The following is a 1,055,236-nucleotide window of genomic DNA, read 5'->3' as shown; positions in this document are numbered from 1 at the left end:
TCTCTCTCTTTGTCCCTCCCTCTTTCTAACTAACTCTGACTTTCAAATAAATAAATATTTAAGAAGAAAATTTTCCCCAATATAACAAGATGCTCACTGCAGAATCTAGCAGCATTTGCCATATCAATCACCTTTTTAATGTGTTTGAACATTTTTGCCAAATAGTAGAAAAAATAAGAACAAGATCATAGACTTTGCTTTGGGAAATCTAATTTTTGACTCCTAGCCCTACTGGATTTGCTATTTCAGTGCCCCTCATTGAAAAGTTGAAAGTACCTTGTGACTACTCTTTGGCATGGTAAATGGGCATAGTCGCTTACCTAGCACTTCAATGTAGTGTAGTCTTCTTGTTTGGATAGCAGACTGTGGTCTGTTGATAACAGTGTGAATCTTCACAGGGAACAAATTGGTATGAATGCAGATTACTCTTGATTACTGTCAGATTACTGTCTGCTGTCTGAGCAGAATTGAATTTTGTTTAAATTGAAAGCAAGCGAATTGCTAACAAAGCCACGGGAGGATTCTTGGACAAAAATTGAGCCAATAGAAAAAGGAGAAACCCCTGTGAGTGATAAATGCCTGAAGTGGGGGAAAAGTTCTGTCTAGTTCTAGAAGAGTACATGCTCTTTCCAAAAATGTGTACTCTGTCCCATTTATGCTGTGTCCCAAAGCAAGTTCATGCTGTAGTGCGCCAAAACTTTCAGGTTTCTTAGTTCCATTGAATCAGACAACTTTACTCAAATGTTCTAAACATCAAGAGGGAAATTGGAGAGCACTGTAATCTTTAAAAACATAGATTTCAAAGTACACTTTCTAAAAAACTGAGGCAGTAGCTAATGTTTGTATTATGTCTTTATGAGTGTAGGTTTGTGTAATTTCTCAGCACTGCCACAAATTTTAAAATAAATTTATATATTTATACACTTATATATTTATATATTTATACATTTATACACTGTATAATATATATACTGTATATATTATACAGATACTTTATACATCCACAATGTGCATACATGTACATATTGTGAATTTTTTATAGCCATAACTGAAAAGTTGTCTTTAGAAATAAACAAAATTGGTAATTCTTAGTAATTGAAGGTGATTACAAGTTTGAGAAACAAAATTACGTTTTTTGCCTCTTGTGCCAGTCTCCACATACCTGTGCCTTTCTGGAAGCACCACCTGGACATGCCTGTGGGAGCCTTGGCTTGTCCTTGTGGATAATTTTTGGTAACTAGGGTGAGCATGAAAATCTTGAACTCTAGGTGACTATACACATCCCAAGGGGACAGACAAGCCAAAGCTAGTATGATGAGAACCTAGTATTGTTTTTGTTTTTTAATTTTACTTATTGGAAAGGCATAGAGTCAGCGAGAGAGAATGAATGTTCTCTGTCTATTGGTTCACTCCCCGAATAACTGCAACAACCATTCTGGGCCAGGCCAAACCCAGGAGCCTGGATGTCAATCCCTCTCTGCCATGAAGGTCGCAGGGACCTGCTACTTAAGCCATTACCTGTCACCCCTCAGTGTGTATTATGAAGGCCTGCTCTTGATCCTGTATTACGTGTTCTCTCTGCTCCCTAATGCTGCTATTGGCTCAAGTCCCAGGAAATTTAAGAACAAGATGCCCTGGTATAAAGGATAGAGCAAGGCTTTGAGCCATGGTTCTGTCCTTGGACAGAGTTATTTTACCTTACTGAACCTTGGTTTCCCACAGCCTTGTATACCCAAAGGGCTGAGCAGAGTTTCTCAGTGATGCCTTGGGTTTGGGGGTGAGACTGTCTTGAGCATTGGAGTATTTTTAGCAACTTCTCAGGTTTCTGTTCACTAGATGCCAGTAGTATAAACTCTGACCTTGGCTTTGATAACCAAAACTCTCTGTAAACCTTGTTAAATGCCCTGTGGGGGTCAAAATTGCCTCCAATTGAGAATCACTGGGCTTCGATGATGTCCACATACTAAAACTGTTCATCTTTTTTTGTGTGTGTGAGGAGGATTCTCTTTTTCTGCTAGAGCAATTGTAAGAATCAAGTGAGAGAATTCATAAAAGTGCTTTGAAAAAAATTGCAGTTGTTCAACCTTATGTTGGTACTTTTCATTTTCTTTTCTTTTATTTATTTATTTATTTATTTATTTATTTATTTATTTATTTTTTGACAGGTAGAGTGGACAGTGAGAAAGAGAGACACAGAGAGAAAGGTCTTCCTTTTCCATTGGTTTATTCTCCAAGTGGCCGCTAGGCCGGTGCGTTGTGCCAGTCCGAAGCCAGGAGCCAGGAGCTTCTTCCTGGTCTTCCATGCGGGCACAGGGCCCAAGCACGTGGGCCATCCTCCACTGCCTTCCTGATCCACAGCAGAGAGCTGGACTGGAAGAGGAGCAACTGGGACAGAATCGGGTACCCCAACTGGGTCTAGAACCCGGGGTGCTGGCACCGCAGGCAGAGGATTAGCCTACTGAGCCGTGGCACTGGCCGGTACTTTTCATTTTCAAATGAGCTTTTAGGCCAAGGATGACTCCCATCCTCCAGAGATCCACCTCTTTGTCAAACCCTCACTTTTTGGAGGTTCTTAACTTGGAGTGCATAGACTTTATGCATTTAAGAACATCCTGAGAGGGTTTCATAGGTTTTAGCTCCCTGCCAAAGAGTCCAAAGGTTAAGAACTAACTCCAAGTTGCCTATCTGTCAGTGTTCATGGAGTGTTGATAGTGGAGTGGTTTGGACAGAAACCATGGTGAACAAGATGCACCTCTCTCAAGTCAAAGTACCCAAGTCCTGGCTGAGCGCTTAGTTCTCCAGGACAAGACTTAGTCATCTCTGCTGAACCAGGCTCGTCAGGTGCCCTTCTATGGCTATTACTTGTCTCCACCTTGGCTTCCCTGCTCCAGCTTGCTGTTGCCAGCCGTGTGTGCTTACTAACCAGGCCTGGAGCCTAGGCCAAGCACATTGGGCCTTCCAAGGCTGTCTAGGCAAACGTGGAGGCTATGAGGGGGCAGCTCTTAGGGTTTTTCCCTGAAGATGGGAGGAGGTCAGCTCCCTTCTGAACACTGAGTATGTGCCGTTGAGTGCAGGTGTGACCAAGGACCATAGTTAGAGACTTTCAGACTCCTGTATAAGAGGTAGATGGGTGCTGGCATTGCAAGCAGCAGCTTAACCTGCTGTGCCAAATGCTAAAACCCAGCACTTGTAACAGAGTTCCCCCAAATGAAAAATAATAGCCCAGTCATTCCTCCCCTTCCCCTGCTAACAAATGGAAAACAAGTCCCTGAGCCCTGTCAACCATGTGCACTGACAAGTTTCTCCCAAGAAAATGAGTGTTTATAAGCAATCCACATGTGCTTGTCTTCATCGATCCTCCTCCCCGCCCCGGCTTTTGTTTTGGCAAATGCATATTGTTAAAACAGAAGCCGCATCCGTGGGATTGTTCTCACCAAGTAGGAAACACATACTGCAGAGGGGAACATGAGGGCTGTTTAATGCTACAGGAAGGAGTGTGCTGGCTCAGCTCCCCGCGTGGAGGGTGGACGCTCACCAGGCCAAGCTGCCGCACGGTCACGGCAGTGGCTCGGCATCATGCGTTCAGAAGCACCTTCTGTAGAGGAAGAAGGGCCCGTGTTCCTCGTACTCAGAGCGATGGACCCACAGGGGTTGGAAGCCCTGCAGCGAGGCCAGGATGGAGCCTCCGGTCCACACCGCAGTGTCCCTCTCCGGCAGCACGTTCACCTGCGGGGTGTCGTTGGGACACATGCTGCTTAGCTCCTTCTGTAGGCGGTTGGGGAAGCCGCTGAGCATCGTGCTGCCTCCGCAGAGCAGGATGTTCCCCATGAGGTCCCGCTTGAGGGCAATGTCGCACTTGTTAAGGCAGGACACAGTCTGCGTGTGAAGGCCCAGCTGCATGGACTTGATCAGAGAGGGCTTGAAGAACATCTCGGCGCAGAGGAACCTTTCCTGGTAGAGGTATATCTCCTTCCCATCGGGCAGAGTATACTGGATCGCGTGCTCCGTGGGAGGGACTTTCTTCTCCTCGATGGGGTCCAGGGCCACGAAGCAGCATTTCTTCTTGATGTCCTCCACAATGCACATCTGCTCCTCGCTGAAGTATTTCCCGGCGTTGTTCAACAGGTTCATCAGGTAGGCGGTCAGGTCAGAGCCTGCGTAGTCCAGCCTTCCGGTGATGCTGGGCAGAGGGTAGCCCTCATAGATGGGGACCACGTAGGACACGCCATGGCCCACCTCCACCACCAGGCCGGAGGTCCGCCCGTAGGAGTACATGGACAGGCGGGACTGGTAGGCGATGTGCATAGCGGGGGTGTTGAAGGTCTCAAACAGCATTTCGGCGTACTTCTCTCTGTTGGTGTGTGGGCTCAGGGGCGGGTCTGAAACCAAGACCGCATGCTCCTCCGGGGCGATCTTCATCTCCTGTCGGAAGAGATGCTCCCAGATGTCCTGCACCGTATCCCAGTCCACGATGATGCCGTGGCGCAGGGGGTTAACCAGCCTGAGGCGAACCTTTGGGTTGATGAGCTCTTGCCCCACGAACGTCTCCTTGCGATTGTCCCCGGTCTTGGCTGTCTCCATGTAGGGCTTGCCCACTGTTGTCGAGATCTTGTGGGTGGGCTTTGGCAGGCCAGCAAAGCCACATTTACAGTAGCCAGTGCCAAGGTCCACGACCACTGCTTTGGTCACCCCTAACTTGGGCCGCCTCTCGGCCACTGTTGATTTTGTAGGCTCTTCTGGCTCCGAAGAGTTACGGCCGACCCACACTGCCCGCCTGGCCGGGCCATCCTTGAGGGAGGCTGTCTGGAGGAGCTGTGTCTGCATGGAGGCCCGGTCACCCACTTTCTTGCCAGGCCCATCACCTATGTTTGCTGCCTGTGGAGCCCACATGCTTTCCAGAGCCATACTACTCTCAGAACGCTCCTCAATCCCGCTGGCTACAAGGCCTGAAAGGCCTAACTCAGAGCAGAGCTTGAGAATTTTCCCAATAATGACATCACTGATTATGATGTAATCCAGTGACCTGAGTCTTTCTAAACACTGAGAATCTTTGTCCCATGTCAGGGTTGAACATTGTTTTCCAAACAGCTCCCTTTTTCTAAAGTTTATAATAACTTTGATGTATTCAGTCAGTATTTATTGAGCCTGCTATGAGTGAGACAGCTGGGAATACAGCAGGAAGGGAGAAAAAAACAAAAATCTTTGTGCTGGTACAGCTTATTTTTGTATTCTAGTCAGAAGGGGTTGGGAGAGACAGGCAATAACCAAAAGAAATAGCTATTAGAAAGTGTTGAGAGTGAAGGACAAAAACTAGGCAGGGTTCTGTGAGATGGTACTGCTTGCAGGAAGACCCGAAGAAAGCAGGGATAATCTATTCAGGTGTGTGTGCAGGGGTCCAGCAGGTGCATAAGACTGGAGGCAGACATGCGACTTGCGGGTTAGAGCAGGGGGTGTCAGATGGCAGCCAAATGCAGTTGGCAGCCCAGGATGGTCTGGGAACTTTAGTTGGAACACAGCCACGCTCATGCATTCGCCCACTGTCCACGGCCGCTGTGGCAGCACGACAGCAGGGCTGAGTCTTTGCAACAGAGATTGTGCTGAAGAAAACTAAGTATTCACCATCTGGCTCTTTACAGAGAAGAGTTTCCAACCTCAAGTTAGAGGATGGGTGGGAAAGCCCAGGGAAGCCAGCAGAGAAGGAGCAAGGAAGGAAGGGAGAAGTGGTTGTGGGAGTGGGGGTGGCTGAGTAGCTCGTGTCAGTCCTTATAGGACATTGCAAGGCATTTGGCCTTGGCCCTGGGTGAGCTTTGATAGTGCCAGAGGATTTTGAGCACAAGAGTGACACCACTTGACTTAGATTTTAGAAGGCTGATTGGCTACTGGGGTGACTGTGCCATGCTCTTCTATCTCACTTAGGACACTAAACACCCTTTAGGACCACCTTAGGAGGAATTGTTTTTAGGGCATCCTTTGTGTGCTTGCTCCTCCTTCATCTGGGTCAGAGGGTGGGCAGTTAGAACCTGCTGAGTCCGGCTGATGAGAATATTGAAGCTTGTGGATGCGTAGCTCACTCAGTGCTGTCCAGCCAGCAATGGCCAAGTTTCCTCGCTCTGGCTTCCTCCCGATGTATGCTGTGGACGCACCTTGAGACCTAACTTGCATCTCTGAGGCTGCTCGGCCACTTTCTTGTACGCCACTTTGAAGCTGGCTGCATTGGTGCTGCTGGCCTGCCACACTAAGGACACCCAGAGCCCTGCCTCATGTCAAGCAGCACCTTGGACATTACCCCTGCTCCCTGCTCTTCTATGTCACGCCAGTAATGGCCTTTCTCTCTCTCTTTTTTTTCTTTCAAAAATTGTATTTATTTGAAAGGCAGACATACAGAGAGAGGAGGAGAAGGGTTTTTCACCTGTTTGTTCACTCCCCAAATGGCTGGAACAGCGAGGGCTGGGCCAGGCTGAACCAGGAGCCAGGAACTTCTTCCGAGTCTCCCATGTGGGTGTAGGGGCCCAAGCCCTTGGGCCATCCTCTGCTGCTTTCCCAGGCACATTAGATGGGAAGTAGAGCAGCCAGGACTCAATCCTGTGCTCATACAGGATGCCAACACTGTACTGCAGCACCGGTCCCAGGGCTTTCTCTCTTAAGGAGGTTCCTGGGGATGCTCTTGGCTCCTTGTAGGGATAAGGAAAGAAAAGGATGAAGTTCCGGCTCCTGAGCTTTGAGATTACCTGGTGGGGGCAGTTAAGCATCCCCTCCAGGACAAAAATCTCAGCTTCTTGCTTCAGTGGTAGTGGATGAAATAATAGCATTGCATTTTGAAGGAAGACTAGGAAAGTACTTTGAAAATATTTATTTGAGAGAAAGATCTTCCATCCACTGATACACTCTTCAAGTGCATGCATCAGTCAGGGCTGAGCCAGGTCAAAACCAGGAGCCTAGGGATCCAGCTCTTCCATAGGCTGAAGTGTGGGAACCCCTGGGTGAGGAGTTCCCAGCAAAGAGGATTCCTTGCCAAGCGGGCATTTTGAGCATCTTTCTGAAAGCTCAGTCCTATGTGCTGTAACCCAAGTACCAAGACTGTATCCAATTTCTTTGAGGTAGAAAGGAAAGTTCTTGGGGCTGGCTCAATAAGCTATGCCTCCACCTGCAGTGCTGGCATCCCATATGGGTGCCGGTTTGAGTCCCAGCTGTTCCACGTCTAATCCAGCTCTCTGCTATACGGCCTGGGAAAGCAGTGGAAGATGGCCCAAGTGCTTGGGCCACTGCATCAATGTGGGAGACCCAGAGGAAGCTCCTGGCTCCTGGCTTTGGATTGGCCCAGCTCTGGCTGTTGTGGCCATTTGGGGAGTGAACCAGTGGATGGAAGACCTTTCTCTCTTTCACTCTGTGTCTGTAACTCTACCTCTCAAATAAATAAAACATTTGAAAAAAAAAAAAAAAAAAGGAGTTCTTTTCAGAAAGTAGAGATACTCTTGAGACTTAATTCTGGATCCAGAGACTTTATCGTGAGCTGTGGACCAACAGCTAGATGCCCTTTGGCATCTCCAGATGGAACTCATTTTCTTCCCCCACATAGCTGTTCTCCCCACTGCATTCTCTTTCTCTCTCTCTCTCTCTCTCTCTCTCTCTCTCTCTCTGTGTGTGTGTGTGTGTGTGTGTGTGTGTGTGGTGCCACCATCCACCTAGTTAGTTGTTCATGATAATCCTGGAGGTGGTAGGCAGGGATCAGGGATCAGGCTGATGAGAGAAGAAAGCACTATAGGAATCAGATTCTACTGACAATTGAGTAGTTTGCCCAGATCTTTCAAATAATAATAAAGCTAGATTTGACTCAGGTCTTCTGAGTCCAATTCCATACTCTCTTCTATACTGTTTCCATTAGGAATGGAAGAAAGTAGGCTCAGGCTGTCTACTAACACTGCCTATAAATAGCCTAAGGAATGGGGCTGCCATTGGAGCACAATGGGTTAAGCCACTGCTCTCAGTGCCCACATCTCTCATACTGGTGTGCCAGTTTGATTCCTGGTTACTCCACTTCCAGTCCAGCTGCCTGCTAATGTTCCTGGGAAAACAGAAGATGGTCCAAGTATGTGGGTCCCTGCCAGCCAGCTGTTGTGGCCATCTGTGGAGTGAGCCAGTGGGTGAAAGATGGATCTCTCCTCCTTTCAAATAATTTTTTTCAAAATTTTTTCAAAAATTTTATTTTTAAGATTATTTGAAAGGCAGGTTTACAGAGACAGAGGGAGATCCTCCATCTGCTGGTTCACTTGCCCAGTAGCTGCAATGGCTGGGGCTGGGCGAGGCCAGAGCCAGGAGCCTGGAACTCCCTCTGGGTCTCCCACATGGGTGGCAGGGGCCCAAGTATTGGACCACCTTCTGCTTTCCTAGGATATTAGCCGGGAGCTGGATCAGAAGTGGAACAGCCAGGACTCAAATGAGTGCTCCCTTAAGATGTGGGCATTGCAAGTGGCAGCTTAACCCACTGCATCACAACACTGGCCCCATAAATAAATATTTAAAAAGATAAATAGCCTAAGGGTTGTCACAGAAGCGTTCCATTGCCCTGCACAACTTCCCCTCACCTCCCAGCCAATTAGTAGCCTCTTTGGAAAAAGGGGGTCATCAGTTCAGTGTGGGAAAAAGTTACTGCTCACAGCCGGTCGGAATGGGGTCAACTGACAATGCCAGATGACAGGGTGTGATGTTCCAGAGGGGACTCAAGGGACCAGTCCCCAGGTTCTGTGATTTTGTGGCATCACCCATGGTGCTTCTAGGCCACGATGCTCATCATTGCAATCTTTATAAAGTTGTTACCCACACAGTCCAGCTCAATAGTGCCAATGGACAGCTCAGCAAACCAAATTCCCACAGGTTCTCCACTGGCATTCTTGCCTGTTCCACACGGTATTTCTTAATGGTGTCTTACAAACCCTGTCCTCTCCCTATCCATGTGACCTAATTCCTCGGCTGCTTTTGCTCTTCTTAATTCTTCCAGAGAGTTTCCTCAGCCCCAGTTGCTCCTCTTCTCCCCTCTTTCTGTGGACTCTTCCCCACCAAAGCCCTAATCTGCTGTGTGCTTTGATAGGTCTAAGGTGCAGGACCTCTTGCCCGGCACAGGGAAAGGACCCGCCCTGCCCTCCCCTCACTCCCCCCTTGGAATCATTTAATCTAAGTGCAATGTTTGAGGCGAAAGAGGTCATAGATGTCAACGGGGGGGTGGGGGGTCTTCATTGCCAGAGTAGGAGCTTGGATTGAATTGAGGACAGCTGGGAGCCAACAGATAAGATTTGATTCTACCTTCCCAATGTCTCTGGAGCCTATCTCAGCCCCAGCTCCAGCACGAGGATTTTCCCAGCAGCCCCTTCTCAGGCCTCAGTTTCTCGTCTTGCCCCTCCCCTCCATTCTCTACATCACAGCCGAGTGCAGATCTTTCTAAAATTCTTCTAAGAGGCAAATCTGACCACTTCCCTACTTAAGGGCTCCATTGGTTCCCCAGCTGTTTTTAGTTTAGTACAAGCTGCTCTAGGATTTGAGACCCACCCCAGCTGGTTGCACACTGTCTCTAACTTCATCTATTTTTCTAGACACTTTCAGAGAAGTTCCCCTTCTGAGCTTTGCCTGCAGCTGTTCTGTCTGCTTGCACTGTCCTTGCTTTCTCGTTGCTACTTACGAACACCCACATTTCCCAGAATTTGACATCAGCATCACCTCCTCTCTAGAAAGCCTCTCTTGTCCTCAGTGGACACTCGCTCCTGTACGCACGAGTAGACCTTGATCTCCCGAGTGCCTCCATTCTAACTTCTGCCCCCCTAGACTGGGCACTGCTCGTGCCAGGGTGTCCATCATCGGTCACCCGCAGGCGGCAGTGGCTGGTCCTGCCTGGAACCCCAGGAAACGAATGTTGAGTGAATGGAGGAAGGTACTCTTGGGGTCTTCAGGCTCTTTAGGGAGGCCTGGTGTGTTGGGGTTGCATGGACTTGGAGTAAGTGCAAACACTCCAAAGAGCGGCTTGCACTGGGCTAAGTCATCTGAGTTCTGATCCTCTTATTTCCTGACTCCCAGGAGTCTGTGAAGAAAGGAACTGCTAGTGCCTGATTTACTGTAAGGGCTCCGAGGAAAAGGTGTCGGCGAACAGGGGGCAAGGCCCAGAGAGGGAGAGAGGAGAAACCTCAAGACACCAGCCTGCTGGGGTTTCTAAGGCCACCCGGGGAGCAAATTCCAATTAAGGGTATGGGCGGGGCGTGGTAGGTGACGAGACCAAGCTCCGCCTCCAGCAGCCTGAATGGACCAGCCCCCAGTGACATCACAATCCCGAGGGGTTGCCAAGGCTGCACGGGGGCGGGAGGCGGACTCATTTCTCCCCTGGGAGCTCTAGCATGCGGCTGTGAGAAGGCGAGCAAGGGCGGCAGATGGCGACAAAGAGCAGCCCTAGCCCCATGCCCATGGGCACGGCTCAGGGTGACCCTGGAGAGGCGGGGGCCGTGCCCGGCCCCGACGCTGGCCTCCGGGACACAAGCTCGGCCAGTCAGCTGAAGATGAAGCCCAGGAAGGTGCGCAAGATCAAGGCGCTGATCATCGACCTGGGCTCCCAGTACTGCAAGTGCGGCTACGCGGGCGAGCCGAGGCCCACCTACTTCATCTCCTCCACGGTGGGCAAGCGCTGCCCCGAGGCGGCCAACGACGCGGGCGACACCCGCAAGGACACCTACGTGGGCCACGAGCTGCTCAACACCGAGGCGCCGCTCAAGCTGGTGAACCCGCTGAAGCACGGCGTGGTGGCCGACTGGGACTGCGTGCAGAGCATCTGGGAGTACATCTTCCACACGGCCATGAGGATCGTGCCCGAGGAGCACGCCGTGCTGGTGTCCGACCCGCCGCTCAGCCCCAGCAGCAACCGCGAGAAGTACGCCGAGCTCCTGTTCGAGACCTTCCGCATCCCGGCCATGCACGTGACGTCGCAGGCGCTGCTGTCCATCTACTCGTACGGCAAGACGTCGGGGCTGGTGGTGGAGAGCGGCCACGGCGTGTCGCACGTGGTGCCCATCTCCGAGGGCGACCTGCTGCCGGGCCTGAGCAGCCGCGCCGACTACGCGGGCAGCGCGCTCACCAGCTACCTGATGCAGCTGCTCAACGAGGCGGGCCACCACTTCACCGACGACCACCTGCACATCGTGGAGCACATCAAGAAGAAGTGCTGCTACGCCGCGCTGCTGCCCGACCAGGAGCTGGGCCTGGGTCTCGACGACCTGCGCGTGGACTACGAGCTGCCCGACGGCAAGCTCATCACCATCGGCCAGGAGCGCTTCCGCTGCTCCGAGCTGCTCTTCAAGCCCTCGCTGGTGGGCTGCGAGCAGCCAGGCCTCGCCGCGCTCACGGCCGCCTGCCTGGACCGCTGCCAGGAGGTGGGCTTCAAGGAGGAGATGGCTGCCAACGTGCTGCTGTGCGGCGGCAGCACCATGCTCGACGGCTTCCCCGAGCGCTTCCAGCGGGAGCTCAGCCTCCTGTGCCCGGGCGACAACCTCGCCGTGGCCGCAGCCCCCGAGAGGAAGACCTCGGTGTGGACCGGAGGCTCCATCCTGGCCTCGCTGCAGGCGTTCCAGCAGCTGTGGGTCAGCAAGGAGGAGTTCGAGGAGCGGGGCAGTGCTGCCATCTACAGCAAGTGCTGAGGGGCGGGCCCCGGACGCTGTAGACACATTGATTGCATTTCACATAAAACTGCTGGCGGGCAGTGCCTCCTTGTCTCGTTCCAATTTCTTCCCGCTCGGTCCGAGGAGCTGGGGGGGGGGGGGGGCTACTAGCGCCGTTTGCTTTGCAGGGGAAAGGGGGAGGGTAGGAATGGGGGACTCCCGTCCCCCCATCTCACCAGAGTGACGTCAGAGTCCAGAGCGTGGCTTCCTGTTCCATGCGCTGCTCCCGTGGGTTTCAAACCCTGATTCAGCAGACACCATGCTCACCCATCAAGCAATGGGGCAGTGGCCCAGGCTAAGGGACTGGCGTGGGATACAGAGTTCAGCGGTGATTCCAAGGAGATTCTCAGCCAGGCGTCTGCGGCCTCCGTGCCCCGGGTGTGCTCCTGACGGTGGCTGCTTCCAGCGCTGTCCCTGCCGGCTCTCCCCAGCTCCCTCACCAGCCACCGCTGAACTGCCTGCCCCTCCTAAGTGACAGCCCACAGGTGTGTGTGTATGTCTCCTGGTGTGAGAGACCATTTCTGCCCCATTTTTAAAAAAAAAAATTGTTTTTATTTGAAAGGCAGTTACAGAGAGAGAGAAGGAGAGAGACATCTTCCATCCCATTTTGATCCAAGCCAGAATTGCAGATTCTTCCAGAGTCTCAAAGCAGAGTCGCTGCACCCAGAGGATGGCGGAGGGATCAGAAGATCCTTTTGGCTTCGTGCGGCCCTCCCCCGCTAGAGATGGGGAAAGGGCAGGCCAGAGAGGGGGAGGGGAGAGCAGCTGCAGGCCAGCGCTGCAGCCCAGGTCTGTTGTCTGAGTCACGATTATTTCCAGAAATGGCAAACATGGTTCTTACTGGGCAGTGGCCCAGAGCCCTTTCCAAGCAGCTACTATGGGCCAAGCCCAGTGCTGAGAACCAGAACACAGTCCCTTCCCTGAGGACAGCCTCTGGGTGGGAGGTGCCGTGGGAGCCGTGTGAGGGCGGTGGAGAGTTTGATGGCTGCACACTCACTGGTGTTGGGGCTGAGGACAGAGCTCCTGAGGCTTGGCGGGTTTCATCTGGTGAATGACCGTCTACCTAAAAGACCTGGTTCCTGCGGCTTTCCCCACCCCCACCATCTGACGGAGCCCATGACCCTGTGCCCATCCCTCCATGGGATCAGACGTGAGCTGGGTAATCTGGCGTGGGCTGAGTCTCCCGTGTCCCTGAGCCGTCTCTTGTCTTGGCAGAGATTTGGGGCAGTCCTTGAGGCCGCCTCAGCAGAGGTGCTTTGTTGGCTATCACGCTGTAGAAATATTTCCCTGGAATGTTTTAGTTCCAGTGGGGCCGTGTTCTCCCGATTGCCAGAGTCTCCGCCACAGCCCTGACATTTTTGTGCCCACCACCTGCTACTTCAACAACACAATTTTGTTGTAATTGGCATTAGTTTGTTACAGGCAACCCAACAAGCTTTGACTACTACTGGACCATAAAGACCTGAGGAGATACAGAGAGGGAAACTGAGGCTTCCACAGGGGACAGTGATGTGTCCCGAATCACGCAGAAGTCAGCATGCTGGCCTCCAAGATGGGAATCCATGTGTGTCCACCTTCCCCACATCGTCTCTCTCCCTCTCCACAGCTTCAGCAACTCGTCTCCTCACATCTACAACCTTGGGGCCCTCACCACCGCTCATCCCCTCTGAAAGCATCCCAGAGCCTACAAAATCACTAAAGAAATCGCTTAGTCCTCCACAGGAACTTATTTAAGCCAATCACGGGCTCAGCAAGACAATTGATTTTGGTGGAGAAACACAGGCAGTGGCTTCCGCTTAAAAGGACTGCTGACCCTGGGTGTGCAGGGCTCCTCTCCTTTGTGTCCTTTGAAGTCATCCATAGAAATGCAAGTGCATTTGGGTTGTGGGGGTGGGGCCCGCAGGGACCTAGAGAGCACCACCTGATTCCTGATGAGTGGCTGTGGAAGAGAGGCAAGACTGGAAGGCTTCCGGCAGAATTGTACAGGGTGCCTCTGGCAGAGCAGGGCGACCTCCTGGGCTGCAGAGTGGGCAGGGGTTTGGGGCTTGGTGATGCCGATAGGGAGGACTATGGGAGTCAAACAAATGCGTGTGCAAATGGGCTGGGGAAGGAGTCGTGGCTAACAGGCTCTTTCTGGAAGCACAGCCCCTCCTGCACCTCAAGGGTAGAGGGGTGAGCGCATGGCCAGCCTCTCTGTGTGCATTTCTCAGAGGGAAGTTGAAGAACTCGCTCTGAAGGTGGTTCTAGCTCAGGGGAGTGGGGGAAGGCAGTGTGTAAGGAGCAGATCATGAACCCTGCCTGGGAGAAAATATTCACAGACACCTACCCGATAAAGGATTGGTATCCAAATTGTACAGAGAACTTTTTTTTTTTTTTTTGACAGGCAGAGTGGATAGAGAGAGAGACAGAGAGAAAGGTCTTCCTTTTGCCGTTGGTTCAACCTCCAATGGCCGCCACGGCTGGTGCACTGTGGCCGGCTGGTGCACCGAGCTGATCAGAAGGCAGGAGCCAGGTGCTTCTCCTGGTCTCCCGTGGGGTGCAGGACCCAAGTACTTGGGCCATCCTCCACTGCCTTCCTGGGCCACAGCAGAGAGCTGGCCTGGAAGAGGGGCAACTGGGACAGAATCTGGTGCCCCGACTGGGACTAGAACCTGGTGTGCCGGCGCCACTAGGCGGAGGATTAGCCTAGTGAGCTGCGGCACCGGCCAACAGAGAACTTTTTTTAAAAAATTTTTTTATTTATTAGAAAGGCAGAGTGAAAAGAGAGAGGAGAGGCAGAAAAAGAGAGAGAGAGAGAGAGAGGAGAGATTTTCCATCCACTGATACCCTTCTCAGATGGCTGCAACAGTTGGGGCTTTGCCAGATTGAAGCCAGAAGCCTGGAACTCCATTCGGGTCTCCTGTGTGGCTCAAGTACTTGGGCCATCTTCTGCTGCTTTCCCAGGCACATTAGCAGGGAGCTGGATGGGAAGCGGAGCAGCCAGGACTTGAACCAACACTCCAACATGGGACGCTGGCGTCCCACACAGAGGCTTAACCCACTGAACCACAGTGCGAGCCCCTGTACCTAGAACTCTTAAAACTCAACAATAAGAAAGCAACTCAATTAAAAAATGGGCAAAAGATCTGAACAGAAATTTCACCAAAGAAGATCTAAAGATGACAGATAACACATATGCAAAACTATTGAACATTATTTATTAAATATGTAAAATGATACATCTGGCTAGAAAGACAGTCTGGCAGCTTCTTACCAGGCTAAACATATTCTTACCTTATGGTTCCAAGATTCCACTCCTGCGCATTTTCCCAACTGAGCTGAAAACTTACACAGAAACCTGCACACAGACGTCTGCAGCAGCTGTAGTCACTATCACCAAAACCTGGAAGCAGCCAGATGCCCTTAAGTGGGTGAACGGCAAAGCTGCGGTGCGTCCGTATGTGGAATAGCATTCAGCAACTACAAGAAATGAGCTGTCAGGCCACAAAAAGGCATGAAGGAAGCATCAGTGCACACGAAGAAGGGAAGGGAAGGCCACATAGATCCCAGCTATGCGGTATCCTGGAAATGGCAAACCGTGTGACAGTTAAATAATCCCTGGTGGCCAGGGACTGGGGAGGAGGATGGAGGCAGCAGGGGGAACCTGTAGGGCTGTGAGCCTGTTCTGCGTGACACCGCGGGGGTGGCTCCACGATGTGATGTATTGGTCAGCACTCACAGAACTGGGCAGCACAGAGTGGACTTCAGAGCGGACTGTGGGCCTCAGTAAGGGTGGGTTGGTACTGGACCCACACGGATGCAAGGGTCAGCGATGGCAGCAACAGTATGTGGGTGGAGAGTGGTGTGGGGGTTGGGGTGCATGGGACTCTTTCTACTGTCTGCCCGTGTTTTCTGTAAATCTAAAACTGGTCTAAGAAAGTCTATTAATTGTTTTAAAATGAAGCTAAAAAGAATGATACTCTAAGGACTAGGAGAAAACATTTGTCAATCCTATATATATCCCTCAAAAAAATTTGTATCTAGGAATTGAAAAGACTGTTCTAAACTGAACAGTTAACTGCAGGCATTTGACATGGCAGTTTAATGCAGCTTAGGGCGCCTGCATCCCATTTCTGAGTGCCTGGGTTCAAGTCCTGGCTCTGCTCCTGTTTCCAGTTTCCTGCTACCTCACACCCTGGGAGGCAGCAGGTGATGGCTGTTGTGACCTTGCTGACCACGTGAGAGAGCCAGATAGAGTTCCTGACTCCCTGCTTCAGCTTAGCCCAGCCATGCCTGGGCAGCTGGGGAGTAACCAGCAGATGGGAGATCTCTGTCTCCCTCTGCCTTTCAGAGAAATAAAATAAAAATCTAAAAACCCTGAACAGTTAAAAAAATCCAATTAAAATATGGGCAGATATTTCACTATAAAGGATAAACATACAGCTGGCAGAGCAGCATATGAAAAAAAAATCTCCAATATTACTAGCTGCTGCAAGGGCAATGTAAATTAAAGCCAAAATGAGCTATTACTACACATCCATCAGAATGGGGGACAAAAGGTGGCAACCCGAAATTCGTTCAAGGTGAGGACACACTGGTCACTCAGCATTGCTGGTGGGAATGGGAAACCCAGTCGCTGCAAGAAATGCTGCTGCATGCATACAGCTACCACCCCACCAGCCGCGGCACGTGGGCTTGCATCCCAGAGAAAGGACAGCTGTCTTCACACTGCAGCCTATTCACAAACGTCCATGACCAACAGCGAGAAAGCAGACTGGTGAAGCTGTAGAATACGCACACCATGGAACACCGGTCAGCAATAAGAAGGAGCGAGCTAAGGGGTGCGGCACATTGAAAATTTACCCAGCAGGTTTCCACTTCTAAGGGGAAGACCCTGGTGGAGGGCGCAGGGGTGGGGAGAACGGGCAACAGTTTGGATGAATCTCCAGAGAATGATGCTGTTAAAAAAAAAATCCTCAAAGATCACATACTGTGTGATTCCATTTAGCATTGTGAAATAATAAAACTATGGGAATGGAGACGACATTAGCAGTTACCAGTGTTAGGGCTGGGTAGGCAGGAGGAAGCAGGTGTGGCTAGAAAAGGAAAACTGAAGGGGCATCTGGAGTGGTGAAACTGCTGTGTATCTTGACTGTGCAAATGTTAATATCATGGTTGTGGTGTTATACTACACTGCACTATATTATACTACTATACTATACTATACTATACTATACTACACTACACTACACTATACCATGTAATATAACATACTATGTATACTGTCGCTCCCCCTCTTCGTGGAGGAGCGACACTAAGCCCTGCCTAGGCTTCATATCCGAGTCACGGCACCATTATGTCGCTCCCCCTCTTCATGGAGGAACGACACTAAACCCTGCCTAGGCTTCATATCCGAGTCACGGCACCATTATGTCGCTCCCCGTCTTCGTGGGGGAACGACACAGGACCCTGCGCTGTTCTTTTGTCTGCTCGGCCCTCCCCGGGTTTGCTGCTGGTTCTTCCCGGGTTGGCTACCGTCCCTTTCACCTCCGTGGAAGGGCGGTTCCCCCTGGCCACTTTCCCCACTTCCGCGGGGGAGCGGCACACCGCCGGCCGGCTCTCTCGGGGGCTGCACAGGTGTTCCTTCAGATAGGTGTTCCCCTTAGATGTTCCTGGTGCATATTGTCTCTCTCCTCCTTTATAGTCCTCTTCCACCAATCCCAACTCTGCTACCCACATGCCGAGTACGCTGCTCTCCTCCAATCAGGAGCAGGTCCTACAGTTTATTGGTTGAACTGGAGGCAGCTGCGTAGAAGCTGTTTCTCCCTTCTCAGCGCCATATTGTGGGAGAGCAGATGCATAGAATAAGTCCTAATTCCAGTAACTTAGTCTAGTCCGGGTTGCTCCCCACATATACCATAGTTTGGCAAGATGTTACTACTGGGGGAAACTGGTATATTAATTCTTATAACTTCATGTCAATCCACAATTGCCTCACTTAATTTTAAAAAATAAATGAAGAGATTGGGAAATACAAATATACTAACAATAAATATCTATTGCTGAAACTTGCTTAGACCAGGTACATGAAACTCTCTTGGGGTGGGGAGACTGGGTGTTAGCATTTCTTTTTTTTTTTTTCTTCTTTTAAGATTTTATTTTTATTTATTTGAAAGAGAATCACAGAGAGAGGCAGAGACAGAGAGAGAGGTCTTCCATCTGCTGGTTCACTCCCCAAATGGCTGCAATGGTCAGAGCTGTGCTGATCTGAAGCCAGGAGCCAGAAGCTTCTTTAGGGTCTCCCATGTGGGTGCAGGGGCCCAAGGACTTGCGTCATCTTCTACTGCATTCCCAGGCCATAGCAAAGAGCGGGATTGAAAGAGGAGCAGCCGGGACTAGAACTGGCACCCATATGGGATGCCAGCACTTCAGGCCAGGGCTTTAACCTGCTGCGCCACAGCACCAGGCCCAACGTTAGTATTTCTTTTCAAGTTTACCCAGATGATTTCAATGTGTACCCAAGTTTGAGAAACGACTGTGTAGAGGGTGGGAGTCAGCGTAGGCGGCTGTGGAGAACTTTGGGGTTCCACAGATGGTCTATGACACCAGCTGTGTGGTCCTGGGCAGGACTTCAAACCTCACATGGCTTCAGCCTCTCCTTTGTAAATTTCAAGTTGGTGTCCTTTCTTCCCAACTCGGTTTTGAAGACCAAGGAGAAAACATTAGTGAATGTTTCGTAAGTTATAAAGTGCTATATGAATGTTCCAATCCACATGTGGTGCTTACTGTCTTCTGTGCAGGTGTGTGTGTTTCCAAACATGTGCAGCATACCCATGACATGCAAGAGTTTACATGCTTCTTTTAAAAGATTTATTTATTTATTTATTTATTTGAAAGGCAGAGTCACAGAGAACAAGGAAGAGACAAAGAAAAAGAGATCTTCCATCCTCTGGTTCACTCTCCGAACGGCTGCAATAGCTGGGGTGGGGCCAGGCCTAAGCCAGGAACCTGGGGCTCCATCTGCATCTCCCACATAGGTGGCAGGGGTCCAAGTATTTGAGCCATCTTCCACTGCTTTTCCCAGACCCTTAGCAGGGAGCTGGATCAGAAGTGGAGCAGCTGGGACTTGAACTGGCGCCCATATGAGTGGTTTTACCTGCTATGCCACAGCGCTGTCCCTGCCCCCACATCCAACTTACTTCTTATAGCATTTGATGTCATCAGCAACCCAGAACTGCAGGATTATGCTCCTAATTTTACAGGAAAGGAGGAACCCGAGGCTCATTGAGGTGCATGACACCTCTGGCGTTAGGAGCACAAATAGATTCTGCTAATCTCCACCTGCCATTAGTTCACTCCACTCAAGTGGCTATAAGTAGGCCCCTTGTTGTCTCTGGAAAACTTCTTGGTATATGTCCATTCCCATGTTCCTGGCCCCAACACTACATGACCCTGACACCCTGCAATTAATTTGGGGTTCTGTTTCCTTTGCCATGTGATACAATGTTGTCTTCTCCCATGGTGAAGCACAGAACAAGGGGTCTGGATGTGGTCCTGGGACAGGAATGGTGGGTGTTCTGAGGAATAACCCATTCGAAAGTTGCTCTGAGGCCAGTGCTTTAGTGTAGCAGATAAAGCCACCACCTGCAGTGCCGGCAACCCATATAGGCATAGGTTCGAGTCCTGGCTGCTCCACTTCCGATCCAGCTCTCTGCTATGGCCTGGGAAAGCAAGGGAAGATGGCCCAAGTCCTTGGGCCCCTGCACCCGTGTGGGAGACCTGAAAGAAGCTCCTGGCTCCTGGCTTTGGATCGGTTCAGCTCTGTCCGTTGTAGCCAGTTGCGGAGTGAACCAGTGGATGGAAGACCTCTCTCTCTGCTTCTGCTTCTCTCTGTGTAACTCTGATTTTCAAATAAATAACTAAATATTAAAAAAAGAAAGTTGCTCTGTATTCTTTGAAAGAAGGACTGCCTGTTCTCCCGAATGATTTTATCCCTTTAATTGGTAACTTTCAGAATGATTTGATTAGTGAATATTCAATTCAACAGACTCCTAGTGGCTGGCTCTGCAGCTCCAAGCAGGCTCCCGCCTTGCTGAAACATTACAGCTGAGGTTTGCGGGTACTGAGCTGCTCCAGCTGCAGCAGCTGACCGCTCTGCTGGCCCGTGCAGAAACCGGGGTCAGCTGGTGCAGTAGCCAGGGCAGGCCCTCACACAGCAAGTTCCACAATGTTGCAAAATTAAAACCAGCACCAGATGGAAATTTCCAACATGGTTGCAGTGCAGGCTGTGTCCCCACGGTGACTTTTAGATCATTAAAATGTCATTGGCTCACTAGGCTAATCCTCCGCCTGTGGCGCCGGCACACCGGGTTCTAGTCCCGGTCGGGGCGCCAGATTCTGTCCCGGTTGCCCCTCTTCCAGGCCAGCTCTCTGCTGTGGCCAGGGAGTGCAGTGGAGGATGGCCCAAGTCCTTGGGCCCTGCACCCCATGGGAGACCAGGATAAGTACCTGGCTCCTGCCATCGGATCAGCGCACTGCGCCATCTGCGGCAGCCATTGGAGGCAATGGGTGAACCAACAGCAAAGGAAGACCTTTCTTTCTGTCTGTCTCTCTCTCTCACTGTCCACTCTGCCTGTCAAAAAAAAAAAAAAAAAAAAATTACCATGGCCTGCACTTCTGTTCCCTAATACACGTGATGTTGTGACACTTCGGAGACTTCCCAAAAAGGGCGTGGAAGTGGGTGGTACTTAAGCCCTGCCCCAAACTCTACCCTCTGAATATTCAATTGGGTCCTACCCCAGGCAGTACCCGTATGCCTCCAGATACTAAAAAAGGGTGTCCCAAACCGTATTGGGGAGGGGTTGAGGGCCATTCTCCCAAGCTTGCATGAACCTGTATCTTGAGTATGTACTTTTCCTTTGCTTTAAATAAATCTTCCTTTTCTGCTCAATTTACATTTCCTTCCTCAATTCCTTCTTGTGACAGAGAAAAGAACCTGAACCAAGCCTGGCCAGGGGCCTACCCCCAACGATCCCATTAGTGAATATTAAATCTCTCTTCAGTCCTGTGTTTGATTACAATGATAGTTAAAAGTGCACTAAGTATAGAAAGAGTTGGTTTTGGCATTAGACTTTCACAAAATGAAAAGAATGCTAATGCAAAGGAGAAGGAAGCTGTCACTTTTGCACCTTTTTATGTGCTCCTGTTATAAATTACATTACTCCAGCATGTGTAAAAATGAGAGATGGGTTCAAAACATATCAAAGGACTGAAGCAACTGAATGTTAAGAAGTTAATTTATGTGACTGGAAATAACTAAATCACTTAATATGCTTTTTGGGTTATTAAGATAATTGCTTGGTTGGTCAGCTGTGTGTGTATAGAGACCAAATAATTTAAGCTCTTCCACCTCCCACATGGATTTGGAACAAGGGATCAGCCTCGATGTTGGCTGCCTGACAAAGTTTTTCCAATGGTCTTCCAAGAATTTGGAGTTTTTTCCCTATCTTTGGCGGGTGTTTTCTCATATACTCTAATCTCTGGTTGTATGTGCTGGTTCCCAGGGATATTAAATCCTGAAAGTTTTGGCTCACAGAGTTGGAGGCAGCTCCCCAAATGAATCCTCAGAGATTGGAACAGGTACAGTTAATGACAGCAAGATGTTTTGGTAGCTTGATCCCTTTTCCCCGTTGAAATCAAGAAGAAACCTTTCTGTTGGCCCAGGTCTTGGGGAAGAATGGCTGGATTCAGCCCTAAACTGAGAATGTCTAAACCTTGAATAAGTTGGACATGGCTTTTTCTCATCGTTTTTGGCTTATTTTTCTAAGCTGGTGAAATGATACTGAGGAAAATGTTACGGGAAAATCCCTGTGCAACTTTGAGTCAACTTCCTGGCACTGTCCTGATCCCTTGTGGATTGAGGTTTCTGCAGGGGTACCTGCCGATGCAGCCCCTAGACAGGATCTGCTCCTGTAGCGATGAACACCCCCTAAGCTCCTCTCTGTTCCCTCTTCCTGGCTATTTGGAACACGTGGCTCTTCTCAGCTTCTCAATTCCTTCTTCCTCTTTGTCTGAACTTCCATTTCACCCTGGATCTTTAATGGATTGGCAAGTGCTATTCTGTTTCTTAGAAAACAATTAGTGGCTTTCAGTATTAAAAATTATTTTGAAGCAGAATTACAGACAGGTTGTGTGTTTCCCTTCCCCACCTGCCGATTATCTTAATAGCCCAGTTGCTTTTCACATCTGTGTAGCTCTATTCATGTCATGGTGCCTCCTTGGTGACACTTGATCATCACCAAAGGCCTAGAAGAAAGGAGTTGGGAGAGGGATGCTAAGCAGTATTCATTTTTCACAGATAAGAAAATCAAGGCTTGGATCCAAGGTGTTGAATCTCGTTCTTGTGCCAGGCGCTGTGCCTGGTGCATGGCAGGACACGAGGGTGGCAAACACAGGCACGGCTGTGAGAGGACCCTTCTCAGGGCACCTGACCACGAGCTGCATTAGCATGCACTTGGTCCAGGCTCTGGGCCAGGCAGTGGGGCTGGACATGAAAATGCCCAGGTCCTATGATCGAGTTGCTGTGGTTGTGTAGGGGTAGGGTTGTGAGATGTAGCAAATAAAGAATGCCCAGTTAAATTGGAATTTCAGTAAACAATCATTTTTGTCAATACACACACATGCCATGAAACTTTATCTGGCAATGTTTTCCTTGACAAACACCCATGGAGGAGGATAGAGTAAAAGTCTAGAAGTGTCACAGCAGGGCGGGTTTTGTGCTGGCACCAGTTAAATCACTGCTTGGGAAGTCGGCATCCCATATTGCAGCATTGGTTTGAGCTCTGGCTGCTCCACTTCCAATCCAGCTTCCTGCTAACGTGCCTGGGAATCAGAAGATGATGCTCCAAGTACTTGAGTTTCTGCCACCGATGTGGGAGACCTGGTTGGAGTTCCTGGCTCCTTGCTGCAGCCTGGCTCTCATCTGGCTGTTGTGGTCATTTGAGCAGTGAATCAGTGGATAGAAGATCCTCTCCCTCTCTCTCTCTCTTTCTCTCTCTCTGCTTTCAAATCAATAAATAAATTGTTCAAAGAATAAAAATTAAAAGTAGCACGGTGCCAGCAGAAATTCTGTGACGATTTCCTGGAGGAAGCAACAGCTGGGTTGGATTTTGAAGCTGCAGAGGCTGTGAAACGATGGGGCCCAGGTGGCACAGTGCAGTCCCGTGAACTTGGGGGAGGGGGGCTAATTAGCTCCGTCTCAGTTTCCTCCTCTGTAAAATGAAGGTAACAAATAGTACGCACCTGGTAGGGTTGATGTGAGGGAAAAGAATGTGCACGTGTGAAGCACCGTGGAGAGGGCCTGGAACAGAGTAACTCAGAGGAGATGCTACGTTACAGCCATGGGAAAAATGTGAGCATGAATGAGCAAGGGACAGCAGAGAGGTCTGGACTTGATGGGCAGACCAGAGCCGTGGGGTAGAAGGTGGAGAAAAAGGGGTGACGTTCCTGCCGGGGCTGAGTCGGGAAAGCATGAGGCTGGGAAGAGGTGAAGAGGAGGAGAACTGCACAGCTGCATCTGTGCAAATGCAGCCCGGGGCAGGGGCGAGGCTGGGGTTCAAGCAGAGTCTCCGGAGAGAGGGTGAGGCGAAAGGCAGCAGCTCGGGGGACTTCTGGCTGCAAGTGAGGTAAGCAAGCCAAGGGCATAGGTGAAGTTGCCAGAAGACACCACCCCACCGATGCACTAGATATTCAGCTTAACATACACTCACTAGGGCAATACCCAAGACCCAGGGCACCCATGAAATTGCCCCGAGTTACAGGCCTGCACACCTGCTGAGATGGGCATGGTTTGCTCCTGACTAGCAGGTCTGGGGAGAACTGAGAGCAGGAAACAGGGATGGGAGAAAATCTCAATTTCTACTATGCACATTTTACTTACTTTTTAAAAAATATTTATTTATTTGTTCATTTGAGAGGTAGAGTTACAGATAGAGGGAAGAGAGAGAGAGAGAGAGAGAGGTCTTCCATCTACTGGTTCACTTCCCAGATGGCCACAAGGCTAGTGTTGGGCCAATCTGAAGCCAGGAGCCAGGAACCAGGAGCTTTTTCTGGGTCTCCTACATGGGTGCAGGGGCCCAAGGACTTGGGGTATTCTCCGCTGCTTTCCCAGCCCATAAGCAGAGAGCTAGAGCAGAAGAGGAGCAGCTGGGACATGAACTGGTGCCCATGTGGGATGCCAGTGCCGCAGGCAGAGGCTTAGCCTACCATGCTATAAGCGCCGGCCCCTACTTTTGTTTTTCACCCCAGTGTGAACTAGCTATTTGGATGAAAATCTAAAGACAGTTTGAAAACTAGAAAAGTGGCTATACTCTGCAGAATGTAGGTTCCATTTGGGCTCCATTCTTATTTTATTCATCCCGGAGTGAGTTTTGTGGGCAGTTATGGCTCTGGTCATTTTCAGCCCTGGAAACAAGACCCTAGGCCTCAGGGTGCTTGCATTGCTTCGCATGTGTCCCTGGTCTCAGCTTAAGCGGGAGATATTTCTCCAAAGATCACACATGCTTCTCATTGCTCTCAGTGTCTGGCTGCCTCAATCTATGCAGCCAGAGCTGCTACAGTCCCTGTGATATGGGTCTGAGACCAGCCTGTAGGCCCGCCCTGGGGCCTGGTCCCCACAAGGTACACGGGGCTGGGTCACTTTTGGCCCCAGGAGAAACAAAAGGCCAAGGGAGGAACTGCCTTTCCGGATGGTTGTTTCTGAAGGGTTCCAAACAAGAAACAGACGAGAAATCATGGAAATGAACTCCTTTTACTCACCATACTTCTGACACCAATCATGTCTGGTTTTTTCTCACACCAACCTATTCTCCAACTCTGTGGGCACCAATTCAATTGAGATCCCACCTGGACTTAGTGCGGGTCTCAAGAGTTCATGCTGCAGTCTCACAAACCTGGAGAGAGGGAGAGAGGGAAGGGGTGAAAGAGGGGGAGGGAGGGAGGGAGAGTGCTTCTATTTGCTGGTTCAATAGCTGGGCCTGGGCCAGGCTGAGGCCAGGGACTTAATGTGGATTTTCCACATGAGTGGCAGGACCTTAACTACTTGAGCCATCACTTGTTGCCTCCCAGGGTATACTTTAGCAGGAAGCCGGAATCTGGAGCAGAGTTGAGACTCAAGCCTAGGCCCCCCCCAGTATGGGATGTGGAAGTCCCAAGCAACATCTTGACCACTAGGTCAAACACCTTCCCCAAGGCCAAAAAAATTTAGCTAGGAAAACAGAAGTGCAGAGTTTGGATGTGCCCTGCCCAGGGACGCACAGCTGGCAAATAGGGAGGGGAGAGGACTGAGACCATTGTAAGATTTTCCAGTTTCTGGTCTCGCACTCTCTCCACCCCCTCAGATAGTTCAGCTATGTGCCACTCAGCACACCCAAAGCCTTTGTGTAGTGTTCTCTTTACTCCTTTAAGACTCACTTAGAGAGAGACAGATGTGTCTGCTGTTGCCAGTGGCCTGGCAGGAGCACACTCGCGGCAGGCACAGTATGAGTGTGCTCCCTCTACAAGGAGGAGATATGAGTCACCTCCAGTAACAGCCGAGACAGGGTTCTCACAACACTGCGGGATGGGGGGTGGGTGCCATGCATCAAAATTCTCTCTTCAGAGCTGGCGCTGTGGCACAGTGGGTTAAGCTGCCACCTACACTGCTGGCATCCTGTATGAGCACTGGTTTGGGTCCTGGCTTTTCCACTTCCAATGAAGTTCCCTACTAATGTGCCTGGGAAAGCAGTGGAAGATGGTCCAAGTGCTTGGGCCCTGCACCCACACAGGAAACCTGGATGGAGTGCCTGGCTCCTGCCTTCGGCTTGTCCCAGCCCCAGTGTGAGGCCACTGGGGCTAACAGATGAAAGTTCTCTCTTGCTCTCTGTATCTCTGCCTTTCAAATAAAATGAATAAATCTTTTTAAAATTTATTTTTATTTGAGAATGAAAGAGAGAGAGAGAAGAAGAAGAAGAATTAGAAGAAGAAGAAGAAGAAGAATTAGAAGAATTAGAAGAAGAAGAACTAGAAGAACTAGAAGAACTAGAAGAAGAAGAAGAACTAGAAGAAGAAGAAGAAGAAGAAGAAGAAGAAGAAGAAGGAGGAGGAGGAGGAGGAGGAGGAGGAGGAGGAGGAGGAGGAGGAGGAGGAGGAGGAGAGGTGGGGAGGGGGAGAGACAGAGAAAGAGAGATCTTTCATCTGTTAGTTCACTTCCCAAATGCAAGGGCCAGGGCTGGACCATAATGAAGCCAGGAGCTGGGAACTCAGTCTGGGTGTCCCATTAGGGTAGAGGGACACAAGTAGTTGAGCCATCACCTGCTGCTTCCCAGGGAGTTAATTAGTTGGCAGCTGGAACTAGAGGTGGAACTGGAACTTGAACCCAGGAAATCTGAGAAGTGATGCAGGCATCCTAAGTGGCATTAAACAGAAAGGATCTATATTTGGAAGGCAGACAGAGAGAGAGGGGAGACTGAGCCTGACCTTGACCCTGCAGGTCATGCCCCTGCCCCCAGTCCTTCTGCCTGCTTGGCATCCTCTGAGGAATCTTCCTCTCTTTCTAAACTTTTCTCTCAGTCCCCTTCTTTTCCCCTGTCCCGCCTTCTCTTCCACTACCCATTCATGCTCCCCCAAATTGCTCCCAGCTGCTCATCCCTACTCCCTTTCTTCCTTCCCTTCCTTTCTTTGCCACCACTTTTGAAAAAACACTGGCAAGGGGCTGGTGCTGTGGTGTAGTAGGTTAAGTATCCGCCTATGGCACTGGCATCCCATACAGGCACCGGTTCGAGTCCTGGCTGCTCCACTTCGGGATCCAGCTCCCTGCTGATGGCCTGGGAAAGCAGTGGAAGATGGTCCAAGAGTCTGGGCCTCTGCACCAACATGGAAGACCCGGAAGAAGCTCCTGGCTCCTGGCTCCTGGATTCGGATTGGCCTAGCTCCAGCTGTTATGGCCATTTAGGGAGTGAACCAGCGAATGGAAAAGACCTTTTTCTCTGTCTCTGCCTCTGTCTGTAACTTTGCCTCTCAAGTAAATAAATTATTTAAAAAAAAAAAAAAAAGCACTGGCAAGAACTGGTCTTAAGATGCTTTCTCTTAAACTGCTGTTTTTACCACCAACCTCACCCCCTGCAGCGCCATGCTTTTTTTTTTTTTTCCCCTACTCCCTCTAGACTTGCAAGAGTGGGCCTCACAGTCTCTCTGACCCAAAGGGTTCCCATTTTCTTGCTCACTCAATTACAAAACTTCCTGTGCCCACCTATTTAAGGTCCTCTGTTTTAGGTTGGGGCCAATATAAGCCTTGTTAAATTCGGAGAGCTCTCTCTTTGCCACTGCCTGAGGTCTAAAAAGATACAACAGCTGTGACATCCCGCTGTACTGTCTAAAATGCTGTAAATCACCAAGTTGTTACCATGGTCATCTGTTGTAAGTCTTTTTGTCATCCAGTTGTGATTCTCTGACAGCATCTGCAATACATTTATGAAGCTATGTGCTTTAACAAAATGTATTGTCTTCTAGTATAAAGATTTTCCTGAGATTTCTAGGGTTTGCACCATTTTTGGTAAAGTGTAATTGTGTAAAATCATTTCATTTGTTTCTCACTTATTTCCTTCAAAATTCAACAAGTGTTTTAAAGAAACTATGGCTTCAGGGGCCGGCACTGTGGCGCAGTAGGTTAATCCTCCACCTGCAGCACCGGCATCCCATATGGGCACCGGTTCAAGTCCCAGCTCCTCCTCTTCCAATCCAGCTCTCTGCTATGGCCTGGGAAAGCAGTAGAAGATGGCCCAAGTCCTTGGGCCCCTGCACCCACGTGGGAGACCTGGAAGAAGCTCCTGGCTTTGGATCAGTGCAGTTGCGGCCAACTGGGGAGTGAACCAGCAGATGGAAGACCTCTCTGTCTCTCCCTCTCACTGTCTGTAGCTCTACATCTCAAATAAATAAATAAATAAATAAAATCTTTTTTTAAATTTTTTTATTTTTTTGACAGGCAGAGTGGACAGAGAGACAGAGAGAAAGGTCTTCCTTTTGCCATTGGTTCACCCTCCAATGGCCGCCGCGGCCAGCGCGCTGCGGCCGGCGCACCGCGCTGATCCGATGGCAGGAGCCAGGAGCCAGGTGCTTTTCCTGGTCTCCCATGGGGTGCAGGGCCCAAGCACCTGGGCCATCCTCCACTGCACTCCTGGGCCACAGCAGAGAGCTGGCCTGGAAGAGGGGCAACCGGGACAGAATCCGGCACCCCAACCGGGACTAGAACCCGGTGTGCCGGCGCCGCTAGGCGGAGGATTAGCCTAGTGAGCCGTGGCGCCGGCCAAATAAATAAAATCTTTTAAAAAAAATCCTATGGCTTCAGATTCTGTATGTCCTTTTTTTCTTAATTTATTTATTTGAGAGGCAGAGTTACAGAGAGAAAATGTAGAGAGGGTGAGAGATCTTCCATCCACTGGTTTACTCCCCAAGCTGGGCAGTTGTGAAGCCGGGAGCCAGGAGCTTCTTTGGGTCTCCCATGTGGGAGCAGGGGCCCAAGTACTTGGGCAATCTTCTGCTTTCCCAGGCACATTAGTAGGGAACTGGATTGGAAGTAGAGCACCCATATAGGATGCTAGCACCACGGGCAGAGGCTGTACTTGCTACACCACAGCGCCAGCCACTATATATTCTTTTTTTTTTAAAAGATTTATTTATTTATTTGAAAGCCAGAGTTACACAGTGAGAGAAGGAGAGGGAGAGAGAGAGAGAGAAAGAGAGAGAGAGAGGTGTCTTCTATCTGCTGGTTCACCCCCCCAATTGAACACAATGGCCAGAGCCATGCCAATCTGAAGACAGGAGCTTCTTCCGGGTCTCCCATGTGAGCGAAAGGACCCAAGCACTTGGGTCATTTTCCACTGCTTTCCCAGGCCATAGCAGAGGCCTAGATGGAAAGTGGAGCAGCTGTGCCCATATGGGATGCTGGCACTGCAGGCTGAGGCTTTACCAACTATGCCACAGCTCTGGCCCCTGTATATTCTTTTAAAAGTTGTTTTTCTCTTAATTTAGAGGTTTTAGAGAATTGTTTCGGAATGTACATTGAAGGAACCTGTGGGTCTTGGTGATGAAGGTGAAGAAAGACTTATTTGAGAGGGCTGGTGCTGTGATGTAGTGGTTAAGCCGCCGCTTGCAGTGCCGGTACTGGTTCTAGTCCCGGCTGCTCCACTTCTGATCCAGCTCTCTGCTATGGCCTGGGAAAGCAGTAGAAGATGGCCCAAGTCCTTGCGCCCCTGCACCTATGTAGGAGACCCGGAAGAATCTCCTGGCTCCTGGCTTCAGATTGGCCCAGCTCTGGCTGTTGCTGCCATTTGGGGAATGAACCAGCAGATGAAAGACCTCTCTTTCTCCCTCTGCCTCTTCCTCTCTGTAACTCTGCCTTTCAAATAAATAAATAAATAATTTTTTTTTTTAAAAAGAATCATTTGATAGAGGAACTAAAGGACCAGCAGGTTCGAGGAAGTTGAATGCTGTGTGCGATTAGGACAGATATTAAAAGGAAATATAGTTAACTCTTCGATCTTAGAAGTCCAGATAACCTGATTTTCTACCTCTTTGTTCCACGATACATTTAACTGTCTTAAGTAGTAGGGTCATATGTTGATGCACACGCTAATCCTCTCAATCAAGTTTTCTCTGTGTTTTTGTAACTAACCCAGGCAGCACTGCGTCTTGGGGAGAGTTTGCAGCAGTGTTCTGCTGGCGTTATTAAATCTTGATTACTGGAGGGGCCTGCGGCACCGGCACCAGGCTGTTTGCTGTGGGGCCCAATGGGGAGGCCGTGGCCGCCGGCTGCTGCTGCCCTAGAAGTGGCTCTTCTGCCTCTCTAGGGCAAGGACTGGGCTTTCGTCCACACCGACGTCTTTGCAGAGACCAAGGTAGACCTCAGCGCCCTGGTGCAGAGGTTGCAGCTGATTGTGAGGAGGGTCACATCGGTCAGTGGGGGCGCTGCTCTGCCGGAGGGAGGAGCAGCAGAAGCTTGAAGCCGTCGAGCCGGCCGAGCAGAAGCGCTGTGAGGAACCGAGACGCAGGCCCCTGCGGTGTGGGGGACCTGCCCTTGCCGCGGGAGCTGGAGGCCCCCCAGCCAGCCACGCGCGGGAGACAGGCAGCCGGACTCAGCTGGAGGAGCGCAGCCCCCAGACGGCAGCTCTCTCTGCAAGAAAGTGAGAGGAAAGGCCACTACAAAATGCACCAAACACGGGAGTACGGGAAAAGGTTTATTGTCGGGCAGGGGAAACCCCACAGGCTGCCTCCCTGTGCACAGAGAGAACAGTAATCTGCACTGGGAAAACAGGCCTTATATAGCTTCGCAGAGGTAAGGAAGTGGGAGTGGCCAATCCTGTTAGGGTGGGGGTGGAGCTGATGCTTGTGATTGGGCTATTTGGTCACCTGACTTCTAGTGAGCCAGACTGGGTCGGGCAGACGGACACACACACGCACACGCACACGCACATGCACACACACGCAGAGCTGAGAGAGTGACAGGAAGCCTATGAAGGGACTACAGTGCCTGTGGCCTCCTGCCTGTGGGGCCCAGGCCATCCTATGGGCTCACTTCCGTGTGTACCCTAGGATAGCTGCCCGCCTCCCCCAGGCAGGCTCCCCAAGCTCGCATGCAAAGCTTAGGGCGTGTCCATGTCGCGTGTCTGTGGGGCTTCGCGTACGAGGAACCTGCGAGGAACCTGCGGCGTGTGAAGGCCCTGAACCTCTAGCTGAGCGGGCGCCCAGGGTGCCCAGGGCCCTTGCGGGTGCAGCATAGTGTCCCAGTTGTGATTAGTAAAGGGACCTGGCACAGATGGAGAGAAGGGCCCCCGAGGGCGGTGCCTACTTCTCTGGGCTCTTCCATAAACTGCTTCTTCACCTTCAACTCCGCCCTCTCCAGGTACCTAGCCTGTCCTGGGCTCTAGGGGTTAGAACTCCTGGGGGAAGCAATGTTGTCCATCCTCCTAGGGGATCCTACATGCTACATCCATGGGGAGCCCTTGCCTCTTGGCAGGGCACCCATTATCCGAGATGGGGAGGGAGTCAGCAGCCATACAAAAACAAACACATGTGTTTATTTTTTCCAACAGCAGTTGGCTGAAAAAGTAAAAATAAAAATAAAAAAAGGGTAAGCAAGGGATTTTGCCCTACCCAAGACAGTAGGCTCAACAAGCAGACCAAATTCTATCTTTTCTTTAATGCTTTATTTGAGAGGCAGAGTTACAAGGAGGAGAGACACACCGAGAGATCTTTCATCTGTTGGTTCACTCCCCAAATGGCTGCAACAACTGAGCCTGGGCCAGGCTGAAGCCAGGAGCCAGAAGCTTCCTCCACATCTCCCAAGTGGGTGCAGGGGCCCAAGCACTTGGACCATCTTCCACTGCTTTCCCAGGTACATTAGCAGGCAGGACAGATTCTTTAAACAGGGACTGACAAAGGCTCAGGCAAACTAAATTGTCAAGCAAACTAATTGTTAGGACAAAACATGGATCAAAAAGAGAGTTCTAGACAAAAAATAAAAAAAGGAGCTAATTTTTCTTTACAACACCCACCTGGTCACAATATAGTTTTCCAGGAAGCCTGGCCAGAAAATGGGATTAAATTATAATATCATTTTACAGCTAGATCTGTTCTGCTGTAGGCGTAGGTAAATGGACAGAGGTCTTTCATGTACAGGCCTTTACAGCACTAAGAAAAAGTCATGAATTCTGTAAAAATTACAAGCTGGACTCAGCTATGTTAGCTTAACTTAATCCACCACCAATAGCCCACTGAGAAGCAGAGCCAAAACACCTGCCATGAGAGTAGTTACCCTGTAGATACACAAAAGTCCTGTGCCCTCTGTGTCCTGACAAGGGAGCTGCTTTGGAAAACCCACCCTCAGCCTGGAGTGTAGAAGCCATTGCAATGCACCCTCTACAGGAGACAGCCGCAAGAAGAGCCTCATCAGGATACCAGTTCTCTTCACAATGCAGAATTAAAAGAGATTAAAAGGGAGATGGAAAGTTTTACTAATGACCTCAAAAATTTGTAGGGGCTGGAGCTGTGGTGTAGCGGGTAAATCTGCTGCCTGCAGTGCCAACATCCCATATGGGCTCTGGTTCAAGCCCTGGCTGCTCCACTTCCAATCCAGCTCTCTGCTATGGCCTGGGAAAGCAGTAAAAGATGGTCCAAGTCCTTGGGCCCCTGCACCCATATGGGAGACCCGGAAGAAGCTCCTGGCTCCTGGCTTTGGGTCAGCGCAGCTCCAGCCGTTGTGGCCAATTGGAGAGTGAACCAGCGGATGGAAGACCTCTTTTTCTCTCTCTCTCTGCCTCTCCTTCTCTGTCTGTGTAACTCTAACTTTCATAACTCTAACTTTATGGAAGAGCCCAGAGAAGTGGGCATAACTCTAACTTTAATAAGTCTTTAAAAAAAACTCTAGATTCTAAAAAAAAATTGTAGATAGGTTACATGAGGTGATCACCACTTTTGATCTTTTCTGGAAGGACACAGTTCTCAGAGACACTGTCTTAACTCCTAGGGAAAGACACAGTGTCAGTCTGCCGTGACTATAGATTTCTAGTTCAGGCCACCCTGATATTAAAAGAAGCTTCAATAATTAGGAATGGCACTGAGCATCCCGCCCCACCTCAGCTAACATCCAAACGGGCTGCCTTTGTGGTCTATTTTAACAGAGACCAGGAGGAAGAGGAGCAAGCTAGGTAGAAGGAGCAATGTAAGGATAGGTGGAAGGCCAATTTATAGTCACTTTACATGGTTCTCTGATGTCAAAGAGACCAAAAAAAGGCCAGTCCACCCTAAAATAGCACCCGTCTTCAATGCAGGAAGCCAGGGCACTGGACAGCAGCTGTCGGGACAGAAGTTAGTCTCTGAAGGAGCCCTGTCAGCTGAGTCAATTGAAATGGATCTGCCCTGAGGGTCAAAGGACTCCCAGGTTAGCACTGCAGACCCTGTTGGCCCTAAGTTGAAGAAGCCCTTTACTCCACCTGCTCCCAAGCCAGCCACCACTAAGGAGGGTATGGAGGGTAGGGTCATTCTGACATAGCTGCTGGGACTGTGTCTTTTCTTTTAGCCATGGTAACTGCCTACTCTGCTAGCCTCCTTTTCAAGCCAGCTCTTTCCCCAGTCTGGCCAGGTAATGGGAGTCAATGGGCAGTCTTAGGAGATTCAGACTTCCCTGGTGATGTGTCTTCCAGTACCCCATGTGGAGAGAGATAGCTACAGGTCAACCCACAGGTCTAGCAGACCCTGCTACCCTCCTGAGGCCTCACACCTACATGGCCAGACCTTAAAGCCCACCTGATTATATTATAGGCCTAACACCCCCACTCTCCTGTCAGGTATTTTGCCTTTAAGTGGGTTAGCAAACAGGGCATCCAAAACGCAACAGTGGATCTCTGACCCTTTGAGTAACTGGTTTGAAAAATCCTCCTGGCTACCTTGGCTTATGCTCTTTCTTACTACCCTCATAACAAGGTTTTTTGTTTTGTTTTTGTTTTTGTTTTTGATCTCTAGGGCCATGCCTCCATCAGTTACTGAAGTGATTCATTCACTCAGTGGTCCAAGACCTCACTCAAACCCATGTTGACGACATCCTCCTGATGAGGGACGTCCACTACCAGCCAATGACTCTATGACTTCAGACCCAGAATCTGGAGGGCGAGGAACTGATATTGGACTGCTTATTTAATAATTTTCATTTTAATAAGCCTGTGGGCTCTTGCCACGTATTCAGAGAAGAATTCGGAATACTGGCTCAAATAGACCAGACAATATGGTAAGTTTTTAAGGATTTTATTCAGTGGGAGAAATGTGCAGGAAAGTAAAGACTTTGTTTAGGAAGAAAGAGACGTCTAGAAGCTAAGTTGCATCCATACCAAACAGAAAGCTGGCCAGGAGTGAGCCACGTGGAGCAAGCATATGGTTATGAGCAGCCACAGGTACCTTAGTGCAAGTAACGACGTGAAGGCAGAGAGCAGGCCAATAGGCCACGTGCCCGGAAGGCACGGAACAACAAGGGGAGGGCCCACCATGTTCCAGGCCTTTTATCTACTTCCAATGGGGAGTGGTTATGTAGTCTGATTGGCAGGTGGGCATACAGGTGGGGTCAGGTGGGGCATAACATCACATAGGGGGCGTGGTCTTCCAGCTCACAAACCTAATTGATTTTATGCTATCTGCCTGCCTACATCAGAACCACTTCCCTGACTGTGCCCTGTCTCAGCAGGAGGCAGCCATTGATACCATCTTCCTTGTTCCACAACTCCACCTCCCCTAGGACGCTTTCTACATAACATCAGAAGTTTTCTCTCTGTATGTATGTATTCAGATGCTGCCTTTGTCAGTATCTGTCAGGTCACTGGGCACAAATAGCTAACCCCCAGATCTGATGGGATTTTACTGCCCCAGCAATAAACTTTATAAGCACCCTACTTGGATATTCCATACCACCAGAACACACTAACAATCAGCAGTTGCATGTCCATTATCAAGGTCAAAAGTTACTGATACAGGTTTCCAAATTCTTTGTACAGTTAAATACAACCCCCTCTCCTGGCCAGTAGCTTGAAAGGGCCCCTACTTCACATCACCCTATGATGTCCTAAAATAAAATTCTTTTCTGCGTTTACTGGTCATCTCTGTGCCTTCTTTGGGCCTTAAAGCTGACAATTACCCACAGGGAATTGTGATAAAGTAGCTGGGAGTAATGACTTCAGGACCAAGATGTGGTGGTAGGGATTATCCTCGAGTATAAACAGACTTGAAGCCAGAGGCTGCCATGCTACTACTGACAACACAAGTACATTATAAAACGTATGATTCCCAAGGGGAAGTCTCATTTGTTTGAACTTGGCTTCGCTCTAGTCCAGAACTTTTTTCTGAACTCCATATCCAAAAACTATCTGTTGGTTTGTTTCATCTGGATGCCCAACAAGCACCTTAAATGTAACACATTTATTCACTCACCGGCACATACACATAAGCATACATCCACCCATCCATCCAGACGTCCACACACATTAAACTAGGTACCGAGCTAGGAACTTGAGGTGTAGTATTGAACAAAACAGGTACTTCCTTTTCAAAGCTTACAGTTTAATAGGAAAGACAGAGAGGTAGCCAGCACTGGGTCGGTGGGAGTACAAGGTGCAATGGGAGTACACCAGGGGACAATCAGGCCTGTACCCCGGGGGCCCAGCTGTGTCAGAGGTAGCTTCCCAGAGGATCAGAGGGTAAGATCTTGCCAAGATAGAGAGGGAGGAACAAAAGCAGAAACATGGTTTTATTGCTAGCTCTGGGAAAGCCTCATCAAAGCGTTGGGTACCCTGGCCTGAGGCTGTTTCAGTTTAGAAAATAACACCATGTATAATTCAGTAGATAGGGATTTGAAAGTTGTTTGCCAGGGGGTGCTCTGTCCCTGGCCCTGTTTATCACTTTTACAGTATGTTTTGTAAAGAAGATATCATTCTCTAATGATTGTATGTGAAAATGCACTCTGGGTATGAAAGTAGGGTTGTATCCTTTGGGTTGTTGCAAAGTGAGGAGCTAGAGTTAAAAACACAGGAATCTTGAGAATGCAAATCCCTGGGATTTAGCATAAATTCCTGGGAGAACTCCACACTTTCAGAGGCTATATTATATGAGTGGTAAGGTCAAGACTGAGATGACCCAGGGGGTAAAGAACTACCCAGCCAATAACTAGGTTGTAGGTAAAATAAAGAGAAAACAGCAGTGCCATCTACTTGTGATTTGATGAAAGTGTAAAGTTGGAAAATGGTAAGAACCAGGAAGGATAGTAGGGTCTAGAAGGCCCAGGAGGGTGGCAGGATTGCTAGGCTGGATGGAGGGAGCAGGGATATTGTATGAACTCCATTCAGATGCATCTCAATGAGTCTCGGGACATAGTTCCATCTATTCTATATTTCCTACGTAGCGTGGGGGCTCTTTTTGTTGTTCCTCTTATTTACAGAGGAATCAAAATATAGTCAATAACCAGGAAAAACAGACACATCTGGTAAGGGAACCCTTCTTCCTGCTTTTCTAAAATCAATTGTGTTGCCATAAGGACCACCTTGGGATCAAAAGTCTCAAGAAAGATTAGAGTATCATGAATGGGGAATGGGAAATGGATGGGTATGGGAGCTGGGGTTGATATTCCAAGGCTCATAGACCTTTCTAGATGTGGTATACAGCTCTGGGATAAAAACCCTCATCACAGTGATTCAATAGCCATGGATTGGATGAACAGAGTTCAGGGTACCTGTAGAAGAACAGAGTCCCTCACCTCTTCCCAGTCATGGTTCCATCTTGGGTGTCTCTGGGCCAAGGCTTTCCACTGTGTTAGGGCTGACAGGGAGAACATTGCTCTGAGCCTTTGAAAGCCTCAAAGCAGGTGCTGGAGCCCAAGCTCTGCCATTGGGACAGAGTTCCCTGTGACACAGTACACAGTTCCTGCACTTCTGGGCATCTGTGCCCTTCATCAGAAGAGGGCAGGAACTGAAAAAACTCAACTGAGTATGACAGATAGAAAACCTTTTTTGAAAATTTCAAAGAAGGAAAAATAGAAAATATTTTATCCACTTTAAAGTATAAAACAAGGCTGGATCACAAAGCTCTATTCATTCAATATACAAAATCAGATTCAGCATGAATAACGTCTTCAGCTTGTCTAGAGAGGAGAGTGAGACTTGAGCTCCAGCTACTCTGTGTCTCAAGATCAGGGCAGAGTGAAAGAGGATGTAGATCTCGCCTTTCCACAAGGGCCCAGGTCTACAATCGGAGGAAATCAGATGCTAGATGTGATCTCCTTCAGAAACAGAACTTCCAGAGGGATGCCTAGGCCTACAGAACACCTCTATTCAGTCTATGCATCTGTGTGAAGAATGGTGGGGTTGGCCCAGGAGGCTTGCCTTCTGAAGATGCGCCATGTGGGTGGTATCGGAACCACTATTTGGTTTGGAGGCAGAGCTTCCAGGTCCTGATTTTGGACAAGGGCCCGACTTCCTCAAGGTGCAGGTTCCTCCTGCGAAGTAGTATGTGTCTTCCATACCCCACAGGGTTGTTGTGAGGATTACCTGAGACAATGTCTGTGAAAAGCCTTCACTATGACCGTCAGGGCCACTTCAACTTGCACAGTGCTGCATTTATAGAGTCTAGACTCTCCTAAAGATCATTCTAGTCAGTCTCTTAACATTAACATTATCGCTTTGTTTTTCAGCACAAAGAAGCACAGGCCTTTGGTTTCTCACACTGGAAAGGTTGACTGGAAGACCCTGAGGTAGCAGGGGACAATCCTTCCTAACGAACAGGTCATTAATAACCTTTTCCCTCTCTCCTGTATCCCCATTTCCCAGGATGACTAAGCAGGCTCAGGGCCCAGTGCAGCCTGGGGTGGATGCTTGGAGGGGGTGTCCCCAGGGAAAGGAATGGGGAAGCCAGCCTTGTGTTGGAGATAGAGAAGCAACGTGAGGTCTGGGAAGCTGAAGGATGCAGTGTGGTTCCCGTTCCGACAAGCCCTCTCCCCGTCCCAGCTCTGCGGATTTCAGCTGCTTCCTCCTGACTTTTGAAGCCACTGGACAAGCTCCCTGTTACAGGTAGCTGGGGGACGTCTGTCAAGAGCTATGTTTGTGATCTGTGTAACACTGTGGCCCTGGAAGTTGGCATTCTGTTGTCTGGGCAGCTGTGGATTAGGCTGCCTTGCAGTCCCACAGATCCCAAAAAGCCTCTGAGTGGGTCACCTCAGTCTCTGCCTTCAACCTCTCGCCAGACTCTCAGAAGAGCCTAGCTGGCCCCCCTCTCCGAGCCTTTTACCTCTGGTTCCTACCTTGCCGCTGTGTTCTACAGGGGCCCACTTCCAGGCCATCCACTGACTTCCGTCTCCGTGGACTCCCCAGAAGCTTAGTGAGCTTTTTTGCCTCTTTGTGGGAGTCCCCTGTGGAGGTCCATCTTTCATCACTGGATTGTTACTGTCCCTGTGCTCCGAGTGGGTCTAATTTTCTCAAAGCACCTCATCATCACACCTTTCACCCTCATCACTGCCTTGCCTTTTGTGAACATTTGGTTGGAAAAGCCCAATTTCACAAAAGGTTTCAGAAGATTGCTTTGTTTGAAACCTTCCTGTCTATGTATGATTTGATAGGGGACTTTAGAATTCTGGCTATTGAGTGACGGGCGATGGTGTGAACCCAACTGGAGAGGCGGTTGGGGCTGGCCGGGCGGGACTGGCCAGGTGAACAACAATTGAATGCTGGCACCCAGGATACTGAGTAAGCCCTCTGCTTGTCGACAGCAGGACACGAAGGCTCAGTATCTGCAGCAGCAGTTTCCCCATGTCTAATTCGGGCTGGGGGACAGCATGTCTTCACCTGAGGATGTCAGAAGAGAACCTGGAAAACATGATGGCAGACACGCGGGTGCAGAGGACCTGAATTTGCCTTCTTCCAGTCAGAAAAGGACTCACAGTGATTTCTCAGTCACTTGACGGCTGACAGTCACCAAAGTAGAAGATTGAAAGTCTCAGAAGTTTGAAGAAAGCTTCTTTCAAGGCTGCTCTGAAATTTTACTTTTTTTTTTTATGTCTGTTTTGTTTTGTGTAACTAATTCAGATAGAAAATACATTTCACATGAACTCTGAAGCACCTTTAAAAAAACAAAAAGAATTCTGGCTATTTGGCCTACTTCAGTATGTGTTATACCAAAATCATCTCTTGGATAAGTCCTTGATTAATTCCAAGAAACTGGTAGCTAAGAAAGTTGGGTGGCACCAAAGAAAAGTAAGAACCAACTAGACAGACAGTATAATAATTGCACACCTTGGCCACATCTTAAGCACACTGCAGCATGGGGTTGGACTTAGACCCAGGAGTGACTAGGACCACAAAAAAGAGTATTAAGACCTTGAAGCGTCATAGTTAATGGAGAAGTGTCAGCAATTTAAATCTTAACGCGGCAAAGGGGAAAGCATAAAGGCAAAGAGCAAAAGCCCATGCAGGTTAAAGCAGGATACTCTGTGGCTCTGGTGGCTTTGTCCAGTGGTTCCTGGGGATTGTGCACTTCCAGAAGTCACCAGCCCACCTCTGAGGTCTCGGGTGGAAGGGGTCTCTGCCCACAGTCATCAGCTTTGCTGCGTGGTGACTCCTCCGGGGGAGATCTCCTTCAAGCAGGGCTTCTGTCTTCACACTTGGGAGGCAGGGATTTACTGTTGTGTTAATTGTTAACAGTAGCTGATAAAGTCCTTGTCATGGAAGTTCAATGACATCTTTGTCTGATGCCTGATCCAGTACCTGAGAAAATAATAAACTGTATTAAAATTATTCAAGATAATACCAGAAGGATGGAGAATTAAAGAATATTTTGGTGATTTGACAGAAAAAAGTCATCCAGGCACAAAATAATTTGGTTATTTATAGAAAGAAAATCCCAATTTCACTTTTTGAATAGCATCCATATTAGAATCTGCAGAAAAACATTAGCATTTTTCTGTGAATTATTCAATTTCCATGGAATAGCACATTAAACTTGTCTTTTATCATTTACATAAGTTTTAAAAATTAAAATACACTTATATAACTATATACAGACATATAGAAATACATATTAAAATTTTAGTCCTAAAATAGAATTTATCTTAGCATATTAAAACAAAAGCACATAATATTTGAATTGGCATTTTAATAATAACCTTTTTAGATGGGCCATATTTGTAGCTTGTACCTATATTTATACTTTTCAGAAGTTATTATAATACATAGTCTTAATGATTTTTATTAATTACCACAAATAGTCTAAATAATCAATTTTTTCTCCAGATATGGGTTTTAGTTTTTTACTGAAAGAAACAAAAACTGTCTAACACAGTTTTTGTGAGCACATATATTATCTTTCATATTTCCAGGAGGCAGAATAAATACATCATCCAAACCCATTTATGTGTTCTATTAATCAACAAGCCTTTATATGGTATGGAGAATAAGGATAAATTAAAAGCATATATACAAGGGTACTTAAAAAAGTTCATGGAACATGGAATTAAAAGAAATGTATTTTGGTGTGAAGGTTTTGAAATCACATATATGAGGGGTCTTCAAAACATTTATGGAAAATGTGTATTATGAGAAAACTATGTGTGAATTTCAAAAATTTTTGCAACAAGAGAAATTATCATTTGTTTTCCACACATTTTTAAAATACCCCTTGTATGATTTATATTTTTTAGCTTAGAAATTATTCATATATCCAAATATTATTCAAAAAGTAACTCATATTTTCCAAGATTTTATAATATAAACTATTTGAAAATTACAATTTTCACTAAGCATTAAGTCTTTATGATTTGTAGTATTGTAAAAATTTTACAAGATCATAATCCTTCTATGGGGCCAGCATAGTGGCACTGTGGCATAGTGGGCAAAGCCACCACCTGCAATGCTGATGTCCCATATGGATGCCAGTTCAAGTTGTGGCTGCTCCACTGTTGATCCAGGTCCCTGCTAATGTGCCTGAGAAAGTAGTGGAAAATGGTTCAAGTGCTTGGGTTCCTGTGCCCACGTGGGAGACCTGGAAAAAGCTCCTGGCTCCTGGATTTGGCCTGGCCCAGCCCTGGCCATGCAGCCATTTGGTGTGTGAACCAGCAGATGGAAGATCTCCCCCGCCCCTGTCTCTCCCTCCCTCTCTGTGTAACTGCCTTTCAAATAAATTAACTTTTATAAAACACTTCTAAAGACATCTGTCCTATAACGTCACTTATATGCAATTTTACATTTTGTAATCTTAAAAAAAAAATCTGTCCCAACAATGATCCTTTTCTTGTCATGTAAAACTAATATGGTGGGGCCGGAGCTGTGGTGTAGTGGGTAAAGCAGCTGCCTTCAGTGCCGGCATCCCACATGGGTACCTGATTCAAGTCCCAGCTGCTCCACTTTCAATCCAGCTCTCTGCTATGGCCTGGGAAAGCAATAGAAGATGGCCCAAGTCCTTGGCCCCTGCACCCAGAAGAAGCTCCTGGCTCCTGGCTTCGGATCGGCGCAGTGGCCATTGTGGCCAACTGGGAGGTGAACCAGCGGATGGAAGACCTCTCTCTCTGCCTTTCTTTCTCTCTGTGTAACTCTGACTTTCAAATACATAAATAAATAAATCTTTAAACAAAACAGTAAAACCCTAATATGGCGACTGGCATTGTGGTGCAGGAGTTAAGTTGCTGCTTTGTGATGCCCACATCTCATATGGGAGAGCCAGTTGAAGTCCTGGCTGCTCTACTTCCCATTCAGTTCCCTGCTAATGTACCTGGGAAAGCAGTAGGAGGTGGCCCAAGTGCTTGGGCCCCTGCCATCCACATGGGAGTTCTAAGTTCTAGGTTCCTGGTTTTGGCCTGGCCCAGACCTGGCTGTTGTGGTTATTTGGTGAGCGAACCAGCAGATGGGAGATCTTTGTTTCTCCCTCTGCCTTTCAAATAAATAAATCTCAAAACAAAAATAAAAGCAAAAAAAAAAAAAAAAAAAAAAAAGCCAGGCAATTTAGAAAGTTTAAATCTTGAGAAGTTTTAACCTTAGTCTTTATATTATACAAACTAGAATATTATCTTAACATTTAAGTTTTATATAATAAAACCAGGCCAATATACATAAAGTTGTCTTTAATAAAAATGATAAACTCATTGTTATTTGTCCAACATTTATATACTTATCAGAAATATTATAGGGTACTTAAATATATTTTATAAATTTTGGATTCATGAGAGAAAATCATATTTAAAAGCTCTTATATTAAAACTAAGATTGGGGCTGGTGCTGTGCTATAGTGGATAAAGCCACTGCCTATATTGCCAGCATCCCATGTGGGAGCTGGTTCAAGACCTGGCTGCTCCACTTCTGATCCAACTCTCTGCTATGGCCTGGGAAAGCAGTGGAAGATGGCCCACGTCCTTGGGTCCCTGCACCCGCATAGGAGACCCGCATAGGAGGAGGCTCCTGGCTCCCAGCTTCAGATCAGCGCAGCTCTGGCCATTGCAGCCATTTGGGGAGTGAAACAGTGGATGGAAGACTTCTCTCTCTGCCTCTGCCTCTTTGTAACTCTGCCTTTCAAATAAATTTTTTTTTTAAATCTAAGATCTTTCTCTAAGAACTGTAGTAATGAAGATTATTATTAAAATATTTGTCTACTTTTAAAAAATTTATTATTTGTTTTGAGGGGCAGAGTTACAGAGAGAGAGAGGAAGAGACAGAGAGAAAGGTCTTCCATCCTTTGGTTGACTCCTCAAATGCCCAAAATGGCTAGAGCTGGGCCCGTCCAAAGCTAGGAGCCAAGAGCTTCTTTCTGGGTCTCCCCCACCGGGGCAGGGATCCAAGTACTTGGGCCATCTTCCACTGCTTTCCCAGGCCATCAGCAGAGAGCTGGATCAGAAGTGGAGCAGCCAGGACTAGAACCGGTGCCTATATGGGATGCTGGCGCTGCAGGGAGAGGTTTAACCTACTATGCCACAGTGCTGGCCCTTTGTCTACATTTTTTTTTTTTAAGATTTTATTTATTTGAGAGGTAGAGTTACAGACAGTGAGAGGGAGACACAGAGAGAAAGATCTTCCTTCCATTGGTTCACTCCCCAAGTGGCTGCAACGGCCAGAGCTGTGCCAATCCGAAGTCAAGAGCCAAGTGCATTTTTCTGGTCTCCCATGTGGGTGCAGAGATGCAGGCACCCGGGGGCCACAGCAGAGAGCTGGATTGGAAGAGCAGCACCTGGGACTAGAACTGGTACCCACCCATGTGTGATGCCTGTACCACAAGCGGAGGATTAACCTACTGTGCCATGGCACTGGCCCCATGTCTACATTTTTAATGCCAAAGAAACTGCCTATTAAATGTTTTTCTTAGACACTTTGGACTACTTAGTGTGCAGAATGATAAATTCCCCTCACTCTGGGCAATTAATCTTTAAAATTTCCCAAGTGAGAGGAATGGAGAAGTATAGAACAACAAAGAGAGGTGGCTTTTGACACATATGAAATTATCACTGTACTGATTGATTTCCTTTGCTTTGTAAGGAGAAGGGGGTGTTGACGTGGGAAATGCTTTTTTTTTCCATATATACAACAGAGACACAGAAGACAGTCATTACATCTAGTTCCAACAATAAGTCAAGACCTTGACAATTCATGCAATTAAAAGCCTTATTAATCCCCATAGAATGGAAATGGAGGAGAAACTGCTACACTAATCACGGTGTTCTCTCTCTTTTAGGCAGACCAGATATACAACCTCATCTTGAGGCTTTCTTTCCCCTTTTTGCCTCAGGCACTTCTCAAATGAACATCCTTGTTCATGTCAAAGTTCCTCAAGTGGCCACTCTAATTCTAATTTGTCCTCAGGGAAGTTATACCAGAAGGTAGCACAAGCTTATTAACAGACAATCCTGTGAGAAATTGCTTGACTGTTGATCAAAGGTAAACTATTACTTGCATTTTCCGCTGTCAACTCCAAGGTGAAGCTGCCTCTACCTGCTGACCTGAGACACCAACAGCCACCCGGTATGGAGAGCTCTTTCTTAAAGCCAATTGCTCATAGCCAGAGATGACTGGAGAAAGTGCTCACAGACAAACAGGAAGGAATGGGCAAACAGAGGACACGATATGGTGTTAAAAACCAGATTTCTCCAGGTGACATCAAAGTCTGATGGGAAACCAAAATTTTCAAATAATAAACCAAACACCGAAAGGCCAGAGGGATAACCAGAGTCTAAATCTACTGCAAAGGAATAACATATATGCTCATTATTGCTGAATCAAGGTAGACAGCCATAGCATCCAGAGTTATGAGCAAATCCCAAGACAATCTATAATGTGCTATCTAACCAGCTTCTGTCTACTGGGAGCAAACTTTCAGCCTAACAAACTCAGGCCTATTGGCTCAAAGCAATGAGGGAGGCCACAACAGTGGAACCAGGAGGTGTCACCAAGAAAAGGAAGGGTGACATTTAGGTGACATCAGATCTGGCTGGTAAGGCAGCCACGGAACTCACTTTCCTCAGAAATGACCTATTAAGATGTGGGTTGTTATAGGAAATTAAGAGAGCCTTGCATGTAGAAGTAAATCAGATCTTGCAACTAAGAGTGGGATATTTTCTTCTTACCAAAGTGATTTGGAAAATCGGGTTTCTGATAAACTATAATTTGAGAAAACTAGATTTCTTAGTACCAAAGCGGTAGCGGTGCTACTAGGTGTCATTAGGATTTTCTTAGAAGAAATATAACTTCCTGCTAACTTTGCAGCTGATTTAACTGCATCTGTTTGCCAGCCTGATGTGCATGGTAGACTTGCATTTTCTCAGACCAAACTGGTTTTCACTTTCTCAACATGCAATCCAGTCTCCTGCTTCATCAGCTTGTGGAACTTCCTAGAAAGAAACTTGGGTGGCATGAGACCTTTTCTGGAAGGAATAACCTTTTCCTTCTTTGCCATTTCCCTCTTCCCAGCAGGGGCTATGCAAATGTTAGTAGCCCGGGGTTGCTCCTGGAGGGGGCCTGTCTAAGGACTGAGAATGAAAGAGTCCTGTGGTGAGAGATGAAAGGAGTACTTTGAAATCCAAGATGTGGGAGAATGAGAAGGGACAGCAGCTTCTGCTGCCCTCACCCACGCCAGACGCTCTTGTTCCTGGCTCAAGCTTGCAGCCTCCTGTAGCCACTGGGGCAAACTCCTCGATTAAACTGTGCTTACTGTGTGTCTAGATCTGCGCAGGCAGAGGTGAAAGAGCATGACCATGGCAGTTGACCTTCTGCTTTTGGGAAACTTGTGAAAGATGCTGTTTCCTCTGTCACCTTTGATCCTGTGCCTGAGGCCTCTAATCCTGCCCTCTGCCTTGTACCAGACGCTGTCTGAGCCCTTCCCATCTCCTGCCTATTACTATCACCCTTCCTGCCTGGGACCCTCACATTGCGTCTCCTCCCGCAGGCGGCATTCTACCTCATCTCTGCCTCTACTTCTGCATTTTGTTTGCTTTCTTCTCATTGTACCCTGTCCTTCACAAAGGGTCCCATTCCCTCATCACTCCTTTAACCCCCATAACTGGGGGTTTCTCTCTGCCACCGGTGCCCACATTCCTAACTCCTCTCTTTTCCACACCCACGTTGGCCTCATCTCCTCTGCCTGACCCAGGGGTCTTGTCCTCCTTGCCCATGTCTTTCCTTTCCCTCCTTTTGCGCTGCCACTACCAGCTGTCTCATGTTTTCAACCAAATATGGAAGTTCTGTTCAGTCTCCACCTCACCTCCTGGAGCCCCTTATTTGCTCTCAGCAGCCCTGGGCACCAGATCCCTTTTTGCTTTAGGGGCCCATGGTCTTCAAGAACCATTTTCTCACCTCCCCATCAACCTTTTATCCTCTGCTCCAGAACACACTCAAGAGCCTAGACCCTTCCTCCCCAGCCAGACCCCACCTCTTCATGTGATACTGCTTTGTCAGGACCTCGACCTCTCATCTCTCACCAATAATATCTCCAACTCACCCCACAAATCCTGACTCGCTTGGCTGTCAACCCCTGCCATCACCAGACTTCACTTTTTTTTTTTTTTTTTTTGACAGGCAGAGTGGACAGTGAGAGAGAGAGAGACAGAGAGAAAGGTCTTCCTTTTCCATTGGTTTACCCCACAGTGGCCACTGCACTGCGGCCGGCACACCGCGCTGATCCGAAGCCAGGAACCAGGTGCTTCTCCTGGTCTCCCATGTGGGTGTAGGGCCCAAGGACCTGGGCCATCCTCCACTGCCTTCCTGGGCCACAGCAGAGAGCTGGACTAGAAGAGGAGCAACCGGGACAGAATCCGGCGCCCCAACCAGGACTAGAACCTGAGGTGCCGGCGCCGCAAGGCGGGGGATTAGCCTATTCAGCCACAGCACCGGCCCAGACTTCACTTTAACATCTCAGTTTGTCTTGATTACAGTCTAGTGGAACCCTGTCCCAGAGAGCTCACCAGGGGACAAGACCCCATCTGTTTGACCTCTTCTGTTACACAAGTCTCAGGTATTGGCTGCTCATTGTGACCTGCTCCTGGTGGCAGGTGACTCTAAAGACTTGCTTCTCCCTACCTCTTCACGCTCTGCTTTCCAGCGGGAGACTTTCCCTCTCTGCTTATCTGTTTTTCCCTCTTGGAAGTCCTCGCAAGCATATGGCACACAGGTAGAGACGCTCTCCTCAGCCTTTGTGTCTGGAAGCTTCTGGAGAGAAAAATCACAGAGACAGTGGTTTCCAAATTCTGGAGGAGAAAATACAGAAGGGATTGTTGCTAACACACACAGGGAGTACTATCAACTCCACTCTGTAACTGCCTTGGCAACACTTGCTGTAGAGCACTACCCAAGTCCTCCAACCTGTCTGGAGGTCTGGAGGTCAGCCAGAGGAGGACAGTCCTTAGGAGCATCCAAATCCCCAACCTTGGAGGCTTGACCAAAGAAATGAGTCTGGCCTTTTGAGGTTTTCCTTTTCTGCACAGCGAGTTCCTACTGGTTACTCTGCTGTTCTCTGCTAGACGTTCCCCCACCAGTCTCCCTTTCTCTTATTCCATCTCTAAGGCTCTCCTCCCTTAATCCAAATGCAGATAATACCCTACTGTTGTCTTTTTCTTTCTTTTCATGCCTTACCCCTGTTATCAAGCCCTGGCCCCAGTCCTTGCGGGAAAGTTCCAGAGGGAAGCAGCTCACCAAAAAAGCTAAGTATCTTCTTTGAGTTTTTCTTTTAGGAATATGATGATGGAGATAAACTTAAGAATACATTTAGGGATTCCTTCAAAGGTTAACTAGACCAGGGAAATAGTCAAGACCAAGGAATCCCCAGGTCTGGACACCCTAGGTCAGCAGAGAAGCCCAAAGTTCCTAAACTTCAGACCCCAAGGAGAAGCCAGAAAAAAAAAAAGTAATAAAAGGATGAGAGTAAGCACAGGGGACCCAAAGTGCAAAGGCACTAAGGAGAGTAGTAGGGACATGGGATTTAACAAAACCAGGGTCACGCTCCTAGACGAGCGATCTGGTCAGCCCGCTAGCCAACAAGACCCCTAGTTTTAGCTCCAGTTGGGGTCGGCTTCTTGTTTCAGTGGCTTTGTCCCAGGAAACAAGTCAAGGGCAAGGAGGTCTCTTGAAATAACCTGAATCAACCGTGCAGCTTTGCATGTTCAGCTGGAACCAGATCCGTCTTCGGGTGGAGTCCGGGAGGCACTGTTCCAAGTACTTGGAAGACATCAGCAAAGGAACACAAAGGTACCGGCCCTTGCCTCAGTGGCCTCTCGTCCTACTCAGAACTAAATCCCACCTTCTTCACCCCCTCAAAACTTATAACCCCCGTTCTGAGCGGCACCCTGCATCTTCAGAAGGAAACTTTTCATCATGACCCCTCAAAACTCCTGCACCATGCCCGCCCTCCCCCCTTGCCCACTGCTGCGTGAAAGGGGTGCCCTTCTGGGAAGTCTTTGCTCCTCCCAAGAAAGGACTGGCGCTTTCACTTTCCCCATCACAACTCCTGTTTTCAGTATTGTAAGCGCGGGTTATTTAGCTAGCTCCCTCCCTAGCTCCCAACCCGACGGGCGGGCACATCGCCCCGGCTAACGGGCAAAAACCGTTTGGAAAATAACGGGTGGGCGCTCGGTCAGAACCTTTAAGGGAGAGGCTCCGCCCAGCACGCTGTACGTCCGGGGCGTGGCCACATCCGGGGCGGGGCTCGTGGGGCGCTCTCCCCGCTGCAGCTGTTCTGTGGTAATGGTGGGCTGACGCCAGACTGCAGGCCGCCAAGGCTTCGCCTGCGCTTGTGGTGGGTTTGGCTGTGGCCAAGTCCCTTAGCTCAGCCCCACAGGGCGCCTTTCCCCGTCGGGAATGGCAGGATCCAGTTCCACACTGAGGGCCTATAAGCCTGTGGGCAGTGCTGTCAGGGTAGGGCGGCCCAGGAGTTGGCGCCAGAGAACTGGGGAGGTTACTCCTCTGGGCTTGTTTGTAAGAGAAGGTTCAGGAAGGCTCGTCTTGCAGCGTTTTCTCAGTGGGCCCGACCACCCTGGCAAGGGAGGCTGCAACAGCCCAGGCTGAGGCAGGTTTTTCTTTTTTTCAAGTGTTATATAAGGTATACACATCTCATGCATTTCCTTTATACAGATTGAGGGACAGAGTGAAACTGCCCATCCTACCTGCCCCGCCCCCCGCCCCGCCCTGCTCACACCCCTCCTCCTCCCTCCTATTCCCACTCCTAATTTTCACAAAGCTCTAGTTTCAGTTTACTTTTTACTCGTAAGGTTAAGCACTCAGTAGAGTTCAGCCAACGAATAGTGTGAAGAAAAATAACACTCTTCCCCGACAGTGGAAACCAGGGCTGTAAACAATCATGGATTCTCAAAACGTGAACTTCATTCCTATACATTACCTTTTAGGCACTCTGTCACAGGTCAGGGAAATGTATTTGTCTTTTTTGGGACTTATTTAACTAAGTATAATGGTTTCCAGTTGCATCCATTTTGCTGCAAAAGACAGGATTTCATTTTTTTAACCTCTGAGTAGTACTCCATAGTGTATATATACCATAATTTCCTTATCCACTCTTCAGTGGATTGACATCTGGGTTAGCTGTTGTGAATTGAGCTGCAGTAAACATGGTGGCACAGATAACTCTTTCATATGCTAATGTATTTTGGTTTGGGTAAATTCCCAGGAGTGGGATTGGCTGGATCACATGGTAGGTCTCTAATCAGATTTCTGAGGTATCTTCATACTGTTTTCCACAGTGGCTGGACCAGTTTACATTCCCACCGACAGTAGGTTAAGGTGCATTTTCCCCACATCCTAATTAGCATTTTTTGCTTGTTGCTTTCTGTATGGGAGCCATTCTAACTGGGGTGAGGTGGAACCTCATTATGGTTTTAATTTGCATTTCCCTGAGGGCTAGTGATGCTGAACATTTTTTCATGTGTCTGTTAGCCATTTGGATTTCCTCTTTTGAAAAATGTCTCCTTAAGTCCTTTACCCATTTCTTAACTGGATTGTTTGTTTTGTTGTTGTTGAGTTTCTTGAGCTCTTTATAATTCTGGATATTAATCATCATCATCAATTTCATAGTTTGCAAATATTTTCTCTCATTCTGTTGGTTGCCTCTTTGCTGAGTGTTTGTTTTGCAGCACAGAGGCATCTCAGCTTGATGTAATCCCATTTGTCAATTTTGGCTTTGATTGCCTGTGCTTCTGGGGTCTTTTTCCAAGAAGTCCTTGCCTATGCCAATGTCATGCAGAGTTTCCCCAATGTTCTCTAATAATTCGATAGTATCTGGTTGTAGATTTAGGTCCTTGATCCATTTTGAGTGGATTTCTGTGTAAGGTGTAAGGTAGGGGTCTGCATGTGGAGCTTCAGTTTTCCCAGCACCATTAGTTGAAGAGACTGTCCTTGCTCCAGGGATTGATTTTAGCTCCTTTGTCAAAGATTAAGTTGATTGTAGATGCGTAGATTGATTTCTGGAGTTTCTATTCTGTTCCATTGGTCTGTACGTCTATTTTTTTGCCGGTACCAGGCTGTTTGATTATAACTTCCCTAAAGTATATTTTGAAATCTGATATTGTGATGCCTCTGGCTTTGTTTTTGTTGTATAAGATTGCTTTAGTTATTCAGGTCTCTTGTGTTTTTATATGAATTTTAGCATCATTTTTTTTCTATATCTGAGAAGAATGTCCTTGGTATTTTGATTGGGATTGCATTGAATCTGTAAATTGCTTTTGGTAGTATGGACATTCTGATGATACTAGTCCTTCCAATCCATGAATATGGAAGATTTTTCCATTTTTTGGGTGTCTTCTTCTATTTCTATCTATAATGTTTTATAATTTTCATCATAGAGATCTTTGACATCCTTGGCTAAATTTATTCCAAGGTATTTAATTTTTTTGTAACTCTTCTGAATGAGATTGATCTTAGAAGTTCTTTCTTAGCCATGGCATTGTCTGTGTATACAAAGACTATTGATTTTTTGTGTCAATTTTACATCCTGCCACTTTACCAAACTCTTTTATGAATTCCAATAGTCTCTTAGTGGATTCTTTTGCTTTACTTATATATATAGAATCATATCATCTGCAAATATTGTTTGGACTTCATCCTCTCCAATTTGTATCCCTTTGATTTCTTTTTCTTGCCTAATGGTGCTGGCTAAAACTTCCAGGACTTTATTGACTAGCAATGGTGAGAGAGGGCATCCTTGTCTGGTTCCGGATCTTAGTGGGAATGCTGCCACAGCTGCTACCTACTTATATCCAAAATGGCACCCACCCTCTCTCAGCTGGTTTCTGGACTCCATTGTGGGTGGGATGGGGAGAGAGAAACATGCCCCCTCTTTTCACCTGGTTAGTGGGCACTGTTCTCTTCAGGGCTCTGGGCCAGACTCAAAGACGGTGTAGTCCACTCAGCTCTCTATATCACCAGTGGCACGGGCCGCTGCAGTCTGATCTCCCCCTGCTTTCCAAGGCTGGGGCTTTCTCCAGCTCTAGGCAGCTGGGGTTGTGTGTTGTGTCGGTGCTTGTTGCAGCATGTCTGCACCTTCCTTGGCATCTCTCCTCCATCCGCAGAATCTCCAGTGTGGGGAGCAACTCGGACTAGACTGTTACTGGAATTAAGACTTATTCTATGCATCTGCTCTCCCACAATATGGCGCTGGGAGAGGAGGAAACAGCTTCTACACAGCTGCCTCCAGTTCAACCAATAAACTGTAGGACCTGCTCCTGATTGGAGGAGAGCAGCATGCTCGGCTTGTGGGTAGCAGAGTTGGGATTGGGGAAGAGGACTATAAAGGAGGAGAGAGACCGCATGCACCAGGAACACCTGAGGAACATCTGAGCAGCCCCCGAGAGAGCCGGCCGGCGGTGTGCCACTCCCCCGCGGAAGTGGGGAAAGTGGCAGGGGGAACCGCCCTTCCACGGAGGTGGAAGGGACAGTAGCCAACCCGGGAAGAACCAGCAGCAAACCAGGGGAGGGCCGAGCAGACAAAAGAACAGCGCAGGGTTCTGTGTCGTTCCTCCGCGAAGAGGGAGTTTTTCCTCTGGCTCTCCCCTGAGAGTGCACTTTCTGCACTTTTTTTTTTTTTTTTTTTTTTTTTTTTTTTACTATTTTCCTCTAGCTTAGAGCAGTCTGCCCTTTCCTTATTCTGTCATCTGGGAATCAACTCCTATTGTATGCTTCTTTTATTCAGCAGTGTATTTTATCAGTCTACCCATATTAGTACCTACAAATTGGTCTCACTCTTTTGAGCTTCTGCATAGTATTCCCGTAAGTGAATTTCCCAGTTTTTTGTTTTTGTTTTTTAAAGTTATAGATACTCATTTCTTATTTTTCATTATGATAAATAAAGCCTCAGTGTATCCTAAGTAAGGCAGATTTCTGGATGCCTTATTATGGACATTTACAAGTGCTTCCTTAGAGTTTATGTCTAAAAGTGGAATCACATTTCTCATAGAACCCTCTAGCAAAAAATAAGGGGAGAGGAGAGATGAAATTACACTTAGAAGGTTCTATGGTTGCAGTTACATTGTGGGGTGGTAGCGGGTGGTTGGTATGGTGGAGATGTGAGGGGATGTAAAACCTTTCAAAGGCTTTGGAAAACCTTGTGTAGCAATGACATCCTCTTTGGGTCCCAGGGCCCTGGGAGGGAGCATGGTTGGTTATTATTTTCATGCACTGAGAATAAAGAAGTGACTTTTTTATTATTCCACTGGAGATGGAAAAGAGAAGGGTATGAGTCATTTTGATGGTCTGTTATCAGGGTGGTTAAATAACTTGCCCTAGGTCATATGGCTAATAAAGGGCTTGCTTTCTTGTCACCTCCTAGTAGTGTGAATGACAGCCAGGGGGGCTAATGAAAGCAGTTGAATTTAGAGATTGTCTGGTTTAACAACTTCAGTGATCCCATGGGAAGCAAGGCCTAGAGAGGGACAGAAACCTGTAGCAGACGCTGTACTGTGTTGATGATGAAGCGGGACCTCTTGCCTTAATGCTGGTGGAGGCAGAAAAGCAGAAAGAGGAAAGAGATTGCTTAATCCTGCCAGGGAAGAGGTGAGGGTTGTGGGGACAGGGGGCAGAGGAACAGTGTTGCCACCTCCTTGTCCTTTGCAGCCCCCTCTCTTCCTTTCTCCAGACTCCCAGACTGCTTTCTGCAGCAGCATCAAAGAAGTCCAAAAAGGAAAAACAAACAGTCCAAATTACAGGATGGAGAAACTGACCCATTTCCATGTAAATGCTACCATTCTGCCGCAGAACAAACAGAGCAGGGATAATGAGGCTTTGGTTTGGAGCTGCGAAGTGGAAGATGGGCGACACTTATAAATAGTACCCAGCCGACCCTAGAGCCAAGGCGTTTCACTTCTGGGGCTGGGGGCTGGACACAGTACCCAAATAGAGCTACTCAATACACAAAAGGCAAAAGCAACAAAAGGTAGGGCTGAGTCATTAAAACAAAAAAAGCTGGGTACTCAAAAGACTTTTTAGAACTGCAGAGTTAGTGAAGTAGGATTTGAACCTGGGCTGTTTCAAGCTTTTCTGTTGTACAGCAGGGGTCCTCAAACCAGACTGACCACAAGCAGAATGAAGGTGTCCTTCTTCTGAGTACAGTGTCTGGGGACATTGTCTTCTGAGGACTTGGGAATGGAATATTCTTCAGCCCAGTAATGCCCCAGGAGGCTCGGTCTGGAGTGCTGTTTCAATCTCCCTACATTGGGAGACCTGGGATGCCAAGTAGTTTTCATTATTTAGATTTTGATTGATTTGTTTGAGAGGCAGAGAGAGAGAGAACGCTCCTATCCATTGGTTCACTCACTAAATGCCTGCAATGACCAGTGCTGGGCTGGGGCCAGAGACAGGAGTTAAGCATACAAACCTGGTCTCACAATGGATGGCCGAAACTCAGTTACTTGAGCCATCACCATGCTTCCCAGAATCTGCATTGGTTGGAAGTTGGAGTTAGGTGGTGGAGCCAGGAATCAAATCCAGGTACTCAATGTGGGGAGCTAGCATCATAGCTGTTTAGGCTAAACGCCCACTCCCTCTGGGATGGCATTTAAAATAGCAAATTCCTGGGCCCACTTGTGATGCAGCCCATATTTGGAGTGCTGGTTAGAGTCCCAGCTATCCCGTTTCCAATGCAGCTCCTGATAATGCACTTGGGAAAGCAACAGAAGATGGCCCAAGTATTTGCACTCCTGCTACCCATGTAGGAGACCAGGATGGGGTTCCTGCCTCCTGGTTTCAGCCTGACCCAGACCTTGCTATTGTTGCCATCTGGGGAATGAACCAGTAGATGGAAGATCTGTCTCTCTCCTCCAACCCTGCCCCATTGCTCTGCTTTTCAAATAAATAAGTAAATAAATCTTTTAAAATGTGCAATAAAAAGGAAAAGCAAATTTCTACACTAGCCCCGCTCGGCTCTAGTACTGAATCGGCCCAGTTTTGGGGATGGGCCTGAGAATCTGCATATTCAGTCATCACCCAGGTGATTCTTGTGTTTGCTGCACACATCTGGCCCAGGGTGGGCTTGTCCAATCACTCTGCAGTTATAAAGAAACTGTCTTACTGAAGGCCCCCATAAATTATATTGAATCCCAATAAATTTACTATTCTTGTGGGTTTTTTGTAAGTCAAAGTAGTCAAATATAGATAATTCCACATGGATCAAACTATTTCTTTTCTTGAAGTTTCAGCTGAACTCTGGAAAATGAGTTTTCTTGTCTTTGATTGAACCCAGGATGAAGAGATTTTTCCAAGGTGTGAACAATAACTGACAAGTGGTCAAGGGCAGAGGTTTCCATACTGGTAAGTTTAGATGCCTCGGAGTTTTGTCTCTGGAGAGGTGAAGTACAGAGGTATATTTAATGAGGTAGCAAGTGTTCTGGTTTTAGAGGTTGTTACATTGTTATTTACATTTTCTGACCCAACCCTTTTCTCAGGATTCCCACCAACACTGTGGAAGGGGACTCCCCCGGACTGCAGAAAAGGATTTTTAAGGCAGCCATGTTAAACTTCTTGAATAAGACAAGGGCATTTTCTTAGACTATTTTCTGTTGCCTTAACAGACTACCTGAGAATTGGTACCTTATTAATGAAATAAGTTTATTGAGCTCACAGTTTGGGAGCTGGGAAGTCCAAGAGCATGGTGCTGGTGGCGAGGACCGTGGGTTGCCTCATAATGTGGCAGAGATTGGAAGGGCAAGCAGGTGCATTGCAGAAGAGAGGAGCAGGAGTGGCTGAGCACGCTTTTTAGCAATCTGCCCTGCTGGCCACTAATCCAGGCTCAGGAGAGAACTGTGGCAGTTCCTCTTTACAACCAGATTCCTTCCTAAAGGCCCTGCCTCCCCAGAATGCCTCACTGGGGCTCAGTTTTTGCACACATGAATTCCAAGTGTGTGTATTGGAAGGGACAACCAAACTACAGCAGGCATCAACCCATCAATCAGAACAAATCTGCCAGCAGTGAACTGACAGAGCCAGAATCACAGATATGGCAGACTGGAGAATTAGGCTTTGAACTTGAGTCTTTGGAATAAACCATCTGCTATAAAAAGAGTATGAATGGAATTGAAATTTGGTCCTAAATGAGGGTTGCCATTCGCGAGTTAGTTGTGTGATCCTGGTCAAATCAAGGAACATCCTGCAGCTGTTTGCATCTCTGAATCCCAAAGAATGATGTCTGGCCACGGAAGAGTGAGGGCACAGTCATTGGGAAAGGTGTGTGAGACCCTCAGGGCCTCAGTGCCCCCAGGAAGTGCTCAGCTGAGTGTTTAGTATCGTTGAGTTCTGGGAGGTTTCGCATGGATGCACATCATTCTCTGAGACAAGAAGTCTCTGTAGTTGTTTGAGATGTCCCCTCACCCTCCCATCTCTGTCACGTGCAGCTGCCCTGCCGGGGAGAGTTCCTGGGAGGAGGGGAAGCAGACACAGCTACTGTGGGCACCAGCAGATGCCAGCACAGGCTAAGCTTTCAGAAGGGCTGCCCGATGTGATTTTATCATTCTCTGGCTCTCAGTGTGACTCATGCAATCCCAGACTTCCTCCCCTTTCATCCAGAATAATTTTAGGCTCTCCCAGCCTTCCTTACTTGCCACTCTGAGCCTGGGGAGAAAATGCTCTCAAATATCAATGAAGAAGAAAGACCTCTGCTTTGGGGAATGTCATGTCCAAACTAATACACAGCAGTGGCTACATTTGGGTAGCACATTATAGTTTGCAAAGTACATTCCTATCCGTGGGCTTATTTAATATTTGCAAAGCCCTGGCAAGACAGAGCGATGGTGAAGGGCTGGGCTCTGGAGTCTACAGAGTACCTTTGAGTTCCCATCTTTACCCTTTTCCAGCTGAATCACTTTGAGCAAGTATTTGCCATCTCTGAACTCCATAAACTCCAGTAGAAAGAACTTGGGCGGGGTAATAAGAGCTGAATAATTGCTAGCTCTTATTTCTTTCATACTCATTTTACCAAGTGACTCTAAGCGTTTCCATAATATCTGACCTTAACCTAATACGCTGAGCCTCAGTTTCTCTCTCACCCTTTCCTCAGTCTCCTTGCTACACACCTTCCTCAAACTTCCTCCCCTATATATACAAAACCTGCAGTGGACTTGCCCTTTTCTGTTGCTTGGAGGCTGTCTCAGGCCCTTTGCACATGCTGTCTTCTCTGTCCTGAAACATCCACTCATGTACTGAATCCTGGTAAATCCGTATCAATCCTTTAGGTCACCTGCTTCCCTCTTATTCCCATGTGCATGGTTGCTTTCTGCACACCTTTGGTACAATGCTTAGCTGGTCTGAGATGGTATTTTTCCTCCAGTGTCTTCATTACCATACATCCTGAGCGTGATGGCCATATCTTTTTACTTGTGTAATGCTTGTGAGATACCAAATAAATGTTGGTTTGAATGAACAAACACGGAATTCATAAATGCAGCTAAAATCATTGTTAGGTTAGCAGTCAAGTCACTGGACACAGAGGCTGTGGAGCCAGTGCCAGAAGCCAGGCTCCTGTCCCCTGTCGCTGTGTTCTTGGGTACCCCCAGGCTCCCTCTGAGGAAGACCACGTGATATCACTGCATGATGTTTCTGACAAAAGTGAATAAGGAAAGACACAAGCGGATGCCGGGAAAGCCACAGGCCCGCTAGGGGTTTCCAGTGACACCAAGCAGCCAGTGTGCAAAGGCCTGCTTTAATGTATCAGAGGAGCACAATTACAGTGTGACTGCCTTTGATGTCCCATCTGTTTCGTCTTTCTCAATAGAAGGAACACTGGCTCCAGGCTGATTTTCAATTGCAAAAAGAGACTAAATTCCAACCCTTAAATTATCAAAAGTGCCACATACTTGACAAGCAGTTAAGCAGACAGCAGAAAGTCCCAAGTTAGTAATTAAACAGAGCTCCCGTCAAATGAACAGAGACAGGCATTCTCGTCTGGCGGGCAGAATAGAGGCCCGGGGAGCCCCGGATGTGGGCCCGGTGTCTGCGTGTCTCAGAGCCAAGTCCTGATGTGCAGCCACAGTTGCCAAAGGCGACCCCCCTGGGTGCCCTCCATGCCCATCTGTCCTGCAAAGCCTCCCAGCATAGGAGGGGGTGTTCCTGTAGAAAGATGGTGTGGGGGGAGGGCAGGCTACAAAGGAGTCATGAGGAGACTGAGGGGCTCAGCAACTACCCACGTAAGAATTTGTTTCCGGATATCATAAGGGGCCATGGAAGTGTTTTAGCAGTTTTATTTATTTGAGGGGCGAAAAAGAGAAAGAGAGAGAACTTTCCCATCCCTGCTGCTACACTTTCAGGCTAGTTCAAAGCCAAGAGCCAGGAACTGGATCCAAGTCTCCCATGTGAGTGGCAAGGACTCAACTACTTGAGCCATCACCTGCTGCCTCCCAGGGTGCATATTAGCAGGAAGCTGGGATTGGGAGCAGATCCAGGACTTAAACTCAAGCACTCTGATCCAAATGTGGGCCTCCCAAGTGGCATGTTAACAGCAATGCCAAAAACCTGCCCCAAACAGAAAAGAATTTTTAAAAAAATATAAAATGATTAGAGCTTAGGAGCCTTTATAAGTATCTTAATGTAAATATAAATTATCTTAACATATATTAATATACATGATAAAATATCTTAATATAATTATCATTCATTTACTCAAAATATTGCTTGCCTATACAGTGGACAAAGCAACAATTCTAGTTTGGAGAGCTGACATACTGGCTGGCAGGGAAGGCAGACAAACATAAGTCATCATAAGCATTTCTGGTGCCTCTAAGTGACCTGGACGTAGCTATCATGAAGGGAGGAAGGTGGCAAGCACAGGAGGGAGTGGGGAGAAGGGGGAGCAGGATTGTCATCTATGTCAGGCAGCTGGGGAGGCTTCCTAATGAGATGATATTTGAGTAGACACCTGAAAGGCAAAGCAAATTCCAGGCAGGAGGAACAGCAGCTGCGAAGGTTCTGAATTAGCAGAGTGCTTAGCACCTTTGAGGGAAGCCAGGAGCCCAGGTGGTCACATCGGGGCAAGCAGGAAGTGGTGGAAGATGGAAGTTAGAAAAAAGAAGGGTGGTGGGTTCCTACCCTACAGGCATTCAAAGGACATTGGCTTTTACTCTAAAAGTGAAGGTGCTGGAGGACTCTGAGCAGATCTGAACCGATTGACAAGGGTCGTGCAGGCTGGTTGCTGTGTCGAGAGTAGACTGCAGAGACCAGGGTCAAAGAGGGGAAGGCCTGTTAGGGGAGCAGTGCAGTAATCCAGGGGAAACCCAGTTGTAGCTTGAACCAGATGGTGGTGGAAACTGGTTGGATTCAGAGAAACTTGTCAGGTTGGCTGGTGGTTGGGGTCTAGGATCTAAAAGAAGCAAAGGATGCAAGGAAGACCTTGCAGATTCTGGCCTGAACAAGTACAATGATGCAGTTCCTGTTTAAGGAGATGGGGAAGAGATGGGCAGGACAGGTCTTGGGGATAGACACTGAGTGTGTCTTTGGATATGATAATTCTTAGATGCATATGATACCACCATAATGAGTGTTGTACAGAGGCACAGCTCGGGTGTGCAAGCACTGCAATTTTGTTTTTGTCTCCTGATGTCCCTTTAGCTCCGAGTTGGTGGAAGAACAGTTTTCCTTGCCCTGGGTGAAATCTTTGTCAGGCATGTGGTTCCTCTGGTCAGTCCTTTTTCCAGAATTTCATGGCTCTCGTTAGGAAATCGTCATCCTTATTCAGAAGTAAGTGTCAGTTTACTATTCCATACTTACGTCCTCACTAAAAGGTCATGGTTCTGCTCCCAACTCCTGCCACCTTAAACATGCCAAGCTGTGCCTGTAGCAGGTAAGTCACCCACACTGGGGAAGAAGTGATGGTCAGATTTCTTCTCTTCTTGTGCACTTTCTCCTCATTATCTATGGTTTCAATCCCTCCAGAGTTGTAGATTTCAGAGGGTGGAGGAGGAAGACTTCAGAAAGTTCATGGTTGGTGATGTCCTAAGTCATTTTTACTTTCTCTGGGGCAGATCAATATTTAACATGGAATCTGCCTTGCTTCTTTGGTGGCTCCTCTGTCTGCAGCACCACCTGTGTGGGTGACACATCCTATTCTTCCTGCTGCCGTGGGGCCACCTTCAGCTCCCTCCACATAAACCTTCTCCCTGACAGTCCTGTCTGAGGCTGGGTCATTTGTAACAGATGGGCATTTATTTTGCTCATTGGTCTCTGGGGCTGGGAAGTTGATAGAATAAGCCCCGATGAGGGCTTTTTTTGCTGTCTCATACACAGTGGAAGGCATTACATGGGCGTGAGAGAATAAGAACTGGAATGGGCAGCCTCAAGCCCTCGGAAAACCAGCATTGCTTCCTTGTGAAGCTGGAGCCCACCACCGCCCAGCATGGTTGCAGGGGTTGGGCTTCCAACACCCGCTTTGAGAGGGACACCTTCAAATCTTAGCCATTCCCATTGCCCTGACCAGATTGCTTGAGCAAGAACAAGGCTCCTGGCAGAGTCTGTCTCCAGGGCCAGATGAGAGCCCCCCTGCCCCATCCACAGGAAACACCCTGTGTCTTGGCTGGTCCCCAGGGAGCCCTCTCTTTGCTATTACTCCTATTGCCTTAGCTGCTGCTCAGCCTTAGGTTCCCCAGTGGGAGTCAGATTCTGGTTGATCAGGTATAGCCTCTCCTTGTCCCCTTCTCCAAACTGCAGGAGCACACAGCAGCTCTCCAAGCCCTTCTCAGATCCCTATATCAGAAATATGCATTTGCAGTAGTCTTGCACTATGGTATTTGATGTCTATTGTGTTGGAGTCATGCCCAACTTCTTGTTTAAACATCTTGTTATCCCCAAGTGTCTGCAACAGCCAGGGCTGGGCCAGGCCAAAGCCAGGAGACCAGAACTCCATCCAGGTCTGCCATGTGGGTAGCAGGGACCCAAGTGCTTGAGCCATCACCTGCTGTCTCCCAGGATGTGCATTAGCAGGAAACTGGATTGGAAGCAGAGGAGCCAGGACGCAAGCTATGCACTCCCATATAGGTTGCAGCTATACCCAAGTGCTAGCTTAACCACTATTCCAAGTGCTCACCCTCCATTCTGTGCATCTCTCTCTCTCTCTCTAAATTTTATTTATTTATTTTAAAGAGTTATAGAGAGAGAAGGAGAGATAGAGATCTTCCATCTACTGGTTTACTTCTCAGATGGCTGCAATGGACAGGGCTGGGCCAGGCTGAAGACAGGAGCCAGGAGCTTCCTCTAGGATTCCCATGGGCCATCTACTGCTTTTCCCTGGCCATTAGCAGGGAGCTGGATGGGAAGTGGAATAGCTGGGACTGGAACTGGTGCCCATATGGGATTCTAGCATCACAGGCAGCGGCTTTACCTGCTCTGACACAACACCGGCTCCCATTCTCTTTTTAACCATCATACCACTGTGAGGAAACTTCATTACAGATGGGGAGATTGAGGACCAGAGAAGTTCAAGATGCTTTCCCAAGGATCTAGAATTAAGACATACAGGGCATATTTAAATTTAGGTCTTTGGGCTCCAAGTCCTGAGCTTTTATTTATTTATTTATTTTATTATTTTTAAATATCTGTCTCAGTGACAGTCATGACAATCATAGATTTATGTCTTTAGTTTTTTTTTTTTTTTTTTTTTAACAGGCAGAGTGGACAGTGAGAGAGAGTCAGAGAGAAAGGTCTTCCTTTGCTGTTGGTTCACCCTCCAATGGCCGCTGTGGCCGGCGCGCTGCGGCCGGCGCACCGCGCTGATCCGATGGCAGGAGCCAGGTGCTTCTCCTGGTCTCCCATGGGGTGCAGGACCCAAGCACTTGGGCCATCCTCCACTGCACTCCTGGGCCACAGCAGAGAGCTGGCCTGGAAGAGGGGCAACCGGGATAGAATCCAAAGCCCCGACTGGGACTAGAACCCGGTATGCCAGCGCTGCAAGGCAGAGGATTAGCCTAGTGAGCCGCGGCGCCGGCCTAGGTTTTTTTTTTTTTTTTTTTAAGTTTTTATTTTATTTATTTGAAAGACAGAGTTACAGAGAGAGGGAGGGAGGGAGAGAGGGAGAGAGGTCTTCCATCTGGTGGTTTACTTCCCAAATGGCTGCAACGTCTAGAACTGAGCTAATCTGAAGCCAGGAGCCAGGAGCTTCCTTTGGGTCTCCAATGTGGGTGCAGGGGGCCCAAGGACTTGGGCCATCCTTTGCTGCTTTCCCAGGCTCATTATCAGGAAGCTGAATTGGAAGTAGAGCAGCTGGGATTTGAACGAGCACCCATATGGGTTGCTGGCTCTGCAGACCAGGGCTTTAATCTGCTATGCCACATGGCTGGTCCCCTTATTGTAGGTTTTGCTAAGGTACATTACTAAATGGATTGGAAAGATTACCTCTTACACGCCAGCTTCCATACACTAATCTAGGCTACCTAGAGAGCTATGTTGAGAATTCTGAGGTGTAATGAAGTTTGGCAGGAGAGAGTTCCTTGATTGATTGGGGATGACTGCCTGCCATTGTTGTAGCATGTGGTGGTATGTATGCCATGCTTTTAGTATTACTGATTTAATTAGTTCCACTGTGTGTGTGTGTGTGTGTGTGTGTGTGTTTCCTGGAACAGTCGTAGTTTCTCAGTGCATATGAAAAGAATGGGCAAAGGAAGAAAGAGCAGCCTAAACCCACATTGGGTTACTGGAGATGACATCATTGTCTACACGCACTCAGCACGCATTTTTTTAAGATGTGGCTGAAGAAAAGCAACAGCCTGAACTCAGAGCAGCCTTGCAAATAAATACAACTAGTCAATGTTCCTCAGCAGTTTTTTCCCTAACATTTAATTTTAAGACATTTCAAACATACAGAAGACTTGAAAGAATAGTACAATGAATACCACAAATCATTTTCCTAGATTCACTGATTGCTAAGATTTTTCTTTCTGCTTTTATAAGTCTTTGACAGTAATTTAAAAATTCAAGACACTTCAGCATTTATCTGTTAAGAAAAAGGACCTTCTTCTGCATAATCACAGTGCCATTATCACACCTGAAGAATTAATGTTGATTATACAGTATTTGATAGGTCTTCAAAAGTTCATGGAAATGAGTATTATGAAAAAACTATGCATGGATTTCCAATTTTTTTTGCACTAAAGTAAACTTACCTTCTTATTTAAACTATTTATTTATTCACAAGGCAACAACAAAGAAAGAGAAAGAGAGAGAGAGGGAGAGAGGGAGAGAGGGAGAGAGAAAGAGAGAGAGAGAGAGAGAGAGAGACATCAGCTGGGACTGTACTAGACTGAAGCCATAAGCCAAGAACTTCATCCAGATCGTCTATGTGGGTGGGAGGGACCTAACTACTTGAATGATCATCCGCTGCCTCCCAGCGTGCCTGTTAGCAGAAAGCAGGAGTTGAGAGTGGAACCAGGACTCAAGTGAATCAACCAGACACTCTGGTATGGGATGTGGGCATCTAAATGCTTGACCCAAACATCTGCTCCAATAAACTTCTCTTTCAATTTCATTTTCCACAAACTTTCTGAAGCACACTTGTATAGGTCATATTCCAGTTATCCATGATTAGTCAGCTTTTCAGCACCATAATAACCGGGAGAAGCTGTTTCTGAAGGAAGGAGGTTAATTTCCTCTCATGGTTTTGGCAGGTCATAGTCCAAGATCAGGGGGCCCTGTTGGTCTGGCATCTGATGAGGATGGTGGATAGTGGAGTATGTATAGAGGGAGGATCACATGGTGAGCCAGGAAGCAAAGAGAGGGGCCACTGGGCCTGACTCAGGTTTCACAACCCACGCTCTCGGAAAAACTACCTTCTGAGGAAAACAGTGACCTGAGGGCCTTCCCCTGGGTCTACCTGGGAAACACCATATGGGGTTAAGTCTGCGCCCTTTCCCAATAGTGCCAGTCTTTAACATGAGGGCCTTTGAGGGACACTGAAACTAAAGTCCAACCTGCAGCAATCCCTGAAATTGAGATCCAATTACATATACTGCTTTTTGATCAGACTTTGGTAAGTGATATACTTGAATACTTTTCACTCTATTGATAAAATGCCATTCAAAAATATGCACACTATTTTTTTAAAAACATGAATGCATGTGTAGAATACTTTGTTATACCAGCCTTTTACTTGGGGCCATTTAGTCTGTTTCCTATTTATTAGTGGTCATGTAAATGTTGCTGCAGTGAACATTTTGAGAACATGGCAAATTGCCCTTATTACATATTTCAGCATCTCTTTGAGGACTTTCACATTTGGAGAGGCTGCATTTTCTGTAGCCTGTCTTGCAGTTGGAGTTCTAGATGTAATTTAGTTCCATCAATCACTCGCACTTACCTAAGATTTGGAAGGCAAAAGTGAAGTGGGGCTCATACTTTTGCTGTTCCTGCAATTTTCCTGGTAAACATGACCATTTATTTGTTTGTTTGTTGTTACTATGTTAGGATAAGCTATGACAAGCCATTGGAGAGTTGAGGGTACAGGCCTGAAGTGATCTAATTTTCAAGATCACGTGGCAGTTACTACGTGGAGAATAGATTGTTGTAGGGGAATAATTGGAATTAGGAGTGAGTTAGGAAGCCCTGGCCGTCTGGGTTGAGATGATGGGGGGTTGGATTAGGATGGTAGGATAGTATCTATTGACAGAGGGGGTAAGAGGTTGTTGGATTAACAAAGTATTTTGAAGATAGAATCATCAGAATTTCCTGTCAGTTTATGTTATGAGGTATGAGAAAAATAATTCCTGACCACTTTGTAGCTGGAGTTCTGGATGCCATTCAAGTTCAACTTATCAGAGGCACTCACATGAGATTTGGAAGGCAAAACTGAGGCAAAGAACATGCCTTTGCTATTTTTGACTCCAGGGCTTTGGGTTTGAGCAACTGGGTAAATAATGGTGTCATTCATCAGTTAGGGAGTCTACATTTTCGTGGAGTTGGAGGTAGAATTCAGTACTGTTTTCCTGTTTTTTTTTTTTTTTTTTTTTTTTTTTTCCACAAACCTTTTATTTAATGAGTACAAATTTCATAAGTACAACTTTAGGAATATAGTGATTCTTCCCACCATACCTGCTCTCCCACCCCATCTCCTCCTCCCTCTCCTATTCCCAGTCCCATTCTTCCTTAAGATTCATTTTTAAAATTTGTATTAAGATTTATTTATTTATTTGAAAGGCAGAGTTAGAGAGGGGCAGAGGCAGAGAGAGAGAGAGAGAGAGAGAGAGAGAGACAGGTCTTCCATCTGCTGGTTCACTCCAAAGCCAGGAGACAGGAGATTCTTTCGGGTCTCCCAGGCTGGTGTAGGGGCCCAAGCACTTGGGCCATCCTCTACAGCTTTCCCAGGCCATTGCAGAAAGCTGGATAGGAAGTGAAGCCAGGACTCGAACTGGTGCCTGTATGGGATGCCAGCACCGTAGGTGGCAGCTCTACCCGCTACACCACAGCACTGGCCCTAAGATTCATTTTTAATTAACGTTATACACAGAAGACCAACTCTATACTAGGTAAAGATTTCAACAGTTTGCACACACATACACACATACACACACATGCACACACACAAAACCTGATAACAAGTTTTACAGTTAATTCTTATAATACAACTTACTGAGGACAGAGGTCCTGCATGGGGAGTTAGTGCACAGTGACTCCTGTTAATTTAACAATTACCACTCTATGTATGATGTCAGTGATTACCCGAGCCTCTTGACATGAGCTGCAAAGGCTCTAGAAGCCTTTTGAAACCACAATCTCCATTAGTACTTAGACAAGACCATAAACAAAGTGGAAATTCTCTCCTTCCTTCAGAGAAATGTACATCCTTCTTTGATGGCCACTTCTTTCCACTGGGGTCTGTCTCACAGAGATCTTTCATATAGGATTTTTTTTTTTCCACAGTGTCTTGGCTTTCCATTCCTGAAATGCTTTCATGAGCTTTTCAGCCAGACCAGATTACTTTAAGGGCTGATTCTGAGGTCCGAGTGCTACTTAAAGCAATTGTCATGAGTCTGCTGTGTGGACTGCTTCCTATGTTGGAATATTCTCTCCTTTTTAATTCTATCAATTATTATTCCAAGACACTTGATCTTATGATCCCTTTAACACTTAATCCTATCTATATGATCACTTTAACACTTAATGTGGTCATTTTAACTTTTTTTTTTGACAGGCAGAGTTAGACACACACACACACACACACACACACACACACACAGAGAGACAGAGAGAAAGGTCTTCCTTTTTCTGCTGGTTCAGCCCTCAAGTGGCTGCTAAGGCTGGTGCGCTGTACCCATCTGAAGCCAGGAGCCGGGTGCTTCTCCTGGTCTCCCATGCAGGTGCAGGGCCCAAGCTCTTTGGCCATCCACTGCCTTCCCGGGCCCACAGCAGAGAGCTGGACTGGAAGAGGAGCAACTGGGACAGAATACAGCACCCCAAACGGGACTAGAACCGGGGTGCTGGCGTCGCAGGCGGAGGATTAGCCAAGTGAGCCGCAGCGCTGGCCTCACTTTAACACTTAAGATGGCATTTTTACCACCCAGCTTAATGGGATTTGGGGTCTCATGACAAGTTTTTAAGCTGTACCCTTAGAAGTCCATAGGAATGTATGCAGAACTATACAACTTTACAATTGTAAACGTCCTCCTCCCTCTCTTATTCCTACTCTTATTTTTACTGAGATCTATTTTCAATTGACTTTATACACATATGATTAACCCTATGTTAAGTAAAGAGTTCAATAAATAGTATGAAGGAAAAGAAAAAAAACTGTTCCTTGACAGTCAGGACAAGGGATGTTCAAGTCATTGCTTCTCAAAGTGCCAATTTCACTTCTACAGATTTCCTTTTAGGTGCTCTATTAGTTATCACAGATCAGGGAGAACATAGGATATTTGTCCCTTTGGGACTGGCTTTTTTCACTAAGTATGATGTTTTCCATATTCATCCATTTTGTTGCAAATGACCAGATTTCATTTTTTTCACTCCTGTGTATTATTCCATAGAGTACGTATCTCATAATTTCTTTATTTCCTTGATGGCTAGTGATCTTGAACATCTTTTCATGTGTCTGTTGGCCATTTGGATTTACTCTTTTGAAAAATGTCTGTTTAAGTCCTATGCTCAATTCTTAACTGGATTGTTTGTTTTGTTGTTGTGGAGTTTCTTGAACTCTATGTATTCTGGTATTAATCCTTTATCAGTTGCATTGTTTGCAAATAATCTTTCCCATTCTGCCAGTTGCCTCTTCACTTTCCTGACTATTTCTTTTGCAGTAAAGAAAGTTTTCAATTTTATGTAATCCCATTTGTTAATTTTGGCTTTGATTGCCTGTGTCTGTGGGATCTTTTCCAAGAACTCTTTGCCTTTGCCAATATCTTTCAGGGTTTCCCCCAGTGTTCTCTAATAATTTGATGGTGTCAGGTAATAGATTTAGTTTTTTTTTTAATTAAAGTGCTCCATAAAGCACATTTACATTCCACTAATTTTCAAATTAATTTCTTAGAACTTTTTTCAAAATTTTGTTTTTATCTTATTTTCCAATCTATTTTGCTTTATCTGTCTTTATATAAGGGAAAAGACTTTCTGCAAATCTTTTAAATCAATTTTTCATATGCTTGTATATATTCTCAAGGTCATAGTATTAAAGAATACAAATAAAGTGAAACCTGATATCTTCTAGAGACTCTCTACCATACTCTTTCTTTCTCTTTTTTTTCCCCAAAGAAACCATTTATTTAATGAGTACAGATTTCATAAATACAACTTCAGGAAAATACTGATTTTTCCCATCATACCTGCTTTCCCACCTTCACTCTCACCCCACCTCCACCTCCCTCTCCCATTTCCAGTCTCATTCTCCTTTAAGAAAACAAATAAACAAACAAAAAAAACAACTGTTCCTTGAAAGTCAAGACAAGGGCTGTTCAAGTCACTGTTTCTCAAAGTGCCAATTTCACTTCTACAGATTTCCTTTTAGGTGTTCTATTAGTTATCACAGATCAGGGAGGATATATGGTGTTTTCCCCTTTGGGACTGGCTTATTTCACTAAATATGATGTTTTCCAGATTCATCCATTTTGTTTCAAATGACTGGATTTCATTGTTTTTTACCACTGTATAGTATTCTATAGAGTACATATCCCATAAATTCTTTATCCAGTCTTCAGTTGATGGGCATTTAGGTTGATTTCATGTCTTAGCTATTGTAAATTGAGCTGTAATAAACATGAGGGTGCAGATAACTCTTTTATTTGCTGGTTTCATTTCTCTTGGATAAACTTCCTGGAGTGGGATGGCTGGGTCATATGGTAGGTCTGTATTCAGATTTCTGAGGTATCTCCAAACAGTCTTCCATTGTGGTTTTACCAGTTTACATTCTCACCAACAATGGACTAGGGTACCTTTTCCCCCACATCCTCACCAGCATTTGTTGCTTGTTGACTTCTGCGTGAAAGCCATTCTAACCTGGGGGAGGTGAAAGCTCATTGTGATTTTGATTTTTATTTCCCTGATGGCTAGTGATCCTGAGCATTTTTTATGTGTTTGTTGGCCATTTGGATTTCCTCTTTTGAAAAATGTGTGTTTAAGTCCTTTGCCAACTTTTCACTGGGTTGTAAGTTTTTTTTTTTTTTTTTTTTTGACAGGCAGAGTGGACAGTGAGAGAGAGAGACAGAGAGAAAGGTCTTCCTTTGCCGTTGGTTCACCCTCCAATGGCCGCCGCGGCCGGCGCGCTGTGGCTGGCGCACCGCGCTGATCCGATGGCAGGAGCCAGGAGCCAGGTGCTTCTCCTGGTCTCCCATGGGGTGCAGGGCCCAAGCACCTGGGCCATCCTCCACTGCACTCCCTGGCCATAGCAGAGAGCTGGCCTGGAAGAGGGGCAACCGGGACAGAATCCGGCGCCCCGACCGGGACTAGAACCCTGGTGTGCCGGCGCCGCTAGGCAGAGGATTAGCCTAGTGAGCCGCGGCGCCGGCCTGGGTTGTAAGTTTTGTTGTTGTGGAGTTTCTTGATCTCTTTATACATTCTGTTTATTAATCCTTTATCAGTTTGCATTATTTTATAGGGGTAAAATTTTTTTTTATCATTTGCATTGTTTGCAAATATTTTCTCCCATTCTGTTGGTTGCCTTTTCACTTTGCTAAGTGTTTCTTTTGCAGTACAGAAGCGTCTAAATTTGATGTAATCCCATCTGTTGATTTTGGCTTTTATTGCCTGTGCCTCTTGGGTCTTTTCCAAGAACTCTTTGCCTGTGCAAATGTCTTGCAGGGTTTCCCTGATATTCTGTACTAATTTGATGGTAGCAGGTAATAGATTTAGGTCTTTAATCCATTTTGAATGGTTTTTCATGTAAGGTATAAGGGGGTCCTGCTTCATACTCTTTCTTGTGGAAATTCAGTTTTTCCAGCACCATTTGTTGAAGAGAGTGTCCTTGCTCCAGGGATTGGCTTTAGCTCCTTGGTCAAATATAAGTTGGTTTTAGATACCTGGATTGATTTCTGGTGTTTCTATTCTTTTCCATTGGTCTATCCATCTGTTTCTGTACCAGTACCAGGCTGCTTTGATTATAACTGCCTTGTAGTATATCTTAAAATCTGGTATTGTGATGCCTCCGGCTTTGTTTTTGTTGTATAGATTGCTTTAGCTATTTGCAGTCTCCTGTGCCTCCATATGAATTTCAGCATCATTTTTTCCAGATCTGAGAAGAATGTCTTTGGTATTTTGATTGGTATCACAGTGAATCTAAAGATTGCTTTTGGAAGAATGGACATTTTGATGATATTGATTCTTTCAATCCATGAACATGGAAAATTTTTCCATTTTAAAAAAATATCTTCTTCTATTTCTTTCTTTAATGTTTTCTAATTCTCACTTATTTTATGCCTTTCCAATTTCTTGATGTAGGCACCTATTGCTATAAACTTTCCTCTTAACACTGCTTTTGCTGTATCCCATAAGTTTTGATATGTTGTATTGTTGTCTTCATTGGTTTCCAGAAAGTTTTTGATTTCTCTTTTGATTTCTTCCATAACCCACTGTTCATTTAGGAGCATGTAGTTCATTCTCCATGTGTTTGCATACGGTCTAGAGATTCCTGAGTTGCTGATTTCCAGCTTCGGCATTGTGTCCTGAGAAGATGTGTGATATGACTTCGATTTTTTTTTTTTTAATTTGCTGAGAGCCACCTGAAGCTGGAAGAGACAAGGAAGGACCCTTCTCTGAGGGCCTTGCAGGCAGCATCATCCTGCCGCTATTTTGGTTTCAGGCACGTAGAAGGCAGCAATTTGTTGTTAATTGAACAATTCTCCACTTTCACAGAAAATTTACCCATAAAGCATCACCTTCAACTTCAAGATAAGTCAATGCAGCGAACTAAAGCAAAGAGATTCTCATATTTTTATTTTTAAGTCTCAGGTTTCCAACAACAGTTGTCTTTGAAAGCATTGCTAGTTTAGAGATGTTTTCTGATTCTGACCTATCCCCAAATGCGTGTGTCCTTCCAGAAAGTGATTGAGTCTTCTCAGGGGTCTGACAATGTTTCTGGAAGAGACAAAGAGTCCCCTATATTTGAAAGCACTTGAGACATCTCTGGCATTTTTTCTGATAGTCCTGAGAAATAATTTGGTAAATCAGCCTTTAAAGCTTGGTGTGAAAAAACAGGTTGTTCCTCTCATGGTCAATATTTCTTTTGAGAGCAGTTTTTCCATCATTTTTGCTATAATGAATTTAACTTCTTGATTCAAATTTCTTTTTTCATGTAATCTCTAAGTATCCTCAGACTGGAGCTGAGTGTTTAGATTTTATGTGTGACATCTTTGGTACTAGCCATGGAAAACTTGTCTGATTTGGAGTAAAGAGATACGGTTTTGAATCCCTCTTCTGTTGTCTCCTGGCTACATGACTTTGGGTTATTTAGTTAAATTCCAGAGACTGAGTTTCCTTATTGAAAAACAAGTTTGATACCCACCATGTATATTTATAATAATAGTGAGAACTATATCTCTAAGTTGGGAAATACTTGATTTGTATTTAGATACTAAAAATTATAGCCAAAAGAATGGATTCATATATCCAGTTATATCTATATAACTTTCAATCATTTTTCTCATGTGTCATCTTAAAAACAATGTGATCCTCAAAACAATCCCATAGAGGCCGGCGCTGTGGCATAGTGGGTTAATGCCCTGGCCTGCAGTGCCGATATCCCATATAGGCGCCAGTTCTAGTCTTGGCTGCTCCTCTTCCCATCCAGCTCTCTGCTATGGCTTGGGATAGCAATAGAAGATGGCCCAAGTCTTTGGGCCCCTGCACCAGCATGGGAGACCTGGAATATGCTCCTAGCTCCTGGCTTTGGATTGGTGCAGTCCGGCTGTTGCGGCCATTTGGGGAGTGAACCATCAGATGGAAGACCTCTCTGTCTCTACATCTCTCTGTAACTCTGTCTTTCAAATAAATAAAATAAATCTTTAAAGAAAAACAATCCCATGAGCTTTTGTGGAATTTAATTATCAACCTCTTTCTATATATATGGAAACTGAGGGTGGGCAAGGCTCATATGAAAAGTTTGAATAGGTGATATCAGAGTTGGAATTTAAGCCAAACCTTTTCCCTATAAAAGCGTGTCTTCTGTCCACCATACTTTATTGGGCTGATCTATAATTCTTTATAAATCTGAAAGTGCTAAGCAAAAGCAAAGGATTCTTATTTCTGTTATGTTACCGTCTCCTCCTGAGTGGACATTCGGTAGTCCTATTGTGAAAGTAGCCAGCTACACAGTCTGATTATCTAGAATTGTGCTGTTTGTGATGGGAGCCACAGGCTACGCATGATTTCTGAGTACTCAAAATGTGACTGATATTAATGAGGAAGTGAATGTTTAATGTTTTGTTTAGCAGTAATAAATTTTAGAAATGGATAGTCAATTCAGATATTGGAAAGCTTTTAAGTATCTTTGAGAAAATTTGGGTATGTGAATCCATTATTTTTTTAACTGCATTGTTTATGACCTAAATACAGAGCCAGTGTTTCTCATGAAAATTTAACATTCAGACTGAGTTTTGCTGTTAAGTGCAAAATGCACAGTGGATTTGTGTCTTGACAAAAGCAATGTAAAACAGTTCATTAAACATTTTATGTTGATACATTTTGAAACAATAATGCTTTGGATATACTGGTTTAAGTAAAATATGTTATTAAAATTAATTTTATTTGTTTCAATTGAATTTTAAATTTGGCTATTAGAAAATTTAAAATTACGTTTGTGTCTGGTATTTTCTCTTTGAGAGTGCTGCTCTTGATTTTAGCTATGTTTTCCAAACCAAGGATTTTCAGACCAGACCAGTTCAAATCATGTTTCAAATTTCACATTTTTTTTTTCATAGAAGAAATTTTCAGAACAACCTTTTCTATATGTTAGGTGCTAAGTAATTACTGCTCCTTGAAAACTCTTGGAGGCTTTGTTGTGAATGCTCACTAAGCTTTGTTCAAACCTCTTATGTAGAGATTTCCTAGTTCCCTTCTGAACCCAGCAAGCAGCCCCCGAGGGATAGCTTCTTAATTCTCCTTCCCGCTTTCAAAGTTTCCTGGGCTTGTCGGCTTGGGCCCCACTTTGACTGGAGTTGATTCTACACAGGCTTGGTTTTGGTGCTTCTTGAAGAGTCTCCATCTGGGTTTGTCCTGGCTTGGCTACTTCCTTTAGCTGTCCTACTGTGCAGGACACCATTGGACATAGCTAAGGGAAAAGCTGGATTACATAACATCATATATATTTATATGCGTTCCTGGAAGCTCATGTGAAACTTTCACACACCCAAGAACCAGCCATAGGGTGAGGTAGACCCAGCAGTTGACATATCTTGCAGTCTCAAATACCTTGTTCTTTACTCATACTCTTTGGTGCTATCTTTCTAACCTTTTTATGTATTCTTCATTTTATTCTTGTATCCACAGTTGAAAAACAAAATTAACTACTTAATAAACTAAGAGGGCCAAGGATTTGCCACTTTTTACTCTCCTTATCCGTGTCCTCATTTTCTGTTAACTATTATTTGTAAATCCCATATTTCCTTTTAAAATTAGTTTATTTTATGATTTATTTGTTTAAAAGGTAGAGTGACAGAGAGAGGGAGAGACAGGGAGATCTGCCATCCACTGGTTCACTCCACAAATGGCTGTAACAGCTGGAGCTGAGCCAAGGTGAAGCCAGGAGTTAGGAACTCCATCGAGGTCTCCCACATGGGCAGTAGGGGCCCAATTACTTGGGCCATCTTCTGATGCTTTCCCAGACTTATTAGCAGGGAACTGGTTCTGAAATGGAGCAACTGGGACTCTGACATGGGATGCTGCTGTGGTAGCAGAGGCTTAACCCATTGTGACACATTGCTGGCTCCTATACTTTTATTCAATGGTATCAATATTTTCATTTCCACTGTGTTTTAAAAAATATTGAGTAAATAAAACAGTTCTTTTCAAAATATTTACTTTTGGATTGTTAGGTTTTTAAAAAAGCACAACATTTTGTGTGAGTGCCGTAAGACAGATCACTACAGAACACAGTGGTTGGAGCAGGGTACATATGTGTGTATGAGTGGGGACTCCAAGGGAAGCAGATAGAGTTCTGCCAACTTACAGTTTGGAAAAAAAACACTAAATCACAGAAATAAGAGAGCTGGACAAATAACAAATCCTTCTTTGGGGTAAGGAAGGCAAAGCTGCTGAAGCTGTTGTTGGCTGCCAGGTGTTGTCACTGTGATGTTGTTGAGCTGATGTACAAGGGCCTGAAATTAGCAATTGAAAGTTGGAATAGGGCTGTCCCTGTGAGGTGGACAAAAGCAGGACTTGTTCACTTGAAGTCTGATTGGCCCCTTGTTGGATTCTGGACTCCCATACTGAGTAGTCCTGGAGGAAGTCCTGTGTGTTTTTCCTATGAGAACATGCCTCTAATCTGGGGCCGGAGGGGAGAGCTACAGATAAAGAGGCTTTGCTCTAAGCACAAAAGCTAGTTTTGTTCCTTCACCACTCACTGCCCTGAAGAGTATGGATGATTTCCTGGTCAAGATGTTGAAGTGTATAGGGGGTGCCAGCGCTGTGGTGTAGCAGGTAAAGCTATGGCCTTGCAGTGCCAATATGCCATATGGGTGCCGGTTCAAGTCCTAGTTGCCCCACTTCCTACCCAGCTCCCTGCTAATGTGTCTGGGAAAACAGTGGAAGATGGCCCAAGTCCTTGGGCCCCTTCACCCATGTTGGGGACCTGCAAGAAGCTCCAGGTACCTGGTTTCGGATCGGCCCAGCTCTGGCTGTTGTGGTCATTTGGAGGGTGAACTAGCGGATGGAAGACCTCTCTCTGCCTCTGTCTCTCTATAACTCTATATCACTCTGCCTTTCAAATAAATAAATAAATCTTTAAAAAATATAGCTAATGGGACACTTGCAAAACATGTAAAAACAGACTCTAAAGCTCTTGAGTGTCTTCCTTCCCTGGTCCCCACTTAGCACGTTTGGGATGGTGATGGAGGGGGGAGAACACCTGTATTTCAGGTGGATGTGATTGACATCACATTAACACGTGAAGATCCTAGTGTTGGTAAAGGAAATTTCCACTTTTCCCAGCGAGGTCTGGTTTCAGTAGATGCAGAAACTGAGATCCCTGTGCTGGTGACTGGTTTCTCAATTGACCTCTGAATGAGAGCAGGTGAAAACAATTTATCAGTCCTTGCTTCTCAGCATCCAACCTCCTTGTCCCTGCGTATTAGCCTTTAGTTCTTGAAGAATATTTTAGGAGGGGATGCCAGGTTTAGATGCTTTACCCTGTGATTGACACGTTGCTCAATGCTTTAATAATAGACACTGTTGAATTCCCTCGATCATTATGTGAAGTGGGATTTATTTTTCCTTCAAAGTCTCCAATGCAAACAAACAAACAAACAAAAAACCATGCTCAGAGAGGTAGAGTGATGGGCTGAAAGGCTCACAACTGGTAACTAGGCATTGCTCCAAAATCCATTTGCTTATTTAATATTAATAAAACACCTTGGATATAAGAATTAGTAATTCCATCTAGTATCCCTGTAGTCTGTGTACAGAGCAGAATATATGACCTTGTGACTTGTGTTGTGCACCCATCTGTCTCCCTCAGTAGGTGTGAGCACTCCTGTGCTAGGGACTGGAGCAGGTCCTTTTGGCTCTCTTGCCATCTGCTACTCTTGTCCTCTTTCTTGCTAACAACAATTTTTGCTTAGAATGTAGTCACATGAACACACACAGCTGCAAATATGTCTGGAAAATGTAGTCTTTTAAGTGGGCCATTTCCATCCTTAATAAAACTTGGGTTCTATTGTGAAGGAAGTGAGAGAGTTTAGGTATTGGGTAGGAAACTAGCAGTTTATGCATAAGGTATGTTTAGAAATGTGTATTTTTCCTTTCTTTTTTTTTAACAGAAAGAGAGGGAGAGACAGAGTTCTTCCATCCACTGGTTCACTCCCCAAATGGCTGCATCAGCCAGTGTTGGGCCAGGCTGAAGCTGGGAGCCAGGAACTTTATCTGAGTCTCCCACATGGGTACCGGAGCCCAGGGACTTGGGTCATCTTCCACTGATTTCCCCAGCATATTAGCTGGCAGCTAGATGAGAAGTGGAGCAGCTGGGACTTCAACTGGTGCCTGTATGGGATGCCAACATTGTAGGAGATGGCTTAACCCACTATATTACAGTGCTGGCCCCAGAAATGTGTATTTTAAAATCCCTTTAGGAAGGGCACATTTTCTGGCTCCCTTCTACTCCTTTTTCCTTCTAAGATGGCACAAGCTGAACATTTGTGTTCCTTCTAGATGTTGAACTTGGAAGCTGGCAGAACCTCTGTGGAGGACCCTTTCTTTGTTCTTCTCTGGGGCGATCAGGAGTGGGTTCTCCTCTGCACTTGGGGGGGATTCCTGATCATTGCCCAAGATCTAGAATAACTTCTACCTCCTGGGCAGTGGTCCCCTCCACTCAGCGCTTGCAACATAGTTCTCCAGCCTTCCCAAATTCCCCTCCCTTGTTCCAGTCACAATCCAAAGTGATTTGCACCTATTGGCAGGAAAATGTCCATTGAGAAGGGTTGGAATGGACGTACTTGTAGCTATTGCATTTTCCTGCAAGCTGAAAATGATGCAATATTTTTGCCCCTTAAGCAAATATGTGCAACTTATGGTGCTCATACTCTTACCTGGATACAGGTGCTGAAGCCAACTGAGGGGAGCTGGCTTTGCCTCCACTCTCCTCTGAAGAACTCAGGTCTTTGTTTTAAGTGCTCTGGTTGCTGGGTTTATGATATAATTGTCCCACTTGGAGAAGAGACACATGGGATCAGAGCAAGTGATTAGAATGAAGTGATTTCCTGCTAAACTTTTTAAAATAATTATTACTTTTACTATCAAGGTTTTTAAAAAATTTATTCTAGAAAGGCTTTGAGGGAACTGGTAAAATTTGGGTGATTTCCAAAGACTTCTCCAGTTGTTTTCCACAGGAAATATAAAAGCACACGTGTAATGTTAGTTCATTTGGAAATATTTGAGGAAACAGATCTAATGTGGAGAGAGGTAAGAATGTATAAATAAGTAAACAAAGAACACTTCTGTAAAAATCAGGAAGTGAGCAATTTCATTGAAATCCAGTTATACTACTTATGCCTCCCTTTATTTGAAGTTCAACAGTTTTTGGAAGGCAGAGTTGCTTTTTCGGTGTCGCTGTGGGGCTGCGCTGTGGCATTGGATTTGTTTTAGTCCTTCTTGTGACCAGCACAGAGAAAAGGATAGTCTGGGGCTCAGCATACATGAGGAGTCTTCAAACAGTTCATGGAAAATGTGTAGGTGTATTAAGAAAAAACTATGCATGGATTTCCACTTTTTGCATACAAATAGCTTATAATCTTTTAATTCAGTTTTTTCCATGAACTAAAAATAACTTCTCTCTTGCTCTCTCCCTCTGATATACACACTCACATACACACACGTACACAGAACTCCCATCTGTTCCTTCCCTAAATGCCTACCATGGTTGGGCTGGCCCAGGGCAGAAGCCAGGAGCTAGGAGCCAGGAACTTAGTTAGGGTCTCCCCATTATGAGTGGCAGGAATCCAATTACTTGAGCCATTACTACTGCCTCCCAGGGTGTGCCAGGAGCCAGATGCTTCTTCCTGGTCTCCTATGCGGGTGCAGGGCCCAAGCACTTGGGCCATCCTTCACTGCCTTCCCCGGGCCACAGCAGAGAGCTGGATTGAAAGAGGAGCAACTGGAACTAGAACCAGCACCCATATGGGATGCCGGTGCCGCAAGTGGAGGATTAACCTACTGTGCAATGGCGCCAGCCCCTGTGCTGCATTCTAATTGTGAGCTTTAAGCAGATGGTTTTGCTCTGAATGAGAGAATCAATGCTCATAAATGAGAATGTTTGTCTTTTCCGCACTCTGTGTGTCTCTATCATGTCTACCACGGCAGGATCCAAGGTCAAAGAGTTATTTTGACACAGGAAATTGTATTCAGGAAGCTTTTACCTAAGTCAGGACATGAGTGTTTTCCACAGTGGCAATATCAATAGAATTCTGAATTTGTTAATTGACAGAACGGGCTATTTCCATCGTATTAATCTTATACCACACAGGGCGAGTTTGTGACTGTCTAGTTTAAAATTATCAACAATTAGAGACATCTCATTTATTTTATATTAGCAGCTTATGGAGATACAGCTGGAATTGCCACATATTAATATTCTAAAAGTAAAATATACATGCAGAAAAACATAAAAATTAAAGTATAAGGCCTGAATTTTCACAAATGAACACTGCCCCATGTAATTAGCATTTGTATTAAGAAACAAGGGGCCAGCATTGTGGCAAACAGTTAAGCTGCCACCTATGATGCCGGCATTCCCCTTCTGATACAGCTTCTGCTCCACTTCTGCTCCAGCTCCCTGCTAATGGCCTGGGAAAAGCAGCAAATGATGGTGCAAAAGCTTGGGCCCCTGCCACCCACATGGAAGACCTAGATGAAGCTCCTGACTCCTGGCTTTGGCTTGACCCACCCTGACCATTGTGGCCATTTGGGGAGTGAAGCAGTACAGGGAGACATCTCTCTCTCTCGTTCTCGCTCCAGACATACATGTGCATCTTGTTCTGAGTCACAGCAGGAAGGAGGAAATCCTTCTTTGTTGCTGTCTATCCTTAATACCATCCAAAAGTAAGTGAGTTTCACCAAAGGCAAAGCCATTCCTTTAATTACTCTTAAGAACAACAACAACAACAAAACTATTTAAAAGCGTTATATTCCAATTAACATTACTTTAAAAATAGTTTTATATTAATTTCTTATTTAATTTTTATGACCACCCCTAAGGTAGGGATTCTTTTCTCTACTTGTATGTGAAGGGTGGATTTATGGGGCGGTCACACAGCCATGACTGAGGGAGTATGGGATACAGTGTTTGCTACAGCACCGGAATAGGTGAGCTATATGATCTTTCACAGACCCGGGTTTATGGTGGGCTCAGAAACCTTGGGAATCCATTGTTGATGTGACCCACCAAAGGGAACCATCTTCACCCTTTATTCAGTGACATTTGAAGCTTGCAGATAATTTACAATGGGACTGGAGGAGGTTGCATGGATTTATTCCTTCTCTTGGTTAACGACTCTTTGCCAGGTACTGTTACAGGCACTAGGTTTGCAGCATGCAACAAGATAGGCATTGTCTTTTTCTCACTTGATTTTCTAGAGCAGGAGACAAGAAATAAACAGGGAAGCACTTATATAGACTAGTTAGTGTAAGAGTTTCATAATGCCACGGAGAAAATAAATACAGCTAACAGGAAGAATGAGAGGGTGGGGGCCTTGAGGCCATCAGGGAAGACTTCTCTGGGAAGGTGACTTATTTTACAAAACGTTTTTATCCAGGCCGGCGCCGTGATTCACTAGGCTAATTCTCTGCCTGCGGTGCCGGCACCCCAGGTTCTAGTCCCAGTTGGGGTGCTAGATTCTGTTCCAGTTGCTCCTCTTCCAGTCCAGCTCTCTGCTGTGGCCTGGGAGGGCAGTGGAGGATGGCCCAGGTCCCTGGGCCCTGCACCCGCATGGGAGACCAGGAGGAAGCACCTGGCTCCTGGCTTGGGATCAGTGTAGCGCACCCGCCGTAGTGGCCATTTAGGGGGTGAACCAACGGAAGGAAGACTTTTCTCTCTGTCTCTCTCTCTCTCTCTCTCACTGTCTAACTCTGCCTGTCAAAAAAAAAAAAAAAGTTTTCATCCAAGTATAACTTGGGAACAAAGAAGTGCATGAGTCACAAGTGTACAGCTTAATGAATTTTTCCATAGTCAACCCACCCATAACCACCCCCTCAGGAAGAATCAGAATATGCCTAGTTCACCAGAGATACCTCTGTGCCCTGCAGAGGTGACATTTGAGACCTGAATGCTGAGTAAGGAACTGTGTAAAGAAAGGGGTTCAGAGTGTTCCACTAGTGTGGACAACGACAGAGAGGGAAGGAGGAAGAACCTGGCATGTCTGAGGAAAAGTGAGTAGGCCAAGTTGTACCAATTTAGCAGAGCAGTATTTGAGCTTCGTGCTTGTGACAGCTGGAATGAAAGCTGCACTTTGATTTTATCTGCTATTCCATATGCATCCATCAGTAAATCAGGCCCTTGGGATCCCGAAGTAACATGGAGCAGAATCTTAGCAAGAGAATCTTAGATTTTATTGCTTGCCTGTTGTTTGTTACATTTAGGGGAGGGACTTTCCCAGGGCATGCCCAACTAAGACATGGGGACTTTCACGAAGACTTTCTAGTGTTTTGTATTACAGTAACTCCTAAGATTCTATTCAATTCATGGACCTCCCATCACCATGCAACCCATTAACAAAAGAGTTCCTCTTGGGATCCTTTCCAATTGCCTTGTCTTGACACTCGATATTCTAAGATTAATCATGACCATGTATTTGAAAATCCCAAGTTATGAAATGTTTGTATACAGGCTGGGTTTCGTTCCTAAGAAGGGATACAGGGAAATAACAAAGGTATTGGGACATATTTACATAACTGGGAATAATAGGAACATTAGGAATATCATGACACAAATGTCTGCCCCTCAGAACCATTAAAAAAAATCTAAAAAGTTATTTTATGTGAGAGGCACACACACACACACACACACACACACACTCACACTCACTCTCTGAGAGAGAGCTTTCATCCACTGGTTTACTACTCAGATGCCAGGTCTCCCATGCGGGTGACAGAAATTCAATTAAGCCTTAAGTGCTGACTCCCAAACTTTGAATTAGTGGGAGCCAGAAGCCAGAGTGGGGTGTTGAACCCAGGCAACTACAACATGGGTTGCTAGTACATTATCTTGCATCTTAACCAGTAGTGCAAAGGGCAGCCCTCCCCCCCTCCCCAAACTATTACACTCAGTGGAGATAATGTTAAATTATGGCAGAGGGCGCGGTCTTAAAAATTTCCTGTCTGCCCTAGTTAAATTTCAGATTCTCTTTTTCACATTAGGCTGTCTCAAGATTGTTATTCCTCGTATGAACAATACTCAGAATTTGACAAATGAAAACTGGTAAGGTCCTCCTGCCTTTGTACCAAGCAGATGTGTCATGTTAACCTACCTTGGCCCTGGTGCCCTGGCAGAGCCTCCCCTGGGGTCCCAGCTACTCTTTAAAGCTTATTTCTCATGAGCTCATGTCTGAGCCACTGAGGACTGTAGGAGGTGGCCATCCCTGTGCAGGGCATTGCTGCTGAGGGTAGGTGTCATGGTCTGATTGTGTGGGATCCCCCAGAAAGCCAAGGTTGAAATCCCAGTCCCTCAGGTGGCCTTTGGCAGGTGATTAGTCCTGAGAATCCCTCCTGAATGGGATTGATGCCCTTATGAAAGAGGTCCCAGGGAGCTCTTCCCCGATTCTACCACAGGAGTATGCAGTGAGGAGGCACCATGTGGGAGAGAGCAGATGGGCCCCTGACAGACGTTGAATCTGCAGGCACCTTGAACTTGAATTTCCAGCCTCCAAAACAGAAGTGTTTGTTTATAAGTTTATGGGAAGAGCCTTGTTGTTATAGCAGCCCACATGGATGAAGACAGTAGGCATGACCAGGATGCTGTGCCAGACTGGAAATGGCTGTGAACCCTGTAGTCCTTCAGTGGTTGCCGTGGTGAGAGCTCTCAGGGGGTAGAGGTGCCTGGAGGAAGCCTGTCTCCTCCGCCTGTGTTGTGTTCTGTTAGGGGAGCCCCATGGTAGGGATGTGTAAGCTCCAGGGCTTTTACTTACAGCTTCTTGCCCAGCAGGACAGGGAATGCCAGTACATCCGATGGAGAGACAAACCAGGCAGTCTATCCTTGAACTCAGAGATTTGCCATCCTTAGGAAGTCTTACAGCCCAATCAGCTCTTTCTTCTCCTGGGACATGTTTCCTCCCAGGAGGCTCTGAGCCACCCTCCTTACAGATATGTGTCAAGCCTCTGATAGGCCCACTCCCCAACCTTCATTAGCACCAGGTCTTTTTCAAGGTGGCTCTGCACATTCCAGAAGGCTTGAATCTTGCTGCCTCGAGCTGAGAGCCCCCACTCCACTTACACTGTGCTCAACACCTTTTTCCTTTTTTTTTTTTTTTTTTTTAGCAGCCAAAACCATACTCCAACAACAGAAGGCAGTGCTTGCTGTCAAACCACCTTATCCTGTTAATCTCCAGGGCAGCTGGATCATTGTTGTGGCTCATTCTTGAGAGCTTGTGAGCGGGAGGCTAAGAGAGAGTGGTAGCCCCCTTGCTGGGCCCTCTGATCAGAATCTCAGCCCTGTGATGCATGTGCTTGTCCAGGGCCACTGCAGTAACCCTTCTAACACATAAGGAGTCACAGCCTTGCTTTCAAAACTGCCAGTGTTTGCTGATTGCTTGAAGGCCAAGTTCTTTATCATAACGGACAAGGCCCTTGCTGATTTCAAGCTTGCCCCCTGGCCCCATACCCCAGCATGTTGCACTCCCTAGTCATACAGATTCCTCCAAGTTCCCTCCAAACAAGGCTGCACTGTTCCTCATGCTGTTCCTCATGTCTGGAATACTATTCCTCAACCCACTTCACTGTTTAACAAGCTAGGTCCAGCCTAAAAGCTCCCTTCTGGAAGAAGCCCTCCCTTCTTTTATCCTAGGTGGTCTCCGTACTCCAGAGGCAGTGCTCTAGGCAGAAGCACAGGGCTTGGTTCAGAGCATTGAAGTCAGCTTTGACTCTGCAGCTGGCTGTTCCTGAGGCCTGGCACCTCTCTACAGGGCGTGGAGCTTTCTTCCCAGTGTGCATTTGTGAGGTGCGGCCTCTTTCCTTATTTGGCCCCCAGTGCATCATAGGAGTTGCCTGTTGGGGTGCGATCATCAGCCCCTTAATCCTCCTTTGTAATTGGATTAGGTCAGACTTCACTCAGCGCCCAGATGCTTCCAATGGTCAAATTGCAAAATGACAGAGAAACGTCATGCCACCTCCCACCCTCACAGCAACATACTTGTTTTAGAAATAGTTTAGTCAGATTACATTCAAGGAAGAAACCAGAGCAAGAGGGAAAAAAAAAAAAAAAAAAAAAAAGGACAGAAGCCACCATCTAACAATCCTCCCAAACTCGTGAGATAGTTGATGTGCTAAGGGTGTCTGAGGGTTCCCAGGTCCCTCAGGAGGTCTGCAGGGGAGCAAAAAAGTGGCAGGAAGGGAGGCTTGTAATCCATTGGACTGATGACACCATATTGGGCAGCCATTGGGGTGGGTCCATTATCAACAGGGTACTGTCATCCATGCCCAAGCTGATGCTAATTTATCAGATCTTACAGCAGTGAGAGGCAGATGCTGAGGGTGGCAGTGGGGTTCCATTGGGTGCTATCGGTGAAGGGTGGGAGGACTGAATTCTTGGGAAGTCAGAGTTAGGCTCTAAGAATGAGCCCCATTCTCTGGGCTTGTGGTCTTTGTGTCCCTTCTGGAATCAAAAGCTTTGGGTGCTTCCTTCTTATAGCCACAGCCTTCTCCCTCGCCCTGAACCCTTGGCAGCAACTGATCAGCTTCCTGACTCCATATTTTTGCCATTTCAAGAATGTCATGTAAGTGGAATCACACAGCCTGTCACTGCTTGAGGCTGGCTTTTTTCCCTCAGCATAATGTCTTTTGAGCTCCATTGGAGTGACTGTGGAATCAACAGTCTGTCCCCTTTCACTACTGAATGGTGTTCCATGGTGCAGATGCACACTGTTGAGTAATGCTTCTTTTTTTTTTTTTTTATTTGACAGAGTTACAGACATTGAAGAGAAGAGACAGAGAGAAAGGTCTTCCTTCCGTTGGTTCACTCCCCAAATGGCCACTATGGCCAGCACTGCGCCGATCCGGAGCCAGGAGCCAGGTGCTTCTTCCTGGTCTCCCATGTGTGTGCAGGAGCCCAAGCACTTGGGCCATCCTCCACTGCCCTCCCAGGCCACAGCAGAGAGCTGGACTGGAAGAGGAGCAACTGGGACTAGAACCCGGCTCCCATATGGGATGCTGGTGCTACAGGCGGAGGATTAACCAAGTGAGCCACGGTGCTGGCCCCTGTTGAGTAATTCTATAAAAGGGTTGCACAAGGGATCCTTGCCATGGGGCTCTTCTGCATCTTGACAGTGGTTTTGGTCACATGAATCTACACATAGGATAAAATTGCAACAAACTGAACACCTGCACATACACAAATGATAGTATGTGAAATGTGAAACTGGAATAAGGGGGTTGGGTTGAATTGATGTCTGCCTTCACGTTGTGATACTGTTGTTCCCAACATTGTGGGAAGCTGGATGAAGGCTTTTTTACAACTGTGTATGAACCTGCAGTTTTAAAAAATGCCTTTGGGGGAGCTGGACACTGTGGCACAGTGGGTTAAACCACTGATTGGGATGCCTGCATACCATATCAGAGTTCTGGTTTGAGTCCCAGGTACTCCTCTTCCTATCCATCTTCCTGTTAATGCATCCTTGGAGGCAGTAGGTAATGGTTCAGGTGCTTCATGTGGGAGACCAGATGGAGTTCTGGGCTCATGGCTTCCACCTGACCCAGTCCTGGCTTTTGCAGGCATTTGGGGAGTGGAACAGTGCATGGAAGATCTGACTCTTCCTTCTCTTTCTCTCTTCCTCTCTCTCTCTTTCTCTCTCTCTCTCTGCCTTTCAAATCAATGAACCATTTTTTAAAAGGCTGTGGTGGCATTCCTCTGCCTGTGGGACAAAGGCTAAATCCCTCAGTCTGAGAGTCAAGAGGCCCTTCTATATTCTGGCTCCATCTCCTCCAACCTTTGGCCTTCTTTCTTCCTAATCTTACTTGTCTGACTTGTTTAGCATTTTCCATCATGCCATGTGCTTTTTTTTAAACTAAACTTTCTTTTTAGTGGATATATAACATTCAAATAGAAAAGGGCTCCAATCATAAAGGTACATCGTGATGGATTTTCACAATGTGAACCAGATAAAAAAGTGGAACATAGCCAGGACCTCAGCGCTCCCCCCCTCCCCATCACCTCTCCTGTTACCACCATCCATAGGATACCTGCTGTCTGATTTCTATCATCATATATTAGTCTTGTCTGTTTTTAAACTTCATATAAATGAGTTCATGGATTCTTTCTGATTCGTTGTTTTGCTCAACATGTAGGCTGGCTTTATTCATGTTGCAGATGGCAGTAGTTTGTTCATGATCACCGTTGTATGGTAGTCATTCCATTGTGTGAAGAAACTACAGTTATATAATTTAAACATAATACTGTCGAATATTGGGCTGTTTATAGTTTTGGCCCATTTCAAATAATTCTTCCATGATGCTCTTTTACATGCGTTTTGGTGCACATCCAAGAATGTACTCATTCCTCTTGGACATATACCTAGAAGTGGAATGGCTAGGTCATGGGATATGCACATGTTTGGCTTTTGTGGGGCTTGCCAAATAGTTTCCTAAAGTGGTTGCATCACATCGGGAGCATGTGAAAGTTCCCGTTGTTCTACATCCTTGCCAGTTCTTGGCATCTTTGTTCTTATTAGTTTTAGCCATTCCAAAGGGGTGTGCAGTGGTGTCTCATTATCTAAGGCCAGCTGGGGGAGAGTTTTCTGCTCTTCCTCCCAACAGGACACGGCTGTGGCTGGTTACTCAGGGTAAGGCTCATCGTGAAGGCAGACTGCTTTTCTACTTCCCCAGAGGTGGGGGGCCTGGCTGCTACCCCTTCTCTAGGCAGTGGCTCTTTGCCTGGGCTTTGAAGGTGGGAGGCATGCTACCTCTACATCAGTGGCCTAAGGCTTTGGCTTCTTGTAAGGGAGAGTTCTGGAAAACGGGCAGGGTTTTGTGTTTGTGAACCAGCAGGGCTGTCTCAACCCTCCTGACTGTCCCAACCTTTCTTTTGAGCACCTGGTAGAGATGTGGAAAAGAACTTGGGAGGATGAACACCTGTTGTGTTTGGGGCTGCCAGGAGTCCCAAGTATTGTGGTCATGCCAGCCCACACTTGGGTTTGGAGAATTTGTTACAAGTTAGCTCTTCATATCCTCTTTGACAACAGCATGGTTTCCCCAAAAGAGGCTCAGGCAAATGCAAAGGGAGAGTTTGTGTGTCCTGGCTCTGCTAAGGGGCTCGCTCCTCTTTGGAATTCAGTTCTGGGTGCCTTGGAACTTCTGCTCTGTGATGGCTGCAAAGGAAATTGTCATTCTGTTCTTTCTCTGCCTTTTTCTCTTTGTTAGGGTGGGAGTGGTGTTCTCTCGTGGCTTATTAAGTCGCACTGTGGTTTCTAATGCGAATTTCTCCCCTGATTAATGGGCTCAAGCACCTTTACCTCTCACTGCCATGTCTGGCCTTTTTGTGCTCCCTAGGCCTCTTCCCCGTTATTCTCTGCCTCTTCCTTTCCAGGTGAGTTTAAGGGCCTCTTGGCCCATGTGGCTGTCTCTGATCACCTCCATTTTCCTTGGCTGCCCCCATCACACCTTGCTCGCCCCTACTCCCTCCCCAGGATTTCATGCTGTTTGGGTTAGGCAATGAGAATTGGAGAAGGATAACGACGTGTTTCTGGTGTCCATCAGCTTTTCATGATCTGGTCGGCTGGGAGAAGTGGAGCAGGCGGGTGAGGGGCAGTGTGCGTGTCCAGAGTGGATTTTCTGTGGAGGAACAGGGTGCAGAGACCATCTCTTCAAGAGCATTCAGGCTGGATCTTATTTCTCCAAAGGCAGAGGCCATACTGCTGGGGTTTGCAGTCCAGGAATTCCTGGGAGAGTCCCATCGCCAACATCCCCAGGGCCTGCTGTTGGCTTTGGTTGTGTCTTTGTTCCTTACCAGGCACGTTTCCTGCCTAATTGAGCCCAAATTGCTGAAAACAACCTTTCTCAGGGTTATTCTCATCCTGCTGGGGATCAGCTTTCCCTAAAACCACGGTTGCTGCTGCGTCTAGACCTGCACGGTTATTGTTCTAAGAGCAGCTTTGAATCCACAGCAGTGCAGCCGAGGGGCGGCTCTGCAGTAGTTGCCTCCCCCTTGGCTTCTGCTCGTCTGCCTCACAGCTGTAAGCCCTTTGTGCAGTGTCTGCCCCTGGTGCCTTCTGAGCAGACTTCAGCTGCTTTGTGGCCCGGAGACAGAAATGGCATTTTCAAAGTGAGAGGAGAGGGAAATGGGAGAAGTGGGCATAGCCAAGCAAACTGGAGGAGGAATGTCCCCCCCCCCCCCCCCCTTGATTAGGCTCTGTCTGCAGCCTGGGAGCCTGTAGTCTTTCTCTCCCTCTGACCCTATGGGCTGCATTTCCCCCTCTCATTCTGCTTTCTGAACATTTATGTCTCCCATGTGGCTGTTAGGGACTCAAGTACTTAAGCTATCACCTGCTGCCTCCGAGGGACATTAGCAGAGACCTGGATCAGAAATGGAATAACTGGGACTGTAGAGAGGCACTCAGGTATGGGATGTGGGCATTTCTAGTGGCAAGTTAATCTGCTGCATCACAGCACGTGCTCCACCTAAAGAGTTCTTTAGTTCAATCTATCTCACATTATATGCAAGGAAACTGAGGCCCAAAGAGGAGAACAATTTTTCTCCGTGTTACTTGGCAGATTGGTTGCAACCAGGTTCCTTAGCCTGCAGTTCTGCAATCTTTGCTTATGAGGTGCTGTCAGTTCTCCTCTTATTGCTGTCACCTCTTTGTAGTGTGATTGCTTCCATATGAGTTGGCCAGGTTGGTGTCACATGCATGAGAGCTTCATGATAGTCCCCCAGCCCTGCCCAGCCATGGGGCTGCACGTGTAAGGGCTCTGGCCACTGACCTAACTGGAACCCAGTTTGGTTTACTGTTTTTTCATCCTTTTGTTTCCTTTGAGGGTGAATATTCTTTTTCTGTCCCTAGGACCATTGCCCTGGGTGTCTTATTTCCTAATTTTTTCCTAATGATTCTGGCATCTTTGATGGGTCAGCCATTCTCTTTCTTTTTAAGATTTACTTATTTATCTGAAAGTCAAGAGTTACACAGAGAGAGAAGGAGAGGCAGAGAGAGAGAGAGAGAGAGAGAGAGAGGTCTTCCATCCATTGGTTCACTCCCTAATTGACCACAATGGCCAGAGCTGCGCCAATCTGAAGCCAGGAGTCAGGAGTTTCTTCTGGGTCTCCCACGTGGGTGCAGGGGCCCAAGGACTTGGGCCATCTACTACTGCTTTCCCAGGCCACAGCAGAGAGTTGGATGGGAAGTGGAGCAGCCAGGACTCAAACCGGAGCCCATATGGGATGCAGGTACTGCAGCTGGTTGCTTTACCTGCTACACCATTGTGCCTGCCCTGGGACAGGCATTCTTGTATTAACCTCTATCCTCCTCCACTTTGGCATTTGCACTGAGCACTGAGCACTCTTGTGGCTGAATCTGTTCTTCTCAGGGTTGGGGCAGCAGTGGGGACAGGAACAGAGGAGGCTGCCTGGGAAAGCCAGGAATATGTTTTAGTGTCAGGATCTGGGGGAGGAAAGGGGCTGGGTGGCATCCCCTGTGGGTGGCTGATGAGTAGCTGGATCCACACCAGAGAGAGAGGTGGCGGAGGAAGGAAGAAAGGAACAGGGACAAGCCCTGAGTTCTGCAGCTTCCCTGTCCCACAGGCCTGGCTGCACTTCCATGCTCTGGGGTTGCTGTGGATGCGGGAGGAATCTTACAGTCAGCTCTCACATAACCTGAGGTCCTTTACCTGCATTCCTGATCCTGTGACCGAAGAGCCTGCTTCAAACACTAGACACCTGAAAACGCTCATAGACGGAGCAGCTGAGGCCCTGCGAGTTCCCTTTGCTTCCTAGTCCCTGCCTTTTGGAAGCTTTAGTCCTGGTCTGTCTTCAATATCTTGATTGCTTTCTGCCATCTTCTCTTCCTCTATCCCCAGTAAGGCTGAACGCCAAACTGTTGCTGTCACACAGTCATTGCAGTCCAACCCAAAGGGCAGTTATAAATATTGGCCTGAGTTTGATGTTTCCTAGGCCATAAAAAATTTCTTAAAGAGGGAGCTTGTGTTGTGGCACAGTGAGTTAAGCCACCCCTTGCGATGCTGGTATCCCATAGTGGAGTGCTGATTCGAATCCTGGTTGCTTAGCTGCTGCTTCTTCTATTTTATTTAAAGATGTATTTTTTATTTATTTGAAAGAGTTACAGAGAGAGTTAGAGTTAGAGAGAGAGAGAGAGAGAGAATCTTCTATCCACTGGATCACTTCCCAAAGGGCCGCAACAGCTAGAGCTGAGCTGATCTGAAGCCAGGAGCCAGGAGCTTCCTCTGGGTCTCCCATGTGGGTGCAGGGTCCCAAGGACTTCAAACCGGTCCCCATATGAGATGCTGGTGCTGCATGCTGGGGCCTTAACCCACTGTGCCACAGCACTGGCCTCTGTTCTGCTTCTGATCCAGCTCTCTGCTAATATGCCTGGGAAGGCAGCAGAGATGGCTCAAGTACTTAGGACCGTTCCACCCCCATGGGAGGTCTAGGTGGAGTCCCTGTCTCTAGACTTTGGCCTGGCCCAGTCCCAGCTTTTGTGGCCATTTGGGGAGTGAACCGGTGGATAGAAGATCTCTCTCTCTCTCTCCCTCTCTCTCTGTATCTCACTTTCCCTTTCAAGTGAATAAATTAATCTTCAATAAAATTAAAAAAATTGTTATGTTTATTTCTGTAAAACAAAATGAAAGTTATTTGAATTGGTAGATAGGTAATTTGGGGAAATGCACGCATGAGGCATTGAAAAAGCAACAAGGATTTTTTTTTTTTGACAGGCAGAGTGGACAGTGAGAGAGAGAGACAGAGAGAAAGGTCTTCCTTTGCTGTTGGTTCACCCTCCAATGGCCACCGCGGCCGGTGCGCTGCAGCCGGCGCACCGCGCTGATCCGATGGCAGGAGCCAGGTGCTTCTCCTGGTCTCCCATGGGGTGCAGGGCCCAAGGACTTGGGCCATCCTCCACTGCACTCCCGGGCCACAGCAGAGAGCTGGCCTGGAAGAAGGGCAACCGGGACAGAATCTGGCGCCCCGACCGGGACTAGAACCCGGTGTGCTGGTGCCGCAAGGCGGAGGATTAGCCTATTGAGTCACGGCGCCGGCCGCAACAAGGATCTTAAAAACTAATTTATTGTTAAGATACCCTAATGGTATTAAAAACACTTGTAAAGAAAAAATTTATCTGGAAATCTATTTCCATGTAAATAGTGCTTTCATTTTGTCTGATGTCCTGTGAAAATTTCCATAGGTATATTTTTAAACAGCTGTTTCCATAATATGCAGTCACACTTTTCATTCATGAAAAGTTTCTATGTTGCTAGTATCTGCAAAATTTTAATTTCTAATTGCTGAATAATTTTGTTTCCTTTTTCCTCTGTAATTGATATTTCAATTGCTTCCAATTTTTGGAATCAACAATGTAGTGAACACTTTTTGGTTTTGCTTTTAAATTTAAAAAGTAAAGCTTCTCAATACAAATTCTCAGGAGTTGGCTAACTGGGTGACCCGGAGGGCTGACACCATGGAAGAAGCATTGGATTTAGAGTCAGATGACTTGAGATGGAACTGTGATTACTATCTATGTGATCTTGGGCAAGTTACACCACTGGGCTGTAGTGTTCTCCCTGTATCATTTTTCACCTGTATCATAGCTCTCAGGGCTTTAATGAGGGCTAGTGAGAGATCAAAAATCTTAGCACAGTGCATATTCAAATTGCTCTAGGTAAGGAGACTGTCAGGGTCAGAGTAACAGCCAGAAGAAATATGTCACCACACCCACTACCAGGGTTGCCTCCTCCCATGTCTGGTAACACAAAAGCACCAAATTATAACAGCTGCAGCCAGAACCGGCACCCGCTGCAAATATCCAACATGGCTGCTGACTAATATCATTATGACATCATTGTAGCAAAATTACATGGCTGACATTCCTCCTCCCATCATGCATCTGATACCATGACACTACCGAGGCTTCCTAAGAAGGCCAGAAAATGGGCAGACACCAAATCCCTGCCCTTTCTTGGAAATCTCTACTCAAAGCACCACCCCTATGCCTCCAGATCACATAAAGGGAGGACTCCAAATCTGGTAGGTAGCTGCTCACTCTAGAGCATGCTCTTATTCCTTCTGAGTGTGTGTTTTCGCTTCACTACTAGATCTTTTTCCTCTACTAACATCTGTTTATGTCTCATCCTTGAATTTATGCTTTGGAGACAAGAACCCATAGCCACTGGAAAGTTATTTTCATTTTTGTTCTTCTTGAGTCACATCATCACGTTCCTTTTCAGAGAGTAGAATCATTGTCAATGTAGGGAGTAGGTGCAGGCCTCAGTCAAACCCACCAGCGTTGCATTTTACGAATTTAGAAGTCAGCATCATAGGCACGATAGGTTATAACGAAGGTAGTTAGGGAAGTGTTGAAATGGGCAAAAGAAATGCTTAGTTACTAAGAAGTTAAAAAACGAAGTAGGCAAAGTACAAAGCACAGCATGTTTTGGAGTGACTGAAATAAGAGAAAGAATCAAAGAGGCTCTGCGGGAGAAGGGTGTGGCCCAGGAAGGGAGTCAGTTCCTGTCTGGGTTATCTCCCACCCTGGTTGGGTTGGGGTAGGGTGGGCCATCGCAGGGGCATGTACTGCTTTGCCTTCCTCTGGGTGGGCAGCTCGCAGATTTCTTTCTGGGCCTTGGCACATGCTCCCTGCCTAAGTTCTTTGTCTGCCCTCCACCCTTAGGGGAGCAGATAGAACAAGGGGAGGAGGGGACAATGCCACACAGTAAGCTCAGCTTACACAGAAACCCCTGCTCCCCTCCCCACCACAGGGGCATTCCATGCTGCCAGGGCCTGCAGCACCCTCCTCTGTCCACATGGGCCTGGCTCTACCAGATCCCAGGAGGCACACACTGCCTGCTTCTTTCTTTCTCCTGGCTCCTGGCTGGACAGCCCACCTCCCTTTACTGGGCTCCCTCTGCCCGTCTCTGTCTTGGGAAGGTGGGTCTTCTTCCCAGCGGGGTCCTTGGCACTAGAGGGACTGACAGGCATTCGTGTTCCAGGGAGCCTGGTTGAAGTGACCCAAGCCTAGCCTTTTTTTTCCCCCTCATGAGCATTCAGGGGTCTTGATCATGGAATGAAAGGGCAGCATCCAAACAACTCTTGGGTGAGCTCCAAGCACCACTACTGCTCTTCCGGAAACTTCTGTGGCCTTAGTAAGCCATAGCTTATACTAAGCACCCACACTGTGGGCTGAAGTAAACAACTGTCAGCATTAGGCAGTTGACTTAAGATCTTGTACAAATGCCTCCTGGGGTGGGAAGACGATTTTTGTATTCTACCAAGGCCACTGTCATCCACTCCCTTGGAGGGAGGCTGTCTGCAAATGGGGAAACTGAAGTCCAGGGAGAGAGAGAGTAATTACTAAGTGTTGATAAGTGGAAGCTGGAGCTTTGGAATTCAGACCATGGACCTCCTGGGAAAAATGTGTTCTTTGCAACCTACCTCAATGAACTGAATAAAAAGCATGAGGGAGAAGGCAGGAACCCCCCCCAAGGTGATGGAGAGGTCCTGGGGGGATGAGCCTGGGAACTCTGCAGTCAGTGGAGCTACCTTGGGAAGGGCTGATGGGGTGGAAGTGATTCAAGACTCTCAGATTTCCTCTCAGTGCAGTTGGCACCAGAGCTCCTTTTCGGTTTCCTTTGGTAGAACCTCCTCCTAGGATTCCTTGTCTTCCAGCTCTTCAGGACTAAGAGGGCTGCTCTGAGCTGTGCATGCTCAGAGGCCCTTGGAGTGTGAGCTTCTGTGAGAGGCTGCAGACAGATCTCGGGTCACCTCCGCTGGAGACTGGCAGTGTGCGTTTCTCCATTCCAGGCCCTCCCTGGCTCTGCATTGCTGTGCTCATTTACAGACATAAAGATCCCTGCTCAATCATTTTCCATGGCTCCCCAGTCCCTGGGGAAAAGCACAGTTCCTGTAAGATCATGGACAAGATCCGAGGCCTTCCTGGACCTGTGTTGGGCCCTAGCCCCTCCCCAACTCCCCCTGCTCCCCACTGCCTTCTCCTGGATTCCCACTTGAGCTCCACCACCGTAGAGAACTTTGTCAGGTGTGCTGTGCCCATGTCTGGAATGCCAGGCACAGAGCTTCTATTCCTTCTCTAAGACTCAGCTCAAACCAGCCTTCCTTTCTCAGTGGCGTGTCCTTTGAATTCCACTCTGGCCTCTCTGCCAGATGTGCTCAGTTAGAGGGTGACTTCCCCTCTGTAGATTCAGAGCTCTTGGAGGATACAGAGCAGGCCTGACTTGTTCTGGTGTCCTTGTTGAGTACGAATCAAGAAGGGCTTTCCTCGTGGCTTCTGGCACAGCCTTCTTTCCCCTGGGCTCCAATCCCTTTCCACACTGAAGCTTGAGAGTTCCTTTGAAAACATAAATGGTGCCATGGTGCTCATCTGCTTAGATCCATCAGTGGCCTCATTCTGCACGCAGAATTCAAGTCTTTATGGTGGTAGCTGTTGTGGTTTGGGTATTAGTTTGCCTGTTGAATGTCTCTCAGAGGCTCATGTGTTGAACAGTTGGCCTCCCAAGTCTACCTTAATGGTTTAAGAGGATAGGAACTTAATCCAGTTATGGTGTCTAGGAGGTGGGTCCAGTGGGAGGTTCTTAGGTCACTGGGGGCATGTCCTCAGAAGGTAATTCTCACATTCTTGCAATGGGCTTGGTTATAAAGCTGAGTTTGGTCCAGCTACTCTCTGCTTCCTGGCTCACCATGTGATCCTTCCACTAAAGTGCTCCAATGTTGCCATCTGCTGCCCTTACCTAGGTACCTAACTGATAGATCCACCTGACCGTGGACTTGAACTTCCTTAACTATGAGGTTAGCTTCCCTCAGGTATTTTGTTGTTATAATGAAAAGCTGGTGAATACAGCATCTCTTGATTCCCTCTGACCTCACTGCTACTGACACTGGAGCCCCACACTGGGTCATTCCAGTTCCTCAGGGTTCTGGGCTATCAGATGACCTGCAATGCTTTACCCTCTACTTAGAGTGCGGTTCTCTCATTTCTGATGTGAAAGAGTCAACCTGGCTCTTTCTTAGCCTTCCTGGCCTGTGAATGGCAAAACTCTGTGACCTGGGAATGAATCCTTGGAGCCACATGATTGCTTTGTACTAAGGCTTGCCAAATATGCCCATGACCTGCATTGGTTATTTCCCTTATAAAAGATGAATAGAAGAGAAACAAAGTATGAGGATGAGCAGGAGAGCAAAAAAGACACAAAGGAGAGGAGACTCCCATCAGCTGGACACGCATGCAAACTCTGCCCCCACACTTATTTTTTGGCCCTATGGGCAAATTATTTAATCTCTAACCTCAGTTTCCTTATCTGTCACACAAGATTAGTAGTAGTTTTTGCCTTATGGTGTTATCATGTCTGTTTTACAGTCTGCCACATGTTAGACACCCAGTTTTACTTATTAATGCATTATGAGATAATGTATATCAAGCATGTAATTTACTATAAGATACAGTGCATGTAAATGAACATTTACTTAAAAAAGTCTACGTCTGAATCTTTTCTTCTGCCTTTTCCTCCTCCTTCTCTTCTTCTCTCCCTTTTATCTTCCTCCTTTGTTCCTATCTTTCCAGCATTTAACACCCTTCATTGGGTGCTTACTCTGTGTGAGACCATATCCTAGAGGCTGGGAAGTATTTCTGAAGAGAAGAATGTGTGTATTGTTGCCTTTTTTCGCTTGTGTCCCCAAGTGAACTTTGAATTTGTCTGTGTGACTTTGCCTCAAATGACAGGCCCTGCAGAGCCCGGAGGTGGGGGCGGTGGGAAGGGAGAGGCTTTCAGCTTGGCTCTACCCACTGGCCAGCAGGAAGTCTCCACTTGTGATATGAAAATGCCCTTTGCCCAGCACCAGCCTGGAAGCTCAGATGTCGGCAACAGTTGATTCATTTTAAGGAACCGGGGTCTGTTTTGCCAAGTTGTGATCCCACTGGACCCCCAAGGAGTGTGTACTTGGAATAAAATCTGAACTGTGGAGTCTAAAACTTTTGAAACTGTTAAAAAAGAAAACAAAAATGATTTCCAGATTCAAGGAAAAAGCTTCATTAGGCTCTTGGAGGAAGGCGTTCATGCAAAATATAATCATCTTGAAATCATATTCCAAAGGTTTCCTTTAGAAAAATCAGAGACCTAGGTGGGTCTCTTTTCCAGAACATTAAATGAAAAGTTGTTTTGTGATGCCAAGTGCTCAGAGAAAATGAAAAGCTTTTCTTTTTTGATTAGGAAAGCTCTTTTATGGCTCATGGATAGCAAGTTTGAACCCCCAGTTACATCGCTTTAAATGTGGATTTCACAGTGATTCTCTCTCAAGTAGAGAGGCCTTAAAATGAGGCACACCCAAGACAATTAGCACAGTTCACAGAAGACCTAGTGGATCACAAAGGTAGTTATGCTGATAGAACATTTCCTTCCTGTCTTCCAGGGTGCAAGTCAGACTTTAGCTTCTCTGTAAACCCTTCCTTATTTCTCTACCTTCCAATCAGTGTCCCCCTACTGCCCCTGGCCTGCACTCTTTTCATGCCAGCCCGTGGCTTCCTGCCCCAGGTTTGTGGCCTCCTCCCCCACCCCCACTCCCCGCCCCCAACTTGCTGCCTTCAGGACTCACTCCTAGTGTTCTGGCACCCCTAGGCTCCTCTCAATGCCTGAAATCCTCAGGAAGAGTATTGGGCGAGGAGTTGTAGCTTGTCTAAGGCGATGGGAGTTGCCCTCTTGGACACAACCCTGATCAGAGGAGTTCCTTAGTCCATCTGTCTGAGTGTGGGAAGGAATGAAGATACAGAGAAGAGATGAGATATGGTCCCTACAGAGGTCCTTGGGAAGGGTGGCTAGCTGGTATAACCAGTCTGAAGGCTCTAGAAGGAAGAACTGCATGTTATAGAGCCTTTCTTGGAGTATCAGGTGTGACTCAGCCGACCCCATAGGTCATCTAATGAAGAGGGGAGAGAGACAGATCCTGCAGGAGATAGCTCCACTGGCTTGAATCTACCTGAACCGTGGGGATAATGAGGCCTGGGGCCTTTGGAAGGCCTGCTTGGGTGCAAGGGCTGTTCAGTGAGATGAGGACCATGAGGTTGAGTCTCAGGTTCAGTTCTGACTACCCAAGGAGTTGGGTCCATCACATCTAACTTCATGGCATTGTAAGAAGTTTCTGGAAAGGTAGGAACTAATATCCTGGGGACTTCGTGGGGGAGGTAATGGTGGTGGGCTTAGCTTGGGGTAAGAGTGAGAAGCTTGTACCACTGAGGCAGGACCCTTTGTGCTTTGAGGCTTTGGGTTTAGGAACCACAGTAGTCCAAGACAGGAAGCCTACAGATAGGCCTGGCTGGGAAGGAGAGGAACACAACACCTTCTGGGCTAGGGAATATGAGTCAAGGAAAGGATCCCAAAGATAGGGTTGATGGTAGGGCCCAAATTTGGTGGTTTTAAGACAGGTCCGCAACTTCTTTGACATTCCATCTATGAAAAGATGGAGTCTAATTCTCTCCCTGCATGGGGCCTGGCCTTTGGTGACTCTCTTCTAACTGATGGAATGTGGATGCTGCCTGAGGTGGAAGGGTAGGTTTGCTAATGCAATGCTGCTTCTGCCTGGCTTGTTTCTTAAGTCGCTCAGCCTTGGAACCCAGGCCACCATGTCGTTAGGAAGCTCAGGCCACAGGAGAAGCCACGTGCAGTGCAGGTGCTCTAGCCGACAGTGCCAGCTGGGATCTCAGCTGACAGCCTTCTGTTGAGTCTAGCCCCCAGTCTCCACTCAACCCAGCAGATGCCAAATGGACCAGAGATGTGCCAGCGTCCTCCCTCCTCCAGCCGAGGCTGCCCATGTATGCAGAGTCATGAATGCAGTAAGTGCTACATAGCTTCAAATCACAAAGTTTTGGGATCATTTGTTATACTGCAGATAGAAACTAGAACCAAACCCTATATTTCCCTGGCTCCTTTCATTTCTTTAACACATGGGTTTGTTTTCTTCTGTCCCCTAGCAGGAGGATGGTTTACTAAATCATGGAACATCTAAAATGCAGACCAAAATGCCGTTTTTGAAAAATTTCTAATGCCGTGAGACATTTTATATGTATTTTTAACACTGAATTAAAAATTGCTTATATTGGGGCCAGCGCTGTGGTGTAGTGGGCTAAGCTTTGTCTGTGGCTCCAGCATCTCATATGGGCACCGGTTTGTGTCTCAGCTGATCCTCCTCTGATCTAGCTCTCTGCTATGGCCTGGGAAAGCAGAGGAAGATAGTCCAAGTACTTGGACCCCTGCACCCATGTGGGAGACCTGGAAGAAGCTCCTGACCCCTGGCTTTGGATCGGTTCAGCTCCAGCCATTTTGGTCATTTGGAGAGTGAACTAGTGGATGGAAGACTTCTGTCTCTCCCTCTGTCTGTCTGTAACTCTACCTCTCAAATACATAAATAAAAATCTTTGGGGCCAGCGCAGTAGTGTAACAGGTAAAGCTGCCACCTGCAGTGTTGGCATTCCATATGGGTGGCGGTTCAAGTCCTGGCTGCTCCACTTCTGATCCAGCTCTCTGCTATGGCCTGGGAAAGCAGTAGAAGATGGCCCAAGTCCATGGGCCCCTGCACCTGTGTGAGAGACCTGGAAGAAGATGATGGCTCCTGGCTTTGGTTCAGCACAACTCCGGCCATTGCAGCCAATTGGGGAGTGAACCAGTGGATGGAAGACCTCTCTCTGCCTCTCCTCTCTCTGTGTAACTCTGACTTTCAAATAAATAAATAAATAAATCTTTAAAAATTGCATATACTATAGAATTCCAATTTTGTGATAAAACACATTCATAGGAAAGAACTAGAAGAAAACATACCTACACAATGAAGTAATAAGATTATACATGATTTTTAATAATTTTTGCCCATTCCAAATTTTATTTAATGAGCATTTCATGTTTTTACAATCAGAAAAATTTCTTATGTTTTGAAAAAGATGATGTTTTCCTTTCCTTTTTCTCACAATAAACATGATATTATTTTCTTACTCTTACTTTCTAGTTTCCAGCTATACCTGAGTACAGATTTTATATTCACTCCAGGAAACAGTCCCAAATAGCCAATAGTAATAAAAAACTGGTTTTATCAGTGCTAATATTGAATGCATGATCTTCTAGTTGGGATTTTATTTTTTTTTTTAGTTTTTATTTAATGAATGCATTTTTTCATAGATACAACTTCAGGAATATAGTGGTTCTTTCCTCCATAGTTCCCCCAAGTTCGCACCCCACCTCCTTCTCCTTCTCCTACCTCCTTCTTCATTATGGTTCATTATTCATATGACTTTATATACAGAGGACCAACTCCATGCTAAGCATAGACTTCAACAATTTGTACCCCCCCACACACACACACACAACATATTCAGTACAGTTTGGGGAGAAAATTTGTGGTTGATTCTTATATTATAATTAATTAGGGACAGAGGTCCTACATGGGGAGTAAGTGCACAGTGACTACTGTTGTTCCTTTTCTAGTTGGGTTTTTCAAAAATTAGTCCCCTTAGGGGTGGATGTTTGGTGCAGTGGTTAGGACACCACTCACTCAGGATGCCTGCATCTCATATTGGAGTGCCTCGGTTCAAATCCCAGCTCTTCTTCCAATTCCCACTTCCTGCTAATGTGCACTCAGGGAGGCAGCAGGTGGTGGTTCAAGTAGTTGGGTCCCTGCCACTCATGTGGAAGACCTGGATTGAATTCTGGGCTGCTGACTTTGGCCTGGTTCAGCCCTGACTGTTGCAGCCATTTGGGGGTAGAAGATCTTCCAGCAGATGGAAGATCTCTGATTCTGTCTCTCTACCTTACAAACAAAAGAAAAAGTTAAACCTTTCTGTGGGGAGCAACTGGGAGCAACTCGGACTAGACTAAGTTACTGGAATTAAGACTTATTCTATGCATCTGCTCTCCCACAATATGGCGCTGAGAAGGGAGAAACAGCTTCTACACAGCTGCCTCCAGTTCAACCAATAAACTGTAGGACCTGCTCCTGATTGGAGGAGAGCAGCGTACTCGGCGTGTGGGTAGCAGAGTTGGGATTGGTGGAAGAGGACTATAAAGGAGGAGAGAGACAACATGCACGAGGAACATCTAAGGGGAACATCTATCTGAAGGAACACCTGTGCAGCCCCCGAGAGAGCCGGCCGGCGGTGTGCCGCTCCCCCGCGGAAGTGGGTAAAGTGGCCAGGGGGAACCGCCCTTCCACGGAGGTGGAAGGGACAGTAGCCAACCCGGGAAGAACCAGCAGCAAACCCGGGAAGGGCCGAGCAGACGAAAGAACAGCGCAGGGTCCTGTGTCGTTCCTCCACGAAGACGGGGAGCGACACTTTCAGTCTTCCCTTCTCTCTCTTTTTATACACAGAAACTTGGTTCTGAACCATTTTTCATCTCACTGAGAGTCAAAGGCTTCTTGAAATGTCAGACTTTCTGGAAAGCTTCCTGGGTTGCCTCCCTGTTTTGCTCTGATTTCCATTCCCAAACTTATGATTTCTGGAAATGTGTTTTGAAAAGGCACACATACAATAGTGAAGCTGCCTCTAAATGATAGCTCGCTTGCGCGCGCGCTCTCTCTCTCTCTCTCTCTCCAGCCCAACTTGACTTTGTAATCCAGGAGAGAGTAAATGGAGGCCAACCATGTTAGATTTGGAAGAAACTTAGTGGATGATTTGATTTCACCCATTCCTTCAAAAACAAGGAAATCAAGGTCCAAGAGTTTAGGAGGCATTCCCAAGATCACACTGCACAAATGATAAGAAATCAGCAACAGGGCCAACTTTTCCCATCTGTTTTGAGGCAGCAGAGCCTGGTGGGAAGGGTGGGTGTGTGAGTAGCAGGCGTTCCAGGTTCACGTTTTGTTCTGCCAATTAATGACTATGAGGTTGGGCAAAGTTAACTGCTCCTGGCCTCAGTTTCCCCATCTGTAAAATGAGAAGAGTGTGTACCTTGTAGAATTGCTGTGATGTTACAAACACTTATCTTGTCTTCCTGTTCAATGATGGGAGAACAAGTTGTTACTTCTGGGTTTTATTTGAGCTCATAATGGTTTCTTCAGAGGAATGGATTTAAGTGTCATTGATGCAGACAATTGTGTTTCCAAGAAATAAATGCTATACAGGCATTTCTTATATATTTATTTCTTATATATTTATTTCTTATATATATATTTACTTATTTGAGAGGCAGAGTTACAGAGAGGCAGAAGCAGAGGCAGAGAGAGAGAGAGAGAGAGTCTTCCATCCATGTGTTCATTCCCCAGATGGCTGCAACCACTGGAGCTGAGCCGATCTGAAGCCAGGAGCCAGGAGCTTCTTTCGGGTCTCCCACGAAGGTGCAGGGGTCTAAGGACCTGCTTTCCCTGGCCACAGCAGGGAGCTGGATCAGAAGTAGAGCAGCCGGGATTTGAACTGGCACCCATATGGGATGCCCACACTGCAGGTGGCAGCTTTACCTGCTACGACCCAGCACCAGCCCCTATACAGGCATTTCATTCATTCATTCTTTTTTTAAAAAAAGATTTTATTTATTTATTTGAGAGGTAGAGTTACAGACAGTGAGAGGGAGAGACAGAGAGAAAGGTCTTCCTGGGGCCGGCACTGTGGCGGAGTGGGTTAACACCTTGGCCTGAAGCACTAGCATCCTATATGGGCGCTGGTTCGAGACCTGGCTGCTCCATCTTCGATCCAGCTTTTTGCTATGGCCTGGGAAAGCAGTGGAAGATGGCCCAAGTCTTTGGGCCCCTGCACTCCATGTGGGAGACCCGGAAGGGGCTCCTGGCTTTGGGTCGGCACAGCTTTGGCTGTTGCAGCCAACTGGGGAGTGAACCAGCGGATGGAAGACCTCTTTTTCTCTCTGTGCCTCTCCTCTCTCTGTGTAACTCTGACTTTCAAATAAATAAATAAATCTTAAAAAAAAAGAGAGAAAGGTCTTCCCTCTGTTGGTTCACTTCTCAGATGGCCGCAACGGCTGGAGCTGCACTGATTTGAAGACAGGAGCCAGGTGCTTCTTCCAGGTCTCCCACGTGGGTACAGGGGCCCAAGCATTTGGGCCATCTTCTACTGCTTTCCCAAGCCCTAGCAGAGAGCTGGACCAGAAGAGGGGGAGCTGAGACTAGCACCGGCACCCATATGGGATGCCGGTGCCACAGGCGGAGGATTAACCTACTGTGCCATGGCACTGCCCTCCCCCCCCCCTCCCCCCCGCCCCAATACAGGCATTTCTAAGGTCCATGATTTCCAACACTTGAGTTGATGAATATCTGTCCCAGGTCAACATCACGCTCTCCTTCAGTCTCAGTCTTCCTGCTCTACCCCTACTGGTAGCTCGTCACTGTCACTGTTCCTTTGCCTGGCTCAACACCCTGTTTACTGCCTGTGGTTTCCTTCACTTCTGAACTTATCTTTAAAATAATTCCTTCCCTTCTTGTGTATCTCTGACACATGTGCATTACCTCAGGAAATCTCTCTCTTTTTTTTTCCATAAATTAAAAAATCCCCCAAGTCCTGGAAGGATGTATATATTGATACTTATGGTCACAATTTACTTGTGTGCAAGAAAATGAAGTCCATATGTGTTTTACTGTTATAAGGTTATCATAAAACAGCATAGTTGAAAATGAAATAGCATTTTTTTATCCATTAGATTGGCAAGGATGAAAAAGACTTATAATATAACTTATAATATTCCTTTTTGATAAAGGTGAAGGGGAACTTACATCATTATACAATTGGGCAAAAGTGATCATTAGCACTGACTTTTTGGAGATCATTTGTCTGTATCTGTTAAACTTAAAAAACATTTGTTCTTGGGGCCGGTGCTGTGGTGTAGCGGGTAAAGCTGATGCCTGCAGTACTGGCATCCCATTGGGCACTGGTTCAAGTCCTGGCTGCTCCACTTCTGATCCAGCTCTCTGCTATGGCCTGGAAAAGCAGTAGAAGATGGCCCAAGTCCTTGAGCCCCTGCACCTGCATGAGAGACTAGGAAGAAGCTCCTGGCTCCTGGCTTTGGATCAGTGCATCTCCAGCCGTTGTGGCTATTTGGGGAGTGAACCAGTGGATGGAAGACCTCTGTTTCTCTCTCTGCCTCTCCTTTTCACTCTGTGTAACTCTGACTTTCAAATAAATAAATAAATAAATAAATCTTTAAAAAAATTTGTTCTTTGTATACATAAAGAGACATGTCAAAGACTATCCACTAAAGCACTACTTAGAATAGAAGAAATTACAAGCCACGTAGTTAAATGTTTCTTGGTAGGGAAATTAGTAAATGAATTATGGCTCCTTTATTTTTATGGGATACTCTGAAGCAGTTAAAAATAATGCAATAGATTTGTTTTTGCCAACATGGTCAGCCTTTAAGACATATTATTATATGAAAGAAAAAATTGATTAACAATAGGTATGGTATGATACTGTTACACAGTATGTAATTATAGGAATGGTATAGTTGGGCATGCTTCAAGGTAAATGATGTTTATTTTAGGAGAGGAAAGTGGGATTTTTTTCTGTGAAAAAAATTTTAATAATGTATATTTCACTTGTAAAATAAAAATCATTTAATTAAGTTATGACTAAAACACATACATTTCTCTATGTGATTTTTTTTAAAGATTTTATTTATTTATTTGAGAGGTAGAGTTACAGACAGTGAGAGGGAGATACAGAGGGACAGGTCTTCCTTCGGTTGGTTCACTCCTCAAATGGCTGCAACGGCTGGAACTGTGCTGATCTGAAGCCAGGAGCCAGGTGCTTCTTCCTGGTCTCCCATGTGGGTGCAGGGGTCCAAGGATTTGGGCTATCTTCTGTTGCTTTCCCAGGCCACAGCAGAGAGCTGGACTGGAAGAGGAGCAGCTGGGACTAGAACCGGCATCCATATGAGATGCTAGCACCGCAGGTGGAGGATTAACCTATTGCGCCATGGCACTTGCCCCCCTTTTTTTCTTTTAAGATTTTATTTTTATTTATTTGAAAGAGAGTCACAGAGAGAGGCAGGGACAGAGAGAGGTCTTTCATCTGCTGGTTCACTCCCTAAATGGTCGCAGCGTCCGGAGCTGCACTGATCTGAAGCCAGGAGCCAGGAGCTTCTTCCAGGTCTCCCACGTGGGTGCAGGGGCCCAAGGACCTGGACCATCTTCTACTGATTTCCCAAGCCATAGCAGAGAGCTGGACCAGAAGAGGGGCAGCCGAGACTAGCACTGGCACCCATATGGGATGCAGGCTCCGCAGGAGGAGGATTAACCTACTGAGCCTACTGAGCCAGGGCACTGGCCCCATCTCTATGTGATTTTAATGTCCGTGCATGTCCAGAGACCATAACTTGCAATTTATTGCTGTGTAACAAATTACCTTAACATTTAGTAGCTTAAAACAACACACATTTGCTATGTTCAACTTTCTGTGGGTCAGGAATCCAGGCATGGCCTACCTAGATCCCCTGCTTTCAACCGTATTTCTTTCTTCTCCCTCTCCCTCTCCCCCCTCTCCCCCCCTCTTCTTCTTCTTCTTCTTTTCTTCTTCTTCTTCTTCTTCTTTTTTTTTTTTTTTGACAGGCGGAGTTAGACAGTGAAAGAGAGAGAGAGAGAGACAGAGAGAAAGGTCTTCCTCCCATTGGTTCATCCTCCAAATGGCTGCTATGGCCGGCGTGCTGAAACTGATCCAAAGTCAGGAGCAAGGTGCTTCCTCCTGGTCTCCCATGTGGGTGCAGGGCCCAAGCACTTGGGCCATCCTCCGTTGCCTTCCTGGGCCACAGCAGAGAGCTGGACTGGAAGAGGAGCAACCGGGATGGAACGATCCAATCCCGTGCTTTCAAAAGGCTGCCACCAAGGAGTTGGCTGGGGCTGTGGTCTCATCTAAGTGCCCCACTGGGGAAGGAACTGGTGCTAAGCCCACTCACACAGCTATTGGTGGGGGTCAATACCTGATAGGTTGTTGGACTGAGGACCTCAGTTTCTTAATGGCTATTGGTCAGAGTTCACCCTCAGTTCCTGGCCATGTGAGTCTTCACAGCGTGGTGGCTTGCTTCATCAAATCACGCAAGCTGAGAAGGAACAGAGAGAACACCAGCAAGGTGGAAGCTGCAGTATTTTGTAACATAGTAATGGAAGTGACATCCCATCACTTTGCCACGTTCTGTTCACTAGAAGTGGCCCACACCCAAGGGGAGGGGATTACACAGTGGCAGGAATGCAGTGGGTGGGATTTTCAGGAATAGTAGCAGATGCTACTTACTGCAGAGACCCTGGCTTAGGTAGTTGAGAAAAAAAATACAAATACAAAAAATCTTTTTTTTTTTACAAGCACCACCATTCAGATTTTAATTTTGCTGGTTCAAGTACTCTCAACTTTATAATAACTTAAATACTTTATATATTAATGCATATTGAACAATATCTCTTATATTGATAAGTGGATTTTGGTGGACCAAAGAAAGAACCTAATCATCATTATGTCAGAATTTCTCTCTTTCTCCTGCTTGCTTGCTTGCTTGCTTGCTTCCTTCCTCCCTCCCTCCCTCCCTCTCTTTCTTCCTTTCTTTCTCCTTCCTTCCTCCCTCCCTCCCTCGCTTCCTCCCCTCCCCTCCCCTCCCCTCCCTCCCTCCCTCCCTCCCTTCCCTCCCTTCCCTCCCTCCCTTCTTTTTCTTTCTTTTAAAAAAGATTTACTTATTTATTTGTGACTTGTTTATGAGTGACAGAGAGAGGAGGAGGAGAGAGAGATCTTCAATCTGTTTGTTCACTTCCCAAAAGGTTACAGCAGCCTGGGCTGGGCCAGGATGAAGCCAGGAGCCTCCAACTCTATCCAGGTCTCCCACATGGGTGGCAGGGGCCCAAGTACTTGGACCACCTTCCACTGCTTTCCCCAGTGCATTCATAGGGAGCTGAATTGGAAGTGGAGCAACTGGGACTTAGATCAGCACTCTGATATGGGATGCTGGCTTCACAAAGGGAGGTTTAACCTTCTGTGCCTTAATGCTGGCCCGACGGCCAGAGTTTCTATGGGAAATGCATTTTGGATTCTGATGGGACTTTCAGAGATTGTTGGAACATCACCCACCATTAAAATGGAGCTGCAGAAGCACTCCATACAGAGATTAAACATATGACCAAATATACTTTGAAATCTCTCCCTTGCTTCAGAATTGGCTTGCAATGGGTATCTGTTTCAGTTAGCTTTGCTGCATCAATCCAGTACAAAACTCAGTGTCTTAAGCCACTGACCAATTTATTATTACTCATGAGCCAGTTGACTGGCAGTTCTGTAGTTAGCTGCCTGGTCAGTGGGGGCTGGATGGTATAGGATGACCTCACTCACCTGCCTGCAGGTGGGACAGCTCCTCTGAACTCCATGTGGTCTCTCATTCCCCGGTAAGCTCCCCTGGGTGTCTGTGCAGGGGGGGTATGAGGGCAAGACGTGAGGGACATCTCATCAGACAAGACATGACCAACCTGGAGTCAGGAGAGGAGGGGATTACCTAAGGTTTACCTGATTCACCAGGGGCTGTTACTGTACCCTACGCCACAGTGTCAGCAAGTTTTCAAGATCTTTTGTCACTTCATGTTCTCTACTATTCGGTTCATAGCCACCAAAGGGTATGAATCTTTTTAACCCGTGAAAGAGTCGCTACACTTTTGGGCCTTAGCAGGGAGTACAGCTTATTGAGAGGCAATTCAGTCCTTGTCTAACGCAAGCCTGGGACCATTGCTGCTTGACGAAATGAACCTGAGTGCTATGTCATCCATTCTTGTCTGCACTGTAGGTTGCATCCTCACAGCAATGGAGACCACCTAGCCTAATGTGCATCCTGGGCTGCATTAGCTCAGCCACCTGCAAGACACCATGAACAGTGAGTGTCACACCCCTGACACTGGTCAGGAAGGTCGTACATATTCATGGTCAGTGTGAGGAGTGACCCTGGAAACTATCTGTGCACTTCAGTAAAATCAATGCAGCTGATGTTATTGGGAATGATTTTCAATGTTTCCCACATAAAGTGCCAAGTGATAAATTCCTTCCAGAAATGAGTATCAGGAAAATTCTTGTCTCACTTGACAAGAGGTAATCAATCTGTTTACAATGCAATGAAAAATCTGTAACTCCTCCCCCACTCCCTCGGGGGTGGAGAACTTTGGTTACCAGAAATAGCAAAGTAAAATTTAATGTTTTGTTACAATAACTCTTATCTGTTAGCTCTAGCATTTTGATAAATTTCTCTCCTTCTGTCTGTACCAGACATATTTCTATTGTGATAATTTTTAAAGAAAAATTTTTATTTTAATTTTTTTGAAGAGAGAGAAAGAGCGAGCGAGAGAGATATTGATTTTCCATCTTCTGCTTTATTTCCTAAATGCCCACAACTACTGAAGCCAGCAGCCTGTATTCCGTCTGGGTTTCCCATGTGAGTGGCAGGGACCAGAGTACTTGAGCTGTCATCTGCTGCCTCCCTGGATATGCGTTAGCAGGGAGCTGGCCTGGAAGTGGAGTAGCTGGCCCTGGAGCCAGTCACTCTGGTACGGGGTGTAGGTATCCCAAGCAGCGGCACTGCTGTGCTGGATGCCTGCCCCAGTGATCTTGAGTTTTGGAAATTGTTAGGAGGTTAAAATAAAAAACACATGAACAAACAATTCAGCATATTGAATACTCTCAGTTCTGCTGCTAGCAAGTTGTGTAATCATTTAAAAATATTTTTTCACGTGTCTAAGATGTTGAGAAATTTGGGCTAATGATCTTTGAGATCTCTTTGCCCTTAACAACTCCAGAACTGATTGTCCCCAGACTCTTCCACTTGAACATCCTATGGTTTACAGTTAATCCAACTGGCAAATGTCTTCAAGAGCTCAGTAAAGGAAGAAGTAAATTCAGATCTGTTTCTGCATGGTTGAAGATTTTTTCAAACATTATGTTTTTGGCAAAAAATCCTGTATATTGGCAAGAATTTGTTCCTTGTTTCTAAATCTCAGGTATGCTGCACGTGTACGGACCAGGGAGAAAGGTCTTCCATCTGCTGGTTCAACTCCCCAAATGGCCACAATGGCCAGAGCTGAGCTGATCCAAAGCTAGGATCTAGGAGTTTCTTCTGGGTCTCCCATATGGATACGGGAGCTCAAGCACTTGGGCCATTTTCTACTGTTTTCCCAGGCCATAAGCAGAGAGCTGGATTGAAAGAAGAGCAGGCAGGACACAAACCAGCACCCATACAGGATACTGGCACCATAGGGGGAAGGCTTAGCCTACTATACCACAGCCCTGTTCCCAATCTTCTTCTTTTATTTTTAAGATTTATTTTATTTATTTGAAAGAGTTACAGAGAGGGAGGCAGGGAGGGAGGGAGGCGGGGGTGGGGGAGGGAGAGACATCTTCTATCCGATGATTGACTTCCCAAATAGCTGCAACAGCCAGAGCTGGGCCAGGCCAAAACCAGGAGTCAGGAGCCAGAAGCCAAGAACTTCATCCAGGTCTCCCACATGGGTGCAGGGGCCCCAGTACTTGGGCTATCTTCCACTGCTTTCCCAGTTAAGTACATGATTGGAAGTAGAGCAGCTGGGACATGAACTGGCACCCATATGGGATGCTGGCATTGTAATTGTTGGCTTAACTTGCTATACCACAAAGCCAAACTCTGGATTTATTTTTTTACAAAGTGATCATGTCAATTTTCCTGCCAATATAGCTGCAGTGTAGGGACAGGGCTCCCCATTCAATCAGCAACATGGTAGCCTTTTCATGAATGAGCACTCACAGCCCTGATAGCAAAACTTGCCTGGGAGTGTGCTCCCTGATGGCCCTGTGTGAGGTTCTCAGCCGGGAGGTATTTGGAATAAGGTTGGAGTTGGTCTCATTGTCACAAGGACAGGGGATGGTGACATCTACCAGCAGGCAGGAGACAGGGGTTCTAACTGTCCTGTGGTGCCTAAGACAGTCTGCAAAGTGGAGAACTATCTTGCACCTAGATGAGACAGATGAGAAAGGGACCTCTGGTTTGTAGTTATAAGGTTTAACCAAGGTGTGTGTGGGATATCATCCCCCAAAAACCAAGGCTGCTTGCTCACTTGTTTGTTGTTCCAGGACATCTTCATGGGTCCTGCCTTCTCCCTGATCTTGGGACTGGTATGGGTACTAAGTCTTAGCCCAAAGTGCTGGACACAAATCGCTAGTTGTTCTATCAAGATGGCCTCCTTACTCTTGCTTACATATGCCACGGGGCCTTTGCATCAGCTGCAGCCTCTGCTTAGAACTCTTAGCCTGGACAGCTCTACCCCACCTTCTTAATGTCCTTTCTTGGGGCTGGCACTGTGGTGCAGTGGGGTAAGGCCCTGGCCTGAAGCGCCGGCATTCCATATGAGTGCCGGTTCTAGTCCTGGCTGCTCCTTTTCTGATCCAGCTCTCTGCCGTGGCCTGGGATAGCAGTAGAAGATGGCCCAAGTCCTTAGTTCCCTGCACCCACGTGGGAGACCCGGAAGAAACTCCTGGCTCCTGGCTTTGGATTGGCGCCAGCTGTTGTGGCCATCTGGGGAGTGAACCAGTGGATGGAAGACCTCTCTTTATGTCTCTGTCTTTCTCTGTAACTCTGTCTTAAAAAAAAAAATGTCCTTTCTCAAAGACATCTCTATAAGGAAAACCCAACTTAAAATTGCAACCCTCTCTCAACACTTCTGATTCTTATTAGCCAGCCTTCCTCCCACACAGTACTTAACGTCTTGTGAGGTATTGTGTTATCTATGTATTGACTATTTTATTTTTGTCTTTTACCCACTAGAATGTAAGTGCCACAAGGCAGATGTGTGTGTGTGTGTGTGTGTGTGTGTGTAATTCATGGCTGTGGTCCAGTAGCCTGGCACCTAGTAGGTTCTCTCTCTCCCCCAACTTTTATATTTGTTGAGTGAGTAAATAAATGAAGGAATACCATCAAAAAGAACTAGAAAATATAATAGTGAACAGAGAGTCCTAATTGCTAGTCCTAACAAGCAATGGAAAGATATTTTAGAAAGGAATAAATGAGAAGTATGCAAGGCATGTGTGATGAATGCTATAGCATGTTACATTGGGACATAAAAAAATCAGAGAAAAATGCAGATACCTGGGGATTCCTCAGTGGGAGAATTTTGTATTAGAAAGAACCTATCACTTTTTTTTATTTTTTTTTATTTTTTGACAGGCAGAGTGGACAGTGAGAGAGAGAGAGAGAGAAAGGTCTTCCTTTGCCGTTGGTTCACCCTCCAATGGCCGCCGCGGCCGGTGTGCTGCGGCTGGCGCACCGCGCTGATCCGATGGCAGGAGCCAGGTACTTCTCCTGGTCTCCCATGGGGTGCAGGGCCCAAGGACTTGGGCCATCCTCCACTGCATACCCGGGCCACAGCAGAGAGCTGGCCAGGAAGAGGGGCAACCGGGACAGAATCCGGCACCCCGACTGGGACTAGAACCTGGTGTGCCAGCGCCGCTAGGTGGAGGATCAGCCCATTGAGCCGCAGCGCCAGCCAAGAAACTATCACTTTAGAAGAATTCCTAGGAGTGCAGTGGAGGATGGCCCAGGTCCTTGGGCCCTGCACCTGCATGGGAGACCAGGAGGAAGCACCTGGCTCCTGGTTTCGGATTGACGCAGCATGTCGGCTATAGCAGCCATTTGGGGGTGAACCAATGGAAGGAAGACCTTTCTCTTTGTCTCTCTCTCTCAGTGTCTAATTCTGCCTGTCAAAAAAAAATTCCTACAAAAATTCTCATGAGATTTTTTTTGAATGTGACAAAAATGCTTCTGAAATTGGGAGAATAAATGAGAGAAAAGCTAAGAACTACATGAAAAGAAGAGTGAGGTGGAAAAACACAGTCCAGCTTTCTGGAAACTCATTCCAAAACTACAACAAAACAAGAGCCACAGCCAAGTGGCAAGAGCCATAAGTCATAACAGGAGCCCGAGGGAAAGATCTGGAGAGGCTTAAGGTAGTTGTTTCATTAGGGAAGAAATGCAAATAGCGAACACTGATTGGATTGTATCTACTTAACTGGCTTGTGGGAAGGGCTTTTCAAACATTGTTTTATTTACCTCTTATAGTAGCCCTAGGAAGCATGGACTCTTATTATTCATTAAAATTTATTTATCAGATAAGGAGAGAGGGAGAGAGAGAGAGAGAGAGAGAGAGAGAGGTATTCCCATCTGATACTCAATCTCCAAATGCTTGTAACAGCCTGGTATGGCTGATCTGGGTTGAAACTGGGAGCTGGGAACTCAATCCAGGTTTCTCATGGGTGGCAAGAGACCCAACTACTTGGGGCCTCAGCACCGTCCCCCAGGATCTGCATTAGCAGGAAGCTGGAGTCAAGCGCTGGAGGTGGGTATGGAACCTTGGCACTCTGAGGTGGGATGCAGGCATCTTACCCACTAGGCTAAACACCTGCCTCTCTCGTTGTTCATTTACTGTGAACAAGGGCATGAAGCTTAGGGGCAGCATTGCCCAGCCCAGAGTCACCCAGTCAGGGCACTGCAGAATCAGAATTTACACCCAGCCCTAACGCCAGAGTTCATATCTTTGACTGCTACATCATACCAATGAAAGATGTGGAGCTTTGGGTAAATAGTAGGAAAAATACGTCGCATGTAGATTTAAATATAAAAAATAAAAAGGTAGCCAATACTTGGCATTAGGGGATTTTTACACAAAATTTTTTATAATAAAGGTTTGAAGCCACCTACATTTCATTTTCTCTTTTCAAATAGCTACAGAATTTTGCAGTCTATAAATTGGAATTTCAGGCAATTATCAAAAAAATAAGAAGAATATTTAAGTAATATGAATAATTGTATACAGTATTTCTGGCAAAAACCAGGCAGTTTGCAAAATAGAATGTTACAGTATGATGTTATTTCTATAAAAACAAGTATAGGCATCACCAAAAGAAAAAAGCTTCCCAACACGGAAGTTACATGTATGTAAAAGGCGGCTAGCGTGTGATGACACCTGAAATTGTTTTGCTCTTGTGGAATGGTTTGCTACAAGTGCCAAACAGAAAATGGTATCTGGTACCTTGCAAAGACAGACACCTGGGTCTTCCTTGGCTACAATCACTTCTGAACCTGTCACTCCCACCCATGAGGCAGAATAACAGCCTGCCTCTGTGTGCCGAGTTCCCCCAGGATCCCGTCTCTTCCTGGAGCTGTCGTGTCAAACCCTGTCAAAGACAAATTGGAAGCCTTGTTAACTCTGCCTTGACTTGGAGTGTTTGAAGGCTGAGGCTGGTTAATGATGTCTGTTTTTACACCACTCGGTTCTTACCTAGGTGATAGGCGGGAGGGAGGCGCTTCTTCAAGCTGTGCTCACTAATGATACTGTGTGGTCCGTGCACCTGCTCTTCCGGGGCCTGGGTACTGGTCAGGGGTGCCAGGGCTAGGGAGGGGATGGGGCCCTAGCACACTAACTGCACTGAGTTTCCACCCTGTGCCAATGGTACTGGAGACTGTGTTCTGACTGTGAGTGTGGGTCTGCCTGCCTAGTTAAGTTAGTGAATACAGCAAGGTCAGACAGCCCCCCAGGGCCTGGATCTTATTCATCTCTCTATACTGGTGTAATGTGGGGTTGGAGTCCAGGACTGGGAATTCCTCATATCTTGGTTGAAATTCTTCCCAGCTTGGTAACTCTGGATAAATGACTTCAGTTTTTTGAGCTTTTCTTTTGTTGTCTATAAAATGTGTCTAATGAGAGTCCCATAACATGAGCGTCAATGAGACTACGTGATGGCACGTGGCCCATGGCTTGGTGCATGGAAAGCTTTCAGCCCTTGGTAGACTGACAATGTGTGTCACACCTTAGGCAGGGCTGGCGGCTCCCAGCAGGGAAAGAGGAATCCTCCCCGGCAGTAATCAGGCATTGCCACTAGGAGGCGCGCGAGCTCTATGATTGCCTTTTTTTTTCCTTTCCATATTCAAAGTCAGCCTTTGCACAATTGTTTCTTCAACTTTATGTTTAACTTATTATTGAAGAGTGAATGAATGGTCTGCTCCTGGATTCTTTTTATAGTCAAGTCATTGTCATCATAATTAAGACAGTGTAGCTGGCTAGTAAAAAGTTAACACCTTCATTTTTGTTTTTTGCTGATCTCCGTGTGGGGACCCTGCCCTGTTGGGTACCTAGAAGTTAGCCTTTAATTTGTCCTGTGAGCTCTTAACACCCTTGGGTCACAGCATGTGTGTTGGCCTGAAGGTTTTATTATTTGTGAGAAAGGACGTGAAACCCACCTCAATCCAGTATCTTTTATGCAACCATGGAGGGCCACATGTGCTGCGTCTCTGTCTTTTCCTGTGTTAGAAGAATCCTCTGTGTCTCCTCCTTTGTTTATGATTTCTAGCATGTTCCCTGGGCCCTCCCAGTGCACTTCTGGTCAAAGATGTGGACTTGAGCCTCTATGGGGCCTCTTAGCCTTCATCGCAGGTGAGATCAGGAAGACCTGGAGGGGGATTGCCTTTAAGCTGTTCTCAGATGAGGAGGCTGAGGCTCAGAGTGGGAGAGGGCCCTGGCTTCAGTTTCTTCATGGATGAAACAAGAGGACTGTGCTGAGCACTCTCTAACACCCGCCCAGCATGGATACCTTCCCACTTTCCAATCCGGATGGCCTGGTGCCCTCACTCACCTGATTTGGATGAATTCCGTTTACGCAGAGCAGACCGAGATGTCATAAGGCTGAGTGTCATTTCTGGGTGTCGTGGGGACCTATCCCTGGGAGCCACGTTGGGGTCTTCTCAGAGTAGACTTCACACCTTGGAGCAAGCTGCCCTGACACACACCACAAGCCCTCTTCAAAGACTCCAGCTCTCCCGCTTGGCTTTGAGACCGATAATGCTCCCTTTTATAGTCCTATGTTAGCGTTTCCTTCTGTTTGCTAAGAGTGGGAAATGTGTCCTTGAGAAGGCAATGGCAGAGTATGCTTGAGGCTGTTGGTGGTCAAGCTTGGAGAACCCAGGGATCCGATGGTTGTTGGGTCTTTGGTGTTGACTGCAGCAAGAACACAGAGGAAAGAGTCCATGATGTGGAGTGGAGCCTGCCAGGGCTGTGTGACTTCAGGCAGGTGACATAACCTCTCTGAGGCTCAGCTCCTGTCCTCTAAAATGGGATGATTTTACCACCACTGCTCAAGATTGTTTCTGAGGGTTGAGAAGAATGTATTACAGTAAGGGGCTCATGAAACAGCAAATCAGTTTTCTTTTCTTTTTAAAAATTTATTTATTTATTTGAAAGGGAAGGAGGGAGGGAAGAGAGAGAGAGAGAGAGAGAGAGAGATACACTCCCTTCTGCTGGTTCACTCCCCCAAATACCTGCAATAGCTGGGGCTAGGCCAGGCCAAAGACAGGATCCTGGAACCTGGTCTGGGCCCAAGCACTGGAGCCATCAGATGCTACTTCCCAGGGTGCACCTTAGCAGGCAGGTGGAATCGGAGTTGGAGCCAGGACTCAACCTCAAGCACTTCGACTTGGAGTATGGTCATCCCAAGCAGGGGGTTAACAGCTCCACCACATGCCTGCTCCTGTTTTTCTTTCTTTCATTTTGAGGCATAAGAGCAATGAAAGATGCCATATCATTCTGAAACGGAGGCTCAGGTAGGGGTAAAAATGAAGCAAAATAATGTGAAGACATGAGGCGCCTCAGTGGACAGAAGCCGAGTCTGAGTTAAAGGTGTCTGAAAACGAAAGGAGAGTGACTGGGACCGAATGGGAGACACACATGGGGCCTGCTGGTGTTGCTGAGCCTCTGAAGAGGGAACCCTGGCATCTTGAAGCCATGGAGGACTCTGAGGGCCAGCTTGCCAAGGATCGCACTACACAGGTGACTACGATCCGTCCTGTTTTCCATCTGCAAGAAGATTTATCCTTCTGCCTCACAAGGCCACACAAACATCTGTTGAGCGCCTATCCTGAGCCAGGCCTGTGTCACTGCTGGGGACACAAGGTGGCTGAGGACAGGTCCTGGCTCATGCTCTGATAGGGAAGACCCAGGTGAGAGGGCAAGTTCACCATCCCGACAGCCAGGGCCTGTGCCACGAGGAGAGAGATGCTGGGCAGCATCCAGGCCCATCTTCCAGACAGGCTTCTGACAGATCAGAGCAAGGAAGGAGAGTCTGGGCTGGGAGTGGAGGCTGTCCAGGGGACAGGGCAGGCTGTGTCAGTGCCAATGATGGAGAGGAGACCGGCCCAGGAAAGCGAGCTGCCTCCCAGAGTTGGGAGAGGGACCTGGTAGCCATGGTTGGAGGAAGCTGTTTTCACTCCTTCCTTTTCACAGCCAAGATGAGGGCCCAGATCATTCCACAGAGAAAATTTAACCCCCATGGGAAAAGCCTGCTCCTGACTTTAGCTCTAAGAAGAATGTGAGAATATACCAGTGTCCTATTTTATCTCTTAATTTTGAGTTTTTTTCTTTTTAAACTTTCAATTAATTAATTTTATTTGAGAGGGAAAATTGAGGGAGGGAGGGAGAGAGAGATGTTCTGTCCACTGGTTCTGTTTTCAAATGCCTGCAATACCTGGAGCTGGGCCAGGCCACAGTCAAGAGCCAGAAACTCAATCCATGTGGGAGGAAGGGATCCAATTACTTGAGTCATTACCTGCTGGAATCTGACTTGAACCCTTGCACCCATATGAGATGTGCTTATTCCAGTGGCATTTTAAAAAAAGATTTACTTATTCATTTGAAAGTCACAGTTACAGAGAGAGAGGGAAATGGAGAGCGAGGTCTTCCGCTTGCTGGTTCATCTCCCCAGATGGCTGGCAATGGCTGGGGCTGGGCCAGGGCCAGGCTGAAGGTCAGGATCCAGGAGCTTCAGCTGGATCTCCCACCTGGGTGGCAGGGGCCCAAACACTTGGGCTACTTCCACTGCTTTTCTCAGGCCATTGGCAGGGAGCTGGATCAGAAGTGGAGCAGCCAGGACATTAATCGGTGCCCATATGGCATGTTGACATCACAGGCAGAGGTCTTCCCCCCAGATGGCATCTTGACTGCCATGCCAAATGCTGCTCCCTGACTTTCATCTTCACACGGAGTCTCTTCATCAGTTTGGGGAGCCGTAACAACAACAAACATTGACTGAGCAGCTTAATTGCAAGTATTCATTTCTTGAGTTCCGGTGCCTGGGGAATTTAAGGCACTTTCTGATCTACAGATGGCCTCGTGGCAGCTGCAGAAAGTGGAAAGCAGAGGGAAGAAATGCACTCTTTTGTGTGTGATTTTTTTAAAAAATATGAGCCCTAATCGCATTCATGAGTGCTCACCCTTATGACCTAATCACCTCTCAAAGGCTCCTCTTCCTAATGGCACCACATCGAGGGGCAGGATTTCAACCTAGGAATTCTAGGGGACACAACCATTCTTAGCGTAACACTGTCATCGTAGCAAGGAAGGGAATGTCTGAAGGAAGAATAAGAAAGCCAGGAAGCATGCATAGCTTGTCTGCAGCAACTATTGTGAACTAACTCAATTGGCAAGTGCTTGAAAAATATGTTAATACTCCATGTTGATGAGAGTCTATTGAAAATGACACATTTGCTTGTCTCTGCTAGCGGTGAAAATTTATACAGTGCCTTGGGAGAACAATGTTGTCATGTTATGGTAGCAACAGTCATGAAGCTGTGTGTATCCTCAGCCTGCTCTTGGCCTTTCCATCCAATTACTGACCCTCTAAAGAAATGAAACGGTACTGCCCTGACTCCCCAGTGTGAGCCACACAGGCTGTGCCCCCCAAGCTGTGGGGGTGCCATTCATGAGGACAAGGACATGACTGGCAGGCCAGGGAGTGGTACTGTGCTGTGGTCTCCAGGGCAGGGGCTTTGTCTTGCTTGCTGCAGTACTTCCTGACCTGCTGTGGCCTGATTAAGCAGCGTGCCACGTCCTGAGTCTGTCATCAGAGATGTAGGACGGTCATGAGGATCCTGCATCAGCTCTCTTAGGCCAAACTTGTGACCAGGCAAGAAAGCATGACTTTAGCACCACTTCTACCATGTAATTACCATCATGCAAAATTGCATACAAATATGAAAACGAGGCCTGGAAGGGAATGGGCAAAATGAGAATTATCATGCAAGTGTGCAGAGGTCATGGGTCATTGCTTTGCAATGTGAAAGCATTTCAAAATGAAATATGAAGTCAGATCATTTCTGACCACTCATTTAAGGTTGATTTGAGAAAAACAAGGCAGGATATTATTAGTAGTCGAATTGGCCTTAAATAACAACTTCATTTCACAACTTCTTTTCCCCTTGGAGTTAATAAATGTGCAAGCATCTGTAGTGCATGCTCCATAGCATCAGTCCCAAGGCAATCAATAAACTCAAAAGCAAAAACACTGCCAAGATAGAAACCAAGAAGAGTGCTTTTGAGAATGCATGCAAATGAGCAATAAAGAAGCGTAAAGAGAAAGCCAGCCCTGGCTGGGTTAGGGTTTACATCCACTAACAGGACAAGGACAGGAGACTCCTAGTGAACTGAGGGGGAGCAAAACAGGGTCCACATTTCCCTAAGGCAGGACCGGGTTGCCCATTGGAAATTCCAACTTTCCTAATACTGTGTGTCTCTTCCTTCTCACTGCAAGGGATGGATGAATTCCTAATTGCAGGAACCGAACCTGAAGTGCAGCTTCCTGGGTTCAATTCCCCACTCTCCAAAAGGAACTCTGTGTCCTTAGAGGACGAAGCATTTCTTTTCCAAGTCTAATTTTCCCAATCTGTGGCTGGCCAATAATGGTTCTTGCCACCAATGGCACAGAGATGCTGGGCACAGCAGAGGTTCTCCAAGTTGAGTGGGCATCAGAATCGCTGGATGGATTTGCCAATGCCCAGCACCCTCCTCCTCACATGCTGCTCCAGTGGCTCTGTGTGGGGCCTCAGAGTGTGAATTCTAACCAGTGACTAGGGGGCGCTGCGGCAGCTGTTTGAGGGACCACACTTTGCGGAGCACTGGTGCACGGTTATCCCGGGTGGGACCAGCTGGTGCTCCACACGTACACCTGGGTAAGGATTCAGCTCGCCCACGACCAGGTCAGTGACTCCTTTGTGTGAAGAGAAATTTGTTCATTTCTTGAGAGGCAGAAGCATGAAGGAAAATATGTAGCACAGTGCCTGCCTCATAGTAGGTAATGGCTCTTAATAGAATTTCTTTTGAGGTTCTGCAGATACTAAGATACTATTCAGTTAATTCTTTAAGTATCTCTAATGAGTTTCACAAAAGTACATTTATAGGGGAGGTGGATGGAACTAATGTTTAGGAAGGGAAATAGAAAGGAGAAAAAACTTTTCTGTTAGTCCAATTCTGTGCTGTGTGAGGGAAAATGCTTTCTATTCTGTTCAATCCTGCTTTACTGAATTCTGCCCTACCCTACTCAGTGCTGCTTTATCCTATCCTTTTATTATTATTATTATTATTTTTATTTTTGACAGGCAGAGTGGACAGTGAGAGAGACAGACAGAGAGAAAGGTCTTCCTTTGCCGTTGGTTCACCCTCCAATGGCCGCCGTGGCCGGCGCGCTGCGGCCGGCATACCACGCTGATCCGATGGCAGGAGCCAAGTGCTTCTCCTGGTCTCCCATGGTGTGCAGGGCCCAAGGACTTGGGCCATCCTCCACTGCACTCCCTGGCAGCAGAGAACTGGCCTGGAAGAGGGGCAACCGGGACAGAATCCGGCGCCCTGACCGGGACTAGAACCCGGTGTGCCAGTGCTGCAAGGCAGAGGATTAGCCTAGTGAGCCGCAGCGCCTGCCTATCCTATCCTTTTCTATCCTATCATCCTACCCTACCCTATCCACTAAAACGTGAAGTCTATAAAATGCCATGTTTTATACCAAGTGTTTTCTATCTTTAAGAAGGATAAGTCTGACAAAATGCCAAGAGATGCACAATTGAAATCATGCTTGTCTGGTTTTGAATCTGGATTCTGCCATCTTTCATTTCAGGGTCACCAGCCCGATCATTTTAGTTCTCTGAGCCTTTAGGTAATTTTTGGAGAATGGAGAGCATAAAAATGGGACTGTCTGCAGATATGTGATGAATACTGTGCAGGACAGATGGAGACTGCGATGGACAGACAGAGATGGTGATGGACAAATGGAGGTAGTGATCGATGGACAGAAACTGACAGATACATGGAGATGGTGATGGACAGGTGGAGACTGTAATGGACACACAGAAACTGTGACGGATGCCCGCAGTTGGTGATGGATTGACAGAGACTGTGATGGATGGACAGAGATGGTTATGGGTGCATGGAGACAGTGATGGATGGATGGATATAGTGATGGACGCCTGGAGACAATGATGGATGTACAGAGATGGTTGTGGATGCATGGAGACAGTGATGGATGGATTGAGGCTGTGGTGGATGGCTAGAGATAGTGCGGGACTGAGAAAGATGGATGGGGATTGAGAGAGGTGGCTGGAGACCGTGTTGGACACAGTGGAGACGCTGGTAGACAGATTGGAGCCTGTGTTGCACTAACAGAGTCCGGAGCCTGCTGAAACAGGGACCCCTCCTTAAAAGCTTCAGTGTTGCTGTATTCACTTTGCACAGAACTGTGGCCTCCTCTACTAGAGATCTTGGTTCCAGAGGGAGCAAGGATGGGCGGGAGTCCTTCCCTATGGGGCAGAAGTGGGTCTTTGATACTTCACTAGCGTGACAGAGAGAGCTAGGTAAACTGTGGTCTGTGGAATCATTCAGACCCATGCTCTGGACCAGGTCTCATTTTTATCATGGTGGGTCCTTGGGTAAGGAAATCATTTATCTTCTACCTTGAAACACAAGAGACTGAGAGGATAATGAAACTAAACACTTAATATTGCACAGAAATAGAGCAGAGTTTAAAAATGTCACCTTTCCTTTATCTTTCATTGTAAAAAAGTAATTTAAATTTTTTCATTTGAAAACAATATGTATTTATTAATTTATGAGAGAGAGAGAGACAGAGGTTGATTCCATGCAGTGGTTCACTCCTCAAATGACTACAGCAGCCAGTTCTGGCCAGGCCAAAGTCAGGAGTTAGGAACTCCATCTTGCTCTTCTACATGGGTGGCAGGCAGGTCTTGTACGTGGGTGGCTCTGGTATTTGCACCATCCTCCAGTGCCTTGTCAGGTGTATTAGAGGGAACTGGATTGGAAATAGAGTAGCTGGGACTCAAATCTGTGATGCCAATGTTGCAAGGGGTGGCTTAGCCCACTGCACCACAATGCCACAATGCCAGGCCCTAAACTTTAAAAAAATTTTATTTTTAACTGAAAAATAAAACAAATTAACATATATGGGAATACCAAGTTATGTTTCTATACATGTATACTCTGCACAATGTCCAATTAGGGTATGATGAAAACATTCAAAATCTTGCAAATTTTTCTAGTTTTTTTTTTTTTTTTTTTTTAAAGGGGCATCTGGGACAGAATCCAGCACCCCGACTGGGACTAGAACCCGGTGTGCCGGCACCACAAGGTGGAGGATTAGCCTACTGAGCCGCAGCGCTGGCCTCTAGTTTTTTTTTTTTTTTTTTTTTAAGAAATATATTCAACTATCACTATCTCACTATCTGTAGTCATACTACTGTGCAATAGAACACCAAAACTTCTTGTACCTACCCTCTGTTCATTTTAAAAAAAATTATTTATTTGCAAGTTAGAGTATCAGAGAGAGAAGGAGAGACAGAAAGGGAAGAGAGAGAGAGACAGACAGATAGACACACACACACACACACACACACACACACACAGAGAAAGACACACACACACACACACACACTCACTTTCTCCATCTGCTGGTTCCCTCCCCAAATGGCCAATCCTGTTTTGTAGCCATTAAAACAGGGCAATTAGGGATGGACATTTGTCCTAGCAGTTGAGATACCCAGATCCCACATTGGAGAGCCTGAGTTCAATTCTTAGCTCCAGCTCCTGACTAATGCAGACCCAGTGAGGCAGGGAGAAATGGCTCAAAAAATTAAGTTCTGCCATCCACATTCCTGACTTCAGCCCAAGCTTCAGTCCAAGCCCAGACCTGATTCAATCATGATCACTGCGGACATTTGGGGAGTGAACCAGTAAATGGGAGCTCTGTCTCTCTGTTTTCTGCCTCTCCAAAATAAAAAAAAGTAACAAAACAAAGCAGAAGGGTGGGAGGGTGGTAATGAGTTTTATCTCACAGGAATGTTGTGACAATGAAATTAAACAGCACCAATGCAAATGCTTTGTTATAGATCACACAGTGCTGTGCACATGTGAGACAAAGAGAAAATAGTTCCCTTTTCAGTGTGGGACTTTGGAGAATGTCCAAATCTGTACCCCTTGACCTTGGACATTCTGAATTTTTCTCTCAATCTGATACATTTCTTGGCAATGGGACAAACCATTCTTGCTACCTTAGTCATGCAATCTGTCACTGCTAATGTAATTTTCAAGTGGCCATTTCTGAAATGATAACAGAAATTCTCTCCATTCTTTATGGAGGCAGCTGACACCCTGTCTTAGCTACAAGATTCTTGTTTGATTAGACAGTTGTTGTAGGGGGATGAGCCCCCCACTCCCCAATCTCAAAATTTAGAGAACCAAGGTTCAATTTCAACTCTGCTAAATGATTGACTTTGGGCAAGTCTTTTTCCTTCAGTTCAAAGACAACATCAGGATTGGAAACTCAAACTACTGGCTCGTGGGCTGAATCTGGCCCACCATCTGTTCTGTAAATAAAGTTTTATTGGGACACAGCCATGATCATTCATTTACATATCGCCTGTGGGTACAGTTTTGCTACAGTGGCAGAGTTGCCATAACAATCACATGGACTGAAAATATTTACTAGCTCACCTTTGGGGAAAAAATTTGCCGACTCTTGGCGCTTGTCCAATGACCCTTCTTCCACTCTAAGAATTAAAAAAAAATATACATTTATTTATCTGAGAGGCAGAGGGACAGAGAGGTTAAAAGACAGAAAGACAGAGCTCCTAACAGCTGCATCATTCACTCAGATGCCTGTGATAGCCAGGGATGTACCAGGCGGAAGCCAGGCTCCAGGAACTCAATCTGGGTTTCCGATGTGGGGTGGCAGGGACTCAATTACTTGAACCATCACCTGCTGCCTCCAGTGTACTCATTATCAGGAAGCTGGAATGAAGAGTAGAGCCAGGACTTGAATCTAACACTCTGACATTGGATGCAGAAATCCTTACCAGAGTTTCACCACTAAGCCAAATGCCCACCCCCCCTTCTGCCTATTTTTAAATGTAGGAAATTAATTCCAGAAAGAGAAAAGAATGTCCTCAATGTCACATGAAGCATTTATAAAAGCTGAAAGGTTTAAAACTTGAGAAAAGAAAAATACTAAGCCTAGTGGATATTCTTCCATAATTCAGAGACTAGACATACCAAGTATTCTAAGATAATTTAGAGAGACATTCAAGAGGCTTTTCCTGCTGTCACTTGTTATCTGTTCAAATAGGCCATATTATCATACTTAAGTGGTTCCAAGGAAAGGAGTTCCTTGCAGAATTCTATAGTAGAGGAATCTTGCAATGTGAATCCAAGCTCATTCTAGTGGATATACAGTTAAAACATCCGTCGGCATTTTATTTTTTAAATAATCTCTTGGATGTCATGATTCTTTTTAGCTGTAGTAATTTGAAGTTGTGTTAATTTGACAACATTGACTTTACCTTTTCATACTATCTGACAAAACGAATATTCAACAAATTGGTGATGTAAACAAGATTTTAGGAATTTGGAGTTTAGATTACTCAAAATGATGAACAATTTTTAAGACACTGCCAAATCATTTAGAAATGTTTGAAAGTAAATCATGACCATGCAAATCACAGATCTTTTCTATCTGCTTATTAATGTGGATCCAAGGTCCTTCTCACTGGGAAATGTTCTAACAACATTTCTACTTGGGTATTGAAAGCTATTGTCCTCAGAATAGTCCATAATTCAGATTTCCCACTAATTATGACCATCCTTGGCCTATAGTAGGGCCCAAATATGTTTGTGTGCATGAGAAGAACTTAGAAGTTATAGATCATTTCCTAAGCAATAGGAGTATTGAGATAACTTGGGTGATAAAGATTGGATGGTAACATTGAGCCTAAGCATGAGAAGACATTATTTATTGAGTCCTCTTTCATTTTTTAAGAATTATTTTATCTATTTTGAAAAACAGAGTTACAGTGAGAGGTAGAGGCAGAGAGAGAGAGAGAGGTCTTCCATTCCACTGGTTCATTCCCCAAATGACTGCAACAGCCAGAGCTGAGCTGATCCGAAGCCAGGAGCCAGGAGCTTCTTCCAGGTCTCTCATGTGGGTGCAGGGGCCCAAGGACCTGCCATTTTCTACTGCTTTCCCAGGCCATAGCAGAAAGCTGGATCAAAAGAGGAGCAGCTGGGACTCAGACTGGTGCCCCTATGGGATGCCGGTTCTGCAGACTGGGGCTTTAACCCACTGCGCCATAGCACCAGCCCCCTGTTTCAATTCTTAAAATTAGTCAAAGGGAAAGTCTTGGGCGGGTACTGGACTGTCTTCTCCCCCTTCCTCCCCTTCATTAATCTCTCTGCTGCAAAAAGTGAGAGCAGATCCCAGGCAGCCAGTCCTCAGCAGGCAGCATACTGTAGAAGTCACGAAAAGCATTGTTCCATTTCCATTATATTTATTTTTATTTCCATTGTCTTTGTGACTGCCTCCTGTTCTGGCAAGTGACAGTGGTTTCTGTTTAGGGTGATTCCATCAAGTGTCCTTTTAAAGTCATTTTCAAGGAACAAAAAAGTGAGGTGAGGCAACTTTCACCAAAAATAGGATGTGCAGATGACCTGTAAATAGGAACAAAAAAATTACAATAGGTGTATGTCAGCATAGGAAAGAGAGTGAAGGTAGGGCTCCCAGGCTGACATTTGGGAGAAAGGGATCTTGTTCAATTGCTTTATTTTGTGGAAGATGAAGCTGATGACCAGAGAGGGTTAGAGATAGGCTAAGGCCATGTGTCAGAGTCAAGATTATGAAAGGGCTCCAACTTTCTCCTCACGCTCTTTCTGCCAAGCGACACTACCTTGTCTTCACTTTGTTGTTCCTGCCTAGGTACAAACTTGTTCTGTGAACAGGAAAATTTTTTTTTTACCAACCCACCCTGCATCAAAGTGTTTGCTTTTAGGGAGCCTGCCCTGGGGCGCAGGGGAGAAGTTGCTTGGAAGGACAGGCAATGGAACAGAGGGCCTGGCCCTTACCCTATTGCAGTTCGAATTCCCTGTGTCTTTCCTCACACAGCATCAGGAAGCCATAAAACTTCAGGTCTTTGGAAAGACATAGATTCTCCCTTAGCCTGTGGTCCACTCCTCCCCAACATCCCAGGGAGCATTTGTATTCCCACTCGCAGTGGGAAACTCACTACTTAACAGTATGGCCTATTCCATTGGTGCCAACGAACACAATCTTGAGAATCAAAGGCTCTGCTCTGGAGGCATTTATCTCATGTCCACCTGGAGTTGGGTATGACTCGAAGACTGGGAGGTGGCCCCATGAATGGCAGGAGCTGGGACCAGGTCAATGACAAAGCACTGCCCACCATGCCATGTAAGCACATTGGGTCCCCTGACCCCAGCACTGAAAGCCCCTTCTACAAAGTCAGCGGGTGTCTAAGCTAGTATAAGTTTGCAGTGCTTAGTTCAGCATCTACCATTTTTGTTTTTATTTTATTTCAAAAACTATACTTGCTGGGATGGAAGTCCCTTCTTGTCTGTCTAAGGTCTTCCCATCTTTTCCTGTCACTCAAATTTAACTCTTGGGTTCCTAAATCATAAGTTCAAGGGCAAGTCTCTCTTTTTAAATTTTTTTTATGCTGCCGAAGCTTTTACTCTTCAAAATGTCATCTTCTTTCCAAGTGAACATTTAGAGCTTCACATGGCTCTGAACTGTTTTTCAATGAGGAATAATGTAGACTCCTTAGTCTCTGCGGATACTAAATTTGCAAATGCTCTAGTTACTTATGGAAAAATTGTGTAGAATTTTCGTGTAATCGACACACATCCTTCTGGGTAATTTACACCAGCTCTAGATTACTTATAATGCTCAGCACAGCGTAAAAGCTGTTTAAACAGTTGTTATGCATTATTGCTTGAAGGGGCTAGTGATAAGGAAAATGTCTATCCATCCTTAGTCAAGACACAGTTTTTAAAAAAATATTTTTGGTTCATGGTCAGTTGAATCTGTCAGTGCAGAGCCCATGGATGTGGAGGGCCTGCTGTATGCACTGAAGGGCAGAAAGAGCACTCGCTTTCAGTGTTTAGCTGGATGAACTTTACTTAGATGCACACTTGGCAGCTTTCACCATCACCATGTCAAGATATAGACAGCTGGGGGCAGGTGTCTGGCATCGAGGTTAAGACATCACTTGGGATGCCCACATCCCAGGTCCGAGTGCCTGGGTTTGTGTCCCAGCTCTGCTTCTGCTTCTAGCTTCCTGCTAATGCACACTCAAGAACCTGAGTCTCTACCACCCGTGTGGGAGACTTAGATGAAGTTCCTGACTCCTGGCTTTGACCTGGCCCAAAAGACTCTGGCTGTTGTGGGCATTTGGGGAGTGAGCCAGTAGCTGGGATCTCTCTCTCTGTCTTTCAAATAATATGAAAATCAATAAGAAATTAAAATTTCAAGAAAAAAAGACCCAGACAATGGCAGCTTCCTAGAAGGGTTGTCCTGTTTTGCCACAGGATAGCAGGCCCTTTGCAAGTTGGCTCCTGTGAGTCTCAGTGGCAGACCTCATGAGGCTGCTGCTGTTGTTGAGGTAAGATACATGGAAGTGTAGTTGCTGGATGAAATGTGAGAAACCTTTGCAACAGGACCCTAGCCTTCAGGAACTGGTGCATGGCCCTGTGATTTCACATGCCAACTTCCTTAGAATAGAACTGATGGAGATGAGGAGGCCTCTGAACTTCACAGCTGGCTGGAGTAGAGGCTGCAGTAATGGCCTCCTGGGTCTCTGGGTCCTTGCAACAGGTCTGGAGGAGGCCTTGCAGGGCAACTGGGCAGGTGGTTGCCCTTTTCCTGCAAGTGCCTGGCTTCTGAGTGCAGCTGAAACCTTGGCCTTTCCACACAGGGCCCCACCCTTTGACGTGTCTCTCTGGCATCCTAGACATGTGGAACATGACAGATGTCACCTCTTTGCTTTGATAATAAAGTGGCAGAAGGAAGAACACCTCCCTTCTCAGAGTCAGGGTACATATTTCCTATGCATTTCTCAGATGCCACCTGGCCTGCCCAAGCTGATCATAGTCCCTGAACCACATGCCAGTTCTCATAGCATGTGATGAAATCTGTTTTTAGCAGTCACCCTTCAAGTGACACAGGTGACTGGCAAATCAGGAGATGAGAGGTCGTGGTTGGGAATCCCTGCAGTAAGACTGAGATCATGGTGATGCAATCAGTTCCATTTACTGACCATCAACTCTGAACCAGGCACTGCTCTAAATGCCCTATTTCTCTTGTCCTGTTTGATTCTCTCAAACACTTGTAAACATAGATATTACAGCCCTTTATTTTTAGGTGAGAAAAGGAGGTTCAGAGAGATCCAAGTCTTGGCCTATGGCAGACGGCCAGCAAGAGGCAGACGGCCAGCAAGAGGCAGAATTGGGTTTTGATTCCAGGTCTTTCAGCTGCTGAAACTCATGATCCTCAAATGGCACCAGGTTTTACAAAAACACTGAATTATCAGTATGCTCTGGTCTTGCCCAGATGACACGATTCATCAGTGATACCCTGGAATAGAAGATATTAAATAAGAAATGTCATTATAAATTATGAAGACTGATGGTAAAAGGAAAAGATTATGACTGGAGTTTTTGGGAGAAATTTGTGTAAATTTTTTTAAAAAAAGTTTTATTTTTTTAAAAGGGGGAGAGAGAGAGAAGCCAAGAGATAGAAATTCCATCTGGGTCTCTCATGTGGGTGGTAGGAACCCTAGTCCTTGACCTAGTCGTCTGCTGCTTCCTTAGTTCAGTGGAAGGAAGCTGGATCAGAAGAGGAATTGGGACTCAGTCCAGGCACTCAGATATAGGATGCAAATGTTCTAAAGAGTAGCTTACCCACTGCACCACAATGCCCATCTTACTGGCTTGGGTTTAATCCCCAAGGCAGCTGTCCCCTGGCCTCCTGTCCACCAGACTGTGTGGGTGCTGCAAAGGCACAGACCAGAGGGCAGAGAACAGGATACAGCTTGACTCTTAGGGAGCTCCCAGGTGAACTGGATTTAGAATAATTTCTACTCCTGACACCCGCAGTGAATACTCAGGGCAAAGACAGAAAGTCGTCAGGACCAGATTACATGAAAGCTTGAAAAACATTTTTAGTGAATGGTTCACATTTTACTTTCTTATTTTTTCCCCTCTCCTTTTATGCTCCTTTCCTTTCTCATCTGCGTCTAATGACATCATCTGGGCAATAGTACCATCTCACATTCTCACATCCAGCTTTCTTGCCTCTGGTCTCTTTCTCTTCCAGCCCAATTCCAAGGTCTGCTAGGAGAAGGGGCACGTTTTCCAAGTGTGATCATGAGTACATGTCTCCTCTTAAAACCCTTTGTGAAACTGGGAGCATTTTAGATTTTTATTATCTCTCAGGGCATGCTCCTGCACCTGACATGAAGAAGGGGCTTAGTAGTTTTTCTTTCCTTTTTTTTTTTTTTTAAACTAGAGACATTCCCTCTTATTGAAAAGTCTTTCCGTATTTTTTTTTCTTAATTAAAGAACATTCTCATTCATTGCAGAGATCGTCTTGGGTGGGATTCCTAGCAATAGAGTCTGAGATGGGAGAATTATGCCTGGGGCTGATGGAGGGAGTTCTCTCAGAAGAAAAACCTACCCAGGCGAGAGGGGAAGGGGATTGGGTGGGAGGATGCAGCGCATCAAGGAACAGCTTCTGCTGAGCTTCAGTCTCGGTCTGATCTGTTAGGGAGACTGCAGGGTGAGGAGCATGCTGGAAGCCAGGGGCCAGATTTCCCACCCTGAATTACTCAGGCACTGCTGGGGGTTGCTGGGAGGAAGGAGGGAGGCACAATCTCTCAGGCACAGCCAGGCCAGGTGGTTTCGGTCTGCTGCAGGCCATTCTCTGGAGGACGATGCAGCCAGGAGCCATTGGCAGCCAACCCAGCAGCCCGGAAGAGCACCAGCCAGGTAAAGTGTTATTGGGCCAGGGGTGCCCACAGTGTCTGTTACGAAGATCATGCTCAAATATCATATCCTCTATGGTTCACGGGTGCAGGGCTTAGAAAGGTATTGCTTTGTACTGTTACAAACATGTAAATTTGCAGGCTTGTTGAACACCTGAGTTATTTGCTAGTAGTAAACTGTTTTGGAGCCAGCCACATGTGAGGTTCAAAACTAGCTCGCATTTTCTTTTTTTGTTTTGTTTTGTTTTTGTTTTTGACAGGCAGAGTGGACAGTGAGAGAGAGAGACAGAGAGAAAGGTCTTCCTTTGCCGTTGGTTCACCCTCCAATGGCCACCGCGGCCCGGCGCGCTGCGGCCGGCGCACCGCGCTGATCCGATGGCAGGAGCCAGGAGCCAGGAGCCAGGTACTTTTCCTGGTCTCGCATGGGGTGCAGGGCCCAAGCACCTGGGCCATCCTCCACTGCACTCCCTGGCCACATCAGAGAGCTGGCCTGGAAGAGGGGCAACCGGGACAGAATCCGGCTCCCCAACCGGGACTAGAACCTGGTGTGCCGGCGCCGCTAGGCGGAGGATTAGCCTAGTGAGCCACGGCGCCGGCCTAGCTCGCGTTTTCTTACCTGTGCACCTGGGACGCTGCTTCACCTCCCTGAGCTCAGTTTCTACCTCACAGTATTGTTGCTGCTCCACGAGAGCTGTGGACCCATGGCTTCCAGCCTACAAGAGTCTCCAGAGGGAACCCCATGAGTTAACGGGAGAGCGAACTTGCAATGGACTGCGTGATTTTCTTTCTTTCTTTCCTTCCTTCTTTCTTCCTCCTTCCCTTCCTTTCCCCCTTCCCCCTTCCCCCTTCCCTCTTTCTTCTTATTTATTTGAAAGGCAGAGTTACACAAAGAGAGAAGGAGAGGCAGAGAGAGGTCTTCTATCCGCTGGTTCACTCCCTAATTGACCGCAACAGCTGGAGCTGCGCCGATCTGGAGCCAGGAGCCAGGAGCTTCTTCTGGGCCTCTTTCATGGGTGCAGGAGCCCAAGGACTTGGGCCATCTTCTACTGCTTTCCCAGGCCATAGCAGAGAGTTGGATCAGAAGTGGAGCACCTGGGACTCGAACCAGCACCCATATGGGTTGCCGGCACCGCAGGCAGTGGCTTTACCCACCATGCCACAGCACCGCCCCCCCCCCCCCCCGTGTGATTTTCTGAACTGTCAGTACCCACCCCAGTTACTATCCCCACTACGTGGATGAGGAATTGAGTCGAGGGGTCTGGTCACTTGCAGAATGTAGCTGTTAATGAATGGTAGAGTTGGAGCTTATGCTGGGGGACCCCATTAAGGGGAAGCCCAAGTGGAATTTGCTGTATTTTTATATATGGCTGTTATTTTTTCAGCTCCAAGGAACCACTGTTGGCAATTAGATGGGAACTATATTTGTTTTTTTGGCTGAGAAGACAGGTTGAAAAAAAAATTTAAAAATTAAAACTATGGAGTCATTGAAAAGACCATGGTTGCCAGGGGTTGGGGTGGGAGAGGTGTAAGCCAGCAGAGCAGGGAGGACTTTGAGAGCAGTAAAATGTCCTGTAGGAGACCAAGTTGCTGGGTAGATGTCGTTTTTCACTTGTTCACCCAAGGAATGTACCCAGTAGCTCAGTATGTCTTCTTTGTCAGGAATTTGCATCCAGACACACACTCAGAGAGGGACAAATAGAAAAGAGCAGGTGGAAGCCATAAGCCAGGGAGAAGGATTAGCCACAGGTGCAGGTAGAGCCACACAGATACCAAGGTCCTGGGATATTTTAAGGACAAAACATCACTTGTAGACCGCTTATTGAATTGTTTACCTCCCAAGGGCCTGACTGACCTTGGAGCTGGGTTTCTGCATTTCATTCATATCTGTTACGACCAACCTTCCGCCTTGGGTAACAGAGCTTAATCTTGTATTTTATGATTGCCTAACCTGAGCAACAAGCTCATGCACATGCAGACACACACCACATGTTTCTACAGCATTCTGGCTAAAACATAAACGGATAGTGCCAATCTCTAGATTTTTTTTTTTTTTTCAATGTAGAACTCTGAAAAAAAAAAGTAGATTTGTGAGTAGATGTCCTTACACGTTTGTCTAAACCCAAGTCATGCACCACACCAAGAGTGAGCCCTAGTGCAAACTATGGATTTGGGGTGGTGATGATGTGTTAGTGCAGGTTCTTTGGCTGTAATAAATGTAGCAATTTAGAAGGGACCCACGGAAGGCTATGCATATGTGGGGCAGGAGGTATACAGAAAATGATCTTCTGCTAAATGTTACTGTGAACCTAAAACTACTCTAAACCATACAGGCTACTAAGACAAATTGAGCTAATATTTATTGGGTGCTTACTGTGTGTCAGCAGTGAGGGAAGCATTTGTGTACCCAAATTCTCTCTCTCTCTCTTTTTTTTTTTTTAAAAAAAAGAGAGGCAGAGATGGAGAGGTCTTCCATCTGTTGGTTTACTCCTCAATTGGCTGCAATGGCCAGAGCTGTGCCGATCTGAAGGCAGGACCCAGGAGCTTCTTCTGGGTCTCCCATGCAGGTGCAGGGGCCCAAGGACTTGGGCCATCTTCTACTGCTTTCCCAGGCAATAACAGAGAACTAGATTGGAAGTGGAGCAGTTGGGACTAGAACCAGCACCCATATGGGATGCTGGCACTGGAGGTGGTGGCTTTACCTGCTATGCCACAGCTCTGACCCCCCAAATTCTTTTTAAAACTTATTGTTGGAGGGGCTGGCATTATGGCACAGAGGGCTGGGGCCCTGGCCTGAAGCACTGGCATCCCTATGGGTGCCGGTTCTAGTCCTTGCTGCTCCTCTTCCAATCCAGCTCTCTGCTGTGGCCTGGGAGGGCAGTAGAGGATGGCCCAAGTCCTTGGGCCCCTGCACCTGCGTGGGAGACCCAGAGGAAGCTCCTGGCTCTTGGCTTCAGATCGGCGCAGCTCTGGTCATTGCAGCCATCTGGGGAGTGAACCAGCAGATGGAAGGCTTCTCTCCCTCTCTCTCTCTCTCTCTGCCTCTCTCTGTGACTCTGTCTTTCAAATAAATAAAAATAAATAAAAAAATAAAAAACTTATTGTTGGAGAGAGGGACTAAAAGTGAGAAAGAGAGAGTGAGAGTGTCTCCACACAATGAGTTCACATCTGCTGGGTCACTCCCCAAATGCCCACAATGCCCCTTGCTGGGGCAGGAGCTGGGAGCTTGAATCTCAGTCTAGGCAGGAACCCAGTAAACTTGAGCCACTATTGCTGCCTGCCAAGGTGGCATTAGCAGGGAGCTAGAGTCAGGAGCCAGAGCTGGGCACCAAACTCGGGTACTCTGATGTGGAATGTGGGTATCTTTTATTTTTTTTTTTTGGAATTTTTGATTTTTTTCTTTATTGATTTCCTTCTTAAAAAACATTTACTTTCATTTTTAAACTTTTATTTAATGAATATAAATTTCCAAAGTACAGAATATGAATTACAATGGCTTCCCCCCCCCATAACTTCCCTCCCACCTGCAACCTTCCCCTTTCCCTCTCCTTCCCCACTTCCATTCACATCAGGATTCATTTTCAATTCTCTTTATATACAGAAGATCAGTTTAGCATATATTAAGTAAAGATTTCAACAGTTTGCACCCACATAGAAATACAAAGTGAAAAATACTGTTTGAGTACTAGTTATAGCATTAAATCACTATGTACAGCACATTAAGGACAGAGATCCTACATGAGGAGTAAGTGCACAGTGACTCCTGTTGTTAACTTAACAAATTGACACTCTTGTTTATGGCATCAGTAATCACTCTAGGCTCTTGTCATGAGTCGCCAAGGCTATGGAAGCCTTTTGAGTTCACCAACTCTGATCATATTTAGACAAGGTCATAGTCAAAGTGGAAGTTCTCTCCTCCCTTCAGAGAAATGTACCTCCTTTGATGACCCGTTCTTTCCACTGGGATCTCACTCGCGGAGATCTTTCATGTAGGGTTTTTTTTTTTTTTTTTGCCAGAGTGTTTTGGGGGTATCTTTTATTTTAACAGGCAGAGAGTTAGTGAGAGAAAGAGAGACAGAGAGAAAGGTCTTCCTTCCGTTGGTTCATCCCCCAGATGGCTACTACGGCTGGCGCTGCACTGATCCGAAGCCAGGAACCAGGTGCTTTTTCCTGGTCTCCCATGCGGGTGCAGGACCCAAGCACTTGGGCCATCCTCCACTCCCGGGCCACAGCAGAGAGCTGGACTGGAAGAGGAGCAACTGGGACAGAACCGGCATCCCACTAGGACTAGAACCCGGAGTACCGGCGCCACAGGCAAAGGATTAGCCTAGTGAGCCGCAGCACCGGGTGAATGTGGGTGTCTGAACCACTAGACAAAATGCCCACCTCTGGGTAGAAACCTTAAATGCTCATGGCCAGATGGGGATTTCACCTCTGATTAATAGATGGGGACGGTGAGCGAGTTACTCAAGTCTTACATTCAGTACAGGGAGCACCAGCATCTTCCTCCAGAACAGGGCTGCCTTCCTTGAGGCAGAGGTGCTGGCTCTGACAGCAGTCCTCTGCTGCAGTTTGACCCCACGGTGGCATCTTAGTCCATTCTCGTCGTGTGCTGCTGGCTCCCTTGGTATGTCTCTGGCCCTGCCCAGTGTGGCTACAGATGGTATTTTTATTGCTGTGGACATAACTAGACTTTGCCCTGGTCGGTGCCATCTGTCTGCCTGATGGACACTGGAAGCTCTTTACAGCATGTACCAGGCAGAGGCCACACTCCATGCTCTGCTCAAAGGCAGCATTGTGTGCACTTACCCTGGCCCCAGGGCCAGACTGTCAGACTGCCTCCCAGGAGAGAGATAGGCAAGGTTGCCCCCTGTTGCCCGCAAACATCCCTGTGCAGTGCTCCGCTGCTTGGAGCCTTGCTGCTCCCTCAGTGTGCACTGAAAGTGGAGGCCAGTCTCCTTCATTCATTCACGCATACACTCACTCATACATTCCACCCTACTCAACTGTGTGTCTGTTTTCTGTCACTGAACCTTATCCGAGGAAGCTCAGAATCTCCTTGGAAACACACAACTGGTAAAAGGTGATTAAAACATAGTTTGTGGAGAGACTAACTATTGCCTGGTTGCTGAAGCTTTCCAAGGCAAGTGGGTTGATCCAATCTGGAAGAACTTTTTGTTATTTTTTATTTTTTTTTAAATATATTTATTTGAGAGAGTCACAGAAAGAGGAACGGAGAGGCAGAGGTCTTCCATCTGCTGGTTCACTCCCCAAATGGCCGCAACAGCCTGAGCTGGCCAGTCCGATTCCAGGAGCTTCTTCCAGGTATCCCACATGGGTGCAGGGGCCCAAACACTTTGGCCACCTGGAAAGACTTTTAGGTTCAAGTCTTTCCTGGCTTGTGGATTCTTCCTGGATTGGTTCAGGCAATGTTAGCTCCTCGCTGTTTTGTGCACAGCTCCCTCTAGTCACATCCACAGTGGCAGATGTCACTTCTGTTGTACCTGTCCACCTGTTTATCACTATCTGCCATCAGACTGAACTCCTTGAGGTTGAACCCTGTTTGAGCTTTTTGGTCTTTAGAATCAGAAAAACCAAGATTTGAATCCCACAGTATCTGGCTAGTAACTCAGGGCCAACATCAGGGTGAGAGAGGCACTCACCTTGGGTCCAAATTTAAGGGGGGGTGCCAAGCTTAGGGGAGCTATCAATTGTTGGTAATCAAGATAAATAATATTTTATACATTAGACAACATAGATGCAAAAAATCCATTATGAACAAAATGTCAACATTTTAGAGAAAGAATCCAACCTAGAACTTGCATGCCTTCCTTACCTCACTTGTCTCTGCAGACTGGCTCTGTTGTCTTTCTTTTCTTTTTTAAAAAAGATTTATTTATTTTACTTGAAAGGCAGAGTTCCAGAGAGGGAGAGGCAGAGGGGGAGGAGAGAGGACTTAATGTCTCTCCATTTGGTTCACTCCCCAAATGGCTGTGATTGCTGAAGCTGGGCCTGTCTGAAGCCAGGTGCCAGGAGCTTCTTCCAGGTCTCCCACATGGATACAGGGGGCCAAGGACTTGGGCCATTTCCACTGCTTTCCCAGGCACATTAACAGGGAGCTGGATTGGAAGTGGAGCAGCCAGGACTCGAATCAGCATCCATATGGGATGTCAATGCTGTAGGCAGCAGCTTAACCCACTATGCCACAGCACTGGCACCTCTGTCAGTTTTCTTTCATCAATTTGGATGAATTTCTGCAGTAATTTTGACTTGAAAAATATTGTCCTCAAGGAGCTAGCATCCCAGTCTGGGAGGGAGGCAGATATTTTCACAAAAACCCATAACAGATACCATGAATGTCGCTCCCCCACTCGCGGAGGAATGACACTGGACCGGACGCTGTTTTCTTTCCCCGTGTCCTTCCCGGATTTGCTGCCACTCCCCCGCCTCTGCGGAGGAGCGGCACCCCCCGCACCCCCGCCGCTCCCCCGCTTTCACGGAGGAGCTCTCCGACTGACTCTCTCAGGAGAGCCCCGCATGTTGTCTCTCTCCCCCTTTTATAGTCCTCTCCCACCAATCCGCGCTCTGCTGCCCACGTGCTGAGCACACTGCTTTCTTCCAAACAGGGGTTGGGTCAGGAATCAGCTAATTAACGAAGCAGCTATGTAAGATTTGTTTACTCTCTCTCAGCGCCATATGGTGGGAGATCAGACGCATATAGTTTCAGTCCGCAGTCTCAGTACTTATTTGTCTCCCGGGCGCCCCGACATGTTGCGGGAGACGGACCCTGCTCCCCACACATGAAGGGAAGGCCAACCAACGATGGGAGCAGAGTGGAAGGCACACCCAGCACTGAGCTGGCTGCTGCTGGAGGTGGGGGATGTTGGGAAGAAGTGACGTCTGGTCTGGGTCTTGAAGGATCAGGAAGCGTCTAACAGCTGGTTGAGAGGTGAACAGAGGAAGGGAGTGGGAGAATTACCCAAGCAGCAGCACAAAAGCATGGGAGTGCTGATGCGTTTGAGGCTGTCAAACAGGTTGGATATTCATTTGGGTGAGAGAGATCTGATTGGTAAGGGATGTAAGGATTCCCATTCTTGATGTGCTGTGTTTCAAAGAACATATCAGTGAAGTGTCCCTGAGGCAGGCAGAGATCCAAGTCTGGAAGTGAGAACTGCAGGGAGATTTGGAGTCAGAGGTGGTGAGAAGTAGGAGGTGAAGGCAGGAAAGACTGTTTCTCAAGGGAATGGTGCTGGGTACCCTGCCCTTGACATAGTTTGCCAACCCCTGGTCTGTTGCTTAGCAGGTCTGCATTTACAGTGTCTCGAACAATTATAGCATTCAATCCTCATAACAACCCTGCATGATAGATTTTTATTAGCTTATTATCTCTCATTTTAGAGATGAAAAATTTACCTGTGAGGTGAAGTAACTTGTCCAAGATTACAGAGTAGGAGAGTCACTGGAAAATAGGAAAGAGTTGAAGTCATGGGAAGTTGCTAAGGGCGACAGTATAAAGAGTAGAGAATTAGTTCTATATCTCTTTGAAAAGAACACAGGCTTCTTTGAAAATCTGATAAAAACTAGGACTGCCTCCTAGCTTTTATGTTATGAAAATATTGCTATGAACCATATTGTACAAATATTTTTGTAGATGCATGCTTTCATTTATTTTATTTAAATACCTAGGAGTAGAATGACTGTGTTATTTGGGTAGGTGTTTAACTTTATAAAAAAACCTGGAAAGTAGTTCTCCAGAATCATCGTACCTTTCTATACTCCTGCCCACAATGAATAAGAATTATTTTCCAGCATTTGTTATTATCAACATTTCATTTTAAGCCATCTAGTTGGTACAAAATGGAATTTTACTTTAGTTATAATTTATACTTCTCTGACGGCTAATAATGTTGGGCTGCTTTTTCTGTTTTTACTTGCTGTTTATATATTTACTTTTATGAGATGTTTGTTCAGTTCTTTTGCCTGTTTTAATAAGGTTGTATGTTTCTTATTGTAAACTTACAATGGTTCTTTATATATCTGTTTTTTTTTTTTTTCTACGTGGATAACCAGTTGTGTCAGCAGCATTTGTTGGCAACACATTGTCTTCACACTGATTTGACTTGGGATGTTAGCAAAAAACCATTTGATACTATGAAAGGGAACATCAAAAGTTCATGGAAAGATGAAATTAAAAGATATATTTATTTTGGTATAATAACTTTTAGAAATCTGTACATCAGTTTTCGTCATATACTTTTGCATGAACTTTTTAAAGACTCCATGTACATGTGGGTTTATTTTCAAACTCTTTTATTCCATTCATCTATTTATATATTGGTAAAGATAGACAACATCATCACACTGTTTTGATTACTGTAGCTTGTAATGAGCCTTGGAATCAGATGGTATAAATATTTCAATTTTGCTTTTCCTTTTCAAGAGAGATTGGTTTGATCATTTTTGAACTTTCACTTTCCTTAAACATTTTAGACTCAACCTGTCAGCCAGGATTTTGGTTGGATTATCTTTTTATCTATAAATTGATTTGTGGGAATGAGTACCTAGCACTACTGCTGTTTTGAATTCATGAACCTGATATGTATGTAGAACTGCCTTTTAGTTCTTAATGTAGAGGTCTCACATTTTTTTCATTGGATTTATTTCTAGGTGTGTGTTTCTACAAATTATTGTGAATGGCATTGAGTTTTGAATTACTTTTTTTTAATTTTAATTTTTTTTTAACAGGCAGAGTGGACAGTGAGAGAGAGAGACAGAGAGAAAGGTCTTCCTTTTGCTGTTGGTTCACCCTCCAATGGCCGCCGCGGCCGGCGTGCTGCGGCCAGCGCACCTCACTGATTTGATGGCAGGAGCCAGGTACTTATCCTGGTCTCCCATGGGGTGCAGGGCCCAAGCACTTGGGCCATCCTCCACTGCACTCCCTGGCCACAGCAGAGAGCTGGCCTGGAAGAGGGGCAACCGGGACAGAATCCGGCGCCCCGACCGGGACTAGAACCCGGTGTGCCGGCACCGCAAGGCGGAGGATTAGCCTAGTGAGCCGTGGCGCTGGCCTTGAATTACTTTTAATTATTTGTCGCCAATACAGAGAAATATAACTGATATTTTTGTGTTGACTTGGTGTTCTGAAAACTTGCTGAATTTATTTTACTTAGCATTTAAAAAAAATAAAATCCGTAGAGCTTTTAGCCACATAGTGATTTATTCTGTGTTAGACAACAGTTTTACAATTCTATTTCTTTTTCAACGTGTATGCCTTTTATTTCTTTTTCTTGTCTTATTGCACTTGTTAGGCTCTCCAATAAAATGTTAAGTCAAACAGACATCTTTGCCTTGTTCCCAGTATTGTGAGAAAAACACTCAAAGTTTCATTGTTAAATGTTGTGTCAGCACTAAGTTTTTAAAAATAGATTCTTTTGATGTGGTTAAAGAAGTTTCATTTTTCTTCTGTTTCTCCTCCACAATGAATAAATGTTATTTTTTGTCAACTACATATTCTCATCTGTTGAGCTGACTGCAGGGTTTTTCACCTTTTTTTTTTTTTTTTTTGACAGGCAGAGTTAGACAGTGAGAGAGACAGAGAGAAAGGTCTTCCTTTTCCGTTGGTTCACCTCCCAAATGGCTGCTACGGCCAGCGTGCTGCACTGATCCGAAGACAGGAGCCGGGTGCTTCCTCCTGGTCTCCCATGCGGGTGCAGGGCCCAAGCACTTGGGCATCCTCCACTGCCTTCCCAGGCCACAGCAGAGAGCTGGCCTGGAAGAGGGGCAACCGGGACTAGAACCCAGTGCCCATATGGGATGCCGGTGCCACAGGCGGAGGATTAATCAAGTGAGCCACGGCACTGGCCCCTCAACTTCCCTCTTTTTAATATAGATATATAAATCCATCATTTTTCCTGTAAGTACTGCTTTAGTTGTAATCTATACATTTGATATGCCATGTTTTCTTTACCATTTTAGTTTAAAATATTTTATAATTTTTATATGATGTACTTTTCTAACTTCTGAAATATTTAGAACCACCCTGCTTAATTTCCAAATACTGGGAGAGGGGATTGTCTAGATATTTAATAATATTTATTATTTAAATGGCGTGGCCAGAGAATAGGCTCTATGTGATTTCAATCCTTTATAATTTATTGAAATTTATTTTATGGCCCATTATGTGGTCAATCCTGGCAAATATTTAATGTGCACTTAAGAACATATGAGTCTGTTCTATAATTGTGGAGTGTACCAATAGACAATTCAATTGATTGTTTAAATCTTCCATATACTTATTCTTTTTAAATTTACATACTCTATAACTTTGAGGAGAATGTTGAAATCTCCAATAGTGATTATAGACTTGTCTAATTCTCCTTTTATTTATTTATTTATTTTTATTTTTTATTTTTATTTTTTCTGAACACCAGGAGGGAAACCTGTTGGAGTGAGGTGGACACTATGAGAAATGGTGGCTTGATCAGCATAGCCCTGACTGTTAATGAACAACTTAATACATTATCCCTCTTAGTAGTTTTTTTGTCTGTTCTACTTAATATGACTGGTTTAGTTCTGTAATTGATGCACAGTTATTCTTAAGTGTTGAAAATTAACTGAAATGTGATCCCTGTTGAACATGGGAGTGGGAATGGGAGAGGGAAGAGATGTATAATTTGGGAGATGCTCAGGCTGACTTGCCCCAAGTGGTGGAGTTGGAAGCATACCAGGGGATTCCAATTCAATCCCATAGAGGTGGCATGTACCAATGCCATCTCACTGTTCCAGGTGATCAATTTCAGTTCACAGTTGGTCATGGTGGAGGGACTAGGAGTCAAAGGGAGCACATAGACAAGTCTAGTACCTGCTAACGCTAACCGATGGAGTAAATAAAGGGGAGAGTGATCCAACATGGGAAGTGAGATACTCAGCAGACTCATAGAATGGCAGATGTCCTAAATAGCACTCTGGCCTCAGAATCAGCCCTAAAGGCATTCGGAGCTGGCTGAAAAGCTCATGAGAGTATTTCAGGCATGGAAAGCCAAGACACTCTGGCAAAAGATCTCTGTGAGTGAGATCCCAGTGGAAAGAACAGGTCATCAAAGAAGGAGGTACCTTTCTCTGAAGGGAGGAGAGAACCTCCACTTTGACTATGACCTTGTCTAAACAAGATAAGAGTCGGAAAACTCAGAGGGCTTCCATAGCCTTGGAAACTCATGACTGGAGCATAGGGAGATTACTGATGCCATAGACAGGAGTGTCAATTGGTAAAGTCAACAACAGGAGTCACTGTGCACTTACTCCTCATGTAGGATCTCTATCCTTAATGTGCTGTACATTGAGATTTAATGCTATAACGAGTACTCAAACAATATATTTCACTTTGTGTTTCTATGGGGGTGCAAACTGTTGAAATCCTTACTTAATGCATACTAAACTGATCCTCTGTAAAAAAAAAAAAAAAAGAAATTATCAATTCCCAACTTGACTCTCACTGAGATTAAACATGACAATAGGTCTGCTCTGATTTCATCATCATTAAAAAAAAATCATCTATTATTTTTCACTTTATGTTTCTGTGTGGGAGCAAACTGTTGAAATCCATACTTAATGTATACTAAGCTGATCTTTTGTATATTAAGATAATCGAAAATGAATCTTGATGTGAATGGAAGGAGAGAGGGAGTGGGAAAGGGGAGGGTTGTGGGTGGGAAGGACGGTATGGGGGGGAAGCCATTGTAATCCATAAGTCGTACTTTGGAAATTTATATTCATTAAATAAAAGTTAAAAAAAAATAAAATAATATGCTTTGTTTACTAATTTATTCCTAGTGCATATAAAAGCGTTTGACATACAGACAATACATAATAAAACTTTTAAAAATAAAAAAAAAATAATTCTCCTTTTAGTTCTGTTAACTTTTCTTTCATTTAATTTGAAGCCATGCTGTTAGGTGCGTACAAATTTGGAATTGTGTCTTAATGAATTGACTCTTTGATTATTATTTTGTATCTGATAAAATTCCTTGTGTTTACATTTCTGTTGTTCCTATAGTCACAATAGCTTTCTTATATCTAAGAGTGGTATCCTTTTTTTTTTAATCTTTCACTTTCAACCCCTCTATGTCATTATATTTGAAGCATATTTCTCAAAAACAGTATGTTGTTTTAGCTTTCTTATCCAGTCTGATTATCTTTGTCTCTTAATCATACATTTCATCCATTTACATCTAAAGTAACCATTGATACGATTAGTTTAGATATGCACTTTTTCTAGTTATTTTGTTTTTCCTATTCTTTCTTACTTTCTTTGGATAAACTGTGTACTTTTTAAAGCATTTTTAAAAGCATTTCCTTTCATTGCTTCTGTCATCTCCCCCCACCCCACCCACCCCATATCTCATTGTTATTTTTAGTTGTGGCTCTAGAGGAGAGATTTTCTTTTTCTTTCTTAAAATTTATTTATATGTTTTTTGAATGATGAAATGACAGAGATGAAGAGATATTTCATTCCCAGGGTCACTCTCCAAATTGCTGTCATAGCTGGGGGCTGGGCCAGGCTGAAGCCAGGAGCCAGGAACTCCATCCAAGTCTCCCATGTGGGTAGCGGGAGCCCAAGCACTTGGGCCATCTTTTGCTGCTTTCACAGGTGGTATGGGAAGTGGAACAGCTGGGACTTCAACTGGTACTCTCATATAGGACGCTAGTATTTCAAACTATAGCTTAACCTATAGAGCAGAGATTTTTGATCTTGTGACAATTGCATATATGTGTTGGTTGTGGGGGCTTCCTGTGCATCCTGGGATATTTTGCATTGTCCTTGGTCTGTACTTGAGAGATGCCAGTGGTACCCCCTTGCCCTTGGTTGTGACTGTCAAAAATATCTCCAGACTTCACCAAATGTCTCCTGGGGCAGGGGAAAAACTGCCTTTATTGAAAACTACTACTGTAGAAATTAGAATATTAACTTCCCTTGTAACAGTTGGTTTTTGAATCATATTTCTTCACAAACAGTTAAGAACGTCTCAGTGTAATGCAACCTACCCCTTCTCAACCTCTATGCTTTTGTTATCAAATAATTTTAATTATGATATACATCCCATAATGCATTATTATTATTTTTGTCTTAGTTAATGGTCTCTTAAAAATATTGCACATATATGCAATATTTTTTTCTTGGCTGCCTTTGATAGTTATTCTTTCTCCTCTCCGGCTGCTGTCACTGCCCCCAGAGAGATCCACTTCTACCCTGCTTGTTATGCCCCCAGTTTTCAAATGTCCATTGCAGTGCACTTGGGAGAGGCCTGAAGGACCTGGTAGGGAATTCTTTCAGCTCGTTTGCTTGCCCTCACTTCTGGGGAAGTCATGCTGAGCACTCTGGGTAGGCCTGGGGTGCCTCAAACGGACCTTTTTTCTGTCTCCCAGTTCTTCCCTCAGCCATCAGTGCCCCCGCCTTGTACTACAGAAAGTCTCCACGAACCGCAGGGAAATCTCCTGGCATTCCTGCCCACCCCCATACACTTGGTGAAGGTCTGTGGGACAGGGTTGGTTGGTTGCTCTGGAGTTCTGACTCATATCTGTGCCCTGCACCAAGGGGTTAACAGTTCACAGAAGTTCATCTGCTTTCTCTTTTCCCTTTCTGGGGACTATCTTCTTCTCTCCTAGGAAATGTTTGCCACTTTCTGGAATCTAGTTCAATTGGGTTTCTTTATGTCATCACTTCTTGATTTTTTTTTTAAACTATGATTTTGTAGCTTACCTGACTTTGTCTTGTTGTTACCATGGGAACTGTTACTCTTCTGACTTTCCACATCGTAACTGGAACTGCATCCAATTTTTTAGCAAGCATGCAGAACTGGGACTTTTAGTATTTGGGTTGAGTTCTTGCAGCAATGCCCAGCTAAACTTTCAACTTCCCTGAGTTCTCCTTTCCCATCCTCTGCACCCCCCTCCCCACCTCATCAGTCACTCGATTGCTGAGTCTTCAATGCTCATGGAACGTGCTAGACACAGCTTTTGTGTTGGGTTCAAAGAGTTCCCTCTTCAGGAAAAATAAGTTGATTATTAAAGAAAACAGGCCAGAGGAGCGGATGCTGACGTTATGGGGTGGACCAGGTGGCCTCTAATTTGTGGGCTTTGTGTTTTGAGCAAGAATGAGAACTTCTAGCCTGTGACACACCTTGCCCTGGTTGCAGCAGCTCGTGTTCATCAGCTGGGAGATTTTTCTTGTTCTGTTTCCGACTGCCGGCATTCTGGCTCCTAGCAGGCAGATGGGTCCCAGCAGAAGGGAGGGTGGAAGACAGGAGTAATGAAACCTTTCCTGCAGGGCCAGTAATGAGCAAATGAGGTAATGTCTATGACATGGGTGACATGTCATGGGGGCTTCATAAACACAACCTCTTATTACCTGCAGTTTGAAGAAAGGGGCCCTCAGACCTGAGGTTGGGGTTCTTGTTTTCACGTGCAGACTGTACAGGGCTGTTCAGAACTTGTGTAGCAAGTCACCCAGTTTAAACCTGGCTCTACTGGACTCAAACCTGGCTGAGACCTGGTGGGGGTGTGCCGACAGTAATCCATTTTTTCCCTCCCTTGTGAAGCCTCCTGCAAAAAGTGCATTTGAAGGGAAGAAGGAGTTGGGTACTTGAGCTTCGTCCCATCACATGTGCCAGGCCTTGAGAGGGTGGGGAATACTCTGATCTGCTTCTCTTTTAGATTTCTCCTCTGCTTCAGCTCTTGTGAACTCATGTTTCTGTCCTGAGAAGAGAGGGTGCTATGTGTACAGAGTTCTTTTTTCCTTGATCTAAAGTCATTCTGTGATATTGAGTCCAAGGCCATAGAGCTTTAGGATCGAGGCCATGGAGTATGGGATAAGAGTGGGAAGAGGGGTTCTTCTGCTGGGTAGGGGCTGAAATTGTGGCATCCAGATGAAGGTCACTTAGACTTCTTTTTGCTTTATTTGGGACATGGAGGCGAGTTTTCTTCAACATGTTCATGCAGGTGAACATTTCAGAGGAGCAAACAACATACTTCAGAGAACAGACAGGTCTGGGTGTGGGAGTTAGTGGACTCCATCTCCTTTCCTTCAATGCAGATGTGCAGAGGTCTTGGAGGGAAGGAGGCCTAGGTTGGGTTTTCCCAAGGCTCCCCCGTGGCTGATGGTGTCAGCCTCTTCATTAGTTGGCAGTTTCACAGGATTCAGAGGTCCAAGGCTGCAGTATTATTATTAGCAGCATGAAGTTTGGTGGTTTGGGGAGAGTCTGGGGATAGAGCCTCTACCACAACTCTCATGGTCTTGTGGATGGCTGCTGGCAGCATGGTGGCAAGGAGGCATGGTCACACGAGTGCCACCCAGCAGACACCCAAGAGCTCACAACACAACAGGGAGAAGGAAACCAGTGGCCACTACGTGGTGGTGGTGAGAAGGGGCAAAACTTGCTTTTATGATCCCCACTGTGGTTCCCCTGAGTGGAAACTTCAGAAAGGGGAAATGTCTGTTAATTTCGTATGGTTGATAAAACAAAGCACCAGAAACTAGGAAGCTTAAAACAACAGACGTTTATTGTCTTACAGTTTTGTAGGCCCAGGGTCTGAAATCCAGATGAGGCAAGGCTGCTGTCCCTCCGAAGCTTGTGGGGACAGTCTGTGCCCAGCCTGTGGCAAGGCTGCTGTCCCTCCAAAGCTTGTGGGGACAGTCTGTGCCTGGCCTGTGGCAGCTTCTGTGGCTGTTGGCATTCTTGTGGCTGCTCCACTCCAACCTCTGCCTCCATCTGTGTGTGGCTTTCTCTTCTGTGGGTTTCAAAGCTCTCTCTTCCCCTTTTTCCCGCCATTTCACCTTACACTCTAAGGACAGATAACATGATATCTACCTGCTTGATAAAAAGTTAAATGTACAGTCTTGTTGATTATAAGCACACTGTTGTTCCGCAGAACTTGTTCTTGACCTTGTATAAGTGAGACTTTCTGCCCATTGAGCAAAACCCTCATGAAATATCATAACCTTGGAAAGTTCTTCACTTTAAAAAAATATATTTATTTTTATTTATTTGAAAGGCACAGAGACACACAGAGGACTTCCATTTGTTGGTTTGCTTTCTCCCCAAATGGCCACAGTGGCCAAAGCCAGGAGCCAGGAGCTTCCTCTGGGCCTCCCGTGTGAGTGTAGGGACCAAGGCACTAGGGCCATCATCCACTGATTCTCCAGGCACATTAGCAGGGAGCTGGATCAGAAGTGGAATAGCCAGGACTCGAACCAGCACGCATGAGGGATGCCTATGTTGCAGGCAGCAGCTTTACATACTATGCCACAATGCTGGCCCCTCTTCATTTTTTGATCCAAGAGCCATTTGCTAATTTCTGATGATCCTCCTTTATTGGCTAAGCATCATGTAACTTATACTTCTGTGTGTGTGTATATATAAATAAATATAATCTGTGTGTTCAGAACTTGCTCCCTTGTAGCGAAGGACCTTCCTCTTGTCTGTGGGCTCACTGGCATTCTTTCCTTTAGTACCTCAGCATCATCCAAAAATATTTGCATTTTTGAGCTGGGGTCAGTGGCTGCTGATAGAAGAAAAAAGAGCACCTGGGGGTGGGGGTGGGGGGTCAGACCTGGATTGATGCTGCCCAGGCCACTGGGCTCTGCTGTGGGACTCTGCATGCTATTGGTTGCTGTGGATTGAATGTGCCCCTCACAGTTCATGTGTTGGAAACATCCTTGCCACAATGATGGTGAGAAGGGAGGCCTAATAAGAGGTGAAGAGGTCATCATAGGATCAGGTTCCTGATGAAAGGGTGGTCTTGGCTCCTTTTTAAAAGATTTGTTTTATTCATTTGAAAGGCAGAATTACACAGAGAGAGAGGGAGAGACAGAGTCTTCCATCTGCTGGTTCACTTCCCAAACAGCTGCAATGGCCAGGACTGGGCCAGATTGGAGCCAAGAGCTGCCTGTGGATCTCCCACATGGGTGCAGAGGCCCAAGCACTTGGGCCATCTTCTGCTGCTTTCCCAGGTGCATTAGCAGGGAGCTGGATCAGAAGTGGGGTAGCCAGGACTTGAACTGGGCCCCCTGTGGGATGCCAGTGTTGCAGGCACAAGCTTTACCTGATAAGCCACAACACTGGCTCCGACATTGGCTCTTTTCTGCTGTCTCACACACATGCTCTCCTCTCCTCCGCCTTTGTTCATGGCATAATGTAGCAAGAAGGCTCTTACCAGATACAAGCCACTTGACCTTGGACTTCGCCTCTAGAACTGTAGGAGATTAATCTCTGTTCTGCATAAGTTGCCAAGTCCTGGGATTTTGTCATAGCAGCAGAAAAAGGGCTAAGACGCTTGGTCCACCATCTTCTTGTCTGGTGAACGGTTTCTAGGTTGAGATTGTGGTGGGGTTAAAAGCACAAGTGCACATGGGGCACCTGGCACAGGGGAGGTGCTTAGTAAATTCACTGCCTTTATCCTTTACTTCCTCTCCATTTAGCATTTAGGCATCATGAGAAATCACCTTCCTGTCCTACTCCACTCCCCCCCCCCCCCCCCAAGACGTAACTCACTTCCAGTACTTTAGCTCCGAAGACAAACACACAAATTGTTCAGCAGCGACCAATTTTGCACCATGGCAACCCGCTGTTTTTAATTATCTGCCTTTACCCCATAACAGCTGTGGAGCCCTTGGCCTGGCCAAGTGTAATTGCAGTCTTGTGACGGGCTCCAGATGTGGAGGTATTCTGCCAGGTGTTTATTGTGCGTGCATGATGTGGCATTTTAGCTCACTCAGCTTTTCTTCCCCCTCCTCCCCTTCCCCCACTCCAAATGTTCTCCCAAGCCACAACCCGGCTTGGGCCCCGCTGCAGCCCTAGGCCTGGCTCTTAGTGCCACTGTGGGGAGTTTCAATTCTTTAACCAGGCTCCCTATCTCTTGTGGGGTTCTCTAGCTCCCTGGGGCCACCTCTGTTGGTTAATTAGGAAAATTGCTGCTACTGCTTTGGGAAGGAGCCATGTAGTGCTTTGGGCCTTGCCACCTCCTGCTGTGGTCTAGGTCAAGTCTTCCTGGGTTTCACTTGGCTGGTCTGGGTCTTGCTTTGGGGCTTCACTTGCTGAGCCCAGGATTATCTTCCTATGAGGGAGGCAGCACTGCCCTTTCAGAATGGGGCTTGAACAATTACAAAACCAGGTTATTCAGAGCCCATGAGGCCAGCCCTGCGTGTAGTACTCAGAGTAGCTCCCAGCAGCAGTGGCAGGCTCAAGCCAGTGTTCTCCCCAACTCCTGGCACTGTGCCTGGACGCGAGCTGTGGCTTCCACTGAGTAGTAATGTGCCAGCTATTGCGGCAGTGCCACCTTTGGGAGGAGAAACGTGTTTTCAGATTTTTTTCCCCTTTTTCATAATCTTTGTAAATTTGAGACAAGTTCGTTGGATGCGGAAGTGTTTTTTCCTTTTTCCTTTCCAGGCTCATTTGCATTTAAAAACTTTGGGGGTAGTTTATTGAAAGAAGTGAGCAAATTTGGCTGATGATGATGGAAACTGGTATGAACCTGGATATAGAGTGGCATTTAATTCAGTTTCACTTAGCACAATCCTGTCCATTTCACTTATACATTCAACAGATTTTTTGGGGGGGCACCTACTATATGCTGGATACTTCTTCGAAATACTGGAGAAGTGAATGTGAGCAAAACAGAGTCCCTGCCCTCATGGAGCTTGTCATTTAACAGGGCATAACAACAAGGATATGTTACTGTGTTAAGTTCGTTAAGTGTTAAGGAAAAATGAAGCAGAATAAGAGGATAGAATATTATCCCCCCAAACAGTAGATTGACCAAGGTGGAAGTATATTTTTTTCCTCAGGCAAAAAACAAAGCAATTTACTGCTGTTAAAGTAGCTCCCAAATCATCAGAGATCCAACTGCTTTTATTCTCCACCACTGGTTTTATTCCACCACCCTTAGTCCATGGCTGCCATATCATGACTCTAAATGGCTGCTCCAGCTCCAGCCATCACATCTGCAGTCTGGTCATCAGGAAGGAGGAAAGGAAGAGAAGAGCATAGTTCTCCCTCAGAAGATACTTGTTGTACGTGTTACCCGCATGTCCATCTAGGGCTTAGTCACGTGGTCACTTCTAGCTGCAAGAGAGGCTGGCAAATGTTTTCTCTATTCCATGTAGCCACTTGTCTAGCTAAAACACAGGGGTCTTTTTTTTTTTTTTTTTTTAAGATTTATTTATTTGAAAGGCAGAGTTACAGAAAGAGCTTCCATCTGCTGTTTCACTCCTCAGATGGCTGCAACAGCTGGGACTGTGCCATGCTGAACCCAGGAGCTTCTTCTGGGTCTCCCACATGGGTGCAGGGGCCCAAGCACTTGAGCCATCTTCTGAAAAATCCCAGGTGCATTTGCAGGTAGTTGGATCAGAAGTGGAGTGGCTGGGTCTCAAACCGGCACCCATATGGGATGCTGGCAGCTTAACCTGTTACACCACAGTGCTGGCCCCAACCCAGGGGTCCTTTTACATAGGAAAAAAAATAGAATGGATTTTTGAGGATAGCCACAAGGGGTGAGGGGAAGGCCTCTCTGAGAAAGGGTCATTGAGTGGAGACCAGAATGACGTGATTTTTATTCAGTTAACTTAATGAATTAAATCACCTGAGTGTCTCCAGAGTGCCTGGTGTCAGAGAGTAAAGCTGAGTAATATTTGGTCCTAGAGGAGATGCTTTGAGGGTAGTATCTGGCAAGCGGGTGTCATTTGGTTGGCTGACAGATATTTTGACAATTAGGAAATTTTGCCATAAAAAGCCAAATGTCTAACTTTTTATAAAACTTGAGAAAATCTGGTAATGGAGGATATGCATTCACCCCATGCCTGCAGCTCAATAGTGAAGATCTTTTTCAAGCTGGTTGTCAGTATTCCAGTTTGCCCCAGTCACCATCACTCCCAAATGACACTCACTTGTTTCTTTTTCTTTACCTTCCTGGCCCGTGTAGGCATTTGATTTTTAGTTCATGATTTACAAAGAGAGAAATCAATAATTAAAATAATAATGAGGTGCGAGTGGTTTAGAGGTTAACACACCCACGTTCCATGCCAGTGTACCTGGATTTGACTCCTGGCTCTGACTCCGGCTTCCTGCCAGTGCAGACCCTGGGAGGCAGCAGTGATGGCTCAAGTAATTGGGTCCCTGCCATCAATATGGGAGACATGAATTGAATTCCTGGCTCCTAGCTTTGGCCCAGTAAAATCCTGGCTGTTGTGTGTATTTTGGGGGAGAGTTCAATGGATCAGATCTGTTTCTCTGTCTCTCAAACAAATAACAAATGAAATAAAATTTTATAAAGCAAAATTCAATGATTTAGTTTCTTTCTTTCATCATTAAGGACCCACAGACACTTACCTCTTCTTGAAATCTTAAGGACCTGAGAAAATAATGAGTGTTCCATTTTTCATTTAAAGATTTGTTTATTTATTTGTTAGGTAGGGTTGCAGAAGCAGAGAGAGAGGGGGTGGGGGAGACAGATCTTCCATCTGCTGGTTCACTCCCCAGTGGCTGGAGCTGGGCCAATCCAAAGCCAGGAACCAGAAGCTTCTTCTGAGTCTCCCACGAGTATGCAGGGGCCCAAGGACCTGGGCCATCTTTCACTGCTTTCCCAGGCCACAGCAGAGAGTTGGATCAGAGGTGGAGCAGCTGGGTGTTGAACCGGCACCCATATGGGATGCCAGCACTGCAGGCAGCAGCTTTACCTGTTATGCCACAGTGCCGGCCCTGGTTGTTCCATTGAATTAACTCTGAATTTCTGTTTTCTCCGACCACATTGATATGTGTGGATAAAACATCAGACTCTGAGTCAGAAGACCTGAGTTCAGGGTCTGTTCCCTGGAGCTACTTGGGTGAAGAAACTTGAAAAATTCCCTTCCCCTTAAGGCCTCAGTTTTCTTAGCAGTAAAAGAAGACTGAGGGTGATCATTCCTGTCCACTGGTCTTCCAAGTCTTGGGAAAGATCACCCAAGACAGTGTCAGTGTAGATGACTTGTAAGTTGCAAAGTGCATTGTCATGGCAGGGAACAGAAAGCCTTTGGACTCTGGGCTCTGAAAGGGCCCCAAGACCACACTCAGAAATGAAGTGCAGTCACAGCTGGTGGGGATTGGAGCTGGATCCTGGGAAGCCATTAGACAGTGAGGTGGCACCTTGCTTTCTGTCTCTCTGAAATTCCATGGGTTCTTTCCATATTCTCCCTCTTTGTTCTTTACCTTTTTGGGCCATTGGCTGTCTATTATTATGGACAAGGCCACAAAGGACTATTTGGGGTCCTGCTACTACATGACCCTTTAGTTTAGCTGGCTTTCATCAATTAATGACAGTCTGTGAGTCAATGACTTCAAATTCTCAAGACAGAATTTCTTGACTGATGTCCTGGCTTCCCCTGAGTCTGGTGACCCCACCCCTCGGTGTCAAAGCACCAGAGGCCGTGGGAGCAATATAATATATATATTTCAAATACGATGCCTTAGGCCCACCCCTTTGGCAGGGACTAAATGTAGGCCATCCTGGGGGGCAAGATATACGGCTGGACAAGGACATCAAATATGTCTTTTGCAACATAAAATATTTATGAACATTATGGCTCCAATGATTCTGTCTTGGATATTTCTGCTGAAAGTTATTTTGGCAAGTGGGGTGGAAGGTTGTTTCTGATAAGATAAGCTATCTGGGGCAACTCTGTACCCACAACATGGTCGTTTCCAGGTTGCGAATTTGCACACCAAGGCTGCTCTACAGATCACACTCATAGTTGATCTATAGCTGTGGCTAACTTATGGCTCCCAAAGGAGGAGTGGTGTGCAAGGAGGCAAGCTGAGGAAACGGAGTAACAGTTTCCATGGCTACTGGCGCGAGTGTGCATGAGACAAAAGTTTTTGAACTGCAAAGCATCAATTCGTCCAAAATATTTTCCCTCTTCTATTTTACTTGTTTACTTGTTAAGCAGAGACACAGAGCAGGGAATGTTCTGGTACAAATACATAGCCTGAGGGAGTCAGAACTTTTCCATCTGCCAGAAACATCCCAAACAGAGCCTTGAGTGTTCATAAGCTTTGGGGACACTCAGAACTGGCTTTAGTAAATGAGGAGATGAGGGCTTTGGGTCTTGTCCCTGCCAGTATCTAGCTGAGTGATGATGGGTGAGTAACTTTACCTCCCTGAGCTTGGGTGTCCCTTCAATAAAATAAAGCCATGCTGGTTGAATCTGAACCTGAACCCTTGGTTGGGGTTGGTGCTAGAAAATGATGTCAGTGACAATGAGACTTGACTGCATGTGAAAGAAACTCCAAGTGACTTTAACACTTAAGGTTTTATTCTTTTGAGTAAAAGACAATGATGATGTGATGGAGTCACCAGCGACTCAGGCTTCTTCCCACCATCCCTGGGTTGTGCCTGTATCCTCATGGTCCAGAATGGCTGCTAGAACTGCAGCCATTGTGTCCATGCTCCAGGTAGAAGGATAGAAGTTGGTACTTTACTGCAGTTCCCTCCCCTTGAGTGTGGCCTGGAGCAATGACTCATTCTAAAGAATAAGATACAGCAAAGAGTGGTGTGATGTCACTCCTAAGACAGGGCTACCAACAAAAAAAAGGTAGTCTCTCCTCCACCTTTCCCCTCTCCTCTCCTTCCCTCTCCTACCTCACTGTCTCCTTCATCCCTGGTGTTGAGGGAAGTCAGATGCTGTGTTATGAGACATCCCTACAGAGAGGCCCAAGTGGCAGGGGACTGAAGTTTGCTAATTGCCATGTGTGTGAGTTTGGAAGCAGATTCTCCAGCCCCAGTTGAACCTTGAGATGACTGCAGCCTTATGAGTGACCATGAACTAGAGGCACCCTGCTAGCTTGCATTCTCAACAAACAGCTAAAATTTGGAGGCATTTGTTATGGTGCAACAGAGAACTCACTCACCCTGTGACTGCTTTTATAGACAGTATAAAGTTTTGAAAGGTGGAGGCCCCCAAGGAGAGGCTTTTGGGAAGCTGGTCTTGGAGTCTCTTGCTCTCCCAGGCACACACAAAAGCATCAGGGGTCAAGCTGAACTTGGCTTGATTTCCTGTCACTTAGATATTTTCCTGAAATTTGCTTAGAGGACAAGAATGAAGCCCCTACAAGCCCTCCATGCAGAGAGCAGAACTGACTCAGCACTCATTCTCAGAGCCTGTGCTCCAGAACACAGGGTGCAGGGTGGGCACAGAGGTGGCAGATGGAAGGCACTGACTGGCTCTGCTTGGCCCCACTGGTCCCTGCCTTGCTCCGAAGCAGCTCCCTAGCCCCAGGGTCTCCATGACTAGTGTCAGCCCTGCTTAAATACTGGTACACATGGCACCTTTGTGTGAATCACACTGGGGCCCCCTTCCCTGGGGGTTGTGGCTGTGCCAGGGCCCTGGAGCAGGCTGGCATCTGTCGCTCCCCCACTCGTGGAGGAACGACACCGGACCCTGCGCTGTTCTCTTTGCCCAGCCCTTCCCGGGTTTGCTGCCGTTCCTTCCCGGGTTTGCTGCCGGTCCTCCCCCACCCTCCCCTGCGGAGGGGCGGCACCCCCGCCACTTCCCCCGCTTCCGCGGAGGAGCAGCACACCACTGGCCTGCTCTCTCAGGGGTCTCTCAGGGGTTGCTCAGATGTTCCTAGTGCATGTTGTCTCTCTCCTTTATAGTCCTCTTCCAACAACCCCAACTCTCCTGGCATTCTCTCCCCACATGCTGAGCACGCTGCTCTCCTCCAATCAGGAGCAGGATCAGCTCCTGCAGCTTATCCGTCGAATTGGTGAGGCAGCTGTGTAGAAGTTGTTTCTCTCAGCGCCATATGATGGGAGATCAGATGCATAGAATTAGTCTTAGTTCCAGTAATTTAGTCTAGTCTTGGTTGCTCCCCACAGGCATCCAGCTGTGTATATCTGCCTGGCTTCTGTGCAAGGCACAGGCTGTCCTGCATAGGTGATGATGCTGCCTTTGAGGACCAAGTTCATGAGTAAATGAGTATGAGAAATAAAATACCCTGGTTCTTTTCAAAGGGTTTTGCTAAACTCAGAAGAATGATCTCCTTAAGATAATATTTTCTTGATATTTTTCACCTTGTATAACTCAAGTGAAAAACAGATCATAGAACAGCATGCGTAGTACAATATGATTTCATCTTTGTATGTGTGTTTACACACATGCATAAACACACTCAGTGAGTTCTTAAAGTAGGAGCATTCAGTTCTAATCTTATCTGAATAGTGGAGCTTTATATGGTTTGTATTACCATTGTATTTTTCTGCTATTTTATTCTATTTAAACATAAGTGCATATTATTCTATTACCCAAAAAAACCCCAATAAATCCTTTTTTTTCATTTTGAAAAGAAAACCTATCTTACTCTTTCATTTGTAGAATTCTTTATAGCTTACCAAATAATTTTATGTGCATTCTTTCAAAATATCAGCTACCCTAGGAGTTAAATACAGTTATCCCCAATTTGCAAAGGTAGCAACTGAGGCTTAGGGAAGTGAATGAATTAGCTGAAGCTGGAGAGAGCCTACCACTGTACCACCTTCTCTCTCCCTCTCCTACCCCTCCTCTGGCTGTTAACTCTCTGGGATTTGTTTTATTTTTATTTTTAAAAATTTTTTAGTTTTTTTCTTAAGATTTATTTTTTTATTTGAAAGAGTTACACACAGAGAGAGAGGAGTAGAGAGAGGTCTTCCATCCACTGCTTCAGTCCCCAATTTGCTGCAATGGCCAGAGCTGCGCCCATCTGAAGCCAGGAGCCAGGAGCTTCTTCTGGATTTCCCACCCGGGTACAGGGACCCAAGGACTTGGGCCATCTTCTGCTGCTTTCCCAGGCCATAGCAGAGAGCTGGATCAGAAGTGGAGCATCTGGGACTTGAATTGGCGCCCATGTGGGATGCTGGCACTGCAGACGGCGGCTTTACCCACTACGCCACAGTACCGATCCCTTATTTTATTATTATTATTTTTATTTTTTTATTTTTTCACAGGCAGAGTGGACAGTGAGAGAGAGAGAGACAGAGAGAAAGGTCTTCCTTTGCCGTTGGTTCACCCTCCAATGGCCGCTGCGGCTGGCACACCGCGCTGATCCGAAGCCAGGAGCCAGGTGCTTCTCCTGGTCTCCCATGGGGTGCAGGGCCCAAGCACTTGGGCCATCCTCCACTGCCTTCCCGGGCCACAGCAGAGAGCTGGCCTGGAAGAGGGGCAACCGGGACAGAATCCGGCGCCCCGACCGGGACTAGAACCCGGTATGTCGGTGCCACAAGGCGGAGGATTAGCCTAGTGAGCTGCGACGCTGGCCTGTTTTATTGTTTTTAAACTCTGGAAAGGCAGAGTGACAGAAGAGAAAGTGAGAGTGAGAGAGATGTTTTTTATTTGTTGGTTCATTCCCTAATGACTACAGCCAGGGCTGGGCCAAGCTGAAGCCAGGAGCCTGGAACTCCATCTGGGTCTTCTGGGTGGGTGGCAGGGGCACAAGCATTTGAGCCACGATCTGCCTCTTGCCAGGATACATTAGCAGGAAGCTGGATCAGAAGTGGAGGGGCAGAGACTGGAACTGGCACTCTGAAATGGGATGCAGGCATTCCAAGCCACAGCTTACCCTAGTGTACCACTATGCCCACTCCTCTCTAGAATTTCAGTTGACACTATCCGCCTATATAATTCAGACTAGCCACTTCCCTCTCAGTTTTCTAATCTGTAAAATGAGGCCAGTAAGAGCATCTTCTTCATAGAATCAGCATGAGTATGTGCACGACGCATGGCGCATGGGCCCCAGCAGTCAATACCTGTCAGCGTTTGTTATTCTTGGGTGACTTTGTGGTAGGCATTTACCATCTGTGAGTCTACTTCAAATTAAAAGTGAATGAACTGGACCAGTGCCACAGCTCACTAGGCTAATCCTCCACTTGCGGCGCTGACACTCCGAGTTCTAGTCCCGGTTGGGGCGCTGGTTCTGTCCTGGTTGTTCCTCTTCCAGTCCAGCTCTCTGCTGTGGTTGGGAGTGCAGTGGAGGATGGCCCAAGTGCTTGGGTCCTGCACCTGCATGGGAGACCAGGAGGAAGCACCTGGCTCCTGGCTTCTGATCGGCACAGTGTGCCGGCCGTAGCGGCCATTTGGGGGGTGAACCAACAGAAGGAAGACCTTTCTCTCTGTCTCTCTCTCTCACTGTCTAACTCTGCCTGTCAAAAAATTAAAATGAATGAACTGGGCTTGCTGTTTATGGAAAATTCCACATTTTAATTCTCTGAGTCTCAAATTGGTTGCTGTTGTATGGAGCGATGTTGATTTCAGGAATCTAGATGGCTAGGAGCTGTTGTCACTCATTCATTCCTCTGTTCAATTAATTAGAAGATGATTTGAATGTGTGAACAGCTACACGGGGCCTGGGGGATGGGAGAGCCTTCCTGGCAGGGCCACACATGTGCTCACACTCAGTCATGGCCAGGCATCCCAGAGGGAAGGATGTGGGTGAAGTGGGGGCCGAGGGCATGGGCTGGCAACCCTCACCAGAAACCTGTCCTCAGCCAAGGTCAAGGGAAAGGTGCCCTCTCCTTGCTGAGCCTCTCCCTGCCAGATGTGGGGGAGCTGAGAAGTGTCCTGCATAGGTGCCTTTTAAGGCACACGGTATTCCCTCAGTTCCAGCTTTGCGTATCAGCTTTCGCTCATTTGTGTCAGACTCAAGAACATGGGAAAAGTGTTGAGTTTGTGCCACATCATAAATAAGAGGCCTGGACGTGGCTTTCCATCTTTAACAAGTCCGTGGGGACCCGTGTGGGAGTTCCTTGCCCCGGCTGAGCTGATGGCAGGGTGGTATTCCAGAAGTGTCCAACTGCTGAAGCTGATTCAGGAGGCATGGATGCACAATTTGGAACCTGGGGATGTCTGGGTGAGCGGGAAGTAGGATTCCATCCGGGATAGGCAGCCAATGGTGGATGTGATGTGGCCGGGGAATGGTGTTGCGGCTTTTATTAATGAACTGAAGCTGACATATCCTTTGCTGTGGTGCCATTGTGCTCCCCTGTGTTAAGGGGATTGGTTAAAAACATTGACTGCCAGTGATGAGAGTCATATTTACCTTACTTTTTGAAGATGAGAATGGAATTACCAAAGAAAAGCAAAAGCAAAACAAACAAACAAAAAAATAGGACGGAAGTTGCTGACTAGTGAAGGATGCCCCAGGCCTTCAGCTTCTCATGTATTTTCCTCACCACCTGCTTGGGGACTGATGGAGTGACCTGGTGTCTGGGCCCCTCCTGCCTCCACCCACGTATTCTTCACCCAGTCCTTCAGGGTGCATTCCTAGCCCATGACCTGTTCTCATTTCTCTTTCATGACTCCTGTTGGCCCAAACCCCCGTGCCTTAGCACATGTGGCAAGGTCCTTGTGATCTTGTGCTTATCTCCTTCCCAGCCTCTTCTTGAAGTAATCACATTCCTTCTGTGCTCAAATCGTAGACTCTCAGGGTGTGAAAGCATTTGGAGATCTTAAGGACAGAGATCATCTAGCTGAAGGGATGAGTGATAGCCGAGGCTTACCCAGTGGCCTCAGAATTTATACAGAGGGACTGCGGGACCAGGGGCAGGTGCATGAAAATCTGATTTTATTCAGTTTTATCCTATTGCATAGAAATTGGGTTGCTTGAACTGGATCTCTGAGCTGCTACTTTCAGGACCAGAACTCAAAATCATTCTCCATGGCCTGAAGCAGTGGTCTTGCCTATATGTCCATTCTACCCTTAATGGTCCTGCTCTGATTTAGATTGTAGACTCCTTGGAAGTGTTGTTCAATTACATCCCTAGGCAAACTTCTTTGCACAAGGAGCAACTTTAGGGAGGTGCCAGGTGAACTTGTTCATGCATCTCTTTCCCACTCAGTCTTTAGGGTATTACGTCAGCAGCCCAAGAACTGGATTCCTCTGTGGTGTCATCAAAACCCACAAAGTCACAACAGGAACCTCTTGTTTTTTGGAGGATTTATTGATGAGCCCTTTGAAACATCCTCCTATTCTTGGTGAATATTTTCCTACCAGGTAGACTTCTAAAAGTTTATTTTTAGATTGATTTATTTGTTTATTTGAAAGGCAGAGTTAGAGAGAGATCTTCCATCAACTAGTTCACTCCCCACATGGCTGCAACACCTGGGGCAGGGCCAGACTGAAGCCAGGACCTGGGAGTTTCATCTGGGTCTTCCATGTGGCTGTAGGGGCCTAAGCACCTGGACCATCTTCCACTACTTTCCCAGGTGCATTAGTAGGGAGCTGGATTGGAAGTAGGGCAGCTGGGTCTCAAACCAGCACCCATTTGGGATCCAGTGTCACAAGCAGTGGCTTTACCTGATATGCCACCGTGCCAGCCTCCAGGTAGAATTTTGACATAGTATCCTATTAACCTTTAGAATCCCATCTCCGCTGGTTTATTGAGCCTTCATTCTGAGGAATCCCACTCTAGGATTCAGTGAGTCGTAAAGCTTAAGAAGTTGCTTATTCCTCCCGGTCTCATACAATGTCCTTCTGTGTGCCTGGCCTGTCTGGTTTCGGGTGGAATTTGATGAGACTTATTCTGCTCACTGTGCTGGATGGGAAGACGCAAACCCTGGGTAGTCCCAGTGTGTTTCTTTTATTTATTTTTATTTATTTATTTATTTTTATTTGACAGGCAGAGTTAGAGAGAGAGAGAGAGAGAGAGAGAGAGAAAGGTCTTCCTTCTGTTGGTTCACCCCTCAAATGGCCGCTATGGCCAGCGTGCTGCACCGATCCGAAGCTAGGAGCCAGGTGCTTCTCCTGGTCTCCCATGTGGGTGCAGGGCCCAAGCACTCGACCCATCCTCCACTGCCTTCCCGGACCACAGCAGAGAGCTGGACTGGAAGAGGAGCAACCAGGACAGACTCCAACGCCCATATGGGATGCCATGGCGCCAGCCTCCCCAGTGTGTTTCAATTTGTGCCCACCTGACTGATTAGGTTAATAAATGGGTCAGAAGATTCAAAGCTTGGCTAGAATTAAATCTGAGTGCTCCTCTTGAAGCTCTGAAATGATTTTTCTGACTAAATGACAATAATAATGATGATTTTGATGATCGTGGCAACAATTAAATTAATTTTGTATTGATGAGATAATAGGCCCCATACTCAGTGGTTTACATTCATGATCTTTTTGTTTTTTTCTTTTAAATCTTTGTGACAATCCCATGAATTAAACTGCATTTATAGGTGAAATAAAGGGAAACAATAGTCTGTTGTTTCTGGTATGTCACATATAGGGCTGTTATCAGTGCCTGTTTTTAGGCATCTATTCTACCTGCTGGCTGTGAAGCCAGGAACATGTTAAATTATGAAAAAAAAGTGAAAGAAACTGACAAGCTAACTTTGTTTTAAATATTTGTCAAGCAAATTGATAGGAATTATATACTACTGTAGTATTGATGATTTTGTGACTGTTTAAAAAATTCACTTTATACAAATGAAGTTGAACATCTTTTCATTGGATTATTGTTTATAGCCCTTGCCTGTTTTCCCACTGCACTCCATATGTCAGAGTTCAAGGAGTAATATGATTTCCCAAGAACCCCTCTGTACCCTCTCTCTGGGAATGACCACTGGGGTTGGACTTGACAGCTATATTGGAATGAGATGACCTTTACCCTTGGTTATTATTGATAATTCCAGAGATCAACACCTGACCATCAGGCGGCCAGTTCATCAGCTGTACAGTAACTTGTGTGGGACTTGCCATGTAAATCTGAAGTCAGATGTGGGAACTAGAGTAAGCTGGTCTTGGGCTTTTGGCCCAGAGATGAGTCAGAATAGAAAAGAAAACTGAAGTCGGCTTCTCCATGTGCTGCTCTTCCCCCTTGTCCAGTCTGTTCTCTCCTTATGAGACCCACATGTGAAATGGGAAACAGCTAGCTCTGAAACAAAGAGAGGTTGGGGAGCTTGTGCTCCAGCCCAGATCCCTGTGATCCCACCCATAGAGGTTAGACAGGAAGCCCAAGGCCGGGGAGCTTGTGACTTGGCTTTCCAACCAGTGGGTGGCAGCAATGGGCCTGGAACCCAGGTCCTCCTCCTTAGCCAGGGGAGGGAGACTGGTGGAAGGGGGAGGAAGATTGAGTTTCACATTTGCATCAGGCGTTTTGAAGGGAACTATCTTCTTCTAAGAGATAGCTTGGGCTTCTGCATTGCCCTGATGACATAAACGAAAGTGATTATATCGATTCCAAATGCAAGCATTTTGTAGTAATCATTCCATTTCTGATTTACCAGTGGAGCAAGGGATATACATATCTGGGTTTATAAGCAAATTTATCATGTTGCTTAAGATTTCATGACAGTAACCCTCCCAGAAAACCAGGATGGAAAGGAAAAACAGGAGGCCAGGAGAAAGCGATGACTTCAGGCCAAGCCGAAAGAAGTCCCCTGCTTGGGATTTTTGGCGGGAACCTCCACCCTGAGAATGTACTTTGTCCAGTCTCAACTTATCTTTCTCCCTCTCTGATGAGGCTGCATACTGGCAGCTCTGTTTATAAAGCACTGTGGGATTAGTTATTCTTCTGTGTAACACAATCACGTCATTAAATACCGGCTTCAGGAAAGCTGGAAGGGTTGTTTTGATTGTTACCACGGCAACGAGTGGCCCATTGGTCACATGGCCAACAGTGCTGTAAGTAACAGTTCTTGAATCTTCTGTGTGACACCGCTCACCATGTCTCCTCTTTCTCCTGTTACATTAGTCTTTGTGAGTAGCAGGTTCCATTTCCAGTAGCTCAGGTCAGGGTTTAACATGCCCAGACTTAGCCAGGGAAAGGCAGGGAGTGAGAGGAGAGCTTCCTGGTACAGAGACAATGATGAGCTTGGGTGCTGCTATCATCAGGCTGGGATGTCCTGGGGGGCCAACCAGACCCCACCCCTGCCTGTCGCTGCAGCTGGACTTGCTCACCATCTCTCTTCCAGTTGACTTCTGCGTGTGCCCCAGATCCCTCAGAACTTGGGTAGGCAGTCCCAGCCCTTTGGGGTGTGTTCTCTCTCTCTCTTTCATCCCTAGAAGTCCAATGAGCTATCCATTGTGCTACAAAGCCACCTTTTCTCTCTTTTAAAGATTTGTTTATTTGAAAGGCAGCGCTACAGAGAGAGAGAGAGACAGACAGACAGACAGAGGTCTTCTATCCACTAGTTCACTCCCTAAATGACTACAATGGCTGGAGCTGGGCCTTTCTGAAGCCAGGAGCTTCTTTGCAGTCTCCCACATGGGTGCAGGAGCCCAAGCATTTGGGCCACATTCTGCTGCTTTCTCAGGCCATTAACAGGGAGCTGGATCAGAAATGGAGCAGCTGGGACTCAAACTCGTGCCCATATGGGATGCTGGTTTGCTAGGTGGAGGCTTAACCTACTATGGCCACAGTTCCGGCCCCTGGGGCTCTCTTTTTTGTCTCCCACTCCTGTACCAATCATGTTTGCTTTAGTCCCATAGGCCTTTTGCAACATCTGAGCCTTAATCCTACCAGGGACCCAGTAGCCTCTGAGGGTCAGGGAGCTGGGTGACTTCACGTTGCCACTTCTGCCCTACAGTTCCAACTGTTCCAGCCTGGCTTTCAAATGTCCCCTGACCCTCATTGCCCTGTTCCTTACTGGAATGCTGGGATGAGTGTTCAATCTGTACTCACACCATGGGCTGAGCCTTACTCCTTTGGACATCATGCTTTTTCTGTGCCTGGCCTCCCTCCTGAGTGTCACTGTCATCTGAACGTTTCCCCTCAGCCTTTGTAGGCCTGGCTAGAGCCGGCTCTGGACTCTCTCTGTTGCCCAGTTTTCTAGCCAACACCAGACTCTTTTATTTATTTATTTATTTTATTTTATTTTTTTATTTTTTGACAGAGTGGACAGTGAGAGAGAGAGAGACAGAGAGAAAGCTCTTCCTTTGCCGTTGGTTCACCCTCCAATGGTTGCCGCGGCCAGCGCGGTGCGGCTGGCGCACTGCGCTGATCCGATGCAGGAGCCAGGTACTTATCCTGGTCTCCCATGGGGTGCAGGGCCCAGGTACTTGGGCCATCCTCCACTGCACTCCCTGGCCACAGCAGAGAGCTGGCCTGGAAGAGGGGCAACCGGGACAGAATCCGGCGCCCTGACCGGGACTAGAACCCGGTGTGCCGGTGCCGCTAGGCGGAGGATTAGCCTAGTGAGCTGCTGCGCTGGCCAGACTTTTCTAAAATACAACGGGCCAGTGGGACAGAAACAGTCACCTTCTGGGAAAATAGCATCTGGGGCGACTGTGAACTTTTATTCCACTGTGGTCTTCTGGTGGCTCTTACAGAAGACTGCACAAATAACATAGACCCAGCTATAGGGGAAAGTCCACAGGGCACCAGTCCCCACCTTTTGTCTTAGGGTCCTATGAGCCTATGTCTGATTTTGGATAATTAAGTAAATTTCTCTGCATTTCTGGGGGTCTGGCATTGTGGTGCAGTGGGTAAAAGCTGCCGCCTGTGACACCCATCCCATATGGGCATCTGATCAAGTCCCACCTGCTCTGCTTTGGATCTAGCTCTCTGCTAATGGCCTGGGAAACAGCAGAAATGGCCCAAGTGCTTGGGCCCCTGCCACCCAAGTGGAAGATCTGGATGAATCACCTGACTTCAGTCTGGCTCAGCCCTGGCTGTTGCAGCTACTTAGAGAGTGAACCAGAAGATGGAAAATCTCTCTCTCTTGTCTCTCTCCCTCTCTCTATGTAGACCTTTCCAATAGATATTTTTAAAGATATTGTTAAGGGGCTGGCACTGTGGCATAATGGGTAAAGCTGCCACCTACAGTGCCGGCATCCCATGTGGGCTCTGGTTTGAGTCCCGGGTGCTCCACTTCCAATCCAGCTCTCTGCTATGGTCTGGGAAAGCAGTGGAAGATGGCCCAAGTCCTTGGGCCCCTGTATTTGCGTGGGAGACCTGGAGGATGCTCCTGGCTTCAGATTGGCACAGCTCTGACTGTGGCAGCCAATTGGGGAGTGAACCAGCAGATGGAGACCTCTCTCTGGGTTTGTACCTCAGCTTCCTGTTAATGCAGAACCTGGAAGGCAGTTAAATAACTGAATTCCTGCTACCTACAGAGGAGCCCAGGATTGCAATCCTTCCTCTTGGCTTTGACCTGGCCCAGTCCTTGCTATTGCAGACATTTTGGGGAGTGAACCAGCAGATGGAAGATTTATGTCTGTCTATCTCTCTCACACACAAAAAGCTTTGTGGAAAATGGAATTAAAAGTAAGTTTATTTTGGTGTAAAAATTTTGAAATCCATGTAACTTTTTCATAATGCATATTTTTCATGAACTTTCTGAAGACCCTCATATCTAAAGCAAGTTCACTAAAATTACCAGCACAATGAGAATGGTTGCTCTATTATATCACTTGTTTCTGCAAGTTCAGTTCTAATCAAGGTAATAAAGTGAGGAAAAATGGTATAATATTGGAAGCTCTAATTGCAGTGGATAAAATTGCCTATCTGCAGAACAATTAGGAATCAAATGAAAAATTGAGTCTTAATAAATGCATTCAGTAAGATGGTCACATAAAATGTAGACAACTAGAGAACAAAAGAAAATGTCTCATTCTCAATAGCAACAATATACACAATAAAATGCTATACTATCAAAACCTTGGAAATCTAAGGAAAATATGTGATCATGTCCCATGAAAAAAACTGTAAAACTTCTTAGAGGGAGTTTAAGAAACCTTGGTAATTGGGCTGACAAAGATGTTTTGAGGTGGGAAGACTCAGTATTATAAAGATTTCAGTTCTCTTCATTTTTGATCTCAACATTTGTTTTCATTCTAATTTACGTTGTAATAGAATTGTAGTCTGACAAAAGCAAATGCTATCATCTAAGAAAAAAAAAAAGGATAGCCAGGAGTGTTCTCAAAAAGAAGAGAAATGTCTCCCATGATACAATAAGTAAAACTGTGATGGTGACCCATAAATATGTGGATAGTTGAAAATGAAGTAGACTAGGATCTAGTCTGACTAGCAAATTAGGAACAGTAACTTAGTGTACACTCCAGGTAGCATTCAAATCCAGAGGACAGAGAATATATGCTTTAAAGTGTTTTGGGATAATTAGCTATCATTTGGAAAATAATTAAGTTCCTACCTCACTACTTATGTTATAATGCATTTCAGATGACTTAATAAATATTTCTATAAAAATTACTAAATTATATATATTCTAGGAGAAAATATAAGAGAATGTAATTATTTGAGGTAGGAAAGAACTAAGGAGCCAAATTAAATATGAAACTCCAAAGGAAAAGACTGATAAATTTTATAGTATAGTAACAGAAGTATGAACTTCTGTATACCAAAAATATCACAGAATTGGAAAGAAACTATCAAGCTGAGGGAACAGTTTCTACATATGCGATAGAAAAGTAGTTGACATTCTTCATATATGAAGAGTCTTAACAAATCAAAATGAAAAGACAAATGTCACAATGGAAATGGACACAGAACATTAATAGCCAACCCATGAAATGAGATATAGGAATAGACAATAAGCCTGTATACAAATATTGAATTAACCAGTATAAGAGCTGCCCCACCTCAGTTATTCTTGCTATGTGAAATAATACACATTTAAGCTGTTTTGAATTTGTTTTTTATTTCTGTTGTTTGTAACCCAAAGTTGTTTGCAATCCTCACTGATCTGTAATCTGGTGGAATAGTACAAGCAATTGACCTTAAAATGTGGAATTGGCTAAATAGTAAAGGAATTGTACTGGACTGAGATGACCTGATTCTTAACCTCTCACTTATGATACTTTGGTACCTTGACTGTCTACCTACAGAGGGTTAGCTTTAGGAGGATGGTAGGGGCAACTCAGGAGGTTGGCATGCATGGCCTTATTTTGCCTTCAGTAAGATTCTGTAAGACAAGGGCAAGCTTAGCTGAAGGTGGCCCATATGAGTGCAGACAGGTAGAAGAAAATACAGCTTTAACAGAAGTTGATTCTGTCCTGTGGTCCACAATATAGTCACACAATTTGGAGTCTCCTCAGTGTTGCAAAAGAGCTACTTGCTGTATCCCACAGTTAATGTAACTGAGGCAGGAAGCGGGGAGAACTAGCAGGAGGCAACTGATAAATTTGAGAAAACCAAGCCTTCTTTATTGTCCTATAAGTTATTTTTATTTAAAAAAAATTGAGTTGGATCTTTCTGTTAATGAAATTAGCATCCTGAGTGACTTAAGAAAATAGCAACATGATGCAAACAAACAAAGGACTCAACAGTAAGGAATTAGTTAAATTGCCTGGAATAATAGGATCACGGAATGCCCATGATACTTAAAGTGAAAAAAGCAGGTTCCAAGATTGTTACCAGAACACGATTGGGAATTGGAGAGGGATCGTTTGGCATAATCAATGTCATGATCATTACCATTTAAGGAACAGTTTTTCGGTACTAGTTATTGAGCTGGGGCTTTACACACACTGTTTCATTCAGTTTGCCTTGTTACAGTGTTCTCACTCCCTTTCTAGTGGAGGAAACCAAAGCTGAGATTTCCTTACGTCAATGATAGGACAGACAGTTCAACCTCATCTCAGAGCCTGTGCTTGAAACTGAGCGACTTTTGTTTTCTCCGTCTCTAGTCAGCTTTCTAATTCTGTCAGTCCTCTATCTTCATCTTTTGCCTGTGTCTGTGTGTAGCAGCCTGCTTTAGGCTTAGTTGTTTTTAGTGTGGACCATAATGGTAGTCATGAAATTGCCTTCCTCTCCTATTTTCTCTTACTCACACATGTATTCATTTTCTCTATTATTTATAGATTAATCTAAATATTTCAATTTAGTTATAATTCACATGTTCCTCTCTCCCCCAAATACCTGCTCCAAAAAGCTCCAGGGACTTCTGAATGGTTTTTAAGGAAAGTCTGTAAACTCAATGACTTGGCATTCAAGAATTTCCATCATCTGATTCCAACCTGTCTCTTCCATTGTTCCTTAGAATCAGGGGTCAGAAAGCCATATGCAGGGCCAGTTTTTATAAAGTTTTATTGGAACACAGCCATGGCCTTTTGTAAGTTATTGGTGTTTTTTATGAAGCAGAGTGAAGAGCTGTGACAGTTACTATATAGCCCTCAAATTCAAATGTGTTTACTCTCTGGTCTTCCACAGAATGAGTTTGCTGAACACTACTTTAGATGAGTCTGTTTTTCATCTCTGCCTTAAATACATTTTTGGAGGGGCCAGCACTGTGGCATAGCAGGTAAAGCCACTGCCTGCAGTGTTGGCATCCCACATGGGTGCCAGTTCGAGTCCTGGCTGTTCCACTTTCAATTCAGCTCTCTGCTGTAACTTGGGAAAGCAGTAGAAGATGGTCAAAGTTCTTGGGCCCCTGCACCTATGTGAGAGACTGGGAAGAAGCTCCTGGCTCCTGGCTTCAGATCAGCCCAACTCCAGCTATTGGGGCCAACTGGGGAGTGAACCAGTGGATGGAAGACTCCCTCCACACCCCCCCCACTCTGCTTCTCCTCTCTCTGTGTAACCCTGACTTTCAAATCAATCAATCAATCAATCAATCAATATTTAAAAATACATTTTTGTAGCAAGGAAAAATTTTTTAAAAAGTGGTATTTCCTACTTTGGAATAAACTTAACCAAGGACGTTATGGATATCTACGATGAAAATTACAAAACCTTAAAGAAAGAAATAGAAGAGGATACCATCTTCCATGCTCATGGATTGGAAGAATCAATATCATCAAAATGCCATTCTCCCAAAAGCAATTTACAGATTCAATGCAATACCAATCAAAATACCGAAGACATTCTTCTCAGACCTGGAAAAAATGATGCTGAAATTCATATGGAGACACAGGAGACCTCGAATAGCTAAAGCAATCTTGTACAACAAAAACAAAGCCGGAGGCATCACAATACCAGATTTCAGGACATACTACAGGGCAGTTGTAATCAAAACAGCATGGTACTGGTACAGAAACAGATGGATAGACCATTGGAACAGAATAGAAACACCAGAAATCAATCCAAACATCTACAGCCAACTTATATTTGATCAAGGATCCAAAACCAATCCCTGGAGTAAGGACAGTCTATTCAATAAATGGTGCTGGGAAAATTGGATTTCCACATGCAGAACCATGAAGCAAGACTCCTACCTTTCACCTTACACAAAAATTCACTCAACATGGATTAAAGACTGAAATCTACAACCCGATACCATCAAATTATTAGAGAGCATTGGAGAAACTCTGCAAGATATAGGTACTGGCAAAGATTTCCTGGAAAATACCCCAGAAGCACAGGCAGTCAAAGCCAAAATTAACATTTGGGATTGCATCAAATTGAGAAGTTTCTGTACTTCAAAAGAAACAGTCAGGAAAGTGAAGAGGCAACCAACAGAATGGGAAAAATATTTGCAAACTATGTAACAGATAAAGGGTTGATAACCAGAATCTACAAAGAAATCAAGAAACTCCACAACATCAAAACAAACAATCCACTTAAGAGATGGGCCAAGGACCTCAATAGACATTTTTCAAAAGAGGAAATCCAAATGGCCAACAGACATATGAAAAAATGTTCAAGATCACTAGCAATCAGGGAAATGCAAATCAAAACCACAATGAGGTTTCACCTCACCCCGGTTAGAATGGCTCACATTCAGAAATCTACCAACAACAGATGCTGGAGAGGATGTGGGGAAAAAGGGACACTAACCCACTGTTGGTGGGAATGCAAATTGGTTAAGCCACTATGGAAGTCAGTCTGGAGATTCCTCAGAAACCTGAATATAACCCTACCATTCGACCCAGTCATCCCACTCCTTGGAATTTACCCAAAGGAAATGAAATTGGTAAACAAACAAGCTGTCTGCACATTAATGTTTATTGCAGCTCAATTCACAATAGCTAAGACCTGGAACCAACCCAAATGCCCATCAACAGTAGACTGGATAAAGAAATTATGGGACATGTACTCTATAGAATACTATACAGCAGTCAAAAACAACGAAATCCGGTCATTTGCAACACGATGGAGGAATCTGGAAAACATTATGTTGAGTGAATTAAGCCAGTCCCAAAGGGACAAATATCATATGTTCTCCCTGATCAGCGACAACTAACTGAGCACCCAAGGGGAAACCTGTTGAAGTGAAATGGACACTATGAGAACCAGTGACTTGATCAGCTCTTGTCCTGACGGTTGATGTACAATGTAATACTTTATCCATTTTAGTATTTTCTCTTTGTTTTGTTCTAGTACCATTGGTTGAACTCTGTAATTAACACACAATTATTCTTAGGTGTTTAAATTTTAACTGAAAAGTGATCCCTGTTAAATATAAGAGTGGGAATAAGAGAGGGAGGAGATGTACAATTTGGGACATGCTCAATCGGACTTGCCCCAAATGGTGGAGTTAGAATCATGCCAGGGGTTTCCAATACAATCCCATCAAGGTGGCATGTACCAATGCCATCTCACTAGTGCAAGTGATCAATTTCAGTTCACAATTGATCATGCTGTTAGGTCTAAGAGTCAAAGGGATCACACAAACAAGACTAGTGTCTGCTAATACTAGCTGATAGAATCAAAAAGGGAGAGAATGATCCATCATGGGAAGCGGGATACACAGCAGACTCATAGAATGGTGGATATCCTAAATAGCACTCTGGCCTCAGAATCAGCCCTTAAGGCATTTGGATATGGCTGAAGAGCCCATGAGAGTATTTTAGGCATGGAAAGCCAAGACACCCTGGGGGAAAAAAAAAAAAGAATGAGACCTAAATGGAAGATCTCTGCGAGTGAGATCCCAGTAGAAAAAACGGGGCCATCAAAGAAGGAGGTACCTTTCTCTGAAGGGAGGAGAAAACTTCCACTTTGACTATGACCCTGTTGGAATAAGATCGAAGTTGGTGACCTCAAAAGGCTTCCATAGCCTTGGCAACTCATGACTAGAGCCTAGGGAGATTACTTATGCCATAAACAAGAGTGTCAAATTGTTAAGTCAACAACAGGAGTCACTGTGTACTTACTTCTCATGTGGGATCTGTCCTTAGTTTGTTGTCCAATGTGAAGTAATGCTATAACTAGTACTGAGACAGTATTTTACACTTTGTGTTTCTGTGTGGGTGCAAACTGATGAAATCTGTACTTAATATATACTGAATTGATCATCTGTATATAAAGAGAATTGAAAATGAATCTTGATGTGAATGGAATGGGAGAGGGAGCGGGAGATGGGAGAGGTGTGAGAGGGAGGGAAATTATGGGGGGGAAGCCATTGTAATCCATTAACTGTACTTTGGAAATTTATATTTACTAAATAAAAAATAAATTAAAAAAAGTGGTATTTCCTGGGTGCCACTTGAATTTTCTCATCCTCATGCCTTTTAAACAACATTTCCGCTTTCAATGAGTGAATTGTTAAATAAATTCTGTGATACAATTGTACTATGGATACTACTCAGAAATTAAAAGGGAAAAAGTACTGAATCATTCAATGTGGGTGAATTGCAAATAATTGTTGAATGAAGCCCCAACAGGTTACGATGTACCACATTTATATATCAACTTGTGATGATAAAATTATGGAGATGGAGGACAGACTAGTGGTTTCTTGGGGTTAGGGATGGGGATTGAGGAAGTTAATGTGTTTTCGAAACATGAGGGGTCTGTGTGATGAAATTGTGGTGGTGGATACATAACTTGCATGTGTGATAAACATAGAACTAACAAGTAAAAATAAAAGTGAGGAAATCTGCATAGGATCAATGGATTGCAGTAAGGTCATTATCCTAGTTGTGATTTTTAATGGCATTCTGCAAGGTGTTACCATTAGAAAAACTGGGGAAAGGGTACTTGGGATCTCTCTGTATTATTCCTTGCAATTGCATTTGAATCTATCTCACAGCAAAAAAGAATTAAAAGGGCAATAAGGAGCTGGCGCCGCGGCTCACAAGGCTAATCTTCCACCTTGTGGCGCCAGCACACCAGGTTCTAGTCCCGGTCGGGGTGCTGGATTCTGTCCCAGTTGCCCCTCTTCCAGCCAGCTCTCTGCTGTGGCCCGGGAGTGCAGTGGAGGATGGCCCAAGTCCTTGGGCCCTGCACCCCATGGGAGACCAGGATAAGTACCTGGCTCCTGCCTTCGGGTCTGCGCAGTGCGCCGGCTGCAGCATGCCAGCCGCGGCAGCCATTGGAGGGAGAACCAACAGCAAAGGAAGACCTTTCTCTCTGTCTCTCTCTCTCACTATCCACTCTGCCTGTCAAAAAAAAAAAAAAAAAAAAAGGCAATAAGGAGAAACCACAGTACTCAATTTTCCCATCATGTCAGTAAATACCAGATTGGAAATTTTATGAAAGAAGACTGGGCCTTTGTCTTTGGAAAAAAGTTGGATCACTAAATGCATAACTAATTAACCATGTATTAAATTGTGTGGGATATCTGCAAGAATAGTCTATTGAACCATGTGTAGTATACACACACACACACTGAGAGATCAGTTAAAATAAAGCTGAGTTAGTATAGAAAAAAACTTATGTTTTGCATTTTTTTCAGATAAATCCTGTTGTTAACAATGAAATGTTTTCTTAAATAGCAGGCAAGGATTTTCCCTATCTCTTCCTGGGAAAACCATTTTTCAATAGTTAAAGTCTCAAATTCTACCCTTGCATGGTAATGTTCTTGTATGAAAACTTTTTGAATTAATATGGAGAAATTAATCCCTAAACTCTCTCTGAAGTCCCCTGCACTGCCCCACACATCTTAATTCTTTTTGTACCAAAGCATGTACAAACATGTGTTTGTTTTATCTGTTTGTTTCAAATTCCTCATTTTTTTTTTTTTTTGACAGTTAGAGTTAGATAGTGAGAGAGAGACAGAGAGAAAGCTCTTCCTTTGGTTGGTTCACTCCCCAAATGGCTGCCACAGCTGGAGCTACGCCGATCCAAAGCCAGGAGCCAGGTGCTTCCTCATGGTCTCCCACATGGGCGCAGGGGCGCAAGCATTCGGGCCATCCTCTACTGCCCTCCTGGGCCACAGCAGAGAGCTGGACTGGAAGAGGAGCAACTGGGACTAGAACCTTGCGCCCCTATGGGATGCCAGCGCCAAAGGCGGAAGATTAACCAAGTGAGCCACAGCGCTGGCCCAAATTCCTCATTCTTTTGGTTCTTTCCAGGATATAGAGACACTTGTAAGTCATTTTGTCAATGTATTCACACAGCAACCCCATGAGTGAAGGCAGTCATGTGCTTAAAGTCACCATGTTTTGGAGGGAGAAGCAAGGGCATTCTGAGGTTCTGTGACTTTTTTGGTTGTCACACTGCTGGAAGACAGGGTGGGAGGACTGGTCTTTGGAATTCAAAGTCTTGCTGGTCATCTTTGCCATCTCTCTGAGAGCAATAATTAGGTAGCTTCAGCAATTATATTCCTGGTATAGATCTGGCAGCAGGAAGCAGCCAGGGAGCCTTAGGACAGTAGTCCTCAAAGTGTGGTCTCTGGAATGGCATCATCAGCAGCCCCTGGGAAGGGTTGGAAACGCAAATTCTCAGGCTCTGCCCCAGATATACTGACTCAGTTCTTCGAGGGTGGAGCAAGCAAACTGTGCTCCAACAAGTCCTCCAGGTGGTTCTGAGCACACTCAAGCTTGAGAGTTGCTGGCCCACTTCCTGCTGCTCTTCACTCAGGCTGGCTTTGACACTGCCAGGCAAGAAGGCAGGGCCTTATCTGGCACCCCCTTCAGTGATGGTCTCAGTGACGAGTGTAGCAAGGCAGGTCAGCTCACCAAAATGTTGCAACGGTATGTGCTATGACTTCAGTTAATAAAGCCTGTGTTTTTCAACAAAGGATCAAAGGCTAGAAATGACTTTTTATGTTACTTTGGATTTTCTAGAATTGTCCATCCTTTATCTTCCCATAGGAGAATGGGAGAAATGAGCCAGGGCTTCAGTAGAGGTGGAACTTGTAATATGCTTTTCTCACAGATGAAATTAATAAATAGATGAGTGAATTCATCCATTTCATCATCTGTGCAGTGTCCGGTGGTGCCCAGACACTGGACTGGTCCTAAAATAGAGGACACAGGTTGACGTATACTTTAATATACCATGATATGGGTAAATTTAAGCACAAGATCAGAAGTAATACTGAAGGGGGAGTAGTGCTTCTGTGTCTTTAGTGAGGTAGGGTAGGTGGGCAGGTTCAGGGAGAGATATCTGAGGATTTTACAAATGTGGACATTCTTGAGGTGGAGTTTAAGATCAGGGAGTTTAGCAGGTCTATGAGGAAGAGAAGAACATCCCAGGCATATGGAACCGAGTGTGCAAATTTAAGGAGGTATGGAATAGCATGCTGTGTTTTTGAGACCACGGTGGTTTGGGGTTGGTAGAGTCTGACGAGTTTAGGAACAGCTGATTACGAGGCTGGAGAAGGAATCAGGAGTTGGATCACGGCTATGAGCATGTTCCCAAGGACTTCGCTTTTTAATCCACTGGTTAATGTTTCCCAAAACATATGCACCATGGAACCTGTGTGCTGGGCCTTGTGTTAGCTGTTCTCTTAACAAATAATCTCTTTAGCCAAGTAAATATGAAAAGTTGAACAAAATTAGATGGATTTCTTTTCTGTGAGAATGCAAAACCTTTAAAATGCTCAAATGCATTCAGTTATTCAAGGTAAGGATTGAAAGGACATGGGAAGCCTTCTAATGAGCCACTTCAGCATCTTAACTTCTTCAAGAATGGGCTTTGGATAGTGACCCTGTATGTGGGGTGGGAGGGGTGGAGCAGGATGGGAGGTTGGGGAGGATTATTTAACTGTATCCATCTTAGGATAAAATTCAAGTCCTCAGTATGACTTCCACAGCACTGCTAAGTTTAACCCTGCCTCTATTTCTTTTCCTTCCTTCCTTCCAAGGTTTATTTATTTATTTTAGAGGCAGACAGACAGAGGGAGAGCCAGAGAGAGAAGTCTTCCATCTACTGGTTACTCCCTGAACAACCATAACAGCCAGAGCTGGGCTGATCTGAAGCCAGGAATGTGGAGCTTCTTCTCGGTATCCTACATGGGTGCAGGGGCCCAAACACTTGGGTCATCTTCCACTGCTTTCCTAGGCCATTAGCAGGTAGTTGGATTAGAAGTAGAGGAGCCAGGATTTGAACTAGCATCCATTTGGGATGCCACTGCTGCAGCTAGATGCTTAACCTACTACGCCATGGCTTCAGCCCTCCTGCCTCTATTTCTGACCTTGCCTCTCACTACTTTCTTTTGGACATGAACTATGTTAATAGTCTACAGCTACCCTCTGGCTATACTGGGGTAACTGGAGGGTAACTGCAATTGAGACTAAAACATCATCTGATCTTTATTAGGATAAGTTTGCTGGTCCCTGCACCATAATATTTCCACAGTGCTTCCTTGTCTGTCCATCTAGATTCAGAGCCCCTAGACAGTGCTGCTTCAGTCTTGTTATTCTGACCTGTCCAGCTTTGTGTTGCCAACCTAGCACAGGTTTGGTGTATAGAAGACATCTGTGAATGTATGAATGGGGGCCAGCGCTGTGGTGTAGCAGGTAAAGCCACCATCTGCAGTGCTGGCATCCTATATGGTGATGGTTTGAGACTTGGCTGCTCCACTTCTGATCCAGCTCTCTGCTATGGCCTTGGAAAGCAAAAGAAGATGGGCCACGTCCTTGGGCCCCTGCACCCACATGGGAGACCTGGAAGAAAGTCCTGGCTTCTGTCCTCAGATTGGCATAACTCTGGCCATGGCGGCCATTTGGAGAATGAACCAGCAGATGGAAGATATCTCTCTCTCTCTCTCTCTCTCTCTCTCTCTCTCTGCCTCTCTTTAACTCCATCTTTCAAATAAATAAATAAATAAATAAATAAATCTTTTTTTCAAAAAAATGAAGAATGAATGAAACTCTTGTAATCATCATGATGGCTGACCTTGACTGTGGGCTTTGGTTTCACAAATACTGTGTTGTTTAACCACTCAATCTGTGATGGATAATGAGTATCTCTTGTTTTATATATTAGGGAGCAGAGGCTCAGAGAAGCCTAATGATTTTGTTCAAGTAGCACAGGTGCTAGAGTTAGGATCAGAGGATGATCTTCCACTGCCATAGCTCATGTTCCTCCCATTGCCCTCACTACCAGACCCCTGGAAGCATTTGTCACTCACTTGTCCCCTGTGGAGTTCCCCTATTGGAGGCTCCTCCTATCCCAAATCCCAGCTCTTTTCTCCCCAAAATCTCTTCCTCCCCTCCCTCCTCTCTCACTTCTGCTATCTGTGTAGTTTGTGGCTCAGTCACCAAGGGGACAGAGTTCCTAGGAAGCTCATGTGTGGCACAGTGTGTGGTAATTTGTATTTGACTAGCTCTTGTTATAATTAGAAGATGTTGATGGTCCCAGGAGAAGAGAGCTGTCTACCAGGCTGTGTCCCAGCAGCATGGACATACTGCTGTACCAGTAGACAGGTCTGTGAACGTCAGGAGACTGGGGTGCAGAGCAGTGTTCAAGGCCAGCAGAGAAATGCATCTGGCCTCTCCCTTAGGACTCTCATGAGCTGCCATAAGGGTACAGTTTGCAGGGAAAAATTGTGCTGAGCACCCCCAAGAGAAAATAAAGTCATTTCTTGCCTGAGAGTGATTTACTCTTTCATTAATAACATCTTTGCTGTCTTTTACTACAATAAATTAGATCCTTACGGCAAATGCTTTCGTTTGTAACCTGGCTCAAAGGGTGGACTGTGGGTCAGTAATGGGGTGTCAGCTTTCCTAAGGATCCTGACAAACCTCTCAAACTTATCACTAGCTGAGATATGTTTGAACTTTCTTCTTGGGCTAATTGTCATATGATATGAGGCAAGACTCTAGAAGGGGTGGCTTTATAACTAGCAATTTGGCTTTTGAAGGAAGTACAATATGCAAAAGAAATTACATGAAAAAAAAATCTAACACCTTCTCTATCAAAATTACTATCCAAGGACCAGATATGAGTCTTGTAAAATGAAATCTGAGGTCATAAACATGCTTTGCACATCTGGAATCTCGCCTGGGGCAGATATCCTAAACCTTGAGATGCTATATTAAAGCAAGGAAAAGAACATTTATTGAATGCCTACTAAGTGTTATGCTTTTTCACACTTTACCTCATTGCAACACCGCTGTGAGTCAGGTTATCATCATCTTCAATCTACATGGTAAATAACTTGAGCATTGTAAAGAGCCAAACTTCAGCTTTCTGAACGAGCATCTAATTATATTTGGAGTACATTTTGTTTCCATTCCAAGCCAAGCATACCAAAGAGCTGCACCTGAGCCACAGGAAGGATTTTTTTTTTTTGAGAGGCAGAGTGGACAGTGAGAGAGAGAGACAGAGAGAAAGGTCTTCCTTTTGCCATTGGTTCATCCTCCAATTGCCGCTGCGGCTGGCGTGCCACGGCCGGTGTGCTGCGGCTGGCGCACTGTGCTGATCTGATGGCAGGAGCCAGGTACTTATCCTGGTCTCCCATGGGGTGCAGGGCCCAAGGACTTGGGCCATCCTCCACTGCACTCCCGGGCCATAGCAGAGAGCTGGCCTGGAAGAGGGGCAACCGGGACAGAATCCGGCGCCCTGACCGGGACTAGAACCCGGTGTACCAGCGCTGCAAGGTGGAGGATTAGCCTAGTGAGCCGTGGCGCTGGCCGGATTTTTTTTTTTTTTTTTGGATCCTCCACATTCAGGAGAAAAGCCATTTGTCTTGTGTGGGTGGACTGGTGGACAACTCTGAACTGAGGGTTGGAGCATGGTTTTGGGACAATGTCTGGTGGAAGGAAGTCTGAAATAAATGTTGACTGACTGGCTATTTACAACTCCTGTTGATCTGGGTTGTGTCCCTGAATTCTGTTCTGATAGCTTTTCCTGCTTCTGCTCTGGAAAACAAAGCAACAGGGCTCCCTTTAAACGTCCTGCCATTGAGCTAAGAGACACAGTCTTCTTTCGGGTGACGTACTCAATTTGTACTGTGACTAGGAGTCAGTGACGTGATTTCTTCTTTTCTCAGATAGCCTCTCGCCAGTCAGCCTACATCTGTCAGCTTGTGCCCTGGGCCACACCTTTGTCCTTGCGCTCAACAAACTGTTACGCTCTTTGCCTTGCTGCAGGCAGAGATTCAGTAACCCTGGTGGTCTTGAGGCCTGCTTGTTGCCTCCTTGTGGCTTCCCGATTCTCTGTCCCTTGTTGGCTGGGTGGGACCTGTGACTGTTTCTGACCAATGGTCCAGGGACATGGGCGAGGGGTGGATGTGATCTGCATCACTTTCATCTCAGGGCATTTAATTGTTGGTGCAAGAGTCTCTAGAACATTCTCTCCTTTCTGAAGCAGTGACTGTCCATGTTCTGGAAGACACTAGCCTCTTGCTCAGCCTGGATCCCTAGTAGCTTTGATGAGCGGAGAGCTTTCCTGGTATCCTGTGATCAACATGTACTATGAATCAGAAAGAAACAGAAGCATTTACTGTTTTAAAATACTAAAATCCTGGTCTTTTTTTTTTTTTTCTAATCTAGACTATCCATAGTAACTGCTGAATAGATACACTTGTTCTTAGTTTCCATGCTCACTGATATCATCATTGTAAATCTTAACTGATTTTTTCAGAACTTTTTTGTTTAGTTACATTGCTAAATTTAAGGGCTTTATTTTGAGCCCCCATATTTTCTTTCTTTATGCTTTGTGTTTAGGATTTATTTATTTATTTGAAAGACAGAATGAGACAGAGAGAGAGAGAGCGAGCGAGCGAGCTTCCATTTGCTGTTTCAGTTCCCAAATGGCCACCGTAGTCAGGTCTGGTTCAGGCTGAAGCCAGGAGCCAAGAACTCTGTGCTGGTCTTCCACATGTGTGACAGGGTTTCAGGTACTTGGACCATCATACACTGCTTTCCCAGGACACATTAGCAGGAAGCTGGATTGGAAGCTGAGCACAGGAACACAAGCCAGTGTTCCAAAAATGGGATGGCCACTTTGCAAACGGTGACACAATGCAGGACCTTCTTTCCTCTCCCCACCCCCCTTTTTGTTAAAAGCTGTATTTTTACAAAAAGATTTATTTTATTTATTTGGATGACAGAGTTAGAGGGGGGGGGTCTTCCATCCTCTGGTTCATCCCTCAGATAGCTGCAATGGCTAGAGATGAGCTGATCCGAAGCCAGGAGCCAGGAGCTTCCTCTGGGTCTCCCACATGGGTGCAGGGGGCCAAGGACTTGGGCCATCTTCCATTGCTTTCCAAGGCACATCAGCAGGGAGCTGCACTGGAAATGGAGCAGCTGGAACTTGAACTGGCATGCATATGGGATGTCAGCGCTGCAGGCTGGGGTTTTAACCTGCTGCACCACAGTGCTGCCCTTCGTCCCTTACCCCCCCCCCACCCTTTTTGACAGGCAGAGTGGGTAGTGAGAGAGAGAGACAGAGAGAAAGGTCTTCCTTTGCTGTTGGTTCACCCTCCAATGGCCGCCGTGGTCGGCGCACTGCGGCCGGCGCATCGTGCTGATCCGAAGCCAGGAGCCAGGTAGTTCTCCTGGTTGTCCATGCGGATACAGGGCCCAAGGACCTGGGCCATCCTCCACTGCACTCCTGGGCCATAGCAGAGAGCTGGACAGGAAGAGGAGCAACTGGGACAGAACCTGGTGTGCTGGCGCCGCAAGGTGGAGGATTAGCCTATTGAGCCGTGGTGCTGGCCTACCCCTTACCCTTTTAAAAGCAAATTCATCTGCTTTTATGAATTCTCCTACCATCTATATTCATAGCAAAACAAAGTGATGTAGGCGAAAACATATTGGATTTGTGGACCTGGTGAGTAGAGGTTTAAAGTAGTCTCAGTTCTCTCGTTAGTACAACTGGAGTGAGCATGGCTGTCATGCTCTTTTCACCAGATCACCAGTGAGAATCAGATGAAATAAATGAAGAGGAAGCTTTTGTAAAAGATAAAGCATTATTTATGGAGGAGATGCATCTGAGAGGAATTCAGAACCTCCATTCCAAGCAGAACTGTCCCAGGCTTCGCGAGTTCAGGACCCACCTCGCGTGGCTGTGGCTGTGTCCTCACCAAGATGACATTCCTGTAAATCCGCACTCATGCCCTTTGTTGTGGCTACATTTGCATCACCAGCACTTTGTCCTGAAGTCTTATCCCACCCTCACTCTGCATGGCCTGCCACTTCTTTATTTCTCGATCCCTTCTTCCTGATGATTCACCTTCAAGTGGCTTCTTTTTTTTTTTTTTTTTTTTTTGACAGGCAGAGTGGACAGTGAGAGAGAGAGACAGAGAGAAAGGTCTTCCTTTGCCGTTGGTTCTCCCTCCAATGGCCGCCATGGCCGGCGCACCACGCTGATCTGATGGCAGGAGCCAGGTGCTTCTCCTGGTCTCCCATGGGTGCAGGGCCCAAGCACTTGGGGCATCCTCCACTGCACTCCCTGGCCACAGCAGAGAGCTGGCCTGGAAGAGGGGCAACCAGGACAGAATCTGGTGCCCCGACCGGGACTAGAACCTGGTGTGCTGGCGCCGCTAGGTGGAGGATTAGCCTAGTGAGCCGCAGCACCAGCTTCAAGTGGCTTCTCGGATCTTCTGTGCATCAGCCTGGTCACCATCTCCAGGTTGTGCCCTAAAGATCCTATGCTGTAATCAAGACAGCAGGATTCAGATGTGCATCTCCTCCTTTTCAGGTTCCTATTCCTTTGACCCAACCCTCTCTTGGCAGTGAAAACAAATTTCCCTAAGCCTCACTTATCTTGTGTTACTCCACTCTTCAGATTAAACACTGGCTCCCAGCTGCCTCCTTAAAACAAGAGGCACATGCGTATACATTACAATTTTTGTAGTTATTACAACAGCAATTCATGCTTAATGTGCCAAAATACAAAAGAAAAAAAGCAAATGGAAAAATAGAACATCTACTATTGAATCACTTTGAGATAATCACTGTAAAATTTCCATATTTTTCTGTGCCTTTATATTTTATCAACATGCTATCAATTAGTGCATACTGTTTCATACCCAGCTTTCCCCCTCTTCATCATATATTCTGAATTTTTTTTTCAAAGTATAAATATATTGATTCAATGAATCAGTGGTTTCATTACAGCCATGGAACAGATTAACAATAACTGACTTGTTTAATTCCCTGTTGTGCAGCAGTACTTGCTTTCTATTATAAATGACATTACACAGTAGATTCCTGTGCATGCAGCCTGTACACATTAATATTTTCTTTAGTTTTTTTAAAGGCCCTAAATTTTAAAATTCTCTGCTAATGGCTGTGAACAACCACAAAGATACCACCTCAGTATTGATTACAGTTAAAAAAGCTACAAATAAATTTTACACGCATTTTAAAATATGGAATCTGTGAATAATGGGGATGAACTGTGTGTGCATGCTGAATCCAGTTAAGAGCACTTACAAATAAGTGAAAGTTGGGGCAGGCATTCAGCCTAGTTGTTGAGATTCCCACATCTCACATCAGAATGCCTGAGTTCCACTCCAGACTTCGGCTCCCACATCCAGCTTCTTAATAATGCACACCTTGGAAGGCAGCAGGTGATGGCTTCAATGGTTGGGTCCTTGTCGCCCATCTGAATTGAGTTCTGAGCTCTTGTCTCTGGCCCTGGACTTTGTAATCATTTGAGGAATGAAAGAGCAGATAGAAGCTTTTCCCTCTCCCTCTCCCAATCCCTCTCCCTCTCCCTCTCCCTCTCCCTCTCCCAATCCCCTCCCACCATGTGTGTGTGTGTGTATGTGTCTGTATCTGTCTGTCTTCCTCTCAGTTAAAGAAGTAAAGACAGAGATAAGGAGAAATCCAAGTATTGAGTTTGAGGCAAATCAACACACACCCACCTACTGGGAGGGGAAGAGAGGAAGAAAAAAAGGGTGGAAGGAGGATGGGGAGGCAGAGGTAAAAGAATGCTGCACCGTCATCTGTGACAAGCCACCAGGAGGTTCATGGAAAAACTGGAAAAATGTCTTAGAAGCTAAATAAAGAGAATTCCAGGAAATTATCACAGTGAAGAAATGAAAATTAGAAAATTTATATTTTCTAATTGTATGTGGGTGGGAATTCTCTAGAAACTGGGTTTCTTGGCTGAAGAGTGCCCACATTTTAAGACCTCTGAGATGTATTGCTAATTGCCTTTCAAAAAGTGTGTACCAACTTATTTTCCAAGCAGTGTACAATAGTTTTAATTTCCAAACACTTTCAATAAGTTAGTCTTTTCCAAATTTATGGGAAACATACGACTATGATTTGGATGTGGTTTGAGTGTGTCCCCAAGCATTTAACGTTGGAAACTTGGTCCACAGTGTGGTAATGTTAGAGGTAGTAGAACCATTAAGAAGAGAGGCCTAGTGGACGATGGTTGTCATTTGGGGACATAGCCACTGGAAGGGATTAGTTTTCATGGAACCATGATTAGCTCACTCAAGAGTGGGGTGTTATAAGAAAACCAGCCTGAGCCCTGAATTTCTTTCTGTCTTTCCTCTCTAGGCTCCCTCTGGGTACCACCTGCCATGTTGGTGGTATGGGGGTTCACCAGAGGCTGAACCAATAAGACTGCCTAATCTTGGACTTTCAGCCTCCCAAACTGCCAGCTAAGTAAACCTCTCTTATTTGTAAGTTATCCAGCCTCAGATATTTTGTTATAGCAACAGAAAATTCTCGAATGTACAGACTTTCTCTTGAACTTTTGAATGATTTTGATGACTAATAATGTTGGAGATTTGTTCATATATTTATTGTTTTTTTGTTTTTATTATTGTTTTTTCACTTTCTTGTTTTTGACACTGATTCCATTTAGTTTCCTCATTTTTTGTAATATAGGGCTATTCTTTTTCTCACTACATTATAAAATATTTAATAGAGTAAAGATTTAAATTTCCTCCCTACAACATACATTTTTTTGTTTTCTAGTTTGTCATTTGCTTTTTTTCTTCTTCAGTACAAAAGTTTATTTATAGAGAGTTCAATGTATCAGTGTTTCTTTTTATATTGTCTGATTTTTTTGTTATAGGAAAAACTTTCATATATATATATGATATTTTCATGGTATTTTTAAAAACATTAACTCTTGATTCCAACTGCAGTTACTTTGGTCTGTGATGTAAGGTGAATCTGTAACTTAATCTACCCTCACTTCGTTAATCCATTAATTCAACAAAATTTCCCATGGAATATAAATGGTATCTTTGTAATTTAAAAATCTTTAGATAGCTATATTCTGAGTTTTCTATTCTACTTCTTTGATCTATCTTTCTATTCTGACACTTTTACAGCAATATTTTATTTATTGTAGGTACATAATACATCTTAAAATCCAGTAAAGCAAGTTTTTCCACATTATTCTTCTTTTTCAGTATTCTTTTGACAGTTCTCATGCACTTATTTTTCTAGCTGGACTTAAGAATTATTTTCTCAGGTTCCAAGAATACCATTGTAATTTTGGCTGAAAAAAAATAGCAAGTCTGTAAATTAATGTGAAGGCTTACCGTCTTTGCAGAGTCTGACTTCCCACCCAGGAGCATGGCCTTTGTCTCCCTCTACTCAATTCTTCACTTATGCCTCACTGTACAATTTAATGAATACTTTGTTAAATTTATTGTTAGATAATTTAACTTGTCAGTTCCTTGGTTTAACTGAGATATTTTTTAATTCCTATTTTTCCAACTGATCATTGCTGATTCCATTAACTAAGATAAATTCTTTTGGACTTTCCTGGGAGAAAATCTTAGCATCTGAAAATCATTATAGTCTGATTTCTTCCTGTAAACTATGTCTACATCTTATTTATTTTTCCTGTCTTATTGCACTGATTAAACTCCTAAAGCAAGGTTAAAAAATGGGAGTGAAGGTTGACAATTCTTTCCTCTTCCTAGTGTTTCCCAAGTAAGGATATAATTGGCTGTTGCTTTCAGATGATTCTTCTGTCTCATGTGAAAGAAGCAGATTTAAATTCTTAGTTTCTTTTTTAAAATATTGAATGACTATTGGATTTTATCAAATGTCTTTTTGGCATCTTTTGCAATGATCATATGGTTTTTCTCCTCTTTGACCTGTTGATATGATGAATTATGTTAATAGATTTCCTCGTATTAAATGATCCTACATTCTTGGAATAAAGTCCACTTAGTTATCCTGCATTATTCTTCAAACACACGGCTGGATTTAATTTGATAATATTTTATTTAGGATTTTTGCTTCTATGTTTTTGAGATTGGCCTATAGAGAGTTTTTTTTTTTTTTGAGAGAGTCTGTGTTAGGGTTTGATTTCAGGGTTTTTCTGGCTTTCCAAAATAAAATGGGATGCTCTTCATCTTGAATCAATTAAGGGATATTCTAATATGGCTATGAAGGCTCACCATGTTGTGTGATGGAAAGAATGTAGGACTGGTAGGGAATTAGAATACCAGGGTTCAATTCTTGTCTTTCTCCATTAGTTTTATAAAGTTGTGCAAATTGTTTAATTCCCTAAAATTCCATATTTTTATCTTTAAAATGAAGATTATACTTAATTTATACCCCAACTACCTGAAAAAGTATAACAGCCCAATGAGTTAATGAGGATGAAAACACTTTGCAAGGAGGGAGACACCACTTATCAAGTCCTTGTTCCATACAAGATGCTGTGTGTGACATTTTATACATGAGAATCCTCACTGTAATCCACACTTGCTCCAATTGCCATGAGGACTCCTTAGCGTCCTATAGCTCAGTGGTCTCTGGACCAGCATCACAGCACCCCCTGGGGGCATGTTACAAGTGTAGAATCTCCAGCCTCACCTACTGAATCAGAGCCAGCATTTTTGCAAGTCCTGCAGGGCAATTCACATTCATGGTCAAGTTTCAGAAACACCTGTGGCCCCTACATGATAGTGCTGCAGATTCTTCAGTGTCAGAATAGAAATACAACTGTAGCATTAGGAATGATTCCAATGATAACTTTCTTGTTTTATAAATCTCATATTCTGGGTGAAATAGCTGCACCATTGAGACTGTAAATGTTAGCCATGTAGAGCAAATCTCTTGGATATGCACATTTTTACTCCAAAGGTGACTGTTTTTGGAGACCGAGCAAAACTGACCCATCCGTTGTGAGTTACTTTCCTATCAAGTCCAAAATGTGAAAGAGGTTTTAGTGCCTGCAGATGTACTCTTCTCTGGGGAGCCTCAATCATACTGCATTTCCCATCAGTCAATCTGAAGGCATTTTTCAGCTGATCCTATGAACAATCACAGATCTTTCAATGGGGCAAGGATTACTATATCATTTTCATCACAAAGATTACCCTAGTCACTCCTCAAACATGTTTTGGCTTCTACCAAGAGCAAAGAGTAGCATGCACTAAGCTTTTGTGCACATATTAATATACATACATGCCTGTATACACATGCCTAGAGAATATTTGAAACCGTGGCAGAAACAGAAACCATGGCTACCAAGAGATAAACAAGGATTCCCTCTGTGGGAGTCTGCAGGGATGTGTAATGCAATTGAGGTGACTGTTTGCAGGCTGTGGCTGGCAGTCACCATGGAGACTGGCAGTTGGATGAGGGAAATCCTCCACAGTGACGTTGCCAACAGCTGTTTCATTCCTCTGGGTCTTGCACGCAAGCAATTCTTTCACATCCTACATTGGAGAGAGATGCAGGTGTGTCTTTTGCTAAGCTAGGGAAGCAGGAGGAGAAAGTCCAATGTAAAGATTTCTAATCATGACATTCTTTCATGATGAAGAAACTATTTCTCTTACAAGGTTTTAAATGGACATTTAAAAAAGAACATGTATCCTATCAAGTATACCGTTGTTTAACTGAAAGTATAGAATGTTTTATGAATGTGAAGGATTTCACTATATATGTCTTACAAATGTGTATTAGAACTTTCTTCCCAGGTCAGATGCTTTATCTGTGGAGCTTTACCCTGCTCCCTAGATAGGTGGGGCAGAAATAATTGCTTCTGTGACTGCAGGCACCCAGTTATTTATGAGTCCGTCACAACTTCTCATTTACACTGTAAGTTTAGGTATAGCTATCTTCTGTGCTTAGTTTATCTTCAATTTTTCCCTTCCTGGGATTGGGTCCATGGCCTAACCAGGCTGTTTTGATCACTGTATCTAGAAAAGTTCCAATGCAAAGCTTATTTACAATTATAAGTTCTGTATACTTGTGTATTGTGTAGCCAATTGCCATAAACCTAGTGTTTTTTTTTTTTGTTTGTTTGTTTTTACAGACAGAGTGGACAGTGAGAGAGAGACAGAGAGAAAGGTCTTCCTTTCCATTGGTTCACCCTCCAATGGCCGCTGCGGCCAGCGCACCACGCTGATCCGAAGGCAGGAGCCAGGTGTTTATCCTGGTATCCGTGGAGTGCAGGGCCCAAGGACTTGGGCCATCTTCCACTGCACTCCCCGGCCATAGCAGAGAGCTGGCCTGGAAGAGGGGCAACCTGGACAGAATCATCTGACGCCCCGACCGGGACTAGAACCTGGTATGCTGGCGCTGCTAGGCGGAGGATTAGCCTATTGAGCTGCGGCGCCGGCATAACCTAGTGTTTAAAATACACATAGATATTATATTACAATTCATATGGTCAGCTATTTGGTTTTGGTCTAGCTGATTTCTCTGCTCAGGGTCTCATAAAGCTGCAATCAAGGTGTCAGCTGCACTGCATTCTTTTTAAAAACAATTAATTTTTATTTATTTATTTGAAAGAAAGAGAAATATATCTAATCTGCTAGTTCTTTTCCCCCAGTGCTTCGAACAACCAGGGCTGGGTAAGGTCAAAGCCAAGAGCCTGAAATTCAATCCAGGTCTCCCACATGGGTGACAGGGTCCCATGTACTTGAGCCATCATCTGCTACCTTCTAGGGTGTGCATTAATAGGAAGCTAAAAACAGAAGTAAAGCTGAGACTTGAATCCAGGCCCTCTGATATGGAATGCCAGTGTCCCAAGTCACGTCTTAGCCACTGAGCCAAATGCCTTTCCCTGCATTCTTTTTTTAAAATTATTTTTATTTTTATTTATTTATTTATTTATTTTTGACAGGCAGAGTAGACAGTGAGAGAGAGAGACAGAGAGAAATGTCTTCCTTTGCCGTTGGTTCTCCCTCCAATGGCCGCCGCAGCCGGCGCGCTGTGGCCAGCACACCACGCTGATCCAATGGCAGGAGCCAGGTACTTATCCTGGTCTCCCATGGGGTGCAGGGCCCAAGCACTTGAGCCATCCTCCACTGCACTCCCGGGCCACAGCAGAGAGCTGGACTGGAAGAGGGGCAACCGGGACAGAATCTGGTGCCCCGACCGGGACTAGAACCCTGTGTGCCGGTGCTGCAAGGTGGAGGATTAGCCTAGTGAGCCACGGCGCCGGCCTTTCACTGCATTCTTATCTGGAGGCCCACTGGGGGAAGAATTTGCTTCCAAGCTCACTGAATTGTTGTCAGAATTCATTTCCTCATGGCCTACAGGAGCCAAGGAAGCCTATGTAAATTCTTTAGACTGCCCATGGTTCCTCCACCACATGGCCCTCTCCTTAGGAATTCATAACACAGCAGCTTCCTTGTTCAAGGCCAGTGGGAGGCAAGGGCAACTCAAGAGGCAGGAACTTATATAGGGTATGGTAATCATGGGAGTGACGCCTTATAACCTTTGCCATGTTGGTGAGAAGTAACTCACCAACACTCAGAGAGAGGATTATACAAGAGTGTGGACATTAAGAGTTGGGGATTATCTTACGGTGTGGAGGCTCTGATGACATTTTGAGTGAACTGTCCATTCAACTGTACCAAAAGCATGAATATTCCATTTGGGCTATCTTAGGATAGGAAAGGAAACACTCATCCATTATGCTACTCTATTATCACCCATATTCCATGTTCTTGTCAGAGTTGAGTTTTATCTTACGCAAGATACCTGAATTGTCTTGTATGTTGAATCTAGGACTTTCATAAAAGGTTTATTTTACTATTTTGGCTATTTTTTGTATTTAGGCAAAAAGTTGCAAGATATCCAACCAGGTTTACAAAGAAAACCAGTAATGTTTCAGAAGGCTGAGTTATAAATATTTCACATGGTCCTGTGCAAAATGACCATAGCATTCATGAGAATGGGCCTGTCTGACTGTAGGGAGGATGATGGACAAAGCCCCTAGCTCTTCTGAGGCTCATAGATGCATGCAGGCCAAAGCTACTCTAGCTGTAAGCCAGTGACTGAGCTTGTCAGAGACTCTAAAGGAGGCCTGGTTCTGTGTGATGAGGAAACATCCAGCAGACCACCTTGGCCTGAGGATTCCCGACTGGCCTCGCCAGACTTTGCTCAGAGATCCGTCTGAGAAGCCACCTACCGAGCCCTCCCTCTTTTGGTCAGATCTGTCTTGTGATCTGATGCCTTGCCCAGCTTATTTGATCCCCTCACTCTTTCTTCTCTCACAGGTATTTCCCATAATATGACTCTAGCACATTTAATCCTGTCTTGAGAACAAATGGATCCAATTATTATCATATGCACAAATCTGCAAAATCACTCCATGCTGTACACTCGAGTCAGGTTCCCACCTCTCAGATGACCCCAGAAATGGCATGGGGAACATAGGAAAAAATATGGACCCCAGACTCAGGAGACTTGAGGTTGAATCTTGGTACTGTGTACTGGACAACCTTGGGTGAGTCGATCTTTCCAGCTCTCATTTATCTTATCTTTAGGGTGGTAATGATCCATTTATCATAGAGTTAAAATAAATTGTTCCTAAAGACATGATGCCTGGAATAGAGAAGGAGCTTAGAAGTCTGGTTGTGTTTTGCCAGGTGCAGTAAAAGATGCATTCCTATGAGATGCATCTTTTCCTAAATCTCATTATCAGAGGTACAGGAACGGACACAGGATGTTTTGCAGAGCATCACTATGGATGAGAACATTGCACAAAACCCCACTAAATTAACATTTCATGGGGCCGGCACTGTGGCATAGTGGGTAAAGCTGCCACCTGCTGTGCCAACATCCCACACGGGCGCCAATTCAAGTCCCAAATAGCACAGCTCTGGCACTTGCGACCAATTGGGGAGTGAACCAGCAGATGGAAGACCTCTCTCTCTCTGCCTCTCTTTCTCTCTGTAACTCTGACTTCCAAATAAATGAATAAATCTTAAAAAAAACATCATTTTGTGACCCATGTCTGTGCAAGGCTGGGCAAGGAGGGACTGGGCAGTGGCATTTAAAGTTAGGGCCAGCAGGAAGAGGCTGGACCCATGCTCAGATCAGGGAAGCAGGGCAGATCCCACAGAAATGTGGAAGGATGGGACCTGCTGGCCACTGTTCCTCTCTTCAGTTCATCAGACTTTTCAGTGGGCATTATAACAGTTTCTCAGAGGGACTGTAGAGAAGCCCTTCACTCCTCTCTCCTCCCATTCAGTTTAGCCTCTACCTTCTGGGTGGGATCTATGGCTGGATCTAGTGAAATTTCTTTCCTTCTCAGCATCTCCTCATTCCCCCTCCCCCATCCATTTTCAGTTCATCTAAGCCACTTTTACCAGGAAACAGAGACCTTCTACCTTTAGGTAATACCAGCTAGAAGTGGAGCTGCCTTTAGGGAAAGTGTGTACCTCAGGTTGCATGGCTAGTGCACATGCATGTGCTGAAGTTCAAAGCTTAGGTTTGGGACTCAAACATATATGGCTTCTAATCCTGTGCTCTTCTCCTGTGGATCCTGGGCAAGCTGATCAGCCTCTGTGAGCCTGATTCCCTTCATCTGGAAAATGGATTAATGGTTCCTTTCTCTTCTACTGTGAGACTGATGACCTCTTATAGGGGCTTGCACATGGGATGGGCTCAGTGCTTTGGTCTAAGTGTTGTTCCTCCAAAGTGTGTAAGTTGGAACCTCATACCCAGTGTTAGTGTTCAGAGGTGGGGTCTTTTGGGAAGTAATTCAGCCATTGGTATTCGTATCCTTAGAACTGAGACTAAAAAACCATATGATTATCTCAATAGATGCAGAGAAAGCATTTGATAAAATACAACACCCTTTCATGATGAAAACTCTAAGCAAACTGGGTATGGAAGGAACATTCCTCAATACAATCAAAGCAATTTATGAAAAACCCACGGCCAACATCCTATTGAATGGGGAAAAGTTGGAAGCATTTCCACTGAGATCTGGTACCAGACAGGGATGCCCACTCTCACCACTGCTATTCAATATAGTTCTGGAAGTTTTAGCCAGGGCTATTAGGCAAGAAAAAGAAATTAAAGGGATACAAATTGGGAAGGAAGAACTCAAACTATCCCTCTTTGCAGATGATATGATTCTTTATTTAGGGGATCCAAAGAACTCTACTAAGAGACTATTGGAACTCATAGAAGATTTTGGCAAAGTAGCAGGATATAAAATCAATGCACAAAAATCAACAGCCTTTGTATACACAGGCAATGCCATGGTTGAGGAAGAACTTCTAAGATCAATCCCATTCATAACAGCTACAAAAACAATCAAATACCTTTGAATAAACTTAACCAAGGATGTAAAGGATCTCTACGATGAAAATTACAAAACCTTAAAGAAAGAAATGGAAGAGGATACCAAGAAATGGAAAAATCTTCCATGCTCATGGATTGGAAGAATCAATATCATCAAAATGCCATTCTCCCAAAAGCAATTTATAGATTCAATGCAATACCAATCAAAATACCGAAGACATTCTTCTCACCTGGAAAAAAAATGATGCTGAAATTCATATGGAGACACAGGAGACCTCGAATAGCTAAAGCAATCTTGTACAACAAAAACAAAGCTGGAGGCATCACATTACCAGATTTCAGGACATACTACAGGGCAGTTGTTATCAAAACAGCATGGTACTGGTACAGAAACAGATGGATAGACCATTGGAACAGAATAGAAACACCAGAAATCAATCCAAACATCTACAGCCAACTTATATTTGATCAAGGATCCAAAACCAATCCCTGGAGTAAGGACAATCTATTCAATAAATGGTGCTGGGAAAATTGGATTTCCACATGCAGAACCATGAAGCAAGACTCCTACCTTTCACCTTACACAAAAATTCACTCAACATGGATTAAAGACTTAAATCTAGACCTGACACCATCAAATTATTAGAGAGCATTGGAGAAACTCTGCAAGATATAGGTACTGGCAAAGATTTCCTGGAAAATACCCCAGAAGCACAGGCTGTCAAAGCCAAAATTAACATTTGGGATTGCATCAAATTGAGAAGTTTCTGTACTGCAAAAGAAACAGTCAGGAAAGTGAAGAGGCAACCAACAGAATGGGAAAAAATATTTGCAAACTATGCAACAGATAAAGGGTTGATAACCAGAATCTACAAAGAAATCAAGAAACTCCACAACATCAAAACAAACAACCCACTTAAGAGATGGGCCAAGGACTTCAATAGACATTTTTCAAAAGAGGAAATCCAAATGGCCAACAGACACATGAAAAAATGTTCAAGATCACTAGCAATCAGGGAAATGCAAATCAAAACCACAATGAAGTTTCACCTCACCCCAGTTAGAATGGCTCACATTCAGAAATCTACCAACAACAGATGCTGGAGAGGATGTGGGGAAAAAGGGACACTAACCCACTGTTGGTGGGAATGCAAATTGGTTAAGCCACTATGGAAGTCAGTCTGGAGATTCCTCAGAAACCTGAATATAACCCTACCGTTCGACCCAGCCATCCCACTCCTTGGAATTTACCCAAAGGAAATGAAATTGGCAAACAAACAAGCTGTCTGCACATTAATGTTTATTGCAGCTCAATTCACAATAGCTAAGACCTGGAACCAACCCAAATGCCCATCAACAGTAGACTGGATAAAGAAATTATGGGACATGTACTCTATAGAATACTATACAACAGTCAAAAACAACGAAATCCGGTCATTTGCAACAAGATGGAGGAATCTGGAAAACATTACGCTGAGTGAATTAAGCCAGTCCCAAAGGGACAAATATCATATGTTCTCCCTGATCAGCGACAACTAACTGAGCACCAAAGGGGAAACCTGTTGAAGTGAAATGGACACTATGAGAACCAGTGACTTGATCAGCTCTTGTCCTGACTGTTGATGTACAATGTAATACTTTATCCATTTTAGTATTTTCTCTTTGTTTTGTTCTAGTACCATTGGTTGAACTCTGTAATTAACACATAATTATTCTTAGGTGTTTAAATTTTAACTGAAAATTGATCCCCGTTAAATATAAGAGTGGGAATAAGGGAGGGAGGAGATGTACAATTTGGGACATGCTCAATCGGACTTGCCCCAAATGGTGGAGTTAGAATCATGCCAGGGGTTTCCAATACAATCCCATCAAGGTGGCATGTACCAATGCCATCTCACTAGTGCAAGTGATCAATTTCAGTTCACAATTGATCATGCTGTTAGGTCTAAGAGTCAAAGGGATCATACAAACAAGACTAGTGTCTGCTAATACTAGCTGATAGAATCAAAAAGGGAGAGAATGATCCATCATGGGAAGCGGGATACACAGTAGACTCATAGAATGGCGGATATCCTAAATAGCACTCTGGCCTCAGAATCAACCCTTAAGGCATTCGGATATGGCTGAAGAGCCCATAAAAGTATTTTAGGCATGGAAAGCCAAGACACTCTGGAAAAAAAAATAAAAAAAAGAAGACCTAAATGGAAGATCTCTGCAAGTGAGATCCCAGTGGAAAGAAGGGAGGAGAGAACTTCCACTTTGACTATGACCCTGTCGGAATAAGATTGAAGTCAGAGAACTCAAAAGGCTTCCATAGCCTTGGCAACTCATGACTAGAGCCTAGGGAGATTACTGATGCCATAAACAAGAGTGTCAAATTGTTAAGTCAACAACAGGAGTCACTGTGTACTTACTTCTCATGTGGGATCTGTCCTTAGTGTGTTGTCCAATGTGAAGTAATGCTATAACTAGTACTGAAACAGTATTTTACACTTTGTGTTTCTGTGTGGGTGCAAACTGATGAAATCTTTACTTAATATATGTGGGGAGCAACTCAGACTAGACTAAGTTACTGGAATTAAGACTTATTCTATGCATCTGCTCTCCCACAATATGGTGCTGGGAGAGGAGTAAACAGCTTCTACACAGCTGCCCCCAGTTCAACCAATAAACTGCAGGACCTGCTCCTGATTGGAGGAGAGCAGCATGCTTGGCGAGTGGGTAGTAGAGTTGGGATTGGTGGAAGAGGACTATAAAGGAGGAGAGAGACAACATGCACCAGGAACATCTATCTGAAGGGACATCTGAGCAGCCCCCGAGAGAGCCGGCCGGCCGGCGGTGTGCCGCTCCCCCGCGGAAGTGGGGAAAGTGGCAGGGGGAACCGCCCTTCCACGGAGGTGGGAGGGACGGCAGCCAACCCGGGAAGAACCAGCAGTAAACCCAGGAAGGGCCGAGCAGCGCAGGGTCTAGTGTTGTTCCTCCGTGAAGAGGGGGAGTGACAAATATATACTAAATTGATCATCTGTATATAAAGATAATTGAAAATGAATCTTGATGTGAATGGAATGGGAGAGGGAGCGGGAGATGGGAGGGGTGTGATTGGGAGGGAAATTATGGGGGGGGAAGCCATTATAATCCATTAACTGTACTTTGGAAATTTATATTTACTAAATAAAAAAAAAATAAAAAATAATAAAAAAGAACTGAGACTAAAGGAGCTTCCCTTTCCTTTCTGCCATGAGGGTCACAGAATGGTGCCAACCAAGAGAAACAGGCTCTCACTGGATACCAGTGCTGCTGGCACTTTGACCTTGTTTTCCCAGGTTCCAGGACTGTATGCAACAATTTCCGTTGCTCACAGATCACCTGGTTTAATGGATTTCATTATAGCAGCCTGAATGGACTCAGGTACTCAGTGAGTTAGCTCCTTCCTTTCTTTGTGCACAATGTCATTTAAAAAGGCCTTCCCCTTCCCAATCATCCTAGTAGCAACTGTGGTTCTTGATAAAATGTATGAGGGTGGTTTGATGGTTTGCGTGTGGGTGTGTGGGTGTGTGTGCACACCAGCTGTGGCCGTACAGCTTTGGGAAATGAATACACTTGAATTCTGTGTGTAACAGTGAAGAGTAAATGGCCTTGAGTCTAGCTTCAGAGGTTGACCTAGACACATACACCACTCTCAAAAAGAAAAAAAAAAAAAAAGGAAACAAAAAGCTGTCAAAGGTGTAATGTTAGGGCCATTTTACAATGTAGACCCAGAAGCTCTTTTTAGTGTTCCCAAGGGAAAAAAATTTTTGAGGGGAGGGGCAGACAGGAACCTTCTGGCTAGAACCTTCCATCCATCTTCTTTCTGTCTTTTGCTTTGTTCAGGAAGGGAAACAAAAGGCTAGCTGTGTAGGATTTCCCCACCCCAATAAAAGGGTGACCCTAGGAAGCAAATCTGGGGTTAAGCTTCTTTATATGACTGATGCCAGAGGCAGAGAGGGGAAGTGGAGAGTTATGGGATCCAGCAAACCTTGGGTTCCCCCTGCACTTTGCCACTTATTATGTGATTTGGGGCAAGTACCTTCACCTCTCAGAGCTTCAGTTTCTGTAAAGTAGTCATAACACAATCAGCAATGACAGTGGCCTCTCATGAGGCTCAGATGGGATAATGACTGTGCTGTACATTTCAGATGTCAGCTATTTATGAGAAGACTATGTACATCATTGCCATTGAAAGGTGATCTTTAAATCACAGTGCCATGAGAACAGAATAACTGGGTCTGCCTTATAGTGAGTGACGAGACAACGACAATGATAATAAGGATAACGTTTGCATGATTCTGTGTGTTGGGACTGAAAAAAGCAACTTGGCTTGAAAGTAGGTGCTGAGAGACTTGTCTGGAAGCTGCCCTGGCATAGCATCATGCACACAGTTTTTATGCACCTATGTTGTATGTTGGCTCATTTGGGGGTTGCTGGGGGAAATGGAGGAGGTGGGGTGAGGGAGAACATTTTCACACAATTTTTTTCTGACAGGCAGATTTAGACAGTGTGAGAGAAAGACAGAGAGAAAGATCTTCCTTCCGTTGGTTCACCCCCAAAATGGCCGCTGCAGCTGGTGCTGTGCCGATCCCAAGCCAGGAGCCAGGTGCTTCCTCCTGGTCTCCCATGCGGGTGCAGGGCCCAAGAACTTGGGCCATCCTCCACTGCCTTCCTGGGCCACAGCAGAGAGCTGGACTGGAAGAGGAGCAACTGGGACAGAACCGGTGCACCAACTGGGACTAGAACCTGGAGTGCCGGCGCCACAGGTGGAGGATTAGCCTAGTGAGCTGTGGCACAGGCTCACACAATGTTTTAAAAAGGAGTTTTGGATCCCTTATCTCATCTGAGCTCCACATCTGCTCATCTCTCTCTTCTTGTTCCCATTTTATAAGGTAGTTGAATCTCAGAGAGGTTAGTTAACTTGCATAAGGCCACACAGATTGGAGCTGCGATTCTGAGCCAGGCCTAACTTGGATACCTCTGAGACAATGCATGTGCCAGGGCTTTGTCAGCAGAGCAATCCAAGTGGCAATGGACATCAGCACTTCTGTTGTATTTAAACAAAGGTGGCAACGGAAGCTTTGAGAAGTGCCATGGTTTCTTTATGGTTCCAGTGCTTAGAAACAATGGGGGAGTAGAAGCTTGGTTTCCCCATTCCCAGCCTTAGGGTTATTCTCTAGCCCTGTCCCCCTACCCACTTTTCTCTTTAAAAAATTAATAAAAAGGCAGCCAAGCAATGGCTAATGGGCTCACAGGAGGCTAGGAAATATACTTGTGAGGCAATCACAAGATTGCTTTTAGCGAAACACATGATCCTGGTAACACAAGGAATACAGAAATAAATTTCTTTGAATGCTCTTCAGCTTAATCAGCCCTGATGCCTGCTAAACTGTTCCTGATATTCTCTGATTCCTCCCCTCCCCTGCCTTGAAAGCCCCCACTAAAGCATCATGAAATAAGCTATAGGCATTTGGGGGCTTATTCAACTCTCTGAAGTGCTTGAGGATGCAATTTGTAGGCAAGATGTTAAAGAATTAAAACACACACGCATGCACACACACACACACACACCCCAATGCTGGCTGGTGCCAAGTTGCATTGTACCAATTTCTCCATGGCTCTGTGTGTTAGGTATGCATATGGTCCACACATTTTTCTAACACATGCCCCCAGGTGTCAGGGCCTGCTCTTTGGAGCGTATCAGCTAAATGTGGAGAGACGGCTGCATGGAGGAAATGAAAACGAAAAACCCCAGCTGCTCCTTAGAACACTGTAATAATGTGGAGGCTTGGCATGGTCCCTGCAGATGCAGTATCTGAAGAGGCGAGTTCTTCCAGGGCAGGACCAAGGGCACTGACTGTTGGTGGCCTAGCATGAGGTCTGCCATAGAGCAGGGGCTCAGGGAAGTAAGTGTGAATAAATGAATCAGTGAGCATGATGAGCAGTTAAATAGGTACAAGGAGAGAAAAGGCCCTCTGGATGAAGCTAATTGAAGTGACGTGATCTTCACCCCACCTTAGCCAATTCCTGCCTCAAAATCCACACATTTACAATTTTTTTATTTTTTACAGAAAGCTTTTATTTAATAAATATAAATTTCACAGGTACAACTTATGGATTATAACAGTTACATTTACAATTTTTTAAAAAAAATTTATTTGAGAGACAGAGGCAAGGAGGCAGGAAGGAGGAAAAGAGCCCGTGGCGGGGGGCAGGGAGAAGGGAGGGAGTGTGAAGCAGCGCCCATGTTCTAGTTCACTGCAGTGGCCGGGGCTGGGCCAGGACAAAGCCAGAAGCTACAAACTCCATCCAGATCTGCCACATGGGTTGTAGGGGCCTAATATTTGAGCCATCACCTGCTGCTTCCCTGGGTCTGTATCACTGGGAAGCTGGACTCTGGAGCAGAGCTGGGACACAGATTCCAAGCCTCTGTTTGGGATGAAGTATCCTAATCAATGGCTTAATTGCTGTGCCAATACCTGTCTTCTACCACCATTTTAAAGAATCTGCTATGTAGTATGGTGAGAAGGGGATAGGAATGAATTTGGTCGGCTGGAATTCATGACCAACAGGGTTGCATTTGGGCTCCCTTTGCTAATAAGGCGGTTGTTAAGTACCTAGGGCAATGTTGGGCACATTCCTTCCTCCATGCATCCCCTACTTACTAACCTACAGTGTGCCAGACCTGTAATCAAAAGGTGGTGTTCCTCAAAATTGAGTGGGTTTGGGGAATTTTATTATCATTGTTTAATTCCTTAGATAACTCCATTGAGTTAGAGATGATTATTCCTCTTCCTGGAGTGAAGAGGAATCCAAGCTTCTGAGGTGCTCCATGACCTTCCCTTGCCCTGAAACTAAACTAAATGTTTGAACTCGGGGTCAGAGGACACCAATGGTCATCTCACAGCACAGTTTGCTGGTTGTAGAGAAAAAGAATATGGAATGGGAATGCCTATTTTAAAGATTTTTATTTTATTTGAAAGTTGAGTTACAGAGAGTGAGAGGAAGAGACAGAGACAAAGGTCTTCCTTCCGTTGGTTCACTCCCCAAATGGCTGCAATGGCCGGAGCTGCGCCGATCCGAAGCCAGGAGCTAGGCACTTCTTCCTGGTCTCCCATGTGGGTGCAGGGGCCCAAGCACTTGGGCTATCTTCTACTGCTTTCCCAGGCCATACCAGAGAGTTGAACTGGAAGAGGGGCAGCCGGGACTAGAACTCGGTGCCCATATGGGGTGCCGGCACTGCAGGCGGAGGATTAACCTGTGCCACGGCGCCGGCAACAATGGGAGTGCCTTTTGACACAGTCATGGTGGCACCTCCATTCCCTAGGCCCTACTCACGTTTTCCCTTTATTAACCTGGCTGTGGGAAGCTGGCTGTGTAATCCCAGCTCAGATTTGCTGTTTGCACACCCATGTTCTTTATAGAAGGTTTATAGAACTGTCTGTTTCTCACAGGGCCTCAAGCTGCACCACTGATCACTCTGGGTCTTTTCTGATTCAGTATTATTGGCTCATATCCCTGCTGCAGTTTCTTCAACCCCAGGGACCAACATCAGCTTTGGGTTGAGTAGACCAACACCACTCATGACATGTGCAGATTCTAGCACAGATCCTGGGGGTAGGGATATGGTGGTGGTGCTGACAGCAGTGAGGATATCGTTTAAAACATATTAAATGGCTGGTCAGTGTTTCCCAAAAAGGAGAAAATAATCTAAAGCTGGCTTTCTCTGATAGCTTCAATTAAAACATTTTCTTTTCTTCTAAGGAATGCTGATAGGGCCATATACAGCTCACTTTCCTCCATGCTGTCATGGAAAAGGCAGGCTGGTGTGAGATGTTGTAAAATATTTCCATGCTGAAGTCATCTCTTCCATTCAGTGCAGTGTGTGGAGCTTTGGGGCCTGCATCCACCACTGGGCAGTGAGCTGAGGAAAAGGCAAATATCCCTTCAGAAAATCACACTGATCCCTGGGTGCCCATGCCAGGCCTGACTTGGGCTGCTTTGGTTTTGGGCCAGAGGAGAATCTGGTCTAGAATTGTCCTCAGGAGAGGCATGGTCTCCACTGGTTAATGAAAGGGAGGCCTGTTGGCCAGGCTGTGCCAGCTAGTGCAGTCTGTCTGCCCTGCACTTTCATGGGTGACACAGTAAGAAGCTGAGAGTGTCCCAGCACTTGTCAGAGTTCTGAGAGCACCTGCGATGCTCAGTGGACCAGAATTGCTTAGTTGGAGGCAGGGGAGCCTGGAGCTCCGGAGTGAGGAGTCTAGGTGAGCCTGGCAGAGTTAGAACCCTGGCTCCACCACAGAGTGCTTGGTGATGTTGGGTATGTTAATGTCTCCATGCCTCAGCTTCCTGGTTAGTCCTTAGGGGGACAATCATAGCACCCACCACACAGGGTGGTTTTGAGCATGTAATTCACTGTTATCAGGAAATGGCTTAGGACAGTGCCTGGCATGTAGTAAGCACTCAACATGCATAGTTACCATCAGTCTTTCAAGATTATCCAGTTCTACCCCTGAATTCAGTTTGATCTATGGAAACACTATGCAGGTTTGATGTGATTCCTTAAACCCACAGCAGTCGATGCAGAAAGCTTTTCTATCCTCTGTAAATGTTAGTGGGAGGTGGCTTCATTGTCCATACAATGCATTCCAGAAAGATCCTGGGCTCTGTTCATGGATATATTTGCTTTCTGTTGGCAAAACAGTGAGAGTGATGCTTCTGTGATTTCTTTTCTGCCATACCTATCAGGATGTTAGGATGTTACGCACTACTCGTGAGTGCCCCATGCCTCTATTTCTTTAACATGGAATATTTATCCTAAACCATTGCTTCTTAAATATAGGACTGGTGTTATGGTGCAGTGGTACAGTGGGTTAAGCCTCCACCTGCAATGCTGGCATCCCAAATGAGTGCTGGTTTAAGTTCCAGCTGCTCCATTTCTGATCTGGCTCCCTGCAAATGCACCTGGGAAAATGATGGAAAATGACTTGTGTTCTTGGGCCTCTGCCACCCACATGGGAGACACAGATGGATTTCCAGGCTCTAGGCTTTGTCTTTGGCCCAGCCCTGGCTGCAACTCTGGGGGATGAACTAGCAAATATAAGATCTCTCTCTTTCTTAACTCTACATTTCAAATAAGTAAATAAAATCTTTAATTTTTTTTCTCCCCATGGAGCCACTATATGCAAAATATAGGAACTGAAAAGAGTTTAGAGAACATAGTTTTAAGAATCTAGCAACCTGAAATTCCTTTTTTAAAAAGATTCATTTTATTTATTTGAAAGACAGATTTACAGAGAGAGGTAGAGACAGAGAAAGAGGTCTTCCATCTGCTGGTTCACTCCCCAGATGGCCACAATGGCCAGAGCTATGCTGATCTGGAGCCAGGAGCCAGGAGCTTCTTCCAGGTCTCCCACATGGGTGCAGAGGCCCAAGGACTTGAGCCATCTTTTACTGCTATCCCAGGCCATAGCAGAGAGCTGGATAGGAAGTGGAGCAGCCAGGACTAGAACTGGTGCCCATATGGGATGCTGGTGCTTCAGGCCAGGGCTTTAACCTGCTGTGCCACAGCACCAGTCCCCTGAAATTCCTTTCAAATACTTCATTTTAATTTAAAAAATATATTTTGAGCTTGAGCCCATTACAAATCTTTATTTGTATTAATATCAAATCAAGCCTCAGAAAGGTGCCCCTCCAGGTTTGTGCTGGCCCTCTTTGTGATAGTTATTAGTATTATTCAGCAAATTTTTCTGGCTTTTCCCCTTTCCAGGCACATAGTAGGACTGCATGTCCCGTCCTCTAGAAGGCAAGTGTGACCCTGTGGCTAGTTTTGTCAAGGGAAGTGTACCAACCTGGCCAGGGTGCAGGTTGCAGGTTGCCACCTTCCCTAGGAGGTCAAAGCATGGGCTGAGAGGAGCTGAGGGACTCTGATGAGCTAAGCTCTTCTGCTACACTGCACTGGTCGGGCTGAGTGAAGAACTAAGAAATGCCGTCGTTTGCAGCCACTGAGAGCTCAGGGCTGTTTGCCATTGCAAGACGGCCTAGCCTATCCTGACGGACTCACTCCTCATACCCTTCCTTAGCTACCTTCTAGGTCCTGAAGGGGCTCCTGTCCTCTGGTTTGAAAGCGTGGCCTGAAGCATCCTGTCTGGAACCACACACCTGGGAAGAGGAGGAGCACAGGATGAAGGAGAATGTTCAAATGCTATATTTCTCCTCTTTGATGGGAAGAGTCTTCCCTTATTGCTTTATAATTTTTAATAGACAGTGAATCATGTGAGATTCTTGAACCTTTGTTAGGGGACACTTTGCTAAGTGAAATAAGCCAGATGCAGAAAGACTACATTGTATGACCTCACTTACATGTGGATTCTAAGGAAGTAGAAACAGAGGGTAAAAAAGGGGTTACCAGAGGTCAGAGAAATGGAGAGATGTTGGTCCAAGGGTATGAACTTGCAGGTCTAAGATGAGTAAGGTCTGGAGGCCTAATGTGAAGCCTGGTGACCATGGTTAATAATAGCACACTGTCTGCTTGAAATTCACCAAGAGTCAATCTTAAGTATTGTGACAACACCCATGGATCCACGGGCACACACACACAACTAAGTAAGGGGATGGATATGTTAACTAGCTTGCCTGTAGTCATTGTTTCACAATGTGTGTGTATATATATACATATATATACACACATTATGCTTATATATACTTATATTATAATATATATACTTATATATATACACATTATACATACATATATATATATATCAGAACAGCATGTTGTACGTTTTGTCACAGTTTTGATGTGTTCATTATATTGGACTTCCATAAGCTAAAAAGAAGTCTCAATGCATACAGCCAAATCAACTTGTCATTTGCTCATTTGTGGGACATATCATTCTTGTAGCAGTTATTTGTCTACTAAGTGTCCGGGACTATGTGCTGTGTCTGAAAGTGTGAGTTGCAGGTTGAGGTTGAATTGGAAACCTCTGTTGAGGTTTCTGCTGCAATATCATGCTTTGAATGTAGTAAGCGTGTGGTAAATGGTGTGGATGGTGGGGGTGTCCCTTCACTAACATAATAACGCACACTCACACACCCTTCCCTTGCTTGCCTTTTACTTTAACTGTCCTGCTTTATAGCATACTGTTGATATACTAGTATATTTGTTTCTTTATGTAGGAATTATAGCATTTCACCTCTGAGTCTTCCAGTGAGGATAGACTTAATTTCTGAACAACAGATATTCAAGAAATTTTTGCTGAGTCAAACTGAGATGATGAATTAATGTGGCTTTGGAAGCCAACGGTAGAGTAATATGCCTGTCAGTATGCATCAAGTCCCCTTGTACTGACTCTAATTCTCAACCAAGCTCCTGCTTCTCAACAGAAGCTCTCACCTTGATCAGTGCAGTTCCCAAGGGCTGTCACAATGGGCCAATTGCATGGTAGTCTGACTTTTACTATTGCCCCTTTTCCAATAAAAAATGGAAAATGGCTGTAGGCCTTCATTTTACAAAGTGCTGTGGGATTCCTATTGCCCCAACTGGCAGGACCAAAGCAACCGTCAGGTCATTTGCATATGTCTAAAACACCCGGGAAACCAATTTGCATAAAAATCTTGCCAGCTTGGACTTTAGGAAAGAGGAAAATACATAAAAGAATGAAAATGATGGGTGTGGGAAAGATGAGAATACTAGAGGTATCAGAATCTAGGTGCTTTGCTTATCTGTTGCTGTATAACAAACCACAGTGTTGTGTGTCTCATAGTTCTGTTAAGTTCGCCTGAATCTCCCATGGTGGCTGGGGCTAGGGTCATTGTAATGTCTGACTGGGTTGACTTCTAAGATCACATCTTCACTTACATGTCTGGGCTCCCGTGTTCATGGACAGAACAGTGAGAGGCTGGCCAAGTCTGGGCTTCATCCTAGCATGGGGAGTCTGAGGAGAGGAGAAATTTTTTTTAACAGAATTATTTCTCTATATAAGTTATCTGACAGTGAAGAGAGAGAGAGAGAGGGAGAGAGAGAGAGAGGGAGAGAGAGAGAGAGAGAAAGAAAGAGAGAGAGAAAGAGAGAGAGAAAGAAAGAGAGAAGAAAGAGAGAAAGAGAATGATTCTCATCTGGTAGTTTATTCCCCAGGACTGGGCCAGACCAAAGCCAGGAGATGGGCACTCAATCCAAATCTCTCAACTGAGTGTTGGGCACTTAACTATCTGAGCCATAAACTGCTGTGCACATTAACAGGAAGATGGAATCAGAAGTGGAGCCAGGACTCTAACTCAGGCACTCTCATTATGGGATGTGGACATCTTAGGCAGAAGCTTAACCACTTTGCCAAACATCTGCCTCTGGGGAGTAGGATTTCTTACATGGGATCTAGATTCTCTTAGAACAGGATTCCTCAGCACTATTGACATTTTGCATCATTTTATGGTAGAGGGATGTCCTGTGCATTGGAGAATGTTTAGCAGCATTCCTGACTTCCATCAATTAGATGCTATAGGAGACTCTTCCCCTTCCCCCCCACCATCAAGTTATGCCATTGAAAAATATCTCCAGACATTGTTGAATGTTCCTTGAAAGCAAAATTGCCATAAGTTGAGAACTACTGCCCTACAGAGAATGTTGCAAGAGCCCCAGGTGGGAGTTGTGGAGTTTCTCCTGAACTAGCCTTGGAAGTTATGTACAGGCATGGCCTCTGCATTGATTGTGCTTGTCCAGAATGAATTCTGCCATTAGCCAGATTCAAGGGGGAAAGCACAATATAAGACCATGAATATAGGGAGAGATGGTTCATAATGGAAGTCATCTTTGGAAATCAGGAATTAACAGGATAACTCATAGGAGCAGTCTTCCAGGACTGTCTCTTCATTCTCCTTTTGAACTTCAGTTTCCTTTAATGACTCTTGGCTGGTTGACCCCATGTCTATGAATGGCACTGGATGGAAGACACCTAAATCATAGTTCCTATTCTTGAGTGTCTTGGAGGCCATCTGGGGAGGCCAACTAAAACCAGAGAGTTTTGACACGATGTGGTATATAATGAGTGTATGATGAGATACAAGGAGGCAAGGTGTGAAAGGAACATGGAGAAAGGTGTTGTTTTTGTACTGTTTTGTTCCTGGTGGTGACCGCACCTGGGCTGAGACTGGACAATGAGTGAAACAGTCCTGAAGAGATATGGACAAGGCACTTCTAAGCAAAAGCACAGTGCTTGGAAACAGAGGTGCATGGGAGTCCAGGCAGCAGCTCCAAACTGTAGACGTGTAGGTATAGGGTGGTGGTGAAGTGGAGCTGACTCCTGCAGAAAGGGGAGAGGTGGAATATGGAGACCCTGTGCAGCATGCTAAGGCACCATGACTTGATTCTGTGTCTATTGTTTTGCCAATTCCCAGCCTCTGCTATTTTGTTAAACAAACAGCAGTGAGGTTTTCCTTTAAAGGCACCTGCAACCTGCGGTTATAAGGGAGGCAACAATGAGCTCTGTAACCCAGGCTCAATATGATTCTATACCAGGATGGGTGGGTAGGCTGAGAGGGGCAGTCAGGCATGTCAGCTACCAACTAAGCACTGGGCCCTGGGCAGCGCTCTAGCAAGCTCTCTCTGACAGTCCCTGGGACAACTCTGTGGATTCACTCTCATTTGTAGATGACCTGAGAGTTGCAGACCGCAGGAGGCATGATCAGCGTCTCCTCGTCAGTGAGTTATAGAGTTAGGATTGGACCTGTCTGTCACACATTAGGGAGGAGTATTGGTAAAAAGAAAAAAATAGGGAGAGATGGAGGGAGAGGCTGTAACACTGCAATATGATGTGTTTTGTTGCTGAAGTGCTAGAGACCGTTGGCCTGTGGTTATGGCCTCAGTGTGTGTGTGTGGGTGCTCAGGGATGGGCTGGGGAGCGTCCACAATCTCAGTGATTCTGGTGCCTTCCCTGCTCTGTACATTTGCTGTACCCTTCCTTCCCAAAGGTTCAGAGGAGCCGCAGTGAGGAAGGCGCCTCTAATGTACCTGAAAGATAAAGAGGAGACTCTAAGCTGTCAGTCCTGAAGATGCCTCCAGGTAGCAGAGACCAGCTTCCTGGGAAGGCACCTGGCTGGACTTTGATCGAAATTCTTCCCTTTTGGGCCCATCCACAGGCTAAGATGAACAACTTTTGGTAAAGAAAAAATTCTCTGGGGCCAGTGTTGTAGTATGGTGAGTTACTCTGTGGCCTGTGATGCAGCATCCTGTATCAGCACTGGTTCAAATCCCAGCTGTTGCACTTCTAATCCAACTTTCTGCTAATGTGCCTGGTTCAGCAGCAGAATATGGCCTGAGTGCTTGAACCCCTGCCACCTGTGTAGGCGACCAGCATAGAATTCCTGGCTTTGGCCTGGCCCAGCTCCAGCTGTTATGGCCATTTAGGGGAGTGAATTAGCAGATGGACAGTCTGTCTCTCTCTCTCTCTCTCTCTCTCTCTGTGTATGTGTGTAACTCTGCCTTTTAAATAAATATTAAGAAAACAAGAAAAATTTCTCCCACATAGAGGAGGTCAGTTGAAAAGCCTGTCTATGTGGATCTACTTATGATGAGTCCCTGCTACTAAACCACCCTTTGCTCCCAGGATAAAGTCTTAACTTCTTAGCATGGCACAGTAAGCCAGCTTCTTTCTGAAGGCTTGTCTTCTGCTGTTGGCAGTGCCATCCCCATACGGAAATAAAGGTCCTTTTCCCCAAAATCCATGTTCTTGGCTCTTTGAATGTGAAGTCTTCCTCCATACTGCACCTCGTTTCTTCTCCCTGTCTGATACACCTACTCATCTTCTGAGTTCTTGGTTATGTATTTGGCACACAGCTATGAGTACTTTCTATGAGCAAAACCCAGTGCTATGCGGGGAGGGGGCACAGTGATGAGTAATGCAGTTGCTGACCTCAAAGCGAACACCTCAAGTGTTACTTTCACTGCAAAAATATCTTGAGTCTCTCTGGTAATTCCCCAAGCATGCTCTTAGGGTCTCCATTATAGCACTGATCACAATGAATTGCAATTATCTGTGCATGGGTGTGTGCTATCTAATTTCCTCCTCATTCTGTAAATGCAGAAACCACACCTGACTTCTTCAGTGCTGCTCAGATTCACAACACCTCACTCACATCTGGAACTCAGTCAGTACATATTTTAAAGTAAGTGAATAAAGGAAGGAGCAAGTGGAAGGATAAGTAAATGCAGGTTCTTGGCGCCCAAGACCGTGAATGGCCAGCAGGGTTTGCCTCACCGCAGTGGAGGGGAAGAGCCGTGGAGATTCCTGTATATGTGCCTCACCTCCACAGTCTCTGAGTGGAAGAACAGGTTTTTGATACTCAGCCAGAAAACCTGACAGACTCAAGTTGCTTTCTTTAAGAAGATTAATGAACAAGGACTTAAGAGAAGGGATGGGTGAACTGGTTACTAACAAGTAAGAACCAGCCATAAGCTCAACCCTATTTCAGGAACAAACCAAACCAGGATCTTTAAGGTTGAGCTTGGCTTGGTTCAATTAATCCTTCTCCTCTCCTTTGTGCCTCCTCTGCTCCCACACCCACCACAGCCTTTCTCACTCATCTCTGTTGAGTCATGGATCATGACCCGGCAGCACCACCACGCTCTCTGTCCTCTGTTAGGTCTGGCATTTTCTTCACTTCATCATCCTATGAGGATCGAGAGGCCTGGGGGTAGAGGGAGAGTCTTGGATAAATAAACCATTTTGAATCTCTCAGAGAGAAGGGAGCTCTTGAGTGGGCCTCATGATTCACAATGAAAGGAAGACATGGAGGAGGAGGAGGGATGGGTTGGATGAGGATCAGAGGGAAAGAGGAGGAGGTTGGGCCATCCTATGGGGATGGGTGGGAAAGGCAAACCACCAGCCCTGATAAGGAGCGGAAGAGCGGAGGCAGGTGGGCGAAGGGCTGCAGGCAGGACCGGATCACAGATCCATTCCCTCCTCTCTGCAGGGAAATTCCTAGTCAGCTTTCAGGATCCAGTGTGAATGCTCCTTCCTTGGGAAACCTTTGACTTTCTGTTGTTCTTTGAATCTCTGACAATCTTTTGCTTCCTTGCTCCATCATGTCACTTCGCACGTGATTCATTTCTTTCTTCATTGCTGTCATTCAGAAAGTGAGTGCTTCAGGACCTGAGACTTTGCCTTTTTCACTCTTAAGTTCATTCCCAAGCAGGGTCTGGCACATGCTGACACTGACCATCTTCTCCTGACACTAAATTATGTCCTGTAACCTGGCATGGTGTCCACCACGTGGTCTGAGTGAGGCACAGAGCATCTGAAGTCAGGACCATCTTGGAAAATCTGGGACACAAGGTGAAAACATGTTTAAGATGCCTATCAGGGGAATTTAATAGTATTTGTCTTATTCCCCCTCCCCCCAAATTCCTGGGCTCCCTCCTTTCCTAATATGAAGATGCATTTTGCTGAAATGATTCATTTTATAAGATTCCCGAAGGCTAAACAAGAAGAAGCATGCATTTGGGTTCCAACAAAGATGCATGACGTGGAAATATTGGCCTTCCGTTTCAGTTGAACTGATGACAAGTTCAAACTTTCTTTTCTAACCAGGCTCTCAGAAAATTGAGTATCCTACAGTCCAGCATGCAATGATTAAGCACCTATTGTATGCCTGATAGTTTTGCTGGAATTATTCCATTTAGAACCATCCTGGGGAACAGGGAGGTATCCACTATGTCTATTAAACAGGCAAGGAAACTGCTAGGCTCCATAAAGGGCAGAAATGAACTATGGGAAAACCATGCTGATGATTACCACCCACATCACAATTAAGGCAGTTGATAAAACTAAAAGGAGCCCTTGTGTGTTGAGAATGTGGGTGTGCAGCAGCTCCTGACACCATTGTAGACAGGTGAGTCCCTTTGCTAGGACACTGGGGGGCAGTGTGGTACAATGGATGGAATTTAAGGTTTGGCATGAGTTTTAGATTAATGGCGTGGGTTTGAAAGCTGTGTGGCCTTAAGCAAGTTAAGCAACCTCTCTGAGTCTCAATTTCCTGTTCCTAAATGAGTAATCACTGTAAGACCCATCTTAGCTGGCTGTTGTATGGAGAAGATGAAAAACGGGTGTGGTAGGTGCTTTGTCTACTGTGAAGAGCTGAGCACATATCTCATTGCATGTATTATTGTACATGCATAATTTGGGGGAGGGGCAATTAAGGACTTTTCCTGAATAATAAAATATTTCCCATGAGACTGGCATGTGGCAAAGAGAGCAAAGATGCCACCTATAATTTCTGTATCCCTTATGGGCACCAGTTTATGTCCTGGCTGCTCCACTTGCAATCCAGCTCCCTGCTAATGGCCTGGGAAATGCAGCAGAAGATGGCGCAAGTGCTTGGGCCCCTGCACCAATGTAGGAGACCCGGGTGAAGCTCCTGGCTTTGGTCTAGCCCATCCCTGGCTGTTGCAGCCATCTGAGGAGCGAACTAGAGGATGGAAGATCTCTCTTATCTGTCTCTCTCTCCCCCTCTCTCTTTCCCTCAAAACTCCAACCTTACTGCTTAACTTTCTTTTTATTATGATTTATTTTATTTATTTGAAGGGCAGAATGACAGAAAGACACAGAGAAAGAGATTTTCCATCCACTGATCCACTTCCCAAATGGCTGCAAACAGCAGGGCCTGAGCCAGGTGTCAGTCAGGAATCTGGAACACCATCCAGATATCCCACATGGGTGGCAGGGTCCCACATGCTCCTTGGCTGCTTTCCCATGTGTATTTGCAGGGAGTTGGATCAGAAGTAGAGCAGCTGAAACTCAAAATGGTGCTCAGATGTGGGATGCTGGCGTTGTAGGCAATGGCTTAACCTACTGTGCCACAATCCTGGCCTCAGTGCCTATCTTTCTTGATTCTGGAGTTCCCTTTTAGGGTTCAGTTATACCCTAGGAGAACACTATTCAAACAAACATTCTTTAGGCATAGTTAGCCCAGGATAAATTGGGGGATTTTGTATCATAACAGGAAAGCAAGTTGTTCAGGATCCAGGACAGGTGCATTTGGCTGGGGGAGAGGAAAGGAAAGGTGCCAAGACTGGATGTTCTGGGAAGCCAGGGGAGAACAAGAGCTCTGGGGACTCCAGGTTTGGGGCCTGCAATTGGCAGCAGGGAGAAAGACAGAAATCAAAAGTGATCTTGGGTTGAAGGATGAATACTGAAAAGCTGAGAATCTTGGAATCCCCAGGCAGGGAGGAACTTTTGTCTTCATTGCTTCCTCATTTTCAGTCATCCATGAGTTTTGGCAAGTATATATGCTCCCTCTACTATCTGTTACTTGCTTTTCTCATGTCAATTGAGTGCCTTTAGAAAATTCAGCTTTGTCAGAATCAAAGATATGTGTGAGAGCTCAGTACAATTGGTAAAGTTAAAAATGCACATTCATGTATTGTCTAAAATCACCCTAGGGGCCACCAGTTGTCCATGAACTCACTTTCTTAGGAACTTGTATTCCAGATCAGCCACCCAATTGCTCACAGCATCTGCTCTGCAACCCCTTCAAGCTCAGTTCCTCTCTAGAGCTGACTGGACCCCCAAATTTTCCCATAGGTTGTACCTAAATTTTCTTACTTGTAATTCTGCTCACCGGTTCTTACCCTTGGGTCACATAAAGTACATCTATTTTTGTTTATAGGGTTCTTTTAGAGATCTGAACCTAGCTCTAATTTATCCCATACCCAAGCCAGATTGGGCAACCCTAGTTGCAGCTAGTTTTCTTTTGCTATTATTGTGATCTCTTTTGTTACTGTTTTCTGAAAAGACTCACTTTTGGGGTCATCTGTTAAAATACAGCTTCTGTTGTAGAATATCACCCTCTAGGTATGATCTGGACATGAAGGGTGATTGAGATGGTCTCCTTCCTCATTCTAGATATGTTACCACTGTTAGTTCAGCTTAAGTAATGCCATCTTCATAATGTACCCACCTGTGAAAAGTGTTTTCGCAGCAGTGGTGAGACACTTCTCTGAGCAGTCACATTCTCTTCTCCCCTGACGACTGGGATGCCAGCAGAAGGCAAGGGTGCCCTCACTGACTGCCACCCAGGGCAGCATTCTTTCCATCTTTCTGGTTATGTAGGCCTCTGTATAAGCATCTATTGAGTATGCATCGCTAATATGTGTATATTTATTTACTTATAAATTATATAATGAAATAATTTAGTGCATGCAAACAGTTATGAGGTAGACCAGATAAACATTACAATACTTTCACCCTTATTGGATGTCTTGCATAGCACCTGCAGGCATTCACCCAGGGTTAGGGTTAGAACATTCAGTATCCTCCTGCTGAGCAAAGCTAATCTCTGTATGAAAGCACTGAACTCCTAGTTTTGATTGCCAGAGGGCCACAGTCTAATAATTATTTCTCAGACTTTCTGGATGACAGTGACATCCAGATACACACTCAAAAAAACTGGAGTGAGTCCTGCCCACTCCACCAAACCCACTCAATTGTACAATCCTGCTTTCTCATTACACCTGCTATTTTTCCTCTTCCTCTTGGCTGCCTCTGTCTTCTATGTTCAGCCTTTTAATCTACAACACTAGCAACGTCTTTGGAATGCACAGAGGTGTAGTGACATACTGAAGAGGGAATTATTTTTGGTTCTTAGAGAAGAAAGGGAGTCTTTGCAGTGCGATTTCTCCCAATATGAAAAGCTCAAGAGAGGAACTGGAAGTGATTCTGCCTGTGGCTTGAATTCCAAGATAAATGTGAAATCACACCACGGGGAAAAGCTGAGGCAACTCAAGGAATTTGATCAGATGGAGAGAGGCCAGATCTAAGCATCATTTCCACAGTTTTAAAGTGATTCAGGCAAAAGTCTCAGTAAACCTTTTTTATGCAGCCGTAGGGTGCTAAGGACGGCACATTGGGGTTAATATAAACAAGACCTTTCTTTCTTTCTTTCTTTCTTTCTTTTTTTTTTTTTTTTTGACAGGCAGAGTGGACAGTGAGAGAGAGACAGAGAGAAAGGCCTTCCTTTGCCGTTGGTTCACCCTCTAATGGCTGCTGCGGCAGGCGCACTGCGCTGATCCAAAGGCAGCAGCCAGGTGCTTCTCCTGGTCTCCCATGGGGTGCAGGGCCCAAGCACTTGGGCCATCCTCCACTGTACTCCCGGGCCACAGCAGAGAGCTGGCCTGGAAGAGGGGCAACCGGGACAGAATCTGGCACCCCGACTGGGACTAGAACCCAGTGTGCCGGCGCCGCAGGCAGAGGATTAGCTTATTGAGCCGCGGCGCCAGCCATAAACAAGACCTTTCAATGGTCATAGCTGTCTGGAGGTCGGCTGGGTTCCTCAGGAGCAGTTGCTTCTCCCATTCCTGGAGGGGTTGAAGGGTGAGTCAAGTAGGCTGTTAATGAAAGGCTTGAGAGGACACTGGACCTCATTCTGCCAGCTAAGGCTAGAGGGCTGCCAAGTTCCCATAAAGCCCTAAGATTCTGGGTCTGAGTGGGACAGGATGGTGAGGATTCCAGACCCATCTGATCTCCATGACTCTCTCCTGGGCCCATCTGCCCTGCCTAGAGTTCTGATCTACCTGCTTCTTCCTGTAGGCTCGAGGCCGTCTCCCTTGGTGAGGCCAGGGCATACTGAAGACAGTTGGTCTGGAGCTCTTCTGGCATGGGAGAGTGCCTTGTGTGGATCACCTGTCTTAGTTGGGGCTGACACAGCTGGATATGCACACGCTTGGAAGGAAAGCATCTCCTGTCTCACCTTTTTGCTTGCAAATAAATGAATAATCCTTGTTCAGGACACACTCATGAGGTTCTCTCCACATTCACCAGGGTGTGAGATCCAAGGACACACATGGGGGTGCTTGTCCTCTTTCCTGAAGACAGAAGAAGGAAGAAGTCATTGGGACCATCCCTCAGATGACAGGCTGCCCTAGTTCCCGTGGAAACCGAGTTAGCACCATCTGCTAATTTGTCCTCAGGATTGTCTTGGGGATACATTGATCCCTTCTGCAACTTTTCTGACTCAAGCCCTTGTGAGGTCTCACCAGGACAGTGACAAGAACCTCTCACTGCTTGGTCTCCTGCCCTCTAGATCTTCCTTGCCAGAGTAATCATCATGAAGAATGACCAAATCATGCTGCTGCCCATGACGCCTGGGTGCAGGTTAATAGCCTCTAAGACACTCAGCCCTGTGCAATTTGAGCCCTTCACCTCCCTATCCACCAGCCCTGTTTCCTTGCTTGCTTGGAGTGTCCCTGCTATGGGGGCTCCAGACTTTTGCATATGGAGTTTTGGTTTCTCAGAATGCCCTTATCCACCTTTCTGGCTTGGGAAAGTCCCAATATTCCTTTAAGACCTTCTCAAATGCCACATTTTCTATAGAATTTTCCCTCTTTCAGACACAGGGAGGTCTTTGGCAGGGCCCTGTGAGCCTGTTCTGTGCGAGATTTAGGATGCTTGGTGTTGAGTCTGTCTCTGCTCCTCACATGAATGCTCACCACCAGCAGGGACAGAGCGTGACCATGAAATATTAGTCAAAGGGACAAATAACCAAATTCCCTAACCGACACCATCCTATCAAGAGGTGTGAAATTAGACTTTCCCTAGTGTAATTTAATTTAAGAGTAAATTGTTTCCTTCAGAGCCATTAAGTACAGAGCAGAGAGAGTACTGTATTATTTACCTGGGCTACTGTCACAAAAATATCATAAACTGGGTGGCTTACACATGAGAAAGTTATTGTCTCACAGTGTGGGAGAAAGTCACTCTGAGACCCAGCCGGCAGCAGGGCTGGTTCCTGCTAGGGTCTGTAAGAGAGAATGTTTGGTGCTTCTGCTGGTTTGTTGGCATCTTCAGAGGTTCCTTAGCCTGTGGAAACATCATCTTGATGGGCCTCTGCCTTTAACTGTGTGTATACCGTGTCTAAATTGCCCCTTATTATAAGAACACTCATCATATTGGATTAGAATCCATCCAAATGACCTCATTTTAACTTGATTACCTCTAAGAACACATTATCTCTGAATAAGGTCATGCCGAGGTCCTGAGAGTTAGCACCTTAACCTAGGAGTTTCAACCTATAACAAGTACTAAGTCCTTGACTGTGACTTTTGCCTCTCTGAGTTTCTCTTTAGATGTCTGCAAAATAAAAGGCCTGGGCTAGTTAAATAAACCTGGAGGTTTTATCTTTAGATTTCCTCTTCCACTTTGGAAAGCCCAGTGGCAACTTTATTTCCATTCATTCACTTGTTGAATAAGTATTTATTGAGTGCCTACTATGTCCCAGACACTTGTAATTTGTGAACGGTAAGCAAATTCTCTCATAGGGTTCGTGTTCTCCCTGCTGGATGAGACATAATGAAGTGTCCATGACATATCTTTGGTCGGCATCTTCAATGGAGCTTTGTGTCATTTGATTGGGAATCTGCCTCATCAGCTATCTGAATATTGGTTTCACAACCTGAAGAATAGATCTGTGTCTGCCAACTTTAAATCTTAGGTATAATCTGGTTATGAAATCTGTTTGGAAGTACTGTGGCTGAGCCACTTTGCTCAGTCATTCCCCAATCCCACGTTCCTGGCTTCAGGAAGTGCAGGCATCATTATTTGTAGAGGAAGTAGCAGCACACATCTCCTAAGGGCCTACTTTGTACAGAATCAAACCGAATTCTTAATGTGCATATCACATCCAGTACCCATGGAGCAGGGTCTTGAGGAGGGGCATCTCTTGGGACAGCTAAGTCCCTCAGCATCTTTGTGAGGGCTGAGTGCATCCCTCCTCCTTGCTGTGCCTATCAGATCTGTGTCATCATTTTAAAGTCTTCACCATGTGCTTACCACATGCTCACCACTAAGCACTGTAAATGCATTGTCTCCTTTAACCTTTGCTGCAGCCTTGTGAGGAAGGAACCGCAGGTTGACTGTTTCTATCCTGAGAATCTGAATTCCTCCAAAACCTGTAACTTTTTGAGTATTGACGTGATACCACAATTGGAAGATTCCACACCTGATCTCATGTGATAGAGTACAATCAAATGCATGCATATTAAAAATATTGTATTGGAATCACCCTCGGGATACCGTGTATATGAAATACAGAAGCATTTTGTATTTAGACTAGGGCCCCATCCCTAAGATATTTCATTATGCATATGCAGATATTCCAGAATCCAAAAACATATCCCAATTTTGAAACATTAGGGTCCCAAGCATTTCTGATAAGGATTACTCAGGCTATATTACTATGAACAGATTTTTAAAAAATATTTATTTAGAGAGGCAGAAAGAGAACTCCAGTCTGCAGGCATACTCCCCAAATGTCCACAATGGCCAGGGGAGGCTGGACAGAAAATGGAAACCAGGAACACATTCCAGGTCTCCCACATGAAGTGACAGGAACCCAACTACCTAAGCTACTACTGCTTCCTCCCAGGGTCTGCGTTAGCAGGAAGTTGGGGTCAGGGGCTATAGGTGGGCATTGAAGACAGGCACTCTGATACGGGACATGGGAGTGTTAACTACTAGGCAAAACACAACATTTTTATGATGAGAAATCCAGTCAGTGAATTGTTAACCAACTTGCCTGAGGTCTAACAGTAAGGGACAGAGCAGGGTCTCAAATGCAAGTCAAAATGGGGCTTTAATTTTCTGTTTTGCTGTCATCTCTCTCTTTCTCTCTCTTATTTAAAAATAAAACCTTGAAATATTTAAGGTGTGTACACCCTGATGTTTCAATATACTTATATAAAGCACTTCAAAAAGTTCATATAAAATGCACATTAGCTTTTTCTCTTGTTTCTTTTTTAAAGAACTTTTTGAAGTACCCGTATACATAGTGAAATGATTACTCCAGTCAAGCAAATTACTGGTAATCCATTATTTTCCAGTTACCTTTTTTTAAGATTTATTTATTATTTATTTGAAAGTCAGAGTTACACAGAGGGAGAGGGAGAAGGGAGAAGGGAGACTGAGAGGGAGAGGGAGAGGGGGAGGGGAGGGTGAGGGGGAGAGGGAGGGGGAGCCGGAGGGAGAGAAAGAGGAAGAGTCTTCTTTCAGCGGTTCACTCCCCAGATGGCTACAATAGCCAGAGGTGAGCTGATCCGATCTGAAGTCAGGAGCCAGGAGCTTCTTCCAGGTCTCCTTTGTGCATGCAGGTGCCCAAGGACTTCGGCCATCTTCTACTGTTTTCCCAGGCCATAGCAGAGAGCTGGATTGGAAGTGGAGCAGCCAGTGCCCATATGGGATGTTGCTATTGTAGGCGGTGGTTTTACCTGGTATGCCATAGCGCTGACCCCTCCATAGTTATCTTTTTCATCTGTAGTAACAGCACCTAAAATTTCTCTCTTAGCAGCTTTTTAGTATACAATGCAATATTACTGGCTCTAGCTCTGGAGATGTATTTATCTGTGTAAATACAACTTTGTCCCCTGGGACCAACTTTCTACTTGCTTACCTCTGACTCTAGTAACTACAGTTCTATTCTCTGCTTCTGTGGATTTGGCTTTTGTAGATCCCACACATAAGTGAGGGCCTGAAGTATTTTTCTTTCTGTGTCTAGCTTATTTCATGTAGCATAATATACTCCAAGTTCATTCCTTCTTGTGCATATCTTTTAATATATGGATCTGATCATGTCATTCTCAGAATCTCAAGTTCCCCTGTTGCCTACAACAGGGATATCTAAATTGGAGATCTGAGAACACCTTATACTGAATATTGAACTGTGTGTGTGTGTGTGTGTGTGTGTGTTTGAGAGAGAGAGAGGGAGGGAGGGAGAGAGGGAGGGAGGGAGGGAGAGAGGGAGGGAAAATAAGTAAGTATTTTCTGGGGAAAGGATCCAAGGTGGCTAGACTCACAAAGGGAACTGACTTCAATGGCTAAAGACAAGTAGTTGAGACACTGTCAGATGTACATGTTTCTCACTGGTGTGATTTTTCTGCTACTTTCTCCTTGTGTGCTATGGAGGTCCTGGACTTAATGCTTTATCTAGGAGCTTCATTGCACTCTCAAACCTCTGCCTGGCTCATGTGATTTCCTCTGCTGGTACTGCCTGCTGTCCTCTTCTCCACTGGGAGACCCCTGCTCATCCTTCAAGGTCTAGCTGATATCACTTATGTGAAGTTTTCCCCAACTGACCAGGCAAAATGGGTTACTCTGTTTTCTGTGCTAACATTGGCTTTTCTCCCACCATGAACGTAGAACTCATCCCATTGATTAGGAGCTGTGGAAATCATGTCTGAGCCATTGGAGAGCTCAGTGTCCTCTTCATTTTTCTGTCCTGCTTGATGAGGACCTGATTTAGGCAGGGCATGTAGACCCATCCTTTGAATGGAGTTTAGAAAACGTAAGATCCATTTAATTTTCTCTGGGCTCTGTAATCTAAGAGACTTGTTTTTGAACTGTGGCCTTGGCGGTAGCAGTTTCTAACTTCTATATTTGGCTGTGTGTTTCTTGCCAGTTCTTTTTCTTTTTTTTTTAAGCTTTATTTATTTACTTGAAAGGCAGAGTTACAGAGAGGCAGAGGCAGAGAGAGAGAGAGGGCTTCCATCGGCTGGTTCACTCCCTACATGGCTGCAATGGCTGGAGCTGTGCTGATCCAAAGCCAGGAGCCAGGAGCTTCCTCTAGGTCTCCCACGTGGGTGCAGGGGCCCAAGGACTTGGGCCATCTTCTACTGCTCTCCCAGGCCACAGCAGAGAGCTGGATCGGGAGTGGAGCAGCCAGGACTCTAACCAGCGTCCATATGGGACGCCAGCACCGCAGGCAGGGGTTTTACCCACTACACCACAGCGCTAGACACTCTTGCCAGTTCTTACTTCCTGGAAATATCTGATTCTGGGGAACCAAGTTTGTGAAGTAATATGTGCTTTTATACAGAATTTTACTGGACAGAATGTCAAGAAAGCTAGAAAAACCCAGTGGCAGCTCTGATAATACTGAGGTGTTAAACATCTCTTTGTTAACTGCCTGCCATCCATCTACCATCCATCTGTCCATCCATCAATCCATCCCTCATTCATTCATTCAGCCAGCCAGCCAGTCATATGAACCAATCCATTCATCAAACCAGCCATCTATTCAGCCAGTTACATCCGTCCTTCCACCCATTCACCAATTCACCCATCTCCCAACTCATCCATCTATCCACCAACTCATCCATCCATCCATCCATTTGGGCATCCATCCATTCCAAAAAATGTCTTCCATATTATGATTCTTTCTCTTTTTCCCTCCTTTATCCTCTCCTTTCTTCTCCTTGCCTTTTTCTTTTTGATAATATGGAATCAAACTGTTTGTTTGACTCTGCATTCAGATATTTACTAGCCTGAAACTTTAATTTCTTCATTTATAAAATAGAGGATAATATATCTCCTTTATAAGGAGTTAATTAAATGAGTTAGTATACACAGAACTCTTAAAACACTGTCCAGTCAGTTTTAATGACTTAATTTTACTTGCTTACCTCTTGCTATTTCTTTTCTCTGTGTTTCTCCTTGCATATTGGTCTCTTTCTTGCTCTCTCTCTTCCTATTTATTTTCTACATTTTCATTGTATTTTATGATTTAAAAATCAATATATTTTATTTATATGAAGGGTTTTATTCCCTGAGAGCTAGAAAATGACACAAAATCCCATTTTCTACCTGGATTTTGGGTTATGTAATTCCAGTATAAAGCATACATTTTGATGCTAAATCTCCCCCTTCTCAAGTAAATACACTGTTTGCTTTAATCTATCAAGTGTCTGAATTAGGCAAAAACCTACTATGATCTGCTTGCCTAGAGATGTTTTGCTGAGCTGAGTCTCTGAGATCTGAGCTGCTTATTGTCAGTGAGTGTCAACTGACTGATGTTCCTGTCTTCCAGGTATGCTGGGTAGGGGATATCATGGTAGGGGACATCCCAAAGGAAGCTGTCCTCCACCACTTTTCAGATGAAAGTGGGCTATAGAGACCACCATAGAGACCACTTCCATCTGAATTGCTAGTAGAAGTTTCACTGACACAGAACTTACTGGAAGGCAAGGGGTCCTTTTCCTAGCCCAGGGACAGACTTCAGACTGTCACAAGGGTCCTTAGGACACTGAAGGTGCTGGGCAACCTCCCAGGTGAACTGAGGTTTATTCCTTTCCTTATTCATTTAGCAAATATTGAGTGAGTTTTAGGTTCCCTGATATGTCCTGGAAATCAGGTGAATGGACCTGACCCTGTTGTCCAGGGGTTCAGAATCCTGGTATGGGAAATAAAAATGTAAATAAGCAACTGATTGCACAGTGCCAGGACACTGTAAAAGTATGGAGCAGGGATTATACATTCCTCAATCATTGTTTCTGTCATGTTTTCCATTCAATATAATTCTGATGTTCTCTACACTTTTGTTCTGGGTTAGCCTGCACATGTTGTGTGACTCTACTTATAGATCTGCCAGGAATAAGAGTTGGCTTATTACTCTCTCATGAATTTCTCATCAAAAGAGGACACCAATTCCCACTTCTCATCAGTGGAGAATTTAAATTCTACAAGAGCACAAAGCACATCAATTTTATTCACTATGATACAGCCAGCGTTGAGTAGCAAGGTTATTAAAAAGTAGTGACTCAGCAAATATTTGTGGACTGCATTAATGAAAGGGATAGTGAAAGGAAGAAGGTCTTTGGTGTTGATTCTTAAGCTTTAACATGAGAATCAGGGGGAAATCTTGTTATGATACATATTCATGCCCCCCAAAGATGGTTTCAGCAGGTCTGGACTGGATTCTGAGTATCTGCATTTCTCACAAGCTCCCAGGTGATATCAGTGTTGCTTGGCTAAGGACCATACTTTGGACATCTCTGGCCTATGGGGTCTTCCTTCCTATAAGACATTGATGACAAGAAGTGGCCCTGCATGTCATTCCTGAAAGTTTACTGGTGATGTGGTCCTCCCTCCCTTCTTAGAAGAGACCCAGGGTTGTCATGTGGGACAGGTTCAAGTCATTGAGGTTTTGTACAGGTGTATGATGACATAGCTATGATGCAGGTGTTCAACCCAACCTGTGGAAATAAGAGTATAACATTAGCAGTGAGCTTGTTAAGTGAAATATAGGACTATTAAAATATCTCTGCTTGTGAAACCCTTTTGTCTGTCGTGAGGATCAGTGTCCCTTCTTATGCAATCAGCTTCTTCAAGGAAAAGGACCTGCTCTCATGGCAATGTGGGTTTTTCCTTATTCATCATCACTGCCTATTCATGCTGAGTAAGTTTTAATTGTCTTTGAAATTGAGCAAAGAGCCCAAAGCTGGTGATCTGGGTGTGCTAACCTCTTTAGCCACACTGCAGAAGAATGCACTGACTCCATACGAGGGGTGCCTTCCACCCCACATTGTGTGCTTCTGAATGAACACATCTGACTCAGTCTCCATGGGGTTATGTGGTTTCTTCCCTTTCCACAAATATGTGGAGGCTGGTGGCCCTGCCCAGACTTACTGAAGACCTCACACATCAAGGGCACATTTGCAGACTGTTGGCTGTTGAAAACAGCCTACCATTTATTTGATGAAATAAGCAGTGAGTGCAGTTAAATGGTAAGAGCTTTGGATTCTTCCAGGACCCTTCTCAGGTGTCCCCTGACCCATGACCTGGGGTGGAACAGTAACCACTTCTCTATGAACACACAGTGCTCTGGATTTCCCTCTATCAAAGCTTACAACAGATGTCACTGAAACCCCAGGTCATGTGCCTGTCAAATCTTGTGGATTTGGGGTTCCTTGAGTAAAGGGATCATGTTTTGTTTCCCCTTTAGCTGCAGACCCAGAACAGGGCCTCGCTGATTTTAGCAGATCATTTAGTGGCTGCTGAACTTGGTAGGGGTCATACTGACTTATGTTCCTATTCTGGGCTAGCTGGGCTATTGACTGGTTGAAGAATCCGCTATTTCTTGAAGTCTCACTTTCCTTTTCTGACAAATGAGGTTGATAATATGAACCTGAACATTGAACTTCTAGGCTTGATTTTGCATGCTTCATGAGTGATGTCACATTTAATCCTCATAACCACCCTATGAGTGTATTAATGTAGACTCTATTTTCACCAAAGACTATTGAGGAACAGCCATCCACTCCTGGGAATTTACCCAAGGGCAATGAAATCAGGATATGAAAGAGTTATCTGTACCCCCCCACCATGTTTATTGCTACTCAATTCACAATACCTAAGGTATGGAATCAACTCGGATGTCTATTAGCTGAAGACTAGATAAAGAAATTGTGGGGGGCCGGCACTGTGGCCCACTTGGTTAATCCTCTGCCTGTGGTGCTGGCATCCCATATGGGTGCTGAGTTCTGGTCCCAGTTGCTCCTCTTCTAGTCCAGCTCTCTGCTGTGGCCTGGGAGGGCAGTGGAGGATGGCCCAAGTGCTTGGGCCCCTGCACCCACATGGGAGACTAGGAAGAAGCACCTGGCTCCTGGCTTTGGATCGGCACAGTGCTGGCTGTAGCAGCCATTTGGGGAGTGAACCAATGGAAGGAAGATGTTTCTCTCTGTCTTTCTCTCACTGTCTATAGCTCTACCTGTCCGAAAAAAAAAAAAAAAGAAAGAAAGAAATTGTGGGATATGTACACCATGGAATACTACACAGTGGTAAAAAATGAAATCCTGTTGTTTGCAACAAAATGAATGAAACTGGAAAACAACATACTTAGTGAAAAAGCCAGTTCCGATAGGACAACTATCATATCTTCTCCCTGATCTGTGATAACTAACAGAGCACCTAAAAGGTGATCTATAGAAGTGAAATTGATGCTTTGATGTGATGACTTTGAATAGCCCTTGTCTTGGCTGTTGAGGGTCAGTTTTTTTTTTTAATACTATTTGTTGAACTCTCAACTGGGGCATGTTATAGTTTTCTCGGGTTTGTCCCACAGGTTCATGTATTGAAAGCTTGGTTCTCAATATGGTATTCTTAAGAGGTGGTGGGACCTTTAAGAGGTAGGGCCTAATGCAAGGTGATTGAGTCTCAGGAGGGATTAAGTCTTCAGAGGACCATGGTTAGGTCCACTGGAGTGAGTTACAAAAAAGCATCCTAGCCCCTCTCCACTTTCTGACTTCCTGTATAAGCTACATGGTCACTGCAAGTTGCCTGCCATCTTGCCATGATGTGATGCACCATTAGGCCCTCATCAGATGCCAAGTTGGTGGGGGCATCTGACTTTGGACTTCAGCCCCCAAAACTGTGAGCTAAATGAACCCCTTTTCATTAAAAAAGTGTCCGAGTGCAGGTATGTCATTGTAGCAAGAGGAAATGGACTAATGAAATCCAACTTTTCTTCCTAGGGGACACTTGGCAATGTCTGGAGACCTTTTTTGCTATCCCACTATCAGAAGGGGGCGCTACTGGCATCTCATGAGTAGAGGCCAGGGACGCTGCTAAACATCCTGTGGAGCACATTACATGTCCCCACCACAAAGAAGTATTCAGTCCCAAAGGCCACACACAGGGCCTTGGTTGAGAATCCCTGCACTACATTGTGTTGTAAACTCAGTGCTTAGTGAAATCAAGTACGTTAAGAGTCAAGCCCAGAGCAGATCCCCCATAAATGGCACCTAATTCCCAAAGTTCACAGGTTGTAGCCTGGAGTAGAATCATCCAGTCTCCAGTTTCCTCTAGCAGCTCTGGGTTTGTTCTTAATGGTTCCCGGCTGCTTGGCATTTCCACCTCAGGAGTTCCTGTTTTTGAGAGATGTGCTGACAGTTATCAAGAGTCAGGGAAAAAGCTCTGCTTGGGAGAAGTCCAATTTTCCCGAGATCTGGCACGTTCAGACATTCCACACAGAACACACACCTTCCTGGCCTCTGACCTCACAGCACACATGACAATGGAGATGGTTGGGCTTTGTGCATCAAATTTCTCCTTTCATGGGAACTGGCATTTCTTACCCTTTGCATGGAAGACCTTGTAGGGTGCTTACTGATGTCAATGAGGTTTTGACATGAGGGCCGTCGTGGTTCCGGCTCTGGAAAATGAATGAGTTGAGGAGAAACATGACAGATAACCTGCCATCTGGAGCAGCAGCAACATGTTGCATGCTGCGCAGTACGGATGAGGAGCTGTGAGATCTTGCCTTGACTATAGACTAAGCAGGTAGCCTTGGACAATGGCCTGGAATTGAATTCTTTCATTGACAACACGAGGACCTTATAGAGTGACCTTTGGACTAGCTGGCATTAGGGATATTTAGATGTACAAGAGAACTAGAAAAATGCAGGGAAGGGCAAATTGAGAAGATACTCTTACACATGCAAGGAGGTGCTGTGGTTTAGCATTTTGGTCTGTTTCCTTGTCAATTCACACTGTTTCACGCTTCAGCAATGGGGGGTGGAGTTAAGTTGGAATAGTGTTTTCAACAATAAGGACTGTTGCATTTTTGTTGAAAGCTTGCTCACTGCATTGTCTGAATCTTAATACCCAACGCAACATTTTCTAGCCAATGTTGACCCATAGTAGACAGCCTAAATCCATGTTGCAGAAGCTGTAGCAAACAAGGAGCCATTGGACCTACCCTGGGATATGAGCAGAAACAACGGGATTCTCTGAGGTCTAGGGAAAAACCTGATTTACCTGATTTCAATGAAGATGTTACCTGGCATTTATAGAGCTCCAAGTGGAAGAGTCCAATGCCCCTCTAGGGGGAGAAATGGAAGGCAGGTAAGAGAGAGAGTGTCTAAGGACTTTCCATTGCTTGTACTTTATGTGGTATAAGGTTACTTGAGGCTGGCGCCATGGCTCAATAGGCTAATCCTCTGCCTGTGGTGCCGGTACCCTGGGTTCTAGTCCTGGTTGGGGCGCGGGATTCTGTCCTGGTTGCCCCTCTTCCAGGCCAGTTCTCTGCTGTGGCCTGGGAGTGTAGTGGAGGATGGCCCAAGTGTTTAGGTCCTGCACCCCATGGGAGACCAGGAGAAACACCTGGCTCCTGCCATCGGATCAGCGCGGTACGCCGGCTGCGCCGGCCATTGGAGGGTAAACCAACGGCAAAAGGAAGACCTTTCTCTCTGTCTCTCTCTCTCCGTCTAATTCTGCCTGTCAAAACAAACAAACAAACAAAACAAAACAAACAAACAAACAAAAAAACGTTACTTGAAGGACCCTGGAGGACTGACAGCATACACTTCGCATCAACCCTGACATAGTTCAGGCCTTTGAAATTAATGAATAGTATCAATAGCTTGGCCCAGAGGGTGCTGCTAACATCACAGGGTGTGACTGTTGCATTCAAACTGCAAAGCTGGAACGTTCTTGGCTAAACTGTCAAAGGGCTGTAGAGTGAATGATGAAGTCCTGCCTGGAGTCTTCCTTTCTGAACCATTTGTCACTTACAGTGGGCATGGAAACCATAGCCAGTGAGTTGGCAGCCATCCGACCACCGAAATGAAAGGAACATCTCCCAGTGGAATTATAGAATGCAGGTTTGGGGGTGTTGATGCTGGCGTTCAGTGGGCTCAGACACACATTTTGCTCCTCAGGTGTGGAAGTCTCCATTCACATTCTAGCTGCAGAGTTGAGAGGCAAATTGCTAGTGTGAAAGGCTTTAGATGTCCAAAGGCAGGATGAAGTCCAGGACCAACTGACAGAGTTTGTATCATGTCCCAACAGATGAACTGGGACATTGGAGCCTGAGGGTTCTAACATTATAAGATTCCAAGTTGGGTGCCTCAAGTCATTGGTATTTGTAGCAGGCCTTATCAGTGACTTGGAATAAGATAGCAATAACAATGGTAGCAATTCCAGCATTCATTTTGTACTAGCACTGTATGAGGTCCTTTATTTATAATTCTTCTAACAACCTACAACTTTCTTACTATCTATCCCATTTTCATGTGAGAAAAATGAGACCCAGGGTGGTCAGCTGACTGTTGATGCTTTGTTGATGGTAAAACTAGAATTTGAACCTAGGTTTGTGCCTTCAAAAATATATATTTACTCTCATTACCTTCAGATTAATCCTATATAGTCAGTGAAAGGCTATGCTGTAGCATAGTAACCCCAATACCCAGTAGATTAAATAAACATAAGCTTACTTCAGCTTTTGTTCAACCATAGCAGGTCCTGTGGTAGGTGGTGATCCAAGAGAGGGGGGAAGCTCCACAAGGCCATTCAAGTTCCTATTTTATTTTTAAGATATTTATGATGTCTTAATAACTTATTTGTGATTTTTTTTAGGGAGAGAGATAGATCTTCCATCCACTGGCTTACTCCCCAAATGGCTACAACAGCCAGGGCTGAGTCACACTGAAGCTAGGAGCCAGGAATTCCATCCTGGTCTCCCACATGGGTGGCAGGGGTCCATGCATCCTGCTTTCCCAGGAGCAGTAAGCAGGGGGCTGGATCAGAAGAGGAGCAGGCAGGACTGGAATCCAAGCTGCATCATGTCTTAAAACATTCTCCTCATCTGCATAGTCATTGCCTTGCCAATACATTTCCAAGTTCCAGTCCCTGGGAAGGAAGAAAGACAATGTATGTAAGGAAGCAGTTCACTCTGAAGAAAGTGACCAGGATTTGTCCACATTGCTCCCCACCTGGTTACATTGGGGAAATGTAGCTGTATGGGCACACCTTGCAGGCAGGGAGTCAGCCAAGTACATTTTGGGTAGGGTGGGTGTGTGTTCTGCTAGAACTCAGAATGGACGTGTGTGTGTGTGTGTGTGTGTGTGTGTTAATACTAACTAGAAGAAAAGAATGGATCTTAGGGGACATTTAATAGTTATGGATAAACAATTCTATAGGAAATGAAAAGCATACCTTTTTCTCTTTAGAAAGACGTAAGCTCTTGAAAATATCGTCTGACTGGGCTCCCTTGGCCTAGTTATGCCTACCCACTGGGTCGGGACCAGTGCTAACGAGAGGCGAGGCTGTAGGGCAGTTGCCTGGCTGTAGTGGAAGGAGGCCCCTTCAGCACATTCCCTGTTGATCTGGTCTGAGAGCAGGTCTCTGTAAATCTTGACCTTGGCCAAACTTGGCAGGAGCAGGTCACTGATCACTCTCAGCACATGCTTGCCACTCCAGACTGAAGACTCTCTGGAGCTTTGCTGCTTCTGAAAAATGTTCTTGGTGAATTCTAAGGTTTAGGAGGGGGCTTAACCCCAGAAGATGACGCTGAAAGCTCTCCGGATGTTCTGGTTGCTTTACTCTTTACTTTTTCAGTAAAGACAAAGGAAAGGAAGAATTTCAGATGCCTGAGATTAGACATGGGCAATCTTTACACACTGGAATTGCTTCCAGGAGTCTATTCTAGGGACAACCACGGGCCTGAGGCAGGGGCACCGAGTTCCCCATTCACAGACCCTCTTTGAGCACCACTTTCTCCAACTGCAGCATAGAAACAGACCTTCAGGTCTAAGAAATCTGAGTTTGAATTATGCTGCTTTCTCTTTTCACAGGTTGGTGTTTTTACTCATTTCCAACCCTCCCCACTCAGTTCCTAAGCACTTCCCCGCACTATCTAACTAAATAGTTATCAGTTAAATCCCATTAGCCTCCCGAAGCACCCCCTTGGGCTCTCTGTCTAACTCAGAGGTTTCTAGTCTGGCCCTTGTGAGCCTTCGTATTTCTCTTTCTCTTTGCAGTGCAGTGCAGTTGTCAAAAGCTGATTCTGAATGAGTGCTTTGCCACTTACAATTGCAATCCTGTACAAGTTTCTTCCTCCTGCCAAGTCTCAGTTTATCAGTAAAGTTAGGATACAGCACGTGTCTTACAAGACTGCCATGAGGATCATCTGGGACGGTGTGTGTACATTGCTTAGCACAGTGCCTGACACATGAGCAGCACTCAGTAGCTGTTTGGCCACCAGGCATTTGAAACCCACCCTTAAATTTGAAGGATTCCCTTGGGGTGAGTCCTGGGAGGAAGCCGTGCCTATATCCACCATCAAAGCTGATACTGAGAGGAGTGAGGCTGTGAGGTTTGCTCATCATCAGATGCCCCAGCCTTGGAGTCAGGGTCACGTCACCACACTACCTGGGGATGGGCTTATTCTGTTGAATTTGGCAACAGGTGGTACTGCCTATTTTTCTAAGCAACCATAAAAGCAAGGCCAGCCTCTGTGTCCTTATGGGATCCCTGCCCTGTGGTGGGATTTTGGCTGTTGTCCAGTGTGGGGAGCAACTGGGAACAACTCGGACTAGACTAAGTTACTGGAATTAAGACTTATTCTATGCATCTGCTCTCCCACAATATGGCGCTGGGAGAGGAGGAAACAGCTTCTACACAGCTGCCTCCAGTTCAACCAATAAACAGCAGGACCTGCTCCTGATTGCAGGAGAGCAGCGTACTCGGCGTGTGGGTAGCAGAGTTGGGATTGGTGGAAGAGGACTATAAAGGAGGAGAGAGACAACATGCACGAAGAACATCTATCTGAAGGAACACCTGTGCAGCCCCCGAGAGAGCTGGCCGGTGGTGTGCCGCTCCCCCGCAGAAGTGGGGAAGGTGGCAGGGGGAACCGCCCTTCCACGGAGGTGGAAGGGACAGTAGCCAACCCGGGAAGAACCAACAGCAAACCCGGGGAGGGCTGAGCAGACAAAAGAACAGCGCAGGGTCCTGTGTCGTTCCTCCACGAAGAGGGGGAGCGACAGTCCAGTTTGGTGGTCTCTCTGAGTTCTTGTCCATTGTTCCTTATCTGGCAATTCAGTGAGCAGCCCTTCCCCCTGAGATACCATTTCTGCTTAAATCAGCCACAATCATTGTCTATTGATTATAGCCAAAACCCTGTCCACTGGAGTTTGTCATGGTTGTGACTACTGTTGTTATTGCTCTCTTTGCTATACTATGACCATTGATTTACTTATTTGCCTTGCCTTTTGGATTGTGAACCAGCCCTTGGATTGTCTCTGCACAGCATTGTGTTCATCATAGACTCAATGAGTACACAGATGTCTAAGGATGGATGGGGAATGAATGAATGGATGAATGGATGAATAAAGTATTTGCTCAGTGTTTATAATGATTTTTGTACACACAACCTGGAATTGAGGTGCCCCAAATTTGGTAACATAGTAGGACTCAGAAAATGGTCTTGTAATTTCAGCTAGATATTTTAATATTAGGAGGGTTAATGACCCACTTTTTCAGGATGAAAAGAATTTCCAGATAGCTGATGAGGCTCCCTGATTGACACGTCTTATCCTGTTTGCAGCAGGGTCTCCTCAGTAGTAACTATAGCCAGGTATGTGATGTTTTGTCATTTGTGATATGTGTAACACTCATTGCTTTATTTAATCCTCTCAAGAATGCTGCTGGATAGGTACCATTGTCCCCATTTTACAGATGAGGAAACAGACTCTCAAAGAGGATGAGTAGATTACAGAAGATGAATCAGTTGGGAAATAGCAGGTATATCTCAAATGACGTCTCCTAAGCTCCAGATCCTCTGCTCTTGCTACTTTACCTCCCCACCCAAGGAGGGTAATAAACTGTCAATATGGTTATTAATGAGAGCACTTCTTTTTAGATGAGGAAGTTGAATTATTATTGATGCACTAATTGCATTATCTTGGGTACTCGGTTGGCCACACACCAGGAAGACTTGTTTATGTCATGGCCTGGGAGCTATGCTTGATGTTTTGGAATTTTCTCTGATCACTAGACAACTAACATAAGATTGGAGGTGCCTGTTAAGCTTCACAATGTAATCAAATGAACTAAGTTTTGGTGGTAATGAGCCAAGAATCCATATGGAGTTTGCCATTTTCCCAAGAAGATGTTCTTGAGTGATATTTGCATCTCCTTCACATTGGCTCCCGGTGCTTCTGGCTTTATTTGTGACATTAACAGAACTCCTAGCAGTGTGTCCCTTGTAGGAAACATGCAGACTGTGGACTTCATCATGCCTGACAATTGTGGACTTTAATCATGTGGAGATATGTAACTTGCAAACATGATGTTTTTTAGAACTGCCTCCATTTATTTTCTGCTTTAAAAGATTTTATTTATTTATTTGAGAGGTAGAGTTACAGACAGTGAGAGGGAGAGACAAAGATAAAGGTCTTCTATCCACTGGTTTGCTCCTCAAATGGCTGCAGCAGCTGGAGCTCAGCCTATCTGAAGCCAGGAGCTAAGAGCTTCTTCTGGGTTTCCCATTCAGGTGCAAGGGCTCAAGGATTTGGGCCATCTTCTACTGCTTTCCCAGGCCATAGCAGAGAGCTGGATTGGAAGAGGAGCAGCCAAAACTAGAACTGGCGCCTGTATGGGATGGCAGCACCACAGGCCAAGGATTAACCTATTGTACCACAGCACCAGCACAACTGTCTCCATTTTATCCCAAAGCCTCAGCCTTGTGGTCAACCTGAGAGGAGATATAAATAGCCTAGGATATCTTAACAAGGCTTGGTGGGTAAAACTGCACACCTCCAAACTGCATGATTCCTTTCAATGTTGTGCCACTGTATATTGATAAGAAGCATTGACCTTGGCCTGTGGGCCATTTGTCTTGGGTGCAAAAATTAAGATAGATGGGACCATACAGAATGCATATTTTATTGAGGAAAATATAAACTTTCATTTGAAAATTTATTTTTATTTTTTTATTTGAAAGGCAGAGCTACAGAGAGAGGAGGAGAAGGAGGAGGAAGGAGAGAGGGTGGGGGACGGAGAGAGGGAGATAGATATCTTCTATCTGCTGGTTCACTCCCCAAATGGTTGCAATGGCCAGGGCTGGTCCAGGCCCATGCCAGGAGCCTGGAGCCTCTTTAGGTCTCCCACATGCATGCAGCGCCCAAGTATTTGGGCTATTTTCTGCTGCTTTCCCAGGTTCATTAGCAGGGAGCTGGGTGGGAAATTGAGTAGCCAGATCTCTAATTGGCACCGATATAGGATTCTGGTATTGCAAGTGGAGGTTTAACTTGCTATGCCATGATGCTGGCCCCAGAAAATATAAACTTTAAACGAGGTAAATGACAATTTTGTTTATTCACTTAGTCATTATTCCAATATTCATTGAATATTCTCCATAACATCTATCACTATGTGAAGGGTATCATGTTGATGCTGTTATTTATCTATGTGTTTATTATTTGCCTCTCCCATCTAGAAAGAGCATAACCCTTTTCCTTTTTACATAGTACCTGTAGTTCCCCAAATCATTCCTGGAATCTGATAGGGACTTCATAAAGATTGATTAAATGAATGAACTATGAAAGTAAATTATTGAATTGGACTGAGATTTTGATACCTAAACTCAACATTCTGGAAGAAATGTATTGAAGGAAATACTTCAAACAGATGAAGGAAATGATGGGAAGGTGATTCAGTGAGCAAAATGAGTTCTGAATCTATGATCATCTTCATCAGAGCCATACTTCCTTATCTCTGTATTGGGTATATTGGTAGTTATCTAGTAGATGTTTGAGAGGATTAAAGTCCATGCATGTATCTGTGGGAGGCATGTAGTAGGCAGATGCTCAATGAATATTTATACAAAGATTACAGTGGAGATGATGGGAAGTGAGAGGACCATCAAACCACAGACTGAGCACCATGTCTTCATGGGAATTTAGCTTCCAAACCTCAGGTCATATTATAATTTATATTTACATATTTCCTCATAGTTTATGGAGCTCTTTCTCCATACTTTGTTTCATGTAATGCTCATTCACCACAGTCTTGCCTAGTAGATCAATTATATCTCATTGCACGAATGGGAATCAGAGGTGGTGTTGAGGTTTCACTCTGGAGCTCCCCTAACTTTCCTTTTATGAGCAAACCCTCAGCTTCCAGGGCAAGCTTCTCTGGTGTGGACACATCCTCTTGCCTTGTCACAGTGCCCCGCCCCCCCCCCCCCCCCTTGTGTCACAGCCCCCCTTGCATTGTTTGTTTGAGATTCCAACCAGGAGCCCCTAGAGGGCAAGGACTGTCTTTATTGTTTTATTTTGCACAATTTTAGATACAATCTGGTTGCTCAAGCATTCATTAGTTGTAGCAGGGTTATGCAAAGATGTCGCACACCTAATTTGTTTCCAATGGATTAAGTAAATACACAAATGCGTTTCATTTCCCCTTCCTCACCCTACCTCTCCCCGCACCCCCTCCAGCAATCTGAATCCTCTCTGTGTCAGCCAGATCAGGACATCAGGAAGGGGTTGTCTGTTCTCAGGTACCCAGTCTTTTGTGTTTCTCCTCCTGGTCTTTTCATTTCTCTCCTGCATTTCAATCACAAAACAACAGATTTAAAGTTTGCCTACTACATGTAGAATCACCAAAAATACAATTCTATTAAATCATAGGTTGAAAATGCAAGTAGCTAGGATAGGAGAAGCTTCAGCTTGAAAAACATCAAAGGGATTCTAAGAGACAGAACACCTGCACGCTTAAGTTGAACCAGCATATCCTCAACCTTGGGGTGGATGAGGCACACATGCTGCTATTTCCTCTCTCACATACATGGACCAAAGCTTATTCTAGATATTTCTGGATGTTTTTATTGAGTGGCAGCTCACCCAGAAAGACAGTGGCTAAGAGCCAGAAAAATTTGGGCTCAAATCCTCAATCTCTGCATTGTCCTCAATCCTTACTATCTCTCATTGTTTCCAGCTAAATGACCTCAGAGCAGTTATGGAATTTCTACAAATTTCTGTTTTCTTGTCTCTGCCACATGGACATAGGAATGTCTTTCTCTTGGTTTCCACTGGGTGCTAAACTAGACTTAATTTTTAATCCTTCAGGGCAGACACTGTACCTAGCTACCTCACAGGGATAAACACTCCAAAAAATAGTTTCCATGGTAAGAATTTTTTTAGTCAAAAACTCTCCTTATTCTTTTTGATCTATTGATCTCCAAAATGGCATTAATGACACTTTGTTTTGGGGAAATGATACTAGAGAATGTCAATGCCCTAAGCATTGAGAATTTTGTGGCCTTACTTATAATAAAAACATTTTGGAAATAAAGAGCCTTATAATAGAGAATGAGTTCCTAAATTATTATCTGTCTCTTCTGAGGGATAGTATATATCATTATAACAAGAATAGTAAGGGCCGGCGCCGCGGCTCACTAGGCTAATCCTCCACCTAGCGGCGCCGGTACACCAGGTTCTAGTCCTGGTCGGGCGCCGGATTCTGTCCCGGTTGCCCCTTTTCCAGGCCAGCTCTCTGCTGTGGCCAGGGAGTGCAGTGGAGGATGGCCCAAATACTTGGGCCCTGCACCCCATGGGAGACCAGGATAAGCACCTGGCTCCTGGCTTCGGATCAGTGCGGTGCGCCGGCAGCAGCGCGCTGGCTGCGGCGGCCATTGGAGGGTGAACCAACGGCAAAGGAAGACCTTTCTCTCTGTCTCTCTCACTCTCTACTCTGCCTGTAAAAAAAAAAAAACCAAAAAACAAAAACCAAAACAACAACAAAAAAACAAGAATAGTAAGGACCATTCAGCAAGCTGGATAAAACTTATATCATAATGTTAGATTTAAATGCTATATCCATAATTACATTTACACTGATTATAAAAATGTAAACATAATTACGCATATGGGCAAAAACTGGGAAACAGAAAAATTATAAGGACTTTTTTGGTAACATGAAATACAGGTTACTTTTTCAAAATAAATGTCACTCTAAGATTATTTACCTAATATAAAATTCATATAATTTTTTAAAGAAAGAAAAATCCTTCTATTTTCTTCAATAAGGTGGTGACCTCAGGCTCAAGCCTTCCATTTCACTGAGGAACCACACTGATTTTACGCTGTGTGAGACTTTGTCTGAATCAGTGGAACCTTAATCGCAGAAGCTGATGTGGCAGGCGTGAGGGCTGGGGAGAACTACGGTGGAGATGCTCTGATGACTTATGTTTTCTTCACTGCTGAGGAAAGAAATAGGCAAACAGAAGTAAGGGCCAGGCAGCAGATTCCAGTTTTAGAGGAGAAGAGATATGCCTGGAAGCAGAGATGGGACTCAATCCCAGACACTCTGATGTGGGATGCAGATGTCCCAAATAGAGATTTTTTTTTAAAGTATTGTGAAAACTGACTTTTTTTTAAAAAGATTTATTTTATTTATTTGAAAGACAGAGTTACAGAGAGAGAGGTAGAGACAGAGAGGTCTTCCATCCGCTGGTTCACTCTCCAGATGGCCGCAATGGCCGGAGCTGCGCAGATCCAAAACCAGGAGCCAGGAGCTTCTTCTGCGTCTCCAACGTGGGTGCAGGGGCCCAAGGACTTGGGCCATCTTCTACTGCTTTCCCAGGCCATAGCAGAGAGCTGGATCAGAAGAGGAGCAGCCGGGACTAGAACTGGCGCCCATATGGGATGCCGGCGCTTCAGGCCAGGGCCTTAACCCACTGTGCTACAGCACCAGCCCCCCAAATAGAGATTTAACTGAATGTGCCAAACACCTGCTCCTCAGTGCTCTTTGAGGTGCTTTCAACCCTTGAGGTTCCGTAACTTGTTCTCAAACTCTGTTCTTTGTTGGTGACAGTCAATCTCAGGGATCAATCTCATGTTTTTCTTGTCAGTCACCCTGAGATACTCACTGTCACTCTTGCATCAACATTACCATTTCCGGGCCGGCGCCGTGGCTCAATAGGCTAATCCTCCACCTTGCGGCGCCGGCACACCGGGTTCTAGTCCCGGTTGGGGCGCCGGATTCTGTCCCGGTTGCCCCTCTTCCAGGCCAGCTCTCTGCTATGGCCAGGGAGTGCAGTGGAGGATGGCCCAGGTGCTTGGGCCCTGCACCCCATGGGAGACCAGGAAAAGCACCTGGCTCCTGGCTCCTGCCAGGATCAGCGCGGTGCGCCGGCTGCAGCGGCGGCCATTGGAGGGTGAACCAACGGCAAAAAAAAGGAAGACCTTTCTCTCTCTGTCTCTCTCTCTCACTGTCCACTCTGCCTGTCAAAAAAAAAAAAAAAAAAATTACCATTTCCAAAATAGGCAAGTTGATGATCTATTACCTATCTAAATTTATTGTGGGAATTAATAAAGATTAGTAAAGAAGATTGTTCAGAGATTAATTTACTATAAGGACAAATATTTTAATTTGGCTATAATTTAGGTGAATTATTTTAGGAGAAATACAGATGACAAAATATTCTGACTCAGTATAAATAATATTTATTTTACAAATCCATTTACTCATGAAATATTTATTGAAGCCATGTAAGTACTAGGAATTTTTCCTTACATGTATAACATACATATTAATGTTCTTCAAAAATTCATGGAAAAATGGAATGAAAAGTTTATTTTGGTGTAAGATAATTCTGAAATTCAGGAACAGTTTTAAAAATAATATGCATATTTCATGAACTTTTTTTTTTGAGAAAGAGAGTTCAGAGTCAGACAAGAGCGAGACAGAGAGACAAATAGAGAGCTCCCATCCTCTGGTTCACTCGCCAGTCTTCAATGACCATGGCCAGAAATGGAATCCAGTTCTACAAGGAACTGGAACCCAATTACTTGAGCTAGTACCTGCTGCCTCCCAGGGCCTGCACTTATGGGAAGCTGGAATTGGGTGCTGGAGCTGAGAACTGAAGCAGGCACTCCTATGTGGGATGCAGGCATTGTAATGGCAAGGTCAAGTGCCTACCTTCGTTTTTCATGAATTTTTTGAAGATTCCTTATATGTATGTATTTCTTTTTTTTTTTAAAGACATTTATTTATTTGAAAGACAGAGTTACAGACAGGCAGAGGCAGAGGCAGAGGCAGAGGCAGAGGCAGAGAGGTCTTCCATCCACTGGTTCATTCCCAAAATGGCCACAATGGCTGGAGCTAGGCTGATCTGAAGCCAGGAGCTAGCAGCTTCTTTTGGGTCTACCATGTGGGTGCAGGGGCCCAAGGACTTGGTCCATCTTCTACTGCTATTCTAGGCTGTAGCAGGGAGCTGGATCAGAAGTGAAGCAGCCAGGTTTCAAACAGGGCACATATGGGATGCTGGCATTGCAGGCAGTGACTTTACCCATTAAACCACAGCACCGGTCCCATGTATGGATTTCAGTAATTTTTTTGCACAAAAATAAACTTACCTTTTAATTTCATTTCCATGAACTTTTTGAAGTTCCCAAGATACTATTCGTATACTAAAATAATGTTTTCCTCAAAATCACCTCATTTATCTGAGATATTCTAAATCTAATTTTATTTCTACTTTTTAAGCAATCTTACGTCCAAAGAAAGGAAGGAAGAAAAGGGATTGAGGGAGGAAGAAGGGGAGGGCAAAAAATATGGTTATCTTCTTAGAATTGTACCTGTGAAATACATGAAGTGTATTTTCTTTATATTAATACAATTTAAAAAACCTTCCAATTTGTAATCCATTCAGTGTTTTATATTAGGCTATCTTGTATTTAATTTTTAAATGATATTTTATTTATTTGAAAGGCAGACTGTAAGAGAGAGAGATACAGACAGACACAGAGAGGTCTTCTCTCCACTGGTTCACTCCCTTAATGGCCGCACTGGCCAGGGCTGGATCAGGCCAAAGCTGGGTGCTGGGATCTCCAACTGGGTCTCCCACTAGGGTGGCAGGGACCCAAGAACTTGGGTCATCTTTCTCTGCTTTCCCAGGTGCATTAGCAGGAAGCTAGGTTGGAAGCAAAGCAGCAGGGACTCAAACCAGCATTCCAGTATGGGATGCTGGTATCACAGGCAGCAATTTAACCTGCTATACTACAATTCTAGTTTCTAGCCTATACTTTAATTAAAATTGGGGGATACTATTTACTAATTAGCAGAGGATGTTGATGATGTTTTTAAAAATTATATAAATAGTATAGTGATGTTACTACTTTCCCAAATTATTCTAGCTTGGGCAGATATCCACACAATTCAGTAAGAGGACATAAAACAATTAAACAGCAGATTTCCCCCTGTTAGTATTTTTTCATTCTGGTGGTTACAACGAGGCAGCTTTTCCTAGTGATGGGTCCTTAAGGCAGCTGAAGCCAGGGATAATTCATTCTGTCTACATAAAAGCAGGGAGATCTGGTAGGGCTCCAAGTTGGAGAAGAGCTGGTTTTCCTACCATTTGCAGCTTTGCACACATTTACAGGGAAGTAGGGCCAAGCAGTAGTGCGGGACTGAGCTGGAAGAATAGCATGAGTGTAAACAGGACTGGAGACTGAGGGCAGCTTGGGACAATGGCTTACCAGGGTGGGGGTGGCATGAGGGGCCCAGCTCAGGTGCTGGGGAAGATGAGGTGCTGTCCACAGAAAACTGGAAAACAACAGTGAAACCAACTAAAAGTCAGTCTGCTTTTATTATTGCCATGCACTGGTGATTTTCAGCAATATCCATGAGAAAGTCTCTGGCTCTGATTTATTGTGTTGCAGATCTCTCCTGATCCTGATTTCCTATTTTTTGCAGCATGTGGGACTGGAAGCATCTAGATGGGAGGGCTGGGTCTCTCTGCTGGTGGTTAATGAGTCCCACACTGTGAAAAACTGTAAGACACCTACAACCAAGGATGCAACCACTCCTACCTAGGACAGAAGACTCTTCACACTGATTCAATGGTGAAAAGCCCCACTTGAAACTCAGAATGGTGCTCACTTTAGTTGAATGCTCTCCATAGGCTCACTTGTCTGAAAGGAACCTGGATGATCTGGTTCTGAGAGTCACGACCATGGTACCGAGATGCAGGAAGCTAAAGTTGATAGCTGTTATATTATATGTGGCCTTGGAGATGGTTGTGTGCCCTTAAGGGAAAGAAGTTGCCTCTCTTGACCTCATCTTCTGCCTCAGTATGTGGAAATACTGTCATTTCTTTCCAACAGCTTCTCAAAGACAGGGTTCTCTGTATAGTTTTCAATGGCCCCTGCACATGTTTGATAGATTTGTAGTGGAACTATGGGGCTCGAGCATTTGCTGTTTTACTTCCTAGGGCTCTTAGAGAACAATCAAATAGAAGCAACAAGTTCCAGGATTACACAGGGCTGTGGGGTTAGTGTTGTTTACTATAATGTGTTCTATTCTATATAAAGAACTAGAAGACAGGAGCTTGAAGAGATGCAGGCAAGGAGGTAGATAGGAGGAAGTGCGGTCCTCAGCCTCTCCTTGTAGCCCTATCTGATTCACCCCAGTTCTCTCTCACCCTTTCTGTGTAGCTTCTACAAAACTGTCTCTCAAAACTAGTGCCAACTATAAATAACTAACATGATTGCCAGCTGTCTCCCAGTGATGATCATTAGCTAATTATAATATTATACTGAGATTACCAAGGCTTACACTCCTATTCCCATCATGCATCTGATGCATGAACCTTCTGAGATGTCTAAGAAAGGGCAAGGATGTGGGTAGAACACAAACCCTGCCCCTATGAATATTCAGTGAAATCCCATCCTAGACACTACACCCTATACCTCCAGATCATATAAAGTTGCAAGGGTGGGGAGCCTTTTTTTCTGCCAAGGGCTATTTGGATATTTACTACATCATTTTCAGGCCATACAAGTTACCAGCTTAAACACTAGCCTGCTGTAGATTAATTGAATGTTGAGTCTCAATTCTGTTTGCCTTGGACTACCCCTACCAAACAATTCTGTGGTCCTTATATGGCCCATGGGCTGGATGTTCATCATACATTTGAGTATGCCTGCATGCCCTCTTGAGTGTATGCTTTCACTTTGCATGCAAATAAACCTTGTTTCTCTGCTGATCTTTATTTTTCTTAAAGTTTATACTCAGCTTTTTTAAAGATTTTATTTATTTATTTGAGAGGTAGAGTTACAGACAGTGAGAGGGAGAGACAGAGAGAAAGGTCTTCCTTCCGTTGGTTCACTCCCCAAATGGCTGCAATGGCCAGAACTGTGCTGATCTGAGGCTAGAAACCAGGTGCTTCTTTGTACTTAGATATTTTTTAAGGTATACACACCAAGGAACATAGTCATCCTTTCCACCCTACTCTCCTGCTTGCCCACACTCCAACCCTTCTTCCTCCTCCCTCTCCCATCCCTTTCTTATATTTTACTAAGATCTATTTTCCATTTACTTTATATACATAAGATTAACCCTACACTAAGTACAGAGTTCAAAAATAGTATAAAAAAAAACTGGTCCTCAACAGTTGAGACAAGGGCTGTTCAAAGTCATCACATCTCAAAATGTCAATTTCACTTCTGTAGATTACCTTTTAGGTACTTTATTAGTTACCACAGATCAGGGAGAAAATATGGTATTTGTTTTCTGGGACTGGCTTACTTCACTAAGTATAATGTTTTCCAGTTGCATCCATTTTGTTGCAAACAACAGGATTTCTTTTTCTTTCTTAATTTTTTAACTGCTATATAGTATTCATGGTGTACATATCCCATAATTTCTTTATCTAGTCTTTAGTTGATGAACATCTGGGTTGATTCCATATATTCGCTATTGTGAATTGAGTAGCAATAAACATAGGGGTACAGATAACTCCTTCATATGCTGATTTCACTTCCTTTGGGTAAATTCCCAGGAGTGGGATGAGTGGGTTAGTTATATGGTAGGTCTATATGCAGATATTGGAGATATATCCATATTGTCTTCCACAGTGGCTGCACCAGTTTATGTTCCCACCAACAGTGGGTTTGGTATCCTTTTCCCCACATTCTTGCCATCAATTGTTGTTTGTTGATTTCTATATGAGAACCATTCTAACTTGGGTGACCTCACTATGGTTTTGATTTGTATTTCCCTGATGATTAGTGATCCTGAGTATTTTTCCATGTGTCTATTGGCCATTTGAATTTCTACTCTTGAAAAAAATGCCTGTTGAAGTCCTTTGCCCATTTCTTACTTGGATTGTTGTTGAGTTTCTTACCTGGTTTTGTTGTTGAGTTTCTTGAGCTCTTTATAGGTTCTAAATATTAATCCTTTATCAGTTGCATAGTTTGCAAATAATTTCTCCCATTCTGTTTGTTGCCTCTTCACTTTGCTGAGTATTTCTTTTGCAGTGCAGAAGCTTCTCAATTTGATGTAATCCCATTTGTCAATTTTTGCTTTGATTGCATGTACTTCTGGGGTCTTTTCCAAGAAGTCTCTGCCTTTGCCAATGTCTTGCAAGGTTTCCCCAGTGTTCCCTAATAATTTGATGGTATCAGGTCATAGATTTAGATGTCTGATCTATTTTGAGTGGATTTTTATAAGGTATGAGGTAGGGGTCTTGCTTCAAACTTCTGCATGTGGAGATCCTGTTTTCCCAGTACCATTTGTTGAAGAAACTGTCCTTGCTCCAGGGATTGATTTTAGCTCCTTTGTCAAAGATAAGTTGATTGGAGATATGTGGATTGATTTCTGGAGTTTCTATTCTGTTCCATTGGTCTACACCTTTGTTTTTGTCCCAGTATCAGGCTGTTTTGATTATAACTGCCTTATATATGTCTCGAAATCTGGTATTGTGATGCCTCTGGCTTTATTTTTGTTGTGTAAAACTGCTTTAGCTATTCATGGTGTCCCATATTTCCATAAGAATTTCATCTGCTGGTCTTTATCTGTGTCTTATTCTTGAATTCTTTCTTGTGTCAGAGACAAGAACCTGGAATGAGCTATGTTATAATATCAGGAACCAAAGATAAGAAAAAATAAGGAAATGGAAAGACTAGTTGTCTGATTTGATTGGTTTATTCTGTGGATATTTGTTAAAATATAGCAGTGTACTCTATAAAACTGTGCAAATATGATAGGGCAATCAAGAATTAAAAAATATAAAAAGGACATTTGTTAACCCCTTGAATCCTGTCTGTTCTGGGAAAGGTGAGGGGAACTTGCTCTAAATTTTTAACAATGAGTAGTGTCATGGTTAATAATCTATAAACTTCACAGCAACACATTTTAATCTTTTATTTTAATTTTATGGGACACAGCATGATTTGATTCATGTATTCAATGTGTGATGATCTAATCAGGTTAGTTAGCATTTCTGTCTCCTTGAACATTTTCTTAAAAGATTTCTGGTCAAAAAACAAATATGTTTTCTCTGATTCATGGTAATTAATATATAGAGAACAAAAAATGTGCTGTAATTGAACAAAACTGACATTTTGAGATTTGATTATTGTTTATAGCCCTTGTACATATTCCAAAAACATTGGTTTTTCTACTTACTACTTGTTGGATTCTTTATTTAATGGAGGCTTGAGCTTATGATCAGGAAGTAAATTTAAAGTGTTTCATTGCAAAAACAAAAGAAAAATGAAAGAAGAGGAAGGGTAGGAGGGAAGGGGGGAGGTTAGAGTGGGAACTATCATTATGTTTTCAAAACTTTTTTATGGGGCCTGGCGCTGTGGTGTAGCTGGTAAAGTCACCTCCTGCAGTGCCGGCATCCCATATGGGCTCAGATTTGAGTATTGACTGCCCCACTTCCGACCCAGCTGTCTGCTATGGCCTGGGAAAGTAGAAGATGGCCCAAGTCCTTGGGCTCCTGCACCTGCAGGAGGAAGCTCCTGGCTCCTGGCTCCTGGCTCCTTGCTTTGGATTGGCACTGCTCTGGCCATTGTGGCCAACAGGGGATGAACCAGAGGATAGAAGACCTCTCTCTCTCTCTCCCCTTCTCTCTCTGTGTAACTCTGCCTTTCAAATAAATATTAAAAACTTTATATATGAAATAAATGAAAGTTGTTCTCTATATAAATAAAAATGAATACTCAAAAATTTTCTGATCAACAAATCAACACTATTGCATATATTTATATTATGTGGCACAGTGTGTCACATCTCTAGTAATCATTCTATATCCAGATTGCCTTTGTCTTAGCCTCCTCCTATAAGAGCAAATATGTAGCATTTGTCTTTCTGAGTCTTACTTGGCATGATATTCTCTTATTCCATCCATTTTACTGCAAATGATAAAATATCAGTTTTAATAACATTTTAATCTTATTCTTTAGTGAACATTGGCTTCTACATGGAAGTTCATTGAGAGAGCTAGTCATACAGTTGGTGCGCTATATGAAGGGACTGTTACGTGAAGTGGTTTTGAGAATAAGTTTGCAATGGCTTGGAATCTTTCATGCTTGTTTCAGATGTACTTGTGTCTCTAACATCCACAAACCACCAATTCTTGTGTTTGAACAGAAGGATTGAAATAAATGATGAAAGTACCCTGAATTGTGAGGATGAAGAAACAAAATTTAAGCTACATAAATTCTTTTTAAAATTTGTAAACATTTTATTAATCCGGAAGGCAGAGAAAAACACACACATGTGCACAGACACACATTTCTCCCATCTGCTGGTTTACTCTTCAAATGCCCACAACAGCCAGCACTGGACCAGACTGAAGCCAGAAGTGGGAAACTCAATCCAGATATACCATGTTTTTTGCATTTCATATATACAGTTTTAAGAGCCTAATGATTATTCTTTAGTACCTTGTGGAGAAAATTAAGAGCAAATTGAGAGTTGTAGCTTTTGATGATCTTAAGTTTTGACTCCATGGTTAGGAAATGCTTAGGGGAGAAAGGTCCTCGTCCCATACTGACTAATGTTCACAAAGAATTCCAAATAGTAAGAGTGCCATGGAAGTCAGCAGAAGTAGGAACAGTCTCTTCAGGGAGATGATTTTCAGGATTGCAATTGATATATTATAAGACCCCGATCTTTATAAATGCATCTGGTAATGTGGCATCTGATTTGAGTAAAATGGGCATATGCTTTGTACCCACATGACAGACAAGTGAATGGTATTCTAACCTCATGATTTTTGTTTCAAACTAATAAAGCCAACTGTTATCTAATGGTGCCAGATAAAAGGGCCTAAAATCAACTCTAGCCACCTGTCCCTTAACACCAAGGATCTGTTCTGAGAAATGTATCATTAAGTGATTTCATTGTGCAAACATCACTGAATATGTTTACACAAATCAAGATGGCTACAATGTCACTAGGCAGTGTAGTTTTATGGGACCTCCATGCAGTCTGTCATTGACTAAAATGTTATGTGTTGCATGATTGTATTCCAAAATAAGTTTCCTGAATCTTGGCAAAAGCATCCCAATATTTACATAGCTTATTGTTAAGAATTGAATATATCTATTACTTATTTGTTTGTCTTCACTTAACGTTTTGTATTAGTTTATCCAATAGTACTTATAGGGCAATGGCATTTCTTGATATCTGCTACTACACAGAAGCTCTATGAATTCTTTAATGGTTACCATTGGCACTTAAAAACAACTTTAACATTTTTCCTGGCTAAAATGAGTATGGCTGTGCCTGTGGGGTAGAACTTTGGGGTCTTAATCCTTCATTGCCTGTGCACTGGATGGAACACTGGAATGTAGAAAACTTGAACTTTTAATGAATGTCTACTTTTACTTCTTCTGGCTAGTAGTGAGTTGGCCTTCACTCCAGAGAAAGTCCTGTTTAAGCAGATTTCAGTCCCCTGAGGCATATTCTTATGGTCTTCTTTATTTGCTTTCCTGTTCTTGTTATTAGTGTAACCTCTTTGGGTTTGTTAGGTGAATATGAGGCTTCACAGATTCCATTCCACAGTTTTCCTTGCAGCATTGAAAAGCCTTCCAAAAAATTCATGGAAAGTATGCATTACCTTTTAATTCCATTTTTCATGAACTTTTTATTTTTATTTTTATGAGAGAGAGAAAGAGCAAGAGAGCACTCCCATTCACCGATGCACTCCCTAAATGCCCTCAACCTGAATCTGGAAGCTCATAGTGCTATCCAGCTCTCCCACATAAGTGACAGAGACCCAGACCCTTGAGTGATCCCTGCTGTTTGCTGCTCCTCAGGGTGTGTATGAGCAGACCTGAGACTTGAACCCACACGCTCTGAGGTGGGATGTTGGTGTCCCAGCCAGGGGTGTTACTGCTAAACTAAATACTTGCTCCTCCATGAACTTTTTAAAAAAGATGTATTTATTTATTTGAGGGCAGAGTTACGGAGAGGGAGCGGCAGAGAGAGGCAGAGAGAGAGAGAAAGAGAGAGTGAGTGAGTTTTCCATCCACTTGTTCACTCCCCAAATGGCTGCCATGACCAGGGCTAGGACAGACTGAAGCCAGGAGCCAGGAGTTTATCTCTGTCTCCCACATGGGTGCTGGGACCCAAGCACTTGGGCCATCCCTTGCTGCCTTCCCAAGTGCATTAGCAGGGGGCTGGTTTGGAAGTGGAACAGCCGGGACATGAACTGGCACCCGGTGTGGGGCACTGGTGCTACAGGCAGCAACTTAACCTGCTACATGACAGTGCCAGTCATCATGCCTACCCTCGTCAACTTTTTGAAGTGTCCCTGTGGATATGGCTCTGTCACTAAGTTTTGGTCAATAGAGGGTAACAGAATTGATGTGTGCCATTTTTGGAGCACATTTTTATGAGGAAACTGTTGACCTTTTACACTCGTTATTTCTTTCCATTGACTAACGTGGTGCAGCCAGAGCAGCTTCCTTGAACTCAGAGCAAGCTGTGTGTTGAGGATGGCAGAGACACGCTGCACTGTCAGCCTGCTTTAGACAACACTCCTACACTTGGCCTATTATGTGAGCAAGAAAGAAACTTTGGTTTCATGCAGTCCATAGTATTTGGCATCTCTTCCGTACAGCAGCCGAATCTACACACTAGCTAATATATCGTCTCTGGCCATCTGACTGATACATCCTATGGAATTCTCCATGGTTCCGCCACATCGCTGTGTTCTGGATGATTGTCCCTTTCAATTCACCATCATTTATTGCTTATTACAAGTTTTAGTGCAAGAAATAAAATCCATAGATCCCACGAATGAAGGGTTGGCTGTTAATGATCCCTCCAGACTCTCCAGATGTCCTTTCTGGATGGAGGCAGACCATCAGAGAACTGCACACCTGGGCTGTCTTGATTTGGCTCCTGGGGAGTTTCTCCATGGATCTGAGCCTTGGCCTTGTGCCACCAGCCCCGGCTGAGGAATGTTAGCGAACCACCCTGTGGGCCCCGCTCTTGCATGCCCTGGAGGATGAGATTGAGGATGTGGTTTGCCTACCCTTTGTCAGGACCAGGGGGAGAAGTTTTGCTTCAGACCTTGTACCAGGAATAGTCGTGCTTCTCCTGAGCAACTGGCTTGTTTCTCTTTGTGGACACTCTGAATTGTGTAACTGTCTGTGTCTTTCAAAGCCACCTCAAATCCTTTGGGAACAAGACACGGTATAAAACAAAGCTATTCACAGTCAAGATCAAGCTCCCTATTTAACTCATTATCTTGCTTTTGGAAGAGTCACTTCACTTGGCTTCACAGTCTTTGCTTGTAAGTTAGAGATAATGAGTTCTTCCTGTGACTTGAGCTAAATTAATATTTATAACGTACTGTGCTCCCTCAGCAGGAGTCGTTATGGAAATAACAGTAATATTTAATTTCTATAAACCTGGGCTATTCTGTGACTCTCTCTCATATAATGTCCTTCTTGAACCTTGCTTGTTCATTCATTTATTCAGCAAATTTAAGAACATGCTGGTGATGCACAAAGCTCCCTGGAGGGATACAATTTAACAAGCCAGGATCCTTGCTCTTGGATGTAGTTCAGAGTTGAGGACATGTTCTCTACTGCATTAATGGTTCAACAAGTAAATAAATAAATAAATAGCTTAATTATAACATTTTGAAACTGTCATGAGGAAAAGGAAAAAGGAATGATGAGAGAAAATGATGACAGTTCTTCTAGAAGTGGTAGTAGAAGGCACATTCAGGTAACATTTGCGTGAGCCTAGAGAACAGAACAACTCTGCAAAGAGCTGCAGAAATGCAAGGAATCTTCAAAAAGCTCATAGAAAATGTGTATTGTGAAACAAAAAACTAGGCAAAAATGTCAATTTTTTTCCATCAAACTAATCTTTTAATTCCATTTTTCCATGAGCTTCTTGAAGTCCATGTCTAAATCTTAGGGTAGGAAAGGATTTGACAACACAGTGAATCTGAATGTGGACAATGGGATGACAGTAAGCAAGGGCAACAGGGGGAGTTTGGAAAGAAGGTCAGGGACCAGGCCTCTTAGTGCCTTGAATATTAGAGCCTGGCACCTGGCTCGTCTCTTACTTGCCATAGGGTGCTTCTTGAAGCATTTTATGGGACAGAGTGGGGCAATATTTTTGATGTTTTAAGGTGACAGGTCTGTCTGTATCTCTAGTGAGATCATCTCAACACAATTAGGGAAATGTTGAGCCCTGGAGTTTGAAGAGCCAGTCGGAGGGGTGGTCTGGGTGTTTTGAGTCTGGGTGTTGGGCAAGACTTGCTAAAGTATATGGTAACTGAGCTGAGTTCTTGAGGCATGAGTAGGTAGGAGGAGGGGATAGAGGAGGGGAAGGGTGACCCAGACAGTGAGCTGCGTGACTGCAGGCACAGAGGCGAAGGGAAGCACTGCGTGGATGCTGTGGTGAAGCAACCCGTGACACAGACATGAGGGACGTGCGGGTCGGGAGTTGGCTAAGAACTGAATCATGGAGAACCTTGAGTGCCAACCGCTTTTGTTGCCATTTCATGACTGGTAGTTGGTAGGGAGATGGGTTCCATCTTCTAATGATATTAGGAAAATATTTGGGAAAATGTTTGTTGTTAATCTCTCAAACAAAAACTTACTGTCTTTCCCCACCCCGTGCTTTCTATGAAATTAAAGTCCTTGAAGTGCAGATGGCCACAATAGACTCTTTTTTTTTTCTTAAAAAAAGATTCAGGTATTTATTTGAAAGGCAGAATTACAGAGAGGCAGAGGGAGAGAGAGAGAGAGAGAGAGAGAGAGAGAGAAAGAGAGAGTCTTCCATTTGCTAGTTCACTCCCCAGATGGTTGCAATGGCCAGAGCTACCCATCCGAAGCCAGGAGCCAGGAGCCAGAAGTTTCTTCCAGGTCTCCCACGTGGGTGCAGGGGCTCAAGGACTTGGGCCATGCTCTGATGCTTTCCCAGGCCACAGCAGAGAGCTGGGTCAGAAATGGGGCAGCCAAGACTTGAACCATATGGGATACCAGCACTGCAAGTGGTGGCTCTGCCTGCTATGCCTCAGTGCCAACCCCACAAAATTGACTCTTCTGTCACCTGAGATAAAGCAGTTGGGAGAGCATGAATTATCCTTACCCTTGACTGTACCTTGTCAGCTTCTATTGCTGCTGCTGCTTTTCCAGCTCTGCTCTTGTCCAACTCTCCACAAGGGCAGTTAGCGCTGGGTGTCTTACTTCCTGGTGGATGTAGACATGCTTAGTAAAATGCTCCACAGATTTGATTTAGTATAAATAGCACTGGAATAGGATTCAGGGTGCTTTCCTCAGATCCTTTACTTAATAGAAGAGTTGACCATATAACTGTTACCATATAACTCTTTCTTTCGTTCTTTCTTTCTCTCTTTCTCTCTTTCTCTCCTTCCTTCCTTCCTTCTTTCCTTCTTCCTTTCTTCCCTTCCTTCCTTCCTTCCTTCTTTCTCTCTCTTTCTTTCCTTCCTTCTTTCTTTCTCTCTCTTTCTCTCTTTCTCTCTCTTTCTTTCTCTTTCTTTCTTTCTCTTTTTATTTCTTTCTTTCTTTCTCTCTTTCTTTCTCTCTCTTTCTCTCTCTCTCTCTCTCTCTTTCCTTCCTTCCTTCCTTCCTTCCTTCCTTCCTTCCTTCCTTCCTTCTTTCCTTCCTTCTTTCCTTCCTTCCTTCTTTCCTTCCTTCCTTCCGTTCTTCCTTCCTTCTTTCTTTCTCTCTCTCTCTTTCCTTCCTTCCTTCTTTCTCTCTTTCTCTTTCTCTCTCTCTGTTTCTCTTTCTTTCTCTTTTTCTTTTTCTTTCTCTCTCTCTCTCTCTTTCTCTCTCTCTGTTTCTCTCTCTTTCTTTCTCTTTTTCTTTCTCTCTCTCTTTCTCTCCTTCCTTCCTTCCTTCCTTCCTTCCTTCCTTCCTTCCTTCCTTCCTTCCTTCCTTCCTCTCTCTCTCTCTCTCTCTCTCTCTCTCTCTCTCTCTCTTTCTTTCTTTCTTTCTCAGGCAAAGTTAGACAATGAGAGAGAGAGAGACAGAGAGAAAGGTCTTCCTTCCATTGGTTCACCTCCCAAATGGCTGCTATGGCCAGAGCTGTGCCGATCCAAAGCCAGGAGCCAGGGGCTTCCTCCTGGTCTCCCATGCAGGTGCAGGGCCCAAGCACTTGGGCCATCCTCCACTGCCTTCCTGGACCACAGCAGAGAGCTGGACGGAAGAGGAGCAACCAGGACAGAATCCGGCGCCCCAACTCGGACTAGAACCTGGGGTGCTGGTGCCACAGTCGGAGGATTAGCCTAGTAAGCTGCGGCGCTGGCCAAATGCTTTTATCTTAAGTGGAGCCTTGACAGAGTTAATGGGGGTGGAGTTACTGTTCTCTCCTAAGGTGAATACCTTTTCTTTGAATGAAAACATAAAATAATAATGCCCCCTTGTCGCGTCCCTCGACCAGCAAGGAAGACGCAACCCGAACTCTTCTTCAAGCAGTTTATTCAGGAACCTTGAACAAGCTTCTTCTTCCGCCTCCTTCCCTCTCCCATCCCTCTTATAGCCATCAGCACACCAATCAAAAGCAGCCAAGTGGCAAGGATTGATAGGTACAGCAATGCGGAAGCCGGAAGGGAGCTCAGCCATCTCCTTATTAGGAGTTGTTTGTTTCTCGCCAGTCCTTCCGGGAGAAAGGAGCCGGCGCCATCTTTAGGGCGCCGTGCAATGGCTCCCCACAGTTCCCCCTTTTTGTTTTAGAACCAGGCATCTAAGGATTACAGGAGAAGGTAGGGATCTGTCCCCGACTGCCAGGCATCCACCTGGAACAGCATCCTTTTCGCGGGGGTGGGATCTGGGATGCCAACCCACATGCAGACAGACTTGCCTTCCAGAGAACGTAATGGCTCGTTCTCTCTGCAGTGCTTTGCCTCGCACCCTGCACCCATGCCTAGCATTCAAGGAAGGCCAGCCATGCTTGCGGCAGTTGTCCAGCCTCAAGGGCATAAAAGGCTTGAGCTATCATGGCCAATTCCCGCCGATGAGCTGTCCTCATCCTGCACAAACACCACAGGCAAAATAACACAACAAGTAACAGCAACCCCGTCAAAGCTCCAAGTCCCACCCACTCCTTCAGGTTGGAGACGGCTGTGCGGATCCAGGATGACAATCCAGATGTGAAGGAGACATCCACACGTGTGGAGTTGATGGTGACCACGGCAAGGCACAGTTGCTTCAAGGTGTAGTCAAATTCTGCAGACCAATTCTGCAAGAGCATCTGAGACAACTGTTTAGAGTAATTTGCTGCCTGAGTCATGTTATCGTACTGAACAGAGGTCACACACAACCCTGAAAATTTCCACTCACATCCTAGCTGAGCAAGCTGCCAGAGAGTATCCACCTGCTCCTGTACCAAATCCACACGCCGATTAACAATCATCAAGCCTCCCTTTATATGTACATTTAAGGATGTCTGAGTATCCAAAGCAGCAGCCACGGAGGCCGTCAGATTATTCAGGGTATTAGCAGTTTGAACTGTCCCTGTGAGCGCTATAGCAGCTGTTGTAGCGCCCACAGCTGCAATGGAAATGGCGGTTATAACGGCTGCAGTAACGATCCCAATCAGCAATGTTATCATAATGAAGATCGAGGGGCTGCTTTGTGACATTGTTTGCCGCACCAGTCGCTCAGGTAACCATCGAGAATATAGAAACATGTCCACGTCCCCATATTAAAACAGGGTCAGGTCCATACCATTGAGCAGTTAGAGGGTCTTTCCACTTCACATAGACTTGTTGTCTTTTGGTTTCAGGATGCAAGTGACGATGAGCTGCAGATTTCCCTTGATTATCCAGTATTAGAAAATTTAAAATGAAAAGAGCATGTGATAGCCATTTTTGTGGGGAATATGCCATGGTCCCGTATTCCCCCTTTTTTATTTTTTGTAAATAATTTTTTAATGTGGCATGTGCTCGTTCCACAATACCTTGTCCCTGGGGATTATAAGGAATCCCGGTGATGAGAGATGTGGAAGTTAGTACAGAAGTGCTTAAAAGAGTTGGAAGTATATGCTGGGCCATTATTAGTTTTTATCTGTATAGGGGTTCCTAGAACAGCAAAGGCCTGAAGGCAATGAGAGATGTTTGGCAGCCTCGCCGCATTGCGGGGTGGCAAAAACAAAACCTGAACATGTATCTAAAGAGACATGTATGTATTTTAGTTTACCAAATTCAGAAAAATGGGTAACATCCATCTGCCAAAGCTTAAGGTTTGGACATTGAGGTGATGCAAATCATGACCATGGGATGCTTCTTAGACTTTGTCAGTCCCTCTTTAAAGGATCTGACTTCTGAGCCAGAGACTGGAGCAGCTAGAAAGAAACACGTTTATAGCTGAAGTTTAGCATCATTTCACATCTTGGCACCACTTTTAATCTAAACAGCCCGATTGGTTATTATCTCTGCAAGATGAGAGATATATCTTTTGACATCTCCAGGGGCCCTCTGGAGATACCAAAAGTCCAGAGAATTTAGAACTTTGATTTTCAGAAAGTCTGTTAAAGGTGCCAAGAGAACTTAGAGTATCTGGTCAAAATAGAATTCCTTAACATTTAGTCAGGGCGATTTTAACACTTTTAGACCAGATCTGATCATAATAATATTTAACATAACTTTTTAAGACAATACTTTTTATCAATCATAACTTAACAGACAGTAGTGTTAAAAAGAGACGTTACAGTTTTTGCAACAACAGATTTTAAGATTTACAATTGAGACCATTTCCAGATAATTACTAACATTAGTACACATTTTTAAAAATCCCATTGTTATAACAGAAGATCAGACTTCAACTTTAGGTTAGTGTAATTTTGGCATTAACATTTAACTTATAGAAAACTCTGTACGGCTCAATAGGCTAATCCTCCGCCTAGCGGCGCTGGCACACCGGGTTCTAGTCCCGGTCGGGGCGCCGGATTCTGTCCCGGTTGCCCCTCTTCCAGGCCAGCCCTCTGCTGTGGCCAGGGAGTGCAGTGGAGGATGGCCCAGGTGCTTGGGCCCTGCACCCCATGGGAGACCAGGAAAAGCACCTGGCTCCTGGCTCCTGCCATCGGATCAGCGCGGTGCGCCGGCCGCAGCGTGCCGGCCGCGGCGGCCATTGGAGGGAGAACCAACGGCAAAGGAAGACCTTTCTCTCTGTCTCTCTCTCTCACTGTCCACTCTGCCTGTCAAAAAATAAAAAAAAATAAAAAAAAAATAAAAAAAAAGAAAACTCTGTAAACAATGTTTTAAAATCGTAAACTTTTTACAACTTTTCATGACTTGCTCACACCTTCTGAAACTTTATACCTGTAGTTACTTTTACAGTCTTGAATTATCATGTATGGACAACCTATGAGAATACATGCTGGCAAACTTAAAAGTCTTATCAAATTTAAGATGTTAAAAGTACACATAATACATTTTCCATATTTTACTTAGCACCGATGCCTGGATAACTTAAAACACTGAGCTATTAATGAATACCACACCATTATCTGAATTAAAAGTCAAAATTACATTTCCATGCTTTTAAGTAACATAAGGATAACACCACTTGGGCAGCAACAGTCACTAGTGCATATTTACAACTTTGAAAAGATCTTCATCCTTAAGAGAAACAAGTTTAAAGCATATCAAAGACATGTAAATGTAAAACTGAGCAAGTGAACCAAAGGGCGTTTGCATTAACCCAACTTTCTGAACCAATCTGTATTGGCTTACTTGAGTTAACAACATAAAGGCTTGTATACACAGAATTTACTCTCATTTTTATAAGACTACTTTAGCTGAAAAGCAAAAACATGAATACAACATAGATTTGACCTCATTTACTACATTTTAATACACTTTGTATAATTTGAATTGACTCAAACAGCTGTTACTTTAACAAATTTAGAGTCCCATCCTTTGAGAGTTCCAGGGATCCAACTGGAAGCCCCAAAGTTGAAAGACTCGGTTTAGAATTTAAACTATCAGAGAGTCAAACCATTTTAGTCAAAAATTAGTACGTTTAACCAAGGCTGTGGACTAGATCTGATCAAAGTTAGGTACTCACTCAAACATTAAAGATATAACGTAAACAGCTTCATTGTGCAGTTTTTCCAATCAAGACTCATACTGGCAATAGAAAAATGCGAAACCTTCAAGACACATGAAAACTCTCATTAGATAAGTTAGCTACAGCAGCACAGAAAAGAATTGATTATCGGCGTATGAGCCCATTGCTTAAGTTTTTATTAACTGTAAAGAGAAAAACCCATCAAGTTGGAAAGGGTTATCGAATTAAGACTTTTCTCTAGGTCAAGATACCTGTGGAATTTTTCCTCTCTCTTTCTCCTGGCCTGTCGCATCCCCCTTTTTGTTTTAAAAGATATTCTTTCAGTGTGTGGTGTGCTCGCTCAATTATGCCCTGACCCTGAGGATTGTATGGCAATCCATGGACAAGTTGAACCTCCATTTTTTGGCAAAAGGTGGTAAAGGTTTGAGATGTATAGGCCGGGCCATTATCAGTTTTTAGCACCTGGGGTCTCCCCCAGGCGGCCCATGCATCCAGACAATGAGCAATCACCTGACATTAGGGATACAATTGGGCTAGAAGGTTTAATCGGTCCTGCGGTTTCCAATATCTTTAATGCGTTCACCACATATAAGGAATCTGACAACAAGTTAAAGGCAAAAGAGCACTGCTTAAGGACTTTAATAACTATTTTTAATTCCACAACTTGAGGTGAGCCTGGCTGAAACTGATGAAATACCGGGTCATTACCCTCTACCATATAAACCCCACAGCCTGTTTTTGACCCATCCGTAAATATATTTGGAGCACCTGGTAAGGGCTCAGCGGCTGTAATTTTTGGAAATCCTCATTTGCAGATTCAATTCCCGTACTTGCTTTATACCAGACTCTTTGTTATCACCACACTCTTCAGACTCACTGCTGCTTTCTGAGCTACTTTCTGCACTAGTACTACTTACTGAGGAGGGGCTGCGCAACTCAGAAAGATTGGGGTACAGTTTTTTCCTAGTTCTTTTCTGACTCTCCTTCAAAGTTTTCCCTTTTTCACTGGCAGCTCTCTCGGAGCGCTCTTCCTGAAGCTCCTCCAAGGCAGCTTGACCGCTCAGAATAGCTTCACTACACTGCTCATCCTCGAGGCATGCTCGCACTAACTTCCATATTGGTCTCACTCCCCTTTCGAGATTACCCTGTTCAAATGCAAAATCCAAATCCCTGCCTAGTTTGTCCCATGAAGGGATAGTACGGCTTCCCGAAACCCCATACCAGGGTGCAATGGTATCGCAGTTACGTAAAAACCTATGCAATGTACTAGGCTTAAGTTTCAAACCGTTTTCTCAAAGCAGCGCATTCAGCGCCAGAAAAATTGGATGGGACTGTGAATTACCCATCGTCAAATATTGTACTCTTTCCCTGGCCACGGGTCAGAGCTCCTTCTGCTTTTGTCGCAGAACTTCCTCTGCTTTAATTGCAGAGCTATCCTCCCGCTATTGTCGCAGGACTTCCCGCTCTTATCGCGGATCCCCACCTTATTTTCCTGGGGGACTTACCAGCGCTGCCCTGACTGCAGGAAGTTCTGAGTTCGCATTTGAGATGGTTCCCCGTACGGGCCACCAGTTGTCGCGTCCCTCGACCAGCAAGGAAGACGCAACCCGAACTCTTCTTCAAGCAGTTTATTCAGGAACCTTGAACAAGCTTCTTCTTCCGCCTCCTTCCCTCTCCCATCCCTCTTATAGCCATCAGCACACCAATCAAAAGCAGCCAAGTGGCAAGGATTGATAGGTACAGCAATGCGGAAGCCGGAAGGGAGCTCAGCCATCTCCTTATTAGGAGTTGTTTGTTTCTCGCCAGTCCTTCCGGGAGAAAGGAGCCGGCGCCATCTTTAGGGCGCCGTGCAATGGCTCCCCACACCCCCTATACTGTTCTTTTTAATTTCTTAAAAATATTTATTTATTTATTTATTTGAAAGGCAGAGTTACAGAGAGGCAGAGGCAGAGAGAGTGATGTCTTCCATCTGCTAGTTCATTCCCCAGATGGCCATAATGGCTGAAGCTGCAATGATGAGAAGCCAGGAGCCAGGAGCTTCTTCCAGGTCTTCCATGCAGGTGCAGAGGCCCAAGGACTTGGGCCATCTTCTGCTTTCTCAGGCCATAGCAGAGAGTTGGATTGAAAGTGGAGCAGCTGGCACTTGAACCAGCACCCATATGGGATGCTGGCACTGCAGGCAGTGCCTTTGCCCACTATGCCACAATGCTGGCTCTAGCACTTTCCTTTTCAACAATCACCAATGCTTGGGAAGCACTTTCTGTTTCATACACAGTCATCCATATTTTCTCATATGATTGCTACAAAAACCTTGAGGAGTAAGAACTCCATTAGTGGGATCAGAGTGGTGATCAGAAATGTTAAATAACTTGTCCAAAGCATTTTAGTGGATGGAAGCAGATAATCAGTACATAGCAAATAACAAATATATATAAAAATATATTTATATATATAAAACAAATGCATATATGTATGTATATATATATATATATATATAGTGACAAGCCCTGAAGTCTGAATAAAACAGAGGGATATAAGAGAGAAAGACTTGGAGCTGGTGCTGTGGTGTAGTGGTTAAAGCCACCACTTGCAGTGCCGGCATCCCATAGGGGTGCCAGTTCGAGGCCTGACTGTTCCACTTCCGATCCAGCTCTCTGCTATGGCCTGGGAAAGCAGTAAAAGATGGCCCAAGGCCTTGGGCCTCTGCACCCACGTGGGAGACCCAGAAGAAGCTCCTGGCTCCTGGCTTTGGATTGGTGCAACTCTGGCCCTTGTGTCCAATTGGGGAGTGGACCAGTGGATGGAAGACCTTTCTCTCTCTCTGCCTCTTTCTCTACCCCTCCTTCTCTCTGTATAACTTTGACTTTCAAATAAAAAAATAAATCTCTAAAAAATAAGAAAGACTTTGAGATGTTTTTAGATTCTGTCATCTGGGAAAATTTCTGAAGGGGTGAGGGGTATCATTTTGTTGGAGACTTCAGAAATGAGAAGGAACCAACCCTGCAAATGAGACTTATTTATTTTTAAAATAATTATTTTAGAAGCATAGTGATGGAAAGACAGGAGAGACAAGCAGAAATCTTCATCTGCTGGATCACACCCTAATGCCTGCAGCAGCCAGGGTGAGGTCAGACTGAAGCCAGGAGACAGGATATCCATCTGAATCTCTCATATGGTGGCAAGAACCAAAGTACTAGGTCCATCATTTGATGCCTCCCAGGTGCAATAGGAGGAAGCTGGATCAGAAGCATGGAGCAGCCACGACTTTAACCAGTCACTCTGATGTGGGCTGTGGGCATTCCAAGCAGCTGCTTAATCTCCTGTACTGCAGTTACTGTCCCTGCTAAAAGAATTTAGGGGAAGAGTATCCCATGCACAAGGGACAGCATGTAGCATGGCAGTTGAGGTCAGTCTTGAAGATAGGGATATAATGCTGGGAACACTATAGGGAGAAGGAAGAATAAGAGTGAAGGTTTCTTGGCCAATGAAGTATTTTCTGGGAATGCTGACTGTTGCAGTTTGGCTGGAGGTAGAGTTGGTGTAGTCTTGGTTCTCTAATTCAAGTGTGCTTCAGAATCACCAGGGAGACTTTGTATGCATCAGTTTTTTTGTTACTACAATAAAATTACCAAGATAAATTACTTGTGAATGAAGGAGGCTTATTTGATTCATGATTTTGGAGGTTCACAGTTCAAGATCAGGTAGCCCCATTGGTTGGGTGTCTGTCTGGTGAAGCCAGAGAATGGCAATGGTTGAGTGTGTGGGGGGTTAAGGATAATGTGGTGGTCTAGGAAGCAGAGTGGCTGGGCCAAATTTGACTTTCATATCCAATCCTCTTAGGAGAACTACCATTCAAAGGCATGCCTCAATGATCTGAGGACTTCCCTGAGCCCCACCTCTTAGTACCCCCTGTCAGTACCATTAGCTTAAATATCTGCATGATTTTGGGAGCCATATCCTATGAAAACTATAGCAGACAGGTTTAAATCTAGATTTCTGTGCCTCAAATGTAAAGTTCTGATCAGTTGGTTTGTTGTGTGGCCTTAATATGTGCATTTCTATTAAATTTCCAGATGATATTGATGCCACTAGTTGGGCAACATGTTTTAGAATCAATGGAAAGAGCCAATCACTTAAAAGAAAAAAAAACTTATGTATTTGAAAGGCACAATGACAAAGAGTTGGGTTGGATAGGGGTAGAGAGATTGATTGATTGATTGTTCTTCCATCCATTTTTCACTCCCCAAATGTCTGCAACAATCAGGGATGGGCCAGGCCAAAACCGGGAACCTGGAGCTCCAAGTGGGTCTCCTGCATGGGTGGCAGGGGCTCAAGCACTTGGGTCATCCACTTCTACTTTCCCAGGCACATTGGCAGGGGGCTGGATTGGAAGCAGAAAAGCTAGGACTCATAATGGAATGCCAGCATTGCTGGCAGCCACTTAACTCACTGAACCACAATACTGACTCCAGATCAATCACTTTTTAACATGTAATTAGCTTACTAATATCAATAAGAAAAATTGACACTAAATCCTCATTCTACATCAAGAGTATCTTATGCACTTGGTGTAATAGCCCAGTGAGGTAGGGATGATGACTACCCCATTTTACAATTGTTAGGATAAACACAGAGAGATTAAATAAAGTGCTGGAGATCATGAAGCTTCTTCACAAAGGAAAAAAAATTAATAAAACTGGGGGTGAACCATGGTCTTGTATTCTGGAGTTCATCACTACCACACTAAAATTCAACTACAAATCCCAGAGGAGTGAGAAGCAGCAGCTGGCTGGGTAAGTTACTCAGTGGAGTGAAGGGGTTATATGAAGGAAATATAGCAGTGTGCTTAGCCCCTGTAATTTCCCCACTCAGCATCTAATTTTATTGAATTCTCACCTTCCCAGCTCTGGGACTTAAACTCAGTTACTGTCAGTCTAGTCCTATCTGCACACTGTACTTTCCCAGTGACTGCTTCTTGTTCTGGGTGGAATGTGTGTCTCACATTGGTCAGATCAAACTAAACAGAAATTGTATTTCCATGGTTGGGAGAGCAGTTTTCTCCCTCTGTTTACTGGAGAGTGAACAAGTAAATGTGTTGCCTTGGTTGCTGTTGGCAGCTGTTTTCCAACCATGTGAAGTGCAGTCTTACTACAAAACTGACAGCCTGAAGCTACAGAGTAGGGTGGCGGAAGGAATTTGGGTTCTTTTTATTTTTATTTATTTGAGAGAGAGAGAGAGCGAGCATGCGCGCGTGCAAGCAAGCTAGTGAGCAAGCATTCCCATCCATTGCTTCACTCCCCAAAGGCCTGCAACAACTGAGACTGGGCCAGGAGTCAGGAACTCAGTCCAGGTCTCCTATTGGGGTGGCAGGAACCCAATACCTGGAACCATCACTCTTGCCTCCGAGGGTATGCATTATCAGGAAACTGGAGTCAGTAGTCAGAGGCAAGTATTGAATACAGGGACTGTGATATGAGATATGGTAGTCTTTTTTAAAAAATATTTTATTTAGGGCCAGCGCCATGGCTCACTTGGTTAATCCTCTGCCTGCAGCACCGGCATCCCATATGGGCGCCAGGTTCTAGTCCCGGTTGCTCCTCTTCTAGTTCAGCTCTTTGCTGTGGCCCGGGAGGGTAATGGAGGATGGCCCACGTGCTTGGGCCCCTGCACCCGCATGGGAGACCAGGAGGAAGCAGCTGGCTCCTGGTTTCGGATAGGCGCAGTGCCGGCCGTGGCGGCCATTTGGGGAGTGAACCAATGGAAGGAAGACCTTTCTCTCTGTCTCTCTGTCTGTCTCTCTCACTGTCTAACTCTGCCTGTCAAAAAAAAAATCAAAGTGTTACACAGTGAGAGAGGTCTTCCATCCACTGGTTCACTACCCAATTGGCTTCAATGGCCGGAGCTGTATCACTCTGAAGTCAGGAGCCAGGAGCTTCTTCCAGTCTCCCATGTGCATGTAGGGGAGCCATCTTCTACTGCTTTCCCAGGGCATAACAGAGAGCTGGATCGGAAAAGGAGAGCCGGGACTTGAACCGGCGCCCATATGTGATGCCAGCTCTGTAGGTGGTGGCTTTACCTGCTATGCCACAGTGCTGGCCCCCTGAGATGTGGAAGTCTTAACAAACGTCATAACTACCAGGCCAAATGCCTGCCCCTTATTTTAATTAATTTAAAAGAATTTAAATAATTAAAAAATTTTAACTGACACAAAAATTGTACATATTTCTTGGATATAATGTAGTGTTTCAATACATGTATGCATTGTGTGGTGTCTAATCATGGTAAACATCTATCTCCTCAGTTACCATTTCTTTATGAGGAAAACATTCAAAACACTTTCTCCTAGTTTATTTTTTATACAGTACATCCATGTAATCTATAGTCATTCCCACTGTGTGATTGAGTGCTAGAACTTCTTACTCCTATCTAACTAAATTTCAGTACCTATCAATCAACATTCCCCCCTCCCACCTTCCTCTCCATTCTTCCCAGCCTCTTGTAACCATTATACTCTTAGCTTATATGAGGTCAACTTTTTTAGATACCTCATTTGAGTGAGATCATGCAGTGGCTGTCTTTTTGTGCTTGGTTTACTTCATTTAATATGCTGGCCTCCAGTTCCATCCATGCTGTAGCCAATGATAAGATTGCATCCCTGTTAATGGTTGAATAATATTCCACTGTGTATATGTACAACATTTTCTTCATCTACTCATCAATGGATGTACCCTTAGGTTGTTTCCATTTCTTGGCTATTGTGAATGGAGCTGCAATAAACATGGGAGTGAGGTTATCTCTTCAACAGATGGATTTCATTTTCCTTGGATACATGCTCAGGAGTGGGATTACTGGATCACATAGGAGTTCCAGTTTTAGTTTCCTGAGGACCCTCCACACTGGCTGTATGAATTGACATTCCCACTACAGCTAGATCCTTGATGATGTTTCCATATTGCAGAATCAAGGAACTCAGAAGCCTTCTGACCTTTGGACTCCCTGAAGTGCAAGAAGCAGTTTCCCCATCACTTGAACTGGTCTGAGGCAGGGTGACAGGCAGCTGAAAGCTTTGTCACTGAGAGGGTGGGCTTGGCAACTTGCAGGAGAATGTTGGGAATATATAAATTCTAACCTAAAATGAGAAGCAAATGCTCTGAATTTCTATGGTGCTGGGGGGGTGGTGGTGTAAGAGTGGCCATGTATGCTGAGGTGTGTGGAAAGAAGAGGAGGAAGATGGGGAGTGGGGTAGGGAAAGAATGATGTTAAGAAGACTTCCCTGCTGTGGGTATAGTTCCTGCTGCCCTCAAATGTATCCTCACTACATTCAGACAGTGTTACAGTAACAACTGTCTCAGCACTTCTCTCTCCTCTTTGCTGCATCTGGTTCTTTTCCTGGGCTCTGTGTTCCTTCTCAAAATGAGGCTGAAATTCATATGTCTGGATTTTAGGTGATGAGGTTATAAATACTTTGACCAAAGCAGGCAGTGAGGAGAGTTGGCCAGTATGATGTATTCAAACATTGATGGATCAAAAATAAAAATTTTACAACCACTGTTTTTTAAAGATTTTATTTATTTGAAAGAATTACAGAGAGAGGTGGAAACAGAGAGAGAGAAAGAGAGAGAGAGAGAGAGAGATCTTCCATCTGCTCGTTCACTCCCCAAATGGCTGCAATAACCAGAGTTAAGCTGATCCAAAGCCAAGAGCCAGGAGCTTCCTCTGGGTCTCCCACAGGGGTGCAGGGGCCCAAGGACTTGGGCCATTTTTTGCTTTCCCAGGCACATTAGCAGGGAGCTGGATCAGAAGTGTAGCAGCAGGACACAAATCAGCACCCATCTGGGATGCTGGCACTGCAGGCTGGGGCTTAATCCACTGTGCCACAGCACTGGCTCCAACAACTGGTTTTTTAAAAATAAATTTAATATTGGTACATTATAAGGATGATTTTGTATATTCTATACTCCCCTGTTTGTGAAAAGAGAAAGCTGAAATAATGCATATATCTGGTAGTAGGTGATTCATTGTAAAAATTAAATAAATCAGAAATAGAGGATTAGTTGAGAGAACTTAAGTGATAGAAATAGAGTTTTAGTTGAAATAAATGTCTTTTATACTGTCCATAAAAATGAAATCGTAGCCAAGTCAGAGAACAGTAAACAATTGAATGAGAATTACAAAACTTTTAAGAAGGAAAAATTAGTTTCCAAACTCATGAAATTCCAAATTTCAGGTCCCTTTGTCTCTGAAACACAAAGAAAAAGAGAAAGAGAAAGAGAGAGAGAGAGAGAGAGGGAGAGATGGAGGATTGAGGAGGGAAGAAGGGAGGATGAGGGAGCACAAGAGCAGGTGCTCTAGCTCTCGCCTCCTGGTTCACTCCCTAAACGCCTGCCACCCTAAATGTGGAGATGGAGGTGGGGTTGGGCCAGGGCCTGAGCTGGGAGCCAGAAACACTATCATGGTCTCCCAGATGGGTACCAGGAACCTGGTCACTTGAGCCACTGCTGATGCCTCCTACTGGCTGCATTAGCAGAAAATTGGAGTCAGGAGCTGGAACTGGTGGTAGAATTCAGGCACTCTGCTATGGATTGTGGGCTTCTTAGTCACTAGGCTCCATGTCCACCCCTGCTTTTTCATTAATCTTTGTTTTTATTCATACTTGCTACAAAAGATTAGAAATATTAACAAATTAAGAAGAACATAATCTTGGGGCTGACACTGTGGCATAACAGATTAAGCCTCAGCTTGCAGGGCTGGCAACCCATATGGGAGCTGGATAGAGCCTTGCTGCTCTACTTCTGATCCAACTTCTTGTTAATGTGCTTGGGAAAGCAGTGTAAGATGTCCCATGTGCTTGGGCCCCCGTACCCATGTGGGAGAGACCCAGATGAAGCTCCTGGCTCCTGGGTTTGGTCTGGCCAAGCCCTCGCCATGGCAGCCATTTGGGGGAATGAACCAGCAGATGGGAGATTCTCTCTCTCTCTCTCTCTCTCTCTCTCTCTCTCTCTTTCTCTCTTTCTCTCTTTCTCTCTTTCTCTCTCTCTTTTATTTGACAAGTAGAGTTAGACAGTGAGAGAGACAGAGAGAAAGGTCTTCCCTCCGTTGGTTCACCCCCCAAATGGCTGCCATGGCCAGCGCGCTGCACTGATCCGAAACCAGGAGCCAGGTACCTCCTCCTGGTCTCCCATGTGGGTGCAGGGGCTCAAGCACTTGGGCCATCCTCCACTGCCTTCCTGGGCCACAGCAGAGAGCTGGATTGGAAGAGGAGCAGCCGGGACTAGAACCTGGCGCCCATATGGGATGCCGGCACCGCAAGGTGGAGTATTAACCTAGTGAACCACGGTGCCGGCCCCAGATCTCTCTCTTGCTCCTTCTCTCTGTATACTGTAACTTTCAAATAAATAAAATAATTTTTTTAAAAAAGAACATAATCTTATATTCCACTTGCTCAGAAGTAAAGATTACCAGTACTTGATTTATTTTCTAGTTTGTGAATGTAGAAATGATCATTAACATGTCTATAACTGGAGATGTCTGTGTATGTATAGGTACATATATATACATAAACATATACATGTATATGTGTGTATATTTATATATGTTTATTAAAATTTTTCCAACATATACGTATGTGTTGGCCTTTTTCTGCATAATGTCTTTATGCCATCATTAGCATAAGAGTGTTTGTAACACAGACAATAATTTTTTTCTCTTTTTTATAGAAAGCTTTTTAATAAATATAAATTTTTAAGTACAATTTTGGATTATAGTGGTTCTTCACCCCATACCCGCCCTCCCACCCCCAAACCATCCATCTACTACTCCCTCTCCCATCCTATTCTTCATTAAGATTCATTTTTAATTATCTTTTTTCAATTTTTAAAAAAGATTTATTTATTTATTTGAAAGTCAGATTTACACAGAGAGAGGAGAGGCAGAGAGAGAGAGAGAGAGAGAGAGCGGTCTTCCATCCGATGGTTCACTCCCCAGTTGGCCGCAACAGCCGGAAGAACTGCGCTGATCCAAAGCCAGGAGCCAGGAGCTTCTTCTTGGTCTCCTACACGGGTGCAGGGGCCCAAGGACTTGGGCCATCTTCTACTGCTTTCCCAGGCCATAGCAGAGAGCTGGATGGAAAGTGGAGCAGCCGGGTCTCGAACCAGCACCCACATGGGATGCCAGCACTTCAGGCCAGGGGGTTAACCCGCTGTGCCAGAGCGCCAGCCTCCCAATTATCTTTATATACAAAAGATCAACTCTACATTACTCCTTTACTCTATATTAAGTAAAGATTTCAACAATTTGCACCCACACAACACACTAAGTATAAAGTGCTGTTTGAAAACTCGTTTTACCATTAATTCTCATAGTACAACATATTAAGGGCAGAGGTTCTACGTGGGGAGCAAATGCAGAGTGACTCCTGTTGCTGATTTAACAATTGATACTCTTATTTATGATGTCAGTGATCACCTGAGGAGGCTCTTGTCATGAGCTGTCAAGGCTATGGAAGCCTCTTGAGTCCACAAACTCCAACATTATTTTGACAAGGCCATAATCAAAGTGGAAGTTCTCGCCTCCCTTCAGAGAAGGTGCCTCCTTCTTTGATGACCCTTTCTTTCCACTGGGATCTTACAGAGATCTTTCATATAGGTCATTTTTTTTTGCCATAGTGTCTTGGCTTTCCATACTATCATGGGCTTTTTAGCCAGATCTGAATGCCTTAAGGGCTGATGAGGAGACCAGAGTGCTGTTTAGGGCATTTGTTATTCTATGAGTCTGCTGTGTGTCCTGCTTCCCATGTTGGATTGTTCTTTCCTTTTTAATTCTATCTATTATTATTAGCAGACACTTGGTCTTATTTATGTGATCCCTTTGACACTTAATCCTATCTTTATGACCAGTTATGAACTTAAACTGATCTTTTTAACTAATAAGATGGCATTGGTACCTGCCAACTTAGTGGGATTTGGAGTCCCATGGCAAGTTTTTAGCTTTACTCTTAGGGTTAAGTCCACGGGAACTTGTGGTAAACTACATCTCTTCGCTCTCTTATTCCCACTCTTATTTTTAACAGGGATCAATTCTGAATTGGATTTAAACACCTGAGAATAATGCTATGTTAATTAAAGAGTTCAAGCAATGGTATTAAGTAGAAAAAGAAAATACTAAAATGAATAAAATAGTAAGCTGTTCCTCGACAGTCAGGACAAGGGCTGATCAAGTCATTGCTTCTCATAGTATCAGTTTCACATGTACAGGCTTCCTTTTAGGTGCTCAGTTGTCTCAGGGAGAACATGATATTTGTCCCTTTGGGACTGATTTCACTTAGCACGATGTGTTCCAGATTCTTCCATTTTGTTGCAAATGACCTGATTCCTTCCTTCCTTCCTTCCTTCCTTCCTTCCTTCCTTCCTTCCTTCCTTCCTTCCTTCCTTCCTTCCTTCCTTCCTTCCTTTTTTACTACTGTGTAGTATTCTATACAGTACATATCCCATAATTTCTTTATCCAGTCTTCTGTTGATGGGCACTTAGGTTGATTCCATGTCTTAGCTATTGTGAATTGAGCTGCAATAACTGAGGTGCAGATAGCTCTTTTGTTTTCCAATTTAATTTGCCTTGTGTAAATTCCGAGGAGTGGGATGGCTAGGCTGTATGGTAGAGCTATATTCAGATTTCTGAGGTATCTCCAAATTTTGTTTCATAGTGGCTTTACCAGTTTGCATTCTCATCAACAGTGGATTAGTGTGCCTTTTCCCACACATCCTCGCCAGCATCTGTTGTTTGTTGAAACATTCTGTGTTTGAAAGCCATTCTAACCAGGGTGAAGTGTATGTGAGCCATTTTAACTGGGGTGAGGTGAAACCTCATTGTGGTTTTTATTTGAATTTCCCTGATGGCTAGTGATGCTGAACATTTTTTCATGTGTTTCTTGGCCACTGCCCTGTAGTATGTCTTGAAATCTGGTATTGTAATGCCTCTGGCTCTGTTTTTGTTGTATAAGATTGCTTTGGCTATTCGAGGTTTCCTGTGCCTCCATATGAATTTCAGCATCATTTTTTCCAGATCTGAGAAGAATGTCTTTGGTATTTTGATTGGTATTGCATTGAATCTGTAAATTGCTTTTGGGAGAATGGCATTTTGATGATATTGATTCTTCCAATCCATGAACATTGAAGATTTTTCCATTTTTTTGTATCTTCTTCTATTACTTTCTTTCAAGTTTTGTAATTGTCATTGTAGAGATTTTTGACATTCTTGGTTAAGTTTATTCCAAGGTACTTGATTTTTTTTGTAGCTATTGTGAATGGGATTGATCTTAGAAGTTCTTTCTCAGCTATGGTATTGTCTGTGTATAAAAATGCTGTTGATTTTTGTGCATTGATTTTATATCCTGCTTCTTTACCAAACTCTTCTATGAGTGAGTTCCAATAGTCTCTTAGTGGAGTTCTTTGGATCCCCTATATAAAGAATCATGTCATCTGCAAATAGGGATAGTTGGACTTCTTCTTTCCCAATTTGTATTCCTTTGATTTTTTTTTTCTTGCCTGATGACTCTGGCTAAAACTTCCAGTACTATATTGAATAGCAGTGGTAAAGATGGACATCTCTGTCTGGTATCAGATCCCAGTGAGAATGCTTCCAACTTTTCCCCATTCAATATGACGCTGGCCCTGGGTTTGTCATATATTGCCTTGATTGTGTTGAGGAATGTTCCTTCTATACCCAATTTGCTTATAGTTTTCATCATGAAAGGGTGTTGTATTTTATCAAATGCTTTCTCTGCATTGATTGGGATAATCATCTGGCTTTTCTTCTGCAGTTTTTTCATTTGGTGTATCACATTCATTGATTTGCACATGTTGAACCATCCCTGCATACCAGGGATAAATCCCACTTGGTCTGGGTGGATGATCTTTCTGTTGTGTTGTTGGATTCTATTGGCGAGAATTTTATTGAGGATTTTTGTGTCTACACACAATAATTTTTAAGCATTCTGTCATGTTGTCTAATAAAGTGACTCCAAAATTTCTTTCTCAGAGTTATAGGAGAAAAGGAGTAATACTTGAATAACTGAAATATTTTCAAAAAATAGGCAAATATGTTTAAAGATGTAAAAATGTTTGCCAAACTGTCCTACTGTGCATTAAAATTATTAAGACGTAGAGAAATCAGCAATTGGGAATATTTACTTTTGGATGGGATTATGATGAACTTTTTGTGTGGATCATCTTCTACAGCTGGGGACAATTGTTAGAACAAACCAAGAATGATGTGTCATTTAGCCAGAAAGCTCTTACAGCTTATCCTCATTTGCATGAGACTGTCTGGTTTCAGAACTAGCAAAGCTGAGTCCTAGGAACCCCTTCTGTCTCAGGTATCAGGACAGTTGGCCTCCTCATTAAAGCTTTTGCCTCCAAAAGCTGGAAAGTGTTTTGGAGAGCTGTGAGCATAGCGGTTGGTTGGAGTTGAAGCTACCTGTTGTGTAGTGGCAAGTAGGAAGGGAAATAATTAGGAGTACAGACTAATTTAAATGTTGAGCTTTTGTATGACTCAGAGAGGAGCAGTGATGGCCTGGCCTGAAATCTCTACTTGTTTTTTAGTTTTGCCATACACCTCTGTGGTCTGTTCTACTACTGCCTTTGAGCTTCTCTGACCACTTGTGATCCAAGGAGCACAGAAATTAACCAGAGGTAGCTGAGGACTCTTTGCTGGAGAGGAAACCGGTATAAGACCTTCTAAGGAAGCGAGAGATGGGAAAGGGAGAGCTGAGGCAATAGGATCCATAGATTTGCTGATGTTCCTCCTTTTTGTTATGAATTAAAGATTTCATATTAATGCAATTAAGAACACATCATCCTACTCAAAAAGAGCCATGTGCAAAAAAGCAGGGCAATAAGAAATATTTTCCAAGTGAAAAATGGAAAGGAAAACAAAAACAATGCAAAAACCAAATTCAAGACACAAGAAACTCCCCTTCACAGGCCGCCTTAAAGGTGATTATTCACAAGCAAGGAAGTGGAACACCAGGAGATATACAGAAAGCAACTGAAAGGATTGGGGAGGCGGGTCTTGAAGGAAAGGTGAGACAGTCCCATAGTGGATGCCATCACATTTTGAACTTGGTGGGGGTGTGCATGATTTTCTTAGGTAGGAAAAATGTTTGAGTATCAGTCTTCCATGAGAAGAGAACAGACTTAGGGATGATTTGCTTTGTTAAACAATTGGTGCTTTGTGTGTTTAAAGAGGAAGCCTGTGTTAAGCAAGCAAAAAGTGACTGTGTAATTATTTCTAAGTGTCTCTGATCCCAAAGAGATGAGAAAAAGATGAGGTGAATGCTATGAATGTCCCAGTTTACCTTCCAGGCTGTGGTACAGGAAGGGGGTAAGAGTCCTGAAATGGCTGTGGCTGAATGACCGAGCCATGTTTCAAAAAGAATGTAAACCACAGACAACAGCAGACAGGGGATGGAGAGCCTTCTTCAAGACTTCTGTCGGCTCTGCTGCAAGGCAGCGGGTTCTGTTGAAGAATTACCAGCGTGGGGCCAGCTAGGGGCAGGGAGAGAGGGGTGGGGTCAGCGGATGGCTAAAAGCAGGACTCCGGTAGAAGTAGCGGGCCAGAGAGGCTGTTCTCAGGGCTTCTTCACACATTTTCTAGCGAGGAGGCCATGTAGCTAACACCAGAGCTAGTGTGGCTTGGCTAGTCAGAATTATTCGCAGCTTGTTTTGTGGTATTTCTGCTTAAGGACCTAATAAACTGTCCACAGTTCATTTTACAAGATGGGTTCCTTTCTCTCCAGTGCCCCTTTTGTTTTAAAAAGTCCTTTAGGGATAAAAGCTTCCTTTATCAACTTGTCTGGAAGGAGCCTGTACTGAATGTGACCCAACCAGCTGTGTAGTCTCTTAGCCCGGAGTCCTGCACATATGCCACCCTTCTTAGGAAAGGGGTCTCTTTCTGTTTAAGTTGTCTGTAGCTGACAGGCGCCCTTCATGTGTCTAGTGATAAGAATTAAGGAAGCTGGCCGGCGCCGCAGCTCACTAGGCTAATCCTCCACCTAGCGGCGCCGGCACACCGGGTTTCTAGTCTCGGTCGGGGTGCCGGATTCTGGGATTCTGTCCCAGTTGCCCCTCTTCCAGGCCAGCTCTCTGCTGTGGCCAGGGAAGGCAGTAGAGGATGGCCCAAGTGCTTGGGCCCTGCACCCCACAGGAGACCAGGAGAAGCACCTGGCTTCTGCTTTTGGATCAGTGCGATGCTCCGGCCGCAGTGCGCCAGCCGCGGCGGCCATTGGAGGGTGAACCAACGGCAAAGGAAGACCTTTCTCTCTGTCTCTCTCACTATCCACACTGCCTGTCAAAAAAAAAAAAAAAAAAAAATTAAGGAAGCACAAGTAAGGTGAAAAGGAAAACCCACAGATGGACTTTGTGTGAGTGTGTGTGAGCATGTGGATGTGTGTGCACTGGTGTGTGTGAGTTTGTAGATGTGTACCTTCGTGTGTGGGAATGTGTGTGAATGTGCAGTGTGTGGGAGTGTACTTGTGAATGTGTGAGAGCCTGTGGACATATATATATCCTTCTTTCTTAAAAGGAAATGAGAATTTTCTGAAAGGTTTTTAACATCAGAGATTCCTTAGTACTTTAGCTTAATTTTATGTTCATAAATATTTGATGATACAGTATAGAGAGCTTGGGGAAATTTTTTAATCTTTATATTTTTAAAATAAAGAGAATCGGATTACTGAAATACATTCATTAATGTGAATTGAACTACTTTTTATAGAGAAGGAAAAAAGTGAAGGCTGGCGCTGCAGCTCACTAGGCTAATCCTCCGCCTTGCGGCGCCGGCACACCAGGGTGCCCGGTCGGGGCACCGGATTCTGTCTTGGTTGCCCCTCTTCCAGGCCAGCTCTCTGCTGTGGCCAGGGAGTGCAGTGGAGGATGGTCCAGGTACTTGGGCCCTGCACCCCATGGGAGACCAGGAGAAGTACCTGGCTCCTGCCATCAGATCAGCACGGTGCGCCAGCCGCAGCAGCCATTGTGGGGTGAACCAACAGAAAAAAGGAAGACCTTTCTCTCTGTCTCTCTCACTGTCCACTCTGCCTGTCAAAAAAAAAAAAAAAAAAAAAAAAAAAAAAAAAGTGAGTTCCTGCTCTGAGGGCTCAGCTCTGTTCCTGCCTGCCATTGTGACTCCTCAGCCCCATGCTTGCAAGAAGGGGCATAGCTGAGGCTCCCACCTGACAGGCATGTGCAATACCACACGGAAGGTGGTAACTCAAGCCAGGTTTGTTCTTCAGAGGTGCTGTGAGTGAGATAGAGTTTTCTGATTTTCAGGAAGCACAGACATTCTTAAATGGGTTTCTACAAGTAGTAAATCATAGCCACAAATCACACAGGCCTCTGTGAGATGTCCTACACAAGAAGAATCTTTGGCTCCTTCAATTTAGAAACAAAATTAAACAGATATTGAATAGCATTTTCTGATATGTCACTATTACACCTCATCATAGACAGCTGGGAACATAACTAAATTATTTCAGTGTCTTAGGTGTCATGTTAAACTGGGCTTGAGTAGAAAGTCACGTTCCTGGGGTAGGTGTGTCAGGCCAACGCCCCAAATTCCCATCAAGTTTGGTCCTGTGGCCGTGGAAGTTCACCTTTGAGTTTGGGTTGAGTCACTTTCATGATGACTCTCCATCTAAGAACTGTGGCATTTTTGGGCCCCAGAATCAGAAGCAAGTGTGAACTAGTATTTGTGAGATTTTTGCCACCAGAAACAGCAGCTGAGGTGGTTAACAGAGAGGGGAGGCGCTTGGGCCAGAGATGGCACTGGGCGGCATGGCAGACACAACACTGAACTGTGTTCCCTAAGTGGCACAGCAGGCTAGGAACAGGGGTCAGAGGAAGGTTAATGGGGGGAGTTTTGTTGGTGAAAAATGTTTGAAGAAGTCATAAAAGTCAAAAGGCAGCCTTGCAGAGAGCACCAGCTTTGTGACTAATGTGTCCAGCTTTTAATTATTCAGGGAAAGTTGTCTGTTTGTCCATACTGACATGTTCGGGGCAGCACTGTGAGTCACCGGGTATCCGGTTGTTCCAACCAGGAAAAACAGTGTGGTTTTTAGCAGCAGAGTCCCTGGGGATTAGCAGAGTCCCTACTAAAATAGCGTAAACACCCCAGTGTTTGTTTTCTTCCATAAATGAAGTCAGGGCAGCTCCACAAAGTCATCATGGACTTGGACTCCTTTCAGTTTTTCACTTTTCCATCCCTGCAATGTGGCCTTTGTAACTCACAGTCCAAGGTGGTGGTCAGAGCTGCACCTGTTACATCCCAGACTGCTGAAAGTAGGGAAGACAGAGGACCCTCACTTCCTTTCAAGGAAACTTCCTGGAGTACTAGGTAGTAATTAAGTTTCGTTGATCAGCTTCAGTCACAAGGCTTTACCTGCCTTTAAGGGAGGCTGGGAAAGATGGCCCTTTGTGCACATTGCTACTATGAATAAATTTAGAACTTCAGGATTTTATTACTAAGGAGGAGGAGGAGAGCCATAGATTTTGGGAGGTAACTGGCATCTTTGCCAAGGGCTTGCAATTACATGATGAAAATGGACAGGGGGCAGGAGTTTTGGTACATTGGGTTAAGCCACCAGTTGGTTCAAGTCCCTGCATCCTTCTTCCATCCAGCATCTAGCTAATGCACTTGGAAAGTAGGAGATGATAGCTCAAGTACTTTGCCCCCTGACACCCATGTGGGAGACCGGGAAGGAGTTCCTGGCTCCTGGCTTCAGTCTGGCTTAGACCTGGCTATTGTGGCCATTTTTGGGTTAAACCAACAGATGGGTAATCTTTATCCCTCTGTGTCTCCCTCGATCTCTGTTGTTCTGCCTTCAAATAAATAAATACATAAATAAATAATACATCTTTTTTAAAGAGAAAATGAACAGAAAGATGTACCACATGCACAGAACATGCATCATAGGTGATAGTAGTTACCTTTCATTTAGCCATTTACTCCATTCCTTTAGCATTTAATAAGCACTAAATGGCATTCTGATATGGGGATAAAGAGATGACTCTAGACCGATTCCTGGGGATCTTAATCTTGAAGGCCAAAACCATTCCCTTTAATTAGAATGAGTTTAGGAGGGGGGAATTGGGAAAGAGACCACCTGCAGGCTTACACTCTGCCTTGAAGTAGATTCTTAGTGCCTGTTGGGCTTGTGGAAGGGTTGCAAGGTGCCTTTCTGAAATGACCAGAATTATTCGTGAGGTTATAACTTGTAGACATAAAACAATTCCCGAGTAGACTTTCAGAATAGCTGAAATCCTAGAAAATTCTCTGCTATAATGAACACATTTTATGTCACTCCCATCCTTCTCCTCATTCCCAACCCAGAACTTCCACCTATGCCATCTTAGTTTTGTCTTTCGAGGACCACCTAGACCAATTATTGAGTCTCTCTTTTGTTCTGCTTACCAAAGTTCTCCTTCTCTCTGAGGCTTCATTTTCTTTTTCCCACTAAAATTTTTTCCCACAAATTTTCCCACTAAAATTCCCAAAACTCCTTCAACTATTGTCCAAATAACATGATTTGAGGAAAGGATGAGGAGGAAAGCAATATGTTTGTGGGGGCTCACTATGTGCCTGACGTGGTGCTTGGGCTTTTGTATACATTCCCTTATTCAGCTGTCACAGCAGCACTTCCAAGAGGGTGATATTTACCCACATTTTCAAGTGAGAACCCAGGTGTGTGGGGGTGACGTGCACCAGTTACCTCTGGAAGTTCTCCTACTTGGCCATGTGCAGGCAGAGTTGGGTCCTGACCCACTGGAGGACCTCAGCTATTGTTTCCCACCATGCTTTGCTTTTCCTTCTTTATGATTATTGCATTTTTCAGATGCTTGGTATACTCAGCTATGGATAGGACTCATTCCCCACCCACCTCAGGGAGAGTCTTCAGCTAAGACCAATGCACCTGGAAATGGAGACCCTTTCCTCTAGTCTTGGAGTCAGGCTAGATAATGTGATCTGGTTATGCCAATTATCTACACATGCTAGGTGGGTGGACATGGACCCAGAGTCCTCAGAATAGTAGAGGGGACCAAAGTGGGTTTCAACTCTGGTGCAGGCATGGTGGTGGAATTTTTTTTTAAAGGACAACTCAATCAAGTAATGTTGTGAACATGAGGTGGCTTTCTGGGAATTAAAGGCCAGAGAAGTTCTTCCCTCCCATGGGAATGACAAAGCTTTGTCTCCTGCATCACCCAGCTACCTTCGTATAGCTAATGATGATGACTTTTATCTACATTGAAGGACTTATGCTCCCTGCCTGTGTCTGTAGTACTTTTCTGTTGGTCTTTGCTCTTGACAAAGTGCTATTTAACTCCTATACTTCGTAAAAATTAATAGCTATACCAGGGAAACATGTCAGAAACCATGTCATTAAAAGAAGGAAGCTGTGATGGAAATGTTGATTTTGTCTTCAAAGACCACTAATGTAAGGCAGGATCATCAACATTTCTTCCCAGTCTTAGGGAGAAGGAAAGCAGGGCCATATACCTGGATGGCCCTTTGGGGGAATTCTGCTTAGGAGCTAAAAGCTTAAACTTGTCACAGTAGGCAGAGTTTACATTTTGATAATTTAGTGGCTGGTGAAGCATCATGCAAGAGTTCTCAACATCCCTGCAACCTTGGTTCAGTGACATAGCTTCTTTATGTTCTGTTTAACTATTTGAAAATGAAGCTAATAAAAGTGCCTTCTCTCAAAGGGTTTCCATGATGACAAGGGGGTTACTATTACAAAGCACTTAGGATGGTGATTGGCATGTATGAAGTGTCATACAAATGGTTGCTTAAAAATAAACTTTTATTAGAATAGAAACTGACCCATGGGTCTGTGAGCTTGGAATTCTCTTTTTCCACCCTGTTTTTGTCACTAATAATAGCATTTTATGAGGTCTGAGTATTTTATAGCTTACTGAATAATTTTATGTGTATTATACTATTTGGCCTGCATAGAATCATGTGAGCTGGATCCGATTAGCTCCTTTTTAAGATAAAGATGCAGAAGGTCAGAGCCACAAAGTGATTTGTTTAATTTCACACATCTGGCACATGACAGAGCCCCACACACTTTCCTGTTGTCTTGAGGTTATCATCTTGATACCAATTACCGTGTGCTAAGCAGATTGCTTGCTTTTCAGAAAGTTTATTTATTTGAAGGGCAGAGTGACAGAGAAAGAGGGGGAAAGAAAGAGACTTTCCATCTACTGATTAACTCCCCAAATGCATGAGACAGCTAGGCCAGGAACTTCATTGATGTCTCCCATGTGTAGCAGGGACCCAAGTACTTCAGCCGTCATCTATTGCCTACCAGGGTGTGTATTAGCAGGAAACTGTGTCAGGATTGGAGGCAGGGCTGGATCCTAGGTACTCTGACACCTGCCTCAATGTGCTAGTTTTTTTTTTTTTTTCTTCATATGTTGACTCTAACCCTTTTAGCTATCATGCAAGTGTGGCTCATAAGGGTTAAATAACATGTCTCAGAATGTATAGCTAATGAATGGAGTTATCAGAATCTAAAACCAGGTCTGCTGGGCACCAAAGCCCTTGTTGTTTTTGTTCCAATCACTAACTCTTGTTACCATCTTCTAGTAGAAAAGAATGATTGTCAGTTCCTTGGCTACAAGGTCTTTGATGATAAGGATTGTGTCTTTTCATCTTCCTGTACTTTATATCACAGAGTCTGGCACAAAGGCTGGTGTCATACACGGTGAATGTGAATTGATATAAATGGAACTTGTCTTTGTTGGCCATCCTTCCTCATTCCAGCTATGTAGGAAGACAGTGGCCAAAGCTTTGACCTTGACTGAGCCGCGGTTTGGTGCCTGTTCTCTATTGAATGCAATTTCTAAAGTTGTCTAGTTTCTTCTCTGTCATTGAATATCAGCAGATATTATTCCCTTTGTATTCTTTTGGCTGTTCTTTGGGAAATGCTCAATGTTATGATTTCACTCATCCATAGCAGAACAAGGGCCCGGCAATGCAATGAATTGTTAATGAAAACAGGCTTTGATGAAATGGAAATCTCAGTTCTCTGCCAGTTGGGAACATTCAGAAGTGGGGCCACAGGGAGCATGATGGATGGATTTAGCTTTGTCATCAATGATAAAAATGAATTATATAAAGAGGGGGAATGGGCAATGTCTGGAGGAAAGTATGACTCTAAATTTTCAAGAAAATCACAGGGAACTCAATAAACAAATGGACATGCAAGCAAGTGACTTACATAGACCGTGCAAAGTGAGGGTGAAACTCAATAACTTTTAGATTAATTTTTAATTGTACGGATAGGGATGTGAGATTTAAACATGCAAACAACTAGTCTGAAGTCACCCAACAGGTTGGCAGCAAAATAAAACCCAAGATACAGGCTCTGCGCTCTGAATCTGAGCTTCTTCTCATATGTGATTTATTGCTTGATGGGTGGGGGGATGGGGAAGAGAACAAGATGCTGAGGATTATCTCCACATTTAAGGCTCTGAGACTTGGGGAAGGGGAGAAAGAAGAAAGCCAGGATATTGTGGCCAAGTTTCCTAATGGCCACTAGAAAGATACTGGCTTCTGTTGTCAGCTACTGATGACCCCAAGGGTGATGTTTACATGGAGTCTTTATTTATTTATTTATAATTTATTTTTTAAGATTTATTCATTGAAAGGCTGAGTTACACAAACAGAGGGAGGGAAGGAGAGAGAGGGAGAGAGAGAAAGAGAGAAAGAGAGAGAGAGAGAGAGAGAGAGAAAGAATAAGAGAAAGAGAAATAGAAAGAGAAAAAATGAAAGAGAGGCATCTTCCATCCACTGGTTCACTCCCCAAATGGCCTCAACAGCCAGGGCTGGGACAGGCCAGAGCCAGGATCCAGGATCCAGGATCCAGGAGGTTGTTCTGGGTCTCCCACATGGGTACCAGGACCCGAGCACTTGGGCCATCTTCTATTGCTTTTCCAGATGCATTAGCAGAGAACTGAACAGGAAGTGTACAGCCAGAGCTCAAACTGGTACCCATATTGGATACTGGCATTGCACCACAACGCTGGCCCCATTTTTTTTTTAAGGATTTATGTATTTATTTAAAAGTCAGAGCTAGAGAGAGAGAGAGATGGGGTGGAGAGAGATTTTTCATTTACTTGTTCACTCCCCAGATGACCGTAATGGCCACGGCTGAGCCAAGTTGAAGCCAGGAGCCAAAAGCTTCATCCAGGTCTCCTGGATGGGTGGAAGGGTCCCAAACACTTGGGCTGACTTCTGCTACTTTTCCCAGGCCATTTGCAGGGAGCTGGATCAGAAGTGGAGCATCCAGGACACAAACTGCTTCCCATATGGGATGCTGGCGTCACAAATAGCAGCTTAATCCACTGTGACACAATGCTGGCCCTCCTACAAGGAGTCTTTAGGGAACCATGTTGTCATAGGGTATTAAGGAAGCTGGGATAATAGAGATAACTAATGGAGATCACACTTTCCATTCATTTGGTGAAGGGAAAACCCAAGTACAAAGTGGGGATTGTTGGGGGAAAATACGAGGCTTTTAAAAAGGATTTCCAAGCTTTGTGCTTGTTTGCGGGTTGAGGAGAAGCCAGAGTTGTGGCAATTGATGGCAGGTGTGCAGTGCATGGCGGATGGACTACAGCCCTAAGCGAGGGTCGAGGAAAGGAATCTGGTCCGCAGGGCAGCAGCTCACTCTGGAGGTGAAGCAGGATGCTCAGGGAGGGAGATCAAAAAGCACGGGTGCTGTACTGTGTAAGTATAGAGAAGGAGGTACTGGTGCTGCAGGCCTTTTGTGTTCTCTGTGGGGTAGGAGATAATCTTTGAGTAATTGAATTGACCTTTAATAAACTTCACATTGCTCATAAAGGAGTCAGGATCAGCTGACCCTGTCACGTAAGGATGTAAAAGTGAAGGAATAATGAAAGAGTGTTAGACAAATTACCATTGTCTTCTGGAGCTGAAGCATGAAGGGAAGGGAAGTAATGCCTGGCTTTGCTAATTGTTTTATCTCATTTGGGAACAGACATGGGCAGCTGGTCTTTAGCCAGATTGCTTATGGATGTGTACATATAAGTGATGTTTGTGCGCATTTGTTAAGTCTACCAGGAAACTGCCTCCTCCCAATTGTTACCATTCCCTGGTTGATCTCAGGCCCTGATTGGTCTGGACTACTATGGTGAATTGTGGCTCCCTTCCCACCCTCTGGTGAAGTGTAGCCACCTCTGAGAGGGAGCGTGAAACTGATGATGACAGAGCCAGGAAACTTTCATTCTGCAAGGGATGGGGCAGATGAGTTTGGTTGTCCAGGTTGGAATCTGTCTTGCCTGAGATTGGGAAGGGTGTGGACCCTCAGATGCCCTTGTCTCAGCCTTCTGCTCTGCTGTCCCATGATTTCAGCCACATGTCATAAGGTGTCCAGTCTGACTTAAAGACCCCTCTGTGGATGCTCTTAATCCCTGAGTGTTGCATTAGAAATTTTCTGTTTGAAGATGGATGTACCTGGGTTCAGTCCTGGTTCTATCACCTGTTACCTAGGACCTTCCTGAGTGGTGTGGCTGTGCTTCTCAGGAGAAGGAGAATGTAATTTCTTTGTTGGTTACTTCAAATTTCAAAGCATCACTTAAGCCCATGATTGTAAGAAGAGATTGACAAGGTGAGATGCTTTTGTTAGGAAGGTGAGGAAGCTGTCTTTATTGAATACCATTTGTGTGTCTGATGTCACACTGGTGCTTCCCTTTCATGGTCTTCTTTCATTCTCATGGAAAACCCCTGAGGTTAGTGTCATTATCCCCATTTTACAGGTGATGAAACTTATCCAAGGATGGAGGGACCCCTTGTTTCTTTATGTCCAGGACAGACTTGGCTCATACCCACTGTCCATGGGTGACTGAAACCCATGTTTCCCTCTAAAAAGTAGGAATACAAATTACATGGTCACCTTCTATAAGGTGAGAGCCTGAAGCAGGTAAAGTCCTGTACTTTCTCTGCCAGGTTGGGTCCTAATTCTTTCTTCCTCTGCAGGTGTGGGTGGGAGGAATTTCCTTGGTGCAATTCTATTCTCTATTTCTGCCCTGTTATAGGCTATACTACTCTTCTCCATAAACAAACAAGAGACTCCCTGGTAATGTCTTGAGCCTTGCGTTGGGTACTTGTAACAAGGCCAATTCGTCCACGAACAAGGGTCTCTGAAGGAGGCGAGAACTCTTTGATTATGTGTATGATTATGTGTATGAATGATCCATTCATTAATTCATTCATGTATTTATTTATTTACTTGTTGACTGACCACTTGCTACTTGTAAGGCCCAGGGATGGGCACAAGAGTGGGAGGATAGGAAAAATAGAAAGCACATGGATGTCCCTCATCAAGGAGCTAACATTCCAAAATGCAGAAGCCATGAGTTTAGAAGCAAGGCTAAAAGTACAGAGCTTACGAGAGTAGTCAAAGAATGCATCATTGGGCTTTGGGGAAGCAGAGACCGCTCCCTGCTGCAGGTATCATGGGAAAGGTTCTTTATAGGAGGTGGCCTTTGGGCAAACTTAGAAGACAGAGTAGGATGTGAGCCCACACAAATCAGGGGAAAAGTTCTCAGGCTGAGGGAGCACTGTAAGTGAGGCAGGATGTCTTAAAACCAGGTGTCAGGAACAGTTCAATGTCATTAAAGTGAAGGTTATATAAAAGAGTGTATGTGGGAGAAATAAAAGTTTTGTTAGATTTTCATTATTGATGGTATGCATACTGGACCAGAAAAGGTTAAGTTAAAATATTTGTTTTGATTTTATATGAAAGGGAGTGGGAAGAGAGATATAGATATAGATATAGATTTAGATTTAGATTTAGATTTAGATTTAGATATAGACATAGGTAGATATAGATATGAGAGAGAGAGAGAGAACGAACCCCCTCTTCTATTTGCTGGTTCAATATTCAAGTATCTGCAACAGTCAGGAGCCAGGAACTCCATCCAGGTCTCCCATGTGAGAGGCATGAGCCAACACCTGTTGCCTCATGGGATTTGCATTGCCTGGAAGCTGGATTGGAAGTGGAGGAATCAGGACTTGGACCAGGCACTCCAGTATATGATGTGGGTGTCCCAAGAAGCAACTTAATTGCTGTGCCAAATGCCTGTCCTGAAAGTTTAAATTTGTAGACATATGAGGCAGTTTACTTAATTAGTTTATTTATTTCCCTATTATAATTTGTATCAGGCTTGTATTAACTCTGGTAATTGAGTGGAGATGTAGAGGAAGGCCAAAGGCATTGAGCCTGTTTTTGAGTGTGTTGTCTAAATAAGAAAGTCTGGAGGCAGGCTTTTGGTGCAACAGTTAAGACACTACTTGGGACGACCACCTCCCACATTGGGGTACTTTTATTTAAGTCTTGGCTCTGCTTCTGGTTCCAACTTCCTGGTAATGCAAACCCTAGAAGGTAGCAGACTGTAGCCCAAGTACTTGGATCCCTGCTGCTCATGTGGAAGACACAGATTAAGTTACAGGCCCCCGACTTCACTGTGTGGTCATGGGGAGTGAATCAGTGGATGGAGGATCTCTTTCTCTTTACTTCTGCTCCCTCCCCCACCAGCTGCCACCTTTCAAATAAATCAAAAGAAAAAAATCTATTTCCAGAAAGAGTACTAAAATTAGTCCTAATCCTAACATTTTGCAGCAGTACAGTTTTTGTTTATGTCCTCATGGATTATTTCATACTGGATGCAGCGTGGTTCAGTATAATGGCTGCTGTGAGGATGCTTAGTGGTGCGATCTGGGGAATATCATGGAGCTGTAAAGGGAGATATTTTGGGATTCAGGCTTTGCTCAGAAAGTGACTTTTAGAGTCCCACAGGGATTTAGCTTCTATATATCATCCATAGTATAGAGAACACTGCTCAGGCCAGAAAAATGGCTGCTGGTACATGGAGCAAGAATGACAGAATTCTCAGGCCAAAGAGATGGGGATTTTAATTTCACCTAAATATTCTGATTAGGAAGTAGAGCCACAGCCTTAAAAGCCTTGCATTCCAACATTAAAACTTCACTTTGGTAGTCGTAATGTGGTTGGTTTCTGAAGAACCAAACACTCAGCAGAAGCAAAGCCTAACTTTAGCTATGTGGGTCCATTAATTTAAACAAGTTCAGAGACAGTTAAGACTGGAGTCAACCAATGACGAAGTTCTGGGAACAGTGCATTTTTTTTTCCTGAAAATTGCCAGAATTCCTACTATTTGAGATTGTACACACACAGTAAGTGCTTTGTATCTTATAGAAGCAGCTAGATTTTTTTTGATAGCCACTGGATTAAGGAATTCAGCCTTTTAATAAAGTGCTAATTTTAGTATATTAAAACCCAATTTAGTGACCTTTCATAGCTCAGTAGGTAACAGGAAGTAGTCTTTAGTTAAACAGGAATGTGAGAATCTGTGGGAGAGTGCAGTATATGCCAAGTAGAAGCAATTCCTTGCTCCTTTGGGGATACTCTGGAGTAAAACAAGCTGCCAGCATTTTCACAGTAAGTGAAGTGAGGTGCTGCCTCCACATAAACCATTTGATACAGAATGAATCATTTGATCACAAGTATAAGCAAAGAGTAGGGGGCTTAGGAATAGAATCCTAAAGACAGAAAGAACTCAAACCCTATCCCCCTGCCCCACACTCCCATCCTAATTCAAGCCAAGTCAAGTGAGAGACACAGTCAGTATGAAGCACAGTAAGGAACACTGAACCCACTGGGCATAGATGTTGTCCCTGCAACCAGTCTGAGTAGAGGGTCTTTCCAGCACCTAGTACCAGAGCTTGGCCTCTCTCATCATAGATGGGAGACCAGGAGAAGCACCTGGCTCCTGGCTTAGGATCAGTGTGGTGCGCCGGCTGTGGTGCGCCGGCCGCAGTGGCCATTGGAGGGTGAACCAATGGCAAAAGGAAGACCTTTCTCTCTGTCTCTCTCTCTCACTGTCCACTCTGCCTGTCAAAAAAAAAAAATCAATGTAATGTAGCTCATTTCAGACCACAGGATTGAGCACAATGACCAGGTATCTTACTATCTTCATAGATTTATAATGTGAAGAGACCCTAAATTAACTCCGCTCTTATAATGTAGTAGAAGTACTCTTATCAGTTATGATTAGGACCAGTAATTGATTGGTTTTATAAAAAGTTAAAAGGGAAGAAAAATGATATAAATACAGTGCGAACATTTGATTTTAATGTAGAGCACATACGTGTCCTTCCTGTTGCCAATCTTTTGATGTTACGCCAGAACTTTTCTTTGGGTATGGTTCACTGGCTGTAGTCATTCTTTCACAAACCGCAGCCATGATGCACAGTCTGAAATTTCCAGATCTGCTTTCTTTAACACGGAATAATAACTTGAAAACATTTGTGAAACAATTTGGGCATAGAATCCTTCCAGATTTCTATGATTTTTTTCTTCCAAGTATTTATAGTTGTGTCATCCACACCTTTTCCACCTATTTACTTAGTGATTCATCTTAGTGAGTCTTTTTAAAGCATTCAGGTTTTTTTTTTTTATAGAAGTAACTCTCATTGTACTCATATTTCATTGGGTTCCATAATATTTGAGTTATATTGTGGAGTTACATTGTGGAGTCAGTGCAATTGATAGAAACACATTTGTGTGCAAACCCAGATGATAAATGTAAGCCACTAACAGACTGGTGGTCCTGCTGGTTCGTCCTCCTCTTTGTTTTTGGTGTCTGTCCATATGTTTCACAGAAGGTCTGGAGAGTGTGGTAACCACAAGGAGGTTGTCAAGACAAGTCCTTCTACATGCTATGCTTCTCTTCCCAATCCTTTAAGACCCTAGTGCCTGCAGTGAACAACCCAGATGAGTCCTCTCTTCCCAGCTTATGGGATTCCTTGTGCATGGGATTATTTCTGTCTGGTGAGCAATATGTTAAAAACATTTTGACTTTTAGCTGTGAAGTAGAAATTTTCTCGAGGTCTTCCTATCCCTTTTATGCCCTTTTACTTCCAACTGAGGACTGTAAAATTATGTGTGCTTGCTATGTGTTGATGTGGTGATTGAGTAACTTCCAAATATCTCCTGCTTTGAAGGAAGCTTTCAAAGCCTTTTCTGTACTTTTCAGAGATTAGAGTGAAGATCTAATTGTCCCACGTTATAGGTGAAGTAACAGAGACTGAAGTGTCATGGAATTTAGCCAATACCATCAGCAGTCTGGGTAGGGAGGGGAGGGGAGGGGAGGGGAGGGGAATACCTTCTGTTTCAGTGGCCAACCCAGCTTCCTCTGACAACACTCACTCAGTAGCTTAAGTCTCACTTGGCTTACTCTGGGTTTGAACTTGGCTCTGTCAGTTACTAGGTATGTGACTCTGGAATATAACATGATTTTTTTTTATTTATATTTTTTTGACAGGCAGAGTTGGTGTGAAAGAGAGAGAGGGAGAGAGAGACAGAGAGAGACAGAGAGAAAGGTCTTCCTTTCTCCTGGTTCACCCCCCAAGTGGCCGCTGTGGCCGGTGCACTGCGCCGATCTGAAGCCAGGAACCAGGTGCTTCCTCCTGGTCTCCCATACAGGTGCAGGGCTCAAGCACTTGGGCCATCCTCCACTGCCTTCCCGGGCCACAGCAGAGAGCTGGACTGGAAGAGGAGCAACTGGGACAGAATCTGGCACCCCAACTGGGACTAGAACCCGGTGTGCCGGCGCCGCAGGCTGAGGATTAGCCAAGTGAGCCGCGGCGGCCAAGGGATATAACATGTTATACAGTGTCTTTGAGCTTCCCTTTATCTACAAGTGAACTAGGGATAAAAAAAAATCTACTTTGCAGTGTTGCAAAAACTAAATAAACAAAATATAGGCAAAGTACTCAGCACACTGGCTTAGCACAGAGTTCATGCTCAAAAGGGTGATTAAAAAGTCCTAAAAAATTATTTAAGTGGAGTAGACACACATATACACATACACCGAGGGAAAGAGGGAGGGGGGAGAGGGAAGGAGGAGACAGAGATAGAGATAGAGATAGAGATAGAGATAGAGAGAGGGGGAGTTTCATTTGCAACAGCCAGGGCTGGGCAAAACCAAAGGCAAGAGAGCCTGGAATTCCATCTGGGTCTCCCATGTAGGTGGCAAGGACCCAACTACTTGAGCCATCATCCGCTGTCTTCCAGGGTACATATTAGCAAGAAGCTGGAATCAGGAGGCAGAGCTGGGACTTGAACCTAAGCACTCCCATGTGGAATTATGGACGTGCCAATTTTGTGGCTTAGTCACTAGTCCAGTCACCCACCCCAGGTGACTTTTTGTCATAATTGTACTAATGTTTCCTTGGTAACCTGAAAAGAAGGGACTACACTGTGACGATCAGGTGCTTCTGAGAGGCATCTGTGCTTTGGCAGATCGAGGAACGTTGGCTGCACCTCTCCATCACTTTCCCAGGCCAATTCAGAGTTGTGCTGTTTTTCACCGAACCATGCAGAAAGTTCCATCAATTCTACCCAAACAGTTGGAACACACACTTCTTTATTTTTGAGAAGATGGAGACTTAACCTTGGAATTTGGGGTTGAAGTAGTTGTTTGGGCTGAGTAAAGAGAGACTTCGACTGAATTAAACTTAACTTTGATAGTTCTATTTCTCTGGGGTAGTGTGGAAATCAGAACTAAGAGTGTTGTGCAATGAGAAATACAAGTGTGAAGCCTAAGCAGGAAGTTAGTGAAAGACAATGAAACACCAATTTTCATTCCCATCCCTGGAAAAACAAACAAGAAACAAAGTACATCATCCACGGCTTCAAAGCTTTACAATACACCCAAGTGAAATGTTTTGCCTACGGACAAGAGCCCAAATTTCTTGAGTCCATATGATTTAGTCCCAGCTCCTCTCCTATCCCATGATAAGTTCTCTCTCTTCACTCTGCCTGTTTTGCAAGGATTCTGTGCTTCAAGCCAACAAAACCACTATGCTTTCCAGTTGCTGTGGGACTGTAAACCCCGTGACTTCCACCCTAAGAAGCTTCTCCCCTCCTTCTCCATCTAGTGAACCTTTCAAGTGAAGTCTTTGCTCTGTGGCTTTTCCTAAACACCTTCAGTCTGCCCCTGAAACAGTTCAGTGCAAAGTTAGTGATCACATACTTGATGGCCCATTGTGTATGCTCTGAGGATCACACTCACAAGAATCTATTCTTCTTTTTCCTCTGCTTCTTCTCTCTCTCCCCTCTTTTTTCCTTCTTTCTCTTCCTTTTCTTCTCTTCTTCTCTTTTCTCCTCTTCCCCCTCCTCTTTTTATTCTAAAGATGTGCTGCATGATAACCACCAGTCATTTGTGGCAGTTTAACTTAAGATTAATTAAAGTGAAAGATTCCATTCCTCAGCCAGATGTTCAGTAGCTATATATGGCTAGTGGCCATCATGCTGGTCAGAGAAGACAGAGGTATTTACATTATTGCACAAAGTTCTAATGAGTGAATCTGTGTTTGAGCACAAATTCCTTGAGAGTAATGGCTCTGTCAAATTTACATCTCTCTTGGGGCTGGTGCCCGTGGCTCACTTGGTTAATCCTCCACCTGCGGCACTTGCATCCTATATGGGCGCCGGGTTCTAGTTCCGGTTGCTCCTCTTCCAGTCCAGCTCTCTGCTGTGGCCCAGGAAGGCAGTGTAGGATGGCCCAAGTGCTTGGGCCCCTGCATCCACGTGGGAGACCAGGAAGAATCACCTGATTCCTGGCTTTGGATCGGCACAGCGCTGGCCGTAGCGGCCGTTTGGGGAGTGAACCAACGGAAGGAAAACCTTTCTCTCTGTCTCTCTCTCTCTCACTGTCTATAATTCTACCTGTCAAATAAAAAAATTAAAAAAAAATTACCTCTCTTTCCACAGAAACTAACAAACTGGCTGGAGGTCAGTGAAAGCTTGAGACAATGAATGAATCCTGGGTAAGACTGTGGGCTTTCTCAGGCTTGGATTTTTGATACTCAAGCTTTTTAGGAAAAATATCAACTTCCAATTCCAAAAAATGTACCATTATTTGAGTGGCCTTTTCTTTTAAAAATTATTTATTTATTTGAAAGGCAGAACTAGAGAGTGAGAGAGCATGACAGTGAGAGAGAGAGAGAGAGAATCATCTTTCTCCTGGTTCACTCCCCAGATGGCCACAATAGGGGGATTGGGCCAGGCTGAAGTCAGGAGCCTGGAACTCCATCCGTTTTCTCCCATGTGGATGTCAGGGGCCCAAGAACTTGAATCACCATTCAACATCTTTCCCAGGAGCTTTAGCAGGGTGCTGGACCATAAGTGGAGCAACCAGGACTGGAACCCATGATCCAGTGTGGGATACAGGTCTTGCAAGTGGCAGCTACCCGATGCACTACAACCCTGGCCCCTTGAGTGGACTCTTATTGTTGTCCTACTTTAATAAGCTTCCTACATTCATTTTCCAAAGGTGATAGAATGCTGTACAAAATAAGAGTGAAAGGAATAAGATTTTTTTTTTTGCCTTGGATATATGTCATTTATAATCCCACATCTGTTCCGGAAGGTTCAATGGAGGGGAGATTTAGAAACTCTGAAACCTTGTTTTGACAGTTGGCCACTGAGGTGATTCAATTTATCTTTGCCAAAATTCTCATCATTTTTGAGGCAAGTGAAATATATGCCTTCATTCTCTGAAAGAGGCCAAACGTAAAATGGATTCACTGTAAGCTTCTGAGACAAGAACTTTATATTCCTCTGTGAGATGAGGATCAAGACAGTGTGTGCAGTCATTCAGCACCAGCTTCCATGTTAATCCCACATTAGGCCACTGAAAGGTAACACTTCTCTTTCCAAGAAGGTGCCAGAGTTATGAGACTTAGATCACAGAACTCGTTGGGGTCCTAAGGCTAATTAGTCATAAAATTCAGTTGGAACTCTGGACATTAACTTCAAGTCCAGGGCTCTTTGCCTGTAGAGGAGTTTTCAAAACTCACCTGAATCACTTCTGTTAAAAGTGGCCAGATGTATTGAATCAGAATCTCCAGTGCAGGTGGGTATTAGGCACAACAGTTAAGATGCTGCTTAGAATGCCCACAGCCCACCTTGGAGTGCCTGGTTTTAATCCTGGCTCCTCTCATTTTTTTTTAAAAAAAGATTTATTTATTCATTTGAAAGTCAGAGTTACGCAGAGAGGAGGGGGGTCTTCCATCTGGTGGATGGTTCACTCCCCAATTGGCTGCAACGTCCGGAGCTGTACTGATCTGAAGCCAGGAACCAGGAGCTTCTTCCGGGTCTCCCACGTAGGTTCAGGGGCCCAAGGACTTGGGCCATCTTCTGCTGCTTTCCCAGGCCATAGCAGAGAGTTGGATTGGAAGTGAAGCAGCCGGGTCTTGAACCAGCGCCCATATGGGATGGTGATGCTTCAGGCCAGGGAGTTAACGTGCTGCCCACAGTGCCAGCCCCCTGGCTCCACTCTTGATTCTAACTTCCTGCTAATACATATAATGCAAACCTGGGTGGCAGTAGTTGATGGTTCAGGCAGTTGGGTTCCTGCCAGCAACTTGAGAAACTTGGATTGAGTTCTGGCTCTCTGCTTTGGCCTGACCAAACCTTGCCTGTTGCAGACATTTGGAGAGTGAACCAGTGGATAAAGATTTCTTGTCTCTGTCTCTTTACCTTTCAAATAATAAATAAATACTAAAAAGAATCTTTATGATCCTAGAACTCTGTATTTTTACCAAGTGCCTAAGTTGCTTCTATATATATTACATATAATGTGTCCACTCTCTTTGAAGTCAGAATTCTCATTTTTATTATATGGATCTTAGCATAAAAGACCTTAATGTTTGATCATCTGGTTGGAATTTAGCATTGGATTTGTTTATCTTCCTCAGGTACAGAAGCACAGACTGCAAGAGTTGGGAGGGATGTGAGGTCATTTATTCTCATTCATCTGACATAAGAGTTATTACTATAGATTGTCTGGCAGAGGGTTGAGTAACTGTTGCTTGATTAATTTAATCATTCTATAGGGAAACAGCTTCCATTTCTGCGCTGTTCCTCTTATTAGAAAGCACTTCCTTTTCCTGAACTAAAATCTGCCCCCTTGTTGGTCTTGTGCTGTCTTTTTGGATAACAGAAAAATGACTTAGGACTCTAAAGAGAGAACTTTCAAGGATGGAGGGACCTTCAGAATCACATGGTCAAGTCTAATAGCTCAGATGAAGAAACTGATATTTTTCAACGTTCATTTAGCAACTATTTATATGTGCCTTTTGCCAAGTCCAGTGCCCTTTGCTTGGAACAAAGATGGACAAAGGAAACATTGGAGATCACAACCTATGAGACAGACAGACAGACAGACACTGACAAAATAATCACAGAAGCATGTCCTATATCAGCAGATTGACAAGGGCTATGCAGAAAAAGAGGAAGGGGCTACAAGTTTGGCTATAGGAGGCCGATGTGATGTGAGTGTTAGGGAACGTGTTCCCAGGGAAGCAACCTCTGAGATGGTTGAAAGGATGACGAAGAGGTGAAGAGTTGAGGGAAGGAGGGAGGAACCCCAGAGATGGAGAAACAGCATATGTAGAGGCTACGAGGAACGAGGGAGTCTGGGAAACTGAAAGACTGCCGTGCAGGGAGCAATGGGAAGGGGGTGGAATGAAGCTGGAGCTGGAGCAGATGTCTTGTGTGTCTTGCTAAGAATTCCGTCTTTCCTCTGAGAACAAAGGGAAGCCATGTTGAATCTGTGTTTTAAAGGCTCCATATGGATGTAGTGCAAGTCTTGGGTTGAAAGCCAGAGGTGGTGTGAAGACACCAGTGGTGAGTCAGGAATTTACTGCACAAGTTTAGGTGATAGATGAAGGTGGCTTTGCTGCCATTGTGGAAAATAATTTGGAAGTTCCTGAAAAACTAAAACTAAAGCTAGCATATGATCTAGCAATTCCATTTCTGGGTATACATCCAAGGGAAATGGAAGTCCATCTTTCAAAGAGGCATCTGCACTCCCATATCTATTGCAGCACTATTCATAGTAGTCATGAAGTTGAAACATTTGTCTGTCACCAATGAATGACTCAAGAAAATGTGGCATAGAAACACAGTAGAATATTACTCAGCCAGAAAATGGATGAAATCTTGTCATTTGAAACATTATGGATAGAATTGGAGTTCATTAATTTACATGAAATAAGTCAAACACAGAAAGACAAATATTATGTAACACTGCTCATATGTAGAATTTTAAAAAACATGTGGGGGCCAGCACCGTGGCTCACTTGGTTAATCCTCTGCCTGTGGTGCCGGCATCCCATATGGGTGCTGGGTTCTAGTTCTGGTTGCTCCTCTTCCAGTCCAGCTCTCTGCTGTGGCCCAGGAGGGCAGTGGAGGATGGCCCAAGTGCTTGGGCCCCTGCACCTGCATGGGAGACCAGAAGGAAGCACGGCTCCTGGCTTCGGATCGGTGTAGCTCCAGCCATAGCAGCCATTTGGGGGGTGAACCAATGGAAGGAAGGCCTTTCTCTGTCTCTCTCTCTCACTGTCTAACTCTGTCAAATAAACAAATAAAAAATTTATTAAAAAATTAAAAAAATGTGAACTTGTAGAAGTTAAGAATATGAAGTGGTTACCAGAAGCTGGTGAGGGAAGTAGAGAGGGACAGATTGGGAAAGGTTGATTGATGGTTATTAAGTTATAGTAAGATAGTTGCAAGAAGTCTCAGGATACTACTGCACAATAGGGTGACTCTAGATAATGTTCTTGTTCTGTATATTCCTCTATTGAAAACACCTTAAAGATAACATTGTGGATGTTTTTGCTATAATAGAAATATTTAATGCTTTAAAAGATATATATATATTATATATTAGCTTTGCGCAGTGGCAGTATTGTAGCCAATGAGGTTTATCCGAGGCGTGATTACTGCTAATTGAAAAGATATATATATATATAAAAAATAAAAAAAAGAAAAGATACATATATATTTCCTGTAATTTGATATTATATAATATATTGTGAAAGTAAACATCACAAAGCACCCCATAAATATGCACCGGTTTTCTATGTCAATTGTTTTAAAACTGAGAAATTAGAAAGTAAACATTAAAAAATGAGGGGCTTAAATCCCTCCCTCACCCCAACGAAGAGCTACTATATCTTCAAATCTTCAGGTCTACTATCTTCATTCATATATATATATATATGCCATGCTTTCCAGAATTATCCACCACCCCAAATGCTAACATAACATAGTCTGGTATCACACACTCTTTTAGGCTCCATTTGTACAAGATTGAGAGCCCACAGATCTAATGCTGAATTGTGAACCAGTCTGATGTCATATAACCCTTGATTCTGCCTCCAATGAGCAGGAAAGATGACCTAATTAGAAGTTTAGTTCAGCCTCAAAGAATGAGTAGATATTTTCCAGGCAGAAACGTGTCAGGTGATAACAGTGGTGGCAGAGAAGGTGGAAGAAAGCATTTTATTATGAAACAGCACCAGGCAGAGAACTACAGAGACACAAGCAAGTCCAGTATGGCTGAACTCATGACTTTTTTATATTTATGTGGCAGAATGCATCCCTGGAAAGGGAGACGGAGCTCAGCCTGTGAAATGTAGGCCAAGCTAAAGCCTTGACCCTTATTCTACAGGTAAACAGGAGAAATTGAAGCTTTTTTAAGCTGAGTGACATAATCAGATTTGTATGTAGAGGGGGTTTTGTGAGAGATCAACTTTGTGTGTGTGTGTGTGTGTGTGTGTGTGTGTGTTTTCCTTCTAGCAAGTCATTGCAAGAAGTCCCTCTGGAAAGGCTGATGCTAGAACTATTTTTATTTTTATTTTTTGAATAGGCAGAGTGGACAGTGAGAGAGAGACAGAAGGACTATTATTTTTAAACTTATTTGTTATTTATTTAAAAGGTGGAGAGAAGAGAGAGAGAGAGAGAGAGAGAGAGAGCGAGCGAGAAATGAAACAGGGAGGGAGGGAGTGAGAGAGAGAGATAGATATCCACTGTTTTTTTTTTTCCCCTCAAATTTCCTGCAACAACCAGGGATGGCCAGGCTAAACTTGGGAGCCAGGAATTCCATCTGGGCCACTCACATGGGTGACAGGGGTCCACATACTTGGGTCATCTGCTGCTGCCTTCACAGGCTCATTACCGGGGCGGGGGAGATCAGAAACAGAGCACCTGGAACTCAAACTGGCACTGAGATTTGGGATGCTGGTGTTGCAAGTGGTGACTTAATATGGTATTCCATAATGCTGGTCCCCAAATGCTAGAATTATTAAGAGAATATTGCTTAGTAGTAGTCTCATCACAAGGATATTTAGAAAAGGAAATATAATCTCATCTTCTGTTTTGATTATTTCAGTGAAAGGGCTGCCCAATCTGTTGGGGTTGATCTTGGGTCAGAAAGAGGATAGTCATTGGGATGGGTCTTGGGACTAGTACTCTTCTGTGCACATGGAGCTCAAGCAATTAATGGGGGAACATAGAGGTGTGACTCACTTGTGCCCAAATTTATGGATATGTGTATCCAGGCTTTAAGTACTGTGCCAAAGTCAAGATCACTTGATTGCATTTCCCAGGGTTCTTAAAAGAATTAAGGAGAGAATGTAATCTTCAAATTGCTCAGAGCATTTGCTAAAAGAGATGTTTATCTTCACTTGACTTTCCCTCTTGAAACAAAATCTATTTGGAGATTTTAAAAAGAAGAGTCTGGGGCCAGCACTGTGGTGCAATGGATTAATGCCCTGGCCTGAAGTGCCAGCATCCTATGTGGGTGCTGGTTCGAGACCCGGTTGCTCCAATTCTGATCCAGCTCTCTGCTATGGCCTAGGAAAGTAGTGGAAGATGGCCCATGTCCTTGGGCCCCTGCACCCATGTGGGAGACCCAGAATAGGCTCCTGGCTCCAGATCGCGCAGCTCTGGCTGTTGCAGCCAATTGAGGAGTGAACCAGTGGATGGAGAACCCCCGCCCCCTCTCTCTCTGTCTCTCCTTTCTCTATGTAACTCTGACTTTGAAATAAATGAACAAATATTTAAAAAAAGAAGTCTTGTTAGGAGCCAGGGACTGCATCCTGGACTCCCACATGGTAGTCAGGGGCCCAAGTACTTGGGTCATCTTCCGTTATCTTCCCAGGAACATTAGCAGGAATTCTGGATTGGAAGTGGAGCTGCCAGGACTCAAACCAGAACCCTAATATGGGATGCTGGCATCATAAATGGTGGCTTAACCTGCTGTGCCACAATGCCAACCCCTGAATGCTTCTTATTTAATTTTATTTTTTTCTGAGCACCAGAATCTTGATGAGTGTAGCCAGGTGTGTCCTTTCAAGGATCTGAAGATAATATGGTGCTTTGTGAAGGTGACAAAAATTTGTTTACAGTGACTTAAATCTCATTCCTAAATAAGGATACTGTATAAATATACAGTATAACCATTATATCTCAAGATTCCAGAGGTTCCAACATGCATTTGGTTCTTTTGCTCTGAAGTTGATTTGGAGATCACTCTGTCTTTGTCGCTCCCCCATTCACGGAGGAACGACACCGGACCGGATGCTGTTTTCTTTCCCCAGCCCTTCCTGGGTTTGCTGCCGCTCCCTGCCTCCGCGGAGGAGCGGCACCCCCGCTGCTCCCCCACTTTCACGGAGGAGTGGCACCAACGAGCTCTCCGACCGACTCTCTCAGGGGGGCCCCGCATGTTGTCTCTCTCCTCCTTTTATAGTCCTCTCCCACCAATCCGTGCTCCGCTGCCCGCGTGCTGAGCATGCCGCTTTCTCCCAATTAGAGGTTGGATCAGGAATCAGCTAATTGACGAAGCAGCTGTGTAAGATTTGTTTACTCCCTCTCAGCGCCACATGGCGGGAGATCAGACACATAGAGTTAGTTTCAGTCCACAGTCTCAGTACTTATTTGTCTCCTGGGCGCTCTGCCATGTTGCAGGAGACGGACCCTGCTCCCCACAGATCCCCCTTCTTTTTATTCTTTGTGGCGTTGATACGTGCTTGTCTTCGGTGCCCCACAGCGCACACTCTGCTCTGCTAGAGTTGCCCCCAGGTGCTTATCACCCTAGGCAGTCCGAATCCGAGTCCTCTCATCACCATGTTGTGGGGAGGCTTTCTTATTTCTCTCTATTTTATTTCTCTCTATTCAGCTTTCCTCTCCCCCCGCAGCTTTTTCCCCCGCAGCTTGCGGCTTTTTGTCCCTGACTCTCTCTCCCCCCGCGGCTCTGCCGAATCACGGCCTAGCTTTCGTCTCCGCTACAGTTTAGCTCTCATCTCCGCTACGGCCTGGCTTCCCCGTGGCTTTTCGTCTTTCTCTCTCCCGCGGCTTTTCCGAATCACGGCCTAGTTTTCATCTCCGCTACAGTTTAACTTTCGTCTCCGCCACAGCCTAGCTTTCCCGCGGCTTTTATTTTTCTCCCTTCTCCTTCCGGGCTTTCTCCCAGCAGTCCGTATCTGAGTCACGGCACCATTTGTTGCTCCCCCACTCGCAGAGGAATGACACCGGACCGGATGCTGTTTTCTTTCCTCGGTCCTTCCCGGATTTGCTGCCGCTCCCCCACCTTCACGGAGGAGTGGCACCAACGAGCTCTCCGACCGACTCTCTCAGGGGGGGCCCGCATGTTGTCTCTCTTCCCCTTTTATAGTCCTCTCCCACCAATCCGTGCTCTGCTGCCCACGTGCTGAGCACACTGCTTTCTTCCAAACAGGGGTTGGATCAGGAATCAGCTAATTGACGAAGCAGCTGTGTAAGATTTGCTTACTCCCTCTCAGCACCATATAGTGGGAGATCAGACGCATAGAGTTAGTTTCAGTCCGCAGTCTCAGTACTTATTTGTCTCCCGGGTGCCCCGCCATGTTGCGGGAGATGGACCCTGCTCCCCACAGTCTTCATCTGGATTTGTTTTGTTTTGTGTGTCTCATGTTGCTCAGTTTAACCTGTTCTGGCCTGGATCATTTGGATTCTTAGTCATTTAGATAAAATGTTAGCCTTGAATGTCCTCAGGATAAATTCTGTGCCTTCTTGTTTGCAGTTATTTTTTTTCCCCTTTTGGTGGCTAGATGCTCTATGTATTCTGATCACAGGGAAGTTTTTAAATTCCCTTAGTTAGAAATTGCTCTTGCCGGAGCTGGACCTGAATATGGATTTCATTTGTGTCACACTTTCCATAATATTTCCAATTCTTTCATAATACTTTAAGCTTCCCTTAGACACCATGATCTTGGGATCATTGCTTTTGTATCACTTCATCCTAATCTGAGGTAGGATACAGTTTTGTGTGTGTTTGGTATTGAAGAGGAGGCCTCATTGTGTTTAGTAAATCATTTTTATGAGTTGGGCATCACAATCCATGCCACCGAACTCTCAAGTGCAGTATGGCTATATTGTTCTGGTTTACCTGCCTCACTGGGAGGCAGTGAAATATGACATTCAAGCATGTGAAGAAAGCCTATGTTAGCAGTCATTATTTTTTTTAAGAGTCGAGACTTGAAGATTCCAGATTTAAGAAAATATGAGAGTTAGTCCCAAAGTTGCCTTCTAGTCCAGGAGTACTTGCATGTGACATACAAAGCTTTAATGGTGCTACTTTTATGGATAGTTTAGCATTTCTATTTAAACATCAATGATGATATTGATGCTTTTTTAGAATAAAGAATATTTCATGGTAAATGGCATTGCTTAAAAATTGTGGGAACAGGAATATTTTTTAGTTCATCCAGTAAAGTCATGAGATTTTTTTTTACACAAGTTTTGAGAAATGTCTTGGTTTGACAGATGGTCAAACATTCATTAGTGTTGAGAGCAATATTCTGGAATCTTCTTTGTTCATTTCCAGCCTACTTTCTCTATGATCCAGTGGTCTTTAGCCTTAAATTTTTATTTCTTTTGATCCTACTCTTACATATTTGGATTTGATGTTTACCTATGACCCAGGATTATCAGGTTAGCTTTATGGATTTGGGCATATATTTTCCCTGGGGTTCTTCCCTGTCTGCATCTCTTGCAAAATTTACTTTCCTCAGCCAGTTCTGGCCCTTTGTGCTGTCTAGAGCCTAATATCTGGGTATCTAATCCTAAGTGTGTGACAAACAGGCAGATGGACATTTGAAATGAGATGAAATGCAAATATCTAAAAGTATTAGTTTACAATAACCCTCAGTTAACTTAAAGATCGATTAACCAGACTCTCCATTACCCAAACATTTCCATTAACTTAAAAAAATTTCTAAATTCATAAAAAAAAAAAAAAAACAGATGGATGAGGTCTGGGACTTCAAAAGAAGCAAAGTTTAATACAAGATTTTAATGGGACCCACCTGACAAAACAAAGACAGGGCTTCAGCTTATACTGTTGGAAAGAAAGAGACAAAGAAATGGAGGCACTCAGGATAATGTCTATTGTGTAGCAAGAGCTTAAATTAACCTTGAATGCAATTTATAAAGCACCAAAGCATGCAAAAGACCTAGAAGACCTGCTTGGAATTAACTTCTGATGTTACTAACTTCAAAGGCACTAAGGATGTAGATCCCAACAAGACAAATCTTCTTACAATAACACAGGAGGCATATTTCATGGCCAAGGACCCAGCTAAAGAGTTCATTGCTATAGACCATATGAGAAAAATGTGGCATTTCTTTACGTTAGAGAAGTTGATTTTTCTGAATTACTTGTCTAGTCCTCAGCAGGACATCCAAACCTATATGTTGGACCTAAGGGTCAGCGGCTATAGAAAGAAGGTGATGTCATTACTAAAAGACAACAGCCAAGCTACCTAGATTTTTATTGTCTTTTCTCACAGTTAGTAAACCCTAGGGCTTAACCAGTTGTTGCACAATCAACTATAAGATGTAATGGAACCTCAGTGGGAAGACTGTTCAGTCTGTGTTGAGCTACGTTTAGAATCGTAATCGGACTGTAGGCTGATTTGAAACACAGTGCCTAAAACTATTTGAAACTTGCCTCTATCTGGGTTAGTAGACTTGACAGCCACAGATATTTAATTTGGAGGCACAGCATGGCAGCATGTATTTTAGCAAGTAGTGATTTTACTTAGGAAGAAACACAGCTGTAGTTACAGATGGTCTGTTGGCTCCAGGACAGGGTACTGGCCAAGTGGTTGGTAAGGAAGTAGGGACTAGCTTCCTGGAAGATGATGCAGGTCAAAACTAGGCAAAGTGTCAAGGCCTCAGACCACTTGCTTGTTTTAAGAGCAAGATTCCTTGGGGTCGGTGCTGTGGCTCACTAGGTTAATCCTCCACCTGTGGTGCTGGCATCCCACATCGGCACTGGGTTCTACTCCTGGTTGCTCCTCTTCCAGTCCAACTCTCTGCTGTGACCCGGGAGGGCAGTGGAGGATGGCCCAAGTGCTTGGGCCCCTGCACCCACGTGGGAGACCAGGAGGAAGCACCTGGCTCCTGGCTTCGGATTGGTGCAGCACCAGCCATGGCGGCCATTTGGGGAGTAAACCAACAGAAGGAAGACCTTTCTCCCTCCCTCCCTCCTTCCCTCCCTCCCTCTCACTCACTGTGTGTAACTCTACCTGTCAAATAATAAAAAAAAAGAGCAAGATTCCTCTCTATAAGAGTGAGTAAAGGCCCCAAATTGGGAACCAGGGAGGAAGCTCAATCATATAGGTTTAATAATTGTGTAATAATTGTGATAGAGATCACCTTGTAGGTACAATGTATAATTGGCCTGCACAGCAAGCCTAATGCCTGAACTTCCTGAGTATGCTAATAGACTGGCTACCCTGTTCAACACTGGCTCAGGGACCGGGAACTGGAAGACTTTTCAGTGGTTGCTGCAGATTAAGTTTTGGAGGAGAGGATGACCCAATCCTAGATTTGTCACAAATATACCTATGCAAGCTGTACTGCTTTGCACTCATCTGGAGTTAATATGGGGAGACTTCAGAGACACTAGCCACATAATAGGTAGTCTAAATCTTCACAATGTTCATTTTCGTCTGTAACTTAGAAAGGGTATGGGCAAAGATGTTGACTGGATATTCTCCATTCATCTCTATGTATAGGTTTTTGTTTTTTTTTTTTTTTTTTTTTTTTTGGACAGGAAGGGTGGACAGTGAGAGAGAGAGACAGAGAGAAAGGTCTTCCTTTGCCATTGGTTCACCCTCCAATGGCCGCTGTGGCTGGCGCGCTGCGGCCGGCACATCGCGCCTATCCGAAGGCAGGAGCCAGGTGTTTATCCTGGTCTCCCATGGGGTGCAGGGCCCAAGTACTTGGGCCATCCTCCACTGCACTCCCTGGCCACAGCAGAGAGCTGGCCTGGAAGAGGGGCAACCAGGACAGAATCTGGCGCCCTGACCGGGACTAGAACCCAGTGTGCCGGCGCCACAAGGCAGAGGATTAGCCAAGTGAGCTGCGGTGCCGGCCTTGTATGTATAGTTTTTGCATGGTCTCCATCTCCTCTGTACACAGAGAGATTGAACACAATGGCCCACATCAACCCAGCCCCATGCCCTCTGTCTTCTGGTGGGTATGGCCAATGGGAAGCCATGGCAGTCAGAGAGCCATGGGAAAAGACTTTAGGATGTGTCTTTCTCTGGCTCCCTCTCTGCTGGGCCATGGTTTGGGAGTGGTTACCTTTTTCATCCAAAGCATGTCTCTGTCAGGTAACCTCTTCTTCTGGCTTCTGACAACCACCCTTCCCTGGGCTGCATCATGTCTGGCTGCTGGTGACTTCCTCACTGTTTCTGGCTCTAACCCCTTTTTCCTCAACATCCCTGCTAGTTTTCTTTATAGCCCCAAACCTTTGAAATATGTTTTTCTTTTTTAAAAAAGATATATTTATTTATTTAAAAGGCAGAGTTAGAGAGAGAGAGAGAGAGAGAGAGAGAGAGAGAGAGATCTTCTAGCTGTTGGTTCACTCCCCAAATGGCCACAATGGCCAGAGCTGAGCAGATCCAAAACTAGGAGCCAGGAACTTCTTCAGGTCTCCCACTTGGGTGCAGGGGCCCAAGAACTTCGGCCAAGTTCTACTGCTTTCCCAGGCACATTAGCAGGGAGATGGATCAAAAGTGGAGCAGCTGGGACTCAAGCAAGTATCTATATAGGATGCCAACACTATAGGTGGTGGCCTTACTTGCTATGCCATAGCACTGGCCCCTGAAATATGTCAAAAAACTCCTTCATGTGCATATCTGTCTGTGTCTAACCAATTTATGGGCCCAGCCAGATTTAAGTCTAAGATTTTTTTCATATAATAACAAAAATGGAAACAATTAAATATCTACTGATGGAGGATTGGTTGATTATGGTATATTAACATCATAAGATTTCAATCACTCAATAAAAATAATATTATTAAAGCATTTAATGTCATGGAATAATGTTCAATATATAATGCTAACTAGAAAAAGTACAAAGTGGTATATATAGAATGGTATGATACCCCAAAAATAATCTACAGTAAGTAGAAATAAGGAGAAATACAATGTAGCCAATTATTATTTTTTGACAGGCAGAGTTAGAGAGAGAGAGACAGAGAGAAAGGTCTTCCTTTTCCATTGGTTCACCCCCCCCAGATGGCCACTATGGCCAGTGCGCTGCGCCCATCCGAAGCCAGGAGCCAGGTGCTTCCTCCTGGTCTCCCATGCTGGTGCAGGGCCCAAGCACTTGGGCCATCCTCCACTGCCTTCCCGGGCCACAGCAGAGAGCTGGACTGGAAGAGGAGCAACCGGGACAGAATCTGGCTCCCCAACCAGGACTAGAACCTGGGGTGCCGGCGCTGCAGGCGGAGGATTAGCCAAGTGAGCCATGGTGCTGGCGGATATAGCCAATTATTAAACAATGAATATATCTGGAATAGTTGAAGTTAATTTTTTTCTCATTAATCTGTTTATACTTCCCAGACATACTACAATGGGCATACATTAATTTGTAATCAGAAAAAAAACTGTAAAGAACAAAATAGAACTAACAATGACCTGAAATGATGTATCACCTGTAAGGATGTTGTTATATTTCAAGGGTTGTCATAGTGTACTCAGTATACTTTCAAATGGGTCATAATAATCAATCAAGATCATTGGTCCTTCTTGTAAAGTTATTGGAAGGATACTCTTTCTCTCACCAAATCTCATGGAATAAGCTCTCTCTCTCTATAATATTTGCCTGCTCAGCCCTTTGAGAATAAGACAAGTCTGAGTGTGTTGGATGCCTAATCTTTTCCAGAGAGAATGCTTGTCCCAACTCAAAACCTTTCTATTGTAGTAAAGAGGAGTGTACACTTACCACATCTGATGACAAATGGCATTAACCACAATAAAGAAGCACGAATCAAGTGACACATTTCACATACGAAAGCAAAGAGAAGTAAGAATCATCTCTAATTCTTGAATGTTTTCTTTTTATTTCTGCTATTTGGAACGTTGGTAATCAATTGTCTTTGGGATATACACCACTTGGAAACGTCCCATAGGTTTTAAGCTCGGCAGGTCTTCTATACAATTATCTGTTTTTCCCCTCTATCCACGTTCCTTTCTCCTGAATTCTTTATCTTAGTGAACATTACTGTTATCAGTCAGTCACAACACTTTCAGGATGATATGCAGAATTATAGTGCCAGATCTGATTATCTTGAATTCCACAGTCAGCTCAGGAATGATCCACTGAAGTGCTGGACTAGTCTCTCTAAGACCTAAAAATCCTATCTGATCTCTTCATGGGTAGCTCAGCATCCTCAGGATGTTATGAAAGCACCTGTGATGGAAGGATGGCACCCCGAAGCTTGTGGATTAAGGATATCGTGTGGTTCTTTGTCAGGCCATTGCATTCCACATGAATCACACATTTATTAAGTTGTATTGCTATCAGTACCATCAGTTTTTTTCTTAACAGGTACCGACTTTGATTCAAAAAGGAAGAATCCTCAGTGGTTGAATGGTGGGATTGAAAAAAGCGTTTTTCCACACGATTTTTAGACTTACATAATCTCTGTTTGTATGATGTGCAATCTGAGGTTCATATTGGGTGATACCTCTTTCTCATTGGATCTTTCTTCTCACTAGGGTCATTATTTGCCTTCTAGGAGATTGCTGTGCTGCCTTGAAGCTCTCTGCTAGGACTTCTTGGGGGCCCTTTAAGCCTTTTCTGGGTCCTGCATTGGAATTTGCACTTTGCTAGTTTCCAAGTCAGGCTCATCTATAACATTTTAATGAGTGGGGCAATTACTCATGTGCATGAGAAAATCTCTTGTAATGCTCCCTTGAGTCCGGTCCAAGTTTGAGGTAAGAGATAATTGTGCCTCTGGTTGGGAACTCCATACTCTGTTTATGGTATTTGGGCTTTGTTTGTCTTTCAGTAACTTCACCATTTCCCTCCCTCCCCTCCGACTTTATGGAAATGATCTTCCTGTTGCCTGAAGTGTGTCATTCCATGTCTTGCCAAGAAGAAAGCCTCTCCATAGGGAACACGACCCATCTCTTCCCTCCTGCGGCCATCCAACTTAATTATGCACTGTGCTTGGCCCCTGGAGAGCCAGTGAGGAACATGAGGAAGTCCTGGCTTGATCGTCAAGCCTTAGGGTCTTTGTCAATTACCATCTGGCACCCACGAGTCTGGCCAAATTTACAGGCATGTCTGTCTCTTAAAACATGTCAGGCCTGAATAGTGAATCACTTTTTTGGGGGGAGCCGCTATAAGTAGAACAATCTTTTCCATTAAAACTCACTTTACTCTCTTTCCAGCACCTGGGAGTCTCCTGCACACACCTTCCACTCCATGTGTGATGCAGGGGTGTCTGCAGTTGAATAACATTGTTGGTTTTCCCAGGACACATGGCATGCACAGAGGCACTGTCTTTTGCAGAGGAGGACACAGGCAGACAGAGGTGGACTTGACCCATTCTCTGCTAGCTGTGAGCCTGTGAGATAGCCACTGACCTCTTTGAGCTTCCACCTTCTCCCTGTGCAGCGGGGATCCTGATGTCTACCTCAGAGGGCTGTTGGGAGGCAAAATTAGATAAGGTATGCAGAAGTATTATTTGAAAAATAAGTCACGATAAGATTCAAATTTTCATGAATTTAATGAAGAATAAGAAAAGCAACATTGATGAACCATGATCTTCATGCCTCCTGTCTCTATCTCTAAGGGAGAAAGAAATAGCTTTGTTCTTGTTTCTTTTTTTCAGGATTTCATGCCGTGAGAATTCAAGGATCCCATCAAAGGCATGCTTTCCTAATGAGTTCTGAGACCCAGAATAGCGGTGTGATGCACCAGTGTCATTCCTTCCACGATGCCTCTTTTGACTCCGATTCCCAAAATTTCAAGCAAGTGAGTGATTTCTGCATATTACTTGGATTACCATAGCTTTGAAGGGGAAATGGTGCAACTCACTTCATGTGCCTTTCACGTTCTCTTGCGATTGTTTGTTATCCAGTGTCCTTCTCTAGACTTAACTGAGGGGCAGGATCTGAGTTCTGTTCCTCTCAGTGTCTCCAGGTCCCAGCACAGGAGTTGCAAAGGAGGAGGTCAGGATGTGATTCTTGGAGTAGGAAAGAAGGAAGAAAGGGAAGAGAAGAAAGGAAGGAAGAAACCTAGACTTTATATTCTTAGAAGTATAATCAGGGGACCATTGTAACTCTCTCTGAACACAACTGTATTGGGAAAACCTGTTATTACACCCTGGCTTCAAGTGTTGTTTTTATATTTTGGAGGAAATACATTATTTGTGTTTTGGACTAGCCCCATCAATCTGGTCTCTCCAGCCCTGTCCCAGACTTCCCCTGGAGTTGTGTGGGCAGAAGGAGGAGGCTTCTGGTTTCCTTGGATAACTAAAGGCTAATGAATGTTTTCCTGCTCAGAGCCAGCGACCTGTAGTTGCTGATGAGGAGTTGGTGGGGAAAGCCCTCCAAGTAGAATTCTTGGGCTTCTGCCTTACCCTCAACCCAGCATGTAGCTGCCTGTATTATAGGAAAACTCTGAGAATTCAAAGATGACAGCCAAATGCTGCTCTAAATGGGCTCATGTATTCTAAAAAAAAAATCTGTTGATCCAGAGTAACGTTGGTTTGATGTAAAATATCTGTTTTGATGTGTTCCCCCATGGAAGTGGAAGAGTTGATCAGTTTTCCTAGATTTTCAGACATGTCACAGAGACTATTTCTTCTTGTCTTGAATAATCCTAGTAAAAATTTGCAGTGGAACCAGACACACGAGAGGGACAGGAAAAGAACACTGGTCTTGGTGTCAGAGGGGCTGAGTTTTACATACAACTATCCTTTCCTGACTGTGTGACAATGAGCTACTTACTAAACCTCTCAGGTGCTCCATGCTTTCCCCTTAAAGTGGGAGACAATTATACCTGCTTTTTTAGCTGCTTGTGATGTTTAACTGACTTCATACACCTAAAGCACAGTGCACAGCCCAGTGCAAATGCTCAGGATGCGTTTGGGGGCGATGGGGTGGATTGACACCTCATTGCCTCTTCGGCATGGGTTGAAAGTCTCTAAGCCTTTGGGAGTGACCCAAAGTGATGCAAAGTGAGAGACTGCTCTGATGGTTTGTGATATAGGCAGCTTCAGGTAGTCTCGCAGGTAGCCACTGATGGGTGCCATCGCCTTATGTTTTTTGAACAGATGCACTCTAGTGGTGATAGTTTTTTTCCTCTTCAGTGATGCAAATAAATAAACAGACAACACAAAAGATAACAGCAACAGCAAGCAAAAACAAAACCAAAAAAACCTTAAAATCCCTCAACTCTGTTCAATCACCTGAACACATATTTTCAAGTTCCCTTTCAACTCCGATCCATATGCAGCCATTCATTTTATACTTGGGTGAACTCAGAACACAGAAACTTTTCATCATTATTCTTTTGAAGCTAACGCATCTACTGAAGAGGCTGATAGCCAAACCAGGGCAGGCTAGGGGCAGGCTACCTGGTGACTTGTAACGCTGGGCATTCTGTGTAGTAAGACTAGAAGTAGGGCTGGCGCTGCGGCTCACTAGGCTAATCTTCTGCCTTGCGGCGCCAGCACACCAGGTTCTAGTCCCAGCCGGGGCGCCCGATTCTGTCCCAGTTGCCCCTCTTCCAGGCCAGCTCTCTGCTGTGGCCAGGGAGTGCAGTGGAGGATGGCCCAAGTGCTTGGGCCCTGCACCCCATGGGAGACCAGGATAAGTACCTGGCTCCTGCCTTCAGATAGGCGTGGTGCGCCGGCTGCAGCGCGCAGGCCATGGCGGCCATTGGAAGGTGAACCAATGGCAAAGGAAGACCTTTCTCTTTGTCTCTCTCTCTCACTGTCCACTCTGCCTGTTAAAAAAAAAAAAAAAAAAAAAAAAAAGACTAGAAGTAGCCAATGTCTCTTTGGAGCAGATACTATTAACTGGGGACGTTTTGCCAACCCTAGGGGACCATTAGTAATATCTAGAGACATTTTAGATTGCCACAATTAGTGCTGGTAGTGAGGTGGGCTGCTGGGATCTGAGTTGTTGAGGCCAGGGATGCTGCTAAACATTCTGAGGGCCAGGGGACAGACCTTCACAACAAAGAATTAGCCAACCCAAAGTGACTGTAGTGTTGAACTTGAGAAACGATGTTTTGGACAGAGAAACAACTGGAGGCAATGATGTAAAAAATTGTCTGAAGGTCAGTGCAAAAGGATTTTGGAGAGAGTTGGAAGCTTTCATGAAATTCACAAAAGCCAATAATGGTTCAGCAGCCCTGCCTGATGTGAATATGGCTCCCAGGCCTGTTGGGCTTGGTGATAACCAAATGGGCGGCATAGCCTACATGTGCCCATCTGATAGAAAAAGTGGCAGTCAGTGTGGGACACCATAAAACTGAGTCAGGGAGACACACTTGAGCTCTGTGCAGGGACAGCTGTGCCCTGACAAATAGCTGTTTGTAATCTTCCTGCTAGGTCTGTGTCACTGGTAGACACCTGAATCTGTCTGTGCCTGATACTATTAAACATTCAAATCACATTAAGTTGCCTGTCTGTGGGGCCATGCTCAATAAGGATTCTAATTTTTTCCATAAAGTTACTATAATTTCATTATTGGCCCCTAGGGGGCAAGGGTTGGGTTTTACTCATCTGAATTGCTTGAGAATACCTGCTAGGCAGTTAACATTCAATAATTATGTGCTGTAGAGAGTAAGAGAGTTGAACTGGTTTTGTTAACACAAGCATGTCACCATGATGTCTTAGGAATATGAAGGGATTCAAAAAGTTCATGAAAAAAATTAATTAAAGGGTAAGTTTATTTTGGTGCAAGAAATTCTAAAATCAGTGCATATGAGGGTTCTTCAAAAAGTTCATGGAGAGATTAAGCCAAAGTGTGTTTGAGATGCAATGACTTTGAACAGCCCTTATCTGGATTATTGCAGAACAGTGTATTTTTTTTTAATGTTTTGTTTTCTTTCTCTCTTTTTCTTCCTCATACAAAATGTTAAACTCTTTACCTAGAATAGAGTTAATCTTCTGTGTGTAAAGTTAAATGGAAGTAGATCTTAGTAAAAAACAAGACTGGGAACAGGAAAGGGAAGAGGTAGTGGGGTAGGAGTGTGGGTGGGAGGGCAGGTATGGTGGGAAGAATTACTGTGTTCCTAAAGTTGTATTTATGAAATTTAATTAATTAGCAAATTAATTATGCTTTGCATATAAAAATGTTCATGGACATGCATATTGTGAAAAAATGCATGGGTTTCAATTTTTTTCATTGAGATAAAATTATACTTTAATTCCATTTTCTATGAATATTTTGAGATCCCCTGATGTTCCTTTTTATAAATTAGCATATTGATTTTTGTGCTTATGCTTTGAGCTTCTACAAGGGTGGCTAGTTTGAATTGGTCTCCTCAAATCTGACTGCCTCTGGAGAAATGAGAAGATTGAGTTTCAAAGTCTGTAGGGCCGGGAGGCAGATGTAGGTATGCTAGATGTCACTAGAATAATGCTGCCCAAGAGGGCATCTTGGGAGAAGAGAAGCAGTTAGCCTTTCCCTGGTAACACCCTTACATTTCTCTGTACACTTCCATTCAGCCGTTATGCTGGGACCAAATGGGGAGCTCCAGTGAGGCTGGGATGGCTGTACTTGCCTTGCTTGCTCTCAGACATACTTGTTGCTTCTACTCTACTTTCTGTAACAGGAAGGTTGGCCCAGTAGTGTGTATTTCCCAGGCTCCCATGCCATTTGGATTCTGTCTGAGTTTGCCTAATGAGAAGACTGGCAGGAAATTGCAGGGTAGGCAGAAGGGAAGCATCAAGGGACTTCTCCCCATCTCTGTTGGTCCTGGACAACATCTCCAACAGTGGTAATATTTCCTCCATGGTTCATTGTGGATCCAGATTTTGTCAGGCTTGCTTATGTAATTTGGGGGACATTTTAAGGACGAAGAATATTAAATGATGAGCACAAATGTAGAGTCAGGGACTTAGAAGAGACCCATGCAGGGAAGGAGCATTGAAGTTCATTAGCGTCATAGCAAATCTCCACAGCTTCTGCTGGAAGAATAGCCCCTGGTCCTCTCTTGTCCTCCTAGCCTGGAAGAGGCAGCAGCTTCCTGCTTCCTGTGCTGCCTCACCATTATTCACTGAAATGTCTCAGCTACTCCAATATCTGTAGAATCAATAATTTGTATGGACTACTCTATTGAATGGAGAGATTTCTTTTTTATTTATAAGATTTATTTATTTGAAAGAGAGAGAGAGAGAGAGAGAGAGAGAGAGAGAGAAAGATAGGGAGAGATCTTTTATCTGCTTGTTCACTTTCCAAATGGCCATAACAACTGGAGTTGAGCCAGGCTGAAGCCAAGAGCCAGGAGCTTCTTCTGGGTCTCCCACATGCATACCAGGGCTCAAGTACTTGTACCATCTTCTGCTGCTTTCCCAGGAGCATTAGAAATTAGCTGGATCAGAATGGAGCAGCTAGTACTTGAATTATATGGGATACCAACACTGCAAAAGGAGGCTTAAACTATGCCATAGCACCTACTTTAGAGTCCTTTCTTGTTTTACTTGTGAGACCCCCACTCAAGGCAAATCAAAGTTGTTTTTTTTTTTTTTTTTGACAGGCAGAGTTAGACAGAGAGAGACAAAGAGAAAGGTCTTCCTTTTCTGTTGATTCACCCCCCAAATGGCCGCCACGGCCGGCACGCTGTGCCGATCTGAAGCCAGGAGCCGGTGCTTCCTCCTGGTCTCCTATGCGGGAGCAGGGCCCAAGCACCTGAGCCATCCTCCACTGCCTTCCCGGACCACAGCAGAGAGCTGGACTGGAAGAGGAGCAACCGGGACAGAATCTTGTGCCCCAACTGGGATTAGAACCCGGGGTGCCGGCGCCATAGGTGGAGGATTAGCCTAGTGAGCCTTTTTTTTTTTTAATAATTATAAAGTTTTTTTTGGCTACCCATCACCTATAACTAGGAGACTTTTTCACTTGATATGGATAAGTAATGAGAAATAACTCAATAGTATCAGAAGTTAAGACAGGGCATTCATCACTCCTAACAATTTTGGGATATTCAGGTATATTTTATCTAACTCCTTTGAAAGAGCTCTTAATCTCAAAATAACCAGAGAGGGTCAACTTCCATTACAGAGAGCAAGGCTGGATATGACAACCTGAAGTTCATTAATTTCTTCATGTGTGTATTGAGCACCCACTGTGAGTTGGGTTTACTGGTGTGGCCAATCAGTCACAGTTGTAGCCAGTAGGGAATGTGTAATCCCAATGGATATTGTCATCACAGTGTAGAGGAGTGAGTAATTCCATGCCAAGTAGTTTGCTTCGGGAAAGTGAGGGGTTTTGATCTATAAGGTCATGTTCTTGGTGCTTTGAAAGGCAGTAAGGAAGAGAAGCAAGCAGGAAGGCTGTCTATGAAATGATGGTCAAAGCCCAGGCAAGAGGTTGAGCAGTATTGGCCAGGGGCTAGGGCAATCCAGCAGGAGAATGAAATAGAAGTCAAGAGTGTCTGAGCTCTCTGACTTGGGTAGAGAGGAAGGTGAGGCCAACAATGAAGGCAGCACACACAGCAGATGAGCAGGTTTTGACGGAAATTTGAGTTTGGATTCCGACATTTGTGTTTGAGGCTAATGTAGGACAAGCATGTATGGTTCCATCAGGGGATTGTAGGAGTTGGGGAGAGGGGGAGAGAAGAGAATGGAAGACTGGGAGTAAGAGGAATATGAAACAGGGGAGAAGGTATAGCATCTCCCAGGAAGAGGATTATGGAAATAGCAGAGGTCCTGATAAGAAAGTTCAAGTGCCAGCGCCGCGGCTCACTAGGCTAATCCTCCCCCTTGTGGCGCCAGCACACCGGGTTCTAGTCCCGGCCGGGGCGCCGGATTCTGTCCCGGTTGCCCCTCTTCCAGGCCAGCTCTCTGCTGTGGCCCGGGAAGGCAGTGGAGGATGGCCCAAGTGCTTGGGCCCTGCACCCCATGGGAGACCAGGAGAAGCACCTGGCTCCTGGCTTCTGATCAGCGTGATGCTCGGCTGCAGCGCGCCAGCCGCAGCAGCCATTGGAGGGTGAAACAATGGCAAAAGGAAGACCTTTCTCTCTGTCTCTCTCTCTCACTGTCCACTCTGCCTGTCAAAAAAAAAAAAAAAAAAAAAAAAAAGAAAGAAAGAAAGTTCCAGAAAGCTCACAGCCTGGAGATGGATGGATGGATGGATGGAGGCAGACGGCTCAGTTGGTGTGAACTGAAAGGAGCCAGGAGAGTGAGAAGATGTCAGGACGCCCAGAGAGTGACAGTTCTTCTGAAGTAGAGGGTAGTCAAAATGGACAAGGCAAAAGTAGGGCCAAGTAAGTGAGACCCTGCTGGATTTGGAGAGATCAGTAGTAATTTGAAGGAGATATTTCAACCATGGGGAAGGCACAAAGCACTTTTGGGAAGCTCAAAGATGACTACAGGTGAAAAGCAGCAGTGGGTGTGGGACACTCTGAGCAAGAGTGGAAAGAAGGAGACAGTGTCTGAATGGGGGCAGGCATTTCTGGAATGTTTCTGAGAGGATAAGCTAGGAGAAGGAGGCTGAAGGCTGGAACTGAGCAATGTCTTCATCTGTGAGTGTCCTTACTTATCATATGATGTTTGGACCAGAGATCTCTATTCTATCTGAACTGGGAATATCAGACTGTCTGTCACCACGACTCCCAGTTCTGGAGCCCTAACTCTTCCAGGAAGGTAAATGAGCTGTACTCAAAGGGGTTGTGGGGGCTATGTTCAGAGCTCTGAGCCATGGGGACACTGTTGCTATTTAGAAGTGATTTACTCTCAAGGTGAGATGGGAAATGAAAGGGTGATGTAAAAGTGCTTAAAGCGTATATTGATGGCTTCACAACTGCCTGCACCATAACTGCCCTCCTAGCCAGAAGGAGAAATTGTCAAAGTGTCTCTGGGCCTTGTAGATTCCAGTTGGAAGCTGGGCATAGGGCCAGCACAGCTTGTCAAACCAGGTTACGTGGGAATGTGCCCAGGGCTGCTGAGAACACGCAGCTCCCCTCGGTGTGTACGGGCTTGTTTGACTCAGGCTGGTTTTTACTTTCCATCAAAGGGACACCGGAGACTCCTGTGCAGGTAATAACTCTGAGTTTGTCCCCAGTGCTCTTGTTTGCTTTGGTTACTAGTGCTCCCCTGATGAAACCTCTATTTTGCTGAAAGGATCCTTTCTGATGTCTGAGAGCATTCTTGGCAAAAGAGGGCTTTTCCACCATACTGGTGGTGGCTACCTCTCATGGTAGATCAGCTCTGAGCCCAATTTTCTGCCAGGGGCCTTGTGTGCATCTCTGACTCAGCCAACTGGCCAGGTTGGCAAAATGAGGAAGCTGAGACTCTGTGCGGTTGGATAAACTACCTGGTATCCTACAACCTGTAAGCTGGAAAGCTTAGGTTTTTGTTGCATCTTTCTCCCTCTAAGACCCCAGTCCTTGCACCTGCCCCCCATTCAGCATGGGTTCTCCAATGTTGGTCTACTCACTTGGTGTTCAACAGTCCCCACCCAAACCACATGGAAGATTATGAGGCCACATGACTTACTCCTCTATTGTTCCTTTTCAAACATGGGAGCCACACAAAAAGAGCAATAAAACTCCTCCTAACTTGCCTCCTAGCTTTCGGTCTCTCCTCTCTGGTCTGTCTTCACGGTGCCCCAGAGGCAGTGCCCTTAATGATGAGCCTGACCACGTCACTCCTGTGTCTGAAAGTTCTCAGTGGCTCCCCGTTGCTCTTGGATAAAGACCAGGTTTTTTTTTTTTTTTTTTTCCTGCAGTACACAGTGTGGCCTCTTGTGAATTGGCTCTTGCTGGCAGCCCTAGCCTCATCACCATCAGTCCCTGCCTCCAGATGACTCACTGCTTTTTTAAACAGGCAACTGAGCAAGTTCCCGTGCTTCTTTAGCTCTCTGAGCCCTTGTTTAAGATGTTCCTTTTGCCTGATATATTCTTGCCTCATCTCTACTTGGCAAACCCAAATGGTGCCTCTTCTATAAAACCTTGTCTAACTGTTCCCTACCCCTCTAGAATTGGTTCTAGAACATTCCATATTGAATTTTTCCTATTCTGATTTCTTATGTCTGACTTCCCTAAAATTGATGGACCAAGGAGCCAAGTTCTGTACCTCATTCTCTGCGTTTGGTCAGCTCTGGGTGTGCCATGCAGCTGACCCAGTAAATGTCTTTCCATTGGGACTCAGTGTATTTGCAGACACCATTGTGTTTGAAGACTGTAAAATTAGTCCCAGCTTCATCACTGTGTTTAAAACTGAGACTGGCTGGAGATAGTTGGGTGGAGAGCAGTCTGTTTCATCTTTAAACTGGACTAGGTTCAGTCTGTACATGAGATATAATACCTTTTCTGTTTCTCTTCTACCTCCAAGGATGCCTTAGGAATCATAGTGAGACAGTCTCACACAGTGAGCTTTTTAGAATTGCCTGAAGAAAGGCAGTAAGCACTTAATTATATAATCTTAATTAAGCCTCCATGATTTCACAGTTGATCATTGTTCTCACACAAGTAGGGCTCCAATATCACTTTTTCCCCCTCTCTCCAAACCAATGGTACATACACACGCATTATATCAAGTAGCCCACTCTGCATTTCAAGTAGGTGCTTCCTAAACTTTCATCACATTGAGAAGCCCCTTCCTTGTGAGGCCGAAAGTGTTATTCCTGACTTACTGAAGAGGGAATGGAGGTTCAACTTAACTTTGAAAGATCTTTCCTTTGTAAATAAATCATCACCCTTTGTTTTTCCCCTGGTCATGCTTTTATTTAAAAAAAAATTATTTATTTTTTAAAAGACTGAGTGACACACAGAGTGGGAAAGACACACACACACACACACACACACACACCTTCTACCTGCTGGTTCACTCTCTGAGTGGCCACAATAGTCATGGTGGGGCCAAGCCAAAACCAAGAGTCTGGAACACCATGTGGGTCTCCAACAAGGGTGGCAGGAGTCCAAGTACTAGGCTATTTTCTGCTGCGTTCCCAGGCACATTAGGAGGAAGCTGGGTAAGAGGCAGAGCATCTAGGTCTCAAATGGATACTCTGACATGGTATACTGGTATTGCAATGATGGTTTACCCCTTTGTGCCCAAATGTCAGCAGCAAACTGACTTTTGTTGTTGCCAGGGGTCCATAAGGTGGCTGTTTTAAGGCTCAGTGGGTTTCACCCTCACTGCATTGTTACTTCCAGGAAGGACGGATGGTCTCCTTTTCTATCTTCACAGCCCTCTGATCTCTACTTTAGGGCCTATGTAGTTGTCTTCTTTCACAAATATGAGGTTGTATGGAGGTTGTATTCACTATTCTTGGTTTCCATGGTTTACTGTTCGTACAGGCACAAGTAAATGCTTAATACAATGTTTCTTCCAAAGGCACTTCACCTCTTTTTGGGTTTTTAATTAAATTGTTTTTTTTTTTTTTAACAAAAAATTGAGCTTTTCAAAATCTAGAATCTTAAGTCTGATCATGACTGGATCTGGAAAAATCCTTTAATTCAGGCCTACTGAGCACTGTTTCAAACAAGGAGAAGAAAGCACATTCCATAGTAAATGAAACATTCCAAAGTGGCTATGCTTTGAGTGACTCTGTGATGCTGCCTGTTCTCCTTTCTGGTTATTATGTAGACCAACCAGGTATACTGTTACTTCTTGGCTCATCAAGTATCACTGATGATCTCCACGTGTTTGGTCTTTTGGCATTATTGGACTCGTCAGTACAGCCCAGCTCCCAGATTCCTGCTGTGGACATCCTGTTTCATCCACTTGGAACATCAGATCTGGGAGGGCGCCTCGCAACCATCTGCTCCAATGCTCCCTCATTTTCCAGAGCCAACTCACAGAGGCCCAGGGTGGGAGGAGACTCTCACAAGGTACATGAAAGGTCGTGAGCAGAATCATCAGTGGGTGCCTCCCTCCACTCCCAACCCTTCACCTGGTTCTGCTGATAGTCTTTCCACTTTGCCTGAATTTAGCTTTATTATTATTTTCTTGCTGATGTTGATCATTGATGAATTCCACAAAATAAATGAGCATCCATACTCAGGGTTTGTCAGTTCACTTTCTGGAGCACACACAGCACAGAATTGTGCATATTCACCTCCCTTATTAATATCTCTGCCTTGTCTTTGATTCTGCTGAAAAGAAAATGTGATTTCTTTTAAGTGTTGGGGTGAGTGGCTAGGGAGGTACAGGAGAGGAATATCTGTTGAAAGGGGACTAAATTGTAGACATTTCAGTTTAATTGAGGGACGTTGTGGAATCTTGATGCTAAGCACTACGTTGATTTTGGTGGCTGCCTCTCTCACACTGCTGTGTTGGCACCAAAACTGAAGCACTTGACATTGATGAACAAGCAAAAAAGGTTTTGTTTTCTCTGCTCCAGCAAGACCTATGTGCATATATCATATCTTTCCAAAGAACATGACCTCAGAATTAGTCACAGGAGTCACTGCTCTTGATAAGACATTACCTAGAAAAGAAGTTCTTAGGATTCTAAAACATGGCCAGCATGAAGTAGGTAGAATACTATTGAATTAGAGCATGGGAAATAGATTTGCGGAACTAAAATTTGAGCCTACGCTTTGATTTAAAGTCAAACAGATATCTCTCCACCCTGTTTTATTTCACCAAAAGGAAAAAAAAAAATGAAAAAGGGAGATTTGATTGACTTTTGTTTTTCATTATATTTCCATTTTACTTATTTCTATACCTCTGGCTTCCAACTGTGACTAGGGAAAGTGCCAAAATATCAGGCGAGGTAGTCCCCCTGGAATTTAAGTCTGACCAAAGGCTGAAAATATGAAAACCCCACCAAATGAAGGAATCCAAATTCCAGGCCTGTTATGCACACCATGAGTTTCTGTAGACTTTTTAAGGTTATTGCATTTTTATGTTCCACCAAACTAAGTGTTTAAACATTTTCCAGTTGATTGACAGGTCTTATAGAAGGGAAATTGGTCATCAAAAGGGGAGGGAGTCCAGAGAGGCACAAGAAATAATTTTGTTTTCAGTCCTCTTATATTCTGTTATTTTATTTAATAGAATTCTCATAAGAATCCAAGTGGGGAAATTAAGGCCCACTAAGTGCGTGTTTCTTTCAGAGGTGGAAATGGGATTCATGACCAAATATGATTCTTAAACTTACTCATTTTCTACATCTAACTTCCTAGTTAACATGGCAGTCCTCTTTCTTTCTGTTCTTGTTGAAATAGTAGCAATTAATTCACTAAGCCAAAAACATAGACCAAGAGCTGAGATTCCTAAGTATGTGTAGAGGCTGAGCTGGGATGAGGGCTCTGTGATTAAAAGATGATTTATGGCACCATGGTTTTAGTTTAAGGTCTTGAAATCAAGTATTCTGGAACCACCATGAATGGGGCAGTTTAGTGTGGGTGATAAGCATGGTATTTATGGCCAGGAGACCAGGATTTAAATCCCATCTTTGCTCCTTAATTATGGGGCAATTTTTAGATGATTTTCTCTTTCTTTTTTAGTTCTGCATTTCTTTCCCTAAAGAATGAGAGGATTGAACTGTGGGATTTACTAGACAACTTCTGGTTCTAACATAGTGGTATTTTGTCACACCTGATTTAAACAGAAACTTCTGGAAGGCAGGGTCTTTTTTATTCACAGCTGCATTCCCAGCATTCAGAACACATGCAAGCACAGTTGGCATTTGGCGTTTAATATATCTATAATAATCTATAATATATCTATAATCTAGAATAAATCTAGCTGAGTAAACTATTGTTTATTGAGTACCTATTAAATGCCAGGCATTTATGCAGGGCATCAAGCACTCCTGAATCTGTTGTTAACATAGCCCACATGATGCATCAGTGAACATAGCTTTTTTGCAGTCTCTGCCAATTATTTCTTCAATGGTCATACAATGATCCTTTTTTTTTTATTTTTGACAGGCAGAGTGGACAGTGAGAGAGAGAGACAGAGAGAAAGATCTTCCTTTTTGCCGTTGGTTCACCCTCCAATAGCCGCTGCAGCCAGCGCGCTGTGGCCGGCACACTGCACTGATACGAAGGCAGGAGCCATGTACTTCTCCTGGTCTCCCATGGGGTGCAGGGCCCAAGCACTTGCTGATATTCACATCCAGTTTCACTTGAGCACCTATGAAGGGCAGGTAGGATTCATAATTACCCAATTATGGTCCTAGTCTTTACCTTCAAAGAGCTCTCCAGTACTGTACAGATCTCCATTTGGACATACCATAGAAGTAACTCAAGTGGTGAATGTCCCTTATCACCTCCTCCTGGGACTGAAGCCAGGAGAAGGTGAAAGTTAGTTAAAATGGTGGCAAAAGTAAACCCCATACTTGTTAAGAGAATTCTCACATGCTCACTGATTTTCTAATGCCCACTTTTGGGAAATGGAGAGGCAAACACTATGAAACGGTTTACCCAAGATCCCACTGGGAAGGGTCATGGAAGGGGCTCCCACTAATTTTTTCCCCACTGAATGACTTTTTCCCAGGATAAATATAACCATGTTCTTCTTCTGCTTATACTCTCATTGTCTCTCCATTGTTCTCATGGTGAAATTCAGATTTCTTAATACCTCAGTTGTAGAAAGAAAAATGGAAAGGGCTATGGCATAAACATTTCCTGTTAGTGATGGTGGAGTTTGGTGTCAGTTGCTGGGAGAAAGCCATAGCTTACTTGAATCCTGACACAACTGATGGCTAACCCTATCTTATTTATTTATGTACTTACCCGTTATCACTTGGTTCTTTTACTCTTTGCTTCTTCACCTATTCCATTCTCTTATCATCCATCCATTTATCCATCCAGTTGTCTGCTGAACGATTTTCTCACTCATTCATATAACATTTAGTGATTACTTACTTTTTCTTTCTCCCTGTTTGAGTCCTCTCTGATTTCCTTCCTTATCCCAATTACTTTTTTGGACTTTCTCCTAAGTTTCTCACAATAATTTGGAGTTTTGCGTTGGTGTGTGTCCTTAATGAAATCAATCAGCCCACATCCTATTTTCATCCTGAGGGACCACTAAGGAGTAGTAACAGCAAGGGGTGGGAGGGCAGAGATCTGACTGGTTTGGTTTACTTGTATGATTTTCACAAATGTTGCCCAGAAATTCCATTTATACTTCTAGCTTTTACCAAATGGGTCTTCTACTGAGAAATTTCTGGCTGATACTTATGGTTATGCAGCAAAGGAGTTCTCTGATTAAAAAAAGGGAAATATTGGGTTAATTAAGAATAAATATTTGCTTAATGAGAAATTTTAAAAGGCATTTGTACTGTAGAGCGTCTCAGAGCCTTTCATATGGTAATATGTACTGTGTTTCTCTAAGAGGGAGATACAAGGGGAAGCTCTGACATCTTTTTTTTTTTTTTTTTTTTGACAGGCAGAGTGGACAGTGAGAGAGAGAGACAGAGAGAAAGGTCTTCCTTTACCGTTAGTTCACCCTCCAATGGCCGCCGCAGCCAGCGCACTATGGCCGGCGCACCGCGCTGATCCGATGGCAGGAGCCAGGTACTTATCCTGGTCTCCCATGGGGTGCAGGGCCCAAGCACTTGGGCCATCCTCCACTGCACTCCCTGGCCACAGCAGAGAGCTGGCCTGGAAGAGGGGCAACCGGGACAGAATCCGGCGCCCCGACCGGGACTAGAACCCGGTGTGCTGGCGCCGCAAGGCGGAGGATTAGCCTAGTGAGCCGCGGCGCCGGCCAGCTCTGACATCTTAACAGTTCATGAGTATTCGGAGCAGTTGGGTCTCCTTTAGTTTGCACAAACCTTAAAGTTTTCAAGGGATGTTCTGGGCAGCTAACTTGGTTCTTCCATGACTGGCACTGTTCAATGTAATAAAACTAAACAGGCTGCTAAAGAATACATGAGAACATTAAATCATTAAATTTCTTCAGTACATAATTTGGCACAGTGAAAGCTGGTGGTGGCAATGACAAGGGTAGTGGAACAGGACTTGGTGGCAGAGTAGAGGGGGCCACTAGGTCTTTGGCTCTTTTTACCATCTATTGGAAATTTCAAACAATTCATGATGTACAGCTATTTATAGAGGACAAATGATTCAACTACCCAATTTCTCTGTATGTAAACTGGATAAGAGGAGCCCAAAATGATTTTCTAGCTCAAATCATTAGAGATTTTAAGATTTGCTTTCTGGTTACTCATCAAGAGCAGGCCCAACCAAGAATGCATTTGGGAATTAATCATGTCATGGGGAATTGAAACACTATTTGTTTTGATTATGTCACTGTTAATTAGTTAAAGTTTACCCTGACCCTGACTAAATGGTGCCGGCAGGGGCTTGTAACTTGAGAAATGAATCCAAATGAGAATTCATTACTTGAGCTCAGAATAAGAAGCATTTAATCTCAGATGTTTTTGAATTGGAATATGATTTATAAAGTTGCTGAAAGAGCAAAACTGACCCCAGTGAAGAGCAGGCCTGCTCAGGTGGTATTTATATATTCTTTTTTTTTTTTTTTTTTTTTTTTTGACAGGCAGAGTTAGACAGTGAGAGAGAGAGACAGAGAGAAAGGTCTTCCTTCCATTGGTTCACTCCCCAAATGGCCACTACGGCAGGTGCTGTCCCGATCCGCAGCCACGAGCCGGGTGCTTCCTCCTGGTCTCCCATGCGGGTGCAGAGCCCAAACACTTGGGTCATCCTCCACTGCCTTCCCGGGCCACAGCAGAGAGCTGGACTGGAAGAGGAGCAACTAGGACTAGTACCTGGCACCCCAACCGGGACTAAAACCCTGGGGTGCCGGTGCCGCAGGCGGCGGATTAGCCAAGTGAGCCATGGTGCCGGCCTGTATATTCTTTAATATCATGGTTGCCACCACCTACTCTTGGTGAGTGCAATGCCATTAATAAAACTAATGTGATAGCTATTACTTATTGAGTGCCTACTAAGCACCATGAGTTTTGCTAAGACTTTTATCATAAGATGTCATTTAGTCTTGACAATAATTTGTTAGGGAGTTATGTTATCCCTGTTACAGAATGAGGAAAATGGCTCAGGGAAGTAACTTGCTTGAGATCTCACTTGATTGTATGAGGATTCAAAGTCATACCTGTCTGATTTCACAGCAGTGGTGTTCTGGTAAAAAATTTAACAACCAGCTATCTAAGTAAAAGCTTTGTTTTGTAAGTGTTCCCTGAGTTTTGTGGTATAAATTTTCCTAGCACAGTCAATTTATAGCTAACAATATAATGTTCTTAAACACAGAGTTAAGAAGAATGACAGTTTACTTGTAAACTGATGTGCAGACTGATCCTCACACAAGTCATCTCAAGAGACGTTATGGTTCCCATGTCACCAGTGAGTAAAATGAGGGGGCAGAAGTTGTGGAAAAGGCATAAGGTCAACAGTTTGGCAGTCTTGGGGCAAGAACTGGACCTTCAATTAGTGTAGTGACAAAGCCTGTGCATTTATCTTTTAGGCCATATTGAACATAAGAAAACCAAAGTAGGAATTTTGCTCTTTGGCTACATGTTCCTCCAGAGAAGAAGTCAACATGGAGAATTAATACTGATATGACTATCTTTACCCCTTCTGAGAGCCCTTTAATGTGTACTTTCACAGACGATACAGAGTAGATGCGAAAATTGTTGACATGGTCCAAGACAGTCATTTCTGCCCAGTGTAGTATGAACTGTACCAAGAGGTTCATGGAAAAATGCCAAATCCAACCAAACTATTCCTTAAAGGTGGCATATTGCCTGTACATTAGGCATTTGTTAACTTCCTTTTGAAAAACAGGTACCTGGTCACACGGCAAACTACAAAGACTGTGAAACAGTGTTAGGTTTGGGTACTGGACCAGCTGAGTCCACCCTCCTTTCATTGATTAAGAATAAGGTGAATGTGTGAGCCAGACAGAGGGCTGTGGGTCTCTGCTGCTGCGGCTTGCTTGCAACACATGCATATTTTTGTGTTTTTGGCATTGCGGGGAGTTCTTCCTTGGCTCTATACAGTGCATTCTGGAAATATTTCAATATGGATTGTGCATGGAGAAGTTCAGATTTTGGCTTTTGCTCTTCATATGAACAGATTAAGCTTAGATTTTACTAGGACAACAGATGGAATGACAGCTTTTTATTAGCTAAGGTCTACTATGATGACCATTTAGTGGAAATAGCATGACAAGCAAGTGTTGCTATGCAAGATCTGCCAGTTTGCTTTGAGAAGCTCAGTAAATAGACATCTGCTTCTGTTACATAGGGCTGATGATGTGATGCAGTGGATTAAGCTACTGCCTGCAGTGCTGGTATCCCATATGGGCACCTGTTCATGTCCTGACTGCTCCACTTCTGATCCAACTCCCTGCTAATGTGCCTGGGAAAGCAGGGGAAGATAGCCCAAGTCCCTGAGCCCCTGTACTCATATGCAAGACCCAGAGGAGGCACCTGGCTTCTGGCTTCATCCTGGTACAGCCCTAGCTGTAGCAGTCATTTGGGAAGTAAACCAGTGGGTGGAAGATCTCTCTGTCTCTCCTTCTGTCTATCTGTAACTCTACCATTCAAATAAATGAATAAATCTTAAAAAAATTAAGGATGTCACCAATAAGGCCTCCATACATTATACTTCAAGTATTATATATCTTTTACTTCTAATTTTAAATAAATCAGGTCTCTCAACCTTCACATGATATCTCATTATTAAAAAAGAAAAAGTCAAACTCATCACTATAAGCCAGACACTTTGGTAAAGATCAGGACCTACTGCCAGGAATGGCACAGCCTCAATTTAGTTCTGACATAGTAGGGAAGACACGTAACTGTGACACGAGAGCAATGAGTGGCACTACAGTGTTAATTATATGTGCTATAGGAACATTAATGAAATAGTAGTTAATTCAGTCTGGAGTTGAGTAAGGGACAGTTGGAACTTCAAAACAGAAATTAATCAAATTATTATCTTCATCTGTATCTTCAACCAACACTCTACTTCCTGTTTAGTGAAAATGGTGACTTTTTATGGGAATCCTAAGTCTGCACAGTGCCTGCAGCTTAGTATGTCCTAAAAACATGTGAACTGAAAGAATTATAAGTCGTGGAAGGTTTGACAATATGACCAGGGCTCTTGGAGATCAAGAGTGTTATAATAGATAGAGCTTAGCACAGAAGTCAGTGAACTGCAGCCTACAGGCCCAATCAGTTTGTTTTCATTAATAAAACTTCACTGGAGTATAGCTACATAAGTTTGTTCATGTATTGTCGATGGCTGCTTTCATTATACAAGACCAGAGGTGAATAGTTGTGACAGAGACTGTATGGCCTGAAAGTCCAAGTTATTTACTATCTAGCTTTTATAGAAAACTGAGTCAAGGTGATTAACATTTCTGGGACACAGTTTTCTTTCTTTTCTTTTCATATTTGTTTGGTTATTTGGAAGTCCGTGTAATAGAAAGAGAGGGAGAGACAGAAAGAGGGAGGTCTTTCATATGCTGGTTCACTCCCCAGGGCTGGGCCAGGCCAAATGAAGCCAGGAAGCAGGAACTCCCTCTGGGTCTCCCATGTGGGTAGCAGAGACCCAAACACTTGGGCCATCTTCCACTGCTTTTCCCAGGCCATTAGCAGGGAGACAGATCAGAAGTGGAGCTGCCAGGACATGAATCGGCACCCACGTGGGATGCCAGAAGCGCAGGTGGTGGCTTTACCTGCTATACCACAACGTTGGCCCAGACCCAGTTTTCTTAACAGTAAGAAGGATAATCCAATATCATGAAACAGAGCAAGTGATCTGTTCCCACACATTAAGATATAGCTTTAAAAATGCAAATATCTCTCAAATTTGCAATGTAATAATATGTAAGCTACCAAGTTTTATATTCATCTCCTTCATGTTGGTGGATTTACCTTTTGTGTTATAGATTAAATTATACTGGGGTGTAATGAAAGTAAATCATCTATACTGTTTTTTCTTGCACAATTAACATTCATTCATTAGGCATCAAAGGCAGCTACCAAAATTCCATCCTTACAGAGCACACTATACAGTGCAGGAGGTCAACATGGCTTTGTTCAAAGTATGAGGACAGGTCGGCGCCACGGCTCAATAGGCTAATCCTCTGCTTGCGGTGCCGGCACCCTGGGTTCTAGTCCCGGTCGGGGTGCCAGATTCTGTCCTGGTTGCCCCTCTTCCAGGCCAGCTCTCTGCTGTGGCCTGGGAGTGCAGTGGAGGATGGCCCACGTCCTTGGGCCCTGCATCCGCATGGGAGACCAGGATAAACACCTGGCTCCTGGCTTCGGATAAGCGCAGTGCGCTGGCCGCAGCGGCCATTGTGGGGTGAACCAATGGAAAAGGAAGACCTTTCTCTCTGTCTCTCTCTCTCACTGTCCACTCTGCCTGTCAAAAAAATAAATAAATAAAGTATGAGGACACAGGAGAGCAGTACTTGTACTTTGGTCTCAGTTTGGCTTCTTTGGAAGATTCCAAAAGTAAAATAACTCTTTTGCTTATTCATGTGACATGGGAAGACTGAAGGACACAATACTGTCTCCCCTTTACAAATATTAATCACTAGAAAAATAAAAGATTCCTCTTGGTGGGTATGGTTTCACAGGGCAAAACTGTTAGCTGTGAGTGGTTTTGAATTGTGATCCACATAACATAACTTTCAAGTTTCTGAAACAGAAAATTCTTCAGGATGAGTGTGCTAAGTACTCATATTGTTTGAGGGTCTATGATAAAATTCAAACATGCCACACTCATACTACCATTCCTCTGATCCATACTAATTGCAGACATCGCTAATCAATCCCTGCAACTCTTTTCATTTGAGCCCAGAGTAGCCTTAGCATCCTCCCCATTAAGTATTTCATGCATCTTTTACTATCAATTGACTGTGTAAAGAGATATTAAATTTGTCCTTTGCTGTTTTGATTGTACAGCATAGTAAATGATTTGCAACCAGGGCTATAAAAGTGAATCTTGTGAATCATAAAGCAGAGCTGTCCTAATTACAATGTACAAATAAATTGCCAAGGATTCTGATGAAATGGGAGTCTGATTTAGTGGGTCTAGGATTTTAGTAAGACTTGGGATTCTAGTAAGCTTCCTGGTGGTACTGATATTATTTTTCCTTAGTCCACATACAGAAGCAAACCTGTAAAGAATCCTGAGCTTAACTTAGATGGAGAAAAATGAAATAAAAAGAGATATTTTAGGACAACTGAAAATACAGGATTTCTCAGAGAGACCCTTACTTACAATATACAGCCACAATAAGAGTTTAAAGACGTTTTAAGGAGTATAAAGCTGACTGTCACATTTATATTGACCCACCGTCATAACCTTAACCCAATATAGACCATGTTTCTATTAAGCCACAGCCAGGCCCAAGGGCTTTCCATTTTTCTTTTTGCCCTGCTCCATGCTGATGTGGGGATGCTACCTTAATAATCTTCCCTGATGCACAGATCATAGAGATCTACCCAGAGATCCTGACAAAAGTACTCACATAGACTGAGGTATGTAAGTTACTCTGTTTGCTGGGCTCTTTAGAGATAGGCAGTCTCCCTTCTGGGGTTGTAATCAGATTGTTCTTCATAATTTACCTGTTGGCTACTCCAGATCATGGAGAACAAAGAGTTCCTGACATTTGGCAATAGCACAGGAATGCCTGGTACAGGTTGGATAGGTATCATTAGAGGCGTAATTTACAATAAATGCTTCTCATCCTCTTGTGGAGTTTTCCACTGATAAACCACTATCCCATGTGCTGTTCACATCTTATGTCCTGTTAGAAGGTTCTATTGTCTTCTCTGTTTATGGAGAATTTGATTAAAGTATCCTAATAGCAAAACCTGTGCCAACTTTTGGAAGTAAATAAAAAATGCATAACAGAATTCTTGAAGGAATAGGTAATCTTACGCATAGTTTTTTTTTTTTTTAATGGAGAATGGTCCAGCTAAAGAGACAGCATTTTTCCAGATAGTTCCATCAGTCATCAGAACACAGTGACATTTTAAAGAGGATCTTAGTTTTTTTGAAGCTTGTCTGTTCTTTAAATTCCTGTCTGCTGATTAATAGAGCGTGTGGCTCCATCTCTTTATTCTTTGTTATAAAATGGTTGTTTGGAGAGGGGGGGTGGGCATTTGGACCAAAGGGAGACACCCACGTCCCACATTGAAGTGCCTGGGTTTAATTCCTGGCTCCAACTCCTGACTCCAGCTTCCTGCTGATGAAGACTCTGGCAGGCAGCAGTCATTGCTCAGGTAATTGGGTTTCTGTCACCCATGTAGGAAACCTGGATTGAGTTCCCAGCTCCTGGCTTTGGACTGGTCAAGTCCCCACAGGCCTTTGGAAAATGAACCAGTGGATGAAAGTTCCTTCTCTCTCTGTCTCTCTACCTCTCAAATAAATACATACAGATACAAAGAAATGTCTGTGATGTTAAGAAAATTCTTGCAAAGACTAAGACAACTTTAGAAAAGAAACATCAAATTTTCTACTCTTTCCTCCTTTACCTCTGCTAGAGGTATCTTTCTCATAACTTTATTTCCCTTGCACCTACGAAGAATTCATATCCATCTCTGTGAACGCGCAAAAGTATGTATTTGAATTTGGTCTGTGTATTACACATATGTAGTAGTTCACATTTATACAAAGTGACATTTTCACCTCAGATCAACTGAGGCAAAAATCAGAACCTTATAATAGGCCCAATAGCAAATTCCCAAGGAAAAGATGGAAATTTGGGTCAGGATTTTTCACAGAAGAAACAGCTCCCCTGTCTCTCATCTCTACATTGTTTGCTTGCTTCTCTCCTTTCCTTTCCATATAAGTGTGGTGCAAAGGAAAGTGCCAGGGCTATGGAGTCTCACTCCTTCACTGAACTGATGTGTTTACAATACAAGGCACCAGGCACTGTTCTAGGCAGTAGAGAAAGAGCTGGAAATGAAAGCTGAAATATCTGTTTTTGCAAATTTTTCATATTTTAAATTGGAGATTAATAAATAAAAAGTCTGAAATAAATGCTTATGTAGCAATAAATGCTTAAAAGAAAAGTAATGTTTGACAAGTGGAAGGGTGACGGATGCTGTTGTACATAAATTCATCAGTGAAGCTATCTCTGATGTCAGAGAACAGCACTGAATGCATCCATGTGGCACTCGGGGAAGAGCCTGTCATGAAGAGGGGAAGTAGGCGTGGAGATCTGAGGGCAGCTATGTGTCTCTTCTGTAAGAGGAATAGCACATGGGTAAGTAGATACTGCGTGTTTGTGTGTGTGTGTGTGTATGTGTTCCACTTAACTTGATTCCTGATGCATCACGGTGCTTGAAAAGTGTCAGAGTCCATTATCTTCCCCTTTACAAAATGCTTATATAATATTCCATAGAATTGTAGAAATTTGCCAGTTTTGAACCACTTTTAACCTGCAAGGTGGCAAGTTCAAATGGTTCAGTACAGCAATTGTATTAGAACTGTGCCATATAAAAGGGGCAGACTTGGTATTCCCTCGTGTTAAGATTGCTAATAGCACATGTCCTATTCACCAATTTTCAAGATTACACTATCCTGGTAATAGTCTTGAAGCTGCCCCCTCCCCCTCCAATTCCATCTTAGTGTGTACTGATTTTCATGTAGGTCCCACCCCACCTTGAACACAAGGGCCCCACTTCACCCCCACATACCCTCCTTAGTCTTTAGAACAAAAGTGAGTGAATCCAAACTACAAGTTAAAGCTCCTACTGAGCTCTTTTGACCTGTTGCTGCGATGCTGTGCTTTGGAAGGTCTGGTTCCATAGCAGCATTTCCTCTTAGGTTATCTGCTTGGAATTCCACGAAGCTGCTGCCAAGTAGACTGTGATGTCAAGTCTAGGGATGACCATATTCCCCCAGCTTTTGTTCTGCTGGAGCTGCTCTCTCCTCTGGTACAAGGCTGGTGACATCCACAGGCTTCCTTAGTCACTAATGCTGATGGATCTGGTTCACTAGTTGTCTACGTTCTTCCCATCTCTTAGCTTAGGAGAAACAGCAAAACCACATAGAACAAACTGCAATTATTTCTGCTCTCCAAAACTTGGCAGAAATTAGGAGAGAAAGTGATTAAGGTCCATCAACAACATGACTTCTCAATGATGCACTTTTTCCAGAGGCATTTTAAAACTACCTTCCTACTTCTCTTTATCTTAGCTCTTTGCCTTGGAAACTTGGGTTTACTAATTAGCTTACATACTTATGCTAACTCATTAAAACCTCAGTTGGCCACTGGCCTTGCCTCTCCTTTTAGAAGGACTGTCTTTCCACAAAAGCATGAGGATACATTTTAAAAACAGCACAGGTATTTCAATGAAAATATAAACTTGTTATTTCTCTACTGTTCCAGCAATAGGAAAAATACCCTTAAGGCTTTATTAGGAAAGAGTGAAAAATTTTAGGTAAAATTTTCTTATTGGTGTATAGCATCACCTGGAATTCTGGGAAGGAATGCCTATTGAGAAAGAAGACCCTGCAAACAGGTCCTGAGCTTCCTATCCTTGAACATCTGCATGGACGCTCAAGAGTAGTGAGAAGATAAAAGGAGTACGGGGAGAGAATGAAAAGCACCAATAGTTAGTTTCCTACAGCCCATTTTCCATGTACCAGCCTCTGGCCCTATGTATATTTCAGAAAATCCTGAGGGCAGGTAATGTAGATGTTTGACAGACAGACAGTGAGGCTTCCAAGGGCTAATTGGCTTATTAAAGGCCAAATGGCAGTAGGAGCAAAGCCAGGATCGAAACACAGCTCTCTGGGATCCCACCACTCTGTTACTTTCTAGAAAGTATTAAAATAGGCAGATAGTCTGAAGGCAGACTCTCTAGACATCATCAAGAGAGCCAGACACAAGGAAAATTTGCTATTGCCTACCTAAAATGGAATTACCCAATGTTTAGAGAATAAACTGTTGAATTGAGCTCAATCTCAGTCCTGAGTGAACTTGGGTAAATAATTTAATTTCTCTGAGCCCCAGTTTCCTCTTCTGTTCAGTGGAAGTGGTAATCAGTCCCTTCTTCATAGAGTTTGTTGTGAGCATGGAATTAGTCTACAAATTTTGGTAATCATAAACTCAGGCAATCATAAACTCATCAGTGCTGTTTGCGGTCAAAATCCTACTGTCACCTAGCTCCAGTTAAGTGTAGGCAGCAGGGGAGAATACTAACTATTGCACAGTTGTTGCACAAGTTTCAGTGTCAGTATGTCTCCCCTGATTGTCTTTCACTTCAAGGACTCCAGGTAATTCAGTGCTTTGAGAAGCAAATGTTTTAAGTAATGTTTAGCCACAGCCGGTGCCATGGGTGGCGTAGCAGGTTAATCCTTCGCCTGCAGCGCCGGCATCCCATATGGGCGCCGGTTCTAGTCCCAGCTGCTCCTCTTCCAATCTGGCTCTCTGCTATGGCCTGGGAAAGCAATAGAAGATGGCCCAAGCGCTTGGGCCCCTGCACCTGCATGGGAAACCAGGAGGAGGCACCTGGCTCCTGGCTTTGGATTGGCACAGCTCCGTCCATTGCGGCCATTTAGGGGGTGAACCAACGGAAGGAAGACCTTTCTCTCTGTTTCTCTCTCTTTCACTGTCTGTAACTCTATCTATAAAAAAATATAGAAGTAATGTTTAGCCTACTTAGCTTAACAAACATCCCAGGAGGAAAATCCCCACTTACACACATATGCTCCAGTCCATCTCCAATGCTGCAACATGTATCAGGACATCTGGGTTGATCCTCCACTTAATCTCTCTCTCTCTTTTGTCTTCCTCACCATTGCACATTATGGAAAATGCCCTAGCCTAGATAGTGGGCATTCCTTGACTTGCCTCTCCAGCATCCATGGTCCCCTTCTTTCTCCTCAAGGGCTCCTGATCTTTGAGATTTAACATGGTGCTACAGAAGCTGCCTGCACCCGAGGCTCCAGGAAAAGTAATGTGTGACCTGGAAGCCAATCAGCATTTCCTGTCCCTTGCCCTCTCTGGTTGGCAGTGGCGGTGGGCGGGGTGTGTGTGTGTGTGTGTGTGTGCGGGGTTTGTAATCTGAGTCATTCCAGTTAGGGTGAATCTCGAGATTTTGCCAGAAATTCACTTTCTACTAGATATGGATAAAAAAACACAAAACATATGTGGGCCTGGGTGTTGTAGAAAGCTATCTTACAGCTCTCATGAATGCTGACCTGAGGCAAAATTGCCCTTGGAGAAGGCAAAAGAGAGAGATGGGAGAGACCCATTGTTTGTCCTATTTTTGACCTCATCAAACTTCCTTGAATCCAGCACTATCTCTGTCTTTTTTGTTATGGAAGTAAAACATGCATTTCTTAGTGTTAAAGTGAGGACCAGAATTGTGGTGCAGTGGGTTAAATGCTGCTTCCAGTGATGGCATCCCGTATAAGAGCACCAGTTGGAGTCCCTGCTGCTCTGATCTGATCCAGTTCCCTGTTAATGGGCCTGGGAAAACAAGGGAAGATGGCCCAAGTGCTTGGGCCCTTGCCACCCGTGTGGGAAGCCCAGATGTGGTTTTTGTCTCCTGCTTTTGGCCTGGTTCAGCCTTGGCCATTGCAGCCATTTGGAAAGTAAACCAGTGGATTGAAGATCTCACTTTCACTCTCTCACTCTCATTCTCTCACTCTGTTGTTCAAATAAATACAATAAATTGAAAAAATAAAATAAAATAACTGGAGGCAGGTAGCCTGTGTTGCTGGGCAAGTTCTGCAAGATTCATAACCTTTGGCACATTGCTTGTTCTCTTTGCGTCTCAATTTTCAAATCTGTAAATTGCGACTTAAATGAGATTACAGAGGTGAAAACACTTTTAAAACCATACAGTAATTATAAATGTAAGGCATTATTATGATAATTAGCATGCATGTTGGTATTATGATGGATGATCCTGTGTTTCTTTGATACCAAAGACTTGGGTTGGCAGATTGAGCTGACCCCCCCAGCTACAGACAGGTGTCTTGACTGGCATTTTCTGTGTTTCATCTTTGTAGGTTTTGGGAGGTGATGAGGACTTGTGGATTTCACAGAGATCCTACCTGATGGCTGTTAAGTCACCGTGAATGTTTGCTCTTAGTAATAGCACCTATGATAATTACATCAGGACAATGATTTCCTATTATTTAATTTCTCTTGCTCAAAGTTTGCATTTTTTAAAATATATTTTATTTGAAAGTCAGAGTAACAGAGAGAGTGAGAGAGACAGAGAGAGAGAGATCCAGGAGCTTCATCTGTGTCTTCCACATCAGTTCAGGGGCCCTGGGACTTGGGCCATCTTCCACTGCTTTCCCAAGTGTATTAGTAGGGAGCTGAATAGGAAGCAGAACAGCTGGGACTTGAACCAGCATCCATATGGGATGTCAGCATTCAGGCAGCAAGTTAACCTGCTATGCTACAATGCTGACCCCTAAATTTTGGAGTTTTAAGCAGTAGTTCTCTTTAACAGAGGGTTAAAGCAATATGGTGACAGTAATGATGATGTTACAAAGTGTTCAAATTACTTAACAGAAAGACATGAAATACCTTGCACCTAGAGCCTGAGAACAGGGGTAATTGATAATTTTATAGATAATTTTTTATGTCAGTATTTTCTTAATATGGGAAAGGAAAGGAAACATTTTATTTCTTAAGGGATTAGCATATACCAGCACCATATCAAATGCTTCCCTAAATTAATATGATAATGAATCCATGATCGCATAGTAAGGGACTCTTTTTGAACTCCAGAAAATGTTGGAAAGGGAAAGAACTGCCCCCATGAAGCCTTTCCTACTACTTATCTGTGATATGTGTCATGATCCAATGTGAAACAAGGCAGGAAGACAACCAGAGTTGGACTCAGAAGGCCTGGATTCCCTTTACTTTACTTCCTAAAGATTCAGATTTCCATGTGTGAAACGAGCATAAGCCTGCTACTACTGAGAGATTGTTTGATTCAGAAAGTACTTATTCCACCCCTTCTTTTCTGTGTGACATTGAACAATTACTGTCTTGCATAGTTGTCATGAGCCTGAAATGGGATAAGTCACGTGACAATGTACTTTTCCCAGCATCTGGTCATGGTAAGTGATCAACTTGTGTTAGCCTTCTCCCAACTTTTCAAAGTGGAGATGGAGGCTGTGGTGAGAGGCAGACACAGTTGCAGCAGGAAAACCTGGGTGGATCTGTCCACTCAGGAAAGAGCTGGGAACAGAAGCAAGGACTGGATGGTTATGGAGAAGACGGGAGGGCTGAGCTAGCTGAGCAGATGGAGGCTGGTCAGGCATTTCCAGATTAGCACTACCTGCTTACTCCATGGTTACTAAAAAAGCTGCAGCATTGCTCTTCTATGCACTAATCTAGCATGTGAAGAACCATTAGTTACTCTGTACGAGGAGAACCATCAGGGATGAGGAAATGCCTGAAAATCATGGCTCAAAAAGAACAGTTGAAGGAGATGATTATTTTCCATTTCAAAAAGAGGGGAAAAACTGGAGGAGAATATGACCTTTATCTTCAAATACACTGGTTTTGTCTGACATTAGGGCAGAACGAATGTGGAAACTACAGGAAGCAAGAGTCCAGCTCAACAAAAAAGGACATTTTTGTTTGTTTGTTTTAAACAGAGCTGCTTTGAACAACAGGATGGGTTGTCTAGTGAGCATTTTAGCAGAAGATGAGCTACCTCTACCACTTACAAGGTATACTGTGAGGGAGGATCAAATGAGGCAGCACAGACAGAAACCCCATGATGTCATGTACAGCATTATCACTATTATTATGTAATAGTGAGTGCCATGACCACTTTTGTGTGGGTGAAATTGGACTATATGAACTGAGCGGCCCTCTGAATCCTTGGTCTCTAAGTCTATGCCTTTCTTGGTACTTGTCTTAGCCTGTCTTCTACGGCTATAACAGATTTTGCCAGGCCGGCACATGATAACATTGGAGATTTATTCAACCACGATTCTGGAGGCTGGGGAGTCCAAGATTCGGGGGGCACATCTGGTGAGGACCATTTTGCTGCATCCTTCCGTGGTGGCACACAAATGAGCAAGAACCAGACAGAGACGGGGCAAAAGGTGACTGAATTTAAAGCACACCCATTCTCATGATCAGAAACCCACTCCCATGATACCAGCATTCATCTATTCCTGATGATTGAGCTTTCCCAACCCAATCACCTCTTAAAGGTCCCACCTCTTTGTAATGTAATTTCATCCACTTGGAAGGCAGAGTGACAGAGGGAAAGAGAGAGAGAGTGAGAAATGAAAACTTCCATCCACTAGTCCACTCCCCAAATAGGGCTGGGCTGGACTAGGCCAAAGCCAGGAGTCTGGAACTCCATTTGGGTCTCCCACATGTGTAACAGGGGCTCAAGTGCTTGAACCATCATCTACTGCCTCCCAGGATGCAATGGTAGGGAACTGGGAAATGGATTTAGGACTTTTCAAATGGCAGCTTAACACCTTATGCTATAACACCTGCCCCTAAGAGTTTCCACCTCATAATACTGTTATAATGGCAATGGAATTTCAACCTGAGTTTTGGAAGAGACACTGAAATTGTATCAGGATTATTGCCTAATTTTGCAGTATTGGACTCTACTCCCTTTTTCAATAATAAGACATCCTGGACATCGATGGTCCCTGCTTTGCTTCTCTGGCTGTGAGAAGAATGACTTCTCAAGAGTCAAAGTGGATTTATCTTTCATTTCTTTTTTTGTTTTTGTTTTTTCTTTATTTATTTGAAGAGTTACAGAGAGAGAGGGAGAGACAGACACAGAGATCTATTTCTTCCATCTGTTGGTTCACTCCCTAGATGGCTGCAATGGCCAGGGCTAGGCCAGGGCAAAGCCAGAAGCCAGGAGTTTCATCCAGGTCTCCCACATAGGTGGCAGGGGCCTATGCATGTGGGCCATCTTCCTCTGCTTTTCACTGGTGATTATCAAGGAGCTAGACTGAAAGTAGAGTAGCTGAAACTGAAACCGGTGCCCAAATGGGATGTTGGTGTTATAGATGGTGGCTTTACCTGCTATGACACAATGCTGACCACAGATTTTTCTTATCCTTATGAATGCTACAGCCCCAGACATGTCAGCATCAACTTGTCGCTTAGCTTCATGGACCCAGGAGGAGTTAGAATGTTGCCTGGCTTTGGCATCTCCTGTGTCATGGTCAATTTGTCAAGATTTTAGGGGCTACTTTCTTATAGTTTTCTCCCTATTTCTGGTCCTCTCTTCTCAGTTTCCTACTCCTCAGCTTAGGACAGATTTCTCTCTTCCCACCCTTCCATGGTGATCTCATTAATTCTCTTGGTCTTGCTCTGGTCTCCCACATCTTATCTTGTCTCCCTCCCTCTCTTCCTCCCTTCTAGGAGCCAGGAGATTCTTCCTGGTCTCTCACGTGGGTGTAGGAGTCCAGGCACTTGAACCATCTTGTGCTGCTTTCCTATCAGGGAACATGATCAGAAGTGGAGCAGTCAGGACTCGAACTGGTGGCCACATGTGATACTGGCACTGCAGATGGCAGCTTAACACACTGTGCCACAGCATTGGCCCCACTTGCCTTATTCTTGATCTTAGGGCAAAAAGTATGATGTTAGCTGTAGTTTTTTCTCTTTTCTTTTTAAGACTTATTTGTAAGGTACAGAGAGAGAGATTCTATCTGGTGGTTCATTCACCAAATGGTCACAACAAGCAGGGCTTGGCCAGGCTGAAGTAACTCCTTCTGGATCTCCCATTTGGGTGGCAGGAACTCAAGTACTCCAGCCATCCTTTGCTGTCTCCTAGGCTCATTAGCAGGGAGCTGAATCTGAAGTAGAGTAGCTGGGATTTAAACTGGCACCCTGATATGGGATGCTGGTGTCCCATGTCTCATGTCTTTTTTCTCTAGCTGAGATTTCCCCCTGAGCTGCCTACCTGATGTCCTCGATCTGATATGTCATATGCTCTCCTGTCCCAACATGCTGCACCTGAACTTGCTGTTCCCCAACTTGCTCATCCCCCTCGGCTGCTCAGCAGTGAGAAGCACCATCACCCACTCAGTTGTCCTGCAGGTTGATCCTGCAGTCATTCCCAGATTATATGTTCTCTTCACCGCCCACAGTCAGTCCACCACTGGACACTCTACCTTTGGTCTGTCTACCTTTCTGTTCCTCTTTATCTCTCACCTGGGCTGCTTGTGTTGTCCTTTAACACAATGGCATCCATCACTTTCCCCAGAGCCCTAGCGCTTTAGAGAGGTGCCTCAGGCACTATTGTGGGACTGAGAGGAGGCCAAGTAGACTTTACGCTTAGTCCTGTACCTGCCGATCTTACCAAAGCAGCTCTGCTTTTATCTGTTTCATACCGTGAGATCCCAATTAAGATTTGGCTTGAAAGAAGTGTTCTGGTGTTTAATTAAACAAGCAGAAAAGGTATTAATTTGCTGACTTTCCAACATTTAGGCTTTTTTCTTTTCCAAGTCATATGCCAAGTACACCAGAGACTTTTTTTCTAAAGTGAAAGAAGTCTAATGATGCCATATTGAAGTTTACAACAGTTTCTTGAGCCCACATTGTTCATAGGTTAAGGATCAGTTTCCAAGCTAAGACTCTTATGGTCTGACCTTGCCTAGCCCTTCACCTTTCTCTAAAAGTGCCTCCTCCGTTTTTGGTTCCCCTCAACAGCAGGACTGTTTCAGACATTTGGTCTGAGCTTCCGGTCTTGCAAATTCTTTCCAGTTGGTATCTGTGTAGTAAATGCCAGCCTGTCTTTTTTTTTTTTTTTTTTAGGATTTATTTATTTATTTATTTGAAAGTCAGAGTTACACGTAGAGAGAAGGAGAGGCAGAGAGAGAGAGAGAGAGAGAGAGAGAGAGAGAGAGGTCTTCCATCTGCTGGTTCACTCCCCAATTGGCTGCAACAGCCAGAGCTGCACCGATCCGAAGCCAGGAGCCAGGAGCCAGGAGCCAGGAGCCAGGAGCTTCTTCTGGGTCTCCTGTGCGGGTGCAGGGGTCCAAGGACTTGGGCCATCTTCTACTGCTTTCCCTGGCCGTAACAAAGAGCTGGATTGGAAGTGGAGCAGCTGGGACTCTAACTGGCGCCCATATGGGATGCCAGAACTGCAGGCGGCAGCTTTATCCACTACGCTACAGCTCCGGCCCTGCCAGCCTTCTCTTGGAAGTATTCTTGATTGCACCACAGAAATGACCATTCTTGTCTTTTGTTGTCACTTTCTGAGCTGTGTATCATGTGGAACTCCAAATGGTTTCCTTGTCTCTCCTTGTGCCATCCTGGGCAGAAAACCTGGCTGTCTTGGCTGTGCTTTTTTGTTCCCTGACCAGCACAGGGCTTGGCATGTAGTTGGTGCTCAAACAGTGTTTACTGAAAAAGAGTTTGAACTTTCTTTAAGGGTTCTCAGAATCAATTTGTACAGATGGGCTGGTTAAGGCACTTTGTGAAAGTCTATCATTATTTTTTTTCATCTTGGAAATACAATATATAGCAACCTGCAGACATTCTAATGGCTGTACTTTAGTTTACATAAGCATTGGTTTCTGGGAAACAAATATAATCGGATCAGATTCGGTTCATTCTCTCTGGATTTGATTTTTGAATAGCAACTTTTTGTACCCTAAATCATAATGGGTAAAATATCATTCGTACTGAACTTGGTGTCTCCAAACTGTTTTTACTTCCATTATCTTGCTTGATATTGACAACAGTCCCTTGGTTTAGGCAGGGCAGGTATCATTTGCATTTTATAGACATATGAACCAGATGCTCAGATGTCACATGACTTGCCAAGGTCTATAGTTGATAGCTAATACAGCCAGGTAGTCAAGTCTTCTTCTTAAGTCCAGTTAACCATTCATATCAGTTGAGGGCCCACCATCACTAAAAGAGCCCTGTACTCTTTCCTTGAACATGATAAAGAGGTCACTGGGGCTAGAAAGAAAGTGGTCCTATTCACACACCTGTCTGACGCTTGGTCATCTAGAGAATGGGGTTTTCCATTGTTTTGCTTACTTGCTTCCCTATTCCTTGTTGCAGGCTTCCCCATGTTGGGCTGCTAAGACTCTGCAATGGCCACTGCCATTTGTTGACAAATAACAAAGATACTCCTTGTCCTGCTGTCAATTTTACACCCTCTGGGTTTGCCAAGTGAGCCCGACATGCCAGGAAGGGCTTTGTTGTGGTCTGTGACTCACGGTGCTCCCTCTGCTGCCACTCCCTGGGTGCAGGCTATTACAATCTGCCAGTTGCACAATTTCAGAACATCTCTGGGTGAATTGGCAGATGATGAAAAAAAAACCCAACAGACCCAGGATTCAGTCACTGCAACGTGAAACAAAAGTCTTACTGCCACTGTAGAATTACTCCAGTCTCATCTGCAAGTTGCTTCTGTCATCACCGAGAGAGTTATTTGAAGTACTCACCGTGGGAGAAAAACCCTTTTGCCTAGGTGTTTCTATCAGTGAGGTCTCGAATATTCTGCTGAATAGGAACACAAGTAGGAGAAAGGACCCTTCTTATTCACACATAGCTCAGTTCAGTTCCTGTTGATGAGAGGTGCCGTGCACCTGGCATACTTAGACATCACTGCAGGAGTTAAGGTCAGATACCTTCTCCCCAACAATACTTGGCAGCATAATTTTGGGGGTTAGGGGTGGGGGTCGTAGACTGATGATTTTATTATGACAGCAAGGAGATCATTTGCAGACAAATTCCAGTAAGAATTGAGGTAATTCAGTTTCCCCATGGATAACATATTAATAATAAATCATGAATTGCAGATAGGTATGATTAGAGACTACTTCAATTACCAATGTTGACTGATACTCTATCTTCAGAAAGTCACTGGCAAAACCCGGCCCATAAAGGGAAAAGAAGTTAGTGTCTGGGCTCCGTTAGTATTCTCTTCTTCTACCATCATTGGTTTTGTGAATTCATTCATTGGACCTTGGATTAAAACTTTCCCTGTGCCATGCTCTGTGCTAGGTGCCTCTAGTTGCACAAGAATGACTGAGATATAATCCACCTTCTCTAAAAGGCCCCCAAGTGTAGTGAGAGACAGATCTAGGACTACATCATGGTAAACCCTGGGATAATTGAAGAGTTTGAAATATACACAAAGTGCTTTGAGAGAAGAGAGGAGTGGTTCTAACCCTGGGTAATCGAGGAAAGCTTCTTGGAGGAGGCGAGTCGTAAGAAGAACTTCCCTTGGATTTGTACAAGAAGAGTCCCCACCCTGGACCTGGAGCTTCAGTTAGATGCTCTCCTTGGGCCCCGCTCTGGCTTGCTCCACTCCCAGCACAGTGAGTCCAAGAATTCAATCATGATCCACTCCAGGTCATCTGAATCCTGAATGTTCTGCCCAAACAACTTAGAGCCTGTTTCTGTGTGGGCCGATCTTCTGGGTGCTTGGTCTGACTGTATCACTGGGTAAACTCCTAAGCCTAAAGGTAGCCAAGGTGGTTGTGTCGGGCAGGCACAGGTGGTGTTTAGGCAACTACTTGTGTGCACGAGAGGCCGCTCACACTGAAAGAAAGAGCTGATGCATGGAGGTAGAACCAGGGCTGGGGCAAGGATCTGTTTTCCCATGTCTCTCAGTCCTGGTATTGGTCCCCGAGGAGTCCTCAAAGTCTACACTTGAACCTGGCCCTCTAGATTGTTGAGGGATATTTTTCTTAGACAGGAAGTTAGATTCAATTTCATGTAATAGGAGACTGGCTTGATTTAGGATTTCTCAGTAGCTGAGGCATTTGCTATTTGGACCTCTGTTTGTATTCTTGTCCTGGTCCCTTAAAGTTTTAAGGGCTAGCTGGGTCTTATGATTGAATGTGACATCTCCAGGCTGTGCATTGATTTAGGTTCTTAGCCTCAAGGGGCTCCATTTTTTTGGGCACATGGGCAAGTGACTTGTCACAGGTGCAGATGCTGAAAGAGTAATATCAGTGTGTTGGACGTCGCAGTCATGTTGAAAGAGCCATCTGTATGAGGCATAGAAGGGACAGATCCATTCTGTGTAGGAAGTAGGTTTGAGAAAAAAGTTCATAAAAAAGTTAAAAAAGTTCATAGAGGAGCCTTTCGAATGAGACTTGAAAGAGAAGTTTGTGGGGGCCGGTGCCGTGGCTCACTTGGTTAATCCTCTGCTTGCGGCGCTGGCATCCCATATGGGTGCCGGGTTCTAGTCCCAGTTGCTCCTCTTCCAGTCCAGCTCTCTGCTGTGGCCTGGGAGAACAGTGGAGTATGGGCCAAGTGCTTGAGCCCCTGCACCCGCATGGGAGACCAGGAGAAGCTCCTGGCTCCTGGCTCCTGGCTTCGGATCGGCACAGCACCCGCCATGGCGGCCATTTGGGGAGTGAACCAATGGAAGAAGGACCTCTCTCTTATCTTCTCTCTCTCTCTCTCTGTCTCTCTCACTGTCTATAACTCTACCTGTCAAATAAATAAAAAAAGAAAGATAAGTTTGTGAACCTGGTATGGATGTACAGGAAGAAATTTCACATGGAAGCAGCAAAGACTGAACAAAGCATGGCTCTTTTAGGGAGGAATAAATAGTGTAGCATATGGGCATAGAGCATGAGCAGGGAGAGGAAGGCAGGGGTTGGATAATCAATGGTCTAGTAGGTCAGGCTAAGGAGGGTCTTATCCTGCAGACCACAGGGACTTCTCAATGGTTCTAAGCAGGGGAGCAGGATAATGGGGCACCCTGTTTTATAAAGAAACTTGGGTAAATAAGAGAAGATCGGAGGGTCAATATTTTGTCTTACCTTGCTCCAAGTCTGTTCTCACATGTGCCTAGATTTCACCCATCAGATTTCACTACATTAGCTTGGACATTACTTGGGGAATCAAAGAGTATTGATTGATATGCAGTCTTGACTCCAGACTGGTTAAAATCTCTGGGGCTTGGTTATCTGTACTTTTTAGAAGCATTTTAGGTGATTATGAAATACTCTGAGGACTGATAACTGCCGTGAACTCTTTTTATTAGCCAACACATAAATTGTTGGTGAACTAATTATATTTCAGAGGAAAGTACTAACTCCCTATCCCATCCCAGGATGTAAACTCTTCGTTCCCTGTTTCTTGCACTTTGGTGATTGGAGGGATATATAAACCTCCCTGGCTTTGTTGGTGGGCGGATGGTGTACGTAATACCTTGGTTTTGAGTCCTGCCTGGAATACATGTGCTCATGACCCTGGTGCTCTCGCCTTAATGATAGCTTCCTGTGTCCCACTTGCAGAGAGCTCCCTGAGCTGCAGAACCCAGCAGTGAAAATTGTTTCCTTGGGATCCTTTTGGGGTTTTGAAATATAACTGTTTCAGGCCTACCCACAGATAAGTTCTCTTAAAAACTGATTGCCTCATTTCTCAAAGGAGTGTTCTGCCTTTTGGTTTTAATGGAATGTCCTTGTGTGCCAAAGCCCATGGAAACACCATGATAGCATACTCCCTTCCTTCTACCTGGGCAGGAGGTGAGTAATGCATGAGATTGGCTGCAGGGGAGAGTTCCAATCCCATCCAAATTGAGCTGGAACTCAAGGGAAACCTGTTCTCTTCTTGGAGGCTCCCACAGCCAGGGTGTCTTGTACATGACTGGCTTGCTGAACACCAGTGCAGACACTAGGGTTCTCTGTTGAACACACTTGAATCATCCTTGTCCTAAGTCCTAAGTACTGGAAGAAGCTTTCCCTGAAAAGCTTTTTGCTCTGTCCCATGTAGACAAGTACTATTGAGGGAGGGCAGCAGAACTGGAGTTTGGGAGAGCAAGAAGTGGGGGACTGAATCCATGGTATTTAACACTTTGCATAAATTGGGAAGGTGGCAATTTGTGAAATGAATGAGGGTTAGAAGACATATCCAGGGAACTGGGCCAGGAGCAAGCTGGCTCCAGCGGTATGTTAAATATGTTCACTTCCTGTTTCCAAGAAAAAGATCAGGTCCAAATTCCCCCATGGAGTTGGAGCAAAAGAAGCCTCAGAAAAACCTGGCTTCAACTAAAGGGCTTGTAGGTAACCTTGGAATTCTCCTCCAATTTCAAGATTCTAGAGCTGAGTATTCAGCAAAGGACCCTTTAATCTCCATACCTTCCTCCCACCTTTACTTGATTCTACCTGTGCACAGGGAGCCACTAACAATTATTTCATTAATGCCAAGTATTCCCATATCCAGTAATTTCTGTCCTGTTGCATTTGTATCTTAAGAATATGAGCATAGATTGATCTTTTACTTTCACTTTATTTCAAAACGTGTATTTTTCAGATTAGAAAATAATGAATATTGGATATGGAAAATAGGGATAATATAAAGGAGAAAATAAATGTTGCCCAATAAGCCTACCAACAGATACTATTCAGGTTTTTCTGTGCATATATGAATTTATTCTAAAACAAAATCAAGACGTCTATGAGCTTTCTTTTTTTAAAAAATATTTTATTTATTTGAGAGGTAGAGTTACAGACAGTGAGAGGGAGAGATAGAGAGAAAGAGATCTTCCATCCACTGGTTCACTCCCCAAAGAGCCCCATGGCTGCAGCAGGGGCCCAAGCACCTGGGCCATCTTCTACTGTTTTCCCAGAACATCAGCAGAGAGCTGGATTGGAAGAGGAGCAGCTGGGACTAGAACCAGAACCCATATGGGATGCCGGCGCTGCAGGCCAGAGAATTAACCTACTGCACCACAGCACTGGCTCCTCTATAAGCTTTTATACTCTGTCTTTTTCATTTTTAAATTCATTATCACACATATTTATTGATTCAGCTCATGAAAATATATTGGTATTATCATGAAACTCCAAGGTCCTTGAGATAATAAAATAATTGATTATGAACATAATGTGTCTCAGAATACTTTTATGTGGTGACCCCATGCATTTCATTTTTTGATACTTTTTATTTATATAAAAAGAACAAGTTTCATGGATTTCAGGTTTTAAGAACATAGTGATTGTATTCTGCCTTTTAAATGTGCTATATCCTGTTTCTCCCACATTATCAGTTGTTTTTGAAACACAATAGTTCTATACATAATGCATGTAAACTACAGAAAAAAATGGGAAATAAAACTAAAAAAGAAGCTAAAAATCACAATCTCTATAGTCACTGATTATCACCATTACCTTTTTGTGTTTTTTTTTTAAAGATTTATTGGTTTATTTGAAAGTCACAGGTACACACATAGAGAAGGAGAGACAGAGAGAGAGAGAGAGAGAGAGAGAGAGAGATCTTCCATCTGCTGGTTCACTCCTCAGTTGGCTGCAATGATCGGGGCTGCGCTGATCCAAAGCCAGAAGCCAGAAGCTTCTTCTGGGTCTCCAACATGGGTGTAGGGGCCCAAGGACTTGGACCACACTTTGCTGATTTCCCAGGCCATTAGCAGGGAGCTGGATTGGTAGTGGAACAGCTGGGACTCAAACCAAGTGCCCATATGGGATGCTGGCACTACAGGAGGCAGCTCAACCCACCATGCCATGACATCAGTCCCATACCTAAGTATTTTAAAAATGTTTTACTGTTTAAAAAATTATTAGAGGTGGAGGGAGGGAGGGAAGCAGAGAGGGAGGGAAGAAAGAAGGGAGGGAGGGAGGGAGGGAGGGAGAGAGAGAGAGAGAGAGAGAGAGAGAGAGAGAAAGGGAGAAAGGGAGAAAGGGAGAAAGGGAGAAAGGGAGAAAGGGAGAGAGAAATAAAGAGGAAGAAGACAGAGAGCTCCCTTCCATAGGTTCATTCCCCAAATGCCCTCAATAACAGGTTGGGCCAGGCTAAACCTGGGAGCAGGGAGATGAAAGCCAAGAAAGCAATTCAGGTCTCCCTTTGTGGATGTCAGGAATCCAATCACTTGAGCCTGCTTCCTCCCAGGAGTCTAGAGACAGGACCTGGAGCTGGAAAGCAAACCCAGGCTCTCTGATACTGAATGCAGACTTCTTAACTTCTGGGCCAAATGCCAGCCCCAGTAGTTAAGTCTTTTTGCCAGTCTTTAGTTCTACAAGTGAAGTTTCTGGAAGTAGATTTGCCAGGCTAAAAAACATTTAAAAATTTCAAAATACACATAACCAGTTTACAGTTGATGAAGTCTTATCTATTTAAACTTCTGCTTCCAGTGTATAATTGTGCCTACTTTTCTATATCCTCATTATCTCCAAGTTTGATACTTTATAATCGTGTTTTACTTGGCACTTGCTTAATAGTGATGAGCTTTTTCATGTATTTATTGGACATTTGTATTTCATCATTTGATCTTGTTTTTTCATCTTTCTGCCCATTTTTAAATTCAGAGGGTTTTTATGGATAGTTAATCTGATGGTCATATATACTGCAGAGGTTTTGCACCAGGTGTCAACTGCTGTTCAACTGTGTGATGGGTTGGGATACACAGAAATTTCAATGTTGACAGCCACATTCATCCCTCATGGTTATACTTTGAGTGCTGTGCGTGGGGAAGCCCGCTGTTCTCTGAGATCATATACAGATTAATGTACTTTTAATTCACAGATATATCTGTAGTGCATCCAATACATGTTTATGTGCATTTCTCCCAATCATTAGTCAAACAATACCATTTATAACATTTTTCCACTTCTGATTTTAAAGACTACTTGCTCTAAAATAAAATTCAGTTGATTTTTGATCTTTCTCTTGCTATCTGTTGTTCTTCCTACTTATTGCTACATCCTCACTTCCCATGTATCATCCCTGTGGAAAGCAAAGCATCTTCACGTCTCCCTGGGCTTGATTCCCTGGCAGCGCTTTCCCGCAAGTGGATCCAAAGTGCAGCAACAGTGAGTGGCCGTTCTGGGAAGATAGTATAGGCTCATTTTAATAATGAAATAACTGAGGTGTTGGCAGAGAAAATATGAATTGTAAAGGGAGAAGTAGTTAGGAGGGGGCGATTATCAGTAATTGTAAAAAAGCATGGAGGACACAGTAGCTCCAAATTGTCCAGATTTCTTCTTGGATAATCAAAGGCATTGAAAGCATTTGGAAATGGAGCAAGAACCTTGTTTCATAAGAACAGGCTATGCAATTTAGATGTTGCACCCAGAATCATTTCTTACCCCGTTCATTGTACTTGTCCCTTGCCTTGAGAAGCTCTGTGCCTCATCGGGTTATGCTGACAATTAATGAAGATTAATTACTAATGTGACCTTCTGGCACACTTACTGGGTCTTTTTTAATGGCAGTTATTCAAGATGAAGAGGCACGTTCAGCTTCCCTTATCCAGGGTTTTCCTGCAGAAGCTGAGTGGTGATGTGACCAGAGCATCCCAGAGCAGTTTTTTCTCAGACCTCTGTGTGCACCGAAATTACCTGGAGGGAGCTTCTTAAAGCTGTTTCTGATTCAGTGGGTCTGGGTGGGCCTGAGAGTTGACATTTCTCACAGCTCCTGGTGATGCTGATGCAACTGAGCCATGCAGCACATTTTTATGAACAAGATTGTTGAGGGAATTCAGGAGTTAGAGCTGAGCCTGGGCCGGATGATGTCAGCTGCATGTCAGTCTCCACATCCTTTCAATTTGTGTTTGTAGAGTAAATTCACTGTTCTAGAGTAGAAGCACCAGGGAGGTATGGTGGTGGTGTAAATGTAGAGAATTACGATGACAGTTTGTATAGGTAATGTTTATGCTACAAAATTTAAAAGGCACAAAAGAGTACTCAGTGAAAAATAAAACTCCCTCTCTCCCTTGTTCCCTAACCACCCTGTTCCTTTCTTTGGATTTATGATAAGCATCCTTTTGGGTATTTTTTTTTTCCAAAGGTAACATCTGAATGTATTTTTTTTCTATTTTTTTATATCTTGTGTTTTTTAATCTGAAAATATATCATAGAAATTATATCAGTATTGATGGCGGCTGCTGCAACTTTAAAAATAACTGTATATGGGACTGGCACTGTGGGGCATAGTAGGTTAAGCCTCTGCCTGTGGTGGCTGCATCCCATATGGATGTCGGTTCACATCCCAGCTACTCCTCTTCTGGTTCAACTCTCTGCCTATGGCCTGGGAAAGCAGTGGAAGATGGCCCAAGTATTTGGGCCCCTGTATCCACATGGGAAATCCAGAAGAAGCTCCTGGCTCCTGGCTTCGGATTGGCCCAGCCCTGGCAGTTGTGGCTATTTGGGGAGTGAACCAGCAGATAGAAGACTTTTCTCTGTGTCTCTCCCTCTCTTTCTCTGTAGTTCTACCTCTCAAATGAATAAAATCTTTTCTTTAAGGCTTTATTTATTTGAAATAGTTACAAAGAGAGGTAGCGATAGAGGTCTTCCATTGGCTGGTTCACTTCCCAAAAGGCCACAATGGCTGGAGCTGGGCTGATTTGTAGCCAGGAGCCAGGAGCCAGGAGCCAGGAGCCAGGAGCCAGGAGCCAGGAGCCAGGAGCCAGGAGTTTTGTCAAGGTCTCCCACATAGGTGCAGGGGCCCAAAGACTTGGGCCATCTTCTACTGATTTCCCAGGCACATTAGCAGGGAGCTGGATTGGAAATGAAGCAGCCAGGAGTTGAACTGGTGCCGATATGGGATGCCAGCACTGCAGATCGGGACTTTGACCAGTTATGCCACAGCGCCTGCTCCTAAATAAAATATTTAAAAAGAAGAAAATAACTGCATATTAATATATTATAATTTAATTAATTTAATTGTCTTTATTGATCAGCATTATTTCAAAAATTTTGCTAGGAAATTGTTTCAGTGAAAATATGTGAGCCATTTCAGTTCAGATAAGTAGAATAAATCCTTATAAGAATTGCTGAAAGAAGGGATGTGTGGCATGTTTCTGGGTGCTGCTGCATGCTTTCCACTGGAGTCTGGGCAATCGGCTATCCTACCAGCTGCATATAGGGTGCTTTTCCCCCACACCTGGCCTACACAATGTGTTACCCAATGTGGTGGATGATAAGTGATTTCTCATTAGATCTTAATTTGCATTTCCTGAATGACAAGTGATACTGGGGCATGTTATCAATTGTTTGGGAGGCATTTGCATTTCCTTGCCAAAAATTGTCTGTTAAAATTCTTTCTTATTGATCTGTAGATACCCTTTATATATTCAGGGAAATTTGTCATTTACCTGTGATAGCAAGTTGCAAGCATTTCCCCTCTGAAAATTTTTACATGAAAAGTCAGATCATAATCTATATGTAATCTTACATATCTGCTTTTTTTTAAAATCATACTTACAATGGCTCCTCCCCCCCTTCAAACATAAAGAACAATTCTCGTGTGTATATTTCTGGTATTTTTTAGTGTTATTCTTTCATATCTAAATCTTTGTTATGCCCAGATTATCTTCATGCAAGGTGTGAAGTATAGATGGATCCAACTTCAGTTTTCCTTCCTCAGGCTTACTTAGTTGACAAAATATCATTTATTTATTTATTCTTCTCCTACTTGCCAATTTAAAAATATTCATAGTTCCTACATTTATTCCAGCATATATTTGCATTTGTTTCTGAACTTTCTATTCCATTCCATTCATCTACCAGTTCTTGAGCTGATCTTATGCTATTTTAATTTTTAATACCTTTTAAAACCTTAAATTCCTGGTGCTGGTCCCCGTTAATTACCTGTCTCTCCTCCTCCTTCTGAACTTTTCTGATTTGTTTATTTATTGTGGAAATTTTAGAATGTACTATCTATGCATGTCTGGCAGAAAAAAAACAAAAACAAAAAAACGAAAAACCCCAAAAGCCCACTGCTCTTTTTACTGGAAGAGGATTAAATTTATAGATGGATTTAAGAGAACTGATTTTGAAAAGTGATATTGATTACTTTTATCAAAGAATAAAGCACGTCTTTCATTTATTTCCTTCTTTCTCTGAATAGAATTTTTTTATTTAAAGATTTATTTATTTATTTGAAAGGCAGAGCCACAGAGAGGCAGAAGCAGAGAGAAAGAGAGAGAGATAGAGAGGTCTTCCATGCACTGGTCTAGCCCTCAAGTGGCTGCAACAGCCAGAGCTGGGCCAATCCAAAGCCAGGAGCCTGGGGCTGCTTCTTGGTCTCCCACGTGGGTACATGGGTTCAAGCACCTTGGCCATCTTCTACTGCTTTCAGACCATAGCAGAGAGCTGGATCAGAAATGGAGCAGCGGGGATTTACTGGCTACACCACAGCACCAGTTTCTGTCATAAGTTTCTGACATAAGTCAGGTTTTTCCTTTTGTTATGTCTTTTTATTGACAATTGCTTGCATCTGTGAACGTTTTTGATTTCAGTATAGTAACTGGGCACCCAACAGTATTAATGAATTTTCTTATGTTTCTAAACATCTGTCACTTATTTTCCTTGATTTTCTTTTCCTTTTTTGGTGTTTCTTTGGTGTTTTACATGAGACATTAGGATATTGTTGAGACTGAAGTGTCTACTTCTGTGACATTGGCATTACCATATTTAAAAACAACAGGGAGAGTTGGCAAATTTTCCAGGGAAAGATTCTTGATCATTTTTATTCCTCTGATGCCACTTCTAAAAGTCTGAGAACTATAAATCCTGAGGCAAAAGATATGATTTATGTTGAACTAAGGAAATATTTCTCTATCTTATGTATTTTGCTGAATAGTAGTTAGTTTGCAAGTAAACACAAATATCAGCAATGGTCAAAGAACTTCCTTGATCTTTTTCTGACGTTGGTAAAAATGCTTCTTCTACTGTTTCCCTGATAATGTATTATTGGTTGAGTTATATGCTTTCTAATACTGAATAAGTAGCCCTCTGTTCTTTTTTTGATTTTTTTTAAAATTTTTTGACAGGCAGAGTGGACAGTGAGAGAGACAGAGAGAAAGGTCTTCCTTTTGCCGTTGGTTCACCCTCCAATGGCCGCCGCAGCCGGTGTGCTGCGGCTGGCACACCACGCAGCCCTCTGTTCTTACATTTTAATTAATTAATTAATTATTTAAGGTTTTTTCTTTATTTGCAAGTAAGAATTAGAGAGAGAGAGAGACAGAGACAGAGAGGGAGACAGAGAGAGCAGAGAGAGAGAGAGAGAAATCTTCTATCCTCTGGTTCACTCCCCAAATTGCTGAAAAGGTCAGGACTGGGCCAAGCTGAATCCAGGAGCTTTATCTGGGTCTCCCATGTTGGTGCAGGGGTCCAAAGACTCGAGCCATCCTCTGCTGTTTTCCCAGGCCCATCAACAGGGAGCTGGATCAGAAAGGAGCATCTGGGACTCGAATTGGCCTCCATATGGGATGCTGGTGCTGCAGACGGTGGCTTAACCCACAGTGCCACAGTGCTGGGAGACCTCTGTTTTTACTTTTAAGCACTATTTTTTTAAGCTTGAGGATAAGGGGCAGATGTTGTGGTGTCATGGGTGAAGTTACTGCTTGCGATGCCTGCATCTCTTACTGGAATGTCTGGGATCTTCTGCTTCCCTTCCAGCTCTATGCTAATGCTCACAGTGGGAGGTAGCAGGTGTTGGCCAGGTACTTGGGTCCTTGCCACCCATGTGGGAAACCCAGATGGAGTCCATGACTCCTTGCTTTGACCTGGCCCAGCCCTGGCTGTTGTAAGCATTTGGGTAATGAATCAACAAATGGAAAATTTCTCCTTCTCTCTCTCTCTTTCCTGTTCTACCTTTCTAGTAAATAAAAATAAATAAATAAACTTAAAAATAAAGATTGGATATTGAATTTTTCAACTATCTCTGTAGTGTTATATGGATGCACACATGATTTTTCTCTTTGGATCTATTAATATTATGAATTGTATCCAACTGCATTTAAATCATCTTCCTGATATCTGCCGTGTATATGAAGGATTTCCCCTATGAAATTTGTTTTTTAAAAATCCATATTTTATTTATTTGAAAGGCAGAATGATAGAGAAGGAGAGACAGGTACAGAGACACACAAAGAGATATGTTTCATTTGCTTGTTAACTCACCAAATGCCTGAGATGATTGGGGCTGGTCCAGGCTGAAGCCAGGAGCCAGAAGCTCCCAGGTCTCCCATGTGGGTGCAGGGGCTCAAGTACTTGAGCCATTTTCTGTTGCCTTCCCAGGTGTATTTGCAGGGAGCTGGATCAGAAGTAAAGTATCCTGGGCTTGAACTGCCTCTCTAATATGGGAGGCTATTATTGCAGCAGCTTAACTCCCTGCACCAGGACACTGGCCCTGGTATTGTTTTTATTACACTATCCCTTAGCTTTTTTTTTTTTTTTTTTTTTTGTCTGTAGAGGCAGATTATTGTGGTTATATATCTGTGGTTGCTTTGTTGTTGTTCTTGTTACTTGAGGTTCTCATGTCATAAATGGGGTCTTCAGGTCAAGCCACATGGGTGTTTTTCATTTGAAGTCTAATTTCTTCTACTAGAGGAACTCATTCTCTGTGGCCTTTTCGAAATTCTTTGCAGTTCAACACTCAGCTAGCAAGCTGTGGAAGGTGAAGAGCCTCTTTTTAAACTTCTACTTTAGGCAACCCAGAGATGCTGGGGGCTCCCTCCTAATTTCCCTGGCAGGAAGCACCCAATCAATATCTGTCTTTTCATGTGTGCCAGATTGGCCACCTCATCATGTAGCAGTCATGAGCAGCCTGCCTCCCAGCAGTGCCCAGGGCATGGCGGGCACTTACTGATTCAGTGAGCCACAGCCTGGAGACGTGGACTCAGCCAGGCTGTTCTGACTTGCGTCTTCAGCAGTTTCTCCAAGTGTCGAGTCAGCCAGGTGCCAGCCTTCTGTGGGTCCTGTGCTCCCTGTGCACAGAGTCATGCCTCCTCAAGCCTTTTTATCTCCCCATCTCAGGCACAGACCTGGGGCCATGATGCTTTTCCAGAGGCAGCAAAGATTTCACCCTGGGAAAGTTCATCCTTGCAAATGGTAGAAAAGTGTCAGTTCAGTACAATTCAACAAATAGTCATTAACTTCTATCAGTTCAGTGCCAGGTGCAGAAGGGGAGAGTAGCAAGATGAATATGACCACCATTCCTTTCATGGAGTTCTTGGTTAAAAGAGAGACATAATGGGGTAAGCTGCCACTTGGGATGTGTGCATCCCATATCAAGTGACAGGTGGAATCTAGCTCTTTGCTTCCAGTTCAGCTTCTGGGAAGCACTGGATGATGGCCTAAGTATTCGTATTCCTGCTACCCATGTGAGAGACCCCAGTGGTGTGTCTGAGTCCTAGCTTCAGCCTGGAATAGCCCTAGCTGTTTCAGGCTTTTGGGGAGTGAAACCAGTAGATGGAAGATCTCTCTCTCTCTCTCTCTTTCTCTCTGCCTTTCAAATAAATAAATAAATAATCAATCTTTAAATAATATACTTGATGATATAACTAGAAATGACAGATGTTCAATAAATGCTGTGGACTACCCTTCCTATTTCTGGCCTCCCTCATAATCTTTCTGTTACCAAGCTTCCAGAGAGATCTTTCTTTCTTTTCTTTTTTTTTTGTATTTATTTGACAAGTAGAGTTACAGACAGTGAGAGAGAGAGAGAGAGACAGACAGAGAGAAAGGTCTTCCTTCCGTTGGTTCACTCCTCAAATGGCCACCATGGCCGGCGCTGCGCTGATCTGAAGCCAGGAGCCAGGTGTTTCTCCCTGGGCTCCCATGTGTGTGCAGGGGCCCAAGCACTTGGGCCATCCCCCACTGCCCTCCCAGGGCCACAGCAGAAAGCTGGACTGGAAGAGGATCAACCGGGACTAGAACCGTCACCCATATGGGATGCAGGCGCTGCAGGTGGAGGATTAGCCAAGTGAGCCATGTGTGTTTCTATAACATAAATCTAATCATGACAATCCTCTGATTAAATATATCACCTCTTTGCCTTCATGAGAAACTTCATCTTTAGTCTGATTCAGAGGACTCTTCATAGTCTGGTTCAAGCATGTTTTTATTTTTAAAAATATTATTTATTTGAAAGAGAGAATGAGAGAAAAAGAGATCTTCCATTGCTGGTTCACTCCCCGAAATGGCCTCAGCAGCCGGGGCTGGCGCAGGCCAAAGCCAGCAACCTAGATGTCCATCTGGGTCTTCCACATGTTATGATGGGGGCCCAAGCTCCTATGGGCTACTGGCATCACAGGTAGCAGCTTAACCCACTGCACCTCAACACTGACTCCTCATTGAACATGTTGAGCAGCCTTCTCATCCTCTATCCCCTTTTACCATAACAAGACCCACTATCTGAACACAGTACATTCTCACCTCTGTGTTGTGGACAAGCTTTGCCCCCTATAGAAAACCTGCCCGCCTTTCCTCATGTGCTCATCTGCTTAACTTCTGAGGACCATAGGTGCTGCATGCATCTTTCCCCTTAGCACTCTATACAACATCCTATACATTTTCTAGTACAGTGGTTTCCAAAGTCAAATGCTGAAGAAAGGTGCTCCCCTCTTTATTATTTGTATACTTTGCAAAGTACCTAATATGTGGACACAATAATATGTGCATATACATCATGACTGAGAAACATGCCTACATTGTGGCTATGGGCTCAAAAGTTGTAATACTCACAAGGTAAATAATCCAAAAATTTTGAAGGTCATTGGTCTAATATCTAGTTCGTGGACAGCATGAATCATATTTTAGTAAAAGTTGATTGAATAGTCATAAGCTTATATTTGACTGAAATGGGGATAAATGAGATAGAAACAAGATCCTAAAGGTAGGAAGAGTGGAAACATTTCAGGAGCCCTGAAGCCCTAGGTTCAGATTATCTGTTACTCATCTTTCTAAGCTAGGGTTAGCAAATTCTTCTGTAAAGAGCCTGAGAGTAAATATTCACCTTTGCAAACTATGCAGTTTCTGAAGCTACTCAATTGTTCTATGGCCAAAGTAAATAGGTAAGTGAGCATGACTGTGTTCCAATAACGTTTTATTGACAGAAGCAGACCACCATCTGTTTGGCTTAGTGGCCATACTGTGCTAACTCCAGTATTAGATGGTAATTCCTAGCTGATGCAATCATTGGATTACATGAACTACCTTGTAACATGCCTAGCCCATAGCTCATGATTAGTTATTTATTAAATAAATGGTCAAAAATTTTGACTATAATTACTCCTGATATGGGGACTTATAACAAAAGAGATGTTTGAATTGAGTTATTAGCCATAAGTCTGTTAGATAGGAAAGAGAGGAAGCAGAAAGGACCAGAGAGGGAACAATCAAGGAAAATACCTATACAAAGGCCCGATGGGTTGAGTGGACTCTGGAAAGTGCTGCAGAATTCCCTGGATGATGGTAGAAGTAGCCAGGGATAAAAGGTAAACCCTCTCTACCTGAACAGTGATATGGAGACAATAAAAGCCTCCTTTCCTGGAGTGAGAGTGAGAGAAATGGTATGTCAAACACCTGTTTCTTGGCAGGCCCACCTTGACCTCTGTCATCTTTCTCTGACCTGCTGGGCTACATCTCTGGATCCTGCCCTCCACCTACTGTCTGTTGCTAGGATGACTGGTGGCTCTGCTTCATGGGACTGGATTTCCTTCCTGTCCATGCATTTAGGGAAACTTGCTCCCCATTTTGAGTTTTCACCTTCTTTAGGAAATTTCCTGTCTTTCCTGACTGGATAAAATCCAGTGGTCCCTTGACATCTGAAGTCCAGAAGCCACAGGGTTTCTTGGCCAGGCTTTCTTAAGGTGCCATCTGTGGAGCACCTGGAATGGAATTTTCTGGGAGGCTTGTTAACATTGGAAGTTCCCCAGGCTCTATCCAGAGCTCCAGAGTCCAGATCTTTGCTCTGGGGCCTGTTTTAAACTAGCTTCCTGGGTAATCCTCACACAGGCCAGAGTCAGAGGCCTGCTGCTGTTCTGACTAAAGCATTAACAATATTTCCAAGCACTCCTTTGTGTCTTTGTAGCCAGGCTCTTAGTTCTTTAAAACCAGCATCAGAAATGAAAAACAGAAAATTGTGCCCACTGCCATCTTGCTTGGTTTTCACCTGAGAAAGTCACTGATGTTTTTAAAGGAATAGATGTATTGCTGTGTCGTTGTCAGAATGGCAGACTCCTCCAAGCTGCTCTTATGCAGCCGTCCGGGGACAGAACCTACACACAGTGTGCCCCTGGTTAGAAAGTTCCCATGAAGCTTCTCTTTCTACAACTTCCTGATTGACTTTTCTTCCTGGGCTGGAGCCTGATCCTTGTGTTCCCTAGGTTAGAAACTCCATAGCAGGTCAGAATCCTCCACAGCTGCTCTCCCCATAGTAACTGAGTTAGGGAGACTCAAATGGCCCCGTCTCAGGGACTCAGGTTTTGTGACCTTTCAACCAACCTGGTGTGTGGAGGACTTTCCTTGGTGGGTGATGAATTGTGTTCGTTACATGAAAAAGTCAACACCACCCAGGTGAAAGGTCATTCTATCATCTCCATGATTCCTAGGACTCAGGATCAGACATGTAATCCATGAGTTACTATTGATTGTCTATATACCTTGCAAGGGTACTTCAAAAAACGTATAAAAGGATAAAATTAAAAGATAAATTTGGATTCTTTTTTAAATAAAGAAGTTCCATTATTTATTTGAAAAGCAAAGTAACAGAGAAAGAGAGAGAAAGAGCTTATAATTCCATTTGCATCCCCAAATGGTCATAATGGCCAGGGGTGGGGCCAGGCCAAAACCAGGGTATCAGGGACCCAAGTACTTGTACCATTATCCATTGCTTTCCCAGTTGCATTGTCAGGGAGTTGGACCCAAAGTGGAGCAGCTGGGACTCAAACTGGCACTTTGACATGGGATTCTGGTGTTGTAGGTAGCGGCTTAACCACTATACCACAATGCTGGTGTCAAAAGATAAGTTTATTTGAATGCAATAAATGTTTGAAATTCATGCATGTCCTTTTTATAATATGAATTTCCTCAAACTTTTTGAGTACTTATTGAGAATATGTGTATATTTTTAAAAACTAAAACTGTATTATTTATTTTTATTTTATTTGTAAAGGGGGTTTGGAGAAAGATCCTCCATCACTGGCTCACTCCCCACATGCCAGCAACCAGTCAGGGTAGGGCTGGGCCAAAACTAGGAGCCAAGAACTCAATCCAGGCTTCTCAGCAGTAGGGATGTAAAATTGGAAGCAGAGCCAGGACTCAATGGATGTTTGCAACCAATTTGCACATTAGAGATGTCATTAATATAAAAATTTGCTGGCAATGTGGAGGGCTGAATTATTCTCTCCATCTTCCAAATGAGTAAAATGAAGCATGAGGAATGGAATCACATGTCTAAAGTCACGTGACTGGCACAGTGCTGATCCGGGCTCACATGCAGATTTCTGAATCTGATTCTCAGTTTTGGTGTGGGTCCACTTCCACCTTGGACTCTCTGTCCAAATAAACCTAAGAACTTGTAGATACCAGGGGAGGAGAAATCATGCAACACTTTGCAATGAAAGAGCGAATAATGATTCATCTTGGTGTTTTGGCATCGTGTGGAAATCTGCTACAGCTGGTACACAATGCATCTTAAGGATACACCTCCCAGAAAGGGCACAGCCACCACTAGATGGCAGTATATGAACATTAACAGGGTAAATGGCGCCTGCTTTTGATTTTGAAGAATGCCCTGGGATTGCCATGGTGAAAACCTTGGCAAGGACATCCCACTGAAACTAACCTTCCAAGAACAATGAATTTGGAGATCTGTTGTAACTTTGGGCTCCAGCCCAAGGAGGCATGGCCATGCTTTGGTTCAATGAGAAGCTGGACAGTCGTTCTCAATTCCACCTGTGTGTAAGGATCACCTGCTATTCTGATTCACTTGGTTCAGAGTGAGACCCAGCTGTCTATGTTTTTTTTTTTATCATTCTGTTCTGTGCTCCCTGTGTTGCTAATCTATGCTAGATGGAGACTGCCTGTCCTTCATTGCAAGAACTCACTGCAAAGCAGTTCAAGGTGGCCTCCTGAGGACATTCCAGGCAGTGAGTAGGCTACTAAGGCTGCAGAAATAGATAAGAGATTAAGCTATGGGGTCTATTCTCAGCCACAGTCCCAAGGGAGCTGAGATCTGAAATCCTAAACAGGATCCAAGTGTGTTGTGACATGTTCATACAGCCCAGTGCCTGCTCTGCCCTGTATGGCCTTGAGTAAGTCACTTTCCTGCTCTAAGAAATTCTTTCCCTTGGCCTGGCATTAGCCCAGTCCTTCAGTTAGGATGGAGGACTACTGTATCCATGAAGTCGGATACTTCCCATTTGCCAATGACAGCATTTTAAAGCACTGCAGAGCAAGTTAGTTGTGGATGTTAGAGCCTTTAAAAACACCCACAAATTCCACATGCTTGAGTTCCAGGTATGTGCTCCAGAGCAGCAGTGGTTGGGGATAGCAAACCACAAAGAACCCCCATTTCTGCCCCCATCTCTGTGTCCCAGCTTTAACACACTGTTGGAATTTCCCCATACACTAGGAAGACCTCCAGGTGGTTGCATCATGGCCTCTCCCTTTCATGGGGGAAATGGGGTTGATGATGCACATTCAGGACCTGGGAAGAAGCAACAGGGCTAGCCTGTGAGTCCTGATCTGTGGCGTATGCTTAGGAAAGACTTGAAGAGCACAGACCAGATCTTACTCATCTTAACTCATTTTAATATCTGGCACAGGGCCTCATGCAGAGTAGGTGTGAGCAAATGTTTGTTGAATTAAGGTTTCTGTAGCTTGAAGTATTTAACTATGTCAAACCAACATTAAAGATCCAGAAATCTGCAACAGAAATAGCTTTGTTGCTATTTGTGTCTTATTGACACAGAAATTTATGAAATAGATCATGTTTCCCTCTTTGCACTTGTTGCCAGGTAGCTCTGATAAATTAGTGAGCAGACCACCTGTAGGAAATCACTAAGAAAGATCCTACCTTACACAGATGTGATTATACAAAGGCTAATTTCATTTTTCCCCTCAAGATTGATGTTTATTATGCTGAATTATTATTTCAAATTATCTCAAATTGTCTTTGGAACAAGGCATGGGCAACATTAAATCTAGGCAATGTCTGAGATGATTCTAACGTAAAATATTTATTATGTGAATGAATGGCATTTTTATATAAATTGTAAGATTGAATTCAATGCTTAAATCAACCTAGCAGTCAACTGGAAGGTCACAAACTGTCAAAACAAATAGGGTAGGTTGGAAGATTATCTTGGGACACAGACCCAGAAAATCAGAACGGCATGCCCGAAATCACAAAAATTCAGTGGCTCTAAAATAACCCTATTTCTTTTTTTCTCTCACACAGATTTACTTAACTGTGCTTTCCCTGTCTTTGAAAACACATCTTTTAATCTGAGAGAGATAACTACTTACAAATAGCATTCAAAAAATGAAATATAAAAAGAGACATAGTCATCCAGTTATCTCCAGGTAAAACAGTATGAAATAAGATAGTCGTGTCACCTTTGTTGGATGGAATTGATCATTTTGATAGTTCAGTTTATTATTTTTCCTTATAACCACATCAGTGACAGCTCATTCGCCAACCCATGTTGTGTTTCCTTTGTAAAATTCCCAAGGAAAAAAAGTTAGGGAATGCTGGTAGCCCCGTTCGGCATGCAGTCCACAGCCTCCTGGGAGGCTGGGAAGGGCTAGTTTCTCTGACAGTGTTTATCCTGGACTGAAGCCAGCTGGCCCATGGGCTTGACGAATGAGCCGCTTGGTCCTTTCAAACATCTTCATTCTAAAATGTGGTCAAGGGCGAATGGAGGCAGCTGGACTGTGATGGCAATTTCTCTTCCATGCATGTATTCCATGTTCCTGTGCATAGCAAAAGAAGGCATGATCCCAGGTTGCAGCCTCCTCTGTGTACTTCTCCAGCATTTTCCTAACCACTGCCCTTACACGCTACCATTTTTACTACTCTGTATCCACAGTGGGAGTCTCTGGCCAGCATGTGACCTTTAGATTGAAGACTCTGTAATCAAAAGAGGTCCTTATTCATTATCCTTTGTGCATTTTAATAGGCATGGGTTGATGCATATGATTTGCTCTAGAGCCAAATTCACAACCACTTCTGGTCAATCAATTTTTGTGGTATTCTGTCAATTGCAGGCTCTTATTACCAAGACACATTAGTTTTAAGATAATTATGTCCTGAAATTTTCTTTTTTTTTAATTCCATAAATGAACCACAGACCCTTTATTACTGCACATGGCTATAGCAAATGTGTTACCTCCATGCCTTTCTTTCTATTTCCCCCTCTAGCTAGCATACCTTTTCCTTTTAACAAGACTGAGAACTTGAGCTAAAATGACATAATGTCCACGAAAGCTCCAAGAAGTAATTTATTGCCCTCCTTCCTGGGCTCTCTCTGAGGACCCACAGCAACATGCTATTACCATTATGGTGCTGTGTGTCTGCTAGTCCCAGTGGGCTGGGAGCTTACCCAAGGACAAGGTTCTAGTAGGTGCTCAAATCCACTCATCCCATGGTTGAATCATTGCGGTTGCTGCTGTTGCCTTACTCAGATTTCTTGCCATACTTATGAGGAGCGGACTCTGCAGAAATCCTGGCCAGCAAGAAATCTGATGTGCTAGTCAGAGCAGCTCACCTGTTGGCTCACTAGTGTGAATGTGATGTGATGATCACACAGCCCAAAGGTCTGGGCATTGTTCACAGGTACAGAGGTGTCTTCTGAGTCATGGCTGGCCAGCTATTGCCCAAGTCTCAGTCTGAGGATGGAGGAGACCCAATTCTTGCATTCAATTTCTTCTGAAGACTTTAGCTGCTGGCTTTGACTCCTGGCCTTAGTCTTCTGCAGAGTTTCTGGGTTTGTTGGTCTTTTTCTCCTTTTGAGATAGAATTGCTAAAATAAATATCCATGGGAGAGGAGAGTTTGTTTTCTCAGAGTCTTATTTAATCTGGGATGAGACTGAATTTTCAGGTGCAGCTCAGGTCTGCTGGGTAAAGCCCAGCTCTTTCTCTGGTTAGCAGTGTTGTAGATGCATAACTTGTCACTATGAAGGAGATAAAACTATCTGGGGTGCTTTTCTATAGCTGGGGAGTTAGAGAAGTTAGAGAATAGTTAGTATCTGCTTGTTTTTATTTTGATGGGATAAAAAGAATAGAGATGAATCTATTCAAAAAAATGCCCTTGGCATCCCAACATTGGTGTTGGAACTCCATTGGCCTTGAAGCTTTGGGCTCTTGAAAATTCAATGATGTTTTCCACCTCTTCTCTTCATCCTACTCTTTGTGTCTGTTATGAAGATCATTGCACTAAGTTGTATCTTCCAGCTCCCTCCTGCTTGAATTATCCCATTGAAGAAGTTCTCCAGGGCCTAGTATTGTGGCATAGTTGGCAAAGTCACTGCCTGTGATGCTGGCATCCCATATGGGCTGTGGTTGAAGTCCCGGCTGCTCTACTTCTGATCCAGCACCCTGAAAATGACCTGGGGAAAGCAGCAGAGGATGGCCCGAGTGTTTGGCCTCCTGACACTGATGTGGGAGACCTGTAAGGAGCTTCCTGGCTCCTGGTTTCATCCTGACCCACCCTGGCCATTATGGCCATCTCTTTTTCTGTGTTTGTATCTCTGTCTCTCCCTGTCTCTCTGTAACTCTGACTTTTACATAAATAAATATTTAAATAAATAAATGAAGTCTTTTAAAAAAGAAGTTTTCCAAATAAATTTGGATGCTTTCTTTGACATGAAACTACCAACTCCCTCTCCTCCCATACTGTTTGGTACAGCATTGTCAGCAGAATCTCTCTCCTAATATTTCAGTTGTACCTGTTATGGTAGAACCCACAGATCCTTCAGCCTCTACTGAATCACCTGTGCTTTCAGTCATTCACCTTTAAAGCTTTCCTTCAAAAGCACCACTTAAGAACTTTTGTCACTAGAGCCACTCTTCCTAGAATACCTTCTAGTTTGTCCCTCTGGAGATGTGTGTAGACCAGATGAAGAAGGAGGGCTTATGGCCAACTCAAGAAAGTACTTGTCAACAACCAAAAGTAATGGAGAAATTTAGATATTGAATGAATTCATGAAAATTTCAGAGGAATCATTTCCTGACTCATATCTCATCGTGACATTCACATTTTCCCATCTGCTCCCATTTCTCTCTGCTTTAGTTCTGGTCTCATCTTCCTTTATCCAAATTCTGAGAAGACTGCTCAGCTCAGCCCAGTCAGGCTTCTTCGATTTCTCTTGTTCTCTCCTGTCTTAATCTTGGTTCATTATTATTGGAACAGGAGGAAGGATGAGGAAGAAGGAAAGGATGCAGACACATCACTTTTAAAGAAAATCTTTGTTCTGCATGGGTTTAGAATTGATTAGAGTGAATGAATGCAAGCAAAGCCTGATTGACGGAAAGCAGAGCAAATCTATCTGTCCCCCCTTCTAGTGATGGAGCTTCAGATCCCATTCATCTTTTGGGAACACTGACTCAGCTGGTGTCTCCCACTATGTGTCTCGTGAACTCAAGATCCCTAGAGAACTTACCCAGGATGTAGAGTTGGACACAGAGTCTATCGAATCCGTGGGTTCCTGGTTGAGCTTTCTGGTAAAGGTATAAAGGGAAAAGAAGAAAAACTTAGATTATTGTAGTTTTATTTGGTTAAATTAGAGGTCACCTTGCTTGTAAGTGAGAGATCACTCCTTTGTTTAATGTTTTTATCCTCTTTGTGTGGGGCTGGAGGGTAGAATGACTGGTGTCTTCTCACCCCTCCTGCCCTACCCAGTGTGATTGCTGGGACTACTGTAGTTCCCAGAAGTCATTTGTGAGGTTAAGGTTGGCACTTCCCTGTCTGTCCTCATCCCACTCCAATGGGGCCAACTGCTCCTGATGCTCAGGGTGTGGAGCTAGACCTGAGAGTCTTCTTAGAAGCCCTATGAGCTTCTCCTTTACCAGGTGATGGACTGGCCAGTGATTTTCTCAGTTGTTCCAGTCTGCCTTATGTATGACAGAAATTCCTGGTTTATTTGATTAGGACCACCATTTTTTAGACATTTTATTATTTTTTAAAATGCCTTTGGTCATTTTAACAGGAATTTGGGAGTGAAGAGTATCAAATATAATGTGAATTAAATTTGTGAATGGACATCTTGAACAAGAAACTTAATACAGTTAAATATCAACCACAGTGAGACAGGGTGAGAAGGAATGATATATGGCTTGGTTGTTCTTATTATATTTTTATTATATTCTTGAGGCTGGTTGTTCTTATTATAATAGTGTTATTGCTTTGTCAACATTTCCAGAGAATTTTCACGTACATTATTTCATCTTATTTTTACATCAGACCTTAATAGGAGAAGTTCCAGTAATATCTCTGCTAATTCATAAAAATGCTTAGAAGTATTTTTCAACTTACTCAAGAAAAGAGGACTTTTAAGCTCTCAGATCTTTTGCCTTCTGAGACTAGGGCTTTATCTATTATAGCAAGGCTTTTGTGTACCATTCTTAGTATTTTTGAAAAATCCACAACTATTTGTAATAATTTTCCTTATTTTTCTTCAAACTGACACATTTTAACTTAATATATTTGTCATGAAAACTGCATATCACTACAATAAATAAAAAAAACTAATATAACTTCCCACAATTGGAAAACAGCCAGGAAAATAAAAGCAATGAGATGATATTCTTATATTTTAGCAAAATACTAATTGTTATTGAGGTCTCTGAGCCTGCATATTGCACTCTGCTTATTAAAATGGAAATTTTGGAATACTAAAAAGGAAAATCATTTGGTTTCAAACTGAAACTTCCTTCTTTGCATCATCAGAAGGATTGAAATGGGATTGGAAAATGAATAACTTTCTCAATATGCCAATCAGTATTATTGTGTCTGTGTAGAATCCTATCATACATAATTTAATAATTCTTGTTTATTACTTTGTGAGAAAGATTGCAAAATACCATAGTTTTATAACTAAGAAGTAAACATCAGTATTAAGTTGGATAATTCTGTATGTAGATATCAGTGGTTGTGCTTGTTCAATTATATGGATAATTCAATATCTATTTACTCAGTAACATCTAATGAATACCTACTATGTGCCATCCATACAAAGGTGAATTTGGTGATGTCACTAGCATTAGCATAGGTATGAACTTGCAAGTTCTTTCATATGAAGCAAATGTGAGGGAAGTCTCCAGATGTGTGCATATCTGAGCTGAGCATTGAAGAATAGGCATCTGTCACCTGCAGATCTCCCAGAAGGAGTACCACTTCTACAAAGAAACAGTGATAGGAAAACATATGCCAGTCTTGAGGAGCAACTAGTTCTTTAGTTGGTTAAAATGTAGTATCTAAGGGAGAATGGTGAGATGGAGTGGTTAGGTGTCTGAAGAGATTTTAATGGTAGATCCAAATCAGTTTGAGAAGAACTTTGTGTACTCTGATAGGGAGTTTGGACTGATGTTATACACAGTAGGGAACCATTTGGCATATGTAAGCAGTGAATGACATGATATGATATGCATTTTAAGGAGGTCACTCTGATAACAGTGAGAAGAGATATGAGAGGAGAGGTAGGATGTTAGCCCAGATGTCTGGCTAAGATTCCAAAATCAGCTTAAGTTTTTCCATGCAAATTCTATTCAGTAGGTCTCCTTGCCCATGTAAAGTTTGGGCAGCTACACTGTAGCCAGAATGAATGATGGTCTGAATGGAAGTCCCCGGGTGAACTCTGTGAGTTTCATTATTGTAGAAATGTTCCTTAGAAGTGGTCCAGGAGATTTGTGATGTTTGAAGGGCAGCTTGGGAAAAAGAAGTCCAAATATCCATTTCATAACCAATTTGTGAGCTTAGCATCTTTTTGACTTTGAATTACTTGAAGGATTAGGAACTGTGGTGTGTGTGTGTGTATGTGTGTGTGTGTGTTTTGAAATTCTCTTAATTCAAGGAGATACATACAAGATAGGGACCCCCACACAGCATTACATAACAAGAGGAGTTTCCAAATTATATAGACTGCTTTCATGGGGAACCTGAGATAAGACATATGTCTCTGATCACAATAGATGCCCAGTAAAGGAAAATAGGCCTTCTACATTAATAACAGTTTCTACCTTCACTACTTACATTGAGAAGTAGCACTTTAACTTTCCTTTAATATTTTGTATTACTCATTTCTGCCTACTTTATAAAAAATGCAATTTAACAATATAAATTGCAAAGTGGGCTCTATTTTGGTACTAATATGGTAAATACAAAGTGAAATAGGCACTTAGTTGAAAGTTAGAATTTAAGAATTATATTGGTCAGTTCCTACATTTGTTGTCTAGGACAATTCACTTCACTTCTCTGGGCATTACCTTTCCCATCAAAACAAGATGGGATGCTTGGGTTATCCAGGATGGCAGATAATTTTTCCTTCAGTTGCCAACTTCTAGGGTTTGATAGTGTTTGTTCATAGTGTTGATTCTCAATCCTCTAGAGTCTTTTCAGACATTATTTTCTAGTCACATTCCTTCCTCATGTAATTGTAATGCTATAGATATATTGTATGTTTATGTACTGTGACCCTTTGGAATGTTTTTCCATTCTTCAAGAAGCAGGTTTGGGGGTCAGTGCTGTGGCATAGCAGATTAAGCCACCGCCTGCAGTGCTGGCAACCCATGTAGGCACAGATTCTAGTCCTGGCTGTTCCACTTCTGATCCAGGTCCCTGTTAATGCTCTTGGGAAAGCAGTGGAGGATAGCTCAAGTGCTTGGATCCCTACACCCATATGGGAAACCCAGATGAAGTTCCTGGCTTCAGTCTGGCCCAGCCCTGGCTGTTGCAGACATTTGTGGAGTGAACCAGCAGATGGAAGACTTCTCTCTTTCTGCCTCTGCCTCTACCTCTCTGTAACTCTGCCTTTCAAATATATATTATATATTTAAAGCAGGCTTGGGTCCTTTAGGTGCTACACCACCTGGTTGAGAATGTATGGCTTAGACAGCTTGGTTGATAGGCATTGTGAGGCCATGGTCATACTCAGTAAGAAATAAGACTGGTGGTGCCTGCTTCATGTATGGGAAAGGTAAGATGGTGGTGGTAAAAGGATGTGTGAACTTTGTATATTGCCAGGTGATTTGTATATGTTTGTTTTTTAAATGAGTATTTTTATTTATTTGAGTAGAGGAGGAGAGAGAGAGAGAGAGAGAGGGAAATAAAGAGAGAGAGAGAGAGAGAGAGAGAGAGAGAGAGAGAGGAAATCTTCCATCTGCTGGTTCTCTCCCCAAATGCCTGCAACAACCAGGGCTGGACTAGGACAAAGTCAGGATCTGGGAACTCCATTCAGATCTCCCACTTAGGTGGCAGGGATGCAAGTACATGAGCAATCACCTGCTTCCTTCAGGATGCTCATTAGCAGGGACTTGGATTGGAAGAGGAGTAGCCTTATGTGAACCCAGCATTCTGATATGGGATGCGGGTAACCCAAGGAGTAGTTAATCTGCTGCACCACAATGCCTGCTCCATGTATATCCTTTTTAGAAAATTTCTTATTTATTTATTGATAGTTAGGAGACAGACACAGACTGAGAGAGACCTCCTATCTGCTGATTTACTCCCAAATATCTTTTATTACATGAATGTTCTGAGATGCTGTGTTCAGTATGATACAAACTATGTGAGGGGGTCTTCAAAAAGCTCAAGGAAAGTTATGTATTGTGAAAAAACTCTGCATGGATTTCAAATGTTTGTTGCACCAAAATAAATGTATCTTTTAATTCAGAAATTTCCATGAGCAGTTGAAGTATCTGTCTCTCAGTGGAATAACATCAGACGGTTTCTCAAGAACTTCCAATGCTTATATGAAAACAAGCTCTGGTGTGATTGAGTGGAGGTTCTTTCTAATGAGAATGCATGTAAATAACCCCTGAACCCCTCTGTTTCATATATTTGCTGTAGTCAAATCCTCTTTGTACCAGGAATATGCTGATTGGGGGTGGGTGGGGAAGAAAGACTGTGAAGCAATAGTATACACGTTAAAGGAGTTTGTGGTCTTACACAGGCTGTCTACGGAAGTAACTTGTATGGCCAGGCATTGTCTACCTGAGACTATAGAATGAGGTCACCTTTCTTCAATACCTGTTGCTATTGATTTGCATCTTTTTTCAGCTTGATGGCTGAAATTTTCCCTTAGTTAGTCCTCTGATTCCCTTAGGAAGCTGGCTCATGTATGTAAGTAAAGTAGCCCCTAATGTAGATTTCTTTGGGTCTCTTTGCCATGCTGTAGTTTCCCTCATTGGTACCTGCTGCTTCCTTGGGCACAGACTTCTTCAGCTGATGATCTTTTCTGCTACCTTATCTTTGGGGAGAGCCTTATTTCACCCAAGTACATGCGGGCTCTTTTAATTTATCACAGCACACTTGAACTCAGGTTGTAAATTTTGAGCACTGATTTATTGAATGTTGAGGATTATAGGAAGTATTTGAGATGAGCAGAGATGATTAAAACACTGATGTTTCATACATCAGCTTTCCAGCACCAGTGGTCCTGACCCACCCTCCAGAGGCCTCTGAATAGTCATTGGCCAGCCCACCTCTCTCAAAGAGGCCATTCTCCTTTCCCTATGGGAGTCCCCATAATCTGTACTGTGTGCCCTGCACCAGAGTCTAGCCCTCAATTTAGGAAGGCCCAGAATGAGATTACAGTTTTATTTCCTCATCTCTCTCCTACCTCCACCAGACCAGTCTTGCCTCCTTTGTCCTCATATGATGTCCTAGGCTTGTCTACTCTTGAGGATAGTGAACAGCAGGGACTCCTGTTCTTTTCAGGCGAAGTTCTGCCCCTGAGTCCATGTTCACAAAAGCCCTTCACATTGGGATGCGATATTGCACAAAGCTTAAGTTGTTGTTCATCTTAAATAACGTCATGATCTAATTCAAGATAACCTAACCATAGTCAATCTTTCCTGTTTTCTTATGGTATCTGTGTATACATATATGCACACATAAATAGACCCTTCACCAAAAACAAGAAATAATATATAATCATGTAGAAGAGTAAAACCAAATATGGAAAAGAAAAGTTTTCTCCAAAAAAGCTTCAGTCTATAGAGGCATAGCTGTACTAAAACAAACATCTAAATTTATATACCAAAGAAAATTCTTTACTTCTTAGAAACATTTACATTCAGATTAATGGTGACTTCATTATTCTTTAATATAATGGTAGGGTATATTGCTTTACATCTGGGTAATTAAAGAGTCCACTGGATTCATATTTCAAGAGCAGAGCGCAAAGGGTAGTGTGACCCAAAGGTACATTCAATCTTTTAGTTCCTAGAAGATAAAAACTACTGACACCTTTTAGATTATTTGTTTTTTTTTCAGCTTCAAGATCTATGAAAAAAAATCTTAGTATCCAGTTAAGCAAGAGCATTCTATTACATCAGAGCAGATGTGACAGACTTTTCTGTATAGGACAAATAGTAAGAAATTTAGAATTTTCAGGTCACATGGTCTCTGTCATAACTACTAGCTTGGCTACCATGATATAAAAATGGCCATGGACAATATATACATGAATGAGCATGGCTACATGAAGATAGAACATTATTAAACAACACTCAAATTTGAATTTTCTATACTTTTCACAGCTACAAAGAATTATTTTGCTTTTGTCTATCCTAACCATTTAAAAATGTGACAACCAGACACAGGCATTCAGCACAACAGTAAAGAAGCTGCCGAGACACCCACAAGCCACATCAGAGTGCCTGGTTTGAGTTCCAGTTCTTCTGGACCCAGCTTCCTGCTAATGGGTGCCCTGGGAAGCAACAGGTGCTGGCTCAAGTACTTGGGTTTCTGCTACCCACGTGGGAAACCTAGATTGAGTCCTAGGTTCCTGGCTTCAGCCTGGCCCAGTTGGGCTGTTGCAAGCAGTTGGGGAGTTAACCAGTAGGTAGGAGCTCTCTGTCTGTATTCTCTCTGTCCTTCAAATAAATATAAATAATTTTTAAAAATGTAAAAGTCAATCTTACCTTATGGGTAAGATTGCATAAATAGGTGGTAGGTCACATTTGGCCCTCAGGGTTTAATTTGCTGACCCCCGAACTGGGGCCCTAAATTATACTTTACAATTAGATGTTTATATTAAACTTGATGGTAAGCATTAAAATCAAGCAAAACATGGAGCACTGTGGGATCCTGAAGAACCAATGAAACCAAACTGGAAGATATCTACCTTTTGTGTGTGAATCTAATCATGTCTAATTACTTACAAAGCATCCCAGAGTCTTGCGGTTTCAGTGTGTTTGGCCTTGAAAAGAGACAACTTCCCACATGCCAGAGGGGGGAAAAGGTGTTAGGAGGCTCAAACTTAAACGTGAAAGACAGTTTTGACAAACTAGACAGAAAAAAGACACATCTGGTTTAAACTGTGCTTAACAGCAACTCTGTTTTGATCTTGCCATTCTGAGAAATGTGACTTATTGTCCTAAAGGGTAGTGAGCAATCCTGGACCTGCACTCACAGAAACCTAACAGAGTTAGTGCAGATGTCGCAATGGGGCATTCAGAATATGAGGGCGTGGTGTGTAGCTGCATATATGTCCATGTTATGGGGAGAGAAAATACTCTTCCTCCACTTACACCTGTCAAAACCTTCTTTATCAAGGGTTAGATCCAACGTCACGTGTGCTGAGAAATAAGTCCCAACTGCTAGCCTTACTCTTTTCCCACTTCCTTGTCAGAATGAATACTCTCTAGGTTCATTCCTATAAGTACAACTTAGATTATAGTTGCATCTCTCAAGATTTGGGCTCTTGAGGTAAGAATAATTAATTTTCTTCCTCTTTATATATTTCTTTGCCTCATCTAGTACTTAGTATAGGGTTGGTGCTAAAAACCAACTTACTGAATGTGGCAACTTTACCTAAATGTATCCATGACCAGGACTAAATGATAATGCTTTGATTTTAAACACCTTGTGTCCAGGAAGGCTCTTTTTGACATGTTGCATGTCTACCTAAGTAAGGGGAGGGGTCTCCCTTACAATTGCAAAGGCTCATCCTTCCCATCTGAGAGCCTGAAGACAGTCCTGGTTCCTGGTGACACAAACCGTTCTTCCCTTTGGTACACGGTCACTGGCTTGTCTTCCTTGCCATAACTCATATAAACGCCTACATACCTGCCTAGCTTGACATATGACTCACCAGAGCTTGGGCCAAGGTGCTGTCAGGTTAAGGGCTCATTGCTGTGAATGTGGACTTGGGTGTGGGGTGGGAGATGGGAAGGTAGGCAGCCTTGCAGGACAGGCTTTGGATGCTGGCTGGTAGGTGAACCTAGGACAAGACCCTAAATCAGATACTATCAGAGGCCGTCTGGTCCAACTATTCTGTTGTTCAAATGAAAGCCCAAGGCCCAGGGGAGAAGTCCCTGGCTCAGATCCACATGGTTTATTACTGGCAGAGCTGGCTTCTAACTAGCCCCTTTGTTCCCTAAGGTTCTTTAAAACTACTCATTTAATTAATTAATTAACTAAACATTAGTGAGGTTTACTCAGGACTTCTGCTGGGCACTGGGGGGCCCTAGATGACACCGGTGTGAGCCCTGTCTTCTCAGAGCCTGAATCCAGGGGAGACACAGTGTGGCAGGAAAGGTGCTAGCTTGGGCTCTGAATAGATTTGTGTTTGAGCCCCACTTCTGTGTTTTTCTGACTATGCGAACTAGAAAAATGCAATGCATATGCTTACCCAATAAAGCTATTATGAAACATTAATGAGATAATTCATGTAAAATCCTTAACATATTCCCTGGTACACAGTAAATGCTCAATAACAGGTGGCCATTAGTATTGTAATGGAGGCACTCAACCCTTGACCCAGTGAGTTGCCTCAGCAACCTCATTTGAACAATGCAGGAAGGCAAGCAAAATATTTGGAGAAAATCTGACCTCAAGAGAAGAGTGTAAGATTTGCTTCCTTGCCTCAGATAAGGTTAATTCTAATAGCTCTACTGGGAAGAAATAGGTCATTTTCTTGCCCATTTCTAGAACCGTGGGTGAGGAGGAGTGTGGGGGGGGGGGGCGATGCCCAGAGGAAAGCACTTTATCTGTGTAGAGTTGGTGGCTGTCACTGCTTCTCTAGTCACTGTAGGCTACCAGTGCATCCTGCCACATTTTCTTCTGACTTCTCACAGTGAGCCATCGTTTCTTTCATAAACTGAGGCCAGCTTCGCTTAGCCAGCTGATTGGTGGCCCAACCCTGCCCCAGTTTGGACACCTCTGAGGCTCTCCTGGAGCTGGGCACGGGCTCCGGGCTGCCTCCCTGACTGGCTGGCATAAGCGGGTCACTGGCTCTCAGGCACTTTTCCGATCTCATTTGTGAACAGAGTCCCATGGGGTGCAACTCACCCTGGTTTCATGCGGTGTTGCAATCGAAACTATTGAATCTCAGAATGGAATATAATTAAGGCTGGGTTAATAAAGCGTGTTCCACTCGTAGCCAGCAAAGGGTGTCATGTTTCTCCTTGCAGCTTTAGGCAAGGAAACTTAATCTCCAGCTTTGTCAGAACAGACTGAATCAGAGGTGTGTCATGGAGTGGAAAGCCTCTTGCTTTGCTTGTTGCAGTCACTACATGACCAGCCTCTTCTCTGTGGATTTGTATTGAGCGCACGGAATTCAACCCGTGGCTGGGCACCCGAGGGAAGGCCAATGCTGCAGTATCTTTGGAGATGAATCTGACTCTGTGTAGGAGGAATCGGGTGCTAAAGCTCTGTGCTGGGTCCTGAAAGGACCCTAGGAAAAGGTGCCCCTCCAGCATGGGGGTTGTTGGGGACACAGGAATGCAACATAGGGGACAGAAGTGGATTGTGGCATCTTGGATTTCCTCAAGAGTGGCACAAAGTCTTCTTAGCCTTTGTCTTGCCTCTCTCACAGCTTTGAGTCCATTTCTTTTCCTTTTTGAGCAACATCCTAGTATCCATTCTTCAGGACTTCATTAACATGGAAAATTTCCTTGCTGTCCTCAAGCAGAGATCATTAACATTCGTGGATGTTCCCTTAGGAGTGACATCCACTTCATCATCAATATTGAGTAGTGTTGGCCACTCATTTGCTTATTATGAACTGGACATTTTTATATTATGTAACCCAATCTTCTTATAGCTGAGGAAATAGGTTCAAAGAGAGTTAGTGATTTACCAGGTATACACAAATCTACTGAATTCATTTATCGAATAGATGCTTATTTAATGCCTACCACATGTCAGTCACTATCTTAGGTCTCAGACACATCTCTGAGTAGACAAAAGTATCTGTCATCATAGAATGTATATATATATTCTAGTGCTTGTGTGTGTACATATGTGAATGCATGTATTTCTATAAATGAGAAAGAAATATACTTTGCTAGAAGGAGATAAGAAGGGGATATGGAAAATATAAATGTGAAGCTGAGGCTGGGGTTTGAGCCCAGATCTCCTTTATGGTTGGCATTCTCCTAACTTATCAGTTCCATTGTTGCTGGTTCTCAGATCTTGTAATTTTCAGATAAGTCCCCAGCTTCCCTCTCCTGGACTGTAAATTTCTCTGGGGCGGGACTTTTCCTTAATCAGTTCCCCATCCTGGCACATAGCTCAGTGCCTGGCACCGAGTCAGCATTCAATGAATGTTTGCCCAGAATGTGAATAAATGAGTGACCATCTGATGACACAAGAACCTACCGGAAAGCAGCAATTTCCCAGGAGTCTGGCCAGTCCTGGAGGCTGGGCTCTGCCACAAACGTGTCCTGTTACCCCGGGCAAGTGTTGGGACCCATAAAATCTGCAGAATGGGAAAAAATAATAATGATGTTTTTAACTTCATCATAGATGGGTCGTGAGGATTAGGGAGACAGTGAATGCTCAAAGACGTTGGCTTCTTGGCAGAGAGGAATTCCAAGTGGTGTGCCGTGCTCTCTGTTCATTCCTCCAGCAGGGATCTGGCTTGGCACTTCAGGAGGGCTTGGTCCCAGAGGAATAATGTTTGTTTTACTGAAAGATTCTTAAGCAGGTTTTATGAGCTGCCTCTTTCAGACCGTGGACCTGTGTGAAGATTTGCTACCGTTTGGAGCCACTGTGAAAACACATTTTTCCCCTTTAGCCAACATGGGCTTCTAGTTCAAAATCAAATTTTCTTGGATGTTTCTCCCCCACTGTGGAAATGAAAATTCTGGTTGTGTTTATGTGAGTGAAGTCCCATTTGTTGAATGTAAAATGGCAGCTACTGGAATGCTTCTCAGTCAAATACAGTATAAGTCACCAAGAAAAGTGGTCTTGGATCCCTCACCTCCAAGGTAAAAGGGGCAGTGAGAAGAGAACATGTGAAATCCCCAGAATGACAGAATAGCACAAAAACTAAATGGGAAGGTTTTGCTTAATTCTCTTTGTTGCTGGAGACTCATCGCTTCAAACCTGTTTAGTCACTCCTACGCTCAGCATGTGGGAGGGAGGCCCTCTCAGTATTTTCTTGTTCACCTGATGCTGTGTCCTTAAGCATAATGAACTTGATTAACTAAAGGCATTGCCAAGATTCTCTCTGACACTGGCAAATAGGTCAGCATGGTAGCATTTGATGGATATGGACAGTGCACATTTTCAAAAGTGGAGAGATATTTCCTGGTGGGGAAAATCCCATGATATGACTCAGCAAAGACAGGTGACAATAATTGGGAGTTCTCTAGTACCTCTTTAAGAGTTCAAAGGTCTCTCCTACTTTATCTCAGTCATCGCTGCAGTTTTGTTGTGAAGGCAGAAGCAGTTGTTATCATTCATGTTTTGGGGAAAGGAACACCAAGGCATAGTTTGTTGAGTTGTTCCATTTCATGTAGCTATGGATTGACTCTAGTTTGAGTCTCTAGCCTGTGATGGCAATCAATTGACATAAATGTGGACACTCAAGACCTGTCACCTACTAGGCAGGTTCATGCTGGACACTATATACGGTAGCTTGTTTCACCAATACTAAAGGGTAAATATTACTATTGCCATTTGCTAATTTAAATATGTTGTCCAGTTGGCAAGTAATTTACCACATTAGTACTTATACACTGTTGTATTGAAGTTCAACGTCTTTACCTATAGCAAGGTACTCTCTAGGTTAATCCTCTGCCTATGGCGCTGGCATCCCACATGGGTGCTGGTTCTAGTCTCAGTTTCTCCTCTTCCAGTCCAGCTCTCTGCTGTGGCCTGGGATAGCAGTGGAGGATGGCCCAAGTCTTTGGGCCTCTGCACCCGCATGGGAGACCAGGAAGAAGCACCTGGCTCCTGGCTTTGGATCGGTGCAGCTCCTATAGTTGCAGAGAGTGAACCAACAGAAGGAAGACCTTTCTCTTTCTCTCTCTCACTGTCTGTAGCTCTACGTGTCAAATAAATAAATAAAATCTTTAAAAAAAAAGAGAGTGTTGGCTTGGGACATCCTCAGGCAGCTAATTTGGCATCTGTTCATAGCAATGGTTTAAAATTATTTACTCAACATTTACTTTAGTGAGCTAAGAAATAAACTGATTTTCTAATGTAATTCTTTTCACACTATGCTTAAAATGAGAGTTCATCACATGCATTGACTTTAGCGTAACATTTCAATGGATTTGGAATAGCCATCCAGGTCATGGTTTTCTCATCATTTGTAATTGGATAGTGAAACTCACACTCAGAAAGATAAAGCTAACTTCTTAGAATATAGTTGCATAATCTCATTCAAATAGCTTAAAAGTGCTTTTCCTGGTTTACCTTTCAGTCGAAGTTTCCCACTTTTCTGTTTCTCATTTTCTCTTTTGCCACTACTGCTGCCCCTTCCCCTCCTTTCCTTCTCCTTATTCTTTTCCTTGGTTTTCTGGACCAGACAAAATTATGGAAAGCCTTTTAAAATATTTTAAAATTATATCTAAATTATTTGAATGGCAGAGAGACTCAGAGACACAAAGAGATTTTCCCTGTGCTGGATCACTCACCAAATCACGCAAGAGCCAAGGAAGGATGGACCTTCCAAAGTCAGGAGGCAGGATCTCTATCCGAGTCTCCCATGTGGATAGCAGGAACCCAAGTACTGAACCATCACCTGCTGTCTCCCAGGTACATTAACAGGAACCTGGAATTGAGAGTAGATCTGGGACTCAAATCCTGGCACCATGATACGGATATGGACATCCCAAGCATCATCTTAACTACTGTGCCAAATGACTCCCCCTAAGGCAAGCCTAACAGTTCAAAGGGTCATTAACTAGTTCTGGCCATTAGACTCTTGAGTGGAAGTGAGGCATACCATTTTTTTTTTTTACCAAGGTATTTAAAAGTGGGAGTGGATTCTCTTTCTTTTCTTGTGGTGGTGAACCCAAAGCAGAGTGTTAAGATGGTGGTGTCACTATGAGAAACAATGACTTAATCAGCCCTTGTCCTGACTGTCAAGGAACAACTTAATACTTTATCCTTTTTAGTATTTTTTTTTGTTCTACTTAATACTATTGGTTGAACTCTTTAATTAACACACAATTATTGTTAGGTTTTTAAATTTAACTGAAAAGTGATCCATGTTAAATATAAGAGTGGGAATAAGAGAGGGAGGAGATGTACAGTTTGGCACATGCTCAATCGGACTTGCCCCTTAATGGTAGAGTTAGAAATGTGCCAGGGAATTCCAATTCAATCCCGTCAAGATGGCATGTACCAATGCCATCTTACTAGTCCAAGTGATCAATTTCAGTTCACCATTGACCATATGATAGGTCTACGAGTCAAAGGGATCACACAAACAAGACTAGTGTCTGCTAATACTAGCTGATAGAATTAAAAAGGAGGGAACAATCCAACATGAGAAGCAGGATACACAGCAGACTCATAGAATGGCAGATGTCCTAAATAAATAACACTATGGCCTCAGAATCAGCCCTTAAGATATTTGGATCTGACTAAAAAATCCATGAGAGTATTTCAGGCATGGAAAGCCAAGACACTTTGGAAAAAAAAATCTAAATGAAAGATCTCTGTGAGTGAGATCCCAGTAGAAAGAACGGGCCACCAAAGAAGGAGGTGCCTTTCTCTGAAGGGAGGAGGGAACTTATACTTTGACCTTGACCTTGTGTAAATAAGATCAGAGTTGGCAAACTCAAGAGGCTTCCATAGCCTTGGCAACTCATGACAAGAGCCTCGGGTGATTACTGATGCCATAAACAAGAGTGTCAATTGTTAAATCAACAACAGGAGTCACTGTGCACTTTCTCCCCATGTAGGATCTCTGTCCTTAATGTGTTGTACTATGTGAATTAATGGTATAACTAGTACTCAAACAGTACTTTATACTTTGCATTTCTGTGTGGGTGCAAACTGTTGAAATCTTTACTTAATATATACTAAATTATTCTTCTGTATATAAAGATAATTGAAAATGAATCTTGATGTGAATGGGATGGGAGAGGGAGTGGGAGATGGGATGGTTGCAGGTGGGAGGGAGGTTATGGGGGGAAAAAAACCACTGTAATCCAAAAGCTGTACTTTGGAAATTTATATTTATTAAATAAAAGTTAAAAAAAGATGGTGGTGTCAGAGCATGATGGCTGGCTCCCCTACCAGGCTGGTCCAAGAATGACTATTGATTTGCATTAGATACCTGCCATGATGAGGACAAACACATGTAGTGTTAAACCCTTGAGATTTTGGGGATCAGTTTACATCCTGACTAATGCAGTGACTTTTTGCCTGGCCCATTCCTTTCTCTAGCTGGATTTTGTATACCTTTTATGACTTAATCCCAAGTTCCGTTGTTCTTTATTTGTAAAACTGAGGTTCTTCATGAATGATCTAGGTTTGGCTTGGTGGCTACTGGGCTCTCCAGAGGGATGTTCATGTATTCTGGACACGTAAGTATTTCCAGTAGGCTCCGCAATACTTGTCTCCTTCACTCATCTTCCCACTTTGGGCTTTGAGTATAGGAGGCAGCACAGGAAGTGAAGATTATATTAAATAGAGCAATGAGAAGAAGAGGAGAGAATGGGACAGTGTGGGCATAATGAGTGCTATAAAGTAATTAGAAATGGGAAAAAAAAGATCCAAAAGGAACTCAAGTCTTCTTTCATTTTGGCTCTACCAAGCCCTGCTGTTCATGGAATCAAGCAATGATACCTTCATCGGTTTACTCTTTTATTTTTAAGGTTTATGTATCTGAAAGGCAGAGTGACAGAGAGGGACATACACACACACATACACATACACATACACATACACATACACATACACACTGATATCTTCCATCCACTGGTCCTCAATTGCCTCTAACAGCCAGGGCTGGGGTTAGGCTGAAGCCAGGAACATGGAATTCATCTGGGTCTCCCACTTGGGTGACAGGGCCCAAGCGTTCGGGCCATTGTCTGCTGCCTCCTGGGATGTATTATCAGGAAGTTCCATCAGAAATAGAGGACTCCAGTTGGCACTCCAATAGGGGATGCTGCCATCATAAGCAGTGGCTTAACCCATTGCATTATAGTGCCTACCCCCATCAATTCCCTCTTATCCCCTGATAATGTCATTAGTCCATTCTACACATGATACCTCTTCTGAACCAGGTCCTGAGCTACAGAGATGAAGAGGACATATACCTTGGCCTCCTATCACAGATATTCCAGTAGGGAGAATATTTAGATATTCTGGTAGGGAGAATATTTGTATAAACGAGCATTTACAACTCATTGAACCCGAGGAAGTAACATAGAGTTCAGAGACAAGGGTGACTGGCCAGTGGGGTGGAGGTGACAGGGTATGGTGAAAGTTGTTGCTAAGGCAATAACATCACTGGGGACTGACTCAAGGCTTTGAGGCACACGAGCATCATCTATTCAATATCCCTAACCATTAGTACTTTCACTGTCATGCTGAGTGAATTCTTAACCTCTTGTAGTAATGCAGAAGTTGATTAGCAATGCCTGAAATTTATAGGATAGAAAAATACCTGTCAGGCACTGTATCACGGATGTAATAGTACAAATATAACACTGGTAATACTGCCATTTATTGAGGGTTACTCTGTGACAGCACTGTGCGTGGTGTCATCTAAACCCACAGCTGACCTGTAGTGCTGGAATTTATCTCTGTATGGTGATTTCAGAGATGATGAAACTAGTTCTCCAAGAGTTTATGTTAGCTGTGAGAGATCTCTAGAGAAGTGGTCATGATTTTGAATCCTGCCAAGTTAGATATCACAGACCACACTCCTACTCATTATGTTGTAATGACAAGTTAACAAGGAAAGGAAATCAATCCTCAATAGGATCTTGGGGAACATGGAAGCAAAGTAGAGGTACAAGAAGAGTTGGAGAGACATTGATTCCTGTGTAAGATAGAATCTTCTCTCCCACCAGCATAACCAACATGGTTTTATTTTGAAGGTACAGTGGTGGCTCCCAGGGTAGGAATACACAGTTCTGGTAATTTCTTGTTCTTCTAGGGTATCCTTTTCTAGACTAGTGCATCTCCCCTAGATCTGAGAACTAGTTCAGAGATTGGAGTGTTGGAATGCTACCTTCACAGTGTCATATGGAGTTCTGACAATCGTACCCACAGTCATGAAGCACTAATATGGTCTGGGGTGTTTTTGATTTACAAAAGTACACAGATCTCCTCTCTTGTTCTCACTGGTTTCTCTTCCACAAGAATTACTTATGGTTCCTCAGTTCCTTTTTCATCATTGCATGTTAGTGTTCTACTGCCCTGCTTTATGTTGGAATGTAAGTCAAGGTGGCTTGGAAAGATGGCGGTCTGTCCATGTGGAGGGGGCCTCCTTGGCTCACTCTCCCAGGTCAACAGTCTGAATGAGTGTTCCTTCACCTGGAATGCTGGGCGCAGAACTGTGGCAGAGGCCAGGGCAGCATGAGAAGGGAGTCAGAGGGAGCTCATACTACACTGTCCCTGGGGCATCTCAGGCAGGCTATATCAGACATGGGCCATGTGACTGGACTTAAAAAACTGAGCAAGATTTTTCCAGGGAAGGATGTTGGAAAAGACATTGCTCAAGGAGAAATGTAACGAACTTAGCAGCCTGAGGGAGTCTTGGGAGTTCGGTGCAATAGTCAGCAGATTCCTGAAGCTAGAAGTCCAGGTGCTTGGGGAGACTGGAGCGTGCTGGAGACCAGAGGCTGTGTCCTCTCCCTGGTATCCAGACAGGGTTTAAGAGGCGCGGGTACTGGATCTTAATTTGTTGCATGAACACGAGGTGATTGCACAAATGAAGGAAACAAGTCCTGAAAATGACTTTTGCCCTTCCTGGAATCCTCCATGTAATCTGTCCCTGGTAGATCCCAGTGGAGTGAGGTTGTTAATATCAGCTCCTGACTCTTCATCTGCTGACTTAGCCCCTTCTGTAACAGAAGAGGCCCACTTTCTTCCACTTCCTCTCCATTTTGCCATTCTTCCTGCTTGTAATTTCAGTATAATCCACCTATCTTTCATCTTTTGGTTTCTTTGTTTCTCTACCTATCTGGTTTTAATGGAAAAACACCTAAATTTGGAGCTGGGAGCCTTGAGTGCTAATCTTGGCCCTTGCTGCTTCCTACATGGGCAGACTTTTGGAACTCACTTTATATCTTGATACCTCAATTTCATCATCTATAAAATGGGAATAATCATGCTTATCTCAGAGAGATGTCATGTACCTCAACTGCACTGTTGGTAGTTCTCATTGTGATTTCTAAAGAATTTAATGGGTGTTCTAAGCAGCTGACAGAAACGTCCAGATCCTACGGCCATAGGTGTTTGGGAAAGTTTGGGTTGTATAAAATGTATAACATTCTGGTGATAGTATATCTTGTGATCATCAAGAGAGGAGCGTGATGGGCAAAGGTATCAAGCACAATATTTCAATGATGAACACTGTCTGTTGCTTACCTAATCTCTCTTCCAATTTTCCTTTCTGCTAATAGAATCCCTACTTCTTTGTGACACAAAGTATTCTCAGTGCCTTTACAGATGGCTTATGAGAATTTGGGGTTTGATGGTATGATTCAGTTAGCTGTACTTGTGCCGGCTCTATACAGTATGTGATATATGAATGGGGTCTTATGGGATGAGTTGGACATTCCATGAGACACAGAAGTGGAAGTAGAGAAATCCTTGCAGAGGACACAAGGGCCCAAAGAGCTCAGCACATCAAGCCTGGTGTGTGAGAGGGGCCCCAGCTGACTCAGACCTTTGTCCTAGGTCTCAGTAATGAGGCCTCATAAATGTAAGGGTTAGAGGAAAACAACATAAATCATTAGCTTCCTATTTTCCAATGACAGCATTATTTGCTCACAAGATCAGGCCCTGTGACCTCCCTCTTTTATAATTGTATGCTATGTTTAGGGAAATGGGGCATTCTCTAGGCTGACCCTAAGGCACACCCTAATCCTCCTTGCCTAAATGACACAGGGAGAAGCCGGGAGGAGCAGCTCCCCAACAATGGTCAAGGCGTTTTTTGGGCTTGACTCTTCCCTCTGGACACTCCCAGACACCACCCCTGGGAGATGGGTGTGAATATTTCTGAGTATAATTGAACCCTAAAAGTGCTTTCCTGATGTTAGAAGCAGCAGCCACCACATCCGCTGCCCTTGGTCCCTGTGCCTCAAGCCAAGGGCTTTGTAGAAATACATAAACACAGCAACAGATGAGGGTGACAATTGTACTGAAGAGACAAATACAGAGACAAGATCATATCAGACTAATCCCATGGTCTGACAACTCCTGGAGCAGGTAAATGAAAGGCAAACTTAGGAACTCTGGAGCCAACTAGAGGGAATTTGCTGTAGTTCAGTGGGAGCGGGCTGTACCCTGGGATTGCAATCTTCAAAGTGTTTTGAGCTGTTTATCCTAGACCACCCAATTTTTGGTCAGGTGTTCTCCTCTGCACATATCTCACACCTCTGCACATGTTGTTAATGCCGGCCCCACTCTCTGGTCCCTTCACTAGACTGTGGGCTCCCTTCATACTGAGGGCCCATACCCTAGTTTCTTCAGGGACAACCAAAAGAGGTCCCTGATGAATGAAGATATGTATTTGTGTAAAAATTTCAACAACATTCAAGTATGGTGTCCTGTGTTGAATATCATCATTATTACTTTTTACACTCCTTTAGTACTCAAAAAATGACTAAAATTTTTATATATTTTTATCTAGGACTAGTGGTCTTGTTGGGAAGGCCAGTCTTCCTTAGAGATTACAAACCAGAGGCCACCATGTTGTTTTTGGTCCAACTGGATCCACACTGGAGAAAAATGGTATTGAACTAAATTTGCCCTGAGGGTATCTCTATACTCCAGTTCTTATGCAATGAGCTGCAATCTATGTTAGTATGGAAACCATGAAAGCCTAACCTAGAGTGTAACTTTGCATCTCAATCGCAGAAGCTGAGCTTCAGTCACTCATAGGCAGCCAAGTGCTCAGACCAAGTTTAAGTAAGGAAAATGCTGAGCTGTAACCAACCGAACTGCCTCTTTGTTTTCTGTCCATCAGTGCTGCCCATACACATTTTGGAGTGGAGCTCTCTGAACCTGTTCTGGTTCTGAGGCTGACTGATTCATGAGTCGTTCTTTGCTCTCCTAAATTTAATTTGCGTGAAGCTTTGAGTTTAAGAAGATAGAGTACGTTGACAAAGGCATTTCATAAACAGGGTCCCAAGGTAGTGCTCACCATAATCCTGAGGCCAGCAAGAAGCTGTCCTTCACGGCTCATAGACAAGGCCAAGGTGTTCACTGGACAGCCTTGCCTTGCCTCCTGCAACCTCATTCTGGAGAATTTCTGTTCCTTTTGTTCTTCACCCAAGCCAAGTATGGTTATTGTACGTTATTCACTTAATAATAAAGGTGACTAATTCCTAATTTTCCTTTTCTTGATGGTCTAATAGGCAAATAAACAGCTTTACAGAAATATACTAAAAGAAAAATTATTGCTCTCCTTTAAATGAAAAAGGAAGTGATTATTATAATAATGGTGATGATGTGGTAAGATTCTCCTCCACCCCCTCAGTGACATTTGATGCTTCACTGTTCTAAAGGCTTCTGATTTCCTCCCAAGTCTTCCTGTTAGGTCACACAGCTGACAGCCTTGGGATTTTAGCTGGAGGATCCTGTATGCAAACACAATTTTAAAGGTATTTCCATCTTGAAATTCAGGTGATTAGGAGAAGAGCAAGATCAGATACTTAAGTAAACATGGCAGAGGAAAACCAGCTACAACACGTTATGATTCTGTTTTTTTATTTTTTTTAAATCTGTCAGCCCTCATCTCATGCCCGTGCTTGTTATCCTGACTGTGATGAACAACCTGACCACCAGCACACATGTTCTACCTGGGATCCAAGAGATGAAACACGCCTTCTCTCAGCGCTCCCTGTCAGTTTCCATGTGGGCTTTGGGGTCATGCATCTGGAAGCAGCAAGCAGCTAAGAGACTGTGTGATGTTCTTGCTCTTCTTGAGGGTGCTGATTCTGGGTGAAAGCAGTGTGAGCACTTTCTAAGAAGATCTGGGGAGGCTGCTTGGGTTTTCCTATTTCTTCTTCTGGATTCTGATCAGTAAGCTGCTAAGTAGGAGCTCAGAGGCACAATGCAAGCTGAGCTCATTCCTACTCAAGCTTTCTGGACCCCAAGGCAGCCACCCTGCTGGGTGCTATGAGGCTCCTCTCCCTGTAGGCAGCCTCCTGTGGACAGATGGCCCCAGCCCCTTTGCAGAGCTACACTTGCTCCCACCAGTTGCAGCAATCTGTCAACAGCCTGTAGCCATGGCTTCAAAACCACGTATGCTTCTTGGGTTTCTGGGAATGACTTGCAGTGGATGGAGCAGAAGAGCCCTGAGGCCAAAGCAGCCTGGTAGGGGGATTGCTTATCTCTTGGAACTGAGGGCAATGAAAGTCAGGTTGGAGAGAAGCCTGAATCACTCTCCAGCCCAGCTGCCATGTTTCCTTGGCATCCACTGCACATATCTAGAGAAGAGAGTGCTCTGCTCACTCCCTTCCTCTCACCCATCCCCCTAGAGGCCACCTGACTCTGAAAGACCTTGGGGCAGAACTGTGGTTGCAAGGCTGTGGGCCTGTTATAGAGGCTAAGCCAATTCTCAGAATAACACTGCCAAGAGACCAATCTGGTGCAGTGCAGAGAGGATCAAGTGTTGGGAGCCAGATGGACTGAGATAATCTAATTCCCACTGGGCCACTTACCAGCTTTATGTCCTTAGGCCAGAGACTTAGCAATCAAGACCTGTTTGTCTATCTATAAAATGGGGCACAGTAATGCCTGTTTTATAGGGTTGCTACAAAGATTGCCTCAACTAATATAAGTAAAGTTCTTGGCAAACAGTAGGTACCCAATAAATGCTCATCTCCCCTTCCCTGCTGAGAGAGAAAGACTCTCCTCTAATTTCTGATCCTTACCAGAAGATAAGAGGGTGCCTAGAAAGATGAGAGAGAGAATACCAGCTTCTCTAGGATCAACATCAGTTGCTTAATACTTATTCATGCACTCATTCATTCATTCAGCAAAAATGTACTGCACCTGCTATGATAGTTCTTCAGAAAGTTCCAGAATATGTATATTAAGAAGAAACTTTGCATTTCAAATTTTTTCACTAAAAATGAATTTATCTTTTAATTTCATTTTCCATGAACTTTGTATTGTACCCTTGTATGTGCTGAGCTCTATCTTGAGTGCTTGCAAGGAATCAGATGTGGACCCTTGCTGCTACCTCCACTACTACCCAGCCACCTTCACCCATCCTTTGCCAGAGAATCTGAGGCAGAGGAAAGGATCAGAAAGAACCACCTGCCTCTCTGGAGGCAGAGGCCACAGAGCAGAACCACTAGTCCACTTAATCCTTAGCACACTTGTAGCAAGAAAGGGTAGGGTCCTCCAGGGGCTCAGCCTTGCTCTATATGGGCAGGAATGGAGCAAAAGCCTCTCTTAACTCTCCATTTCTCTCAGCCCCACATGCACATAGGTGGTTCTGGTAAGTAAGACAGGCCAGACTTGGCATATTAGATGGGGGGGGGGGGCACTGTGGGTGGGGCAACCGTGACCATGAGCCTAAACTGGAAACATGTTCCCAGCTGGAACCCAGTCCATGTGCAAAAAGCCCCTTTTTCTGTTAAGTTGGTTAGTTACAAAGGGTCTTAAACGAGCTAGGGATAATGATTGGTCAAACTGTTGGGAGGTAGGGTGGGTTCATATCTGGTATTTTCCTATGTGCTCCAAACTCATTTCCATCTGTAGTCAGCATTGTCATCCACATTCTTAGCTAAGCCCAGCAAGACACCGTCTTGCCGTACTGCTGTCTTCTGAAGTCCAGTGCTGCCTCTTCCGTCCTAAGCCATTGTGTGTGGTGGCCCCTTCTGAATGTAGGTTTCAGGAGCTTGGCACACAGAGGGCTGAAGACCCAGGATGTTAAGTCTATGGCCTGGGGATGTGGTCCCTTCGTTGTAATATTAACATTGCTGCAAAAGGGAGGAGGAGGGAGGATGGTTCTGGTTTGGGACACCAGTGGGTAGTTACCTGGGGAACTCACTGCCATGTCCCTACTGTGTAGCACCGGTGTTGGTCTTGAGCACTTACTCCATCCAGGTTTGCTGGATAATTTCCCTCATGGGGATAGTCATAGGGATTCATTGGGTTAATACTCTAACTTGTAAAGTGTTGGCAGTAGGCACAGAGGGAGTACTCAATCAAGCCTGTTTTAGAAAGACAGTTCCTGTGGCCAGAGACCTAAAGCCAGAGCTGACTGCACACACTTTGCACTCTCCACTGTCCTTGACCATCCTTCACCCAAGTGCTGCTTTCATAGTGAAAAACTTTGGCCTCTCCCAGCTAAGTGGGGCCCCAGTTGATCCACGCTCCTCTTGCTCCCTACCCCCTGTTTTTATTATTATTATTATTATTATTATAGATGAGGAAACCCAGAAAAGTAGCTCAGCCTTAACCTGATTTGTGGCAAACCAGAATTACCATCTAGGGCTCCTGTTTCCCAGTCTGTTACTCTTAGTGAACCCAATACCTAAAAATTAAGAAAGGAATGCCATATGCCCACATGCAGAGTGAAACAGTGTCTCTTGAATTTCATTCCTGTCTACAACTAACACGCAGAACTCTTGTGATCAGTAATTCATTCCAACAGTTATGATTTGTCCAAGGGCAGCTCAGTGTCTATTAATAGTGGCAGGCAGACGGGGTGGGGAGTCTCCATGGGAGGAGCTCTCCTTTAGAAGTGCTTCATTTTTGAGCGGCAGCACGTGATCCCCCTGGGTGGTGCCTGGGATTCCAGATTACATTTGTTCAGTTTCACATCCCCTTCTCTGCCTCCCAGAGGGGAGAACAAGGGCAGGTTGGGGTTGTGAGATCCACGTGGCAGATAGAAGGAAGATAGTCTCAGGGGCTCCCTGGGGGGTGTGCTGTGGAGGACTGGCTTGTGTACTGGAATTCCCAAATAAAAACAAACAAAAGTCTATCATCACAGTGATGTTGCGTTCTTGCTTCTTGAGTTGGATTTCCGGGTGTCTGTCTTCTGCTACAGCACAAAGCATTCCCAGGAGTGTCAAATCCAAATGCTAAGAGAAGATACATGGGTAAGCTTGAGAAATCTCTGTGGCGTTCAAGGTGACCCCTGGTAGCTGACCTCCATCTATCTGGGCAGTCTTCCCTTTCATGACTTCCCTTCATGCACCTGTGATCAAGCCCATGTGAACTCATCATGTCTGGGCCACCGTGGCCTTCCTGTCTTTACTCATGCAGTGTTCTCTCTCTCTCTCTCTCTGTCTCTCACTGTCTCTTCATCCTAAAATTATTGAGTTCTTTCCATGAGCCAAGTACAATTCTGGGGATTTGAGATACAGCAGTGAACAAAGATCCCTGACTTTGTAGGGCTTATAATTTGGTAACTCCCTTAATTTGTAACTACCACTGGACCTGTCTTGTCCTCCTGCCAGACATTCTGCTACTCAAGGCCAGGTTGTTGTCATGTAGGAAACCTCTAGGTATCCCTTCAATGGTTTCTTACCACACTTTTCATGAGAGTATCAGTGCTGAGCAGTCCCTCTAGGTCTCCTGTGGATTCAACGTCATTTCATATTGTTTTCCTCCTTGCATGCTCTTTTTGTTCCCTTCTGTTCACCTTTGCCTTTGCACACATGTTCCTTCCATGTGAAATGCTCTCCTCTCTACTTAGATTCACTCAGTTCTTAACTTAAGCATTACTTCTTGCAGAATTCCTTTAGTTTCTCTAAGTTAAACACCTCAATGCTTTCATGGCATCATAGCTGTTACATCACTTATCTAAGTGGCTAGTTTACATATATCTGAGATTATTTCACTAATGTCTTTTTCACCATCCAGACAGTAAGTAACTTGAGGACAGAAATAGTGTCTCTTTGTTTACCGTGTACAGCCCCAGCATATAGCAGGGAGTTAATAAATATTGTTGAATGGATGAATGAATATCTCCTAGCTACCATACATAGCTCTCCATGTTAGGCTGAGATTAAAACATTCTCTTCTTACCTGTGCATTTTTGGTTGGCACACCATCTGGCTAATTTGAGTTTGAGGGTAGTATATGCACCATAACCTGCAAAGTTCTACACACATAGAAGGTACCTAGTCTATTTTTTTGATTGCTAATTAAATAAAGAAATGGATCCAAAGTTTGGTAGTGTGGGAATGCTGAGGTGAGTAACATATATTTAGAGGAGACAGTGAAGTATCACTTCAGGTACAGACATACGCTTTTCAGAAAGGCTCATCAAAGGCAGCCTATAGCTACTGCAGGTCTGTTTATATTATGTTCACAAGAGTTAATGTGGGTCCTCTTGAGATTGTCACTAGAATTATAGGAAGTTTTACTTAAAGTCTCTGCAGGCAGTGTAGAAGAATAGTTGAAAATGAACATAAAGTTTTAAGTGGGAGAAATAAGTAACACTGAGTGGTAATGACCTCTCTTGCTATTTGCACTCTTTAAAATAGCAATGGCAGTACCTTAAATTCACTGAATGAGAAAAATTGCCTCTTACAAAACACATTCACCTACATTTGCTTACTTTTTTATTGCAATAGCCAGCTGAGAATGGTACTGCCATTCCCATTTTTACAGATAATGATATGGACTCAGAAGGGTCTGTTCGAGGAGAGGTAGCTATTGTCCTAGCCATGACTGGATAGGTTATGCTGCAGTAGAAGGGATTCCAAAATCTCTAAGTGCAACAAAGGTTTATTTTTTCCTTCTCATGCTGTTTGTCTACTGTTAGTTGGCTAGGGCACTCTGCATTGTATATCCTTACTTGGGATCGCAGGCTGATAAAGCAGCCACCATCTCAGATGTTACCAGTCATTGTGGCAGAGTAAGGGCTAGAGCTTTGGAGCATCTCATGTCTGTAAGCAAATACCTTTGCCTGGAGGGGTACATGCCACTTCTGATTATTGAACAGAACTAGTCACATGACTCTACCCAGCTTCAAGGGGGCCAGGAAATGAAATATTACCAAATAAGTTTAAGTAGAAAAGTTTAACCACGCAAGCCAGAGTGATCTTTGTAAAAATTGAAATGACCATGCTTAAAACTTTTTTAAAAAAGATTTTTTTTTAAAGACAGAGTGTCAGGTAGGGAGGGATGGAAGGAGGGATAGAAAAAGGGAGAGATCTTGCATCTGATGATTCACTCTCCAAATGCCGCCACAGCCAGGTGTGGACCAGGTCAAAGCTAGGAGCCAGGAACTCCATCCGAATCTCCCATGTGGATGTCAGGGGCCCAAACCACTTGAACCATCTCCCATTGCCTTCTCAGGCACATTTGCAGGAAGCTGAATCAGAAGTGGAGCACCCAGGACTTGAACCAACACTCTGTAGATATACCCTTTTGCACTGCTCTGAATCAGAGGATTTATGTTCTTGCTCTTTGGATTGCATGCCCTCTGGCGTCAAGATTGGTGTGGTCATTGGTAGGGCAAGATATTAGCAAATGACTGAAGAAAAGTAGGTGAGTCCTGTGAATTTCTTCTCTCATCTATGCTTTGATTGGTATCTCCAATGACAACCACATCTTCTCCAAGTATCTAGATCCTGTTGGACAGGGCTACTCTATTTCCAGTTTCCTTTTATTTCCAGTTTCTTTTTGAGCTCCATCAAATTTTAAGAAACTACCTCTGCTTTCTCAGTCACATGATAAATAATCTCCTCTGTCTATATTACATCCCCTCTGTCTGAATAACTAAACAGAGAAGGAGAGACAGAGAGAGAGAGAGAGATCTTCTATCTACTGATTCACTCCCCAGATTGCTACAACATCTAGCACTGGCTAAAACCAGGTATCAGAAGCTTCATCCAATTCTCTCAGGTTGTTGACAGGGGTTCAAGCACCTGGGCCATTTTCCACTGCCTTTCCCAGGCCACTAGTAGGGAGCTGGATTGGAATTGGAACAGCCTGGTCTCCAACAGGTACCCGTAGAGGATGCCAGCATGGTGGGCAGTGGCTTTACCCACTATGCCATAAGCCTGCCCCTGGTTCTGAATTTCTGACTGGACTCTTAATTAAACAATTACTCTTTGGGTAGGTTTATTTATATGGATGCGTATTAAACTACAATTCCTGTGAATATTCCAGCTCTTGTATTTTAACTAGATGACTCATATTTTCCTGCAGAAAGCATGTAAAAATCCTCCCAGGCGCCATCCTTCTATCTCCTTTGCCTACTCCCATGCCTATCCCTCGCCTATTGTCACTTACAACTTCCTCTCCGACATTATATTAAACTTACAACTTCCTGGATCTTAGATGTTATGGCTTCATTGCCTCCTAAAACTTTATTAGGCTCTACTCAAGTTGGTGAATAGTTTAGATCTGCTAATCTGACTCATAGAACTTTAGTTTGCATGCCTACTTGATTTCAGAAAACCCAAAGATCTACCACTTTGGCCTCTCAGTAGAGAAGAACCAGACACTGAAACATACACAGCTGTTTCATACCTCTATGCCTTTCCCTTAGTCTGCAGTCCTCTTCCTCCTTCTCTATCTGGTGTACTTCTACTTGTGCTTCTAGACTTAGGTCAAGCTTCACATTTTCTTGAAAACCTTCCCTGAGTTTAGCTAAAGACAGTCCCAAGCTTGAGGACTCACAAAACTCTGGATTTATGTCATCCTAGTATCCTGAAGTAGATGCCTTACTGGACCATCCATCCCAGTAGATTTTGTACTTTTGGAAGGAACTATGCTTTGGTTATTTCTGCATTCTCAGAGCCTGGTAACAGATACGTGGTGAGAATGTCTTAAGCATGATTCAGTGGTTAGACTATGGAAGTGCTGAGGATAAGAATGATCGGTGATGTATGATGTCCTTTCAAGTATAGCACTATGACTTTGGTACTATATCTAATTTTGAGGAAGTGGACCCTATGAAGCCCATCAGATTTTTACAAATTGTATTCCAGGAAGTTGAGCCTTATTAAGCTATTGGTTAAGGTGTCTAAGATTGACCATTTTAACCCTGGTTAAAATCTATGAAGTTTAACACCTGTTTTCAAGTCTAATTCATGTGAAACTTCTGATCCTGCCAAGAGTAGATCAATAAAACTAACCAAATCTCAAGACCTAAAAACACCTTGAGTAAAATTTGGCCTGTTAGATTTCTTTTTTTAACTTTTATTTAATAAATATAAATTTCCAAAGTACAGCTTATGGATTACAATGTCTTTTTACCCCCCATAACTTCCCTCCCACCCGCAACCCACCCATCACCCACTCCCTGTCCCATTCCTGGCCTGTTAGATTTCAAGAGTTGGTTGTATCTTTTTTTTTTTTTTTTTTGCTTTTGGATAGATGGATAAGCTGTTGTTTTTCTTTTCCATCATAGCTTTGGACTTTGACAGGTAACTATGACTTGACAGGTCTCACTGAAAATATACTTGTCAAGATATAAAATATGAACATTTAGTATGTAGAGAGTGTGATTATTTTGTGTTTTCTCCTTTTATTTCATTAACATGGAACCCAGAATGGAACAGTTCTTAGAAAAACCTTGCTGTGGTTTGAATGTTGACTTGGATATTGATTGTTCCCCAAAGGCACATATATTGATCCTCAAGCTCTTATATTCATGGTACTAAGAAGGTAGAAAATCCAATTATGCTGTTTGAAGGTGAGGCCTTTGTAAGATGACTGGATTGGATTGGGTCATCAGGGTGCGGGTCCCATGATTTAATCCTATGACATTATAAGAAACCACAGAGACACAGATAACTCACTCCCTCTTGCAATCTGGAACTATGCCAGTAAGAATGCTACCACCATTGAATGAACCAATGGGGCCTGCCTAATCTTGGACTATGAACCTCCAAAATTGTGAGCCTACTTGAACCCCTCTCTTTTGTTATTAGCCCATCTGGGCATTTCACTCTACCAATGAAAAGTGAGCTAATAGCTGTTTAGTGGTCCTCTTGTTCATTTCCAGGCTGCTGAAGTGGGAGATAGTATCTGATCTTAGAGTCAGAACACTGGAGTCCAGATTCCTTTCTGATTTGTACTGGATCAAAGATTGCTTATTGGACAGGTAGTTCTGCTTTTTGGCTGGCCAATAGCCTTTGGCCTCCAGGGTTAATAGGTTGAGAATGCCTGCAAAAGCATTAGTTTTTAATGCAAGTGAATTTTACTGTGCTGTTGTATGTGGTTTGTGATCTTAAGTGATCCTAGGCAAATTGCTTAAGTCCATTGAGCCTTGGTTTTCTCATTTTTTTAAGGAAGAGGATACTGTTTAATTTATCAGGAGTTATGGGGTTAGATGACATAGTGTTATAAAATTAAATACTTATGTCTTAAAAAATTTGGTATCTCTCCTGTCAGATTTAAAAAGCTGTCATAACTCTCTCATGAGAGATTCATGAAGATTCATGACTTTGCAAGTTTTTAGAAGTTAATTCAGATAAGAAGAACATCTGTACCAGAACTAACTAAAGACAGTGTTATAAATATAAATTTTTTTTTGACAGGCAGAGTGGACAGTGAGAGAGAGAGACAGAGAGAAAGGTCTTCCTTTTGCCGTTGGTTCACCCTCCAATGGCCGCTGTGGCCGGCGCACTGTGCTGATCCGATGGCAGGAGCCAGGTACTTATCCTGGTCTCCCATGGGGTGCAGGGCCCAAGGACTTGGGCCATCCTCCACTGCACTCCCTGGCCACAGCAGAGAGCTGGCCTGGAAGAGGGGCAACCGGGACAGAATCCGGCACCCTGACGGGGACTAGAACCCGGTGTGCCGGCGCCGCTAGGCGGAGGATTAGCCTAGTGAGCCGCGGCGCCAGCCAAAATATAAATTTTTAGCTCTAATCTAAGGCTTACCAAGTCACAGTCTTTAGGGAGTGGATCTAGGAATACAAGAATGTAAAGATGTGTGTATCTGTATGTATGTCAGTGTGTGTGTATATGTGTGCATATGTGTTTTGTGATCTTAACATGCTCCCAGGGGATTTGAATACACCTGTGAGTGTGGGAATCACTGGTAGATGGTTATTGCATGGATGAGGTCTGTATCAGGCCAGGACCTGTGCAGACCTTATTGCAGACAACTTCTCATGCTAGCATCCCTTGGGCAGCACTATGCATCTTTCATAATGCTCCCTCTGTTGAGGGAGATTGAGCTGTACCATTCTCCCAGGGGCCCAATTTTAGCTTGGTTTGAACTTAAACCTTCTCACTTTTTTTTTTTTACACTGCTTTGTGTGTTTATCTGCCCTCTGAGGAACTCTTCCACCCTAGCAGGTAATACCACGAATAGATACAAACTTTCTGGAAGGCATGTTGGCTTTGCTGATCAAAAATCTAAAAACTGTTCACATCTGCTTTTATTCCACTTTTTGCAATCTGATTTAACAAAACCATCAGTCACAATTGGGCACATTTTACAGTTATTCTTAGCAGGGATTTTTTGCAATTTTTAAAAGAAATTTAAATGTTAAATAATATTTATTAAACTTTAATTACTTAATATCAGTAGAATGCAATAACTACGCTATCCACAAATAATTTTTAATGATGTGGGGAAATAACTATTATGTGCTCACTTTGTTCCAGGTATTTCTTGCCTGTATTTTTCATATTTTCTAAGAATGTTTATTAACTTTATGATCATTGATATGCTGTGGGGAGCAACTGGGAGCAACTCGGACTAGACTAAGTTACTGGAATTAAGACTTATTCTATGCATCTGCTCTCCCACAATATGGCGCTGAGAAGGGAGAAACAGCTTCTACACAGCTGCCTCCAGTTCAACCAATAAACTGTAGGACCTGCTCCTGATTGGAGGAGAGCAGCGTACTCGGCGTGTGGGCAGCCGAGTTGGGATTGGTGGAAGAGGACTATAAAGGAGGAGAGAGACGACATGCACCAGGAACATCTAAGAGGAACACCTGTGCAGCCCCCGAGAGAGCCGGCCGGCGGTGTGCCGCTCCCCCGCGGAAGTGGGGAAAAGTGGCAGGGGGAACCGCCCTTCCACGGAGGTGGAAGGGTCCGTAGCCAACCCGGGAAGAACCAGCAGCAAACCCGGGAAGGGCCGAGCAGACAAAAGAACAGCGCAGGGTCCTGTGTCATTCCTCCACGAAGACGGGGAGCGACATAATGGTGCCGTGACTCGGATATGAAGCTTAGGCAGGGTTTAGTGTCGTTCCTCCACGAAGAGGGGGAGCGACAATATGCTATAATTTTTCCCTTTTTGTTCATTCCCATTTTCTACAAGGAAATTTATAAACTAAATCTTGAGTGATGTTTGAATAAGAGATTGATTCTGTTAAAAAATTTAGCATTCTATGTTTTCAAGTCATTAGATAGTGTGCTAAATGCAAACAGTAAATATTTTCATTATTACTTAGTAGATCAGGCCTCTGATGGCAGTTTGAGCAGTTCTAATTTTATTTATTTTAAATATAGAAATGTAACTTTCAGATAGGAACTTGAATTGTCTTCTTTCCTTCCTCCCTTCGGTTTCATTCTCCCAGTCTGTCCAAATGAATGATGCTATAATTTCTTTTATCGCAAATACATGTGACAATCTACTTGCAAGAGCCAGCCAACTTATCAGCTGGATGACATGGTGCCATGTCTAGAGAGAATCTGTCCAGGCCCCTGATTCCCGAGAGCCACATATTCTGAACAATGTGGAGAGTTTATGCTTATGGCCACTAACCAACATGGCAGACAAAAGCTGAGTTTTTCCCAAGGGAGTAGATGGAGAGGGGCAGGGGATCCAAGGGAATGATCACGAATGATTAGGTAGTGGAACCCATGTGGGTAAGAGGAAAGTAATGATATGATGGAAAGTAACAAATTTATCTCTCATTCATATTTTCTTTTCTTTTAAAAGTCTTCCCACTCACTTAGTTTGGAAATTAACTTTTTTCTGTGTGTATGTCTGTTTCTCCCCCTGGATTCTAAATTCTCCCATGGACAGAGCCCACCAGTGTCTGACCAGCATAAATACTTAGTGTCAGATGAAGAACTCATTTTATTGAAACATGTTTAAGAAGCTTTTAGTTTTCCTCATGAAACTGAACCAAATATCAATGGAGACCTGTGCCCTCAGAACCTCAAAAGCTTCATTGACTACCTCTGGGCTTGAAGTCGGGCTGTGATTTTGGCTAAGAATTCCTGATGTGAGGGTCTACATTCCCTCCATATCCTCTTTTCCTAACAGAACCTCTCTTCTGTGTCCTGCATAATGAGCTGGCTTCCAGTGTCCCCCAGAGCAAGGTCAGCTTCCCACTCTGCACCATCACACTCTGCATGTGCAGCCTCGTGAGTCCTTGTTTGTGTGCAATAGGCCTCCCTGTACGGAGCCCGAGTTTGAGTCCTGGCTCTGTCAGGACCTAGCTGTGAGATTGACAGAAACTCAACACATGAAGACAGGAAAGATTAAGGAGATTGAATAATTGGCCCAAGATCCTTATCTCTTAGGAAGTAATAAAACCTAGGGTTATGGGATTATACAACTTGGGTTTGTCCCATTGCTCCAGTGGTTCTCAAATGTTTTCAGTCTTCATTTTAGGAGAACATCTTTCTCTTCATTCTAATGAAGTGTCCACTGTGGGCCTCAGTTCATTATTTGCCATTTCAGCTCAAAGGGAGCCTGAATACGAGCGACAGTGGCTCCTGCACATCAGGAACCCGTGCGTCTTCCTGTTGATAGAACGTGACTTTAAATTACGTGACCCGCTGTTTCATCCTGGGTCAGCACTCAACGTTATTTCCGTTGTAAACAATGTCCAAATGCTCGGGGTTTGGGAGGAAACACCTTTCCTGTATGGCTTGATCACGAGATGATAGGCAGTTAGGATAACCGTGACTTCATTGCAATCAAGAGTTAGGCAACCAGGAGGTCACAAGCAGGGCACGGGATGACCTGCCTAGCCAAGTCATTTTCCGTAAGCTACTTCTCTGACAGACTTGAGATTTTCAGGCAGTGATCTTGTACTGTGTAGCATGGTGCTGTCCAGTAGCACAGGATGAGACAGGCAGATCATTTATAGTGGAAAGAGCATGAGTCTTAGAATCAAAATGGATAGATTAGAATCCTGGCCCTGAAGATTTCTACATGTGGGATTTTGGGCTGATCCCTTCATTTCTCTCTCTCAGATTTTTCCCTAATAAAACAATATTCTACAATCTCTTTTGTAGTTCAACAGTGAAAAACATGTAGAAGTACCCATTTGGGCTCCATACATATTTATTGCCTTGTATAAGATACTTTTTAGAAACTTAAGTTCTGAAACTCTGTTTCAAAAGTTGGTTGATGTTGTTGAAAATATTTTGAAATATGAATTCCTTCTGATGCACTATTTAATACATTAGAACAAGGACTGACCTGGCTAGTTTAGTATAGATGTTTTTCCTTGTATTTCACATGGTATAGATGTTGGGTTCGGTTTTCCTTAATGAAGAAAAACAATGGTATTCTTGGCAAGGGTTTGTGTATCATAACACAGTGGGCAAAAACAGCCTTTGGTGAAATTTAGCATTCATAAAAAATCAGAGAATAACTAAACATTGTTTTCTTGCTATTACTGTACCAACACTACCAACCCCATCACAAAGGTTACAAAAGACTTTCAAGTCCTTTATCAGAGCAAAATACTTCAATACTCCTATGAGGTATGAAAATTAATGTTTGGTATTGACCTTAATCTTGATCTGCTATTTGAGAGTATCAGCCTCTAATTAAATGCATTTATCCTTCTATAAATTCATTTAAAATGGAATTCCTGGCCCATTTTGCTGACCAAACGAATGGATCATGTTTATTATCATCATTATAACTCTCTACTGCTCCTTGCTAATCTTTATCTTGTTTTCTACGTACATATCTACAAATCTCACCTGTCAACTCTGAGGAATAGTGTTTGTGCTGCCTGGAGTGGGTGGTATGTTTAGATGGGGCAGGAACAAGTACTCTTTCATCCTCAGCAATGCCACCAAACAACTCTCAAAATAACAGTATCACTGGCCTCTGAGGCCCAAAGGCAACTCCTTGTTTTGTGAAAGGGGAAATACAAAAAGCAAACAAGCTGCAGAGTTCACCTGAGCCAAGTGGGTGCCCCATCCTGTTTGTTTTTCTTCAGAGTGCTATTGTTGTTCCTGCTGTGTTGCCCTGTTGAAGTTGCTGCTTTGGTCCTACTGTGCTCATCACAATTCCTGAGAACGCCATGAGACTTATCATTGTAATCCCTTATCCTAGAGAGGAGTTTTCTGGCTATTGCTGGTGACATATACCCAGGGGATGCAAAAGAACCTCTAGGTTGTGTCTTTGTGTGTGTGTATGTGTGTGTGTGTAGGGGGGAATTGGTTAGCTAGGAGGGAGGCCAGGACATTGGCCTCTTATAGTGGTGGGGAATCAGTTTCATAGTCTCAGTGTGGGAGGAGGGTTTAAATGCCATAAAGACCATCCAACACTTATTGATTTATTTTAGCCTCACAATATTACATAAACCCCACACATTCATTTCTAAAATTAGAAAATACTTATAAGCAAAATGAAAATAGTAATAATAACAAGTATTTTTACCACTGAAAGATAAGTATAGCTAGAAATTATGTATAGAGCTGTATAATCTTCTCTATAAATGAAATCATAATATGTATTCTTGAATTTTTACTGTATTATATACATTTTTCACATAAGTAAATATACATCTATATCATAAATTTTTGCACAAAAACAAACTTGTCTTTTGAAAATATTTTTAAAAATATTTGAAAGAGACACACAGGGCCAGCGCCGCGGCTCACTAGGCTAATCCTCCGCCTAGCGGCGCCGGCACACCGGGTTCTAGTCCCGGTCGGGGTGCCGGATTCTGTCCTGGTTGCCCTTCTTCCAGGCCAGCTCTCTGCTGTGGCCAGGGAGTGCAGTGGAGGATGGCCCAGGTGCTTGGGCTCTGCACCCCATGGGAGACCAGGAGAAGCACCTGGCTCCTGCCATCGGATTAGTGCGGTGCGCGGGCGCAGCGCGCCGGCCGCGGTGGCCATGGGAGGGTGAACCAACAGCAAAGGAAGACCTTTCTCTCTGTCTCTCTCTCTCACTGTCCACTCTGCCTGTCAAAAAAAAAAAAAAAAAAAAAAAAAAAAAGACACACAGAGAGAGAATTAGAAACAGACAGACATGCAATGGATTTTCCATACAGTGGTTCATTCCCTAAATATTTCCAGGGCTAGACCAAGCCAAAGACAGGAGGCTAGTAACTCAATCCACATCTCTCAAATAGGTGACAGGATCCAAGTTCTTGAACTATCACCTGCTGCCTCCCAGGGTACACATTAGCAGGAAGCTAGACCTGGGACTTGAACCTAACCACTCTGATAGGGGATGCAGTTATCTCTAATGGCATCTTTTAAAAAAAATATTTTTATTTATTTGAAATACAGAGTTACAGAGAGAGGTAGAGACAGAGAGAGGGGTCTTCCATCCGCTGGTTCACTCCCCGGATGGTTGCAATGGCCAGAGCTGAGCTGATCCGAAGCCAGGAGTTAGGAGCCAGGAGCCAGGAGCCAGGAGCCAGGAGCCAGGAGCTTATTCTGGGTCTCCCACATGGGTGCAGGGGCCCAAGGACTTGGGCCATCTTCTACTGCTTTCCCAGAGAGCTGGATTGGAAGAGGAGCAGCCGGGATCAGAACTGGCGCCCATATGGGATGCTGGTGCTTCAGGCTAAGGTTTTAACCCACTGTGCACAGTGCTGGCCTCTTTAATGGCATCTTAACTGCTGTTCCAAATACCTACCCCCATAAACTTATATTTTAATTCCATTTTTCATAAACTTGTTGAAGTACCCTCACATAAAGTACCATTGTTTGGGTATACCTTATTTTGGTAAGGAATCATCTGTTGTTTAAGTTTCCTTATTTCTGTTTCTTCATTATTATAAATGTTACATGACATCATAATGCATGTATCCTTTCACACTCAACTGATGTTCAAAAACCTGCTGGATTGGGAAATAGCCAGCTTCCATTGTCCCACGAATGGTAGTCCTCAATAAGGTGCAAGTTCTAGAAATGGGACCTGAAATGAATCTGCATGATGTGGGAAGGGGGGTGTCCTCTGTTGAATGGTACCTCTCCATATGGGTTCCCATGGCTCTTCTGTTCTCTTCATACTATCTAAAGTCACCATCCACATGCTTCCAGTTATAGCTTTCCCAGTAGACTGTTGCTATTCATCCCCCCAACCCCTACAGACTGCAAGGTCACTAGGGTGTCAACAGTGACACACTATGTCCAAGGCTGCCCCTCAATGTCAAAGCATCTTTTTTCTCAACTCAATATTTATTGCTTTATCAATGGTTTTGTCCATACAAGTGAAAATGAAAAGCCATTAAGGAAAAGTCTTCATTATATAGCTTACTATGTAAGGAGAGGGCACTGTGCTACTGATAGGGAAGCTCCTAAGAGATGGAAGGCAGAACAGAGTCTATGATAGGTTCTCTGAGATTTTATAAGCTGCCCTGTTCAGGAAGATAGGAAGCAAGGTCTTGAGTGAGTGACAGGAGTTGCAAGGAGTCCCTGAAGTTGGACTGCCTGGCAGAGTTACAGTATAGGTTAAAATTTGGGGAATCTGGCAGAAAGGTGGTCTGTGCAGTATAATGCTCTGAGCTTCTTCACCTGAACTCACCATCCAGCTTCCAGCTCGCAGGAGTGAGTCCAAGCATATCACTTCTGTGTGGCAAGAGGAGTGACCTTGGCTGACCCAGACAGTAAGAGAGGGAGAGGGAAACAATGACTTTATTGATTGGTATACACTGCAGGAAAACTAAATAAAGAGACAATCTGTCTAACGCCCTCTAGTTGGGCTTCTTCATCCATTTCCTTGAAGAGGTCTTAAAATGTAGTACAGTTTTGCAGTTTAATATCCAATGGTTAAAAACAAATCCAAAAATGTCCAGAACTAATCTCAGACAGTTTTTGCATGCCATCATGGGTTAACATGTGTGTGCCTGCATGCACACACAGATGTGAAAACTAGCCATTGTAGATAATCCACACAGGTTACAGAGTGCACCCAATCCAAAGGTTATGGGTAGAGTTCCCTTTGCTGCAGCCTGCTGGGTAGCTCTTGTTGGCTGAAAGTGTGTACCAGCACCTAGGGCATGTGAGAAAGTATGTACACATGGGCCACTGCTAGATACTCACATGAATATTTAACTTATGCAAATATTTCTGAGCCAAATGGTTGTATTAATTTGGCCATGTTTAGGAATACAAGAGAGTGGGCTGGTGTGTATGATGTTCAAACTCTCCTCCTACAACTAATTAGTTCTAATTGTCCCTTGGGGCTGCTCAGAACATGTCCACCATTGATCATCAGGCTTGAGAAATGGTTCATGGGTCTTCTCTTGTCCTAAGGTTAGAGCTGCAGTTTTATTTTTAGTTAGTGCTGTATTTCAAGTATCATACATAAATATGTGCTATTTACATCCTGGCTTTGAGAGGGATGAGGGATCATTGGAAGTGACAAGTGGGGGCCTTTGAGGTGGGGCAGAAAGGGAAATGAAGAAGGAAGGCAAATGACGAAAGAGGAATGTCTTGGATTGGGATGCTTGGTCAGCTGTTTGATTTTTGCCTTCTCCTGGAGTGATCTGAAGAAGAGAAGCAATCCAAAGAATCAGACAGTTGGCGCTGGATTTGTACAACTCAGCTTCCACATTCACATGAAGGCTAGTACATGGTTGTGTTAGGAAGTCAATAAGCCAAACTCAGTAGCAGGAATGAGAAATCCTGAATTAAAGACGTCAGGGTTTAGAGATACCACCTCTGGGTCAAGCCTTTATTTTATGGATGAGAGATTGGAGACCTAGAGAGAGGCAGAATGTGCCTGAGGCCATTTAGTAAAGTAAGAGCACAGCAGAGTAGAACTCAGCTCTCCTGTTTTCCAGGTTCCTGTCTCTATTTGGGTAACTCTTTGGGAGCAATGTAAAAAGAAGCACTTCAGGTTAACACTCGCATTTCGTGACTGGTGTCCTTCAAATATTCTTAGACAAGGAGCAGTTTAAATAATTGTACAGGGCCGGCGCCGCAGCTCACTAGGCTAATCCTCCGCCTTGCGGCGCCGGCACACCGGGTTCTAGTCCCGGTCGGGGCGCCACATTCTGTCCCGGTTGCCCCTCTTCCAGGCCAGCTCTCTGCTGTGGCCAGGGAGTGCAGTGGAGGATGGCCCAAGTGCTTGGGCCCTGCACCCCATGGGAGACCAGGAGAAGCACCTGGATCCTGCCATCGGATCAGCGAGGTGCGCTGGCTGCAGTGCGCTGGCCGCGGCGGCCATTGGAGGGTGAACCAACGGTAAAGGAAGACCTTTCTCTCTCTGTCTCTCTCTCTCTCTCACTGTCCACTCTGCCTGTCAAAAAAAAAAAAATAAAAAAAATAAAAAAAATAAATAATTGCACAGAAAATATATGGCACACTGGAATCCAATTTTCAAAAAAAAAAAAACCCCATTATTTTTCTGTTTTTTCCATTTAAATTTATGATTTAGTTACTGGGCTGGCAGACAGGAAGACTTATAGTGGTTTTGATAGATTGTTAAATACCTTTCTCCACTCCCTCTTGAAGGGAATTACTTGCTATTCCCTTGTGGAATGTTTTTGTCATTTGTAATAAAAAGCAAGTACCCAGAATCATAGTATCTCACGTCTGCCTCCCTGATCATACACACTTGAGTAACAATGCCCTTATATTTCCAAGAGGCCACGGTTTACCAGGAGACATGGATGCTTCTCATGTTATGCCCTGGAAAATGGGTCTTAGGAGTGTCATATCCTAGCTTTGGAAACTGAGGTTCAGGAAGGGAGTTCATGTGCACTTGGCATTGGTGCAGATTCTCTGCAGGCCAAGTCTCTGAGTGGTGGCAGTAGGACCATGGGGCTCTACTTAGACCCAGTTGCCACATTCTCATTTGGACCTCTCCCCTGGGGCCTGTCCAAAACCACATTCATTCCTTCTCCCACCTCCCTCCAGTTTGGTAAACCTAAGCATTTCAGTCTCACATGCTCTCAACGTTAGTTCAGGTAGGCTAGAATCTCATGTCACATCTAGAATAACTGCCCTTTTTTCTCATTTTCATTAAACCTAAGTAACTGACAAGGGCCTTGGCATTCTGTGGTTTGTATCGGTAGTTTGAACAGTTCAAATTGGTTATTTATATAGTATTTATATTCTTGGTTTTTATATAGTACTTTCCCTCTTAGTATTTGAGTTGAATTTTCTCCCATTTTGTCATATTTTATTACATTATTCTATCATTAAACAGAAACAAAAAATGTTCAAATCCATTTTTGAGGCTTAGTATTTGAGGTTGGAAGATAAAATGTTGCTTCCCAGTTTTTCCTCCCTCCAAATCTGTGACACTGGCTTAGTTTCCACTTTAGGCTTTAGTTTCTTCTGCTGTAACATTAGGGTAATGGACTAGATGACCTGTATGGGACTTTATTGGTCTGAAATGTGTGCCTAGCATTTTTCTTTTCATTTTTTTATCAACACAAACTTTATAAAATAACGTTGAAGGTCAGTCCTTTGGGTCTAGGAATTTTTGATGAGCTTATTTGAAATGTAAAGCTATGGAAAGGAGGCAGGTCTGGCCAGGATGATCTCAGTTTGGCAGCATCTCTATTCAGTATTCAGGATTTTAGAAAATATCCAGGCAGAGTCCTCTTGCCTCCATATCCCCACATGCGCTGTGTCAAGTACTGTGCTCTCTTGTTCTGCTCAATGTCATGATTTGACAGGTGGGGAATATGGATGTTTTCCATGTAGCGCAGCCAACTGTCAACAGGTAAAATTGCAACATTTTTATCTGTTGTTTCTAACATGGCTTCTAGCTTCATAGATGATGACCTGTGTGGGGGAAATATCACATCCTCATTTACAGAGTACGAAGAAAAGATTCAGAGAATGAGTGGCGGCAGTGAAGTGGTAGAAGGTACTCACCCCACCTGTGTCCAGATCACTTTCTCTGAGATCCGCCGTTTTGCTTGTCTATAGAGTGAATCCAATATTATGCCAAAACTTTATGAGCCACAGAGGTACCTTCACATTACTGGACTCAGAATCAGGATTCAAGTTCAGTTGCTGTCAGTCTGGGACATGACATTGCTTTCTCAAACACTCTTGCTGCAATCCAGGCTACATTTGAGGAAAGCCAATTGACCTCAAGTGCCATAGGGTCATTTTGCCATTGTCTCACAGAATAATGTCTAAACTTCCTAGCGTGGCATTTAAGGATATCCAGAATTTAGTTACCAACCGTTTGCCTTAACCCTTCTTAAGCCTGGCTAGCATGGTTCAAAGTCTCCCTAGCTTGTTCTTGTCTTGTGTAGTTTACTTATTATCCTGTTGCTCTTGGTTCTGACTCCCTGATATTTTAAGTTAGTACTTGATATCCAGTTTGGCCCCTTTGTCTCATGTTTTTCGGCTTCAGACTCACCTTGGCAGCCTCTGGGAACTTACCCCCTGGCTCCAAGTTGCTTGCCTGGTGCTCCAGCTTTCCCACCTGTTAGTGTGGCCAGAAGTAGAGGATTCAAGACAATCTTCACAAGTTGCCTGGCTGTCTCCTCTGTGCCAGGCTTGGGCTAAGCTGGAGACATAGAGATAGACAAGACACTCTCCTACTGTATAGGAGCTTATGGCCCCATAAGAAGAAAATTGGCTAAGTCAATAAAGGTATTAGTATGTTACCAATGCTGTAAGAGAATCCCGTACGTGGGGGATGAGGACAGAGAAAGGACAAGTGAGCTGTACCAGAGTCGTGGGGGTGATCAGGGAAGCTTTCAGAGATAAGGGGCTGAATCCCCAGCAAGGCAAAAAATGCCTGATGAGGCCGGCGCCACAGCTCACTAGGCTAATTCTCCCCGCCTGGGACGCTGGCACCACAGGTTCTAGTCCTGGTTGGGGCGCTGGCTTCTGTCCCAGTTGCTCCTCTTCCAGTCCAGCTCTCTGCTGTGGTCCAGAAAGGCAGTGGAGGATGGCCCAAGTGCTTGGGCCCTGCACCCGCATGAGAGACCAGGAGGAAGCACCTGGCTCCTGGCTTTGGATCAGCGTAGCTCTGGCCGTGGCAGCCATTTGGGGGGTGAACCAACGGAAGGAAGACCTTTCTCTCTGTCTCTCTATCTCTCACTGTCTAACTCTGCCTGTCAAAAAAAACAAAACAAAACAAAACAAAATGCCTGATGAAGAACCAGAATTTCCTCTCTAAGACAGGAAAATAGATGTTCTTCAAGGGAGAAGCTCCTAGTTTGTTAAGTGTGCCTTTGTAGACAGACCAATTTGTGAAAAAGATTGCAGCCTCTTGGATGGCAATCTTGGATATTTGGAATCCAGAGTGTTCCATGACCTGCCAGCCAGGCGGGGAGTCAAATTCAGTCTTCTCTGAGGCAAATGCATGGGAAGCACTAAATGTGGAAGGCCAGGAGAACACACTCTCACTTTAGCTGGCTACGGTGTGGGGATGTTGCTCTTGATACGACCTTTCTTGCATGTGGTGTTGCCTTAGGGCTTGGAAATGTTGGCCCAGGCACAGAATGGTAATTCTCCCAAGACCATTCTTCCCATGGGCAAAGTGAGAGAGCCATGGTCAAGTGTCCAGCCAAGGACAATTATGTGTGGGATGCTTGGAAATGCAATGGTGGCCTCTCCTTGGTGCCCATTAGCTGGTTGCAGAACTGGGACATGACTGTTTGGTAGTAGAGGAGCAGAGCAGCGAGGAGAGGGACAGGACTTCTATGCTGAGCCTTCTACCTTCTAGGTACAAGGTACTTGAAAACATTCACTGAGAATGGAGTTAGCAGATAAGCCTACTTTGGTGTAAAAGTTTTTAAAATCCATGCATAAAGGGGTAGTTTATAAAAAATGTGCATTATGAAAAAATCATGCATGGATTTCAAATGTTTTTGCACCCAAATAAGCTTTTAATTTCATTTTTCCACCAGAGCTTGGAAGTACACTTGTCCGGAAGGTGCTGAATGCCTTGATGGCTGAGAGGGATGTGTCACTGACACATTTTTCCATGGTGATGTTGCCGGCAATGCCCAGTGTCCCTGAGGGATACGGGGCGGTGAGCAGCATGGAAAAGAACAATGGTTTCCAGCAGGGCAATTACGTTATGGAAACCCTGACACTGATGCGCGAAGGTCTCTTTTCTCTTGGGAAGAGTTAGAGAGGTTGTAGACTCCTGACTACCCGGGGCTTTTGTTAACATCGATACCGTGGTGTTTATGATTTGGTGTTGGTGAGTCAACCTACCTTCAACTAAATGCACATGAGTTAAGATTATAGCATTGAGTGAAAGAAAAGCTATAGAATTATACATATAGTATGATTCCATTTATGTAAAATTTAAAGACAGATGCAGCATTGTGTGTGTGTGAGTATAGTTTAAGAATGTACACATATGTGTACAACTATAAAGTCAAGCAAGAAAATAAGTGCAAAATTTAAGAAGATGATTATAGATTTGCAGGGGGAGAGAAGGTTTGAAACAGGCTGGAGCACCCATGTTAAACTTTAAAGTAATGATAATGTCCTCTTTTTGAAATTGTGCAGTGAGAACAGAAGTGTTACTGTATGGTAATTCTTTACGTGTTGCACATATTGGATGGATGATATTTGTACCCATCATAATCAGCAAAAACAAATGAAGCACTTGCAACTAATAGGTATAGGATTGTGTGGGGGGTGGGGTAGGGATGAGTGTGGGTCTGATGGTCACACATTTGAAGGGAGGACATTTGGGGTATCGCCAGCTTCTTATGAGTCAGCACGATGATCCTGGCTTTTCTTCTGTCAACAATTGATTTATATTTTGAATAAAAACTCAAGTGAACAACCTGACCCCAGAACCCCCTGTTGAATCAAAAGGTTATTTCTCTTCCTGACATGGGAAATGTGAAGGAAATACAATTAGTTCTCCTTAGCTGCAGGTTCTGCATCTGTGAGCTCAACTAAGCACTGATTGTGTACTATGAGGTCAGGCGCATAGTGATTGCATCTGTCCTGAACATGTTCAGACTTTTTCTTGGCATTATTCTTTATACAATACAGTCTAACAACTTCTTACAGCATTTATGTTACATTAGGCATTCTAAATAATCTGGAGATGATTTAGGGTTGTGGGGAGCAATCCGGACTGGACTAAGTTACTCGAATTAAGACTTATTCTATGCATCTGCTCTCCCACAATATGGCGCTGGGAGAGAAGTAAACAGCTTCCGCACAGCTGCCTCCAGTTCAACCAATTAACTGTAGGACTTGCTCCTGATTGGAGAGCAGCGTGCTCGGCGTGTGGGCAGCCGAGTTGGGATTGGCGGAGGAGGACTATAAAGGAGGAGAGAGACGGCATGCACCGGGAACATCTATGGGGAACATCTAAGGGAACTCGTGCAGCCCCCGAGAGAACCGGCCGGCAGTGTGCCGCTCCCCTGCGGAAGTGGGGAATGCGGCCAGGGGGAACTGCCCTTCCACGGAGGTGGAAGGGACAGTAGCCAACCCGGGAAGAACCAGCAGCAAACCCGGGGAGGGCCGAGCAGACGAAAGAACAGCGCAGGGTCCTGTGTCGTTCCTCCACGAAGAGGGGGAGCGACAAGGGTATTCAGGAAGATGTGTAGGTTATGCAAATACCATACTTTTTCATATGAGGCCTTTGAGCATCTGTGGATTTTGGTATCTGTCAGGGGTTCCTGGAACCAATTCTCCTTAGATATTGAGGGACCACTGTAGTGTAAGGTTTACAAAAAGCTAGATGCTAAACTATGGACATGGTTTTATTCTGACATTATTGAAAATGTTTATGTGCACACATTTAGGAAGCCTAGAAAGTGTCTCCTAGTGTATGTAAAGGGGGTTGTGTCCTGAGTGATTTGTTTTCAGCAAAGGGTACTGGTTTGCCGGTAGCTGGCCCATTAGTTCATTTCAGTTTCCCCACATCTGCTGTGGTAGGCCCATGCTGTCCACTGTTTCATCCTGCCTTCCTCTCTCATGTTTTCATTGTCGGTGGAAGTCTTTCCTTTCTGCTTTCCAAAACATGATGAATATGTAATTTGGTCACTGGGGCATGTGATGAACCCAGGAGCTAGGAATCTAGCCCAGGAGTTAGGAAAGTCACTGGCAGGAAACGTGGTGGGGCGTGGCCTGCAGCCGCACAAGGGTATGTGTAGTGAGAAGTGCAGCATGTGTAGTCCCAGTGTGCCCAGCCCAGGCCAGCAGAAACTCGGCTCCTGCTTCTTTCCCCTTTGCTTTTCAATCTGCTTCACTCTCCCCAGTTAGGTTTCCTGGGAAGCAGACCAAGACTCAGGCAGCATGCAGAGGTTTATTAAGGAGTGCTCTTCCATCAGTGTGCAGGAAGGTGAAGGTAGGGAAGGGAAGGCAAAGACAGAAGCAGGATTGGACAGAGGGAGAAGCTGGGCTGAAATATAGTCATAGTAGGAGCTTCTGTCAACTGTTCAGGGAGTTGAGAAGTGGAGAAATGCATTTGAGAAGGCTGCTGCTAATAGAGGATCATCATAGTAATTTCTCTGTGCCAGGCACCACTATTAAATGTTTTCTACACATCATCCTGCTGAATCCCCATGACAACTTGATGAGGTGGATGTGATGATCACAGATTACCTATTACCCAGCAGTTGGGCCTAGGAAAGAACTGAAAATAAAAGCCTACAAATACATTTGCATAAGAATAGTATTAGTAGCTTCATTCATGGTAGCAAAAACTGAAAATAGAGGCTGGTACTGTGGCATAGTGCGCTAAGCCTCTGCCTGCAGCACTGGAATCCCATATGGGCACTGGTTCAAGTCCTGGCTATTCCTCTTCCCATCCAGCTCTCTGCTATGGCCTGGGGAAGTAGTGGAAGATGGCTCAAGTGCTTGGGCCCCTGCACCTGCGTGGGAGACCCTGAAGAAGCTCCTGGCTTTGGATTGGCTCAGCTTTGGCCATTGCAGCCAGCTGGGGAGTGAACCACTGGATGGAAGACCTTTATCTCTGTCTCTGTCTCTCCCTGTCTCTCTCTCTCTCTCTCTCTCTGTAGCTCTATCTCTCAAATAAATAAATAAAATCTTAAAAAAAAAGAAGCCCAAAATGTCCACTGATAGACTAGTTAAGCAAGTTGGCATGATAGAATATCACTGTATGATGAAAAAGAACGAACATTGATCATCTCAAGACAATTATACTGATTCAAGTATACACAGTTTCACCAGAGTACTACTATGCCACTGCATTTAAGTGAAGTTTAGAACAACAGACTTGTTTTGGTGGAATAACATCAGAACAGTGGTTACCTTTGGGATAGTCACTGGGAAGGATGTAAAGGCAATTTCTGTAATGATGAGAATGTTCTATGTCTTACTAGGGGCTTAGTCTATACAGGGGCAGGCATGCATTCATCCAAATGCATGGGAAGGGATATTTGAAGCTTGTACATTTCACTGTAGATAATTTTACCTTAAAAGGGCAAACAAATGTTGAGATATTTAAAAGTAAAATGTGCTGATATCTGGAACTTATTTTGACATCAAAACTAGGATGGTTTGATGGATAGAGAGAGGGATTGTTGAGTAGCTGGATCTGTGAGAAAGCAAGGATAGTAAGTGTCAATAGAAAATCTAGGTGGTAGTTAACGTGAGTATCCATGAAGAAATTTTTCACCTTTTAAGTTGGCTTAAAAAATTTCATTAAAATTGTTGGAAAAGAAGTAATAGAGAGTGTACCTTGAATAAATTAGAATTTATTTTAGACCTTATTTATTTGTTTAGTTCTTATTCTTTTTGAAAAATGTATTTGTTTGAAAGGCAGAGTGACTGAGAGAGAGGGAGAGACAGTGAAAGACAGTAAGAGATCTTATGTCTTCTGTTTCACTTTCCAAATGGCCACAGCAACCAGATAGGGTCTAGGTCAAATCCAAGAGCCAGGAACTCTATCCAGGTCTCTCAAGTGGGTGTCAGGGGCCCGAGTTCATGGGTCACCTTCTATCACCTTCACAGGCACACGACCAGGAAGCAGAATCAGTAGACAGTAGAGAAGTGGATGGAACTGGAACCAGCACTTTGATAGGGGTGCCAGCATCACAAGCAGTGGCTTAACTCCCTGTGCCACAATGCTACCCCTCACACCTTTTCAAAGATTTATTTCAAAGGCAGAATGACACACATACATAGAGTGACACACATACACACATACGTAGAGTCTTTTTTTTTTTTTAATGATTATTTATTTGAAAGTCAGAGTTACAGAAAAGAAAAGGCAGACGGAGAAAGGGGGGTCTTCCATCCTCTGATTCCCCAAATGGCCACACAGCTGGGGCTGGGCAAGGCCAAAGCCAGGATCCAGGAGCTTCATCTGGGTCTCCCATGTGAGTGCAGGGGCCCAAGGACTTGGCCATCTTTTGCTGCTCTCCTGGGCACATTAGCAGGGAGCTGGATCAGAAGTGGAGTGACAGGGACTTGAGCCAGTACCCATATGGGGTGCTGGCACCACAGCACTGGCCCAGAGTTTTTCTTTTTAAAACATTTGAATTGTTCACTTTTCTCTTAAAATCTTTTAATTGTACATTTTGTGATAAGTTCAATACAGTGTGAGACAATCAAATCAGAGTAGTTAGCAGTTTTGCCTCTGTAACACTTTTTGATTAACATGTGATTGCACATATTTCTGGGATAAAGTGTGAAGTTTCAATATATGCATACAATGTGGGCTGATCAAATTAAGGCAATTAATATTTCCATCACCTTATCATTATTTTATGATGGGAGCCTAAGAATTAGGGGGGAATAGAGGGAGACTGGATAATAGGTACCCAAGTATAGACAGGTAGCAGACATAAATTCTGGACTCTGCAGCACAGTAGAGGTGACTGTATTTCAAAATAACCTGCTATGTATTTGGTGAACAATTTGTTTAGTCCTTTTGCTGATACAAAATGAACCTACTTCATTGAACAAAGCTCCAAGGACTCTAAACCCCATCACGTTCAAGACCTTCCCTTGTTAATCCTACCTAATGTTCCAGTTCATCTCCTGCCACTTCCTGACTATGTCACCCATGAGCCATTTGAGAGAATTTCTTCCCAGCATTCTCCATGTTCTTAGGTGTCTGTGTTTTTGCCTAAGGCTGTTTCTTGTGCTGAAGAGGTTCTCATCCCTGTGGAATCTTTACTTGTTCTTTTTAAAAATTTTTTTATTTATTTATTTATTTTGACAGGCAGAGTGGACAGTGAGAGAGAGAGACAGAGAGAAAGGTCTTCCTTTTGCTGTTGGTTCACCCTCCAATGGCTGTCACGGCCGCCGCGTTGCGGCTGGTGCACCACGCTGATCTGAAGCCAGGAGCCAGGTGCTTCTCCTGGTCTCCCATGGGGTGCAGGGCCCAAGGACTTGGGCCATCCTCCACTGCACTCCTGGGCCATAGCAGAGAGCTGGCCTGGAAGAGGGGCAACCGGGACAGAATCCGGTGCCCCAACTGGGACGAGAACCCGGTGTGCTGGCGCCGCAAGGTGGAGGATTAGCCTAGTGAGCCGCGGCGCTGGCTTTACTTGTTCTAATGGGTCCAGGTCACATGTCCCTCATTGCTGATTGTTTCTTCTATCTGTACATTTCCCTGTCCCCCAATTAGAAGCCCTCTAGTAAGTCTGCGTCTTATTCCGTCTTCAATGCTAAGGCTTGGCACAGAGATTGCTACATAGAGAAAACTCAACAAATGCTGGAGCACATGGCAAACTCAAGAAACACTGGGTAGATGAAATAAAATAACTAGAACTGTTGAGCAGTCCCTGAGCTGTTCATGTGTCACCTGTGTCAGATCCTTTCTCTGCCCCTCTTTGCTTTGCTCTACATCCCTGGGGGCCGGCCAGCCCTGCCGTCTCCCTTACAATTGGCTTCCATCTACATTCAGCCACTAAGAGGCGCCAGTGAGAGATGAGCAGGCAGAGAAGGGGAGAAGCCAGGGTTTCTCTTGCTTCCTCTCTCTGCTGGCAAGAGTCCCCGACGTTTTCCTGGACAGTTCTAGCTGCCATGAGGTAACACCTTGCTCTGCAGTCCCTAATTTTGCCAGGCAGCTCCCTTTTGGTGATCCCAGCTCCTTAACCACTGCCTCCTCCGCTTATCTTTCCAGCCCTTGGGGTAGTAGTGGTTTGTAGCTGTTGACAGCTTTGGGTTGACGCTTTATTGTCTTTTACCTAAACCTTTGTGACTAATTCCTTACCTGGGTAGACAGGGTTCTGTTTTCCTGACTAGATCTTGACTACTATAGCCTCTTACTTAGTTTTTACCTCAGTTTCTGCATTTTATAAATGAGAAGATTGAATTATAAGATTACCAGTTTCCTCCTGGCTACCAAGAAGATATGGTATATCATGCCACCCACATTGGCCTATTTTGAATTTGAGAGAGAGAGAGAGAGAGAGAGAGAGAGAGAGAGAGAATATGAAACACCTCTAATACTTCCATGGAGCACTTTTAGACCGCCTTATTGAACTATTCACTTTGTGCAACCAGAACACATCAACAGGGGAGAGACATACAGTACACCTGGATTCCTGGTGGCTTGGTGATTGAAATGCTGCCTATCAAGCGCCAGTGCCAAAGGCACAGCTTTGATCCAATAGTCAGAGGTCAGTGAGGAGCAGCAGCAGAGCTGGTGTGGCAGTGAGTAGAGAATGAGGGACCTGGGATTAATGTTTGATTCCATGAACTCTGGTACCAGGTTGTCAACCAGGGACCCTGAGCTCAGTGTGGGGATGTAAATAAATCCAGAGAGGGCCAACTGCTTCTCTGCTTGGACCTCCTAGTTCATGGTCATCAGTCATTAGCTAACATTTTACCACCCATCTTCTAACTCCAAAGTCCTGCACACTTCCCAGGCTCTGCAGTGCACAAAACATTATTTTAGATGTGACAGCAATGAATTACATCAAATCCCTTGAGGCATGCTTCATCCAATGTGAGATACAAATCCAGAGATGATTGTCATTCATAAAAATAATTCTAACACAATTTTATTGGTCTTTTTACTTGGCTGCAATGAAATACTTGAGGCAACTAACTTTGTAAAGAGGAAATATTTCTATAATTCAGTTTTGGAGGTTCAAGTCCAAGATCAGATGGTCCCATTGTTTTGGCCTCTGATGAGGGCAATGGGTTGCTTTGAGAGAGTATGTGTAGAAGAAAGATCACATGGAGAGCCAGGAAGCAGAAAGAACCTGGGCCATAACTCAGATTTTTAACCACTCTTTCAGTGAAAACTACCATTTTAGGGCGTGTCAGTGACCTAAGGAACTCCATTAGGTATACCTTCTAAACCCCATAACTAGATTAAGTTTCTATCCTCATTAACTTATGACTTTGGAGTTTAAACATCTGCATGAGTTTTGGGATCCAATCATATTAAAATTATGGCATTCTGTCCTTGGCTCACCAAAACTCATGTCCTTCTCATATACATTCATTCTATCCTTAATAGTTTTGAAATCTTAACTCACCCAAACATTAATTTTGAAATAAAATTCCGAAGTATCTTCTGAGACTCAAGGCAAATTCTACCTGTGAGCCTGTGAAAATCAATCTATATATTTCCAAGATACAATGGTGTTTCAGGTACAGGGTATATACATTTCCATTCAAACATGGGGTAACAAATAAGTATAAAGGATTAAATGGACTAAAGAAAAACTGAAACCTAGCAGGGAAAATAGTAAATTCTAAAGCTCCATGCATCTGGGGCACATTGTCTGTGGGCCTCCCAGGGCTTGGGTAGCTCTGCCCAAATGGCTTTGCTGATTTCAGCTTGCATGGCTGGTATCTAAGGCTACATGCAGACATTTGTGGCACATTGTTGGTCACTTTATCTTCCTGGGACCTCAATATTGGATTTACTCCTACAGTTTCCCTAGGCATCACTTCATGCAGGGGCTACAGTAACTCTGGCCTCCCATGTTTTTCTTTGAAATATCTAGGGAAGCCATCATGACCCCTTAACTCTTGCATTCTGTATGCCTACAAATCCGGAGTTGTGTGGATGATGATGAGTTCTGCTGCTAGCATGAAGAACACCAGAGCCCACTTAAAACACAGCCATAGCTTCTGAGGGCTTTGCTGGCTAGATGCAAAGAAATGAATCCCTACTGATTCTGTGGAAAGAGGCCTAGGATTCCACAAAACAATTCTGCCCTCGCAAGCCTCTGGACTTGGGATGGGAGGGTGGCCTCAAAGATCTCTGAGATAGCCTTGAGACCTTTCCCCCATTGTGTTATGATTAGCACACTGCTTCTTTTTACCTGTACAACCTCTTCAGCTACTGGTTTCTCTGCTGCACTCTTCTGTCCTGAACATATTTTTCTTTGCTCCTTCTCTGAGCAGGCTGAACATTGTGCAAGTCATTTCCTCTGCACCTTTTGGACCCTGATTGTCATTGTAAAACTCACAAAAGTGGCTAATAACACCTATGCTATAGCTTGAATGCTTTGCTGTTTTGCAACAACATCTACCAAATGCAGTAATCCATCATCTTGAAGTTCAGCCTTCCACAAAAGTCTCAAGGCATGGCCACAGTGTATAGCCCTTGTCTCTTCCATTGAGGAACACTGTTTTGTTTTGTTTTGTTTTGTTATGTTATGTTTGTTTTCTTTCTCTACATGGTATTTGTTGAACTCCTTTACTTAGAGTAAGGTTAACTATATGATCATTAAGTATACTGAAAATAGATCATTGCAAAGATTAAAATGGGAATCTGAAAGGGAGGAGGAGAAGGGCTGGAGCAAGGAGGGTGGGGGGATGTTCCACTATATTCCTAAATCTGTATATTTGAAATATATGAAACTTATATAACTTAAATAATTTTTTTAAAAAGATTCTTTGCCATGATGTAACAAAGGTGACCTTTATCTAAATACTGATTAGAATTCTCTTTTCCATCTGAAACCTCATTGACATGGTCTTTCTGGTATTCTGTTCTTCTAAGCACTCATCAGAATTGCCCACAGTATTCCATATATAGTATTGCAGCCTTTTCCTAGCTTGCTCCTCTAAAATATTAAAGTTTTTCCTAGTAAGCCAATTCAAAATGTTCTTCTACATCTTCAGGTGTAGTTATAATAATGGTACCAATTTTTTGTGTTAGATTTTTGTTACTATAATAAAATACATGAGGCAACTAACTTTGTAAAGTGAAAACGTTTATTTAGTTCATGGTTTTGGAGGTTCAAGTTCAAGATCAGGTAGCCCCATTGTTTTGGCCTCTGATGAAGGTGGTAGATGCCAATGACAGAGCATGTGTTGAAGAAAGAACACATGGTGATCCAAAAAGCAGAGCAAGATTGTGCCTCACTCAAGGGAGAGACCCAAATGACCTAAGGATCATCCACTAGGCTTATCTACTAAACACTAGAAAGGTTGAGTTTCTACCCTCTTAGTGCCATTAACTTATAACTTCAGAGTTTAAACATTTGCACAAGTTCATGGGTCAAATCATATTCATACTATAGCAGTAGTACATACTGTAGTCAGTGCTAATCACATTTTTGAGAATACCACAAAAAAGAAAATATCCTAACAGGAATGTTTTGGAAAGAATTTATTAGGGGCTATTATTTTGAAATAGGCCTTGAAAAATGATGGTCAGACTTATGCATAAGGAAATGCACATGATATGTTGAGGTAACAGTCCAAGCAAAGACATAAGGAGAGAAGGTACAAGTATCAGTTCTGAAGCAATATGGAATGAGGATTTTAGAATCTATTCTTATACACCTAAGAGGGGTCAATGAAAGCTTTTTTTTTTTTTTTTGACAGGCAGAGTGGACAGTGAGAGAGAGAGACAGAGAGAAAGGTCTTCCTTTTTCGTTGGTTCACCCCCCAAGTGGCTGCTAAGCGGTGCGCTATGCTGATCCGAAGCCAGGAGCCAGGTGCTTCTCCTGGTCTCCCATGCAGGTGCAGGGCCCAAGCACTTGGGCCATCCTCCACTGCACTCCCGGCCATAGCAGAGAGCTGGCCTGGAAGAGGGGCAACTGGGACAGAATCTGGTGCCCCGACCGGGACTAGAACCCTGGTGTGCTGGTGCCACAAGGTGGAGGATTAGCCTATTGAGCCGTGGCACTGGCAATGAAAGCTTTTTAAAAATTTTATTTTTTTGAAAGGCAGAGTTAGAGAGAGAGAGAGAGAGAGAGAGAGAGAGCAAGAGAGCAAGGATTGGAGATAGATCAGGCCAAAATCAGGAGCCAGCAGCTTCTGGGTCTCCCAGGTAGGTCCAGTGGCCCAAATACTTGGGCCATCCTCTACTGCACCACAGGTGGCAACTTTACCCACTGTGCCACAAACCAGCCCCAGTTGAAGGGTTTTGAGCAGGGATGTGACAAAAATTAGACCTGTGTTTCACAAAGATTACCTTTATGTCTTAGAGTTATATGGATTAGGCAAGGAAAAGGAATGAAAGGAGCCCAAGAAAGTCATTATAGTAGCCAATGTTTTTTATAAAAGATATATTTTATCTTATTTTGATTTAAAGGCAGAGTTACAGAGAGGGGGAGAGACAGAGGGAGAAAGAGACCTTCCATCCACTGGTTCACCTTCAAATGGCTACAATGGCTGGGGGTTGTCCAGGCTGAAACCAGAAGGCTGGAACTCAATCCAGGTCTCCCACATGGGAGCAGGGGCCCAAGAATTTGGGCCATCTTCTGCTGACTTACCAGGTGAATTAGCAGGGAACTGGATCAGTAGAGGAGCAACTGGAACTCAAACCGGTGCTCATGTGGGATTTTGGTGTCACAGGCAGTTTAATCCACTGATCCACAGTGTTGGCCCCATGTAGTAGCCAATTCTACCACCACTTGGATATGACCTCAGCGATGATCGTTTCTTTAGGAAAATCAAGACAGAGTAAAAACCATGAGCTTGCACATCTTAGAATTTTCCCAGACCTCAAGGTACCTGGAAGAATGACCAATATCTGGGTTTATATTTGACAAGTGTCATTGTGTGAGCTGTGAGAAGGTCAAGGGATTAGGTTGCATGGGAGAAAAAGGTTAATTCATGTGTTGGGAAGTGAGAGGTTGGCAGAATTGTGGTTGTGGGCTCAAAAGCCCCCTTAAGTATTGAGATTGGAGCTTATCCACTGAGAGAGTGGGTGTTAGGCCTACCTTGAAAGGAGTGCTTAGTATTGTGGATTTGAACAAAATAACTGTTACAGTTCCTGGTAGTCCCAGCAATCATGGCAAGAGGTGACAGTCAACCCTGGTAATCTCTCCAAGTGAAAAGGAGCCTCAGGCCAGGATGAACCAGAGCAAATTATCTTTTTCCTCCCAGTTTCAACAAGTCCAAAATTCCTTCCATTCACTGTTCTGAACCTTAAAGTCATCCTAACTTCCCCTCTTCCGTCCTCCATCTCCAGCTGTTCCTAAATGCTACAGTTGGCTTTGTCACCTTGCATTGTCTGTTTGCAATCTCTCCTCTCAACAGTGGCCAGGACTCCTTGTGTCTTCATGAGCTTATAGTAGTGGCTCCCTAACCAGCCTTTCTGCTCCATTTCTTAGTGTCCTGGTCATGCCATGCATAGGCACTGTCATAAACTTATAGAAGCAAAGTTATTTTCATATCACATCTTTTCTCAGAGCAGTTGGTGATGTCTTCACAGCATACAGAATAAAGCTCATGTTCATGGACATGGTGTTTAATACTCTTCAAGTTCAGACATGTCTACCACCTGTCATGCTGGCCAACACCCTCCTTACTTTCTTGTGCTCATCTTTCAAGGCTGAGCTTAGAAATCATCATTTTTAAAAATTTTCTTCTATGACCTTTTCTTGTTTTCCTTATTCAGCAATCAGTCCCTCCACCACATTCCCACAGTCCTGGTAGAGTGAGCTTATTTTAATCTGCTTTATGTCTTTGAGTTTATCTGAGTAAGTATTGTCCCTTCCAGACATCAGGGTCCAGGTGGGCAAAGCCTGCTGTATGTCCACTTCAGCATCCTAGACAGCATACATCACATATCCCAGTCATAAGACCATGGAAGGGGCTTAAATAAAACTTAGCTACTTGACCATACCTGGCTAACTTAACAGTGTATACACACACACACACACACATATATACACACACATACATATATACACACATATATACATATAAATTTGTTATTGTCCTCTGGATTTCCTCTGCCTATCCATGATGACAGAAAGTTCCTCAGATTCAGATTCATCAGATAGGGAGGGTTGTTCCTAAGTTTAATTATTGCTCCAAATTAAATTCTAAACTTAAGATAGAATGAAATGCCTGCATCGTCAAGAACCATAGTAGCTCATCCATCTAAAGTCCTAAAGAGTTTCACTTGTTTAAAATTTTTTTCCTGAGTAATCATTTGTATGAATTACTTTGCAAAATCTAATGGCTACAATATCACATCTATTATATAATACTATCTTCTTAGTGTAGCTTTCTTTTGTTGATTTTTTTTAAAGATTTATTTATTTATTTGAAAGGCAGAGTTACAGAGAGGCAAAGAGGGAGAGAGAGAGAGAGAGAGAGAGGTCGTCCATCTACTGGTTCACTCACCAAATAGCTGCAACAGTTGGAGCTGAGGGATCTGAAGCCAGGAGTCCAAAGCTTTCCCTGGGTCTCCCTCATGGATGCAGGGGCCAAAGGACTATCCACTATGTGAATGTGAGGATTAAATAAGATAATGCAGGCTAAGTGCTCAGGGTACTAAATGTTGGTTTCTTTTAATATACTCCTATCCCCCTAAAAATGCTTGAAATAAATTGGAAAGCTTATGTAAATTCTTCTAAATAATTTAAAATAGAAACAAATTGCTGTTCAAAGGGATGTAAACAAAGCACCCTATAGGATCAGATATGATGTCATTACAATAACTTTTGGTAAGACAATTAAGCATGCAACCTTTTTTTTTATTTTTTATTTTTTATTTTTTTTACTTAGTTACCATATGCTGGCTTTTATTTAATGAATATAAATTTCCAAAGTACAGCTTATGGATTACAATGCCCCCCCCCCCCCCCATAACTTCCCTCCCAAACTTTTAAAACTTTTAAAAAACTGTTAGTAAGATCCTTGGGAAAAATTTTCTCACTCTCACTAGGTGTCTGGCCTGAAAAAGTAGGTCTCAAGACTTCATTGTGCCTAAAAATTACAAGCAAAAGAAACTTTCAGGCTTAGTGGCATGTCAAAGGTAGGAAAGTAAATCCAGGAGTCGTCCTTCGCTCTGTTTGCAGCTGAGCCTGCTGTCAGCACCTTTGGAGGCGGTGGTTGTTTCATTTATTTGCTTATGTTATGTATTTTGCAATGTTCTTTTTCATCTTATATTACATGTGTGGTCAGGTGTTCCTAAACTGTGCAGCCTGAATAGCTCTAAAATGAGGATTTGAGGATATACTGTGGTGACTTGCAGGTCATGCAATCCAGGAAGTGATGGAGAAGACAGATATTAAAATAAATCTGTAACAACCTGATATGGGGAAAGAGGAACACAGTGAACCAGGAACTATGAGGAATCTCTGAAAGAAAGTATATAGGTGTGGACTAAAATGGAAAGAATAGCCTGGGGCATAGATAAGACAAGTGCACTAGGAAGGGATGGTAGTAGCAGCAAAGTGGTGGATCTTTGGACCAAAGGAAGCTCAGAACACCAAGGCAGTAGGAGTTCCATGGTGGGAGCATCTAGGTGTGTTGACTGCTTGTTGGTAGAGGAAGGGGCATGTGCTTTCAGACAAAAGCAAGTTGGGTGGAGGAGGTCTTTGGGCCAGAGAGATGGGTCTGAGATTCAAATGACTGGCCACACTGAGAGGAGCCTTTTAAATAAGTTGTCCTTAATAACTAGGAAGGGAGAGAAAGTACAGCAAGTGAAGCATTGGTAGTTTATGTATAAGAATCTTTCTAGGTCCTTTGAGCTAGGAGGAAAATAGGGTCAAGGAGTAATTAATTCAGCAGAAAGTTTCAGCCCTGATCCTCACCATTTAGGGTGATGATCATCTCACTTTGGCCAAGTCTTATGGGAGCCCAGGCTCACGGGGCTTTTGGTGGGAAATCCAGGAAAGTCCCAGGCAAAATAGGAGCAAGTTAGTTTACTTCAATTCCAGCCTGCCCCCTCTCATCCCATCACCCAAAGTGGCATCTCCCTTTACCTTTTATTTCACAGCTGCCCTGGCTACTCTGTGTTCCCTGTGATGATGGTGTGAGTCTCAGGTCACAGAGATGACACATTCTGTTGCCCCCTCACCCCCACCCCCCCGGAGGGATCTATGAGTTGTTGATGCTGAAGATCTTCACAATGATATCAACTGGACATATATTGAGCACGTTATATAATAATTAGGATTCATAGGAATCTAGAGATGTAAAAGAGAATGATACTCATTATAAGCATTATTTTTTTCATGGCCAAGTTTTAATTTTAGTTTTCACTTCTTTAGGCTCTATAACCAGCACTGATACCCACCCTCCTTTCAATTACATGCATCTCATTATCAACTCCAGTGCTGAGTTGTGTGCATTGAAGAGCACACAAGAAGAGGAAGGTCTTGGGTCTAGTCTTCCAGCAGTTTGAACTGTCTTGCTGCTACTGGCCACTGCATATCCCAAACTTGGAGAAGATGCAAAGAAGTAGACTTTCCCTAGGTATTCATCCAGCCCAACTTTTCTTCTCTGAGGGTTTCAGTCTCTGTGTCCTGTTTCTCATCCTCAAGTCTTGGTCTTTAATCATGAACAACTTTCACTTCTGTGTTCATTCATTTGTTCAGTAAATAAACGTTTATTAAGAAATGGCCACATTCCAGAGTTCAGATCTGGCCTCTGCCTATGGCTTCATCCTTCCAAACTATTTTGTCCCATCTCACAAGATCAAGAGAACTAGTTGGTTTACACTAGTGGTGTTAAGGGGAAGAATTCCCCACCAATTAGATGTAAGCTCTTTCACTTTGCAGTATGGAGGGATTGAAAGGTGTCCAAGCCAGATGTGATTTGAACATGTGACCAGACACCAAGTACCTTATAAGTCATTTTGATTTTTTCCCCAGGAATTTCCCAATGTTCCATTCAAGAAATCCTCACCCTGACTACTTCCCCCTCAATCCTGATCCAGAAGGGATCACTTTATGTAATATGACATTTTTAATCATGTCAAAGTATTTTATTGCAAAACAATTTTCAAATAGTGGAATGTAAGAAAAGCCAGTTCAAATCATTAAAAGCTTGCCTCTGCTGCCCTATATAAGATCACAGCACCATGATAAAATCAAAGGAGTTGCTCAAGTCTCCTGTGTCAATTGCCTATAAATTTTCAAGATTCAGTCAGCAGTCCTCGAATGTGCTGACAGATTCTGTAGGTTTTGGTTTCTGCGGTTAGGAAACATCTAAGATGCTGTAAATAATTGCCTTCCTGCCTTTGCTCAGGCTGTTTTCTCTGCCTTAAAAACCTTCTTTCCATGTTTCATTGTCACATTTATCACAGCCTCCCCTAATGTTCACAATACTGGGTAAAGGCCCCCACTTCTACAAAACTCCTCCTTTTGTGTTTGTGATGAGGCAGAGGGGTGTGGAGTGCTCAAGGCATTGTCCCCAGCCAACATTCCTCTGAAATCCCACCCAAGGTGATTTCTGTGCCTCTCTGGCTCTCTGGATACATACTGTCAGCCCTGAATGCTATGGCTTCCTTCATCTTGTCTCTCTCTTCCTTCTGAGAACCTTGACCCAGATTCCATTCAGTGCTGTATTCCCCTCAGTACAGCCTCACACAGTGATTTACACAGCCCTGGCACTGGAAAGTGTCCACGTGCATGGATGGATGGACAGATGCATGTGTGTAAGCCTATGGGTATGCTGCACACACATTCTGTCTGTGAATCATTAAGTGATTTTTTTCCTTGCCTACATGAGTAGGTGCAGGTGCTACATAGATGGAGCATTCTGCACATGAGACTTGCTGTTTAACTTGGCTCCTTAAATCACTGGTGTGGCTTTTATTCCTTACTTCTCAACTCACCCTTGATTGATCTTGCTGCTCAGTCTACCCTCAAAACTTCCCTGAAATTCACAGCTGGTTTTCCCTGGATAGCCAGTCAGCCAGTCTCCTGACTTTGGTTCTCCTGATTGTGGTTTCGCTGCCTCTATAGTAGACTGTTGGGTTAGCTTCATTGGGTGGGAGGAGGAACACTTCTGAGCTCAATCCACTCTCTCAGACCCTTCTTCCTATATTCTACTGTTGGACCTGTCTTGCCTTTAAAAAATATGCTATTTATTTGTGATGCAGGGGCAGAGGTGGTAGTGGTAGGGAGCGCAGGCTCCTACTCATTGGTTCATTTCCCAAGTGACTAATGGCTGGTGCTAGAGCCAGGAGCTGGAAACTCAATCTGGGTCTCCCATATGGGTGACAAGGATCCAATTATTTGAACCACCACTGCTGCCTCTCAGGGTCTACATGAGTAGGAATTTAGAATCAGGAGCCAGATCCAGGAATTGAACCCAGATACACTGATGTGTGACTTGGGCATCCTATCTGCTAGGCTAAAAGCCTGCTCTATCTTGCTTTAGTAATGAAATGTTTTCACCTGTTGATAGTAACCCAAGGAAGGAAAAACCTGCAGAGATGCTATATTTTCCCTAGAGAGACAGATATTTAGAAAAAGATACATGGTGGTGAGAGTTCATTTATTCACCAGGCCTCATTGAAAACTTGCTTTAGAAATGCTACCTGTTAATTTTAGGCTCCTTTCTTCTGCTGCCAGAGTTTTGGGAACCTCCAATTCAGATACTAATTACCTGATAAATAATAGCATGGCCCTATTGTATGATGGCATGGCTAAGGAGAAGCATGGTTGTCAAGGTCTTAGACTGTTCTTCCAAAGCTGAGCAGGAAAATCCGGCTCATTCCTCTCCCAAACCATGTTCCATATTCTTATAGTCTTGTCTCCCTCACATTGATAATATACTGATGATATAATTAAAACACATCACAGTAGCCCACAATTACTGAACGTCAGAGCTCAAAGTCTTTTAAGGACCATTCAGTCTTGTGTTTTCTGAACTGAGGGATTGGTGGAACTGAAGCTGATTATTTTGGTGAGGGATACAGTGTTAAATACCATCTACTTGTAGACTGAGAAACATTTCCTTATAATTATCTAGCCTGGAGATGACCAAGGAGAAGTTGCAAAGTGCAGAAAAAAGGTTCTTATCACCTCTTCATTACCTACCACTGCTCTTTATGTATTCATTTGTTTATAAACACAGTCAAATCAAGTCCCAGGTTCAAGACCTTGTGTAGGCAGCACTCTCTCTGAGGATGATTTTGTAATACTTCTGTTGCCACAGTGCTTATTTTTCATGGTTAGTGTCTGTGTGTGGCAAGGGGTAGTCATTTTCCGTTTAAGGTGATGATATAAGCTTTCCTTTGTAAAACATCTATGTAAGTAAAAATATGAAGTAATTAAAAGATAAATTCTAACATTGCTGAAGACTCACACAGTCTTCATTTCTGGAAAGTCCATGGTATAAAAACAAACATGGCCCCTGCTCTCTGAAAGCTGCAGGCAGGTGAAGACAATGATGATGTAGGTACTTGTCCATTTTCCTCTTAATGTGTTTCTCATAGCGAGCTGCTTCAGGACCTTTGAGGATTGGACAAAGCACCCATTCTAGTGAGTTTTTTCTTTTAAAATCGGATCAATTAATAATTATTTATTTGAAAAGTGTAGTGACAGAGAGAGAAAGAGATATTCCACCTACTGGTTCATTCCCCAAATAATTGCAATGTCCAGGACTGGGCCAGACTAAATCCAGAAGCCTAAAACTCTATCCAAGTCTACCAAGTAGGTGACAGGGTCCCAAGGATTTGGACCATCCTTTGCTGCCTTCTCAGGTGCATCCAGGAGCTGCATTGGAAGAAGATCAACTGAGACTTGAACTGGCACTCAGATATGGGATGCTGACATCACAGGTGGTAGCTTCATCTGCCGCCTCAAAATACAAGCTCCCAGATTAGGTCAATTTTGTTGAATCTCAAAGTCTTTCTTTCTTTAATTTGAGGCTTCCAAAAAATATTTCTGCTCAGTATATGACTTGATTCTTCCTTCTGGCAATTAACTCCTGGAGAATAAATGCTGCAACAGGAAGCCAGGCAGGGCTGGGCTAGGCAAGGCACTTGACATTGGAGCCACACCTAGAGCCAACAGAGTGCATACAGGCCTCTCTCCACCTTACCAGCCAACTTCACTTAAGGGTGATCCAGGAAAGAATTAGTACACCAAATGCTTCCATGGCTTTTGTCAGAACAAGGCTGAATGCACCTCTTAGAAGTTCAGAACCTATGATCCCCACTCCCCAGCAGGAGAGGAGCCTGTTACCCTAGCCCAGCAGGGATTAGCTATGCTGTCTTCAGGACTCACTTCCCCTCAATTGTCATTTTAGCTTTCACTTTTTCAAAATCAAGTGGGGGAAAAAAAAGATATTGGGGTCTGGAGAACATCTGGATAGCATATTGGCTAAAGAGATCTGTTTCTCTTTTCCCACTAAGACAAGGAAACCATCCTCTGTTCCTGGGAAAATGATTAATGAGAGCATACAGAAGCCAAAAACATGGGAGTTTTTACTTTACTTTCTTCTGCTCTCCTACCTGTGTACAGATAGGCTCTTCCTGTGCATTTTGTCTCAGGAGGCTCAACATGCCAGGAATCACCGGAGCCCTGCTTCTTGAAGGGCCTGGGATTTGCTGATGGCATTTCTCTTTGCTGCCCTTGAGCAATTGTCTGGTGTAGGCAAGATGGAAATTTCTGAAGTGTAAAAACGTGCCTCCGCCCCTTCTCTTCCGTTTTTCTCTATCTCTGTTCAGTGAAGGCAAACCACAGCCCAGACAGACAGGAAGGCACGTTCACAAGTGTGTGGTGACCTGACAGCTTTGGCTGACTCATGATTGAGGTCAGGGTCACCTCCTGTGTCCACCTGATTTCTGACACCACAGGGACCAGAGACCTGGCTGCCAGCCCCAGGCTCAGCCCTTCCTGCAGTGGCTTGGGCCTTCCTAGCACCCTGTTCAGTTCACAGAAGCCCTGAAGCTTGGTCTGATTCTATGCATAGGTACAAGAGGTGGGGGTTGTGGTGCCTTTCTGTAGCCTGTGACACCAGTGCAGCGTCCTCTCTCTGCTCAGCACCCTGTCCTCACAACCTTGACTCCTACCTATGTTTTTCCCCTGGCTTGACCTTTCTCTTCTCAGTCTCCCTGTATCCCTCTCCTGGGCATGCAGGCAGCCACTCCATCATGATTCTGTCCTGTTGGACAGCTTCTCTTCCATATGCCTCCATACTTGTAACCCCACCCCCACCCTGCAACACGACTAACTGCTCACAGCATTCCTCTTGTCCAACACTCCTCACGCACAGAGACCAGGAAGTATTTTTTTTTTTAAAAATTATATAAGTTATACTAGTATCATGTATTTCATTTATACAGATTTAGGAACATAGTGATATTTTCCCACCCTACCTTCTCTCCCATCCATGCTCCAACCCTTCTTCCTCCTCCTCTCCTATTCCCACTCTTGATTTTTACAAAGGCCTCTTTTCAGTTTATTTAATACTCGTAAGATTAACCTAACACTAAGTAAGGAATTCAGCAAATAGTATGAAGATAAAAACAACTGTTCCTACACAGAAGAGACAAGGAGTATAAACAGTCGTCAAATCTCGACGTGTCCATTTCATTCTCAAACGTTACATTTTAGGTACTCTGTTAGTTACCCCAGATCAGGGAAAGCAAGATACCCGTCAGGAAGTGCTTTCTGAGGGACCTCAGCCTAGGTCAAACCCGAGCCACGTTTGTATAAGAGACCTCTCTCTTATCCACTGAGCTTCCAGGCTACCACTATAGCTATGACGGATTAGTATAGATGGTGGTCCATTTGTCCTCCTCATAGGCCTGAACACTGAGGTTAGATACAGGGAAGAACACTCAACCTAGTGTTTCCGGGAAACTGCTCATCCCTGTGCCTCCCTCCTCATTACTGGGCTCTGCTTATTGCTTTCTCCTTGCTTGTTCCTTCACTCTTTCTCAGCCTAGTCCTCTCAGCTCCCAACCCCATAGCCTGTTTTCTGGCTCAGATAGAAGTACCTCTGAGCACAGGATCTGTGCAAACCACCCTCCTTGTCTTCCTTAAGTATCTGTGAGTTCCTTGAAGGTATAGAGCATGCTTGATTCATCTGTTTGTCCCTCAGTCACTGCACAGGGCTGCACACATAGGAGTCACTTCCTTTGCAGACTGAAAATGGAGAGATGTAGGAACTCACCTCCATAGAACGCTATTGGGAATGCAGTAGAGTCCTGTGGGGTCTGAAGCATCCTTAAGGACACCTGGAGTGGAAGTAGAAGCTGGTGAGAAGAAGACAAAAAATAGCTCTTCCTCCTAGAGTCTCAACGTAGCCATTATTGACTGAGTGCCTTTTCCATGCTGGGTGCTGGGCTGAAGAGGGAAGACAGTTTTTTGGAGCTTTGGAACTTGCTGGCCAGGAGCATGCTTACATGTAAGCGTGATTGGAGAGATAAAATTTAGACAGATGTAGAAAGGCAATCACTAAGTTTTATTATTTCTGTATTTTTTTTGTTTTGTTTTTAAAAACAAATAGTGCTTAGACCCAGGAAGACCTTGTGACCCGGGTGAGATCTGACTGCATCTGCTGCATAGAGAGGATTTGCTGTTTTTCTACAATACAGCTCTGCATGTGTGATACTGGCTGTGGCACTATTCATTTTTTTTAATTTTTAAAATTTTTTTAAAGATTTATTTTATTTATTTGAAAGACAGAATTAGAGAGGTAGAGACAGAGAGAGAGAGGTCTTCCATCCAATGGTTCACTCCCCAGATGGCCGCAATAGCTGGAGCTGCACCAATCTGAAACCAGGAGCCAGGAGCTTCTTCCAGGTCTCCCACGTGGATGCAGGGGCCCAAGCACTTGGGCCATCTTCTACTGCTTTCCCAGGCCATAGCAGAGAGCTGGATTGGAAGAGGAGCAGCCGGGACTAGAACTGGCGCTCATATGGGATGCCGGTGCTTCAGGCCAGGGATTTAACCTGCTGTACCACAATTTTTAGATTGTGTTCATAGCTACATGAGCTTGGGCTGTGTAGATAATTAATCAAAGCTATAATAATAGAAATAAACATTTTGTCAATAGCATAAAATGTCTATAAGAGAGTAGTTAATAAGCTCATTAATAAGGCTAATAAGCATATATTATGCTCATCGGTTAATCACTTGATAATACTTGACAGTGTTGGTTATAGAGCAGAATGGTGCCCAGTGGTGAGATCCAAGGTTACTCTGGATCATTGGTTTCTTCTCATTTGAGAGAATATAGAAGCAGATTTTGAACTAGGAAGACCTTAATCATCTCGCAAAACAGAATGATTGCAAAATTATGGGCATGCCAATTTCATGTCCCTGTATAAATTTATCCCTTTCAAATTTATAAAGAGGTTATAAAAATAAGGTGACCTATTTTATATTGATAATGCTTTGGCATTGCATAAGGTATTTTTCCCATATATTTTTAGCTACCTATTAAATTGAGCATTATTAAAATAGAATTTATGGGAGCTGGTATTATAGTTCAGAGGGTGAGGCCACTGCTTGCCATACTGGGATCCCATACTAGAGGGCTGATTTGAATCCTGGTTGCTCTGCTCCCTGCTAATGTGCCTGGGAAGGCAGAGGAAGATGGGCCCCTGCCATTCATGTGGGAGATCTGGAAGGAGTTCCTGCCTCCTGGCTTTGGGTTGGTTCAGCCCTGACATTGCAGGCATTCAGGGAGTGAACAAGTGGATGCAAAATCTCTGTTTCTCTGCCTCTTTCTGTTGCTCTGCCTTTCAAATCAATCAATCAATTTAAAAGAAAACAAATTAGAATTTGTGAAAGTATGCATGTTTACTAGACGCTAAAATTTATATACAGTTAAGAATCAGAAATAAGCAACATTCTGCTTTATGTCTTAAAGTTAACATATCCTGAAAATCATCTCTTTCCTATTAGCCAATTATAAACAAGAACAAAAGAGCTTAACAGTAGATGATTGGGTAAATCTCTGTTACTGAAACATACATTTTTTAAAAATGTATTTTTTTATTTCTTTGAGAGTACAGTTACAGACAAAGGTAGAGACAAATAGAAAGGTCTTCTATCCAGTGGTCTACTCCCCAAATAGCCCCAACTGCTGGAGCTAAGCTGATCCAAAGTCGGGAGCCAGGAACATCCTCTAGGTCTTCCATGTGGGTGCAGGGGCCCAGGACTTGGGCCATCTTCCACTGCTTTCCCAGGTCATAGCACAGAGCTGGATTGGAAGAGGAGCAGCTGGGACGTGAAGCGGTGTCCATATGGGATGCCAGTGCTGCAGGTAGAAGCCTAGCCTACTATGCCACAGCACCAGCCCCAAAACATACATTTTTAAGTGACAGCTTGCTTTGAAGGAACTGATTTGTCTTTCAAAATATATTGATAACAATTCTGAATTTTCCAGCAAGGTTTAGTAAATTCCAAGTTATTTTAGCTATAATGTATGGAGTAGAACTTTGGAATACAAGCCATCCATTCTTCTGGATATTGAAGCAGATTGAAATTTATTTTTCAAGGAGAGGCCTGGCCTATTCCCCAGGCTTGTGGTTCTCAGAAAGGTGGGCTTGGGATAGGGTGCACGGACAAATGTCAACTGGACTTCTGCTGCTGTTCCTCATCAGGAATCTAGAACCCCCCTACAACAATGTTTTTTAAACTGTGGGTTGTGACTCATCAGTAGGTTATGAAGTTATGTTAGTATACTTCATCCAGAAAAAACAGGTGAATCACAGATGTAACAAAATTTTCTAGTATAGTTTGAATATCCCTAATCAGAAAATGCAAAATCTAGAGTGTTTCAAAATCTGAAAAATTTTGAGTGCCGACATAAAATCACAAGTACAGTCACACCTGACCTAAAATGCTGGGTCTCATGAAGGTACACTGAAATTATTGTATGGAATGTTACAGCCTTCAGGCTGTGTTATAGGGTATATATGAAGCATAAGTGGACTTCGTGTTTAGACTTGGATCCTACCCTCAAGATATTTCATTATGTATATGTATATATTCCAACTCCCTCCTGCCAAGTTCTGAAATCCTAAACATTTCTGGCCCAAAGCATCTTGGATAAGGGTTATTCAATTAAAAAAGATTGAAGTTAATTTTAGTAATATATTTAATTTATTCCAGTATATCCAAAATGTTATCATTGCAACATGTAATTAATGTAAAATCATTAATGAGCTGTTTTTTAATTATTCAAAATCTGGGATGTATTTTCCTCTTTTTGGGCACACCTTGATTCAGACTAGCCACCTTTTAAAAGTTCAGTAGCCTCGCGTTCATGCTAGTTCAGTGGATGCGAGTTTTCACACTAAAATAGAATAGAAAGGAGAATTTCTGAGGGCACTGCTCACAGTAAGTAATTTTTCAGAGGATATAAAAGGGGTTTCTGAGTGAGGATCATGGTTTAAGAAACAGCTTGAAAGCTGGTGTAGTAGAACATGTTGTTCCCTCCCCCTGCTCCACAGGACACTTGCCTGGCCATGCATTCACTCCTAGGCTCACTACTTCTTGATCTCTACTCAAAGCTTACTTGTCTATCGAATAAGACTTCAGAGGACTGCTTGAAGGATATGTTTAGATAGCTCCCAGGTCTGCATGTTTGCCAAATCCTTCTGGACCCCATCTGATTAGCATAATGATGGGGCCCTCCGTCATGACCATGTCAGCCTTTTATAATTTTATTTTGGCATGACACCATCATAGCAGGGACCAGAGTTGTTATAAGGAATGATGTAGTCACTGTACATGTGGGTACTCTAATGTACTGATGGGGGGAATTTGTGTTTGCACATCAAAACATGTGCCATTGACCCTAGAACTTCCAGGAATTGATTCTTCCACATCTAGGAATAAATGGAATTAATAACTGTGTACATAAAAATTCAGCTATGCTAGATGTGATATGGTATGTTGGTTTGGATCCTGGAAAAGAACAAGGACACTGATGGAAAAACTGATGAAATCTAAATAAAATATGGATTTTAGTTAATGATGTACAGAATTTTTTTTTACTTGTGACAAATATACAGTGATAATGTTAGATGTTAGCATTGGTAAAAGTTGGGAAAGGGATATGTAGGAACTCTGCTGTCTTTGTAACTTTTCTGTAAACTTAAAATAATTTTAAAATAAAATATTATTAGAAATATTCACCCTTAAAGATTTTCAATACAGTACTACCTGTAAAAGCAAAAGTTGGAAACAACCTAAATATCCAACTGTTGGAGATTGCTTCAATAATTTTGATGCTACATAGAGTGAAATAACAGTTAATATTTAAACAATGTTTGACATATATTTCATAATAAGTAATGATTTTTAGTATAATTAAGTCACAACAAACTTTCACAATATTATTTTATGAAAGTATGTATGTAAAATGAATTTGGTAAAATGTTCTGGGTCAGTGGGTTTAGAAGTGATTAAACTTTTTTTGTGTCTGTATACATGTTGTCAGTTTTTCTGTACAGCATTTATGTTAGTTTTGTAAGAAGAATTTTTCAGTTTTTTTTTTTTAATTTGCAAAAGTGAAAAGGGTGAGTCAGAGTGCCCTGACATGTGGGTGATAGTGATGAGTGTGTTCCTACCACAAACTTGGAAACAAGAGGCATCAGATTGCCCACTGAGAATTCGGCTCAGAAATTGACATAGAAAGTGCTATTGACTCGAGTGAGATATCTTTAAAGAATCACAGTGACTCACGGGCCAGAATAAGTCCTGGCTATAACCAAACTTGACATTCAGAAATTCAGTGAGAATGTGCCTGTCAGAAAGGACTGGACGTGGGACAACGTTCTGAAGGAGAGGGATGGGATGGAGGGGACCAATATCATCTCATTAGGGTCACAGGTGACACTGTCAGACTGGCCTCAGTTCTTCTGGGTAGGTCTGTCCCTTAATGAGACAGAAGCAGCAGCATGTTATCTCTCCTGAGATCACCCTGGACTCCAGTCAGGGGTAGGCCCATGAAAGAGCCCCTGGCCACTCAGCTTTCCGTGCAGGTTGTCCACAGCTGGTCAGGCTGACATGAACATCTATTGCCTTACAATGAGCTTCCTCGTAGTGAGTGAGCGGGTCTGGCAGCTAATGTGATGAATGTCCCTGTGCAAATTGTCAGAGTGAGTCAGTGTTCTGGGTTCAATCTAATCTCAAGCTCTGACAGCAGGAATTTATGAGGCTGGGAGGGGAAGGGCCAAACTGTGGACCCTGCAAATTGCCCAAGAAAATGGCTTCCTTGGGCCTTGTCAGCCATCCCCTCAGCCTCTCTTCAGTGCTACAAGTAGCATTTCCCCTGGGCACTCATTTCTTTTTGTATTACTATGATTTTTTTAAAAAAGATTTTATTTATTTGACAGAGTTACAGACAGAGAGAGGGAGAGACAAAGAGAAAGGTCTTCCATCTGCTGGTTCACTCCCCAAATGGCTGTAATGGCCAGAACTGGGCCATTACAGGCAGGTATAGGAGCCCAAACACTTGGGCCATCTTCTACTGCTTTCCTGGGCTATCAGTAGAGAGCTGGATTGGAACAGGAGCAGCTGGGACTAGAACCAGTGCTCATATGGGATACTGGTGCCATAGACGGAGGATTAATCTATGGCACCATGGCACTGGCCCCATGATTTTTAAATTAACGTAGAAAATATACATATTAATGATACATATTAATGGAGTATTGTAGTTTTGCTGTGTTTATACATTGGCATCAGGAAAAACATCTCCTCAAACATTTATTGTGTCTTTGTGGTGGAAATCCTTTCTTCTAGCTTTTTAAAAAGATTTATTTATTTATTTATTTTGAAAGGCAGAATTACAGTGAAAGAGAGAGAGAGAGAGAGAGAGAGAGAGAGAGAGATTCCATCCACGGATTCACTCCCCAAATGGCCCCAACAGCTGGAGCTGAGGAGGCTGTGGCCAGGAGCATGGAACTCCATCTGGATCTTCCATGTGAGTAGCCAGGGCCCAAACACTTGTGCCATCTTCTGCTGTCTTCCAGGGCACGTTAGCAAGTAGCTGGATTGGGAGTGGAGCAGCCGGGACTCGAACCAATACCTGTATGGAATCCTGAGGTTGCTGACTGCAGCTTAACCTGCTGTGTCAATAATGCTGGCCCATCTTCTAGCATTTTAACATTGTACAATAGGGTCATTCATTTATTTTGTCCTTCCACCCAGCATGGAGAACTTGGTAGGGCAGCAGAGTACACTGAGATGAGTGAGTTCTACAGAAATCCTGTCAAAGTACTCAGAGAGACATGAGAACCCAACAAACATCCAGTGAGGGTTGAGTAGTTCCCAGGTATGAAGACTGGGAGAGATCCCCTACATTCATTACTCATCATGAGTCTGTTGTGCCAAGAGAAGCTTTAGACTTGGAGCCAGCAGATGACCTTGACCTAATTATTCTCATAATCCAACCTTTTGCCTCTTTAACCATAAAATTAGGGATAACAATCTATACCACACAGCGTGGTTATAAGTTTAGGTGCTATGATGGATAAGAAACTACACTATAAGCTTGGAGAAAATTTACACATACAAAGAATTGTTATTTCTTTATTAATGTACTGTAATTTAAATTTGTGTGCTTGTGGGTGATTTTTAAAATACAAATCCATTGATCAGGCTGATACTGTGGCATAACAGCTAAAGCTGCCTCCTGCAGTGTTAACATCCCATATGGGCTCTGGCTGTGCCACTTCCAATCCAGCTCCCTGCTAATGGCCTGGGAAGGCAGCAGAAGATGGCCCAAGTGCCTGGGCCCCTGAACCAAGTGGGAGACATGGAAGAACTTTTGACTCCTGGCTTCAGATGGGCCCAGCTCTGTTCATTGTGGCCATTTAGGGAGTTTGGAAGACTCTCACTCTCTCTCTCTCTCTCTAACTCTGCTTTTCAAATAAATAAATAAATCTTTAAAAATACATGTAAATCCATTGGAATATTTTATGGCCTAGAAAGTGGACAGCCAATTTATTTAGTTTATTGTCATGTAATGTTTAGAAATACATCAGTCACCAAAGAGATGGTAAGCAAAGCTTTAGTATTCTCAAAACTCTGTCATTGAAAATTTAACTTGTATGTAGAATCTGAAAGCTGGGTTTTGTTCTGAATGATTTTTTTTTTTACAATCAAAGAAGTTTCTATGTAGTTTTTATATGAGGAGGTAATTTTTAATGTCATGATTCCAGAGCCTTGGCTGAAACCTCTCCAGTCTAGGGGCCCCTAGATTTCTCATGAATTATTTTGTCTGAATTGTCAGTCATGTTCATTCTCTTATCTTACCTGTGCCCGTCCTCTTAGAGGATCAGTTCACTCGTAACTTGTGTGGACACACATAAAACATCAGTAGGAAGACCCCTAAGATTGGAGTCAGAAGACCCTTCCATGTGCATGTGTATGGCTCTACTTCATAACAATAAAACAAGGAAAATGCTTGCTTTGCAGGATAGAGGTTAAATGGAACACTGAAGGGAACATTGCTTTGTAACTAAAGTCCTATTACCATTATTAAGATTTTGACTTTGTTTTTTCTTAAAACTGTAACATTGACCATTTTCAGCTTATTTCTAAGACTGAGCCAAAGTAAGATAGGCTGAGCTCCTAACCCAGACCATATGCTTGACCCCCTTGCTGGGGATTTGGGACTTGGATGTGGACATGTCCCTTGACTTCCTGCTGATTGAAGCGACTACTCTTATTCTGGAAGAGCTCTTCTTTTTGAAAATTTTTTCCTACAAACAGGAATACATGGAGACCAGCTTCTTTACTTTCAATTGTTCTTTACTCTTCCTACTGCAGTGATGATACATTAACTGGGTAACTTCTGATTTGAGAGGCAACTGTCTTGTCCCCACCACCGTATTTTTCTTTTAAATATCTCAGTTCCCTCTACTGTTCTTTGCCTGAAATATGTTCCAAGCCCTTCAATATATTGGCAGAGTTTCTTGAATTATATGTGGTTGTTAAATACCCCCCTTAGATATGTTACAACCTATAGTAAAGAATGATTAATGATTGTGGAGTACTTACTCTATGCTGGGCACTATTCTAAGAACATTATATAAAGTAGCTTATTTAAACCTCATAAAAACCCTGTGGGATAAGGACTCTTGACTGATAACTTTATGGTTGGTAACAGATGGTTGGTAAGTTGCTTGCCCAGGTAATAAGTAGAGAACCTGGGATTTGAACATTGGCCTCTGCTGGGTTATATGTTTGCCTCTGTCTTTGTACTGATAAGCCCCAGAATGCTAGCACTGTCCTTTAATTAGGAGACCGTATTAACTGAGTGTGTGTGTATGTGTGTGTCTCTGTCTCTATCTATCTCTGTGTCTTCTCTCTGTCTTCTGGGTAAGTCCATGTGACTTCTTTCTGAATTTTGCCACATGTCATATGAAGGAGTTTGGTGAGGTAGTTTCTAAAAGACCTTCACAGAGACAGTATTAATAATTTCATGCTCAGAAATTTACAGCAAGGACAATTTGAGATGTTTAGCCTGCTTCCTGTGCCATGATATATGCTAATTTACCAGTGATTTAGACTTTTCAAAGTTAGTTGGATATAATTCTCCTACTGATAAAATTCTGCTCTAATCTAGCTAGTTGTTTCTACATGATGGGATTGTTTTAAAGAAAATTGGTTCTGATGCTCTGAGTTACTTCAGGTCTGATCTGTTGTCTAGCCTATAGGGTACTTGCAATTGGACTAACATTTTTAAAGCTTATGCCAGTAACAAAAGAATCATGACTGATAATTCATTCCAATAACAAAAAAACGATGACTCCCCAGTGTTTACTGATTAGGGGGTTAAAATGCTAACGTGGTCTTCAGGGCCTCAGCTCATATTCCTATCTTTTTCTCTCTGGTACATCTTCAGGCACCATTGGCTTTTTATTTGGCCTGCACTTCTCCTTGTACTAAGAACACCAAGAATACTTTTCTCCTGTTGAAATCCTATTTGACTTTTGGTGTCAGTGTAGATGACCTTTGTTGCTAAAAACCTTCCTTTCTTTCTTCATACCATCTCTCACCACCAGATTCTTTATTGCACTTAAACCATGCTTCTCACTGCATTTACTCCAATTTAGTCGTTGTTATAATTATTTATGTATGGGCCAAGTTATATTATTTGTTTTCAGTGCAGTAGAAGTTTGTATAGATATCTTCTCTAATTACTCTGGGTTATTTTTAAGTGAAATAATCAAAAGAAAAGGGTAATTGTAGAGAGAGACTGCACTGTTCAAAAATTTGAGCAATGATGTAGGGACCATCCTAGAAAGCCTAAAGGGTAAAGTTTGAGGCTACTTTTACCACATCACAAGCTTTCTAGAATCTGCAAAGACAAAGCATATTGTAAAGACATGACTTTGTTGAAAGTCATTCTGATTTAGGTGACATGGAGGTGGAAGTAAGATATTTTTTGGAGCCAGGATCAGGTGAATTCTGGTTCCATCTCTTCAATTTCTTATTTGTTTAAATTAATGAAAGGGAATTTGTCTCATTTGTGAATGTGAAGAAACTTTGAATACTGTACTTTTATCGGGGAATGTTGTACATTACAAATTCTGCTTTCCCAAATTAGGAAACAGAATTTTCAGATTATAGCCCATGACCAAAAAGGTTCCTCCAGTTGGAGCTTCTTGTGTGAGACTTTATGTCATGTGGAGGATACAGCTGCAAGAGGATTGCATCTGGTGAGGGTAGTGGGGCATTTGTTTTCAGGGCCAGCAGTAGTCAACCCACTTGCTGTTGATACTCTTGTTCATGTAGACTCCATTCTGGATATCATGCTCCCTCCAGAGATACTGAGTACAACTCCAATAAATCTCTTCTCTGCTTAAATTCAGTGGAAGGATTCCCTTGGTTGAGGCTGGGACTACTAACAGGGACATGATTCTGTATGGCAGGATGTTAAATGTGATTCTTCTTCCAGTTGCCTTGAAATTTTGTCAGGGGGAGGGAGGGATGCAGAGAGAGAGAGAGAGAGAGAGAGAGCAAGGAAGAGCGAGTGCAAGGAAGGAAGACAGAATGCCTATAATGGTTAGCACTGGGCCAGGCTGAAGCTAGGAGCCAAAGCCAAATCCAAGTCTCCCACACAGGTGGCAAGAACCCAATTACCTGGGCCATCATCTGCTGTCTTCCAGATTCTGTATTAGTGGGAAGCTTGAATCAGGAGCTGGAGCTGGGAATTGAACCCAGGTACTCATGATATATGGGATGCAATCTTCTTAATCTATGTCTTAACTGCTATACTAAACATTGGCTGCAGGACCAAGCCTTTAACTCATTCCTTGTCTAAGATGTCAAAGGCCATGATTCAATGATGCTCTCATATTTTATCTACTGAAGGTTATTACTAAATAAAAGTTATATGTATACATCTATAACCAACTAATTTGTAGTATATATAGTTCTCATTCCCTCAGCGTTGGATCATCATTTCATTGTCTTTATGATCTGGAGTGAGCTGACTCCAAATCTTGTTGTAAAGACTTAGTGTCTGGAATTAGAGGACTGGTTGGACAACTCTCCTTTCCTCATCTTGGCTAGTCTTCCTTTTCTATTTCCTCCCCTCGACACACACTGACTTTAGATATTCTAATCAAAAAAGGGAAATATGTATCTGCGTTTGCCCTGAGTTCCACAAGCCCCTAGCTCAGTGCCTGCCACAAGGTGAAGTACTTTTCCTAGAAAACACTCCTTGTGTTTGATATCAGCTTTTGCATCACTAACTGACAACCTTTTTAGCAGCCGAAAATGATGATTAATGCCTGTGCCTATCTTGAGTTCAATTATATTATCCCCCATTTTCTCTGAGGCTAGCAACAACTGACACTGCATTTGTCTCACAAATTCACTGGGGCAGAGCCAGAGTAAACACTGACTGGAGGTTCCATGTAAGGCCAACTCATTAGAATTTTGACCAATTTGTAAGAAAAATCTCAATTAGCACATCTCATCAGACTCTAATTGGACTTTAAGCTCTTCTTTTACCTAGTAGCCTCAGTGGGGCTCCTGAGGTTGTTTAGTTGGGGATGAATATCTACATGGGTGTCTATGTGTAAATCATGCCAAAGAGTTAATTTTCCCACAGCAGGTGGAATAATCCAAAGAAAACAAAAGAAGAATCAGACTAGCTTGACAAAAGTACTGTAGGATTGTAAAAGGCAACAGAACCCAGGCTTTGGAAAAAAAAAAAAAAGACTTCTTGTTTCTCTTATCACAGCCAATAGATGCTCCTGATGCTAATCTGTGCAAAAGTCTGGCCAATGGAAATGTCTTTGGAGGATAGCCACCACTCCCTCATTCCAGGCCAGGCTTAGGTAACCTGAGTAAGACTTACTCGATGGTAAGCCAAAAATCTACCCTGGCCCTCGTCCTAGCTTATACATGTCCTGTGCCTGCAGCAATGTCTAGGCGCCTCTTCTCCCAGGAAGGTATTTGTAAAATGTCCAGCTCTGTGTTCTTCCAATTAATTCTTTTATAGATGCCATGCCCTTCCCCCTTGCCTCCTGAAAGTTATGAAATCTTTGAAATGTGTTGATTTTTATTGTGAAATGTTTCACTGCAAGTCTTGAGACATGCAGAGTCTTACTGTGTGCTTGATTTATTGTAGTCTCTACACTTGAAAGAGGACCCATGGTCATATCCAGCAGAAGTTTCTATGTGCAATAGCATGAACAGGTGCCCAGTGCCTCTACTTCCAACAACAGGGACCTCTTCTGTCTTCCTGTCTATCCCACTCGCTCATCCATGTTTCCTGATTTCTGGAGATTCCCTGAATATGATGACTGTAGCTTCCATATCACAGCCTTTCAAATAAACCCGTGACTCCCTGAGTCTGCTTGAGTCTTCAGGCAATGAACTCCCACCTCCCCTATCCGTCTCCCAGGTTGTGCCATTTTGAGTTCTCCCTTCATCCTGACCTTCAACACTCTACTTTGTTAGCTTTTCTTGCCTATGATGAATATAAGCAATGCAGAGAATGTCCTACCGCCAGGTCCTCATTCTCAACACTGCTATTGAATAGAATTTCACCTCCCTTGCCCTGGCCTTTGTATTTCTGTTGATGCAGTCTGCCACTGTGTCTCTTTAAAAAATTTTTTTAAAGATTTTATTTATTTATTTGAGAGGTAGATTTACAGACAATGAGAGGGAGAGACAGAGAGAAAGGTCTTCCTTCCATTGTTTCACTCCCCAAATCATTGCAACAGCTGGAGCTGCGCCAATCTGAAGCCAGGAGCCAGGAGTTTCCTCCAGGTCTCCCACGTGGGTGCAGGGGCCCAAGGACTTGGGCCCTCTTCCACTGCTTTCCCAGGCCATAGCAGAGAGCTGGATTGGAAGAGGAGCAGCCGGCGCCCATATGGGATGCTGGCGCTGCAGGTAGAGGATTAACCTACTGCGCCATGGTATCGGCCCCTGCCACTGTGTCTTTAGCTTTGTTTGGTAGTCCTGTCAGACCTTTGTCCCATAACAGAAACCAACTGTCGCTCCCCCTCTTCGTGGAGGAACGACACAGGACCCTGCGCTGTTCCCCCGTCTGCTCGGCCCTCCCCGGGCCCGCCGCTGGTTCTTCCCGGGCTGGCTACTATCCCTTCCACCTCCGTGGAAGGGCAGTTCCCCCTGGCCACATTCCCCACTTCCGCAGGGGAGCGGCACACCGCCGGCCGGCTTTCCCGGGGGCTGCACGGGTTCCCTTAGATGTTCCCCATAGATGTTCCTGGTGCATGCCGTCTCTCTCCTCCTTTATAGTCCTCCTCCGCCAATCCTAACTTGGCTGCCCACACGCCGAGTACGCTGCTCTCCTCCAATCAGGAGCAAGTCCTACAGTTTATTAGTTGAACTGGAGGCAGCTGTGCGGAAGCTGTTTACTTCTCTCCCAGCGCCATATTGTGGGAGAGCAGATGCATAGAATAAGTCTTAATTCCAGTAACTCAGTCCAGTCCGGATTGCTCCCCACAACCAACCAACCTTCCTCAGTCTGGCCTTTTCCACACAGTAGCTCAGTTGGGCCTATCACTGCCAGGAGCGGCCAAATGGCAAGACTTTTCATTTGAGTCTATCTTGTTGGATTTGGATGGTCTCCATTGGTAACCCACTGAAAAATCAAGAAATATGAGTTGTGTAGATTGTCCCAAGTGGTATTCCTCGAGGTCACAGGTGGTCCCTGTTGTTCACCTATTGTAGCGTGATGACTTTTATTGAGAAAACCCAATTTGTGAGTTTTCTCATCCCCCAAATCTCTCCAATCCACTGAGTTTGTTCTGATTCTGTTCTCTGCCTACAGGTCAGTTTTTTAGAACATAGAAAATGTTGGGGAGGGTAAAATAAAAAGAAGAGGGACGTAGAGATGTTATCCTACCATCCCTTTTCTTTTCTGGGATTGAAGTTTTCCTTCGAGAATCTAGTCTCATCTTTCATGCTTAAAAATGTTATTTATTTCTGTGTTGCTTAGAATCCATGCAGGTTGTGGGTGAGGAAGGGGAGAAAGGAGACATCAGCATATAACAGAAGAAAGGATATTGGATTAGGAGCCAGGCTGGCTTTGTGAGTGTGTATAACTTGTACAGTCACACCGGGATCTGTGTTCAGAAGGGAACTGCCTTTTGGCTCTGTGTTCTCTTGTCACTGTCTGGAAATTCTTGAGTTTTGAATATGGTGTCTCATATTTTGGTCTTGTACTAGTCCCCACAAATTTTACAGCTGATCCACCCGGATGAGGAGCCAAAGAATGTCTCCTTCAACCCATTCCCCAATATTGGTCTTATCCTCATATCCACTAAGTGAAATGAGGGGTAGAGTTCCCAACTCTGTCAATCTTTGCCGAAGTGAGCAGTGAGTCCTGTCGAGAACTGGACATGGAGCTGAAATATCACACAAGGTCTTTAACATTATCTGTTCCAAGTCTTTTATTTTCTCATGGAAGAAACTTGGTTCTTAAAGTGGAAACTCTGACCTCCTCAAGTCCTATAACACACTGAAGTAGAGTTGTCTGAGGGTGGGGAAACACACGGGGAAGGTGATGACTATAGGTAAGGAAGTAGCCTTGATGCACAGGGAGAGTGAGACCAGACAATGACCTCCTATCTCTAGTGCCAGCCTTTCCCCCGTGTCCTGATACACACATGCACACAAACATACACACACACCCCACATGCTACAGTTGAGCAGTTTTTGTGCAATGCTAATGATAAATCCAAGCCACTCAGAGTTTGGGTTAGAAAATTGAACCCAATGTTGTAGAAGAGCATAGAAATTTGCATGTAGGCAAATAGTCTGCCCTTTGCATGAGCCATGTGGGTGTCTTTCCTTTCTGGTACTGTTCAGTCCTCTACCTTCCTAAAGGCCCTGTGCCTTTAATCCTTCCTTCCCCGAATGACCAGTACCCCTTTCCCCATCTCCCTCTTTTCCCATAGCAACTCTTCACTTGGAAACTTGAAGTCCTCCATCTCTGTTGGTGCCTGGTATATGTAGTTATGGCTCTCTAACATCTGCTTCCCTCGGGCCAGTCTTCTGGGATGATGTTCTGGGGCCCAGGTTGGAGGGAAGAAGGATATGGGGTGTTTGAGAGGAGGCTCCTCCACAACTAACTTCTCCTCTGGTTGTATCAAAAGCACAGTTTTACACAGCAAAGATTAGCATCCTGTTGAAAACCCCGTTTGAATCCATGGTCTTGTTTTACCCATCTTTTGCTAGAGTGATTCTGTGTGTGTAATTCTGAAGGACTCCTTGCCCTTCCCCCCAGGATCTAGTTATCTTCCCTGTTTACATTGCCAAGTTCTCATCAATGCCTGTGATCTTACCACTTCGCTGTACCTTGAAACAGGCCCCTAAACATTGTTCCAGCTTTGTCGATCTTCCAGTACCCGCAAAGTGCTCTGTATTCATTACCATAAGGATTTGCCTTGCACTCATGTCCCATCTTTTGCCCCAAACACTTCCCCAGTGTTCACCCTCAATATCACAGCATTTATGACTCACTTATAATCGGATTTCTTTTTTTCAAGGTAATTATGATTATTTTGGCTATTTTTGTATCTAAATTAAACATTAATGGATACAATTTATGAAGAGTTTACTATATACCAGAGACTTTATTATTTAGTGTTTATAATGACATTATTTTTTCCCACTTTACAGATGAGGAAACCAAACCAAAGAGAGATGAACCCATTCATTTGAGGTCACGTGGCTTACAGATGGCAGAGTTGGTAATCAGGTCAGACAGGATATTTAGTTCCAGGACCTGTGCTCTTGACCCCTGCTCTATTTGCCATGATGCTAGGAGTTGTGGCTGTATTTGCTTACTATGATATCCTCTGTGCCTATCTTCCGGCACTTAAGAGGCTCTCAGTAAATACAAGAATGCTTCAGAAAGTTCATGGAAAACAAAATCAAGAGATGTTTATTTTGGTGCCAAAAAATTTGAAATCCACAAGTATGAGAAATCTTCAAAGGGTTCTGTTAAAATTTGTATTTTTAAAAAAACTACACATAGATTTCATAATTATTTTATACCCAAATAAACTTATTATTTTTTTTTTTGACAGGCACAGTTAGACAGAGAGAGAGAGACAGAGAGAAAGGTCTTCCTTTTTCCGTTGGTTCACCCCACAATGGCCGCTGTGGCCAGCACGCTGCGGCCAGCGCACTGTGCTGATCCGAAGCCAGGAGCCAGGTGCTTCTCCTGGTTTCCCATGCAGGTGCAGGGCCCAAGGACTTGGGCCATCCTCCACTGCACTCCCGAGCCATAGCAGAGAGCTGGACTGGAAGAGGAGCAACTGGGACAGAATCCGGCCCCCTGGCTGGGACTAAAACCCAGGGTGCCGGCACCACAGGCGGAGGATTAGCCAAGTGAGCCACGGTGCCAGCCTCATGTATTTCATATATCCAGATTTAGAAACATAGTGATAATTTTTGAAATACCCTCTTACACGTTAACTTATGGGGGAAGTTAAACAATTGGTTTATCTTCTTTTTTTTTTAAACTTTTATTTAATGAATATAAATTTCCAAAGTACAGCTCATGGATTACAATGGCTTCCCCCCCATAACGTCCCTCCCACCCACAACCCTCCCCTTTCCCACTCCCTCTCCCCTTCCATTCACATCAAGATTCATTTTCGATTCTCTTTATATACAGAAGATCAGTTTAGCATACATTAAGTAAAGATTTCAACAGTTTGCTCCCACACAGAAACATAAAGTGAAAACTACTGTTTGAGTACTAGTTATAGCATTAAATCACAATGTACAGCACACTAAGGACAAAGATCCTACATGAGGAGTAAGTGCACAGTGACTCCTGTTGTTGACTTAACAAATTGACACTCTTGTTTATGGCATCAGTAATCACCCTAGGCTCTTGTCATGAGCTGCCAAGGCTATGGAAGCCCCCTGAGTTCACTGACTCTGATCATATTTAGACAAGGCCATGGTCAAAGTGGAAGTTCTCTCCTCCCTTCAGAGAAAGGTACCTCCTTCTTTGATGACCCATTCTTTCCACTGGGATCTCACTCGAGGAGATCTTTCATTTAGATTTTTCTTCCCCCCCACCAGAGCATCTTGGCTTTCCATGCTTGAAATACTCTCATGGGCTTTTCAGCCAGATCTGCATGCCTTAAGGGCTGATTCTGAGGCCAGAGTGCTGTTTAGGACATCTGCCATTCTATGGGTCTGCTGTGTATCTCACTTCCCATGTTGGATCATTCTCTCCCTTTATTTATTCTATCAGCTAGTATTTGCAGACACTAGTCTTGTTTCTGTGATCCCTTTGGTTCTTAGCCCTATCATTATGATCAATTGTGAACAGAAATTGATCACTGGGACTAGTGAGATGGCATTGGTACATGCCACCTTGATAGGATTGAATTGGAATCCCCTGGTATGTTTCTAACTCTACCGTTTGAGGTAAGTCAGCTTGAGCATGTCCCAAATTGTACATCTCTTCCCTCTTTTATTCCCACTCTTATATTTAACAGCAATCACTTTTCAGGTAAGTTTCAGCACTTAAGAATAATTGTGTATTGATTACAGTATTCAACCAAAAGTATTAAGTAGAACAAACAAACAAAAATACTAAGAGGGATAACATATTAAGTTGCTCATCAACAATCAGGGTGAGGGCTGATCAAGTCACCGTTTCTCATAGTGTTCATTTCACTTTAACAGGTTTCCTTTTTGGTGCTCAGTTAGTTGTCACCGATCAGGGAGAACAAGTGATATTTGTCCCTTTGGGATTGGCTTATTTCACTCAACATAATGTTTTCCAAATTTTTATTTGAAAGGCAGAGTTACAGAGAGAGTTACATAGAGAAAGAGAGAGAGAGAGAGAGAGGTCTTCCATCTGCTTGTTCACTCCCCAGATGGCTGCAACTGCCATAGCTGAGCTGATATGACAGCAGGAGCCAGGAGCTTCTTCTGGGTCTCCCACATGGGTGCAGAGGCCCAAGCACTTGGGCCATCCTCTGCTTCCGTTCCAGGCCTTAGCAGGGAGCTGGCTTGGAAATGGAGCAGCTGGGACTCCAATAGGTGCCCATATAGGATGTTGGCACTGCAGGCTGGGGCTTTAACCCCTTCATGCCTATTGCTGGCCTGGGTTTATCTCTTTTTTAGTGTTTCTCTTCTCCTTGAGGCAAGGAGAGAGAAAGGAGACAATAGTGCTCATGGTTAGAACTCTGCCTTCACAACATCTGCACCTTTTTGGAGAGGCCACAGAAGCTCCAGGTGTGGAGAGCTGACAACAGACCTGTCATTTCAGGACCTCGCGCTCAGCCTGACTGCTTCCCTTCCTGCCACTGTGACCTGTCTTGTCCGTGCTCTCCCTCAGTGCCACTGGAAAACAGACCTGCAACAATTCCAATGAAACTCCCACCAGGGGCATTGTGGGAAGAGATGGCAGAGTGGAGGAGAGCCCAGTGGACATTCTCCATTTCAGATGTGGTTAAGGGCAGAGTTCCCCCTTGGCTCGTCCTAAACTTTCACCCCACGATGACTAAGGAGGATGACTCATCTGAAATATTCCTATTTTTGAAATTAAAACAATTCTGACCCAAACCAGTTTCCATTGCCTTGGAGGGCAAACCACAGCCCTGTGAGTTGTTCGTATTTAAAGCAGGAGTTGGAGGGGGATAAAGAGGATAAAGACAGTCACTTGGGGAACACAAACTTGATTTGCTATCTACTACAGAGGTTAAAGACAAGAGTTTCTGGCCACACCCCGTTTTGTTCCAGTCCACTATACAGAAAGTACCCTGAGCCAGGCTCTGGCAGTAGTTGAGGATGTAGAGAGTGATTATCAGGTCACTTCCCTGAGTGTGTTGTGTGGGACATGCTTTTATATTTGCTGAGCTCCTGGGCTCACTCGCTGTGCCGGGTTAATCTAGTTAACTCTGTTAGACTCCAGAGAGGTCCTTAAGAGAAATTCCAGTTGAATTTTGCCTTGAAGGCTTTGGGTCAACATGAGGATGTGTTTGGGGGGCATTCCAGGTAAAGGAATGGGGTCAACAGGGGTGTGAAAAATGAAGTGTCTTTCAGGCATAGGAAGCTGGAATGGGGGCATCTCGGTTATAACCCAAAGTCAGGAAAGCACTGGAGGGCCTTGCTTTGGAGGACTTCAGTCTGTAGCTGATAACTGGTGGGTGGTGGGTTAGATGCTCTTCCACTCTCCCATCCTCAACAACCAAAGCACAGTTAAATTCCCCTCTCCGTTAAGCAGGTTGAATGCAAAGAAGTTGAGAGTCACTGTTTTCCTGGCTCCGCCTACAAGAGGCCTGACACACTTTACTGCCTCCTGAAGACTTAATCCATAAATGTTTGCTTCATATAATTCTTTCAGTACTATTCCATCTATCTAAATTAAACTGTAACTGAATTCTTAATATTTTAATGCATTCTATTAGATATTGAAAAGATACATTGAGCTAAATAAGATAGACAGCCTTTGTGTGCCAAGTTTATGCTATACTTTTACAGAGTTCTAAGAGTAGTGTGTCCAAGGTCATGCAATTAGTAGGTGGCCGAGGCTGGATTCAAGCCCTGAAAGCTCTCAAGCTCAGTTTCCTAATCTGTACATGAGGAGACTATAAATACACCACAGATTACTTAAGTTAAATGAGATAGCGCAAGTATAGCTATAGCAAAGTGCTTCACAGTTAATATATTTTACTGCTTTCCATAGAGTTGGTGAACAGTGGATCTGGGACTGGGGCTCAAGGCCACCTAAGCTCCACCCAGGTCATGTTTTTGTTGTCTCTGTGCAAGACAATGCAGTATATTTCGGTGTAGTCTCTCAGTATAAAAACTAAGAGCAGAAATAGATTAGAGAATGAAGTTGTATTAAAGTAATATGGAAGAGTGATTACAAAGTAGATAGCTAACTAGTCTGAACTACAGGCCAATCCACCATTCCCTGGGACTCAGGAAACTCTCTCCTAGGACCAAGTCCAGTTCTAGTGAAAACCATAACCAGGGGCCATGGGACTTCAGCTTCCACTGGCCTGCCTTCAGATGATATAAGTGCATTTTTGTTCCCTGCCTATAAAACAGTGGCTGCATCCTATCAGGCTTTGGAAATTGGCAGATTTGGGTGCATATCCTAATTCCAACTCTTGTGTGCTGTCTGGCCATGGCTGGTTACTTAACTTCTCTCAGGTTTAGCATCCTCTACTATCAGATGGGGGTGATTACTAGCTCCTCATAGGGCAGTTGGAAGGTTACATGAACTAAGTAGATACAAGACTTCACCTTGATCTGATGAATAGAAAGCTCTCTATACATAGTAGCTTTTATGATAAGAACATTTTACAACTTTGTTTCTGAGTCTTGGATAATACAGCCTATGTATGGGTATACATTCGTCAGTGCTATTTCTGTAACATTAAAATAAAAATGTGCAGGCAGCCAGAGGGAAGCTCTGGAGAGGTTTGCTGCCTGCCTGAATTTCATTCTAAACAAACCCACAGTGTGCGAGCCTGTACTCAAACAAAGATAAATCTTAAAGCAGTTTCTCATTTCATAAAGCACTTGAGAAGAGTATATGCATTCTGTCTTAAAATAGTTTATAAATGCTTAAATATAAAATAAATAATACATTTTATATTAGGATCTTGAGTGATTATTTAAAGCATTTCCCATTTTATCATAGTTCATAGTTCTTCTCCCTCAAAAAATACAAAAAGCAAGTGAAAAATGTAAAGGTGATTAAATTTTTTTAAAATTATCTTTTTCCCTCAGCTTTCTAGGAGCAAATAATTCATTTCCCCTTTGGTGTCTATTTTTAATGTCTACCATTATATTTTTTATCTTAACTCCATTATTCTTTATTCTGTTTCTGTTATCTCCTTTCATATTTTTAGGTTATATCATTTAGAGGCTAAAAAAGCTAGCTTATTGGGTTAGTTAGTCAAATAATTGCTAATTCAATTAGACAGGAAAAATCAAGACCAGAAAATGAAACAAAAAAAAAAAAAGAAAAGAAAAGAAAAAAGAAAAGAAAGAAACCTAACAAAAGCCTAGCCCGTTACTATCAACTGTGACCATGCAACCTGACATCAAGATTTTTGTCTTGGTTGGCTGCTGAGCAGAACAGCTTCAGTTTTTGTTGGCAGTGGTGGTGAAGCCATTCTTCTTTGAATTATAAGGTCAGCTACATGATTCCTCATTTATTTATCTTCCTCGAATGCTTATGGCTGAAGATCTTTTCATGTCTTTTTCTAGAAAGATATTACCAAAAGTTTATGGGGAAATTAAATTAAAAGATGTTTATTTTAATGAAAAACCACTAACACTTCTAATTTTTTTCATAATATGACTCTCCATGAACTTTTTGAAGACCTTGTGCTATTGGAGTGCTAGTCACTTTCAGATAACAAATTGATCTAATTTCATCTCTTTCATCTCTTATGAGCAGTTTACATCATTAGCTATGTATCAGCTTCCTCATCTGTGAAACAGGGAGGTAAGATTTGTGAGCTGTTTCCAAGGGCAATGCAAGTGCTTATCATTCCTTTTTGAGATCCTGTTGCAAAACTGTCTTTTCCCCAAAGAAATTATAGTTATCTTTATTTTTTAAAGATTTGTTTTATTTATTTGAAAGGCAGAGTTACAGAGAGAGAGAGAGAGAGAGAGAGAGAGAGACAGAGAGAAATCCTTGGTCCACTGGTTCACTCTCCAAATGGCTACAATGGCCAGGGCTGGGTCAGGCTGAAGCCAGGAGCCAGGAGCTTCTTCTAGATCTCCCACATAGGTGTAGAGGCCCAAGGACTTGGGTCATCTATCCTCTGCTGCTTTCCCAGGAACATTAGCAGGGAGCTGGATCAGAAGTGGAGCAGCCAGGACTCAAACTATCACTCATATGAGATGCCAGTGTTCCAGGTAGTGGCTTTGCCACTGTGCCACAATGCTGGCCCTGATAATTAGCTTTCATAGTCCATTGAATCATTTGGAACTAGAAAAATAAGTACTAACTTCCATTTATTTTGAGACAATCCTAATTCTTTCTTAAATGATTAAATTGTATCTGAGAAACATGGGAAAATTCTCAACTAAGGTTAAAAACAAGGATTCCCTTGAATCCCAAAGGATTCTTATTCTTTTTGTAAAAATTATTTTATATGAGAGGCAAAGAGGAGGAGGAGGAGGAAGAGGAAATGAGGAAGGGAGAAGATGGGAAGGGAGGGGAGAAAGGAAGAGAGGTCTCATCTACTGATTCATTTCTCAGATGCTGACAACAAAAGCCAGGACTGGGCCAGGCTGAGGCTTCTGGGAGCTTGGAACACAATCCAGGACTCCCATGTGGGTGGCAGGGACTCAACTATTCTTACCATTACTACTGCATCAGCAAGAAGCTGGAACTGGGAGTGGAGCCAGTCCTGAAACCCAAGCCTCCAAGCTAGGCTGCAGTTATCAAAAGCTGCATCTTAACCACCGTACCAGATGCCTGCCCCCAGTATTCTTGATTTGAGTCACATGGAGTGACTTTTGTAGATTATGAAGTTGATCTTCCAGAAGTAAAACGTCTGTTTCCTCATGTCTAAAATGGGGATATTGGGGCTGGCACCATGGCTCACTTGGTTAATCCTCTGCCTGCGGCGCCAGCATCCCATATGGGCGCCGGGTTCTAGTCCTGGCTGCTTCTCTTCCAGTCCAGCTCTCTGCTGTGGCCCGGGAAGGCAGTGGAGGATGGCCCAAGTGCTTGGGCCCTGCACCCACATGGGAGACCAGGAAGAAACACCTGGCTCCTGGCTTCGGATCAGTGCAGCTCTGGCTGTAGAGGCTTTTTGGGGGTGAACCAACGGAAGGAAGACCTTTCTCTCTGTCTCTCTCACTGTCTAACTCTGTCAAATAAAAAAATAAATAAAATAAATGGGGATATCAGATTGCCATATAAGTTATTTATATGAATCTGCATGAAAAGAATATAAATGCAATCTAATTTAATCCAAACTGATTCAACAGTGATGAGCGTTGCAGTGGGTGCCATATACCACAGCAGCAGGGACTGGAAAATAAAGTTCAGCATGAGGCGTAGAAGTTGATATGCACCAACAAGTTAGTGTACACAAAATTTTCCTACTAGTGTCAGTATCAAAACAACAATTTAACATTTGCATTATGAGATTTCATGGCCTACAAAGTGTCATCTGTAACTCTTATTGTGTCTTTTTTTTTTATTTATTTAATGAATATAAGTTTCCAAAGTACGAATAATGGATTACAATGGCTTCCCCCCCATACCGTCCCTCCCACCCACAACCCTCCCCTTTCCCACTCCCTCTCCCCTTCCATTCACATCAAGATTCATTTTCGATTATCTTAATATACAGAAGATCAGCTTAGTATACATTAAGTAAGGATTTCAACAGTTTGCTCCCACACAGAAACATAAAGTGAAAAATAATAGATGATTTTTTTTTTAATGATGATGAAATCAGATCAGACCTATTGTCATGCTTAATCCCAGTGAGAGTCAAGTTGGGAGTTGATAGTTTTTTCTTTCTTTCTTTTTTTTTTTTTTTTTTTACAGAGGATCAGTTTAGTATGCATTAAGTAAAGATTTCAACAGTTTGCACCCCCATAGAAACACAAAGTGAAATATACTGTTTGAGTACTTGTTATAGCATTAAATTTCAATGCACAGCACATTAAGGACAGAGATCCTACATGAGGAGTAAGTGCACAGTGACTCCTGTTGTTGACTTTACCAATTGACACTCCTGTCTATGGCATCAGTAATCTCCCTATGCTCCAGTCATGAGTTTCCAAGGCTATGGAAGCCCTCTGAGTTCTCCGACTCTTATCTTGTTTAGACAAGGTCATAGTCAAAGTGGAGGTTCTCTCCTCCCTTCAGAGAAAGGTACCTCCTTCTTTGAAGACCTGTTCTTTCCACTGAGATCTCACTCGCAGAGATCTTTTGCCAGAGTGTCTTGGCTTTCCATGCCTGAAATACTCTCATGGGCTTTTCAGCCAGATCCGAATGCCTTTAGGGCTGATTCTGAGGCCAGAGTGCTATTTAGGACATCTGCCATTCTATGAGTCTGCTGAGTATCTCACTTCCCATGTTGGATCACTCTCCCCTTTATTTATTCTATTGGTTAGTGTTAGCAGGTACTAGACTTGCTTATGTGCTCCCTTTGACTCTTAGTCCTTTCATTATGATCAATTGTGAACTGAAATTGATCACTTGGACTAGTGAGATGGCATTGGTACATGCCACCTTGATGGGATTAAATTGGAGTACCCTGGTATGTTTCTAACTCTACCATTTGGGGCAAGTCAGCTTGAGCATGTCCCAAATTATACATCTCTTCCCTCTCTTATTCCCACTCTTATGTTTAACAGGGATCACATTTCAGTTAAATTTCAACACTTAAGAATAACTGTGAATTAATTACAGAATTAAACCAGTCATATTAAGTAGAACAGACAAAGAAACTACTAAGAGGGATAATGTATTAAGTTGTTCATTAACAGTCAGGGCTATGCTGATCAAGTCACCATTTCCCATAGTGTCCATTCCACTTCAACAGGTTTCCTTTTTGGTGTTCAGTCAGTTGTCACCAATCAGGGAGAACATATGGTATTTGTCCCTTTGGGACTGGCTTATTTCACTCAGCATGATGTGTTCCAGATTCCTCCATTTTGTTGCAAATGACTGGATTTCGTTGTTTCTTACTGCGGTATAGTATTCTAAAGAGTACATATCCCATAATTTCTTTATCCAGTCTACCGTTGATGGGCATTTAGGTTGGTTCCAGGTCTTAGCTATTGTGAATTGTGCTGCAATAAACATTAGGGTGCAGACTGCTTTTTTGTTTGCCAATTTAAATTCCTTTGGGTAAATTCCAAGGAGTGGGATGGCTGGGTCGAACGGTAGGGTTATCTTCAGGTTCCTGAGGGATCTCCAGACTGACTTCCATAGTGGCTTGACCAGCTTGCATTCCCACCAACAGTGGGTTAGTGTCCCTTTTTCCCCACATCCTCGCCAGCATCTGTTGTTGGTGGATTTCTGAATGTGAGCCATTCTAACCGGGGTGAGGTGGAACCTCAATTGTGTCTTAATAATAATCCCATGAGATAGACATCGTTGCTGTCTTACGCAACCTCCAGTGAATTTTTGGTAGGCTCAAGATACACACACCTGTTCCTCTAAACTCAAAGTTTTCTTCATTTTTCTTTCATACACCACACAGAATCCATCCTAAGGGAGAGGAGTTGATCAAATAAATTATGGTTTTACCTTTTCTTTTTAATTTGTAACTAATAACATTTGTCTCTTGTTGCCAAGTTCACGACTACCTGTCTAGTTTCATGACACATTAGAACTTTGAACTTCTTGGAAGAAAGGCGCTTTCTAAACTCAAGGTGTTATTGTTGTTACTATTAGCCAAGACAAATTAAAAGTGATGAATGGAGCATATCTTGTCTTACTAGAACCCTTTAATTTAGGAAATTGGTTATTTTCATCCCCTGTATCTATGTCATGATTAATGCAATACAGCAATGTGCATTCAGAATTTAAGAGTATCCCACTGATACCAAACAACAAGTCCACTTCTTTGAAAAGAAATGAATGGTGGCCAGATTGAACCCAATGATGACATTGTTTTCTTTTAAAGATTTATTTTATTTATTTGACAGGCAGAGTTAGAGACAGAGGTAGAGACAGAGAGAGAGGTCTTCCATCTGCTGGTTCACTCCCCAGATGGCTGCAATGGCCGGAGCTGCACTGATCTGAAGCCAGGAGGCAGGATCTTCTTCTGGGTCTCCCATGTGGGTGCAGGGGCCCAAGCACTTGGGCCATCTTCTACTGCCTTCCCATGCCATAGCAGAGAGCTGGATTGGAAGAGGAGCAGCCGGGACTAGAACCGGTGCTCATATGTGATGCCGGCGCTACAGGCCAGGGCGTTAACCCACTGTGCCACACTACCAGCCCAACATTGTTTTCTACAGTGAAACATCATGCTATTTTGCAGATTAAACATGTTATTTATGTACAATTTAGGTATCATCAAGCTACCTAATAGAACTAATTTTGTGTACATTTCTTTTCCAGGTAGAAACAAAAAGAAAGAAGAAAATTATTTTGGCTTCCTGGAGTGAGAGAAGTTATCAAATGCAAGTAAATAATTAGTGCCTTAAAATTCAACTCCCCATAAAGATCTTAGAAAGGACAAAGCACAACTATCAGTGTCCTAGAAAAACAGTAGAATTAGAAAGAAAGCAAGTCACTAACTCACTTTGCCATAGCTACTAACCCTGCAGCTACTGGTGGGAGCTGTGTGCATACGTATTTAGTTCAGTATCCATCTCTTGTGGAGTGCTGGGCCACCATTAATAGCTGTGTGATCTTGGAGCAATTGACTTGAACTCTCAGAGGCTCCATCTTCTCATCTGTGAAACTCAGGAAACAATGCCCACCCCATGGGTTACTAGTTATAAGTCATGTGACTTATACCACAGGGTCTAGCTCCAGTAAGTTCATAAAACATGGTATTACTTGTTATCAAACGTTTATCACCTTAAAAACCATTTATTTATTTATTTACTCATTTGTTTATTTTACTTACTTGAGAAAGAGAGGGAAAAGAAGAGAGGAGATGGAGGGGGAGAGAAGTTGGGGAGGGGGAGGAGGAGAGGAAGAGAGCTCCCATCTACTAGTTCATTTGCTAAATGCCTGAAATGGCAGATTCAATGCAATACCAATCAAAATACCGAAGACATTCTTCTCAGATCTGGAAAAAATGATGCTGAAATTCATATGGAGACACAGGAGACCTTGAATAGCTAAAGCAATCTTGTACAACAAAAACAAAGCCAGAGGCATCACAATACCAGATTTCAGGACATACTACAGGGCAGTTGTTATCAAAACAGCATGGTACTGGTACAGAAACAGATGGATAGACCAATGGAACAGAATAGAAACACCAGAAATCAATCCAAACTTCTACAGCCAACTTATATTTGATCAAGGATCCAAAACCAATCCCTGGAGTAAGGACAGTCTATTCAATAAATGGTGCTGGGAAAATTGGATTTCCACATGCAGAATCATGAAGCAAGACCCCTACCTTTCACCTTACACAAAGATTCACTCAACATGGATTAAAGACTTAAATCTATGACCCGACACCATCAGTGGGTTTGTCATATATTCCTCTATTTTGTTGAGGTACATCCATCTATACCTAATTTGTTGATAGATTATTATTATTATTATAAAATTATATTGAACTTTGCCAAATGCTTTTTGAATCTTGAGATGATCATATGATTTTAGATCTTCATTATCTCAATATAGTATATCATATTTATTGATTTGCATATATTGAATGATCCTTGCATATCCCACTTGGTCATGATATATGATCCTTTTAATTAAAAAATTAATGTTAAACTAGAGCTTCAAATCAGTGGATTAAGAGACCCAGAGGGGAAAGGTAGAATGAGATCATGGTTAAAGCAGGTTGAAAGTCAAGATATTTTCAAGAGTTGGGGACTTACGTAACCCTGAGAGGCAACAGTGTTGGCTCAAGTGATTGGTTCAATGGCATTCATATGGAAGACATGGGTTGTGTTTCTGGCTCCTAGCTTTGGCCCCTTATCTTTGGCCAATGCAGGCATTTGAGGTGTGAACTATCAGAATGGATTTTGCTCTCTTTCACATCTGTTTCTCTCTATCTCAAAAAGAATTTTAAAAGAGATCCAGAGATCCAGATATATGCACATTATCTGAGTTATTAGGAAGAGTAAAGTGCTGGGGTTATATCCAGTTGATGGAAGTCCATTACTAGACACAGTTATTGTTTCTTACAACTGTAGCAGACCGATAACATGCAGAGATAATTCTCAGTTAACTGGTAAAGAGAAACATGGATTTGATTTTTAGTTGTCTGCTGTATTGGCCCTTTTAGTTGTTCCATTTTGAACAGATGTAGTGATGATGTTCTCTCTTAAATCTCTTCTTGTCCATGTATGGCTATTTGTTTCCTTTTTCAGTAATCATTATTGTATAAATAATAATTAAATGTTATTATATGCTGTCTATCTGCATATTGACATGCTAGGAATAAGTATATGTTAACATTTGTAAGTCACATGTTTATAAAATTCATTGAGACTTGCATGAAAATTTTTCACCTGAAAGTTTGTGTAGCAGTCTTGAACTCATTGTTGAACATAATTAAAGGCTAAAGGATGGCACATAACCCCGTATCCTTGGTCAGCGCTGCGGCTCACTTGGTTAATCCTCTGTCTGCAGCACCGGCATCCCGGGTTCTAGTCCCGGTTGGGGCGCCGGATTCTGTCCTGGTTGCTCCTCTTCCAGTCCAGCTCTTTGCTGTGGCCTGGGAAGGCGGTGGAGGATGGCCCAAGTGCTTGGGCCCTGCACCCACATGGGAGACCAGGAGAAGCACCTGGCTCCTGGCTTTGGATTGGTGAAGCGCACTGGCCGTAGCAGCCATTTGGGGGGTGAACCAACAGAAGGAAGACCTTTCTCTCTGTCTCTCTGTCTCTGTCTAACTCTGCCTGTTAAAAAAAAAAAATATCCCTGTATCCTCAGGCTACACTTCCATTTGAACACATTCTATTTCAAATTGTCTGTCTTTCCTTTCCATCCTTTGCATCTTTTCTGGCTTATTCCTTGAGAGTCCTAGTTCAGCCTTAACATTGCCTGTTGTAATTGAGTCTGGAGAGAGCTCATTTGTTTCCTGGAACCATCCTGGAAACACAGCTGTGGTTCTGTTGTTTTAAAACATGGACTCTTTACAAACAAGTCTTCCTGGTAATACTAATAGTTTTTCTGATCAAATTCTGAGGCCTTAATATGCCATAAGGTGTCCTCATTTCAAAGAGTCATTAAAAAGAGTATTACAGAGAATAATAAAGAGCCTGGAAGGAATAGAAACTTCATCACGCTATGGACTATAGACGTACTGTCATAACTCTAGGCAGTGTGGGATTTAAACACCTTGACAGGGGGCAGCATGACCTACTAGAAAATTCCTGAACAAGAAGTAGGAGATACTTAATGTGAGTTCAGATGCTGTCACTCACCTAATATGTGATGTTTGTCAAGTCCTGTCTCTCTTTTCGAGTATCCGTATCTTCATCTATACTACAAATTACTTGAATTAATTCAGTTTTTTTTTCAAATGTAGTTTTTGTTCTTATAGATCCTTTTCTTTAAATAGATGTTCTTGGGATCATAAAACAAGTATTTTTTGTGGCTATGAGATATAAAGCCTTTGCATATACTTCCTCCTTTTGCTTGTAGTTATTTTTATTATCACTGGAATAGATGATATCAGAGACCTTTTCTAGCTATAAAATTCCATAGGAAAATTTAATGTAAAATCAACAGCTTAGAGAAAGTCAGTATACACACAGAATCTATGATAAGCTTTCTTCTAGAAAAAAAAAAAGCCAATGATTTTTTTGATGTATATAAGCCCAAAGTAGGTGAACAAGTTTCAGTTATGATGGAAACAGTAGGCTTCAAAGGAAGTTTGGCATTGAGTTTGGAAACAGAATTCAGATTTTATTCCATTCTTTATACTTGTTTAAGCACAGATGCTTCTCAGTCAAATTCATAGAACATCAGTGGTTCTGTGATTCTGGAAAGCTACTGCACTACATTCATATTTCACAGAGCAGAATTTGCATGTGGATCTCTTCAACTCTACAGATTTCTATCAGATCACTGAGCACTTTGGCATCCTGGGTACTGCATCCACCATAGTCTTGAAGGCACTGGGGTCATCCTACAAAACTGTTAGTGACTTTGATTTGCTACCTGCTTGGTCAGTGTATATTCTTCAATTCCTGATTCATAGTTAGCCCTTGAAAATACCCATTAAGTCAATTAAAGAATGTAGTATGAGTCAGGTCATTAAAAGGTACTATGGGCCACTCAAGCAAAGACTTAATGAGAAATAGCCTCACAGTGGGCACAGATGTTTAGAGAACTGACCATTATTTTTCTTATCCAGCTGTGACCATTAGAGTGTGAGGCTATAGAGACTTTTTCTGGGCTTAGATCACAATTCCATAAAACAAGAGAGGAGTACTCAGGTCCTTTATTTGCTATCCAGAGGAGCACATTATTGTTGGAAATCAGATCTTCAAGGATGATCTCTAAAACACATTGATACTCCAAGTGTCTGCTAATAATAATAGATAGAATTAGAAAGGAGAGAATGATCCAACATGGGAAGCAGGCCACACAGCAGACTCATAGAATGACAAATGCCCTAAACAGCACTCTGGCCTCAGGATTAGCCTTTAAGGCATTTTGATCTGGCTAAAAAGCCCATGAGAGCATTTCAGGCGTGGACAGCCAAAACAGTGTGGCAGAAAATGACCTATATGAAGGATCTCTGTGGGTGAGATCCTGGTGGAAAGAAGGGGCCATCAATGAAGGAGGTAACTTTCTGTGAAGGGAGGAGAGAACTTCCGCTTTGATTATAACCCTGTTTAAATAATGTCAGAGTTTGTGGACTCAAGAGGCTTCCTAGCCTTGGCAGCTCATGACAAGAACCTTGGGTGATCACTGATGTCCTAAATAAGAGTGTCAGTTGTTAAATCAACAGCAGGAGTCACTGCGCACTTTCTCCCCATGTAGTACCTCTGTCCTTAATGAGTTGTACTATGAGAATTAACAGCAAAGCCAGTCTTCAAACAGTATTTTATACTTGGGTGTCTATGTGGGTGCAAACTGTTGAAATCTTTATTTGTATAGAGTTGCTCTTCTGTATATAAAGATAATTAAAAATGAATCTTGATGAAGAATGGAATGGGAGAGGAAGTAGGAGGTGGGAAAGTTTGGGGGTGGGAGGGTGGGTATAGGTGGAAGAACCACTATAATCTAAAAGTTGTAACTATAAAATTTATATTTATTAAATAAAAGCTTTCTATAAAACACATTGATATTATGATCCATTTAAGAAGAAGTAAATACATTTACAAAAGCTCATGTTGCCTAACACTGTCTACTTTGAACCACAAATTTTGGTTTAATATACAAAAAGCAAGGAAAGAAGATCCCATTAACAAAATCCTATTCCTTTCCTCTTGAGAATGTATTTATATTTATGAAATTGAATCAGTTACTCATCTTGCATTTGTGATTCAAACTATATGGAATATATTTTTTTTTTCTTTGACAGGCAGAGTGGAGAGTGAGAGAGAGAGACAGAGAGAAAGGTCTTCCTTTGCCGTTGGTTCACCCTCCAATGGCCGCCGTGGCTGGCGCGCTGCGGCCGGTGCACTGCACTGATCCGAAGGCAGGAGCCAGGTGCTTCTCCTAGACTCCCATGGGGTGCAGGGCCCAAGGACTTGGGCCATCCTCACTGCACTCCCTGGCCACAGCAGAGAGCTGGCCTGGAAGAGGGGCAACCGTGACAGAATCTGGTGCCCCGACCGGGACTAGAACCTGGTGTGCCAGCACCACAAGGAGGAGGATTAGCCTATTGAGCCGCAGCACTGGCCTGGAATATGTTTTTAATCTGAATCCTTTTTTTTTTTTTTTTGAGTTAGGGATGGTTTCCTAGTTTTTGTATGGTGGTATAAAGTTTACAGAGCACCAACGCAGCATTTCTCTTGTGTGTTCAGAAATTTGAATTTTTTTTTTAAAAAAGATTTATTTATTTACTTGAAAGAGTTAAACAGAGAGAGAATGAGAGGCAGAAAGAGAGAGAGAGACAGAGACAGAGAGAGAGAGAAAGGTCTTCCATCTGCTGGTTCACTTCCTGGTTTGCCACAATATCTGGAGCTGCGCTGATCCAAAGCCAGAGCCAGAAGACTCTTCTGGGCCTCCCATGTGGGTGCAGGGTTTCAAGGACATGGTCCATCTTCTACTGCTTTCCCAGGCCATAGCAGAGAGCTGGATCAGAGGTGGAGCAGCCAGGTCTCGAACCCGTGCCCCTATGGGATGCTGGCACTCCAGACAGCGGCTTTACCCACTACACCACAGTGTCAGCCCCACAGAAATTTGACTTTTAGGATGCTTCCTGACAAAAGGATTTTGATGGCATAAGTCTTGCTTAAGTGATGCAATGGAATCAGTGTTAGGATAAAAATTAATTTTAGACATTTATAAATTAGTGTGAAATATACTTAAGAGTCTGTATCACTTAAAATATTGTTGCACTTGAGTATAATATCTAAATACTATTTTCTAATATTGAAGTTACTTACTTGACTCAATGGAGGAAAGGCCTGCTTAAAGAAAGTTCTATCAAAAATGCCTTAATGTAAAGTGGAAAATAATTTTGATGGAATCCTTTGATAAAAAGGAATGCATGAATGAATTCCATGCTTTTCTAAGAAAATAATTTAGCACATGCAATAGCTTTCCTCTCTGATTTCAGATTATCACTATGAGCATGGTACAATATGATAATTCAGTCATGTGTTTAAAACTACATAAACTACATGTGTAGAGCCCTATATTCCCAAAGTCCTTAGTTATTTGAGTTATTGTCTGTGATTTTTATTGACAGGAATCATCATCTCCCTCTTTGAACTTATCACCTGTTATCTCCTATTTTTCCCTCCGCTCAGACTTCCATCAGCTTTATTCTGATGTGATGTGCTGTAGACTAGGGCAGTTTCCGGAACATCTGAGATGCATGTCATTAGCAAAGTATATGTGCATTACATTAAAATCATGGGACATTTGTTTTTATTATTCTTTTATGTCAGCTTACTTCCTGGATTAGAAAAAATAGCTGTTTTGATGTACATTACCTCTATTTCTTAATATATATATGAAGAATGGATGTCAATTTTATTGTTTATATTTAAAACTGGATATAATTTACTGTGAAAACCACTGATATCATTTTCAATTAACCATCTCTATGTAGATAGTCTGACAGCTCCAACTAGTCTGAACATCACCAATGTTCTTCCACTCACCTGGTGAATATGGCATTATTACAGACCAGTTAAATGAAAATAAAATTTCTGTTATTGCAAGCACAGCTTTTTAAAAATAAATGGGTTCTATAGCACATAATAATCTCATTCACACTCAATGGTAGATTTGCAAGTGACTCTGAATGGAGAAAATAGAGCATTCATTACTTTTGCCTAAAGCCAGTGACTCTGTGGTGTTTCCACTGTCTCCTCTTTTGATAAAATGGAGTTGTCTGCTCAAATTATACTTGATTCCTGGATTTGTTCATGTCTGTTCAGAAAAAAGTCACACATAAATCTTTACAACTGCAGTTTGCCCAGAAATGAACTTTCCTTTAGGTACTCTAGTAATGACCATGAGTAACACAAAGAGTGAAGTAGGCTTCTTTATTCCCAAGGCTCTATGTATTGAAATAGAGCAGAAACACCCAGATCCACAAGGCTAAATACTAATTTAGGAATTTTTAAATCCTCAGAAAACTCAATTTGAAATTTCTTGAACTTAGGGCTGGCGCAGTGGCTCACTTGGTTAATCATCCGCCTGCGGTACTGGTATCCCACATGGGCACTGGGTTCTAGTCCTGGTTGCTCCTCTTCCAGTCCATCTCTCTTCTGTGGCCCGGGAGGACAGTGGAGGATGGCCCAAGTGCTTGGGAGCCTGCACCCCATGGGAGACCAGGAGAAGTACCTGGCTCCTGGCTTCGGATTGGTGCAGCGCTGGCCGTGGTAGCTATTTGGGGAATGAACCAATGAAAGGAAGACCTTTCTCTCTGTCTCTCTCTCTCACTGTCTATTCACTGTCTATGATACTACCTGTCAAAAAAAAAAAAATTCTTGAACCATCATGGTACAAGGGACAGTACTCTGGGCTTGATGTCTGGAGGCCCAGACTAGTCCAGAAAAGCTTGAGTCTTCCCTACTTAACTAACCATGTGACCATGGACAATGCCTTTCTTCTTCTGAGCCCAATTTTTCTCCTCTAAAAAATCAGGAGTTGTAAAGAAATGCTCTCGAGTTTGCCCCAGCTCTGGAACTACATTGCTTCCTCAACACACAGGGTTATATTGCAGTCCTGCTTTTCAAAAGGAATTGGGTGGTGACCCAATATGGCCAATGTAGTCACGACTCATGGTGAGGAGTACTGCCAGTCCTCTCCCTTTGTTCTTTCTCAGGTTCCTGGTTACTTTTCTTTTTCAGTGCTGTCTTTAACTGTTGATACTTCTTAAGCTAGGAACTAACTATGAGAAGCTTCTTAAAGACTCCTCTTTCTTTCTTGGAAGTAACATATGGTTTTATGCACATACTGGCTTACCATCTCCTGGCTCTCTGACCCTTGAGGTGCTGAAGTCAATCCTTCTGAATGATCTGTGTTCAAAATGTAACAATTGACAATGCTTCAATCCCTGGTCCATCATTTGTCTGCTCACTTGACAATGTTATCAACCCAACAGTTTTGAACCCTCATGTCAAGATTTCACAATTAAAAGGGATGGGGAAAAATTAAAATATAGTTATCATAGTGATGGATTGTAAGTATGTATACATATTTCCACACATACATCACCATATCCTCTTCATTATGTAAATAAGAACATTTTAGAAGAATATTGTATAAGAGAAAATTGGATTAATAATAGCAGTAAAGTAGCATAAACTAGCCAATTTAGAAAGAATGTCATAAGGTCTGTATGAAGAAATCTGCAGAACACTACTGAAAGACAAAGGGAGACTCTAACAATTAAGAGACACACCTATTTTTTGGTTGAGAAATTCAACTTTAGAAGATAACAAGTTTCTCTAATCTATAATATTATTTCATAATCAGTTAAAATCACAGCAGAAATTTGAAAATTGGAACAAATTCATTTTAAAAAGTAATTTTGATGAAAATTTTTCTAATGAAAAATTTGTTGTACCAGTTATCAAAATATTTTAGGGAGCAACAGAGATTAAACCAATGTAACATTTACTGATGGAGAAAGTAGCCAATAGTCTATAGAAAGAATACAGAAGCACTCTTATGTGTATGGGGAACTTAGTATGTGATAAAAGTTGGTGTACATGAGTTGGAGAAATTATTTGGTAAATATTTTTGGGAGGTAGTGATACCATTCTGTGACCCTATTTTGATTCTTGAGTAATTTTGAAGTAGATCAAATATTTAATAAATATAGGACAACAATAATACTCAAATTCATTATAAATATATATATAAATTATATAAATATATCATAAATTTGGCTTTGAGAATAACTGGAGTATATTTAAAAAACTAGAAACCATTAGTGAAAGATATTGATAAATTTGGTAACATTTAAAAACCTCTCTGAAATCTGTATCTTTTAGTAATTCCTACCAAAGTACTTGTAGATGAAATAATAGGATGTCTTGGATTTGCTTCAAAAGAATACAGTTTGGAAGAAAAGAGGTTTAGCACTGAAATAAGATTATCCATGAAATAATAACTATTGGAGTTGAGTAATGGGTATGGGGACTCATTTATACTATTCTTTATATTTTGTAATTTTTGAAATTTTCAGTGATCAAAAAGTCTTTTGTGTGGCTAAAAATAATTTTACAAGGTTGAAATTACACACTGGTAAAATATTTGTAGCACCTATGATAACATAAGAGATAATATTTCTAATGTACACATAAAAGCCAGTGAGTAAAAAAAAATTTATACAATTATACAAAAAATTTAAAAAGGCAATAAGCTTGAGCTGCCAATTTGAAAATGAATATAAATATCCAATAAACACATATGTTTCCGGCTTCACTGATAATCAAAGTAAAGTTAAGAAAATCTCAGTATGCATTTTGCCTAAAATATTAGCAAACATTAAATAGATTCAGAGAAAAAATATGAGTGCAGATAAATGAGGTAATTTCCTTTATGGTCACTAGAACAGTAAACTGGCAGAAAATGCAATATTTCAAAAATTTTCTTCCTTATCTCTTTTTAAAAAATTTTATGTAAGTTATACAAGTTTCATGTATTTCATGTTTCAAAATTTAAAATGTAAATATACAAATGGTATCCATATTGTACTAAATATTCTAATAAAATGTATTTGAGGGAAATACTGACACAAATGACAAAACAGTGAGTTTTATTTTTTTTATCAATTATTTATTTGAAAGAGAACCAGAGAGAGAGAGACAGGCAGTGAGAGACAGAGAGAGAGAGAGAGAGAGCTCTCACACCTGCTGTTTACTCCCCGAATGCCCACAACAGCCGGGGCTGGGTAAGACTAAAGCCAGTTGCTGACCTAAATATGAGTCTCTCCCATTTGGGTAATTTGGAACCAACTATTTGAGTTATCAGTGCTGCTTACCATTGTAAACATTAAGAAAAAGCTAGAATTGGGACTGAAGCCAAGACTAAAACCCAGGCACTCCAATATGGGATGTTGGCATCCCAACTGATAACCTAACCACTGCTCCAAATGCCTACGCTAAAAGTGAGTTTTAGAATACCTGTCAAAGTATTCTTGTTAATATGGAAAAATTAGAATATAAGGTTCACAATAGGGAGGTAGTTAAATACACTGTGGTACAAGCAAATAGTGAAATATGTTACAGTAATTAAATTATATAGATACATATACTGCCAATGAGAGAAGGCAGTGTTTAAATATGTGCATTTTCCAATTAACATGAAAGAATATACAAGAATTCACATGTCCATGCAAGCATGGGGGGATGATTGGACAAAGGATCACCAGATTTTTCCGTGACAATCTCCAGTTGGTTGGATTTCTGGTGATTTTTATATTTTTGTATGTTACATAGTTTGTAATCATTAAGAGTAGTTTATCAAGAATAAAATTGTTGAAAATAACTCATTTTGTATACTTTCCTCCAAGCTAGATGTTGAAGTACTAAAGAGTGGTAAGTATGTAACACATTCATCTTTGTAGTTCTAACTCCTACTGGCACATGCTAGATACTTAGTAAATATTATTGGGTTAAGCTGAATTCTACCTACCCTTTAGATCTGACATCCATTCAGGGAAGTATCTTTTATGTTAGCATGTGATTTTCGTATGTTTACTTAGCATTTTTAAATATGAGTGGAATGCTAAATTTGAAAGGAATTTCTTATCCTGTACATCAAAGTTCTTAGTGAAGAAAAAATATTTCAGAGATGTAAAATGCTTTTGGATCACGCAGATAGTGCGCTAGGTTTTATGAATGTGAACTCCATGACAGCAAATGTTTTAAAGTGCTTTATGCCTATATCTCTAGCACTTAGAACAAGGACCTGTATATAGAAGGTGCTCGTAAAATATTTATTAACTAAAAAATGATTGTGCATCTCTACGAATCTGTGTCAGAAAGCTTGTCCCACACTTTTTCTCCATGAATCTTCCTTTGTGGAAAATATATGTCTAAATGGATTGTTGTACGTAAGTCCTTCCTTTCTTTCCTAATTGAAAGTGAAGATTACATTGGGGTGGGGGAGGCTCATAATTGACACACTGGCTATCATATTATTGGCAAAGAAATTAGAATAATGGAAAATTATTGCAAAGGAGCCTTATTTCCTTCATCAAGGATAATACATGGTGGCTCAGATACATGATAGGTCATACTCCGTAACACTACACAATAGAGAGGGGAAGGGGCCAGATATGGGCAAAGGCACACTTCCAGGGTTGAAGGTAGAGCTAGACTCATGAGTGGCTTTTAAAGGTCAGTACAGCACCTTTAAAGTCTAGAATCTTGGTGTTATTTCTGGAACCAGTTTGTAACTGATCATTTCATTAGGCTCATACAAGGTCTGGGGATCCAAGCAATGACCACTGTTTAGGTGTGAAACTGGGAAGCAGCCAAATAGCAAGTCTGGAGAAAATGGACTGGGATATGATACTATGAAAATAGCCTGAACAAAATAATGCAGGGTCCAGACTCACCAGAAGGAATGAGACAGAGAAGGGTTGGACTACTCCAATTTTACCAGGTTAAGTGGTTTTGTCTAAAAAGGATGCCAATCCTAAGGGTAAGGATAATCTAGATTGATAGATATTGAGTTAAACTGCGGGACTGTGCAGATGCCCTGACCTGAGGGCATTGGTACTTGTTTGTAATATTATTAGGACCCCTAATCGAAAGCATGGCATAGTTCCAAATCCTGGCATAATATAATAAAGTGGGAAGCGTGATAGGGAAGATTAACTGATATATTGACTTACCTAGCTGGTAACAATGTAGGCCCTGGAGTAGGAATAACTGCAGGAGGAAAACCGTTTGGGAGATACTAGGGCAATCAATGACAGAACCTGACATCATCTATTTTCCATAGTTTATAATGAGGTTAGTTCACACTACTCATGGATCTGCTGCTCTGTTTATTTTCAGTAAATCTAGTTCTTGTTTACTTCTAATCAACTAACCCTCACATAATCTTTTGGACAAGAAATGAATTCATTGGAAGGTTGTCAAAGGAAACTATTGTGACACATGTGAAATATAGAGGACAGATAGTTTTTATGCAGTCTAAACATAGTCCAGAAGTCTTATCCCTTCATCTCAGGTTTTTGCATTCATGCAGAATAAGGTTAACATTTCTTAAGTTTGTGTTCCCGAGCAACATTCATATCTACTTATCACGAGCAGTAAAATAAGCCCATCAAAAGATTGTGTGTATGAGAGATTGGAATTATTGCTTCATTTTATAACATTCTTTCAACAAGATTTTGATTTTGGTCTGTTCAGGATGCCTTCCTACTCTTTTGTTGACTAAAATACTTTTTCCCTGCTATGGAGTCAGCTCCTAGATAAAGGCCCTGAAATGCAGTTGAGTTGGATTTAATAGTACTCTGGGTGATGACTTTGATTGAATTCTGCCCACACTCTGGCACTGAAATTGGGGACTCTCAGCAAAGCAGATAAGTCAATTTTAAGAATTCTCCTGGAAAGCCACATGGTACTCTTCTCACTGTCAATGGCATATCCTGTTCGCAGCTTCAGCCTCTGGAAATGCTTTGATTCAGTAGGAAGTTCAGGCTTTATAACACTGCAATGCGCCTTTGTTTGCAGCTGCTCTGCCTGCATGCATAGAGAGTTCATTCTTCCACGGAGGGCCAGACAGCCCACTGATGGGTCAAGCCAGTTTACACTGATGTTGCTCATGAGAAGGAGAAGCAAGCAAGCAGGCAGGCATGCAAGCATGGCTTGGTGTGGCCTTTAAAGGGGCCATTTATCTCTCTCCAGCTCAGGAGCCTCCTCACTAGTGCCTGCCACCTCCAGTGTGCCTCTTGTTAAATGAGATTTGAGCTGCAATTCTTCCATAGCCAAGAACCTCTGACACTCCTCTGAAATAAATTTCTGATTATACACCAGAGGCTGTTACAGGGAATCATCTCCAGTGTCCCTTGGGGGAAATGCTTTGCTGAGAAAGTAATGTCATCACACGCCCCTCCACACACCCACCTTTCCCTTTGATCTTACAGTGTTTACCTGTGGCTTATTGGTACCAAGGCAAACTTGGTATTGAGCCTTCGACTTTGAAATAGGTCTGGTTCTCCAATAGGCACTCTTTGAAGTCAGATCCATTATGTGTTGTTTATTGCCCTTTCAAACATACCCACATGTATTTCTAAGAGCAAGGCTCTTCTTTACTCATTCAAAAGGAGAACTGGAGTGTATTGTTATATTGATTCTTCTTTGATATTTTTTAAAATGAGAGGAATAGTATCTCTGGAGTCCATTTTGTCCACTTACAAATTATTTTAACAATATATGTTAAGGGCAATTTTACATTCTCTCTATCCCATTACTATCTTCCAAAACACAATTATATGTCAACTGTGTGACTCAGAACTTATTCTGCCCAAGTAATAAATCATAAGTGTAATGGGGAAAAAGAATTTGTCATTGTTCAGTGTGTATACAGAGTTATGTGGCATATAACCTCAAATTTCTTTCAGATCATATATAAATACATAATAAAATAATAATACTCATTAGTCAACACCAAATATAAGTTCCAGATGTCTGAACATCAAAGTATTTATAGGTCTATAGGGACTGCCTTGAGACAGGAACAGTTCTTCAGAAATGGGACTGTAAGAAAGCAGCCTACAAAACTCTCCCAAATTCTCTGAAACAAAAGCTATTCTTGTTTGTACATAAATTATGAATGACTTTTTAAGGGCTGACTCATTGGCCAGTGCATGTGCCTGCAAATCCGGTTTCACAAGAGGATGAGAGCTGACTGGACTAACAGGAATTCTACAGCAAATCATTTTTTTTTTACCAGCTTGCTTCTAAAGAAAGTCAATTTGTCCAAAGTTTCAGCCACTGCTCTAGTCGAGGCACAGTGGCATTTGTTGCTGGCACTGGGATCCTTGCCGTAGCTCTGATACCACTCAGTTTGCCTAGCTGGAGCTGCCTGCTCCAAGTTCACTGGGGACCAGCTCTCTGAGACTAGTCTTGGGATAAAGGGTCTTGGCAGCCTTTGGAGGGTGGGATTGAGAGACAGCTGGTGAGTCCCTGGCCTGAAGCCTCTCACCACATGGGACTGCAATTCCCGTAGACATTGGCCTTATATCTGCAGCAAGGTGTTGGAGAGCCACTTTGGAAGCTTCTAACCCAATTTGCTGTTTATTTACTGCCTGACCTTCAACGAATAAGCTGATATTTTGCTTAACTTTCTCATCCATAAAATGAGCTTTCAGGCCCGTCCAGCTTTGGTGAGCCATGACTCAGCTTTCTTCAACACAAAAAGATATAAGTGGTGTGTGTTAGTTCATCAGCACAATATATCAGATCCCAATGACCAGTATTACTAATGAGTTGCTTAATTAATCATGACTCCATATAAAGTTTCATCACTAACACGGAAGTTCCAAGACTGGAAGCATTTCTCTCTTGTGAAGAGGAATAGAGATGGGACACAGTGGTTATTTTCTGAAGGTTTAATAGGAAAAGGTAAGGGAGGCCCAGACAACTTGTTGGCAAGATGAAAAAAAGTCCTATTTTCCTTTTCTGCCTCAGATCTTTCTCTTGCAGGAAAGCAGGAAACAATGAAGGCACTTTTTACATGTGATGATTCAAAGCCATTCATATTGAGATAGTGAATGAATGCTGAGAATTTTGACATGAGTTTTCCATGCTGATTTTTCTGCCCCACGGACTTTTTGTTGATTTCTATAACCATGGGAAAATGTCTCTAAGAAGGAAGTGTTTAGTTCTTAAGTGTTATATAGGGAAGTATTTATTTGAATCTAGGCCCCATTGGGTGCCATGGAAGCCACTATAGATGGAGATGACTGTACCTCTTTTCCTCCTTATCTTAGAGGGATTTTTTTAAAAGATTATTTATTTGAAAGGCAGAGTTACAGAGAGGCAGATGCAGAGAGAGAGAGAGAGAGGGAGAGGTCTTCCCTCCGCTGGTTCACTCCTGAGATGGCTGCAAATGTCAGAGCTGTGTCGATCCAAATCCAGGAGCCAGGAGCTTCTTCCAGGTCTCCCACATGTGTGCAGGGGCCCAAGGACTAGGGCCATCTTCTATTGCTTTCTCAGGCCATAGCAGAGAGCTAGATCAGAAGCAGAGCAGCCAGAACCTGAACCAGGACCCATATGGGATGCCAGCACTGCAAGTAGTGGCTTTACCCACTTTGCCACAGCACCGAACCAGGATTTTGATTTCGTTAGCACACTCATCCATGTGAAGAACCCTGGATTCCCTCTGATGAAGTTTGACCAATTGAAGGTGGTAGCACTGTTCACTTATCAGTTCTCATTAATAAATAAATGACTGCAAACGTCCATAGTCAACATGGAATAAAGTCAACAATGGAATAGAGATTACTTAAACTTTGAAGCTCCAGTGTTGCACAATTAACAATAAATCCATTATTACTTGATGCATTTTCTCAAACAAAAAACACATGACTGGGAATTTAAAAACTGAACAGACATTGGCAAATGTTTTCCAAATATAATACACTATCCTGACAGCTAATGCATCAGCAATGTTTACTTCAGCAAATGTTTCCAATTTAGAGGGAGGAAAAAAATGAATGTCTAATAGCAATCTTTTTACATTTGAATACATGGATGGTGCTTTACAGTTTACAAAGCACTTTCAATGTATACATCCATTCAATGAACTGGTCCTTGGGAGCACCCTGGGAGGTAGACAGGGCGCATATTATATATTATCTTCCAATGATTTGTGGTTCCCTCAACTTGTCATACTGTTTTGTGTCTCTGTGATTTCACACGTGCTCTTCTTGAGTCCTGGAATGCTCTCTTCTCCCTCCCTTGCACCATTTTTCATCTAGCTAATTCCCAATCAACTTTAAAATGTAACTGCTGACTCCTTTCACAGTGTCTGGAAGCCGCCAGTCTGATTTAGATGTGTCCCTTCTGGGCTTCTCCCATATTCTATGCCATGTGGCAGTGATCACATTTACTGTAATCATCTGTTTGGTTTTCTGTCATTCTTTCTAGGCTGTGCTCTAACTTTATTGCATAGCTCTTATCCTACATACTTGACACTGCAGCACCTACCACATCGTAAAGACTTAATAAACGTGGAAAGGATGAAAGCACTTCATTTAGGAGATGAGAAAACTAATATTCATGACTCTTGGTGTCTTGTTCAAGGTCAGGCAGCTGGTGAGAGGCAGACCTGAATTTTGATCTGTGTTGTTGATCTTCCAGTCCAATAGCCTTTCCTCAGTGTCACACTGCTTGCTCTGCTCATTTCTATTGAAACACATTAAATGGTCATAGAGGTAACATAGCAGCATCTTGGGGCTGTTTCTGCAGCAATTGGAAGAATTAAGCTGACTTCTTAGTTTTTTTATTGTTATTCTTTTTTAAACTTACCAATTACTTCATATTTTCTTTGAACAAGAACTCGAGACAGCTTAACAGAAAGTTTACACAAAACAAAAGATAAAAACAAAGAGCCATGGAAAGGAGGAGGGAAAGAGAGAAAGCAGAAACTCTAGGCTAAGAAGAATGACTGTAATGGACCTAGAACTTTGAGCTTTGTGGGATCCAAATACCAAAAGGAAACATAATGTACTGTGTTCCATGTATTATTGTGTAAAGTCAGATGCAACCCCATGGGAGAAGTTTTCCTCCTCCTTAATTTAAACTATAAGGAGGATTTATTATGTATATTTACATTACATCATGAAAGTCATAAAGGAAGGTGCTTTCATTTGCAGCTCACAGCAGGACTCGCTTCATCATATATATATATATATATATATATATATATATCATATATGCTAGCCATTGTATTAAAGATTGGGACAGAGACTCAAAGATGAATAAGATAAGACCCCACCTTCAAAATACTTCATAGCATGCTGGCAGAGAAAAGTAACACACAACTATCTAGACCAAAAGAGGCAGACACCTTCTGTTGAACAGATGATTCTTAAGCAGCTCTAATAAGAACAGGAGGAATTACGTCAAGTAGGAGTTCCCATGAAGGCATCTCCAAGTAGAAGCTAAATAAATGCAGAATCTCTTTGTATCTATATCTATATCTGTATCTATATCTATATATATAGAGATTATACTTGGGGATCAACAACTTCTACTCAGGTCGTCTTTTTAAAAAAATTGCAGACCTTGAAAAAATTTAAGTATGAGTATTAATGACAGAAGCAATGCATTATTTATTTGTGTTTGTATTTTCCTTAATTCTTTCTTTCAAAGCCTGAGTGCATTGTATAATTACTATCCCAGATAAGAATGTATGTGCTTCTAACCACAGAGATGCCTTTTTCAACTATAGACCACGAGGAAGGAAACCTAATAATAAATTGTCTGGCCTCAGAAAACATGGTTGGAGTGAAAAGTCCACATTTTGTTCCTCTAATTTGTAACGCGCTCAGAAAATCCTGAAACTGGCTTGCAACCAGCTGACGATCCCTCCAAGCACTGGACTTATAATGGGGAGCCTATTTTTCTTTTATTACTGGGAACTGGAAAAGCCTAGTAACTATTTTCCATTGACATTCCCTCCAGGATGGAGAGCTTGTTTTTCCTAGATTTTCGTATATTTTTAGGCTGTCATCTTGGGCAGTCTGGCTTTGTATCAAAAGTGTTTTTAATTGAAGAGGTTCTCCCTTGGGCTACTGGGTAGAAAAATACACTCTCTGTGTCTTCATGTCTATTTTGGGGGTCACGGCTGGGTTCCAGTTCCCCATCTTTTTTTTGCAAAGCAGCTTCTCTTTCATTTTATCATCACTGCAGTGTGCCTGGAAAAAGGAAGGAAGGAACAGAATCCCAGAGCCACGATCGCTTTTCTCAATGGTTGGCTTAGAAGTGTGCAAAGTGGCAATGTGGACCACCCATTCCATTTTCTCAAACTTGGGGAAAATTTTCAAAAACGTGGATGGCAAATCAAGAGGTTGATTACTGGGAAGTAAAGCGATGGTGAGCTCCATCTTCAGGACTGCCACTGGATGTAGCTTTTGGGGGAAGGTTAATGATATTCAGCTCTGCTTCTGCCTTGAGTTTTCCATTGCATGGTTCTCCTTTTCTTAAAGGTAGAACAACTAGTGCTTAGCTTTTGTTCACAAGACATTTTATAAGGCTTTTGCGCCTTTGACTTCCTACTTGGTACTTAATTATCAAGGAAAAAACAAACTTGATTTTTTTATCATTACAGAACATAATTTAACAATCTGGAAAGTATTAGGCATCGATGCTGACCTCTTGCTTATCTCTTATGTGGAGAAAATAGGATATGAGCTAACAGGGATCAACAGACTATTTCACTGGTGCTGTGGTTGGCATGCTAATATGTTATCTCATTTAGATCTCACAAACAGCAGGCAAAGAATGAATACTTATTCCCATTTTCTATGGACAGATATCAGAGGTCAGTTGGCTTGTGAACAAACATCACACAGCTGGTAGTGGCAGAGCAGGGAATGACCTGAAGTTGAGGCTACTCCAAGCTTCGTGTTCTATCCTGCTGACCAGATGTTCCCATCGAGGCCCCACATGCCCAGCTCACTGTGGCTTCCCATGAAATATCTTTAAGAGAGTAAGAAATGGTAGAATTAGATAATGTGCGTGGGTACTCCAATTCAATCCCATCAAGGGGGCATGTACCAATGCCATCTCACTAGTCCAAGTGATCAGTTTCAGTTCATAATTGATCATAATGAAAGGATTAAGAGTCAAAGGGATCACATAAACAAGACTAGTGTCTGCTAATACTAACTGATAGAATTAAAAAGAAGAGAATGATCCAACATGGGAATCAAGATAAACAGCAGACCCATAGAATGGCAGATGTCCTAAACAGCACTTTGGCCTCAGAATCAGCCCTTAAGGCATTTGGATCTGGCTAAAAAGCCCAGGGGAGAATTTCAGGCATGGAAAGCCAAGACACTCTGGCAAAAAAAAAAAAAAAAAAAATCTCTGTGAGTGAGATCCCAGTGGAAAGAACGGGCCATCAAAGAAGGAGGTGCCTTTCTCTGAAGGGAGGAGAGAACTTCCATTTTGACTGTGATCTTGTCTAAAAAATATCGGAATTGGCAAACTCAAAATGCTTCCATAGCCTTGGCAACTCATGACAAGAGCCTAGGGTGATTACTGATGCCATAAACAAGAGTGTCAATTGTTAAATCAACAACAGGAGTCACTGTGCACTTTCTCCCCATGTAGGATCTCTGTCCTTAATGTGTTGTACTATGTGAATTAATGGTATAACTAGTACTCAAACAGTACTTTACACTTTGTGTTTCTGTGTGGGTGCAAACTGTTGAAATCTTTACTTAATACATACTAAATTGATCTTCTGTATATAAAGATAATTGAAAATGAATCTTGATGTGAATGGGATGGGAGAGGGAGTGGGAGATGGGAGGGTTGCAGGTGGGAGGGAAGTTATGGGGGGAAAAGCCACTGTAATCCAAAAGCTGTACTTTGGAAATTTATATTTATTAAATAAAAGTTAAAAATATAAAATAAAAATCTTTAAAAATATAAAAAAGAGAGTAAGAAATTGACATGATTCCTTAATATTTTTTAAAAAGGGTTCTTTTATCAGGGTAGAATTAGCAATTGAGCAGTTTTAGTCTATAGCCCAACATGCATCTTACAAGGCAAACACTGATTCTTATCCAAGTTGTCTTATTCAAAGGAGACTAAGAATAGGAGGTGTGAATACACAGTTAAATTCCTTTTCAATGAAGCCAGAGATGTCAGAGAAAAAGCAATTAATGACATTTCATAATTCTTTATGCACAGTACACTTATCTGATTCTCGAGTTCTCTCGTCCTAGTTAAGAATACTGGATAAAGGGTGTTATGCCCACATAGTTTCACTTGAGAGAGGAACACATGCTGAAGTCAAACCTTTGAGACATTCACTGATATGCTCTTCTGGGAGTGGCTTCCTTTCAGTTGAGGGCATGGTGCTTCGCTATGGAGTTGAGGACTAGATCTGGGCTTCTGAGGCTTAACTGTTGTGCTCCACAGAAAGTCATTTTTACTGAAAGGAGTTAAACTGCTGAAAGGACTTATACTGCTTTTTATTATGTGATTTTTTTTCTTTCATTGATAATAAAAATATTCTGAAACTAGTCATAAGTAAAAATTCTAGGGTATCCTGATTTTATTATTCTGCATGTTCTTTAAAAGTTCATGAAAAATAGAATTAAAAGATACGTTTATTTTGGTACAAAATGTTTTAAAATTTTGTTATTTATTTGAAGAGAGAGAGAGTCAGATATATTTCCTATCCATTGTTTTATTCCCCATATAGTTACAACAGTGAAGGTTGGACCAAACTGAAGCCAGGAGCCAGGATTTCAGTGTAGGTCTCCGATTTGAGTGAGAGGGACCCAAGCACTTGAGCCATTCCCTGCTACCTCCCTGGGTGCAGGAACTGGAATCAGGAGTGAAGATAGAACTTGGACCCATGCATTTTGATATGGGATGTGAGCATCCCGGCAACAGCATTTTAACCATTGTGTCCAGTGTCCATCACAGTCCCCCAAAATTGAAATCTGTGCATGGAGGACTTCTCAAAAAGTTTGTGGAAATTATGTATAATGGAAAAAACCTGTGGACTTCAATTTTTTAGGCACCAAAATAAACTTATCCTTTAATTCCATTTTCTGTGAACTCTTTGAGGTACCCTTAACTATATTCCAGAGTTATATTCAAAATATTAACATTTGAATTGATGTGGCCTTTGGTAGCTAGAATGAACCTAGCTTTTGGAGTCGGGACTGTGTTGGGAGGAGCCTGCTTCCATGAAGGGCAGGACTGTGGCAAGTCTAGAGTGCTAGGGTGTCCCAAGGAAGAAACCAGGTATCTAGAGCAGCAGGGAGGCTCTCTAGGATTATTTACCAACTTGCAGAAAAGGGCCAACATTTCAACAATGGGCATTGCCTCACCAGAATGTGTGAGCTGGATATTCAATGTGTACATCACAGTCAATCTAAAATAGTTATTAAAGTTCTGTGTGCTTTCTGTAGAGTCAAATAAGGGAGTTCCTAAAGCCAGTATAAAATTCCTCTTACGGAGTCTTCTGGGAGTAGCAACATCCAACCCTGGAAAGAAGACATAATCGGACTAGTATGATGACAGGCTTTGGAGTAAGGCTGCCTGTGTGCATCCTGTGGATGCTGTAACAAATGATCACAAACTTTGTGGTTTTACACAGAGATGCAATCTCTTACAGTTCTGGAGTTCTGGAGGATTAGCAGATATCAAGGTGCCAGCAGCACTCATTTCTTCTGGAGGCTGTGGGGAAGAATCCATTTCCTTGCCTTTTCAGTTTCTAAAATGCCATTGACATTCACGCTTTGGCTTTAGCATGGTTCTTCCCTTAAGTATCACTCTTTTTTTATTTTTTTATTTTTTTGACAGACAGACTGGACAGTGAGAGAGAGAGAGAGAGAGAGACAGAGAGAAAGGTCTTACTTTGCCATTGGTTCACCCTCCAATGGCCTCCGCGGCTGGCACGCTGCGGTCGGCGCATCGTGATGATCCGAAGCCAGGAGCCAGGTGCTTCTCCTGGTCTCCCATGCAGGTGCAGGGCCCAAGGACTTGGGCCATCCTCCACTGCTCTCCCGGACCATAGCAGAGAACTGGCCTGGAAGAGGGGCAACCAGGACAGAATCCGGCACCCTGACCGGGACTAGAACCCAGTGTGCTGGCGCCACAGGTGGAGGATTAGCCTAGTGAGCCGCGGTGCCGGCCAAGTATCACTCTTACTTCTTGTTTCTGATGTCACGGCACCTCATCTATAAGTTTGAATTTTTGGTTCCCTTATAAGGGATCCTTGTGAACACAGTGGATTTACTTGGATAATTCAGGATATTCTTCCCATCTCAAGATTCCTTGTTTAATCACATCAACAAAGTTTCTTTTGCCATACAAGTTAATACATCCATAGACTCTGGGGATATGGTCCTGGACATCTTTGGGAAGCCATTATCCTCTCTACCAAAATGGAATCCCATCCCAGCTCTGCCACCTCCTAGCTATGTTACTGAGTGGTCAGTTGTGATTCAGGTTACTCTCTCTGTGCCTCAGTTTCCTCATTGAAAACTGAATAAAGAATAACCTTTCCTTGTAGGATGAATAATAAGAAAGCCATCACAGACGAATGGATTGGCATCCTATCTGGCCCCCAGCATGTGTTCAGTGAGACTTGTGACTAAATTGTGATTTGTAGTCATTCAGCTTAGCAGCAAGCTCTGTTCAAGTGTCCTTCACAGACTTCATAACCAATGCCCTTGTCAGGCCCACTTAAGGAGGCAGTGCATTTGTATCTCTCAAGGGTCTATTGCGGTACAATGACCTGCCTGGTTTCCTATCCCTCCTACAGATCCTTGACTGCAGTTGGGAGCTCCTTCAGTTCCTCTTGCACTTTCAGCCTGTTTCCAGCACTGGGATGAGATGAAGGGGGATAGAGAAGCTTTAAGGGAGTATAGCTCAATATTTCTGAACTCACCATAAATCCTTTTCCTAGTTCTCCCAATTCCATGTTGCAGTGACCATCCTTGTTAGAATCTTCCAAAATGAAGTTTTACACCATTTTCACCAGTCTTCCTGGGGCTAGGTTCCTGACCAGATTGCTCTTACCCAAGTGTTGTCATTCACCCAAGTGAAGTCTTTCTGCTTCCTGGTTCTTGTGAATTTTCTTTAGTGGGATTCCCTGGCTGGAATATCGGTCCTTGCTTTCTCTAAAGCTCAGAGCAGCCCAGCCCAACATGTGTGCCCCTCTAGAATGGATTTCAAAACCCTGCCTTCATATCAAACGTGGAGTCTTATAGTCTTTTCCTTTTTTAGAATAAATTGAATGTGCACTTGTGGGCATCTGCCATCTGAGGGTTGTCATGAAAGAAGAGAGTAGCATGTGTAGATGAGGGTGGACCAGATACTCCTTCCAGCTTGGGGGAATCTATGAATTCACTGGAAACACTGTAAGGAAAATTGTAAGATGCTTTCCTGGCATGGTTGACTCCAGACAGACATTCTCCAGAGCATAATGACAATTTATTCCATTCTGTTGTGTTCCTGTTTCCCATTTTTACATCCTAATTTGTGGGAATATCTGATCTGAAAAGCCGTATACATATAGATAAAATAGATTTTCTGACACTAAACATCAATCTGTTTAAACGACTGATCTCTCTCACTCCCAACCATTAAAAAAATTAAATGAATCCATTTTGTGGCTTCAGTTTAGTAACATCTATTGCTTCTAAACTAGGTTGTGCTATTTTGAAAAACAAAAAAAAGTATTTTACCCAGACTTATTTTCCTTGTCAACTGCTTTTGCCACAAAGGACTAAATTTGTCTATGTAATTATAAATAGAGCTCAGTTATAGAGAAGTTTTACTGGCTACCTTAAAAGAGCCATGGACATTTTAATGAGTAGAGTAATCTGAAAGTTTCGTTTTCTTCATTTTCTAGCTCTCTTTTTAAATCTAAAGGGAAAAAAGAACCTTTATTGAAAGAAATGCAAACCATGTCTGTAAAACAAAAACATCACAACTCATTAAGTAGTTGAGGAGTTAGACACAGATACTCATTCCACAGTAGGAATGACGTGGAAGGAACACTTGATTAGAACCTAGGAAACCTGGACATGAGTTCTTCGTTTCTAATTATTAAGACTTAATTCTTTGTGCTTTAACTCTTCATCGGTAAAATGTGGATAATAATTCCTCTTCCTCATTAACTTGGCATAGAACTCAAGGGAAATAATCCTTGAGGAATTGCATTGAGGAGTACAAAAGACCACTTTAAATATAAAAAACCAGCCCCACATAGTAGACGAGACATGGGCTAAAAGTCAGCTTATGTGCTGAATGCTTGTTCTGTCAAATACCAAGCTGTGTGACTTGCCCAAGTTAATTAACCTCTCTGAGTCTTAAATTCTTCATCTGTAAAACAAACACACAAACACTTCTGGTGACTGAGAGGGTAGGAAGCAAGCCCCAAACAAGAATTCAGTAACAGTAGGTCTTACTACTTTTCTCCACAGAGCAAGGCATTCCTGAAACCATATCTAAGCTATAAATATACTATTCCTTTGGCCAGGTGCTCTTGGAACATTTGACTCAACAGCCTTTCTCCCTCTTATGAGAAGTTGATACTGTGGCCAGGCTTGCGGCTCTCCACGTCATTAAGTTCAGAAATAAATGTGCTCAACCGCAAACCGGCCGTCTCGTCTCTGAAGACAGTACAGGTTTTCAGCCTGCTCATGTGTTGAGTATGCTCTTGCCTGCAAGGAGCCTCTCTAGCTGCCAGGGTAGCACCCAGGGCTGAGTGGCGCTCAGGCCTCAGCCACTTTTAGTGTTGGTGTCTGAGGGTTTTCCTCACTTTCATCAGAAAGGCCCAGTGTCACCCTTAGCTCAGCTGTGTTTGGCTACATGTCAGAGAATGCAAAGGCAAGACCAGGAAGGCAACCAAACCGGTATTGGTGGGGAGGGGGCACAGCATGGGGACTGTGGCCAACACTGAAGTATGTGTCTTGCAAGAGGGAGATGTGGCTCTCAGCCCAGCTGGTGGTTGCCAGCTCAGAATACAGGCCCAATGGTGCTTTATCCTGTTTGTTTTATCCAAGAAAAGCCACAGATTTGAATTTTCAAGTGATACTTTACAATTTTCGAATGTTGGCAAAGAATACAAATTGCTCCCTAGCTCTGTAGAGATTAGCATTGGCCCATGACCTGCCATTGTGTGTCTTTCACTATTCTGTGCCAGCTGTAGCACTCCAGGTAACTGCTGTGGCTCAGAGGCATTATCTTTACCTCCATGAACTTGAGTCACTCAGAATCAAAATCATCTTTAAATCAAAGAGCCGAATGTTCTCCATAGTGAAGATTTTAGCTTTGAAATTATCCAGTATCTCTTCTATTCATTAATAGGCATAAATTTGGAATGTTTAAATGAAAATGTAACCGTTCTTGACCATTATCACTTGATAAAAATCACAGTTTTCAAATCATGTTCCTATAGGACCAGAAAACTTCAAAATAGAATGGGTAACTTGTTATGTATGCATCCAGATTCCCAACACTGGTGACTTAAAAACCCATCTGTGGTAGACAGTTTGCAGTTGAAGGCCTAGTTGGAGCAGAGTCAATGGGATGTCTGTGGAAAGAAGCAGCTTTTTGGGTCTATTTCCCTCAACCCTTTAGATTGGATAGAAGGGGAGGAGACTCACTTCCCTAGGTAAATGGAGGAAGTGGGAAGTACAACCAATATCCAGTCCCTTACTTGGAACATCAATGTTGGTAGGGAAATTTGGCTCTTGAAAATATCTAATTTGATGACTTTTATACATTCTGAGGTCTTTAGAGGAATTTGGGGATCTTACAGGGGTAATATTTTTCTTTAGATGATAGTGGCCATTTATATTTTAAGTATTTTTTAAAATTTATTTGAGGGGCCGGCACTGTGGCATAGTGGGTAAAACCGCCACCTGGAGTGTTGGTATCCCATATGGATGCCGGTTCGAGTCTTGGATGTGTCACTTCCAATCCAGCTCTCTACTATGGCCTGGGAAAGCAGCGGAGGATGGCCTAGGTGCTTGGGCCCCTGTACCTGTGTGGGAGACCTAGAAGAAGCTCCTGGCTCCTGGCTTTGGATTGGCCCAGCTCTGGCTGTTGTGGCCATTTGGGGAGTGAACCAGCAAATAGAAGACCTCTCTCCCTCTTTATGCTTCTGCCTATCTGTAACTCTGCCTTTCAAATAAATAAATCTTTAAAAAAATTATTTGAAAAATAGAGTTATAGAGAGAGGAGAGACTGAGAAACACACACATACACACACATCTTCCATCCACTTATTTACCCCCCAAATAGTTGCCACGGCCAGTGATGGTTCAGGCCAAAGCCAGGAGCTTCGTCTGGTTCTCCCACATGGGTACAGATGCATTGGCCATCTTATGCTGCTTTCTCAGGCACATTAGCAGAGAGCTAGATAGAAAGTGGATCAGATGGGACACAAACTGGTGCCCATATGGGATGCCAGCATTGTATATGGTGGGTTAATCTGCGGAGCCATGAAGCTGGCTGACAGCTGGTTTATTAAATGACAGTGCAATGTTTAGTACAGAGTGTTGGCATTGGATTAAGAGATGACTTGGGAAAAGAGTTCTGTTAAAGAAAGGAAAATCACATTGGTCTCTATTTGATTTTTAGTTGAAGAAACAGCCCAGAGTCTAAATTACCCAAGGCTGCCCCATTGATGAAAGTCAAGATGGGCCTAGAACCTGGCATGGTGGTGCTACTAAATGTTTAACATGTAGGCCCCTGGTGCTGGATAGCCGTGATCTGGAACATTCCTCATTTCTATTTCTATTGTACATATTCAGTGTATATCAGTGTATATATTCCCACTGCAGCTGAATTCGAGTTACCAACAAGATATCACAGAGCAAAGGTGTGCTGTCTCCAGCAGGACTACCTGATCCAGCCCACAGTTATACGTTGTCCTCTTCTCAGTGAGGAATCCGTGGACTTACAATTTGTACCTCCACAGCCTGTCTCTTCCATTCTTCTTGACACCAAAATTTCTCTCTCCTTAAAGTGGAACCTCACTTGGAGCTAGTCATTCTATTAAGTGACTGACTGAATTAAAAACATCCTTATATTGTCTAATTGCTTGAAACGGTAGACCAGTTAAACCATAGACAGATTCCACCCACTCCTTATTCTAACCTTAAAAACCATAACTTTCATTGACTTATGTTTTTAACCTTTTCTTAATTTCAGCTTTTAAAAACACAAGTATTCTAAGTTATTTCACTAGATGGTGCTATATATAGTTCAGATGTAGGCAAGTGTCAGCTCATAAACCTGGAATCCTCTGAGGGAAGCACTTAGTCTTAGGGCCAGAAGTTGTCATCAGATTGAAATGGGGATATCCCAGTTGACTGTTTTGTTTCCCTTCTCTTTGTGAGACCGGTCAAAGCTGTTCACCAAGACAGATTGTCATTTGCCATTGACATTAAGCATTGCCTTCCCCAGTGATGGCAAGTGCTTTGAATTTTCTCTGTCATGAAGATCTTTAGCTCCTTTGAGCTCTGCTACAGGTCACACTTCATTTGGGAGGTGTTTGTCCTCTATCCTGTAACCACTCCTTAATCCCTATTCTTTGGATGCCAACATTCTTTGTCCTTATTCTCTGATTTAAGAGCTGCAGAATGTTAGTGAATTATTTTCAAGATGATTCATACAAATTTGAATTCTACAAATCCTTAATTTGATTTAGTACTTTTATTTTTTTGGGAAATATAAAACTTTTAAACATATTTTATTCATTAAGTGTAGAAACTTTATAGATTTACCCAAATGTACAGTGTCCTTTCTACTTTCCATTTTCAAGAGACACACAAACAACTTCTGTAAGCAGAAGAGAAAAACCTTATTGATCCACATTTCATCATCTTTGAAATAGTCATCATCATTTTCACTGTTAACCAGGGTGATATGGAGACATATTGACTGATTATGCTTTTAATTTTTAAGTTTATAATTCTACTTGAAGCACAGACGTGAAGAAAAGGATATTAATCATTATTGAATCTTCCCAAACATACTGTTAGGTCTATCGAAGGAGCTGTTTTGTTTACAGTTGTATTTCTGAGCAGAGTACCAGACACATAATAGGTGATCAATAGATACCAGCTATGTTCATTGATAGCAGGACTATGTACTTTTGGGTGCTACCCCAATTATTCCTTATAGTACTGGAAGACAGCATTATTATTCCCATATGGTCCCATACAATGAGGAAATGGATTCTCAGAGACTTGCCTTAGGTCCCATAGGCAATGAAAGTAAAAGAGCTGGAATTTTATTTCAGGCTTAACTCCAAAAACCAGTACCTTGCTGATTTCGTGTAGAGTAAGCATTAGGTCAGCTGGAATTCTTTCAGGTCCTCAAGCCTGGGAGAGAATTACAAATGCTTGTGTTCTTCTTTTTGGGGGAACACATTAACCAAATGTTACAAAAGCCAATTGGAGCAGTATAGCACTCAAATTTTGATAATCACATCTTTGTGTTGTTCACATAAATGTCATTCATCCTACTTATGGAGGCAATGCATTTTATACAGCATCTTGCAAATCTTCAGTCTTTGTTCGGGCATTCCATTTACTATGCTCAGCCAGGCAGTTTATAATTTAGTCTTCATCTTGATTTCCTGCATATGCGGAGCCACAAGATACACCAGGACTGAGCGCTTAGGACCTTCTCATGTTTTTCTTGAGTGTGCACATTGCTCTGTGCATGGTCTTTTAGATTTCCAGGACTGTGTCAGAGATTTTTCAGAGTCCCTGTAGGCCTCTCATCACCCCATTTTCCTTTTAAGCTTTATGAGTAGTCTATTGTTTGTCCTAATTGTTATCTACTAGCTCAGGCAGTTGCAAAGTTACACAATTGATCGCTTTTTTTTTGGTGTGTGTAGGGGCAGGGCTTTTGCACTGGGTAAACTCCAAGTTAGGTCAGATAAAGACAACCTGTATGTGGAGTCTTCCAGGGAACCCTCAGACAGGTCAAACAATGGCAATTTTCTGGGAATGATTCTCTGAACAGGCTCCAATCTTGTTCTTTCTTTTGAATTGGCTACCAGACTACTTGTTTTCTGGGAAACCATGGAGTTGGAGAAGGAGGGATAGGACTAGGGCACATTAAAAATGCCATAAGATTACTCGCTCCTAGTAAGTTTCAGATGTTCTCCTTGACTTACTATTCCCTGAATGCTGCAGGTTTTTCATTTATTTCAGGGTTTCTGAAAAAGTTGTTTTAGATTATTTTTACTCATTTTCATGTTGTTTTAGGGAGTATGAAATTTTTGGAGGCCCTTAATCCACCAATTTTGCTGATGCCATCCAATTCCAGGCAAACTAGTCAGTACTAAAAAAAAACGAACTATAAGTATGAAAACAACAACAACAAAAGAAGACTGTGAAACTCACTCAGACTGGGATAGAATAAGGAGTCATAATGGCTACATGTAAAATGGTAAAATGGATTAGATCTTTCAACAGAAACAATAAAATGAATGAAAAAGATATTGAAGTCTAAGCCCTGTAGTTTAGCTAAGAAAATTGTCCCAGGGGCCAGTGTTGTGGTGCAGTGGGTTAAACCATGGCCTGTGACGCCAGCATCCCAGATGAGCACCGGTTAAAGTTCTGGCTGCTCCACTTCTAATGTAGCTCTCTGTTAATGCATCTGGGAAAGCAGTGGAAAATGGCAAAAGAACTTTGGCTCCTGATTCCAAGTGAGTGGCCCAGATGGAATTCCAGGCTCCTGACTTTGGCTTGGCCCAGCCTCAGCTGTTGTCGCCATTTGGGGAGTGAATCAGTGGATGGAAGTTCTCTCTCTTCCTCCCCCTCTCTCTCTCTCTTTTTTTTTTTTTTTTTTTTTTGACAGGCAGAGTGGACAGTGAGAGAGAGAGACAGAGAGAAAGGTCTTCCTTTGCCGTTGGTTCACCCTCCAATGGCCGCCGCAGCCGGCGCGCTGTGGCTGGCGCACCGCGCTGATCCGATGGCAGCAGCCAGGAGCCAGGTGCTTTTCCTGGTCTCCCATGGGGTGCAGGGCCCAAGCACCTGGGCCATCCTCCACTGCACTCCCTGGCCACAGCAGAGAGCTGGCCTGGAAGAGGGGCAACCGGGACAGAATCCGGCGCCCCAACCGGGACTAGAACCTGCTGTGCCGGCGCCGCTAGGCGGAGGATGAGCCTAGTGAGCCGCGGCGCCAGCCCCCCCCCTCTCTTTATATATTCTTCCCTCTTTCTGTAACTTTGCCTTTCAAATAAATGAAAATAAATTTTTTTTTTTAAAAAAGAATGTGTAATGTGTGCCAATTCTAATTACTTAGTCTTGAAAAATGTACCATGTTTATGTGTGTTGTTAACATTATGGAAAACTAGGTGGAAGGTATTAGAAGGGTTGATTTTCTCTTTGTAACTTTTCTGAAAATATAAAATGATTTAAAAGCTTATTTGAAAATTGGGGGATATATGTGAACAGTCACCTCATCAAATACTAAATACATTAAATAAGAAGACAACATATATGAAAAGATGTTCAATATCAAGTGTGAAATGAGAATGGTTAATATGAGAAGAATATACTTTTGGCTAAAGTTTTTGGTACATTTTAAAAGTAAACATAAAACTATTCTAAAAAATAAAGTTGATTAATTTTAAAAAAGAATGTAAATGTTCATCTTTGATGTGTGAATTAGCCATATTTTGAGTTCCCAATGAAAAACATTTTAGGTAATTTGGGAGACTGGAGTGTTTTAGAAAGAAGTTAAAAAGAAAGATAATCCCCAGGTCTTGAAACAGACGAGGAAGAAATGCACAGAATCGTTCTTTCCAATTATGATTTGATATGGACACAGTTTTTGTTTTTAGGTATCCATGGTCTGGGTGTTCTCCATTACTTATTCTTATTTGTTACATGAGAATGAAAGGATCAATGAGAATATTTGATGATCTCCTATTTTGTGTTTAAAAATTTTATTTTAGGTAAACAGATTTCATATATACAGATTTATGAACATAGTGATATTTCTCACCCTATTTTCCCTACTCTCCATGTCCCTACCCATCTTCCTCTTTCCTCTCTTATTCCCTCTCTTAATTTTTACAATGATCTACTTTCAGTTTACTTTACACTCATAAGATTAATCCTACACTAAGTAAAGAGTTCAACAAATAGTATGAAGAAAAAAAAAGCACTGTTATTCAACATTAGGACAAGGAATATAAACAATCATTGAATCCAAAACTGTGCATCTCACTCTGGTACATTACATGTTTGGTACTCTATTAGTTACCACGGCTTGGGAAAAACATGATATTTGTCTTTTTTTGGAATGGTTTATTTCACTAAGTATAATGGTTTCCAGTGGCATCAATTTTGTTGCAAAAGACAGGATTTCATTCTTTTATAAGGCTAAGTAGTATTACATAATGTGTGTGTGTGTGTGTGTGTGTGTGTGATCTATATCATATTTTCTTTATCCAGTCATCATCTGATGGATATTTGGGTTGATTCCATACCTTAGCTATTGTTATTTGAGCTGCAATAAACATGGGAGTAGAGATAAACTCTTTCATATGCTGATTTCATTTCCCTTGGGTAAATACCCAGGAATGTGATGGCTGGGTCATGTGGTAGAACTATTTGCATAGTCTGAAGTATTTCACTACAGTCCTCATCAATGGCTGTAGTAGTTTATATTCCAACCAACAGTGGATTAGAGCACATGATTCCTCACATCCTTGCCAACATTTGTTGTTGATGATTTCTGTGTGATAGCTATTCTGACTGGGGCAAGGTGAAACCTCATTGTGGTTTTGATTTGATTTCCCTGATAGCTAGTGATTTTGAGCATTTTTTCATGTGTCTGTTGGCCATTTGAATTTCCTCATTTGAAAAATGCCTGTTCAAGTCCTTTGCCCATTCCTTAACTGGATTGTTTGATTTGTTGTTAGTGAGATCTTCAAAGATTCTGGATATTAATTCTTTATCAGTTTCATAGTTTACAAATATTTTCATTCTGTCAGTTGCCTCTTCACTTTGCTGAGTGTTTCTTTTACAGTACAGAAGCTTCTCAGTTTGATGTAATTCCCTTTGTATCTCTTTGATTTCTTTTTCTTTCCTAATGGCTCTGGCTAAAAACTTTCAGGACTAAATTTAATAGCAATGGTGAGAGTGGACATCCTTGTCTGTTCCAGATCTTAGTGGGAATGCTTCCAACTTTTCCCTATTCAATATTAAGCTGGCCATGGGTTTGTCATAAATTGCCTTGATTGTGTTGAGGAATGTTCCTTGTATACCTAATTTGCTTAAGGTTTTCATCATGAAAGGATGTTGTATTTTATCAACTGATTTCTCTGCATCTATTGAAATAATCATATGGTTTTCATTTTTTAGTTTGTTAATGTGATGTATCACATTTATTGATTTGTGAATGCTGAACTAACCCTGCATACCTGGGATAAATCCTGCTTGGTCTGGTGCATGATCTTTCTGATGTGTTGTTGGATTTTATAAGCTTATATTTAGTTGAGGATTTTTGCACCTATGTTCATCAGGGATATTGGTCTATAGTTCTCTTTCTCTATTGTATTTTTTCAGGTTTAGAAATTAAGGCAATGCTGGCCTTGTAAAAGGAATTTGGGGGGATTCCTCCCCCCATTTTAATTATTTTGAATAGCTTGAGAAAAATTGGAATTAGTTCTTTTCTAAAAATCTGGTAGAATTCAGCAGTGAATCTATCCAATCCTAGGCTTTTCTTAGTTGGGTTAGTCTTTATTACTGATTCAACCTCTGATAATCTATTTAGTAAATGTGATGGTGCAACAGTCTAGGGACCTAGCATCACGAATGCAGATGTATTTTTTTTTTGACAGGCAGAGTGGACAGTGAGAGAGGGAGAGAGAGAGAGACAGAGAGAAAGGTCTTCCTTTTGCCATTGGTTCACCCTCCAATGGCCACCGCAGCTGGCGTGCCTCACTGATCCGAAGGCAGGAGCCAAGTGCTTCTCCTGGTCTCCCATGGGTTGCAGGGCCCAAGCACTTGGGCCATCCTCCACTGCACTCCTGGGCCACAGCAGAGAGCTGGCCTGGAAGAGGGGCAACTGGGACAGAATCCGGCGCCCTGACTGGGACTAGAACCTGGTGTGCCTGCGCTGCAAGGTGGAGGATTAGCCTATTGAGCTGTGGCGCCAACCTGCAGATGTATTTTCTACCACTACTTTTTAGAGCTACGAGTCTAGCATTTTATAATCCAGTAGCACAGATGCATGGTAAGTCCTCCTTCCCATGTTCTTTATCGTCTCCTTACCTCTTTGATTCCTTTCCCTGCTTGTTGAAGGGCCCTCTCCAAGAAAAACAAACTTGAGGAATCACAAATGCTCTGATGAAAATACACAAGGAGAGGGCACAGAGAATGAAGAGATAAGGAGGGCAGGGCTTAACTTAGGCTAGATGTTCAGGGAAGGACTCTAGATAGAGATGTCATTGAAACAGCCTGGAAGGAAGAGAAGGAATTTGCCAAGGAAGAGGGGGAGCTAGGAAAGATGGAATAACATGGACAAGGGATGCTATCATGGAAAAATTTGGCATACACAGGGACAAAAAGAGTGTGGAGGTGGGGAGGAGAGGTGTGGATGCAGTTGGAGAAATCGTTGGGGTCAATTACATGCAGGCTTTGATGTCATGGTGAGAACTCTGGATTTTATTGTCAATTCACAGTTTAGAGGGTATTACTAGGGTGAATGGCATGATCTGACTTACATATTGAAAATGCCATTCTGGGTACCATGGGAAATGAATTTAAAGAGGCAAAGTAAGAGCAGCTATAATGCTGTGGCAATTGTATAGCTGAGAGATGAGGTGGCTTAGACAGGGGAGAGGATGGTAGAAGCAGGAAACATCTAAAGCCCTTTGCTGCCAGTGAGACCCCTCTTTAGGACGGGCATAAACTTGGCTAATTGCTGCTGTCTCCTGAGGCCAGAGTAATAAAATGGCTTTAAGGAATATGATGCCGAAGATGATTTATGGCCAGGTGGGGAGAAATATGACAGGTAGTTAGACTGGCAGTTAGGTATACTCCCTGCCCTAATCCTTTGCATTCATTTTTTTTTCTAAATAGGATTTTAAAATGGTATAGATAGATTGTATTTTTGTGAACTTTAATTCTGTGGTGGCTTATTTGCTACCATATAAGAACATCCTATATCAGGCACAAATAATATGAAGACTTTTGTCAATACATTTGTGTGGCTTGTTGTCGGTTTTATTTTAAATTAAATTTTATTTTTTAAAAAGTTTGAGGACAGTACATTGTTACTGATTTTTCCACTGGGGTGCCTTGCATACAATACATGCTCCATAATTATCTGTTGAATTTAAAGAAACCTGATCCAGTTAGAAAACTAGTCAGCTGACATGCTTGGAGATCCATACTGATTAAAGCAACCCACCCTCCCTTCTTACTTTTTCCTTCTTCCCCTTTCATTTTTTCCCCATCTCTCCCTTTCTTTTGCTCTTTTTTTTTTCCTATCTGGGATTAGCCGTCTAACATCTAACTGATATCCCAGTGCTTTGTTAGCTGTCAGTGAATCAGTAGAACTTTATGTTTTGGGCAGGGGATATTTTTTACAAGAACCTATAAATCAGTGAGAATCCTCAGAGTTATATACTAAGCTCTTCTGCTCTGTATTCAAAGGTGTCATCACATGGCTACTGTGGGGGCGAAGGGATCCAGGAATGAAAGACAGCATTCTGCTTCTGTTTCTCCAACAAAACCTAAAATAGGAAATGCCAGCCTAGCGTCTTGGTGGAAGATACACCACTTGCATGTGGTTGCATGCTCTTAAACAAGAGCATAATGCTAATACATAGACAAAAAATTTAAAATACACATTGTTTCAAATTTTAAATGAAGTGCTTTCCATTCTGTGGTAATATGACAACAAAGAGAATGTCTCTGGGCATCAGTTTATAAATGGTGAAGTCCAGACTTCGAGGCCCAGCTAGAAATTAAGATGAAGTGGCTTTCCATGGTTGTTACTGCACACCCAGGCCAAGCTCAGGAATGTCACTTCCCAGTGACTTCCATTCTGCGCATGCCCTGCCCTCATATGTGAGGACTTCAAAAATTTCATGGAATGATGGAATTAAAAGGTAATTTTGTTACAAAACATTTTTCAAAATCATGCATCATTTCTGCATAATAAACATTTTTTGAAGGTTGGATTTCAGAAAGTTTTGCACCAAAATAAACGTATAGTTTCCTTCATTTTCCCATGAACTTTTTGAAGTTGCTCTGTATAGGCAGGCACAGGTCTGATCTTCCCTGGAAGACTTCATTTGAAAAAGTATAAGAGAAAAGTAAAGCTTCTTTCTTGCCTGTATTCTCCTGTCAATCAAGTGTCTCATGCCGAGCAAGAGAGCCTGAGGTGGGGGCAGGTCCCAGGTTTGGGTCAGGCCTTGGGCCAGATCCAAGAGAAGGGTTGCCTGGGAGAACACCTGTTTTCCTGCCCAGGATGAATGGCCAGTGCCTCTCTGAATGTGGAAGAGGGGATGTGAAGAGAGCCCTCAAAGACAATTTGGAGTTGCTTTCCTGTCTTAATTGTGTGCTACTTTTACAAGAAGGCAAAGCTGTTCTTTTTTGTAATATGAAATTTTTGAGCTATCCTAAATATGCTATATATAAAGGCAGATGAAATGGTACAAGGTGTGCTGAGTGACAGGAACATACAGTCACAGTCCCTTTGTTTCATTTGACAATGTTCACCTTATGTCAGGGACAATTATTATCTGTGTCTTCAGAATGGAAATATGTTAAGGCTCATCGAAAGTTGATTGGCAAATGCCCTACAAGATAGCCAGGCAGATGTCAAACAATTGAGCAAGCAAACCAAGTTTAAGAGGGCATTGAAGATCGGGTTTCCTTCCAGGTGGTTAAAGAAATAGACAATGATGGTAGTTGACAACATTCTTGAAATCAAGACAATACTATGTTACCTGCAGGCTTCATTTTGGAGGGTCTGGGCCATGCTTTCCGTCCCCCCAGGGTATACAACCTGGAATTGCACCTTCACCTGGTTGGGTTCTGAATGGGGTATTTCCCAAAGGTGTCCTCTTGTTACTGGCCAAAGATAGGTGATAGGATGACCTCTCCTCTTTTCCTTGTGTATTTCCCTAATGCAATGCCAGGTCTCCCCACCATGCACATTTGGCAACACACAAGGGAGGTGTGCCAGCAAAGCTCTCACAGAGTTTATGGTGCCAGCTGCTTCCTTGGCATCCAACAAAGTTTTGCCAGCTTTTGTTTGGGATTTTTCTTGGAGCTCACGCTAATTTCTTTAAGATCGTAAAAGGATGAGGTATTTCCACATCTGCAACCACCAACGCTTGCTCAGTGGAAAATGATGAGAAACTGTTTGGATGCTTCTGTAGGAAGCCAGAGAAACGGGTATGTAGCATTTTACAAAATGTTCTCACACCCAAAGCTTTCACTGGAGTCTCTTGGCAAGACTGGGAAGTAAATACCACTTGTCCCAGCCATTTACAAGGCGTAAATAAGTTGACTAACTCAAGGAAATTTAGCGAGTAAGTATGTACCAGCGCCGACATTCAAACTCAGCACTTTTTTTCTTTTAATTAATAAACTTTATTTCTTACATGAATTTTATGTTCACAGTGAGATTGAAAGATACAGAGTGCCCCTATTTCCCATGTGCTGCACACATGCGGCCTCCCTCAGGATCAACCTCCCAAACCACAGTGGTGCATTTGCTAACATTGATGAACCTACATCAGTACATCGTTATTACCAAAATCCCATTGTTTACATTAAGGTTTACTGTCTGAGTTAAGTTCCAGGGGTCTGACAAATGCACAGTGTCATGTGTTTACCACAACAGTACTATACGGAATAGTTTCACTGTCCTCAGCATCTCAGGTCCTCTACCAGTTTGTCCCTCCAGGCCTCCTCCCAAACCCTCGGAACCTACCAATCCGTTTACTCCCACCACGGTTTTGCCTTTTCTAGAATGGCATAGAATTGGAATCATCAAAATGTAGCTTTTTCAGACTGGCTTCTTTCATTTAGCAAAATACATTTAAGTTTCCTCCAAGTCTTTTCGTGGCTTGATAGCTCATTTCTTTTTATTGTTGAATAATATTCCACTATCTGGCTATAGCACAGTTTGTTCATCCATTCAACTATTGAAGAACATCTTGGTAGCTTCTTAGTTTTAGTAATAAGTAAAGCTGCTATAAATGCTCATGTGGAGATCTTTGTGTGGACATAAACTTCTTTGGGTAAATTCCAAGAAATGTGATTATTGAACCATAAACTAAATGTCTGTTTAGTTTTAGAGGAAAGTGCCCACGTGTCTTCCAAAGTGGCTGTGCTATTTTGTATTTCTACCAGCAAATTTCTGTTGCTTCGCATCCTTAGCCGTGTTTGATGTTGTCAAGTGTTTAGGATTTTGACCTTTGTGTTAGGTACATGTGGCATCTCCTTATTGTTTTAATTTGCAATGCCCTGGTGACATGATGTTGAACATCTTATTGTATGTTTATTTGCCATTTGTAATATCTCTTTGATGAGGTGTTTGTTCAGGTATTTGCTCATTTTAAAATTGGTTGTTGATTTTCTTATTGTTGAGTTTAGGAGTTATTCATATATTTTTGATAAGTCATTTATCAAATTTTGCCTTTTACCAATATTTTCTCCCAGCGTGGAGTTTTTCCTTCTCATCCTCTTTGTCATTGTCTTCCACAAAGCAGAAGTTTTAAATTTTAATGAAGCCCAGCTTATCACTCATTTATCCTTTTTTTCCCCCTCAAGATTTATTTATTTACTTGAAAGGCAGAACCAGAGAGAGAGAAGGAGAGACAGAAGGAGGGATCCTCCCTCGACTGGCCCACTCCCCAAATGACCGCAATGGCTGGGGCCATGGCAGGCCAAAGGCAGGAGCCAGAAGCCTCCTTTGGGCCTCCCACATGGGTGCAGGGACCTATGTACCTGGGACATCCTCTGCTGCCTTCCTAGGTGCACCAGCAGGGAACTGGATGAGAAGTGGAGCAGCTGGGACTAGAACTGGCTCCTGAATGGGATGCAGCACCGCAGGGCATGGACCAACCCGCTGCACCACAGCGCCTGCCTCTCATTCATTTATCTTGTAGGCTGTGCCTTTGCTTTTGTTTCTAAAAAATCATCACCATTACCAAGGCTCTCCATGTTTTCTTCTTTGATATCTTCTAGGAATTTTATAATTTGGTATTTTTATATTTAGTTGATGACCCATTTTGAGTTAATTTTTCTGAAGAGTATGAAACCTATATCTAAATTATCTTCTTTATAAAGATGTATTTATTTTTATGAGGATTTATTTTTATTTATTTGAAAGGCAGAGTTACAGAGAGAGACACACACACAATCACAGTTAATTTTCTGTCTGCTGATTTACTCCTCAAATGGCCACAATAACCAAGGCTGAGCCAGGCTTAAGTCAGGAACCAGGGGCTTCATCTGGGTCTCCTATATGGTTGCAGAGACCCAAGCACTTGGGCCATCTTCTGCTGCTTTCCCAGGCACATTAGCAGGGAGCTGGATTGGAAGTGGAACAGCTGGGACTCAAATTAGCACCTATATGAGATGCTGGCATTGTAGGAGGTAGCTTAACCTGTTATACCACAACAGTGGTCCCTATTCTTTTAAGATAATTTATTGATACATGAGATTCTCCAAAAAGTGCGTGATAATTACTGAAACACAATTCTCATCAATTCTCATTATAACCTGATATAAATCAAAAGAGAACAAATTCACTAATTCATAGATAAAATTCTAAGAATATAATAAACTTTCCTTCTTTCTTTTTTCTTCCTTCCTTCAACCCTCTATTTTCTTTCTTTCCTTCTTTTAATTGTTGAGAAAATATTTATATTTTTATTAAGGATTTTATTTATTTATTTGAGAGGTAGAGTTACAGACAGAGGGAAAGAGAGAGAAAGGTCTTCCTTCTGTTGGTTCACTCCCCAAATGGCCGAATGGACGCAATGGCTGGAGCTGTGCTGATCTGAAGCCAGGATCCAGGAGATTCTTCCTGGTCTCCCATGTGTGTGCAGGGGCCCAAGCACTTGGGCCATCTTTTACTATTTCTCAGGCCACAGCAGAGAGCTGAATTGGAAGAAGAACAGCTGGGACATGAACTGGCGCCCATATGGGATACTGGCGGCACAGGCGGAGGATTAACCTACTGTACCATGTCTCAGCCATGAGAAAATATATTTTTAATTTACATTAAAGTTAAAGGCCTTATATTCCACTAGATAGAGTTCAATAAGTAAAAGGTAACAAGAACATAGTTCAGCAGGAATATAGGCAAGGGCTATAAACAACAATCAAATGAAAGCATGTCCATTTCACTCATATACAATAAATTTAAAAATAATCACAGATCATTAAAACTATAATATTGTATCTTTAAGCTACCACAAATAGGAGAAAACATGATGGTTTTTTGAAAGAGTACCAGAGAGAGAGAGAGAGACAGACAGACAGACAGACAGACATTGAGAATCTTATATAGGCTTGTTCCCTCCCCAAATGGCCACAAAAGCCAGTATAGACCAGGCTTCAGCCAGGATCCTGGAAATCCATCCACATCTCCCATGTGGGTGGTAGTGGTCCCAGCACTTAGACCATCTTCTGCTACCTTCTAAGGTACTTTAGCAGGGAGCTGGTTTGGAAGCAGAACAACTGGCATTTCAATGTGGGATGCTGCGTCACGTGTGGTGGCTTAATCAATGCTGCACAGAAACACCAGTCCCTAAATTCTTTTTGTTCATGTGGATGTTCATTTTTTATAACAATATTTGTTGAAAAGAGTATCTTTGCTCCATTGAGTTGCCTTTCCTATTTGGCAAAACATCATTTGTTTTTATTTGTGTAGATCTGATTTGGGGTTCTCTGTTTTGTTCCCTTGATCGATTTGTATATTCTTTTACCATACCACACTGCCTCTATTACTGTAGCTATGGAGTAAGCCTTTAAAGTGGGTTGTTTTAGTTCTGCAACTTTGTTATTCTCCTTCAATGCAGGGTTGGCTATCCTGATTTTTCTACCTCTCTGTATAACCTTTAGAATAATTTGTTATTATGACAAAAGGGGTGGGATTTTGATTGTGATTGCATTGAATCTGTCATGTTGAGAAGAATGAACATCTTGACAGTATTCAGTGTTCTTATCCATTAATATGGAATACCTCTTCACTCACTTCTTCATCAGGGTTCCATAGTTTTCCTCATATTGATGTTATGTATGTTTTGTCAGATTTATATCTGTTTCATTTTCTGAGTGCTAATATAAATGGTAACATGTTTTTAATTTCAAATTCAACTTGTTTAATATTAGTATTTAGGGAAAATGATTCACGTTTTTGAATTAACAATTCAAAAAAGTTGGATGATTTTTTTTTAAAAATTTTTTAAATTTTTTTTAAAATTTTTTTAAAATTTTTTTAAATTTTCTAACATAGATAATCATGTCACCTGTGAACAAAGAGTTTTTTTTTTCTTCCTCAATCTGTATGCCTTTTATTTTCTTTTGTTGTCTTATTGCAGTAACTAGGACTTCCAGTACAAGATTTAAAAGAGATGTGAGAGTGGACTTGCTCCTTTTCTTAGCAAGAAAACTTGAGGTTTCTCACAATTAAGTTATTAGATGTAGGGATTTTTTTTGTAGATGTTCTTTATCAAGTTGGAGAGCTTCCCTTCTATTCTCAATTTGTTGAGACTATCTTTTCTTTTTTAAAATATTAAGAATGAATGCTAGATTTGCCAAATGCTTTTCCTGCATTTATTAATATGTTAATGTTATTTTTCTTCTTTGGCTGACTAATGTGATGGATTACATGAATTAATTTTCAAATATTCAAATAGTTTTGTATAACTGGGATCAAGTCCACTCAATTCAAAATTGATTAATGTTGGTATCATAAAACTTTCCCTATACTTTTACATTTTTAAAATCAATATGTATCCTTAAAGTGAGTTCCTTGTAAACAATTTATGGTTGGATTTTGTTTTTTGTCTACTTTGTCAAAATTTATTTTCTAATTGGTATATTAAGATCATTGACTTTTAAGGTGATTGCTGATATAATTGGATAACACCTACTGTATTTACTATTGTTTTCTTTCTTTTTTTTTTTTTTGACAGGCAGAGTTAGACAGTGAGAGAGAGAGAGACAGAGAGAAAGGTCTTCCTTTCCGTTGGTTCACCCCCCAAATGGCTGCTACAGCTGGCACGCTGAGCTGATCCAAAGCCAGGAGTCAGGTGCTTCTCCTGGTCTCCCATGCCGGTGCAGGGCTCAAGGACTTGGGCCATCCTCCACTGCACTCCTGGGCCACAGCAGAGAGCTGGCCTGGAAGAGGAGCAACCGGGACAGAATCCAGTGCCCCAACCAGGACTAGAACCTGGGGTGCTGGTGCCGCAGGCAGAGGATTAGCCTACTGAGCTGCGGCACTGGCCTGCTATTGTTTTCTATTGCTTTGTACTTTGTTCTATATTTGTCTTCAACTCTTTTTCTGCCTTTTCTGGTCTAAATGGGCATTTTATTTTATTCCATTTTCTTTTTTTTTTTTATGGTTTAAATAATGGCTTTATCGCTTCATCTTTAAACTTTCTCAGAACTAGTACTTTGCTGTCAAAGTATTCTTTTTTTTTTTTTAAACTTTTATTTAATGCATATAAATTTCCAAAGTACGACTTATGGATTACAATGGCTTCCCCCCATACCGTCCCTCCCACCCACAACCCTCCCCTTTCCCACTCCCTCTCCCCTTCCATTCACATCAAGATTCATTTTCGATTATCTTAATATACAGAAGATCAGCTTAGTATACATTAAGTATGGATTTCAACAGTTTGCTCCCACACAGAAACATAAAGTGAAAAATAATAGATGATTTTTTTTAAATGATGATGAAATCAGAGCAGACCTATTGTCATGTTTAATCCCAGTGAGAGTCAAGTTGGGAATTGATAATTTCTTTTTTTTTTCTTTTTTTTTTTTTTTTTTTTTTTTTTACAGAGGATCAGTTTAGTATGCATTAAGTAAGGATTTCAACAGTTTGCACCCCCATAGAAACACAAAGTGAAATATATTGTTTGAGTACTCGTTATAGCATTAAATCTCAATGTACAGCACATTAAGGACAGAGATCCTACATGTGGAGTAAGTGCACAGTGACTCCTGTTGTTGACTTTACCAATTGACACTCCTGTCTATGGCATCAGTAATCTCCCTATGCTCCAGTCATGAGTTTCCAAGGCTATGGAAGCCCTCTGAGTTCTCCGACTCTTATCTTGTTTAGACAAGGTCATAGTCAAAGTGGAGGTTCTCTCCTCCTTTCAGAGAAAGGTACCTCCTTCTTTGATGACCTGTTCTTTCCACTGGGATCTCACTCGCAGAGATCTTTTGCCAGAGTGTCTTGGCTTTCCATGCCTGAAATACTCTCATGAGCTTTTTCAGCCAGCTCCGAATGCCTTTAGGGCTGATTCTGAGGCCAGAGTGCTATTTAGGACATCTGCCATTCTATGAGTCTGCTGAGTATCTCACTTCCCATGTTGGATCACTCTCCCCTTTATTTACTCCATCAGTTAGCGTTAGCAGGTACTAGACTTGTCTATGTGCTCCCTTTGACTCCCAGTCCCTTCACCATGACCAACTGTGAACTGAAACTGATCACCTGGAACAGTGAGATGGCATTGGTACATGCCACCTCGATGGGATTGAATTGGAATCCCCTGGTATGCTTCCAACTCCACCACTTGGGGCAAGTCAGCCTGAGCATGTCCCAAATTATACATCTCTTCCCTCTCCCATTCCCACCACCATGTTCAACAGGGATCACATTTCAGTTAATTTTCAACACTTAAGAATAACTGTGCATCAATTACAGATCTAAACCAGTCATATTAAGTAGAACAGATAAAAAAACTACTAAGAGGGATAATGTATTAAGTTGTTCATTAACAGTCAGGGCTATGCTGATCAAGCCACCATTTCCCATAGTGTCCACCTCACTCCAACAGGTTTCCCTCTTGGTGTTCAGTCAGTCATCACCGATCAGGGAGAACATATGGTATTTGTCCCTTTGGGACTGGCTTATTTCACTCAGCATGATGTGTTCCAGATTCCTCCATTTTGTTGCAAATGACTGGATTTCGTTGTTTCTTACTGCGGTATAGTATTCTAAAGAGTACATATCCCATAATTTCTTTATCCAGTCTACTGTTGATGGGCATTTGGGTTGATTCCAGGTCTTAGCTATTGTGAATTGAGCTGCAATAAACATTAGGGTGCAGACCTCTTTTTTGTTTGCCAATTTAAATTCCTTTGGGTAAATTCCAAGGAGTGGGATGGCTGGGTCGAACGGTAGGGTTATCTTCAGGTTTCTGAGGAATCTCCAGACTGACTTCCATAGTGGCTTGACCAGTTTGCATTCCCACCAACAGTGGGTTAGTGTCCCTTTTTCCCCACATCCTCGCCAGCATCTGTTGTTGGTAGATTTCTGCATGTGAGCCATTCTAAGCGGGGTGAGGTGAAACCTCATTGTGGTTTTGATTTGCATTTCCCTGATTGCTAATGACCTTGAACATTTTTTCATGTGCCTGTTGGCCATTTGGATTTCCTCTTTTGAAAAATGTCTATTGAGGTCCTTGGCCCATCTCTTAAGTGGGTTGTTGGTTTTGTTTTTGTGGAGTTTCTTGATCTCTTTGTAGATTCTGGTTATTAACCCTTTGTCTGTTGCATAGTTTGCAAATATTTTTTCCCATTCTGTCGGTTGTCTTTTCACTCTCCTGACTGTTTCTTTTGCAGTACAGAAACTTCTCAATTTGATGCAATCCCAATAGTTGATTTTGGCTTTGACTGCCTGTGCCTCCCGGGTCTTTTCCAGAAATTCTTTGCCTGTGCCAATATCTTGAAGGGTTTCTCCAATGTTCTCTAGTAACTTGATGGTGTCAGGTCGTAGATTTAGGTCTTTAATCCAGGTTGAGTGGATTTTTGTGGAAGGTGTAAGGTAGGGGTCTTGCTTCATGATTCTGCACATGGAAATCCAATTTTCCCAGCACCATTTATTGAATAGACTGTCCTTGCTCCAGGAATTAGTTTTAGATCCTTGATCAAATATAAGTTGGCTGTAGATGTTTGGGTTGATTTCTGGTGTTTCAATTCTGTTCCATTGGTCTATCCATCTGTTTCTGTACCAGTACCATGCTGTTTTGATTACAACTGCCCTGTAGTATGTCCTGAAATCTGGTATTGTGATGCCTCCGGCTTTGTTTTTGTTGTACAAGATTGCTTTAGCTATTCGAGGTCTCTTGTGCCTCCATATAAATTTCAGCACCATTTTTTCCAGATCTGAGAAGAAGGTCTTCGGTATCTTGATTGGTATTGCATTGAATCTGTAAATTGCTTTTGGGAGAATGGACATTTTGATGATATTGATTCTTCCAATCCATGAGCATGGAAGATTTTTCCATTTCTTGGTATCCTCTTCTATTTCTTTCTTTAAGGTTTTGTAATTTTCATCATAGAGATCTTTAACGTCTTTGGTTAAGTTTATTCCAAGGTATTTGATTGTTTTTGTAGCTATTGTGAATGGGATTGATCTTAGAAGTTCTTCCTCAGCCATGGCATTGTCTGTGTATACAAAGGCTGTTGATTTTTGTGCATTGATTTTATACCCTGCTACTTTGCCAAACTCTTCTATGAGTTCCAATAGTCTCTTAGTAGAGTTCTTTGGGTCCCCTAAATACAGAATCATGTCATCTGCAAAGAGGGATAGTTTGAGTTCTTCCTTCCCAATTTGTATCCCTTTAATTTCTTTTTCTTGCCTAATAGCTCTGGCTAGAACCTCCAGAACTATATTGAATAGCAGTGGTGAGAGTGGGCATCCCTGTCTGGTTCCAGATCTCAGTGGAAATGCTTCCAACTTTTCCCCATTCAATAGGATGTTGGCTGTGGGTTTTTCATAGATTGCTTTGATTGTATTGAGGAATGTTCCTTCCAAACCCAGTTTGCTTAGAGTTTTCATCATGAACGGGTGTTGTATTTTATCAAATGCTTTCTCGGCATCTATTGAGATAATCATATGGTTTTTCTTCTGCAGTCTGTTAATGTGGTGTATCACATTGATTGTCTTGCGCACATTAAACCATCCCTGCATACCAGGGATAAATCCCACTTGGTCTGGGTGGATGATCTTTCTCATGTGTTGTTGCATTCTATTGGCCAGAATTTTATTGAGGATTTTTGCATCTATGTTCATCAGGGATATTGGTCTGTAATTCTCTTTCAGTGCTGCATCTTTTTCCGGCTTAGGAATTAAGGTGATGCTGGCTTCATAGAAAGAATTTGGGAGGACTCCCTCTTCTTCGATTGTTCTGAATAGTTTGAGAAGAATTGGAGTTAGTTCTTCTTTAAACGTCTGGTAGAATTCAGCAGTGAATCCATCTGGTCCTGGGCTTTTCTTTGTTGGGAGGGCCTTTATTACTGTTTCAATTTCTGTCTCAGTTATGGGTCTGTTTAGGTTTTCGATGTCTTCCTGGTTCAATTTAGGCAGGTTGCATGTGTCCAGGAATCTATCCATTTCTGATAGGTTTCCCTGTTTGCTGGCATACAAGTCCTTGTAGTAATTTCTGATGATTCTTTTTATTTCTGTGGTGTCTGTTGTTACGTTTCCTTTTTCATCTCTGATTTTATTGATTTGGGTCTTTTCTTTTTTTAGTTAGTTGGGCCAATGGGGTGTCAATTTTGTTTATTTTTTCAAAAAACCAGCTCTTCGTTTGGCTGATTTTTTGTAATGTTTTCCTTGATTCAATCCTGTTGATTTCTTCTCTGATTTTAATTATTTCTCTTCTCCTACTAGATTTGGGTCTGATTTGCTGTAGGTTTTCTAGATCCTTGAGGTGAATTGAAAGCTCATCTATTTGGTGTCTTTCCAATTTCTTGATGTAGGCACCTATTGATATAAACTTTCCTCTTAACACTGCTTTTGCTGTGTCCCATAAGTTTTGGTATGTTGTGCTGTTATCCTCATTTACTTCCAGAAAGTTTTTGATTTCTCTTTTGATTTCTTCTATGACCCATTGTTCATTCAGGAGCATGTTGTTCAATCTCCATGTGTTTGCGTATGCTCTAGGGATTCCTGAGTTGCTAATTTCCAACTTCATTCCTTTATGGTCTGAGAAGCTGCTTGGTATGATTCTAATTCTTTTGAATTTGCTGAGACTTGCTTTATGGCCTAGTATGTGGTCAATCCTAGAGAAGCTTCCATGTACTGCTGAGAAGAATGTAAAATCTTTAGCTGTAGGATTGAAAGTTCTGTATATATCTGTTAGATCCATTTGGGCTATAGTGTCGTTTAAATCTACTGTATCCTTGTTGATCTTCTGTCCTATTGATCTGTCTATTTCTGAGAGTGGGGTATTGAAGTCCCCCAGTACTATTGTATTGGGGTCTAAGTCTCCCTTTAAGTCCGTTAATAAATCTTTTAGATAAACTGGTGCCCTGTAGTTAGGTGCATATACATTGATAATTGTTATATCTTCCTGTTGAATTGATCCCTTAATCATGATATAGTGTCCCTCTTTGTCTCTCTTAACAATTTTTGTGGTAAAGTTTATGTTGTCCGATATTAAGATGGCTACGCCCGCTCTTTTTTCATTTCTGTTGGCATGGTATATCTTTTTCCAGCCTTTCACTTTCAGTCTGTATGGATCTTTGTTGGAAAGATGTGTTTCTTGTAAGCAGCAAATAGATGGGTTTTGTTCCTTAACCCAATCAGCCAATCGGTGTCTTTTAACTGGACAATTCAGGCCATTCACGTTCAAAGTGACTAATGATAAGTGGTAACTTTGCCCTGCCATTTGCCAAAGATAAGTTCTAATATATGCTTTGAATTCCCTGTGATCTTTTGCTGTGAGGTTTCCTTCCTTGGTTTCCTTCCTTTACCTTCTTTCATATTGATGACCGTGTTTCTGTGTTTCTGTGTGCAACACATCTTTAAGCATCTGTTGCAGGGCTGGACGAGTGGCAACAAATTCTTTCAATTTCTGTTTGCAATGAAAAGTCTTTATTTCACCTTCATTCACAAATGATAGCTTTGCAGGATATAATATTCTGGGCTGGCAGTTGTTCTCTCTTAGTACCTGGGCTATATCTCGCCATTCCCTCCTAGCTTTTAGAGTTTCTGATGAGAAGTCAGCTGTGAGTCTGATTGGAGATCCTCTGAGAGTAATCTGACGTTTCTCTCTGGCACATTTTAGGATCTTTTCTTTATGTTTCACTGTGGAGAGTTTAATTACAACGTGTCGTGGTGAGGATCTCTTTTGGTCGTGTTTATTAGGGGTTCTGTGAGCTTCCTGTACTAGGATTTCTCTGTCTTTCTCCAAACCTGGGAAATTTTCTGCTAATATCTCACTAAAAAGGCCTTCTAATCCTTTCTCCCTCTCCATGCCTTCAGGAACTCCTAGAACCCGAATGTTGGGTTTTTTAATAGTATCCTGAAGATTCCCGACAATATGTTTTAGATTCCTAATTTCCTCGTCTTTTCTTTGGTCTGACTGTATCCTTTCCTGTTCTCTGTCTTCTAAGTCTGATATTCTCTCTTCTGCTTCTCCCATTCTGTTTGTAAGGCTCTCTATTGTGTTTTTCATTTGATCTATTGAATTCTTCACTTCAGTCACTATCCCAGTTTCCTGTTGTACTAGTTGTTTCGTTTCATTTTGATTCCTCCTTAATATTTCATTTTCACGAGAGAGATTTTCTATCTTGTCCATTAAGGATTTCTGTAGTTCAAGAATTTGTTTTTGAGAACTTCTTAATGTTCTTATCAATTTTTTGAGATCTGCTTCTTGCATTTCTTCTATGTCATCATCCTCATAATCTTGAATTGGGGTGTCTTTTTCATTTGAGGGCTTCATGGTGACTTCCTTGTTTTTATTACCTTGGTTTTTGCGTTTGTTATTTGTCATATTGGAGATATTTGGTTTCTTCACTGTGGTGCTTTTTCTTGTTATACTATGACTCTAGATTAAGTGGACTATCTGTTTTTGATGGAGTCTTAGGGCTTGAGATGGGTGTGGCATGAGAGCTCTGTTTGGTGTGCCAAAGGTGACACTCCCAGGTTGGGCGTGGTAAACCTCTCTCTCTCTCTCTCTCTCTTTTTTTTTTTGATTCAAAAGGGAAGTTATTCTGCACAGCTGAACGAAGTTGGAGGTAGTTAGCAGGCAAATGATATACCCACAGGAGCCAGAGATCGGAAGCTCTTTCCCAAGGACCACACAGGGAATCTGTTCGGCCCTCGGAGTGGGCTCAAATTCTCCTTCAGTCTCCCACTGGGTTGCCAAAGTTACGGAATTGTAGCGTCTCTGGAGAGTGCTCACGTGAATTCCGTGAGTTCTCTCCCCCACCGTCTCTTTTTTCACAGTCTCAGTTCAGTAGCACCACAAATTTACTAGGTCCTAATCTCCTGTTAATTCGCCCCGCCCATAGTCAGGTTTTTCTGCTAGGCTCAGGGCCGGTGCAGACCTGAGGTCGCTCTGCTTATGACGTATGTCCAAGATGGCGCCTGCTCTTTGTCTTGCTCGCCCTTGAGAGGTGAGCGGAGAGAGAGAAACCCGTGTCCATACCAATGACCTTTTTTTTTTCCCCTCTCTCTCTCTTCCAGTTAGCTTGGTGAAGTCCCCCCCCCGGGGGTCGTTCCCTCTAGTCTCCTCTCTCCGCTTGCCTGCCGGTGTCTCAGGTTATTGAGGTTCGGCTCACCTTGCGTTCCAGCGCTGGTGTGTTGAGTCTGCCGCTGGTGTCCCGAACTGTGGGCTCCCACGCTCTCCACGCAGGTCTGCTCCCCTTCCAGTGCCGATGTGTGGACTCAGAGCCCTTGACGTCCCAAGTCTCCCCGCTGTTGCACTCCCCTTTGAGCACTTGCGCGCAGACCCTGCAGCTTGCGCAGCTCAGTCCCGCGGCTCGGCTTCTGCGGCTCGGCTTCTGCGGCTCGGCTTCCGCGGCTCGGTCTCGCGGCTCGGTCCTGCGGCTAGGCTTTCGCGCGCGGTGGGCGACCTTGTTCTCCCAGTAGGTCCTCCGATTTATGCCCACTGGATCCAGAAGAGTTTCGTCTGCAATATTTTCCTGGTTCTTTTTTCTGAGGCTACCGTAACTCCCCTTTTATTAAACTAAATTTTCCCGGACTATCGGTGCGCGCCCTCACTATTCCGCCATCTTGGCTCCGCCATTCCATTTTCTTTTTATTACAATATCCTTATATATTTTTCAAAAAGGCTTTTTATAGATTGTTAAGTTTGCAATACATTTTGATAGCTAAGAAAATTCTGCTTTCCAACAACACTATATCACTTTAGAGGCGGTATAACTACCTTATGAAGGTGCCTCAAAAACATTCATGAAAAAGTGAATTAAAATGTTTAGTTTATTGCAAAAGTATTGAAATCTATGCATTTTTATAATATACATTATAAAATATTTAATTTTTAAAAAGCAGAGACTCCATCCTCCACTGCACTCCTGGGCCACAGCAGAGAGCTGGACTGGAAGAGGGGCAACTGGGACAGAATCCAGCACCCTGACCGGAACTAGAACCCAGGGTGCCGGTGCCACAGGCAGAGGATTAGCCTAGTGAGCCATGGCGCCAGCCTGTTTCTTTTGTAGTACAGAAACTTCTCAATTTGCTGTAATCCCAGTTGTTATTTTTGGCTGTGACTTTGGGGTCTTTTCCAATAAGTCTTTTCCTGTGTCAATATCTTGCAGGGTTTCTCTGATGTTCTCTAATAACTTGATGGTGTCAGGTCATAGATTTAGATCTTTAATCCATGTTGAGTGGATTTTTGTGTTAGGTGGAAAGTACAGGTCTTGCTTCATTCTTCTACATGTGGAAATCCAGTTTTCCCCACATCATTTGTTGAATAGACTGTCCTTGCTCCAGGAATTGGTTGTAGATGTTTGGATTGACTTCTGGTGTTTCTATTGTGTTCCATTGGTCTATCCATCTGTTTTTGTACCAGCACCAGGCTGTTTTGATTATAATTGCCCTGTAGTATATCTTGAAATCTGGTATTGTGATGCCTCTGACTTTGTTGTTGTTGTACAAGATTGCTTTAGGTATTCGAGGTCTCTTGTGCTCCATATGAATTTCAGCATCATTTTTTCCAGATCTGAGAAGAATGTCTTTGGTATTTTGATTGGTATGAATCTGTAAATTGCTTTTGGAGGAATGGACATTTTGATGATATTGATTCTTCTAATCCATGAACACGGAAGATTTTTCCATTTTTTGTATCCTATTTATTTAAGTTTTGTAATTCTCCTTGTAGAGATCTTTGACATAATTTTATTCTAAGGTATTTCATTTTTTTGTCGCTATTGTGAATGGGATTAATGTTAGAAGTTCTTTCTCAGCTGTGGCATTGTCTATATACAAAGGCTATTGATTTTTGTGTATTGTTTTATATCCTGCTACTTTACTATACTCTTCTATGAGTTCCAATAGTCTTTTAGTGGAGTTCTTCATCTTTGGTTAAATTTATTCTCAGATATTTTACTTTTTTTTTTTTACAGTGGTTGGAATTAAGATTACTTTCTTGATTTCTTTTTCACATGATTCACTATTGGTGTATAACAATGTTACCAATTTTTGTACATTGACTTTATATCGAGAAACTTCACTGAATTCGTTGGCTCTATCAGTTTTTTGTTGGAGTCTGGAATTCTATATATAAGATCACATCATCTGCAAACAGTGAAAATCTGACTGCTTTCTTTCCAATTGTTATGCCTTTTGTTTCTTTCTCTTGCCTAATTAGCTAGGACATCCAGTACTATGTTGAATAAAAGTGGTAAAAGTGGGATTCATTGTCTTATTTCAGATCTTTGCGAGAAAGCCTCCAGCTTTTCCACATTCAATATGATGGTCCCTGTTACATGTGAAGCTTATTATGCTCAGGTATATTCCTTTTATTCCTAATTTGTTTAGAATTTTTATCATGAAGTGAAATTGAATTTTACCAAATGCTTTTCCTACATCAATTAAAATGAGCATCTGATTTTGTCTTTCATTCTCTTGATATTTTGTATCAATTTATAGCTTAACCTCTGTGGATCTATGCTTGCTTCTCTGGGATGAATCTCAGTTGATCAATATGTATGATCTTTTAAATATACTGTTGGATTCAACTTGCTGGCACTTTTTTAAGTATTTTAAAATATATGTTGTTTATCAAAAACATTGGCTTGTAACTTCTTTTTCTTTCTTTTTTTTTTTTTTTGAATTGTGTCCTTTTTTTGGTTTAAGTATCAAGGAAATAATGCTGGCATCATAAATGAATTTGGATAATAAAGCTTTTGAAGTACCCTGTAGCAACAGAATATTTTTTTTAACTTTTATTTAATGAATATAAATTTCCAAAGTACGGCTTATGGATTACAATGGCTTCCTTCCCATAACGTCCCTCCCACCCGCATCCCTCCCCTTTCCCACTCCCTCTCCCCTTCCATTCACATGAGGATTCATTTTCGATTCTCTTTATATACAGAAGATCAGAATATTTGAAATTTTTATATCATTGCTGCCATTCATTTCACTTATTTATAAGCATATGCATGCATACATAAGCAAATAGGTTTCTGCTATTATTTTGAATAAACTGTTATCTGATAAATTAAGAAAAGAATTATGCTTTACCTTTACTCATTCACTGTCCAGTGCCTCTCCTTCCTCTATGTATATCTGAACTCATTTATATCGTTTTCCCTCTCTCTGAAGAATTTTTAAACATTTTTTTTTGTTGTTGACAGTCCTACTGGGCACATTTCTCTCCTTTTTTGTTTGAGAAAGTCTTTATGTCTTCTTCACTTTTTTTTTAAGGCAAAGTTACAGAGAGAGAGAGAGAGAGAGGGAGAGATGGAGATCTTATTTATTTATTTATTTTTTGACAGGCAGAGTGGACAGTGAGAGAGAGAGAGACAGAGAAAAAGGTCTTCCTTTTCTGTTGGTTCACCCCCCAGTGGCTGCTGTGGCTGGTGTACCATACTGATCCGAAGCCAGGAGCCAGGTGCTTCTCCTGGTCTCCCATGTGGGTGCAGGGCCCAAACACTTGGGCCATCCTCCACTGCAATCCCGGGCCACAGCAGGGAACCCCGACCGGGACTAGAACCTGGTGTACCAGTGCTGCAGGTGGAGGATTAGCCTATTGAGCCGTGGTGCTGGCTGTATTCTTCACTTTTTAAAGGTAATTTTTCAGGGTAGAAAATCCTAGGTTGGATTTTTTTTTCTGTCAATACTTTGAATATTTCTCTCTACTCTTCTTGTTTGCATGGTTTATGAGTAGAATTTGAATGTAATTTTTATCTTTGCTTTTCTACCTTTCTTAAGCCTATTTGTGTTTCTATAACAAGGAACCATGGACTACTTTATAAATATTGTAAATTTATAAATATTATAAATTTATTTCTGATAGTTCTAGAGGATAAGAAGTGTAAAATCAAGACACCAGTTGGTGGATATCTGCTGTAGGCTCTTTCTGCTTCCAAGGTCGTGCCTTACTGCTGCATCTCCTGGAGAGGAAAATGTCATGTCCTCACGTGCGGCATGGACATAAACAACAGACTAAATGCTGCATGAAACTTCTTAATTGTTACATATTTATCTACCTAGAAGAATAAAGCGGACAGAAATAGGGACAGAGAGCCAGACAGAGACTGAGATCTTTCCTCTGTTGGTTTACTCCCCACATGCCCTTAATAGCCTGGCCCAGCTCAGGCTGAAGCCAGGAACCTGGTACTCAATCTGCATCTCCAGCATGGGTGGCAGAGACTCAGCTACCTGAGCAATCACCAGTTGCTTCTGAGGGTGCACATTAACAAGAAGGTGGATTAGAAGCAGAGCCAGGAATTGAACCCCGGATCTTTGTTGTGGATGTCAAAAGCAGTGACTTAACTGCTGCTCCAAACACCCATTCTTGAAGTCTCTCCTGTAAGAACCTGAGTCCTGTTAACAAGAGGGGGACTCTCATAACTGAATCATGTCCTAATGGCCCATCTCTTAATACTACCACATTGACCATTAAGCTTCAACACTTGAATTTTGGAGAGGACACATCCAAACCATAACAATAGGTAAGGTCTTATTTTCATTTGGCTTTTCTTCAGGTCTTTTTCCATATCTTTGACTTTGTGAAGTTTGATTATGGTGTTCCTCAGTAGTGCATTTGGCATTTATTCTACTAGATAGTCTATGAGATTCCTGAATCTGTATCTTCATGTCTGACATGAATTTGGGGGAAATTCTGTCATTATTGTTTTAGCCATTGCTTCTATTCTTTTCTCTCTTTCCTCTGCTTTGGATATTACCATTATACATATTTCAAACATTTTGTGGTTGCCCCATAGTTTTGGTAGTTTTAGTTTTTTAGTGTCTTGGTTCTCTTTGTTTGTCAATTTGGAAAGTTTCTTCTATCATGTCATCAAATTCAAGCATTTTGTTAATTCACAGAGGGTGGATAAATTTTATTTATTTAATACATACAGATCTAGGAGCATGGTGATACTCTGCACCCCAACTTCCTTCTCGTCCATGCACCCATCTTCCCTCCCACATCCTTTCTTCTTATTTTAATTTTTACAATGAAATAATTTCAGTTTATTTTATAATCATAAGCTTAACTCTCTACCAAGTAAATAATTAAACAAATAGTAAGAAGCAAAAAACACTATTCCTCAACAGTACAAAGATTATAAACAATAATCAAGTCTCAATATGTCAGTTTTGCTCTTATACATATTTTTTTTGCACCCTATTAGTTACTACTGATCAGGGGAAACATGGTATTTGTCTTTTGAGGACTGGCTTATTTCACTATAATTGTTTGTAGTTGCATCTATTTTGTTGCAAAAGACAGGATTTCTCTTTTTTACATCTCAGTAGTATTTCATAGTGTATATATGCCACCTTTTCTTTATCCAGTCATCAGTTGATGGACATCTGTGTTGATTCCATATCTTAGCTATTGTGAGTTGTGCTGAAATAAATATGGGGGATACAATTAGCTCTTTTATGTGCTGGTTTCATTTTCCTTGGGTAAATTCCCAGAAGTAGGGTGGCTGGGTCATATGTTAGATCTATTTTCAGGTTTCTGGGTATTCTCTGTACTGTCTTCCACAATGGCTGTTTACATTCTTACCAACAGTGAATTAGGATACCTTATTCCCCACATCCTTGTCAGCATTTGTTGTTTGTCAATTTCTGTATGATAGCCATTCTGACTGGGGTGAGGTGAAACCTCACTGTGCCTTTTGATTTGCACTTCTTTGATGGCTAGTGAGCCTGAGTATTTTTGCATGGGTCTCTTGACCATTTGAATTTCCTCTTTTGAAAAATGCCTGTTCAAGTCTTTTGCCCATTCCTTAACTGGATTGTTTGTTTTGTTGTTGTTGAGTTTCTTGACCTCTTTATAGATTCTGGATATTAACTCTTTATCAGTTTCATAGTTTTCAAAAATTTTCTTCCATTCTGTTGGTTGCCTCTCTACTTCGTTGAGTGTTTCCTTTGCAGTGCAGAAGCTTCTCAGATTGATGTAATCCCATTTGTCTATTTTTGCTTTTATTGCTTTCCAAGAAGTTGTTGCCTATGCCAATGTCTTGCAGAGTTTCCCCTATGTTCTTCTCTAGTAATTTGATGGTATCAGGGTATAGATGTAGATGCTTGATTCATTTTGAGTTGATTTAAGGTAAGGTAAGGTTAAGATGTAAGGTAAGGTTCTTGTTTCATACTTCTGCATGTGGAGGTCCAGTTTTCCCAGCACATTTGTTGAACAGATGGTCCTTTATCCAGGGATTGATTTCAGCTTCTTTGTTGAAGATTAGTTGGTTGTAGATGCATGGATTGATTTCTGGAGTTTCTGTTCTGTTCCAATGGTCTACATGTCTATTTTTGTGTCCGTATCAGGCTGTTTTGATTAGAACTGTCTTGTGGTATGTTTTGAAATCTGATATTGTGATGCCTCTTTCTTTGGTTTTATTGCTTAAGATTGCTTTAGTTATTTGGAGTTTGTGTGTTTCCATATGAATTTTAGCATCTTTTTTCTATAGCTGAGAAGAATGCCATTGGTACTTTGCATTAGATCATGCTGAATCTATAAATTGCTTTTGGTATTATGAACATTTGATGACATTAATTCTTCCAATCCACAAACATGGAAGGTTTTTCTGATTTTGGTGTCTTCTTCTATTTCTTTCTTTAATATTTAATTTAATTTAATTTAATATTTTACAGTTTCATTGTAGAGCTCTTTCACCTTGGTAAAATTTATTACAAGGTATTTAATTTTTTTGTAGCCATTGTGAATGGGATGTATCTTACAAGTTCTTTCTTGGCCATGGCATTGTCTGTATATTCAAACACTATTGATTTTTGTGTGTTGGTTTTTATCCTACTACTTCACCAAACTATATTCTGAGTTCCAACAGTCCTTTGGTGGAGTGCTTGTCTTCAGTTTTGTCTAATCTACTAATGAGCCATCAGAGACTTCAATGATACAGTCTATTTTTTTTACTTAGTTCTAGCATTTGTTTCTGATGCTATTTATGATTTCCATCTCTTTGCTAACAGTATCTTTGTTTGGTGTCTACTTTGCTCACTAAAGCTTTAGCATATGAATTGTAGTTTTAAAAAGTCCTGGCTTGATAATTATAATATTTTTTCTATATTTGACTCTTGTTCTCTTGTTGCTTTGTATGTGTGTGTGCCTTTTAGTATGCCTTGTAACATTTTGTCTTGTTGCATGGAGGTTGTGATGTACTGGGGAAAAGAACTGTTGTAAATAGACTTTAGTATTGTAGTTGTAACATGTAGGAAGTAGGGAGGCCTTCTGTAGATCTATAATTAAGCCTGTGACCCTGGACAGTGGATTGTATCTATGCATTGCAGTCTCCCCACCTCCTTCAGCTGGGCTGGAAGGTGCTAGGGTTGTATTTCTCTTTCCCCAGGTAGGTTAACTCTGGCAAAACAGATCTTCTAAGAGAAGGTTGTGTCAAGAACAGCTGAATGTTCTGGCATATTTCATAATGAGGCTTTCCTTTCTTCCCTGTTGGGAGCATGAAGAGATTTTTTCCCCCTAATACATGCTGTGTGGACCTGGTGGAACTCCTGGAATTTAAAATTCACAAAGTGTCCAGGCTGTCCATGTGACTGAATCTCCCTGTAATTTAGACTCTCAGAGTTATTCATACTGAGCATCCAGCAGTTCATTGATTAGAGTTCAGATTTCCCCTTTCTGGCACTGGCTTCTGAGGAGGTTTCTGCTCTGGTAACTTCAGATTCTCTGTTTCCATCTGTCTGTCTCCAATTATGGGGGCATCATTTTGCCCTGTAACCTGTTTGTGTGTGTGTGTGTGTGTGTGTGTGTGTGAATAAGAATTGTTGATTTCTTGGTTTGCTCAGCTTTTTCCTGGCTAGGATGGAGTGGAGACATTTGCAACTCTTAAATACTGGAATAGAAACCTGAAAGAACCCATTGACCTGATGTTAGCACTGTTTCCTTGGTTCTGTAGCTATTTCTCATGGCTGGACTTTTAGGGAGAATAACACCAAATATTGTATCTTATATCATGATACATCTTGTGTAGACTAGTTTGGAATTATTATTCATCTACAGCACTGCCCCCATCCTTTCATAATTTCTTATGTAATTTAAGTAAATTAGGAAGCTGTGTTAATCATACAACACATGACAGGATGATACGGATGCAATTTTATGACCTTAAGCAAAAAAAGTGTATTTTTATATTGTGCTTAGGATGATAAAATATCATGTCTTATTTTTCATCATATCTCACCTTTCAAATCTCAGCATATAATATAAACTTTAGTACATAAGAACACTTCAAAAATTTATGGAACATGGAATTACAAAGTTATTTTGGTGCAAAAAGTTCAAATTGGTGTATAGGTTTTTTTTTCATAATATGCATTTTCCATGAACTTATTGAAAAACCCTCCTAGTTCTTAAAGGGAGTGACTTCTCAATTGTTAAACCAACAATGGGAGTCACTGTGCACTTACTCCCCATGTAGAATCTCTGTCCTTACTGTGTTGTACTATGTGAATTAACAGTAATACTAGTACTCAAACAGTAATTTATACTTTGTGTGTCTGTGTGAGAGCAAACTGTTGAAATCTTTACTTAGTATATACTAAGTTGATCTTTTGTATATAAAGATAATTTAAAATGAATCTTGATGAAGAATAGGATGGGAGAGGGAGCGGGAGATGGGATGGTTGCAGGTGGGAGGGAGGTTATGGGGAGAAAAGCTGCTATAATCCAAAAGTTGTACTTTTGAAATTTATATTTATTAAATAAGTTTTTTTTAAAAAGACACCCCCCCCAGAAATGGGAGTGACTTCTTTTGATCATAAAAGCATATTTCAATTTATCTAATATATGTGTTTATAAAATACTTTGTGAACATCATTGTTTTACAAATGTATATTGTGTTAAAACCACATTTCTTGGTTTGCTCAGCATTTGGCACACTGGTAAAGTTGTGACTTGGGGCATCTGTATCGCATATCAGTATGCCTGATTTGAGTCCTGGTTCCTCCACTTCTGATGCAGTTTCCTGCAAATATGCACCCTGGGAGGTAGCAGATGATGGCTCAGGTACTTGGATCTGTGCCACCCACATGGGAAACCATATTGAGTTCCAGGGTCTTGGGCCAGCACTGGCTGTTGTGGACAATTGGGTCGTGAACCAAATGAAAGATCTCTGTCTTTCTACCTTTCAAAAAAAGTGAAAATAATTGAAAAAATACTTTTCCTTTAGGGAAGCCCAGGGAGAATAATAATATTAAAACAAATGTGAGTAGAATGGGAACGTTTATTATCCTGGGGATTGTGAACTGACAGATTGCAGGATCTGCACATGAAAGAAAGGATAATATAAAGAACAGACATTTACTTTCTAAGTATGTGTGTGTTTTGGAAAAGTTTCTGATGGTAAGTCAACCATATAGTATTTATTTGTGACCAAATAGCTAATTAAAGCTTCCTGGGAAAATACAAAATTATTGAGTATAAAATATTTTTTTATTTTTATTTTTTTATTTATTTTTTATTTTTGATAGGCAGAGTAGACAGTGAGAGAGAGAGACAGAGAGAGAAAGGTCTTCCTTTGCCGTTGGTTCACCCTCCAATGGCCGCCGCTGCAGCCGGCGCACCGCGCTGATCCGATGGCAGGAGCCAGGAGCCAGGTGCTTTTCCTGGTCTCCCATGGGGTGCAGGGCCCAAGCACCTGGGCCATCCTCCACTGCACTCCCTGGCCATAGCAGAGAGCTGGCCTGGAAGAGGGACAACCGGGACAGAATCCGGTGCCCCGACCGGGACTAGAACCCGGTGTGCCGGCGCCGCTAGGCGGAGGATTAGCCTATTGAGCCACGGCGCCGGCTCTATTGAGTATAAAATAAAAGACTCTCAGAGACCCAGGAGACATAATTCTACAGGCCCACTCTCAAGTCTGTGTTCAGTACTTTCAGAAGGATATGATAATACAGGCTGTATTCCCAAATATTTCCTGAGTGCTCCTTTGGTGTGTGACAGGTGAAGAAGCCCTCAGGAGAAGTCACTCAGGGTTAGAGAAGGAGACAAATGCAGCCTCATGAAGTTCATATCTGGGAGAAGGCACTGAGATAGGTGTGTCCCTTACAAACACAAGTCGAACGGAGTCAACCAAGACCCATGCTGAAAGTGTCAGTGCATTGTCCTTTTTTTTTTTTTTTTTTTTTTTGGTTACAAGTCATTTTGACCTGGGATGTACAAGGAAGAAGATGACTCCCAGAAGTCCATGAAAAGAAAGGGGTCAGGTTGACACCCAAGGTTAGAGAGTCCTCCTCTAGTTCAGTTCAATTCCCCACATGATAGTATCACCATTAGGGAATGCTCACGCTGCAGGCCCCCCGGACACGTGGGCCTCGTCAGCAGGTAATTCTCAGCGTGGGCACCATTCCCAGCTTGCTCCCGGTTTTCTTTAGGCTCAAGCTTATTTAGTTTTTCTGTTGGACTTGCAGGCTTTTCAGGCCAGGTAGATTCCCTTTCACCTGCTCAATTGCACTCCTCTTTTTCCATATAGTTAGAAACATGCTCTAACTCACATAGTGGATTATTTTCTTTGGAGGGGGGAGGGAAACCCTTTTTTTTTTGTTTAAATATTTCAAGTCAAAGCCTGTGGCATTTATCTGCAAGACAATACTTGAGGCAATGAACAGTTTAAAACTATCATTTTAAAGTGAGTTCCATTTCAAACTCTCATCCTTCCTTTTCTTTTTTTAAAGGCTCAAGAATGTTTCTGAGGAAATCGACATGCATATTAACTTTACAACATCTGGGTTAATTCAATATTCATTATTTGCCTTTTAAATTTTAGTTTAGATGCACATGAGCAAACATGGTTTCCAGCCATGCCTCAAGTGCCTACTTTACATTGTCACAAACAGTGTGCACACAAGGCAATGAGAGAGGTGCAGTATATTCATCTTATACATAAATTGCCTCACACCAGAATCCCAGACCTGACTCCCAGAATGCACTGGGATACACAGAAGCTTCAAAGGGAAATCTTCCCCTGGAGGGAATTGGTAAAATTGGAGTTGGGTGAACCTCAAAGAGTCTTGATTCTCAAACACTGCTTATGTTTGGATTTGGGATTTAGTTTGGCTCCAATGGTTGGCATCTCTACTCTGTGCTGTGAACTACCCCAGCCACAGAGGGGAGGGAGGAAGAAGAGGAGAGGAAGACTAATTTGTGGAGTCAAATTTCCAAAAACACACAATAGTGCAATGTTGATGCAATTAAGAAAATTCGAAAATGGAGTTTAAATTGGAAAAGTCCGACTTTATCTTGTGCTTCCTTTGTAATATTTTTTCAGCTCCATATCCTCCATCTTCTTTGATCTCACTTGCCTTCTACTTTTCCTTCCTTCTCTTGTTCTTGTCAGATCACTATTCAAGGCAGCTCCTCCCTTTCTTCCTCAGTTTGCCTCAAGGGTTTGAGTTATGAATCTCAGGGCTTAAAAAGGGCTGGCAGGTTACAAAACAGTAAATTCAGTATGAGCTAAGCTTTGGAAAGGGAACCTGCATGTATTTATGTACATGGATGTGTATGCGTAGACTAGAGATTAGGAGAGTATTTATAACATTCAGTGGTGGTTTCTCCTGGATTATGGATGACTTTTAAGTTATTCTCTTTTCATATTTTTAACATAATATATTATCTTACATTTCTATAAAGATTAGCTATACTGTAATGAATGCAACATATTACAGAGCTGGTATTTTGGTGTGGACTTAATGGCAAATTTTTAGAACCTTTTATTCTTTCCCAGCTTTTCTTTTTATTTTATCAGCTTTACTGAAATTCTGACATTGTTCTGATTGCATTTAAATTATAAAAGAATGGTTTTTTCCTTCATTGAATAATTATTTTAATGTTAACTGAATATATGTGTAACTAAGCAGATATAACCACACTTTAGAGAGTAGATGAGTTTCTGATAGGCTGTGTATAAATAAAGGCTAGCAAATCATGTAGAAGACTTTAGAGAAATATGGTCTTCTAGCAAAGCAATTCCTTTGGATAAAAACTTGCCACACAAAAATTTCCTTCTTGAGAATTTCAGGAGTTATTTTTTTCATTAAAATAGATGTGTGATCAGACAGAACCTAAGTATGTAGTTATCTGTACACATACCATATATGAACATGAACAGAAAGGGATGCAAAAAGCAAATCTTAAATACATATTTTTAAAAAGCTGGCAACAGCCCATAATGAACATCTTGCTTAAAAGGAAGCATTGAAATGGTTGTACATTATCTCAAAGTTAAATGCGTAGACTGATATAGACCTTGAATGTCCTTAGCCACATTCTCTACAAAGAATAGAGCGAATAATCTTTAAGGGGGAGATTGAAACACAACTCCCCTCTAAATCATGGCAATAATCACATTTTATATCTTCAGTAAATCGCTGTCTTTAGAATTTTAGTTGAGAGATTTCCTTTAAGAAGAAAACACTCCCTTATCTGGAAATACTTTTGTAATTTCAAAGATTTTTCTCTCTTTATTGGAGTCTGGGAGAGATATGCTTCCACCCAATTATTGTGATATATGTGTATCTTTACAGGTTCTGGAAAAATCATTTATTAATTCATTCTCTCATTCATCAATGAAAACACCAATTGGGGCTGGCACTGTGGCTCAGCGTGTTAAGGCCCTGGCCTGCAGTGCCAGCATCCCATATTGGTGCTGGTTCTAGTCCCGGCTGCTCCTCTTCTGATCCAGCTCTCTGCTGTGGCCTGGGAAAGCAGAAAATGGCCCAAGTCCTTGGGCCCCTGCACCCACGTGGGAGACCCAGAGGAAGCTCCTGGCTCCTGGCTTCAGATCAGCCCAGCTCTGGCCGTTGCGGCCATCTGAGGAGTGAACCAGCGGATGGAAGACCTCTCTCTCTGTCTCTACCTCTCTCTGTAACTCTGTCTTTCAAATAAATAAAATAAATCTTAAAAAAAGAAAAAGAAAAGAAAACGCCAATCAAGCTCTTACTATGCGCTAGGCCTTGTGCTAGAGCCCGAGAATTAGTCGTGAGCCTTCTTTCTGTTGAGGTAGATTAGGTTTGTCGATGGGAAAGCTTTTTGGCCATTTCGTTTAACTTTCAGAGAGGTGGTGTCCTAAGAGGTGTCACCCTTCTCATGGAGAGAATGACACACGGGACCTGGGTGCGTGGCTGTTTCACTTGGTGTCTGGATTCTCTACAAATGGCTCAGACACAGAGAAGAGTCACAGGAGGTTCAGTGGGATTTTTCTGGCTCCATCTGATTTTGCTTGAATGGAGAACCTTATCAGGGTGACAGGTCAAGAAGAAACACTGACTCAGAAGTTTCTTCAATGCCTAATCTTCAGTGAAACTCCCTTTTCATGATCCATGACATACAGTAAAGCTTCTTTAATTCCCATTGAGAATCCAAAAGGAAGACCAGTCTTGATTGTTAAAAAGTCTGTATTATAGACTATGTCTGAAAATACAGGAATTTGGTTTTCTATAGGCCCACTATAACTAGCTAAAGTGTATTCCAGAAGTGCCATAAATTCTACATCAGGGAGAATTAATTTGTCATGAATTCTATTATCATGTTTGAGAGCATGAGGTCTGTGTCCAGCAGCCTAGATTCAGTCATAGCTCGTCCTCTTCCTAGACTTTAGACTTTATGGAGCTTCTCTTTGCCGCGATTGACTCATTGGTAAAATAAGGAAAATAATAGTACTAACTTCATGCAGTTATTATGAGAATTTAATTTGTTAATACACACAGGCTCCTATTTCGCTGAGGCAGTTTAATAAGCACAAACATGGTAACACTGTATTCAGGCCAGGTTCAACACTGGAATTGTAGCATGTCAAGCTTCTGTTTGTGATATTGGCATCCTATATTAGAGTGCCAGGTTCAGTACTGGCTACACTGCTTCCAGTCTGGCTTCCTGCTTATGTACCTGGAAAGGCAGTAGAAGAAGGCCCACATGCCTGGGCTTTGCCACCTATGTGAGACCAGGATCCAGTTCCAAGCTCCTGGCTTTGGCTTGGCCCAGCCCCAGACATTGCAGCCATTTGGGGAGTGAACTTGCTGATCGAAGATCTCTCTCTCTCTCAGTCTTTCTCAGTTACCTAGTTAGCAACTGAGACCAATTTAATAATTCTCTATATTAAATTAGTTGTGTTCAAATAACTGGTGTGGTTTCTGTCTCTAAACTGGACCCTGACTTTTACCTTGGGAAATCTGACTTGTAGAAGAAGCAGAGCACCTAGAGATAATGGTATTTGGAGCAAAATCTAATGAATGACTGATACATTTTACGTATTCTGAGAGAAGACATTTTCTGCATGTCAACTGCAATTGGTTTAGTATGACAAAAATAACAAGCCAAAGTGTCGCTCCCCCTCTTCATGGAGGAACGACACAGGACCCTGCGCTGTTCTTTTGTCTGCTCGGCCCTCCCCGGGTTTGCTGCTGGTTCTTCCCGGGTTGGCTACTATCCCTTCCACCTCCGTGGAAGGGCAGTTCCCCCTGGCCACATTCCCCACTTCCGCAGGGGAGCGGCACACCGCCGGCCGGCTCTCTCGGGGGCTGCACAGGTGTTCCCTCAGATGTTCCCCTTAGATGTTCCTGGTGCATGCCGTCTCTCTCCTCCTTTATAGTCCTCCTCTGCCAATCCCAACTCGGCTGCCCACACGCCGAGTACGCTGCTCTCCTCCAATCAGGAGCAAGTCCTACAGTTTATTGGCTGAACTGGAGGCAGCTGTGTAAAAGCTGTTTTCTTCTCTCCCAGCGCCATATTGTGGGAGAGCAGATGCATAGAATAAGTCTTAATTCCAGTAACAGTCTAGTCCGAGTTGCTCCCCACACCAAAGATCTGATTTACATTCATGGGGAAAAAATCAACGTTGAGAAATTTCACTCTACTAATTTTTTTCTTGACTACATAGTTGCTAGAATTTTGTTTTGACAGTGAATTACTTTGATTCACCTCAAAGGAAATCAGTATACTTTGGTGGTGAAGCTAAGATTCTACCTCTCTCTATCCCTCAGTATTAAGGATACTGTTTTTCCCTCCCCTAGTGGGAAGGTGAACTGCAACTCAAGTCCAATTAACGTAAACTTTGCCTTCCACTTGTGAAGTTTAAACTTAAAGGAGCCTGCTATGTTCAAAATGTCTTTCAAAACAAGAAGCACACTTGCAGAGAGGGAACAGTGTTCTGAGACCAAAGTGGAGCTGAATTCAAACCTTGTTGTCCAGCTCAGTCTTTTTAATTGTGGCAAATTGTGCCTTCCTGTTTTTTTCCGGGGCAGAGACAAGACTAATGAAAAGGCCCCATAAGGATATTTGGACATCAAATGACTCTTACAAAAGAGCATTTTGATGATTTAAGTATAAATAAATTAGAAACATACTACAGTATTTGATGCCTTTTAAAGTCCCAATGAGGTTACAAACAGAGACCAGCAAAGAAGCAGAGAAAATTCACGCATGAAATTTCTTGAGTAGTCTTGGGCCTTTTGAAGAATCTGAAAATACAGACTGATTTACATATTCTTAGTTGACAGAGGAAGTGTTTCAGGTTATTCCTGATCCTCTAATATGCAAGCAACAATTGCAGTTGGAATCTGTTTTACAACTAGAGATACAAATCTTTTGATAAGTAAGGGAGGCTGTGCTTAACAAATCTTTGTTTTCTATAAAGGCAATGTTTTGTGGGGCAAGCAAAAGCAGTTTTTTACAACACAGGGGTGGGAGAAGAAATCCACCCTGATCGTGGTGGCAGGGCTCTAGCAGTTTTTGGCTACTGGAGGCATTTGTTTCAATTGACCGGTGTCTAAGTTGAAGTAAATTCTGAGGAATGTTTCCTGTTAACATTTGTTCACTTTGACGTCAGTGCTTCTCATTCTATTAACACTTCGTCAGTGATTTTATAGAGATCAATAAAAGCAAGTCTCTTGTTCTTTTCTTTCCCAGCAATCCTGTCATTAGAACGCTTGGCACTAAACGAAGGTGGAAAATAAAGGAAGTGCCGTGTTTTCGCAGCACCTGAAACAGTTAACCACCTTGGGCCATGCCCTCCCCTTTCTAGACCCAAGTTTCCCATCTGTCAAATGCAGACTCCCAGTCACTGATCTGGAAGACACACCGGCCCCTCATCACCCACTCCGATCATGGGAGGCAAACGTTGTACACTAAGAATTTAACAGCCTTTACTTCATCCCTAAGTTTTTTCCTCCTCAAACGTAAACCCTATTGATAGGCTCATAGACTTGGTTACCTGATTAAAGGCACTGATAGTCTGGCCTTACTTTTGTTACCTTTGAACATTATTTTATAGTTACTCTGTTTTATAACCATATTTATAACCCTTAACTTAGCTCTGCATTGAGCATATTTTAAGCCCTGATTACTTTCTACTCTGATTTCTTTATCTCTAGGTTCTTGTCTTTCTCCTGGTGGGTGGATGTTATCAAATATTTTTTTCAAATATGTATATACATATACATATATATTCTGAAAATTTACAAATCTGAGAATAACTTTCTCTTGCATTCACAATTAAACATTTCGACCTGCTGTAAAATTCTTGGTCTCTAAATTTTTGCCCTCTTGGTACCATGTAAGCATGACTCTGTTGTTTACTACGATTTAATGATGTGTAGAAGTCTGAGACAGGCTTATTTATCTAACTAATTATTTCTGTTAATCTGCTTATTCTACTTGAATGTTCAATTATTTTCTTTAAAAACAGTTGTCAGAGTGTCTGTAAATAATTACCTTGGTTTTACTAGTTTTATTTTTTGCTGACACGAATGAGGCTGCTGGTTGGTTTTCTGCATGTAAAGCTGTGTATGTGTGTGAGTGTGTATGTGCAAAGAGTGTGCATGTTTTGTTTTTCTTCAATTGCTATGGTGTCCTCCCTGAGAAAACCTAAAATAAATAAGTTAGATTGTTTGTTCTCTACATCTATTGCCTAATCTCTTACAATTCTCTCTTTTTAACTATTTGACTTGATTATTTAAATTAAAATTTTAAAATAAATTTATTTATAGTTAAAGTATATGATGTAATGTACATACACATATACATAGCAACATCCAGCTAATTAACATATCTATCTCCTAACATTTTTGTGTGTATAGTAAGAACACGTATGATCTATTTCTTAGTCAATTTCAGTACAGTATCATTCACTAAAACAATGTACAGCTTATCAATCAATTCAACCTTTGTATCTATTGACCAACAGATCTTCATTTCCCAACCATCCACCCTGCTACCCTTGGTAACCATCATTCTACTCACTGTTTCTGTGAGTTTAACTTTTTTAGATTCTGCATATAAGTGAGAGCATGCAATAATTTTCTTTTTGTATCTGGGATTATTTTGTTTAGCATAATGACCTATAAGTTCATTCATATCAATGCAAACGACAGAATTTCCTTTATTTTTAAAGACTGGATAATATTCCGTTGTATTTATATACCTAAACCACAATGTCCCCATTCTTTCCTTGACATTTTTTCTTCATAATTTCTTATTTCTGAAGTTTCTTTCTGCAAAACTGATTATCTCTTTGCTTTTAAGTGATGTTTTCTTTTTGCTCCTTACATATTTAAAAAACTGTCATGTTTTTAGTTTATCTCATGCATTCATCACATTTTTTTTTCTTTTCATCTCTTTACTGTTCTGTTTATGGTTTTATCTTCTTGCCCCTTCATGCCATTTCTAAGCAACCATGTCTTCTTGATGGTCCTACAAAAGACACCAAATAATTTTCTAAAATTTTCTTCTGGTTCCTGTCATAAATCGTTATAAGGAAGTAACTTATTCTCAGAGCTCCTAGGATACTATTCTATCAAGGTTGTTTTATAGAATTTTTTAGAAGTTCTATGCTGACATTTCCCTTTTATTTTTCTCATAAGGAAATCTCCTCAAGGATTTGGTCTTTAGTGAGCAAGATTCTACAAGACTGAAGTGGATTATTCTCCCTTACCCTTGCTATTGGACACCTGGGACTGATGGAAAACATGATTTCCTAGAGCCCAGCATGCATCACTGTCTGGCTCTGCCTCTTCTTGTCTTCAGGTGGGTGCCTCACCTCCCAGCATGCACCATGCTATTACCAGACACAGCTTGAAATGAGATGGCTTAGATTTTTATTCCTCTAATAGATCTAAATCAGCATTGTGTTACTTCCCATGCTGCCAAGTGAGGGTTTCACATTTTCTGGTTATTCTTGTCAGACTTAAGAAGTTTTCCTCTTTGTCTCTGACTTCATGAGCATGTTGATGGCAGCAGCTCTGGCTGGGGCTGCTAGCCAGATGCCATTGTAAAACAGAAGTGAAATTTTTGGGCCAAAGAGTCTGCACACTTAAAACACAATACATATTGCTAAAGAGCATTCCAAAAACTTTGTACTGAGCCACACCTCTGTCAGCCAGAAATTGTTTTTCCCAGGGTTGCTTTTGAATCTATATGATTAATGTTTCACAGAAATAACTCTTCTAAATACGTTTATTATCATCAGCCTATGTTGCTTGTCAATTGCATGTGATATTTATACTTTTAAAGCATCTGACCAACAAACTTGCATATTGTTCTGTCTGTTATAAGTAAAGCATCCATGTAATTTTTGTGATAGATGCACAGTGTCTATGATCAGCAGTTGAAGCCTTGGTTTCTTCCTTCACATGTTGTGTGATCAGGCCAAAGTATTCATGTTCTTTGGGCCTCTCTGTTACAGAGTGTCCCTTCATATCGCAATGTGCAGTTATTAGGGGTATGTTAACTGAGGGCTCTGTAGGTGCTGAGAAAATGAAAATTCCATAGGAATGTTGACAGAGTGGCAGTGAGCAGATTCTCCAGTTGGAAAGCACTTATGTGCTACAGAGCTGTGACACTTTGAACAAGATTTTTTTGTTCATTTGAGAGACCATATATATATTTACATATATATATTTTACACACCCATATATGTGTGTATATATGTGTGTATATGTATATATGTGTGTGTAAAAAATATATATGTAATATATATATATATATACATATATATATATATATATATATATATACACAGAGAGAGAGAGAGAGAGAGAGAGAGAGAAAGAACTCCCTTCAGCTGGTTCCCTTCCCAAATGGCGCCAGTGAATGTTGGCTGGGGCTGAAGCTGGGAGCTGGGAGCTCAGTCCAAATCTCACCTCTGGGAAGCAGGAATACAATTACTTGATCCTTCAGCTGCTCCCTCCTAGGCCCTGCATTGTCAGGAAGCTGGAGTCAGGAGCTAGAGACAGCATCAAACCCAGGTACTTCAATGTAAACACAGGCGTCTAAACAGCTAAGCCAAATGCTGTCCCCCTGTACCTGATTTCTAATCTCTCTGAGACTTAGCTTCCTCATCTATCCAATGATGATAAAAACTTATGCATATGTATATCTCCCGGAGTTGCTGTGAAAAATCAATGAAAAAATGAGTGGAATGATCTCACCCAAATGAATTGCACAACGTAAGTACTCAGTAAATGTTGGATCTTGTTAAAATCATGAAATTATATGGCAAGACACAATGCATGTCAGCACCATGCACATACTTGCAGTGGCAGAAATCTGAATACAATGATATACAGCAGTTTCCTACATGGATTTTTTTTAAGATTTATTTATTTATTTGAAAGTTAGAGTTACACAGAGAGAAGGAGAGGCAGAGAGAGAGAGAGAGAGAGAGAGAGGTCTTCCATCTGCTGGTTCATTCCCCAATTGTGGCAATGGCTGGAGCTGTGCCAATTCAAAGCCAGGAACCAGGATCCTCCTCCTGTCCCCCATGGGTGCAGTGGCCCAAGGACTTGAGCCATCCTGCAATGCTTCCAGAGGCTGTACCACAGAGCTGGATTGGAAGTGGAGCAGCTGGGAGTCGAACTGGCATCCATATGGGATGCCGGCACTGCAGGCAGCAGCTTTACCCACTATGCTAGAGCCCTAGCCCCAAACATGGAGTTTTTTTTTTCTTTTTTTATCTAGAATATGGCTCCAAGGCTATTCTGGAACACACTATAATTCTTTGTCTTTTTAGGTTTTTTTTGTTTGTTTTGTTTTGTTTGCTGTTGTTCTATTTTGTTTTATTCAAGAAGCAGCCTGCTGATGGTTTGCAACAGTTTATTTGCAAAAGAATTTTTTGTCTTCCTCATCTCACTCTCACAAAAAGAAAAAGAAACCAAAAAAAAAAAAAAAACCTCATAAAGAAAACCCAAAACTTCTACCGCTTTTCTTTTATCCTAAGATTCAGAATTCTTTAAAAATTATTGTCCAAAAATATTTTTACTGCATGCTCTTCTTTTAAAAAAAGAAGTTTAACAATAGTGTTCGTAGCATCCTTGTTACTTACTCATTTTACCTGAATTTACTCCTCTGATCGTTGGGGTTCAGATCAGTTAAGTGGCTGTCATGTGTAGGATGTAGGGAAGGTTAAATGAATTATAATATGAAATGTGCCTTAGAAGAGTCCCTGGCACATTGAAAGAACTGAACCAGGTGGGCTGCAAGTTTTGCAGAGATGAACAGAGTGAGCGTGGGGCATTGGAAGCAGCGACTGATTTGTTGTGTTGAAATCACAGCCCACCTTCTCCCTTTCCCAGGCCTGCTTTCTTTACTTCTTTTATAGGTGTGGGGCCTCCTGGTTTCCACAGAAATTATCCTGCATGCAAATACCTATCTCTGAGTGGGCTTCCCAGGGGACCCAGTCTGTGACGCAACACCAGCCTACTTAAATGTCCAGGTAGATTTTCTATTGACTCCAGGATGAAGTTCAGTTTCCTTAGCAGGTCTTCCAAAACCTTTCCCAGTCTAACCCCAAACGACTCCTGCAGCATCTTGAGAATTTCCTGTTCCTGTACTTCAATTACAGGTCCCTTCTCCCAGGGCCTTTGATAAATGTTGCTCTTGTTTTGTTTTGTTGCTTTATTTTAAGCTTTCCTTCTGCTGTCAATGCTTGCTCATTTTTTCTACCTGACAAATTCTTAATTAAAACACAATTTTTGAAGTTCAGTTGTTCTCCTAGGGTCACTTAGCTTGCTTTGAATACCATACTTCATGTCAGGTGATGGACCCAGAGAACAGTGACCTTAACCCACAAGTGCCCCGCCCACTCTGCCACACATGCCAATATGCTGTCCGTGGAACTTATGATTAGCTTGTCTATCTTGATTGCCTTGACCCAGACCTTTCACCTCTGACTGTAAACTTGTCCTAGGTTTTCAGTGTCTTCCTCACATCAGCCTGGTGTTCAGATTTGGTACTTGAAATTCGTTTATTCATTGCAACTACCTGACTCCTCTCAAAAGTTTTTGGTTTCTGGGATGGTTGTTTGGCTTAGAAGTTAAGATTTTCTTGGGATGCTCACCTCCCATATGAGAGTGCCTGAGTTTCAATCCTGACTCTACTCCCTATTCCAGCTTCTGCTAATGTGCATCCTGGCATGCAGCTGGTGAGAGCTCAAGTGGCAAGGTCCCTGCTCCCCATGTAGGTGACTGGAGTTGGGCTTCTGGCTCCTGGCTTTGGTCTTGCCCAGCACTAACTCTTGTAGACATGTTGAGAGTGAACCAGTGATGGGAGATTTGCTTCTCTTGGTGTGTGTATTTGCCTTTGAAATAAATAAAATATATTTAGAAAGTTTGAAGTTTTTTTTTTTTTATTTCTCCTTCTCAGTGCCTATGGCTGTCCTTTCTCATTTTCAGCGTCCCCATTTGTCTCTGTATTTACACTTGATATAAACCCTATTACCAGTTTGCTTCTCCAGTTGGGAGCAGAGAACATATTCGGTGTCTTAATTTCCATGTGACAGAGAGGTCCTTAAGGGAAGACTCTGATGCATTTTTTCATCTCTGTTCCTAGTTAAGGGTCTGCATTCAGCAGGTGCCAGTAGGACATGTCTGTGGTGGTAGAGGTCATCAGATAATGAAGACTTCATCAGCTGTGCTAAGGCAAGAACCAAGCACAAAGACATTTGTGATGCTCACACAGTGCATTGTTTGGAATTTGGTATTCTCTGTAGGAGATGGGCTAGTGCAGAAATCTTCATCATTGGGTTGCAAGGGATTTTTAGGACAATGGCAGTGAATGTTTCTGTGAGGAGAACCTCCCATATTGCAGACATGGGGTTGAGTGCTGTGACAATTTAAAGACAAAATGTATAGGAATTCTGTAGCCAATATGCTCACAGTCTTCTAAGGCCCACAAGAAATACCTAAAAAGTGCACTAGAAAGCAATATGTGTTCAAGAGGACGCTGCTGGTGGAAGACCTCAGGAGCCCTGGGAAAGGAAATAAGATGGCCATCTGGAGGGAAGTGGGGAAAAAGGGACACTAACCCACTGTTGGTGGGAATGTAAACTGGTAAAACCACTATGGAAGTCAGTTTGGAAATTTCTCAGAAACCTGAAGATAACCCTACCATACAACCCAGCCATCCCACTCCTTGGAATTTACCCAAAGGAAATTAAATTGGCAAACAAAAAAGCTGTCTGCACCTTAATGTTTATTGCAGCTCAATTCACAATAGCTAAGACCTGGAATCAATCCAAATGCCCATCAACAGTAGACTGGATAAAGAAATTATGGGATATGTACTCTGTAGAATACTGTACAGCAGTCAAAAACAGTGAAATCTGGTCATTTGCAACAAAGTGGAGGAATCTGGAAAACATCATGCTGAGTGAATTAAGCGACTCCCAAAGGGACAAATATCATCTGTTCTCCCTGATCGGTGACCTTTCTCTGAAGGGAGGAGAGAACTTCCACTTTGACTATGACCTTGTCTAAATAAGATCGAAGTGGGCGAACTCAAAAGGCTTCCATAGCCTTGGCAACTCACGACTAGAGCCTAGGGAGATTACTGACGCCATAAACAAGAGTGTCAAATTGTTAAGTCAACAACAGAAGTCACTGTGTACTTACTCCTCATGTGGGATCTCTGTCCTTAATGTGTTGTCCAATGTGAAGTAATGCTATAACTAGTACTGAAACAGTATTTTACACTTTTTGTTTCTGTATGGGTGCAAGCTGTTGAAATCTTTACTTAATATATACTAAATCGATCTTCTGTATATAAAGATAATTGACAATGAATCTTGATGTGAATGGAATGGGAGAGGGAGTGGGAGATAGGTGGGGTGCAAGTGGGAGGGAAGTTATAGGGGGAAGAGCCATTGTAATCCATAAACTGTACTTTAGAAATTTATATTTACTAAATAAAAGTTAAAAAAAAACACAAAAAGACATAAAAAGTTAAATGATTCATTTAGATCACACAGTTGCTAAAAAGTAAGTCTTACTCCTAGATCTCTTTACATCAAGTCCATTGCTTTGGTAATTAATACCATAATGAAGTCTAATGAAAGAACTGGTCATGAAATGGGGTATTAGTTGTGATCTCTTGTGTTACTTATTTACAAGGACTTATAGCTATGTTTTTAGCAAAAGATATTTTCTTGTGTGCTCTTGGTGGTTATACTAGCATACTGGTATATTTTGAATTACTGCATAACTCTTCTCCTTTGATGATAAATGGAATTGGTCAAGTCAAAGAATTTTCATACTCCATCATTGAGATGTGGCATGAAAGAATCTGGTTTTATCTTGATTTACTTCGGAAGAAGAAAATGTATGTTAGAAATCCTAACATTAGACAGGCGCCGCGGCTCACTAGGCTTCTCCTCCACCTGCAATGCTGGCACTCCAGGTTCTAGTCCTGGTTGGGGCGCTGGAGTCTGTCCTGGTTGCTCCTCTTCCAGTCCAGCTCTCTGCTGTGGCCTGGGAAGGCAGCAGAGGATGGCCCAAGTGCTTGGGCCCTGCACCCACATGGGAGACCAGGAGGAAGCACCTGGCTCCTGACCTTGGATTGGTGCAGTGTGCCGGCGGTAGCACCCATTTGGGGGGTGAACCAACAGAAGAAAGACCTTTCTCTCTGTCTCTCTCTCTCTCTGTCTAACTCTGCCTGTCAAAAAAAAAAAAAAGAAGAAGAAGAAGAAGAAGAAGAAGAAGAAAGAAAGAAAGAAAGAAAGAAAGAAAGAAAGAAAGAAAGAAAGAAAGAAAGAAAGAAAGAAAGAAAGAAATCCTAACATTAGGGATACCAAACAAATGCTCTACCTGGATTAAAATATTTTTTTTAACTTTTATTTAATGAATATAAATTTCCAAAGTACAGCTTATGGATTACAATGGCTTCCCCCCCATATCGTCTCTCCCACCCGCATCCCTCCCCTTTCCCACCCCCTCTCCCCTTCCATTCACATGAGGATTCATTTTCGATTATCTTAATATACAGAAGATCAGTTTAGCATACATTAAGTAAAGATTTCAACAGTTTGCTCCCACACAAACATAAAGTGAAAAATAATAGATGATTTTTTAAATGATGATGAAATCAGATCAGACCTATTGTCATGTTTAATCCCAGCGAGAGTCAAGTTGGGAATTGCTAATTTCTTCTTTTTTTTTTTTAACAGAAGATCAGTTTAGTATATATTAAGTAAAGATTTCAACAGTTTGCACCCCCATAGAAACACAAAGCGAAATATACTGTTTGAGTACTCATTATAGCATTAAGTCTCAATGTACAGCACATTAAGGACAGAGATCCTACATGAGGAGTAAGTGCACAGTGACTCCTGTTGTTGACTTTACAAATTGACACTCCTGTCTATGGCATCAGTAATCTCCCTATGCTCCAGTCATGAGTTTCCAAGGCTATGGAAGCCCTCTGAGTTCTCCGACTCTTATCTTGTTTAGACAAGGTCATATTCAAAGTGAAGGTTCTCTCCTCCCTTCAGAGAAAGGTACCTCCTTCTTTGAAGACCTGTTCTTTCCACTGGGATCTCACTCACAGAGATCTTTCATTTAGGGTTTTTTTTTGTTTTTGTTTTTTGTTGTTGTTGTTTTTTTTTTTTTTTTTTTGATTTGTTTTGTTTTTTTGCCAGAGTGTCTTGGCTTTCCATGCCTGAAATACTCTCATGGGCTTTTCAGCCAGATCTGAATGCCTTTAGGGCTGATTCTGAGTCCAGAGTGCAGCTTAGGACATCCACCATTCTATGAGTCTGCTGAGTATCTCGCTTCCCATGTTGGATCACTCTCCCCTTTATTTATTCTATCAGTTAGTATTAGCAGGTACTAGACTTGTTTATGTGCTTCCTTTGACTCTTAGTCCTTTCATTATGATCAATTGTGAACTGAAATTGATCACTTGGACTGGTGAGATGGCATTGGTACATGCCACCTTGATGGGATTAAATTGGAGTCCCCTGGTATGTTTCTAACTCTACCATTTGGGGCAAGTCAGCTTAAAAAAATATTTTTAATCATACACTTGCTAGTGAAATACTGAAGACATATTTGTTCATATAGTTCAATTGAGATATGTTGTCCTTCTTAAATTATGCTCTTGAGAAAGCAACAGATATTAATCCACAGATGAATATAAATTTTTGCCACTATAAATAGATTTATCCCTGTTAGGTCTTTAACCAACACAGAAATATATAGAATTGTAATAAAAATATTAATGCAGTGTACAGGTAGTTTGACCAAGATAGATGACAGCATTAACTTTTTCCTGTTGTAAAAATCCAAGCTAGCCATCAAAGATTAAATTAATATTAAAAATATACAATGCTTATATTTGTCATTTCCACCTGTCTGTTACATGTTATTATCAGAATTTATAAATGAACTACAGTAAATTTTCCATGATAATTAGGTGGTTGTTTCTTCATTAACTGAAATGATTCTATGAAAATTGCTCTTAGCTTGACCTTAGCTAAGAGCATGAAAACTACATAGCATTGAATTTAGAAGAAGCATTTTGAGTATTTTATATGGAGATAATTCCTATTTTAAGTACAGAAGCAATCAAGGCATTCAAGAAGTAGGAATATTTACTTCCTCTCCTCACTAGCTACTAAATATAGAGATTGATTTTCCTGGGTTAGATAGACACATAGAGATGATATTCAAATCCTAAAACACTATGGGTAGACTATTTAGATTTTTTTGCATGTGTTTTTTTCTGACTCTCCAGGGCCATGTCTTGTTTGAAACTTCATAGCTATCCTTTAAAAGAATAAAACAAAAACTGATAGATTGGTCAGATGCAAGTACTCCCATGAATGGTTTGGTTTTTAAGTTGTGTTGATCCAACTCTAAACCTATTGTTTGAGCTCTCTAAAGGGCTTCTGATCCAAGAAGTTGTATTTTATATTGTTTTTTTACTCTCTTTGACGATTGATCGTTGATTATAAGTAATCTATTAAGTGTTTACTGTATTAACTCTGTACTGGTTCAAATTTCAGTTACCATGGTATAGTAATTATTAATAATTGCATGAAGTACAGACTTTTCTGCTGATGTTTCAGTTTACAGATCACTGTGTAGATATCAGGAACATGTAATTAGTGAGCAATGGTCTCACGTCTTTCAATGTCTCTTGGCTATTGGTCACCATAAATCAATTACTTAAGTTCATATACAGACAGCAAAGCATGTACTTGTATTGTTCCTTTGTCTCCCAGTGATAAAACTACCCACCTATTTTCATAAAAGAACTCAGGAAAAAGTATACAGATACAAAATAGCAATGACTTTACTATTTCTCTTTGGTGATTTTAATGTGGAATAATCATATCCCATACTCCTCTTTCCCTTTCTAAATTTTTTTTTTGGACAGGCAGAGTTAGACAGTGAGAGAGAGAGAGAGAGAAAGGTATTCCTTCCGTTGGTTCACCCCCCAAATGGCCACTGCACTGCGCCGATCCGAAGCCAGGAGCCAGGTGCTTCCTCCTGGTCTCCCATGGGGTTCAGGGCCCAAGTACTTGGGCCATCCTCCACTGCCTTCCCAGGCCACAGCAGAGAGCTGGACTGGAAGAGGAGCAACCGGGACAGAATCTGGTGCCCTAACTGGGACTAGAACCCGGGTGCTGGTGTCGCAAGTGGAGGATTAGCCTAGTGAGCTGCGGTGCTGGCCTAACTTTTGTTTCTTGACATTTTGCATTTTGGCAGGTTCAGATGAGTTGTAATATAAAATGTTACACATTATGAAAATCTCTTATTATTATTTCCATTTGGTGTCACTTAACTCATTCCTCTATTTTATTTCCTATAAATTGGAAACTATGACTAAAATTAGATTCAAATCAAGCATTTTTGATAATACATCATAGATGATACTGCATTTTCAATGTTGCATCATGCTAGCAATATAAAATATTAGCTAGTCTCACTATCAGTGATTAATTGATAAGGTTGTTCACCAGATTGGATCAACACTAAAGTAGAAAAATAGAAAGTATAGTTCAAGAATTTTCTATATATTCTTAAACTGGATTCCCTAAATGTTGTATCAGCATTTGAAAATGTTTGCTTTATCATTTCCTTCTATCTCCCCTTCTTCCCATAGTTTATATATTTTATATCTCCACTTTTATTATATATTGTATCTGTCTCCATAAATAGACATTATATCTCAATACACACACACACATGTACACACACACACATATATACACACATACATATATACATGTACCCACATATAAGGATACTTAAAAAATCTATAGAAAATGCATGTTATGATAAAATAGTGTGTGAATTTCAAAAACTTTTACACAAAAATATTTTATCTGCTAATTCCTTTTCTTCATGACCTTTTTGATGTACCTTGAAAATATGTATATGTGTGTATATATATATATATATATATACTCTGAACCATTTGAGGTAAGTTACAGATATAGTATGCATTTATCCCTATATATTTAAATGTGCAGTTCCTAAACGTAGAGACATTCTTTCATACAACCACTGTATAATGGTCACAACCAGAAAATTAACATTGATACAGTCTTATTATCTAATCTACAAACCATGTAATTTGGATAATTATTCTACTAATATCCATTAGAGCCAAAGAATGTATTTTTCTAGTCTAGGATCCAATTTTGAGTCACACACTGAATTTGGTTGTCATGTCTTTTCGGTCTCCTGTAATCTGAAACAGTTCTACACTTTTTTTGTAAAGTGTGGCCTTGACATTTTGGAAGAGTAGTAGTCAGTTTTTAAGTGCCCCTCAATTTGGGTTTCCCTACAGTTTCTCCATGACTAGATATAGGTTATGCAATTTTAACAGGAATACCACAGAGGCTATTTTTGTTTCTTTCTCAGCACCTCCTAGGAGGAGGCTTACAATACCTACATGTTCCTGTTATTGGAGATGCTATCATTGATCTCTTGGTTAAGATAGATTTTCCTAATTTTTCCCAGTATAAATTTACTTTGTCTCCTTTTGAATTAATAAATACCTCGTGGGTAAATACTTTGAGACTATATAAATATCCCATTTCTCTTTAAATTGTCACCCACTAGTTTTAGCTTCCTTTGAAAATTATTTCAGGAAACAATTACTGATAAGTAGCTACTAATTAATAATTGTATAATTTGCTTTATCTTTTTAAACTTTTATTTTTTATTTTGTATAAAAATCTTCATATTTTTATTATACTGCATGATTAACTTAAAATGTTCTTTTTACATTAAAAATAACAGAACTGTTGTAGTAAAGCCAAAATTTGTGCTTTATTGATATAAATTATATAGCCATTCTCCAAATTCTGTGAACTCATTGAGAAGAAACTTAGTTTTATTTACAGATGGACTCCCAAGTGTCAGAACATAGAATAGTTGTTCAACAAATATTTTAGAATATGTTTTGTAGTTAAGTAAATAGAAGCATAAGGAGATAAAATAACTCCAGAAAATGGAAGAGCTAGGATTCAAACCAAATTGTCATTCCAAGTTGCCATAACACATCATTGCTACAACAAATGGATGATGTTTGTTTTTCACAAGTTTCCTGAGTTTGAATAAGGTATTACATTGTGTTTTTTTTAAATAGAGTTCTGATGCTTACAGACTATACCAGGAATAAAAATGAATAAGACAGATGAGTGGTAGAACTATATGACCAACTCTATTCAGTCATGACAGTAAAAAAAAAAAAAAAAAATGAAAGCAAGATTATCAGGCATAATCCAGTGGTGGATTATCTCCATTGTGTCTCATGACGCTAGCAGAAGCTGCTGGGACAGGAGCCTTCCACATGGCAGGGTGCTTTTGCACCTAATATAGACATTTCAGAGCAAATGACGTGCTTCATAAGCACCAGACGTGACTTCACATAGAAACAAACTCATGAGCACAACACATTCCTGATTTCTTTCTCATTGCAGTCAATACCTTGCAGTAATTTGAGACAAAGGAATGAGACCTGGAGAAATGAGTAGAATCCATAGCACATACCCATAGTATTTACCAGTAGCATGTTCTGAGTTGAAAGGGGTCAGCTTGAATAATATGACCTCAGAAAAAAGTCCTTACTTACATTCACTTAAAACTGTCTTGGGAAATGCACAGTTCACAAATTTGTCTTCATTATGTAATCAAGTGCTGGAGCTGAACACACACTGGGTGACTAAGTAATGGTCTCAGGTGGATGTGACGGCCTACCTGTTTCCTTTGACATTCTTTTCTCTACCACCAGTCTTATGAAGATTGATTATCTTACCAAAGACTCGAGAAAGATCTTGAAGTTCAGAATCCTTAGAACAAAATACTTTAGGATTGGCAGCACACATCCATTAGTTAAACATTTCTTGTACCTCCAACCATAGTGCAATGGTTGGTCAAATTTAATACATCTTTATTGCTATTTAAAAATAACAACATGGGGCAGCACTGTGGCTGAGTGGATTAAGGCTTGTGACACTGGCATCCCATATTGGAGCACTAGTACAAGTCCTTGCTACTCCTTTTTTCCCCAAGAAAACTCTTATTTAAGGTAGATAAACCCCATGCATTTCATAAATACAACTTTAGGAAAATAGTGATTCTTCCCACCATATCTACCCTTCTATCCACTCTCCTACCCTCTTTCTCCTCCCTCTCCTATTCACATTCTTAGTTTTTATTAAGATCTATTTTCAGTTAACTTTATACATATAAGATTCACCCTATAATATGTAAAGAGTTCAGCTAACAATGTGTCCTTGTTCACATTGAATTTTATAAATTTGGATCTTCTTTTATTTAGTTAATTGGACCAATGGTATGTCAATTCTGTTTATTTTTTCAAAAATATACTCTTTTATTTATTTTTTACTTTTTTTTATTTTTGACAGGCAGAGTTAGACAGTGAGAGAGAGAGACAGAGAGAAAGGTCTTCCTTCTGTTGACTCACCACCCCCCCAAATGGCTGCCACAGCTAGCGCGCTGCACCCATCCGAAGCCAGGAGCCAGGTGCTTCCTCCTGGTCTCCCCTGCAGGTGCAAGGCCCAAGAACTTGGGCCATCTTCCATTGCCTTCCTGGGCCAGAGTGGAGAGCTGGACTGGAAGAGGAGCAACCGGGACAGACTCCAGTGCCCCAACCGGGATTAGAACCTGGGGTGCTGGCACCGCAGGCAGAGGATTAGCCAAGTGAGCCGCAGCGCCAGCCCAAAAATCAACTCTTTACTTCACTGATATTTTGTATTCTTTTTTGGTTTCAATTTTGTTTATTCTCTAATTTTAATTATTTCTTTTCTCCTACTAGTTTTGGGATTATTATGCTGTTGTTTTTTCTAGATCCTTGAAGTGAATTGATAGCTCATTTATTTGGTGCCTTTCCAATTTCTTGATGAAGGTACCAATAGGTATAAACTTCCTCTTAACATGGATTTTTCTGTATCCTATAAGTTTTTATATGTTGTCTTCATTCATTTACAGAATTTTTTTATTTCTGTTTTGATTTCTTCTGTAACTCAGTGTTCATTCAAGGGCACGTTGTTCATTCACCATGTTTGCATATGTTCTAGAGATTTTTGAGTTGTTGACTTCCAGGTTCATTCCATGATGGTCATAGAAGATTCATGGTATGATTTTGATTTTTTTGAATTTGTTGAGGTTTGATTTATGGCCTAGCTGTGGTCTATCCTAGAGAATGTTCCATGCACTAGTAAGAAAAATATGTATTCTGCAACTGTGGGATGAAAAGTTCTGTATATATCCATTTGGTATATAGTGTTGAATGTTGAATTCTGTTGTTTCCTTGATGATTTTCTGTCTGGTTGATCTGTCCATTGCTGAAAGTGGGGTACTGAAGCCCCTCATTTTATTGTATTGGCATCTGTGTCTCCCTTTACATCTGTCAACATTTCTTTTAAATAGCCAGGTGCCCTGTAAGTAGGTACATATACATTTATAGTAGTCACATCTCCTGTTGAATTGATCTTTTAATCATTACATAGTGTCCTCCTTTGCTTCTTTTAACAGTTTTGTGTTAAAGTCTATTTTGTCTGATATTAGCATGGCTACTCCAGTTCTTTCTTGGTTTCTGCTGCTTGGAATATCTTTTCCCATCCTTTTACTTTCAGTCTGCATACATCTTTGTTGGTGAGATTTGTTTCTTGTAGTCAGCAAATAGATTTTTTTTTTTTTTTTGGACAGGCAGAGTGGACAGTGAGAGAGAGACAGAGAGAAAGGTCTTCCTTTGCTGTTGGTTCACCCTCTAATGGCTGTCGCGGTCGGCGCGCTGCAGCAGGCGCACTGCGCTGATCCGATGGCAGCAGCCAGGTGCTTCTCCTGGTCTCCCATGGGGTGCAGGGCCCAAGCACTTGGGCCATCCTCCACTGCACTCCCTGGCCACAGCAGAGAGCTGGCCTGGAAGAGGGGCAACCAGGACAGAATCTGGCACCCCAGCCACGACTAGAACCTGGTGTGCCGGCACCGTAAGGCAGAGGATTAGCCTAGTGAGCCACGGTGCTGGCCCGGGTTTTGTTTTTTAATTCATTAGCCAGTCTGTATCTTTTAACTGGAGAATTGAGGCCATTTACATTCAAGGTGACTATTGATAAGTAATGACTTTGTTCTGCCATTTTCCCATAAATATTCCTATTTGTTTTACTTTGGATTTCCTTTGTATTTTTACTGGGAGATTTTTCTACGTTTACCTTCTTTCATAATTGTGACCATATTTCTGTGTTTTTGTGTGTAGTACATCCTTAACTATCTTTTGTAAGGCTAGAAGAGTGGTGACAAATTCTTTCAATTTCCATTTGTTACGGAAGGTCTTTATTACACCTTCATTCATAAATGAGAGCTTTGCAGTGTACAGTATTCTGGGTTGAAAGTTTTTTTCTCTTAAGACTTGGAATATATCTCACCATTCTCTCCTACCCTTAGAGTTTCTGATAAGTCACCTGTGAGTCTAATTGAAGATCTTCTGAAAGTAATCTGGTGTTTATCCCCTGCACATTTTAGAATCTTGTCTTTATATTTTACTGTGAATAGTTTGACCACAGTGTGTTGTGGTGAAGATCTTTTCTAGTGATGTTTATTAAGAGTGCTATGTGCTTCCTTTATTTCTCCAAATTAGGGAAGTTTTCTGTAATTATTTAATGAAAAAGGCCATCTAATCCTTTCTCTCTTCCCACGCTTTCAGGACTCCTAATACCCATATGTTGGGTTGTTCATTAGTATCCCATAAATCTCCAATAGTATTTTTTAGTTTTCTAATTATTATTATTATTTTTCCTCCTCCTCCTCCCTCTCCCTCCCCCTCTCCCCCTCCTCCCCCTCCTCCTCCTCTTTCTTCTTTTTTTTTTTTTTTGTCTGACTGTAAAGTTTCCAGAGATTTATTTTCTAACTTGGATATTCTTTCTTTTTCCTCAACAAGTCTGTTGCTAAGGCTTTCCACCATATTTATCATTTGATCTACTGAATTCTTCATTTCCAATATTTCATTTTGATTTCTCTTTAAAATCTTACTTTCATGGGAAAAATTTTCATGTATGGATTTCTTTAACTCATGGATTTGCTTCTGATTACTTCTATGTAATCCTATGATAAATTTTAAATTCTGTTTCTGGCATTTCTATAAACTCTTCATCTTCACAAATTCTATTATTAAAGTATTGTTGTGTCCCTTTGGGGGCATTGTGTTGTCTTCCTTATGACTGTTTTTTGAATTTCTGCATTTATTTTTAGGCGTTTGTGGAGATACTTGTTTCACCTCACCCCTCATGATGGCTTTTCTCTTTGGACTGTGCCTCTGTGGGTAAGTGGAGTGTCTGCTCTTTCAGTGAATACTCAGAGGTGTGTGCTGGATGAGGCCAAGGAGTTCTGTTCCTTGTTCCAGTGTGAGGAGAGAGTGTACAAGACAACACCCACGTTGGGCATGTTACATCTCTTTTTAATTGGAGGGTGTTTCGATCAGCTCTGTAGGCATAGTCTCATGCTCTCTTCCTCTCCTCCAAGGGGACTAATGCCTGGGAGCTAGCTCTAGCAGGTACTATATTTATCTATGCTGCCACAAGAGCCACACAAAGGATCTGTGCAGTCCTCAGTGTGAGCATGGATCCTGCAATATTGACCTTCACCAGGGAATCAGGGAGCCTGAAGCATGTGCAGCCACCCACAGTGACTACCCAAAGACCCAGCCAAATGCTTCACCCTCCCACACAGCCACAGTGTTTTCACAGTCCCAGCACACAGTGCTCCCACAGTCATGAGCATCCAGTCCCCTGTCAGTGCTCCCAGCCAGAATCAGGCATCTCCTCTCAGCTGGTTGCTGAGTGAGTGGACCCAAGCTGGCACTGCTGTTACATACGTCCAAAATGGCACCCGCCCTCTCTCAGCTAGTTACAGGACACTGGTGCTGGGTGGTCGGGGAGAGATAAACTTGCCCCCCCCTTTTTTTTCCTTCTGGGTTGACAGGTACGCTGTCCCCACAGTGCTGCAAGCCGGACTCACGTCAGGCTCTTCCTGCCACTTTAGTGCCAGTGCCTTGGGGTACTGGCCCTAGAGTGCCAGTGCAGTCTTCTCTCACCTCACTCTGCAAAGTTTGTGCTATGGCTCTTGTCTGCTGGGTTCCTGAGTTGTACGTGTCCACACCCTCCACATGGACCCACAGTGTCCCTCTAATTTGCATGGAGTTTCCTCTGCAGTTTTCTCCCTAACTCTCCCCTGAGCCTGCACTCTCTCCACTTTTTAAAAAAAATTATCTTCCCCTAGACTAGAGCAGTAAACTCCCTCCCTATTCTGCCATCTTGGAATCTTCCACTATTCCACTTCTTATTGAGCTTTCTGATAATGCGTCTGGGAAGGCAGTGCATGGTGACTCAGGTACTTGGGTCCCTGTCATACACATGGGAATCCCAGATGGAGTTCAGGGCTCCTGACTTTCCTTGGGCCAGACCTAGCTGGTGAGACCATTTGGTGAGTGAATCAGTGAACGGAAGGTCTCTCCCTTTCCCCTCTCTCTCTCTCTCTCTCTCTGTTCCCCTTGTCCTCTGTTGCTCTATTGTTCAAATAAACAAATGAATCCTAAAAATAAAATATGAAATCAAGTCAGAAAACATAGTGTGAATAAATTAATTTTCCAGATCACTAAATCTTATCCTTTAAATAACACAACATTTCTGATTCTAATTATTTTTGCTGGAAAATTTTTTTCTCAACTCTGTCATTTTACATAGCTCAAGGGGTACACAGAGTAATTTAGACTAGTAATTTTTTGATAAACACAATTTTTCCTTCTTTTTAATTAACATAGGTAGTTCCAAACTTTGCTCTTTCAAATCTAGAAATTGGAGGGTCTTTGAAAATGGCATGGATGCTGGTGCTGCGGCTCACTAGGCTAATTCTCTGCCTGTGGCACCAGCACCCCAGGTTCTAGTCCCGGTTGGGGCGCCGGATTCTGTCCCGGTTGCTCTTCTTCCAGTCCAGCTCTCTGCTGTGGCCCGGGAAGGCAGTGGAGGATGGCCCAAGTGCTTGGGCCCTGCACCTGCATGGGGGACTGGGAGGAAGTACATGGCTCCTGGCTTCCAATCAGCGCAGCACGCTGGCCATGGTGGCCATTTGGGGAATGGTCCAGCAGAGGGAAGACCTTTCTCTCTGTCTCTTTCTCTAAAAAAAAAAAAAAAGAAAGAAAGAAAGAAAAAGAAAATGGCATGGAAAATGCATATTATGATAGAATCATGCATCGGTTTCAAAATCATTTGCACTGAAGTAAACTTACCTCAATTCAATTTTTCATGAACTTTTAAAGTGCTGTGGTATACATGGGTTTCAAGTTCCAACTCTAGTTAGCTTCCTTAACAAGCTTTTGCTTGCTGTGCAGTGTTTTGGAGATAGAACCTGGAGCTATGTGAAAGAGGTGCAGTATTTGTATTAGTGAGGACTCTTCCATCGTAAATGAAGGGAAAATAATCTTATTAAAGTGGTTCAAGCAAATAAAGTGGTTATATTTATCCACCCAGATGAGAAGACCAAGAGTAAATATGGCAAATATGGTTTTAGGAAGGATTGGAGAGAGAGGCTCAATGCTGTTCCATGGCCCCAGTCTTTTCCCATCCCTCTTCTTTGCTTTATCCTGAGTTGATTTCATTCTTAGTCTCACTGTGACAAATAGCTACTGCTAACTTCTAGATCTCATACAGAACTCTAACTCTTAAGAAAATGAGCCCTCCTTTTCTACAACTGTTTGAAGAAAATTCTGGGTCTGGTTTTCATTGACTCACATTTGATCACATTTCCATCCCATACCAACCCCTGTGGCTAGAGTAAGAACCCACCAATTGTTGAATCCCTAGGTTATGTGCCCTGTGCTGAGGATGGGTGTTGATTCAGCTCGCTCCAAACCACACTGTAAGAGAACAGGAGAGTAACTGCTCTTCCCAAATGAAACCAGATTCACAGAACACAAAGGGGTAGATGAGGGACTGCCAAAGAATATTAGATGTCTATATCAGGTTAAATCATTACACAAATGCTCTATTTGGTGTTGCACTTCACAATTAATGAAATAATGTGTGCACATTGTCCCACTTAGCTTTCAAGACAATTCCTTGAAGGAATTGCATTTTAGAAATATATGGTTGGCGTAGGGGTAAACAGGGTCTCCCTGCCGGCAGCAGCCCAGTTAAGCCAGATTACACATCCTCTGGCCAAGTCCTTCCTGCCTACAGAAAGGCCTTGCGGTTCAGGTTTATAGCCTGGCTCTGCTTTGGTTCTATTTTGGTAACAGGGCATTTGCAATCTTTGGTCACCTCACGGAGCCTGCACTGGTTTCAGTTTTTGGAACAACAGTACCACAAAGAGGAGTTTTTACTGGAATGTGCTGAGGGAGAAATCCTCCTCTGTGCTGGATTTTGTTGTTCCTGCATGCATGCAAAGCATCACAACAGTGCTCACTAAGTTAAGTAAATATGATGACTGCCACAGGGCCCCTGAAGGCTGGAGCAGAGGAAGCATCAGAAACAAGTGAGCTCTTCCACTCCCATTCTACAGATGAGGAACTGAGAGCCACACAGGGCAAAGTAGTAACCCAATTCCACAAACCTTGCTAGATGCATAACTGGGAGTAGTTAGACTTTCTTCACTCCTAGCAGGTGTTTTTTCCTCCCTATACCACGTTGTGTTTCCAGCAGATGTATCTAATATGGAAAATTGCTGCTTATTTATAAAACTACTCTCTTCTTTTCTATTTGCAATTGTTGTATCCTCCATAAAAATAAAAACAAAACAAAGCAAAATAGCATAAATGAAAGAGTAAAATATTTTGCTTTCAGAAATTACTCCATTCTGCTAACCCCTCCCCTCTTCTCAATGTTCCCCAGCGACTCCCAGGAGATCACCCTTCCTTGTCATTACTCTCTTACCTCACAGTAGGATTTTCAGATTTAGCAGATAAAAATACAGAATACCCAGTTCCAGTTGAATTTCAAATAAATAAATCATTTAATATAATTATGTCCCCAGTAGAATTTGATAAACAGTTAGACTAAAAATTCTTCATAATATTTATCTGAAATTACAAAATTGAACTGGATATCTGGACATCAGATATTTTATTTAATGACCACCCTGGGAACCCAGCAGGAGCATTTGCCTGTGTTGGTAGGGGCAGGCAATTATGAAGTGTTGATTGAGGACAGACCTTACTCTCAGACACAGAAAAGATGGATTGTCCAAGAAGACACCCCCCTGGCTCCTTACGCTCTTAAAGAGTTGAGGAAGAAGACTTCAAGTTGCTGGAGGACCTGGTGTAGGTTTAAGTCCTGATCTTCTACGAAGATTTGCAGTTACGTCAGATTAAAGTGACCCAAGGAATGAGCCTTCACTTGTGTGGAGAGTGGAGTGGGCAGGGACAGGGTGAATCTTGCTCTGCTATGATGAGTGAATCTTAGGGAACCAGGTATCAACAGAAGGTCTGAAAATACACCTGTCTGTCTGCTCACCGCAAGTTCAGCTTATCTTCTTCAAATGGAAAGCCAAACCACTTACATGTTTGCCATGTTTGTTTATTTCTTGATGTTAACTTTTTTTTTAATTGATTAAGAAAATCCCTCAGAATTCTGGACTCTGGAAGAGATCAAGTGCAGGAACTGCCTCAAGTCACACCACCTAAGTGCTGAGTGGCTGTACCAGCTGCTTCAGGGTGCGAGCGGCTCTTCCCTTCCTCTTTCTGTCCCTGCCACTGCCCTCTCTCTCTTTCCCTACTTTCTTCTCCCTCCCTTCCCATAGATAACCATTCCAGTGTTTTTTGCATATCCTTTTGAGTATGTTTTTGAAAAGTGTCCATTGTAGTTTTGTAGGGTGGAGGGTTAAATGTACATAAACACCTTCATGGTATGTGCTTCATTCCTGTTTGATTACCCTGGCAACATGTATTCTCAGATGTATTTATGTCGTTATGCTCTCATTGGTTGGGAGCTTGCTCAGTGACTTCTTACTGGGTGATTTTTTTCTTTACCTACGGTATACTCCTTGAAGGCCAGACCTGTCTTATTTATGTTTGACTACTGAAAGCCAAGTTTGGTAGAGATTGGTACTTAAAAAGAGCTTAAGTAATTTGTGTTGAGGGTTGAAATACGATGTGAATAGTAGTCCTCAATGAAAGTTTTGTTGAATTGGAAGAAATGAAACATTGATGAAGGAAGCAGCTGCTTATTACAGATATTAAGAATTCTCTAAGGAAGTTTCTATGTTGTTGGAATATTTGACAGTCACCCATTAGGTTTTCTAAATTCAAGTTAATACCAGTGAGCTGTAGTCATACTGTGATTCCTTTGAGACTTCTGGGTATAGCTGGAAAGATTTAACATAGTCTTACTTAAAGTACAGCTTTAGGAAAACAAAAGTAATGCACTCAGCACGTAAATTCTGATTTAACTCACAACTCATGAAGGATTAACCTTTAGTATTGCTCAAGTCCTGCCAGTTCTTGGGAAATCCAAATCCTTGTTTTTAATCAAATTAGATGCAGAATATTCTAGCAAATGTAGTGAATTTATGTTGTATTCTTTGGTTTTCAATTACTGTTCATTATGGAGGCCCCAGATACACATTGACTGGAAGGCTGTGTGTGAAGGCATCATCCAGCACCAAAAAAAGAACTGTGGATTATGGAGAAAAACCACTAGGTGACTGAATTGTGTCTCCATCAAACTTTTCATACCTAGGGCACTGAAAGTCCATTCCTCTCCCGCTGTGCCCCACCTGTGTCTGGGAGAGAGGGAGTGCTCAGAGGACTCTTGACACGAGGGGTCTTGAGATAGACACAGCAGGCACTAGGGAGGATTACCAGAGCAAGTCCATGTCCGTTTTTCTGGATTTTCAGAAAGAAGTTTTCTTAGAAGGAGAATATAATTGTAAGTCCATTCTTACTTTTGCAAAACTCTGTAGTCATTGTGACCATGGACTTTGGAGCCAGATGACTTTGGTTTTCAGACCTGTTGTGTCCTTTCCAGGTAAAGGACCTTGGCCAAATGACAGGACCTCTATGATCCTCAGTTTAGTCATCTTTGGAGTAAAATAAGGCCAAACAGGTTTCTTGACAGTGGGACTTCACGCTGTGCCTAAAATGGTTTAAGTCCCCTGTGAATCTCAGAGATTGTTAGACTAATACAAAGTTTTCCATGCTATTTTACCATGAAGTACTTCAGTTTTTCTCAGAACAACTTAAGGGGTTCAGTCTCTGAGCCACACATTTGGGAAATGTTGCCATATTAGGATGTTTTAAATGCTTAATTGAAATCATGACTGAATAATTATTCCTGACTGGTAAATTGAGAGCTTACTGATGTAGCTCAGGCTCTATTCTGAGTTCTTATCTTCACAAAGTTTATAGAGGGGCAAGTGTTTGGTGCAATCATTAAGATACTCCTCGAGATGTTCACATCTCACACCAGAATGCCCCGGTTCAAGTCCTGCCTTCACTTCTGATTCCAGTTGCCTGTTCATGTGTACTCTAGGAAGCAGCAGATGATGGCTTGAGTGGGGACCCTGCCACTGTCATGGGAGACCTGGACTGAGTTCCTGGTTTCCAGTTTTGGCCTGGCCCAGCCCTGACTGTGCAGAATTAGGAGAGTGGATCAACATATGAAAGATCTCTGCATTTCAAATAAAAATTTGCTACTTGGGATGCCCACATCCCGTATCTGATTGCCAGTTGAATCCTGGCTATTCCATTTCTTTTTTTTTTTTTAAGATTTATTTATTTATTTGAAAGAGTTACACAGAGAGAGGAGAGGCAGAGAGAGAGAGAGGAGAGGCAGAGAGAGAGAGAGAGAGAGAGGTCTTCGACCCGCTAGTTCACTCCCCAGATGGCTGCAATGGCCGGAGCTGGGCCATCCAAAGCGTTAACCTGCTGTGCCACCGCACTGGTCCCAGCTATTCAACTTCTGATCTAGCTTCCTGCTAATGTTCCTGGGAGGCACCAGATGATGGCTCCAATACTTGGGTCACTGTGGTCCATATGGGAGAACCAGATGAAGTTCCTGGCTCCTGGCTTCAGCCTGGCCCTGCCCAGTGTTGTTGCAGGCATTTTGGTAGTAAACCAGCAGATGGAAGATCTCTCTCTCCCTCTCAGTTGCTCTGCATTTTAGTAAAAATAAATAAATAAGTAGTTCTTAATGTGATGGAAAATTGCGTTCCATATTTCTACTGATGATTCTATATGGCAAAAATGCTGCTTGAACACTTTGTATTAATTTAATCCCCACAATTTATGAACTAGCTGTTGTTTTTAGCTTTACTTTACAGATAACAAAACTAAGACTCTGTTTTCAGAGAGAATCCCATGCAATCTTACTCTAAAGTATTTTCTTCAAACCATCAAGCCAAGACTTCACAATTGTATTTAAATGTTTAGGATAAAAATTACAAAATAATTAAAATACATTATTAATGGTGATTGCCTGCATGTGGTAAAATTGTGGAATTTTTCACTTTCTTCTTTTCTTTCCAGAAAATTCCATACCTTCTTCGATAAGATATTCTTCTTAGGATCAGAAAGCTTAAATTTTAGAACAATGTATGTTGAAACCATTCTTTTTGTTTCTGAAGAAGTTTCAACTCATTTCATTGGTGTTCATTTCACAATTATTTGGCATAAATTAAAAAAAAAAAACATGACTTTATTTAAAAAGATATTTCACAAAAAATGTTCCTATCCAGCTTGGAGGGATTTTTTTAAGGGTCATGCTTATTGAAATATAACTTCCATATCATAAAATTCACCTTTTATGTTATATAGTTCTACTAGATTTTTTTATTTTTAAATATTTATTTATTTATTTGAAAGGTAGAGTTACAGAGAGGTAGAGACAGAGAGAGAGAGAGAGAGAGAGAGAGAGAGAGAGGTCTTCCATTTACAGATGGCTGCAATGGCGGAAGCTGCTCTGATCCATAGCCAGGAGCCAGGAGCTTCTTCTGGGTCTCCCATGTGATTGCAGGGGCCCAAGGCCTTGGGCCATTTTCTACTGCTTTCCTAGGCCTTAAAAGAGAGCTGGATCATAAGTGGAGCAACAGAGACTCAAAAGGGCACCCATATGGGATGCTGGCACTGCAGGCAGCAGCTTTACCTGCTACCACCACAGTGTTGGCCCCTGGTTCTACTAGTTTTGACAAGTACATAGGTTTAGGTAACCACCTCTATAATTAAGATTTAGAAAAGTATCATCATTCCTCCATAGTCTCATGTGGCCTTTTGTGGTCAGCTTTCCCTTGGATCTCCAGCTCCTCATTGCTATTGATTGGTTTTATGTCTCTACAGTTTTTCCTTTTCCAGTGTATTGTATAAATGGGTTAGAGAATTTTGCCTATTGAGTCTGATTTCTGTCACTTAGCATAACAATACAATTCCAGTTCTTCAAAGTTGTTGCATGGACAATATTTTCTTTCTCTGAGGAGTATTCCAGTGTATGGATGTACAACAGCTTGTTTATTAATTCACCAGTTTAATACCTTTGAGTTCTTTAGAGTTTTTGAATGATTATAAGTAAATCTATAAAATCCATGTTTAGGTTTTTCTGTGATTATAGCTTTCATTTGATAAATTTATTTATTTATTTAATTTTTTATTTGACAGGTAGAGTTATAGACAGTGAGAGAGAGAGACAGAGAAAAAGGTCTTCCTTCCACTGGTTCACCCCCTAAATGGCCGCTAAGGCTGGAACCGTGCTGATCTGAAGGCAGGAGCCAGGTGCTTCTTCCTGGTCTCCCATGGGTGCAGGGCCCAAGCACTTGGACCATCCTCCACTGCCTTCCTGAGCCACAGCAGAGAGCTGGACTGGAAGAGGAGCAACCGGAACTAGAACCCAGTGCCAATATGGTTTGCTGGCGCCTCAGACGGAGGATTAACAAGTGAGCCACGGTGCCAGCCCCATCATTTGATAAATATTAAAGAGTGGAATTAATGAGTTGTATGGCAATTATATATATTTAAATTTTATTTATTTATTTTAATTTTATTTGAAAGATGGAAAGATTGAAATCTTCAATCCACAGGTTCAATTCCCAAATGCCTATAGCAGCTGGAGCTGGGCCAGGCTTTAGCCAGGAGCCCAGAGCTCTGTACTGCTATTCCATGTGGGTGGCAGGGAACTGTTACTTGAACCATTACCTGTTGCCTCCCAGGGTGTACATTATTTAACTGAAAGATGGATAGGAAGTAAAGGGTCCAGGACTTGAGAAGGCATTCTGATATGGGACGATGGCATCCAGAAAGGCAACTTAACTGCTGAAACAAACATTGCCCCCTAATTAAAACAAAACAACAAAACTACCAAATTGTTCTCCAGAGTGGTGACTATACTAAATTTGTACCCACCAGTAATGTATGAATGATCAAAATCTTTTAAATTAGTGGCAGCACTTGGTTTTATCAATAGGTTTTCTTTTTCTTTCTTTTTTTTTTTTTTTTTTTTTTTGGCAGAGCGCATTCTCAAAGCTGTGTAAGAGTATCTCATTGTGATTTAAAGTTGGATTACTTGCTTCTTATTACTGAATTTCAAAAGTTCTTTATATATTCTGGGTAGAAGTCCTTTAAGATTGCTGTTTGTAAAAATATTCTTAGTGTAGGACCTGTCTTTTAATTTTCTTAATGATATCTTTTGAAGAACAAAAGCTTAATTTTGAGGAAATGCAGTTTTATTGTTTCGTGGATTGTTTTCTTATTGTATGTAAGTTTTCTTTGCCTAACCCATGGTCACAAATCTTTTAGCACAACAATTTCTTCTTGAAGGTTTATAGTTTTATTTTGCTTTTAGTTGTATTATTCATCTTAAGTTACCTTTTTGTATTGTGCATGTTGCAGATTCTGGTTCACTTCTGGCATATAGACACCCAACTTCTCAACACTCTTTGTGGAAAGACTCTTAACAAGATGCCCTCCACATTAGCTGAAAATTGTAGGCCTATTTGCTTTCATTCATCTATGTACTATTCTTTTACCTGTACTAAACAGTCTTATTACGATAACTTAACAGTAGTTCTTCAAATCAAATAGTGTGAATTCTCTAATGTACTTCTAATGCACTTCTTATCAATAGTTGTTTTGGCTGTTTTAGTTATTTTGTCTCTTCATCTAAATTATAGATTCAGTTTGTCTATTCTGGATTTTTATTGTGATTATATGGACTCTAGCTCAGCTTGAATAGACTTTTCTTCTTAACTATATGGTCCTTTAATACATAAACACAGTATCTCCATTCACTTATCCTTTCTTTGCTATTTTATCTGCAATTTTTATTTTTGATCTACAGATCTCACAAATATTGTATGAGGTTTATACTTGTATTTTTCAAGTTCTATTTTAAATGTTATTTTTTCAGTTTTGGTTTCTAGTAGTTCATTGATACCATACAAAAATACAATTTATTTTTGTCATAATATATATATATTTTATACATATTTTGTTAGATTTATACTTACATTCATGTTTTCTGATGCTATTTCAAATGTTACAAGTTTTTTCAATTTTTGTTGCTAATTGTACCTTGTTAGTATATAGAAATATAGTTTACTTTTATATTCTGCCACCTGGCTGCTGTCACTTACTGGCTGCTACTTTTTAGATTCTTTCTTTTTCATAGATGATCATGTTGTCTGTGAAGAGAGTTTTATTATAGTCCTTATACCTCTTGTTTTCTGTCATTATTGCACTGGCTAGGACCTCCAATATGATGATGTATAGTAATGGAGAGTATGGACTACAAATTAGGTTTCATGTAGTTGCAGAGCAATTGAAATTAGAAGAAAATTCATAAGAAATTAGAAGAAAATTCATAAAGGTAGTATGTGTTTGTGTGCTATGGTGACTAACTCATCCTAGTTTGCTCAGGACTTGCTTAGTTCTATCAGTTAAAATTGTTTGTTCAGGGAGCATGCTCCACTCCTGGCAAACCTGGATGATTGACCACCAAGTGCACATAGTATGTGTTTTTGTGATTGTATGTGTGTCGGTTCTGGATGTGGAAAATGGAGGATAAAATGGCTTAACGTTATTCCAAGACCTACCTTTAAATGACATGGTCACATGTTGTTTATTGACACTTGTTTTATCGTGATAAACATGTATGGGAGAAGAGGAGAGTCTATCATTACATTGGTTTGGATACTAATAAGTAATTATACTTAAATAAATATAAATAGCACCTATGAGTTTGTCTTCTAAAATGGGCACCATTTAATCAAGAGTCAGATTACTGGAGAGGATTTAAAAAAACATTCTTTCTGATTCCACCTGTATTTCATAAATAAAACAAGGGCTCTTTTCCAAATTTGGTGAAAATGCTTTTCTATTTTGGTGTTTTCTGAACAAGTAGCCACAGAAGAAAATTTACATAGCCATGGGTGGTTCATGCTGCTGGAAAAATAAATAATAAATAAATAAATAAATAAATAAAGCATGAATCCTGTAAACATTTCCAATTTAGAGGCTTGTAAAAATATGTCAAATGTCCCAGAAAATACAGTTCATAATTGTTTGTACTAATATATGTTACAGCACCTAATCACATGCAAAAAGAGAGAGAGAGAGAGAGAGAGAGAGAGATGTTGGCTCAGTTTTCTATAGTAATCCTTAGAATGTGCATGAAAACCATGCTCAAAGCATCTTCTGAATCATTCAGGGTTTGAATATGATGTGTGGAGTGGAGTTACAATAAATCTGAAATGAAGAAACCCTTAGTTATATTGACTAAAAATATTATCACAGTAATTCCTCTTTTTAATTTTCTTGTCTTTGCATGAATCATGGGCAGTCATGCAAGTAGCCAAGGAGAGTAGACACAAGTGGGCCTGAACAGGAGCAGTTTGATCCACCCAGTTTTTCTGAGCCTGAAAAGAAAACTCTGATGTGTTTCCCAGTGTTTCTCACGGGCCACCCACCCTCTTCTTCACATCAGTTTGCCACGTATTTCCCACCGTTCTCTCTTCTTGGCTTACTCTCTGCTGTCTACCACACAGTATTCTTCGAGCTCTTAGTTTTCTGTCAAACCCATATTATGATGTTGCAATTCTTTTTTTCAACAACTTGGATCCACCTTGTGTGAAATCTGCAGCTGTGGTTGGTATGGAGAAATGCAACTGGGCACTGTGCAGAGACCCCTGTGCTTGGGGATATTCAGCTTTGTACTTGGGTTTCTGGGCTGTAATTCAATGAGTGCCTGCTATGAGCCAGATATTCCTCTTCTAGCTATTTCACATCAGCTCAAAAACTACAGGGTTTTTAAAGGACTCTTCTCTCCTTCATTCCTACCCCCTCCTCCTGTTTAATGTACACTGAGAACCTCTCATGGGCTACTTATATTCCTTTTACTGCAAAGTTTAAAGAACAATAAACTACGTTGATTTCCTTTCCAACGTGTGATTTTCTTCTTCCACATCAGCTCTTCTTCTTACAGTCTCAGTCTCAGTTAATGACTGACTCAGACAGAAGCTGCAAAACCGTCTTTGATCTTCCCTCCCATCTCTCCTCCACCAGTCAATGACTGTTTTCTCTCCATCCTACCTCTGCTGTATTTCCCCAGTCTGGCCTCTCCTCTTAGTCTACTCACTTTCACCCTACTTAAGGATTTATCTTCTTTCCTTAACCAGAACAGTAACCACGTAAGTTTTTCTCCTGTTGTGTATTCACTTTCTGGAGCTGCCATAAAGAATCACCACACACCTGGTGACTAAAAGCAATAATTATTTTTTTTTTCCTCTCAAACTTCGGGAGACCAGGAATCTAAAAGTTCTTGACAACATCATAGGATCTCAGCTGGAAATTCAAGGGCAAGTGGACATTTATTAAAACATTAACCCAACAAATATTTGTTAAACACATACTCCATGTCTGTCACTCTTCTAGGGCCAACAGAAACATAAATAATGAGAGCTCTATGATCCTTGTCACTAAGAACTCCTAGTCCTAGACAGGGGTATAGTTGATCAAAATAGATGGCACAAAAGTGATGCAAGTATAAATCAAGTGCTATCAGAGCTTGGAGTTGAAGGCATATGTGGACATTTGTTCAGATGTATCTGCAGAGGCCAGGGGGGAAAAGTGACATCTGAGTTGAATTTATTCTTCTCATATGGTTCACAGTGGGTATTCCTCTGCTGTAGGTGTGCAGAGGGCCGTCTCCCTTCCCTCTGGTGACCCTACCACCTTCATTACTTGCCTTCCAATGTTGCCATGCCTGCTTGCTTCAGGCTGCCCCAAGGGAAAGGAACACTGTGGATTTCATGTGAGAGATTTTAGTGGGTGAGATCTAGGAGTGGTACCTTTCATTTTCACTAATATTTCACTACCTAGAATCCAATTGCATGGCCATGCCTAACTGCATGGAAGACAGGAATGGTAATTTTGTGCCTAGAGTGGCACAAGAAATGAATATGGTGAACAATTAGTCAGTCTGCGTGGAAGCATGTGAAGGATTGAAGAATTTGGCCTGGCCTGGAAGGCGCTGTGAGATTATATTCATGATGGTTTAGAAGATCCCACCTCTCGGTGATGAGGAGCTGCTGTCATCAGAAAAACACTATAGTAGAAACACCCATGAGGAAAAGAAGAAAATAAAGTTTATTCAGAGGCAAGCACCAGTGTTAATGGGGATAATTAACTTGTGTGCTGGTTCTGAGCAGGTGTATTTTCAGAAAGAGAGCAAGTGCAATTTTCCTTTTTGTTTTCATGAAGCTCGTGCATGAATTATTCTGTGCAGCTGACTCGTTCAGTTCACATCTGTTGGATATTGTTCCTTCAGCACTCCACAGACACCTCAGAGTCAGAGTGGCAGAAGTTGGACTCGGTGTCCTTTCTCTTTATTATCCCATTACTTGGAGTTCTTCATTTCCTTGATCAGAACAGAGGGAGAAAAACCAAGATATAGACTAGAAATGTTTTTTGTGGAATCATAACATGCACAGGAAAAAGTAAGAGCTTATCAATATAACTCCATGGCTTTTCGCAGACTAAACACATGCAGGTCAAGAAGAATCATGACTAGATCTTTAGAAGCCACTGCTGGATTCAATGTCCAGTCATCAGTCAGCCTTCCTCCAAATCCCACAGCCACTGTCTTCAGCTTGCTTTTATACTCTATGCAAATAGAATTGTGCAGGGTGTATTTTTGTGTCTGGCTTCTTGTGCTTACCATTGGGCTTGTGAGATTTATACTGTTATGCGTAACAGAAGATCATTGCTTTTCATTATGTGAATGGACCATAATTTGTTTTTCCATTGTATCCCTGAAGGGCATTTGGTAGTTTCCCATGTTAGGTTTGATTAATACTGCCATGAACACTCTAGCACATGCCTTTTGGTGCCCACATATATGCATTTCTTTTTGGAATATACAAATAGATTTCCAGATCATAAAGGATTAGGCAAATTTTTTCACTTTAGAACTAGTAAGATAATTTTATGTGTTTCTTTGTATTCTTTGCATCCTCTGAGTATTCCAGGTCTACTCCTGATTGGAGCAAAACTAAAGAGATGTTGCTCACCCCTTTTTTTTCCCACTCTTCTCTCCTGCTTATAGATAGGACAACAGAATGGTCCCTTGGACTCTGGAGTGATAGGCTGTCAGAACTCTCTGGAGAAGAGTGTCTTCTCAGGAAAAGGAATCAATAGGGAGAAAGTCCCTGATCTACCGCTACAGAGGACAGGGTGACAGTGAACTCTTTCCAATGGCTGAAAGTCTTTTTTTTTTTAAAGATTTATTTATTTATTTGGAAGGCAGAGTTACAGAGATACAGAGAGGCAGAGGCAGAGAGAGAAAGAGGTCTTCTATCCACTGGTTCACTCCCTAGATGGTCGCAATGGCTGAAGCTGTGTTGATCTAAAGCCAGGAGCCAGGAGATTCATCCAGGTTTCCAACCTGGGTACAAGGGCCCAGGAGCCAGGAGATTCATCCAGGTTTCCAACCTGGGTACAAGGGCCCAGGGACTTGGGCCATCTGCTACTGCTTTCCCAGGCCATAGTAGAGAGCTGGATCAGAAGTGGAGCAGCCGGGATTCGAACCAGCATCCATAAGGGATGCAGGCAGTAGCTTTACCTGCTACACCACAGTGCCTAGCCCAGAAAGCCTTTTAAAAGCTTCCATCCAGGGACAGGTGTTTGGTGTTCAATTAAGACAACTGCTTGGAATGGCTGAATCCATATCAGAGCACCTGAATTTGAATCCTGGCCCTACTCTCCATTCCAGTTTCCTGCTAATGCACACCATGGGGAATAGCAGATGACGGATCAAGTGTTTTGATCCCTGATACCCCATAAGAGAGCCTATTGAATTCCTGATTCCCAGCTTTGGCATGGCACAGCCTTGAACTGTTTGGGACATCTGGGGAGTGACACAGTGGATGAAAGATTTCTCTCTCTGCTCCTCAAATAAAATAAGTAGAAAAATAAAAAAATGTCCATTTGTAGGCTTCTTCTCATTGTTATATTTTTAATAGAAATACCTAGTAATGAAGTGATCAAAGAGAGAAGATGACAGGAGCTAGGGCAGGACAGGGCACCAAAAGGGCTCAGGTGCACCCCTCCATATTTTTGTTGCTCCTGCAGGCATGCGGTCACCCAGATCAGGAAGTCTTCTCTCTGCTCCACCTTAACATATGATCAGTCACTGAGTTTCATCAGTTGTGCTGCTGTTGTCCCTCAAATCCGCTTTCTCCATCTTCCCTTCCACAGTTCAGCCCTGCACTCTCTGTCTCCTCTGCATCACTGGCATCTCAGCCACCTCTGTGCTCTATTATTTCCTTCATCCTCTCTTAAGTTCTCATCTGCTGGCAGGAGTAGAGGGCATCATTCTAAAGTGGAAATCTGGCTGAGAAATGAGGTTATCCCCCACCCAAACCCCTTCATCCATTCCCATGGCCCTCAGTATAAAGCATAAACTACTGGTTTGGTATACCTGACATGCACAGGGACCAAGGACAAATTACATCTGATTGCTGTCTCTTCCTTAAGCCTTACCTCTTAGCACTTATCTCTGCTCCCTAGAGCCCTTGGCTGTAACTGCACATCTTTCAGTTCTGGAGAATGTCATCCTGGCTCTCATTTCACACACATGGTTCCTTCAGTCCTTTTCCTTAGCCCTCCTTCCTATGCTGTCTCCTCTTTTCTTCCATCAAAACCCAGGCTGTCAAGTGAGTTCCTACTAACCTCTGACTCCCTCAAATTCTAAATGATGTCTTTCCTCTGGCCTCCAAAAGACCCATATTTTCTCAGTCACAAAGCATGACAGTCATCATGTGTCTCTTCCCTGGGGATTATTAACTTGACCTTACTTTGGGATTCAGCTCCATGATCATAATTTGACTTTTAGTGGAGAGGTACATCAGTACATTTTGAAAGCTGCAGATCATTTGTTTGCACATCTAGGTTGAGAAACACCACTGCAGACTGTAAGGCTCTCTGCTTTTGGGCCTTCTTTGGACTAACTTTTTATGCTTAGTATGTCTTCTAAGGGCCTGGCCCAGAGTGGGGTTTCCAGATCCTTGTTCAATAACTGTTGAGTGAGTGAGTATAGATCAAGAAAGAGGAAGTTGTTGGAACATATTTGGAGGCTTAGGAAGGGGAGAGATTATTCCAGTCTCTGGCTAAGAACAAGTATCTTTCCTGGAATACTCATTCCTGTGGAGTCTGGCCAGGTTTGAGACGCTGGAAGGGTACCAATCTCCTACTCAGGAGACGTTTAATCTTAGGATGTTTCATCTCCATTTGCACAATTCAACCTCACTGACCCATCCATCACAAATGCTCTATGCCTGAGTGAATCTGTGGAAAGGGTAGGAGTTCCTTAGCTCTGTAGCTTATGGTGTAATGCAGTAATTAATAGAATAGACAGAGTTTATTTAAGTGGGAGGGCAGGGAATCATGGCTCTTAAAATTCTTTTTTTAATGTCTGCTCTCTAATCTTTCAGAGTTGCATTTAGTCGAAGACATTCCTGTTATTCAAAGAAAAGCTATTAAAGCAGCTTATATCCCTCCCACTCTATGTACACTACAAATAAGAAAAAAATTAAACCCATAATGTTAGTTGAACTCATAGTGAAGCTTTGGTTCTGAACTCATATTTGTCTCCATTATATTTTTAAAACACTCTATTGGCTCATTTTTGTCACTATGTACAAAGCAAATATTGCCATTTTTTTCTGAATTCAGTGATAAAAGGACAGGTCTATATTTTAAATAGATGGTAGATTCTAGTCTTATGTTTTTCTCTCTGTCTACCAAAGTGATGGACATATTCTATTTTGATGCTAGTAATTGTATTATTTTTAATGTTTCAATGGCTACAGTAAAAGCCTGAACCAGTCTGTGAAAAGGACTCAAAGTCAAATGTAGACAGCACAGTAGAAAGAGTCTGTGGTTTTATAGCCTTCTGTGGATCCCGGGTCCTAAGGCAAAGGTCACTGGTTCTAATGAACCAGGAAGTTTGTCAAGATTCAAGTTGTCATTTCAAAAGAATGCAAAGGAAATGTAGACATTTACACATTTTAGGTACGCAGTAGATATTTTCTTGTAAATACTGAACAAATAGAAGTGGGGCAGTGACATGATGTGTGGGTTCCTGAGCCCTTCTGATTGGGAGGTGGGGCTGTGCTCTTAGCCTTACCTCTTAGCTGAGAGTGGGCTCCTGTGTCTCATTCCTGAAGAGCATGTTATATTGCTCTGCTAACTTCTCTTGGCCTTTTCTCTTAATGCTCCAAGCTTATTCCTTGAAATACTCCATATTCTCCTGTATCTCTAAGTTTATAAGCCTGGAAGGTTCACTGACTGCTCACAGGATAACTACCCAATCCCTTTGTATGGCATTCACAGTCTGCTAATTTCAGATCCTTATCTTCTTCCTCTTTGATCTTTCCTGGGAAGTAAGCACATAGGCTATTTTTACACTTGAGGAATATGAAGCCTGGGAAATTAGGTGACTTCCCCAGAGTCACACTGCTAGCAAAGGAGGTGATGTTCAGTCAACTGACTCCTGGACAAACACTTTCTACCAAACCACGTTGTCTTTACACTTAACCTCTACTATCCCATTTGCAAAATGGGGTTCATGATAATAACTGGCGTCTTTGAATTTAGAGAGTATCAGGCTGCACAATGATCCCTATGAACTTTCCCTCCTGGCATTCCTACCCTGTGGAATCCCTTCCTACACAGGGCTGACCTGTGTAAACCAACAGGGTATCCTTTTTTTTTTTTTTTTTTTTTTTGACAGACAGTGGATAGTGAGAGAGAGAGACAGTGTGGTGTCCGTTTTTAAGGCGTGGAACACCTGTTGCTAAGTGAGGTCAGCAGGACAAGGACATGTGGCAGTAAACTGAGGCATTTGATGTGTGTGTGAGCCACCTGGGGAATGGACCTTCCAGCTTTAGTCAAACATCTGATGTTGGTAACATGGACACTTTGGCTGCAACCTTATGAGCTAGAACCTTCAAGAGCTAACTTGTTCCTGAATTCTTGGCCCACTGAAATTGTTAGTTAATAAATATCAGTTGTGTTAAGCCACTAGGTTTTGAGTTAATTGGGTGGCAATAAAGAGATTTAAAAAAAAAGTAAGCTTTTGAGGTCCTTTCCAATGCTTAAGTCTGGAATTTTATGAGAAACTGATGATTTTCCCTTCTCAGACAGATAGGAATCTCTGCTGCAACTGAATAAATGATGACTCTATGGCTAATCTGATGGATTTTTGATTCCAGTGATTATAATGAATTTTCCAATTATCCCCATTTAAACAGAGAGGTAGTTGGAGACATAAAAGAGTCTTCCTTTTTTTTATTTTTAGCTTTTACTTAATGAATATAAATTTCCAAAGTACAGCTTATGGATTACAATGGCTTCCCCCCCATAACTTCCCTCCCACCCGCTACCCTCCCCTTTCCCACTCCCTCTCCCCTTCCATTCACATCAAGATTCATTTTCGATTCTCTTTATCTACAGAAGATCAGTTTAGCATACATTAAGTAAAGATTTCAACAGTTTGCTCCCACACAGAAACATAAAGTGAAAACTACTGTTTGAGTACTAGTTATAGCATTAAATCACAATGTACAGCACCCTAAGGACAAAGATCCTACATGAGGAGTAAGTGCACAGTGACTCCTGTTGTTGACTTAACAAATTGACACTCTTGTTTATGGCATTAGTAATCACCCTAGGCTCTTGTCATGAGCTGTCAAGGCTATGGAAGCCCCCTGAGTTCACCAACTCTGATCATATTTAGACAAGGCCATGGTCAAAGTGGAAGTTCTCTCCTCCCTTCAGAGAAAGGTACCTCCTTCTTTGATGACCTGTTCTTTCCACTGGGATCTCACTCGAGGAGATCTTTCATTTAGGTTTTTTTTTTTTTTTTCCCAGAGTGTCTTGGCTTTCCATGCCTGAAATATTCTCATGGGCTTTTCAACCAGATCTGCATGCCTTAAGGACTGATTCTGAGGCCAGAGTGCTGTTTAGGACATCTGCCATTCTATGGGTCTGCTGTGTATCTTGCTTCCCATGTTGGATCGTTCTCTCCCTTTTTTATTCTATCAGCTAGTATTTGCAGACACTATTCTTGTTTATGTGCTCCCTTTGGTTGTTAGTCCTATCATTATGATCAATTGTGAACAGAAATTGATCACTGGGACTAGTGAGATAGCATTGGTACATGCCACCTTGATGGGATTGAATTGGAATCCCCTGGTATGTTTCTAACTCTACTGTTTGAGGTAAGTCAGCTTAAGCATGTCCCGAATTGCACATCTCTTCCCTCTCTTATTCCCACTCTTATATTTAACAGTGATCACTTTTCAGTTAAGTTTCAGCACTTAAGAAGAATTGTGTATTGATTACAGTATTCAACCAAAAGTATTAAGTAGAACAAAAAAAATACTAAGAGGGATAACATATTAAATTGTTCATCAACAGTCAGGGTGAGGGCTGATCAAGTCACCGTTTCTCATAGTGTTCATTTCACTTTAACAGGTTTCCTTTTTGGTGCTTAGTTAGCTGTCACCTATCAGGGAGAACATATGGTATTTGTCCCTTTGGGATTGGCTTATTTCACTCAGCATAATGTTTTCCAAATTCCTAACAGGGATCATTTTTCAGTTAAAATTTAAACACCTAAGAATAATTGTGTGTTAATTACAGAGTTCAACCAATGGTACTAGAACAAAAAAAAATACTAAAATGGATAAAGTATTACATTGTACATCAACCATCAGGACAAGAGCTGATCAAGTCACTGTTTCTTATAGTGTCCATTTCACTTCAACAAGTTTCCCCTTTGGTGCTCAGTTAGTTGTCCCTGATCAGGGAGAACATATGATATTTGTCCCTTTGGGACTGGCTTAATTCACATACCTTGCAATTAAAGCACTTACATTAGGTAGGTAGGAATGTTTTGTTCTAAGCCTGGGATTCCTAAAGGACAGTCATTGTTTTTTTTTTTTTTTTTTGACAGGCAGAGTGGACAGTGAGAGAGAGACAGAGAAAGGTCTTCCTTTGCCGTTGGTTCACCCTCCAATGGCCGCCGCGGCCAGTGCGCTGCGGCCGGCACACCGCGCTGATCGGATGGCAGGAGCCAGGAGCCAGGTGCTTTTCCTGGTCTCCCATGGGGTGCAGGGCCCAAGCACCTGGGCCATCCTCCACTGCACTCCCTGGCCACAGCAGAGGGCTGGCCTGGAAGAGGGGCAACCGGGACAGAATCCGGCGCCCTGACCGGGACTAGAACCCGGTGTGCCGGCGCCACAAGGCAGAGGATTAGCCTAGTGAGCCACGGCGCCGGCCAGTCATTGTGTTTTTTATGACTCTCTGTGTCTCTGAGTTTGAGGCCTGGTGTGGACTAGATGTTCAGCAAATGTCTTTGAAGTGGAAGGACGAATGAAAGAATTAAAAATGCTTTTGTTTTCTCTGGGAATATACTGCGTTTTTATCTGCTTGACATCTCTGTGGTTAATCGAATCTTCTTTTAAAAGTTGATCTACTTCCTATTATTTCCTGAAGCCTTTTGAGCATTTTATATTTAATCTATGCAAGTTACCAAAACTTTAGTTTCTGAAGTTACTCAGTACCAGGCCGGGCAGGTTTGGTAATTGCTTGGGGTGCTGGTGGATGGTGAGGGATATGGATGGTGTTCTCAACCATCCAGAAGAGACGGAAGCTGGAGGGAACCCTCAAGGATGCCCATGCTGGCCAGCAGAAGAAGATATGGAAAGGGCAAGGAATAAATGGAGAGAGGTCCAGGAGCAGACAGTTCTGGGAGACACAGGGATCCAGATAGGCAGGTGGTGAGAGTGGTGGTGGATGGGGATTCTGCAGCAGAGGATGCCTGGACCTGCAGCAGGACAGGGAGAGATTTACGAAGGGAGCAAGCCAGGACAAATCATTTAACCTCTTTGTATCTTATTTCTAGAAGAAGGAAGAATGATAGCATTTTCCTGATAGGATTATTGCAAAGATTCAGTGCACAAATGCACATGAAACTCTAGCAAGACCTGCCATAGAATAAGTTCTCAATGCATATTAGTTGTTCTTATGTATATTTCTTTGAGATTTTAATATTAATACAAAAATCCAAGGACTCTAATCCCTGGAGGACTGGCTGAAGGGTCTGAAAAGCTGCAGTAAGGGAAGTCCATCTCAGGCCCCAGCTCAGAAATGTGAGGCAAGACGGAGGCTTGCTAGACCTGGGCCACAAAGTCCAGATGGGGCCTGGGAAGACGGCAGAAAGACAGTTCTAAGGAACAAAGCAAAACCAAACACCCCAAAAAATAGACAATATCTCCCTGTTGAAGTCTACTTATGTCTCAGGCTCTACAAGTGCCCCTTACAATGGTAGTAGGTAAAAGTTTATAAATTTACTGCTTTTTTGAGTCAAAAAAATGATAGGCTACTGTCAGTTTCTTGTAGTATGACCTTTACATTAAACAGTCCAAGCCAGTGTTTTAGAGTATGATCTATAGAACACACTCCATAGAGTCCCTATTTACCATATGTGACTTTGGACAAGCTAGTTACCATGTGTGCCTAAGTCTCCCCATTTGTAAAATGACTGTATGATTGTGAGGATTAAACAGAACAATTTTAATATTAAATTTTAAATATAATATTAATAATATTAATATAATAATAGGAGCACTGTGAATATTTAAACTGCTTAGGAACGTGAACCATTTAAAAATTAACTGGTTTAGAAATGTGCTGGTATGTGGTAAATACTCAATAATGTAACTATTGTTGTTATCATACCATACCCCCAAAAACCAGTTCCCAGTCACTTCATGGCAGGTATTCTGTACACCTGCACCAGAATGAATCCATGTACAGAACTATGTATAGAACCTGGCTCATTTTATACTCTGAATAAGTGTAGCTGCTGGGGCTATTTCTCTTTAAATTTTACAATACTCCTTTGAGTGAGCTATTGCTGTCTTTGTGTTGGTAGGTGAGATAAACAAAGTCATAAAAAAGTGAAGGGACTTTCTGTAGGACAGACTACAAGAGACAGGCAGAGATAACATTTACAATCACAAGTGTGTCTGACTTTGACGTCGCAGTGGGTTCAAAGTCTGGCTTAGTTTGTTCAGGCTGCTCTACCAGAGCAGCCGGCGTAGCTTACAAAGAACAAACTTGATGTTCCTCAGTTGTGGAAACAAGGAATTCTATGGTCAAGGCCATGGCGGATTCTGTGTCTGGGGAGGCCTCACTTTCTCACTCCTGGTTGGTGCCTTCTTGCTGTGTCCTCAAATGGTGGAAGTGGCTAATGAGCCCCCTTGGGTCACTTTAGTAAAGGCACTAACACCATTCATAAGGAACCAGCAGCCTCCCCAAACGCCCCCATTCTAATGCCATCGCCCTGGTGGTTAGGATTTCAACATAGGACTTCTGTGAAGGTCATAAGCATCGGAACCACAGCAAGAAGTCAGAGCTCAAAAAGAACCAAGAATATTTGATGCTTCCTATTTTTGAGCTGAGGCTGCTTAAATCTCTCTTGCCTCAAATTCAGATGAGTCCCCAAATCTAGTTGGAGCTGATGAGCCTACTGGTGGGGGTCCCATGGCCCAGTTGTTTATACAGGCAGGTAGGCTAAGGCTAATAGCTTTGATTATACTTGGCTGTACTGTTTTCTAAATTGAAATTTGAAAAGGAATATTCCCAGCAGGATTATTGTAAAGGAAATAAAGAGGGGATCATCATGAGATAGCAGCTTCTGGAAGTCCTGAACTGCTCTTGAGAGAGATTTCATGAGGGAAGGATCCCGGACATGGCCAGCTCTTGAGTATAGGGCCAGACCTGACTTCTGGGGGACTGAGTTTACCAGCAATGTCTCTGGCATTGTGGCTGCAGCCTAGTTTCACCTCACTGGGTCTGAGGCTCTTCCTGAGAAGGAGAATTTTTATGCTTTGCTACTTATAGCCTTTCTCCCCCAAGGCCGAACAGCCACCTTTGCAGTGAGGTCTTCCCTGTGCTGAAGCTGCAGAGCCCACACAGGACACCAAGGTTACCGTCCATTCCTGCAAGCCTTGAGTCTACCAGTAGTTACTTTTTGTTCACTTGTACGGAATGTTATTTAATCTGTAGTCTGAACTTGGAGAAGTTTCTACAGTAGCTTCCATTGGTTAAGTACATATCCTGTGCACATTCTGTACACATTCTGACTAAGAGTCACTTTTTTAGTATGAACCCCTGTGTGGTCTAAAGGGACTGGTTATGAATAATGAAAGATATGCCTATCAATCGGTTACTCATGAAATTCCTGGGCTTGTAGGAGCTCTGTGCAAGAACATGAGACAAAGGCCAAACAATATTTCTGAATACCCCACATATGCAAAGGCACATTAAGGGATGCATGATAGTTTCAGCCTCTCCGCTTGCTATTTCAAAAGCACTCTCCCATATTTGTTCTTTACTCCTCGCCAAACTCCATTTGGTTGTGTGTAGAGTAGAATTAGCTCCTGGGTGGATCAGTCACAACCATAGTTCACAGAACATGCTGAGTTGCCATAGCTGTGCACTTTCAAAAGTTCACCCCAAACAAATGAAGTTCCTATACACCCCATTCATAACAAGAAATGGCATTTCTTTAGAAAGAAAGAAGGGCAGAGATAAAATAATGAAGTGCGATGTTGACTGGGATTTGCTGAGCCAAATCTTAAAATGCCGCTCAGCATCCTTCATTTGCCTGGGAGAGGAGGGGTAGAAGGAGAGCCAAGATGGCTTTCAAAGCCCAGAGAAGTCATGTCCCACACTGAGGAGAAGAGAATTGGCCAGGCTTTCAGTAAGGGCTTATCCAAAGCTACGAAAAAATGCTTCCTGTCAAAAGCCAAGACAGGTTCTTACCTTTATCTAAATGCTCGGTTCTGAGCATTGACTTTAAGGAAAAACTATTCATATACATTATTTACTGTAGCTTTTTTTTTGAAATAACACAAATTTGGAAGCAAATCTACAAAATTAGTAGAGGATTGACTAAGTAAGTTACAGTATTCAGTGAACAATGCAGCCAGCTGAAGTGTAGAGTTTGTACCAAAAAAAAATGAAACAAAAAATAAAAGTTATGCATCAACATGGAAAATATTTGCAATTGAGAGTTAGGGGAAATAGATTATAAAAAATTATGTGTTGTATGATTGCAGTTATGTAAACTAAAGATAAGGATGGGGATATAGTGAAATCATTTTGGTAGAGTGTAGAGATTAGAGAAGGTATTTCTTCTTCTTTTTTTTTTACAGGCAGAGTTAGAGAGAGAGAGAGAGAGAGAGACAGACAGACAGACAGACAGAGAAGACAGAGAGAGAAAGGTCTTCCTTCTGTTGGTTCACCCCCCAAATGGCCGCTATGGCCGTTGCGCTGCACCAATCTGAAGCCAGGAGCCAGGTGCTTCTTCCTCCTGGTCTCCCATGGGGTGCAGGGCCCAAGCACTTGGGCCATCCTCCACTGCCTTCCCAGGTCACAGCAGAGAGCTGGACTGGAAGAGGAGCAACCGGGACAGAATCTGGCGCCCCAACTGGGACTAGAACCCAGTGTGCCGGTGCTGCAGGCGGAGGATTAGCCAAGCGAGCTGTGGCACTGGCCGGTATTTCTTCTTTAAAACTTCATTATTGTTACTATTTTGACAAAAACAATGTAAAATAATCTAAAGAATATAAGTTATCTATATCACTAAGCATAAATGCTATGAACTAACAATTCATGATAAGGATAAAAACTATAAACAAACTTATATTCAAACTTATATAATGTCTGTGTGAATGCAATAGTTTTATTATTTTCCTCTGAAGATGAAAATTACTGAAAAAAAAGTTATCAAATTCAAAACTGTATCTGAGTGTATCTGACTTAAAATATAAGTCATGCAATGTCCATGATCTTCTCCTTGTCCTGCAGTCATGGTCCAAAGTGGCTGAGCTGAACCTTAGATAGAGAGGGGGAGAAGGGAGAGGGAGAGGGAGACGGAGAGGGAGAGGGAGACGGAGAGGGAGAGGAGGGGAGGGAAGGGGAGGGGGGAGGGGGAGGAGAAAGAGAGAATCTTTCATCTGTTGGTTCACTCCCCAAATGGCCACAACAGACCAAGCTGGTCCAGGCCAGAGCTAGGAGCTCAGCACACTATCCAGGTTTCCTACATGGGTGGCAGGTGTCCAAGTGCTTGAGCCATCATTTGCTGCCTCCTGGGATGCATTAATAGGAAGCAGGATCAGAAGTGGTAGTGCTAGGACCTGACCTGGCATCTGATATGCGATGCAGATATCACAAACAACAGCATAAAATGCCTGTCTCAAAGACGTATATATTTAATGAGAAAAAAAGAGCTGTCCCAGTCATACCTGGGAATCTGGGTGGTTACCCAGTAATATAAAATATCTCACATATCAACAAATTTTCTATATCACAATTAAAAATAGAGATTAAAATGTTTCCATAATTATTATTGTATGTGCTATGACCTTATTGGTGCTAAAATATAGACAACAACGAAGGAATAAAATGTTTTATTACTGACATAGCTTTTTGCATGCACTCAGCTGATGCTTCTGGAGGGTGGACCAAACCAGTACTTCCCTGACTGCCTGTCTCACCCACCTTCCCAGGAGTATCAAGTGACACTTGTACTGAAGGCAGTGATACAGGCTTAGTGGCTTAGAGGATGTCATCGCATCCAGGAGCAGGGCCAATTCCATGGCAATCAAGCAGGAATTCAAGACTTGGAGGCTTATTGCTGTGGATGTCAGATACATCTCACCAAGTTCCTGCTCAGCAGTGCTCTCCATTGGTCCATGCTCACCATGTGACTCCATTCCCTGAAACTGCATCTTTGTTTTCCCTCTGTGATCACCATTACCAATGCTGTACTGGGCGATTTACTGGTTCTACAAGATCTACTAACCACATTTCAGAAATCGAAATTACATGGCCAAACCAACCAATGTGCTTCTTTCCTCAGCAGTAACAATGATTCTACATATATGGAAAATTAATATTTGTAAAATGTAGATCTATACAGATAGATGATTGATGGAAGAATATCTTTTTAAAAAACTTTTATTCAAGAGAGAGCTCTCAGAGAGAAAGAGAGGGATAGAGGGAGGGAGGGTGGGAGAGAGAGAGAGAAAGGGAAAAGAAACAGTCCTTCTATCCACTGTTCACTCCCCAGATGCCCACAATGTCTGTGGTTGGTATGGAGCAGAAACTGGGAGTCCGGAACTCAATCTAAGTCTCTATGTGGGTGATAAGAACTCAATTACTTGAGCTATTACCTGCTGCCCTCCAGGTTCTGCATTACCAGAAAGCTAGAGTCAGGAGCTGAAGCTGGGAATCAAACCCAAGGACTCCAATGTGGATGTGGTTGTCTTAACCAGGGCCCAGTGCCAACCTCTGATGGAAGAAAGTCTTTTAAAAGATCTTAATGTTTGCCTAGAGAAGCCTACAATACTAAACCAACTATTCCTTTATAGATTTTGCATAAGTGAAGATGTCTTGAAACTATTTTTAAAGGATAATTTAACCTCAGAATCAAAATTTAGCACTTAAAACCTCTAAACAAATAGCTGAGATGAAATTACAGAAATATGTTTACCAGAGAAGGATTTGGGTCAACTGTTGAAGTAGAAGTAGATGCCATCATGATAAACAGGAGCAGGGTACTTCCAGTGCCCTGTAGAAGTGTGACCAGATGAATGAGACAGACCATTGTAGCACACATGATTCCCTCGTCATTTCCCTCCTTCTCTTTTCCCTTCTTTGATACCTGCCTGAAACATATATTTGACTTGGAAGATGGAGATTTACTCTGGGTCAAAAGTTAGAGGGAACGTGAATAATGGTCCAAGGTTATAATGCTAGAATGTGGCTGGATCAAGGCAGACCCAAGTTTGTATGACCATGATTTTAAGCTCTGTTCTGCACCACCTCCTAAAGTCAGCTATAAATAACTTTACCATGGATTTCTCTGCAATGCTCATCCTTTTGTCCTTTAGGAAATAAGGAACATATTCCAAGCTCTTGCAGAAAGGAGTGGCCAAAGCCCACTTGTCAGCATAATTCATTTCTTTCTCTATATTAATTCTTAAGAAAACTGAAATAGACATGAAAAAAACTGGACACTGTGTCACTAATTGCAAAATCAACGAATGACTCTCAAACAGATTCTTAGAACTGGCAATCTGAAGGGTCTTCCCTGGAAGGCACTTGAGGGGAAGGAATCTCAGCTCCAATCCTTTCATACTTCTCCCTGTTCTTTTCCAGAAGGCAGATCTTGCTTGTGCCCAGACAACTCCCTAAAGGTAGTAGAACTTTTAGAATTACTTAGTTGAGAAAGTTCAGCATGACATCTAAAGTCTAGCTTGGCTTTCCACCTCTACTCCCTTGGTGTGTTACATTAGATGAATTATGTAACCTCTCTGAGACTCGGACTCCTCACCTGTGAAGTGAGGGCAGTATCCCTCAGAGAGAATTAGCTTGAGACTAAATGAGATAATACTCCTAGGAGATACTGAGAGGTGGTGGAACATGACCAACTCGACTTAGACCTCAGAAGCTGTAAATGGTGGACCTGGGATTTTAACCCAAGCACTCTGGCTCTTGCGACCACCTAGCTATGCAGTGTGATAATGGCTATAATGAGTCAGTGCATGGCCCAGAGAGAAGACACAGGAAGAACCTCTAATACAAGCCAACAGGGAAGGGAAAGATTTTCAGAACATATAACTAGAAATTATAGAATCAAACAAAGAAATAGAGAAGGCTGGGGAGTCAGGTGCTTGGCACATGTTGATGATTCATAGTTCCTGGGTTCAAATTCTGGCTCTGCTCCCCCTTCTAGCTTCCTGCTAATATGCATCCTATGAGGTAGCAGATTACGATTCAAGTAGTTGGGTCTGCGTCACCTGCATTGAGTTCCTGGCTCCCAGAATCAGTCTGGCCAATCCCTGGCTATTGTGGGCACTTGATCTGTTTCTGTAGCTCTCTGTCCCTATGCCTGTAAAACTTAAAAAAAAACCAGGTTAATAATTTTTAAAAAGGATGGGATGAGTTTTAGTGGTGGGAAGGGGGGTTATTGAATGTTGAGGGTGAGGTGGAAGAAAGAGCTCTTTGCAAAAGGCCAGCAAATGCAAAGGCTAGAAGGCAGAGAGATCATGGCACATTTGGGTTGCCAGTCATAGTTGGGTAATTGATATGATGGAAGCTACAATGCAATGTATCTGTGCCTGGCTGTTGTACTGAGCAACTCTTGCTTTGTGCATAGACCTCCTAGTTACTATGTCACATGATCTGTGTGGCAACATATAGTGACTTTGTGTGCTCTCTGTGATTCCAACTCAATAATAAGTTTCTTTTTTTTTTTTTATTTTTTTGACAGGCATTGTTAGACAGTGAGAGAGAGAGAGACAGAGAGAAAGGTCTTCCTTTCCTGTTAGTTCACCCCACAAGTGGCTGCTACGGCTGGCGCGCTGCGCCGATCCAAAGCCAGGAACCAGGTGCTTCCTCCTGGTCTCCCATGCAGGTGCAGGGCCCAAGCACTTGGTCCATCCTCCACTGCCTTCCAGGGCCACAGCAGAGAGCTGGACTGGAAGAAGAGCAACTGGGACAGAATCCAGCACCCCAACCGGGACTAGAACCCGGGGTGCTGGCGCCGCAGGTGGAGGATTAGCCAAGTAAGCCACGGCACCAGCCAATAATAAGTCTCATGATGGCAAGATCCAGACTTTGGGCTTAGTTGCTTCTCCAGAACTGAATATATATAAATATCTCCATTACATCAAGGGCAACACCTACTGATATCGATCTATCTCTGAATGACATAGTAAAGCTTTTTCTTTAATAGAGAATGTCAATTAGTGTATCCTTTCAGTACACAAGGATATGGGGGGGGGGGTGGTGACCAAAATTTGTTTTTATCCAGGGGGAGCGCTAGTGCCACACAGTTGGTGTATAAAGTGCCCTCTGTGGACAATCAGTGCTGGCATGGACTCATGAAAGAGGCTGTTAACAGGCAGTGCCCAGAATTGGATGACAAATTCGGAGAAAAGGACTTGCTTTCCCTGGGACAGGCAGGAATTGCTATTCTGAGCCAGTGTAAATAAGGCCTGTGTAAATGAGACGCTGTCAGGAACCTCATTGTTCAAGCCTCCAGGGAAATGGTTATTGTCTTTCCTCATTAGAACCAGGACCCTCAGAGTGGCCTGATGTGACCATTTTCCCATTTGTATTTAGAACTGTAACCTTCAGCGTTTTGGTTTGTTTAAAGAGAAAACATGTGAGTTAATGACTTAGCTGCATTCAATAGGTATCAATTTTCTCACTGCAATTTTTAGTATAATGGAAAGCATTTTCCCCCACTATGAAAGATCATAACAATATGGGTGAATGACAGTGAACCCATAAAGCAAGGCCTTCTGAGGTCACCCTGCTCATTGCTTGCACTTATTGAAATTTTGGCTTTGCGGTAAATGTGCATGAAGGATGTCCATGACTTTAAAAGCTTCTGCTGTTTATTTTTGGAGATGTTCTTAAAATGCCCTCCTTTGCTCTTGAATGAAGAGTGGTTATAACTTTGTGGTGTTGGGTAATCATTTGCATGACTTAGCTTTCTTTTTACTTTTTTTTTTACCTTTTTATTTAGAATAATTTCAAACATACACAGAAAAATTACAAAAATAGAGCAAAGAACACCCTTATGCCTATATCTAGGCTCATTCATTTGTTGATAGTTTCCCCTATTTTATCTCTCTATTATCATCATCTAACTCTTTATATTCTGACAGCCTTGAGAATTAGCTGCATGTCATATTCAATTATCCCTAAATATTTCCACTTGTAAGGTCAAGTTATCATCCCCAATGTGCTTAATAGTAACACATAATTTTATCTGATTTATGTTCTATATTGCAATTATCAGTTGACCCAATTATGTCTTTATAGTGTTTTCTAGCACAGTCCCACGTAGTTATGCATTTAGTTGTACATTTAGCTGTAAGAGCCCTTTAGTCTTTTAGTCCCTTGTGGTGCCTGTGGTAGAATAGTGTTGCTAGCTGACTTAGATATAACCGAATTTTCTCACAGTTTGGGAAATCCAAGATTAAGATGCTGTCAGGTTCAGTGTCTGGTGAGAATCTACCTCCTGGATTGCAGGTGGCACCTTCTCCCTGCTTCCTCATGTTGTAGAAGGAGCAAGGGAACTTCTTGAGATCTTTTTAAGAAAAGCACTCATGAGAGTTCTGCCACTGAGAACCAATCATCTCCCAAAGGCCCTGCATCATAATACCATCGCCTTGAGGGTTGAGATTTCAATGTATAAGTTTGGGAAGGACACAGATATCCCGCATATATCTGTTTCCTTTCTTCAGGAACAGTTCCTTAGCCTTTCCTTATCTTTAATGAGATTGATATTTTTGGATAACATGATTTGGAAATTAAAGTGGGCCTCATTCTGGACATATCTGATGATGTTTCTTCCTGGTTAGATTCTGGGTATTCATTTCTCACTGGATGTGAAACTTTTAAATGAGACTTTCATGTATTTATCACAGATTCTTTGGGGCAGAAGGAATCAAATGGCTCTCTTAATCCAAAGTAGGATGTCTACATGTGCTGTGTGCCATCAGGCTGGTGCTGGAGTTATGGGTTCAGCCCTGCAGTTAACTCACTGTGCCATCCTGGGCTAATCCCTCATGTGGGCCCATGCTTCCTCATTTATAAAAGGAAGAGATTGAGTTAGATGAGCTTTAATACCATTTGGATTAAACCATTCATGAAATTTTATGAATCCATAACACATGCTTGTGTTCAAAGGCAATTAGTGCCTTTCTTTAGAATGAAAATAATAATAGCAATTCTCTTAAGCTGCTTAGAACTTTGGAGAGCTTGGACTGGATTTACAAACAAAGCTGGAACTTTAAACTAGTGAAGTTATTGTATTTTGATTAGTGAAGAGGAAGATTATGCCTTGGCCCCAGCACAAAATGTAGTTATCTCATGCAAATAAACTGACACATTAACACTGAGATTCCAAAATGCTCACATATTTCAAAATATATACTTAGTATCTAAAGCCTCTTTTCTGGCTGATAATAAGATTCCTGTAATAACATGCATTTAGAGTATTTTACAAATACCCAAAGGCATGCATGACTTTAGAGAACACATGTGCATTTCATGGCAGTAACCCACTTTCGTGCTTAATTAAATTCCATTTGGCAAAAGTGGCAATATGAATTCAATACACTGTTATAGCACAGCATTACCAAAATGCCTCTCAGGCATCTGCCCTGGACACTCCTGGGACAAAGCATTCTGTAGCAGAAAGTAGGAATCTGTGATACTGAGAGAAGACAGGCTAAACATTCCACAGAGTGAACCTCAAAGACCTAGAAAGAGGAACATGAAAACTCACAGGAGGTGCAGGCTTCCTGGTCCCTTGAAATGCTACCCAAGTGCCTCTTGCCCAGTTGGCTCTGTATTAATTAATTAATTAATTTAAGATTTTATTTTATTTGAATATCAGAATGAGTTACAGAGAGAGGTTGAGAGAGAGGGAGAGGAAGGGGGAGAGGGAGAGAGAAGAAGAGGGAGAGAGAGAGAGAGATGCCTTTCATCCTCTGGTTCACTCCCCAAATGGCCACTTCTTCTGGGTCTCCCACGGGGGCACAGGGGCCCAAGGACTTGGGCCATCCTTTTGTGCTGCTTTCCCAGGCACATTAGCAGGGAGCTGGATCAGAAGTGGATCAGTTGGGACTTGAACCAGCGCTCATATGGGATGCTGGTGCTGCAGGCCAGTGCTTTTACCTGCTGCGCCATGGCACTGGCCCTGGCTCTGTGTTTAATACTAACAAAAGGGAAGAGACCCTTTCTGGTGTTTGTGCTTAAGCACTCACCTGGACTCTCAGACGTCTGTCTTTGGCATAGAGATAATATAGGAGTGCGTGGCTATATAGCAGTGTACAACGCATTTGTGTTTATATTCCACGGGTAGCCACCTAGAGGAAGGAGGGCAACAAGAAACAACATAGGAGAGAGTACGAGCTTGAGTACAAAATGTGACTGTAACACTTACTAACAATATAGACTTTAGCAAGTTACTCAGCTTCTTTGAGTGTCTTTTGTAAAATGGGAATTAGGGTACCTACTTTACAGGGATTTTGTGAGCACCAAGGAAGGTTTAGCTATGTTGGCTGACACAGATAGGATTAACACTCAATATATATCGATTTTTCTTTTTCTCTTTTTATTTTTAATTTTATATATTTCTTTTTAATTTTTTTAATTTAAACAAATTTCATATATACAGATTTAGAAACATAGTGATACTTCCCACTATAGCCTCCTTCCCACCCACGCACCCACCCTTCTTCCTCCTTTCTCTCTTTTTACAATGATCTACTTTCAATTTACTATGTACTCATAAGATTAACCTTATACTAAATAAAGGTTCAACAAATAATAAGAAGAAAATAACACTATTCCTCAACAGTAGAGACAAGGGCTGTAAATAATCATTGAATCTCAAAATGTCAAAATGTCAATTGATATTACATTTTTGGTACTCTATTACCACAGATTAGGGAAAACATATGATATTTGTCTTTTGGGGGCTGGCTTATTTCACTAAGTACAGTGGTTTCCAATTGCATCCATTTTGTTGCAAAAAAAAGGATTTCATTCTTATATATAGCTGAGTAGTATTCCACAGTGTACATATACCACAATTTATTTATATCAGTTGATGGTAATCAAGGTTGATTCCATATCTTAGCTATTGTGAATTGAGCTGTGATAGAGATGCGGAAATATTCTGGGAGCTTCCAAGATGGAGGAGTAGGGAGGGAGCTTACTGCTCTAGTCTAGGAGAAGATAATTTTTAAAAAGTGGAGAGAGTGTAGTCTCAGGGAAGAGTTAGGGAGAAAATGGCAGAGGAAACACTACACAAATTAGAGGGACTTATTGGACCTATGTGGAAGGCATGGATGCCCACAATTCAAGACCCAGCAGTTGAGAGCCTCCACACCAGCATTGGAGAGTGAGGTGAGACCAAACTGCAGCAGCCCAAGCCACTGGCAATAAAGCTGCAGGAAGAGCCTAGAGGGAACCCAGCTTGGATCCCTGTGGGGGATAGTGTATTTGTCAAACTAGAGGAGAAAAAAAAGGAGAGACACATTTCTGTCTCCCCAATCACCTTACAATGGCATCCTGTAACAAACTGATAGAGAGGGTGCCATTTTGGACACATGTAATAGCTGTGCCAGCTTGTGTCTATACCCACCAACCAGCAAAATGGAGATTCCTGATTCTAGTGGGGAGAGCTAACAGGGGGCTTGGTGCTGGGACTGAAACAAAACAAAACAAAACAAAAAAAACTGAGGTTGTGTGGAAAGCTTATGAAGTGGCTGGGACTTTGGGCAGTCACTGTGAGAGACTCCACATGCTCAGGGCTTCCGGGTTACCTGGTGAAGGACATTGCTGGGGAATCTGAGCCTACACTGAGGACTGAACAGATCCTTTGGCTGGTCCATGGGGCAAAGCAAAAAAATATTAAACCCACTGGGGCTAGCACTCAGGCACTGGTCTCCTTTGAGCTGAGCAGAATAAATCTCCCTTCCCTTCTGATTAAAAAAAAAAAGGGATTTATCAGGCCAGCCTGGGTGTGTCAACTTATATATGCCTTTCACTCTGGAGAACTGAACAGAGCTCCCTGGCCACACCCACTACATGCCTCTAGGTATTCACTGAAAGCAGACACTCCACTTATCAAGAGAGGCATGGTACAAAAATAAAAGCTGCCACAGCAAAAAGAATAACAAATGGACCAATTCAAAATGGACCAATTCAAGAAATAAGAATAAGGAAGACAACACGATGCCCCAAAAGTACACAACACTTCAATATTAGATTGTGAGGATGTTGAGATTGAAAAATGCCAGAAATGGAATTCAAAAATTAATCATAAAATTAAATGGAATTAATCAGAGCAAATGCACAAACTAATCAAAGCCATACATGACATGAAAGAAATTTTCTCCCATGAAATTGAGATCTTAAAGAGAAATAAAAATGAAATGAAGAATCCTATAGATATGTGGGTACAGATGACTTTCATATGCTGATTTCATTTCCCATGGGTAAAAACCGAGGAGCTAGATGGCTGGGTCATATGATAGATCTATTTTCAGATTATGAGGTATCTCCATACTGTCTTTCATAATGGCTGTACTAGTTTACATTCCCACCAATAGTGAATTAGGGTATCTTATTCCTGCATCCTCACCAGCTTTTGTTGTTTGTAAATTTCTGTGTGATAGCCATTCTAACCGGAGTAAGGTGAAACCTCATTGTGCTTCTGATTTGCATTTCGCTGATGCCTAGTGATTCTGAGCATTTTCTCATGGTCTGTTGGCCATTTGAATTTCCTCTTTTGAAAAATGCTTGTTCAAGTCCTTTGCCCATTTCTTAACTAGCTTATTTGTTTTGTTATTTGATGAGTTTCTTGAGCTCTTTATAGATTCTGGATATTAATCCTTTATCAGTCACATAGTTTATAAATATTTTCTTCCATTCTGTTGGTTGTCTTTTAATTTTGCTGAGTGTTTCCTTTGCAGTGCAGAAGCTTCTCAGCTTGATATAATCCCAGTTGTCTATGTTGGATCTGCTTACCTGTGCTTCTAGTCTTTTCCAACAAGTTCTTGCCTATGCCAATGTCTTACAGAGTTTTCACAATGTTCTCCGCTAGTAATTTGATGGTATCAGGTGGTACATTTAGATTCTTGATCCATTTTGAGTTGATTTTTGTGTAGAGTGTTAAATAAGGGTATTGTTTCACTTGGAGGTCTAATTTTCCCAGCATCATTTGTTGAAGAGACTGTTCTTTCTCCAGGGATTGATTTTAGCTCCTTTGTCAAAGATTAGTTTGTTGTAGATACATGGATTGATTTCTGGAGTTTCTATTCTGTTCCATTGGTCTCCTAGTCTATTTTTTGTGCCAGTATCCAGGATGTTTTGGTTATAACTTCTCTGTATGTCTTGAAATTTCATATTGTGATGCATCCAGCATTGTTTTTGTTGTTTAAGATCACTTTAGCTATCTGGGTTCTCTTTTGCTTCCTTATGAGTTTTAGCATTGTTTTGTCTGTATCTGAGTAGAATGTCATTGGTATTGTGATCACATGGAATCTCTAAATTGCTTTCAGTAATATGAACATTTTGATTATATTAATTCTTCCTATATATGAACATGGAAGAGTTTTCCATGTTTTTATGTGTGTTTTTCTATTTATTTGTTTAATGTTTTGTAATTTTTATCATAGAGAACTTTCACCTCCTGGTTAAATTTATTCTCAGGTATATATTTTTTGTAACTATTGTGAATGGTATTGATTTTAGAAGTCCTTTCTCAGCCATGGTGTTTTCTGAGTATACAGAGGCTATTGATTTTTGTGTATTAATTTTATATCCTGACACTTTACCAAACTCTTTTATGAGATTCAATAGTCTCTTAGTAGAGTCTTTTTGATTTCCCAATATAAAGAATCATGTCATCTGCAAATAGGGATAATTTGACTTCCTTCTTCCTGATTTATATCCCTTTGATTTCTTTTTCTTGCCTAATGGCTCTGGATAAACCTTATAGGACTATATTGAATAGTGGTGCTGAAAATGGGAATCCTTGTATGGTTCTGGATCTTAATGGAAATGCTTCCAATTTTTCCCTTTCAATGAGATGCTATCTGTGAGTTTGTCATAAATTACCTTCATTGTGTTGAGGAACATTCCTTCTATACCCAGTGTATTTAAGGTTTTTAATCAAGAAAAGTGTTGTATTTTATCAGCTTCTTTCTTTGCATCTATTGAGGTAATCACATGGCTTTTATTTTCAGTTTGTTAATGGGATGTATCTCATTTAATGATTTCCAAATGTGGAACCATCCCTGCATACTAGGGATAAATCCCACTTGGTCCTAGTGAATGATCTTTCTGATGTGTTGTTGGACTCAATGAACTATTTGTTGATTATTTTTGCATCTGTGTTCATCAGGGATACTTTTCTGTAGTTCTCTTTCTCTGTTGTACCTTTTTTCTGATTTTGAAATTAAGGTCTTGCTGACCTCTTAGAAAGTTTTGCAGGATTCCTTTTCTTTTCAGTTGTTTTGAATAGTTTGAAAAGAATTGGAATTAGTTTTTCTTTAAAAGTCTGGTAGAATTCAGCAGTGAAGCCATATGGTCTTGGGCTTTTCTTTATTAGGAGGGTCTTCAATGCTGATTCATTCTCCTTGTTGGTTTTTGGACTGTTTATGTTTTCTGTGTCTTCATGACTCAATTTTGATAGGTTGTATATGTCCAGGAATCTATCCATCTCTTCTAGATTTTCCAATTTGTTGCAATATGGCTGTTTTTAGTAGCTCCTGATGATTCTTTTTATTTTTGTAGTATCCGTTGTTATATCTCCTTTTTTATCTCTGATTTTATTGATTTGGGTCTTTTCCCCCTTCTATTTTTTGGTTAGTTGGGCCAGTGTTGTATCAATTTTGTTTATTTTTTTTAAAAACACAGCTCTTCATTTCATCAATTGTTTATATTTTTTGTAGTTTCAATTGGTTTATTTCTTCTCTAAGGGAAATCAAAATTTCTGGAAATGAATGAAGATGACAGTACAATGTATCAAAACTCATGGGATACAACCAAAGCAGTGTTAAGAGGGAAGCTTATAGTAATTAGTGACTACATTAAGAAATTGCAAAGGCATCAAATAAAAGAGCTATCAGTGCATCTCAGTGACCTAGAAAAACGACAGCAAAACAAACCCCAAATTAGTAGGAGGAAAAAAATCATTAAAACTAGAGAAAAAAATAAATTGAAACAAAAAATGCAAAAGAACAGTGAAATGAAGAGATTTTTTTGAAAAAATAAAATTAGTAGGAAGAAAGAAATAATTGAATTAGATAAGAGATAAACAATTTATTTTCTTGTCTTTTTAATTAAATAGGCAAGGCCAGTATTGCTAATTCCATTATATATTGGAGAAAATAGTGGTTCATAGAAATTTTTAAAATATATTTATTTGTTTGAGAGGTAGAATTACAGACAGAAGGAGAGACAGAGAGAAAGGTCTTCCATAAGGTGGTTCACTCCCCAAGTGGTTGCAATGGTTGGAGCTGGGCCAATCTGAAGGCAGAAGAAAGGGGGTTCTTCTGGGTCTCCCACATGGGTTCAGGGGCCCAATCACTTGGACCTTCATCTACTGCTTTCCCAGGTCATAGCAGAGAACTGGATTGGAAGAGGAGCACCCTTGACACAAACTGTACCCATATGGAATGCTGGTGCGGCAGGGGGAGGTTTAGCCAACTATGCCACAGTGCCGTCCCTGGTTCATAGAGTTTTAAGGGCACCCAATGGTAAGGTTCCAGAATGGATTTGAACTTATGAGTAGCTCATTAATGTTCATCTCCTTTGCAAGTATCTTTCTGGAACTTGATTACACTACTGAGCAGATTCTACTAAGGCTTGGAGAAATTTGAAATTAACAATATCTTTAAAAATATTGAAATAGTCTTAGTAAAAAGATTTCTTTATTTGAAAGTCAACGTTATCAGGATGGGGGCAGGGAGATAGGCATACAGAGATCTTCTATTCATTGATTCATTCCTCAGATGGCAACAACAACCAGGGATGGGCCTGGCTGAAGTCAGCGACCAGGAATTTCATCCAGGTCTCCCAGGTAGATGCAGGGGTTCAAGCACTTGGGTCATTCTCTGCTGCTTTATCAGGCACATTAGCAGGAAGGGAAGAAGACCACAGATGTGAAAGGCCATTCTTATCATATTGCATCAAAGTTCATGAAAACAACAATACACTATCAGTAGCCATGTTAAAACTTGATTAGATTTACAAGGTAGCATTCATCAGGCTTCACCATTATAATTACTTCCTCTGATCCAACCACTCTCTCTATGTTCTTTATCCGTAAGAGCAAATAATTAACTACAGTTCATATTCAAGGAGTGGGTAGAAGTTAAGCTCTACCTCCTAGAGAATGATTTTAATTAGGTTATTTTAACATACCATAAAATTATGTTCTAATAATTTGTTTCTAACACATCTAAATAGCATTTTCTGGTGCCTTAAATTAGGTACTAGCCAACTTTGCTAATTCACCCAGGGCTATCTTCAGAGAACAAAAGGCTGAGTTTCTGAACATCTTAACAATTCCCATCTCTCTGTGTGTATTTTACCTATACAATGCACTTAATAATCCACCTTGTAAATGTACTAGATTTTAAATGTGAATATGTGTATTATGTACTTAAAATTTATCATGACAAAGACATTGCTCTTGGATGATTTTAAGAAACTTTAGGCACTGATACTAACTTTTACAGCATTGCATCCATTACCTTAGGTAATTAGAGTTGGGGATATTTTGATCAGTTATATACAGTTTTAATTTCCTATAAGAACTACACTTCAAGGACCAGCCAATCAGGAGCAGCAGTTTTCTATATGAACTGTCAAAAACAAGTAAGGGCAATTTAGAGTGAATAAGTAATCAGGTTTTTGTGTTTGATCTCTTATATGACATTTGTGAATCAATAGCATAAACAAATTTTGAAAACTTGACTTTCAATCGCAAGAGATAGGTGCTGGAGAGGGAAAAAGAATTGTGCTTAATTTGTTTATTTTCTCAAACTTGACTTAAAATATGAGAAGTTAAAGCCTGGAGGCTTTAAATCATTAAGTTTTTGTGGACTGGGATAGCGTTTTTCTGTTCCAATGGAAACAAATATTTGAACAATGGATGGGAAGAAAAGAATTAGAGAAAGCAAAACTATCTTGCTTGCTGGTGGAATCATGAGAAGGCACCCCATACCCATTTACTTGACTTAATTATTTTTGGGGAGTCAAGAGGTAGTGGAGTTGCTTGTCACTGAATACTTGATTTTAATAGTTCCTAGGTAAATTTCTAGGAATACTAGATGAGAATGGTCCATTGCTTTTCTTCCCAAGGTGAAATCTGGGGGTTGAAAAGATCTTTGGGATATTTGGCTTTCTTTTTTTTGTTTGTTTGTTGTTTGTTTTTTTGACAGGCAGAGTGGACAGTGAGAGAGAGACAGAGAGAAAGGTCTTCCTTTTGCCATTGGTTCACCCTCCAATGGCCGCCGTGGCTGGCGCACCGTGCTGATCCGATGGCAGGAGCCAGGTACTTATCCTGGTCTCCCATGGGGGGTGCAGGGCCCAAGGACTTGGGCCATCCTCCACTGCACTCCCTGGCCACAGCAGAGAGCTGGCCTGGAAGAGGGGCAACCGGGACAGAATCCAGTGCCCCTACCAGGACTAGAACCCGTGTGCTGGCGCCGCAAGCCGGAGGATTAGCCTAGTGAGCTGCGGTGCCTGCCAGGATATTTGGCTTTCAAGTCAACAGATGAGAATTCCAGTAACAATATCTGGGTGGTAGAAACTGAGGATGGTCTTATAGTGTATCATATACCCAAAGCAATGGAGGATATAACTGTATTTCTGAGTCCACAGTAAGGTGAAGGCATGGATCAGAGTCTGCAGCTTCCTGAAGAGAGGTTGTTGTACAGAAGATGCAGTATAGAGCAATGTCTAATACAAGTGTGAGAGGGAAGAGATACCCTTGCCTTCCTTTTGATCTGAGGGAGAAAGTTCTAAGATTTTCAACTTCAGGTATATTACCTTTAGGCTTTTCATAGATGTCCTTTATCGAGTTGAGTACAATCCCTTCATCAGATCCTTTTTAGTCTATTAATATGGTGTACTTAGTGGAATAGACAGAGTTGTGTCTTAAAAGAAACTGTTTTCTTTCCCTTATTCTAAGTTATATTCATTTATGTTTCTTATATTTTAAAGTTTCATTTTTAACATCAAATCATTAATCAACTGAAGTTGATATGTTCATATACGATGTGAATCAGAAATGCAATTTAATCTTCTTCCATATTTATTGAGTTGAATAGTGTCCTCTCAAAATTTATATTTACCTGAAATTTGATTTGGAAACAAAGACTTCATTGATGCAATTTGTTATGCTGAAATCATATGGGACTAGTTGGATGACTTGTGTCCTCATAATAAGAAAAAACAGAAGCAGATACAGAGGGAAGACAGAGGCAGAGGCGGGAGTTATGCTGCCACAAACCCAGGGATGTCAAGAATTATTGGTATCTATCAGAATCTAAGAAAGAGACATGGAACAAATTCTTCCTTAGAATACTCCAGAAGAAACCAACCCCACTAATACCTTGTTTTTGGAATCTACCTTCTAGGACTTTAAGAGAATAAATTTCTTTCATTTGTATTCACCTAATTGGTGGTATTTTATTACAATAGGAAACTAATACATGTGGTCAATTACATTGATTTTAAATGTTAAACCAAACATTTGCCCTTAGAATTGTTAACTTTGTATGAAAATGTCTTTTTTTTTTCCTAGCCACTTAGAATATTTTCTCTTTATCATTTGTTTTAAGCAAATTGGTTTTATTGTGTACTTTGATGTAATTGTTTTCAGTTTTTGGTGCTCACATTTTGTAAAGACTTGAGGATAAGAATAGGTTTATAGTCTGTATCAAATATGAAAAAATGGCCATATTTTCAAATATTGCTTCTGTCCCTCCTCTATTAGAGACTTTTAATCACTCATGTATTACGCTACTTGAAGTTGTCCTATATACTACTGATTTCTGTTCATTTAATTCCAGTCTTTTACCCCTCTGTCTCATTTTAGATAGTTTCTATTGACATGACTCTAGTTTCATTTGTATTTTCTTCTGCCATGTGCAGTCTACTACTGATCCCATCCAGTGTACTTTTCATCTCTGGCATTGTTGCCTTCATCTTTGGAAGTTGTTTGGGAATATGTATCTTCCCATCTCCTTCCAAGTAACCACACAAAATATTCAATTTTTCTTCAAGCTTCTTAAACATGTGAGTATCTGTTTAAGGTTGGGCATTTGGTGCAGTGGTTGTCAGTTGAGATGTCCACAATGAATTTTTTTTAAGCTTTTCTTTAATGAAAGCAAACACAATGAATGTTGGTGTCCAGCTTTGCTTCCAATCCAGTGTCCTGTTAATGTTCAAAATGTGGGGTAGTAGATAAGGGCTCAATTACTTCGGTCACTGCCAGCCATGTGAGAAACCCAGACTGAGTTCTAGGTTCTTGGTTTTAGGCTGGTCCATGCTGGCTATTGCAAGCATTTGGAGAGTGAATCAGTTATTCTAGGTATTATGGTATCCAAGACCTTGAATTTTTGGTTTGTTTGTTTATTTCAGTGGTAAGCATGCTAGTAAAGTCTGATAAAGAGAAATAATAAAGAGAGTACACCTACAGGATGTGGGCATCTTGTTAAAAAACTTAGGGCTCAATCTGCATTTAGACTGGAGTTTTTATGGGTGTTGGGTGTGGGCCCTCTTTCTCCACCCCCTATACTCTTTCTGGAATATTGCTGAGTGGAAGGCTTTCTGGATGTAGAAGCCCTTCCAGAGCTTCATAATAGCCTCCTTGATGAAGGGCAGATGAGATTCCCCTATGCAGCCCCAGGGAGAGGGCTGGGACCCACCCAACCAGGTTCTTGAACAATGGAAAACTATTGATATATTAATGCTGGTGATGGCTTGCTTTCCTTATCCATTACAAAGAAATTCCCGTTTTTCTTCTGCCCCTCATATACATATACACTCATAACTACATAACTACCTTAACATTTCTTCCCTCAAGAGAAGTAACCCATAATCTTATGGGGGGATAACATGGATGAAGGTCCATCTTCTGTATTTTTTTCAGAGCTGACCTACGGGTATAGAGCTGTTTATGGGTATCTTCTTTTGCTATCTGCAGGCCCCTGTAAGTGATGAAGAAAATAAATGGGACTGCCACCTTGTCCCACAGGCAACCCTCAGTGATGCTAGGGCTTGTGGCATCATTAACTATGGCTCTAGGACTGTGTGATGTCGACCTCAGGTCCTGCTGGGAGAGTGCAACTGCTGCTGCAGCTTATAACAGCAATAGCCCTAGTCCTAGGACTGGAAGATGTGAACTGAACTCTGCTCCAGTCCTAATGGGTGACTAGAAGATATACATGAGATTTTGCTCTGGGAGGTATAGGTCTGGAGAAGTGGAATGCAGGCAGTTTCCTTCCTAGATCCCACCAGGTATACTCCAGTGGATTTGTGGAAATATTACTGATTGTTGCAGTCCTGGTATTATAGGATAGAGTGGTATAGTTGTTAGCCAAATCTCCCAGGGTGGGAGACAGGTTTTGGAGATAAAGGTAGCCACCTGCCTCAAGCAGAGTGATGCAGATAGAGCACTCCAGATACCACAAGTGAGTGTGAGTTAGTCCGAGGATTATAGTACTAACATCAATACTGCCAGTTCTGAAAGGCACAGATGCAACTGGCCCCAGTTTTCACAAGGCATGCCAGGATGTTGCTGGGATTTGTGGACAGGGCTGCATGATCTAGGAGGTACAGAGGGAACCTCTTCAGGTTGGGGTTGGGTTTTTAATGGGCTGCTGTTGTTACTAGTCCCAAAAAAGCTCAGAGGAACAGCCTCTTCCCCAGATTGCCTTTAGTGAGTGAGCACAGGTATGGGGCTTATGCCTCAAACTCCCACAGTCACAGGATGCAGGGGATCTGCTCCCCGCGGTGCGAGTTGCCCTGACTCTGGCTCTGGTCGCTTATGGTAGCAGAAGAACAGAAATCTGAACAGCTGAGTCCAATGTGCTGCAGAGGTGTGGCAGAGGAGAGGGGGGCAATATAGCTTCTGGGAGCCAAGCAGTCATTCGGGGTCCAGTGAACTTCCCAGGCTCCAGTTAAAGTCAGTGGGAACTGTGGAATTCTTCCTCAGCTAAAGCTGCTGGAGGTGGCACATGTGGCAACTTCTTCCTACCTTGACTTGGGAAAATGGTGACTCCTAGGTTGCAGCTGGCTGGGCCATGTGCCTAGTCTCAGCAGACTGTCCTCTTTCCTCACTATCCCATGGAGTCTCTGTTCTGTTATGTCACTTCACTGGAAATTTCTGTCAGTCTGCTGGAAACATAGTTTTGTTTTTCTTGTATCCTGCAATTGAAGTCCATGTGGTGCCCGACTATTGTAGCATTTTGGAGAATGATCAGGGGATGGTGGGTGGAGGATTTCTTTGTGTCTGTCTACCTTTCAAGTAATAATTTCTTTTTTAAAAATACCTGTTTAATAATGTTCTTAGCTATTACTTCTATTCTTTGTGCTATTTCTTGGTCAGTTTAGATTAACTGACTTTTCTCTTTATCATTGCTTATATTTTTTTCTTTTTGTAAAAATCCTTGCCTCCCTGCTATTTTTATACTATATAAATATATTTCATTTCCCTAAATATATATTGAGAGTTTGTTTGGATATATAATTAATTTCTTAGGAAATAGCTTAATCCCTTTGAGCGTTACTTTTAATTTTGTTGATTTGGGACAGACTGGGACTAATTTTTCCCAACTACTGAGGCAAAACATTTTTGTATTATTACAGTTTGCTTCCAGATAATACTGTGAGGAGTCATGGGTTAATAGGCAGTCTGGAAATGGAGGGTAGAAAATGTTTCCCCCAAAATGTTATCCTTAGTGAGATCAGAAGTGCCTGCCTGCCCACTCCTTGGGAGCTTCCAATCTTATGAGAACAGCAAGGGTGTGGTGGCTCCACCCTTCTGAGCTCCCAGCTTATTGTGAAAACAAATTAGATATCCCATCCTTATGATGACTCTTGTTTTATCATGAGCAAGCCAGACAGGATAAAGGATTATAAATCAGGTCTTTTGTTGGGTTTGTTCCCACCTTATTGACAGTTTCTTCCTCAAAATTGTACTTAATGTCAATTGTTAAATCAACAATAGGAGTCACTGTGCACTCGCTCCCCATGTAGGATCTCTGTCCTTAATGAGTTGTACTATGAGAATTAACGAAAAAACTAGTCTTTGAACAGTAATTTATACTTTGTGTATCTGTGTGGGGGCAAACTGTTGAAATATTTACTTAATATAGAGTTGATCTTCTGTATATAAAGATAATTAAAAATGAATCTTAATGAAGAATGAGATGGGAGAGGGAGTAGGAGGTAGGATAGGGAGTGGGGCTGGGTGTAGGAGGGTGGGTAGGGGGGGAAGAACTGCTATATTCCAAAAATCTGTACCTATGAAATCTATATTTATTAAATAGAAAATTTGTAAGAATTGTACTTAAAATCCCCAGTGTCATGGGGTTCTTGGGGTTTTGCTTCTCTTGTAGCCCCCCTCCATGCCACTCTGGCTGGAGGTCATTGACTCTAATTAATATTGCTTTTAAACCTTTAAATCTCACTTTTCTCTTTGCTTTGTCCACTTGGAAATTCTTCTTCCATGTGAGACAAAGAAAGGAGGTAACAATGATTTCTCCACTGCTGTTTTCCCGTAACAATACTGGGTAGAGTAGGGCTATTTTATTGAATATGTCACTCTTACTCTGAGCCCAGTTTCTAGACACCAACTTCCATGGATTCTTGAAGATTAAAATTACATTTTTCTGGCCTGAACATACTTCCATTGTTCATCTCTATGAACTAGAATAAACACTGATCATATTGAAAGCTGTCTGATTCCTTATCTACCTACCCCACTGAATTATGGGCTCTTCAAAGTAGAATATTAGGTTTTATGCTCCCTTATTCCTCTTGTAATGAAAATCACACTGATCAAATGAACACAGAAGCACCCATTTCCTTGGCAAAACCTTTTTATATCCTTAGACTCCTCAGAAGATTTCTTTACATTCCATTTAGTTATCTCTCTTGGTTGACTCTCATTTGTTTTATTTTTTATCAGGCATTTAGTCATCAGTGTATTATCTTCTGTGACAATCTCCATATTTAAATGCCAAAAGGTGACTGGATTTCTGAATGATTTACAAGATTTAAAAAGAGCTACCATTTCCTCAGTCTGGGTCGGACATTTCCTTCTTTATGCAGCCTCCTTGATCTCTGTTTCTTTTTCTCCCTGTGCTTTTAGAACCTCTTAGAAACGTGTTTATTACAGTGACTGTAGGAGACAGTCCTAGGTTAAAGACTATATGCCTGGATAGATTGGATTACCCACTTGATACCTCTTGGCACCATATTGTACCATGGAGCTCTCAAACACATCAACTTTCTTTTTATTTTTTAAAAGATTTTTATTTATTTATTTGACAGGTAGAGTTACAGACAGTGAGAGAGAGAGAGAGAGAGAGACAGACAGACAGGTCTTCCTTCCCTTTGGTTCACTCCCCAAATGGCTACAACGGCTGGAGCTATGCTGATCCGAAGCCAGGAGCCAGGTGCCTCCTCCTGGTCTCCCATGTGGGTGCAGGGGCCCAAGCACTTGGGCCATCCTCCACTGCCCTCCTGAGCCACAGCAGAGAGCTGGACTGGAAGAGGAGCAACGGGGACTAGAACCGGTGCCCATAAGGGATGCGGGCACCACAGGCGGAGGATTAACCTAGTGTACCACGGCGCCAGCCACGACACGTCAACTTTTGATCATCGTGTACCTTCAATTTTGTTTTAATTTGGAGTACATGCGAATTCAGAACAGTAGTGCAGAGAAAAATAGAGTATTGTCAAAGTATGTTTTTGAGTTTATCATAACATTAATCACAATTTGCATCATGGACATATGACAGAGGACAATTCAAACAGTAAAAATTCTCCAGGAGTGCTAAAGGGTGAAACATAAGAAAATGTAGTAAATGTAGTTGTAATTTAATTCCTTCAGAATGTCTGCAAAATTTACCACCAAAATGTACTGGTGCAAAAAGTCTACAAAGCATTGTAATGGCTGCCCTATTGGTGGACAGAGATTAGATAATTAATCTTTGCATTCCCATAGAACTCAGCCCAGTGCCTTGAAGAGAATAAATGTTCATATGATGAACAAGATTTTTTTTTTAAATGATTTATTTATTTATTTATTTTGAAAGTCAAAGAGTGATGGAGAGAGGGAGGGATCTTCCATTTGCTGATTCACTCCCTAGGTGGCCACTATTGCCATGGTTGGGCCAAATCAGAGCTAGGAGCTAGGAGCTTCATCTGGATATCCCATATGGGTATAAGGACCTAAACTGCTTTTTCATTACCAGGCCATTTCTAGTGTACTGAATGGGAAGTGGAGCCCCTGGGACATGAACTGGTGCCCATATGGGATGCCAGAGTTGCAGGCAGCAGCTTTATTTGCTACAACAAGACATTGGCCCTGAACATGGTGTTTTATTACTAGAATTATAAGTAAGCATAACAGTAGGATAGGCAGATAGGGATTTGGATAGCTTTCAGTGTAATCAATATTCTTATGAAACAAAGGCGTTGCTAGCTTTACCTAGAAAAGTCTTTATGGCTTCCTTTGTTCTGGACCTCTATGTCTGGTTACATATGCCTAGAAGAACAGGAGATGTAGAAATAGCAAGAGCGAAATCTTTGCAAAGTAATAGTCTAGTTTGTCAAGAAAGAAGTAGAGAAATATTACTGAAGGCGAGAACACACAGCGTGGGGTGGATGACACCAGGCTGGTAGCTTGGGACTGGATTTTTAAGGCCCTGTCTATCTACCATGTTGGCACTTAGTTTTGCTGGCTTAAAGCAATGCCGAGGATTTCCAGCAGGGGAGTGACATAATCAGATCTACATTCTAGAAAGACCATGCTGAGACGATGCTTTGGAGGCAGGGAAGCTGAATAGGAGAATTTTGCATGAGTTCCATGAGGACATGATGTGGGTGTGAATTTACCATTAATCAAAGTCTGTTGAATTTACCTACACTGTCATTTGCTTGATAAAATGCCCCGCTGTTGCTATGCATTATAAATACAATCAAATAATCTCACTTTCTTAGGTCAATACAACAAGAGAAAAGCGAGGGCCACCACAAATGTTTACTTGAGATGCAAAGCCAGGGAAATGGCAGGAAATGATGTAGACAGTGATGCCCACCTCATCAGGAATCCAGACATGAGCCCTGCAGAGCAGCAGGAACTGGTGCCATCAGAAGGACAAGTTCATATTTGCATGTCCCCCTCTGCTTCCTGATCCCTGTACCTCATGTTGATTCTGCCATCTGCAACATGCACAGACACAAAAAGCTAACCAGAGGAATTATCTAATAACATAGTCATGCTTTTAGCAATCCACATTAACCTTATTTGACAAACTGTCAGGGTACAGGGACAAAGAGAGATCTTTATATTACAAGTTTAAATGTTAAAATCTGTCATAAACCATTCAGTTATACTTCACAGAAAGACAAATGTATTTGGTGAACAATAGAGTCAAGTTAAAACAAGCGAAAGGGCATGTTCTTCTCTTTGGTAAATGCTGCTGTGCCAACTGTAAATGTTCCACGATTTTCAAGGCCATGTACAAGGCTAGGTTCTTAAAAGGCCAAGGGCTGTATGCAAGTCTTCTCTGGGTAGACAAATAAAACTTAGGCAGTTAATGGGTGTCAGGGGGTGGTGTGATAATGGCTGTGAACATGACTTAAAGTACACTTAGTATTAGCTGTCTTTGGGTTGAGCAACTCTAGGGCTGGTCCTGTCTGCATGTGGCAGGAATAGGAATAGCAAGAGTCATCAAAACGAACCAAAGGATTCCCAGCTGAGGTGAGGCACCTGAGGTCAGGTTCAGCCCCCAACCCTACCTCCACTGAGACCTCAGCAAATTCGCTTCAGTCACCTGGAGGTTATTGTCTCCATCAGGGAAATAAATGTTGGGTTAGATCATCTCTAAATTTCTTTTCACTCTTGATAAGCCTTTTACTCCAAGATACCTAATCTGCAGAGAGTTACTAACATGCTATCTGTAATAATAGGGCTCAATTTCTTTCTCTGTAAAACAGACATAATTCAACCCACTTCACAAAGATGACTTGAGGATTACATTGCAAGTGAGATCATGTGTGAAAGGGCTTAGTAAGAAACCTGTCAAATTACAGATTCTCAGTAAATCCAAGAGTCCTTTATTAGATCTACAATCAATTAAAAATGTTTGTTGGCCAGGTACTATTCAAGCAGATATGTACATTATAATGAATAAAATATGTTGCTGCCTTCGTCTGTTTTCAGTAAACTAATGAATACAGCTGAATACAGTGTTTTCTTCCGTTCCCTTTTCCCTGGCCCCCTGGCCCCTACTTTTACTTTATTCCATTGCTCTCAGCAACCATTGACTAGTTGGCTGGTCTTAAACCCGAGTGACAGATTGAAGGGCTGAAAGATATGGTGCATGTGATGGAATGTTTTCACTCTGGGCCATTTTTGGAACTTTCCTCATCATAATACCTGGAAAAGGGTGTGGACAAATGAGCACAAATTGTGGAAAGGGTGGAAGTAGAGTTATTCAAAGTAGATATGGTTGTACTTCAGGATTCTCTGCATCTCAGGATGTTGATAAGACTATATTGATCTCTTTAGACAAAACACCTGGGAAGCCAGACACATTGAGGTATGTGTAAAGAAAACTCCAAGTTTATTACTGTAGAAACAACCTGTATTTACTTCATACCATCTGGAATATCTGGGGAGGGTCAGCAACTCATTGGCTTCCCAAAGGTGAGTCCTATATGACTTCTGCCCTCAACAGCTCATATTTTCCTGAAGGAGGCACATATGAATCTTAATATACTGTGTTAAGTACTTTGACAAATGTACAAATCCAGGAAGTTGCGTGATGTAAAGCAAGATATTTTGATTCCATAGTTAGGATGCTGCCATTTTAATCCTACTGAGATAAAAGTTCTGAAATTAAACACTCTCTGTGGTATTAATTTTTTAGGTGGTAAAAAGACAGCTAAATATTTGGAATAGAGATGATCAACAGAAATAAATATTGATAACAGTAAATATATGTACATTTAAAGGTACTATTGAATAAAAATTGTAAAAACGATTAAATTACCTCAATGAATTTATCTATAAAATTTTACCCATTTTAGAAAATTGACTTGGTGGCTGGCGCCGCGGCTCACTAGGCTAATCCTCCGCCTTGCAGCGCTGGCACACGGGGTTCTAGTCCCGGTCGGGGCGCCGGATTCTGTCCCGGTTGCCCCTCTTCCAGGCCAGCTCTCTGCTGTGGCCAGGGAGTGCAGTGGAGGATGGCCCAAGTCCTTGGGCCCTGCACCCCCCATGGGAGACCAGGATAAGTACCTGGCTCCTGCCTTCTGATCAGCGCGGTGCACCGGCCGCAGCATGCCGGCCGCGGCGGCCATTGGAGGGTGAACCAACAGCAAAGGAAGACCTTTTTTTTTTTAATTTAATTTAATTTTTTTTTTTTTATTTTTTGACAGGCAGAGTGGACAGTGAGAGAGAGAGACAGAGAGAGAAAGGTCTTCCTTTGCCATCGGTTCACCCTCCAATGGCCGCCACGGCCGGTGCGCCGCGGCCAGCTTTCTCTCTGTCTCTCTCTCTCACTGTCCACTCTGCCTGTCAAAAAAAAAAAAAAAAAAAAAAAAAAAAAAAAAAGAAAGAAAGAAAATTAACTTGGTAGAAGTAAGTTCAACAACAATAAATCACAATGATGAAATTTATAATTCGTAAAATTTAATATAAGGAAAGGAATCTAATAGCTTAAAAGATGCTTTATTGTGATATATATGGAAAAGACCTTGTGCATATAATTTAAAAAATTAAACATTAAATTGAAAAAGTACATGTAGTTTCACTGTGCTGTAAAGAATTTTGATCAAGGAATTCCTGTGGGATAGTGGTCTACCCATAGAAACACACTTTGGATGAGAATTCATCAGTGTTGTAGTCCATTAAAGGTAGACTTCGTGGGTCACAGAGTAGAGTAGAAAAGGCTCAAATAGAACTTGAGGCGTAACAAAATATTCAGCACACGCATTGTCAGTCTTTAAGTTGTCAATAAAAGTCTTGTGTACGCAATTTAACCCAATTTGTTTTTGTGGACCCTAGAGTAATGAGTAGCATATTACATGCAGTGGTTCGTTACTGGATAAAAGTTTTCTGAGTGAATAAAGAATGGATAAAGAAATGAAAACAAAAAGCAACATATGCCAGAAACCCTCCAAGCACCATGACTCTGCCTATGGACATTCACCCCTCCTATCCCTTTGTACCAGGCCAGTATGTTTTTCTGGTTGTCACTGGCATCAGCCTCTGATTTCCCCTGAGGCAGGGAACAAAGCTTTTCTGCATATGCTTACAGACAGTGCTCTGTAACTTAGCAGGCACTTGGAGAATGTTCATGAAATAAATGAATGATAGCATTTCATGCTAAGGATCATGTTGCTTAGTCTAAGAAAGCTGAGATGTTTCCCTCATATTTCCTTTTCATCAGATTAGAAGTTCGGATGACATTTAGGGTACGTGATTTAGGGCTTCTAAATCCCTACAGAGTCAGGTTCTGAGTAGGAGATGTATCTTGTAAGGGTACTACCTACACCACTTAGGAAACCAGGAAACAGGGTGTCTACCAAAAGCTCTTCCCACTTCAAGCCTTCCCTGGAGAACCCTGGCTCCATTTGCTCTGTTCTTAGTAAATTTTGGACTCAGCTTTGACAGCAGCTTGGAGGAAGATAGCAACGTTATTTTATGAGGTGATTTAGATATGATGAAAAAAAAATCCTCAACTTGGCACAAACTGTGCAAGAGCTTTAGATTGAAAAATTGGGCCCTGGAGGAGGGCCTTTGGTTCAGTGGTTAGGATGCCTGGATTCTTCACTGGAGTGCCTGAGTTTTCAAATAAATAAATAAATAAATTTCTTAAAAAAAAAAAAACCAGGTAATTGATGATATAAAAAGAGACTGAGAAAAGCAATGGCCGAGTGAGTGAGAAGATGCTGAACAGATCTTCATACGCTGAAGTTCTAAGGGCTCTTTATGGGGATGGAAACTAAATGGAATGGTCCACATTTGGAATCAGGTGCAGCTTTTCAAATATGCCCTTTGCTTTTCTCACCTTACAGCATTCCCTCATTCTTCTCTCTCTCTCTCCAGATTTCCCATTCTGTCACTGGCCAATGATGGATGCCTACTTATATGTCAAGTCCCAGGTAAGCATCAAGGTCCCGAGTTCCTTGCTCCTCCCTCATTCAAGCCCTCCCTACACTTTACATTTTAAAAATATCAGACACAATAACAGTATCCAAATGTATTTAAACTTTTTGGATATGTCTACCCATTTAATTCTGTGGTTACTGAGCACGAAATAATCTCATATTAATCTATTTGCCCTGACACTTAACATAAAGGCCAGCAGCACACAATAGACCTTTAAAAACATTTTGCAGCATACAATGAAAAACTCACAGAACTGAGACATTCTTGAGTTAAATGCAACTTATATAAGTAGAAGAAAGCTAATAATAAGATATATTCCAATATTGTCTGTAGATTAGATACAACACTAAGTAGAAATATGAGTAAATGCCATCATTTAATGAGATTTCAGTTTACATCCATGCTGTAGTAAGAGAATATCACCATTGCTTGCAGAATTTACTGACTCCAGGATTACTTATTGCTGTTGGAATGCACATCATGAAATAGAAAGAGATTAGCTAGGGAAATGAGAGAAAAATGTGACTTTGTTGGTAAAACAGTATTTAATCTCTAAAATTTTATTGGAATATATTTTATTCAATTAATTCTCATAGAAACCAACTAAATTGTACATTCACCTAGATGTGACATGACTATAAAATAAACAGGTCACCATCATCAAAAACCACACCAACCCTGTATTACCCCACAAAATTATGAGTCCAAGCCTGAGCTGTTCAATAGCTCTGTGTCTATTTTAATTTCAACACATTAAATAGAATTAACAATTTAGTTCCTCAGTGGCTTTAGCCTTATTGACAGTACTTTCTCTTTGCAGAAAGTCATATTTGGTCAGCTCTGTTCTAGGTATTGAATGTTTCCCATTGAGGGATGCTGAAATCATGGTCAATATTTTTCCCCATTATCTCGTCTTACTTATAACTTTGTGATATAGGTATCATATCCACTATTTTATAAATGTGTTTGTGAAGAACAGAATAACTGAAGGGTGTTGTGTAGGTCCTGCAGATAGTATACACTAATAATTGAATCCAGATCTCCCTGCCTTTAATTTAGTTCCTGGCACTGAACTAAAATTGAGGTGAAACTCAACTCAGAGATACATTGTGCCATTTTAGAAATTGTTTTTAATGGAAATGGAGACCTATTGGATTGAAGAGACACACATTTCCTAAGTTAAAGACTTGGACCCATTTCTAGATCCTTTGGTGTGAAAGAAAGTTCAGATATTGTGGCCCCAATGAATTTTAGAAGTTTAGTCACAAAGATAAACTCAAAATCCTACTGAAATTCAATTCCAAAATGACTTTATAGGATTTTTGAACAAACAAGAAGCATGGTTTCTGCCCCTGCTCTAAGGTAAGGGGAAAATCACCATTTTAAAAACAATAGGCTGTTATTTATTGGAATGGAAAGTTGCATTAGTTAATGGATAGAAAATAATAAACTTAACAGTAGGACCCTATGTGTGAATTACCTTTGTTTGCATGTACTGGTATACCTATAAATAGGAGGAAAATCAAAAATTGTCTCTGGGTAGTGTGCTTATGGATGATTTTTGCCTTTTTTGTTTATACCTGTATTGATTAGCTGATTTTCTTAAAGTATACATGTATTTCTTCAATGACGAAATTGTCTAAACTTTTGATCATTTTCCCTAGTTAGAAGAGGAATAATATAAGAGCATATTAAATTCACAGATTCTTACATCATGATAATTTCTGTGATGTTTTGGTGGCTTATAGTAAAGATCCAATAAAACTGCGCCAAGTTACCAATTTCTATATTTAAATGGAATTAAACTGCAAATATGGCTTCAAAATTCCTATATTTGGGAGTTTATTTTGACTTTATTTTTACAGCCAAATACACAATGTTTTTGTAAATGTTCCATAGGATCTTGGAGAGAAGGTATATTCTTTTTTTCTTCCTTTGGGAGGCAGTATGTAATGTAATTCTGTTCAAACCTGCTATGACATTAGTTGATTTTTATCTTCTTGAATGGTCAATGTTAGGGTGGTATTTGCAAGTTTGTCGCAGTTGTGTTTTTATACATTTTGCCTAGTAGTTCTAACAGACATGCATTTTCAACCTTAGAATCTTTATGGACTGTGCTTTGAATCAATATGCAGTGATCTCCCTGCCCTGTTTCATGTTACTTGGTGTGTATTCTTTTTTGTCTGATGTAAATATTGTGATACCTACCTCACTTTTGAGTCGGCCTGCTAAAACAAAAGTGTGTCTTTCTCTTTTATTTTTAATCTTTAAAATGATTTAATAGTTTAGCTTTAGAGATATCTCTTATGGTTAAGTTCTGATTTCTGGTCATTTGTATTCATAGTCACAACTGATAGACTTGGCCTCTTTTCTATAATCTTTCTATTATGTTTCCAGACTAATTGATTTCAGTAGTGCCTTGTTCTCCAAACTGAATTGAAAACAACCCAGGTGGCTGATAAGATAATATGTGCTGCAGCCTGAGCCAAAAAAATTGTTCTTTTTAATGTGAAAATTAAGAAAGATATGAGACATTACTCATATTTATTAAGAATTGATACTGGGGTTTTTGCTCAGGTCCACATATAAGACACATGCTCCTAGTTTATTCATTGTAAGCATGATGGAAGACAGCACATTCCAGAGGAGAAGGCAAAGAACACTGATACTTTTACATTTTGCTCGCTTCCATTGACTTACTGGACTGTAAATTTGCTTAGCGAAGTGAACTTGATGGTTATGTCAGTTACTTTTCTCCAAGTTGATTCTCAAGATTGGCAAAGGTCTTTAAAAAATTACAGGTTAAATTAATGCCCATGATACAAACACAGAAGAATAAAATTAATATTCTCCTCCCTCTCCCTGCAGAAGGTCTGGTTAATGCTTTCCATTTCCCTGGCAGGAATGCATCGTCAGGCACATTATGAGGCAATACAGAGCATTTTCACAACGGATGTTTGGAAATGTTTTCCAGTGTTTCCAGTGCTATGTGATACTTTGCTGAAAACCATACAAACGTTACACCTATAAAAATAATCTCTCATATCAGTACACTCAAAAAACTTGAAATAGAATTTTTATCCTTTTTAAACATTTTAGAGTACTTTAGCCTCATTTGTTGAAGTATAAAAGTATAACATGTATGATTCCTTTTTAAGAATAATGGATGGATCTCACAGAGGATGGAAATTTGCTACCAAGTGACGTAACTGGTGGGTGGACTGGAGTGTGAGTGTCATGATCATTAAGGGTAGCCCATGGCACATGTCTTCTCCGGGAGTTTATGTATCACTGTGAAGGATCTGAGTTAGTTGCTACAGCTATGGAAGCCAAGCTTGACCTGAAAATAGATCTAGAATCACACCTTTGCATGGCTGAATTGCAAGATGTGAAACCAAGGTTTTCAAAATTCATCAATCTGCTCCCACTGAAAGTTAATATAACTTCAGTGAGAGAAAGAAAAAGATTATTTGTTATTGATAAATGCATTAAAACGTATTTTAAATTTGTGTTAATTTCAAATTCATCATTTTGCAATTCAGTTATTGTTACATGTTTTATAGTGAATGTATATAAACATGTACATGTAATAGTATATTATATATATGTATATAATTTATGAAGAAACCACCATGGTAAGGATAAATTTCTCAGGAAATCATACTGATAAAAATAACAGATGCAATTTTTATTTGATCCATTAATTTTCCCTTTAATTTCTCTAAATTTTGAGTATATTTTCTTTAACTGGAGATGTTGAGCATTTGTATTTCTATTGAATAACATATTTAATATACTTATCTGTGTCTTTCTCACATGACCTAATTATTAATGGTAATTGGTGACTCTTATCCAAATGACCATCATTTTCACCATTTAGCCTCTCTTTTAAGGGTTGTTGTAAACATTTGTATTGAGTTTTGAAACCATATTTATAATTGCTTAAACAACTCTATTTAGTTTCATTGGTGCCACTGAGGCTTTCTGCCACAATCTTCACGTTCTTGAACTTTTGATTTACACTGTAGCTTAATCTTCAAGTAATTTTATCTGTATATTTTTCTGAAAGTATATGTGGATGATATAATTGACATGTATTATGTCCCTGAGCTAAGTTTTTCAGCCACATATACATAATTATAGAATTTTATTTATAGAATTTAGTTATAGATTATTCTTATTATTTGAGAAAGAGGCAGAGAGAGAGAGAGAGAGAGAGCGAGCGAGCTCTCATCAACCAGACTCACCTGCTGGTTCATTCTCTATATGCCTGCAGTGGCTTGGACTGGGCAGGCACCAGAGCCAGGAGCTCAGTTCAGGTCTGTGAAGTGGGCACCAGGAATCTAATTATTTGAGCCATCACTGCCGCCTATCTGGGTCTGAATTAGTGGAAACTGGGGTCAGGAACTAGAGGAGGGACTCAAACCCAGGCATTTTAATGTGGTATATGAGCACCCTCACAGCTAAGCTAAATGCCTACTCCCAGTGGTAGAATCTTTTGTCCCATTTTTTCCCTTCAAAATACTCCAGATATCACTACATTGTTTTCTGGCAGTTAGCAGCACAGACTTATCTAAGACTAGCCTAGTTTTGTTCTCTGCTGTGTTTTTTAATGTTATTTTCCCTTAAGTTTTAGAATCCTGCAGTTCTCTTAGTTTCTCCTGGATTTACTTCAGTTGCTGCAGTCATTAGCTGCGTACATGGGGCTAGAGGGTCTACAGTGCCCTCATGTTCAGCCTGAGACCCAGTATGGCTGCCACCAGCTCTTTCTCCATCCCGTCCCCGAGGTGGCTTGCCGTCCTTACATGGTCATAGGGTTTTTCTGAGAGGTCAGCAAAAGCACTCAAAGCCTCAGTCCCAGAACTCACACAACATTACCTCTGCACATTCTGTTAGTCCAAACGAGTCACCCGGCCAGACAGATTCCTTCCACTTCTCGATGGAGGGACAGCAAAAGTCACAAGTCTACCAAGAGAGAAGGAATTTGCAGCCATCAAACAATCCACCATTCCAACCAACCTCAACATTCAACTCAACGAGAGGTTTAATTTTCTCCCTCTACCCTATGGTTTAAGGTTTCAGGCTCTTTCCATTCCTAAGGACCTCCAAGTCCTCTTGTCTGCAGCCAGCCAAAGCAGAAAGCACACTGACTTCTTGCAAACCCCAACCTTCCAGAGATGTTGCACTGCTGCTCAGATATCTTTGGTGGGAACTGTTCACAGCACTGTGTCCTGAGAGAAAGGGGCAGGTGCCACCCGGAGTCACAGTGGAAAGGCAACCATGAATTTCTGGTGGGCAATTGTGCTTGTTTTACTTCCACTCCTGACTCGGTTCTCTAAGACTGGCTCAGAAACCTTTTGGAATCTTCCTGGGACACAACAGTGCTTATTTCTTAGAGTAAATATTTCAGAAGATGCACTTCATCTTTATGAGGGGAAGTTCTTGTTTGGGCCTGGAGTATCTTTTCAGGGCCTTGTACCCGCAAGGAGGCCCTGTGTGGGGTGGCTTCTCCTTCTTGAAGTGGCCTCTCTTTGAAGGGATTCTCTGGGCTTAGGGCAAACCCTGGCATCAGAAGCACACTTTTGGTGGCCTGGCTTTGCTGTCTCACAGCCTCTCGTCACCCCTTCCATTCACTGGTCCAAGATAACTTGTCCAGTTGCCTCCAACTCCTTGCTACTCCTTCTCTGTTGCATGGACAGTCATGAATAGAATCTACATGGTGCTTTAGGTTCATTAACATGAGTCTATGTGAAATATGCGTTCCCTGACATGTAGGGCATATATGTGGCACCCTTCCTAGTTTCCAACACTGATGCTGGTTTTTCCCTAATTTTATATCCACTGGTCATCCCATTTGACTGAGGGTGGAGGCTGAGTGTTCAACGCCCGCACTTACATCACCGTCAGATGCAGAGGGATTACGCAGTCTTACATTTACATGCGTGTGGAAATTATATGGCCTGTGATATCAGTTTCTTTAAAACACCTTGTAAACTTTCCCTTCAGCAGAACCATCATAAATCTGCTTAATTCAACAGTTTACACTAAGTACTCTAGTATTCCACTTGGAAGTCAAGCATTTTTTCTGCTTGATTGAAACTTTGCCGTATTGGAAGTTGTAAAGAATACTGTTTGTTGCAGCCAAAATTCTCCATATCTGATAATCAAGAATAGTAATAGCTCACATGTGTATCCATTTAGTAAGGAGTTCCTGAGGTGGCATGATTCCAGAAATGGTGGCGAGTATGGGGGTGCAGGCATCAGAAGAGGAGCTCTTGCCTTTGAATTGTTCATAGTCACTAAGAAACAGTAACTCAAATATGACAACAATATCAACCTTGTTGCATTCACACTGCCTTTGGAGTAGGAAGGACTGCAAAGGCAAGAAATAAAATGTGGATTTTGATGTTGTTCTTGTTTTTTAATCTTCCAAACAGCTTTTATACCCCAGTGGAAGGAAGCCCGATGCCAACTTTATGCCAACAGTAAATTTTGAAAGGGTTCTTTGCCTTATTTTTGGAGAAGGGTTCCCTGGGTGTTGGGGGAAAGGAGGAGAAACAAGCAGGTGGAGTTGGGTTGTGTAAGAAGTGAGAGGGTATGATTTTGGCATCATGTGCAAAGCAGGCTCAACACGGCAACCCTCTCCAACTTAATCCATGAACTTGCTGAGTAGTGAGAAGTGCCCTCCATAGACAGTCACTCCTTCCCATGGCTTGGGACAGCTATACAAACAGACAAACAAAATACAAAGATCTGTGGCACCCTGGGAAGGAAGCTGTTGATGGCACTGCAGCAGATACTCGGGATGGAAGGCTGGGCAAGGGTAAACCACACCCTGTTCACAGGGAGTTACAGTACCAGAATCTCAGACAGATTCGTACATGCGTGCCTTTTGAGCAGTGAGTAAAGGAATCAGTACTGAGATGCAACAGCAAGGTGGGGCTTCACTAAAAGTAGTCTCCAGACCTTGAACTTGCTGACCTGGTCCATCAAGGGGACACCTCTGATAATATAGGTACCGTGAAGATGGTTGTGGAATTTTGGTAACAGTTTTTAAATTCACCATCTATCAAGACTCCCAAACTCTGCTTATGTAAAAAGATTCACAAAACATGTGAATCAAATAATGCATGTCCATATATTTAATAAATAAAACAGATTAGTTAAAAGTTATTACATAAAATGAATATCATCTTGGAAAACTCTAATCACTCCATGAAGCACAAAGTGGGAAAAATTATGAGCATTCTAAAATTAAAAGGGAGTGTATAAGATAAATGTCATAAGTAAACATATTTTCCTGATAGGAAAATAGGCATAGTTTGAAAAATTATGGCTTACAAGGGTTTTATTCCTTCTTTACTTTTTTGTTTTTTAAAGATTTATTTATTTATTTATTTGAAAGGCAGAGCTACAGAGAGGCAGAGAGGCGGGGGGAGGTCTCCCATTTGCTGATTCACTCTCCAAATGGCTGCAACAAGTCAATCTGAATCCAGGAGCCAGGAACTTCCTCTGGGTCTTCCACACAGATGAAGAGGTACAAGGATTTGGGCCATCTTCCACTGCTTTCCCAGGCCTTAGCAGAGAGCTAGATTGGAAGTGGAGCAGCCAGGATTCAAACCAGTGCCCACATGGGATGCTGGCACTGCAGGCGGTGGTTCACCTGCTAAGCCACAGCACTGGCCCCTTTCCTTTCAAATAATGGACATGTATTTTATGTTTAGAAAATTTTGTGATTACATTTTTTAAAAAACTTTGACGTTATGGTCTGATGATTAAAGAATTTTTCTGTAAAATACTCTCAATAAATGATCTTGGAGTGTCAATCAGAATAATAACTAATAATGAACACTTGCAATTAAGATTGCCTTTAAAATTACTTTTATAGGCTTTCTTAAAATGGGAAGATCATTTTTGTTTTGTCCAACATCTTTTGAAGCTGTAAGTCTACATTAAAATTGAATATTTTCATAATGACTAATAACTTCTAAATACTACTGTTTTGAAAAACAAAGACTCTCTGTTCTTGAAACCAAAGACAAGGAATCACATGGATGTGTTTTCTCTCACTTCATCCATTTTGACTTATTTTCATACTGATTCCATGGTCTGTTTCAATACCCTGCTTGACATTGATCTCAACATTTCATTAGGAATTCAAAGTGGAAAGAAATTACTCTGAACATTTTGTTCCTTTGTTCATAAACTTGCTACAATTTGAGAGGCTCACTAGCTGTATGTTAAAATATTCTGAAATAAAATATTCCAGGAGATTATATATAGGTAGGCATCATTTCTACCAAAATAGGTTTACAGGTCACTGAATGAAAGCTGTTCAGTCCCCCTTTTTGTTGTTATAAGTGATAATAGTAATACTACTGTTACTGGTTAGTACACTTGTATATCTTGATGTGCGACTTGATAGTTCACAGAAAGCCAGGGAAATTTTAGAATAATAAATGGGACTGGAAAATCAATGTTAGGATTTATTTCCTCAGGTTCTCATGGATACTACAGAAGTTCTCATCCGTCAGTACAACAGAGTACCTTCATGTGGTCAGCTTCAAAGCTTCTATTGCAAATTTTAAATTTTTAAGAATTTATTTGTATTTATTTGAAAGGCAGAGAGGAATGGGAAAAGAGAGGGAGGGAGGGAGGAAGAATCTGAATCGATTTTCAATCTGTTGGCTCATTTTCCAAATTCCCATAGCAACTGGGGCTGTGCCAGACTCGAGCCTGGAGCCCAGAACTCAATCCAGATCTCCTATATGAGTAGCAGGGACCAAGTATTTGAGCCATCGCCTGCACCCCGCCCTCAGGGTGTCCATTGCTGTTGCCAGTTTGACTACAACATTTTTGCTGGAGAGCACCAGGGACTGGTAACTAGCTATGAGTTCTACAAGATCTAAACATTTCCCATGCTCTGAGGCTATAGAGGGAAAAAACAACTCTGACTCAGACTCAATTTCGACTACTGTATCCTCACAACAGTTAACTTCTGACACCAGATGTGCGGAGGCTTTTTCACACACACCCAGCAAGCAGGTCTGCAGCTATGGACACCGGTTTATTGTCCTCTAATTCAGTTCCGATACTGTCCTACCTGGAGATAGCACCACATCCTACAGGTTGGGGTCTTATTCCCCAAGCCTGCCTCTCCACGCTCTGCCTCTGCATGCTCTGCATGGTTTTACTTGTGCTTCCGGCCCACTGGCTGTAAATGGGGGCTTGATTTATGTGCTTGAATGGCTCACAGAGCTCAGGAAACACATTTACTGATTTTCTGTAAAGGATATTATAAGTGATACAGTTGAAGAGATGCAAAGAGTGAGGTAGGGGAGAAGGAGCACAGAACTTCTATCCTCTCTCCAATTGTACCATCCTCTAGGAACCTCCATGAGTTCAGCTGTCCAGAAGCTCCCTCAACTGGATCCTTTTGGGGTTTTATGGAGATTTTAATGCACAGATGTGATTTCTAACAGTCTGGATATGGAAATCCAGCAAGCCCTGTCTGTCTGGATTCTTCCTTGCCCCTCTCCATAGCATCCCTTCCTCCAGTGTATAGGCTAGTAACCCGTCTGAAAAAGAGGAGGGTCTTATCTATTATCTGACAAAGTAGCTTACAGGAAGGTGTGCAAGATTAGAGTTTCTGCCTTGGGGAAGAGAAAAATTCTAGCTTCCATGGCCTGACTTTGAGGAGGGAGTTATGAGAGAGACCAATAGATGAAAATGAAAAAAGAAATAGATATCATAATATCACACATGCCTTAGAGATTCTCCCTCCTTGATTCCTTAGTGGTCCCTTGTCCTTCATCAAAGCACTTACTAATCTCACTGGAAAAGCTCTTTGAAGGTCTCACTTTTGGGAAAAAGGAGCCAGTAAGGAGGTTGATGGTGGACAAGAGAATGACCCTGACTTCCCTTTTGTAATAATAAGGGGAAAATGTTTAAGAACTAGACCCTAACACTTGCCATACCAAGGGGCACAGAGTAGGGTAGAATATGTTTTGTTTTAAGATTTAAATTTAGCCGGCGCTGCGGCTCACTAAGCTAATCCTCCGCCTAGCGGCGCCGGCACCCGGGGTTCTAGTCCCGGTCGGGGCGCCGGATTCTGTCCCGGTTGCCCCTCTTCCAGGCCAGCTCTCTGCTGTGGCCAGGGAGTGCAGTGGAGGATGGCCCAGGTACTTGGGCCCTGCACCCCATGGGAGACCAGGAAAAGCACCTGGCTCCTGGCTCCTGCCATTGGATCAGCGCGGTGCACCGGCCGCAGCGCGCCGGCCGTGGCGGCCATTGGAGGGTGAACCAACGGCAAAAGGAAGACCTTTCTCTCTGTCTTTCTCTCTCACTATGCACTCTGCCTGTCAAAAAAAAAAAATAAATAAATAAAATAAAATAAATTAATTTAAAAAAAGATTTAAATTTTATTTTATCAAAGTTATACATGTGCTATTTATATGAAAGGCAGTACTTTCTATTCCTCATCAGAGGCAATCACCTACAATGCTTCCAATAGAATCTTTTAACTCATAACTTTATGTATTTACATCAAGCTTACATTGTTCTTACATTGATTTTTAAAAATTGTTGAAAGTATGAATGGTTTTCTATATTTCTCATTCTTTTGTTACCTTAATATTATTGTATAGTTATCTAAGGATGCAGTAATACATGGTACATTTTCTTGCACAATATTCTACTGTCTTTGGACTTAATCTATGCCTATTTTTTTCTTAGTTTTCTATGTACTTATTATAATTCATCCCCAATCTTACCCCAGTGGTGTAAATTTCAAATTGAAACCACATTCGGTTTTCTATCAATTTCATCCCCTTGGAAAACTTCCTTCAGGACTCTTAACCTGCTCCAAGCTAGACCAGTGAGGTGAACATGAAGATGCATGACACAGAGCCCCTTTGAGGAGGGACCTTCTGCCCCAGCTGCTGGGGTTGAGTCATCAGACTGCACCTAACCATCAGCTCCTTCATCTTTGGCCTCCACTGCAGAGAGCTCTCCTGCTCAAGGGTGTTCCCTTCTAGAGGATAGCCCTATCCAGTGACTAAACATGGGAGGATATAAAGGTCACTTCAGCCATGGGACGACTGTTAGGGGCTGTAATGCTACAGAGCTCCCTAAGGGTTGGCTGAATCTCTATTGTATCTGCACTATAATTCACTTTTCTCCTTTTCCATTCTGCCTCTTCCCAATTCCTCAGACATGTCGATGTCTAATAAATAGCCTGCATGCCACATTCCTTCTCAGCATCCACTTCTGTAACAGTTATTTACCCAGAACTGCAGAAAAGAATTGTCTTCCCTCTGTTTTCTGTTGCTTTGATTATAGTAATAATGTTTAATCTGAGATCGACCCTTTTAAAATTTTAAGTACAGAATACAGCCTTGCTAATAGTCACACTTTTGTACAGTGGATCTCTAAACTTACTCATTTTATTAAAGATTTATTTTATTTATTTGAAAGACAGAGTTACAGAGAGAGGTAGAGACAGAGAGAGAGAGAGGTCTTCCATCTGCCGGTTCACTCCTCAGATGGCCGCAAGGGCCAGAGCTGCGCCGATCTGAAGCCGGGAGGCAGGAGCTTTCTCCAGGTCTCCCTCATGGGTGCGGGGGCCCAAGGACTTGGGCCATCCTCCACTGCTTTCCCAGACCACAGCAGAGAGCTGGATTGAAAGAGGAGCAGCCAGGACTCGAACCGGCGCCCATATGGGATGCTGGCGCTTCAGGCCAGGGCTTTAACCCGTTGTGCCACAGAGCTGGCCTCAACTGACTCATTTTTGCAGAATTCACTTCTACCTGTTAAACAGTAATTCCCCATTTCCCCTTCTTGCTACCCCTGGAAACCACTATTCTACTCTTCTATGATTTTGATCATTTTCTATACCTCATGCAAATGAAATCAGGCAGTTACTTCTGTGTAACTTGTTACATTGGTTTCACTACTTACTGGATCTGACACCTTCTTCTTTTTGGTTTGTTTTCTAGTTTTGATGGAGCACTTCCTCTAGCAGTTTCCTGAGGAAATGCATACAGGAGATAATTCTTTTAAAAGTCTTGTCTATCAGCCGGCGCCGTGGCTCAATAGGCTAATCCTCCACCATGCAGCGCCGGCACACCGGGTTCTAGTCCCGGTTGGGGCGCCGGGTTCTGTCCCGGTTGCCCCTCTTCCAGGCCAGCTCTCTGCTGTGGCCAGGGAGTGCAGTGGAGGATGGCCCAGGTGCTTGGGCCCTGCACCCCATGGGAGACCAGGAAAAGCACCTGGATCCTGGCTCCTGCCGTCGGATCAGCGCGGTGCGCCGGCTGCAGCGGCGGCCATTGGAGGGTGATCCAACGGCAAAGGAAGACCTTTCTCTCTTTGTCTCTCTCTCTCACTGTCCACTCTGCCTGTCAAAAAAAAAAAAGTCTTGTCTATCTGTAAGTGGGTTTATTCTACCACTATACTTAACTGATAGCTTAGTTGGGCATAGTATTCTGGATGGGATATTGCTTTCCCTTATAATTTAAAAGACATTGCTCAATTTTCTTTTGGCTGTAAGATTTCTGTTTACAATTATGATGCCAATGTAATTATCAAAACTTTATTTCTTCTTTGAAGACTTGTGGGATCTTTTCCTGGCTCCATTGTTTTGAAATCATATCTTCCAGTTTGTTCACGGTTACCTTGTCTCCTCCAACATTTTGTTGCTCTTCTCTCTTTTCTTTATCCCTGTGTATTTATGCCTTAACACAACAAGCAAGTAGATAGACAAATAATAAGGCATTACAATGCCTAATGGCATGTGAATAGAGTTTTGGGAAGAAGGGAGCAAGGCTTAAATAAACGTATGCAGCTTGACATCTCAAGCAAGGATAGAACTAGATTTTCTTAAAGGGAAGGTTCACCTGCCAAAGCTTCTATATCTTCCTTTCTTCTCCTTTCTCTTCACTCTTTATGGTCTTGCTTCTTTTCTATAAGCAAGAACTGAATAAGATATTCCAGACCTTATGTTTATAAAATTCTTGTGTTGGTGCCTTTGGCAGAAGATAGCTCAGCTCTGTTGATTCCAGTTCTATTCAGGGTGTGCTAAGAGCTAACCAAAATGTTGCTACCAGGTAGGGAGAGTCATATTTATGTCCTGTAGAGTAAGGTGATCACCTGTGTATTTTCTTAAGTCTCCAATGCAGGAATATCCACCTTCAGTGAATGAGCAGAGCTGAAAGCTTCTCCTGAAAATGTAAATAGTGAAATAGACCCTTAAACAAACCAGTGAAGATTCCTCCTGACTATCACGGATGATGACGCCTGGGGATGGGATCTGCATGAAGGGGATTACTGCATGACAAAAACACACTCTCCTAGGAGCTGCAAGTAATGAATAATGACTCTTGAGATGCGCCTTCAACAACGGATCTTAAAAATTGGCTGCCTAATTCTTTACATCCTGTAGAAGTAGACATGACCTGGATGTGAGATACAACAACTAAATTAAGTGACTGCATAGATCACAGTTCCCAGGGGCATTGATCAGTCATGAAAGTGCAAAATAAAATAGAAATCTCCTAACTTATTTTACTGTGCTTGTAGTGACAACAGCACCTACAGAAGAACCAGAAATCCTGTTTTTGGTTTTGTGTGTGTGTGTGTGTGTGTGTGTGAGAGAGAGAGAGAGAGAGAGAGAGAGAGAGAGAGAAAGAGGGAGAGAGGGAAAGTTTATCCATTATACTTAGCAGGATTGTGACTTTGCGTAAGGTATTTCATCTCTCTAAGATTTATGTTCCTTATTTATAATTTGAAGAAATAGCCTCTATAGAGTATTTATTATTAATGTATATAATATGTATAATATAAATGAATTAATGTATATAAAGCTATTATGCATAATGTATATATAGGACAGATGTACAATCAGTGGTAATTTTCTCCTGTGTCATCTGTATATGACTAAGAATATTATAATTATGTATAATAAAAATTCTAGGGTCACACTTCCTTCAAAGAATATACCAGATAAGCAGATTTTTTTCTGTATTAATTGAATTGTGGGTTCAGGTTGCTTCCAATACCCTCCTCACCTTTTCAGTCTTCAAATTAAGGCTATTTATTAATTAATTAAGGCTATGAGTACTTCAGAATCAGGAAAGGTTCATAACTAGCATTAACTGCAGAAAAAATATTTGGGTCTGTAAATAAGAACTGACAGCTAAAACAAACATGGCATGCATTAACAATATGCAATTTGAGATGGGCAGTAGAGAACTGTTTCTGAGGACTGGCGTCAGTCAGTATGGGTCTTGACATGGGGATTTCCATGGTCAAGCACACTCATTCAATACACTTTTCCATCCCAAAGATACACAAGAGGGAAAATGGCCAATTTATCCAGATCAAATCGTCATGTGTACATACTGTTTCTATTTAATCGAGTAGTCATTTGGTGGTAAAGATCCACTTCGTATAACTTAGAAGTGACAGGGAAATTAGATGGAGCTTCAAACAATGTAACAGTGACTTTAAGTCTTAACTGAACCATAATGCCTACAAGGACTCAGAGGGTTGTGCCCATGTGTGAAGAGATAGCAAAAAGGAATCTGATTTGGTTACAGGGAACTTTGAGAAGACTTATTTCACAGGATCCTTAAGATAGGTGCATCTTTTCAGTATGCATCCTGAAGTAGAATTCTGGGCCTCTCGTTGTATTTTTTTTTTTTCTATTTCAATGAAAAACTGTCATTGAGATTTTGATAGCGATTGCATGAGTCTATAAATTGGGTAGAATGCACATTTTAGTGATATGAATTCTCCCAATCTGAGAACACAGGGCATCTTTCTATTTCTTCCTATCCTTTTCAGTTTCTTTCATGAGCAATTTATTGTTTTCATTGTATATATTTTTCACTTTCAAATCTTTGGTTAATTTATTCCTTGAGATTTTATTTTTGTAAGCCATGGGTAATATAATTATTTTCTTAATTTTTTTTCAGGCTATTCATGATTGGTATACAACCACATTACTGCTTTTTGTACATTGCCTTTGTATCCCACCAATTTACTAAATTTGATTATTCTAACATATTTTTGGTGGACTCTTTGGGATTTTCTATACGGATAATCATGAGAATGCAAACAGTGACAATTTGACTTCCTCCTTTCCAATTTGGATACCCTTTTTCTTTCTCTTGCCTAATTTGGTCTAGCTAGGACTTCCAGTACTATGTTGAATTAGTGAAAAGTGGACATCCTTGTTGTATTTCAGATCTTAGAGAGAAAACCTACAGCTTTTCCCCATTCAATATAATGTTATCTGTTGGCTTCTTATATATGGCCTATATTATGTTCAAGTGTGTTTGCTCTATACCTAATTTGGTCAGTCTTTATTATGAAGCAATGTTGAATTTTATTTATTTATTTTTTATTTTTTTATTTTTTTTATTTTTTTTTATTTTTTTATTTTTTGACAGGCAGAGTGGACAGTGAGAGAGAGAGACAGAGAGAAAGGTCTTCCTTTTGCCGTTGGTTCACCCTCCAATGGCCGCCACGGCCGGCGCGCTGCGGCCGGTGCACCGCGCTGATCCAATGGCAGGAGCCAGGAGCCAGGTGCTTTTCCTGGTCTCCCATGGGGTGCAGGGCCCAAGCACCTGGGCCATCCTCCACTGCACTCCTGGGCCACAGCAGAGAGCTGGCCTGGAAGAGGGGCAACCGGGACAGAATCCGGCGCCCCAACCGGGACTAGAACCCGGTGTGCCGGCGCCGCTAGGCGGAGGATTAGCCTAGTGAGCCGCGGCGCCGGGCCTGCAATGTTGAATTTTATCAAATACTTTTTCTGTATCTATTAGATAATCATATGAATTTTGTACTTCATTCTGTTGATGTGATGTATTACATTTATTGATTTGTGCTTATTGAACCATCCTTGCATCCCAGGGTTGAACCTCTTTGATTATTGTAAATGGTCTTTCTAATGGACTGATGGATTCAATTTGTTCATATTTTTTGAAGATTTTTGCATGTTTGTTCATCAAGGGTATTGTCCTATAGCTTTCTTTTTTTGTTGTGTCCTTTATGGTTTTGGTATCATGGTAATGCTCGTCTTTAGAAATGGCTGGGAAAAGATTCCTCATCTTCTGTTTCTGAATAATTTAATATGGATTGGTGTAGTTTTCCTGTAAATGTTTGGTAGAATTCAGCAGTGAAGCCCTCTGGTCCTGGGCTTTTCTTTGATAGGAGAATTATTATTATTATTATTATCTTGCTACTCATTACTGGTCTACTTAGGTATTGCATTTCCTCATGACTCAATCTGGGTAAAGTATAAGTATTCAAGAATTTCTCCATTTCTTCTATGTTATAGAATTTGTTGCCATATAGTTGTTCATAGTCATCTTTAACAATCCTTTATATTTTTGAGCATAGGTATGTGCAGAGATGTTAAACTATGTTTATATGTATTGCTTTAGCCTCAGTAATCAGCCCACTGTGGATTGGGAAAATGAAATAGTGCTAAATCCCTAGAAGGGTGGATGAGCCCTGTCTGGAGAGTAAGGAGGCCTAGGTTCTCATTGACATTCTGTGTGACCTTGAGAGATTCTCTACCCTACTCATACCTCTGTTCTTCATTTTTTAATGTAAAAAGGTAAAGTCAAGCTCCAGAAGCAAATTGAATGTGCAGTCTTTCTATTCCAACCCTGTAAAGAAGCCAGGCTGAGGAATCAAATTAGACTTGACTCAAGTCTTCATTGTTATCACTTGTATTTCTGCAGCAAACAATGTAATTTAATCCATTTTTATGAGTCCAGTCTTTCTCAAAATAATATTGATGAAGAAATCACAGAAATATCATTCTCTAATTTACTTTTCCAAGAGACAAATGGCACTATAAAATCCTGTTTCTTGGTCTTTAATGTCATGTTGGTTTCATCATCAAAAAGGAACAATGGGAAAATTCACATAGAAAAATTACAAAAACTTTCTTCACAAATGGAAAGTATTACAAAATAGTCCCAGGAGAACCCGTATAAACTCAAATGGATCCCAAGGATAGATTGTCGATTTATATACATCATGTGCTACAGAAACCTTCTCAATGGAACTTTTAACCAGAATTAGTTAATAAGTGAATATACCATATATTATAAGCAGACCATCTTAAAAGGATCATAGTAAACAAACAGACACAACAACAATAACCCCAGTATCATAATAACTCTTTTATACCTGAGGGTAGTGCTTTGGGGGTGTCTTGCACTTTTAGCCCTCAAAGGACAGATAAAAGTTGAAGGCATGGTCTGGGGAGACCCTGAACTCTTGAGGCCTTCATGGTTTCCAAGGTCCTCTTCCAGCATCAGTCTCTCTGGGACCCAATACAGCTATGTTCACCTTGAATTGTAGAGACAAAAAGGTCTAGAGACCATTTTTTTCCCTCATAATTATCCAAGAGTAAAATGTTGCCTAGCACTAACAGAGAGAAACACATGGTCTTGAAGCACAGCATTTTGTACCTGGAAACAAACATGCTGAAGTTTCAAACCATATGAAAGAGTTCAGGGCAGCAGGGGTGTGACTTTCTGATTTTCACAGTGAGGAAAATAATCGAAGTAGAACGGGGCAGGTAAGAGGGGGGCCAAGAAGTTGATTGCTTTTCATTTCACTATAAGGTCTTGGTGAAGAAGGAGAAAAACAAATCTCTAAGTTAGGAATTGAATGGTAGAAAGTGAACCAGAGACCACACCCCCATCATCATCCAACCAATCAATAAGAAGGATGACAACATAAACAACTGTATCAACAATGACTCTTGATGATTAAAAAATTTTTAAGGTGAAAAAATTTCATGTGTTTCGTATATACAGATTTAGGAACATAGTGATACTTACCACTCTACCCTGCCTTCCACCCATGCTCCGACCATTTCTCCTTCCTCTCTTATTCTGTCTCTTAATTTTGACAATGATCTACTTTCAGTTTATTTTATACACATGAGATTAACCCTACACTAAGTAAAGAGTTCTACAAATAGTAAGAAGAAAACAACACTGCTACTATTTATTTATTTTGACATCCAGCATTGCTATGGGATGACCAAAAACAAACAAACAAACAAAATCCTAAGAATTAAGAAATATGTCCTTGATGTGGATCCCATTTATTCATTTTGTGAACAAAATCCAAATTCAGTGGCATTCCTCTGCATTATGAAACTATTGTCTTACAACTCTTTTGAAAGAGGGAGAGCAATACGACTTAAAACTGCAGCATGTGAGTATTCAGCAGTGAGAACCAGAGCCAATCTGTTCAACCCCACAGCATGCTTCAGGAGAGAACTGCTTGAATTTTTTTTTCTTTTTTTTTTTTTTTATCTTTTATTTAATGAATATAAATTTCCAAAGTACGATTCATGGGTTACAATGGCTTTCCCCCCCATACCGTCCCTCCCACCCACAACCTTCCCCTTTCCCACTCCCTCTCCCCTTCCATTCACATCAAGATTCATTTTCGATTATCTTAATATACAGAAGATCAGCTTAGTATACCTTAAGTAAGGATTTCAACAGTTTGTTCCCACACAGAAACATAAAGTGAAAAATAATAGATGATTTTTTTTAAATGATGATGAAATCAGATCAGACCTATTGTCATGTTTAATCCCAGTGAGAGTCAAGTTGGGAATTGATAATTTCTTTTTCTTTCTTTTTTTTTTTTACAGAAGATCAGTTTAGTGTACATTAAGTAAAGATTTCAATCGTTTGCACCCCCATAGAAACACAAAGTGAAATATACTGTTTGAGTACTCGTTATAGCATTAAGCCTCAGTGTACAGCACATTAAGGACAGAGATCCTACATGAGGAGTAAGTGCACAGTGACTCCTGTTGTTGACTTTACAAATTGACACTCCTGTTTATGGCATCAATAATCTCCCTATGCACCAGTCATGAGTTTCCAAGGCTATGGAAGCCCCTTGAGTTCTCCGACTCTTATCTTGTTTAGACAAGGTCATAGTCAAAGTGGAGAACTGAAATGTGATCCCTGTTAAACATAAAAGTGGGAATAAGAGAGGGAAGAGATGTATAATTTGGGGCATGCTCGGGCTGACTTGCCCCAATTGGTAGAGTTGGAAACATACCAGGGGATTCCAATTCAATCCCATCAAGGTGGCATGTGCCAATGCCGTCTCACTATTCCAAGTGATCAATTTCAGTTCACAATTGATCATAATGAAAGGACTAAGAGTCAAAGGGAGCACATAAACAAGTCTAGTATCTGCTAACACTAACCGATAGAATAAATAAAGGGGAGAGTGATCCAACATGGGAAGTGAGATACTCAGCAGACTCATAGAATGGCGGATGTCCTAAATAGCACTCTGGCCTCAGAATCAGCCCTAAAGGCACTCGGATCTGGCTGAAAAGCCCATGAGAGTATTTCAGGCATGGAAAGCCAAGGCACTCTGGCAAAAAGATCTCTGTGAGTGAGATCCCAGTGGAAAGAACAGGTCTTCAAAGAACTGCTTGAATTTGTCATTCATTTTGCTTCCTACTTCTGAAAAAAAAAAAGCCATTCTCTGTCAGAACCTTCATGTCCCATTGGCATCATTTGTTCCATCCACCTTAAAGGGTTGCTGATGGGTAAAGGGAGACAAAAGGTGCCAGGAAACCCAAGAAATTGCTTTTCTATTCTTTTCCAAAAACAGTTCTGTCCAAACTTGGTATGCACGAGAGTTGCTATACTTAGGCAATACTTTTGCAAGGGCCAGACAAAAGAAGAGACAGTACATGTGATCTGTAACACTGCAAGGATAGTGCTTCCCACCAAGTTCCTTCACACCTTCCCTGAGCTGCCTCTGACCTCCTGGGAAGCCTGGATCTCCACGGATTGAATAGCAGCTCTTGGATGGAATGGATATCTGATTTATTCTACCTATCCTAGAAGCTTCTTATCCCACGTGTGATCCTGGGAGATGGCTTTGATGAGTTTCTGGAGGATGAAGTTCTTGCTCAAGTGGCTCTGGTCCTGCCCAACATCCATGCTGCTCTTGGTCTTTCTTGCTCGTTTTTCCCTGAAGACAGCCTTGGCGAACCTGAATACTGCCTAATCAACAAGAAATGAAAATCAGCTTTTGTTTAGAGAATGTAGTCTTGAGACAAAGACCAAGTTGAGGGCAAAGGGGGATCTTATCTCCCTGTAGGCTTCATATCCTGATGTGTGCACTAAAGCTAACCCAGCTAGGGAGGAAAGCTATTGAAGAAATTCCTGCCAGGGAGCCCCCAGTACCACAATCTGTCTTCTTTGAGGCCAATATGCAAAGCACCATGTAGTTGGTGAAGACATGAGGTTTGCCTTGGCCTCCCCATAAATGTTTCTCTGTATTCTAAGGCAAAGCTTGATGAAAAATGCATGTCTTTCATGCAAGCTCTGTTCATTCAACTTGATGTTCTAAGGTCATAACTCCTTCTGTCTATCAACATAGAAGTCCCAAACAATGAGAGAGAGAGAGCAAAAGTGTTTCAGAGACTTTAGGAGCTTTGATAGGCAACATTGATAACTGTTACATTTTTCCAGACATTTACTGTTCCTTACAGTTCCATTGGTTCATCTAGCATAGCATTTAGTTTCTATCATGTCTGGAAGCCAAAAATCATAAAAGTCCATGGGGTGGGCAATTTAGTGGGGAAAAAAAACCTCAGGTAGTGAGGAGGTCCAGAGTGATGTAGCCAGGGATGTCCTGCCTCCAGGCACACTGCTGGTACCCAGCAGCCAGTCCTGGTAGGGAGCAGAGCAGCACTGTGACTTCCTTTATTCAATCTTTCTGAAGCTTGGTCCTTTCATGGATAAAATTGGTGGAATTACAGCTTCTGGTGAAGCAGGGACTTGCTGGAATGTGGCAAAATCAAATAAGACAACATGTTTAATTTTCCTACACAGTATCTAGTTAATTCCATTCGTCGACTTGTTCCCTCTTTTTTCCATTTCTGAATTAGAACTAAGGCAGAGTCACGAGGGAATCAACTCTCTATTTAAAATCTTCTAATCTTCCTGTCCTTTGTGGAAAACAAGAAAATATCACAGCTTATTCTCCCAAGGAAATGAAACTCTTTATGAAACTGGGCTGGTTGATTCCTCCAATCTTGCCTCCCATCTGTCCCCAAAGGACCCACTCCCACCCACCCTATCCTTTTGTCTCTTACTACACCAGAACCTAATACCACTGCTTTAACCTCATTTTCCTAGGCCACCTTTCTGCCTAATACTCTAATTCCTGTGTGAACCTCACTATACTGCAATGTGTCACGTGTAGTTGCTCTTTGAGGGGAGGGAGTGGATATTGTTGGTATTTGATCCCAGTGCCCAGTAGATAACCAATACACCTCTGGTTAAGAAAACATCAACTCACACACTGGGGTGTTGTGAAAATGGCCTAGATGTTTTGGAGGGATCATCCTCTTAGTTTTGTTGCAGACTTCCTACCCATAAATACATATGATTTCATTTTGAAGGGGGATATAATTGATTTTTTTCTGTGAACAAGGAAGATACTTCCTTTTTTCTTACAGATGTGTGGTGAAGGACATAAATTACACAGGAAACAGGATGCAGAGACATAAACCTGCTTAATCCAATTATATATTCCAATCAACAGACAGACGGCATCCCAAGTCGGGAGGGTGAAGCATGAGACAGAGACCACTAGGAAACTTTCTTGACTTTTCTTTGGAAAGAAAGAAAGAGAGAAGAGATTGCAGCTGTCTTAGGAAGTGAGAAGCAATGCCTGTTTGCTATACAAAGCAAAACTAATCCTGAAAAGGATTTCAGCCTTTAGACTGTTAAAGAGTAGATACACAAACAATTTACTGAAGACATGAAAAGAAGCAAAAAACATACAAATACATCAAAACAAAGAAACCAAAGTGAGGCAAAGAAGAACCAGGTTTTAAAAAGAAAGGAAGTCTAAGTACAATGATTAGATAGAGAAAAAGTCAGGCTTGTTGCCCGACACAGATGACACAGACTTTATAATTCTTAAGAAGTAGAGTGTGAGGGAGGGTGCTGGGCTGGGGTTTGGTGGTGGTGGGGGACAGAGGAGCACTGGGAACACTAATAGTTACTGAGCACAGGGACACACACTTTTCACTTCCTATGCTCCTGACTCATAGCTGACACAATCATGCACCCTTTGACAATGAGATACACCCTGAGAAATGGGTCACTAGGCATTTCTAATACGTTGTAGTGTGGACCTAAACAACTAAGATGGCTAAAGTGTCCATCATAAGGTGGTACAATCTTGTTGGCTCACTGTTAACACACACAGCCTGTCATTGAGCAAAACATGGATATGAGGTATGTGACTATACAGTAATTCTAAAATTTGAGAATTTGTTACCTATATTATACAAAGAAACAGGATCAGATATAAACTATTTCAATATTTTTATGTACCTGGATAATGGTGCAGCTGAGATGTGAGCCCACATCTATACAACCCATCTTCCACATTTCCACTGGACCGTGTTCCTTTCTGTGATGGGATGTGACCCATAAGTCTCTGGCTCCCAACCCCAGGCTGTGTGTACAGTTGTTTTTGAACTATAGGGCAAGTCCTCAGAGGAACCCTTGTTACATTGCCTTCAGTTAAATGTTCGTCACTTACGCTGGGAGCATTGAACCTCTCTGCTGCACCTAGCAATGCACCTCCTTCCCTCAGGTGACTTAGCTGTGACTCAGGCTGATGGAGTAACCACCACCTGGAACCTTCCCAGCATCATGGCAGGAGGTGCATGCTTCAGCCTAAAAGGGACCCCGCTTAGCATGAATTTGCCAGAGCTTGACACATGGAAACCTGAGTCCTGAAAATATTTGGTGATCAGCATCAATGGCTACTATTCCATTTGTTGCCCTTAACATATCACATATTTTAAGTATTTTATCCTGTTCCTTGTCTGTCTCCCTATGTAGGTACCTAATGGATCTTTTTTTTTAACTTGTATTTAATAAATATAAATTTGCAAAGTACAACTCTTGGATTATAGCGCCTCTTTCTCCCCATAACCACCCTTCCACCTGCAACCATCCCATCTCCCACTCCCTCTCCCCTTCCATTCACATCAAGATTCATTTTCAATTCTCTTTATATACAGAAGATCAATTTAGTATATACTAAGTAAAGAGTTCAACAGTTTGCACCCACACAGAAACACAAAGTATAAAGCACTGTTTGAGTACCGTTAATTCACATAGTACTGTCGCTCCCCCTCTTCGTGGAGGAACGACACTAAACCCTGCCTAGGCTTCATATCCGAGTCACGGCACCATTATGTCGCTCCCCGTCTTCATGGGGGAACAACACTAAACCCTGCCTAGGCTTCATATCCTCCTCTTCGTGGAGGAACGACACAGGACCCTGCGCTGTTCTTTGGTCTGCTCGGCCCTCCCCGGGTTTGCTGCTGGTTCTTCCCGGGTTGGCTACTATCCCTTCCACCTCCGTGGAAGGGCAGTTCCCCCTGGCCACATTCCCCACTTCCGCAGGGGAGCGGCACACCGCCGGCCGGCTTTCTCGGGGGCTGCACAGGTGTTCCTTCAGCTAAATGTTCCCCTTAGATGTTCCTGGTGAATGCCGTCTCTCTCCTCCTTTATAGTCCTCCTCCGCCAATCCTAACTCGGCTGCCCACACGCCGAGTACGCTGCTCTCCTCCAATCAGGAGTAGGTCCTACAGTTTATTGGTTGAACTGGAGGCAGCTGCGTAGAAGCTGTTTTCTCCTCTCCCAGCGCCATATTGTGGGAGAGCAGATGCATAGAATAAGTCTTAATTCCAGTAACTCAGTCTAGTCCTGGTTGCTCCCCACATAGTACAACACATTAAGGACAGAGATCCGACATGGGGAGTAAGTGCACAGTGACTCCTGTTGTTGATTTAACAATTGACACTTATTTATGACGTCAGTAATCACCAGAGGCTCTTGTCATGAGCTGCCAAGGCTAGGGAAGCCTCTTGAGTTCGCCAACTCCGATCTTCTTTAGACAAGGCCATAGTCAAAGTGGAAGTTCTCTCCTCCCTTCAGAGAAAGGTACCTCCTTCTTTGATGGCCCATTCTTTCCACGGGGATCTCACTCACAAAGATCCAAAGAAATTATGGGATTTGTACTCTATAGAATACTATACAGCAGTAAAAAAAAAAATGAAATCCAGTCATTTGCAACAAAATGGAGGAATCTGGAAAACATCATGCTGAGTGAATTAAGCCAGTTCCAAAGACACAAATATCATATGTTCTCCCTGACTGGTGACAACTAACTGAGCACCTAAAAGGAAACCTGTTGAAGTGAAATAGACACTATGAGAAATAATGACTTGATCAGCCCTTGTCCTGTCTGTTGAGGAACAACTTAATACTTCATCCCTTTTAGTATTTTTTTTTTTGTTCTACTTAATACCATTGGTTGAACTCTGTAATTAACACACAATTATTCTTAGGTGTTTAAATTTAACTGAAAAGTGATCTCTGTTAAATATAAGCGTGGGAATAAGAGAGGGAGGAGATGTACAGTTCGGCACTTGCTCAATTGGACTTACCCCTAATGGTAGAGTTAGAAATGTGCCAGGGGATTCTAATTCGATCGCATCAAGGTGGCATGTACCAATGCCATCTCACTAGTCAAAGTGATCAGTTTCAGCTCATAATTGATCATAATGATAGATTAGGTGTCAAAGGGATCAGATAAACAAGGCTAGTGTCTGCTAATACTAACTGATAGAATTAAAAAGAGAGAACGATCCAACATGGGAAGCAGGATACACAGCAGACTCATAGAATGGCAGATGTCCTAAACAGCACTCTGGCCTCAGAATCAGCCCTTAAGGCATTCGGATCTAGCTGAAGAGCCCATGAGAGTATTATAGGCATGGAAAGCCAAGACACTGTGGCAAAAAAAAAAAAAATGACCTAATGTATCTTTAGTACCCAGACACTTGCAATAGCAAACAACTCAACGAATGATTAAATGAGGAGCTCAATATCACCAGTTCTGTCTCTTGCTTGCTGAGTAGTCTTGGGCAAGATCTTTATAGTCTCTGACCCTGTAAGTTTCCCTTTAGAAAATGAGGATAAAGAATGATTTCTCACAGGATTTGGTTAGAATTAATAAGATAAGCATGCAAAGCATCTCGCACAAGTCCCAGCCAGTAATAAACTCTGGATCAATGTTGATTTCTTTCTACCCCAGTGGCCAAATTTGCCTCTGACTTTTAATCCAATTCTCAAGCAGATTTATGTGAACAAAATAGAGCAATTGTGTAGCTTGAATACATTCCATAACATTTCTCTGTCTTTCTCTGTGTGCAGAACAATACTTATGTTCCTTCCAAAAAATTTTCCCTAGAATTGCTGGAAAATTCTATAAATGGAGCAAGCTTTAAAACTCTGGGTGGGAGTGGGGGTAGGTACAGCCACTAGCCAAGTCTTTTCAACAGTGTAACAAATGAAGTGTGGACCCAATTGGGGAAAACACATCCATTCTTCATAGGTCTGATGAAATCATGTATAGCTCCCAGGTGCACTTGACCTGTTAACAACATTTAGACAGATTTGTCTAAGTGTAAACTTTGCACCAAGGCAAAACACATAGCCATCATGGAAACAGTAAAGAAATTATTTAGAACACTGAAAATAGAATTACCATATGATTCAGTCATCCCACTTTTGAGTATATAACCAAAGATACTCAAATAAGTATGCTGAAGAGATATCTGTACCTCCTTGTCCATTCAACATTTTTACAATAGCTGAGATCTGGAATCAACCTGGATATCTATCATCAGATGATGGATAAAGAACATGTGATAAATATATGCAATGGAATACTCTTCAGGCTTGAAAAAAAGGTAATTCTGAACTTGGGGGACTATACTAAGTAAAAAAAAATCAGAAACAGAAAGAAATATACCATATAATCTTACACATGAAATCTAAAGAAATTATAGAGAACAGAATCATAACCAGGGTTGGAGGGGGTGGATAGGAGACAGGGGACATTGGTCAAAGGGTATAAACTTTAGTTAGATAGGGAAAGTAAGCTCTAGTGAGCTACAGCACAGAATAGTATATTACTGTAATAGGAAATATGCAATTGCCAAAATTTAAAATTCTTATCACAAAAAATGTGAAGTGCTGATATATTAATTAGCCTGATTTAATCATTTGACCTCATAAATATTATATCAGAGCTCCACATTGTGCCCATGAACAATTAATGATTTATCAATTCAATTTCAAATTAAATAATCAATAATCACATTTTGTCATTCTGAACATACACCAGAAAATTTGTTGGAAACAAGGAAAATTCAAGCGTTGTATGTAGTTTGATTTTTTTTTCTGCTCCTTAGTAGCTTGCCTGGTTGTGGCCAACCTCACACAAACTCCAGACATCAAATTCACAGAAGCACAAAGTTTCTGAGGTAAGTGAGAGTATAGAGTCAGTGCTTAAAGAAGGCTGGTGAGCTCTGGTTTCGAGGGCCTGGACTGAGTAAGGCAAGGGAAAGCATATCCATAGTTAACACCATAATGAAAAAAGGAAAAATGAAAGCAAACACACAAGCACACAAAGCTTCAAAGAACTTTCTGTGGTTCCCTGTATTTTTATGAGATCATTTGCTTGGAAATGTATTGTTTGAAAAACTAGATAGAGTTAGAGTCACAATGTCCCAGATTGAGCTGAATGTAGTGAGTCAGAGTACCATAGGCTTTATGTGTATGAAATAGCTTTCATGATGTGGAGGAGAGAGAGTGGGAATTGAATTCAGAAGTAAGGCTGCCCTCCTCATTTTACCAGTTGTATGACGTTGTGTAAGTTGTTAACTGTCTAAACCTCAGTTTTCTCATCTGGACTATGGGGAGATACAAGCTAATTTAGTTTAGTGAGCTGATGTTTGTGAAATGGTGCTGTTCATTTTAAAGTTCAAGGGAGGCATTCATAATTATTATGGAACATTATGAATTTTCTTATTTATCATTAGGGAATAAAGACTCATGACTCCCTTCTTTATACCACACCCCACTTTCCTGTGGAGCCAGATAATGTGTGAGTATTTTGAAAACAATGCATTTTCATGAACTTGTTGAGACTTCCTGTATGCATGAGTTTCAAAATTTTTTGCACCAAAATAAACTTATCTTTTAATTTCTTTTCCCATGAACTTTTTGCAGTCTCTTTGTTCTGTTAATTTGAAGTCTCCTTGTACTATTTGAATTCCCCTTGAATTACTGAAGTCTCCTTGTATTATAATTATACTGAGTATTTTTGATAAAGCTTTTATTTAATGAATACAAATTTCATAGGTACAGTTTTAGGAATATACTGGTTCTTCCCCCCAAACCCACTCTCCCACTCCCACTCTCGTCCCACCTCCTACTCTCTCTCCCATCCCAATCTTCATTAAGATTCATTTTTAATTAATCTTATATACAGAAGACCAACTCTATACTAAGTACAGATTTCCACAATTTGCACCCACACACAAAGTATGAAGTACTGTTTGAAAACAAGTTTTGCTAGCATACCATAAAGACTCAAAAAATAACTATTGTACCAATAAATGGATACAAACTGATTTCAAAACAAATTAATTTTAAAAAGAAAACAAGTTTTACAGTTAATTCTCATAGTACAATTCATTTAGGACAGAGATCCTACATGGGGTAAGTGCACAGTGACTCCTGTTGTTGATTTAGCAATTGACACTCTTTTTTATTATGTCAGTGATCACCAGAGGCTCTTGTCACAAGCTGCCAAGGCTATGGAAGCCTTTTGAATCCACAGTCTACGTCAGTATTTAGACAAGGCCATAAGCAAAGTGGAAGATCTCTCCTTCCTTTTTTGATGGCCCCTTCTTTCTACTGCAGTCTCACAGAGATCCTTCGTGTAGATTTTTTTTTTTTTTTTTTTTGCTACAGTGTCTTGGATTTATATGCCAGAAATGCTCTCATGGGCTTTTAAGCCAGACCTGAATGCCTTAAGGGCTGATTCTGAGGTCAGATTGCTGTTTAGGGCATTTGTCATTCTATGAGTCTGCTGTGTGGATTGCTTCCCATGTTGGATCATTCTCTCCTTATTAATTATATCTATTGTTATTACTAGACTTGGTCTTATTTATGTGATTCCTTTAACATTTAATCCTATCTATATGATCAATTACACACTTAATATGATCACTTTAACACATAAGATGGCATTAGTACCACCCAGCTTAATGGAAATTGGAATCCCATGGCAAGTTTTTAGCTTTACCCTTAGGGGTAAGTCCGTGAATATACTGAGTAGTAAGTATGCATACACACACACACACACACACACACACAGGAAGGGGGAGAGAAACATCCCTTCATTAGTGTTACCATTTATAATTTATTGCTTAGATTGCTTCAATTGTCATGAACCAGATTGGATACTTTCATGCTGTCTGATCCTTAACAATCTAAATTAAACGCATGTCTGCCTTGTCATTTTATTTTAGGAGACTCCAAATCAGCATAAAGCACCAAGTCCTTAGTTTAGTCCAGTGGTTCACAACTGGGAAAAGGGGAGGGGCGATTTTGTCTTGGGGACGTTTGACAATGCCTAGTCTGAAGTTTTAACTGTCCCGATGGTTGTATGTGATGTTGCTGCTGATATCCAGTGAGAGAGGCCAGAGCTAAACACCCTTCAGTGCCCAAGAGAGTCCCTCACAACAATCATCCTACCCAGAATGCCAATAATGCCGACTTTGAGAAACCCAAGTTCACCCACAGATTTTCCCTGCTTACATCAATTCCTAGTTTCTCTACTTACATTGAGCTCTAGTTTCTTCACTGCCTTAACTCTCTGGCTTCCAACTTAAGGCAATTATCTTATCTCTGAGTCATTCAAAGAGTTCCCAAACTGCAGGAATCTCTGGACCCTTGTCTGGCCTGTATTCCTGCCTTGAACTGGCTTCCCCTGCCTATTTCCCCTGGTGAACTCTGCCTGCTGGTGCTCTTGAGGTCCCTCTCACACTTCCTGTCCTTTAGGAAGCCTTCCACACACTCAGGGCTATTCTCTGTGTGTCTACAGCCTCTCTCCCATATCCCCCTCCTCAGTGACTTATTGTGCTATAATAAAGTGGAGTTTGTATTGCGGTGACATGTTTTTGGATCTGACTCTTCCAGCTGTGAGTGAGTTCAGGGAGGGCTGGGACCATTCCTCCCTCATCTCTGCAGCCTCAGAGCTTCACCCTGGCTGGACACTTCATCTCTGTAAACAAGTGTGAACCAAAACAGAGAGCCAATCCAAATTAGTGAGCATCTTACAGTCACAGCTACAAAGTCCCTCTGGGATGTTGTAAGGGGCACCGTTTGAGCAAAGATGCTGTACTGGTTCTGTAGCTATAGGCCCATTTCACTGATACTAGTGTGTGCACAGGAGTTTATCAGGGTTTCATATTGATCCCCTCTCTACTGAAACTTTACTCTTGGATGTCTTCTCATTATTTTCATGGTATAGATATGGAAACCCAGGCTTGGAGTTTAAGGAAACAGGTCATGTTGGAGCCAGAACTTAATCCACGTTCAGACCCCAGAGAACACTCTTTCAACTACTGTGGTGTATGTCGATTTGCTATGCTAATTTATGGTCTCCTGGGATCACATTGCCAATGGGCGTGCATTCTAGGGATGAAGTAAATGGGGCTGTAGGAGACATTAATGACATCCATGTCATAGCCTGGCCAGACACTAGCCCAATGTCTTTCTATTCAGCTGTATCTTAATGCTCCAGTGGTATCCCATCAAATAAGCCTATATTTGTCAAAAATTTGTCCATCGGTGGGGACAAAGAAGCCTACACTTACAGATCTTGCCTGAGGACAGACCCTACAACTCTTAACACCCATGTTAGGGACTGGCTGCAAATAGATCTTTGACAATTACTTAAGTGCTGAGAAATCTGTTTCAGAGCTGAGACAACTTTGATTCCTGTCTGGGACAAGTCCTACATCCTGGGAGGTCTCCGTGCTGAATCCCAGATCTCTAAAAGCTTCCAGGCTGCTTAACTCTTCCCAAACTTTTTGGTTTAAAAATACATTCCTAATCAGTGGGTCTGGGTGCATTCTTTGTGCTTAGAGAATGTTGTTCCCTTCAACTTCAGAGCACACAGACAGACCAAAAAATGTGACACTCCATTTCCAGACTGTGTGGCCTCAGAGGACAATGTGGGTGAGGGGGTTCCCACGTGATTCTGAGAAGAGGGCTTTGCTTCCCCAGGGTGGTCCCATGGTCCTGGATTGCAGTTGGCTTTTGGGAAAATCTTTCAGACTTTTCGGGAAATCTCACATAAAGTTTATGACAGAAATTCTTACTATTGCTTTTTTTCCTCAGGGATCTTTTCCAGGGCCCATAGTCTAATTTAGAGGTGTGTGGTTGTCACACATCAAGTGTGTTTTCTTTCTTGTCTTAGTTCCTTCCATGTATTCATTCTATAAGCACTTGCTGAGTACCCCTTAGGCACCAGGCATCATAGTAAGTGCTGGAGTTAAGCAGTACAAGTGCAAGCTCACTCTTAAGGGTTTTCCTAGTTTAGCAAGAAAGACATAACAAGGACAATTCATGGTGACCAGTCTTGTGACACTTAGAGATCCAGGGATGCACACAAGAAAGACACCCAAATAAGCCCTGGGAGTCACAGATAACTTCTCAGATGGTAGCTAGTCTGATTTGCGCAGAATAAATGAATCAGGCAGCATATATTGAAGGAAATGGGAAACAAGGATCCCTGGCAATAGAGACAGGTTATAATGTGTTGTACTATGTAAATTAATGGCATAACTAGTACTCAAACAGTACTTTGTGTTTCTGTGTGGGTGCAAACTGTTGAAATCTTTACTTAGTAAATACTAAATTGATCTTCTGTATATAAAGATAATTGAAAATGAATCTTGATGAAGAATGTTATGGGAGAGGGAGTGGGAGATGGAATGGTTGAGGGTGAGAGGGTGGTTATGGGGGGAAAAAGCTGCTATAATCCAAGAGTTGTACTTTGGAAATTAATATTTATTAAATAAAAGTTTTGGCTGGCGCCACAGCTCAATAGGCTAATCCTCCACCTGCGGTGCTGGCACCCCAGGTTCTAGTCCCGGTCAGGGTGCTGGATTCTGTCCCGGATGCTCCTCTTCCAGTCCAGCTCTCTGCTGTGGCCCGGGAGTGCAGTGAGGATGGCTCAAGTCCTCAGGCCCTGCACTTGCATGGGAGACCAGGAGAAGCACCTGGCTCCTGGCTTCGGATCAGCGCGGTGCACTGGCCGCAGCATGCCAGCCGCAGCGTGCTGGCCGCAGTAGCCATTGTGGGGTGAACCAATGGAAAAAAGGAAGACCTTTCTCTCTGTCTCTCTCTCTCACTGTCCACTCTGCCTGTCAAAAAAAAAATGTTTTAAAAAAATTTGACAATTAAAAAAAGGAACCACAGAAGATTCATAATTGATTAAAAAAGTAAAAATATGCATAGATTTCAATTTTTTGTAACAAAATAAACATATCTGTTCATCTCCCTTTACATTACCATTTGAAACCTCCAGGAGCAAGGAGAAGTAAGGCACACTTGGGAAATGCAGTAGACTCAATCTGGCTGTGGAAAATGGAATGAGAGGTTAGTGAAACAGGAACTTAGAGACGGTGTAATGAGTTGTGTCCTGCAGGAACTTAGCAGGTCATCCTAAGGATTTTGGATGCAATCTTGAGGGTGAAGGAGGAAAATTTTCATCATTAAGTCCAGTATATAGGGATCCAACACGAAAGTCTGTGGCCTTTGTGACTAAGTTTTCATCAGAAAAGACACTTGTTCTGTCCCTTATCCCCAGAGCCAGCTGCAGGGACTGTGTGTAGTTGATGACAAAGAACTGAAGCAGAGACTGAGCAGACCTGGGAGATCTAGGAGCCAGGGGGAGGATTAAGCCTGGGTTGGAGGTGGAATTCAAGGACCGAGAAAGAACAGATGAGGAAAAAGCAACAAGGAAGACTGACTTCCACCCGACTCCATTCGCTGTGGGTAGCTGAAGTTCCAGTCAACTTAGTGCTCCCAGAGCTGAAATTTGGGGATTCAAATCAAGAATGAAGACTGAAGTTCCAGATGGCTTACCCAAAGGAGGGGGAGAGAGTTAAACATTTACCCCAGTATTAGGCATTGAGGTGTGCACTTTGCTAATATCTGTTTCCCACCAGGGCCATGTAGTAGGGCTGATTCTTGTACTATAGCTGAAGTGAAGGAGCGCTGATAGGCGAGGTAACTTGCCCAAGTTTGCAGAGCTAGCAACTATAGAGCCAGAATTCGACCTTGATATTCTCTAGCTTCAGACTCATTTTTATCAAATGTGAAAATTGACCCTAAGCCCCAAATGTATCTAATAATCCATTACACTTCGATGTCTCTTTTACTTTTCATTTTTAAATGAAAAGTATATATACATGAGCCCTTTCCCAACATGAAATCTCCAGCCCCAAATGCTTTGCCCCAAAGATCTGTGGCTCCAGGACTCCTACCAGAAACTTCATCTCATATCATGGTCTGTTGCTTGCATGACCATGCTCAATTCTGCCCTCCTTCCTTCTTTTTCATATCATGCATTGCCACTGAAGTCCAAGTTTGCCTCCTATTGCTTCACAGGTTGATGCTACTCCTCTTCCTTTTGAGGTTCTATATCCATCCATCAGGAAAGCCAAGACACTCTGGCAAAAAAAAAAAAAAATGACCTAAATGAAAGATCTCCACGAGTGAGATCCCAGTGGAAAGAACAGGTCATCAAAGAAGGAGGTACCTTTCTCTGAAGGGAGGAGAGAACTTCCACTTTGACTATGACTATGGCCTTGTCTAAATATGATCAGAGTCAGTGAACTCATGGGGCTTCCCTAGCCTTGGCAGCTCATGACAAGAGCCTAGGGTGATCACTGATGCCATAAACAAGAGTGTCAATTTGTTAAGTCAACAACAGGAGTCACTCTGCACTTACTCCTCATGTAGGATCTCTCTCCTTAGTGTGCTATACATTGAGATTTAATGCTATAACTAGTACTCAAACAGTATTTTTCACTTTATGTTTCTGTGGGTGCAAACTGTTGAAATCTTTTCTTAATATATGCTAAACTGATCTTCTGTATATAAAGAGAATTGAAAATGAATCATGATGTGAATGGAAGGGGAGAGGGAGTGGGAAAGGGGAGGGTAGCGGGTGGGAGGGAAGTTATGGGGGGGAAGGCATTGTAATCCATAAGCTGTACTTTGGAAATTTATATTCATTAAATAAACGTTAAAAAAATCTTCCATGCCCATAGATTGGAAGAATCAATATCATCAAAATGTCCATTTTCCCAAAAGCAATTTATACATTCAATGCGATACCAGATCTGGAAAAAATGGTGCTGAAATTCATATGGAGGCACAGGAGACCTCGAATAGCTAAAGCAATCTTGTACAACAAAAACAAAGCTGGAGGCATCCCAATACTAGATTTCAGCGCATACTACAGGATAGATATAATCAAAACAGCATGGTACTGGTACAGAAACAGATGGATAGACCAAGGGACACAATAGAAACACCAGAAATCAATCCAAACATCTACAGCCAACTTATATTTGATCAAGGACCTAAAACCAATTCCTGGAGCAAGGACAGTCTCTTCAACAAATGGTGTTGGGAAAACTGGATTTCTGTATGTAGAAGCATGAAGCAAGATCCCTACCTTACACCTTACACAAAAATCCACTCAGATGGATTAAGTATATGGCCAACACCATCAAATTATTAGAGAACATTGGAGAAACCCTTCAAGATATCAGCACTGTCAAAGACTTTTTGGAAAAGACCCCGGAGGCACAGGCAGTCAAAGCCAAAATTAACAATTGGGATTACATCAAATTGAGAAGTTTCTGTACTGCAAAAGAAACGGTCAGGAAAGTAAAGAGGCAATCGACAGAATGGGAAAAAATATTTGCAAACTATGCAACAGGTAAAGGTTTAATAACCAGAATCTATAAAGAGATCAAGAAACTCCACAACAACAAAAAAAAACAACCCACTTAAGAGATGGGCCAAGGACCTCAATAGACATTTTTCAGAAGAGGAAATCCAAATGGCCAACAGACACTTGAAAAAATGTTCAAGTTCACTAGCAATCAGGGAAATGCAAATCAAAACCACAATGAGGTTTCACCTCACCCCGGTTAGAATGGCTCACATACAGAAATCTACCAACAACAGTTGCTGGCGAGGATGTGGGAAAAAGAACACTAACCCACTGTTGGTGGGAATGCGAACTGGTAAAACCACTATGGAAGTCAGTTTGGAGATTCCTCAGAAACCTGAATATATCCCTACCATACAACCCAGCCATCCCACTCCTTGGAATTTACCCAAAGGAATTTAAATTGGCAAACAAAAAAGCAGTCTGCACCCTAAAGTTTATTGCAGCTCAATTCACAATAGCTAAGACCTGGAATCAACCCAAATGCCCATCAACAGTAGACTGGATAAAGAAATTATGGGACATGTACTCTATAGAATACTATACAGCAGTCAAAAACAATGAAACCCGGTTGTTTGCAGCAAAATGGAGGAATCTGGAAAACATCATGCTGAGTGAATTAAGCCAGACAAATATCATATGTTTTCCCTGATTGGTGACAATTAACTGAGCACCTAAAAGGAAACCTGTTGAAGTGAAATAGACACTATGAGAAAAAGTGACTTGATCGGCCCCTGTCCTGTCTGTCGAGGAACAACTTAATACTTTATCCCTTTTAGTGTTTTTTTGTTCTAATTAATACCATTGGTTGAACTCTGTAATTAACACACAATTTTTTTAATCATATAAATTTAATTGAAAAGTGATCCCTGTTAAATATAATAAGAGAGGGAAGAGATGTACAGTTCGGCACATGCTCAATCAGACTTGCCCCAAATGGTAGAGTCAGAAACGTGCTACGGGACTCCAATTCAATCCCATCAAGGTGGCATGTACCAATGCCATCTCACTAGTCAAAGTGATCAGTTTCAGTTTATAATTGATCCTAATGATGGGTCACATAAACAAGAGTAGTGTCTGCTAATACTAACTGATAGAATTAAAAAGGAGAGAATGATCCAACATGGGAAGCAGGATACATAGCAGACTCATATAATGGCAGATGTCCTAAACAGCACACTGGCCTCAGAATCAGCCCTTAAGGCATTCGGACCCAGCTAAAGAGCCCATGAGAGTATTTCAGGAATGGATAGCCAAGACACTCTGGCAAAAAAAAACAAAACAAAACAAAAAAAAAAAACAAAAAAAACCTAAATGAAAGATCTCTGTGAGTGAGATCCCAGTAGAAAGAAGGAGCCATCAAAGAAGGAGGTACCTTTCTCTGAAGGGAGGAGAGAACTTCCACTTTGACTATGGCCTTGTCTAAAGAAGATCGGAGTTGGCGAACTCAAGAGGCATCCATAGCCTTGGAAGCTCATGACAAGAGCCTCTGGTGATTACTGACGTCATAAATAAGTGTCAATTGTTAAATCAACAACAGGAGTCACTGTGCACTTACTCCCCATGTCGGATCTCTGTCCTTAATGTGTTGTACTATGTGAATTAACGGTACTCAAACAGTGATTTATACTTTGTGTTTCTATGTGGGTGCAAACTGTTGAAATCTTTACTTAGTATATACTAAATTGATCTTCTGTATGTAAAGATAATTGAAAATTAATCTTGATGAGGAATGGAAGGGGAGAGGGAGTGGGAGATGGGATGGTTGCGGGTAGAAGGGTGGTTATAGGTGGGGGAGCCGCTATAATCCAAGAGTTGTACTTTGGAAATTTATATTTATTAAATAAAAGTTAAAAATCATAAAAAAGTTGAAAAAAAATGAAACCACCAATTTACTTTCTAATAAGGTTGCACTATTTAAAATTCCAAGTGCAACGTATGATTTGCTCTTTATCTTTTTTAGGATTTGGTGTTGTCAATCTTTTCAAGTAACCATTGTAGTTGAGACAAATAAGATGTAATCATGATATTAATTTTTATTTTCCCTGATGATTACAGATGTTTGAAATCTTTTCATGTACTTGATTCATTTGTGTATCTTATCAAATGTCTGTTCAAATCTTTGGGTTATTTATTAATTTTTCTATTTTTATTGAATCTGAAGACTCTTATGACCTAGTCTAGTCCTCTGTCATATGTCTCTAATGTAAACATTTTCTGTCTCTCCCTCTGTGACTAGCCTTTTGATATTTTTTAACAGTGGTGTTTGAAGAAGAGATAGTAGTAATTTTGATGAAGATATATTTACCACTTGTTTCTTTCATGGTCCATGTTTATTGCATCTTTGACAATGAATCTTCACATGTGCAAAGTTCATGTGTATTCTCTTCTGTTTTGTTTTTCTAGAATTTGTATAGTTTCACATTTTATGTTTAGGTCTGTGATTCATTTTGAGTTCCATTGTGTGTGCAGTATTAGGTAGAACATGAGATTCCTTTCAATACTTTTTAAAAATTGTACACGGATACTCATTTTCAGAACTCTGTATGGAGAAATTTCTATTTAATTATGTTTATGCATTTATATCTAGACTCTCTAGACTTTCCTGTTGATCTAAAGCTATACTTGTAACCAATAGGATGAGGTCTTAATTCTTGAAGTTCAGAGTATATCTGTGTATCAGGTAGGATAAGCCACCAATATTTGTTGTTATTCAGTACTCTTTTGATTATGCTTAAACTTTTTGCATTTCCAAATATTTTTAAATCAGCTTGCTTGCTGGAATTTTGGAATTAAATCTGTGGATAAAATTTTATATAAACTCATTTCTGTGATTCATCAACATAGTAAAGTCCTACATTTATTTACATTTATGAAGACTGGCAGTGCTATCTCATAATATTTAGTTTCTGATCCATACTTGGTTCACAAAAACATTTGTTTAAATTTTTAAAAAAATTCTTCCTGAAAAATTTTGTAGCTTACTGTATAGTGCTTTTAGATTTCTCTTACAGAGTGCCTACACTGTGTTAGATGTTTTGAGGATGTATTTAAAGATGCTAAATCATACCAGTCTGACTTCTCATTCCTACAGTGTAGGTTGGATTTTTCTTCATCTTCCTAATTTCTCCACATCTGCTTCCAAAGTGAGCAGTGATTAGGAACCACTCTTCTAGGGCGAGAGGAGAAGGGAAAGAGTTGCTCCATGAAGAACGTAATTGCTTTGTAGTTGATACAGTCGTTACTTACATGCAGATACATACTCCTAGCATACTTGAAGCTGACCTAGGTAACTATAGCATATTCTTTGATACTGATTGATTTCCTGCATTGCTTTATTTATATTCCATACAAGGACAAGCTTTAGTACAACATCTATCACAAATGCAAGTAAATGGGAGGTTTGAATTAATGAGGGCTTCCCACAATTGCCAAGACTTCAGATACGTCCTAGGAGATTTGCTATGACAGACATTTTCTTAGGGACGAGAGGTTTACTTTTTTTTATTTTTTATTTTTTTAAAATATGGGCTGCTCCTTGAAAAATGACCATGCCCCAGAGCTGCCAAAAATAAAAAATCAGCCTTGCTCTAAGGTCACCATTCTTTCCTTCTATTACTTGATTGATTACCTTGGCTTATGATTCTTTCACAGGAAAACTGGTAAGATTTGATTGTGTAAAGTGAAATAAAACACAAAACTCCTGCCCTTTGGATTCTGCATTCTAGGATTAATGTCTGAATCCATGTTTCTTTTCTGGATTGTCCTATATGTTAGTTTGCTAGGGATTCCAGAACAAAACATCGGAAACCAGGTGGCTTAAACTGCAGAAATTTGTTTTTGCAGAATCTGGAGGCTGGAAGTCTGTGACCAAAGTGCCAGCAGGTTTGTTTTCACCTAAGCCCTTTCTGCTCTGGGCTTTTAGATGGCCATCTCTTGTGTCCTTACCTGGGCTTTCCCTCTGTGTGTGCTCTCCCCTGGTATCTTTCTTATAAGAGTACCAGACACATCAGAATAGAGTCCATACATATGACCTCATTTAACCTTAATTATTTTTGTAAAGACCCTTTACTCACACGTAGTCACATTCTCAGGTTATATGTGAACATATGAATTCTAGAGGGGAACAATATGCAGACCATGGCACCCTCCAAGGACCTGAGCATCCGAGTTGGTCCCGTATTCCATCCATTGCCATTTGTCTCCGTCATCGGAGGGAAGGGTGCTGCAGGTTATGTGTGGCTTATAGTAGAGCCAGACCCCTCCGAGTCACTGGGACAAAGACTGCAGAGTCCTGTGAGAGGAAGCACCAGGAAGAAGAGCCACTCACCTCCTTTTACACACGGGGCATATGACAGAGGTGACATGTGGAGACCTTTCTGAGCTGTCAGAGTCAGCTCCAGAATGTTAGGGCATGTGCCATCTGCAAGAAAGAGCTCCGTGAAGGGAGGCTGCCTTGGGTCCATGGCGGGGTACGATTCATAATTCCAACCACACTGCTGCGTTTACAAGCACATGACTCCCCTTTTCACCTGCCAGAGAAGGTACAATGTCTCCCTTCATGGTTCTGAGGTGTGTCTGTGCTTCAGTGCTGGCACCAGGGAGAGGACCAGAGTCGTCCCAGTTCTGCCCCAGGTAGGCAGACAAGGCATTAGCAGGGAGTGTCCCTGGGCCTGGTGGCTCATATGCAGAAAGCTGTAGTTTTAAACTCCGAGCAATGAGTGTGTCTGACAAGGCTCATGAAGTCCCATCTTTCCTAAAGGTGAAGCTTTTGTGGCTTTGCTGGGTTCGGAGGCCTGTCTGTCACCAGAGGCAAGGAATCTGGTGGATTTGGGAGGATCCCTGCCTTAGCTCAGATAACCAGCTCTGGTTTCATACAGGGTGTTGTCAAAGTCTGCCCAAACCTTGGAAGGCGAGAGGCCTGTGGAAGCTTAATGGGAAAGTTGCTGGATAGCAAATCAACTGGGCTCTGCCCCTAACAAATGTGGCTTTGTGGGCAATTAGCTTCCTGTAGGCTTAGTTTACTCCTCTGTAAAATGGGTGAAAAGGTCACCCAGGTGCCCTCCAGCTGCAAAATGCCCATTGTTCAGGCAACACTTCTTGTAAAGAACCGTGAACTTTTTTTAAAAAAATTATTTGGAAGAGTTCCACAGAGGGGGAAGGAGAGGCAGAGAAAGAAAGAGAGAGAGAAGTCTTCCATCCGCAGGTTCACTCCCCAGTGGCTGCAATGGCTGGAGTTGTGCTGATCCAAAACCTGGAGCTAGGAGCTTCTTCCAGGTCTCCCACATGGGTGCAGGGACCCAAGGACTTGGGCCATCTTCCACTGCTTTCCCAGCCTATAGCAGAGAGCTGGATCAGAAGTGGAGCAACTGGGACATGAACTGGCACCCAGATAGGATGCCGGAACTGCAGGTGGCAGCTTTACCCGCTATACCACAGCACCAGCCCCAGCAGTGAACTTTCTAACAAATGGATTCCTCTAGGAACCACAGGAGACCCTAGAATTACATCAGTGAACTCATGTTACTCCATGAGTGCTTGTGTTTTTAAAGCACACTGGTTTTTGACAAATTGCTTAAAAAATAAAACACCAGTGTTTTATGCCTTAAGGGATATGTTCCAGTGACAGTATAGGGAAATAAATCATTCCTTTTTAAAAGTGCTAAGTTTTTAATGGGGCAAATTATTAACACTTAATTTCTAATTAGGGTGCTTACGCATGTAATGACATTTGGGACTCTTGTACATGCCAGGCTTTTGAGCATCCAGCAAGATAGATTAAGAGGTTCAGAGAAGGCTCCTCAGGCTCCATGTGTGTTTGGGCAGGTGTACCGTCAGGAGGCATTGCTGTCCACTGATGGTCAGTGAGACTGCCCAGGTCTGAAGTGCAGAAGTGCCCTCAGAGCTGAGAGAAAAGACACCACCATGGTCGGCCTCCTCCTGCTCCTCTGAACCTGCCTGCCTAAGACACCGAAGTGCAAGGTGGGCTAAAGAAAGTTGCCCATCTACACAGCAGAAAAGCCATTCAGATGACGAGAGAAATTCACAAACAAGGGGAAAAAAAGCAAAACTTGCAAAACGAAAGGCCGTGTGTCTCAACCCCATTGGAGAAACACTGCAGTGGCTTCAAAATCATCCTGACCCTCCTAAGCAGGCTATCGAAAGACAGATGCTTGTGAATTAATTGGAAAGTTCTGTACTACATCCCAGATAGCCAGGAAGCACGGCTCTCCTGAGACAGCCACCAAGCAGGAGTGACAGCAGCATTGTGGTTATGGCCCCGACGTTCCAGACACCCTACAGGCGAGTAATCTGCAAACTTGCAGGGAACGGGATTTTGAGCTGAGGAAATTACCAAACACTAAAGTGAGAAAAATGTGTGCTAATGATGCAGTTTCTGAGAAGCACAAGTAGAGAGAACTGTGGGCAGATTTAGGGGAACGGGAACTAAAGGACAAATCGAGTGACTTGGATGAGGAAATGACGGCAGCAGTCTAATTGTCCTTGCTTGAGTTGAAAATAAATAATTGGAGAGAGCTGCAAGTTATACTCAATGATTCATTAAATCATTGTCAAGAATTTGCTGTTTAATTAATTTTCTTACATGATGAGAACCCCGCTTACAGTTTGCAAAATGGCATTGTTTCCACTTTAAAATGGAGATTGCTTTTCATTTACGTTAAGTTGCCCAGATAGAAATGTTATGCAAAACATATTTTATCTGAATTTCAGGGAGCAATATGAATAAGGACAAAATATGTTTTAATTACTTATGCAGGTGGATTGAGGATTGCCTAATCTCATGTTTAGGGAAATGGACAATTACTTGGTTTCCAAGGGTCCCTGGGTATATTTCTAGAACTAGGATGAGAGCAGAATTGTTTTCAGTAATAATCTTACACACATCCTTCCCATAAGCATAAGCACTGTTTCATTTCCTTATAAAGTAGGGGAAAATATGAGATGAAATTCAAATATACCCATGGATTGTCCATTCTTTTTTATATTTTCTGAACCAGAGTTAAGTGGTAAAGCAATAAAGGATGACTACTCTTGCTAGGTTGACCTCCTACCCTTAATCTGTTACCTTTTGACAAAGGAGGGTCAGTGATTTCAGGCTAACTGCTTTTGGTTGTATATTATTTTCTGCTTTATTGTGAAAAATGATTGGTTCTTTTAAAAAAAATTATTTGAAAGGCAGTTATGGCAGGGGGGAGTGAGATGAGTCTTCATCTGCTGGTTTACTCCCCAAATGGCCACAACAGCCAGGGCTGAGCCAGGCCAAAACCAGAAGCCAGGAGCTTACTCCTGGTCTCCCATGTAGATACAGGGGCCTAAGTGCTTGAGCCATCTGGTGCTGCTTTTGCAGGCGCATTAACAGAGAGCTGGATTGGAAGTAGAGCAGCTGGGACACAAACTGGAGCCTGTGTGGGATGCCAGCGTGGCAGGTGGCAGCTTTACCAGCTACGCCACAGAGCAGGCACCATATAATAGAGGTTTTGTGTGTGTGTGAGTGTGTTTGTTTTGTGAAGACAGAACTGGGAAGTGGACAGCCAATGACTTTGTGTGATTCTTCTTTTCTGAGAGGTAGGATTAAACTGACATAGAATATAGCCCAATATTAAAATATCATATAAAGCATGGATGCTGTAGAATTTTTTCTTCATAGAACTTGTTGATTATAAATGTATGCTTTTTTTTTTTTTTTTATTTTTTTTTATCTTTTATTTAATGAATATAAATTTCCAAAGTACGTCTCATGGGTTACAATGGCTTTCCCCCCCATACCGTCCCTCCCACCCACCACCCTCCCCTTTCCCACTCCCTCTCCCCTTCCATTCACATCAAGATTCATTTTCGATTATCTTAGTATACAGAAGATCAGCTTAGTATTCCTTAAGTAAGGATTTCAACAGTTTGTTCCCACACAGAAACATAAAGTGAAAAATAATAGATGATTTTTTTTTAAATGATGATGAAATCAGATCAGACCTATTGTCATGTTTAATCCCAGTGAGAATCAAGTTGGGAATTGATAGTTTCTTTTTTTTTTTTTTTTTTTTTAACAGAAGATCAGTTTAGTGTACATTAAGTAAAGATTTCAACAGTTTGCACCCCCATAGAAACACAAAGTGAAATATACTGTTTGAGTACTCGTTATAGCATTAAGCCTCAGTGTACAGCACATTAAGGACAGAGATCCTACATGAGGAGTAAGTGCACAGTGACTCCTGTTGTTGACTTTACAAATTGACACTCCTGTTTATGGCACCAGTAATCTCCCTATGCACCAGTCATGAGTTTCCAAGGCTATGGAAGCCCCTTGAGTTCTCCGACTCTTATCTTGTTTAGACAAGGTCATAGTCAAAGTGGAGGTTCTCTCCTCCCTTCAAATTGAGAAGTTTCTGTACTGCAAAAGAAACAGTCAGGAGAGTGAAGAGACAACCAACAGAATGGGAAAAAATATTTGCAAACTATGCAACAGATAAAGGGTTAATAACCAGAATCTACAAAGAGATCAAGAAACTCCACAAAAACAAAACCAACAACCCACTTAAGAGATGGGCCAAGGACTTCAATAGACATTTTTCAAAAGAGGAAATCCAAATGGCCAACAGGCACATGAAAAAATGTTCAAGGTCACTAGCAATCAGGGAAATGCAAATCAAAAGCACAATGAGGTTTCACCTCACCCCGGTTAGAATGGCTCACATACAGAAATCTACCAACAACAGATGCTGGCGAGGATGTGGGGAAAAAGGGACACTAACCCACTGTTGGTGGGAATGCAAACTGGTCAAGCCACTATGGAAATCAGTCTGGAGATTCCTCAGAAACCTGAATATAACCCTACCGTTCGACCCAGCCATCCCACTCCTTGGAATTTACCCAAAGGAGTTTAAATTGATAAAGAAAAAAGCGGTCTGCACCCTAATGTTTATTGCAGCACAATTCACAATAGCCAAGACCTGGAACCAACCTAAATGCCCATCAATGGTAGACTGGATAAAGAAATTATGGGATATGTATTCTTTAGAATACTATACCGCAGTAAGAAACAACGAAATCCAGTCATTTGCAACAAAATGGAGGAATCTGGAACACATCATGCTGAGTGAAGTAAGCCAGTCCCAAAGGGACAAATACCATATGTTCTCCCTGATCGGTGACAACTGACTGAACACCAAAAAGGAAACCTCCTGAAGTGAAATGGACACTATGAGAAATGGTGACTTGATCAGCATAGCCCTGACTGCTAATGGACAACTTAATACATTATCCCTCATAGTATTTTTTTTTTGTCTGTTCTACTTAATATGACTGGTTTAATTCTGTAATTATCACACAGTTATTCTTAAGTGTTGAAAATTAACTGAAATGTGATCTCTAAATGTATGCTTTTTTAGATGATGCATTGTAAGTGGATTTATTTATTTCTTTTTAATTTTTTATTAATCTGAAGAGAACTGATTTCATGGATTCCATAGGTACAGTTCTCAGAGACAACCACACTTCCCTTACCTCTTTTCTCCCCCCCACCCCAGTACCTCTCCTTCCCTCCCCTCTCTTCATCAGTTTTTGCAGACATAATTTCAATCCATTCTGTATTCACAGGCTTAATTTGCCACTAGTCATAATATTAAACAAGTAAAAGTAGGAAAACCACAGTTCCACCGGAGTATAAACATGGGCTAAAAATGACAGTCGTATCCCAAAGTGACCATTTCGTTCCTATACATTTTTTGTAGAGAAGTAACAAAAAATTAATGATTTATGGTTAATGAGGCATCAATTAAGCCTTGCATTGGTTTAGTTAAAATGTTAGAATTATTTTACTCTGAAAATTAAAAATAAAATTTATTTTATAAGTTATAGATGTTGGAAGACTATAATCAAGTATACATCTGTCCACAGATGTGAATGATTTCTGTGCCTTTGTTGCTGCTCTGGAATACACGCAGGGTACAAAACCTGGCTTCCCTTTAGGAAAGAGATCAGGATAAAGGCCTTGCCTCTCATCAGGGAGATGATGACTACATTCTAGTATTTAAAGGCATAAAGACCTTTCTTCATGTTACCTAAAATGTCAGTAAAAATGAGTTAATAATAAAATCATCATGTTATGAAAATGCTATATTCTGGGGCCGGCGCTGTGGCTAAGTGAGTTAATGCCCTGGCCTGCAGCGCCAGCATCTCATGTGCGTGCCAGTTTGAGACCCGGCTGCTCCACTTCCAATCCAGCTCTCTGCTATGGCCTGGGAAAGCAGTAGAGAATGGCCCAGGTCCTTGGGCCCCTGCACCTGTGTGGAAGACCCAGTAGAAACTCCTGGCTCCTGGCTTCAGATTGGCACAGCTCTGGCTGTTGCAGCCATCTGGGGAGTGGACCAGCAGATGGAAGACCTCTCTCTCTCCTTCTCTGCCTCTCCTCTCTCTGTGTAACTCTGACTTTTGAATAATTAAATACATCTTAAAAAAAAGAAAATGCTATATTCTTACGAATTTGGTCCTTTGAAAAATAGCATTTTAAATAATTGTGATGTATTAATCAAGATTTTGCCTTCAGTTAAACAAATGGACTTTTTGCTGTGAGAATGTCTTTTACAAGAGTTTCTCTGAGAAGTTTCTGTATCATAAGCTTTAAACTCTCATTTTCCTGTTGTCTCAGTTGAGAGCCAACTGTCTCCAAGGGATCCTTCTGGGCACTGGGCAGGCACCGGAGTTAACCACTCAGGACCAGCATGTCTCAGATGCCTGTTGTGCTTCCTTTTACTCTGCTGAAAACCACCCCTTCTTTGCTCTTTGCAAGGCTGTTGCCCTACATTAGGTTGTCCTTAGCACATACAGTTGAATTGCCTGCTATTTCCAGATTGGGTTTCCTACAGAACAGATCTGGTCATCTCGCTGTGCTCAAAATCGTCAGTGCCTCTCCAGGCACGTGGAGGAAACCCTACTCCCCTACTCCTCCTTCCATTAACTCAGGGGCCTCTCTGATCTGATTTTCCCTAGACTGTCAGTTGGATTCACCAACGTCTTCGCCATGACACCAAAAACAGAGCTCTGTTGCACCAGCTGTGTTTTTCTACTCTGGCCTCTGGTAGTCTTCTCTACCTAGAATACTTTTCCTTTTCACTTTGATGATGGAGATTCTTCCAGTTCTGCAAACTCTTTCTGGGAGTCCAGTCTGGAAGACAGAGCCCACACTTGGTGGTTAAATAATGGATACTTCATTTAAGGAGCTAGTGAAAAAGCTGTTGGAAAAGCAAGAGAAGGTGAGGCAATTGAGAAGTTAGCATCAATAGGAAACTACTGGCATCACTGGGCTAGAGGGACAACAGAGGAGGTGGTGTTCCTGGAGGCCAGGAGCTGAGGCTATCCAAAGACAAAGGCACGATGGAGCTTCATTCATAGCCAGGGATACCCCCTAAGTGTGGAGGGACACAGAAATTCCACCTGCCTTCCTCCGATTTCCTGCTTGAGTCTCCCATGGGCTTAACCTACCCTGAAATCAGTTGGCAAAGGGGCCAGGAAAATAGTTTTCAGGGATCAATTCTGTTATGATATAAGGCAAAGCTGAAAAATAATAAGGAATGGATCCCAGAGCAAAGAGACCATAACTAGCATGCATGTCATCCATGAAATCATCTGTTTTCTGTAATAATTATACCAAGTCCTGATCTCTCCTTCATGATTTCTGAACCTGATAGTTTCTTTATTTTTTGAAAGATTTATTCATTTATTTATTTAAACAGCAGTGTTACAGAGAAGAGAGACGAAGAAGAGAGGGAGATCTTCCATCTGCTGGTTCACTCTCCAAATGGCCACAACCATCAGGGCTGGGCCAAGCTGAAGCCAGGAACCTGTAACTTCATCCAGGTCTCCTGCATGGGTGCAGGAACTCAAGTATTTGGGATATTTTCCACCATTTTCTCGGGTACATTAGCAGGGAGCTGAATTGGAAGTAGAACGACTAGGATTCAAACTACTGTCAGTGTGAGATGCTAACAACACAGCCAGTGGCTTAACCTGATACACCACAACCCTGGCCCCTCTCTGATAGTTTCCAATAGATCTTCTCTATGTGAGATCTATATCTTTTGCATATGCTTGTGGATACCACCATACTGAAACTTAATTGAAGGCAAGGACTGTGTTTCATTCATGGTCGTAATCCCAGATTCTAGTGTAGAATTTGGAATATTATTACAGCTCAGCCATAGACCATACTGAATTTGGGATGGGAGAGTATTGACAACCAGAAAGATCACAGGATGACTGATTAAGGGATATCCAATTCTTCATAGGGACACACAGAGATGAACAGAAGCAAGAAGAGTCAAAGCACTCAAAGGAGCAGAAGAGAAAGCACTTAACTCCCACGGCCTTCTTAGCTGTAAGAGTCTCTTTGCCTTTCAGTTTTTCTCAGCATGGTACCACTTTGCACAGCATTCTCAACAGGAGTTTCCATATGGGTCTGCAAAATGCCATGTACGTGTCTGCTTCCCAGGGATTTCCATGACCTGGCTAAGGGAGAAGGCACGATTAGCTCTTCCTAATTACTAAAAGGCAGTCCCTAGAAGGGGAATTAAAAGTGGAGAGGAAAGTGTATTTCATTTCTGTGGGTTTTCATGGGATGATTCAATGTTGGGCTTTTTTTTTTTTTAACTACTTGAGAGAGAGAGAGAGAAAGAGAGAGAGAGAGAAAGAGAGAGAGAGAGAGAGAGAGAGAGAGAGACATCTTCCATCTTCTGGTTCACTCCCCAAATGCCCACAACAGCCAGGGCTCAGCTGGTTGAAGCCGGGTAACTGGAACTTCATCCAGGTCTCCCAGTTGGTTGGCAGGGGCCTAAGTGCTAGGCAGCTGTCTGTTGTCTCCCAGGATTTGTTAGGAGGGAGCTGGATTGGAAGAAGAGCTTCAGGGGTTTGAACTGGCACTCCAATATTGGATGTAGATATTGCAGGCTAAGCCACTGTGCCAGAAGTATTGGGCTTCTTAACATTTTTGTATTTAAGCTTGCAAATTCTACACTAAGGAGGACATTGGATTAGCATTCCCTTCCCTGAGCCAGTAATTCCTCTGTCTTACATGTATATATTTCCTGCTTTGAAAATGAAAGGATCGCTGAGAAACAGATTTTTGCTTAGAAAAGAATCTGTCTTTCTAATTATAAATGTAGCATGTTTACTGTATTATAGTTCACAAACTCAGAAAAGTACACAGAAAAAATAGAAAAGTCTCACTATCCATGATAGTCACTGGAGCAAGCGTTGTGGGGCAGAGGCTAAGGTGCTGCTTAGGATGTCCACATCCTATATGGAGTGCCTAGATTTCAGTTCCAGCTCCTCTTCTAAGCTGGATTTCTGCTAATGCTCACTCTGGGAGGTGTCAGGTGTTAGCTCAAGTGCTTGGGTCCCTATAACATGGGAAACCTCAATGGAGTTTTGGGCTTCTGTATTTGTTTTCCCAGCTGTTTGAGCACATGGGGAGTAAACCAGTGGATGGAAGGTATATCTTTCTCCCTCCCCACCTCTCTTTCTTTCTCTATGTGGCTCTGCCTTCAAATAAAAATAAAATAAATGAATAAATCTTTTAAAAATGAGAATCACTATAAATAATTCAGAATATATATTTTCAGTCTTTTCTCTTCCAAAATGATGTCATACTCTCTACTCTGGTTTAAAAATTTCTTTTTCTGCTTAAAAATAAAGCACATTTTCCTACTACAATAAGAATGAATCAACATTTAACACTGCACTGTATTCCATTATAGTTTATTTACCTAATGCCCTTTAGTTGGATTTTTCTGTTGTCAATGTTTTTGATAAGAAGTGTTCCACTGTTGTGTTAGATTGCCAGTACTACCTTAACAAATGACCACCGACTCAGTGGCTTAAATAACACAAGTTCATTCTCTTGCAGTTCTAGAGGCCACAATCAGTGCCACTGGCTAAAGTCGAGTGGTCAAGGGGCTGGTCCCTTCTGCAGGCTCTGGTGGAGAATCTGTTGCCTAGGCTTTCCCAGCTTTGAGGGGTGACTCGCATTCCGGGGCTGTGGCTGCTTCGTCCTTCCACAGAGCCCAGTGGTGTAGCCACTACTTCCATTGTCACATGGCCTTCTCTCCGACTTTGACTCCTCTGACTTCCCGTTATAAGGACCCTTCTGATTATATTGGGTGCGTCTTGGGTAATCCGGAATAACTGGTCTATATCAGTATCCTTAATCATATATGCAAAGTCCCTTTCTCCTATAAGGTGACATTCTCTCTTTCTGGATGTTAGGCATTGTCGGGCATCAGTCAGCCTCATTCATTGCTGTAAACAGCATAGACACCTTTTCAGGCCTGTCTCAGTCCTACAGTGATTATAATTATGGCAGCTCCAGAAAGATTTGTGATGGCAGGTGCAATTGTAGTTACAAACTTGGGAGTCAAGACATTGAGGGGCCTGGATCTGTCACTGAGATACAGGGCGATTTCCCTGCTTCAGCATCCTCATCCATAAGGTGATGGTTCCTTTCATATTGAAAGTAATTCTTTCAACAGAAGCACCCGAAGTAGTGACAGGAAGGCTCTAAAGTTGTGTTTAAAGGATAAATGGTGATTACATATGCATAGTATCCTCGAGCCAGATGCAATAGAAGCATGTTTTAAAAACTAGAATCTTGGAAGCCGGTGCCGTGGCTCAATAGGATAATCCTCCACCTAGTGGCGCTGACACACTAGGTTCTAGTCCCGGTCGGGGCGCCGGATTCTGTCCTGGTTGCCCCTCTTCCAGGCCAGCTCTCTGCTGTGGCCAGGGAGTGCAGTGGAGGATGGCCCAAGTGCTTGGGCCCTGCACCCCATGGGAGACCAGGAGAAGCACCTGGCTCCTGCCTTCGGATCAGCGTGGTACGCCAGCCACAGCGCGCCGGCCGCGGCAGCCATTGGAGGGTGAACCAATGGCAAAAGAAGATCTTTCTCTCTGTCTCTCTCTCTCTAACTGTCCACTCTGCCTGTAAAACAAAACAAAACAAAACAAAACAAAACAAAACAAAACAAAACACTAAAATCTTGGGGCCAGCGCTGTGGCAGAGTGGGTAGAGCCGACACCTGCAGTGCCAACATCCCATTTGGGTGCCTGTTCAAGTCCTGGCTGCTCCATTTCCAATCCAGCTCTCTGCTATGGCCTGAGAAAGCAGTTGAAGATGGCCCAAGTCCTACTCTGGAAGTGCTGATCCTGGGAGACCTGGGAGAAACTCCTGGCTCCTGGCATCGGATTGGCACAACTCCAGCTGTTGCAGCCATCTGGGGAGTGAACCTGCAGATGGAAGACCACTCTCTCTCTGCCTCTCCTCTCTCTGTGTGCAACTCTGACTTTCAAATAAATAAATAAATTTCAAAAAGAAAAACTAAAATATTGGAAGACTGCATCACCTCAACCTTAATGATAACTATCACTTATTAAGTACCTATTTATACAGGATGTTTTATATAGTTGGTCTGAAATCCTCACAGAAATCTCCCAGATTACAGGATACTCTGCATATTTTCCCAGCAGTTGGTAAGTAATTTGCTCAAGATTCCACAGTTAGTGAGTAAAGAATTGTCAGCTTATGTCATATCCGCCCAGATCCAAAGTCAGGCTCTTTTGCTTCAATCCTGCTGTCTGTACACATGCTGCCTAGAATTAAAAGGAGTTAGAACACTGTCCTGGCATTTCCAGAGTGATTGGCATCACTGTATCACTGGGAGTCTGGGCATTTTTGATGCAGTTCAATGGGCAGCTCTTGGTGAACCTGCCTAGCAGGAGTAAAGAATGCTCTGTTTCTCTTGAAAGCAACTTCCCCTGCCCTTGACTGTACAGAGGAACTGGGGGGAATTTGTCCATTCCCTTTGGTTCTCTCAGCTGGTGCTTGTGGTCAGGGTGTGCACGTGCTGGAGTTACGTGGCCAGCCATTCGCTAAGCTCCCTTGCCTTATGGAAACCAGATGGGAGCTGGAGTCGACCTTCTCAGCCGCAGAAGTGAGGCTGTGCTGCTTCTCTGGACTGACTCTGAATTTTAGGAGGCATAATGTAGTCTCCTCTCCCTCTCCCTACCCAGCTTCCCCTTCCACACTTTAAGAGTCATTTTCACAGACATAGCCTTTCTCTGTGCTTTGCCCAGATAATCTTTTTTTTTTTTAAATTTATAATTGCAACTTTGTTTGTGGCAAAAGCTCTGTTTGGTTGTCATAAATTGTAACCAAGAGGAATACTGTCCAGAAAGCAGTCAGTGCTAGCATATGCTTTGAATAGCCTAGATTGATAATATGAGGCCTTGCATAACTTTACTAACCTCTACTAGCATTTTGGAAGAATTAAACAAATACACAGTGAAAATATCAAACAAACAAAAACAAAACACAACTGAAGCTGGGAGAGTGGGCAGGGAGAATTTCACATGTGCCAGTGAACAAAGAAAGTCAACGTGATAGAGCTTGGACCTCGTGCAAAAGTTTGCAGAGGATCAGCACTTCCAGAGTAGGAGAGATTGTACAACTCACCAGTTCATGAATTCCGTCCAGCCATTCCCTGCTGGAAGAGGCCAGGAGAACCTGGGAGTAGTTCTATTGTGAAACACTACTGCCACAGGAAGTTCCACTTACTACTTATTGATCCATTACAGTAGTGGTAGGAGTAATGGTAATTTTTAAGATAAGGTAACTGGTGGAATAAAAAATATGAAGGGTTGAGAATTTCATAGTTAAACACTTGCATGCTTTGAGGGAAACGTAGTCCTGTGGTGAGAGTCTAGGATATGAATCAGAAACACAGTAGACTCATTTATTGGCTGTGTGGCCATGAACAAGGTATTTAACCTCTCTGAGTTTCTGTTTTGGCGTCAGAGGCTAAGATTTTTTAAAAAAAAATACACAGGCATGTGTATATACTCACACTCACACACACACACACAAATACAGGTGGAGAGACAGAGAGAAATCTTCCATGCATTAACTCATCTCTCAGATGCTTACTTACAATGGCTAGAGGTGGGTCAGGCTGAAGCTGGGAGCTGGGAACAACAAAACTGACTCAGAGGCATCACAGGATAGTTGAAGTTGGAGCCAGATAGTATTGCACTCAAATGTCTGCACTGTTGTCCTTGAGACAATTCATTTAAAAGAAGTCTCCCATGGTGGGGTCAGGGACCTGACTACTTGAACCATCACCTGCTGCCTCCCAGGATCCACATCAGCAGGAAGCTGGAATCTGGAGTGGAGCTGAGGCTGATACCCAGGTATTCCAATATGGGATGTGGGTGTTTTCACTATTTGGCTAAATGCCTATCCCCAGGAGCAAGGTTTAATGAACGAGTTTAGAATGTGGTTTGCCCAGTGTTGGGAATGTGGAATGTGCTTATGGAATGGTAGCACCTGTGCTGTTCCAATTCCATGAATTCTCTACCTGTGCATCAATCACTGAGATGAGCTTGCCACTGAAGACCAGAGGGAAATTCATCTTTGTACCCAACCCTATTTTTCCTGCAGTCCTGGCCCTTTTCCAGAAAGTTTGGTCATGTTTTTGGAAGAGTCACAGTGTTAATGGAAGTTGGAGCCAAATTCACTTGAAAAAGGGCCAGGAACACTGTAGAGGATAACTGGTTGTTGAATGAATGGAAAAGGAATGAGTTATACTTTTCTACCCTTTATACCTGGCAGGATCTTTACTCATTAGTCAAGGTCCTGATTGCCTTTTTTCAGTTGGAGACTTCCCCCCAAACATCACACACACCCGTGTTGTATAACAGTGCTCAAAGTCTACACTCCTCAGCCAAGGCACTGTGGCAAAAAATGTTCTACAAGAAGAATCTTTCTAAGTGAGACCCCAGTGGAAAGAAGTGGCCATCAAAGAAGGATACACTTTTCTCTAAAGGGAGGTGACAACTTCCACTTTGCTTATGGCCTTGTCCAAATACTGACAGTTTCTGGACTCAGAAGGCCTCCATAGCCTAGGCAGCTCATGACAAGAGCCTTGGGTGGTCACTGATGTCATGCATAAGAGTGTTATTAAATTAGCAGGAGTCACTGTGCACTAACTCCCCACGCAGGACCTCTGTCCTCAATGAGTTGTTATGAGAGTTAACTGTAAAGCTAGTTTGCAAACAGTTTGTATGTGTCTGTGTGTGTGTGTGTGTGTGTGTATGTGAAAATTGTTGAAACTTTTTACTTAGTATAGAGTTGGTCTTCTGTGTACAAAGTTAATTGAAAATGAATCTTAATGGAGAATGGGCCTGGCAAGGGGAGAGGGGGTGGAGAGCATGGGTAAGAGGGCAGCTACAGTGGGAAGAATCACTATATTCCTAAAGTGGTACTTATGTAATTTGTATTCCTTAAAAAATAAATTTTAAAAAATAGGGGAAAAAAAAGTCTGCACTCCTAAGCCATGGCCATTGATCTTCTCTAGAGCAGGACTATGATTCCATATTCTCTGAATGTCACCAGAAGTACATTCACCAGAAACCTATTGTTAAAGAAAGAAAGAAGTAAGTAAATGAACAAAGAAACCCTAAAGGCAGCGTACTACCTCTCCTTCTTCCCCACCCTGGGTTACTGTTTGATTCTCATACCTAGATCCTTTCCAGAGGATTGGCCACATACTGCTGGCTTCCTGCCCATGCACAGTCACGGGGGTTACTGCAGTTCATGTGCTTATCTTGTCAGGAAGGTGACCCAGACTCTTTCCTCATGGAAGCAGAAAGTCATTGCCAAGCTGTGTGTAAGACAGACTGACTAATGAGGGAACATAATTTTGGGCGATCACTTTCAAGAGACATTAGCCCAGTAAAGCATTATTCAAAACTCTGTACTGAATGACATGCCATCCACACAGTGTTTCTCATCTCTCTATACAATAGCTACCACAAATAAGAGAAACATGGTATTTTTTTTAGTCTGGCCCATTTCACTTAGCATAACGAACTCCAGTAGTATCCATTTTGTTGCAAAAGTCAGGATTTCATTATTTTTTATCACTAAGTAATATACCATCATGTGTATACACCACATTTTCTTTATCTAGTCAGCAGTGGATGGACATCTGGGTTTATTCCATATCTTAGCTGTTTTGAATTGAACATACGAGTGCAGGTAATTCTTTCACATGCTGCTTTTATTTTCTTTGGATATATTCCCTGGAGTGGGAAAGCTGAGTCATATGGTAGGTCTATTTTTAGTTTTCTGAAGAATTTCCATACTGTCTTCCATAATGGTTGTACCAGTTTACATTCCCACCAACAGTGTATTAGGATACTTTTGTTCTTAATTTGAGTGTTGGTTATAAGAGTGATCAGATGGCCCCCAAAAACCATCACTGATCTCTGCATTTAAGCAAATTTCTTGATAAATGCATTATTTTAATAAAGTGTTTTTTAAAAAGGGAATAAATAGAAAAGACTTAGAATAAAGCAAAATTGAATTATGGGCACAAATAAAAAGACAAAACCTCAGAGAGAGAGAGAGAGAGAGATGGACAGAGACAGACAGTCATAGGCCTCCTAAGGAATTTTGTGTTGTCTGTAAATTCAGAGCAAGATAGTTTCCAAACCAAACTCATCTTTCCTATCCTGTCCCTAAAGAGTCTTTCCTCCTAATTTCCCTATTTCTTTCCAAGGAAATGGTCTTCTATAAGTCAATGAAAAAGACTGTTTTCTCTTTCTTCCTTTGTACAATCAATTATCCGACCCCACTATTGCTATGTTGTTAGCCTGTCTGGATTTGTGGACTCGTTCCAATAGTATTCACTATTTGATTCAGAGTAAGTCATTTGTGTTTTCTGAGTCTCAGTTTCTTGGTAAACAAAACGGGATTGTAAGCTGGTCTGCCTTTCTCACATGGTTATTGTTATTGTCAGGATGAGTTCTGATAATGGAAGAGAAAGAGGAGCTTTTCTATCTGTGATATGCTGGTACCACTAACTGCTGCTGCTTATTTGATTTGACTAGCAGTCAACCATCCTAGTTTGCTCTAAAATGTCCTGGTTATAGCACTGACAATTCTGCATCCCAGGGGCTGGCACTATGGTGCAGCAGGTTAAGCCACCACCTGTAGCGGTGCCGATTCAAGTCCCAGGTGCTCCACTTCCAATCCAGCTCTCTGCTAAGGCACTTGGGAAAGCAGCGGAAGATGGACCAAGTATTTGGTCCCCTGCCACCCATGTGGGAGACCCCAAAGAAGCTCCTTGCTTCTTCCTGGCTCAGCCCTGGCTGTGATGGCCATTTGGGAAGTGAACCAGTGGATGGAAGATCTCTCTGCCATTTGGGGAGTGAACCAGTGGATGGAAGATCTCTTTCTGTCCCTCCTCTCTCTCTGTAACTCTGCCTTTCAAATGATAAATAAACCTTAGGGAGAGAGAGAGAGAGAGAGAGAGAGAGATCTGCATTCCAGGAAACCCCTTGATCTTGGCTAAACGAAGACAACTGCTCACCCTTCCCCTCATGACTATAGCCCATGCCTCCTCCTACTCTGGTTCCTTCCCACTGTGCACTTGAGCCTTTCCAATACCTCTCAGGTTGTCTCCCTCAAACCATCCAGCATGATTTCCCTGAAGCAGAGTGTAATCAGTACATTACTTTGTACACTAAGGCGGAGGGGCTGCCCTATGGGCGGAGGGAAGGGAGGAGAACACACAGCCACATGGGTATCATCAAAACTGCTCTTGGGCAGGGAGTGTGGTGGATGTTCTTTCTGGTGGTGGTGTGGGGTACTGGAGTTGCTGCAGCCAAGCTTCCTGGTATGAGGCTGGCTAAAGCACTCTGATTTCAAATTTGAACCTCGCCCCATGTGACTCCCTTCTTTGTGGGGCATTGCATGAAACGGGGGCTTTGAGATCATCCCGCTCTGGATTCTGGGTATGGCTGGCTGTGTGCTTTGCATGGGAAATGAAAACAGGAGGCCCCGGCTGGGCCAATCTCTCTGTCCTCAGGATCAGCACCCCAGTGGTGAATGGGGGTGCCATAAGGGACTGCAACCTCTGCCCATGGGCACCCTCCCTTCCTGGATAGGGGTGGGTGCAAGGTCCCCACTGAGGCTCCTGTCGGGAAGGTTGTGGTACAACTGGCCCACTGCACCGAGAGATGCTGTGTGGTCCATACTTCCTGCTAACCCTCTACACGCCCAGAAACCCTTACAGAAGTGGAGGGCAAGGGCAGAAGTCGGGATTCTTCCTACCAACAAGACTTGGTTGCTGCCCCACATGGAAGACTCAGTGGTTGGATGGAGATGGTGCTAGGGTCAGGGAGCAAAAGGTTAAAAATTCACTGGGGCAGGTGGCCAGGGAGGTAGTGAGAGAGGAGAACTCCACTGTCCTATCAGACTTCACTTACAAAATGCAAGTTAAAATATAAAGTTGTTAAAATTGTCAAGGTGGCAGGGCTGGCATTATGGGGTAGCTGGTTAAGCTGCTGACTATGATGCCGGCATCCCACATGGGCACCTGATTGGTTTCCGGTTGTTCCACCTCTGGTCTAGCACCTTATTCGTGTGCCTGGGAAATAAATGGAGGATGTCCCAAGTATTTGGGCCCCTGTCACTCATGTGGGAGACCTGGATGAAGCTCCTGGCTCTTGGCTTTGGCTTGGCCCAGTGCTGGCCATTGTGGCCATTTGGGAAGTGAATCATTGGATGGATCTCCCTCTCTCTCTCTCTCTCTTTCTCTTTCTGTTTCTCTTTCTCTCTCTCACCCCCCCCCCCTTTCTCTCTGTAACTCTGCCTCTCAAATAAAATAATAATCTTTGAAAAAAAAAAAAGCCAAGATGGCAGCAGCCAGTGCCTGTCTGAGCATGGATTACACAGCCATGAAGAGTCCTAGTTCCAGATGGAACTCACCGCCTATATTTAGGGTGAGGCAGGTTTCCTGTCTGTGCTCAGCCTTGCCACATGTGAAATAAGCTCTTCATTCCCACATCCTGGAGCTGCCATGAGAGAGAGAAGCACTATTTATTATTCTGTGCAGGGCAGAGGCGCAATACACACAATGACTCCTTCTCTTATTGGATAAGATTTTTCTAGATGCTTTTAGACTGATTTCGTTCACTGGAAGGAAATTTGTCCTTAGAGAAAGAGTGAGATCTAATTGAGTTTTACAAGCCTCTAAGCTCAACAGATTGGCACATAGTGTGTGCTCCAAAACTACTGTATGGGACCAGTACTGTGGCACAGCTGATCGGGCTACTGCTTGGGATGCTTGTGTCTACAAAGGAATGCTGGTTCAAGTCCCAGTTGCTCCACTTCCAGTCCAGCATCCTGCAGATTCATCTGTGGAAGCAGCAGATGATGGTTTAAGTCTTTGGACCCTCACCACCTATATGGGAGACCAGGATAGAGTTCCTGGCTCTTGGCTTCAGCCTGGCCCTCCCTGGCTGTAAAGGAATTTAGGGAGTGAACCAGCATGTGGTAAATCAATCTCCCTCTCTCCCCTGTCTTTCTGATAGAGAAAAATAAGTAAACATTAAAAAAAATCTATACAGTATACATGTTTTCCTTTTACTGCTTTACATTTTTTCCTTTTGATTTGTTTTATTTTTATTTTATTTTATTGATACTTTAGAAGTATTATTTTATTTTCTGTTCTTACCTTTGAGTTGTGAAGGAAAGTTAGGAAGTCATAGTTGATGATATATTATAAAATGCTGTATATTAAAATATAGCATGTAGATAGAAACATTCTAAAATATTTAGATACTTAGAAACCTAAAATAAATAGCAACTATAATTATAATTACAATTACAATGGAAATAACTGGCTATTTGACTTTTGAGTACATGGCATAATCTGTAGGTTACATGTGATGATAAGTGAAAAAAGAAGACCAGATAGAAATTTACCAAAATTGTAAACAATGGTCATGACTTAAAAAGAGAATTGGAGTCACTTTTCTTATTTTTTAAAGAAGATTTATTTAATTTTATTTTAAGTTCAGTATTATAGAGAGGCGGCAGAGACATAGACAAAGAGAGAAAGAGTGGTCTTTCCTCTGCTGATTCACTCCCTAAATGGCCATGATGACTGGAGCTGGGTCAGGCCGAAGCCAGGAGCCAGGAGCTTCATCTGGGTCTCCCACAGGTGTGGTGGGGCCCAAACACTTGGGCCATCTTCTGCTGCTTTTTTAGGAGCATTAGCAGGGAACTGAATCGGAAGTGGAGCAGCTGAGACTCTAACCAGTGTTCATGTGGGATGCTGGCATCGCAGGCAGTGGCTTAACCTGTTGCACTATGAAACTGGCCCCATTATTTTTCTTCTTTAACATTGATTATAGTTCTAAAATGTTTATAGTTAGTACATACTATCTTTACATTACATTACTTTTTAAATATCAAAGCCATATTTAGAGGTGGATGTTGGGTCTAGCAGTTAACACATCAGTTAGGATGCCCACACTCTACATCGAACTGAACTTGAGTCCTGGCACCTTCCTGACGTAGCTTCCTGCTAATGCACATTCTGGGAGGCAGCAGGTGATGGCACAAATAGTGGCATCGCTGCCACCCACGGGGGAGACCAGGATTGAGTTCCCAGCTCCCAGCTTTGGCCAGGCCTAGCCTGAGCTGTTGCAGGCATCTGGGGAGTGAATCAGCGATGGGAACTCTCTGTCCCTGTATTTGTCTGTGTGTCTTTTTCTCTGGGTCACTGCTTGTCAACCAAACAAAAAACAAAAACAAAACACAGCCATCCCGAAAGGTTGTATGAACATCATTTCTTCCATACATCAGTAATGAGCTATTTTCTAATTTTTTGCTAACTTTATATATACCACTGCTGTATAAGGTGAACATTCTTATTATTCTTATTTTTTTCCAAATACTAAAGTTAAATGATACTCAAAAACTTGAGCAAAGTCACAGTGCTAGAAATGGCATGCCTACTGGTCAAGCCTCAATATCCTGGAGCCAGTAACCTTCCCATCTATTATCCTCCCTTCTTCAGTCCCACTGCCTGGTTCAATACACTCTACTTGGCATTTGGTTACGAGAGGGTCTTTAAAAGCTTCCAGAAAACGCATACCCTGAAGACACTAGGCACAGATTTTTAAAAAAGCATGAAAATAAACTTACCTTTGAATTCCGTTTTCTGCAAGTGTTTGGAAGTCTCTGCCTATCTGAAACCTTGTCTACACCTCCTTCTGGCGTGCAAGCAGTGTGTGTGTCCTGTCTGTCGTTTGCCCATCCCTGTGTTCCCCGCAGAGCCTCACAGGCAGAAGGGGCTCAGTCGGAAGCACAGGATGGTTGAGCAAATGCTGGAAGTGGAACAAACACGGGCCCCAGCTCCCGTGACTGTGAAGTTTGCAGCCCATCCCATCGCTGCTGGTCACCGCAGCCACCTTCTAGAACACTCAGATTTTCTGCCAGTGGTTCTGGCTGTGGGAGCCAGCTTCTCAGAACAAAAACAATCACTTATTTTAAGAAGTATTTTTTTTAATATCAAGAAAGCAGATATTAACTGAAAACTGAAAACCGCATACCCGAAATCAAGGTTGTTCTCTTTTGCTTTGACCCAGATAGACTCCAAAATAGATTAACAAGGGCTTTGATTGTTTTGATTCCTGAGGCATGTGGCCGAGCATAATTTATGTGTTCCTGGGCCAGGATGGGATGGATTGTTTTTTTTAATAACAATTTAGGTGTTTAAATTGAGGGCCAGACAGAGAAATGATCCTTGCAAAGTTCATAGAGTTTTCAGGAGACGATTTTGGGGGGAGAAAATGGGACTTGTTTTAAACTAGAAATTACACAATTAGGACTCCAGTTCTTTTACACTGTACCATTCTTTTTTATGGGCTTCTGCCACCTGCTACGGAGGCATCCCTGTTTGGTGGATTGCAATCCTGGCTTCCTTAGCCTAAAAATGGAATATAGTGCACAAGTAGTATTTCATCAGATACAGTGTCTTTCATTTATAGTGCCTTTTGTTTTTTAGGTTGTAAGGAAAGATTGTATCTTGTTTTTTAGGACACAGAGATTTCTTTCCCTCTCTACTCTACCTGATCCTAAAAAAAGTAGCTGTGTCTCTGGTCTTTCCATCCATCTCAGGGAGTATAGCTGCTCCTACTTGTAAATATAATGCAATATTTTGTTTCCTTCCAGAAAATTCTCCATATTAAGCTGTTTCAAGTTGATTTCTGTCATTTGCAAGCCAATTGAGTATATGTCCATCACCATCTTAGTGACTTTGCTTTAAACTAGTCCACAAGTTACTTTCCCCCTTTAAATTAAAAGTTTCTTGGATTTCAAAGAGGCAGTGCCCAGGCATTACTCTGGTATCCCTAACTCATCCTCAGTGTCTCCTCGCCAGAGATCCTAAACTAACAGCATTGTGTTCTGGAAAAGTCATCTCTTTTGCATATATGCTTCCTGCACACCCTGGAAGGCAGCAGATGATGGCTCAAGTACTTGAATCCTGCCACCTGTGTGGGAAACCTGGCTAGAGTCCCTGCTTCAGCCTGGCCAAGCCCCAGCTGATACAGGCATTGAGGAGTGAACCAAAGGATGAAAGATCTCTTTTTCCCTCTCTCCCCTACCCTCCGTCCCTCACTCTTGCTTTCTCCCTCTCTCCTTCCTTCTCTCTCCTCTCTTCCTTCCTTCTTTCCGCCTCCTTCCTTCTCTCCCTCTTCCTTCTTCCTTCTCATCTCTCACTTTGCCTGTCAAATAAATTGACACTAAGAAGCAAAAAAAAAAAAAAAAAAAAAGGAAGTATCTCAGAGTCAATGACCTTTATCTTCATATCCTCTGTACTTAGTTTGTGTCTGCCATAGACAGAGATTCATGACTGTTTATTATATGAATGAGTAAGTGAGTAGAAGATGGTAGCCTCTCAGCTTAATCCACTTGCCTGTTACACGTTTCTCCTAGAACATAAGCCTGTAATTCTGATTTAGCTGGGAAATTCATCTTAGATACATCTTAAGTTACATATACATAAATGCATATCTTCAAGAGTCTGGTAAACCACTGTGGCAATAAGAAGGAGAAATCATTTTCAAATGCAAACTGGATGTTAGACAGATAAACTTAATAAACTGGGTTTTGTATCTAGAGGATTGGTTATTGAAAGGGAGTGAGAACAGAGAGGTTGGGCTGGCATGAGATCAAAGAGGAATGACTTTAGGTCTACCTTCAGAGGATTTTATTTCCCAGAGCTGACTTCAGGAAGACTCCCGAATCCTCAGCCATTGGTGTGGGAGATTGACAGGTCCTCCGAGGTCCATGGGGGCTCTGTGCCCACAGCTCCCTCAGAAGAGGGGGAGGGTAGTCAAGAGCCCTTTGCCATGCCCAGGCACACTCATGGGAGTCTGCCAAACTCAATAGCTCAAGAGGCCTTGACATGTTTCCATTGCAGATTCTGCCCTTATAAAATGTGTTGCTAATTAAAATAACTGCCAGCTCAGACTCCTGCAGGGAGACCCATCCAAGTGCTCAGAGGCTGTTGTTTTCCATGTTTCTAGCTCTGGCTAAATAAATAAAAACTGCAAAACCAGCAGCAGAACCCAGTGATCTGGGACAGTTTGAGAGGGCAGACTGGCTCCATGTGCAAGTCATCAGGCAATGCGTCAATTCAACCTTCCCTGCACTCGAGGAGGAAAGGGTTAAGCTGCAGATCATACCACTTCCACACACTGCTACAGGCATGTTTGATTTGGCAAGTGGAAAAAGAAGCACAAAAACACATGTCCTGACAAAGTCAAGTATTAAATCGAATTCAGTACATTTACCAAATTGAATTTGGAGTATGTGTCTTTTTTCTTCATCTGAACTATAGTTTGTGCAGTTGCCTAAAAATTCATATCTGGTCATGTTATTCCTGGTTATTCCTCCTTCTTTGGCTTCCCATTGCTTTTTGAATGAAGCTGAAATTCCTTCACATGGCTGAAAACTTCTATCCAGACCTCACCTACCTCTTGAGTTTCTGGTCTCTTTGCTCACTTTGTTAGCCCCACCAAACTGCTTACAATGCCTTGGAAGAGCCATAGCCTCTTTTCTCTATGTCTTTGCACATGCTGTTCCATCTGCCTGGAATACTCACTGTATCTATTCTTACTTGGTGGCCAATTATATATATATATATATAATTTTTCTCTGCCTTTCAAATAAGTAAATAAATTTGTTTTTTTAAGGAGAGAGACTGAGGAATTACAGTCGATGGCTCTTGAAACTATTTGGCTGTTGGGCTGAAGTAGAATGAGATGTCAATACTCAACACTGTTTCATTCGTTCAACAAATAGCTACTAACTACCTAAATGTGCTAGATAAGCATGTTAGGATGATGCCTTACACAAGTCTCTGACTGCCTTCTTTCAACCATCATAAAACAAATCTGTTCATAAGAGAGCATTAGCAGGTTTACTTTATTTCTGATCCCTAATTGACTATAATATAAGCTTTTAGACAGTTTTCCACTAAGCTTTTGTCAGGTCAGAGGTTTAGCTTGTCCAAACCCACAGCTCCATTCCCACCTGCTGGCACTGAAGACAATTCTCTTGCTGTAGGACTTACACTTTTGCTTAAGTACCTCATCATCTAGTTCTACTTTGTCCACTTAGTGTGATTTGAGAATATGTCTTAGAGTCCCTTGCTCCCAAACTTGCACAGGCAAGTAACACACTGAATTCCACTCCATTTTCTTACTAACTGCATGACTTCAGGGATAATCTCTAATCTCCATAACTTCAGGGTTTCCCTCATTAAATGGTCCCGTTGATGTTCGTATCACCAGTATCCTTTATGGCAGAGCCAATATGATGTAATTCTTCATGTGATGTAATAGGAAGTAAAGAGGTTCACTTCTTTTTTAAAAAAATATTTTATTTGTTTATTTTAGAGGTAGAGTTACAGACAGAGAAAGAGACAGATTGAGAGAAAGGTCTTCCATCTGCTGGTTCACTTCCCAAATGGCTGCGGGGCTTGATCTGGGACGATCTGAAGCCAGGAGTGCTTCTTCTGGGTCACCCACAAGTACTTGGGCCATCTTCCACTGCTTCTTCAGGCCATAGCAGAGAACTGGATTGGAAGAGGAGTAGCTTTGCCCATATGAGATGCTGGCACTGGAGGCAGAGTCTTAGCCCACAGTACTGACCCCAGAGGTTCACTTCTGATGCATTCTTGTCAGAGACTTTTAACTAGCCTATAACCTAAGCTTTAGATCCAACTTCAACTAAATGGGAACCAAAGAAATAACACCATGAGGGGACAAATCCAGAAAACAGAAATTGTGCATGACAGCTGGCCTGGCCTCTTCAGTGGTCCCAGTGTATGAGGATTGTTTTAGACTAAAGAATTAAGAAGTAAGAAACATCACAAACATAATACATGGTTCTTGATTGGTATAAACTTGAAAGGAAAACTGGAAAAATTTGGGAGGCAAATGTGAAAATGTGAATATGGAAATTGTACTAGATGATGGTAAGGAATTACTATCGATTTTTTAATTGTTAATGTTTTAGATATTATTTGAGGGAAACAGCTCTTATGATTTATAAATCTGTAGCAAATTATTTAAAGGAAAACATCCTGAAATCTATGTTTTCCTTTGGAAATTGTGTATGAGTATTTTGTGTTTGTGTGTGTGTGTGAGTACACATAAGGACTAAATTTGGTGAAATGTTATTATTATTTTAATCCAGAAAATAAACATATGTGCATTTATTATACTAGTCTCAGTAGTTTTTGAATTTAAAGACAAAATTTAAAAAGATAGGTACACTGTGCCCATAGTGCATGGTGTGAGTATGAGGGACAATATGTCCCTAAAGATCTGACTTGTAATAAATATCGTTAGATAAGTGAATATTCTCTCCCTCACTTGTAGACTCTCACTGTGCTCAGCAGCTGAGTTTCCAGAAATCTCTAGAGCTTTGGAGAATGACATAAATGTGAGTTGCCAATGACGTCACCCTTGGTGCAATAGTGGGGTAGCTGGGACCAGGTTCTTGTCTTCAACACAAGAACTCAAAGACAAAATATAGGTGAAGGTTAGCAGAGAAGCAAAATTTATTTACACATTTAAAGAAAGTATACACTCATGAAGGAGCATAGACAATTTTTTTAATTCTTATTTTTTCCCAAATAAACCTTCTATTTAATGAGTACAAATTTTATAAATACAACTTTAGGAATATAGTGATTCTTCCCACCATAGCTGCCCTGCTACCCCCACTCCCATCCTACTTCCTCCTCCCTCTCCCTCTCCCATTCCCAGTCCCATTCTCCATTAAGATTCATTTTCAATTATCTTTGTATAAGAAGATCAACTCTATACTAAGTAAATATTTCAATAATTTGCACACACACACACACAATGTTTGAGAACAAGTTTTACAGTTAATTCTCATAATACAACTCATTGAGAATGGAAGTCCTGCATTGGAAGTAAGTGTACAGTGACTCCTGTTGTTAATTTAACAATTAAAACTCTTGTGTATGATGTCAGTGATCACCCAAGGCTCTTGACATGAGCTGTCAAGGCTATGGAATCCACAGTCTCTATCAGTATTTAGACGAGGCCATAAGCAAACTGGAAGCTTTCTCTTCCCTTCCCAGAAAAGTACTTCTTTCTTTGATGGCCACTTCTTTCCACTGTAGTCTGTCTCACAGAGATCCTTCATGTAGGACATTTTTTAGCCACAGTGTCTTGAATTTCCATGCCTGAAATGCTCTCATGTGCTTTTTGACCAGACCAGAATGCCTTTAGGGCTGATTCTGAGGTCAGAGTGCTATTTAAAGCAATTGTCATTCTATGAGTATGCTGCTGTGTGGACTGATTCCTCATGTTGGAACATTCTCTCTTTTTTAATTCTATCTATTATTATTACCAGCTACTTAACTTAAATGCATTTTACCACCCAGATTAATGGGATTTGGGGTCCCATGGCAAGTTTTTAAACTGTACCCTTAGAAGTAAGTCTGTAGGAATGTATGCAGAACTATACAGCTTTATAGTTGCAAACTTCCCATTCTTTTTCCCGCTCTTACTTTTTACTGAGCTCTATTTTCAGTTAACTTTATCCACATATGATTAACTCTATATTAAGAAAGAGTTCAACAAATAGTATGAAGAAGAGAAAAAAAAACTCTTCCTTGAGAGTCTAGATGAGGGCTGTTCACGTCATTGTTTCTCAGTCAATTTCACTTCTACAGGTTTCTTTAATAGGTCATGGACAAACTTAAGAATGACCTGTAGTCAGCAAGGTTGGTGCTGTCTCTCTTTGTAAAATCTGGAAGCATAAGAGGTGGTGCCTGAGGTGAGGCTTAATTATGTATCCAGTGGGGGCAGAGTTTGGGGCAGGACTTGAGTACCACCCATTTCCTCCACCATATTTTGGAAATCTCAGAAATGTCATGTGTCACATGTATGATAGGAGTGGGAGTGCCAGCCAGGCAATTTTATTATGACACTATAATGAACTAAAGGTCATTGTGGGGATGCAGCCTACAGCCATTTTGGATTGTTAGCTGGTGCTGGTTCTCAGTGGTAAAACTAAAGAAGCTATGGTTTTGCACTGCATAGAAACAGGGTGGGGGTTGGGTGGGGTTGGGTACTACAGGGAAAAGGGGATTGGGTGGTGCAGGCAGAGCTGCAGCAGAGTGTTGGCAAACATCAGCTCCTCCTGGCTAGTTACCCTTGCCTACCTAAGAATAAACTTTTAAAATTTCCAGCCTGTTCATAACTGTGGACAGAAATACTGCAATGCTTGTAACATTTAAAATAAAAACACAAGTAATAGATTCATGTTTAGAATAGCAGCAGTGTTTGAGAGTGGAAATAACCTTTTCTAAGTGGGCCATGCGGTCCTTATACACAAGGAGTGATACTGGGCTAAACATGATTCTCAAACTCATATTTATAAAGGGCTCTTCCTAATCATAAACCATTTTCCTGACATCCTGTCTTTCCTCCAGGTCTGTCTCAGATACAAAACAGAACAACACATCTTTCTTTTTATATTTTTATTTGTTTATTTTATCTGCAACAGACAGGGCTGAGCTGTACTGAAGCTGGAGCCAGAAACTCAGTCTAGGTCTCCCATGTGAGTGGTGGTAATCCAATCACTTGCACCATCACTGTTGCCTCCCAGGTTGCACATTAGCAGGAGGCTGGAGCCAAGATGTGGGGAGCAACTGAGACTAGACTAAGTTACTGGAATTAAGACTTAGTCTATGCATCTGCTCTCCCACAATATGGCGCTGAGAGAAAGAGACCAAACAACCTCTACACAGCTGCCTCATCAGTTTGACAAGCTGCAGCAGCTGATCCTGCTCCTGATTGGAGGAGAGCAGCGTGCTCGGCGTGTGGGTAGCAGAGTTGGGATTGGTGGAAGAGGACTATAAAGGAGGAGAGAGACAACATGCACCAGGAAACATCTGAAGGAACACCTGAGCAGCCCCCGAGAGAGCCGGCCGGCGGTGTGCCACTCCTCCGCGGAAGCGGGGAAAGTGGCAGGGGGAGCCGCCCCTCCATAGAGGTGGAGGGGTTGGCAGCCAACCCGGGAAGGACCAGCAGCAAACCCGGGAAGGGCCGAGCAGACGAAAGAACAGCGCAGGGTCCTGTGTCATTCCTCCACAAATGGGGGAGCGACACCAAGAGTGAACCCATACACTCTGATATGGGATATAGGTATCCCAAATGGTGTCTCAAGAAGAATGAAGTACCTGCAACACCTGGGGAAGGTGGGAAAAGTAGTATAGGGATTATGATGTTAGGACATCAGGTTGCTGCATAATGCAGATGCAATGCACACACACACACACACACACATATCCCAGTGTTCTTTGGGCTCTAACAATTATGGCTATCCTCACCCCCTTTCATCCTCAATATAAAATTGGTTCAGGCCGGCGCCGCGGCTCACTAGGCTAATCCTCCGCCTAGCGGCGCCGGCACACCGGGTTCTAGTCCCGGTCGGGGCACCGGATTCTGTCCCGGTTGCCCCTCTTCCAGGCCAGCCCTCTGCTGTGGCCAGGGAGTGCAGTGGAGGATGGCCCAGGTGCTTGGGCCCTGCACCCGCATGGGAGACCAGGAAAAGCACCTGGCTCCTGGCTCCTGCCATCGGATCAGCGCGGTGTGCCGGCCGCAGCGCGCCGGCCGCAGCGGCCATTGGAGGGTGAACCAACGGCAAAGGAAGACCTTTCTCTCTGTCTCTCTCTCTCACTGTCCACTCTGCCTGTCAAAAAATAAATAAATAAATAAATAAATAAATAAAATTAAAAAAAAAATTGGTTCAAGGATAAATTGCTTGGTCCTCCTAAAAATATAGCATGTTTCTCTCCTGAGTTCTTTGAACTGCCCTTGTGCCATTTCTCCACGATCCCTCTCCTACCACTACCTCTCCATGCCACATTCACCTTGCAATGATCAGTTTATCTGTGTGTTGTGTTCTCTCTCCCCTCTACAACTGTGTATTTGCTGGCCCCTCTGCCTTCACCCCTTTCTTTCCCTGCCTAGCTAACTCCTGCCTTTTATCAATGGTTTGAGTTCAAAGTTATCTACTTTGGGAAACTTTCTTGGTTTGCATACGGAATTGGGTCTTTCTCCTACGTGTTTCTTCCTGGGCCAGGATGGAGGTGAAGCAAGGGAGGTGTCTTGGGCACAAAATTTGAGAAGATGCTAAATCTCTGGGTAGTTGAAGTGCCAGTTCTGGAAATCCCATGACCCTGCCAGGAGGGCTTCCTGAAATTTTACACCCTACATGCCTCACGTAACTTATGTTATCTTGGCCTGGTTTCAATAACACTTCCTACATCTCTCTGTCTTGATTCACTGTAGAATTTATTTGTTCATGCATCTCTCTTACTGATTTTTTTTTGCTCAGGACCACAGTTATTCCTGTCTACAGTTTGAGTATCTAGCATTTTGCGTGCCACACAGTAAATGCTTATGAATGAGGCTGAAATACAAGAATGCTGGAATAAGTCCAATGGTATTGGAAACATGTGCAGTGTCGGAGAGTTGCTAAAATATCAGGGACCAAATGGCATCAGCCAAAGAGCTGGGAGATGCTTCAGAGGTGAAAAAATTATAAAATCTGTCATCTGAAAGATTCCTTGTAACCAAATACTGGTGAACTACATAACAAAAATACCTGTTTTCTAGGGAACCCTAAAAATGGTTGCATAAGTGTAAGATCTAAAACATTAGCAAAGCTTTGAGTAGACAAAAACCACACTGTCCACTAAATAATGGACTCTTCTATCCTTCTTCACATCTATTTACATAATATGTTCATGGTATTCTAGAAGGAGTGGGATGGGCTGAGCATTGAGAAACATCTTCATGTGCCCATTATCATGCTAGGAGATTCACAAAGATTTTATATTTAATCATCATAATCACATAATGATGAAAGATTTTATGTCCCCTGGTCTATGGATGAGAAATGTCCGAGCTGTTGTGTAACTTCCCCTAAGCTGCAGAGCTAGGAGGGATGGAAGAGAGCACCTCTAATATTCAGAGCAATTAAAACAAGCTTGATCAGGATTATTATAACCTCATCCCCCACCCACCCAAATTGTCACAGACTAGAAATATAAATAGATTCATGAAGTGCTAATTTACATACAAATATGACTACCTACTGTGAGCTCTTCTGTAGGTTTAAAGCCCTAAGAGTTAACACAGGAAACTTTATTGTGGTAGAGGGGAAGGAGGGAAAAAGTAGATATTGAATAATTAATAGGTGGCTTTAGAAGAGCAAACATGTGCTCTGATAAAAAATAAACATATTCTCTTATTCCAAAGAGACTGCATGCCATTACCATGTTTGCCTTAATGGCAAAAGCCACAGGACCAAAGAATGCCAGCAATAATAGTTCTATCTCCTGAAACTTTCCCAAAGAGAACATTTCCAGTGCATCGTGTCTATAGCTAATGAGGTTATTCTGTTGTGTGAGTGTGTGTGTGTGTGTGTGTGTGTGTTTATATGTGTACATGCATGCATGTGTAGATTAAGGCAGAAAATAAAGCTGTTGTGCAAATAATTTTTAGAAGTAGTTGGCAGTTGTTTTCTGGGGCACTTTCTTTTGATGGGGAGACACACTTTTTGAGATAAGGAGCTAAAGTTTCAATTCCTTTTTTGCATGCATAAACACAGTATTGGCCTTTCCCTAGCAGACCTATTGAGGGATGATTTCAAACTCTCCTTTTGCTCATTTGATTTATGTGTTTCATGGACAAACTACTTTATTGTAGGAGCCTTGTAAAAACTTCAAAAAAGCCATCAAGGCTGGAACATTTCTCAGTTCATTTTCAAATTACTCACTCGTCGTTTCCAAGAGTTAGTGGCAGGAGAGCTCAAGTGATTTCACTGAAATGCTCCCAACTGAAGCCCCCACTTTTATGACAGAATTACAAATGCTTTTAGCTCCATTTTGCATACATTCTAGAGAATTTCTTGGCAGGATCTGTGAAGTGTGTTTTCATATTCTTTGGATTTCATCTTTGTAGCGTGGCCTCATGGAAAAACATCACATTCCAAGTGTGACTGGGAAATTTCATTCACCACAGTGGTTGCCAATAACATGTGGGGAGTTTATGATCCCTGCAGCAAGCTCATCAAATCCAAACAAAATGTGATCACTGCAATTTCAGCTGATTCATTTCCATAAGATGCAAGTTGATGCTATTTACTAGATACCCAAAGACATATTTAAGACTCTAAACTATGATGGAATTACACATGCAAAAGTTTTTAACTCAATGTATCATTAGTATCTTAGCAGGAAACAAAATGGCATACTCAAAAGGGATTAGCTGAATGTAATCTCATGAAAAAAGTATCTGCAGAGACATGAACAATGTTAAAAAAAATAATCAACAGTGATGGTTAAACATCTAAGAATTGTCAACAGTGAGAAGTTCTTACAGGCCCAGACAGAAGGGCCAAGGAGAAGGACTTGGAAGTTACAGCCCTGATAGGGGTTGGGGGTGCTTCACAGAAGCTGTGTAGGTCTAGGCATGCAAGCATAGGTTAGTGCAATGTGGCTGTGAGGAAAACAAGAGAATAAACATCCCAACCTCTCTCTCCTTGCCTCTGCTGATCGCTTGCTGTTACTGGCCATTGGCCATACAAACCAAAAATTAGAGGGCAAAGGAGACTGGTAACACTTATAATAGAGCCATGACGGACAGACAGGGACAGAGATTTGGAGACAGAGGAGGGGTCTGACAAATAGAGAATCATCACATAGCTTATACCAACTGATTTCAGATTTTACTCCAAGATATCGAGTTTCATAGCAGAATGAACATAGGTTTTGAAGTTAGATCTGGATTCAAATTCCACCTACTAGTGATGAGATGTTGTGATCTTTGCAGAAAACCAGTTGGACAGCTTCATGGAATTCCAGTGTACCTTCTCTGAGTTTCAGTTTCTTCATCAGTGAACTGGAAATAATGATCTCTCTGATTGTGCTATTGGGAATATTAAGCAAGTTACCCAAAGCAAAGAGCCTAGCAAAATGTTTGACACTGGGAATGTGTTTGATATTGGTGGATTTCCTCCCTTCCGTTAGCTCTTCCATCAGTTACTCTTTTATATAGTAAGATGCCTGCCATTTGGAGGTTGGAGAACTAGTCTGGCCACGTTTTATTACTGGGTTCCTGTGGGGAGTCCCCTGTCAACTCATACCTGGTGTGATGGATGATGAGTGGGATAGCATTGTTCCTGGAATCTTGTTTAGCAAGATCCCCTATCAGTAGAAAACCAGCTCTTTTGCTGGTGCTACTTCTCTGAGGGAACGCTCCTGGGACATCTTCAGGGGAATCATTCCATCTCCCTGTGGTTCTCAGGTGCTGTTCTCCTTCACTGCTATGTAAATCTTCACTATTTCTTTTGCAAGTTTCATTCCCCAGTCATGAGCTGATGCTCAGAAAACTTGTCCTTCCTCCTAGCTGTTGACAGGGCATGGATTGCTTTTGTAAGAACTTAGCCAATTCAATTCCTGACAGTTAGGGTCATCTTCTTCATACCTGAAGCCACCAGGGAGGGTTTTGTTTGCTGCTGTTCTTGTTCTCCAATTTTGGGATGGATAGAAATGCTTACAACCTGTGAATTTTGACTGCCCCTTGGAGATGGTACTGGCAATTGAAAAATAAAAAGATACAGTAGCCACTCACTTAACTATTCATTGGTTCAAATCATCATTTATGTGTTAGGCATCATCTCTAATTCTCATACCTGCCCTGTGGAGTAGTGTCTTATTTTTATTTGAGGAAACTGAGTCCCAGACATATGGGGTGACATGTTCAGCCACCAAGAAGCAGAGCTGAACTAGAGACCCCTGGTCTCTGTGAATCAAAGCACAGATCTCTGTTTCTTTTTGAGATAGTTTAAAAGATAGTCAAGTGCAATGTTTTCATCCAACTATGACCATTTAAAAACAAAAATCACAAGTTTCTGTCATGTGAGTTTCTTCATGACCAGGGGTAAGTCTTATTCATATCTCTCTTCTCACTACTTACTAATGCTCTTGCCATAACATGGATGACTGATTAATGTTTGTTGAGTGAAAAATGATTGACTGAATGAATCATTGATGCTAAGATATTTTTGTCTCTATGTAGTATTTTTCTAATGAATATTTATATTTCATTTGACAGTGTTTGCAAATTGCATAATATTCCTCTTCAGCATAACTTGCAGTGTGGAAATGCTTCCATATGCTAGATGTTTCCCCTTATTTGACTAAAGGGGAAAAAGACTAAGAAAAACATCACATCATAGCTAAAAATCCATATAAACATAAGTTAAAGCATGTAGTGTTCACAAATGGTCTATTTTGGAAGGATGATCTTGCAAAAACTACTGAAGTAAACATTCGAATTGGATCGATATAGGTACGAAAAATTTTCTTGGGCAACTAAATACAGTTTTGTATTAATTCATTATGTTGTAGTAGGTGGAGTAAGAAGGAAGAGCAGAGATCCAGGAATAGTTGCTTGTATTTGAATCCAGGCTCTTCTACTTAGTAGCTTTGTGACAAGAGCAATTTATTCAATCTATCTGTGTCTTAGTTTAACTCCTCTGCACAACAGAGGTAAAGTGCCATCTCTTCATGAGAAGATTGAGAGAATTAATTCAGTGACTACAGGTGGAGTACTTACAAGAGTGCCTCATAAATGGCAAAGCTCAATAAATGTCACCATCTACAATCCCTATGGAATCTAGTTTAGAAAATCCAGATCTCTTTCACTGCTACATCCTTACTATCCCTGTCTTCGTATGGGAACTCATGAATTCTTGCCTGGCTTACTTAACCCTCCAGCTCATCCTTCTAATGGTCATTGGATTGAATCTTGAAGGCTTGCATTGAACCAGTCCCTTTGCCTTCTTAAAACTATGCTATTGTTCCCCATCAGCTTGTCTTAGCATGACATTCAAGGTCCTGCAAGTCTTCATTCTTCTTTTCCTCCTCAGGTCTCATTTCTCATCACTCCTATGTGCATGCTTTACTGCAAGTACTGACAAATGTCCTGTGTAAGAAAAAGTTATATTGGCTTGATGAACAAGTAATACTTGGGTAAGAGATGTTAGAAGGTAATCTTACTGACAGGCTCATGGAAGCCTTCAGAGTAGAATGGTTAGTTGTGTTGTGCCTTGAAGAATAAGTTTATATTATTCAAACAAGGTTGAGTAGTAGGTGATCTAGTAGATTACATAGAGTATGAAAACAATTTTCCCCCTGGCACAGAAAAAGGTGTATTCATGGCCTGAGAGCCTGCCTAATATTAGGAGGCATAAATTAGGGGATGCTTAAGAGTCATAGTAATGGAGAGTAGTGAAGAGTCCTCTGTGACTCCTCTATCTCACATCCTGCATTTTCAACAAAGTCTGTTGGGTTTCCTTCAAAAGTTACCAGCATCTGATTATTTCTCACCATCATCATGGCTACCACTCTCATAGATGCCACCATCATCTTTTATGGGATTGTTGAAATGGCTTTCTAAACTGCTTCTCTGCTCTGAGCTTTGTCCTCCTGCAGCCCGTTCTCAGCTCAGCAGGCAGAGTGATCCTCTGAGGGAGAAGTCAGATCATGACTCTGAGGTCCAAAGCTTCTCAAGATCAACTCATTTCATACAGAGTAAAATACTAATGTATTCATAGCGGTGCTTGATCTTACCCTGCAACCATGCAGACAAGTCCCTTGGCCACCAGGGCTTCCCCTTCTCCTACTCCAGGCTTCTCTGGTGCCCCTCTGCCATACTGAAGCCCAGGTTTTCCTCAGATATGCCCAACATGGTTCTGCCCAGGAGCCTTCCCAGTGACTGTTTACCTGCCTGGAAGGACTTTTTCCTAGATGCCACCCAGTCAACTCTGTCCTCTCCTACAGGTCTTCACTTTGATGAAATTTACTCAGTTGATGTACAATGTAATACTTTATCCATTTTAGTATTTTTTTGTTTTGTTTTGTTCTGGTACTATTGGTTGAACTCTGTAATTAACACACAATTATTCTTAGGTGTTTAAATTTTAACTGAAAAGTGATCCTTGTTAAATATAAGAGTGGGAATAAGAGAGGGAGGAGATGTACAATTTGGGACATGCTCAATCGGACTTGCCCCAAATGGTGGAGTTAGAAACATGCCAGGAGATTCCAATACAATCCCATCAAGGTGGCATGTACCAATGCCATCTCACTAGTCCAAGTGATCAATTTCAGTTCACAATTGATTACACTGATAGGTCTAAGTGTCAAAGGGATCACACAAACAAGACTAGTGTCTGCTAATACTAACTGATAGAATCAAAAAGTGAGAGAACTATCCATCATGGGAAGCGGGATACACAGCAGACTCATAGAATGGCAGATGTCCTAAATAGCACTCTGGCCTCAGAATCAGCCCTTAAGACATTCGGATATGGCTGAAGAGCCCATGAGAGCATTTTAGGCATGGAAAGCCAAGACACTCTGGAAAAAAAAAAAAACAAAACCTAAATGAAAGATCTCTGCAAGTGAGATCCCAGTGGAAAGAATGGGGCCATCAAAGAAGGAGGTACCTTTCTCTGAAGGGAGGAGAGAACTTCTACTTTGACTATGACCCTGTCGGAATAAGATCAAAGTCGGCGAATTCAAAAGGCTTCCATAGCCTTGGCAACTCATGACTAGAGTGTAGGGAGATTACTGACGCCATAAACAAGAGTCTCAAATTGTTAAGTCAACAACAGGAGTCACTGTGTACTTACTTCTCATGTGGGATCTGTCCTTAATGTGTTGTCCAATGTGAAGTAATGCTATAACTAGTACTGAAACAGTATTTTACACTTTGTGTTTCTGTGTGGGTGCAAACTGATGAAATCTTTACTTAATATATACTAAATCGATCTTCTGTATATAAAGAGAATTGAAAATGAATCTTGATGTGAATGGAATGGGAGAGGGAGCGGGAGATGGGAGGGTGCAAGTGGGAGGGAAATTATGGTGGGGGGAGCCATTGTAATCCATAAGCTGTACTTTGGAAATTTATATTTACTAAATAAAAAAATTTAAAAAAAAGAAATTTACTCAGGTAGGTTCCTATGACTATCTTATCTAAGGGATAGGTGTTTTGCAACCTCAGATTTCCCAAATTCCACTTCCCTCTTTTTCTTTAGCCCATATGTCCATGTGTCATTTTCTTTCTTTTTTAAAAATATTTATTTATTTATTTATTTGAAAGGCAGAGTTACAGCAAGATAGAGGCAGAGAGAGAGAGAAGTCTTCAGTCTGCTGGTTCACTCCCCAAATGACCACAGTGGCTGGAGTTAGGCAATCCAAAGTCAGGAGGCAGGAGCCCCCTCCAGGTCTCCCATGTGGGTGCAGGGATCCAAACACTTGGGCCATCTACTGCTTTCCCAGGCCATAGCAGAGAGCTGGGTCAGAAGTGGATGAGCCATGACTTGAACCAGTGCCCATTGGGATGCTGGTACTACAGGCAGCGGCTTTACCTGGTATGCCACAGTACCGCCCCCCACCCCCCCTCCATTTATCATTTTCTATATTTTACCTTTACATTTTGTCTATGGACTGTCTTCTTCCCACTACTTGCCATCTGTAATGGATGTTACACGAGGTTACTGATTCTTGCATTTGTCCCTACTGTACTTCCTGTACCTATAGCAGTGCCTGATTACTTATTCCTTAATAGATATTTAATGAATGAAAGAATAAATTCGGTTAGGGACTAGAGCAAGTTGTTGATATAAGGATCTGGTATTCAAAAGGCAGATCTGAGTTAAAGATATGTTTGGGAATCCTTAACAATGAGGTGGCAGGTGTGTGGGTGTAGCTAAAACAGACCAAGGGAAAGATATTTAGTGAGATTTAAAAAAAAAAAATCAACAAACCTGAAAAAAATAGAGAATGTGCAGATAAAATAGTAGGCTAGTAGAGTTGGTAGCAATGGCTCTGGAGTTATAGACTTGATTCTTTACCCCAACATTTACTAGCTGTATGGCCCTGGGAAATTGACTAGATTGTCCTTGGCTTCCATATTCTCAAGGATGACTAGAGAAAAACATTTCAAGTTTGGAGGGCTGTTAAAAGGATTAACCAGTAAAATGCATGTAAATCAGAATAAGGCATCAAAGAATATAGGTTATTGTTTTTTCTGATGCTATATTACCATTAAAATTACTAAAACTTGGACTGGGCATTTAGTTTAGAGATTAAGACACACATATCTCACATTGGAGTACCTGGGTTTGATTTCTGGCACCAGCTCCTGATTCCAGCTTTCTAACAATGCAAACCCCGGGAGGCAGTGGTGATGGCTCAAGTAGCAGGGTGCCTGCCACCCACATGGGAGACTTGGATTGAGTTTCCTGGTCCCAGCTTTGGTGCTTTCACATCCACAAATGTTGCAGGCCTTTGGGAAATGAGTCAATGGATAGGAGCTCTCTATAGGTTTCTCAAGTAAATAAATAAATAATTGGAAAACTCTTCTTGTCAAAATTAGGAAAGAATCCTGGAAAAGGAAAAAGAAGCCAGGGAGTTTAATGGGAGATAAGTGAGTAGAGTTTTCTGGAAAAGAGAGGCAATAAACTATGTCTATATTGTTCTTTGGCCAAGGTCCAATATGCTAAAGAAAATGCAAGCCCTGGGATAAACTAATTTGAGGGAACAGTTTCACTTGAACCAAAAAGTCTTAATCCCATATTTTAAAATGAGCTAATGTTTTGTGGAAAAATAACACTAATTTCCCTAGGAAAAAAAATTAAATGAAAACAAAACAAACAACACTGGGCTCTCAATTGTGTCCAGCTGACAAATGTAGGGACATGATGACCTAAAAATGTGCTTTTCTCTGGTCTTTGAGAGATTTCCTTGCTCCCTCATCAGAACCAGTTTGCTAGTTTATGAGGTTAAGTCATTGTGCAATAGCATTCAGCTGGCTCTGTGGGTATTTATTTACAGATGGCTGCCATCTTGATTTATTGCCTGTCAAATCGTAATTATTAAGGATGGAGTTAATTGTCATTTCAACCACCTGTAATTACCCTCTGCGCTTTCATGTGGTGACAAATCTGTGCTTTAGATCAAAATCAAAAGATTTATAAGATATTTCACTTCCATGTTCATCTCCATTCAAGTCTTATTCAAAATAAAAGATTAGTAGAAATTATTGATACTTTTAAGTGTAATTTGTGAGCCTTCAAGTAGAAGAATTGCCAATTGTGGTAACTATTTTTGAGTGGTAGAGCTGGTATAACAAGAGTCTAGTGAAGTGAGTTACAATAACTGAAATTAAAATTATGAGGCATGCTCTTTCAAAGATTGGTCTAATAAAACAATTGACAAAGCTCCCAGTATATTCTATGATGCATCACCCAGAATAATGGTTTATAATCCTCATTACTTGTTTGCTCCATTGTGTACCAAAACCACTTTATCCTTATAACCTTCTGAACCTTTAGGACAGCATTCAGCAAAGACCATATGGTTATCCTAACCATAAAGCCTCTATCATTTTGGCCTAAGGTTCAGAATGGAATTCTCAGCTTTATTTTCTAGAATCAAGTTAAATAAATAAATGATGTGTAGAGCCAATTTAAATAAAGAAAAAGAAGAGTATATGTGCCCTAGGAGCTACATCTCTCCTTCCACTTTTGGCATCTTCTCCCTCCTTCAATACTTTTCAGTTTTCAGCCTTCCTAAGTATGTACTTTTTTTGGAAAATATACACAATTGGCTTAAATTCATCAGTAGAGAATCCGGTGGATGCTTCCCCACCAAGCACAACCTTGGGGTTCTCCTGTGAGCTCACCACCTTTTTCCTCATTGGAAACCCATCAAATGAGCTTCAAGTGTCCAGTTTCATCTAGATTTTAGACTAAGGGCATAGAGAAAAGGAACCCCAGTCCCTGGCTCCTCATTATTCCTATGCAGGGTCACTAACTGACAACAGTGATATCAGAGTCCTTGGTGACCAGGACGTCTCACTCTTGGTATTTGCTCTACAGTGAGATTTAGCCCAGGGTAATTTCTGCTAATATCACTTCCCAGGCATAGAGGCATCCACCCAGATGCCTTTGGGTGGACCAGAGAAAATTCCCTTTGTAGAAAGAGTGTGAATCCATCAGTTAAGGAAAAAAAGCTCAGGGGTTTTTGGTGGATGGCTAGGACCACCCTGTGGTTTGTCACTAGAGTCCCCCGACCCCCTATAAGAAGTGCTCACCTGCACATAGGACTTCAGACCATTGGGCAATTTTCTATGGCCAAGTGCAATGACATGGTTTTCTCTGCTTTCTGTTCCTCACTTACACACCAGGAGGCCATAACAAAGATCTTATCCTACCTATACAATCTTACCTCTAGTATAGGTCCTTCAGTCTAGTCCACATTTCGCTTCTTGAGAGTTCTCAGATGTGTTTGGCTCTGATACACAGGGTCTAAAGTGTTTACTGTGATACCCAGGGGTCTTTATTATTTGATCTACACTTATACTTCTAATCTGTTGTTCCTTTGCTTTCCCATGTTGGGTGGCATTTCTATGCCTCTTCACTGAAGATTCCAACTTACTCAAATATCCTTTCTCCACTTCATTTGTCTGAAGCATTACTGGTTATTCTTCAGAATTCACAAGTCAGCAGTGGTCTCTCTGGGGACTCTTCCATGATTGTCCACATCCCTCATAGTCAATTCTTTCTCTGTATTATTTCTGTAACTTATACTTTATTTACCTGTCACATCATATTAAATTTTGTTTGCTTATCTGTCCATCTCACTTTTGGGATCCTTGAAGGCAGAATCTAGGGCAGAAATTGTTCTGTCATCATATAGTAGGAAACAAATAAGTTGAATAGATTTTTTTCCTATTCTTCACACATCTCCCACTCTGTTGTACCAAATGACCAGTCACTGATAGATCTTTGTAAAATACAGAGAAAATTAGAGGTTGGTACTAGTGGTAGAGGACATACTGTCTTTATGGACAAATAAGCACTGGCTTTATGAAGAAGTCCACTCTTTATCCAAGACATACATGACAACTGTTGATTGGAATAAGAGACAGTTAATCATATCCAAATGGAAAGAAAAGAAGGTTTTAGTTTCGGTTAGAGGAAAGAGTTTTTATTAAATATTCAGGAAATAGAATATGCACTTTATGGTCAGTGTGTATTTTTCTTTGAAATGAAGGATTTCTGTAGAACTCGGAAGATGTTCTTTCTTTTCTTCCTTTCCCTGATCCTCCTTTCCTTTTAGGCAATCTGGGACAGGAGAGTACTAACTTCTATGGAGGAAAAAGATGGGAAGTCTATTCTCATGTCAATGAAGTCTTTCTGGGGAATTAGACCTTCTCATTCTCAACCCAAGATGACAACTAAGGCCAACATTTCTGCAAAGCTTTTCTCTTATTCAATGTCCACTTGAGTTGCTGGCACCGCGGCTCACTAGGCTAATTCTCTGCCTGCAGTGCCAGCACCCCAGGTTCTAGTCCCGGTTAGGATGCTGGATTCTGTCCTGGTTGTTCCTCCTCCAGTCCAGCTCTCTGCTGTGGCCCGAGAGTGCAGTGGAGGATGCCCCAAGTGCTTGGGCCCTGCACTTGCATGGGAGACCAGGAGGAAGCACCTGGCTCCTGGCTTTGGATCGGCACAGTGCACCAGCCATAGCGGGCATTGGAGGGTGAACCAACGGAAAAAGGAAGACCTTTCTCTCTGTCTCTCTCTCTCTCTCTCACTGTCTAACTCTGTCTGTCAAAAAACAAAACAAAGCAAAACAAAACAATGTCCACTTGAGTATCATTGGCTTTATTGGCCCACTACTGTCTAAGTCCATGAAGGAAAATTTTCTTTCTTGGTTGGAATTGTCCAAGAACCAAGCTTTTTAAAAAGCAATTACTTGAGAGGGAGGGGGAGAGCGAGAGCAAGAGTGAGAGAGCACTCCCAGTTGCTGGTTCATTCCCCAAATCCCTTAAATGGCCAAGGCTGGGCCAGGCTGAAGCCAGGAGCCAGAAACACAATTCATTTCTCCTATGTGAGTGGCAGGAACCCAATCACTTGAGCCACCACTTGCTGCCTCCCGAAGTGCATGTTAGCAGGAAATTGAAAATGGGAGCAGAGCCTGGATTGAAGACATTCCAGTGTGGGGTGTGGCTGTCCCAAGCAGTCTCTTAACTGCCCCAAGAGTTTTATTTTCTGAAATTAAAAAAAAAAAAAAAAAACTTTGTGTGAAACTTGAACTATTCCATTTATAATCTGATACCATTAAGACTTTTTCAAGGTAAGTTGACAGCTAAGTTCTAGACTGGTTTGAAAATTGCACGAGGAGAGTGGACAACTCCCTCAGGCCCTATCATCCTCTAGGAACCATTAATTACCATCTGAATGATTTATATGCAAACATCCATTATCTCCATATCAGAAAAGTACTGCTCAGTATTTGCTTCAAAGTCTTATGAGAGAAGTTGCAGCCTTTGTACCTCCTACAGGAAACAGTTGAATGAGAGGAGCTTAAATGACAGGTGCGAGAACATTGCTGTGCTAGGCAGATTTAAATTCTTCATCAGTATTTCTGACATTGTGTCCTGTTCTTAACCACAGGACCTCTTCTTGGTCCTGCTCGTCATTGTCCAATACAAAATTAAAACGAGAATGGATTAGAACAGCATGTTTAAATTTCTCAGTAGAAAATAAATTGTATGTATCACATTTCTCTTCTTCAAAATGATGTGTCCTAAAGCTTGAGGAAGAAATGTAATGTTGGCTGGTAGGGACACCCTGATTTTCATCCTGGCCAAGGAGTTGTGGGAAAAATGCTGATGAAAGTCAGTGGACCTAGGGGCCAGTCCTGGCCTGGCTCTGACTGGTCACATCACCTGAGACGACTCACTTGTTTCTCTAGCCTCAATTTCCCTCCTTGGTGTGTTGAGGCAATCACTAAGTCTTATCCCAGATCTGAATTCTCCTAGAAGTTGACAGCTGCAGAAGGAGTGAATCATTTGGTAAACCTCTAAGTCCCATGCATGCACACCCAGCTGAATGCCTGCCAAGAAGTCTCTTCTTATCATCACTATCAAAACCTGCTCTCAAGGCCATACAACTGTTTGCACCTATTCAAGTAGTAATTCTACTCCACAGAGTTTATAGTAAAGAAATAATCTCCTTAGGAAGGGGGGAAAAGCTGCATTGAAAAAAAATGTTCCTGATTTTATAGTTTAGAATTTGATAGAAGCTCAATGGTCAACATTAGGAGAATAGGTGAGAAAGTTGGTGGGCTGTTTTGAAGTCATGAGAACTACAGGAAGAATTGCCTTTGACCACACAAAAATGAAAGCTGTTCACCCTGTGGATTGCAAACATGGATGTAAATAAGAGAAATATAAGAGGAGTAACTGCCAGTGGTGTACCCTCTCATGGGAAGGCACTGTACTAAGTATGAATTATCTCACTTGTTCTTTGGAACAGTCACAAGGATAGGTTCTATGATCACCAATTTATAGACTTGGCACCAAAGCCTCAGAGAATAATTGTCATTTGACCTAAAGTGCAGCTTTAAATGGGCCAATGCTCAAAAATCAAATGTAGGGACAGTTGCTTTTTGTTGTTCATAGTAGTTATGGTCTAAAAGTCTCTGATTCCCTGTGAACATTGGATTAGCAAATACTAAATAATCGCTCTTAGGAGAAATAAAAGGTCAGTGTGCTGAAAGCTTCTAGTTACAAGATTTTTTCCACAGTCAATACACAGAAGGTCCTTGACTTACAATTTTTTGACTTGATGATGTGCAAAAGTATACGTGTTCTGTAGAAATCATACTTTGAATTTTGATCTTTCTATCGACAAGCAATATGTATAATGCTCTCTTGAAATGCTGGAAAATGGAGGTGATCCACAGCTCCCATTCAGCCCTATGGGCACAGGATAAATGATCAATACTCTCCAGTGCACTGTGCTGCCCAACTATGATGCTCTGTGGGTCTGGTGTATTAATTACGGCTTCTCCTTACTGTATTTTCAACTTACAATAGGTTTATTGGAATACAGTCCCATCATAAGTTGAGAAGCACTTGTATAACCTTGCTTTATGTGTGCTTCAGTTTAAGAACACCTCATTTAATATACATTATTGATCCACTAACATTGAACTCATGACTAAAAGCACTATAACTCATGCCCAAATGCAGCTTATCTCATATAATACATTTTCTCTATAAAGCACCTTGCAGCTTTCTTGAACTTAGAAGCCCACGACAGTACTTCAAGACTACACTGAGGGGCCATTTCAAACACTGAAATTATCAATAGGAAGCACAAAAAATTTGAAAAGTGTAGCATCCAATAGATTGCAAGCAGGTCATTTGTTTACAGCATGAAAACTAAAACAGAGTGTTATCTTGATTAGCCTCAGCTGGGAACAGGTGTGGGGGTAACTCAAATTTCTCACTGTGATGCATATATCTCTGAGTGACTAGGGAATTGTTATGAGTATTGACGTTGTGGTTACTAATACATTTATGCAGGTAGTCAAATTTGCAAATCTAGATTCATGAATAACAAAAATTGACTGTACATTCTTTCTCGCAGCAAGTATTTATTGTGCATCTATTATGTGCCAGACACTTTTCCAGGCACTAGGGATTCAGTAGTGAACAAAACCCTGCCCCTGTGCGCATGGCCATGTATTCTGGAGAAGAAGCAAACACAGCCAACATGTCTTGGTCAGTCGGTGATAGTCCATGGAGGTTAAACTGTGAATGGATTAGGGAGGAGTCAGTGAAAGGGTTGCTGAGTGCAGAGCAGGCAAGGGGAAGCTTTGGGGGTAACATTTGAACAGATGCTTGAAGACTTCAAATCACAGAGACATGTGTGGGAAGAGCAATTTGGGAAGTGTGAACTTGATGAGCAAGAGGCCAGTATGCTACAGCTGGGGGTGGCAATGGTGGGAGAGGAGACCAGAGAAAGCCTGGGCTGGCAAAGGATGTAGAACTCCCTTACTTTGAAACGTGAGCTCTTTAAAGAACTGTGGTACAAAGGCATATAGTGCTGGCACTGGGATGCTTTCTAAGTTGTCACAATGTTGGCAAAAGAAAACGGTGCATCTGCTCTTAGCAAAAGCACAGTAAGATCCAAAGAGAGCATCCCGGTAGAAGGATGGAGGCTTTGCCAAGGCCCCTAGACCTCTGCTTCCTCTGAGGCTTAAGGGCAGGGCATTTTAGGGTGCCTGCTTTTGGGAAGTGACTTAAAATTAGCCAAAGCTTGGGTGAGATTCTCTGGGAGATAACATGGCCCAAGGCTGCAATATTGAGGACAGTTTCATCAGCATTTATAGTGCATCTGAGGAGAAGTCGGTCACAACAAACAAACCATCCCCAGGACAACAGGAGGAGTGGAGACAGGAAGCAAGTCCACACGGTGAGAATTAGCTTGTGGAAAAATGCTGTTCACCCAGTGCCAAGTTCTGCTCACTGCATTTGTCAGAATGAGAGTCCTGGGGCCTTGCCGGAGCTCACTGCAAAACTCAGCTGCAGTTAGAGATCCTAAGACCTCCACCTTTACCACAGACCGATAGGGAAACTGAGGCCCTGCAAGGGAGGGTAATGCACCTAGGGAATAACAGCCTGAACTGGAATTTAGCTCTGACTCCAAATTGTCATTCTAGATTGTTCTGACACCAACTTAGGAGGAGAAGAAACTTGACAGAATTCCCAAGTCTGCAGGAGTGCCATTGATTCTACCAGCTGTTCTGGTGGTACAGTAGCAGCAGCTCCTATGATTCAGCTCAGCAACTTTTTTTTTTTTTTTTTTTTTTTTTTGGCAACCTGATCATTTAACATCTGGCTCTAGGAGTGTCCTTTGGAAATGTGTGCAGTCATACTGAGAATCAGTACCAAACGAAATATCCTCAGTCAGCAAAGGTGGTCACTAGAGATGGAAGGAAAACAAGAAGCATTAAAGTCCTGTCCCATTGTCTTTAGAGCTCACTGATCAGCTCCTTCTTTCATAGATTTTTATTTGAAAGCTGACAGGGTTCTCTGGCTACGGGATTCCCAGGATCCTTTGTCAGATACTGAATCTCTAAGAGGATCAAAGGTGGTTGGTCAAGACAGTAAGCCAGTTCTCTGGGAGATGAGGAAGGGAAGCCTTGATGTGCTGTGTTTGCCAATACCTTTGGTGTAAATGCAATGGCCATGGCAACCTTCACGACCGCAGTGGTTAGCACCTGGCTCATAGAATCCCTGCCAGTGTAACAGTCTGCTCTCCTGAGCCTGCACAGGCATCTACACACACCCTGTAGTTCTCTGAGCAGAGAGGACTGCAGTGGGGCAGGAGGAGAGATGCATGACCCTTAGTTCTGTAAGGTCAAACCACACCCAGGAGGGCTATCTGGTTCTAAATCCTAGACTGTAGCAAGCGGACTGTCACCATTGACGGACTGAAGGTGGTTCACTTTGAGCAAGAAGCAATTTCAGCTGAAAAACCCACTGGAAGCAGTGTTGCTGGCTGCATGGAGAATCCAGGGGAAGGAAGGAAACGCAATGGGTCTCTTGGCCATTGTTTCAGTCTCTGTAGGGCTATGAGATGCTTTTCCTAGGTAGGAGACTCTGAACAACAAGATAGAGGAGGTGCCTAGAACAGGGAGACTGCTTTCCCCTCAATCTAAGAATTTTCTAGTAAAATTGCCCAAGGAGAGGAAGGGCTTGCCTGGCTCCACAGGAAGAAGTTGTTGGGGGCAACCACTAGGTGGGGCTGTAGCCGTGAAGACTCTTTGGGGGACCCTTCTCGTGCCTGGGGCCTGATCCAACACTGGACTCTTCCTTCTTCCTTCTCTCTCTGCTCTTCTGCTATTCAACCGATTGCTCCTTCTCACTTTTTCTTTCTGCTCTCTCCCCTGGCTCATCTTCAGAGTTGATTCTGACCACTTAACCCACTTGCTGACCTCCTTGCACTCTGAGTTCTGCAGCTTTCTGCAGCAAGAAGAGTGAGCCCTGTCCCTTGCTCCTGACTGCTTAGCCTGGGGTGGGGTGGGGGAGGGGGTGTAGCCCTTGTGGTCCAACTTTTTTTTTTTTTTCTTTCTCTTTTCCAACATTCTCAGCTTCACACTGATGACTGAGGAAGGGCAAATAAACAAATTGAAACTGAAACTGAGCATTGGCCATAAAGTGAGGACATCTGGGCCGCTTGCTGGGTTTCAGGTTACAGATTTTGTGTTGCCTGGTAACCAGCCCATAGTTCCTTTCATGCTTTCTTCTCCCCCTAGCCCCTGTTTATAGTGTAATTACCACTGTGACATCATAATCCCCCATTGAACAGCTGTCAGGGGGCCCTGGCTGCTGAGTAAACAGGGCTTTACAATCTCTCCTCCGCAGGCTGGTTTACTAAATAGATCAATATTTGGTTTGTAGGCACAGAGATTAGGAGGTGGAAGTGTCTTTTGAAAAAGCCCTTTCTCTTCCCCAGGGGGCCCCCAGTGCACCTGAGAATTCTGGAAAGGAAAGCCAGGTTCATGGACAGAGAAAAAAAAAAGGATCCTCCAAACTGCTTTCACCTGCCTGTGGTATCCCAAAGAACAGCTTGTCTGGGAGAAGTGAGACCTGTATGAGCATTGTGAATGTCTTAGGCTCTTTATTCTACTACTTAGAGAATCCTGCTTTCTGCTCTCTGCTTCCCCCTTAGCTCTCCTTTCTCTGTTCCCGGTTCCACTTTATGTAATCTTTGTAAATGGATATTATAGCCTCCAGGAGTGAGAGAATGACACATGGATAAACAAGAACTAGGCTCTGCAGCTCAGCCCCTGCCCACCCCACTCAAGGATTAGAAGCGCTGCAAAGAAAGCGGCCTCCAGGTTGCTTTGTGAAGCCAGAGACTCCTGGGTGGTACTTTGCAAAAGGATGATTTCGCTCTTGCCTCTGCTGGGTCAGGGAAGTGTGGCCGCAACGCAGGCACAGAGGACTTGGAGCACTGACCGGAGCACCACATGTGATTTCCAGTCCTGGCGCTGCCTGTGACCTGCCCCGTGACCTTCAGTGAGTCCCTTGCGGTGCAGCACAGGAACTGGGCTGCCGGGATCTCCAGGGCTCCTCCTCTGGAGGCAAACAGAGCTTGGTTCAGAAGCTAGTCCAGAGGCTGATCAACTGCCAGGTCCTCAAAGCCACTGGTGACTCCTGGGAGCTGCCTTTGCCTCGCTGTAAAAAGGGAGAATTAACCCTTTACCATGATGATTAATTGAGATAATGGATATGACAGGTCTGGCTGGGGAGTACTACTTGGTGGGCGTGTTTTTAAAGCTAACATGTAGTTCCTATAAAATCCAAAACTAGGGTAAAGAAAGGCATGAATGTAAAAATTAGAAGGAAAGGGAAGAAAATATGGTAACACCTGTGCAACTCCTTCACAGGAAACACACACTTTTTGAAAAAGTTTTGAAAAGTTCACATTTTCCATGAACTTTTTGGGGTACCCTTGACTATGCTCCCAGGTGATCTTTATGTCAATGGCACAATTGGCTCTCTCTCTAGGCCTTTGTGACGTTGCTTTTGCAAAAGGCGTAGACAACTGTAAGTGTCCAGTGAGGGCCTCGAGCACCCAGAATGGAGGGAATGGTATGCCATGGCCAATGGAGGGGAGAGATTGGTAACAGAAACCTAGTTCACTGGTTTCTTTGTGCAAGGAACAGCACAAGCGCCTGCTAACTCCACTCCTCTCCCTGGCTGGTAACTTTCTCCTGTAGGATTTCGGTTCAGTTTCATATAGATCTGTGTGTAGATCTGTACAATGATAACATTCCTTTGTGCTAAGTCTGTCCAAGAGAATGAACCTGTTTCCAAGATCTAATTTTGTACGTGAGAATCTTGCTTTGCCCTGATTTCCAGAATCATAGGCAGACTTGGCAGGCTGTGGCTGGCGGAGGCTCCATGCTTGCCCTGGTGCCCTAAGCAAGGTTATCTTTTTTTGTTTTTGGATAGGCAGATTTAGACAGCGACAGAGACAGAGAGAAAGGTCTTCTTTTTCCATTAGTTCAACCCCCAAATGGCCGCTATGGCCAGTGCGCTGCGCCGATCCGAAGCCAGGAGCCAGGTGCTTCCTCCTGGTCTCCCATGCAGGTGCAGGGCCCAAGCAGTTGGGCCATCCTCCACTGCCTTCCCAGGCCACAGCAAAGAGCTGGACTGGAAGAGTAGCAACCGGGACAGAATCCGGTGCCCCGTCCAGGGCTAGAACCCAGGGTGCCAGCACTGCAGGCGGAGGATTAGCCAAGTGAGCCATGGCACTGGCCACTAAGTAAGGTATCTACTCCTCCATGGTTAGGCAGAAGCACTGTCCTGCCATAGGAAGTGCTGATGTCTGCTGGCAGAGCTTGGTTTCCTATAGGGATAAGTGACTGAGGGTTAAAGCCTTGAAACTCATGTTTTTGTAGGATCTTCCTGTGCCGGAACACATAGTAAACAGAGTTGTTTCTCCTGCTCTCAGGAAGTTTTCTGCCTAGTTGGAGAGACAGACTCTGGACAGTTATCCAAGCAAATGTAAAGCTCCTGATGAATTCTAGAAATGGGCAGGAAGGCAACTCAGGAGAGGAATACAGCTGCTTTTGGAGCCTGTGTGATTGGGGAGGGCCTCACTGGGTCCTGGAAGCCGTGGTTGGTTTCTCTGGGAAAGTCAGGCAGCTGGAGAATGGCAGATGAGATGTTTGCTGGACAAGCAGAGAAACGGAGTAGCTCAGGCAGAGGGAGCTGTGGAAGCCAGCCAGAACCCTGGCTCCTTGAACTAGGCGCACCCCACTGCTCTGGGCTCCCCACCTCTCCTCAGCCTGTCTCTGTATCACTCCACTGGGCAGTAAGCGGGGCTGTGGGGAAGTGTAAGGGACACGCATGAGCTCACAAGTGCACACGTCCGCTTTGCCATGCGCATAACCGTGCACACACAGACAAGCACATGCACATGTAGATGTATATCCCATACGTGGATGCACACATGTGCGTGCACACTGACACACCAGCGCTCCTTTGCCCAGCTCAGAGCTGGTCTTGTTGATGAGGGCTGTGCTTGCCTAGACAGGATCCCCAGGGCCCCCCTTCTTCAGGAAGCTCAGGACACATTTTAAACTGACTCTCTGAGTCCCCTGACAAATGATGTGACTGCGTCACAGTGGTCTGTGGGAAACTGGGGAACCCAGAGAGCTGAGAGTCTGGAACAACCAAGTACACTTGCCCTCACCCAGGCTCTGTTAGGCTCTTGTCTGTCATCTGGGATAGGCCAGAGGAGTGTTGAGATGTCCAGTCACTTGGCTCCAGGAGTTTGGGTCTGCAGCTGCCACGATTCATGTCATATCAGAGGAAAACCCTCTTTGTATACATAATATATATTTAATATCAATTAGCCTAGCCTTACAGCATTGCTACAATAAGAGCCTATGGATACTAAAGGGGAAACTGTTCACCCTTGTTAAGCTAAAACACAATCTCCTAAACATTCAATGTCTGATTACCTCTATATTTTTTTGCAGTGTTTTCAGGAGAAAAAAAAGATTTAAGAAGTAAATGTAGTTAAGAGCTGTGATATTATACTCTTAAAGAAATATTATCTTAAAGAAATAATAGAAAAAACTAAGTGCTAATTTATCAAACAAGTAAGGATGGTGCACCTGCTTAAATAATTATAACAGTTACTGTTTATTGAGCACTCGTCAGGTGCCAGATAATGGATCAGATATTTTACTATTTTCTCTCAGGCAATTAACCATATCAACTCCAATTTTACAGAAGCAAATTAAGTTCAGGACAGTTAAGTGACCACCCCCAGGTCATATCACTACTAAGTGGAACTCAAGTCCACTTGATTTTGAGGTGCACCCTATTTTCCAGCATTGCAATGCCTAGGTTCTCTGCACCTTTATTTTATCATCTGTAAAGTGGCTAAAGTAGCTGCCATCCTTTTATAAGCCCTGCAGGAATAATAGACTAATAACTGTCCTTAGCAATAATGCTGAGAACTTCAGTTTGGGTAGTGCTTGGTTTCTAAGTGTGTTTCCCATTTAAGTAATGTAACAGCTTTGTGACAGAGGCATTGTCATACCTACTTTCCATATGTGGAAACTGAGGCTGAGAGCAGTGAGGTGATTTGTCCAAGGTCACAGCCCTAAACAAAGTTGATACCAAGGTCAGTGCTTGGCCTACCTCATGTCAGAGGTAGACTCAGAGTTCCCCATGGGAGGGTAGGACTTGCAGTATAATATTATGAAAGGGATTATTATCATTGTTACTATGCTTGCTTTTAATTGTCAAAAGACGATTGTGAGGTGTGTGGTCCATTTTAGCTTCAGCACATCAACATCTGTGTCCTGTTGACCAAACCTTCCCCTCCGTCCTCTCTTGGTCCTGGAGACCACAGTGCTCATGGCACCCGGGAATTGGAGCCTACCCCCTGTCAAGTGTTTGACCCTTGTTCAGGGACTTTCTTTTCCCTTGAGAGAACTGGAGGATATTGGGGTGCTCAATAATCTGATGCACACCATGGACACGTGATTGGCAGGTATGCTCATTAATCTCTCTCTGCTGTAAATGAGACAAGAGAAGCTCCTGGGAGTGCTGGATGTCCTTGACCCTTCGCGTGGCCGGGTAGGCAGATGAAGGGCTGTAGGGGAATACGACGCACTCACTGGGGAGAAGAAATACGTGGTTGCTGAGTACGAAAGAAGAGCTCAGAATCTCAGGGCTCACAAGTTGAGTATCAGATACAGAGCGGAGAAGGGTTTCCCACTGCTGGAAAATCTTTGTAGCTCTCACGGAGTTTATCTTAGTTACAGGAGTTATTTATGGGAATGCTTTGACTTTGGAAATATGGAATTTAGACATGATCTAGGGAAGGATTCCAGAGGGGAAAACATGAGGAGGAATCCGAGGAACTGGATGCGGCTTGGATTAGAACTGGCATAGGAAATAGGCCTTATATATTCTAAAAGACCAGAGACTTTCTCAGACAGCATCAAGGCAGCAGAACAGGAAGTACACTCTTCTCCTGCCACTTCCTGTCAGCTTTCCTGGGGGAATTTCTGCTTCCTTAAAAGTACCATTGGGCCGGCGCCGTGACTCACTAGGCTAATCTTCCACCTGCGGCGTCAACACCATGGGTTCTAGTCCCGGTTGGGGTGCCGGTTCTGTCCTGGTTCCCCCCTCTTCCAGGCCAGCTCTTTGCTGTGGCCCGGGAGGGCAGTGGAGGATGGCTCAAGTGCTTGGGCCCTGCACCCCATGGGAGACCAGGAGGAAGCACCTGGCTCCTGCCTTCGGATCGGCACAGTGCCGGCCGTAGTGGCCATTTGGGGGGTGAACCAATGGAAGGTTCTCTCACTGTCTAACTCTACCTGTCAAAAAAAAAATTAACAAAAAAAGTATCATTGGGGCAGTGGTGAAGACACCTCTGGGGATGCTGGGATCCCGTATCAGAGTGCCCAGTTTCCAGCTCCGCTCCCGAGTCTGCCTTTCTCCTGTTGTGTGCCCTGGGAGGCAGCAGGAGATGGCTCAAGAAGTTGAATTCCTGTAGCTCACATCAGAGACCTGGATTGAGTTTCTGGCTCCTGGCTTCTGCCTGGCCCAGTCCACAGTTATTGTGGGTATCTGGAGAGTAAACCAGATGATGGGAGTGCTCTCTCTTGCGCTCTCTCTCACTCTTGCTCTCTCTCTCTCTCCCCTTCACAATAAATAAATAATACATTTTAAAGGTATTGCTTCCCAGCTCTAGTGACAGTCATCTTTGTGGGAACTTTCTGTTTTGCACTGGATAAACACGATTCCTCATGCGTGGTCTCTCTGTCCTGGATTCTCTATACTCAGCAAGGGAAGTTGTGTTCTTCCAGGGAGCTGGAGGCCCTAGTTCCAACGCTCCAAGTGTGAGCCTCAAGATCCAGCACTCAGGGAGAAGGGGGAGAAGCTCGTATAGTCCTCTCATCTCACTTCAGCCAGAGCCACTGGTCCAGCCGTGGTGATGTGGTGCAGGCTCCTGTTTGACGCCAGTGTTGACTTCCTCATGGAGTCAGCGTTTAAATGGGAAATGAATTGATCAGCAGGTCCCTTCAGCAACTTCAACAAAATGGTACAAGCAGAAGTATGGTTTAGTTGTGAAGAAATTCTTCCTTTAGTGAGTAAGAGAGTCAGTTAGAAGTGGATCATGGCTGACGCCGCGGCTCACTAGGCTAATCCTCTGCCTGCAGCGCCGGCACCCCAGGTTCTAGTCCCGGTTGGGGTACCAGATTCTGTCCCGGTTGCTCCTCTTCCAGTCCAGCTCTCTGCTGTGGCCTGGGAGTGCAGTGGAGGATGGCCCAAGTGCTTGGGCTCTGCACCCGCATGGGAGACCAGGAGAAGCACCTGGCTCCTGACTTCAGATTGGTACAGTGTGCTGGCCGCAATGCGCCGGCCGTAGTGGCCACTTGGGGGGTGAACCAATGGAAGGAAGACCTTTCTCTCTCTCTCTCTCTCTCTCTCACTCTCACTGTCCACTCTGCCTGTCAAAAAAAAAAAAAAAAAGAAAAGAAAAGAAAAAAGAAATGGATCATACAGAAGAAGAAGAGAATGAAATTGAAGAACCAAAACAGAAAAGGAAGTTGAAGGAATTTCTGGAGCATTGACTAGAGGGTAGACCCTCTAAGATCTCTTAAGATTCTGTTACGCAGCAGATAATTAAACTCTGAGGAAGGGCCAGTGGAGGGATTTCTGTTTGTGTCTCGCTCCCAGGAAGGTTGTGGAGTAAGGGCTTTCCTCACGTGTCCTGAACGTGCGGCTCCAGGTTGAAGGGACCCTCAGAGCTTAGGCAACATAAAAGGCCTCTCACAGGCCTGGGAATTGCATCTATTGTCTCCAATGAGGAAGTGACAGAATCACTTGTAAAGAAACCTGTGATAGATAGAGACCGTGGATAAATAGACCCTCTGTCCCTTTCTCTGACCCCTCCCCATGCCCACAACCCCAGTCAGATTGCTGGTCCCACCCTGAGCTAATCTGCATTTGGAGAAGGAAAGAGACTTACATGTCAGGCACTTACATGGTATCCTCGCACAACTTAACCCTATGAACATCAGCTGGATCTACTCCTGGATTTCAGAAGGGAAACCGAAACTCGGTGTAAGTAAATTGCTTAGACTTAAAAAAATTTTAAGTGGCAAAAACTGGTTTCAAATACAAATCTAGCTGCTTCCAAATTCTCCTCTTCTGAAAGCCAAGAAGTGTCGGATACTTCTTCCTGCTGCTCTTTCTTTTCTCCTTACCTGGACTATTATTCCTTCATTTATTCATTCAACAAGTATTCGTAGAACACTTACTATGTGTCTGGGAATTGGGCTAGAATTGAGAAAAACAGATGGATAAGACCATGCCGCTAAATCTCCAGAAGCATAAAATCCAGAAAGAGTCAGGTGTGGACAAGTAGAAATCAGTACAGTATGGTATGTTCTATGGTTGAAAGCCAGATAACGCTCTGTAAATCATAGCTATCGAAGCAATGAACTCACCTAGAAGATGGAAAGATGGCAGAAGGACAGAGCAGGTGCTGACGAGGAAATGTTTGAGATGCAGGACAGTGCTTACCATGGTATCTAAAAAGTAGCAAACAAACAAATTTCACTTAGTAGTTTTTAAAAATTAATTCATTGAGAGGCTTCTAGATGTCAAGCATGGTGTCAGGCATTGGGGATCCGGCAAATACAGAAGTCCCTGGCATCACAAAACTTACATTTTAGTGGAAAACCAGGTGGAAAAATGAAGGAACACTCTAAAATATAATCCCAGGTTGCAATCAGTGCAATGATAGAAAATAAAGCCAGGTAGGGAGGTGGAGGGAAACAGGTGCTATTTCATGTCATCCCATGTTGGCCTTTGGGGAGGGAGGATGAGGTCATGTGCCTCTGTGGGCAGAGGGTGGCCCAGGCTAAGGATGGAACAAGGCTCTGAAGCCAGATCATGCTGCCTAATGATAAAGGCAAAATACAGCTGAACAGAGCAAGACAGGGAAAGGCTGAGAACAAATGGGGCCAGGGACCAGATCAAGTAGGACCTTGTAAACTGGGGGAATACTTGGGGAGCAACTGAATCCATTTAATTGCCATTTTCCATCAAGACATTACTTAATACAAAATTGTTCCACAAATATTTACAATACGGTTGCTTTACAAATGTAATGTAAAATAAAAGACATTTTCAACATGATTCCTGGGTCTGGCTCACTCTATCGTTAATTTAATCAAGATGTGTTCTTAATCTCTGGTTGATGTAGACTTTGGAACAACTGAAGGCAGATGTCTGTCATCTAAGGCATGGGGAAGTTATCTTTTTAAAGATTTATTTATTTATTTGAAAGTCAGAGTTAGGCAGAGAGAGGAGGAGAGGCAGAGAGAGAGAGAGAGAGAGGTCTTCCATCTGCTGGGTCACTCCCCAATTGGCTGCAAAGGAGCTGAGCTGATTTGAAGGCAGGAGTCAGGAGATTCTTATGGGTCTCCTACATGGGTGCAGGGGCCCAAAGACTTGGGCCATCTTCTACTGCTTTCCCAGGCCATAGCAGAGAGCTGGATGGGAAGTGGAGCAGCCAGGACTTGAACCAGTGCCCATATGGGATGCCAGCACTGGAGGCCGCTGCCTTACCTGCTATCCCACAGTGCCAGCCCCAGGCTATCTTTTAAGAGAGAATTTTGAACTGCAAAAATAAGCAATCCAAAATTTCAGATGAATCAGTCAGAAAATCAGCCTGACATGGGTCAATACCAGAAATTATCTTCTTCTGATGGCTTTAGTTTCCTTCCTTTTCCAGGTCTCCTTAGAAAAACAGATGGTATTTTCACTATATATCCATGCCTTAATGCTGGCTGCAGGAGCCCAGGCCTGGAGAGTCCAGGAGCCTAATGCCTTGGTGCTCTCCGAGTCCACTCTCTCTCCTGGAGTAATTGCCACATGGTTTTCCAGGTGTAAACATAGATCATAGAGGTGATTCCAGATCCACTTGGCAATGTGGAGCGGCCTAACTTAGAGCGCCCATGAATAGGGTGGGTATCTGAGCCTGCCACACACCGTGAGAACAATGTATTCTTCCCCAGCCCTGGCTCTGCTCCCTGCCAAGTCAGAGTCCTGGGCACCAAGAGTAGTTATGGAGCAGACAGGGCTCGGGGCGGGGGTGAAGGTGGCGGCGGGGAGGGGGCGGGGTTGGAGAGGGTGGTGGTGGCACAGGCTGAGTCAGTCTTTTGAGGTCTATTAAGCAAGCCCTTAGCAGAACAGAAGTTAGGAGACGGGGAATGGAGGGGGAAATCCCTACCGTCTTCCCACAGTGCCTGCACTAGGAGCTCAATGTAATGTTTATTTTCCAAAACCAGAGAATGGTGAAGAGAGATTGGCAACCATAGCCTAGCTCCCACCCAGTCTTAAATGTGTGTCTCTTCTGATTTTGAACATGGTGAGTTGGAGCTCTAGAAGTTTCCTCCATGTCAGGCTTTTCTTCTATTGCTATTCCTGAAGTTATGGAAGTAAGAGGAAGGGGGCCAACAAATAAGAGGAGTAGGTGTCCTGGCCCTTCACTGGATGTTTCTAGCATGAACACCTCCACTCCTCACATACCTGTCTAAGGGACAGCTGGGGCCTACGCCCACAGCTGCGGCAGGCCGTCCCCCCTCACCACAAACCCATCGGATTCCCTGAAAAGTCTTCAGGGTCTCAGCTCTTTCACCTTGCAGAGGGACAGCTGTCTCTGTGCGCAGGAACAGAAATTTCTGTGGTTTTCTTAGTGAATGAGTTGCTCCAGATTTCATTAACATTCAGTCCCCCAGTATCCCTTACAGCAGCACCCCGTCACCCCACTGTACCGTCAAGGAAATTGAGTCTAGACAGAGGAAATGCCTTGTGTTAGGACCTAAACCCATTGCCCTCCTCCTTTTCTGGAGTGATTGTTCTAAGGAAATTTCCAAATGGAAATCCTTCTTGTTGTTTTCCCATAACACTGTGGGGGACTGGTAAAGCTATAGCTTCCTCTAATTTGCTCATGGATAGAACACCCAAACCACGTGACTTCCCATATCTTGTAGCACCCTCCTCAAGGAACACTTCCACTCTCTCCGACTCCCTTCCCAGCCACAGTGGAGATGAGCAACTGGATTTCTAAAGGCAACTTTTGAAGTGCCCCAACTGCAAAAGTGGCTTTCAGAAATTCATTTTGCTGAGTAATCCTAATCCTGCATTTTTATTAAACTTTTTTGGTGTAATTCTGGACATATGATCTTCAGAAAAATTTAAATAGCTTCTGACTTCTTGTCTTTTCTTGTCTTTTTTTTTTTTTTTTGATAGGCAGAGTTAGACAGTGAGAGAAAGAGACAGAGAGAAAGGTCTTCCTTCCATTGGTTCACCCCCCAAATGGCCGCTGTGGCCGGCCGGCTGTGCCGATCCAAAGCCAGGAGCCGGGTGCTTCCTCCTGGTCTCCCATGTGGGTGTGCAGGTGCAGGGCCCAAGCACTTGGGCCATCCTGCACTGCCTTCCCAGGCCACAACAGAGAGCTGGACTGGAAGAGGAGCAACCAGGACAGAATCTGGTGTCCCAACTGGGACTAGAACCCGGTGTACTGGTGCCGCAGGTGGAGGATTAGCTTAGTGAGCCACAGCGCTGGCCCTGACTTATTTTCTTAATTAGACAAATATACACATGCACATGCATGCAATATGTACATGCATATAATATATGTATATGCAAACACACATACACATCCATACAGGCGCTCACATATACATCTCTTACTCAGTCCACATGGTAGATTCAATTATTTTTTCATGCATGAACTTGTAATTAAGAAGCAAACTTTCTTTGAAGAGACAATTACACCTATAGATGGCAGTTAACGGGAAGCTCAAAGGCCATTTGCATTACCACTTAAAATCTTACTGAAGTTTCAAAATAATAAAGTGGGAATGCTTATAAAAATGCCAACGACACTTCTGTGCTTGAAGCTGTAATTATTCAAAGGCTTGGTCTGTCACTGGAAGGGCACAGGCCCCCTTTCCTGCTTCTGCCTCCACATCCAATTTGCAGAGCCCTTGCCCATCTGAGGCACAGCTCAGACAGTATACCAGATCATTCCATCAGACTCCCTCACAGTACAAACAGGACAACCAGGTACCCACAGAGGAAAGTGGCTTGACCAGGGTCACCCAGGAACCAGGGATGGAGTTGGACCTGAGTCTCTTGGACTTCCGAATCTCAGCCTAGATAGTCCGATTTTTCAACTTGTACTTATCTTACTTGAGGGCAGAAGAAATTTTTCAAAAAGATGCTTTTGCAGCCCTAATTCATCTCTAGATAGGAGAATCCAAAAAAAAAAAAAAAAATGAGGCCAGCGCTGTGGTTCAATAGGCTAATCCTCCACCTTGCGGCACCGGCACACCGGGTTCTAGTCCCGGTCGGGTGCCGGATTCTGTCCCGGTTGTCCCTCTTCCAGTCCAGCTCTCTGCTGTGGCCAGGGAGTGCAGTGGAGGATGGCCCAAGTGCTTGGGCCCTGCACCCCATGGGAGACCAGGAGAAGCACCTGGCTCCTGGCTTCGGATCAGCGCAGTGCACCAGCTGCAGCACGCCGGCCGGGGCGGCCATTGGAGGGTGAACCAATGGCAAAAGGAAGACCTTTCTCTCTGTCTCTCTCTCTCTCACTGTCCACTCTGCCTGTCAAAATAAATAAATAAATAAATAATTTAAAAAATAATGAGTAGTAACAGAAAAATCTGGCCATTTCTAGAGGGAAGAATACTATAGCTGATTATGTGAGTGTACTCAAAAGTGTTTGGGGAAAATGGAATTAAAAGCTAAGTTTATATTGGTGCCCAAACAATTGAAATGCATCCATAGTTTTGTTTTTTAATAATATGCATTTTCCATGAACATTTTGAAGACCCCCTCATACAGCAGCCCTGCTGAAGTAACCAATGATTTCTGTAAATATGAGTATGCCTGTTGAAAGTAGAGCCTACTTTTTTTTTTGATAAGTGTCAGATTCAAATTAGTGCCCCTATAAAGGAACTAACATGTAATGAATTCCTATTATGCAACTGACACTGTGGACATTACAACAATCCTGCAAGATAAATTAAGTTATTTCAGTTTTACAGATTAGAAAATGGTGGCTCAAGAAAAAGCATGTCTTACAAAGTCTCTTGGCTAAGAAGCAGTGGGGGCTAAAACTCAAATGTAGGCTTTGTTCCAAAGTTTATGTTCCTCCTGTCTTACTCCAATGTGTTTCTTGAACTGGAGGCCTGGGTAGGCATGGTGGAGACAGATTTCAGCTACATTAACTCAAAGGAAGAGGTATCCAAGTTGCCTCCACATAGAATTATCTGCATTGGAGAGGGGCGAGTTCCCTGTTCCTGAGAGTATGTGCAGAGGCCGGTTGCACCTGTGACGTGTTGTTATGAGGAGGCTCTTGCTGGAGGAGACACACAGCTGGGTCTCCATGACCCACTTGGCTTCATTTGGGTGCCTTCTTTCTCATGGCTATGTTCTTTGTTAGCGTGTATGGATCTGACTATGTGTGTGCACCTGTCACATGAGCAGTGGAACTTTCTCTTGTATTCCTAGTGGTCTCCAGGAAAGTGCACTCATCCCTCTAAAGATCATTTTTAACACAGTGGCTAGGGCATAAATAGTATTTCCCTGTGTCTTCAATTGCTTCTGTTATTAAGATGGCATTTATCATTTTGTAGCCAAACTAATTTACTGATTATATTTCTTCTTATTATTTTCTTTTCTCCATCTCCTCTGCTTCCTCACCTCAACACCAGTAGAATTTCAGTGCCACTAGGAAATGGATTCTTTTACTGCTGTAACCAATTTCTCAGAATAATTATTAGAGCTATCACTTGGCACATTGTAGACATGCACTAAATATTTGTTGAATAAGTGCATAAGCACTCATTCTTTTTGAAAAAAAAAATGTTGGGGACCTCTTAAGTTTCACTTCTGAAGGGCAGGACAAGTATCTTTTTCTAAACATTTATTTATTTGAAAGGCAGAAATAGAAAGGGGGAGAGAGCAATAGCAAAAGAGTGAGAGAGAGAGAGAGAGAGAATCTTCCATCCAATGGTTCACTCACCATATGGCTGCAATGGCCAGGGCTGAGCCAGGTTAAAGCCAGGAGCCAGGAGCCAGGAGCCAGGAGCTTCTTCCAGGTCTCTCGTGAGAGTTCAGAGGCCCAAGGATTTGGGCCATCTTCCGCTGATTTCCCAGGCACATTAGCAGGGAGGTGCATCGGAAGTGGAGCAGCTGGGACACGAGCTGCCGCCTGTATCAGATGTCGACGCTGCAGCTGGAGGCTTGAACTTCTGTGCCACCTCGCTGGTCCCCAGGGCAAGTCTTAAAGAGGAGTTGACTTTTACACTGGGAAATGAGAAGGCTTTGCATGTAGTTACAATTCATCTATATTTGAACTAAACCAAGATTATGCAATGTGAACATTAATCACTCAAGAAATCTTTTGATATGAGACTATGTTGGCCTTGTTTAAAAGGAACAGCAAGGTCATTTTGATACCAACAAGCCACAACATGAGAGTGACGTTTTATGTGTTCTAAAGACATACAAGGAATATATGCAACTTCAATTTTCTACTTTTTAGCAGGAAAAAAAAAACAGCAGAAATGCAATCAAATTGAATTGAATTTCATAATTATCTTTGGAGAAAACTTGTAAAGTCCATGAACATTCAACAAGTGCTCTGCAGTGCCCTCACTTTCTTTAAACTTCAGGGAAATTAAGACAGTGTTTGCAAGAGGTGGTCTGCTGGAATCATGGCTCCACCTGACTGAGTGAGTCTCTACTGTCATTCTAACGAATGTGTCAGAGGTCAATGTGCAGTGAATTCGGCACAGTGTGTTTATGACGACTGCAGGAAGGAAGTCAGCCATAGGCTGGGGACAGGTACAAGGCACTCTTGTAGTCTGAATTCATACTCAGATTCAGAGTCCATAAAATCATGGTCCCTATTTGCACGGGTGTAGCCGTTTCTGGTTCAGCTTCCTGCCACTACACTTGTGAAGGCAGCTAAAGATGACCCTAGTCCTTGGGGCCCCTGCCACCCCAGGTGGAAGACCTGGATGGAGTTCCTGGCTTCAGCTTGGTGGTTGTAGCCATCTGGGAAGTGAACCAGTGGATGAAAGACCTCTTTGTCTCTCCTTCTCTCTCTCTCTCTGTTGCTCTGCCTTTCAATTGAGTGAGTGAATGAATGAATGAATCTTTAAAGAAAATGTACTGTACAGTAGGACTCTCACTGTGTTTCCAGGTGGGAATATTTATCCTTTGGGAAGTAGCAAGATTTCTAGATCTGCAGAGCCTAACTTTAGGGTTAGGAAGCGTGGGTCCCCGAAGTGGATCACTCAGGATCAGGATAACTGAATTCATGTCAGCTTCTACCTCTTCATTCCTGGACCAATGATCTATTCATTTCAGACATGCTTCCCAGGATCTATAGCAATTCTGCCATTCAACCTTCTCTTAGTAAGTGTAGCTAGTCCTTTCAAAAATGTTTTCTTTTTTCCATGGTGCTGTTTGGAATTTGGAGTGAATTCCCACACCAGTCAGATTTTTGCTAATGCAAGACTGAAACAAATTTGTAGCAGGAATATTTAATGTTTAGCAAGCCACTGAATCCATGTGAAATTTATTTGTAACATTTGTTAGCAGTATATTTAGCACCTCAGTTTTGCAAATAGGGAAGATATTTTATGTGTATTGGGAGTGGGAATATTCATAATGTGTACGAACACAAGAACTGCACATTTTTCTTTTTCAAAGGAACACAAAAAAGCAGAAAAAGATTTACTTGGAAGTTGTTAAATTAAGCTTCAGCACAATTTACTTGCTCCAATCCTGTTCACATGGTCATGTGATTTTGTCATATTTCAAAAGAAATATTTGCAACTTGTGATTTTCATTTCCCATTCCAAGTAAATCCTTACTTTTATAATTCATGTTGTATTTAGAACTTAGTGTTCTTTTTCTTAAAGAGTTCACATCCCCCAACTATTGTTTAAAAACTGAGTCTACCCTTGAACCAGAGAAAGCAGGAAGTTGTTCCCAGCTTAGATGTAAATATTTGAGCTCCATTGAGAGACAAGTTGGTGCTATTGATCTGAGATTGCCTAGGCTGAGATTTTTAATATTAAAATATTTCCAGGCTATGGCTTATCCTACATATATAATGGTTTGTCCTCTAAGTCAAAAGAATGTTTCTGCAGTTTGAGTATGTGAATATCTTACACATTAGATATTACGGATTAGAAAAATCAGAATTGGAAACCCTAAGTAATTTACCAGATGTCACATGGTAAGGCAATGACAAGCAGTAACTCTAAATTAGCCTTTCATTCCTCAGCCACAGGGCTGACATATTCTGACATAGTGTACTTTCAATAGAACACTTAACCAGATTACCATAACAATGTTTGCATATTTTCTCCCTTTTAAAATGGGAAAAAGAAATTTCCCCAAGACTTGCAAAGGTTTCTATATGTCTATCTCAAGGCTTAGTACTGGAATCAAGTTATGCCTAGTCTACCTGCGAGGGGAAGGTTCATCTGACACCAGATCAAGTGCATGTGGAGAGAAATAATGGACGGAGATCGAGGAGGTGGTCTTTGTAGAGTCTGATGATGACCTAGATGTGGAAGGTAGGGGAAAAATCCAAGATAACTGCAGGTTACTTGCTTAGACAAAGAAAGTAAGAACTGATGGTGAGGTAGAGAAAATAATGTTACCCCTTCCCTCTACCCTACCACAGTCAAGATGTCCATGTTCCAATCCCACATACCTGTGAAGCCTACTTTACATGCCCAGATGAACTTTGAAACTATGGTTAAGTTAAAGACCATGAGATAGGAAGCTTTTTCTGGTTTGTCTGGGTTGGCCCAACGTGATCACAAAGGACATATAAGAGGAAGAGGAAAGGGTCAGGTTAGAGGAGGACATAAGATGACAGAAGCAGAGCTTAGAGAAAGAGAGATGTGAAGAAGATACTGTTTTGGCCTTGCAGATGGAGTATGAATCAAGAAATGCAACCAGCTTCTAGAAAGTGAAAAGGCAAGAAAACATGTTCTCTTCTGGAGCTTCCAAAAGCAATGCAACCCTGTTGACAACCTGATTTTAAGAGCTCTGATTTCTAAAACTGTAAGAAAAGAAATGTGTGTTGTTTTCAGCCAGTGGTTTGTGATAATTTTTGACAGTAGCAGGAGGAAACTAATGCAGGTGATTAACATGGTTAGGATTGGGAGAGCAGGATTCGCTTTGGTAGTTATGTTGAGTCTGTGAAGCCAAGAGAATGCCCTGGTTGAAATGCCTGGTAGAAAATTGTACCTACAACTAGCAATATATATATTGCTTTCATTGTCATAGGCACACGGTTAGGTGATAACCGAAGCCATCAGAGGAAATGAGATTCAAAAGAGAGGAAAGAGAACACGTCTACTCCTTTGGGTTCTGGAGTGCACCAACCCTAAGGGATGGGGAGAGGAAGGAAAGCAGGGGAAAAGCCAGGAGGGACCTAGTCTAGGGACCTAGAATGTGAGTGAATGGCCTGAAAACCACTACTCCAGAAGCAAAGTAGTTTCTAGAAAGAATCGGTGGTTAACAGAGTCAATGCCTGTGACACGTTAAGCAAAAGTCAAGCAAAAGCAGTTGTGCCTATGTGCTTGACAGTCATTGTGTATGGAGGTCGTTGGTGCCCCGGTGAGAGCACCGTCAGATGCATGATAGGCATACATACTCAGATGCAAAGAGGGGATGAGAGATCAGTAGGTGGAGATGATGAGTGTAGGTTATTTTTTCATGAGTGCTTACTGTGAATTCAGAGACAGAGGGCTGTAGATTTGAACAGGGCACTGAGACTGGACTGTAGGAAGGGATACTTGCAAAGATGAGGGGCTCATGGGATCAGCCAGGGGTCTCAGAAAAGAAGAAAAGCTCATGCTTCACCCTCATTTTGTGCAGCTTCATTCTAATTTTTATCACATCTTTTCTCTTGCTGCATTAAAGCAAATCAACATTTCAGATCCCACTTTATTCAGAATTCTTGTCTTTGTTTTACCTACGCAACATCTCTCTCTCTCTCTCTCTCTCTCCTCTCCCTTTTAAATGAAGTAATTTACAAGAAAATAAGGAAAGCTCTGTCTTCTAAGTTCCATGAACCAGCCCCAGAATTAGAGCATGGGACTGAGGAAGTGAGACTGAAGACCCTCAAACACCTCTCTCTGTTCTTTATGACTGTCTTCTGGGAAACCTATCCTAGTAGAAGCTTCTGATCCCCTGAGTCTGGTTCTGTCCATCTGTGGTTTCCACAGCTACTGCTCTGAGCCTTCCATCTGTATCCTTGCAGCCTGGACACAGTACCTCAGATTCAAAAGAGTATTTTGTCCATATAACATTGCTTTTCCCTGATCTCTTTTTCATTCATAAGGCTTTATCAGCATGCAACTTATTTAACTCTGCTCAGAACATTTGAACAAGGTCCAAAGCTGTGAAGATAATCCTTAAGTTAAAAATGAGAGAAGATATCATTTCTGATGACCCCAATCAGTGGTAGATCTTGTTGGCTTTTTGGTCCTGCAGGGAAGCTATGCCTTCAGGGTTTAGTGATTTATGTCCACAAGAAGAGTGGCTCTCAGTCTGTGGCTTTGGGCTACTACGGCTGACTTGCTAGTCTTTCTCAAACTTAAAATGACTTCCCTGAATTGTGTGGTTTCCCATGATTAGGAGAGATATTCATCATTTCCAGTGCTCTGAGTTTTCTCTGTCTTCAGTTGTTAAGAGGAAGATAACATTTGTTGTTTGTGTTAGCTTCTCTTTCCTTGGTAGATAAAGCCATTCACAGCATCATCGTGCTGTGGATACAAATGGGCCCAGTGCTTGGGTACTGGGAATCACTGATAGAGGGGAAAGAATTCATATTGGGCAGGAGCAGAGTTTTGCATGAGATAGGCAGTCAATATATGTTCATCAATTGGATAGATCTAGTGTTTTGTTCTTGTTTTGTGTCTGCCTCTAAGTACCTTGACCTTGGACAAGTCACTCTTACTTAGGCTTCAATGTCCTCATCGGTAAACTGCATTTGATAATATCACAGATGGTGTATCCAAATATATATAGCAGCCAAATGGGTAATAGATGAGACACCACTTAAGATTGTCATCAGTGAGGTGATTTTGGAAAATATTGCCCTTAAGAATGATCTCAGCCGTATGGTCCAGCATACTCACTTTACAAATGATAAAACAGAGATCCAGAAAGGAGAAAGACTGTAATTGTTCCCTGGGTCTCCAGTCCACTTTACTCTAACCAGGTTTTCTCAAACACCTAGGAACCACAACAGTGTCCCTAGGCAATGAGAAAACAGTCCACCAGGGTCACATTCAGAAAAGGGTTGCGACAGAGTAAACCATCCCTGAGAGATCAAAGCAGGAGGTAGGGCAATGTCACAGGCCCTGAATGAAAATGGGAAGAAGAGATGCTCCTGGAAAGTCAGATTCTCAAGTAGATGCCCAATGTTTTAGACTAGAACAAGGATTGGCAAGTGTTTCCCATAAAGGGCCACGGAAGAAATGGTTTGGCCTTTGTAGGTCATACTGTCTCTGTTGCAGCTACTCTGCTGTTGTGCAAAACCAGCCACACGTAATTCATGAATGAATGCAAATTTCAAAGAATATTGCTCTTCCTTGATTTTTTTCAATCATTTAGAAAAAGGGAAAACATTGTAAGTTTATAGGCTATACAAAAATGCCAAATAGTTTGCTGACACCAGGAATAGAGGTACAGTCACCAGAAAGAGACAAAATATCTCCTAGGTTAGCAAGACAGTGAAATAGCCAAGATGTTCCCAACTCTGAAAAATTTCATACCAGTAAGAAAGGAATCAAGTCTACCAATTAAACTCCAGATGCAAAGACATAGGAGAGTCCCACAGCAATCATGACAGTGTCCATTCCTTCATGACACAGGGGAGGCAATCCTGTTCAATAGAGGTGGCATTGGAATTCAACCTTTTAAAGTTCATTTTGTAATTTAAATGATATCACAAGCCATGTTCATTTAAGATTTCTCTTTAAATTAAAAAAAATTTATATCCATGTATACATGAAATTCATTCATAGTTTTTTCATAACAAATGTTTTTCATGACCTTCTTGAAAATTTCTTATTATGAAAGAACTATGCTTAGGTTTAAATATTTTTACATCAAAATAAGCTTATCTCTCAATTCCATTTTTTTCATGAATTTTTGAACTCTGTGTGTGTGTGTGTGTGTGTGTATGTGTGTATAATTATCTGGTTACTTCTTACCTTAACTCTTTGCTAGCTCAATGACCTCAATGTACTTTTTCTAGTTCATTTGTAAAGTGGAGGTGATAAAAGTACCCATTTTAATGGATTATTTCAAGAGGTACATGAAATATCTGATACATAGAAAGTATCAAATATGTAGAAAATGGCCCATAGCAATTCTCATTATAGTTGGTGTTTGTATTATGTGAAAATATACATGAATACGTGGCTATAATATGTATATTAATCATATGATGGATGATGGGACTTCAAAAAGATTGCAGGAAAATGAAACTAAAAAATAAATTGAATTTGTGCAAAAATTTGAAATCATGCATAGTTTTTCCTAATACTCATTTGTCATAAACTTTTTTAAGGTCCTTCATATAAATAAACAGGAAATATCTATCACACGAGAGATCCTCTTATAAATGCTGTTTTGAAATTTGTTATTTTCTCATTGATACATTATGACAATATAGAGTAGAGGATAAAAAGATGGCTTCTGCCATCTGCCTATATGCATCAGAATGACAGCTCTATTTTTTTAAGATTTATTTATTTATTTGAAAGAGTCACACAGAGAGAGGGGAAGATAGAGATAGCTCTCCCATCCGCTGATTCACTTCCTGGATGGCCTCAACGGTTAGGACTGGGGCAGGCCTAAGGCAAGAGCCAAGAGCATCTGCCCACTCTCCCACGTGGATGCAGGGCCCAAGGACCTGGGTCATCTTCTGCTGCTTTTCCCAAGGCATTAGTAGGGAGCTGGATCTGAAATGAAGCAGCCAGGATGTGAACTGGGGGCCATATGGGATGCCAGCAATGTAGGCCGTGGCTTCACCAGTTATGCCAAACTTGGACCCCTGTCAGCTCCATTTTTAAGATTTTGGTTCCGTTATTTCAATTCTCTGAATCATAGGTCATCTTTTATAATAGGATGATAAAAACAGTGCCTATCACACAGAGCAGTTCTGAGGATTAATGAGAAGATGTAAAATATAAAATCTTTAACACACCTTAGATCCAAATAAATAAAAGTCATTAACATAAAGCTCAGTTTGTAGTAAGTGCTATAGCTCAGATATTAGTTTAAGGACTCTTGTCTTAGAAAGGATAGTGGTGTATTTATTTATTTGAAAGGCAGAGCATCAGAAAGACATTGGGAGACAGAGAGTGACAGAGAAAGATCTGCCTTCCACTGAATCACTTCCCAAATGTCCCGAACAGCCATGGCTGAGCCAGGCTGAAGACAAAAACCAGAAATCCCATCTGGATCTCCCACATTGGTGGCAGGGGCCCAAGCCCTTGACCCATTTTCTGATGCCTTCCCAGGTGCAGGGAGCTAGATTGGAAGTGGAGCAGCCAGGACTCAAATTGGCACTCCAGTATGGGATGCTGGCATCACAGTTGGTGCCTTATCCCACTGTGCCACACTATTGGCCTTAGTTCCATGCATGTCTTAAAGGTTTGGTGCCCAAAGTTTTATCTTAAGACTAGGAGATTAGTATGGCAACTTAACCCACTTGTGGTGTCTGAAGTGATGGGACGGGCTTTAGATTGAATCACAGAGGCTTTATCAGGAAGAACCTCATAGACAAAACAGCGAGTATGATCCCTGCCTGTCTCTTCTTCCTGGCTCATCATGTGAGCCTTCCTCCATCTGAGTTCCATTCTCCACCACTGCTACCCTCATCAGATGCCAAACTCATGGGCTCAGCCTATCCTGGACTGCAAACCCCAACACTGGAGGCCAAAATTGACCTCCTTCCTTTATAAATAACCTCCCTCAGGTAGTTGTTACAGTGACCACAGCTGACTAATATAGTAAATAACTCAATAGCATTCTAAAGTTCAACATGTATTCAAAATTAGAATGACGTAGAATATTTATTTAGCTTTTCCATAAAATTCTTAGTATGGTAGCAAGACAGAACACATGGGAAAAATATGTCTGAGGAGAAGAAGAAGAGCTATTTAAAATTGCCTCCCATGACAGGAACAATAGAATATCTCCAAAGTGAGCCTGTCACTTAGCTGTCAGCATAATGCATTGCATTAATCAGCACCAGCAACAAAGCAGTTTTCAAAAGTAGCATCTTTTCAAAGACATTACTAAGCATGAACCTGGATTGTCTCCAGATTACTGTGCTAATTAGGCTGTGGGTATGCTTTCAAAAGGCAACTTGAGACCTATTTAAACCATAAATTATTCACTTTTTAAATGATCTCACTGATGTATGGAACTTTCTTAAACAGAAGCCCTAACTTCCTTCATGATTTATGGAGTCATTCTTGACGTCTAAGATTTGGTGGGTTGATTTATTGCAGCTTTCATTTTGTACTGGGATTTAATGTGTGCATAGGGCAATCTGAGTTAATTTCAGAAAATGTGAGCGTCTGCAGGTACAACAAAAAGGAAGGTGTCAGTGTCGCCAAAAGAGCTAGTCCGAAAGTGAAAACTTAAGTCATTCATCATGTTAGTAGATGTGTTTCTGCAGCATCAGGCAGCTCCTGTGGGCAGAGTTCTGTTGAATTGATCAGCTGGTGCCGCAGAGACACTAAGTGAGATGATAGGCAGCCCCCACACAGCAGGTTACTCCACTCCTGTGTCACAGTCAGTTGTGCCACTTGCTGAGGGTTTGCCATGTGCCAGCAGCTTCCAGCATTTCTCTTGGACACTTTAAATCTACAGAACACGATGAGGAAGATGACACAATCACACTGTTGGAAGTGAGGGAATTCAAACTCAACAGTTTCAGTGGTCGCACAGCCTGAAATGCAGTGCTTGGGTTCTACTCTGCCCTTCCCCAATCACCTGCCTCCTAAATTTTAAAAAAGATTTCCCTCCCTTTCCTCCTCTTTCCCTGTCCTCCCTCCATCCTTCCCCTCTTTCCTTCCTCCCTCCCTTCTTTTCTTTCTCCCTCCTGCCTTTACCTTCCCTCCCTTTCCTTACCAAGTGAATACCCTGTTTAAGGATAAAATACAAAAACCTTGTCTTTTAATGTCTGAGTCGTCATGTGTGCCTGTGTGTGCACTTTGTGTGGAGGTGCGTGTTCTTTTTCAATGGAAACACCAACCCCATAATAAGGCTGATGAGTAAATTAATCTCTATTAAAAGTATTTTGAAACACTCATTTTCTTCAAAGAGAAACCATGAGAGAATTATGTAAACTCCACTGCATGCCATATTTTTACGTCAAAGATCATTTTAAATTATACCACTTAGGAGAGGGAATTCCATGTAAACTTGACTGGGTGCCACACTTACTGCGTCAAAGTTGCTTTCCAAATTGTAATGCTTATTAGAGTCTTCATGTTTTATAGTTACTTAGTCACCATCTGTCTCCTTGAAGGAGGAGTGAGCTCCTTAATATAAAAAATCATATCTAAATCTCTTTTATGTACCCCAGAACTAAGTCAAAGAGAAAAGGACTAAGAAAATGCGATGACCTGTAGATAATTGTTTGGGTCCCAGCTCTAATGAATACGTTATTTCTGGGTTCCTCTGTGGGTTGTACAGCCTTTGGTGCCTTGCTAAGATAGTACAGGACATAGATATGGTGAATAGTTCTTCTCATGGTTCATCCACGTTTAACACAGCAAAACAGCACACAGTTGGGGCAAAGCAAAGAATGACTCTTTAGCCTGGAGCACAAGATTTTGGTGTCAACGTGAGTGCCCAGTAGCCAATGAAATTTAAACTCTGATTAATTAGCTTTACTGATTCCTTTTATGTTATTACTGGTGAAGCAAACAAAATACAGTGTACTGAATTCCAAGGCCATGGCTGCCTCTTCAGGTATCAAAATGCAAAATCCTTTCTCTGCCTTTCTAATCACCAGGGATAAAATGCCAGAGAAAACATAGTTCCTATATTGACAGATTTCTTTAATAAGCAAATAAATATTCAACTCACAAACCCTTAAAAATGGTGAAATGAGAACAAAATACTTTATAAACACAGACATAAATGAGCCTAAATTCTCTTAGGAAGCATACTTTCAGACTAGACTCCACCCCCACATCTGAGTATATAATATCTAAAAGAGATAAACCTAATTCCAGTAATGCGGAATGATAAAACTGAATGGATAGAGAAGATATAGCAAGAAAATACAATGAAAAGGAAAGCAAGAATTGCAATACCAATATAAGATAAAGTAGAAGGAAATAAAAAATTGATTAGAAAAAATGGACTCAAGGGGAAGTGGAAAAAAGGTCAATAATCAGCAGGGTTTTTTTTTAAGATTTATTTATTTGTTTAAAAGAGTTACACAGAGAGAGGAGAGTCAGAGAGAGAGAGAGAAAGAGAGGTCTTCCATACATTGGTTCACTCCCTAAACACAACGGCCAGAGCTGGGCTGACCCGAAGCCAGGAGCCAGGAGCTTCTTCTGGGTCTCCCATGGAGGTGTTGGGGCCCAAGGACTAGGGCCATCTTCCACTGCTTTCCCATTTCATAGCAGAGAGCTGGATTGGAAGTGGAGCAGCCGGGATTCAAACCGGTACCCATATGGGATGCCAGCACTGCAGGTGGCGACTTCACTCACTACGTCACAACGCCGGACCCAGCAAACAGTTTTAAAAAGTTGTCAAATCATTAAACATAAAAAATTCTAGTCTAAGGCCAGCACTGTGGCTCAATAGGCTAATCCTCCGCCTAGTGGCACCGACACACCTGGTTCTAGTCCCGGTCGGGGCACCGGATTCAGTACCGGTTGCTCCTCTTCCTGTCCAGCTCTCTGCTGTGGCCCGGAAGTGCAGCGGAGGATGGCCCAAGTCCTTGGGCCCTGCACCCGCACGGGAGACCAGGAGAAGCACCTGGTTCCTGGCTTTGGATCAGCGCAGCGTGCCGGCAGCAGCGGCCATTGTGGGGTGAAAGGAAGACCTTTCTCTCTGTCTCTCTCTCTCTCACTGTCCACTCTGCCTGTCAAAAAAAAAAAAAAAAATCTAGTCTAAATAATTCAACTTTAAATTTTTATATACTTTTAAAAAATATATATTTATTTATTTGAAAGGCAGAGCATCGTGGGGGAGGGAGAAGGGAAGAGAGAGAGACAGAGAGATCTTTCATCCACTAGTTCATTCCCCAGCTACACACAACAGCCATGTCTGGGGCAGGCTGAAGACAGGAGGCAGGAACTCCATCTGGGACTCCCACGTGGGTGGTAACTGTCATCTGCTGCCTCCCATGATGGACATTAGCAGGAAGTTGTATCAGAAGTGGAGGGGCCAAGACTCAAACTGGCACTTCAGTACAAGATGCAGGTGTTCCAAGCAGTGTTTTAACCCACTGTGTCAACAACGTCTGGGCATAGACTATTTTTTTAAGAATAATTAATATGTGCAGTAAAACGTAACAGAAGGTACAGAAATTTCTCGTATGCCTCCAAACATGCATGGCTTCTCCTCTTTTCAGTGTCTTTCACCAGAGTAGTATGTTTGTTGTAAGGGATGAACATGCATTGACACACCATTGTCCCATATTCATGGTTTACATTAGAGTTCACTCTTGGTGGTGTACATTCTGTGGGGTTGGACGCATTCATACCAACATAAGTCCGCCATTATAGTTTCACTGCCCTAAAAATTCTCTGGGTTATACCTCTTCATCTCCCACTCCCTGCTTCCTGGAAACTTATGACCCATCAATTATGCTCCTTGGTTTTTGCCCAAAGGATTTAAAACTTTTAATAAGCAAATTCCATAGAAACACTTCAAAACTTAGAAAAAGATAACATTCAGCTTTATAAAGTAATAAAGTTTTAGCATTGAAATGTGGACAAAAATAACAGACACAAAAATTCAAGTCTATCTCATGTATATATGAAAAATTTTAAAGTTCTACATAAAACACTAGTAAAATAAATTTAGCAAAATATTAAAGGAACCATGCATCATGGTTGAGTTTTTGAGAGGAATATAATAATAATTCCATACTGGTAGAATCACTGCTATAGCACATTACATTATTCAACCAAAGGGTGAAAATGACACATGAGAATTTCCATAACTGACCTTCAGTCAGGGGATTAGATAGCATTCATTTTAATTTTTGATACTAAAAAATCATTATTCACTGAGATTGGAGAATATGGCAATAATATTGGAGATATAGGTATAAGCCATGGCTACAGTTTGATAGTGAACACAGGAGAAGTCAACTACTACTCTATGGAGTGTTTAAAAAGAATGCTGCCCAGTACCACACTTCTGCATTGGACTGTAGAAAACCATCCAGTGAATCTTCTCAGATGGAAATCTAAATGTTGGCCAAATATACAATAGGCCATTTGAACTTGATTTGTTTTCTGTCCAACACTAATCTTTGCCCAAACTTTCCATCAAATGTACTAGACATCACAGTTTTAAATTCTGGGAACCCAGAGTAATGGTACAATTCCAAAGAAAAGATCTGCTACTCAATGTTTCTGTATGACTTTATTATAACCCCATCTGTGAAGTCATCTATGTATATATCACTGTGCAAAATGTGAAAACAACTATTACTGTTTAAGTTTGGTACTATTTTTTTTTGACAGGCAAAGTTACAGAGAGAGAGAGAGAGAGAGAGAGAGAGAAAGGTCTTCCTTGCATTGATTTACCCCCCAGGTGGCCGCTAAGGCCTGCGGGCTGCGCCGATCCAAAGCCAGGAGTCAGGTGCTTCCTCCTGGTCTCCTATGTGGGTGCAGGGCCCAAGCACTTGGCCCATCCTCCACTGCCTTCCCAGGCCATGGCAGAGAGCTTGACTGCAAGAGGAGCAAACGGGACAGAACCGGCGCCCCAAATAGGACTAGAACCCGGGGTTCAGGCACTGCAGGCGGAGGATTAGCCTAGTGAGCCACGGCACCAGCAGTACTATGTTTTTTATGATAGCCTGTGTTGTAGGTTGAATTGTGTCTGTAAAAGTTGATGTATTAAAACTTAACCCCAGTACCTGTGAAGGAGGTTTTAATCAGAAATAAAGTCTTTGCTATTATAATCAAGTTAGATGAAGACATATAAGATTAGGTTGGATTCTAAGCCAGTGATGTGTTTTTATGAATTAGGGAAATTGAGGATGCAGACAAATTTAGGGATGATAGCCATGTGAAGACAGTGCCAAAGACAGCCTCTGTCACAGCCAAGAAACACCTAGTGTTCCTAGAACCTGGACAACACCAGACAGGATTCTTCTTAGGGGCTTTGCAAGGACACATGTTTTGCCACCACTTTGATTTTAGACTTCTAGCCCCCAGAACTGTAGGAGAATACATTTCTCTTATTTTAGGAACCTACCATGTGGTACTTTGTTATGAAAGCTCTATGAAACATATAACCTATAATGACTAGGTCCTGTATTTGTAAGCTTTTCATTGCTTTACAATAGCTGAGAGAAGCAACATAGGAAGATATATGGTTATTTGAGCTTACAGTGTGAAGGTTCACAGTCCAGGACTGGGCAATCCCCTTAGCCTGGCATCTGGTGGAGGCTGATACTAGTAGGGCAGGTGGGGAGGAATGGCGAGCCAGGAGGCAGACAGAGGATATATGACAGACGGGGCTTAAAGAATCAGCCCCTTGGGAGAACTATCTTCCAAGGACAAGCCCCGAACCTAAGAACCTCCCACTGGGTGTAGCTCTCAGATACCATACTTAGATCAAGCCTTCACCCTAATCATTCAAATTAATCCATTACTCATTAACGTAAGAGTTTGGGGACTAACACCTCAATAGATGGCCTTTGTAGGACATCTACACTATTATAACAGTAAGTGCTGTGTACTTGACCATGATTTTTAATCCTCAATACTAGTTTTAATGAGCTGTGATTATTTTAAAATCTGTATATGGATGAAATGGTCATTTTTTCCATTAAATTATTGTTTATAGTTATCTATATTCCCACTAAACTAGGGACTTTTTGCTTTTTACTTGTTAAACTTCTTACTAGGTGAAGTATTAAGCCTTTGTACTGTAATGTAAATTTAAAATATGTTATCTCAAAAAAAAATAGGAAGGAGAGTGGAGGCAGGAGAGGGAGGGAACAATTGAATGTCACTATGTTCTTAGGATTATATCTACATCTGTTAAAAACTAATTGAAATTTTAAGTTTGAAAAATTTTGGGGCCAGTGCTGTGGTTAAGCTTCTGCTTGTAGAACCAGCATCCCATATGGGCACCAGTTTGAGTCCTGGCTGCTCCACTTTTGATCCAGCTCCCTGCTAATGGCCTGGAAAGGCATTAGAGGGTGGTCCAAGTACTTGGGCCCCTGGACTTACTTGGAAGATCCTGTAGAAACTCCTGGCTCCTGGCTTTGGATTGGTTCAGCTCTGGCGATTGTGGCCATTTGGGGAGTAAACAGGCTGATAGATCTTTCTCTCTGTTTCTCCCTCTCTCTTTCTCTCTGTCTCTTTAACTCTGCCTCTCAAATAAATCTTTAAAAAAACTTTAAAAAAAAAAACAGTGCTTATTGCAGTTATTCAAAGAAATGCTTTAACAGAAACTCAATTTCTAATTTTTAAGTAGAAAATAATGCTATCAATAATTTCCTGGTTTTGGCTGGCGCAGTGGCTCACTAGGCTAATCCTCTGCCTGTGGCGCCGGCACCCGGGGTTCTAGTCCCAGTCGGGGCGCCAGATTCTCTCCCAGTTGCTCATCTTCTAGTCCAGCTCTCTGCTGTGGCCAGGGAGTGCAGTGGAGGATGGCCCAAGTGCTTGGGCCCTGAACCCGCATGGGAGACCAGGAGAAGCACCTGGCTCCTGCCTTCGGATCAGTGCAGCGCGCCAGCCGCAGTGGCCACTGGGGGGTGAACCAACGGCAAAGGAAGACCTTTCTCTCTGTCTCTCTCTCTCACTGTCCACTCTGCCTGTCCAAAAAAAAATTTCCTGGTTTAGTCCTTTATATAAATTTTTAAAAGCTGAAAGCCATCCCGGCAGAAGGGATGCACACGCCAAAGAGTTGATGATAACAGGGACTGCTTGAGGAGCAGCAAGTGGGACAATTCATCACATGTTTGCAGCCAAAAGCTCCCATTAAAATGCTCATTCAAGGTTCTGTGGTTGTGGTGTAGCAGGCCAAGTCTATGCCTGTGGTGCTGGCATCCCATATGGGTGCTTGTTCTGCTTACGTCCTGGGAAAGCAGTGGAATATGGTGAAGATGGCCTGAGTGCTTGGGTCCCTGAAATCAAATGGGAGACCTAGAAGAAGCTCCTGGATCCTGGCTTCAGATTGGTCCAGCTCCAGTCATTGTGGCCATTGGGGAATGAACCAGCAGATGGAAGACCTTTCTCTCTGTGTGTTCCTCTCTGTATGTAACTCTACCTCTCAAACAAATAAAAATAAAATTTTAAAAAGTCTATTAAAATTAATAAAAGCTTTTGAGTTATGTAGATGAAGTTGATCAAGATCTTCATCAGTATCAGTAGTTAGTACAGTGGAGTTAAGTAGAACCTTTGCTCGTATCACTTAGAAGACCACGTCTGGGAGAAGAGTTGGGTGATGTTTGTGGAGTGGGTGGTGACGGCGTGTGTATTGGGCTGTCAAGGAAGCCTGGACCAGGGACGACTGAAGATCAGTTCCCTCGGGTCCTCACTGACTACCATGGGCACACATTTTACTGGGCCTGGTGGTGCACCACCATGTGGCACTGTGGTTCTGGAAAATGCTGTGCTGAACAAGGTTGTCAACTTTCTCTTGAACACTTACGCTCTTGGAATAGATTCTTCTCTCCTTTGAAGGGTTTAATAGTTTTCATGTCTTTTTCATGATTAGTTGATATAGTCTAGTGGAATGAGCCATCATATGGTAGAAGGAGTTGTGGGACTGGATTTCAAAGGTCTAGGCAGTGATTCTTTGTAACGTTTTACATACTTGTGCCCTGAGTGTTTTCACAATAGACTTGAAACACTTTGAAATAAAAATACCAGGTGGGACAGATGTTTGGCACAGTGGTTCAGCCACTGCTTGGGATGCCCACATCCCATATTGGACAGCCTGGATTTGATTCCAGCCTCCTGCCAATGTGCAGGCTGGGAGCCAGCAGGTAATGGGTCCCTGATACCTATGTGGGAGACCCAGATAGAGTTCTTGGTCCCCTGGCTTTAGCCTGGGCTATCCTTGGCTGTTTCATCCGTCTGAGTAGTGACCCAGTGAGTGAAAGATGTCTTTATGTCTCTTACTGTATGTATTTCATGCTCTGTCTTTCTACCCTTTCCAATCAAAAAATGAAAATAATTTTCTCAAAAGTTAAAGAGAAAAATAAATAAATCTCAGAGTAAAACTAAAACTCATTCAGACACAGATACTTTAAATAAGATTAAAGTGCAATTTTTTGAACTATTCTTTATTTTCTTCATTTATTCAAACAGCAAGAAAATTTAGTAATTACCTAAATAACATGAATAGGTAGTCTTTTTTATCTAACTTGGGGAACTAACAAGGTAAATCTTTGAAGCCAATGCTGAATAAACAAAAATATGTATTTTATTTTAAATTACAATTCTGATTCATTTATCTGTGAGTGAACTTCCCTAGTACTCTGTGTCCTAGAACAATGGGCATACTTCTTCACACTGATCAGAAAGAGTCATCTTATAGGTAAAAGTGTGACATGATCCACCTTACTTTACTATTGCCTATATCACGTAAAGACTGGGTTTTGGGAGTTGCATTTTCTTCTGAGCACTTAGGTGTCACCTGGCAAAAACTAATTTATCATAAGAGTGACCAGGCTTCATAGAGACTTTGCATGACTGAGAGAAGCAAGGATAGTGCAGGTTTTAACCAATATTGTCTTTTTTTCTTTTTCATGAGAAATCATTGAGCATCTAATAGTGTTTTCAAACTTCATTGGAAAATCTGGAGCAAAAGTTACAAACATGCAAACGTCAAGGGTCAAATCAAACTCTCTTTTCCAGCAAGTTAAGCGGCTGGTAGGTGCCTTTGACTTTGAGTTTCCTCTCTCCTGGAGAAACTCCCAACCCTGAGAACTTCTGAATGTGTGAAAACCAGAGGCGCTCAGCGCTGAGATTCTTCGTGGTAAATGATTTGTGGTTTGGCATTCAGAGTTGTTAAAAGTTGTGCCTGTGTTGCTTCACTTCCCCACAGTCTGGCTTCCTCCTGCTGGTATTCATCTCCAGTCAGTTAGCAAGTCCTGGTTGTGCCTACGTACATGAGTGAGTGATGGATGAGTCCAGGATTGAGCCTAAAAGGTATCTTCTTCTATACTATATTATTTCATTAATAAAAAGACAATTTTTTCATTTATGTTTTTTTTTCTGGCCTGCATATAGTTTAAGGGAACATGGATTTTCAATAAAAGTTATCTTTAGCAATTCAATTATTCAATAAAATTATAAAAATATATATGGTATTTCATATTTTGTTAGGTAGAGAAACTAATGGCTTCTTTACTAAGTCTTTTTTTTTTTTTTTTTTTTTTACTTGACAGGTAGAGTTATAGACAGTGAGAGAGAGAGACAGAGAGAAAGGTCTTCCTTCCATTGGTTCACTCCCCAAATGGCTGCTATGGCCGGCGCTGCGCCGATTCAAAGCCAGAAGCCAGATGCTTCTTCCTGGTCTCCCATGTGGGTGCAGGGGTCCAAGCACTCGGGCCATCTTTCGCTGCCCTCCCAGGCCATAGCAGAGAGCTAGATTGGAAGAGGAGCAGCCGGGACTAGAACCCTGCGCCTATATGGGATGCTGGCACCACAGGTGGAGGATTAACCTAGTGAGCCAGGGCACCGGCCCTTTACTAAGTCTTAGGGTTGAATAAATGACTGAAAGACCATGCTTTGTATTAAAGGTATGATCTTTCTTTGTCTTTTTCTTTTCCAACCTAAGTTGTCAAATACATGTGTGACCAAAATCCCAGTTGTCGCTCCCCCTCTTCGTGGAGGAACGACACAGGACCCTGCGCTGTTCTTTCGTCTGCTCGGCCCTCCCCGGGTTTGCTGCTGGTTCTTCCCGGGTTGGCTACTATCCCTTCCACCTCCGTGGAAGGGCAGTTCCCCCTGGCCGCATTCCCCACTTCCGCAGGGGAGCGGCACACCGCCGGCCGGCTTTCTCGGGGGCTGCACGGGTTCCCTTAGATGTTCCCCATAGATGTTCCTGGTGCATGCCGTCTCTCTCCTCCTTTATAGTCCTCTTCCGCCAATCCTAACTCGGCTGCCCACACGCCGAGTACGCTGCTCTCCAATCAGGAGCAAGTCCTACAGTTAATTGGTTGAACTGGAGGCAGCTGTGCGGAAGCTGTTTACTTCTCTCCCAGCGCCATATTGTGGGAGAGCAGATGCATAGAATAAGTCTTAATTCCAGTAACAGTCTAGTCCGGTCTGCTCCCCACAGATCCCCCTTTCTTTTTATTTTTGGCGTTGATACGCGCCTGTCTTCGGTGTCCCGCGGCACACACTCTGCTCTACTTGCTAGAGTTGCCACAGGCTCTTACAAGTCCTATCAGGCAAACCGAATCCGGGTCCTCTCTTCGCCATGTTGTGAGGAGGTTTTTAGGCGCTGATGCGTGCCTGTGTTCGGTGCCCTGCAGCGCATGCTCTGCTCTGCCTGCAGGTGTTTACAAAACCTATCAGGCAAACCGAATCCAAGCCTTCTCATTGCCTTTTTGTGGGGAGGCCTTACTGATGTTAATTCGTGCCTGTCTTCGGTGACCTGCGGCTCATACTCTGGTCGAGCTTTGCTGGCGCTTACCGCCTTAAATCAGGCAGACCGAATCCAAACCTCCTAATTGTTGCATTGTGGGGAAGCTTTACTGATGTTAATTCGTGCCTGTCTTCGGTGACCTGCGGCGCATAAGCTGCTAGCTGCCCGCAGGTGCTCATCGCCTCACTTGATTAGGCAGACCGAATCCAAGCTCTCACATTGCAGTGTTGTAGGGAGGCCTTTTTATTTCTCTATTTCTCTATCTCCGGGCATTCCTATTTCTCCCATTTTACTTCTATCTTCCAGCATTCCTATTTTTCTCACTTTACTTCTAAAACTTCTGTTTCTCTTATCCCTGCGGCTTTCTGGCACCTCGCCCCGCCGGCGGGTTCCCGGCTCTGCGCCGCTTCAGCCCGCGCGCCTCTCTCATCTGCGCAGCTTCCCGGCTTTGCGCGGCTCGGCTTCGCGCGCTCCGCGGTCTCCACGCTTAACCCTTTCGCGTCTGAACCACAGCCTCGCGCCAGCCCCGTTCCCTATCTATTCACGCCCCGTGCTCTCTGCACGCGGCGGCTTCCGCGAGTAACACAGCGTAGCTCACGTGTCCGCCACTAGCATTCAATCTAAGTTCCCCGGGCTAGCCTGGCGAATTCAACCCAGCGTACGTCTCCGCCCCACGGTTTGGCTTCCCGTCCTTTGCTCCCCGGGCTAATCAGACGGATCCCAACCTGGCTCACGTTTCAGCTTCTGGTTTCAACTTTTCGCCCCCTATTCCCGGGCTAACTTGAGAATCCCAAAGTGGCTTTCGTGTCTGCCTCGGCCTGCCCCCCGCGGCTTCAATTTCCCTAACACTTTTCTCTACCCGGTATGTTTCCCTAAGCTTTCCTCCAACAATACTCCTCCCTCATTTCTCCTGGCCTCTCCCCACAGTCCGCATCCGAGCCTGTTTGTTCTAGCTTTCACTTTCGCTTTCGACCTTAGAGATTTCTCCCAGCTTCCCCCCGTAGTCCGTATCTGAGTCTATGCCTAGGCTTTCAATAGCTTCTTCCGGCACCCTTTTTCGTCCGGCTTTTCCCTAGGCTGTTTGCTAGTCTCTCTCTCCGGTAATTTCCCACTTCTTCCCGTTTCTTCCCTCTTAAGTTTGCTATCCGTCCTAGGTTTCCTATCCGAGCTAGGTTTCCTATCCGAGTCAAGTTTCCTATTCGAGTCACGGCACCATTATGTCGCTCCCCCTCTTCGTGGAGGAACGACACTAAGCCCTGCCTAGGCTTCATATCCGAGTCACGGCACCATTATGTCGCTCCCCCTCTTCGTGGAGGAACGACACAGGACCCTGCGCTGTTCTTTCGTCTGCTCGGCCCTCCCCGGGTTTGCTGCTGGTTCTTCCCGGGTTGGCTACTATCCCTTCCACCTCCGTGGAAGGGCAGTTCCCCCTGGCCGCATTCCCCACTTCCGCAGGGGAGCGGCACACCGCCGGCCGGCTTTCTCGGGGGCTGCACGGGTTCCCTTAGATGTTCCCCATAGATGTTCCTGGTGCATGCCGTCTCTCTCCTCCTTTATAGTCCTCTTCCGCCAATCCTAACTCGGCTGCCCACACGCCGAGTACGCTGCTCTCCAATCAGGAGCAAGTCCTACAGTTAATTGGTTGAACTGGAGGCAGCTGTGCGGAAGCTGTTTACTTCTCTCCCAGCGCCATATTGTGGGAGAGCAGATGCATAGAATAAGTCTTAATTCCAGTAACAGTCTAGTCCGGTCTGCTCCCCACACCAGTGTTATGACTACCCACGTGACTATGACCATGAGAAGTTACAAATACCTCCTGGTATTCTTTCTTCCTTGAGCCTGCATCTGCTCTCAAATATTTCTCAGTAAGAAGTTCCAGAAAGGCAAAACAATTGATCAAGATTAAGCGCAATTTGAAAAGGTTTCCATTGTTGTTTTAAATATGATCAACATTTGAAGTTAGTTCTCTAGTTTTTATAAGTGTTTATTTTAGTGGTTTCTTCCTGCTTTGGGTATGATCCACTGGGCCCTTCATGAACTACATCCAAGGGCTTTAGTTGTTTTTCTGTGCTTTTGCTCATTTTAATGTTTCCCTTGAAAATCTTTTAGAATTTTTTAAATAAAACCAGATTTGGTGGCACCTACCAGTTCAATCAGGATAGATGGGCTTAAATTCCATGGTGTGAAATTTTGCTAATTTATCAAATGATTATCACATAAATTACATCAGCTTACTCTTTGAACAGAATGCAAAAGACAGTGTTCCTGACTTCAAACACCCTGGGGAGCTATTTATTCTGTCTTCAGGAGAACTGTTTGGGCTGTCAAGTCTTTCACATTTTTTTTTTTTTTTTTTTGGATAAGCAACAGTCTCAGATACAAATTCTGTGTGAAGCATTCTTCTGAAGCAATCCAGCCAGTTGGCAGTGTCTGTGATCAACACCAACTGCTCCAAAGCTTTGGAGAAAGGCATGAGCGTGTGTGTGCTGTGCATGATACAGGAATGCCACTGAAATCCCTCTTAATCCATTAACTCATAAAACAGAGTCAATGTTTGTTCAGCGCTTGGCAATACATTTTCTCCAATTTCAAAACTCATTTGGAATCCCACCCACATTTGAACGTATTTTTCCCCTCCTAAAATTCTTCAAAGTAGTCTGCAGAATAGGAACACCAAACAGATTATGTAATAAGAATTGAAATTCCTATCGACACCTGACAACTTAGCACATTGAAAATAGTGTGGTCTTTGATGTCAGAAAGACCTTCCTGTCTCTTTTATGTGAGCCTTGGCCAGACAAGTGACATCTCCAAGCCTTGTTTCTTCATCTCTTGAGTAGGGATAATGATATCTACCTGCCAGGACCATTATAAGGATTAAAGGGATAACACATATTAAAGTCTTGGCATACCCGAAGTATCTCGTAACAATTAGCTGTTATCATTCTGCTTCGTATCAGTAGTAATATTGTTAAAAGAGCTAACGTAAACTTGTGTTTATCACTCATGGATTCACGCAATGAGTGTTTACTGCAGTGTCTGCTCTGTACACAGGATCCTATGCTGGGTGTCATAAGGGTGTGGGTGGGAGTGGTTTAAATGCATGCATTGTATCTTCAATGGTCTTATTCCCTGGTTGGGAAACAAATATGTACATACATAATTAGAACAGAAAGTGCCAAAAAGAGACAGACTGAACTGCTAAAGGGCTTAGGAAGAAGGAAGAGTCTAATTTTATTACCAGTGGAGGTGAAGGAGGAAGTACAGTAAAGCTTCTTGGAGAAAAAGCGACTCTATTCTCCCTCCCCATTGGGTACTTTGGTCTTTCCACATCAGCCCACACCAAAACTACCCCATTCTCTCCTCTGACAATCTTCCTTTACCTGCTGTGTTTCCAATGGCTGTTAGCTGCCTCTGCTTCCAGTGAACTCTCATATGACCCAATAGAAGTGAAAGAAACAGGAAATTATTATGTTCTTCCTTCCCCTGAAAGTTCCCAGATATCAAAAACTGTTTTGGATGGCACTGTGGCTCAATAGGATAATCCTCCGCCTGCGGCGCCAACACCCAGGGTTCTAGTCCCGACTGGGGTGCTGTATTCTGTCCCAGTTGCTCCTCTTCCAGTCCAGCTCTCTGCTGTGGTCCGGGAGGGCAGTGGAGGATGGCCCAACTGCTTGGGCCCTGCACCCGCATGGAAGACCAGGAGGAAGCACCTGGCTCCTGGCTTTGGATCAGCGCAGTGTGCCGGCCTTAGCGGCCATTTGGGGGGTGAACCAGTGGAGGGAAGACCTTTCTCTCTGTCTCTCTCTCTCTCACTGTCCACTCTGCCTGTCAAAAAAAAAGTTTTAAAAAGCAACTTCTGGCTTCCTTTGTGAGGTATCAAGCAACTCCCAGAAGAGCTCAAAAGTTCCTGGAAAATCCTCATTATTTTTCAATTCCCTTTTTCCATGAATTTTTGTATGACTCTCATATACCTATTTCTTACCTGTCTATGGACGTATTTGTTTTGGTTTCACATTATGAGACCCTTAGGCAATGGGACTTGAGGTTTTCCACACAATGACTTGATATTTTCAACTTCATGGCAATCATTTTGCACTCCTTATGCACTTTGCATTTCATCATTTGTTTTGAAACGTATTCTGAAGTTGTTTTTACAATAAGACTAAACTTGAGATTAATGAGGATGTGTCTTTACAGAATCAAAGTGAGATTTGTCCTTCCCTGTTTTAGCCATTATGTGCAATGTAATCAAAGTCATTCTGCTATTTTTGCTTGAAAATTCCTGCCAATGCAAAACTCCTCTGCAAGAAATACTTCCTCTAAGTGCCACCATAGATATCGAAAAGATATTTAATAACTTTTACCCATCATTTCTTATTAAGATTCTAGGAGGAATAGAATCACGGTGTTATTTCCTTCATATAGTAAGCACACACATGTAATACACATTCACACACACATACCGTACCAGTGCACATTCACACACAGCACAATGTCATTTGTGTTATGGACACAAGTCAAGCATACAAGTTATCACTGCTATTATTTCATGTTGTTTTGGAAAAGCTAGTTATTAAGAAAATAAAGTAAGTGATACCAATACAGAAAAAAGCCAAATTTGTAATTTCATAAAAATCCAATAAACTATCTAAAACCTCTTAGATATAAAAAGATAAACCAATAAAGGAGCCAGTTAAAAAATTAATGTGCTAGAACTCAAAAAGTTCTTTTCTAATAAAGAGATTATTTAGGAAATACAATGGTAAACATTATAATACAAAATACAAGCTAAAATGTAAAACATATTTAGGATTGAACTGAAAAAGGAAAGATTAAGGCTATGCATAAAAAACCATTAAACTCCACCAAAGGTCATAAAAAGGAGAAAATAAATTAAGAATCACACTTTGTTCCTCACAGAATACTCACTCTTCACAGGCAAATCTATATGTCTAACAGAACCTCGACAATATCTTAATTAAATCAAATCACTCAAGGCTCATCCAAAAATAAATATTAGCATAATATAAATATTCTGAACTGGAGCAATAATTGGAAAGAGCACTGAACTGCCAGATATTTAAATGCAATAAATGCTAGTTGGCCAGTAAGCATTTTTAAAGATGCTGTACTACAATAGTAATCTAAGAAACACAAATGAAAATAAGAACAGTTCCTTTTCTGTTTTTTACAAATAGAAAAAAAGGATATCTACTGTTAGTGACTGAGAATCAAGTGTGCATATATTGCTAAGGTATAAATGAGTCTAATTCCTTTGAGAGAAATTTGACAAATATATTTCAAATATCTAAATGTTGCATGCCCCTAGGGTTATGTCCCCAAGTATGGAGCTAAGAATCAACTATTTTGTCCTGGAATTTTTCCTATATAAATAATTGGATGAATGACTCAAGATATAGGAACAAGGATATTCATTGCAGCTTTCATTATATGCAAAATAAATGCAAATTACTAAAAAGAAAGTAACAGACCAAAGCTTCACTAATGATGTGTTCACCCAATCATTTATATAATGTCTCCTGCTGCAAGTGTCATTCTTTAATACTAAAGGATGTAGATCTTACATACAGAGGAGGGGAGATAGAGAGGAGAGACAAGTAGACAGGAAAAGGGAATAGTAGTAGAGAGATCATAGCTTGGTAAGCTATATACCAAATGTTAATAATTTAATAACCAGGTGGAGTGATTATTAGTAGTACTCATTTATTTATTTTTTTCTTGGATTTGCTGTCTGAATACTTAAAAATAAGCACTTAACGAATTTTAGGTGTCTGGCTTTTGCCCTACCAATTATTCTTCAGCCTCCTTCCTGTGAGTTCTGAGCGAATGTCGTTGCTTCCTCAGCACAACAGACAGCTTCCTTCTGGCTCATACTAGTAGAGGTCCAGATTCCTGATCTTTCCTACTGACCATGAAGCCGCTGCAAGGTGTTAATTTCCCACCACAGAGATATGAATCCTCTTTAAGGATGCTGACTACTGGGTTGTATTCTAGACTTCCCAAAGCTGTCATGCCAGTGGGGTGTATTCCCTGGAATCTGTTGGTTGATCACTAACCTGTTTTTAATATTTTTAGATTTTTTTACTCACTTTTATTTGAAAGGCAGGGAGGGAGGGAGGGAGGGAGGGAGGGAGGAAGAGAGAGAGAGAGAGAGAGAGAGAGAGAGAGAGAGAGAGAGAGAGAGAAAGTGCTCCCAGCTAGTGATTTACTCCCCAAATACTCACAACAGCTGGGACTGGCCAGGAACTGGAATTCAATCTGAGAGTTTCCCATTGGGTAGAAGGGACCCAAGTACTTGAACCATCCATCACCTGCTTCCTGCCATGATGTGATCTGCATTTGAAGGAAGCTAATTTGAAGTGGAGCTGAGACTTAAACTCAGGCACTCTGAAACGAGATGATGGTGTCCCAAGCATTGTCTTAAATGCTATGTCAAATGCCCATGCCAAAAACTGTCCTACATGAAGAAACTTGGTGTGTGAGACCCAGTGGAAAGAAGTGGTCATCAAAGAAGGATGTGCTTTTCTCTGAAGAGAGGAGAGAACTTCCACCTTGCTTATGGCCTCAACATACATAAGAGTGTTGATTGTTAAATTAACAACAAGAATTACTGTGCACTAACTTCCCATGCGGGACCTCTGTCCTCAAAGAGTTGTGTTATAATTATGTCTAAATGCTCCCAAAAGATATATCATTCTTGATTGCTTCTTTAAAATTAATTAAGTTTCTAAAAAAAAAAGTGAAATTAACTTCAAGATACAAATAACATTGAACAGCCCTTGTCTTGACTGTTGAGGAACAGTTTTGTTTTGTTTTGTTTTGGTGCAAATTTCTGAACTCTACTTAGTATAGAGTTGGTCCTCTGTGTATAAAGTTAATCGAAAATGGATCTTAGAGGAGAATGGGACTGGGAATGGGAGAGGGAGAAGGAGAGGTGGGAGTGGAATGGGAGGGCAGGTATGGTCAGAAAAATTACTATATTCCTAAAGTTGTACTTATAAAATGCACAAGTTTGTATACCTTAAATAAAAGGTTTCTTTGGGGGAGAAAAAAATTAAATTAAAATAATAAATATATATAAAAATAAAAATTAAATTTAAAAAAGCAGGGAAAAAAAATGCCCATGCCGCTAAGCCGTTTCTATCCTTCATAAACACCAAGCAAGACTACATTTCCCAGACACCCTCATGGGATCCATGGTCATGTGATCCATGTGAAACCAGCAAATGAGAGACATCACCTCCAGGCTTGGCCCACTGAACCTCCTGTGTGTGACTCTGCTCTTCTACTCTTTAGCTTAGAAGTCCATTCGTGGGGAAATGCTGGAACCTGTGTGTCAAAGGCAACAGAGCCTGAATCTCTGAATGGTGTGTGAACAGAGCTGCCCTGCCAACCTAGCATGGCTTTGGGCTATTTCTGAGCACAGCTCTGTGCGTGAGTGTGTGTGTGTTTGTGTGCACAAAGACCAATAAACAAAACCTAAAGAAAACAACCAACATCAACACTTCCATGCTTGACCCATTATGTTTTCTTTCTTGTCTGATATTGCAGATAACTGATCTTGACTTCAAAACCACATCATTGTCCATGAAGAGTTGGTGCAGTGCCTTTCTCCCGATCTGGTTTACGTTTTGTGCCTTGGCTGGCACAGGTTATCCCTTGTGTGTCAGAGTCCTTTATGAAAAGAGCTGGTTTCAGCTGGTGCCGTAGAGCTCACGTAAGGAAGTCTGGCTCTAGGCATGGAACATTCTCAGCTACCTTCACTGAAGTATTCTCCCTTCCTCTTCTACTTTCTTACTAGGTACATATATGCTTAACTTTCTTTGCATTCCTTCTCTCTCTCTCGCTCTCTCTCCCTTTGTCTCTCTTTCTTTCTTTTTACCTCCATGGCATGTGAGCATTAGAGATAATTTATCCTGCACCTTCTGCCTGGTTGATTAGCTCTGTTAGGAAGCTTGCAGCTAAGCTGAGATGCCAGTTACACTCGCGGAAAGTCATCTTATTTCATAGAATGTTTCTAAATTACCAAGTTTAAATCAAATAAATCAGGAGCACCATGAGTGACTAAGCACGGTTAGTGGAGCATACTCCAGAGGGAACTCGGTCTGAATCTTACATCCTCTCTGCAAACTGTGCTGAAGTTTCTGTCTCGATTTCCTCAGTGACAAAATAGAGCAAAGCTAATTCCTGCATGTTGTGCACATTCTGAAATATAAATGAGGTGATCTTTTCAGTTGCTTAGAGTTAAATGATCACATCATTGACAGATACATGATAAGAGAAAGGATAGGAAAATGATGGAACAAATCCACTGGGTTAAAATTTTACAAGAGAGAGGGAAAGATATAAAGAGAGATACTTAGACACTCAAAGAGAAAAACACTAACCCTGTTCAAATTAAACTGCAATTGGTGACATTTTAATATTACATATGACCCACAGTTATAAAATACAGCTTCATAAGACAAAATATCAAAATTCTTAATAAAACATAAATAAATAACAGTAAGAATCATAAAAAAATACAGCTTCAAACCTAGAATGATATTCATATCAATTGGATCTTCCCCAAATTTACATTGCTCTCCACTGCAGTATTTTATGTGAATGTGGATATTTTCCACGGGTTATTATGCCCCATTGAGTTATTAGCACCTCCTAGAGTACTTCATGATGTCAGCTCCTTCGTATGCATTCCCATGGAAACAGAATATAGTATAACACAACTGAGAAGGGGCCCACATGCCTTTCCTGTGTATATCTTCAGGAATAGAATTAACTAGGGGAATGAATATGTGGTGATTGTGGGGTTTCACAGTGAATCTCTCTGCATCTCTCAAAGACTTCTGTTTTTAATAAACTTTACTAGAAATGTAACATTACCAAAAAGTATAATCAAGTACATTGTATATGTATGAATCATAACAAAAGGGGATTAGATAATGTTTTTGTTTATATAAATGGGCTGTTTCACAGCTGATATTTATTTTTTAGTGGAAAAATTTGTTTGGGTGAAGCAAAGGAGTCTGGGTGAAAGGCTTTAGAAGGAGATGACTTACAGTCAAGTAAAGTTTGTGAATCTACATGCAGTTGACCACAGTGTTCTCTCGAACAACTTCAGGTTAACTTTACCCCTTGTGCGGGCTGAGTTGGTAAACTCCATGGGCTGAAAACTTGTCCGAATCCTCAGAAGGAACTGTCCTAATGATGATTCCTAACTTTCGGGTCTTGAACAATTAACTTGGCTCAGACTTCATTTTCTACCTTGTGAAACACAGCTATTGAAAGTCTAACACATTGGGCCGGCGCCGTGGCTCACTAGGCTAATCCTCCACCTGCAGCGCCGGTACTCCGGGTTCTAGTCCCAGTTGGGGTACCAGTTCTGTCCCAGTTGCTCCTCTTCCAGCCCAGTTCTCTGCTGTGGCTGGGGCGGGGTGGGGGAAGTGGAGGATGGCCCAAGTGCTTGTGCCCCTGCACTCACATGGGAGACCAGGAGGAAGCACATGGCTCCTGGATTCAGATCAGTGTGCACCAGCCAAAGCGGCCATTTTGGGGGGTGAGCCAACGGAAAAGGAAGACCTTTCTCTCTGTCTCTCTCTCTCACTGTCTAACTCTGCCTATCAAAAAGAAAAAAAGTCTAACACGTTGAACATGTGTGCTATGATCATTTTGAACACTCTCCTAATGCAAGGTGTCCGGCGTGTAACAAATCTTCCCAGGCAGATGAATCAATTAATTCACAGGCTTTTATTGGGGTTCCGCTCCCGAGCGAGGTTCCCCGGTCCCAACAGAGTGGGGAAAGTCACGTGTCAGAGATTGGGAGGGCTCCTTTTATAGATTCAGGGCATGGGGGTTAAAGGTTGAGGCGGGTCTGATCCTCACTGGTTGACCTTTAGGCATCCGCGGGGACCTTGACAAGGACTTTTCTTCCCCGGAAGTACAGGTAGGGACTCTCCATTCCTGGAAGTGTAGGCCTTCCCTCCTTGCAGATCCCAAAGCTACCACCTAAGTCATGAAATGATCTGTAATCATCATGCGAAGACTGAGAAATAAGAGGGGTAAGAAAAATCAAGGTACACTTTGAACATATATGTAATTACACCAGCAAAAAATTGTATTACAAAAAAGGGAAATTTAAAGAATTAACCCTATGTTAATACTTTTATTAAGATTTATTTTATTTATTTGAAAGACAGAGTGGGCCAGCGCCGCGGCTCACTAGGCTAATCCTCCGCCTAGCGGCGCCGGCACACCGGGTTCTAGTCCCGGTCGGGGCACCGGATTCTGTCCCGGTTGCCCCTCTTCCAGGCCAGCTCTCTGCTGTGGCCAGGGAGTGCAGTGGAGGATGGCCCAGGTGCTTGGGCCCTGCACCCCATGGGAGACCAGGATAAGCGCCTGGCTCCTGGCTCCTGCCATCGGATCAGCGCGGTGCGCCGGCCGCAGTGCGCCGGCCGCAGCGCGCCAGCCGCGGCGGCCATTGGAGGGTGAACCAATGGCAAAGGAAGACCTTTCTCTCTGTCTCTCTCTCACTGTCCACTCTGCCTGTCAAAAAAAAAAAAAAAAAAAAAAAAAAAAGACAGAGTTACAGAGAGAGGCAGAAACAGAGAGAAAGGTCTTCCATCCTCTGGTTCACTCCACAGATGGCCGCAATGACCGGAGCTGCACCAATCCGAAGCCAGGAGCCAGGAGCCGGGAGCTTTTTTCGGGTCTCCCACGTGGGTGCAGGGGCCCAAAGATTTGGGCCATCTTCCACTGCTTTCCCAGGCCATAGCAGAGAGCTGGATTGGAAGAGGAGCAGTCTGGACTAGAACTGGTGTCCAAAGGGGATGCTGGTGCTTCAGGCCAGGACTTTAATCCGCTACGCCACAGCACTGGCTCCTACGTTAATACATTTTTAAAAAGATTAATTGTTTTATTTTACAAGTCAGCATTACAGAGAGAGACAGAGAAGAAGAGATCTTCCATCTACTCTTTTACTCCCTAGATGGCTGCAATGGCCAGGACTGGGCCAGGCTGAAGTCAGAAGCCATAGGCTTCTTCCAGGTCTCCCACATGGGTGGCAGGGTCCCAGCCACTTGGGACATCTTCTGTTGCTTTTCCCAGGCCATTAGCAGAGAGCTGGATCAAAAGTGGAGCAGCTGGGACAGAAACCAGTGTCCATATGGGATGTTGGCATCATAGGTGGCAGCTTTATCCACTATGCCACAACAGTAACCCTATTAATGTATTATTTAAGAAGGGAAATATCCTTACATGTTCATGATAACATTATGGTTCTGGTTTTTGACAAATCTGCAGATTTGTTGATGACTGTTAAAATTGGTCTTCTTTGTCATTTATATTCCACAGACAGCATAGCTAGACTTGTCCATCTATTTTCCCTCATAATTGATCAAAAATTTGGGATTTATTAATTTTAATATCAAAAATTATTTCACAAGAACTAACAGATACACTACAATAAAGGTGTAAATAAAGATTCATTCAGCAGATTTATAAAAGCTCCATTGCATAAATAAACTCAAATTGCTATACTGGCCATGTCTTTATTTGAAGGATCAATTCCAATATCTGACATTTAAAAAGTTACTAAAATACCTTTACAAGGAAGCTTATCAAAAATATCTATGACATTTTATGAAATCTTTAAAAATCATAAGAAATAGCTTTATGATAACTAACAATATCTGACCAATTGCTGTTGAACAAATGTCCAGTTCTTTGTGAAAATAATTGCATCAGCCAAATATTCTCTTATCCTTTTGATTTCTTCTAGAAATGTGAGATCAGCATCTTTTATTGTTTCTCCTGACATCTTTCTTTGAAATTTCAGTCTATGGCCATACCACCCTTAAAGCGCCCGATCTCATCTGATCTCGTAAATTTCAATCTTTTTCCTATGCAAAAGGTCCATTCGAAATCCTTACTTTTTTTTTAAAGATTTATTTATTTTTATTGATAGGCAGAGTTATATAGAGGTCTTCATTTACTGGTTCACTCCCCAAAGGGCCACAATAGCCAGAGCTGGGCCTATCCGAAGCCAGGAACCAGCAGCTTCTTTCAGGTCTCCCATGTGGGTTCAGGGGTCCAAGCACTTGGGCCATCTTCCACTGCTTTCCCAGGCCATTAGCAAAGAACTAGATGGGAAGTGGAGCAACCAGAACTCAAAGCAGCACCCATACTGGATGCCTGGGCTGCCACAGCACTGGCCCAAAATCCTTAATCTTATTGTTGGATAGCTAATGGGCTTCTCCACAGTTTCTGTGTGCTGAACTTCACAGTTTCATTTTCAAGTGTGATGTTTTACTGTGCATGATCAGACTGGTTCTATTTGTAAGCAGTGTTTTGGTGTCCAATTAGCAATATCCAAAACTTCAAACCAGAAAAATTCAAATCCAGAGTACTGCATTTATGAACTAAAATTTATGCTTATTTTCCAAGAACATAATATTCTCTACCTTAATTTTGTTTCACTGTTTTAATTTTTAAGTATAAATTAATCCTTTGGGGCTGATGTTGTGGCATAGCAGGTAAAGCTGCTGATCCTTAGTGGTGTTGAGCACTTTTTTACATTAACCATTGGAAAAATGTCTGCTCAGCCCTGTTGCTAATTTTTAAATTGGGTTATTTTTTCATTTACTACTTAGTTACAGGAATTTCTCTTATATTTTTGATACCAACTGCTTACTGGGTAAGTGCTTTACAATTATTTTGTCTCATTCTGTCAATTGCCTTTTAATGTTGTCGATTGTGTCTTTTGTTATGCAGGATCTTTTTACTTTGATGTAGTCTCACTTGTTTATTTTTGCTTTTCTTGCCTAAGCTTTTGTTGTTACATATAAAAAATCATTTCCAAGACCAATATCATGTAACTTTCCCCCTATGTTTCTTCTATAATTTTTATGGTTTCAAATCTAAGGCTAAGTCTTTAAGCCATTTGGGTTGATTTTTGTGTACGGTATCAGATAAGGATCTGATTTAATTTTTGTATGTGTGGATATCCAGCTTTCCCAATGCTGTTTATTGATGTAACTATCATTTCTCCATGGACTATTCCCAGTACCCTTTATCAAAGATTGTCTAGCCATATATGCATGGATTAATTTCTGGATTATTTATTTTGTTCCATTGGTCTGTGTGTGTTTTTATGCCAGACTTTACTGTTTTGATAACTGTAATATAATTCGAAATCAGGAAACATGATGCCTCCAGCTTTGCTCTTCTTGCTCAAGATCGTTGTATCCATTTGAAGTCTTTTGTAGTTAAAATTCAATTTAAGGATTTTTTTTCTATTTCTGAAAAAAAAAAGTCATTGGAATTCTGATAGGGATTGTCTTGAATCTGTAGATCACTTGAAGCAGTTGGACACTTTAACAATATTGATTCTTCAGACCCATGAAAATGATAAGTAACAAATTCTATCTGTTCCTTTATACAATGAGAGAAGACCTTCTTCAGACCTTAGTCACGTTCAACTTTAGAATGAGAAGTTGAGGGGTGGATGAACTTCCAGGCTCCTTCATGTTCAGGTACTAGTTCACCTGTACCCAGTGTTTATCAATGCTAGCAGCCTCTGCTTTTCTGTGCCTTTGTCACCATTAAGATAAGATGCTCTTAAGGCCCTACTACATGCTTCTGTCAACAGAGGCATCCAGGCGAGTGCTTCAGCCATTTAGAAACTAATTGAGAACCTCCCTGATCCATGATGTCTCAGTTAGTGAAACAAAAATATGGCTTACCTCTGACTTATTTCAGTCCATTCACTATCAAAATAGCAAAACCACAGCAGTTCTCCCCTGAGGTGCTCTGGCCATATTATATTCAATCCAGCCATACAAACCTCCTTGACGAATGGACAGGACAAATATTCCCATAGAGCTGAGCCCATTTTATCGGGATAGAAATTGTGTTGGATATCATTGTCTTAGATTTTTAAAGGACACACCAAGACAGCCATTTACCTAGCTAAAAGACACTTTAAGGTGCTTCAAATATGTGCCTCCCTTAGAAGATACGAGTGATTCTTAGCATTGATTTGTCTCCCAAGTCTCCTTAGAGTTCCCCTGTATAATAATAATAATAATAATAATAATAAATATATATATTTCAGAATCAAACATTACTGGTTTGAGTGATTCCTTTCATAATTTATTTTTGATGTGATCATAGGTAAGTTATTGAACTGTATGCATGTTTCTACAGTGCAATCTGTGAGGAGGAAGTGTTATAGATGGCAGACCAGACCAGATCTCACCACAAAAAGAAAGCTTGGCATCAAAAGGCAAGACAATGTCCTGGAGAAGACTCACTTTGTCCCAGTCAGTGTGGTCTCAGTGAAGTTCCTTCCACTTCTTGGGTTTAATGCCCCGTGTTATGTGCAGTGAAGAGCTGTACCCAGATCAGATGATCTGGAACTCAAAGCAGCAGTTTTTATATAAACAACTCATAGAAGAATGCCATATATCAAAGGAAAAAGAAATCAGAGAGGGCCTGGGACCAAGCTCTCCTAAGCCATTTGTAGAGACTCTAGGGAATAACAATAAAGTAACTTTAAGACAACTTTTGGACAGCTTCAGGGCTGTCTGGAACATGGAATATTCTGTCTTTGGTTCTTGAAGATTTATCCTTAATCACTATGAAATAGATCCGAAAGTCAATCAATAGTCTCACTGTGATTACAACATGGCAAAAACTTTGGAAGTCATTTTCCTTATCTTCACTATTCTGTTTGTCACATTTTCTTAGTAAAAGTAGGAAGACCAGGAGATTTTGTGTATTAAGGGCTTGTTTTAAGTTACTACCTCAAAATACTGAGGTTGAATTCTTAGCTCCATCATAGTTCAACAACTTAATTAAAATAGGTGACAAATATATTTGAATTTCGTTAAGAGAATAGATTTTAAGTGTTCTCACCACAAAAAATATATGATGCAATACATGTATTAAGTAGCTTGATTAAACCATGCTATCGGTGTAGTCCTGTATCAAAGCATCATTTCTACACCAGAATACTGTATGATATAAAATTTGTATTTATCCACAAAGGATAAATAAATTATATATGCCACATTGTGTATATGTTTTTATGCCAGTGTCATGCTGCCTCAGTTACAGTAGCTGTGTTAAATGTTTTGTGATACCTTTATCTTTATTCTTTTTTGTTCAATATTGCTTTGGCTATTTGGGGTCTTTTGCACTTCCAATATGAATTTTAGGATTTTTTTCTAATTCTGTGAAGAATGTCATTGGTATTTTGATGGGAATTTCATTGAATTTGTAAATCACTTAGAGTAGTATGGATGTTTACATACTATTAATTCCAATCCATGAATATGGGAAGTTTTTCCTTTTTTTTTGGTCTTTGTGTGTGTCCTCATTTTCCTTCCTCAGAATTTTATAATTTTCATGGTAGAATTCCTTGGTTAAAATTATGCCAAGGTATTTCTTTTTGGAATTGTTATGAATGAGATTATTCTTACCATTTCTTTCTTAGTTCATTAATTGGAATATAAAATACACACTTTTGTGTGCTTTTTTAACCTAGGACTTTACTGAAATTGTTTACTATGACCTTGTCTAAACAAGATAAGAGTCGGAGAACTCAGAGGGCTTCCATAGCCTTGGAAACTCATGACTGGAGCATAGGGAGATTACTGATGCCATAGACAGGAGTGTCAATTGGTAAAGTCAACAACAGGAGTCACTGTGCACTTACTCCTCATGTAGGATCTCTGTCCTTAATGTGCTGTGCATTGAGATTTAATGCTATAACGAGTACCCAAACAATATATTTCACTTTGTGTTTCTATGGGGGTGCAAACTATTGAAATCTTTACTTAATGTATACTAAACTGATCTTCTGTAAAAAAAAAAAAAAAAGAAATTATCAATTCCTAACTTGACTCTCACTGGGATTAAACATGACAATAGGTCTGATCTGATTTCATCATCATTAAAAAAAATCATCTATTATTTTTCACTTTATGTTTCTGTGTGGGAGCAAACTGTTGAAATCCTTACTTAATGTATACTAAGCTGATCTTCTGTATATTAAGATAATCGAAAATGAATCTTGATGTGAATGGAAGGGGAGAGGGAGTGGGAAAGGGGAGGGTTGTGGGTGGGAGGGACGGTATTGGGGGGAAGCCATTGTAATCCATAAGCTGTACTTTGGAAATTTATATTCATTAAATAAAAGTTAAAAAAATGCAAAAAAAAATTCTAAAGGTCTCTTGGCAGAGTCTTTAGGTTTCTGCCATTATGAAATCTTATCATTTTCAACCAGCTATAACTTGACTTCTTTTCCTATTGGTATAGTTTTGATGTCTTTTTCTTGCTTAATAACTCACTAAATTTCCAGTCCCATATTTAATAAGAACAGTAATAGTGGATATCCTTATTGGTTTCTAGATCTTAGAGGAATGCCTTCAGCTTTTCCATTTAACATGATGGTGGCTGTGGACTTGTCATATGTAGCCCTTATTATATTGAGGTATATTCCTTCTATACCTAATGTGCTCAAAGTTCTGATGATGAATGGATATTGAATTCTGTTGAATGCTTTTTCTGTATCGATTGAGATGATCATGTGTTTTTTATCCCTCATTCTTTAATGTGATATATTACATTTATTGGCTTGTGTATGTTGAGCTATCCCTGCACACTTGGAATTAATCCCATTGAACCATGATGAATGATCTTTTTGATGTTTGGTTGGATCAAAGTTGGTAGTGTTTTCTTGAGAATTTTTGTATTTATGTACAGCAGGGACATTGTGCCATAGGTTTCCTTTTTTGTTGTATTGTAGTCTGGTTTTTGAATTAAGGTAATACTACCTTATAGAATGAATTTGCAAGGGTTCCTTCTGTTTTAATTTTTGGGAATAGTTTGAGCAGAACTGGTGTTGGTTCTTCCTTAATAGTTTGTTATACTTGGCTGGCGCCGCAGCTCACTAGGCTAATCCTCCGCCTTGCAGCGGTGGCACACCAGGTTCTAGTCCTGGTCAGGGCACCGGATTCTGTCCCAGTTGCCCCTCTTCCAGGCCAGCTCTCTGCTGTGGCCTGGGAGTGCAGTGGAGGATGGTCCAAGTGCTTGGGCCCTGCACCCCATAGGAGACCAGGAGAAGTACCTGGCTCCTGCCATCGGATCAGCGCGGTGCGCCGGCCGCAGCACGCTGGCCGCGGCGGCCATTGGAGAGTGAACCAACGGCAAAGGAAGACCTTTCTCTCTGTCTCTCTCTCTCACTGTCCACTCTACATGTCAAAAAAAAAAGTTTGTTATACTTCAACAGTGAAACTGATCTTGGACTTCTCTTTGTTGGGAGACTTTTGATTACTGATTCAATTTCATTACTCATTATTGATCTGTTCAGGATTTCTGTATCTTCATGGTTCAATTTTTGAAAGTTATATTGTATCCAGAAATTTACCTACTCCTTTTAGGTTTTCAAATTTTTTGAATTTAGTTTCTTTTATAATTGTCCCTACCAATCCTTTGTATTTCTGTGGTAGCAGTAGTAAGATCTCTTTTTTCATATCTGATTTTTATTCATTTGAGTCTTTTTTCTTTTATTATACTTGCTTTAGCTAAAGTGTTATTGATTTTGTTTCCTTTCAAAAAAGTCAACTCATTTTAATCTTTAAATTGTATTTATTAATTTAACTATTTGAAAAGCGGAGCAATAGAGAGACAGAAAGACATATACAGAGAGTTCGCCCATCGCACTGGCTCACTCCTCAAATGCCTGCAACAGCCAGGTTAATGCCAAAAAGCTGACAATCTGGATCTCCCATGTGCTTGGCAGTGACCAAATGATTGCAACCATCACCTGCTGCACACCCCACTAAGTGCAAATTACCAGGAAGCTGGAATTGGGAGCAGAGCTAGGACTTGGCCTCAGGCACTCTTTTTTTTTGTTGTTGTTCACCCTCCAATGGCCGCCACGGCCAGCATGCTGCGGCCAGCGCACCAAGCTGATCTGAAGCCAGGAGCCAGGTGCTTCTCCTGGTCTCCCATGCAGGTGCAGGGCCCAAGGACTTGGACCATCCTCCACTGCACTCCTGGGCCATAGCAGAGAGCTGGCCTGGAAGAGGGGCAACAGGGACAGAATCCAGTGCCCTGACCAGGACTAGAACACTGTGTGCTGGCGCTGCTAGGCGGAGGATTAGCCTATTGAGCCGCGGCGCCGGCCCTCAGGCACTCTTGACATGAGATGTGAATATCCCAAGCAGCCTCTGAATCTCTATACCAAATGCCCACCCTTGATCTTTTTTATTTATTTATTTATTTTTTCAGTTTCTATCTAGTTTATTTTGGGGGTAATCTGTATTATTTCTTTTTTTGTACTGACTTTGTGTTTTAATTATTCTTATTTTTCTATGTTTTTGAGAAGCACTGTCAATTTTTTTATTTGATGACTATCTATGTTTTTGATGCAGGCATGTATTGCTATAAAAGTTCCTCTTTAGTGTATCTCCTAAGCTTGAGTATGTTGTGTTTTCATTTTCATCAGTTTCAAGAGAATTTTGTTTTGGCTTATTTTTTACTTGGGGGGGGGGAGGGAGGGAATAGGAGGGAGGGAGGAAGGAGCGGGGAGAGAGAGAGAGAGAGAGAGAGAGCACATCTATTTGCTGGTTCATCCCTCCTCAAATGTGCAGGAGCCAGAAACTCAATCTGGGTCTCCTACAAGGGACCGGACCATTTGTACTACCACCTGCTACCTCCTAGGTTCTCACTGTCTGGAAGGAGAACTCTGGAGTGGAGCCAGAACTTGAACCCAGGCACTCCAATATGGGACATAGATGTTTTAAGCTGATCTTACTCTGTTTACACTTCTAGAAATTTTAAAATTTACCTTTTGATTTCTTGAGCAGACCATTGTTCATTCAGAAATGTGTTCAGTCTCCATGTATTTGTATAATTCCTACAGTTTCTTCTGCTGTGGATTTCTAGTTTTATTCCATTGTGGTAAAAAAATTACAATATGAATTCAGTTGTTTTGCATTTGTCAAGACTCATTTTGCAGCCATATATGTGGTATATCCTAGAGAATGTTTTGTAAGCTAATGAGAAAAATGTGAATCCTTCCACTGCTGGTTGGAATGTTCTATAAATGTTAGGCCCATTTGGTCTATAATGTATTCTAACTCTGATATTTCTTTGTTTCATAGCTTTTGGGGAGATGATCTGCCCATAGATGAAAGTGCAGTATTGAAGTCCCTCACAATTGGTATATTGGAACTTCTCTCTCCTGTTAAGTCTAATAATGTTTGTTTTATAAAATTTGGTGCTCTGTTGCCAAATAGTTTTTAAGGAGTGACTTTTAGCATTAACATGCACCAGAAGTGCACACAAATTTAGACTATTGGAGTGCAATCATTGTGACTTATAAGGAATATTTCATTTCAAAGACAGTTTTATAAAAGTATATCATTAGAATGGTTCTTGCAAACTGATGGATAAAATTGAACATTGCTTTTTGCTTTTGAAGCAACTCCAAGAAGCAGAATTTCTTCATTTTTCATATGAAACAAAGTATGGGTCTGGTTTCTGTGATGCCATCTAGCATCTTGGAAGGACACACTGGGGGAATACGCTCAGTAGTTGGCAAGCAGGCTTTGTGTCTTAGGGAGGAAATCGATTACCATTTCAGGACTTCCATGCAGCTGCTGTCCAAACCACAGCAAGCATGAGAAACCATAAGTTAAGCTGACCTCCTGCTGATTTGCCTGGGACACCATCAGGATCCATTTCCAAATATCATGGAAGAGCCCCATGTGGAATCCTCTGACTTCTAGAGCATCCGATTGAATGAGGAACCTGTTTTTTATTATGATTGGGAATGAAAAAAAAAAATAATAATATTTAACTATTCCATGACTTTAATGGAACACAGACTCGGTGTGTCTTGGAAAGGACTGTTCAGCATTATAATTACAGTGTGCTCGCAGCATCAGTGAAGGCACACAGCGGACTTGCTTTCCAAACCACAGAGGCAGAGAAGAAAGAGGACAGGCACTGAGATACATGTGTGTGTGTACACACGTACACACACTCACACATACACATCACCCACTGGTTCATTTGCAATTCATGACACTTTGGAACTGAGAGAATTTTTTTTTTCAAAAGGTAACATTCGTTCCCTGACAAACTCATAAATCATTTTATTTCTATCTTATAAAGAGAAAAATCGTGTTTTTGAAAGCAGTGCAATCTCTGAATCTCTGTCCATTTGGCAAATGCATCTCATGCTGAAATAAACCTGCTGTCAGGTTTGACAAGGAGTCCACATTCCCTGGACGCGTGTGCTTTGCAGTGTTCACCCCGGGGCCTGCCATTTTGGATAATGCCTTCATGGAGCTTCTTTCGCCAGCGCTCTACACTCAACATTGATGCTCATCCCTTGGGCCTCTGCCAAGATAACCCTTTCACCACTTTTGAGGCTTTAACGTTTCACACAAGACTCAAATGTGATAGTAAAGTCTGGAAAGAATCCAAATGGGGCAAGAGAAATGAAGCAGATATCCGATAATGAGGTTTTGCTAAGCACCACGTGTTAACTCTGGGACTTTCACTATTTTCCTCTTAGAAGCTATAGTCCTAGGCTCAGTGAACATTACAGCAGGCGTGGGGCTGTTGACTGTGAATTATTCAGTGTTCCATGTTTTACCAGCTGGGCCTTAGTATTCTCTCTTCCTGAAAAGTGCATCCTCCAAGGCTTTGCATGACTGACTCGTCACCCGTTAGGTCTTAGCTGATTTATTTCTGATAAAATCCATTCAGTTAAGTGTTATTAATATTATGCTTTTTAAAAACATTTATTTATTTGAAAGGCAGTGTTACAGAAAGACAGAGACAAAGAGAGACATCTTAACATCTGCTAGTTCACTTTCTAGATAGCCTCAACGGCCAGTGTTGGGCCAAGTTGAGACCAGGAGCCTGGAACTCCATCCTGGTACATGACAGGGGCCCATGCACTTGGGCCATCTTCTACTGCCCTCCCAGGCACATTAGCAGAGAGCTGGATTGGAAGCACAGCAGTCAGGACTCGAACCTGCACTTATATGGGAGGTTGGTGTCATAGGTGGCAGCTTAACCTGCTGTGTCACAATGCTGGCCCCATATTATTTCCTTTTAAAAGATAAAGAAGCTGGGGCCGGTGTTATGAACAAGCAGATTAACATGCCGTCTGCAATGCTGGTATCGCAAATGAGCGCCAATTTGTGTCCTGGCTGCCCTGCTTCCCATTCAGCTCCCTGCAAATGCATCTGGGAAAGCAGCAGAGGTGGCACAAGTACTTGGCCCCTTCCACCCATATGGGAGACCCTGATGGAGTTCCAGGCTCCTGGCTTTGGCATGGCTCAGCCCTAGCCATTGTGGCCATTTGGGGAATGAACCAGTGGATGGAAGATCTCTCTATTCTCTCTCATCAACTCTCTCACGTGTGTGTGTGTGTGTGTGTGTGTGTGTGTTTTCTCCTCCCTCTCTTTCTATATAACTCTGCCTTTCAAATAAATGCATCTTTTTAAAAAAAAGAGAAATTGGGACTCAAAGAGTCTAAATAATTTGTCTACTGGCTGGTAGAGACAGGATTCAAACCCCATGCACATGAATCAGAGCCCATATTCTTTTTTTTTTATTTTTAACTTTTATTTAATGAATATAAATTTCCAAAGTACAGCTTATGGATTACAATGGCTTCCCCCCCATAACTTCCCTCCCACCGGCAACCCTCCCCTTTCCTTCTCCCTCCCCCTTTCCATTCACATCAAGATTCATTTTCAATTCTCTTTATATACAGAAGATCAGTTTAGCATATATTAAATAAAGATTTCATCAGTTTGCACCCACATAGAAACACAAAGTGAAAAATACTGTTTGAGTACTATTTATAGCATTAAATCACAATGTACAGCACACTAAGGACAGAGATCCTACATGAGGAGTAAGTGCACAGTGACTCCTGTTGTTGACTTAACAGATTGACACTCTTGTTTATGGCATCAGTAATCACCCTAGGCTCTTGTCATGAGTTGCCAAGGCTATGGAAGCCTTTTGAGTTCACCGACTCTGATCATATTTACACAAGGTCGTAGTCAAAGTGGAAGTTCTCTCCTCCCTTCAGAGAAAGGTACCTCCTTCTTTGATGACCAAAGGGGAAACTTGTTGAAGTGAAATGGACACTATGAGAAACAGTGACTTGATCAGCTCTCGTCCTGACAGTTGATGTACAGTGTAATACTTTATCCATTTTAGTTTTTTGTTGTTGTTGTTCTAGTACTATTGGTTGAACTCTGTAATTAACACACAATTGTTCTTAGGTGTTTAAATTTTAGCTGAAAAGTGATCCCTGTTAGGAATTTGAAAACATTATCTGAGTGAAATAAGCCAGTCCCAAAGGGACAAATATCATATGTTCTCCCTGATCGGTGACAACTAACTGAGCACCAAAAAGGAAACCTGTTAAAGTGAAATGAACGGCATGGAAAGCCAAAACACTCTGGCAAAAAAAAAAAAAAAAAAAAAAAAAAAAAAAAAAAAAAAAAAAAACAAAACAAACAAAAAACACCTAAATGAAAGATCTCCGCGAGTGAGATCCCAGTGGAAAGAACAGAGCCCGTATTCTTAAAGATCGCATTATGCTACCTAACTCTGTTCCAGAAAGGAGCTCAGACTAACATGCAAGGAGAGTTTGTTCTTACTAACTAGTGCCAGCCTCGAGGCGCACATGTGATATTACAGGATTCTACATGGGGGAAAGAGTGTGCACTAAAGGATTCCTGAAGAAAGCAAATCCTGAGATGAGTCTTGGTGGAGTACCAGAATAGGAAAATATATTCCATGCAAAGTAATAGAACATCAGGGAAAATGGCACATGTTTGTGGAATAGCAGGATGGCACAGAAAATTTCTCCACATGGTTTAGTATTACTCAAACATTATTGTAATGAGGAAAGTACTAGAAGCTAAGGCTGAATAATCTGGTTGGAAAAAGAGAGATGTAAGATGCTGAGTTACATTGCTTCCGACAGAGGAGGCAGTGCAGAGTGTGGGCAGCAGGGGGAATGGCTGGCACTGACTTTCAGGAATAGCATTATGGCTGCCATGTGGGTTAGAGGAAGGCAATCCTCTCAAGCATGCATGTCAGCAGGGCAGGTAGAAGCTACTGGAGACTGAAACAGGACAGTGACTGAGGTCAGGCAACGATGGATCTGACTCGGGAAGATGTGGACGACAAGGTCCGTGAGGCGGATATTTAAGAGTTAGAAAAGGGTGAGTTTAAATCTACTCTCAGGTTGTAGCACATGTTCCCTGGGGGAATGATAGTGTTGTTTTTGGAGAGAGGAAATCAGATCAAGTGAAGACAGACAAATTACCTCGGTTTAGTACATGATAGGGCACAGCAAGGGGAGGGCAGTGGAAGGGGACATGTGTCCATCATGCCCTTGAACATGCAGTGCCGGAGAGATAACAAAACTGGGACAGTGATTTGGAATTCATATGCCTGTAAGAGTCTGTTAGAATTGCTTCGGCTGGCGCCACAGCTCAATAGGCTAATCCTCTGCCAGTGGCGCCAGCACACCGGGTTCTAGTCCTGGTCGGGGTGCCGGATTCTGTCCCGGTTGCCCCTCTTCCAGGCCAGCTCTCTGCTGTGGCCTGGGAGTGCAGTGGAGGATGGACCAAGTCCTTGGGCCCTGCACCCCATGGGAGACCAGGATAAGTACCTGGCTCCTGCCATCGGATCAGCGCGGTGCTCCGGCTGCAGTGCGCTGGCCGCGGTGGCCATTGGAGGGTGAACCAATGGCAAAAGGAAGACCTTTCTCTCTGTCTCTCTCTCTCTCACTGTCCACTCTGCCTGTCAAAAAATTAAAAAAAAAAAAAAAAACATTGCTTCAAGGAAAGTATGTAGAGAGAAGAGCAACATCTTCAGCAGACCCCTGGGAACAACAATGTTAAGGGGTTGTCACAGAAGGAGGAACTTAGAACCAAATTGAGGCAGGAAACCAAGAAGCACTAGGTCACCTCCGTAGCCTGCAGCTTCCCTGTTTTCTATAAAACATGGATCAACTCCTCCTCTGGGTGAAAAACTCCAGTCTGCAGCATCTGTGAACGTTCTTGTATACCCATCATTTCTCCCAGTGTCCATTTCTCTCGTTAGAACCTCTACTGAGTCCAACAATGGAAGACATAAAAATTCTGAAAAGTTGGAACTGCTTTTAAAGGAGTGGAAATGTCTAATATGTTTTCTTAGCAACAGCCACAGGATTGGAGTTTAACTTAAATGACTTGAACATTTTGAATGCAATAGCTGTTTATTTTATTGTCTTTTTATAAATCCAGCTCTATGTTTCTATGGCAGTAACTTTCACAAAGTTCTGGCCGGTGATGGTGACACTACATCTGATGTGAAGTAGAAAATGGAGCAGGGAGGAAGAAGATTTTTATTTTCAGCATTAACCATTCAAAGACTTGGTGTATGGAATCATTTCCTAATTAGACTTCATTTGCAGCCAGCCAACACAATTCCCACTGAGATTTAACCAGTGTTTAATGCATGCCTGCTAACTGCCTGGAACTATGCTAGGCGCCTCAATGGGCAGTGTTTTTTCTTTAAGCCTCCAATATAGGCAAAATGAGTTCATAATACTGTTGTCCATTTTACAGGTAAAGAAATTAAGGCTCTAAACTGCCAAGTGATATGTTGAAATTTTACTCAGCCGTTTATATAAGAGGGCAAGAATTTGAACATATGTGTGCACTCACACACAAACCCATTTTAAACTCCAAATCTAGTGGCTTTTTTTTTCTTTTACTACAACTGCTCTGTTTCTAAATGTAAAATGTAGCTCACATCTTGCTGATTTTTGTAACTGAACAAATCTTTTCTCCATGCCTTAACTCCTGAACACCCCAACCTCACTGAAAAAAATGCATAGAAAAGAGGAATAAGTGAAATTGTGATCTTTGTAAAATAATTCTTAGTAGATCACCTGTGTAGATGGCTGTAGTCAACATATTTAAGTCACACACCGGATAGCTTTGCTTGCTAATGCAAAGGAAGTCAATGAGTGGTGTGTAAAATTCGGCATTGATGATTTTTCTCATCGACCTCCTTTAAATGTGTCCTAATTATTTTTTGGAGTTTAAAAACAGGTCAGGTAGGTACAAGTTCATGTCAGGGATAGTCCTCAGTGGCTGTAGAAATGAGTCTTGGCTAACACAGGCCTGAGTGGCTTCAGCATCTAAGTAGATCCCCATGTTTAACTGGGCAGAGTACATGTAATTGTTTATTTTTTGTCTTCTATTTTATTTCCTAGGAAACTGAGTGGGCACTAAGTCTGTATATGAGGAGAAAGTTCTTGTGCTTTTAAATCAGATTTCCTCAGAGCAGATATTAAGAGAAAAAAAGTGAAATTGCCATGTGTATTCAAGTACACTAACAAATTCTAGATACTAAAACTTTTGATAAACAGTTTTGTTTTTTTTTTAGCAAATCAAACAGTTATTTTCTAAGGAGGGTGAACAAACACAGTGTTGTTTAGTTCTCTCATTGATGTGGCAGATCTTGATTGATCACCCACTCTAAACTAGGCCCTCTAGTCCACGTTGCAGGCATGAAACTGGACAAGAGAGAGAGAGAGAGATTCGGTGTCTGCAGTTACTCTTGCATATATTAAGACTGTCACTTTGAGTGCCTGCTAAGTGTCACATATTGTCTAAATAGAGACATAGATATTATCTGTAGGAATTGATGTTGTGGCACCGTAGCTTGTGATGTCCACATCCCATATTGGAGTTTTGTTTGGAAACCTGACTACTGTGCTTCTGATCCAGCCCCTTACTAATGCACTTGGGAAGCAGTGGATGACAGTTCAAGTATGTGGGTTCCTGCCACCCGTGTGGGAGACCTGGGTGGAGTTCCTGGCTTCTAGTTTCACCCTGGCCCAGTTCTGGCTGCTGTAGTCATTGGGGAATGAACCAGTGGATGGAAGATTTGTCTCTCTATTGTTCTGCCTTTCATCTAAATAAATAAATATTTTTAAAAAAAAAAAAAGATGTTAGCTCAATTCCCCAGAAGAGTGCCTGAATTAGGAAATCAAGTACATAAATTAGATGGAGGCTTTCCCTTTTTAAGTGATTCTTTCAAGATGTGAAGACTGCTACAAAAGCCCTGTTGTAAGATGTGATAGGTAGAGAAGGGAAAAGAGATGGAGATGGAGGAGCAAAGGATGGGTGCTAGGACATAACTGATGCACTCATGGAGTAGAAAGGAAGTGCAAAAGATGGTAGTTATTGATAAGGCAGAAATGATAATCCAGAAGTTCTACACTCACCTTCATCAGGTCAATTATTAGTAATATATATATATATGTATATATACACACACACACACACAGACACACAAACTAAAAATGTTATAAGAATGGCTAGAACCTATTGAGTATATTATATGTAGGTCCTTGAAGCAATTATTTTACAAACATGATCTCATTTAATTAATCTTTAGGACTTTCCTGTGAGATGCACATTATTATCACTACACCAATGAGAGATGGGATGTGAAACATGTAGACCCCAGTTACGTAACTGCTGTGTTTCCCAAATTGTTGCATTGCATTGTCACATTTGCTGTATTCTGTTCACTACTAGTTGCAAGTCTCTAGGTCCAGCCCACACACAAAGGGAAGAGATGCCATAAAGGTGTGAATAGAATATGGCTCCCTTTTCTGTGTGAGATACATTCCAGTGGATGCCTGAAAATTCAGATAGTACTGAACCCTGTAAATACTATATACCCTGTAAATACTTTATACCCTGCATGCATACTTAGGATAGACTTTAGTTCTTAAATGAGGTGCAGTAAGACATTAATAACAATAATTTACTGTAAATTTTTTCGACACCAGCATAGGATTTTTTTTCTTTTCTTATTAATAACTTTCTCCTTTTCACTTACTAGAAGCATTTTATAGCTTCTCTTGGCACACTGAAATGGCTGATAACATATTGGTAAGTAAAATAAGAAGTATTTGAATGCAAACACTGAGATACCATGATAGTTGATCAGGTAACCAAAATATCTACTAAATAACTAATGTGCAAGTAGCATATCTAGCATGGGTATGCTAGATAAAGGATGATTTCATGACCTGGTTAGGACAGAGCAGAGCAGTCTGAAATTTCAACATAGTACTCAAAAACTTACTAATTTTGACTTCTGGAATTTTCCGTGTAATCTTTTTGGACCACAATTGACCACAGATAACTTAAACTGAGGAAAGAGAAATTGAGGATGGAGAAGAAGGGTAAAGAGGGATTAATATACCAGGAAGCAGGAATCATCAGAAGTCACTTTCGAGGCTGAGTATCACACTACCTATCTGGGCTAAGTATGTTTAGCCTCTTTTAACCTTGGTTTCCCCAAATTTGAAGTAGGAATAATATCCACATTGCACTTTTGTTGGTAAAATTAAGCAAAAGAAATTCTACAGAATTCCAGGTCTCTAGTAGCTGTTCATAAAATTATAAGTACAACTGTTGTTGCTGATACTGTAAAGAGGAGAGCCAGAATCTGAACTCAGTTATGCAGAACTTTAATCCACGCTATCTCCTCATCACATCCCACACAGTGTGGTTTCAGGTCTGAGGTAATCCATTCTAAGATAAGCCTTCATTTCTAAGATAATTTGCTTAAAATAGTCCAAGAGGAGTTGTCTATCCTTGTGCCATGTGCAAAGGGAGAAGCAAGGTGGTTATATATTTTTTGCATTAACAGCTATAAATTTGAGAAAACCTTGATATGAGAGATTTTCTTTGCTCAAGTTTTTAGCTAGCCTCATAAGACATTTTAATGTTAATGGGGCTCCCAGAGGGATAATATAATTGATACAATACTCTTCCAAAGCTATTCTAAACATTGCAGCCACCCGAATACAGTGATATATCTCCCCAGTGTCAGAAAGTACAGAGCAGTTACCGAACTCTGACCGGCTTGACTCTTGGATGGTTGTTTTGAAGAAGGATCATAATGTGGAGGCAGACTTGGAGCCATGGGAGAGAAGTTGATGAACATATTGGAAGTGTTGCAGTGGCCTTTAACATGCCTGGGTGCCGCTGGGGGAAATAAAAATGCTATGGAGAATTAAGATGATAAGCAAGTACTCTCATTGAGCCATCTGATAATCATGAACATTGGATTTTAGCAAAACCACATAGTGTGGTGGGAAGACTGTAGGCTTCACCGTCAGCCAGATAAAACTGAGTTGGAGTCCAAGTTCTGCCTCTTTCTAGCTGCATGAGATCTTGAGCAAATAGTTTACCTTCTCTAAGACGCTCAGCTACTTTCTCTGCGAAAACAGAATACTAACTGTACCCTGAACTTCTTCAGTGTCAGGTATCACACCAAAGGCGTTTAACGAATTTGAAATCTCATCTGCCTCGTAGAGTATGCTGCCGATCCAGCGGTGAGAGATGTGTGATTGGTTCCCCAAAGGGTAAGAGGGAAGTCTCTGCTGATAATCTTTGCCTATTTTCGTGTTAGACAAACTTCCACCATGTGGATTTCAAGTTACCAGCCTGAAGTCATTGAACATGAAATGGGAAGACGTGTGCTCAGTCAACTCGTAGGAAGTCGACTCTCTCTGTCTCTGTCTCTATCATCTACCTTTGATAGGCTTTCTGTCTCTTTTAAAGTGATTTATGCTTTCTATCAGACCTATAACTCATTTTTGCAAAATAAATAAATACATACATACATACATAAAAAATAAAATAGGGTGCTTTCTTTCTTGCCCCCCCAGCCACTGAGTGGACCACACTTACTCAGAATAAGGCTTGGTTAGCAGGTGGCATCTTTGTCCCACCCCCAAAAATGCAATCTCTTTCCCCTTCCCCTGGGAGAATGTGATCCTAAGTGGGAACATATGGCTTGGCAAGAGGACCATGGGCTGGATTTCAGGATCTTCTTACCTCTTTGGCTCAGCACCCTTTTGTAGCACACAGCCTTTCAACTGAATCTGATGGTCTTGGCTTTTGTGATTTCTCTGTCCAATGTACAAGGCTACCACATCTCCTTCTTGGACAAAGTAACTGCTCATTAATAGACTATTTAAGATAAGCAAATTCCTCTGAACTTCCATTTTTGATGTTTCTCTGAACAAGTAAGGAAGTAAGTTTGTCATGGTTTTCCCTAAACATTTGGTTCCAGGCAGAGATGCGTATCAAACATGTGAGCATGTGTAGGACTTGTAAGGTTGAAAAGGTCAGAAAGGATGTGTGAAATTTTCCCGATAAAATACTTGCCTGGATCAGCTGCTCATCTAATCAGTGAGATCACTTTCCGTTTACAGCAAGTGCTCACATCTGTGCCACATGGGAAAGATTACAAACCACTTCCAGAAATGTTGTGTCGTTGGAACACACCTCATGAGATCAGTAGTACAATTATCAGATTTAATAGATGAGGAGACGTAGGCTCAGAAAAGTTAATGTTATAGAATGAGGAAACTAGACTTCAAACCAGGTCTCTGACCATGGGTTCATGGCTTTTGGATTGCACTTTGTTCCCTGTACTAGCTCAGCCTTCCAAATAGTCTTCTCTGAATGAGACTCCTCATCTGAACCACAGCACATGGAAAATAATTTGAATTGCCAGTTCTCCCAGGAATTTATCTAATGTACTATAGATTCATTAGGGAAAAATTTGTTCACAGGAACAATGGCTGCCTTGGGCAGTTGGGCTTAATTCTCTTGCCTAAACTTGGTTGAGAAAAGCTCTATAATTCATGATCTGAAACTTCACCATCCCTACTAACAAAACTCAGAGAGACCTATTCAGGGCTATGCTCTGAGACCTTTTGCTTCTGACTCCTCCCATGTTAAATCTCAATCCTTTTTTTTTTTCTTTTTAAAGATTTATTTACTTGAAAGAGTTATACAGAGAGAGAAGGAGAGACAGAGAGAGAGGTCTTCCATCTGCTAGTTCACTCCCCAGTTGGCTGCAATGGCTGGAGCTGCGCGGATCTGAAGCCAGGAGCCAGGTGCTTCCTCCTGGTCTCCCATGTGGGTGTAAGGCCCAAGGACTTGGGCCATCCTCCACTGCCTTCCTGGGCCACAGCATAGAGCTGGACTGGAAGAGGAGCAACCGGGACAGAATCCGGTGCCCCAACCAGACTAAAACCCGGGGTACTGGCTCTGCAGGTGGAGGATTAGCCTAGTGAGCCACAGCGCTGGCCTGGAGTGATACTTACTGAAAGGAAGTTGAGTGGATGGATAGAAGGGAACATAAAATATAAATTATTTGAGAGAGAGGTTAAGCAAGTAAAATAAGAGGGATGAGAGATGTACTGTGCCTTGTTTTTCACTTTAATAGAAATGTCAACAGTGTTTCCATATTAAGGATGCCAATAATCTTTAGTTCTTTTGCTGTAGTTTTATATATTTATTCTTATTTGTAATCCAGTTGTTTATTCATAAATACCGATGACGTATCACTGACCTCTGTCCTCTGAGAGGGTACCATTTCCCTCATTCTTCTCTTCTCCATTTTTTTCTTCTGCAATGCTGAAGGATTTTCTTCCCTCTACATTCTACATTACTGAAATTTATACAACATCAATTTTGTCCTTAATGCTTCTAAAGCAGATTTCAAATTTGCTGCTGCATTTTAACTTCTTTACAGGATTTTCTTTTTTTAATCCAGCTCCCATTCATTTTACTTAATATTTTACTCCCATTTATTTTTATACAATAAGTGTATTTATTTTTATAAAATAGAATTTTATTTTTATAAAATTATAAATTATTTTACTCCCATTTATCTTACTCAAAACCCACATTTGAGAAATAAATTAAATGGGGGAGATCCCTGTAGGTGACTAATTTTTCCAAATCTGGAATAGTATTTTTTTAAAAAAGATTTATTTATTTATTTATTTATTTGAAAATCAGAGAGAGAGAGAGAGAGGGAGAGATCTTCCATCTGCTGGTTCACTACCCAAATGGCCACAACGGCCAGTTCTGGGCCAGGCCAAAGCCAGCAGACAGGAGCTTTGTTTGGGTCTCCCTCATGGGTGGCAGGGACTCAAACACTGTGGCCGTCTTCCGCTGCTTTTCCCAGGGCATTAGCAGGGAGCTGGATCAGAAGTGAAGCAGCCGGGACATGAATCAGCATCCACATGAGATATCTATATTGCAGGCAGCGAACTTTACCTGTTAAGCCACAATGCCTGCCCCTGGAATAGTATTTTGATTATTATGTAATATTTTTAAAAAAGAGTTATTTATTATTTATTCAAAAGGCAAGGTGAAAAAAGGGAGAGAAGGAGGAAGAGAGGTATGGAGAGACAGAGAGAGAGAGAGAGAGAGAGAGAGAGAGAGAGACAGATCTTCTATCCATTGGTTCACTCCCAAATGGCCGCAACAGCCTGATCTGGGTCAGGCTGAAGCCAGGAGTCATGAATTCCATCCTGGTCTCCTATATTGGTGGCAGAGACCCACGTACTTGAGTCATCATCCATTTATTTCCTGGTTCATTAGTAGGAAGTTGGACTGGAAGTAGAGCTGCTGGGACTTGAGCCAACACTGATATGGGATGCAAGGAGTACAAACTGCAGCTAAACTCTTTGCACCACAGCACCAGCCCCTATCTCATCTTTTATTTCCTGTCTCCTAGTCTCAATTTTCCCAGAATTTGTTGAGTGTACAGAGTAGATATGGTTCCTTTTTTTTTTCTCAAATGTTTTCTTCAAATATATCTTCTTGTATTGACTCTATAGTGCTGTATTGTTCATTGTTATCACAATAAGTTTTATCTTACTAGAAATATTTTTAATTTCTATGACTCAACCTTGAATATTGGTGAAGGCAGGCCTGATCTGCACTTCCCATTCATCCTTGAACCCAGGTGAGCAGACCATCCTGTTCTCTCTCAGTGTTCACTTGGCTCCTTGTGTTATGTGCAGGAGACAGGCTGACAGCGGTGTTTATTTTCAGTCGATTGATAAAGCCACCAAAAGGAAAAGGAAGAGAGATGAAACCATGATCCATTTCAGCCTTATTTGTCCTCTGTGTTTGTTTATACCATTGTTTCAAGGATATCCTTTTTGCATCTGGCTTCCCATTTGATCTTGTTTCTTACACAAGTACAAAGTGTGGCTGTAACTAGGTACCAAAGCCTATTCCTTGGATAACTTTCTGGTAAAGCTGCTTCGTCAAAGCCACGATGCTCACCATAAAAATGTGTGAAAACAAAGTTCTTGTGCATCTTGTGTCCCCTTCTTGCCTTTCTCAATTTGGAAATTTTGAGATCCAACATGAGTCCCCTCTCCCTATTTGCTTTCTCACATATAGGATTGAGAGGTTAGTTGCTTCCAACTTCTTTTTTTAAAAGATTTATTTTATTTATTTGAAAGAGAGAGAGGGAGGGAGGGAGGGATGGAGGGAGGGAGACCTTCTATCTGTGAGTTCAACTCTCCAAAAGGCTACAATGGCCAGGGCTGGGTCAGACTGAAGCCAGGAGCCTAGAACTCCGTCCAGGTCTCTCACATGGGTGGCAGGGGCCCAAGCACTTGGTTCATTATGTGTTGTTTTCCCAGGCACTTTAGCAAGGAGCTGAATCAAAATAGCAGTGGCCAGGACTTAAATTAGTGCAGCTACATTGGATGCCTATGTCATAGGTAATGGCTTAACCCGCTGCACCTCCATGTCACCAGCTCTTCAATTTTTGGTGTCATCTAGCAGAGATCTGTGACATAAAGAGGGGATTGTTTTCTGGAATGAGGCAGGGGCTGGCACTGTGGCACAGCAGGTTAATGCTCTGGCCTGAAGTGCTGGCATCCCATATGGGCACTGGTTTGAGACCCGGCTGCTCCACTTCCCATCCAGCTCTCTGCCTGGGAAAGCAGTAGAAGATGGCCCAAGTACTTGGGCCCCTGCACCCACGTGGGAGACCCGTAAGAATCTCCTGGCTTTGGATCGGTGCAGCTCCGGCCATTGCAGCCAATTGGAAATGAACCATTGGATGGAAGGCCTCTCTCTCTCTCTCTCTCTCTCTCTGCCTCTCCTTTCTCTGTGTAACTCTGACTTTCATATAAATAAATAAATCTTTTTTTAAAAAAAGAATGAGGCACAAATGCAACCCTCTCCTACTTTTCTAAGAAATGATCTTGTGGTAATTGTAATGGAGATGTAGGAAGGGAGAACAGGTATCCTCTTCACAAGTCATCTTATTTGGTTATCTTTGGAAAATGTTTGTATTTTAACAGCATATTTTAAAGGCTGTAAAGAAATAAAGGTGACCAGGAAAGACTTTAGAACTTTTTATATTCTTCTGTCTGGGTGCCTGTCAAGTAGATTTGTCCCTAAGATTAACCCAGTAATAAATGAAGGCTCCCATCTAGAGTTAGCTCTGCCTTAGCTAAGTTGTTGTAATTCTACTAGACTGAGAAAAAGCAAAAAGCAGTCAGCAGATCATTGTTGTTTTAAGAAGCTCTTGCATTTGTCTCATAGTATTTAGTTGGAAACAAGCCTTGTTCCTTTTCTTGTGCTGTAGCCGTTGCAGCAAGAGGGAGAGGAAGCTCTCCCGGATAGGCTGGAAAGGTATGTGGTGCTGTCCACCCCACAGGCTCAGTAGACATCCTTCTGGACCTGGGAAACCATCTCCATGTAATAAAGATGATATAGGCAGAGTCATGAAGCCACAGCAACTTCATGTGGACATATCCTAGGATAAAATGGTGTTAAATAGAAAATATCTTCATAAGCTACTATGACTGTACCATTGGGTTTTGAGAAAAAAAATGATTCTCCTTCTGGACACAGGTGATTGGAATGGTCATTGGACTGGAGGGAGTTCAGCTACTTCTGAGTGCCTTGTTGGGAACTATTGAATGCAAACAAACTTGGTCTACACCATGGCCTGTAATTGAATGATAATTGTGGCCAAAAAGCCTCTTTATATATATTCACCAGCTTGATATATTAACAAATTGTAGCTTAACCTAAGAATATACCCTGTAACCAAATAACTGAGTCTTAGCCAATCACAGGCTGATTACTGATCAGATCACATCCATACAAAGCTAGTGCCAACTGCAGCCAACCTACATTTTTCTATGTCACTTCCTTTTCTATGGTTATATATTTATTTTTATTAGGAAAGCAGAGATAGAGTGAAAGAGAGAGCTCCCATCTGCTGGTTCACTCCCCAAATGCCTACATGTCCAGGGGTTGGGCCAGGCTAAAACTAGAAGCCTGGAGCTCAATCCAGTCCTCCCTCAGGGGTGCCAGGGACTGAAGTACTCTTTGCTCCCCTCCAGGACATGCATTAGTAAAAATTTGGAAACAGAGACTTGAACCCAGGATGCCAGCATTCCAGGCACATTTTAGTATTCCAATGCCTTCCCTCTCCTCTGGTTATGAATATAACATGCCCATTTGGTGGGGTGGGGCATTCTGAATCATTTTTGGTCTGGAATACTACTCAGTTCTAGAACCCTTTTTCTTATTAAAGTAAATTTTGTTAAATTTTACTGATCTCAGATTGTCTTCTAAAAGAACTTTGACTAATGGACACATTTCATATTGAGTGGCAGCAAATGGAGCTGGTTGAATGCTGTGTGTGGGGAAAGTTAAAAATGTTAGATTAAATAGAGAAAGGCCAGTCTTCGCAGCTCAGGCTGCTGCTCCCACAAAATTGAGGAAAACCTGCAGCTTCCATGAATCTCATTGTTCGCCCCAGGTTAAGAAGTACTGAAACTCAGGCTTCTCGTTACGTGGCTCACATCACAGCTCCAGTATATCTCATGTCCTGTGCCACAGTCATGTGGAACATAACCATTAAGTAAGTCAAATATTTTAGCAGTGAAACAAAGAAGTCTTCACATGCCATCCAAATTGGTCTTAATTTGGTAGCCAGGGCAAATCCTTTGTTCGTTTTGGAAAGGAAGCCATCATGAGGGGCCACTCCACCCACACCATCCCTTGAACTCTATGTGCTCTTGTCATGGTAGAAATACAGATTAGGATCTAAGAGTATAAAATCTAGGCAAATGTGCCCTTTGACTTCTTTTATAGGATTACCCCTCATGGTATCCTAAGCACTGGCCCTGGTTCAGATGAAGACAATTTAGAAAGTTGGATGGGATTTCTGTTGACATTATGATCTTGGCACTAGATGCCTTATTACACATCCAAGCATTGGAAGATCATTTTATGATGAACATGTGGGTTAAGTCTGTGAACATTGTTTATTTTTGACATTATTCCTCCCAACCCCCAAAAGAGGCTATAATAGCAACATTTTTCCCCTGTCATTTTGGCCTGTACCAAGGGAAGGGAGGTTGGTGGAACAAGAAGGCCATGGTGACAACATGTTGAGATGTTGCCTCTCCCCATATCCTCCAATGGTACTATTAGGGGGAAATGTTGACACAACACAGGTCTTGCCCCAGGGTGTCCAATGAGAGACAACTGATGGATCTTCACCACACAATCCCTTTATTTAAGGAATGTTATCATGTCCCATTTCAGAAAATACTTCATGCACCCTAGTTTTCACATATGCTGATAACTGTTGCTGCCAAGAAAAGCACACTTTTAAAAAAGTGAGTTGTTGAAGGCTGTGGCTGTCTCTGAATGGAATGTATGTTTCCAGACTCTTTCTGTGTTCTCTCAGTCATGGTATACAGTTTTCTCATTTCCCTCATTTCTAACTCCCACCTTAAACTGTCCAGAAAGCGGCGACTGAAAGTAATTAATTCATGATTCTTAATGTCCTAGTAATAAAGATGGAGATAATGAACTTGCTCTATTTTGAATAAAGAAGCATAGGTGCACATGTGCAAACATAAACACATACACAACACACATACACACAGAGTCAAACCCAGCAAAAACAAAAGACAATTTTTAAAGATTTGTTTATTTATTTGAAAGGCAGAGTTAGAGAGAGAGAGAGATTGATCTTCCATCCATTAGTTCAATCCCCAAGTAGTTCCAACAGCCAGTGTTAGGCCAGGTTGGAGCCAGGAGCCAGGAACTTCTTCTGGGTCTCCCACTGGGGTGTTAAGAGTCCATCCTCTGGTGCTTCTCCCAGTCCATTAGCAGGGAGTTGGATTGGAAATTGAGCAGCCTGGACTCAAACTGGTGCCTACATGGGATGCTGGCATTGCAGGTGGTGGCTTAATCTGCAATACCTCAATGTCTGCCACAAGACAATTGTTAAAGCATTAAAGAAATCATAATCGAAGAGATATTTACAACAAAATGTCACATTTCCTTTTTATCCTTAGTTTTCATTTTATATATTTCATATCAACCCTATCATTTTTAACTACCCTCCAATTCACACAGAAGAAACTGAGCTAGTTTGGCAAAGTCATGATTATCAATTTTTATGTCTACAAAATAACTGATGGAAAGGATATTCTATATTTTACCTACGTTCCCCCATTTTTACATAACTAGGTTGCTTCTAATATAGTAATACATTACAATAACCACTTTTATCCCTTGGCTTTTCCCATTCTCTCCCTCTCTCCCTCCCTCCCTCCCTCTCTCCCTCCCTCTCCTTCTTTCCCTTCCACCTCCCTCTCCCTCTCTCTGTCCCTTTCTCTCTCCTCTCTCTCTCTCTCTCTCCCACTTACAGAGAGTAGAGATTTATTTATCTCATGAATCTGCTTGATATCTGCTGATATCCATCTTGCTGCATTATAGCATGGCAGAGGGATCATATGGTAATACAGTAAGTGTGCTAAACAGAGCTCCCTTTAATAATAAAGTCATTGCCACAGTAAACCCATTAATGCATTAATATATGAATGAACTGGTCCATTCATAAGGGTACAGCCCTCATGAGCCAATCACCTTCCTCCCAAAGATCTACCTCTTAATACTTCTACATTGGGGATGATGTTTCCAACACATATGTTTTAGGGGACACATTGGAACCATGGTACCACCCGCATACCAACAGCTCTCAGATTTTTCTTTAAATTTCTGCTTCATTTATAATACTTCTTTACCTCTATTGGCACAGTGCAGGGTTTGAATACTTGCATGAAGAATAAACTGACAAATCAGGCAATCAGCATCTCTCCTTTCTGATCTTAATTACATCACTGCCTTAGGAAGAAAAACTTAAGAATCTTAAATATTGATTGTTAATGTTTTAATCACTTTTATCAGATAAATTTCCAAAAGAGCTTTGTCATGAGATACCAGGAGCACTATTATCTATATCCTTAATCTCAAATAGCAGCTCATCTGTATGTTGCCAGTAGAGTTTCCATAAAATTCTCACAGAAAAATGAGCAGATATGGAGATTGAGGCAGTCAGTGGTGGAAAAGGGAAATAAGCCACCAGTCAGTCTGAGGCTTGGCCAATGAGTGGCACGTAAGAAATTCAGTGACTAATTTTCTTCTCTTCACATTGTTTGCTAAGAGTAAAACCTGCAGCCATCTTTATCAGAGTACAGAAATCCATGGGTTGATCTGAAGTCTGTCTTCATTTAGTTTTTCTGCTTTTGCTTTCCTTTAACCTCAATTTATTCTCTTGTGCATATTTTTTAGCCCATCTTTCTCCAATGAGCACATCAGACCATCTTTTGAACTAGATTAGAATACTTTTTAGAAGGAATTTTATTAGGAAAATAGTATGATGCAGTATATGCTCATTGAATGATAGCTGAATAAATAAATGAGTTAATACTCTGCTTGGAAGGCTGCTGAATGTGAAAAGAGCATTTGTTTTTATTCATATTCATTTTTGTCAGATAAATCTGGGCAATGTAAATCCTGGCCTACTAATTTAGGCTCCAATTTATTTGAATTTTTATTGTCATGCCACTTTAGAGTTTAGAAAGTGATTTCACTTCTATTACCTTATTTGACCCTTGCAACAATCCCATGAGTTTGAAAAGACCTGCATGACTTTCTCCAGTTCACAAGAGAGTGAATAAAGGCCAAGAAAGGAAAGAAAAGCTCTCAGACCCTACAGAGATTGTGTCTCAATCCAGCACTTTTACCTTGATAATTTGGGGGCAGGTTTTCCTATTCTGATTTTATCAAAAGGGAACAAAATTGCAGAGGTATTAAGTAGCTTGCATAAGGTGCAGGAGAGAACCCAGGCCATCTGGGTTCCTCTATCAAGCTCTGCTTTTTACATGACTTGACCCATTGATCACTTGGCAGAGTTAGGACTACTGCCCTCCTACAGATGAGGAAACTGAGGCTCAGGAAGAGCTGCGACTTTCTTCAACACACACAGCTTGTAACTGAAGCAACCAGAAGGTAGATAGATCAGTCTTTGTCAAAGAAGTCTTTGCTTTGCCCATACTTCAGTGCAAATACAGAATATAAGCATTTTTGCTTTCCAGGTAGCCAGGTATAGCAACAATAATGAACAAAACAACTAACATATTGACTACCTGTGTATCAGGCATCATGTTGATCATTACATGTGGACACATGTGTGTATACACACACAATTATCATAACAAACCTATGAGGAAAATACTATTGATAATCTCTTCTCATTCTATAGATGATAAAACTGAGGCCTAGAGATGTTAATTGCCTACAGGCACAAAGTTAGGAAGGGTAGAGCAAACTTTGTACCCTGTGTGTGAGTCTCCTTGCACAGTTTGTAGAAACTTCTCTGAGCTCCTGTGTATCTAGGGGCAGGGCATCACCATCTGATGAGGCAGGCTGTATTGCCTGTTGAAAAATTTGTGTTTCATCTGCCTCCCTGAGACCCCTTTTGTGTGTCAAGAAGAATACATGACACATAATAAACACTATGCCATGTTTGCTAGGTAAACACATATATTTCTTTTAAAGTCTTACTGTGTTGGTCTATTTGCTCTTTGCTGCCAATGCTTGTCAGAGATTGAAGTGCTAAGATCTTGCTTCTCTCAGTCACCTCTTCTCTACAACACATGTCTTCATCTCTGTTTTTGCCAAGTATTTCCCACCTGTCTGTTTTCAATGCCTTCATTAATTTTTCCAGAACCTTCGACATAGGATGAGTACTAGAAGGTTAACACAATCTACTAAATTACAAAAAATCATCCCAACTCTGGAAAACACATATTCTCAGAAAAGTAACAAGCATAGGTACACATCCCATTACTTAGTGGAAATATGCCCTGATTTTTATTCCTATTCTACCCAGAATGGTACCAGTTAAGAGAATCATCGCAGTGCAGGACCTCCATTGAGTCCATGACTGAATAGGCAGAGGAGTACTGTGGCTTCTTTACATTTGAAATGAATCCCCAAATAAAATTTGGGTCATCTGTCCATTAAAAGTCTGCTATTTGACTTCCATTAAAGTAAAATGAGTTGTGTTGTTAATGATACCGTAATATTATATACTCATGTTATACTAATGCATTTCCTTTACCTATCAAAGTTGAAACTATGCATAAACATTTGCCCAGAAACCGAGTTCCCAAGTCTATACCATAGAGAAGTATGTATACCTATGTACTAAGAGGTTACATGACAAATGTTTATATTACCATTGATCTAAATGATTAAAAATTGGCAACAGTGTGAATGTTCATCAACATTAGAATGGATCAATCCATCATAGAATATTTATACAATGGGATATCATGTGGCAATAAAATCAAATCCACTACAGATACATACAATAATACAAAAGAATCTTAAAAGCATAGTATTGGGCAGAAGGATCTAGACTCAAAAGAATACATAACCACTTGCTTCCATTTATATAAAGTCTCTAAGTTGACAGAAAGTATGTTGTTTCAGGATGTATATAAAAGGGGGGGGGCGGACAATGAAGATAAGCAAAATTATTACCATAAGGATTCAGTGAATTGTTACTTTTTGGGGATAATAATGTCCAATGACTATCTTTTGACCTAAGTTGGTTATTCATTCAACAAGACTTTAAAAGTTCTATGTCTAGGGCCTGGCACCATGGCATAGAAGGTTAAGCCTCTGCCTACAGCACCAATATCCTATAAAGGCACTAGTTCATGTCCTAGGTGCTCCACTTCCAATCCAGCTCTCTGCTAATGTGCCTGGGAAGGCAGTGGAAGATGACCCAAATACTTGGCTGCTGTACCCATGTGGGAGACCCAGAAGAAGCTCCTGGCTTCAGCATGGCCATTTGGGGAGTGAACCAGAGGATGGAAGATCTCTTTCTCTCTCTCTCTCTCTCTGTCTTTCTCTTTCTCTCTCTGTATTTTTGCCTTTCACATATATAAATAAAATATTTTTTAAAAGTTCTATGTCCATAGATTTAAATTCTTCTACTCATTTGTAATAAAAGCAGGTTTTTAAAAATTATATTTATATAATGCAAGTTTCATATATTTTATATATACAGATTTAGGAACATAGTGGGACTTCCTCCCCAACCTCCCTTCAGCCCATGTGCCAACCCTTCCTCCTCTTCCCTCCCAGATTCCCATTCTTAATTTTTACAATGATCTATTTTCAATATACTTAATGATTGTTTAGTTAACCCTACTCCAAGTAAAGGAGTTCAACAAATAGTATGAAAAGAAACAAAACAAAACACTGTTCCTCAATGGAAGACACAAGGGCTATAAACAATTATCCTATTCTCATAATGTATATTATATAACATTTCAGGTATTCTATTAGTGATGTTGGATCAGGAAAAACACATTATATCTGTCTTTTTAGTACTGGCTTGTTTCAATAAGTATAATAGTTTCCATTTGCAACCATCTTTTTGCAAAAGACAAGATTTTTTTTATAGCTAAGTAGTACTCCATAGTGTATGTATGCCGTAATTTCTTTATCCAGTAAAGAGTTGATGGACATCTGGGTTGATTCTATAGCTTAGCTATTGTGATTTGTGCTGCAATGAATGTGGGGGTACAGATAACTCATATGCTGATTTCTTTTGGTTTGGGTAAATTCCCAGGAGTGAGATTGGCTGGATCACATGGTAGGTCTCTATTCTGATTTCTGAGGTATTGCCATACTGTCTTCCAATTTTAAAAAAAATATGGTTAGGAAAAAAAGTAAAGCACCATGTACAAACTGTTCAGTCCACTGTTGAAAACATCTCAGTTCATTTCCTTGCAATGAAGGGAACATATTTCTAGCCCCTCATCTGCTTCACTCATGGCTTCTGTAAAATACAATGGAACGAGTGAGGGAGAGAATAGAGAAGATGGCTTTTGTTTGGTTGCCTTTCACCATTGCTTTCCCTGTATTTGAATGAGGCACATTGAATAAACAATGAGCTGATGAAGCAGTATGTGTCTAATTAAGCTATGGCTTCCCTGATGCATTTCAGGTCACTAACATTTACCAAGTTAAAGCCAGGCAATGTTAGATTTTCCATGTCCTCCTCTTCTCTGGTGACCCCTCATTGTGTGAGGTGGTAAACAAACCAAGGCTATGGACTTTATTAAGGGCAATGGGCAGTGGCAGGAACACTGAGCAGTGCCAGAGGGATCCCTGCTCACGCCTGTCAGCCTTGTACGCCTGTGTAGGAAGGCAAGGGCCTCATTTCCACTGTGTTATATAAGCCGAGAAACTGGATCATGAAGCATGGATGGACTGCACACAGCTCTCAGCTGCCAAAGCTTCCAAAATTTCTCACTGCTCCCTTGAATGACTCCCCAGATGGGCATCTGGTCTACTCTATAGGCTCCTGCGCTGACCCCTGCATACATCACAAAACATTTTCGTTTTATTTGGATTGCAACATTGCCTAAATATGTGTCCTTATTTTTCTAAGATGCATGGAAACTGGATCAGGCTGAATATGAAGCAAACCAGGCCTGTCTAATTCATGCAGGCCACTCATTAACATCCTTGCATTCTCTCTGATCTGGGGCTCATTTTGGGGGGGCTTTCCCTGGTAACAGAGACCAGGGCTAAAAACATCTACAGCTGCCAAGTCACACATTTCTACAAGGTCCTTTACTGATGCAGGGAATCTGCCTGCACTTGGAGGTGCTGAACAACTTGGCATGGTGTGCCTGTCTTCAGACTCTCTGGTTTGCTCTTCGGAATTAGGCGACTTCAACGGAACAACTGCAGTTGTGTCTGATTCAGTTTATTCAGGAACACACTAAGCACCCACTCTGTGCCAGGCTCGGGAACATGTGCCAAAGCTCAGAGGGGAGTTAACTTTCACACCTGACATGGAAGCAAACGTATCTCAGTCAAGTGACAGAAATGTACTGTCGGGTGTGTTCATAGGGCATTGAGGAAGAAATTGTTAGTGATTAATACAGAGAAAGGCAAGGTCAAGGAAAATCTCACAAGAGACCAATGCATCCAAGGAGGAAGGAAGATTGATTATGGCACTGACAGAGCATTTCAGAAGAAGCAAAACTCAACCATTCCCAGGCAACACAAGGCATCTAAGCCTGAAATTGTGAAAAGGGACAAAGAGCACTCCTAGGTAAGACATAAGGAAGAATAAGGCAATTCAAAACAAAACAAAATAAAAAAAAGCCTCTGCTATTCTTTAAAATGGAAATAACACATCATAAACATTCCACCATGAACTATTCATATTTTTTTAAATTATTTATTTGAGCTGTAGAATTACAGACAGACAGGAGAGAGAGAGAGAGAGAGAGAGGTCTTCCAGCTAGGAGCTTCTTCTAGGTCTCCCACGAGGGTGTTTGGGCCCAAGCACTTGGACCATCTTCCTCTGCTTTCCCAGGTCATAAGCAGAGAGCAGGATCAGAGCAGGAACAGCCGGGACATGAACCGGTGCCCATATGGGATGCTGGCACTGCAACTGGATCCTTAACCTACTACACCATAGCCCTTCCCCACCTATTCATCTTTGTATTCTGAACACCCAGTAGTTCTCACTAAATGCATACTGTTGGAATGAATGAAGAATGATTCATGATATGACCTGAATGTACACAAATACACCTATGTAGACAGTGTGTGGGGGCAGGTGCCATGTGTATAGTATGTAGAAATGAATACACTTGCAGAGAGGGCAAGCTCTGATCAAACCAGCAGTTGGAGGCACAGTCTTAATAGCTTGGTTTTGGCACTGATTTTTGTGTCACCTGGGAGCCCACTCAGCCTGCCCCAGTCACTCGCAGTAAGCTTTCTTGTATCATTTTTTGGAAAGGAGATCAGGTAAGAGAAAAGGGACACTTGAACAGGCTATTGTTCTGGTTTTTTCCACATTGTCTGCTGAGTTAAGAATAGTCCCAAGAAGGCCTTCCAGAGGGAAATCCTCAGGGTGCAAATTGAAGCTCTGTCTTCCTTTGGCCATGCCTCTCCCCACAGTCCTTCTACGTGTGGTCTGGATGGTTTGGTGACCTCCTTGGAGGTGACTCTAAGAGCTTCACCTCTTCTGTTTTGTATAGCACAGCTCTTCCTTCTTGTTGCAGCACTTGAGCATGGGTCTTGAGACTAGCCTCCCATGGCCGCCACACACATTAGCTCTCACCTACTGTCTTGGATAGCCTCCCCAACTAGGCTACGCTTCTCACAGCTGGGCTGGACACCTCCACTCTCCCTTTTTGACATCCCAAATCCTTCCATGTGCATCCTCAGCCACACAGCACAAGCAACACCTCATGGTGCGTGTGGAACCCTGAGATTCACAAGCACTTCATCAAGGCAGTGTGGTACAGAGTAGTGAGTTGTGCTCCTAAGGACACAGTGTATGAAAAAAATGTTAATTTTAGACACAGAAGTGGGAAGAGAAAAACAGAGTTTCAAAGAGCTCCTCTCCACTTGTTCACTACCCAAAGGCTAACAATGGCTACAGTAGGGCCAGAACCAGGAATGCAATCCAGATCTTCCACTAGGGTGGCAGGAACCTGTGGGGAGCAACTGGGAGCAACTCGGACTAGACTAAGTTACTGGAATTAAGACTTATTCTATGCATCTGCTCTCCCACAATATGGCGCTGGGAGAGGAGGTAACAGCTTCTACACAGCTGCCTCCAGTTCAACCAATAAACTGTAGGACCTGCTCCTGATTGGAGGAGAGCAGCGTACTCGGCGTGTGGGTAGCAGAGTTGGGATTGGCGGAAGAGGACTATAAAGGAGGAGAGAGACAACATGCACCAGGAACATCTAAGGGGAACACCTGAGGAACACCTGTGCAGCCCCCGAGAGAGCCGGCCGGCGGTGTGCCGCTCCCCCGCGGAAGTGGGGAATGTGGCAGGGGGAACCGCCCTTCCACGGAGGTGGAAGGGTCGGCAGCCAACCTGGGAAGAACCAGCAGCAAACCCGGGGAGGGCCGAGCAGACAAAAGAACAGCGCAGGGTCCTGTGTCGTTCCTCCATGAAGAGGGGGAGCGACAGGAACCTGAGATATCTATACTGCCTCCCAGGGCCTGTATTAGAGGGAAGCTGGAGTTAGGAGATAGAGCCAGTAATCAAACCTAGGTACTCCAACATGGGATGTAGTTGTCTTAACCGGTATGCTAAGTGCTCATCCCCATATCTTCTTTTGATGGCAGAATATGTAAATGCACTGAGATTTACCCAAGTATCCCCTCTAAGGCACCACTGTTGGTCCCAGGAGGGCGCTGTGGATCTGGGAGGGGTGGACTCCTGGTTGAGAAAATGCTGTTTAGAAGAAGGCTACAATTATGCTGGAAAGAATCGCCAGGAAGCAAGGTCATGTGAGGGGCTAGGTAGGGCTGCAAGATGTGCAGAAGAAAGGGGAGATTAGAAGCAAAGAAAACCCTTTATGCTTTCCTTTAGAAAAAAAAAATCCAGGCACAAATCTGGTGACATTCTGCAATATCTTTTCTTCAATAAAATGCAAATATTTTTGCAACAAGCCCTCTGAATGAGAGACTTTCCCATCTCAATGTTCCAACTTCTGCACAGCATGTCCTTTAAAAGATTTGATGTTTTCAAATTATTGCTTCCCTACCCCCTTTCTAAACTAAAAATTGAAAACATAAATGTCAGAAATCACATGCATAAAACACAGAACACTTCATTCTTTTTGACTGTCTGGGAAAGGCATTTTTCTCACAGTTTGCAGTTATGTTAAGGCACAATGCAAAGCCGGCGCCATGGCTCAATAGGCTAATCCTCCGCCTTGCGGCGCCAGCACACCGGGTTCTAGTCCCGGTCAGGGTGCCAGATTCTGTCCCGGTTGCCCCTCTTCCAGGCCAGCTCTCTGCTATGGCCCGGGAGTGCAGTGGAGGATGGCCCAGGTCCTTGGGCCCTGCACCCACATGGGAGACCAGGATAAGCACCTGGCTCCTGCCTTCGGATCAGCACGGTGAGCTGGCCACAGTGGCCATTGGAGGGTGAACCAACGGCAAAGGAAGACCTTTCTCTCTGTCTCTCTCTCTCTCACTGTCCACTCTGCCTGTCAAATATAAAAAAAAAAGGCACAATGCATTGACTCCTGTGTCTTGCACTCTTAACTCTCTGCAGACAGCTGCCAAATCTTATCTCTCTTGCCATCACCTATTTTTGGAACCCCATTTCCACCTGTTTATCTCTCTTAGCTATTCCACAAATTCACAGGAAACGTTCAATCCCTTAGTCCCACCCACTTCCTCAGCCTTCAGATTTCATAATCTGTTAATAATTATTTATTTTATTGGGAAGAAGTTTTATGTTAGGAAAACTCTCTTTGATTTTCATTTTAAAGTATCCCCACTTCCAGACAAAACAGCTGAGGCTCAGAGTATCTGTTTAAATGTCATATTGCTAAGAAGATGCATATGACGCTTCCAAAACATCACAACTTTTAGCTGCTCTCATTTTGTTGAAAACCTTTTGTTGTCTTCCCATGACCTAGAAAACAAAGTTTAGTCTCTCTAGCCTACCATTCAAGGACCCCATCAAATTTAAAATACCCTTCCAATCCTGTCTTCCCATAAACTTAATCTTCTGTTGTCAGATGCCTGCAGACTAACCAGTGACAACTCCTCATCCTGGGGCTGATTTCTCCCTGCATCTTATGTTCCTTGGGGTTTTGAGTCTAGAACCTGGTTTGAATACAACAAAGATGACAGAATTTATATACTGTATATTATAAAATAATATACAAAGTACAAGGTAGCTCTTGCAATTACATGACCTAATGTTTTGCATCAAAACACACACTAGTGGAATAAATAAAGGTGTTAAATAGGTCAAGTGGGATTTTGACATCTAATGAGTGAAGAAAAGACTTTGAATTTTCAAAGATTTTGTTTCTGAAATTGTTCATCAATGACTACATACGTGCATTGCTTGTTTCTGGAAGCTGCCTCAGTTTGTCCTCCTCTCTTCCCAGGGCCCCTCCTTCTTTGCCCCTGAGAACTTTATTCTATGTATTCATTAATTCAGTTACCATATTGTTAATAGTTATTGTGTATTTTGTTAGGTGCTAAGGATACTGTAATAAATTTGCAATTGGGTGCTGAAAGCAGAGGCATAACAAAAGGCAAAAATAGATAAGCAGGATGAGTACAACTTTGGAGCTAGAGATGAGCTCCAGGATCTACAGAAGCAAAATGAGACAGAAGCCCAGCCTTGGGTGGAAGGTGAAGCAAGCACATAGTAAAGACTCTAGAGGTGAAGTCAGTTGGGCTGAGCCTGGAACAAGGAATAAGGGTTAGCTGGGCTAAGCAATGCAGATAGAATTGAAGGTAGAGAGAAAAAAATGTCAGAGGAAACAGAGGAAAGGTGAGCTGGAATGATTAACATCTGCTGGGGTCTGGGCCTTAGAGGCCTGAAGGGTATGTATGGGAAGAGGATAAGAAATGAATCTATAGAGTTTGGTTGGAACCAGACTACGCCAAACCTTGTAAGTGTGCTAATTAGTTCTTATTCTGTCCTCCAAGGTCATGAGTATAGAATGGAGCTCTCACTGCCCTGGGGAGAATGAACTGGAAGGAGACAGGGCTGAGTCAGGGAGGCCCATCTGAGGGATCTCACAAGAATCAAGGAAGGAGAGGGGGATATATAGGAGGAGAAGATTCTGGGGCTCTTTTACTCCCATTACAGCACTGTCCCAGATTGCCTTGTTTCTCATTTAATTTTGCAAATGAATGATGTTTAGTTAGGGATCTTAATTTATGCATTCAATAAACTTACTGCACATTTATGTTTAACCTAGGACCAGACTATGCCCTAGGGATAGTGCAATGAACAATCCAAGCCAGATCTTTCTTTGCATGGGAATACTTAGGGGAGTGGAGAGGGAGGCAAACAATAAAACAACTAGCAAAGAAGCAAGCTAATGTCACACAGCAAGAGATGGGCATTCCGAAGACAATACCACAGGGGTTTGTACAGAGAGAGAGTGTGGAGGGAAAGGAGATGCTGTCAGAGCGAAGGATTCTTGGTGGGGGAAGGGGTGTCAATGAGGCCAAGCCAGCCATGCAAGGACCCAGGGAAAGAGTATTCTAGGAAGAGAGATCCAAACTGAAAAGTTCCTGGGGTGAGAATTGGCTTGGGTGAGGAAGGCAGAAAGGAATGCCTAGTTCATTTGGAACAGAGAGAGCCTCGGGGGTAGTGGCAGGTCCGAAGTGGGACAGGCAGGCAGCACCTGGGTGTTTTCTTGCCCATGGTAAGGAGTTTGGACTTTATTCTAGGTGTCTTGGGAAGTCCTTGGGAGGTAGTAGGCAAGTGAGCATCCTGATATGGTTTGGTTTTTTATCAAGTTCTTTGTGTGTTGGGTAGAAAATGGATTGAAAGAGGACAAAAATGAAATCAGGAGACATGAAAGTCTGCTGCAAAGAGCCATGTCAGGGGTAATTGGAGCCATAAGAGATGGAGGGAAAGTAAAAGAGCATGACTCTATTTCAGACTTGCTTTTGGAATGTGTGTGTATGTGTGAAAAAGAAAGATTAATGCCAGAAATCGGGGGATTGTGGCCACTTCAAGGCTTTGCCTGTAAGTAGCTCTAAACAAGTGCTTGATACATTGAAAGCACATGTTTCTCTTTAAAAATTATCATCCCTGTAATAACGACTTAATAACCACACAGCCTATGCATCATGTGCACTTAATGAAAGTGTTCTGAGAGATTTTTCAACCCAACTGCATTTAGAAGTAAATATTTACTGGAGTACAAGTCATTTGTGAAATTAAGTCATCTTTGTGAGAGATACTCAATTTTTTGTAACTAGCAAGCAGTATAACATCTATGGAATTATGCCATGTGAAGCCTTTCTAACTAATTGCCTTAGAAAACATAAACAGAATTTCAAAAAGAATTGTTAAAGGCAACACACATTTCTTAGCACCTCGACAGTATCTAGACATAAGTGAAAAGCTAAAAGCTGTGACATATTTAGGGTCCTTTCTGGTGACAAAGCAAAGTCAAGAGATCCTTAAGTAAAATGCACTTGAACAATCCCTTGAGTTTGCAGATAGCAAACCCACTGGGTTTGGAATGAATAGTGCTTTGTGTCCTCGAGGAGCTCCTGGGTTAGTAGAGGGAGATACACACACACAGACAGATCACTGATAATTTGGTAAAGTACTAAAAATAGACACAAGCTCAGGGTGCAGCTATGGCCCAGAGGGGAAGCCCACTCACAGAGGGTGGGTTAAGGTACCAGGAAGGGCTCTGTAGGAACAAGAAGCATGATCAGAACTTGGAATGATGAGCTGGAGTATTCATATGAAGAGAGAAGAAATCAGAGAGGGAGAGAGATGAGAAAGAACCTAATAGAGAATTGAGAATCCTTCTGTGTGGCTGGAGCATCAGGTGTGATGTAGGTGAGGGGATTTATAGCAACAGGTAAGGTGAGAACCCCAGAAATAATGGGAGGAGTCCAGTCTTAGAGGGTCTCGTCAGCCACATACTAATGGCTTTATTATAGGCTGCTTCTAATGGGAGTAAGCAAAGCAATAGACATGAGCAGGTTTATCTTTGACAAAGATTTTTTCAGTTGTCAGCATGGAGGGTGCATTGAAAGCCACAGTCTGGAGGCAGGAAGAAAGGACAGGAGGCTGTGGGAATCCCAAATAGGCCAACTGAGGCTCTAGGGGAAAGGGAAGGGTAGGGTGGGTTGGAAGACAGAATCAAGAAGCTAAATATAAACCAGTGAAATGTGCAAAGAAGAGGAAGGAGGAGGAGAAAACAGACCCAGCTTGAATTTAGGCTGAACAAGGATGACTCAATATTTTAACAAGCAAGCCAGCCAGCCAGCCAGCAGGCCATCAGAACAAATGCTTTCAATCTTAAGTAACTACAAAAGACAACAGAAATTATGCCAGCAAGTGAAGATATTTCTTAATGTGCTATTGGTGTTGCCTCCTTTTGCCTCATGAAGGCATTGAACAGGAGGCCTAAGACCTGAGTTCATCATCTGGGGCAGGTGGTATGGGGAAGGAGCTTGGGACTTGAAGGAAGCAGCAAGCACAGAGGAGAGGCTCAAAGCTTCGAAGGAGGTAGATGGACCACTTTTTCCTGGGGGTGAGCATGGGGGAGGGGCTTGCTTTGCTCATCTGTAAAATAGGATGGTAAAAATTCGTCTTGAGACCCTTTGAGTTACACAGTGGTAATCAGTGACAATCAGGCTTGGTTCCCTGGCCTCAGTCTCTCAACACAGACCCCAAGGCCTAGCACAGAAGGTGCTCCATGAACACCAGGATCAAGAAGAACAGTGACTAGCACAATAGCAATTAACTGTGCCATTTACCAGTCAGTGGGTAAAGTTGTCCCTTAGTATTTGGAGAGGATTCATTACAGGACTCTCCATGGTTACCAAAATCTGTGGTTGCTCAAATCCCTTATATGAAATGGTGTAGTATTTGCATGTAACCTACTACACATAGCCTCTCTCATGTGCTTGAAGTAATCTCTAGATTTCTTACATTACCTAATACAAGTTAAATGCTGCATATGTCGTTGTACTGTATTGTTTAGGAAATAATGACAGGAAAAAAGAATTCTATATGTGTTTGGTGGACTCACAATGTTTTTCTTCACTTTGATGTGCTCTTGGTTAAATCTGTCAATGTAGAAACTGGAAACAGAGGGCTGACTATACTGGAAAAATCGCTGATCTCCTTGAACCCCATGTGAAACAAGGAAATGCATCACTGTCTTGTCTACCTCAGAGTCGCTTGAGATCCATACAAGGTGATAGAGGGGAGCAGGATGTTTGCCACGAGGCCTTCCATAAATTCTAGTAAAATGGCTGATGTGTGTCATGACCATAAGCTCAAGCCATCGATAAATAGGGTATATTCTTTCTACAGATGGGGAAAATAATTCGGAGGGCTCAAATCACTTGCCCTCATCCCCAGTGGTGCCAATCTGTAAGCAGAGAGTAACCAGAGAACAGCCTGTCTCTTCTCCCTTCTGCTTTCCTTTCCCCCTTGCCTCCCTCATGGCTCCTCGTTGTCTAGACCCCCACCTCTGTCTCTCTACATAATTACTTTTTAACACCAATAATCCCTTCTTGACCTCATACTCAAAATGGCTATGCACCAAGGGACCATTTCCTGCAACCTCCTGCTCTAGGAAATTATTTAACAGTGCCCAGTGTGCTGCCGAGAGCCAAGGCAGCTCCCCCAGATGACAGTGGAAACCTAGCACCAGGGGACTCTGGTCTTTTCACAGCCTCAAATCATTCAATGATTTTCCTCTTCAGCGAGAAGAACCAGGGATGATAAAGTAACAGAAAACTTGATTCTGAAATGGAATTTGTTTTTGATGAGAGGGAGAAGAAATATGAAGATAGTTTTCATTCAGAATGACACTGTGCATTGGCTGCAGGAAGAGCCAGCATTGATAACAGCATTTTATAAAGCTGTATCCTCATTTTCTTATCTGATTTGAAGACCTCTGTGAATCCCATGTTATAAATGGAAAAAAAAATAACTTAGAAATGCTCTGTAAATGTGTCCAGGTCACATAGCTGGAAAGTGCTGCTAATGGAACTTGAAATTCTGAAGCCAAATTGTGGTCTTTTCTTGTTTCCATCATAGCAAGCTTCCAGCCACTGAGAAGGCTGGCTGGGGGGCATCAAACAATGCAGGAGGCTTCAGGAGCGGTTCCTCCTCCCAGGGATGCCTCTGGCCACTGCTGTCCCCTCCTCCTGGGAACCTCCACTTCTTTGAGGAACTCCCCTTCCTTAGAGATCTTCTGGTGACAGCCCTCTTCTCTAGGCGGCCCTCTGCCCAAGCCCAGTACCTACCTGCCCCCTCGGGCTGTGTCCTTTGGGCTTCTGTCACTCTCATGCCCCTTCTCTTCTCTCTTCCAGGAATGATTCTGGTGTAACTGTAGCCCTCTTGACTCACTGGAGTCTATGGACTCATACTGTGCACAATCTGTGTCTCCCCCCTTGCTCTGATTCCTTAGACCATGTCTCAGAATGTCACATAATCGGCTGGAAATCAGCCCAAGGGTGGATGGTGCTCACCTTCAACTCAGGCCCACCTAGCTCAAGCCCTTCCCGAAGCCCTGGCTGCCCAAGGATCCTTCTCACTAAGAGTTACCTAATACAACAGAAGACACCTTACTAAATTTGAACTTCCTACATATCAGGAATAAACTCTGGTATGTTGTGTGTTCCAAAAACTTCTCGAGATTATTTGTTGTCTATCTGAAATTCAAATTAAACCGGGTCCTGTGTTTTGGTTTATGTTAAATCTGGCAATCCACATCCCAACTTGTTGCTTTCTCAGGACCCAGACCGTGGGGAGGAGCAGTAGGAAAGAGTTGTGTAAACTGGGCAGAAGACTAGACTCTAGTCCTACCTAGCTCTTCTACAAAGGCCTTTGTTCCCCTTAGTGACTCAGTTTCCCTATTGATTCAGGGAGAAGATACATCGGGTAGCCTCCAAGGATCCCACTGACTCTCATTAGCTGACATAGGAGAGAGGTCCTTTGTTTTCCCTTCTCCCACCACCTTGCTCAGCCTGCAGGAAGGTAAAGCTACTTAATTATGAAACATACTCCCACTGGATTGAACCCTCTGAGAGCAAGGATTGCTCTTGTTCACAGGCAATGGGATATTATGGGGAGTAGGGGTAGTGGGGAGAGAGGCAACAATAAGACTTTGACATTCCAAGTTGAAGCCTTGACAACACCATTTACATGTTACTTAAGCTGTGTAAGCCTTGGTTTCTGTATCTTATTACAAATGAAAGCTGATGTAAGCTCCCTTTCTAGCAATTAATAAGCAGTAGCTATCATCATGGAGTTTGGATTTCTAGAGACTGGCTAGATTTCTGACCCAGGATTGGCACTCTTAAGTATTAGGTGGAAGATCAGGGCCCATTAGGGAGCTAAACTTCAAAGATTAGTTGTTCATCAGCACGGAAGGAAGCCTGGAGCCTTCTTCCTTGTACAGAGGATTGCACTAGGCCTGTAGCTCTTTGGCCTCATGAGAAGGCTGTTGCCTTAGTGTGTGTAAGTTTGGAGCCAGCTTCTGTGGATGAGTATGGCCTGGGGCCCTCATCTAGTGCCATCCAATCAACTGAGAGTAATGGATCCTCCAGTCGGATCTTGCAGCTGGCAGAGCCTGGCAGAGCCACTGCACAAGGATGCTTGGCTACCTCCCAGGCAGTTGGATGTGCCCAGTGCATTCTTAGCCACAGTATATCATATGCAGATGAGGAAGTGGGAAGAATAATTTATTCTTTGGGCAAACTAGGGGCTGAATGTGTATGTTGACTTCACTTTCTGATTAGAGGGCCAACTGTAAAACGCAGATTGAGTTTTAAATCTGGGAGAGCCAAGAGTAAGAGAATATCCAGGGAGAAGGGTGGGGAAAAAGTTGACAAGAATGGGGAGGATGGTGCCCAGGAGGGCCAGGGCCCAGGGATGCTGGGGTGTTTGTGCTGCCAGAAGGAACAGCAAAGAGGCAAGCTACAGGTGTGGGATCTCTCATCTTTTTGTGGAATTACTGTCTATTCAAAACAGAATTCAGGGCCTGGGGAAGCACCATTTCAGTATTAATAACAATGAGAATAACTAGTACTTATTGAGCACTTACTGTATGCCAAGCACTATGCTTAGCACGCCACAATTATGGAATCTACTCATGAGAACTGCTCTCTGAGACATTTTCCTAATACCAGGGCTTATATTTAGTTGGTATGCTGGGGTGTTAAAATATGGAGACAGTTCAAACCCAGTTAGTAAACAGCTACTCCCCCAATTTCCCTGAGTTCCCTCCACCCTTGCTACGTGGCAGAAAGTAGTGAATCATTCTGAGGGTCTGCGCCATGCTACCCTGGCTGATCCAGATTGGTCACATTATGATGGCAGACTGAGGAACGGTCCTCAAAGACAGCCAGCTCCTAACTCCTGGAATATGGGAATGGTAGCTTCTGTAACAAAAGAGACCTCAAAGACGTGATTAAATTAGGGATTTTGAGATGGGGAAACTGTCCTGTATTAACCAAGTGTCTTTATGAGAAAGAGAGACAAAGAGACACTGCCTTAGGGGGCTGCGGATGAGGTGCTGATGGAAGCAGAGTGCTCTGCAGGTGCTGTGCTCTGCCCCTGGATTTGAAGATGAGTGAGGTGGTCCCAATCCAAGAAACGCAGCCCTAGAAGCTGAAAATGTCCCAGAAAGAGATTCTCCCTTAGAGCCTCTGGGGAAAGCTCAGCCATGCTGATAGCCTGGTTCCAGCCCAAAGTGAAACTGACTTCAGACTTCTGGCCTTCAGAGCTATATGTAAAACAAACAAACAAACAACTGTGTTGTTTAAGCCACCACGTTTGTGATCGTTTGTGAGTGCAGCTATAGGAACTGAGTACAATTATCCCAACATGTAGTGCCCAGCTTGGTGGGTTACACGACTTGCTCCAGGCTGGTAGTCTGAGTTTGAATTTAGATTACCTGGCTCCAGGATGCTTCTTCTTAACCAATAATCTGCCTTCCAATAACGCTATGAGGACCTTGCCATTGAACTCATTTTCAAACTGACATCACAGAGGTTTAGAGATTTATGTGACTTTGTGGCCATCACAGCCTTGCCTAAAGGATGAAGCAGGGATTGGGAATGCAGGTGTATCTTTCTGATGCAGTCTGTGTAAGCAAGTCCTCCTGCCCTCTGGCCTGGGCTGAAATAATGCCTGCAATGTAGAAGCTTTGTGAGTATCCAGAATTCAGCTCAGGCCAGCTGGTGCTGACCTCTGAAGGGCAATAAGACTCAAACACCATCCAGTGCCGGAGCCAAGGCTGCAGGTATTCCTCTTGGCCAAGCAGCAAGGCTGGGGGATGGAGGTGGAGAAACAGCCTGGGCTGCCACTTGGGCTGCTGCTAGGAGCCATGAATACCTGGGTGGGGAGAGGAATGGGGCCTGACTCAGCCAAACCACACAGCACTCTGACAGCTGCTTTCTGGATTCCACAGTACATGGAGGAATCAGTGGGTAGACACTCCTCGCCTGGCGGGCTGGCAGATGTACACACTTCAGAGGGGCCTGTGGGGCACTGGTGAGGGTTTGGCTGGCCAACCATGTGTATTTGTGCCAGTGCCTCCACTCAGTCCTGGATTCTGAGAAAAGTGTTGTAGGGCCAAGTCACTGTGTAGCATCAGGCCAAAGAATGAATAGAGAAACTTTGGAGGCTGTGGCAAGCTATGCAAAGCATGAAGTGGTACCAATGAGCCCAACTTAACATTTTTTTTTCTCCTTGCACAACCTACGCTTGGTCAGTTTCTCCAAATTACCCCATGCATGAAGCAGAATAAGATACAAGCAAATATGGAGACTGATTCTTGGGAGAGCAGAGGAAAGATGGTGCTGGCTGACTGGCAGATCAGAAAGCATTCCCAAAGCATGTTAGACTAGCCTTGAAAATGAACAAGATCAATTATAGGTTGAATGACAACCTGAAGTTTGAAACCCAGGGACCTGCAAATACCACCATATTTGGAAATAGGGTCTTTACATGTATCATCAAGTTGAAATGAGGTCATGAAGAGGGGTCCTTAACCCAACACAAATGCTGACTTTATCCAAATAAGAGAATGTCATATGAAGACACAAAGTCACACAGATGTATCAAGAAGAATGCCACGAGACTCAGAGGCAGACTGGAGGGAGGCCTAGGGGCACCATGTGTTGCTGGCCACCAGGAGAAGCTAGGAAAAGGCACAGAAATATTATACCCAGAGCTCCAGATGGCACGTGACCCTGCTGCCTCCTTGACCTTGGACTTCTGGCCTTCAAAATGACAGAAGAATAAATTTCAGTTGGTTGGAACCACTCAGTTTGTGTCACTTTCTTCCAACTCCAGGGAACTGATATCAGATCACAGAGTTTGTGCTTTGAGTAGCCTCTTCTTCGTGTCTCCTTCGGCCCTGGTTCAATCCTGTTGCATAGGGGCTCAGTCGAAGCCTGAAAGTGGAAACGTGGGAAGATCCATGGGAGCAAAGGCTTGATGGCTGCAAGGTCTGGATCATATCTGAGGGAAACATGAATTTGATTGCAGGATGATGAGCTTGCTAGGCAGGCTGGGGCCAGGTTACACCGGGCCTTGTGCCCACCCAAACAGAACGTTCCCAGGTTTGGATGTCTTTTTTTTTTTTCAGAGGGACGTGATGAGGGAGTCTCACATAAATTCTCTTGAAGACAACATCAGAGCCAACTCCCTCCTCTCTACTTCTCATGCAGGTACAATGCATGTTTTGTTTTGGAAATTTCTGCTTCCCTGTTTGTTCTGAAGAGTGGATAACCTCCCCAATCTCCACCTACACTAGGAATAAATGGAAAAGCAGACCCAGGAGTCGGCAGGATGGTATCATAGGATGACTTTCACCATGATACAGCCTGGCTGGAGCGCATGGTTCAGTGAGACCCAAGTGCATCTCACCTTGTAAAACTTAACACCAAGGAAGGTTAGGTTTGCACAAGAGACTTGATAAGGCATAATTGCATAATCACTGTCTTGACCCAGTTTGGGGTCAAAGCAGAGAAGTGTGCAGATCTCTGGGCTTGGGATTTTTGATGAAGATACACATAGGGACCTGTAGGACAAAAACTGTCCCTGCCAACCACTGCTCTGCTGAAGGGAGGACCCAGGGCAGGGCTGGAGGCCAGAGTGCTCCAGGAAATTCAGAGATGTGGAGAATAAGCTTCCTAGCCCTGGAAGCCTTAATAGTACCCTCCAACATGTGTCTTCTTGGCACCATCCTGGGTGAGTGAGGGCTTACAGGCAAGAGAGGGAAAGCAGAGAGCCACGGCTTTGACAGACCACATCAAGGCAGTGAAGGATTCAGGGGAGAAGTGAGCACCAGAATTAGGATAGGAAGAATGGGATAGTTGCCATAAGCATATTGAACTTCTTGCGAGTTTTTTTTTTTTGTTGGGCACTGGACAACAAAAAACGTATGTGAATCATAAGTATCATATGATATACATGAAGTAGATTTATATAATATATGACTCATACCTGTATTTATAATATTCATGTATATTCATTAATATATAAAATAGATCTCATAAATATGATTCCTGTAACTCCAGAACTTAGGTGATGATTTTGGGGAGAGGGACCCAGTTGAAATATCTCTGGAAGGAAAGGTTTAGAGAGTTCCTTAACTGTACATTGATAGAGCAACAGTCGCAGATATGAATTTGCCTGGATGGAAAGAGAGAAAATGGAGCTATCAGAGGAGGCTTCCAGCATCTTTCACCCTGCTGTTTGGCATCACTGTGATGTGACCTGAGAGCAAGGCTTTGGTGATAACATGGAAAAGGACTGAACTCTCAGATGCGGCCAGCTGAATGGGAAATGATGGTGTTCCTAGGGCTAGGAGCCATACGGGAGCTCTTCACAGCTCCATGGCATGCCCTGTCTTTGTGGGAGATGGGGGGAGGAGGAAGCAGGACCTCAGGCTCCAGGCCAAGGTGGAGGGCAACCTTCCCACAAGACCCCGGGGTCCTTGGACTTCTGTCTGTCCCTTACTGAGCTCTAGAGATTCTTAGAGTCACATTCTCAGTCCACAGCTCCACTCTTTGAAAATCCTTTCTTCTACTACTGTACCTCCCAACTACTCCAGGCTGAGGACTCCTAGGGGCTATGTCTCCCAGCTCCTCCAGGCTTGGTTATCCTACTGCCTGAAGAACATCTCTACCTGGGTGTTCCAAGGATCCCCAAACTCAACATGTTGAAAACAAAGTACAACTTATTTCTCTCTCCCTATGCCTGCTTTTCTTTCTCAGCAAATGAGATTATGCCTGTGTGGTCATCCAAGAGAGACACAGAGTCATTCTGAACACCCTTCCCCCTCTTCCCACCAAGCACCAAGTCTGGGGATTCTATGTCCTTGATACCTTCTCCCTCCCCTTTCTCTGTACTCTGTACATAGTGCCCTTCTTTGTCTCTGTTAACAATTTTTGTGTTAAAGACTATTTTGTCTGATATTAGGATAGCCACATCAGTTCTTTTTTGCTTTCTGTTAAAATGGAATATCTTTTTCCATCCTTTCACTTTCAGTCTGCATGTATCTTTATTGGTGAGATGTGTTTCTTGTAGACATCAAATAGATTTTTTTTAAATCCATTCAGGATCTGTATCATTTAACTACAGAGTTGAAGTCATTTATGTTCAAGGTGACTTGATAAGTAATGAGTTGGCCCTGCTGTTTTTCTGTAAGTGTTCCTATTGTTTACTTTGGATTTCCTTTATACTTCTAATTGGAGATTTTCTGCCTTCACCTTCTTTAATAGTGGTTACCATATTTATGTGTTTCTGTGTGTAGCACATCCTTAAACATCTTTTTTAAGGCTGAACAAGTGGTGACAAATTCTCTCAATTTCTGTTTATTATGGAAGGTCTTTATTTCACCTTCATTCATAAATGAGAGCTTTGCAGGGTGCAATATTCTGGGTTGACAACTTTTTTCTCCTAAGACTTGGAATATATCTGGTTATTCTTCCCTAGCCTGTGGGGTTCCTTATGAGATGTCAGCTGTGAGTCTAGTTGGAGATCCTCTGAAAGTAATCTGGCATTTCTCTCATGCATGTTTTAGAATCTTTTCTCTATGTTTTACTGTGAACAAATTTTTTTTTTTTTGGCCAGGCAGAGTTAGACATTGAGAGAGAGAGAGTTATAGACAGTGAGAGAGAGACAGAGAGAAAGGTCTTCCTTGCATTGGTTCACTCCCCAAATGGCCGCTATGGCTGGTGCGCTGTGCCCATCCAAAGCCAGGAGCCAGGTGCTTCTCCTGGTCTTCCATGTGGGTGCAGGGCCCAAGGACTTGGGCCATCCTCCACTGCCTTCCCGGGCCACAGCAGAGAGCTGGACTGGAACAGGAGCAACCAGGACAGAATCTGGCGCCCCGACCAGGACTAGAACCCAGGGTACCAGCGCTGCAGGCTGAGGATTAGGCTAGTGAGCTGCAGTGCCAGCCACTGTGAAGAGTTTGACTACAATGTGTCATGGTGAAGATCTTTTCTGGTCATGTCTATTAGGAGTTCTATGTGCTTCCTGTACTTGGACATTCCTTTCTTTCTCCAAATTAGGGAAGTTTTGTGTAATTATTTCACTAAAAAGGCATTCTAATCCACTCTCTTTTTCCACACCTTTAGGAACTCCTGAGACCCATATGTTGGGTCATTTGATACAATCCCATAAATCTCTGTTTTTTAGAGTTCTAATTTCTTCTTTTTGGGGGCTGACTGTAAAATTTCCAGAGATTCATCTTCTAACTCAGATATTCTTTCTTCTGCCTCATGGAGTCTGTTGTTAAGGTTTTCCACTGCATTTTTTATTTGTTCTATTGAATTCTTCATTTCCAATATTTTCTTTTGACTTCTCTTTAAAATCTTAATTTAATGGAAGAATTTTCATTTATGTCATGTATGGATTCCTTTAGTTCATGGATTTGCTTTTGATTATTTCTAAGTAATCCTACAATTAATTTTTGAGTTCTGGCATTTCTTCAATCTCTTCATCTTCACATTTTAGTATTGCAGTGTTGTTGTGTTCTCTTCATTTTAAAATTAAATTAGAAGTTTAAAATAAATGAAATGTGGACCCCTGTGGATTTTAAGGAGCTATAGGATAGTGATAGCACAAGGAGCTGAGTAGGAGGAAAGTGTTTTGAACTGCTTCTTCCTAGTTCCTGACATTTTCCCACTAAACCCATCCTGAATAGTCCTATTCCCGTTCCACACAAGCTGCTGTCCCTAAATGACTCCTAGAAAGAAATCTGGAGACACCACTGTCCAGAGCTAAACTTGATTCTTGATAGCAGGCATACAAAGGTGACTGAGAAATGCAGATTACTATTGTCCAGCACTGCCTACAATCCAATATCACAGACCTGGTTCAAGTCCCAGCTGCTCCACTTCTGATCCAGCTTCCTGCTAATATGCTTAGAAAAGAAGTGAATGATGGCCCACATACTTGGGCCTCTGCCACCCATGTGAGAGACTTCTGTTCTTGGTTTCAGGCTTTGAACTGGCTCAGACTTAGCTATTGTGGGAATTTGGGGAGTGAACCAGCAGATGAAAGATGTCTCTCTTTCTCTATCTCTCCTTCTGACTCTGTCATTCTGCCTTTTAAATAAATAAATACATCTTAAAAGAAGAAAAGGTAACTGAGGGGGACAAGGCACCCCTAGAGCCTCCACTACAATGTGAGTAATACATAAATAGACAAGAGGGCATGAGCTCTAACCATGGAGGACATTATGTCAGGTGATATGGCCTGGAGGGACAGTTTGGGGTGGGACAGGAAGATGTGACCAAACAGCTGGGTATTTCCAATTGAGTGGCCATGGGAGGATATGGGGGGTGGAGGTCCTGAGTTGTTAATTCTCTGGCTGTGTTCTCACACTCAGCTCATGTTGAAATTAGACTGTCGCCTCCTATGTATTTATTGGTTTACTCACCTGTCTGTCCCAGCTGCCTGCAGGCACCTCACCAGCAGAAGTGCTGGCTGCAACTCTGTGCATCCCTTGTGCCTGGGCCACAGCAGCCTCTTCATTGCGAGTTGCTGAATGAAGGCATCTAGTAGCACCCACAAATGTGCCTTCATTTTGACCACCATCCAACCGCAGTGAGTGCTTTGGGAAGACTGAGGCAGCGTCAGGGGCAGCCTTGATGTTCAGCTCAGGGGCAAACCCACTTCAAAGAGAGGTGGTTATGACATGTGCTTTAAATTTACCTTAGAATTAAGGACAAACATCTCCCAGACAAGCACCATTGGGGTGTCTCCAATCATCTGAACATCTGAAACACAGTGCAGAAGACATTGAACATGCACAAGATGGGACTGGGGTTAGCTGGTAGTGGTAAAGCCACTCAGGAAAAGAGCCCCTCTGTGGCCTGATCCTAAAGCGGAGACAAAGACCTTCAGTTCTGATGGGGGAAAATCAACTTTTAAATCTTAACTTTTCAGAATGTTTTCTTCTACATCTCTTTATTTGCCAGTCATCAAAGGAATACTGACTTACCACAGATCATTTGGCAATCACAGATAATTGAAGAGACTCCCATTGAATGCTTTGACATATTTCCCTCTAGTCTCTTAATACAAGTCGTTTTGATAGCAGAGTTGAGAACCAATAGAAGAGGGGGGAAATCCAGTTATTTTGCTGTTACTTTTGCTGTAGTGAGTTATCCAAGTAGCCCACTAGCCGCTAAGAAATGAACCTTGCTCTCCTGCATACACTTTTACTTTGGTTTGATTATAAAAATAATGTAGTATAATTTTGGAAATGATAAGAAAGGAATGTCTGTCAGCCATAATCCTGGCCCAAGATACAAAGACTGCTATGTCCTAACTTTTCTTCAATTTCCTATGCAAATAAATAAAGGTTATATCTTATTCAATGAGCAGTATTGCATCCTAAAAAATTATATTTATGAAAATCTCACATCAAAAACATTTCCCCCATGTGTTAAAAACTCCTTTACAAATGAATGTTAATGCAACCAAATTTTTGGGATTCATAATCATTTAATAATTTTTGAATTACTAGGCACTTCAAAAATGTTTACATTTTTTTACAATTAAGTATATATGTTGCACCCAATATCTTCAATACAACTTTTTTCTGTTAATTTCAAGGTATCTTTTTCATCAAATAAAGAGAATCTGTATCCATATCTCTATTTACATCCATGCATGTGTGAAGGATCTTCAAAATGTTCATGGAAAATGTGTATTACAAAATAAATCTATACATGGATTTCAAAATATTTTGCACCTAAATAAACTTATCTTTTCTTAAAAAATATCATTTTATTTATTTGAAAAGCAGAGTGACAGAGAGGGAGAGACAGACAGAGGAAGAGATTTTCCATTCACTGATTCATTCCCCGAATGACTGCAACAGCCAGGCCTGGACCAGGCCAAAGCCAGAATCCAAGAACTCTATCCGGGTCTATCAGGTGGGTGAAAGTGGCCTAAGCACTTAAGCCATCTTCCTTTGCTTTCCCAGATACATTAGCAGGGAACTGGGTCAGAAGTGGAACAACCAGGACTGGAACTGTCACTTCCATATAAGATGCCAGTGTCCCATGCAGTGGTTTAATGTGCTGTGCTACAATGCCAGCCCCAAATAAATGTATCTTTTTAAGAGTTTTATTTACTTATTTTGAGAGGCAGAGAGACAGAGAGTGAACGAGCTCTTATTTACTGGTTCACTTCCTAATGCCTGTAACAGCTGGTGCTGGACCAACTTAAGCCAAGAGCTGGAAAATGTCTGGGTCAGTGTCCTGAGTTCTTGACCCATTGCCTGGTGCCTCCCATGGTGTGTGTTAGCAGGAAGCTGGAAACCAGATCGGAGCCAGGACTTGGATTGAGTCACTCAAATATGAAATGTGAGTATCCCAGCCAGCATATTAACTGCTAGGCCAAATGCTTTCCCCTAAGCTTATCTTTTCATTCCATTTTTTTTCCTGTGAAATTTTTGAAATGTCTTCCTATGTTCAAGGGATCTTTAAAATCTCACTGAGTTTAAGTTGATGCAAGTTCATTGGAAAATGGTAAGGCAGTATTTGCTTCCCCTGTGACTCAGTAATCCAGATCAGAGATCTCTCCCTGTGTGTCCACAAACATGTCCAGGAATGTTCATAGCCTTTGTTCATGGTAGATTCAAATTAGAAACAACTCAACATTCATCAATAGAAAAGAGAATGAATAAATTGTAGTACAATCAGGTGAAAAACCTATGTTTTGGCTAAGGGAATGAAGTGGTCAGTTTTGTGTCTGAGGTCCTATCCCCTTCTTTTGCTCTATGCCTTAGAAATTCTGATCTTGGGCCCGTGCTGTGGCTCAATAGGCTAATCCTCATCCTGTGGCGCCAGCACATTGGGTTTTAGTCCCAGTCGGGGCGCCAGATTCTGTCCCGGTTGCCCCTCTTCCAGGCCAGCTCTCTGCTATGGCCCGGGCTTGTTTCAACCTTTTGGTTATTGTGAATAGTGCTGCTGTAAACTTGGTGTACAAGTAAGTGTCTGAGTTCCTGCTTCAGATCCTTTGAGTATATACCTAGGAGTGCAGTCGCTCATTTATTTGGCAATTCCATGTTTTGGCTTTTTGAGAAGTTACCATACTGTTTTCCATGTCAGGTATACCATTTTATATTCCCACCCTCAATTCACCAGGGTTCTAATTTCTCTACACTGTCCGTCTTTTTTTTCTAGTAGCCACCCTAATGGGTAGGAAGTGGATGGGACTGTGGTTGTGTCTTACATTTCCTTAATGGATTTCTGTTCTTCATGGAGGAGGAGACTAAGTGATGGTGAAGTAGTAACTTATTCAAGACCATAGTGCTGCTAGGTTATAGACAAATGGACACCGGATTGTCCCTGCTTTTAATTTCTCCACTGATTTGTTTTCTGCAAGAAGCCATCCCTTAAGTGGAATATTCCTCAGTTATCCAGACCTCCATCAAAGCACTTATTTAATGGACAATAGAAGATGATCCCTGCTTTCAAAGATCTCTCAAAATCTGGGGTCAGGGTTTCTCAAACTGGAAATGAAAAATGTTTTTATTTCTGTAATTCTAATCTATTATATTTGGCATTTTCATAAACCACAACAAAAATGAGTTACTAGAAAGATAAAATGAAAAAACTTGCGTATACAGACTAAATATTTTGTTAATAGGTTCATTACAGAAATTGCTCCATTAATGACTACAAATATTCACCTGTTTTCAATCTGCACTCATAACGGATCAGTAATGGTGAATACATGGTACCATCCATAAATTACATACCGAGGAGCACTATCATCAAGAAAACAAAATGTGTTTAACTATAACAAAGAAACGTGAGTTGGCATTGTTAATTTGAAATTGCTATTTCCATCTCTTTCCTTAAGGAACCAGAACCTAGAGCATGTGGCCAATTCCAAGAGCATTAAAATTTGACTGCCAAGAATTGGTGTAGTAGAGTTTAAATAGGCCTTTGAGCCAGGCAGATCTTGAATTAGATTCAAAAAGCTGTGTGTCCTAGCTGGGTGACCTTGACCAATACAATTCTTCTCTGTAAACCTTATCATCATCATCCTATAAAATGAGGCAAGAAGTCCTAAGTTACAGGGGATGCTTTTAGGAGTAAATCAGCTGTGCCGATGACCTACCAGAGTGTCCAGTCCATCACAGCCACTCAACTAGTGCAAGGCAATCCCTTCCCTTTATCTTTAGCAGGCCTCTGACAGTTGTCAAGAGCTGCCAGCACAGTACTAGACCACAGAAGCCTAAAAATCCATACTCTCTCTATTACCATTTGGTTTGGAAGGAGTCTAACTCACTCCTAGCCTCGGCAGGAGCAGGTTCTGATCAGTAGAGAGGCAACACTGAATCACTGGACGTGCCCTGGAACTCAGCCCCTTCCCAGCATGCCTGGGGCTGCTGTTGTATTGGGGTCATTCAGATTTACTAAAGCAAAAATATTGCGAGCATGTCATTGGATTTGAAAAAGCTGGGATCTGGAAGAGCCAACTAGGGATTTTTATAAAGCCAATTCAGTGTTTCCCATTACCTTGGCTTTACTTCAAAAGAATCAAGCACTCTACCAAAGACTGTAGCACTGTCTTTTGAAAATCAGTGAAACCCTGATATCCCTGATGTTAAACCTTGGGAAATAAGCCACATTCTCCAACCTCCTCCTGCACTTTTTGGTAGGAATTTTTGGGGGATAGGGTGCATGCTAGATATTTGGTTGGATATTTGGATTTAAATTCTGAATCCAAAACACCATCTAGGTGACTTTGGAGGAATCATATGTAAAATGGGTTTAATGCAGTAATTCCAGTTCTCAAAACAAATGAATAGGATTACGAATGTGACTATTATACAATCACCTCTCCCTCTCAATTTTCTTTACACAAATGGTAATGGACCAACAGGTTTGAGGAAGAATCAAATATTTTGGAGCCCATGGCTCAGTGAACAGAGCTACTCTGCTTCCCATCTAGAATAGATGAATTACCTCTGGGTAGGTGGATTATAAACTTTTACTGTTTAGAGGACATACATCAAAGTCTAGTTTGATTGCTTGTACATCTCATTGTTTTCAATCCCAAAATGTGAGCACAACTAGAGAGTTTTGTGTGGCTGAACAAGGAAATAATGTGTTCATCATTCTTTAAAGAGGCTCTGAACTTATACCAATAACAAGGAGCCTGTGTTTATCTGGAATCTTTCTCTAAAAATTTATAGCTTAGCACAGGCCTGGAAAAGAGGGATAGTGAGTGATGGGGACCACATGGCCCTTGGAATGTGACTGACTTTATGCTTTCTCCTTGTACATGTGTTGTCCCTATTACTTCAGTAGAGAGTTGGTCTGGCACTGAAATATGCCTTTTGGAGAGGCCATGTATCAGAGCATAGCTCCTAGAAGGTGGACGCCGAAGAAGAGCCTGTTCAGTAGTTCCAGCTTTGGCTGGTGCTCCATGGAGTTCAGCAAGGTGCCTTTACCATTAAGCCACTCCTCACCAGCAATGCACACCTGACATATGCTGCTTATTTTGCTAACTTCTAAGCAATTTTATCCTTGTCTTATTGCCCACATGAGCTCTTGGTCCCTTAGGAGAAACCTTGAGAACCTGGCCAAGTTATCTAAGCCAGACAGCATCTTTCCTGCTTTGCCTTTTCCTTAGCATCCTTGCCACTCACAGCCGTCCTCACAAACAGCTCTCTACCTTGTTTTACCAATGCTCAGCATAACTTATTCAGGTTGAATGCATGTGGAGACATTTGGATTGGAAATCATCATATCTCTTGAAATCCAGTCAGTGGATATGTTTAGAAGCCTGAGTGTGGTTATCAGAAGATATGTAAGGAAAAGAACAGTCCCTTCTGTTTTTGAATCAACCATAGAATGAGCAAACAAATGTCTTGAGTTCTCCTCCATTTGTGTTGTTGATTGACCTTTAATAAAACATGTTTAGTGTGAGTATTTTGATGAGGCTATTTGTTATTCAAATATAAAGACCTCAAACCTAGAATGGAGGTGAAATGTTAAGTCAGGGAAGATAAATTGCCCTACATAAAATGCAGAAGTGGGCCACCTCGGTAAGAAGAGTAATTACATGGTAAATAGTTACCCTTTGGATCCACTAGAGAGAGAGAATTTAGAAACACAGAGTTTGGAGCTTCCACTACTCTCTCTCTTTCTCTTGCTCTCACTCTTTCTCTCTCTCTGGCTCTTCCTTTCAAATCAATCAATCAATCAATCAATCTTTTAAAAAACATGGAGAAGTGTTGGGGAATTGCCCAGCACTGATGTGAAGTCATGTTGAAGCTATATCCTTCCCTCATTCCTCCCCTGCTTCTCCCACCTCCCTCCTGGGACCACAATGCCAGCTGACTCCTATCACAGCTGAGTCCCTCTTCCTGAGAGCAAGAGCGAGAGAGAAAGAGAGAAAGAGAGAAAGAGAGAAAGAGAGAAAGAGAGAAAGAGAGAGAGAGAGAGAGAGAGAGAAAGAGACTTCCACCTGCTGGTTCACTACCCAAATGGCTACAACAGCCAAGTCTGAGCCAGACTGAAACCAGGAGTCAAGAATTCCATCCTGGACTCTCATGTGGGTGACAGTAAATCAAGTACTTGGGTCATCATCTGCTGCCTCCCAGGCACATTAGCAGGAAGCTGAATCTGAAGCTGAGTAGTGGAACTTGAACAGTTGCTCTGATATGCGATGCTGGTGTCTCATGTGGTGTGGCTTAACCTGATGTACCACAATGCTGGCTCCCCTTCTGCATCTTTTTTTTTTTTTTAACAGGCAGAGTGGACAGTGAGAGAGAGAGAGAGACAGAGAGAAAGGTCTTCCTTTTGCCGTTGGTTCACCCTCCAATGGCCGCCGCGGCCACTCTTCTGCATCTTAACATTAACTTACAGTATGCTGGAAGAAGAAGGAAAAAAAGCAGGAGAAAAAAATCTTGAGCTGCTGAGGTTTAATCTTGAATTGGCCATGTTTTCATACAGAAACAATTACATTTGCCAGGAATTTAAATTTCAACAAAACAAAATAAAAATTTCACCTGTTGTTGAATCAAATGACTTTAAAATCCATATTTACACATGTGGCATCTGCCAATATTTCATCTAAACTATCTGATGTTTGGGGTGAGCATCTGGTCCAACAGTTAAGTCATCACTTGGGATGCCCACATCCCATGTTATAGTGCCTTGTTTGGGTCCTGGCTCCTCTGTTTCCAATCCAGCTTCCTGTTAATTTGCATCCTGGGAAGCAGTGGATGATGTTTTAAGTACTTGTGTCCTTGCTACCCACCTGAGAGACCCAGATGGGCCCAGTCTCCTGGCTTTGGCCTGGCCCAGTCTTGGCTGTTGCAGCCATTTGAGGAGTGAGCCAGCAAACAGAAGATCTCTCTCTGTCTGGCTCTCTCTCTCTCTCTCTCTCTTTTTCCCTCTCCCTCCTTCTCTCTCTTTCAAGTAAAATGAAAATAAATGTGCTTACAGTCTATTTATGCAAGCATGTAATAGCTTCATAAAAAGCAAAAAAAAAAAAAAATCTTGATGTCAATGGTATTTTGTTCCGGGGAGCAGATGACATTGCAATGGCTCCACGCTGTCTTACCTCCTTGTGTTTCCCCATCCTAGTCCCTTCCACACCTGTTTACTTTTCCTCTTCTTGAGCTCCATAAGAGCTGAAACTCCGGAGAACACTTTCACAGTTACATCCTAGCCCTTAGCAGACTGCTCAGTATGTAGTGGATGCTACATAAAATTATTGAACGGATGACTGAAAGAAGAAAGTTGCTAGGAGGGGAGAACCAGTCAGAGTGGGGGCAAAGGAAGGGATATGAACAGTGTGTGCTGGGCATGAAGAAGGCCATCGTCTGGGTTGCCACACAGATGTCAAGAGTGTACCTGTATGATATGAGGACGAAGTTCAAGGTGGGTCAGAGAGGGCAAAAAACAAGTTGCTACGATTCCAGGTCAAACACTCAGTGAACTGACAGGTTGCTGATTCCTTCTGATTGGCTACCAGCCTGTGAAAGTCTATGGTAAGGGAAGGGGACAGAGCAGATGGTTTTGATCCAGGTTGTCTAGAGTTCTGTAAACACTTGCTGGAGAGCAGATGTGATGCCAGCTCTAGGAATGGTGCTCTTCTCCTGGGCAGCTACGATCACTTTCTTGTCTTTCTCAGCTCTCTTTAGTGGACTCTGCCAACCCGAGAAGCCAGGAGCTCAGTGAAAACCGGAGCCCTCTGCCACAAATCCGAAAACACCACCTGGATTATGTTATTTCCTCTTCCAACACCTACTAGGTTTATTTTAAGGAGAGGGAACTTGTTTAAGGCAGACTTCTCACCCAGTAACCATCAGGAGTATTTGATGCTCTTCCAATAGAATAAACCTTCAGTACATCAGATTCTCCTTTCCTTGTAGGGTCTCTTAATTAAGAGGAATGAGAAAGGGAATACTAGACAGGAAATCCTAGGTAAATGGAGTGTAAGAGGAGAGAATCGTGGGCAGACTGAGTGCCAATGAAAGGAAATCATGACAGTGATTCTTCTCTTGACCGCAGCTGATTCTTTGCTTGACTGTAGCCTCTTCCCTTCCCTGTGTCCTTCTTCCTGCTCAGCTCCTTTGTGATTAGAGTCTCTATATTGCTACCTACCCCATTACTAGTTAATAAATATGGACATTAAGACTTAGATCACTGGCTGGCTCAAGAGTTAGACTGAATAAATGATAGCCTCTCTGCATTGTTCCATTCAATTCTTTATTTCTCATCATTCATGTTTTCCTAATTCTAATCAAGAAGTCAATATGTAGCACAATCAAGGTGAATGGATGTGGTGGGGGAGGTAGTGGTTTCTGTAAGGCTTATTGGTGAGTTTAGTCCATAGGCTTGTCTGGAGGGAAGTGGGCACAGAGTAACTGGTGGGATGAGGATCAGGTGCAAATGGCTACCTTCTACTGCAAAGCTTGGGTGAGCAAGTGGCATCATCAGAGCAGGGTGGCATTTGAGTTGGGCTTTGAAGTATGGATACTTACCTTGTAACAGAGAAGGAGATGGAGACAGTCAAAATGGGAACCGTCAAAAGTGACAGTTTCTCTGTTGGAAAACTGAAGATGCAGCAAATAGAAGCAATTTTTGTGACTGTAATAAAAGAATGTGAACCAAATGGAAAACAAGAACAAAAGTATGAGTAAAAGCATGGGAGAACTTTGCCTCCCAGATTTCTGAACAAGCTTTACTCATGCCATGGGGCTTAGAGAAATCCCCCAAGAAGTCAGATGTGTGCCATGACACTAGGTGGGTGGTCTTCCTGCACAGCAGCCTGCGCCCACCCACTAGCACAAGGACAGCGCTGAGCATGGCTCCTGGGGATGTTAATAGATTATGCTGAGTCACCCGTATTTGCTCAGAAACCGCAACCCTGAACATCATGGTGGGCAGGACACCTCCCACTCCAGTGCCTATAGGACAATTCCAGGCTGTTTAACGTAGCAGATGCCTCTGCTGATCTCTCGGGCTTCAGTTCGCATCGCCTTGCATACTCTGTGCGTGCTAAACAATCCTGTGTCTCAGGGATTCTGGTGAGCACCCAGACACACCTTCCTCTTGTCCATCTCCATCACTATTACCTAGCATTCCTGCTACCTGGATTGTTCCCCGACCCCTTAGCTTCTCAAACTCCTATTCATTGTTCAGAAGAACTTTCCTTTCTGTAGCTTTCTCTGAAAAACCATAGTCCATCACCATCAACCAAAAAGTAGAATTAAGTATTTTATCCCCTGTTGGCTTCATTACATTGAAAATAGACATATGGTAACAGTAAAATAACATGTGTTTATTTATGTTCTCTTTGAGTTGTGACTTTTAAGCATATTCTCTCATTCAGTAAGTATTTGCTGAGTACCTACTTTGTGCCAGACAGTACTCAGGACAGGGACTATAAATATATATTTCTCATCAGTGTTGGTCACTGAGACCTCATTATTTCCAGAAGTTAGCACAAACATGTTCTTGGCAGTATAGGATAAAAGAACAAATGAATGGATGAATGAATGAATGAATGAATGAAATGAAGTACTTTCCATAGGCTCTTAAAGCTCCCACCCCAAACCTGATTTGTTGAGACATGAAGATTCTTGTACTAGGGGCCCTGGGAAGATACTGCCAGCCTTCTGTGGGACTCCCTGGCTGCTTATCATTGATGTAATAAGCCAGAGGGTCCATGCAGTTGTCTGGAGAGGCAGTCCCTCTGATGGTCACCCAGTCTTTTGTATTCTGAACCCATGTATTCCTGTGGTTCCGGAGATTTAAGTAACCACACAGTCGCATCAGGATCGCCATCCCCTTAGAGGGCCCCAAGTAAGCTGCTTGGCACAGTGTCACCCGTGGGAAGGCTGGCCACTGAGACCTGCCTTGCTGGCCATCTGTGCCCTGTTTGAAACCTTGACCAAGGCTGCAGCAATTCAGAGTTTTTCTAAAAGTACCCTGCACCCATTTCAAAGACAACTTTTAAAATGGGTTTGAGGAATAAATAGGCAGGCATATAATCACATCCTCTTCTTTTTCGGGAGAGACACAATAGGCTCCCATTTTGATCTGGTGATGAATAGCTTGGCCCATGTGTTTCCAGGCCTGTGGCTATAATTAGAATATTTTTATAAAGGCTGACTATGAATCAATATGACTGATTCCTTCTAACCAGCACGTTTGAGTAGAAACAATGTGGTAGTCGGCTCTCCTGAAAAGAGCACTGGATTGGGGGCCAGAATACTAAGCATCAGTTCTCAGCTCCACCATTCAAAAAAACGAGATGTTGGGCCAAGCACCCATCTCATTTGTAAAAAGGGAGATGGTGCTTATTGTGCAGGAATATGTTCAGGCAAATGAGGCAATAGGGCATAGCTAATAAATGTGAATTTATTATTTTCCTTTTTTCTAATCAAAAGATCCTAACGAGCTTTATTTTTCAATTTAGACTCAGACAACATTCCATTCCACAAAGTAGAATATTATCATTGAGAATTTCTTAGGACATAACATCTTCTTTATTATAATGCTGCCTTCGAACCCTTTCTTGAGAATGACTGTTGGAGCTGTATGTGAAGTGACTACACTCTAGATTTCATTTATCGATGATCCAGGGCACTTCTACCAATCTCTGGGATTTGCTGGGAACAACTGGTGATTCATTCTGTAGTTTGCCATCATGAGCACTCTTAGGCATGTATATTCAAGAAGTAGAGGGCATTTGTCTAGCCAGGGGCAGGGTTAAGTTCAAATGCTAATTCGATCCAGTGCAATCAAGTTCACCTTTGTCAGAGTTGTCCAAACGCCTAATGAATAACATGCCCCTCCTCCACCTGTTTTTGAACCATTTGAGAAATCCTACAAAAGTATCAGTGGCTGGAGGACCACAATAGTATTTTGGCTATTGATAAAGAGTTGGAAACATACCAGGGGATTCCAATTCAATCCCATCAAGGTGGCATGTGCCAATGCCATCTCACTACTCCAAGTGATCAATTTCAGTTCACAATTGATCATAATGAAAGGACTAAGAGTCAAAGGGAGCACATAAACAAGTCTAGTATCTGCTAACACCAACCGATAGAATAAATAAAGGGGAGAGTGATCCAACATGGGAAGTGAGATACTCAGCAGACTCATAGAATGGCGGATGTCCTAAATAGCACTCTGGCCTCAGAATCAGCCCTAAAGGCACTCGGATCTGGCTGAAAAGCCCATGAGAGTATTTCAGGCATGGAAAGCCAAGACACTCTGGCAAAAAGATCTCTGTGAGTGAGATCCCAGTGGAAAGAACAGGTCTTCAAAGAGGGAGGTGCCTTTCTCTGAAGGGAGGAGAGAACCTCCACTTTGACTATGACCGTGTCTAAACAAGATAAGAGTCGGAGAACTCAAGGGGCTTCCATAGCCTTGGAAACTCATAACTGGTGCATAGGGAGATTACTGATGCCATAAACAGGAGTGTCAATTGGTAAAGTCAACAACAGGAGTCACTGTGCACTTACTCCTCATGTAGGATCTCTGTCCTTAACGTGCTGTACACTGAGGCTTAATGCTATAACGAGTACTCAAACAGTATATTTCACTTTGTGTTTCTATGGGGGTGCAAACGACTGAAATCTTTACTTAATGTACACTAAACTGATCTTCTGTAAAAAAAAAAAAAAAAAAAGAAAAGAAAGAAATTATCAATTCCCAACTTGACTCTCACTGGGATTAAACATGACAATAGGTCTGATCTGATTTCATCATCATTTAAAAAAAAATCATCTATTATTTTTCACTTTATGTTTCTGTGTGGGAGCAAACTGTTGAAATACTTACTTAAGGTATACTAAGCTGATCTTCTGTATATTAAGATAATCGAAAATGAATCTTGATGTGAATGGAAGGGGAGAGGGAGTGGGAAAGGGGAGGGTTGTGGGTGGGAGGGACGGTATGGGGGGGGAAGCCATTGTAACACATGAGTCGTACTTTGGAAATTTATATTCATTAAATAAAAGATAAAAAAAAAAGTTTCTTTGAGATAATAGCTTAGCATGAGAGAACAAGTGGAATTTCTAACTCCTGGCCCTCAGTCTGGACTTTGCAATAACCCCGTGAGAGTCAATTTGGGTTTGCAAAGTTGATACACTTGTCCAAGCTATTGCCTCCTTCCCACTGGTCCAAATGGAGAAGGAAAAAGAAGGAGATCTAATCTGACAATTAAAGGATATTTAAGAGAATTCATTGCATTCACTCAAGATCAGTGGCTACAGTCCACCAACAAGGTAACATACTCCTGCACTGCTATGTGGAGAAAGGGCTGAGGCAAAGGGCCACAGGTGCTCTTGGTGGCTCTTTTTGGCCCACATCTAAGAGGATCTGGGTTTGTCAGCCTTGTCCCAGTCTCCCACCACTCTCAGGATCCTGTGACTGCAGCTTTCTCTTCCAGCCTGCACCCTTGTACAGAAAGGCACGGCGAGCCTCCTGAAGCAGCTCTCTCTGGCTTGTTGCTGACTTTGGGTCCTTTTTTTTTTTTTAAACCTGGCTTCCTCTTTTCCATCCAGCTTGTGTCGGCATTTGACTTTGGTTCTTAGCGGGACTTTCACATGTTTCTTCGCTTTATACGTTTGCAGATGGCTCATTTCCAGTCCATCCCTTCTTAGAGTCAAGAACGCCAGCTCCCCCACACCAGTCCAGAAGTATGCAAGGTCCAAGCTGGCTAATTTCCCACCAAGACTGTGAGGATCTAGAGCCACAGTCTAGACTTTGAGAGTTACCTGGTGTCTCACAGTGTCTGCCAGGAGCCCTGGGTCAGGAGGAGAGGGAAATCTCTTGCCAAACTGCCAAGTCCAACTTAAAATGCTCAGCTCCACTTCCTCCTGGGGAGCTGCTGTGACGGCCACTGTGGGCAGATGACTTTTGTCCTTGCTTAAAACAAAAAAGAAAGAAAAAAATCACAAGTCCTGCAGTGACTAAATGCTGAGCAAAATAATTCCTGCAGTTATTTGGAATCCTCATTTTCCAGGAAGAGGAGTCAGCAATTGGCAAGACAAAACTGACACTTTATCTAGTGATATAAAACCAGAACCCTGCACTGCATGCTAGTCAAGTGTCCACCTGCCCTTAGGTTTCTTAAATTTCCCCTGAGCTCCGACTCAAGCAAGAAGCAGGTTCTAATTTTACAGCACATGAAGGTTTTCAATGTGGCAAATACAAGTCTCTCTCGAAGATCCCAAGTTTTGGTTTTTGTTTGTTTGTTTGTTTGCTTTTTGTTTTTGCCTTATGTCAAAGGTTTAACTAAAAGCATTTAGTTAAAGTGTTATTGATGGAGACAAAGGAAACGTGAGCGGAGAGGGGTGGGGTGTCTCAGAGATGGAAAAGGGCAGTGCATCTAACCTATTAGTACAGGCTCATGGCCTTCTCCATTTGCCCTTTGGGAAAATGCCTAAGCGTGGGAGCTTAGTGTGCAGAGAAGGTAGGATTCTGAGTCCTGGAGTGACAGAGTCCCATGGAAACAGCTGGACTTCTGGGGGCTGCTGCGGTCTTAGACAATGATGATGTTCATGATACCCATGGTTGGCCAAGAATTAAAGAAGCCTCCTCTTTTGGTGGTGGTGGTGGGGGGCAATAGGAAAGGCTCCCAGACTTTGATGTGATCTTATGGGGGAGAGACTGGGCATCCTGTCACCCTGGCAGAATGACTGCTCAGAGTCGTATTTAATTTAATTTGAAGAGAAGACAGAGCTCTGCTGTTTCTTGAACACCTGGAGATATAATTTGGGATTCACACTTTCCTATCTAAATTATGTTGAGCCTTCAAAGATAGTTATTCCCCTAAGGGTCCTCAATTGTAAATTAGAATCATTTTAGCTGTGAAAAGTAAACCCTAGCCTTTCTTCAGAATTCTTATGCAACACATCACTGCACAATTCAAGTGAAAGTAGAGGTGTCTTATTTAGAGTTAATGGGACCCAGGACTCTTCTATTTGACCTTTTCCTCACACTGATTGACCCCTAAATGATGTCTTTGAGCTCCCAAAGCCCTGAGGGTTATCTTGGAGCCATGCTGCAGGTCACAGACTCAATCTGATAAGTAAGTAGATGAGATACCAAGTATCTGATAAGTTCCAGCTCACAGCAAAATTCCCTAGCCCTTTCCTTAAGGCTCTTCATGATGCAGCCCCTCCCTTGCCACTTGTATTAATTTTGCATTCTGAGACCTGGCTGCATATTATATATAAGGAAACTGGATCAGGCAGGATCCAGAGGGAATGAAGACACAAGGCATCCACCTTAGTGCCTGGTGCAGAGCGGGTGTTAAGTGAAGATCAAATAAACAACTTGCTAAGTGTTGTAGGATGAAATTTGTTTTGTAGCACACGTGATACACAGAAACTGGTTGCAATTTTTGGCATTGCAAAGAAAGAACATATTAAGCCTCCCTTCATTTGTTTCTCAGTTTGGGATAATGTCTACACAGTTCTACCCATGGTTGGAGTTCAACACATGGAAACAACTTGCATTTTTCCCTGGACATTGTCCAGTCTCACTGGACATGTGTGTACACGTAAGTTGTGTTTGAAGCCAGTAGAGAGAGAGAGAGAAATCAGAGAGATGGAGATTAAAATATGTGTTCTCTTGCTAGTCATGCCAGGTCAAGAATGCAGGCTTCTTCCTTCATCCCTGACTCTAGGCTCTGGCATGAGCTGCCTTAGCCCAGGGAACAGGCTTCCGTAGCAGCTGTGTCCATCTGCAGGAATCATGGCCTCCTCTCACCTGAAAGGCCCCAGGAAGAGCAGAGGAATGTGGGTCTCCAGGACTGCCTGTGGGCTCTGAGACTCACATCTTCCACTTGGAAGCAGGTGCAAAGCATGAAATAGACATATACAGACACTAGCACATGTGCACACACAGTAGGTCACTGCCCAAAAGACAAAAAGTTGAGACTGCCCAGAGGAGTCTTTTCTACTCCCTTGGGATGAGTGTTAGGGTGGAAGGCACAGCATCAGTGGTAGGGAGACCACCTCCTGATCTGGATGAAGAGATGATAGTTCCCAGTTTCTAGGCCAGGGTACAAAATTCAGGAAGAGGGTAAGAGTCTCCAAGGGTCAGTTTTCACTACTTTAGATCCAGCTGCATTCCTATGAGGCCCGACATAGATCTTTGTGTCAGCCAGACATTTTGAATTATAGATTCTGTGTTTGTTCAATGGCTGAATTCTTAAAAAAAAAAATTGAAACAAAACAAACCCAAAAGTTATGGGAACTATTTTACAAATACATGATATAAAGTTGTACACTACATGGTATGAAAGAATTTGCCATTAACCCTAGTATACACAATTAAACCCTAGCACACACCAAACATGGTATGTTTTAAATATAAATTAGGAACTGTAAACACATGGGCAGAAACAAACTACAGCAATGTGAGCAAAGAGACTCAGAGCCAAACAGCTTATTAGGTTTAATAAAAACGTGAATGCAGTTAAATGTCAACATATAAAATTAATCATCCAATTCTGTATCTCCCTAAGTGAGATCCTTACCGCTGACAGTGTTCAGGTGGAGGACTGAACTCTAAGACCCAGCTGGGGATTGTATATAAAGAACATAGGTTAGGCAGGATCCACAGAATGGAAGACACAAGGTGTTAGAAATGGTTCACAGGGAACAGAATGCTATGCCAGCTAGCCTTCTTCACTGCAAGCAACAGTGTCCAACTGACTTGCAGAAGAATCTTTCTGATCCTTCGAAGCATGGTGAAGTAGGTTTGGACAGTGGACAAGATTCAAAGAGCGTCTGGGAACAGAACCCCAAGGAAACAATGCTGAGCACTACTAGAGCACATGACACTAGGCTCCCAGTGTGGTTAGATGTTGCTTTGCACACACATCATCAATGCCACTACTAGACCCTGACAATCATTTCCAACTTTAATTCATGTTGGCACTTTCGCTTCTAAGTCATCTAGTGGAAATATGTCGTTGATTTAGTCTGGGTTATGTGCTGTGCTCTGATTAGCACATAGAGAAGAAAGTTTATCCTTCATCTACCTCAAAGAACACCAACAATAGAAAATGCTCCCCCTGCCTCTCCATCCCCAATCCTCAGCCATCAGGATAGTCAAAGCAGACTTTTTTTTTTTTTTTTTTTTTTTTTTTTTGCCAGGCAGAGTTAGATAGTGAAAACTGACTCTTGGCCTCTTCCTGAATTTTGTACCCTGGCCTAGAAACTGGGAACTATCATTTCTTCATCCAGATCAGGAGGTGGTCTCCCTACCATTCCATTGATGCTGTACCTTCCGCCTTTGATAGGCGAAGGATTAGCCTAGTGAGTCATAGCGCTGGCCAAAGAAAGCAGATCTTTTTTTAAAAATAATTAATTAATTAATTTGAGAGGTAGAGTTACAGACCGTAAGAGGGAAAGACAGAGAGAGAGGTCTTCCATCCGCTGATTCACTCCCCAAATGGCCGCAACGGATGGAGCTGCACCGATCTGAAGCCAGGAGCCAGGAGCTTCTTCTGGGTCTCCCACACAGGTGCAGGGGCCCAAAGACTTGGGCCATCTTGTACTGCTATCCCAGGCCATAGAGAGAGACTTATAGATAGTGAGAGAGAGAGAGGCAGAGAGATCTTGTACTGCTATCCCAGGCAATAGAGAGAGACTTATAGATAGTGAGAGAGAGAGAGACAGAGAAAAAGGTCTTCCTTCTGTTGGTTCATCCCCCAAATGGCTGCTACGGCCGGCGAAATGTGCCGATCCGAAGCCAGGAGCCAGGTGTTTCTTCCTGGTCTCCTCTCCTGGGCCATCCTCCACTGCCTTCCCAGGCCACAGCAGAGAGCTGGACTGGAAGAAGAGCAACCGGGACAGAACTGGCGCCCTGACCAGGGCTAGAACCCGGGGTGCTGGCGCCACAGGCGAAGGATTAGCCTAGTAAGCCGCGGCGCCAGCCAAAGTAGATCTTTTTTTAAAAAAAAAATAATTAATTTGAGAGGCAGAGTTACAGACCATAAGAGAGAGAGAGACAGAGAGAGAGGTCTTCCATCTGCTGGCTCACTCCCCAAATGGCTGCAATGGACGGAGCTGCACCGATCCGAAGCCAGGAGCCAGGAGCTTCTTTTGGGTCTCCCATGTGGGTGCAAGGGCCCAATGACTTGGGCCATCTTGTACTGCTATCCCAGGCCATAGCAGTGATCTATGGATGGGAAGAGGAGCAGCCAGGACTAGAACTGGCACCCATATAGGATTTGGTGCCGCAGGCGGAGGATTAACCCACTGTGCCACAGCACCGGCCCCAAAACACATAAAGTTGAATGGTGCATCAGTTAATGTGTCTTGGGGAGATTTGATTTTCAAATGTCAAAATGAAGAGAACATCTGAAGTATGAAGTCCCACAAAACTCATAAAAACATTTCTTCATGTCTCAAAGAAAGTGATATTTACTAGTTCTATGGTCATTTTTTAAATATTAGAAGCCAAATTATCTGTCTTCTTGTATAGATAAATTGTAAACTATTTAGTGCATAACTCCCCTCTTGTTATTCCTTCTCCCCTTACCCTACCTATTTCTGCTTGCAGTTTCCCATAGATGTACATTAAACAGAGATATGTTCTAGGCAATGAAAGTCACTAGGGAAAAAATCAGAATGGTGCCAGGATGCAGTTGACTTTTTTTTTTTTTTTTTGATCATCTGAATCAGACTACCTATTAACAGGTAAATCATGCTAGTTACATTTGCTAAATGAACTCTCGCGATAATAGTAATAGATAACTATTTACTGAACATTAACTATGCGTCAGATGCTTTGCCTACAATATATTGCTCCATCATCATGGTAACTTGTCTGAAATGAGGTTTATTATCAGCATTTGACAAAAGAGGAAACTAGAGCTCAAAGAACATAAGTGACTTTGGTCAAGGCTGTAAAATTGAGCAATGGGCAGAACTGAGATTTTAACCCCTGTCTAAACAACCTAGAAAGTCCTTCCAGTATGCCACACCTCCTTTGCATATTAAATCATTTGCATAGATCTGAGTCAGTGTTACTCTGATGGGTGTTGGCTTCCTGAACAGGCACATTCCTTCAAAGAGAAAAAAAACATCTCTCACAGGTTTCTTGGCAGAGAGAGTGGGAATCTCAGCTCCAAACTGAAACTGAGGATTGGCTGCAGGAAGTGGGACTTGGCAGAAAACGTCAAAAGAGGGTCTTGAATTTCAGAAGGCAAGGACTGGCTGAACAAGACCCTCCTGGGTAAGCAGTGCCCCAGGAAGACAGCTTGGCCAGCAAACTTACTTTTGGCCCATTGCCCTCTTCACAACAGATGGAAACCAGTGGCACCCCAGGATAATACAACACAACTTGCCTTTTCTTGATAGTTTTCTCTGTCTGCTTGATGTTTCCCAGGCTTCCTTTTATACCATCATTGAGTTTAGAAGTAAAAAGGAAAAAAGTTATACATTTTGTAAATTATGACGATTTTACCTTGGCTTGGATGATAAAGATACTCAAACTGCATTGCAGTTAAACTGGAAGTATAAATAAAAGCATGAAAACAAATATGTATTCTTTTCCACAATGCCAAATGCATTTAAAAAAATCTATAGGTTTGTCATAGTTTACAAGTAGTATTGATATTTCCTCCCCTAGAGAGAATACACAATACAGTACACATATTGAAGAGATTGGAAAAAAATACACACTGAATGTAATACTAGAACAGTTAGATTTTTAGATGTTTTCTACCTATGAGGATTTATTTATTTGCTATTCAATAGTATAATCATCCCAGAAATCAACAAATTAGTAAAAGAGAAAAATTACTGGGACCAACGTTGTGGCACAGCAGATTAAATGGTATTCCTTATGGGTACCAGTTCAAGTCCCAGCTGCTCCATTTTTAATCCAGATTCCTGCTAATGGCCTTGGAAAAGCAGCAGAATATGATCCAAGTGCTTGGGCCCCTGCCACCAATGTGGGAGACCCGCATGAAGCTCCTAGCTCCTGGTTTTGCCCTGGCCCAGTGCTGGCAATTGTGGCCATCTGGGGAGTGAACAAGAGAATGGAAGATATCACCCTCTCCCTCTCCTTTTCCTTCTCCTTCTCCCTCTCCTCCCCTCAACTTGACTTCAAATAAATAAATTTTTAAGAAAAATTGCTAATTATGTTTCTCTTTTAATACATTGAGTATATTAATTTCCCCTTTTTTCATACACAGACATGGTTTATTTGGCTTTTTCTCCTTAACTGTGTCATAGGCATTTTGTCATGAGTGTGTAACATTTTAAATTACATTTTTATTTGCAGCATCATATTCAATTTAGGGGATATGGCACAATTTATTTAACCTGTTTCCTATTTGTGCACTTTAAAGCTGTTTCTAATTTTTCACTGTTATGGAAGGTGACAAATTTAGTTTTACATTAAGTTTCTTCCACCTCACTTTTACCTTTTAGGGAACTTTTCCCTTAAAATAAATTTCCTGAAGTTGAGTCACATGGTTTAATGAAATGAACTATCTTGCTTTTCTTGGTAGACATTGTAAAATTGCTTTCCAAGAAATTTTTTATCAATTTACACTGTCACTAGAAGCATTTCCTAAGCCATTACTTTATTACAAAGTTAATAGCATAAGATATTTTATTTCTTTTAAATTGAAGTTCTTAAGGAAGAATTTCTCTAATTATTGTCAAGTGTGGCTAAAAACTCACTACTCAGCTAGCGTGTGAACTCCCAAAGAATATGAAATCATGGTGATAAAATTGGAGGTGTCAGGGGCTTTTTAGTTTGATCTGTCCCCCAGTGGCAGGTGTTGGATTGTTACCTACACACCAGTGCTTTGGGGACACAAATGAGTGGAGTATGTTTGTCAAACATGACAGTCCACATTCCCAGAAGACTTGGCCACAGTATGCACACAAGGCTTGGATACAAAGGCCTGGCCTTTTGCCTGCCATCTCCTGCCAGGCTTGGGAGCCCCATGAAAGGAGGGGCATCTCCTGAGTACACTACAGAGCCTTTCTGGGGTCCAGAACTTTGCTCGGACACCTGGACATCAAATTTCCCCCACTGCTCAACTGGAATAAACAAATGCACCCCAGGGCTGCCTTCTACTATTTCATTCTCTGAATGTGTCATTTATAATGTTGGAATGTATTCTGCTGGAATGACGTTGGACATTCAAGGTGCCAGGAACTTGGAAACCATCTAGTGCAACACCCTTACTTAGGGAGAAGGAAACTGAAGCCCAGGGAATGTGGAGTACTAATGCCTCAGTTTCCCCACTCCCAGCATAGTGGTGGGACCCCTTGCCTTCACTTATTATATTAGGAATGAAGTGTCCTTTAAAGAAGTCGACTCAGCATGGGCTTGCTAAGTTACCTGTGGGAACTTCCTTAATGCTAGTGATTGTTACTGGTGTGTCAGGCAGTCACTCAATGGACACACTGTGAAACTGTGGGTGTTAGCCTCACAGTTTTTGTGTAATTCAGCCATCATGAGAAGTCACATTTTTTAGTGTTCATCCTCTGCCAGATTCTGTCCCAAATCACAACCTGAGGTTTCGTTTCTCTTGTGTGTTATATGTGCGATGTAAGATAATGTTAGTTCTTTTTTTCTGGCAACTCACATTGAAAAGATTACTCTTGTTTGTGACCTTGCTGTGTCCTGGCAGGTGGAATATTGTGAAGGAAGAACGTGTCTCTTAAAGCTACATTTTAAGAAAAAACACACATTAGTTCCTATCAATTTTAGTATCCAAAAGAAATAACATGCCTACAATTAATGAAGCATGTAATGAGATTTTCCAGTAGGACAACCCTTTGAACACACTAGACAGTTGTAATCTACCACTGACAATAAGTTGATCAAGGTCCCACATCCAGTAAACTAGGAAGGCAGGACTTGAACTCAGTATGACTCCATAGCCAGCACCATGAGCTTATGTACCTCATCTTGCAAGAATCTGATGCCAGAAAACATTCTGGGAATCCAAGTTGTACCCTAGAAGCTCTTCTTTTCCCCTCTGAAAGATGCCATTGTGAAGGCTGAGCCTGTACCAGGATGTTTTAGGCCGACTATTTCATGATGTTCACGAATGCCGCTTCTATTGGCGCATTAGCATACTATTAACTTGCATGGCATGTCTGTCTGTGTGGAAGAAGAGAGCACGCCACTCACTTTATATTCCGAGGCACAAAGGTTTTGGTGAACCCTCATAGACTCTTAGAGAATGCAGTCTCAGAGGTTATCAAGGCCAGACCCCTGCCAAGGCTGGTAGAACTTCAGTTCTCTATGAAACCTTAGCAGGAGGCCATGAGGGCTCTTGTGTGTACCTTGAACACTTCCTGCTCCAGAAAGCTGTTCCCTGTATGGACAGTACAGTTGCAACCCTTGGAAGAACCTACTCGTCCACAGCTTTTGGAGACTACATATTAAAATAAATTTAATAGTTCATATATATTTATAATATAAATTATAGATATTATATAAATGTGTAATGTACAAATACATATATAGAAGTATTTTATATTATATACTTTAATAAGTACATACATACATACTTACATAAAGCATATACTTATATATGTTTATATATTATAGATAATAAATCTGCTATATATCATACTTATATTTATGTAATAGTTAAATATGCCTATAAGGATGTATATGTATTGTGTTATGCTATATATTACACATTTTATAGGCATATAATACTATATATAACAAATGTTTTATATATAAATGTTTTATGTTATATATATACCTGTGATTTTTATTTCAATGTAGGAATTATGGTCCCTCAGATATTATCTTCTCTAGCTTCAAAAGACCCAATTTCTTCCTTCTTACTAGGATATGGTTTTGTGTTCCAAAGTATCTTTGGTGCTATTTTTGAATATTTTCTGTTTTAGCTTTAATTAAAAACTGAGGTTTATATGTCATTCACTCTCTTATTTGCCCTACTGGAGTCATAACTCCCATAATAAGAATGTATTTCCAAGTTAATAAGAAGTCTTAATCTTTTCAATGGTAAATTAAATTTTTTTAGTAACTTCCAATAATATAAACCAAATTTGATGTTTAGAACTCTCAGAAACTCTGAGAGACATGGCAAGAATATCCTCAAATTCTTTAACATGTGCTCTAGAATTTACTCCAGGATAAAGAATACCTTTCTCCTTTAATGATTACGATGGTTTTGCTTTAGTGCTTAAACTTTATTTTGAACAACTGACTTGTGTTCAGATTATGTTATAAAAAAAGACCATATAGCCCATGATAACAAAAAAATATGACTGTCTCTTCTAGAAAAAGGTTGGCTGAACATTGCTCTATAGAATATAGACGTGGGGGTATGGGTAGAGATAGTGGAGGAAGATAGCTTATGTTTATTAATATTCTGAGCTTGTGGTGCCTGAAGAACAGGCCAGTGAAGATGTTCAGCATAAACCTTTAGATAGCCTGTAGATAGCCCGGAACTTGGGTGTGAAGTTGTGCCTGAACTTAGATTTAGTAGATTGTAGTTGAGGTATGGGTTTACCTGCTAAATGAAACAGCATGGTGGCTAAGAATCTAACATGACATATGGTACTTGGGAAAGTCTGGTGTAGGAGGTGAGCCAGTGGTATTGGTTTCTATTTTGTGTGAGCACGTGAGAAGGACAGAGGTGTGGGAGCTGCCTTAGCTTCTTCTCTTCTGATGTGGAACAGGGGATGCACTAAGCTTGAGGCCCAAGCAGAACTCACCAAACACTGCCACCCATTGGCTTCAGCATGACTGACCCTGCTCCCACTCCTCACAGTAGATCCCACATCAGACTTTTTCAAACTCCAATCAGAAGTGCCCCCTTGAAGCTTTGATATGCAGTTTTGCCCATCCAACCATGGAACATCTCATATTGGTTGGTTAAGGGGAGGAAAAACTAAATGTTGGTTACAGTTCTAAAGCAGTAACATCCTAGAGATGTCCAACTTTTCTTTAACTATCAGAGTTACGCCTAGCAAGTCAGTCAATGCACTCTCCCAGATGATAACTCAACGTGTCTATACCATACATGGTACAAACTGTCCAGCCCAATCAGTGCAAAGAGAGTGTATTCAAAAGTTTCTATTATTTGTTTATTTGAGAGGCAGAGAGAGAAAGAAACAGACAGACATAGACAGAGATAGAGAGCACTCTGATGTTCTGATTCACTCCCCAAATGCCTGCAACAGCTGGGCCTGGACTAGAACCAAAGCTGAGAGCTGAGGACCAAATCCAGGAGTCCTACAAAAGTGGCAGGAATCCAATTACTTGATCTATCACTGCTGCCTCCCAGGGTCTGCATTAACAGGATGCTGGAGTCAGGAGCCAGAGCCCAGATATTGAACCCCGGCACTCCAGTATAGGAGTCAGGCATCTGAATGTGTAGATCAAATGCTCACACATGTTCCAACATGTTTAGGCTAATTCTGACATGTTTTTGAATCCTCTTACTTCCAGAATAACTCACTTTCATTTTCCTCTTTTCCCAACGAGGAGCCATATGAATCCCTTCTTGTTATCCTCGGAGAATGGTACAAGGACAGACACTTTGAGGGAGGTGGAGACTATGCAGCCACGTGGAAGATAAGATCCTGAAGGGAAGACAGTGCAGCTTCTACAATGCTGAACACACAGAAGGTAGACACAGATACCGAACAAGTGGGCCCTTCAGGAATAATTCATTTTATTTTTTTTTCCCTCTCATCCCATTTATTAAAGAAACAGTAAGAAAAGATACAATGCAGGAAAAACACCAACCATCCTTTCACATCAGGCTGAGCTAAGCACTGTGATTTCTCCCCTTCATCCCCTTCCCCACCCAACCCCATTAACATCAGTTTAAATTTGAGAGGTTCATTGATTCGATGTACCAGTGGCGAGGGAGCTGGATGAGCAGAGGAGCCTTACACCTGGCCGCCTCTAAAGCCCAGGGAAAGAGCTCTAAGCCCAGTCAGCAATCCAACATTGTATTTGGTGGTCTTTGTGAAGTAGTTGTCCATGTCTCTGGTCTGTGTTCGAGGCCCCCAGGGGAAAGGTATGGCAGTAGAGGATGCCCAGGTCCAAGCTAAGCATGGTCCGTTCACCAATGCAACATGTCTGGAGAGCAGTGTGAGCAGGGAACTACATGTGAGTTGGGACCTGTGGGCAATGTATCCCTGAGGAAAAGTCCACAAGAACAAGAAACTGGTAAGAAACAAGGGGCAGAAAGCTGTGCAACAAAAGCATAGCTGGCTTCTGGAAGGCTGCAGCTCCTTTCTCTCAAGGCTAGGATGATTCCTCAGTCATGCCCCACAAATAACATTTCACCTTCAGTCAAGAGAGGAAAAAGAATGGCTCACGGGATGTAGAGCCCCAGCTGTGTTCTTGACAGCAACTCCATATCTACCCTTTTCCTAAGACACAGTCCCTGTCCAGAACCACAGAGCCTGGAAACCAAGGTGGTCCTGCAGGGAAAGTGGTATTTAAGGGGGTAACATTCCATTTGGGTACATTGCAGCCATTGGACCCCCTGGTTGGGGGAAAGCAGCTGGGTTTGTGCCAGGGAGGCTTCCCACTCTAGGAAAGGGGGCCAAGCTTTTGCTCACAGGGCCGTTCATCCTTGGAAAAGAAGCAGAATTTAAACCCAAGGTCCCAGCTGGCCTTGCAAAAGGAGCTGGGTTGATACCCATAGGGCCGGCTGGAGAAGAGCCCAGGTGCCCAGCAGCTGACCTGGGGAAAGCAATTTGACCAGGGCCCAATGGGCCACTAGATCTTGGGAAAGCAGCTGAACTTAGACCCTGTAGCCCAGTGCCTCTTGGGAAGTTAGCTGAGTTGGGACCTAGTGGCCCAGAGGCTCTTGGGAAAATTGCTAAAGTTGAGCTCTGGAGGCCAGCAGACCTTTGGAAGGTAGCTGGGTTTGAAGCCAGTTCACCAGAAGACTGAGAAAAGACAGTTGGGTTCAGTCCCCCCGAACCTGTCCCCCTTGGAAAGGGATTGGTATTTACCCCCATGGGGCCACCTGGCCTTGAGAAATGAGCTGAATTAGGGTCTATGGGGCCAGGAGCCCTTGACATAGGTGATGGATTTGGCCCTGGAAGGCCAAGTCCTCGAGAGCCAGGACCTGCGTTTGGACCTATAGGGCCAGGAACTCTTGCCATGGAAGATGAGCTTGTGCCCATGTTTCCAGATGCTTGTGAAAGAGAAGCTGAGTTCGCTCCTAAAAGACCTGCTGCTCTCAGAATGGGGGCAAGATCTAGTCCTTGAGGTCCAGTCATTCTTAAGTTAAGACCAGATCCAGTACCCAAGAAGCCACTGGCTCTTGCATCCAGATTTGGGCTTGGGCCTAAGCCACTTGCCCTTGGGTTGGGCCCAAGGCCTGGACCCAGGCTACCTGCCCTTGGGTTGGGCCCAAGGCCTGGGCCTGGAAACATCCCTGACCTAGGGGCAGGGTTTGTACCTAAAAACCGTGATCTCAGATAGGCATTTGGCCCAGGACCCAGCCCAACTGGCCTAGGATTGGGAGGGCCATTCCCAGAGGACAAGATACCTGCTCTCAGATTGGGTCCAGATCCAGGGCCCATGGGGCCACCACTTCTGGGGTCAGGACCCGCTCCTAGGAGACCACCTGGCCTTGGGTTGGACAAAGGACCTGGTCCTGGGAGACTCCCTAACCTGGGGTTAGACAGAGGTCCGGGGCCTGGAAGGGACCCTGTTCTGGCATTCAGAGCTGGACCTGGGCCAGGACCCAATAGGCCACCTGGCCTTGGGAAAGCAACTGCACCTGTGCCAGTGGGATTCATCCCTCTTGGAAAAGAAGCCATGCTTGGGTCACGAGCACCGGCCTGGAAAGGTGCTGGATTTGAAGCCAGTGAGCCTGATGAAGCTGGAAAAGGAGATGGGTTCCTTGGAAATGGGGCCAGATTTCCACCGAGAGAACCAGCCGCCATAAGAAAGGGATCCGAGTTCATGCCCAGTGGGTGGCCTGTGTTCAGAACAGGACCCCCCTGTGGTCCAAAGCAGCTGTCGAGCCGTCCTCGAGGTGGCAGTGGAGCACGAGGCCACGGAGTTGGCCGCTCTCTGGGGAAAATCCGAGGTTCTTTCATACTTTCTTGGGGACGTTGGTGATAATGGGCTTAGGGCGGGTTTTGAAAAGGATCTTGTTTTTGATGAGTGCTGTCACCAGGTACCGGGTGCCAGTCTCGCTGCCAAGCTCATCACAGTCCTCCCCTGGACTGTGTTTGACAAGGACTGCAAAAGGTTTCTCCAGGTGGATGATTTTCCCATACAGGATATGATGCCCCACGATCAGCACGGGGATTCCCTGGAGATAACAATTTGCACCATGAGCTTTCCGTCTTTAAAAAGCGACTGAAACAAGCTGCAATGGCGGCCGCCGAGCGCGGTGCCGCGCGGCCAACGGGCGACAACCGAACCTCCCGCCGCCGTCGCCGCCGCCGCCAGCACTGCCTGCCGAATAATTCATTTTAAATATTGTACAGATTTTTGATTGCAGCAACACATGCAATAGACATCAACTGTCTTAAAGAAGCAGGATTATTGGCAATTGTGCTTTTTTTTTCTTTCATTAGACGTTCGAGATAGTAGACTTTGTGAATGAAGCTAATTTGATTTTAGGAGGAGAGAGGGAGATTGGAAAAGATAGAACATCTGCCAATTGGATAGTCCAGATATGGGTATTAATAGCTATGAGAAACCCACTCATACTTCTGAACCTACTCCAACACACATTCTTGAGTTGTGTTTCTAGAAATGTAGTTTCAGAGTGTATGTGGTTAAATCTTCCCAGCTTCAACAGAGACCATTGTGCTACATACTTCAGAGCACATGCAAATGGGTGGAGCCAAAGAGGGGCAGGGAAAAGCACTTAAAACTGCGATCAGATTTTTCTTCAGATCATGAGGGTTTTTTTAGCTCAGTTGAGAAAACCTTGAATTTCATTTCTAATGTTTATTGTCTATACCTCCTTCTGAATTTCATATGTATGTCATTGTGGGACCAGTGTGTACATGAATGCTAGGGCATGTGTCCGAATATGTCCAGGTGGCTGTGCACCCCCGTGTGACTGGAATAAGCTTGTGGTCCTGTGTGTGTGTGTGTGTGTGTGTGTTTGTCTATGTGCAGATAAGTGTGCATATATTTGTCCTGTGGATGTGCTGGTTTGATGGAAGGAGCATTTAGATTCCACGAGAGCCACATGCCTAGTAGGAGGGATCTTGGCTACATGTTTCAGCACATGCATTTCTAGAATTAAAGGGTAAAGGCACTAGGACAACCACAGCTCCCTTCATGAACTATTCTGGGTCTACCCAGAGATCTTTCATTTACTATTTATTTAAAGACAATGCATGGCCTTACACAGCTATATCTGCAAATGCTCAGTGTTCAGTGGCCTGGGAAGACAGACCATCATGTACTGGGACCAACTCGCAGAGTGTGGAGGCATCTTCCAAACCTTATGTGAATAACGCATTCTGCCAGAGAGTTTTTGTTTGTCTATTTGTTTTCCTCCTGGATCACTTTTGGCACCGACTCAAGAAAAACTTTGCTGCCTTTCTGCCTGCTGTGCTTAATTTTCTGTGGTCCCGAAAATGCTGGATTTGTAGCCTTTTTCGTTTGGCTGCGGTTTGGCTTCTCCTGTCCAATTCAGCGTTCAAGTTTCCTCTGTGTGCAGGACTCAGAAATGTTTCACTTGAGAGTTTAAGTTTCATGATTTTAATTATTCACATCATCTAAACTTGGCTTTGAAATCAACCATATCAGGCATGACAATTCACCCACGAGCCTGAAATGAGGAAAGAAAGCAGAAATGCGGAGATAACTGCGGCCAAACCACCCCAGTGAGGTGCCCATATGTTTATCAAGGGCGCTGGGGAGGAAGAGGAGACCTGGGAAGTGAGGAAAATGACCATTTATGCAGTATCTGCTCTAGGATGAACACTGGTATGAAAGCTTATTCACTTTCCCATCCAAGCGTCCTCTCGGAGGTAGGGAGTTCTCAGTTGATCTTTCCCTTTTCTGTTCCTGCTTATGTTTTCACACACTTGTGCTCCACTGTAGATGACATGGGGCAGAGGGTTAGTAAAAATAGGTTCATTAACACTTAGACAACTTGCTGTCTTTGTTATCTCTGTTACCTGTGCTCTCCAGGCATTCTCTATGTCCTATTAACCAATATCACCTGGGTTTTATGAACTGAAACTAAAAGCTGCCAGTTTGCTGATCAGTTATAGTTTCATTGTTCCTTGCCTACTGTGTGCATGCTGTTTGTCTAATGAAGAGTCAGTGGAATATGAAGGAGTGTGCAGTGTCAGGTGCAAAGCGCCTAGAAGCATGTTGAACTGAAGTTGTGATACTCAAGAATCAAAAAGTCCCCCAGTCTCTTAAAGGCCAAGGTTTTTTCATTTTTATTTGTCTCGAGTATTCTTTGGACCTTTCCTTTAACGAAGCTGTGGGCTACTTGGGCACTCTAGATGGGAGTAGGGGGAGGGGTTAGATGCACACACACCTTGTTGGTCTGATTTTAAAGGTCATATGGGACGAACACTGGAAATAGAAAATCAGACCCATGCATCTGCTATATAATGAGAAGCAACTCTACAACATCTTGATGTATATCATTTTCATTTTTTATTCCTTTTTTCTTTGTTTCTACCACTTGAAAAACATAACGTTAACTAGTGTCTTGGATGAGAGCAACTCTTGGAATACAATCACAAGCAAATTTATTTAATCTCTTTCAGTATCTCTTTAAAATAAGGCACAGTTCTTCCCCTGCCCTCAAGTAACACATGACTTTGCTGATCCCTCCTCAGTGATTAGAGACCTGTTTGTCCCTTTCTCAGCAAATGCAGTTGAAATTCAGAAATTACAGTTTCCGGTCCCTTACAGAAACTGCAGCTGTGGTGTTGACTTACCTGCCAGCCAGCTGCCTGGCTAACTCCACACAAAGACCTGAAGAAAGCACATGAGTGGCTTTCCTTTTGCTTTTGTCCCTTTCTAACTCCTCCGGGGCTGGAGTTGAGGAGGATCTAGAGGTTTCTCATATGACCAGCACTATCCAACGTGGGCTTCCTTTTTTTCTGGACAGGGCAGATGTCTGCAGACAACACTGTCACTGATCTTTGCTGTATTTTTCAGGTTGCTCTTGTCCACACCAGACCTCCCTAGGAGTTTATCTATAGCTCTCTTGATATTGGCCACGTGCACACACTTCTATTCTCCAGCCTCTGTGTACCTTTCTCAGCCCTTGGTTATCCAATGCTACATTTGCTTCTCTCTAGCAGAGCCTGTCCGCCTCCCTGCAAGTGCTGTTGAACTCAAACCCCATGCTGGTGCTCTCGCTGTCTCTTGATATTTGGTTCTTGGGAAACACACATCCTTTGGTCCTGCAGGAGTCCTTGTCACCCAACCCAACCATCACTTCCTCACTCCCCCACCAGAACAGGCAGCCCCCGGCCCTCTCCATTGACTTCCACTGTGTGACCCCCCAAACAGGAGGAATGTTTGTCAGGTTCTCTAGGTGGTCTTGTTGAACCTCTTCTCAGTAGGTCTGAGGTCAGTTGCAGGTACTTCCTTCCCCAAGAAGATGCACCCACACAGACATACAGACACACAACACACACAAGGCTTTGTGGATATACATGGAAAGTATTAATATCATAGCAACAATTGTTTCTGAAGAAACTCTCCCCTAATTCCTCTTTTTTTTTATTTCTAAAACTGGACTTTTGCATACTCTAGTGGTGGACAAGATGAGTCATGTAGTGCTTTGTAACCATTTTCTTTAGAAATTTGCATCTTGCTCTGATACTCTGCTTTGAAATATCATGTTTGTCAAATCTTACTGATGGTTGAATCTTGTGACTTAACATCTATATTAGCTTCTGGAATCCTTGCTTTCAAACAGCATTTATCTTGATAATGATTCCATATCACTATTTATCTTTGAAAATATGATTTAGTGGTGCTTTTAAACATTCTTATTTATGTATTTGAAAGGCAGAATTTTAGACAGAGAGACATGAAGAGAAAGAGATCTTCCGTCCACTGGTTCACAAGTGGTTGCATCAGCCAAATGGAAGTGAGAAGCCAGGAACTCCATCCGGGGTTTCAGCATGGATGTCAGGGCCCCAAGGACTTGAACCTTCACCCACTGCCTTCTGAGGTGCAATAGCAGGGAGCTGAATCAGAAGTGGAGTGGCCGGGACTCAACCAGCACTCCAATAGGAGATACCAACATTGCAAGCAGCTTAACTCGCTGCACCACAATGCCTGCACTAATATGACCCAGTTTTAATGATTATGGTAATGTTTATCTTTTAATTGGCAAACTCCCTCTTAGGTTTCTTGATGTAAGTCCTTTCTAAGTTATTTTACTAACTTTACAAATTTACAATCATTTTCTTTTCTTGCCTTTTTTTTTTTTATTTGACAGGTAGAGTTAGTGAGAGAGAGACAGAGAGAAAGGTTTTCCTTCCATTGGTTCACCCCCCAAGTGGCCGCTACAGCCATCGCACTGCACCGATCTGAAGCCAGGATCCAGGTGCTTCCTACTGGTCTCCCATGCAGGTGCAGTAGCCCAAGCACCTGGGCCACCCTCCATTGCCCTCCCGGACCACAGCAGAGAGCTGGACAGGAAGAGGAGCAACCGGGACTAGAACCTGGCACCCATATGGGATGCCAGTGCCGCAGGCGGAGGATTAACCAAGTGAGCCACGGCGCCGGCCCCCTTCTTGCTTTTTTTTAAAGATTGATTTTATTCTGTTTGAAAGGCAGAGTTACAAGAAGAGGTGAGAGAGAGAAAAAAAGAGAGAGAGAACACTTCCATCTTCTGGATCACTCCCCAAATTGCCACAATGAAGCCAGGAGCCAGGGACTTCATCCAAGCCTCCCACATGAGTGCAGGGGCCCAAGGACTTGGGCTATCTTATGCTGCTTTCCCAGGTGCATTACAGGGAACTGGAACAGAAGTGGAACAGCCTAAAGTTGAACTGGCACCCATGTAAGATGTTGGCATATCAGGCAGTGGCTTACCCTGTTACACTACAATTCCAACCGCTACAATCATTTTCTTAATGTAAAAACCCCACTGCTCCTGTGATAAGCATTTTATTAATTTAGAGATGACTTACATTGATATTAACTCATCTTCTCTGGGAACTTAAGACCTCTCTTGACTTTGTAAAATTTTCTTTTTAGTCCCTGTAAAATTTTGCAGTTTCACTTAAACAAATCACACAGTTTTGTTAAAGGCACCTTGGAGTATATTTTAATATCAGAATAAACAATCTTTTTCCACTGTGTTTTTTAATGAATATTGATGTTAAGTAGAACCCCTAGAAGTTTTAGCCTAAATTTTATTTGGCTAATTTTTTTACAAAAATATTTCTTTAGTTTTGCACCAGCCAATCACTGAAAAATAGTAATTTTATATCCCCCCCACAGTGCTTTATTTTTTAATTATGATTTTATAATTATTCTTCATTGGATTAATTTATTTAATTGAAAAGTAGAGAGAGAGATAATAACAGGCAAATAACAGGGAGAGAGAGCTCCTATCCGTGGGTTCACTCTCAGAATTCCCAGAGCCTGAATCAGTCAAGGTCTCCCATGTCAGTGGCAGGGACCCAAGTACTTGACCCAACACCTGCTGTGTTTCAGGGTGTGCACTGGCAAGAAGCTTGGAATCAGGAGTGGCATTGGGACTCCAACCAAGGCACTCTGATTTGGCCTGTGAGGGTCCCAACCAGCATCTTAACTGCTACACCAAATGCCTGTTCCTCTTGCTTTATTTTGCTGGCTAAAATACCTGGGAAAATAATCACTATTAATGTCACTGGTGGACATTCTTTTATATATATATATATATATATATTTTTTTTTTTTTTTACATTGTGACACTTGTGGTATTCACCACAATGTAGGCCAGTGAGGTTTTTTTCCTCAGGGGGCTATTCAGAGATTATTCTTGTGAATGTGCTCTTTAGAACTATTTGAAAGACTGGGTATGAGTAGCCTAGAACTATAACAGATACTTTTTTATGCCATTTGAATAGCATTTTATGACAATGAAAAGAAGCTTTGGGGCCTAGGTACTAGAAATAAATGCTTCTTTAAGCACTTCCTGTTCCTGGGTAGATAATTTTCACAATTCCCTACCGTTTTTATTTCTTTCTGTAAAGTGTAGATGGCTATATTCCTTTAGGAAACTGTTTTGGGGCTCAGTAGGATCTGCATATGGAAAACATGCCACAGGCATTAGCTTTTTCTACAAAACGTGAATGGCTACATGCAAAGGGAATTTTAGTGAGATGGGCTACACCTTACAGATAACCTTCTTGGGCTTGGATTTCTGCCTCTATTTACACGCAAACTAGGGTTGTTCATAAAGTCTCTCCTCATTGGGAAAAGTCTAGGACTCCGATATGGCAGCCACAGATCCTGCTGTAAAGAAGAGCTAGGGCAGCCCTAGTCCCAGTGGGATTGCTGCGCAGGAAAGAGGAGAAGCCACAGGAAAGCTGAGCAGCGGTTTCTGTTTCCTCCTTGGCGCCTCCTCCGTGAGCAGTGCTGCGTGTTGTTGCAGTTGTACTGTACTGTTCTACCGCATGGCTTCATAGCTCACATTTTTCTTCCAGGCACATTTGAAATGTTTGGCTCTCATCCCCTTGAGCTGTTTTATAAGGGCAATAACCAAGGCCAGGGTGTGCTCTTGTCAGCAGGCAAAGCACGCAGTGGAAGCTGCCAGAGTTTCCTGCTCGGGGGCCACCCATCCTTGGCTGCAGGATGCATGGCTGCAGCTCACGGCAGCTTGCGCAGAGCGAGTGCTGGGACTTTCTGTTCTCAGGGCTCATGCTTCGGATTCCATCCTTCGGTCCTGCTGCATTGATCAGTGGAGGCTGTTGTGTTTGTGCTTGTTTGCAACTAGCTCAGAACACGTGTCACAGCAGCAGTCCAAGGCACAGCTCTAAGGCTTGGAGTTGGAAAAATGCTCTTTAAAGACTAGCAAGCTGCTCTTGCTTCCTGTTAGTGCAGAGTGGATGTTCCCATGAATCAGCTGCAGGGAAGCAGGCATTCCCTTCATCCTTCTCTTGTGAATTAACTTCTGGAATGGACACATAATACACATGCCAAATGCAGGGTTCCAACACAGTTACCCCACCCTCTTTGAAGTCCACCTTGGCAGGGGCAGATCCCTTTTCATGTACTTTTTTTTTTGCCAAGGACTGTGGTGGGGAGAATCCCCAGGAGATTGCTGAAGCTGTTTTTTCAGGATTTCCTTTGATTGGAAGCTGCTGGCTGTGCCTTCTACAGCTGGCTCTGTCACAAAGCAGAGAGCTTAGTGCATCGCCCAAGTGACAGCTGCCATGCCAGCACCGAGAAGGTTCTGGCTGTGAAAGTGCCTTAGATATTGTAAGGAACTATACAAGTAGAAGGAATGTTTTTACTACTTCACTCAACAGTAGGGAGGCAATGCAGTCTCATGAGTAGAAAGAACATGGGCTCCTGTCCAAGAAATGCAAATTGAAATGTCAGCTCTTCCATTGACTCATAATGTGACCTTGATCTCAATGTTCCCATCCACAAACTGACAACAAAAAGATTCACTCTGAAACCTGGGGTAGGGAATCAATGGGATAAGAAATGCAGTGTGCTCTGCCTCTTTTCTCCACATTCCAAAGCTAGCATGGACATTTTAAAGCAGCCTAGATGACTACTACATATTCTGTGTACCTTCTTCATCTATTTGTTACTCATTGAGTCCATGTTCAATAAATATAAAATAAATAAGTACAAATGTTAAGTGTCTTTAACACTTTAGGTAGTCTGTTAAATGCTAAGAATCAAAAACTGTGTGCTCGTGAGCTCAAGACATGGCACCATCTCTTATCTGTCTCAAAGATAAAAGTTAAGTGCCAATAAAATGTAAATGGTGTTATGATGGTCAAAGTTTGCAGTAGAAAGGGATGCACCCAGGCAAAATATACATACTTGTTTGTGGAATGGAGAAATGTCTTCCAGAAGAAGGGAATTTAGTGACAAGGGATATTGTCAATACATTAAGGACAGCAAAAACTATTTTCAGGATAGAGATAGAAAGCTTTTGACAAGTACCTAGAAGTGGGCCATCCATGAGCTTCTGTGGGAAAGGTAGAAAAATATCAAGTCTTGTCAAAGAATTCAGGTTGTGATGATCTGTAACAGAATCCAGCCAAGATACCTACTCAACAGGATTGCCTTTGTCAATATGAAGCAAAGATAGGCTTTGCCAATCATAGTCTGTCTAGAAACTAAGAGAAGGGGTATTTGATATAAGCTTCACAAAGGAAGACATCTGTAGATTCTAACTAGATAATTGTCAGTCTCATTTCCTTTTCCTGGACACAAGGGAAAGCTAATTTTACAGCCTCCTCAGATCAGCTGCCTGGGTGCTGGCCAATTGAACGTGGATAAGACATTGTACAGTATTTCTAGTCTTGACAATGAAAGATTCTTTATGATAATCCATGCACCATGTCCACCATATACCTGGCATATTCACACTTTGGAAGGAACCTGACTCATTTCTTAGAGGACAGACACCTACTTGCATTGTCCAATTGCACTGGATCATGATGGGATTAAGAAATAAACTATTGTTCTAATCCATTGAGACTATGGGGGTTGTTTACATTGCATCTAGCCTTATTTAACCTAAATATGTACATAAGGCATACAGAACTATTCCAGCTCACAACAGACAACGTTAATTGGTTGAATGGTAAGAAATTATCAGTGTTTGTTGTACTCTAACCAAGGTCTTATTAGGGTGCATGAGGAGCACAGTATCTGGTGGGCTTGAGGATTGTAGTAATCAGCTCACTGGGTGAGACTATGAGGCAAATTGGGTGGAAAGCTACATCTCAATCTGGATGACAGTAACCTGGATAAGAATAACTGAAGAAGATTTACTGGGGAGTTTTGTGTGCTAATGAGGCTTCTGTAAGTGAATTCAGCTCTCATATCCAGAGGAGGCATCTAGAATACCAAAAGCAAGTGTTCCTTCTCTTAGAAAGGGCTCTCTCTCCTTGTAAATCTTATATAAATAACCTATTTGCATGTTGTTTTTCATGAATTTTGGTTATTATATTCAATCCATCAAACTTTGGTCACTTTGAAGTATGATGGTGAGATTGACTTTCTAGAATTTTATAGTTGAGAAAATAATCCCAATAATTTCATCAGAAAAATTGTCACCTGGTTATCCTGGTCTGAGTGGTCAGCTGGTATAATTTTTAGACAACACTCTGATAATTACATGTAAAATGGTGATGATGAGGAAGACAAAACCAATGATTATGATGACGATGATGTTGTTGATGATAACAATGGTTATCATTTTTTTATGGCTTGCCTGATTTCAGATACTCAGTTAATCACTTTACAAACAAGATCCTTTTTTGAAATTTTATTTAAGTTAAACAAATTTCATCTATTTCATATATACAGATTTAGGAACATAGTGATACTTCCCCCATACCCTCCCTCCTGTCCATGCTCCAACCCTTCCTCTTCATCCCTCTTACATTCCTACTATTAATTTTTATGAAGGTCTATTTTCAGTTTACTTAATGATTGTATAGTTAATCCTACACTAAGTAAAGAGTTCAACAAATAGTATGAAGAGAAAAAAAAATTGTTCCTCTACAGAAGAGTCAAGAGCTGTAAACAATCATCGAATCTCAAAATGTCTATTTCTCTCCAATACATTGCATTTCAGGTACTCAGTTACCTTGAATCAGGGAAAACATATGATATCTGTCTTTTGGAGATTGGCTTATTTCACTGAGTGTAATGGTTTCCAGTTGCATTCTTCTTTTTGCAAGACCGGATTTAATTTTTTTACAGCTGAGTAGTGCTCCATACTGTATATATACCATAATTTCTTTGTCTCAACAGTTGATAGACATCTAGGTTGATTCCATATCTTAGCTATTGTGAATTGTGCTGCAGTGAACATAGTGAACTGAATCATATGCTGATTTCTTTTGGATTGGGTAAATTCCTAGGAGTGGGATGGCTGGGTCATATGGTAGGTCTATATTCAGATTTCTGAGATATCTCCATACTGTCTTCCACAGTGGCTATACGAGTTTACATTCCCACCAACACTGGACCATAGTACCTTGTTCCCCACATCCTTACCAGCATTTGACATTTATTGATTTCTGTATGAGAGGCATGCTAACTGAAATAAGGTGAATCCTCATTGTGGCTTTGATTTGCATTTCCCTGATGGCTAGTGATCCTGAGCATTTTTTCAAGTGTCTGTTGGTCATTTGCATTCCCTCTCTTAAAAAACACCTGTTCAAGTCCTTTGGATCCCCTAAATAAAGAATCATATCATCTGCAAAGAGGGATAGTTTGACTTCTTCCTTCCCAATTCATATCCCTTTAATTTCTCTTTTTGCCTAATAGCTCTGGCTAAAACTTCCAGAACTATATTGAATAGCAGTGGTGAGAGTGGGCATCCCTGTCTGGTACCAGATCTCAGTGGAAATGCTTCCAACTTTTCCCCATTCAATAGGATGCTGGCCATGGGTTTTTCATAGATTGCTTTGATTGTGCTGAGGAATGTTCCTTCCATACCCAGTTTGCTTAGAGTTTTCATCATGAAAGGTGTTGTATTTTATCAAATGCTTTCTCTGCATCTATTGAGATAATCATATGGTTTTTCTTCTGCAGTCTGTTAATGTGGTGTATCACGTTGATTGTTTTGCACACATTGGACCATCCCTGCATGCCAGGGATAAATCCCACTTGGTCTGGGTGGCTGATCTTTCTGATGTGTTCTTGCATTCTATTGGCCAGAATTTTATTGAGGATTTTTGCATCTATGTTCATCAGGGATATTGGTCTGTAATTCTCTTTCAATGCTGCATCTTTTTCCGGCTTAGGAATTAAGGTGATGCTGGCTTCATAGAAAGAATTTGGGAGGATTCCCTCTTTTTCGATTGTTCTGAATAGTTTGGGTCATAGAAGAAATTAAAAGAGAAATCAAAAATTTTCTGGAAGTAAATGAGGATAACAGCACAGCATACCAAAACTTATGGGACGCAGCAAAAGCAGTGTTAAGAAGAAAGTTTATATCAATAGGTGCCTACATCAAGAAATTGGAAAGGCACCAAACAGATGAGCTTTCAATGCATCTAAAGGATCTAGAAAATCTACAGCAAACCAGACCCAAATCTAGTAGGAGAAGAGAAATAATTAAAATCAGAGAAGAAATCAACAGGATTGAATCCAAAAAAAATTACAAAAAATCAGCCAAATGAGGAGCTGAATTTTTGAAAAAATAAACAAAATTGACACCCCATTGGCCCAACTAACTAAAAAAAGAAGAGAAAAGACTCAAATCAGTAAAATCAGAGATGAAAAAGGAAACGTAACAATAGACACCACAGAAATAAAAAGAATCATCAGAAATTACTACAAGGACTTGTATGCCAGCAAACAGGGAAACCTATTAGAAATGGATAGATTCCTGGACACATGCAACCTACCTAAATTGAACCAGAAAGACATAGAAAACCTAAACAGACCCATAACTGAGACAGAAATTGAAACAGTAATAAAGGCCCTCCCAACAAAGAAAAGCCCAGGACCAGATGGATTCACTGCTGAATTCTACCAGACAAGTCCTTTGAAAATTTCTTAACTGTTTTTTTGTTTTGTTGTTGAATTTCTTGAGCTCTTTATAAATTCTGAATGTTAGCTTTTTATCAGTTGTGTAGTTTGCAAATATTTTCTCTCATTCTGTCAGTTGCCTTTTCACTTTGCTGAGTGTTTCTTTTGCAGTGCAGATGCTTCTCAGCTTGTTGTAATCCCACTTGTTAATTTTGGCTTTGATTTCCTGTGCTTGTGGGTCTTTTCCAAGAAGTCTTGGCCTATGCCAATGACCTGCAGATTTTCCCCAATGTCCTCTAGTAATTTGATGGTATCAGGACATAGATTTGTATCTTTCACCCATTTTGAGTGGATTTTGTCTAAGGTGTAAGGTGCAGATCTAGTTTCATACTTCTGTACATGGAGATCCAGTTTTCCCAGCATTATTTGTTAAAGAGACTGTCCTTGCTCCAGGTATTGATTTTAACCCCTTTGTCAAAGATAACTTTGCTGTAAATGCATGCATTGATTTCTGGAATTTCTGTCGTGTTCCATTGATCTAAAAGGCTGGTTTTGTGCCAGTACCAGGCTGTTTCGATTATAACTACCTTATAGTATGTCTTGAAATCAGGTGTTGTGATGTATTGTGATGCCGCCAGATTTCTTTTTGTTGTAAAAGATCCTTTATCTTTTAGGGGACTCTTGTGAATACATATGAATGTTAGCACCATTTTATCTACTTCTGTGAAGAATCTCATTGGCATTTTGATTGGGATTGCATTGAATCTGTAAATTGCTTTTGGTAGTATGGACATTTTGATGATGTTGATTGTTCCAATCCATGAGCATGGAAGATTTTACATTTTTAATGTCTTCTTCAATTTATTTCTTTAGTGGTTTGTAATCTTCATCATAGAGATCTTTTACATCCTTGCTTAAATTTATTCCAAGGAATTTAATGTTTTTTGGAACACTGTGAATGGGACTGACCTTAAAATTTCTTTCTCAGCCATGGCATTGTCTGTGTATACAAAGGTGTATACAAAGATTTTTTCATGTTGATTTTATATCCTGCCATTTTACCAAACTCTATTATGAGTTCCAACAGTCTCTCAGTGGAATATTTTGGATCCCTTGTATATAGAATCATGTCATCTGCAAACAGGGATAGTTTCATGTCCTCCTTTCAAATTTGTATTCCTTTGATTTCTTTCTCGTGCCTAATGACTCTAAAACTTACAGAACTATGTTAAATAGCATTGGTCAGAGTGGACATCCTTGGCTGGTTCCAAATCTTATGAAGAATGCTTCCAGCATTTCCCCATTCAATAGGATGCTGGCCATGGGTTTGTCATTAACCTTCTTGATTGCATTGAGGATTGTTCCTTATATACCCAATTTGCTTAAGGTTTTCATCATGAAAGGATGTAGCAAATGCTTTCTCTGCATCTATTGAGATAATCATATGGTTTTGTTCTTCAGTTTGCTAATTCGATGGATCACATTGGTTCACTGGTGAATGTTGAACCATCCATGCATACCATGGATAAATCCCACTTGTTCTGAGTGAATGATCTTTATGATGTATTGTTGGAGTCAATTAGCTAATATTTTGTTGTATCTATGTTCATCAGAGATATTGGTTTGTAATTCTATTTCTCTGTTGTATCTTTTTCTACTTAGGAATTCAGGTGATTCAGGCTTCATAAAAGGAGTTTGGGAGGATTACCTCCCTTTCAATTGCTTTGAATAGCTTGAGAAGAATTGGAAATAGTTCTTCTTTAAAAGTCTTGTAGAATTCAGCAGTGAAGCCATCCGGTCCTGGACTTTTCTTTGTTGGGAGGGTCTTTATTACTGACTCGATTTCCATATTGGTTATTGGTCTGCTTAGGTTTTCTATCTCTTCATGACTCATATTTTGGTAGGTTGTAGGTGTCTAGGAATCTATTGATTTTTTTCTAGGTTTCCCAATTTGTTGGCCTGCAACTCTTTGTAGTAATTCCTAATGATTCTTTTTATTTCTGTGGCATCTGTTGTTACATTTCCTTTTTCATCTCTTATTTTATTGATTTGGATCTTCTATCTCCTTTTTTTGGTTAGTTGTTGTAAAAACTAGCTCTTCATTTTGCTGATCTTTTATTTTTTTGTTTCAACTTTGTTTTCTAATTTTCTTTTCTAATTTTAATTATTCCTTTCCTCCTACTAATTTTGGGTTTAGCTTGTTGTTTTTCTAGATCCTTGAGATGCACTGATAGCTCATTTAGTTGATACCTTTCCAATTTCTCTATATAGGCACCAATTTCTATAAATTTCCCTTTTGACACTGCTTTTTCTGTACCCCATAAGTTTTGATGTATTTTCATTTTCATTTGTATCCAGAATTTTTTTTATTTCTCTTTTGATTCCTTCTATGACCTACTTTTCATTCAGGAGTATGTTGTTCAGTCCCTGTGTGTTTGAATATGATCTAGAGATTCTTGAGTTGTTGATTTCCAGCTTCATTCCATTGTGGTCAGAAAAATGCATCGTATGATTTTTAATTTCTTTGAATTTGTTTGAGACTTGCTTTATGACTTAGCAAATGGATTATCCTATGCACACCCATGCACTAATGAGAAGAATGTGTATTCTGCAACTGTGTGGTGAAAAGTTTTGTAGATATCAGGTCCATTTGGTCCATATTAGCTTTGTTGTTTCTTTGTTGATTTTCTTTTTAGTTGATCTGTCCATTGATGATTGTGAGATGTTGAAGTCCCCTTTTACTATTGTATTTGAATCTATGTCTCCTTCTAGATCCATTAACATTTATTTTAAATAGCAAGGCACCCTGAAATTGGGTGAATATACCTTTATTATAGAGTCACATTTTCCTGTTGAATTGATCCTTAACCATTACATAGTGCCCTTCTACATCATCTCTTTTAACAGTTTTTATGTTAAAGTCTATTTTTTCTGATATTAGGATGGTATCCCCTGCCCTTCTTGGCTTTCCAATAGCATGGAATATCTTTTTTCTTTTAACTATTTTTTAATAAATATAAATTTCCAAAGTACAGCTTTTTTATTTATTCTTTAAACTTTTATTTAGTAAATACAATTTTCCAAAATACAGTTTATGTATTACAATGGCTTTTTCCTGTTCATAACTTCCCTCCCCCACATACCCCTCCCATCTCCTGCTCCCTCTCCCATTCCATTCACATCAAGATTCATTTTCTTTTTTTCTTTTTTGAGTCATTTTTTTTGACAGGCAGAGTGGACAGTGAGAGAGAGAGACAGAGAGGATTCATTTTCAATTATCTTTATATAAAGAAGATCGATTTAGTATATATTAAGTAAAGATTTCATCAGTTTGCACCCACACAAAACATAAAGTGTAAAATACTGTTTGAGTACTAATTATAGCATTAATTCACATTGGACAACACATTAAGGACAAAGATCCTACATGAGGAGTAAGTGCACAGTGACTCCTGTTGTTGACTTAACAATTTGACACTCTTGTTTATGGTGTTGGAAATCTCCCTAGGCTCTAGTCATGAGTTTCCAAGGCTATGGAAGCCTTTTGAGTTCACTGACTTTGATCTTATTTAGACAAGGTCATAGTCAAAGTGGAAGATCTCTCCTCCCTTCAGAGAAAGGTACCTCCTTCTTTAATGGCCTGTTCTTTCTACTGGGATCTCACTCACAGAGATCTTTCATTTAGTTGTTGTTGTTGTTGTTTTTTGTTTGTTTGTTTGTTTTTTTGCCAGAGTGTCTTGGCTTTCCATGCCTAAAATACTCTCATGGGCTCTTCAGCCAGATCCAAATGCCTTAAGGGCTGATTCTGAGGCCAGAGTGCTATTTAGGACATCTGCCATTCTATGAGCCTGCTGTATATCCCGCTTCCCATGTTGGATTGTTCTCTCCCTTTTTGATTCTAACAGTTAGTATTCGAAGACACTAGTCTTGTTTGTGTGATCCCGTTGACTCTTATACCTATCAGTGTGATCAGTTGTGAACTGAAATTGATCACTTGGACTAGTGTGATGGCATTGGTACATGCCACCTTGATGAGATTGTATTGGAATCCCCTGGCACATTTCTAACTCCACCATTTGGGGCAAGTCCGATTGAGCATGTCCCAGATTGTACATCTCCTCCCTCTCTTATTCCCACTCTTATATTTAACAGGGATTGCTTTTCATTTAAAATTTAAACACCTAAGAATAAATGTGTGTTAATTACAGAGTTCAACCAAAATTAACTAAAACCAAAAAAATACTAAAAGGGATAAAGTATTAAATTGTACATCAACAGTCAGGACAAGGGCTGATCAAGTCACTGTTTCTCATAGCGTCCCTTTCACTTCAACAGGTTTCCTTTTTTGTGGTTGGTTAGTTGTCACCGATCAGGGAGAACATATGATATTTGTCCCTTTTGGAGTGGCTTAATTCACTCAGCATGATGTTTTCCAGATTCCTCCATTTTGTTGCAAATGACCAGGTTTCATTGTTTTTGACTGCTGTATAGTATTCTATAGAGTACATGTCCCATAATTTCTTTATCCAGTCTACTGTTGATGGTCATTTGGGTTGATTCTAGGTCTTAGCTATTGTGAATTGAGCTGCAATAAACATTAAGGTGCAGACAGCTTTTATGTTTGCCAATTTAATTTCCCTTGGGTAAATTCCAAGGAGTGGGATAGCTGGGTTGTATGGTAGGGATATATTCAGGTGTCTGAGGAATCTCCAAACTGACTTCCATAGTGGCTTTACCAATTTGCATTCCCACCAACAGTGGGTTAGTGTCCCTTTTTCCCCACAACCTCGCAAGCATCTGTTGTTGGTAGATTTCTGAATGTGAGCCATTCTAACCGGGGTGAGGTGAAACCTCATTGTGGTTTTGATCTTTTTCTACCCTTTCACTTTCAGTCTGCATGTATCTTTGTTGGTGAGATGTGATTCTTGTAGGCAGCAAATAGATGGGTTTTGTTTTTCAATCCATTCAGTTAGTCTGTGTCTTTTAATGAGAGTTGGGCTATTTACATTCAAGTTGACTATTGATAAATAATGATTTGCCCCTGCCATTTTTCCATAACATTTCCTATTGTTTTCTTTGGATTTCTCTTGTACTTTTACTGGGGGATTTTCTACCTTCACATTCTTTCATCATAATGGCTATCTATCCATGTTTCTGTGTGTAGCCCATCTTAAGCATCTTTTGTAAGGCTGGATGAGTAGCAAAAAGTTATTTCAATTTCTTTTTGTTATGGAAGGTTTTCATTTCACTTTCATTCATAAATGAGAGCTTGCAGGGTAGTCTGGGTTGACACATTTTTCTCCTAAGAATTGGACTTATTTCTCGCCATTCTCTTCTAGCCTGTAGTGTTTCTGATATAAAGTCAGCTGTGAGTCTAACTGGAGAGCCTCTGAAAGTAATCTGGAATTCTCTTGTGCACATTTTATAATCCTTTCTTAATGTTTTACTGTGGAGAGTTTGACTACAATATGTTATGGTGAAAGTCTTTTCTGGTCATGCCTATGTGCTATGTTCTATGTGCTTCATGTACTTGGATGTCACTTTATTTCTCCAAATTGCGGAAGTTTTCTATAATTATTTCATTAACTAGGCCTTCTAGTCCATTCTCTCTTTCTACACTTTCAGGAACTCCTAAGACCTGTATGTTGAGTCATTTGATAGTATCTCATTAATCTCCAATACTGTTTTTAAGTTTTCTATATTCTTTTTGGATTTTTTTTTTGAATCTCAATGTAAGATTTCCTAAGATTTGTCTTCTTGTTTGGATATTCTTTCTTCTGCCTTACCAAGTCTGCTTTTAAGACTTTCTGCCATGTTTTTTGTTTTTTCTATTGAGTTCTTCATTTCTTTTTCCTTTTTCTTTTTTTTTTTTTTTTTTTTTTTTTTTTGACAGGCAGAGTGGACAGTGAGAGAGAGAGACAGAGAGAAAGGTCTTCCTTTTTGCCATTGGTTCACCCTCCAATGGCCGCCACGGACAGCACGCTGTGGCCGGCGCACCGCGCTGATCCGATGGCAGGAGCCAGGTACTTATCCTGGTCTCCCATGGGGTACAGGGCCCAAGTACTTGGGCCATCCTCCACTGCACTCCCTGGCCACAGCAGAGAGATGGCCTGGAAGAGGGGCAACCTGGACAGAATCCAGTGCCCCGACCGGGACTAGAACCCGGTGTGCCAGCGCCACAAGGCGGAGGATTAGCCTAGTGAGCCGTGGCGCCGGCCTGAGTTCTTCATTTCTAATATTTCATTTTGATTTCTCTTTAAAAATCTCAATTTCATGGAAAAATTTTTATTCATATCGTATATGATTTTCTTTAGTTTATGGATTTGTTTCTGATGCTTTTGAGTAATCATATGATTAATTTTTTGCATTCTATTTCTGGTATTTCCTTAATCTCTTCATCTTCACATTCTAATATTGAAATGTTGTATTCCTTTAGGGGTGCCATGATTTCTTCTTTATTCTTATTTATTGAATCTGAGTTTGTTTTTAGGCATTTGTTGAGTGTTTTTGTTTTTTCTTCTGATGGCTTTTATTTTTGAGCTATTCATCTGTGGCATGTCTGCCTTTTCAGTGAATATCAAAAGTGTGTGGTGGGTGTGGCCAGGGAGCTTTGGTCAGTGCTCTAGGTTAGGACAGGTATCCAAGATAACACCCAGTTTGGGCGTGGTAGATCTCAATGCCCAGTTGTTAGCACCCAATGTGTTCCACGCCACTGTATGAATCACACAAATGATCTCTGTAGTCTTTACTGTGAGAACAGTTCCCACTGCAATGACCTGTTTTAGGCTGTCAAGGAGCTCTGAGTGTGTGGAGCTGCACCCAGTGATTTCCCAGAACTCAGTAATGCCCTGCACCTTCTCATGTAACTACTCTCTCCCTACAGTCTCAGTTCACAAGGCTCCCACAGTCACTGGGTACAGAAGTTTCTCTCTACCCTGCCAGCCTGTCCAGTCAACAGAGACTCAGATGTTCCCTGGGACAGCTCTGCCTAGGTGTCTTGATCCTGGGAGGCTGCAGGCCCTTCACCATTCTACGTCTCATGCCCTACATTCCTCTTGTTGCTCAACTACCTCCCAGCCAGGCACAAAGTCAGTGGGGACTGTGGGTTGTTCCCTCTGCTAGAATTTCTGGATCATATGTGTACCCAGGAGCCACTGGCCAAATGCTGCTCTCTCCCTGGCACCACTGCCACTAATGCTGAGAAGATGTCACTCTTTCTCAACCAGTTGTTGTGTGCACACACAAAGTCTTCCGTAGCTCCCACCAAACCCAAAATGGTGCCTCTTCTTTCTCAGCCAGGCAGTGGGTGCTGTTGTGAGGAAGTTGGGGCATGATAACTATGCCCTCTTTACTTCCACTGGATCCATGGGCAACCACTGGGGAACCGCTAAAACCCAGGGCTCCAGTCCAGACTCATGCCATGCTGTCCCTCTGACTATATACCATGGGTTGCTGCAGTCTGGTCTCACCTCTATTTCCAAATTGCTATCAGCTCTGACTCTGGGCTACTACAGTCCTTTGTTAACGTCTGTGTTTGTGCTGAGTATCTGCACCCTCCACACAGGTTCATGACATTCCTCTTTGTCTTGTTAGAATTCTACTGTGATTTTCTCTCCAATTCTCCTGAGAGTACACTTCCTATACTTTTTTTTACTGTTTATTCCTAGCCTAGCACAGTATGTTGTTCCCAATCCACCATCTTGGAATCTCCTACCAGCAATAGCTTAATTGGTTTTCACAGTAAACTTAAGAAATTCTTGTCAATTTCCCTATTTGCATATAAGGGAACTGAGGCTCAGAAAAATTGATTGGCTTGCTCAGGAACACACTTATCATTGGCAAAGCCAAAATGAAAACTCAATCCTACCAGACTCCAAAATCTATTATTTTCTTTACAACAGAGTTTTCCATACTATTCTCTAAGTAGTCTAAGATACCAATCCAGAATTAGGATTGGAACACAGAGGTATAGATTTCTGCCTCTTTCTATCATAATAGGACCTTCTCCTTGACTTTTTTTAGGGGGCAGCATTTCTTCCACTTGAACTTTTGTTGAGAAAAACATTCTGGGCTATCGTCTTTGAAGACAGTGGTGGCATACCTGGGAGAAGATTTTTTAGAAACCAAGTTTCATTGCTGAAGACATGGGTGTATTATGATTCATGGAGTCTTATTCATGCGTGTCTTTCTCTACCTTATCTGAACATACCTGTTCTCCAATAAAACTGTAGCTCCTTGAGAGCAGGGACTTTGGCTGTCATCAACATTTGATCCAGGTAACTATGCAGACTGCTGGGCAGGCAGTTGCTACCCTGGTTCACTCTCAGCACTGTTACCTGAAGTATCATTTAAAGTACAAATCTGTTTGTACTTTAATGATGCTTGCCTAACACTACTTCACATTCTCCAAAGATAGCCAATGCTTCAAGAATAGACCAAAATTTCTCAGCAAGGTGTTCAGGATTCTCTTGATCTCATCCCTGACCACTTATCTAGTTTCATTTCCTTTGTACTTAGAATTCTAATAATAGCAAATTCCTTGCTGTACTCTAGACACGGCATGCTCTTTTATAGTCACCAACTTTTGTGCACATGGTTGCCCATGCATCTGATGCCTCCACTCCTTCCTCATAGTAAGTTTCTCTCCTTCATGTCACATTGCTATAATCTCTTACCTCCTTCTCCAGGCCAATTCAAGTACTCTCCCTCATCCCTATGTTTGATTTCTTCTTGTTGCACATACTGCCACTTGGCAGTTCGCAGAAGATAGGGTGGGCTGAAGGACAAGGTGGGCTCTATCTATGAGGGGGGAAAGCAGAATAATGGAAACAATAATGAATGCTGCCTAACATTGAATAAGCTACTTATTATATTTATTCATGCATACTTCTTTCTTTTAAAGATTTATTTTGTTGATTTGAAAGAGTTACAGATAAAGATAGAGACAGAGAGATATAGAGAGGTCTTCCATCTGCTGGTTCACTCCCTAAATGGCCACAACAGCCAGATTTGGTCCAATCTGAAGCAGAAACCAGGAGCTTCTTCCAGGTCTCCCATGCAGATACAGGGGCCCAAGGACTTGGGCCATCTTCTGCTTTCCCAAGCCATAGCAGAGAGCTGGATCAGAAGAGGAGCAGCTAATGTTTGAACCAGCTCTCATTGGATGCTGGCACTGCAGGCTAGGGATTTAACCTGCTGCACCACAGCACCAGCCCCTGATGCATACTTCTAGAAAATTCTTTGAGGTTTCCACAAGTAATGGGGGCATGGAGGGTATTTCACACTGGGTTGGGCAATATGTAGTAGTGGGAGTAAAATCTATTGAAATATCAGCTAACAATGAATGATTGAGAATTTGGTGCATTGAATTAAATTCCTTGTTTAGTTTACATCAGTGTTATGAAATATCAGCTATTCACCCAGCCCCTTCGTCTATCTGCCTATGGCCCTTGGTCATCTGGAATTAATGCTTGGCAGGTCTCTTAATACTCCTTTATCTCTCTTAGAAAGATCAAAATAAAACAACAACAACAACATTAAGAATTGGGCCTCTGAACCAAATGAGAACTACAGGGAGAGGTTGGGCCTTGGATCTCATTTTGCACAATCTCTTTGAAAAGATTCCAGTAAGTGTGGGGCCCAGTAATTTTCCAAGGCAACCGATGAGTAATTCCCAGTACGTGAGGTCTGTGTGCCCTCCCCATGCCAGGAAGTCCAGACATGTATGGCTAAGAGGTCACTCTAGAGTTTAAACTCAATATAGAGAACGTCCTCCAGTGAAATGTGTTGTTGTGGAATGCTTGCAGCTACTGAAGTGATGAGAGGTTCAGTTCTCTCTGGTGGCTGTTTGAATTTAGGGTGATACCCTTTTCATCCGTGGTAATAACAGTACAATGAGAGTGAGACTAGGGAAGAGCACTATGGGTGCTTGTGTGTGTGGTCAGGGATTGAATACCCCCGACATGAAAGTCCTTGCACCTTTCTACTGTTAGGGAAAATACTACCATCTTGGAAAGATAGATCGTTGGCTTAGATATTCCCAGACTCCAGAAGATGCAAATGTCAAAGATTCATGCTCTATTGGTTCACACATTTGGTTTCTAGTCTTTCCTCATCACTAGCTCCAAAGAAAAAAATTTTAAATGGTGATTTATTTTTGCCCCCCTTCCCTTGCTTCGAACCCCAATTTGGTGTTCTCAGCCTTGTCTTCACACATCAGAGTGGCCAGGCTGTCATGGGTAACGGACTCTCTGGTATAAGGTTGTGTGGTAAGAAGAGTATGGGTATAGTTTAGGGAAACCCTCTGGCTAATTGTAACCTACTCCCTGAACTTTTTAATTCTCTTGAGGGCAGGGAGCTTGACTGTTTTGCTGATCAACTGTTTCTTCAGAACCTGCAAAATAGAAGGGTCAATCAGTTTTTGCTGAATTAGTTAGTACACACATCATCTGCGGAGGATCATTTACTTCTATAACCACAAGATAAATAAATAAATAAATTTCAGACTACTTGGGAATGACCCAAGAGGCCCTATATGCAATGATCCTAATCTGCCCCATGGGGGTCTTCTTTCATCACTCCTTCTGGTTGAGTCTCTATTTTAAGTTTTGGCATTGATGGATGTCCTGAGAATTCCCTTTCACGCCTGTAAGCTTTGTGCATGTTGCTTCATTTGCCTCCCTTCTCTGCATGACAAACTCCTACTTATCCCTCAAAACTTGGGTCACATCACTAGTCATAGTTTGAGTGAAGAAAGTCACCTGCTTTTCCTGTTATTTCTCACAACAGTTTGAGGACTGAAACCTTAAGCAGTAATTCTGTATTTTCTCATAGCTGATACCAGATATGCCTAGCTCATAGTAAACTGCTGCGTCAGTTAAACTGACTGGCATTGTGTCTCTATAAAGGAGATACCAAACTTTCTTAAATCATGTGCAAATATTGGGATTTTATTGCTGTGTTGGGAAATAGTAATTATTCTCAACTCAATGATAGATGGTATTCAAGGAAATAGACTCCCAGAATAACTTTCAGCTCAGTAAACATGCCTCGAGTACCCACCCTATGTTCAGTGATAGGGACGTGGATGAGTCATTCTTTCTCATCTCAAGGAGATACAGACATAGAAAATTCTAGTAGAATCTCACACCATTTGTGGCAGAGATTGCCCACGTGGTCTTCACTCCTCCTTATTCTTGGGTACAAGATCACTCACGCGGCTGGCACTGTGGCGTAGTGGGTAAAGCTGCAGCCTGGGGTGCCAGCATCCCACACAGGTGCCGGTTCAAGTCCTGGATGCTTCACTTCCAATCCAGCTTCAACTGGCCCAGCTCCAGCTGTTGCAGCCATTTTGGGGAGTGAACCAGTGGATGGAAGACCTCTCTGTCTGTCTGCCTCTGCCACTCTGCAACTCTGACTTTCAAATAAATAAATAAATAAATAAATAAATAAATAAATCTTTCAGAAAAAAAAGAGTTATTGAGGGCCTTGCACTGGTGGTAGGGGTGAGGATGGATATCAAGCACTGTCCGGGGAATAAGAAGGAACATCCCCTTTAAATGATGACATTGGAATTTAGTCACATAAGCAAGGTGTATTAGGAGAGTTCCAGGAAGAATTGGGTGAACTGTAGGTCTCCAAGGTAACTTTAATTCATCCCTTCATCATTACACTGAACAAAGCAATGTCCCCAAATCACCATTTGCTTTGAGTAGGTGTCTAATAGTTGTCCCCCTAAATATAGGACAGGGGGCAGTGGGAACTTCTGCATTTTACTGCTGTTGTACTTCATGACAGCCCAAGAAATAATCTCCAGCTCTCCATGTCTATAAACTGTGCCCTCAGTCAGGCATGAAAATTGGCATTTAATCCTCTCCTATTTGAATACTGAAATTATACTGAGAAAAATACAATCAAATATTTTACCGGGTAGATACTCATCTTGACATATAGTTTCTCTAACTTCAAAATGCAAGTATAATATCCATATATTAGATATATATGTGTGTATATATGTATATATATTATCAGTTATTAAGCTGAATCAAATAACCTGTTCCAAAAGAGAACTCCCTCTGTAACAACATACTAATATATGCAGTTTTTCCAATATTATTTCCCTGATTAATTTAATGAGAAAAACATCTACAAATTCTTATTGTGGTTGTCTGAGTAGTACTATTCAGCCAATTAAACTCTTAGTCTTGGAAGCCATTGTGTTAACCACAGGAAGTGATTCTGAAAATTAATTTTTTGCATGATCATTATTCGTCAGTAGTGGATTTGTTCACACAAATGCCATATCTTATAAATAAGAAAGCTAGTCAGAGCTGGGTGAATATTAAGGAAATGGGATAGCCTGATTATTTCCAGTATCTGTGGGTATGAGGTGTTGGATAGTGAGAGAGCAAATATGTACAGGGCCATGTTTACGAACAAAAGTAGCAAGTCAAATAAAAGGAAAAGGTTCTTCTGTGCTTGGTGGCCAAGGTGAGGTCAATATCAATATTGGCATTGGCACTGCCAAGCCCATGTTTTGCATGACGATAATTCAATCAAGATGTGTTGGTGACAAAAGACTTATCAAATACAGAATGCTTTAGTACACAGGTTGGTTTGTTTGACAAAAGTGACACCCATCTTCTCTCACAAAGCTACTGCAAAATTCATATCTGGCCTTGCAAAATTTTGTGTTGACAACAAAGGCTACGAGGTGCAAATTTATTGAATACCTGACATGTTTATTACCCATCATTAAAAAAAAATGTTACTTTTCTCATGAAACAGAGATGTTTAATTTTCAAAGGTGAAAATTACAATAGAATTACAATAAAAATATACAATAGAAATTATAAATGTAGCCTGGGAGTTAAAACACAAACTTGTTGAAGTTGATAATATTGAAAACAATACTGATTTTGTCCCATTTTACTAACTGGAAAGTGAAAATATAATGGATTTGAAGCATGAGTACAATAAATTTCTATTCTTTCAGGCAACTGTAATAGGCAATAGCCAGATAAAGCTACATTATGTTAAATTTGGAGTTCTGAAAGTTCCCATCAGTAGTATTTTTTAGGTCAAAATTTCTCTGTTCATTATCTTGTTTGCTCATTCAATTTCTGCCACATTTTCAAAACAGAGTTTTACAATTCTTTGTTCTTTAAGGAAGAGGGAAAATTAATAATCAAGAGCTTTATTTGCAGTCCATTTGTACAGGGAAAGATCGTGTCGAGCTGAGACTTCTCTTAGCCAAGATGAAAAAGGAAACAGGATGTAACAATACGTCACTATCCGAATAAGACCACATGTATCTTTTATAGCATAGACAAAAATAAAATTATCCTAAGAGTACACTGAAATTCACACTGTGCTTTATGTATGCACACACACAAGACATTATATTTATATAACAGATTTTTGTTAATAGAACCATCAAATCATCTGTGGTACAAATGAGAGAAACAATGAAGCTCTGTCATAACTTATTCTTCACGCTTTCATGGATAGTGACTGGCTATAGAAAAGCAGAGGTCAATTCCCTGGTATAATAGATGATAAAATCTGTTGATTGAAATAGATTATATGGAGCAGGCATTTGGTATAGAAGTTAAGCCACCATTTGGAGCATCCACATCGCATAATAGAGTGTCTAGGTTCAAATCTCAGCTCTGCTCCGGAGTGCAGCTTCCTGTTAATGTACACTCTGGGAGGTGTCAGGTAGCTCATGGCAGGTCTCAAATAGTTGGGTACCTGCCACCAGTGTGGGAGACCTAGACTGAATTTCTAGCTACTTGCTTCAGCATGGCCCAGCTCTGGCTGTTGGGAGGCATTTTGGGGACAAATCAGTGAATGGAGGAATAAATATCTCTCTCTCTTCTCTCTCTCTCTCTCTCTCTCTCCCCCCTCTATGCCATTCAAATATGAAAGAAAAAGAAAGAAAAAGAAAAAAAGAAAGGAAGGAAGGAAGGAAGGAAGGAAGGAAGGAAGGAAGGAAGGAAGGAAGGAAAATTTTGCAAAAAGAGAGCTCATAGCTCCTAAGTGAAATTTCTATCTATGAAGATTGGCTCCTATGGGAGAAGTTTCTAAATGTTTGCAGGTGTGATTAACAAAATATGAGGTGAGCTGGCACTGTGGCGCACTAGGCTAAGCCTCTGCCTGTGGCGCCAGCATCCCATATGGGTGCTGGTTTGTTTCCTGGCTGTTCCTCTTATGATCCAGCTCTCTGCTTATGGCCTGGAAAAACAATAGAAAATGACCCAAATGCTTGGGCCCCTGCACCTGCATGAGAGACCTAGAAGAAGCTCCTGGCTCCTGGCTTCAGATTGGACCAACTCTGGCTGTTGTGGCCCTTTGGGGAGTGAACCAGTAGCTGGAAGTCCTTTCTCTCTGTCTGGCAGAAGATGGCCCATGTTCTTGGACCCCTGCATCTGCATGGAAGGTCTGGAAGAAACTCCTGGCTCCTGGCTTCGGCCTGGCCCAGCCCTGGCCATTGTGGCCATTTGGAGAGTGAGCCAGTAAATGGAAGATCAATCTCTATAACTCTAACTTTCAAATCAATCAATAAATCAATCTTTTTTTAAAAAAGTGATTAAAAGTTGACTAGGCAAAAGGGACAGATGGGCTGTGAGAGAGGTCCTCTGTATGCCCCCCAGAGACATCATACCTGTTGTGGCTAGATCCCAAAGCCCCAACTTGTGTGCAGGGTAACCTCTCTATATTATAGGGAAAGGGAGAAAGAGTTCGTGTTATGGTGGCTGTTGAGTGTGGACCTTTTCTTGAGCCTGCTATTCTTTATAAGATCCGTCAAGTAAGAGTTTTAGCCTCTCAGATGGGTGGCATAATCCCAGTGAGACTCTTTGTGATTTCCAAATATCTCCCCTGAGATGGGCCCAAATCCATAATCATAATATTGACAATAACAAAAACAATAATGATCTTTTTGTTTGTCTTGCTTGACAGGGTCTAAGGAGCCTTGCGCTTGTTCTCACAGCATCCCTGAAAGGGTGGCGTTAAAACCTATTTTAGAGCAAACAAAACTGTGATTGAAATAGGCAGCAGGCACTGCTTTCGGTTGTGCAGCTGGGAAGTCGCTGCAGCCCTGGGAAAGCTGAAACTCCCCTCTTAGTACTTCTCAGCCTCTTGGCTGAGATCAAGTGTAAAGGTGGTCCTCTAAGTTAGACAACATTCAAGGGTAGTGTCGGCTCCCAGAGCTGGGGAGTGGAAGTTTCTCTGGGAAGGAGCAGCAGCGGATTAAAGGCTGGAGCCGGAGGGCGATGATGAGACAAGAAGAGGTTGGAGGAGGCTTCTAGTCCTGCAAAGTTGCCCAGCGATATGCTTTGGTCACTTTTGACTTTCTCACTCTCTCTCTTACTGCCTGCTCCCCTCCAACCTACTTTAACAAAATCTGGAAGGGTCATGTGCTATTGTCCTTTCCGGAGAAGGCCTGGGCCGGAAGACTTAGATCAGTTTAGCTTTAGATTTTGGGGAGAGCTTTTTTGTACTTGATTGATTCTAGCCTTCCCAGACTAGAGTTTCCCCTGCATAGGAGTCCTTAGATTGAGGGAGCCAAGATGTTGTTGGAGGCAGTGATGGGCTGGTAAAGGCCCAACAGCAATAGGAAAGGAGAGCAGAGAGGGGGAGGGGGGGAGTGAGGAGAGGACAGGAGAGGAGAGGAAGAGGAAGAGAAGAGAGGAGAGGAAAGAACAGGGGAGGAAGGGAGGGAGAGACGAGGAGAAGAGGGGAGGGGAGAGGAGAAGATGAGAGGGGAGAGGAGAGGAGAGGAGAGGAAAACAGGTGAGAGGAAGGGAGAGGAGAGGAGAGGAAAGGTGAGAAAAAGAATCCTGATTTGTAATGTGTGCCAGAGTCTGCTCTACTCCCACCATGGCCCTTTTCCGTCTACCAACCTGACATTGGCTGGTTAGCACAATTACAGAAACTTTAGCTTTAGGGTCTTACTCACCAGTACAAGCTTCTCCAGCACAACACTGGTTAGACAAATGGCCAAAGAAAAACAAGTGGCTAGCTTTGTCTCTAGCCAGACAATAGGCATTTGCACACCATTCAGCCTACCTCACCAAGGGACTGTGTGGGTTAAGGCCCACACTGTACAGTGACAAAGGGAGCACACACATTTGGCTCTTTCCTTGGCACATTAGCTTTCCTAGAAATCACAAGAAACAATGGATGGCAGGTCAGAGCAGGATGGCTAGATTATTTTAGTATTCTTATATTTCTCTCTCCCAACAAACAAGCATGTGTATGTGTGGGGTATGCACACATATTTACAAACTTAACTCCCTACTGTATTAACAAGATATGTAAGCTCTTATTCTGGTAGTGTAACTATTAAAAGATTGGTCTTTATAATGAAATAGACATGAATCTGACCCCCAGCCATTTCACAGAGACAAGTTGCTTAAACTACAAATATTTTATCTTACCTATCAATTAGACTATTAATACATGCCTCCTTGGTCAAAAGATTAAGTACAATTAGAGTGCTTTAATGCTTACAAACATCCAATAAGTGGGAGTTATAGTTTTTATTTTCTGTATTCCTGCCTGGATAAATTCTCAGTTGCTATCAACATCTTTCCTCCATGTCCTTTGTGGATTCTTTAGGAATAAGTTGCAAAGTACATGATGGCAGGGTGACATTTATTTGGTTCCTGTTTAAACTGAGTGATAGGGGTGTTGATAATCTTGTGCATTTTTTATTTAAATAATTTTCCCACATGTTCAAATAATATACTTGTCACCCCTTCAGCCCTGGGAACAGATCTTATCTGCTTTGTCACAAAATGGCACCTGCCTGAGTCAACACAAGTACAGAATGGAGAGGGTGAGCTTTGCTTAGCATTTGTAACTTAATTCACAAAAGCAAACAGGCAACATGGCTGCCAGGCTTAGCCTGTCCAGAGAAATTTTCATCACAAAAGCAATGATTTATAAGTCTCTAGAATGCAAATAAAACATTGTTAGATTGTCTTGAGGCTATCTTAAATCCTTTAAGAAAGAGCTAGAGTGTTGCTGAGTATCAATATTTAGAAACTAAAATAGTCCCTGAGAACCAAGGGTAAGTAGAAGCAAATGTCTTACTTTCTCTACTACTTGATAAATTTGCTTTTGGAAAATTCAGCTTTTATTTTTATCAAAGTGATTCACACGAATAGCTTAAAGAATCAAATTAATTCTACAAGGCCACTAACTCAAGCTCATTTTCTTCATACTTGCCTCTAAATAATATTCTTATGATATTACTCTTAATTTTTATTTTCATTTAGTAATTATATATTAACTTCCCATTATGGGAAATGAGGATTTAGCTCTCACCCTTTACTCCACTTAATCCAGGCATATTTTGATTGCTTTGTTGGCATAAGATAGCTATATTTTTATTGTAGCTCAATCAGGTTTCAATATTTATTCACAGTTTATGGTGTGAATTTCCTTCCCTACGCAGTCCTTTGGTTTTCCAAAAAATTTTCTCTTGCTTATAGTTTTTCTAGTACATATCACTAATCCTGAAGTTGTGAAAAAAATATTTTAATACACTAACACAATATTGTTTTCATTATTATTGATTTCATCCAGAAGAAATCTCCCAGAGCCTTCTGAACTGGTCCTATATAGACAAATTATTCCCTTGCTGGACCAAACTTTTGAGCTCTTCCTTTGTCCTTCTCTTAGGGGCTCCCACTTGCTGATGTCCAGTGTTGGATCCACTATTCCTCAGATTCCAGTTTGTTTGTTTTTCCTTTCTGGTGGAGCAATTTCTCAACTGGCTTCCTAAGTGACAGCATGCAATCAATAATTTTTGAGGATATTTCAGTTGCAAAACCTTTTTATTTCATAATTCCACTTAGCGATGGCGTGGTTAGATATGGCATTCTCATCTTCCGATGACTTTAGTATGCATTGTTCAGCTTTCTTCTTACTTTTAGGGACACTTTGAAGCTCTATAATCTTTCTGTTTTTTTGATTCTTTGTAAAAAAATTTTTTTTTCTTATTCTGAAAGACTCCAGAACTTTTCCTTGCACCCACTGATCTAAAATTTTGGAATGATTCATTGTAATGTGGATGTATTTTTGTCATTGGGTTAGACCCACTCAAGCAAAAAACTCTACTCTTCAATTATGAAATTTATGTCTTGAATTATTTTTTCAGGGACATTAATACCTTCTGTTTTTATAACTTCTTTTTTTTTTCTATGTCCCATTTTTTTAGATATTAAACCTTCTGGATGTTCACTTATTTTCTCCTATCTTTTATCTCTGTTTTACATGTGTTTCTGAATGATTTGCTCAGATTTGTCTGGAAAGTCTCCTACATAATGTTTTTGTTCCAACTTTCATTTTAAAAGTGTTCATCTAACATACCTCGTATTCAATACTATTCTTGTTCTGTCAATCCAAATTCGTCTTGCATTCCTTCAGAGCAGCTTGATAGTTTTTCTGATTTGCATCTCCCCATGTAGGCCATTTCTTGTTTGCTTGTCCATTTTTGCCTCTCTATTTCAAAGTACTTTTCCCAAGTATCTCATATTTAAGTGTAGGACACTAAAAATTTGGAGGAATGTCTGTATATTTCAGTGTAGGTTTATGTGGTTATGGCATTTCATACACTAATGTCAGAATTTACAAGTTTCTTTCTCTTGGAAGGATCAGATTCCCCAGAAAAACCCCTTTCAGCCTCCTGCCTTGTGGGTATAAGCCTGGATGTCTGTAGTGTGAGGAGAAAGTTTGAACATTTCAATGTGTGTACAAGCGCTTTTATTCAGTAATCTCCCTTCAGTGTGGCACCCTCACTTCAGCCCTGCTCAGTACCCTCCAATCTGGAGACCTGCCTTTATATCCTCTCAAGAGAAAGAAATCCACAGTATTTGCCAGATGAGATAGTCACGGTCATTTAGCTGCATGGTGAAAGGTTGGGGTCTCGCTAATTTTTTGAACACACTTATAACCAATCCTCTTATTTGGAAACCTCCTTCCTCCCCCCACCCTTCAGAGGTGCCCAGCGCTATGCAGCCTGAGGATTCTGCAGTGTAAACTGGACGGCTTCTCAGCGTGCTCTTGCTTATATTTGGTTTATATTTCTCTTGCTTATTTTGAATTATAAACTGTTGGATTCTAATTCAGCTTTACGGAGTCTGTTCATTCGGTTCGCATCTGCTTTCCATCTTCCAAAAAATTCTCTCTGTTTTCTCTATCCTTCTGGGTTTCTGTATTTATTTTTGTGTTCCCAAACTATTATTCAAATGGTTTTGTGTTCCCAAACTATTATTCAAATGGCTTTGATGCAGAAGTATAGGAAAATGCATATGTACCATTCATAACCTTTAGCTAGAACTCTGTATTTACATTCCAGCATCATTTTCCCTCATTTGCATTCACTGAATTTCTCGCCTTTTTATTTTAATCATTCCTTGTACATGACATTATTATATTTAATGTCAGGTTCAATGTCATGTATGAAGTTAGATATTGGGAGTTGAATATTATACTAAGTGTTGTGGATACAGAAATATAAAAATAGGACACCCTTCAAGGAATGTTGATAGTGATAATAAGAAAACATAAAAATATTTTGAAGCCATCATTCTACTGAACTTAAATCTATCTCTCCATTTTTCTCAAAGTTTCCAGTTTCCCTTTTAGTTAAGTTGAAATTGCTAAAATGTGTAGTTTTCCCCTTCCTTTGTGTCTTTCAATGCTCTTAGCTTTTTCCTTACTTAAAAATGCCTAGAGGAGCTTCTTGGGAACTTATTTTGGATTAGAGTTTGGAGACTGCCAGTTCACGATTAGACAGCTCCATCAGTCTGGTGTCGCGTGGAGTCGGGTGGAGGCTAGTAATTGTGGAGCTTGTGCAGAGGAAGAATCCCACGGCAAGCCAGGAAGCAGAGAGAGACACAGGGAGCACACTTTGCATATTTAACCAACGCTTTCATGAGAACTATATTCTGAGGGCAAGCCTCCTGTGACCTGAAGACCTTCCACCAGTCCCACCTAGCAGAGTCTCTTATTGGATCAAATCTGCCCCCTGCCTGCAATCCATCAAAAGTTAGCTTACCTCCTGGGTTGGAATGTCTGCATGAGATTGGGGAGCAGAGTCTTGTTCCATCCATCTCCGTCTCTAGTGTCAGCTGCATGAAGATAAATCCCACTGTTTTTATATTCTATATTTTATATTTCACATTCTGTTTTCTTATATTTTAGCTCCAATATTTATCAACATCTCTGCCATGCTTTTTCTCTGTCTCCTACCATGTACCACGTTTAATAGATCTTGCTGCTCTTTTCACATGACACACACTTATCCTGGCTGCAACATTTAAGAAAAGTCCAATATTTTCACTTTTGTATCTGCAGCCCCTTGTTGTAAGCAAAGATAAAAAGAGAAAGCCCTTGCTTAGCGAAAGTGTTTGCTTGAATGCAAAGATGGACATGTAGCCAATAGTCTCAAGATAATATAGATAACACATGTACCAATCAATACAATTAGAAAGGAGATATTCATTTTTTTAAAGAAGGAAACTGCCTGGAGTTGGCGATTGCAGAGTTATTTTGAAGGATAAGTAGGAGTCGACCAGATTCTTTCCATTATAATCTCACATAATCAGGTTGATGTTAGTTTTCATATCATGCTATAAGCACATAGGTACAGGGAAGGTATTTGAACCACTTCTTGAATACTTAATGCTGAGCACAGTACCTGCCACAAAGCAGAAACTCAGTGAATGCTGAATGAGTTAATGATATAAAAGAGAAGAAATTTGTATTAAATCAATATTGCTTTCAGAACTTTTGGGAATTAAATAGATACATGAATGAAATCATTGGTATGACTTGACTTTCCCATGATGATTTTAATTAATAAGCTTTAGTTACTTATTGTATTATTCTTCACTAAAGATAGCATTTTTTAAGTCATATTTACTTTTCAAAATTTCCTGGCAAGTGTCCACTAGCTTGATTGGAATACACTGTAATTGAGAAACCCTTATAAGATACCCAACTATTTCTCCTTATCCCAAGAATTCAATTATTGTGTTTGCAGGCGAGCAAAATATATAGTGGTTCAACTCAAGACTCAGAGCTGACTACAGATAAAAGTACTAGAAAGTTCCCATTCTCCAAGTCGCTCCGGAAGAACCTGTTGGAAAACCTGGTTAACAGGCTAACATGTGACACATAGGTTGCTCATTTATAAAGGAAATTATTGATCCAGCATGAAGACTTCTATACTCATTTATATCATTTTTATGTCCAGATTTCATTAAGACAACACAAGGACTGGTTGGAATTGCTGAATCTACTTGTGGGATTCAAAATTGATGCGTGCAGCTACACAATTAATTTAAATACAAGTATCTAGAACAAATGACCAATGGTCAATTGTGTTCTAAAACAAAATCCCAATTTCTCCTCCTAGGAACTTTGACTGCTCTGCCCGCCCCCACCCCCACACCCCCAGCCTTAGAAAAATGATCTACTCAGGTTCAGTTAGGATTTCTCTGTTCTGTACCATTGGATTTTGATGATTATTTACTTATTTACTTATGAGAGAGAGAGAGAGAGAGCGATCTCTCATCTACCTGTTCACTCTGCAAATACAATACAAATACTCTGCAAAAAACAATGACTGGGGCTGATCCCCCTGAAACTCAGAACTGGGAACTCAATCCATGTTTCCCATGTGGGTGTCAGAGACTTGGCTGCTTGATCCATTACTATACCTCCTAGGGTCTCATTAGTAGGAAGCTGGAGTCAGGATCAGAAGCCAGATATCGAACCTAGGCACTCCGAAGTGGAGTGCAGGCATCCTAACTGGGGGCTTAAGCAGAAAGTCAAACATGCACTCCCAACTAACTTTTAAAGACTTCAAAAAATGTGGATTCAAGCACACTGGTACCCGCTTTGGGTCAGATATGTAGTTTCAACTTTACTACCAACTGCATTGGTCGCCTTTCACCACCTCATTCCAAAAGTATTCGACTTTTCCACTCCTTTTTATTAGAGTATGCCTGATATGTTTATGTGATATGCAGGACATTTGAGCCATCCATCAATACTTCAATTTTCAAAAAATGATCTTATTTAATGCCAAATTGCATCACTGTCAACACACACATCATATGAGTTGCCTGGTTCAGCAAGATGGGTTCTGGATTTGGAGTCCAGCTTTATTCCTTTTAACCAAGAGACCTTAGAATGTAGTTTACTAAGCCTCTGATACCACACCTCAGACCTCAATTTTGTTTAGAATTTTTATAAATTAAAAATATTAATGGTGCCAGTGCCACGGCTCACTAGGCTAATCCTCTGCCTTGCAGCGCCAGCACACAGGGTTCTAGTCCCTGTCAGGGCACCAGATTCTGTCCCGGTTGCCCCTCTTCCTGGCCAGCTCTCTGCTGTTGCCAGGGAGTGCAGTGGAAGATGGCCCAAGTGCTTGGGCCCTGCACCCCATGGGAGACCAGGATAAGTATCTGGCTCCTGCCATCGGATCAGCGCAGTGTGCTGGCCGCAGCGCACCGGCCGCAGCGCACTGGCCGCAGCGGCCATTAGAGGGTGAACCAATGGCAAAGGAAGACCTTTCTCTCTGTCTCTCTCTCTCACTGTCCAATGGTAGAGTTAGAAACATACCAGGGGACTACAATTTAATCCCATCAAGGTGGCATGTACCAATGCCATCTCACTAGTCCAAGTGATCAATTTCTGTTCACAATTGATCATAATGAAAGGACTAAGAGTCAAAGGAAGCACATAAACAAGTCTAGTACCTGCTAATACTAACCGATAGAATAAATTAAGGGGAGAGTCATCCAACATGGGAAGCGAGATACTCAGCAGACTCATAGAATGGCGGATGTCCTAAACGGCACTCTGGCCTCAGAATCGGCCCTAAAGGCATTCCAATCTGGCTGAAAAGCCCATGAGAGTATTTCAGGCATGGAAAGCCAGGACACTCTGGCAAAAAAAAAGAAAAAAAAACCAAAAACAACAACAACAAAAAACACAAAACCCTAAATGAAAGATCTCTGTGAGTGAGATCCCAGTGGAAAGAACAGGTCTTCAAAGAAGAGGTACCTTTCTCTGAAGGGAGGAGAGAACCTCCACTTTGACTATGACCTTGTCTAAACAAGATAAGAGTCGGAGAACTCAAGGGGCTTCCATAGCCTTGGAAACTCATGACTGGTGCATAGGGAGATTGCTGATGCCATAAACAGGAGTGTCAATTTGTAAAGTCAACAACAGGAGTCACTGTGCACTTACTCCTCATGTGGGATCTCTGTCCTTAATGTGCTGTACATTGAGGCTTAGTGCTATAATGAGTACTCAAACAGTATATTTCACTTTGTGTTTCTATGGGGGTGCAAACTGTTGAAATCTTTACTTAATGTATACTAAACTGATCTTCTGTTAAAAAAAAAAAAGAAGAAATTATCAATTCCCAACTTGACTCTCACTGGGATTAAACATGACAATAGGTCTGATCTGATTTCATCATCATTTAAAAAATCATCTATTATTTTTCACTTTATGTTTCTGTGTGGGAGCAAACTGTTGAAATCTTTACATAATGTATGCTAAACTGATCTTCTGTATATAAAGAGAATCGAAAATGAATCTTGATGTGAATGGAAGGGAGAGGGAGTGGGAAAGGGGAGGGTTGCGGGTGGGAGGGACATTGTGGGGGGGAAACCATTGTAATCCATAAGCCGTACTTTGGAAATTTATATTCATTAAATAAAAGTTAAAAAAAATAAAAAAATAAAAAAAATTTAAAAAATATTAATGGTACACACCTAGCTTCCTAGTACTAAACACAGAAGTAGATGATCTATGGAAGGATCCAGCACACAAATGGTAAATGTTAGTTCCTTTCCACTCTTTTCCTCCTTCTGTTGTTGCCACCACCATCAATATCATTACCGTTATTTTAATTTGTAATTCTCTTATCCCAAGCATAAGATATTTTTTTAAAAAATGAACAAAGCAGGATGTTTGATGTTGAAGCACTCACACCGTGGAGGTAAGGGGGTAGAAATAGTATAATAAGCACAAGAAGATGCACTTCCAGGACTTATAGGAGCAGGCCTAAGGAAGAGCATAAGGAAAAGGCTAGAGGGTGGGAGGAGCCACCACCTAAATCATGGTCCAGGGGTAGCCCTCTTGATTTGGCAAAATGAGTAGGGAATCTGTACTGCACTCCATCTAGTCCAACTATGAGTTCCCAGTTTTATCTCTTACTTCATTGTCCTTATCTCAGCATTTTAAAAGGCATATGTGGGAGCTGGCACTGTGGCACAGTGAGTTTGGTCCTCACTTGCGACGCCTGCACCCCATATCACAGTGTCTAGTTTGAGTCCTGGCTCCTCGGCTTTAATGGAGCTTCATGTTGCTACATCCTGGGAGGCACGGAGGATGGCTCAACTGCTGGTGTCCCTCCCACCCATGTGAAAGACCCTGATGGTGTTTTCTGCTCATGGCTTCAGCCTGATCCAGTCCCGGCTGCTATAGGCATTTGGGAGTGAACCAGTGGATGGAAGACCTCTCTGTCTCTTTCCCTTTCTCTCTTCGTGTTCCTGCCTTTCAAGTAGATGAAAATAAGTAAATAATATGAAATTACAGTAGGGTGATATTTATGTTTTGGAAAATATATACCATAGTCTTTTTCATTTCTGTCTTTTTTTTCCTTGCATGCTATTTTTGCATTTGGTTTGTCCCATACTCAATGAAACAACTGATTTATACCTACTATGTCAGTCCAGGACTGGTGACCATAGACTGATTTGTACCCTGGCGTTATTTGATTGGGGACTAGAAGGAGGTAGGTGCTTTGCTAAACTAGCAACTGTCCTCCTCCTGTTTCATGTCCAGGATGCACAGGAAACACGTTCAGAGCACGGCTGGGCTGCAGTAGAGATGAACAGGACTGCGAGTGGTGTGAACACCTTCACCGTGCTGACAAGGCTCTGCTTCCAGATGTGGGGGTGCAAGTGCTACTCTGCCTTCTTCCTCTGTTGATCCTAGAGCTCCTGCCTAGAGCATGTGTTTTTAAGTGTGAAAGGCAGAGAGAGAGAGAGAGAGAGAGAGAGAGAGAGATTTCCATTTGTTAGTTCACCCCCCAAATACCTACAACAGCCAGAACTGGGCCAGGCCAAAGTCAGGAGCCTGGAACTCCATCAAGTGTTCCCATGTGGATGGCAGGTACCAAAGTGCTCCAGGCATTGCCTGTGGCCTCCTAAGATGTGCACTAGCAGGAAGCTGGAATCAGAAGCAGAGTTGGGACTCAAATCCAGGCACTTCAGATATGGGATTTGAGCACCAGAAGGGGCACCATAACCACTACACCAAATGACCACCTTTAGGCTGATTTTTTTCAAAGAGAATATTTCTGCAAGAATTTAATCAGTCCAAACACTGATTACCTCTAAAACATCAAAAGAGACAATTTTGAAAAGGATTTGTTTTTTGTATGAAATATTGAAAACCTCAAGGAAGGAAGGAAAAGGGGAAGAGATTATTAGCTGAGCATTTACTACAAACCATTAGTGTGCTAGCACATCACACCTTACCTCCTGTAATCCTCACTATACCCTGCAAGAGAGAACCCCGAATTATAGATGAGTAAGCTGAGGCTCCGCAGGTTTAAGTTCTGGCGAGGCTTCACGGTTGGAAAGTGATAGAACTGTGGTTCAAACCCCCCGACAGGAACAAAATTGCCTGAAAAACACACTTAAGCGGCACATGCTTCCACTTACTCTATTTGCAAGATCAAACTATTGTATTATTATTATTTAAATTTGATTAATCTCTTCCTTTCCTTTCTGAGGCCTTAAACTCTGGTTTAAGAGTGTATCTTCCCCAGAGTCCAGAGTACATAAAAAGTTAAAGCTCACTTAGTATCTGTTCTCTATATATGAATGGATGAATGAGTGAATGAGTGAATGAATTCCACGTGTCTCCCATTTCCAAATTGCAGACTTCTTAATTCAGGTATATCAGATCTTTTCAACTCTTTGGAAACTGTTTAGGTTGATCAGGACACAATAGGACTCTCATACCAAGTGAAGCAATTTAAATTTCCTCCTGATTTCAGCTAGGAGATTGGAACTTTCCTCTGAATCTTATGAACTTATAGGAAATAGAATTTATGACAAAAATGGCAGGTGTCCATAAAGTCTGGTCAAGACTAAAGGCAATCTTCGAAGACTCTTTTCAACTAAATGTTAAAAAGCAGTGACAGCAGGAGCCCCGTATTTTGCAGTAGTCTACTTCCTGGCTAGAGCAGAGGGAGATGGTGCTAAATGGGAAATGTCAAGGTCTGTTCTAGGAGATCTGAAGAGCTGTAAGAATAGTTATTTAGAAACCTCTTCCTTGGAGGAGAGAATGGCCATGCGTGGTACTGAATGTTTAAGCGAACCCTCTATTTCAGCAGAAGGCAAATGAACATTCACTCTGAGTGCCCTAATCTTCCAGCAGGAAATCAGTGATGTCCTGATGTGAGTCCTGGTAGTAGAAGCAAAAGCATAATCTTCACTGACATTTACCCACCTCGATCTCATTCCCCACAGGGTGGGCTGAGCACCCTGGAGACACCCAGAAAGGAGCTGACCACAGGGCTTTGGAGGCTACACATTGTAGCTCTCAGAGTCATTGATCCCAAAGAATCTCCTTACCCAGTCTCCTTCCTCTCTGTCCCCATCAAAATTTTGTGCAACTGTTTTGTAAGACCATCTCACATTGCCTTTAGTCCAACCTTTGTGTCTTGGTGATAGTGGTAGTGTTTGCTGTGAATTTTTGTCTTAATTGTTAGTGAACATACACTTTGGCCAAATTCTAAGTATTTTCTCCTGGTTGTTACTCATCTTTATAATCATCCGGTGAGGTAGTTCCGTTGTTTTATTATCTGCATCTTACAGAAGAGGAAACTGAGCTTTGGAGATGTGATTTGACTTGTCCAAGTTAAATAACAAGAGCTAGAAATTGAAGTCATCCCCAGAAAATGCAGTTTAGGAGCCTACATTTTCAAACCATGTACAGTCACTCCTCAGACTTCTGGGGCATCTTGTAACCCCCTTTGTGGGGACCAGAAACTGAGGGTGCTCAAGTCCCTTAGATAAAATGGCATAGTATTTGCACATATCCCAAACATATCCTCCTGTATACTTTTAAATTATCTCTTATACTTATAATACTTAGCACAACATAAATAGTTTTTATACTATGTTATTTATGCATTAACAACAAGAAAAATATCCTTGCATATTCAGTATAGACAGAATTTTTTTCAAATATTTTCAATATGTGGCGCATAGATAAGGAAGGTCAGTTATAGTCTATCTCATCGACTATTTCTCTCCTGCACAATTGCAGTAGGCTGCTGGCTGGCCCTCCTGACTGGTGTCCAGTCCCCCAGTGCTCCTTCCTCCACAGCCATTTCCAGATGAGCTTAGGCAAAACTTGACTGAGAGCTATTCAAATATATGCAAGCATAAAATAGTTAGAAACTCCTTAAACTTATAATTCTCTTAAGACCGTTAAACTCAATCTTTGAAAATAGGATGATTCCAACAGACAACTGTAGGTTTAACTGGATCCCAGAGGCTGTGTTGAAAATGAATCCCTAAGTTTAGGTTTCACAGTAAGTTTCAGAGAGGGGTAATTCTCTTGATGTTGAACCTGATTATTCTGAAATGGACCTGAGTGGACCAGGGTACCGATTTTCAAAGCAGATCCAACCACCATCCCCTTAACCATCACAATCAAGACTCTGACTTCTGCTTCAGCTCCATGCCCAGTCCTTATCTACTTCCTTATATTAAACTCTCCAATCGTAACTTAAGATGGGGAGTCCCCGTTGCTTCCTTTGAGTGCTCCTGGGATTCTGCCGCAAGTGTCCGTGTATCATCGCCTGTGTGATGAGCTGCGGAAAGCCTTGTCAATGAGCCTCTTCCTCTGAGAAGCCCTTTCACCTACTCCCAGAGACACACGTGCTTTGAACCAATCGTGTGCCTTGTGCACTTTTCTGGAATACTCATAACAAGATGGGTTTAGGACATCTGTCTTTCCGACTGTGAATTTCTGAAGGTCACAGACAATGGAAGCAGCGCGGTCATTTTCATTCTCCTAACAGGTTCAGAGAGGGAAAGGAAATCCCTCAAAGTCACACAATTAGGTCTCCAGGCACTTTGGCGTGCTGATGGTTTCTGACAATGGGCAATGCAGTTACTCTCCGAAGACTCAACCCTACTGTTTCATTCTAGGAAACTGTGGTTCTCGGGGTGTCATGCTTCTCTCATTGTCTATTTCTTTTAGTGACTTAGCACCTGAAGGGAGAAACTTTTGTTTTGTTTTGTTTTGTTTTGGACAGACTGAGTTAGTGAGAGAGAGAGAGAGAGAGAGAGAGAGAGAGAGAGAGAGAGAGAGAGAGAAAGGTCTTCCTTTGCTGTTGGTTCACCCTCCAATGGCCGCTGCGGCCGGTGTGCTGCAGCTGGCACACCATGCTGATCCGAAGCCAGGAGCCAGGTGCTTCTCTGGTCTCCCATGCGGGTGCAGGGCCCAAGCACTTGGGCCATCCTCCACTGCACTCCCTGGCCACAGCAGAGAGCTGGCCTGGAAGAGGGGCAACCGGGACAGAATCCGGCGCCCCGACCGGGACTAGAACCCCGTGTGCCGGCGCCGCAGGTGGAGGATTAGCCTAGTGAGCCATGGCACTGGCCCCTGAAGGGAGAATCTTAAACGGCTCAGGTTCCTACCTTGTAGCTGGTAACTTCAGGGAGGACCTTCAGCCTGTGCCTGCCTTTCTATGGGCCTCAGTCTGCTCACCGGTCAACTGAGGATGTTGGACCAAATGGCACGGAGCCGCCTTGGATACAGCCTTGGGCACACTTGTGGCTCACGACCTCTAGGTGACCTTGTCACGTCAGCAGATGGACTTTGCCAAAGGAGCTGCCTGAGCTGGGCAGTGGAAATGGGCAGAGGAGAGAACGGCTCCTTCACATGGGCTGTTTGCGTGGGGCCTGTGTTATCGCCAGAGGAAATTGACTCGAGATAGCACCTGAGTATCAGAGCCAGCCAGGCTATCGGTGGGCAGCCCCCACAGTCCCAGCACTCCTTGCCAAGACTGCCTTGGGCCGGGCGGCCTTCCTTACTTGCAAGGAAGACGGTGCCAGGCCCAGGACGGGCCACTGTGGGAAAAGTGAGACCAGAGGCAGGCGCTGGGGATCCAGAGCTCACGTAGGCCCCGGGCTGCTGGCAGTGTGGCCTCCCTGGCATACAGGCAGACACACCTCAGGCTCTGCCACTTCTGTACTTACTGTGGCAGACGGAAGCAGCAATTCCCCGAGCAAAGACTCTGCTGTTCCCACAACGACTGGGGCTCTGTCCCATGCAGCCTGACCTGGACTCCTGTCCTTGCACCCATGTCCTCCATAACTGGGCCAGAGGACTCCCGATGCTGGCTCCATCCCATCTGCCCCCTCCCAGCATGAAGGAGCACTGGGCAGCAAGCATTTTTGGCAGCTTCAGCTCATCTCTCAGGAGTACGTCAAGTCTCCTGGACTTTTCCTGCCACCTTGGCTGGGCCCACTTCACCTTAAGCTTCAAAGCTTAGCTGGAAGATCACTAGGCTGGACAGTGAGACCGGCATGTCCTTCTACCTTGGCATTATCCCTCTGTTTAGTGCCCAGAGTTTGAACACCTTGAGGAAAGAAAAAGATCATGTTCGCCCTCTCACTCATTCCTGTATTGATTAGGCAAATATGCTCCAGTGCTTGTTCCCAGAGAGTCCATGATGTATTGAAGAACATAATCACACCAAAAGCAGAAATTGTCACTGACGATGCTGTGCACAGTCTAGTAAGGCACTTAATCAAATCCTCATCAATACATGAAATTCTAAAACTCATAGGGGCTAGAAACAGCAACCACATGGCACACTGAGTAGCAAGAGTACTTAGCATAGACTGAGGGTTGGAGCTCTGAAGAACAACTGGAATCACAGGCAAAAGGAATCAAGGAGGTTCGTCCATGTCTCACGGGTGCTTCTGTCTCCAGTGGATTTCAGGGCCAAAGACTGTTATTCAGTAAACATTTGTAAATGTTGAAGCCGTATTTTCTGCTCTGTGGCAGTGGTGCAGATCTTGCCTTGGTCTCTTTGCCCTATCCCTGTCTTGGGAAATGTTTTCAGTTCACTGTCATTTTTGGAAATGTCCCTGTCTTGCTTATACAAATTCCCCTTGAGATCCAGTCTTTGACGTAGCCCTGGCCTGGAGCCCGTGGCCATGCCATCTGCTGCAGACTTCCACATGTCGGTGAGAATCCTTCACACTCATGCACCTGTGCTTTTTCTTCCCAAAGAAGCCATGTTCATGTCTACGAGATGTTTTTTTCATGCCTGTGCCCACAACGTGCCTAATGTACTTGATATCATAATTCTATTGATTGCAGTTTTCTGCTTGCTGATTGGGCTCCCTATTTCTCCCAGTTCCCCTCATTCTCCCGGGAACAAGATCAGATCTGGACCCAGAACTTGATTAATGCAGCAGACCGGCCATACCCAGCCCTCTCCTGAGACGCTACCCAAACTTTCCTAATATTGGATTCATCACAGCCAAGAACACATTTGGTTAATCAACTCTCTTTTTTTCCAAACTGGAGCCTCTCTGATAAAGATTGAAAATGTGCCCCCATTGTAAGTGGCTACTGTTTCCAATTACATATGCTTCTCCTAGCCACCATGCAATCTGTTCACTTCATGCTGGTTTGCAAGAGCTGTTCGCACCAAACCATTGACAGCCACTATCTAAACTGAAACCATCTGCTTAGCCATTTGCCATGCATGGCTGGGTCTTGCAAGCCTACCCAGTTGAGGCCCCATGGAGAGTCCATGAAACGAGCATGAATTAACACAGCCTGTTTTTATTAAACATCTTGCAACTGATGGGAAGATGGACAAGCCTGTCTGGCAAGGAGAGCGGCCATTCCTCCCAGCATCTGAAGTCTTGGATAAACTCCAGCAGCCTTGGATAAACACCCTGCGTCTCAAGATGGTCTCACCGAGTGTTTCAGAAGTGTGGTCGTGCTTAGAACCAATTTATCTCTACAAGGCTCTTTAAAGATTTTATGCGTCCTCCTCTTCCTCGTGAAAAACTCAGCTGCAACTTTCACTCCTTCTGTTTGCCTTCGTAGTACTTAGACGGAAACCTGGGGGGAAGCTGATAAGAGTGTCTAGGAAACTTAATGGAGTACTGATATCCACTATTGGCACTGCCAAATCCAGAAGATTGGGTGGTAGGTTTTTTCTTACTGATAGGGGTGGCCTACGCAAGAGTCAGGTTTGGTTTATTCAGTAACTTGAATAATCTTCCAAGTTCTTTGTCTAAATACCTGAACCAAGGTAGTGAGGCCTAGGGGAGAGAATATCTTGATTATTGCTATGTCTTGGATAGGAGCTTAGGTGTCCTGGGTGGCCTATGTATTAAAATCTTGACCCCAGGGGCCAGAGTTGTTGTGTAGCGGGTTAAGCCACTGCCTATGATGCCAGCATGGGTCCTAGTTGCTCCACTTCCCATCTAGCTCCTTGCTAATGCACCTGTGTAAGCAGCAAAAGGTGGTAGAAGTGCTTGGGCCCTGGCACCCATGGGGGGGACCCAGGAAGAAGCTCCTGGCTTTAGCCTGGCTCTGTCCTGGCTGTTGCAGTCATTTGGGGAGTGAACCAGCAGTTGGAAGACTTTCTCTCTCTCTCTCTCTCCTTCTTTCTCTGTAACTCTGCCTTTCAAGCACAATAAAATCTAAAAAAAAAAACAAACAAACAAACAAACAAACTCGGATCTAAAAGTCTTATGTAAATGGTACTAAGAGGTTGGAAACTTACTCTGGTTATGTTTTTGGAGGTGGGATCTTATATTGGATTAGGTTGTTAGGATGTGGACCCCATGATCAGGTCATAGTGATTTTATAAGGAGAGCTATAGCAATACCCTGCTCTTGCAGGAACTCAGAGACTAAGAATGCCATCACCAGACACCAAGCTAATAGGGCCACCTGACCTTGGACTGTGAGCTTCCAAATCTGTGAGCTGAAATAAGCCTCTTTATTTCATATGTAGCCTATGTCAGGTATTTAGTTACAATGGCAAAAAGCTGACTAATATACCCACTCATCCCACACTCTGATCTTTGTGAGTGGAACTTTTTAGGAACATTGGAGAGTTACTTACCAAGGATCAAGTCCAAGGGTACAACCAATGATTAAGAAAATTCAGCCAGGGGCCAGCGCTGTGGCGTAACGGGTAAAGCTGCCAATTGCAGTGCCGGCATCCTATTTGGGCGTCGGTTTGTGTCCCAGCTGCTCCACTTCCGATCCAGTTCTCTGTTGTGACCTGGGAAAGCAGTGGAAGATGGCCCAAGTCCTTGGGCTCCTGTACCCATTTGGGATATTCAAAGAAACTCCTGGTTCCTGGCTCCTGGCTCCTGGCTTCAGATCGGCATAGCTCTAGCTGTTGCGGTCATCTGGGGAGTGAACCAGTGGATGGAAGACCTCTGTCTCTCTCTCTTTCTCTCTCTCTCTCTCTCTCTCTCTGTGCAACTATGACTTTAAAATAAATAAATAAATCTTAAAAAAAAAAAAGAAAATTCAGCCAGCTCTGCCCACTCTGATTCCAGGGCATCAGGCCACCTCTTACACTTTGACTTCCTGGGCAAAAGAACTGTGAGAACATCTGGGCTCTTGAGGGTCACAATATCTCTGGACTCCAGGAATCTAAAGAGGAAGAATCCTCTCTCCTGTGCCCAGAGCACTTACAATCAAATGGGAGGGATTTGGGCCTTTCCATTATTTTATTTTTCTTAACAAAAGCCCCAAGTCAGGTGTTAACTTAAAAAAGAAGTCTCAATTGTAAATGAGAATATAAAAACCTCAAAAAGTAGAACCTCAGCAGTTCCCCCAAATAAAGACCTTTATATTCTTTAAGCAAATTCTGCATTTTTTTCTGCTCAAATATTGAGCTAAAGAATATTATTCTTCTGAATGTGCCACTGCTGGAAAACTCAGAACTCCGTGAGATGCTTATGTCCTAAATAATCACATTATCCCTTAAAGACCCCAGTCTTTCCTGGGCCTTCATTTCTTTGGTTTTGCTTTACTGTCTATTTTTTAGTGAATTTCCATTACCCTGGCCCTTACTGTAAACTGACTCAAATCCTTTTTAGATAGAGACTAGAAGGGTGTAAATATGAGCATGAATTTTTTAATTAAAAAGAGAAAAATATTTGTTTATGACCTTTTGTTTGGCACAGGAAATAGAAATTGCAATTCTTATACCTTCGAGAAATTTTTAGCCTCTTTGTTTATCCATGCCTTCCTTTCTGACCTCTTCCTCCTTCTCCTTCCACATTGTTTGATGAGCTTATGAAGCTGTTGGTGAAAAATATTAATTTATTGAAGGAGTCATTTGGAATGAAGAAAATGGTTCATGGTTTAATCCAACTTACCACACAAAGGGACAGGTGAAGTTTATTCTACTTCATAAATAAATCAGAACTGAGAGGACCTTAGGAGTAAAAAATTTCCTTTCCTTATCTTTGTTTTTCTTTTCTATCTATAGGGTTCAGCATAGAACATGGCAGAATAAGTGCTCCAAGAATCAGTACAGAATAAAGGAACATATCGATGAATGATTGCCTAATTCAGTCCCTACTCTGAGAGTCAACTTTGTTCTTAAACTCTTGCGTCTTATAGGTCATATACAATAACTACATGCCACCAAAGCACACAGTTGAAAAATGAGGAAAGATCAACCTTAAAAGCGGTTTTTGTATTCTGGATTCCTGTCTGTGTATGAATGAATTTAGATGCACTTGAGACTGCCCCTCATGCAATTTCTTGCTTCTTCCTAGGTTTAGCTGTCTGCTTTCTATCTAGACGCTGTCAGAGAAAACACAAAGTAACCTCCAGCAGGCTGTTGTATTTGAATTATTAACCTCATGTGTGCCTCATTCCTGCGACACCCTGCAGGACGAGTTCCTTGTGCCAGGAGGTTTGAGTGCATCCCACCTTTGCCCTGTACTCACTTTGACTTCAGCGAGTGAGTACCATGAACTTGAGACTCCTTATTTGCAAAAGGTGAACCACACAAGATTGACTAGGGAGGTGCATATCCATAAGACAGAAGACAAAAGTGACAATGGGTCATGGGCAGCATGAGTCACATTATCCGGTTGATTTCACACTGCTCCCACTTTCCTCTGAATGCCCCAGGGTTCAGGGGACTTTGCGTCACTCATGCCTACACCAACCCCACAATTCTTTTCTTCCCATTCACTTGTACAAGTGGTGGAGACTCCAGAAGGGTGAGTGTTCCTTCAGTAGAGTTTCTACTGGTTGCCAGGCTGTGCACAAGCATGTCCACACACACACTACCCAGTCCTCACACAGACTTCAGAGAGTGAGTATTGTTCCTCTTGCAGGTCAGAAAAGAAGGCTCAGTTAGATGCCTCTGTCAGTGAGAGATGAAGGATTTTTTAAAAAGATTTATTTATTTGTTTGAAAAGCGAGAGTTACAGAGAAAGTAAGAGAGAGGGAAGGAGAAACAGAGGGATGTCTTCCATTCTCTGGTTCACTCCCTAGATGGCCACAATGGTTGGAGCTGGGTCAATCCAAAACCAGAAGCCAGGAGCTTCTTCCAGGTCTCCCATGTGGGTGCAGGGGCCCAAGCACTTGGTAAGCTCTGAAGGATCTGCCCTAACCAAGTGCTAACTATGGGCCAGGCCTTGGGTCAAGTGTATTTGTTTAATCATTTCTTGCTGCTAGGAATACTATATGCTAGCAACTGTAGCTATTTTGACTTGAGGGCATTTACATTTGTTGCTTTTTACATTCTAGTGTTGTGTTTTGCCATTGTAATAAGACTAGCATGACCATCTTTGGAATGAAGGTCAGCTGTTAACTCTGTCAATTCTTTTGAGCAGATTTTAGATCCTTGAGGCAGATGACCAAACTGCTTTCTGGAGGGCTGATACCACAGGGTACCCTGGGATCAGCAGGTTCTGTGCTTGCTAATGTCCCCAAAGCCTTGCTGTGCAGCAGGGAGAGGACCAAGAGCACATCTTTATAATGAACCTGGGAACAGGCTGAAAACATCCTGGCCTGAGATTAGAAACCAGGTCCCTATTCCGCCATTGACCCCCGACCTTGTGCAGAATGGGGAGGGTGCTTGCCTCTCTCTGGGCTTCAATTTTCACAAGTGTGACATATAGGAGGGCAGATCTGATGATCTTATAGACATTTTCAACTCTAATTTTCGTTGGGGGAGAATATAAAACCTCTTCAAGCAACAGGTGGCACTGACTATAAATCAATTTTCATGTGTCACCTCCAGTTGTATGTAAAAAGCCACAGGGAAATTGTGTTTGAGAGGTAGACTTGAGTTTTAATTTTACATTTGCTATATGGAAGAACTTGCAAATGAATTGTTCTTTTCTAAGGTCCAGTTCCTCATCTCTAGCTGGTAGATAATATCATAAAGTTTTTAGAAAGATCAAATGAGATAACACATATAAAACATAGAACATGGTAAAAACTCAGTATATAGTACAGTCAGTCCCCATAACTACAAGTTACACATCAGCAAATTCAACCAATCACAGAATGAAAATATTTAAAAATATTACACCTGTGTTAAACATGTACAGAACTTTTCTGGTCAACATTCCCTAAAGAAAATAGTATAATAACTCTTCACATAGCATTGCATTGTCTTCAGTGTTACAAGTCTTCTATAGTATGAAAGGATGTATGTAAGTTATATGCAAATATCATACCGAGAACTCTCAAATTTTGGTAGCGGGGGAGGGGCCTTGGAACTAATTCCTCATAGATGCTAAAGGATACTTGTAGTACTTTTTGTAGAACAAAATAAAATCTTTCTCCTCCTACTCTTGAGTAAAGACAAATGGGGGTTCCTAAAGGCATTAATAAGGAACTGTTCAAAGATTCTGAGCTCCTAGAGGCATTAGGATTCTGTTTCTTATTCTAGGCATCTGCCATTTCCAGCATTTTGCAGCTTCCTAGCCTTGAAACTTCCTAGTCTTGAACACTCTCCACCCAAGTCCAAGTGTTTTCTGATTTAAAGTGAATTTGAAAGCTCCACGTTGACCCCCACGTTGACTGGAAGCACCATCGCATGGTTACAAATCTGTGCCTGACATCATGGGTTGTCCTAAGTGGCTTTGATGTTACAAAAGCTTACTAATGGCTCTGTCAGTTCAGGGAGCTCTTTGAGCTAAACACTGATTGATTAAATGATGAATTCATTCTGTAGGGTTGCATCTGTTCACCACACTTTTATGGATGTGTACTTCGTTGGGTGATAAGGTTACAGGGAGGAATGAGAGTTCCCATACTGGTGGGTGAGAGCCCCGGATAAACAAATAATTACAGTATGATGTGCTAAGTGTTATAATAGAAATAGAGTCCATGACTGGAGGGAGTGCAGGAGAGAGTCGGAGTGATTCATTGTGTGAGGGGAAAGAAGCTGAGACTGACTTCCCAAAGGACATGATTTTTAATCTAGATCATGAAAGTAAAAGAGAAATATGTTAAGTAGATGACGAACAAAAGAATGTGTGAGTAGAGGAAACACTTGGAGCAAACCATAGGGGTTTAAAAAAAGGAATTAGCTTACTGGTGGGAAAATCAGATAGAAACATAGTAGGAAATAAGGCATGTACATAGGACCTAGATCATTAAGAGTTTTCAGTGCCAGGCTAAGGAGCTTGGACACATCCTGTAGATTTACAATGCCGAATATGTTAATCATTAGATATGTGTGGCTCTTTACATATAAAAAATTAAATGTCAACAAAATTAACAATTCAGTTGTTCAGTTGCACTAACTATATTTCAGTGCTCAACATGCCTAGGTAGCTAATGGCTGCATATTGGACAGAGTAGAGAGCAAACATTTCTTTTTGTTTTGTTTTTTGACAGGCAGATGGACAGTGAGAGAGACAGGGAGAAAGGTCTTCCTTTACCATTGGTTTACCCTTCAATGGCCACTGCGGCCAGTGCGCTGCAACCGGCGCACCACGCTGATCTGAAGGCAGGAGCCAGGTGCTTCTCCTGGTCTCCCATGGGGTGCAGGGCCCAAGCACTTGGGCCATCCTCCACTGCACTCCTGGGCCATAGCAGAGAGCTGGACTGGAAGAGGGGCAACTGGGACAGAATCCGGCGCCCCGACCGGGACTAGAACCTGGTGTGCAGGCGCCGCAGGTGGAGGATTAGCCTATTGAGCCGTGGTGCCGGCCTGAGAGCAAACATTTCTATCATTGTTCAGAATCTGTGGCGTCTGTAGTGACATGGAGTGTGTGATGGATTTGAAAGGGATGTGTAAAAGGAGATAGGGAAACAGTGAGGAGGGTATTGCCACACTCTTGACAAGAGATCGGGAGAACCAGAATTGTATTCTGGACCGTCACCTTGAAGCAGGAAACCAAGACCATCTTGGAGTTTATGAAATATCCAGAAGATAGAAATCAAGATCCTTAATGTAGCTTGCCAGCTGGGATCTGATGGCACTTTGGAAAGAAATCGATCTTATCTCTCATCGTGAGTACCCTTCGGCTTGTAGTCTCATCCCCAAAGTGTCTCCCATGGCTCTGGGCATGTAAGCAAACGCTCAGGTGCCTTTGAGCTCCCTGAGGCTCCCTGCCCCTGCTTGCCTCTAGTTTTGTCATGCCATTGAGACTTAACCAGATCAGTGTCTTCTGTGGCCCCTTTTCTACTCATGGGGACCAGAATTTGGCACAGGAGGATGATAAGGCCAGCCCACTTGTCTGTTTTGCCCCCTGTGTCTGGGTTCCATGGTTATAACATGGTAATGAAGGCAGCAGCAATTTGGATGATAAAATGTGGTTGCTGGTCTCCTCCCTCCCTGATAAGGATCTCTGTTAAATGTAAACAAATTACTTCCATTCACAGTTGTCAGGAGGAAGGGTTGTACTCTGAAGGGAAGTTACTGAGGACACCCTGGTAAGGAATGTAAGCTATTTCTCCTAGGAACCCAAAGATGTTCTCAAAGAGGCATGGTGCTGTGGGTAGTTTAGTTACTTCCCAGAAGATAGGGCCTCAAGAGGGACATGTTTCTAGGCCAGGTCATCCCTGCTCAATTTCTTAGATCATAAATAGTTCTTGCTGTCCTGGCATCTCTCAATCCCTTTCCTGGCCAATGAGAAATGTTAGCAAACACATATGAGAAACACATAGAACAAAGTTTTTTGGTGGTAAAATTCTACTTTTCTTCAGTCTTCAGTCAGTACCTAACGCGAGGACTACTTGCTTTGTGAAATGTTCAGATTTCTAATCCTGCTCAAATGGATTCATTCTTCATTCATGTATTCATCCCGTTCTTGCATAAGTATCTACTGAGTTCCTTCTGATGGGCAAGAAAAAAAGATAAACTAGAAAGGCAGGCAAAGCTTTAGGGGAACAATGACAGACAGTGTGGAAATGGCTCTGTCAGATGGATGTACCAAGTGCAAGTGATGAGGATGAGAGAAGCACTTGTCCTGTTAATTGAAGACAAGGTGCTCTAGATTTCAAATGCCAGCTCCAGTTAGCATATGGGTGTGCTGGGTAGTTCATCTCTCTGCTCCTCAACATTCTCATCTATGAAGTGAGCAGAGTTGTTGTGGGGGGAAATGTGATAATATTTACAAAAGTAAATTTGTAAGACCAAATAAAATTAGTCGGACTCTATTTTTATTTTCTAATGAGACAGAAAAATGTGAACAATCAGAAAAGCAATATGACAATTTGGGACTGGAACTGGAGCTGGAGCTCTTTTTTGCAAGCTTTCATAGTGAACACATTTATCAAGAAACAAAATTCCAAAGGGGCTATGGAAATGTATTGAATATAGTATGATGGTACTCTACTTAAAAAAGCACCAGTCTGGGGCCGGTGCTGTGGCGCAGCATGTTAAAGCCCTGGCCTGAGGCGCTGGCATCCCATATGGGCTCCGGTTCTAGTCCAAGCTGCTCCTCTTTTCATCCAGCTCTCTGCTATGGCCTGGGAAAGCAATACAAGAAGGCCCAAGTCCTTGGGCCCCTGCACCCGCATGGGAGACCTGGAAGAAGCTCCTGGCTCCTGGCTTCGGATCAGCAGAGCTCCAGCCATTGCGGCCATCTGAGGAATGAACCAGCAGATGGAAGTCCTCTCTCTATGTCTCTACCTCTCTCTGTAACTCTTTCAAATAAATAAAATACATCTTTTTTTTTTTAAAAAAAAAGAACACCAGTCTACCCAAATCATGATTTTGATTACTATTGTCAGCAGTAAGTCAATAGGAGGTTAGTATTATGACTGCAAAAGATATTTATTGATGTTTGGTGTTGGTCAAAACAGAAAAGACATGGTGATGCCATAACTTATTTAAATCCTCCGAGATGAGAGCTGGCATTGTGGCGTAGTGGATTAAGCTACTACATTTGATGCTGGCATCCCATATGGGCACTGGTTCAAGTCCTGGCCACTCCACTTTTGATCTAGCTCCTGCTAATGTGCCTGAGAACATAGCAGAGGATGGTCCAAGTACTTGGGCCTTTTGCCTATGTGGGTAAAGTTCCTGACTGAACTTACCCATGTAGGTAAAGTTCCTGGATGAAGTTCCTGGATCTTAGCTTTGGGCTGGCCCAGGCCTGGCCATTGTGGCCATTTGTGGAGTGAACCAGGATGGAAGATCTCTCTGTATCTCTCTTTCTCTCTTCCTTTCTCTCTCTATAACTCTGCCTTTCAAATAAATAAACAAATCTTTAAAAACATCTTCAGAGAGACAGACAGCAAAACTCATAGATACCAGTTAAGTGGTAATGTAATCTTTCAAACTTTGTAGTGAAGAAAGTGGTTTTTATATGAATGAGAATAAGAACTGAGGATTGGTCATATCAAGTTTTGATAATTGTCTCAAGAAGGCAGAACAAGGTCATAGATTTAAGGAAGGAGGGAGGATGTCTCATTGGCCTTTATCTCTGCAACAAATCTTGCTTCTTGTTGATTGAGAACAAGCATAGACAGTGGATAATTTCTGTGTAGAAAAAAGTTCAAATTTCTAAATTACTGCCTGAGAGAAATCAACTTTTCCAAGTACACTGAGAATTGCCAGTCTCTCAAGCAATATTCAATGGACTCTTCCCTTCTGAAAAATGATGGATGTTCTTTACATTTCATTCAAGAAATCAAGAGTTTTCTTTTTAAATGATTTGTTGAGGAAAGCTATGATAGATGCCTTTATTAGTCCAGATTTCCTTGATTTTAAGTTCCATAAATCCATCTCAAAAGTGTTTAAATAAAATAATATCTTGACTTATATCATTAATTCAACAGGAAGAGATGGGTTGAATTCAAGGAATGACTTGAAAGTTGGAGTTATAATTTATTTCTCTCTGTAATCCTAGTGTCTCCTCTACTGTGTTCGTCTGGTTTGGACTAGTAGGCAGGATATTCTTGAGACTGTGGCTAAATCTGTTCTTGTAGAGTAACCAGATAAAATCTTAATATTTCCATCTGCTTTGGAGATGTTTTTAATCAATGTCTCTGGTCAACTAGCCCACTTCCTCTAAATTGATGGTTAAGTCTCCAAATCTGCCAAGATCTCCACCCTCTGCCTGAGTAATTCCTTTTTAAGAAACTCATTCCCTTCCAAGGGAGCTAGATTCATCTCCTGATATCTCTCACAGCCTCCTTTACTCTTTTGGCCTTTTCTTAAACACTTATTTTTCAATTGTACCATTGTGCATCTTATCATTCAGACTAGAAATCTCAGTGTTCACCTTCATTCACATTTTTTTGAGTTTGGTGTGAGTCAACCAAAATTTGCTGAGTACCCCCTGTGTGTAAATAAAATTGCCAGGTTCTGGGGACACAGAATAAGTAAAATATAATTACTGCTCTGAAGATTTTGTGCTATAGATTGTGGCGAGGACATAAAATTTTATATCATATGGGCTCTGGAATAAAATAGAAATGTATGGGAAGTGTACAGAAGGAAGTAGTCAAGTGGGCTCCCAGGTAATGGGAACACAGGAATAAATGAATCATTGTCAGTGGTCTCAGGCAGTGCCGAGATCTATAGTGAGCATAAACTTACTATTCATAATAAGAAAATTCATGCTATAGTAGTTATAAGTGATATTAATATATTGACAGTATTTCATTACTATAAAATAGTAATATTGAAATAATTTATCATAAAATTATTGGTGATTAAAATATAATTATACTGTATATCACTAATGTTGGTATATTTATCACATTTTTATTTACATAAATATATTCATGTATATAAACTTATGTATATGGACTTCAAAAGTTTGTGGGAAATGAAATTTAAAAGTTATAATTTTGATTTCTCCAAATAAGCTCCATCAAGTTCAAGCACGTTTGTAAGCAATGATACCACCCATTTAATCTCTCCCCAAAGAACTGTAGACCCTAGCAAGTTCACTGTGTCCAGACAGTCTTTTTTAAATTGTTAATGAAAGAAAAATAAGTGCCCTTTAAATATTTTTTTAAACTAGGAAACAAAAAGAAATAAAAAAGAGCCCAATTAGGACTGTAAAGTGGATTCCCAATTATTTCTCATGGAAACTCGCAAAATCGCCCTTGTGTGATGACAGGAATAAGCAGCACTGTTATGTTAGAGAAGGACTCTGATGAAGATATTCTGGGTATTTTTCTGCTGAGGTTTTGGTTAATTTTCTCAAAACACTCTCCTAATTAGTAGATACTATCATTCTTTGGTCCTTCAGGAAGTCAATGAGCAATGCCTTGGGCATCCCAAAAACCTGCTGCCACGATTTGTCTCTTGACTTGTCCACTTTTGCTCTGCCCTGATCACTTCGACCTCTTGGAAGCCACTGCTCCACTTGTGCTGCGTCTTCAGGATTGCACTGGCAAATCCAGATTTCATTTCTTCAAAAAAGATGCTTCTGGATCTCGATCCCATCAGCTGAGCTTGATCCAATGTTTTGTTACCCATCAAAGCAGGAAGCTTGCCCCACTTCAATTCTTCAATCAGAATGTGTAGGAGGACCAATTCTGATGCCTGTGCCATTGGCAGTTGTTTCTGTCAATCATCATCCACTTTGATTAGGGCTTGACAAGATGAATGCTTTCCTCGCAAATTGACTTGGAGAGTCTGCCACTCTGGTCTTCATCCTCAGCATCATCTCACCCCTTGTTTTAAAAGAAAAGCCATCGTTTGTAAACTGCTCAGGTGGTGTGGGTTTGGGGGATGCAGATTTTCTCCATAAGTTTTTTACAAAATATCAATGATTTCACCATCCTTCCCCTTCGAATTTTACCATAAATTTGATGTTTGTTCTTCCTTCAATTTTTATAAAATTCATTTTTCTTGCTCTAAGTGGCTCTTTCCAAACTGATATCTAATCCTACTTAGTGCCTCAAATGAGATCCTGTTTGGACATATTATAAAAAGATAGCGTTAGTTTATTTTTATGGGAATGAAATGAAATCCACGCATAGTTCTTTTTCATAATATACATTTCTGTGAATTTTTGAAGAGTCCTGGTGTAACATAAAGAAGGAAATGGTAGGTTCCACCCTGACGAACACAGGAGAGGGCTTTACAAGTTTTTTCCAGATCCCTCTCATTTTAAACACCTGTCATCCTCATTCGTACCACCACCTCAAGTCCCTCCTGCCGTGCCTTGCTCCCCAAAGCTGACCCCTGGCATTTGCTTAGTTAAGAGGAAAAGAAAAGAAGAAATCTGGACTGGGTTGCTGGCAGGCCTTGTGATAGCGTGTGTGTCCCAAGAGTAAGTGTGTGCATTTTTTTCAGAGCTCTTTGTCCAGGAATGAATTCATGCCGAAGGGCAGCCTCTTCTCAGCCAGAGGGAGTGTGTGCAGTCCAGCCCTGAGTGCTTTCTGATGGGAGCAGGGATCTCGGAGGCTGCCCCTGCGCCAGCCAGAGGGGTGGGTCTCCTGTGTCTGGACCGTTTGGCCTGGATTTTACATTCCCCAGGATTTTAGCATCACAGGGCTGGGCAGGGTTGAGAGAGGCCATCAAGACAACATTCTCTTGTTTTCTTTTAATTTCCCTAGAGGAGTAGGGTCTACAACTCTCTTCAAAATATTTTCTAGTCTCTTAATATCATTTAGAGCAGGCAGTTCTCTCTAAGAGTGCAGGCGGTGTTTTCCCTGGATTAATTGTTTTGTTGTGTTGGATTCTCCCTTGGTTTGAAGGGTATTTTCCATTCTTGATCTTGCCACTAAGAGCAAGTAGAGCACCCCCCCCACCAACCCCAGCCATTGGAATAAACCAGAAATGCCTTAAACATTTCCAAACATCTCCAGCGGAGTTGTTCTGTGCCCCTCCGAGAATGACTGGTTGATGTTGTCATATTTAACATCAGTCGCTAAACGATTCCGTTTTAATCATTGATTTATTCATTTAAACTATATTGGGAAAGAGAACCTGAACCCTATTGTGAACCTTTCGTCATTTTGTGCTGTGAAGACTGCGGAGAGTACCTACTGAGATCCTACTCTGAGTAAGAAGAAAAAAGTGAACACAAGTGCTATAATATTTGTTATATATGCATTTATCCATTTGGAAATATGTGTTGAATCTCTTTTGGCCCTGCATCAGTCGTATCATTCAGATATTGTCCGTCATATTCATTCTCTACTCTTCTTCTAGATCTAAGCCCATTGGCTATTTTCTCAGAAAGCAGGATTTCTCTGGTCAGTACGGATCAATTTCATGTATTATCTCTTTCAGTGTACTCATACATGCTCCCTTATATTTATGTGACTCATTGTTTGATTAGATATATCTACACCAATAAATTATAAACTCAATAATATAAGCCACTCTACTTATGTTGCTTGGCATTACTACTGCTTTAGCATCCAATAAAGCATGAGCTCATTGATTATTTGTTGCTAAATGTATACATGAATGAATGGATTAGGTTTATATGATGTGAAACCTTGAGAGTTAAATGATCTCTACCTACAGTGATTGATAGATGATAAGAAATATCAACTAGAATAGCACTTTAGCTCCAACGTATCTTTAGCCTGTAAAGTTCTTGTCAGTGGGAAAGATTGACCATTTTGAAGGCTAAAGATTAAAAATAGAGGTTTGAAGAGAGTTTTGTTTTTCTTCATCATTAAGATTTATTGCATGCATGAGACCTTACACATAGACTTGGCTCCCAAAGGATCTTATCACTGACTCATCCAAGAGAGATTTTAAAATGTGGTTTCTAATCAACTCATCTGCAGAGCTATCAGGTGCTTCCTATGAATTCTGTGGTAATCAAGATTCCACCATGAGATATCAGTCATTAGGAGCTTTGCTCATAATCCCGTCAGTTCTTCTGGAAATAGGAAGTCTCAAGCTTCAATTCAGCCACGCTGATTTATTAGAACCTAGTGGTCTGAGGCCACAGTTATGATTCCATACTGATGAAATGCTTTCTGGTAACTCCTTTGCTCTGGAGACCAGACAATGAATTTACAGTTCTGAAGAACAGCCCACGGTTGCACGTATTTCTAAATTTGAAAGCAAAGCACGTATCAGTTAAAAAACATGTAGTCCTCGAACTCCATACCCGGGGTCCACTTATTCTATCCCTGTCCTTTACAAGCTATGGGACATAGAAATAATGAAAGCTTTATGAACTCAGGGTCCAGTTCTCCTTCCAGGCTGATAGCCAAACTCTTACCACCCACCGTCTCATCCAGCATGAGGCAGGAGAGGCTAGATTGAGCTATAGCATTCAGCCATCATTAGAGGTTTCTGGCCAGAAAGAGAGGTGTATCCTACAATGACTGTCCTCTCTCTACAAAGCAGTAGGAACAAGGCCAGGGAAATGCCAGCATCAGAACAAGGAAGCCAAGTGACCAAGTACACAGTTCCTATGCGAGCCACGAAGTCCAGCTTGACCCCTGTACCTCTCTGTCTTCCTTTTCTTTTGCCCATCTATTCCTCCTGGACCCTATGTATCTTCTGCCTCACAGCAACATCCTCGTAAACTTCTTGTCTTCTTCCTGAATAAAGCCCGCAGGTTCGGCTGTGTTCATTCTCTGGTATTTACCGGGGTCAACCTCCTGTGAGTTCTTCTCTGTACCCCTCTGCCTGCCCCCCATACACGTACCATACAAAGAATTCCTCTGCTCTGATTTCCAGAGACACTTCTCAATGATAAAATAGTGGATGAACGTTAGTGAGATGGTGACCATCCATTGCACTGCATTGGACGTCTCCAGGTGCATCAATAACAAGACAAGCTCTTTAATAGCATTCATTCATCTCCACTGCTTCTTGGTGTCACCTTCTATCATTCTCTGTCATCCTTCCTTCCCATATCCCTACATGCCGGTGGTCCTCATGGCCTCTGTCAAAGAAAACATGTCCATGTTTCCATGTTCTACCTGTGTTCTGTCTGCCTTAAACCTACACGTGTACATCTCCACCTGGAAAACACTTCTGCCTGAAGACACAAATCTCACACTTTTAACTGTCTTTTTTTCCCCTATCTTGATTATCCTGAGATATAGGGATTCCTTTTTCTGTGTTCTCTGAACCTCTAGGTCTACTTCTATTAAGTTTCTACATTTTCACTGGTGACAAGGAGAACTTGAGGGGTCAGATACAAGATGGGTGGTGGAGTGAAAGCCAAAATAATGTTACCAGGAAGGTAAAGCAGACAAACTAGAGTACATTGTCCCATATGGATGAAAGGGATGTGTACAGAAAAGCATCCAGTGTCAAAGTCATATTTTAAAGAAATAATGTAACTTGAACCCAAGAAGACAGCAGCTAGGCAAAAACCAGGTCCCCTAGACCTAGACAGGGACAAGGAGGTGTCCAAAATAGTACCAGAATCTGGAGAAGGGAAGATCAGTCAAGGTTAGTTTCACCAAGGATGTGATATTCAACCAAATTTCAATAATTTGAACTTGTCCATCTCAAAAGGGAGAAAGAGTATCCCAAAGTCCCTGTCATTGCTGTTCCTAGCAACCAGGGAGATAAATGGTTGATCACATACTAGACTGGGGAAGTAGCAACACTATTCATCTTCTGCACAAATGATATCATTGCAATTTGCAATTTTGACAACTGTTTGTAATTCATCAAGCTATGGAAATAATACCAAAATTTATCATGGGTTTTTCTTTAAGCTGATTCCTATTTATGCATGCTTAAGCTCATGAATTCAGGGAAATTTATAAATTACAATTCCAAAATCATAATGAGGAATCTATTGGGTCATACTCTTGTAATGATAGCATCTACTTTATACAGAGATTTACAGTTTGTTATAATAATAACAGCTGGGGCTTTCAGAGTATTTCCAAGTATTTTCTTCAGCATTCTGATTTAATCTTTTTTTTTTTTTTTTTTTTTTGACAGGCAGAGTGGACAGTGAGAGAGAGACAGAGAGAAAGGTCTTCCTTTTGCCGTTGGTTCACCCTCCAATGGCCGCCGCAGCCTGCTCACCACGCTGATCCAATGGCAGGAGCCAGGTACTTCTCCTGGTCTCCCATGGGGTGCAGGGCCCAAGGACCTGGGCCATCCTCCACTGCACTCCCGGGCCACAGCAGAGAGCTGGCCTGGAAGAGGGGCAATCGGGACAGAATCCGGTGCCCCGGCTGGGACTAGAACCCGATGTGCCGGCGCTGCAAGGCGGAGGATTAGCCTAGTGAGCCTCGGCGCCGGCCCTGATTTAATCTTAAGAGCAGTTCTGTAGCTAAGTCATTGTATTCTCCAGACTTCACAGGTAATGAAAGGGAGGCCTGGAGAAGAAGCAGAGCTCAGATGGGGTGAGACACAAGCATTTCAATCCAGGCAAGTTGACACCAAAAACCCAAGACATTGTTTGCCTATTGAATACTCTTAGCCACATCTGAACAAGGAGATGGCAGATTTCAGTTTCAGTTCTTTGGAGAAAACTGTTCTCCAGTGCTCAATTCTTTTGAATTTAGGACAGGTGACTAGAACTTCAATAGGACCATTTAGAGAGTTTCAAAGTGTGTTCCCTACAGTTGATGGATACAGAAATTGGTGGCCTGTGCTGCGGCTCAATAGGCTAATCCTCTGCCTGCGGCGTCGGCACACCGGGTTCTAGTCCCGGTTGGGGCGCTGGATTCTGTCCTGGTTGCTCCTCTTCCTGTCCATCTCTCTGCTATGGCCCGGAGTGTAATGGAGGATGGCCCAGGACCTTGGGCCCTGCATCCGCATGGGAGACCAGGAGAAGCACCGCAGCGCGCAGGCCACAGAGGCCATTGGAGGGTGAACCAATGGCAAAAGGAAGACCTTTCTCTCTGTTTCTCTCTCTCACTGTCCACTCTGGCTGTCAAAAAAAAAAAAAAAAAAAAAAAGAAAAGAAAAAAGAAATTGAATTGATGTCCCTCATACTAAGAAAATCTGGGAAGTGGGGGCCAGTGCCATGGCGTACTAGGTTAATCCTACGCCTGCGGCACCGGCATCCCATGTGGGCGCCGGGTTCTAGTCCCAGTTGCTCTTCTTCCAGGCCAGCTCTGCTGTGGCCTGGGAAGGCAGTGGAGGATGGCCCAAGTGCTTAGGCCTTGCACCCACATGGAAGACCTGGAGGAGGCTCCTGGCTCCTGGCTTCGGATTGGTGCAGTTCTGGCCGTTGCGGCCATTTGGGGAGTGAACCAACGGAAGGAAGACTTTCTCTCTCTCTCTCTCTCTCTCTCTCTCTCTCTCTCTCTTTCACTGTCTGAAACTCTACTTGTCAAACAAATAAATAAAATCTAGAAAATCTGGGAAGTGAAAGATTAAGAGCTTCAGGACAGAGCTAGGAGAGCATCTACTATGGCATCAATCTGCTTTCTCATGTCACTGGAACAAGGCATTTTGGAATATTTTCTGTGACCCAGAAAGGAGCCATGTGGGGGAGAAAAGCCTGTGTGTGGGTGTGTATGTGTACGTGTGTCTGCCTGCCTGTCTATAGGGGCAGAAGCTTATGTACCTTTTACCAAACTAATGGTATCATTTTAAGATGAGGAAAAAAAAAAAAAAAACAACCTGTTGTTGGTACCTGGGGAGGCAGGGCTTGTTGGAATCCTAGGACTGAGGGCAGTGTTTAAAGAAACAGCTGCTGTAGTGCAGTATCCGTCCCTGTTCGGGAATCACAGGATAAAGGGACCTGGAAAGGACCCTCCAAAAAGCCCACAAAATTACCCTTAGTAAACGAGTCAGCTGTAGTCATGTACCTGACTCCAAGACACAGAGTCTATTTCACATGGAAGCCATTCAACAAGTTATTTACCTATCCCTTTATCTCAACCATATCCTGTATTTGAGTGCCCAGGTTCAAGCCCCAGATATGTTCTTGATTTTACCTTATTACTAATTCACATCCTGGAAGGTATCAGTGACGGCTCAAGTACTTTGACCCCTTCCAGCCACATGGTAGACCTAGGTGAAGTTCTAGACTCCATGTTTCAGCCTGGCCCAGCCTACACTGTTGCTGGCATTTGGAGAGTAAACCAGCAGATGGAAGCTCACTCTCTCTCTCCCTCCTTCCTTCCCTTTCTCCCTCTTTCTGACTTTCAAATAAGTAAAAATTAAAACTAAAAAAAAAAAATTCAGGAAGAAACTTGAAGGCAAGTATAGAAAGCAAGAGTGATCAGGTTACTTAGTAAAGTTGTTGCTTTGCCTTATTTTGTTTTCCAAAAAAGATAAGGACTAGAACAAATAAAAGAAAAAAAATTATAGTTACATTAAACATAAACAGATCATAATAGCTTTAGGGTTGAGACTGAGGCTAGAGACAAAAACTAACATGAGAACAGGCTACACAAACAGTATTTTTCATGAAAGACATAAATAGTTATACTTTAAAATATAATTATTGTAATTAAACATTAATATTAACTAATGTAAGTTAGAAATAGGAACAAAAAAAGAAATGACCTTTTTCCACAGAATAATAAGTCAAACTTAATATATTGATTTAAGAGTTTTAATTTAAGAGTTTATTTTACTACCAAACAATTTTCATAATAGAAAGCATGCAAAAAAGTTGTAACCATAAATAAAATTAATGTAAATGGTTAATCTCACCAATTAAAACAAAGAGAATCTCTTTTGATATTTTTAAAAATATAAATCATGTTGTCAACAGGCCCAACCTTAAGTCAAAAGGATACAAGAAAATTTCAAAATCTAAGATGGAAAAAGAAATATCAGGCTAATTAAAAACCAAATAAAATCTGTGTTGCAACCTTAAAAAATGAAGAAAAGCAATATCTTAAAGGGAAATATTCTAGAATAAGAGAACAAGAAGAACTATCCAATTTGTAAAACCATGGGGAGAAATAGAAAAATCAGCAACTTTGGTTGGAGATGTTTTAACATACCTTGTTCAAAAAATAATAGATCAGATGACCAGAAATAAACATGAGAAGTTTTGATCTGAATAATACAAATTCAATGGTGATTTTAAAAATGTATCTTTTGGGCCCGGCACTGTGGCACAGCGGGTTAACACCCTGGCCTAAAGCGCTGGCATCCCGTATGGGCACCAGCTCTAGTCCTGGCTGCTCCACTTCCGATCTAGCTCTCTGCTATGGTCTGGGAAAGCAGTAGAAGATGGTCCAAGTCCTTGGGCCCCTGTACCCGTGTGGGAGTCCTGGAAGAAGCTCCTGGTTCCTGGCTTCAGATCAGCACAGTTCTGGCCATTGCGATCATCTGGGGGAGTGAACCAGGGGATGGAAGACTGATCTCTCTCTCTACCTCTCTCTCTAACTCTGTCTTTCAAATAAATAAAAAATAAATCTTAAAAAAATGTATCTTTTATTTAAGTCAGTTTCTCCTGGGACTAGACATATGTTTCAATATCAGATAATCTATCAAATATTTCACTCCATGGATGAAAAAAACCACCTGGTAAAGTTCAAGGTCTATTTACAAAAAGAATATGAGAGACAACAAACAAACAAAAAACAAACACAAGAGAAGACAAAAACAAATGCAACTTTCAGCAGACCAAGGAGAAAGTGTTTCTTTATAGAAGATCCAGTGCAAACAGACCTGGTGGAGAAACTTCAGGGGCATTTTCTTGAAGATCAGATAAAGATAGACTAGGTCCCGACTGCTTCCCAGGACAAAGCTTTTTCAGAATAGAGGCAGGGCCTTGTGGGACCTGATCCGGTAATTTTCCGGAGATGGGATTTTGGGTTGTCAAAGGTTCAGTGAGATGCAGCCAAAGGATCCTTGAGCATCAGTCTACTGATGGCCGGAGTCCTCTGGTGCTGCATTGGTTCTGCATTGACCAATTCTGGAAGATGCTATAGCCGGGAGGTGAGCCTGATGGAAATAAGGACAACGGTGTGTGGACTCCCACTCTGGACCAGGGTCTTCACCTTCATTATCTGATGCAGTTTTCTCAATATCTGCCAGGGAATAGCTGGGACTTAATCCATTTTACAGACAGAGAAAACGAGATCCAGAAAGATTAAGTAATGTATCTCAGGTCAAGGACTAGTGGGTCAGTATGATAGGAACTTGAGTTGGCCTGACTCCTGCTTGAGCCATTGACAGTAAAACTGCCTTGCTGAAATGAAGCACTGCTACAAGGAGAGAGGTGATGAGGGAATAGAGAAATGGCTGGGAAGAAACAAAGGGAGAAAAAGAACAGATGGGAAGTGACCTTCATCAACACACCGGATAGAAGTCAAAGGCTTCTGCCTCATAACATGCATACTCAAGGCCTTTGACCTTCCTGTCATCATCATCACCACTACCACCACCACCATCATCATCATTTTTCAGGGGACCTCTTGTGAAAGTAGTCTCCCTCCACAGCACATCAGCAATCATGTGGTTATAGGCATATCCCTTACAATTCTGGCGACATGTGCGGTCCAATTCTAGAGCAGTTTCACTGCTAAGGAAATGCTTGTCCAACAATCAAATGCAACTATAGAGTTACTCAAGCTGTCCATCTAGGGCATTGTGGCACAAGGGTTAAGCTGCCACTTGCAAGCTGACATCCCATTTCAACGTGTCAGTTTGAGTCCTGGTTATTCTGCTTCTAATCTAGCTCCCTGCTAATATGCACTGTGGGAGGCAGTGGAAGAGAGCCCCAATACCTGGGTCCCTGCACCCATGTGGGAGACCGGGATGGAGTTCCTGACTCCTGGCTTCGTCCTGGCCCAGGCTTGGCTGTTGTAGCCATTTGAGTGAACCAGTAGATGGAAGATTCTCTCTCTCTCTCTCTCTCTCTCCCGCCCTCCCTCCCTGTCCCTTTCCCTCCTTCTCTCTCTCTCTCTCTGTCACTCTAGCTTTCAAATAAATAAATAAATCTTGACAAAAATGAGCCTCCATTTGTATTTCTCAGGGAGACACTGTTCCGGTCTTCCGCAGCTCTGTGGGGCTTGCCCCTCTCCTCATGGGTGCTCATATCTCAGAGCAGCTTCTAATCCTCCTTTGTCACTCATCAGCCCCCAGCACTGTTCCCCCCAGAACTCAGCCAGAACGTCTCCCTGCGCCTCCCTGGCCCTCATTCCCTCCCTGTGTAGATTGACTTTATCTCCTCGACAGGTGCACCGGAATTATGAGAACAGACTTAGGAAACCAACGGGGAGACTCCAGAGCTCTCTGGAGTGGATGGGGCAGGCAGCAGGGCTGGGAGCAGTCCTGAGATGGTCCTTTATGTTCCATCGAGGTGAGCACACGCTATCGCAGAAGCAGCAGAGAGTCCGCACGGTTCTGGCCTGCGCTGAGACCCAGCTCTGCACCAGGTGATTCCGTATTCTGAGCCTCCCCTTCAAGGTGAGGATCAACAGCCACCGCATCACAGACCTCCGTGGACTGTTTTCAGAGTAAGGTTTTCTGTAGCAAAACTGCTGAGGCCTTGAATGCCTGGAAATATATTTACTGTGCTTTCACATGTAAGTGACATTTGTAGAGGTTATCAAATTCTTTTTTTAAAGGAGTCATTTATTTATTTGAAAGTCAGAGTTACATAGAGAGAGGAGAGGCAGAGAGAGAGAGAGAGAGAGAGAGAGAGAGGTCTTCCATCCGATGGTTCACTCCCCAAGTGGCCGCAATGGCCAGAGCTGTGCCGATCCAAAGCCAGGAGCCAGGAGCTTCTTCCTGGTCTCCCACACAGGTGCAGGGGCCCAAGGACTTGGGACATCTTCTACTGTTTTCCCAGGCCACAGCAGAGAGCTGGATCAGAAGTGGAGCAGCCAGGACTCGAACTAGTGCCCATGTGGGATGCTGGCACTGCAGGCAGCGGCTTTACCTGCTACACCATTCTGTCTCAGATATTTTCAAAGCTCACTAAGTCACACCAGTTTGTGCTTTTTATCGTCACGCTGATTCTAAAGTTCCTTCCTTTCTTCCTTCTTTTACCAAGTCTATTGTCAGTGTTTTCTCCAAGGATTTTCTGCCTTTCACTTTTTCTCTACCTCTCATTTGCTTGAACCCACTTTATTTAAATATTGGAAATGTCACTTTTACTCTCCATTTTGCATCCCCAAATGTTTCTGTTATGTTTCTGTCTCTACTCCCCCCCACCACAAAGCTTGGAGGGAATCCAACCCTCAAAACTCTAGATGGTTCTTCTGCAGAATCCCTTCTGATAATTTCTCCAATAGATTCGCCCCATGTCCTATTTCCTTGGGCTATTGTATTTTTTATTTCTAAACTCATTATTGGGGATTTTGCTTCTTGTTTCTAATTCATATTACCAATATCCTTTTTCCTTTGGGAATATTTTCTAAGTATTCTAAATTCTTGTGCTTTCTCTATAATTCTACTTTTGTATAATGAACGTTGTCTTTCACTCTCGTCATAGTCAGGCCTCTGTGTTCAAGCCCCCCAATATGATCACTGTTGAGTCTAACCAGGTGTTCTGAGGAAGGATTGGAAACCCAATTCCAAATGGGTGTCTTTCCTTGTGACTTTATGAAAAGGATGGGTGCCCTCCAGGGCAGGGAACCCCTCCTGTGCACTGCCAAGACACTAAGCACCTCCTTCTGCCAAAACTCTGCTTTAGGATCTTTGGAAAAAGAAGTAGATCCTTCTTCAAATTCTAGCGTGCTGGGCATGCGGACAGAGAAGGGAGGCGAGGAATGATGCCCAGAGACAGTGGGTGGGCAAGGGCCTGTTTTCATGCTCTTTGCCCACACCCCCACATCACCACCGGGCCCTGCCTTGTTCATTTAACAATTGACAGACCTCTTCCAGCTGCTGGGGGTGAGAAATCATGACTCTGTGGTTACTGTTGATTGTTAGACTTCGGCCAAGTCACCTCTCCGAGTCATGGTCTCCTCATGGTTCACATGGGGATAAGAATAACCCCTCCCATGTTACCCCTGTTGGGTTTGTGGGTAAAGACTGTGCCAAGGCTGTGTTTGGGGAGTGGCCAGCACAGCGCAGGCAGGACTCCCAGTCCTGAGGCTCAGTCAGGCACTCAGACCTCCAAGCCGTTGCTCCTTTGGCTCTTGGTTCCGCAAGTTGGATGCTAGCCCTTCCCCAGTGACAGCATGGGAATGTGGCAGGTCCAAGTCTCTGGAATGAACACTTTACTTCTTGGCTCTGTGTTCTGTTCCTACCTGCTCTAAGGGCACCAGGCCTGACAGATACAGGCTCTGTTTGGGTCCTTTCTTGGCTGGAGACTCACGCTGCTGACATGCGCAGCCCTTATCTGCCACCATAGTTTGAGCAGCCCCTTCACAGAAAACAGAGGCCTTTGTGGATTATGGAGAATCAACAGGCTGTGAGCTATCCATGCACATTCCACTTGGTTGTGTGTATAAAGGGTGGGGTTGCAGGGGTCCAAGGGAGGGGGATCAGGCAAATTGCACTAGCCAAAGCCTGCTGAGCTGTAAAATGCAAAAGTCCCCTAAGGCAATATGAGGGGACTTTAAAGAATTCCTGGAAAAGTGGAAAAGGTAAATTTATTTTGATGCAAAAAAAAAAAAATGAAATCTGTGCACACATTTTTCATAACATGCATTCTCATCAACTTTCTGGAAACCCCTTGTACCAGCCACTCATGGCACTGAACTCACCTGGACAAGCCCTAGGGGTTCCTGGGCCGCTTAGCATTTGATCATCACATACAAGAGAACCCTATGAAAACCTCTGTGTGCTTACGTGGAAGTCACGGCACAGGGTAATAGTAACACTCATTCCTCTTCTTTATTTTCTGTGAAATGAGTACTAGCCACTAACGGCACATATAAAAAATAACAGAGAATAGACTTTGGAGTCTTGGGCACGGTTTCTGGCTTTGAATCTTGACTTCATTACTGGTAGCTGTGTGCGTCTTAATAGGAATCATAAAACAATCCCAAAGCTTATTGTCCTTACTTGGCAAGTGTGACCATGATAACTAATACAGCAGAGAGAAGCTGAAAGAAATGAAATATATGATGATACAAGATGGAAAGTGGTTAATAAATGTCAGTGAAATGCTGAAGACTATGAGGAGTTCAGCAGGTATTGGCCATCACCAATATCATTGGCTTGGTCCTCAACAGTCTGAGCTTTAGTTTCTAGATTTGTTTGATGGTTATTGTGCTGGGGTGACTGCAATTCTGGGCTGCTGAGTGTGTTCCTTAGTTTTTAAAACTCATGCATGTGATCTTGAGCCCATATATCAGAACTAATAATTTTTGAGGGATAACTATATTAGACACATAAAAAAAAGTCGTATTACAACTCTAGGAGAGGTATAGTCAGCCTCCAGGATAGTCCCCAGTGATCTGGCCCACTGGTATTCACATCCTTGTGTGGCCTCGTCCCACTTTGTGCCTGCATTGATCTGTGTGACCTACAGAAAACGTCAGAAATGATGTTCTGGCCACTTTCCAGATTAGGTTTTAAAAGACCTTGTGGCTTCCATCTTGGGGGCTCTCCCTCCCTCTCTCAGACCTTCTTGTCTGAGGCAAGCTGGCTTCCATGTAGGTAGAAGCTATCTAGCTACTTAGCTGAGTTTTTGGCATCACCCATGCAAGTGAATTTAGCAGTGATTCTTCTAGTCCCAGTTAAGCCTGTAGATGACTGCAGCCCTCAGAGATGACTTGACTGCAGCCTCATGAGACACCCTGAGCTGGAATGACCCAGCTAAGCTGTTCTTAGAGAGCTGGCCCTCAGAAATGATAAATGTTTCCCTTGTCTTGTCTACTAAGCTTTGAGATAATTTGTGCAAAAATGGATAATCAGGATAGGAAGCACAATCATTCCATTTTAAAGATGAGGGAAAAAAAACCCTACAAATTAAAGAGGCTGAGTATTTTTTCCAAGGTCACACACTTGAACATACTGTATTTGTACCAGGTCTTTCTGACTCCAAAACCAGCATGATCTTACCACTAAATATACTGCCTTCCCACAATGGAAATACCCTATTACCTTGAAGAGGGAAACAAATAATAGAAAAAGTAGGCTTTTCCAAGATGATAGATTATTTTCATATATAGTGTCACAAAGAAGAAGTATTTTGAGTAGTTAGTCCTCCAAAGTTAAAATAAAATAGACTCAGGAAAAAAGGGGTGGATTAGATTCTTTTCAACACAAATATCTTGTGGTCTACTGAATGCCAAGTTTTAGTGAGAAAAGCTCTGGTGTTCTGTTACATAGTAGGGTGACTATAGATAACGCTAATGGGTGATATATTTCTTAAAAACAAAAAAAGCACTAAAAAACAAAAAAAAAAGATTTTGAGTGTTCCACAAAAAAAATGTTAATTGTTTGAAAGGAAAGCTATGTTTATCCTAATTGAGCATTAAAAGGAAGCAGGCATCCAAACATCACATGATACTTCATAAACATGTAGTTTTATGTGTCAGTTAGAATTTAAAAAAATAATTTAAAGAGACCCAAAATAAAACTGAATATCATAGGCACTGTTCCTGTTCTCATAGAGCTTACAGTCTCTATTACTAGTTGATTACAACTGATAAGAAAGCAGAGAATTGTAGTTGAGAGCTCTAGAATCTGGTAGGATGATCCCAGAGAGTGATTGCAGAGACAGATATTTGGTAAAAATCTATTCTCAGTATTCATATGATCTTGGGAAATGATCAATTGCTTACTATGTGAAAGATTATTCTAAACTCTTCAAGTTCATCGTCTCCTCCAGCCCTACTAAATGCTAAGCTCCTTACATGCATTACCCCATTTAATCCTTACAGCAATCCTATGAGTAAGCATTATTATCCCTATTTTATGGATTAGCACCTATCTCACTGTGTTGCTAAGAGATTCAAAACATATAATCCCTATAAAGAGCTGTGTTCAGCATTCAGCACATAGTAAGTGCCGACCAAAGGGTTGTGACCTAATATGAATGAGTTCGACATCAGACCCTGAGAATGGCTGTGTGCAAGTATGTTGTTTGGATGAGGATACAGAAGACTAAGAGGAAGTGGAGAAGTGACAAGAAGACATGGGAAAAATTAATAAAGGACATATTCATGTCCTGTGGACAACCAGGGTTTGCTCCCACTGGGACTCTCTGAGACACAAGGCAGAGATCACATACATTTGACAAACTATGGTGAAGAAAATGAGCTTATTGATCTGCCAGCTCTTATCCCTCATTGATGACAGTTGACTTTATAGTACTTCAACCCAGTCCTATTTATAAGTCAAACATAACTGTGTGATCAAAGAACATCTTTAAGAGAGGCACATAAGCTCTTGGGTAGGGAAAATGTCTTCAGATCCCTCAGGAGTAGTTCTAGGGAGCATCTGATACATGTGGTTATCAATATTACCATTCCTGTTTCTAATGTCATAGAATGGTTAATACTGTGATAGAAGTACAATATAGGTCGTCATGGAGCATAAAAGATGGTTACGTCCAAGACTTGGAAGAGGAGAGTCAGAACAGGCTTCTCAGAGATGTAGGATGAAAAGGTGCTGAATAATTATTTGGGGGAAGAAGAGAACGGAGGAGTATCCCAGGAATAGAGACGTTCATGTGAGTAGCCTAGCTAGGGAACAAAAGAAGGAAGGCTTCTTCTACAAAAAGAAAGAAGTTTGGTAGTCTGAATTTTGCATTGCAAGTCAATTGCCATGCCTGATAAGTTTGGAAAGACCAGCAGGAGTCAGATCTCCTAGCAGTTTGGGCTTTAACTCTTTGATCCATGTGAAATCATTAAAGGATTTTCAGCAGATTAATATTTTGACATCACACCCATATCCACATAAGGAAAGTAAATTTGGGGGAAAGGAGGAAATTTAGAAGCAAAGAGGCACATTATAGAAGCAGTTGCAGTAGTTTTACTGAGTTCATATGACTGGGCAAAAGTGGAGAGAATGGGGGACCAGCACTGTGGCGTAGTGGGTAAAGCCACTGCCTGTGGTGCTGGCATCCCGTAAGGGTGCTGGTTTGAGTCTCAGCTGTTCCACTTCCAATCCAGCTCTCTCCTGTGGCCTGGGAAAACAGTGGAAGATGACCCAAGTCCTTAGGCCTTTGTACCCTCATGGGAGACCCGGAAGAAGCTCCTGGCTCCTGGCTCCTGGCTTCAGATCAGCTCAGCTCCAGCCGTTGCAGCCAATTGGGAGTGAACCAGTGGATGGAAGACCTCTCTCTCTCTCTCTCTCTCTCTCTCTCCCCTCTCCCTGTGTAACCTCCACCTTCAAATAAATAAATAAATCTTAAATCTTCAAAAAATGGAGAGAATGAAAACCTTGTGATGAATATGCATACCTCCCTCACACTTTGTGGGCTAGGAAGTCAGGGCCAGCTTATCAAGAGGTTCTGACTCAGGGATTCTCATAAAGTTTTCATCAGAAAGTCAAAAAGTACTGCATCTGAAGGTGTGATGGGGGCCAGAGGATTTGCTCTCAACACAGCTCGCTCATATGGCTGAGGCAAAAGGTGTCAGGCTCTTTGTCATGTGGACCTCCCTACTGGGATGCTTGATGCTCTCTTGCTGTGGCACCTGGCTTGCTCCAGAGTGAGTGTTGTGTGTGTGAGAGAGAGAGAGGAGATGGAGGGGGAGAGAGAGACAGAAAGAGGAAGAGGAGAAAGAAGGAGGAGGAGGAAGAGGAAGTGGAGGAAGGAAGAAGAAGGAAGCGAAGAAAGAAGAAGAGAGTGCAAGATAGAAGCTGCTGTTTGTCTTATGGTATTTCCTCCAAAGCCACACTCTGTCATTTCTGAAATAACCTACTGGTCATCCAATCCAGTCCTATCCAGTTTGGGAAGTGTCTCCCCAAGGGGGTGGATATCAGAAGGCTGAGAGTATTGAGAGCTATCTTGGAGGTTGGCTAAGCTGTCTGACCTCAGTCCTATTGTTTCACATCCCTACTATATACAATAGAAACTTACTTCTCCTTGTTTTATTCAGTCAATCAGACTGAAGTCCAGAATCTTGTCATCTAAGATTAGGTGCCAATAAGTCTTCTTGGGAATAGTTCTCTAAGTATAACTCCTTGAACATAGATCCTCTCAATCTGAACTCTTATGAAGTAAGGCGACAAATTATCTGCCTCCCACCCATCAGTAGGCCAAGCAAGGGTAACTGATAAAATTCCTGTTCAGAGAAGTTGTCGCCAGAGTCATTCTGAAATCTATGTAGGGAAAATTGTTGGAATTCCCTTGATAGGTGCTCAGTGTTGCTCACGCAGAGCAGTGGCTCCCCCTGGTTCTTTGTCTGCTCCTGTTATGCCCTGCATCAGGCATGTAGCCCAAATAAAAATAAAGATTGCTGGGGTTGTTTGTTAGTGCAGCATAACCCAGCCCTTCCTGACTAGTAGAGTCATTGTTGGGGGAGAAAAGGTGTTTAAGGAAAAGGCAGAAGAAGAGAAGTCTGCCACAGAACTTGAGAAGTGACTGGGGAGAGTAAACAAACCCCAGGATTCAGGCGGAGGGTCTTTCAAGAAGTGGAGGATAATCAACAGCACCAAAAACTTTTGAAATTTTCAAATTAGAATTTTCTTGGGAGGGATTAGGTTCTTAAGGATGAAGGAAAAAGATGATTTGGGGAAGCCGGGGCAAGGAATGATGCCAATAGAAAGGAAAGATCTGAATTCAGATTATGATGGATTGAGGAGCAAGTAGGAGGTGGGAAATTAGATGCAAAAAGTATTGACTATGAAGGGAGAGAGCTGGAGGGAAACATGAGTATTAGGAGGTTCTATTACAGTGGGAGAGAATGTGTTTCTGCCTACAGAAAAGGTTAAGTAAACAATAACAACAAGAAAGAATAAAACAGAAAAGATGAGCTCCCTGAGAAAGCAAGAGGTGGGAACCCAGAAACAGAGAGGAAAAGGGCACTTCAGCCATAATAAAGCAGAGGAAGAGGGCAGGGACGTTCCTGCCAGAGGTGTCTGGTGGAGCGCCAGAAGGCTGGGAGAACTTGGCATGTTCAGGGTCAGCAAAGGGAAATTCTTGGCTAGAAGATTGACTGCCCTGGAGGCCAATGGGAGGAAGCTATCGGAGGAGAAGGGGCGAAGTTAAGGAGAGCTCACACCCCAAGGGCCTGGAATGATAAGCTTAGATCTTATCTTGTATACTCCCGTAATGGTGCCACACTTAGAGATTTCACATGGTAAGATGGGACTTTCCTGAGATAGGGTTGGTGACCAATCACATATGAGGACAAGGGAGGAGGATGGCACTAATATTTCTAGTTGCTTGGAAGGCTGTGGAATGTTGATGCCATTGACCTACATAGGCACTGCAAGGAGAGAAACAGGATTAGACATCTATTTTGCAAGCCTGGAACATGTTCAGAGTAGCTGCTGAGCTGGGAGAACTAGGCTTGCTATCCTTGATGTAAAGGAGGCCTGGCAGTTCTGGCTCTCAGATCCAGGGCATGTTGGGGCCTCCAAGGTCACAGCTAACACTGAGGAAGATACTGAATGCTGAAATGGCTTGCCAAGTCACCCACGACCATGGGGATTCATTTGAAGCTGGACTTCTTCTGAATCTAGATGGTGCTCACCAGAACCAAGGGACACATGAAATGCAAGCGAAGGGGTCAGTTTATAAAGACAGAATAACGAAATATCAGTATTAGAAGTCATCTACTCGTGGATCTAGCCCCACTTGTAGTGAAGAAGATGGTTGGTGGTCACGTAAGGGACTGTAGATACATCATTTACTACGTATTCCTTAGGTAAAATGATGATGAGAGCACCCTTCTTAAAGTGTTGTAAACATCAGTGATTTTTTTTTATTCATAATTTCTTTAGTGCTTATGACATTGCAGGCATTATTCCAAGCATATAACACATGTTAACTGATCCAACCATATAACCATTGTATGGGGTAGGCCCGTTATTATCCCCACTTTAAAAATGAGAAAACAGATTCTCCAAGAGGAGAAGGAGCATGGTTCAATTCACCTAGGTATTGAGAGGTGGAACCAGGAGGCGCATCCGGGCCTCCTGACTCCCAGACCTGTGTTTCAGCACTTTCAACAGAATCAACACAGGCGTTTCCAGCTGCTTCTTCCTAGACCTGTGCACAGCTCATTTGCAGGATGCGGCTTATGCCCGAGGAAATGCTGGGAGCACTGTGCTCTTACAGGGTCACGGAAGATTCTAGGAGTATTTCACAAACATCCTCTGCCCAGGCCTTTGGCAGGTGTGTGCTAATGTTGTTAGTTCCACCCTGGGTAGAGTGACAGATACCCTGGAGACTGGCTGGCTCTGCAGCAGTAGCAGAGTCAGGAGGACTGGCTAAAATCGTGGGACTCCATGTCCCCAGAGAACCACACCCAGGGTCTACCTTTTCTGTCCTTGTGAATCTGGGACAGATTGTTTCTGCATTTGTATTTTGCATATCTTTGCTTGATTTAGGTGTTCCTTCCTTCATTTATTTTGAGAAAGCTGCCAGCTAGGATCATGGAGTTGTAATAGTAATTGGAAGCAATCAATGTCTTCCTGCTTACGTGGTAGACCTAAGAATTTGATGTTTCCTTATCTCCTACAGAAATATAAAAGGAAAGCTGGTGACCCCCCCACCCCATTTTTAGGTATAAGCAGGAAGACTTATAGGATCAGTGAGTTAGAAAGACCCAGTATTAGTAGACACTGGAATCAACTACCACAGATTGCCAGGATTAAGAATCTTGAACTCCATGGGTTTAATTGCCCATGTGATGCTGGGAGCCTCCCCGTTCCTCTTTTGAATGGGCATAATCTTCTATTGGCTCAAAAACTCCAGGGATAAGCACTTTACTCTCTTAATGAGTTGATCAAATCCCCATCCAGAAATTTCTGCATGCTAGGTCTCCTTTTTATTCTGAGTTAAATGATTTTTTATGTGTGTGTGTGTGTGTGTGTATGAACCTATTAATGGAAAGCCAAAACACCAAAACACTCTGGCAAAAAAAAAAAAAAAAAAAAAAAAAAACTAAATGAAAGATCTCCACGAGTGAGATCCCAGTGAAAAGAACAGGTCATCAAAGAAGGAGGTACCTTTCTCTGAAGGGAGGAGAGAACTTCCACTTTGACTACGACCTTGTCTAAATATGATCAGAATCGGTGAACTCAAAAGGCTTCCATAGCCTTGGAAACTCATGGCAAGAGCCTAAGGTGATTACTGATGCCATAAACAAGAGTGTCAATTTGTTAAGTCAACAACAAGAGTCACTGTGCACTTACTCCTCATGTAGGATCTCTGTCCTTAGTGTGCGGTACATCAAGATTTAATGCTATAACTAGTACTCAAACAGTATTTTTCACTTTGTGTTTCTATGTGGGTGCAAACTGTTGAAATCTTTACTTAATATATGCTAAACTGATCTTCTGTATATAAAGAGAATAGAAAATGAATCTTGATGTGAATGGAAGGGGGGAGGGAGAGGGAAAGGGGAGGGTTGTGGGTAGGAGGGAAGTTATGGGGGTGAAGCCATTGTAATCCATAAGCTGTACTCTGCAAATTTATATTCATTAAATAAAAGAAAAAAATAAATAAAAATAAATAAATCCTTCTCAACTGACACCCAGACTGTTTGCAAGGTCTTTGATAAAAATATTGGGAAGGAATAAAGCTCACACACTGTTCCAGTTACAGCAAAACAAACAAACCAACCAAAAAAAAAAAAAAAAAAAAACAAAAAACTTATTTGTTTTATTTGAAAGACAGAGTTACAGATATAAAGAAAGAGAGAAGCAGGAGAGGGAGAGAAAGAGAGAGAGACCTTCCACCTGCTGGCTCACTCCCCAGATAGCTGTGACTATTGGGACTGAGCCAAGCCTAAGCGAGGAGCCTGAATTGTGAGAAGCAGGGGCCCCAGTTCTTGGGCCATCTTCCATTGCTTTCCCAGGCACATTAGCAGGGAGCTGGATTGGAAGTGGAGCAGCCAGTATTTGAGCCAGCTCCTATGTGGGATGCAGCATTACAGGTGGCAGCCTAACACACTGGCGCTACAATGCCGACCCTTCGGCAAGTGACTTCTTTCTCCAACTTGTACCTGTGGGTACTAGTCCCAATTTACCAACAGAGAGACTATGCAGGGACCCTCACCAATATCATGGACAATGGAGTCTGAGTTAGTACTGTCTTATAGAAATCTTTTCTGCTGTTTCTTTGTTTAAAATGGAAATCGCTGTCTTTCTTTTCACCATCAAAGTCTTTTCTTCCCCAAACTTCAAATAAAGTACTTTCATGATTTCAAAGCTTTTCATATTCTAAATGACCTAATTGTTTTATCGAAAGAGAAAAGAATGGAGCCACCCAAACCCTTCCACCTGGAGATATTTGGGGAACACCTGGTACCTGGGAAGTATTAAGCCAGGTCCTGGTCACAGGAGGAAGTGATTTAGATAATCATATCTGGTGCTGGACACCATCATTCTGCTATTCTGTGTGGACCCAGGAACCAGCCTGTGTCTCAGATCAAAGGAACAGTCTGGGCCGCAGGGGAGCTGGTGGGAAATCATTTGAAAGGAGGCGGCCAGCAAGCCACAGTGAGACAGTGAATGGTCAGAAAAGAGAGCTTCCTGTGAGGAACTGGCTACAGAGTTTGTGGATCCCAGTGCAAAATGAAACTGTAGACCTCCTGTTAAAACTATGAAGAAGTTTAAGTTGGTGACAGCCCTGGGCAGCACAAGCCGTGCACAGCAGTGCAAAGCATCACCAAGCCTCTGTACTCTGGTTGACCCATTTGTCCAGCTCAGGGAACTCAAGGTGCATAGAGCAGGGCTGCCAAAGAAGGAACTTTCCTGATCTTACTCAGGTCCAAGACAAGGACAGTGGGACAAGGCCTCCCAGCTCCTAGTTAACTCATTTCTTCATTGTTCGTTTCCCAGATAATGGTAATAAGGCATTGACTGACAGAGATGGTAATAAATGCATGGTTTGTCATCCAACTTCAAGGTCACTGCTCTTAGTCACCCACTAGGATGCCATCTAATAACCCTGAGCCCCATTCTTCTCATCTTGAGGGTGGGAAAGACAGAGTGGACTCTTTTCTTGCCATCATAGACAGCATTGGATCAAAATGGTAGATGTAAGCTGTCCAGCTTTATCTATAGTCAGTGTGTTTCATTAGTATTTCATTGGGACAAAAAAAAAAAGCATTAAAGAAAGGGGCAGAGAAGACGATGAAGAAAGGAGAGGAGGGACATAGAATGGAGCACAGACTTTCGTACTTTGTGCTTCTGCCTAGAATGTCGGTCTCCTTTCTCCCTGGAAAAACTCATCCTCGAAGTTCCAGCTGCCTGGGTGTTATCTAGATGGAAGATCTGTTCTGAAATGGCTCACTCCTATTCTTTTTTTTTTTTTTTTCTTAAAGAAGTATTTTATTTATTTGAAAGACAGAGTTAGAGAGAGAGAAGTCTTTCATTCTACTGGTTCACTCCCCAAATGACTGCAATAGCCAGGCTGAGCTGATCAGAAGCCAGGAGCCAGGAGCTTCTTCTGGGTCTCCCACGCAGGTGCAGGGGCCCAAGGACTTGGACCATCTTCTACTGCTTTCCCAGGCCATAGCAGAGAGCTGGATTGGAAGTGGAGCAGTCAGGACTCGGACCAGTGCCCATATGGGATGCAGTGCTGCGGGCTGGGGCTTTAACCCACTGCGCCACAGTGCTGGCCCCCTCACTCCTATTCTTTGGACATCCTCATGCCATGGTCCTCAATATGATAGCTGCTTTCTTTTCTGCCCCTAGATCAGGTTTTCCTGGTGGACTTGCTCCAGGCCATTCTCACTCTCAGTCCGCAGGGTCTATCCCAGTGCTTATACAGAGGAAGTGCTTGGTTCACATTTACTCAAAGAAGGAAGGAAGCAGGAAGAAAGAGAAAAGGCATGGGGATTGTTAGACAGGGAAGACCTGTTTGATGCTGAGTCTAATGGACAACTGGGGAGTGTGGAATTCTGTTTCTGGTGGAACCAATGTTCCAACACCCGTGAATCATCAAGCATCTTCAATTTTCTCAATAAGCCTCAACATGTAGTCCCAACTGGGGACAAGGTCTTTGTGACAGTGGAAAAGGAGAAATATGAAAAGAGGAGCAGCAAAGATAGAGAGAGGAAGAAAGAAAAGAAAAAAAGAAAGAAAATGGGAGGGTCGGAAGAGCTGCCCTCTCTCTGCCCTTTGCCTCTGCATCATCCCCTTAACCCCAACATGGATCCAGGCAGACTGAGAGACTCAGGCAAGCCCACGCAAGGCAGCAGGCTGAGAAGGAGAGGCACAGTGGGGGCAGCATTCTAGAAGGGTTGAGGTGGAGGGGGGGTCTGCAAGGGTTTGGGCAATTGGTTGAGCAGGAAGAGTGGCAGCTGAGGTTTGAGGTCCAGGGTCCAGAGCAGAAGAACAATTCCTTCTAGAACTTTCAGAAGATGTGGAGAGGGATGGTGGAGGCCCAGGCTGGAGCTGGGGGTTAGAACATGGGCAGCAGTCTGTGTCTCAGAGGCCAGGCCAGACTTTTTAGAACACACAAGCTGAGACTTTCATTAGACACCTAAAATTTTACAGCCCACCCAGCATGAAGTGGGATTTGTGAGCTGATAGCTTCCAAGTTGTCTCTCCTCATCTTTTTTTTTTTTTAATTTTGTGTAAGGAATACAGCTTCATGCATTGAATATATACAGATTTGGGAACATGATGCTTCTTCCCCACCTCCCTCCCTCCCACCCATACTCCCTCTTCCTTTCTCTTTCTTATTTTTTACAGAGATCAATTTTCAGTTCATTTTTTTTTCACTGATTTCCCCCAGGCTTACTCCTCCTCCAAAGTCCTCATCTCAGTTAAGTCTCAGCTACTAGGCCATACCCGAATCATTGCAGCCAGGAATGCAGAATCTCCCTCCATCCCTACCTGCCTCACCCCTCTCCCTTCTGTCTCGCACAGAAAATCCTATCAGTTCTACTCACCCATGCCCCTGGCACTGCTCCACTCAGGCCTCCATCATCTTGAATTATCACAAAAACACTCTCCTTTCTTTCTGCCCTTGGCCTTCTGCCATCACTGTTCTAAGCTATAGGATGTGACTTGCTACAGTACATCTGGATCACACTCCTTCCCAGTCAACCACAGCCATACTTCTCCTCTGTTTACAGGATTAACCCTTGGCCTGACTTCCAAGGTCATAAGTTATCTGTCCCCACCCAACCTATCTTTCTGACCTCATCCCTTCCCACTCTGTCTACATACCCCAAGCACCATCCCCGTACCAGTCATCTTCTTCCCTTGAACGCCTTCATGCCTTTTCTCTGTTTCCTCTGCCGGGAATGAGGCCCTGCCCCATGTATGACTGATCATTCCCTACCAGTCTCTCATGACAGTCCAAACTAAATTGTCCCATCTTTACTGAAATTCAAGTTTCTTGTGGAACTCCAATTCCTCAGTCCTCAGCTTGCTCCATGGCTGAGATCTTTGATCATCTTGCATGCTGACTAATGCGTCCTTGTCATGACTCCTCCTTGGAGGCAGAGAGCCCCTCAGAAGCAGAGAGTACCTCATTCATTTCCAAATAGGCATCCGTGGATGGTTGTTGATCTAATTGCTTTGCAATGGGCCTGGCACCTGGTGCTCACCATGATTGGGATGCAATTGCATAATTAAAACACACTATAGTCACTGTGTCTCTCTTTGCATAAAATCTGCCCTGGCAGATCTTCCAGGGAAGAGAAAAATATTAGCATGAACAAGTACATTATGGTAAGTGGCACATCAGAGACTTATAATTAGGAGATACAGATCGGGAACGCATGCATTTCCGCGGTTACAGTCTATACAGAGAGCCTGCAAAGGAGTCACAGAGACTGGTTTCAGGTGACACTGCTGAGTCAGATGGCTGTTGGTCAACACAGTTACATAAAACCTCATGTGTGAAGGAAGGAGCCTGGACCAGCAGGCAGGGAACACTCAAGTCTCAGAGATGCAAGTTCAAGAAAGTAGAGCAATCTAGCCAAGGTGAGATCAGGATAGTCTTACAGCAAGGGCTGTGGGCCATCCTGACTACAAACAGGCACTGGGGTAGCTACAGCCCACAGGATGTCAGCAAACCCTGCTGAGTCAGCAGGGAGAAGTTCCTACTTCTCCACTGTCCAGTCATAAAACCAATCAGCCTGAAGTAGCACTTTCCAAAGTTCTCTCATGCATGCAGGGCCCTTTAGTAGGTGATATGGGGAGGAAGCTGAGGATCCGAGAAGGGAGGTGGTACAACCAGTGTAGCCCAGCAAGTGAGTAGCAAACTGGAGCCCAGCCAGTTCTGTCCACCTATCCAGTGTCCTTCCCTCCTGAGAAATTTGTCTGTGAAATTCAGAGTGTGACCTTGTAGTGCCTTTACTGGTGGGCTTCAAGTGAGGATGTCAAAATGAGATTATCCTGGATTTAAATGGGCCTTAAGTCCATGCGAAGTTGTTCTTCAGAAAGACATAGAAGAAGACAAGTAGAAGTCCAGGGAAGAGGAGATGTGTGGATGGAGGCAGCGAGCAGAATGATCAGTGTCTGAGCCAAGAAACAACCAATGTGGACAGCAGGCACAAAAACTTGGAAAGAAGCATGGGGTATATTTTCCCCTAGAGTATCCAGAAGGAACCAAACCCTGCTAACACTTTTTCTGGCCTTCAGAACCTTAGAGAATACAATTTTTCTCTTTTAAGACATTCAACGTGTGGTGATTTGTCACAACAGTCCTGGAAAACTAATACCCTTTGCTGTGTCAGATGTACAAAGCAACACCAGTGTGTCATTAAAAATTGCTTTTCATTTCCTTTCATGCTTGCAGAGAAATAAAATCCACGCCTTCTTTAGGTCATCGCCGAGGAGAATCAGGTGTGATAGAGAGGATGGGGAAGGGAAAGAAAGTTGTCATGGTCCTGTAGGTGGTATCTGTAAGAAAAGACTGTATGGCATGACTTAACTGCTGAGCAACTCAGTGCGATCAGCAGGAGTGTGGCCCTGTTTCATAAGGGAAGCAAAGGAGGCTCCAGAGTGGACAATCCAGGACAGAAACCTCTGCTCCCTCACTCTACAGCCTTTGCCTAGCTGTCTGACTCTCCAGCAGATCTCTTCCCCAGCACCAGTGTAATGGGACCCCAGACTCTCCCAAGGAAACAAAGCAATCAAGTCGCCTGGAGTCCTTCAGTCCAGATAGAGGGTCTGACTTTGAACTTCACACATGTTCAGCACTGACCCCACGTTAAGGTTGTGCAGGGCTCTCCTTTCAAAGGGGAAGTTATATCTCACCTAACCCCTCTGGGCCTCAGTTTCCCCTTCAGTAAAATGAGGATGAAGTAGTAGTCCTGAATTTGGACTGGGTTCAAATCCTGATCCTGCTACTTCTCACTAAGGTCACTTTCCCCTTCCAAGTCCCCCACAGCCTGCATGGGTCTGTACCGCCATGAAAGGCTGTGCATTGGCAGTGCTCAGGCGAAAGCTGGGCAGAGGTTAATGGTTACCCTTCAACAAAACTGATCATATGTCATGTGGACTATTTCTTCAGCTGCCAAAATATTTTTGACAGCCCAGCATAGTACCTAAAAGTGTGGCTCTGCAGCCAGACAGCTTGGGTTGTATCCCAGCTCTGGTCCTTATTAGCAACAAGGTCTCGGGCAAGTAACCTAATCTCCACGTTCCTTAGTTTTCTCATCTGTAAAGCTAGAAAAAGCTGGTCCTGCCTCCTGGGACTATTGTGGGGATTGCAGGGTCAGTACACATAAAATGCTGAGAACAGGACCCAGTGGTGAGGAACACTGGACAAATATTGACTTTCTAACATTTAAATGTTTTTTAAAAATATATTTTTGTATTCTGATGACTGTGTAGCCATAGGAAATGATCTAAGCCCAACCATGTTGCTTTTCTGTTGCTGCCACCTGACTTTACTTCCATAGAGCATAGGTTGGACAGAGTAGCCCAAAAGGTTTCTTCATTAGGACTGAAAATGGAAGGGTGGCTCATTAATGTGAAATCTCCACCTTGTATCTCTGCCACAAAGGGCTGGGTACCTTGGGGCAAGTCTTCTCCTTTTTGAGATCTAATTTACCAATCTGTGACCTATACACATAGGTGCATACATTGGCAAGGGGTTGGAGGGGCCGGGAGATGTGGTGTTGGGCCAGGCTGTGTTCTCACTCTCAGTGTGTCAAGGTCATGTCTGCTGTGCAGCAGAAGCTGCTGCTTCCAGATCTCAGCAGGGCATCTCCATCATGTAGCCTTGGACACTTGGCAAGGACAACGACAGGAACTGTCCAGCTCAAGCCAGCACCAGGACAAAGACCAGACAGCAGGCTTTGGAGTCTGACCAGATAGAGAAAGGACAGAGCTGTTCAGGTCTGTAGGACCAGGGAAGCTGATGACAGAGCCAGGGTCCACAACAGGAGCCAGCAGGGGGGAGGGCAGGTGGGACACTACCCAAGCCGTGCTCTGGCCAAAGCCAAATCACAGCAGGTGCTAGTGTTGGGACCTTGGGACTGCACACTGTACTTGTGCAGCCATGAAAAACCTAAGTCTTGTCTCTCTCAAACGTCCAAACAACCATGCTTTAAAACCTTGCATGCTAGGAAAACTAATCAATGCAAGCAATAGCATTTTGGTTCCCTGGGCCCCTGAGACTGGCCATAAGTGTCTCACTCATATAATGCCCTGTGGTACTGGAATTGAAGAATGTGGTCACCATCTTTCATCCTTGCCTCGTCCCCTTATATGTAAAACTCTATCTCCTAAGTTTTGTTTCTTCCATTTGTCACACAAGGATGGATCAGTTGATCTCTATGTATCTTCTAACTGTGGAACTCTACCATTTCAGTTTTTCATGGGACACCTTAATTTTCATGCTGAAAGTCCCAGTCCACATGAAACAGAACATTCTCTACGCTTTTCTTGACCACCTTAATGGGAAAGTAGGCTCTTAATAATGGTCCCTAACTATAAAGAATACATCTTCACCTGCCCTGCTTTCTTTATAAAGAAGCCTTATAGGACACTTAATACTGGACCTAAAGAACACAAGTTTTAGAATGAAGAGACTTGGCCTGAGATACTACCTGACTTTGCTCTAGATTCTGTCAATCTGCATTTGCCTTTGAACCCTCCCATCCCCTCCAGCCATGAGGCTCTCAGCCATCAGCATGGGCATCAATCTCTGAACTATTTCTTTTATTTATTTATTTATTTATTTATTGACAGGCAGAGTGGACAGAGAGAGAGAGAGAGAGAGAGAGACAGAGAGAAAGGTCTTCCCCTGCAGTTGGTTCACTCTCCAATGGCCACCGCTACCGGCGTGCTGTGGCCAGTGCACCGCACCGATCCGAAGACAGGAGCCAGGTGCTTATCCTGGTCTCCCATGGAGTGCAGGGCCCAAGCACCTCGGCCATCCTCCACTGCACTCCCTGGCCACAGCAGAGAGCTGGCCTGGAAGAGGGGCAACCGGGACAGAATCCGGTGCCCCGACGGGGACTAGAACCCAGTGTGCCGGCGCCGCAAAGCGGAGGACCATCCCATTGAGCCACGGCGCCGGCCTGAACTTTCTTATGTTCTGTTCCCAGTGCTCTCTGGATTTGATTCTTCCCAATATTTTCAATTTCTGGCATCTCTTTCATGTTCTTGTTTAAAGGACCCACTTAGACAGACATTCCAGTAGCAGCATTAATCTTGGACGTTTGGCTCAGAAGCCAGTAGACTGCCATGCAAAGGAGGCACTGACCCCAAGAACCTTCCCGTCTCTCTCCTTCCCCTCTCTTCACCCCCTTATCTAGAAAGGACTGTATCAGTAGCCTCTTCCCTAAGCTGGACTTGACACTATGTTGCCTTTGCAAATGTGAAGAAGGGAGCTTTTCTGATAGAAAACATCTGGTGGGCTTTTCCTATTTGAACACAGGTTCTGAGCACCGGAGACAACAGCTGAATGGGCTGGGCGTTACTGTTGGCCCACTTGGTGCCTGAAAGAAGGCAGCCCCATCCATGGCTGCTATTCTTGCCTTTGGAAGAGGCCGATTTCAGAATTGGCCAACTCTTTTGCCTCAGAGAGGTCAGGATGTGGTTCCTCTTAATACAATGGGGAATTCAAAACACACAGTGCAGCAGGCAGTCCCAATTCAGCCCAGGCTCCGAGTGCCGAGGCATGCTGGAGAGGAAAGGGGGTTGTGGTGGGGGTGGGACTCCAATTTGTGGGGAGGAATGGCAGATGCGGTTGATTCATTTTGGATTTATCTGCCCATCTGGACTTTCAAAAGAAAAGAAAGTGGTGTGGTAACAATTTCATAGCAAAGGCCACGGGCTGGTTAATCTTGAGGGATTTCTTTGAGTTAACTTCTGAAAACGTCGATTTGGCCTATTGATTTCATATTAATTGGCCCTGACTAGCTGGAGCACGGCCAGAGAGATCCCAGCACATTGCACATTGCAGTTGTCAGTCCAGCCTTCCATGGTGCTCTCTGGGGTGCAGTGTGGCTGGGTGGCTTCTGCCAGGGCACGTGGACCCTTTTATAGGAAGTGTGTTAGTTAGACTCAGGGATTTTGAAGTGGAAGGGAAGTTGATGACCAAGGAGAAAAATTAACCCTCCACTTGCAAGGTTAGCTGTCCTGGAAACTGAGCCCATTTCGTTTGGGACCTGGGCCAGGCTCCTGAGCTTCAGAAAGAGGTGGAGGTGGGTGGGAGATGGGGGAAAGAGAAAGAGAGAAGGAGTCTGAAGAAGAGCAGAGAAAGAGGAGAGAGAGTGAGACTAAGAGAAATGAGACCTTGAGAGACACAGGGAGACAGTGTGAGACAGAAGCTCCCAGAGACAGAAAGACAGGAACATGAACAGAAGCAGGGAGAGAGACAGAGACAGAGCAAGCAAACTGAAACAGATAGAGAAGCAGAGAGACTTCCAGACATAGAAAGAAATGAAGAAAGAGAAACCTAGAGACAGTGAGCCTATTCAGACACAGAGACAGAGGCTGATGGCTGAGAGGCTCAGCTACTAGGGGAGGACACGTGGGAATGTCGGGCCCTGGCAGGGCTGCAGTGGCAAGAGGGAGAGATTGAGAGCAAGGGGCGGACAAGTGGAGAGAGAGGAGGGTGATGGAAGCTCCTGCCGGCTCAGCCCCAGGGAAACCTGGGGGCTCTCAGAGCAGCCTCCCCTGGGTCTGCCCACCACAGCCCTGTGGCTCACCCTGGCTGCTCCCTGGGGAGGGACTTGGGGGGAGGCCTTGGCCTGCAGCCCCCAGAACCCAGGCAGCCACAGCCCCTGGACAGTTGAGATCCCAGGGCCGGCAGAACCAGTTAGCGTGTTGTCGTGTGATGGAACAATGACTGAATCACTAACGACCGAAAACAAAACAGGAGAACAAAAGCGTGGAGGAAAAAGCCCACAGGAATAGTTTGGAATCCCAGTTTCCTACGTGCAGTTGCTAAGCAGTTTCCCGCAGCGTGTGTCTCTCCGGGCCCTGAACAGCACAAGGACTATGAGAAAAGCAGGTGTCGGGAGGTCTGCTGTGTGGTCGCCGGGTTCTCAGGCACAGGGAGGTTGTTCTTCTTGGGAGGCCGGGAGAGAGGCAGCTATGCTGAGAAACAAAAGAAACAGGGACCGATTTCTGAGCTGAAAGGCCCCACTCCCTTGCAGCCACCCACTGCATAACAGAAAAAAACGTGATCCTTTAACATCTCAGGGGCAGACCGGCACCTGAGTCAGGAAACGGGGTGGCTTGGACTTCTTCCTCTACATTGTTCAGTGGGTCAATGAGAACCCTCCCTCCACAGCCATAGTACAGCTCTGATTATTCCATGCAAGACAGTGCTACCCCCTCATCTCTGTGTTTCCAGCCTGGAAATCTTTTCCCCAGACACAAAGCTAACCGCGTTACCAAGGGCAGAGGCCACATCCTGCCCATTTCTTTGGGCTAGTGCCCCGTCCCCCTATGCCCACCCAGGGAAGGTGCCTGGTTTATGGCTACTTGGTATTGGAAACTCTGGTGATTCCAGAATCCATCACCTGGTCCAGCCCCCCCTATTACGGATGTCCATCACCTGGTCCAGCCCCCCCATTACGGATGAGTGAACTCACAAAGAACCTGGAGAAGGTACTCATATAAGTTCCCAGTGTGGGTTCGTTCCATGCTAGCAAATGTTTCGGCCATTTATAACCCAGCCTTTAAAACTGCATTCAGGTTTGTTTCCAGCTCCTAGCCCACCCTCTGGTTCATTTGTTTCTCAGTGGAGAGGTGCCCAGAGCTGCCAAAGGGCTGTGACACACCCCCAGCCTCAGCATGTGAGACTTTCATATTCTAGGGACGTTACTAATTAGCATTGCTTTGATGTGAGCAATAAACCTACTGTCTAGCCGAAACAAAAACAAAAAAAAAAGCATTTATTGGAAGATAAGTTAGTTCATAGAAAGCTAATCAGCTGAGAGAACAGGATTCAGGTACCCTGAGGGTCAAGGTTGCAGAAACCTGGGGATAGAATCAGCCCTGGGACCAAGCAGCCTTCAGTGTCATCCATATTATAGAATTGAGCTCAGAATTTGGGGGACAGAGCTGGAGTGATTGAGACTTGGTCAAGGTGTCTCCTCTTGACCAAGAGAGAAAGCTCCTTATATATATATATAAAAAACCTTCCAGGGATTGATAACATTGTTAAAATAATTGTATGTATTTATGGGGTACAATGTGACATTTCATTGTATGTATACATTGTACATGGATCAGATCAGGGTAATCCACCAGTGTCCCACAAAGACAGCATGAGATGCAGGAGTGGAGACTTCCTGAAGGGCTGTTCAAGAGAGGCTGTGACAAGAGGGTGAGGGAGCACTGGGGAGGCAGCAACACCCACTCCAGAAATTCCATGAATCGAACTGTCCTCCAGGAAGTGTAGGTCATTCCATAATACAATGGGCTTCTGCCTCCTTTTGGAGTGATCTGTGGGACATGCAGAGGAGGTGGGCATCAGTGGGCCTCATTTTTGGGGGCAAGAAAAGGACAGATGACCAGAGGAGTTGGTTTGTGGGAAAGCACGGAGTGGCAGAGCAAAGCAGTGGGTGTTCATGATCACATGAGCCTGGGCAGCACGTGGGGAGCGAGGCAACCCCATCAGCACAATGTCCCTGCGGAGCCCATGATCAATGCTGTCCCCTGGCCCCAAGGCAGAAAAACACAGAGCATGACAGGGGCCCAGATTTTTCTTTTCTGATTATCTTAAAAACTCCAAGGTAGGCCACACACTTCCCTGCATCAAACTTTGATGAGAATATTTGAAGATGCATTCAAAAAATGACAGCTAGGGCTGGTGCTATGGCGCAGTGGGTTAATGCCCTGGCCTGAAGTGCTGGCATCCCATATGGGTGCTGGTTCTAGTCCTGGCTACTCCACTTCTGATCCAGCTCTCTGCCATGGCCTGGGGAAGGAGTAGAAGATGGCCCAAGTCCTTGGGCCCCTGCACCCACATGGGAGACCTGGAAAAACCTCCTGGCTCCTGGCTTCGGATTGGCGCAGTTCCGGCCATTGTGGCCAATTGGGGAGTGAACCATAGGATGGAAGACCTCTCTCTCTCTCTCTCTCTCTCTGCCTTTCCTCTCTGTGTAACGCTGACTTTCAAATAAATAAATAAATCTTTTTTAAAAAATGACAGCTGTAGCCACTCAGCCAAATGAGTTTCCCTTTAGCAACAACTAGCAGACTCCTGTAGCGGAGATGGCTCAGCATGGCGGGATCTGGTCTGAGCGAACTGTCACTGCCTACCAGGACCTTGGCCCCAGCTCTTTCCCATGAAGAAATGTGCTGTGAATGCCTTGCTATCCCTTTGTGCTTCCTATTCACTATATTCCAAAGGCTTAGGTTTTTAAAAGCAAACAAACTCTTTTTTTCCTTTGGAAATTCAGATACTACGCCCAATTATAAGCATCTAGTTTGAAACTTGGCGGATCTTCAGGCTGAACACCTGGGCTGCGCTGGCTGCTGCCGGTCGCTCAAGGAATGTGCATCTATTTCGGTCCAGCCCACACGATAATTAAAAGGACAATTTGCTTCTACATAAAGAATCACAGAATGTAGCCTCAAACCACATGAAAGCTGGGGCTGTACTCACTGCAGTTGGGCTCTTCCTGGCCGGCCACAGTCTGCCCTGGGAATAGGGGCTGCTTTTGTCTCTGGTGCCTCATTGACTTTCAGAGGCAGAGGGGGAGAGGGAGGATTCTCCGTCCTAACTCTTACCTTGTCCCGTCCTCCCCACGGAGCCACTCTGCACTGCGATTTTCCCATCTGCAAACTGTAAATATAAGCACTAACCCTATCTTTTGCACGGTGGTGGTGTAGCTCCATATACAGACATGTGTGGAATCTCACTGCAAATAACACAAGCATTCTGTGAAATTTAAAGATTTATTGCTGGGGCTTGCACTGTGGCATAATGGGTAAAGCCACTGCCTATGGCATCAGCATCCCATATTGGTGACCGTTTGAGTCCCAGCTACTCCACTTCTGATCCAGCTCTGCTAATGTGCCTGGGACAGCAGCAGAAGATGGCCAAAGTCCTTGGGCCCCTGTACCCACATGGAAGACCCAGAAGAAGCTCCTGGCTCCTGGCTTTGGATCGGTGCAGCTCTGCCTGTTGTGGCCACTTGGGGAGTGAACCAGGGGATGGAAGACCTCTCTCTCTCTCTCTCTCTCTCTATGCCTCTCCTTCTCTCTGTGTGTAACTCTGACTTTGAAATAAATAAATAAATGTAAAAAAAAAAGGTTTATTGCTTCGGCCTCTGTGCAGGAAACACTGGAGTTTCTCCATAACTACAGAATGCTAGTGGGTACAAGTGGGGAGGTAGAATTCAAAACACCTTAGAATGAGGGCAAAAGAGAATATAATCAGAAAACATCAACACCAGTGTGGGCTCCACATTCCAATGCAACTTAAGTTAGTGGTGTTTTGGTAAATCCTTAACTAATTGTCTGCATATGGGTGTGATGGGGAACTTGGTTGTAACATTTACTAATTTCCTTGGTGTTACTGTTCCCAACCATAGGTGATTTCAAGATAACATCATGATATCAGCTGGCCAACAAAATTCCTGGAAATCCATTTTCTCCACTCCTCATCCTGTAATAGATGCTGGCTCCATCCAGACCACTGCTGTCCCAGGTTATAACCAAGGTTGTCTTCCATCATGGAAACCTTACCTAGGGGTGTAAAATAGAGGCCACTGACTGAGAAAAGCAGTTATGTATCCTTACAAGGTAGGGCTCCTCCTCCCCCATGCTGTGTTCCCATGACGACTTGCAGAGACACCACCCTCTGTCATGTGATGTTGATGTACATACAGTCTTCTCCAGGGAAGGATGGTTTGATCTCTGCTGACCAGCTTGGCAAGAGCAAGTACTCCCAGGCTAAAGTTCCAGCTGACTCACTTGAGACCCTGGATCAGTGAAGAGGCATTCTTTAAATGTTTGCATGTTTCGTTTTATTTATTATGTGTTTGCTCATTTCTTCAGCTCATTTTTATTTTATTTTATTTTATTTTTTGACAGGCAGAGTGGACAGTGAGAGAGAGAGACAGAGAGAAAGGTCTTCCTTTTCCGTTGTTTCACCCTCCAATGACTGCTGCAGCCAGTGCACCATGTTGAACCGAAGACAAGAGCCAGGTGCTTCCTCCTGGTCTCCCATGCGGGTGCAGGGCCCAAGCACTTGGGCCATCCTCCACTGCACTCCCGGGCCATAGCAGAGAGTTGGACTGGAAGAGGGGCAACCGGGACAGAATCTGGCCCCCTGACCGGGACTAGAACCTGGTGTGCCGGCACTGCAGGTGGAGGATTAACCTATTGAGCCATGGCACTGGCCCTTCAGTTCATTTTTATGTAACATTTCTCACTGCCCTCCCTATATTTGAACTATGCTTTCAAGGATCAGTGTGTTAGATTTTTCTTTCAAGTTGGGGAACAAGGATAAAGAGATGTAAACAGTGTTCTGGTGGAACCAAACACAGAACATTCTAGAATGTGGTTCACTCAGGCTGGGGAGCTCAGGTTTTTTTTTTTTTTTTTTTTTTTTTGGATTTACTTTTTATTTATTTGAAATGCAGAGTTACAAAAGGATGAGGAGAGACACTTCACTTCCCAAATGGCTGCAATGGCCATGGCCAGGTCAGGCAGAAGCTAGGAACCCAGAGCTTCTTCCAGGTCTCCCCGATGAGTGCAGAGGCCCAAGCACTTGGGCCATGTTATGCTGCTTTCTCAGGCCCATTAGCAGGGAGCTGGATTGGAAGTGGAGCAGCCAGGATTCGAACCAGCACCCAAAATGGTATGCCAGTGTTGCAGGCAGTGGTTTAACTCGCTGTGCTGCAATGCCAGCCTCAAGTCACCAGTTCTTGAATGAAGAAAGCATGCTTGGTGCTGTGAACAGCATTTGTAGAACACTGCAGTGTGTGTGGACATACGCAGGTCCATCCACTGATTTGATCCACACAGCCCCAGGAAGCAGGTTCAGGGAACACATTCCTGTGATCATCCTCTTCTGTTGGGCAAAGAGGTGGAAAAACAACAATTTAGAATCCAGGAAGGGTAAGAAAGCATTGTGTGTGTGTTCTTTACCAACTGATAGCAAAAAAAGATTTTGACCTTGAAAAAGCTAAGCTATCAGTGATCATTTCTTTTTCAAAACAAAGACCGGAAAAAAAAAGTCCCTGGTTGGTTTCTAGCTGGGATTTGGCAACTCCAAGGTGCCTGGGGGTGCCCTTCACTGTGGAGCAGGAGCACAGTGGCCATAAATGGGGCCTTCTCCCACAGTTCCTAGAAGCAATAAAAGAGCTTGACTGTGCTAGCACAGTTTTCACCAAAGGGTGTAAACTGGAGTCATCTTAATGGTATATCCTTCCGGGGCTTTTGGAGCTAAAAATATGAGACACATTGCGTGTGTGTGTGCATGCATGTGCATGTGTGTGTGCTGTTTTGTAACCTCCCTCATATTTGGGTAGTATGCATAGCGGGGCCTCCTTCAGACAGCACCGTGACATGAATGCTGTGACCAGGTGGGTGGTCACGCAGGGCTGACACGGGGAGGGCTGTCCTCGCCCCACAGTGAGCCTCCCCCCACCCCCACCCCAGACCTGGCCCTTCTCCCCTAGATGGAGTCACTGGTGACTGCCGAGTCATGTGTTCGGTCAGTCATCTGTCTGCTTTATCAGTAGCCACCTGACAAGTCTCTCCTTGAGGGATCATCCTGCTGCAGCTGGAGTGTGGCCGATTCCCACCCTCCTCTGGCCCCGCTTTCTAGGTGGGCTGTGACACCAGGACACGGGAAAGCTGAGAGCCTTGCAGACCTCAATGGTGCCTTGGAGGGATCTGTTGACTGTCAGCAGACAACTAATAAGGCAGCAGCTCAGGGCTCCCAGAGGGGATCAATTCTCATTCTCTTTCTTTCTCTCTCTCTCTCTTTCTCTCTCTCTCTCTCTCACTCTCTGTTGCAAAAACCCAGAGATCCAAGCCAAACCCTTTGGTAGTTGGAACTGAGAAAGCAGAGTTCATTCCAAGGCCCCAAGAATTCCTGCACATTTGTCTCACTCCAAAGGAGCCTGTGGTTTCAAGCCTGAAGTGCTGGGGCTTAAGGATCAAGGTTCTATGCCATGCCAAGTGGAGATGCGTCCCAGGAAAGTCACAGGGCATCTCCAAGTGGGGCACCACTGGAGGCCCCAAATGCCAGCCAAGGGAGGAATTACTACAAGGGAGATTCTTTTAGTCATCTAAATAAAGACTGACATCATCTGTTGGCTTTCTGGAAATTTTGTCAACAAAACCTTATCCAGAATAGTTTGTATAATGACCATGAATTTGGGGCAAGTAGGAATGGACAGCCCTGGTCATTCAGCTTCCAGTTGCATCCATTCAGGTTGTGGCGTTTTTCCTTTGTCAAGAGCAATGATAACATATGTCCATTGAGTTATAGCTCCTGTCTCAAATTAGTCATTTTAGGGGGTAACAGCCTGTTGACATGCCCTTGTGGAAGTGAAATGCAGACCCACCCCAACCTGTGCTTGTGTGACGTTTGGGTAAGAGGAAACTTACTTTTGAGGTCTTCCTCTGAGCCTTACTTTTCATTGCTGAGACAGGGTTTAAGAACAATCCCTGGGGTGGGTGTTGTGGAGCAGTAGGTTAAGGCCCACATTCATATTAGAATGTCTGGTTCTCCTAGCTCCCTGCTTCCAGTCCAGCTTTTGCTACATCCTGGGAGGCAACGGCAGATGACCCAAGTGCTAGGCCCCTGTCGCCCAGGTGGGAGAATAGGATGGAGTTCCAGGCTCCTGGCTTCAGCCTAGCCCAGCCCTGGCTGTTGCAGGTATTTAGGGAGTGAATCAGGAGGTGGAAAATATTTATCCCCCTACCCATTTTGTTGCTCTGCCTTTTAAGTAGATGAAAATAAACAAGCAAACATTAAAAACCAATCCCATTCCTATTATCCCAGTGGTATTCAGGGGAGGATTGTAAGACATTCAGACTGTGAAAGCATCTATACACAGTAAAGTGTTGTATACACAATGGACAAATTAGCTTGAGAGTCCTCTGGTATCATGTGGCATTCCCAAGCAGTGGGAGGGGTCAGCTTTTGCTTCTCCTGCACCATTGTCTCAACAATGGCAACACTGTGAAAGATAAACTCCTACCTGTGTCTCAAGTTGTTTTGACATGTAGGTCAAGTGCAAGAGTATCAGTCTCGATATCCATAGGAGAGTGGAGTCATGAGGACACTTGGACAGCTGTCCATCAGAACTCATGCTTGTAGCAGAGGCGTTAAAATAACGGTTCCTGGGTTCTGCTAGATGCCAGCAAACAGCGCTTGGCTCTAGGCTGGAACTCAGAGGCACAGGATCAGCAGGCTGCAGAAAAGACCTCTGCCAAGGTGGTCTGTGCCAGGGTCCAGCTGAACACACTGTGGAGTTACACTGGGCAAGAGAGGCCACTCCTCACTGCACCCTTGGTACAGAGCAAGAGGGAGAGCAATGCTGTAAGCTTGGGAATAGGGAGTCTGAATGTGGGCATCAGGTGCCAACAGGTACTAGGAACAGCACCTACAGACCTGGGCAAGGACAGAGTTAGTATGCAGGTCTCCCAGAAAGCACTGGGATTATCAGATTATCAAAAAAAAAAAAAAAAAAAAAAAAAAAAAAAACAACAAAAAAAACACCCTTTTTGTTTCCCTACCAAAGTCCTCCTTGGAATTTTGGAAGAAGAATGGGGAAAAAGGAGATTAAAATTCTACTCCCCCAACACCTACAGTGTGTTAGTCTGGACCAATTGCCCCATGTATTTGATATCACTGAATTTTCTCAAAACTCGGTGAGAAAAGTTTTAAATTACAGCTTAAAGAGGAGGAGCTGGAGCTCAGTGAGACGAAACAACTTCCTCAAATTATTGCAGGAGAGAGATGGGAATGCAACCCGTGTTTCTGACTCAAAAGTCGTAGTTTTTCTTCTCCTTGGTGGTCAGAGGGTTTTCAGGAGCTTAGAGACGTGGAGCCCAATCACAGAGGAACACCAGGATTGCCTGGAGAGGAGGGAGTGCTAAACAAAATAACCACACATCAGCCCCACCCCTAGTGACTCTTATCTTCATGGCTCTGGGATGGGTCTTGGGCATGGATGTATTGTAAAATCTCCAGACAATTCTAATAAGCAACTCGTTTTATTCACTTTGTTTTGTCTTAGTGTTCAAAGGATCTCTCACTTGACTTGGAAATCTTCCAAGGGGGATTCATTCATTCATTCATTCATTCATTTAATGGGGAGAGTCCTCAGGAAACAATGGTGGAAAACCAACAGAAAGACTTGGAGCTGTGGGATGAGTCTGCACATGTGGTAGTACTTTCATACAAGTGGGCTCTCTCATGGGTTCCACTAGAAGACCAACTGACACTGCTCCTTTTAAAATGATCGGACAGTGTTGCAGCTTGTATCTGAAAACAGTTTGGTCTCACACACACACCCTGACTGATGCTGGTGACAGGAAGTGTGGACCAAGGAAGTGGTTCCGGATTCTTGTTCAAAGATAGGAAGGACAGAAGTGCTGGGAGTTGTGAAATAATAACAGCACGTTTTACTGGAAAAATCCACAGCAGATCTATCCATCCTTGAAAATTATCTTTTTAGCCCTCTCTGTTTCCTTTTCCTTAATTCCCACTTTTCCCCCTTAGTCTTTTCTAGTTGCTTATCTGCTCATGCGTGTTGGTTCCTGGCTGAATGGTAACACACAAGACAAGTGCAGAGGGAGAGAGCAAACAGTAAAGGAATGAAGCTCTGTTTGTCTCTGACCCATTTCCCAAGTCGATCTCCCTAAACTTTGACTCATTTTCTCTCTCGTTCAAGGACCCATGGTGCCTAGTGGAGTGTCTGATGAAGAGTGTTGTTGTTGGTGTTGGTGGTGGTGGTGGTGGGGGGGGGCGTGGATTGCAAAGTCAGACTGCAGTGTTTAACTCCTAGGCTGGCTGCTCTGTTCTTATGCTAAGCTTGAGTAAGTTCCTTAATCTTCTCTGTGGCTTGGTTTCCCCATTTGTAAGTGGAGACGATAATCACCACTATCTCACAGAACGGCTTTGAGTTTTAGATTTAATACACATAAAAGCACTTAGATGTGCATCTTGCATGCACTGACTATCCAATAAATGCTGTCGCTGCCATCATTAAAGCTACTAGTATTAAGGATCTGATTAGCTCCAGCTCTTCTCCTTTCTAGTTCCTTCACATCCAATTTATATTCCGACAACACGGAATTACTTGCAATTATTGGAAGTTGCTATTCTCTTAGCCTCTGGGCATTTGCTCAAGCTTCCTCCTTGTTCAATCTGTTCTGTTTTGTTAATTTTCTATTGTTGTTGTAACAAATTAACCATAAACATAGTGTCTGGAAAAAGTACAAATTTGCTTGGGAGGGCAGAAGTCCCGTGTGCATCTCGCTGGTGAAAGTCAAGGTGCCCACGGAGCTGCATTTTGTCCTGGAGGCTCTCGGGGAGAATGCACCTCTATTTTCTTGCCTTTCCCTGCTCCTGGAGGTGACTGCCTGTCCTTGACTCAGGGTTCTCTCTGCACTTTGAAAGATAGCCGCTGTAGTCAAGTCGTCGTATCACATCTCCCGAATATATAGTTCCATGTCCCTTCGACCACAGTCAGGGAAAACAAAACAAAACAAACCAAAACAAAACAAACAGTTCTACTTCTCTTTCCAAAGACTGAATGTGATTAGATTGGGCTCACCTGTATAATCCAAGTCACTCTCCCTGATTTTCTTAATCACATCTCCATTTAAGGGAACATGTCACAAGCTCTAGGACAGGAACTTCTTTGTGGAGAGAGAGTATTATTCTGCTTCCTACAGAGTTAAATTACTGCTACCTTCCAAACTTGTTTCAAAAGTGGTAATCTTAAGTGTTTTCTGATTCATCCCAGCAGAATAAGTGTGTGTGTGTGTGTGTGTGTGTGTGTGTACCTGTGTAAACTTCCTACACCTTGATAATATTCTGCTTTGGGGCCAGACTTGTGGCATGATGGGTAAAGGTGCCACATGCAACACCACTATTCCATTTGGGTGCTGGTTCAAGTTGAGGCTGCTCCACTTCTGATCCGGCTTCCTATTAATGCCCTTGGGAAAGCAGCAGAAGGTGGCCCAAGTGCATGGGCCCCTGCACCCATCTGGGAGACCTGGATGAAGTTCCTAGCTCCTGGCTTTGACCTGGCTCAGCCCCAGCTATTGTGGCCACTTGGGGAGTGAAATAATGGATGGAAGATCTCTCTGTCTCTCCCTATCTGTAACTCTTCCAAGTAAATAAGTAAAACTTTTTAAAAAATGCTGCTTTTGTAGACTATCACATTGTTCTGCATAGTTGGCTGATGTAACTGATTATCTCACATACCTTAGAGCGCTGGAGCTGGATTTCACTCATTTTTTAAAAATTTCTCATTGCCTGGTATGAATCTTGCAGTGCTGATTGACTACATGAAACTTCAATCAGATGACCCAGTGCTTCTATTCCAGTGAAAATACTACTTAAAACTCAAGGCACAAGACCTAGTTTAATGATTAATTAGCAAATACTCATGCTGCCATCAAACGTGTATCATATCACACTCAACACACTCATATCTGTCCTTTTCATCTCCATCACAATTCATGGCCGTGGCAATGAGTCTTCATTTAGCACTTGAGGAAAACGAAACTCAGGAAGGTTAAGGCCTTCTCCGAAGTCATTCAGACTATTTTTGGGCAAAGTGGAGAACGTAAGCCCAACCTTCCAGTCTAAATTATGAGACAGATCAATTCTGTTTTACCAGAAGAGAAGTGTTATGATGGTAAGACATTTAATGTTGTGTTTTAAAAGCCGTTAATTTGGAGCAATTCTGTGATGAGCAGTAAAAGTAATTAGGATATCTTAATTATACAAATGCAATGAAGTGAATCTTTTCTATTACTGGAGGGCTTTGAAACAGAGTCAGGCATTGTCTGTTTTGAAATCATTCATTTATTTTGCTAACAGGTATTATGAAGGTCTCTGTGCTGCTGGGCCCAGCACTGGGTACTTTGGGCAGGTGGAGGAAACGACTGTAAACCAGAAGTCAGTTCCACACTAATGGAAATCGTAGGATGGTGGAAAGTTCAAGTGCACTCAGGAGTCCACAATGCAAGGCAGTGTAACTTGATGGCAAGAGGTGTGGTATGGTGCTGGGTGGCTTAGATGAAGGTAAAAGTCTAGCAGCAAAGGACTGGAACAGGTGTTCTAGAAAGTCCAAATATCCACCTAAGTGGATGGAGAAGAATGAAATGAAAATGGACGCATTTACTTTTCTGTTTAGGTAAATAGTTAATTCTGTGACCATTTACAAGTTTCCCTCAAGCAGGAAAAATAGCAAGTTAGGATTTATACTTATTATTGTTCATTTGCTGATTAATCATTTTTTCCTCATAGATAAAGCAAAATAAGACCTTTGGTCATTGTCTCTAAAGAGAAGTTCCAAGTCAGTGGCTCTCAAAGGAATGAGGCTTCACAAACATTTGTGTCCATGGGGCCCAATGGCAGCCCTCCTTCCTAGATAGGTAGGAGTTCTGTGATCACTTGAATGTACTTTGCCTAAAATCTTAAGTGAGGCTGTATCATATAGAAAAGTCACATGTTAGGTTGTATATGGGTGATATCCACTGAAAGAGTAAACACCTGCAAAGTATCAGATTTGTAGACATTGGCCAGAGAGGATGTGTGGTTACAGAGGGAAAGAATGAAACATGGGAGCTATCCAGTATTTTGACTCTGGGCTGACTATAACTAGGACAATCCCCAAAGAGGAGAGCAGTGGGAAACCCCAACTATTCAGATAGGGTGCCCCACCCCCTCCCACCGCCATCATTTGCATCCCCCCTAGCACTGGAAGAGGCTCTGGAGCCCATTCACTTTCACAGGTTTTGATCTGCCTGGATCCTCCTCCATCACCCTCTCAAGACCCACCTCAAGCATCATCTCCTCTGGGTGCCTTCCTGGCAGCCTCAGTGAAATGGTTGCTTTTCCCCTGTGTGTTCTTCTGTCCTGTGCTCATTGCAAGTGCGTTGTTAGCTCTTTCACAACCTGTCTTGTTCGTCTGGAGGATAGCTCCTCAAAGATGAAGTGATACCTTCTTCCTCTCTGTATCCCTTGATTCTACCAATGAGACATGACATCAAGAGAGTACTTAACAAACATTTGCTCAAGTAAATTATATTGAATCTCATCATCCCAAAGGTCTGCCCAGAGCCCTGCTTGCCTTTAGTAACCATGCATATAAATACAAGTATTCCTATGTGTTCCCCCATGGTGCTATGGCATTTTGGAAGCAAAGTCATCACGAGACACAGGTTTACAAAGCATTACATGTGCAGGATGGACAGTGTTGAAGTCAAGGAGATAATATGCCCTTCTCTGTCCAACTGAGACAAATGTACTCCATGTGACCACATTTGGGTCATATCTTAAATGTTTATGGGTGTGCTTCTTTATTTTATGATTCTATTATTTTTGCAATAAAAACATGCGATTGTGCAGTGACTTCTGCCTTACTAAATAAGAACTGGGCTGGACTCCAGGAGTTCATTTTTTGGTTACTTTTTAAAAATTCATAGCTATTTCCCCAAAGAAGCATTTTTCTAAACATGTAGCTTCCAAAGCTGTACTATAGAAATTTATTTTACTCCTTTATTCCCATGAGTGCTATTAGAGACACAAGTTCAATGACATTGAGTAGTTTATGAAAATATGCTTGCTAATGTGGAAAGAGCAGCCAGAGGAAGGGAGAAGCAGGGGTGGTGTGGGTTTATTTCTTGACTTAATCCAAGTATCAACTGTTCTAGAAGTATTTCCTCACATTCCCCAACCACAATATGGGTTAGAGACTTTTCTGCTTAATTTCTTCAACTTCTTGGGCTTATTTTTCTCACTAGCCTGGAATTTTGGACTCTACATTCCAGTGCTAATCTAACATACATAAGGCTCTGAATGAATGAAAGAAGGTAGAACTAGTACTGGGAACTAGTAACTGGCAAGTTTTCTTCTATGCTAAGGTTCTTTGGTGAGAACCTGTGACCAAACTTGTCTGGAATGGAATTTACTGGAATGAGGAAAGAAAGAAGGAAGGAAGGAAGGAAGGAAGGAAGGAAGGAAGGAAGGAAGGAAGGAAGGAAGGAAGGAAAGAGAGAGAGAGAGAGAGAGAGAGAAAGAAAGAGAAAGAAAGAAGGGAAGGAGGGAGGGAGGGAGGGAGGGAGGAAGGGAGGACGAACGGACCAGTTCCAGGAACTAGTAACTAGGTGCTTAACAGATGGTAGTTGTTACAATTTCCCTTTTTTTTAAAAAAAATTTTTATTTATTTACTTATTTGAAAGTCAGAGTTACACAGAGAGAAGAAAGGCAGAAAGAGAGAGAGGTCTTCCTTCTGTTGGTTCACTCCCCAATTGGCCGCTACGGCTGGCGCTGTGCCCATCCGAAGACAGGAACCAGGTGCTTCCTCCTGGTCTTTCACACGGATGCAGGGACCCAAGCACTTGGGCCATCGTCCACTGCCTTCCCGGGCCACAGCAGAGAGCTAGACTGGAAGAGGAGTAACTTGGACTAGAACCCGGTGCCCATATGGGATGCCGGTGCTGCAGGTGGAGGATTAACCAAGTGAGCCATGGTGCCGGCCCCTACAATTTCCTTTTAGATACTTACTTTATTATTTAAAAAGTTACACAGATTATATGTGTATATATATATATATATTTAAAGATTTATTTTTATTTATTTGAAAGACAGAGTTATAGACAGAGGTAGAGACAGAGAGAGATGTCTTCCATCCACTGGTTCGCTCCCCAAATGGCTGCAACGGCTGGAGCTGAGCGGAGCTGAGCCTATCCAAAGTTGGGAGCCAGGAGCTTCTGGGTCTCTCATGCGGGTGCAGGGGCCCAAAGACTTGAGCCATCTTCTACTGCTTTCCCAGGCCATAGCAGAGAGCTGGATCAGAAGTGGAGCAGCTGGGACTAGAACCGGCACCCATATGGGATGCCAGCATTTCAGGCCTGGGCTTTAACCCACTGCACCACAATGCCAGCCCCCACAGGTTATATTCATACCTAATTTCTTTAAAATCATGCTATAGAGTGGTAAATATGAAGGTGAAGGATCTAAATAAAGTGTGAAGTCTTTCATCTCCCTCTAATTTCATGCCCTCCCCCTAAATCAACCACTGATATTCACTTGATCAGAAAGTAAATGACCCAGGTCTGGCTCCATATCTGTAACATATCTTGTTTTCGTCAGTATAGAATATAACTTATTCACATTTTCATGTTAAAATATCTATCCCAATCTTCCTTTTAAGGGCAACATTGTATGAATATACCACCATTTATTTAACCATTTCCCACTTGGTAAGCATTTAAATTGTTTCCACTGTTTTGTCCATGTGTGAATATTTAAGAAAAAAACTCACTCCTAGAATGCACTTGCTAGGCCAACAACTTTGCACATTTTTTGTTTTTGCAAATCTTAATAAATTGGTTATGATAATAAACCTTATCAATTAAAGCTCTGCACACAATATACGAGAGCTGCTGTTTCTCCACACCCTACCAGGTGATATTATTAACTTTTTCTATGTAGTACAAACTCGCCTGTGTTAAAAGCAGAATGTGGTATATACCTTTATGTTTTGCTGATTATTAGTGAGATCCATTGTCTTTTCTCACGTGTAAAGGCCAATGTATTTTCTCATCTATGAACCCATGAGCCTTCTTATGTCATTTACTTATTGTATTTGGACCATTTTTTATTGAACTGTTCAAATTCTTCACCAATCATTTATATTAATCATTTGTATATTATAAAATATATTTTTCTCCCAGTATGATTCTTATCTTTAACTTTGAATTTTTCCAGTCAGAATTTTTAAAATCTAAATCATATTTTTTTTCCTTTTAATTTTTGTGGAGGTTTTTTGTGTATATTGTTTAAGGCTTAACTACCCCAAGAAATGTTTCCTTAGAATACTATTATACTGGTTTTTATACTTGGTTTTTTAATCCTCTGAATTCATTTTTGAAATGGTATAAAGTCCTATATACATTTAACAAATAGTTTCTAATTTTAAATATGTTAAATTTAAATTGAATTATACATTTGAGTCAATTCCTTGGTTGTCTATTCTCTTCCATTGAACAGTATAAATATTCTTGCATCAATATCCCCAAAAGCGATTTTAATTACCACATCACACATGATACATATAGACTAATTATAATCTGTATGTATGGTTGAACTCCAAAAGATTCAAGGAGGGGCCGGCACCATAGTGCACTAGATTAACCTTTGCCTGCAGGCATCCCATATGGGCACAGGTTCTAGTCCTGGTTGCTCCTCTTCCAGTCCAGCTCTCTGTTGTGGCCCGGGAGGGCAGTAGAGGATGGCCCAAGTGCTTGGGTCCTGCACCCCATGGGAGACCGGGAGGAGGCACCTGGCTGTCTCTCCCTCTCACTGTCTGTAACTCTACCTGTCAGATAAATAAATAAAATCTTTAAAAAAAAGAAAAAAAAGAAAGAAAGAAAGAAAGAAAGAAAGAAAGAAAGAAAGAAAGAAAGAAAGAAAGAAAGAAAGAAAGAAAGAAAGAGTTGGTTTAATAATTATATTAGATGTTGAACCACAAATATTTAGCACAGGACTTGACCCACTGTTCAATGCCTGATGACTGTGGTTGCTGTTAGTGATTTCTTGAGCTTAGGATGGGGCAGGGTGGACACTCTGGCTCTAGTGAATCATTGCCTGTAGGCTACCTGCTTCTCGGGGATCCTTTTCAGGTCCGGGTAGAACAGAAGCCTTCTCCTAGCCCCTTTAGAGGTTGTAGGCCCAAGGGTTAGTTTTGCACTCCCATATCCTGTCAACTTATGTTGGCCCCGGGAAGGCAGTGGAGGATGGCCCAAGTGCTTGGGCCCTGCACCTGCATGGGAGACCAGGAGGAGGCACCTGGCTCCTGGCTTCTGATCAGTGCAGCTCCGGCCGTTGCAGTCATTTGGGGAGTGAACCAACGGAAGGAAGACCTTTCTCTCTGTCTTTCTTTCACTGTCTGTAACTCTACCTGTCAAATATAAAAAAAAAAAGCAAAAGGTTTAAGGAAATGTATATTATGTTTTATGCTATTATTTTATAATTGTTTTTATAAGTTATTATTTTATAATTTTTAAAGATTTATTTATTTATTTGAAAGTCAGAGTTACACAGAAAGAGAAGGAGAGGTAGAGAGAGAGAGAGGTCTTCCATTCGCTGGTTCACTCCCCAGATGGCCGCAACGGATGGTGCTGTGCTGATCTGAAGCCAGGAGCCAGGAGCTTCTTCCAGATCTCCCACGTGGATGCAGGGGCCCAAGTACTTGGGCCATCTTTTACTAATTTCCCAGGCCATAGCAGAGAGCTGGATCAGAAGTGGAGCAGTCAGGATTCGGACCAGCGCCCATATGGGATGCCGGCACTGCAAGTGGCGGCTTTACCCACTATGCCACAGCATGGGACGGGACGCCGGAAATGCGTATTATGTTAATTCAATGTTTTTCACAAACTTTTTGAAGGCCCTTCATATTACTCATCATGTATTTCACATGATGAGGCCCACATACATGTTTATACATTCAAATTTAGAGTCACTGAGAAATGACTTTGAGATTTCAAAGGCACCAGAGTTTATCTGTAACTTGGACAATCAACAGGAACCATTTGATCAGGAAGTGGCGTTTGAGTTGTACCTAGAGATAAGGTTTGGCCATGAATTGACAAAGGGCATTGCAAGAAAAAAGAATTGCTTTAGAGACATAACAAAGGTAAGAAAACCCTACCAATGCACAAGAGCAAGTGCTATAACTTGGTTGGGCTATAAGGGCTGTCTGGAAAGGAAGCTTATTGAAAATTATCTTGGGAGAAACTGATGGGGTCAAGATCATGGAAACCCAGAGTGTCAGGCGAGGAAGGATGGATGATCTTGATACTGGAGGCAATAAGGAGCCCTGGAAGGCTTTGCAGTCATGTGGCTTTAGCAGTAATTGGAAAAATGATGGGTACAGGGGTAGATGTGAGGGAAGCATGGAGAACAATCAAGTCATTGCTACAGAGTTGTAGGCACAAGATGAAGAGGCCTAAAGAAATGGCAAAGAAAAGTTTCCACATTATTTTGGTCAGCATTTTCTATTTCTTCCTAATACACTGTGTTAAAAGCAACTGATTAAAGATTGCAAAGCCAAGAGCCGTGTATTTAGGCAATAAGCAGAATGGAAAAACTCCCTCTCCAAGAGGCTTCCAAAGTACTTAAATTATTAAAGTCCATGCAGTGTGGCTGTATCTGAATATCTTTGTAACAGATGGTCCTGTGGAGGAGCAACTCCGGCCAGAGTCTTCTCTCTTAAGCAGGGTTTCACAGCCTTGGAACTGTTGACATTTTTGGCTGGATACTTCTTGTGTAGGGGCTATCCTGTGCTTTGATGTCTGGTATCATCTTTGGCTTCTTTCCACTAGATGCTGGTAGCACCCTCTAGTCACTTTGTGACTACCAAAAATGTCTCTAGACATTGCCAATTTCCTCTGGGAAGAACTTGTCTAGTTGGCCCTTGTGCCAAATTCTCTTTTTGGATGAATTAGTAGCAGATCTGAGAGGTTAGCAGGGCTGAGAGCGTGGGCAGTGCTTGGATTTTGGTGTTGGGCTCCAAGCCATAGCAGCCCTTGGTAGCTACAGGTATTTGGACAATTACACATTAAGCTCATCAATTTTCAGGCTCATTGCCAAGAAAATGAAGACAATAATAGCTACTTCACAGGACTGTTTTGAATGCTAGATGAGATGATGTGTGATGAGAGACAAGTGTAGAGCTTGGTGCATCATAGTTGCTTAATAAATATGTGTTGACTCAGATGCAATTATTCTCATCTCTTTATTGCAGCTTTTCTTGAGGCAACTGGAGATTCTTATACTTTCTGTAAAATGCTTTAAAATAGCCACTCTTTGATGCAGTCTCAATGCTAAGCTTCAGAATCTTCCTCCCTTTTTCATGGAAGGCACGTGCAGAATGTTGACAACCCAGGGTTCATGTCTGCTGCCAGTCAACATTGCTCTTATTTTGTACAGTGTCAGAAAGGTTATTGTCTGGGTAATGCCCTCACTAACCAAACAGCCCTCCACCACCTTGTAGGGCTGCTGTGGCAGTTCCATCAGCATCAAGGTCTCTGGTATTGTGATGATGATAATGTGAAGAGCTGGTAGGGTGGGCCTTCCTTCAGCTCACAAAGATTCCAGATGGTAACTCCTTAAATTTTATAAGCATAGGACTCGCTATCCACTCACAAACCATGTTTTCTCTCCTTTTTAACTCTTCTTGTCTCTACCAACAGTTAATTCTTTCTCCTTTATTTTACCCTCTCCCCTTCATCTTTTATTGAAAAACCTTGTTTCTTCATTGTGGATTCCATTGTCACACTCCTTTCTACCTCCTGCTTATCTCTGTTCCAGGCCATTATCTTCCCTACTTCTCAACATCTTTCTCTGAATTACTCATTGCGTGTCCAGTATTTATGTGCTTCAAAAAGTTCCCTCTTCACAATTTTCAAAGCAGAAAACTTGAATACTCAATTTCTTTTTTTTATTTTAATCACATTTTAATTATATGTACATTTTTTAATCTTCTGGGCTGCTGACCTAATTAGAAAGACTTCAGTACTTTTTGACAGCTCAAATCCTTATCTTTCTTTTATCACTGCTAACAGAAATCTATTGGGATTGTTGTAAGTTTTTCTTAGCAACTGGTTTGGGGAGAGCAGGGGAAATAATGTGCAAGTATGTGAAAAACACTGTGTATTTAGATAGCAGAGTTGTTTCAAGAGTCTCTGGAGAGCTTGGTTACCCTGAGCAAGAAGAGAAATGGAATTGGGAACACTCACCTCAGCTGGACTCATGCTAAGAGAAACAGTTAAACACAGACATCCATCAGATACTCTTTCCTCCCAGTTCCTCATTCCTTTTGCCCCCTCCCACACCAACACCCCATGATCCTTTGTCACTTTGATAATTGTCCTGAGACCTCTGGTGGAGGTGATGCCGACATGAAGGACTGAGGGTTCTCTTGCCCAGAGCCGCCTTTTGAACTCAGTGGTCACTCACTGGAAGACTGAGTGGAGACCACCCTTGCCCCATCCCTGGGGGTGGAATTTGTATCTTGAGACAACTCCCTGTGATTTAATCTTTAGTGCCTTGTATAACACGTATACACACAGCAAATAAACACAACACTGAAAGACTTCAAAGAGCTACTGACGTGGCCTGTTTTCATACGCCGATCAAACAAAGATGACAAAATAAACCAGGATGATGATTTAGTAAAATTGCTCTGAAAAATGGCCACTGGTTTCTTTGGAAATTATCCAGATCTAAGCCTACCGTAAGCCTAGCATAGGGCTTGGCAGTTTCCATTAAGCACCCATAAGCCTTACAGGAGAGGAAACTCAATACATTACCATCAGATGGGCACACTTAGTGACCTCCCACTCAGTTTCTGGATCCAAGGCTAGGCATCCCACCATTTGTGACTTCTTCCTTTTTGTCCAGAAGAGACCCATTTGCTTGCTTCTCCTTGAACTCACAGCAATGTGTTTGCATCTTGTTTATAGCCCTTAATATGCAACATTGTGGTAATCTCTTTTCTAAACTTTTCCAGTTGCTTGAGGGCATAGACAAAAACCTTTTTTTCTATCTGTATCTACACAGCATTGAGCAGACAGAACCCAGACCAGTTGAAGACTGATTGAAAAAAAAAAAGTAGAAATCCCTTACAAAGGGTCAAATCCCACCTACTGGCTGTTTTTGTAAATAAAGTTTTATTGGAACACAACCACACACACTTGTTCATGTGTTCATGTGGCTGCTTTCATGCCACAGTGGCAGAGTGGAGAATGTATGGCCCAGAAAACCTCAATGATTCACCACCTGGCCCTTGATAGGAAAAAGTTACCAACACACAGACACACAGCCTGTTTAACAGGGTCAACCAAAAACATTGCCACAAGAATGCCCAGTTAAAGGAGGAGGCCAGAGAACATGAACGAGAGACTCCATTCTGTCTGGAATCTTCCTGGGCAAAGCAAAGGCTACTGTTTGTAGCTCTTCAGATTCTCGTTGTTACAACTCTTATCTTTAGCTTCAAAAACTTACATCTCATTTTACCATTTTCCCGCTGCATTTGGTTTTTATCATTGTTTTGTCACTCCTTCAGGGTGTTTCTGTAATATTTGTTCTCTCGTGCCAGGAATGGAATGCAATTTGTTCAGTAAAAGTGTTACCTTTTGAGGGCATGTTTTTAGAGCATGCTAACAATGCCAAGTGAAAAAAGTAAAATAGGTAATCTAATTCCAGCCTATGTTTTTAAAAAGCAACATGGATGGACAACAGAGAAATATACAACCATGCCATGAAGATTTGTGTCTATAGAGCTGTGCTTGGTGATTTTTGCTCCTTTCTGTGCACTGTCTTGAAATGGTAATGAATCTGTGCTACCTGTGGAACATCTCTGATTGAAGAAATTCTGGTTTCAGAGCTTCTGTTATTACAGAGACATAGCCTTTAATAGGGCCTCCCACACTGCTACATGTCAGACTCGCTCATAAATCCTACCTGTGATTCATCTACATCGTATTTGTGAAACTGCTTTGGAGAAAAGTCAGTGTGTGTGGAAAATAGCATTACCTGCATTCCTCTGCAATCTTTTGGAAAAAAAGAAAAGAAATCAGCTCATCCCCAAAGTCTGTTTTCTAATGTGCATTCTACTCTTCGGGTTTATTCATGAGGATGGATTCCACAATTTCAGTTGCTTTCTATAATTAGCTTCTTTGTAATCCAGACTTCTAGTTTATGCCAGGGACTAGAAGAGAAATAGCACCTACAGTTTGCTATGGTGGAAAGATATAAGGACGTTGTGCCTTCCAAGGTGAACGCCTACTTCAGTTTTGCCATCTCCTCGCCATGTGACCGTGGGTAAGTCACTGCAGCTGGAGATTGGATCTATGAGTAACTCACTGGGCTTCTGGGAAGACTTAAGAGAGCAATTTTTAATCTAAGCACTCATGTCAGTCTGGTAGACAATAGGTACTTGATATGTTGCCTTCACAAAAAAAGCAATACCTTTCAAACCAGTGAAAGCACTTATTATAGAAGGAAATGCAAAGCGCTTTAAATGGAAGATTCCAAGAGGAAACGATACTTCCTATGTCTCTGACTCAAGTCAGAAACAGGAAGAATATTCATTCACATGTTCTACCAGTTGCATTCCATAATCTATTTGTAAGAACACAGAAAGATGAGTCAGGGGATCCAGGACCAGTTTTGTCTCTATTTAAAAAAAAAATCAATTAATTAATTAGAGAAGTAGAGAGGAAACAGAGGCAGAGAGAGCTGCCATCCACTGGTTAACTTCCCAAATGACTTCAGTAGCCAAGGACAGGCCGGTGCTGAAGCTGGGAGATGGAAGCATAATCCACATCTTCCATGTGAGTGGCTGAAACCCAACTACTTGAGCCTGCTTTGCTGCCTTCCAGGGTGCAACTAGCAAGAAGCTGCTCATCAAGAGCCGGAGTCAGACACTCTGATATGGGACACAGAGACCTTAACCAGCGTTGTAACCATTAGGCTAAATGCCTGCCCTTGCTGTGCAGTATTAAATAAATCAAATCCTCTCTCTGGACCACCGTTCACTCATTTGTAACATGTACATTTTAGACCCAGAGTCTCTCTCAGCTGTGTACTTTCTAACATAAAGATTCCATGAATCCAAATAATTTTGAAGCGTGTCAGATGAATCAAACCAGTGAAGTTTTCCTTAAGAAGTCACCTTAGAAATGAAAATGTATAACACAGAATGTTACAGCTTACTGGGCACTTTTGTATGCATGATCCTCAGAATAGCCCTGGGAGCTAAAAAAGGCAGATATTATGATCCCATGGAACAGAGGAAGAGACGGGTTCAAGATCACACAGCTAGCAAGTGATCAAACCTGTACATGAATCCAGTTCTACCTGAAACCAACTTCTGCAAACTTTCTACTCTTCCAAGAATACATTACAATACTCTAATTGTTTGCTTTGAAGACCTTAAGTTTCCAAGGACTCTAATTAAATTACTCATGTATTTTTCTCTTTGATTGGAGCTCGTCCTTGCTCTGCTCAGGGGTTTACCAGCATGGGGCTTTCACTTGCACAAAGTCCTGTTTACAATGTGCACAGTCTAGATTTTATTGAAGGAGAGTCCCCACTAGAAAGACACACCTATGGAGGGCAGCCAGTAGTAGCAGGAGCCAAGAGGGCAAACTCAAAGCTTCACTGTGGCCAAAACTTCTTTCTATGATTTCAGCAGAAAGCTGGAGGAGAACATCCCCAAGTAGAGTTGGGGCTGAGTCTACACTGGGAACCAACTGCTCTCATCGGATGTAGGCTAAACTGGTGGCTTAAGTGCTGCACACCTTGGAGCATCCACCAATATCCAGTTATCACAAAGGTGGTTATTATTTGTTATGTTTACTAATCTATCCAATAGATTGCGAACATCCTGAAGGCAGAAGCTATATGTATTGTTTTCTATATACAAAGTCAACCTTCCATATCCACATGTTCTGCATCCACTGATTCAAATCATCATGAATTGAAAATATTAAAAATGAAAAAGTTACATCATTGCTAACATGTATTGTGTCGTTAAGCATGAAGTGGTTGTGTCTGTCCTGAACATGCATTTTTCTTGACGTTTTCCCCTAAACCATATAGAATAACAACTATTTACATAGCATTCACAACATATTAGGTATTCCGAGGACTCTAGAGATGACTTAAAGTCAAGGGGAGGTTTGGATTGGTCACATGCAAACACCACCTGTTTTATACAAGGGGTATGAGCACCTATAGAAGGTCCTGGGACCGTGTCCTCTAGATTTTGAGGAATAACTATACATGTGTCTTTCTATCTGAACTATTCAAGTCCCTTTGTGCGCTGAGACTTGGTGTTTGTCATATTTTACCCCGGCAGGATCATCCAAGTGGTCTCAAAGACCTCAGCAGACCTCTCCCAACCCTCATGCCTCTGGGTCTCCAACCTCTCTCTGCATTGCTCAGCTCACCTTGTTCATCCTGGCTTCCTAACTGTTCTTCTAATGCATATGGAGTAGCCCCTGGCTCCACTCCTGGTTTTAAAGATTTATTTTATTTACTTGAAAGAGTGACAGAGGGGAAGAGATAGAGATAGAGATAGAGATAGAGATAGAGATAGAGATAGAGATAGAGAGATCTTCCATCGGCTGGTTCACTCCTGAAATGGACACAGCAGCAGAGGTTGGGCCAGGCTGAAGTCAGAAGCCAAGAGATCCATCTGGCTTTCCCACGTGAGTAGCAGGGAACCAAACACACGGGCCATCATTTGTTGTTTCCAGGTGCATTAGCTGGGAGCTGGATCAGAAGCAGAGTAGCTGGGACTTGAGCCGGCACTCTGTTCTGGGATGCCAGCTTCACCAGTGGCAGCTTAACCCACTGCACCACATGCCAGCCTCCCTGCCTCCACTGTGTGAAGGTTCCTCCTTTTTCTCTCACTCTCTCACACTATTTCTGGAATGTTCTTCCTCCAGAAACTTCTAGGCTACCTTCATCACCTCCTTCATGCTTTTACCCATATCTCATCATCTCAGCAAGGCCAAGCCTGTCCACCTACTGAATTCTGTTACCTGCCTTTCTCTGGGCACACTGAACACTCCCAACACTCCTTTCCATGCTCAACTCTTCTTATCTTCCGTGGCACTATCGACTTCTAACATGTAATCGACTTAATATTGTGACTTTTATTTAGTGTTTGTCTTCCCTCTGAAATTTAAGCTCCATGAGAATGGGGGTCTTTAGCTATGTTCACTGGTCTTTGGAAAAGTGTCAGACCCATAACAAATGCTCAACTAAATACAACTGTTGAATTGAATAAAAAATCTCAAGTTTTGCTCCTGCTTGAGCTATTTAAGTCTCTCACAAGAGTCAGGATGACTCTTGTCATATTTTGGACCAAAATATTCCAGCTGATTACTGGGATGCTCCCCTAGCCTGTGTGAAGTCCCTGGCCCTAGTGATGCAGTCCTAGGACATAACTGCCCGCAATTATACGATCAGTTCTTTAAGGATGCAGAAAATACAGCTATTCTACAGCACAGGCCTTTGGCTTTAAAAAGTCTTGTTTCTCCCTATCAACAGTTTCAAAATTAAATTTTCAACATGGGCAAAGATGCCCTAGGGCCCCTGGAAGGTGGAATTGGCTCCTGTTCCTTGGAGAGCGCCAGGCTGGAGCAGAAACTCTGTGGGCTCATCTTCCCCACTCTCATTGTCTTTCCACCTCTACGAATCATTAACCAGACTAATCACAACTAAAACAAAGCTAATAATTGCTCCTTGGAATGTTGGGTAACACCATGGAACAATGCCACAGGCCTCTGAGAATCAGCCCCTAACTCAGCTCAAGTAATTTCTCAGGGGTTTTCACTCAGCCTGTCTTTAAGCTGAATGTTTATCATTTTTCTTTTTATCGTTTCTGGCTCCTCCCTTGCCTTTGAAGTGTCTGAAATCTTTAAGCAGTTGGCTAGTCTCTCTACACTGCAGGTCTTCTCCCTCAAAGAGGGCACCTGGCCAAGAGAAAGCAACTGGAGCTCCTCTCTTGGCTGAGCCCATAAAACAATCAGATTGCTCTGCTGCCTGCCATTTGAAACGTGAGCTCTGCTAAAAGTACAGATAATGCAGTGTGTTCCAAGGAGATTAGAATACCCCAGTGGGATTTCGGGTGAATGGAGAGGGAGAGTACTGAGTACTCCCCACACGGTGTAACCCTCTCTTCCCCAGGTTGCATGGTGTGCAAGGGAAGGTCAAGGGCATGGGCCTGTTCCCTATCCTTTCCATGTGAAGTTACAGGAGCTTACAGAGGGGCAGTTTCCAGGAAACTCTTCGCTTGTCCTTATAGGTACCACTTGATAACTTCCATCAATAGTTACCCTTTCTTGGTCCCAACAATCCCAGATTCCATGGCTCCCTCCAGGGGAAGCAGACTCTCCTGCTACTGCCCTGCTGTTCTCCCCCAAAGTGTGGGCACAGATTTCTTCCACTCCACCCAAAGCTTTAGCTCTGTCAACAATTTCCAAAAGAAGGAATGGGCTCCAGCTCCCCATGCCAAGAGCTGCATACCCCAGCTCAGAACTCAGGTTGAGTGTTCATATTGAAGAGAAAATACGTCATATCTTTGAAGTTTAATTCTCAAGAATAAGCTCTGGGCCCCAAATGGCCTTATTTGTTTAAAGACTACCAAAAATTAGGAGATTGAGGGCAAATGTTGGGCCTAGCAGTTAAAATACTGGTGAATATGACCACATCCCATATCAGAGTACCTGGATTCAACACCCGGCTCCAGCTTCCTGGCAATCCTGACCCTGGGAGGAAGTGGTGATGGCCCAGGTGGCGGTTCCCTGCCACCCATGTGGGAGACATGGAAGCCACAATGTGGATTACATTTCTAGCTCTGGCTTCCTTTCAGCCTTGCCTCAGCCTCCCCCAAGCCTAACCCCTAGGGCATTTGCAGAGTGAGCAGCTGTTGGGAGTGCTCCCTCCTTATCTCACTCTTTCTTTCTTACACAGACTCTCTCTGTCTCTGCCTCTCAAATTTTTTTATTTTTATTTATATATATATATATATTTTTTTTTTTGACAGGCAGGTTAGACAGAGAGAGAGAGAGAGAGAGACAGAGAGAAAGGTCTTCCTTTTCCTTTGGTTCACCCCCTAAATGGCCGCTACGGTCGGCGCGCTGCTCTGATCCGAAGCCAGGAGCCAGGTGCTTCTTCCCAAACACTTGGGCCATCCTCCACTGCCCTCCTGGGCCACAGCAGAGAGCTGGACTGGAAGAGGAGCAACCAGGACAGAACTGACACCCCTACCAGGACTAGAACCGGGGTGCCGGCGCTGCAGGTGGAAGATTAGCCAAGTGAGCCACAGCTCAGGCCAATTTTTTTTTTAATCAGGTTGCATCTGACTCCCATGTCAGTTGTATTTTAAACACATAACTCACTTTCTCAGCATACAACTGTTACCCTTTCTACATGATCCAAGGAGCGCAGACTCAACCTCACATGGACCCAGCAACATGATGAAATCTGTGTACCTGGCAGCAGGGACACTATGAGGCTGTAGGGACAGGCCTGCAGGGTAGAGTGAGGTGAGACAAGTGGTGGCAGTGTTCAGAGTGTCACATAATTAAGTGCTGTGCAGGGAGGCTGGGAGTGGAGAGGCAGATGGGGTAATAAACATCTACCTGGTCTGAAGATATGGCAGGGCCAAACCTGCCTGTGATGTGTACCCATACTGAAATGAGAGCCAGCCCTGTGCAATAAAAGCCGAATGAGCCAAGTAGCAGATTCAGTTGAAGCTACTGATAAAAGAGGGAGTCCTTTTCCTGTCTGCCTGGTGAGCCACAGAACTCTGACCCTTTGTCTTGTCCAACTTTAGTGCCTGTCACTCTTTTGTAGGGCCTCAAGGGGAATGTGTCGAACAATGATGGACACTTCCAATTGGAGAGAAACAGCGAATGCCCTGATGGCCCTGCCAGGCTCCCTCTCTACTTAGTTTTGAAGTAACTGATCCCCAGGAGTTGAAAGGATCACCAAGTACTTCCCTGTCTCGGTTGATGCTGGAATCCCAGCCACAACGTGCCTGACAAGAGCCCTGCCCATGTCTGCATGGATGGATGGTAAGCTGCTGCCAATGTGGGCAAGCAACCCAATCTATAAGTCAGCATCACAGTTTCCTTGAGGACTGTTTGGATTGTTAGAAACGTGTGAGCAGGTGGTCTCACATCTCAGTGCCTACTGAATTAATAACAATCTCTTGAGAAATCTTGAGATCTCATGATCTTCAATATTTCCTCGGAATTCCCAGAGGAAAATTCATGTGTTCTATGTATTGATTAAGGTGGTCACTTGTCATATCTTCCATCTGCTAAAGTTCAAAACAGCAACTACTGCGGTCTCAGGGCTCTTTGAATTATCCTGACCCTTGGCTGTAGCTGGCATGCTCACTTCCTGTCTCTACCTTGATTTACTGTAAGTCAAAACACCACCTTCTTCATAGTTCCAAGCAGAGCTGAGGATGCTCTCATCACGCCCAGTCTGAAATCCGTCCTAGAGAGCTCAGCCTTGCTTCCTTCCTGGGGTTGGAAACAATTTTATCCTTCCAGTGATACCTACAAGGTCCTCCTACCCAAAAGGCTGTTGGACTAATCCACTGCCTTTATCACAGACTCTGAGATAGCAAATCAAATGCAAGTGATTTATTGGAGGAGTATCCCTGAAACAGCCTAGAAAAGGATGAGGGAGCAGGACAGAGGGATGGGGCAGCAGGACAGGAAGCAAAGGTGGGATTTCAGACAATGCCCAGCCTCAGCTTGATCCCATAGAGAGGGTCTTGGGTGGAAATTACACCTCGGAATTTGTGCAGACTCCAGGCAGGGGAGCTGAGTGTTCACATTCTGCACCCAACACTGGTAAAGGGCTGCTCCAGCAGGTGTAAACTCTCGGGCTCTTCCACTGTCTGGGATGGGGCTTGGGTAGCCCAAGGATGCCATCTGTTAGAAACAAAGGCACCCAGAAGCCAGGAAGGAGTACCTGAACAGGACACTGATGTGTCTTCCCATTCACCAATGTCACCCCGAACAATGAGCTTTGTTGGCCCTCGACTTGATGTGCCTCTAATATAGCTCGCTTGTCTCTGCAGGAAGGGGTAGTCAACACACTCTCAATGGTTGTTAAGCAAATCTTATGGAGGGTAGGACTGGGAAGGCTCTGGCTCATCCCCTACCCAGCTGGGTAGATATAATGCAGTCTGGCACCACGCTGGTTCTTTGGTGCACCTGCCCATTTTGACGGATACTGTTCAAATAAATCTTTTGAAGTCATTTTATAGAAGCTGCTATGAAGTCATGATTGCTGAGCCTCTATGTGCATATGAACTTGGTCATGCCCCTTCCTTCATTAAAATTTCCTAGCCAGCTGCCCACCAAGACAAGTTAAATCATTTCCCACAAAGATGATGAATAGTTTTATGAGAAAATTTGGAACACATCTCCCAGTACAGTGGATCTCTTGGAAGGAAGATTTTGAGTTCAAAATCACCCACATAAAACTCCACTGCAAGGACAAACCAAATACAAATAAAACTGCTTTTACTTTCTTTACATTCAGTGATTCAAAATCCAGAGGCTCCACAGATCAGGTGTTAATCTTTGTGGCTATGTTTGTATTTCCTTAGACCCCTGCTGTTCCATTGCTTTATGCCCACAACATAACAATGAAATCTCAAGACATTGCCATTTCTAGTGTGTATAGCCATTATCTAAATTCTCACTACACTAAAGTCTTTTTGCTTTTTACTTGTTAAACTTCTTACTCTGTGAAGGATTAAGCCTTTTTGCTGTAATGTAATTTAAAAATAAGTTATCTCAAAAACTGGAAAAAAAAAGGCAGAAAGAAAGTGAGAAGGAAAGAAGGTGGGACAGAGTGGGGAAGGAAGGAAGGGAGGAACAGAACATCATTCTTCTCTTAGAACTGTGTCTACAGATCACATTTGATCTGTTAAAAACTAATTTAAAATTGGAATAACAAACAAGACACTGCTATTTCAATTTTATCAGAGTTTCAATGACCCAGAATTCAGTCCTGTTTCTTTTTTCTTGCTCTCTCTTTTTTCCCTCTCTTGATTAAATATATGCTCCTTTCCCCTTCTCCCTACCTCACCTAAAAGAGCAGGAAAGAATCTCCCAGAGAACCGCACTCTGTCAAACCAGCCCACACAAGGTAGGCTCTCACATCTATATAAACAAATTAATCTCGGGTTTTGTGACACTGCTTCTATTCTCTGGTCCACAGTGGTAGATGCCCTACAAGAGTGGGCTCCCAGTACCTTCCCCCTTCTTTTGGTAATTCTGACTTTACCTTATTCTTTCCCTGCACTTTCCCCCACCAGTCCCTGTACCTACCCTTTAGAATTGATGCAATGTTTACCTGGTTGTCAATAGCTCCCAGGGAGGCAGAGAATAAATAAATTAATATTTTTTGAATATTCACTATTAGGCATTTCATCCAACATCTTATTTTAATTCTTATAGATTTCTCTATGAAGGAGTGGGTATTTGGTGTAGTGATTAAGATAACACATGGGTACTCACATCCCACGTCAGAGTGCCAGAACTGGAGTCCCAACTCCAGTTGATTTGATTCTAGCTACCTGATAAAGTGCACCCTGGGAGGCAGCAGATGATGGTTAAAGTAGGTGAATCCCTGCCACCCTTATGAGACATCTGGATTGAATTCCTAACTCCAAGCTTCAGTCTGGCCCAGCCCTGGGTGTTATGAACATTTGGGAAGTGAATCAACAGATCACCTCTCTCTGTCTCTGTCTTTCTCTTTCTCTGTTTTTCCTCTCTCTCTGCCTTTCAAATAAGTAAAATCTTTCAAAATATTTACCTGTGAAGTGTAATGATTTCCCAAGAAGACTGAGGTGTGGAGGGGTCAGTGATTCCTCCAAAAGCCTGTACCCAGGAAAGCAGCAGCAGGTGACACTGGATCCATGATGGGCTGTATCTACAGCTAGTGGCTTCTATCCTACTGCCTTTCTATTTCCTAGTATATTTTTTTTTTTTTTTGGTCTTCAACTCCTATGCCAACAGTACAGAATGTTAAGTATTCTGAGGCACACACATTAATGATGCAACTATGGGAAACTCTGATTTTAAGCATGTAAAACAAACAAACAAAAAAAGGAACTGACAGCGAAGTCTTAAAAAAATAGAAGTGACATCTTTCTTCATTCACAAATGTCTGTAAGAGACCAGTATTATAACTGCCAGTCCTAAGCTACACAGAAAGAACTCTTATTTATTTCCACAGACTCATTTGGTAATAAAAGTGTTCAAAAACATTTTAAATATATTGTTCAATCAAATTATAGTCCCTATAGCTTGCAACTCAAAATGTCATAGTGGTGAAATACTCATTAGTCACCTGCTGTAAGTTCAGTGGAATGTGCTAGGACATGGAGTCTATAAAAGCAAATAGAGTCTTGTTAAGCTGTTAGGTCACATAATGGACAGCCTCACGCAAGGGCACTGTCATCGGGAGAAAGGCACAGACTATGTACTTCTGGAAACCTGACTTTTCATTGAAGCTCTTTAAAGCCGAGTTAATGTGTTTCCTACTGTTATAACAACGACATGTGAGTCACACATGTGGTTTCAAGATTCCTAAACTGGAACTGCGTGGCTGCTGATGTCATCAGAAATCACCTCTGGGTCTTTGAGACCAGGAGATTCAGGACGAAAGCTGCCCAGCTGATGCAGCTGTTGATGTTCATGAATGCTGTCACCAATGTTCCAGCGTCCAGGTCTCTGTGGGATATTGTTCATTAAACCTTGTTTTCATTTGGAAAACTTCTTTACTACCAAAGTAAAATATTTCTGCTAAAATATATTCAGCCTGAACACTAACTTACCCTTGATTCTCACTGTCTGGAAGTGGTTTGTTATGGGGAAGGAGGGTGGGAAAGAAAGAGTGGGGTTGAGTGGCAGACTGATTTGCGTGTCAATTCCAGCTCTGCCACTAACCAGCTGTGTGATTTCAGGGAAGTTAAGCAACCCCCCTGAGCCTCTATTCTCTGATCTGGAAAACCAAGACACTATTCCTACCCCACAATGCGTGAGAATAAAGTTAGACACAGAACATCATCAGGCAAAACTTGAGGGTGCAGTGTAGACCACCAGGTGTTTGGACCCATGCTTGACTTCAATGAATCTGGGCTGTGAGTCCTGTGAGCCTGCTCTAGCTCTTGGCCCTTTAGGCTCTCCTCTTCAAAATCCTTCATCCAGGGAACTCATTCAAACTCCCAAGAGTTTTACAGGAAGCAAGAAGAAAATGACACAAGGAGGGGGTTGTGTCAGCCAGCTCTTGAAAATAGTCTTCCATAGGGAAAGCTATTGGTCAGCCAGGAAGACGATCAAACAGCAGGAGCCTGTGACTAAGAATTCTGACCTTCAGAATTTCTGAGCAGCCTCTTGGAAAGATCAGGAGTGAGAATATCAGCTGTGAAAAGAAGATCAGGGATGTGCTAGGATTTCAGATGGACGAAGGGAGATAGAGGTAGAGGAAGAAGTCATAAATCTCCTTAGAGCTTAGGCGATCAGTAGGCAGAAAAGAGGAGGATCCTTACACAGTATTTCAACCACCAGCAACCCAAAAGGCAGCATGAAGAATTTGCTCTGAGGACCACATTGCCACATCTGTACCCTCAGTCAGTTTCCAGGTCAAAAGCATTTCTATACACGCCTTGTGTTTTGAGCTTCACCCCAACACTGTGAGTCAGGAATTCCCTTTTGAGAGATAAGAATCTTGAGGCCCAGAAACCTTGGATGAGCTGAGAATTCTGTGTGAGATAACGCTGGGGGAATAGCCACATGTTGCTGCAATGTGGTCGTTGTCCTTGAGTTTAGACTTCTTTCTTAATTGCCTCATGAAATTGGAATATATCCTGAAGATCTGGAGAAGGGCAGAAGATGTTATCCAATGTATAAAATCCTTTTATGTTTTGTGGTTCTATTCCAAAAGAAGTAAGAGGCAAAAAATGCACTGCTGACATTAAAATTCTGTAGAGAAACTCAGTGGTGTGGACTGGCTATGATCTTCAAAGTTTATTTTAAAAGATACAGAATGTTTTAAAAATAATAAGCCTCTCTACCATATCTAAGGCTGATATGCAAATAAGAAATTGCTTCCTCTTTCTAGTAGTGATAACTGCTTGCCATATTCTTGACAGTTTAAGTGTGTTGCATATATTATCCCTTTAGCCCAATGAATGGATATTACTACTGTCCTTTTCTTAGAGATGAGGAATAGGAGACTGAGAGAAGTTAAGAAGCTAACCCAAGGACATGCAGCTCAATGTGGTAGCACCAGGGTCTACACATTTTCTGATGCCAGAGTGTGTTTCTCTTACTCTTAATTGCAAACTTCCAGAAACATAACCAGCTGATCACATAAATTTTTTTTTACTGAAATGAAAAAAAGCCTTATAATTGAAGTTCAGAACTCTAACTGACTTCTCCATCACCACATATACAGTTAGGGGAAGAATCAAGGTTCAGAACTGCTGATTTAGAATAGCCTTAAGACTAAACCCAGACCCCAGAACCCCTTGAACTTAGCCTAGAGATGTATCTGGCTTAGTGATTCTTGATGAGAAAAATGGGAGGTTGATGCAATAGTCATTTCTCAATAAGCAAGGAACAGTTACATTGTACAAAAACTTACAGCAAATAGGATCAGCCTACTTGCTGCCAAAAAAGAACGTTCACTCAATTATCCATCAATCATTTTTTAGATTGAATACATAGCATTTACTCGGATTTTCACAAGCTTGGAGTACAAATAAACAGAGCAAAATATGGGTCTCGCTCCTCACAGTGTTTATTTGGTCCCTCAAATACCTTCTTTCCAAGATGCATTTCCCCAATATTGGTAGAAAAGCGCATCTATCTTTACAGCTCACTGATTTCCTATTGATTTCTTTCCCTGAAAACCCCATTGCCTTAGCCATAGTCTGGCTGTGTTTGTTTGTTTGTTTTGTTTGTTTATTTGTTTTTGGCTAGAATGGGACTGCAGAGCTGTGACTCCAGGGAGACTGATGACTGCAGCTCTTTAACAAATATCTTGGACTCCTCCTTCACTAGCCTGGATTAGCAGCTTGTCCTGAACAACTCCAGTCAATGCCAGGCAGTGACCTCAGAGCACAGACAGGTGCCTTGATGCCATCATAAGTTCAGACGCCTACACAGCAAGTCTCTTTGGACTTCCCTTGGAATGACTTGGTCTCCACTTTGACGCCACTTGCTGGGACCCACAATGGGCTGCGTAGATGGATCTCCAGTATTTCTGTTTCTCCGGGTGGGGGTGGGGGTCGCTGAAGGGGGGATTCCTTGGAGCGGTGAAGGAAGTGCACCTTGTTTGTTTGGCTTCCCCGAATGCTGGGAAGGACTGCAAAGAAGCAATCAGATGAGATGACCGGCCATGAGCAGTTTCCAATGGACTTTGCCAGGCCCAGAAGAGCTATGACCTAACCTCTGCTTCAAGGAGACTACAAACAAATGTAAACAATCAGTTTCCAAGGCCGGTGTCCAGCTCCTGGTGTCCTGGTCCCCTCTGCATTGTAATGTATATCTCAGTATCCTGGTAACTGCTGCAGAGCAGCTCTCAGTTGCTCAACAGAGCAATCGCAGCAGAGGGCAGGGTCCATGTGTGCACATCTTTACACAGTTAACGAGAGCCTGCTACTTCCAATAACTCGCTCAATATCTATGGTGCTATTTAAAGGAACACTGTGTGATTCTTACGTCACAGATGAAGGTAGTAAAGTACAGAGTTAGTGGCAGAACTGGGGCTGGATGCTAAATCTATCAACCACCAGAATAATTCTTCATGTTCTGCTTTAGGACAAGAGGAGATCATGAACGTGAAAGGAAGACCTTCCTTGAGAGTTGTGTGTAAGGCTGAAGTTTATGTAAGTAAATTAATAAATGACTCTATTTATATATCCATAAAGCTCTCCCCCTCTGTAAGTATATTTATTAAAATACACACACACAAACACACATACACACACTCACACGAGTACTTCAAAAGATCATGGAAAGCTAGAAAAGTAAATTTATTTTGGCACAAAAACATTGACCATGCATAGAAATGGTCTTCAAAAAGTATATGGAAAATGTGTATTATATGAAAAACTGTGTGTTAGAGTCAATATTTTTTACACCAAAATAAATTTGTTGTTTAATTCAATTTTCCATGAACTTTTTTTTTTTTTTTTTTTTTTTTTGACAGACAGAGTTAGACAGTGAGAGGGACAGGGAGAAAGGTCTTCTTCCGTTGGTTCACCCCCCAAATGGCCACTATGGCTGACGCTGGGCTGATCCGAAGCCAGGAGCCAGGTGCTTCTTCCTGGTCTCCCATGTGGGTACAGGGGCCCAAGCACTTGGGCCATCTTCCACTGCCCTCCTGGGCCACAGCAAAGAGCTGGACTGGAAGAGGAGCAACCGGGACTAGAACCTGGTGCCCATATGAGATACCGGTGCCGCAGGTGGAAGATTAACCAAGTGAGCCACAGCACCAGCCCCTTTCCGTGAACTTTTTAAAGTACTCTTCTGGGCTGGTGCCGCGGCTCACTAGGCTAATCCTCCGCATAGTGGCGCCGGCACACGGGTTCTAGTCCCAGTCAGGGCGCCGGATTCTGTCCCAGTTGCCCCTCTTCCAGGCCAGCTCTCTGCTGTGGCCAGGGAGTGCAGTGGAGGATGGCCCAAGTCCTTGGGCCCTGCACCCCATGGGAGACCAGGAGAAGCACCTGGCTCCTGCCTTTGGATCAATGTGGTGAGCCGGCTGCAATGCACTGGCTGCGGCGGCCATTGGAGGGTGAACCAACGGGCAAAAGGAAGACCTTTCTCTCTGTCTCTCTCTCTCTCTAACTGTCCACTCTGCCTGTAAAAAAATAAAAATAAAAAATAAATAAAGTACCCTGCTATATGCGTGCATACACAGATTTTGCATCTATCCTTGGACACAGCTTAAGGTAGCCCCCCACCCCCCCAGTAAGAAATAGCTTTCTTCCCCTCAATGTAAGTCATCCTCAGATAATTGCTCAGCCTTGGTTTATGAATGCAGGTCAATTTGAGATAATATCCTGGAGTCCACTGGAACAGCTACTCAACCTCTCTCATTATCAGGTTCCTCCTCTGAACAAACACAGAAGATAAGAATTTGCTCTCCAAGACTGAACTGCATGAAGTCAATCACTACTTCTTCATGTGGCGTTGGAGAGACTCTCTCATCCCTTCTACCCTGCGTGTAAAGATTCAGGAGATTTCCATGGTACCTGAAAAGTATAAGGCTGGATTCTGTTACGACCATTGTTGTTCACGGAGATGTAACATGAGAATAGTTCCAGGGGCACACACGGAACTCTTCCATCGTGCTAAGAACGGATACTGGGTTATTTTCCAAAGTCTGTGGCTTTAACCCTCAGTAGTCAATTCTGTGGCACTCATGGGCCACTACCTCAAAAGTTCTAGAATCTCTCAGGATGGTACACAAGTTCCCGCTACTTGAGAGACTTGCCACAGCATGCTTCTCACCCCGTGCTCTGGGACGACAACCTTCTCTTACCTTGTAGAGCCAGTTCTTTTTCCTTCTCCACCCCAAATGCCAGGTTCTCTCAAAAAATTCCTCATAGACTTGCGTGGAGGAATGTGTGGGGGGTGTTTGCTAGATGACTTCTCTTTTCAGGGCAGCAGCACAAAGCTTGTCACAACTTTCTTAAAGGGAAGGAACTTAGGAGTATACGTACTCCGGACATGCTTGTTCCAACCTCCTATGGTAATTAATATACCAATGAGTTTTCTGGTGATGAAGAGGAGGAAGAAGAGGAGAAGGAGGAGGTTGAAAAGGAGGGTAACAAAGAGGAGGAGGGCGAAAAAGAGAAATAATATATGTAAAATGTCAAGCACAGAATGACATCTTGTAAATATTTAAGTGGTTGGGTAGTTACTGTACTATCGCGGCCCATTTGGTGCTGGGACTATCCTGTGATGTATTTCCTTCCTGTGCTTGGCTAAAATGGGGCAGAACCCTAGAGGGAGAAGCAAGTACTATGTGACAAGCACTTGCCACACAGGCTAATGACCAGAATCTCCAAAAAGAATGGAAATGAAATCTGGAAATCTCATTTGGCTCTTTCTTGCTAGCCTCTTCCTACTTTCTTAATGCACTTTGGTTTGACTCAAGAAATGAAATGTGGCATATATTTACATAGGGCAATATCATTTGTGCAAATATCATAAATGTATTGTTTGTGGTTCTAAATGAGCACTATCTTCAAAGAATGCTACATCCTAAGTAGAGTTTGTTACAGAAATGCATGGATGGTTCAGTACTGAAAATATTGATATCAACATTACATTATTAGATTAGATGGTTAACGAGATAAAAACAGATGATATCTCAATGAAGTTTACCATTTTGTCCTTATTAAACTAGATATAGGACAGAGGAATAGATTTTATAAGATAAAATTCTTATAAGATAAAAAAAAAACTGAAGTCAATTTCAAACAACTAAGCATCAGGTGCATTATCATTAAGTCCAAAAACAAGATATTAATATTAATTACCACCATCACCTCACTTGTTATTACTAAAAGTTAAGTTAATGAAGTTATATGTACATATATACATAAAATATATACATACATATGAATGAGATATAAAATTAAAAGGACATCTAGTATCAATCATCACTTAATGTTTCTTGCCTTTGGAAAAAAGATACAAAAAATCTGCAAGAGCTTAGAAAGTTTACTGGTTACAGATCAATATAAAAAATCAATAACTTCTCTATATAACTATAGTAGATAATTGAAATTTTAATAAGAAAAAGGAGCAAATTCATTATACCACTTGTAATGAAGTAAACCATCTAAAATAAATTTAATAGCACCCTATGTAAAAAGTAAATCAAAATATATAGAGACCTAAACATACGAACTATGACTGTACAACTCTTAGAAGAACTGTAAGTAGTAAATTTTGATGACATTTGGTTAGGCAATGAATGACACCAAAAAACACTACAACAGAAGAAAATACAGATACATTGCATACCAGGCCATAGAACTGGACCACATGCGGTCGGCTCAAGGTGGCCCTTGTAGATGCCAGTGCAAAGCCGAGACATGAGGGCAGCCAGACTTCAGGGAGATCCCTTTGGCTTCCATGATGGAAGATGCACTGGAGTCTGCAGAAACTTGAACATGGAGAAAAACTAGAGTTATCAGATGAGTCCATGGCTGGTAGCCAGTGGAGCCAAGCAGGAGGAGGGGTGAGTTGGGTAGAGTTTCATGCTTCTGAGAGATGAAAACAAACAAACAAACAAACAAACAAAAACAAAAAACAAAAAACCCATGGCCTTACAGCAGAAGTACAGCTTGGGCAGATAGGCCATTATGGAGACTGGTATTGAGGATATATGGTAGAATGGCCCAACAGGAATGTGATACGTCTTACCAATAACCTGCTTGAATGAAAGATTCACCCTCAAGTCCTACTTCTCTGACTTTTGCTGGAAGAAGTCAATGAAGTTTATGTTAATGGTAATTCATAATCCAGAAATTCTCCTGGGCCATGTGATTCAATAGAACACCCTTTCAGCAGACAACTCCCATCTCTGACACTCACAGTCTCATGGCTCTGAGTGAATTACTTAACAAATCTGGACACTTGTTTCCTTTTCACTCCAGTACAGAGAGTACCCGCTGTGTTGCAGGCCTGCAGCATGGATGGGATGAGCCTGGTCCGGCCTGCACAGTCAACAAATGCCTGTCTCTTTCCTTCCTCTCTCCAGTGATGCCTTCCAGCCCACAGCCCTCCAACAGACCTCACGTGAGTCCCCATGCTCTCTGTAGCGGAAATCTGTTGTTCTGTGCTTGTTTTCCCCAGGAAACATACACAGAAATTATCATGGCCTTGTGCCAATCTATGGCTTTATAAATTTATAGCCTCTCTCCTGACATTCTGCTTTATTTAACTGTGCATTGCACCCTGCTTATAAATCTGCTTCTCTAACCCAAGTGACACTGGCCTGAGCTCAGAAGCGTTGCTAAAATTGGAATTTCCCCATGCTAGGGCTGCCAGGCAGCTGGCACTCTGGGCTCTGTCCCCTCTAAGAGCATGCATGGTGCCCTCTCCAAGTGGCTACAATGAGAGATTCACACACTTGGTGCCCAGGGCTCAGCTCCTGTTTCAGATCTGCCATCTTCACCTTCACCTGTCTCCTAAGGAGGGGCAGGAGATGTCCAGGGTGGCATCTTCCCTGCTGCCATCTATCCTTGTGAATGTCCCTCTGAGTTTGAAAACAGAACCAGGCTGAGGACAAAATGGTTCTTGGCACACAACAGGAGGATGAGTCAAGGCCAAAAGCAGAACTGAGCCATGGTGAACTTGCTTTAGTCACTGGAATGGCATTTGCCATTCAACAAACATTTATGAAGCTGAGCTGTGGGCTGCTATTTTGTCATTTCACCAATTCCTCAGGGACCCCAAGAACTGGCACAATCTCCTTGTTTTATAGATGAGGAAACAGACCCAGAAACGTCAAGTAACCCTCTGTTAGTCCCACAGCGCCTAGTTCTCAAAGGCAGACTTGGCAGCAGGGCCGCCAGATGAGGGTTGTTTCTTTCCCCTCATAGCTACCTCTGCTACAATGACCTGAGAAGGTCTCGGCTTGAAAAGTCTAAGATTTAGAATCTTAGAGATGCACTCTTCTTAAGACGACAGTATTCCCCTCACCTGCATGTGTGCATACACACACACACACACACACACACATATCCCCCAGCTCTGATTGTTTATTTCTAAATTCCGCAGTGACTTCCTGAACACTTTGTACAGGCCTAAGGTTATGCTGGCTTCTGGTAATGCAGAGGGGACCCAAGACTGGGACGTGGGATTTGCTAGCACAAGAGCTTAGAGTCTAGCAGAGAATTTATCTAACTAGTGTCTGTATGGAAAAGTAAGCAACAATTCACCCGGCAGCTCCTATTTTTCCCACTATCCAATAGCCCACAAGGCTTTTAGTACACAAGTGCCATCCTACCCTGTTTGAATCATGCAGCAGTATGGTTCATAACTAAGGAGCAGGATCCTATACCAATCCCTCCTAGAAGGCAGTGACCTGCCATTGGCCACTACTACCAGTGTCTTGTGATTGGTGAGGTTGATACAGCCCGAGTCAGTTCTGTACCCTTGGGCTGCTGAACATACACCCCCACCTAGGCCAAGGGATTCCCACTGATGCCCCAAGATTTGCCCAGGTTCCTGGCACAAATTCCTTTTCCCATTTGGACAAGTGCCGGCTCTGACACCTTAGATCTCTTGGATGAGGCCCTGAGGACCTGTGTCTTCTAAATTACCTACTTCCAGAGGGCTGGGCCTTCTTCCAACCCCAAGGCCTTCTGTCAGTGGGTGGGGCTCTTTCCTAAATCATAATCAACTGTGTAGGCCCATTCAGATAGGAGGAATGAAAACAGTGGCCCATGGCCCTACTCTACAGAGCTGATCCCCCTCAATCGTTACCAGTATATAATCTAAAATGGCAGATTCTTGCCAGGCCAGCTCTCAAGCAAGGTAAAGAGTAGGTGTCTGCTCTTCAACATCTGTGTAGATTCTACCCGAAGAGCGAGCACTTGGTTCAATCAGTTACCAGGGCAGGGCACTGACAGTGCACAAATGCTTCTGAGTCCCTTGCACTGAATTACTATGCCCCACCAAGAATTGCCCTTACCTCACCTCGTCAGTTGTCCATCCTAGGAATCCCAGCATGCCTTGCAGTCCATTCCAGCTGAAATGACCACATCACTTAAGCAGTTTCCTATTTGTTGGAGATGGACCCGTGCTAAGAAAAAGAAGAAACCCCTGGGCTTTTCTTCAATTACCATCCTTTCTAGTCCATCAAGACCCCAGGTTCATTTTTTTTTTGTCTTGTTTTTCATCCTTTTGAAAATAAAGAAACAAGGCTGGTTTCTCATCAACTCACTTGGAGTCTTGGCTTCGATCACTTTCCCAGTAACTCACTTCACATGTTTATCCTTTTGTCTTTGTTCAGTTCTCTGGGAAGATCTGACTTCGTTTGTTCTTTAGCAAACATCACTTAGCCGGACCCACAGGCCAGATTCTGTGCTACGGTCTGGGAAGCACCCAGCCTTCTCAAAAGTATTCTCATCACCAGCACCATTGCTAGTCACTTAGCATTCACTAGGGCTAGGGAGGCAGGTCCTGGGACCTGTACCTTCCAGCCAGGCCTTGTCTAATCTGTGTAATCCTCACACAATCGCTCTGGGAGGCACTTTCTGTTATGTCTCCACTTACAGCGGACAAAACTGAGCCCAAGAGAAATTGAGTGAAGTTAAGAAGCTACGATCAACTTGAGCCTTTTGGAATTTCCAGGTAACCCATTGAGTGGAAATGGCGGATGCCACATGGTTGGAGTCCACCTGTGATAGTGAATCTACTCTGAAGGCGTTTTCTGTGCCAAACTATTCAGAAGCTACAGCTGAGTCCCTTCCACAGACGAAAGTTATGCTGCAAGGTTCTCATTGACCCCTACTCCCCAAAGAGCAGCACACACAGCAGTCCATACAGGCTACATGAGCTCCGATTTTTACTCATCAGGGTTCACATGGCTCTCAGAATGTTCCAGCGGAACCCAGCCTCCGATGCCTACAGCAATGATCGGCTAGATACAACATCCCATGTACAGGCTTTTCCTTCTCCTGTGTCCCTGTTCCCTGCTACTGCTCCTTGAGGTTATATCCTGAAACCAGCACCTGCCCACAGACCTTGTCTCAGACTGCTTTGTCAAGGAACCTCAGCTGTGACAGCTCTACAGCTGTTCTTGAGATCTCCATCTGTTCTTGATATGGGTCTCTGTTTAAGGTTCCCTTTAGACAAAAATCTCAGAGCTGGCATTGGCATAGCTGGTAAAGCTGCTCTCTGCAGTTCTTGCATCCCGTATGTCCCAGCGGTTCCACTTCCAAGCCAGCTCCCTGCTAATGTGCCTGGGAAAGAAGACGGCCCAAGTCCTTGGGACCCTGCATCCACGTGGGAGACCCAGATGAAGTTTCTGGCTTCTGCCTGGCTCAGCCCTGACCATTCTGGCCATTTGGAGACTGAACCAGGAGATGGAAGATCTCTCTTTCCCTCTCTGCCTTTGCCTCTCCTTCTCTGTAACTCTGAATTTCAAATACATATTTAAAAATATCACTGCTGAAAGGAAAGAGTGAGAGAGAAAAATATAGGAATGGAAGAAACAAGAGGGGTAGGAAGGAAGAATTGAAAAACCACCAGCATGCATGACCAAAATCTATGTTTCTTATGTTAACATTAAAGTTCCTGAAATCCCAGAAGTGACTCTACTTTTCCAAACAAGTGTAGATGCCATCGGAGGAACTTAGTTGATTCCTCTGCCTGCTGGATTCTTACTCACCTTTCTTGGTCCAATCTAAGTGTCCACTTGCCTGGTGGTCCTTTCTGAGTGCTCTCCCATCCTCACCACACCTCCACTGCTCACTCTTCACTGGCTCCTGCTTGTACCTTGGCAGTCATCCCCACTCGCATCATACATTCACTGAGCTCTTAAAATATGCCTGGAACTCTGCTAACTGCTTCACCTCGATCGTTTCACAAAAACCCTGTAAGGTGGCAAACGGGGAAACTGAGGCTCGGGGCGGTTCAGCTGCCGTGTTTCTGCAGGGGTTGTACAGCTGTGTGGCTTTTCATGCATCCTCTTATCAGCTGTATGAGTGTATGGGGGCAGGGACTGAGTCCTTCACATCTCTGAGATCTTAGAGCCCAGCCTAGCCTGGATTTCAACACGTGGTAGGTAGAAGAAAGTGAAGACAGTACATTCCAGTCCAGAAGAAGAAGGCCCTCTTGTCTCAATCAGAACCCTCCCTCCCCCTACAATCTTCCCTCTCTTCCGCACCACACTGCCCCACCCCCCAACACTGGACTCTGATCCCAGAGCCTTCTCACTGCTTCAAAAGCTCCTGCATTTCCCTTTTTATATGAGTAATTATTAACTTTCCTTGAGGATTTGCTACAACCAATTTAATTGTCAAACAAGCCTTGGAGCTTTTACTGTCACAGCTTGATCACATTGCATTCTACAACAGTCTCTTCCTTTTTGCTGAGCTTCTGAAGGTCTCCAGGGCAGGGTGCTTGAAGGTTTCGCCTCTGCCTTCCCAGCCTCCAGCCCAGAGCTGGGCACTGAAGAGAAGCAGCCGTAGCAGCATCAGGGCAGGGCAGCTGGGACTGGTCCGTTAGGTGTGGCAGCCTGGTGTTTTCCCGAGCTGAGCCAGAGGCCTGTGGGCCTGTGATCAGCTTCAGGGTTGACTTTCGCATCTCACATCTGCCTTTGGATTGGGATGCTCCTTGGAAGCCAGGTTTATAAACAAAAAACAAGCAGAGAAAATAAAAACATTAGCTCATTGGAGCCTGAGTCAGCTGCTCCAGATGTCTTGCAGGGTGTGAGGGGTGCTGCACAGCCAGTAGGGGCTCCGGCCAGCCTGTGTGTAAGGGGTGGGGGGCTGCAGCACATTGCAGGGGGACTGAGGGTGACTCCCCAGGTCTGAGTGTCTGCAGCCATTGGGGCTGCTTTCTTAGGCACCCCACCCCCAACCAAGCCCTTTCAACCAACTGGAATGAACACCCACAGTCTCCTGGGGACTCTGGCTGGTGACTATGCCCTCAGTACTGGCACAGCATAGCTGCTCATTTAATAAATGGAACTGTTGAGATAGCTACTTTCTATTATCTCGTGCAATTCCCCCCACAAATGGCCTGCCAGGTCAGGTTATGAGCCCCACTTCACAGATGGGAGACTAGACTCCAGGAAGTTAAGAGATGTGCTCATAGTCATTGTAGATGGTTGGAAAACCTGGATGTGACCCAGGGTCACCTTCCCCTCACTTCGGAATGTGTTCCCATCCATTTGCACTGGCCAGGCACGGTGACCTCAGAGCTGACAGTCCGCATCCTTGCCCATCCGTTCTCCACTTGCCTTGGGAGCGTTTGGACTGACAGAAAGGGAGATAACTGAGAAGAAACATTGGCTGGTATTTCCAGAGCCCCCCTTGCCCCCTTTCTTGGAGTTACAGCAGAAGGAGCGTTGGGCTGAGAGTCAGGGAGCCTGGGTGAAGGCCAGGACTGGCTTGCTAAAAAAGCTCTCTGTGCACGCAGGAAAGTCGTCTCCCTCTCTGGGCTGTGCAGTCCCTTTGATTATAAGCAAGTGTGTTTGCAATGAGCCCTGACCCCAGACAGCCCATCCAGCTAAAACTCCCTGTCCCATATTTGGCGTGCCACATTTCACAGCCATCTCCAACTCTGTCATGTCTTCTCAACACTCCACAAACAAACAAAAAACTTTAATCAGCACCACACACTCAGGAAGCCCCATGGAACAAAACTCCAAGCTAGCGGCAGTGTAGCAAGGCAGGCAACTGCATGGGTATTTGCCACTCCAACAACACTGCAAAGATGCAGAACTGTGCTGCCTTCTCCCATTTTTTTCTCATTTTTCAGGATCTGAGAGGCGGCAGTATTTCACTCTGCAGAGATTCAGAGATGTTTCATTACATCTCGACATTTTCCACCCAGTCTGAGAGTCCTGCATGTGGGTTTCTCTGGAAGCCGTCTTGCTGTTTATTTAGTAACTAATTACTGCTGGTAGAAGAACAAGTGTAGCCTGCAGGTTGCTGCCAAGACCAACAGCATCCAATTATCTACTGGAGGTAGGATAGAGTGGGATTGAATCCAAAGTCTGGCAGAGCTCAAGAGAACAAGGTCTCCAGAGAGTCAAGAAGGTGGGAGGATGTGGGGTTGAGGGGGCAGGACACCATGCAAGGGAAAGTCAGGCTGGACTTAGAAGAGAACGTAGACCCCAAGTCATGAGAGGGATAACTTCTCCTCTACTCCATTCTGTATGCTGATATCACATGTCCTGGCTTCAACTCCACATTAAAATACATTGAAGATTTTTGGGAACCGCCACATTTGGTCAGTCCAGGTGAATTCAGTAATTCAGTGTGACAATTTAATTTGCACTTTCTCACCGGGTGCTTTTTTCCATCGAAACAGCGTCAAGGGTGCAGAGATGAGTGACAGATGGTCTTTGGCCTTAAAGGTCTAACCAGGCTGAGGAGACGGTGAAACAGTAGAGGAATCAGTGTAAAAGGGAGTTGGAGGTGACAAAATTTTGTCAATGCCTTGAGTGACATGGGAGGGAGAGAAAACGTTCAGTGTAGGCTGAGAGAGGAGAGAGGGGCTTCCTGGTGGAGGAGGCATTTGAGATAGGGCGTTTGACACAGGGCTTTCCAGACTGTGTGCTGCATGACCCTGAAGGTGAGCATCTCAGGAAAGCATGTGTCTGAGGCCGCCCTCTTGTTCTTTCCTAGTCAAGGGCTGTGCAGAACCTGGGAGCATAAAGGAGCCCAGCTAGTCCAAGCAGCTACAAGCAGCTTCTGGTGATGCGGACGAGACCAGGATGCTCTGTGCTGGATGGGAGTGTCCAGGTCAGGAAGGGTCACACAGTCAACGATTTGGGATCTCATTCGCCAGGCTGCACCATGTCCACTATCCTACTTATTGGTCACGGGAGGCTATTTAAATCCATTAAAATTAAAAATAAGTTTTTCAGTGTCACGAGCCATGTTTCCAGTGCTCCATAGCCACAGGTGTCTGATGTCCATCACACTAAGTGGTGCAGACAGAGACTAATTCCATCATCACCCAAGTGTGCTCTGGACCATGGGGGTCACTGACAGTTTGTGACATGGAGAGTTAGAGGAATAGACGTGTTTCACAAAGTGTGAAGGCCTGGCTACAGGGGGAAGATGCTCCAGGCAAACAGTCATCTGAAAGTCTGTTAGATTCCTCTAGGTGGTTTCGATGGGGACTGGGGCTGTCCTTCTGTTACTCCAGGTCAACTTTGGTGACTGTGGATAAGAGAAGTGAGCTGGGAGTAAGCTCTGACTTCAAACCTGAAAGCATTTTCCCCCTTGGAGTTTTTCCTTCAGGACTTAATGGGCTCAAGTGCTATCCTGGAGTTCCAAACGCCCAGGGTCTTTTCTCCGCCTGCCTTCTTAGGTAGTGTCAGATCCTGAGTCTAAACCCCATCAGCAAGAATGGAAACCCAGACTGCCTGGGTTCAAATCCTCCTGTGATGTTTGTGGACCATATGATTTTGTGAAAGTTTAAAACTTTGATCTTCTTCTGTTTCTTCATTTGTAAAATAAGAATAATAGGTGGACCTGCGTGGAGAGCATGGGAGGCCACAGTTCGGGACACCAGCGGCAGACTCAACACACCAGCGCTGGAACGCGAGGTGAGCCGAACCTCAATAGCCCGAGACACCAGCAGGCAAGCGGAAAGAGGAGACTAGAGGGAACGACCCAAACTATGCAACAGATAAAGGGTTAATAACCAGAATCTACAAAGAGATCAAGAAACTCCACAAAAACAAAACAAACAACCCACTTAAGAGATGGGCCAAGGACCTCAATAGACATTTTTCAAAAGAGGAAATCCAAATGGCCAACAGGCACATGAAAAAATGTTCAAGATCACTAGCAATCAGGGAAATGCAAATCAGAACCACAATGAGGTTTCACCTCACTCCAGTTAGAATGGCTGGCTCACATTCAGAAATCTACCAACAACAGATGCTGGAGAGGATGTGGGGAAAAAGGGACACTAACCTACTGTTGGTGGGAATGCAAATTGGTAAAGCCACTATGGAAGTCAGTCTGGAGATTCCTCAGAAACCTGAAGATAACCCTACCATTCAACCCAGCCATCCCACTCCTTGGAATTTACCCAAAGGACATGAAATTGGCAAACAAACAAGCTGTCTGCACATTAATGTTTATTGCAGCTCAATTCACAATAGCTAAGACCTAGAATCAACCCAAATGACCATCAACAGTAGACTGGATAAAGAAATTATGGGACATGTACTCTATAGAATACTATACAGCAGTCAAAAACAACGAAACCCAGTCATTTGCAACAAGATGGAGGAATTTGGAAAACATCATGCTGAGTGAATTAAGCCAGTCCCAAAGGGACAAATATCATATGTTCTCCCTGATCGGCGACTACTAACTGAGCACCAAGGGGGAAACTTGTTGAAACGTAATGGACACTATGAGAAACAGTGACTTGATCAGCTCTTGTCCTGACGGTTGATGTACAATGTAATACTTTATCCATTTTAGTATTTTTTTTTGTTCTAGTACCATTGGCTGAACTCTGTAATTAACACACAATTATTCTTAGGTGTTTAAATTTTAACTGAAAAGTGATCCCTGTTAGGAATTTGGAAAACATTATGCTGAGTGTAATAAGCCAATCCCAAAGGGACAAATACCACTTGTTCTCCTTGATAGGTGACAACTAACTGAGCACCAAAAAGGAAACCTGTTAAAGTGAAATGAACACTAGGAGAAATGGTGACCTGATCAGCCCTCACCCTGACTGTTGATGAGCAACTTGATATGTTATCCCTCTTAGTATTTTTTTTGTTTGTTCTACTTAATACTTTTGGTTGAATACTGTAATCAAGACACAATTCTTCTTAAGTGCTGAAACAACTGAAAAGTGATCACTGTTAAATGTAAGAGTGGGAATAAGAGAGGGAAGAGATGTGCAATTCGGGACATGGTCAAGCTGACTTACCTCAAACGGTAGAGTTAGAAACATACCAGGGGATTCCGATTCAATCCCATCAAGGTGGCATGTACCAATGCCATCTCACTAGTCCCAGTGATCAATTTCTGTTCACAGTTGATCATAATGATAGGACTAAGAACCAAAGGGATCACATAAACAAAAATAGTGTCTGCAAATACTAGCTAATAGAATAAAAAAGGGAGAGAATGATCCAACATGGGAAGTGAGATACACAGCAGACCCATAGAATGGCAGATGTCCTAAACAGCACTCTGGCCTCATAATCAGCCCTTAAGGCATGCGGATCTGGCTGAAAAGCCCATGAGACTATTTCAGGCATGGAAAGCCAAGACACTCTGGGGAAAAAAAAAAAAAAACTAAATGAAAGATCTCTGCTAGTGAGATCCCAGTGGAAAGAACAGGTCATCAAAGAAGGAGGTACCTTTCTCTGAATGGAGGAGAGAACCTCCACTTTGACTATGACCTTGTCTAAACAAGATAAGAGTCGGTGAACTCAAAAGGCTTCCATAGCCTTGGAAACTCATGACTGGTGCATAGGGAGATTACTGATGCCATAAACAGGAGTGTCAATTGGTAAAGTCAACAACAGGAGTCACTGTGCACTTACTCCTCATGTAGGATCTTTGTCCTTAGTGTGCTGTACATTGAGATTTAATGCTATAACTAGTACTCAAACAGTATTTTTCACTTTATGTTTCTGTGTGGGAGCAAACTGTTGAAATCTTTACTTAATGTATGCTAAACTGATCTTCTGTATATAAAGAGAATTGAAAATGAATCTTGATATGAATGGAAGGGGAGAGGAAGTGGGAAAGGGGAGGGTTGCGGGTTGGAGGGATGTTATGGGGGGGAAGCCATTGTAATCCATAAGCTGTACTTTGGAAATTTATATTCATTAAATAAAAGTTTGAAAGCAAAAAAAAAATAAGAATAATAATAGCACTACCATGTGAGGTTAAGGAGAATTAAAGGAGATGATATTTGAAATTCACCTAACTGGGACCTGACACATGGAGTCTCAACAGGTTTAAGCTAGTGTCATGACCAAGAAGCAGAGGAGCTTAGAACGTGGATTCTGGATCATTCTCCGTGTCTTGAAACCCAGCTAACTCATTTCCTAGCTGGTTGCCATGGACAACTTATTTCAAACCCTCTGTTTCCATTCTCCCATCTCTGAAATGGAAATAGCACTAGTAGTTCCTAATACGAATTATCGGGAAGTTTGTAGGTCATGAACTTAGAACGCCACCTGACATGTCGGAAGAGCCTGCAAAGGTAAGCTCCTCTCACTGCTGTAGTTGTTTTTATCATTTCTGTTGTTGCCACATTCAGATTCTCTCTTATATGAGGATTTCCAAAAACCTGTGGAAAATGGAATTAAAAGATAAATATATATTTTAGAAGATTTATTTATTTATTACTTTGAAAGAGTGATAGAGAGGGAGAGACACAGAGATAGGAATTTTTCCACCTACTCCCCAAATGGCCACAATGGCCAGGTCAAAGCCAGGAGCCTGAACTCCTGGATAGCAGGGGTCTAAATACTTTGGGTCATCTGCTATACTTTCCCAGGTGCATTAGCAGGGTACTGGATCAGAAGTGCAGCAGCCAGGGCTCAAACCAGAACCCATATGGGATGCCTGCTTCATAGACAGTGGCTTAATCCACTGCACCACAAGGCTGGCCCCAAAAGTAAATATCTTGATGGAAAAATATTGAAATCCATGCATAAATGGGGTCTTTAAAAGTCTATGGAAACGTATATTATGAAAAAACTACATGTGCATTTCAAATTCTTTTCTCCAAAATAAACTTCCATTTTGATTCAAGTTTTCCCACACACTTTTAGTTGTGACCTTGTACTTATTGGACTAGTACACTAACCTCTCTAAATACGACCCCCTCAAAGGCTGGGAGTAGTAAGCACACTGGCTTGGGGATCTTGCTCCTGTTTTTTCTCCATGAACCCCTCAGTGGCAGCATTATTTCTTCTTCCTATTTCTAAGAGGCCCTCCAGCCTCATATTCCAAGTTTCTCCAAACAATTCACTAGAAGTAGCCCTTGATAACTAAGCTTTGAAGATTCTTAGAATCTTTTTTCTTAATACAATCTGAGATCTTCGATTCACTATAACCAAGGGGAAGGTGGCAGAGCTAGACATTGCTGTTGTTTCACTCATTGAGTTCTTGTTTAAAAAATTTTTTAAACTCTTTCCCAGGCAAATGTAGGCCTTTGGCTCACTGGGAGAAGAAGGTTCTGTGCAAGGAAATGTGAGAAAAGGATGAACACTGATAGTCCTGTGATTTGAGCAGGATTGGGCTCCTGAGCTGAGGCAGGTGTTTAAACCCCAATGTCATAAGTGAGTGGTACTAAGAGGGGGACACTTAATCCAGTTCTGGTGTTTAGGAGTTCCTGCAGCCAATTGAGGGCAAGCCCCCAGGAGAGAGTTCTCACAAGTGGGTTGGTTACGAAAGGTGGGTTGGCGCAAACCCTCTCTCTATGCTCCCTGGCTCCCCATGTGATCCTTCTTGCAACTGCACCCTATTATTACTGCCAGAGGCTCAGTCAATGGGCACCCCTGATCATGGACTTAAGACTCCACAATTTTGAGCTAAATACAACTTTTTTTTCTTTATAAATTGGTTTTCTCCACTATTTATTTGTGTAATGAAAAGCTGACAATACATTTTTCAGAAACATTCTGGCCACATGACCTATACATCTACTGTGTTCCTACTACAGTGCTCAGGGTTTCACATTCAAAGTCTAGAGCCGGAAGTTCAACACGGGCATTTTACTATGCTTCCCTTAAGTTCATGATGGATGTCTCTTTAAACAGGGCCTCTCAATGACCTGAATTCTCCCCAGGCCTTTCCCAAAAGGACAGTCTCAAATAGACATTAAGTACATATCAGAACCCACTGGCAGATGGCCCAAATGCCTGGGGAACTGGTGAGTGATGGAGGTGACATCCATGTTTTTTAAAGCCACTTAATTCCTGTCACTAATCCCCCTACATTCTTCCCCACATGGTCATGCATATAAATCAGATATGACTGTGCTCTGCTTTTCTGATCCTGCCTTCAATCCATGCCAGGACACTTAGTTGCTTTTTGATTTTATTTTTTAATTTTTTTCTCGCATCAGGGATTGCCTCGGGTAATTCTGAGATTAATTGGAATGTCAATTAATGTAGATGATCAAGTTATTAATATTGAGTTTTTAATTTGAGTACTAATCACTAACTTGAGGATTTATCAGAGTATCTGTGATAGGAGTGAAGGGTGGCAGTGGCTTCTGCCTCCCAGGCATGAGACTCCACACTGATATTTTATATGGATGGACTCGGCTACTTACTCCTCGTCATGGTTCAACAAGATGGGTACACGTCCCCTGACTTCCAGGAAAGGATAGGAAAGCTTGGAGAACCGATGGTGATGGTCACATAGCTTGTCAGGATGGTTGCTCTGATTTGAGTCTCTGCATCTCTAGTTCCCTTAAAGCTCTTTGTTTTGTTGAATTTCCCATGAAGACTTCTGGCAAGCTGAGAGGCCTTGAGTTGTCCTTGAAAAAATTTGCATTACTGTCCTCCTTCAGAGTCCCGATCCGTTCCCCAAATTTAGAGCAAGTACCTAACTTATCATCTACACTGGAGATTTCTGAAACAGACAGTGAGAACCATTAACAATTAGGCTTGGAGAATAGGTGAAAATTGGGACATACAAACGTTCTTTTATTGCTCACTTTGAGGTTGCAGTATTGTTTAGAATTGAGACTTAGAATGCGATTGCATAGTTAGCTTCATAAAGCATGCTAAGTGAAAGAAACCAGACAAATGGCCATTTTGCTTACACTTGAAAGGAAATTTGCTTGGAATCTGTTTTTATCTTCCGGAAAGAAAAGTCTAAGGAACACAGAGTAGGCATTGCTTCAGCCTATGTCTTCAATGGTCATTCATTTAACTGTTCCATCAACTAGCAGTCTTGTGAGGTCTGTATTATGCTGGATCCTCACAGGCAATGCTGGATTGGTGGAATCAGCCCAGCTCCTGCCCTCAAGAGAGTTTGTCACGTAAGGAGAGAGATGCTTCTAGAAGCATAGCTACCACACAGCCAGAGCCAAATGGGGCACATATGGTACAGGAGGGAGCACAAAAGGGAAGGAGTCTGAGGGAGTCAAATAAAGCTTCAAAGAGGTGCAGTGCTGAGACCCCACTCTGCTCCCCTCACTCCCCGTCTTAAAACTCACCCTGTCCCTTTGAGGAATCTTATTTATACCTTGTTTTGCCTTTCTCCACGGTAAGTGCCCTAGTGTATCTGCCATCTTTTATTGTCCCTCAAGAAACAAGAGACACTCCTCTAAAAAGCCATCCCAAAGTCCCCAGCACCCTCTTTCATTTTTCAGCTAGAATTATTAGAATAGCTCATTTGTCTCTTTTTACCTTCTTTTAGTTACTAACTACCTCGAATATCTGGACTTAGCATATGGCATGGACTATGTAGGACCAATAGGTGTGTTCAACTGGAGATACGTGACAAGAAGGGTAACCACCAAACTGTAGAGTCAAAAGGTCTCAGTTGAATTCTGTAGTTTGATAGCTTTGAGCTGGAGGTGTAACTTCTCTGCATTTTAAGTTATTCCTCTGAAAAATGGGAATGACTGTATTTTCAAATGTGCTGGCAAATTCACATGAGATAACGCAGAACAGGAGCTTGCCACTGTTGAGGTTATTATCATAGGTTAAAAGGGATTGACTGTGAACATTTTTAGATGCCCTAGACTTCCTGCAGCAGCCCTGGATGTTGTGGCTTCATAGAAACCTATGAAACCTGGAAACCTTTCCATCCAGCTCCCTGCTAATGTGTCTGGGGAAGCAATGGAAGATGGCATATGTCCTCGGGCCCCTGCACCCACATGGGAGATCTTGGAAGAAGCTCCTGGCTCCTGGCTCCTGGCTTCAGCCTGGCCAAGCCCCAGCCATTGCAGCCATTTGGGAAGTAAACCAGTGGGTGGAAGATTGATCTCTTTCTCTCTTTCTCCTCTCCTCCTCTGTAACTCTGCTTTTCAAATAAATAAATAAATAAATATTTTATAAAAAAGATTAATTAAGGAAACATGAATAAAATATGCACTATTTATGTTAGTACATAGACTAGATCTGCATGTTCAACTGCTTCCAAGGATAGTGCAGATAGTAAATTATTCCTCCCCAACCAAGGTTTCCATCTCACTCTCAGTAGAGAAAAACCTAGAACATTTGGAGGCCATGTTAAGAATTTAGCTGACAAGTTTTTCAAGAAAGTCATGTGAGAAGGACTTGATGAAAAGGCCAGACCTCAGAGGCAGCTCTCACTGAATTTACCTCCATTCTCTACTTTCTAGCTGTGTGATCTTAGGAATAGTTCTTAACTCTCCTGACCCAATTTTCCATTTATGGAGTCATGGCAATCAATGGTGGATGTTTTTAGAGGACTGCTTATTAAATCAAAGTACAATTGTAGATTAAAAATGGATTAAAGCCACTCAGAGTGACTTCCCTGCAGAAGATGTTATGAAAAGACAGAAAGAAGAATAACTATCCAGTACAGAAACCTGACAAATACTCTCATCCAGGTATTCAAAGTTACCATCAGCCGTGACAAATATTATAAGAATGAATATACCCCCTTGATATGATATGATCCAAATAGCACCTTACATCGTGAGATTTTCCCCCTTACAAACCAGCTACCACAGTCTAATCATGATAAAAACATTGAATTCCAGTAGAAAGACATCCTACAAAATGCCTGAGCAGTACTCCTCAAAACTGTCAAGGTCATCAAGAACATTGAAAGCCCAAAATGCCCCATGGCCACAAGGATTCTAAGGAGACATGAGGATTAAATACAATATAACATCCTGGATGGGATCCTGGAACAGAGAAAGAACATTGGATAAAAACAAAGAAAATTTGAATAAAGTATGGACTTTGGCTGACAGTAATATATCAGTATGGGTTCATTCACCTTAAGAAATATACCATACTGATCTGTTAATAGCAGAAGGCACTGGGGGTGTGTGTGCTTGTTGGGGAGGGATTGTATGGGAACCTTAGTACCTTCTCAATAGATCTAAAGCTATTAAAAAATAAACCCATCAAGAAGACATTAGCCATTTTCTGTAAAGACTCATTTACTTAGCAAATTTGTGTGGGGTGCGTTTTCAATCCTCAGCGTTGTGATGACCTCCTAAGGAGCTCTCAGCCTATTAGGGAGTCAACCAAGCATTCAGACACTTGGTTTCATCTTTTGCCTGCCACAGTGGAGGCAGAGACAACTGGCCATGTGGAGGCAAAGCTGGCCACGCTTTCATTAAAAGAGGACCCATGAGGGAGAACTCTGATTTAGTCTTAAAGGACAGCTGGGGCCCACCAGGTAGTCAAGGTACTGACAACATTATGGGCAGAGAGAACTGTGGGGGTGGAAGAACTGGGGAGTAAGAAGGCGGGGTATGCACAGGAAACAGTGGGAGTGCAACATGGAGGAGCACAGGTAATGATATTAAGTCAGGAAAGTCAGGACCTCTATATTCCACTGGAACTTTTGAGCACCCACCTTGTGCCTGGCAAAATGCTAGGAGTGGCACAAAGATGAGAAAAGCAAATATGGCCCCAGCCTCAAGGAGAGGCACTGAGGACAAAACACAAGTCATCCCAGATACTGGTGTGTTTAGAAATGGATCACTGGCATGAGCCCGGCAACTCTGTATGTGGGGAAGGTGACAGGAGATTGGATAGTGGTATTCCTTTCTAGATCTTCTGTAACAAATCACCAGAAACTCCATGGTTCAAAAACAGCAGCAGAAAATTTATGATCTTACAATTCTTGAAGCCAGAAATCCAAAAATCAAATTAGCAGGGCTGTGCATCCTCTGGCTGAGCTAAAGAATCCTTCGTTAGTTCTCCTAACTCCTGCAGCTTTGCACTGCACACATGCAGCTCTGCCTCCACCTTCAGATCACCTCTTCTCCCTGTGTGTCTGTGAGTTTCCTCCTCTTTGTCTAAGGACAACTGTCCTTGGATTAGGGCCTACCTAAATCCGGGATGACCTCATTTCAAGACCTTGAGCTTAATTATTCTGTAAAGGCTATTGAAATACGGTGGCCCTCATAGTTCATTGGGTTAGGACTTGGAATTACCCTTTGGGGGGCTACCATTCAACCCACAAAAGTAGCCACAGAAGGACTCTGAAGTGGGGACCTTGATTTATAAAGAACAGAGGGGGAATGTTCCAGGAAAAAAGAACAACATGACCAAAGATCTTGAAATAAGAAAGAGCTGTGTGTGCGTGTGAGGAACTGAAAGGGCACAAGTGGAGCTGGAATTAGTGGAGGTGGAAGGGGTCTGTGAAGACCTTGGAGGGCCTGGGAGGAAGGTCCTGAGTCACAGATGAACAGGCCAGAGTTTCAGAATGACTCACCCTCACCACGAAGCTCACTCTCAACCCAGAGCTCTTTTCTTCCACCACTCACTGCTCAGGAAGGCTTATGTCCCGTGCATCACAATTGTCTTGGGGCCTCATTGAGGGGATATTCACACTGAAGGAAGAAATCCTTTATTTGTGACCATTTCAGTGTCACCCCGCTGGAGTGGCGACAGCTTTAGAGTAACACAATGAGCCCAGATCTCAATGCCAACTTCCAGTTTCGATGCAACATGTCCCATCAGGCCCCATTGTAAGCTGCTAGCTTATATCCTTGAGCAAGCCCTGCCTAGTTTTGTTTAGAATCTCTGAGGTAGCAGTGGTGTTGGGGCATGAGCTCTGGCCTGAAGTCCAATGAGCTGAGGTTGAATCCCATCTTGGGATGTTACTAGCCAAGTAGCCTTAGAAAGTCCATTAGGCCCTCAAAGATTCAGTTTTCTTGTTCATAAAATGAAAATGAAAAACCCAATCTCCTGGGGTTTTAGCAAGTTTGTGAAGCTCAAACAAGATGCTGCATTTGAAAATGGTTTTGTGAATTACAGAGTTTAACATGAAGAAGCAAGAGTTGTGAGTAGTATAGAATCCCTAGGATTCTCTTAACTATCTTTCCAGGGGAAGGGGATACTCACAGCCTACTTCACCCCATTGTCAGCTTATATATTCTGCCTTGTCAGCTGTGTGTCATGGTTTGTTACCCTCCCCCACCAAAGGTTTAACATATATCCTGTACCATGGAAGTGTCATCAAGGGGAAAGCTCCAAAAGTGGAAAGAAACAAAGCTCAAATTTGTCTTTCTATAAAAAGCTACCTGCCTTTGAAACCTGACCTCTTGAAAAACCTACTGAGTTAAACATGGACAGAAAAAGAAATAAGGAAAAAAATCTGAGTAATTAATCAGTATCTTGTCCAACCCAATTTGGTTTTCAAGGACTTTCATCAAGAGCAACACACCTGCCAAGGCACATTCAGAAAGCCCCGTGAGTGGCCACTTGGATGTGACTTCCACACGGTCTGCCGTCCACTTGTTTGCAAACTGGTCTTGGTGAAGGTAACTGTTTGTGGTAATGGGAACCATATGGGCTGGTGGCTGCTGTCAGTAAAAATAGCCAACTTGTCCTGTGTGGGCAGACACAACATCAAGCCAAGAACAAGAAGATGAAAGCTGTGTGAAGGAAAGAGGAAAAATGTTTCAAAAGCCGGGAGACAGGAGCTGGCCTGACTCGGAGGAGACGTCAGGGAGCTGGGACAGGAGGCCAAGGGACTCATCCATGGCGGAGATATTTGTGTGGAACCCCAGCTCCTGCAGCCTGCTTTTCCACATTGCCATGCACCAGTGGAGAGGGCAGAGGCAGGATCCTGTCTGGGAACAGAGCTGAGGCTCAGCATGTGTATGGAAGTTCTCCCTGTGTGTGTCGGAAGCAGAATCCTCCCCAACCTAGCCATTCTGACAGAGAGCGAGCAAGAGCCTAAAGGATCTATGCAAAGAGGTAAGGCCTGGATTTTATTCTATTTTAATTGGAAGTCTAATTTTGGGCTCCTATCCAAATGTATTGCATTTTATAGCATTATAGAAAGAGTATGGATTTAAAAATTTTGAAATTTTTTATTTACTTTCACTTTACTGGAAAGACAGAGAAACAGAGATACAATCTTCCATCTGTTGGTTCATTCCTCAAATGCCCACATCAACCAGGTTTGGACCAGGCTAAAGCCTTGATCCCGAAGTCCAATCCAGGTCTCCCACATGGGTCAGAGGGCCCAAGTATTTGAACCATCACCTGCTGCCTCCTACGATGTGCATTTAGCAGGAAGCTGGACTTGAAGCTGACCTTAGACTCTGCTGTGTGATAAAGGTGCCTCAAGTAGTATCTTAACCACTGAGCCAAATGCTCTCTTGAGGATTTAAAAAAAAGTTAGACCTAATCTGAATCCCACAATAAACATACTCCCTGCATGAACATGAGCATGACTAAATCTCTCAGAGCTTCAGTTTATTAATCTGGAAAATGGAGACAATGTAACCAAGGCCTATTGTGAAAAGCACATGGGTAGATGCTCTTTGCATTTAGTAGAATGACCAAGACCTTCGCTCGTTCACTCAACAGTTATTTATTAGGTACCTCCTGGAAGCCGGGCATGGTTAATGAGAAATAAATCTGTAAATAAAGCAATAAAAGTGAGAGATTCTCTGAGAGTTTCCATTTTAGTTGTAAGTAAAACTTGTAGAATGTTGGAAAGTGAAGAGTGCTGTGGATAACTAGAATAGGGAATGGAAACTGGGAGGGCAGACAGTAGGGTGCAATTTTAAATGGGGTGCTTGGGAAGTAACACACGAGCAAAGGTTGAGGGAGATGGAGAACAAGACATGGAAATATGTGGGAATACAGTATTCAAAGCAAAGTAAAAATTCTGAGCAGGAGAGTGCCTGGGGGACTCAAGGGTAGCAGAGACTATTAAGGCTAGGGGAAGGGAGCCGGGGGTGGAGGCCATGTGGACCTGGAGGGTTATGAAGAAGACTCAAACTTGACCATATTCAAGTGGAAAGTCTTAGGGAGGTTTGAACAGAGAAATTACAGACTTGAGATTCTGTTTGTGATATAACGGCACTGGCCTTTGTGTTAGGAAGAGTTTCTGCATGAGCCAAGCGCAGACCAGAAGCAAACTGGGAGAATCCAGGTGAGAGTAGATGGTGTGGGGTTGGGATGATAATCCTGGAGGTTGTGAGGAGAATGGGGTTTTAGAATATGTTATGAGGGGAAGAAGGAATAGCAAGACTTTCTGATAGCCATAATGTGAGTTTGAGAGAGAGACATTAAGAAACGCTCCCCGATGTTGTCCCTAAACAATCAAAAGAAGTTGCCCTTGGAAGAAATAGGGATAGTTGTAGGTGAAGCAGATGGGTGCCGGGTGTAGCGAGTTCAGTGTTAAGTTTGAGATGCTTGCAACACATTCAGCTGGAGATGTAGACATCCAGGTATATGAGAATCATAACATACAAATGATATTTAAAATCACGAGACACTATGAGAGCACCATGGAAGTAGGTAAATATAGGGAAGAAAAGGTGGAGATGTTTTACCATTGGGCATCAATAAAACTTTACAGAGCTTAAGTAAGCTTCTACATGACATTTCCCAAATCCATGAACCACATCATGAGCAAATATACTGGGTATATACATGGTTCATATACTCTGGATATGAAATCCTGTATGATAGATTGTGCTGTTATTATTTGACATAGAAGAAAATTAAAAGCCCAAGAAGTGAATTGATTTGCTCAATGTCAAACAGCTAGTAAAAACAGAACAGGAATTCCAACCAGCCAGCCTGGCTCCTGTTCCCATGAGCTTTCCATGATACCCATTGACTCAGTATTGCGCTGGTTAGTCTCTGAGATAGAAATGCATCTTTTGTTCTCACCTATTTGTTACACGTCTCTAAGCTTCAAAAATGTTTAGAAACCATGTAATTCTAGCAGTTAAGTTCTGTTATTTTCCAAGCTGAAGATCTCATTAGTTTTTGAATTAAAAAAAAAAATACTTTTGAAAACTGTCTTTGGCAAAGTTCATAATTAAAAAAAAAATAGAAAAGAAGGGAAGAGAGAGAGATGGAAAGAAAATGAGAATGGAAGAATCTTGCTTTCTTTCTCCCTGTAGGTACTCACTGTCTTCTGAGCTCTAAATCATCTTCTGTATCTTTGGAAGAGTTAGATACAAGACAGATACAATCTCCCCTGTCTTCTAAATCAGGCAGGAAGGATGGAAAAAAAATAAAGTGATCTATGAGAGGTCACCAAGTGATTCATGGATACGACTTGGAAGAAGTCTCCTTGGTGTGCACACTCCTTTTCCCTGCAGATGATCTACCCCTGCTTTATATAATTTATGGGAAACTGGTGAAAAGAGAATCTTATCTGATAATTTACAAAATGCTTTTTCATACACTATGGATGCAAGACACTTTTTGAGAAAGCTGCCATGGATGCGAGCATCCATTTTGAAGATGCATAAGCCATGGATTGGAGCGATTAAATACTGTGACTGGAGATACTATAAAAGAGAAAACTGCAAATTAACACAATGTGATTATAATCACTAGAAGATAAATAATGAATTTATTTTTGAGATGTGATTTCCTTGGCATCCGTCCAACTACAGTAATCAAGGTCAGTTCTGTTTCAGCATCACTCCTTCCTGCAAAGTGATCCAGAATTTTAGTGTCCACCTTCTTTCTTTCCTGTTTAGTATGTTATCGCTCCTTCTTGATAGCCACCAAATGTTGTCCCTCTCAAAGGAAAGGTCTGAACCTTCTCCATCCTGAGACTTCTAATGCTTTTCCAGTTGCCGAGTGCAGGGCAGGCAGGACAAATGTTCACTGGGTAGAACTGAGTCAAAGATGATGAGAAGCATGGATTGGAATCCCAAGAACTCTGAATGCTAAACTAAGCTGTGTATATATCCATCTTCAGTTATCAGGTATCAAAGACCTCGGCTTTGTCTGGATCCCAGATTCCGAATCTCCATTCTGGGTTGTCTTACAAAAAGAAGTTTGCTGAACAAATAAAATGGGGATGAATGTGTCTGCATCACGAATTTCAGACTCATACCAAAACTTCTTATTGTTTTTCAGATTTGAACACTTTATTTTTTTTTTCCCCACCCACATCTCACGTCTTGTCATAGCTATAGCCAAAGAAAACCAATTCAGACAGGGCCATTTCAGGCTTGTCCTGAGTCCCAAGGAGGGAGACAGGAAGTAGGAGGTGACATTTGTTTGTTTGTTTTTTTTTTTTTTTTTGAGGTTTCCTTTTTAACTTTAGGACCAAGAAATATTCTGTGGGTTGTTTGAGTCAGATGAACTGGGCAGAAGTATTTCATTCCATGCAACTTATCCCGTATTTATTAGCTGGGCCAGCAGGAAGTGAGAAATTCATTAGTTCCTGCTCTCATAAAAATATCTGTCTTTCTGATAAAAATACACACATAAATACACAAGAAGGTAGAAAGTGATGCTGAAAAATGTTGGTAATGAGATATGTGGATAAAGGTTGTATTCAGTTGGGAGAGGGTGGGCAGAGAAGGCTTCTCTTGACATTTAAAATCAGCCTTCAAGGATATGTAAGATTTTGACACATAGTCAGGGAAAGAGGACAAGTTATGTTTTTTTTTCTTTAACCAAGCTGAGTCGCTCAGACATCCAAGGAAGGTATGCCATTGTTAGCCAAGCTTTTGGTGGAAACTACAAATGGTTAAGGATCACTCATCATAGCAGGAGGACATTATGTTTGGAAGAAACAGGGTGAGCTAAGTGAAGGAAGCAAGAGGTCACAAGTCATAAAAGAATATCCAGGAATCTGTGATTCTTTGAATTTAACATGAGATATTTAGGGACTATGGTAACATTTTTATGAGTCTTATATTAAGGGAAATGAAACCCGGCTGGTTCAACAGTCTCAGGATTTGGGGACAGAGTGAGCACCTGTATGTGAAAACATGTTAAGAGAGACAGAGACAAATCAAGCAGAGATGTGATATCCAACCAATTTGTAATTCATTGGAGTAGAAAAAATGAGGATATTATCAGTGTTGATATTTATATCACCACTATATAGTGAATACATGAAAAGTGTTGTCAGAAATAACAGCTACAGGGCTAAAGCTTCTTGGAATAGGTGATATCTTGATGGGTAGAATTTGAATGTATAGAGAGAAGGCATGGAGATCATTACAGCTTTTTACAGGTTGAGGAAATAGAATAAACAGAGACAGGAAAGCCCCAGGAACATTTTGAGGAGGTATTTTTTAATACTTATTTTATTTATTTGAAAGGCCCAGAGAGAGGAAGGGAGAGAGAGAGAGAGAGAGTGTGTGTGCTTCCATCTGCTGGTTCACTCCCCAGATGGCTGCAATGGCCAGGTCTGGGCCAGGCCAAAGCCAAGAGCCAGGAGCTCCTTCTGGGTCTCCCATGTGGGTGCAGGGGCCCAAGGACTTGGACCATTTCTCACTGCTTTCCAAGGCACACATTAGCAGGGAACTGGATGGGAAGTGGAGCAGCTAGGACTCAAACTGTCTCCTTTATGGGATGCCAGTGTCACAAGTGGGAGCTGTACCCACTATGCTACAAAGCTGGCTCTTATTGGAGGTTATTAAACTGGGGTCAATGGATCCCTCAAAAAGTCAGTGAATAGAATTAATGAATGAGGGATTAAAAAGAAAACAAATTCTTCATCAACATCTAACATAAAACTAGTGTAAATTCAAGTATAAATGAAGACAACAAAACACATTTAAGAGAGATTGTAGGGCCGGTGCCGCAGCTCACTAGGCTAATCCTCCGCCTGCAGCGCCGTCCCCCCAGGTTCTAGTCCAAGTTGGGGCACTGGATTCTGTCTCGGTTGCCCCTCTTCCAGTCCAGCTCTCTGCTGTGGCCCGGGAGTGCAGTGGAGGATAGCTCAAGTCCTTGGGCCCTGCACCCACATGGGAGACCAGGAGAAGCACCTGGCTCCTGGCTTCAGATCAGCGAGGTGCACCAGCTGCAGTGCACTGGCCGCAGCGGCCACTGGGGGGTGAACCAACGGAAAAGGAAGACCTTTCTCTCTGTCTGTCTCTCTCACTGTCCACTCTGCCTGTTTAAAAAAAAAAAAAAAAAAAGAGTGAATGTAGACAACAAATAAGTAATAGTACCTTGACCCTGTACCAGTGAAAATCACCGGCATTTTCATTACATATCACTTTTTTGAAGGTATCTTAGAATAACTTTTACATTCATCACAACTTGAGAATCCCAATAACATTTGACCTGCTGCTGGATCGTGTTCCTTAATGTGTTACTAAAGAACCATGTTAATAATCTCATAATTTTTATTGCTTTGATAGTCATATTTCAACATAATTGTTTTGCTTTGTAAAACTATGTATTTCAGGAATGATCCACATCTCTTCTCCTGGCCACTGAAGAAGTCTTGGCAAAGAGTTCAAGGACCCAGGGATCCCCGAAGAGGAACAGATGAAAACTACTAGCAGCAGGCAGAAAGAGGACCAGGGGAGCCTTGGACACTGCGCTCACCTGCTTCTAAATTGATCTGGAATTCACAAGCAACAGCAGCAATGTCTTGCCCAGATGGCTCAAGCTCTTGTCTCATTTTCCAAGTTTGATGTCAAGGACCTTGAAGCCAGCAATTAGTCTTTTATTACACACCCAATAGTCTACCAATCCTTTTGCAAGACACAGAGTTCAGTTCAACATAGGACTCTACGAAGAACTGACACTGCTCTCCCAAGCCACATTGGTGAATCTGCTGCCTTCCTCACTTTACTTTTAGGCTTTCTTTGTATTTCATAGAACAAGGACCTTTTTTTTTTTAATGAAGAGAGCAGTATTAAGTCCAAAATTTTATTATTCTAATTAATATAATTTAACAAATAATAAAACCAGCTTCCATCACTGCCATACTCTTTTCCTAAAGGAGTGAGAATTCAGCACCCTTCCCTTCAGAAAGGAAAAGCATCGTCTCAGAAAGAAGAATCTTTTCCAAGAAAACAAATTGGGACAGCTGACGCGGCCGTTTTAGAGGGTATGCTTTTTAGAATTATGAAAAGAAAAAAAAATACAGGGTAAGAGTTTACTTTATGAGTTCTGTGGGAGATGTTTCTCTTGACAGAACTCAGCAGTTTGGGAGAGTACATATGCAGTCCTGTAATACAGAGTGAACTCTAGTTTCCAGCTCGTTTTGTCACTTGATTATTAACATGTGTCATCAAAAATCAAATTTCAAAGAGATTTATGGATGAAAATAGGAAGCGTGCACTCTCACTATTTCATCCAGTTCGTAAGACTCTAGGCATACTCAGAGAAGCAAGTGAGTAACCAGCAGCTTTTCCCCTCTCTTCCCTGAGAGCTGGAAGGAAAATTTACTCAGGCGATGTGAGAATCGAGCTGCAGAGGGTGGCAGGAAGTGTCTGCCAGTGTTGGTTTCTGTGTGGACACGCACAGCAATGAGCCACCCAGCTCCACAAGCCGGAGCAGTCAGGAAATCATATGAATAAGATGCCATGGACTTGACCGTAACACAGGCCAGCACCTTTCCAGGTATTTATATTTGAAAACCACTAATCTGCTCTAACTTTCATTTTTCAGATGAAGAAACAGAGCCAGCGGCCAAGAGACCAGCCTCACCTGAAGCAAAGTGGGTTAAGTAGACCCCAGCCAGAACTGTGGGAAGAAGTCCCTCGTCTTCCATGTTGCCAATATGTCTTTGACTCAGCGCTAATTCAGCTACTGTGAACTACTTCCCTGTTCCTGGAATAAGATGCCCCCTGTGAGGTGACATTTTGGTAAGTGGGTGACTGTGTCTCATCTGAGTGATGCCTAGGCATCAAGGATCCTTCCTTGACCTTGAGATTTTTTTTTGCATATATACACAAAGAAGGGTGTGATCACAAACAGTATCCTTTCCTGAAAGCCACCTGCAGGCTGCAGATCTGCCCCTCAATTCAAGTCTGTGGGACCTGGGATCCTGATACCTGTTTATAGATGGATTTGCCTGGCAAGTAACAATAAGAATCATCTTAAAATACCCACTTCAGATCACATCCCGTGATGACCACTCTACAGATAGGATCCCATGTATGACTCACAAAGCCCTATGCGATCGAAATGCTTGTGCCTATTTTTAAAATAAGAAACTAAAGCCTCGCAATCCCCATGACTTTCCCAGAAGCATCCAGCTGATGAGTGGCAGAACTGAAGTGTGAGCTGTTCTGCAAGGTTCCAGTGCTTTCAAGGCCAATGCCCCTCGTCGTTTCAGACCCAGCACTGGTCTGGCACATGGAAGGTACACAGGGAAAGTGGCCCAGAGGAAGAAGTGCAGTAAGTTAGTCCTCCCTCTGAAGATGCTGTCCCTTCCCCACCACTCCATCCCCAACGTGATTCATAAAACGTCCCATTAAATCACCTCTACAGCATGTTACAGCATTTCCCACAGCTGTGAGTACAGTGTTCGCACAGACTAAGGGTGGGCTAGCTTACTGTTCTTTTAATTTAAGTATTTGGTGCACTTTGGACTGGAGGCCTCATGGAGTCCCTGGATCTTTCTCCTGGTTCCAAGGGCCAACCCAGGCGCCCCGTTCACAGCCTCATGCAATTGATTGTTTGGAGGGAAGCGCTGGCCCTTACACAGACCCCTGGTGCACTTCATCTCTCAGAATTTGGCTCATGATTCCAGCCAACTGAGATCATTTAGGAGTTTCATTTTGTTATCAATCATATTTTCTATCCCTCCCAGCTGTGTGTCAACCACAGATGTGATAAGTGGATTTTATATGTCTCTGTCCAAATCACTGGTATCAACTATGAAACAGGGCTAAGGACAGTTTTCTGGACACACCTCTGCTGTGATCCCAAGACATTTGCATGAGTCTTATTCTAGCACTTGCCCCTTGATATTCTTGCCTTCTTATCCTATATGCAAGCTCCCCAAGACTCCTACCTCAATCTCATGGCTCTTTTAATCTTCACAATGCTGGGTGTTGAAGGAAGACTCAGCCAAGATTTGCCAAATGGTGCAAAAGACAGAGCTACTCATTTGATGTCGGGAGATACAGGTTGAAGATAACAGACCTCAGTTTCTCCATATATAAAGTAGGAATAAGAATCTACATAGGCAGTCTCCACGGATCACTGCAGGGCTCAAATGAAGTAATGGATCTAGATGTGCTTGTGCACATGCCCATATACATACTTTCACACACATTTGTTCAATCTAAAATATATCTGCTCCTCGTTTTCCCAACAATGCTTTCCTTGTCCTGTTCTCCTTCTGATTCTCTTGGATCTTTCCCTGGCCCTCTGAGCAGTCCATCAGTATCATCCCTGAGCTCCCACAGTATTTTGCCAATCTCCATGTGTCTCAGTGTTCCCAGTTGTCTGGTTACCTGTTCACCTTCCCAACCAGAAGATACCCTGGAAGTCAAGAGTTCCATCTCAAGTATCTCCATCTCCAGTACCAAGGCAGGGAGCTGGGGCACAGAGGACACTCAATGCCAGCTTTATGAAACAAATATGAATGATTGCCACCTGCAAAGATGGCCCCACTCTTGCCTCACTGATGGTTGCAAGGATGGTGTTGCTGCAAAGATCTTTGCTGATGACACACTGTGAAGTTCACCATGGGCACAGCTCTTCATGGCCTGGATCTTCCCGGTTTGTCCTTGGAGAAAAACAAAGGCAGGTCCGATGGACAAAACTCAAATCCTTGTGAGAAGAGAAAACATGTCTGTTTGCCTTACTGTTGTCATGGACTGGGTTCCCCAGCAAGCAGAGTCAGAGAAGCAAATTTGCATACAAGAAGTGGACAGGTGTCTTTGGGATGAACCACTGTGGGAGAGTTCATGGAAATAGAATTGAGCAGATAGAGGTTACACTGCAAAACAGTGGATGCAAGGACTTGTCTGGTCCCATGGAGAATTCTGGAGCTGGGAATGACCATTCAACGTTGTCAGAAATTGAGACAAAAGCATTGAGCCTTTGTAGATACCCTCCCATTCACCTTGCCTTGGATAAAAGCTGCCTCCCTGGAGGAGGTTAAAACTTAAGCTAGGCGGTTCTCTCCCCATTGAGGACACTGCCAGCGAGGGACATAGCCGAGAACCAGTGACTCTTGCAGCTGCAATAGAGATGAGCGCCCCCTGTATTGAAAGGAGGAGCGTGTGTTACATTGATGGGGTCTGGTGGTATCTGGTTCATTGTAGCCCTTTAATGGGTAGCTCTTGTGTCGATGAAGGAAACTGTGGTCAACCTCAAGTGGAATCCTGTAGGTTCTCTGTGGGATCTTTAACACCCATTCAGTCTCTGCAGCTTTAGATTGCACAGCCTCCCTGCCAGGGCCTGGGCAAATGCTGGGCTCAGAGAAGAGAAAGACAAGCTGCCGCCACCACCCCACCTGCCCTTGAGAAGGAAGCCATATAAAGGATTGATCCTGTCTCAAGTGAGGATTTTAGCTTGGGCAAGTTCTGGGGGTTGTTATAGCACAGAAAAGGAAGGCAGCTTCCTGAGGAAGGCGACTTTGCAGCTGAGGCCTGAAGAACGAGAAAGAGGCAGAGTCTAGGAAAAGCAGTGGTCCTGGCATGAGAGGCCATGGCTTGGACCTGATGGTGGGTACAGGCCAGGCCAGATTGACTGTCACAGCGTGGACCAGCGCCTACAGACCATGAGGGCCCATGGAAGAGTTCCAGCAGGGGACTACCAGAGCAGGCTTCCCTTCTTAAAGGATGAAAAGATTTTGCTCTTTGGGTCATTTGCTTTCCAGGGCTCTGTGAGGAGAGAACAGTCGCCAAAGAAATAGCATAGCTGGGCCTCCATCCAAGTCACAGCATGTGCTACCCCGACTGCCGGGCTCTCGGACAGGCTGAAGGAGCTGCTGCCCCTCTGGAGGAAAGGAGAACATTTTTCCTGGACACCCAGGGCAGTGAGCTCCAGGGGATGTGATCCCAAGGAACAGAAACTCAGACAAAGAGCATGGGGTGGTCAACACAGAGCACTCGGGGCTAATCTTCACACTTCATGTAGTGGGAAGAGCAGCAGCTGAGGAGTCCACATGGGCTCACAGCCACTGACTTCATGAGTGACGTGGACAAGTAACCAGCTCACACCTATAAAATTTCCACGTCTATCAAGTGAGATTGAGAATTAACCACACTAGTGATAAGAACATACAAATTAACCCAAAGTGAGATCTAATTGGATGCCTATCAGATTGACCAAGATTTCCTTAAAGATAATAATCAGTACAGATGAAGATGGATAACACAGGCTGGCTCATTTGGTGTGGATCGATGTGTGAAATGGAATAAACAATTCTAGGAAGCATGTTGGCAACAAATATGAAGTATTTGGAATGTGCATATTCTTTGACCTAGTAATTCCACTTCTAGGAATTTATTCTAAGGCAATAACTAAAACTAGGAGGGGGAAATTGTATACTAGCAAGTATTTTGAAAATAATTTATAAGAGCAATATTTGGAAGTAACCTCCATGCTCATCAACACCTATCACTAGAAAATAGTTATACGTTTTAGTATACCTGCATATTGGAATACAATATACAATGAAAAATTAGGCTTACAGACTTGATTTAGGAACAGAAAATTTTTGTAACCTAATGCTAAGAAAGAAAAAATAATATAAAATGTTTATATTTCTATCCCAATTTTGTAACTGCAAAGGGCTTGAAAAATATAGTTTGTTGTGGCTATGAAGTTGGGATTAAAATATAATTCTGGGGTTCTTTTTGCATTTAACATTGTGCTAGTTTACCAACATATTAACTGTAACCATTAATTTGAGTACTAGGACAATTCTAATTTCCTTATTGTTTTTTAAGATATTTCAAATGTACTAGTGTTGTTTCTATATGCTTTTTGTAACTAGAAGAACAATAACTTAATTTTAAATCCATATGACCTCTCAAGACTCTTGGAATGATAAATAGGATGGTGCACATGAATAAGCAGTAAACTGCTGCTCTGTATATGAGGCTCCCTTTCTTTCTGAAACTATGTCTCTCTCTTTACCGAAGCTTCTTAGAGTGAGGACAGTGATCCATCCTGAGGTTCCCTGGAAAGGTCATTGGTAGGAAATTGGTGTCTCCCCTGCAAGGTAAAAACACAGCAATGTCTGAAGGACGCCTCTTGGGTCTCTCCCTAATCCCATTGCACTGGTCCATCCTGGCTCAGGCCCTCACCATTCCTGCCTGCGTAACCATACAGTCCCACTTCTGGTTTTGGGTCTCCTGGATCTATCTTCCACATGAAGGCAATTGTCTGGCTATGCACCTATGACCATATCACTCCCACACAGTTGTCACAGGGAACAGTCTGGGCTTTGTGGTAGTAGTACTGGCCTTGAGTGACCTAATCTTCATTGAATTCTCCAAGAGAATCTCTTGCTTTTTCACCTTGTCCTCAAACACAACATTGATTCTAGCCAAACTCTATTACATTAATTCCCCAACATTCCATTCTGTTTTTAATATATGTCTTTCTGGAAAGTTCTTCCCCCAGCATGTTCATTTACCAGGCTTCTGCTCAGTCTTTCTAGGCATGCCCTCTACTCCTCATCCCTCACCCAAAGATGCCTATTCTGACACATGCAACACTTGTAACATAAGGTCATTCTTTATATGTCTGCTCTCACCATTGGGCAAGCTGCTCAAGTTGCTGTGTTAGTCACCCTTGAAACCTTGTAACCTGGCATGTACCCAACATATTCCACAGATTTTTTAATATATTCTTGAATGAATTTGTCAGTATTGCATCCCATTGCATAAAGCAAATCATATCTACATTTGTCCTGACTGCTCTGTAATGCTGAGTTCACAAAGTCCCCAACCAATTAAGTGATCCCTCACAGTTGGTAACTGCAGGACAAGCAAACTTTGGGGAAAGAAGAGCAGAGACCCTCAATTACCAGTTCTGACAACTCTCATTTTAGCATGGGTCTCACCATGCAAATAGACAGTAGACATGTGATTGGAGGAGAAATAGAAGTATGTTTCTATTAAAACCATGCTCCATATGATGTCGCTCTGAATTTATATCCCTCTGGCCTGTGCCAAGTTGGCTGTTGGCTACATTCTGTCTTGAAATTAGAGCATTCTTCTCATAGCCCCAGGAGATGCCTACAATGCCTGAAGATTGAAAACAGATCCAGAAACATGGATTTGGGAATTTGTGGAGTCCAAAATATCACTACCCTATATAACCTGCCCCACAACCTCACTTCCCTTTGCACATTAGAGTAGAGTTTTGCTGGTTATGAAGCAAAATTTCACTGCCTAAATGGTGATCCTACTGCCCCAAGACCATGGGAAAGAAATCAACCTGCAGGGAGGCAAATGAGTCAGCTTTGGTAAAGGAAAATGCTACTCGTGATCAGTGGATTTGGGGCTTTCTGTAGAACCAACCTAGAGTGTATGTGCTATAAAAACACTGAATTTGACTGAAAAAAAAAATAAGCCATTACTGGGGACTTACTATTTGAAGAACCTGTTGCGCAGGTTGATGATGGATGAAATGTTGAACAAGAAGTTCATTGCCCTCAAACTACTCATTTCTATTGGTGATGAAGAGTTTTGAATCCAAATAGCTATGGCTAACAGTAGAATATGCAGTAAAAGCATTAAGAGCCTTCTAAAGTGCTATGTGTGTGTCTATAGGTAGTGTGGAATGGTGGCGAGAACCCAGGTTTAACAGGAAACCAGATTCAGGCTCAAAAGCAAATTCAGCCAGTAAGTTGGGCATAGTACTATACCCCTCAGTGCTTTAGTGTCCTCAGCGCTTTAGTGTCCTCAGCTATAAAATAGATCAAATAGCTATTTCCAAAAAGGAGTCAAATAGAGACCAAATGAGATACAGCATGTGAGCTCCTGGTCAAGAGTAAGCCTAGCTCCTTTCCCTTTCATTGTCAATCAGACCAATGACCCTGAGGTTAACCCTGGAAAAACACTCACAGGTCCCAAGAGGGAGTGACAGAAAGGGAGCCCAGAGCCTCCTGAGGTGACAGCCATTGGCCCGTTCTTTCACTTTTCAGAAGAGTCTCTTCCTGCCCAACAATCTTCAGTGTGCATGTCTTTAGACTTGGTGAAATGTTCTGTTAGACAGGTTGAATGTGTTCTCCTCACTTGGAGTAGGATTCAAGTCAGCCTGAGCAGCTAAGCCAGGCTCACTTGGGCTAGTCCCTGGGGAGTGCTGCTGGTGGTGGCTTTGCTGTTGAGGCACCCAGCTCCTCGCCAGACCGCAGAACATATAAGAAGAGGGAATTAAACAACATGCCCAAGAAAACATGGCCTTCTCCACGTAGGGGCTGCTACTCTGGCCTGCGGTCTTGAGCAATGCAATCAAGCTTGCGGAATCTCGGCTTGGCGTATGCTGGCTGATTGCTGGAATGCTCAGATGTCTGACAGAAGCAATGGGGCAGCTGGTTCGTGTCTCTGTGACTTCTTTCATTTCATATATGAAGCAAAGCACATTCCCAAACTTTCTGTAAACAAGGGAGATGACCCATTTTTCCTTTTGTGGTTCTTCTTACCCCAAATTCAACTAAGCAGAAACACTACTATCCTTTTACAGACGGGGTTGGAGAGTTTAAATACAGCATACAGGCTCGCAGACGACCAGGGGCATGGGGTCAATGTTTGCTCACCTGCCTTATGGGGTGCTAGACTTTGAAACAGCTATTGAAATCTTCCGTGGGTCAGTGGCTTCATTTTTTCAAATGGACACCATAATATCTACTCCACTGGATTGACTTGTGGATTAAATAAGTTAGTGTATACAAAGACATTGACACATGCCAGGCACTCTCAATAAATGCTAGCTCCTCTTGCAACTGCTACCCATGAGATCTTGGGCAAATCTAAGTATTAGAATTCCTCTTTGGAAGAATGAAGCCCGTCTACTCTGTTTAGAGGTTAAAGTATGGTGGAGTGAATGAATGTGTTTTGTAAGTAGAAACAATTAAACAAAATGAAGTCTATTAGTGGTTAAGCTCTTTTAACCACAAGAGAATGGCCCAGGAGAGAGGCAAGTATGATTTTTCTGAAGGCCTAACCCTTCTGTCATTCCTGAGGACCACTTTAGAAAGTCCTGCCTTTGATTGGACTTCTAGACTGATCAATTATCATCAAAGAACTGGAGAGAAGAGTCAGGCTCCAGATGCTCCATGTTGGCTACAGGGCCAGTGCCCAAACCCTTTGAATGCCATCTAGCCTCAAAGAAATAAAGGCTGGCAAAGTCTGACGCCAGCTACGTGATTAACTGGACAAAACCTATACACGCTAAGCTGTGAGATCAAAGCGAACACTCTTTCCAACAAGTAAGCCTTCTTAGAGAATTGGAACATGATTCACTCTAATGAGGCACTTAGGAGTCAAGTAAGCAGACCGCCTCTTGCCCAAGGAATTAGAGGCAGGGAAATCCCAGAGAGGAGAGTGATAAGGTCATCCTTGAGGATGTTTGTATGCAGAGGCCAGATGTTCACAACCTGAGATTAGAGCCCAGCGGACTGGCCTCCACCATGGGAAGGTGAAATCCTTGAGGGGAGGGGTACCTCTGAGTCAGCTAGAATCTCCAGTTTCTAGTTCCAAGTCTCACATAGGTTGGGTCCTCACGAACCCAGTTATTTATACTTGTGTCAGAGAAAAAGTCTTCGCTATTAACTTACAGCTTAGCTGTGACTCACTGCGGAGGCTCCTCTTCCCCACCAAATCTGTGTCAGGGGTAGAAGGAAAGGTGAATGACCATACACGAATGAGTTGCAAACCTCCTCTTCAAATCAGCGGGGAGGCTCCCCTCAGCTGGAACAGGGAGCGGGCTCAGATACACGGCACCAGTATTGCTCTCTTCTCAGCTAGGAGAAGATATGGGTTGAATGTTTGTGATCTTAAGTCCTAAGCCCCAAGTGACAGTATTTTAAGATGGAATGCTTGGCAGATGATGATCAGGTAACATCAGGGTTCTATTCCAAAAGTATTAGTTCCCTTATAGGAAGAGACACCAGAGAGCCTGCTGTCTCTCTTCTCAGGTTTAGGCACTGAAGATAGGCTATGGATGCACACAGGGAATGGGTTCCCATCTGCCAGCCAGAAAGAGAGCCCTCACACCAACCAACCACGTGGGCACTCGGAAGGACTTTCAATCCTGGGATTGGGAAAGAATAAACTCTGGTTGTTCTAATCTCTAGTGTTTTGTCATGGCAGCTCGAGCCAACTGAGAGAGGAAGAAAAGAGAATTCTTCCCTAGTATTTGGCATTATCATCTGCTCAGATGTCCAGGCCAGAAACTTGGCAGAGACCCTTAACTGCTCCTATACCTCCACCTTCCTCACCTCATCAGTAACAATGTCTTCAAAAGCTCTCCCTCCATCCTGCTTTGTCTGTACCAGGTTTGCTACAGAGGACTCCTTGGGTCCTGTGCATCTCCTTTGGATTCATTCAGGTCCCCAGTGTTTCTCTCCTGTTCACGACGTCTTTTTGCCCTTGGTCCTTCTGTTCCAGTCCGATCTCCACCTGATCATCAGAGCCATCTCTATAGAACTTGACAGAATGCTACCCTACAAAATGGCCTTTCTTGTCCCCTATTCTCCTGGCCCCTACAGTGTGAAACTTGGCTGGCCATGCTCAAGGCTTTGGATAACCCTCCCTGTACCTGTCCGATGGACTTGGCTCACATTGCACCTCTCGTGCTTTTCCCCCTCTCCTCCCCACTGATGTCCTGTCTCAGCTCGCAGGTACAGCAGAACACCTGCACCTTCACATTCCTTAATCTGGTTTCTCACATCGCACTCCCACTTTCCCCAGCAAGCTCCTATTTATTCTCCAAAACTCAGCTTAAGTATTACCTCCCCGATGGAGCCTTCCCTGCCAGCCTTCCTACTGCTTGCTCCAGAATCAAGGGCCTCATCGGGGCTTCCACAGCAACCCCAGCGCCTGGTATTTATTATGAGGACTTTTAGCCATCTGATTCCTTACTCGTCTGCTTTCCTCTGTAGAACCAGCTATGCGCTCCTGGAGGATAGGCGCTGCCTCGTTCCCACCCATCCTCAGGCCCAGCCCAGAGGGTTGGTCCTGGCAGATGTCTCGGGAATCAGCTGGGGAAGGAAGCTACTCTGTGAAGTTCTGAGCCAGGCAGTGAGAAACCTGCTGTCTCTGTTTTGTGGAAGCTGACCTTTGGGATCCCTCCTCTAGTCTCGTTCACTCCTCGAATCAAACCAACTAACCATAATGCTTAGAAGGAGCAGAGACAATGAGAAGGAATATAGCATAATAGGAAGATCCGTGGCCCTAGGAAAAGCAGCTTGGATCCCTATCCCAGCTCTGTATTAGCTGATTGTCCTAGAGCAAGTCACTTAAGCTCTCGGAGCTTCAGTTTCGTCTGATGAGAAATGAACCATTGAAAAAGAAGCAGTGGTTTCCATTCCTGGCTGCCCTTTAAAATTGTCTCTATGAAGGCCCAAGGAACTGATGTTTTTAACAACCTCCTGATTTAGTGGCCAGAGTTGAGTGCCGCTGAGATGGAGGACAGAAATGGTGACCTGTATCAGCCAGAATGAAGGACACCCAATTCGACCACTATTTACTCAGCTGATGGGAAGGGCAATATTTGCACTGGCTTAGGAAGCAGTGAGCAGAGTTTCAAAAGTCCTCCATCTCTGAATTGTCTCAACTACTTAACAACATACCTGATGCGGAACAAGCGAAGAAAGAATGAGTGCATTAACGCATCACCGTGCTGCGTGCTGAGTGAGGTGTGTGATCACACTGAGTCACCACGTCAGTCCTGGAAGTGGTCTCTCCATGTTTCAGGGACTCGGAGAAGGACATGACTTGCCTGGGACTGCATGCTGCTAAGAAGAGGAACTCAAGCTAGCACTGAGTGTTGGCTGACAACCGCATACTTGGTGCATTGTAACGTGCAGGGCAATGACGACCTTGGGGCTGGACAAGGCCAATGGTATGGAGTTGGTGCTCAGGAGAGTTCTTTCAGAAAGGACAAGAAAAAAACTTGCCCTACAGGTGCCAAATGATGCACTAGGTTTACGCACTCCCATCCAAGTCTGCCAGTAGGACCAGCTTCTATGCAGAAGTTAAAAAAAACATGTTTTGACATCTTGGAAGAAAATAAAAATCAAATTCTCTCTAAGGATTAGTGGAAGTTCAGACAGCTACTACCTGGCAGATCTGGGATACAAAGTCAGGTTGTTCTGATTCCAAAGTTAATGCTTTGAACTCAGGACTTTGCCAGGCATTTCATAGCAGGTAGTGTACCCCAGTTCACAGAAAATCCATCTGTTTCCATATGGCTGGCTGCAGGGGCAGGCGCCATGGCACAATAGGTTAATCCTCTGCCTGCAGTGCCGGCATCCCATATGGGCACCAATTCTAGTCCCAGCTGCTCCTCTTTCAATCCAGCTCTCTGCTGTGGCCTGGGAAAGCAGTAGAAGATGGCCCAAGTGCTTGGGCCCCTGCACTGGCATGGAAGACCAGGAAGAAGCACCTGGCTCCTGGCTTTGGATTGGCACAGCTCCGGACAATGTGGCCACTTGGGGAGTGAACCAACAGAAGGAAGTCCTTTCTGTCTCTCCCTCTCACTGTTTGTAACTCTACCTCTCAAATAAATAAATAAAATATTTAAAAAGAAAAAAAAAAGAAACAAGCTACAGCTGATTTTCATATGTTGCTCCCACCCTTGGCTGCCTTGTGTTCTGGAATTCTGTGTCCAGAGGGTGCATATAAGAGAGAAGGGTGCATGGTTGGATGTCACCCACACTCTGAACCATATGCTCTTCTGATTTTCATGGGAGCTAAAGATAGCACCCTCCAGTACAACACAATTTCCAAAGCCAGGCAAGATCCAGAAGAGGAAGTTTCTGAATTTGGTGTGTTCAGTGGAAGAGAGTCAGGGTGATGGCGGGTGGTGAGCTGATACCTTACAGTCTTGGGGATTGGGAACTTGCCTTCAGAGACCCAGGGAAGAGGACGTGTGTCCTCTGCACTGCAGTGATGCCTGCTCTATGCTCACAATGACAGCCACAACTCAGGTGAGGCTGCAAGCACCAGTGGGGTTTCCCCTAGGAAGCCAGAGTAACCAGGGCTTGTGAAATTACAAATAGAAAAGCCCAGATGCGGAAGGCACAGCTCAACCCTCCAAATGATTCATGGCCCGGAGGTGGGGGTGGCTTTGCATTTTCATTTTCAACTTCCTCAAGCAGTTCCTAAGGAACTCTTTTCTGAATGGAAGGCAAGACGAAAGTATCTAAATTAGCTGATCCTCAGTTGTCCTGTGGTACTGTCGCCAACCCTCACCACAAAACAGGGGTCTATGATATAGGAGGGAACTGCCCTTGCGTGCAGAAGGGGTTGTTTTCATTTCTTTTTTTTAAAATTTTTTATTTATTCATTTCTTTTTTTAAAAGATTTATTTATTTATTTGAAAAGCAGAGTTAAACAGAGAGAGAAAGAAAGGCAGAGAGAGAGAGAGAGGTCTTCCATCCACTGGTTCACTCCTCAGATGGCCACAACAGCCAAAGATGCACTGATTCAAAGCCAGGAGCCAGGAGTTTCTTCCGGGTCTCCCATGTGGGTGCAGGGGTCCGAGGACTTAGGCCATCTTCTACTGCTTTCCCAGGCCACAGCAGAGAGCTGGATCAAAAATGGATAAGCCAGGACTTGAACTGGCGCCCATATGGGATGCCGGCACTGCAGGTGGCGGCTTTACATGCTATGCCACAGTGCCGGCCCCAGTTGTTTTCATTTCTTACCATGGTGCTGGATTCGGCTGAGACGCACACAAATGTAGTGGACGTAGCTTGCCACTCAAGTGATGTGGTCTGAGGAAAGCCTCACTCCATGCATCATGCTCTGCAACACTGGGCAAGTCCCTTTGCGTTTCTGACTTCTGACAGCTTCTTCACCTGTCCACTGGAGACAACAGTAGAAAGCGAAATATGTGGGGTGCTTTGGTATCACAAGTCACTTAGAAAGTTAGAAGGGATTTAAACCCAACCACACAGCCTCACCTCCAGCTCTGGTGGCTTCTGTGGTTTTTGTTCCAGAGACCTCATTTGGTTTTCACAATGGCTCGGCGAGGTGGACTCAGTAGGGCGATTTGGCTTCCCAGGAACATCCACAATCTTTTTGGGCCATTTTAGTTCCCCTAGTTGGGGTGTGGGAGGCTGCTGCAAAATTCCTTCAATGCACAGGTCACCTCCTCACAACCAGGGGTCTCTCACCCCAAACATCAATAGTGCCCCATTGAGATGCTCTGCTACAGAGCAAAGCACGAAAACCAGTTGTTTGCACAGATAGAACCTACACCCCATTCTTAACCACTAAGCTAAGCTGTGTCTCCAAAGAAACGTGTATTCACTCCATCCTGGGGTCTTGAAAGGTATGAAAAGACATCCATCTTGCACAGGAAGAAAGCATTTTTATTCCACCAGGCATTTGTGTCTGTGGGGAGTTGAAGCAGTCATCCAAAGAGAAAACCTAACCATAATCTAAACCTGAGAGTAGGGCCTCTCATCTGCAGAACTGAAGTTCTTTATTTCTGCTATACCAAATAATACACATATCTTATTCTAAAGGCAGAAGTAGCCTCTCCTCTAAAATACCTCTATTCATAAACTATAAAAGAAATGAAAATGAAGAACAAAAAATGATTGTAATCAACAAGAGCATTGCACAGGGCTGGAGGGCAATGACCCTGGCTCCCAAGGGGCAAGTCTGATTGAGTTGATCTGGCTCTCAGGTATTGAGACCTCTGTCCACCACACTCTACCACACCATCCAGCCCATTCGCATTAGAAGAAGGGGAGATTTATGTGGACCCACTCATGCCCCCATGTTATTAGGGGGAAGCCCCCTTTGTCTCTGGATTCCACTCCTCTTTCTTGGAAAATAAGCATCGTCAATTTGATATTCCGCAGTCTCTGACCACCACCACCATCACCAAACTCCAAAGTCCTGGCCTCCATATCAACAGTTAGAAAATTCTATATTCCTTCATGTCTGCAGATGGATAGCATGCTTGTGTATGACACACTTTACTTAGGTATGTCACAGCTTGCATGAAACTGCTACCCATTTTGTTAGTAGACATATAACCAAATAAATCCACTATAATAATTCTTAGCTGCCATAACCTTTAATGAGCCACCTGCAGTATGAGAACACACAGTACTGTGGGTTATGTGCAATCCCCAGCATGGGCCCCATAAGATCACTGTCCTGTGGAGAAGGATACATGGAGTCAGCTACTGCAGGAGCTCCTGTTCTGGGTGTTCAAGGTGCCGGGGAATCATCTACGGTCAATCGGGTAGGTGGGACCTGCGTAGACCCAACAGGATTTGCTGGTGGATGAGGTGCCAACTAGCAGCTCCAGTCTCTAATTTCACATATGCTGGGTACCTGTTGTGCCTGGTGAGTCTCTCTAGTGTCTTACTATCTGACTAAAAGGTGTCTTCCCTAAGAATGTCTACATATCTTACAAATTAGAGACTCATTGTTATGCTGAAACACTTGACATAAAGACATTCAACTGAGTTTGAAAACTATTTGCATTGATATAATCAATTCAGTATTTACCAGTAAAAAAAGAAGAGGAGTGAGCTCTGAGCATAGCAGTTTAGACATTCCATATCTGAGTGTCTGGGTTCATGTACCAACTCCCAATTAACTTCCTTCTAATCACACTCTGGGGGGCATCTGTGATGACTCAAACGATTGGGTTCATGGATGGGAGACCTGGGTTGATTTCTAAGATCCTGGATTTGCCTCAGCTGGGGCGATGGCTGGCATTTGAGGAGTGAACTGCTGGATGAGATCTCTCTTTCTCTCTCTCTCTCTCTCTCAAATAAATAAATGCATTTTAATTCACTCAGTATGATTTATTACTTAAATATATAATTTCAATTTTAAAAATTTATGAATTGTTATGCAAATGCTTTAATCACCTCTGTAGAAAACATTTTTAGTCTATGACCAAAAATTAGAAGAAGTCATGTCATGGTCAGAGATGGTTTGCAGTCATTTTAATCACAAAGAATGAGTCTTTGAAAAATGATGTTAGTGAAGTCAAGCTCAGTTCCTCACAGAAAATTGTTTAAATATTGGAAATTTCATATAAATTCAATATTTAATACATTCCTTAAGACATTATGTTTTCATTACAAATATGCAACATCAAGACAAATAGTAATTTTCTTATCAATCCCTACATAAATACCCCAAGAACCACTTCAATATGCCGTGGTATACTGGACAAATATCCTTCTTTTCTCTATGTATTATGTATGGCATGAGAGAGTTGGAAAGCACTACTGTAGCTTGAGTTTATGCTTCAATCTGTAGCCATGTTTATAGGAAGTTGCTCTTTATGAATCCTTGGATATCCTGTGAAGTTCTTTAAATTAATTGAGTGCTTTGAATTTTTTTCAGGTATTTCTTCTCATACATAGACTTGTAATTTGAACTTGCAATAACTACAATGGTAGCTACTGCCTACTAAGCATCTACTACATTAAGCATCATCTCCAGTGCCTCATAAGCATTATTTAGTTTTTTCAAGTAAATATTTGAGATACACAAAAGCATATGTGTTATGCATCTACAAGTTTAAAAACTAATAATATTTTTAAAATGTTATTTATAATAATCACTAAACTCCTGTTGGAAGATGAATATCCATTGCCCCTTCCTAATAAATGAGCAAAATGAGGTATGGAGAGAAGTCATCATCCACAATGACAAAAGAAATAATAACATTTTAGGATATTAATACTTATCTGTGATTTTGATTACACATTCTCTAAACTCAGCAAGCAATGGAAGAGTTGACGAGCTGATGATCTGTCTCTTGAAATAGACTAAAAGAAGGTGTTTGTGTAGAGCTGATAAATGTCAGAAAGAAACTAAAGTTAAAATAAGGAAAATCATGCCCCACACCACCAAAATCTTTCTAAAAGAAGAAACAGATGAGCAGGGAAGAGGAAAAAAAATAGAGCTCAGAGAGAGGTCTGAGACGAACGCAGTGATTTTACCTGAAATTGGCACCATGTTATCAAGCCACAAGGAGATGAACTAACACAGTGGTGCAAAAAGTGGCCCAGTACATGGCAATTTTAAAAAACCTGTAATGAGGCCCATGTCAGTGAAACAATCCAAGAACATGAACAAGACTTGTATGCAGAGCCGGCGCTGTGGTGTATTGGGCTAGGCCTCTGCCACCGGCATCCTATATGGGTGCCGGTTCGAGCCCAGGCTGCTCCTCTTCCAATTCAGCTCTCTGCTGTGACCTGGAAAAGCAGTGGAAGATGACCCAAGTGCTTGGGCCCCTGCACCTGCATGGTAGATCCAGAAGAAGCTCCTGGCTCCTGGCTTCGGATCAGCCCACTCCCACTATTGAGGCCCTCTGAAGAGTGAACCAGCAGATGAGAACTTCTCTCTCTCTCTGCTTCTGCCTCTCTCTGTAACTCTACCTCTCAAATAAATAAATAAAATCTTTTAAAAATAAAAAAAAATTAAAAAAGACTTACATGTGTAAAAACACAGACCACAATGGTTTCACTTCCTTTTGTTGGACAGTGACCTGAACTGGCTTGTGCTCATCTGTGATGCACAACTGGCCATCCTATTGGGTGAGACCTTCACTAGACGGGAAGACGAAGATAAAACTTCTCCCCCAGTTCCATCCATTGCCTTGCACAAGTTCCAGAGAGCAGTAAGATGGCGCTGAGGCATGCTGGCCTGGGAGGCCCTCAGACTGAGGTGCCCAAGACAAGAGAAAGAGGGGTGTAGAAGAAGTGAGTCTAGGGCCAGCGCCACGGCTCACTAGGCTAATCCTCTGCCTTGTGGCGTTGGCACACCAGGTTCTAGTCCCGGTCGGGGCGCCGGATTCTGTCCCGGTTGCCCCTCTTCCAGGCCAGCTCTCTGCTATGGCCCGGGAGTGCAGTGGAGGATGGCCCAGGTGCTTGGGCCCTGCACCCCATGGGAGACCAGGAGAAGCACCTGGCTCCTGCCATCAGATCAGTGTGGTGCGCCGGCCGCAGCGCACCGGCCACGGCAGCCATTGGAGGGTGAACCAACAGCAAAAGGAAGACCTTTCTCTCTGTCTCTCTCTCTCACTGTCCACTCTGCCTGTCAAAAAAAAAAAAAAAAAAAAAAAAAAAAGGAAGAAGTGAGTCTGGAACTCCAGTGGAAAGGAATCAAGATTCTAGGTGTTAGACATATCAGGAAGTATTCATGGAGTACACCACATGTGCGCTGGGTTTCCATGGAAAAGTCTATGGAAATCTAAGCATGACCCTGGTGTCACAGGAGGTAGATTGTATGCAGTGACAAGCCAGCCAGTCTGAGAACATGACCATAAGTCCAGCATGCCAAAATACATGGTGGCAATAAGAAATAACATTATTAAATGTCACTGACAACTTAGATCTGAGTGGAACACATAGTGTGTCAATAAAAATTTTACCCACCTCCCTCTCTCATGGGTGGTGGCCAAGACAACAATGGAAGGAAGAATTATTACTTGAAATCATTTTAATAACAAGAAAAATAGGATTTAAATATACTCCTTAGTGATTAGAAGAGGAACAATAAATTAGTGTCTGAAACAAAACATGAGAAGAATTGGAAAGCAGAGACAATGGGTTAAGTTGCCTCTTGGGATGCCTGCATCCAATATGAGTGCCAGTCTGAGCCCCGGCTACTCCACTTTTGATCCAACTTCCTATTAAAGTTCCTGGGAAGGCCATAGAAGATGGCCCAAGAACTTGGGCCTCTGGAACCTGTGTGGGAGACCTGGATGGAGTTTCTGGTTCCAGGCTTCAGCCTGTTTCAGCCCCAGCTATTACATTTGGGGAGTGAACGAGCAGATGGAAGTTTCTCTCTCTCTCTCCCCCTTTTTCCCTCTCTCTTCCCTCCCCTCTCTCCTCTTTCTTCTCTCTCTGTTGCCTTGCCTTTCAAATAAATAAATAATCCATTTTTTTAAAAAATTAAAACATGTAAAATTCTCGAGAGAAATAGTGCCAAGAGATTGCACATCTAAATACGTCTAGAGAACTCTGTCTTAAGGAATTGGTTCGTGTGATTGCAGAGGCTTAATAAATCCAAAATCTGCAGAGGAGACTAGAGGCTCGACACCCGGTGAAGAGTCACACTTCAAGTCCAAAGTCTGACCTGCAGCCCTTCTGCAGAATGCTTTCTTGCTCAAGGGAAGTCAGTCTTTGTTCTATCAAGGACTTGAAATATTTCAATGAATCCTTCTACATTATGGAAGGTAATCAGCCTTATTCCAAGTATACCTAATTTAAATATTAGTCTTGTCCATGGAATCATCTAGAATAATGTGGCCCAGCCTAGTGGACACATAAAATTTGCCATCACAGCTAGTTTATTGTCTTTGTTTGCTGTTTTAGTTTTCAGGGTGTATTTATAGCCTTTATTTCCTTTAGTGTCCTCCATACATGCTCTTATGGATCAACAGACTAAGACTGAAATGCTGAACACCTCTCCAAGCACACAGAACTATCTTAAATGCTTAACTGGACTCCATTGTGTTGGTCGGTTTGTCCAGGTAATGGACCTTCAAGCATTGATTCTGCCAATGCCTGGCTTTTTTTTTTTTTTTTTTTTTTTTTTACTGGAGATCCAATTCTGGATCTGACAGTATTTTCTTTAAATGGACAATATTTTCTTTTAAAACAATTATTTATTTGAAAGGTTGAATTACAGAGAGAGGGGAGAGAGAGAGAAAGAGATCTTCCATCTGCTGGTTCACTTCCCAAATGGCTGCACTAGCTCGGAATGATCCAGGTTGAAGCCGTCCTGGTCTCCCACATGGGTGGTGGGGGCTCATGCACTTGAGCCATCCTGTATTGCTTTCCTAGGACATTAGCAGGGAGCTGAATGGGAATCAGTAACCCATACTAGCACTTTGATAGGGAATGCTGGCACAGCAAGTAGGGTTTAACCAAATGTGTCAGAATGCCATCCCCAAATGGACATTATTTTCAAATATGCTTCATACGTGTAGCACCTGCATACATTGTATACATTCATTTCACTGAACATTTGTTCAACGCCCAGCATATGCTTATGTCAAGGAAGACAAAATCCCAGTTGAAAAGCTTTGGAAATCACACACAAAACCATATATTCTGTATCATTCTATTTTATGAAGTTCAACACCAAGTAAAATTGAAGTCAGAAGAATGATGGCCTTTGGTAGGAGGCAGATGGGTAGCTGGGCAGAAGTTTTCTGGGCGCTAGTGATATGTACTAATTTGGTCAGAGTGTTTGTTACACAAGTGTGCATATGCACAAAGATCACTTAGCAGAGCCCCTGAGACTTGTGTATGTCATTGCATGTATGTTACATATTCATCAAGGTGGGAAACATTGTACTAGAAGGAAAAAGAAAAAGAATTGGACAGTGCATGTTTTCATCCATGGACTGTTAATTGGGAGCATGTGCAGAATAAGACTCCTGGTGGCTTCTTGCTACAGAGGAGGGAAGACCTTACAGAGCATGCGAACTTCTGTTCAGTAGAAGTTCGCAGAGCAAAGCCCAGCTCTAGGATGGGGCTTGGGGAAGAAGGAAGTAGAAACACCTGACTATCCTAAGGAAACTGCACTATTTCCTGAAAACCCTGGGGGAGGGGCTTGCAAAGCCCCCCCTGTTTTCTTGGGAGAGTTACAAGTAAAAATATGAAGTGAAACATGACCTCCTGAACTACTAAGTCTTGGAAAAGCAAAAATATGATGTTCTAAAATTTGGAGCCCTCGTGCATGGATGAGTGGATGGGGTTCTAGGAGCTCCTTGAGGAAACAGCTTCTGATAACCGGGATGTCCAAAACAGTTATTGAACCTATTGATGCAAAGTTCTGCTATAAATGAAACCTTCTGCGGGAGCACAACATGCTCCTGACCTCAGAGCCCTTTGCAGGGTAAAAGCACATTTCTATTCATATCTGGGAATAAAAGAACTAAGGGAAGACAGTGTTCTTGTCCCTCTTTGCCCCCAGGGATTGTTCGGAGACATAGGAAACATTGTTGCCTGCATGGGTTTCCGGATGGTTTCTAAGAATTGCTTGGGATCTGGTAAAAAGAAAATTCTTCCCAATGGAATCATCTTGGATTTTCCAATTACATGCTCTAATTGCAGCCAAGAGCTGGGGCTCTCCGTCACTCTGCTGACTGCATGTAGAGCTGAACTTGCTGGGAGCAGAGGATGCTGGCCAAGCCTGCATGGCCCAAAGCCCAGCAACAGCCTTTGAATGGGCTCTGTTGCCTGATCAAGTGTCGAGGGGCCTGCCTGTGGCCCTGGAGGACTTGGAGAAGATTCCGACACATGGTTTCTGGTGAACCACACCCAAACTGTTGGGACAACCAGCTCACAGGACCAGCGGGGAATTCTCTGGGTTTCTTTGGAGCAATGCTTGTGGAGCTGGGTCTATCCTCACAAATCCCTGCATGCCAAGACTTCTTGGTGAATTGGCTGCTGTGTTAATCTCATTGTACTGTCCAGTCACCATCAGTCTAGGGCAATGACCATGCCTCCAATAGCCAGACCTAAGGGTGTTCGAGTGTTGGAAAAGCCTGCATTAATCTGACCTTGTAATTACCTGCCAGAATGTTCCCTGCCCTTTGCCTTTTTAGTCAGGCCCTCACAGTACTTCTCTCTCTTTCCTTCTCCACTCCTCCTCTTCTGAGTGCTTAGTCATAACCTTACTTCTCTTCTCCTCTACGCTAACCAAATGTTGATTCTTTGTTGAGTTCTTTATTTTCCATATTGAAATTGATTTCATGGAAAAACTAAGAAAAATCCTTGAAGCCATAAAACACTGGCACAGGGGATGCACAGCCAAGCTGACATTTGATGAGCTACAAGACACTTCAGAGAGCTTGCTGTCCCTCTGCCATACACTGTGTGGCATGTTTCACAGGATCGGAGTGGCAGTGGGGTAAGAATTGAATGAAGTGCCAATAATAGTCAGCATTTACTGAGCTCTCTGTGTGAAGTTCTGTGCTTAGCTCTCTATAGCAATTAGCTCATTGAAGACCCTCAAAACCTTAAAGGAGGGACCTCTTGGTCCTATATTAAAGAGAGAAAACCGAAGCTTAGCAGGTTAAAGAACCTGATGGGGCTAAGCAGCTAGTTAGCAGGGGGGCTGTGCGGTTTCAGAGTGCTAATCTGTACCGCCATGTCCTTCATTCACGTTATCTTACTGTAACATCACAACTAACTTGCAAAGTATGTTGTATTATCCATGCCATAGATGATGAAACACATCCAGAGAGGCTGAGTAACTTATCTATTTCACCCAGCTTATCAATGACAGAAAAACTTGAACTCAAACATCTGCGCTAGAACATGCATTTTTCCCCATCAAACTATGTAGCTGTGATCTCCAAAATTAAGGGGATATTAATTTACAAAGAAACGCAAACAACTGTTATAAGGATCCTTAGTGAAACGAGCTGCATAAGGTAAGGAAAGTGCTCCCAAGGAAGGAGGCATTGAGATGGGTTGAGACAGATTAAAGCACATGGCCCACCAATTGCTGCACAGCACAGGGTGAAGATACTGCTTCATTACCCTTTAACTAGACTTTCTATATAAGGGTTCAAGTTTTAATTTTTCTTGGTTGCATCCTTTCCCTTGATTAAAAAAAAAATCTTTAAAGCTATCCAAATAGAAAACATGAAAAAAAAGGAGTGACTTTCCAAGAATATTAATCAACTGTTTTCATTAAAAAGCCAAAAAAGAAAGTAACAGTAATGATAAAGAATAGCCACTTTGATTAGTGATACATCTTTCACCCCAAAGCCTACTGCTAAATAGAGCCAGCTTCATTATCAAGAATGCAAGTGCCTCCTCTGTCCTGATTACTATCTTCAGATGGGGAAATAAATGCTTCCAAGGCAGCCAAGGTGGGTCTCTGCAAATGGGTCACTCAGTGTTGTGAAGAATGTGGAGGAAGACTCCTGGGATCCTCTCCCCCACTGAGCTTATTTCCTTATCCCCAGAAGCAGCAAATTTCTGTTGTGTGCCTGCTTTGAGCCAGGAATTCTACTGCACTTGGGAGGTGTGATGGCTTCGATGGGAATGAGGCAGACCAGAAACAACCTCCGAATCTCTGCTGACAGTGAGGTCTCCCTGCCCCTTGCACCATGGGAAAGTTACATAACTCTCATTTGAGCAATCTAGAATCTTGCCTCAAATCAAAGATTTCACAACTGCATAGTTGATTTCCAGCCTCCTGCATTGCACTTTGTCTGATTGTCAGAGGCTGAATAAGAAACCAGGTCAGCTTCAAGAATTTGAGAAAACACTAATCATTTCTTGAGAACTCACTAAATGGGCCACGTCCTGGGATTTGAAGTTGAGTCTGTTGATGGAATGCAGAGAAGGTAGGATCAGAAGTGGTTTCACAGAGGACTTTTGAGCTGAGGGTTTGAAGGTTGGGTATGGAATGCACAGGCAGGCAGGTGAGTAATAGTTCCAGCAAGCAGAGAGAGCCTGTCCACAAACAGAGGGACATGAAACTATATGATGAATTTGTGAAAATATTGCAGTGTGGCATAATGAAGCCCTGGTGAGTTTCCTTATGCTATTGTAGCAGAGTGGAATTCCTGCAAATCCATCCTAAACATTCTGAAACATTCAGCATGGAACCCAAGAAACTATTTACATGAGCAGTCTATGGGCTCGTGGGAGAAATGGTGATATCAACCCTTTAAAGAACTCTTCAAAGCGACTCAGGTCGATGAGACAATCAAGATTAAAATGCTAGTTTGTGGAAGTCATAAAGGTTTCCCAAGGTCTGTGATGGTTCCTTAGGTAACCTGGAATTGGTGTTGGACTATATGACTTAAAAGCACCTGGTGTCAGATGGGGACACTGGTTGATGACTGGCAAAAACAATTTTCCTGGCAATGATATATAACATGTAATTTGCATCCTGTTCCCCACAGTTCTCGAATTGGAGGAGCATCAAGTCAACTGAGAAAGAGACCAAGTAGGAGCTATGGTGGATGAGAGGCTTGAGAAAGACCATTCCCAGGCCTTCTCTTTGTGCACAGTCTCTGCTGCTATTATTTAGAAGAAAGTCAAAATCCTTGGATCTGCTCCTAATTAGGTCAGTGACTTATTTACAAATCCTTCCAGTGATCAGATGTCACTCTGGAGCCTATGAACTGTGTGAATGTCGCTGCTGCAATCCCTCAGCCCAGAACAGCAGCCCCAAAGGCATCACATGGCTGCTGATGCTGTTCCTGGTGATTTCTCAATAGTAATGAAAATAATCAATAACAACTAACACATGGATATCACTTTGTCTTATAACAAACCCTTTTTCCATATAATATTTCCTTCATTGCCAATGAGATCAATTTTAGATAGGTATCTCTAACAATATCTCCAGTTTACAAATAAGGGAATTTAGCCTCAAAGAAATTAAACAAACTGCACACCATTAAATAGTGAATGAGGAGCAAAGTAAAGATGCCAGGCTTGCTTGCTATGACTCCAAAGCCTACTGGCTTTTTCAATGTGTTTGCTATTAAAGTCTTCTGAAGTTCTGTAAAATAATACCCTTCAGTCCTGGGCCTAGTGCTGCTGAATGTCCTGCAGTTGGGCTCTCTTTCTGCCCAAATTCTACTGCTCTTCTTGGGGTGGGAGAGCAGCACACTAACCTTTTTATTCAGCAACCACACTCCAGGCCACATGCACACTCAATATCCCTGAATACCCATGGCAATGACCTGGAAAATGTGTCTCTTCTGGGACCAATTGTGTTTTTCCTGTTCAACACTATCTTCAGCACAGGAAGATGCTCAATACCCAACAGTAGAGTTGAAATGGAGCCTGAGCCTCGGGGGAACTAGACAGCATACCTGAGATGACAGAGCCTGGGAGAGGTGAGACAGAGCTCAGTGCATGCTCCCTCTGGTCACGGCTCCCACTCTTTGTGCTTTCCTAGGACCCAAGGCTACCTGGCAGTTTTTCCAGCTATGAATGTTGTCTTTCTCTGACCTTAAGAAAATTGAACAAAGTAACCTTGTTATGTCCACTTTGGAGGTCACAGGCGTGCACGTGTGTGTGCATGGGTGTGTGTTTGGGGTGAGATATAAGCAATAAAGCTTATCTCCTCTAATTCTTATTTGCTTCTTGTCAGGAGGTGCCACATTTCTGAGCCTCCACTGCTGGGGACATTTCTAAGGTTCTGGTCATTTTGTCCATTTCTAGGTGACTCTACACATCCTTTCAAGCTCACTGTGACATTTACCCTATAGTTAAGTAAGACTAGCCCCTTATATTTTTGAAACCTATCCTTTTCCTTCTAAAAACTAGATAGCCCTGGAATGCCAAGCAACGTTGATATGTTAGGTGTATGTACGATGTAGCTCACAGGGATTGTCATGTGAAAACTACAGATTCTGCCATGTTGACAAGTCTTTCATCTCTGAGGGTAAGAGTGGGGATTGGGGGGTGCTTCCTCCATCTCAGAGGCAGCAGACGCCTATGATTAACCATGCAAAAATGCCAGTTTGATGATAAAAGCTGTACTTAGCATTGACTCCTCTGCTATACAGGAGTCTGGGGGTGCAGCTTTTGAGGACTTTTTTTTTAATGGAAGCTTTTGTTAGCATCAGATATCTAATTAACTTGGGTTCTAAAGCAACAGAGGTGCTTCGTCCTCAAGAAAGATGGTTATCAAAATAGTTCCATCCAACATAATTATCCTAAACCTACTATGGAAGAAAAAAAAACTGAAATGTTTCTTTTTTAAGAAAAGCCAATGTATTGAATAACATGGAAGCGTTTTGTTGTGGGCTCCCTGTCTATGCAGTTGAGGCCAAATCAACTTACCAACCAGCATAATTATCATATCCAGAGTTTGTCTCGGGAAATGCCTTCCAGAATGAGAGAAAACACAGTGTCTGTGCCCACAAGGACGATTTGGCTCCCTGAGGATGAAAGGCTCCAGCTGCTCTGCACTTATAATCAAACTGGCTCTCCCCCAGCCTCCTCCGGCTCATCCTTCACGCAGTAATAACAGACTTGCTCGTTGCTGATCTCCAAAATGGTGTTTAGGACATCAAATGTTTCAACTACCACCTAGTGCATAATGACTCCCAAGTGTGTGTCTCCAAACCAGGTCTTCCTCTCCAACCTGCAGTCTCCACATCCAGCCCTTGAGCTGCCTAATGGACATCTGACTTGGCCAGACTCTCCAAGGCACTTCTCTGAACCCAAACCCTCCATCTTCCCCTTCGCCTCCTACCCCAACCTTGCCTTTTGCTCAGATTCCCCATTTCATCATCCCCACCACCCTGTCAGTCACCCGCAAGCCTTATTTTAAAGGTTGACATCATTACTCTTTAATAGGCTTTCTATCTTTGACCAGTTTTAGAATTACTCACCTCCCCCAAGTTGAGAAGATAGTGCAGGAGGCCACATTACTTCCCCAACAGTCAATATTTGATATTCATTTGGTACATGTGTTACAATTAATAAACCAGTATTGATACATTATTATTAACTGAAGTCAGTGCTTTATTCCAGTTTTCTTGTATTTTACCTCCTAGCCTTTTTCTGATCCAAGATCCCACCCTAGATGCCACATTGCCACATTACATTTAGTCATCATGTTTCCTTAGGCTCCACTTGGCTGTGACGCTTGTTCAGGCTTTCCTTGTTTTGATATCTTTGACATTTAGAGGGATATTGATCAGATGTATTCTAGAATACCCTTCCAGAAGAATTCACTGGTCTTTCCTCATGAATAGACAGGGATGCACACTATTAGGAAGAAGAATGAAGAAGTTAAATATTCACATGACAGGATTCATCATGACTTTCATTTGATAGAGAGAGGCTACTTACTAATTCTGATATTATATTTACTAAACCAAATCATTGCATATCTTCCTCTCTCCTCCTGCTCTGTAAAACCTTTGAGGGTAGGAACTGCATCTGATTGATTACCATATCTCTGGAATCCGGCACTGATATGAAAACTGAATCAGGGTGGGTCAATGTGTCTTTGAAGCTATCACAGGTTTCCTCATCTGCAAAGTGGGAAAATAGAATTTATTTCATAGGATTGTTTGTATGCTGAGATTCAAATACTTGGCACAGGTCCTTGTATGTAGTATAAGAAATGCTCAAATATGTTAGCTGCTACCATTTTTGTCACCATTATTAGGATCTATGTATTAAGCAAGATACACTGGAGACTTCAAAAAAATTGATGTTGATCCACTCCACATGTGAAGTGATAGATTTAGTGGTTGGACAGGAACAAGAGGGGCCAAGTTCAGCTTTGCACTTTAGAGAAGATTCTTCTGTAAATTTCATGTTGCATTTAGTTCACTTTGACAAGACTTCACTGACCATCAATTTTGTCCTAACAATGATCTAGATCCAAAAGAAACATAAAACATGACTGCTAGTCTCAGGGCCTTATAAATTGACTGTCAGATAATAATACAGGACAGCATTTGATGAGGAGCCAAGCAAAGGAAATGTGGGTGTGGGAAGTTCAGAAAAAGATCTGTGTCTGTGTGGGCTGTGTTGTTGCTAAGGTCTGCGATGCGGGCACTGAATGACGGCTCACATTTGGATTGTCAGGAAGAAGGCTTGGAAAACCATAACCAAGGGTCTAGAAGGAATGAGCTGTACAGAAACTGGGTGCCTGAGAGGAGTCCAATCTGCCTGGCGCTGGGATGTATGCAGCAAAGAGTAGAAGATGGCATTGGACAAGGCATCAGGCAGAGCAAAATAACAGGCCGAAGGTGGCATGCAAGCTTCCTTAAAAAGTGATGGAGAGCTGCTTTAGTTTTACACAGGGAGAAACAGGGTGAAGACGGAACTTTCAGGCAGTAGTTATGCATGCAATGGGCATGACTAGCTGGAAAGACTGGTGGTAGAGAGATTAGCATGCTAGTTTATTCATTCGGTTATCTATGCATTGGTCGTGTACACACTCAGAAAGTATTTTTTGAGCTCCCATCAGATTCTAGGGCAAATGGAGGCATGCAAGACTTCATACCCACCATAAAGGAACTCACAGACCAGAATGAAAGCGATTAAAGAGATTTCTGCTTTAAATAAGAAAAGATCATGTAAGAGAGGAAAGAAATAATATGTGGAAGGTAGATGATATATAGATAGGTAATTTATTGACTGATACAAATAAATGTCTAGCTATGTATATCATGTATATTTATTTTTACATTTTATATTGATATATGCAGGTGATTAAATACATTATGAGGGTATTTCAAAAATTTATGAGAAAATGAAGTTTAACAGTAAGTTCATTTTGGTGCAAAAACTTTTTTAAATCCATGCATAATACACATTTTTCCATGATCTTTTTCTATTCCATTTGTGTGGATGGATTTCAAAATTTTTCAGCAAAATAAACTTACCTTTTCATTTCATTTTCCCATCAACTTTTTGAAATGCCCTTATATTTATTGCATGTATAATATTCACATTATTATATGTACTATACATATTTGATACATATAGCGATATTACATATAAACACATTTGTTTTCAGAACAGGAATTCGAAGGATTAAATTATTAGACTCAACACAGGGAAGAAAGCAGACTGCTAGGAAATGACAGTCCCAAAGTGTAAGCCTGGAGAGCCTGAGCTGAACAGAGGTAGCTCCTGACAAAAAGGCAATGCTGTAGGTTGGAGCTGATTAGGCAAGAAGATGAATGTGTTTGGAACAAGTTGAGCAGTTACAAGACACATTGATGTAGCCAAACTGTTACCACCTGGAAACACTGTGGGAGGGAGGCTAGACTCCAGGGACAGCCCTGAAGATTATCAATCATACCACCGTGAAGGCGGAAGAGCAGCCAGAGGGAAGGGATTGGCAAGAGAAGTCCAAGGCTGAGCTGTGAGCCCTTGGACATCTCCACACTATGAGGACAGAAAAGAGGAAAATCCAAGAGATGGCATCAAAGCAGGAGACAAAAACCATAGTCCAAAAAGCAGAGGGGGTCTCTGAAGGAGGTAGTCTGGGATGTCACACCCTACTGGCACAAGGTCAAAAACCTGGAGCCAGCATCATGGCACAGTGGATAAGCCGCCAACTGTGATGCCAGCATTCTATATTACAGCAGTGGTTCAAGACCTGGCTGCTCCACTTCTGATCCAGCTCCCTGCTAATGCACCTGGAAAAGTAGTGGAAGAGGGCCTAAGTGCTTGGTCCCCTGCACCCACTGAGAGGCCCTGGAGAAGTTCCTGGCTCCTGGCTTCTGCTGGCCCAGTATCAGCCATTGTGGCCATTTAGGGAGTGAACTAGCAAGTAGAGGATCTCTCTCTCTCTCTCTCTCTCTCTCTCTCTCTCCCCCTCTCCCTCTCCCTCTCCCTCTCCCTCTCCCTCTTCCTCTATCACTCTACCTTTCAAATAAAATAAATTACCAAAAAAAGATAGCAAACCTGCCCAGGAATGATGACACCTAATTCTAGAAACAATAAATAGTAATAATAGCACTTTTATTTATGTTTAAAGATTTATTTGTTTATTTGAAATGCAGAGTGATTGGGCCGGGAGAGAGACAGAGAGTCATCTTCCATCTTCTGATTCACTTCCTAAATATTCACAATAGCTGAGTCTAGGCAAGGCCAAAGCCAGAAGCCAGGAACTCCATCAAGTCTCCCACATGGCAGGAGGCAGGTATCCAAATACTTGAGCTGTTATCTGCTGCCTCCCAAGCACACTAGCAGGAAGCTGTATCAGAAGCATTGAGCATCCGGGACTCAAACCACGCACTCCAACATGGGATGCAGGCATCCCAAGCAGCAGCCTAACCTACTTAGCCATGATGCCTTCCCATAATAACACTTTTAAATAGCTACTGTGCCTCCAATTCTGTACTGTTTTAAGGCACTATATGTTTTCTCATTTTGTGTTGTGTGTGCCTAACCTAGTATAAGGCACATAGCAACTCTCAAGAAACAGCTCAAGTTCTAAGCCAAGTGTGAGGGCTCTCAGTAATCTGGATATGTTGAAACTATACCTGGTGCTGGAGTGTTGTTAGAAATGGGTTTCTGTGAGATAATAGAATAATAATTTGTTTCCTCAGGTCATACCGTCTCAGTTAAATCATTGCTTTACTCCTGGCCAGTAAAATCCTGCCTGATAAGATGTCCTCCCTTCTGCTCCATATGAGAATGCACTTCTTACCCCTGTGGGGTTGGGTGGAGTCCAGAATGTTCTTCAATCCAACCTCTCTGGCAAAGGCAACCTTTGGGCAATAGCCTGGACTGTCAGGAATTAACCTTTCTTTGTCTGAAGTGTTGAAAAGGAAAGGGGGTGCCCTGAACCTGGGCTAGATTCAGACAGTGGAGTGTGGTGGGTTGGTGGCAGTAGCCTGTACTTCCAAGAAAAATCGTCCAATAAACCATGGCGTCTTGGAATAGCTTTGAATCCATCTAAAGGTTGATTGCAAATTAGCAAGGCAGGATATTGCTACTGAGTGGCTGTCAGACTGTGGAATGAGCTCTCCCTCTGAGTATAAGAGGAACATCCCATGAGGGAAAGTTTGTTGGCCTTGGGGAACTTTCTGCTCTCTGACTTGTTCGGTGAACTGCAAGCAGTGGCTTTCCATCTACATGAGTTGCACACAGAGCAAATTCCCTTGCAAAGAGCTTTCAGACATGCAACGAGGTGTATTTAAAGTTACAGAATACAACTGAGAGAAATAAACACATTTTATTTAAAACCCAGATTTTTCAAAGAGGGAGGAGGAATTCCAGCGCTAAAATAAACCTTAGCAAACAACTCCTTGAAGCTGGCAAGCCTACATCCTGCTCAGAGGGCCTGCCCTAATAAAAAACAGGCCTCTCAGCCACAGCTCTTCTTGCCCTGATGTTCATTCGGCATCTGGAAGGCATAGAATGTAGCATAGGTATTTATTAGAGTGGGAGATTTCTTCCAAGGTCACTCACAAGTTGGAGAAGGAGGAGGCAGGATCCAAACATGGTTCTGTCTGCCCCAACTTCTTCCTATTCACCCAATAGTCTTCTATAAGCTGACCTGGACATTGACTTTGATCCATTAAAGACACAGAGTCCAGTTCCTTCGGAAGCATGAATTAACCTGCAAGAGAGATGTGGGGCAGTGGCTACAGGAATACAAGGGTAATGTGATTAGGTTAGGAGGAGGGAAAGGACTAGGCACTCACAGCTGTCTGCCTTGTCACTTCAAAGGCCCTTTTGTCCCTCATCCAGAGTTTCCTATAAAGACAATATTTTGTACATGGTATTTTGAAATCATATGCCAACAAAGTGTACGGCTTGCTGCAAGTTTTGCTCTAAACAGAGGTTTCAAGGCAGGCGTGATAGAGGAAAACTGGTCAGGGGCCACGTCTGTGTGGTTGTAACAGCACACTTGGTGGAGTGTTCCAATACAGCCCTTGGCTCATTTCCACTTTCCATCAAGAAAAAGTATATTCTTAAATTTTATTTATTTATTTGAAAGGCAGAGTGACAAGAGAGGCAGAGAGAGTGCAAGAACAAGAGCTTCCATTCATTGATTCACTCCCCAGATGCCCACAGCAACCAGGGCTGGGCCAAATTGAAGCCAGCAGTCAGGACATCATCGAGGTCATCAGCAGCAGTCAGGACATCATCGAGGACATCCACATGGGGAACAGAAGCCGAGGTAATTGGACTGGCATTTGTTGCCTCCCAGCAACAAATTAGCGGGATATTGGATAGGAAGTACCAGGACTTGAGTGGCCCTTGGGTATGGGAGGCAGTTTTCCCAAACAGTGGTTTAACCCTCTGTACCACAATCCTCACCCCAAGAAAATATTTTAATACAGGCAAGTGAGAGGTATGACAGGATTATGTGGATGGGCTACTGCAGGGAGGAAATTCAGCAGGGAGAATTAAACCTATGTGGCCAGGAGATAGCTGGGCAGCCTTAGGAAGCTGTCTCTGGGGATGCAATAGACATTCAGAGTTTGGCTATCTGGCCCCAGGGAGCATGTTGCACGGGTTAGATGGGTGTCCTGTTTAATTTCGGATGGCTTCATTTAATGATACATTTCCATGGGGATCTTGAGTGACTGAGTGTTGAGTTCATCAACAAGAAGTCTTAAAAAACAGGAGTGAAGACTCTGTTAGCCTATTTTGAGATTTCTACAAACTCTTAGTGTAACATACATATGCTCACACATACACACACATTTTCATGAACTTTGACCCTTTCTATTACCAGTCTAAAACTTGAGGGCATCTGTTGTTCCTAAAATAATAGCTAATTCATCAACAATTTGACTTGGGATTATTCTGAAGATAAATAGGGTTAAAACACCATCATTTGATGAAAACCAAACTCAGTATTTTTTCAATGTAATACAAATATTTATTTACTAACTGCCCTTGCCCTGGTGTAGTGAAGTAGACTGTGTTTCTGCCCTCAAGGAACCACAGACAGATTGACAACCTCCAGGCCAGTACTTCTTTCAGTGTAATATTTAGATCAACCCTTGGCTTTACATTTATTTTAAGAGCTCAGGGAAATACAGATTTCTTGGCTTCATCCTGGAGGACTGAATTAGAATACCTAGGATTTGTATTTTGCAAAGCCATCCCAGGTGATTCACAGGCATGATAAACTTCAAGATCTTCTGTCGTAGGCTGTGAACTAAATAAGCCTCCGTTTTATTCCCAGATCTCACAATCACCCACCTGGTAAAAGTGAGGGTTGCCTGGAGGCCTGTTAGGCCATCAACCAGCTGCTAACCTATGGGAAGTTGCAGCTACCTTCATCTGCAGCTGCAGAGAAAAGATCCTTAATGAGAGCAAAAAGATCATCAGAAATTCCTCTCTGCCTCCACAACACAAGAGCAAACGACGGGAGTGGAACTTGAGGAGAGAGCAGGATACAGCTCCAGGATTGAGATGCAGATGCATCTGTGGTCAGCAGGCCCCATCTCTTCTACCCTTCACAGCATCCCCTTTTAGAGTGGGTATTTTGACTTCCTGTGTTTAACAGAATGAAGATAACAGCTCAACACTATTGAGTGGCTGGATCAAAGCACAGGCATTATATTCCAGATCCCTTAACTCCAAGATTGTTGGAAGCTTTCAACATTGGAAGAACTTTTCCAAAAGCTCCATATTCAAGGACACAGTGTCTAACAGGGACTGGTACAGCAGTGAATCAACGCTGGCCACTGAAAAGCAGTTGCAAGGTCTTATGGGTCATCCATCTATGCCTTTAGTAGGGAGGCACAACTCTGTTGGTTATCAACCAGGTTACTTGTTCATGCAGCTCCCCAAGGCAGACACTCAGGGGTTGCCCCGATACTTCCCTCTCACTCATATGTAATCCATTAATATATAAATATCTTCAGATTTATGCACCATTTTCCACCTCCACCTCCATCACCTTAAACCTGAACTACTGGGAGAACTCTGAGCTAATGACTGCTCTTCTCCTTCCACCATTCTTCCACTTCCTGTCTCCCAGTCCATTCTCCCCACAACAGCCGAAGTCACAGAGTGACAGTCCCTTACTTAAACCTTTAACAGCCTGCAATTTATTGTAGGGTGACATTAAATGTCCTGTCACAGTCTACAATAGCCTCTCTAGCTTCAGCCAGTCTACATCTCCCACCTCTCCATCCTTAGCTGCTCTCCAGGCTGCAGGCACGCAAGTGTTTCTGCTTCTCAAACACTCGATGCTCCCTTCTGCTCAGAAGCCATCATATATCTTGGTCCTTCCCAAGGGAGCACTTTTCACATCCTAATTCACTCACTTAACTAGGTTCATTCTTCAGATCTCAGTTCATTATCGTTGCCCTAGGGAGCCTTCCTCATTACTCTTGCCCTCCTCCCCGGCACTAAATCAGTTCCTCCTGTTATACACCCTCTTTGCTCCCTGCACTTATCACAGTTCACAATGATACATCGCCTGGTTACTTCCCGTCTCCCCAGTAGAGTGTAAGTTATGTTAGGATGGAGACTACATCCATTTTATCCACCAACACCTCATCCCTGCCACCTGCGCTCAGAGCCGGAGATGTAGCAAAAACAAGAAAGGTGATGCGCTGCTGCTGCTGCTGTTGCTGCTACAGATGATACAGCTAGCGGCTCTTCTGATTCAGTGCCTCGCTTGTGTCAGTCTTGATTCTAAGTGCTTGACTAGTTTTTGTTTTCTGAAACCTTGGAATTCCTTTGAATTAGCAGGCATTCTACTGAGTTCCTTGATGAATGAGTATATTCCATTTTCTCTGAGCCTCCTTTTCCTTATTCACAAATTAGAGAAAGTCATATGTGACCAAATCACATTTCAAGTTGAAGTGTGTTATGTTTTCTCCCATTATTTTTTCTTTTTTTTAAAGATTTTATTTATTTATTTGAGAGGTAGAGTTACAGACAGTGAGAGGGAGAGAGAGAGAAAGGTCTTCAGTCCACTGGTTCACTCCCCAAATGGCTGCAATGGCTGGAGCAGCGCCGATCCGAAGCCAGGAGCCAGGAGCTTCTTCCGGTCTCCCACACGGGTGCAGGGGCCCAAACACTTGGGCCATCTTTTACTCCTTTCCCAGGCCACAGCAGAGAGCTGGATTGGAAGAGGAGCAGCCAGGACTAGAACTGGCACCCATATGGGATGCCGGCACCTCAGGTGGAGGATTAACCTATTGCACCATGCTGCTGGCCCCCATTATTTACAAATGAAAGAATGGAACCATTTAAAACTTGTCTAAGGGTTTAAAAAATGTATAGTCTTTATCTTATTCTAAAACAGCATTTTCAACCTCTTCATCCCTACACACACAAGAAGAAAAAATAAATTAAAATGTAAATTATCTTTCACAAGATAATTAATAAGAATTATTTTTAAGGCAGAGTTGAGCTTTGGAAGGCCATGAAACATTATGAACATCTAAGTTTTTTTTTTTTTTTTTTTTTTTTTTGCCTTCCAAGAATTAATTTTGTCCTCTTGGCATCGAGAACAAGAACAAAAGGAGCAAGTATCAAGAGGAACAATGTCACTGTTCCTCTCCTTGAACTAATTTTCTAAAAGAAAGTAAAGAAGGAAGTGAGAGTAGGAGAAAAGGAAGGAAAATGGGAAGGAAAGAAGGAATTCAGGAGGAAGAACAGGAAGGAGAGAGGGAGGAAGGGAGAAAGGAGGAAGAGTTAGTTAAGGGAGCCATAGACACCCTAGAATAGAAGTTGAGGGTTGGCAAAACAGATGAAGCTGAGCCACCAGTTCTCAATGTTGTGACCAGACCACCAGGGCTCCACCAGCACCCTCTCTTCCGTTCTTTGTATGAATGCTGATTCCCTTTAACACGCTCTCTGCTTCTGCCTTTTTAATTGCAATCCTGACACATGCCTGGGGATCAGCATTGTGTGAATCTGAGTGTGTGCAGGGGGATCTGTCTGTATATCCTGCAGGAAAATAGAATTAGATGAGGGCATGATGCCTGTGTAGGGCTCAGTGGTAGAAGCTTCTCCTGCCTCTGGGGAAACAGCAAAGACCTTGGGAAGGAAAAGGAGCCTTTGTGATGGAGCTGAAAGGAGCAAGGTTCTGATAGACAGAGACAGGAGGGGAGAGGGACCAGGAGAAAAGAAAAAAGCATCAGGATAGAGAGGAGCCCTGTGCTATAAGAAGGGTGGGCACACCTGGGTAGAGCAGTTGTCCAAAGCAAGAGGTGATGGTGTGGCATGCAGAGAAGGAATGAGAACTGACCGGAATGATCTTGGAGAGTCTTGAATAGAAGGATCGTGATTTGCTAGGACCTTTGGACTTCTCAGCAGTGGGTGGCATCAGGAAATATTTGTATTAGAAGCTTTAATCTGGCAGCTGGGTAGAGGATGAAGCAAAGCAGAGAGGTAGACATGCAAGCCCATGTTGTAGGGAAGTGGACTGCTCATTGTTTACTGGCACCCCTCCCTTCCTCTCACTTGATGCCAGTGGTGACCCTCAAAAATGCCAGCTCTCCCCCTGGGGTCAAGTAGAGAACAGTGATCTAAGCAAGGACCCACTGGGGACTGACCCAGGTGGACACAAAGGGGAAGGAGAGGGACATCAAGACACCTGATGTGTTCATCTCTACAAATGTCAGGAGAGAGGTAGACGTGGAGTCTAAGAAAACTTGAAGTTCCCAGTATGAGTGAGTGGAGAAATGGCAGTAGCATCCACTGAGAAAGAGCATGCTGGGAGGAGTGCACACTGAGGGCAACAGGGAATTTTATTGAAGAATGCATTTATTTATTTGAGAGGGGGAGAGATCCTATCTACTGGCTCCTACTCCCCAAATGTCCATGATGGCCAGGTAGAAGTCAGGAGCTGGAAACGCAGCCCAAGTCTGCTGTGGGGAGAGATCCTATCTACTGGCTCCTACTCCCCAAATATCCGTGGTGGCCAGGTGGAAGTCAGGAGCTGGAAACTCAGCCCAAGTCTGCTGTGGGGAGAGATCCTATCTACTGGCTCCTACTCCCCAAATGTCCACGGTGGCCAGGTGGAAGTCAGGAGCTGGAAACGCAGCCCAAGTCTGCTATGGGTATGGTATGGACATAAATCACTTGCGCCATCACCAATGTATCCCAGTGTCTGCAACGGCAGAAAGCTAGAGTTAGGAGCCAGAGATGGATATCCAACCCAGATACCCACTGTGGGACATGGATTACTTAGCTGATGTCTTAAGCATTGGGCCAAACACTTGTTCCCAGTGATCCAGGTAGGTGCTTAGTAGAAAAAAAATACAATTTATTTAAAACTAGCAAAACTGAGGAAAAGAAAAACACATCCAGCCACTCTTCTCAAAAACTCCTAGATATTGTCCTGAGCAGTCTTGCCATGGAGAGCAATTTGGGACACAGGCAGGCACCTGTGGAAGTGCTCAGAAGAGGAAAGGGAAGGGAAAATTGAGAGAGGGACAGTTTCTACCTGATGCCAGGACAAAAAAGGAGGTTGTTTGGCCACAGCTGGCTCCCACGTGGTCTTTACTATAAAGAACAGCTCTTCTATAGAAGATCAGTAGAATTCATTTTATTTAGGTTTTCTTATATTAAACTTATTATGACAAGTTTAATAGAGTTAACCCAAGAGGCAGAAATAGATGCAATAAAAAAAAAAGTGAGATACTCAGCAGACTCATAGAATGGCAGATGCCCTAAATAGCACTCTGGCCTCAGAATCAGCCCTAAAGGCATTCAGATCTGGCTGAAAAGCCCATGAGAGTATTTCAGGCATGGAAAGCCAAGACACTCTGGCAAAAGATCTCTGTGAGTGAGATCTCAGTGAAAAGAACAGGTCTTCAAAGAAGGAGGTACCTTTCTCTGAAGGGAGGAGAGAACCTCCACTTTGACTATGACCTTGTCTAAACAAGATAAGAGTCGGAGAACTCAAGGGGCTTCCATAGCCTTGGAAACTCATGACTGGAGCATAGGGAGATTACTGATGCCATAGACAGGAGTGTCAATTGGTAAAGTCAACAACAGGAGTCACTGTGCACTTACTCCTCATGTAGGATCTCTGTCATTAATGTGCTGTGCATTGAGATTTAATGCTATAACGAGTACTCAAATAATATATTTCACTTTGTGTTTCTATGGGGGTGCAAACTGTTGAAATCTTTACTTAATGCATACTAAACTGATCCTCTGTAAAAAAAAAAAAAAAGAAAAGAATAGAAACTATCAACTCCCAACTTGACTCTCACTGGGATTAAACATGACAATAGGTCTGATCTGATTTCATCATCATTAAAAAAAAATCATCTATTATTTTTCACTTTATGTTTCTGTGTGGGAGCAAACTGTTGAAATCCTTACTTAATGTATACTAAGCTGATCTTCTGTATATTAAGATAATCGAAAATGAATCTTGATGTGAATGGAAGGGGAGAGGGAGTGGGAAAGGGGAGGGTTGTGGGTGGGAGGGACGGTATGGGGGGAAGCCATAGTAATCCATTATTCGTACTTTGGAAACGTATATTCATTAAATAAAAGTTAAAAAAAAAAAAAAAGTGAAGTGGCAGGCAGTGTGGTGGTTAAGATGTTGCATGGGATGCCTACGTCCTTTGATGGGAGGCCTGGGTTGGAGTCCCAGAAGTGCTCCCAATTCCAGCTTCCAGCTAATGCCCATGCTGGAAGGCAGGATGGGTCCCTGGTTCAAGCAGTTGGGTCCCTGGCACTCACACTGGAGACCTGGGTTGAGTTCCCAGTTCTTGGCTGTGGCCTGCCTCAGTCCCAGCTGTTATGGGCATTTAGGGAGTAAACCAGCAGATGGGAGATCTCTGCCTGTTTGTCTCTCTGCCTTTCAAATAAATAAAATTAATTACAAATAATAGAATAAATATTCAAATCCCAAAACCTTTCTATTGATTTTGAATGATCTCCAGAGCAGAAGGGGTGGTCTGCACCTCACTGATACTGATATTCGCTTCACTGATCATTTCCACATATCCACTGTGGAGGGAGCCAATGGCAACCTCCATGACTTTCTGTCCAAATACCAAAAGAATTTTGTCCCCTCCAACCAGTTTCAGGAGTGACAAAATTATAATAATCCACCAATCCAGTTAACACTCTCTCCTGGGACCTCATGTGTTTAAAGCCTGTTGTGAGACAGCTCTGACACAGAGGCAGGCGAAATGTCTTGACATCACTTTTGTGCGAGTGCGAGGCGGAGGCGGAGTCATTACCAAGAGGACAACAGCCATTTCCTATCCAGGCCTGCAGCCACAGCACTGATGAGGATGCTCTGTCCCCAGAGCGCTTGCAACAGTTGGCTGGGGTTGGAGGGTGGGGCAACTGAGCAGAGAGCCAGGGAGGCTGTGCTGACCTCATGTCGCTGGAGAAGTGGCTCACGCATGCCTGCAGCAAACACACTGAACGTCCCCCAGGGAGCTGCTCCTTCCACATGCAGCACCAGGGGACACGGGCCGTGATGCCCCAAGGCCCTCAGCACCTCCTGCCTGGACCTTGGCAAGAATTTCCAATATTTTCTCCTTCTACCGCCCTCCCTGTCTATCCAGCCTTTGCATGACTCCAGTGTCCTTTCTTTCTTCCCTTTTTTTTTTTTTGGCATTGAATATTTGAATGGTTTTATTTATTTATTTATTTTTCTTTTTTTCATTTTAACTTTTATTTAATAAATATAAATTTCCAAAGTACAGCTTTTGGATTACAGTGGTTCCCCTCCCCAACAACTTCCCTCCCACCCAGAACCCTCCCATCTCCCGCTCCTTCTTCCATTCCATTCACATCAAGATTCATTTTCAATTCTCTTTATATACAGAAGATCAATTTAGTATATATTAAGTAAAGATTTCATCAGTTTGCACCCACACAGAAACACAAAGTGTAAAGTACTGTTTGAGTATTAGTTATAGCATTAATTCACATTGCACAACAAGTTAAGGACAGAGATCCTACATGAGGAGTAAGTGCACAGTGACTCCTGTTGTTGACTTAACAATTGACACTCTTGTTTATGGCATCAGTAATCACCCCAGTCTCTTGTCATGAGTTGCAAAGGCTATGGAAGCGTTTTGAGTTTGCCAATTCTGATCTTATTTAGACAAGGTCATAGTAAAAGTGGAAGTTCTCTCCTCCCTTCAGAGAAAGGTACCTCCTTCTTTGATGGCCCGTTCTTTCCACTGGGATCTCACTCACAGAGATCTTTCATTTAGGTTTTATTTTAAATTTTATTTTTATTTTTATTTTTTTGCCAGTGTCTTGGCTTTCCATGCCTAAAATACGCTCATGGGCTCTTCAGCCATATCTGAATGCTTTAAGGGCTGATTCTGAGATTAGAGCGCTGTTTAGGACATCTGCCATTCTATGAGTCTGCTGTGTATCCTGCTTCCCATGTTGGATCATTCTCTCCTTTTTAATTCTATCAGTCAGTGTTAGCAGACACTAGTCTTGTTTATGTGATCCCTTTGACTCTTAGACCTATCATTATGATCAATTGTGAACTGAAACTGATCACTTTGACTAGTGAGATGGCATTGGTACATGCCACCTTGATGGGAATCCCCTGGCATGTTTCTAACTCTACCATTTGGTCAAGTCTGATTGAGCATGCCCTTTCTAAAGCAAGCTCAGAATGTGTCATTCATTGACTTAAAATTCTTCATTGCTGCCCATTGCCAAGCATAGAAAGCACATTTTTAATTTACAATAGAAGAAACTGGTCCTCCTGGCCCTATAATTTCTTTCTAGCTGTAACTCCCAACCTTTTCCCACTACTCAGGATGAAACAGTCACACCAAATTCCACAAGGTGCCTGAGACATTTAGGCCCTTTCACCCAGTGGTCTTTTTTCTAGATTTATTTATTTATTTGAAAGGGGGGGGGATACAGACAAGGGGAGGGGAGATACAGATAGAGAGAGAGGATCTTCTATCTGTTGATTCACTCACCAGATGGCTCCAATGGCCAGGGCTGGGACAAGCTGAAGCCACAAGCCTGAAGCTTCTTTCAGGTCTCCCACATGGGTGGTAGGAGACCAAATACTTGGACCATCCTCTGCTGTTTTCCCCAAGCCATTAGCAGGGAGCTGGATCGGAAGTGGAGCAGCCAGGACTGGAGCTGATGCCCATATGGGATACTGGCACTGCAGGCAGTGGCATCACCTGCTATGCCACAATGTCAGCCCCAGACCCAGTGACTTTGTACAAGCCATTCTGTTTACCTCAGACACTCCCACAACATCTCCTTGGGGAATCCCTTCTCATCCTGGAAGATATAAGTTCAGATGTCATTTCAACAGAAAACCCTTCCCTGGAACTCCCTTGTCCCCAAGGACAGAGGTAATAATTCCCTGCTTGTGTCTTTGCATACCTTGATGACAAAAGGAAGAGCATTGTACTAAGTCTTCATGAAAGACTATCAGGATTCAAAGTCAAGTTCTGCAAATGCCAGCTCTTTCTGACCTTGGGCAAATACCTAATCTGTAACTCTATTTCCTCAGTGGTAAAATGGAGGAATAATAGGAAATACTTGTAGGATTGCTGTGAGCTGCAAGATCAAGCTTTTTAAGCCTTCACAAGAGTGCTCCATTCACATGTGCTCAGTGAGCACTATCTGTTATTATTATGCTTGCCAAAATTTTAATACTGTCAACATCTGTTTAGTTCTCTCTCTCTCTCTCTCTCTGTCTAGAGAAGGGGTGGGGATGGTATCTTACTCATGCTTATATTCCTAGTGCCTAACAGTTCCATGTAATAGACTTTCAGTAAATGTTTATGGGATAAGTAGATTATTTTCTAGGCAATAAAATATTTCTATGACTCTGGAGATTATCTTAAAGATCTTGATTCTTTGCTCCATAGAAAGGAAGACATTACGCAAATCCATAAAATATTTTTTTCCTAAACATAGACTTTTAAGTTCAATTTATGAATCCCTCAATAAAGAAAGATTGGCAGCCTCAGTCAATTCCTAAGGTTTTGCCCATAGTGTTACAGGCAATCTTGCTGATGACACTTTTCATATTTAAGAATTCCACCATATTCCATATACCAAGTGTCCTGGAAGGTTACCAGTTACTGGATGGGAATTGCTGAGCAAGGTACAGACTAGAGGTGGAAGATCAAACCTCTCTTCAGCATGCTGAGTGTGAGATGCCTGGTAGGTATCCAAGTGAAAAAGATAGGAAGTTAGGTATTGCAGTCTTGGGTCTTGAGGGGGAAGGTCAGAACTGTGGCTATGCAGGTAGGAATCACCAGCATTCGGATAGCAGTTGAAGCTATGGGAACATTTGTGATTGCCAAAGAAGAGTATGGTTGACAAAGAGATGGAATCCCAGAGCAGAGCCCTGGAAAGACCAGAATTGAAAGGGAGAGTATTGGACAAGAGCAAAAGAGGCCAAGTGGATGCAGCCAGTATTGAAGGGAAAACTCTAGAAGAGTTTGTTGCATAGAAGCCAAGAGAAGAAAGGGACTCAGAATGGAAAGAGGGGTAAACTGAGTTAAAGGCTGTCAAGAGATCAACCAGAAAGTGGGTTGAATTTGGCACCAAGGAAGTCTTTTGTGACCTCGAAGAGATCAGTTTCACTCCTCATCTCTTGAACCCCGATTGTCTATTTTCAAAAAGAGGAATTGTTTTAAAACACTTTTGAAAGCAGAACTACTCATTCCGTAAAATACATATTTTCAAAAGAACCCGGAAGATACAAAGAAGAATGAAGTCAGAGCCGCTGTTTTTGAAGCAAGGGACTCACCAGCCCCATCTCCTGGCTCCTGCATCTTTAGAACTTCTTGGGGAGAAGCCCCCAAACCACTGCACTTAAAGCGCCATGAAGGGCTCTCTGGTCGAGAGAATCTAAGTGGGAAGGCATGAGTGGCTCTCGGCCTGGTGAGTCACGGACTGTCTAACGACTTAGAGCCTCCTTCAGTATGGCAACATTTTCTGTTGCGAAGAACCCAGCGTTCCAGATTACAGGTAGAGATGCTTAGGATCTTCTGTCATCACGGTTCCTTCTGGTTTTGGATCGAGGCTCTTTCCAGAACAGGCTGTTGGCTGCTGAGGGACGCACCCATTTGACTGGTTTGCCTGGATGCTGATACTCTGCCACACCTCCAAGAAACATCCAGAGCCCTTCCTTTGTTGCAAAATAATTCTGTGTCATTTCTATCAACTGTGGGGACCTGAGCATGTGTTCACACACACGTCCTGGGGATACTAGGAGAGTTAGAGACCTCTTTTAAAGGATCAGCCCACCAGAGTGAATTTCTGGTTGACTTGAAGAAATCACTACGCATCTCATGGATTGTATGCTCCATGTTTTCTCAAAAGTGACCTACAGTGCTGCTCTGTTGGAAGTGATCACAAGAGGTGTATTTAAGGGTGGGTAGTGGGAGAGGAGGAACACAAGTGGAATCTGAGTGATTGTTAGGAAGTGTCCAATAAGGAGATAGAAACAAAAGTAAAATTCTTAATTTACAAGTTTCTGTCTTTGTGTCAGGTCTGTTGTGAGGTCTGGACGAAGTGTGAAATAGACTTTTTCTAAAAGATAAAACTCTTTGGGGACCTCTCTTTTGTTTATCCAGGTTGAGTCATCTTCCTTCAACTAGTTATGACTTGAAATCAAGCTGTCCATCAGAATGTCAAGGTTTTCCCAAGAAGCACAGTCATTCAGGCTACCAAAATACAAAGACCGAGAGTGCCTGCTTCATGATGGCACATGAGCCACCACTGACTCTTGATAGTTGACACAGCTCCTACCTGGGCATCAAGAGGCAGAAAGGGCCTTTCATTTCTGGTGTGAAGTGCCCTTCTAGTTCCCTACCATTTCCTCATGTAATTGTTTTTGCTGCTGTCCTATCAGCCCTTACAGAGTTGCTTCGTTATTCTTGTTTGTTTCTGAGCCTTATATCTGCCTCAAAAAAGCAAAGATCTAATATAGAAATGTGTCATTGTGGGCTGGACGAAGGGTGGTTATTCCAGGATCTTTGAGGAATTGCTTATGCCCGCCGGCTGCCATCTGATGCCAGGCCTAAAAGAGAGTAGAAGCCAGCAGAGATGCTAGAAATGGAGGCTCTGGTGTAGGCATAGGATGAGTTTGATCTAGAGAACACACTGAGAAAGATTGTTGGAGTACTTCCTCAAGGATTACTTGCCCTGAGAACCCCAAACCCCAGGCTAGACCATGTCCCCTTGGTTAGCTCATCAGCAAAGCCAGGGTAACAAGACAAAAAGGTCTAGGGAGGAGAAATTTCCTACTGAGACCTTCTGAGATCCAGAAGAATAGACAGAGGTAACAAACCTTCCTTCCAGTTTATACTCAGTGGTGACAGAGAAATTGCTGTCTCAGCCATGCTACAGGGAGGCAAATATCCACATTCTCATTTTACAGATGGGGCACAGAAAAGTCAGCTTAAATGAGCAAGTTCACAGAGCTCTTAACAGAAGCTGTAGGTACCTGCTTCCAAAGCCCATGGCCCTATCGCTCCCACCATCCAGGTTCTCCAGGAAGCAAGAGCAGAAATTAGATATTAGAACCCAGGTCAAGCTTACTCACCCCACAGCTGACCAGAGCGTTCCCCTGACACCCTTTTTCTGTGTATTTAGATCTTGGGTTCCTGCCTGGAGTTTTGATGTTTGAGCACCCTCCCCCATCCTTTTCTTTCATCTTCTACAGATTTTGTTGTGAAGATATTACTCTTGGAAAGTATCTTGTTTGGCAAGCTCCCATGGCCACTGGGGATTTGACTTGAAGGGAAACACTTGGAAAACATTTTTGATGACTCTGGAATCGAGGGAAAGTACACCATTCTGGCTGGATTTCATCCAGAAACCCTTCCTCCAAGTTTTGTGGGAGCAAGGGCAGGGGGCACAAGGTGGTGCCTAGAGCTTCCCAGGTGGGAGATGGAATGCCATGTGTCCATGCGAGGTTACCTCTGGTCACTTGTAGGCCAAGATTAATGGGCCCAGACCCTAATGCAGCAATGATAGAGATCACACCCAGATTTTCATCTTAATCCACGGAGCTGAGCAAACATCAAAAAGCTCAGCAGGTTAGTTCAGATCATTATGATAATGATTAATCACAGGCTTGTTGACAGAGCTTCTATTTGCATACCTTGCCACTGCCTTGATGCTAAAGCCTCAACAGTAACATCGGGCACTGAATGAGTTTCTCCAAATTTGGTCCCAAAGAGCCCTGCAAAGAAGCTTCCTTTTGCTCTATGGACTCAGAAGCCAGTTTGTCCGTGTATGTGGTTGTTAAAGGGAACATCTCTCGGAAGGGCAGATCGTGTGCATTTCTGACGCAGCATGCGCATTGTGTTAACTCTCTACATTTCCAGATCCTCCAGATCTTGAAAACTCAGAAGATGACGTCATCTATGATTCACCTTTTGATCTGCAGCATTTAGCTCCACGTCCCAAACATAACAGGTGCTCATTCAGTAAATATTTACTGCTTGCTAAACTTACAAGGCCATATCTGCGGGGAGCGCTCTGACCAACTCTTCTGTTTTATAGAAAAGAAAACTGAGATTTAGAGAGTGGATATGAATGAACGAGGGTGACTGAATTGGCAAGCAGAGGACATCCCTTGTCTAACCTTTTCCCAACGTGTTTCCATGCTATTTACTGAAGCTTGGAAATGACGGGCCACGCAAAGACACCAGCCTCCCAGGAAATCTGCTCTCAGAAAGGTCTGAATGCTATGACCTCGTGTAACCTTGTTACCATAGCTCTCACAGCCTCCTAAGGGAAATTCAACAATACCAGTTTCTGTCTGGGATGGAATTCTATTTGTTAGGCTTTGAAACTGTTGAGCCATAAATTGCAAGAACATATACTCCTTGTATTCCTACTCACTTCAGGTTGAAATAGAGAGAAGTCAAATGAAAGACCCTGGTTTTTCCACATTGCATGGGGATAGAAGTGGTTCACAAGAAGCAGGGAGCTTAGCATTGCTCCTGACTTGAGGAAGTAACAAACAAAACCCCAGTCGGACTCTTCATTCAGAAACAAAGTTTTAAAAAAAGAGAAACTATATCTGAGCAATTATTTTCATTCATCCAAAGAGTTTAAAGAAAACTCTTACTTTTCCAATCTAAAATCTGCAAATCTAGAGCATTGAGGACTGGCCAGGTGATCTCTCCGTCTTTAACCTCTGCGTGTGTGGATATCTTCATCAATGATCCCAAGTTCAGAGTGATTATTCTTGACGATGGATGGAGCAGTGCACAACAGGGTCCTTTGTCTCCAGCCTCTCTGTTGAAAGCTGGCAAGAATATGATGAAGTTCAATGAGTTAGGAGACCATCAGGCTCGTGACCTTGGCTTCATCAGCCTGAGAGCATCCTCTGCTGGAGAGCCACCATGGGTCTCACTTTGAAAGGGCACCACGTACCCCTCAATGCAGTGAGAAGTGATTCCGGACTAGTGACAGATACCTTGGCTCATGCAAACACCTCCTATTTGGGTTCTTCTGCAAGGGAGGCAGTAACACACCCACTATTCCTCAATTGCCGTGGGCCATGTCTGAACAAGGCCTGCAGTTGATTTATTTGATAGAAACAAATACATGGTTAATTTGATTAAATATTGAATGATTTACCTGATGATGAATAAGGAATTGTCCCTCTCCTTTTTTTTTTTTTTTTTTTTTTTTGACAGACAGAGTGGACAAAGAGAGAGAGAGAGACAGAGAGAACGGTCTTTCTTTTCCGTTGGTTCACCCCCCAATGGCCACTGTGGCCGACACACCGCACTGATCTGAAGCCAGGAGCCAGGTGCTTCTCCTGGTCTCCCATGAGGGTGCAGGGCCCAAGGACCTGGGCCATCCTCCACTGCACTCCCGGGCCACAGCAGAGAGCTGGCCTGGAAGAGGGGCAACCGGAACTAGAACCCAGTGTGCCAGCGCCGCAGGTGGAGGATTAGCTTAGTGAGCCATGGCGCCGGCCCCTCTCCCTTCTTACTAGGTTTTTTTTTTTTTTTTTTTTTTTTTCCCTTTTTCTTAAATGCCAAAAACCAAGTATGGGAGTCAGATCGTTCTGGGTCTCAGTCTTTGGTCTACACTGTGGGTGACTTGATTAGTTGTTAGCCCCCCTGAGCCTCCAGGTCTTCATCTTTAAAAGGAGAATCAATCATTTCCCCACCCCAATCATTGCTCTGAAAATTATCTTTGAAAATTACCAAGAGCCGAGAAAGTCTAGAGTATGGACGCAATGTTTCTTTTGTTCTACTCTTGGAAGTTTTGGTTTCATATTTGTTAAAAATAGCAAAGGTTGTGGGCTGAATGGATTCAAACGCGTGCCTCTCTTTATAGCACGTTGGCCGGGCTGAAGGACGAGTCAGTGGGGAAGCATATGCTGTAAGCAGTAGGGCATGTCCATCGGCCAGGCGAGCCCTCAGCGCGGGTGATTGATCACTCCGCTTGGCTTTATGGGAAAACTGCCTTCGTTGCTAATGAGCCCCAGATCGGACTTGTGCTGTAAGCTGAGGGTGTGTCCCCGAGGGCACCCGGGTCATTTTCTGTCTGTGTAAAAGGCTACGATTCCATGTGGTGCTGCCACACCCTGAGGAGCACCTGTGTGCTCTGTGGGGAGCAGTGGGGGCTCTGTGTTTGTGCAGTCTTCTTCATGGCCTCCACCTTTGCGTGTCAATTCCTCAAAACGCAGTCCCTGGGGTCCTGACTCTGGTGGAAGCAATTTGGGATGATCCTAACATGACTCATGAGGTTCTTTCGGTTTTTAGTTCCTGCCTTTTTTTTTTTTTTTTTTTTTTTTTGACAGGCAGAGTGGACAGTGAGAGAGAGAGACAGAGAGAAAGGTCTTCCTTTGCCGTTGGTTCACCCTCCAATGGCCGCCGCGGCCAGTGCACTGCGCCCGGTGCACCGCACTGATCCGATGGCAGGAGCCAGGTGCTTCTCCTGGTCTCCCATGGGGTGCAGGGCCCAAGTACTTGGACCATCCTCCACTGCACTCCCTGGCCACAGCAGAGAGCTGGCCTGGAAGAGGGGCAACCGGGACAGAATCCGATGCCCCGACCAGGACTAGAACCCGGTGTGCTGGCACCACAAGGCGGAGGATTAGCCTAGTGAGCCGTGGCTCCGGCCTAGTTCCTGCTTCTCTTCTCTAGGCCTGCTCATAACTTCTACCCACTTAGTGGTGTATATGTCCGTTTATGTGTGTGGTGGACTTCAAAAAGTTCACGGAAAATGGAATGTATTTTGGTGAAAAAACTTACAAAATCCATGCAGAGTTTTTTCGTAAAACACATCTCCATAAACTTTTGGAGGAAGCCTCATAGGCATGGATTTCAAATTTGGAGGGGCGGGGGCAAAATAAACTCACCCTTCAATTCCATTTTCCATGCACTTTTGGAAACACCCCCATCCATGTTTATACCATTTTAGAACCACATGGAGGTGCTTAGAACTTCCTGAAATATGTAACATTCTCTCACTGGGTCACACCTCAGCACACGGTGGGTCCCTCTGCCTGGGACAGCCAACAGTTTCTCACCTACTATCTCTTTAGAATCAGTTCAGGTGACGCCTCCCCTCTGTGCTTCATCTACCTCCCAAGGTAGGCTGGCACACTCCTTTATCTACTCCTCTAGAACATTTTATTATTATTATTATTATTATTATTATTATTATACTTTTTCACATTGGAGATTAATACCTGTTTGTGAGTCTAACTTCCCAAGCCAACAGTGAATTTCTTATAGATTTAGAGCATGTTTTACTTCTTTATGTCAGTATCCACAGCATTCCCAGGATGTGGCTCATGGAAAAAAGAAATCTCTAAGTGTATTGAATGAATGGATAGGAATAAGTACAGGAATAAACAGATTCAGATTCGGGGACAGGCCTCGGTATGGTGACAACAAAAAAGGACTGAGAGCTTTGTAAGGCAGGGTGGTATCTTGCCCAGGAACCCCTAAAACATCAAAGCTCCTGAGAGGAAGCAGTTTCCTATGGCAGGTGCACCGGCTTGTCTCCACTGTGATCACGGAGTGGCTAATAGATCAGGTAATTTGTCCGCTTTCCTGGAGTGAAGTTTTCAGCTTGAGCTGGCCTCCCTCAGAAAGCCAAGTGCATGATGCTGCATGCCTCCTTCAATGGAGTTCAATTAAGCTTAATATCTTATGACTCAAGAGAGCTTGCACACCAAGGCTTGGCACTTAATATTGTAATTACCCCTTTTGATTAGAACTGCCTTTCATAAGCAAATCGACGCAGTGGTTTGACAAGCTTGAGGAATTGTTTTTGGAGCTCACCCTACGAGTTCCACAGGGACTTATAATCACAGTAATTACTACTGAAGTGAGATTCCAGTTCTCGGTGTACTGGATGTACTGGGAGGTAAGTGAATAAGAGTCACACGTTGCACCCTTTCCCATCTCGGGATAGGCTTGGGGCTGCAAACAAGGACGGGGTGGAAGTAAACAGAGCGTGATCCCGAGGCAGCCCAGCCTCGGGGGATCCAGTACATTGAAAGCAGTCCTCTAGTGGCTGCCTTGTGCTTTTCATTTTTGGGTGGTTTTTTCCTCCTCCCTCCCCTTAACTGGACAGGTAGTTCCTGCTGCCTACTCTTCCGGTCTCTGCTAAGTTGTAGGAAAACATAGATAAGGCAGATGTAAATCCACACACTCTTCCCTTTGAGGGGCTCCCACACTAATGTTGGGGCAAATAAGGGAGCTAAAACCAGTGACAGTGACCTGGTACAAAGCTTGTCTCTGAGTCTTTGGGCTCCCTGGTGATTTCTACATAAAACATCCTGTGATGAATGAGTTCAGAGATTCCTGGTGCTCTGGGTTGGCTTTTAAAAGGCAGAACCCAGAGTTAAGCCTCCCTTTGAGACTTCCAAGTCCCAAACTAGGGGGCTGGGTTGGAGTCCTAGCTTTTAACCTAGCTCCCTGCTTATGTGCCTGGGAAGCAATGGATGATGCCCCAAGTGCTGGATTCCTGCCACCCACATGGGACCCAGATGGACTGCCTTGCTCCTGGATCTTGGCTTTAACCTGGCTTAGCTCTGGTTGCTGCAGCCATCTGGGGAGTGAAACAGTGGATGGAAGATCTCCCCCCTCCTTTCCTGCTCCCTCTTCCTCTGCTTTTCTTTCCCTCTCTTTGTTACTCTGCCTTTCAAATAAATGAATAAATCTTAAAAAAATAAATAAGGAAGAAATGCCTCACCAGGAACAGGAATCTTATTCCAAGCCACAAGGAGTCTTTCAGCCACACAAAATACTCAGCTTACAAATGAGTAAGCCTGCCCTTCTGTTCCACGGTCTGCTCACTGCTTCTCAGGGAGCCTGGGACAAGCCCCAGATGCTAACGAGGACCTTCTCCCTATGGGACTCCTGCGGGACTCTGAGAATTGGTGACTTCTCCTTCTCTTAGAGAAATTGTTTATGTTGGGAGTGGAGTCCCCTGCTCTCTGGAAACGTGATCTCTGGAGCCTGAAGTCCGCAGTCCTGGCTTCCCACCGTCCTCCCAGTGCAGATCCCTTCCCCCTCCCTGGGCTTTTCCTTGCATCCTCCACAGCCTGAAAATTCATTTAAAAATGAACAGCACCAGAAGAAGAATGCCACAAGACCCAGATTGCTAGCAGATGCTCCAGCCGTGCTGGCGAGAGACAGGCAAGTAGAACAGGCGTTGTGAGGGCGGCGTTGCCTCCTTTGCCTTCGTGAAAGGCTGTGCAGAGTCAGGTGAGGGTCTTTGAAGCACGTGCCCATCCACTTAGTGGCTCACTCATTCTTTCCCTAAACACCCTTTGGGGAAAACCTGCGCCAAGCTTGCACTGGGTTCTTCAGTGTCAATGGTAACTCCATCAAGACCTTGCTATGTGCAAGCCACTCTGCTAAGCATTCACCAGTTTATAACCTGTTAATTCGGTCGGTGCCGCAGCTCAATAGGCTAATCCTCCACCTTGCAGTGCCGGCACACCGGGTTCTAGTCCCGGTCGGGGCGCCGGATTCTTACCCGGTTGCCCCTCTTCCAGGCCAGCTCTCTGCTGTGGCCCAGGAGTGCAGTGGAGGATGGCCCAAGTGCTTGGGCCCTGCACCCCATGGGAGACCAGGAGAAACACCTGGCTCCTGCCTTCAGATCAGCGCAGTGTGCCGACCGCAGTGCACTGGCCGCGGCAGCCATTGGAGGGTGAACCAACAGCAAAGAAAGACCTTTTTCTCTGTCTCTCTCTCTCTCTCTCACTGTCCACTCTGCCTGTAGAAAAACACACACACACACAAACCTGTTAACTCAGTTTTCATCCAGTCTGTTTTTAATCCTCTGACCCACAATCAGCGACACAGAGAAGTCAGGTGTTTTGTCCAGTGTTATACAGGTAGGAGGAAGATTGGATTCCATAACCTAAGTTGTTGAGATCAACCAACTTTTATAAAGAGCCAGATTGTAAATGGTGTAAGATTCAAGGGCCAGATGCCTCTGCTGTAACTTCTCAGCTCTGCTGTTGTACCTCAGAAGCAACCACAGACATAAGCAAACAGGCATGGCTGCGTTCCGATAAATCCAGAGGATCCAAAATCTGAATTGCAGAGAATATTTGTGTGTCATGAAATATTCTTCTGCTGATTTTTTTCCCAATTGCTAAAAAAAATGTGAAACCATTTGTATATTACAGGTCATACAAAAGTACACATTGGGCTGAAAACTTGTCCTATAGGCCATTGTTTGTTGACCACCGTCCTAAGCTATGCCGTATCTCCATTTATGAATAAGAAGAATTGTTAGCATAGAGACTCCCACAGCCTAGTGGGGGAGAGAGAAAAGCAGTGCAGTACAGAGAACAGAAACTTAAAGACTTTTGAAATCTTGCTTTGATGGAATCACATTGCCTCCTGTTCCCCACTCTCTACCTGATGGAAGGCAATGCACCTTCCCCTCTCCTGCGACCATCCTGGGCACCCAGCCTATACTGATCACCCCAGCACTCTGTTCTCTCCTCTGCCCTGACCCCCTTACACTTATCGCACTATGCGTCTGCTCTGGGAAGACAGCTGTAGCCCCTCGCTCCTGCTTGCCTGGAGTAGGGCATTGGTAGGCACACATCATATGTTTGTGCAATTAACTTCTAGACATATGGTGGACTCTCAAAGAGCGGGAAGGAAAAAGGCGACTTTCAAATTTGAGTTGAGTAAAAGACTTCAAGCCAGTTCCAGGGGGAAGAACAGCATCTTGGGGGTGAAATGAACTGCATACGACAAGACTAGGAGTAGGGATGAGGAAAACATGACAAGAGTAGAGACTTGCAGGGATTGGCAGTGACACCAACGTCAAGAGATGAGGCAGATGGCACCCGTGTTGACAAAGGTCTGGTGTCTGCAGGCTGTGCCATTAAGCATGGAGGTAACATGCTCAGATCTGTCCTTTAGAATAGGAGTCAGCAAAGGAGCACATGGTCAAACCCAGCCCGAGATCACACAGTTACAAAGATTTGGAGCTGTGGATGGAATCCAAGCAGGTAAACCCAGCTCCAGACTCCAGCCACCCCCCCAAGCTGCTTTCCCCATCTGGGCATCTGGCCCTGGATTGAGACTGACTAAATGCATCTGAGGATCCCGTCACCCTAGATCCCGTCCCAACTCACACTGATGGAGTCAACTTTGGAGGAGGAGGGAAGACCTGGTTATATATCCCCCAGCACTAGCCTGGTGTGCAACATGGGGCCCACGGCCACTCTTTGACCTGGCCACTGGGCACTGGGCATGTGCCTGCTTCTCCTGAGCCTTGTGTCCTCGGCTACGCTGTAAGGAGTTGGACAGGATGCTCTTCAAGGGCTCTAGTTTTGTCAGGACTCTAAATATTCTAAGGGCCCCACCAGGCCATATTAAAACACCTGTGGCCAGTATCTGCAAGGAGTGAAAGTCACAGAAGTGGAGGGAGCAGGACAAGTGCCACCACCCTCATTCTCAGTACTCGATGGTGAGCAGCGATCCCGGGCTTTCAGAAGGAAAAGAAGGATCCAAGTCAGATTAGCTGTAAGAAGAGGGAGCTTGTTAAGGGGATTTAAAGTCTGCTGTCTTAATAACCCTTTGTAGTTCTGTGGTGCCTGCCTTTTCTTGAAGCTCAAGGTGTTTTGCAAACATTAACTCTTTAATCCTACCAGAGCCTTGTGAAGTGGGTAGGTGTGAATATCTTATCCCCACTTGGGAGCCTTGGATTTGAGGGGAAAGGAGCTCCCACAGGTAATGAGCTCAAGGTGAAGAAGAGGCTCCAGGTAAGAAGCTACACTGACTTTCACTGCTTTCTCCTCATCATTCTGCCAGAGGAGCAGAGAGCAGAGCAACCGACGCAGCTGAAGCTAGAAGCAGCCGAGTTGGGCCTCCACGACTGTACGGCCTTGAGCAAGTCCCTCTGCTTCTGTGACGTTCAGTTCCCCATCTGGAAGGGGGGTAAGGATACCGACCAACCACCTCACACTACAATATTCTGGGGGACTGAAGCTCAATGCCCTGAGCTCACAGCTAGAGTGGGAGGGAGGACACAACTGGGGATGGCTTCCTGGAAGGAAGAATGGGCACAGGAACTAAGCTGTAGAGATTGCACTTCAGTGGGCTTGTTCTTGAGCAAGCAACTGGCCAGTCAGAGCCAGGTATCTTAAGATAAAACTGAAAAAGGGGGCCGGCGCCGCGGCTCACTAGGCTAATCCTCCGCCTTGCAGCGCCGGCACACCGGGTTCTAGTCCCGGTCGGGACACCAGATTCTATCCCGGTTGCCCCTCTTCCAGGCCAGCTCTCTGCTGTGGCCAGGGAGTGCAGTGGAGGATGGCCCAGGTACTTGGACCCTGAACCCCATGGCAGACCAGGAGAAGCACCTGGCTCCTGCCATTGGATCAGCATGGTGCGCCGGCCCTGGCAGCCATTGGAGGGTGAACCAACAGCAAAGGAAGACCTTTCTCTCTGTCTCTCTCTCTCTCACTGTCCACTCTGCCTGTCCAAAAAAAAAAAAAAAAACTGAAAAAGGGGCTCACATCCAACGACCTGGGGAAGGTATCTAGACCTCATTTTACCTAAGAATATTCAAAGATGTGAGCAGGGAACCAGCCCGGTCAGATCTGTAGTGTGAAGATCAGTCTGGCTCCACATAGAGAACCAATGACCACAAGAGTCTTGGTAACCAGTGGGTGAGATAATCTACTGTGATGTGTGAGGAAAAAGTTATAACATCTACTAAGACATTTTCTAAAGTGCATTCTTTTTTAATTTTTATTTTCTTTTTTTTAACTTTTATTTAATGAATATAAATTTCCAAAGTACAGCTTATGGATTACAATGGCTTCCGCCACCCCCCCATAACTTCCCTCCCACCCGCAACCCTCCCCTTTCCCTCCCCCTCTCCCCTTCCATTCACATCAAAATTCATTTTTATGAGGGAGAGAAAACCTCCACAAATGTCCACACTGGCCAGAACTGAGCCAGGCCAAAGCTGAGAGCTGGAAACTCAATCCAGATCTACCATATGGATGGAAAAATCCAGTTACCTGAGCCATCACCACTGCCTTCCAGGGTGTGCACTGGGAGGGAGTTGGGGCCAGGAGCCAGAGCTGGGTGTTAAACACATGTACTCCAATATGGGATGTGTGCATATGAACCACAGACTACATGTCCTGCCCTCAGTGTTATTCTTTTAAAATTTATTTTTGTATGTATATGTTTTAAAAGACTTACTTGTTTATTTGAAATGTAGAGTTATATAGAGAGAGACCTCGCTGGTTCACACCCCACATGACTGCAATGGCCTGGGCTGGACCAGGCTGAATTCAGGAGCTGGGAACTCCAGCCAGGTCTTCCATGGGAGTAACAGGGCCCCAAGTACCTGGACAGTCTTCTGCTTCTTTTCCAGGTGTATTAGCAGAGAGCTGGATTGAAAGTGAAGCAGCTGAGACCTAAACTAGTGCTCATATGGGATGCCAATACCTTGGGCAGTGGCGTAATGCACTGTGCCATAATACTGACCCCTTTGTGCGTATATTTTAAAGGTAAATAATGTATTTTACAGTAATATATTTATGTACTTAATAACTAAGTGAAAGAAAATGTATCTGTATGTATGTGAATTCTTTTTTTTTTTTTTTTTTTTACTGAACATATGACCCCTTGTTTGGAGGCTTCTCACTGCATTAGCAGAAGAAACTAGGTGTAGAATCTCATTTGAATGTTCTTCAAGGCTTCTGAGGGAGTTGATGGTGGTCTGAATAGAACATAGTGGTTTATGGGAGAATAAAGAGGAATGAATATAAAGAACCCATTTCACAGAAGAAAGGCTGTGGATCAGATTTAGACCTGAAAAGTCTTTCAGCACTTTAGTGAGCAGAGGGCCAAGGAAAATGAGGCTGCACAGAGAGGGAGCTGGTTGGCAGGAAAGGTGAGGAGCTTCCTCTCTGCCTAAGGAGGATTTTACAGTAAGGACGAGAAAGGCCGAGGAGTTGGGGATCTGAGGCTGGGACTGAGAAGAGAGGTCTGGCTAGAGGCGAGGGAACTGGGGGCCTCTCAGGGAGGTGAGTCGAGAATGTGATCTCACAGGGAAGAGTGGAGCAACAAGGAATCAGCCAAATGGAAAGGAGGATTTTTTAAAAAGATTTATTTATTTATCTGAAAGTCAGAGTTACACAGAGAGAAATAGAGGCAGAGAGAGAGAGAGAGAGGACTTCCATCCAATGGTTCACTCTCCAGTTGGCCTCAATGGCCGGAACTGTGCCAATCCAAAGCCAGGAGCCAGGAGCCAGGAGCTTCTTCCAGGTCTCCCATGTGGGTACAGGAGCCCAAGGACTTGAGTCATCTTCTACTGCCTTCCTCAGCCATAGCAGAGAGCTGGATTGGAAGTGTAGTGGCCGGGACTCGAACCAGCGCCCATATGGGATGCTGGCACTGCAGGCTGCGGCTTTACCTGTTATGCCACAGCACCGGCCCCAAGGAGGATTCTTATCCCTACCCCTGCTGGATCTGAATCGGAAGAGAACCCACTATCACAGGGGTTCCTCAGATCACCTGTCATTCTGGGCAGTCTTTGGCATCGACCTGACAGTTTCTTTCTGCAAGTGTATGCACTCCTGGAAGATTAGAGTTTCAATGGCTGCTTAGGGAGAATCTAGTTCATGCTTGGCTTGGTGTTTGTTAGCAGCTTTTGTAAACCAACAAGCTTTGTATGCCCATATGGGTCAGTAGGACAAGAACTGCATTCATGCTGGCTAATTTAAGCAGAAAATGGATGTATTAAAAGACATTAGAAAGGTTATCAGAGACTCCTTAGGAAAGCCGGAGAAACAGACTTGAAGCTGTGCTTCCAAGAACAGTGTTCAAACCACAGCCCCATAGATCATTACTCAGCAGCAGAAAGAAATGATATATTGATTCATGCTGCATATGTGGATTAACCTTGAAAACACCCTGCTAGGAGAAAGAAGCCAGTCACATAGGACTGTATGCTGTCTGATTCACTTATATGAAATCTCTAAATTAGGCAAATACACAGAAAGCCGATTTGTAATTTGCTTAGAGCTGGGGTGGGAGAGGAGAAGTTGGGAAGTCACAACCAAAAGGTACTTTTTTTAGGGAAGGTGAAATGAAACTGTTCCAAAACTCATTGAGAATTCAGTGATAGGTACAGAACTCTATGAAAAAACATAGAATTAGACACTTGAAATTGGTGTATTGTGTGGTATATGAATGCCTTAACAAGGACATTAAGAAAAAAAAATGAAGCACACCTCAGAAAGGCAGATGAGAAAAGGATCTTTACCACTAAACAGGAAATGCCAAGAACTTATCTTTCCTGCAGTGTACACTATCACATCTCAGAGGCTCCCTCCACCCCAGGACTCGGCTGAGCAACCACATCTCTGCACCCAACTGCATGACTAACTGTGAGGAGCACTGGCTACTTTTCTGACCACTACATTACTGGGAATCAGGGGGATGTTCCCAGAGAAAGACTAATCACAAGAGGATGAGTAGTCACAAACACAGCCAACATCCCTGAGTAAAACATAGTAGAGAATTTCAGGATGAAACTTGATAGAATGGACTCTTGACAGTCCTATTAAAAGGATCTTTATTTTAAATACTGGAAGTAAAAAACCACCCAACTAGAGCCTTACGCTGTTGTAACAGACCTAAGACTGAGTAATTTATAATAAAAATGTATTTGGTTCATGGTTCTGGAAGCTGGGAAGTTTAAGAGCATGGTGCTGGCACCTGATGAGGGTTTTTTTCTGTGTCATCCGATGGCAGAAGGAGGAAGAGTAAGAGAAGATGAGCGCAAGAAGGGACTGAACCCTCTTTTTGTAGGAAACCTACCGTGGCGGTAACTAACCCACTCGCAGGACAACAGTAGCATTCTCATCACCTCTCTGCAGGCTCTGCCTCCCATCACTTTGGCATTAGGGGTTAAGTTTCTAACACATGAACTGTAGGGCAGCATATTCAAACCATAGCAGGCATAAAAGAAAAAGAGTGGTGAGCTACAACAGCCAGCTCTGCTCCTCTCAGCGGTTTGGTCTTCTAAGGCTCCATAATCTCACAGCAACATCACCAAGCCTCACACGGGAAATGACAGCCGCGGTGCCTATTTCACAGAGTTGTCTTCAGCACTGAGAAAATTAATGCTTAATAAGTATATTTCTACCGGTAAAAAAGGAAAACACGTGTTATTGTTTCTATAGAATAGACTCACTGTTACCTTGATTTTCATGTCTACATAATTTTTAAAGCATTGCTGTTGATCAATTGTTTTCTTACACTAAGCTTGTTCTTTTCAGGTATTTTTTTTTTTTTGCTCCACTACATATAAATTACATAGAAAGGTACAGGAAGAAAAATATTCCAAAATGTCAACCATAGTTTGGCTCTGGATTGCCAATATAAGAATATTGTCTATTTCATGTTGTTCTACTTTTATTACTTTCCATTTTGTTTTTTTTTTTCAATAATGAATATGTACCTCTTTTGAGATCAAATACAAATCAACAAACAAAGCAAAAAGTGAAGAAGAGACCTCCAAGAGCTTAGCACATGGAAGAAAAACCTACAGCAACTTCTTCACAGATTATCCAGTGCACAGAAGTGAATTGTAACCGGAAGTCTACAGTATCATCTGATAGAACAGCTCCACTCTATGCATCTCCTGACTCACCCTTCCTCTAGGCAGGCACCACTTTCCACCAGCAAACAGGTAAACTCGTCATACCTTGTCCAGACACTTGTAGGATTCAGTAAACTCTGCCAGATTTTTGCTTCTGAACACGTGGCATCCAAGATCTGTGTTAGTCTTGGATTATTTAAAGCAGAATGAAAACTCTAGTTCCTAGATTCCCTAGCCAGTATTCTTAACATTCACCTTCTTTTTGACCAAATATGTTCCTTAAGGAGCTCATTTTCCATAGGCTGCAAACAATCAACCAACATCTCCTGTGCTGCACTCTTCAGGGTTCCCAGCTACGGTAATAGGACACTCCTGGTTACAAATTCTGTATCTATCTGACAGTCTTTTCTTAGTTTCTGATGGTCTTATTAACAGGCCTTCTTGTAGTAAATCATGATGACCCTGATATTTTGGTATTGTTTGAGGGTAGCAAAGGACCAAGACATGAAAAGCTAATGCATTAGGAGCCAAATTACTAAGTACCCATTAAGATAAAAACATTGTACCACAATGATGTGGAGACATACATGCAACTTCTCAGAAATCCATGTCTTGATGTATTCGACTATATCATTGACCTTCTTATCATCTTCTCTTGACTCTCTATATCCTTTGCCCCAAGATTTATACTCCTTAGCATGTCATTAACACAATTTGTGCTTGCTTCTGTAGCTCTGTTTCCTGTTTCTCAGTTTAACTACTTCTTTCCTCCAAACACATCAACCCTTTGACCTTTTCCAAATACACTTTCTCCTTCTTACCTCTCTAACCATGAGCACAAATCCCTCTGGATAAACTTCCCATTTCAGAGCAGGCTTTTCAGTTGTCTTGGTTAAGATGCACCCATCAGAGTGCCTGAGTTCAATTCCCAGCTCTGGCTACTGAATCTAGATTCCTGCTAATGCAGACTGCAGCAGCAGTGATGGCTCAAGTAATTGGGTTCTTGCCTTGCACATGGAAGACCTGCATTGCATTCCCAGCTCCTGGCTCTGGCTCCAGTCCAGCCACAGCTCAGCCTTAGCCATTGTGGATATTTGGGAAGCAAACTAAAGAATGGGGTATGAGAGTTCTCTCTATCTCTCTCTCCCACTCTCTCTTAAATGAATACAATACAATAAAATAAAATTCCCTTTTATTCTTTACCATAAGATTTATTCAATCCTAATTATTCTAGATTTCTAGATTTCCTCATTCCTCCAGAGAAAAGCAGAGGCCCTATCTTTTTTGTTCCTAAAGTACGGAGACTTCATTCAACAGTTAATCTGCAAAGTGATTTTGAGGGTCCAAGTATAAACTCTGCACTTTGTCCCCACAATCTTTTCCAATTTATTACAGAAAGTGTCAATGCGGATGTCATTATTTATTTACCTGTCTGCAGGATGCTGCCTGGCAACAGGAAACCTTATGGAATATTTGGTTAAGAGAATGCATTATTTTTTTTTCTTCATTTGACCCATTCAGCTAGAGTCCCTGATGCCATCTATCTCAGGCTCATCCCAGGAAAAGGAGAGCATGCTGTTTCAGAACCAGTCTCAAAGAACCCAGAGGAAGAGCACAGACACCCCGGGGCTACCGCCCACCAATCTCCTCTCATCCTTCACAATGAATGCAGACCCTCTGCCTGGCTTCCTAGCTCTGTTTCCTTGCTGAGTATGCTGTTTCTCTACTACCACTGTGCTCTAACGTGCTGTGGGGGTCTCCCCCTCTACCTTGCCCATGTTAGAATTTCATTCCAGAAGCTGCATTTGTTCTGCATAGGCTCAGTAGCAGTTGGGATTTTTGCTTGGGGGCTGGGAATCGTTCAAGTGATGTTGTCATTGACTGCTCCAAGGGCTATTGTGGCTGCACTCAGTGAAGCATCGTTTGTACACACATCCTCCCTTCCTCACCTGCTAGAGTACCATACAGCCCCTTCAGACCATGGGCCCATTTACTTATTTCCCCTACCTAGGAAGCTTGGCTGCCTGGGCGTCCGCCCTTCCCATGAAACATCTTTCCCACAGTGACTTCACCCAACAAATGCACCCACAAAGTTTCAAACTGAAGATCTGTCATGTTCCAGGTAGAAGCAAAATGACAGGAAAAGGAGATAATAGCACAGAGAAAGACTTTAGTGGAGTTTCATTTAAAGATTTAAAGGAAAGTGCAAAGAAATGTGTAATTAAATACGAAAAGTTTAAGAGAGCAGCAATGTCATGGTCTTTGCATTTTTAACCTATAAAATGATTTCTCACACCAGTATTTTAAGGAAAACAATAATGGTATCAAATATTTATTGAGTAGTTAGAACGTGCCAGGATTTCTATTGATTCAGATGACTATTTTAATTGAATCCTTATTATAGTCCTATTAAAGAGGCTTCATTAGTACCCTCTGATTTGAAAGAAGAAAGGGCTTAAACAAGTGAATAAAGTTGCCTTGCAACTAGAACCTAAAAGAATGCCAACCCATAAGAAGTGATTGAGTAAATTACAGTTTTTCCTTGCTATCAACTAGTAAACATCGCAAGGAATATATTCCAACTATATCAATTGATGCAGAAAGAATTGTGTCTCTTTTGTTTTCTTTAAAAAGTGCTCACTTACTTGAGAGGCAGAGAGACAGAAAAAGAAAGAGTTTCCATCCACTGGTTCACTGCTGGGACTGGGCTCTGGTGAAAGCGAGAGCCTGGAAACTTAATTCAGGTCTTCCATGTAGCTGGAATTAGTTGAATCCAGATACTCCAGTGTGGGATGTTGGCATCTTAGCTGGCTTCTTAAGTGCTTAGCTAAGTAACCATCTCCAGGAAGAAATTTCTAGGGTAATGCTGAATGATAAATACCAGATACAGATAGATGTATATATCAGTGAGACAAGTGTTCCCCAATGAAGTAACTCTATTATCTATGTGAGTATATACTTACATCCTGAATTATTACAAAGAGTAATATGCGTAGTCTAATTCTACTTCAGTGAAAATAAAAACCAATGTGTGTGCATTTATACTTGACTATGAATGTATGAAGTAGGAAAAAATAGTGGAAGCATTCACATAGATAGGTTGACCTTGACTATGTGGAAGAGAAGAGAAGGAGCAGGATAGAGAAAGAGAGCTTTTGAATTATATATTTGTGCATCATTGATCTTGTTATGATAAACATGTCATTTTCATAATTTGCAGCCATCAGGTGGAGAAAATAATAATAAATAATGCTTTTGCCCAAAGACAAACTCTTCACCTCAATGTCAAACAGGGAAAAGAACATCCTGTGCTCTAAAGATCCTCTTCACCATGGACTGCTCAGCATGGCTGGGAAGCCCACAGCTAGCACAGTCTACGCGTCTGGGGTACACTCATAGTCGCTGGCAGGTAGGGGTAATTATATTTTAATTCTGGCTTTCCATAGACTTTAGGTCACATGTCTAAGGCCACACAGCAGGCACTGAGAAAGAAATCCAAATGGCAGCCCAGAGCTTTGGAATCAATCTAGTACTTTTCGTGTTAAGCATGTAAAATTGCATAACATAGAAACATATTTTAAAATACGAATTTTTCAAACTGTGCAAGCATCCTTCTAGTTAACACATTGAAAACTCTAGAGATATAAAGCATTATACATATCATTATTATAATTAACCCTTAAGTGCCTTTTGTCTCTCATTAGGTGAAGATACCATCATTTATATGACTAGTGGATCCTTGATTACAGTCTCACACATATTCATTCAACAAATGTTTATTGAACACCTAACATGTGTCCAGCACTTGGTTAGGTGCTGGGTCAGCTTTACAATCAGCACAAACTTCCTTCCCACAGGCATTTGGCCAAGAGCAATTAGTGCATGCGTCCAGCATTTGTTCTCTTAAAATTAAAGAGACTCTGTCTAAAACATGAAATTTACTAAACATTAAAGACTTTTATTTCAGAAACACTCTGAATCAGAAAACAATGAAAAGAAATGAACATCATTTAGAGAAATATAGACTATAAAGACAGCATGAATGAGCATGAGGGATGGTGACTGAGCTAGCATTTGGAACCCACACTGTGTGCCAAACACTTTATATGTGTGATTATACTAAGTGCTCCCAACAGCTCTACATAGAGGGGACGATGATTATTCACTTTGCAGTGAGCAGACTTAAGCTTGGGCTAGGGGGCACGGATATGAAAGAATTTTGCCAAGTGATAGAAAAGTTTTGGAGCCAGGACTTGGATACAGACTCATCTAACTACACAAATCATAGGTTTGTTTTTCCTACTTTGCCCTATTTGCAAAAGAGACTGTTTCCCTAAAGAGCACATTGAGTTTATGTGGCTAAGGTGAAAGAATGGTTGACTATGTCCATCTCGTTGGCCACACACATCAAACATTGATCTCTTGCTAGCATTAGAGTAGTGATACTAACAGGTATTGATATCTTACATCTGCTGATATCTCTTTTAAGCAGTATTCTAGACAGTCACATGGATTATTTCCAACACTCACTGGCTAAGTGGCCTCTGCTTCTTTACTTATCAACCTGCAGCCTCGATCAATGCAGCAATGAGAAGGCTCTTCAAATTCAATCCATATGGGTTCTCCCCTCTGCATGAAAGCTTGTACAACTTCCCGTTTCATTCAGAAGACACACCGAGGCTTTAGAGTGGCTGGCAGCTCCCACACATTCTGCCCCCTACCTCCATCGCTAGTCCCCTTGCTCCTGGAGCTTGGCTCTTTTATTACTTGAACCTGGGCCTCCTCAGTGGTATCCTTTTAGTTATTTTAAATGCATAATTACACATTCACATGCAGGTATCACTTCCATCAACGTCAGTTCCAAGGCTTTGTGCTTGCTCTTCCGTCTGACTGGGATACTATCCCATAGGCATCCAATGGCGTTCTTCCTTATCAATGTCCAGTCCTTGGTTCAAGATCATCTTCTGAAGGAGGGTCTGCCAACCACTGTATTTAACACTGCATAACCCCTCAGCACTGGGCACCCCTGCATGGCCATAATTCCTCCAATAGCACTTATCACATTCTAATACACTGTGTAATTTAATTCTTTATGTGTCACTTCTTGTCTCTCTGCTAAGAATGGAAAAACCACGGGGGCAGAGTGTTGTTGTATGTGTTCTCTCATATATTCCTGTCCCTTATAGAAGTGTCTGACATGTAGTCAGCAGGCCATAAAGACTTGCTGAGTTGAAAAATGAATAATCTTTTCTCATAGGTGCTTGGCTGCTGAATTGTTTCCGAAGAAAGAAATAAAAAAAAGAGATGCTACTGATACATAAGGATGCATGAAAATGAACCCAGGAGTCAGAGTGTTTTGGGTCTCTCCTATGAAAGCCTCCTTCTACATACTTAGTGACAAATACGAACATTGCGTGTGTCATCAGATAGGATCAGCTCTGCTGGAAAGGTTCCTGTTCATCCACATAAACTGTCTATGGTTGGGTCACTCACACATCCTTGCCGCCCTTTGACAATAAACGCTGCCAGGCACTGAGCACTGAGCACTGATCACTCTACAGCAAGAGTCAGACCAGACTTCAAAATGTCCTGCACGGGTTTGTCTGTTGCTTAATTTATTTTTATGCCACAGATTGAGTGAGCACAGTACTGGTACAGATTACTGCTCTCGGGGGCCCCATGTTATGCTAGGGAGACAGAGGCACAGATAATCATGATGAAAGCCATGTGAAGTTGGCTTGGGGAGACAGAGGGATGAGCAGGAGATAGACCGCAGCTCTAAGAGGCTTCTGCAGAAGGCAACATTTGGAGGACATGAGTTTACAGGATATGGGAGTGAAAACTAACCCTTGGGCCTACAACCTCTAAAGGGGCTAGGAGAAGGCTTCTGTTCTACCCGGACCTGAAAAGGATCCCCGAGAAGCAGGTAGCCTACAGGCAATGACTCACTAGAGACAGAGTGTCCACCCTGCCCCATCCTAAGCTCAAGAAATCACTAACAGCAACCACAGTCATCAGGCATCGAACAGTGGGTCAAGTCCTGTGCTAAATATTTGTGGTTCAACATCTAATATAATTATTAAACCAACTCTTTCTTTCTTTCTTTCTCTTTAAGATTTTATTTATTTATGTGACAAGTAGAGTTACAGACAATGAGAGGGAGAGACAGCCAGGTGCCTCCTCCCGGTCTCCCACGGGAGTGCAGGCGCCCAAGCACTTGGGCCATCCTCTACTGCCCTCCTGGGCCACAGCAGAGAGCTGGACTGGAAGAGGAGCAACTGGGACTAGAACTGGTGCCCACATGAGATACTGGTGCCGCAGGTGGAGGATTAACCTAGTGCGCCACATTGCCGGCCCCATAACCAACTATTTCACAAGTGAAGATTCTGAAGTTCACAAAAGCATAAAATCTGCAAAAACCTCAGAGCTGAAGGTGGTGCAAGAATCCATGATTTAGGTCTCAAAATCTAATGTTCTTTTCCTGATACCAGACCCTTCCTCCTCCCTCTTATGCTGCTGTGGCTCAGAGACCTGCTGTTATTCTTAGCTCTGAAATCAGTGTCTTGGACAACTTGGAGCAACACCTGCTACTGTAGGGCAAAATGGAGACAGATAGAATTTTGTGGCTGGCTGGAATGACTCAGGTTCAAAGTTCAGCTGTAATTAACACCACCTGCAAGCTCAGGGAACTTGCTTTACTTCCCTGGAACCTTACATTTTCCTTCTGATAATGGTCATCTCTGTATTGTGAAGATTGGCAGAAGAAAAATTATGAGATGCCCTGCACATAGTGGGCAGTCAACGCAAGCGAGAGTAGAGTGCCTTTCTTCTGAGAACCCTGGGCTACGCGTTGCTGCCAAGGTTCCCTTTTGGGAGACAAGTGAAGACAGACAATGACCATGTGCCAATAAATTGTCATCATGTCCTTCCTGAGGGTTTTTCTTTGTTCGTTTTTTCCGCACTAAATAGGGAAATTAAACACTATTTTGAAAACCTCACCCTTGAATACAAACTACACACTTACCATTGGATTCTCCTCACACTTTCCCCAGACATCTTATTAATGATCAGAACACACATAAAGGAATTGCAGCCCACTGCCCTGCAAATTCTGCCTGCAAATTCTGCTCATTTCTTTGTTTCTTGATGGTTTGTCAGCTGTCAGTTGTAAGTCGTCCACTGCCGAAGGTGTTTGGCCCTGAGTAATTACAAAGAGAATGTGGTGGTTTCCGGCATGGGAAATACAGTGTGAGTCCCACTGTAATTACTATGGCACCCATGAGGTGTAATTACCAAACAGGCTGCACAAATGACATCTGCTGGCACTGCCAACTCAGGCTGTGTACCAGCCATCCAGCAGCAGTGGGGTCCAGCCTTCCACCACATGGACCTGGGGATTCGAATTGATCTACTTTTTTAAATTAAATTTTCCCTTTTTAGTTAATTTAAGATTCATATGAGGTTGTAAGAAATAATACAGAGAAATCGAATGTATTGTGTACGCTTTTGCTGGTTCCCCTCAATAGCAACACCTTGCAGTATTACAACCAGGTGGGCTACCAGAGATTACATCCTCGTTGTACAGGCGAGCGGGACTCCTTGCTAATGGCCTGGGAAAAGCAGTGGAGGACGGTCCACTTCTCTGGGACCCTGCTACTCATGTGGGAGACCCAGAAGAAGCCCCTGTCTCCTGGCTTCAGCCTAGCCCATCCCTGATGTTGTGGCCATTTAGGGAGTGAACCAGCAGATGGAACATCTCTCTCTCTCTCTCTCTCTCTCTTTGTCTCTCCCTCTCTCTCTTTAACTCAGACTCTCAAATGAAACAAAATAAATCTTTAAAAAGAAAAGTGAGCTGAAAATCAACTTGACCCAGAGAGGACTGTAGGGAAACTGTGTGTCTCAAATATTACAGACTCACATGGCGTCCTCCACCCCACAGGCTGCTCAGCCTAAATTCATACCCACTTGGTGGCCTCAACAATGGCAATCAAGGCATATTTTGAAGACTTTTTTTTTTTTTTTACAGGCAGAGTGGACAGTGAGAGAGAGAGAGAGACAGAGAGAAAGGTCTTCCTTTGCCATTGGTTCACCCTCCAATGGCCGCCACGGCTGGCGTGCTGCGGCTGGTGCACTGCACTGATCCGATGGCAGGAGCCAGGTGCTTCTCCTGGTCTCCCGTGGGGTGCAGGGCCCAAGCACTTGGGCCATCCTCCACTGCACTCCCAGGCCACAGCTGAGAGCTGGCCTGGAAGAGGGGCAACTGGGACAGAATCCGGCGCCCCGACCGGGACTAGAACCGGTGTGCCAGCACTGCTAGGCAGATGATTAGCCTACAGAGCCGCAGCGCCGGCCCTTGAAGACTCTTTTTAGAAAGACTAGTACTGCCAGCAGACACCTGGCAAAAGCAAACAGAAATCCATCCTGCAGGAACTCATATTTGCTACAAATCTGAAAAAATTTCCATGGATAAAATTCCAAAGTAAATTTGCAAATCACAATAAAAGTTCTCTAAATGTGCAACCCAACAGGGCATTAGGATTAGAAACAGAAAGAACAATTGAACTTCAGGTATTAGAAACATTTGAGAGGTAGAGTCACAGACAGTGAGAGGGAGCGACAGAGAGAAAGATCTTCCCTCTGTTGATTCACTCCCCAGATGGCTGTCACGGCCAGCGCTGCGCTGATCCGAAGTCAGGAGCCAGATGCCTCCTCCTGGTCTTCCATGTGGGTGCAGGGACCCAAGCACTTGGGCCATCCTCCACTGCACACCCGGGCCACAGCAGAGAGCTGGACTGGAAGAGGGGCAGCCAGGACTAGAACCAACCGGCGCCCATAAGGGATGCTGGCACCGCAGGCAGAGGATTAACCCACTGTGCCAGAGAACCAGCCCCTTGAAAATGAATTTTTAGAAAGATTTATTTATTTGAAAGGTAGAGTTACAGAGAGGCAGAGGCAGAGACAGAAAGAGAGGTCATTCATCCGCTGGTTCACTCCCCAAATGGCTACAATGGCCAGAGTTGGGTCGATCCAAAGCCAGGAGCCAAGAACTTCTTCCAGGTCTCCCATGTGAGTGCAGGAGCCCAAGTTCCTGGGCCATCCTCTACTGCTTTCCCAGGTCATAGCAGAGAGCTGGATTGGAAGTGGAGCAGCCAGGACTCGAATCAGTGCCCATATGGGATGCCGGCACTGCAGGCAGTGGCTTTACCCGCTATGCCACAGCAGTGCGCCCCAAAAATGAAAATATTATAAAGACTCAGACATAATTTCTAGAAATAAAATGTATAATAATGCAACATGTTCTTGTCATATGTTATAAGTCTTATATATTTGAGTACATATGATCTATGACTTCAGTATTGTATATTTTATATAATGTATAAATAGTTCAATTATTCCATTTTATAATAGTATTTAGATTGCATTACATGAGATAAATACATAATACACTGTTATGAACTATATATGTTAATATACAATGACAAAATAGTAATTGAATTAAAAATCAATGAATGGGTTTAATAAAGAGTTAACAAGAGTTTAAAATGGAGTTCGTGAAGTGAAAAGCTGGTCTGAATAAGTTATTCTAACTAGATCCCAGAAAAACATTGCAATGAAAAATGCACAATTGAGGTTTAAGATATATGAAAGTTAAAATGAGAAAATCTAATTTACATCTAATTGAATTTCCACAAAGTGAAAGAGAAAACAACAAAGAAACTATTAGAAGAAATAATTGTGGTAAATTTTACTGAGACACTGATAAAAGAGAGAACTAAACAAAACCCCACAAGTCCACCATTCAAGAGTGTGTAGCAGTGAAACTGCAGAACCCCATAGACAAAGACAAGAACTTCAAAGCAGCCAGAGAGAGAAGAGCAGCAGCCCGCTGAGTGATCCCCGACTCCCCGACTCCCTGACAGCCACGTTTAAGAAGCACATAGTGAGATAAGTTTTTTTCAACAAACGGGGAAAAAATAACCTTCAACTTAAAAAGATATCTTTTCAAGAATGGATGGGAAATAAAGAAATTTCTAAACAAACATGGAAAGAGTTTGTTAGTAAATTCTCACTAAAGGAGATTCTAAAGGATGCTTTTAGGTATGTGACCTAAACAAGTTACTTAAACTCTCTGTGACTAAGTTTCTTCGTTGCAAACTGCAAAGAATAATTACATCTAATTCTTGGTTATGTTGTAAGATTAAATAGCTTAAAGCCCTTAGACTAATGTCTAGCATGTGATAAAGTTTGCATAAGCGTTAACTGCTAGGCCTATTGTCTAGAGAAAGAAAATACTTCCAATGAAAGGACTGAAATTTTAGAATAAATGAAAAAACAAAAATTTGAAAAATAATAATGTTTTATAGGGATAAAAATCAACAGAGATGAAAATAAATGGCAATAAAAATATAAAAATAAAAGTTATAGGGATTGTAACTAAAGAAGATTTAAGGTCTTTGTGCTAATTAAAGATAATGATTAACTTTGTAATTTGAAAACTTAGTTGTAAATGATAAAATTTCTTTTTTTTTTTTTTATTTTGACAGGCAGAGTGGACAGTGAGAGAGAGACAGAGAGAAAGGTCTTCCTTTGCCATTGGTTCACCCTCCAATGGCCACCGCGGCCGGTGCGCTGCGGCCGGCGCACCACGCTGATCCGATGGCAGGAGCCAGGTACTTCTCCTGGTCTCCCATGGGGTACAGGGCCCAAGTACTTGGGCCATCCTCCACTGCACTCCCTGGCCACAGCAGAGAGCTGGCCTGGAAGAGGGGCAACCGGGACAGAATCCGGCGCCCAGACCAGGACTAGAACCTGGTGTGCCGGCACCGCAAGGTGGAGGATTAGCCTAGTGAGCCATGGCGCCGGCCTAAATGATAAAATTTCTAATAGATAGTATGTATAACTTTCAAACTATGTGCTTTATTAGATAAACTAACATATGACGCAATTATAATACTTGATATATAAAGAGCATTACATAGTGTTTTATATCTATATGCCATAGGAAAATCTGGTAGGGATATGTGAAAGTAAAATATTGCTATATTTGTAAGTTCATATTTAATTATCTTTTTAATAGTCCTTAATTTTTTTCAGTTATGCTCACATACTACATTTCAATAAAAAAAAGTAAAATGGCTTTTATAATACCTTCTTCAGGAACAAAAAAGGATTTAGGGGATTATAGTGAAATGACAAGATACAACCAAAATTGGCCAGGAAGTTATAGAAGAAAAAAAATAGAACTTCTTGAAATAAAAAGCAGAGTCATAGAAATTAGATGTTGAATGTATGAGTTAAACATTAATTGAACAGCGTTGAAAAAAGAATTAGTGAACTGGAAAATGTCTCTGAGGACATCATTCAGAAAGAAACCCACAGAATCAAAGGATATGACAATATGAAGGAAAGATTAGGAAACAGTGATTTTAAAGTGGAGGAGTTAGGTGAAGATTGGAGATCTTAGTTGAAAGTGTGTAGCATCTAATTGACACATAGGGGATGGTCAAGAAATGGCAACCATGATTATTATTCAAGTTTCCAGAGGGTTTCACAGTCATATATTTTATTATGTCAAGAGTCAAATCTGTCCAAAACATAAAGGAAAACACAAGGACGGATTTGCATTATTTTCTGAAGAAGAAAACAAGGAAACACACACACACACAAACTAGTCAACTCAGACTCTACTGGTTCATAAAGAGAAATCCAATTTAAGTATTGTGCCCTGTCCTCTAAGACCCTTTTTGTTAGTTCCTCAAGCTTGGTAAACCAAGGTGGTACTTCAATAGTTTCTTTAACTGACATTTGTTAGCCTTCAAGGCTGGCCTCACAAATAAATAAATAAAACACCAATGTATAGCAAATTCTTAACTCTATTATAATGGAAACATTGGATGTGACTTTATGCGGGCCAATTTTTTGCAAGTTATATTCAGTAACAGCTATGGCCTCTAAAATCCTTGAGACTTTATAAAGACTTGTACTGTAAGTTTTTAAAAAGGAATCAGTACAGTATTTGGATGAATCCAACAAAATTTAAAAACTCTAGATTTTATTCCCTCTTCTTCATCTCTCATTTTTTTCCTCTTTTACCCCACCTGATTCTCTGAATGTCAAGATATCTTCATCCCTTCATTTTCGCCTTCACTCTTGGACCAACACAGTCTACCTCTTGACCAGCAGGCCACACAGGCCATGTGGAACTGATCTTGGATAGCAGGAGGTATACAAGCTCCATGTTCCCAAGATTCTCTCTTTCTCCATAAACTGAAGAACACAGAACTCTCAGGAAAGTGAATTTTTTCTCTGAAATTTCTAACTTCTTCTTCTGAATGCAATTTTCACTTTGTTCTATCATAAAACCGAAGCTACTGTGTTAATAACCTACACAAGCAGCAGCCATGCAGACAAAACCACACTATTTACTGTTCAGACAGAATCACACTGCTTCCAACATTCAGAATCACTCAAGTGCATCTTTGAGCAGTCTTTTGAGAGAAAATAAAATCTACAATCGTGAAATGAGGAGGTATTTGTTTACCAGGTTCTTATGTGAGAGAAAGAAATATGTATCATTGTGAGACCCTTGTTGTCCAAAGTATACCATGAAATACAAAGAACAAAAGGTGTCTCAACAACTAGCATTTGTTAAGAATTCCAGAATACCAGAGAAGGTCGTGTTCAGAAGTACCTGCAATTATAAGGGACAGTAATTATCCCAGCAAAAGTCACTGGATGCTCCATAGTCAGGATTACAAAAGATTTTATTGCAATCCACTAGTCACAAAAGGACATGGGTGCATTGCCTCATGTGTTTCCTTTCTCTGGGGTCACTGGTACACTTCATTTAGATGAAATAATCTTAAAGTATAACTTTGTTGCAAAACCATAACACAAAACATGACCTAAATATCAAGTTAAAATCTAGTCCTATATATAACATGTTCATATACAATCCTTACAGCAACTACGTGAATTGGCTGCATTTTCTACATTCTACAGATAAGTAATTTAAGGCTCTGAGTCTACCTTACTTGTCCGAAACCAGACATGCAGAAAATGTCCTACCTGAAACCTTAGACCTCGTCTGTCTCATTCTAAGTACTGTGCTCCTTCCAGTGACCAACCTGAAAATTAGGCCACCTACAAATTGGAAAATTGTGTAGTGTCAAGAGAATACACCATTGTGGTCAGGGCTGTAGATCTGGTTTGGGAAATTTGCTTTTCTCTGTTCCAGTGCCTTAAGTTATGTATCCTTCTAGAATTTAGGCAGACTAGTCACAATTACAAGTAAGAATTTGCAAATAACTAACAAACTGATCATTTCTCATGTGTATATGCTATCTCAGTATTTTGAATTTCCTTCCATATTTATTTACTTTGAACCTCAAAAATAGGGTGGGATGGGTTTCACCATCCTCATTCTACATATAAGGAAACTGAGACTCAGAGAAAGAGTGTTCTGTGACTACCTGGACCATGATACTGGTGAGTAAAGGAGTTGGGCCATCTTCTACTGCTTTCCCGGGCCATAGCAGAGAGCTGGACCAGAAGAGGAGCAGCCAGACATGAACCGGTGCCCATATGGGATGCCGGCGCTGCAGGCTGGGCTTTAACCCGTTGCGCCACAGCACCAGCCCCAAGACCATGCATTCACATCTTCCTGGTTTGAGTCCATGTAGCCTTCCATTGCCCTGGTGCTCATCTGGCTTCTCTTGGATTCTCTTCCAGAAAAAAAAAAAAAAATGTCAAATAAGCAATGTCAAATGCCTTATCTTCAAGGTCTCTTTCCTCAGGGACTTGCCCAAGTAGGATGTAAAGGTGGAGCTCACTCACCCAGCGTGTGCAGACATTTGAGAGGAATCCTCATCATGCATGCTCATTCCTCTATTCCTAGCTTTACTTGGACTTTCCCAGTAAGGTGTTTTGAGTGGAATTAATCCTGAAATGCCAACTCTGAAAATATCCTCAGAATAACAAGTGGATGAGACAGAGCTGAGTAAATTCTTACCAAAGTAAGGGAAAATACTACCACAGTAGATTCTGAGTAAATCTCAGAACCAAGTTGGGATACTTAAAAGATTTGGAGTCTGGTCTAAGGTGAGTTTTCAATGAAAATAGACAACCATTTGATACATATTGAAAATTCTAACTTTGATGTTTTTCTAAGTAAGGATCATGGAGGAATTGAACAAAAAAGGAACCTGAAATTTTTATCTTGCTGAGCAAGAGTTCTTTGGAAAATAAAACTGTTGATGAACTCAGAGTAATGAATACTAAAGTTATATTGGTGAGCCTGGCCAAATTGTAAAGTCAGGTGAATCTGGACAGTAGAGTGCTTGGGTGCAGATGGATTTGGTTCTGAGCCCCGTGAGAAATGATTAGTTTGTTAGTTATTGGCAAATTCTTACTTGTTATTATGACTAATCTCCCAGGAGTATGCCTTGAGTGATACACAAGAGTTAATACAGACCATCCCTCTGTTTCAATGGTTTGTTCAGCAGTAGGTACAAAACCCAGCTGGGACCCGGGAGCTCTATGCAAAGCAGAGTCTGAACTCTCACAGGTGATAGACAGTGACCTTGATACCACAATAAAAAAAACTTTGGAGAGAGCTATTGCCAAAGACGAAGGGCTAAGAAAGAAGGGAAGCCCAATTCCAGTCTAATTCCTTGAGTCAAATCTTGAAGCTAGCCTTACTGAGGCTGTGTGTAATAATCTATGTGATATGTTTCCTTTATGAACTAGGTAATTTGAAAGGGGATTTTCCACATTATTTACAATGCAAAACATTCTAATATATACAAGTACACACTAGAATTTCTTATCACATTTCCTATATGTACAGCATTGGGAAAGTTTACTTCATCTCTCTAACTTCATTTCCTACATCGTTGAACAACCAGATTCACCAATGAGTGGGATTGTGAGAATTAAAGTGATACACAGAAAGTGCCCAATGCTTGGCACATAGTCATCATTCAATAAATGCCAACAGTGGTTCTGATGCTGCTTGGGACACCCACATCCCATATGGGAGTGCATGGGTTGGAGACCAAGCCCTGTTCTTTATTCCAGCCTCCTGCTAATACACATCCTGGGAGTCAGTAAGTGATGAGTCAAGCAGTTGGGTCCCTGTCACCTATTAAGGAAACCTGAATTTAGTTCCTGGTTCCAGGTATTTGGGGAGGAAAAAGCTGATGGAAGCATTATCCCCCCTTTCTCTTTCCCTCTAAAATAAATAAATATAATAAATAGAAAGTTTTAAAAAATAAATGAGGCGGAGGTGTTGTTGTACAGCAGGTTAAGCCACTGCTTGGGATACCTGTATCCAATATTGGAGTGTTGGTTTGAGTCCCAGCTGCTCTACATCTGATCCTCAGCCCAATAATGCACCTAGAAATGATGGCTCAAGTACCTGGGTCTCTGACATCCTCATGAAAGAAACCTGAATGGAGTTCAGCCTTACCCAGCCCTAGCTGTTGTAGCCATCTGGGAAGTGAACCAGTGGATGAAAGATCCTCTCTCCTTCTCTCTCTCTCTCTCTCTCTCTCTGTGTGTGTGTGTGTGTGTGTGTCACTCTGCATTTCAAATAAATAAATCTTTTTTAAAAATGGTAACTGCAGCCATTACAACTCTAGCTATTACTGCAACTAGACAGCCAAGTGACCTAGGAATGTCACTACTCTTCTCTGGACCTCTGATCAGTCACCTGTAATGTGTCAGGACTATTGCCTGACCTTTGAAACCCCAACCAACCCCCAGATTTCATTAGTCTGTGCATTATCTTTCTACAAACTAGAATAAATTAAACTGGAAATCTCCCTCCGGGTCTGACCACACGACTCAACAAGCCAGTCCTCAAGGGATGATATATTGGTATTTGATACCAGCCTCGGTTCTTGGCTGTGGTAACACACAGGGCAGGGACATAACTAACACTTGGTCACCACTGAGCAGATTCCAAATAGCAGGTCAGATTTGGGAAGCTGGGTAGATAAATATTAGCCTTTATCACAGCTCAAACAACCCCAACTGCCAAACTAAAGAGTTCTCGAGGAGGAACTGTGTTCTCTCTTCCTCTTTGGAGACCCAGCAATCACAATGCAATTTTGTCATGCTGCCCAGCAGATAACTCTCTTTTCTACCTAGTACATAAAGGCAGGTACCACCCTATTTTAAGGGTGTTGTGTACCGACACTAGCTCTCCCCTGCAGGTAGAGAGGAACATGGTTGGGTTAGCAAGAGGCACTACTGAGAAATGGGAGGTGGAATTTGCCTTTGGCCAATTGAGAACTCCTGTCCTAGGAAAGCATGGGTCAAGCTGAAGAGAGTGAAGAGTTATTGAAGGACACTGAAAGCAGTTACATCCACAAAAAGTGTTCAACTTGGTGTTCAGGGAACAACTTCTTTCCAGATTCCAAAAGTTGTATCAGCACAATGGAGTCAGAGGACTAAAGTAATAAATCCGCTGGGTAATTCAAGTCAAAAATGTTTTCTCCTAAATTATGCAATAGAGGCAAGAAAAATTTCCCACCCAAATTACCTGTATTATTCTCTTAACCATAATTAATATCTTCTATTTGTACAGTGCTTTATAGTTTTTCAAAGTCCTTTCACATCTCTCACAATAATCTTATTTTACAAAAAAGTGAGGCAGAAAGAGGTGAAAGGACCCATCCAAAGTCATACAACCATAAAATTGTAGCTGGGATTCAGGGGCGGATGGAGCGACAGAATTAAAAGAGCATTTATAGTCCTTTGTAAGAGTCACTGTGGCACAGCAGGTTAAACCACAACTGGAGATGTCAGCATCCAATATCAGAGTCCTGGTTCAAGTCCCATGTGCTCTGCTTCTGTTAATATGCCTGAGCAGGCAGCAGAGGGTGGCCCAACTACTTGGAATTCGGCCACCCACATGAGAGAACAGGATGGAATTCCGGGCTCTTGGCTTTGGCATGGCCTAGATCTAGTTGTTGCAGCCATTTGGCCTCTCTCTATCTCTGTCACTCTGCCTATGAAATAAACAAATAAATATTTTTAAAAAGTTGTCTTCTAGGCTGGCGCCGCGGCTCACTAGGCTAATCCTCCGCCTTGCGGCGCCGGCACACCGGATTCTAGCCCCATTCAGGGCGCTGGATTCTGTCCCGGTTGCCCCTCTTCCAGGCCAGCTCTCTGCTGTGGCCTGGGAGTGCAGTGGAGGATGGCCCAAGTGCTTGGGCCCTGCACCCTATGGGAGACCAGGAAAAGCACCTGGCTCCTGCCATCGGATCAGCGCGGTGCGCCTGCTGCAGCGCGCCGGCCGCGGCGGCCATTGAAGGGTGAACCAACGGCAAAGGAAGACCTTTCTCTCTGTCTCTCTCTCTCACTGTCCACTCTGCCTGTCAAAAAAAAAAAAAAAAGTTGTCTTCTAAAGGGTAAGAACCATCATCAGAACCAGAGTGTCTGATCCTTGTCTCTGTAACACCCTGCTGCATCTCATGTCTCCCATAGAGATGTCACATCATTGACAGCTCCCCAAAGTTGACTTTAGGAGGAAGATAATGAAGCAACTCCATTATAGAAATGAATAACTGTTATCTGAGCACTTTTTGTAGGCTGGATCTGGGGCTGAGCACTTTAAACCTGTTGGCTCGTTTTATGGTGTCAATAGCTCTTGAGGTGGAGGTCACTCTCTTATCTAAGACCTCACAGACCTGAGGATTTGGTGACTTGGCGTCTCCAACACAATGCTGAGAGTGCCACTGCTCTCCAGTTTCCGGTAACAGGTCTCACCTTTTCAAATAGGATCTGGGGTTAATCGGTGAAGCCAGAGTTGCCTGTTGAGTCCACATATTCACCTGCTGGTTAAATTCAGCAGCATCCTGACAGGCAAGGGGGCCGAGTTCACTGGCACATAAGCCTTCAGGGAAGAAGGACCTTTGGCTGGCCAGATGACTAAGTCCTGTCTTTGGAATTTGAAGGACAGGGACCAGGACAGGTTGAACTCTGTGATTAACTGACATTTTGGTGGGCATGTCTATGAATACCATCTCCAACTCCAGAAATGTAGAGCTAAGGTTTAGTTCCTGGATGTTTATTTAAGGATTTTCATGTGTTTCACAAATCCATCAAAGCTCTTTCCCACTAAGTCTTCTTTTATGCCCTTCTCTTCCCTTCTACCATATTTTTTGCTAATGTAATCTCCATTTTTCTATTGCCTGCTTGCTCTTCAGGGCATCAAAGTCTAGCCTCAGACCTAATCACTCTACCAACCTAACCCTCTCCAAGGTCACCAGTCAACCTGAAATTACTTTATTGCTTGACAAATTCAGTTGACCCCTTTTATTGCTGTCTTCTGGTCTGTTCTGCTACATTAATATATTGCTGGTGTACCTTCTTGAACCCCCTCTTTCATTAGCTTCTCTCCCACAAGTTCTCTGTTGAATACTCTCTTGGTTCTCCCTCCTTCCTCATTTGATTTTTAATCTCTTCTTTCCATGGTGACCCCTTACACGGGCTTCATCCTGCTCACTCTTGCATCTTGCTTCTACCTAATCTCATGGAGCTATCTCATGCCTTCTATAAGCTACACTCACTGCTCATCTGCTGAGGACTTACAGTTACTTATCTACTTCCTGAACCTCTCTCATGAGCTCCAGATACCCTCAGAGTTACCTCTACCTTTAGACCTCGTATTAAATTCCTCATGACTGCTCAAGACCTGTTCTTTGTGCTGTGATCTTGCTCTGCATGTATCCAATCCATCCAACCACTTTCCGAAGTCTTATCTCTGGGAATAGATTTTTAAAGATTTATTTATTTGAAAGGCTGAGATGAGGGAGAGGGAGAGGGAGAGGGAGAGGGAGAGGGAGAGGGAGAGGGAGAGGGAGAGGGAGAGGGAGAAGGAGATTTTCCATCTGCTGGTTCACTCTCCAAATGGCTACAATAGCTGGGGCTAGGTCAGGCAGAAGCCAGGAACTTGGGAACTTCATCAAGGTCTCTCATGTGGGAATCCTTTTTGATACCTTTTGTTTCCCTCAGTGCTTTTTCTACTGTCACATCCAATAAATTATTGAGTACTCCACGCTTTTCCCATTAAATGTGTCTATAATCTGTTCCCTCTTCCATTTTACATATGTCCCTCTCATGGTTCAACCCCACATCAATGTTGGCTACATCAACATAACCTCACAAATGAAAACTTGATCCTATCTTCTGCTAACTTCAACCCTATTATTCACACAACATTTAGAGTAGTTTAAGGATCCATATATCTTTTCAACACATACTATGTATTGGATTGCTATTTTTCTAAGTACTAGGAAAATAGTAGTCATAGTAGTCAAGAAACACTCACACATGCACACATTCACACACAGAGAGAGAGAGAGAGAGAGAGAGAATGTCCCAGTTCTCACTAATCTATGTTTTATGGATCTATCTAGAGAGAAAACTTGGCTATGCAATACCCCTCAGTGACTTCTATCAGTTTTGGAACATAATTCAGGTTTTATAATATATCAGGCAAGGCCTTCTATGTACACTCTGTCTGTTCCCTATCCTCCATTTCCCTAGTCATCACTACCCACCTGACACTTTAACTCTACATGGGGTTTTCTGAAGAAACTTAGCATGTTTAATAATGCATGTCTTCCTTCAAGTTGCCTGAATACCCCTCCATACACCATACCTCTTTTTAACTATTTTTTACTTTTTGGTTCAGTTATTACCTTCTCTGAGAAACTGAGAAAGTTATGATACTATCTGATTATCAATTTTATTTTTACTTCCTTTTCCTAGTATATAGAAAGACTACATTTCCTAAGATCCTCTTCAATTAAATTGAGCTTATATGATTAGCTTGGACCAATGGGTGGCAAATAGAAGATACTTAGTTCTGTTCCTTGTGAAGCAGATGAAAACTACTGCATTACTGGTGTGAGTTCTCTGTGCTTCTATTTTTCTCTTTGCAGTGATTCTGAAGTCATATGTTGAAATGGCAACACCACATCACATCACTGTGTCAGTCCATGGAAGAAAGCTACCCTGGAGAGTCATCTAGCCCAACAGCACTCTTCTTACACCGAAAAAGGAAGGTTTTCATGTGTTAAAATACTGAGATGGAGATTATAGGTTGATAGGCTATAGAGCATAGTCTAAACTAATACAGAAGCTATATCAGGCAAAATAATGCCTCCTACGCCAAGATGTTCATGTCCTGGTCCCCAGAACATGCCATTATGTCACATTTGATAGTAAAGAAGAATTAAGATTGCAGATGGAATTAAATCATCTAACCTTGAGGGAGGAAGATCATTCTGGATTATCTGAATTGGCCCTATGTAATCACAAGTGTCTTTTAAGAATGAAAGAAAGAATCAAAAAAGAATCAGGAAGAAGGCATTGTATAAGAGACTTGGCCCAATGTTACTGGTTTTGAAGATGGACGAAAGAAGCCATGAGCCATGGAGTATTGTAACGTGCATCTTTTATATGCAGCATCCAGCTATACCTTGCTAGAGGAGCAACCGAAAATGACTGTAATTCATGAGGCCAGAATACCCAAGTTTCCAAGTGAGGTAAATTCCAATGTCATACTGGTATCATGGACCCCAGCAAGACTGCAGTCTAATAAGGAGATCTCATGGCTAAGTTTTACTGAGAGAGAAAAGTAATGTGTATCTGTGTATGTGTGTGTGCCACAAACTGATTTTGCAGGCCCAGAGTCTCAAAATCCCTTTGGATGAGAGTCAGCTTGGGGCCATTAATCACCAGGGTCATCATCTCTGGAGGGAGATGTTTGTAGCAGGACTTGGGTTGGAAAGAATGTAAATTTTCTAGAAGCCAGAAAAAGATGAGTAAGCATCTCTTCTCTGGTTATTCATGGAGAGTGCTTAGCCCTTCTCCCTCCTGAAATAAAACAGAACCGTCAGTCTCACATGCTTAACTCTGGGTTTCTGGAAAATATAACATGTCAGGGCCCAGGGAGATGTGACCCTCCCCCCCACTATCTCTCCCTGTAGGATGGGTGACAGCAGCCATCCTGGGGCAAAGATTATCAGACATAGAAAAGCCACTCTGAGCCAAGTGAAAGCACACAGAGCCCAGCATGGCAGGAAAAAGAACCTCTTTGGGCACTTGCCTCTCCCCACAGAATAGCTGAAAGATGTAGGGGTGAATGAGAAGAGAACAAGGGGTTCAAAACTGAGAGCCATGCACATTCTCAAAGCAGGTACTGGGCCAGGGAAGCCAGCCCCAGCTTTGCGTGTACTGGCTCTGAGCCTCAGGCAACTTAACTTCTCTCTGTGTTGAGAAGTCTTCATACATCAGACAATGAAGTGAACTGACTCAGCTTAGAGATCCAATACATGGAGGAATCTCTATAATCGAGCAACCAAACAATCCAATGCATTGTCAGTGAGTATTTCTTGAGTGCTAGGCCCTGGAGAGGTGGTGGAGGAATGCATAGGCTGTAAACTCAGTGCCTGCCCTCAAAGAGCTTCCAATCCAGTGCCTGAATGAGACCAAGCAATGACTTAAGAGTTGAAAAAAGATGACAATAGTACATAAAAATTGGAAGAAATGAGGAGAAAAGAGTGGTTAACATCATCCAAAGGGTATAGAGGGAGAAGTCTAGGAAGATTTGTTGGGAGGTAGAGTAATATGTCAACTGGACTTTGAAAGACCTAATAGAATGACCAGCAAACTTAACCAGCTTGAACAAAACCTACAGATAAAAAAGGACTGAGAGTGTGAAATAAGGGAGACTGCCTGGTGGTGGCAGGGGCACCTCCAGGGATGTGGTGCCCTGCCTTGCCCTAGATGTACTCACTGTGGCCTGGCCCGGTTCCCTCCATACAGTGAAGGGAGCACAAAGAAGGGAGCCCATAGAACTTCTTCTTCCAGACTTCGAGGAAGGCACTCAGTGCAAAAACGTGGAGTCAGCACAGACAGTGAAGCATCTTCTAGTGTCATTGTTGTGAATAAGAGGTGGGGACAGAGGAATTGGGTCTTTTTAAAAAAAATTCTTTTCTTTCTTTGTTTTATTTAGCCTCATTCCATAAATGAAGATATATCAAACAGTCTGAAAAAATGGAATTGAAAAATAAGTTTACCTTGTTGAAAAATATTTGAAATTGTCTATATGAGGAATTTTTAAAAATATTATGGAAAATGCTTATTGTGAAAAAAACTACACACAGATTTTGGAACATTTTTGCTCCAAAACAAACTTGTCATTTAATTCCACTTATCCACAAACTTTGTGAAGTCCTTTCATCTACCCATGCATATTCATAAATTCTTTTTCTTTTGAAACTTGGTTCTCTCTTCACCCTCTTTTTCTTTCTTCCATCATTGTGTCTCCCTTCCACAGTCTCTACCTACAAAGTCCTCATGGTATCAAACATAGTTGGCAGGGCTCTTGAGGAAGTAGATGGTGCCTGCATACTGAGTGTTCTAGGAGATTTTAATAAGGGGACTCTTGTCAAAGTGTGAAGAGCATTAAGAAAAATGAGCAAAAGATGATGAAGCAACAGCAGATAGCCCTCTAGGCCTAAAAAGCCAAAGATTTAAATTCTAAAACAATCAGAGAGTGGAGACTGTATGGAGGCCCCACCAGGAGCTGTGGACGGCCACCAGTTGCTCCCACCACTGCCACCGTTGGTAGAAAAGTGCTCTGTCCGCCCAACGCTCCCTACTTCCCATCCCATTGGCCAAGCCAACTGGAAGCCAAAGGCTACTACTCTCAGCTACAGATGCAGCCCGTGAAGATCAGGCTCAGTGGTGCTACTGGTTGGGGAAGAACTAGGAGTGGATCTGAGAGGCAAATGGAACATGCACCCACGTGCATTCTTCCGTGGACATCTCTGGGTAGCTGTATATTTGTATATATCATAAATGAGATTTTTATCATTGTTTAACACACACACAAAAAAACATAGCAGCATATTGCATATACTATGACTCACCTTGCTTTGCTAACTCAACAATAACCCAGACAAATCCTCCAGATCATCTTGGAGAGCTCTATTCATTCTTCATTTTTTATTTTAAGTAGTTTCAAAATACTTCCTAAAAGTAATTTGGAATTCTCTCATTTTCCAGGCTTTTGTTGTTATAAACCATGCTGCAGAAAACATCTGTACATTTATGCCACTATGTATTAGTGTTGCTTTTTCCCCCCACTATGAATTCCCAGGAAAGCTTGGTTTCTTGGTTTAGGAAATATGTAAGTATGGTATGTTTAATAAAGTTACCAGAATGCAATCATAGTGTAACTATTTCTCAAGAATTCAAGAAGAATAGGCAAGCATAGGAAACAGGAGTCTAGCATCTCCACTCACAGTCACCTACTCTGGGAGGCCACCCTGACTTCCTCACCCCATCCCCCGTACTGTCATTGCTCATTGTCTACCACTCCTCATCCATACCCTAACCACATCCCAAGACCATGAACTTTCTAAGCTTAAGATTTCATGTGGCCAATCTCCAAACCTCTGTCACTGAGTAAGAAGCCTGACAGGTGTTAGGGTTTCTATGTTTGTTAGTAAAAAGTTGAATAAAGCCAACAGTATTTCTAGAAGCATCCAGGTTCCTGCTCTGTCTTCCCAGAGCAGGGAAAGTAGTGTGGATGCATCAGTACAGAGACCTTGCCTTTGGGAGGAACACTCTCTGTGGTCCACTTCTTGAATCCTGGGCTTGACAGGTAACGCGCAAACGCTGAGAAATTGGCCTCAGATGTGGAGGAACGACCTGAGATGACACAGAGCACACATTAGACATTTACTCCGATGCATGGTATTGGTTTCATTTACTCTCATGAAGGGACTATAAAAACAAGGCTTCCCACTCAAAACCATTGGAAAGCAGCCCTATAACAAAGCGCAGCTCTCAGTGACAATGAGGAAGGCTGCCTTCCAGAGCCTTTGGTTTGCATCCATTGCTCCCTTCCTCCCTCCAGATCACTCTGGGTACACTGTAGAGCATGTTGTTTCAGTCCCCCAGCTGGGTGGTTGTCAGCAAAAGCCATTCTTAGGATTGATTCTTCCAGAAGAAAATTATTTTTTAATTTAAAAATAAATAAAATAAGAAAATAACAATGAGGTCTCTGCTCTTCTGGAAACAGAAACAGAGAGGTTGCTTTGAGTGCTGTGTGTTTCTCTATTTTATTTTTTTACATTTTAATATTTGTCTTTCTGGTGTCTCCAGAAAGCCTGACTACATCATGTCGCTCTGGAAAATGCATTTGTCCTTACCCAAAACTGTCAACAGGGTTCTCAGTGGATCCAAGTTGGTGCTGACATGTGTGTGGATAAATGGAAACCAGCCTTCAGGCATGGAACTGACCTTTGATGGGCTGATTCACAGACTGAGGCTCAGCTTCCACCACCTTGTACCCCACCCTCAGGCCCTGGGAGAAGCTGAGGAGGAGAAGCGACCTCATGCAGGTCCGCCCTGAATAGGCAACGTCAGGGGGCATGGGTGAAAGATGATGCTCTCCTGGAACTATGTGGTCTGGTAGGGGCTGGCTTTGTCCACTCAGGCTGCTATAATAAATATAGTCTGTAACCATAGACTAGGCAGCTTATAAACAACAGGAATTTATGTCTCACAGTTCTAGAAGCTAGGAAGTCCAAGGTCAAGGCACACACAGATTTGGTGTCTAGAGAGGGCCTGCTTCCTGGTTCATAGACAGAGCAATCTCACTGGGTGGGAGGAATAAGGCCTAAAGGGTCAAGGGAGTTCTCAAAGTCTCTTTTATAAGGTCACAAATCCCAACCATTTAGCCCCAGGTCTAATCACCTAAAAACCATCACCCTGGGGATTAAGCTTCGAGCTTCGACATAGGTATCTTGGAGGACACAAATACCCAGGCTACAGTGAGAGTGCTATGTGCATTTTGATGTGTGTTGGGGGGGGGGGGGTGGGATCTAAAAGTAGGATGTGCTTATGGGTGGAGGCAGAAAAGTCATAAGAATTTGAAATCTGATCAAACAGGGGGACCAAGGGTATAGCAAGGGAAGGAAGACTAAAGTCTAGCCCTGGATCTCTCAATCTTGGCACACTTAACATTTTGGCCTATAACCTACCCTCAGAATCTCATGTTTCCCGTGTTTTGTTAGAAGAAGTCGCTAAGTCCAACCTACTCTCCAGGGGAGGGGTTTACACAGGCACTATCAGAAAGTGAGGACCATTGGGAGGCATTTTAGAAATTGCCTTCCAAGGGAGTTACCTGGGCACGTGGACCTTCAGCACCACAACCACTGGGGGTGTCACAAAGGGGGTGCCCCCTTGGTGTCAAGGTATGGATGGTGTAGCAACTAGAACAGATTGGCTGCACAAAGAAGAATTATGGAATCTGGTTCTTCCAATGTTATTTGCCCCAGTTTGCAGGGTTATATATATATGCTTTTACCCTCTCTGGCTTACTTCCATCAGCATTTTTGTAACTATCTACTTACTCATCTGTCTCTCCTACTTGACAATATCTCACTTGCCTCTGTATGCCTAGTGACTAGCTCAGGATCCAAAACAGAATGGGTGCTGAGGATCCATTGCAAATGAAGTGCAACATAAACTGTCATCTATTGTTCCAGTAAGGAGATAGGGCTACCACTTTTGCCATTGAATCCATCTTTCTCTATGAGAAAATTTCCTAGTGGAAACAGTGGTGTTGGAAAACAATTGAGTGGGGCTCAAGCAGGGAAATGAGTTTCACAGTTGGCTTGATCTTTCCTGAAAGGGACAAAGAGAACATAAATGTTCAGAGGAGACCACCATTCTTGATTGGCATGGCTTCTAGTCCTAAAGGAGTAAAAGCTTAACATGTAATTGGCTGTGTTTTGCTTTACATTTTTTTGGATAAAATTCTTAGACCCTTGGAGTTTTAAGTAGTACTATGGCAGCACCTCTGTGAAAAATGACCTTCCTCCACGCTATAGTATAGAAATTGCATTCACACTCTCAATCTCCATTTCATCTTTCTTATGAAGTTGAGAAGTCAATTTGATGTACTTATGATTTAAAAAAGAAAAAGACAGAGTCTATCTTGCCTTTGGGCTGTCACTACTGCTTAGGAAGCTTGTGGTTTCCTGGCACAGCACACGCTGTTTATTTCCAAGGTTTGAGGTATTGACAGACTGGTGGTGGTGTGGCTTCTTGGTCTGATTTCTGATTCGTGGGTGGATGCTTTGGCTGCCTATCCTCCAGCTTCTTTACGGCCAGTACTTATCATGGTGGTGGCTCTACTCAACATCTACCTACTGCATGGCCCTTTCAGAAGAGCTACCTCCCTGTGGATCAGTTGTGTATTGCCTGAAAAGTATCCAAGAAGCCTCGCCTAGACCCTACTCCTTCAGCCTTTCTACCTATTTTGTAAGCATGCAGTTATTTATATTAAATCCTTTCCTGCTCCAAATACCCAGAGCAATTTCTTTTCCTGCACTTAAACTGAGTGATACAAACCTTTGTCCTCTGAAGTTCACCATTTTAAATTCCTCACTTTGGGAAGTTAAAGCCATTGACTCACCAGTGACTCCTACTTAAACGTGAGTCCAAAGAACACTAAGAAGAAGGTACAGATCTTCAGGATATAGTGCAGCCTCTCTCTCGCTGAATTCCCTGAGGCCTACCCTCCCGATCTGTGAACTGGTTCTCTTTCTGCCATTCTAACAGTTATACTAGGTTGTCCTGTTTCAAGGCACAGAGGGAATAGTGATGGACTCGAGTCTTCAGGGGCTATCCCAAGTGCACGTGTCCCAGACATATTAGCAGTCAGGAGAATCTGAGCCAACATCCCAGGAGCCTCACCAGCCACCCAACTCTGTCTATGCACAGGACTGGGTGTGGGAAGGAGTCTGTCCTAGTAAGAGAAAGCAATTAAGTCCAAGAGCAGCTCAATCTCCCTTACTTTTGTTTAAAAACAAAGTTGAGTCCCACATTTTGGGGAACACCTAAAAATTCTGACAATGGACATGAAAGATTGGTTGTCTTAAGGAATCAGTGAGTTTTAGAGAAATGACCTAGACTTGAATTTTAGGCCAGGTTCTACCATGGAGAAGATCTGTAACCTTGCTCATCTTGGTCAACCTCCATGAGCCTCCATTTCCTCCTTTCTACATGGACTTACCACTTTACAGAACTTGTGCAAAGATCAAATAAAATGATCTGTCTCAATCCTAGAATTGTAGCTCCTTTCTATCCAACCCATCCTCTAAGAAAATAGCAAATCATAGGCTTGGATCCCTATAATAAATAAGAACTGGGAAAGGCTAGCCTGGTGCCTAGCAGAGAACTGGCAGGCAATAAATATTTGGTGAACTAATCAATGAGTCATTGAGAATGTAATTTAATAATTTTATAACCCCTTGTGAAATTGGGGCAACTTGCCAAAGTCACGCAACTGGGTGGTGACAGGCGCAGGAACCCACATATAGCCCTCAGTTCCCAATCAGTATTCCCTGCTCTGACTCATATATTATAAAGTCATATGCATTTCTCAAGATGATTTGTAGGTAACACAGCACTGATTTATGGAAAGCAAATCATAAATTATCCTCAAATACTAATTTCTCAGCATCTGAGACCCATTTTGCATGAAACAGGAATTCAGATTTCCTATTGAAAATCACTTCAGGGACCAAGGATTACAGAGCCTATTTCCCAAAGCAAATATTCCCCCAGCTTTCCTCACTGGGCCCTAGATGAGATGCTGAGAGGGAGTGAGAAACGAAAGCATGGGATGCTGGAATGTGGAGGGGAGGCCTTTGGTGGTGTGTGCTCTCTGACAGTCTTTGCACAACTCTCTCCTTCTGGTAAATGAAAAGAGGGAGTCTGAGGGCTGTACCACGACATCCTTAGTGATAGAAAAATATTATGAGTCGGCAGCCCGAACTGCCGTGATTCACAGCAGAAAGTCCCGTTAGAAGCAGCTCGGCAAACACTCTAAAAGAGGAATGGCCAGGTTCAGAGAGGGGGCAGCTCTAGAGAAAACGGCCATTGATTTAAGTGAAAACAGTCCAGAAGTTTAGGAATAATAGGATCCTCGGACTGGCTTATCTGCCTGCTCTGTGCTCCACATATCTCTTCTCTCTGCAACTCCCAAGACAGATTCTTCCTGGGGATGAATTAGGCCGGGTGAGGAGAACAGGATTCTTGCCCGTAATTTTTTCAGCGTATCTAGTTGATTTATCTGTTGATACCACTGTGTTATGGCAGTTAAAACACTGCAACATTAGAACAAGCTGGAACAGACCTTGTGCATTCATAAACCATATGAAAACCACATGTAGGAGACGTGGGAGAACCGGTCCAGATAAGAAAATGGATGCAAACATTTGCAATTCTTTGCTTAAAGCTGAAGTATGGGGAGTGTTTGGCGGCAGAACTGCAAACATTGCAGTGGAATTTAAGAATCATCACCTTGTGGCAGCCTCGAGACAAAGTCGGCTCTGCGTTCAGACAGGTGAACGGCCACAGAGAACGGGATAAACCTCATTTCGCACTCCTTCTAGAAGGATCTCTTTTGTCACATTCTTCATCTCTGATCCCACCCACTTGGACTCCGCCCCTCTAGGTCTCTAAGAGAGAAATCAGAGTCGTTCTGTCACCCCATGGCTAAAAAACTGAATGGTTCATTTCCTTAGGAGACAGCCTGGAGGGATGTGGTCGTAGAGGGCATGGTTTGAAGCCAGAAGCTGTGAGTCCCTGGGAGTGAGCTTGGGCACAAATGTCAGTCTCTCTGCAGAGTCTTCATCTGCAAAGTGATTGCTATAATCACTCACTCAGGGACTTCAAGGAGAGAATGCGGAAATGTTTCTACAACTCAACAGGGAAGCTGTGAATCACAGCTCAGAATTCTTGAAACTTGTGTAATGTATAAACTCTTTCATATGGAAAAAAAATCCTCATAAAACCCTTAGAAAGTGACTTCAGATGCAGGATGCAGATCCACACACTGAAGCAAGGAATGTTCTCCTTCACACATTCAAAAGGGATCTTTTCATTTCTCATGCACGCTAACATTTTAAAGAATAGTTGTTCCGATATAATGGACAAAACTGATAACTTTAAAGGTCATCACCAACAGGAAAAAAAAGGTAAAATGTTTGAAACTGTCTCCATTGGCTCCTTGAGCGTGAACTGTGAACGAATCCTTGTTTGAGAAACACTGGCACAGCAATTAAGACCCAGATGCAGAAATCAAAATTCCAATGCTGGTTTCACCATTTATGAGCTGTGTGAATAGGGGCTGGAAATGCAATCTCTCTAAAGCCTCAGTTTCCCATTTTAGATTCCCAGGGCCCAGAAAGGACTGATTAAAGGTGAGAAAAACCTTCTGGAATCATAACTCTATCAACAAAATCACGATGGGGAAGAAATTCTAGTCCAGGGTTGGAAAGGTGCAAGGTCAGATCCCACCGTGCAGGCTTGAACAAACCGCTCACCCTCGCAGAGCCTCAGTTTCCTCCTGGAAGAGAGGGCGATAATCTCGGACAAGCTTATCTACCTTGCAGAACTGTCAGGAGGATCAAAGTGTTTATGCCAGGGAGCCTGCTCTGCAAACAGCGAAGCAGCACGCGGAGCAAAACTTCTCCTGGAAACAGGACGCTGCAACATGGCTCAAGGCTCAGAAACCACGATCCCTATCTGGAAAATCGAATCCATCTTGAGGTTACAGTTCTGCTTTATGATCCTCTGTTGCCCGTGCCAGAAATGAGCTCAGCCGAAAGTGCCATTAACTACCCGCTGCTGGGGTGGGTTCATTGTCAAGATCCTTTTTATCAGTCAGCTGGCTGTGAAAAGCCAGAGAGTGCTCAAACCCAGAGAACCCAGCGGTTCTGCTTCCCAGAGGCTCTGGTGCAGCCCACCCCTCTCCAGACCCGAGCAGAAAGCTGACACAGTCATGAATGAATTCTCCTCTCCCTCTCCCTCCCTGACTGCTCTGCTCACCACGGCACATGGAGGAAATTAGTGAGAAGCAAGGGACATCCCTGAGACGGGTGCCTGCTCCTTCTCCATGCTTCCTGGCTTGCTTGCTCCTCCTCCATCCCTGCCACAGGGCGCCAGAGCGTAGAGCCTGAAGCAGTCTCTTTCCAGTTTCCAAAAGTCACTGGGCTGTCCATCTGGTGACAGTTGGCTAATACTCAGTTCCATGTTAATGAAGGTATCTCCTACATGCCCGGAGTTGGGCCTGGGCACTCAAATGGTATCTCTGTTTCATCTTCGCATCCATCCTGAAATGCTAGAGTTATTCCCATTTCATAGCTGGAAGGTAGAGGAGAAAGTACCACCCTCTTGGAGAGGCCCTTCCAAGAATTGTGCTGATGGGTCCACATTATCTGTTCTGGCTTTTATCATGATGTGGCTATTCACCAAGGGCCCCCAAGAGAGGAGAAGGATGGTGTGAGTACCAGCACCACCCCAAACAACTGTGTGCACTTGAATTCTCGCATTAACCTATTCTGAGCCACAGCTTCCTCGTACTGAACTTTTGTCTGTGTGTAATGTGCTTATGGGTTTTCTCTGAGCTAATGGGCTTGTATTCTCTGTACCTTGAGAAGCACTCAACACCTGTGCAGACCATTGTTTAAGCAACAGAAAACACTGGAAGCTCTTTCCTCAGACCCTCTAAGTCATCTTCTGAAAGAGACAGGCACTCCATGCACACCTGGTGAAGAACAGGTGGCAATGGCCAATCTGAGGTCAGTTACTGGGGTCCAGTGTGGCCACATTTACTTTTCCAGTAGAGAACAACTTTGGGTCTGGAATGTATCGGTTCGCTGGGATCACACAAGCTCTGATGTATATAGCTCATACATCTGTCTGGCTGGGGAAACTTCCAGCTCGTGTTATTTGAGGCACTAGCTCTTTGAACCTCAGTCTCTTCTTTAAGATAGTGCTAGTAATCACTACCTTTCACGGCTGTCATAGAAATTAAGAGAAAGCATGGGAGCCCATCGACACAGCATCCTACAGGTCAGGGGCGTTCTGTGGGTGTTTGTCCCTTCATGCGGTAGTCCTGTGAGCTTGGTTAGGTTTACACACATTTATGCAGCAGCTGGTCTTATGGCAGGATTCCACAACGGCACAGGGCATGAACAGCTTAACTTCCCATGTGTAGACTTTTGGGAAAGCCTCCATCATCCTCCATTCCACTGAAAAGAATGTCTGCCTGTAAGAAAAGAGAAGAATCACTAGTAGGCATTCTGCATCTGTTCCCCTCCCCCTGCCAAGATAGAAGAAGCCAACCCCAGAAGGCTGCCCTCGTTGGCAGCTTGCTTGGATGCCAGGTCTGGCTGGAACTGCTCAAGTTCCAGATGGATGGTGTCTTACGCCATTCAGGCAGCTCTAACAAAATGTTACAGATCGGACAGCTTAGAAGCAAGAAAAATTTAATTTCCTATGGTTCTGGAGTCTGAGAAGCCCAAGACGGGGTGCTAGCATGGCCAGGTTAGGTGAGGCCTGTTTCCTGCTTCCAAGTGGGACCCTCCTGTCCTCACATGGCAGCAAGAGTGAACGCCTTCCCTGCAGAATTCTAGCCCCGTTCATGAGTGCTCTACCTTCAAGATCCAGCAGCCTCCCCCAAAGGCCCCAGAGCTTAAAACCATCACACCTGGAGTTAAATTTCAACATCTGAATTTAGGGCTAAGGGACAGCAAATATTCAGATCCTAAGTGATGCTCAAGTAATGGCCTTTTCAAAGTGAGTTTCCCCATTGTCAAGAGTGGCTCTAAGACCTGGAATAGAGACTTAACTGTTTGGCCCTTCCGGTCAGTGGCAGCTGGCTGCCAGTTGTCCTCTGTCCTAGGCATGGAGCAGACACCAAGCAGAAATAATGGACTGACCTGTGTAAGGGATGCAACCTTCGTTCCGGGGCCAGCATGTCTTGAGGAAGTTTGGGGAAGCTCTGCTCGCTTCTCTGCTCACACCCTTGTCAATTTCAGACAGATGATGCATTCAAAGGCCAGGTCAAAGTTTGTTCACGGACAGAACACAACTGTACTTCCTGACCCTCGCTGAAGATTCGGACTGTGATTCCAAGTTCCACATGTTCTCTTCAGTACTCTGCATCTGGCACACTCATGTGTTTGCACAAAAAAAATCCAAGTGGTAAAACAACAAACATGCAGAGGATCTCAAGAGGGGAATAACGCACTCTCAGAGAATAGATGGAAAAATGAAACCCAGGAGGAGACAAGGAAGGAGGCAGCATCTAGGATGAACTCTTGAAAAATGGGTTAACTCTGCAAGTGCAGAGTGGGAGCAAAATGCAGCCCAGGAAGGATGTAAACAAACACATGGTGGCAGAACAGTGGGAGGATTTCAAAGAGTAAAGAGTTTAATGTATGTGCACCGCGTGTCGCAACTTATATACACGTGACCACGCTGTGCTCTTATCCCTCTATGACAGCCCAGGTTCTGCAGAGAGCCAGGGTATGGCAGACACTTCTGGAGCCAGCCCTTACTGGTTTTCTCTTTCTTCTGGGGGCAATGGAGGACTCTAGTTCCACATCACCTCTGTAGCCAGGCAAAGCCATCTGAGTCATTCCAGCCAATGTGCTGTGTGCAGAAGTAGTAAGTGTCACTCTTGGACCAAATTGATTGCAAATTCAGAATCTCTAGCACCTCTTCCCCTGCCATGTCAATGGAAAAGTTTGTATTTTTCCCATAATGTAGCCACAGGACAATGGAGTCTCACAGACGGGTGACTGAATCATTACATGGAGAACCCGTGTCTTAGAAAGTCTCCAAGATTTTTAGTGAAGCTTTCATGAGCAAGAACAAACCTCTGGCATGGAGCCACTTTGGGGATGTTTGTTACGGTGTCATAACCTAGTGTACCCTGACTCCTACACAAAGAGTTTCTAAAAAGTGATCATAGGTCTTATAGCAACCACTCTGGAGGCAAAGGGTTTACTTGCCTCTCTGGGGATAGCAATGGTTAAGTGTCCTGTTGGTCAGAGAAAGAGGCAGCTCTTCCAACTGCACCAGGCCTCTGGCCCACATGCATACCTTCTTACTCCTGGGCTGGATTTGTTCAAGACAGCAACGCCTCCAAGGGCTTTGCAGCTTTGTTTTAAAGCAATGATGAAGGAAGATACAATTAATGGTTCTTAAAGCTACACTGAACTTTGGACAACTGGAACAATGATCTCATAGCAACCTGCATAGTAATAATTACTACCACTTAGGAAATTACTGAGATTCCAGCGGGTAAGAGGACACTTTAAAGCCTTGGTCAGTTTCACTCGTACACTAATCCTGCAATGTTTGGGTTATTATCTCAGTTTTCCCAATGAGCAAGCAGGTTCAGACAATAGACGTGGCTTGCTTAAATTCACCCAAGTCAGTTACAGGAGAGGTAAGACACATATCCAGCTATGTCTGAATCCACTCCCAGTTACTTTCCATGAGCCATTCTGTCACCTAAAGCTCATCGGAAAGCAATAAAAATATAATCATGCCTAGAATCGTTTATCTTTAACAAGGGGGAAACAAAAGAAGCATGAGAAAGACAGGTAGTAATATCCATTTGTTCCTCTACACTGCCAGTCTCCCCAGCAATTTGTCTGGAGCCATGTGACTAGTTTTGGCCAATGATGTTTGAGTGAAAATGACAGGTGTCATTTGCAGACTGAGGTAAAAGTCAACATCTCTTCTACACCCTCTGTCCCTGCCACACACATAATCCATTTGGGGTGGCTGAAAGATGGACGAGGGCCTGGAGGCCTTCATAATGTTTCATAAGTAAGAAATAAGCCCTGTTCTGCTGAGCCAGGGACAACTGCCTTTTAGAGATTCATGTGTGTGTGTGTGCGTGTGTGTGCTTCTTACCGGAGCTCAGGTTGACAGAACTGAATTAATCCCAGTGATTCACAGCATATTTTGAATATTGGTCCCAACATGGTTTATGTTTACTTCTTTGGTTATTTCTTTTTATAAGTCTGCATTCACAATCACCCCAAATCCTACATCTTTCATTCCCTTGCTTTCCTTGACACGTGACTTTATTTTATCTATAATATTCCTAAAAGGTATGTGATGAGATTTTAGTTGTTTTTAAACTTACAAAAGCAGTGGCATGCCATAATGAATCAGTTGAAATCTAATGACCTTGATTTAATGTTACATGATTAAGAGTCATCCATACTGTCGAATGGTGCTGCATTCTCTTTGCTTCCTATTGAACTTCATTCTGTCTCACTTCTTGGCCAGTTCCCGGCTGTTCTCTTCCCCCGTCCGGAGGCAGCTCATTTCACTGCCCTATACACTCATCATACAGGCAGCACAACTCAGAAATATTGCAGGCAAACTTGAAGTGGCATAGGATTGGGATCCAAACTGGACTGTGAAATCACAGCACTTTGTGGATTCTAATACGCTGCATAAATATTATAGGCAAGAGCAGAGTCCTTCGACCTGCTGTTTAAAGTGCACACACATACACGTGCGTGCACACACACACACACACGCAGCTCCCTGTTTCAACTAAAATCAACAAACTCATGCTTGTAGTTGCATTTCTGCTCTGGCTGCCCCATGAACAATCATCGGCAGAATGACTAGCAAATTGGAAGCATCCCTCTCCCCTGCCAGATGTCTCCACCCTTCTCACTCTTGGACGACACAGACGATACTCATTACTGGGTCTTCCGACAAATTGCAGGTGAAGTCGATTTGAAGCTGGTGTACTTGACTCAGCACATGCTTTTCCCAGTGTGTATGTGTGTGGAAGGGGATGGGGACGCTGTTTGAGCCAGAGTTTGCACCATACTGAGTGGCTTGCTGCCATGAATTTGACTTACAAGAATTAAAAGAGAATGGATTTCAGAAGCCTCCAATCCAAGTTTTTAACCCCACGCTGGCACTTGGGGCCTTTTCCCAGAAGAGGCACCTAAGTTCTCTGAGTCTATCCTGCCACCTGTAAAACAAACAGGCCCCGAAAGTAAAATAGGTGTTCATTCAGATGTGGGTGATCTTTTTTTATTATTAAAGATTTGTTTATTTATTTGAAAGTCAGAGTTACACAGAGAGAGAAAGAGAGGCAGAGAGAGAGAGAGAGAGAGAGAGAGAGAGAGAAAGGTCTTCCATCCACTGGTTCACTCCCCAGTTGGCCGCAACGGCTGGAGCTGCATAGATCCAAAGCCGGAAGCCAGGAGCTTCTTCCTGGTCTCCCATACAGGTCAGGGCCCCAAGCACTTGGGCCATCTTCCACTGCTTTCACAGGCCACAGCAGAGAGCTGGATCCGAAGAGGAGTAGCCGGAACTCAAAATAGCGCCCATATGGGATGTCGGCACTGGAGGCAGTGGCTTTACCCTCTATGCCACAGTGCCAGCCCCATGAGTGATCTTTTTTAAAAAGATTTATTTTGGAGCTGGTGCTGTGGCTCACTTGGTTAATCCTCTGCCTGCAGTGCCAGCATCCAATATAGGAGCTGGGTTCTAGTCCCGGTTGCTCCTCTTCCAGTCCAGCTCTCGGCTGTGGCCCGGGAAGGCAGTGGAGGATGGCCCAAATGCTTGGGCCCCTGCACCCGCGTGGAAGACCAGGAGGAAGCACCTGGCTCCTGGCTTCGGATCGGTGTAGCTCCGGCCATAGCAGCCATTTGGGGGGTGAACCAACGGAAGGAAGACTTTTCTCTCTGTTTCTCTCTCTCACTGTCTAACTCTATGTGTTTCATAAAAAAAAAAAAAAAAGATTTATTCATTCAAAAGGTAGAGTTGCAAAGAGAGAAGGAAAGACAGAGATTTCCATCCGCTGGTTCACTCCCCAGATAGCTGCAATGTCCAGGGCTGGGTCAGGCTGAAGCCAGAAGCCAGGAGCCAGGGGCTTCTTTGAGGTGCAGGGGCCCGAGGGAACTTGGACTATCCTCTGCTGCTTCCCAGGGCTCATTGTCAGGGAGCTGGATTAGAAGTGGAGCAGCTAGGACTCAAACCAGCACCCATAAGGGGTGCCGACATCACAGGCAGTGGTTTAACCCACTATGCCCCCCTGTGAGTGATCTTTTTATCTCCTGTTCCTCACTGGTCAGGTCACAGTCATTTTGGTAAAGGCACGTTGTCACGGTGTGATTGTGGACTTTACCAAAGCAGCGCCACACCAGAAGGAACAAAACAGTTCAAGTCTGATGTTTGTTTTGACAAAAGCAGAAACGAACAGCCTCGTGCCTGGTTCCAGAGCAGAAGCCCACAGCGGACTGACCCTGCCTCTCCTGGGGAGTAGGAGAGCTGGCCAATGCAGGAAGGGGACAGGACCTTGGGGAAGAGTGGACCTTGCCGGGCTCACCCTCGTGACACGTCAGGAAGAGAAGTTACTTTCAGTTTAAAAGGAGACACGTTTTTAAATGTGGGAGGGGAGATGCTGCAAGAGGAATGCAGCTCAGAGGGTGGGAAGATTGCCCCGTCCTCGTCTGATACTAAGCAGCAGAAATTCTCTCTGAGGAGGAACGTGAGGGTGGGAAGCGGGTTGGGAGTGCAGAACTACCCACTGGTGGATTACCCAATAACCATACTCCTTAATAGACAAAAGAGAGCTGCCACACACCAGAGAAGGGGTTCGATTTGAGGCACCCATGCAAGGAAAGCTCAAGCTTCAGAATTCCACGTCAGGATCCTTGCCACCTGTTACCAAGGTGACCCAGGCATTTCAAACAGTGGCTTAGATAAGAGAGAAGGGGAAACTAGGTCAATAGATGGAGTTTGTTCAGTCACGTAGATCAGCTACATCTGGACCATATGCACTCTATACGCAGTACCAGCCACGTGGGGCTTTTTCTGTTAAAAGTAACTAAAATTTGAAAATCCATTTCTGCTCTCAAACTAGCCATATTTCAAGCATCCATGGACCACCAGGGAGCTAGTGGCTCCCCCTGTGGACAGCCCAGATATAGCCTCTTTCCATCATTCCAGAGAGATCTGTTAAAACAACACAAGAGCATCAGTAATCCAAGCACAGAAGTGTGGGGCAGGTGCTGGATGCAAACAAGGCCCCCACAATGAAAAGAAACCCTGGGGCCATGGGGTGGCTGCTATCGGAGCCTGCCCAGCCCAGCCACACTGGGCCATGCTTGCGCAAGGGAATGCAAGTCTGTGTGAGAAACAGCAAAACAGAGGAGATGAGGACATTCCTGTTTTATCTCTGCAGCAAACCGCCAAGCAATCAATCCACTTGGAGTGTTCATGGCCCAGAGCAGATACTTTGTTTACATCCCTCATGTTTGACCTTCAGAAGAGGCTTGGGCCTCCCCAGTGGGAAGTGCTGGAAGCTGCAGAGTAACAATGAGTCTAGCGTGAGTGTCTAAGTCTCTAGGACATGGCTGCGCACGCTTGAATATTTAGCTATTGCTTGTAGCGGTACAAATAATATTAAAAATTTTGGGCGGCGCCGTGGCTCACTAGGCTAATCCTCCACATGCGGTGCCGGCACACAGGGTTCTAGTCCCGGTCGGGGCACCGGATTCTGTCCCGGTTGCCCCTCTTCCAGGTCAGCTCTCTGCTATGGCCCGGGAAGGCAGTGGAGGATGGCCCAAGTGCTTGGGCCCTGCACCCCATGGGAGACCAGGAGAAGCACCTGGCTCCTGCCTTTGGATCGGCGTGATGCGCCGGCCGCAGCGCACTGGCCACGGCGGCCATTGGAGGGTGAACCAATGGCAAAAAGGAAGACCTTTCTCTCTCTCTCTCTCTCACTATCCACTCTGCCTATCAAAAAAAAATATTATTATTACCAGCGAGATCCACTTGCTGGGATGCTTGTGTACCAGAATTAATGCAGCCTATCTCATTCCTTCTCTGCACAAAGAGCTATGATGTCTCAATGGGCCTCTTACATAGATTTTCACAGCAATGCTGCCCCTGGCACATACTCAATGCCCAGTAGCCCTTCAAAGCTACTTGAACTTGTTAACCTGTGCAATGGCAGGGCTTATAGAATGGTAGGGCTTATCTGATCCGACTCTCTCCTCTATCAGGGGCTGAATCTGGGGATCAGATTTGCCAGCCAAGGAGGACCAGAGGTAGTTGCCACGTCTAAGCCCCTGCCAATCTCTCATGGCCGAAAAACACAAGTGTCCACATGGAGAGTTCTCCTGTTCATCCTCAAAATCAGATTAGCATGAACACCAAAGACAGAAGAGGCGAGAGGAGCTGCTGGCCACTGCCGCCGTGGAACAGTTCAAAGGCCGCCTTTCCAGTCCAATGGAGCAATCTTCCGCAGGGTGCCTCCCGGGCTCAAGGCTTTACACCAAGAATACAGAGTGCGTTAGACACAGTCACTTCCTTTGAGAATCTTAAAATTTGGTAAAAATAGAAATCCACAAGTGCTTAAGAAAAAGTCTTTCTCCTCCTCTAGCCTGGTGCCCACACTGGCAGCTTTCTGGGTTCTGAGAAACATTCTTCCATTCAGCATGAGCGTTTGATGTCAGAGTTCCAGGTCCGGGTGGAGGGCCTCTAGGAGTGGACCCTTCGATCCCTGGCAAGGATTAGCTGTGTAGCCTTGGGTTGGTGACTTCACTTCTAGAGATGCCAGATTTAGCAGATACAAATGCCTGGCATCACTCAAATTTGAACTTGAAACAACCTGAATAATTGCTTTTAGTATAAGTATCTCTCAAAGAGCTCATGCAGCATATAGTAAAAATTATTCATGGGGCCGGGGTTGTGACACAGTGGGTTAAGCCATAGCCTGCCACTTGGGCAGCCCATATGAGCACCAGTTTAAGTCCAGGCTGCTCCACTTCTGATCCAGCTTCCTGCTAATGTGCCTGGGAAAGCAGCAGATGACAGCCCGAGTACTTAGATCCCTACCCCCAATCCCCACTTGGGAGACCTGGATGGAGTTCTAGGCTCCTGGCTTCAGCATGGCACAACACTGGCTGTTGTGGCCATTTGGGGAGTGAACCAGCAGATGGAAGATCTCAGTCTCTTTCTCGCTTCTCCCTCTGCCTCTCCCTTTCTCTCTGTAACTCTGCCTTTCAAATAAGTAAAATAACTCTTAAAAAATAAAAAGTATTCTTTATCTGAAATTCAAATGTAACTGTACATCCTGTATGTTATCTGGCTGCCCTATTCATTTCTCTGAGTGTGTTTTATTTGTAAAACGGGGATAGAAAGCCCGTTTTTGCCTGTGTGATGAGGATTACATTCGATGAGAATGGGGCACCGAGGCATACAGTATATACTCAATAAATAAATAATAGCCCTCTCCAGTTTCCCATCTCCTCAGAACAGAACCAAAGAGCAAAATGTAACTGGGCAAATGTATCCTGCCCAGCAGAGAGCTTTCTGGGAATTTTATCAACCATGTTCAAAAAAACAAAACAACAACAACAAAAAATAGAGGCCATTTGGCTGAGGTCTTCCACCCACTCTGGACTTAGAACCAGAACACTCTGGGATGAGTGTTTGGAAATAAATGCCAAGGCTTACGCTGACTGTATATCTCCCAGAAATTTTTTATGTTTATTTTTAAGATTTATTTTTTTTATTTGCAAGGCAGAGTTATAGAGCGAGGAAGAGATACAGACATAGAGAGAGCTCATTTGCTGGTTCACTCCCCAAATGGCCACAACAGCTAGGGCTGGGCCAGGCAAAGCCAGGAACACAGAATTCCATCTGGATCTCCTATGTGGGTGGCAGGGGCCCAAGCACTTGGACCATCTGCTGCTGCTTTCCCAGGCACATTAGCAGGGAGCTGGGACTCATGGGATGCTGGCGTCACAGACAGCCACTTGGACTGGTGTGGCGGCTGCAAGGTTGGGATGTGAACATGAAAGTGTGACTTCTGTACTGAAAGGAAGCATGCAGACAGGCTAGGGGACCAGCACACTGTTGGCTGTGACACCTTGGCCTTGAAAGACCAGCTCCCTGGCAACTGGGCGACACAAAGAAGATCACAATCCCAGGTGGACGTGGTAAGGGGTTAAAGACAAGAAATGAAGCTACAGTAGATCCTCTGACCTCTGATGGATCCAGGGAGGGAGATCTGATCCCAGGGGAACATACCTGGGGTGGGGGGTGGGCTTCGACTACAACACAGACACTCTGTTTGGCAAAGTCCAGAAAGCAGGTTTGGGGTCTTGGCCATCCTGGAAGGTGAACCAAGAGAACTGTCACTTTGGAGGACAGCACAGCCGCTGCCCTTCCTACCTCATTCTGAGATCCCCGGATGTGCACAGGCTGGTGTCATTGCTGAGCAAATAAAGCCAGCCTCCTGTGTTTCAGATGCCCCCCACCACCACCACTGAAGCTCGCACAAGAGGGGACTTTATTTCATTGGCTCTATATGATTTTCCTGCATGGTGGATTGCAGTCATTGACTTGTCCTCCTCGGGTACCCACAGTTGTATCCCACTGGAAGACAGAAAGCCAGCTGTAGAAAAGTCTACTATAATCAATTCAGTCTCTACCTGAAAGACATCAGGCTGAGAGTCATGTGTTGGCTTGAAATGTGTTCTGTAATGGTAAACAGAGGGAAGGAAAAGAAGGCTGTGCATGGGACGGGACCCGAGGAAGTTCTGCATCCACTTCTCAAAGGTTACTCCTGGAACCAGCCTAGCGCTCTAAGACTCCTAGGGGAAGGCATCGTTCTCAGAACCCGATCTGGAGCCCCAAGGTCCCCGAGACCTCTTCTGGGAGTTCAAAGCAATCTGCAAAAATAGTACTTAGGTATTATTTGCTTTGTGAAATGTGCTCATGTGTCTACAGTGGTTTCCAGAGGTCCCATGATATTACTCATAATTATCTAAGAAGGCTATTATTAAAATACTTCCCCCTTTTCCCATTCTACATCTGCGTGAAAATCCCACTGTCTTCTATTAAATCAAGTATTAAAGAGAGTTGCAAAAATACATGAAACAAAGTCATTCATTGCACTGGACATTGTTTTGACTCCATTGTTATTTTACATAAAAAATTTATGTTAACATATACATCACTTACTATTTTTATTCTTCAGTGAATTATTAATTTTCTAAAACCCTTGGTTTTCATTTCTAATAAGGTACCTATTGACAGCCATAAAAGAATATTTCAGGTGGAAAAATAAAATAAGTTTATTTTGGTGCCAAAAGTTTGAAACCCATGCATAGCTTTTTCATAACACATATTTTCCACAGTTGTTCAAAAACCCTTTGTTATCCACATAAAACAAAAATATCTGGGGCCTTCACTATTTTTTTGAGAGTATAAAGGAGGTCAGAGACTATTAAACTTGATAATTGCTAGTTTGGGGGAAATAAAAAGGTAAAGAATTATGCAAGTACATGCAACTTACAAAGGGAGTACATACAATTTATAAATATTGGTGTTGTTGTGAGTGGGCACAAAGGTTAGAAACAGGACCCAAAGGTAAAAGGCCAACAAGTGGATTTCAGTCTAATAAGAATTTCCCAAAGACCTGAGCCAGGCCTAGAAAAGGGACTGCCTTCGCAGAGTGAGCTCCTCAACCCTGGAAGATGCGAGGAGACTCCGGCCAGGCGGCTGGGAAGGGTGCAGGTACAGGCAGGTGCAGGTGCAGGAGTGGGGTGGGAGGGAAACAGCTAACTTAAAGACAGACCTCAAATAATTTTCATCCTTTAAGCAGAGAACTTCATTGATCCTAGCCCTGATCCTAACCTTCGAGTTGCTCTCTCATCAACACAGGGCAGCACAAGGCGTGATGCACCTTGGCCCTGGGCTCCGCAGGAGACCGAGCCCTCCACTTGCTCAATTGGATCTGATGCGGTCAGCTGCCCCCTTGGGTGAGATGCTTCATTGAGGAGGCTCGGAGAGACTGTGTGAATTGATCCGGATGACGCGGCTGGTAAATGACATATTCCTCTGGCATCAAGCTCTGTGTATCTCAGCCACCTCCAAACTGGCCCGAGGATCGGGCGAGCACCCAAAACCAAAAGCCCAGCCCTGGCATCTCCTCACTGCCCCTCCTGTGGCTGACGCGCGATGAGTGTTTATCCAGCTCGGCTCCTGACAAGGTACCCGTGCAACGTTCATGCTCACGCAGAGAAGTCTCTGACGCCCAGTCCCACCCTCTTCCCTGTAAATTCCTTCGGAGGGAAACACCGCACTCTTGAACTGTTCAACTCTCACCAGGCAGCTAAGGAGTTGGGTTAAGCCTTTTGTGGTGCACTGAATACGGCAAACGCAGAAGCTCTGCCATCGCAGAGCTCACAGCCAGGGTGTGCAGGAGCCAGGCGCCGCCCATCCACCTGCAGTCTGCCCTCTACTCGGATGATACCACCTGTTTTGAGCGGCACTTCCACCTGCCTCTGGCCATCCCTCCTTGGGCAGGGATCCCATCAGATTTTACAAGCCAGGCAGGGTCAGGCCTGGTGAAAACGTGAATGGGAATGCCCAGAACAACAAATGCAGCAGGCGGGTTTCCCCGGGGACACAGGGTTGAGCCAAGCCACGGGCGGTCGGCAGCCATGAGACTCCCATGGGAAAGCACTGAACCCTGCAGTGGCAGACCCCATAGGTGGACCTAACCGGGACAGAGCTCATGGGATGAGTCTAGGTCTTTGAAGACAGTTTTTTTTTTTTAATTATGCTTATTTATTTGAGTGAGAGACAGAGACAAGAGAGATCGCTTGCTTCCGTCCATGGGTTCACTCCCCTGGATGCCTGCCGTGGCCAGGGCTAGATCAGAGCCAAAACTGGGAGGAGGGAACTCAGTCCGGGTCTCCCACAGGGGTAGCAGGAACTCAACTAACTGAGCCGCCACTGCTGCCTCCCAGATCCGCATTGGAAGGAAGCTGGAGTCAAGAATCAGAGCCAGGCTTCAGACCCAGGCACTCTGAAGTAAGATGCGGCATCTCAAGTACTAGGCTAAATACCCGCTCCCCGAGACAGGATTTAATGCAACACTTTGATTCTGAAGACTTTCAAATCCCAGGAGCTATTTCTAGGGCAGAGTGGGCAAACATTTTCTGTGCAGTTCAGACAGTAGCTATTTTAGCCTCCTCCAGTGCAGTGGTCTTTGTTCCAGCTCCTGAACTCCGTCACTGCAAGGTGACAGCAACAACTGACAATGTGGAAATGAACAAGCAAGGTGTGTTCCCAAGAAGTTTATTAATGAACACTGAAATTTGAATTACAAATAATTTTCACCTGTCATGAAATAGTCTTCTTTTGACTTTTAAAATCCTTTAAAAATTGGGAAAGCCTTTCTTAGCTCCTAGGCTAATTTTATATAAATAAAAAAATTTTACAATGAAAATTTATAAGCTGTAAAAGTTTAGAACTTGAGGAAACTTCCTTTTGTAGAACCTAATAGCTATTGATCTAATATTAGTTACTTCTAATTTACTTAGAGTTTTTTTTTTCAAATTGAAATATAATTCACATACAAGAAAGTTTACCATCTTAAAAAAAAAAAAAAAAAAAAAAAGATGTCCTAGGTTTGGTCTGTGGGCTGTAGTGTTCTGGCCCATGCGTTTTCTGTGGCAATGCATCTCAAATTATGCATGATAAATAGCCCCCCTCTTTTTTTCTGATTATCTCCAAGCCAGAGGCAGGCATCCACAGCAGGTAAGTCCCAGCTTGGAACCCCCACTTCCCACATCAGGCTGCCTGGTTCCAGGGCCAGCTACTCTGCTTTGGGCCCAGCTTCTTACTAACGAACACCTCGAGAGGCAGCAGTCCAAGTACTTGGGTTCCTATTAGCCACATCAGAGATGAGTTCCTCGCTCCTGGCCTATGCCTGGCCCAGCTCTGGCTATTGTGTACATTTGGGGAGTGCACCAGAGGATGGAAGATCTCGCTCTGTCTGTCTGCTTCTGAGATTTAATTTACATATATTAAGATAAACTACATCCATTTTAAGTAAACGTTGGATGAGATTTTACAAAATGTACACACCACGAGTCTACGACCCCAAACAGGATCAACGCAGAGTCCCTTGTGCCCCTTTGCAATCACTCTCTCCTCCAGACCAGCCCCAAGCAACTGCCGTTTTCAGTTGATAGAGTTCATTTTTTTTTTTTTTTGGCTCTAGAGTGTCAGGTAAATGGAATGAGATTTCTTTCACTTAGCATATTTTTGAGATTCACCCATAATCTTGGTTGCATTTGTAGATTTTTTTTTAATGTACTGGGTAGAATTCCACTGTATGGATATACCACAGTTTGTTTATTCAGTCACCAGTTGATTGACATTTGTACAGTTTCCAATTTGGGAGCCTTGTGAATGAAATTGCTATGAGCATTCATTTAAAGTATGAGGTAAAGAGTATGTTTTCACTTCTTTCAGATAAATATCTAGGAGTGAAATTTCTGAGCTGGACGTTAAATGCATGAAAGAATGCTTAACTTTATTTTTTAAAACTGCCAAAGAACTCTCCAGTGTTCTTTTTACATGTATTAGGGTCAGGAGCATGCAAAGAATCAATCAGGTCCCAAGTGAGAAGTCTCAGGTCTTTAGATCAAACAATCTACTATGTCTTTTTGAGAAATTGTGGCCAGCTCAACAAATCGCCATCTTACATTGGCTTTTCCCCTTTTTCTGTCTCATTTCCTTTTTTCTCCCTGGCTTTTGCTTCCCTAGGATTACACTTCCCAATGAAACAACACCATGTGGGCTTTGCCTCAGATTCAATCTTCTAGGAAATCCGAGTTAGTAGGATAAGACCTAGGCCTGGGGATATAGTAGGTGCTTAACTGATGTTGTCCTCTTTCTTCCCTCTTAGTCACATAGTTCCTTCTTCTTCTTCCAGCTCATAGGTGCTTTTTTTTTTTTTTTTGAGGCTCAATTGAGATAATACATGAAGAAGCATTTAAGTGAATTCCTTGTGAGCAGTAACCATGCTGGACAAGCACAAAGCATCATTACAAATTGACACAATTAGGATAATCATTCAAGTGGCTTTGCTTTCACATGGTGGACAGCCATCCTCGTTTTCACTCATTGTAGAGAAACAATTAACCTCCCAGCTTTTCTACAAGCTGGGCTACACTGGGAAAGTGGCTTCTCCTCTCTGAGCCCCAGCTTCCTCAGCTCTAAAACGGCAATAGCAATATCTAACTCAGCTCACTGTTACAAGGCTTTAAGAAAGTCATGGGCAAGAACCTGCTTGGTAAATTCTGCAGTACCACACAAGTGAAGGGGTTATTATTACTACCCAAAAGCTAGCAGCTCAACAATACTTGTCAGCTAGATGGCTGCTTGTGAAATATAGAACAGTGACTCAAACAGTATCTAGGGTCTTGATGCAAATTAGGCAGGTATCCTGCTGTTCAATTTATAAATCTCTCTGAGAATTTAGAGCATGAGAATGGGTATCAGGAGTCTTACTCTTAGTCAATGTACTTCTCTGGATATTGTAAATGCAGCCCAAATGTAGAGTAGAAATAGCAGTGTTTTAGGAGTGTTAAAATATAATATAGCCATTTACTTAGTCGAAATAGGAGTGTGCTGTCAACTACTTGAGAGATTCATACTTATCAGAAATTATAGTTACTATTTTTTACCTTTGCATAATTTCTCTAAATACATTTTTATAAAGATTTTATTTATTTATTTGAGAGGTAAAGTTACAGACAGTGAGAGGGAGAGATAGAGATAAAGTCTTCCATCTGTTGGTTTACTCCTCAAATGGCTGCAATGACTGAAGCTGTGCTGATCTGAAGCCAGGAGACAGGTGCTTCCTCCCAGTCTCCCTCGTGGGTGCAGGGGCCCAGGGACTTGGGCCATCTTCTACTGATTTCCCAGGCCACAGCAGAGAGCTGGATTGGAAGAGGAGCAACCAGGGCTAGAACCCGGCACTCATATGGAATGCTGGAACCGCAGGTGGAGGATTAACCTACTGCACCATGGCTCCGGCCCTTTAAATACATTTTTAATCTGTCCAACAATCCATTGAGGTAGCTATGAATTTCCTCATTTTCAGTTGAAGAAACTGAGATTTAGAGCAGATTAGCAATTTGCCTCAGATGCCAAAGTAGGAAGTTTTATGGAAGCAATATTTGAAACAAGATCTGTCTTAGTCCCAAATCTGTACTTGTTCTTCTACACTAGGCTGTGTGTGAAAGAACTGGCCCTTCCCTCACAACTTCCCTATTCCTTTTCAAGTTGGGATCTCCAAAAATCTGTGTGAAACCAAACTTGAATGTTTATACCCTAAGGACAACCAAAGTCAAAAAGATACATTGGATATTCATCTCTCAGTGACACTCAAAGAGAAAAAGTATTGTTTCACGGTGTTTGCCCCTTTCCATGGTGTCAATATTCCCACCTCAGCTGATTTATTCCAGAGAACTGGCATTCCTCAGGGGAACCAACATATTCAGGAGCTGCAGTTGAATCACTCATGTCTTCTCTCTACTTTCAGGAACAGGAAGTCAAGGAGTAGTCTCCTCGACGATACATTTTTTGGTGATCCTCTCTTTCTGAAATCGATGACAGGTGCTGTCACCTGGAAAACATATGCAGGTGGCAAATAAGCCTCTACTAATGAGTCTCTACCAAATGAACATGAAGTAAGTCTCTACTGAGTATGGAAGGAAAACTCGGAAAAGGATGGTCATGTTGCTCTTGGCTGTTCTTTCATTCATTCACGGCTGTATTTTTTTTTCCTCTTGCATGCTGACCATATTACATGACCCAGTCGCTAATCTTGGAATCCTGACTCCATAGAAACAGTGGTCATTTCCCCCACCCTACCCCAGCTGCTTCAGGAAGGAACAAGGGAATGGTGGGTGCAAACTGTGCTTGGAATATTCTGTTCTGAGGTAAACAAACTTGAGTTGAACAAAAGAGAAATTTTTATTTACACAGAAGGTTCAAAGATCACATGTGCTAGTTGGAATAGAATAGCCAGAATGAGGAAGACAAATGATGTCTGCAAAGTACAGGCTTCCTGGGGTGGCCGCTGACACTTCCAAGCCCTGCTTTGAAGTGATGTGAGCTAATCCTCCACGTCCAGAACAGCATGATCCGTCCACACAGCCAGAACGAGTGACTTATTATGGGACAAGCACTGTGGTTAGCACTCTGCTCTTCTCATGGGTAGCCCCATTATATTGATGAAAAAACTGAGATGCACACTGAGAAGCAACATAGCCAGACTCATTGCCTGTTCCTCCACACAATTCTGTCTCACATCTCCGTTGCGTTATCCTTTTTTTGGACAACAGGAAAGCGAAGAGTCAAGAAACCAAATCATTTAAGAGCTGATTCGGTGCACTTGACATGGTCACTCCAGAGGGGGTGATTTCTACATTAGGTAAGAGGCCCTTTCCACCTTGAAGACGCCGTGGGTTTAGGAGTGGTGATTCCTCTTTATTGTTACCCTTTAAAGGAAAGGAAACTAGCATTTCTGAAGCTCTCCTCTGTGCCAGGTAATATGCCAGACTTTCAGCCTGTGTCAGCACTTTTCATCCTCATGACACCCAGCTCTTGCCTAGCCAGCTGGCCAGTAAGAAGCCCTCACTTCTCTCCTTATCTGCACGCACTGATGAAGGTGGAGTGTGATCAGTGTTTATTTCAAGTATCAGACAAAGGGTAATACTCCTGGTCACCACCTCCCCTAAATGATCAGTCTTTTGGCTTGTGCTCCACAAAGCCCATTCTTCCAAGAGAACATCAGCTGGACCCTGGAAGCTGAGGGGATGGGATAGTCAGAAAAAGAGAGTGAGGTGGAGAAGGCAAAATGTGTGGACCACTTTTTTCTATCCTGGGGTATGGAGATGTTGACGCTCTGTTTTTGTTTTTGAGATAAGTTTTTTCCTCTTGTTTGTCTGTCAACTCATTGACCAAGTGCCCAAGAGAAGTCATCTTCACCATTCGGCAGACCATGTTCCATTCAGAATGGATAAAGAGGGATATGGGGTCATGGGATCCCCAGGACAATCTGCTCTCTCTGGTGGCCTGATGGACCCTGAGCCTGGCTCCCCTTCCTGTCCTGAGAACAGAAGAGGCTAAAGAAGATGGTCAACCAAAGACTGGCACCAAGGAACCACAATGGCAGAGTGAAGCATGAACTCAAGAAAAGGGAGCCCAGATTAAGAAAGCCAGGGCTCTGGCAGGTAAAGGGAAGAGCTGCAGAACATCTGGAGTGAAGACGGAAAGAGAAGGACTACTACTGAGTACAGTTCCCACATGCGGTCTCACTGCCTCACATTCTACATGGGACAGAGAATGCGAGGCACTGGGATGCCGAGACCCTTGTTCAGAGCCACAGACACACCTGAGACTTAGACCAGGCAGCTGGAATTCACAGCTGATACTCATCGCCATGCCACTCCTCTCCTCCCAAGCATCCTGCCGATGACTGGAACCAGTGCGAACCTTACACTGCAGGGGCCCCGTCTCAGTCCACCCACCCACCCTGCCTTGGAAGCCTGGCTGTTCCTGCGGACTGGGTGGACCTGCCACAGAGGCTCATGTAAATGGATTCTCCTAGGATCTCACTTCTCATCACTGTCCACCAACGCTCTTAACTGCTCCATTTAAACTCAAACCCTGACAAGAAAAGCATTACAGACAAGCCATGGGAGGAGGATAATTTTTTAAATTGTGCCTGAGGTGTTTATTGCCCTTTAGTCAAAATAACATGTACTACTGACCATCGAGTTTTGTCTTGTCTTTTCCCTTAAAAAAAAAAAAGATTTGCTTATTCATTTATTTGAAGGGCAGAGTGACAGGGAAAGAGAGAGAAAGACAGAGAGACAGATGGAGGGAGACAGAGAGAGAGCAAGAGAGCTCTTCCCATCATAGGTTCACTCCCCAAATGCCCACTGTGGCTGGGTCTGGACCAGGTCAAAGCCAGGATCCTGGAACTCTGTCTGGGTCTCCCATGTGGATGGCAGGGCCCCAAACACTTGAGTCATCTTTTACCGCTTTCCCCAGTGAGTTAGCAGGGAACTGGGTCAGAAATGGAATAATCAGGACTCGAACCAACACTCATATGGGTTTAGGAGTGGTGATTCCTCTTTATTGCTACCCTTTAAAGGAAAGGAAACTAGCATTCCCTCACGCTGAAGGGAAATACATTGAGCCCTCTATGGGACATCCTTGAAGCCACTCTTACTGACTGAGGTCTCCAGTTGCTGCAGTCTCTTAGCACGTTCTGTATATAAGGCCCCTGGTTTTAAGATCTAGAGATACCTATTGCCTGTTATCTGCTCAACACAGAGAACCAAGAGCCATATTTGACTTATCCCATAGAAGCACTGAGAAGAGGCCCAGGTTAGTGGACTTGGCGTGTGTAACTGAACCACTGAGTGTTATCCATTGGACAAGTCTTTGTTTTTACTACTTCATTTGAATCAGAGCTCATGACCAAGTAAGAACTGGGATATTCCTTTCAGAGGGAAATAAATGTACGGATCACTTGATGAAAGTATTTTCTGCAAACTCTGAAGACCAAATAAACTCTCACTTACTCTCTGGCATAGAGGCAGGCCCTGGTAGTGCTCACTCTAGCACTCTCCTGGGAACAGGGCATTCTAACCCGTAGAACTCAAGGCCTATGCCTCTACGCTTAGGGCTAGCCACACCAGGAGTGAGGGCAGAAGACTGCCACAAGATGTCTTAACTGAAGAATGGGTCTCAAAATCATCCGGTCATCCATCCCATTGCCCTTGCTTCTGCGTCATGCTCAGCAAGTAAACTTCTGGTTATTTGCTTATACGTCACCAAATTCCAAAGCAGCAGTCACCAACGTGGCTGACAGAAAAATCTAACTGAGCACAACAGTGTATCTCACTCATTCTGTTGTGCCAGCCTAGGAAAGCTGCCGGCACTAGATCCCCCAGAATCCCTTTCACTGTGTGGTTCCAGGAGAAACTTGGCCAAAAGAGGAACTTGCATGGGAGGTGGAGGCGCAGGTGAAGTCGCAGCTGTCACTTGCAGGAGTTACGCATGATGACACAGGCAGAGAAGGGTCCGCCTTCCTGGGTCCCCACTCACTCTCACTCTCCTTGGCTCAGCCACTGCCTCTACCGCACACGCTGCCCCCGGCTCACTGCAGGTGTTGGGCTGCAGACTCACAGAGGTGGTGCCTGCACGGAGGCAACAGCCACATCACCCACAGCACACGTAAGACACAGGCAGCCAGCCAGGGAACATGGAAAGTCATGACAGAAGAAAAAAAGGCATGATTCCAAGGCTATGAAAACATGTGAGAAAAGGCAGTCTTTATTAGCATGGGGCACTCAGTAGATCTTTTCCAGAGTTCCTGGTAAAAACAGAATTGAGGAATACTGCTGTAGGCTGAATGTTTATATCACCCAAAATTCATATGTTGAAGTCTTTGTGTTTATTAAGATTAATTTATTTATTTGAAAGGCAGAGTTACAGAGATAGGGAGAGAGAAAGGGAGGGAGGGAGGAAGGGAGATCGTCCATCTGCTGGGTCACTCACAAAATGCCTACAATGGCAGGGTCTGGGCAAAGCTTAAGCCAGGCATCTGGAGCACTATCTAGATCTCCCACATGGCTGCAGGGGCCCAAGCACGTGGGCCATTTTCCGCTGCCTTCCCAGGTGCACTAGCAGGAAGCTGGATCAGAAGAGGAGCATCCGGGTAGTGAACCAGTGCTCATATGGGACGCTGGTAAAGCAGGCAGTGGCTTAACACTCTGTGCAACAATGCTGGCTCCATTAAGTTGAAATCTTAATCCTATTATGTTGCCATGAAATCACTTTGGGAGTGACTAGGTTACAAGAGTGGAATTTTCATGAATGGGATTAATATCCTTATAAAGGAGGCTCAGAGAGAGCCTTCCTGTCTTGCATCACACAAGGAAGCAGCAAGAAGATGATCAGGAAACACCCCATCCCCAGACATCAGATCTGCTGGTGTTTGGTCTGAGACTTCCAATCTCCAGAACTTTATGAAATAAATTTCTGTTGTTTATACACCAGCCAGTCTGTGACCTTTTATTTTAGGAGAGGCCAAGTGAACTGAGACAAATACTTCTTATAAATGATCTGGTGTTTAGAGTGAATTATGAACAGATGCATTAGCAGGCTGCCAATTTTCAAAAGTTAATAATAAAGACCCTAACACAAAGGCAGTGTTGACTGCAGGTGATAGGAGTGAGGAGGTCCATGGAAAAGAGGAACCAACTTTACCCTCAAAGAGGGAAACACACACACAAGCTGTATCAATCCTGAACATGGACTCACCTGACAGTCACTTGATCAAGCCTTTCCTGAGGAGGAATTTGGAAAATAGTACTTGATCCCCAGTTTTTAAAATTATAGCTTTGTTTCTATCGTGCACATGGAAAAGCACGGGGCAGTGACTGTGTGGAATCTGCGGCAGATTTCTTGGGTTCAAATCCTGACTCTTCCACTGGCGGGCTAGGTGAATGCAAATGCACTATGCCACCATTTCCTCACCTGCTGGGTAGTGGCTATTTTGAAGATTGAGTTATTGAGATATATTGATATCAAAATATCATGGAGATATTTTGAAGCTTCTTGAATCAAAATTGTAGGTGGTCATTCTTTTGCCCAGAACCCCAAAAGACCAGGCTAAAATTCAAAATGGAGTCACTCATGCCAACGTTCCACATAACCAAACTAAAACTAAGTTGTCATCTGACTTCCCAAGATATCAGGAGAGAGCGGTAACAGCCAAGTTTCCCAAACGGGTCAGTTTTATGATAATGGGGTCTTCCTCTGCTTTAATCTTCACAAAAAAAGCCACTTGATGTTAATCATTATTGTTCTATTGTTCTATCACTCTGTACTTACCATACAAGAAAATTAATTTTGAAATGACTTTTTCTTCTTTGTTTCTGTTTTCTTCAGTTCTTCCCTATCCATAAAACCAGCTTCCTCTGCTCAGCTCATTGGAACACTTCTATTTTACAAAATGAACTCTTACTCAATTCTTGGATCACAAAGAAATACAATTAAGATCTGTAAACTAAATTTGCTGTAATTTTTCTTTTGATGAGATTAAATGAGTTGATAATGCAAAGCACTTAGGAGATTGCTTGACACATACCAAATGACACATAGGTGCTAGCTGTGGACAAGCATCTTTCATTGTCATACCATGTTGCGAATCCAGAAAACATCTGTGTGCCTTCCTTGTGCTAGCTAGAGACTTTCTCCAGCCTCACATCTAAGAACTGTCATAAATAAGCATTGTCCAATGCATGCAGAGGCGTGGCACTGAGGGGGCAGCAAACCTCTCTGAAGAATTCTGCTTTGCAAAAGCTGATTCTTGTCCTTCTTGGTTTGAGTTCAATGCAAGTGGAACCAATGAGCTTCCTCCGATCAATTTCTCTGAATGCTCTGCCAAGGCGTGGATGGAAAGACCTCTTCTTTCCTCCTGCCCAGTGGGTTCCACCTCTGGGTCCAGCACAGTTGGCAGGTATTGCCAGCACACGACTCCACTCGTTGTCAACCTCCCAGCTGGCTGCCCTGGGACTCTCAGCTGATCAATCAGTTTTCCTATCCTTGCAATGGGACAGCAGAGACAGCTCCTCTAAGCCTGGGGCTGTGTTTTCCCTTGCTGACCCTTTGCTTTTTGCTCTCTCCGTCACTCACCAATTCCTGTTGGTGAGTGGCAAGCTTTTTTTTTTTTTTTTTTTGACAGGCAGAGTGGACAGTGAGAGAGAGAGACAGAGAGAAAGGTCTTCCTTTTGCCGTTGGTTCACCCTCCAATGGCCAGGCGCGCTGCGGCCGGCGCACCGCGCTGATCCGATGGCAGGAGCTAGGAGCCAGGTGCTTTTCCTGGTCTCCCATGGGGTGCAGGGCCCAAGCACCTGGGCCATCCTCCACTGCCTTCCCGTGCCACAGCAGAGGGCTGGCCTGGAAGAGGGGCAACCGGGACAGAATCCGGCGCCCCGACCGGGACTAGAACCCGGTGTGCCGGCGCCGCAAGGCGGAGGATTAGCCTAGTGAGCCGCGGCGCCGGCAGAGTGGCAAGCTTTTAACCAGTGGGTTGGTGAATGCTCCAGTGGCATTTCACAAGGATCAGGTAGAGGGAGGGGATGCTGGCCACCTTTGTATGGGCCTCCTTGTCACCAAAAAGCAGCACGGAGCTGTCAGAGTTTGCATGCAACAACATCAATTTCACAAATCTGCAAGTTGACACACTGGCATGTGCTCATTGGGGAGTATAAGATGCCCTCCTCATGGCTCAATTCTTCCTTCCAGACCCCTGATCAGTGATCACAGCCCCTGCCCCCAGGTGCTCCCAGTCTCATGGAGACACGCTGGAACAGGAAAACCATAGGTCAACCTGGTAACAGTGTAAGGAGGGTGCACAGTGGGAGGGGAAGCCGAGGCACCACTGTCTGCTGGAGAGTCAGGGGCTCCCACGTGTAGGCAGCACAGGAAAAGTGCTTGGGGGCAGGACAGTGGGAGGCGGGGTTCCAAACAGAGATGTCCTGGGGGCTGGGGATCTACCAACTGCCCCATGGGAGGTCTTGGCTGAATGACGCAGGTTGAAGGAGTCCTCTGCACAAGAAGGTCAGGGAGATCAAGAAATTCAAGGTCTCGGTAGGGCCAGGGAGAATGAAGACCGGAAAGAAGCCTTCAGTCCACACATAGAACAGTGTTTGACAGGTGTCAGGGAAGTAGTGACTGACGTACAAGCCCTTGGATGACAGGTGAGCGTTCAAGGGAGGCCAAAGTCCTCTAGGCTGTTTCGGCACTGTTGGTGAGACCTGTCTTGGGGAAGTCTGTTCTCCTGGGTCTCCCCTTACGTCAGCACCTTTCCCTGGACAGTGACAATGGCTGTAAACCACTGTCAGCTCACACCCTGCCCCCCCCAGCCCCTCTTTCAGCTTCTCCGCGATTTACAGACATGTTGTGACACACACAGAATTTGGCTTCAGGCTCCCCTGGGTCAGGAACCTCTGTGCCTTGGTCCCCGGGGCCCTGGTAGAGCTCAGAGCTCGGCTGTCCCCAGAGGCAGGAAGGAGAGCCACTCCCCCACTCCGAGCAGCCCGAATTCCTCATCACAGGAAAGCAGAAGAGCAGGCTCGGGTTCTCTCCAGGGCAGGCTGTGGTCCCCCAGGGATAGAAAACTTGACTATTTAACTCCAGAGCCCTGGGGTCCGCGAGGAGACACTCGGTGGGTGTGGGGTGGGAGCTCTCTGCTGTGGATGCTAGGAGCAATAGGAGTGCTGTTGATTCTGCACCTCACAGCGTGGGAGGCTGGGGCAGTATTATGTCCCCCTCCTCAGTAGGAGGACTTTTTCCTGGAGTGACTTTGGAGACGCCACATGGGCAGTGCGTGATGCTTAAAACATAATGCTCAAGGAGTCTGAATATAGGGGCTGGCACTGTGGCATAGCAGGTTAATCCTCTGCTCATGGTGCCAGCATCCCATATGGGCACCACTTGGAGTCCACTTCCTATCAGGCTCCCTGCTAACAGCCTGGGAAGGCAGTGGAACATAAGTGCTTGAGCCCCTGCACCCACGTGGGAGAGGTGGAAAAAGCTCCTGGCTCCTGGCTTTGGATCAGCCCAGCTCTGGTCATTGCAGCCGTTTGGGGAGTGAATCAGCAGATGAAAGATCTCTCTATCTATCTCTCACTCTCTGTCTGTAACTCTACTGCTCAAATAAATAAATAAATCTTAAAAAAAAAATAAAACAAGGACTCTGAATATAAACACCCATCTGTCTTTCCAAGGACATAAAATCACTTTTGGAATAACTGACTGGAGGTCTCCTTTCGTAAGGAGACCTTCACTCTAAAGGCACTCTCTAATGAGAGAGTGAATCCAGCTCCAGAAATTCTACCATGTGACTTAACCACCTTTTTTTGTTTGTTTTGTGTGTGTGTGTGTGTGTGTTTCCTCTTCCATCTACGCTGATTGAAGCTGAAGCATTCCAGGGAAACTTGCTTTCCAAAACTTACACTTCTCCAGAGGGGCAAAAAATAGCTTGCTTTCAAATCCACTGTAAAGATTTAACTTTAAAAATAAAATAAAATAAAATGGAACCACACACCCCTGGCATCTAATCTAACTACAAATTGAAAGCTATACTAGTGTTTACATTGTTTGGGGTTTTATTAGGGAAGAGTTGCCTGGCATTAATAATATGATGTGTAGCTGGAAGAGAATTCCAACTTTCTATCCTTCCCAATGGGGAAATGAGAACACCCTGTCCATGTCCTGAACCCCCACAGGCTCATTCAGGAGGAGGTACTTGACATATGGACCCAAATGAGAACCATAGCTGCCTTGAACTTGACATCATGAGCTTACGTACAGAAGACCTAGTTGGTTTCCCCCAGTCCCTGGCACACAGACATCACTGATCCCATTGTACACAGAAGAAAACCAAGATTCACAAGAATTAAGTCTAAGAAGAAGACCACACAGACAGTGACATACAGAACAAGAATTTGTATCTCAGTTTGTCTTCATTCATTATTCAGTCACCCTGATTCATTCAGCTTACTCAGTGGTTCACAGTAGGGGTGGAGGTTGGGGGTGGGGGGCAGGAGATTATGCTTCCTCGGTAGACATTTGGCCACGTCCGGTGGCTTTGTTGCTCACAAGTGAGGGATGCTACTGGCATTCCCTAGGTACAGGCCAGAGATGAGGCCAAATATCCTGCATTGCACAGCACCATCCCCACAACACAGAATTGTGTTGGCCCTACAGGCAACAGGACCAAAGTTGGAAACACTGCCCATCACTGAACTCTGCAGTGCCAGCTGAACCCCCTAGTGTATGATGGCTTGGAAGGACACATACAGATGCTTGTTCTCTGAGTCCAACCAAAAAAATCAGAATTCCCTGGTTGTGCACAAGTTCTGTTATTGGAAGAAAAGGTTACCCACCTTTATCAAAAAATATTTAAGGGGGGCTAGTGCTGTGGTGCAGTAGGCTAATCCTCTGCCTGTGGCACTGGCATCCCATATGGACACCGGGTTCCAGTCCCAGCTGCTCCTCTTCCAATCCAGCTCTCTGCTATGGCCTGGGAAAGCAGTAGAAGATGATCCAAGTGCTTGGACCCCTGCACCCACGTGGGAGACCTGGAAGAAGCTTCTGGCTCCTGGCTTTGAATTGGTGCAGCTCCGACCATTGCGGCCATTTGAGGTGTGAACCAATGAAAGGAAGACCTTTCTCTCTGTCTCTCCCTCTCACTGTCTGTAATTCTAACTCTCAAATAAATAAAATCTTTAAAAAAGTATTTAAGGGAGAGGTGGTTGATTTGGTTTAAAATATTTGGAGAGGATAATTTGGAAATTTCCCTTGCCTTTTCTGAGTCACGATGAAACCTTCTAATTCTGGGAACATGGAGGGAGGTATCATGGAGGTGTCTATCAGGCAGCATGACTTCCTTTAGAAATGTCTTGGGGAGACACCATGGGAAGTTGGGATTCCTGGTTCAGTATCACACTGAGACATTCCCCTACAAGGTGGAGGGGGTAGTTTTGAGCTGTTTCTTATTGGGATCAACTTTAAAGGTCCCTAAAGCTAGAGCCTGAGGAGCTTGGGTATTTAACAGGAGTGGGCTTGATGGGAGATGGAAACAAGAGGACAGGTGGCAAAAAGTCACAGAAGTGGCTAGGAAGAGGGGACAGAAGAACGGAGCAAGGGCTTGCTGTGTAGGGACTCAGCTGCTGCTCTCTCTCAGAGGCAGCAGGTGAGATAAGAATCAGATGAACGCAAATACAATCCTGCTTTGACTGTGGAGAAGTGTCTGGGATCTCCAGGAAGCCCTATCTGTCTTGGTAATCTGAAGGAGAAAGCCAAACTCCGTAGTCAGAGGCAGAAACCTTAGCACTATTCTTGGCCATGCTGGCCAGGCAGGGCCTTTAAGAGAATATGGCCAAGTGCTCATGCGCACGCTACACTAGCCCTGGGGAGCACATTCGCCCCGTAAAGGTCCACCTTCAAGTTCATGCCTACACATATGGACACCATGACTGGAGCAGCACCCAAGGACTCCACGTGCTGGAGGCCGCCTGTGCACAAAAACTCATCTTAGCCACTCAGTGCCCCAGATCTTGAGCAGAAGTAGCTCTGTGCCATGCTGCCCTGAGCCTGGGCTCTCCAATTTCATCATTTCTGGCTCGAAGGAGGCCTGCAATTTTCATTTCTTTATGGGCTTAAGTAATCTATTGCAAATGGCACCAGCAGGCTGTAATGCATTTTTGCCGAGGAAACTGTTCTTTCTCTTCAAAAAGTTTCTGGTTGAAGCCTTGCCGGGCAGGGTAACTGTTTTACATTAGCTATAATGGTGTTTACATTGGATGCACCAATGTTTAAATCACTGGACATATTTGTTATTAGTAGGGAGGCAGTGGCATTGTTTAGTGGGAGTATCTGGGTGGTGGTGGAGGGGGCTATTTTCTATTAGTATTGATAATATTTTACAAGAGACCTTGCAGGGATGTTTATAATAATAGCAATGCTGTTTATCTTACCAGGATTATGTTGAAGCAACTTTAATTGTATTCATATTAAACATATCAATGTTAGAACTGATGTAATATGTTTAGCATTAATATGAAGGTTGCTAAGTTGGGGGCTTTTGAGATAGAATTAAAGGGCTGGGAAGACAATGAGACATATGGAAAGCATTTGGGGGGTTTCTGGTCTTGTCTAACAAGAAGGATTAGTGCATTTGCCGAAATACAGTATAAGATGTACAGTGGGTTGTAATGCTAGCATCTGTTTCCCTTACGATAGAGTTCTCTTGGTGTGTGTGTGTGTGTGTGTGTGTGTACGCACATGCGTGCACGTGTGTGCATGATTGCTCTGAGTCCCAGTGTTCTCACAAACTCCACCAAAGCCCAGCTGTCAGGGATACTTCAGATGCTTTGCAGCTGGCTGTCGCACCCAGAGATGTTTCAAAATGCATTTTGTAATGGCTTATAAAAGTCCCACATTGTGCACGGGCAGTTATTGAGTGTGATATAGTGTGCACAAGAATGTTCCAAATTCCCTCCGTGCTGTATCCATCAATCTGGCTCTATTAGGGTTGGCAGGATAATGGCTGAAGTGAGGCTCTGGACTTTATCTCCAGCTGAAAGAAGCATCCTAATTATCTACTCATCAGCGCTACCCCACTCCTGGCTCGGGGAGACCACTGCCAGCTCAAGCCCAGAAATTCCAAATCCTGAGTCACCGGCCAGGCCCACGAAGGCTGAGATGCAAGATTGCATCCAGCCCAGCTGGGGAATCATAGGCCCAATAAATCCTGGAAATCTAGCTGACTACCCAGCTGGAGGCACTGCTCCAAGTTAACCCATCGGAGTTCAGTCTCCTGATCCTTCCCTTCCAATCCAGTTCAGTTCTTCCTGGGCTCAGATGACGTCCTGGGGCTGCAAGGCAGAGGCTGGGCCTCACAGGCCAGAAAGAGGCCTGGTTTTCTGTCACAAGGGAAGGAGATCCGCACCTCTTCCTTAAGGCCACTGGAAGGATTAAACGAAGGACAGCACCTAGGAGAGCAGCTGAAACACTTCAGGCGTTCCTTATTGACCAACTTAGAAAATCTAGCGCATTTGATGGACACACATCTAGTTTCTTATGGTCCCCAAAAAATACTTAGAAAATACTCTGTAAGATACTTGTCACCAATGTTATCCTGTAGTCTGTATTACTATCATCGTTTCTATCTCCATTTTATTGATTATTGATTAGAAAGCTAGGGGTTAAAAAGATGAGATGATTTGCCTATTGGCCCTTGGGATTCGCGCTTTAAGAGGTAAGGGTTCCCACCCCACTGTGGTTAGCAATTAGCTAAGACAGAGTTGAATGCACAAATTCTCTAGCCCCTGTGCCTTTCCTTTTTTCGAGGCAAACATTTATTTATTTTTGAGAGACAGAGACAGAGAGAGCCCTTACCTGCTGGTTCACTCCCCAAACACCATCAGCTGAGGCAGGGCCAGGCCAAAGCTGGGAGCCAGGATTTCCATCTAGGCTTTCCATGTGGGTGGCAGAGACCCTACTAGTTGAGCCAGTCACTGCTACTGCCAAGGGTATGCATTAGCGGGAAACCTGAATCAGGAGCGGAGCCAGGACTCAAATCCAGACACTGAAATGAGATGTAGGCATTCCAAGTGACAACCTAACTACCAGGCCACTAGCCCCTGCCTTGGCCTTTTTAAGCCACCAGGTTGCCTCCCTTCCAGAAAGTCTTCAGGAGGTTGCCCTTGTGGAAAAGGGCTGGGGTAGAGGATATATCTAAGTAATTATAACGAAAGGTGCAAAGAACTTAAGAGCCATGGGGGACAGTGTGGTGGGATTTGAGAAGAGGAAGAAGTAATGGCCAATCAGCAGGACACTGATCCGAAGTCAAGACCCAGGTGCTTCCTCCTGGTCTCCCGTGTGGGTGCAGGGCCCAAGCACTTGGGCCATCCTCCACTGCCTTCACGGGCCACAGCAGTGAGCTGGACTGGAAGAGGAGAAACCTGGACAGAACCCAGGGTGCCGGCGTCGCAGGCGGAGGATCAGCCTAGTGAGCCGCAGCGCTGGCCAATACATTTATTTTTTATTTCAATTCTTTTCCATGGACTTTGTGAAGTTCCCCCATAAGTAAAGATCTTAAATTGTATCCAGTGAATAATAATTGTTGAACAGATGTTAATTCCAGGTCCCGGCTGGGATGAGGGTAAGTAGGCAATTGAAGACAGTAAGACAAGAAGGGCTTTGCCGGGGAGATATGAGGTCCAGAAGTTTTTAACAGCATTTTTAAAGGTTTATTTATTTATTTATTTATGATACAGAGAGGGGAGAGAGAGAGAGAGAAAGCACATTTTCACCCACTGGTTTGCTCCCCAAATGGCTACAACAGCTGGGGCGGGCTTGGCCAGGCTGAGGCCAGGAGCCAGGAGCTTCTTCCGGATCTCCCAACTGGGTGCAGGGGCCCAAGCACTTGGGCCGTCTGCTGCTGCTTTCCCAGGCACATTATCAGGGAGCTGGACTGGAAGTGGGCGAGCTGGGATTTGAACAGGTTCCCATATGGGATGCTGACACTGCAGGCAGAATCTTAACCTTCTGCACCACCACACCGGCTCCTTTAACAGCATTTTACAAAGTCTACATAAAGGTGTGCATTTTTCTTACAAAAGGTTACATGGGCTAAAAAAAGTCATGATCTTTTTTTCAGGAATATTTTTCAACTTGCCCTTGGTACCTAATGACCCAGACCAGACACTTGGAAGAAGCAAAGGGTTATGTGCTGGTCAGGCCTAGCAGAGCAAGGGAAATCTGCACAACTCACTGAACCATAGACGTGGCCTGGCTGTTCATCAGTACAGCTCCACAGTGGTCTGGTGGGGTGCAGGCAGAGAATGACTATGTTGCATATCCGGTCAAATCCTGCCTTGTGGGTGTGTTCCTACAGGGCCCGAGCTAGAATAAGGAAAGTGAGGGACTGGCCTCAGACTCAGAATTTGAGGGGGTTGCCAGTGCTGTGGCATAGTAAGTTAAGCTTCTGCCTGCATTACTGGCGTACTGTATGGGTACTGGTTCATTTCCAGCTGTTCCTCATTTAATCTAGCTTTTTGCTAACGGCCCAGGAAAGCAGTGGAAGATGTCCCAAGTGCTTGGGCCCCTGCACCCGCATGGGAGACCTGGAAGAAGCCTCAGGCTCCTAGCTTCAGATCAGCCCAGGTCCAGATGTTGGGGCCATTTAGGTAGTGAACAAGTAGATGGAAGACCTTTCTCTCCATCTCTCCCAGCCTCCCCTCTCTGTAACTCTACCTCTCAAATGAATAAATATAATCTTTTTAAAAAAAAAAATTCAAGTAGGCACTCAAACTCAGGCCTTAGGATAAAATAATATTTTACTGTAGTGATTTTAAAATCAAAATCGGGGGCAGATGTTTGTCCTAGCAGTTAAGGCGCCTGCGTCTCATGTTGGAATGCCTGGGTTTGGGTCCCAGATCCAACTCCTGACCTAATGCAGATCCTGGGAGGCAGCAGGGATGGCAAAGTGACTAAGCCCCTGCCACCCACATGGAAAATCAGAATGGATTTCCTGGTTCCTGGCCTCAGCCTGGCCCAGCCTCAACTGCTACAGGCATCTGGGGAGTGAACCAGCAGATAGAAGATCTCTCTTCCTTTCTGTGTATTTGTGTGTTACTCTGCCTAATAAATAAACAAATAAATAATTTTCAAAAATCCAGCATCAAGCTAGATCCTGGTCCCAGTAATTCTTATTGACCTGGTGTGAAGAGGAGTTTGCCTGAGGAAAAGACATTACAAAAGACACAAATTTTCCAGATGTTTCTTGAATGTAGCCATAGTGGTTTAGTCTTCCCAGTAGGTGCTAAATAAATCGGCTCCCTAGTTGTATCTCTAGTTGACTAAGATCCCTTAAAAGGCTCTCTCATACTAATCTAGATGAAAAAACTGGGGTCGGTGCTGTGGGGCAGTGGGTTCAGCCACAACTTGCATCCTTGGCATTCCATACAGGTGTGCTGGTTCCTGTCTCGGCTGCTCTGCTTCCAATCCAGCTTCCTGTTGATGCACCTGAGAAGGTAGCAGAAGATGACTCAAGTACTTAGACCCCTACCACCCACCTGGGAGGCCAAAATAGAGTTCCTGGCTCTTGGCTTTGGCTTGGCCCAGCCCTGGCTGTTGCAGGCACTTGGAAAGTGAACCACCAGATGGAAGATATCTCTCTTTCTCTCTCTCTCTCTCTCTGACTTTCAAATAAATAAATGTACCTTTGGTCTTTAAAAAAGATCAAAGGCAATGTTTTTGAACTTTAATGGATATTTTTAAAGACCTAGAGATCTTATTAGAATGCAGATTCTTATTCAATAGACGCAATGAGAATCTACATTTCTACAAGTTAATCTTATTTTTCAGTTCGTGGCATGATTTTTTAATTAAGACAAAGGACTAGCTTTGTCATGTTGGCTTGATAAGGATTTCATCAGGTATTTAAAAATCTTTTCAAAATTATGACGTCTCTACTCTCTCTTGATTTTGTTTCCAGCTGTGGAGCATAGAATCAGATAAGTCAGAGATACAGTCTTCCTCCTCCTAAGCCATGTAACTCAAGGCATTTGTTTCACTTCTGTAAAATGGCTCTGGCACCACTTACATCACTAGATCATAGCAAGGCTTAAGAAAAAAGAGCCTGAACAAGTATGGCACCTATCTCAGTACCTGGGCCCAGTTAATACTCAGAAAGTGACCATTGGAGCCAAAGAAATAGTTGTAGATCAGTCTTAGTAGTGTCACGCATCACTGTGTGTGAACATTGAGTCACTGAGTGAGGACTTCTTCCCAAGGCTCACAGTGTGATGGACATAGAAGCATTTAACTTAGACCTTAAGAGGAGAAAAATGTCTGTCTTAAGTCAACCTAACTGGTCCCTCCAGACCCAACAACCCTCGATAAATCCCAGGATGATTTTATGGATAGGACAGATGAGAATCTGAGAAGCTTTGTAACCCACCCAACATTGCACAATCAGAATTTCCAACAGAATGGGAATAGTAGCCAAGGTAGGGGCCTGCGTGTTGTGTCTGAGAGTTGGAGTCACAGCTGAGTCCTCACAGGAGTGGCAGGCTTCTCTGTGTGGGCTGGAGCTGCTGCCTACCTCTTGTTCTAGAAGCTGATGTGGGTTGGACAGGGACTTGCAGGGCAGCCCCTGAGGGGCAGCACTCCAAGAGGGAGGTAGGCTCAGGCTGCAGAGCAGCAACCCCTGCCAACCAATGCCACATTGTCTTCACAGAATGGCTATCATGGCCATGTTCTTTGGATGCCCAATGGAGTCCTGGGTATGTCTGTGTCCTGGCCTAGCCATCAGTGGCTCATGTTTTGCTGTTAAGCATGTCCTGGTTTGGATGTAAACCCAAAGGATCACCTGAGATATAGCATCTTTCAGGCAGAAGACATTGATCTCTAGTTTTTTGTCCCCCACCAGCAAACCTACTGCCCCTGTCTGTGAGCTTCCTATGAGCCAACATGGTGACATCTCTCTGCTTGCCCAGAGGCTGAGGCCCAGCTCAGAGCAGGTGTCCTGGGAGTGTTTGCTAAATAAGACAAAATCAAGGAAGCCAAACATCTTCGCCTCCCTGCTGCAGAGCTTCCTGGTGCCCTCCATAAAGTCACTGACTCCTGGTCTCTGACTCTCCCTGGAGCCACTTCCCTTTCTCTGCTGGACAACAGCAGACAGCCTGTTTCTGGCCTCACCTTGGGTGGAACAAGGATAGAAAGTGCAGCCTACAGACACAGGACACAGGCCAGAGGTGTCCAGGTGTCCTCTGGGCTCCTGGGTCTTGCTTGCTAGGCCACTGCAGCAGCCCAGAGGTCCCTGTCTGAGGGGAAGTGTTCTTGTATCCCATCTTCCCACGGCCATTGAACTGAGTAAACTGCTCCAGTGGAGGAGGAATGTGGGGCCAAGAGGCAACGAGAGGTCTCTAGACTGCCCAGGACCTTTCTGGGTTTTGCCTTTGTTCCCCTGAGCTGCTTCCCTTGTGTCTAAGATGCCTTCATTAGGGACAGTTCTTCCAGGTCACTGTCTCCACACTCCCTTGACTGTGAAGGCAGCCTGGCTTTCCCCGGGGGTCTCCATGTATCTCTTCTCTCCCCAACTGCTCTTTAAGGCCACCTTGCCTCAGATCAGTAGTTCTCAAACTTTAAAGTGCATCAGAATCTCTGGCAGGGCCTCCTACATCAGATTGCTGGGGCTCCATACACCTGCTGGTACTGATTCAGCAGCTCGGGGTGAGGCCCAAGAATCTGTATTTCTAACGCATTCCCAGGTGATGCTGCTGATGCCACTGGCCTGTGGAACACACTTTAAGAAAGAATCACTGGCATTGATCATCTTTGGGAAAATGGCTCCTCTTAACTGCTGGACCATCCTCTAACAATCAGCTGTCTTCCAGGCTGGGGAGCTTGCCAACAGTCCCCTACATGGGGCTGTGTTGTGGAGCAACAGGTTCAACTGACTCTTGCAATCCCATATTGGAGTACCAGCTGCTGCTCTGTTTCCAATCCAGCTCTCTGCTAATGCACTTAAATAATGGCCCAATGTCTGGGCTCCTGCCACCCATGTGGGAGACCTGGATGAAGTTCTAGGCACTTGGCTTCAGGCTGGAACCTGCCCCAGACATTGTAGCCATTTGGGGAGTGAACCTGCAGATGGAAGACATCTCTCTCCCTCTCTCTCTCTCTCTTTCTTTCTCGCTCTCTCCACCTCTCACCCCTGTCACTCTGCCTTTCAAACAAACAAATAAGGAAATCTTTAAAAAAAATTCCCATATACAGTGTACTCTTGGAGAGGTTCCATTAGGACCTGGCCCTGGGAACCAGGCCTCCAGCATTTTTAAAGGATTTTGTCAGGTGATTCCCAAATATAATCAAGGTTAAGAAAAACCCCATTTTCCCCAAACTTGACTTCATCAGCCCTTCATCAATTACAACTGCTCTTCTAATCTTAATTGAGTGAGCCCCATTTCTTTCTCTCCCACGTAGTCTCAATACAATTTCTCCACCTCACTGCAAAATGTTTGAGATTTAATTTATTTTCATAAGGTAGAGGTGGGGACTGGAAGTATCACAATTTGTGATTCAAACACTGTTCTTTAAATACTTGTTCAGTGCTTATTTAATGGGCATGGCATGAAAATTATTTTCTCTTAATTATATTCAGAAATGTTGTCAATAATTCACTTCATGGCCAGAGGAGATATAATATTCTTTTGATTAAAAAAAAGACTTTTCCAAACGTTCTGTGGCTCTGTAACTCCCTTCAGTTGTCTTTCGTGATTTTCCAAAGCAGACCAGTAACTTGGGAGAACTATCAAAGGATTTAAATTTAGATAATAAGATGACTCACTAACATAAAGAACACCACATCTACATACTCTTTGATTCCAGAGTTGCAGCTGACTGCTCTTGCCTGAGCTGGACACACCACATACACACTACACACACACACACACACATAAATACTCCTAAAATAGGCAATAGCTGGCAAAGCATTTTTTTTAAAACTTTCACTCAAAAGCATTTTGTACTTGGGTGAGAGAGGGATTGATTTACATCTTGCCAATTATGTAAAGTGTTACTGCAGGATGTCTAAATAAACCATCTCCATGTTTCCAATTTATTCCCAGGAAGTTTGGTCCATGGATTGATGCCCTGGGAGACGGTCCAGCTGGCCCTCCTTCTGATCCTCTTTGGGCTTCCAAGTTATTCTTTGCATCGCAAGCACTCACAGAGGTGGGTACAATAACCATTTCTGTTCACTAGGAGAGTCAACTCTTAGAAAATACAAGGAGCCGGCGCCGTGGCTCAATAGGCTAATCCTCCACCTTGCGGCGCCGGCACACCGGGTTCTAGTCCCGGTTGGGGCGCCGGATTCTGTCCCGGTTGCCCCTCTTCCAGGCCAGCTCTCTGCTGTGGCCTGGGAGTGCAGTGGAGGATGGCCCAGGTGCTTGGGCCCTGCACCCCATGGGAGACCAGGAAAAGCACCTGGCTCCTGGCTCCTGCCAGGATCAGCGCGGTGCGCCGGCTGCAGCGGCGGCCATTGGAGAGTGAACCAACGGCAAAAGGAAGACCTTTCTCTCTCTGTCTTTCTCTCTCACTGTCCACTCTGCCTGTCGAAAAAAAAAAAAAAAAATACAAGGAAAAGAACTTGTCTGGCTGGACAAAGTTATCACCAGTGCCACGTCCAACAGAGAAGCCAAGTGAGATGAGACGATGAAAGGCAGGAGAGAGGGAGAGGAATGTGCCTGCTGGCGTGAAGAGTGACGTCACATGAGAATGTCTGACAATGACTTTGGAAAGCTCTTTTGAGAACTGGGTTTTAGAGAGGAGGAAGGAAATGAGAGAAAGGGTTGTAAAGAAAGCAGTGTTGGGGGATATTTTATTTGTTTTTGTTTATTAAGATTAAAGAGGGGCCGGCCACCTCCAGTTCTGGCATCCCATATGGACGCCGGTTCAAGTCTCAGCTGCTCCACATCAGATCCAGCTCTCTGCTATGCCCTGGGAAAGCAGTAGAAAATGGCCCTTTCACTTGTTTAATCCTCTGCCTGTAGTGCCGGCATCCCATATGGGCACCAGGTTCTAGTCCCAGCTGCTCCTCTTCCAGTCCAGCTCTCTGCTGTGGCCCAGGAAGGCAGTTGGAGGATGGCACAAGTGCTTGAGTCCCTGCACCTGCATGGGAGACCAGGAAGAAGCACCTGGCTCCTGGCTTCGGATCAACGTAGCTCTGGCCGTGGTGGCCATTTGGGGGGTGAACCAATGGAAAGAAGACCTTTCTCTTTGTCTCTCTCTCTCTCTCTCACTGTTTAACTCTATCTGTCAAAGGAAGGAAGGAAGGAAGGAAGGAAGGAAGGAAGGAAGGAAGGAAGGGAATGGCCCAAGTCTTTGGACCCCTGCACCCAAGTGGGAGGAAGATGCTCCTGGCTCCTGGCTCAGGGCTTCAGATCAGCTCAGCTCCGGCCATTGCAGCCAATTGAGGAGTGAACCAGTGAATGGAAGACCTTTCTCTCTCTCTGCCTCTCTTTCTCTCTCTGTAACTCTGCCTTTCAAATAGAAAAATAAATCTTTTTAAGAAATTATTAAAGGGACCAGAATTTACATTTATAGGTTGGCAAGAGGAGGAGCACAGACTAAGAGATGAATACTTTATAAAGAGGGCACCAGCAACACATGGAAACCTGTCACTCACGAGGCCAGGAGGCTGAGGCCTGAGTGAAGTTGACCAAAAGTTGGCTTCACTTTGCTTTCTTCCATTTGTTCACTGCCTTTCTGTTTTCACCAACTAAGGTGTATTTTGTTTCCACAAACTCCCAGAGAAGGTACACATGAGGAGGAGAGAGAAGGATTTGTCAAAAGGCAATCAGCTTCTTGGAAGAGGACTGGGTCATACTGGCAACATTCCAACTGGATTTCTAAAGTTCTGCTTAGAGCAGCTTTGTAGAAATGTGTGGGTTTGGCTTAGTTTTTGACTTTTTCATTGAGTTAAAACACACAATAAGTAAAGTACATGAATTTCACTGCTGTTAGTTTTATGTCTGTATGCAGCTACATGTAACCACCACCAAATCACGATGCAGAATCCAAGCACTGTCAGAGAGAGAGAGAGAGAGAGAGAGGGAGGGAATCTTCTACCTTCTGGTTCACTCCCCAAATGCCTGCAATAGCCAGGGTTGGGCTGCACTGAAACCAGAAGCCCAGAGCCTCATCGGGGTCTCCCAAGTGAGAAACAAGGACCCAGATACCATCATTTGCTACCTCCCAGAAACATTAGCAGGGATCTGGAACAGAAGTACAGAATAACCTTTTCACCAAGATGGCACCAAAGGGATATACATAGCCACAAAAAAAAAATGTGTCACCACATTCTGGAGGCCCAAGACCCTACACCTCTGGTGGCAGTCCAAATGTCCTCAGAAGAGCACCCCTTATGCATCACCAAGTTCTCCCTGACCAATGAGTCTGCTATGAAAAGATAGAAGACAACAACACACTGGTGCTCACTGTGGATGTCAAGGCCAGCAAGCACCAGATCCAACACGCTGTGAAGAAACTCAATGACATTGATGCGGCCAAAGTCAACGCCCTGACCAGCCCTGAACAGGGAGGAGAAGGCATATGTTTGACTGGCTGCTGATTATGATGCTCTGAGTATCACCAATGAAATTGGTATGATCTCAACTGAGTCCAGCTGGCTAATTCGAAATACATGTTTTTTTACACTAAAAGAAAAGAAAAAAAAAAGTGCTGAGTATTTGGGACTTGAACTGGCACAGCAACATGGGATGCAGGCATTGTAAGAGACAGATTAACACACTGTGCCATAAGGTCCATACCTCTTTATTTTATTTTTTAATTGCAGCACTGAAGAGTGTACTGCAATTTATCTATCCTAATGGTAGATGTTTAGCTACTTCTGGACTGGGATTTCATAAATAATGGTGCTGTGAATATGTGCACTTTTTTCTCAAGGTTGTCAGTCTGGGAATGGAATTGGTAGGTCCTATGTTGTTGTGGTTTTGCTGTGAGAAATAAGAGCCAGGATGGTTTTTGAGGCCTTGGGGCTTCCTGTGACCTATAATATGAGGCTTGAACTGTACAATGCATGGTGTTTTCTGTGAGATTGCCCCTTTGTACTGCTCTGGCCTTCACTCTCTCCATAGCCGATAACCATCCTTTCCCTCCAACATTCTTAGTTGTGTCATGTCTCCTTGCTCTTGTGTTTCCTATTCTGGGACACCTTCTTCACCTCTTTCTGTCTGTTGAAGAACTCCTACTTGTCCCCTATGACTCCAGGCAAAAATCACTCCTTCACTGACTCCTTCCTTGGCCTCCCCACTTCGCCCCAGTGATGTTTATTTTATGGACCAACTTGCCTAGGCTAGAAGATGTCCAGATTGCTGATTAAACATCATTTCTGGAAATATCCCTTACAGTGTTTTCAATACAGATTAGCATTTCCAGTATAGATTAGCCTGAGTCAAGAGGGTCATCCTTGCTATTCCAATCCACTGGGAGCCTGAATAGAACAGAAAGGCAGAGGGAAGTTGAAATAATTCCCCTGACTGCCTGAACTGGGGCACTCCTCATCTCCCATCCTCTTCACTCTTGGTTCTCAGATCTCAAGACACGGACTGGAATCCACACTATTCGTTCTCTAGCACTCAGGTCTTCAAATGAAACAACCAGCTTTTTGGGGTCTCCAGCTTGCAGGTGGCATTTCTTGGACTCCTCAGCCTCTACCCTTGTACAAGTCAATAATTTACTGCTGGTATATTATACATCCTACTGGTTCTGTTTCTTTGGGAAACCATGACAAATCCACAAATACAAATGCCTCTTAGTAACATTTGTATCCATGAATTCAAATCCTTATTTCTACTGGCTCCGAGCACATTGTAATGAGAAGACTTGGTTATGAGACAGCAATCTCATGTAAGATAGGGCTTCCGTGTTTTTTATTGTTATTTACCTACCTGTTCTCATTTTATGTGAAAGGCATAGAGAAAGAGAGGGACAAAGAGAGAGATCACCGAACCACTAGTTCACTTCCCAAATGCCTGCAACCACCATGGCTGGGTCACGCTGAAGCCAGGAGCCTAGAACTGAATCTGGGTCCCCCATGTAGGTGGCAGGGACCCAGGTACTCTGCATCACACAGAGGCAGCATTAGCATTAAACTGGAATGTGAAGCGGAGCTGGGGCTCCAATCCAGGCACTCCAACATGGGAGGTGGGGATCCCCCAGTCTTCACCACAACACCAAATGCCAGTGCCGGGCTTGTGTCTCAATCATCCCTCTATCCTCAAATCACACACGGACACAAACAATGACAGGGCTTAGCAAATGCTTCTCATCTTCAGTGAATGAACTGAATTTTAAATAAAGAGGGTGGATGGCCTGTTTTTTTCTCCCCAGAGATATGACAGATTTAAGTGAACCATCAATTTGATAACATTTCAAGTGGAATTTCTTCTCAATTCTGCAATAAATAGTGAAGGTGAAAGCAGAGAGCAGACAAGAGAATGCTGGGTGACAATTGCCTTTTCTTCTCAGAGGAACGCCTTTCCAATTGAGAAAACTGCTGGCGATTCAGACTTTGTCTATGTGTTGTACATCAAACACTGAGATAAAAGTATTTATTATTCAGTTATTCAGATGTTTCCAAGTCTCCAAATAACTCGGCTTCTCACATTTTATTAACACGCTTGCCATAAAGGAGACAGAGCTCGAACTGAGTTACAAACTCAGTGAAGACAGAGCCAAGGCAGGAACTTGAACTGGTCATAGTGTTTTCAAGGAGACCTCAGAGACGCAGCACAGAGCTGAATCCAACACATATAACTGCAAGGTGGGAAGTTGTCAGCACCCAGCCACTCCCAAGACTCCGCTGATGACCTGGGAAGTGGTAAAGGGTCATCCCACCTCACTCTTTCAGTCCTTCTCTGCCATGGTCGATGACCAGCAGCCTTTCCCAAGACATGGAAAACACCGGAAACCTCTAAGCCTGAGCTTAGGCGGTCCCTTTGCTGAAAATGCTTGCTCTCAGTTCCTGCCCAGCCCATCTTTCCATCCCAGTTCCCCAGACGTCCCCAGCCAGAGTGCTCTTTTGCTTTCTTCTCTCCAGTCTACTTTTTTTTTTTTTTTTTTGGACAGGTAGAGTTACAGAGAGAGAGAGAGAGAGAGAGAGAGAGAGAAGTCTTCCTTCTGTTGGTTCACCCCCAAATGGCCACAATGACCGGAGCTATGCCGATCTGAAGCCAGGAGCCAGGTGCTTCCTCCTGCTCTCCCATGCGGGTGCAGGGGCCCAAGCACTTGGGCCATCCTCCACTGCCTTCCCAGGCCACAGCAGAGAGCTGGACTGGAAGAGGAGCAACCAGGACTAGAACTGGCACCCATATGTGATGCTGGCACCAAAGGCAGAGGATTAACCAAGTGAGCCATGGCGCTGGCTCTGTCTAAATCCTTCCAGTGGGCTCAGATGCCTGTTCCCTACACAACGTGATCTTGTACCACTCAGACACTCAAGGTGTCCTAACAACCTCTGCTCCCTTTTGGGGTCAGTTGATATTTTCTACAATTTAGCACAACTTTTTATGCTTATGTTATTGCTTCTCACAAACAGTAAGGGTTTTAAGAGCAGAATCTCTGTATCTGATATTTATTTCTGTTGCCAAAGAAAATAGCATCAAATAAATTGTTGATTGACAAAATGTGACAACTCCAATTTATGACCTGTAGCTATGACCTACGTGTTCTGAGGTCAAGGAAACAGTGGAAAGAGTTCCGGGTTAGGAGGCAGGCTCGCCTGCTTTTGCACTGAATCTGCCACCTCCCAGATCTTTGCTTTTGGACAGGGTACGTCACTCCCTTGAGTGTCAGTTTCCCCATCTGTAAAATAACAGGTTTTAATAGAGTTTGTGTCCCTAAAACTGATATAACAGGATCCCTGTTAAAGTAGATTTAAATGTGGGCTCCCAATTATATCAACCTCTCATTCCTATTTCTGGTAGTGATTATTTTTGTATATACCTTTATGTTCAGGGAGACACCTTCAGCATTGCAAAGTACGTAAAGACAGAATGCGGAAGAACTTACTCTGCCTTTTTGAACTTGATCAGAGATCTCATTCTCTGAAATACCACGCTAATTACAGAGCCAGTCTTTGGGAAGGAGATGAATGAATTTGCATAAAGAATCCAGGGCTGAGTCTGGCATTGTCTTTTGGCAGGTAATGCCCACCACCTGTGATGTTGACATCCCATATGGGTGCCAGTTCGTGTCCCAATTGCTCCACTTCCAAATGAGCTCCCTGCTAATGGCCTGAAGAAGTCAGCAGAAGATGGCCCAGGTGTTTTGGCTTCTGTCGGTCACATGTCGGCTCCTACCTCCTGGATTCAGCCATATGGGGACTAAACCAGCAGATGGAAGATCTCTCCCTCTCTCTCTCTAATGATGACTTTTTTTTTTTTGACAGGCAGAGTGGACAGTGAGAGAGAGAGACAGAGAAAAAGGTCTTCCTTTTCCGTTGGTTCACCCTCCAATGGCCGCTGAGGCCAGCGCTGCGGCTGGCGCACCACGCTGATCCGATGGCAGGAGCCAGGTACTTCTCCTGGTCTCCCATGGGGTGCAGGGCCCAAGCACTTGGGCCATCCTCCACTGCACTCCCTGGCCACAGCAGAGAGCTGGCCTGGAAGAGGGGCAACTGGGACAGAATCGGGCGCCCAGACCGGGACTAGAACCCGGTGTGCTCGCGCCGCAAGGCGGAGGATTAGCATAGTGAGCCGCGGTGCTGGCCTTAATGATGACTTTCAAATAAATAAATACATCTTTGAAAATACAAAAGAATCCAGGACCTACTTCCCAAGATTTAAGGCAAGGGAGACCTGCTGGAATGGGCAGGCCACCTTCAGGCCCGGCTCTGTGGTAAAGTATAATGACGTCATCTTACAGTACTGGGGAGCCCATACCATGAGCGTGGAGACTCAGCAGGAGGGGTAGGTGTCTATGGGAAGGGCTAATTTTGTCCTCGTGTGCTCTCACTGTAAGAGTCTCGCCCCTGACCCAGCGTTCCAGGCACAGCTGTTCTGCTTTGGAGAACAACAACCAAGCATGAAAAGGTCAAGAACTAGTGAAAAATAGCAGTAAAGGCAGAGCTCAATCTAGAAGGAACTGGAACTGGAGCTGACAATGGTCTGCCAGAGTGGGGGCACAGGCTGGTGTCCTGCTGGCAGGCTAGCACAGTGCAGCAAGGCTCTAGGTAGCAAGGGTGCTCCTAGACACTTCAGGAGTGACATGCTCTGCCCACAGGGTGTGTGGGAGCTCAAGCAATCTCCTGGAGAAGTAGAAGAGATTTGACCATAATCTAATGGCTTAATATAAAACTCAGGTCTGTGTACTACTTGGTGTCACCTCAGAATAAAAATTACATAATTAAATAGCTTTTATAATCACTGCAAATAGAAGACCCTCTTGAAGATCTACCTTGTATGCCAAGATGCAGGTTTCTAAGAAGTCTTGCAGTAAAGACTTGTTTAACTTTATTTAAACCCAGCATTCCCAAAGCTTATTTGAGCATAGGAGCCTTGCCAAAAACCCTGCCCCATTTTCTCACGGAATCCTATCATACCCTGTACAATTTAGGTTTTGTGGAACACCCCTTACAAAACATTAGACATGGAGAACACTAAAAGACTTTTTATGTAACCCTTAAATTATTCTAAGATCTGGTTTAAAAAAAAAAAAAAGAATGTGAATGCAGAAAATCCATTCTTCTAGCCCCCGTTGTACATCTCTGCAGCAAATGGCAGTTTCCGGAGTATAGAGAATTGAACTGGTGCCTGGAAAGTGATTTCAAGGCCTTGGCTTCAAAATCCAAGCAGAAAATGAGCTGATGTCAAAAGCAACATCTCCAGCTGAAGGAGCCAGGCGTTGGCCTCAGAACCAATGTGCAGCGGGTCCTCAATAGTGCACCCACACCTTCAGGTGCCCCAACCAAAAGAAAAAAAAAACAAACATTACATTCTTGAGTCTAAAGTGACTTCCAAAGCAGCATTTCTTGTTTAAAACAATAGTACTTTTCAAAAATTCTCTTAGAACACAAACTGGTCTTTATTTGCCAAACCTTCTCTCAACATTGGTAATTTGATTGGATATTCATGCTACTTCAAAAGGCTATTGAGTTTTAGAGACCTGGGCTTTCAGTTTTAAGCTGTTAGCTGGGGGGTATTGATTAGTGACTATCTGAAAGCTCTGGTTTTGTATGCCAGCTCCCCATCTTCTCCCCCTTGCCCATTCAAGTAACCACATCAAGCATTCATGGGGAATTGCTTCTCTCCCACTCCCAAAGGGTGACTTGGATAGGATGGTGGCTCCCGGCTTGCTTGTCACATTGTGGTCTGGTTAGAACAGGACTGACAACAGTCTGTAAGAGATTGGAGGGCCAGACTCAGTCCACCTCACCTCTGTAGCGCTAAGGCCCTTCTCGGCCTGCTGCCTGGAGGCTCTCAGTCAATCTTTAGCGAGGAAAGAAAGGTTTTATCCAACTGAGACTCAGACAAACGGGAAAGGCCAGGTCATTGTCCTTAAAACTGGGGACAAGGCCGGCGCCGCAGCTCACTAGGCTAATCCTCCGCCTTGCGGCGCCGGCACACTGGGTTCTAGTCCCGGTAGGGGCGCCGGATTCTGTCCCGGTTGTCCCTCTTCCAGGCCAGCTCTCTGCTGTGGCCTGGGAGTGCAGTGGAGGATGGCCCAAGTGCTTGGGCCCTGCACCCCATGGGAGAGCAGGAAAGGCCGCAGCGCGCCAGCCACGGCTGCCATTGGAGGGTGAACTAACGGCAAAGGAAGACCTTTCTCCCTGTCTCTCTCTCACTGTCCACTCTGCCTGTCCAAAAAAAAAAAAAAAAAAAAAAAAAAAAACAAAACTGGGGGCAAGGAAAGATGCTGGCATTCAAGAATTGAGTCTCAATCAGAGAATGTCTATCAGCCTAACTAAAAAGTTAAGCTACTGGAGAATTGAACTTGGGTTTCTTCAGTCATACTGTGTCTCAGATCAGGGTCTGTCCTTAGTCTGAGCTTAGCTTCTGTCTGGGAGTCAAGTGGTTCCAGCTGCCAGGAAAGAGGGCTGTGCGATCAGGGAGCCAGGCAGTGCCTAACCCCTCACTGGGTACCTCTTAAGGGAAAATCAACTACAGGTTTTCTGTGGGCTCTTTGGGCTCAAAAGCTTCCCTGTTTGCCTGTTTGCTGAAGGGGGCTTCCTGACCTTTCTCTCTTTGTCCATTCTTCCTCCTCTCTTTCTTCTTTACCTCCTTGACCATACAATGGCAGGTTACAAAAAAGCCGCAAATTCCAAGCTATATGTAGCATCGAGCGGCTGTTTGTCCCAAAATACCACGTCGCTGACTACAGCAAACACAAATTACAAGCTTGATCTAATCACCATTATGTGACCAGTCATTTTTGGTTTCCAAAAATGACAGCAAGTGGCATGCTTCTGCAGCTGGTGGTGGCACCGGCTTGGGTTTCAGATCTCAAGTGCACACAGATGTGCCTGGAGATGGGGATCCTAAGTGACTGGTTCAGAAAGGGGAATAGGAGAGGGAAGAGGGGAAGTACAGATAAACAAATGACACTGGGTTTGTACTCAAAAATAAATTATTTTAAATCATCAAGCTGCATCACCAGTGGACCAATGAGCATCAACACTCATCTCCTTGTTACACAGTTTACTAATGTTGAAGGAAACACCAAAGTACTCATCAAACAGCCATGCCAAGAACTACAAGCTTTTTGGGAAATCATTGATTTTGTCTGGGGCTTGAGTTTGTTTTCTTTACTTTTTTTTTTTCATCAGAAGTAGATGACAGTGTTGTTGAAGAAACAGCATTAGACTTGGAGTCTGGTCCTGGGTTGGCTTATGACCATGACCTTGAGCATGTCAGTACACTTCTCTGGGTGATCTTGTCAATCAGCGATGGTCTAATGCTGTCACCAACCTCCTCGAGCTGATGGAAGAACCAACCAATCATTTTTCACAACACAGCCTGGATAAAGGATGTAGTCTCTTGCTGGGGGGCTGGATTCTCTTTCTACATCATTTCACGGGTGCCTCCGATCATTCTGGCTGCTCCTCACTTGCATGCATACTAAGAACAGGCACAGAGGACTCCCTGCTGCACTGGGCCCATGAATCAGAGTGTCACACACTGCTACTCAAAATGCAACAGTGTACTCTGGTTTCTCTTCAGATCCTATAAAGCTCTCACCTTTTACAAAACGCAGAGGAGGAGATGATGCCAGTACTCATCTCCTCCTCTGTGAGTTACAAACAGCCCAAAGATGTGCTTGTGTGAGACTCTCTGTCAAAGCACAAAAGCCTGTAGGAAAACAACACTCTTGAAACACCTACAATCCTTCACACAACAGAAATCATACAAGGTCACCCTTTCTGGAAGATCTGAGCTCTTCCCGTAAGCTCCTGAGCTGCAGAGGCCTGGCTTGCAGGGACCAGCAGAGGGGAGAAGAATGGACCATTCCACCAGCAGCTGAAAGTAATACCAATGAGCAATGAACGGACCAAACTCACAATGCCTTTCACTTCCCTAAACTATAAATATACCAGCGTTTGCCCCTTTTGCTTCAATTCCACATCAGTGCCCTCCCAAAGAAGGGGTCCTTGAAGAGAAAGAAGTGGAACCTGAGCATCAGCCCAGCTGTGCGATGCTTGGAAAACTCAACTCTACTGACTCTCTCAAAAGAGAGGATGTTGGATGAGCTGTTACAGCTCCCTCCAAGCTCTAGCATGCTAGTCTGCTGGGGCCAGTTCTTGAGAAATGTGGTTGCAATACGCATCTGCCTCAAAGGGACATTGCCACCCTTCCCTCCCTCATACCCAGTGGGAGCAGTTTAAGCCCCCACTTCCACATTGGCATCTGAATCATAGTTAAGCCTAGATCATTCCTCCTCAGCCACTACCACACTGAATAGAAGAAAAAAGACAAGACCTCTAGGGCTGAGTAAATTCATGCACCAGCTACAGAGCTGATGTCTAACTTCAAAGAAGCCAGTAGAGAGTACAGTAACAACACAAGCTAGCATTTGCAGCGTCCCTACTATGAGTTCTATATTTATATTTAAGGGTTTCACATCACTTACTTCCTACTTCATCCTTAGGATAGTATTATGAGGTAAGTGATTTAATTCCATTTTATCAACAATGAAACTGAGATTTAAAGATAAGGTAATTTGCTGGGTTCTGGTTGAGGAAGTGGGGGGAAGGAGGGAAGGTCTAGGGGTACTGAGACTAAACTCAAATCCGGAATCTGCCTTTGCCTCTGTTAGTGAGAGATTCAGAGAGGGAGGCCCAACAACGGGGCCCCTGAGGGGACCATCAACAGCAGCTGCCGCAGTGTTGGTAGAAGAAGCCCTCAGCGTGGCTCAGGAGCTGGAATGTTCTAGCATCTCTTAGGCCATAGCTTCAAAAGCTTCGAGTCACAAAGGAGCTCTGTGTCTCCCTGAGAAATCCACAAGAACCTGCAAAGAATGAGCTGCACTGCTCCCAGGGCTTCATAAGACAGCAGGGACAGGATCTATAGAAACAACTCTGAAAGTAGAAGGGAGCAGAGGAAGCCATTTATAACACAACGACATTTGCAGCAAGCTGAAGAAGCACAAATGAAGCTACGGACTGTGACTGGGAGCCATGAAAAAAATCTCAGGCTCTGCTCCCTGTTTCTCACGCCTTCTCTGCTTTAATTAGAATGACTCCCCTCTACAAAGGTCTTTTATGTCTGTGAGGTTAAGAGAGGAGTAAGGCTCCTGGTGGTTACATAAGCTGGACAGCCTAACAGGTGGCAGGAGTGAACTCACACTCAGAGATGATCCAGTTATACAGCCCAGCCCTTTCCATCCAGCTGCTCTGCTTACAAGACCTTACTCCACGGGGGTCTACCCTGACTCACCCAGCACCGTAGGTACAGGGGTTGCAAAAAGCATGTGGCAGAGTGGAATAAAAGATGTTCATTGTGGTGAAAAACTTCCTGGAAATCTATAACCAGATTTTTTCTTTTTTAAATTTTTATTTAATTAATTTATTTGAAAGAGAGACAGACAGCCAGATAGCCAGATGAGAGAGCTTTCCCATCGCTGGTTCACAACTCAAATGCCCACAGTAGCCAGAGTTGTTTTTCATAATACACAGTATTTCTTGAAGATGTTGCATGCAGTGGTGGATCCTAAACCAAATAACAAAGGACCTCCTTTTGTAACTCTCCAGACTCATCTAGAGCTCATAGGAAATATAAATGAATTAGAACCAAAACAAATAAACAAACAAACAAAACAACAACAACAATAACAAAACCCACTAGAAACAGCCTTGCCATCACAAAACAACAATAACAAAAATTTGTAAAGGTTAATGAGTGAAAGACATGAATTTTTATGACAGAAAAAAATACATGGGATAATTTAGTATAATATCAATTGAACATCAAAACTAATTTAGAGGGGCAGGCATTTGAAACAGCAATTAACACCCCAGTGTAGCCATTAGTTATGAAGCCCGTAGCCTATACTGGAATCCTGGTTTGAGTCCCAGGTGCTCTGTTACCAATCCAGCTTACTGTTAATGCACCTAAGAGGGCAGTGGAAGATGACTCAAGTATGTGGGCCCCTGACACCCAAGGGGGAGACTAGGCTGGAGTTCGTAGTTCCTGGCATTAGATTACCTACTGGTATTAGATTACCTAGCTGTTGTGGACATTTGGGGAGTGAAGCCAATGGAAGATGTCTCTCTCTCTCTCTCTCTCTCTCTCTCTCTGTTTCTTTCTCTATAACTCTGTCTTTCAAATAACTAAATCTCTCAAAGACAAGATCCCACTTGGGACTCTTGGGACTCCCATATCCCTGGTGTGAGTTCAGGCTCTGCTCTCGACTCTAGTTTCCTGTTAATGTGCACCCTGGGAGGCAGCAGGTGATGGCTCAATTAGTTGCGTACCCGTCACCCACATGGGAGACTTGGATGGAGTTCTGGGTTCCTGGTTTTGGCCTAGCTCCAGTCTGGCTGTTGCTGTCATTTGGAGTGTGGGCCAATAGTTGGGAGATTGTTTTCTTTGCCTTTCAAAAAACAAATCAATAGAAAAATAGATAAATAAAATTTTAACAAGTAATTGGGATAGTTTTCATGTATTTATTTGGTTATTTTATGTAATTGGATTGCAATTTAGAGATAAGTCAGTTGGGAGTAACCCTCATATGATACAAAGAAATTCACACGAAATGGACAAAAAAGCAAAGCATTAAAATGAGCTATAAAAATAACTGAATTAAAACAGAATATTTAATCATACCCTCGGAGGACTATCTATTTTGAAAGTACCAAATTACCAACTACATTGTATAACTTTCAATGGAGCAAAAAATCACATCTCTAAAATTTCTTTATAGTAAATACAAATACCTATAAAATAACAAGAAAGCTATTTTCCCTTGCTTAGTGTATACTAAGTTGATCTTCTGTATATGAAGATGATTGAAAATGAAACTCATTGAAGGGCGGGATGGGAGAGGGAGTGGGAGAGGGGAGGGCTGCAGGAGGGAGGGAGGTGGGGGGAGAAGCCACAACAATACAAAAGTTGTACTTTGTAAATTCTCATTTATTAAATAAAAAAAAAGAAAGCTATTTTCAAAAAATGGCACAGATGTACTTTAATATTTATGAAGCACAATCAAGCAGCACAATTAGGATCCAATGGAATAAATATCAGTGAACAAAAGGACAACCCTGGCCGGCGCCGCGGCTCACTAGGCTAATCCTCTGCCTTGCGGCGCCGACACACCGGGTTCTAGTCCCGGTCGGGGCACCGGATTCTGTCCCGGTTGCCCCTCTTCCAGGCCAGCTCTCTGCTGTGGCCAGGGAGTGCAGTGGAGGATGGCCCAAGTGCTTGGGCCCTGCACCCCATGGGAGACCAGGAAAAGCACCTGGCTCCTGCCATTGGATCAGCATGGTGCGCAGGCTGCAGCGCGCTGGCCGCGGCGGCCATTGGAGGGTGAACCAACGGCAAAAGGAAGACCTTTCTCTCTGTCTCTCTGTCTCTCTCTCTCTCACTGTCCACTCTGCCTGTCAAAAAATAAATAAATAAATAAAAATAAAAAAAAGGACAACCCTTCAGAAGAAACAAATACATTTCAACCTCATGAAATAAAAGAAAAAAGGAGAAACAAACAAAAAAAGAAGGAAAGAAAAAAAAGAAGAAGGGGTAATGACAGAACCACTGGATACCCATTTTCTAGTGACACTAAATGTCAGTTTTCCTCTTTTAGAAAACAGTAAAATAAGATATGCAAGATGAACAAGTTCAGAGATCTAATGTACAACATGAGGATTATAAGTAATAAAATTCTACTATCAATGGGCTTCATGTTAAACTGCTTTTGCCACAAAAACACACCAAAAAATGGATAACTGTAAAATAAAAGATATGTTAATTTGCTTCACTGTAGTAACTTTTTTGCTATCTATATGTATTCCATAACATGGTGCTTTATACTTTCAATATACACACTAAAATTCATTTTAGCACAAGGCAAAGCAAACAATAAAATAAGTTTCTCAAAAAAATATGTATTTAAAACTTCTTACAGTATTTGTACTCTGTTAGCCAGTAAATCTCTCCTAGAAATCTACCAAGAGAAGATAATATGCAAAAAGGAGAAAAATGTATACACACAATGATGTTCTTTGAAGCATTATCTAAATGAGTAAAAAAGGGAAAAACATTCAAATTGATGACCAACAAGAGTGAAATTGTGAAATGACTATGGTATAACGACCAGATGGCCTACTAGGCAGACATTATAAGATGATGAAACAATAAGGTGGTGTGGGGAAAAGCGCAGTTCTCAGGGACGAACCTGGACTCAGGTTGCAAGTACGTGTGTCTATGTGCAAATGGAAGAAGCCACTGAAAATGGCAAGTCTCACAGAGGGGGGATGTGACGAGTATTTTCCGTATTTGGAATTCCCTCATCATTGTTCTAGTGAAGTTATAGGCCGGTTTCAATGCACCACTGAGCACCCAATGGGACAGGGCAGATATTCCTTGGAAGGACTCCCTGGACCTTTCTTTCTAAGAAATTCTCTAGTTGTGGCCCGGGAATTGCTCCTGGCCCAGAAAGGTAGGACAACAAGACTCTCGATGCTGACTCTCAGGTGTTAGTCTCTTAGGGCTGTGGAACAGGGTGCCACAAACAGGGTGGCTCACACCATGGAAATAGGTTCTATCACATTTCTTTCTTTCACTATTACACAGGCCATGCACCTGCTGGAGTTCTGGGTAGAATTCTTCCTTGCCTCTTCCTAGAGTCCAGGGAAAGCCAGCAATCCTTGGTGTCCCTGAGCTCACAGCTGCCTCCACGCAGGCTCTGCCTCTGCCATTCTGTGTTCCTGCTGTGTGTCTTCACGTTGTCTTCTTACAGGTGCACCAATCATATTGAATTAAGTCCCGTTTCCCACGGTGTGACTTCATCTTACCTAATTGCATCTAGAATGACCCCATTACCAAATAAGGCCACACTCTGAGATACTAGGAATAAGGACTTCCACATATCTGTGGAAGGGACACAAATCAACATAGTCTAAGCCCATGAACTTTGAACTCTGACCTGTCTCTCTCTTCTTTAAAATTCCAGGTACTTGCTCCTGCAGTGTTCTCAATTCTCAATATTAGATAGTAAGACAAGCAATAAAAATCAATTTTTATGCTAATTGGGTGTCACCACTTTGTCCTCTGCCACAGACACTGCTTGCTGAGATTCCTGGAGAGCAGAGATGAAGACTGTCTTAAAATTTAGCTTCAGAGGGTCAGTATTGTGGTGCAGCCAGTTAAACTGCCACTTGCAATGCTGGCATCCCAAGCCGGAGCACTGGTTCAAGTCCTGGCTGCTCATACAGCTTCCAATTCCATTCCTTAGTAATGTGCCTGGACAGCAGTGGAGGATGGCTCAAGTACTTGGGCCCCAGGCAGCCATGTAGGAGACCCAGATGGAGTTCCAGTTTCCTGGCTTGACCCTGGCCCAGGCCCAGCCATGCGGCCATTTGAGAAGTGAAACAGAGGATAGACGATCCCTTTCTCTCTCTGTTTCTCCCTCTCTCTGTCACTTTGCGTTTAAAATAAATCTTTTTTTTAAAAAAAGAAATAACTTCAAGAGCATTTTTAAGATATTCCCTGGTTTGAGAGTTGAGGGCTATTGAGTTTTCAATCTTTGGCGTAGCCTCTCGTTGCTCTGGTCTCAGCAACCCTTAAATCAAGTGAGTATGAAAGTCAACGAAGATTCGTGGCTATTATGACTGGTTTCTGTCGCCTTTAGCTGCTTGAGCTCTGAAGGCCACGGTGTGGGGCTAAAGGAGGCAGGGAGTTGTCACACTGAGGGCCGGCACCAACAGAAGCAGAAACAAAATGAGAGGCACAGCCAGATTTGGAAAACCCAGAGATGTTCAGTGGAAATAAAGAATTATTTAAAGATCACTAATGAATACTAGAATCACATTTAAAATGTCTTAGACAAGTTTTAAAGGGCATCTTGAAAGAGATTCTTGAGTTCCAAAGGCAGTAAACTCTCATACTCACCCTCTCTGTGGCTTTTCTTTGCTGATGAGTTCTCAACACTATTGTGCATCTTCTCCCTCATATTTTCCCCAGAGCCAAGGACAAGTCTGGCATTTCCCAAACATACCTGTGACTTAGTACGTCCATGGTTTGGTCCATGCACTGCTTCCTGCTGGGTTGCCTTTCTGTCTTCCATGCCTAGGGAAAGAAGAGCTGCTGAGGTTTTGGCCTTCTAAGGCTCTATCTCAATGGGTAGCTTGAAAACTCTCTATTAACTCTATTAGTCAGTCTGTCATGGAAGATTTCTTGATGGCTGTAACATGCTCAAGACTCTGTGTATGTGGTGGATGGGTGGGTTAGTCTGTGAATTCTCAGTCAGGAGAAGAGCTGGTGGGTAAAGGATTAGAGATTCACCTGGTGGGTCCCATGGAGCTGAAAGAAAGGGCAATTATGGGCATCACGCCCACATCCATGGCAGGAACCTCTGAGAACCCAGTGTCATGGTCTCTGTCTAACAGGACAGCCCTTCCCTTCTGCCTGGTTGGCTGCCATCTAGATATGTAGACGCACCCTTGGGATGTGAGGCCTCAGGCCCTCAATACAGGCTCCAAGAATGGAAGACATCGATGGCCCCAGCCTGCCCCCATCTGTGGGGGTGGCCAGACCAGGTGGCCTAAAGAGGAACACAAAACCTGTGGGAGCAGCCTCCCCATCCTCTTTCCAATCCTATAGACCTTCCTTGGGGATACCGGAGCCCCCATGACTCTGCCTGTTCACATCTAGTGAATACTGTTGCTTGAGTAAAGCCGGTCCTTTGTCCTCGGCCAGATCTATCTAGAAAAAAATTTCCCGACTCTAAAAGTGCCAAGGAAAGTTTCCCGTCCCTTGGCTTTTTGTTTCTGTTAAATCAGAAGAACTTTTATTTCCTCCTTGCCCCCTCTATTTTTGATAGCATGTACTTCCTCTATTTGCTGCCCCAATAGTCCAAACTACCTCCACCCCTACATATCACTTCCACAAGAGAATATAAGCAGAGGTAAATGAACCACCTCTTCCTCTGGTCCCCACAAAGTCCTGCCCTTCCTCCACCATTGCAAATGCTCAAGTTCATGGGAGTTGTTGACATCCTGTCTCTCTGCTCCTTGCATGTGAGCATCCCAGGACAGGAATACTACTCGCTTCCTAACTATCCTCTAAGCAGAGCTTGGTGCATAGTACATTTAAGTATTTGTTGCACAAATATAATGAAATGGAAGTTGGTTATGCCTATATATTCTAGATAAACATGGAAAACATATGCCTTACATATTCTGTTACTATTCTTCCCAAGTTGCAAATTTCTTATTTCTAGACCCTTGTTCCGATGAGCAAACTGCTGCACAGAGGAAGAATTATACAAAGGCAGGCCTTTGTGGAATCGCTCTTAGAGATCAACTCAATCAATCCCAAATGACCAGATGGACCCTGAGACCAAAAGGCTTAAAGTGAGTTCCTGGCAGATCTAGGAGGAAAGACTTCCAGGCCTGGTCCTCCCTCCAAATGCCTCCTCTTTATTCAATCCTCTGCAAGATTCTCAAATTACATAAGGTCAAGATAGAAGGGCCATCCACCCTCCAAATGGATACTCAGCACTGTTAAGACGAAAGGCCTGCCCACAAGGCAACTTTCTCTTCTTTTATGCAGGAACCATCATTGGATGATGCTCATACTCACACTGGTTACAGCTCATTGCACATTTTCCTCTCTAGGGACTCCTACCACCAACTTCCCCTCTGTTCTCATCTCCCTCTTTAAAAATGTCTCTCCCTTAAAGGACTGAGCTTATGACAGTGCCTAGGCTGCTGAGAAGTCCTTGGTCTTGAGGGGTTTTCTACCTAGGCCTAGGGTTCAGTCACTATCATTGGCAGTACTCAGGTTTACCATTGATTCTCTCCATGATGTATGAGATTTACCAGTAGAGCCAAATAACATTTGCAAAGGACATCTAAGAAAATGTCACAGCCGGTACCATGGCTCACTAGGCTAATCCTCCACCTACGGCACCAGCACACCGGTTCTAGTCCCGGTGGGGGCGCCGGATTCTGTCCCAGTTGCTCCTCTTCCAGTCCAGCTCTCTGCTGTGGCCCAGGAAGGGAGTGGAGGATGGCCCAGGTCCTTGGGCCCTGCACCTGCATGGGAGACCAGGAGAAGCACCTGGCTCCTGGCTTCGGATCAGCGCGGTGCGCCGGCCGCAGCAGGCATTGGGGGGTGAACCAATGGAAAAGGAAGACCTTTCTCTCTGTCTCTCTGTCTCTCTCACTGTCCACTCTGCCTGTCAAAAGAAAGAAAGAAAGAAAGAAAGAAAGAAAGAAAGAAAGAAAGAAAGAAAGAAAGAAAGAAAGAAAGAAAAGAAAGAGAGAGAAAATGTCATATGCAGGAAGTATCACAGAGAGCTCTGTCTTGCCAGACTCATTCCTTCCCTGCCTCAGAGCCAGCCCAATCGAGTGTTTCCTCCTGCCCAGGGAAGCAAAGAGAAACCTGAAGTTGCTGAGGGGAGTTTGGCCACAAATGCAGGAGGAACACTTTCTTCACTGACATTTCAAGATGATTTCACAATCACTAAACCACCAGCCACATGCAATCGCTGGCTATGAAGCAGTAAGTCCAAGTTTGGATTGGAGGTGTGTGTGTGTGTGTGTGTGTGTGTGTGTATTAAAACATAAAATAATAAAGGTTGAAGGCGAGTCAGACATCCAACAGGATTTCTTGTTATGGTAATATCAGGTTTGACCGGAAGAAAGTGATTGGGGCTGGGAAAAGAAATACTTGTTCCAGCTGAAGAGCTTTTGTTAGCACTGTTGGGGTGACAGGAAACTCTCCCCAAGGCAAATGCACAATGTGATATATAGACAAAGAACCATGTTGGTAAAATGCGAAAAGGTACATGTTAAATTAAAGGAAATACCAGGAATAGTAGTTATTATCCTCTCACTTAACATTTTAGGTGCTATGCCATCAGAAGTTGTAAGATCAAAAAGGAAGATCTTTTCCGAGGTAATAAGCCTCAAGTTAACAAAAAATTATTTAGTGTATTTGCTTGCTTATTGGTTTCAATTATTTGCTAAAGGGATACAAAGAACAACATATATCCAAGATAAAGTGGCCAAGTAAAACAGCACTCTCAGATACATCTGAATTTCAGAAATGTGATAACACTTCCTACTAAAATATAAATATTTCCCAAATAACACAAACTTACACTGAAAAAAAAGCATTTGTTGTATATCTGAAATTCACATTTAACTGGGTGACCTGTATTTCACTAAATTGGGCCACCCTGTAGCCAGGCCTCTAGCCAGCATGGGCACTTCCCCTTGAAAGAATGCAGCAGTCTGTACACCTCCCTTAGTCTTCCATAGAGTATCAGCCCAGAAGTGGATCTAGCCCAATGTCCTCATTTTACAGGTAAGGAACCTGCAGTCAGAGAGACAAAATAATTTTCTCAGGGTCTCAGAGGAATTCAATGGTACACCCAAGAGACAAACCCAGTCTTGCTGTTCCCAGTGGTCTCTCCTTGAATTACAGAGGTCCAGATTACCACAGAGGCAGCCATAAATGTAGATCCAAAGCTGAAACCACTGCAAGTGGGCATAAAAATGACATACCCAAGGTTGCTAGCCTACTTACATGGAAATATTAGGTTAAAGCAGAGGAATCATAAATTTCAACATTTTTTGAGTGTCCATTCCCTGCATTGTGTTGCAATGGACCAAGCCAACTCTAGCAACGTTGCATTCCATGCCAGAGTGCCAGTCAAGTTCCAGCTGCTCTGATTCCACTCTAGTTTTCTGCTGAAGATCCTGGGATGGCAGTCAATGATGGTCTAAGTGCTGGGGCCCATGCTACCCATATGGGAGATCAGGATGACATTCTTAGCTCCCTCTTCAGCCTAGCCCAGAACTGGCTGTTGTAGCCATTTGGAGAGGGAACTAGTAGATAGACGCTCACTCTCTCTCTTTTTCTTGTACACACACACACCCACACACCCCTTGGTCTCTCTGTTTTTCAAATAAATAGATCGATTTTTTTTTTCTAAAGTCCAGAAACTTTGACTCAAATGAGATCACAAACAAACTACAAAACAAATAAAAACTGAAACTACAATGGTTCAATCACGAGTAGTGATGGCCCTCTTGGCCCTCGTCTTTCTACTAGAGCATCCCAAATTATATTCCTAGACTCTTGAGCTCTCAATGCTGTGTTAATACCACCAATGTGATACAACAAGTACAGGCTTTGGACCCAGAAACTCCACCACCACCTTTGAGCAGAACACTAACTTCTCTGCCTCTCCAATTCCTCATCACTCAAATAGGTAAAATAACAAATACCTAGGCCAAGATGGCACGGAATGCGATAATCTAGAAGTATGGACTTCGGATTTTCTAGTGCCCTGCACCAGCAGGAATTTCATAGTGGTGTTTGCTTTTATGCAAATGAAAGAATGAAAGAAAGAACTGGTAGAACAATAGACTGTCCTTGACTCTACTTTGGTTCTATTTGTCAGTCAATTACTGGTCCATCTGTTATCCTGACTCTTCTTGATCTGAGGGGTGGATTCTGACTGGCCCACACGCTTAGAAATTGACTCTAAAGTGCTGACAATAGATTGACCACAGGGCCTGCAAAGGCTGGTTGGGGATGCGAAAGCTATGCAAATCTCTCACTTTCTTCATGGCAGCAGGAAATACATCCCCTGACCAGAAACCAGAGCTGCTCTAATGCCTGGAACTACCGGCCTCTCAGGTAAGTGTGAGAGAAGTCCAAACCTCTTGGTTTCTTGGAAGATATGTAGATACCTAAGAACATCTGGTATGCAATACCAACGCTGGGCTCATACGGAAGGCTACCCTCTGATGGGTCTGACAAGGGTGTACTTATCCAGAGCCACAACTGATGGTCGTTACTTGCTGCAACAATTCCCTCCCCAGACCACTGTCTGACTGTGATCTTCTTTTACACTGTCCCATGTGGAAGTTTCTTGGACCTTATCCTTCTTCGTTTCAATTCAATATTTATCATCTGAAAGTACTCTAGATTCCATGCACTTGTTTCCTAGAAACACAACCCACCCACGGCCTTGGGGAAGTACTGTGAAGTAGGAGCCAAGGGCAGTTGATTAGAACAGGGTGGTAGACTATTTGTGTCTCCTCTGCAAGTCAAGACTTCTCTCTGACCTTTGGTTTCTACAAAAGAGCGTAGCCTTGCCTGCCCCACGAGGACGCTGAGAGAGACTGGAGATGATGGATACACGCAGAACCATCTGTAAAACTCTAGTAAGAGATCAGATGTTTGTAGCTCTGCTGATGAGCCTGGACTTTAATCAACTCTCTATCTTTCCCATTTTAATGCCTAACAGAAGGAAATTGACCAAGAAACACTCGGTCTCATTAAAGTAAATTCCTGATACTCCTATGATTAAAATATTTATCAATATTCACAAAAAAAGAAGACATTTTGAATATTCCACCTTTAGGTGGCTAAAGGTCTTGCTTGCTGTAGTATCCTAGTAGACATGTCCCCCTAAATGAATGACTTACCTGTAGGAGTCCTTGCCTGGTGCTGGTTGTCTAGAACAAGTGAGAAAAGCATGAAGGAATGGATTTCATTTGGCAGCACAAGTGATAGGAATAGAACCAATACAGCTCAGTCCTCAAGATGAGGAGCAGGTGCCCACGTGCCCGAACCTTTATCTCCTCAACAGATGGACTAGCCAGGAAGCTGCCAGACTTAGAAAAAAGAAATAAGTCTAGAAGCCTCTATTGAAAACTGTCTGCTCCAGCCCCTTCAGTCGTATGAAATCTTATGAAGCCATCCCTCAAAATATGAGGAAGCCGTGTGCGTGGTTCTCAGAGGCACGTTTACATTTGAGGGTGTGTGTAGCCAAGATCACTCTAGCACTGAAAATTCCCCAGAGCACCAAGGGACCCAAAGATCTGTTCTTCACAGACAAACTTGTAAACGTGGGATGGAGGAGTCCACGGGGACACTCTGAGGCAGGGCCGCATGAGATGACCATTTGCAAGTTCCCTGAATTCTGGGGTTGAGGAACTAGCCAGACAGAAATATCACTTCTAGAACACAGGACAAAGGGCATTCGTGAGATAAGTTGTGAAAGGAGAGGAGAAAAAAAGAATAGCGAGAAAATGTGGCTGGTGAATCTAGAGGCTCCTCTTAGACAAAGTGCCTGGGGTTTCATTCCAAGCCCAGTTCCATGCCTTTCTGAATGTCACCCCCTTCCCTCCAGAGCATCCAGGTCACCCTTGTCCACCTGCCGGGACCACCCTTGGCCATGCTGCCGCCGCCTCACATTTGTGTTTGGAGTTCTCAAGGGTTTCCCAGCCCGAGCTGGTTTGTGCCTCTCTATCACCCTGGGAAGAACACGCTGTCATTGTCACACCCAACCTCAGAGAAGAAGACAGCCATGACCTGCCTGCACAAGAAGGGAAAAGCCCATTTGCAATTATGAAACAGTATTTAACTACCAGGCATCAACTGAGTGAAGAAATTTCCTGTCACATTTATGCTCTTGGAAAATAGCATTTTCCAGAGAGTAAGCAGAACCAAAACTAAGTATTAGTTGCCTAATAACTATGGTTTTAACTGGACGGAGTTTTATGAGATGGCTAAATTGGGCATGCCATGGTTTTAGGCAAAAGGTCTGAAAATTGTTATTTTGATTTGTTTTCCTCAGTAGATTCTAGTCCTTTCATTAATCTTTATTAATGAGATGGGTAGGAAATGGAAAGCAAAGCCAAAAGGATGCTTAAATTCCTCAGAATGAAAGAAATGTGACATGTAAATAAAAGTTACCCCACCACCCACCCCAACCTCTACTGAAGTCTGTCTCGTTGAGGGAATAGAGTCATTTTTCTCCATTAAGCCAGCTCTATCAGAGATGTCAGCACAGAATTGGAGCCACTGGAAGCAAGGCTGCATCCTAAGTGCCTGAAAATAAATTGCCTTGACCTAAGGCACTTCTTTCTCTTAGAATAGAATGAAGTCTGTGCCGGTTGCTTGGAACCAGGGTAGGGACACACTCGGGGCATCACTTCCTCAGAACTCGAGAATAGCTGAAGTCCTTGGTATTACAAATGAGGAAATGTGGGTTGAGAGGGTAAATAAAAGACCTTGACTGCTGACACTGAGGCCATGGCCATGAGGGCCAGAATCTAGGGCTGCCTTTCCCCCTCACATTGAGGTGTAAGAGTGTGTGTGTGTATGTGTGTGTGTGTATGTGCATGTGTTGAAGTGAGTGGCTGGGGCCAGGAAGTAATACCTGGTCTGGATCTTAAATGGGGGTAAGGGTAGCGAGTCCCCTGAGAGAGAAGAGCAGTTAGAGTAGGAAGTCTGGGTATTGCAAGATCACAGGAAGTTCAGTTTGGGATTGAGTTGGGGTTGGGAAAGGGAGGGCAGGAGCCAGATCAAAGACTCTCATGTTCGTTCTCACTGCCTCCACCTCCCTCATCCTAGTGCTGGCTCTGGAATATGTAGACAAATCCCTATCCACTATCCATCCTCACACTGGGAGTCTCACCCACCTCTTTATTGACATCAGCACCCCCTGTACCCCAAAGCCTCCCAAGCCTCTGGCTCCCTCTGTACCAGGCTTTCCTCTTAAGGTCTCCCTTCATTTCTCTCCATCTCTTCTCCCACAGAAGAACATACAACTAGAGATCCAGGAGCTAAAGGGACAGGGGAAAGAGAAAGAGGAAGGAAGGCAATGGGGAGACCAGCAGGGCAAGAAAGAAGATTGTGCGTTCTTGCCCTCTTAAGGGAATCACAGCTTAAAGGAGTGATACTAGCAGACACCGGGGACCCCTTCCACAGCCCCAACAAGGTGGGAGCTAAGAAGACCACACGAGCTTCAGGCATGCCACGAAGGACTTGTGGAGCAAGGTTCAAATATGTGGGAGTCCTGCCCACACTTGTCTCCTGCCCCTATGCAGCCCTATAACACGGCCCTGCATCCCCAGGGCAGTGCAAGTAGGATGAGCAGCTGACACGAAGGCACCAGCGCTCAGTGCTGGAATCACTGGGGTTAGGTTGCTGGTGAAAGACAGCAGGAGTCCTCTGAAGTTGACAACTGAATGCCACCCCGGAACGGTCAACCTTCATGGAAGCATTCCGCCCTATTCTGTTCTCGTTTCGTCAACAGCAGCACTGGTTTCTCATTGTCCTTGATCACTGGGAGTTTTTGTGCGTGGGAATGGGGGTGGGGGGGAAACAGAGTTACAAAAGGTCTGCAATGGCATTTCATCCACTGCCGGAGCTGGCTGGTATTTGTGCCCAACAGTGCAGTGTGCATATCTCTTCTCAACTCCACGGGTGAATGACATCAACTTAGTCGCTCGCAGTCAGCCGTGAGGGGAGCGTATTTCCACCATGGATGTGGGTGAGTTGTTTGTAGTCATTTGAAGAGGTGTGTGGCTGAGGAGGGAGGAGGGAGGCCAGCACGCCACTGGTTTTATCTCACCCCAGGGAAGTGCCACAAAAAGCCAATGCTCATCACAGAAAACCAACTTCTCTGCAAGGTGAAATGCAGACTTCTGATGCTTTGGAATCACCTGAACAGTGAGAAATATCACACCTTGACCTAGCGCTCTTCTGGCAACTTCGAAAGAACAGACATCAATTTTTCACTACTGTTCTTTTCAGAATACAATGGCAAGATTCTCAAATTTAGGATCAGAAGGCCCAGGGCTAAGGCTGAGCCTTGCCATTGGTGGGATGAATTTGCTTTGGGGTTAGGCTCTGAGCTTCCATTTCTATTGTCTCTAAAATGAAGTTGACAAACTTACTTCCCACCCTGATTGTGAGGAATGAGCAAAATAATAGAAATGAAGTGCAGAGCGCTGGGAAAACCCTAGGTCATAAGATGAGTAACAGAGGCTGCAAAATGTGGGAACCATCTCGCCAACCAAACGAGGAGGTCTTCTCTTCCTGTCAAAGCACCCCCATCCCTGCAGGTGGATTTGGCATTGCTCCAGTGTGCCCTTGGCACTTTCATCTTCAGGAGCCGCTGTGACCTGTGCCAGCTCCGCATAAGAGCAGGGAGACGGTCCTGGGCAGGTGAGGGGCCCTTCCCTGCCCTCCTTGGCCCCCTCTGCAGCTGATGCGAGGGATGACTCCCTCGGGAGCTGTCACAGCCAGATGTTGGCAAGCACGGCTGCTCTAGAAACTTTTCCAGCTGTAACAACTTTGATCACCCGCAGCTCTCTGGATTCAAGGAGAAACAAATCTTATGAAGTGTGCCGTGAGCACGTTTTCTTCTTCTAAGATCTCTGGAGACAGGAGTGTCTGTTGCTGGCACTCCTGGGGGAATGAGTCCTGATGAAAGGCTGGAGAGCAGGGTGCTGGGTATGACTGCTGTATAACAAGTCCTTCCATCACTCAGTGCCGTGA

General features: G+C 43.1%; 2 protein-coding genes, 4 long non-coding RNA genes and 3 pseudogenes across 19 annotated transcripts; 6 read left to right on the top strand and 3 right to left on the bottom strand.

The window, feature by feature from the left end:
- Window positions 1-3,452: 3,452 nt before the first annotated feature.
- Window positions 3,453-9,684, bottom strand: ACTL7A (actin like 7A). Its single transcript, XM_002708122.5, has one exon. The coding sequence runs from the start codon at window positions 4,903-4,905 to the stop codon at window positions 3,583-3,585; it is 1,323 nt and encodes a 440-aa protein (XP_002708168.1). The 5' UTR covers window positions 4,906-9,684; the 3' UTR covers window positions 3,453-3,582.
- A 630-nt stretch (window positions 9,685-10,314) lies between these two features.
- On the top strand, window positions 10,315-11,731 carry ACTL7B (actin like 7B). The gene has a single exon (XM_002708125.5). The coding sequence runs from the start codon at window positions 10,410-10,412 to the stop codon at window positions 11,664-11,666; it is 1,257 nt and encodes a 418-aa protein (XP_002708171.1). The 5' UTR covers window positions 10,315-10,409; the 3' UTR covers window positions 11,667-11,731.
- Window positions 11,732-30,888: 19,157 nt separating this feature from the next.
- On the bottom strand, window positions 30,889-47,314 carry LOC103348232 (uncharacterized). The gene is made up of 3 exons (XR_516666.4): window positions 46,822-47,314; window positions 45,770-45,898; window positions 30,889-38,986 (listed from the first exon to the last, which is right to left on the bottom strand). It is a non-coding gene; the product is annotated as an uncharacterized lncRNA (long non-coding RNA).
- A 36,017-nt stretch (window positions 47,315-83,331) lies between these two features.
- LOC127490509 (uncharacterized) lies at window positions 83,332-687,401 on the top strand. 12 transcript variants are annotated; one of them, XR_011381452.1, is made up of 11 exons: window positions 83,332-88,724; window positions 175,336-175,460; window positions 288,352-288,494; window positions 428,581-428,646; window positions 495,039-495,201; window positions 558,887-558,917; window positions 561,431-561,486; window positions 562,811-562,855; window positions 675,005-675,123; window positions 675,299-675,402; window positions 684,422-687,401. It is a non-coding gene; the product is annotated as an uncharacterized lncRNA (long non-coding RNA). The 12 variants fall into 12 exon arrangements; XR_011381436.1 differs by lacking the exon at window positions 558,887-558,917 and adding an exon at window positions 510,174-510,243; XR_011381443.1 differs by lacking the exons at window positions 558,887-558,917; window positions 675,005-675,123; window positions 675,299-675,402 and adding exons at window positions 510,174-510,243; window positions 607,801-607,889; window positions 624,311-624,374.
- On the top strand, window positions 277,058-277,139 carry LOC127484938 (U4 spliceosomal RNA; annotated as a pseudogene).
- Window positions 584,878-594,665, top strand: LOC138844946 (uncharacterized). The gene is made up of 3 exons (XR_011381458.1): window positions 584,878-587,933; window positions 588,492-588,556; window positions 593,057-594,665. It is a non-coding gene; the product is annotated as an uncharacterized lncRNA (long non-coding RNA).
- Window positions 599,639-603,106, top strand: LOC127493142 (translation machinery-associated protein 16 pseudogene; annotated as a pseudogene).
- Window positions 687,402-760,424: 73,023 nt separating the features above from the next.
- Window positions 760,425-763,178, bottom strand: LOC103348263 (decreased expression in renal and prostate cancer protein pseudogene; annotated as a pseudogene).
- Window positions 763,179-872,134: 108,956 nt separating this feature from the next.
- LOC127490512 (uncharacterized) lies at window positions 872,135-893,715 on the top strand. Of its 3 annotated transcripts, XR_011385279.1 has the most exons (5): window positions 872,135-873,096; window positions 879,880-879,947; window positions 881,167-881,311; window positions 883,734-883,875; window positions 891,286-893,715. It is a non-coding gene; the product is annotated as an uncharacterized lncRNA (long non-coding RNA). The 3 variants fall into 3 exon arrangements; XR_011385278.1 differs by lacking the exon at window positions 872,135-873,096 and having other exon boundaries at window positions 873,298-879,947; XR_007918487.2 differs by lacking the exons at window positions 872,135-873,096; window positions 891,286-893,715 and adding an exon at window positions 890,445-890,678 and having other exon boundaries at window positions 873,298-879,947.
- The last annotated feature ends 161,521 nt before the right edge of the window (window positions 893,716-1,055,236 follow it).

Source organism: Oryctolagus cuniculus, chromosome 1, assembly GCF_964237555.1.
Source record: "Oryctolagus cuniculus chromosome 1, mOryCun1.1, whole genome shotgun sequence".
NCBI classification, from domain to species: domain Eukaryota; kingdom Metazoa; phylum Chordata; class Mammalia; order Lagomorpha; family Leporidae; genus Oryctolagus; species Oryctolagus cuniculus.
This window is presented reverse-complemented; position numbering and strand designations above follow the sequence as displayed.

Bases quoted from the DNA above. Each gene is read 5' to 3' on its own strand.
- ACTL7A (XM_002708122.5), bottom strand. From the start codon at position 4,905: ATGGCTCTGGAAAGCATGTGGGCTCCACAGGCAGCAAACATAGGTGAT.
- ACTL7B (XM_002708125.5), top strand. From the start codon at position 10,410: ATGGCGACAAAGAGCAGCCCTAGCCCCATGCCCATGGGCACGGCTCAG.